This window comes from Hippopotamus amphibius, chromosome 4, assembly GCF_030028045.1.
Source record: "Hippopotamus amphibius kiboko isolate mHipAmp2 chromosome 4, mHipAmp2.hap2, whole genome shotgun sequence".
Classification (NCBI taxonomy): domain Eukaryota; kingdom Metazoa; phylum Chordata; class Mammalia; order Artiodactyla; family Hippopotamidae; genus Hippopotamus; species Hippopotamus amphibius.
The window spans coordinates 115104908-116258340 of record NC_080189.1 but is presented as its reverse complement, the minus strand read 5'-3'; the positions used below and the strand labels follow the sequence as shown (position 1 = coordinate 116258340).

The 1153433-nt window shown below is 42.4% G+C and overlaps 4 protein-coding genes, 2 long non-coding RNA genes and 2 pseudogenes across 19 annotated transcripts in view; 2 read left to right on the top strand and 6 right to left on the bottom strand.

The window, feature by feature from the left end:
- Positions 1–16091, bottom strand: part of ECHDC3 (enoyl-CoA hydratase domain containing 3) — an 18889-nt gene extending 2798 nt beyond the window's left edge. The window contains exons 1-5 of the mRNA XM_057732718.1: positions 15733–16091; positions 11640–11761; positions 10123–10220; positions 5853–6053; positions 1–1275 (exon numbers count right to left, since the gene is read on the bottom strand). The exon at positions 1–1275 is cut by the window's left edge and continues 2798 nt beyond it. Of these exons, the coding sequence (XP_057588701.1) occupies positions 964–1275; positions 5853–6053; positions 10123–10220; positions 11640–11761; positions 15733–15899 (900 nt within the window). The 5' untranslated portion in view covers positions 15900–16091 and the 3' untranslated portion in view covers positions 1–963. The remainder of the gene's footprint in view (positions 1276–5852; positions 6054–10122; positions 10221–11639; positions 11762–15732) is intronic.
- Positions 16092–50809: 34718 nt separating this feature from the next.
- Positions 50810–55903, bottom strand: LOC130852338 (uncharacterized). Its single transcript, XR_009053330.1, has 3 exons — positions 55612–55903; positions 54059–54220; positions 50810–51883 (listed from the first exon to the last, which is right to left on the bottom strand). It is a non-coding gene; the product is annotated as an uncharacterized LOC130852338 (long non-coding RNA).
- Positions 55904–113739: 57836 nt separating this feature from the next.
- USP6NL (USP6 N-terminal like) lies at positions 113740–267894 on the top strand. Of its 7 annotated transcripts, XM_057731097.1 has the most exons (18): positions 113740–113873; positions 130478–130647; positions 132776–132862; positions 192723–192877; positions 200083–200233; positions 204237–204304; positions 206362–206444; positions 215254–215293; positions 225890–225970; positions 235594–235701; positions 240829–240938; positions 243070–243118; positions 244727–244847; positions 247779–247873; positions 248500–248565; positions 248659–248758; positions 251575–251727; positions 261923–267894. In XM_057731097.1, exons 5-18 carry the CDS (start codon positions 200179–200181, stop codon positions 263305–263307), a joined length of 2514 nt encoding a protein of 837 aa, XP_057587080.1. In that variant the 5' UTR covers positions 113740–113873; positions 130478–130647; positions 132776–132862; positions 192723–192877; positions 200083–200178; the 3' UTR covers positions 263308–267894. The 7 variants fall into 7 exon arrangements, with proteins under 7 accessions (XP_057587080.1, XP_057587081.1, XP_057587085.1 ...); XM_057731098.1 differs by lacking the exon at positions 192723–192877; XM_057731102.1 differs by lacking the exon at positions 200083–200233.
- Positions 231672–232760, bottom strand: LOC130851110 (ferritin heavy chain-like; annotated as a pseudogene).
- An 18-nt stretch (positions 267895–267912) lies between the features above and the next one.
- On the top strand, positions 267913–307861 carry LOC130851181 (uncharacterized). Its single transcript, XR_009053136.1, has 4 exons — positions 267913–273519; positions 289227–289305; positions 305046–305133; positions 307586–307861. It is a non-coding gene; the product is annotated as an uncharacterized LOC130851181 (long non-coding RNA).
- Positions 307862–360922: 53061 nt separating this feature from the next.
- On the bottom strand, positions 360923–869022 carry CELF2 (CUGBP Elav-like family member 2). Of its 8 annotated transcripts, XM_057731023.1 has the most exons (16): positions 868496–869021; positions 752397–752432; positions 523356–523552; positions 471725–471807; positions 437217–437265; positions 430638–430772; positions 422167–422246; positions 417904–418062; positions 414040–414103; positions 402941–403075; positions 381588–381719; positions 380337–380441; positions 375755–375934; positions 370913–371056; positions 367649–367820; positions 360923–366313 (listed from the first exon to the last, which is right to left on the bottom strand). In XM_057731023.1, exons 1-15 carry the CDS (start codon positions 868546–868548, stop codon positions 367693–367695), a joined length of 1680 nt encoding a protein of 559 aa, XP_057587006.1. In that variant the 5' UTR covers positions 868549–869021; the 3' UTR covers positions 360923–366313; positions 367649–367692. The 8 variants fall into 8 exon arrangements, with proteins under 8 accessions (XP_057587006.1, XP_057587005.1, XP_057587009.1 ...); XM_057731022.1 differs by lacking the exon at positions 360923–366313 and having other exon boundaries at positions 367464–367820; positions 868496–869022; XM_057731026.1 differs by lacking the exons at positions 360923–366313; positions 380337–380441 and having other exon boundaries at positions 367464–367820; positions 868496–869020.
- LOC130851142 (60S ribosomal protein L35a-like) lies at positions 805522–805936 on the bottom strand. Its single transcript, XM_057731031.1, has one exon. The coding sequence runs from the start codon at positions 805890–805892 to the stop codon at positions 805560–805562; it is 333 nt and encodes a 110-aa protein (XP_057587014.1). The 5' UTR covers positions 805893–805936; the 3' UTR covers positions 805522–805559.
- A 32746-nt stretch (positions 869023–901768) lies between the features above and the next one.
- Positions 901769–902243, bottom strand: LOC130851140 (60S ribosomal protein L21-like; annotated as a pseudogene).
- Between the last annotated feature and the right edge of the window lie 251190 nt (positions 902244–1153433).

The following is a 1153433-nucleotide window of genomic DNA, read 5'->3' as shown; positions in this document are numbered from 1 at the left end:
CAGACACGAGGTCTGGGACTTTTCTGGGGCCTCATTGGACCAGAAGCCAGAAAGTAAGATGTTTTGATCCTAAACCATCTCTGGGGAACTCAAATGCCTGATGCGAGTCTGGATTCTTTACCAGAAGCTGAGCACAGTTTGGAAATGTTTCCGCAGCAGGTGGTTCTTGGTGGGGAGAATGTGTGTTCTGCGTCCCTCCCTTCTCTCCCCGATGCTTTTATCCTCAGGTTCAGCCCAGCGTCCGGGCTCCCAGTATCTTGGTGGCAGGGACCTTCATTACAGAAGCACCAGGCACCCACCAGACATCTATCCCCACAGGCATCAAAGAAAGGGTTAAAATCGATTTTCTTCTCTTAGCTTACAGTCTGGTTGGGAAGATAAAATTATCAGTCTCTCTAAATAGGTAATCTTTTTTAAAAAATCCCATAAGATTATCCCAAAGCCATAGGCATGATCATTTCTCAATAGAATCAAGAAGGTTTTCAGAGTGGAGAGCATCTCGTGGGGATTTGAAATGCTTCACCTCTGGTGGGCAGCCAGCACCACCTCTGCCTTAGGGGCCCTTTCTGGTAACAGTCAGGCTGAAATCCTTCCTTCCTGCCTTAGTTTATCATCACCTTCTTCCCTGGGGGTGGGGGCGGGGGTCCCCTCACCTAAGGTCCCCAGAAGGAGCATCACACACTGGCTTCCTCACACAGCTAGCTCGGCAGAGGTGCTCACGCCCTTCTGCTCACATTAGCACCCGACTCCCCAGGCCGCCCCTGCCCCAGGGAATCGTGGCTCTTAACACAGACCACGTGCACCATTACTATTGCCAGAAAAGCAGGCTGACTGCTACAGTCACAAGGCAGCAGTGGTGGTTGGGGGTCGGAAGGTCAGGCTGGGAGTTGGGGGGGGCGGGGGGGGGGGGTCCTGAGCGCTGCCCACTGGGCTCACGGCCCCCGGTGCCTCTGATGAGGCTGCTCAGTGTGACCAGACGGGCTTCCTCTTCTGGAGGAAGGCCTTGACCCCCTCCTGGCCATCTGGCAGGCCCAGGTTGTCCACCATGGTCTGGGAGGTGAGGTGGTAGGCGGTCTTGAGGTCCTGGGCCACCTGCCTGTAGAAGGCAGCTTTGCCCAGCGACAGCACCGGCCGGCTCAGTGAGGCCACCTTCCTCGCGATCCTCATGGTCTCCTCCTCCAGCTGCTCCTCCGGCACCACCCTGCTCAGCAGCCCGTGGAGCAGGGCCTCCTGCGCAGAAATGGGCTCCCCAGTGAAGAGCATCTCTAAGGCCACCTGCGGGAGGAGACGGGGCCGTTATTAAGGCGTTGGCCATCCTGCAATCCAGTGCCGCCTGCCCCCCCCATACCGGTTCACTCTGCAGAGACCATCCGTACCTGACTCTCGGCCCAGTTACCTACTCCTCAAACACCACGTCCCCCAGCACCCGTAAGGTCTTCCGTCCCCAGACTCCAGCCGGAACAGCATCCATGAGTGCCCCGAACGGGGGTACCCTCCTCGTCTCCTTCAGGTCACGTGTCATCACTCTATTGAAACTGCAGCTCGCACCCCAGCACCATCCCCCTTTCTGGCTGCATTTTCCTCCTTTTCCCTGTCACCATGTACTATATATTTTACATATTCATTTTGTTTATTGTGTTATCTTCTCGGTTGGCATGTGAACTTCACTAGGTCAGAGACTTTCTTTTTCCTGTTCTGTTTATTTCTGTATTGCTGGCACCAGAAGAGTTCCTTGCATGTAGCAGGCAGCCTACGGGATGTTTATCGGTGGGTGATTTAAGGAACGGATGGATGGAGGCAAACAGAGGACAGGGGCGGTGATGCCCCAGTCCTGCCGAGGCCAGGTCAGAAGGTGACACGGCTTCCGCTGGCATCTTCCCTCCGGAGGCTCGGCCTTGGAGCCCAGCTGCCACGCCGTGAGGAAGCCCAAGCCACACTGAGGCTGCACGGCGTGTGCCGCTGACCAGCCCGGCCGAGGTCCTCGCCGAGAGGCGGCCTCAACAGCCAGACGCTGGGCGAGCGGGCCCTCAGATCCCTGCCCCCAGTTTGTCACGCTCCCCTTTCAACTCTTCCCAGCTGAGGCCACAGACAGAGGTAAGGCTTCCTCACTGAGCCCTGTCCAAGCAGCAGATTCACGAGTTAAACTCATTACTGTTGTTTGGAGCGGCTGAGGCGGGGGTGGTTTGTTACAGATCACTGGACCCGCCTGCGGTATCATCAGCGCTGAGGTCACGGTGTCTCAACCTCAGGGCCACTGTATGTCTTGGACCAGATAATTTTTTGTTGTGTGGGGCTGTCCTGGGCATTGTAGGATGTTTGCGGCATCCCAGGCCTCTATCGACTGGGCAGGAGGACCCCCGTCCCAACATGTGACAATCAAGGCAGTGCTAGATGTCCCCTGGGGTCCATACTGCTCCCAGTTTAGAACCACCGATTAAGGTGGTTTTTTCCATCATGAGACTAGATCGTATCAGCTGGGGACTGAGCTCTGGGGGAGGAGGAGAGGCCAGAAGGCGGGCACAGATGCCCCACAGGTACAGAGGAGCACATAGTGGACTGGCCTGGCAGCCAGGGACAAGGCGATGGCGGCCCGTTTTCCCCTCTGCACAGTTAGGGGAGAGGACTAAGTCCCAACGTTGTCCAGTTTTGGAAGTTTCAGGATGCCACATTGGAGGCAGCAGGAGCTACAGACTATTTCATAGCTGACCAGGAACAGCACTGTCACCACAAAGCATGTTTGAAGTGCCTGTTTAAATGTGGAGCTAAAAACCCGTGCTGCTGATTCAGGGCTGTTAAGTAAGACACCCCTGAAGACTCCCAGAGAGTCCCAGTGAAGGGCAGAGGCCATGGGTCCCATCTGGGGAAGGGACAAGAGAACAGGAGTCACTCCCTGTCCCCGGCACTCGTGTTCCTGGCCCGCCCGCCTTCAGCTTCCTCCCTGGTCCTGCCTAGCTCATGGTCCTCTCTGGCCTCAGCGTCCTTATCTGCCTGGTGGGGTAACGCTATCTAGCACCATATTGATTGAAAGGGGTTGTACGCACGTGGATTAGCTACTAGAGCGGCTTTCCCTGAGAAAAGAAAGCCCATTTTATGGGAAATCAGCACAACCTTTACTTGGTGTTTAAAGTTTCCCCTGGAACTTCAGATGAGAGAAGAAAATACCTCCTCTCACCCTTTTCTATAATCAACTCCTGAGTCCACCTAAGAAGGTGGTGATTTTATACTTCCTCTTCCCAGAGCATTTGCATTAAAAACAACAAAAAGCACTCGAGGCCAAGGCTGACCTTCAAGGCTGACCCCTGCTGTCTGATGTCCCCAAGTTCCAATCCCAGTTACTAACCACAAGACCTTAAGGGGGCAATTTAACCCCTCCGAGTCTGTTTCCTCATCTGAAAAAATGGGAGTAGAGACCCCCCCAACCTGCAGAATTGTGAGGACTGGAGAAAGCTGTGCGAAGCTTATACTGCGGTGCAGGGTACTCAGGAGGCCCCTAGGGAATGCAGTGCCTGTTATTAACAGGCTTCTTCCTGCTGTAAATTTGTATGAAGCTCCAATGTTGGCTTTAGGTATCAAGGCCCCTGATTATTTAAGGCAGAGGGGTCTCTGGGGCCCCTCAAGTCACAAGTAGAAGAACTAGCTGCTGGTCTCAGCATGAGGGCTGCGATGCGGGAGGATGGGGAGGGAAGGACCCCGGGGGATCACAGGTTAACTTTATCAGCTGAGAGACCTCCCCGTGGGTCCCTGAGACGCCAGCCTCCCCGTGAGCTGGGCTGTTGAACACATGCCTCTGGCGGCCACACGTGTCACGGTTAACATGCTAACATGCAGATTCTGATGCGGTGGGTCTGGGGGGTGGGCTGAGACCCCCGTTTCCCAGGCTCTCTGGTGATCTGCACACAGGCTGGGTAGCAAGGCTTTCGCTTAACATCCTCTCCATCTTGCAAGTTCTACTCTGATCTCATTAGACGATTAGGAACTCAGATTCCGCAGATGCACGGAGTTACTGTGGGAAGTGATTCACACCCAGGCTCAGTCTGGCTGGCACCCAAGGGCTCCTTGCCATGGTTTCTGGTGGACAGAAGGCAGCGTCCTCCTCATGGCTGGGCAGTGCCCCATGATGACCAGCAGAGGGCACTGGCGACCCATGCCACCTCGGACCCGGCCAGGCTGCAAAGGCATCTGCTAGCTGTGCTTCCTGGCTGGGGATGTGCACGGGGACGCAGGCCTGTCACCCACGCAGCTGGCGGCCTGTGTATGGATGCTTCCCCGTGGGCGCAGCCAAGCGCTGACGGCGGGCAGATGTGTTACGGTCAGGTTTGGATTTTTGTGAATCCCTAGTTTTCCTCCTAGAGGGTGAGATTTATGCAACATGGTTTTGAGAACTGGGCGTGCTGGGAAGTTAGGCCTGTTTTTGTCACATTTTTTGCTTCTTTCTTCTCAAAAGCGAATTTAAAGTTTGACACGTATGATCAACCTGTAAGTTTCTATGACTCAATTATAAGCCTTGATTTTAAAAGTCTGTTTTGAGAAAGAATAGATTCTTATCCAGACACCAGGGCTGATTTAAAGGTTTCAAAGGCCTCGACATGGAACCTTCTAGAATGTCAGGTGTTGACGCTTTACAGCTGCAGGTAGGCCAAGCAGACAACCACCCTTAATGTGCAGAAGGCCTGGAGATTTGATTTGCACAATTATAAGAGTTTGTTCACAAGCTCTGATAACTTTGTGATACATTTTAACCTAATGTCCTGGCACCAAGTAGGGAGTTAAGTATTTATTGAATTAATAGATAACATTTAAGGTAAATGGGTATCCTGGCAGGCTCTGGACACCCCCTGAGACTGAGGACACTGGAGCGTGCTGTTGTTCTGAGGGTCACCTTTTCCAACGTGGAGTCCAGCTGGTTTTCATAGTGTGTGTTTGTAGGTATCTGTCGTGAGAATTTTCTCATAAACATGTGTTTCTGTAAAGACTAACGAGGCACATGAAAGGCAGGCGTGTGCCCCTGAACTTGGTCCTGCGGCTTGATTTCCCTTGGGGCTCATTTTCTTTTGTGCCCCGGGCTATGAGCAACTACTGATTTTCCTAGTTGGTGCTAAAATGGATAACATATTCTAGAAAGCAGTTTAAGTTCCCCACCTGCTGTGAATCTGCCCTCTTCTTTAAAAACAGATTTCCAGCTGAGAGTGAGGATGTGTTTTTCTAAAAGGAGGAAACCAACAGTTTCCAATTGAAATGCTCAGTAAACATTCTTTGACAGCGTTATAGGAAGGAGGAAAGCTCTGCAAAGAAAGGAGACTTCCCTCGGGTTAGCAAGGACAGAACACCTCCGGCAATGCAGCTCCATCTGCGGCAGATTCTACACACCAAGTACAGCACGTTCCCGCGACCACCGCAAACCTGCCACACTCAGCATATCAGCTACTTTCCACCCGTTCTGGAACGAGATATTGTTGGCAAACAGGCAGCCAGTGACACAGTGTCCTAGCCTCTTATACTGGCATATGTCACCGTGCTATTATAGCTCATGGGCAACCTTTCTGTGCAACAAAACTGCATCTCAATTGCATTTCAAATAAAAGTGCAAAAACTGTTCACCTTTATGAAAACAAAGCAAATTCAAAAACATAACCAGCTGTGTTGAGGGGCAGGCAAGAGTGAAAAGCAGTGATTTACACGCTGACAGCCACTGGGATAACCTCCCAACAAAAGACGTTAGTACATCCGGCCTGTCCTGCTTTGGGCAGAATGTCCTGAATCACACTGTACTTTCCACCAGAAAGTTCTGGGACTGACCCTCACAGGCACTGGAGGCTCACAGCTTAGCGAGGGGGTGCAGGGAGTTCAGTTACCTTTCTCGGCACAGCTCTCCCCAGGGCCACCCCGGGGGTGGAGCAGAAGAGCCCGATGTTCACACCTGGCGTGGCAAAGGAGGACTTGTCGCTTGCCACGGCAATGTCACAGCTGGCAACCAGCTGACACCCGGCGGCAGTGGCCAAGCCGTTCACCATGGCGATGACGGGGACCGGGAGGCTCTGGATCAGCATCATGACCTGCGGAGCGAGCACACCTGCTTCACCTGCATTCGAGAGTGAGGGGGACACTAATATGTGACGTTACTGTTCTCAGAGCCCTTCTCATATGCATCAGTGTAGCAGATCCTACGACAAGAGGGTAGAGGAAGTCACACAGAGAAGATCTTGCCTTACACATCGACTGTGAACCAGACTGTATGAATTGATCTTCCTGAGATCCAGGAGGAAGGAACCAGGACACCAAGGCTCACGGGGGAGGTGACTCCCTAAGGCCACCAGATCCACGAGGGGGGCTGTGGGTTCTGAGCCCCCCTGGTCTGTCCCCCAGCACGACTTCTGTCCCCTTTACTGCTCCCCTAGCAACCTCACTGGAGAAGAGGGCTGACTTTGACCTCTGGGGAGCAAGCAGTTCTGTTCCAACGGTGTCTGCGTGGAGCTCTTATGTTAAAAGTCTGAAACCAGTGGGAAAGGGTCTGGGAGGCAATTTCCTTAGTAATCACTTCTCCAGTTGCCACCATGATACTGTCTCAATTTTATTAAGATGGTGGGGAACACTCCGCTGTCATCAAAATAAAATTCCAAAGTGCCGCTGGCATGGAGAGGGGAGCCAGAAACTGGCTCATGTGAGACCCCTCACCCAAATCCCCAGAACTTTAACTTATTTTTGCAGCTTATGAAAAAGCTTGGCTCATTTCTCTGTTTTCCCCCTGACACGCTAAACAGATTGTGTTGCTATGGTAACTTCAGTGTATAAATGTTTGCCCTTCGACCTTGGCAGGAGGGAGAGGAGGAGGGGACCTGGGCTCTTCCCACGCGGCCACTCCAAGGAAAACAGCCTTTACAGATTCCAAGATTTTGCCTAAGGGACTCACCTTTTGTGTTTATGACCATTTGGTGCTTGTCAGCTTTATTATAAAATGACCGATTCTATATTTAAGAATATATCACATTCTTGACCTTTTTGGGGGGAGTTACCTTTTGAGAATCTGATAAATGCTAATGACCCTCCCCCAGAGGAACGCACATGTATGTACCCAGACCCCAAACTGCTGGCGGGTTCAGGGGATTCATGCACGTTAGGTGAAGATGGGGACGGTGAGGGGAGGCGCTGCTGCTCAGTGGACCATAGTAGCAAGAAGGCCTGACTGCAGAGACAGAAAAGAACTGTTTTAGCTCTGAGTGTCATCCACCACCTGATCAGCTGAAGCTATGAAGAGTCAGCTGGACACAGTCTGTCTCCTGCCTGTCGCCTAGGAAGGGCTGAGACTCCACACAAGCTGGTGGGAGATACTTGGGCAATCCAGTAGATCACCAACATTAAAAACATCCTACCCTCAATCTAGGAGTTCTGTTTCTGAGAAATAATCTGAAACAGGGCAAAAATCTGTCTGGACAAAGATGTTCACTGAATTATTATTTTATAATAGTAAAGACTATAAATAATAGAAATGTACAAAAATAAGTCAATGGCTCTACCAACGAAACTGTGTCCACGCAATGGAGTGCTGCAATCTCATGACACTTATTCTCATTGTTGCTGAGAGAAATATCAGCCTGGTGGTCTGGAGCGAGCCTTCTGGGGGCTGACACCTCATCTATCACTTAACTTGCTGCCTATCCCTCAGCCTTCACATCTGTAAAATGGGTATAATTATAGTACCAACCTTACAGAACATGAGATTATATAAATTAACATGTCTAAAGTTCTCAAAATAACACCCAGTACGCATTCAATGCTGTGACATTATACAGTTTATACTGTATAATCGCACCCACATATGGTCATTCAGACAAACAAATAGGTACACGTGGGAAAGGATGAAAAAGAAATACAGCAAAATATTCATTACAGTTCTCTCTGGGTGGTATGATCATGAGTGTAGTATCAGTCATTTATTTTTCTTCCTTTTGTTCTTCTAGGTTTTATAATTAAAAAAATATTTCAAATAAGGTTAGAGAGCAACTCAGGAAGGACAGAGGGCACCTGGCTACTATACCAGCTGGGTAACCCACCCCTTGATCGTCAAGAATGATTATTCCTCCTATTTTGCCTCCTGAATTCAGTACTTGTTTTGGCCCTGCCTACTCCAAAATGGGACATAAACTTCACTCTGCCCCAGCTTCACTGAATAACACCACGGAGGGTTCCACGCTCGTTCCCAAAGCAAGCGGCCCTGTTCCTTTGTCACGTCAGTGGTGGGTGTGAGGAGGAGGGAAGACTCTTCCCGGCCCAGGGTTTCCACCGTTAAACTTGAACAGGACGAAAGAAGAGAGAGAGGGCGGGCCTCCCGTGAGAGCCCCTGCATCAGCCTGCGGAAGGTGACGTTCACGCTTCCCTGACCAGGTGTTTCTTCTCAGTCTCAACCTGCCCCATTCCTGACTTGTAAATAACTAACTATCATGCGGCACGTGTGGTCTGTGACAAATCTGCTACAGAATTAGGTGCGGAGCCAATCAGAACATCTTCCTCTCTACCAGCACCTGTTCTCAGGCATGAACCAAACCAGGGGCACCTTGCTCACTCTGCCCCAACCTGCCTGCTGGTTACACTTGCAAACAGAGATCCTGCACAAGTTCATGGCACTCAGATTTATCCAGGGCAATTTGATTTTCTTAGAAAAAGTATTAAAGAACTCAATGTACTTTCACTCCTATTTGACTACATTAGGGTGAGGCCCTGTCTGTATCTTTTTTCAGTGAGTCGGACGCATCTGCAGGTTAGAAGCTTCCAGAAAACCTGGCCTTTGTCCTCTGAAGAAGCTCAGCTCCCCTGTAGCCCTTTGCTAACGCTTTAGATCTCAGTTCATGAAGGTACCAAAGCAGAGTGACAAAAGCAGGCCTTTTAGGGAGGATGGAAGGGCTCCACTGGTTCTTTTTGATGATTTTCTCTTTTGACAAAAATATTCCCTATTAGTAGAAAAATAACTTTTTAAAGCACCAAATCCTGGCAAACACACAGCAGAATGTCCCATAAACATCATTAATGTGAAACAAAAGACCAGAGTCTTGGCTCTGACTTGCTTCCACCTCCATGATGTCAAGTTAATCACTTTTCTGGTTTGTCCTTCCACGAAATGAGAAACTATAATCTGATCTCCTATGGGGTTTCTGGAAGGGCAAGGAAAACAAGAACGAATCCCAGTCACCTTCCCATTCCCCTCTCTGATGCTCACTTCTGTCTTATCTACACTGAAGGTATCCTTAAATATTTGTTGAATTGTTAATAACATTAATAACCAAAGAGATGAATAAGTCAATGTATGAAGGAGAAATTAGGTGAAGTAATCTTACGGTCAGGTTATAGAAACTGCTTTATACATCTTCCTTCTCAACTAGGTTTCCAGTTTCAGGTTGGCTGGGAACTCTTTTTTTCTTTCTAGTTCCCTCAGTATCTTGCAAGTATGCATGTAGCAGGTGCTCAACAGATGCTCATTAAATGAACAATGTGTTACATAAAGTCCGATTCTATATTTTTGATTATCCAGGCTGATTTGATACATTTATAAGTCATCCCCAACTTTTGTTCTTCCTCCTCTATACCTGTTGTAAATTTCCCTCCTTAATGAGGTTAGAGAGACAGGAAAGGGAGAAGAGGTAAAAATGAGGAGGTTAATTTTCCTACTTGGAGAGAGTGATTATAAGGTTAGTGAAAGAAGGGTTTGGAAATAATTTTAAAAACCATTATTGTTATGAATGCTCTCTCTTTCCCATGAACAGGGTTGTTTTAGTTTAAATTTTAAAAAATTTTAATAATCTTAGATTCTTTCTCTCTAAGGATGTACATTTCTGCCCTTTACCTCTTACTTAAGACATGGATACCAAGACATACCCCCAGAAGGCAGAGATGGCAGCTCTGAGTACCAGCATGTTTTCCTTTCTTTGGCCTACGGCGAGATCAAAAGCCAACCACAGTCACTTCTGAAAAGTCTAAACCAAATCGTTGCTTGGATGAGGGTTCGCCAGTGACCGTAGAGGCAGTGGTGATGTCTCATTGCTTAAGACCTCATCTGTAAACTAGGAGCCTGATTCAATATTTAATACAGTTATCACTGTCAGGCTTGCAGTGTCGACCGTCACCCTGGCTTACCTCAGAACAGGTTTGGAATACTTCAGCGTGATAATCTGGGCTGTGCTCATCCGTCAGTTCCTTTAAATCATGCCCAGAAGAAAATACAGGCCCCTCAGCTGCAGTGATTCCAGTGGAGGAAAGAAAAGGAAAAGATGTAGATAATCAGAGCTGAGACATTCACTTACTTGTCTACTGAATAACTTCAGTATCAATGCTGTGGACACTTAGAGAAAGTTAATGGCCTGATTTTGATAAGAATAGTTCCAGTCAGCCTGAAAAGCTACAGCCAGTATTTTGTGATGACAGTGCAGGGTGAGGTGTCTGTCCTCTAAAAGGTCCCAAGTGGAAACCAGTGAAAACTCGCAGTTACAAAAAGGAGAAGGCTCAGTGACCAAGGCGAGGCTACTCTTTTCAGAGTTGTCCCTTTGGTCTCACACTTTTTGTTTTTGGACTTGGTCTGGCCTGAGGGTACCAACTCACCCAGGGCTATGTAAACCCACCAGGTCTTCAGCAGTGTCCCTGTTATTTAGTCTACAGACAGCAGCCACCCCTGGGGCTGGAATCAGGAAGGTCAGAGTGTAAAGAGAATCCCTGTATATTATAAACAAGGGACCTGAGGAGGTGGTTTTATTGTCATTGTCATTAACCACAACAACAAAATGTAATTCCACTGGTAAGCTGGTAACACTTCGTATTTCCTCTTGTTGTGGCGGTTCTGATGGGCAGTACCATTCCCTTTAAGCAAGTGAGGAACTGGTGTCGTCTGGAAGTGAACTGCCTTCGCTGCATCCAGGTTACACCCCCTGACCTCAAGCAGTTCTATGTCTTTTCTGTTTGCCACATAAAACAGTTGAAAATGTATATTCAATCATTGATAAGAAGGTCACATTCTCCAGAAACACTGATCCTTAATTAAAAAAAAAAAAAAAGCATCACAGAGCATCATCTGTATTACTTGTCTGTGGATGCTTTAAAATAGTGACATTGCTATTATTTATACCACCACCACCACCATCACTAGATAATTTGGTAAAAATTCTTACTGGAAAAAGAGCAAGGAAAGAATTGGGCAAAATATGGCACTCTTTCTGGCACCGTTGAAGAAGACTGAACATCTCAGTTGGGAGCCTGGTAAGAACGGAGAGACAAACCGATCGAGTGTCCAAGCAGCCTGGTCCTAGCGGACTAGGCAGTCTACCAAGAGGATTGGTGATTAAACCCATCGTATAAGGTCCATGAGAAAATCGATTCTCTGATTTTGATGGGAAAACCAGCATAGCCACGTGTGGCAATGTTTAGTATCCAACAGAAAGGAAAGGACATATTTTCACTGCACAGTGACCTTTGCCATAATTTCCACAGTTAATAATGTCAGGACCAAGGTGCCCACTACACGTTTTCCATAATTCATTTCTTGTAAAGGAGCTTCAAAACAATTCCCCCATTAAAGGAGGGAATGCCCCAGTTAACCAAAGACCTTTGAGACACCTCTTCTGGGTTCTGCAGAACACTGAGGATGGACATCTGACCAATACCTGAAATAATAATGACCTTCAGATCTTGATTTTCGGCTTCATGAAGAATGTCGCTTTGCAGAGATCTCAGCATTGCCAGTGACAGGGCGTTTCTTCTCTTTGGATCGCTCAAGACAATGCTCCTGCGAAGAACATTTTATAATTACTGGGTCGTGCACCAGTCAAAACAAATGAGGACCCCTGCGATTCCTTTCTACTTTGGGAGCTATTTTTAAAACCCCAGAAAATAGAACTGTGGGCGCTCAAAGGCCATTGAGAGAGTTTGTCAGCTCTCTGGGGTGACAGCTATGTCAAAACAAGGGGACCACCTGAAATGTGGGTGGGGTTTTCTCCCCCTTCCCTTGATTTGTTTCTCTTTTTGTCCAAGTTTGCTGTCAGAACCATTACTGCCACCTCCACAGAAAGGGCAGGACACAGCAGTTCCAAAATGATCGCCACACAGACCAAGTGGCTGTGAGGTTTGTAAGACAGCAGCGGGGGCCAGAGGAGTCAGACACACAGTGCGACCTTCAACTTCTTTCCATTGTTCTCCAGAAAGAATAGGTTAGAAAAGGAGCCAAGAACGAAAATACACCCCCAGTTCTCCTCCCACCCACCCCACGGAAGGAGCAGCCCAGGTGCAGGTGCTAATATGCGTATCTGACAGCACTGCCCCACCTCTTCTACAGTGACATCCTGTAATTCAGCAAAATCATTCCCGCTGTCTGAGAATGGGGTGATACGTGAAGAACTGTACAGTAAGAGGGCCTTCTGGCCATATCATCCCCTAAAAGCTGGCGTCCAAAGGCGAACTCGCTGTTTTAAGTTACCCTACGTGCTGGTGAGAATAACCTGGAATGTCATCTTATTGCCTGTACACAGACGTGTCTCCTTTTTGCTCTTATACGGAACGGGCAACCAGCCAGACACCAGATGAGTGTTGTGTATTTTCTGTCTGTTTCCCATCCGTCTCCGCCCGCGTTTTCTGCCTTCCTTATTTTTTTTTGCATCTGATATTTACACTGCTGTGTGTCAACTTGGACCCTCCATAATTAGCCTCTGTGCCACAGTTTTCTGGGAAACCACTTTGATGACTGAATTTATTTCGGTGCCTTAAGAATGACCCTTTTCTTCGGAATGCCACGTCAGTTTTGCTGCCGTCTTCAGGTGGCTGTGATAGCCGTCGTTTGGTTTCTCATCAACATGCCTCTCCTGAGTACAAAAGTGACGCGTAGCTGGTATGCTGATAGCCCGGAAGTCTCTATTTTGGGGCTGGTGGAGAGAGACTGCTGATAAACCTTCCAATAAAATAATGAGTGTGCTCGCTGTAAAAACCTTAAAAGCTGCCACCCATCAGTGACATATGCTTCAATTAAATTCTAAGGCCACAGGCAAAACTGTGTAAAAAGATGCCAGCCCTCAAATGCCCTAGATTTGTCGTGTGTCCCATTAAAGCTGTGGCCCGAGTGTCACACATCCAGAGTGCTCTGAATTGCGAGTTCACTCTTCTGCCCAGTGTCACCAGGCTTCTGTGCCTGCCACTCCACTAAAGCTGTTGCCACCGAGAAACTCCTAATTGCCGGAACCAAACCCGGTGGCTGCTGTGATCACGCTCGCCTTCTGGAAGCACGTTACTCCTCTCCCGAACTTTGGGTGCTTCCCTGGCTGCTCCTTCTTGACTTCTGTGATGGGCTCCTAGCCGTCTGCTCACCCCCAAATGCCACAATCCTCAGAGTTCCCTCTTTTGCCCTCTTCTTGTTCCAGTACACTCCTCCCAGGCAACTTCACCGTGGCCTTGGCATCAGCTACCACCTCTGTGCTGACCGTGCCCAATCTCTGCCCCACTTCAAACCTCTCTCTGAGCTCCAGACCCTCAAGTTCACCCGTGTGCCTTCTGGACTCCTCCACCAAGGTGCCCCTTGGGCATCTTCCCCCAGTGCCCAAACCAGCCCCTCCCTCTTTGCTTATCTGAGAAAGCCACCCTGGATTGCGGTTCAACTGGTTTTTGAGACCTGATGGCTCCGTTCCTCATTCCACGGGATATCAAACCTGGTGGGTAATACCTCTGCAGAATCTCGCCGGTCTGGATTCCCCCAGTGGCTACCTTGGTCCAGAACATGGAATGTCTTACACCTAGAGTTTAACACTACCCCTCCTGAGAGGGGATCTCTCTAAGAGTGAGATCACCACCAGGGCAGGTGATAAAAGAGTAAACTTCCAATTCATGAGTCAAGAGATAGTCCCTGTGGATGCCGCAGTGAGCTGTCTGAAGGCCATCCTATCGTCATAAAGCACCTGAAGGTCCGTGAGGGGAGACACTGCCAGGTTCCCATACAGAAGAGACACTCAACACGTATCTATTGACTGAATTCATGACCAAAAAGAGCATTTCTGTTTCATGGCCAGTTCCACCAACTGCTGTGGAGTTTCACCTCGTCTGGTTTCTTGGCATCTCTTTTAAACCTAAGTGTCAAGTACCCTGAGGTGGCACAGCAGGAGTGGGGACAACTCTGGAGGCGGATGGGCCTTTCTCTGACTCCTGGGAATCCTACCTCCTGGCCACGTGGCCTCGAACAGGCTGTCACCTCTATGAACTCGTTTCCTTGCTCTCAAGGGGGATAACATTATCTACATGGCAGTAAGGGTTAGGGGTAAGGAGTGTGCAGCGCAGAGCACAGTTTACCCGGCTCTGAGCTGGCCCTCACTACACGGCAGTACTGTCACAAGAGGAGCAGCTTGGAAAAGGGACACTTGAGTGAGCTGCTCCAGCTCACCCACAGTGCCTGACATGGGGCTGCTTTAGTGCCGGCCTCCGGCCTCCTTCCTACTCAGCCACTCCCAGCATGTATGATAGGTTGTTCCCACCATCCCCCTTTCTGATTCATGTGTAACTCTGGAGAATCAATGAGATCTTCTGTTGCCTGGCTGCCGTGCCAAATGAGCCAGATTTGCAGAAACAGAAGTGCCCTTGAAAGCAGGCAAGAAGGGCCCCTGCCTGGGCCCTGCACTGTGGAGAGCCTGCTGGGGACTTCTTCCAGCAGCTCCCCTCCAGGCGAGCAAGGAGTCCACTGGGAAGCTGGGGTGTGCCCACCTGGAAGTCACCATCCTCCTCCACACCCCGCTGCAGTCACCTGAAGCCGTGGAATTCCCTGGCTCTGCAGTGGGCACCCTTAGGCCCACGGGGTGGCTGCGAGCAGCTGTCTGTGGGGGTGAAGGATTAGACAGACTGTGTGCACGTGCTGCACGGGCTGCCTGCAGGGCTGTGTGCCAAGCCTGTGGCAGAGCGGCGGAGGGAGGGGTGCAGAGGTGGGGGTGGGGGCCCCGCGCAGAGTGGGAAGGAAGGAGCAAAGCTGCAGGCCAGCAGCTGGCTCTCTCCTGCTTTGGGGGAGCTCCTAAGAGCCTGGGAATTGTAAATTCACACACAGCCTTCCAGGTCTTAGGAAGGCCTACTTATCAGGGGAGGAGAAGAAAACACATTTCGCAGGTAGCTTGATTCCTGACATCTAAATACTCAGACATGCTACCTAGGCCTCCCTCTGCACGGCTGCCCGGCCAGGCAAACGTCAGGGTGAGGCCTGGAGGGGGCTGGGGCCTTCTACCTTTACCACTCCACCGTCCACTTTCAAGTTTGTGCCCAGGTATGCTTTGTAAAACGGTTTTAGGCTTGTTGAGCCGAAGGGCAGAGCTCAGTACCGTGTGTCCTTCGTCCTATTTATTTACCCGCGCCCACGTGGGCACTTCTGGATGAGGGCCAAGGAGCAGATCAGCTATGCCTGACCTCGCCTCGGAGCCACGTCAAGTTTGTGATGCACGGAACCCTCTACTGAAGAGCTTCCTGTGGCGCCTGCAGCAAGGCTGCCCACCCGAAGCCCAAGCGCAACGTCGACGCGGCCTACGGTTTAGGGACAGTGCTGGCGCCCTCCCAGGACCGATCGGCTGCGATGGATAAACTGGGCTCCGGGGCGGGCTGAGCTGACCTCCGACCGAGCCTCGCGGGACTCCGCGGGGAGGGGGAGGGGGAGGGAGCGCGGCCGGCAGCCCGGCCTCCCCCGCCCCCCTCTCCTCCCGGGTCCCGCCGGCCACCCCCCTGGGCACAGCCCCGCGGGCCGCTGACCTGATGCCGTCCCGCTGCCGCGCGCTGGTGGGTCGCGGCCCCGGCTCCGGCCGCCCGACCCCGGCCGGCCCCCCGCTGCAGAAGCCGGCGGTGAGCGGAGCCCACGGGCCGCGCCGGAGCCAGCCCGACCCCTTGGCCCCCAAGGCCCGCAGGCCGGCGGCGGCCATGGCGGCCAGAGACGCGCCGGGCTCGGACGCTGCTGAGCTCGACGCCGAGGACCGCGGGCTCTGGGCGCTCCGAGGGGCGCAGGTGCGGGCCGGGAAGCTGCGCTTCGACGGCTCCTGGCCGTGGGCAACACGGGGTCACGGATCCCACGCCCAAGCCTCGACCGGACTCTTCCCCCAGGCCGGGCGCCGAGTCCTCCCGCCCCGCCCTGCCGCTCCGCCCCTCGTAACCCCGTCCCTGGGTCCCCGCCCACCCTTGCTCCGCCCCTGCCCCGCCCCCTGGTTCCCGACACCGCCTCTGACTCCTCGCCCCGCCCCGCCCCGCCCCCTGGATCCCGACACCGCCTCTGGCTCCGCCCTACGCACCGCCCCGCCCCCGGGTCCCTGGCGCCCGGCCCCCGGCCCGCCGCCCCGCCCCGGAGGACTTGAGGGGTGGGGCCTGGGGTGAGCAACTCTAAACCTGCGCGCGCGCTCTGAGGATTTTTCCCCCTTGCAAGGCCAGATGAAAGGGTATACGGGAGGCGAAGAGTGGGTTGGCGTGTTCCTTTTTTGCTACAACACCAAGAACGTAGTGGTTTGCCTAGATTAGAAGAAAAATGAGTGTTATCAGGTAGCGAATGATGTGAGCTATGGACGCCACTTTTTTTACAAATTGCCTCATCCTACCCCTCCTACCCCAGGCCTCGCAGATGATCCCAGATCACTACTTGAGCTGTATCCCACTCAGGTATTGGCTTTTGAATGCTTTGTGTCTTCTCTTATCGAGAATCCGTGGGATCTGCATTTGTATCAGTGCACCAAGGAGGGAGGGGGAGGTCCTTTTCAGGACCTAAGTGGCTTGCACCAGACAGGACACATCCTGTGGCTGAAAGCTCAAGTGTGATGAGAATCTCTTCATTGTCATTTGCCAGTTAACGGCTTCCTGTATTTGTTGAATTCCCACGGTCTGGAGATTTGCAGGACGCCTGGAAGGAAGGGTCTTGGCCCTCAAGGATCTTCCAGTCTGTAGGGGAGACGCCAGGTCCAGGACCCTCCATGGGGTTTGACACCGAGAAATTTTGCAAGGATAACAATGATGCAAAGGCACCCTCAAGCGGGGCCACTGGGGCGGCACAGTGGCTTAAAATAGTCACACACTGGGTTCCGTTGAGTGAGGGCCCTTTTAATTCTCAGCTTCATAATTGGACGGAACACTTACGTACAGCATAGTATTTTGAAATGTCAGCTGGGATCTCTACCAAAAGAACCACTCACTCCATTTCCTTGGTCCTTGTTCTGTTCAGGCAGTTGGGGCAGAACTCAGAGACACACAGGGGCAAGTCTTGGCTTTCGATTTGTAAATGCCCAGGCCTTGGGGGTTGGAAGGAACACCGCACAGGCAGAATAGATTTGGGGAGCAGCTGATGAATCGAAACAAGCCCTCCAAGGTTTGAGGGCAAGGATAGGGCAAATAGGACTTGTAAGAAAAGCCAGAAGAGAATAAAACAGGTGCACCAAAGCCTCCTGGAGGAAAAGTGAGACTAGTGGGGAGGCTTGCTCCTTTCCTTGGTAGAACTCCAGGTCGGTCATAGGGAATGTCTGGGCAGATGGGCCTGAACACCTCATAGAATTTCCCATGGCGCAGTGCGGTGCTGTGACAACAGAGTGGTCCCTGCCGCCTGAGGGGATTGGAAGCAGCTGAGAGAGGAGGTCTGGACCTGAGGAGGCTCTGAGCTGGGGAACAGAGGTGACTCAGCACGTGTGGATTGACAAGTTGAAGACAAGGCGGGGATGTGGACATCTCGGGTGGATGCTGTCACCTGTGCCCTTTGGTAGCCTGCAATATGCAGAGGTGACAAAAGCAGCTACCACAAAAGCAAGTCTACGTGCCCCGAACAACCAAGCCTCATTTCTCACACTGCTGTTCTGCAGATCAGCTGAGAGCTCTGTGCCAAGGCAGCACTGTCCTTGCCTGGGGACCTGCCGGAGCAGCCTCTGTCTGGAAGGTTGCCAGTCTCTGGGGCAGAGGAAAAAGAAAGGATGGGAGAAGCATGAACTGGCACTTGCTCTCATGATTCATTTGCCAAAGCAAGTCACCCCACCACACTTACCTTCAGATGTGCAGGGAAGTACAGCCCTCCATGTGTTTGGAAGAAGCGCGTGTTTTTGAGCAGTGACTGCTTAGCGATGACCACAGCTGCCCGAGCACAGAGCCTTGGTGTTGTAAACGAACCAATGCTTATTACTCAGGAATCGGCACTAGAATTCCAAATCGGCTTAGTGTCTGCCACCAGGCAGGATGGGAGTTTGAAATAGAAATAAGCCGAGAAATAAAAGGAAATTAAATTTCTAGAACACTCGAGTTTGCACACGGGGGTTGGTGTCTCTCCTCCCAGTCATGCCAAGTGCTGCAGAAGAGAACGAACATGCTCCCTGAGGCTGTGGGTCACGCGAGGTCAGAAATTCTGATCAGACTGGTCACCATGATGGGCCAAAGTCCATCACTGGAGGACCTTTCCCACCTTCTCGCCAAGATGAAGTGTCATTGGCAGGATGGGAGGTTTGACTGGGAAGAGATGAAGAGACTGCTCTCTCCCAGCATAGGAGCTGGAGTAGAGACCTGGAGTAGAGGGTTTTGAGAGAAGGAACTAGGAGGGCACTCGGAGCCTGAACATCACAGAGTAAAATGCAAGGTTTCAGAGACAACTTCCACCTACTTCTAACTTTTATTTAATAGGGAGCTGTACTCAATATTTTGTAATAACCTACAAGGGAAAAGAATCTGAAGAAGAATAGATACGTATGCATATAAGGGAATCACTTTGCCATACACCTGAAACTGACATGACATTGTAAATCAACTATACTTCAATTTTTAAAAAAGCACTCTGAAAATGGAAAGATTTTTAACTTTGATCACAGTCTCTTTTTACGAAGCCCCCCACCCTGTGGCAGTGCCGGCACTTGGTGATGTACATATGCCAGCTCAGGATAACCTGTGAGGCAGGTACCATGAACCCAGTTCAGAGAGGCTCTGCCAGCCCCACTCGCGCTCAGCACAGCAGTTACAGTGTTGGGACTGGGCGCTGGAGGTCACCTGAAGGATGGGTGGTTTTGGAGGTTTCCATGCTCATCTAAATTCCTACGCCTGCTCTCCCATCCCTTTCGTGTCTCCTTCCTCCCCTCTTGTCTTTCTGAGCCTGTAGCACTGGTCTGAGAGTGGAGAAACTCACAAAGAGGGAAGTGGTGACGGCTGGTCGTCACATTATCCAGGCAGGAGTCGATATCACTTGCTGAAATGCCTGTCCGTCCTTAAGCAGTGCAAGAGTCTCTTCATTCGGGCTGTTTCTTCAGGCCTCCTCTGCCTCTCATTAATTTTTGTTAGGGGCCGCTTGTCTTTCTTCCCTCTTGTTCAGTGTGCTTCTAATCTATTTTTCCACACGGGCCTTCTCCCTGACACAATTTGATTTCCAGGTTGCTAGCAGGCTTCTCTCTGGTTTTGATTTATGTGCGCCTTCCCTGTGCCGTACGGATGTGTCTTCGCTACCTTTTCACAGTCCCTTTAAAGACCTACCGACGCTTGGCAGAATGTTGCAGAAATAATGTAGAATAAAAGACAGTTCTAGGGAGCCTGGCGTCTCAGGCTTGATGTCAAAATGAAGGAAGATTTAGAACTCCTCAGGGTGCAGAGAAAGAAAAGTGAAGGGCAGATTTTCAGCTACGTATGGAGCAGTTTTTGAATTTCTTTTTATTGATTTTGGGCCCTTCGAAGACATGCATGTAATGACACGGTTTAGAATACAATGTGAAAGATCTGGGGGCTTAGTTTCAGTGGAGGTTCTTCTGGCATCTGGCTGATTCTCCTGTTGTAGCTTTCCTCTCTCTTTCTCTCCATTTCTGTCTCTGCCCCCCTGCCTCCCGAAAAGTCATAGGAGGATCAAGCACCCATACACCAGACATGTTTCAGGCATTCATTGTTTCACACAGCTGCAGATGGTTTGCAATGCCCCAGTTTTTATATTTTATTTATAATCCACCAGTCATTATCCAAATGCCTTTTGCAAACCTAAAACTTCTTTGCCAAGACCCATGCCTCAAGTTGGGTGAAAATTAATTTAGAAACGAAATGGGGGTGGGGAGCAGGGTGCATGGATGAAATAAACTTCCTGTATCCCCACTTAACTTAGCACGGATTCTTGAGTTTGCCCATATGCCTTAAGTCCAATGAAGTCAGTGACTTCAGGTACAGGATATAGAAAACTGCTCCAAACAGATGACAAGGGGTGTGTACGGATGACGTTTTGAATGAGCTTTGCAAACTTAAAGGGTCCTGTTAGTGGCGTTGATGGAGACTTTTTGGATGGCAAGAAGTCATTCAGAAGAGGCGTGTTGAATGTTTGGTCCATTAAATGGTGCAAGAGAAAGACAGCCACGCAGCTCAACACTGTTCACAGTCCCTGAACAGAGCACCGCAGGGGCGGGAACCCACTGGTTCCTGTCTTCCACAGCTCCTTGCAGCTCCATCACACCTCACCATGATTATAATCCCACAACAGCAGAGGAGGTTAAGAGCAGGTCACTACTTTAAAAAGAAAGGAAGAGCAGTGGACATGGTGGCATGGAACAGGTTAACCTTCACCCAGTTGGAACATTCTACTGTGCAGAGTGGTCTACTGCTGGAATATTCCGGATAGCCTCAGCAGCAGGAAGTGAAGGAGGTGTAAGAGGGGAGGGAGGAAGGAGGGGGGTTTGATAGACCAGAAGAGGAGGAATGATTTCCTGCTTGGTTGCTGGGAGGGAGGCAGGGGGAAGGTTTAGTTAATTCTTGGTAGTTACTAGATTCCAAATTAATGACCTCAGCCAGTGACCTCTGAGCCTAGTCCCTCATCTGTAAAATGGGGGATGCTTTGAATAATAATTTGTATCATTTGCATAATCAATTCATTGAGCACGTCACATGCCAGGTATTGATCTAGGCAGTGGGGAGAGGACAGTGCACACAGCTAAGTCTTTCCTCCCAGAGGGCTTGGGTTCTAGGGAGGGAAGTGACAAACAGAGCGGTGGGAAGTATGCTGGATGGTGATGGACACTTTGGAGGGTAAAGCAGAGGGTGAGGGGCAGAGGGAGGGGTGTTATCCTGTTGTAGGGTGGGCAGGTCTGGGCATGTTTGACAAGATGGTGTGGAGCGGAGAACCGGAAGTGCGGGGACGGCCCAGCGGGTGCGGGGCAGGAGGGCTTCCAGGTGGTGGTGGTGGCGGGAGCAGAGTGAGGGAAGGAGAGGCGGCGGGGTAGGCTCGTACTGGCCTTTCAGTTAGCTGGCAGCGAGCCCTTGGCTTTTTCACGCTGAGCGAGGTGGGGACCCACAGGAGGTTTTAAGCGGGGGAGTGGCAGGACTTGACTTCTGTGTTCAGATGCTTCGCCTGGGGCCTGTGTTGAGAAAAAACTGCGGGGGGCAAAGAGCACAAACCAGAAGGCGAGCTGGGAGGAAATGGCGCAAGTCCACACGAGGGATGATGCTCTTGGATGGGGCGCCCCTGCAGGTGGAGCGGGGAGAGCGCGCTGGAGTCTGCGCGCAGTTTGAAGGGAAAGCGCATGCGATGTGCTGGGGCCTCGCGGGTGGGCATGTGAGGGAGAGGGGATCAAGGAGCACTCTAAGCGTTTTGGCCCCAGCAACGTATCTTTTTTTTTTTTTTTTTTTAATTTTTTTTTAATTTTTATTTTTTTGGGGGTACACCAGGTTCAATCATCTGTTTTTATACACATATCCCCGTGTTCCCTCCCTTCCTTGACTCCCCCCCCTCGAGTCCCCCCCACCCTCCCCGCCCCAGTCCTCTAAGGCATCTTCCATCCTCGAGTTGGACTCCCTTTGTTATACAACTTCCCACTGACTATTTTACAGTTGGTAGTATATATATGTCTGTGCTACTCTCTCGCTTCGTCTCAGTTTCCCTTTCACCCCCCGCCCCCTCCCATACCTCGAGTTCTCCAGTCCATTCTCTGTATCTGCATCCTTGTTCTTGTCACTGAGTTCATCAGTACCATTTTTAGATTCCGTATATGTGAGTTAGCGTACAATATTTGTCCTTCTCTTTCTGACTTACTTCCCTCTGTATGACAGATTGTAGTTCTATCCAACCCAGCAACGTATCTTTATGCCCGAAGTTGTTATGGCTGTTCCACAACGTGAAAAGTGTACCGAAACTGTGGATGAGCCTGGACGCGGGCTCGGAGCAGCCTGGGTTCGGATCCTGACGTCTCCTCTCACTTGCTGTGTGAACGGGAACATCCCTCTCAGCCTCTGCCTCCCTTTCTGCACCTGCGCAGTGGTGACAGCCGTGCCGCCTATCTCATGAGGGAGTGAATACATGGGAAAACGCTAGACCCGTGGCCTGGCATCTGGCAAGCACCACATACACGTTTGCTCTTGTTACGTGCGATGATGTACATGTAATGTATGTTCGTACATGGAAGTGTAACCTGAGCTTGGGAAACTCAATGCTTAGCTGCTATTATTCGTTTTATTTTTTTTTTCAACAAAAATGTATTGAGGTAAAGGCCCAGGTTATAAGGATGTAAACCAAAAAGATTCTAGCTCAGTTCTCCAGATGCGCACAACTTAGGGAGACATGAACCTACAGACAATAATTTGTGTGTGGTAATAGGAAGGACGGAAGTGGATATTTGTGCAAATATAATAGGAGCCTACAGAAAGGTCTGCACTTGAGAGGTTGTTAACAGAGGACTTCCTGGAGGAGGGAGCGTATGACCTGAGCCTTACAAGATGACTTAAAAAAAGTGAAGTGACTATAAAGCCAATGACTGAATAGGGGCAGATGAAGAAGAAAAATGCTAGAGATGCAGAGCTGACAAAAGCTGCAGGAGGGCCAGCAGCTAGAGCTGACTCCTCTTGGGTTCTTGAGGGGCGCTTTGGGCCGTTACAGAGCGAAAAACATCAAGAGGGTGGATGTGAGCCCGTCACCCACGGGGCAGCCTTCCGTGTCTGGGTCCCTCTGCGAAGCCCTGTGCAGAGCTGAGCAGCTCTAAAGCTCTTGGTCTTTTTCTTTTTTTTAAATTGAAATGTAATAACATATAACATTATGTTCATTTTAGGTGTACAGCATGATTCAATATTTGCATGTGTTGCAACATGATCACCATGATAAGTCTAGTTAACATCCTTCACCACAAATAGTTACAATTTCTTTCTCATGATGAGACCTTTTAAGATTTACTCTCTTAGCAACTTTCAAATATACAACATAGTATTGTTTACTATAGGCACCATGCTGTACGTTACATCCCATGACTTATTTATTTTATAACCGGAAGTTTGTACCTTTTGACCACCTCACCCATTTCTCCCACCCTCCAATCCCTGCCTCTGCAACCGCCAATCTGTGAGGTCATTTTTTGTTTTTTTTAGATTTTACCTGTAAGTGATATCATACAGTATTTGTCTTCCTCTGTCTGAGTTATTTCCCTTAGCATAATGCCCTCGAGGTCCCTCCGTGTTGTTGCAAATGGCCGGATTTCCTTCCTTTTTTATGGCCGAATAATATTCCATTGTACCTATGTTCCACATTCTCTTTATCCTTCCACTCACTGATCGACCCTTAGGTTGTCTCCCTGTCTTGGCTGTTGTGAGTGATGCCTGCAGTGCACATGGAGGTGGGAGGTGTGCAGATATCTTTTTGAGTTAGTGTCTTTATTTTCTTTGGGTAAATACCCAGAAATGGAATTGCCAGATCATAAGGTAGTTCTATTTTTAATTTTTTGAGAAACCTCCATACTGTTTTCCATAGTAGCTGCACCAACTTACCTTCTCACCAACAGTGCACAAGTGTTCCCTTTTCTCCACATTCTTGCCAATATTTGCTATTTCTTGTCTTTTTGATAGTAGCCTTTCTAACAGGTGTGAGATTGTGGTTTTGATTTGCATTTCCCCAATGATCAGTGATGCTGAGCGTCTTCTTGTGTATCTGTTGGCCATCTGTGTGTCTTCTTTAGGAAAATATCTGTTCATATCTTCTGCTTATTTTTCAGTTGGGTTGTTTGGGTTTTTTTTTTTTTTTTTTTTTTTTTTTTTGGCTTTTTGTAGGAGTTCGTTATGAGTTTTATGTTTTGGATATTAACCCCTTATCAGATACATAGTTTGCACATATTTTCTCCCATTCGGTAGGTTGCCTTTCCATTTTGTTGATGGTTTCATTTGCGGTGCAGAAGCTTTTTAGTTGATGTAGTCCCACTTGTTAATTTTTGCTTTCATTGCCTTTGCTTTTGGTGTTAAATCCCCCAAATTATTGCCAAGACTGATGTCAGGAAGTTTACTGACTGTTTTCTTCTAGGAGTTTTATGGTTTCAGGTCTTATGTTCAAATCTTTAATCCATTTTGAGCTGTTGTTATTTTTATACAACATAATGTAATACCATGTCAAAGCAGGTGGGAGTTATTTTTGGTAACTTCACGTGCCTTTGTGTTTCTCTCTTAGGCAGAACTGCCTTGGGCTCTGGGTGCCTTTGTGTTGTCTTTCTTTTCTCAACTCCGCCCTGCCTACAGTGATACCCTCACAGGCCTTCCTGCACCCCACACCCCTGCTTTCCCAAACAGGGGCATCATCTCACGTTCTACTGGCCTCTCTTGGTTCTCTCCTGTACATGTATGTAGTTTCCCAGCCAGCAAGGATGTATGGCATCATCCCTCCCATTCCCCAAGTGAGACAGCTTGGTCAGAGGTTAGAGAATCAGTCTGTCCTGAACCCACAGCTTCCGGCCTCATTTCCCACTTCTTCCTGGATATCTCCCGTTGGGTATCATCCTTGCTCCCCAAAGTTGAGAGACCCCAGTCCAAACATCCTCTGCCCGCACTTGATCACACTTCTTCCTTTCATTCCTACGCAGGCTCAGGCTTCCACGTCTGCTTGAAGGCCTCGAGAGCCTCCTCGCTTCTTCCCTAGACTGTGGGCTCCCCCCCCGGACTATATACTGACCACCCTTCCCTCTCGTGCTTCCCTCCTGTGCTCCATTAAGATAATTGCAGTGGCCTCCAAATGTGGCCTCCCTGCCTCTAGTCTTTCCCCTCAATATCCATCCTGGGGCCACATTAGCAACTGCAGAAACCTCATAACTGGTGTCCCCTAGCCGCCCATACCCCCTTCTAGGGCATTCTTCACCCTGGACCCGATGTTTGTCAGCTGTAGGTGCAGCCACGTTCCCCTCAACTCCCCTTGACACCTGAAGTCCAGGCTCACTGATGTGACCTGTAAGGGCAGCGTGGACAAGCGTCCATTTCCCTCTCTGCCATCTCCAGCCGCCTGCCTCCCTTGCTCCTGCCCTTCAAGCACGTCGGCCTTTTTTCCAGCCTCTTGAGCTCAGCAAAGTTATTTTTTCTTTAAGACCTTCACACAAGCATGGAAGGTTCATTACCCAAAGCTTCACCTGTCTGTCAGCTCGTATCCCTCAGTTCTGATGTCATTGTCTCAAAGGGTCGTCTCTGACCCCAAATGCAATGAAGTCCCCAGCCCCTCATTCTTTATAGGACCCTGTTCTTCACCTGCCTCATGACCATCTTTAATCAGGTGTTTATGTGTGTGCGTTCTGCTTTATCACCTCTCCCTGCTGTAAGCTCTGTGAGAGCTGGGGCTGTGTGTGTTTTTCCCAAGGCCATGTGCCAGGCACAGATAGGCACACTGATAGCTGTTGAATGAGACTGTTGAGTAAATCAAGGAATAATGAGCATCCTTTCTCTGGCTCCACTCCATCACCCAGAGAAGTCCAAGTTCATCGGATCTTAATTCCGCTCCTTCCCCGTCACACATCTGTGCTCCAGGAATGCAAAACTCCTTGCTCTTCTTCCCACGGGTCCTGTACTTTTCTGCCTTGATGGTTTTATTTTACCACTAGTTAAAATCTTTCATAAACAAAGGAATGAATGGCTGGTCCTAAGTCATACCTAGTCTTCAAGCCCTGTATCAAGTGGGTCACAACTGCCTGGAAGCCTAAATGATACTTCCAGCTGGGATTAATTTTGCCTCTTCTCTCACTTTCATAGCACTTTCCCTGTAACCACAAAAGGCATTAGTCACTTTTTACCTCTTTTTTCAAGTTTCTTTCTGCGTGTCCGATTTTCTCTACGAAACCACAAGTTTCTTGAGGGCATGATCCATGCTTTAATCACCTCTGTATTTGTCACCACGGTGCTTCAGCATAAGTGAAGGCAAAAAAATTATTATGGGTTATTTTTTTTCTTTTTCTTTTTATTATTTTTTTTCAGGTACACCGAGTTCAATCATCTGTATTTATACACATATTCCCATATTCCCTCCCTTCCTTGACTCCCCCCCACCCTCCCCGTCCCAGTCCTCTAAGGCATCATCCATCCTCGAGTTGAACTCCCTTTGTTATACAGCAACTTCCCACTGGCTATCTGTTTTACCGTTGGTAGTATATATATGTTTATGCTACTCTCTCACTTCGTCTCAGCTTCCCCTTCACCCCCCGCCCCCCCAAACCTCGAGTTCTCCAGTCCATTCTCTGTATCTGCGTCCTTGTTCTTGTCTTGTCACTGAGTTCATTAGTACCATTTTTAGATTCCGTGTATATGAGTTAGCATACAATATTTGTCTTTCTCTTTCTGACTTACTTCACTCTGTATGACAGACTCTAGGTCTATCCACCTCATGAAACTGAAAAGCTTTTGCACAGTGAAAGAAACCATAAACAAGACTAGAAGGCAACCCTCAGAATGGGAAAAAATAGTTGCCAATGAAACAACGGACAAAGGATTAACCTCCAAAATATACAAGCAGCTCATGCAGCTTCATACCAAAAAAGCAAATAACCCAATCCACAAATGGGCAGAAAACCTAAATAGACATTTCTCCAAAGACATACAGATGGCCAACAAACACATGAAAAGCTGCTCAACATCACTAATCATTAGAGAAATGCAAGTCAAAGCCACAATGAGGTATCACCTCACACCAATCAGAATGGCCATCATCACAAAATCTGGAAACAACAAATGTTGGAGAGGGTGTGGAGAAAAGAGAATTCTCCTGCACTGTTGGTGGGAATGTAAGTTGGTACAGCCACTATGGAAAACAGTTTGGAGGTGCCTTAAAAAACTAAAAATAGAACTACCATATGATCCAGTAATCCCACTCCTGGGCATATATCCAAAGAAAACCATAATCCGAAAAGAAACATGTACCATAATGTTTATTGCAGCACTATTTACAATAGCCAGGACTTGGAAGCAACCTAAATGCCCATCAATAAATGAATGGATAGAGAAGATGTGGCATATATATATATACAATGGAATATTACTCAGCTATAAAAAGGGATGAGATGGAGCTATATGTATTATGGGTTGTTGATCCAAAGTGATTACGATTTTTCAAAGCACGTTAATGGTAGTTCCCTCTAGAGACACATGGGGGCGCCCTAACCAAGCAAAGCGACATGGACCGCTCTAGGTGGATTTGTTTCTAAACTATTTTATTTTTTTATTGAAATATAATTGATATACAATGTTGCGTTAATTTCTGCTGTAGAGCAAAGTGATTCATTTATACACACATATACATTCTTTTTAAAAAATATTCTTTTTCATTATGGTTTATTATAGGATATTGACTATGATATCCCTGTGATCTGTAGAAGGACCTTGTTGTTTATCCATTCTATATACAATAGTTTGCATCTGCTAATCCCAAACTCCCAGTCCATCCCTCCTCCACCAGCCCCACCCCCAACCCCCCACCCCCCGCCTTGGCAACCACGAGTCTGTTCTCTATGTCCTTGAGTCTGTGTTTTTAAACTCTTTTAGAGATGATGGGGCCACTTCCGATTTCTGTCTCATTGATTATCATATTGACGAGCTGTGGAGGACAGGAAAGAAAAGTAAGAAATGTTTTCGTGGGTAAAGCAAGAGAGGTAATAAATCAACTGCCGAGACTGCATCTGGTCAGAGAGACCAGGCAGAGCAGAGCACCTGCTTTCTCTGAACGAGGGGCCCTGTGATCACAGACTATGGATGTGACATTGATATCGTGGGCCTCCAGATAAAGAGGGGCTGGGGGCTGTGTTAGGGGATGAATCGTGCCCTCTGAAAATTCAAATGTTGAAGCCCTAACCCCCAGTGGGGTGGTATTTGGAAATGGGGACTTTGCAGGTGCTTAGGTTTAGATGAGGTCATGAGGGAGGGCCCCCCGTGGTAGGATTAGTGCCCTTAAAAGAAGAGAGACCAGAGCACTCTCTCTCTACCGTGTGTGGACATAGTAAGAAGGTGGCCATCTGCAAGCCAGGGTGAAGGCCCTCCACCAAAACCTGGCCAGGCCGGCACCCTTCTCTCCAACTTCCAGGCTCCAGAACTCTAAGAAAATGAGTGTCTGTTGTTTAAACCACCCTGTCTACAGCCTTTTTGTTTTTTTTTTTTTTGTTTTTTTTTTTTAAATTTTTTTTTTTTTTTTTTTTGGCACACAGGCTTAGTTGCTCCGTGGCATGTGGGATCTTCCTGGAGCTGGGATTGAACCCGTGACCTCTGCATTGGCAGGCAGATTCTTAACCACTGCGCCACCTAGGAAGCCCTACAGCCTTTTTGTAGGGCATCCCGAGCTGATTCAGACGGGCTGTGTGAGTGGGTGGGGCTGCGTTTCAAACTCTTTTTCCCGTTGAGGAAAAATCGACATTAAGATAAGAAAATGCTGAAATGTATGTCAGGAATAAACAATGGGATTTCAATCCCCTATCAGATGCTCTCATTTTGTTTTCTTAAAGTATATGTTGTGTTTTGAAGACCTATCATTTATGTAGTAAAGAAGCATGGTTAGTCTCTTCTTTCATAATAGGTATGTTGGTGGCAAATCTCTTTCATTAGTTTGTTTGGACCAGGATTTTATGGGACATTACGTGGGAAATGGGCTCCGAGAGCTCTGTCACCTGAGCTAGATTTTTTTTTTTTCATCATGGTTCTAAATGTACAAGGCATTAATGATAATTAATCCAGGGGTGTCTGTACAACAATATCATGGAAACTGCTACCTGGGGCACGCTGGCATGCCTGGACTTACATGTGTCAAACCATCACTTTCCTGATCCCTCCTCACCATTCCTGCTACTGTAAGGCCTTTACATTTTTTAATTTACATGTTTATTCATTTGGATAAACTAAATTTGAATAAGCTGAATACGCTGGCAGAATTCAAAGGTGCCATTTAAAATTAAGGTGGTTTGTGGACTTCCCTGGTGGTCCAGTGGTTAAGACTCCAGGTTTCTAATGCAGGGGGCATGGGTTCGATCCCTGGTTGGGGAAGTTCTGCATGCTGTGAGGTGCAGCCAACAAACAAACAAACAAAAACAAACAAGGTGGTTTACAAGCTGAAAGAGAAACTCCTCCTTTCCATCCTCCAGCCTTCCTCCCCGCTCCATCCACCCTCCCAAATGGGCTGTGCTATTGTGCGCCTGCCTCTCTGTGTGTGGGAGTCTGTGGATAATCATACTCTGTGTACAGACGAGGCTGAGTTTCACATCTGGGTCAACATAGTGTAGCTGTGATAACACAGGCATCTTCTCCTCATCCTTCTCCTTGGAAATGTCAGGAATCTCAGGGAAGGCTTTGAACTTCCACATGCATGGAATTGGTGAGGGGGTACGGAACTGATTATCGTTAGATCTTGAGAAGTAGGGAGGTCCCAGTTTATAGCTAAGTCACAGATCTTTTCTTCCTTTTTTTTTTTTTTTACCTCTACCAAATAATCAGGATTTATTCTGATCTCATGGTAATTAAGACAGTGTCTTCTTGACAAATAGGCCAATGGAAGAGGAGCTATAAACACAAATCATATCTATGCATATAGAAAATTTGCAAGCTATTATATATAGAATGGATAAACAATAAGGTCCTAATGTATAGCACATCAATGTATATTAATATATATTATTTTTATATATATTAATGTATGTGTATTAATGTATATCAATATCCTGTGTCAGATCTTCTCTAAATGTACGCAGTATGTATTTTATAACATGTAATATAAACAGAATAATACAGTGTAATATTTTAAAACCTGCTTTCCATTAATAAATGATAAATACTTCCATGACACTGAATAGTCTACAATTGACTTGAATAGCAGCATGCTATGTTATAATACTGCTTTACCATAATTTATTTAACCAATCGCTCTTGACAGACATTTAAATCGTTCCTAATTTTTAGTATGATGAGTGGTACACAATGAGCAACATTTTGCATAAATCTCTCTGCACATCTCTGGTGTTTCTCTAGGATGAATTCCTAGAAGCAGAGTTGCTGGACCAAAGGATAAGAATGTATTTGATGGAGTCTGGTACTTGTTACAAAATTGTCCTCCAAGTATTTTAAACAGAAAAGGTATATGACCTAGTATCAGACTTAGTGATCACCTATCGATGTAGTTAATTTGCTCCACAGAGATAAAAACACCCACTGGATGCCTTACCCTGTAGGTGTACACTCAGCCTTGTCTGTTGAACCGTTTTTCGGGTATTTTAAAGACTTCCTCTGCACTCATAACAACAAAGGGAGATGTGGCTGAGATGGGGATGGGGAGATGGTGCACACGGAGATCTTAGAATCACTGCAACTCTACTATATTGTTTGATGATTCCAGACAGTTCACAGGTTGATAAGCAAAAACTCCAGAGAAAAACCCAAGTGTTAAAACTGTGAGGTTAGATGATCATTGATTAAAGAAATACGTTTACAAAATGCCTGTTTCAGTAAGTAGGTGATCTCAGTAAGTTACACCCCTTTGGAACACAAGTGATGTGGTCCTCTCGGCCCACAGAGCATCTCTCCCCTGTCCTCAGCTCGTGGGACAGAGATCTCTCCCTTTTTTTAAGAAAATAAATTAATTAATTAGTTTATTTATTGGCTACATTGGGTCTTTGTTGCTACACATGGGTTTTCTCTAGTTGCGGTGAGCGGGGGGCTACTGTTCGTTGTGTTGCATGGGCTCCTCACTGCGGTGGCCTCTCTTGTTGTGGAGCACAGGCTCTAGGCGCATGGGCTTCAGTAGTTGTGGCATATGGGCTCAGTAGTTGTGGCTCACAGGCTCTAGAGTGCAGGCTCAGTAGTTGTGATGCACAGGCTTAGTTGCTCCGCGGCATGTGGGATCTTCCTGGAGCAGGGCTTGAACCCACGTCCCCTGCATTGGCAGGCTGACTCTTAACCACTGTGCTACCAGGGAAGTCCCGGGACCTCTCCCTTTATCTGCACTGTCGTTTATATGAAAGAAATGCCTCTGACCTCCTGCAGTCAGATATGCCCCTTGATTTTTTTCTTTTTTGTAAAAATGTTGCCCACATCCATCTGTTGCATTCTGTCCGTCTTCTCCCTGTGATGACTCCCCACCGTCACCACTTCCATCACCCATTATCAGTGCCCCCCCCCATTCTCAGCCTGTAAAAGGAAATGAACTGAGTCTGGAATCAAGACATCCAGGTTCTAGAGATACTTGTCTACTCAGCTATCAAATGGGAGTGTGAAACTAATTATTATTGTTAAAGAAAACCCAGAGCTGGACTGAATGTGGTTAAAGCAGCAAAACCACATTTTATTGAGGGTTATTGCAGCAGGGGAAAAGACCTGAGTATCCAACCAGGCTCAGTTCCGAGCCCAGGGTGAGCAAGTGGGAATTTACAACCAAGGAGTAGGTGGGGGTTGGTGAATGGAAGATTCCTAGGAAAAAACATCAGGGTGGGGGTGGGTGGATTCTGGCTAACCCACCCTAAGAAGATTCTTGCCGAGGGCAGGCCGCGGTGATCAGGTATCACCTGGGGGCTGGTGAAGGAGGAGGAACCTGATCAGACATGGAAGGTGATCAGATGTGGAAGGTGGGGGATTCTAGCTAAACCAAATGAGCAGGATTCTTGCTAAAACTGGACAATGAGGAGATGAAGAGGAAGTTCTAAAGTTGAAGCCTGGAAAAGTTCAGGGGAGCCTGGGGAGAGTTTGATGAAGGACAGATCTTTGTCTGGATGTTTTCAAACTGTCCTGCGAAGCCCCAGGGTTTCCCCGAGGAGGGGCCTTTGGACCCTGTGTGGCAAGAGGAGGAGTGGACGGCCCAAAGAGACAGCCCCAGCCTCTCTGCCTGCCCCTCAGTTCCGCTCGTACCTGTCTGATATACTGGGCTCTAGCCACGAGTCCTTGGTTTGTTTTAAGTCAGTAGAACCCTTTCTCCAAACTTGGAAGAACATTAAACCAGAAGATGTGTGAAGACCCTTCCAGACACATCATTGTAGGATTTGGAGTCAGCTTCCAGCAGACTCCAACAGACATTTCAGGGAACTTTGCATGAAAGGGAGAGAGGCTTTTCATGAATTACAGAAACTCACGACGCTCAGTCTGCCCCTTCCTTCCGTCAGAAGCTTCAAGGACAGACCCTTCTGAAGCGCATTGACACAGTCGGCACCAAAACTCGGCATCTGAGCGTCTCTCCCGCTTCACAGGGATAAGCATTCATCGCGGCTCCTGACTTGCATTTTAGGGCATCCTCCTCTGTGGGAGGCTCTGATTATTCATCCATTTCCACAACACATGCTGTAGTATGATTAGTGCCTGTTCTGCAGAAGAGGAAACTGGGACACAGAAGGGATGAACAACTGACCTCAAATAGCACGACCGTCTCTCAGGGGAGTGAATCAGGGCTGGCACTTCCCCAAACCAGTTCCCTTCCTGCTAAATGCTACCCTGCCCTGGAGAGACTCATTTCTCTTTTCTGATCTCTTGAGGGCACCCGGAGTGCTTTGCTCTTTTTATTTTTGTTCTACTGGGAAGGCAGCCATCACAGTTTGGCCGCAGTGGCCAAGGAGGCAGCCTCTGGGCTTGGAAGGCGGGGCTCCGAGCGGAAAGACGCACCTTCCCAGCGCTCTGGGAGAGTGATGACATCACTCCTGTGTGGCTGAGTGAAAGGAGGAGACGGTCAGTGGGGTTTGGCCACGTTGCCCCACACTGACCTCTTCTTTCATTGCCATGGGGACAGTCATGGGCTGCAGCAAAAGGACATCATGGAATAACCTGGAGACAACCTAGCTGTTGACTGAGTCTCAAATAGCATTTAAACGTATCATCATCGTTCATGACCTGGAAGCCCAGGCCCATTTCATTTGCAAGAGCTGAGTTGTTTTGTTTTTGTTTTTGTTGTTTGTTTTTCCATTTGTTTTAAAGGGGAAGGATTTTAGAATTCCAAAAGTTTAACTTTGAATGAAGAGGCAAAGCCCAAAGAACTCAACCAACAATAGCTCTTATACCATCAGAGCTTCCCAAATGTTTCCATTTTGTGGCACACGTAGAAAATGGTAATACTGTCCTTGCAGAGTATACTGGGCAATGCTGCTGGCCACCAACTCAGGGTGACAGTCCACCTCAAGCTCCACCTGGCCACCTACAGGCCGGAGGGATCAACATCTTATCCCACCTGTAAAGAAAAGACTGTTGCCTACCATTCCAGTTCTGCGGGAATCAAGCCATTAGCCACTGCAGTGCCCCCACCCCGGAGGCATTCGAGATGGAGAAAACCAGGACGCTTTCTGTGCTTTGGAGACAGGGTCCCTAGATAGTTAAGATGCATATCTAAGGAAAATGTTCAATGCTCTCGGATTCTTGCATCTTCCCGTATATATCAAAAAGCGCTAAAATCATTAACTTGTGATATCTGTTTTTTTGTGTGTGATTAGCAGTAATCTTTTACCGAGATATGTGCTTCACTACATGCATTTCCCAGCTCCTCCCCTACCTCTTCGGAGCAGTTCCTGAGAGCTGTCTGCGAGGCTGTCTCCTGGGCTATAGTCCTCAGTTTAAGGTCCCTAAACAAAACTGAACTCACCACTTTTACATTGTGCATTTTTCTCTCGGTCGCCACACCCATCCTGGTCACGGCCCACCATCACGAAGCTCTGCCAGATAAACAAGAGTTGGGGACGGTCACAATGATGTGACAGTGACATTTCCCATAAAAAATAACATCCAGACAGCAAAGAACAGAGTGAGATTCCGACGTGGGTACCCTGAGCAGGGCTTTCCCTGGGGGGAGTTTTGAGGGCACAGGAAGTAAATTTTTAAAAATTCAAGATAGTGGGACTTCCCTGGTGGCACAGTGGTTAAGAATCCGCCTGCCAATGCAGGGGACACGGGTTTGAGCCCTGGTCTGGGAAGATCCCACATGCCGCAGAGCAACTAAGCCCGTGAGCTACAACTACTGAGCCTGAGCTCTAGAGTCTGCGAGCTGCAACTATTGAGCCCACATGCCACAACTAATGAAGCTCGCGCACTGAGAGCCTGTGCTCCGCAGCAAGAGAAGCCACCACAGCGAGAAGCCCGAGCACCGAAATGAAGAGTAGCCCCCGCTCGCTGCAACTACAAAAAGCCTGTAGCAACGAAGACCCAGAGCAGGCAATAAATAAATAAAATCTGTCAAAGGCAATTCCAGTTTATCCCCCCCCCACACACAAAAACCTCAAGATAGCACCACGGGGTGGGGGGGGGGGCACCACCTCATACCCATTAAGACGGCTACTTAAAAAAAAAACCATAAAATAGCAAGTGTTGATGAGGACGTGAAGAGATTGGAACCCTTGTGCACTGTGGGTGGGAATGTAAAATGGTGCAGCCAGTGGGGAAAACAGTATGGGGGTTCCTCAAAAAGTTAAAAATAGAACCACCCCCTGACTTAGCAGTTGTACTTCTGGGAATATACCCCAAAGAGTTGTCAGCAGAGACTGGAAGAGAGATTTGTACACCACGTTCATACCAGCATTATTCACTGTAGCCTAAAGGTGGAAGCCACCCACATGTCCACTGACAGATGAATGGATAAGCAAAATACAGTGTATACATACAGCACAGTATTATTCAGCCTTAAAAAGGGAAAAAATTCTGACCTGTGCTACAATATGTCTGAACTCTGAAGGCATTAGGCAAAGTGAAATAAGCCTGTCCCTAAAAGACAAATACTGCACAGTTGCACTTATACGAGGTACCAAGAGTAGTCAAATTCATAGAGACGGAAAGTAGAATGAGGCTTGCCGAGGGCCTGGGGGAAGGGGGCGTGAGTGGAAAGTTGTTTAAAGGGAGCTTCAATTTTGCAAGATGAAGACAGTTCTAGACATAGATGGTGGTGATGGTTTCACAACAATATGATGCTACTTGATGGCACTGGACTGTACACTTAGAAATAGTTAAGATAGTCAATTTTATGTTACATGTATTTCAGCACAACTTAAGAAAAAAAATTCAACATATGGGATTAAAAAAAAAACTAAGATAGGTTTGGGAGGATCTCAGACAGAAAGGGCTGGGTCTTGATTTTCTAGAAAAGCTCAAGGAGGCTACAAGCCTTGGAGAGAGAAGTCACCTTTACTAAAGTGAGTGACATTTCTGCAGAGGCTTATAGGACAGAAGGTGGCCCCTTCTCTATCCCCCTACATCTTCTGGCCAAAGGACCTCCTGTGTGGAGAGAAGCAGGGGAAGGAAAACCCTGACTGGACTGACTTAGAGTGACTGGGAAGTCATTGAGTGGACCCAGGTTGCCTGGAATTGACTACATCAATTTCCGCTATTAAGATAGAAATGATGTGATAGAAACTTAGAGAAAGCACATCCTTCCACATTTGAGGTCATGATTCTAAAACTCACAATCCAGAACAAGACAGAAGAACATATGCCGGGAAAAAATAGGACGGCGGCTGGATCTGCCCCAGAGCCCTCAGCCACCTGGCCTTGGCGGTAATGGTATCTGCCACATCGTTTCCTTCGTGTGGTCCTACCCAGATGAACTTCCTCAGTAGAGGTGACCGGTAAAAAGGGGCCCAATGCGAGTTATCATTTGGGGTACCCACGGATACAGAACCCTTTCCCATTTTTCAGGGTCCAAGAATCGTAGCTGTGTGTGATCGATCCTGATAGAAGGTTTTAGATTTTGTGAACTTTTGTCAGAGCGTAGCAAATTTTTTAAAGATCATGTTTGAATGTTTCGTTGCAACCGATATGCCTCAAACATCACCAACGGGTCAGGCCTCATAGACATTTATGCCTACAGGGCAAAACAGCTGTGCTTTCATCTTGCTGTTCTAGAAGAACTTCTTTTCTAGGGTTTCCCTCTGAGCATCTCCGGGGCTTCCCAACAAGGACACTGACATGTCCTGTGTATCTGACATGTCCTGTGTATCTGGGCTGGCTGGGCGCCCCAGGCCCCGTGCAGAACTCTGAGGTGGGTCCCAGCGGCTGCCTCCTCTTCCTGTGCAAGTTTCTGGAACAAGGCATTCCCTCTGGCTTCCATCCGAGGTGGGCACGAACTCTTCCCTTGCCCCCCTTCCCAGAGTGACAGCTCAAGTCAGTTGTCCTTTGGCAAGACTTCATTTTTTTTAATTAATTAATTTTTTAAAGGAAGAATTGTGTTTATTTAGGTATGTATTTATGTATGTATTTAAAAGTCTTTATTGAATTTGTTACAATATTGCTTCTGTTTTATGTTTTCGTTTTTTGGGCCTGAGGCAGGTGGGATCTTAGCTCCCTGACCAGGGGTGGAACCCGCACCCCCTGCATTGGTAGGCGAAGTCTTCACCACTGGACCACCAGGGAAGTCCCAAGACTTTATTTTTGAGAGCATAACACAGAATAATATCAGGTGACCGGCATAGGGCGCTGAAGAGATGTTGGCTGAATGAATGAATTATGCCCACAGCCTGTGAGGGCTCTAGGAGGCAGAAACCAACGTACCCTTGAACCAATCCTGACCTTGCAGTCTGGGCCCACCTTTCTCCTCCAAGGAACCCAATGGAGAAAGCTGTTTCTCCAGGGCTCCCTCCCTCTTTCTAGGCTGCTTCCAGGGTGATGGGCAGTGGGCGTGCCCACCCCTTACTCATGGGGGCGGGGTCTTGCCCAGTGGCCACCACGGGGACACAATGGCCCAAACCCAGCCAGCCCCTTCCTTCAATCTTGGACAACCTGGTGGTTTTCACAGCCTCTCCTTTCCCCACAGGCTCCCCCAACGAAGAGTAAACAACTCACAAACACAACAGCAGCAAACACGCCCCACGTTGCAATCAAAGAATAAGCAACATTTCCTGCAAAACAACCTCTCAACCTATTAGCACAGCTTTCCAGTTGCCATTTGTTGGTTCCAACCACCCCTTTCCAAACAAGTTGGAGGAAAAAAAAAGTTATTCTTGGTACACGTTCCCTTTTCCGGCCATCCTTTCCCTTCCCCTTACGCTCTCTCTGAGGTTGGATGTGCTGTGTCAGGGAGGCCTTGATGCCTCTTTTGTGCTGAAAAGGAGAGAAGGCATTTCTGCTGCGGGGGTGGTTGGGTCAAGGCCTCGGGAAGCGTTTTCATTTGACTCCCATTGGTCTTTGGCGCTGGGTCAGCCCTGCTCTGAGGGGGTGGGGGTGGGGAGGCCTGACGCAGAGGCGGCCCCTCAGATGGCTGGGGGTGGGGTCCCTGGAGCACAGACATTCCCCCCCCATTCCCAACGCCAGCTGGACCTCTGTCCCCTCACGTCCAGCTGTGCCAGCTCCGTTTATGAAAGGATAGTTCTTTATTTGGGGCCAAGGTAGCCTCCCCTCCACCCATCCTGGCTTCCCAGTCCAGGCCATGACTGGGGAGCAAGTAATCACCCTGTGGTTTGGGGTGAGTTTTTAGGCAAGTTTGCTGGGGGCTGGTGGATGGAGCCTGGGTTTCTGGCTACGTTTGTTCCTACTGCTGCGTGTCGGGCTAAGGCCAGCCGTTTGGCCCCTCTGTTTGGGATACCAGAGAAGGTGTCCCAGATTCTCCAGGCCATACGTCGTAAGGTCTCAGGCTGTTCAGGTACCAGGACACAGGCCACTGTGGTACCAACGGTGTTGCCTCTTTACTTGCTAAAACTCCTCTTTTTGAAGCTCACAACCCAGCAGGAATTTTTTCCAACCAAGATCTTAAAGTTTATCAAAAAACATCCACAAGTTCGTTCTCCACTGCATCCAACAGTAGAGGTGTGATGGATTCTGTGACCTCACGCAAGGGCTGAATGAGGGTGTGGAAGATCCAGAAGGTTAAGGAACAGGGTGGGGTGTCGAAGCCTCAGTCCACGGCAAAGCCCTGGATAGCATCCTCTTGGCTGAACTTTGCTAGGCTTCCTTTCCCTCGGGTGTGATTGTCGTCTGGCAGACTCTTCTCGGTGTGTGGTGTGTGGACGGTGGTGTGTGTGTGTGTGTGGACGGTGGTGTGTGCGTGTGGACGGTGGGGCTTGTGTGTGGACGGCGGGGTGTGTGTATGTGTGTGTGGATGGTGGGGTGGGTGTGTGTGTGTGTGAACAGTGGTGTGTGTGAATGCGTGGGCAGCCTTTGGTCTGGACTGCCAGGCCCACCCAGGCCTTCCTCCCACCAGCGAGTGTACACTCAAGGGGGTAGGAGGCCAAACAAACACACTCCTGGCAGGGGCTTCATGCAAATGTCTCATCAGCTCCTCGAGGTGTCACGCCTGCACACACGCAGTGCCTCATCTGGCTCTTTGTATAATCCCTCGAGTTCTGGAAACACAGACACCTACACCGCAGAGGGGGCTGCCGAGGGGAAAGCCAGCGCAGCTGGGTGCTTGGGGACACCCCAAATAGCAGCGACTTCTCAAACAAATATAGCAAGGATTGTGTGATTTTTTTTTAAAGGGGCCTTTTCATCCAGAAAGAAAACATAAGTTGATGTGTCTACTTATTCCATGGTGGAGATGCTTCCATGCACATTGAAAAAAACACAGGGACGGCGGGTTCCACACATCCTTGGAAGGATGCTAAGGTGGGTGAGATGGTGATAGGCTACGGGGGTGGGGGGGAGGCCAGGAGCTAATGAAGAGAGGAAGTGCTTTCCTTCAGGGAGGGAGGACCCTCGCGTGCTGCTTATTCTGCTGGAGCAGCGCTGGGCCTCTGGGAAGGGACCTGGGGCCGGAGGCAGAGAAGACAGTGGAGTCTGGATTCTAGTTGTTTCTGTTCAGAGATCTCCCTAAGATGTTCCCGAGGGTCTCTCTCCAGCCGTGGTTCAAAATGCAGCCGGGCAATCCAGAATGGGCGTGAGGTTATACAGCAGCCCCTCTGCCTGCACCTGCCTTTCCTTTTTGGGGGTCAGAATGCCCCCTCCTTACTGCAGAAAAGTGGGTGGGAGAGAGCGTGTGACTGCAGAATTCCAAAGGGTCTCTGTTAGGAATCAGCTGTACTCCCAACACTTTCTTACGCAATGAACAACCTTCCTTCCAGCTGGCAAGGCTTTGGGTGGTCAGGGAGTCCTATTTCTACAAGCTCCGTGTCTGTTCATCAGGGCGAGGTTTTGCTCCTTCTTTTCTTCTCTCTATGGCCTTTTGCTCCCCCTTTTAGTAATAACAAAGATTACTAAGAGGATTCACTCAATCAGTGAATTTTATTGAGCACCTACTTATACTGGGCATTGTTCTCTGGGGAGATGCCTGTCATAAAACCTGACATGTGCATAGCGCTTTACAGTTTACAGAGTGTGTTCAGTTCAATCCCCTAATCGTTTCTTTTTTTTTTGTCATTGTAACAATATTTATTCCATTACATAGTTATAGGACAATATTATTGTCTATATTCATTATACTGTAAATTAGATCTCCATGGCTTATTTACTACCTGTTACAAGTTTTTACCTTTAAACACCATCAGTCATATTCCACCACCTCCCATCCACTGGTAACCATCATTTTACACTCTGTGTTTTGTTTTTTGTTTTTTTTTTTAATACAGATTTGACTTTTCTTTATGCATTTTAAACATTGTGGTAAAAGACATAAAATTGGCTATTTTTAAGGGTACAATTCCGTAGATGTGAAGTATATTCACATTGTTGTGAAACTGATCTCCAGAACTTTTAAGCTTGGCAAAACTGAAACTCTTACCCATTAAATGAGAACTCTCCTTTGCCCCTCCCCCCAACCCCTGTCAACTGTCTGCTTTCTGTCTCTATGGATTTGATGACTCTCGGTACCTGATTTAAGCGGAATCACTCAGTATTTGTCCTTTTGTGTCTGGCTTGTTTCACTTTGCGTAATGTCTTCAGGATTGTTCATGTAGCCGGTGCCCCTAATCTTTTCTGAACCTCTACAGCCACTCTTCCAGTTGGGGTTCCATGCTTCACAGGTGAGAAAATGTAGCCTCAAAGCAATTAAGCAGTTGCCAGGGGCCGCATGGCTAGTGTGGTGGGTTGAATAATGTCTCCCCTAAAGCTATGCCCGAGTCCTAACCTGCAAATGTGACCTCACTTGGAAATAGAGACCCTGGTAGGGTCTCCGCAGATGTCACCAAGTCACGTACCTGGGTTGAGGTCATCCTGTATTTAGGGCTGGGCCCTGAATCTAATGACTGAGGTCCCTATAAGAGCAGGGAGAGGAGGACTGAGATACACAGATAGGGAAACACAGAGAAGAAGGACGGGTAAACGAGGGGCCAGTCACGGCGCCCCTGCAGCCCCGCTTTCCCCACCCTCTACTCTCTGCGCAGGGGGCTGGCCTGTATGAACCCATCCACAGGCTCTCCTGCCCCCTGGCTTCCAGGTGGGGACAAGGCGGGTGAGTCAGCGGGCTTACTCCTGCCTGGCTCCCCTCCTGCACGGTCACTTAGCCAGAGGTCACGGCCCCTCCCAGACTTTCCTCCTTGGTTCTGGCATGAAGTCCCTTCCTCCTCCCTTCTGGTCGCCACTGTAACTCTTCTCCTGGGCCCCCCACCCACACCCTTGGGCTAATCCTTTAGCAATCAAACCTCCTCTAATCACCCTTCTGGGCCATGTGACAGCCGTTTCCTCTTGGGACCCTAAGTAATAGAAACCACCAGAATGTGAGCTTCGAGGAGGCACCTGTTTTTACCTATTTCTGTGCTGTATCCCAGGTGCCTCGACTAGTTCCCGGTTAATCTTTCAACAGGAAGTATTTGCTGAATGAACGGGATGTGGCACACTCAGGTAGGCGCTAGGCCTCTCTGCATTTAGGTTTTGAACATGACTTAAGTAGTAGTATTAATAAAGCTTACGGTCGTTTTTGGGCCCCTCCCCCGCTGTCCTGCATTTGGCTGGAAGAGCAGGGCCATTGGAGACCTGATGGGTCCATGATCATTTGGCTGGAGAACACTGAAGTTCTTTCTGCCACACGTGTCTTATTTCCCTGCAGACTTGTAAAGGGAGGGGCTGACGTCAGCCAAGCTGGTCTCCTCTCCATCCTCCCCTCCTAGGGCCTCCAGCGTCCCTCCCTTGCCGGCAGGAAGGCTTCTCTTCCTGATGGTCACCATCGCCACCTTTATTGGTGTTACCCTTGACCTGCTCCTGCTTGTCTGCTCTCCTTTCAGGAACTTTCTCCTCTCTCCGTTGTGGTCCTTTCAGTTTCCTTCAGCATCTGCTCTTCCTGCATGTGAAGTCATTGCCTCCTGGACCACGATGTAAGATGCCGGAGGGCCAGGGTGCAGACGCTGTTGCCCTGCACGCCCAGGGCCTTCCAGCCAGTAGACGTTCATGTGTTTTCATTCTTCTCCCTCCACCTGGTCTCCGCCCTTCTTGCTCCTGGTTTCACATGGATGCGGGCTGGCCCCACCACTGAGCCCTGTTTCCTCTGCTGTGTTCTAGATCTTATGCAAAACTGAGTCTTCCCAGGCAAGAGGGTCTGTTAGCCTTGACGTCGTCCCTTAGTGGGTACTTGGATTCCTCAAGCAATAGTTACCACTTTGTGTATTAGTCAGGGTTCTCCAGAGAAACAGAACCAATAGGATCTATCTAGCTAACTAGCTAGCTATTGAAAGATTTATTATGTGGGATTGGCTCATGCCGTTACAGAGGCTGAGAAGTCCCACAATCTGCTGTCTGCAAGCTGGAGACCAGACAAGCTGGTGGTTGCGCCTGTCCAGGTCTGACGGCTCAGAGACAGAACCAAGAGAGCTGATGTCCAAAGGCAGGAGAGGACCGTTCTCCCAGTTCAGTCGGGCAGGGTGTGAATTCACCCTTGCCTTTTTGGTTTTTTGGGGCCCTCAATGGATTGGATGAAGCCCATGGCATTGGTGACGGGATATTCTTTACTCAGGCCACCCCTTCAAATGCTAATCTCTTCCAGAAACACCCTCACAGACACACCCGGAAATACCTGAGCATCCCTTGGCCCAGTCAAGTTGATGCATAAAAGTAAGCTTCTGTCTTTCTCCTCCACCTTGACTGAGACTCAGGCCCTGCCCTGGACTGGAATTCACAGTGAATGCTGATTTCACGTGCTGAAAAATTTCGGCTTCTTTGGAAGAGCTGTAGATCAAGAGGCACCTTCACTACTGTAGAAACCAAGTAATGGTGTTTCTGATTTTCAGAAGTCCTAGATTCTGAAGATCTGTCTGACCTAAGAATGAAAACTTGGGGAGGATGGCAATATATTCATTTCTCTGATGGCAAAAGGGGTGGTGAGTCAAACTTGTTTTTATCTCTCATAAAGAAACCACGTTGTGTTCTCCCTGGGACAGGGAAACAGGAGGCATCAGAACCGTTTAACCTTGGGGCCGTGTGTGTGCAGCAGCAGGGCACAGTTTTCTCCCCGAGTGTGCCCTTGTTATCTGGATGGTCTAGCTCCTCAGAGGACCGTTTCTCAAGAACAGGGTTCCAGGCTCCATTAGGTCTGGAAATGCTAAGTGAAAGCAAAGTTGTATGGGCTGCTTTATTGCAGAGCTTCTCAGAGTCCTTAATTTGCTAAATCAGCCAGCGCGTCAGCACATTACCTCTCCACCGCCCACTGTGTGTATGATGTTGTAGGAGGTGCTAGAAACCCGGCGATGAGAGGGTTGATATGAAGCTTGTATGCCAGCAGCAGCCAGACAGGAAATAACTACCTCTCCACGGAGAATGCAATTGTAACGATCGATCGGTCAGCACTACTACGGAGAAAGACCCAGTGTCCTGAGAGCGCTCAGCACTAGGTCCTAACCAGCTGGGGGAATCCTGGAGCGCCTTTTCTGGGGAAATGACGTTCACGGTGAGATCTGAAGAAGAAAAGGCTGTGGACCAGGAGGAAGAGGTTGGGTGCAAAGACGTTTAGGCAGGAGGGCAGTTTATGCAAATATCTTGAGTAGGAAAGGGCTGGGCAGCTCCTCCTTGTTTTGAAAACAAATCTGATCTCTGATCAGGGAACTCCTCCCTCTACACCCCTTCCCACCCTCCTGTGTGTTGTAGGATCAGCACTTCCCTTTGGTTTTAAAGAAAGATCCTCTGGCAGGGGTTTGGGAGACGCGGACTGCCACCTGTCAGTAGTTGTCGGGCAGACAGTGCCCTAGCTGCTTTGAGCCTTGTCTTTCTTGCCAATAAATTCAGTGGCGGACAACACGATTCTGAAGATGCCTTCCATCTGCAGCGTGCTGTGATTTCTTGGGAATGCACCTCCGTTTCGTAGGGTAGAGAGAGAAGAGCAGTCAAGCTGATATTAAACAGGGGAACTTTGAGGCTGAGGGGGAAATCGTTCAGTACTGCGGAGGATGAGATAGAAAAATGCAGTGTGGTGGCCATCCTAAGGCCCGCGGTGACCCCGTCAGGACGTTCTGTACTCACTGGGGCCTCACCATGTGTTTATCATTTATCGAAGAGCTGCTGTTCACCAAGTGCTCTGGGGGACGTGGGGCCTTGCTGTCCGCCTGGAGGGGGTGTCCTCACCCTGCGTGCTTTCTTCTTTCAAAGGCAGGATTTCCAGGCACATGAAGCCTAAAGGGCTCTACTGGGGACAAAGGGCTCTGATGGACACTGAACAGGCCAGAGGTCTGCCCAGGAGGGACTGGCCTCTCTTCCTGCCAGCCCAGCCCCCATTCTGGGAGACCCGAGAGTGGGAACAGTGACCCGGTATCTGGGGGAATCCAGCGGGAGACTTTCAGAGGAGCATTTATTTTACAAAGTAACAGGCGCACTCAGAATGCCAACCCAGTCCTATTTTCGAACTGCAGGTCGGAAAAGAAGCCTCCCCCTCTCCTCCTGGGGGCACCAGCCTAGAAGTTAAGAACAAATAAGGAATAAAGACTATTTTCTCCCAGGATCCCCATTTCTCTCTTTTTCCACTTTTAATCTCTCCCTCTCCCACTTTTTTTGGCTTCTCGGGGTCAGATGCTTTGTTCCATCTCTTCCTCCCTGTCCCAGAAAACAGACATTGGCTCTTCTGCTGCTCTCAGATTACTTCAGTGCAAGCACTTGGTGTGAAGAGCTTTCTCCCTGCTTGGAGGGAACTGGAACACTAGTCCTATCTGTGAGCTGAGGCTCAGAAGATTCTGGGTCCCCCTCTCCGCCCCCCTCACCCCCAGGTCCACGGCAGATACTCTTCCTGCAAAGGTCCCTCTCTCTGTGGGGCGCGTGTATTCCTTTTGCTAGGGCCTCCATCACAAAGTACCAAACACTTTATGGCTTAAACAACACACATTTATGGTCTCATGGTTCTGGAGGCTGCAAATCTGGGGTCAAGGGGCCGGCAGGGTTGGCTCCTTCTGGGGGCGGGGAGGGAAGGGTCTGCTCCAGGCTCGCTCCCTGCCTTGTCCACGGCTGTCTTCTCTTCACATCATCTTCCATCTGTGCATGTCTCTCTGTCCACATTTCCTCTTCTTATAAGGCCACCTGTCACATAGGACCCACCCTAGTGACCTCATTTAGACGCGATTACCTCTCTGAAGACGTTACCTCCAAGAAAGGTCCCACTCTGAGGTACTGGGAGTTGGGACTCCTACATATGATTTTGGGGGAGATGCCATTGAACCCATAACAGCCAGTAAGTCTTGAATTTCAGTGTACCTGTGGCTTCCCGGGGGCTTATTAAAAATGGAAGTGCCAGTGACACCCCCACAGATTCTAGTTTGATAGAAGTGGGGTGGAGTTCAGGACTCTGTTTTCACACCCCCCCTGGGATGTGTGATGTGCTCCTTCTCCCCATAAACCCCTCCCAGGTTTCATACCGTGAACCCATCACTTCGCTTACTGACGGCTTATAATGGTGGCAAAGGAATGACTTTCTTTTCTTTTTTTTAAAATAAATTATTTATTTTTATTTATTTATTTACTTATGGCTGCATCGGGTCTTCGTTGCTGCGCGTGGGCTTTCTCTAGTTGCAGCGAGCGGGGGGTACACTTCGTTGCGGTGTGTGGGCTTCCCATTGCCGTGGCTTCTCTTGAGGCGCAGCACAGGCTCCAGGAGCGCAGGCTTCAGTAGTTGCGGCACATGGGGTCCGTAGTCGTGCCTCACAGGCTCTAGAGAGCAGCCTCAGTAGTTGTGGCACACGGGCTTAGTTGCTCTATGGCATGTGGGATCTTCCTGGCCCAGGGATGGAACTCGTGTCCCCTGCATTGGCAGGCGGATTCTTAACCACTGCACCAGGGAAGTCCCAAGAATGACTTTCTTTTGCATCTAGCTTTTCCTAAGTCCCCACTGCAGGGCCAGGCCCCGCTCACACATCAGCACACACCCTCTTTAATTTTTCACCCAGTACTCTTGTCACAGCTGGAGGCTGGAGGCTGCCGGGCCCACTTTGATGGGCATCGTCCTCTGTTACTGGCGGGTAGGCAGTGTGACCTGGGTTTGGGACTTTGGGGCCCAGCTCTGCTGCTGATTGACTGATTGATTCCTGGGCCTCACTGAGGCTGGGTTTACACACATCTGTGTTGAGAAGCTTCCTTGTCCATCTCAGAGGGCCGCTGCCTGGACCAAAGGACACAATGTTTGCAAAAGGCAGGGGCCTGGTACGTAGAGAGGGCACAGTGGATATTGGTTACTATTTCACTCCTCTACCTGCCTCAGGTGGCAAAGTCAGATTTAACTCATGTCTGCAAGCCCCACGTGCTGTAAGGCAGCAAGCAGAAAGTCTATTCCAGGGGCCTCAGACGCTGTCGTTCAGGAAGTGAAGAGGAAGACTTTCCTTTGAGTGTAGCATCAAGTGTTGGCGAGTGAGATCTGCAAGGTGTGCTCTGAAAACTCGGTTAGAAATCACTGCCTGGGCTTCCCTGGTGGCACAGTGGTTAAGAATCTGCCTGCCAATGCAGGGGACACGGGTTCAATCCCTGGTCTGGGAAGATCCCACATGCCACAGAGCAACTAAGCCCGTGCACGACAACTACTGAGCCTGCGCTCTAGAGCCTGTGAGGCACAACTACAGAGCCCATGTGCCACAACTACTGAAGCCCGCGCACCTGGAGCCTGTGCTGCGCCTCAAGAGAAGCTACGGCAATGAGAAGCCCATGCAACACAACGAAGAGTAGCCCCCACTCTCCACAACTAGAGAAAGCCCATGCACAGCAATGAAGACCCAATGCAGCCAAAAATAAAATAAACAAATAAGTAATAAAATAAATCTTAAAAAAAAAAAAGAAAAGAAATCTACTGTCTGATGACTTCTCGCCTCAAAGAAACCTGCCCCTCATCTCCAAAGCCGGAGGTATCACAGTGACATGAGGATGGGAAAATGGTTGTGAGCACAGGGTCTGGAGCCTGCCTGGTTCCATGGGGCCAGCAGCATCATGTCCGTGCTGTGCCACCTTTTGCAAGTCACTTAACTTCTCTGTACCTTGGTTTCTTCATTTGTAAAACGGAGCAATAATAACTTTGTGATGGGTAATTTTATGTAGCAATTTTGACTGGGCCAAGGGCTGACCAGAAAGCTGGTAAAACTTTATTTCTAGTGTGTTTGTGAGGGTGTTTGGGGAAGAGATTAGCATTAGAATTGGTAGATTGAGTAGAGAAGATGGCTTTCACCCATGCAGGTGGGCCTCAGTCAAGCCGCTGAGCCCTGAACAGAACGAGCAGGCAGAGGACGGGCGAGTTCACTCTCCCTGCTTGAGCTGAGCCATCCATCTGCTCCCGTCCTGGGACATCGGTGCTCCTGGTTCTTGGGCCTTTGGACTTGGACCAGGACTTACACCATCAGACCCCTGGTTCTTGGGCCTTTGGGTTTGAACTGGAACATACCACGGGTGTTCCTGGGCCTCCAGCTTGCAGAGGGAAGATTGTGGGACTTCTCAGCCTCCAACAGCACGTGAGCCAATCCCTCATAATACAAGTCTGTCTGTCTGTCTGTCTGTCTGTCTGTCTGTCTGTCTGTCTATCTATCTATCTATCTATCTATCTATCTATCTATCTATCTATCTCCTCCTGGTTGCATTTCTCTGGAGAACCCTGACTAATATGACTACCCACCTCACTGTGGTCATTGTTTTTTCTTGCTGTGTGACAAATGACCACAAAGGGAGCAGCTTCAGACGACACCGGGTCATAATTCTGCAAGTCAGGAGTCAAGCAGGCTCAGTGGGACCCTCTGCTTAGGGGCTTACAGGCTGGAATCAGGACTCTGATCTGGAGGCTCTGTGGGAGAATCCACTTCCAGGCTTACTCGGATTGTTGGCAGAATGTCGTCCCTTGCAACTGTAGGACGGAAGTCCCCCTTCTGGACTTACTGTCACCCCAGGGCCACTCTGGAGCACCTAGAGACCACCCACATTCCTTCTCACATGTCCTCCTCCATCTGCAAGCAACGGGTGCATTGATTTGTTCCTTGTGCTCTGCATTTTTGTGACTTCCTCTTCTGCCCCTGATCTTAAGGGCTTATGTTGCGCCCACCCAGATCACCCAGGATAATCTCTCTATTTAAGGTCAACTGATCACATCTGCAAAGTCCCTTTGTCACAAAAGGTAACACATTCGTGGACATAACAGCATATTCACAGTCTTAGGAATTAGCACGTGGAATCTCTTTGAGGTCCATACTTCTGCCTACAGCAAGGGTATTCCTTAAAGACTTTCCCCCGCAACAGAGGTCAAGGTGTATTTTATATACATAGCATTTTCCCTACAACACATGCTGTAATCTGTTTTGTTTCCTCTGCTCTTCAGCACAATCCAGTAACTTGTGGATGCAGTGGGTGGTAAAGCTGACCCCAAATCATCTATGTCAGCCTGCCTCTGTGGCTCAGTTCTTGCAAAGCAGTGTGTGGTTTGGGTGGGGTGGCTATTCAACCCCCCCCCCTCCAGCTCCAGAAATGGGTCCTTGTTTTCTAAGTGTGCACCCTGCCCCCAGGCACACTGATTGGTTCAGAGATGGACATGTGATCAAAAGTGGTGCCTATCACGAGGACGCTCAGGACTTCTGACCCAGCTGGGGGAGGTATTCTCTTCTTGCTCTGTGGGATGGAGGCAGCTTACCCCAGGAGCGGCTAGTGACCATCTGGTAACCGAAGAGGAGAGCGCCCTTGGTTGAAACCAATACCAGGAAGACAAAAAGGGACAAGAAATGGAAATAAAGATGGGTTTTGGTGGCATTGTTGAGTGGCTGGATCAACCCCTGCCTAAAGCCCACCCCACCTTTGGCTTTTCATTTATGTGAACCAAGAAGTTCTTATTGTTAAAACCACTTTGAGTTCAATTAGCTCTTACGTATCATCAAAAACACCCCAACAGACAGAACTTGTTTAGCAACATGGTGATTTTACAGATTGGAGCAGTGGACGGGGCCACAGAGAGCAATGGACAGGGCCACAGAGAGGTGGGATCTGCCGGGTTTTCACTCCCCACCCACCGCAGGGCCTGCAGCCCCGGGTCGACAGTGGGGTGAGGAGCAGCCCTGGCAGAGCAGGAGGGACGTGCCGTTGGAGAGGCAGTGGTCAGACGGGCTCTGGACCCCGCCTGGGACAACCTCCGCCTTCTGCTGTCACACCTGCCCAGGTACACCAGAGAGGGTGACACTGCGGAGGGAAGGCAAGGCGGGTACCTGATTAACGTGAGGGATGTACCGGGCAGGGCCTGGCACGTGGAGCCCTGGGACAGAGCCACACGCCCTGCATCCTCGGAGGTGGACGGGGCACCAGAGCAGGGGCGAGTCACCAGACAACAAACGTCTGCTTTTTCTCTTCTTCAGCAAGGTCTGTGCCTAAAAACCACCTCCTTGTTACGGGCCGAACTGTGTCCCCTCAGAAGTCCTGTGTTGAAGGCCTCAGCCCCGAGCCTCAGAAGCTGACTGCACGTGGAGATGAGGCCTTTACAGAGGTGGCTACGGTTGAATGGGGTCAGCAGAGTGCGCCTCCCACCCGACAGGACAGGGGACCGCGTGAGGAGAGGCAACGTGGACACAGACACACACAGAGGGAGCCCACGTGAAGACACAGCGAGAAGGTGGCGCCTAAAGCCAAGGAGGGAGGCCTCAGGAGAAACCAACCCTGCTGACACCTTGATCTTGGACTTGCAGCTGCAGAACTGTGAGAACATAAATGTCTGTTGTTTCAGCCACCCAGTCCGCGGTATTTGTTACGGCAGCCTGAGCTGACTAACACACCTGGATTGAATGGGGATCCCCTAAAAGATAGGTCCAGTAGAACCTGTGAATGTCACCTTATTCAGAAAAAGTGTCTTTGCCGATGTAATTAGGTTTATTTCGAGCTGAGAACATTCCAGATTAACCAAGTGGGCCGTAAATCCAGTGATAGAAGACAGAAGAGCAGAGGAGAAGCACAGAGCCGGCCGTGTGAAGGAGGCGGCCATGGGAATCTTGCAGCTACAAGCCAAGGATGACTGGCAGCCCACAGAAGCTAGGAGAGAGGCGTGGAGAGGGCGCACCCTCAGAACCCCTGGAAAGGCCCACCTGCCCACGCCTCGATCTCACATGTCCATCCTCCAAAACTGAGAGCGTAAGTGTCCGTTTTTTTAAGCCACCCAGCGTGTGGTCATTTGTTATGACAGCACCAGGAAACCCACATACAGGAGAACTCACGTTTGGGGCCCTCGAGGCTAGATTTAGTTCCGAGGGAGTGGCTGACCCCACCTCTAAGAGCCCGAGCCTCTTGCGCACAGCTCTGGCCAGGCGGTGGACAAAGATGGCTGGTGGAATCGAGCAGGAATGGTTTCTGGCAGCACGGCAGGGTGGCCTCCAGGAGCAAAGACTTTTTAGACTTGATGCTTTTTTCTGCTCAGATGGTGTGGACCTCTTGGGGTGAGGAGGGGGAGGGAGAGACCCCGGAAGGAGATAAATGGATTTCCTGATGGTTAGACAGGGTCTGAGTATCAATGGTAAAAATAAAAGGGATGTGACCATCTGTGCACACGGATTGGAGCACTTTTTACTGGTCACTTGGGGCTGCACCGCCCCGGGAGATCTGCTCTGGGCTCTGTCTTTGAACATGGAGGTTCCTCACGTCTCTATTGGCGACCACTTCTCAAACAAATGCTATTACAGTTCAGGAGTTCTGATGTTTGAAAGAAAACAATCATTATTAGTTAAGCCAGAGACGGGGGCCCTGGAAAATAGTGGGCGCCCTGCCCCTCCCCCAGCCCCTGCTCCCTCTGTGCCAAACCCTGGACCCCACAAACCACATGGGCAGAGCCAGATGGCCCCCTGGCGCTGCCAGGCGGGGGAGTCACTGCCTGTCACAGGAGCATCTGTGGCCGAGGATCAGGTGAGGAATTCCTAACATCGCTGGCAGACACGGGGGTGGGTTTGCCAAGAGTGGCTCTGCTTCTGGCCAGGTTCCTCCTCCTGCTCCAGGGTGACAGCAGCACTTGGCTCTGCGTGCCCTGAGCTTCTCTCTCTCTGTTCGGCAAGTTCTTCCTTGGTTTTCTCTGTGCCCAGGCCCACTTCACACACTGTGGGAGTGTAAGTTAAGGAACTACGTGACCACGCCCCACAGGGGTCGCGAACCTGGTGCCGGGAGAGGCTGGAACCGACCCAAGGGCTTGGAGTCAACCCAGAGCCTTCCTGGGACGAGGTGAAGCCCAAATCAGGGCAGGGAGGCTGGCCACTGGACACCAAATTGTAGAGGGGGCAGGTTTAGGAAATAATGGTTTTAAAAGACTGTAAAATTGTAAGCTGGTAACTTTTTATTTTTATTTATTTATTTATTTATTTATTTATTTATTTATTTATTTATTTATTTATTTTATTGGCTGTGTTGGGTCTTTGTTGCTGCACACAGGCTTTCTCTAGTTGCGGTGAGTTGCGGCTACTCTTTACTGTGGTGCGCAAGCTTCTCATTGCGGTGGCTTCTCTTGTTGCAGAGCATGGGCTCTAGGCACGTGGGCTTCAGTAGTTGTGGCACATGGGCTCAACAGTTGTGGTTCACGGACTTAGTTGATCCTCGGCATGTGGTATCTTCCTGGGGCAGGGGTTGAACCTGTGTCCCCTGCATTGGCAGGAGGAGTCTTACCCACTGCGCCACCTAGGAGGTCCCTAAGCTGGTAACTTTTTAAAATTTTTAAAATTTTTAATTTTTTTGGCCGCGCGGTATGTAGGATCTAGTTCCCCAACCAGGGATGGAACCTGTGCCCCCTGCAAAGGAAGCGCAGAGTCTTAACCACCGGACCGCCAGGGACATCCCTTAAGCTGATGACTCTGGAGGAAATGCCTTCCCATGCTCCTTGCCTCTCCCATCCCCACCTGAGGGCAGCTGTCTGGCTGCGGTGGCCAGGTGACCCGCATCCCTGTGTCAGCCTCGGTGGACACGGGGCGCAGAGAGGAGGCTTTGTCTATGTAGTGACCACTCTCCCCTCGCCGTCCTGTACATGGTTGTTCCATTGCACATGCCGAGCCTCAAGTGCCAAAACTGCTCATTACTGCCTTGGGCAAAGATTCTCTTTGGGGGAAGACCGACTCGTGCGCACTTGGAGAAGGACCGGGCAGAGGGATCAGAGGATGTGGATTCTTGACTGGGTCCTGCCGAGCTGCCGGCCACAGGAGTCATCTCTGCGGGTGGAGTTAGATTAGCTTTGAGGGTGGAGGCTCCCAAAAGAAACGAAAGGCTTTCTTTTTCTCAGATGTCAGCTCAGTTGAAAGCCGGTCCCTGTTTTCTTGGCTCTGGTTGAGGCCAAGAGGACGTCCGTCTCCAGGTGGGACACTAAGGGCTGGCAGAGGTATGGTGGCGATGATGCTGGGGCCACTGCTGCAGAGCCTCAGGGCTTGCTCTGTTCTCTGCTGACCACACCCTGCTCGGGGGAACGCTGGTCTCTAATTTCATGGGCCTGCGTATTCTGAGAATACATAAAAGCAGAAATAAACAGAACACGGTCGTGTCCAACCCCAAACCCCACTGGCGCTGATCAAACATGGAAAAGAATACAGTCCCACACTGTAAACGTTGAAAAGTGGTCATCGAGGAAAGAAACCTGTAGCTCCTCACTCCACTTTCACCCCCCTGCAAAGTCCCCCAAAAGCAAAATATAAAAAGGAAGGTTAATCAATGAGTTCATCAGTACCATTTTTAGATTCTGTATATCTGAGTTAGCATACAATATTTGTCTTTCTCTTTCTGACTTACTTCACTCTGTATGACAGACTGTAGTTCTATCCACCTCATTACATATAGCTCCATCTCATCCCTTTTTATAGCTGCGTAATATTCCATCGTATATATATGCCACATCTTCTTTATCCATTCATTTGTTGATGGGCATTTAGGTTGCTTCCATGAAGGGGAAGCTGAGACGAGGTGAGAGAGTAGCACAGACATATGTATACTACCAACTGTAGGATAGATAGTCAGTGGGAAGTTGTTGTATAACAAAGGGAGTCCAACTCGAGGATGGAAGATGCCTTGGAGGACTGGGGCGGGGAGGGTGGGGGGGACTCGAGGCGGGGGGAGTCAAGGAAGGGAGGGAATACGGGGATATGTGTATAAAAACAGCTGATTGAACTTGGTGTACCCCCCAAAAAATAATAAAGAAATAAATAAAATTTAAAAAAAAAAAAAAAGAAGGTTAATCAATAAAGTCCTGAGAACTCCCAGCAACATTCTCTAGTGAATGAAGCAGCTTGACAATATTGATAGGGAAATTGCATGAGAATAAATGCTCTAACCCCACCCCCTTCCCCAGGCTCTCAGGACCTCAGCCCCTTTCCAGAACTCCACAGAATTTGGAGGAATGACCCAAAGACCCTAGGGATCCGTATGGTTGTTAGAAATATTCTTAATGAGGTAGTGTGAAATCTAGGACGTTTCACCAACTCTCAGAAGAGAAGGCCAGATGCAGCTTTGCCAGCAAAGGCAGCTCAGAACCCCACAGAAACTCTACCCTGTCCCGTCCCTGCCAAGTGACCAGTTACCGAAAGTGGCTATGACTGCAAAACCCGGGTCAAAACTGTACCTCAGAAGGGGAGACGTAAAGGTGATCTGATAAAGAGTGAAGTATGTCACAGGGAATTCAACCACACTCTAAGAAACAGAAGCCTGGAGGAGCAGATGTGCAGAAATAATCGAGGAAGGCAGAGGCAGGAAGAAATAAACAGGTAATGAATGAAGAAACCAGTCTGGAAAAAAACCTCATCAAAGGAACAGAAGTAGATCAGAATCTGTGCTGCGTTTCCAGCTGGAATAGACACAGGTGGTTCCCCAGGTCTCCTCTAGCAGGCCGCGTTGGCTGCGAACAGCCCTTAGCTGCCCTTCTGCCCAGGACGCTAGTCAGCCTCCCTAGCCCCAGGGCAGCTGGAAGCCAAGGCCGCCTGAGGATGAAAGGCCGGCCCCCTCACCATGGGGTGGACCAACCCCGTGTTCAGACTCCAGAGCGTTGACTTGCAGGGCTCACAGCTTCACCCACGACGTGCTGGGCGGAGCCGGAGAGGCATAAGGAGGAGACAGTTCACACCAATAGGGACTCATGGGTCACCCGTTTCTCCATGAGCACAGAAAGCCTTGTTCTTTCCCCGCCCGAGAAGAAATGGTTCTAAACCCTTGAAGTGGCTGTAAAAGGAGGCTGTTCTGCCCAGGAACTGGGTTTCACTGAGTTTTTTTCCTGGGCCTGACATCTGAGCCCAGGGTCAGCAGGCTGTGGGCGGCAAGCAGGTGTAACTGGTTCTTTGGGCGATGACGGTAATGAGGTCGCCAAAGAGCCATCCCTCCCGTGTGTTTAAACGGCACAAGCCCAGGATACCTGTGTTTCTCCTGGGGTGACAAGGAGGGGACAGACCTGGGGCCAGTCTGACTCTGCCAATGCCATTTTCTGTTTCCAGATACTTCCCTCAACCCTGCGTATGAAATCCCTTTGGAGGGAAGATCTTCTTTTCTGAGAATCAGAGCTCCCACACCCCAACAGGGATCGATACTGAGGCCACACCAGACAGAGCTGGCAGCAGCTGGGTCGCCCTTGTCCCCTGGTTAAGTAGTCGATCCAAGGCGGTTTCTCCTGAACAACCTGTCTGCCCCGTAGTACCCGGCCTGGTCCTGCGTGTGGCTCACGCTGGTGACAGCTCCTCCGTGTGACTTCAGAGCGTCTCTGTGGCGTTCCTCCCGACCCTCGCCTTCCCCCGTAGCTCCTGGTCCTTCTGACATCTGAAGTTCCAGTTAGACCATGTTCCTCTTTACATTAGTCAGGCTTCTCCAGAAAGAGGACAAATGGGATATATATAGAAAGACAGATAAACAAAGGAGATTTATTGTGAGGGACTGGCTCAGGCAATTTTGGAGGCTGAGAAGCCCCACAATCTGCCCTCTGTAAGCCGGAGGCCTAGGAAAGCCAGTAGTGGGGTTCCAGTCCACACCCCAAGGCCTGAGAACCCGGGCGCTGCTGCGGGAATGTCCAAGGGCAGGAGAGGATGGACGTCCCAGCTCAAGCAGAGACAGCACGTTTCCTCTGCCTTTTTGCTCTGTTCAGGGTCTCCATGGATTGGATGATGCCCATGAACGTGAGAGGGAAATCTTTACCCACTCTACCGATTCAAATGCTAATGTCTTCCCAAAACATCCTCATAGACACACCCAGAAATACTATTTTACCAGCTATTTGGGCATCCCTTGGCTGGTCATGTTGACAATTAAATCGCCCATCAAGAACACAGATGCTCCTCAGAGAGGCAACAGCTCAGCTGCCACAGATTAGCTATTGACATTTTGATGACAGGCCATCACATTTTCCCTTAAAGCCTAAGCTTTAGGAGAACACAGGGCTGGGCTGGGGCCTGCGGGAAGAGGGAAAGGAGTGAGATGGACACTTGGGTGGGCAGGTGGAGGAAGCTGAAGATTCCTTTATCGACCTTACAGTTTGTCCCTGGGCTGGTCCAGCTTTGGGAGAGAGGGCCACGGGGTACAGAAGTCCACCAGGACCCTACATACTTCTTCCCAGACCCCTGCCAAAGCTAACCTTGCTTGAAAAATAAAATCAGTGCCCTGGTGAGCCGTGGTGAGCTCTGGGGGCCGTGGAAGACGCCAGCCTCGCCTCCCCAACCTGTCCGGTTACAAACAAGGAGGAACCCGGAAGCACAGCCGCCATGGGCTTCATGCTCTACGGAGCTGCTTAATGACCAAGGACTTCTCCTCTGAGCTGGGTTTGTTATCACGTTTGGCTCCTGGAATGCATTGTTTTCTTTCCTTTTTAAGACATTTGAAGTCCTTTGATGAGCTGATGTTTACATTTCGTCTTCTCTCATGCCAAATGAGCACTTATTATTATCTAGAATTACAAAAAGCATTTGGTGTTTTCCAAGCTTAGCTAGCTTCAGATTCCAAGAATATCTTGCTTTTTATAATACAGGGGGTCTGAAACAGTTGTATATAAATTAGATTTCTGACAATTTAGTAATGTTGAAAAGTCACTAGTGACTAAAAGGAAAGGTCTGATAGACTTTTTTTTAGGGGAGGGGTAGAATAAAATAATTATCATTTTGTAATGATTATAATTGCCTTTCTGCTAGACAGTCGAAGTATCGCAAGTTGAGAACCTGTGCTGGCATTGTTTAGAGGAAGGCACCCTGTAACATAAATGCTTACCTGTATCCTCTATGTAGTTCTCCCGTCTTTCCCTTCCATTTTCTTTCCTCGGCCACTTTTATTTTAATTGGACTTTAATTCACATAACAAGTCAAGCGCATTAGAAGCCAGACCAAGACATTCAGAGAGAGTCCCAAGAACCCTGGGGCTGGCAGGCACCCCGGTCCAGGGGAAGCCATCCGTTTCCTCAACTGGTCCAACTGGCAAAAGGTAATTACAGTTTGCAGTGCTTGTTAAAGCAGCTGGTGGAGGGAGAGCAAGTTGAACTGCCTTTTTGTTTGCGCCCGAAACAAATGAAACACCTACTGTTCACAGCCCCATCCTAGGCGCTGGTGCGAACGCCTTTCCTGGCCATCTTTAGACGTCGACCTTGAACATGAGTCCCCTCTGCCTTGAAGGCTCATAGGCGGGTCCCACCTGGAGGCAGGGGGGCACAAAGCAGGGTCTCCTCCAGACCTGGCCCTGGGCTCCCCCCCAGCCTGGAGCCCTCTGATTCTAGATTCTATCAGGACCTCAGGGCAGCGGGAGCCCCAGAGTGCTGGTGACTTGGCAGGGAGGAAACGGTGACTCATCAGGTTAGTTGTGATTGTAAGGTGTGAGGCAGCTGGCTCACAAATTAAATGCAGGCTTCTGCCTTCCGAGAGGGAGCAGCCAGAGCCGTGGTTTAACGTGGGTTAAACAGGTGCCAGAAAGAACAAAGAACTCCCGGCCTGCTGATCTGGTTTGAAAGCTGCTTGTGCAAGGGGCCAAGGCAGGGCCACCCCGGTGTCTCTCAGCCCAGCCTTCCTACAGCCTGGCCAGCCGGAGGTGGCCGTGTGTTCTGGGGTGAGGCCAGCGGCCAGCAAGGGTACCCTTATCTCCATGATCGAGCAGGCCCGGAATCTAAAAGAGAGACTCTTTTCCTTCTTGTTCCAAATGTGTGTGTGTGTGTGTGTGTGTGTGTGTGTGTAAGAAATTGCAAGGGGGTGGGGTGGGGGTGCAGCCTTCAGGGCACAGAGCAGCATCTCCCATCCCAGGTGCCCTGTCTGTTTCACTCGCAGTGGAGCAGCGCAGGGCTAGAGGCTGAAGTCAATGCAACTCCACTCACAAAGAAAGAAGCTTTGAAACAGGCTAGCTCAGGCCCCCATGATGGGAGGCAGAGGTTCTCAGAAGAGGGTGACAGGAAAGTTGCTGTTTCACTGTGGGGCCGAGAGGAGGGGAGGTGCACACGCAGGAGCCGGCTCTGGAAAGTGGAGGTAGGACGAGGGCAGGTGGGACTTTGCAGCTTTGTGCCTTTTTAGGAGGTAGAGCTCTATCTGCTCAGCGTCTTCTCCAAGAAGCAGGCTGGGGAGAGCATCTCAACTGCCAGGGTTGGGTGCGAGACAGGGCATGTTGCACCAGCAGACTTTGGGGGGACGTCAAAACATACGCCAGGGCCGGACCAGGCCAGGAGGCCAGGGTGGTTTCACCTTGTGACTCAGCGCAAGGCTTTGCTCCTCCAGAAAGCCTTCCTTGTGTGGTCTGGCAGAGTAGGAACTCAGACATGCCTGATGAATTGATAAGGGAATGGCACCCCCAGCGATCTCCCTCCCGGGGAAATGTGTGCGCCCTTTTAATTTTGCTTTCAAGGCAGGGTCACGCCTACAAAGGGTGTGGGCTCTGGTAACTCCCACTGGGCGTCCATCCCTCCCCTGGTTGGGCGATTCTGTAAAGTTGAAGGTTAACAGAAACACCAACGACTCTTTGAAAGGAAGAAGCCACTAAAGGGCATGGTATAATTGAAGTTGAATATGGAGCATAGTGGGGTGATGGCGGCTCTTTAAGGATTTACTGTACAAATTTACACGCATAGATCTGTGTGTGAGTCTAGATGCGTAGACCTAGCTCTACAGGAGTCTTGGCACTTTCTCAGTAGCCATGAACATCACTGCCTCCCGGATTTGTCCCCTGGCCCCTAGGGTCCCCTAGAGCAGGGAGGAGCCAGAGCAGGGCTAAGTTTTGCTCTGTCCTGGAAACATTGCTTGTTCCATCTAGGTTGTGACGTACATTAATAACTCGGTTTCTTGCTGTCCTCAATCTGGTAGGTTAGCCCTTCCCCATGCGGTACTTGCCCTACATGTAAGCACATTCTTCCTCATTCTCTGCAATAGTTCAGGCTTAAATATCACCCTTTGCAGAGAATGTAAATGCTACGGTGGAAAAGCAGAGTTTGGTTGTAGGTTATAAGTAGTGATTATACCACTTTCTCAGTGATGCCTGCACAGCGATTAGCACCATGTACATATTATACCCCATATATGGGGGCTGCTGAAATCTCCTTGGGAGAGACAAATTTCAAATGCAGCTGCACTGGTTTGGAAACAAGACCAATTTAATGTGTGAGAGCCTGTTCTGTCACCAGGAAGCCAAAGCCACTGCAACATGGTTTGAATCACTTATCCTTGGAGTCATTGCAACAGGGGTTGAACCATTGAACCTTGGGGTCGTGGCAGCCTGTGTCCGATGGATATTTTTTCTGTCTTTGGGATGTTAAAAAAAAAAGACACACAAAGCCCTGTGTGAGGAAGACAGAACTTTCCTTTGATTTATACCCTCTCTCGGAGGCTGGGAAGAGACCAGACAGAGCTCTCCAGAAATAGCTTCCATGCATGGGCCAGCCCTGCTGTGGTCCTTGGGCTGCTCTCATTTTGTTGAAAGCCCTATCCTAGCTGGGATTCTGTCCCCAACATGGGTCACCCCATAACCTGTGGGATGTGCCAAGAGAACCCCCTCCAAGTTATACACAACAAACTTTCCCACGATATTACTTGCCTCCACTCTTTTTCCTACCTGGTCACTGCCCTCAGGAAGTTTGCAGACACATAATAGATCATAATGGCAATGGGGGAGGTGAATGCAGGGATGCTGGGGTGCCAGGAGAGCTGCTCTTAGCCCAGCCCTAGGTAGGGGAGCAGAGTGGGCATTTAAAGGAGGTGACCTTGGGGGTGGGGGGCACGGTCGGGAACCCTTCTTCTCAACTCCTGGTGTTTCCTTCCAGGTGGAGGGAGCTTTGCTAGTGTAACACTTCTGGTCTCTTTCTGCCATGTTGCTTCCTAGAGGAAGAGGAATTCCTTACATTTGGAAAGAGAAACTGGGTTTGCAGAGTCCAGACATGTCCTCTCCTTTTCTTGGAGATCCAGCCTGCCTGCAGAGAGAGCAGGCCTGCTCTACCCCGCCCACCCCCCACCTCCCCTGTAAATGTTCCAGGAGCAAGACCCCCAGGCATGGAGGTGTGCTCTAACACAGCACAGCCTGTTGCTGGGTGGGCAGGTCTACTTGAACCTGGGGTCAGTGTTCAGAAGCCACTTGTTTGCAGATAAGATAAGCCACTTTCTCCAAGATCTATTTTGTCAGTCGTAAAGGTGATATTTTGGTTTCTATCTGCCTGGCTCCTTTGACTTATTTCTCAAGGACTCGGAACTTGGATAGAGAAGAAGGATGCCATTTGTGGGGGCCATGCTGAATTCCAATAGTGACAGTCAGCTCAACCCCAAACCCTGATCATTTAAAGAAAAAGGAGTTTGGGAGCCTGCTCTATCTCCAAAGTGGCTCCCTGTGAAATATGTGGGGGGTGAACTGTACAGACGCAGGGAAGAGAAAACACAGAGCTCAGGCGGGAAGAACTAGCATCCAAAGCCTGGAACACACCAATGAGGCTGGAACATTGTGACTGAGGAAGGAGTGATTGAGAAAAGGCTCGAGAAATCACCAGACCAGACCATGCAGGCATTGCAGGCTGAGGAAGAAGAGTTTGGATTTTATTCTAAGAGTGATGGTAAGTCAGTGAAGGTCTCAACAGGGCCATGATAGGGTCTTACTTACTCTTCAAGAAGTCATTCTTTTGACCCCGGTAGAGAATGGTCTGTGGGCTGGTAGAATTGGGGATGAATCCTAAATCTGGCTTGATGTATGGAGGGAGGTACCACTTACAGAGATGGTGAAGACCAGGAGGAGAATGGAGAAGGTAATGACATTTCAGATGTTGCGAGACTTCTCAGTGTCAGTGTCAGGTCAGCAGTTAGATATGGTCTCTGGGACTCAGAGGGTCTGGAGAAACCCCAACATTTAGAGGGGCGTGTGTGTGTGTGTGGACACCATGCAAAGGAGACAAATGAACACATCCCTGGCCAGTCCATACCATCCTGCCTGGGCCGTCATTGACTAGAGAACACTAGCAAAACATCTTTTTTTTTTTAATTAAAATTTTAATTTTTATTTAGCAAAGTTTGGTGCTGAATGATACAGACAATTTCTTTTGGAAAATTCCATATAGAAAATGTGGTGTTATAAAGAACTCTCACGTGATTTTATTTGGGGGAAATTTTCTTAACTTCCAGGATATTTTTCTTCTCTACACAATAACTAGTTGTCAATCATTTTCCTGTTGAGGGCAAAGAATACAGAAGACTTTTTATTCATTACAATTGATGTCTTTTGGAAAAGGACCGCTTAATTAATGTTTATATGGGGCACACAGCTTTTTGAAAGACATCCGGCCCTTCCTAACACACACAGTTGTGTTTAAGACCCTGATTTTTCACCCAGCCAAAGGACCCCACAGGGATCCACTATTCATCTCAGCCTCTGCCTCTCCACATTTTTCATAATGGAGCCACTTTCCTGCAATGCTCCTGCTGGCTGAATCCCATTCATCTCCATGAAAGGGGCTGCCGCTATTTAAACTTCATTTCAGGAAGGTTTCATAATAAGAACTGGGGAAAATAACATAATCTCATTTTAAAACATTTCCTTCCTCTGTTCTGCTGATAGAATCAAACAATTCAGAGTTCCATCTGTCCTGTAACAGGTCCAGATTGCATGATGTGGTTTTTGAAGTTGTTTGCTTTGTTTCAGGGGCACCTCTGGTGGGATTCCCTCCCCTCCTCGCTGTATTCAGACTGTGCCATTTGATTCTTGGATTTGCAATTCCAGGAGCAAAAATAATGAGCCAGCAATGTAGGAAAATGTCACTCAGCCCCAACACAATCAGAACCTAGGACTGGGGCTGGGAGGCGGGGGTGGATGTCAAGCTCTAAAAGGCAGAGTGGATTTTTGCTTAAATGAACATTTTAAGAGTTAGTATAAAAACACACAAGCATAAAATAAGACCACAGCAACCATAATTCAAATGTGAGCCTATATGTAACGTGCTGACAGGCTCCAGGGTGTGTTCATCTATTTCCCTTCCCTGGGCCTCTGAACAACTGAAGTGGTGTATGCTGCTACATGCTACACCGAGAGACCCTTTCCTTTTTTCTTTTTTTTAAACCATTTTTATTTATTTATTTATTTATTTATTTATTTATTTATTTATTTAGGCTGCATTGGGTCTTTGTTGCTGTGCATGGGTTTTTTTTCTAGTTGTGGTGAGCGGGGCTACTCTTCATTGTGGTGCGCGGGCTTTTCATTGCAGTGTCTTCTCTTGTTCTCTAGGGTGCAGGCTTCAGTAGTTGTGGCATACAGGCTTAGTTGCTCTGTGGCATGTGGGATCTTCCCAGACCAGGGATCGAACCCGTGTCCCCTGCATTGGCAGGCGGATTCTTAACTACTGTGCCACCAGGGACGTCCCCCAAGAGACCCTTTCCTGATGTGATCTCAGTTCCAGATGAGGGTGGGAGGAGACCACCTTCAACAGCTTTGCCTGACTGTTCCTTTCCTGGGTTTCCAACCTGCCCGTCCCATCCCCTCTAGCTTCTAGTTTAAGGGCTGGCAAACCTTTTCTGTAAAGGGCCCTGTCTTACTGGTTTAGGCAACTATCACAAAATACCACAGACTGGTGGCTTATACACAGAAATTTGCTTCTTCCAATTCTTGTTACTGGGACAGTCAAGATCAGGGTACCAGCAGATTCAGTGTCTGGTGAAGGCCCACTTCCTAGACTGTGCCTTCTAGCTATAACTTCACATGGTTTAACAGAAGGGTGAGGGAGCTCTCTGGGGTCTCTCTCATAAAGGCACTAATCCCATTCACGAGGGTTCCACCCTCATGTCCTATTCACCCCTAAAGGCTCCACATCCTAACACCATCCTATTGGCTGTTAGGTTTCAACATATGAATTTTGGAAAGATACAGATATTCAGACCAATGTAGGCAGATGGTAAATATTTTAGGCCTTGCAGATCACACATCTCTTTCACAACAACTCAATTCTGTCACAAAGAGTGGGAACAGCCACAGACAACATGTAAACAACGAGGGTGACTGTGATCTGGCAAAACTATTTATGGACGTTGAAATTCTAATTTCAAATAACTTTCACACGTCATGAAATAGAATTCTTTTGGTGCTTTTAAAAACCATTTAAAAATGTAAAAAAGCATTTTTGGCCCATGTGTTTGTACAGAAACAGGCCGTGGGCAGGACAGATTTGGCCCACGGGCTATCGTTTGCAGGTCTTGTTCTAGTTTGTTGCTTTTGTGCTAATGTTCCTCCTGGCCACTAGGGGCACATGACTTCCTCTTGACCACACATCAAAATTCCTTCTCTACAAAAGCAAGGATGAGAGTAAGAGTTTCTATCAGATTGCAGTTGAAAAGTGGAAGGATCCTTATTATTTTCATTTTTTTTATTCTCATTTTCTACTCACTTTCCCCTCACTGCCCTGTCTCACTGTCCACCTCCTCACTTAAGGGTTGATCTCCTAAGCTTTCATTCTCTTCCATTTCCCCTTCTCCATCATGTGCTCTAAATACTCTTCCAGGGCTTTCTCATCAAATTTCACTGTTTGGGCTACTCTCTTGTCTTAAGCCCACGCTGGGCAAAAGCAAACCAGATGATCTGTACGAAAAATTTCATAGGTTTGCAGCCAAATGAGACAAATGGGGATGATTGAGGGAGGTTTTCATATAAATCTATTTGATTTAAAGGAGTCTCCTTTATTCCAATGGCTTTCATGCTTTTTTTTGGAATTACAATGTCTGGTCTTTTGTGAAGTGGTGGTAACAGATGATAATATATAACAAACAAAAAAATTAGCTGTGTGAACTACTCCCCCTCCCCCTACCCCTTTTTTTGAGAAATTTTACTAAAATTTGAAATTCAAAGATTGACAACAAGTATAAATATGATTCCTACCCCCAGCCTCTCTCCTGGGTTCCAGACTTATAAATCTTAGCTGCTCACTGGACATCTTACCTAGAAATACTATATATAGGCACCTCCAATTCAACATGTCTTGAAATGTACCTTCCCTCTCCTCCTTCTTCCCATCCCTCTTTCCTGCCCTTCCCTGAAATGAACTCAGATTTTTCTTCTTCCTCCTGAATCCTGTATCATAGTCAAGGGCATCACTCTCCCCTTAATAACTCAGGTTAGAAATGTGCAGTTACATCTCACTCCCTCTCCTTCCTCCACCTCCATGGATGATCAGTTGCTAAATTCTGTTGATGTCGCCTGAGCTAAGTCTCTGAATTGGTTCCCTCCAGCATCTCCAATGCCTCTTCCCCTTCCAGCCCTTAATAGTTTCTTGGGGGATGTCCCTGGTGGCACAGTGGTTAAGAATCTGCCTGCCAATGCAGGGGTCACGGGTTCAATCCCTGGGCCAGGAAGATCCCACATGCCGTGGAGCAACTAAGCCCATGTGCCACAACTATTGAGTTTGTGCTCTAGAGCCTGCAAGCCACAACTACTGAGCCTGTGTGTCGCAACTACTGAAGCCTGTGTGCCTTAGAGCCCGTGCTCCGCAACAAGAGAAGCCACCGCAATGAGACGGCTGTGCATGGCAATGAAGTGTAGCCCCTGCTCTCCACAACTAGAGAAAGCCTGTGTGCAGCAACAAAGAAGCAACACAGCCAATAAATAAATAAATAAATAGACTTCTGTTCTTAAAAAAAAAGAAAAAGTTTCTTGGTTCCCTATCAATCGCCCCCTGCTCTTTCAGTCTTCTCTCCAGCTGCCAGTCTGCTATCATTAATGCTCATCTTTCTAAAATGGATTTGATTGTGCAACTCACCTGCTCAAAAAACCACCAAGTTCTTCTTGTTGGGTACAAAATAAAGTCTTGAATTTCTTATGCTGTTACTCGAGACTCTGTGATTTGCCCACAGCCAACTTGCTAGCTTCATTATATATTTACTATATAAATTTATTTGTTTATTTACATTTTCTATTTTCTATTCAAGATGACTTAGTCACTTGACTTCCCAACTTTATTCCTTTGCTGATAGCATTCCTTCCATTTGGAATTCCCTTTACCTCTCTTCAAATAACTAAATCCCACTCAGTCTTCAAGACCTAATGAAAATGTCACTATTTCTGTGGAGCTTTTCCTTGTCTTTATTCCTGCCTGTCTCTTCCCCACGCAGCAATCAAAGCAACCTCTTCCCAGCACTAATCAGAGTATTTCTTTCCCTTCCTTGAAGGCCTTCAATGGCTACCCTTTGCTCTTAGAATAAAGATCAAGCTCTGACCATTGCTTACGAGGTCCTTGAACATCTGCCCCCCATCTGACCTTCCAGGTTCATTCCTCATCATCCCTGTGATGGTTAATTTTACGTGTCAACCTGACTGGACCATGGGTGCCCAGATATTTGGTCAAACATTATCCTGGGTGTTTCTGTGAGGGTGTTGTGGGAGAGATTAACATTTAAATAGGTAGGTTGAGTAAAGCAGATTGTCCTCCATAATGTGGTGAGCCTTGCCTAATCAGTTCAAGGCCTGAGTAGAACGAAAGGCTGATCTCCCCTGAGCACAGAGACTGCCTCCTGCCTGACAGCCTTTGGACTGGAACATTGCCTTTTTTCCTCCCTTTGGATTCAAACTAAATCTTTGACTCTTCCTGGGTATTGAGTCTACTGGACTTGAGACTGGACTACACCATCAGCGCCCCTGAGCCTGACCTTTAGGCTTGGACTGGGACTACAGTCTTGGCTCTCTTGAGTCTCCAGCTTGCTGACTCACCCTGCAGATATTAGGACTTGCCCGCCTCTGTAAACACATGAATCTATTCCTTATAACAAATCTCTCTCTATGTATACATCCTATTGGTTCTGTTTCTCTGGAGAACCATGACTAATACAATCCCTTCACACTCTAATGATCTGCAGCAGCCTGATCTCTCAGTTCCTTGAAAGCACTAAGTCCCTTCCCTCTGTCCATGTCCCTTCCATCCTTCCTTCATGTCCTGGCGAAAGCCTAATCCACCTCAAGCCTCAGCTTAAGCATCATCACTTCCTTAAAAAAGCCTGACCCTTCTGCACCCCTACCTCCACTACTAGGCCAAGTCCCTCTTAACTTCTTTCCTAATACCAAAACTGTAATGTAAATGTTTACTTGTGAATTTACTTGTTCAATGTCCATGTCCCTCCCAGGACAGGGCACTTCCTGAGGGCAGGGACCGCACCTGTCTTGTTCAACACTGTGGTCCCAGCACGTGTCACAGGGCCATACATGAATGGATGAATGATCACGTGGACCCCTGTTCCGTGGCTGGTATGATACCAGAAGTGATTATGTTCTGCAGAAGACAACAAAATTGTCAGAGCAAGAAATAAACAACCTGCCTGCCTTCATCTGTGTTAAGAAGTGTAAATCCCAAGGAGACAGATTTTTTTTCTTCTAGTTAGAAATATCACTATTGTTCTGTCATAGCTGAGATAAAAATCAACCTAATTAAGGCGACAGGGTGTTTTCCGGTTGGGTAATTTTGCTTGTTGTGGTTTTTAAAGTGTGTGTAGAGCTGGATGATAATAAATGACTAGGAGTCAGGACAGATGAAATTTTAATTTTTGTTTTTTATCCTTCTCCCACTTTCTGTAATGACTTCCGTATGGGGATAAACATGATTCATAACTTGTGTTTTTAAGTTAAAAATGTATAAATTGTAGCTCCCTAGTCTGCCTCATTATTTTCACTTTGCAGAGACTTCCTATTAAGCCGGGTTGTCCTTGATCACTGAGGCCTCTGTGGATGGGGGGCAAAATGAGGCTGAACGCCCTGCCGCTGGGTTTCCAAAAGGCGGACCTACAGGTGCTTCTGAAAGACATTGCAACTCCCTCCTTCCATCTCTTCTGCCTCTTGTCTCCCTTCTTCCTCCCACACACTGACTTGGCCGGTTTCCATCAGAGCTTTGGAGTGGGATATTTCTTTTATTCCCCTGTCGTGTGCTAAATTCTATTTACAATTTTTCGAAGGACACAACACACAATCAACGGAAGAAAAAGTTCCAAAATAGTAGTGAAGATTTTGGTAGCAGGGAAGGCCATCAATTAACAAATCAGTTAACAGACTTTTTTAAAACAAATTTATTGAAGTGTAGTTGATTTACAGTGTTGTGTTAATTTCTGCTGTACAGCAAAGTGATTCAGTTATATGAATATATTCTTTTTCATATTCTTTTCCATTATGGTTTATCCCAGGATATTGAATATAGTTCCCTGTGCTCTACAGTAGGACCTTGTTGTTATCCATCCTGTATAAAATAGTTTGCATCTGCTAATCCCAAACTCCCAATCCTTCCCTCCCCTACTCCTTCTCCTCCTTGGCAACCACAAATCTGTTCTCTGTGAACAGACGTGTTTTGAGAGTCTTCTTTGAGATCTGTGCTGTGATAAATGATCAAGAGCTATGAAAGTATCCTGTTACCTATTTGTTCCCTACCTAATTAGTATTTATTGGATATTTGCCTTATGCAACCTGAAAGATAGTGTTGGAGCTGGAAAGCCCCACATGCTAAAGTGGGGTGTGCCCAGAGGAAAGGAAAGGAGGAAGTCGGTTAGGAAACTGTCCTCTGGTGTGAGGTGCTGAGTGCCACACCTGAGAGGTGATAAAGCCTCACAAGGCCCATTCCTGCTTGGTTCCCTCTGCATGGCTGCCCCGAATGCTCTTTCCCTGAGTATCTTCATGGCCAACTCCCTCACCTTCCTCAGCTCTTTCTGCAAATGTCACTGTCTCAATGAAACCTCCCTATCTGTTATGCTCTGATTTTTGTATTTGGTGTCTCCCCCCAAATTTATATGTTGAATCCCTAACCTGCAATGTGATGGCATTAGGAGGTGGAGTCTTTGGGAAGTGATGAGGTCATGAGGGTGGGGACCTTGTGCGTGGGATTAGTGCCCTTATAAAAGAGACCCAGCAGCACTCCCTCACCCTTTCCTCCAGGTGAGGACACAGCAAAGAGATGGCCATCTGTCTATAAACTTGGAAATATGTGCTCACCAGACACTGTATCTGCTGGTGCCTTGAACCTGGCCTTCCAGCCTCCAGAACCATGAGAAATATATACATTTCTGTTTCTAAGCCCCCCAGTCTGCTGTATTCTGTCCTAGCAGGTGAGGAGACTCAGACATTTACCAAACTATTTAACTGCACACCCCATTCCCCCTGCAACATTCCCTGCCTTGTACTTTCAAATTCTTTTTAACCTTTCCAAACTTTTCTTCTTTTCATAGCATTTGCCATCTTCCAATACACTATATAACACCCTTATTTATTTTGTATACTAGTTATGTGTGCAACCCCCCCCCCCCCCCCAGAATATTTGTTCTGTGAGGGCTCATCTATTTTATTCATTGGTGTATCTTAAGCTGCCTAGAAACGCACCTACATATGGTAGATGCTCAATCAGTATGTGTTGAACAAATGACAGTCAGGTATTTTTAGCAGATCTGCTTCTGTGTTTCTCTAGAACATCACTGCATTTGCTTTTTCATTCCTCTAGAAATTGATAAATAATTTTCCTTCCAACACCTGTTCATGGATGCTTACTGCTTTTGTTTCCTGTTTTTTAAGCAGCTGAGAGGGAATCACGGAGGTGGTAACTTTATTGAGAATGAAGATGCTACATTAGCATCCAAGGGGCAGGTGGGCGCTCTTTTTGGTTCTGATGTTTGCAGTTCTGACTCCAGGTGCTAAGGACAAGGAATGAGTGGGGGCAGCAAGACTTAGGCTAGGACTGGAATAGCTGGAGCTTAGGACAGTGAAGGTCATAGGAAGCACCTTCCTGGTACGATGCCCCAGGGGCAGAGATACAGGAGAAAACAGAGTGTTGGTGAGAAGACCAGCCCGTGGATGATGGGGACGAAGGTGAAACAGGAGGGAGGGGCCGGATGCTGAGAACCGGGAAAGCGGGGCAGAGGAGTTTTGACATTTTTGTGAGGAGCAACGAGGCGATGGGGTGGTCTGATGAGAGCTTGTTTTAGCAGAGTCTTGTAGCTGCTCCACACAGGCTGGCCTGCAAAGTGGAGCCGGAGAAGGTCAGAATAACCTGCCTCGAAATCGTTACCCACGAGCCAGCCAAGGTCTGAGCAAGGTGTAGTAAGGGGTCATCTGAGAGAGATTCTGAAAGAAGCAACTGAAGTTCTTCTAGTTTTTATTATGAAAAATTTCAAACATACAGAAACACTTGAAATAGAGTATATTACTATACATATATATGCACACCCCCCTCCTCACACACACTGCCTGGATTCAGCAACTGAAACAACAGAATTTTAAGTGGGTTTTATTTCATTTACCAAGAACCTACAATGGGTTATAGCAGAGACATTATATACTCAGAAGAATATTTTTCCTATTGCAATAAGACCTCCGATTCAACATATGATCATATTTTCTCATTATAATTTCAATAGACTCAAGACTATAATACCATTTTTAGAATACTTAGTTCTCGAATGCAGACCTCCCTGTGAAGTCACAATTCATTAAATTAATGAGGACGGCAGCGTGTGCTTTTTGGCTCAGCGCATCTGTGAGTGTAATCTCTGCCAGCAAAATATTTTTTAAACGTTCCTGTTAGCTGTGTTGAGTTGGAAAATATTGTTTTGTTCCCCTCTAAAGAAAATAAAAGCTTGTGCAGTTACTTTTTTTTATGTCAAACATTCTCTGAGGATAAAGGGCTCATTCATGCTTCACCATCTTCACCTCTCATGTGGGGGAAAAAAAGTAAAACAGTGAAGTTTGAAGGTGAAAATACCGACAAAAATGAGATTTAGCAGCTTGACATGTAGGTTTTTTTTTTTTTTCTTTTTCCAGATTTCTTCCTTTCCCCAGTCTCGTGTTTTAGGTTGTTTTGTTGCTGTTTGTTTTTTACTCTTTTCAGTCTGACTCAGTGTTACTTTCTGTGTCCATCAATTCGTAGGTCACCCTTGTCACTCACGGGTGACTTATTAAAGTGCCTGCTCAGTACATTCAAACTGGTCCGATGTATCTGTCTTAAAACCACAGGTACTGAGGAGTCACTGAGGTTGAGTAGTGCAATGGTGAAGGCCTTGGAATTCTCTGTGTAATAAATAAAACTGCCCCGGACGGGGATCAAGGGAAATGGTCTGACGGTGAGTTCTGAAACTGTAGGTTATTGCATCCCAGCGAGGCTCCTAGCTGTTAAGTTCCCACAGTGATGGTTCTTAGGCCTGTGTCTTCCTCATTCTGTACGGGGCGGGGTACTGCTTCAGGATAGGCTGCTGGGGCCAACCAGCCAGTAGAAATGCATGGGACCACGTGTCAAACGTCCTGTCAACTCTGGAGGGCGAGGGGGGAGGGAGAGAAGAAGGTGGATACTTTTGCTTCCTTCCCTGGGAAGAAGGTCCATCCTTCTCAGTGGTCTGGCTCATGAAGACAGATGCTCTTGTTCTTTCCCCTCGTTCTTTTTTGGCTTTCATGTAAAAAAATTTTTTTATTGAAGTATAGTTGATTTACAATGTTGTGTTAGTTTCAGGGGTACAACGGTGATTCAGATATATATATACACACACACACGTGTATATATATATATATACATACATGTATACGTGTGTGTATGTATATATATTCTTTTTTAGAGTCTTTTCCATTATAGGTTATTACAGAATATTGAGTATAGTTCCCTGTGCTGTACAGTAGGTCCTTGTTGGTTGTCTCTGTTATATATAGTAGTGTGAATATTTTAACCCCAACCCCCTAATTTGTCCCTCCCACCCCTTTCCCCTTTGGTAACCATAAGTTTGTTTTCTGTATCTGTGAGTCTATTTCTATTTTGTAAATAAATTCGTCTGTGTCCCTCATTCTTTTAAAATCCACTTTTACTTGCACAAGTAACACACGAGTACATTCTCATTGTAAAAGAAAATTCTGTACAGATAAAGACAAAAATCCCTTTGAATTCCCCCAACCCCCAAACTACTTCTTCCCCCAGACATAATTGCTGGTATCAGTTTGGTATAAATCTATCCAGATTTTCTTATTTGCATTTGCATGACCGTATTTACATAGAAAAATATATAGTTTTGTGTACATGTTTACATAAAAAATGTCATGCTTTCTGTAACCTCCTGCAACTTCAGCTTTCAGCGAACAACATGCCTTTGAAATCTTCCCATGAGATAATTTATGTGGTCTTTTCCATATGAATTTACTTCATCCTTTGTTTTCACTGCTACATTGTATTCCATGGACGTGCCAAAATTTATCGTCTCCCTATTGATGGCTTTTTAAGTTTTCCTTTTTTTTTTTTTTTTTTTTTGGTTTTAAGCACTGCTGTAATAAACATTCTTTGCTTGTTTGTGCATATACTTGAGTAATTCTCTAGGACAAATGGAAACTGGGACAGACATCCGGAAGTGAATTGCTGGCTGAAAGGCATGGACATTTTGTAAAGACAGATCCTGCCAAAATCCCATCCCCAAAAGTGTTATCCGTGGAGTGCCAGCGTGTAGAAGACAATCTATTTCTCCACCTTGGCTGTGGATGATCTTGAATTTTTACCACTCTGCTTTGCAAAAACATCTCACTGTCATAATCGGTATTTCATGACAATTAGTAGCCATTGAGCACATTTATTAGCTACATGCCCTCCATCTTCTTTTTTCCTCATTAAGATGCCTTAGGTGTTCCTTCTAACAAATGTGTGTAATTACAGAAAGATGTGTGTTATTTGAGGGGGTGGAAATGGAGGTGCTTTGCTCTAGGATCTGGCCCCCCTCACTGGGTGCAGTATCTGTGTTTGGAGTCTGGATTGTGATGGGACCAGGGGTCCTGCCTCTGGTCTAAAATGGTTTGGAAAACTTACAGTTATTGATTAGCAAATCTGATGGCTTTTAAAGACAGACTTGTCTTTTACTTTGGATGCTTAGTGATGCCGAGTCAGGTTTTACTGCTCACCCACATCCTTTGACAAGGCCCGGTTCTAAACTCCAGTCAGCTCGTCAACCAAAACATTCTGGCCCCTGTCCAGCCCCTTCGGAGTGGTTTTCATTTGTCTGCAAAAATACCTAGGGCTTTGCTGGGGTCTTCTCATCCCCAAGAGCAGAGGTAAAGATTCTCCTGGCATGTTTGATCCTGTCACTTATCAAGACAGGGTCTCTCTGAGCAGGACATTTTCACGTCCTTCACTCCTGCACTCCAGTCTACCTTTTTTAATCTCTCCTGGATCCTCCTCTTCACCACCCCCACCAATCACAATCCATCTGAGGTTGCCGAGTCCCGCGGAAGGCTTGAGAAGTGCCTTGGACCCGAAGGCACGGGTGGGGCTGCCAGTGACAGCTGTCCTGTTGTGTTCCCCTCGTCTGTCCCCTCGGAAGAGCCGCCTCTGCTTCACTGTCCTCTGCTGGCCACACCCTCGCTGCTTGCCCTCTGCCCCCTCCTCCTCCAGCCCAGCTGTCTACCCCCAACTTCTTCCCTCCTGGCTGCAGCCTCATCTCACAGCCTTCTCTGCCTGCCAGGAGACTGACTTGGCATCTTCCAAGAGGCCTGGGCAGTGTCTGCAATCGAACCTAAGGTCCCTGGGAGACTCAGTAGCTACTCACCCCCGTGTGCTTTCTCCTGGCCCCCCCTCCCCCCAAAATGCACTGACCCAGGCCGGATGAGTGCTTTCGTGGCCAGCCACCGGTACGCTTTCAGGTTCCCACCTGCTGTCATTTTGTCCTGAACCTGTTTGTCCAGGTGAATGCTGTTGACCTTAGAAGGTAAGGTCTTGAAAACAAGAGAGAGCGAGAGACGCGTTCTATGCAGTTCCCTCTGAACAGTGCTTAGCCCAGAACCACAAGCAATTAGGTACTTAATAAGTGCTTCCTGGTGGTACAAATCATTTCTTTACAGGAAATCATTTCTTGAATTATGTATTTCTTGATCTGTCTTGGACTTATCTCGAATTCGATGGAAAGTGGGTGGAGTCAGGTTGGAATGGTGGTGATTAGTTTTTAAAACTTTTTGCAGGGGTCAAACCTCTGATTTGCATACGCACGATTCCCAGAGGGTCTGATTCAGTGCATGGTTCTGGAAATGTAAAGCATGTTTACAAAGCCAGGTCATGTTTAGTCCCCAAATGAGCGGCCGTACATAGATCTGAACAAATATAAGCGAGGCCATCCCATTCTTGGCCTCGAGTTATTGCAGTTCTGCTTCGGAAACTTGTCTTCCCAGACCAAATAAAACATGAAGGGCAAAGGGTCTTTCCCCAATCACCGTGCCCACCCACTCTGCTCCGTACTCTCTCGAGTCTTTAGGCAGCCGGGACACTTTGCTTTACGTCTGATCTTTCGTTTTTAAATTGTAAATTTCTACAATTTAAAGAACTGTTTGAACTTACATAGAGTTTTTTTTGTGTGGCATTTGTTGAAGAGGGATGTGGGTATATGTACTGTTTTATTTGAAGACTACATAAATTAAAGGAGGTATATAGGATTTGGAATCAGAAAAAGCTACAGGTTTTTACTTTTTGTTGTCTGTTTTGGTTTAAGCAACTTAACCTTTCTAAGCTTCAGATCTCTTACAATAAAACAGGTGTAATAACATTTTTTTTAAAATGTGAGTAGACATAAAATACCTCTTATAGCTTTAAGTTCTTCCTTACAAGGTGTTATCAGAATGCTACCCCAACAATTGTCCTGGGCCTATTTGATAAGACCTGGGTCTGGGGACTGAGGCTTTCTAATCCTGACCAGTCCCAGTGACTCACTTTGTGACAGGGAGATGGTCGGTTTCCTTGTACAAGTTTCAGAGTAGTGAGATGGGCACTCCAACAGCACCAGGATACCGTCTGCCACCATGAACTACTCAGAAGCAAAAGTTGCTGCATAAAGGCAGAATAGAAAGTGAGCCCAGTGTTGAAAGGACTTGCCCCCCAGACCACATGTCACAGCTAAAAACAAGAGCTCAGGACTTCCTGCCTCATGGTCTAGTGCCCGGGCCAGATGTTTGGTGAGAGAGGAAGTAGAAGGGGCCAGCTCCAAAACTCTGTCTGGTCTCGCCAGCTGCCCTTTGGCCTGGCATCAAGGGACTTTCCTGGCTGCTTTGTGAAGATGGTTTCTGCCTGGCTCCATCCATGAAGAACCTTCTGGTGAGCACCAGGGACACTGCTGCCCAGAAGCTGGATGTTGGTGGAAGATCGTGCCGTCCCCATACCCGGGCTCGCGCTGACATGTGTGTTTCCGAAGCCTGCGACTTCCTGGGCTTGTCCATCAGAGCGAGGCTCAGGGCTCTCTGGGAAGGACCCCTTTGAGGGATGGGAAGGGGCATGGCCCTGCTTGAGCCTGTTGTGAACAGAGCTGGGATAGGAAATCCAACTGGGAGAGAAGGAGAGCAAGAGGGAGAGGTGTGTGTGTAGTGGAGGGCGTGAAAAAAAAAAAAAAAGTCCAGAAGAAAGAAAGTGGGCTCTCTGGTCTCATTCAACTTAATTTTTATTTCAAAATTATTTTCCTCTTTCTCTGTTCTGGGCTTTTTCTGCTGCGCTTTTTGATGTTCTGACTCTCAGCCTTGGTGTGTCTCATCTGCTGTCAGCCTGGCCCTCTGTCTGTTTCCCACTTTTGCCACATTGATCCAGGCATTTTTCTTTCTCTCTCTTTCTTTCTCACTTTTTCTTTCTTGCCTTCCTGCAGTTTCCAGAATACACTTTAGAGACAGCGCTCTTCTCAGGAATTGGGGGAAAAGCTCTATTTTTTATAAGAACATACTTTTTTCTTCCTCCTAAAAACCCTCTCTTGATCCCCCCCGATTTCTCTCAGCCTCATGGTTCATTTCCTCCTCCACCGACGTCTTCCTTTTCCTCCTTTCTCCTCACTGTTAGTTGTGTTTTGGTAACAGCTTTATGGAGATACAATTCACATATTGTACAATTTGTCCATTTAAAACGTACAACTCAGTGGTTTTCAGTATAGTCACAGAAGTGTGTATCTATCACCACAAGCAATTGGAGGTCATTTCCATCACTCCCCCAAAGAAACCCTGCACCCACCAGCAGTCACTTCCTATTCCCCCCACCCCCCAGCCCTTATCAACCAGTATTCTATTTTCTGTCTCTACGAATTTGTTTGTTCTGGACATTTTGTATAAATCACTGTAGAGTATTTGGTCCTTTGTGACTGGCTTCTTTCACTTAGCCCAGTGTTTCCAAGTTACATCCATCTTATAGCATGTGTCAGTTCCTCGTTCTTCTTCACTGCTGATACCCAGAGATTTTGTGTGTCCAAGTGGCAGGATATGGCTGGGGCAAGAGGCAGATGCGATGAACAGGAACATGTATCATGAGGAAAAGAATGCAAAGTGATAGATTCTTGAAATATAGTGTGGAGTTCTTGCCAAAAATAGTGCTGAAATAATATTAAGGACCATCAAATAACCTTGGCAGAAGATATGACAAAACCTCCAGAATTCAGGAGAGGCCCAATCTAGAAAATTCCTTCCAGGCACACCTCAATGCTCCCAAACACCCTTCTCTTGCCCCTTTCTCCCTTTTTCCCCTCTAGTCTTTCTGTGCAAAGGAGCAGAATCACCCTGCTTGGAACGGTGCACCCATGAGGGTGTACCCATGCCTAGGAATTTCAGTTCCAGTCTTGGTCAAGAAGGAGGGAAATGATTTCTTTGTTGGGAATTTGGAAGGGCTGAGATGAGAAAGCATTAGTCGATAGACAGGTTGAGTTGGCTTTTTAAAGTAAAAAAGATATTCTCAATCAGGAGGAGAAAATGGCCCAAGACATTGATAGGCGAGAGCTTGGAGACTAATTGGCATTGAAGTCTGACGTCATAACAAGACCACGTGAGAGCCAACAGGCACAAAAGCAGGGAGTACATTTTGGTAGGTGTGGGTGGAGGGAATCAAGGAAAGGGTATCTTGAATTTCCTTTATTTTCCTGGTAGAGGTCAGAAACCCTTTCCCGCAGCTGCCAGCATGGTTCTCATAAACAGAAACAGCTGGCCACGTTTAAAGTCAAGGAGTATAATCCACTGGTGATAATGTGAACCGTAAGCTAAGAGAAGGAATAGAGGAGCAGGATGGGAAAGTGCTCCTCTTGCAAAAATATCTCAAAAATTATATCACTAGTTACAGAATCCATTGGGAGATGGGGATTGCCATGTATACATTAATATGTATAAAATAGATGACTAATGAGAAAAAAATATCAAAGTGCACACTTTAAATATATGCAGTTTATTGTATGTCAGAAAAAGAAAAAGAAAAAAATGGTGTTTCCAGTAAAAAAAAAAAGTTACAAAATCCATTAAATGTAAATATCGCAAACGTGATTCATGTGGCTCCAAAACATTAACACAGAAAAAGAGAGAAAGGCCATTTTAAAACTCTGGATGGCTGACATTAGGATATTTTGAGGTTGGGTTGGAAAGAAAGCAGAAAAGGCGAGGTACGATTTACCATGTCCCACTGTCAGGTGATTCGCTGCTGTGAACCCTGAAATTCCCAGACTCAGGCCCACCCAAGACAACCCTCATCCACCTGCCATGTTCTCTAAAGGGCCCAAGTACTGTTGCTTATGCCCTTGGAGTTTTACAGAGTTCACAGCCACAGTTATTTTATTTGAAATCTTCTGTAACCCCGGGACCCAGACATGCATCCCCAGGGATGGGCAGGAACAGATGTGCTAACGACCACCATGCACCACGCAGTATTCCTAATTCATTCATTCACTCAAATAGGAAGCAGCAGGTGTTAGTACTACTGCCAGCGTGATTAAGCTATGTGCTGGGGACAGAGCCAGGAATAAAATAATCTCGGTCCTGGCTATGAACTGAATGTTCCCCACCTCCCCCAATTCGTATGTTGAAATCCTAACCCTCGTTGTAGAGGTGGGGCCTCTGGGAGGTGATGAGGTCATGAGGGTGGAGCCCTCATGATGGGATTTGTGCCCTTATCATAGAGACCCCAGAGAGCTCCCTTACCCCTTCTACCATGTGAGGACACAGCAAGAAGGCAACTGTCTGTGAGCCAGACATTGGATCCTTACTTGCCACTGAATCTGCAGGTGCCTTTAAATTTTTTTAAAAATTTATACAATTTTTAAAGGTTACTTTCCATTTATAGTTACTACAAAATATTGGCTATGTTCCCCATGTTGCACAATACATCCTTGAGCCTGCCTTACACCCAATAGTCTGTACCTCCCAATCCCTCAGCCCTTCCCCACTGGTAACCACTAGTTTGTTCTCTGAGAGTCTGCTTCTTTTTTGTTATATTCACTAGTTTGTTGTATTTAGATCCACATATAAGTGATATCATACAGAATTTATCTTTCTCTGTCTGACTTATTTCACTTAGCATAATACCTAAGTCCATTCATATTGCTGCAGATGTCAAAATTTCATTCTTTTTTTATAGCCGAGTAGTGTTCCATTGTATGTACACCACATCTCATTCATTCATCTGCTGATGGACACACAGGTTGCTTGGCAATTGTAAATAATGCTGCTATGAACATTGGGGTGCATTTATCTTTTCAAATTGGAGTTTTTGTGTTTTTTGGATATATACCCAGGATTGGCATTTCTGGGTCATATGGTTGTTCTAGTTTTAGTTTTTTGAGAAACCTTCATACTGTTTTCCACAGTGGCTGTTCCAATTTACATTCCCACCAACAGAGTATGGAGTTCCCTTTTCTCCACATTCTCACCAACATTTGTTATTTGTGTTCTTTTTGATATAGCCATCCTGATAGTTGTGAGGTAATTATCTCATGATTTTGATTTTCATTTCCCTGATGATTAGAGATATTGAGCATCTTTTCATATGCCTGTTGGCCATCTGCATTTCTTCTTTGGAAAAATGTCTATTCAGTTCTTCTGCCCATTTTTTAATCGTTTTTTTTTTTTTTTTTTTTTTGATGTTGAGTTGTATGAGCTGTTTATATTTGCTGGATATTAAGCCCTTATCAATCATATCATTTGCAGATATTTCTCCCACTCAGTAGGTTGTCTTTTCATTTTGTCAATGGTTTCCTCTGCTGTGCAAAAGCTTTTAATTCTAATCAAGTCCCATTTGTTTCTTTTTGCTTTTATTTCCTTTAGGAGAGAGATCCAAAAAACATTGCTGTGATTTATGTCAAAGAGTGTTCTGCCTATGTTTTCCTCTGGGAGTTTGGTAGTATCTGGTCCTACATTTGTGTCTTTAATCCACTCCGAGTTTATTTTTGTATGTAGTGTTATAGAATGTTCTAATTTCATTCTTTTAGATGTAGCTGTCCAGTTTTCCCAATACCACTTATTGAAGAGACTGTCTTTTCTCCATTGTGTATTCTTGTTTCCATTGTTGTAGATTAATTGACTATAAGTACACAGGTTTATTTCTGGGTTCTCTGCTCTGTTGCACTGATCTATGTGTCTGCTTTGGTGCCAGTACCATATTGTTTTTATTACCGTAGCTTTATAGTATAGTATGAAGTCAGGGATTGTGTGAATCTGAAAATGCTTTGATCTTGGATTTCCCAGGCTCCAGAACCATGAAAATAAATGTCTGTTGTTTATAAGCCCCCTACTTTATGGTGTTCTGTTACAGCAGCAACTAAGGCAGGTGTGCTCATGCAGCTTTGAGTGTGTGGAGGCAACAGGCATTAAACACGTCTTTAGCTATAACTGCAGGAAGGGCTATGAAAATGCTAAAAGTGATGGTGTATTGCAGAGGACCCTCGCTGAATTGGAAAATTGCCCTTACCCTCTGCTGAGCCAGACTTTGTTTCTGGGTCGTCTTCCTGGTGCCTGGGTCTTTCTTCCTTTACAATGAGTTCCCAGCCCTCTTGCAAATGAACTTCTCTCAGGCCACCCCCAACATTTTCCCAGATCTGCCCAGGTATATCCCACCGTAGGACATGGTTACGGTCGGAACTCAAGTTGAGGTTTCTATTGTGTGTGTGACAGAAACTTTAAAAGTTTTCTGTTTCTTTTTTTTAAATTGTGGTTAAAAAAAAATAACATGAAAGTTACCATCTTAACCATTTTTACAAGTACAGTTCAGTAGCATTAAGTACATTCATATCATTGTTCAATTATCACCACCATCCAGCTCCAGAACTTTTCCATCTTTCCAAGTGGAAACTGTGCCCATTAAACAAAACTCCACAACTGCCTTCCCCCCCCACCCCCTGCTAACACCATTCTACTGTCTGTCTCTGTGCCTTTGACTATTCTAAGAACCTCATGGAGTGCAATCATACAATATTTGTTTTTTTGTGTCTGGCTTATTTCACTTAGCATACTGTTTTCAAGTTTCATCCATGTTGTAGCGTGTGTCAGAAGTGTGTTTAATTCTTAGGATTGACGAGCCCCCTTCCCTGCTATATTGTCAGGGTCTCCTGTAGGAAACACACAGTTTTTGGATATTGACATGGATACTGAACAAAATTGAATAAAGGAGCTAGTTATAAGGGTGTGGGTTTAAGAAAACCAACAAGGGGTGGTGAAGCCCCCCCGAGCTGACAATAGTTGGGGGCTTTTACCACTCCAAGGCCTGAAGGGCAAGGGAGGGTGATGGTTACCAGAACCTGGAGGGAGGACTGTAGCTGGAGATAGGGTCATCGGTCAGGAGCTGAAGACTTGGGGAGAGGGGAGAACAGATCCCCACTTCCCTCATCCCCCACCCCCCAATCTTCCACCTGTGCTTTGCACCACCCAACCTAACCAGAAGCCAGAGGGCAAGACTGGCCTTCCCAGGCACAGAGCATGGGGGGCAAGAATGGAGATTGGATCTGGAGGAGCCAACAATATATCCAGCCTACCCACCTCCTACAAGGAGTTAAGTGTGAGATGAAATGGGATGCAAGATGGGAAGCTGAGAATAGGAGTAGGCTGAGTTCCTCTAAGAGAGCAAGGGCTTGGGAGATACTCAGAGGGAGAAATAGGTCTGAAAGGAGAGAGAATGAGCTGGAGAGAAAAAAATGAAGACAAAGTAGAGAGATTTGACAGTTCCAATGAGGGACACTAGGAAGAAACCTTAGGAAGAAGAGATGTCCAAAGAGGATTTACTGTGGGAAGACCTAAAACTGCCCTCTCAGTGTCTTGAGGGACCTTTAGTAAAGATCACTTTATTTTCAAAGCTTTTGCAGAATTTTGAATTTGACACTAAGTTGGACCATAGTTAAGAACAAGAAAGACCAGTGTTACTTGGCACGGAAGGTAGAATAACGGCCCCCAAATATGTCTGCATCCCAATCCCCAGAGCCCATGAATGTTAGTTCACAAGGAAATGGGGATTGTTTGCAGATAAAATTAAGGTTGCTAATCAGCTGACTTTGAGGTAAGAAGATTATCCTGGGTTATCTGGGTGGGGCCAGTATAATAATGAGATCTTAACTGGGGAAGAAGGAAGCAGAGGAGTCAGTGTCAGAGTGATGTGGTGTGAGAAAGATTTGATTGGCCATCACAGGCTTTGCAGATAGAAGGAAGCCACAAGCCAACGAATGAAGCAGCCTCTGGAAGCTGGAAAAGCCCTTCCAACACCAGATTGTAACCCAATAAGATCTGACCTCCAGAACTGTAAGATAGTATATTTGTGCTGTTTAAGCCACTGTGTTTGTGGTCATTTGTTACAGCAGTAATAGGAAACTAATACACTTGGGTTTTGAGTGTGGAGCATAGGTAGCTAAATTTTGTATTAAGAATCTGAAGCTGCTTATAATTACCATATATACTGTATGTAAATTTATAGCTATGAATTTTACTGATAAGAGCTTTGATTAAACTGCTTACCTTCCTCACACTAGATGAAAACACACTAGCTAAAGCAGGACTTGGCTTTTATACTTGCTTTCGGTGCTGTAGTAGTTGTGTGGTTCTTTTAATCTTGGTTCTTGTGTAGCTGCTCTCATCCTGATTCCTTGGTCAGTGGAGTGTCAGGATTCTGATTTTGTGGCTTCCTTGGTCTCCTTTGAGAGACCAGTGCTGTGCCCACATCTAAGCCCCCAGAGTCTGTTTGTAGGCTTCTCCCCACAGGTGGTTTAATGTCCAATCCATCATGCAAAGCTTTTGCTATTCTTTGCAGTCTCTTTATTGCCAGCATGAACTCTCATTTCAATCTTGTTGGACACACAAACACAGCAGACTCATGGTGGGAAGGACTGAAAGACTGGCTTTCTGGTCATGACAATACCCTCCATGCTCAGGCACCTGCAACAAGTGTGCTTCTCTACATCAGGGTTTCCACAGCTGAAAGAGGTACTTTCAGGTGTTGCTGGCAAGAATTCAAAGCAGCTTAATAACTAAGGAGGAGGACTTAGCAACATTTAATAAAGCAACATCAGTGGGTCTCACCCAGCTGAAATCAAGGTGTCAGCAGGGCTGCATTCCCTTTGATCCAGCCATTCAGCTTAGATTAATTTATTCTGAAGAAACAACCCTCTCAAATGCAAAACAACATATGAAAAAGGTTTTGATTGTGGAATTTCTAATAAGAGCAAAACACTGAAAGCACAAAGTTCTTGTTCGTAAGAGATTGGTTGAATCCATCATGGAACAGCTGAGCTATGGAGTATTATGTAGCCATAAAAAAGAGTGATGGAATCTCTAGGAACTGATGTGTGAGGATTTCCAAGCTATATTATGAAGCGAAAAAACCAATATGGAAAAGAATATATAAAGCACATTACCATTTGTGTAAAAAAAGGTTGCAGGGGGATGAGAATGTGTGTGTGTGTGCGTGTGCACGCGTGCATATGTGCTTGTTTTCACAAGAATCACAGGAAACGTAAACCAGAAATAAATAAAAATGATTAGCATTGGGGCATAGGTGTGAATGGAGTGGGAGGAATACGGATGAGAGTGATTGGTTTCACTTCTCTGAGTGTATCTTTTTAGGTAGTTTTGAATTCTGAACCATGTAAAAATTTTGAATTTTTAAATTGTAAATATTAAAAAATTAAATCTAAGAGGAGTTAAAACAAACAAAACAAAACCCTTGAAGTTGAATGCAAACCGACATAAAGGAATGTATGTGGTCAGCAAATTGATGGCGTAACAACACAGAGGTAAGAACTACATGTAACTTTTGAACCCTGTGCTCTTGACTAGTGGAATATATTCTAAAGGGGAAAAAATCTGCAGGAGGCTTATGAATTAGGCTAGCAATTGAGAGTAATATTAGGGTCAACATGCAAGCCTCTCCTGTGTGTTGTTGTAGGATACAGCAAATGAGTCAATATTTTGATTGTGTGGGGGTGATCTAATGCTCTCACTACAGGAGAGGGGAGGTAATTTAGAATGGAGGTAAATAGGGAAAGGTGATGTGGTCCTGCAGTGAGAAATGGGGGTATCAGAATGAATTCATGGTGTTTCAGTTCTATCCACTGTTAAAGACAAAGTGGGACATTCGTTAAAGCTATGAAAACATATTTTATTCAGTAACTAGTGACAGGAGGGAAAAGAACTGAGCTCTGTTCTGGTTTGCACAGAGTAACTGGATGTTTTAATAGCAGAAGGAAGGAGTCAGGAGGGGAGAAAGCGGGGCTCAAGTAAATGATTACGCTGGGTCGGTCAGTGAAGATGTGATTAGGTCAGCTGTGTCTGTGAGCTGGCAATCGTGGAGGTGAGAATTATTCACCCCACAGAGACTGGGAAACAGAGACCCCCGATACTTTCTGATGATGACATTTCAAAGAAATGGCTTTTAGGGCCTTGAAAATGACACTCTGGGGTTGTAGGAGATACATTCACATCTCAAAGGGACAGAGGAAGGATTCACAACTGCAGGCACTTTTTAGTGAATGTGCTAAGAAAGGCTGGTCAGGGGCCTGTCTCAGGTGTTGGCTGGAACAAACAGTAAATTCTCCTGGCACTGTTGAGTCTTCCAGGCAGCTATTGAAGGGAGGGGCTGGGGTCATCCTATGGACACGGCCTTACACTGCTTGAAGCCACGCTAGAGTTTAGTCGTCTCCTGGCACAGAGGTTTGGATGGAGTTGTTACATGCAGTTCTCACCACTGAACGTGGCTTGGAGCCGTGTCACCCCAGGACTCATAGCTACATTAGCACTCAGATCTTGGTTTCTAAATACCATTTCCCTCTAAAAGGAAGAAGCCTCCTTGGATAAATTGTCTGACTGTGAACCAGGAACAGGGAACCTATAACGTGTTGAGAATGTCTTCTTGTGCCAGAAAGCAATGGGTGGGACCAGCTACATAATTTGCATGGCCCAGTGTGAAATGAAAATGCAGGGCCTCTTGTTGAAAAACTGCTAAGGATGTCAAGACAGCAACATCACAGCAGTGAACCACAGAGAAGGCTTTGTAAGGGCAGGGTCACGTACCACGAAGCCGGCCCTGTTAATGGAAGATGTGTTAAAAGTTCAGGAGAGCCAGCTTGAAGGGGCTTTTGCTGGTGAATTTTGGGACAATTTGAACACTAAAAAAGAATAATAATAGCAACGGATTATAAAACACAGAATTAAAAAAGCACCCATGAGTTTTTAATGATACTGAAAAGGAGTGTATGCGCAGAAGGGAAAATTTCATGAGGAATGCCAGCCAATAAATGTAGACAGAATAATAGAATTAGAAAATTTACCATTTTTACCACCACCAGCGAAATAATGATACTAAAACATTGGGTTAAAGGTTGTTGGGAAACAGGGTATTCACACAACTTATAAAGTCTCTCCTTATCACCCCATAGACTATTTATTAATTGCAAATGGGAAAACATGCCTTCGTGATAGAGAGATCTGACAGAAACCATCTTACCCAAGTGATCAGCTTAGCATAAGCGGTAATGAGACTGTTACCATGCACCTCTCCATGCGATGCAATGAAAAGTACATTGTGTAGTATTTGGCTCAAAATGTTTAACCCGAATCTGAGCATGAAGAAGCAGTAAAAAAAAAATATTCATTGTGGGACATTCTACAAGGCAACTGGCTTAAACCCTTAAAAAATGTCATGAAAGAAAAGAAGTCGGGGGGAGCTGTTGTAGATAAAAGGAGGGTAAAGAAACAGGAGAACCAAATGAACTGTATGACCATTGATTATCCTAGATTGAAAAAGAGCTATGGGAGACATTTAGGGGACAACTCTGGAAATTGGGATTTTGGACTGCAGAGAATACTATTGTATCAACATTAAATTTCTTGGGTGTGGTGATGGTGTTGGTTATGGTTTTGGTTATGAAGGAGAATCTCTTTGTTTTTAGAAGATACATGCAGAAAACTTAAGGGTGAAATTCCTTAATGTCTGCAACTTATTTTCACATGAAAGGGAGAGAGAAAGGGAAAGGGGGAGGGGGAGAGAGAAAAGGAGGGGGGAGAGGGAGGGAGAAGGCAAATGTGACAAAATGTTAACAACTGTTTGAATCTGGGTGACGAGTATACAGCTATTCTTGTACTGTCCTTTCACTTTGCTGTAGGAGAGAGATTTTTAAAACAAAAACTTGGGGGAAAAGAGTTTTGCCAGCTAAAGTCACCTGTTAAGGAGGAACACAGTGGCACATCAAGGGCAGGAAGCCTCTCCAGGTTGATTGGCAGGACCCCTGAAGCAGCAGATTCACCACCTGCCACTTCAGCATCATTCACGTCTCCCCCAATCCGTGCGCCCAGCACCACCAGGCATGGTGAGCCTAGCAGAGCTGGCAGCAGCCGGTGGTGTGAGATGCGCACCTGTCCCCAGCGTGGGCTGATAAGAAGAGCCGAGAGAGTATGGGTAGACCAGCTGGCCAAGGGCTGAGGTTCCTTCTGGTCCATGAGAAAGCAGGCAGTTGGGTGCCGGTTCAGGCTTGGACAACTTCTTTGGGTCTTATTTGAAAATTGGGGAAAATATACCCTCTTTATTTATGCAACAGAGATCAACTAAGATCTCGTACGAGACAAAATAGTCTTCATAGATTTTCTTATTCTCTTATTTTGTAGATTATCTCACTTTATTTTCTAGATTTTAATTCTGGAAATATGGATAGCTTTTTTTTCCCATATATGAGCTGTTACAGATGCACCTGCTGTTTGCAGTTCTATTATAGTTTGCATCCTATACATACAGAATTTATGATCATTCTATTTCACACGATTCCCACCAAAAAAGAAAAAAAAAAGCAATGCATTTAAAAGGGTCTCTGCTGCGTTGTTGAGTCCTCCTAACTCATTAGGAGTCAGAAGCAGAGGACTTCTTTTCTGACTGGGCTTCACTGAGAACTGATTGCACATTTCAAACTGTTTTTCTTTGACTATCAGTATCCTTTCAGGGCTGGGTACAAAAGGACACATTCATATCATGACATGCTTTCTGGGTGAATCAGCCTAAAGGACAGTAAGAAGTATTCCTGGAAGCCATTCCTACACCAGGGTGGCTAGCAACGGCCATACACCCATGTGACTGTGAACCACATGGATATATCCTGCCAAACCCAGTAAGATGCCTCCCTAACCCAACTTCCTCTTAGGTGGAATTCAAAATGCCACAGCCATGCCAATGGTATCTGTGCAAGGGGACAGGGATGGAGAGAAAATCCAGGAGGAAAGAGACAGTGGTTTTAATCGATTATAGTTAAAAGATCTTACTTTTTTATTTTTTTATTTTTTTTTAATAAATTTATTTATTTATTTATTTATTTAACTTATTTATTGGCTGCATTGGGTCTTCGCTGCTGCACACGAGCTTTCTCTAGTTGCTGCGAGCGGGGGCTACTCTTCATTGTGGTGCGTGGGCTTCTCATTGTAGTGGCTTCTCTTGTTGTGGAGCGTGGGCCCTAGGCACATGAGCTTCAATAGTTGTGGCACATGGGCTCAGCAGTTGTGGCTCATGGGCTCTAGAGCACAGGCTCAATAGTTGTGGTGCACGGGCTTAGTTGCTCCGTGGCATGTGGAATCTTCCCAGGGCAGGGCTCGAACCCGTGTCCCCTGCATTGGGAGGCAGATTCTTTACCACTGCGCCACCTAGGAAGTCCAAAATATCTTACTTTAAAAAAGAAAAAAAAAAAAAGGAGAGAAAAGAAGAGTCAGACAGGGAGAGAGAGAGAATCTCTTAGTGTTACATTAAACAGGAGGTAGAGAAGTCCATTGGGCAGTCAGAAACATGGGTTTGAAGAGATGATGGAGGGTAAGGGATTAGGGATGCCGTTTCACAATTGTAGCTGCATGTGTGGATGAATTCCCTCCAAATGAAAGAGAAAAGGACAGAGGACAGAATCTTGGGTAATGCCTATATTTCATTGTGAGGTATAGGGGAGATGGCTATAAAATGAAATGGCTATAAAGTCTTAGACCAAGACCCTGATTATAGCTGGGATGTGAAGAATGAACACAGTCAGGTTGATCTGGGTTTTTGTCATTCATAACAGAAAGATTTTTTGATAATACATAATTTAAATAATTAGAACCAGCTATAAACCTATGTTTATAGCTCTTATACAATTATAAAATCAAAACATATTAAGTACTAGCAAAACTACAAAACTCATACAATAGAAATTGACATTCAGTATGACAGATGGTATTGTTTTGCTGAAATAAAATCACTGCTATTGGCATTAATAGCAGGAAATGTATTTATATGGTTGAGATTTCACTTGTTGGTTTGGTTGTTTTGATTTTGAGCATGTGTCCCATCATTTAAGTAATTGTCATGATCTCTGACGATATTTTTCCTTGTTGACAGAGTTTATTTTATATCCCCTATCCGTTATTTAGAAGAGACAGTCTAATGGTGCATCGCAAATTGGCAAAAATATCAGTTAACAGTTTATTCATTGGTTGTTCACTATAGCCACTAATGATGTGTTGTAAGCTGCTGTGTGTTTTCATCATGGAATTCTTACTCTAAATCACTTACAATGTAAGCATGGAGCTGAATTCTGGCACACGCTTTTTTGAGTTTTGTATGCTTACACCACCATGTGTTTTTGATGACTTAATTCTTCCACCATTTTTTTCCCAAACTACTACGATACCTTCATCTCAATCGTGTGGCTTCCAATGGCCTACAAATACTTCACCATGTAAAGAAAATAACTAAAAATATATAATCAACTAACGTTGGGTGGTGGAGGGAAGCAGGGGAAGGGGAAGAAGGGAGAGATATACTAATTCATCATTCCTCAAAATAAGGTGTCAATACTGTCAAAAGCATGTCCGTACCAATCTTTCCACATCAAATCCTTTATGGGAGTAAGTGTACAACTCTGAATTTGGTGATGCTCTTACTGGCTTTGACATTGGGAAGTTATTCAATCGCTTGGTTTTCTCGTCTGTAGAGGTGTTATGGTGATTAAATGAGGTTATGTAGCTAAAATGCCTAAAACTGCCTGATCCACAGTTGATGTTCAGTAATAGTGGTTATTATCTGTTTTAGACACTTAGCAAGGCTAGGAGAACTGTGGAACTCAAAATGCTGGTAGATTAGGTAAGTAAGGCTCAGAGGTCTGATAGGTCTGGACCAACCAAGCTAAGAGCAGGCGCTGGCACTTAGGACTATTCAAAGTCTGTATCCAGGTTACTGCTGGTTCTAAACGCTTACAACGTGATGTCCTGCTGTATTTGTGCCAAGTTAGTGCACCTGTCCCACAACTGTCCAAAAACCCAGTGTGACTTACTCAACACATCTTTTTGTGAATTTCACCATTAATTTGGGGGAAGGGTTTGGTACAAAGTCCAATCCTGGGGGTTAAAATGATTATTTCTTTCGTCTTTGAGGATGATAATTCTTTTGGGTTTCTTGGGACCTTCTTCTTTTAGTCTTTAATAAAGAACTGATTTCTGTTCTTTTTCACTGCTGTTGTTCATCTGAAGAATTCAATTGTAATCGTGCAGGAGCAGAAGTTAAGCTCAGGCAGACCTGGTTCCATCCCGGCTGTCACTTCGTTATTGCCTGATCTTTCTGAGTTTCCTCTGCTGGCAAATAAGGAACAACAATGCTCACTTCCTGGATTGCTTGTTGGATTAAAGGAGAAAAGGCTGTGAAACCCTGGACCCATCATGACTGTTCACATCTTCCCAACTTCTCCCACCCCAGTTAAAGAGCTCTTTGCAAGATGAACAGTTCTTTGGCATACAAAAAAAAAAAAAAAAAAAAATTTAGTTCTTGTTTGGAAAATATTAAACACTATAGCACCAACATAACTGACTCTTAACCACACTTGAGAAATTGGAGAGGATTTTTATATTAGAAGCTTACTTTATTCAGGATGAAGAAATATTGAAATCAAAGGGGAAAATCTACCCTTAATTTAAATACATGATTGTTGTCATCTTTTCTTTTCTTTTGTTTTTTTTTTGTTTGTTTGTTTTTGTTGTTGTTGTTTAACTGAGGAGGACAGCTAAAACACAAATGATTTCCAAAGATTATCTGCAAATGTATTTGGTGTGAGGCAGTGCAGTGCAGGGGCGCTGCTGCTAACACGCTCTACAACCTCAGCAAGTCACCCCCTGTCTCTCGCTTCAGTTTCCTCCCCATAAAATGAGGTGATTGTGCTTAATTAGGGGAGGGACGCGGGGTTCGGGGGATGTGTGGGATATTTCTGCTCTCACAGTGTTAGTTTTATATGGTAGCCAGCTTCCCAGATGGCCCCCAATGACCCCTAATTCTGAGGTTCCCACCACTGTAGACCCCTCCTCCCCGGTATTGCTGCAGAGGTGGTCTGATTGACCCACAGAAGGCTTCAAAAGTGAGGGCCAGCCATTCTGAGATAAGGTTAGAAAAGGCACTGCTGCTTCTATCTTGGGCTCCTTCCCTCCCTCCCTCCCCCCCTCCCTCTCCCTCCTTCTCTGTCTCTCCCTCCTTCCCTCTTTCCCTCTCTCTCGCCACTTGCTCTGTGGGAAGTCCCTGTGAGCATCCCTGTGGAGAGGCCCACATGAGGAGGAACTGAAGCCTTCTGCAAACCAGCCATATGTGTGAACTTGGAAGCCAGCCCTCCAGACCCAGTCAGGTCTCAGAGGACTGCAGCCCCAACTCACACCTTGACTGCAGGCTCATGAGAGACCTGAGCCTGGACCATCCAGCTAAGCTGCTCCCAGATTCCTGAACTACAGCAACTGTGAGATAATAAGTGGTTATTCTCTTAGGATGCTAAGTTTGGAATAATCTGTTTGGCACTAATTGATAACGAATACAGGATGCCACTGGCTTTTAATTAGCAGAGTCAGGGAAGCTAAGTGTCTCACAGTCTATGGGATAAAAGTCCTGCTCCCAAAATTCATATCTTGGAACCTAATCCCCAACGTGGTGGTATTTGAAGGTGGGGCCTTTGGGAGGGGATTAGGTCATGAGGGTGGAGCTCTCCATGAATGGAGTTAGTGCCCTTAAAAAGGGACTCCAGGAGCTCCCTCACTCCTCCTGCCATGTGAGGACACAGGGAGAAAACAGCTGTCTATGAACCAGGAAGTGGGCCTTCACCAGACACCAAATCTGCCAGTGCCTTGATCTTGGACTTCCCAGCCTCCACTGCTGTGAGAAATCATTGTCTAGTGGTTAAGTCACACGGTCTATGATATTTTTGTTAAAGCAACATGAATGGACTTAGACACACCCACAGTGTGGAGATCAGGCCTCTCCCAACACTGGCATCATCTCTCCCAGCTTGAAGTGTGCAAGTGAAAACTGTAAGGTCAAAAAGAAAAGGTGTCCATAAATTGCTATCTAATTCTATGCACAGTTAAATGCAGGGATCCAATAGCTCAATGAGCCTTCTTTGAATCTATCCTGCAGAAATCCTGGCAGATGTGCACAAAATCATGTACAAGGATGTTTCTTGCCCCTTTGTTTGCAATACTCAGACACTGCAAATAACCTAAATGTCCACCAGTAGAGGATTAGTCAAATAAGTTGTAGTACATCTGAAATATTATACAACTCCTATCAAAAATGAAGTCAATCTATATGTAATGGCATAAAATGAGCTCTGAAGTGTATTGTTAAAAGAAATCACACAGTAATATAAATGTGTACCATTTAGATTTTTAAAGACAATATGCTGTGTGTGTGTGCATATGTGTGTAAATGCATGTGAATAGATAAGATATGGAGTGATTCACCTCAAATCCTTAACAGTAAATTCCTATGCAGGAAGGAGCTGTATGAAGTACAGCTCTGACTTTTGTTCTCCAAACCATTGTATTGTTTGAATTTTTTACAGGAAGCGTTACTTTGCGATTACAGAATGTTCTAAGTTATTATATTCAGTGATATTGGTAATGTCCTGTGTACTTTGGGTGCCACTGACGTTGGCAGTGTAACAGAAATGGGGACATTGGCGTGGAATGTATTTCACATCTGGGCCTCAGCCCCCTCAGCCCCGTGAACTCCACAGTCCCCAAAGGACCCATCACTAGCTGGTCTGGAAACCTTAGAAGCAGCTCCAAGTCCAGAGATGGAATTGGGGACACTTAAACTCAGAACATCCTGGAGACCCCTCAGTTCCCCCTTGGCTCCTTTAACATGGAAGCTGTGATTCCACCATCATTTCCAATTTTCAAAGTGGAGTCAAAGATTTCAAGGAAGAAGTAGGGCTTTAAATGGGTTGGACGGGAATGCTTCTACTGCTTTGCTCACAGTGCACCTCCCCTTGTTCACTGACTGACTGCATTCTTACCTCTGCAGGCCTTTGCCAGATAAACACATGGTGATAGGGTAGATCTCGCTCATTATCAACCAACAAATGCTTGGTGTTATGTATCCAAATTACAAAAAGGTACAAACAAGGAGATGAAAATGAAAGTAATAAATATGATTAAGGAAACTGAAAGTTTAATTCATGTATGAAGATAAAGCAATAAAGATAAACAGTACAGGAACTTCCCTGGAGTGGTTAAGACTCCACGCTCCCAATTCTGGGGCGTGGGTTCGATCCCTGGTCTGGGAACTAAGAGCCTGCATGCTGCATGGTGCGGCCAAAAAGTAAAAAAAAAAAAAAAATAAGATAAACAGTACAGACATCTCAGCCAATGATAAATAAGAGCCAAAGACATAGGGAAACAACTAAAGAGAAAACAAAAGAGAAAAGAAGTACATTTTTAAAGAGTTGGTTGATCATTGCTTGACCACCATCTTAGGGAAATATAGAACCACATATTCCGGGTTGAACAAAAACTCAAAGGACTCCCCAGATGCTCTTTTCCCTGAGGTTTATTACGAACAACACTTGTTCGAGAAGTGTAGAGCCAAAGATGTTTTCCCCTACAATCCGCAGACCCCTTACTCAAGACAGGAAATGTGCATTCAGTGAATGACTGTCCAAAACACAGTAAAAGAATAGGGAAAACTTACTTTTGTCCTTTGTATGGAATTAAATGGTTGGAAGGATGCCAAGGAAGTGACACATCTCACCTCTGTTTCTGGCTAAACAACCATTTAATCATTGATGGTTGTTACTCAAATTGCTTGGGGTCTTAGATACTGTGGGTTAATTAATTTATTTCCCAGCCAACCAATTTTAATTTTTTCATATTTCCATGAGGAAATGAGATGTGGTGACTTTATGTAGATTATAAACCTATTGGAAAATTAATTATCCTTTGTATCACCTACCTGAATAGTAGTTTGGTTACTTGTATTGATCTTTAACAACTATATTTAAGTAACTTCTCTCCAACCAAGTCAAGGCAGAGAATAAATCTTTTATTTCCTTTGTGTTTTTTCTGAATATACTTGACTTTTCACTTCACCTCTTAATTTCCTCATCTGTACGATACAGGTAAGAAAGTCAATAAAAGGCTGTAAAGTATAAATTGTAGTAAGGAAAAATTCTGTGGGAAACGAAATGTGATATTAAAGGGGAAAAGAAACCACATAAAATGCCATCTGTTAAAAAAGAGGTGGTTCAAATATTTCAAATATGATGATACTGGATTATAACAACTCACCATATTTTGTAGATTCCATAAGATTTATTTAGAAGAATGATATAACAGTTTCATTTGAAAATATTCATATTTACACTATATTAGAAAACTCATTCTTGCAACTATTTAGACTTAGGATAACAATTTTTAAAATGCCAACTTAAAAAGGTACAGGGAGAGTGTATAATCTTTCAAAGTACTTTTAGGAAATAAAGAAAAGGAAAAAACCCCATTGATTTAGTGATTGGCAGAACAAAGAGGACTAAGAAAGAATAGTCAGAGTGAAAGAAGGAAAACTGAGCGAGCATGTTCACAGAATGCAAAGGAGGAGAGACTCTGAAGGAGGGAGATTGTTCCAGGCCTTAGGCAGCTGAAGCAAGGCAAGTGCCACAAAATAACCTACCGAGGCTTCAGTTCATGAGAGCACAGGGCAATGGGCGACCTTTCGCCCTGCCCCTGCCCCAGGGGGATTTTGAGTTTGGAGATCAAGGATCCCCTTGTCTCCTTAGGGGCTCAAAAGGAGTTGAATTGAGGGCAGAGGAAGCACTCCAAGGACATGGCAAAATTGGAACGGAACTAGTTAGTGAGAAGACGGTGTCCTAAGGGATTGGAAAGTGAATAGAGGCCTGTGGACTCTCAGACAGTGGGTCCTTCCTGTTTAGAACCCTGGGGCAGGTGTAGTGTCCACCTAGGGGGAAACCAGGTTTTCCAGTCAAGACAGCACCCCCTGTGCCCAGCTTAGAACAGAAGCAGGGGGCCGTTCATCCCTGATGGAAGCACAGGAGCTGGGTGAGAAGCAGGTCCCTCCAGACTCTTGTGAAGTCCCTGCCCCCAGTGTTCTGTGTTGTCTAAAACCCTCTGCAATCTTGTGTGACCTAGGTCCCAGGAAGGGAACCCCAATAATGACAGAGATTGATTTCCTCTCTACCTAGTGGGAAACGGAGCTTAGTAACCGATACGCTTTTAGAGGGGGAACATATAAATAGAACATTTCTTTAGATCTGCGTGTTGTTGCATATTCAGAGCCACTCCATAAGGTTTGAAAAGCATTTGGTTGCATCTGACGGCTAGGAGGTCATAGATGCAGTTTCAGCAGAGTGTGGGGCAAGAGCTAGATTTACGGAGTGAGGGATGAGTGGGAGGTGAGGAAGTGGAGGAAACACGTGCAGACTGCTATTCCTAGAAACTTGGCTGTGACGAGAAGGCGAGATGAAGGGTGCAAGCTTGAGAGGATGCAGAGGAGAGGATTCTGCTCTGAGGCCCCAATAGCAGGATTGGAACCTCATTCTAGCTGACTGTAGTCCTCCCATCCAGGTTCCCCGGGCATCTTTTTGATATTCCCTTGGTACTTGTAAAGGAATGCATTATAACAATAAAGGTATTTAACAACAAGGTCCTACTGTAGAGCACAAGGAACTATATTCACTACCCTGTGTTAAACATGATGGAAAAGATTCTGAAAAAGAATGTGTGTATGTGTATAACTGAATCACCTTGTTGTACAGCAGAAATGAACACAACATTGTAAATCAACTCTACTTCAACAAGATAGGTTTTAAAAAAATTCTAAAGAAAATAGTGGCAGGACTTCCCCGATAGTCCAGTGGTAAAGAATCCACCTTGCGATGCAGGGGATGCCGGTTCAATCCCTGATCAGGGAACTAAGATCCCACATGCCATGGGGCAACCAAGCCTGTGCGCCACAACTAGAGAGCCCGAGTGCTGCAATGAAAGATCCTGCGTGCTGCAAGTAAGACCCAACACAGCCAAAAATAATAAATAAATAAAATACTAATAAAAAGGAAAACAGTGGCAAACCAAATTCAGTAATAATAATAATAATAATAATAAAGGTATTTATCGTAAGGTCAAGTGAGCTGCTTCAATAAATGAACTCCCATATCTCAGTGGCTTAACACAAAGTTTTCTTTCCCATGAAGGCAAAACCCAATTGGGTATTCCTCCTGGGACCCGAGCTCATTTGATCCGTGTCATCTTCCACACTTGGCTTCCAGAGTTGCTCTGGAAAGGGAAAATAGCATAGAGAATTGCCTGTGGGAGGTTTCTGTGGGCCATGACTGGAAAGGATGAATATCACTTCTCCATACTTTGATCAGAGCTCAGTCACATGACCACACGCAGCTGCAAAGCGGCTGGAAATGTAATGTGAGTCCTTGAGGAGGCAAGACTGATGAATGTGCACTAGTCTCCACCACGTTATTTACCCACTCACTACTATGACCCACGAAGCCTGTATCTTAGCCTCTCAGGTCCCCACCCCCAGTTGAGCCTGGTATCTTGACTAGGGTACTGCTCAGATTCCTGTCCTAACCTATTTCCAGCCTGACGCATTCAAGTCTCAGAGTTTCTTGTAGAGACAGTAAGGGAATCATCTCTGCTTTAGAAGTCAAGTCACAAAACCCCTACATTCTTGGCTCGGGAAGTACAAGAGGGGAAGGCTTAGGGTCTGGGGGTGTGACGGGCAGCAGGACCAAACACCCTCCCATGAGACGTGGGCATTTCACTCTCCCTTGGGGTTCTCTACTGTGATGAGTAGTCTCCACCATGGCCACAGATACTTTCTCCATGAACAGCCTACCCCCAATGTAAAAAAAAAAAAAACCCATCTTCACAGAGCTGAGACAAGATGGCATTTTCAAAGAGAAATTTTACTTTGCTACACTCTCAGGGAAGACAGATGGAAATGAACAAAGCTTCACCAGCTTTTCCCCGTGGGCATTCTGGTTAGCCTATTGTTTGCCTCCAGCTGTTTTCCTCAACCTCAGGGAGCTGCAACATCAAACAATTGTCTCTAAGTGTTTTTGACACATGGCCCAGGGAAAGGCTTTTCCACTGGATGTGGTTTAATGGAGAAAGCTAGTCTGAAAGAATACATTCAACATATGAGGAAAAGCAAACAGGAAGAAGAAGCAGAAGAAGAAGATGGAGGAGGAGGAAGAGGAGGGGGAAGGGAAGGAGAGGGAGGGGAGGAGGAGGAGGGAGAAGAGGAGGAAGGGGAAGAAAGAGAAAGAAGAAGAGGAAGCAGGAAAGAGTCCTGGCACGTTTGGATCCCTGGATCATTCTTGATACCTAAGATGAAACCCCGAGGATCACAGCATTTAAAATGGGGACAGAGGACAAAGGCAATGGAGGGGAGACAAAGAGGTGGGAGGGAGATCAGGAGAGGGAGGCATATTGGTTTTTAAATTTAAAAAACTTAATTGTGGTCAAAAAGCTAAGATTTGTCATCTTAACCATTTCTGAGTGTACATACAGTTCAGTGGCATCAAGTATGTTTATATCGTTGTGCAATCTGTGTACAGAACATTTTCATCTAGCAAAACCGAAACTCCATACCCATTGAACAGCAGCTCTCCCAGCCCCCAGCCCCTGGCAGCCACCATTCTAGTTTCTGTTTCTGTGGATTTGACTTCTCTAGGTACTTCACATAGGTGGAATCCTGCAGTATCTGTAAACAGCTTATTTTACTTAGCATTGTGTCCTCAAGTTTCATCCACGTTGTAGCATGTTTGGTACATTGTTTTATAACCAAGAAAAGCTACAGGTATTTTCAGGGGAAAACAGTTTTTGAAAAAGTGAATATCTGTAGAAAAATTAGAATCACTGAGAAAAACTTTTGCACAAAGGCGTTCTGGTAGTTATACGATAAAATTTACAACCAAACCATGTGAAGAGTTAGCATTACTCTTAAAATGTATTTTTGATCACCTTAATTTCTCCCATGCATTTGTTTAGTTCCAAAAATATGTTCTTCCGTATGGACAAATATGACATAAACATTCAAATTCATGAGAAATGTGCATTAAAGATCGGTACTCAGCTATTCTATCAATTAAGTGTAGGTTTAACAATTCAAGCAACAGTTGCTTAGACAAGATAAAATGTTACTTTCTCTCAAGTGTTATAAACAACAAAGTAGGCAGTCCAGGTGAACTATGGTGCCAATGTCATAAATGTCCTCTTTGGAGACAGAATATAGCTAATGTAGATCTTATCAGTGTATCTAGATTTCTGGTAGGAAGGAAGGAGATGGGAAAAGGACAGAGTAAGCTGAAGCCTGAATCAATGGTTTCTGCATGTTTTTCATAGGCTACTCCAGTTGTAAGGAGGCTTGGAAAATGTGTTGTTTCAACTGGGCATAGTGTTACCCCAACAGTGTGTGGAAGGAAGAAGCGGGGGATGAATAGCGGGGGATGACCAGCTGTCTTTGACTCAGACCATTATCAATGAGCTCTCAGCTAGCATCCAACTAAAACTTAGAACACTTTCCCTGTTAATGAACAGCTGATTGATGTTTCTCAATGGTGTGAAACAACATGGACCTCATTTAATCAATGGCCATTTGGGAAATAAGCAGTATTCATGGCATGTGGGTACACACATGCTTTTTTCATACGCTTTTTTTTTTATTAAAAATATTTATTTATATATTTGGTCTTAGTTGGGGCACACAGGAGTTTCAGCCGTAGTTGTGGCATACCGGATCTAGTTCCCTGACCAGGGATCACACCTGGACCCCCTGCATTGGGAGCGTGGAGTCTTAACCACTGGACCACCAGGGAAGTCCCGCACATGCTTTTTAACTTCCTATGTTGGAACATCCTAGCCTCTGAGGCAAAAAAAAGGTTATGTTTTCCTTTGAGCAACAGAAAAGTCTCATTGGATACTTCACTGAGGGTTTCTTTTCTCTTGAAAATAGTTGTCTTGGGGACTTTCCTCTCCCTGTTTCTGCGTGGGTTATATGACAACATGCATTTGACCCATATGGTTATACTGAAGGGCTTCTCAGGGCAATGGCTCTTCTCTGTGTGACAATTTCCTGGACTGTTTCCCAGGCCTCCTGTCAGTATTATGCGTTAACCCCTAGAGGGCTGCAAAGGGGGAATTTCTCAATTTTGCTGTAAAAGTGTGATGTTTTATAGGCAGGAGCTGCTGGGGAATGGGATGGGGAGCTCTGGCCTTGCATGTGGAGCTAGATCAGGAGCTGGGAAGTGAGGAATCCATGCGGGCCACCAGGGACTGTGTCAGCTCCTGGGGTTAGAGTTTAGATATTGCAGGAGGGGGGGTGGAATAGGGCCCGTGAGTCCCAGGAGGAGCTACTTATGACATGGGCCAAGCCCTGGTCTGGGAAAACAACCATGTTTGATAATAATAACTTATATATGTATTTTTACCATCTGAATTTAATCGTGACGAAACATCAAGCTCATCTAAACTGATGGATCTGTCTGCAAAATAACAAGCCTGTAGTCTTTAAAAATGTTCATGCTACAAAGGGTAAAGAAAGGCTAAGGAACTACCTCAGGTTAAAAAGACTAAAGAGGGGGACTTCCCTGGTGGCTCAGGGGTTAAGAATCCACCTGCCAATGCAGAGGACATGGGTTCCAGCCCTGGTCCGGGAAGATCCCACATGCCATGGAGCAGCTAAGCCCGTGTGCCACAACTACTGAAGCCCGAGCGCCTAGAGCCCGTGCTCCGCAACATGAGAAGACACCACAGTGAGAAGCCCACACACCACACTGAAGAGTAACCCTCTCTTGCCACAATTAGAGAAAGCCCTCACGCAGCAACTAAAGCCCAACACAGCCAAAAATAAATAAATAAATAGTTTATTAAAAAAAAAAAGGGTAAAGAGGGACTTCCCTGGTGGTCCAGTGGTTAGGACTCAGTGCTTTCACTGCAGGGGCCTGGGTTCGATCCCTGATTAGGGAACTAGGATCTTGCAAGCTGTGAGGCTCAGCCAAAAAAAAGTAAAAGAACTAATATCTAAAGAGACTGATCCACCAAGTGCAAGGTGTGATTGTGGATTGAATCCTGAGTTAGGGAAAATTTTGCTCTAAGAGACGTTATTGAGATCACTGACAAAATTTTAATATGAACTGTATATTTAGTAGCATAAGTTTCTTGATTTTGATAGTCGTCCTGTGATTGTGTTAGAGCCTGTCCTTCTTCTTGGAAAATGCATGTTTAAGTATTTGAAAGTAAAGGAGCATGATGTTTACATATTATTCTCAGATGGTTCAAAATAGGGAATTCCCTGGTGGTCCAGTGGTTAGGACTCCACGCTTTCACTGCCACAGCCGCGTGGTGCAGCCAAAAAACAAAAAGTTCAAAATATGCTTATGTGTGTGTGTTGTGCATGAGAATGAGAGAGGGAGACAATGAATGTAAAGTGTTCATAATGGTGAATCTCAGTGAAGCATATACAAGAGTTCTTTGTACTTTTTTTTGCAAATTTTCTGTACATTTGAAATTTTATCAAAACAAAAAGTTAAAAAACAACCTTTACAGAGGACCTACAATATGCCAGACATTGTTCTAAGCATTGAGATTATAGCTGTTAACAACAGAAAAATTCTTGCCTTCATGGAGTTTCCATCCGAGAAGGGGGAAACAGAATAAATAAGTAAATTATATTGCATACTGGATGAATGGTGATAAGTGAAAATAAGCAGAGTAGAAGGATAAGAAATTCCAGAGGGAGGTATTTGCAATTTTAAGTAGGTGGTGGGTTAGATGTCTCCTTTTGTGCCACTTCAGATCTCTTGTGTGTGATCTCTGACCAGCCTGATGCAGGTGCAGCCTGGTAGCACCACCTGCATCTTGTCTCCCATCATAGGGCTGCTCTATTGATGACAAGGTGTGGGACACACCTCTCAGTGCCTATGGCTGTGCATGCACGACCCAGAAGTACAGGGCACTACATGTCCCCAGTGGAGACTTCCTTTATGGTCTAGTGGTTGCGACTTGGTGCTTCCATTTCAGGGGGCACAGGTTTGATCCCTGGTGGGGAAACTAAGATCCCTTATGATGCATGGTATGGAAAGAAAAAGTAGGATCTGTATAAACAATAATTCTAAACAAACAAACAACCAAAAAAAAAAAAAAAAAAAACAATGTGAGAGAGAGAGAGAGAGAGAGAATTTGCTCCTAGAGTGAGTCTTGGACCAGTGTGGGACAGGAGCTGATAGATATGTGCTTCCTCCTTTTTCCTCCACCCCCGATGGGTGCAGAAGTCCTGAGGAACATTTAGGAAGGCATCTCAGTTGGTTCTATAGGACCAAGTGACAAGTCACAAACTTCATAATACGATCTTGCATCCTTGTGTTGGCTCTCCTGTCTGCCCTACTTTGCCTCCCTCCTCCCTTCCTCTTCTGATCTCTGGGGTCACAATTCCCAACAAAGTATGCATGCAAAAGCATCTTCCTCAGATTCTGTTTACTGGGGGAACCTAAGCTATGATAATGGGCAAGGAAGGGCCCCCTGCTGAGAAAATATCTTTTTTAATGGAAATTTATTGAGCATTTAAAAAAGTTCAATGAGATAGGTTTTATTATTATCATCTCTCATTTCATTGCTGAGGAAACTGAGGCTTGGGGAGATGATGTAACTTGTCCAGAATCCTACAGCATAAGCAGCAGCAGAACCCAGTTAGTCTGTCTCCTGGCTCACGCTCTGAGCCCTTGCATTCTGCCCCCGCTTTTTGTTATTGTTGTATACTTTTTTATTTTATTTATTTTATTTTTTTTAAGCTCTTTATTGGAATGTAATTGCTTTACACTGTTGTGCCAGTTTTTGAGGTACACCAAAGTGAGTCTGCTTTACTTATACATATATCCCCATATCCCCTCCCTCCTGTGACTCCCTCCTACCATCCCTATCCCAGAACTCTAAGTCATCATCCATCATCGAGTTGATCTCCCTGTGTTGTGCAGCAACTTCCCACTAGCTATTTTACATTTGGTAGAGTATATGTCAATTCTGCCCCTTCTTTTAAGAATAATGTCATTTTGAAAGTTCCAGTGTCTATCAGCTAAGTCAACAGAAACCTAAGAAAGAGTGTTTGTCAGTGCAGGGTTCCTAGGGTTAAGGGGAAATTAAGCATGAGGGCCGGGGTGCTAGTGATAGTAATAATCTCACTGTGATTAGTCAGGATAGGCTAGACTTGGCTGCACTAACAAAGAACTCCAAGATTTCAGTGGTTAAAACCAAGACTTAGTTCTTGCTCATGCTACACTCCTACTGCTGGACAACTGGGGATTCTACTCTGCATTCTTTTGTAATCCAGGCTGATGGGGCAGCCAGCATCTGGAGCACTGCTTTGCTGGTTGTTGTGGCAGAGGGAACACGTGTTCTGGAGGGTCTCTCACAGAAGTTACATATGGAACGTTCTGTTCACAACTCATCAGCCAGAATGACCCCACTCAACCTGGGGGGGCCAGGAAGCAGTCCTCCCGTATGTCCGGAAGGCGGAAAGCCAGAAATATTTCTTGAGCATCACTAATGACTGCCACCCCACTCTCAAACCCCATGGGGAAATGAAACTCAGGTGCAGAGGCAAGTTCTCCACTGTCAGCCTCTTGTCTTCACTAGGGGCATCTTCTCTCAGAGATGAGGGAGACAGAAATCCCTTACATTTGTGTTTTTAAAAAATGTATATTTAAAAATTTGTATTCCAAGTATCTTGCTGAAAATGCCTTTTCAGATTATTTTTACTATTATTAATTTTTTTGAGGAAGGTTAGTAAAGACTCTAGGTTAAATACACAAGCTTCACTACTGCTGAAACAAGTGATTCTTTTTAACCTCAACTTAGTTACGTCTTATTAATAGCTTTATTTGTATATGCCCTATTTACCAAAGACACCCACGGTTTGTACCCAAATAAGTATACGGTGTAGAAGGGTTATCACTGGCCATTATCTATAACATCAACTGCCATTTTAAGTCTGTCTAGCAGAGCAAATTTTGTTAGATTTTGGTCCATTGATGTAATGAAAATGAAAGGAGGGTTCCTGTATTGACGTGCTTCTTGGTCCCAGATTTAGCAGCATTGGAAAAGGTGTATCTTAACGTTTTCTTTTGTCAAGAAGAGTGTATTTGTTATTCTTTGAGAAATGGCTTGATGCTGGTATCACACATATGTCTGTCATTAACCATTCTTTGAGCTGCATCTTCTCAGCTTCTTGAGAATAATGCCATGTCAGAATCTTTTTAAAAATAATTAATTTATTTATTGGCTGCATTAGGTCTTCGTTGCTGCATGTGGGCTTTCTCTAGTTGCTACGAGCGGGGGCTACTCTTCATTGCTATACTCGGGCTTCTCATTGCGGTGGCTTCTCTTGTTGTGGAGCACAGGCTCTAGGTGAGCGGGCTTCAGTAGTTGTGGCTCGTGGGCTCTAGAGCACAAGCTCAGTAGTTGTGGTGCACAGGCTTAGTTGCTCTGTGGCATGTGGGATCCTCCTGGACCAGGGCTCAAACCCGTGTCCCCTGCATCAGCAGGGGGATTTTTAACCACTGTGCCCCCAGGGAAATCCATGCCAAGATTCTTTATGGAAGAAAGATGCTGTAGATTATAGCCATGGCTCCTCCTTATTGACATAGCCTCCACTTCATCCTAGAAGGAAATGAAATTGCACTTACACAGTTTGTTCTGTTCAAAGCACTCTTCTTCTGTACTTTGCTCCTTGATACTTTATTTTTGTTGCCATTCCTCCTTTTATTTGGAAATGTTTCATAGTTTATCTTAGTATCTCCCAGGTAGCAAAGATATAAATGCATGATATGTAATTCCAAAGCTGTCTTTTATATTTCCACTTTAAAAAGGTCTTCTTTTTCAGTTGTAGGTACTATGAGCCTTCCATTATAGCCACACGATAATTGTCATGACCACATAATGTACTCCAGGGTTCCTCTTTTACTTCTCGCTGAAGAGTAAGTATAACTAATGTGTAACAAAACTTGGGAAGAGCATTAATGTACAAGGGACACCTGTTTTCAGTCTTTGCCTAGAGACCAGCAGGGATTAGGTTATTATAATAAAGGATTATTAGCCTAAAGTTATCCCAGATGGGGAAAAGATTGACAATCTTGCTCTAAACACAGTCATTTCTTTCTTCAGTCAGCCTGTCAATGATTTACTAAGTGTTCACCATGCACTTTGTCTTAGAGCTCCGAACGGGCAGGTAACTGACATGGTCAGATTTAAATTATAGGCAAATCATGCTGTTAACAGTGTGAGGCATAGCTGTATGGGATGGAGTGAGGAAGAGATGGGAGATAAAGAAGAGATTTGTACTAATCCAAACACACACTGATGAGAAATTGAATCAAAACAGTAATGGTGGGAAGGATGGGAAGGGAATACATTCTGGAATTCTCTGAAGATGGAATCTACACTTGTTGACTTGTTGGAAATGGGGACAGATGAGAAGGAGTGGTGTCATTTCTTGAATGTGAATAGAAAGGAAGAATGCTGTGTGTGTGTGTGTGTGTGTGTGTGTGTGTGTGTGTGTGTGTGTGCATCTATGTGTGAGATTAAGTTAGTAGTAGAGGAGCTGCTGGGACAGATATGATGGGTTAATTATGTGCGTCTGGCGGTCAGCAGAAAGTTTCATTTATTTAATAAGTGATTGTGTGCCTGGGCTCCAGCTACAAGTGTGGCGGTTGGATCATTCCCATCCAGGGAGTAGCTAAAACCACGACTGTGATTGGAATAACAAGAGCCCCTCTCCCCTGTATCATCAACCCCTCTCCGCTCCTGGATGCTTTTATCAGCAGTGAAACATGCTCTCAGGTTTCCCACCTTGAAAAATCCTCTCTGGACCCCTCCTCTCTTCGGACCTGGCTTCACCCCTCCCCTGAGCTGGCTCTTGCTAAGGCATCTGGGCTTTCCACATTGCCACATCCTAGGAATGCTCCGTTTTCTGGTCTCACAATGTCAGGGTGATCCCACAGGTCCTCCCTGCTCCTCTGGCTGCTCTGAATGGAGGAGAATGACTCTTTGTCTTACTCTGGGTCATCTGCCCTATCTGGGCACTGAGGTAACACTGTTTATGCCTCTCGTGTCACAGGGTCCCCTGGGAAAACATCCCTTTCGATCCTTGCTTGCACCCTCTCTTGCCATTAGGCACAGCCCTAGTCTGGGGGCCTGTGCTGTCCTTAGATCCTGACTGTCGTCTTCCTCCAGCTCCTCCACGCCCCCCATCTTCTCCCCATAGAGCTGTCCCCAAACTGCCTTAGACACTGTCCCTTCAATGCAGACTGTTCACATGCAAATAGGTGTAACACGTCCGGATGTTTATTTCATAAAATGCAGAGTTTTAGAGGGGAAGGGATTTTTAAAGTAATACAAGGTCTCTGCAGAAATTATTCAGGAAATGTAAAAATGTATAAATACAAGAAAATTTCCAGTAATTATCACCCAGAAATTACCACTCTTAACTTTTTCAATAATTTCCTTCCCACTTTGGTCTATGTGTCTCACACATATTTTATTCAAGAATAATATTAGTCCACTGGTTAAGACTATGCACTTCCAATGCAGGGGGCACAGGTTTGATCCCTGGTCAGGGAACTAAGGTCCCACATGCTGTGCAGTGTGGCCAAAAAAAAATTATACTATATATTCAGTTTAAAAAAGTCAGTGAAAGGTATATTTCCATTGTTAATAAATATAGATGGACGTAATTAAAAAAATATTTTATTGAAGTATGGTTGATTTACAATGTTGTATTAATTTCTGGTATACAGCAAATTATACAAAAATTCTGGTATAACTCAGTTATACATATATATATTCCTTTTCATATTCTTTTCCATTATGGTTTACTATAGAATATTGAATATAGTTAATATAGGACCTTGTTGTTTATCCATTCTATACATCATAGTTTGCATCTGCTAATCCCAAACTCCCAATCCATCCCTCCCCCACTCTCCCTCGCCCTTGGCAACCACAAGTCTCTAGATGGACATAATTTTTAATGGAATTGCATTCTGTTAGATGGGTTGCTTTATTTTAATCAATTCTTTATTGGCATGGAAGTGGCTTCCAATATTTTTTATATTGTAAACAAGGCTGTGACAAATGTCCTCCTTAAACATAGATCTTTGTTGGCCCTTTTTGTATGTGAGTTATTTCCTTAAAAATATGCCTAGAAGGTAAATTACTGAATCAATGTATTTACATTATAAAATCTAGTACATACTGCCACAGTGCCCCTCAGTTAAAGCCTACCAGTTTACACTCCTGCCAGCAATATATGGGAGTGCACATATCACTAGATTATCAACATATTCGGGTGTTTGACAATCTTTGCCAATATGATAGATGAATAATTACATTCTATTGGCCTCAATTTAGGTTTGATTACTCGTGAAGCAGAGCAGGTGGTTATTCGTCATCTGTGTTTCTATTTCTCATGAACGTCTTTGCCACGGACCTTGGTGGTTGCCCAGGTTTCTATTGGCACATTCACCCTGACTCTTACTACAACAAGACAGCGTAACAGCAGCGATTGCTGTTATTATTTAGAGTAAAATTGCCACCAAATCTGATGAACACATTAATATAAGTTCTGTGAGGGCAGGAACCAAATGTGTCTTGTTCATTTTTGGTACTATAATGTGTTGTACAGTACTTGGCATGTCTAGGACCTTAATAAGTATTGGTTGAGTTAATACACTCCCCTTTTTTCATTGCTTTTTAAAAAATAGACTTTATTTTTTGAGCAGTTTTACATTCCCAGCAAAGCTGAATGGAAGATACAGAGATTTCCCATATACCTCCTGCTCCTACTCACACACACAGCCTCCTCCATTATCAACATCCCTCACCAGATGGTACATTTGTTACAGTTGATGCACCTGCATTGACACAGCATCCTCACCAAGAGCCCATAGTTTACCTTAGGGTTCACTTCTCGTGTTGCATATTCTATGGGTTTGGACAAATGTATGACATGTATCTAGTAGTATCGTATAGCATCCATTATTATAGTATGATGAATGACTAGGCAACTACTGGTCGTTTTACTGTCACCATAGTTTTGCCTCTTCCAGAATGTCAGATAGTTGGAATCATACAATATGTGATCTTTCATTGCTTTTTAGAAGTTTTTCTTTAAATGTAAACCTGACTTCTAATAGTGACCTTAAGTTGGGCAGTTTCACTTCCAGACCAAGGCAAAGCTACATTTTCTGGGTGGGGAAGAGAATTGTTTTAATTTCAAATGCATCCTTCCCAGCTCAGGCAACATAGGGAAGAAAGGAGTGACACATGTTAAAGATTGGGGAGTGGGCAGGTAAGGGACTTGGGTAGCTAGTCTCAAGTCCTGCCTCTTTGTAAGTGCTCAATAAGCATTGTTGAAAAAAAGGGAGGAAGGATGGGAGAGAGAAAAGAAGGAAACTTTCAAGTATATTATGGGTAATTTAACCTAATTATCTAGTCTCTGCTTTGATTTTAATATGGCGATATTTAGGTCTACAATGTGATAAAGCAAAATCATCTATTTTTTGAGTGAGTCTGTTAGGCTTGAGGTAAAGAAGACATTTAGGTGTAGCTCCTGTGCTTTCATCCAGTTAGGGCTATAGAGTGACCTCTGTGTAGTGAAGTATTAACCAGACTCAGAAAACTCACAATAGGCATGGATTAACTTGGCAAGGGACACGGCGGTTTTGAGAACGTTCTTGGTCTCTGAGTTACCCCCGGTCAGGTTTGTTAACTATGACTTGAATGCTTTCTTACATTGTTTTCTACTGGTTGTGAGTGATTCAGTGGCTGTAACTCTCTTCTAGTCCCAGAATTTAACCAATGCTTTCCAAAGGCAGATGAGACATTAGAACCTGATGACATGATGATATCGTGTATAAATTTTCCATTGGCCTATAACCTCCACAAGGGTGATGCTCTGGGTTTTTTTGTTTGTTTGTTTGTTTTTACCATTGAATCACCAGCTCTTTGCATTACAGTGTCCAGCACACATTAGGGACTCAACAAATATTTGTTGATTGAATGAATGAATGAATGCTTTTCCATAAATGAATAGCTTATCAAATACAAAGTCTTAGCACTAAAATGAATTTTTCTAAACTCTTTTTTTTAACTTTGGGCTGTGCTGTGTGGCATGCAGGATCTTAGTTCCCTGACCAGGGATGGAACCCCTGCCCCTGCAGTGGAAGTGTGGAGTCTTAACCACTGGGCCGCTGAGGAGTTCCCCTTTAAAAATTTTTTTTTATTTTTAAATTTTTTAAATAAATTCTTTCATTTCTATACAGTTTTAATTAGAGAAACCCTTTCCTCCCTTTTCTTTCTTTGTATTTTTTTTTTTTTTTTTTTTTGCAGAGAGTAGATCTTCTTCCCCACCCCCCACCCACCAATTTTGCTGCTTAATGAATTAAGTCTAAACTCCTTAGGCAGGCATTTGAATTCCTCCATAATGATATGCTGTCAAGTTATGCTCCTAGGATTACTAATTTTCACCTGACACCAGTGGTCCAGCTAAAATGGATGCTTATGCTTTATTTTTAAAAATGGACCTTCAAACTCTTCTGCTATTTGATTCCCTCTGACCAGGTCAAATCCCATCTCCTCTGTTATGATGCCTATAAGATTACCTGTGGTGAATGTTGTGATGACCTCTCCATAGCCATTCCTCTTTTCTTTGTCATTGGCCCAATTTTCCATGTGAGAACCATGCCTTCCCCATGTGGGAAGAAGCCTAACTCTCTCTCTTTCTCTACACACACACATATATATGTGTATATATGTATATATATAGTCTCCTACAGATATCTGTACAATCCAGTACAATGACTTGTCCATACTCATCGCTAAACAAACCCATTTATTAAAGAAACAAATGAGTCTTTTAAGGTTGAGTAAATTTTAGTGGTTATAGAGTTAAAGTCAATGGATTTACCTTATTCCTAAGAAAAATTTATAGCATGGTTTAAAATTCATATATAAATATAAAAACTCAAACATAAAACTCTTAGAAGAAAATAGAAGGGTAAATATCCATGACCTTGGATTCAGCAATAGGACACTAAAAGCAGGACAATAAGAGAAAAAAATAGGTAAATTGGACTTCATCAACATTGAATACTTTTGTCCATCAAAGGAGTTTATCAATTAAGTAAAAAGGCAACCTACAGAATGGGAGAAAGTATTTGCAAATCATATATCTGAGAAGGGTCAGAATACATGAAGAACTCTTACAATTCCAAGATAAAAAGACAACTCATTTTTTTAAATGGGCAAAGGGCTTGAGTAGTCTTTTCTCCAAAGAAGACTTACAAATGCCCACAAGCACATGAAGGGATGCTCAGCATCATTAGTCATTAGGGAAATGCAAATCGAAACCGTGAGACATCACTTCATACTCACCAGGATGGCAATTATCACAAAAGCAGAAAACGATACGTGTTGGCAGGGATGTGGAGAAATTGGAACCCCCATATTGCTGTGGGAGTGTAAAATGATTCAGCTGCTGTGGAAAACAGTTTGCAGTTCCTCAAAAAGTTAAACCCAGAATAACCATACAACCCAGCAATTCCATTCCTAAGTATATATCCAAAATAATGGAAAAGTAGGTACTGAAACAAATACATGTACACACCTGTCTAGCACTATTCTCAAGTGAAAAAGTGGAGACAACCCAGATGTCTATAAATGGTTGAATGGGTGACCAAATTGTGGTATATCCATACAATGGAATATTATTCAGCCATAAAAAGGAATGAAGTACTGACACATGCTACAACATGTATGAACCTCATACTACGTGAAAGAAGACAGAGACAAAAGGTCATGTATTGTGTGATTCTATTCCATTTATATGAAATATCTGGTATACATCTATACAGACAGAGAGCAGATTAGTGGTTCCTGGGGGTCGGGAAAACAGCAAGCAGAGAGTAACTGCTTAGTGGATATTGAGTTTCTTTTTGGGGTGATGGAAACTTTTTGCAACTACAGAGAAGTGGTGATTGTATAACATTGTGAATGTACAAAATGTTACTGAATTGTTCACTTTAAAATGGTTCATTTTATGTTATGTGAATTTCATCTCAACCACATCAAAAAAATCTTACCTGAATGAGTCACTAGGAGCAAAACCTATTGACATGCATTTAATACTCAGCTATGAAATAGTTATCAAAATTGAATTAATAAAAGCTGGAGTCTCAGCTAAACTTTCAACATTGATATAGCAGAAATCAGTGTTACCCAAAGTGTGGGTTGTGTTCTATTGATGGCAGGTAAGATGGACAAGGCTTTAGATAACATTGCCTTGCATAGTGAGAAATTTAATTTCTTTTCAGAGATTTCAGTCACCTTTTAGTCCTTGTGACTGTATCAGTGATGGTCTCAACTTGGTGCTAGGATGTTTGCTGTTAGTACATTTAACATCTCTAACATGTGCTAATCTCCCTTTTCAACAAAAAGAGTGGGCTTCAGGCTTCAGAGCCCTCTGGGCAATGCTATCCATGTGGTTTTCATATCATTGTTTTCAGTGTGTTCCCTTTTACCTTTCTCTTCTGTTTATGTCATGTGACATCTGTTTTTTACTTAGTGGTTTGCATTCTACTTTAGATAGTGATACCAAACTTCCTCTTTAGATTGATCTAAGTAGAAATGTGAGTCTACTCACATTAATAATATAAATGGTATGAAGATTTAAGGGATAAAGTAGAACCCCGTTGATTAAATAGGACATACCAGCATAAAGACACTCTACAGATTTGGAATACAAGGACCCGAGTCTCTCTCTACCCATGCAACTCCGGATACATCACTTAGCCCCTTGTGCTACAGTTCCCGCCTGCCTCACAGAGCTTGTAGGGCAAGCGCTTTACAAACATAAATTATTGTTATTATCTTACTGTTTATGTTGGGTCTTGCCTGATCTCAGGGCTGCATTTCCTAGAGTCCTTTGCCAGCAAGTTCTGATAAGGTTTAGGTTCTGCCAGCAAGATGCACTCAGGATTTGAACAGCATAAGGATCATGCCGTTCTTCCTCCAGGAGTGGCTGACAGGAGGGCTTGACAGACATAAATTTTTGCAGTGAAGCTAGATGCCAAAAAGTGTCCCTGACAGGCATCAGCTTCTTGGCCATCATTTCCTGTCATTTCCTGCAGTTTCTGATTTCTGGGTGCAGCAGCTTCCTGACATCGGGTCCACAGCTGATGTGGAATAACCTGAAAGTTAGCGGGGGGTCCCTCCCGAACTTCACCCATCCACTCCTTCCAAAGCCTTTGTACATATTTGACTTCATGGGTTAAATATTCAATATCTTTCTGCTGGTGATTCCCTGAGTAGTTTCTTTTTCCCTCACTGAATCCCAACTGAGATATATTTATTTCATTGAATTTGTGAAAAACTTACATTTAATAATAATACAATGAGAACATTTTTGAGTGTTTAGTCACTGGGCTAAGCATTTTGCATGCATAATCTCGCTTAGTCCTCTTAAGAATCCTAGGGGGTAGTTTCCATTACTATCCTCATTCTGCAGAGGAGGAAACTGAGGCAGAGGGTTGCACACTAACCCAGGTCTCAGAGAGGTGGCCAGCGGTGGAGTTGGGGTTTGAACTCAGCCTGTCTGAATCCACAGAGTCCTCAATGGCTCTGCAGTAGACTGGCCTTCCCCCGCAAAAAAGGTCTACTTTAGGTTGCCAATAAAGTCAACTTCAGGTCTGAAACCAGGAGTGCTCCAGAATTCAGAAGTTTCCATCTCAAGTGTGACACAGCACATGTACCGCATGTTACTGGCGGGGGCAGTGTGAGCGGGATCTGGGACAGGACCTTGTAACCAAACACAGTCATTGCTCTGCGATGAAATGGGTGTTCATGTTAAATAAGGTAAAGACCCTCAAGAGCAGCCAAAGGAGAGTTCAGCTGCTACCCAATGAGTTTAGGTGGCAAATTATTTAGGAAAAAAACTTCTGGTGTTCAGAGCTTTGTGGATTTCAAAATTACAGATTAGGAATTATGGACCTGATTTTTTTTTTTTCCCACCCCATGAGGCTTGTGGGATCTTAGTTTCCTGACCAGGGATTGAACCTGGGCACCCCGGGCCCTTGGCAGTGAGAGTACAGAGCCCTCACTACTGGACCACCAGGGAATTCCCCTGGACCTGCATTTTTAATAAAGTATTAAATATAAAACATAAGCTGAGCAGATAGAAAAATATTTTTTTCCATCCATTGTCTTATTTTAAATGAGTCTTTGGTCTGGCTCCTTGTGACCACTCCTTCTTTCCTTTTTTACCCAAACATGTGGGCAAAGACTTATTGCATATCTATTTAAGTCAAATGTAATTGTAGGTATATTTGCTTTGCAGACACCAAAAGATTAAGGCCATCGTGTTCTTTCACAACACCCAGCACATCACCCCACTTCAAAGGAAAGAACCAGACAAAATCAGCAACTTAGTAGTGAAAAGCATGCTTCGAATACGTTAGAATCTATTACAGTTCACCTTGTTCTTCTACAACTTGACCTTCTAATACAGCATTTCTGTTAATCTTGATAAAGTTATTTATTTATTAAGGTTTTATTTTAGCTTAAGTATATCTAAATTCAGTTTTAACACTGTATTTTTAATCAATTTATTCCAGTTACCTGTAAGTGGGTAACAAACCTTCCTAACCTCAATGGCTTAAAATAATTTATTATTGCTTTCATGGTTCTGTGGGTTCAGTGGGTTGACTGAGCTGTACTCATTTGGGGTTTCTCATGGGGTTGCACGGTTGGGGCTCAAGACATCTTGAAGACTTGCCTGTGCTGGATGTCTAAGATGGTGCATCCACGTGGCTAGCAATTGATGCTGGGACTCAGCCAGGGTTGCCACTCAGACCACCTATGTGTGGCTTCTCTGTGTGGCTTGGGCTTCTTTCAGCACAATGGCTGAGTTCTGGGAGGGAGCCCATTGAAGATAAATATTCCAGAGACCCAGGTGGAGGCAGCAAGACTTCTTATGATCTAGCCTTAGAAACCACTTAACATCACTTCCACCTGATTCTTTTTCATCAACTGTGAGTCACAGGGCAAGCCCAGATACAAGAGGAGGATGATATAAAAGGATGTGGACACTGGCGACACGGTTCATTGGGGGGGGGTGTCATCTTTGAAAACCGGCTCTCAGATAACGTATATAGATTTATGTGCACAGAGTTCAAAAGTAAATTTAAAAGTCATATACATAGAGGCAAAAGTTTTATTGCCCTGCAATGGAGACAAAAATGCCTTGAAATTGCACTTCGATTTTTTTTCAAGATCTTAGAATATGTTTTAATGCAACTCTGTCCGATGAGACAAACAAAAAACAAATAAATGGCATGAATGACATCCAAGAGGTGGTCAAATGGAGAGCTGAAGTAAACTCTAAGCTGAGCAGAGAGAAGAAATTCTCTAAAGCTATAAAAACATAAGGAGATACTGTTCAAATGCTATGGCCTCATTACAGGTCTCTGGCAAACCGTGACAGTCATTCTGGTGTGTAATCAGGAGTAGGTTGGCTTGTGAACCAAAGAGCAGAGGAGATAATGAGAGGGACCTTTGTAGTTGAAAACCAATCATTTTTTTTCCCTTTGAGTCACAGACCCTTTAGAGCATATGAGAAAAGTTGGGGAATTTTTTGCCCAGAAAATAAATGCATTTTTTAAAAGTTGAAGTATAGATGATGTACAATATTATATAGAAAAAAAGTATATTTATATACCTTTGTTCCTTTCTTCATTCTTTCCTCCCTCTCTTCCTCACCTCCCTTCCTTCCTTCCCTTCCTCCATTCCTTCTACAGTTATTTAGAGAGAGCTGATTCTGTATCAGACACTGATCTGGACCAAGGTATAGAGTAGGAAAGAAGACAGATCTCTTCCCCAGTCTTATGGCATGTCCATTCTTATGACAGAGAGACAGAAAAAACCCCAGCACACCAATAAACAAACAAAAAAAAAAAACAACCGCAGATAGTTAAAAGGAACAAATTGTGTACACAGCATCTTGCATACAATTTTATGGAGTTCACAGTTGTGCCACGGACTCTCCTTCCTTGCTGTGCAATCAGTAACTTCTCTTTTAAACCAAAGGACAGCTTTTCAATATGAGCAGTGTGGATGTGGTTGTGGATTACCCATTGCTTTTTCACTTATGCTGGGTACACAGGTGTTGACTGGCTCGAGTTGTTTTCAACAAGGAAGGACAATTATACACAGTGTCATTGGAGCTGACTTTCCTAACCAACGGAAGAGCACTGACTCCTTCTGAGATTTCAGGAAGTGCTGCTGGTGAGCATGAAAATGTGCACTGCATGCCTTTCCACAGCTTTACTAAAAAAAAAACAAAAACAACTCCCCCCACTAGGGACGTATCTGCTTACCCTTATTTACAAAAGTTAGATGGATCCAATAGCCGCGGATTCACACTTCAAATTCTCAATTTACAGGAGACTCTAGGAACCTACCCTTTCATCCATGTTCTGAAGATGATCGTGAAGGATGTATGATTTGCTTTGGAGATTTTTTTCCTCTGTGTCCTATGTTCTGTTCTCACCACAAACTGTACTTCTGCCCTTAGTTATTATGGCATCCTGTGAGGATTTAAACATGTACTTTTACCTTTAGCAACATTCTAAGTTTTCTTTATTAGCATAATGCATAACTTTTGCAAAAAATGAAATGCAAAAATCCATCTTATTCCATCATAATATGTGAGACATGATTCTAAACCTTTGTTATTTGAAAAATATTTTCATTGGTAACATAAACGGTTTGTTACTCCATATTATTTTTACTTTTTGGTGCTTTATGGATATCAAGCTTTTCTGCCTTCTTCAGTTAAAGAGTATTTTAATATCTGGCATTTCATTGGAATGAATATAAAAATGGAGTGAGCATAATCTAATTATTTAGAGGATTGGTAAAATATGGCCCTGTTTGCATAATAAATTTCTAGTGGAATATAGGCACACATTCTTTTATATATTGTCTATGGGTGCTTTCATGTTCACTATCTTTTTCCTTTAAGACAAAGTTTGCCCATCCCTGATTTAGAGGAAAAATGATTCTATCTTTATTTCCTTGCTGATCATTGACATAGATTCTATATGTTCTTCATGTGTCAGGCACTATGCTGGGGACGTAAGGACGAAACTTTGTGTTTACGGTTTAACAATAGCTCCAAGATGGTTCATAAGAAAAAAAAAATTATGGTAAGCCCCTAAAGTTTTACCTAAGAACAGATATAGGTTTTATACTGAGGTGACATAACTCATTGGTGACACTTCACCTTGGGGGGAAATGGGGGTGTTTCTGAACGTTAATCATGCTATCACTGTAGTATAAAATTGAGCCCATGGTGCTCATAATTAGGTCCAAAGTAAAGTTTTCAAAAAATTACCCATAGAATTTATGGAAAAACATATCTGAAATTTCCACTTCGTTTTGCCAAATAAGCCTGGGGCTGGGATTGTTCATGCAAAATCCCATTAACGCATTAGCTAGTGACTTGGGGTTCTTGTTTATGATATTTGTGAGGACATCCCTTGAGGAACATCTCTCGCATGCCTCTGTGGTCCCCAAGGCCTCCTGAAATGATGAGAGCTCAACCACAAATATGGCAATTTAATTCAATAAACCTTTATTGAGGGTCTACCATGTGCAAAGCAATCTACTGGTCCAGCAAGGGCTACAAGGCTGTATGAGCGGGGGCTCCTGCCTTTCAGAAATTAAAAATATCCCAAGCTGGGGCATCGCTAATCAGAGCATTCCATAACTTGTGGAGAAGTGTTTGGGTGTTGAAAAAGTTACCCATGTCCTGCCAACTCCTAATCTGTTTTTTCCCCAATTCATTTCATATATCAAGCTATTTATAGTTTTGCTTTCTTTTGTTTGTTTTTTGGCTGCACCATGCGGGATGCAGGATCTTATCCATAGTTCCCTGACCAGGGATGGAACCCGTGCTCCCTTGCAGTGGAAGTGCAGAGTCTTAAGCACTGGACTGCCACAAAAGTCCCACTATTTTTGGATCAGGATTATTAAACACTAGTCTTCACAAATCTGGTTTAAATGTATGAAGGAAGACCCAAAGAGAAGTATACATTTGTATTTTCTTAGTGTACAAACAAGATCACAACACTTGTGAGCTAGAAGGAGAATCCTTTGAGACCATTTGAGACCCAAGCTTATGCCGGGTTCTCAAAGTTGCATCCTTTGGAAGAGCCCTTGACCCCACCTCCTCCTTCCACCCCTCCTCTCCCATAGTGCACACATCACCCAGTTTCTTGGTGTCAGTTTTCAGCAGCTGGAAAAGAGATAATAGCCACTGTGCAGAGTTGCCAGCTTTAGTAATTCTAGTTCCTGGAATCAAGGACAGGAAGCCTTTTAGTTATTTGCACACCCTAAGTTTGCTAGCTTCAAACTGAATAAATCATTTAACTGTCAGCTAATTACAGTATCGGAAAGTTTACATCATTCATCTTTTTATGGAATCTCTTGATGGATGATTCTGGAGATTAAAACTCTTGACAATTTCCATGCTCTAAAAAAGGAAACATGACCCAGAGAAAGATGGGACAAAAGATGAACATTTGAGAAGTTTCAAGCAGCAACGGGATCTTACACAGTAGCCTATTTAAAGTGGTGCTGAACTTAGATTAAGCTCCTGGAAAAAGACAGAAGTGTGACTTTTGTCAGAAGCAGTGTCATTTTATTGAATGAATGATTACTCTGCACTTCCTAAGGACCACGCACTTGTTTCCAGGCAACAGCCCCATGAGGCAGGTATTATTACTATGCCACTTTACAAATGAGGAAACTGAGGCACAGAGAAAATTAAACAGTGTCCAAGGTCTGCCAGCTGGGGGGTAGTTGAGCAAGAAACAACGAAGCGATCTGGCTGCAGAGACCATGCTCTTGGTCACCGCTCTGCGGACCTCACCCCTGGTCTCGGCCATCCCTCCACCTGTCCGCGGACACCAGCTGAAGCCTCGAGGCCCCACTCCAGGTCCTCGCTCCCCAGTCCCGCCCGGGCCCTCCCTCTCTCGCTCGCTCTCTCGGGCTCCCGGGCGCCGCTTCGAGCCGCGCATCCGGGGGCTCGGCGCCCGCACCCGGCGGCCCTGGCAGCGCGCCCCCGAGGCCGGCGGGAACGCGGGAGCGGCGCGCACGTGCCGCCGGGAAGGGGCCGCCAGGGCCGCGCCAAGATGGCGGCCGTCGCGGCGACGGCTGGCGGCGGCCCGTGAGGCGGGCGGGGCCGGCGGCGCGGAGGCGGGGTCCCGGGCGAGCCGCCCTGGGAGGCGGGGGCCGTTTCCATAGCGGCGGCAGGAGGTGTAGCGCCGGGGAACTTCCTGGTTCCCGGGCTCGGCTTCGCCGGGATCCTCTTGGAAGGGAAACAATGGGGCGGAGGGCACTGCGGTAGCCGCCGCCGCGCCGGGACCCGCTCGGCCCCCGGGACTCGCCGCGCTGCCTCCGCCCGCAGCCTCCGCCGACGGGACCGTCCGGAGGTAAGTACATGCTCTCTTTGCCCCCCCCCCCCCCCCCCCCGCCAGGGGCCGGCGGCGGCGGCGGGGCTCGGCGCGCTCCCTCCGGGCAGGGACTCGGAGTTGGCCCCGGGGAGCCGGACGCCGCCATTCCCGGCCCCGGGGGAGGTGGACGCAGCGGCGCTCCCCGCCCCCGCGCTCGAGGGGGGCCGGCTCCGGAAGCGCGCGCGGCCGCCGGGCCCCCAGCCCCTGGAACCTGGGCGGCGGGGTGCTGCGGGGGGGATTGGCAGGTTGGTGGGGGGCGCCGCGGGGCGGGCGGCCGGGCGGGGGGGGGGACCTGCCGACCGGGAAGGGGGGCTCGTGGAAGGCACAGGGGTCGGCCAGATCCGGGGGGAGGGGGGACTCGCCGCCTCCCCCAACCCCCCTCCCCACCCCCGGAGCAAGTTTCGGTCCCCGGGAGACGTGTCTCCCTTGCAAGTTCCACTTGCGTCCTCCCCAGAGTCCAAGTGGGCAGGACCGGGGCGAACTTCGTTCTTTTAAATTATTGCCTTCCTGCCGCGGAACTTCGTTTGGACCCGGCAAGGGGAGGGTGGGGTGAAGGAGGGCTGTGGGGAGCCTGGACATCTGTGCGCCTTTGCAAAGTTTGCAGGATAGTTTGGCGCTCGCAGCCGGGTGTTGGTGCGGCGGTTGTGATGCGGCAGAATGGTTCCTCGCAGGTATTTTAACGCCAAGAAATGTGAGGAGTCTGTGAATCCATGGGTGGACATTTCTAGAAATTGAAGATTAAAGTCGGCCTGCCTGTCTCCCCTCCCCTTCATTAAAATCCACGGATGCTTTTTATTCAGTAGATTTCAACATGAGTTCAGTGAGTCCTTATGGGACTGGGAAGGAGTTTGGAATTGGAGCGATACCCCAATACCCCAGTCATTGGAAATAATGTGACACCTAGAAAAAAAGTGGGGACATGGTCTTATTTTGTTTGCTGGTAGAAAGTGATTTCCGTCCTATATTAATCCATTTATAAATAGAAGTAAGTCTTTGGGGGTAGATATTTAATATTTTGTAGCACAGAGAAGTTGGAGAAAACTTTAGATATCGTGGCCAACTCCATCACATGTTGAATCTATGGGAAGTTCTGTTACAGGGAAGTCAGGGTACTTTTTTCTTTTGTGGCATTATCTTAAGAATCAAATTAGCCATTAACAAAAACTGAGCTTGCTGTTTTTTCTGAGCTTGCTGTTTTTTTCATAGTAAAGTTTGTAAGCATAGTCTACTTTATTACTTAAAATGGAAGTTGATCATATGTTATCTTCTACATAGGCAATTGAAATATGTCAAAATATAAGAGAAAAAAGCTACACTAATAAAAGTTTAATTTTTAAAGGAAAACCAGAGCCTTAATTGCAAGTACAGGTATTCTGAGTTAACAGAAATTCTTTTGCTGATTACGTATTTAAAGAATCACTGAGAGGTCACAAGGGCATTCAAAGAAGCATCATTTCCCAAACATTAAGAACCTGGGCCCTGAGTCTTGCTGTTGTTGCCTACTTAGTGTTTTTAGGTAGCCTGTCTGACTTTGGCATGCTTGTTTCTGGTGAGAATAGCTCATTACCAGTTATAACATTGTTTTGACATGAAATATCTCCTCAGGAGGACAGCTGCCATTGGTTAAACAAGCCAGTAAATAGAAGTGTCGGCTTTGGCACCATCTGTTAATTGGCTGGTCATCCTTGGGAACCAAGACAGCTTCCTGGCATGGCAGATCCAAGCTGGGCCTCCAGGACCAGGCAGAGATTGCCTGGTCCCTCTTTGCCCCCAGGTTCGCATCTATCTCAGGTTACTGTTATATTTTTGTAGCTGGTGAAGATGGGTGAAAAAGAGGCCAGTAGATTTAAGACAGTGGCAAATTGAAAAGAAACAAAATTACTTTGATTGTGAATGCTAGGAATGTTAAGGCAGTTTGAAGCTGCCCAGAAACTTAGCCACAATACCTAAACTTTAGGAATTTCTGCTTCGGTTAGAAAGTGGCAAGTGATGACATTTATTATGTTTGCAATTTCATTTCAGCCATCCTTGTTTTGTTTTACTGCAATGGTATTGTTGCCAACAATACTGAGACCATTTATTACCAGAAAGGTATAGTTTGTCCCTTCAGTGTGATTTTTGAAAGGCATATTGCATTGCTCGATAGGATTTACTTATATTTAGTGTCTCATTTTTTTTTTTCCTTTAGAAAGTGTCAGTTGTTACAGTGGAAGTCAATACAAAAATAATACTCATTTGAAAGAAACCTGACTTCTAGAACACTTCCTTATAGTGCATGGGCATTGGAGTCACAAACACTTGGAGTCTCAACTGGTCTCCCGTTTCCAGGTCATGGCGTTTCATGCAGATAACTTAATTTTTTTTAAATTAATTTATTTACTTATTTATTTATTTTATTGGCTGTGTTGGATCTTTTTTGCTGTGCGCGGGCTTTCTTTAGTTGTGGTGAGTGGGGGCTACTCTTCGTTGCGGTGCGTGGGCTCCCCATTGCTGTGGCTTCTCCTGTTGAAGAGCACGGGCTCTAGGCGCATGGGCCTCAGCAGTTGCAGCACATGGGCTCAATAGTTGTGGCTCACGGGCTCCAAAGCGCAGGCCCAGTAGTTGTGGCGCATGGGCTTAGTTACTCTGCAGCACGTGGGATCTTCCTGGTGCGGGGATCGAACCCGTGCCCGCTGCGGATTGGCAGGCGGATTCCTAACCACTGCGCCACCTAGGAAGCCCGATAACTTAATTTTTTAAAGTTTGTTTCTTTGTGAAATTGGGGGGGGGATCATAAATTCACGTTTGTTTATTCAACAAGTATTTCTTGAGTCCCTTCTTGTGCCCATGACCCTGTGTTAGATACTTTGTTTTCAGTAACAGGAGGTATCAGTCCTTTGAAGTCAAGTACAAGCAGCTATAAAACCTGTCACCAGGGAACCTAACTTGATTGGGAGTGGCAGGGCAAGCTGTCCTGAGGAAGTGGCTGGTAAGACCTGAAGGGTGAGGAGGAGATGGTGGGTAGAAAGGGCAGGTGGGAGGGTGGGACACGGCGCCTGAAGAGAGAGCTTGTGTGTTCGTCAGTTCCCTCGGTGGTACGTATGCCACCACTGTTAGTTGTGGGGAGAAGGCAGGCTCTGGGCCCCGTGCTCTCATCATCTGAACCAGGTGAGAACAAAGGTGGCTCAGCCTTTGTAGACAGGGAGTCTGGTCTAGATGACTCTTACCTCGCTAGACTGGAAATGAGTCTCTGCACACTTTGGTGTCTACTTTTATAACTCTGGCACCGATTACGTGTTCGTTTCTATATCTGTAAAACTGGGGTTAATTGTTAAGTAAAAGTTTCTTTGATTTCTTTAGAGAGACACTGTTTAATATCAGTATAGTGTTTTGATTTAATTTTGATAGCATTTTGCCTTGGAAGAGCTTAGACCATCTTATTTAAAATTTCTCCTCACAAAGTGGAAGTAGTAATCCACTGTAAAATTAAAAAAAAAAAATTAGTAAGCGGCAGGTAGTTTCATTTGCTTATAGGAAGCTCAAGAGTGACTCTGGAGTTTCATGTCTTGTTTGGTTAAGTATTTTTGGCTCTAAAGAGATTAGTTACTCTCTGATAGAGGTATATGTTGTTGCACCTGTGTCTTGCTGACATTGATACGAGTGTAGAAAAAGTTTTAATTTTATCCTGGAATTTCCCTTCACTGAATAAATAAGTGAATTAAAAAATATTAGAGTACTGTTTTTCATGAAATAAGTGAAAGAATATCATTTTAAGCTTCTTAATATATTAATTTTGGTGAATACTATCATGGCAAATTAATATTTTGTTGTGGAATTAATGCAGCATTTATAAGCCAGTTGGTTCTCTGGGTTTTTTGTTCCAGTTTCTTTCTGTTTGGTTTTTGAATGTTTTAATGCTTGTTAGCATATCTGCAGTTAGATAAGAAAAGGTAACGTGAAATAAGACTTTAGAAAGTCAGTGACAATGGAAAAAAATGGAATAGATGTGGAGGTTAAAATTTATAAAGTTTAGGTATGTGAGTGGGGGCTAGATATTTCTGTGTATTTTGCTGATGCCTATTATAAAAATGAATTGGTAGATAACTCTTTATTGATATTAATGTTTAAAATTTTTTAAAAATATTTTTCTCACCTGTTCCATTTTCCTTTTTTCTCTTTCTAGGTTTGTTTTGGATTTATTTTTAAAAATTATTTGATTTCCTCCTTTTTTATAAGCTTGGGATTTTATATTCTTTTACTCTTCCTTTAGTATTTGCCTGAGAAACTCTAATCTTTTCTCTTTGTATTAAAGTGTAACATTGAGACTTTCACCCTTTTTCCAGATAATGTAAGGCCTTTAAAAACATTTGTCAGTTTCTTTCCTTTTTCTTTTTTTTAAAATAAATTTATTTATTTATTTATTAGATTTATTTTTTTATTGGCTGTGTTGGGTCTTTGTTGCTACACATGGGCTTTCTCTAGTTGCTGCGAGTGGGGGCTACTCTTCATTGTGGTGCGTGGACTCCTCATTGGTGGCTTCTCTTGTTGCAGAGCACGGGCTCTAGGTGCGTGGGCTTCAGTAGTGGTGGCACATGGGCTCAATAGTTGTGGCTCACAGGCTCTAAAGCACAGGTTCAATAGTTGTGGTGCACGGGCTTAGTTGCTCCGCGGCATGTGGGATCTTCCTAAGGCAGGGCTCGAACCTGTGTCCCCTGCCTTGGCAGGCAGATTCTTAACCACTGTGCCACCTAGGAAGTGCCTCTTTCCTTTCTCTTAAAACCTATTTCATTGTTATCATGTTTTTAAATGCATATATGTTTTATACCCCAAAGACCTATTTCTATTGTTTTGTACCATTATTATTCAGTTAGACTTACTGCCTTGCTTTTCCTTTATTCCTTCTTGTGTTATTGACCTTCCATCGGGAACAATTTTCAATCTGCCTGCAGAATACCCTTTTGTGTTTTCTTTAGAGAGGATTTAGTATTGACAGAATTCCAAACTTTTAGTTTGAGAATGTTTTTATTTCACCTACATTCTTGATAGATACATTTTGCTAGGTGTTGAATTCTAGATTGGTGATACGTACACATATATATTTGTATATTAGTTCTTTGAAGAATAGATTATATTTGTTTCTGTTGAGAAGGCAGCTGCAGTTTATCACTTCTTTGTTGGTAATTTGTTTATTTTCTCAGGCTATTTTTAAGATTTTCTTTTTGTCTTTCAGATTTGATTTCTGATGATGTTTGTTCTCTCTCTCTCTCTCTCTCTTTCCTTTTCTTGCCTGGGCGTATAGCTGTTAATGCTGCGACCTGATGTCTTTCATCAGTCTTGGGCAGTTTTCAGCTGTCATCTCTTCAAATGTTGCTGCTTCCCATTTCTCATGCTTAATCTTTCTGGGAACTTCCAGTTCCAGTGTTAAGTCTCACTAACTCCTCTGTGTATTTCACCCATCTTCTAGGTTTTCCCTCCTTCCCTGCCTCCCTCCCTCCCTTTTTCCTGGACATTTTCTTCTGGCCTGTCTTCTGGTTTACTAAGTTAGTCTTCATCTCTGTCTGATTTGCTCTTAAGTGTATTCGTTCTCTGGGTTCTTAATTTTGGTTATTGTATTTTTCATTCTAGAATTTCAGTTTGGTTCTTTTTAAAATCTGCTATGCCACGTTCTCTGGGTTCTTAATTTTGGTTATTGTATTTTTCATTCTAGAATTTCAGTTTGGTTCTTTTTAAAATCTGCTATGCCCTATCAGAATATTCAAGCTTGCACATATCTCTGTGGACAGAGTAAGCAGGTAACTAACTCTATCCCAGAGTCCTGCAGATTTTTCCTGTGGTCTGTTATTTCTCGAAGAGTCTCATCTCCTTGTATGCCTGCCCATCTGTGATTGTGTACTATTCATTGTATTTGAAAAATGATTTCTAGAAGTAATTATAGATTTAGATAAGGATTTTTCTGTTGTTTTGCCAGACAGTGTCACCTTGATCCAAATTGAGATTGTGTGTGTGTGTGTGTCTGTGCAAAGGCTGGTTTAGTTTACTTTTCTGTTATTCTTTCTTATGGGAGTCAGCATTCTGAGGTCTTATTCCAAAGCAGGGGATGGCTCCCTTGGTGGCTCTTGTACTCTGATGTGTTGTCTCCCTAGCCTTCACGGCTGCCTAAGTGCAGTTCAGCCTCTCAGGCATCTCCTTTGATTGGGCAAACATTTCTAGGAGGAGTGAAGCGCCAGGGAACCATGGTCCCCATTTTGGATTCCTTTCCTTAGATTGTGGCTGGTAGTTCCTCATTATCTTGTTAGCTCTTTGGTTGCCCCACCCCTCCCCACCTCTTAAAAATTAAAGTATAATATACATATAGTAATGTGCGCTCATCTTAAATGTATACCTTGAAGAATTTTTATAAATGTAATTAAGTGTATAATTGCACCCCCAGTTTAACATATAGAATATTTTTGCCACCTCAGAGGCTCCTTCCCAATCCATACCACCTTCCTCCCCTCTCAAGTAACAAGTTACTCAGTTTTCTCTCTTCATAGAAATTTTCTAGTTTTTCATCAAAATGGTATCATACAATATGTACTCTCTTGTCTGGCTTGTTTCATTCAGCGTTGTATCATATCAGATTCAGCTATGTTGTTGCAGGTAGCAGTAGTGTTTCTCTTTTATTGCTCTGTACTTTCTCTAGTTACTGTGGCACCTAAAAAATTGCCTCAAAACTCAGTGACTTAAACAATGGCAACATTTTCTTCACAAAACTGCAATTTGGGCAGTGCTTGTCTCTGCTTCATTTGGTTTCAAGTAGGGCGGCTTGAAGATTGGGCCTGATGTTGTTTGAAGGCTTGCTGCCACGGCTGGTGGTCGATGACAGAGCATCTTAGGTGGCCTGAGTGCGTCACTGCATGGTGGCCGGTTCCCAGGGTGGGCGTCCTGCACACGCGGCCAGGGGTGGGAGGTGGTGGGCCAGACAGACGCTAGGTCACCTGTTAGGAGCCGACCCAGGTTTAGAGAGAGCAGAAACCTGTTGATGGGAGAGGCAAGATTCTGGAAGAACATGTGACTCTAGAAATATTGCAGTGACTGTTATTGGAAGATACCGTCTGCCATAGTAGTAACCTAACATATGAATGTATCACAATTTATTTCTCCATTCTACTTTTAACAAGCATTTGCGTTATTTCCAATTTTTGACTGTTATAATAAAGCTGCTATGAACATTCTTATCTGTGTATTTTGTTGGACATATGGACTCCTTTCTTTTGGAAATATCCCTAGAAATGGAATTGTCAAATAATAGATAAATATTTAGCTCTTGGAGTTATTACCAGTTTTTCAAAGTGTTTGTACCAATTTTTACCCTCTGATATTTTTAATAATTAAAAAATATACTTTATAAATACATTTATATATATGGGTTTTTTTTTTGTCTAGGTTTTTGTCTTTTTTAAAATATATATCTTTATTTGAGTGTAATTACTTTACAATGTTGTGTTAGTTTCTGCTGTACAACAAAGTGAATCAGCTATATGTATGCATATATCCCTGTATACCCTCCCTCGTGAGCCTCCCTTCCACCCTCCATATCCCACCCCTCTAGGTCATCACAGAGCACCTAGGTGATTTCCCTGTGCTATGCAGCAGCTTCCCACTAGCCATCTGTTTTACAATTTGTAGTGTAGATACATGTCATTGCTACTCTCTCACCATGTCCCAGCCTCCCCTCCCTCCTCTCTGTCCTCAAGTCTGTTCTCTACATCTGCATCCTTATTTCTGCCCTGCCACCAGGTTTGTCAGTACTATTTTCTAGATTCCACATATATGCATTAACATACTGTATTTGTTTTTCTCTTTCTGTAGGTTTTTGTCTTTAAGAAGGTTAGCGTGTAATATGTGGTCTAGCTTTGTTGGAAATGCAGGTCCCTTATCTCGTCTTTTATGTAACTTTCATGTGTTTGTTTTACTTTCCCAGCTGATGCTTAGTTATTGGAAAATAGGGGCTAAGGAGAATAATCTGGTTGTGAAATAACAGACTCATTTTGAAAGCAGCATTTTAGAACATGTATTCAAATTACCATTAGTAGACTGCATTAGTTGCTGAAGAGAAATTTCTGAAATTTCTCTTTAGAAATTGCTTTTTGGAAATATTGAACCTCATTCATCATCAGTTTATATCACATTTTGTTATCAGTTTGAATTCTAAGCTCTTTCTCCAGACTTGCTTGGAAAATATTTTTCTTTTACAAAGAGTTTTTCCTCCAAAGTTGATGATTTGCCATCACTGAAGATTGCCCAGAGAATGTCAATTGGATTTTCCCTTTGAATTTAGGATTACCTTTGATTACTTAACTGTTAGTAGTCATTTTGACTTTCTTCCACGTGTCTTTGAATCTGCCCAGCTCCCCTTTTTAAAATATAAGCAACATTTTAGACCAGATTTTTTCAGCTCATACTTGGTTTATTGCAATAATTTACTAATTGAGTCTACTTATAATGCTAAGGAAATTAGAATCTTTCTTAGTTACCCATTGAATTAAAATTAGTTTTTAGGTCACAAACCTTATAGTGCTAGAAAGAGAACTTAAAAATTCTGTTTCAGCTCCTTTATTTTATAATAAGACCAAAAATGGGTCCATGCTAACACATGTGTCAGATATATAAGGTATTTAGTTTATGAGAGTGGTTTTTTTTTTTTTAATGCATAATCCCTTGACAATATTGAGTGGTAGCCAGGTTGAAAATTTTTGTAATAAATAAATATTTATTTATTTATTTATTTATTGGCTGTGTTGGGTCTTTGTTGCTGCACACAGACTTTGTCTAGTGGTGAGCAGGGGCTACTCTTCCTTGTGGTGCGCGGGCTCCTCATTGTGTGGCTTCTCTTGTGGAGCATGGGCTCTAGGCACGTGGGCTTCAATAGTTGCGGCACATGGGCTCAATAGTTGTGGTTCATGGGCTCTAAAGCACAGGTTCAGTAGTTGTGGCACATGGGCTTGGTTGCTCTGCGGCATGTGGAATCTTCCTGGAGCAGGGATTGAACCCGTGCCCCTGCATTGCCAGGAGGATTCTTAACCACTGCGCCACCTAGGGAGTCCCCCAGCTTGAAAATTTTAACTCTCATTTTACAGATAAAGAAACCAAGGCTCAGAGAAGTGAAGTGACTTCATCTAAATTCCTAGAGCTGGTTAATGGCAGAGCCAGACCACTTGTACCTGCTGTATGTTGAGTGATTTGCTTACATTCTGCCATCAGCTTGCTGAATTCCAATTTTATGGACATCCTACAGGAATTTTCCTCTTTTCACCTGTATTCATTTACATTTTTTTTGGCCCATAATTTACTCATTTTAATTCAGTTTAGGGCCTTTGCTTGAGCTGAAGTCCTTGACTCCCATCTTCCTTAGGACTTTTGTCCTGACTATGTTCTGTTAGAAGCAGGATGGCTGGGGCCACGTTTGTCTCGATTGCTGTGGTATGTCAAGCCCTTTGCGAAGTTTTTGCATATTGTAGAGCTGAATTAGTATTTATTGAGTGGATGGATGGATACATTCTTGTGTTTAGAATCCAACCAGATATAAATGCCTTAAAGTAGGGCCTGGAATCCTGTCTGCTTTTCTTTGTAGTCCTCATTATGTCTGCTACAGTGCTTATGATTATATTATACTTTAGCTGTCTGGAATTTTTAACTGACTTTTTAAATGAAGCCAGGCCCCTGAAAATACTGTATCCTTCACTTTAGCGTTTCTCTGTAGATCTCAGGCATTATGTATAATTCTTATAGGATGTATCAAGTGCATTAGGCAAATGTGACATGTAAGCAAATTACAAGCGACTTTTGAAAGGCCCTGCCTCTCTATCACTGAGATAGGAAAGGAAGTCTTGGGAAGGACATTTGTTTTCCTAAATACCTGAAAGTTGACACGATGACTAGTGTAAAGCGCCTAGAATTTGATAAGTCCTTCTGAAAACCTAACTTAAATTCTACCTGTAGAAGGGGAAATCAGACCTCATTCTTATCTGATACTTCATTAACATACATGTGTAAACAAACCTAGGAAACCCAACGATTTCTCTTTGTGCCCATCTTCTTCTCTGATCTTATTAGCAGGAAGTATATTGTTGATTTAGTGAATGGAATAAATAAACCTCCTTTTACTCCAGTTGTGATAGATTTGCTTTACTTCTCTTGAGCAGGGAAAATCCTGAAAGCTATGGGAATTTGCCATTGTGTTTCAGGGGGTGTAAATTGTAGAAAGAGCCTTCTTTATAGAAAGCTCAAGAATTTGTGACAGTACAGTGGTGAGACCATCCATGTCAATGAATAATGACTTTAGTATTAACTAATTTCCGTATCTGGCATGAGAAGACATTACCCTGGAATCTGCCCTGACATATTTATTTGAACTAATGAACTGTGCATCTGAATTAAGAAGAGAAGGTACTAAAATTGCTAGGATGTGAGTTCCACGAGGATGGGGTATTTGTTTTCTTTGTGGCTGTGTCTGCAGAGCCTAGAACACTGCTTAGCTTGTAATAGCTGCTCAGTAAATGTTTATTGAATGAACAGTAAATTTGTATATTATCTGTCTATTTTAAACTTAAAAATTGAACATTAATCACTTGAAGTATTGGTTTATAAGCCTTTGGGAAAATACATGTAAATTGGTTGAGGCCTCCTTTCTGATACTTCTTGTTGATTGTGAGAAAGTTGCACAAAGCACATTGGAGATGGTTCATTCACTCATTGTCATTAAATTTCTTTGAGATGTTTTTTAAATGGATGCATGAGACTCCGTTACATGTAAATGAACAATTTATTTAGTCAGTCCCTTATTATTGCACATTTAAGTTGTTTATACTTTTTTTTTTTTCTGTTACAAATAATGCTTCAATTAAGCCAATTTTCTTACGCTTTTTCTTGGAATGGCAGTTCAGTGCACAGCAATTTAGCAAAACAGGATCTAGGAATTTCTACTAGAAAATGAACCTGTGTTATACATCTGTGAAGGTGAGGTAGGACTCTTCAGTGATCAGATAGCTGAGAGCAGATGCACAAGTGACACAGCTCTTTGGGAAGGCCAGCCGCTTCTACATTTGGATAATGTATAATCACCAGTCTTTTCGCCTGAATGCTCTCTTGCGTTTTATAGTGGACCTGGCTATCACTTGTATTTGTCTCTTTCTCCTACAGAGTAAGTGAGTCACTGCAACTCTTTATGCCTCTTAATTATGGCTTAAAGATTATAAATGCATTTAACTTTTTCATACATGTGGTTAGGTATATTATGTTATTTTTATTTGTAGTCATTTTATTTCTGAATTTTATTGGAAGATTTTCACTTTTTCATATTAAAATATAAAATATATTCATGCAAAAGACAATATGTAATAAGTGTTACATAAGGTCTAATAGGAAGATGTTTATACTGTCCCCTCCCTCAGCTTAAGTGGTAGAATGTTATCACTACCTTCTTGGATCACATCTCCCTACAATTTCTCCTCTGTCTTACTCCTGTCCCCAGAAACTCTGGGGTCCAGCATTCTCTTGCTTTTCTTTATAGTTACATTACATATGTACACGTATCTAAAAAACATTTTGTTAATTTCACATATTTTTGAACTTTATATAAATAATATCACTTTGTGTATTTATACATGTATGTATTTATGTGTGTGTATATATGTGTATGTTCACAAATATAGTCAGTAAAATTTTTTAGTAAAACTAAAACCCACAAATTTATTTTGCATTTAAAGTTAATGTCTTTGCCTTTTGTATTAGTCATCTCCTGCTGTAATAATGCTGTGTAACAAACCACTGCAAAATTTCAGTGATATACAGTGACAGACATTTATTTCTAGCTCACAGGTTTGGCAGTCTCGGCTGGGCGTGGCTGGGGTTGGCTGGCTCTGGCTAGAACCTGCGGGTTGGGTTCAGTTGTATACTAGGTATCTCCTTATGTTGGGACCAGCAGCGAGTGGGGTGCAGTGTCTGAGTGCAGGGGAACACAGACCACTCAGTGCTCTTAAAGCCTCCAGTTAGAACTGATGCAGTGTCAGTTCTGCTCACATTCCAGTGCATCATGTGGCCAGGCCCTCAAGTCCATGAGGTGGGGAGCGTCCTCCACTCCCAGGGAAACCATGGCAAGGGCAGCAAGTGGTGGAAGGCATATGAACAAGATAGTGTCTTCCACAGCTTCCTCCTGAAAAACTGTAAGAAATTGGGAATATTTCCATTCCTATCACCTTCCTTCTAGATTACCTGCTGTTTTTGTTCAGTATTTTAGGTTTGTTTTTATAACTTGTAGTTTAGAAATTATATTTGTTGCATTTACTCATTTTTGCAATTCTCTTTTCTCACCATTCTTTCCTGTATTTCAGACCTTTTTGGCATCATTTTCCATCTTTGTGAACTACAGTTTTGGAAGCATCCTTAATGAGGATCTGTTTACAGTGTATTTCCTCAGTTTGTGTCTGAAATTTTCTTTATTTTGCCCTTTTTCTTGAAAACATAGTTTAACAGAGTTGGGTATGTAATTATAACTTAACAGGTATTTTTCTCTTAGAACTTTGGAGATACTATTGTAGTGTCTTCTGGCTTCCATGGTGGCAGTTGATCAATCAGTTATCAAGTGTGATTGTTCCCTTGTAAGCAGTCTGCCTTTTGTTTCTGATTGGTTTTAAGAACTCTTTGTCATCGATGATTTGCAGTTTTATTGTGATGTCTCTAGGTGTTGATTTCCTTTTTTTTGAAAAAAATTATACCTCTTGGAATTTGCTGAACTTGAATCTGTACATTGCCATCTTTCATCAATTCAGGAAAATTCTCAGCTATTCTCATTTTACATATTGTCTCTCCCTCATTCTGTGTTCTCTTTCTAAAATTCCAGTTAGATATACATATTAGATCTTTTGTTCTATTTTTCATGTCTCAATCTTCCTTTATTTTTTTAATCTTTCTTGTTACATTCTAGCTATTTTCAGATCTATCATCTGTTGTTAATTCTCTCTCTAGCAGTATCTAGTTTGCTGAACTTGTCCATTGAGGTTTAATTTTAGTTATTTTTCATTTGATTCTTTAAAAAATCTGTTGCCTTTTTTTTTTGCTCATATTTTCCACTTCAGTTTGTATTTTGAAACATTATTAATGTACTTTCTTTTTTAAAAAGATTGTGATTAATCTGCTTATTTCTGTTGAATCTTGCTTATTATGCTTAGTTTTAAAATTTGAGCATGTTTTTGTTATATAACTGTGGAAATTCTTATGAGACCTGGTTTAAGAGTGCTTTCTTCCATAGAGGAATTGCAGTTGAGGACACTGTCAACCCAGGGCCACTTACTTTATAGGCATGAGATTTTCACAATGTACAGGTAGTATGGGTTTGAACTTGATAACCTGTGTGAAGGTTGGTTTTGGTAACAAATTTCCAGGGAATATTCCCCTTCCCCTCCCAAAACATCAGTAAACCTCGACACAGAGGGTAATTTTCCTCTAGTCTCCCTTTGGGGGTAGATTGTTTTTTTCACAGTTTATTCTTTTTTAATTGAAGATCTAGTTCTTCAGAGGCCAGGCTTTATGTGCTTATCTTTAGCCTAACTTCCCATACTATGTCATGTGAAGCTTTTGCTTTGCCCCGTGCGTGCGTGGCTGTTAACACTGAGAGCTCTTCAGCAGTATCCAATAGAATTTTCCGTGATCATGGAAATTATATATGTGCTAACACCATAGCCAGTAGTCACCTTTGAAATGTGGCTAGTGTGACTAAGGAACTGAATTTTAAATTTTAGCTGTTTTAAATTAATTTAAAATTGAAAAGCTCTGTGTGGCTAATGGCTCAGTACTGGACAGAATAGCTTGGTGATGGGGGTTGTCAGTGCCTCCAGGGCAGTTGCTGGCGTCACCACCTACCTACCACTCTCTAATTTGCTCCTGTTGACTTTTTCGGTCTCTGAGGACATCTCTTGGTTGCTTATGAGCTTTGCTATGCATTTGAAAGGAAAATTCTTATATTTTTATCAAGCATTTTTAGGTGTCATGTAGCAAGAGGGTTCACAAGCCATTTGGACACAAGAATTGGGGAAAGAAAACCCTTTCAGCTTTATTTTATTAGTTGGTGAAGTGCTTATCTGGAATGAAAAAAATTGTAAAGTTCATAGTAGAGTGGTGGGAATTCTTTAAGTAGAAACTGACCATGAAATTAAAAATTATGAGAAAGAATTAAATAATTACTTTGTCCTCCTTCTTGTTCTACAAAAATTTTAAGGCTGCTAAAAGATAAAAATAGAACTGTGGGTTAAGTTTTTAGTCTTGCACATTATCTTCAACTTCTTGGTGCCAGTGAGTATTTTATCTATAGAAGAGCACATAAATGAAAAAGTATATATGTACAATAAAACCTTGGTTTGTAAGCATAATTTGTTCTGGAAACATGCTTGTAATCCAAAGCACTTGTACGTATATCAAAGCGAATTTCCCCATAAGAAATAATGGAAACTCAGATGATTCGTTCCACAACCCAAAAATATTCGTATAAAAATGATTACAGTACTGTAATATAATAGAAAATAATAAAGAAAATACAAAATATAAAGAAAAATAAATTAACCTGTACTTACCTTTTAAAACCATCGTGGCTGGTGTGAGGGAGACGAGAGAGGAGGTTTATTGTGTAGGACCACTTTCACTATCACTAAGAATCACTGCTATCTATTGGCTCAATGAAATCTTTTTCTTTTCGCGCAACTTTAACAAGGAACCTATCCAATGACACTTGCTTTTGCCTCCTTTTGAGGATTTTGCGGAAATGTGACACCGCATTGTCGTTAAACAGATTCATTGCTCTCACTGCTACAGCCTCATTCGGGTGGTGCTTTTCTACAAAATTGTGCACTGTTTCCCACATTTTCCATATCTCCCTAATCGCATTTGAAGTGAGGGATTCCTCAGCCTTTTTCTCCTCCTCCTCTGCAGATGAGATCTCCTCCATAACCTCTTGCTGTTGCTCGCGTTGCAGGTCCATCAGTTCGTCCGTGGTCAGCTCCATTGGCTCAGTTGTGATCATGTGACGTTCGGCGTCGCGTACTACTCGTTGCAAGACATTGCTCCTTTATCAAGTTAAAATTTATTAGAAGTGTTTGCTCACCTTGCAGAATACTCGCAGAACAAGTTACTCGCAGTCCAAGGTTTTACTGTATTTAGAAGGAAAAATATTTTGAAAATGGATGGAAATAAACCAAAAGAGCTTGAGAAGGCATAGTGAGTGGTGATATTGGGGGGAATAGAAAAGGTTTTGGACATTCAATGCTAAAAGTATTTGCTTTGCTTTTGGATTTAACAGGAGCCTGTGTTAGTAATGTAGTTGTAGGGATTTTTAAAAAATCTAATTAATGAGTCCTAGCTATTTCTCAGGTAGACTCTTCTTTTTCCTTTATGGCCAAATATTTTAGAAACATCCAGTTGGTTTTTAATGTTTATTAATTAAAAAGCCTAAATTCTTTGTAATAGATTTGTTACTTTAGGATTTGCTTATTCTTTTGAAACCATAGGTACCTTTGATTCTTTTTTTAAATTCATATTTCTTATTGTAGTAAAATATACATAAGATTTACCATTTTAACCATTTAAAAGTATACAGTTCTGTGACATTGTGCAGTCACATTCATGTACAACCATCACCATTCATCTCCAGAACTTTTTTCATCTTCCCAAAATGAAACTCTTCACCCATTAAACACTGACTTCCCATTTTCCATTCCCCCAGCCTCTGGCAGCCACCATCCTACTTTCTGTCTGTGTGAATTTGACTTCTCTAGGTCCCTCATATAAGTGGAATCACAGAGCACTTGTTCTGACTTGCTTATTTCACTTAGCACAGTATCTTCAAGATTAAATTAGATTTTTAAAAATTATAATTTGTGATGAGATTAAAAATGGAGATCACATCAGCTTTTAGTGGAGATTGGGTTCTTTGTATATTTTCTTTGTAGGAGAAGTTATTGTACAATGAAATAAATTAATGTTAATTTGATCTCTAGAAGGAATATTATTGGAAACAATAGAATGTGACACTATGTTGTGGTTTATAATTCTATTAAATTTAAGTTTAAAAATAATTAAAATTGGGACTGTTGAGCTAGTTTTAGAATAGATGATCTTGTGTTATAAAAACCAGAAATCCTTTTAAATACTTTCATAGGTTTTAACTGACTAAAAGTGACGAGAATTATTATTAGCTCATGTTTAGTGCCTGCAGTAAAGTAAAGGATATGGTGGAGTTTCTTTCCTTTAACTGGACCCCGAGTTCCCTGTCAGAGTGGGTGATCCTTAGGTCTGCTGTAGCCTTACCATTTGTGCATATCAAGTGTTGTCACAGAAGTTGGAGGAGTCACTTGAAAGAACCCATAGTAGGTTAGCATGAGGCTAACTTCTCATGCTGAGAGTAAATAGCAGTGGCTCAAGCTCCTGCAAAGTGTGTTGAAAGGCCAGATTTTGCATAAATATCCCAGTAATGCCTTTTATGTGAAACTGGATTTGAGACAAAATACTCTTTCCTTCTTAAGTGGTGTGAAAAAAAAACAAGTAAGATTTTTCTTCTTTCATCCTTGTATCTCCAGGTGGTAGCATTTAGAGGAGGAGGAAGGGAATCTGAAAGTTTTATCATTTGTGCTGCTGAACTGCCTCATTGCTGAAAAGAATGGGTAGACCACCTACTTGTGGATGGACAGGCTGCATTTCAGAGCTGTGATTACCATAAAGGATCTTGAACCCAGGACTTCAGTTATAAGTAATTTAAAAATATGTTTTCTAAGAACTACTCTATGACATTAATTCCAGCTTATGCATTGTTGCATATTTGTCAAGTGCATCTATCGTTCAGATGGTAAGGTTATAAATCCAGCGTTTATAAGTTTTATTGTCATGGTTTTCTTCAGGTTACTATTTTTAGTGCTGAGAAAACTCCTAATGTCTGAGGAACTACAGCCCTTGAATAAGTGTTTATTTGGCAGTTTATAACTATGGGTAGGAGGGGTGCATGGCTTAGTACAAAGTACATTGATGTTGCCAGTTAGGAATTCTGTTTTTTATTTTATTTTTTAAATATTTATTTACTTATTTGGTTGCGCCTGGGTCTTAGTTGCAGCAGGCAGGCTCCTTAGTTGTGGCATGCGAACTCTTAGTTGTGGCACGCATGTGGGATCTAGTTCCCTGACCAGGGATCGAACCCAGGCCCCCCGCATTGGGAGCACGGAGTCTTATCCACTGCCACCAGGGAAGTCCCAGGAATTTCAAATTAAGATAAAAAACTTGATATAAACATAAGCAAAGAGAGAAGGCTCTGGACAGAGAGACTGGACCCCACAGGTGTGAGTGAGCTGTGCGTGAGCTCCTGGGTCCCCAGTAGCATAAATGTGAGCGTGTAGTCTCCTCTGTGTCACAGGGCAGCCTCCTCTGGCCACCTGTCAGCCTGCTCCACGGGTTAGCGTGTGTCACCTCCTAGTCTCCTGTGGTGGGAAACAAGTCTAATAGACTCAGTGAAGCGCCAGGAAGAACGTGTATTCATGGTGAGAACCTTTGATCACGTGGATTATATGTTGTTTTAGATTTTCCACACAGCTTCTCATTTTCTTTGGGATAATTGAGTTATCTGGAAATGGAAATCATTTAATAGTATCCACTGCAAGATGAAGAGGAGGGTGTGTGGGGTGGAAGCCAGGTGATTACTGCCAGCGCTGCAGTGATAGGCCCCTGCTAATTACAGCACGTGGACCCAGCTGGACATCCAGAATTTCCGTTCTGTAAATTTATACTTCTTTTGTATGTTACACAGTGTGAGTAAAGATGTTTTATAGTTAGGGCAAGCATTATCTCTTCAAAAAACGTTTCCCAAACTGTAACCTGTTTCAGAAGCAGAGGTCCTTAGTATTATGCTATTTTCTTAATTGATTTAGAAAGTATCACTGCTGCTTGTGATTGTGAGAAGCTGCTTATCAGTGTATGAAGGCAGCTACGCATGACTTAGCACAAGGGTAAATTTTGTATAGAAGCTGATATCTTATTTGTGGAATTTCATACATTAGGTTTGGGGAGGCATTTGTGCACCCCTGGTGTATTTAAATGCAGCATTGGTATTTATTTATGCCTCATTTTCTTTGATATATTATCAGGAGAGGAAGATTTATAATTAAATCTTGGCAAAGGGTTAAGTTTGTATTTATAATAATGCAGGGTAATACTTTATGATACACTCAACTGAAAAGAACCAAGTACAAAATTTTGTATGTAGTATTTATAAAGTACTGTATATTTTAAAAATATGTACAGAAAGCTCCTGGAAAGGAAATATGCCCCAAATGATTGGGTAGATGTAGTGGCATTGTGCTGGGAGAGAATTTTTTCTTTCTACTTTGCTGTTGTTTCCAATTTTTTAAAGGAATGAAACCATATTACTTTTATAAGGAGGAAAATGCCCATTATTAGGGAAAGTCTATAGCAATAACTTTGGTAGTCTTTATTTGATGGTGTATATAAATCATTTATGTGCAGTCAAAATACATTTAGCAGGTGTGATGTGCTTAATTTACCCAAAATGGAGTGCTTTCTTTCCATGACTTATTTATTTATGTGAGGGTGGGGGAGGGAACTGAAGACAAAGGGCACCTGTTAATAAGTTTCTGTGTGGTAACTATGTTATACATATTATTTGCTTTTGAGGTAACTTCTTAAAAAGGAAAATATGAACAGAATCGCAATATTCCAGAGATTGATTGGCAATTTTTTATAGTTAGATGGCATCAAGGGGTTCTTTTGGGAATAGAACATTTTTATAAGTAAATCATTTTTACTTCCTTTTAGAAAAGTGTAAATACTGACCTTTAGAAAATATGATTTCTTTCTCTTTGCTTTCTGACCAGGACATGTATTCCTCTGAGAAACGCTGGACAGCAGATTTGGGTGCAGTGCCTGATCGGGGCCACGTACAGAGTTGTCTTCAGTCATGGGTACGTGTCCTTGCTTCCGGGCTTCATTTTTCACATATTATTTGTATTGATTATATTTACCTTAATAGGAATAGTCGCCTTTCTCATCGATTTGAGTAATTAGGCAGTTGATAAGTGAGAATGAAGCAGCTGTTATTGTGAAATGTTTGAGTACTTGCTACTAAAAGTGATATTGCAAGCAGTGGTCTTTGGTTTTGGAGACTTTTCCATGGGTTACTTTTTTCGGTGGGGTACTTTGAATAAACAAGGATAGTTGTCAGATGAGTTCAAAAACGGATTAAGAAAGAAGCAGCTTTTGTTATTTCAGCTCCGTTCCTATGAAATTTTGTAAACCGTCCATCATAGAGTGCAGCGCTAGTGAAGATGGTAGTATGAGTTCAGGAACACTAAGAGAATTTTAATTTAAAAAATGCTTACTTTGTTGGAATTTTTACTAAATTTTGTTCTACTTTGTAATCTTAGTGGTCTGGTAGCGTCACTGTTACAGATGGCAAGTTCTTTGAGGACAAATACAGGGTGTCTTTCACTTTTGAATCTTGGTGTCTAACACAGCTGCCCCCCAAACTCAAGAGCCCTGTGAGCGTGAAGGCAGAAGGAGGGATGGCTTCTAGGCAACCAGTCATAAGTATCGGAACCATGGGTGATTTTTTATTTATAAATTATGATAGTTATGCTGCATTTGCAAGATTTTTAATTGGTTCTTTTATATACCCACTAGTTCATTGCTCATTTCTGCTTGTTTGTATTTAAAAAATTTGTTTCTTGTTATTTCTTTATCTCTTTGAGGATCTTTTACATGCTTATTTTAAAGTCTTTTTCAGATCATTTGATGACTTGTTTTGTTTTGTCTGCAGTGAATTTATGTTGTGGTTGTTGATATTGTTGGTGTTTTCATCATGTTCTGTGATTCTGCAGGCATGTTCTGATGGGAGTTTTCTTTTTCTTTTTCCTCTCTCTCTCTATCTCTCTCTGTGTGATTTCTGCTGCTAGCCTAGCAGATTTGCCACTGTCTCTGCCTGGCTTTGGAGTTCCCAGATCAGAATCAGGTCTTGTGTTAGGGGACCAGAGCCCCTGCCCCATGGTGACGTTGGGGATATCACAGATTATTCGGTCACCGAGTCAGCTGGCATTAGGTCAGCTGCTTCCTAAGCTGTAGCCTCAGTGCAGTTAGCAGAAGTCTTTTTCAGTCTAGTTTCTTATCAAGAAGAGTGCTAGCCCAGTCCCAGGTTTTGAACAAAGAGCCTGGCTGCTGGCCCTGGTTCACATGGAGCCTGTGTTACCCCATACGATCACCCCATAGCTAATCCTCGAGGATCACTGCCGCTGTCTTTCCCTGCTTTGGGGCCCAGAGCCCCGCAGACCTCCCGGCTTCAGCTCAGCTCACACTTTGTGTTCCTGTGAGATTTCCGATCCTTGGAGATGTTTAACATGTTTGGGGGCATAGATATGTCCTTTTGGTCATTTGTCTTTATATTTTATCTGTAATTTCTCTGTGTTTGTTGTGAAGAAAGGGCACTGCAAAGCATGAACAATGCCACTGGGAGTTTAACCACTGAGATTACAGTGAAGTCCTAAATCCTGACTTCACGTTTAAGATAAAAAACAAAAAAAAATCAGCTTCTGCTTAGTTCCCTGGTTCCTAGAGTTCCTCCCCATTGTCTGTGACCACTTCATTCGCTAGGTGACCCGTGGTGCTGCTTCTCCCGAGCTTACTGCATCCGTCACTCTGGTAGCTCTCGTCTTCCAGCGCAATCAGCCGCCTGTTCACTCTGATCTTTCATGTAATCTGTAAACTCCTTGAGGGCAAAGGCTGATTCCTGGTGCAAAGCGCTGTTCCTGGCACTCAGTAGATGCTCGGTAAATAGTGCATGGATTTGAGTGTTATTATTCTTAGGTGAAGTTTGAGCTGCTCTCGTGAAAAGAGTGTGTGTGTGTGTTGATAGGGTAAAGTGTTCCAAGTAGGGGCGCACCGTGAGAAAGGCATGAAGGTCTGACCATACAAGGATGTTACTGAGTGGTTGAACTTTCTGGAACATAGAGCTGGGGAAGAGATTGGGCGAGATAAAGCTGGAAGAGATGAAATCGGGTCTGGTTGTGTACATTTCCGGTTGTGTACATTGGACTTTAATACTGCAGGGCTTAGGAGCTATTGAGGGACTTCAGTCAGGGGAAAAACTTAAGGTTTTATTCTGGAAAAGTTACTCTGACAAAGAGGCATTTTTGTTAAATGGAAATCTAAAGAATGGGTGATAGGTAGCACTTGCCTTTTCCAGTTCTGTTCATAGTTTTCACCTCTTCCCTTGCTCCTTTGGAAGTAAACTTTGAGTTTATTTTTCTTTGAGTTTCTCTTTCTTGCCAACTTGAGTTTTTCTAGTGATAGAAATCATTCTCGAGTGGACAACTGGAACCACGGGTAGGGAGTGTTGTGGTCTGTGCTGTGCTGCAGCTTCCAGGGGCTCATAAGTGTTCATAAAGGTGGGAGAGAATGGAGTGTGTCAGAGTCTGTTTTCGAAAAAAATATCAGAGAGGCGTGGTATAGGTTAAAAAATAGGAAGACACCATAGAATTTCCAAACCTAGATTTGGGTGAGATTGATGGGTAACTAAAATTTTTTTGAGTTATTTCTCTAGAGGTGACAAGAAAGGTTGGATATTTGTATGTCTGGGTGGGTTTAGCTCTGCAGGATTCCCTAAGCCTTCCCATGTCGTGAACCACATAGGACATGGTGGTAGTTGTACAGCACGTGAGATAAACCGATGGAGATGTTTGGGGCTTGGAGACAACTGGCTCTGACACGTAAGGCCAGGCTGAGGGATCAATTTCTCTGCATATCCTGACACACGAATTGGGATGCCCCAACTGTAAGACCTAGAGAATTTGTTAAATGCTTTGAGATGTTTTTCAGCTTTTAGTCTAGATTTTTATACATTCTGTCAAGTTCTGAATATATGTCTTGTGGAATATATGTTATATTGATGCTGCTATGATGTGCATTTCATTGTGAATTGTTAACTTTATTACAATCTACAAAAAGCCTTTTGATTTTTCAGTACTTAAATTGGTCTTAATTTTCTATATTTGCATATTTAGCAGTATTTAGCATTTATCAGATTTTTTAAAGATTTTGTATTATCATGGTGCCAAAGATGAAATAAAGTTGTTAAATTTGAAGTCTGGCTTTAATTTAAAATGGATTTTTTTAGATCTTTGATAGAGATTATAACAGCAAGAGTACTTTCTGTAAAAAGCAGTGCTTAATTTCTAGATGATTATTTTGACGGAATATGTTAAAAAAAAAAAAGCCAAAAAAAGCACCAAAACCCAAAAGTGATAGTTTAGATTACAACTTATTTTTCTTTTCCCCAGTTTTAAGTTAAAAAAATAAAGCTTATCTAATGTATTCAAAAATTTAAATCTTTACTTCTGTATTTATTCCACTTTCTTTGGAAAAGTTTTGCTAATGTTTCCTAAGAGAGTCTTTTTGGATGTTGACTGGGCAGTGCAGGAGTGAATCTATTGTGTTGGAGTGTTTGATCCTGCCCTTTGCCCTAAATGGTGGAGTGATTTTTTTGAGGTCATTTCTGGATATGAAATATTTCTCTTTTAACCGAGGAAAAAGTAATGGCAGCAAATAATTTGGAATGTAGCGTATTTGTGGCTTTCTAATAAGAGTAGGAGTAGATACCATCATTCATTGGAGCGGCAGACTAAGAGATGATGCTGAAGGGAAGAACACATTAACGTTTGTTAGAGCAGATAATGTTGCAGATAATTGAGGAGATGACCAGATCCCTGAGTGGTGGCATAAGTATTCTTCTGAATCTTATTAAATAGGAAGATCATGCAACAAGTAAGGTAAGACTTTCCCTAAGTTTTGGCTACACCTTCTCTCTATAACAACAGCCTATCTATATCCTCTTTTATGGAATAGCTGGGTACCTTAGAAGTTGGGCAGAAGTTAAAGAAAAGAAAATTTAAGTTGAATTGCATTTTAAATACTGACGTGTCTACATTTAATGAAATCTTGAGAGAAATCTCCTTGAAAAGGATGTTAATTTCAGAAAACAGGGCTTGAGTTGTACAATTTTTTTCTCGAATCCATTTTAATAGAACTGATGTACTGGTTTGAAAAATTTCATGAAAATCTCTGAAAATGAATTTCTATATGAAAATATTATAGGTATGACTTATAGTATTTCTCATTTATCAAAAGACATAATGGAAAATACAACTTAGTAAGTGATGTTTGTTATGTGGTCTGTAACTAATAAATCTGCATATAATTAGTATCCAGTTTGTTTTTTTAAATAGTGTCTGGACAGCTGTATATGACTTTCTGCATTAAGTTCAATAGGCATTTTCTATTAAGGGGGTTTGAGCCTGTCAGTGTATATGATGAATGTCATTGTATAGTTGTCTTCTCATTTCCCAGATGTGTGAAACTGATATTAAAAATTTTCTAGCCTCGTTCTTTCTCCCTCAAAACTGATCTAAAATGGTGTTTTGGTGTTACATTTTTTTTCTTTCTTAGAGATAGACAAGTGATTATGAAATAATTTTTTCTAGCCTCTCTTTAAAGGCTTGGGCTGAAAGGATCAAAAATAGAGCGAGAACATCTCCCCAGTTTCACTTACCCCAGTCTCCCATTCCCACTTCAAGCACTGAGCCATAGTTGGTTGTTTTTTTTGTTTTTTGTTTTTTGTTTATTAATTAATTTATTTTTGACTGTGTTGGGTCTTCATTGCTGCACATGGGCTTTCTCTAGTGGGGCGAGCGGGGGCTACTTACTCTTCATTGCGGTGCGTGGGCTTCTTATTGGAGTGGCTTCTCTTGTTGCGGAGCACAGGCTCTAGGTGTGCAGGCTTCAGTAGTTGTGGCACTTGGGCTCAGTAGTTGTGACTCACGGGAATAGTGGCTCCACAGCATGTGGGAACTTCTTGGACCAGGGATTGAACCCGTGATTGGCAGGAGGATTCTTTTTTTTGTTTGTTTTTTTTTTTGGGGGGTTACACCAGGTTCAATCATCTGTTTTTATACACATATCCCCGTATTCGCTCCCTTCCTTGACTCCCCCCCCCCCGAGTCCCCCCACCCTCCCTGCCCCAGTCCTCTAAGGCATCTTCAATCCTCGAGTTGGTCTCCCTTTGTTATACAACAACTTCCCACTGACTATTTTACAGATGGTAGTATATATATGTCTGTGCTACTCTCTCGCTTCTTCTCAGTTTCCCCTTCACCCCCCGCCCCCTCTCATACCTCGAGTTCTCCAGTCCATTCTCTGTATCTGCATCCTTATTCTTGTCACTGAGTTCATCAGTACCATTTTTAGATTCCGTATATGTGAGTTAGCATACAATATTTGGCCTTCTCTTTCTGACTTACTTCACTCTGTATGACAGATTGTAGTTCTATCCACCTCATTACATATAGCTCCACCTCATCCCTTTTTATAGCTGAGTAATATTCCATTGTGTATATATGCCACATCTTCTGTATCCATTCATTTGTTGATGGGCATTTAGGTTGCTTCCATGTCCTGGCTATTGTAAATAATGCTGCAATAAACATTATGGTACAAGTTTCTTTTGGGATTATAGTTTTCTTTGGGTATATGCCCAGGAGTGGGATGACTGGATCATATGGTAGTTCTATTTGTAGTTTTTGAAGGAACCTCCAAATTGTTTTCCATAGTGGCTGTACCAACTTACAGTCCCACCAACAGTGCAGGAGAGTTCCCTTTTCTCCACACCCTCTCCAACATTTGTTGTTTCCAGACTTTGTGATGATGGCCATTCTGATTGGTGTGAGGTGATACCTCATTGTGGCTTTGACTTGCATTTCTCTGATGATGAGTGATGTTGAGCATCTTTTCATGTGTTTGTTGGCCATCTGTATTGGCAGGAGGATTCTTAACCACTGCGCCACCAGGGAAGTCCTAGCTAGTTTTTTAAAAAAGGAAATGTTGTGTATGTTTGTATCACGATTTTGGTCCAGAAGTTAGGAGGCCAAATGGAAGTGAAAACTTCTTTTATGAGCTATCTCTTACTCAGGCTCAAAGATGGTGGCCGTTGCATAGGCAGGTGATTGTAGGGTGCTATTTTCCCTTTAAATTCAGAAGCTGACTTCTGCTGGTATTACCCAGGTACCCCTGGAGTTGCAGCAGTTTTCTTTCTGCTTACAGATTTGGAGCCTTCAGGTGTTAAGCTTTAAACAATGGAATGTAAAAAGATGATGGACAGACACTAATGTACACTCATATACATCTTATATTAAATTGTGGGCCATTTGGCATTGCATTGTCTTTTTAAAAGTACAGTTGCCTGTTTCAGATTTTAGAAGAACGAAATAGAAATGAAATTTATTGTATGCATTGATAACAGCTTGACACTATAAAGTACTGTGTTTGATCTCCTCACTGGTTAACCTTGTTATGTTCTAATAAATGCAAAAGTAAGGCGAAATATGTTTGCTTGACTATAACTCAAAAGAAATTTGAAAAGCAAAAATGTATTAAGTTTTTATGTAAACTTAGGATAGTTGGTCTTTTGTATTTTCCTTAGGTAATAACTTTCTGCTGTTTCCTTCAGTGATCTGTAGATAGAGACAGTGGGAAGTGTTATGTATCAGGAAAGGAGGAACTAGGTATTACCAGTGTCGGAAAAACACTGCACACTCGTTGACCCATGACAGTTATGGCACACCGAAATTTGAATTGGATTTTCCAACCTGCTTGAATTTACTGTTTTAACTGCAATAATACAAGATTATATGCCAAATGATTGATTCAGACTATTAGAATATGATCGCCAAGATGTATTTCATTGGCATGCTTTATTATCAGAAATGGTAGAAGTAGCCTAGAAGCTGTGTGAAAGGGGCTTTCCTTACTGCTAACTAAAGAGAAAGCTTCTCTGTACTAGCAGAGTCTCTTCTTTTGGGTTAGGAAATGTGCTTCTCTGTTGCCCTTGAGGATGCACATGACCTTGGTCCAGATTACCACACATGGAGGCAACAGGGCCATTGTGATTAAAAAAAAATTGTGATTTAAAAAATAATCAGCTTTAGACCTTTCATGGAACTTGGTACCTATAGGTACCTATAGGTAAATGTACCTATATGTATGGGAAACTTTGCCCAGGACAGGAGAAAAACCCCGCCCCAACTTTTTAGGTACCCAAACTGACTTTATTAAAAGGAACTTGGATCTCAGATGATTCCTCAGTACATGTAACTCTGCATTTAGGAAAGCTACTTAAAAATGTTGCCTTGTGTAATAAAAGTGGAGTCGTTACTCTCTTTTTCCCCTAAAATGTGATGTAAAAATTGTTAGCCATCAGAGGTTTTAGTCTAACCTAAAAGATACGCTTTTCTAGCTCAGCGCTGAGCTACATTCTGACGGACAATAACACTTCTAGGTCTGCAGAGTTTTTCTTCTTAGGTTATTTTTTTCTGTTTAGTGTGTATCTGTTCTCAGCAGGTGAAATTCTACCTCTGATATCGTGAAATTCTATCCCTCCTTCCCACCCAGTCCAACTTTATTTTTTCCATGGGATCAATTCTTTATTATATTTTTAAATATCTGAATGTGTATTTGAAAAATACATGTTATTTATTTTGGAACCATTTGAGAATAGGTTGCATATATCATACTCCATTTTGTACTTCTGTGTGTAGCCCTAAGAGTAAGGAGATTCTCTTAGGTGACCACAGTAAAACTACTAAATAGATAATTTATGTTTATCTGGTCTGCAGTCCTTATTTCATTGTTGACAGTTTCCCCAATAATGTCCTTTATGGCCATTCTGTCCCTCCAGTGTAGGGTCCGGCTGAGTGCCATTTCACTCTTTAGTCTCCTCCAATCTGGAAGGCTCCTCAGATGGTCTTTATGTCACATGAGGTGGTGATTTAGAAGAATGCAGAGCGTCCCTTAGGTTAGGACCGTCTGAGGCTCCTCTCCTGCGATCTGTGACTAGTTTGGGGGCATTCCTTCAGGAAGCCTGTCTGGAAGGACAGGAGGACCACGTGGTGATCTCTCCATTTCCTTCCCATTTGGTTCTTTCACAGAAAAATTTCCCAAGAAATGGGGTTCAAATCTCTTACATAAGAACAGGATTTATTGTTCTGCTTTACTAGTTTCTGTTTTGCTTTTATTACAAAGACTTGAGAAAAATGGTAATGAAATATTTTATGAAACGTGAGATGACCTTGAAAGGAGACAACGTTTGGCTTTTATCAAGAGAAATTCCTTTCTGTATGATTCCTGCTTTAAATTATGAAAATCTCAAGATGCTCTTGAGCAAGTACTATGAAGGTATAAAGTATAGCACTGTTGAATTTAGTTTTTTTAAAACAACAAACCAGCTGCACCTCTTCATATATAAATTGAATTTGCTTCACTAAAGATTAGACCTTCCCATAACCTGGTGCTTCTTTGTCTGTCCTAATAAATTTTCTTTTGCTAAAAATAGAATAAATGAATGTATTAAGACTCTGATTCTCATTAGGTTTTAGAGATTTGTGGGTTACATTAAATTTAATGTGAAATGTCAGGATACTTACCATCTATAGTTATAATGCTTAAAAGTTTAATAATTGAAAGGTATATTGAAAGCTAGAAAATTGATGGAATATTGCAAAGTATGAGATTCAAAACTTATTTTTAGGCAACATTGGGACAGGTGATGCTATAAATTAACTTCTTAAAATGCTTTAGGAGTCATGGTGTTTGAGTATGATTTTAAAGCAAATTTTAAGGAAGAAAATATATGATTTAGAATAAATAATAACAGTGTTTTTATTTTAGTACTAGCAGATATATAGTGAGCCCCTCCTTGTGCACTGCTGCTGTGTTGGTCTTTGGAGATATAGACAGGGACGAGACCAGCATGGCCCTTGGACTCATGGAGCACAGAACTAGTTGGGAAGATGGATACTGCAGCCCCGTTAATGCAAAAAGGGAAATGTCATTGTCTACAGGGCCAGGGAACCTCCCCCTGGGAGGACAGGGCGACCACCCTTTGGAAATCATATACCAGCTGAGGCTGGGTAAGTGAAGAGGAAGGAGGAGAGGGTTCTAAACAGGAGGAACAACACTCGTGAAGATCTGGAATTGAGAGGTTGGGATTAAGATTAAGAAATTAAGGAAAATTTAGCACTGGTAGAAGTAGGTGGTTGGAGGGGATTAAGTTGGTAACTTTAGATAAACACCCTACTGTTGCCTGCATCTTATACTTTATTTTTACCTAATCTCAACTAATCCATTTTCTTCATCTTCTCTGATCTCCTTTTGTTGTTGTTGTTGTTGTTTTAAAGGATAGCCATAACATTAAAATAAATGCATTTGAGAATGGGAGGAAAAGTCATTGGTAACCCCAGTCATTTGCTTTTTTGCATATGGCCCTCTGGTATTGTCCAGATAGTATATATTTTGATATAATTGGTTTCATAGTGTATATGCAATTTTATACTTGGATTTCTCACATTGAATTGTGTTTAGACAGTTATCATATTTACATAATTGTTTTTTAATAATTAGAATTCATAATTATATTCTTTAAAGGTAATAATGCATGGTAACTTAACTATTTCTCTATTTTTTTTGTTACTTAGGATGGTTCATTTTTTAAAAAATGTTTGCAAAATGAGTATCATTGGTAAACCTTTTTCTTGAAAAAAAAACTAATTAATTGCTTAGACTAGATTAGTAGTATTGAAATGTTTTTGCCTGTATCTTCCTTTCTTCAAAGACTACATCAGTTTATAGTGACTCTGGTAATTGGTGTACAAGGGTTTCAACCCTGACTAGCTTAGTAGGCTCAAAATGACGTTGTAAAGTTGCTTTCATTTCCATATTTGATTTTTAGGCAGGATAACTTTAAAGAAAAAACTGTGGTAAAATATCCATAATTTGCCAAAGCGGTTACACTTTTAAGTATACAGTTCAGTAGCATTAAGTATATTCACATTGTTGTACAACCAATCTTCAGAATTCTTTTTATCTTGAAAAGCTGAAACTCAGTCCTCATTAAACAGCTTCATATTCCCCTCCCCCATCCTTTGGCAGCCAGAATTCTACTTTCTATCTCTATGAGTATGACTACACTGGGTACCTCATGTAAGGGGGAGCATATAGTATTTGTTTTTCTGTGACTGGCTTATTTCATTTAGCATAATGTCCTCTAAGTTCATCTGTGTTGTAGGAAATTATCAGAATTTCCTTACTTTTTAAGGCCGAATGATATTCCACTGTATGGATTACATTCTGTTGATCCCTTCATCTGTCGATGGACACTTGGTTTGCTTCCACCTTTTGGCGGTTGTGAATAACGCTGCTGTGAACCTAGGCGTACACATACCCCTTTGAGATCCTGCTTTCTGTTCTTTTGAGCCTACACCCAGAAATGGACTTGCTGGATCATGTGGAATTCTGTGTTTAATGTTTTGAGGAACTGCTGTACTGTTTTTCATAGTGGCCACACCATTTTGCATTGTACCAGAGTTCCAGTTTCTCCACATCCATGCCAGCGCTTGTTCTTTTTTCTTTTTTTAATAAATTATTTTTATTTATTTATTTTTGTTATTTATTTGGCTGCGTTGGGTCTTCATTGATACACATGGGCTTTCTCTAGTTCCGGTGAGCAGGGGATACTGTTTGTTGTTGGTGTGCGGGCTTCGCATTGTGGTGGCTTCTCTTATTGAGGAGCATAGGCTCTAGGCGCACTGGCTTCAGTAGTTGTAGCACATGGGCTTAGTTGCTCTGCGGCATGTGGGATCTTCCTGGACCAGGGATCGAACCCGTGACCCCTGCATTGGCAGGAGGATTCTTCACCACTGCACCACCAGGGAAGTCCCAACACTTGTTATTTTCTATTTTTGGATAGCAGCTGTCCTAATGGCTGTTGAGGTGGTATATCATTGTCAGGATTCCTTTTTTCATGTGCTCACTATTTACATTTTCTGTTGCATAATATCCTTCTAAAATATTCTTTTCTTTCAAAACGCTTATTGAAAAACCACAGACTTTTAACCTTGTATGATGCTTTTGTCTCTCCAAAAATATATTATGAAACAATATAGTTTTTATATGTTTATTAGAATATGGGTCATCTTGTGATGGTCAGAGGAGAGAATGCAGAGGAGAGAGTATACAGAAAAGGCAGAGGCAGAAAAAGGTTTCAGAAAGGGAGGAAGAGCAGAGAATGATAGGTGCCACGGATCAGTTTGCTTAATGTATTGTTCTGTCAAGGACTCTGCTGCTGGTCTTCCTTTCCTGTTGTGGTTAATGTTTTATGGTGATTACGGATTTTACTTTGAGGAAACTCTGGAAAGATCTTTTTGAATGTTGAAGGGACTGCTTTGTTTATGTACACAAGCACTTTTGTGAACTCTATAGAAATACCTATGTCTTTATATTTGTGTATGTATGTATCCACACAGGAATATTTGATTTTAAATGTGATGTTATAATAAGTTATGATTTATTCCAAATTGAGTAATGATTTATTTTAAGGGATAAACATATATTTAAATGATTTTTAATGTTTTTTAATGGTAATGAATTTTTTAAAACTAATAATGTTATTTCATAGCTTTGTTAGAATCTGGAGTAGGTCAGATTGGCTGGATACTGTGTTTTCTTTGAATTCTTGATTTTGAAAATAGTCATATTTAAATTTCCTTATTATGACTAGGAAGTCTCTTTTCCTTCCATATCTGTGCATTCATCTGTATGTAGCTTGGAAAAATCAAAAGAGAGGTCGTTTCTGCACAAAGAAAAGCTTACTTTAAAAATTTGAAATGTGGTAATTCAGAAATTGGAGTATGTACTGTGTATGGCCTTTAATTCACACTGTTTTTCCACTTAAGGGCATGTGCTCCAGTTATCCAGGGCTTACTCCCGGTAGTCCTCTCAGTTGCAATTCCGTAATGAATTGTGTAATGATGTGTTTAATGTCAGTTTCTGTTGGAAGAGTGGAAGGGGGTTGATCACCCCTGTCATGACCAGCAACTGGCATTGTACCTACTAGGTGCCTGCTAGGCGTTGTGCATACATACTAGGTGTTTAATACGTTTTGTGTGGATGAACAAGATGTTATTGCCTTTAACATGCACTTATGGTATACAGTCAGTATATTAAGAATTTGTGAAGATGTATTGGGATAATATGTTTGTATTTCCCTTGTTTGTAAAGCATATTTTGTACATATTTATGACAGTTTCTACTGAGCTACAGGGTTGAGAAGTTTCTTGGTTGCTTTTTATAAATAAAATGAATTGCCCTTTGGTAAAATATTTTTAAAAACTGGTTTTGAAAGAATCAGTTGCTAACTTAATTGAACCAATTGCTAGCTTAAAAGAACCAATTGCTAACTTAATTACATTAATACAGACACTTTGTTCATAAACAGTTACTAATATACTTGGAGGTTATGTAAAAGAAGGATCATGGTGTCATCCCTTAACACATATTCTGTGGCTCTTTCCACATCCTGCAATTGCAAGACATTTACCTTCATCCCTCCTTTGTTTTGTTTTACTTTTCTCCTATGGAAAAATCTGTGAAGATAGTCGATGAGCTTTTGACAGTGTTAGTTTTTAAATACCCAGTATGAATTATTAGGAACACTATTTGAACAGAAAATAAGTGTAGATTTTAATATAGAAAAATGTACAATTTTTATTTTTTATAAACAATATACTGTATGTTGTATTTTATATTGATGAGTTTGTAGAGATTGATTTTCAGAATTTGAGAACAAAGTGATTATATCTCACCCTTAAAGTAGAATGACAAAGAACTGAAGTATATTAACTGGTTTATTAACCCAAGAGGAGACCAGTCGGAAGTGGGTTTATAGCTTAATATTCAATGGTGTTTTTCTATCTACAGGGCGACTGACATCTTGAATATTTACAGATTATTTTTGTCACAAGAAGTGTGGCCTCTCACATTTTTTCTTTTCATTTATCTACATGTTCTGAAAAAAGAATGACAAATAGTTTAATTCTGAAATATATTTCCAGGAAAACCAAAGAAGTTTTCTGAAAATTGGGTAGAAAAAAATCTGATTCATTGCCAAGAATGAAAAGATGCTGCGTTGTTATTCATTTGATCAAAAAATTTTGTGGACAGAGCACAGTGCAAATATCCTGGCCTGTGTTTATTTTATGAAAAAGATGATGAAATATTCAGAAGTGTGAAAACACATATCAATTCCAAAAGAGTATGCATATGATTATCTCACTTTTGGAAAATCAGCAAGCAAAAAGTACGTGAAAGTTGTTAGTAGTGCTTATCTCTGTATAGTGGGCCTGAAGGAGATTTTTATTTTCTTTTGGCTTAGTTTTGGATAATTTCTTTCTGCAGTGAACATGCATTCTTTTTGTAATGAGAAAAGCTATTAAAGATGTAAATTGAAAAAAAGAAGCAAGCAGAGACCTTGTTAAATTAGTTTCTAGTTCTTTCGGATTCTAAGGAGTTGGTTTGAAGTATCTATAACACATTGTTATGAATAGTCGTATAATTCTGCTTTAGAATATATGGATTCTCTTGTACGTCTTTTCACTTAGGACCAAAAAAGATGCTTCAGTGAACTTGTTCATGGTTTTATTAAATGAGTGAGAGAAAGAATACAAATGATCAAATTCAATCTTGTTCGTCCGTCCTTCCGTCCGTCCTTCCGTCCGTCCTTCCGTCCTTCCTTCCTTCCTTCCTTCCTTCCTTCCTTCCTTCCTTCCTTCCTTCCTTCCTTTGTGGTTAGGAGGAATGGTGGGAAAAGATTTCTTTCCTCTGCCAAGCTGTTTTTTCTTTATATCGTTTGTCATACAGTTCCTCTTTTTGGTCACTTTCATCTGAAAGAAGTTGATTTTTGCCTTGTATTTTCCTTTGGAGAAAGGAAAATGGCACAAGTTGAAATGTCTGAATAGGCGTAGAGAGTGCTGTATTTCCAGCCTGCTGCATGTCTCTATTTGTCCTTGTGTCTTTCTTGTTCTCTCACGGGTTTGCTCCCTTGTGTCTGCTCTGGGACTTCTGGATTTGGAAGTGATGGGAAGGAAAAGTAAATCAGCGGTTTTGGGGCTTAGCCAAAAGTTAGTGGTTTTGGGGGTGGCCATGTATAACAAAAATACAAATGTAGGGAATAAGATTGAGGTAAGAATTTTTCTGTTAAAAAAAGAAGTAGCTCACAACTGTTTGCAGGCAGCCCGTTGCAAGGGCAACTGTAATACACCTCGTCCTCCAGGCCACGTGGATCTCTCATGTATGTAAGCAATTAGGATTTTTCTTTTGAGTATGCTCTTTCTTGTTAAACTCTATACTCTTTGGATTTATTTTTGTACTAAAGTCTGAAGAGTGGGGTGTAGATTATATATTAAATATAATTTCCTTCATAATTTTTTATAAAGACTGTTATTTTCAGAACAGTTTTAGGTTTACAGAAAAATTGAGTGGTAAGTACCAAGAGTTCCCTTATACCCCTGTTGTTAACATCGTACACCAGTGTGCTACAGTTATGGCAATTGGTGGGTCATTATTGAAGCATTATTGTTAACTGAAGTCCATAGTTTACATTAGGGTTCACTCTTTGAGTCATATGTTCTATGAGTTTTGACAAATGTATAATGACATATAGCTGTCATTACATACAGTACAGAGTAGTTTCAATGCCCTAAAAATCCACACATTCATTCTTCTCTCTTTCTTCCCAAATTCCTGGCAACTGCTGATCATTTTATTGTCTCCATAGTTTTGCCTTTTCCAAAATGTCATATGGTTGGAATCATATACTGTGTAGTTTTTTTCATATTGACTTCTTTCACTTTGCGATATACATGTAAGATTCCTCCATGTCTTTTTGTGCTTGATAGCTCATTTCCTTTTATTGCTGAATAATATTCCATTGCCTGGATGTAGCACAGTTTGTTTATCCAGAATTCACCTACTGAAGAACTTCTTGGTTGCTTACAAGTTTGGGCAATTATAAATACAAAGGTTTTTGTGTGGACATAAATTTTCAACTCATTTGGGTAAATACCAAGGAGCACAATTGGTAGGTTATATTAGTATATTATATTAGTATATTTAGTTTTGTAGGAAACCACCAAACTGTGTTCCAAAGTGGCTGTACCATTTTGCATTCCCATCAGCAATGAACGAGAGTTCCTGTTGCTGCACATCCTTGCAGCATTTGATGTTGTCAGTGTATTGGATTTTCGCCATTCTGACAGATGTGTAGTGTATCTCATTGTTGTCTTAATTTGAAATTCCCTAATGACATAGGACGGTGAGCGTCTGTTCCTATATTTCTTTGTTTTCTACATGTATCTTTTTTGGTGAGATGGTATAGATTTTTAAAAAACCAAAATGTATTTCCTTAAAAAAAAGTAGCAAAATGTGTTCTCTGTAGAAAAGTATAGCAAAAGAAGACAGTAAAAATTTACTTATAATGCCGCCATTCAGAGGAAGAATCATTGGTAACATTTTGGTATTTTTTTCTTCATACACCCATGTCTCCCCTCATATATGTATAAATAAATGGCAATAGGGCATTCATAACATTTTGTACTTTTCGTGTTTACTTATCCACATATAGTTAGCTTTTCCTGTGTCATTCTTCTAGAATAGTGGTTCTTAACCTTGGCTGAATGTTAGGATCATTTGGGGGAGCTTTTAAAATTATGGTGCTCAGGCTACACCCTAGGACAGTGAAGTCAAAATTCCTGTGGATGGACCCAGCATCATACTTTAAAAAATTTCCCAGGTAATTTCAGTGTGTGTTGAAGTTTGATAACCACTGGTCTAGAATGTAATAGAATTACTTTTAAGAAAAAATATAATTCCCAAAACATCACATAAAATATGATGCCCTTTTTATAAAGTTCAGAACAACCAAACAGCAACACAAGGATTGTGCGTGTGCGTACGCGCGTATGTCTGTGTGTGTGTGTGTGTGTGTGTTTAATACTGTACAGATAGATATAAATGAAATCAATGGAATGATAACTGCTAGATTCAGGATGATTCTGACTTTGGGTTGAAAGCAGGGGAATGCATTGGTGGTTGGGGAGACCATAGGTTAAATGCAGTTTATTGTTAAGGTCATAGTTTTTATTTTGGTGGTTGCTTTGTGGCGTTTATTAAATTACTGGAAATAAATGAGTGAATAAGTAAAACTGGGCCATGCATGAACCAATGATAAGAGCTAAGGACTATGATTAAATCAGTTCTTTGTGCCAGAGGCCCAATAAGGAAAAATATTAAGCAGATGAAAACTGTTACATCCCTCTTGTGAGTGTATCCATAGGGTTTAAATATCACAGTGGTTTGATACCCGATATTATCCATCTAAAAAGTGAACAGGCTATTCCTTCATAGCTAGAGATTTTACATACTCCTTTTTTCTGAAATTATACATTCATTCCACTTTCCTCCCAGAGGTTTATCCTAATGCAGTTGGTCAAAAGAAAACATATGATGAATTTTGATAATTATTCACTATAAACTAATATTTTAGTAGAAACTCGTATCTTAATGAGTTGAATGGGCTGGTGTTACTTGTTGCGCCTTGATCAGAGGAACTGTTGAGTTTTCTTTGTCCCCCACCTCCCACATTTTTACCCTTTGGAGCCGTGCACCAGTGTGAGATGGGTGAGGGTTGGCCTTTTTCTTGTAAAATGGGAGAAAGGAGATTGTGTAAGAGGGATAGGAGTGGAGGACCACTGCTGCAGGCATCTCCTCCAGCAGCTCAGCTTTAGTGGCAAAATTAATTCTTTTAAGACTGCCCATGCCTGAGTAAGCCCAGAGGTATGTGTACCATCAAAATTTGCCTTCCAGGAGGGTTCAGAAAGCTCCTGGGGTGAAGGAAGCAAGGATAAGAATGCACTTGTGTGTAGGTAAATGTACATATACGCATACAGTGTTAACTGAAGCACAGCATGTATACAGATGTGTTATTCTTTTTACATTGTTTATCTCCTCATCATTTACATTACTGTTTTGTATGATTTAAACACATATAAATATGAATATATCCATATCTTTTTTAAACAAATAAATAAAGCATATATTGGAATATATAGCCGGAATTTAACTTTTTATTTTGAAATAATTTCAGACTTAGGAAAATGTTGCAAGAGTAACAAACAATTCTCACATATTCTCTTACCTGGATTTCCCAAATGGTAACATTTTACCACATTTGTTTTCTGGTTCTAATAAATATTATTGTTTTTTGACACATTAGAGAGTAAATTATTTACCGTTAAGTACTTCAGGGTGTATTTCTTAACATCCAGGATGTTCTGTTTTATAAACTGCCATGGAATGGCCGTAGTCAGGAAACTAACATTGATGATCTTGATAGACTGTATTCACATTTTACCAGTTGTCTCAAAATGTCATGTATTTTCCCTCATCCCTTTCTGGTCCAATATCTAATCTGGAATTGTGTGTTCTGTTTAGTCATCCCGACTCTTCACTCTCCTCTAATCTGTAATTGTTCCTCAGTCTGTCTTTGTCTTTTGTGATCTTGACATCATTTAGAGTACAGCTCAGTTCCGTATATTAGAATATATGTTCAGATATTTTTACTGATGCAGTGTGTGATAAAAACATAAGAAGCGAATGAGAGAAACAAGAAAAAATTATTGGTAGCGTAGCAAAGTTAAGGGCTGACCATGGTGAACCAGTGTGTTCCAACTGATCGTTAATATGCTTTTCATTTTCAAAACCAATACTGATATCAGTGAGAACAGGGAGTGATGGTAATTGAAATTTATGGAAACATGACTACAGATGTTCCTCTCATCACTGATCAGATGTGGAAGGTAGAGTTGACTGAGAGGGTGACATCCTGTAGGCCCCCTTTCTTGCATGGAAAGAGAAACAATGGGAGAAAGCAAAGCTACCAGAAAGTACTTTTCACAAACATCATTTCTTTCCCAGAAAAGTGGAAGTGATTTCTCAGAAGCTGGACATGCAAAGAGCTGGAAAATAAAGCCAGTAAGTATTTAACACCTGTTTCGTGTTCAGAACTGCCCTAGGAAATGGGGCAAGGGATAGAAAGAATTAGGGGAACTCGCTTTGAAGGATTTGACTTAAATGTTGGTTTGTCTCTTTCAGGTCTTCAAAGGGATTCATTGAAAAGCACAGTTTTGAGGTTTAAAACTTGGTATTTGACCCATCTGAACTCTTACCTTGGTTTGGTTTGCAAGTAGAAACAAGCTCTTTAAAGATAATAGGTAGTGAGGATAATTGCCATGTTTTGTCCTCCATTTGCAAATATTTTCTCACTACCATGGATTTGTAGCACTTATGTCTTAAATTAACACCCATATGGAGAATACATTATGGTGAATATACTTGCACATGTTATAGCACCTCTTCTTTGAAGAGCCGACAACTTTACCCTGAATTTCAAAACTGTACGTTTTTTCAGAAGAGGTTTGTTGTCATAGAAGACGGAAGCCTTTGCGTTTTGGATCCTGTGTTTCACTTCCAAATATGGTGGGTTCACTGTGTACCTCAGTTGTCCAGTTGAAAAATGGGAAAATAACAGGCAAGCCTTTAACTATGTGGAGGTAAAGGAACTGCCTTTGATTTGCTCTGGGATCTATTATTTTATGATACATTAAGAATATCAGTAAATGGGAAGGAAAGAAAACTAGGAAAGTCATCAGTACAGTAAGAGGAACAGATTGCTGGTGAGGAATCACTTTAGTGAATGTAACATTTGAGAATAAGAACCTGAAGCTCATTTTTCTCTTTTAATTAACTCTGTAGGTTTACTTTGAAAAGGGCTGCTATGTGATAAATAGAACATGTGACAAAAGGATTAAATATTAATTGAGCATGGTTGCAGCTTGGCTGTTAAAAATCAGACGGCAGACAGTAGTTATATTTGATTTGAAATTCTCTGGCCCACATCTCTGATGGTGAGACCAGTGCATTTACAACCCTTCTGGGGATTTCTAGTGTGCAGTGGGACTGAGACCTCTCTTCAGGGCTGGAACATCAGAGGGGTGTGTGTGAGGAGGAGGGCAGGGAATTCTTAGGGTATTTTTTGAGGTACCATTTCTTCTGTGCAGATCTGGGAGCTTGGAGTTAGAAAAATAGAGTTGTATTTTTATCCACGTTTTATTTTCTGTATTTCAAATATGAGATTTTTGAGAAATTGGGAAAAAGTATCAGGGCTTTGACAGTGCAGGGTATTTTGGTTGACTGCTTCTCAGTATGTTTTTAAAAACTTGCACACAGCATCTATGATCCACTATATGAGAATTTATAGCGTAGCACTTTATTTTTCCTGTCGTGATTTTTGTCAGAAAATGTTTTCACTGCGCTTAGTGCTTTACAGAAGATTACTCATGTTTTGTTTTGCTTTGTTGATAACTTGTTAATGCTCGACCAAGTCACGCATTTTGGACTTTGAGGACAGTGGTTTTCACGTGTGCAAAAATCACTTTGAATCCATCATTTCAAGAACATGCAGCCCATCCTTTTGCTGTTTCTTATTAACTGCTTCAGAGCCTTCAGGGAGAGCTAAGCAGAACATGTATTTCTCTGGAGTTGGTTTGTGCCTGAGCTTCCTGAAAGCAGAGATGCTGTGAGCTCGCGGTGATGAAACCTGTTGGATTCCTGGAGGAGGCAGCTGGAGCCTTTAGCTTGTTAACTAGCAATGATTCACGTCTTGCAGATTGTAAAGGAGCTGGTGACACCATCCAGGCAAAAAGCAGCCAGAGGGAAAGAAGGTAGGAACAGCATCAGGATGAACAATCGGAGCACTTTAAGGCACTTAGAGATTTTTACAAATATCGACCTAAAGAGCAGCTATAAAAAAGGAGTTTGAGTTATCCTGTGTACTTTTGCTCTTCTGATATATTACGGTATCTGAGGAGGATCAGGTAATGGCATAATTGTTAACATGCCTCATTATTACTGTTTTTAAACCACAAATTAGAGGCGTATCATTTTATAACAAGGTATGAAGAGTGAGGAGAGGTTATAACATATCTGCTACAGCAGTACTTTTCATGCTGTAAGGATCCTCTCGCATTATTTATTTTGGAGGTAGAAGAATAATTTATATAATCCTCTCTTTTAACTTTATAAGTGTTCATGGCAGAAATAGGAAGAGAACAAGCTAGGATTCTGCCTGTAGCAGAGCAGAAGAATTAGATGGTTCTTATTTGTGTGACTAGGTGATAAATAATAGTAATAAATGTGAACTTAGCCAGTAAAGGGTAGATTTTATTGCTTTTTTTCAGTGAATTATTGCTTTTTTCTGTCTATGGTATATGCTTAATCAGTGCTGTTTATATTTAAAATAGTCCTATATTTATAGCCTGTGGCAGTTTGGGATATGCTGGAATACATTTTCAAAATCTTTTTTAATTACGTGCCTGACTTACAGATCTTAAAACGAACTGATGCAGATACATCTTTGAAGAAATACTTGTATATTTTGCTTTTTAAGCATTTGAAATAGTAAATCTCCAAAATAACAGTTAAGAATTAATTTAAAAAATGTAGGCCATCAACTAAGTTTATAATACTGGCAATTTCACTAATTTAATCTAGGGTTTTAAATCAGTCAGTTGATACATTTATATACCAGTCTTTTCACATGAAAGATATAGTATTCTGTCTTTATGTGATAAGTATAAGCATACCTCAGATGATATAAAATATAGAGTATTTTGTATTTTTTAAAAAACTTGATATGACCTGTGTTTAAAGTGAAGCTTATGAGATTCCTCAAGTCCTCTGTAAAATGATTTAGGGTTATGGTATTAAATAATATTGTAACATATAGATTAATCAACCATATACAGAATATTTACAGCTGAAAGAAACCTTAGAAACCTTCTTGTTTGTTCTCATTTTGTGGAAGAACATGGTATTTAAATGGACAAAAATGCATCTCAGAAAGCAAAGAAACTATTGTCATTTACCTTTGAAAATGTGTTAATATTTAGGATATTTTACAGTTATTTACCTCCTGTTTTCTCCTTCACTTTCTTCTGAAACAGAATGTTGTTTCTATCTCTGAATAGCAGGATTCTGACAGCTGGGCATTTTTAGAAAGCTTATTGCTTTTTACTATTTCAAGAGAATATAAATTAGTTAATTTAATCCCAATCTGTTTGAAAAACGTCAGATTCATACAGTTTGACCTTTACATAGTCAGATTTTTTTGTTGTTGTTGGAGTGTTTCTTCTGGTTGATATGTTTTCAGTCATAATCGTAGTTACTTGGAGTATACCTGGGGAAAGAATAATCATATTCTTCTTGCTTTTCATAATTCTTACACACACACATGCACACTTAATAATGGGATCATATTGACAGGAAATGCCATATGAATATAGGAAAAATGGTACTAAAAGATACTAAATACTAACCTAGTAGAATGGTTTTTGCTCTTAGATTTTTTCCCCCTATATTTCAGACAGAATTTTCCATGACCAGGGAAAGCGGAGGCAGGTTATACATGGACATTTTTCTTAGAAGCTTATTTTTTTCAAACCTATTCTAATGGTGTTTTTAATCATTTAGCAAATGTATTTACTATTAATTTTGTCTTTCTGCAAAGTAATGTAATATTTTACCAGTTTTTAATATTGATAAACTGCTTGAGAAAGGTAAAGTCCTACGAACAAATATAAAACAATGGCCCAAAAGGAAGAGAGTCTTTAACTCAGTTATTTAAAATAAAGCATGAGTTTGGATGGCTGCAGAGAGAGCAACATTTCTAAGTATTCTATTCACATTAATAATAGTATATAATTTGGAAAAATTGATTTGTGAGGGGAAGTATCAAAATTGAGGATGAAATAATTATGATAAATGATTTGAGAAGTTTTCATCAGTTGCTTTTCCTTGGTATGAGATAGTAAGCAAACAGTGTATTTTAGGTGAGATCCAAGGGTATGGCTAAGAATTATTTTGGGGAAAGAGAGAAATTATGAAATATTCATGAATATTTTCTCTAGAATTTTCAAAATATTTGCCAAATCACTGCTTTGTCATTTAGTAGAAATGTTAATCAAGAATCCCAACCTACCAGACTTAGTGGAATACAGTGCTAAGAGTTCATGCTAATGCTCTTCAAGGAACTTAGAATTTTGCAATAGTTAGCACTGTAAGAAAGGGAGAGAATTCGTAACACTATTTGAAGGATACTTTTCGTGGATCCACGCTCTGTTCTACTAAAGCTGTGGGAACTCCTAGAAGTGATTGACATTTGTAAGATAGTTGAAGTGGATAGGAATAGATATTTTATAGTATGGCCTTGGAAGACGAGGCAAAGGATAACTGGTCTTTGGAAAAGTATATTTGCCTGATGGAAAGGAGGGTCAAATATGTATGTATATGTGTTCATTCATTTGTTCATTCATCCTCCTCTCATTTATCCACCTTTATTGGGTGTCCGCTATTTGGAAGACAGTTTGCTAATCACTGGGGATACAAAATAAAATGATCCCTGCTCATGCCTGATACAATGGATCCCAGCTACTTATCCAGTGAAGGAATGAATGAAAGAATATACATTTGTTAACACAGTCTAGTCTAAGAGGTGTTTGTATAGTTAGGGCAGTATAGTGAGTTGTTTTGCGATGAGGTCATCATGGGCAGAGGTAAAGCAGTTTAGTCTGTGGACCAGGGAAAGGCGTGGGGTAAGTAATTCTGTGCTAAATGGAAAGATAAACCGTAGCAGTCTTCCTCTCCAATGACTTGGTTAGCCCGCATCTCCCGGGACAAGCTCAATTAGATTGGGAAGGAACCACCTCATCGAGTGGACCGGAGGTAAAACCCCGCAGTCTATTCAGGGGTACATAGGGCACAGGTGTAGTTGCCGTAGCTGTGTGTTAGTGAGGAGCCTGGTTTTCTCCTTTAAAGGCCTCATGTTTATTTGGACAAAAATATTTTGAAAATATTACCTGTTTCTGTATCTGGCTAAACAGAAGTATGCTAAATATAAATTAATCATTTCTTAATGATTCAGGTTCTTTATTAAAAAATTTTTATGCAGGTTACAAAACCTGATGACCATGTTGATCAAAATTATTCTTAAAATAAGAGTAGATTTAGAGTAAAGCCCTGAAATTCTCTCCTGTTAGTAAAACATGAGCTTTGGCATCTGTCCTAACCTTTTCATTCCCACTTTCATGCCTTAGCACCTCTCCTCTAGATTATTAAAGTAGCCTCCTCGTTTATTTAATTTGATAAGCATGCTTTGAACACTTATCGCATCCTAGATGCAAGGGTACAGAGATGTATCCTCAAGGAACTCATATGTGGGTGGTAAGAGACAAAAGTCAATGATTACAGTAGTATGAGAGGTGTTCTAGTAGACGAGGTGTTGTGGGAACCCCAAGGGGGAACTGGCACTGGTTTGGTGGTTAGGAGAGTGAAGGGATTAAACTCTTTGGTGAAGTGACAGATGCCTTCATTTGAGCTATGTATCAAAGGATGCATAAAAGCTAGGGGGGGAAAAGAGAGTATAAGCATCTCAAGCAGGAGAGCTCAGGTGCCAAACACGAGCTTATATCTCATGTGAAGAAGTTTGGAAATATTCTTAGGGTGATAGTGGGAGAAGGTGAGAAGACCAGTCAGTTGTATGTGGTCATTTAACTCTGTATTCTATCCTTCCATTGCTGTCTGAGGCCATTTTGTGAAACAGTTTGCCATAAAACCTGGAATTGGGACTCGCCTATATTTCTAGCTGTGGTGTTCACTAGATTTCCCCATGCCCCCTCTGTGCCAGCGACACCAGAATGCTTGCTGTTTCCCAGATGTGGTGCTCCATCTGGGTGCAGGTCCTTCCTTTCCTTCCCCAGCGACTACAGTTCTTGACAGATCAGCCTCCGAGGCTCAAATGCCACCCCCACCAAAAAGTGTTCCCTGATCTAATTAATCATTTCTTTCTTTGTATTCTGTTAGCATTTTACTTTTGCCTCTATTACTCCACCTTTAAAATTCTACCATACCTTATGATTATATTTATTAAATTGACCAGCAAATGTTGACTGAAATAATGTTTTGGTTTACTGAACATTTTTGTTTCCATTCTGTCTTTTTAGCTGTGTTTTAGATAGTTGAGAGTGTCATAAACTGATCATTAGATAAGTGAAATATTATAGCTAATAACATAACAATGGACAGAGAAATGTGTGATTCCCCTTTAAGATATTTTGTAATGGTTTGATAGATGATGGCTTTCAGCTTATGTTTAAAGTATTCCCATATTTTGCTACATGTTGACCATTTAAGCTTGAGAAACTGAAGTCATAGCATCCAGTACTTTTAGTTGTTTGTTTGAAGTTCTCTATGACTTAGAGAGTTTCATGCTCTTGACCAAAAAAGATGTCATGATAATCATTTCATGAGAAGTTGAGTAATGGCTGCTTGCAGCAAACACAGTTCATTGTCCACCCAGTCTCACTTAAATCTTTGCTAACAACAGGATCTAGGTTTTGTTTGTAGTGAGATTGTGCTCAGTTGAAAAAACAAACCAACAAATAAACTCTGTTTCCTGAGTTGTAAAACCTGCTGGAGACTTTTGGGAAAGTTTTGCTTTTTGAGACAATTGACACCTCCACTTCCTTGTTACATCGTTCTTTCTACCTGGAATGTGAATGTAATTCCTGGAGTTATAGCAGCCATAATGTGACCCTGAGGACAGAAGCAATCTGGTGCAAGAAAAACATAGAAGTCTGGTCTCCATTGACACCAATGAGACCAGTGAGCTTTTGCACCAATCTTGACTTACCTCTAGACTTCTTGATTTATTACTTGCAGTCAAAGCAATCCTCTCTAGTATGGTATCCAGTGTGGTTTAAAAAACGTGTGTCTTTTAAATGCAACTCAAACACTATTACAGTGTGTTTTGTTCAGTACTGGGGTTGGGTCTCAGTGAGGAGTAGCATATATCCTAAGTTAAAACGTAGATGTGGCCATTATAATATGGTGGGCGGGACATTGTTGATTTGGATGTCAGAAGACCTATGATCTAATCATACCACTGTGAGACTGGGCAAGTCAGTGAATGTCTTTGTGTCACAGGGTTTTCATCTATTATACGATGAGTTGTTTCCTCAGATCTCATAGAGCACTGACATTCATATTCTACTACTTTTCTTAAAGCCATTCTTGTTTTTCTGTGGTGGCCTCTTAGATTAAAATATCAAATTCATAATGCCTGCCTGCCTATGTTTACTCTTTTAAACACAAACACGTACACACAGTAAATAGGGTTGTGTAATTGGCTTAATTATGGAGAGCTTTTAGAGATTTTTCACAATTTACTGCTCTGTGAGTGACTGCAGCACAGGGGAGGCCAGGTGAGAACGTGGACTATAATCAGGCAGATTGGGTCTCAACCATGGATTTGCTACTCACTTATTAGCTGTGTGACCTTTGGCAAGTTACTTAACCTCCCTGTGCATCAGATTCTTTGGAAAGTAGGAATAATAATAGTAAGGACTTCACAGGAGTGTTGTGAGGATTGAGATAAGGTACATACAGGACCCTGCACAGTGGTTGGCAGGGCTATGTAGTAAGGGCTAAATGTAAGCTGCCGTTAATATTTTTGTTGGTTTTGTTATTTCTATTATTGTTGTTACTGTTGCTTAAGATATTATCCTGATTGCTCAGATGGCTGATCGCTTGTTTATAGGTGTTTATGTCTGAGACAGAGTACAGGGTTCTGTGGACAGTGGTCTGATTCAATATAGTGATGAATTAATGTTTATTAATATTTATTATAGTGTTGGTTCGTTTGTACTTGGAAAACATTAAGCAGTGAATTTATTCTTTGAATTTAGATATGTAATATTGGAAGTTAAAGTTGTGTGTGTGTCTTGTGGGCAAAGTTAATTGATAAAATTTTATCAAAACTTTGTTTTAGGGAAATATACTCCTATGTACAGATCTTAATTAATGACCTTGTTTTAAATATTATTTTAAAGAAAAATGGGTCCATTTTATGTAGCTCATTGACCCAGTGTATCTTTGTCTTAACTTTGGTGAAGAATTTCAAAAGAGTGAATTTTGCGGTCACTTGTTGCTTGAAATTAAAGTATTCGAAAGGGTTTTCTTTGAATTGTTTAAACATTGAAAATTGAATGCCGTGGACTCCCTGAGCTTCATTCCACTCTTGCTTGTGAGTAAGGCAGTGCTCTGCTGTGATGAAAAGCAGAGCCTGAGCTCTGTCCAGCGTGCTACACTAGCCACTAATATGTGGTTATTTAACCTTAGATTATTACAGTGAAGTAAAATAAAACATTCAGTTCCTCGTTCACACTAGCCGCTTCCTAAGTGCTCAACAGCTGCATCACAGAAAGTTCTATTAGGCAGCACTGGATAGATTGTGTAGCCAGACTCCCCGGGTTCGTTTCCTGAATTCACTGCTTAATAGTCATGTGACCCTGCGCAAGTTAGTTCATTTTCCCCTGCCTCAGTCTCCTCATGTGTAAACTTGGACAAAAGTTCTCCTGAGGTTGTTAATGTGGATTAAGTGAGTCAACATTTGTAAAGTGCTTAGAACAGCACCAGGCATGTAGTACGTGTTTGTTCAGTAAACAAATGTGCATCGTGTTCAGATTTATTACGTGTCATAATTTATTAATGTGTAGTGATTATCTTTTTTGTCCTTTATGTATCTTTTATTGCCCTTTTGAGAAGAAAATTATATATACCAACCTGCTTGGATAATTTTTTGTATTTGAATTTTTACATTTGGCCACAATTTAATGTTTCTGTCACACAGTCTGGCTTGAAAATTCATTGGGAGTGCCCACTGCTTTCAGGGTGAAGGACGATTTCCCTTTGTCGGGCATTTTGGGAGTTCCAGCCTGCCCTTCCCAACTCATTTTCACTGCCATCCAATCCTAGCTCTTTGTTCCATTTTTCAGTTAATCACTGCCTTTGTTGTTAAAAATATTTAGTGGTGGTGGTTTCATCTCTTCAAATGGTATGTAAGCTCTCCTAGAATGTGTGGTGCTGTGCATTTAGTAAATGCTCAGGGTATGCTCAGGTTGAGTAAAAGAATCTTCTGTTTTAGAAATGCAATCAGTATTTCTACTGATATCAAAACAGAGTCATTCAAGTCATCTCTGAAGTGAAGAGAGTTCAAAACCCATTCTACCATCTATGATATCAGAATCAGGAATGTGCTCCATCTCTTAAGACTCTGCTACTTGGCTGTACTTGTCTCAGTGGGGAGAGGTATGGACAGCGGTTCTCACCCTGCAGCATGGTGGTCCGTGTAAAGACCAGTTGGTGACGAATTTGGTGATTTTCTGGATGATGCATTCTGAAAGGATGTTTTTTTATCTTGGTTTACTCATTTCTTTAAGTTATCTCCCATATTTTTGGTGTGCTGTTTGTTGCTTCTGTGTTTTTCCTGATTATACACAAATGCTTATCACATGAATGTAACAAAGGGGAAAAAAGTCATTCAAAAGGAAAAACGTACCTTTTTTTTAAAATAAATTTATTTACTTATTTATTTTATTGGCTGTGTTGGGTCTTTTTTGCTGTGCGCGGGCTTTCTTTTAGTTGTGGTGAGTGGGGGCTACTCTTCGTTGTGGTGCGCGGGCTCCTCATTGCTGTGGCTTCTCTTGTTGCGGAGCACGGGCTCTAGGCGCATGGGCTTCAGTAGTTGCAGCACATGGGCTCAATAGTTGTGGCTCACGGGATCTAAAGCACAGGCTCAGTAGTTGTGGCACACAGGCTTAGTTGCTCCATGGCATGTGGTATCTTCCTGGGGCAGTGATCAAACCCGTGTCCCCTGCATTGGCAGGCGGATTCTTAACCACTGCGCCACCTAGGAAGCCCGCGTACCATCTATTATAATAAGCAAAAATTAGTTTTTATGTTTCTATAATAATGACATTTAAGCATAATTAGGTATTTTTCACTTTAAACAAGTTATTTTCTCCATGTGAGAAGAAAAGTATAAAAACTCCAAACCTCTACTATAGAATGGGGTATGCCTGTGGTCTAAGAGCATATAGAATTCCCGTTTGTTACTACAAGTTGCTTAATATATACCAACATCAGTGGCAAATCCATAATTATCTGTGGATAGCTGCATTTTGGATTGTATGTACTGTATTGCATATACATTGTGCAAGTTGCCTTGTATTATGTTGATGGAGAAAAGAGTGGATATTATAAAACTAGTAATGTGAATAAAATTCATACATAAATGGTCTTGCATTGTAACCAGAGATAGACATCTTCTCTGAGACAGTGGTTCAGTATCCTGTGTTATTGGTCTTGGGTTTTTTGGAGGTGGCCTGGGGGATAGTTGGGAATGGTGAGACAGAGGCACCAGGTTCTACTTGGGAGTGAGTTGGAGTCGCCCTCTGCATGTATCACTACTTGTTACCCTATAACATGATGTCATTACTTACGGTTACCTTTCAAAGTGCTATGCCTTCATTACCCTGTGAACTTCTTGAGGGCAAGGACCACAGTTCATTCATCATTTTGGAGTAAAGTGAATTCTGAAGAATGCAGTGGTTTGTGAGCTTGTCTGGTATTTATTTCTCTGTAGCTTATCATCAAACTGATGAATGCACATATGGGTAATAGGTAATTGGTATATTTAATCAGTTACCTAATTACGGAGAGGACTCAGTTCTCACTTTATATTATTTTATTACTGAAACAGACTGCCCAGTAGATATAAACATTCTCTAGAGAACAATTAGGTTTACAGTGACTTATTATGCTTAGAATGCTACTTGGAATTAAGTATTTGTTTGTACCACTGTCTTGATATAATTTAAATGTAACTTAGAAGTGCTGCAATGTCTTCATTCAGATAACTTGTTACCCTTTAAAAATTGGCTGTGTGAGTATTGTTTCTCTCCCATTTGGCAGACAGCAGATGCAGTGATTAATAAAGGTCATTATGCTACTTAGTCATGGAGAGCTTTTAATGACTATTACCTGAACATCTGTTACTTTCGTCACTGCAGTTACCCAGAACATCCGACACAATGTAGAAGCTGTGCTTTGAAAATTTGACTTAGGCTAATCTAAATTACTACTTTAGGACATTTTAATATTCCTTTACATTTTAAATAATTGTGAGAAAGCCCTTATCTTTCTATAAAGTGGACAGTGAAAAAGTATAAAGGACAGACTTTTGGAATGGTTGTACTGGATAGTCCTAGAGTGCCATGGGCTGCATTCTCAGCATCTAAGAGTTGTCTGTGTACAGAATTGGGGGGGAGAAGGGGTGACTTTCTCATGCATTCTGTCATGTGAAACCTTGACTGAAAATGTGGGGCTTGGAGTGGAATTGAAAGGAAGGACAAAGGTTACCCAGACTCTGCTGGGAGAACATTGAAAAGTGAGAAAGGGTTTATTGATTATGGGGTTTAGTATTCTTAAAGTATTTGGTAATAGGTCCTATTACCAAATACTTTAAAAATTTTGAAACAATTACAGTGCTTGCTTCAACAGCACATAGACTAAAATTGAAATAACTGCAGATTCACAGAAAGTTGCAAAACAGTACTGAGAGGTCCAGTGTACCCTTCGCCCAGTTTCCCCCAATGGTAACATGTTACAGAACTATAGTTGAATATCAAAGCCAGGATATTGACATTGATGCAGCCCACAGACTTTATTCAGATTTCACCAGTTTTACATGCACTTTTGTGTGTGTGGTGTATAGTTTATGTAGTTTTATCACACATACAGGATCCTTGTAATCACTTAACCACCATTAAGATACAGAACTATTCTGTCACCTTCAAAGCTACCCCTTTATAGTCACACCTACTCCCCTCACCCTCCCTGCCTTTCCCTAACCCCTTGCAACCACTAATTTGTTTCTCATCTCTATAATTTGGTCATTTTGAGAATATTATATAAATGGAACAATATGTTACTTTCAGGGATTGACCTCCTCCCAGCAGTGTCCATGCAAAGTGTGGCATATATCCATCACTTGTTTCTTCTTATTGCTGAGTAGTATCCCATAGTATGGATGTACCAGAGTTTGTTCAATTGTTTACCCATTGAAGGATATTTGGATTTTTCAAGATTTTGACCAATACAAGTAAAGCTGCTATGGGCATTCATATATAGTTTTTTATGTGGACCTAAGATTTCATTCCTCTGAGATAAATATCCAGAATATGATTGGTGGATTGAATGGTAGGTAGATGTCTAGTTTTTCAGGAAACTACCTAAAGACCAATACTTTTATTTCTCCAAAACTTATACTAGTAATTCCTAATAAAACGGAGACACTGAGAAATTAGTTCCCATATGATTGTGTTCTATAAAATGTCTACAGATCAAGAGACAATCAAGTGGACATTTAGCAGTTGTAACAGACAAGTTACAGAAGAAGTACAAATGGCTAGTAACATGTGAAAGGATTTTGAATGTCGTTGATAGTCAGATAACTGTTTATTGTTAGAATTATATTTAGATGCAGGTAACTTAAAGGCAGGCAGAATGATGAGTAGTATGGCAGGTACAGTGGACGAGAAATGTCTCGAGCAACCCAAATCTTTTCATTTTTCTCGTCAGTCACACTCAATCTTCGTCCTCATGTTGGCAAGATAGCTGCTGCGTCTCCATGCTTAGGTGCAAGAGCTAGGCCAGAAGAAAAAGGAAAGGGGGAAATCCAGAATAAGTGTCAGCTGTAGAAAGAAAGCAAAAACTTTTCCTTAAACCATCAGCTAGAGTTGTGTCACATGCTACCAGCAGCTTCAAGGGGGCCTGGGAAGCAAGTATTTTTTCACTTGAAACATTCTTGCTGAAAAGTTACGGGGCTCTCTTAGTAAGGAAGGTGTGGGAATATGGATAGGCAGCTAGCAAAGCTTGTTGGAGAGTGCAGATACGAAATGTCATACCTGCCTAAGACTGGCTGGAATTAAAAATTGCAAATAACGTCTGGTGTCATGTAAGAGGTACTAACACATTGTTTGTAAGAGAACAAATTGGTATACTTTTTTGATGGGCATTGCGGTATTCCTTATCAAAATTAAAGGTTGTGTTTCATCTGGCCCAGGAGTACAAATCTGTGACTGTATTTCTGTGGAAGTGCTGTCCCTGCACATGTGCAGAAAGATCTTCGCTGTAGCATTGTTTACATAATATCAAACCACTAGAAATGATCTGTCGGTGGGAGAAAGGCTTGCACATCATGGTATATCCAGACACTGGTGTACAGTGCAGCCGGCCAGTGAAAATAATAAGTGTGACTTATGTAAACAGACCTGGAAAACAGCCGTGAAATGTACGATTGCAGAGTATCTTGCGTAGTCTGGTTCTCCTGCCTGCTCTCCAGTACATGTGCATGTGTTTGTGTGTATATTCTCACGCATGTGTGCATGTGTGTTTGTGTGTGGTATGATTTCATCAGTTTTGGCCTATGCAGTAGAGAAAGACTTTATGGAAAAACACCAAAAACAATTAACACTGAAAGTGGGTTTGGGAAGGGGGAATGTAGGAAGAGATTTCACTTTCCTTTATATACATCTGTATTGCTTGAGTAGTTTACAAGCCTGTGATAACTGTTCAGTTAGGAAATGAAGTATTGTATGATGTGATTTTTTGGATGTTTGAAGCACATATTTTTGTATTGTGACTATTGTGGATGCAACTGCATAATATCTTGTTTTGGCATTTTATGCCATAGAGTATTCTAAATATTTTTCCTTAGTAACTCAAGGCCTGATGAGATATTCAGGGCTGCCTGAATATACTCAAAATCGGTTTAGATTAAATGCTTTTTAACGCTTCCTTATAAATTTTAAAACTTTGACTTCTTCAGCAGGCTGTACTTTTTATACATTATCAGTGTATCTCCCTCTAACAGTTCTTCCTATTTCTAATTTTCTGCTTTAATCTTCTTTGACTTGGGAATGAAGCAACCAGCAACCTGGTTTTAATTGTGTCTAAAAATAGTTCTGAATAAAAACAGGAGAAATTAGCTCTGAATGAAGGTCTTGAGAGACTTTGTGGGTAAAGTACCTGAGCTTTAACTTATTGCTATTTGAACACCTTTTTTTTTTCTGTTTAGAGCTCTTTTTTCCTTCTTTGTTTACCTTTGTTCTCAGCTGTGTTTTAGTTATTTGAGATGGCTTGATACATGAAATTTGCTAAACCTAGGGATGTTTAAAAAACAGCCGATCAGTGTTGCTCTTTTAGAGAAGCTTATTACAGCAGTAAGGAAAGGAGATAGGGTGTTTTAGGGCAGGGTTATATAGGAAAAAAGCCCCGAGCCTTTAAATATTTGCATTTTCTTTCTGTTCCTTAATGGTAAGATGGTGCTTGCTTTTGTTGACAAGTCAATAATTAACCCCATGTAACGTGGTGTGTAGTGCATACAAATCAGTCTGGGGTTTGAATCCTGGCTCTGTCATGTACTTAGCTAAGTGACCTTCCTGATCCCCAGTTTTCTTACATTTAAAAGCTTATTTTGCGTAATATTAGTACATAGTTGATGTAAATGCCTGGTTGACACACTCGGAGATGACTGTGAGCACTGAGTGGAGAAAATTCCTGTGATGTGTCTTGCCGAGACCAGCTCGGCGACTCGAGGTGAGTGACGGGTGCCGCAAGCTTGAAGAAGACACAGACACAGACTGAAGAGAAAGATGGGACCGGGGGACTCAAGACCTCTAGGATCAAGAGCCCTGCTGACTCATCCCAGGTTGCTTTTATTGAGTTCGTGGGCTTACATTCTCAGGTTACACTCATAAATAATCAAAGGCCTCACATGACTGAGGCAATTATCTTTGTTTACTTCCTGGGTCCGAGTTGAGCAGGTGTGGATTTGAGCTGGTGGTGGAGAGCAAAACAGCCCTGGGGGCAGGAGACCTCTCTCAGATATTGGGGGTCTGTGCCCCACCCGTGTTGGCCCCTCTGCGACTGTGCCTGTCTTAGGTTGTTCCTCCCTTGAGGAATCTTACCCGTCTCTGGCTAACCAGTCATCCTCCAGGGCCAAACACGGTGATATAAGGAAGGTTCTATGCACCACCCTTGTTGGCCCCTCTGCGGCTGTGCCTGTCTTAGGTTGTTCCTCCTCTGAGGAATCTTACCCGTCTTTGGCTAACCAGCCATCCCTCAGGACCAAACAGGGTGATATTAGTCTCCACGCCCCGCACCCTCAGTTCCTCCACTGCTCAAGCAGGACATTCTGAATCCCATTGCTCGGCCCACATACTTCAACATTTTCAAGGTTTCAGAAAGGTTCCCGGATGTCTTCCCACCTCTCCCCCTTTTTGTTTTCGTAGGAGAAGATAAGCCTGTAGGAGAAGATAAGCCTATTCGAGTTATTTCTTTTTCAGTCAATCCTTGGAGCGTTCCTCCTGCGCACCTGAGAACTTAAACATAGGATAATTAAAAGACAACAAAAAGTATCAAAATGCTTAGGAGACTGCTATTCATGCCTTTTATCCAATCCAATGGATGCAATGCTTTTAATCCATCAGCTATACTTTGTAAAGTAGCAAATTTGGTGTAGAGACTGCAAAAATCATATTGCATGCCAGTTATTTTAGTTTGTAATTGTTGTATGTCCAGTGTGAGACCATCCGCTCCATATCCCAGCAGATGTGTCACTGGCATCATGGCCATTCCAGATTTGTAATGTTCTTAAACTTAAGAGAAGTTTCCATATTTCTGTTTGAGCTCTGCCATTCTCTAATTGAGGCCAAGGAAGTATTAATCCAATCCTAAGCCATAAGATGGGATAGGGCGAGTGCATGGCAATATTGGTATATGCCATCACAACCTTTTATAGGGATTGCAGGAGGAGTTTTTTTGGTGTAAACCATCAGAGACTGCATACCCCTTAGGGGACCAGTTTCATACTGTTCCATAGGAACCATTAAGTAGTATCACACCCTCCGTCCCACGGCAAACATCCCAAAGAATCTGATCTTGTCTGTCAGCCCATATCCGTTTTATTTTACACAAAGGTCTATCAGGGATGGCATAATTAGTAAACCTAGTCTCTTGATATCCAAAGCTCAAACCTGAAAACAAATGTACAAAGTTCATCTCTGGAGATTTTACATCCCATTCAAAATGGTGTTTCTTTGGAACGCTCATGATATGGCTTAATTCTCCGAGATGGAATCCACACAGGTTCCAGGCCTTGTCCTGGTGACACACAAGCAAACCCTCTTCCCCATGTGATTAACCTTCCTGATGACCAGATATTAGTCAATGGGTCCTGCCACCATATCAGTGGCTGTGAATCATTAAAATGAGTCACATTCCTAGATGAGGCTCGAAAATGCCTCTCAGCTGCTGTATCTGTAGCCTGTGCAGATACATTCAAAAAATTAATAGTAAATAAGGCTTTATTTAAAATTGTTTGTTGCCCTTGGGTGATTCCCCCTTTTTGTTTTTGGAGCATGTTTTTAAGTAGTTGGTTTGCTCTTTCAACTATTGCTTGTCCCTGGGGGTTGTAAGGAAGTCCTGTAGAATGTGATATAGACCACATATCAAGAAATTGTTGAAATGCTTTACTAATATAAGCAGGGCCATTATCTGTTTTAATGGCTTGTGGCAACCCCATGACTGCGAAGCATGCATATAAATGCTTTTGCACATGCTTTGCAGTTTCACCAGACTGGGCAGTAGCCCATATAAATTGAGAAAATGTATCAATGGTTACATGCACATAGGAGAGCTTACCAAAGGATGAGATGTGAGTAACATCCATTTGCCATAAAGAATTAGGGCGCAAGCCCCGTGGGTTTACACCAGGTTCAGATTGCTGAGGATTATTAATAATTTGGCATGATGGACACGTTCTTAATATATCTTTGGCTTGATTCCATGTAATATCAAACTTCATTTTTAAGCCTTTAGCATTTACATGAGTTAATTGGTGGAAATGTTGAGCTTCATCCAATACGGGTGCAACAAGTCTATCAGCAGCTCTGTTACCTGTTGCCAGAGGCCCAGGCAAAGTAGTATGGGCCCGAATATGGGTAATATAAAAAGGAGCGTTTCTAGAATGGACAACTCGTTGAAGTAATAGAAAAAGATCATAAAGAGGCTGTGGAATAGACTGCTTGATAGTAGCAGTTTCTATCATATTAGTGGCTTGAACCACATAGGCAGAATCAGATAAAATATTAATGGCCTGAGGTATGTCTTGCAAAGCACAGATAACTGCATATAATTCTGCTTGCTGAGCTGAAAAGTGAGGGACAGGGATTTGTCGTGTTTTAAATCCCGTATATCCCGCTCGGCCCTTACTAGAGCCATCAGTAAAAATTATAGAAGCATCTGGTATAGGATCAGATTTTGTTATTTGAGGTAGAATCCATTGAGTTCTCTTAAGAAATTGCAAAATGGGATTTTTCAGATAGTGATTATCAATTTTCCCAATATAATCAGCAAAGGCAATTTGCCAACTTACACAATTTTGGAAACAAGCCTGAATTTCTTTAGTAGTTAAATTAATAATTATATGTGAAGGGTCAGTTCCAATTAAATGCTTACTTCGAGTTCTTCCCTTCAGAACCAACTGAGTTAATAATTCTAAATAAGGTGACAAGGATTTTACCATAGTATTTGCTAAAAACAACCATTCCATAATTCCTTCATTTTGCATTAATATCCCTGTAGGTGAATGAGGAGAAGGTAATATAATTAATTGCAATGGCTGATTAACAGTTACTCTCTGTAATTGAGAAGAATGAATTTTATTTTCTACAAGTTTTAGTTCCTCTAAAGCAGCTGATGTTAAAGTTCTTGGACTATTTAATTTTGAATCTCCTTTTAACAAAGCAAATAGGTTAGACAATGCATAGGTGGGGATCCCTATGCATGGGCGAAGCCAATTAATATCTCCTAGGAGTTTTTGCAAATCATTAAGAGTTTGGATTTGATCTGACCTCAGTTCCACCTTTTGTGGTCTAATAGTTGTTCTATCAACTATTGTGCCCAAATATTGATATGGGCTATGCATTTGTACCTTTTCCGGAGCTATTTTAAGTCCTGCTCTATCAAGGCAAAGCTGCATGCTAATATACGCAGAAGTAAGTAAATCTTGATTAGGAGCAGCACACAAGATATCATCCATGTAATGGATAAGATAACAATTAGGAAATTCTAGTCGTACTGGTTCAAGGGCTTTAGCAACAAAGTTCTGGCAAATAGTAGGACTATTCAACATGCCTTGAGGTAACACCTTCCATTGAAACCTTTTTCGAGGTTCTTTATTATTTAGTGCAGGCACAGAAAAAGCAAATTTTTCTTTATCTTTGGGATGTAATGGAATGGTGAAAAAGCAGTCTTTCAGATCAATAACTATTAAAGACCAATTAGCAGGGATTATATTAGGTGATGGGAGGCCTGGTTGTAAGGCCCCCATTGGTTGTATAACTGCATTGACTGCTCTGAGATCTGTTAATAAACGCCATTTACCAGTTTTTTTCTTTATTGGAAATACTGGAGAGTTCCATGGGCTAAAACATTCTTCAATATGTCCTTTTTCTAACTGTTCAGTCACTAATTCTGTTAGAGCTTCTAACTTTTCTATGGTTAAAGGCCACTGCTCAACCCATACAGGTGTATCAGTTTTCCAGGTCAATGGGATTGGTGCTGGGGGAAGCAGTAAGCTTTTACGAACAGTGGCCACTAGTGAAAAGATTGATATCCAAGACCTTCTCTATTTGCATTACCTTCAGCTGGAATGGGAAATAGTTTCCCTTGATGATATTTACCAAAACCTAACCCTGGCTGATATCCTTGATTTATTTGCATTTCTTGACTTTGCATACTATAAGTATCTATCGTTGGAATGTGGATTTCAGCCTTCCATTGTTGCAATAAATCCCTTCCCCATAAATTAATTGGAAGGTCTGCTATATAGGGTTGTAAGTGGGCTGGCTGCCCATCTGGGCCAATACAAGGCAATATTTTAGCACTTTGCTGCAAGCCATGAGCTCTACCTAAACCTACCACTGTAATGTCTGCAGGACAAGTAGGCCAGCGAGAAGGCCAATGATTACTGCTTATAATTGAAACATCAGCACCTGTGTCTATTAATCCTCTAAAAGCTTTCCCACTTATAGTTACTGAGCACGTCGGGCGTGTTTCTAAAATTTTTTCAGAGAGGAAAATTTTGGCCTCTCCTGTGCTTCCAAAGCCTTTCGTTCTCCTTACTTTTGTACTATTGCCAACCTTACAATATGGCAGAATAAGCAACTGTGCTATTCTATCACCTGGATGGGCTTTCCATGGAACCGAAGTTGATATCATCACTTTAATTTCTCCAGTATAATCATTATCAATCACTCCAGTATGAATTCTAATTCCTTTGGATGTTAAACCAGACCTTCCTAGTATTAAGCCTACGGTTTCTTTTGGCAAAGGTCCAGTAATTCCTGTCCTGACCAATGTTGGAGCTTCTCCAGGCAGTATAATAATAGATTCTGCACAAGGAAGGTCTAAGGCTGCGCTGCCTGCTGTGGCTGGTGATAATTCCATGGCACTGCGGAGTATTGGGCCATTTCTGCCTGTTTCTAGATCTGATAGGCTCCCTTTGGTTGCGGGGCTAGGAGTGAGCCCCGTTGATAGTTTCCCGACAAAGGGGTTCCATCCTTATGGAAGTTAGATTTACACTGGCTTGACCAGTGAAATCCTTTTCCACATCTTGGACAAAGTCCAGGCTGTTTTTGCCCTTTGATTAAGGGTATCGGCTCATGTACTGCCTCATAAATTCCATTAGGATTATTAGGATCCACTCCAGGTGCCACCCTTTCATGAACAGTCACTGGAAATGCCATTTGCATAGCTTCCAGATCTCCCTCTTGTCTAGCCTGCAAAATGCCCTTCTGTAAGGGTGATAAAACTGAGTGTCCTATAGACACAGGAAAGGCATAAGTTCCCCCAGGCGGCATTAAAGAGGGTGGAGGAGGGGGCAGTATAGGAAGTTTGCCCTCCTCCACAACTGAGGGAGCCGAGGGTCTTAATCCCTCAGCCATTTGTATTCCCTTTTGTTTTTCAGTTTCGTTTGGCACCGCATATGCCCATCGGTCCTCTGATGGGCCAGCTTCTTCATCAAAGCTATCATTTGAGCCCTCAGGAGCCCATAGAGGCACTAATAGAGGCTCTAATACTGACTTAATTAGAGACCACATTTGACCAAACAGAACCTGGTACGGGAGTCCCTTTAGAATGCAATTTTTTAAGTTTGCTCCCAACCTTATCCCTAAGTACATAAACCCAGTGTTAACCTAAAGAAGGAAACCACATACAATATTCTCAACTATTTACAGAATTTCTAACAATCAACCTTCACTTGCTTTTTACAAGACCTTCACTTGCTTTTTACTCCACCTGCCCTTAGGAGCTGCCATAACAGGCATACATCTGGTCGATATTAATCTGAACTTTCTTTATTTCCCATATTTTACTCCAAACACAAACTACCCAAGAGATTTACTTACTGGCAGGATTTTCTCAGAGGCCTCTTACTCTCCTCTTGGGGGCTTCACGGCACTTCCCAATTCTTTACTTTTATCAATTTCACTTTCCGTGAACCTTCGTCACTCAAGCCTTTCGAGCCCCACGACCCTGAGATTAAGAGTCTCATGCTCTACCGACTGAGCTAGCCGGGCATTCTGAATCCCATTGCTCGGCCCACATACTTCAACATTTTCAAGGTTTCAGAAAGGTTCCCAGATGTCTTCCCACAGTGTCTGGCACTCAGGATTCAACTAGTGACTATTGTTATGGAGGAGAATGTGACATATGAGGTTTGCATAATGTATTGTACTTTTTTATAATAAAACATTTTATTTTTCTTTTATTTGTATAGAATTATTATCCTTAGTGTGGAAAACTTGGACAACAGAACACACAAGGGAACATTTAAAAAAAAAAAGAAAAAAGCTCTGTAATTTCCTTATTCAGGGAAGATCTCTATTAATATTTTATAGGCTGTCATTCAGTCTTTTTGCCATGTGTGAATACTACTTGCTCTATATCAATAGACTCAGTGTTAAATCCTTAAAACAACCTTACATGGTGGGTGGTGTCTCAGTCTTCCCTTATTGGAAAGGAGGTTGAGAGAGGTTAAGATCAAATCGCTGGTCAGTGGTGGGGCTGACATTTGTGATCAGGAATGAGAAGGGGCTCCTCTCCCCACCCAGTTGGAAGTATTCATCTCTCTCCATAATCAGTTTGCAATAACCTGTGTTTATAAGAATTTTGGTTAAGATTTAAGTTGTACTTTGTATTGTTTAAGAAAGCAAAGTAGATTTGGGCTTAATGCACTGTATTTCCATATATTATTGTAGCATACATGTTGCTTAGGTGATATGCATGTTTGGAGCTCCATAAATATTAAACGCTAATAATTGAGGTCAAAATGAGACTTTGTATTACTCCATTGTGATCCTAACTCTCTAAGCTGTAGAAAATCTGACTGTGGTGCTTGGAATACACTGTGTTCACTTTGGATGTTGAATTACTGAGTAGTTTGGGAAATGATCTTAAAGTTCCTGTTTTATTGTACTCAAAAAATGACTAAATCAGTCATATCCTTATTTTTATGATGTTTTTGAAATTGTAATTTCCATGATCATGTGTTCTTAAGATAAGAAGTTATTGTTTGGGTCAGTAAATGTTGCCTTTAATTTAAACATCCTAAAGCATTTACAGATTTGTTTATAATCTTCAGAAACTCCCTGAAAAACTAGTTTGTATATTGTACTGTGTATACTGCCTATACAGTATCTTTAGGTACATGCACACACATAAACCTGTTTTCTTAAGGGGACTTACTTTTTAAAAAAAAATTTGTTTTTTTATTTATTCTGGCTATGCTGGGTCTTAGTCGAGGCACTCAGGATCTTTGCTGCAGCATGTGGCGTCTAGTTCCTGGACCAGGGATCAAACCCAGGCCGCCTGCGTTGGGAGCACGGAGTCTTACCCACTGGACCACGAGGGAAGTCCCTTAAGGGGACTTAGCTTCATTACACTATTATACTTGGACCTTTAGCTTGGGGAATTTGGCAGCCTCTTAATTCAGATATTTTGAAAATTGTACTCTCATGATTATAAGTATATAATGAAGCCTGACTTAATGGTTTGTATTGCTTTTTTATGATTTTTTTCAGAAGTAGGTTAAAAAAAGTTAGGTTAGTAGTTGACCTGAATATATCATCTAGACAGTTACAAAACATGTACCAATATTAAGCAAAATAAGCTATGGTTAATTGTAGACATTACACTTTGAATTTAGACATTGTTAAAAAAAATCCAGAAGAAATTTATTGTATTTGCTCTGTATTTATAACACAGGAGGGTGGATCTGTTTGAGTTCTTTAGATATTTATATGTAACTTTAGTATGCTGTAACTTTCAACTTGATTAGGGTTAAGTGGCTATAGTTTATATAAAGTTAATGAGGTGAATTAGATGTGATAATCTGTAGAGATGTGGAGTTGTTACAGAGCTGGGTATGTTTGGGGAAGAAGTACAGTGTGCCTTGATTATGGAGTCCGTGGATAGGCAGTGGTTTGAGATGTGTTTGGGATTCCACAACCACAGACCAGGACCAGACTGTCAAGGATTGTTTTAGATACATTGGGATTTATCCTGTAGATATCCAGTGTAGGCATCCAGAAAGCTTCAGGATAGGAGTTTAACGTCTAGGTAGTACAGAGTGGAGGGACGTAGGTAGAGGATTCATCATTTTGGGAATGGGTGTGATCACTCATGGGAGAACTTGATGACAGAGGGAGTGAAGACAAGGAGAGAGGCCCAAGGGAACCGTGTTGGTAAAGGAGACCCTGAGGTGGTGGTGATCCTCTGTACGTGGGCACTAGTGCTTATCCCTGTGGAAGAGGAATTTAGTCAGGGGCAGTGGAAGAGGCTAGGGTTTCAGAGTGTTTTTGGTGGCTCATCTGACCTCTTACTCCCCAGTAGTCTCTAGCCAACTTTACACCTGCTTTGCTTATACCCATGCAGCTAGATGTGGCTGGAGAATACACCACCTCTGACTAGTTGTACTTTAAATGCTTGATCATGAACTTTAGGTGGGCTTTTAACGCTGCTTGGCAGTCATAACTATATTATCCTACATCATTCGTATCGGTGACTATCTCATTTCCCCTGCCTTTCTCAAACTTTCAACATCTCTTTCCTATATCCATTCTCAGCTGATTATCTCCTTTTTTAACTGAGAAACTTGAAGCAAACTGCTTCAGTGGGCTTAACAGACTAACACTGTCAGTTACCTCCATCACATCAGCTGAACGCATGGACTCTGCCTGTTCCTGCTACACGTGAGCTGTCTGCTCCCATGTAAGCCTAGCCCCTCTCCTTGTGCACTGGATTCTCTCTCCTCATAAACACTGCTCACTTGACTCTCTGTTCTTTCTCGTCCTCAGTTTTTTTCCTCTAACGCATCTTTTCCATCCTTATACCATGTGCTGTTATTTCTCTCATCACATGAAAAAATACTTCATTTGACTCTACTCCTCTTGCCAGCAACTGTTCCATTTTTCTCTTCCCTTTTAGAATAAATCTCCTCCAAGAAGTTGTCTGTACTCACTGTTCTTCAGTTTCTCCTCTTCCATTTTTCTTTTAAATTCACTTTAGTCAGACTTTCAGCCCCATGACTTCAATTTAACATTGGCAGAAAGTCAATTCAAAATTTGCCTTTAAAATCATGTCTTATTTGAAGTAGAATATTATTCACACCACTCTAATTTCCTTTGCTAAGTGTAATATATTTAGAGAAATGTGTAGACTTTACCATCCATCCATAGTTGCTATGGTTATATCATAAAGAGGTATTAAAAATGGTAACAGATTTTAATTGCTGTTGTATTATGTTGAGTATCATACTTGCTGGCTTTGTAGTATTGGGCTCCATATGTCTTTTTTGGTGACTATTCTTTATTCTTTCCTACTTCTAAGAAGTTGTCTAGTTTTGACCAAGCAGATGGTTTCAAGTTTCTCTCTAATATGTTGAATGAAATTGTGAATGAAAAACTGAGCCTAGTGAGCTTGAAGACAATTAGAATGCAGAAAGTTTAGTGTAGAAGGACAACAAGATATTCGGCAGAGTTAATCTGGTATATAATTAGTGATATCCATAACTGACAAAGAGTTGTATGCTTTAGCTTTAGTAATCTGTTAAAAGTTCTTTTGAGGATATGGAGTTGCTCTCAATTCTTTTAAAATTCTCTAATTATGACCTCCAAGGCCGTCTTCTTTCCTCCAAGAATTATAAAAAATTGAGGTCCTCAGTTGCTGGTACCTCTGAAATTGAGAGCCAGATTAATTGGCTCAAGAATATTGAATATGAATACTTTGTTGTTAGAGAGAGGCCTGGAGAAATCTAAGACCGCCTGGCCTTCTCTGCATTAAAATTTCCTCCTATTAGTTTGAATTGTTCTGTTTTTCCTTTTATCAACTTTTGCTTTATATATTTTGAAGCATACTTATGTTTTCCACATGAATTGATTCTTTTGTTGCTATGAAATGTAACTTTTTATCTCTAGTAATTATTGTTGTCTAAATCTACTTTATCTAATCTAAGTACAGTGATATAAACTTTTCCCGTTTTTTTAACTTTCAACATTTGTGTCCTTATATTTAAGATGTAGTTCTTCTAAGTAGTATATATCTATATGTTTACATTTATTCTGATTTTTATCTTTTAATTGGAGTGTTCAGTCTGCTTGCATATATTACTGTTGTGTTTGGGTATAAATCTGATTTTCTGTCTTCCGACCTATTTTAAAAATCTTTTCTGTCATTTTTGGCCATCTTTTAGATTATTCAAGTGATTCTAATTATCCATTCTCACATTTATTTAGTTTGTTAGTTATAGATTCTTTTGCTGTTTTTGAGTGTTACCCTGGATTGCATTATTCATCCTTGACTTATTAGAATATATGATAAATTAGTGCCGTTACCCATTTCCCAGAAAAATCTAAGAACCTTAAAATACTTTAACTCCATTTATGTCTGTCTGCCTGCCTGCCTGCCTTTAGGTGTTATTCATGTTTGTTTTGATTCTACATGTATTTCAAGCCCCATCTATTTAATATCCATATATTTACCGCTTACGTTGCTCTTTATTCCTTCCTTCATGTTTGTTCTTCCATCAGGGCTCATATTCTTCTGCTTGAAGAACTTTTATTATTTTAGTGTGTGTATGTGACAATTAAGTATCTCAGTTGTTGGTCTTAGAAGTGTCTTTATTTTTGGATTCAGTATTAAAGGATGTTTAAAAGATTCCTTGAAGTTCTGAGTTGCTTGCTATTTTTTTTCAGCATTTTAAAGGTATCATTTCATTGTTTTCTGACTTTCATAGTTTCTGTTTAGAAATTTGCCATTAGTTTTTTTTTTTTTTTTTTTTTTTTTGGGCACACGGGCTTAGTTGCTCCGCGGCATGTGGGATCTTCCTGGAGCTGGGATCGAACCCGTGACCTCTGCATTGGCAGGCGGATTCTTAACCACTGCGCCACCTAGGAAGCCCCTCATTAGTTTTATTTACTGCTGATTCTTTGAAGTTTATCTGTCTTTTTCTCTGGCTGCTTTTAAGGTTTCTTTGTCTTTAGATTTCAGAAGTTTTACTCTGATGTGTCGAGGTGGTTTTTTCTTTGTATTTTTCCTGTTTGGAGGTCATGTTGCCTTTTGAATCTGTGAGTTACCATTCTTGCTTATTAGCTCTTTAAAACTGCTTCTACACCATTATCTCCATCTTTCCTTTCTGGGACTCCAATTACATATATCTTATACCATTTCCTGTGTCTCATACGCTCTTTTGTGTATTTTCCATGCTTATTTCTCTTCTTATTTCAGTCTATATATTTTCTACTGATTTGTCTTCTAGATCACAAATCCTCTCTTTTGGTGTGTCTTATATTAAGGCTATCGAGTTTTATTTCAGTGATTGTATTTTTCAGCCCTAGAGTTTTCATATGACTCTTTAAAAAAAAGGAGGCATTCCAAGTCTTTTGTGAATTATCTATCTTGTTATTGGTCTTCCTGAACATTTTAATTACAAAATAAAAAAAAAAATCTGTATCTGATACTGTAATATCTGACTTACTTTGTGGGTCTGTCTATGTTTTCTTTTTTCCTTTTCTTTTTCCTTGGTACTATTTCTTCATATGCCTGGACTTTTTTTTTTTTTTAATAGAACAGCAGCTGTTATGTGAAAAACTTGTAGAGATTTTGGGTAAACTTTTTTGCTGTTGGCAGACAGAGAAGAACAGGGTAACTTAGCTTATCATGTTTGAACTTGAGTTACAAGTCTGAACTTGTATTTATTAGGCTTTGTTTATTTCTAGTTCTCTATTAATCCTAGGGTATAGTCATTCAAGGACCTCACCAGAAAGTCTGGGGTGCCTGCCAGGTTCCTACCTTGGTGATGGGTTCTGAACTCCAGTTTTTATCTTCCCAGGATTGTGAGATTTCCAAAAACTGTTTAGCTTTTTAACTGCTGTTGCTGCTGTCTGCTTGGCTTCTCTCAGTCTGTGCTGCTTAAGAATGGGCAAATGCATTGCAGAGTTAAGCAGCCGAGATTTAGGCTGACTTCCTTTTGCTTTCTTTCTTTCTTTCTGTGGGGTTTTGGCTCTCAGGCCTTGGCTGTCTTAAATGCTGTGAGCACCAGGGTTTGTCTTCCCAGCTCTGTGAGACTATTGCCTCTCAGGAGTTTTTATGTGGGGTTGGTGGTGGTTTTACTCTTTTCTCACTGTACACTCCTCCTTCCTCTTGCTGCGTATCTTCCTTCATTCCTGCTGTCTGTAATACAGATGTGATGGCTGGAGTTCCAGCAACCATCTTTGGTCCATGAGGTGACTGTGAATAGAAGCCTTAAAGGAGATAGTGCAGAAGATTGCTTGAAGATCCTGGAATCCTGTTAACTCTAGAGTCCTCATAGCAGACCTGGATGACTTAGATCTACATTTCCCAGGCATCCAGAGGGAAATCTATGTTTTCTTTTGTTTTAGCCTTGCTATTTCAAGTTTTGTGCTGTACCCAGGCATATCTAATACTAATTAATAGAGTGAGGGTTCAGTGAACTAGTGTAAGTATACATTCACATAGCCTGGTAAGGGTCATTGACTTTCAGCCTTTTATATAGTTGTAACATATATAAAAAGACATTCACTGAGTGAGTAGTCTCATGGACAGGTTATCTGTTATATCTGGCATAGTTGCCCAAATGCCATCACTATTTCCTGCACAAAGAAACATGGAAATCCAAGTTAGAGGAGCGTTACTATAGGGAAAGACTTGAATCCAGGTGCTGTTAGTTATTATGCTTGGCAAGTTACTTATGACATACCTACCAAATGTTCCCAATAGACTATATGTGGGAATTACTGGACATTGTCTTGGAACAACATTTTCTTTCCATTTAACAAATATAATTCCATGAACAAAATATGGTTGCAGACTAATGTGGTAGTGGGGGAAATGCAAAAAGCAAGGGATGATTGAAAAAAATATTCAGAAATTAGTGAGAAATTACATGTGAGGGGTGAAAAAAGAAATGTTAAAAATGACACTAAGCTTTTGTACTTAAGGTCTGTCATGGTGATGCTATTGGTGGAAATAGGTAAATTAGGAAGTGTTCCTTGCAAGAAAAAAAATATTTCATTACTTAAAGTTAAGAATATGTTTAATCAGCATGCTTCCTCTTGGTGTGTCTGAATTCTCTGCATAATGTGAAGTGTATTACACCAATATAAAAGAATTTCTTTATCTTATTCCTACCCTAAAGGATATTACCATACATTAGCAAACCTTTGGTTGCTGTTGTACCCTTATATATTCCATTGTATGCTCCCTGGCTGCCCCTATCCATAGATGGTATTTCAGGAACTAGTCTTAAAACTATTTACAATTCTAATGTAGGTGGTAAAACTATTACCCCATTGAAAACAGGAATTCAGCATAAAGCAGCATTATTTCCTTATTTTGACAAAGATTATAATTAGCATTTTAGGATTTACGGTAGTATCTGTTCACATTTTTGAGGTATACACTTAAGGATGACTCACTATTCCTGACTCACTTGTTCAAGCTCACTGTCATTCAAAAGCTCTTTTATTCTGCTGTTCTTTTCTGGCTTTTATTTTTTCCCCAATGAATAGAATTATTGTAGGAAGTCTCACATTGCTGAATATAACCTTTGTTTTTTTCTTAATTGGTGTGTATATGCCACGCCTCTAGGCATATTCAAGCCTTTTGCTTATGATGGCTGGCATTTTGTTGTTCAGTCTTGGCAGGAAGCACAGTAGAGTGAGAGTTGGTAGTGTGTGAGAGCCGTGAGACAGCAAGCTCTGTGGTTAATAGGGTGAGTGTATAAACACTGTATCATCTGCTTCAGTGAAAATATGCACCTATTGTTTGGGAATGTACTTTAAATTTAGTTGTACCCAACTAAAGCCTATTCCAGGAAGTACCATCATGCCTTGTAAATATTTCTGCTTAACAATTGAGCTGGCCCAGTTATTTGAAAGAATATTTGATCAAATAAATTTCCAGGGAAATAATCTGAATAGTCCTTGAGTTTGTGATAGGATCTGAACAATAGCTTAAGACTAGGTGAATAGACCTAAGCACTCCTTTATAGAACTACTTATAGATGTTAACACAGATGCACAAGATTTGGAGACAGAGGCCTAGGTGTGATTTGTGGCACCACCATCTCATGGCTGTGTAATGGCCAGCATCACCCGCTCTAAGGCTACAGTGGTTCCTCTGCCACTAGGGTTGTGATTAGGGTTAAATTAGGAGTTCTCGTTCATTCATTCAGCCATTCAGTAAGTTCGGTGAGCATCAGTTTTGTGTCAGGCACTGTACTGGTTCTGGTTTTCAGTGGAAAATAAAAGGACATGGACTGACCTTTGGTCCAGTGGAGAAGACAGAAACCAAACAAATGAAGAAACAATTTGTGGTTGTGGTACTTTCTATCAAGGAAGGTATCAAGGCGCCATAAGAGAACCACTGAAGGACGCTCCCCCTAAAGAGGTAGCTCTCAGGTTGACAAGGGAAGAGTGGCAGGAGTCAGCCAGTCAGCGTGGAGAGGAGAGCTCCAGCTGGGGGGAATGGAATATTCAATGGTCCTGAAGCAAAAAAAACAGAGGTGGGGTCAGGTGTTACTAGGAACTGAAAGAAGGCCTGTGCGTGTTGGAGCATTGCTCGCGAGTGAAGGGTGGGATAAACAGCCTTGCGTGATCTGCGAGGTGCCAGGCCCAGGGGGCGTGATTAGTGTTAGCTGCTCTCATTGTTCTTATTATGATGATCCTTTACTTTATTTTTTTTTTTTTTTTTTGGCACATGGGCTTAGTTGCTCCGTGGCATGTGGGATCTTCCTGGAGCAGGGATCGAACCCGTGTCCCCTGCATTGGCAGGCGGATTCTCAACCACTGCGCCACCTAGGAAGCCCGATCCTTTACTTTATTTAGAGATTACTTTATAGGCTGTCAGTTAAAGCCTTAAAGGAACGTAATAGCTTCCAGAGTAGATGCCATGAAGTCAGTTCATTAAACGTGTGTGTGCTGTTTAGAGAGGGCTCAGACCCTCACTCAGAGCTTGTTGGTGATTATTTTTCATACTGTTCTCATAAAGTTAGGTATTTGAGTTTTGTAACAGCCTAGAAGTAGCAAATTGGGGCATGAATTTAGAGCTTCTCCGAAAGACAGCAAGAAGTGTAATAAAAGTAAAATTTAAAGTGATTAATGATAGTTAAAAATGTGAGATGATGAAATTTTTTTTCAGATTTATTGAGGTATAGTTTACCTACAGTGATATGAATCCCTTTGAAGCATAGCTTGATGAGCTTTCATAATTACATATAGTCACATAGCCACTACCATACCCTGATATGGAAAAGTTCCATCAAGAATCCAAAAAATTCATGTTTTCTTGTGTCTCTCTGCCATGGCCACCAGCTTCAAGCAGCCACTAATCTGCTTTCTATCACTATAGTTTTGTGTTTTCTAGAATTTCATGTAAATGGAGTTGTACATTATGGGGTCTTTTGGTTTGACTTCTTTTATTCATGTTATTGAATGTATTCATAACGAATACATTCAGTAACACGTAATGTGTTCCTTTGTATCATTTTGTCGACTGAAAAAAAAAAAAGCACAACCTAAAAGTGGAGAATTATATTTTATTCAGTGGACACGCTGAGGACTTCAGCCTGGGAGACAGGCTCTTGGGTAGCTCTGAAGGGATCATTCCAAAGAGGTGAGGGAGGAGCCAGGATATGTAGGAGCTTTGCAAAAACAAACCAGGAGGTTGAACATCAAAAGATTTCTGCTAATTAAAGAAAAAACAAGCATCTCAAGTTAATGAATTTAGTGAGTCTGGGCTGATTGAAATCATTTTTTGATATGCACCCTAACTAGGTAGGGCCAGTGTCCTGGTTTTCTCCATCCTGAATCCCCTCAGGGTGCACAGTTGGGGGCAGCTGCCCTGGCTTGATGGCCACAACTTCCTGTGTTTACTGATAAGTCAGGACATTCTTTGTCCACAGTTTAGTAGTATTCCAAAGTAGACATTAACCACAATTTGTCTTTTCACCAATTTATGGACGTTTGGGTTGTTTCTCATCTGTGGCTATTATGAATAACACTTGTATGAACATTCACATAAAATTTTTTATGAATATATGCTTTCATTTTGGGTAAATACTTCTCAGGTAAATACCTAGGAGTTCGATTACTGGGTCATGTGGTAAAGTTCATGTTTAACTTTATAAGCTACTTCTTCTCTTTTCTCATGGGGCTGTACCATTCTGTATTCTCACTAGCCCTGTATGAGGGTTCTAGGTGCTCCACATCTTCCACAAACTTGGTGCTGTTCTTCTTTTTAACTTTGGCTGTGGTGGATTTCAGTGATTTTAATTTACATTTCTCTGATAACTAGTGATATTGAGCATCTTTTTATATATTTATTGGCCATTTGAATATCTTCTTTGTGAAGGTATTTGCTTGGTATTTTAAGTGCCCATTAAATGTTTTGCCTTTTTAAAAAAAACGTGCTGTTTATCTTCTTATTTAGTTGTAAGAATTCTTTTTATATTCTGGGTACAAGCCTTTTGGCAGATATTTTAAAATATTTTCTCAGTGGCTTGCATTTCGTTTTCTTAGCTATTTCTTGAAATTGAGTTTTTGATTTTGATGCTCTGTTTTAATTTTAATGAGATCCATTTTATAAGTATTTATTTTATAGTTTGTGCTTATTTTAGTTAAAAGAAATCTTTGTCTAACCCAGTGTCACAAAGTTTTTCTCATGTGTTTTCTTCTAGAAATTCCATAGTTTTTGCTCATATAGATCTGTGATTTATTTCAAGTTAATTTTTGTGTACTGTTTGAGGTAAGGGCCAAAGTTTATTAATTTCTCCCCATGTAGATCTCTAGTTATTCCAGCACCATTTCATTGGAAAGACTCTTTTCTCCGTTAAATTATTTTGACACCTTTGAGACTATGAGATTTTGCTATCATTTGTAACCATCTTCTTTCACCAAGAATTTAAGCCTGACAACAGTTCTTATTCAGATATAAACGAATCCATCTTGTATTCTTACTGGTGAGTATATATTTTGGGATGTTGAAGGAACAGTGAAGGGAACTGCTTTTCAGGGCTAATTCAAACTAATGAGGTGGTGTTTGTTGGGAATGTAGAAGTGGTGGTAACTTCTTAGAATTTGTTAAATTCTAAGGAAGAAAATTCAGTACCCAGTTAGTGGTATAGGATTATCTTTAGGAAAATGAATTAGGAAAAATATGAGTGTGAAGGCGGGCTTGCTTACATTCACAGACTCTAAACGGAGACCTGGGTAAATAAAAGAAAAATCTATGGTGGCTGCTGGTTGTAAAGAGAAAGAACAGGTAAAGGAGTTTACACAAAATGAAGTAGCTGCTTAAGGTGCTCTTTGAGTTCAAGAGCTTGAATGAAAGGTAGAAGAAAAGATTTGTAACCAGTAATCAGTGAAAAAAGAGTAGTAGGTACTTAAAAAACTAGTGTCAGGAAGGATCAAGCACAAGTGAATTGACATCTGTGAACAGTGTGGAGCATGTTAAAAACATCTCAAGAAGCATAATTTGGATCCTGAACATCAGTAATGACCACATAGGCCTGCAGTTCATGCCAGGTCATGTCATGTAAACGTGAGAGAGAGAGCATCTAAGTCCCAGACTCTTTTGCTTCCATCTGCTTTTTTGTCTTGTCTTTTTAAAAGCAAAATTATCTTCAAACAGATAAGGGAATGAACAGAAATGAGAAATAATTGAAGCCTGAGGTAGGTTAGAGGACGGTAACACCCTTTAAGTCAGGTCTTTAGGATAAGTTGAGTAATACAATCTTGAACTGCTTTGGAGTAATTGTGAATAGTCTTTTAAGGGTAATAAAACACAGAGAAGGTACCAGAAGACTGGACTCAGAGAGGAGCAAGGGTAGACTCTGGTGATTAGAAACAATTGAGTTTCATGATAATTTGAATCAGAATTCTAGCTTGGTTTTATTAAATAATGGCTTATGAGTGGGTTTAAAAGGAAATGATCTTTAGGAGCTTTTCTGGGTATAATAAGAATAAACTAATGCAACCTTTTTTGTTGTTGTCACTGAATAGACAACCTAAGGAAATGTTGGAGATAGGTTTTATTTGGGTGTTAGAAAGGTGTGTGATAAAGTCTGCTGTGATGCCACCATAGGCTAGAAGTGATAGGTCATGTAAGGCTTTTATAATTGACTGATGGATCATGTTTAAAGTAATCTGTGTCAGAGTGAAGGTCTTTGCCAGTGTGTCCTCGGGTCTTAGCTTATTCAGTAACTTTTCAGTGGCTAGGATAAAAATTCAGTTATAATCATTGGATTTATGACGGAAGGGGAAGGGTACAGAGTTGACAGAGCTCATAGGATTATGAAATGGAGATTTGCAAAGATCTTACAGGCTAGAATAGTGGACCAAAATGGGAAAAAGTGATTAAAAATGACAAAATGTCAGCTTCTACAGAGTTTGAGACAGCACCTAAGAGAAGGTTGAGAGATGTTAAGTATATGCTAAATTGGAGCCTGTGAGGTTGACCTGCTGGCCTGGTTTGGTTGCACATCAAGGACGGTTATAGAATGTCATGTGTGGCGCATTGTGAATATATCAGTGATTTATTTTGTTTAGAACTAAAAGACATTTCTAATAATAATTAGAACATTTTAAGATGGAAAGGGTTGACTTGTGAGCTTGTGAGACTTCATCTCTGGAAGCATTAAAGGTCACTGAATTTAGTGACTGCTTACTAAGAATGTTACAGAGGGAAGGTCATCATTTGGGGGAGGTTGAGCTGGATACACATTGAGGTTCCCTTTAATTCCTTTAACTTTTCTTTTCAATTTTAATTTTTACTTCAGTATCTACACAGTCAGTTTTTTTTTTAATAAATTTATTTCATTTATTTATTTAATTGGCTGTGTTGGGTCTTCGTTGCTGCACACGGGCTTTCTCTAGTTGCTGCAAGCAGGGGCTACTCTTCATTGCGGTGCACAGGCTCCTCATTGTAGTGGCTTCTCTTGTGGAGCACGGGCTCTAGGCGCGTGGGCTTCAATAGTTGTGGCACATGGGCTCAATAGTTGTGGCACATGGGCTCAATAGTTGTGGCACACGGCTTAGTTGCTCCGTGGCATGTGGAATCTTCCCAGAGTAGGGCTCAAACCTGTGTCCCCTGCATTGTCAGGCAGATTTTTAACCACTGCGTAACCTAGGAAGTCCTACACAATCAGTTTTATCAATCTTGTCTTACAGACTTTATTCATAATGCATGTCTTATGTTTATATGGCACTTAAAAGTGCTAGAATGCTTTTATGAGCCTGATTAAATGGGATGTTTGCAAGAATTCTACAGGTTGGACAGGAAATGTTTTACAATTTTTAGGCAGACCTATCTTAATGATTTAGAGTATGGCTTCTGGATTCCTGATAGTCTGGGCTCTGGCACTTGCTGTGAGACCTTTGGAAGTTCCTGAATACCTTTGTTTTCCTCATCTGTAATTTGCTGATAATAATAGTGGCTACACCGTAGGGTTGTTTGAGTTTACATATGGTCATTGCTTGAGAATATGTGCCTAGAACACTATGCTCGGCTTAGGGCAGTACCTGACGCGCTGTAGACGCTTAGTAAATGTTAGCTAACGCGCTTGTCATTAGCACCATGTACCTCTTGTACAGGTAAGGAGACTGAGGCTCACATAGGTTGTGGTCCAAGTTTACATTAATAATAAGCGGTAGAGCAGTTATTAAGAATTCTGTTGAATTGGATTAAAAAATGGAGTAAAATTAGTGGTATATGGACTAATTTGTGAAACAATATTGATTTCACTTTAATTTATAAAGACTGTTATGAAATTATTGACTGTAGATTTTAGATTTTAGGAAAGCTTGGGTTTTTGCAGGTGTTTACATATATACACATTCCAGACATAATTCAGTAGGAAGGCTTTTTCTAAAGCATATTATAAATGAAGATAACCACATTTTCCACAAGATTTATGGTGCTTGATAGTGTTTGAAAGGAAGTAAACAATTAACTTCAGTTTCTGTTGGCTTTCTAGTGTACTTGCCAGGCAGTTTGAGATTCTGATTTCTAGACGTGCTGAGATTTCTTGAGGAACATAAGTCAAACTGAAGGCATCTCCTAGAGGAAAAATCCAAATCGGCTCTCATTTATAATATTGAAGTAAACAAAAAATGATCTCACTAAAACTCTGTTCTGTCTTCAGATGATCACCTCTTAGAATTATTTCATTAAATGCTCTGTAGTTTTCTGGTCAGGTTAGAAAGTTAGTTGTATAGTAACCTCCTTGTCCGCTATAGAGTATGTGATGTGCTTTAAGAAGGATTGTTGCTTTTGCCTTGCTTCCTTGCTGGCATACACATCTCTTACGGTAAGGATTTTTGTGTTCATTTACAAGGTTGTAAACATCTTTAGGGCAGATACTGTGTTTCAATATTCTGTGTTTCTCAGTACTTGCAAATAGCTTTGCCCATAGTGAGTTTGTGAAGTTGTCAAAGCATTGATGGCTTTATTGGAAACTAAAGAACCCATTAAGTTGGCTGTATTAAAAATGGTCAAAGTAACTTGCCATTAACAGTGATCTATTGCCATTCACAGCAGATTACAGCTGTGATCTATTTGTCAGCAGGTTTATTAAAGTTATGTTCTTGAAAAAGACTGCTGTTGGCAAAACTGCAGTTGGCAAGATCAGTGTCATAAGGAAAATACAAGTTTAATGGAAAAAAATACCCTCTGAAGGGCTTTAAAGGCATTTAAAAAACATTATAAACGCAAGTCCTGTAAGAGATCCATTTCAAAAGAACCCAGATTTGTCAGCAATAAAAATCTCCTCTGCTAAGTGAATTGATCAGGAAAGTTGTAGTGTGATCTGCTGAGGCAGATTCTCCTGTCACTTTTGTTATTTGGCTTTTTGTGCTCATTTTTTAAGTATTCGAACTAGCCCTTAGTAGCATGAAATGTAATGTATTGTCCTTTGTTGAATTTTTGCAGTTCTCAGTAAAGGACTGATCCTTTTGCAGATTATTGCGGTGGATAAAGATATGTTTCTCTGGGCTTAGCTTTCTATTCATATATGGAGAAAGGAGAATATAGACACAATCTCCTCTTCCTTTGCTGACACAGGCCCCCTGCCTGCAAGGGCTGCTGGAGGTGAAGGTAATAATTGGTTTTCTTCTGGTCACGGGAAAGAAGTAGTTTTGCATTTGACCATAGTTTTTTATCTCTTTGAATTTCTGTTCTTCATTTCCTTCCTTTAGAGCAGTAACGATGCCTGGAAGGTGAAGCCATTCCATCAGGAAAAGCTGAGGTGGCTTTGCACTTGAGAGGTCTCTGGAGGCTAAGATAAGGGACTGTCTGCTTGTGCATAAGTAGCTGTGTTGGAGTAGTAGTAAATCTTCAACCTTTTCCAGAGGAAGGATTCTTCTCCTGTTAATTATCTTTACAATCGTTAAAACTTTTATGTGTATGTTTTGATAAGGTGGCACATGTGCATGGTAAACGATTCAAGGTGGCCTGAAGGTTATCCAGTGAAAGATAAGCGTCCTTTCCACTCATCTCCACCGGGACAAGCACTCTTAACTCCGTGTGTTTATGTACATCTCTGACCCCCATAGTGTGTTACACAGACTGTTCTGAATCTAGCCTTTTCCCCCTCTCTACTTACAGAATATCTTGGAGGTGAATCCAAATCAAATCAGTACAGAATATTGCTTCATGGTTTTTTAATAGCTGAATTGATGGACATTTGCATCATTTCCAGTCTTCTTTGCTGCATCGAGAAGTTGGTCATGCTTATTTACTCATAAAAGAGGAATTTGGTTTACTGTTCTAAATGCATTCTTAAATTTCAGATAATTTACTTGATGAGTTGGTAACAGTGCTTTCTAAGAAATACTTTGCCCAATGAGAAGGATGGCAGGTTGTTTTTGTAAAACGTGTTTTTATAGTCAGTCTCCTGGAGTATGGTAATCTTTCATGTGGAAATTGGCATAACTCATCAACTACTGCATTCTGGAAGAGGCTTTCTCCCACTTAATGACTTTTTAAAAGAGTTTCATTCTTTGGCTGCTCTGTAAAAAAGATGATTTAGAATCTGATTGAACCTGTGTATATATGCTTTTGGGGTAAATCGAGGGTGAGGCCTTGCAGTGGGAATGGGGTTTATAGGTTACTGACAAGAAACCTAAATGTAAATTTTCAGGATCTCCAGGTAAGTTGTTACCTGGAGCCCAGTGGCAGCTCTTTGCCCTTTTCTTTCATCAGTCAGTTGCATTTAAGGTTATTGTTTGTTTTTGTTTTTAAATTGTGAATATAATGGTGCAGGTTTCTTTGGGAAATCTACACACTGCTACTCCTGTTTTCCTCAAATATGTTATACTGATTGTCAGGAAGTTGATGTATACGTTATACAGGCACTTCATAATAATAAAGGGATATATGTTTGGATGAGATTAGACTTGTTTTTAAGATTTGTGTTTGGAGCAGAATTTACATCATTAAAAAAAGACTTATAATTACCATTGTCTTAGTCATTCAATTCTGAATGACCCAGGCAGTAATGAACGAATACCTCAGCAATAATGATATGTTAATGTATCAAAAGATGAGTTGTTGGTAAGTTTATTTCATTTTCTTTATGGCCTCAAACTAATTTTTAATCCCCAAATCTTTTCCTTTGCTTATTTTCCTGTGTACATTTAACTTTTGAACCAAGAAATTACCTTCTGTTCCAGTGGGTGAGCGCGATATTATGAAAAGAGAAGGGGAAGGAGAAATGATAAAAGTTTGAAGACCTGTCTTTGCTCCCCTACATGACTGTTGTGATAGGTGCAGTTGAAATAGCTGTACTGTCACCGTGAACTCCAACTTTTTATTAGAACGTCATGGCTTTCTCCACTTGTCCAAATGGTGAGTTTCCACCATTCTTTTAAGACCTGGGTCAGATGTTGCCTTGTAGTAAAGTCTTTTTCGGACTTTGCTTTTTTCCTGTTGGCTTCTCTGTAGCATTTTAAAAAGATACCTATTGAGGGACATTTATCACATTATTTACAGTTGATTATTTTTCTGACTTACTCAGAAAACTGATCTTTTTGAAGAATTACGTATTATCCATTTGTATTCACAGTACCGTGGCAATAAATTGTGCTCAGTAATTTTTGAATTCATACATATTGGAAGGCTTAATCCACCTCATTTTTCCAAGGGAAGGCTGGCATTTATATTCTTAATCTGACCTTCATTCACTTACATGATTGATTATTAGATATTTCAAATGGAATTTTTAGGTATCCATGGAGATAGAGCAGAGTCATTTTGATGACTGTAGATGACTTTCTTAAAAAATTGTTTCATAGCTTTTCATTTAAAACTTCATAAGAAAACTGGGGAGCAAGTCTGTTTTCCATTCAGCACACTCTTTTATTAAAAAGCTTAAAATGTATTTGGAAAATTAAAAACAGTTTTTTTCTAATATATGTCAATGTTATATCTATTTTTTAAAAAGCATATTTTATAATAAAAGTAATGTATGCCTATTGATCATTCAAAAAAATACAAGAGTGCAAAGAAGAAAAAAAAATTATTCATATTTCCTTCTTACAGAAGTTGAAAGGTTTGTTACCATCTTGGTGCATTTCGTTTCAGTCCTTTTCTGTTCATGCTGTTTTGTTTGTTTCTTGGTTGGTTGGTGGTTTAATGCTTGTTGTTGGGGTAGCTATAGGCTTCCAATGGCACAGTTCTGGTAAGATCCATCGTTTAAGACAGCTGTGGGTCACATCTAGTGGGGTGAAAAGTCCCTCATTTCAGAAGTACTTCCAAAATATTGCTAGGCTGTTTTCTTTTTGAGGCCATTAAGTTTTTTGTTTTGATTTAGTGTGTTGGTGACAGTGCGTAGGGACAGGCGCCAGCCAGGCAGCGGGGCTCCCTCTGCGGCAGGTGACCGGCTCTCACACATGGGCCGGTTCACACTCACGGCTCAGGGACCTAGCAGGCGGTTACATGCCATGGCCTTTAGGATAACTTGCTCCAGTGTTGAAACTGAAACGTTAAAAACTGACGAATGCCAAGGATGAGCAGGGGGCAAATCCTGGACAGCAAATCCTGGGGAACCTCATCTTCGAAGAGTAGACAGAAGGGAAGGAATTAATGCAGAATATTGAGAAAAAGTAGCAAGGGAGGAAGGAGAACCGAGGGAAAGGTGTACCATGTAGGCCATGAGTTTTGAGACCAAGGAGGTGTTTGGCGTTGTCCAGCACAGCTGCGCTGTCACAGGAAGGGTCCCCTCCTCTTCCAGGCCTCCCCGACTCGCCCAGCCAGCCTCAGTTGCTCTGTCTCCCTCTCGCAGCACATGGCGTGTCCTTTTCCTGCAGCCTTTGTGGGCATGTGGCGTGAGTCCCCCCTTCTCCTCTGGGCTCTGGGCTCCCAGCAGCCTTGGCCAGGCTCCCCGACCGGCTCCTTCCGTGCCGTGGTCCTGGGCACTGGGCTGGCCCTCCGTCAGTGCTGCTGAATAAACACACGGCTACATACACTGCGCCCACTTGCCCAGTTATTTGTCAGGTTTCTTCTAAGGGTAAAGCTAAGGAAACTTTATTACCTACCCTGCTGGGAACTAACAAAATGCCAAAAATGAAGAGGATTTGTTTCTTGGTTATTTGTTGAAGATAGAGTAATATTAGTGTCCTAGTCTAACTCAGCTTGAAAATGCTTTTACTTATATTTTGGTATTTGTATAAGCTAAGAATTTGTGAAGGTGTCTAATCTTTTTGTAAATTATGCACATTTATGTTCCAAGGTGATACTCAGATTGGACCGGTAGAGTGGTGTTAGCAAGTGAGTGCTGCGTGAGGCAGCTGGGCCGCCAGTGAAGCAGTGATGTGATAGATTCACTGCCCATCCCTTCAGCTTTGATGAACAGTGGCTAATTCATTTTATTAAGGTGTCTTTATCAGGGAAATACTGAAATCTTTGTACAATACTTATATACTATAAATTGCCAGTAGTAGATGTGTTGGGAATATTATTTTTTAAAGTTTTATATACTTTAGAGCTACTGAATCTTTACTCTGAAGAACATTATGTGTTGTAGTTAGAAAAAAATAGATGTGGTTGGCAGTGTTTGAAAAAAAAAAAAAGTGTAGGTTTGGTTATAGTGGATAGACAGTGTAAATGGAAGACCATGTGAGATGCCATTGGTGTGGAGCCCATGCTTTCCTGTTTCCTGCCCAGGGTCTGGCAGTTGGTAACTAGCAAAGCATTTAATAAAAAAAAAAAACAAAAAAACACTTAATTGTATCTAGTTGTGTATGAAAACAATATTTAGCTGCCTCAATTTAAGCTTTAGAAAAATTTGCTTCCTGGTTTATAATAATCAGATACTGTGAAAATGCATTTTATAGCCTTAAAACTCTATGGCAGCTTTATGGAATCAGTGGAGTGAAACCTTGAAAGCTGGATATCTGAAAGTATACAGGAATAAGTAACTTTGGAAAGTAATCATTTTCAGATCTAGGAAGACTTTTCTTTTTATTGGAGTAGGATATTCACTGTGGAAACACAACCAGAACAGAAGGTTCCAGCACTCTGGAGTCAACTAACCCACTTCCTGGTGACTATGCACCAATTTCTTGGGAACATAGACCGTATTAATTTAGACACACACATACATTTTCTCTCTCTAGCATAGTAGGCAGGTGGACACAGACTTTGGAACCTTTCAGATGTGTGTTTGAGTTGAGCTCTGATGGTAATTTAGCCTTGGACAAGTTGCTTGATCTCTATGTTTCATTTTTGTCATCTGTAAAATGTAAATGATAATGGGTCTATTTGAATATTAAATGAGATTTTCTGTGCACGTAGCACAGCACCTCATGGGTCATAAAAACTCAGCAAACAAGTGTGAGCTGTTAACAGGCAGGCTGAGCTGCTCTTCCTGAGTGGTCTTCATTTTCTCCACAGCTTTTCTGGCCCCTTTTCTCTCCAGAAACATTGGCTTCCTATTGACTGGAGGGCATTTCCTTGGCCTCTTGCCCTTGTTTAATGCTACTTGGAGGATCTCTGTTGACAGAGCCTCTTGATAAACCTTTGTTCATTTGCTTGCTGTTATATTTATTCAGAGACCATGTGGGGTGATTAAGAGCACTTTGGAGCCTCATCGCCTCGGTCTGAATGCCAGCTCTGCAACTTCAAAGCTCTGTGATCCTTGCACGTTCATTAACCTAACAATTTTCTTGTCTCTTAAATGAACGATAATGATACCTACCTCATAGTTTTGATGTGAAGACAGTAAATGAAATAATATACTTAAGACTTTTAGATTGTGCAGAGTAAGTGCTAGTTATTACTTTTGAGCCTGGCTCTTCGTTGGTACTTAATTCATCTAGACTGCTGATCAGTGACTACCCTATATGGTATAGCACTTTTGATGTTTGTTATGTAAGATAAATCTTACATGTACAAGTCACCCTAACACAACATTAATAGCACAATAACAGTAACCATGTAAAGAATGCATATCATATTAAAACACATACACATGAGATACGTATAGATCATGTTCTTAGGATTTGTTAGGTGAGGTGTGTTGTATGTTGTGAGAATTATGTGTTGTTACGTTGGAGTTCAGGGCTCTCTGTCTCTCTCTTTAATGATTGAATGAATGACAGCTTCAGTGTGATGTGAGCACTTCCATTTATTGTGTCCCAGATTGCTGGCTTTTGATGGCCTTACATTCCAGTTTGAACCTGAGGGCCATTTGGGGACCAAATACTTGCATAGCTCATACTTTTGTTTATGTATTAATGCAGTTCTTCCTGTTTACTGCTCAGTTGTTCTAGGTAATACTTAGTTCTTGTTTTTGTGTGCCATTTTGGGCACAATTTGGTTTTTGCATATTTGCATTTTTGATTTAAAGAGTGGAAAAGTTACTTTTGGGTTGAGAATAAAGCTTGCCAAACTATCTGTGGAATTCGTTATTTGCTATTAGGGTGAGCAGCCTGTGAATTCTCTTCGTATTATATCTGGTCTACAAGAATGTGCTGTAATTGCATCATTCCTTATTAACACCCATTGGGCTGAATTCAGCACAAAGTTTTATTGAAATTAATAAAACTGTACATGCTTACAATTCTGAATGAGCTGAAAGAGTTGTGAAAGTTAAGTAAATGAAGTGAATGGAACAGAATTCTTTCTGTAATCGTAGAAATTAATTGTGAAGCCATTTGATTTAGTGTCTACTAAGGGCATAAAGCATTTTAATAAACTTCATTATCTATTTGGTGATTATCCTGTCTATTTTTTTGCCAGTTTCTTGATCATTTCCTGTTACTACCCTAAAGTGCACCACTTCAAATGTGACAGAAGAGGTCATGATCACAGAGAATATTTTATGTAAATGGGTCTTGGATTCTACACAGCACCATCGGTCTCCATTTTGCACAAATAATTGACAACGTAGTGTGGTAAGATTGGAAGGCTACTGGAACCCAAAAAACACAACTGTTAAAATTCATAGGAATCACAGATTTGTTTCTACGAAAAGAAGTGTGAGGACCAGCAGAGGTGAGAAGAAGTAGAAAAAGATCACCCACTTAGACTTTAACAAATAGCGAGGTGGTTAGAAACAGGGCTTCAAAGTCACACAGCTGGACTCTGCTCTGCAGCTTCCTTCCCGCAGGACCTGAGGCACTTTGCCTCTCGGGACATCACACTCCCTGCGGGTAAGCAGGGAGGGTCACAAAGCCAACAGAGCAGGGCACGGTGAGGACGGGGTGAGATTATGCATAGCAAATGCATAGCAAATGTCTGGTACGTATCATCCCCCCACTAAACAGATTATAAAGTATCCACAAACAAGGAGTTGTTACAAACCAGTCTGTGTCATCTATGAATACTCAAGCTGCTGGAAAAACTGCTAAGGTGTAATCTTGAGTTTGCCAGCAACCGTAGGCAGATTGAAGTGCGTAAAATGACTCATATGCTTGTCTTGGTTCTAAGTATCTGTTGTTGGCAATTTTGTCATTCAACCCTGCCGCCAAATGTGGGGATTAAACTCAACATTCAACAAGTAATAATTATGTTTCTCATCAGTAGTAATGGTGTATAAACGTTGTTATATCACTTCATATCCTTCTTCTCTGTGAATCATCTGACTCATAAATGTAGGAGCTACGAGTCTGATTTTGGGAGTTCTGGGGAACCAGTAGTGATGCTCTTTCATTTTGAGAAGTGAGACAGGAGAGATTGACAGATGGAGAGCAAAATGGCTCCTCTGTTGGCTGATTGGAGGACACGGCATTAGATCTGAAGTGGAAAGGGCTTACTTACCCTTTCTTGACTTAGATTTACCCAACGGGTGACGAGCATAGCCAAGCAACCCCAGGCCTCCCATCAGGGCAGGTGCTTTCCTGCATGGAGAAGAGGTTAGAGGGCATGTGTCCAGGGGCAGGGTGGCTGGATGAGAAAGCAAGGAGCTCGGCCAGGCCCACCCCCAACTCCTTCTGCTCCCAAGAGAGGAGTGAAGAAAGAGTGAGGGAAGAGTTGAGAGAGTTGCTCTAGCTGAAAGCCCTCTGCGTAGGCTTGAAGCACGATGGGGGCACACACAGACCAGTGAGCTGGAGCTGCTGGTGAGGGAAGCAAGACCATGATGGTCTGTGAGTAGGTTGGGGAGCTAGAAAAAGGGGAAGTGTGAGGAGCATAGTTTGGAACACAGACATAACAAACAAGTCTCCGGTTTCCTTCATCTGTCAGGAGCTACATGCGTACATACATACACTTATTCATGAATGTGTTTGTTCATTCCTTAATGGGTGTGACAGTCTTGTAAATAATCAGAAGTGCTAATCAGAAATAGATTGGGACTTCTCACATCTGAGTCTTAAAATTTCAAATGCTACCTTGAAATAGGCTTAATAAAATATATGAGAAAGCTAAGAATCTTTAGCAAAAGCATATTTTTTTCCCAGTGAAGCTATATCTGGAAAATAGCTTATAAATCTAATTTTTAAAATAAGTTGATATATTGTGTTTACCTGGTTGAATAATTTACATTAGTAACTAATTTTGAGTAATTTTTTAAAAGAAATATTTAGTGAGCAGCTCCTGTGTGCCAGTCACTGTGATAGATACAAGAGATACCAAGGTGAATGAGATACTGTCTTTCATTCATGGAGGTTACAGTTTAATTGAAGTGACATGGAAATAAGTATATTCAGTAAATCGTTGTGGGTAACAGATTGTAAATACAGTAGATCTAAAGACCAGTTCTCCCAATGACCAGTTCTACCTTTATGGCAATGGGCATTCGTAAGGCAGATCTTCTAGAAAGTCTATAGTCATGATTAAATTTGAGGGGAAAAAATTATCCTCTCTGTTGTAATGAATCCTTGTCAGTAATTGTAGAACTTTAAAATTATTTTGTCTCTCATCTTTCTAGAAATCAGGAAGCAAGTAATAGAAGCCTGCCCTGAAATTGTTGTTAAAATTATGATTTAAATTATTGTATGAATTTTAGAAATATTAAATATCTACCTGATGCTGGGTGCTCTGTGTTTAAAACAGGGGATGTTTCCTGTTCTTACAGGTCTTAAAAATATATGCTTACAAACAAAACAGAACATATGGACAACTGACCAGTTATAAAATGTTAATCTTTTTATTTGTAAAAGCAAGAGAAGGACCTGGAGGATTGAGGGGGACTCAGCGAAAGGGAGGTTGAGATGGCAGTTGGGAAAGTACTACAAGGGAGCTCGTTTGAGCAGTAGATGAGAAACATGCTAACGAGGAGGACTGTGCTTCATCTCTCTTCAACCCCATTGACTCTTCCTGCTTGAAAATTGGGCTTCTGTATAAGAATTTGTTTGAAGAAATGCTCTGCACGTTTAATGAAAAATTTAAAAACGAAACATGATATGATAGAAAATGTTGATATCATGCTGCTAGTGAGATAATAGAAATATTTTGAACGGCAAGGCATAAATCGTATTTACACTGACAATTAAAACTAAAATTGAGGAGCGCTTAGGCTTATTATTCTGAACACTTTTATTGTATCAGACAGTGCATATTACCAGAGGAGTATGAAGATGTATGTGGAAGCTTGTGTGGCTCTTTTGAAGTGGAAATCAGGACATTTATGAGGACTTTGGGGTTTATGGCATTGGTTCTTTCCTGTATTTAACTTTCAGCCTTTGGCTTTCCCTTCCTTGATCATAATTAGCTACACTACTTTTATAATTGCAGCTATGGTCAGAATCTTGTGGTTGTGTTGTTTCCAAGTTAACATGGAAAGAAGGAAGGAAGCCAAATGATTTTTCTAAGATTATTATTCTAGTGAGGAAAGGAAGAAGGAGAGAAATGGGGTTTTGAGGTTATACACTTTTGGATAAGACACTTTAACGTGGGATTAACCGAGTTGTGAGAGGTGGAGGTGGGGCTGTGCTGGAGGGCACAGCAGCAGGGAGTCAAGCCCCTTCAGCCTAGCGAGCCGGCAAGAGGACAGGAGATTCTGGATCAATGCCCACAGGACCACCAGGTGGAGCTGTTGGCTAAGGACGTCAAGGTTTCCTGGGACGCTGCCCCAGAACAGGCTTTCTCGCGGGGAGAGCAGATATACGTTCCCTTTAGGTGCCTGTATTTAACTTCATCTCTCACACAGTGACCAATTAAACTAAGTGGTGTTTCAGGTTCTCTTGTGACTGGTGTGCCCTTTCTTTATGTTATTTGTTTTTAGTTGTGTTTTGATGTTGATCTGTTTAACTCTGCTTATTTCTCCTCTGAGCAGTCCTTCCAGCCTTGGATCTAATGCATGGCAAAATAAATGCTGATGTTTTTAGCAATGATGCCTATTAAGGTTTTATGATTAAAAGAATCTTTATTATTGATGTGTCTTAGTCCATAGTATACTAAGAAAGTGATCACAAATAACTGAAACATTGTTTAGGCACCATTGATACTTAGGGCCTCTTCTGGGTGGAAGATGAAATGGAATTAAAGAACTCAAATTATAGACATGGATAACTTACTCAGATAATTTCAGGAAAAAAGCATTTGCTGTATGCAAGCATTGAACAGGAAAGGAAAGCCAGCAGCAGCAGCTCAGGGACAGCCTAGTCTGTCTGTCTGTCTCTCTTTTTTAAAGGCTAAAAGTTCTCTCTGATGGTGACTCTGCTTTTTTCTGCATATTGGGTACCATTTTCCTCTATGCAGCGTCTTTTTCTCAGCTTGTGGGTAGTTTCTGCTTCCTGGTTTTTTCAGCTTGCCTTTGGTCACCATAGCCTGTTAAGCTCTTTACCTCATAATATTTCATCTTTAAGTCTCATTACAAATTGACTCTCTAGTTTATTATCCTAGGTCAGATTTCTAAGAGAGGACTGGTTGAATAAATTATGTTTGTGCATTAGGAAACTTTACAGCTGTGAGAAAGGTTGAAGTAGATCCACTGATTTATTGGAGCCAACCTGAACTCTGCCTTTAGTGACATCACGTTGGTACCTTGGTAATTGGCCACGTAGTGGGAGTCTTCACAGGATAGAAATTGGCAGATGCCACAAACCAGGGCTTACAGCCTCTACTTCTCCCCTCCAAGAACTGGTTGCTAAGCCTTTATTGGCACACCACTGGGTAGCTGTTGATATGCATAAGCTTGAAGATGTACTGTTAAGCAAAAAAGACTAAGATCTAGAATTATTTATAGAATGGTTCTAGTTTTTAAATAGAAGAGGGACATTTACATGTATGTGTATGCGCATACATACAAGCAGATTTTTGTATCGTGTGGAGAATAATTTTGGGAGATAATGGTGGTTGCTTCTAGGAGGGAGGACTGAGGATTGGAGCGGGATATATGGAGGTATGCAGATCAGAGTTCTATTTAGACACTTTGTATATAGTTGATTATGAACATTAAAAGCCAATAAAATTCTTACGTAATCGTAATGTCAACAGTCAGTATAATTTACTTCAGTCTCAAACATTATGTTGAGTTATGTAGGAAGGAAATATAATCCTAATGTTTAAAGTGTCAAGGTCGGATGAATTCACTTTTCCCATATGTACCAAATTCATAGCCATGCTGCTTTGTACATTGCTTCATAATTTGACCATGACTTTTAGCACTCTCCCTGCTTTGTTCTGAAATTTCTATTAGTCCTCTTACCCTCTTTTTGGTGTCTTTTATATGTAAGCTTTTACTGTATCGCTAATAATATCTGTGATCTATATGTTGCCTAGAATCCACTTTCTTCTTTTTATTTATTTATTTATTTTTATTGGCTGTGTTGGGTCTTTTTCGCTGTGCGTGGGCTTTCTTATTGTTTAGTTGTGGCTAGTAGGGGCTGCTCTTCGTGGTGCGCGGGCTCCTCGTTACCATGGTTTCTCTCGTTGCGGAGCACGGGCTCTAGGCGCATGGGCTTCAGTAGTTGCAGCACATGGGCTCAGTAGTTGTGGCTCACGGGCTCTAAAGAGCAGGCTCAATAGTTGTGGCACCCGGGCTTAGTTGCTCCGCGGCATGTGGGATCTTCCTGGAGCAGGGATCGAACCTGTGTCCCCTGCATTGGCAGGCGGATTCTCAACCACTGCGCCACCTAGGAAGCCCTCCACTTTCTTGTTGAAGACACCTTGTGTTCCCTATTCTAACGTAGGCTGGTCACTCTCCAGGCAGCTGCACAGTTGGCATCTGGAAATGTCCAATTTTAGCCTCCTGAGATTTCATGGGTCCTGTGTCTGCCCCCCTTTTTGATTCTGTTAAAGAAAAAATTATTTGGACACTTATTAAAACCATAAAGAAGTCTTTATTCAGGACTATTTCAATAAGTGTCAAGAATATCACAATAGGGGAGAGAGATTGGGCTCAACTCCAAATAAGTCAGTGAGGGCTTTGGTGGATGGAAAATTACTACAAGGAGACTTCAAGGATGGGATTCTTGCTAAACCAACTTAACAGGATTTTTGGGAGAGGCAGGCCAGGGTTACCAGATATCAAGGGTGGGGGATGAGGAATCTGAGCAGATATCAAGGGTTATGAGATGTCAAAGGTGGGGGGACTTGCACTGAACTGACTTAGCAGGAATCTTGGTACAGCTGGGCTAGGCAGGCTGATGGCAGGACCGGAGGCCAAGGTTGAGGCCTAGTAAAGAAAAGGGCTAAAGTTTGGACAAGATGAGAGTCTTTGTCAAAGAAACATTGTTTAGGCAGTAAACTTTGAATCATTGTGTTAGTTTCCTGTTGCTGCTGTAACAAACTGTGACAAACTTGGTGGCTTAAAACAACAAAACGGATTCTCTTACTGTTCTGGAGGCCAGAAGTCTGAAGTCAGTTCCACTGGGCTGAAGTCGAGGTGTTGGCAGGGCTGATTCCTTTTGGAGCCCCTAGGGAAGATGGAGTCCCTCAACTTTTTGAGCCTCTGGAGGCCGCCTGCTTTCCTTGGCTCTTGGCCCCTTCCTTCTTCACATCCCTCCAGCCTCCATCCTCGCATCTGCTTCCTCCTTTGGCCGTCTTGTCTCCCTTTCATCAGGGTCCTGTGACTATGTTGTGCCCACCTTCATGACCCAGCATTCCCTTCCCCTCTCAAGATCTGCACTTAATCACATCCGCAAATCCCTTGCCATATTAGGTACATGCACAAACAAGTTCCAGAGATTAGGATGTGGACATATTTTGGGGAGTCATTCTTCAGCTCACCACACCTTGTAATATCTATAAATGTTTTAATTTTTTCCTCATACTTCATCAGTTATATAGCTCTATGTAGAATTCCAAGCTCATAATAATTTTTTTTTCTCAGAACTTTGAAAATAAGTGCTTCATTACCTTCTAGTTGGTAAGAAATTTGATGCCAATCTGATTCTCATTCCTTGGTTTATGATTTGAACTTTTTCCCTCTCTCTAAGGGTCTGAGATCTTTTACCTGAATTGAATGTTACAACTGGCTTAGGCTGAGTGTAAACGTAGTTCATTAGTGTCCAGTTAAGTGTGATTCGTGTTCATAAGCGTGCCTCTAGTGTGGCTGTCCCTTTGCAAAGTAGTTTCCATATCGTAGGTCCCAACCCATTAAAAAGAAAAAAAGGAAGCAATGAAGAGAAGAAGGAAAGAATAAATAGAAAAGAATAGGACATTTCACAGTGCCACCCTGCAGTAGTCATGCATTTTGTTTCATTAAACATTTATTTCACTTGTATATGTGTGGTGTGTTAAATATTTCCACAACCCTCCAGAATTTGATATGTATTTGCTTAGTGTCTGAAACAGGGCCTGAAGCTTTCACATTAAAAAGTATCATTAAAATTAAGTTATAAAATGTACCTGAGAAGAGTAGTCCTACTTAGCTTTAATGTTTTAAATAAAAATTTCCTTCGTTGCTCCAAGACAAGTTTTATTAAAAGTAATAAGAATGTGGCTGATTTTGAAGTACAAGATTAAGGCATATTCAGAGCCTCTGTTTGTTACTAGATGGAATGCTGGGTGTAGGCTGGTGTGGTTCATACTTGGGATCTAGTCTGAAAGGCATGTTTTTACCCTCAACAGACATCATCTTTGTTTGAGTATCTGTAGTCTGTGTAACCACAGCAAGGTCTTTTTTCTCCCTGAGAATATATCTCAGACCTTTTCTTTCTTGTGCTTGTTTCACAGATAGTTTAAAGCAGAGCTGCCTTCTGCTTTTCTCTTTCAGTTTGTTGCAGAATGTGTGAGGGACCACCTAACACTCCTTGGTGTGCTTGCAGACTATAAAGCAGTAATGGAATCTTGGAATAGATAAGTTTACTCTATGAGGACTGAAGCTGTTGTTAATTCCCAAAACCAGACTGGTTATCTAACAAAGGGTAAAGTACTTTTTAAATTGAAATATGTATTTATTTAACATTCATCTGTCAAAATGTATACTAGGAAAAATGGTCTGTCCGTTTTGTTTTATTGAATTTAAAATTTAATAACTTTGAATTATTCATTACAGTTGGGGGCTAACTTAATGATACTAAGTTACAATTCAGGTAGATGGTTGATTCTTAAAAGTTCTTATGTTTAAATGGAATTAGAGGTTTTCTTAAATGCTGTAGTTGTCATTTTCTTCCGTACATTTGTGCCGAGATGTTTTCTGTATACGTATTTAATCCAAATGTCTTTTGATCCTTACTGCTTAAAATGTGCCTCTTATACTTTGAAACATTGTCCTATTAGATGTAAAGTCAGTTAAAATAGTTTGATTTAATTTGGCTTGAATACTGTGATGGGTTTCTTGTTTGATGATGACGCGTGGTGTAAGTGCCCAGGAACATAGCTGTTGTCTAGTAGGTGCCTGGAAGTTGGTGTGTACTGGCACAGACACAAGACAGCCTCCGATACCCTCTGTGGTCAGTGTTTTTAGGGCATCTCTTTGTTCTGCAGTGGAATTTCTAAATAAGCAATCAGAACAAAACCAAAGGGAGTATTCTACTGTAATTCTTAATAAACTTCTCAGCTGTAGCTCAGACAGTATGAAACATAATTTAACTATAGTGATTTCTGCATAAGGACACTACTTCTTACTGGAAAGATGCTTGCCTCAAAATGAGCATTATTAAATAATGTCTCTAAACTTGGTGTTGGGAAAGATTGGCATTTCTAGTTAGTCTCTTCAAAGAAGCAGGTTTGGCTATATTTTATAAAATAAGTTTGACTTCAGATCTGTTCTCTTTTGCATTCATTAATATTACAAAATTTTCTCCCCATGGGGAAATACAAGGATAAGAACTTTCTAAAGGAATTTAAAGATTTGTACTTACTTGATTTAGAGTCAAGTCAACTATTCTAATCATGTTAATCATTTCCCCCATAAAATTAAGATACAATTTCATCCAATTCCAGTACAACCTCTGTTATTTGGCTAGGTTGTGCTCTCTGGAAACTTCTAGACTGGAGAGGACCCATGTAAAGTATTGTATCTTACAATTTGCCACAGTGATGTTTTCTTGGGGTATTTTGCATCTTCACTTCCCAACTCTATACTGTTTCCAGTATATGCTTTCAAACTTTTCATTGTTGTGTTGAAAATATAGTTGAGACTCCTAGGACTGGTAGTGGGAATAAAGGACAGGCATAAAATACTTCAAAGAAAGCACTCATTTATTGAATTTGGCCTAATCACCATAGAAATTAATGCTTAGCTGTTTTGATAATGGAAATGGAATTTACTAAGTAGTCATGTTTCCTAGTTTGAGTTTAATTTCTATTAATGTGCTTCCCCTACTGTTTTGTAGAAGTGTGAGTGTAAGGTATTAAAGCTGGGTAACAGAAGAGGGAAAAAGGAATTGACGAAGGTTCCTAAGTCTAAAATAGGATAATACATATGTGTGTAATTGAGTTGCGTATCCCAGACTTCTGAATGCAGTTAACTTCGTTAACTGTGAAAATCTGAATAACTAATTGTATTTTTGTTATTTTATTGAACCATTGTGTTAGTTATTCACATTTCCCTCAAAGGGTAGCATATTGACACTTTGTAGTCTGAGGAAGGCAGTGGCATAAACGTTTATTTTTTCCCAAATAAGCTTTAAAAAATTTAGATTTCCATTCTGCTATTTTTTCTATTAAAAACAACCTTGTGCTTGTTTGATTATCTCATTGTCATAAATTCCTAGAGGTGGAATTGGGTAGAGGAGATGCCCATTTTTAAGATTTTTGATACATATTATCAAATTGCTTTCCAGAAAGATTTTATACATTTGTAAGTCTACCTACAGCTAAGTAATGGCAGATTTCCCCACACTAAAGCAAGATTGAGTAATATCAATGCATTTTTTTAGTCAATCTGAGATAGGTGCAAAGTGGTATTTTAAAACTTGTATTTCCTTAGTTTCTGATGGCTTGATCCCCTCCGCCCCTGCCCCCTGTCTTGGCTTTTAAAATTAGCTTTTATTTTTATCAGAGCTGTGCTTGGTGTAAAGATTCAGCCGTCTGTAAAACTTATTTTGAAAAATAAGCTAACTTCCACACCCCTCCCTCCTGGCTGCCCACCCCCTAGAAGTAACTGCCCTCCACTCCCAGCTGATTAATTTTCTGTTTACTTCCACAGCACTAGATAACATGCCTATGTTGCCACTTCCTGTTCTGCAGATGTAATCATTATCTCATGGTTTCCTGCTTCGGAGGGTGAGGATTTGGTTTTCTTCCATGCATTCAGCTGCTACATACACACGTGCATCCCTTCAACTCTCTGGGACTTGACTTCTTTAATCAACTCCCTGTTTTTAACCCCACCCTTACCTCTTCTCCAGACCTCCATTTGCTGGGCCACTGAGGGCAAGAATTTAAAGAATCCCCATACTGTCATTTTAGTGGGGTTTTAGGAGGAATGGATATAGAAGTGTGTGTTCTATCTGCTGTCTTTAACTGGATGTCCTTTTTCGTGTCTTTAGTGATCTTTTTTATAAAGTAGTGGTTAAAGTTATGGGCTGCGGAGTCAGTACTGTCTGGATTTAAATCCTAGCTTTGCTGTTTACTAGCTTTGTGAGCTTAGGCAAGTTGGTTAAAATCTCTAAACCTCATTTTGGTGGTTTTTGTTTTGGTGAGAATTAAGTGTGATAAGGCATGTAACGTGCCTTCGGCTGCTGGAAGAATCTTACTGTCTGCGGGGCCCTTCCTGTGGACGCAGGAGGGACTGCCGCTGCTGCGGCCGCTCCTGTGGGTGTCTTGCCCGTGGCCTTTGCCCAGTTTCCACTGGAGTACTTTGTCTTTCTTCTTGACCAGAGGTGCCTTTTATACAGTCTGTCACTGGTCTTTTATTTTTATTTGTGGTACTTGGGGTGTGTAGTCACATCCACAGTATTTCATGTTTTGATCTCTGCTTGTTGTCTTTTTTTAAAATTAATTAATTAATTAATTAATTGGCTGTGTTGGGTCTTCATTGCTGCACATGGGCTTCCTCTAGTTGCGGAGAGCGGAGCTACTCTTCGTTGCAATGCATGGGCTTCCCACTGTGGTGGCTTCTCTTGTTGCGGAGCACGGGCTCTAGGCGCGTGGGCTTCAGTAGTTGCGGCATGTGGGCTCAATAGCTGTGGCTCGCAGGCTCTAGAGCACAGGCTCAGTAGTTGTGGCGCACGGGCTTAGTTGCTCTGTGGCACGTGGGATCCTTCCGGACCAGGGCTCAAACCCGTGTCCCCTGCATTGGCAGGCAGATTCTTAACCACTGTGCCACCAGGGAAGCCCCTGCTTGTTGTCTGACTTATGTTTTTGAAAGGTAACCTGGTGGTAATAAGAAAGAGAACTTTGTGGCTGTGTTGTGTTGAAACTGGAGATTATTGTAGTAGGTGGGGCAGTTGATAAGGGGACCTGAGAGGCTAAATAAAGACATGGTTACATTCATCATGTCAGAGAAATATTTTTTTTAACTCCTGACGTCTGTCTTGCCCTAGTTTATTTTGTGAGCAAATTGCCTGCATGTTTAAAAGCCTTTTTGAGTGCTCTTCTCCTCTACCCAAGTGGGTTTCATCTAAAACTTAGAGCTCTCAGTTCCAGTTTCTACTTTAATATTTATTTCTATGAAATTAGATCCAAAATTAACTCTTGAGGGATAAAGTTTACCATATCCCCGAAGTTAATGCTGTGTTAACAAATTTAATTTCTTTTGAGTGTATTACTGTAGTACGGAAATGGTAGATGTGTTGCTATTCCACCGTTGTAGTTACGGATACTTAACCCATCCTTGTAAGTTTATTTGATTTTGCTAGTTTTTCATTTTAAGCAGCATTGATTTATTGGTTTATTTTCATTTGTTTTGTCTTAGTTTTATAATTAATTAACCTTATATATCTTTATATAACAGTTCATTGGAATTTGATCTCTCCACAGATTCGAACCAGGATGTAGCAGTCAAACTTGCCCAGGAGCGAGCTGAAATAGTTGCTAAATATGACAGAGTAAGTACTCATGTTTACTCCTTGAGTAATTTTTATTTACAAACATAAAAATAGAAATGGATTTGCTTTTTGGAGAGTTTAAATTACAAAAGCAGTTTGTTTACTTCCCATGAGTGCTGAAGTCATCTTATTTCTCTAACTTCATCTCCACATTTTCTCCTCCTCCTTCCCTCTTCTCCAGCCACTCTGCTTAGTCTTCCAACACTTCTTCCAGGCTTGCTTCTGCCTCAGGGCCTTTGCACTGGCTGTTTCTTCTTCCTGGAACACTTGTATCCTAGATGCCCTCATGCCCTATTGCTTCCTCTTTTTCTTTGCCCGGATGCTACCTCTTGGTGAAATCTCCTCTGACCACACTGTTTATCACCCCCTTCCACCCTCTGGCTCTCTCTATCCCCTTTCTCATCTGTATTTTTCAACATAGTAATTAAAGTATCAGCATACTTTACATTATACTTTGTTTGTTGTCTGCTCTGCCTCCTAGAGTATAAACTCTCTGAGGGTAAGAATTTTGTTCGTTTGATTTGCTTTTGTATCCTAAATACCTGCAACAGTTCTGGCTCATACTAGGCGTTCAATAACTATTTTAAAACACCAGTATATAGAATTAAATACCCATTTTGTTTATAACGAATACATATTAAAAATTGAACATGGGTCCGAAAATTTGAATTTATGCATGATGTATTGTCTCCATTAGCATTTTATTCTTAAGTTAGTTATGGAATCTCATTTTTGATGCCCTGGAAAGTCACAGTTGTTGACTATTTACACATATCCTTATTATTACCTTACCTCTTGAGGTCTGTAATGAGTTGTGGCTGTGATTTATAAATGTTATGTTTTATATTTATGTCACTTGGATGTAATTTCATATCTGTTATTTTTTATTATTTGTGAGACTAGCAGAAACATGCAATTATAGACAGCTGTCAGGGTTGTGCCCTGCTTCCAGGGAGGCACACAGGCCACACTCAGCTTAACCATTGTTCCCAGAGTTTGTTTTTAAGTTGGTTGTTTGGAACATCTGACACAGTTTCCCGTTATCATGATTAGGTTTTAGCGTAGTCCATGAAAATTCTAATTAATTTATTTAACTGCTTAATTAATTTGAAACCAATAGAACCATCATTCATTCATACTTGCGTGAGTATTTTTTTTTTTTTTTTTTTCCATGCAGTTAACATTTAGTGACCAGGCCAGGTGTCGTGCTCGGCCTTGGGGATTCAGTGTAGAGATGTGAGTTACGGGGTCTTTGCCTGCAAGATGCTCACGGCCTATTTGGAGGAGGATGCGTGAGCCGACTGTTATAAAATATCCACGAGACAGTCGGGTACTGAGTGTGAAATGTGAGAGGTTGGTGTAACCTCTTGCCCTGGGCCTCCTGCTCTAATCAGTGCTGGTTCACAACTCAAGAGGGGAGTGTGACGGGCAGTGGGCTGAGGAGGAGCTCTGGGCACATGGACACTCGAGAGGGACCCGTGAGGAAGCCGTCATAGGAGAGGAGGAGAGGGACAGGAGAACCAAGGGATGATGGTGTCATGAGGTTGAGCAACACTGACAGGCACACTGGAAAAAGCCACTTGGTGAGGACGCCACAGTGTCCATGGGATCTCACAGTGGGAGGCCGTTTCTGACCTTGGCAAGAACAGTATCAGGGCCAGTAGAGCTGGGAAGTGAAGAGGCAGAGTAGGTAACCTGCTCTTCTGAGAAGTTAGCATGAAAAGGCAAGACATCCCTTTTACTAAGATGTTTTCACTCTACAACCTTCAAGTTTGGCGGTTGATTCTTGAGTGGCTTCTTGTCCTCTGTTTCTCCCTCTTTCTTGGTCTGTTTCTCACAGGAACCCAGGTCTTATCACGGCTTAATAGCTTTCAAAGTTTGTATCAAAGAAATAGTGATTATTGCCAGAAATTGTTTTTTAAAGTTAATTAGGATCGATAATGCCTCATTCCAGCTCTTATTTTTAGTAAAAAATATGTCTTGTTTTTTGGCCTTTTAAAGAAATTATTCAGTTTTATATATTCCCAAATAACACCCTCCTTTGTCTCCTATTATAGGGACGAGAAGGTGCAGAGATTGAACCTTGGGAAGATGCTGATTACCTTGTTTACAAAGTCACGGATAGATTTGGCTTCTTACAGTAAGTTGCATAGTTTGAAAGCCAACTTTTAAAATTATGTTTCTGTGGTTACCTATTTCGTTGATTTTATTTTTAACAGCGTTGCTCTGAATAAGATTCCAGGATTGGTCCTGCAACATGCTTTTTTTTTAATTAAATTCTTGGCATTTTTAACCTCTATGGTTGAAATTGAACTATAGTTAAGAATACAGTCTTTAACATTCATTGTTTTAGTAAGAACATTAAGTGCAATAGAGGAGTTATATTAATAATTTAGCAGAATTAAGTGGAAATCAATAATAACTTGTATTTCAAAAATAATTATAAAACATTTTATTTTATATAAATGCATTTTTAAAATAATTAGCAGTTAGAACTTTAGTATTGTGTGGCCTAAAAATGAGCAAGGAAAAGAAACACCATTGATCTTCCTTATGGTGGGAAATGTATTCGTGTTATTGCTTCCCAAAGTTAATTCCATTTATCCTGAGTATGTTATATAAGGAGTTGAGAGAGGTCTAGAGCACTATAAAGTAAAGTAGTTAAAGTGATTTTCACTCTTAGAAACATCCTGAAATAATGCAAATTTGCCTGTTCCGGTGCTGGCTTTGTTTAGTCAGATTCCCATGGGCTGGAGACTTTCCTTCATCTCTATAGTTTGTTTGGTTCCATACAATTTAGTGATTAACCTACTACTTATTTGCATTTATCCTTTCCCAGTCACATTTATTATAAAGAGGAAGAAGCCAGGGATTTTTATTTTATGATACATGATTAAATTTTGAAGGAAAAATACAATTTCTTAGGGAGTTCACAGCACTAACTTCATAGTACTCAGACCTTCTTTGTCCTTTCTGTTTAGTTTTCTTGCATTCAGAAAGTATTTTGTTGTATCATATTTTTCTCAGGGTACCACAAGCGAACAAACAGAAACAGTTCTGGGAGTTAAAGAATATATGCTCTTCTTGTGGCTTTGCTGGTCTCAGTTAACTATTTCACGCCTTATCTGTGAAACAGGAATCATTAACTGCTATACATGCTTAGGGGTACTTGATGCTTTGAAGAAATAAGACGATAGAATACTACATACAGGTCTAGACAAACATAAGGTGTTATTATGCTACCTAATGATATCAGCATATCTGAAATGTTCTCCTGAGTAGTTATAATTAGAAGACTTTGAATTTCAACAGGCCAACAGAGCAGTGTTTAACTATGATGAAAATACTGCTCTTAAAGGAAACCGCCACTTCCACTTTTTTTTTTTTTAAGTAAATCAAACTTGGCCACAGATGTGGCAAGAAATGATTTTTCGTCTTCGTGGATTAATGTGCAGATCAAGGAATGTGAACGCTGTTTGGAAGGGCACTGTGAGCATTTAGCACTGTCAGGATCAGTGGGTCCCAAAATTACCTGTACGTTAGAATTAGCTGGAAAACGTTTGTTTGTTTGCTTGTTTAAATAGATTTCTGGGTTCTATCCCAGATTTTGATTCAGAAGGTAGAATACAACTCAGCTGATTTTGGCCTCAAGTGTTTGTGATGGGAGTGAACCACTGTAAAAGATGGTTTTTATCGTAAAGTGGTTTAATATAGTACAAAATACATATGAAAAACCTGTGCATTCCAAAGGCTCTAGGAATTAGCTAAATTCTCTTTCCTCATTGCTTGAAACAACTAGGTTCTGGCCTAAGAGCCTAGCCTGTATCTACAACCTAAAAATCACCCTCAGTTACCCCATGTTTGTTTTTATATCTGTGCTGAGGTCCATTTGGCCAGTTAGCAGTTTACCTTAATGATATTAGCTCATATATGTTGAGCACTTACTGTGCACCAGGCACTGTTCTAAGTTCTTGACATGAATTATTCCTCTCAGAACCTCTTTGGGATAGGTACTCTTTTTACCATTTTAAAAATCAAACTGAAGCACAAAGAGGTCAAGCAACTTGTCCAAGGTGTGCTCACAGTAAAGGTCAGGTCTGGGGGACTGGCCACGGCAGCCTCACGGCAGAGCCTGAGTTCTGACCGTCTGCGTTCTATTGCCGCTGCAGTTTTAATAAGAGAAACATTGAAGAAGCTCTTTGAAATGCCTAGAGAGAAAATTGAAGGGGGAGAGAAGAGCGCCGAAGCAGAGGGACCTGTTTGAAATGCTCCCAACTCCTGAGATGGACGCTCAGATAGCTGGTGAGCTCACCGTGTCTTTGAAAACGAAGCCAAACCAGTTCTCATACTGTCCCACTAAATTTTTTATTTACTCCATGATGCAATCCTAAAGCAGGCAGCACGAATGCAAGTAGTGAAGCCTAGAAATGGATTTCAGTGTAACGCTAGGCTTTATTGAATTTTACCAGTCAGCGATTCATGTTGCAGTGCCTCATTTCAGTGAGAGAGTTTCTCCCAAGGCTGCTGCTGGCGCCTCAGGTTGCTGGTCACCCGTAGGCTGGGGGTTTTGCACTATTGAGTAAAGTCGCCTGGCCTGGGCGTTTAGACCTTCCTCCCTTCACACCTTGATCAAAAGAGCGTCTCTTTCTGCTGTCTTATTTCTTTGTAATTTTTGATTGGTTCTGTGTTAAACATGGGTTTTAAGTGTCAATGTCAATAAAATGATACAAAGTAACTTTTCAGCCTTCTCTGAAGGCTGCTGACTTCACATCTAATTACAGTTTTTGTGACTTAAATTACTTGTTAGGATATGTGGAGAAGGATGACAGTAATTAACAAATACAGTACAGGACTAACGGTTTTAGAACAGATTTCACAATAAATATAAAAACTGTTGCCAAACCAGCGTGGCTTGACACTGGAACAGACCGTCTTTGTTTAGCCTGCAGAAGCGGCAAGTTGGCCCTAGCCGCGTGCTGGGATGGACTTATATCTGGAGAATGGAGAAATTGAGCTAATTTAAGAACTTAGAGAACTTTCAGCATTTGAACTTTCAACATTTTTTCAAAAATAGTCACTGTTAGTCTGCTTGACAAAGAATGCTTGGTATTTGGATAGTATCTTTTAGGCCACAAGTTATTAATAGAATTAGAAGGAAGTTGTTTCAAAAATAAAGATAAAATTAATACCAAGCTTCAGATTTTCAGCTACTTATCAAAATGTGTATATTTATAAAATTTAGCATATTGTCTGTAGTTTAATATGAAAGCTGGAATAATGGCATTTTTGTTTTTAAAAGAATATCTTTTAATGACAAGGCCTTGAGAACTCTTTCTACCTATCTGATAATTTTTACTGGAGTAAATCTAAACTTAGACAAAGTTTGCTACAAAATCAGAGATAAAATTTAGTTACTCAACATATTGAGTACCTTATTTTAGCAAGTTAACTTTTATGTTTCCAAATGAAAGTTTATCTCACAGTTACAGAAATAGTCCACCTGAGCTATTGAAAAATTAGTTCTTTTAAGCTTAATAGCAGATTTAAAAAAAAAAAAAATCCAGGTAAGGTCCCTGTGTTTCCAGTGATGATATGCTGTTGTTTTTACTGAGTGTATTTCTATGAGGCATCGCTTCTTGCTGTCAGCGTGGTGTTTTCTTCAAGCAGTCTCTAGGTGCCTCTTTCCATTAGAGGACAAACCTTTGTTTCCTAAAGCAGGGGTAGGCAAATATTTTCTGTAAAGAGGGAGATATTGAATACTTCTTGGCTTTGTGGACCACATGGTCTTTGTTACAGCTATTCAGCTCTACCGTGGTAGCATGAAAACCACCATAGACAGTACATTGGTGGTGTTCCAGTAAAGCTTATTTACGGAAGCAAGCCAATGGCCAGATCGGATCTAGGGGTTATAATTTGCTGACCTAAGGGAATACTGCAGCCACCCAGATTTTGGTCTTCCCTTTCTTCTACTTGGAGGATCTTTAGGTAGCCAGGTAAAGATGTGTACATGAATGTAGGCATGCGTTCATCCTTCCCTTCATACGTTCACTCAGCCACATTGTGTATCCCTGTAGCATGCCCGCAGTTGTGCCTGAGGCTGCCACAGTGTTTTACGTGTGTATCTAGATATCGTATGTAGCTCTTGATAAGGCACAGTTCCCTGTTTTCTCCTTGGAAGGCTGTGAAAAGAGTGTATACCAACACAGAGATTTGAAGAGGAAAAGTTCTGTGGAGATCAGTGTTGAGTACATGGCAGAGTTTGTAAGAAAGATTTTAGAAATGGAGCAATAATGCAAGAAAATTCATATAAGAAAACATGACCACATTCTTGCTCTGTCGTCCATCTGTGAAGCCTTAAGACTTTATAAAATTCAACATCTGTTCAGGATAAAAACTCATAAAAAAATGGGCATAGAATGAATGTACCTCAACATAATAAAGGCTCCATGACAAGCTTGCAGCTAGCATTGTACTCGATGATGAAAAACTGAAAGCTTTTCCTCTAAAATGAGGAGCAAGACAAGGATGTCCACTCTCACCACTTTTATTTTTATTTATTTTTTTCAATATGTATATACTCATTTATTAATTTGGCTGCACCAGGTCTTATTGTGGCACATGGGATTTTTAGTTGCGGCATCTAGTTCCCTGACCAGGGATCGAACCCCGGCCTTCTGCGTTGGGAGCACGGAATCTTAACCACTGGACCACCAGGGAAGTCCCTCACCACTTTTATTGAACATAATATTGGAAGTCTAGCCAGTGCAGTTAGGCAAGAAAAAGAAATAAAACACATCTAAACTGGAAGGAAGGATGTAAAACTGGCTCTATTTGCATATAATATGTCTGTCTATATTGTCTCTAAAGACTCCACTAAATGTTGGAACTAATAAATGGATTCAGTAAAGTTGTAGGATGTACAATCAATATGCAAAAAACAGTTGTGTGTCTATGCAATAGTAACAAACTATCAGAAAGAAATTAAGAAAACTTTCATTTACAATTGCATCAAAAAGAGGAAAATACTTAGGAGTCAATTTAACCAAGGAGATGAAAGACCTGTACACTGAAAACTGTAAGACCTTGATGAAAGAAATAGAAGTAGACACAAATAAGTGGAAGAATATTCCATGCTTATGGATTGGAGGAATTAGTAGAGTTAAAATGTCCATACTAACCAAAGCAGTCTACAGATTTAATGCAGTTCTCATCAAAATTCCAATGGCATGTTTCACACTAATAGAACAATCAGTTATAAAATTTATATGGAACCACAAAAGCCTTGGAGTAGCCGCAGCGACCTGGAGAAAGAAGAACAAAGCTGGAGGGATCATGCTTCCTGATTTCAAACTCTATTACAAGCTATAGTAATCAAAACAGTATGGTATTGACATGAAAACAGATACATAGGACAGAACAGAGAGCCCAGCTGTAAACCCGTGCATATATGGTCAATTAATTTATGATGAGGGAGCCAAGAATATACAATGGGGAAAGGGCAGTCTCTTCAATAAATGGTGTTGGGAAAACTGGACGGCTACTTGCAAAAGAATGAAATTGGACCACTATGTTATACCATACACAAAAATCAGCTCAAAATGGACTAAATACTCAAACATAAGACCTGAAACTATGAAACTCCTAGAAGAAAAATTAGGTGATGAGCTCCTTGTCATTGCAATGCCTTGGTGTTGATTTTTTGAATTTGGCACCAAAAGCAAAGGCAACAAAAGTAAAAACAAAAACAAACAAAAAAACAAGTGGCACAACATTGTAAAGGAATTATACTCCAGTAAAGATCTAAAGGAAAAAAAAAAGTGGGACTGCATCAAGCTAAAAAGTTTCTGCATAGAAAAGGAAACCAAGAAGAAAATGAAAAGCTGGGCTACTGAATGGGAGAAAAGATTTGCAAATCACATATCTGATAAGGGATTAATATCCAAAATATGTGAGGAACTTATGCAACTCCAGCCAGAAAACCCCCTCCAAACAATCCAATAAAAAAATGGGCAAAGGATCTGAATAGATATTTTTCTGAAGAAGACTTACAGATAGCCAACAGGTACATGAAAATGTGTTCAACATCACTAACCTTCAGGCAAATGCAAATCAAAACCACAGTGAGATATCACCTTGCTCCTGTTAGAATGGATATCATCAAAAAGATAAGAAATAAGAAGTTTTGGCAAGGATGTGGAGAAAAGGGAACCTTTGTACACTGTTGGTGGGAATGTAAATTGGTGCAGCCGCTATGGAGAACAGTGTGGAGGTTCCTCAAAAAATTAAAAATGGAACTTACCATCTGATCCAGCAATTTCACTTCTGGGTATGTATCTGAAGGAAATGAAAACACTAAAAGATGTCCGCACCCACCATGTTTCTTGCAGCGTTATTGTCAATAGCCAAGGCATGGGAACAACCTCACTGTCCATCAGCGGATGAGTGGAGATGTGAATATATACAATGGAATATTATTCGGCCATAAAAAGAAGGAAATTCTGCCATTAGCAACAACATGGGTGGACTTTGAAGGCATTATACTAAGTGAAATAAGTCAGAGAAAGACACATACTGCATGATCTCTCTCATGTGTGAAATCTGAAAAAAGAAAAACCCAAACTCATACATGCAGAGAACATGGTGGTGGTTGCCAGAGGCGGGGGTGCAGTTCATGCTGTAGGACCTGCCCGGCACAGACCATACAGCCTGAGCAGATGATCCACATCATTCCACAGGCATGGGCAAAACTTGGTTCTGAGTCAGTGCTGGGAACAGGCACCGTGAGGTCTGTTAGTTTTGTTTAGTGAATAGGAGAAACTGAAGAACTTGTCCTGTGGTGGCAGCCAGAGTTGGCACTTCATTTGCAGTTAGGAATGTTCAGTGTTCAGTGTTAGGTCAGGATCTGCTCTAATCAGCTGCACAGAAGGTTGCTCTTGCCTGGGCAGCCCAGCCCATTCATCCCAGAAATACCATTGTTGGTGCACACAGAGGTTGCCAGATGTTCTCATTCTTTCAAGATGTCCCTGCTGACCTGATCACGTAGCAAGTATGTTCCAGTGGTGTTGACAGGCCTTCTTCTGCCAACAAATGAAGATGGGTGGGTGCCACGCATGCATCATTGGCCCTAGTGATCAGGGTTACAAATTGTAGGGAAGGTGAGACTAAGAAGAGCATGACAAAAGCTATTAAAAAAAAAGTGAGTAGACTCATTACTTTAAAAAAAAAAAACTTATCTTTAATTCTCAGAGTTTCTTTTCTTCTTGAGAATTGGTTTCTTAGCCTGTTTTTTGTATGCTCTTGCACAATCTGAAACTTACCTAAGTTTGAACCCACTGGGTTAGATAATGCTGAACATCTCTGTTTCAGGGTAAGTGATGGTGTCTGAGTGAAAATGTTAGTTTTCTTATCTGTGAAATGAGGGGTTGGGACTTCCCTGGTGGCGCAGTGGTTAAGAATCCGCCTGCCAGTGCAGGAGATCAGGGTTCGAGCCCTGGTCTGGGACGATCCCACTGCCACGGAGCAACTAAGCCCGTCTGCCACAGTTACAGAGCCTGCACTCTGGAGTCCGCAACTGTTGAGCCCATGTGCTGCAACAGCTGAAGCCCACACACCTAGAGCCCGTGCTCTGCAACAAGAGAAGCTACCGCAGTGAGAAGCCTGTGCACCACAACGAAGAGTAGCCCCTGCTCATTGCAACTACAGAAAGCCCTCACGCAGCAACGAAGACCCAACACAACCAATAAATAAGTAAATAATTTTTTAAAAGAAAAAGAAATGAGGGGTTGGACTATCTCTCCGAGGTCTCTTCTGACTCTTACACTTTTTGGTCGGTTTCATGGCTGTAGCTTCATGCTTCACCTAAGGACTCTTCAGAGCAGCAAAAAGTGGTTTTGAAAACATTGGACTCTTGAATACTAATGTACTAATTACTCTTAAAAGTGTTATTATCTGGTGTCAAGAGTAACAGAAGAATATGTATAGATTTTGTCAAAACATCAGTACTACTGATAGAGCAACTCAAAGCACAGAACACTGTTTACAGATAATACATTGTTTTTATGTTACCGACAGTTAATACAAGAGTCTCAGTGTTTTATATTGGAGGTGATATCACAAAATTACTGTAGCAGAGAAATGGATTTGATTTTTTATTATATTTACATTAAAAAATTATTCCCATTGAAGTTTTGACAAATGAAGTTTTCCTTATTTACAGAATAAAAGTTGAAGTTTTCTTTTTAATTCATATATCTATGGGAGGCAGTTTTATTTCTTTGTACTGATTTTTTTGGACAATCATTTGTTACAGGCTATAGTTGAAGACAGAAAGTGGAGGTGATGGTCTAGGGTAGAGGCTGGCCAACTGTGGCCTGTAGGCCAAATCCAGCTCACCACCTATTTTTGTAAACATTTTCAGGGAACAAAACCACACTCAGTTTACGTGCTGTCAGTATCTGCTTTCACACTACGACATTAGAGTTGAGTAATTATGAAAAAGACCGTGGCCCACAAAGCCTAAAATATTTACTGTTTCAGTATTTGCCTTTGCAGGAAAAGGTTGTCGACTCCTGGACTAGCGCAGTGTTGTCCAGGAGAACTTTCTGCAGGGGTGGAAGTGTTCTCACCATGACTGACCTGTGCAGTATGGCACCTGGACTGTGGCTAGTGAGGCTGATGACTGAACTTTTATTTTATTTCATTTTAATTTGCATTTAAGTTAAACAGCCACTTGTGGCTAGAGATGACTAGATTGGACAGAGCGGGTCTAGACAGGGGACGTGATTACAGAATAGTTCATTGTTTTATGTTGAATTTGGTGGAATGGAAGCTTACGTAGCTCTTGTGACGATAAATAAATGGTCGTACATCATGTGTACTACACACAGGTTTATGTTTTAAAAGTTTGCTCTGGTTTCAACTATTTCACAGCCACTGTTTTTCCTCTGCAGCGAGGAGGAGCTCCCATATCATAACGCAGCTGTGGAACGGGTAAGTCCAGCTCTGCGTTTGTGTACAGCTACCGGGGAATTACGTTTATCAGAGGACTAAAACCTGTCACCTTTGTGATTGTGAATGCCGTGTTCCATGTCAGAGCTGCAGTCATCGTTAGAATCTGACCCTCATGTTTCTTACTGTAAGAAAATAAACTAATGGTGAAATAATTTTAGATTTTATGGAACTTCTAACAGGTACTTGGACAAGAGGAGAGGTAGGCATTAGCGAGTGCATTGTGGACGGGTAGTTCTCCAAACAGGATGCCTCAGGACGTGGGCCTGGTGAGAGCACAGCACCCAGGAGCCATGGGAACCTGGGCTACTAAGGTGTAGACGTTTCATGGGTGCCTCTCAAGCACCTTGTGCCTCCTGAAGCCCTGGTCCAGACCAGTGGCTCTTTGGAACATAACTGCGCCGTGAGGTTTTAATCACATTTCCCACAGACAACAATGAAAATTTGCTGCAGTCAAATGAGTATATTTGCATTTTAAAGGCTTAGAAGTCTTAAATATAGTAAACCTGTCAGGTCTTTGTAACTGAGTGGTTCCCCTTTCCTCGTTGCGCTCAGCTGGGGAGCAGAGCTGGCCCCTCACTGGGTGTGCGTGAGAACCAGCTGCCAGACGTTTAAGGCTGCTCAGAGCCCCTCCCTGCTCCATGTTTTTATCTACCAAAAAATGAAGTGTGGAATTCATGAAGTGAGAGGGCGGCTCTTGACTGGGGGGATTATTCTCAGTTTGTTTATGTTTGATGGGGGCAGGAGGCTGGGTTTCAGATAATGAAGGTAAAATTTGAATTTGAATTTGAAAAATATTTTAGGAAATCTTTCTAAAGTCAAAATTTCCTAAAAATTATAACTGTAGCATAACTTTGGATAAAACTGCCATTTTACATATACCATGTACAGAGCCCTATAGGTACTTCCTGCGGTTGAATTCTCTCGTGACTGCCTTATTCTCTGTCATAACCTTGATATTTAGGCAAAGGAATTTCTTTACTTTAATAAAGCTATATTACTGCTTTGCAACTACATATCAAGCAACTAGAATTGAGGCCGTAACCTGGAATATCAGGATCAAATATGACATAGTTTCTGCCCTGAGACGCTGGCGGTTCGTCCGGTGACTAGAAGCAGGTGCGGTGAGACAGTGGTGGGAGACGACAGGCTTGCAGGGGCGTGGGATTCTTGACCGGCAGTGCTGCTGGCGGGCAGGCAGGTCCCTGCGGCCCAGGGATGCAGGGGGACAAGGTGGCAGACGGCAGAGCTTTCTCCCAGGTCTGCTGCTGGGGAACCTCCCCCAGCCCACGTGGAGATGGGGACACGGGGTTTGCTTGCGTCCACTCTCTGGCCGCTTTCTCTCTGTTATTGCCCTGACTTGGCTAATCCTTGGACCCTCTGGATCCCACTGTTGTGTCTTCACTCCCCTCTCTTCCCAGCTCAGCTCCGCCGCAGGTCAGGGACACCCCCCTCCCCGCCCCCCGCGTCCCTGGGCTGAACTTTCTGCCTCTGCAGCACCTGCGTCTTCGCGACTCAGCACAACTGGAAAAGGACTCGCAGTGGGGTGACTGGTTTTACTTTACATCCATGGTCACAAACCTCAGCTGGACGTTTATGCTGGCTGGACATCATCTTGTGTCTTCCTGGTGAATTTCTCCTCCCATTTTAACTAGTGCAGCTTCCTCTTCCCTCTCCAACCTCCAGTACCTCCTCCTCTGGCCTCGCTCAGCCAATGTCCTTGCTTTGTGTTTATGTCTTATCTCTGTGCTGTCGCACCAAGGAGTCAGTTCCCGTGACCCACCCGTGCATGTGATGTGGTTGGTTAGCCTGTCACTCATACACGTTTCTGTTCTTGGCCTTCAGAACCCCACACTCTCCGCATAGTCTTCTTTCCTCACCGGCTGCTCTTTCTCTGTTTCCCCCACTTGTTCCTTCTCATCTCCTTGATCTTTATACTGAGCCTGTGGCTCAGGCCTGGAGCTTCTCTTTCCTGTCTGGATTTCCTCCTTGGGCATCTCATCTAGCCTTTTGGCTTTATGTGCAGACTCCCAGGCTTGTGTGTGCATTTCAGTGTTTAGACTTAGCTGTGTGGCTTACTCTATACGCTCAGATGTCTAATAAATGTCCTAACTGGGATTTCTGTTGTTCTCTTCACGTCCATCTGTGAACAAGCTTCCTGTCTCAGCAGGTGGGAGCTCCACCGTTCCAGGTCTCAGTCTCAAACCTTCTGAGTTGTGTTTGACTTCTTTTCTGTCATCCCCACACCCCCTCTGTCAGCTAGGCCTTCGACACACGTTCAGAGTCTGATGACTTCTCAGCATCCCCACCCCTGCCGCCTGGTCCGCTGGGACCTCTCTTCTGGAGCTTACAGCTCCCTGCTTCTGCCATTGTCCCCTGTCTGTTTGCCACAAGAGCCGGAACGATCCTGTTAAAATGAGAGAGACCCGGTCACTCTTGATGGGAATATTATGCCGGCTCTCCAGCTTATCCACCGTAAAAGGGAAGGTCCTTAGAATGACCTCAGAGTCCCATGTGATGGTTTCCGAGAGTCTGTCCTCTCCTGCTCCCATCTCTTGCTTGCCCACTGGCCTCCTCCGTGTTCCCTGACTGGCCTGCCTCGTTCCATTCCCTCTCTGAGGCCGTTTCCCGGCTGCCTCCTCTCCTGGGGAGCACCCCCCCGCCCAAGCGACAAGGCGCAGTCCCTCATCTCCTCATGGTTTTACCCTGATCTCACCTTTGGGATAAGACCTTCCCTGGCATCAGATCTCACTCTGGGAGCTCCCTCCCCCACACGTACTAACTACCCCCCTCTTTCCTTTACTTCTCTCTTTAGCACTAACCCTGTTTCACTTACTCAGTATTTTACTTATATCTTTGTTTTGTCCGTTTCCTCACTAGGATGTAATCTCTATAAGGGGGGTTCATCTGCTTTGTTCACTGTTGTATCCATGGAGCCTGGAGCAGGGCCCGTAGTGCAAGCTCAGTGAATGGTGGCCAAGAGAAAGGCCAGGTGAACGTAAGGACTGTGTCATGTCATGAAACGCATGTTTGAAGGTTGGTGGAGCTTGTCCTTTCGAATGTGACAATGTGCTTTACGTAAGAAATTAAGGAGGAAGAGTTGGAAGATGTCTTTTAACAAAAGATATCCATATTTGGCAGAATAAAAGTCTGGCAGCGCAACACGGACTTTTCTCTCCAATGCCAGCGCTCTTCCCCCTTTCAGAATGACGACCAGAAAATTCAGATGCATGGGAACCAGTAGCATAGATGATTCAAGAAATGTGACAGTGAAGGAAAGAAGAAATATGAGACAAAGCTAGTGAAGGATGGCATGCTTGAGGGAGGTTGCTTTTTAATTTTTTTGTTTTAGGAGACTTGCCTATATAGTAAAAAAACCTCTTACCCAGTGCCATTAAAGTTATAATTAATAGGTTGTTTACTCTAAAGAGTTTAATATAGTAGAAAATCACTAAGAAATGACAGTGCATACCTCAATAATTTAACATAAGACATAGGTTTATATTCCTTGTCAATCTTTTACTGGGAGGGTGGGGTTCTCAGGCTGCTGATTGAGATTCTGTTCTACCCTCGTCCATAAACTGCACTCACACTGTGTGGCCTGCCTTTTACAGCTTTGGTTTCTTCAAAGTGGAATGAGAACTTTAGGCACATGCAGAGCAGCGTGGGGCTAGAAACTTTAGTTTATCAGGATTTCCCCCAGTTTTTCTAGTTTCAGTTTAGTTCATCTGTTCTTCAGTGACTGCCTAGTCCTAATGGCCGAGGCCTGCCATTCTAGGAAACGAATAAAAAGTTCTAGATATTCATATGCTGCATTGAATAAAGTCAGTGGAGACGATAGCCTTGCGGCTGTAAGTGTACAGTGTTCATCAGTCTTCACAAAGCATCCACTTGCAGTGTGCACCTCCTGGGAAGATGTGTACGCTGGTGCACAGTCAGGTCGTTGGGGCTTTAGTTCCAGCTTTGCCAATGTATTCTTTTTACATAAGGCAATTCCCTGTTTAAAATAGGGTGTAGGAGGCAGTCCCTCGTAAGAGGATTGGTGTTGATATTTGCAGAGTGCTTTGGATTCCCCCGAACAGGCACTTAAACAAATAAACAAACACACTTATTATATTTACTCTGCAGAGAACACTGTTAATAATGGATTGTATTGTTTCTTTGAGCTTATTGATGTTTTTAATAAGGAGGAAAGGATATGTGAAACTGTGAATCTTCATGGACTCAGCTGTTCCTTTTTGCAATGCAGTATTTTGCATGGCTTAACGGAATATTGGAGCCTGTTCATATCTTTAAAAATTATATTTTAATTTTATGTGGTGTGAAATCTTACTCAAAATGCGTGACTTTTCAGTGTCAGTCTATCAGACCATGATGCTTTGCTTCTTGCATGCCTTATCCTCTCCTGACCTCTGCTGGTGAGGTCGAGGTGTGCATGGCTTGGGTCAGCTTTGTCCTCAGTCACACACCCCCATATTCAAAAAACACATCTGGAAACTTGAACCTCTGTAAGGTTTTAAGACTTCTTATTCTAGAAGAGACGGCTATTTAATATCCATCCATGTGTTGTGTATGTGGGTAGCCTTTAGCATCTAGATTATTAATCATGTTACTAGTGGGAGGAGCGTTAGACCCTATACGAGGCAACTTCACACTATGTGGGCGAGGCAGAGCTTGTTAAGCACTTCCTGCTCAACTGGCCCTGCATAGGGTTCAAGTGTAGTCTCAGATCACCACAGGTTGACAGGCAGCAAAGAAGATATTGGACCCATTTTTAATCCTTGTTACCCTTCTTGCCCCCCAAAAGAGAGGCCAGTCCTGATTCAGAGGGGATGTGAATTTAAGACGATCAGGTATCAGATTGCAAACCTCAAATGGAAGTTTAGTCCTTTCCTGAAAACAGCTCCTGGGGACAAATACACAGCAACATACCATTTCCTAGTCAATGGAGGTAATGGAGAGATAACAAAGGGAACATGGGATGGAGATTAAGACCTCTGCATCATTTTCCTTCTGACATATGTTGTTCTGACATTCTCAGGGGAGCAGAATTTTCTTGTACTGGGGTCTCCTATATGATTTTTAAAATTGCAGTGATAAGCAGATCTAGTACCCAAATCTTAGTTTTGGAATAGCATTCCCCATTAAAAAGAACTATAGTTTCTTTAAAGAAATGGATGATCTAGTTCTAGGATAGAAAAAGTATGATGTGAGCCTGAATTATTTTGTGCCATATCAGGCATATCTAAAGAATCCACTTGAAGGGAAGAAATCTCCAACCAGATAAGAGGCAGTCCAGCCAAATTTGGGGCAATTTGAGTTTCGAAAAGAATAATGGTAATAATAATGGATTATAACACATTGAATAAAATAGTCCTTTGGACCATAGTGATATTAAAAATGGGGAGAAGTTTGAAAGGAAAAACTTTTTAATAGAAAAAAGATCAGTAATATAGAAAGAAAAAAAGGAGGAAAAGCCCAGTGCCATAGCATTTTACCACCATCAGAATGAGAATTGACTCAGATAGAGATTATAGTGCATGCGAAGACCACTGAGTAGAGTTGTTAAGGAACAGGATGCCCGCACTATCTCAAAGTGCACCACCCAGGTTACTTCATAGTTACAAAAAGGGAATTTCTCTATTAGGTAGTGGAGAAATTGGGCAAATACCACTTAACCAAGGGATCAGAAGTTACATCATTGATAATGGTGCAAATCAGCATGATCTGTCACTGGGTGTGATGCCATAAGAAGGACACCTGTGTAATATTCCTACCAGCATCTAAGGGAAACAGTTAGACAAAGCCAGATAGTGTGGACTAGACTCTTCAAAAATCAACATTGTGAAAGACAGACACATCCCAGGCGATTGTTCTAGAGCAAAGGAAACTAAAGAGATGTGCCAGTAAAGGCAACGCATGACCCGGGGTTGGGTCCTGAACTCCCCTTTCCACCCTGCCTGAAGAAAAACACTTTGGGGACAAATGGGGAGTTTGGTATATGGACCATTTATTACCAAATAATGAACCAACTTTAAATCTCTTGAAAGGGTGTAATAGTGGTACTGTGATTGTGTAGAGTAACGTGTCTTGTTCTTAGGTGTTATATACTTGAAATATTTGGAGTGTTCACGATGTCTGTGTTTTTCTAATAGTTCAGTGCTCCCCCTCCGCCCGAAAAAAAGCCCCAATATAAATAGTTTAAATCTGGCAGAGGTGAACAATTGATGGATTTTGGTGAAGCATATATAAGTGTATGATGCATTGGTCTTCCAACTTTTCTGTAGGTTTGAAATATTTCAATGAAAATTGGGAAAAGTAAGATGGTGTGTAAAGTCAACAGGGTTATTTAATATCAGTTTTGTATAGATTCCTAACATCAGTAGTTTCGCATTTTAGCAGCATTTTGAAAAGCATTGTGGACATGATGGAATGATCTGTATCTTCGTTATGCTACATTCGAGATACTATTATACTTCACTTATGTTTACTTCTGTATTATGGTGATTGAACTGCTATCAGAAGCAGTACTCTAGTCATATTCATTCTCCTTCCCATCCCTCTGCCTCCAAGACTGCAAAATGCTATTACATAATTGCTTCATAGTATTGCTTGCTTCATAGTACTGTCTTTGCTTATGTAAATTATGTTCAATTTTTAAATGTTTATTTAACTTTTCTTACACAACAATCACAGTTTTAGGTGATGAAATTAAAAGGAATATATGATAAAGTTCCTGTACTCAAGGAGTCCATCCTTTAGTAGTCGTAGTAATAATAGTAATAATAATAATAATAACGTTTGGGTATTTAGACCAACTAGAACACAAGTGTTAGGTGCTATAATAATAATCATAATAGTTCTCATTTTATGGTTAAGGAAACTAAGATACAGAAAGATTACATAGCCTTCCCCAAATGAAACAAATAAGAAGGCGCAGAACTCAGATTTGAAGTTAGGCCAACTGAGTCTTTAGTTCATTCCATGAAATGCTGAAGAAACAGTTTATCTTGCTTGGAGGATGGAGGAATTTGGAAAAGGTTCCAGACCTTTGACATTTGACTGGGTCCTGAGAGGATGAATAGGGTTTTGCCAAATGATGGTGAGGAAGAGCATCACGGGAAGACGAAAAACAAACACTAGTCAAAGAGGCATGAAAATACATTATGTGTTGGGAATGACAGATAGTTCAAGGTGGCCAGATCATAAAAGAAGCAGGAAGTGAAACCAGAAGTTGAGTTTGGGCAGTATTATGAAGGGCCATCCATGTAGAGATTTGGACTTATTTGTAACCATTGAAAGATTTTAAGTTGGGACTCATTTAAAAGGTCACAGCAGCGTGGAGGCTGGCTTGAAGCCATCCAGGGCTACCTGTGAGGAGTTACTGCCCTCATCTAGGGGTGAGGGTTACCGGAACGAGGGCAGAGGATGTGAGGGAAGCAGGAGGTGTGGCTGTGACCAGCAGAGTGTAGGCTGGGTGTGGAAGCAAGATACAAGGCTGAAAACAACCTCAGCTTCTAGGTTGATTGATTTGTTGGGTGGTGATGCTGTTAATTCACAGTAGGGAAGGGAAGGGTAATAGCAGCATGTTGAGGGAAATCGTTTTGGACGTGTTGACTTTGAAGGATCTGCTGAACTTCTAGGTGAGATTCTAACTTGCCATTATATTCTAGTCTGCCTCGGTGTTACTGAGTCCACAGCAAGATGACAGTCCTTAGCCTGTTTTTCTAGAGCATTTAAGTTCACATTTGTCACATGTATTTTCAGTTACTTCTTGCTTCAGAATAAATTCTGGAGTTGTTAAGCTATAGCATGTTTGCTGATAAAGTATATTTTAGCCATTTATTATACATTCATGAGTACATTCACATCTGGTGTAGTTGCTCTGGCAGCTACAGTTATGGAGTTAACACTTAAACCTGATTGAACTACTGATGTATAATTTTAAAATCCTGCAGCCTGGGAGCTTTACCCAAAGTATATTTTTCTCCTTTTTTTTGCTGTAAGGGAAAGAAAAGCATATTTAATGGTTCTGAGAATTTTGTGTGTGTGTGTTTTATCCTTGCATGTGAGAATGTGTAGCATTTAAAATAATCTATATATATGATGAGCTTTAGAATACAAAAATGTAACTAAAAAAAACAATAGCTATTTCTTAAAGTGATTTATTGACAGTTTAATAGTCATAAAAATGAAAGATAGCAAGAGACCTGCTAGATCTCAGCAGCGCTTTTCCTGCCGAAGTATATGTGATTATACTCTTGGGTTGGCTCGAATTATTTGGTGTTTTCCTGTTGGTGGAGAAAGGGATTATGCTTTGAAGAGGTCAGGGGAGGAAGAGGAAGTACAGAAGAACAGGAAAGTACCAAATGGCATCTTAGATCAATCTTAATTTTTCACAGCTTGGCCTTCTCTAAAGTCACATTTAGCAGAAACATTAATTAGATTTCAGTGCCCCACTGAGTTTTAAAATTAAACGTATTTCTGGAACCGTCTGTAACATTTTATCACTAATAATATAATGAAGAATATGCTTAATCTTTTGCAAAATGAGAATCATTAACAGAGTATCTTTTGCTCACAAGTGATCATCTTTGGTTATGAAAAACCCATCAAAATTTTTAGGAAGAGTAAAGAAGTAACTAAAGAGTTTTAAGGATATGCCTAAAAATAAAATTCTTTAAAAGTATTCTGATTGGTGAGAATCTTTTCCTAAATTCAGGATTTTCTTTGGGATTTTGTGCTTCTTTTGAATCTAAAAATATTGATGGTGGGCCTGTGCCATCTGCCTGTTTGAGGCTGGGTTGAAGACCATCAATAAGGAGCTATTGCTTTCATCCAGGGACTGATCCCTGGCAAAAGCAGGGACAGGGTGGAGGTGAGAGCATAGGATGTGGCAGCCGAGAGCCCAGGTCCTGCGGCCATGCTGCCTGGCCTTGAACTCACCAGATGCGGGAACTTGGGGAAGTCGATTAGACCCTTTGTGCCTCTGTTTCCTTATTTGTAAAATGGGGGTGATTGTATCTACCTCATAGGGGTGTAGTTAGCGTACATTTTTGAGCATAAAATGTATCCTCAGAACTATTTTCTTTCCTGTGTAGTCTTCCATTTCCTTCACTTTTTAGATGTACTTGGTACACTTACAGAGGCCTTCAGAAAAGAGAATGCTGGGACTGAGGAGAATTAACAAAATAGCAGAATCTCAGCTCGCTCTTAAGAAAGAATTCTGTTGAGTTTTGTTCTCATGAACATGTAATCGTGAGGTGTGGACCCTGCCTGCCCAGCCCTGTTCCAGGCCGTGGGCAGACAGTGGGCATGTCGGCCTTGGTGGCGGGTGGAGTCGCTGGGTTGCGGGGGAGGTTAGGCGTGCGCAGCGAGGACTGCCTGGGCTGAGCCCTGAACAGAGGACTTGCTCACTCGGCCACGGGCACGGGGCTCACCCAGGCTTCTTGGCTGAAGAGGGTGTTTTTTTCCTGCCTGAAAGGACAGAGTACAAGTGTGCTTTCTGACGGTAGCTGGGCTCCCAAAGTAAAGGGACAGAGGGCTGTACACGCCCAGTTCATTTTCCAAATTTACGAATCAGGCAAGTCACACTACCACCATAGGGGTGAGTAAGAGATTGGAGAGCGGGCCCCAGTACTTGGGAAAAAAATATCCCTTCTTCTGGAAACCAAAGGAGTGCAGAAGAAGCCTTTTCTCCACCACCTTCCTCATTGCCAGCTTTGCCCCAAATCTTAATTTAGTGTGACAGCCGAGACCCCCGCCTGTGTGTTCAGCCTCAGCTCCGGGTGCTTCCATATTTAGCCCCTACAGTGCAGCATTGTCTGAGAAGTGCATCTGTCCAGGCTTCTAGGAATGTCCTCTCCCATGTTGCACTTACCCTAATCCTCTTCCAGTTCTTCACTTAGGCTTGCCTTCTCTGACGCCCCTGGGTGGGTCTGCTGCTCCCTCCACAGGACTGGAGTCACCCTCTCCGCCTCTGGGTCACGGCACTGCATGTTCCACGCCAGGTGCCCTTAGCAGATGGTGAACTTGCCTTAGGGCAGCAAATATTACTTATTTTTGTGTAATTTTTCAGTAGCATAGTGTTAGTTATGTAATAATCTCACCCTGATAATACCCAATTCTCCTTTATAAAAACCACTTTCGTCACTGAAAACATGGATGCCAGAATTCAGTAAAATGTGCAGGAAAAGAATGGAATTTTGAAGCTGTGTTTTTGTTGCTTCATAAAAATATTTCAGAATATTTTAAAATTTCCTTTTGACTTAAATTTGTAGAATACCCAGGGTTTTCAGTGATTACTTAAAATGTTAGAAAATGTGAGTGATCCGTTTTTCTTTACCTGCCCCAGTGGAGCATCTCCTGTGTGGCTTAGCTTCAGCCAGGGGATACTGTTGACGCAAATGTCATCAGTTATCCAACTTTTAAAAAAAAGTTAGGATGTTTGCTGTCCAATATAGTGTAACTTTTTAAGTAGGCCTATTTTCAGCAGCAGTTTCTTTGACATTTTTATGTAGTTTGTAAGTAAAGAAACCTGAAACAAACAGTAACAATGAATTTCAATTTTATTTTTAGCAAAAGCACCTGGAAATTGAAAGAACTACTAAATGGTTGAAAATGCTGAAAGGATGGGAAAAATACAAGAACACTGAAAAGGTAATTAAAAATGTTACTTCCTTATGAATTCAATGTGGATTTTCCCAGTAAAAGTTCCTCTTTAATTATAAGAGTATTACACTCATATTCTTTAAAAACTTTTAGGTTTAATTGAGTCTTTGTGCTGTCACACAATACCCAGTTCAAATGGGTTGTAGGAATTGGATTCAAATGTGGCAGACAGTCCAGAGGTCGCTGGCTTTCGGAGGTGATTGAATTCAGCCACTCGGTTACGTTGCCTGTGATTCTCTGCCTGCTGTGGGTCAGCTTCCTGCTGAGCTTGGCTTTCCTTTGGGATCAGGATTATTGCCATGGTTCCAGGCTTCATATCCGCACGTCTCCCTGCTCAGAAGGAGAGAGGCCTGGCCTCTGAAAGCTTTCTGTGAAGCAGGAGTGACTTCTTGTCCTAAAGCTTCTAGCAGATCCCTCTACCCCCCACCCCCCAATCTTTTTGCCGTGCGTTGAGCTTGTGCTGTTTTAAATCAGTTTTTTAAAACCCATACATCTATTAATAGTCCTACTAATCTCATCAGAAAAGTCTTTATTGGGAAGCTGTGAAGTTCCTAGTGGTAGAAGTTTTCCAAAATTCTAACTTTTGCTTGAAAGGGCAAATGTTATCAGTGGCAAAAATACTGTCAGGTATTTTCATTAAAATAACAGGCTTGCTTCATTTATTTTTGAGAAAAATGTCTGCTAAATATTGAAGTCTCAACAACCGTGGTTGGTTGGTCAGTCGTTCTTTCCAATAATGACGGTGTCGGTGACAAAAGCAGTTGGTTCAGATGGCAATTCATGCAGTTTCATAAGTGCTCTTTCTGGAGGCTGACACTATGCTCTGTGTGTACCACCTCATTGCTCGAAATGTTGATAAGATGTGTGTTCAGGATTGAGATGGAGTGCAATTTGTAGTTTCTACTGCTTCGTCAAGGGCATTCCTAAATGAACTGACCTCTTTTTCAAGTTGTGAGGGAAGAACTCAGTGACAGTTGGCATAGGACTTCTCCTGCCTCAGCTTGTGCCGAGGTACCAGGGGCTTTGCCACCATGGCTTTCCTGCTCCCAGTGCCAAAGTCAACACAGGGAAAGAGGCAAATAACGTTTCAGTATCATTATGAAGATAGTCTTGACCTCATGGCCCAGGCCTTGAGAACTGCTGACATCTAAGCCTCGGTTCCCTCATCTATAAAATGGAGGTAAATAGAACCCATTTCAAAGAGATGAAGACTTAATGATTTCATGCATATAAAGCACTTGGCATTGCACCTCGCGTGTAATAAGCATTCAATAAGGTTAACTACTGCTATTAGTGTTTTGAAAGAAGGTTGGACAATAAAAAGTATTTAAAGGGAAAAAAGAAATCTTCCACATTCCTACAGCAAAACACTGAGTTAACTGTTAGGATTAACTGTCTATTTCCTCACACTTTTTTTCTATGCAGTGTATATTTTTTCCTCTTTACATAGATGTAAATTGTTGTGTGTCAGCCCTTACCAACAAGAATTCCAGGGAGCATCAGTTCCTTGGGGTCTAACAGGTATTATGTAGAAGCAGTGTTGCCTAATGGTTAAGCAGTAGACTACCCCAGGTTCAAACCCCAGCTCTGCCACATTACTAGCAGTGTGACCTGGAGGAAGTTATTAAACTTTTTCTGCCTTAGTTTGCTTGTCTGTAAAATGGGGGTAATCACAATACCTCTTCCACAGAGTTGTTTTGAGGGTTCAATAATTTAATTCCTGTAAAACGCAAAGAAGAGTGCCTTACACTCAGTAAGTGTTTCTTATTATTACATGAGAAAGGGGCTCTCTGGTTAAATAAAGTTGGGAAATTAAAGCTGAACAGAGTTAGGCAGGTTTCTTTACTATAGGACTCCTCAGCATCTTTAATATTATAACGTGGTAGAAATTTTCAAGAGGGACCTTAAATTGCATGAAGTTTATTCAGCCATGAAAATGTCTCTGTCATGGGATATCTCACAGGAATAACATCGCCTTTCTTTTTGAGCATCCCAAGTACCCTATTTAAATTCCGTTAGGCTCTTACTCTTTTGTTTCCATCAGGAGTAAGTTCATTTCTGGGTTGCTGATTTCATTAAGGTGCTTCAAGGAGTCCATTCAGGGTAGAATGTTGGTCATGACCTCTGTGCTCTCGTTTAATGTGCTGCTTCTCAGGCTGGCCTAAAGCCGACAGCTGCTTCACCTGACATCTTTGTGGAAAATCTGTTGAGTGCTAATTATAGGATCAGTTTTGATGTGTTGCACCCACACTTTCATCTCAGCTTCAGTCCAATAAAATATTTGTAGAATTATATGGCTTTATGTCCTTCTATAGGGTACATGTGTCTGGGAAAGTACGTAAGTCTCTATAAAAATGAGCATTGTACTAGGCTGTTATTCTGACAGCAACTCTGGCCAATGTACTTTAATAGAGTAAGAAAGACTTTAATATAGAGCTCCTTCTTTCATGTATAGTTTTAAAGCACTTCCCTACAACTATAATGCTAGAATTGTTTGATGATATATGTGGTCCAATTTGGTATGAGGCAGAATGCACCATCTAAAAGAATTGTTGCTTTCAGTTCATACCCAGGTTTAAATTGCATTGAAGTTAAAAGGTAGTGTATATTTTTCTTCTCTTCCAAAGGGAGGTATAAGTTTTCTCTCAACAGACTCCTTACTTATGTAGTAGTAGTACAAAGAAATATCTAAAAGTGTCTTGAAATAAAAATATATAGCTCTGATAGAGAATATTTGGATTTTTAGAACATAAGCTTTAATGGAAAAAAGTTGCCATTAAGGTTGCCTGTGTTTTCACAGTGACTGCCCCCTAGGTACAGTCATACTGTATTTTTATAATAGAATCTATTAAATGAAGGGGTGAAGTTATCTCTTGCTAAATGGACCCTATTCTGATTTAACTAGCCATGATATAATTGTGTCTAAGCTCTGTCACAGCAGAGTTCCTACTATAGATACACTTTTTTTTTTTTTTTCTTTTGGTCAAATAACTGAATGGACCTTTGTTGGTCAGATAACTAATGGACTCGTATTAGCCAACATTTGATTGTACTGATTTGAAAATGGAGGCAGGATGTTTAGAAATAAGTTTCTCAAGGCCGTTCGATTAATGGCAGGCAAGAGATGCTACGTCCAGATGGTAGGGCTTGCCTCTTGTACCGTCTGTTTGCTAGCTCTCCCTTTTGGTGTTTGTCAGTAAAAGGCTGGAAGGAAATAGAATGTGATTGTAAGAGGCATTAGGGTCTTGTGGATGCTTTAAAGCTTTCAGATCCATGTGATTGTAAGAGGCATTAGGGTCTTGTGGATGCTTTAAAGCTTTCAGATCCAGACCCAGGAAAGCCGTGCCTGTTTGGAGGCCGAGACGAAGGGACCAAGAGAGGAGGGACGACTGAAGGAAGTGAAGGCAGCAAAGAGCATAAGCAGGCCTGGTTCGCTTGCAGTTTTCACAGTCCCACCAAGTTGAGCCAAACTTGGGCTGGAAAGTTTACTCACTGGCAGCCATGCTGACGTGCCCTGCACGTTTATCAGTGTTTTGAAATCACTAAGGTTAGAAAGAGTGTTGCAAACATTAGGTCAGTTGATGGAATTTGTTTTTTTTTTCAGTTGGTGGATTTTTAAATGTCTGTGTGATTGAAATAGCTTGATTTTATTGGCAAGTGAACAGAGCTACTAGAAACAAAAGTAGATTCCAGTCAACCTTATTTATTTTTTCTTAAAGACTTTATATATCATATCCATAAAATTGTAACAGAATTTTAAAGGTAGTACTTTTCCAATGGGAATATCAAAATGTTAAAATCCAACATATAGAAGTTCTGCGAGGGTGAGGCAAAAATTATCCACACTCCGGTTATATTAAAACTTCTGTTGGCCGCACCATCTTATCAGTACTTTCCATTCAAGGCTTCCCAGTCACTGCTGTGCAGGTGTGAACGTATTACATTAGTTCATTTGTAACTGTGGTGCGAGCAAAAATGGATGTCCCACTTGTGATTTGCACGAAAGAAGAGCAGCGTGCAGTGATTTGTTTTTTGTGGTCTGAGGGTGTGCACGTCTGCACACTTCTGCCCACACTGTCGACACTCTGCAAAAACTTGGTTTTGAGGTGTTAAGGTGTTAAAGCACCCTCCCTATAGTCCTGATCTTGCTCCATTGGACTTTCACCTGTTTGGTCCCCTGAAAGCAGCCCTATGAGGACGAAGATTCACTTCTGATGAAGTAGTGAAGACAGCAGTGCATTCGTAGCTTAGGGCTCAGCTTAAAACATTTTTTTAATGAGGGAATACGAAAGCTTGTTGACAGATGGACAAAGTGTATTGAAAAGCAAGGAGATTATGTCAAAAAATGATGTATTTGTCTTTTCTAAAAGTTAATTAAAGTAAATTCTACAGCCAGAGTGCGGATAATTTTTGACTTGTCCGCGCGCATGTGTGTGTGAGTGAGATGATTGTCAGACTGTGATCTCTGAGGTCTGAGTACCTGAATTTCAGTTCTTCTTCCACAGTGTATTAGTTATGTGACTTAGCTAGATACTTAACCTTTCTGCACCTAATTTTCTCATCTGTAAAGTGGACCTGATAATCATAGTGCCCACTTTTTAGGAATGGAGAAGTACCACGAGGAGTAAAGGGATCTAGAAACATGTATCTCGGCTCCTAATAAGTCATGAGAAATGTTCGTGTAAGTGTTGTTGCCAACAGTGTTGTTATGTGTCGTTCAGCATTGTCCTCACTTCATCGCACCCTCTTCTCTTTCCTGCCAGTTCCTGCATATCCTTCATGTTGAGTCTGTTGCCATCCTCTCTAAAGGAAGTCTTTCCTAAGTCTCCCCTGAGAAGTCACCCCCTTCCTCCTTTATAGTGTCTCTGATGCAGTCTCGGGATGAGAGCTGCTGTGTTGGACCAATAAAGACGTGACCACCACAGCCCCCACCCCCAGCACCTTTATCCCTAAACTAGTTCTGGTTCGCCCTTAGAATCTCACGTGTCCTAGTCCGCAAGGGCCAGCTGCCCCTGAAATCACTTCTGCAGGTTAGAGTGTGGTACCTGCCATTCTCCCCTTACCACGCTGGCCCGCCTCTGGGCGGGGGTGTCTCTATCACATCTTCTCCTATCAGGGTGTGATGCTCAGCCCTGTTAGGAATTAGTGTATGTGACCTTATTACAAAGGATTGTGTTTATGTTATAATTATGATATTATATGATTATCTCCCCCGCTACACTGTGGACGCCACAGCACTTACTCAAGTTTGTATGCATAGTATCCAGTCAGTGTTGGCCACAAGGCAGAGTCATTATAGTCTCTGTTTACAGTGAGTGAACAGGTGTTGTTCACTTGTGAGTTGGGATAACCGGCTCTCACCTTCTACTGATAAATTCTCCTGCTTTAGTAAAGTTGTGATCTCTAAGCAGCAGTGATTGGGCAGAAACACCCTGAAGCAGGAGCAGGGAGATGGAATTCTTGCCCTGGACAGGCCACTTCTCTGTCTCTTGATTTCCTCACTTTTATTTTTTTTTTATTTTTTGGGGGGGGGTACCAAATTACTTTATTTGAAGGAATGGTACTAAGGAAAGAACGTGTAGATGTTTTGGTACAACTTATAGAAAAGGTAAAGGTAACCCAAACATGCATGCAGTGCCTTGGTGACCAGGGAAGTCACCCCTGTGGCTACGGGAAGCCAGCCTAAGGCTTAGCTCTCACTATCCCTGCTTCCCAGGGTGTGCTTGTCAAAGAGATACTCTGCCAGGCCAGATCCGGGGGCCCCCATCTTGCGCACGTTGGTTACGTGGTCACCCAATTCTTGGATGGATTTCACCTGCTCATGCAGGTCATGCGTCTCGATGAAGTCACACACATGGGGGTCATTTTTGTCAGTGGCCAGTTTGTGCAGTTCCAGTAGTGCCTGATTCACATTTTTTCCCAAGTGTAGCGCACATTCCATTGCGTTCAGGCCGTTCTCCCAGTCGTCACGGTCTGGTTTCTTGATATCCTGAGGGAAGATTCGGCCACCCCGCTGGTGCTGCAGCTTCATCAGTTTCTCAGCATGTTCCCTTTCTTCACGAGACTGGTGAAGAAAGTATTTGGCAGAGTTCTTCAAAGCCACATCATCGCGGTCAAAATAGTGTGACACGGACAGGTAGCCGGAGGAGGCGTAGAGCTCCGGGTCGATCTGGCGGTTGACGGCGGCCTCCGAGTCCGGGTGGTGGTTCCGGCGCACCTGCGAGGGGGACGCGGCCGCGGAAAGGCGGCGGCGGGGACCTCGGGTGTGGGAGGGCGCTGTGAGGCGAGGTGGTGGCTGGGGCTGGCTCCGAGCGGCCGGCCGCAGGAGGCAGCGGGGAGCGCGAGCGCCGGCTTCCGTCCGAGCACCGCTGGAGCCGGAAACCGCGGCGACTCTCCGCCAAGACGGTCGCTTTCCTCGCTTTTAAACTGGAGTAGTACCTGCCCTGTCGACATCACAGAGCTGTCCTAGAAAGTATGAGATACTGCTTTGTTAGTTGAAGGATTCTCAACAAATGTAAACCGGACTACTGTTCTGGAGAATAAGCAGATTTTATTATAATTGTTGTGCTTTGATATAATTCCTACTTTGTTTTACACAGTTTCCAGAGTTTCTATGATAGCTGAAAATTTGTGAGGAAAGATCCGTAACCATAATGTCAGTCTATCATCTAACAGTAGAAGTATTTAAAAAATAGTAACTATAATTTAAAATTGTTATTTTAAGATCTCATAATTTGATTCTTTTTCTGCTGTATCTTACTTTGTATACATATTTCATTACCTCGCACAGCTTGAATTCCAGATATATGCCTTTTTATATTCCTTTTAGGTTTTGAGTATAATTTTATTATCATTGTTTTAATGCTGTCTGCTCTTTGATTTCATTAATATTTTCCACTTCATGTATTCAAGTAAGTCCAGTTGAGCAGAACAGTGTGTATACTACATAACACCATGGTTTTAGAAAGACGGTTTTTGTTTTTTAATTAATTAATTAAATTGGCTGTGTTGGGTCTTCGTTACTGTACACAGGCTTTCTCTAGTTGCGGCGAGTGGGGGCTACTCTTCCTTGTGGTACACGGGCTTCTCATTGCGGTGGCCTCTCTTGTTGCAGAGCATGGGCTCTAGGTGCCTGGGTTTCAGTAGTTGCGGCACATGGGCTCAATAGCTGTGGCTCACGGACTCTAGAGCGCAGGCTCATTAGTTGTGGCGCACGGGCTTAGTTGCTCCCCTGCACGTGGGATCTTCCTGGGGCAGGGATCGAACCCGTGTCCCCATTGGCAGGCGGATTCTTACCCACTGCGCCACCTAGGAAGTACCCGGTCTTTGTTTTTTTTATAAAATATAAAATCAGTTTCTTCTGCTAACTAGTAACATCTTGTGTGTGCCTTTGGGCAAGTTATTTTGAATCTTTTTGTGTTTCACTTTTAATACCTGTAAAATTGGGATAATAATATCTCAGAATTATTAATATGATTGAGCGAGACAACGTACGTAAATAGCTTTAAACAGTTTCCTGCACATAGTAAATGCTCAGTAAAGGTTGGTTTTAATTGTCACTGTTGTTGATGAGAATGCAACTGCATCAGAGTTTCTTTCTGCACCTTTTCCAGACGTGCCTCATTTTTTCATTGTAGCCCTGGAGTAACACTAGGACCATTACTTTTTTATTTCTACTTAAAATCTTTCTATTATTTCCTCTTAATTGAATCATGGCAAGTTAATGTTTTGTTTTTCTAAATCTAGGTTTAACTTTAGGATAAACAGTGAACAGTAATTTATGTACAGTTGTTGAATACAAAATTGAATGAAAGCAATAAATAATGTCTAAATTCTTTGTAAGTGGTACAGTATAAAAAATACATGTGGTTCTTATTTTACTCATTGTAAAACATTTGTCTGATGGACATTGAAGTCCATCAAAGTTTTATCTGTTTACGTGCCATCATATTTTACTTGACTTTCAAAATTTCACTTTTCACATTGGCAATCATTCCCACATTCTGGTATTCATATTAATTGCTTTCAGTTTAACATCCTTACTTTAGAAATTCAGGAGATGATGTGAAGTTACTTTTAGTGGATGATATTCCTTTAAAAAGTTAAGTTTATCATAATTTTGAAATGCATATAGATGATAAACTTTCTTTGGAAAATAAATCTTAAAGTCACCTTTTTTAAAACCACATTCAGTTTGCAATGAATGGTGGTAAATGTTTAGTACATGGGAAATGTTGAAGAAGCAGAGGCTAGTTTACACAAAGCCTTTCTGTTTATATTTTTCCAGTTATATCTATCGCATGAGTTAAAACTTCAGTGTTTCTAGTCATTGTCTGCTGAAATTTAAAATTGGAGACTTACTATATTTATACCAAAAGAACGAAACTGAAATTATGTATGTAATTATCTAACTGAATCAACTTCACAGTATTCAGTGTTTCACAGGAAAAGTTATTCTATAGTCAGTCATTTAAAATCACAGAGTTTCTTAAAGCTGCACCATAATTTAGTTACTAAAGGTTTTGTTTTTAAAAATCTAAGTAGTATAATTGTAGAAGTTGAAGCTCTGCTTATTAGTTCATAGCTCGTGAACGTCTCAATTATTAGAACTTGCATCTTATTTTCTTAGCCATACTATTTAAATATTATTTTGATCATAAAGGTGTCTATTTACCTAGTTCTTACCTCGCTCCTGAAGTTTCTGCCATAATTTGTTTAATCATTTCCTTTTAAGTTTCATCTACTTTTAAGTTTCAGAGTTTCCTTATGCACAACTTTGTAACGAGCATAATAGGTTTATATGTTATTTTGAGTATATAATTAGCCTTGAGGAAAAATGATGTAATTACAAGAAGATGGAGAGGTATGTTGAGTCTTAAGATTCTTAGAGGTGATAACAGTGTACCTTCAAGGACCCAAAGAGTTAATGATACTGATAATTTGTACCTGATTTCATTCAAAAGTGATGCTGTTCCTTCTTGATGGAGATTTATCCCTATTTTTGTCTGGTCAGATAGGATCAGTGTCATTAAGAGAAGGACAGAGGTTTTCTTGAAGACACTCTGCAGAATTGAGAAGCGGGAGAGTGTGTTTTTTTTTGGGGGGGGGGGGGGAACCAGACCTGAATGAAGGCTGTGGGTCACATTGAGTTATGAGATAGAAGGTTCTAGAGAGACTCTACCCTCCATGAAGACACTTTGACACAGGAGAACAGTTTTGCTATTTGAAACCGTTTAGATGTATGAGCGCAAAGGCAGAAAATGTGTAACTAGTTAGTTATATCAATGGATAATGTGTAAGTGAGATGTTCACAGCTTAAAAAAGAGCACACTGATTGTACTGTCGTGCCACTGAAGGAACACCTCGGCAGTGTATGAAAATACTAATGTACTGGGCATACTTAGCATCTTCTTACTTGTTTATTCTGTGCTTTCCGTGTGTGTCTCCCTGTGGGGATCTGAAACGTAGAGACAGAGGCTCTAAATGTGGCATGTTACATTGTGTCAGTCACCAGGAATCAACCCTAACCCTAAATATTAATTAGTTTGATTTAAGGGACTAGTCTCAGCTTTGTCAGTTTGTAACTTTCAATTTATCTTTCTTTTAATAAGTTTCATAGGAGAATTTACAAAGGAATCCCACTGCAGCTCAGAGGGGAGGTCTGGGCCCTCCTCCTGGAGATCCCGAAGATGAAGGAAGAAACCAGAGACCTGTACAGTGTGAGTACCGAGAGCCAGCCTGTCATTTGGAAATGGTCAGTCCCTGTTGGGGCATATTCATAAGGAAAATTGACCAACACCTGGTTGTAGCTGCTCATTTGCCATGTAGTATTAATGATAAAGAGATTTACAGTGTCATTTTTAGAGTTTTTGGGAAAATAAGAGCAGAATTCAATATACCCAGCAGCTCTCTGTGTATGATTTACTGTTTTCTTCTTTTCTCCCCAAGATTGTTACAGTGTTTCTAGGTTCTACTATTTGTTGATAAAAAGTTAAACACTTCACTCAGTGGCCAGTAATGCTTGCTGTAAGTTAGTCAGTGCATTAAGTTACCTCCTTGTCATCTCAGCTATACCCTTTCTAAACCTAAATTTTATATTAACCTTTGAAAGGAATAAGAGACATATATCTAACAATAACTTTGAACCATGTTCTTCAGAAAATGTATATAAACAGAATAAATTAAGATAGAATAACTGAAATAAAGAAAAAATATTTATAACTTAAGCCCAACACCAATTATAAAAGGGGCTTTGGAATGCTGTTTTGATATTTTCATGTTTATGTATAAATAAGTAAAATTTCATCAAAATGTGAGGTAATACATATTGGTTAATTTAAACACTTATTTGTTTTATGATGAAAAGACTTTTTAAATTAGTTGTTTGGACCCTCCACAGATTATGAGTCTGTATTGGGATTTTAGAGTTTCAGATTATTTTAGATGGTTGGTTAGATATTTGTTTTTAATGTTGTAGTTTTAGAACCAGTGTTGAAGAATGACACCTGAGAGAACGTGTTTAAAGTCTAACCCAGCTGCTAGTACAGTGTGCCTGTCATATGGTGGGTGCTCAGTAAATATTTGTGTAATTAATGAAAGAAGGAAATTTTAGTTAGCATGCTGTTTTGGTTTCCTGGGGCTGCCATAAACTGAGTCGCTTAAAACAACAGGCACTTATTTCTTGCAGTTCCAGAGGGTAAAGTCTGAGATCAGGGTGTGTTCACAGGCTCCAGGGAGGAACCCCTCCTTGGCTTTCCCAGATTCCAGCAGAGGGCGCCAGCGCCCGGCCCACTTTGGCCTGAGGATGCATCCCTCCAGGCTCTCCCTCCGCCTGTGAGTGGCCCTTCCCTGTGTGTGTCTCTGTGTCTCACTTTATAAGGACACTAGTCGTTGGATTGGGGTCCACCCTAATCCGGTATGACCTCCTCTTAACTCAGCTGCATCTGTGAAGACCCTGTTTCCAAATCAGGTCACAGTCACAGGTTCTGGGCAGACACGAATTTGGGGGGACGCTATTCAACCCAGTACACATGCTGGTTTAGAACTGTGGTTCTCAGTTATATTTTAGGCTTTTCCTGCGTAAAGTTATCCAGTGATGGTTACCATGAGAAAACCATTTAGTAAGACTAATATACACTAACAACAAGGAAGGAGGTGACAGGCCCACCAATCCTTTCAACACTGTCATAAACATTATTTTTACTGCTGAGATTCCTCCAGCATTTAGCCAAGTCTTCCTTTCCCGGTCACTCTCTCCTACTCTCTCTTTGCAAAAGTGGTACAAATTGTTCTCCTTAAGTTGGAAATTCAGTGGGAATAAAACTATTTTTTCTTAACCTAGGAAGATTTTTCTCAAATGGTGAAATTGTCCTGGCCTCTGAGCCAGTGTTCTTTTCTCTGTATCACATTGTCCTCTGTCTCTCTGGGGTCTCGTGGTCTGTCTCACAGATGGCAGAGGTCTGGCCACAGGGCGGGAGCAACCGCACCTGCAGCCTTAGCAAGGCTTAGGGACCTTGTCGGCCAAGCCCACAATGAGGTTGCTGGCTTTTCATCCAGATACTTTCCTGCAAGTTTACAGGTTCATTAGATCCTCGTTCTTTTAAGTAAAACATTTATTCTTTATTGCTGTGACACTCGTGGATCTTAACCCACCCAGACTCAGAGATAACCTTAGAAGATGCTTGCTTCCTTTTATTAACGTAAGAAACATACTTGATTTCCTGTGTTCTGCACGTTAGCTTGTAACCATTCTCGTCCATAAGTAATCTTTCCGCTCTGTTATTTTCGGCTATAAGAGATCTATTATGAGGTCTTTTTTATGTTGAATTTTCTTGTCTTCTAGAGTAATTGATATTATAGATGTGTTTGGGTGTTTTTCTCCCTTTTAACTAAATTTTATTTTAAAGCAGATTTTATCATGTCTTGTCAAACATTTCCTTTCTGGGTTTTGATATCTCGTCTTCTACCAGGAGGCCTGCAGAACAATAATTGAAACCCCTTTGCTTGTCCACTACCTTATTTTTTTAAAAAAGACATTTAAAGAACAAATATGTACAGATGATTATTTTTAAAGATAAATTTTTGTAATGTCTCTTGAACCAACATTTATCAGAAATACCATACAATAATATTTTAATGGTTGTATGGTTCTAGTACAACAGTATAAATATCTTCCTTGGTCTTCAGAACTCTGAAGTGTTTTTTTTTAAACACTACAGAAGTGGTCATGTTTTTAAAAGCTGCAGAAGCTGCTCTTCTCTGAGCTCCTACCTCAAAACACAAAACCCACATACTCACAGAACATGTAACATCCTTACATATATTCCAGGTAGCCTTCTTTTTTCCACTTTTAGCTTAAGTCGGGAATTAACAGTTATATATGCTTGTTAGAATTGTTTTAACAGAAATATGTATTTCTAGTATCTGGTAAATAGGTCAGTATCACGTATATATATGTTTAATTAATCTTAAGTGTGGTTCAGTATTTATACTGAATTAATATAAATTTTAATAAAAATTTTAATCTCCTATCTGGTTAAAAATACTCGTTTTGTTCCTTTCCCCCTGAAATGCTGCATAATTGACAGCAAAGAGGGTTTTTTAAAAAGACAGAAACCACAAGGAGTAAGAAATGGGAGAAGAGATAACCCCTTGCCAATTTTTGGAGACCAGAATTCAGACAAACATTTAGTACTTGTAGCAAACCTGAGAAAACCAGAGGGGCACCTGATTTATATTTCAGAATCTCCAAAAGGCTTTGTAATTCCCAACTCCAGGTACCTCTGGAAGTGGAAGTGAAACTAAAAACAGTAGGAGTGGTTGAAAGCCTGTTGCAGAAGCAGTTATTAGAGTCCCTGAGTTCCACCCCTCCCCCCCAACCCTGCAGGAGATGGCTTGGGGAGGGGTGGGGCAGGGAGAGGATGAAACTGAGGGCCTGCAGGCTGGAGAGGACACAGACCTGGCGGGGGAGGGAAGGGGGGAGAACAGAGGGAGCGAGGGTCTTGAATTAGGGGCAGTCCAGCCTTTCCCTCCTCTCGGCTCCCAGAGCACCAGCAGCTGGGTGCTTGTCCTCCTGACGGGATCAGAAGAGTCTTCTTTAAGAACCTGACCAGCGCAAGAAAATACCCCCAAACTCCTGACTTCAAGGGAAGCCCAGTGAAACCCGCCAGATCACTCTACAGCAAAGATGGAGTTTGAAGCCCCACATCTGCACACAGAGCTTTCCATCAGCTTTCTCGTGTCTTCTTTCAAATAAGAGCAGACAGTGAGGAGGGGAGCTAGGAGCTAACATGGAAAATAAGAACAAGTGGAAAAAGCAGTTTGTGAGAAGCAGACTATACAGCAAGAAGAAAGCAGGAGAGCGATTGCTGATGTCTTCAGAGGGATAAAAAGAGATATTGAGTCCATAAAACAAGTATAGGATGCTATAAAAGGAACATGCAAGAACAACAGAGCTTATGAATATAAAAACTGATAATAGAAATGAAAAATTCTAGAGGAGGGTTTGAAAATAACAAGTGAAGAAATTTCACAGAAAATAGGTTGCAAAGTCAAAACTCAACTCAATGAGTTTTCGGGATTGGAAAGATTCATCAGGTGCCCAGACCTGCGGCTAAAAATAGATCCAAGCCAAGCACAGGGACTGCAGGTTCAGAACTTGCAGATAGAAGCTCCTATGAGCTTCTAGAGAGAAAAAACAGAGCTCATATAAAGAAGAATTAGAATGGCAACACTGGAAGCTACAAGACAGTGAAGGCGGTGCCTTTTGAGCAAAAATATGTTCTGACGTAAGATTCTAAAATAGCCAAATAGCTAAGAAAGAAGATAGGCTTATCAGACATTCAAAGTATCAAAAAATTTATCTCCCACACGCCCTCTCACAGGAGCTACTGGAGGACAAGCTCCTTCAGAGCAAGGGAATAAACCAAGAAAGATGTGAGATGCAGGAGCCAGGGGACCCAAGCAAAGGAAGGCCTCACAGATGGTGAAGGGAGCCCCCGAGAACCCCACTGAGCAGCAGGTCCAAAAGCTCTGGGAGCTGGGTCTGCAGGAAGGGTGCCTGTTCTGTTAGAACAGCGCCAGGAGAGGTTGACGCAACTTGAAGTGAGTTTGGATTGAATTAGTATCAAGAAACAAGGCAATGATAAGCCCCGAGGAAAACAAGAACATTCTGCTGGAAAGAAGAAAGGGATGTAGTGAACTGCATGGCTCAGGTGTGAAGAATCTTAGCAACGCAAACTCTGAAACGTTCCCCATCCAAAATGAAAACCTACGACTTCCGTGGTGGAGCAGTGGTTAAGAATCCGCCTGCCAGTGCAGGGTACACAGGTTCAATCCCTGCTCCAGGAAGATCCCACATGCCGCAGAGCAACGAAGCCCGTGCACTACAACTACTGAGCCTGTGCTCTAGAGCCCGTGAGCCACAACCATTGAGCCCATGTGCCACAACTACTGAAGCCCACGTGCCTAGAGCCCATGCTCCGCAACAAGAGAAGCCACACCCCAATGAGGAGCCCGTGAGCCACAATGAAGAGTAGCCCCTGCTCACCTGTGTGCAGCAACAAAGACTCAATGCAGCACATAAAATAAATAAATTTATTAAATTAAAACCTAACGGTACCGACAGGATGGGAGGGAGACGAGGTGGTGGGAGGAGGGAGAGGTGGGGGTGTGGACGGAGAGAAAACTTTCACTGTGCATCTTTTTATGTTGTTTTCATTTTTGAACCATGGAAGTGGCTTTCCTAAATCAAAAGTTTTTTAACGAGAATTATTTTACTGTGTGTCATAGGCTTTTTGACAACTGATTTCCATAAAAATGTGCTTTCTTCTCTTTTTCCTCTTAAGAAATTAAAACACAGAGCACGGGGTTGTTCACCTGATATCAGACAAATAGACCTTGATGTCAACCGCACATTTCGGGACCATATCATGTTTAGAGACAGATACGGTGTGAAGTAAGTAAAGTTGAATTATTATGAACTATGAATAGCATTTACAAATATTCTCTATCAGCTTGAAATGTGAGTGTTTGGAATGTCTTGTAGATGATCATTTTGATTCATATTCTCAGGGTTAAAGTTTTGGTAGATCATTTGGTCCATGTTGTGTACAATTTAGGGTCTAATTTAACTTAAATTTGTAACCTTTGACACAGTCAGTGCTGTAAAATTGCTATAAAATCGTTCTGTGGTCTGGAAATTCTTAAATATATGGTAGATACTTTTATTGAAAATCTTAGAAATGAGATTATGTTGCTTTCTGAGAGCCATGTCAGTAATGAATATATTCTTAGACCCTTGACTGCATGCAAAGGTGACACTAAAAAAATGGGAATGTGCAAATGAAATGACTGTGACAATTTAGAGTGAAAGGTCCAGTTCTGCCGACCTCCGTATCAGTTAGGGTTAAACCAGAGAAAGAGAAACCAGTAAGAGATGCAAACTAAGAGATCCATTGTGAGGAACTGGCTTTTGCAGTTGCAGGGACTGACTAGGCAAGTTCAAGATCTGTAGGGTGGGCCGTCAGGAAGGGCACTGGAGCTCTGCACATGAGCTGAGGCCACTGGCTACAGGAGGATTTTCTCCTTCAGGGAAGCCTGGGATCTGCTCTTCCAGCCTTTTGACAGATTGAATCAGGGCCTCCCAGGTTATCTAGGGTAATCTCCCCTACTTCAAGTCAACTGACTATGTACTTTAATTACATTTACAAAATACCTTCCCTACAGCAGCACCTACGTTAGGGTTTGAATAACTGGGGTTGTAGCCCGGCCCTGTGGAGACATAAAGCTAACCATCAGAGTCCACCCTTGTCAACTTAATTTCTGAATAAAGACGATAAAGTCATACTCTGCCTAACATGGTACGACTATTCTGCTTACAACTAAAAGGATGCTATCCCTCTCCCCGTAGAAAGATGCAGAGCCCTTGGATGATGTTTACTCTTTTTGCTTTGATATGTGTAACCTAAATGCTGTGATATAAAGTCAGCCATTATTAAACATCTTATGTGAGATGATAAGGGAAAAGAGAAGGAAGAAAACACATTAAAAATATATGTATGTACACAAGCAGATTGACACCAAATAAGGAAGAAATGCTCATGACAGATATAGTCATCGTTCCTGTCGCTGGGCATGTGGTCCCTGCCACTGCCCATCCTATATGCCCTTTGCCCTCAGCACATACCTTGACTGGCCATGGTTCTTTGCCTGGTGAGGGAACCTAGACCTTTATTCCTGAAGAGTCTGGACCATTAGAGGTCCTGCCTGAATTTAGTTTTCCTTTGACTTTATCACAGGGTTTGGTTATACTCAGAGGCACCTTAAGTGTCTCTGTGTTCCAGACGTGCTCTTCGTACGTCCTCTGTGTCCTAGCACTCACATTCCCCGCAGCGATCAGGATGTCACTCCAGCCAGCACACTCGCCTCCTTCTTTGCTTGTTGATTCAAAGGCACGAGGAGCCCAGAGTGGCAGGGTGGGCGTCTCAGCTTCCAGTTCCATGGAATCGTTGTGTCTCCTGGTGGGGACGTTCCTCTCTTTGGAGCCGGGACCTCTAGAGCAGCGGAGCCTAAGCTTGATGGAGGGGGAGGCAGACATGTTTGTTGTTAGTGGACCCGAGAGGTGACGGTGGGTGGAGCCACTCCTGTTCCCACCGCTGGATCCTGGGCCCCTGAATCCTGGCTGCGGGAGAGGCAGCGCCGGTGGTGGAGGCTGGTTTCGGGCGTGTACCACCTCCTGGGGGACCTGCAAGGTGCTGCATGGAGCTGGCACTTCAGAAGGCCTGTCCACAGCTCCATCCAACTGGCTCCTTCTGTGGGAATGGTTTTATGGTGAGAATAGTTTAGTGAAAGAGGGCAACAAATTGAAAAAATTGTGAAGCTCTTTTTGCTTTTTGGTATAAGTCCTTTCTGTCAAATTTAGCCTCAAGTTCAGACTGTATTGTTTAAATTTGAGCTTGGGGATCATTTCTTTATTATGAGGAGAGTTTTATCTGGGTTATCTGTTTATCTTCAAACTGTTGTATATTTTTTTAAGTTTATAATTTTAAGAAAACTAAATTGCGTTCAATGTAAATTTCTTTCTCTAGGCAACAGTCCCTGTTCCACGTGCTTGCTGCATATTCTATTTATAACACGGTAAGTTGGCGTGCCTGCCCGCAGCTCTGTGAGTGGTGTTCTGAGCCCCTGGAGGACGTCTCTGGGCCTCGCTGCTGACAGCACCCTGGGCTTGCATTGCTTCATCTCAGGACTGGCCAGGCTGCAGGATCTTCCTGAGGCCCCCCCGGGCACCCCCCCCGCACCCCCTCCCCCACCGAGGTCCTAGAGTGGAACTGGCTGGGAAGTGGGGAAAACCACAGTGTGGCAGCGAAGCTCACTTTCCCCTCTTTCTCCAGATTGTTTTGTTATGCTTTGTGTTGTTGTTTGTCTTGTTTTTATTTTAAGCGAGTAGGACTGGAATGAACAGGGCTGGCAGGACAGGAAGTGGTGGCTAGCTTAGTTTCTGCCTGACTCTTGATGACTCTTCATTGCTCCAGGAGGTTGCCTTTAGGATCACATCTTATTTATTTGGTGACGTCCAGACTGGAGACCGTATGTACCTACTTGCTATCTCCTGGAGTAGGCCAAAACGAAACGTTTTGGTATTAGAACATGTTGTTCTGAAGGCATTGATTACTCTGGGGGGAGAGAGAATTTGGGGGAAAGATCAGCTAGTGTTGAAACCAATACGGATGCCAAATAAATGCTTGTTGACTGGATTCCAGGAAGGACACCTTGAACCTTAGGGTGTATCATTTCTGTTCTGATCAAAACCTTTAAGTTACAAGGGACAGAAATTCACTCAAACTAGGGCAGGTTAAAAAGGAATTGATTAAAGGCACTTCTCATAGAAACGAAGCTCAGGGGGGTTGGAGCTGGAGAGTGAGAAGCCGCCAGTCTCTTCCACTCCAGGCCACGTGGTGACTCTGATTATCTCTGGGAACTGTTTGTTCCACTGTGTCTCTCTCCACATGCTCTCTCTGCCTGCTTCTCTGTTTTTCCACGGCTAATATTGCACCCATAGACTCAGCGTGGCCATTGTGTTCAAGTACATACCACCATCGGATGGCGGTCTCTGTGGCTTTATTCAGAGAAACTGTCTGATGAGTCAGTGGGTAAAACAGCTGTGCAGCCAGTTAATGGTTCCCTGGGATCAGGTGTCCTCTGCTCCATCAGCTTTAGTTCACGTGGCACAGACCTGAGCCCCTAAGGCCATGTGATAAGCAGGGATTATGGGGAGTGTGGGGAGGGCTCAGGGAAGGGGAGTAGGCTGGATGGGTACCCCCAAATGTGTCTCCATAAGGATCTGGAAATCTAGAAGAGAAAAGACAGCAAATTGGGACGTGTACGAGGAGAGAAATTTGCCAGCATCTGAGCAAAGAAGAGAAACACTGAGCTGAGAATCACTCATAAAACAGGAAAATAGACTGCACTTCACAGAAGGTGTGAGGGTGTTGAGCAGAGGTCACCAGCGGCTGGGTCCGTTAGACTCGTCCACATGTCTGCGTCTACTCCCCAACACACATGTTTTCTATGATAGTATGTGGCTCAGTGCTGTTAAGATTGTAATATTTCTCTGTATGATTGCCCATTAAATATCGCATTTAGGCATTTTCTGATCATTTTCTACATCAGTTTTTGATATGTGCGCATACATGTAATTCGATCTGAAAACCCCCAGTGTCTCTGCTCTCGTTTTCTCTTTAGGAGGTTGGATACTGTCAGGGGATGAGTCAAATCACAGCTTTACTCCTCATGTATATGAATGAAGAAGACGCCTTCTGGGCCCTGGTCAAACTGTTCTCGGGCCCCAAACATGCCATGCATGGTAAGAACACCCCAAAGCTGGTCATCAGCAACAAACAAGGGAGGGAGAGAAAGGCAAATTCAAAGTCAGACTTTGGAAGATGCCTGGTAGAGTTAAGTACAAAAAAAAAAACAATGTCCAGGGGCTTGTTCAGTTCATTAGTGTTTGTTACTAATTTCTTATTTAATTCTTCATTGAACTTTTCTAAGCTTTTCTGTTTACATTTATACTCCTTCCTGTTTACTACAAAGTGTACTGCTGACATTTTAAAATTCTTTCCTTACTTGCCCCAGTCAGGAGAAACTAATTTAGGGTTGGAAGAATTTAGGAAAAGCTGAATTTTGGGGAGCTTTTGATCAGAACTTTTAGACAGTTGTGCATTCAGTGAGATGTCTACTGTTGACTGGATATTGTGATGTATACCTCTTTGTCAAAGAATATTAATTGAGAAATGACACTTAGGTGTTTAAAGGAAAGGTACACAGTAATTAAGTAGTTTTGTATTTCATGTGTGTGTGTTTCATTTCTTTCAGCCTAAAGTTGATTCCATTTTATAGTTAAAAGGCCAATAACATATTCTAGGCACTTTATTATTTAATATTTCAAAACTTGCATAATTTTTTGGTTTTCAAGTTAGAAGGCTGTTTTTAATAACGTTTTCCTTATATTTGCCAAGCATATGCAGTAAATTTTACTTGAGAGAGTTTGGATTGCAGCTTCTCTTGGGAATAATAGTGGCTTTGTCCATATAATGCAAAATTATTTTCCCAGTGCCATTGCGTGTGATAATACCAAATTAAAAACAATTTTCACACTAATCTCTCTGAGAATGGACCATCTTAGCTCAGTTTGTGAATGTTAAAGCTTTAGTGGTAGGGAACCTGCCACATGTTAAAGTAATATTTTAAATTTTCTAAAATATGACCATCCATAGTCCATAGTCTGTTAAATCTCACATTCTTACCATGTAGTTATTGTGGGGGCATTTGTGTGTGTGTGTGTCTCCTTCAGTGTTTCCCGTGAATTTTTTTAAAAATAAATACTGTCTGCACAGTACTATTTCTGGTCACTTTGCATCCCGTAAAGTGACTCCAGTAGTAAAGACACATTATATTGAGCTGCCATCCAATGGACAGTATCATTTCAAAAGGCATCTTGAAGAAAAATGACTCTTCCTTATCAGTCTTCATTTTGCTTTACCACGAGATGTTGTGGCTGGTATATCTTTAAGTACAATGGAATGTTACAGTTTAAGTAGTATATAATTATGTGGAATACTGCCCAATTTTAGGAAATTCATTCTTTTAAACAAACCTGATAGCTTGCTCTCAGTAATTGTTGTCATCAGTCTAATCTATAAAGCTTTTTCAATTTACTATCGTAACATTTACATTAACAAAGCCGTTTAGGTCATTATTATGGGTAAGTTTGTACTCAGAGATATTTGTTTCTAGGTCTGCCTATGAAATTACATAACTGGAGGTTACCTCAGTTCTTTGCACTTTCTGTGTGAAAGTGGTATCACTTACAAATGTGTAGAATAAAGTGAGGACTGAGGAAAACGCGATGTGCAGTATCAAGTCTGGGGCAGCGCTGAGAAGGGAATCGGTGTTAGGTGTCTTCGCACCCTTGAGCCCGTGTTCATTATTGAAGGGATTGCCTTTTTCAAAATCAGACTTTTTTCTTGAAATTCTTCTAACTCTCGTTCCTATCAAATTGACTATGAAAATGGCACAGAAAGAGAGATTGGATTTTTTTTTTTTTTTTCATGAAATCAGTTCACTGAAAAGTGTTACTTGGGCAGGAATTTTCTGTCTCTGGAAATTTTTACACACACCTTAGAAAGCTGAGAATTAGTTAAGAAATAGCCCTTCCCTGAAGATTATAAAGCTGTGTTTCCCAACTGTGTGTTCCCTGGGTTCTTGGAGGGACATAGTTTCACTTTTTGGAAACAGACGTGCTGTCAGGAAAAAATGGGCTCCAAGATCAAATAAGGCTGGGAGATGAGGTAAACGAAGGAAAACAGGTTTCTTCAGTCTGTAAAACAACTTAGAAACATTCAGAAGCTCATATGCCTTGTGAACATACGCAAGAAGGGTATTTAGGTATCATATAGTATTTCTCCTGGATTCTTTTAAAAACAGAGAACATTTATTAACGTCTTTTGGAGTTAAATAGAGCCCAGGTTGGAAAACACTAATGTGGAGAGATCATAAATTCATTCTGTTTGCATCCTTTTTAATGGATTACATAGAATATCTAAAAGGAAATTTTTGAATGAGAATAGGTGTAAAGTTCCATGAATTAAGCACATAAAATTAATACTAGCTTCGCATTTACAGTTAATCACTTCCTGGGAATCTTGTAGATTATATTGTATAATCAGTTGGGATAGAATACATTAACATTGATCATATAGTGCCTATATGTTTTAGCTGATGTTAAGTATTACTTATAGAAGGGATTAAAAAAGGATAATAACTTTGGGAGCATGGTACCAAAGATATTGTTAGAATGAGCCTGAAAAAATAATAAAATGTTTGTTATGTAATGTATTAATGATAAAAGAAGTCGTCAAGATCAGAATAACTTTTAAAAATGTGTGCATTTAAGACATGACGCATTAACAGGTAATCTTGATAAATGGCTTCAATATCCCTTTTTTCTTAGTTTCTTAATTTCCCTTTTAATTCAGAAATGTTCTGTCCTCTTTTATACTTTTACAAGGATATAGGAGATCCTTAGCAAACACATACTAGACTCTAAGTTTCATTAACCAAAGCTTATACACAGCTGTTTCCTTGGAGAGGAGGAAAAAGATTTGGGTAAATACTGGATTTGTTGTTCTTCTTGTTGTTGACAGTTAAAAGATGAAAGAAATATGTCGCACTTCAAGATAGGGGTTTCTGTTGGTATTGTTTATGAAGTATTGTTTTTATGTTTGTATTCTAGGATTTTTTGTCCATGGTTTTCCCAAACTCTTGAGGTTTCAAGAACATCATGAAAAAATACTGAATAAATTTTTGTCCAAGCTTAAGCAGCACTTGGTAGGTAGATGTAACATTGACTTACGCCCACCTACAGCAGGAATAAAGCTGGAAGACTTGGGTGCAGCTATTGGTCCCAGTTACCCTTTCAGTTTACAGTCTTGTCCATTTCATTTACTGGGCAGTTGTAATTCCCAGTTGCTGGAAGGACATTAGATTTTGAAATTTAGTACTGATGAACTATCACAGCCCTAACTCATAGAATCAAACTTTGAAGCTGATATATACAAACAGTATAGTTTTTAAGGATGTGTGATTTCTCAGTGATTTGGGAGGTTTTTTAATTGCACTAAAATATTTTAAGAGTCATGCAAACTCTCCTCAGTGAACCATATATATGCTCTCCTGTAAAACACAGTAATTTAGTAAAGCAAGAATACTTCCCTTTAGAATATATTAAAGAGAATCAAAGTGTTGTATTATAATCCTGTCTTATGAAGGGTTTATTCTCAGGGTGATTTTCAAAAGTAAAATTGAGGGAGAAAAAGAGGGAGTCAGAAGATTTGTAGTGAATGGTTTTGTTTAGCTGTGACAGCTACCTCCAACAACCTGCCTAACTTTTAGTATTATATTGTCATATTTTGTGTGCTGCAATCCAGAAATTGTGAAGTCTTTGTTTTTTCCAGGATTCTCAAGAAATCTACACAAGTTTTTACACAATGAAATGGTTTTTTCAATGTTTCCTTGATAGGGTAAGTATTTATTTACAAAAGCCAATCATAAAATTACAAATACCAGACAAGGGCAAACTGTTAATCTTATTTCTGTTTTGTTTTTAATTGTAGACTCCCTTTACACTAAACCTCAGAATATGGGACATCTATATCTTCGAAGGAGAAAGAGTTCTTACTGCTATGTCTTACACAATCTTAAAATTACACAGAAGTAAGAAAACGTTTAATTATAAAGATTTCACAAAAATCGGGCTTTGTTTTAACTCTGATTTCTCATTACCCACACAAATTCATATTCATTTTCTTTTAGTAATGAGTTTTTAAAAAATTCTTGGAAATCAGTGAAGAAATTATCTTCAATCGGTAATTTACTTTCATTGGTTCTTCCTCGTGACTAGAAGCTTGCATTGCAAAGGTCTTTGATTCTTTATGTCATTTTCATCTTCACACTTAAGTAGAATGCAGTGTGTTGGTTTCACTAATAATATTCCTATTAATTATTTGTTTCCACGGGGGATCCCTTATTTCTTTTCATTGGTCTGAATCTCAGGTTTGTATTAGGAAAAGGGAGAGACCAAAGAAGCCAGGCCCCTTAGTTAAAAGGGCTAGCGAGGACATTTTCCATTACTGTGTCCTTCACCCAGGAAAATAAGCATCCAGCCCCAAGCCGCAGACCAGAGATGGGGCCGCTCCAGCTCGTCTGCCTGCTTGGTTGCTTCGTGGCCTCTGTGGCAAGTACAGTCCATGCCCACAGTTCCCTGAATGTAACACAAGGTTTTTAAAAGCCTTCAGTTGCAGTATCTCAGGGGCTTTGCAAATTTGATGTGCCTACGCCTTACTTTAAAAGTCAAGAAATGGGAGTTCCTCTTTATGAATATGAAGAACCTTATTCGTCTTAAAGTCTCAATCCAACCTTAAAACTTAGGTGACTCCTCTTGTAACCACGAGGAGAAGAGAGTCCCTGGAAGCTTTGGAACCTCACACAGCACTTCCAGCCTAAGGCACAGCCTGGGGTCACAGTCATTGTCTGCTCTGCTCTCTTATCTGGTTCTTGAATGACCCTCTCTTCAGTTGCCCAGCTAACTTCTAAGCTAATTGAGTACTTGGAGTTATGGTTTGCAGTTTTTCTCCCTGCCGTGCTTGGCTTTGTTCTAAGAATGTGTTAGGTACTTTGATATGAGGCCTGCTTGAAAAGCGTGGCCTTCAGGAGCACCAGGTTATCCAAATTCTAGGTAGGAATGAAACTTTAAAATCAGACTGTGTTGTTTACTCTGGAAGAAGAGGATTCAGTAGTGTTGTGGTCCATTTCCTTCCCTCCCTCCCTCCCCAACACTGGAACCACAGCACCAAGATGAAACAGTGTGGCAGTGAATTACCTCCCAAGACTCTCTTTCTGAATTATGAACTGACCAAGATGTAGGACAGAAGTATACTTTGTGTTAAGATACATACTTATTAGTTTAATGTTCCCTAAGCAGTGAGAAAGTAAAAACGTGGGATTACATTTCCCCATAGCTCTCTTCTTCTGCCTCCTCAGTTATGTTTTACTTAAGACTCTTGATTAATTTTGACAAGTAACAAGTTTCTCTGCCCTTTGTAAATAAACTTTAAGTGTAACAGTTACTTTATATTCTACCATATTGTTAGATTACATAAGCTGTGGAAAACCTTTGCCGGCTGCTGTGTTTTTTCTTTGTTAGGAAGACAGAGCTCAAGGACTTATGTGAAGTTCCTTCACCATATAAACCTTCAGAAACTGTCTGGACCAATAGTTAAGGGAAGCGCCTAAGATTTTTTCTTGTTTTTTTTCCTGATTACCTTACCAATATTTAGAGACATTGTTACAAAAAAAAAAAAAAATCACAGTGATTTTAAACAGTAAAAAAATTAGAAGCAACCTAAATGTCCAATATTAGAAGACCAATTAAGGGGGCTTCCCTGCTGGCACAGTGGTTAAGAATCTGCCTGCCAATGCAGGGGACATGGGTTCGATCCCTGCTCCAGGAAGATCCCACATGCTGCGGAACAACTAAGCCCGTGCGCCACAGCTATTGAGCCTGCGCATTAGAGCCCGTGAGCCACAATTGTTGAGCCCATGTGCTGCAGCTACTGAAGCCCACGGGCCTAGAGCCTGTGCTCTGCAACAAGAGAAGCCACGGCAATGAGGAGCCTGCGCACCACAATGCGGAGGAGCCCCCACTCACCGCAACCAAAGAAAGCACGCACACAGCAAAAAAAAAAAAAAAAAAAAAAAAAAAAAAAAGACCCAACACAGCCAATTAAATAAATAAATAAAAAATAAAAATAAAATAAAAAAACAAGTAAAGTACAGCATGTACAATACAGTGAACTCTTATGTAGTTAATAATGATGGTGTAAAATCATGTCTATTGACGTGAGAGGTATCAGTGGTGCACACCATTGAGTTGGGAAAACAAAGAGGTGAATAACATGGAATGTATCATTTTTATAAATTGATACACATGTACACACATCTGCTTATAGGGCATTGGCAGGTGGATCTTAGCTGAATTTTACTTTCTGCTTTGTATCTGTAATTTGAATTTTTTTTTAGTAAAACTAATTTCATAAGTAGAAGTACAAATGAAATTAATAATCCAGATTTTTGAGAAATTCTGAGACAGTTAAAATATAGACCTAGATGAGAACGTGCCTGTGGCAGTCGGAGCTCTGTATCAGTGACACAGAAAGCATGCATGTCGTCCTGGGCAGTCTTTCTCTGAAGCTCTTGCTCTGGGTGAATATTAATACCCAGGTATGGTTATTCTCAACACCAACAAGGAGGTATTTAGCAACATTCATCTCTCACCAGTCCCGCAGGGGTACCTGCTTTTCTCTGTGACTGCTTTAATATCAGAAAACAGTTTTGTCTTACTGGGTTTCGGTGCTATTCCCAAGGCCGTGTATAAGCAGTATGCTGTGCCCTTTTAAAAATATACATCAGAATAGATACATTATCTTCTCAACCTAAAGTAGCTGCTGTTTATTTTTCTCTTCCTTTCTTAGAGCATCTTATGAAATTGTCTATGGAAGAACTTGTAGAATTTCTTCAGGAGACCTTGGCAAAGGATTTTTTCTTTGAAGACGACTTTGTAATAGAGCAGCTGCAGATTTCTATGACGGAACTAAAGCGGGCAAAGTTAGACCTTCCAGAACCTGGTAAGCAAACAGCCAGACACTTTTTGCGTAACTTACACATTGAGATTGAGAGACACATGCAGTTAACATGGGCCATTCCTGTTAGAAAGCATCAGGATACTCGTGATGACGTGATGCAGATCAGTGTGGTAGCTGCTTAAGACTTCATTATTTTAAGAAAAATCGAATAAGCATATTAATTAAATCTGCCTCTCCTAATAGAGTCCCTACTTAAATTTAGGAAGCTAGGTACACAGATAATGTTGTTTCCACAGAAGTAACCATGGTGCTTTAAGCAGCCGTAACTTTAAGCGCGTTGTGCTCTCGTCATCTCATTTTGCAGAACCATACACAGTAACAGAGCAAGTAAAAGTCCCATTTTCTAGAAGAGGAAGCCAATACTAAAATGCTACCTCTGACGCTACAGAACCTGCAGGTAGCATTGCCGCTAGAGTCCAAGTTTCCTGACTGCTGATCCAGGGCTCTTTGCAGTATGTTGTAGATAATATATTTTATTCACTTATTTCAAAACACCTCCCAGTACTTCCTGTTAGGTTTTCTGCTAGGTGCTCTCTTGGGGATTTAACAACCAAAAAGAAAGACGTGCTTCTTGCTCTTGGGGTGCACGGAGGAGAGACAGAATTTACACGATAACAGTAGAGTGTGAATAGGGTCATAACAGAGCTAGAAACAGAATCAGTGGGGAAGGATGGGTGAAGAGTGGTACCGGCTGAGAGGAAAAGGAAAAAGAAAATGTGGAGAGAGCACAGTAGAAAGAAGTTTGAAGAACACACCTTTGCTAAAAACCAAGGTGCTCTGCTTTGAGTTATTTAATTGCAAGGCGTGTAATCAGTGTTTCTCTGAGGTTTGTTCTGGGTCATCAGGATTCACTGGAAAACAAGCCATGACAGCAATAAAGGAGTGTGGACCTGCAGCCTGAGAAACCATCAGCTCTGCGCAGGGAGGCCACCCCTCTCTCGTGACGTGTAATGATGTCCCTTTTCTACCAATTCTCTCCTGTAGCAGAGAATGCATTTGGAACAGCAGTTACTAACTATATTCTTGCTATTAAATGTCTTGCCTACTTTTCAAAGAGTTTAAGGCAAGTTTTAGTAAAAGACACATAAAATATATAATATCTATATATACACACACACAATAGAACTATTTAAACACAAGAGTAAAATGTCAAAACCTGTGTAGTGGAATGGGACGATTTAGCATCTAACTAGCAGCTAGTATTGAACACTTGCTCTGTGCCACATACCACATGCACTGTCTCATTTAATCCCTAAAATAACCCTAAGAAAAAGTGCTCATCTGCATTCTACACATGAGGAAACTTGGTAGCAGTCATTTGTAAGATCTTTTCACTCGGAAACGGTAGAAAGGGGATGGCGAGCAGGGCAGGGGATAGAGGGAGAGGGGGAGGTAAATGACACCGGGAACACTGGTCCATGTTGCTGTGTTCTCGCTGGTGGTTAGTGTGGGACGTGGTGAGGGGCCCCGTGCCACCAGGGCCTCTGTCCTCGTCCACCCTGCTGAGTGCATGAGGCTTGGCCGAAGACCCGGCCAGTCCCCACCACTCCAAACTCTCAGAGTTTGGTCACTGGTATTTTGTGCTGAACCATGCCCTGTGCCTGCATCCTTCCCCACACTGGCCGGGCATCACCCCCATGCCAGTTAGTTTGGTGTCTGCACTGGACGGTAAGTTCCTGGAGGCCCGTGACCAGGGCAGTGCCTGCCATAGCTTAGGCATTCAGTCGATATTTTTTAATGAACAAGTGAAGTGGTAATATATTTTTGAGGTAATAAAAACCTACTGTCTACAAAAGGTTAGGAGGAGGCAGTTGTTGGAGAAGACGAATCTCTTTGTGTCTTGATTGCGCACACAAGTCAGTTTTATTAGGTGTTAGTTTTAAAAAAAACACCTCACTTTTTGAGGGTTTGAGTGGGTTTTCACTTTAATTGTTTATATAATGGAAACTGATGTTACTCACACATGCACAACAATTTTTACATGTGTGTGTGTGGATTGAAACTAGGAAACACCAAGTACAGGTTTTAAAAATTATTTGACAGATCTTTTGAATATTTGTGGCATTACATAGATTTATAACAATAAATGTGCTTAAATAAGTGTGTCCTCTCAGCTTCCCTTATCTTTCAAGTTTAATCTGCTAGAAAGAAAGTCCAGCCTATGACCTAATGACAGTAATTTTTTTGGATTTTTAAAACTCATAGCTGTAATTTAGAAAGTATACTGTATTTCTCTAGATCACCTTGTTGAAGGCTGTAATAGTGCTTGAGTTGTATATTCTTCTGGCTGATAGTACATTAAACAGAAATGAAACCACTTGATTTTTCAGATATAAATTTGAAATCAGTAGCTTTGTGACAATATTTTAAAACGCAGTTGGACTTAACATTTAATCTGGAAAGAAGAGGATTCTGTCCCAGAAAAGTTTTCCTGACAGTGGTCCTGACCATTTCTCACTGAAAACTGTTAGAACAGTCAGAGTACATATGCTCTGTTGTTGAAAAGTGAAAGTAGGATGTTGCTCACAGGGAAGAGTATTTAGAGCACTGCCTGTAATTACGGGTGTCTCCTTGGGTGCAGGTGTCTTCTGAGGCAGTCAGCCTGCGCATGGTGTCCACTGGGTGGCGACAGAGACCTGAGTAAGATCAAAGATGGACCAGCCGGAAGGGACTTAAGAGACTCCCTTCTGAGCGTTGCTTAGGAGTATTCTTTTTGTTGGCTTTCTTTCTTTCTCTCTTCCACGAAAAAATATTATTTAAGAAAAAGTAACTAACATTTTTGCCTTTATTCTGAAAAATATCAAATTACAGTTCATTTTCTTTCTTTTTTTTTTTTTTTTTGAGCAGAGTAGTCTAATTGTTGGCACTGGCATAAAAATAGCACTTATATAATGGAACACTAGTGAAAAATGTCATTACTGTGGTATTTTCACAGACACGTCCCTTGTTACATCTGATGGGAATCATGCTTTCTTCATTTAAACTGGGTTTCAGGGGAAGAAGGGAAGGATACAGTTTTAGGCAGGGAGCTGTAGTGGGGTGAACATAAGCAATGCTATGTCTATTGAACAGAAGCCCAGAATGAAAGTATGGATGATAAATATTAATACTTATTGCCTATTTATAGCCATCTGTTTTGACATCAGTTATGCTTGAATCTTTTAGCTACACTCAGTTGCTTAGGGGTGAAAGGAGGTATTGAAACCAAACAAAGGCCAAGTACTGCAGTGTGTGTGATGGGGGAGGGGAGTTGGAATAGGTTAGGATGAATCTGTGAAGAGATTGTACGAGATTGTGTACTGCTCATTTGGATCTACTTTTGTGGGAAAGGGCAGAGAGTCTTTATTAGTGTATGGAAATAGGACTGGCCGTGGCACATGTGCTTCTTGGATGGTTTGCCCAGTATAGCTTCAGCTCAGGGAAAGTTGAATAATTAATCTGCAAAAAGAAAATTGCCTTATAACGAAGTCAGGTAGATTTTCCTTCTTAATCTCGTACTGAGGCACAGAAGTCAGCTCTCCCGGGTGCAGGGCCCTTAGGTTTTGGTGCCTCAGTTGCTGAGAGAGGCCTTGGCCTTGCTCAGTTTTTGAGAAACAGGAGCAGGTCCCCATGCATGCGCGGGCCCTAGCTGCCTGTCCCCCGCCCCACCCCGGCCCCGCTGCTGCCCCTCACACTCCTTCCTTATCTCTCCCCTCCTCTCCCACCCTGCCCTCCTCCTCCCTCTCCTTCCCTCTCTTCCCCTCTTTCCTCCTCGGGCCCCTCTTTCCTCCTCGGGCCCCTCCTTTCCACTCCTTCTCACTCCTCCTCTTGAGAGACAGCCCTTCCCACGGTCATGATGGCCCTAAGGACCCTTAGAAATGCCAACAGCAACTGCACATTTGCTCACTCTGGAATCACTGAGAAGCTGCGCTGTTCAGAGGGGTTGGGTCAGTTACAGGAATAAACTGGACGTGGCAGAATCCATGTGTCATCAGGCAGCAGCTGCTGGTGGAAGATGGAAGTGGATGCCGGCCCTACCCTGCTCCCTGGTCCCAGGTCACGGTGGACAGTAGGTGTGGCCTGGCCCTGATGCCAGCACTGCGGCCCGGCCCTGGCGCCGGGGAACATGCTTACCCCTCATGCAAGGCCTTCTGGCCTAACTTGCATCACTGTCCTTAAAATTGGGAGGAATTAGGTTTTTTAAGCACTTACATTTTAGAAGCCTCTTTCTTGTATCCTTGTCTAGTGCTTCTTCAAATTACTTTCCTTTCTTTCATGCTTATTGATTATATGGGCACAGTCCATATCCTCTAAGTGTCTTTGTACAGTTGAGGTGTTCTCCATGCACCTCTTAGAGTCCCAGTTCCAGGTGAGAGATTGACATTAAGCAGTTAATTAGACACAATGTCCTTTTGTCTGCACTGGATTTTTTTCTTTTTTCTCCAAACCCTGCTATGTTCTTAGCTATGTAGATCTTGGGTATTTATAACTGTTAGGTTTCTGTACTGTTTCCTTGAATGGTATGTCATCACTCTGATTCAGATTAATTACATATGAATGAGTGGACATTTTGTCAAAACCTTACTTGTAATTCTGTTACTATTTTAGATGCTATAGGAAGGTCTGCAAGATAAGTAGGACTGCACTTTAAGTAGGTTATCTTCAGCTAAGGTGAAAGGGAAATGTATTATGGGCTACCATGAAAGAACTTAAAGAAACGACTTTTTGGATATTTTAGAACAGTTGCAGGTTTGTTTTTTTTTTTTTCCCTAGTGTGGATTTTGGCCTCTTGACCATTCAGTAAATGGAACATGCTACAATTTTCTTTTAATTCTAATATGATGTGTAGATGCATAGAATAGTATTGTTTCTTCCTTAGAGAAATTTGTGTATTGACTTGAATATAAAGTAGGGTTACGTGTAAGGTGAATACTTTTCTTACCGTTTATATTAAAGAATTAAAACTCCTTCATATTATACGATGCATACCTTTCCATTTTGTTTCAGGCAGAAATTATCACCTCAGTCTGTTACTTCCTTCTCATTTTTTTATTCCTTCTCCTGAGAAGTACATGCCTTACTTTCGTAATCCTACAGTTTACTGTGATCCTATTAGTCTTTACTGATATGTGCCTCTTACGTATCCAGAGGATTTCAGGATGGAAATCTGTGGTTGTTAGAACATAGGAACAGGATATGATATTCAGTTTTCTCTCTCAGTGCTTTTTCCTCCTCACTTTCTTCCTCCCACCACCACTGTAAAGTGTTTTTAGAAAGTCTCTTCCATCGTATCAATCCCTTATTAATCCCCACTGTGCTGTGTTTCAGTTAGCCCACACCTAGAGGATTGCTTAAATTCTGGGCACCTTGCTTACAGAGATGCCCTTTCATCTTTCTCACCATCAGTAAGTAGCTACAGCTGAATGTCTCCGTTTCCGTAGGAAATCATGGGAGTCTGTGAAGTGACAGAGCTTGAGTTACCCCCGTGGGTCTGTTACTGCCTGTGCCCATCCACCCTCCACATTTACTGTGTTCAGGTGTCTTTTTGACCTGGTTATGTGAGATAACTTTGAATTACTATAGTTGGTTTCATCACATTGTTGACATTGACGGTGTCCTAGGACCGTAAAAGCAGATGGTCGTAAGTAATGAAAGACGTGGCTTGTTACTAACAGGAAAGCCACCCATAAAATGTGTGTGTAGTACAGCAGATCAGCTTTGCGGCTCAGAATGTGGACCTAAGGGTAGTGTCTCAGTCCCTTCGGGCTGCTGTAACAACAGCGCCACAGACTGAGTGGCTTAAGCAACAGAATTGATTTCCTCCTGATTCTGGAGGCTGGAAGGCCAAGGTCAAGGTGTGGGCAGGGCTGGTTTCTTCTCCCCTTGGCTTTAGGCGCCACCTTCTCGCTGTGTCTTCACGTGGGGCTCCCTCTGTGTGTGTCTGTGTCCACGTTGCCTCTCCTCACGCGGTCCCCTGTCCTGTCGGGTGGGAGGCGCACTCTGCTGACCCCATTCAACCGTAGCCACCTCTATAAAGGCCTCATCTCCACGTGCAGTCAGCTTCTGAGGCTCGGGGCTGAGGCCTTCAACACAGGACTTCTGAGGGGACACAGTTCGGCCCGTAACAAGGAGGTGGTTTTTAGGCACAGACCTTGCTGAAGAAGAGAAAAAGCAGACGTTTATTGTCTGGTGACTCGCCCCTGCTCTGGTGCCCCATCCACCTCCGAGGATGCAGGCCGTGTGGCTCTGTCCCAGGGCTCCACATGCCAGGCCCTGCCCGGTACATCCCTCACGTTAATCAGGTACCCGCCTTGCCTTCCCTCTGCAGTGTCACCCTCTCTGTTGTACCTGGGCAGGTGTGACAGCAGAAGGCGGAGGTTGTCCCAGGCGGGGTCCAGAGCCCGTCTGACTACTGCCTCTCCAACTGCACGTCCCTCCTGCTCTACCAGGGCTGCTCCTCACCCCACTGTCGACCCGGGGCTGCAGGTCCTGCGGTGGGTGGGGAGTGAAAACCCGGCAGATCCCACCTCTCTGTGTCCCCTTCCGCCACTCCTCTCTGGGGAGGGCTGCACCCTTGTGACCTAATTACCTCCCAGACCCTGTCTCCAAATACCATTACATGGGAGTGACACTGGGGGGTTTCAGCATGAATTTTAGGGGGACACACATTCAGTCGATAGCAGGTAGCTAACCTTCAAAAAACCTCATCTCCAGTGCCTTTGGTTTTCGTGAGTTGTGACTTGATATAGACTGAAACCCGAGCGCAGGGTCTGGACCAAGAGAAGCCGGTGGGGCTTCTGCTGATGGACGGTGTTCTAGGGAGAAGGCGTGCCTGCAGCAGCCCAGCAGCATGAAAGCTGTTCCTTGTTTTCTTTCCTTTTCTTTTTTTTTTTTAAATACCACTGTGGAGAGTTTTAGAAACATTCAGGATGATGCTGCAGAAGTGGGGTGTCGGTGGTGGGAAGTGGGGAGGCTTAGAGGCCCAGCACGAGGGTCTCTGCAGTCCAGCCCGTCTGCTGCTGTAACTGCGCGTCCTGCAGGCAGGAACTGGCCACTCTCCCGGCACCACTGTTTTCCTTCTCTTTTTAATGGTTCTGTTTTCCATCAGGTTCCTACTCACCAGCCTGAAAAGGGAGTTTTGATGATTGGCTGATGTTATCATCTGACGGAGTATCAGCCAGCTGCGCCACCGGCCAGCGTGTCCCATCACTGCGCCGCGCGCTCGGAGCTGTCCGCGTGGGGGCGAGATGAAAATCCCTGCATTCGGCCTTTCTGTTAGGCTTTTCTATGACATTGGTCTTTATAGCTTCCTGATAATTTGTGTTTGTTGGCGTTGTTTGCCTGCAGGAAAGAAGGAATTCATGTTCATCTGGGACTAAATGGATAACTATTTGTGGAGCTGATAAAGCCTTTAGGGGGACACTAGATAGATTTTACTTTTATTTTTATTGTTCATTTTTAACCCGAGAGGCTGAATGGCTACTTGTGACTATTCTGGACGAGGGCTGCATTTACGTCAACTTTGTAACCTCAATGCCAGGTATTTCATACGAGGTTCGTCCGAGGCTGAACTGGAATGCTTCAGGCTGTTTAACACGCAACATTCATAAGCAAAGAAAACTTTTCTCAATGGCAGGCACTTTCAAGTTTGGGTTATCACTTAAAATAATTTTTCCACATATCATAAAATGTCTATTATAGGAAGATGCAAGAACCATGCTGGTTGTGGCAACTGTTAGTGAGAGTGTGTGTCTGTTGCTGCCTTTAAACCAGGGAATCATCCTTTCCTCTGCTCGCCCCTCACGCTGCACATCTAACCCACAGCACGTGTGTACATTCTTCCTTAAAATATATCCAAGAAGCACCCCCTTCTCACAACTCCCGCTTCAGTGTAGCCTAGGGGAGAAGAGCGAAGGCTCTGGGGTCAGCCCTGGGGTGAGTTCTGAGCCTGCTGCTCCGGCTGTGAGCCCTGGGGCCCATTCACCTCCGCCTCGGTTTGCTCCTCTGCAGGGTGAGAGGGGAGCAGTGAGCTGTGTCGTGGGCCTGCTGCTGTGTAAGCCGCGTGTACGCTTTTCGAGCAGCGGCTGGTGCGTGGCAGGCGCTTACTGCGTGTTAGCTGTTTCTCCCGTCATCGTCGTTAATTACCACACAGCCTGAGTCCAACCCGCCATCCAGAGTGAACTTTATAAGACAGACATCCGGTCATGTTGCTCTTCTGCTGAATAACCTCCAGCGGTCTGCAGCAAACTCAGAAACAAAATCCAGAGTCGTTACTGTGGCCTTCAGGACCCTGTGTGATGTGACTCTTCCAGTGCTCAGACCTTGTCCCCTCCTTCTCTGCCTGTCTCCCACTCTGGACACAGCGTGCCTTTGTTCTTCTGGAGCGTTCCACTGCTCTGTCCGCCTGACCCCAGGTCACTTTAGTTGTCTTCATAGCTCACAGCACAACTAGCAAAGCTCCACGCGGACAGGGCCCCCACCTTGTCTCAGCCTTGCGTTGCCAGCACCTAGAGCAGTGCCTGGTACGTGGTAGCTGCCTGATAGGTGTGTATCTGCTGACTGGAGGGATGAATGAGACAAACCGTAACTGTCGGTTCGGATGCTTTGTGTGCTTTCAAATGTATAAAATAAAGATCTTGGGTAAATATTGTCAAAGTAAAGTTGAATTCAGTTCCATCAAGTGTCTCTGGAGTTTAATGAACATGGAATAGTGGAAGAAAACAGTAAAGTGGGAGTGAAAACACTGGGTCCTGATTCTCATTCAGTTTCTGTCCCTGAGGAGCACTTGGCTTCTCTGAGACTTTACTTTCCCACTTGTAAAACACAGGCAGGACTGGATCTCTCTGGAACCCTTGGGCTCTGAGACCCTTTTTAAGTGAAGAGGAAAAGAGGTGACTGGAGGTATCCCTGAGCCCTTCCACTTTAACTGGAGCAGCTTTGTTTATATCTTTATATATTGGGGTTTCATATGAAAGTTCATTTTTAAACTTTTTAAAAGCACTGAATTAGAAAAGCATAAAGTATATTTTCAGCTCAATAATTCTGATTCTGGCTGCTTAACTATTTAAAGGATATCGCACTGCCATCATTCTCTTCTCTCTCCCTTCCCAAAGAAAAGCTCATTGAATTTGTTTAATATCTTAAAATTATGATACATGGGTAAATAATACAGTTATCATCACCTAGACCGTGAGCTACATGAAAAGGCCACGTCTGCCTGCTCACGACTTGTGGACCCACTGCTTCCTCAGTAAACGTTTGTCAGGTGGGTGGATGGGGGGACATTTGAAGAGAGCAACGACTTATTTTTAAGTGACAGTATATGGTTTTGTACTAAGAGGTAAAAACCATATATCTTATACCTTGGAATTTTTGCAGGTAAAGTCTGTTGTTTTTCAGAAGGGTATTTAGTGGAGTCCATGTTGAGCTGGATCAATTTAAACAGCTTACTAAATGCCCAAGGTATTGCACATTCCTTTAATTCCTCATGAATTTTCACGTTAGTTATTTAAAATGTGAAACTAAAAGTTTGTAATATGATTTTCTCTTTTTTTTTATTCTTTCCCCCCATTCTTTGCATTTAAAGTAGGACCCTTTTAGAATATTAATTTGGAAATAGAGGCTACTGTTTCTTTTTACACTGTGGAAGGTACTTGAGAGAACAATAATAAAGTGTTTGGGGGCAACTTGGAGACCACAGCTGGTCATCAGTTGACTTTTAAACTTGGCAGACCTGCTTGAAGCTGATAGGAACCGTTCATTTTACTGAGATCCCAAAACAGTTTTAGTTGAGGTATGCTTAAGTGGAAGGAATGTAACTGTAAGACCCTGAACTACTGACCTGCAGGATTGTTTTAGGAATAGAAATGAGAATATCAGCTCCTCATTCTTGCAAAAGCAGGTAACGATACATCTTAACATAAAAGACTCATACGTTACACACATTGTATGACCCTTACTTATAAGGTTATACAATTGCCCTATCTGCCCGTTGTGTAGTAAGACTTTGAGTTGGTATGTTTTAGTATCAGTCTCTCAAAAAACTGCTTCTCCTAAGCCACTAAAATTCTGCGAGTCTGTGCGTGCGTCAGCACGTGCTTGAGTGGAAAGTAAGCAGTTATTCAGGATGTAGCTCTTACATGTGACCCTGTTTACTCATATGCACTTATGTCACGTATGGATTTATCTTTCCCTGTAGGTAAAGAGGATGAATTTCCAAAGAAACCTTTGGGACAGCTTCCCCCGGAGTCTCAGACGGCTGGCGTCAGTCACCTGAGCAACGGGCAGAGAAGTGTGGGCAGGTCCAGCCCGCACCCGGGCGGCAGGAGAGAGAGCGCGTCGCCGCACAAAGCCCACGAGCGGTCCCCGCCCCGGCGGAGCAGGACAGGCACCCCCGAGAGGGTGCGGCCTCTGCGGCGCCCGTCGGTGGACGAGGAGAGTAAGAAGCTTAAGGACGAGGCGGATCTGCAGAGGAGGCTCCCCTCCGGCCCGCAGGACAGTTCCCGGCAGTATAACCACGCAGCCGCCAACCAGAACAGCAACGCCACCTCGCAGGGCAGGAAGGAGTTCGTGCCCAAGTGGAACAAGCCGTCCGACGTCTCCGCTGCGGAGAAAGCCGCCAGGTGCGCGGTCGAAGCCCGAGGCTTGGCCGCGCTGCCCCCGCCGAGAGCCACGGGCCTGGGTTCCACCGATGCTCGGGGCCCCAACGTGAGGCCGAAGATGAAGGTGCTGGATGCGGACGAGGGGAAGCGAGGCTCCACCGCCTCGCAGTACGACAACGTGCCCGAGGACGGCGCGGGCGCGGCCGTGGAGGAGGCGCTGGAGCGGGCGCGCGCCCAGAGCCCGCGGAGGCGTGCCGAGCCCAGCCCCAGTCCGTCCAGAGCCCCGAACAAGTTTGCTTTTAAAGTACAGCCTCCGGGTTATGCAAAGTATCCAGCCCAGGTCGTCGGGGAGGATCGCGGGGCAGCGCAGCCCCCATCCTACAGTAACCCCCCCACTTACCAGGGCAGCTCTCCAAAGCGCATCCCCGCTGCGAACCGCAGCTTTGGGTCGCCACCGTTTCCCCACGGGCCGCAAATGAATCCCTCCCGGAGACCTTACGGTTCTGCTCTCTCAGCCGACGTTTCTCCAGAGAAATCTTACAGCCGCCCGACTCCTCTGGTCCAGCCGTCCAGTCGAATAGAAGTTCTCCCTGTTGACATTGGTGCCGGGGGATATTCGGGCAATTCAGCGTCACCAAAGAGTGGGAAATTCCTCCTTCCAACAGTAGATTGTTTGCCAGATAGCAGAAAATGGTCGGAAGTTGGTTACACATTGAGACCGGAGATGCACGGGCAGTCGTGGACTTGCGATGCCAACCGTAGCCACTTAAGCAGTTTACCACAATACCCCGCCTTTCAGCACGGCCTCTATCAGGACCACACCCTCCCCGCAGTGTCAGTAGACAGTCCGGTGCGGTATCGAACTTCCCCAGCTGTGGAGGATGCCGGTTCACCTGGGTATCAGTATTCAGGGCCCTCGCCTCCAGCGTATCACTACAGGAATCGGGACGGGCTCTCTATCCAGGAGTCAGTATTGCTGTGAGAAGTGATCCGCACTTGCTGCAGATGGGAGAATAGAAACCGTATGAAACCCACATTGCTATGTTTATAATTGCCAAAGCAGTATTTTGTACGATTGTAAACAACTCGCATACATCTCCTGTATGTCGGTAATGAGAGTATGTGGAAATGATTTCATCCCCGCCTAGAGTGCTGCTTGAGATGAGCTTTTAACTTGCATCATCACTGAACCCGCTAAAAAGGATTTCACCTGCAAACATAGCAGTAACGTTTAGGGATGCACGCACAGTTGCATTTATCTTTCTCCAAAATCTGAGTATTTGTACTCTGTTAGCCCATTCTATTTTGAGTACTGTTACAAAGCACTGAAAAACTGTAGAGCAGATATTTTTAAGGCTATATGTAGTGTATGTGTCTTTTAAAAGATACTGTAGGCATCTACACATACACATTTGAACACAGAACTAAAGAAATATTTTTAAAAAGAAAAAAAAACTACTTTTCACCTAGATCCATGGAATAATTTCTTCTTCTTCTCCCTTACTTGTCTTTTAGTCAATTCCACCCCCCACCCCCCCACCCCCGCCTTTAATTTTTAACCCAGGTCCTAAACTGACTTAAGGGTTTGCCCTGACTTAATTCAGCATCTCATGGAATGCTCAGCTTTCTCATTCAACTTCTCATTCAGTTTTCACTCTGAAGATTAAAAACATTGGAGAGAAAGGCTAACCACTTACTGGTGCTTAAAAATCAGGGCAGGTTAAGTTTATGGCCAGAGGTGTAGTGCACAATGCATCCGTGTGAGATCAGCTTTCCTGCGTCGGTGCCCTTTGTTCTGGTCTGACTGTGGCAAAGCTCAGAGCAGAGTGTTCCTTGCCAGATGCCCAGGAAGTGCATGCACAGCTCTCCAGCAGGTGCCAGCAGGAGAAGTTGCAAGTGACTGACCATCAAGCACTTGCGCAGGGCAGCAGAACAAACCCCTTTGAAATTCATTTGAAAGCAGGATTAACAATGCAGTTACTTCTTAGCTCTACCCCTTAAGTTCCTGCACAGCCTCCCTGCAAAGGGCGCAGGGTGGCATGTACATGATCTTTTTCGGGCTGTCTTTCTTTAAAGAATGTAGTCAATGGATATTGCTGCTCTTAGGCCATTAAATTATCACTGTGTAAAATTGTAAAAAATGATCCCAATTATTACCAGGAATCTCAGATTTGGGTCTTTTTTTCTTTCTTTCTTTCTTTCTTTCTTTTTTTAATAGCATGACTTTCATACTTTCAAAAATCTGTTTTTGGTTGTTTGCTTCAGTGAAAAAAATTCAGGTTCATGGTAACAAATCAGCAATGCCTTTCAAAACATTCTGTTACACTACAGTGACCGAAATACTGACCAAGTTTTGGGCACTCCAAAAAAGTATGCCTTTGGGTTTCCCTGGAGAACTTGTTTTCAACATTACTTTGCTCCTATTGGAACAATAGAGAATAGAACACCTAACATCGATGGTTCTTCTTGTTGCACATTGGGGCTTTACGCTTTCAAGGTACAGAAGTATGTCCTTTAAAATGAGAGTAACATTTGTTCAGCTAGTGAATGTGACAATTTTTTTGTATATAATGAGTCTAATGTAATTTTAATCAGTCTGGTAATGATGTTGTTAAATGGCAAAACAAAGGCAGTGTGTTAGCAGCCAAGCTCTGCACGGAAGCGCCAGTACCACCAGGCTCCTGACTCAGAGCATGTGGAAGCTTAGAAATAAGTGTATATAAAAATGTAGCTGGGGATGTGAATTCTGATTTTAAACCATGATTCTGTGACTTGTAATAAACCAAGCTGTACAATTTAGTTTATGATAGCAGCATCAGAGCTGTTCCAAAATATATATATATCAACAGGGGTAAATACTGTAGATTTATATATATATATATATATGCAAAAAGTATATACACACACACTATTTTCTTATGTCATCTATGACATTTTTTATCTGTATACTTTTTTTGATGTGATTGTTTTTAACATGCTAAATAAGTATATTTTGTTTTGTGTCTTTTATGTGGTTTTTCACATGGCATCTCCGATGTTTCTAAAGCTAGTTCCCTTCTAACTGAGTAGATATTGCCCAGTGTTTGCCTGCGTGACTTCATATATATCACAGTTCTGTGTTACATGCTTTACTAATTTCCAGTAGTTCTGTATTTAGAAACCACATCACCTGTCCTTTATTTTATTTAATCAGCCATTGTTAATAGTAATAAGATATTATTTTCAGTCTTCCCCCTTTATAAAATGTAGCTGTTAGTTTTTCAAGTAGGAAAATTTAATTGTTATTTTGCCACTGTACAGTTTTACTGTTTCAAATTTATCTTTTAATGAAAGATAAAGAAATAATGATAAAAGATGAAATAATATTCATAAAGTGGGTTAAGTATATTTATAAAAAAAAATTTGGTAAGGATCTTCATGGTGTGGAGACTGGTTTTACTCTGCATGTACATTTAGAGGTAACTGTTTTGCCACTATTAAATCTTCGTAGCACTTTTGCCTGACCCAGTAAGCACGTTGGTATAGTTATTATTTTTTTTAATATTTAGTTTGAAAAGTTAAAGAAACTGGACCCAGTGTCTCAAAGGGTTTTAAAACTTCAATTCTTTCAGGTGCTTATTTGTTTATAGGATTTTAAAAATAGCTTTGAGAGCTGGGAGACAGCTATCTTTGTCAAATCAGGTACCCAGGTATTACAGGGGAGGAAAAAAATTCTTTTTCCTTCTGCCCCCTAGGTTCTCCATCCAGGCCCTGTAAATTGGACTGACAAAGGACAGACTAATGGGAGAAAAACAACTGGAAGGTCATTAACACTTGCGTCCTGCCTTCAGGTGGTATCAGTGGTGACGAGTGACTCAAAGGGAGGGTTAGACTTGGGGTCTCTGCCCCTTAGTCGAGGCAGAGGGTGGGGGTGATAAGGGGGAGAAAGGGCACTTTAGAAAAGCAGGTGCCTTTCTGGACAATAAATGGGCCCTTAGAAGAGCAGATGGGAGATATGATCGTTTGTGACGGGGTCTGGGTGGGGCGCCAGAAGAGGAGATTATAGAGCTGCCCCAGGAGGGGATTTGTGACCATTGTGTGCCTTGGGGAAGCTCTGCTTTTAGGCAGATAAGGGATTTCAGGAGCTCAAATGCCTTCAGCTCAAAAAATCATTCTTATGCCAAAGTGGCCTATTTTGGGGTGGCAGGTCTTGATCCCCTTCACCATCAATGACAGAATGTTTCTAGAAAGAAGCAAAAGAGATTCAGTTAATGGAACATTTCCAGAGAAGAAAAATAGATGTTTACAGGATGTGATGTGATTGTTTTAACTCTTTCTCATTTTAAGAAGATTCTGATACTAAATTTTACATCATACTCAATGTCACTTGAACATGGAGTTTTATTTTTTTTTTTTTATTTTTTTTCAGATCTCTCGGCTCGTTATACTATAAGCACAAAAATGATGCCTAGTCAGTACTCTGCTAAGGTCTCTTTTCATTTTCATGATTAGAGTAAAACATTTCATATCCACAGATAGAGATTTATTCACAGAGGATCTACAGCTTAATCTTATGGAAATATTATTAATCCTCAGTTATCTTTTAGATTCACGCCTTTGTTTTAGGTGTGAATACACTAAACTGTGGGTTAACTAAGACTGTGGTTTTGGCAGTGTGTTTCTTTGTTTTAACTGTCCTCTAATGGATTTTAAATTTCATTTCTAATATTGATATTAATACTTATGGACCAGATGGTTTTAATAAGTCAAATTTTACTTTTATAATGACCTTAGGTATTGAGAATAGGAAGAAAGGATTCCATTTAACATTTATTTATGAATTGTACTTTCAGAAGGATTTTCAGTTACCTATAAATCTAAGCATAACTGCCACCTTTTTATCACTTAGAACCCTGAAAAATAGAGGAACAAATATTAGATTTCGTAGGGGTGGATCTTGACCCCTGCTGCTCAGTAGAACTAACTGGGAAAATTAAAATTAAAAAAAAAAAAAATGATGGTATATTCCCACTGTGAGCTGTCTCAAAAATTCTTAGAGCGGTTTCAGAGTTTAGGAACTCTGAGTTCAGGTTAGTTAAGAAAATTTCCACTGGAAGGATAAACATAACCAACCATCTCTGTAAATTCTGATGAACCATTGGCAGTTGTGGAAATTAGCAGTGGCTTCAGCTAAAAGGTGGCCTGACCCTGTACTTTCTCTCATTACCGCTTACAGTAGTTCTTCCAAATAGGTAGAGCCTTCGGAGGATTTTCATTTTCCTGGGCACCCCCTGTCACTGTCCTTAAGTGACAGGCTAAAAAGAGGCCTAAGCTGTCGGGAAGCGCAAATGCATCTTCCCCACGTGAGAAGCCGAGAAGATGCTGCACAGTCTGGTCATCCACTTGGGCGGTCAGCACTTTATTGAGGACCTACAGTGTGCTAGTTGCCTTGGGACTGTGCTAGGTTCACGCTTCAGGATAGGAGGTGCGTTTTATGATCTGTCTCAGTTCAGTGTTGGGGACGTGTACAGGTGACTGTTACAGGCACACAAAGGCCCAGCTCAAGGGGGTCGGGGAGGGCGTGTGGGGAGGATTCAGAGTAGCCAGAGTAAAGGGAGGGGAAGGGGGCGTTAGTACAGAGGGGATGGGATGAGCAGCCGCGCGGTGTGTGTGGAGAAGTTTCTCGCTGTGATGTGTGGGATGGGGTGGGAGGGTCTGTAGAGACCAGGTCCTGGAGGGCCTTGTGTGCCCCGAGGAAGTGGATGTGGGGTGCAGGCCTGGGGGCAGTTAGGACGATTGCAGCAGGTGTTCTGTCTAAAAGGTGGTCCAGAGCTCAGTGCCAGGGAGGAAGTTATAAAGAAAAGGTGATGAACTTGAGAATTGTTTACGAAGTAAAATTGGCAAAACTTGATACTTGGTTGAATGTAATCATAATAATTAAGGAAAATAGCTAACATTACTGACTCTCGCTGTGCACCTGGCTCTGTGCTAAGCTTTTTGCCTGTATTAACTCTCTTAATTCTCACAATAACTGAAGTGTGTACGACCTTAATTCCCTGTTTACAGATGGGAAAACCTTAGCACGAAGAGTTGAAGGAACTTGCCCCGAGTGACACAGCTGGTAGGTAAGAGAGCCAGGACTTGAATCTGAATCTAGAGCCTGTGCTTCCCTCCCCCCAACCAACAATTTTAAGGAGGTATAACTTACCTACCGTAAAATTCACCCATCTAAGTGTACACGTCAGTGACTTTCTAGTAAATTTACAGAGTTGTGCAACTGTCGCAACAAACCGATTTTAGAACATTTCCGTCACATCAGAAAGATCTCTCGTCCCCATTTGCAATATCCATTCCCACGCCCAGCCTCAGACAACCACTAATCCACCTTCCATCTTTCTGATTTGCCTTTTCTGGGCATCTCATATAAATGGAATCAGACAACATGTGGGGTTTTGCCTCTGGCTTCTTTTGCACTTAGCATGGTGTTTTTGAGGTTCATCCATGTGTAGATGGGTCAGTAACCGCTTTCTTTATCGTTGCTGAATCGTGTTCTGTAGTGTAGTGACCGCACATTCTGTTTACGCAGTCACCAGCAGGCTGCTGTGACCATTGTGTACAAGTGTTTATATGGCCTTGTTCTCACTTCCCTTGGGTATGTATTTAGGAGTGCTGTGTGTGGCTTTTATGGTAAGCTAGTGTTTAACTTTTTGAGGAACTCCCTCTTTTCCAAAGTGTCTGTGCCTTTTACCTTCTCACCAGCAACGTACGAGGGTTCTGATCTCTCCACATCCTCACCAATACTTGTTGTTTTATATTTTTTGGTTATAGCCATTCTAGTGGGTGTGAAGTGATATGTCATTGTGGCTTCGATTTGCATTTCTCAAAGGGCTAATGATGTTGAGCATCTTTGCATATTTTTATGAATCTTTTGTGTATATTTGGTGAAATGTCTATTCACATCTTTTGCTCACTTGTTTAATTGGGTTGTTGCCTTATTTTTGAAAAGCAAGCATTCTTAAAATACTCTGGGTACAAGTCCTTTGTAAGACATGTGATTTGCAAAATATTTTCTCCCTGCCTGTGACGTGTCTTTTCAGTTTCTTAATGGTGCCTTTTGAAGTGTTAATGTTTCTAATTTTAATGAAGTCCAGCTTATTGGGTTTTTCTCATTGGGTTGTGCTTTTAAGCACTGTACCTCTCTGCCTAACCCAGGGTCACAAATAATTTTCTCCTATGTTTTATTTCAGACACTTTACAGTTTTAATTTAGCGCTTGCATTTAGGTCTGTGAGCCATGTGGAGTTATCGTTGTATAAGGTGTGAGGTGAGGATCTAAGCTTATGTGGGTATTCAGTGGTCTCAGAAACGTGTATTTACAAGACCATGCTTTCCCCGACTGAACTGCCTTGGTACCTCTATCAAAAATCAATTTACCGTATATATGTAAGTATTTTAAGTTTTGAAATCAGGAAGTGTACATCCTCCACCTTTATTCTTTTTCAAGTTGTTTTGACTATTTGGCGTCCTTTGCGTTTCTGTATAAATTTTAGGATCCGCTTGTTAGTTTCTGCAAAAAAACAATAACAACAACCTTGTTGAAACTGTAGATCAACTTTGGAATCTTAACATTGTTGGGTCTTTCAATCCATAAACATAGAATGTTAATTTTGATTTTTAATTTATTTTCCATTTGATTTTTCATTTTTCACTTATTTGGGGGTAGTTTTAGCCTTACACTTCCTTTGTTAAAGTTATTCCTGTTTTATTTTTTCTGTTCTCATGAGTAGAATTGTGTCCTTCAGAGCCTGTGTGCTTACACATCATTCTGTACTGTTGAGGGGAGAGGAAGGCTCAAAGTTGACTTCTCCAGTCCCCAGGATGGGTGGTGGGGTGGACCGTGGGGCCACCATCTGATGAAGAGAATTCAGGAGTTGAGGGCTGGTGAGGAAGTGGCTTCTGTTTTGACGTGCAGGATCTGAGGAATAGGGGACGGACAGGTCGTGATGTCTGGCGGGCAGCTGGCAATTCCAGAGAGATTTGGACTTGCCGGCATGTAGGGGTCAAGCCATAGGGGAGCACCTGCCTGGGGAGAGGAAGAGCTGAGGGTGGGAGAGCCAGGCGGGGTGGTCCCTGACAGTTAAGAGGTGCCCCAGGGAAGGTGTGTGGTCCTAGGCCGGCTCCGCAGAGCCCAGGTGCCTGGTGATTGAGATGGCGCTGCGGAGGCAGACGGACTTGAGTTCGGAGTCGGCATCCACAGCAGCCACTGCTCTCGATCCTGGGGTCTCGTGAAGTCACAAGGCAACAGCATCCATGTGCTCGGGGACCTGGTGTGACCCATTTCCTCTGTAGTACGGAGATGGTAGCGTTTATTTCGTGGAGGTGTGAGGATTAAATGAGTTGACGGGTGCAACGTGTCCAGCATGGCGTCACAGGCGGTAGCGACATGGAATGTTACCTGTCATCACACGCCCCCACAGAGCTGGGCGTTAGGAGCCTGAGGGACAGCACAGGGCGATGGGAGAGGAGGGGCCCTGCCTGGGGGAACGGGAGTCCCAGGAAGGAGGAAGCAGCAGACTAAGTGCAGCAGAAAGGCCCAGTGACTTGACTGAAGAGACAGTTGGGGTTTGCCAGTTCGGGGGTCGGTGCTGTCACCTGCTGTCTCTCCCAGAGCCACGGCTGGGTGGGCACGTGGGAGGCGGTGCCGCCCTCTCCAGAGCAGGGTGGGCGGAGGAAGGGGCTGGGGGGGCTGCATTCACACGGGTGAAATAATGCCAGTTAGAGGGCAGTTCTGACCATTCACACACTCAGGTACCTCTACCAGTCAGCCTTTGGTTTTATTCCAGTGTCTTAATTTCTGTATTCATGGGGATTAAAACACCAGTGGTTAACCTTCAGACTTTCACTTTAATTTGGAGGAAAATCGGCACAATCTGAAGGGAAAGCAGGCACATCACGAAAATGCTCGCGTCCTGCGCGGGAACATCCTTGACTTTGGAGAGCACTTCTTCAAGTTCTGCTACCACTAAGTGTAGTACGCTGAGGAGAGGTGATCTAGAAGTCACCCTGTGCAGACGTGGAGAGGCTCACTGCTCTGAAAGTTAAGTACAAATCAGCGATGAGCCGTGGCTCCTGGAAAGCTCCGTCCGTCTTGAATGCGTCCGTCAGCTCTGCCAAGATCCTGGGGTGACTCCGGGCAGGTCACCGGGCCTCCCCGGGCCCAGGTTCTCTGACCTGCAAAGTCAGGGGGCAGGAAGGAGCATTTGAAAAGGGATCTGCTCCAAACTCTAAGGGGAGGGCGCCCACACTCCAGGTCGGTTTGTCTGCTTCGCGTGGGTACCGTGTCGGGTGCTAGGAAAACACTGGTAAGCAAAGACCAGATGGTCCCTGGCATCACAGAGTGGATGGTCGTGTGGGGAAGGCTGGCATTAGTTCCTTGTTACCAGCACAAATGAAGACCCACGTCTGTGGCAGGGAACGGGGGAAGGGGGACCCAGTGTGCTCGGGCCTCTGTGGCACGACGGTGACGCTCGAGAGAAAAGATGCAGCTTGAATTGGCCGGGCAGGGAAGTCGCCGCAGTCACGGGCTGAGGACGCCGGCTCACAGCCGTGGTGGACGAGGGGCCCTCGCAGGACAGCCTGGGAGCAGAGGACACAGAGTAGCAAATATGACACAGACAGCTCCAGTTGCTAATGTGAATACAGTTGTGCATTATCAGCCACGTCTGTCCCACAAATAATACCACTAGCGGCACCGCCTTTGGAAAGGCAGGGCCCGGCGGCCCAGCCAGCGGCAGCGTGCGGGAGCGGAGGGGAGTGGAGCGGGCATGGCGGCCCGGCCAGCGGCAGCGTGCGGCAGCGGAGGGGAGCGGCCACGGCGGCGCCGCAGCCTGGGCTGGGGCAAGTCACGTCCACTTTCTGGGCCTCACTCTCTCAGCTCTAAGACGTGGGCATTGGAGCTAGACAGGGTGGTGGACATGACCTGGGCCAGCGGGTCTCCACCTGGGCTGCGACTGAGAGTCACTTGAGAAGCTGCCCAAAATACTGATGCCCGGGCCCCCCAGACCAGTAAGTCAGAATCTCCTGGGGTGGGGTCCAGGAGTTAGGATTGTTTAAAAAAATTAAACACACAGTCCAGTCGATCTGTCCCTCAGAACCAAACCACGTGATGCAATTGTATAGGAATAAACTACGAGAAGCCAGAGCCTTGCCTTGAAACCTTTGATGAGCGGCCACGAATGCCCCACCTCTGTTAACAAGCGAAGAGTGTGGACCATGAGGAAAGGAGACGTCCCTCCCTCTCCACCTCTACGTCTTTATTGTTCTAGCTCCTGTGTCATACTTTCACTATCTGGAAACCACCTTAAAATCATGTGAGGGCATTTCTATCTGGAGGGTTTGAATGGTGTATGGAAAGAACTCAGGCTTGCAGCAAACTTGGAGATGAGTCTCAGCTTTTCCACTAACCTTGCTGGACCTCAGCCTCTTGAGTAAAATAGAGAGGATGAGGCCTTCCCTGCAGGGTCACTCTGAAGAGGTACTGAGATGATGTACGTGTAAAACAGCGCCTGGGACACACATACACAATAAGTGTTAAATGATGGATAGAAATGGTTGTGTAGGGGAGGGGCTCATATCTTTATATTTAAAGAGCTTGTTTTTCCCCTTGAGCCTTGGGAAGGACCCCCAAGTGGAATATGGACAAAGAATAGTAAAAGAAAATGTGCAGATAAAGAAGTACAAAGCAATTAAACATATTCTCCGTCCCCATTCATTAGAGAAATCGAAACTGAAGCAATGATTGGCAAACAGTTGGCAAAAAGGATGCCCGTGCCCTGCTTGTGGGAGAAAAATGCATCCTAAACGTGCCGCTTCCCATGCTGTGTTCTCCGTCTGGCAACACCACTTCCATGAGCAGAAGTGGATGTAAAAGGATGTCTGTTTCACCATAGTTTGTAATAAAGAAAAACTGGAAATAGCCTGAATGTCCATGAGCAGAGGATAGGTTAAATTATGGTGTAACCATATAAAAGAACACTAACACTGTTCGCCCTTTCAAAATACAGAGACGGCCTGATGTGTCCTGACATGGAAAGATGTCTGATTTATTGCTGAGTGAACAAAGCTACAGACAGCATTCACAGAGCCCTTGGTTGACTTTCCAACTTCTGCCTTCACGTCAGGCCAGCCTTGAAGCAGACGACGTTGTGGTGTTGAAGGTTGTGTGTCGGGGGTCACTCACCGTGGGTTTGGGAGGGCCAGGGAAGTTCTATGTACATGAGGCTTTGAAACCTTGAGGACAGACTCTGAAGAAGGTTTTAGAACTGATGGGCAGGTGCCTGGGAGGTAAGAATAAGCCATGTTGAGGTGAAACAGGGCAGTGAGGAGGGGTGAAGACCCCTAAAGATGGGGGGGATGTCCCAGGTCGGTAGGGATAAGGGGTGAGAGTGAGGCCAGACAGACACCTCCCACCTGAGTCACCGCTTAAAGGCTTTAACGAAGAATGAGCCTGACAGGGCTTGGGATGGAACTCAGCAAATACCCATCCCCCACGGAGAGGTCCTCAAACCCATTCCCTAGCCTTAACCAGTCCCGCTCCTTCCCTTCCTGTTCTTTCAGTTCGGGGATGAAGGCAGGGCAGGAAAACAGAAAGGTCCCTGGGGCGGCCCTGAAAGGCAGCAAATGGCCACAGGCCGGGAGCCCCGAGGCCAGGGCATTAGTGGAAGCCACACCCCGATTGGCTGAGGCTGGTGCGGCCTGGGGTGAAAGGGAACTTGCTTGTTTTCACATTGAAGCTAAAGGTCAAGTGATGCCCCGTGAGTGAAAGTTCGAAAGGCAGTAATCATTTTTTTGAAAGGCAGATATCTCAGAAATATGAAGACCTTGAAACAAGGGGGAGTCCAATCCCTGCTAGTCTATTCCTGCTGAGTAAGTTGGTGTTGGACTTGCTTCTGTTTCAAAGCCTGTGGGAGAAGCCGGCTTCTCTTCCCCGCCAGCCCCATCAGAAACAATGGCGGGTGTTTATTGGTTGCAGAAAGGGCTGGGGACGTTTGTATGTGGACTTGGCCCATCTTTTTAAAATCATTGGATGCTCCATTCGCCTGGGAGAGCCTATCTTTTGGAGTTCATGGATCAGTAAAATATTCTACAAAATTTGAGGCGCATAGAATTGTCTGTTTTTATTTTATCAAATATCTTTATTAAAGGAAAATATTTTAAAGAGTATTGTTACACAGGTAAAAAAAAGAAAGAGCATAAACTCAGAAAAATGGACAGTCCATTAAACTGAACGTAGTTAGGCTTTTTAAAAATCCACTATATTGACCTTTTTTTTCTTTCTCTCTTTTTTTTAAATACCCTCATTGTCATGGTAGACTGGTGGAAACTGAGTGTCTCAGCGCTGGTGCACACATCAGCATTTAAAGGCCACTGAATCTGTTTGAGTACCAGATGATATGATCAGATTGTGTGGTTTGTAGAAAATTAAATTCTTTAGCTAAACCAGATGCTAAGCTTCTGCCCAGAATCAGTGTACTATTAGAAGTCCTGGAAACTAATAAACATACCATAACTATTAATTTATAGATGGGTAGATAACCTCAGAGAAGGAATCCAGGCTTGAAACAGCTTTCGTAATGCCAGATGGAGTGTGTGAGTTTCATCAACGTCCTGAGAAGGGATAGCTGTACAGTGTCTGAAACAAAACAAAACACTGTAATCTGAGTTAGGCCTGAGATAAGCCGGGAGAAGCAGGGAAAGCTAGAACCTAGTTGAAACTGATACAAGAAATTAAGACCCAAGCAAAGAAAACCAGATGTTCTTTTATGATGAAGTGTGTTGGCGGGAAGCAGGGACAAGTTACCCACCCAGAATCCGGTCACCTGGCAGCTTCACCCGAAGACAAGAGGCCAGAAGGAACTGGGCTAACCAACCAAGTGAATTTCCTGCACGTAGGGTGGCAGAGCCGGAATGCTGTGCCCTTGGGACACCTCTCAGGAGGACGGACCACACCCTGTGAACTCGGGCCAGGCAATCCCTGAGGCTCCCTGTGTTGTGTGATGGACAGTTTATAGATGAGCGAACGAGCCCAGAGTTGTCTGGGGATGACTCGCACAAGGTCTCATGACTGGGTAGGAAGCAGACCTCACCTTTCCCCGCTGCTGCTCCATCCCAAAGCAGATTGAAGACGCAGATCCAAAGGTGAAGGCCAGCACTGTGGTGGCTCCTGCCGACAGCCGGACAGCCCTCAGCCTGAGAGCGCGAGGAGGATAAAACAGTTTCATAAACAACCAACCAGCCAACCCTGGCGCAAGTATTCAAGAGATGGCAATGTGGGTAAAAAGAGTCCAGCAAATCTGAAGTCTTCGCTGCATCACTGTGTAGACTGGCCTGTGTAATGAGGTCCCTGAGTCACTCACACAGTGTTACTGAATGTCTGCTCTGTGCCCACAAATGTCCATCCGAACAAAGTCACATTTCGTTCACTGCACATCCAATTAAAAAACCAACAATTGCTAGTCGAAGCCTTCAGTAACACTTGCTGGCGTCTGCACTCGCATTCTACTCAACCACACAGTCTCGAATCATACCTTTAAAGCCCAGCTTGGATTGTGTCCTCGTCCTGCTTTAATAAACCTTCGGTGGCTCCCCGTGGCTGTCACGTTAAATGTCCATCACTCAGCCCGGCTTTCAAGGCTGTCTGTGACATACGCTGCAAACGTCCTTTCAGCAGGGCTTTCCTGTCCATGCTTTCTGGGGCCCCAGGGCCTCTGGAAATGACTCAGACAGTGGTGAGTCTGGAAGTCGTGAAGTTTGGTGTTGGTGTGACAGTCAGGAAGGGGCTCTGCTGGCTGAGAGCTCACCAAAGAGGAGCCACTGGACTCAGCTTCACGGGTGGCAGGTTTCCATAGCTTCGTTAGTGTTCCAGGCTTCACGGTGCCAGCCCTAAAGTGGGGACACCGTCTTCCACGGAGCCCACCCCTTCCTGTTGCTTTGTGCCCCCTCCCATATCCAAGACTCTTCCCACCTGGCAGCACTTCTCTTGAGGACCCCAGCCTCACATTTATATTGAAATAAGGGTGTCAGATCCCAGTTGTGAGTCTCTATCCAGTGCCTAGATTTTTCAGAGGCCTCACTCTTCTTACAGTTTTAAGTTACAAAGAACTTTTGAAGAAAGGGTTGGTTTCAACTGGAGGTGGGGCTGTACCATCCGTTACCTGGGTCACTGGTTCTTCAAATTCCGTGTGTGTGTGTAAATCACCCAGGGAGCTTGTGAAAAGGCACATTTGGTTCTGTAGGTTTCAGGATCTCTATTCCCTTTAAGCTGCCAGGTGATGCCAGGCTGTGGCAGGCATCAGGGGACCACGCCATGAGCAAGGAGGATCAAGGCCAAGGGCCCTGGAGAGAAGCTCAGGTTCCCAGGCTCCGCCTCCCCCACACCAGGGGGCCACGCATTTGCTGAGCCCAGAGGCTGCTGCCCGGCACGAGCACACAGCCGTCTGCCTCGGGCAGCTCGTGGGCATAAATGAGCTGGCGGGGTGTCTTCTCCTCCACGTCTTTGCAGACCTTAGTTACCTCACAGGTGTAGACCCTCAGGAGGCTCTCATCTGGCTGTTGGAGATGGCGCTTCTCCTCTCCAGAAGGCAGTTCAGCAAGTTCTCGTGGGAAAGAGGTAAATACTGCCTTCGGGTGTCTCCTGGAGCAGCTTCCAGCAAGTGGAGAGGCGCCTATGGCCTTGTTCTCCTTAGCACATCGTTCTTCTCCCCACCTGGTGCACAGACAGGGCACTTCCAGCAGTGCTCAGGTGGGCGACGCCCACTCCTGCTTACTTCTGTTTGTGTCACTCTGGGAGGGAAGGTAATGCGATTTAGCTAAGCCACACTGTAGGTGGGAAGTTATAACCCACCTAACTCCTTAACGAAGCTACCAGTTAAGGCTGTGTCCCTGCCACGTGGTCGATGGCAACTCTGACAGCCCTGTTCCTGCAGAGCCCAGAGCTCCAGCAAGTCTTTAGAGTCTGCTCTCCTGCCTCCCCCTGCCCGCCCCCTGCTTCCTCCTTAAAGTGTGTTTTGAAGTCCACATGAGACAGGTCACCCAACCCATTGGTCATGCAATGGGCTTACAGAGTGTGATGTCCGCAGCAGACTTCATCTGGGCCTTTGGAGGCTGTCATATCCCCAGAGAGAACATTTGCGTTGACCATTTGGCATGGGAACCAACATCCTTCTCACCCGAGAGGTCCTAGGCTTCACTCTAGGGAGTGGCATGGGGGTTAGAGCTCAGAGAGGAAGAAAAAAATGGAGTCAGGGACCCAGGAAACAACGTCCCCGCTGAAGGGAAAAGCCTTTGGAGATGTGCCTTTGTTACCGGGATGGGTGTTCAGTAAGCGTTTGTTGAGTGAATGCGTGAAAAGAAATCAAGAAGGAAAAAGCTGTTGTATGTGAAGCACAGGTGTCACCACCAAATGTCTTGTTCTCCTGCTTCCCTCCCACCAGTTACTTGTAAGGCTCTTGTCTCAAACGTGCTGGGGGCCTTGTGAAGACATCTATGACAGGGTCCTCCTGAGAAGGTGAGCAGTGACTCACTTCATGGGGTTGTGGCAGCTGTGAGTGGTCTCCTTCAGGTCCTGGAGCTTCTGGACCTGGTTGATAGCAGAGCCTGGACTAAAACTCGTATCCTGTGACCCCCAGCTCAACATGCTTTCTAATCTGTCAGGCTGTGGGCCCAGCAGGAAATGTGTACCATCCACGTGTATCCCTCTGTGAGCGGGCATGGGAGTGGATTAACTTGGGGACTTGACCTCAAGCCCTGCTCTCCTGTTCACCTTGGACAAACACTTTGACCCAAAGAGGTTACCCCTGGCCCCATGTACAGTGGGGAGGATGCCTCAGATCAGCAGAAGCAGGAGCCACAGACTAACGGCGACTCATCTGTACCTGCATTAAATGAAAGATGAAGGGACAGGTACCCAAAGGGCCGCCATACTTCACTTCCCTCAGAGGAATTGCAGAGGGCTCTCCTTTCTAGTTTAGAACCCAAGCAAGGCTCCACACTCGGTCAGCCTGGAGTTTTTTTCTAGGTCATTTGAGGCAAAGAAGAGTAGTGCCTTCCCTTTTTCCTTCCTTCTCTCTCTTCAGCGAACAGTTATTGAGTGTTTGCGGTGTATTGGGCGCTGTTTCTGGGCACTGGGAATAGAGCAGTGAACAAAAACCCACACCCTCATGGGGCCACATTCCAGTGGGGGAAACAGCAAGGCAAAGCCAGCACACCGCAAGGTAGCTGGTGAGGGTGAGGAAACAAAGCATGGAGAGGGACAGAGGGTGCGGGGACCGGTTGTGGTTTTTACTAGGATGGTCGGCAAAGACTCCCCTGGAGAAGTTGACCTTTGAGAATAGACTGAAAGGAGCCAAGGGAGCAAGACATTTTGGTATTTGGAAGAGTCTTTCAGAAGGAAGAGCAAGTGCAGGTGTCCTGGGCAGGCATGGCTGGTGTGCTTGAGGAAGAACAGGAGGCCCGGTGAAGCTGAAGCTGAGGATGTGTGAGGGGCCGAGAAACTGATGAGAGAGAGAGAGAGAGAGAGAGAGAGATCTGGGGCCAGATCATGAGGTCGATAGAGAGGCGGGAAATCACTGGAGGGTTTCTCCTGGCTCCTGGGTAAGGAGAGGGTCAGGGCGTGCGGAGGGCGGGTGGCAGCAGGTGGAGGAGTCGGCGCATCTCAGCTGTAAACAAAGGGGAGGTGGTGAGACCTTGGACAGGGGTCCTTGGGCGATGAGACCTTGGAGCAGTGAGGGGTGAGACGTGGTCGACTCTGAATGTAAGACAGAACCAAAAAACCTTGCCATTGGGTTGGATGTGGGATGTGAGTGAAGGAAAGGAGACAGGATGACTGCAGGTGTTCAGGGTTTCTTTTTGGCTGAGTAATTCAAAGGATAATGTGCTGTGAACTGGGATGGGGAAGATGTGGGAAGGGCAGAGGGAATGTGAGGGCCTCCGCCTTGGGTGTATTAAACCTGAAATAATGTGTAATAAGAATAAGCATAGCCTACGCTCGCTGAGCTCTTCTATGCGTCAGGCGCTGGGCAAAGCAAGCTGTGGGTATTGTCCCATTTGATCCCTACATCATCTCCACTGCAGAGATAAGACGATGGGTAGTTGTGCCCATTCACAGCCTGACAAGACCTCCTGCAGCAACAGAAAAATAGGTCTTTCCTGTTTAATTGTTCTGTCGTAACTGCACAGTCATGGTTGGTATCGGCTTGCCACGCTGTGAATGAAGATGTGAGATTCCTCCTTGCTCCCACCGCACGATGAGAGATTATCAGCTTTGTTCTGCTCCTGGAGCCCCGTGGATGCTGCGTAAACACTTGAGTGAGAGAGCTGGTGGAACCTGCAGGTGCGGCCACAGGCTGGGCTCACCGTGCTCCTCGCCTGTGAGGGGAGAAGCCAAGGCCCAGGGCCCGTGGCTGGGGTACATCCCTCCACCGGGTGCATGGTGGGTGCGCGGCAGAGTGAGCCTGAAAACCAGGGGCGTGGAGCTTTCAGGGTGGGCAACTAGGCTTCATAACGAGAAGCATCAAAAATAGAAAACATGAAAATATGAGTCTGCATCTGAGGTGAGCAGCAGGGAGCAAGCTGTGAGGGATGGAGGGAGGGGAGTGGGGAAGGGGACTGCGCAAGGCTGGTCTGTGAGACCAGGTGTGCTTTCTTGTTCTTCACTAGCTCCAGGAGAGTCTTACCAGCTGGGAGAGCCCTAAAGTGGCCAGCAGTGTGTGCTGAAAAAAAGAGAAGTGGGAAAAGCTCCAGATGTAACCCATTTAAGAAGTATATTAGTTAACCATTTGCTGAGTAACAAATCACCCCACACTGAGCGGCTTATAGCAACCACGGTGATTTATGATCTCTCACAAGTTGGAAGCAGCCGACAGCATCGCAGAGGCTCTTCCCTCCGTGCGTGGCACCTGAGCTGGAGGAGCTGGCGCTCCCCGTCCTCAGGTGTTTCTCACTATGGGGTCACTCAGGGTCTTTCTAGCGGGGTGTCTTCACGATAGTGACACTTCTCATGTGACAGCCCAGGGAATCCAGAACTGTGTGTCCCCAGAGAGAGAGAGACAAACAGGAGGAAGCCCAGGGGACAGGCAGCCCCCTATTTGCTGATTGTCAGAAGTGATGCCCACAGGTGGCCCTTGTTCATGGGGCACGAAGCAGATGCCACCTTTTTCGGGGAGGTAAATCCGAGGATTGCTGGCATGTTTTATAACCACACAGAAGTCTGTGATGTGATCTGGGGACCTCATAACTGTACCCTCCTAATTATACAAGAGACATTCAATGGAAAGTTTCTTGGTGCCTGCAGTGGTTGGCAATTTGTGTGGGACATGTGGAGGGGTGATGTGACGTGCAGACAAGTGGCTGCACTTTCTGAGACTAAATGCTGTGTCGCTGTTGTTACCAGGACAACCCTGAGGCCTGGGAACACTTCTTTTCTATGACTCAGGATGATATATATCAGACTAGACTGTAAAGTAGTTAATCCCATAGGGATACGAAGTAGAGCTAGGAAGACAGGAAACAGTAAGGAGATTGGGTAGTAGATAAGAAAGTGGCCTTGACTTGGCTGTGCTTTTGATTTGATAGAAAAGCAGAAAATTCCAAGTCTTTGAGAGGCTGCAATATTCTGGACCAGCTAGGCTAGCCAGCTGCCTCCATGACAATTAAAACCAATAGTGACACGAGTCCTGGCGAAACCAGACCTCTCCTGCTCCTGCCCCCAGTGTGAAGGCACTCAGGGCTCTGTGTGCAGAAGTTGGACTGTAGATAATTATTTTGTTAGAGGGGCATTGGGAGTCTTAGTGAATTCAAATGTACTTCCAAGTGGTGTTAGAAAACCTCCTGTAAGGACGTTGATTGCACCATGGGATGGTTGCCTGATGCCGACTCATTAGGAAAGCGCATTCTGGGCCTAGCCTGAGTGAAGCCAGGGAAGGATAAACACTGTCACTGTGGCTGGAATCCTGGAGTTCCCAGGATAACTGTCATGTCCTTACACTTGATTGAGTTTATTCTACTACAGACTCTCGCTAAAGGCCACCGTGTCCCAACATGTGAGGCAGTTGCCAACATGGACTAGTGCCAACAGCTGGAGTTCTTATCTGTGGCAGTTAAACAATTAAAGAGGAACCTGAGTTTCACCGGAAGCAATTCCTTGGACCATTTTGCACCGTCTTCAGCTGGGTCCAGGTACCACCACTGCAGGGCCGACTGGCTGACAAAGACTCACTGAGGCTAGGGGACTTCCCACTTGAGGGACCAGTGTTATGACCAACTTCTTAGTGTCTCGCACCTGGTGGATTCCCACGAGGCCGGACCCCAGACCCACGTCCCTTAGCGTGTGATGGTGGAATGTAATTTGGCAACTGTTGTATGTATTATGCAAAAATAAATTAATAAGTAAATTTAAAAGGGAGACAGAGAAAGTGAGCAAATAAATTTGGAAAACTGGGCTCAATAAAAGTAGTTTTTTACTTTTTTTGGAACAAGATTTCTCAGAGGCTTTCACATGCCACCATGCCTTGTGAATGTCCAGAAGGACAGGTAGCATTTTTACGTCTTACGTGACCGTCAGAACCATGTTCCTGTGATCACCTTGGGTGACTTAATTTTCCAGCGATGACTTTGGGATATACCGTCCTAGACCAGAGCTACTTAGAGTGCAGCCCTTGGCCTGATCGTCTCCAATGGGGTAAGTACAGAAATTGAGAGTAAGCTTTTAGAAACTTTTCTGGCAATTGGACAGAGTAATTTTCATGTTCGTTGAACCTAATACCAAAGTAGTGGGGCTTGTATTTTGTATTTCTCTGTTCTGATTGATTGCGTTAATTTCATGTTCTAAGTCATTAATTTTTAGGGTACTTTACAAAAAATATCCATCTGCAGCACACTTGAAAATTTAAAGCAAACAACAACAAAAAAACACCAGCACCTCTTCTCATCACTTGAGAGCATCCCCACCAACATCAAACCCCCGATCAGATTTTTCTAGCATCTGGCTGTGAGCACAAAAGTTACCAGATGGACCCCAGCCTACCTTCCAGCATCCCCTACCCCCGCAGGGCAGCTAGCCCTGCCTGTATCATTTCTTCATGCACCTGTAATTTTGTAGTCTGAGTGCAGAATCTCAGACCCCCACAGTGGTCCATCCATTCCTTGCTCCAGAACGAGAAACCCCAGGATGCTGCCTTCTCAGGAGAGCATTTCAGGAGGAGAAGGAAGGTGACCGCCATCACTCCACCTGACCCACCCGCCACACTTAGCAACACTCACTTCCCACCCTTGGGATATAGCTGACGACTCTTGGAAAACTTAAGAAAGTATAACAGGCTTTCGGGAATGGTGACTTCCCACCAAGGAACGGAGGCAGGGGGGGATTTAAGTAACTGGGGTTAAACAACGCTTGCCTTTTGTTCTCCCTAATCGCGCTGGTCACGTGCGGTTTTTCCCTCCGGCTTTCTGCAGTGTTCTCCAGTAGAGGACTTCAGTCTTTTAAAAATAGTAATTTTGGTAACAGTGGTAATTGCTTTAATTGGAGTCCTTTAAAGGTAGATCCTTCTCGCCCGCCTCCTCTTAAGACATGAATCATGCTCTGCTCTGTTGAGTTACCCTGAGTCCACGTGGCGTTATTTCCTCTTTATATCTATTAACGGGCATTGTAGGAGGGGAGGCAGAAAACTTCCAGAAGTCGCTATTTTTTCAGTCTAGAGTAATTACCAGGAATTTTTCTTTGTTTCCAGGAAGTGGTAGATAAGCAACTTTATGCAGAGAAAAATATGCAAATTGCATATGACTGCACTTTCCGTTGGAGCTTTTCACAGAGGATTAGAACTCTTAAGCCCCACCAGGCTCCATTTGTCACAAAAGCCTTCTCCCACTCCCAGCAGAACCAATTTGCCTCTCATGTTTCTGGGGACCCAGTCCTGTTATCAAGTGACAGTAGTTGGCCCTGCATAGAGTTTTTTATCCCCAAATAGCCGCATTCTTTCACATAGTTGTTTGAGCTGCTTGACACACTCTAGGGAAGCAGACAAAATATCATGCCCTTCCCTTTGTTTATGAGAAACCTGGGGACAAGGAAGCCACACAGAAGGCCCCACGTGGCTGGGCAGGGGAGACTCAGGAGAAGCTTGAGGGAACCAGCCTCCCCCTCGGCCCATCTGGACAACCTCCTCCGCTCCTTACGTTCCTTCGTATGTCAGAGGGGACAGAAACGGGCCAGCTCTGGTTCTTAGAGTTCTATTTTATGTTGAGTTTTGATCTCCTGGTTGGTGTTGGGTGAAATTGCTGAGAAAAGTGTCCATCACAGATAATCTAGAAAAGGAGAAATTGGGAACCGTTGAATTTTGCTTCTAAAACTCCTCTTGGAGTGTGACCAGCAAAAGTGTGTAATTTGTATTCTGGATTTCTTGTTCACTTATGCTTTCATGTCCTTTCTTTGCCCTTGTCCACATTTTAGGAAGATAATAAAAATAAGTGTTTACTCTATGACATACATCAAAGCAAGATCCTTTTGACCCACCTCCTAGAATAATGGGAATAAAATCAAGAATAAACAAATGGGACCTCATGAAACTTAAAAGCTTTTGCACAGCGAAAGAAACCATAAGCAAGACAAGAAGACAACCCTCAGAATGGGAGAAAATACTTGCCAATGAAGCAATGGACAAGGGATTAATCTCCAAAATATACAAGCAGCTCATGCAACTTAATACCAAACAAGCAAATAACCCAATCCACAAATGGGCGGAAGACCTAAATAGACATTTCTCCAAAGAAGACATACAGATGGCCAACAAACACATGAAAAGATGCTCAACATCACTAATCATTAGAGAAATGCAAGTCAAAGCCACAATGAGGTATCACCTCACACCACTCAGAATGGCCATCATCAAAAAATCTAGGGACAATAAATGTTGGAGAGGGTGTGGAGAAAAGGGAACTCTCCTGCACTGTTGGTGGGAATGTAAGTTGGTACAGCCAGTATGGAAAACAGTTTGGAGGTTCGTTAAAAAACTAAAAGTGGAACTACCATATGATCCAGTAATCCCACTCCTGGGCATATACCCAGAGAAAACCATAATCCAAAAAGAAACATGTACCATAATGTTCACTGCAGCACTATTTACAATAGCCAGGACTTGGAAGCAACCTAAATGCCCATCAGCAGATGAGTGGATAAAGAAGATGTGGCATATATATACAATGGAATATTACTCAGCCATAAAAAGGAATGAGATGGAGCTATATATAATGAGGTGGATAGACCTAGAATCTGTCATACAGAATGAAGTAAGCCAGAAAGAGAAAAACAAATACTAACTCCTATATATGGAGTCTTGAAAAAATAAAAAAGTGCTGATGAACCCAGTGATAGGGCAAGAATAAGGATGCAGATGCAGAGAATGGACTGCAGGACACGGGTTTGAGGGGGTGGGGGGCGAAGGGGAAGCTGGGACGAAGTGAGAGAGTAGCATAGACATAGATACACTACCAACTGTAAAATAGATTGCTAGTGGGAAGTTGTTGTATAACAAAGGGAGATCAACTCGATGATGGGTGATGCCTTAGAGGACCAGGACAGGGAGGGTGGGAGGGAGTCGTGAGAGGGAGGGGATATGGGGATATATGTCTAAATACAGCTCATTCACTTTGGTGTACCTCAAAAGCTGGTGGACAAGAGTATAAAGCAATTATATTCCAACAAAGAGCTTAAAAAAAAGTGTTTCCTCTGCAGTTTTCTTTCTGTCTGTCATCTATCCAACCATCCATCCATCCATCCTATACTTCTATCTATCTATCTATCTATCTATCTATCTATCTATCTATCTATCTATCTATCTATCTACCTACCTACCTACCTACCTACCTGTCCGTCCGTCCGTCCATCCATCCATCCATCCATCCATCCATCTATCCATCCATCCATCATTAGATATCTGTCTATCCACTGTAGGGAGGACAAATTCACCTCTGTTCTCTTTAGGTCTCCAGTTGGGCCTAAGAATTAAATGGACAAAGACAGATGAGCAGGAGAAAGGCATATGCGTTTTAATAAATTGTTACATGTACATAGGAGACTCCATAAGAGAATGAAGACCTGAAAAAGCAACCAGAGCAGAAAGCTTTTATACCTTTTAGACAAAGAAACAAACAGTGCATTTGTGAAGAGTGGACAGGACACAGGGGTTTGGGCCAGAGAGGGTAAGTAGTGAAGGAGTAACCAGGAAAATAAGGGTTGGCTGAACAAGGTTTGCTTGTACAGATGTCTCAGCCTCAGATTCCCCATCTCTGGTGATAAGACCATCTTCCTTTCTCCCGGTACAGGGAGGGCACTTTTACAGGGAAGTTTATCTCCTGCTTTCAGAAAGAAAAAGGAGGGTTAGAGAGCCCTTGTTATACCTGCTGTTTCTCAAGTGCCTTTAACTCAAAATAATCAGTCTGCCTGGGTGGCATATTTTGGGATGACATTCTCTGAACTCCTTCACTATCCATTCTATACCTGTATCTCCATTTATCTATACATCATCTGTCTGTCTTCTATCTGCCTGCCTATCCGTCCGTTCATCCATCCATCCATCCATCCTATACCTGTGTCTCTACCCGCCTGCCTCTCTATCCATCATCAATCCTCTGTCTCATTCATCAGTAGCCTGCATGGCCAGGTGTCACCAGTCTGTGACCACCAGTTGAGCCACACTTCATCTTGCTGTGAATTCCTCAGCCACTTGTCAGTTTGTGGACTGTTAATCTGGGCCCCTTCCCTGCCCAGCCCTTCAAGCCTCCCAAGATCTCTCCAGGGTCCGATTCTGGCATTGTGGTGTCTCATTCATGCTGTCACTGAACTGGGCCACTGTCCCTCCCTGTCAGGCTGCTGCCCTCACCAGCACACGAGCTTTGGCACTCAGCATGCCTTTCAGGTGCAGAGGAGGCTTTTCCCTTAAATTCTGACACCACAACAGGAACTAGACTCTGTTGACGAGCTTGAGAGAGAGAAGGCGATGGAGGTAACGCACAGGTAACTGTAAGCCTCCTGGATGTGGCTTCCTTTAGAGCCTCTAGGTGGGTCTGTCCTGGGGGTCCTTTACAGGGCTCCCCCCACCTGCTCTCAGGTGACCCTCGTGGGGTGGAGGGGCCACCTCCCCTCTGGGAGCGCTCTGTGTATGTCTTCTTTCTTCATTCAGAGGCCAGCCTCCCTCATCCTCACTTCCTGTCTCCAGACCAGCCTCGCCCCAGGATGACTGACAACAGAAATGGCCCTTGTGTTTGAGAGATACCCTCTCTCCACCTCAGGAATGCTCCCTTGCCTTCTGGTCCCTGACAGGAAGGTCCACTAGAACATGATTTTCCAACATGAGCCTTAAAAAACAGGCATGGCCAACAGCCTTCCCAAAGGCTGACAGACAGCAAGTTACCCAGGTCCCTGCTCTGGACTCTCTTCCTTCCTTTAGGTGGAATTCTCCAACCCAGCCTCTGCTCCTGCAGACGCGCCACCCACAGGCTGCGGGTCCAGCCTCTGCAAACCCATTCCTTAGCCCCTAGCCCACCAGTCACTCCCCCCACCCCACCTCCTCAAGGAACAATTCTGTTTCTGCTGTTTATTCCGCACAGAATATGGAGCTTCTCAGCCTCAAATACGTGCATTCAGGCCCACAGACTCAACAGGAAGCATGATATTTGCTTTTATTTCATAATCAAAGGTTCACTTAATAGTTCTTTGCAAAGCAAAGAATCAGTCTGTCCAAAGGTGAATTTGAATTTCTTCTTTTTATTGGGTAAATACTGCTTACGTGTTTACGATGATTTTTAAAAGGTAACAAAACAAAACCACCTATACCTTCGTTAGGGCCTGGGATTCTGTTTGGGCATCCTGTCTCTCTCCTTTCCTGTCTACCTGTCCTTCCTGTCTACCTTTCTACCACCTCACATCTCATCTTCCTGCCAGAGCTGCTCTGAGACAAGTCTGTGTGTAGTCCCTGCTGTTCGCCCCCAGGAGCTCCCTGAGCCCATGCTCTGCTCTGGCCAAATCTGCCCTCTGTACCCGTTCATTTCTGTCCCCTCTGAGCATAGGTGAGGGAGGCCACGTTGCACATCCAGCCTTAGCTGGGGTGACAGCAGCTGCTGGGACCCCCTTTCCTTAGAAGCAGTCAGTCAAGTGGGAGTTCCCTTTTTCAGTTCCTGGATCACATCTGCTTGTTAAGGAAAAGTATTTAAAACTTGAAAATGAGGCAGAAGGTGATGGCATGTCATTTCAGTGTCAACTCGAAAAAGATAACCCCAAAGGTTTCAGTGTATTACTCCCTGGGGCATTAACCAGTTTTGTATTATTTTGTATTAACCTAGCACTCAAATTCTAAGTCTTTTATGAAGTTGCTATAAATGTCAAGTTCCCCAAATGTTCCTGGAACTATTTTACTATTTCCATCATTCATTAATGAATGAAGTGTGTGACACGTGTTCATTTCAATCCTGTAGTAGTTATCTATTGCTGGGTAACAAATTATCCCAGATCTTAGTGGCTTAAACCCATAATAAACATTCGTTATGTTACACAATTTCTGTGGGTTGGGAATGCAAGACTGTTTTAGTAGAATCATCTAGCTTGGGGTCTCTCATGAGATTGCAATCAGCTATGTGGATCTGCCCCACAAGGTGCCTCACTTAGAAGGGTGACAGGCCAGTGCTCGCTGTTGGCAGCAGGCCTTGGTCCTCACCATGTGGACCGCTTCACACACCTGGGTGAATGTCCTCATGACATGGCAACTGGCTTCTCCCAGAGCAAGTGACCCAGGAGAGAAAAGGGGAAAGCCACAACGTCTGCTAAGACCCAGAAGTCACATACATCCTATTGGTCACATGAGTCAGTCCTGTTCATTGTGGGAAGAGGTGACACAAGGACATGAGCACCAGAGGGTGGGGATCCCTGGGGGCAATCTCGGAGGCTGGCTGCCACCATCCTCCCTCTGTCCCCCAGAGAGTCACATCCTGCCCACACACACCATGTGCTTAGCCTCTCCCAAGCCCCCCGGTACAGTAGAGTATCAGTTTGAAGTGCAGAATTTCATTCTCCAAATTAGGTCCAGATATGGTGGAGGCTTCTTAGGTGTAGTTCCTTAAATCCTCAAAGCCAGGTGTGAAATTTGTGAACTAGAGAGACAAGTTATCTGTAACAATAAGACAAGCATAGGATAATTACTGCAGACTCTACTGTTCGACGAAGTTGGAGATCAGGAATGCACAGAAGTCCCTGGTTCATAGCAATTCTGAAATCCAGTAGGGTGCAAATTGGCGTTTCCTGGGAATAATTTCCCACAGCTCTTGGCTTCACTGTGGGCTTTTGGTTTCACCCTCTGAGTCATCCTTCCTTTTCCTGTGTTTGTGTAGTTTTCTCAGCCTGCTTCTGGCTTGTATAAGTTTCAGGGTCCAAAGGCATCTTTTCAGTTTGTGCTGTCTGTCCCTTTCAGCCCAAGCTGTCAAAGCTTCCTTCAATATAATTCTCTTAAAAACATGTGGATGACCTGTGAATCTTATTGGGGGACTCAATCCATTAGAGAGAGAGAGAGAAAAAAAAAAGCCTACCTGCGAATAGCTCCAATATATGCCCTGCGAGATCAGAGTTGTTGAAGCACCCAGTCTGTGACATTTCTTATTTGTATGACACCCAAAGCCGACGAAGACACAGTCACATTCTTGGGTTTGTCCTTAGACCAGATTTTCCTGACAGTGCCTTGAACTTGATTTTTGCCTAAGAGCCCTTTAATTTTAACAGCATCTGCCATCTGGAAAGGGCGAGAATTTTCAAAACCAGAAAGTTCTGCCTGTCTTTTGTTTAACAGCCCCTGCTTTAGCTCATTTCTCTTGTCTCGCTTTTTACCAGAAGCAGCAAGAAGAAATGCAATGGCCTGTTCTACACTCTGCTCGGACCATCTCCTTTGCCAGGTCACCCCGTGCATAAGGTATATTTTCTACCTTCCTTAATACTTCAGGCTACAGTGCTGGTAAAATTTCTGTCTCTACTACATAACAATTTCCAGTAAGATTTTTCTTTCCTTTAATCCCTTACCTGAGGCCACCTCAAAGACAGTCATGCTTCTACAAACAGTTTTTCAAGGCTTTTCAAGTTTTCACGGACACTTTCCTCAAGGTCCTTCCAGCTTTCACTCACTACCAGCTTCCAAAGCCACAAGGAAACTTTCCTCTAATATCCCTGAACTTATCCGGCAATTCCCACACCAAGAGACAGGGGCCCATCCTCAGAAAACCCCCTCTCACTCTCTACCAGGAGTTCCCCCACCGCTCCAACTCTATTCTTTTCATCCTCCCCCCTCCCTCCCTCTCTCTCTTAGTAAGGAGGGTGTGTGATTAGCTTGTCAGATGCACTTTAGATATGTCTTATGCAAAGATCACGGCTCTTAAACTTCTGGCCAAGAGTTGAAGCTCCTGGAGGTCCGTGTCTGCTGGGGAAGAGGTGGGGACCCTGGCGAGTGGGAGTGCAGGCGTATTCACACCAATGAACACGTCACACTGTCGTTCAGAGCCTTGTATCATTCTAGGTGCTGCTCCATTTCATTCCTTTAGAACCTTATGAAGTAAACTCACTGATGAGAACACAAAAAAGTCATGTGATTCTCTCAAGGCCACGCAGCTTCTGGCAGACCAAGGTTTGAAAGCAAGTGTCTCTCAGGAGCCCATGACATTTCTAGCTCATCAAAGAGCGGGTTGTCTAAGGCGATCCCTCAGTGTTGAATGAATGAATGAGTTCTTCGGAGTTGGCTCTGCCACATCCCCAGGTTTTGCGGTGGAAACAGCAGGGGGTTCTGTTAGACGGGTGTAATTGCACATTCCTGTCCTGGGTAGGTGCTTATGACCAAGAAGTTCAGCTCAACACCAGTGACTGACTAAGGCCCACTGGGTCGACCAGATGGACCCTGGCGAAGGTACACAGGGATCAACTTAGGTCTCTCATTTCTGGTCCCATCTGAACTTGAATCCAGGCATTCACAAGGAGCCTGTGGCATCCAGGGGCAGCAGCAGCTGCAACCACAGCCATCATCCCCCATCCCAGGGCCCCTAGAGCCCTGCAGCCTGAGCCACCTTTGTGCGCGGCAGCCAGGGAGGCTGGTGCCGCCCCATCACGGCCCCTGCTGGGAACAGCTGCCCGCCCTCCTGTCCACAGGAGGGCGCAGCACTTGCTGCCTGGCCCTGCCTCTGAGAGCAGCCTTGGCCAGGGAACGGCTGGCGGAGCAAGTGTGTTCATCTGCTCCATCTGCTGCCACCACTGGGGAAGGAGTCCTGACAGCCCACTTGTGTGCAGCAAGTAAATCTACGAGAGTTTTGCTCATATTGGGAGGGGAATTCGTGGGCTTTGGAGTTGACTGGATCGTGGCCAGCTGGGTGGCTTTTGGCAGGTGATTTAATCTCTCTGAGCCTCCGTGTCCTCAGCCACAGATGGGGTCCAACCTCTTAGGCGTGTTGTGAGGGTTAAATATAAAGCATTTGGTACAGTGTTGGAAAGACTGGAGATGTTAAAAAATGTAAGTTTCATTATTTAGTAATAAGCAAAGAGGTTTTCAGTGGGGGGAAAGTGAGGTGTATATGTGTGAAAAAAAAAATAGATACCAGGTCTCTATTAGCTTGATGTAGAAAAAAGATCTTGCAGGACCCCAAACTTCTATGCTATGCCCACAAAAAACAAGGAGAGCCCCTTCTGTCTACCATCGGGGGTCCTCGGGCCATGTTGCTGGGTCCATGTTATGGACTGAATGTGTCCTCCCAAAATCCATCTGTTGAGAGCCTAACCCCCAGTGTGGGGGTATTAGGGGGTGGGGACTTTGCGAAGTGATGAGATCATGAGGATGGAGCCCTCATGATGAGATGAGTGTCCTTATAGAGACCCCAGAGGGCTTTCTAGCCCCTTCTGTAATGTGAGGACATAGCAGGAGGCACCATCTGCAAACCAGGAAGCTGCTCTCACCAGACATAGAGTCTGTAGCCTCCACAATGGTGAGGATATGTCTGTCATTTAGGACACCAGACTGTGGTTTCTTTGTTACAGCAGCCTGAGCTGACTAAGACAGTCCCGTGGCTAATTCGAACCCAGATAAAATCGGGGGCTTCCAGACACAATGTTCCTGTGAAGTAGAAGCAGCCGCAGACTTTATTATTTTTTGGAAAGGCTGCATTTCACTCATTGTCTCTGTGCCTCGGTTTCTTTATTTGGAAGGTGAAGGATTTGACCAGTCCTCAGACAGCCTTGGAGGATGACGTTCCGTCATTCCAAAGGCCCGACTGCCTTCAAATGTCCTCTCAGTCTTTTCTTTGCCCCGAAGTGTTTACATCTCCATCGCCCAACATCGCGCCGGCACATAATAAATGCTCAGGAAACCTCGGGTGGCTCTCCGATGAGACCAGTTCTCGGGCTGCCTGATCTTCATCACATGCCTGCACCCTCGAGGCTGCTGGAACTGCAGCAGAGATTCGTGTTTGCCGAGCTCTGTCTCCTCCAGGGGCTTTAACGGCACCTCTGGTGTCCAGCCTCCCCCGAGCTCTAGTTTGTATGTACTTTTTCAGCCCTGGAAAAATGCATGTTTGGGCACTTGACTGGACTGGGCTTACAGGTGAAAAGAAGGTAGAAAAAGAACTCCCCCCCCCCCCGCCCCAAAAAAAGCCCTCAACTCTAATTCTATTGCAAATCCTCCTCGAAGCTTGACCAAGCTCGCAGCCCTGACACGCAGCCTGGGAAAGGAGTCGAGTGATGTGGTCTGGGTGCCGAGACCCTGCAGGAAGGATGACTCGTACTAACTCTGTCTGACTCCAAGACCCTCATTGCGATTCTTTGCAGTCCCCGCTCAGAGGTCTGCAGGGAAAAGAATGTTTTTATTTTTTATTGTTTATATTTTAAAACTTTGATTCCATAAAATCTAAACACTATGAACCTGGATTCTTTGTTAAAAGTAGGCCATCACATGCAAAGATACACTGAACTTGAATGTAAAAGAAAAACCAGGGGTGAGCCAGTATAACATTTTAGAGAATGTTTGCACAAATAACATTTTAGAAAATATTTCAAAATTAGCACACAGTGAAAAACATTTAAGAGAAAACAGTGCAGACATGGGAATCTTTTATATATATATATGAAATACTGTACATCAACACTGTCTCTCTTGTTGTCTCTGCCTCTCTCTCTCTCTGTCGCTCTCTCTCTCTGTCTTTGCCGCTCTCTCTGTCTCTTTCACCCTCTCCCTCTCTTCCTGGTTCAATTCTATGCTTGTAATCTTTGCCCATTCCATATTACTCACCTTTGCTTACACTTATTGATCTGCCTGGACTCACAAAGTTGTTTAGTCTTAATTTTTTTTCTTCTCAGTCTACATATATACCAGTTAACTTGCCTCCTCTTAAATCTGTAGCCCCAACTCAGACCTAGTTCCTGAGTCTAAACCTATGTACAACCTCCATCTGTATTGTCCTTCAAAAAGACATAAACTAAAATTTTCCTAAATTGAGCACACAACCATCTCCTCAAAACTTCTGTCTCCCCTGTAGTTCCAATATCAATAAATATCATAGCTATTAACTCAGTTGCTCAAGTCAGAAACCAAGGAGTCTTCCTGATTCCCTACGACATTGAGGTGATTATCAGGTCCTTCCAATTCTAACCCCTAAACAACATCAAAAGAATGTTTTTAAATCGAGGACAAAACCTAGGTGCAGGCAGCCTGTCTGGTCTTGGTGGCCGGCTCTCAATAGAGAAATCCAGGTCCAGGGTCATGCTTTCCACGTGAAGGGCCCTCCCCACACCTGTCACTGAATGCAGAACCTGCTCTAAGTGGTTCTCTCCGCCCTGGGGCACTCTGTTTGGTGACTAACTGTGAACTTGGTAACTCAGAGGTCCCCAGACTGATCACCATTCTCTCCCGTCTCAGAGGAGCATGTCTGTGGCTTGAGAGTCATTTGGTGAGGTCACTCTTTGGTTGACCAACCAGTGGCATCGATTTTGTGTGGCTGTGTAAGCCCCCTGTTCAGCTGGACGGGAGCTGCTGACTTGGCCCAGGGCTGCGGCCCTGGGGTGGCTGCCGGGCAGCTGCCCCAGGCTCACGCGCGATGCTGTGGTCCATGCTTCTTTCCTCTAAGAGCCTGTTGATCAGTGTCCTGGACGTGGCTGTGTCTCCCCAGCAGCTTCGGGTTTTAATTTATTCACGTGTGTGTTCTCAGAGCCCTGCGCCACTGCCAGAGGCTTTATGGCCTCTTAAAGTTTCAGAGCCTTCACTTTTATGGCCACTGTTTGTTGAAGGGAAGTGCTATTCGGGGAAATGATCAGCTTGCCTTCCGACCGGATGATGGATGAAGGATGAGATTTTCCTCTTTTATTCAGAGCTTAAGCACCACCTGGGCACGTGCTGTCCAGCACCACCAGTTTTCCCAAATGTCCATTAATCCGTGCGTTCGTGCCGACATCCGTGGGCTCTACTCTGTGCCAAGTTCAGAGCTAGGCGTGTGCTAAGTTCGTGTGATTTATCATACCGAACCCAGTGGATCACAGGTTCCTCTGAGACCTGCAGCAGCACTTTGGGATTTGCATGCAAATCGTGCGTCCTCTAAGTGCCGTGCGAGCACTCTCCAGCCTGGCCTTCCTGAGGTGTGTTAGACTCGAGACTGGGTGTGTTGACAGGGGGTCTGTAGAATAGCTGTGGTGACCATCCTCAGTGTTATCAGATGAAGAGAGCTCAGGACTGCACAGGCCTGCCTCGACCCATCCTGCCTGCCAGGCCGTACGGAGCAGGAGAAAACAGGGAAACAGGTACCACTTTAATAGTCGCTGGGCGAGTGTGGTTCTCACTGTGCAGGTCTGTCCCACAAAGCTGGGTTGGACTCCCTTCTTCCCTCCCTCCCTCCCTCCTTCCCTCCCTCCCTTCCTTCTGTCCTTCTGTGTGTGTGTGTTTTTTTTTAATCTTTGTGTTTTCTTCTTATTTTTTAATTTTTTTCTTTCTTTTTTAACATTTTATTTTTTTATTTTTTACAATAAACTCCGTATATTTAGAGTGTACAATTTGGTATCCCAGTATCCCAGTTCATTCCCCCCCAACCCTCCCCTCTTTCCCCACTTGGTGTCCATATGTTTGTTCTCTACATCTGTGTCTCTATTTCTGCCTTGCAAACCGGTTGATCTGTACCATTTTTCTATAGTCCACATATATGTGTTAATATACAATATTTGTTTTTCTCTTTCTGACTCACTTCACTCTATATGACAGTCTCTAGGTCCATCCATCTCTCTACAAATGTCCCAGTTTCCTTGCTTTTTACAGCTGAGTAATATTCCATCGTATGTATGTACCACATCTTCTTTATCCATTCATCTGTTGATGGATATTTAGGTTGCTCCCATGTTCTGACTATTGTAAATAGTGCTGCAATGAACATTGGAGTGCATATGTCTTTTTGAATTATGGTGTTCTCTGGGTATATGCCCAGTAGTGGAATTGCTGGGTCATATGGTAGTTCTATTTTTAGTTTTGCAAGGAAACTCCATACTGTTTTCCATAGTGGCTGTATCAATTTACATTCCCACCAGCAATGCAAGAGCATTCCTTTTTCTCTACACCCTCTCCAGCATTTACTGTTTGTAGATTTTCTGATGATGCCCATTCTCACCGGTGTGAGGTGATACCTCATTGTCGTTTTGATTTGCATTTCTCTACTAATTAGTGATGTTGAGCAGCTTTTCATGTGCCTCTTGGCCATCCGTATGTCTTCTTTGGAGAAATGCCTATTTAGGTCTTCTGCCCATTTTTGGATTTGGTTGTTTGTTTTTTTGATATTGAGCTAGATAAACTGTTTATATATTTTGGAGATTAGTCCTTTGTCTGTTGATTCGTTTGCAAATATTTTCTCCCATTCTGAGGGTTGTCTTTTCATCTTGCTTATAGTTTCCTTTGCTGTGCAGAAGCTTTGACGTTTCATTAGGTCCCATTTATTTATTTTTGTTTTTATTTCCATTATTCTAAGGAGTGGATCAAAAAAGATCTTGCTGTTATTTATGTCGAAAAGTGTTCTTCCTCTGTTTTCCTCTAGGAGTTTTATCGTGTCTGGCCTTACATTTAGGTCTTTTATCCATTTTGAGTTTATTTTTGTGTATAGTGTTAGGGAGTGTTCTAATCTCATTCTTTTACATGTAGCTGTCCAGTCTTCCCAGCACCACTTATTGAAGAGGCTGCCTTTTCTCCACTGTATATCCTTGGCTCCTTTGTCATAGATTAGTTGACCGTAGTTTATCTCTGGGCTTTCTATCCTGTTCCATTGATCTATATTTCTGTTTTTGCCTTCTGTGGTTTTTAAAATTGAGGTGATATTTACATAACGTAAAATTAACCATTTTAAAGTGAACCATCCAGGGGCATTTAGTACATTCATCATGTTTTACAACCACCACCTCTGTCTAGTCCCAGAACATTTTCATCCCCAGAAGGAAGCCTCCTAACCATCAAGCAGTTCTTCCCTATTCTCCCCTGCCCTCCCTGCTTCTGACCATTAATCAACTTTCTGTCTCTGTGGATTTGTCTGTTCTGGATATTTCATGTGAATGGAATTAGATAAAATGTGACCTTTTGTGTCTATTTGTATCACTTGAAAACTCCGTGTTTTCCAGGTTCATCCACACTGTAGCAAGTGTCAGTACTTCACTCCTTTCTGTGGCTGCACAGCATCCGCTGTACGCGTGTGTCACATTTTGCTTATCTGCCCATCCTCTGAGGGACGCATGGGTTGTGTCCACCTTCTGGCTGTTGTGAGTAATGCTGCTGTGAACACATGTGTACATGTGTTTGCTTGAACATGTTTTTAATTCTCTTGGGCATGTGCCTGGGAGTGGAATTCTTGGGTCATATGGAAACTCTGTGTTCAACTTTTTGAGACATTACCACACTGTCTTCTGCAGTGAGTTGGGTTTTCATAGCTTCACGTTGAGAGTCCCTGCAAAAAACAACATATTGTGGGGTTCAGTCTTTATTTCGTCTTAGTCTACCCAAGCTATCACAGCAAACAGGTCTGTTCCACAGACTAAACAGCAGAAATTCGTTTCTCATCGTCTGGAGGCTGGAAGTCCAAGGCCAAGTGACAGCACGGTTGGGTGAGGGCCCTCTTCTGGGTCACAGACTGTGTCTTCTCCCTGCGTCCTCACATGGTGTAAAGGGTGAGGGAGCTCTGTGGGGTCCTTTTTATAAGGGCACTAATCCCATCCATGCAGGCTCCACCCTCATGACCTCATGACCCCTGCGGCCCCACCTCCTCATACCATCAGCTTAGATTTGGGGGGTGCACACACAAGCTATAGCAACCTGAGAGCACTGGGGGCTCTTGCAGGTTTTTAAGCAGAGAAGTGGCGAGATCACATCTGTGATGTAAACCGTGGCTCCGGCTACGCTGTGGTGGGCAGATGCGAGGGGAGAAGCCCAGACTCAGGGAGACCAGTGTTGAGGGGAGGGGTTCAGACCGCGCAGCCTCGGGGAGGCCTGTGGGTGAGCGAGGAGGGGCATGTCCATTCCCCCCACTTCCAGGCCAGGGGGAGAGTATCCCTCAGATTCCAAAAATGCAGCCGCCCCTGTGGGTGAAGACTTCTGATTGGGTGGCAGTGAGAATGGGCCGGCCTTGTCGTCAGGCTGTGGCTGAAGCACGTTCTCCACCATTTGTCAACTGTGTGACGTGGGGTCCTTCCTCACCGCTCTGGATGTCTGTTTCTGCAGCTAAACACAGGGGATGGTGGGAAAACCTGGCCACATACAAGTGAGGTAATGTAGGTAAAGTGCTTGGCACAGTGCTGAAGGCAGAAGGGCCTCCCCCCACAGCTGTGCACGTCCCAGGCCCCAGAACCTCTGACTGGGCTGTGCTCTGTGGCAGGAGAGACTTTGCAGGTATAGTGGAGGTTATAGACCTGCGGGTAGGAATATTGTCCTAGGTCACCTGGGTGGGGCCTGTGCAGTCACATGAGTCCTGCTATGGGCTGAATTGTGTCCCCTCCCCCCCAGATTCATATGTGAGGTCCCCATACCCCCAAATGTGACTGTATTTGAAAACAGTGTCTTTACAGAGGCAGCTGAGGTTAAATTAGGTCAGGAGGGTGGCCTCTATTCCAGTATGACTGGGGTCCTTACGAGAAGAGATTATGACACAGACACGGGGATGACCACGTGAGGACACCGGAGAAGACGGCCATCCACAAGCCAAGGAGAGCAGCCTCAGGAGAAACAGCCCTGCCCGCGCCTCTGTCTGGGACCTCCAGCCTCCCGGGCTGGCAGGCAGTCAGTGTCTGTGTCCAAGCCCCCCAGGCTGTGGGACTTTGTGTAGCAGCCCTAGCAGACGAGTACACCTCTGGTTCCCGCTTTCATCTGGTTTCAGTTTGGAAGGTGAAAAGAAACAAAGGACTAGAATCGACATTGCTAAGGTCTGCAGACCAACGTCACTAGTCAGACCTTCTCCCCACATACGTCACCCACCAAAATCAAAAACACCTTTGCTGATCACTGACGAGATCTCTCTTCCCACCAAGGACAGACCTCCAGCTCAGTTCGACCTCAGTAAGGTGGGTCAGCTCTTCTGCTACGACCCTTGGTCGTGCTGGCAAGTGGAGGTCTGGACACAGGGTCCGGCTGCAGCCCATTCCATGTCCAACCCGAACGCTCGTGTCTGGGCAGACCCTCCTCTGCCTGCTGGAGCATTTCCGACAGACCAGCCGCTGCCCCACGTGGCAACGCGGCCCCCAGAGGAAGAGGCAGTGATGGGGGCACTCAAGGCTGCAGGCGAGAGGAAGAGAGGGAACCAGCAGGCCGGGGCGTCCCGGCCCAGCTCGCCCACCAGGCAGCATGAGGGAGAGGATGCTGGCTGACCTGCCCTGTCGGCGCCCTGGAGTCTGGCTGCCTGGTGCACCTCGCTCCCGTGGCGAGGAAGGCAGTGCAGGTGGATGTCCTGGGACACAGAGGAGCGGTGTGGAAGCGGGGACTCCAGGGCAAGAGGCCCCGTCAGCATCAGTGTCGAAAGTCAGTTAAATGGGATTAATGACAATGCGGCCCAACCCCATCAGAGGTTATTATTATCAAAGCCATCATTCGTGTCTGTGATGATGCCACATACTTACCAGGTCCTTTCCCCACCTTTTTTCTTAAAATTCAGAGATCGGTGCTGAATAGGCTGCTGGAACCGGGTGAGGATTTCTTCAAAATAACCCACTCTGGCTCCATTCAAATGTGTCCTGCATACACAGAGCCCCTCCGGCCCGTGGCACCGCCAAGTGGATGCAGCAGGGGTGCCTGGACAGACCCTCCCGTCCCTGTGACGAGGACACCTGGTCAGGGTTGTGTTTCTGGCTCCAGGGAGGGTCCCTCCCACCCAGGATGCAGATGTCCTGGCTTTGGAATGGGTGGGTCCTTTAACATCTTTGACATGAAGTCCGATGACTTTCTTTGGATACCAGTTGTCACCCGTTTAAACTGTCAGTGACAAAAATCCCTGGACCAGATTAGAAATTTTCACAGTCTCATCTACCCACTTGGGTTTTTATGAGTTTGCCCTACAAAGCAGAGATTGTGGAGAGAGGAGGTGGGCAGAAATGCTACTCCTTTGGCTCTAGATTCTTTCAGAGACACCAGAGTCAGTGGGAAGTGTGCCAGGCATGCTGTGTCTCACTCAGAATTGTGTGAAGCTGTGAGGACCAGAAAGCCAGCTTAAATGGCTTGAACACACATGGGTTTATTTTTCTCAAATAAGCAGATGTTCAGAGGAAGGGCTTGCTGCCCCTGGTTCCCCTAATCCGTGATGCTCACCCAAGCTTCTCCTTTGCCTCATGATTGCAAGATACATGCTGCATCTCCAGACATCATGTCTGAATTCAAAGCAAAAAGAAGGGAGGTGAATTGTCAAACCAGCCATGTCTATACCTTTAATAGGAAAAGTAAAGTTTTCCAGGAAGTGTTCTCAACCTACTTGCATTTGGGTCCATTGGCCAGAGTGGATCATAAGGCCGCCCTGAGTTGCAAGAGAAGTTGGAAAGTTGGGGAACAGGATGGTCATGATTATCTGGTGCTGGGCGTGTGGCCACCACAGATAAGAAGAAGGGAGGATGGAGGGTGGGGAGGCTACAAGAGGTGCTGTGTCTGAACTTATTTTTCAGTCACATCTCCACGCAGGGGACCTCCATTTGAGATTTATTTACAACACCATCTTGAGCAAACAGGGTCTTTTCGCCAGCTGTCCTGTGTAGAAAAGTTGTTTCTACAAGGGACATTATTAACATCCCGGCCGAAGGGCCCTGCGGGTTGACCTTCACTTGCTGCTTGAGAGGAAACTGCTGAGTACTGCATATTTACCAGCTGTTCCGTTCAAAAACGATTGCATCTTTGGAAAGGAAATGAAGCAGATTGGCCTGAGGTTTCGGGATGAAGTTGAAGGTTTGAAGGAGGGACGTCCTTCTTGAACAAAGAAAATCTCTTTAATCCCAGTGAGGCGTTGGTTTGTGAGAAGGCCTTAGAGAGTCAAGGCCAAGTGGCGGTTGCCCGTGGAAACCAAGAGAACTTTCTTCCTGATTGGGTAGCTGGTCAAGAAGAGGGTTATGGCAGCCTGACCACCATGCTTTTTTTTTTTTTTTTTAATTACTTTTTATTGAAATATAGTTGATTTACAATGTTGTGTTAGTTTCTGGTATACCGCCAAGTGATTCAGTTATACATGTATATTTTTTCATATCTTTTTCCATTTTGGTTTATTAGAAGACATTGAATATAGTTCCCTGTGCTGTGCAGTAGGGCCTTATTGTTCTGGCTGCCATGCTTTCATGGAGATTTTTTTTTTAATTACGTAAACGGAGAGAAAACAAAGGGTAGGGGATAAGAGCCCATGACAGAGGGACTGTTGCTTTTCTCTCAGGAAAGAGACTTCAAGAACCTCCAGCAAAGCTCTGCTAATTATTATGTCTGGAGCCAAAGAGAGGCCTCTTTCCCGTAAGGCTAATGAGAGATCTGATCCAAAGTGAGTGTTGCTTCTGTTGTTTCTAATTCTACAAAAAACTGAGGGATTTTTCAACCCAAGACAAGGTTAGGTGGTAGTTTATGAGAGGTCGAGTTCTTAGTGAGTTGACATCACATTGTTCATATAAATGAAACTTATGCTGTTTTAAATAACATATGTTTATTTATTTATATTTACAAAAAGAACTCTGGACTGGCTCATAGGTTTTCTAATTCTCTCAGCTTTCCCTCCGACCCCACAGGCCACCTGGCAGCCACAACAGGCATCACAGTGTCCAGAGGGGACCCATGTTGTCCCCAGGGGTGTCCTTGCTGAATCCAGCTCCTGTTTATTGATAGAAAAGTTGGTGATGACTTAGAGGGGTGGGATAGGGAGGGTGGGAGGGAAACTAGCAGACCAGTGTAAAGCAATTATACTCCAGTGAAGATCTGGGAAAAAATAAAAAGTTATTACAAAAAAAAAAAAAAAAGACACATGGGCTGATTCACGCCTTGGATGCTGATTTTTGTTTTTTCAGATTTCATCCTCCTGTCGTGTGTGTGTGTGTGTGTGTGTGTGTGTGTGTGTGTGTCTTATGCTATTATAATTTTTATTATGGTAAGAAACATAGCATAAAACCTACCCTCTTTACCATTTCAGCAGTACAGTTTACAGTAATATTGTGGATATTCCCATTATTGTGAAACAGACCTCCAGAACCTTTCCTCTCTTAGAACTGAAACTCTGTACTCATTTAGCTACAACTCTCTGATTTCCTCCCTCCTCATGGCTCAGCCGGGAAAGTTTAAGCCCTTCTTGCCAACCCGGGGTTCCGGTGGAGAGCTGACAGCCTGGCACCCGGGAGGCCCCGTGTTCACCTCGGATGAGAGCTGGGAGAGATGGGGCTGGAGAAGGTAGAGCAGTTTCCCAACGTGTGGCTTAGGGATCAACAGGGAAAAGGCGACACTAAGCTGGCAGCTTGTGAGATGGCCATGGGGCAAATGAGCCAGGTTGCCTCTCCCCAGAGGGGCCAGGGGCCTAATCACGTGAGGTGTTTGCAAAGGAAAGAGAAACCGGTCAGGCCAGCGATTTGGTTCAAGGCAGTGGAGCTGATATTTCAGGAACCAGAATTGCATCTGTGTCTCTTACGTTGAATTTGCCTTATTTGGGTTCACGGAGAAGACTGTGTTTTCCTACTGGTTACTGTGAGTTAAAGTCGCATTTGCTTCCTTCGACAGAATCATCCCAAAGTGACGGGAAGCAGTGTCCCCGGACTCCCTGCCCGCTGGTGGCCTCATGGCTGCTGCGGCTCAGCCGGGCCCCTTATCTGCCGGAAAGAGGCTGGTTCTGTGAGCCCGCGTTCCTGTCCCCTCCCCGCCACCCCCAACCACAGGGTAGGATGCCTGCGTGTAAATGTGTGTGTGTGAAGATAGAGTCTGTTCATATATAAAATGCGCCTCTGTTTATAAAATGGAATGAGAAACCAAGCACTGCAGGGGGGCAGGACAGGGAGAGGTGCTCGGCTTGTCTGTCGGGGCTGCCTGCGGGCCTGGGAGAGAGGAGTCCCTGCCCAGCCTGGGGGTGAGGACCCCACGGGCCGAGTGACGGGGCACGGACACCCTCCTTTCTAGATCACGGGACTCTGGCTACCCACGTGGCCCCAAGCCCACGCCGAGGGCCTCGTCTCAGGGCCCATCCTCCTGAGCGCTGAGCAGGGCTGGCACGTCTGTGTGTGTGTGTGCGCGCGCGCACGTGCAAGGCCCCCTGAGCTGTGGGAAGGCCTGAGGAACGGGACCAGGAGGGGGCGTGAGGGGCAGGTGGTCCTGTGCTGCCACTTCCAGTGTGGAGCTCTGAGTCGCCAGGAATCCTACCTTAGAAATTGGCCTCCACGTCTGTGAGGAATTGCTTCTCTCAGAAGAGTTTGCATATTCTATTTAAGAATTTGTTGACTGAATTTATTACTTTAAAATACACGTCCACATGGGATGTGGGCCTCTGTGACCTTTTCCCAGGACCCACCCATGTTCGGGACAGTCTACTCAGTTCATCTTGTTTTATGTATTTCCCTCTGGAATCATGAACATATTTTACATAATGATGACATAAAATTAAATTTTAAGGTGTGCTTCCTAAATGTTGAGAGCAAAATGAAACAACTGAGCAGAACCGGGTTTCGAACCACTGGCGTGACTATTGCAGAAAGTAACTATTTCAGGTGACTGTAAAATGTAATCATTTGACTCTGAGTCCCTGGTTGGGCTGTATTCTGAGGACAAAAAGAACGGTAAACCATTTCTTCTGCAGACGTTTAAAATTAATTAATTAATATATTTATTTATTGGCTGCATTGGGTCTTCGTTGCTGCACACGGGCTTTCTCTAGTTGCGGCAAGCAGGGGCTACTCTTCACTGTAGTGCGTGGGCTTCTCATTGCGGTGGCTTCTCTTGTGGCTCACGGGCTCTAGAGCGCAGGCCCAGTAGTTGTGGCGCATGGGCTTAGTCGCTCCGTGGCATGTGGGATCTTCCTGGCCCAGGGATCGAACCCATGTCCCCTGGATTGGCGGGTGGGTTCTTAACCACTGCACCACCAGGGAAGCCCCATGTAAACCATTTTTAAAACCTGTATCCAGTGACTCTGTTGTTGGGGTGCTGTTAGGCATTTTCGTTCTGGAATGGCCGTGTGCACGTTGTGGAACAGAGCACATGAGTTCTTTGGTGGGTGTTACTGAGGACAAGAATATGTGGCATAAAGGAAGGAAGTACAGGTGTACCATTAATGAACTAAACAACAATCCCATATCCAGAATCTGAATTGAAAATTTTAGCATGAACTCATGTATTCGTGAACATGAAATTCCAAGTATTTCATGGCTTGTCCAATAAAGAGATTTGAAAGCTGTGAACACCCCCAGAAACCAAATCAGAGTGTCTAAATATCTAAAACCATTTCCTGCCAAAAGGAAGCAGAGCTGATTCCAAGTTTTGGGAGGGAATATGCCCAAGATGGGCTTAGGTTGTCTCTTCTACCAGAAAACAAGGAGGTTACCCAAGATGCTGGCATCATGCCAAGGGAGCTAAAGGCCCCACTGCTGCAGGCTGGGGGTTTGAGGGCTATTTTAGGGAATGAACAATAATACAGGTGCCCCCAGACTTAGTAAGCTTTCAGTCTATTTGCTTCTGGTTCATTCCATGGGCAAAAAACTACTCAAAAATTTCTTTGGGATGCAGTCCTTACGCCTGCCCCCAGGTCTTCTTTTATTTAAGGGTTTACACTGCCAACCTCCTCTCTCTCACTTTAACAGTGGCTTTCTTGAAGCCACCTGAAATGTTTGCGTGGAAAGCAACACCCTTAGTCTGACTGTTACGTCCAGCCTGGATCCTGTTGTCTGGCTGCAGCACTTCCACAGGAGGCCTTTGAGAAAGGCTCTGAGCTTGCAGCAGAAGATGCTGCTGGTGGTGACAGAAGCCGCTGGCTTTTCCAGCCACTTGGTCAGTTTCATTTGCAAACCACAGGCAGGGTGGCCTTCCCGTCACAGAGCTGCATCCCTCCACCTTTGCTTGCAAACGCACCTGGCTTTATGTCTCTCTTGTGGTCCCTTGTTAAAGGCACCAAGGAACAGCCGGATGCATCCATGTTGTGAATGTTCTAAAATGATGTTTGCTAGAGATACGGGCTCTTTAGGTACCTGATCTGCTTCAAAGTTCCTGAAGGCAACTGATTCTTGCCACGTGACAGGGGTCACCTGCTTTCCAGCCTGCAGTGTGACTCCTCACCACCTGCCACCCACTGCTAAGACAACGCCGCGTCATTTTGTTTTCATTATGGTAGCACCTCCCTTCCAGCACCGATTTCAGGACTAGTGAGGGTACAGGACAAACGCTGTAACGGAAGACCCCAGAAGACAGGTGCTCACGTAGAAGCCGCAGAGTGGCCCAGGGTACGGCAGCCCTGCTCCTCAGAGTCACCAGGCACTGCAGGACCTCCCCCGTTCTTGCTCATCTTACCCCTGCGGCTGTTTCCTGTGACTCGGCGTTGAATTCCCATCATTCCATCGTAGCCGCATTTTAGTCCACTGAAGGCAAGATAAGAGGAAATGGAGCGCAAAGAATTTCTGTACAAAAACCATCTGTAACTTGCACAGATCACTCCTGCTCAAAGTTCATTGGCCAGAATTTAGCCACAGAGTCACACGTGACTGCAACGGAGTCCGAGAACTGTGGTTTCTAATCCGGATGCCACGTACCTGGCTGAAACTCAAGGAGTTCTGTGACTAAAAGGAAGACGGGGAAATAGATACTGGGGTACAGTTAACCACCTCTGCCACGTCCAACCTGCCCTTGGGAGTAGAGCTCACCCTGGAGTACGTTTCCTTAAATCTCTGCTATCCAGGAAATAGCCATTTCCTGCCGCTCAGAATCCCATCACGTAGCTTGTGATTCAGGTCAGGCCAGGCGTGAAGCATTGGTTGGAGTGACGACCCTTCTTCTGAGTGGCCGATCTAATGCAGATCCCCAACTGCCCCGACATGTGTGAGGATTCAGAGAATAACAGACAACTACTGCTTACAGATCAGGTTATTCTTTTAAGTGATTCACATGCATTATCTCATTTAATCTTCACTAAACCCTATGAGACAGGAATTAAACTGCACCCAGGACTGTAATTGGGATAACTTTCTCACCAACCTTCTCACCCCCAGAGACCGCATCCTAGGGGTCCAGCCTGGTCTCCTAAAAGGAAAGGAAGATCTGGCCAGTCATGACATGACAAGGACATCCAAGAGCAGAGTAAGTAACTCTTTGTTGTTGTTGTTGTTCATACAAGGATGTTTATTACGGCGTTGTTCATAGTGACAAAAAATGAGAAGCAGAGTGAATGTTCGTGAATGATTGAATACATCACCCCCATACACACACTATCAAACGTGATACAGCCATTAAATATATGGAACTCATAGAACTGTATGAATTTGGAGGACTCTTCAAGTGTAGTAAAAGCAACATGTAAGAAATATGTAAAAGAGGATGTAATTTCATTTTTAAATATGGGAAAATTGGGCTGTTAAGGTGGACTGTTGGGATGGGAGGGCCCCAGGAGGGAGGAGAGGAGAGAAAGCAGAAAGCAGAGACTGCACGGCCTAAGTAACCTTAATTAACTTGGACTTCGCTGTGGGGTCAGCATGTCTTGGAAATTAGAGATCTCCAAAGTGGAGGCCATGCACCTCGGGTGGGGGTGTGGGGTCAGGATGACTCATCGGAATGCAGGAGGACAATTTTAGAACTTTGTACTTATTTTTATCTTGCCCTCGAAGTGTTTCTACTGGGTATGTGCCTTAAGACGTGCACACCGTAATCGGAACAGTAGTAAATATATTAATTTATAAATTAATACACAACACAAAGACATTGGAATATGATGAGGTGCAAGATCAAGAAGCTTGGGAACCACCGCTGTGCCCTCCAGCACCCACGGCCCCCCATGCCCACAGTGGAGGGAGGCGTCCGGGGATGAGGACGTTCTAAGTGGAAACAACACTTTGTACCCAGGCCGGTAAGTCTGCCTGACACTCTACAGTAGCAGAAAGGGCGTGCTGCCTGACTGTCCAGGAGGCTGGGCTTCCCAAGGGCCCATGACAAATCCACGCAGAGCTCACAGAAGGTGGAAACCATTTCTCCGGGCTCTCTTGGGGCCCTCTCTCCTCTGTGCAAGGTGTGCCTCCCCAGAATCCTTCTTGATCCTTCCATCCATCTCCTGGAAGTTCCAGCCTTATGCTACCTTTGCAGACAAGCCGACGAGTCCTATGTGCCTAGACTCCGGGTTCTCCAGATGAGAGCAGCAGCATGGCAGGCAGACCCCTTTGCTGGCATCGTCGCAGTGGTGCCCGTGGGGCTGTTGTGATGGTGAATGGCTTGGTTCTCCTGACAGGTGTTTAGTAACGTTACCATCACTATTCTCCGGCTGCCTGTCCTGGGACCTGGTAGCCCTCTTAGGGCTCCTGGGTAAATGTTTGCCATTTGATTAAATATGTCCTTCACTCCATCCTTTCCTGCTGCCCAACTTCAAATGAAAATACTTCAAAAATAATGTCTAGAGCACTGTCCGCGCTGGTCCAATCAGGAGGCAGAAACCACACAGTAGTTTGAACAAGGGAAGTTAAGTACAAGGAATTATTCAGCAGTGATAGGAGAGTGACTATAAAGATGGAAAGAGAACTCTAAGGAGTGCCCTAGGGCAGGGAGACACCCAAGAAAGGGCAGACTTGGAAGGGGTTTCACCATGGTTGAAGCAGGTGTGGTTGGGGGTCACTGGCTGGGACAGAAGTTCACCACTGGCCTCGGCCAGAGCTGGCCCGTGTTCCCGGGCAGCAGGAACGTGTGTCTCAGAGCACAGACGAGCAGGGCTTCTTATAGGTCCACAGGGCTCTGCTGCCCACATGGAGGCTGGGAGCACAGCACTGTCCCCACGGGGGGTCTGCAGCTGGGTGGTCGCCAGCCTGAGCCAAGGCTGCCTGTGTGCTAGGCTCAGGAACGCCACCGGACGTTCGCACACACAGAGCTGACAGTGCAATAGAAATGAAAAAGAGCAAACCTCTCACCCTGAAATGAGGGAAGAGAACCTGGCCTTTTCCTTCAGTGTCCCTCTCACATCCTCTACTGACTGAGTTTAGCATTGCAGCCACAGTAAGGGAGAAATGCTAGGTACACACAGCCCCTTATCACAGAGCAGGCACTGAAGGGTGGATTTGGATACCGTAGGCAATAAATTGATAAGTGCACACTGGGTAAAAATTGTGGTATGTATCTGCAAGATAGAATTATATTAGGTAATTAAAAGTTATGTTTTAGAAGACTATTTAATACCCTGAGAAAGTCCTCATGATACACTAAGTGAAAAAGCAGATTACACTAGCAATCAATACAGTGTAATCCTAATTAAAAAAAAAAAAAAGAGTAAGAAAAAGACTGAAGATCTGTGTTTGATAAAAGATTCCTGAATGTCTTTCCCTCCTCCCACTGCCTGTCAACCCCTGCTTCCATCCATCCCCATAATTTGCTGAGAATGAGAAAGTGAGTCGAAGGTTGGGCAGTGACAGTCGCCTTGTGTGTTAGAGAAGGGGTGATTTGAACTCCCTGCCTGTCATCTGCCCCATCTCTTGCCCAGGAGGAGCGGGGGAACGTGCAGGGAAAGTAGTATGTTAAACAGGTTCTCAGCTGCTCTCGCTCTCCTTTTCGCTTTCAGAACTCCCCCCGTGATTTTGGACTGGCTCCTCCTAAGGCCTGAGAACTGGAAAGGACTGGACCCAGCTTCGGGAGAGACTGTGAGAAGAGATGGTTCCCTTTACCCCGCAGACCAGCAAGGACCAGTGGTCTCGGGAAGAAAGGTGGTCTGTGGCTGGCGGTGCTCGGCCAACCATGCTCAGCAGGTTTCTTTGCTCCAGGATTTCTCAGGGTCTCTGTGTGCCCTGGAGGTGTGTTTTGCGGAACACAGCTTGGAGAATGCTGCTATAGAAATATATGAAGGATGTCTACAAACATTTGTAAAGCTTTAAATACCAAACTGCCCTTGATCTCATAGCATCTTTTCTTATATGGCGATTGACTTGTTGCAAATAAAAATGTGTCGTCATAAAAATATCACTGCCTACACATACATACACATGATATGCAAACACACATGTAACGTGTATACATGCACACACTACACATGCCCACATGTGTGTACATACATGTAACAGCATACACAACTCACATAACACGTGTGTGCACATAATATACACACGTACCTACACATGTGTGTGCATATAGACACATGCATATAGACACGTGTGTATACACACATATTCACCCATATATACATGCACACAGGACACATGTACACACATAATACACACACACATGCACACAATATACACAGAAGCATTTAACATACATACCCATGCACATGATACACATTTACAGACACACACGCACACACATGTACATGCATATACCTACACATGCACACTACACAGAATACACACACACACATAATATACACACATGTGCACACACAGTGCACGTGCATATGCGAGTACACACACGTGATGCACCTACATGCACACAGGCGCGCACACGCACACACGCACGTTGACAGAGACCCGAGGCTTCTGTGCCGTGGCGGCAGCAGCTCTCAGCTGTTAAGGATGCGATTGCGGGCGGCTTATTCCGCCTGCGTGCTCCTCTGTGAGCTCCAGCATCTCTACGGTTCGTTGCTCCCTTTGTATTAAGGCAGAAACACCCGTGATGGGCCCTCTATTGTGTTTCACTCCGGCGTTAGTTACAGCCCCAGGGAAGGAGGGCCCGGCACCGCCCATCAAGGTGACTGCACAGAGGGTGTCTCGCTGCTGTCGCATTTCCTGGTGGGGCAGCGGGGCGCAGGTGGCGGCGGGGCAAGGTCCTCTGCCCTGCTAATGGGCTGCGTCCGAGGCGGCAGGGCCTGCTTGCCTTTCCAGGGTCACGCTGGTGTGTCCTCAGCTGGCGGAGCCTGAGCCTCTCTGACAATTATTACTTCACGGCTCGAGGCTGCCGGGCGAGCTCTCTGGACCCGCCAGGAGCGACGGGGGAGCCCCCACCAAACTCGGGGCCGCGAGGCTCGGCGGAGGGTTAAAGGTGCCGGCGCTTTCTGTGGAAAGACATCTCGGCCCGTTCCTGTGCCGCCCCCAACCCCCGGCCTCCCCCCAGTGACCCCTCCCCAGCCCGCAGCGTCCCTCCAGGCTGGAGCAGAGGCCTCGGACGGTGGCACCATCGTGGGGACGGGGCTGTGCCGTGAGAAGGTGACAAGAGAGACAGCCCTGGGCTGCCGGCTGACCATCTTCAGCACAGATGAGCTGAATCTCCTGGGATCTGGTCCCAGAGGAAGTGGAGAGGGCTTCTCTCTCCCTGTAATAAGGACCCCCATGGACCCGGGCTGCGTGCTGCTCTGGGCCTTCCTGGAAGGGGTGATTCATCTGGGAGGAAAGTGGGGGATCCCTGAGAAAGAGGAGGGGTGACGGAGGGCAGCCACCAAGGCCTCCCACCTCTGTGTTTCCTGGAAGAAGGTCACAAGACGGCAGGGACCAGCCTGGGTCCAGGGAGCAGCTCCTCAGGCAGAAGCTGGTGGACCTTCAGCTTCTGACTCCCAAGCTCAAAAGTACCATCGACATGTAGCTCTAACTTGTGCCTCCTCCTGCCTCGCTCGTGTGTTGCCCTGCTTCCTGGCAGTACTGAGAGCTGCCCTCTGTTTACATGGATGAATCTAGAATGAAGGTGACCAATCAAAACAATGGCTAATACTTTTGGAAGGCTCACCGCGTGCAGGAAAGAAGCACTTGCAACAGATTACTTCATCTAAAGCCATCTTTCAACACGTATTAGAATACCTCCTGTGTGCCGGCAATGTTCTAGGTACTGCAGTGCAGGTGTGAACCAAAGAGACAAAATCCAGTGGGTGAACAAGGTGTGGTCTGTACACAGGCTGGAACAGTGTTCCACCTTCGAGGAAGGGAATTCCTCCACATGCTACAACATAGACGAACCTTGAGGACGTTGTGAAGGAAGGAAGCCAGACACAAAAGGACAAACACTGCAGGATTCCACTTACAGAGGTACCTGCAATGGTCGAGGGCGTGGGGGTAGGAAGCAGAATGCTGGCTGCCAGGGGCTGGTGGGAGGGGGAGGATGGGGAGCTGTTGTTTAACAGTCTTGACCTGAAACAAATAGATGACTGGGTATTTCTCCAGCAAAGAGGGTTTATTCAGGATCCGCAGAGAATTGCTCTTCAGAGTCTGTGGCAATGGTGAGCACACACACGTCCCCACCCGGTGAGGGAAGGAGAACCCTTTTACAGGGGGGGTCACCTGGGGGTTTAGGAATGTGGATGCACAACCCCTCTTCCCTGAGTTTAAAAAAAAAGCAAAAAACTCAGGTAATTCTCTTGGGCAGCTAGCACTGAGAATCATTGATTCACAACCTTGACTGCACTTTTAATCAACCGGGGAGCTTAAAAAAGTACTGATGTCTGGGTCCCATCCCAAGGTTCGGATGTTGTTGTGTGAGTGCCCTTGGGCTACGGGGCTTCTGAAAGCTTCCAGGGTGGTCCGCTTCGCAGCCTTGACTGTGAGCTAGACTGGCAGCTCTGAGTCTGGCACCATCAACAAGGCCCAGAGCCCCCATGAAGCACAGTGCCTGGGACCCAAGATACTTTCAGGGGCCCACGGCATTGAGTTTTCATTTCTTTAAAAATCAGAAGCAAAAAAATGAACTGTTAGGTTGAAAAAAATGTCATGTATACTGTTAATATACTCATCTTTGTGCCAACATAGCCATAAAATGGAATTTTTAAGATTTTTTCTTTTGTGTGTGGAGGAAGAGCCCATGAAGGTCATGGTGCTGCCCCGTTGTCTGCTTTGCTCTTGGCGGCCCCAGGGCCCCACCCGGAGCTTTGAACCTCGTGGACGCTGAATGAATGAGGAAAGAGACTCAAAGGATTAAACAGCTATAAGGAAAATGAGATGCATTACGAGGGGGATGGATGCTCGCAGGACATTCCATGGAACTCATCCCACCAGCAGAGCTTGAAAGATGTGGAGAGATCAGGCCGGAAAAAAAAAAAATAAGGGAATTGAGATTGAGGAGAAAGCTGCCTGAGGATAATGCAAAGGGCAGCTGTCAGGACCAGGGGCGTCTCTCTGTCTCCCTGTCTCTGTAAGTCTCTCTCTGTCTGCCTCTGCTTCTCAGTCTCTGTCTCTCTCTCTCAACAAGAGCTACAAGCCTTACTCAATTTGAAGCAGAAGAATTTAAGGTGGGTGTTTGGGGAAACTTCTAGAATCTACAAATTATCCGACATGCGAAAGGATTATTTGCAAGCAAAGCAGCGACCAGGGTGAGGCAGGCGAGGCTCACCCAAGCTGCCGTCCTGGGGCTTCTGCCCCGTGAGCTTGGCACCCGGATGTCTCACTGCCTCATCCCAGTCACTGCCCTGCCCTTCTCCCGGGAGTCAGTGTGGCCTGTCCTGGGCCGACGATGTTTGAGGTGGCAGGTGGCTCTTTCTGGGACTCTCCGAGCCTGCTCCAGGCTGGAAGCAGGGAACGGGTGTGATCATTTGTGAGGCCCGTTCCCCAGGATGAGGGCAGCGTTCTCAAGAAAATAGAAAAGGGACCCGGCCTTTGGCTCATCTAAAAACAGTTGAAATAAAGAAGCAGGCTGGCAATAAAGAGTTTCCTGGGACCCCAGCGGGAGTGCCCCACGCTGGCTATTCTGAGCTCTGATTTCCAGCTCCCAGCGGGGGTGGGGGAGCTCTAAGAGTCTGCGGTCAGAGCCTCCAGGAGGCCTGGCCCAGGGGCACCTGCCTCTTTAAGGGGGCTCGGGTGCCGGATCAAGAAGCCCATCCGTGCAGGGCGAGCCGTGGGAGGAGGGCCTGCGCACTGCCCTGTTCCAGAAAGATGCACAAGAGCACGGTCTATTTATATGTTAGGAGTGGAGAGCGACTCACGGGGGTTTTTTGGTAAAGGTTTGTGCACCAGCGTCCATCTCAATCAGGCCGACCCCGCGGGGGGTGGGCAGAGGGTGAGCCAGGGCAGAGCTCCCTGGAAGGAATGTCCTGCGGGCCTGAGGTGGGGTGGGTGTCATCTCGCCCCTAATGCTGCTGCTGTGACAGGCTGCGCTCAAGCCTCTGCTGGAGCTCAGCCTGGAGCTTTCTGCCGAGCTGTGAAACATGGTGGCTACTGGGTTGCATCCCTTGCTGGGAGCGCCCTTGCTGCTCTCAACCCCCACGAGCCCTGGAGGCCAGTTGAGAGCAGGGCAGGGCCGAGCATCCCCTGGTCCTGAAGAGCCTCTCCCCCAGCGCGGCTGCCTTTCACCCGTGAGCACCTGCAGGCCTGGACCCACCACCACCGGGATGTCCCCAAGCGCACCTCCCCTTTTCAGGGGCAGTGACCCCACACCCTTAACACCCCGTTAAACAACCCGAGGTTCCATTTTCACTCCCCTGTGGAAAGAGTGCAGCCCCTCCCTGCTCAGTCCAAAGGCCGCTTGCGTCTGGAATAATTGGGGGTTGTCTCACTTCCGCTCCAGCGACGGCCACTTGCCAGCCTGTTCTCTGATGCCCCTGGACACAGAGCTGCCAGCCTGGGGACACGCCAAGCCTCCCGGGAACCTCTTCACTGGCCATCTTCTTGGAGTGCTGGCGCCAGCCACTCCCTTTATCCCAGGGCTCCCCCTGCCCCTCTAGCCATCCGGGGATGTTCCAGTTATATTGCTTAAATCACTGGTGCTTTTTTATGCTGAGCTTTGAACCCTGCTTTGGCTAAACCCCTTTAATCTGGGCAACACCTTTTGAGGGAAGGGGCATTTCCTTTAAACCCCAAAGACCCAAGACCGCCCACTCAGGGCTTCTGCACCTACCCCGGAGCTCCATTTCGTCTTGCACCTGGGACCCAGTTTCTTCTTTCTTTCTTCACAGTAGTGACTCCATCCTGGGACGGACGCTGGGGTCCTGGAAGGGCCGGTAGGTGGACACCATGTGTCACTGCTGCCTCTCCCGGCTTTGCGATGCCTCGGCTCAGTTGGCTAGGTCGCTGGGTGGGGTCATCCTGTCTTGGGGACCAGAGGCCGTCTTGCTAAGTGTTCTTGCTCATTGCTTCTCCGGGGGATGATTCTTCCTTGGGAAAGTTCTGCGCTGAGTTCATCTTTGGTTTCCGATCCAGCTGCAAGATCTGGACAGGGAAGCTTTCTCTAGTCATTTACAGCTCTACTCCTTGCTCCAGATGGGGTCATATCCGGTTTGGAAAAGTGAGACCCCCAAGGAGACCATCACTGGGCCTCTGTTAAAATCAGGGTCCTTGCATATTCCAGGGGACATCTGAGGGCGGGGCAGAGCCTCAGGGACTCCCAGGTGATTCTGAATCAGAGAGGGCAGCAGGGAGCCTGGCTTCCTGCAGGGTGTTGGTCACATGCACACGTACACACATGCGTGTATGCATGTACACACGTGCACATACATGCATGTGCACATACAAGCGTGTGCTCACACACACGCATGCACAGCCATGTTTGCATGCACAAGCACACGCGCAGTCCCGCACTAGAGGGGGCGCCCAGGGGTCTGTGTGCACACCAGTCCAGCTTCAGAGAGAGCTGTTCTGGAGGTGTATTCCGTCCTAGCACGTAAGTGGCAGGTGAAAATGGCTACGGAAGCATATAGCACCCCCACGCCCACCCCGCCACCTGCTTTTGTGGGCAGGCAGGCAGGCTTTCGTGGGATGAGAAGAGTATGAGGTGTGAAGGGTTTGGGGAAACAGACAGACCTGAGCTGGGTCTTCACAGATAGTTAGGATTTGAATAAGCAGAAGTGCGTGGGGCATTCATGACAGAGGCGGGTGGTGTAAGTAAAGGATGGTGTGGGAGTTAGTAGCTCGGGTGAGAGCAGGCTGGTGGGACCAGAGTGGAGGTGGGTGGAGAGAACAGGCATTGTGGGTCAGAGGAAAGGGGGCTTGAAAGTTTGCACAATGGGAGGGGCACTAGGAACCACTGATGTTTTGGAAAAGAACAAGAAGAAAAGGAATGGATGTTGACATGCATTTACTATTCACCAGATTCTAAACCAGGCACTTTACATTTATTTAGTCTTTACCATAATCCTGTATGGTAAGATATTATTATTCTTATTTCTACAAACGAGGCAGTTGAGGCTCAGAAGATGATGTAACCAACTAGAACCGTGCATCTTATAATTGATGTGGCCAACTTTCAAAGCCAGTTCCCCCGAGTTCCAAAGATCCTGTTTGTTTCTTGTATCACACTGTCTCCCAAGAAGAGAAACAGAGCTAAAATTAATTTTTGGAAAGATTAATCTAGCTGCAGTGAAGACACAGACAGATTGGAGGCGGGGGTCAGGGGACCTGCTATTGAAATAAACAAGAGTGAGATGAATGTACAAGATGAGCCTGGGCCATCTTGTCACCCAGAATGCAAGGAAACTGTCAGAGTGGATGCAGGACCCAAAGTCCTACTGGCCAAAGACGAGACAATTCAGACATCAGTTGTGGTGATGACTGCAAGGGCTTGGCTGCAATGGATTAAAATACATCAGATATGTTGAAATCCAATCCTTTATAACGATGCTAAAAATCAAACCCCCCTTGGTTACTTTTGGAGAAGGTTAGGGAAGCAATTCAATCTTTGGGAAACTGGTGTAAGAAGGGAAGAATCAAGCATCTGTTCTGTTTTCCCCCCATGAAGTTTCTCTTTTTTCTAGCCAGTGAACGGAGTTGTGGAATCAGAGCATCACCACGTGGCCACCTCTAAGGAATGAGTGGACGTGGCATCAGTGTCTGTTACCATCACAGAGAGAACTGACCAGACTCTGTGTACCTGCTGATGGAAGGGGCGCCACTGCCTTTGAAGTTTTTGCTGAACACAATCACAAAGTCTCTAGATCTAAATATCTATTTACAGAAAAGTCAAGGGACAGAGGAACATAGCAAAAGACATCTTGGGGATGCAGCCTGAAAAATCCTGACTGTGGGGTCGCTGACTGGTTATTGGATAATATTCAGAAACCAGTATCATTTTTTAAAGGAACGAGAGTGGTCTTGCAGATGTGGGTGAAGAAAACTTGGATCTGTTTGAGATACTTTCTGTAATAATTACGGATGAGATGATATGCTGTCTGGGGCAGAGGGTGGGGACATGGAGTGGGATTATGCATGAAATGCGACAGGCTGTGAGGTGAAAATTGTTGCATTTAGGTGACAGAGGTGCATTACTTTATCTTCTCCACTTTTGTATGTGTTTAAAAATGTGCTTCAAGTAGGGTGGTAATGGTGCAGTGAAGGTGTAAAAGCAGTGCAGGAACGAGGCATTTTTAGAAGGGAAAGATGAGAGGATCTGAGCTGGATCGGGGCAGGAAGGAGCAGGAGATGCACGGGGGAGGCTCAGCCCCTGACACCCTATCTGCGTGCAGCCAGGAAAGTGGCCTGGCGTGACCTGGGCTCCTGGAGCCAGGCCCTGACGGCAGACAAGCTCCTCTGCCTTGGGGAGCTGAGGAGTGTTTCCAGCCCAGTTGGGAGGACCGTCTGCCAATTCTGTCTTTCTTTTTTTTTTTAACTTTTTATTTTATGTTGAAGTACAGTTGGTTAGCAATGTTGTGTTAGTTTCAGGTATACAGTAAGTGATTCAGTTATACATATACATGTATCTATTCTTTTTCAGATTCTTTTCCCATTTAGGTTGTTACATAATCATGAGCAGAGTTCCCTGTGCTATACAGTAGGTCCTTGTTGGTTTTCCATTTTAAATATAAGAGGGTGAGTCAAAAATTATCCTCACTCTGGCTTAGAATTTATTTTAACTTTTGGAAAAGACAAGTACATCATTTTTTGATGTAATCTCCTTGCTTTTCAATACGCTTTGTCCATCTGTACACAAGCTTTCATATTCCCTCATTAAAAAATGTTTTAGGCTGAGATGCAAGCCACGAATGCACTGCTGTCTTCACTTCTCCATCAGACGTGACTCTTCATCCTTGTTGGGCTGCTTTCACCAAACAGGTGAAAGTCCGATGGAGCGAGATCAGAACTATAGGGAGGATGCTTTAACACCTTAAAACAAAGTTTTTGCAGAGCGTCGACAGTGTGGGCAGAAGTGTGTGGACGTGCACACCCTCAGACCACAAAAACCGAATCACTGCACGCTGCTCTTCTTTTGTGCAAATCACAAGTGGAGCATCCATTTTTGCTCGCGCTGCAGTTACAAATGAACGGATGTAACACGTTCACACCTGCACAGCAGTGACTGAGGAGACAGTAGCCTTGAATGGAAAGTTCTGATAAGACGGTGTGGGCAACAGAAGTCTTAATATAACAGGAGTGTAGATAATTTGATAATTTTTGACTCACCCTCATAGCAGTGTGTACATGTCAATCCCAAACTCCCAATCTATCCCCCCCACCCCCAGTTCTTAATGAGCTGCTCAGTGTTCCCAGCTCTGAGGTCACGTCCTCTGTGAAGTCTCCCCGATCCCCCGGGGTAGAATCAGTCATGCCCTCCTCGGGCTCCCCTGCTCCTCAACACTGATGGGCATCTGACTTGCATCTCATGGGCTGTGTTCAGTCTGTTGTCCTCACTCCCCCTGTCCCCCTGGGGCAGAGCCCTCCACAGGGGAGGCATTCAAAACCTGCGTATTGCTTATGAAATGGACTGCCTGCTCGCTCCCTGGCAGGTGAGGACACAGAACGTGTGGGAGTGGGTAGGGGGCACGGATCAGGAAGAGGAGGGCCTTAGTTGAGTTTCCCCTGGGTGACTACCCCCTTTCCCCCTGCCTGGCAGGTTGTAAGAATCTGCTAGATGTGGCCCAGGAGGAGAGATCGCTGAGTCACAGGGGCCTCCTGAACCCCGGTTGTAGTCCTTCTGGTTGCCATGGTGATAACTCACTCTTGCTCCCCCATCGTATGACGTACCTGAGCTGGCCAAGCCTTTGGGTTGTGAAACTTTGGTGAGCCCCATCCCTTTCCTCTTCTGCAGTTGTCTGGGACACTCAAATGGCAGGCTCTCGGGGTTCTTGGCAATCTCTTTGCAGGCAATCCCTATCCATCATGATGGGAAGCTGAGAGGGGACTCAGGTGGGTGCATTGCCTGGGGTCTGCAACTGGCCACAAAGCTTCCTCCCAGCCAAGATTGACAGCAAGAAGCACAGATCAGGGACTGAAGTGGAATTTGGTTGAGGAATCCCAGTTCTCTTTCCTGACGTCACTCGCCTGTGGGAGATGATTCCCAGCCTGGCGGGCTAGGAAGGCCTTGGAGCGGTGGATCTCTTTGTTTCCATTCAATTTAATGGGAGTGATTTTAACAGAACCAGGGAGAAACCATTCACCTTCTGTGCGCCAGACACTTGACAACACATTTTCTTTGCGGTAATAAACCAATCTACTGTCGTCCTTTGAGGAGCTCTATTTGGTGCCCACACAATTAGGGGGCTGCTCTTGGCTTTCTTGTGCCTGGAACCCCCAACTCCAAGTCCTTTTCCTTATTAGTTATCACTTTCTTAAGGTCAGCTGATTTCTAAGCAAGTGAATGCAATTGGAGGCCAGCTAGGGCTCAGGGTCAGACTGCAGGGTGGTAAAGAGTGCTCCCTTTTCTCCTGGCCCCTGGCATGGCCCTTGGTACCAGTGGAGTCCTGGTCCAGGAAATGCTCCGAGCCCAGAATGCTTCCTGTTTTCCAACATCTGCAGACATGTGGGGACAGCGCTACACACACATGGCTGAATGCTAGGAGCATCTCGGTCAACTTCCATATTTCCAGTTGTCCAAGTCGCTGTCAAGTTCTTCCCTGGAGAGCGCGTCCTTATCCAGACCCCAAGATTCAAACAGCACAAAACACAAACCAGGCAGCTCCTAGCAGACTTCACCCTTCCTGGCATGCAGCCCCCACAGCTTCTGAAGACCTCTTCTGGCTCCAGGGATCTCCCATGCCTCCTGCCTACCGGTGAGATTAGCCATGGAACCTTCTGGAATGATAAATTCAGGAATGCTGGACGTCGTCATCAGGATGCATGGATGAACGTCTGTCCTGCTTACAACCACCCTGCCTGGTGAATCCATTCTTCGTGCTCCAGATCGCCCATGGTAAGAAGTTCTTCCAAAACACTAAAAACTTTGTGGCTATACGCAGAGACCGTTTCCTCCCCGTTTCTCCTTCATTAAGTCGTAGAGGGGCTGGTTTCTGTCCACTTGCTCACGGGCCATTGGCGGGAGGAGCTATTCCATTATCTGAGCTCTAATGAGCCCAGTAACTGGAGAAGATGGGCCTGTGGGAGAGATTTGATTTGAAACTCGATGGCCCAGTTACTCCAGGGGGCTTTACTCCCAAGCCCGGGGCCCCTCAGAGTGGGGTGTCCTGTCGCAGGTAGACCCGGTATCTGCAGGGGTGTGGAGGGGGGCCCAGGCAGGGACAGAGGAGGAGAGACCCAGCTCAGTGGAGGTCTGCCTGTTGTTTTCACTCATAACAAGGGCCCTTGCAATTATCTGGGCCCAGACAACAGTTCTTGCACGCTTTGTGGTTTGCAGCGTTAGGGGCTTAATCACACTCCTCCAGCTTTTATAGTTAATTCAAAATGTTCTGGAGAAAAAATTTGGCTTGTCTGTGGGCAGCTCGATGGCCTACTTCCAGGGGGTAATGGGATGGTTCCTGTCTGCTAGTCTAGATACCAAACCACCAAGGGGCACAGGTGGCAATTTGAGGACAAATCTTATTTAAAAAAAAAGAACAGGCCTGTTGTACGTCTGTCACCAAGTGCGTTGGGTATTCACTCCTCAGCTCATTCTTTATTAATTTATCTGTTCTGTCTACATCCATGATCTGCAAAGAGTGTCCCTCTACTGCGTGTTTCCCCAGCACACAGCCCGTCGCTGCAGTGCTTAGATTATAGGCTCTGATTCCTCCCATTGCTCTTTGGTTCCTGCTTCATTTGCGTTGAGATGAAAGAATTGTCCCTTCTCTTTCCCAAGGCCATTTCCACCTGCCTCCTCAGGAGCTGATGTTTCTCCTCTGCTGGCTCTTTTCCGACATCGTTCAAGTGCCTTCAAACCTTTTCCCTCCGAAAAAGTTCCTTTAGGACCCCTGACCTCCCAGCTGTGACTCCTTCCCTCTCTTCAGCTCCCCAGTGCATATATTCCAGGGCTGTCCCCCCACCTCCCCCTCCCATGAACCTTTGTCTTTCAGCCCTCCACGGCCCTGAAACTGCCCTCACCCAGGGCACCGCTGGCCTCCAGATAAATACATCCAACAGCCACTCCCCATCCTCCGTGCGGCCCTCCAACCCCTCCTGCTGGGGGCGCTCCGGTACCCTGGCTCCGGTGACCACGTGTTCTCGTGGTTTCCTGGCTCCTTTCTGGTTGCTCCTTACTGCCTTCTCTTCATGCTCAAGTGTCCACATCTGCCTCCATCCGGTTTATATTCACACCCCAACCACTCCCCAGGCCTGGGGTCTCCTCCAGTCTGAGCCACCCCTCTGTCTTTATAGTACGTCCCGCTTTTCCTCCAATCTGGCTTGAGATGGTTTCCCTTACGGTAACCAAAGGCACCTGGAAATCATTCCTTCTCTCTTCACCTTTCTTTTCTCTCTCCTGCCCGCCTCTCTCTTCCTCTTCTCTTGCGTCTCTCTTTTTCTTCTCTTCCTTTCTGGTCATTGAGCCTAAACGGAGGGGCAGTGTTGGGAACAGAAATCTCCAGGCTGCAGCAATCTCGGTCCTTCTCTCGATGGAGGCCCTGGGGTTCAGTTCCTCCCGGGTTTAGCCATCAGGTGAGAGGCCTCCAGGCTCCCATAAAGCACGTTCTCAAGTGTACATCTGTTTCTTCTACCTAATAAACATAGTTTTCTCTTGTGTTCTCCAGGTCAAAACCACTATCCTAGCGATGGAAATAAGCACTTTTTTTGTATATTTATATATATCAATATATACGGGGCCATTTTCACTTTTATTTTTATATGTGTGGCTTTCCCCCAACAGATCCTAAAAGAGATATTAGCTCCTATGGAGGGGCCTATTGTCCTCATTGGGTGGAAGCAACACAGCAGGCGTGTGTGTATCTAGTTTATACACAGAATAGAATCACAGTAGTGCAATTTTAATGAACCGGGAGGAAATAAAACCCTTTAAAACACTTTGCTTGATCAAAAATTCAAAGCCCTATACTTCCTATTTTCTAACCCTCCTGGAAGAAAAGTGCTACAGTAATGACTGCAGCATGCTGAGCTTGGCCTCTCTTTATTGGAAATGTTGTTGTTGTTGTTGTTGTTTAAAGGAGTTTAATTTGAGCGTCAGCACAGCCAATCTCCCTTTAATCACAGCCTTCCGGCGCCGTGGCTAGCTGCACCGCGCTCCGGGGAGTCACGGGGCGACGTGATGGCAGGTACAAGCAGGGAAAGCCTTCTTTCTGGGAGGCTTTCGATGGCTTTTATCCGGTTTATTTTTGCTTTCTTGGTAAATGTACACTTCGAGTACAGGGCGAACAGTTGGATTCCCAGAGCAGCGCTTGGTGCGAAAGCCTATTATTATTATTTTTTTTCCCCTGACAAAGCTTCCTTTGAGTCTTTGTCATCGTGGTTTCCTGCCCTCCCCACGCTCCTGTTCGCCTGCTGAGTTGTGAGAATCAAAGATCGTTACACAAACGGAGAAAGCAGGGATGCGGGCAGGTGGGGGTGTGGGTGGTTGACCAGTCACGGAGCCTTTGGAGTCTATGCCCCTGTCCCCCACCGACTCATCCTGTGCTCACATCTGCCGCCTGCCTCTCCCCAGCCGTCTCCTCCAAGACTGTCTTCAGGGCACGCCCAGCGTGGAGGACTCGTGGTCCCTCCACCAGTACCAGTTGTCGGCTGTCTCTCGTTCTCCGGCCCCAGCATTTGTGGGAATGGCCTCTATTTCTATCCTGCGCCAACTTGGAGCAGATCTCGAAAAGAATCCCCTCACACAAGAGCAGAAGTCAGCCGAGTAGGATTTCTAGAAGCTTTCGCTAGGGAGACAGATGTGGGGGTTTACATCACAGCGAACTGCTTAAGGATCCATTTCAGATGTTTTGCTTCTCAAAAATCTTTTCTCTGAGTGTTTTCCTGTCTCCCTGTCCCTAGGAAGTGCCTAACCTGGGTGGCTGTCTTCTCCTCTTTCAGGAAAAGCAGAGCAGCCCCGCCCAGCCTCTACTCTCAGACTTGCAGAAAACCCCGATGGACCACAGTGAAACAGACAGTGACGGGGTTAGCGAGACCCACTTTCCTTAAAAGGCCATTTTATGATCATTTCTGATATGTCATGCACCATAAATGACATCAAAATATTTATTTCAAAGAGATGTCTCTGCCTAAGAAAAATAATCGAACAATTTCTTTTTCACTCTTGAGTTTTTAATTGGCAATTGTACGTGTCGTGTTGTATTTAGCGCTCCATAGACTCTCTCCCCTTGGATTCCCGTAAGTATCACGCTGTCCATTAACATGCTCAGGAAATCCTGTTTAATACCCTCTCGGTGCCAAGCACTGAGCTGGAAAGCTGGCTGGGGCAGGAACTGGTACATGGAGGAAGCATGGAAGAGGGGCCCTGGGGAGGGAGGAAGAGGTGCTACCGGCACACATCTGCCTCCTGCCTCCCTCAGGGCCTTCCTGTGGCTTCCAAGGAAAAGCCCACACCTCTTAGCTGGGTGTGCAAGGCCCCCTACATCAATTGGACAGTCTTTCTTTTTTTAAATTAATTAATTAGTTAATTTTTTTGGCTGTGTTGGGTCTTCGTTGCTGCACATGGGCTTTCTCTAGTTGCGGCGAGCGGGGGCTACTCTTCCTTGTGGTGCACGGGCTTCTCATTGCAATGGCCTCTGTTGTTGCAGAGCACAGGCTCTAGGTGCATGGGCTTCAGTAGTTGCATGCCTGGGCTCAGTAGTTGTGGCTCACAGGCTCTAGAGCGCAGGCTCAATAGTTGTGGCACATGGGCTTAGTTGCGCCACAGCCTGTGGTATCTTCCTGGGGCAGGGATTGAACCCGTGTCCCCTGCTTTGGCAGGCAGATTCTTACCCACTGCGCCACCCAGGAAGTCCTCTATTGGACTTTCAAACCTCACCTCCTACTACTTCTCTGCACTTTAGCCAAGCTGGGTACTCCTGTATAATGCCATTCACTGGGTGCTCTAATGTAGTCCCTTGCACTGCTGGTCTCTCAAGTGCTCTAGGGTCTTGTAACATCTGAGGCCACACCCTGCTCCTGCAGCCTCATCCCATCCATGGAGGGCAAACCCTTTAAGCTGCGGGAGGCTAGTCTGCTGGGCCTTGCTCCCTGAGGCTTCTCCACCAGCACGGTTGCCTTGGAAACCATGCAGCCCTGCTCCCCAGGCCCTCAGAGGTGGGTGTGAGTAGCCAGGGTCAGACGCCACAGTGTCATCGCATATTGATCCAACCATGTTGCGGGAAATAATGGGTTAAGGCCTGGAGTGGATGGGAATTTGTCTCAATAACCTGGAGCACATTGCCAGGCCTTCGGGGTGCGGCATGAGTTCTCCTACCCTCAGGCCTACCCCTGAATTTCCTGGCCCATCACCTCGCACCTCGCAGGGGTGTGTGTCCTGAACCTGTGTCAGAGGCTGAACTCTGTGGGTCCCGCAGTGGAGCCTGTGTGAGATGCTGCAGGGGAAGGACCAGGGGAGTGTCACATTGGGACCTAACACTGGCACGGCCAGGTATGTCTCCCCTGCTCTGGTACGCACCTTCTCACCTCCGGCCCCGCCAGTCAGGGGGCTGGGCACGGGAGCTGTGGGGAGCTCTGAGCCTCCCCGAGGCCTGGTCCAGCTTGTTCTGACCTGTGACCCACATCTTCTCCAACACTGAGGATGTTTCAGAGGCTCTAAGCAGTTCACCTCTAATACCACCCTGTCCTTATGGGAACCGGACGTGGGGAGGGCGGAGCCGCGGGCTGGGCCTGGCCATGCCCCCCTCTCTGGGGGTAGGTCTGGAGCATCCCGTTCCCACCGGGCTTGGGGCAGCTGCTGACCTCTCTGCCTGTGACATTTCTCTTTTCGTCTCTAAGACCTGAGCTTGCAGCGTCATTCTCTTTCTTTAAAATTCCTAAGGCCTCTACTTCCTCTTCCCCCACCCAGACGAATCCTGAAGGTTCTGGGAGGCCCTCGGGCACTTCATGAAGCCTGAGGTTTCCGCTGACACCGTGAGTGTCTCCAGCAAACGCTTGGCTGAGTCTTGCTGAGACTTTGGATGAACCTTCCCAGACTCTCTGCCCCTTCCACTGCCTTGTCCACCGAGCTCTTCAAACTCACCTCCCGCTTAGGGGGCTTTTCATCCCCTTTCTGCCGGGAGGTAAGAAATGTAGCTTGGATTTTCCCAGGACTCTTTCGTCCGACAGACCTGCCTCCCCTCTCTGGAAGACATCTTGTGCTTGAAAATTTGGGTCCAGGAGAAGAGTGCTCACACCTGCCTCCCAAGCTGATTCCAGAGCCAAGGTCCCAGCTGCCCGTTCCAAGCTCTTCTCACTCCGAGAGGCTATGCCCATCGCCGTGACCCCATTACCACACCCGTGGGCACCAGAACAGCTCTGCAGCTTCTCAGGTTCCACCTCTGGCTCTGTGGGACCCTACATGGGATTGAGGCCCAGGGGGACCTTACAGCAAAGTTTGAAGACCGAAGATGGCAGCCTCTCCCACTTTTCTCCTTATCTTTTCAGCCAGATGTGAAGTAGAGCAGGTAGGAGAGCGCCCAAAGGACCCACCTTGTCATTTTTTCAGCCATCGAAAGTGATTCACAGCCCATAGTAAAGATGACTCGCTTGCCTGGGTTGAGTGGAGCTGGGGGTTGGGACTTACTCTACATCCCTAGCTGTGGCCAACCTGGCCACCATCCCTTTAAAGAGAACACACATGAGCCCAGGAGATACCAAGGGTGTTCAGATTCATCCTAAGGTTAAGGTGTCCGTGAGACATCTAAACTTCAGAGGTGGGACTAGAAGGAAACTCAGGCATTAGGTGCTCCCCCCACCCCCCAGCGCTGGGCTAGCAATCGTGCATCCTTGTGCCATCCGGGAGTTGGCCATCCTGACTCAGACCTTTGGGGTGACCCCCCGCAGGTGTCCCCTAGGCCAGCATGTGGCATCGCTGCTTTAGCAGCTGTTTCTTTCCTTCCCACACACTTTTTCTGCCCTTTTAATGCCTTCTTCTTTCCTCAGGACCCCTCCCCTTCTTCTCCACCCTCAGCCTCCACCAGAATTGGAGACGTGTCTTTCGCTGTCTGGTGAGCTTCCGCAGCCTCTGGATGTAGCCGTGAGCCGGCCACACCATCCGCTGTGCTGCTTGGCAGAATGAAAGGGGGGCAGTGGTGATGCTCTGCTCTCAGGTACAGTTGTCTTTTCCTCTTATTTTGTTTTAAGTTTCTAAAACCAATCAGATCCATTTCAAATTGCAAGGGGGGTGATTTCTCCCCACAGTCCTCATCCGTTTCACATTTGCAACTCAGAGCCTCTCTGCTAGCATATCCCTGACCTTATTATGATATAAACGTGTTCTCCATGACCTGCCCCGCAGCACTCACACACTTCCTGACTTTGGGTTACCCTGCAAAGCCTCGTGCTTTGAAGGGCCCTATGGGTGCGCAGCCCCTCTCTGGCCACAGGAGCGGGTGGGGGCGGGGCAGCACTGCTACACTGAAGGTTGGAAATGACTCAGAGGGGGTCTTCTCTGAGACCTGCCGTTTTACAGATGAGAAGCCGGAGGCTCAGAAAGGTTCAGTGATTTGCCACACCCCTCTGTTGACAAATTCACTGCAAAACTGGCAGTGGAATCCATCCCTTCTGACCGCTTCCCTCCCCTCCACGCAGCAGACAGGCACACCCCTTGGGCTGGGGCAGCTCCCAAGACCTCTGGGGAGTGGAGTCCAGCTTTCCGACACCCGTCGGCGTGACTGGCCTCCTCCCCTCCCCTTCGTGGGGGAGCCTGCCCTCTCCAGAGGCAGCCCGCACACCCTTGCCCCGGGAGGTTTGTCTTTCTGTTGCTGCCACCCGGAGGGCCTGGTCCCGCCTCTGGGGGTCAGTACTGTCGTTCTAATCCTCCTGCAGGGACGACGGCCCTCACGGGAAGCCGGACGTCTGTCCTTCTGTTGTCTCTTCTCCAGGTGAAGCAACCCTGCTTACCGCCTGCGATTCTGACACCAATTCCCACGGGTGTTTGTTTTTTTTCCTACACCACCAAGCAATTAACTCAATTCTGACACTACTTGGAGACAGTCAGATCCCACAGATCAAGGGCTCAGCCCCACAAGACTGCCCCCTGTCCCCCCGCAACCTTCAAATGCCAGTCGCAAGTCCAGGTTGTCACTGGTGACCCGAGTTTCCACGACCCCCTCCTTGGGTTCCATTAATTTGCTAGAGCAGCTCAGAACTCAGAGAAGCATTTTCTCACTAGATCACGGGTTTATTATAAAAGGATGAGCTCAGAAGTCAGATGGAAGGGAGGCACGGGGAAAGGGGCACAGAGCTTCCGTGCTCTCCAGGAGCCACTCTCCCCAAATCTGCACGTGTTCACCAACCCAGAAGCTCCCCAAACCCTGGCTTTTGGGGTTTTTCTGGAGGCTTCACTACCATTGATTAAATCTGATTTAATCGTTGGCCGTTGGTGAATGACTCAATCTCCAGCTCCGCCCCGCTCCCCAGATGTCGGGAGGGGGACTAGGAGTTCCAGCCCTGCAGGTACCTCATTCACACAACAGAGACACCTTGTGGCTCTCCTCCCCTACAGAACCCCAGAGGTTTGGGGAGCTCTGGGCCGGGAACAGGGAAGACCAAATCTGTATTTCCTGTTATAAATTACGGCATCACCGTCCTTCACTGTGGGAAGGCTAGTGTCAAGGGGTCCCCTTCCCCGTGGGCGCGGGGCTGAGACCAGACGTAACCTGGCAGCCACCCCCGACCCCCGGGCCCAGGACCACGTGAGTCCCTTGGTGCCTCCCCACCCCCTCCTGGCTGCCCTGCACTTGCCGACCACCCCAGCGCAGAGCAGGAGAGGGGGCCCCGTGCTCTCGGGTCCAGAGCCAGGAGCCACCACCGCCTGCCAGCGCCGCTTCCCCGGCTGTTCCTGTGCTCAGCAGCTCGGCCAGAGCGGAGCCAGCCGGGGAGCGAGCCCGGAGCCAGATGGGGATCCAGAGCCTGGAAGCAGAAGAGGTGTGGTGGCCAGCACCTGGCACAGGGGCTTCAGGAGAGCGCAAGGACGGCCCTGCTGCTGGAGGTGACAGATAAAGAGGGCGAGGGAGGGACCCTTCCTGCACGGCAATGAACAGGCCGGCATGGCGAGCGTGGACGTTTCAATTGTGTGGCCAGGGCGCCGGGCCAGCCAGGGCTCGGGCTCCAGAGGCGGCCAGCGGCACGGTTCCCACAAAAAGCTGAGCAGTTGGCATTTCTGGTTGAAAAGCCAGCTTTTGAAGGGTGATTTCTTGGCTCCTCTAATTAACGAGAAACAGAGGTTTCAGGTTGGCAAATGGGCTCCCTCTGGCCCGATGCACATTTTTGCGCTCTCTCGCTCCCTTGCTTTTCATACCTTTAAGTCTTTGAAAAGACTGAAAAGAATAATAATAATAAGCCTTTGGGTAGACTCCAGTTTTCCAAATTTGTTAGGAATGCATGGGGCTGAACAAAGAGCTCCAAGAAGCTCCCAGCCCCATCCCTTGCCTTTGGAAAGCGCTGAGCCCAGGCCCTCTCTCCCCTAGTCTCCCTGATAGAATCATCCTTCAAGACAGGCTGCGTGACCTCACGGCTCTCAGAAATCCCAAAGAGCCCTGAGTTCACCTTAGGGTAGAATCCAAATGCCCCAACCCTGGCATCTGAAGTCCACCGTGGTGGTTTTTCACTCTTCCAGGACAAAATAAGTCCAGCTTCCAAAGGGACAGACATTTCCCAAGGGGATGTGATGTTCTTGTCCTCAGATCCTTTATGGGCTGGTGGGGGCCCTGGGTGGCTGTCAGTTTCCTCATCTATAAAATCAGGAGCCCAAGCCCACCCCAGGCCAATCCACTCACCCTGTTTTCACAGCTCTGCTGTTGCAGGAAGGGGGACCCCTTCCGGGCCCCGAGAGGGGGCTCTTTAACACTCAGAAATGAATTGTCCAAGGAGACACGTGCTGACAAAGCAAAAGACTTTACTGGGAAGGGGCGCCCAGGCGGAGAGCGGAGGTAAGGGAACCCAGGAGACCTGCTCTGCCAGGAGGCTCACAGTCTCAGGTTTTATGGTGATGGCGTTAGTTTCCAGGTTCTCTCTGGCCAATCACTCTGACTCAGGGTCCTTTCTGGTGGCGCACGCATTGCTCAGCCAAGATGGATTCCAGCGAGGAGGATACCGGGAGGTTGGTAGGACATGTGGACTGGTGTCTCCTCTCTCTTTTCTACCTTTCCAGGTTTCCTCCGGTTAGTGGTGGCTTGTTAGTTCCGTGTTCCTTCCCAGGATCTCCTGTCTTAAAATAACTCATGCAGATTGTTACTGTCTTTGCCTGGCCAGGGCGGGCGGTTTCCGTCGGTGTTTCCCCTAACACAGCCGGTGATTGAAATGTGCGTGAAGCTGTGAGACACCAGCCCCACACCCCACCAGGGTCCCATCCAGCTACAAATGTCTATGTTTTTATAATTTATTGAGTGTCTCCCATCATTCCAGAGTCAAATTAATTTGATATATGATCTACCCTTGAATTGGATTAAAACCAGCATCAAGAGGGGGGATGATGGGCGTGGAGGAACTGGCTCTTGGAGCTGGAGTGTGCGGTTCCCTGCTTGCATCCCGGGCTGATCTCTCTCTGTGAAAGCAGAGACACCAGTTTCCCTTTCTCACTGCATTTTCTCATCTGTCAAATAATGTGTCGCTGCCTCAGCAAAATTTTCACGAATGTAAAACCCAGGTAGAACATCCAGCTGTGCACCTGCCTCTCGTTTATTCAGCCAGCGAGCTGGGAGCTGTCTCCCTCCACGGAAGCTTCCTGCACCCTCAGTTTCTTTAGCCCCTCATGGTACTGTTATTTGGGGTTGAAATCAATTTAAATGTTGCATGAGGTTTTTTTAAATCAATTCATGACACCCCACGAAGAAACTGAAGTCCCTCTGGACTGTCACTAAGTTGGTCCCTTTGTTTCCCTCCAAGAAGCCTGGGCCCTTGGTCACATGCTGCCCAGGGAGGCCAGTATTTCACACGTTGGCAGAAGTGGGACCAGGGCTTTGGGGTCTCACACACTCTGCCACTTCTCAGCTATGTGACTTTGAGGACATTACTTAAACTTTCAAAACCTCCGTTTACTCTCTGTAAAATGGGAATAAAATGAAATGGCGGAACTGGCACAGATTCTGTGAGACGATAAAACAGACCCCTCTCCCTCCCTCAGGAAACGCACGGTGTAGTGTCCGGCTTCCTCAAGAGGTGCTCGGCCCTTTAGAACCAGGACCCAAAGCAAGATGCCGCTTGGGGGCCCAGCCTGGCTTCCGGAGGGGGATTCCTGCTGGCTGTTCTCTGTGCTGCTCAGGCCGCCCTCACATCCTCGCAGGCATCCCAGCCAGACCCACCCTCGCCTACCCTGGAGCTCGGCCGTTCACAGAGGCGTTCTCCAGGCTGCAGCCACTTTTCATTCTTCCTCCCGAGAACATCAGACTCAGCCTTGACGTGAACCCTGGGAATGCAGATGAGGAGCGGAAACAGTTAGCAGGTGGTTTGACACCTACTACCAGATACCAGGTTTTTTAGTTCATCAGCTCTGCCCATCCTTTTTGTCCTTCAGAGCTCATTCATGGGGAGGGTTTGGGCCCAGTTTTGTATTTCTTCTGCACGGTTGCTGTGGGCTGTTCTCCATCCATTTCCTTGTCAGCATCCCTACTCACGCGCCCCCACCCCCACCCCCCCAGGGCCTCTGCCTCGGTGCTTGGAGGGCGGGACCATGGCATCTACTGCTCTGTAATTCTGTGCTCTCTGCATGGGAACCAGGTGACTGACCCCTCTTTAGACTCAAAGGGCCGTTGCTTAAAGCTTTTCCTGAAAAACAGCACCATGCACATAGTCGAGCTCAGTGGTCGTTCGAACCAAGGAGAACCTTTGAAGATGCCCTCTCCTTGCCACTGCCCTCTACAAAGAAACAGACCTTTCTGACTACGGCCTTTTCACGGAGTTTGCCCTACTTAGCTAGCTGAGGACTGCTGACTCTGAGCCAGCTTCTCTGCGGTCTCTGCCTCTTAGCCGTCCAGGTTTCTATAATATTCAGAGATTGGGCTGTTAGCTAGTCACTCCCCTTCAATCAGAGACCTGGGATTGTGGCTGAGAGAGGTGGTCAGGGCCCGGCCATTTCCGCAGCTGTGGACACTGTCCCGGGGAAGGCCCCCGATTTAGCTACGGCACAGCAGAGGGGGACATAGAAGGACACTGCTGGCCATCACTCAATCCATTTCTTCAAGCCTCAGTTTCCTCACTGGGTGTGAGGCTGAGAAGCATGGCCCATCATGTCGACCAGGGAGTGAGGTAAACGTCCAGCCTGCTGTCCACACACGGTAGGTGGAGTGGGTTAAATAGTGAGCCCCCCAAATTCATGTCCATCTGGAACCTCAGAATGTGACCTCATTTGGAAATAGGGTCTCTGCAGATGCAGTTAAGGTAACAATGGAGATGAGATCAGCCTGGATTAGGGTGCGTCCGGAGTCCAATGAGAGTGTGTGTAAAAGAGACAGGAAAGGACACAGGAACACGGAGGAGGCAGCCGTGTGAAGACAGAGGCAAAGATGGGCGTGACGCGGCCACAAGCCAAGGAGTGCCAGGAGCTGCCGGAGGCTGGAAGAGGCCAGAAAGGATTCTTCCCTAGAGCGCAGGGCCCTGCTGACACCTTGACTTTGAGCCTCTGGCCTCCAGACTGTGGGAGAGAAATTTCTGTTGTTTTAAGCCACCAAGTTCATAGTGACTTGTTACAGCGGCAATAGGAAACTAATACGACGTGTTCCTAAGGGACGGTTATTACCTTCTTTCTCTTAAGGAGAAGACTGGACTGTTTAGAGACTTGCTGGGGAAAGAGGTGGGCAGGGCAGTGGGATGGAGAACCCAGCTGGGGACAGAGGAGCCTGAGGGGTGAGACTGTGCAGAGCAGGTCAGGGCGTGCATGGGTGGAAGAGCTGGGAGTTAACACTTTGAGGAGTTGACGTGTCCCTTCCTGTCTTTTCTGCTCCCACCCACGCCAACACATTCCCCGGGGGTGGGGGGACACAGAGTGGATTCCAGAAAGTCAGTGGGCATCCTAGAGCCCCTGGCCTCCTGAGCCAGGACCGGATGGTGTTCAGAGGTGGCTCAACTAAGCCTGGACCCGCAGTCTCCCCGGGTGAGGGCTGAACAGCTGGGTGGGGATGGAGGACCCCTGGTCGTGACCCTCTTGGCTGCCCTGGGCCACAGGTGCCAACACAGCAGAGTCGACAAAGGTCCAGGTGCAGTTTGCTTGGTTACAAGGAGCCAAAATGTGGGGACCCCAGTATCTGGGGTGTGTTTAATCTTTGCAAGCTTCTGGTAACAGACGTGCAGCAGCGCCTCCCCGACGTGTCCCTGTGGTGCCCGGGGAACAAAGCTTGCTGCCCCCGTGTGCCTTCACACAGTGTCGCTTGAGATGCCCAGCCTCCTGAGCCTGACTCGGTTGCAGTGGGAAGTGAGGTGTGGCCCCCTTCCCGTACCGCAGCGTCAGTTACATGCAGCTCACTGGTGTCGCTTTTACGGGTCTCAGAAGCCAAGGGCAGCCCACCCTCTCCCTTGTCCTTGTTACTCTCTCCATCTTCAAGAGTTTGGTTCTCAAACACTGGACCAGCTTTGAAGAGAGGAGGCTGGAAGGGCTAAGTCTCCAGTCCCACCGGAGTGCTACCTGCCGCAGCTCCTGTGCCCCCTGGGGAGAGAGATCAGGGCGCGGCTGTGAGAGGTTGAAGCTGGGGGCCTTCCCTGTCTGGGGCTGCCTGCTCTGACCTCAGCCATCCTCCCTGGGGAACCCCACCCCCAGCACAGCCTCACACGGGGCTGATGAGATGAGGCTGGAGCCCGGGGGTAGCCCGACCTCCCGGCGGTCCGTGCCAGAGCTGTGCATGTTCTCCCAAAGGCAGCGGTAAGCTAGGGAATGCCAGGCAGGAAGGAATGGTATCAGATTCACCTTTTTAGAAAGACCGTCTGAGGGCTTGGGAGAACAGATGAACACGGGGGACAGCGGAGGCAGGAGTGCAGGTGAGCATGGAGCAGAGAGCAGCCTCGATAGAGATGAAGGTGAGCTCGGACCAGAGTCCGTGTGGATTGCAGGTGTGGTGAGGGCGTAAGTTTTCACACCCAGACCCTGAGCACTCTGGGGTAACTCAGGCCAAGCACACAGCGTGCATGCGACAAATACCTGCTCGGTCCCTCCCGCTAGCACCACCCAAAGCCTCACCTGCACCCCGTCCTACATTTCCCGCCCCTCCCCCTCCACGCCTGGGTCTGCAGCGCCATCAGCCAGGCTCCCTCTCTGACTTTTTTTTTCCAGTTGAAAATACTGCGGATGTCACCGATGGGCCACCCCAACTGTGACTCTCTAACTCCATGGAATGTGTAATTATAGCAACACAAGCATCAAATTACCAAGGACAAGTAGCTGCAGAGTAATTACATGACTCTTTGTTGCTGGGAGGATTTTGGTGTTCCCCCCACCCCAAGCTGATTCCTTTAAAAGCATCTGTTTGGTGGGTGGGCGGGGAAAGCAGGTGGCAGATGGGCCAGGGGATGAGAAAACAGTGAGGGAGTTCCATTCCCTGCTCCCCCAAGGCCCCCTCGGCAATGGCATCACCCCACCCTCCTGGAGAAGGAGAGGAAAGAGCCAGGGGAAGACGGGTCAGGGAGATGGGGTAGGAGTCGGGGAGGAGGAGGGAGTGGGTGGTTATTCCTAGGGGGCTCTGGCACCATCACGAAGAGGTGCAGTGCAATGGTTCCCTACGCTGTGTCCTCAATGTGTGCCCCCAGCCCCTCTGTCCCACCCCATCACACGCTTCCCGTGGGCCCTTCAGCCTCTGCAGAAGCCAAAGGCTATCAGAAGGGGACCTTGGTCTTGGTATCCAGGCTCAGCAACAGGTGGGAGGATGTGCAGTCCTGGCTCCGACCACCAGCCCAGTGGTGGTGGGGAGGGATGGTCCTGTGTGCAGCCTTCCTGGTCCAGATCTCCCATCCACAGGTGCCCGATTGTTGTTTGTGGTACAGTCGTCCCTCCCCTGTTCCCCGGCCACGACAGCTGCTCAGCCAGTGACAGCCCCACCGTGGCCCCTGCTGGGCTTAGCACTGAACTGCCTTCTGCATCTGCTCAGCTTGGGGCCGGGCACGCAGTGGGTGACCGATGAATGTGGAGCGGACGGAGTATTGGTCTGAAGTGGGACTTGGCTCTAGAGGCAGGAAACCTGGTAGCAGAGGACTGTGTGGTCCCCCCGTTCTCCAGTGGGTGCCAGGCTGCCGGCGGTTACCTGGAGGCAGGCCGGCCTCCGAGATGCTGTGCAGGGAGCATCTACGAGTCCTGTGCTTCTCCAGCAGCCCCTCGTGCCATTTTTGAGGTGAAACCCTCTGCCCCACGCCTCTCATCCCTGTGTGCATTGTTATTCATTTGCACTTGCTTGACGTTATGCCTTAGAAGGGTTTGGTCAGCTCCCTGCACAAGTGTGTGGGGGGTCCTTTCTCCCCCACTGGACACTGTGGTGCTCTTGCCACTGTGGGACCCTACGCATCCAGCCGGGGCTCCGTTCACAGGGCACTGAGTCTTGTGAATGTCCTCAGACGTGCCGCGCAGCCACTGTTGAAAACTCTCCCTCACACCCATTCTGGTTTAGATTACAGAGCAATTATCCCTCCGAGCAGCTGTGCAGTTCACAGGTCACATCCATTCACCCTGCTAATGGCGTGCGGCAGACCCACACTCAGCAGAGCCCAGAAAGCTGGAAGCAGGCCGATGCCCTTGAACCGGGACCCCTGGGTGCTGTGGGGAAGTGATGGGGTGCTCTTGATTCAGACCCCAGGTCTGTGGAGGATCCCCGGGGAGCGGGCAGCCAGCTGTGTGGGCCAAATTTGCTGGGGCTGTGGAGCGTCTCCCCACCCGAAGCGGGCATCTCGGCTGGATTCGGATCGTCGTACAGCCAGCTCTTTGAGTGGCCCGGTAGCTTATTTGATTGGGGTGCAAGAATTCCGTTCCTCGGTCTCCAGGGGGCAGAAGCCAAGCAGTAATACCATCAATGTGGCCGCCCCACAGGGCCCCCGTCCACACAGCCACCTGCCTCTGTGATGGGAGGTCGACTGGGATACTTGGAATTCTAGAGTCAAATATATCTAGAGGATGGTCTTCCAAGATGTTTCACTCATCTGTTCAGGTTTAGCAAGTCTAGAACTTAATTACCCAAAGGGAAGGGAGCAGACGAACACTGTACGTTTCAACTACTTTCCCCACAGAAGCATAGAGTGAAGAGAAAATCCCCTTTTCACCCCAGCCCAACGCTGCTCTCCCACAAGCCCAGGCATCGTCATTGTTAACAGGTGGTGTATGTACTTATTTTATCTATACATTTAGAGACAGATAGGTACCTATCCCTTTTAAAATCACATACATGGGTCAATGCTACATCTTGTTTTGTTGGCTTGTTTTACCTGACAGTATATGGTAGAGAGATTTCCACATCCCCGTATCCGTGTGTGTTCACGTCATCCTTGTGAGCCACGACGTGGTGTCCGTAGGGAGATGGCTCACAATTTACATTACCTCTCCCACAGCAGCTGTTCCCATTTTATGCAGTTGCATATGATCCTCCAGTGCCTGGAAATGCATTTTCCTGTAAGTTATAGATGACCACTATGAATTAAATATACATATAAACCTAATTATAATAGCTTAAACAAGCTTCTTCCCTCCCACGTGGCTTCTTCCTTCCTTCCTCTTCTTAAATGTAACAGGAAGTCTGGAGGTAGTCGGTCCAGGGCTGCTCAAGGATGTTCTTCTCTCTTCCTATTCTGCCATCCTAGTGTATGACTTTGGTCCTCCTGGTGGAACGATGGCTGCTGCGGCTCCAGGATCTGCTCCTGTATTTCATCAAGGAAGGAGGAAGAGTGAGGGTGAAGGACGAAAGCCAAGGGCTTTCTGCTCTTGAGAAAGTGTGTGTGTGTGTGTGTGTGTGTGTGTGTTGGGGACGGTCATGGAAGTCAGTCCCTGTATAGGGACCCACCTCCATGTAAATGGCCAGACTGTGTCACGTGGCCAGTCCAAGCCTTAAAGGAGACTGGAAAAGATTTATTTTATAGGCTCAGGTGTAGAGGAAAGCGAGGGAGAAGGTGGTTGGAACGGCATGTGAGCCAACCTTGGAGTTCCTCTGCCACAGGATACGTGTGAGCAGAGCTGTAGGAGCGGTTCCTAGGACTGGGTTTTGTTTCACTTCAAGCTGTTTGACCTGCTATTTAAGGTCTAAGGTCTGGTGCCTTGTCTTACTTTGCTACAGGTCCCTCTGTCTCAGTTTCCCCACTTCTGAACACGGGGGTACCATGTGCTCTGTCGCACCCCCGCCTTGGACCCCACTTTCCTGAAAGGCCCTGGGCTGCATGTTTCCAGATCCCATCCTCCTCCAAGGTTGTTCTGTCTGACGTCTTCCCTGAAGTGTTCTCTGGCCAACTGGGCTGGCCAAAAGGCTTCTTTTTCCCCAAGTGGAGAGTCTTTTTTTGCTCTCACTTTCCCTCACCTCCCCATCCTTCTTAGGATTATTACCAAGGGTCTGTTTGCCCCAGGAACCCAGGAGGGAAAAAAAATCAGCAAAGAGAGGGCCATGACCCCAGGCTAATTCAGAGCTGAGGCTTGCCACGCGGGCACAGGTGGGATCTATATTCAACTGAGGCCTCATGCATTTGTGCCAAAATTCTGAACAACAGGGGGCTGCAAGTAGAACGTGAGGAAGCGATTCTGCCGAGTCTGGAGGGCCGCTGGCGACAAGGCGGGTGCTGGGGCTGGTGAGGGATGGGTTCTGGGTGGAATCAGCACTGGAGGGCCTGGGAGCTGCAGGTGGAGAAGCGGGACAGGAAATCACCCGCCAGAGCCCCTCGGTTCCCACCGCTCGTGGAGTGACACGGGGCAAGTGGAGGTGGGGGACGTCTGTCAGCAGCAGTGACCTGAGCACAAACGTTGGAACCTTTGGCGGCCGCTGGTGCTGCGGCCGGAGAATGGAAAGTGGCCGTGGCGGCTGGAGGATGGCGCTCTGGGCACCGGAGAGGGGTCCTGGGGTGAGGGGGGCGGGGTGGGGGAGGGATTGGGGTTGTGACGGCCTTAGGACAGCAAGTGGGGGCGGAGCAGAGACATGGTGTTTTATCCCTGGTACACTGATGCCTCCCTTTAAGCGGGAAGCCTCGGATTACACATGCGGAGTTGTCTTCAGGTCTGGATGGCAACTCCCGTGAGGTCAGGCTCTCTGTCCTACTCCTGCTCCTGCCAGCCAGCCGCCGGATGGTGCAGTGAGTTGCCTTCTTTCCTGCAGCTACACTTTGCTGCGAGGTGATTTTGGAGGGGACAGCATGAAGCAGCATTGCACAAAGTTTACAGGTGCTGGGTTTTCACAGTCTGGAAGCATCTTTTGAGTAGATGTGCCTCCAAGGTTTTCCAGGCTAACGCTGCTGTATTCCTGCTGTCTGCAGTGGAATTTTAATGTTTGCATGTTGTATCAGATTCCAAATTATTTTCTTAGGAGAGTTGACCTTTCTTCTTAATTTTCCTTCCTGTTAATTTTTCTTTTCTCCTGCCTTTGGCCGAGCTGTCTTCCCTCCACAGATATTTGATCATTGAGAGGGAAGGTCTCAGACTGGAATGAAATCCTGGCTTCACCCTTTCCTATGTGGCAGCGTCGGATGAATTGCGTGCCTTTGCCGTCCTTGGTTGGCTCACCTATGATGTCAGGGATAACAGTCGAATCTATCTTGTTCTGCGTTGGCAGGATTAAGTGGCTTCCTACAGGCAAAGTGCTTAGAATCGGTGATTGGCACATAGTAAGAGATAAACAACAACAGTAGCTATTATTATTGAGCGTGGCGGGTATGGTGATCAGTGCTAAGGGGACATAATTGGCATGGTTCCTATCCTCATGGAGCCCACAGCCTAGTGCTGTAAGGCGCGTGCTCAGCCCACGACCACCGCTGATTGTGATCACACAAGACTCCTGTTTCATCCAGTGCATCGAATAGGTGAATCCTCGGAAATGTAGGGTGATCTGAGCATCTCTTAACACATTTCACCTGTGGCTGAGAACGGTTTAGATTTTAAAATCAACTTTTATTTTCTCTGATGCACATAGTCCAATAAGTTAAAGGTGCTAAAGAGTTAAATCAGTAAAAACCAGAATCCTCTGGCCCGTTTCCATCTTGTCCTCTTCCTGCAAGAATAGTTTTCATTCTTCTTTCTGCTTTTTTCTTAGCATTTACTGCCACATTCCTAAATCACATAAGCGTCCTACATGGTGATTCATCAGCTTTGTGGAAGATGAGGGTTTTTACTTTCTGACACCGGTCTTCTTCTTTCTTCTCTGTGGTTAAATCACATTTTTTGTTGTCCTTGTTCTTCCATAGTTTCTATTGTGACCCTGTGAGTGTTGTTCCGGGCTGAGTCAACTAACGTACCAGGAGAATGTTTCATTTCTTGTTCAGCTTTTATGTTTCTTGGAGTTAAAAACTGCATTATTTTGTCATCCGTTTAAATTTTTCCTTATCCAGCTTAGGATATTTATAGGATATCATTTATAGGGTTGGTTTTTTTTTTTTCCTTTCTATTCCTTGAAATTGGTTTTCTCCAACTTTTGTTTTTCTGTTTGTTTTGATGTCTCCCCTTTACGTGGAAGACATTCCTCCCATGCCTGGTGGTCCTTGAAGGTTCACTCATGTTAAGAGTCAGAGACAAGAAATCGATTGGAGCCCTGTGTGCACGGCGGTGCTTGTTCGTTGTCTTGGGAGCTGTGCTGGAAGAGGAAGGGGTGATCAGCAGGCTTTTCCTTGTGGGTCCCCCGTGTGTCATTATCTTTGGGTCTTTCTGTTCTTGGGGGTGTTTCCATTTCCTCTAAGTCCAGTTGCCTGACTGGGAGTGTAACCCTGTTTGCTGGCATTCTGGGACTGGGAAGGAGCGGGGAGCTAAGTGTCTCACCGGTCTGTGTGCAAACCTTCACTGAACTCCCCTAAGTCCAGTCCCGGGACCACCCATCGCCACCCTCCTCAATGCCTGACACCTGTGAGGTGGTTCAAGCTCTTAGCACTCCTGGGGGGTGGGATGAATTGGTTGTGGGACTGGGTGAGGTTAGGAGCTGGGAATCGAAGCTCTCTTCCTCCTGACTTTCAAATGATCTTCCTGTGTCTATTTCTTCCCTTTCCCTGCACTCCCGTACCTGTGCCTCCTGCTTTCTGGGCTTCGAGGTAAATCTACTTTCTTCTCGACCCAACTCCCCACTGTAGGCTTTTAGGTGTAACCTTTGTGCTCCCAGCTTGGTCGTGTCCATCTGCTGTTTGCCTTCATGTGGTTCCGTTCTAAGTTACAGAGATCCTTTAGTTTCAATGAAAATGAAGCTCGTATTTCTGACTTTTTTCCTTTTACTATTTGGGATGAATTTAAAAATGGACAGAAATGTCTCTATCTGATATCTAGAAACCAGTTGGAAACAGCTTTAAGTGGAGATCACTGAAAGGTATGTAGTCCTTCCACACGTCTAGATTGTGGTAAAATAATTCTTTGAATTTAGCTTGAGCCACAGAGAGCATATACCTGAAGCCTGTTATATTGGATTCCTGAGTTACTGAGTTTCATATTCATGTGATGCCACCAGCCCTGTAAGTCCCAAGAAACTCATTGCTGTGTGGCTAGTAAGGAAGGCTTTGAGGACATCGATCACTGCATTAAACATTGTTCTCTTGCAAGGATCCTCAAGAGAATTTACTTGTCTTATCTTTGTATACTGTCCAGTTTTGTGTGTGTGTGTGTGTGTGTGTGTGTGTGTTTTGTTTTTTGTTTTTTCTGATTGAGTGGTTAGTTTGTTTTTACTCTTCGGTTTGTGTAAGTTTCCTTTTTCCCATTGGCTTCTGGGAGCTCAGGGCACAATTTTGGGCTTACTTTGTGTAAGCATATAGAACTTAAAATTTTGTGTTCTAGTCTCATTTTTGTTCACATTTTATCTCCTACTCTTGTTTATCCTTGCCTTTGTTTCTTCCCTCTCACACACTCATTATTCTTATTGTGTTGCTCTATTTTATGTTGGTGGCCAATAGCTTTACATCTTTTCTGTACCAAAGAATTAGTGAATTCAATAAGTAGAAAATTGATAATAGAAATTAATGAATGCATAAATATTCACGATTTGTATTGTTTGGTATATGCCCTCTTTAGTCACAGATTTGGTCATTTTGTACCATAGGTCTAATTTAATCTTTTCCTTTTATAGATGAGGAAAGTATGGTCTAGATAAATTGAGTTAGTCAATGTCAGCTACCGTCATATCATTGTTATACCATCACCACCATCCATCCATGGACTTCTTTGCATTTTGTAAAACTGAAACTCTGTACCTATTAAACAGTAATTCCTCATCCTCACTCCCATGGTAACTGCCATTCTACTTTCCATCTCTATGAAATTTGACTGCTCTGGATACCCCCATAGAAGTGGAATCTACAGTATTTGTCTCTTTGTGTGTCTGGCTTATTTTCCTTAGTGTAATGTCTTCATGCTACTTGTTGTAGACTGTGGCAGAATTTCCTCCCTTTTTAAAGCTAAATAATATTCCACTGTATGTATATACCACATTTTACTTATCCATACATCAATCGATGGACTTGGTTTGCTTCCACCTTTTACCCCTATTGTGAGGAATGCTGCTGTGAACATGTGTATACAGATATCTCCTCCTGTGTTGCCCTTTTATAGCTACACCCACCTCCTTCCCCGACCCCCTCCTTAACCACTGGCATCCCCTAATCTGTTATCATTTCAACAGTGTTGTAGAAATGCAATCATACAGTGTGTAAACTTTTGGGATTGGCTTTTTTCACTTTGGAGAAATCCCTAGAGATTCATCCAGTGATAGTATTGACAATTTGTTCTTTTTTTATTGCTGAGTCATATTTTTCAGGTACACACATTGGATCACATTGTTCCGTGGTTTACATCTCTGCAGTAGCACACGGAACAGTATCCAAGCTTCCTGCCATGTCCTCTAAGGCCTGTTGGGATCTGATCTCCAACCTTAATGCCATCCACCATCCACCTTGCCTTGCTCTCTTTGCTCTGTGCACGTGAGTTTCTTGCTCTTATATGAACACTCAGTGCTTTTCTGCCCACCCTTTCTCCCCCTCCCCCTGCCTTTGAACTTACTGTTTCTTCTACCTGGAAAAGAAATAGTAGCAAACATTCATACAGCTGTTACCACGTGCCAGGCGTTGTTCTGACTTACATCGCACATCGACATATTTAATTCTCACCTCAGCCCTTGTGGGGTAAGTACTATCATTATACAGTTTTATCTATGAGGAAACTGAAGCACAGAGAGGTTATATAACTTGCCCAGGGTCACACAGTGATTAAAAGGCAGGCAAAGCAGGATTTGGATACGTATGTATCATTCTGCAACTTGGTTTTTTGCTCAACAATGTTTCTGAAATTTGTACACATTGAAGATATGATTCTAGGTCATTTATTCAAAATACCTGAGGAGTAATCCATTTTATGACTACATACCCATAATGCACCTGCTGTCTTGTTGATGGACATTTAGGTTGTTTCCAATTGTTTTCTGCTATAGACAATATTGGAATGAACAGTCTTGGGCATGTGTCCTTGGAGACATGGGCAAAAGCACCTATATTGAAAGTTCTATGGTCAAGAAGGGTCATAGGTCATGAAAATATTCAACTTTACTAGATAGTGCAAAGTTTCTTTTTTTTCATTGCAGCACTATTTATTTATTTCCCTTGAGAGAGTTTTATTGAGATATAATTGACATGCAATAAACTGCATAGATTTAGAGTGTACAATTTGATTTTTTTCCCTTATTAGTCACCTGTTAGATCATGCCAAGTTTTTATGCAAGGAAGATGCTATCAGTTTATACTCCCACCAGCAATTTCTGAGACTTCCTTTTTCTCCACATCAAAGAATCAGATTTTTGTTCTGAGAAGATCACTCTGGTTGCAGAGTAAAAAGTGAGCCGGGTGGGGGTAGGGAGGTATGCAAGAGGGGTCCAGGCACATGCAGAGCTCAGAGCCAGGCCAGCCAAGCTTCCTCAGCTCCAGACTGGTAGTGGAGAACTTCCCGCACGATCCTCTGCTGTCTGTTCTCATATTCCCTTTTAGCACCAGCCTGGCAAGAACAGGATTATCTGCTGTTCAAGTGTTATCAATCAAATAGCAAATTGTGTGGGCAACTGAACTGCTATTCTTTGTAGAAAATTATTATTTATTTTTTATTTAACAAAACTCAAGGCTGAGAGGGTGCTCCATGGTGCCCTTCTGTGGTTTTAGTGTTTTCTCTGCTTTGGCTCAGCCCTGGGTTGCTTATCATGCATGCGTTGTACTGCAAATGTGGAACAAATGAAGCCGAGATATCAAATTAATACTGTGATCTGTTTTTCTGTTTTGTTGCCATAACAATCTGTGGCTCTTGAAGCAGAGAGAAAATTAGAATTGTATTAAAGGTGTTTCCACCATGTACACTCCATCCTGCATTATTATTTATTGCTATAATAAGTGTATTTAACATTTGCTTAAGGAGGGTTCACCGCTGCTGCTTTTTGCCTTGTGGTTCTTCTGCTCATCCTTCCAACCTGGCTTTGCTTTTGACCTTGACGTTTCCTATAGTTCTGAGCAGGAAGGATGCTTCACGACCTCGTGACTCCTTATATGTATTCCTCCCCTTCGCCCTGCCCCCCCCCCCATCCTTGGTGCTCTTTCAAGGCAGGAGTCTTGGTTAGAAACAAAAGAGGACTTGGAATAAGTTTTCCTCCTTTGTTCGCCCCATTCCTGCCTTCTAAACCTGTATTGGAGAGATGAAGAGAAGCTGAGGGGTGGAAGAAAGGGGAATTAGAGCAATTTATGCCTCGGGAGAGGTGCACGGTGGCACATGGAGGCTCTGGGTGTGGATCCCCTGAGATCCTCCTCCATTCCACTCCATTCCCAAGGTCAGGTGCTCAACTGCCCAGAGCCCTATTTGACTGATGACCTTACTACCCCAACCACCACAAGCTGCAATCTGCTGGGACACAAGGTGGTTGAAATGGTGGCGATGTGGTGATGGAAACCCCTCCCCCACTAACTACATCAATTTACCCAAGTGGGTGCCTGCATGGGACTGTCTGGTGCTGTAAACTCTTTGAAGGCAGGCACTATTCCTGCTCCATGTATCAGCCTCCAATTCCTAGAATAATGCCAGGCACACATCAGGAACTTGAGAAGAGCTTCATTCACGGGTCGTTTGGGTCATTGTGGTAACACCACCAAGGAATATTCTGGTAAGAGGGAAGATATGTGTAAAAATGTTTATTATTAAAAATGCCCATTTTAGAGCATCTGTGACTTCAGAGACAATAGAATGAAAAGGGATAATTCTGACCCTTCTTGGAAGAGTTCTCCAGGTGACCTGTGTCTCTTTTCTTCTTCTGTGGGGAAGAATAGGCAGGGGACTGTGGAGCAAAAAGGTGACTCTCTGCAAAAAGGTCAGAGCCAAAAAGGCCCTAGATGATGACAGATTCTTAAAATGTCCTGCTTTGTCCTTTATTGCCCATGGGACCTCGAGTCAGGTCTAAAACCCAGGGCGGGAAGAAGGCCCCTTCTTGTGCAAGTCTCTTTTGGAGCATGATAGACTCAAACCTGGGATGGTCCCTGGTTCCGTCAGCAATGGGCAAAGAAAGCCCATTGGTGCCGAGAAAAATCAACCTTTCTCTCAAGGCCAAAGTTTTTTTCTTCCTCAAATTCTTTCTCATGGGTACACATTCAAGTACATATGTGCACACTTAAAAAGAAAGGAGAAAGAGGGCGAAGATGGGTTTGGAGTCCAGGTTAGTGCGTGAGTGGTCACAGTGTTATCACACAGGAAGCAGCTGCCTGTGACTATGGCAACTTGGATCCCTAGGGAGGAGTGTGAAATGGAAGGAATATTAATCAGGCTGGTGGAGGGAAGATGCAGGCATGGCAGGAGGGTCTGGTTGGGTAAGGCTGGCTCTGGGTATATCCTTGGAAAAAGCACATCATGTCTTTTAGGTTTCCTGTCTCTTTTCTGCTTGGATGCCCATCCCAAGTCCTAGGGCAGAGCCTCCTCTAGAACAAGGGGTGTTGTGGGCAAAAAGACAGGAGCCGGGGCCCAGTCATCCCTAAGCACCAGCTCTTTGTGTTTATGAATAACCTACGAGAAATGTCCCATCTTAGTCACCTTCTCTCATTCAGACATTTCTGAGAAGTGTGAGTAAGCACACAGTAAATTCTTTTGTCTCAGTGGATTTAAATTGCTTGTAAAGTGTCACATCCACTACTTCAGTTCAGTCAGCAATTCTGACCATAAGGGTTTATATTGTAGTGGGTTTATTTTTGTGCCACACCCTTGACTGAGGTGTAGGGATATGAAGCAACTTGTCCAGGTTCACACAAAGAGGAGATGCAGGACTTCAGAGCACTCTGCGATTCTGCTTGCTTCAGCAAGCACAGTGTGTATGTGTGTGATCAGGGACCATCAGAGCTTTGCTGACTTTTATTTGGTTGAGTTCCCCTGTGTCCACGTGGTCTGAATGTCAGTGACTGAAACAAGAGAGCAGGTTGCAGTAACTGTACTTGCAGAAATGTGCACTTCCTGACTTACATAGGACATGACAGTTTTGTTTGTTCCAAATAAACTCTTCACAGTATCCTGCAGGTAAAATGTTCCTATTATACTTTCTTTAAAAACATTCACGAAATGTGTGTATTTCTATTTGTGTGGGAAGATAATATTGTGAAATATTAACATAGTTTTCCTCTTCACAAAGACACACACGCAACTGGTACCCTGTGGCACTACCCTGATTGAGGGTAACAGAAAACAGGGCTTTCCCAAAATAGGGTTGCTAGACTTAGCAAATAAATATACAGGATACCCAGTTCAGTCTGAATCAGATAAATGACAAATGCTTTTTCATATATTTTATCCAATATTAGGGATATACTTGTACTAAGATTTTGACATTTATCTGAAATTCAAATGTAAGGGGTGTCTTGTATTTTCTCTGGCAACCTTAAACCAAAGGAGGGTGAAATCAAAGAACGAAAGCAACCTGCTTGGCTTTTAAGTTTAAAAACTGTGGTTTATCGAGTTGATCTCCCTTTGTTATACAGCAACTTCCCACTAGCTAGCTATTTTACAGTTGGTAGTATATATATGTCCATGCTACTCTCTCACTTCGTCCTAGCGATGGGCGATGCCTTAGAGGGCCGAGACGGGGAGGGTGGGAGGGAGTTTGTGGGAGGGAGGGGATGTGGAGATATGTGTATAAATACATCTGATTCACTTTGGTGTACCTCATAAACTGGTACAAGAGTGTAAAGCAATTATATTCCAATAAAGAGCTTAAAAAAATAAAAAAATAAAAACGGAAATACCAGGAAGACGAACACTCTGTCTCGGGGAAAGGACAGAGGGCCGGAGCCAGGGAGGAAAGAGACAGTGGTAATTGCAGCTGTTTCCCCTCGCCTCTCTGCGTCTCGCAGGTAGCTATAGCTCCTTCAGGTACCCTGGGGTACCCAAGAGTCGCAAGAGCTTGGAAACCGGGATGCGGGCGTGGCCTGCAGCAGCCCTGCCCACTCTCTGACCCCGCCCCAATCCCAGAGTGCCGTGCGCCAGAGACCGGATGTCCCAGGGTTTCTCGCGGCCCCGCGGGGTCAGCCGGGAGGAAGGAGGTGCGTGCTGTCTCCCGGGGGTAGGCCCCCCGGCGTGGTGGGATGTTCGCCACCCGAGCCGGGGTCAAGGTTGAAGGGCGAGGTCAGGGATCGACTGCCGAGAAGCAGCCCTGGGACACTGCGGCCGCCTGCGCGGAGTTCACCCCTGGCCTACCACCAGGTAAGCCCACCCGGCCTGTAGAACCGGGGCGAAGCGGGGCGGACGCAACCTGCTCTGCGCGTTTACCCGGGAAACCCGAGACTGATGAGACGGTAGGTGAGAACGGGGGCCAGGTGGGAGGCTGCGAGCGGGAGGGACAGGAACGGGTCTCGGGCATCCGTCTTTCGTGTGCCTTCGTGGGGTCCCGCGGGTTCTCACGGTGAGGACGGTGGCCCTGCCCGCTCGGGGCTGCTCTGGGACCCAGGCTGTCCTGCGGCGGCCAGCACGCGGGGAGGGCGTCTCGGCTCCACGCTGTCACGTGCGGCGGTCGAGGCTGCGCTCTGGTGACCCTCAGGTCTGGGTCAGCAGATACTCGACCGGGCGGGAGCGTATCCTCCCGCCCCCTGAATACAGCAGAGCGCTGTTCCCATTTGCACTTGACCGTCGACTGTGCCCCTGTAGCCGCCAGGGGATGAACCGTGCTCGGCCTCCTGATCCGGACTTCTACCACCCGTGCGCCAGGATGCTCATCAGCGAAACCACGGAACCCAGCTGTTGCGCAGTTTGCTGGCTGTTTGGCTTCACACAAACACGTCACACCTGAAACTGCTTCTCTCTGGAATAGAAACAATAACGCTCCCCTCGTTGGGTCCCTCTGAGGATTAAATGAGAGAATGTATATAGGACCAGTACACTGCGATGCCGGACACGCAGCAGAGCCGCCCAAGGTCAGCTTTTTGGGCAGAAGCGATTTGTCTTTGGGCGGCCCCCTGACCGCATGCTCGCTCCTCCTCCTCTCGGGCTCTCCACCCTATTCGATTAAAATTATCTCACAGAGAAGGGCTGTTCAGGCTTCCAGGTGGAACCGTTGTTATGTAATCTCTTCTAGGACCGGCGCTTTTTCGCCTTTTATTAAATTGTGGAATGCAGGCGTTCGGTTTCTAAGTGGAGCTTGTTAGGGAGGAAGTTTTTGGAGCAGGGAGCTCTTCCCCTCTGGTGGGGAGTGGGGGGTGGGTGGGTGCGGGGGTGGGTGGGGGGCGGGGGAGGTTGGTCAGAGCAGATGGCAGGTGCAGCCTGAGAGGAGCGAGGTGGTGCCCTGCTGAGCGCTCGTCTGGGCGCTGGTCCTGGCACAGGGTGATGCTCAAGTGTCTCCAGCAGTTGGCAGGGAGATGCCTGGGTGCTAGGAGCCAGTGAGCAAAACGACAAGCCGTGACCCTGTGGACTTTCAGGGTCACACTGCCGCAGATGTCTGTTCTTGGCTGGGGTGATTAGCCTCAAGGTGGAAAGTCAGCAGGAAGAGAATGGGGCCTTCACACAGCGAGGGACATGACTGATGTGCATTTGGTACAGTTTTCAGCTGTCAGGGGAGGCAGCTAGTTAGGTGAGCTCATCCTACCTGGAGATTTTGGCTGGTCCAGATGGGGGTAGAATCATAGCTTGAGGTAGGACATTTTGTTGTGCTGGTTTTGAGGCAGCCATTTTGACGTAGGCATGGCAAAAAGGAAAAAAAGAAGTGGTGTTTTTGTTTGTTTTTTGTTGTTTTTCGCCACGTAATGTGCGTATCAGACACTGCTGACCCTTAACCCACCCTGAACTCCTTCTTTACCCTGAGTGAAGCTTGGGGGTGCAGTTAAGCCAAGGATGGGATGAGGCTGTAAAAGGGTGTCAGGGGTAGGGTGGGGGTTTTGAGCGTGATAGTGGGTAATGAAATAAATGTTGAAAATGTATAGGCTTCTGCATTTAGCTGTGTCACTCTTTTCCTGTGTCAAGTGGCCACTTCAAACATAGAGTTTCATGGTTGAGTGTGGAGCTTGGCAGTCCCCTGACCCACATGGAAGAGGGAGCAGGGAACTGACTCCAGCTGTTAGAATTCCCTGGCTTCTGGCCTCAAGTGGGGAGAGGGGAAAGGGGGCCCAGGCAAATGGGCTTTGAATGGAATATAGCCTCAAGATGTTACATCCCAGCTTTCCCCACGCTGATTTCCTTTCAGGGACAGGAGAAATAAAACCCCTGTCTCTTACTCAGGTATCAGTGAAAAAAATGTTACCTGCTATATCGGTAAACAAAGGATGCTGCAGCCATCAAGCCATCACACTGCAGCCACCCCCAACAACGCACCCTGAGGAGGCTCAGGGTGAGAAAGCACAGTATATTGGCCCCAGGTAGCTGAGATGCATATCAAAGGAATGATTTTAGTGAGCTCAGACTCTTACGTTTTCCTATACATAAAAAAGTGCTAACTGCCTTGACTTGAGATCTCTGCTTTTCTTTAATTAACAGTAATCTTTTGATGTTGCAACTACCTGGTCTTTATTGTGAAAATTCTATATATCCTGCCTCCTCCTTTACTTCTTCAGAGCAGTCCCTCAGAGCTATTTGAGAGGTTGTGTCCCGGGCTTAAGTCCTCAGTTTTGTCTGCCAACTAGAACATAACTCTCAACTTTCAGGCTGTGCATTTTTTTTTTCAGTTGACACAGGACACGCCCTTTTTCCTCCTTTTGATGCTCTTGTAGGGTGAGCCCAACCATCCCCTTAACTAATGACTACCTAGATTCATGTCTCCCACATCTGTTTCTGGCCCTGCATCCTGAGATCAAAACCAGGAGAGATTTGAACATAGCATGAACTTAGTTGGTAACCCACATCCCCCTCCCAGAATATGCTTCTACTCCTCCTGTAACCATCTCGGGGATATTTGCCACCACCTTTGGCCTCTTCATCCCCCACACCCAATTATTTTCTGTCCTTCTCCTCCTCCTCCCCATTCCCCCTCCTTTTTTTTTGTGCCATGTTTGAACTTTCTCTAAATGTCATACCCAGTGTTTTGCCATGTTTGTGGAAGTACCTTTAAACCTGTTTTCCTCTTCTCTAGTCTGACTGCTCCTTTCTTCTCTGCTTACCTGAACTAATATCTTTGCGCCTAGCCTTTTCCTCTTCAGCTCATTTCCCACACTGATGCTTCCCTGGCTGATGGGTTGTTATTAGCATTTGTGCTCCTTAAGTCCTGCGGAAGAAATCTCCAGGTCTTTAGTTTGGAACACAGGACCGCTAACAATCTAACGTCAACCTCATTTCCAGTGCATCCCCCCTTTTCCAACTTAGACTGCACTCTGGTCAAATCACGCTACTCACTTTCCCAACCGGGCCCCGTCTTTGCTGCTATCATTCTCCACTTCTCTGCTTGGTGAAATCCTACATGCATTTTTGGATTTCTTTCAATTTGAATGTGGATTCTCTCTGGAAACCTCCCTCACTGTTAGAAATATTATTCTTCCCCTACTCTCGGTTCCAGAGTGCTCTCTTGCTTCTTGTTCACTGCTTAACATACTGTGTCATAACTGTATACCACTGTCTCCAAACGAGTTGGTAATCTTCCCATGGAGAGACACGAGCCCCAGAATTCTAAAGGGCTTGATTCTCTACCAGTGTGTCTCAAAGTGTGTCTTAGAACACTGATTCTGATCTCTGGCTTTGGCCCGCAGTGGCTTGAAGCAGGGTGTCGGTTCCCAGCCAGTATTGAGGTCGGGTTGCAGTAGTGAGACCAGTGGTCAGTGACAAGGCCCGGGCCCTACGGGCTTTGCAGAAAAGAATTCCTGCAAAGATGGAAAGTAGTGAAACAAAGTATTTATTAGGAAATATTTATTAGGAAAAAAATAATATACGTGTGGGTAGACACACGGGAGGACTCAGAGAGTCGCACCCTCATGGCAGTTTGAATCACTTTTATGAGGCATTTCTTCTGTGTTTCCTTTGACCAGTCATTTTGATTTGCCTGATTCAGACTCCATATTTGGTGTATCTCAGGATTTTCCCATGTGTGCGTGTGCATCTCTTAACCAAGATGGATTCCACCGAAGAGGCCTATGGGTAGGAGGTTTGGCCACTTGGCATCACTCCCCTTTTGATCTCCAAGGAGGCTTTCTGCACGTGTAGTCAGGGGCGGTCTCCTGACTTTCAGAATGAGGAATATGTGGTTTCTTATCTTCTGTCTGGGCAGGGCCCAGCCTCCTCTCCCAATTGTCTTGTTATTCCTCTCTCCACAGGGAATGAACTCTGACTGTTTGCCCCGGGAGTCCATCTGTGTCCTGTCTCAGTTCTGCTGGATATTAATCAACATTATATAGTGCTTATAGTATTGTCAATGCTGCTATAAATACTTTGAATGTAGGTAGATATTATTATTATCCATTTTATAGGTGAAGAAGCTAATAGCTAATAAGTGGGAGAGCTAGCTAGGATTCAAATGCAGGCAGTATTGTTCCAAAGTCCATGCACTTAACTGACGTGATTTGAACCTGTGACATCACACTGTGTTGTCCCTCAGTTTAATAGGTATTATATGATACAGAGTTTTAAGAATGAAAGCCCTATTTAATAAACACTGGGTTAAGCAAGGTTAAATAGGTGGATCTTTGCTTCTTGGAGCTTTTCATGTGTTAATACACATTGTGAATTTCCAAGAGGAAGCTATAGTTGACAGCATTTCTCACACCTTCTTGCCTACCAAACCCTATTGTTTCCTTTAGATTACTTATCTTAATATCTGTGGAATGTAATTTGGAAAACATTACTTTAGATCAGTGTTTCTAAATTCATACCACACTGTAACTTAATAAATTATCCAAATTTTAAACTGGACTATTGTAATTACATATGTGAATATTATATATTTATCACATTTTTTCCCTTCAGTTTTACTGAGATATAATTGACATACATTACTGTATAAGTTTGAGGTGTACAGCATAATGGTTCAACTTCCATATATTGTGAAATGATTAGTTAGCATCCATCATGTTATATAGGTACAAGAAAAAGAGGCAGCAAAAAATTTTTTTTTCTTGTTATGATGGGAACTCTTAGGATTTATTGTCTTAACAATTTTCATTTATTGTGTACAGGTGTGTTAACTATAGTCATCACATTGTATATTACATCCCTCATACTTATTTTTCTTATAACTGGAAGTTTATACCTTTTGACTATCATCCCCCACTCCCTGCTCCCACCCCTGGTAACCACAAATCTGTTTTTTATGAGTGGTGGGTTTTTGTTTTTTTATTCCAAAAGTAAGATCATACAGTATTTGTATTTCTCTGTCTGACTTATTTCACTTAGCGTAATGTCCTCAAGGTCCATCCATGTTGTTGCAAACGGCAGGATTTCTTCCTTTTTTTTTTTTTTTGTTATAGCTGAATAATATTCCATGGTGTGTGTATATATATATGTATATACACACACCACAACTTCTTTATCCATTCAGCTGTTGATGTTTCCATGTCTTGTTACTATAAATAATGCTGCTGTGAACATAGGGGTGTAGATATTTTGAGTTAGTGTTTTCATTTCCTTTGGATATATTCCTTGAAGTGAAATTTCTGAATCATATGGTAGTTTTAGTTTTAAGTCTTTGAGGATCCTCCATATTGTTTTTCACTAAGGCTATACCAGTTTACAGTGCACAAGTGTTCCCTTTTCTCCACATCCTCATCAAACATTTATTATTTCTTTTTTTTTTTATAATGGCCATTCTAACAGGCAGGAGGTGATACTGTGGTTTCAATTTTTGTTCCCTAACGACTAGTGATGTGCAGCATTTTTTCATGGACTTACTGGCCATACATATATCGTATTTGGGAAAATCTCTCTTCAGGTCTTTTGCCAATTTTAAAATTGGATTATTGGGTTTTGTGCTGTTAAGTTGTATACGTTGCTTTTGTATTTTGGATGTTAACCCCTTATCAGATATATGGTTTGTAGATTTTTTTTTTTTCCATTCTGTGGATTGTCTTTTCATTTTGTGGATGGTTTCTTCCACTGTGCAGAAGCTTTTTAGTTTGATGTAATCCCACTTATTTATTTTTGATTTTGTGCTTTGGGTGTCATTATCTAAAAAATCATGATCCATGATCTATGACAAGGAGCTTTTCCCCTATTTTTTTCTCTATGTTTTCTTTTAGGCGTTTCATGGTTTCAGGTCTTACATTTCAGTCTTTCATCCATTTTGAGTTAATTTTTGTGTATGGTATAAGATAGGGGTCTTGTTTCATTCTTTTACATGTGAATATCCAATTTTCCCAGCACCATTTATTGAAGAGACTGTCTTTTCTCCCTTGAATATTCTTGGCTCCCATCTCAAATATTAGTTGACTATATAGGCTTGGGTTTATTTCTGGGCTGTTGATTCTGTTCCATTAATATATTTTTCTATTTATATGCCAGTACCATACTGCTTTGATTACTATAGCTTTATAGTATAGCTTGGAATCAGAAAGTGTGTGCCTCCTGTTTTGTTTTTCTTTCTTAGGATGGGTTTGGTTATTCAGGGTCTTTTTATTTCCATATAACTTTTAGGATTGCTTTTTCTACTTCTCTAAAAAATGCCATTGGAATCTTGATAGGGATTGCGTTGACTATTGGTGGTATTGACACTTTAACAAACACTTGTTTCTTTCTTAGAGGTAAGACTTTCAACCTTTCACCATTGAATATGATGTTAGCTGTGGAATTATCATCTATGGCCTTTATTATGTTGAGGTATATTCCTTCTGTTCTTAATTTATTAAGAATTTTTATCATTGATGGATGCTGAATTTTGCCAAATGCTTTTTCTGCATTTATTGAGATGATCATATGATTTTTTCTTTCATTCTGGTAATGTTGTATCACATTAATTTGTGTATGTTGAACCATCCTCTCATCTCAGGTATAAATCCCTCTTGATTATGGTGAATGATCCTTTTTATGTGCCTCTGAATTTAATTTGCTGGTATTTTATTGAGAATTTTTACATCCACAGTCATATTTTATTGAGAATTTTTGCATCTGTTGGTGTATTATTTTCTGGTAATGTCCTTTCTGAATTGGTATTAGGATAATGCTGTCCTTGTAAAATGAATTTAGGAATGTTCCCTCCTCTTTGGTTTTTTGGAAGAGTTTGAGAAGGATTGGCTGAAGCCATCTTTAAATGTCTGGTAAAATTCACTGGTGAAGCCATCTGGTTCTGGACTTTTCTTCATTGGGATATTTTTGATTACTGATTCAATCTCCTGATTAGTAATTGGTCTATTCAGACTTTCTCTTTCTTCCTGAATCAAACTGGTAGTTTGTGTTTCTAAGAATTTTTCTGTTTCTTCTAGGTTGGCCAGTTTGCTGGCATACAGTAACCTCTTATGATTTTTTGTATTTTTATGGTATCAGTTGTAATGTCTCCTTTTTTCATTTCATTTCTTTAGTTGAGGCCTCTCTTTTTTCCTTGATTAGTCAAAAGTTTGTCAATTCTATCTTTTTGGAGAACCAACTCTTAGTTTGGTTAATCTTTTCTATTGTTTTCCTGTTATTTCATTTATTTCTGCTCTAGTCTTGATTATTTCCTTCCTTTTGCTAACTTTTGGCTCAGTTTGTTCTTTTTCAAGTTCCTTAAGTCATAGTTAGTTTATTTGGGATCATCGTTGCTTCTTAATGTAGGTGTTTATTGCTGTGAACTTCCATTTTAGAACTGCTTTTGCTGTATTCCATAAGTTTTGATATGTTGTGTGGCCATTTTTGTTTATCTGAAAATACTTGTTAATTTCCCCTTTAATTTCTTCTTTGATCTGTTGGTTGTTTAGAAGAGTGTTACTTAATTTCTATGTTTTTGTGAAATTTTCAGTTTTTCTCTTTTTAGTGATTTCCACTTTCGTAACATTGTGATCAGAGAAGTTGCTTGGTATGATTTCAGTCTTCTTGAATTTGCTCAGACTTATTTTACGGCCTTATATGTAGTTTATCCTAGAAAATGTTCCATGTGCACTTGAGAAGAATGTGTATTCTGCTTTGTAGGCTAGAATGTTCTATATATGTCTGTTAGGTTCAGTTGAACTATAGTGTTGTTCAGATTCACTGTTTTCTTATTGATTCTCCGTCTGGATAATCTGTTCATTGTTAAACGTCCTCAACTATTATTGTATTGCCATATATTTTTCTTTTAGCTCTTTTATGGTTTTCTCTTCATATATTTAAGTGCTCTGATGTTGGGTGCATAAATATTTACAGTTGTTATATCTTCTTTATGTATTGACCCCTTTATCATTATATAATGACCTTCTTTGTCTCTTTTTACCATTTTCAACTTAAAGTCTATTTTGTCTGATATAACTATAGTTACCCTTGGTTTGGTTTGGTTTGGTTATGCTTTGCTTGAAATATCTTTTTCTAGCCAGTCAATCTCAGTCTCTGTATGTCTTTAAGGCTAAAGTGAGTCTCTTCCTTGGCAGCATATTGTTGTTTGTTTTGTTTTAAATCCATTCAAGCATTCTGTCTTTTGAGTGGAGAATTTAACCCATTTACATTTAAAGTAATTATTGATAAGTAAGAACTCACTATTGCCATTTTATTAATTGTTTTCTGGTTGTAAGTTCATTGTTCCTTGTTTCTCATCCTGCTGTCTTTTTTTGTGTTTTGATATCTTGTGGTATCATTACGCTTTGACTTCTTTGTCGCGTTCTTCTGTGTAATTACTACAGGTTTTTTTCATTTATGGTTACCCTGATACTTACATAAAATATCTTAAAATTATAAAACCCAAATTTAAACTAATGACTTAGCGTCAATAGAATTCATATACTTTACACTTTTACTTCTCTCCCTCACATTTTAGGTTATTGATGTTACAACTGACATTTTTTTATATTGTGTAACTAACAACAGATCATTGTAGTTTTGGTTATTTCTACTATTTTTTTTTTAAACTTTTAAACTGGAGTTGTAAGTGAATTATGTACTGCTATTTCCTTATTATAAAATCTAACTTTGACTATATATTTACTGTTACCAGTGAGATTCACACTGCCTTATGTTTTTATGATGTTAACTAGTATTCTTTTATTTCCACTCAAATAACTCCCTTAGTATTGCTTGTAAGCCAGGTCTAGTGATGAATTCCCTCAACTTTTGTTTGTTTGGGAAAGTCTTTATCCATCCTTCATTTCTGAAGGACGGTATTCTTGGTCGACAGTTTTTTTCTTTCAAAATTTTGAATATGTCATCCCATTCTCTTTTGGCCTGAAAAGTTTCTGCTGAGAAAATCCACTGGTAGTCTTATGGGGTTCTCTTGTATGTGACTTCTTTTCTTTTTTCCCTTGCTGCTTTAAAAAAATCTTTTTTTTGTCTTTGACTTTTGATAATTTAATCATAATGTGTATTGGTGTGGCTCTCTTTGGGTTCACCTGTTTGGGATCGTTTGGGCCTCTTCTATCTAGATGTCTAGTTTTCTCCCCAGTTTTGGGAAGTTTTTAGCCATTATTGCTTTAAATATACATTCTGTCTCTTTCTCTTCTTCTGGAATTCCCATGATGTGAATATTGTTTCTTTTCATTATGTCCCTTAAGTCCATAGGCTTTCTTCACTCTTTTTCATTCTTTTTTCTTTTTGCTCTGACAGGATAATTTCAAATATCCTGTCTTCCAGGTCATTGATTCTTTCTTCTGCATGGTTGCACCTGCTTTTGAAGCTCTCTACTGAATTCCTCAGACATTTTTTTGCATTTTTCAGCTCTAGGATTTATGTTTGTTTTTTCTTTTTTGATGGTTTCTATTTCTTTGTTGAACTTCTCATTTTGTTAACTTCTTGTTTTGTTCATACATTGTTCTCCTAATTTCATTTAGTTGTTTTTATTTTCTTGTTTTTCACTAAACTTCTTTAGGGGGATTATTCTGAATTCTTTGTCTGGCAGTTCATAGGTCTTTATTTCTCTAGGGTTAGTTATTTGAGCTTTGTGAATTTCTTTTGGTAGTGTCATTTTCTGGATTTTTTAATAATCCTTGATTCCTTACACTGGTGTCTGTGCATTTGAGTAAGTGGTCTCCTCTTCCAAACTTTGCAGGTTTGCTTTGGTAGAGATAGTTTTTACTATTAGCTGAGTTTGGGTTTCTGGGCATGTCTGCTGGTAATGTCCTTGGACAGGTGGGGCCTGCTCTAAGGTCTAAAGTTGGTGAGGCAGCTGTTTGAGCTGTGAGGTCAGGGTGAGGGGTGTGTGCCACTGGCTGAGAACAGCTGGATAGAACCACTAGCTTCTTCCCTGTCCAAATGAGGCTGTAGGATGGGCTTTGTGGTTGCCTGGATTCTCTGGTCAGGATTGGCTACTATACTTAGCAGTAGGTGGGGCTAAGAATTAGTTTCCCTGCAATTTGAAGACCTGAATCAGGCAAGAGTGTACACTGAACAGGTGTACACTGGTCAGGTGATGCCAAAGCTTTGCTCTGTATAGGGGGAAAGCCATGGGCTGTGCTCTCTGTTCAGGTGCCACTGTAAGAAGGGCTGTTGGGTGGGCTATGAAGCTTCCTGTGTACTCTGGGAAGATGCTGGTCTGGCAGGCTGAAGGCTGTATTCAGTAATGAGTGGGGCTGTGAATTAGTTTCTCTGCCTGGGCACAGGAGAAGCAGCAGTAAGGCCACTAAGGCTCTTTGTGGTCTTGGCTTAAGCTAACTCCTGCCCCAGGTAGCCCCCTGGATGAACAGGGCCACTGGCTTTGCTCTGAGGGGGGATCAGCTCTGCCTACCTGCCTCTTTGGCTCAAGCATTGCCGGGTTATGCAGCAAGTTCCAGGTGTTCTTGCAGCTTTTTCTGTCAAATAGGACTGGGGGCCTTGCTCTGCAGAATGTGGGCTGTGACTCAGCTCTTTTGCCTGGGTGTGAGCAGACCAGGCTCCAGGGCCAGCAAAGCTCATTTGAGGACCTGAATCAGGCAGAGCTGCACCTCGCTGAGTTCTCTGGTCACACTGCATCACGACCTTGGTTCTGCAGGTGAGCAAAGCCACAGGCAGGGACTACTACTTAGGCTCTGCAGGTAGGAACTTGTTCTGCAAGGTCCAAGGGCTGGTCACTGGAAGCCCCTCCCCACTTCTTTATCATGATCAGATTCCCAGTGATGGAGCCTCGCAGAGCCCCGTGATTCCTGTGGGGTGAAACTAGAGTTGGGGCCCCCACAAAGTGACCCAGTGTGCTGGGGGGGCTGGATGTCACCCCTGGGCTCTCTTTTCCCACTGGAGGAACTGGAGGCTCAGAGGAGACCTCTTGGCGGTGCTGTGCTGCTCTGGCTTGGGGGAGGGGCGGTGTGGTTAGCATGTGGCTGCTCCTTCTCCCCTTCTGTTGCAGTCTGTCTTGTCTCTGGTGGTGGGGAGTGGGGTGTTTCAGCCTCACTCCTCTGTTGCAGGATCTTCTCAGTGGTGTCTTACCCGTGATAGTTGTTAGCTGTTCTTCTTGTAAAGGGGAGTGAAGTCAGGAATGAACTATGTCACCTTCTTGATGATGTCATTCCTATCATATTCTTTAGTGACAGAGTCCTCAGTGTTTCCTTTTTGGTTTGTTCTAGCCAATATGTGACTGGGCTGAAACTGATACTAGGAATAGGTGTGTGTCTAGCCCTGCAGGGCTAGTAAATGAATGGGGCACCTGGATGGTGGAATACACACTCACAGTGGGATGGACAGGTGGGAGCTGAGTGGAGAGCAAGCTTGTGGGCTTGGGGCCTTGGAGCTCCAGGTGGATGGTGACTGCACCATCAGCTCTGCAAGACGTTTTCTCATGCCATAGCCCCACCCTTCAGTCCTGTCGAGGCTCTGTCTGCCCTTACCAGTCCCCTCCCCACCTCACTGTACTCCTTGATGGGAAGGCTCCCATTTGTTTCAGGTCATAGTTTTAAAAAGGTGAAATTGGATAGAGCACATTCTGTAGACTGCTAAGAACATGCCGTAGATGGTCATTTGGGAAACAGGACTCTTGAGCACATAGGGCCACCTTGCTCAGCTCTACCCTGAATCGTGACGGTGTTGAGAAGACTCTCCCAGCTCTTCCACCCCATCTCCTACTGTATTTCATTCTCCTCCAGGACAGACATTTAAGCTCTAGCCAGGGAGACATTGTGTCTGAGTAGCACTGAGCTCAGTGAAGGACTGGAAAGTCTGAGAGGGCTGCCATCTGCTTGTGGATCTTCAGTACATAATCCTGTGTGGATGCTATGGTGAGAGAGTGTTGGTTGTGGGGAGAGAGTGTTTTTTTCTTTTAAATAAATTTATTTGTTTATTGGCTGCCTTGGGTCTTCGTTGCTGCACATGGGCTTTCTCTAGTTGCAGAGAGCAGGGCTACTCTTCATTGTGGTGCACGGGCTCTTCATTGCAGTGCCTTCTTTTGTTGCAGAGCACGGGCTCTAGGCATGTGGGCTTTAGTAGTTGTGGCACACGGGTTCAGCAGTTGTGGCTCACAGGCTCTAGAGTGCAGCCTCAACAGTTGTGGCACACGGGCTTCGTTGCTCTGTGGCATGTGGGAATCTTCCCAGAGCAGGGATTGAACCCGTGTCCCCTGCATTGGCAGGTGAATTCTCAACCACTGCCCCACCTAGGAAGTTCCAAGAGAGTGTTTTCTTTGGAGCATCTACTCTTGCTGGTTTGAAAGGTTTCTCCTTACTTGGCAGATATGCTAATCAGGGCAGACTCCTGGAGACGGGCCATGTATTACTTTTCTCTGCACTGCCAGCCCCTACCCAAGTGCCTCGCATGGCGTAGCTGCTTAATACATGTCTTTTGAACACATGAGTGATGAGTGGATTATGCACTATCCTTGTGGTAGCTGCTGACAAGCTGGGACACATGACTTGGATTCAGGTGCATTTCCTGGATGCTGGGAGCTGCATGGCATCCCGGCAGCGGTGACGTAGTTGTACTGTATTGCTTGTGGGCTGGCCTGGGCCCCATCCTGCTCCAGGCACTAACTTGGCAAGCTGAACAGTAGCTGCAGCTGAGAGAAGGTGAAAGTGCGTTGACCTGCTCCTCAGGAGTGCCTCAGCATCCAGCACCTCTAGTCCTAGTTTTCTTTTGATTTGTACTGGGTTCAGTGGTCTGGTCTCTTAGATATTAAAAATCTACCTAGGGACACTCCCTAGATATAAAATATTCCTGAGAGGGTAGAAAATTTAATGTAAGAAAAGATGACAGTACTACTTGAGGTAGTTTGACCTAATTGCAGGAATGTCCTTCCATTTAGGACTGAGCAGCTGATTAGCTCTGTGGCAACAAGGCAGAACCTGCATGTTTGGGACACACAAGCAGATGAGTGTTCTTTCTCATCCCCATCTGTGCCCCAGGCCTCCCATAGCGGCTCCTGACTTCTGCTACCAGTTTCCACCATCCTCATCCCATCCCGTAATCAGACTTCTTTCCACAAGTATTTCCTGAGTTGTCCATTTAATAAAGAATGCTCTTCCCAGCCGTGGAAAGATCACCTGCTACATCCATCCACCCACCCCTCTCTCCATCCAACAGTTCTGAACACTGATTATATGCAGGCACTGTGTTGAGGCATTGGGGATACAGTGATGAACGGGACACAGTCACTTCCTTCAAAGAGCTCACAGTCTAACTTGGGAGACAGACATAAGCAACATGTAAACAGCACACAGTAAATAGTGAATGTTATGATGCATCGCAGACAGTGAACTATGGGAACATAGAAGTGGTAGAGAGATGAGGAAAGGAGAAGGGAGGAGAGGATGGTTCCAAAGACAATAAATGCATGTCACAGGGCTTAGGTAATGGTGGCCCTCTCTCAGAGTTACCCTCTTCTAAAGCAGTGGTTTTTAATCTTTGTGCTTTTAGTAGCAAAATTGTGTCTCTAAATAAAATTCTGCACGGACCACCAATAAATACAAACAAGCAAAAGCAGAGCACCTTTGGTTAAACTATGGGTGGGGTGCAGTCTAGAGAGCGCTCTGCTTGAGAGAGCTCCAGGCTTCTGAGCCCTGACCTCTGCTCTTCCCAAGGTGGTCAAAGATTCTGGTTGCTACTGAGGACACAGCTTTGCCTTGGGAGGGCATAGAACCTACAGGCTTGTTACAGGCAGATCTCCAGGTGATTTTGTCATTCCCACCTAGGACCTAAACTGGACAGCTAGGCTTTTCTTTTGGGTAAGAGGTACCTAAATATAATACTTAAAGGTAGGAAAGGGTGGATTCAAGTGAGGAATCAAGTTTCCTTTTCTGAGAATGGAGTTAGTTGTGGTTCCCCAAGGGTTAGGGCAGCCTAAGGGTGGGCATGCCTCGAGTGTACAGTTTCTCACGAGGGGAAAAGCCTGTCCTGGACCTTGTTAAAAGTACAGAGATCTCTGTTGGAGGAGCTGCGGTTTCTGGTCGAACCTTGTCCATAGTTGTCCAGGGAACCCAGGGAGAGCTGTGGGGCTCTCTGGGGATGGCTGAGTGTGTGCCTAACAGGAGACAGTAATAGACCAAGCCAGTGGAGGGGAGCTTAGCCCACCATGTTGGTAGATTCGACTGCTGCTTCTCACTGGTTGACCTTACTGAGTGCTTACAGTGTGCTGGGTCCTCATGGCAACGTCTTGTAAGTATTGGCTTAGTTCATCCTCATAATGACCCCTTGCAGTAGGTATTGTTCTTATGCCCGTTTTGCCAATGAGGAAGTGAGGCACCGAGAGGTCACACAGGTAATAGAGCTAGAGCTGGCGTCCCAGCAGAGGTGGTGTCTCCAGTGTCGCCTGAAGGTTGAACACTCTCCCTGTGGCACCAGCTTCGTGACTGAGGGTCATCCAGTGTCTCAAAGCGGGGATTTTTATTTGGGGCTATAATTTTATTAACTATTATTGACCAGTTGCAGAACACAGGCTATGTCTTTTGTATGTAAATATACATATTTATATATTTTTTATTTTAAAAAACATCTTTCAGATGTGGGCAGACAGAAGTTGGTGCCGGGTGGCTTTGCTGCCAGTGGGGAAAGGTTCAAAGAAATAGCGCATTTTCCCTAAAGCAGCTTACGCCCGAGAGACCCTCAGACCCTCCAGCCATGGCTCTGAGCTGGCCTCCCAGCACACAGCTCCTGGCTGGTGAGTTCCAGGGGGCAGGCGACGGAATGGGGGCTGCGGACCCGAGAGGGGAATATGCTGGTGTTCACCTTTTTTCCCTGACTGAGGCTCAGAGCTTTTCTTCCCACTGCCTTGAATGTGTCCTTTTTCACAAAGAGGATGCTTTCTAGCAATGTGACTGATGCTTAAGGCAAGGCCACCAACTCTTAAATACCGAAGTCCAATTCATGTAGACCAGTGGTTTTCAAAATGTTAACCTTTTTTAAAACAGAACCTCTACCCCAACCTCAAACTGCATGGGCTTCAGCAAGCGCATCTAGCTCGACCCTTTGATTTTGCTACCCTTGGCTATTTCTCTGATCTCTTTACTTTCACTAGAGGTTTTTGGTTTTGGTGACAAATATATGGGTAGGAGGTTTGGGGTGGGAGGAGGCAGAGACTGGAAGAAGAATTTTGGATTATCTGGGGATTTTCATTAACCATGTTCTCTCTGTCCCTCATTATCAGGGATGACTAAGATTTGATTTATAAAGGATTAGGATGCCTGTGCCATTTTGTTAGTAGAAGTTTAGGACTTTTTCTTCGAATCAAACATCAAGCAAGAAAAACAAATCTAACATAAAACCTCAAAGCAAAAAAAAAAATCCAACAGAAAATGCCATTCTGTTTAGACTATGGCCTGTAAGAAAAATTTCAAAAATATTCCTTCAAAGGGCCAAGCAGCAGGCCTCCCATGTAAGCTTTGCAACTGTTATAGGATGTCTCTCTCACACATAGCTTTGAAATTTTACCCTTCTTATCCTGAGTGATCAAACCCCCTCTTGCTTTCTCTCATTTTGCAGTTCTGAGTAGACTCGCCATTGCTTTCCAGCAGGGTATGGTTTTAGTGTCATCTCATTTTGGAAAAGCATTGGTGCAAACCAGCATTATTCTTTTATCTGCCTTTTTTTTTTGTCTTCTGAGCCTAAAGAGGTCACATTTAGAAAGACAGTTGTCTTCTAGATTAGGGCAGATTCTGGACACTTTGCAGAGGTCTTCTGGTGGTGAAGGGATTGCTCTCTTCTGCAGCCCTCAGCACCCTGGGTAGAGATTTGCCACAGCCACCAGTAAGGACGTGGTTTTCCAGATGTCTCTCGTTAAAATGCACTTGGAAGAACTTCCCCCTACTCCATTTTGTTTCCAAAGTCAATTTATTGAATATTAAGTCATAAAGCCAGTGATTATAATTTTAATGAAAAATATCCTGTATTACTGAAGACAAAAGAACAAAAATACCCCTTAGAAACACTGCTTTGAAAAATAATCACATTAACTTTACACACAACAGTCCTTTCTTAAGCTTTATTTAAGAAATCGAGTACTATATAGTTCAATATATATAAGACACATCCAGTATTGTGTTCCTGATAGCAAGTGCATAGATTTTAAGATATCATTTTCACTTGATAGAAACGTTTCATGGTCACATGAAGATAATATTCCCAGTGATTTTGCCCAAGCATGAGAGGAGAAAACAGAACACAGCAGAAATAGTGAACTACAACAGAGATGAAAAACAAAAACAGCGAATTAGCAGAACAGTCGATTCCTGATAAGTGAATAAGCTGATTGTTTGGTCACAATGTTTTTATTCACTTATCAGGAACGATTCACAGTACATTACCGTTCACTGTGTTTCCTAGCCTGCCAGCTAAGAGTGCCAGCCCGAGACTGCTCGTAACTGCTGTGGGCTGTGCAGACGTGTGGCTTCCATCAGCAAGGTAAACGCTGACAGGTCTGTCACTTCCCAGGGCGGTCCATGCATGGCAAGCAGATAACACACCTTGCTGACACTGCAACGGTGTTTTACAGAATCAAAGAGTGTGAATTTAGGCAGGGACCCACTTTACAGTTATAAGTGCTTAAGGGAACTAGCATTTTTGTCCCCTTCTTTGGAGAAGTATTGTTTTTGTTGTTCTTCCAAAACAACAGAAAAATCTGGCTTTGTCTTTCCCTTCTTTTACTTAACATGAGTATTTTGCGTTGTGTCAAATGGTGGAGCTATATACTTATATGACTTAAATATTTAAAAAGTAAACACTTGCATCTTGGAAAGAATCGATCGCCCTCTTTACCCACTTCTCCCCTCCCTCCCACCCTCCACACCTCCCCAAAAATAACATACAAGAAAGAAAAATAACACCCTTAGTTGTCTTTTCCCACTAATGTAAGCAGTGGGTGTTCAGAGGCAAACTGATGAAGGCTCTGATGAAATTGAAAGCAGAAGTACTGGCAGGAAGTCAGCTCCCATCTGTGCGGGTTTGGAGCTGGTGGAAGTTACTTCAGTGAGGTGTTCGGCCTATGGGGGAAAGAGCCTCCTTCCCTCCACCTCACCCTGCCCCTCTGTTGTTGAGCCGACTAGAAAAGACAGTCTAGGAGTCAGAGGGGCTGCCGAAACCGGAGGGTGAGGGGCCTGAGCACCTGCAGGAAAAATCTCATTGGCAGCCAGAGGAAGGCTGCCGGTGCTGGGTGGCCTGAGTCGGACAGAGCTTGGGCATCTGAAGAGTTGGAGGGAGAGATCAGACAGGGAGAGACGTCAATGGGATCTTGTAAGAGCACTTGGAGAGCAGTCAGATTCCTGAGCAGAAGAGATGGGCAGAAGAGGGAGGAGGGCCTGTGGCTTCAGCTTGCCAGGGCATGAAAGGAATGGTTTCTTCTCTAGTTCCTCTTTTTACTAACTGGGGTTGGGGCGATCGTGGGGGATAAGGCCTTTTACAAAATATACACTCATTCAGGAGGGAGTGTGTGGACGCATGTGGCATTCTTGGCTTTCATTTGGAAATGGATGGTATGTTATGAAGACTTGGGCATGAGAAACTTTACCTCTCCCCCCTCCCATCCCACCAGACTGAGTAGAGCTTCCATTTGAGCCCTTGCAAGTACTTCTTTTCTCTTCCTTAGTTTTAATAATTAAAGCTGCTCCTGGATTCAGTTAGCTCTTAAAAATAAATAATTTAAATTACTTTTCTATACATATCTGTTGATTGATGGCAATGCATAGATTTAAGTTTAACGTCTTTCACATCTACTGACCAGGTAAGTAAGTTCATTTTTTCTTCCCTTGAGAGCTCACCTCGTTCAAAAAATGTGTGACTGGTTTTTGAGAAGAGTCTGACAGTAATGATAGGCCTTTGGACTCATGGCTAGATAGAAGAAACGCCAGCTCTGCTGCTTCTCTTCTGAAGTTTCTTAAGGTGATGCAGCAAAGCAGAGCCATTTGTACTGAGTGTTAAGAACTGCATACACATACCCCAGAGAAGGGGAGAGAGGGGAAGAGAAGAGAGAAAGTGAAAAGGTACCAGTGTGGTCAAACTACCGGACAAAGTCTTGGCAAATCCAACTCTGTAGACAGTTGTGTGGGTGGACCATAGAAGTAAGTATAAATCTTGGAAGCAGTGGTTAAAGTAGGCTAAAAGAGCAGTGGCTGTACATAAATCACAGGTGGCTGGTATGTCGTTTCCCCCCTTCCCCGAATCAGATATTCACTTAGGTGGAATCGACTGTATCTTTTTACACAACATATAGAAAAAAACAGATACGTGAAACAGTGAGGTGTGTAGATGCATCACCAACATATAATGACCACCAACAACACAACACTCAGAGAGAGAAACAAGTATTAGGAAAATGGTTTAATATTGGAGACAGAAGCAAAAAACTGCATCACACAATAACATACGTTACAAAAATAAGTTTGACTGTTTCAACTACACGGTTATGTTCACAATGAGGACAGAAGAATCAGAAAAAACTTTGATCTAAACAGCAAAAAAGCAAACCCCTAAAGTTTTAACTAATACATTTATCCACTTAAAGTGACTGAGTACTTCTAAGTCTAATTACCTTATTGTGTAACTGCACAATACAGAATAAAAAGTGAAACTTACCGCTGTATTTTAAGACAAAAGTCTAAGGCTAGATATAAGCAAAGGGAAAAAGAAATCAAGCCAAAGTTTTTAATTCTCAAAAGAAAAGCAACTTTCTTTCTATCAACCAGAAATCAAACTTGAAATCAGTCATTGTCAGGGGGCCCACTAGAGTAAGCCACAAAAATTTCCATTTTTTTTTTAATCTCCAGTATAAAAAGTTCCACTGGTACAAAATGCATAAGTACAATCAGTTGTAGAAATAGGAAAGCCTGCGTATTTTTTTTTTTTTTTGGCTCAAATTCCATCAAACAACAAAATCCAAATGCATCAATAAAACAGAAACAATACTCAAATGGTCTTACAGTTTTCCACTAGGTTGCATTAACTTTGGCTTTTCTCAGACAGTATTTAAAAACTATTTTGTAATTCTAAACAAAATGATATTATTAATCTACAAACAACAATTCTCACAGCACAAAAAAACACAAATACATTTTTTTGTATGACATTATTCAAAAAGGTAATGAAACTACAGGTTTTTTTTTTTTAATTTTATTTCTTGTTAATTAGCACTTAAGATAATAAAAACAGAAACAGTAAAATGAGTCCAGAGTAGCACAAGCCAAAGAACTATAACCCCTATGGTGAAAGAAAGATGAACTTGTTACACCTTTGAGGACTGCCATTTGATCGCAATTCTCTAATTTAGTTTAAAAATGACTATGCTCTACACTTGATTTTTAAAAAAAGCAGTTTCCCTGTGTGTTTTTTCTTCTGGCACAGGCCCTTCACACCCTTGCAGCTTTTTCCTTTTGGTATTAAAAGAGAAAGTGAAGAAAAAGACAACTTGTCTTTGAGGAGGGTTATCTTTTTAGTAATGAAACATACCCCCCAAAAAAAAAGACTTTTCTCCCCAACAGTGCTGTCTTGGTTGCCTGTAGCATAAACACTCAGCTCTAGGTGCCCAGCCTGAGCCCCTTGTCAAGTGCACTCCGCTCCTCGGGGGGAGACGCAGGCCGCGAGAGGAGGGCACCGGGGCTCTTCTGGCTTCAGTGAAGAAACGGGGAAAAAGTGGTTTTAGATTTATGTATAATTGATAAGAGGTTCTGAATGAGACAGTCTAGGAAATTCAAATGGTGTTGTTGCCTTGTGTTCCTACGGATGTATCGGTGTACCACCGTATTGTCTGTACGAGAGAGACATGTGCGATAACTTTTGTTACTCAGCTGCTTGCTGCAGGAAGTACAAAATAGCCCTCGAAGGATGAAGGAAGGCCCCAGCAGTAGTAAACACGTGTGAGGATAATACAGATCATTTCATTGTAAGTGCGTGTGCTATAAGAAGGAAACTTTTTTTTTTTTTTTTTTGCATCTTTAGAGGCTAGTCCTTTCCATCCCAGGGCTATCACATCCACACACACATTAAACCAAACAGGATAGCAAGAGTTCGAAGAGGAGGAAGGAAGTGGAGCCAGCAGTTTCTGAGCTCTGTTAGAGAGACAAGCTTACCAGAAAGGCGGGAGCTGGTGTTGGGGCTGTGGGGATGACTTTGGGGGTTTGTCAGGACAGCAGGAGACCTGTTCACATGAAGTGGAGTCAAAGAAACATGGCACTTTAGAAGGTGGCAGCAGGAACTGGTGCTAGGTATTTGGTCAGTAACTGATCAAGAACTGAGTTTGCCTTGTATGGTCAGTCCCCTTTTGAATTGAATGCATCTAAAGAAACAAAGGCAGGGAAAGGGCTGTCAACTTCTAACTCCAGACACCTTGCTTATTCAGAGGTATCCACTGGGGTCAGAGAATCCCCAGCACAATGGCTGATAAGAAACATTAATTTGGGAAGATGTAAGAAACAAAAGCAAAAATCCCTCAAGAGACTACCCCATCTTCACAAAGTCGTTTAACTGGAAGGTATACGAAATTATTCTAAACTGAAACATACCGCTAACCTGATCTCAAAAGCATATTGAATTTAAGGTTTATTTAGGTGCTTGACTCTATCTGCTGTTCCCCTCAGACGGTTTATCCAGTAAACACTTTTTAAAGTATGTTTTTTTCCCTTCAGATTTTTCCTTTCTTTTGGATCTCAGGATGAAAAAGTAACAAAGACAGAAACAACTCAAAGATATATGCAGAAAAAAAAAAAAAATCCAAATTAGAAACACCCCAAAACAAATGAAAATAACAGTATAAAAAGTTATCAACATTCCCGATAGCTCTGGGTAGAAAGGGTTAAAAGTTCAAAACTTTCTCACCTTAGAGGTTTCCATATATCATGAAGAAAATACATTGTGAGGTTGCCGTCACAGCATTGATGTGCAGAGTGGTTAAAAAAGTGAGACATGGGCACTTATACAATGTCTTACAAAAAACGTCATAGAGAAATAACAAACAATAACAATTTCAGGCAACAAGACCACAGGATAGCAAGTTAACAAACTTTTTAACCTCTTTTTTTTGTTGTTTTTTGTTTTTTAAATATTAGGGATTTATACAAAACACATAATAAAATACCCATGTTATCAAATTACTTCTCACAAGAAACACACTGAAGCTCTAGGAAGGAAGTACCTTTGGAATTTGGCACTATATATTTTCACTTTTTTTCTTTAAAAGAAAAAAAAAAATCACATTTTGCTGAACACAAACACATCTAAATAGTCCACAATAAAAAAAAAAAATGACATCAATGCTTTACAAGCCAACACAAAACTTATTCTGGAATAGGTTTTTTTCCCTCACATGAAATTTTTTTTTAAGCAAACTTTTTTTTTGAAATTGTTTTTTGTTTTAAGTAAACCAATTCTAAACTTGTCTTATCAACAAAGAACATTAAGACCGTAAGACTCATGATGAAACCACAACTTAATTCACAGAAGCACCAACGTAACACAGTTTACAGTAACCTTTCTCCTGTACATTGAAACAGTATAAAATATAGGTAATTTCATGTGCATTAAACCATGGATTGTCTAACTGTGAGTCAGTTCAGCAAAAGGTGACACAAATAGGTAGCATTTGCCCCAAAACAGGGTAAATATTTTTCTTATACTAATCTACAAAAAGTGGTTCTATATATATATCTTAATGAGAAAGTGAGCCACCTAAAATGGCCTTATCAAAAAACTTTACACTGCCTGAAAAATGTAAAAACTATTACAGACCTCTAGAGACTTAAAATCAGACAGTTTTTTTCTCAAACTGTTTTTGGAAGTAGTCTGTTAGAAACCAACATTCTGTGTCCCTGGACACATATTGCTATTGTTACCAGTGACCGGGAAGAATGCCAATCCCTGTATAATACTTTCAAGTCTGTTTTATGAAAAGAAAAAAACAAAAAACAAAAAAACATTTTTGCCACAGGTTTTTTTTTCTATAATTGATTTGTCTAATAATAAATTTCAGTCTTGCATGAATGCAGCAATGTTTTTCACATTGACTTCCCAGAATTCATAGCTAGATGAGGTCACATGCAAATTTCAAAGGTCAAACTAGATCAAAGGTCAGTAGGAGAACCAAATATGATGTGAGGTCAGAAAGACATCAGAAACAATGACGGGACGATGAAACTTTTTTTTTGAGACGCCACAGGGACATGCTAGGCAAACGGTGAACTAACGGGCATGAAGATGTCTAGGGAGAAAACAGGGAGAGTAAAAAGTTACACAGAATCTACGCAGCAGCAACAAAATCACTCTTCAGGGTGCAGGAGGAAAACTAATGCAAATCTTAGGTCTTTAGGGAAGTCTACGAGCCATCCAGGTAATTTGCATTTCTTACACTCTTTATCCACAGCACAATGGAACCCAAGAGAATCCATCCTGAGAGGGTGAGGGGATGGATTCTGGGTATTTTGGAGTGAGGGGCTGGCAACGGATGGGGGAGAGGGTCCAGTTTCAACGAATGTAACAGATGGGGAAAGTCAGACGACTGAACTGTAAACTAGATAATGGCAGTTACAAACAAAATCATCAGACAGATACAGACACCGAGAGGATAAAGCATGAACTTCAGGCCTAGGGTTCAACGGTGAAAAAAAGCCCATTCCTAGAACGATTCCTCTAGAGACTACTTCAAAAGGATCTAGCTAGCACAGAGAACTGCTCTTCAGGTACCCAATAAGTTAACAATAGGCAATAAATAACTTCCATTATTTCTGAGGCAGTAAAAATTTTGTACAAAAATAGAAATGCTTTTTTTACAAATAAAATTTACAGGCCTGTGGCTTTCTTTTTTATTTATGTATTATTTATGTATTATTTATTTATTATTAAATTTATCTTTCAAGAAACATCAAGTATTTTCACTCATTTTTAATTTTTAAACCCTGTAGCTTTAAGAAACAGATCTCTAAATCTTTTTTTACATTAATCCTTTCTAAAAACTAAAATAAAACAATAACAAAATAGACAACCAGTGTAATAATCTGACCAATAAATGTCACGTTTCTTTGAACCCTAAAATAAAATCCTACTTGTTAAAACAAACCGAATGTAGTGGAAAGACATTTTATGTTGTTTGTAAGTGCTTCTCCTGGCTTTTCTCTAGGCCACCGCCTTACCCTCTATAAACAGCTGGCCGCCCCCTGCGGGGTGGGCGCAGGCAGTGCTCTGGGGCACGGGGGGTCTCAGAATTGCACGTTAGCCTTTGTTTGCCTTTTAAATTCTCAAGATGTCATTTATTGTGTATGTGTTTTGCTTTAAAAAAGCCAAAAAAAAAAAAAAACCCAAAACAAAAAAGGTAAAAGGAGATTCAAATTGCAAAACAAAGGAGAATACAGTGGCACAAGTGGAGGAGGAGTTGACTCGATAGAAACAAGGTAGCCGAGTTTAATATGGCGAGCTGGGTGGGGGGCGGGAGGGGGAATGGAGGCCTTATTGTAAAAATAACCGTCTCTCTTGGTAAAAGTTGGCAATGTGGTCCTCCTCTGCCTTTCCTGTTGAGCCCAGGCTGGCTCGTGGGACTTACCCTAAGAAAGCTAAAATAAGAGCAGGGAGCCTCTGGGGTTAGGATCAGTAAGGTTTGCTGTCGTTTTTGGAGCGCTTCAGCTGGACCTTCAAGCGTTTCATGCCAATCTGAAAGCCATTCATAGCCTGGATAGCAGCTTGCGCAGACACGGGATTGTCGTAGCTAACAAAACCTGGAAGACACGAGGGGAAAGAGGGCGGGAATCAAGATGGAGTGGCAGGGCGGAGGCGGTAAGTGACTTGGGCCCAGCCTGAGGTCTCAGTCAGCTCTGCTCAGTTCAGAGTACAGCTCATGTCTTAAAGGCAACATTAGAAACATCCGCTGAGAAGCTGGCTGGCCTGGTAACTTGCTATCATGAGAACAAAACCCCTCCACAGAAAGCTAAAATCTCAAACAACATTGTCTGAGTCAGTTTAGCCTGTTTACAGATTAAGTCAAATCTGTTTGTGTTTAAAGTCCCTCAGAATCTCTCTGAAAAAGCCTCCAGTACATCAGGAAGTGCTGCTCTTACAAGCAGTGGTATAAATATTCTAGGTTTCCAAGGGCCCCCAGAGGCTCACATGCCCCAACCAGGTGAGGTTTAGAGGCAGGATAATTAAGGAAAGGGCTGCATAACCAGTGTGCTGCCAAAGCCCCTGACTGTCTTCATCCCGATTCTTCATGTATACAGGACAGGGGCAGTTCGTGAAAACTCTAAGAGTCATTTGTACCTGATTTTTACCACTTGGAGCTATTACTGAGAGGACCCTACGGGCCCAGGGGAAATGCTGGGCCATTCTCCTTATCTTCAACTTCCATTTTCAAAGCTCCACTGAATTCAGCAGAATGGAAATTGCTACCTTGTATCCCCAAGTGTCTCCGAGAATAAACAGTCTAAACAGCTCAGGGATTCACAGCCATCCGCGCTCTTCCTCTGTACCAACACTCAGAGGCTTCTGTAGACCACCCAGGCTCTGCCAGGACCCAGAAACAGAATTCTGACCACATAGTTTGTTTCAGCACTGGGGCAGAGGCTACACGGAAAGGTTTCTTTAGTCAATACCAGCGCAAAAGTGTTGTCCCTGCTTACTTCTGCCATTGAAAGGAAGTTATACTGATTGGATTTCAGCTCTGACCACTGGCTGTTCAGAAGGTTTTATACCAAGCTTCTCCATCTATCTTCTCCATCTACCTACTATTTAAGTATAAAGCTAAGGAGAACATTCCTTTACAAATTAGAGGAAGAAAGGGCCGTAAATATACCTTTAGCAGAGTTCTCAGCTGATAAAGAGAGGCATACAAGGCAGAATAGCTTCACGTAGGGTGGCTGGATGCAAAACGGCGGTTAAATTTAAATTCCCAATAAATGTGACCTTGAATCTAAGATTTTTGCTGATTTTCTCCTTTTCTTCTAAGTCTTTATGTAGAAGTAGCAAGATGATTAAAGAATACAAATGGGTCAAGGGCGAAATGGATAACGAAACCTGGCCAAGAGCTTAGGATGAAGAATGGGATACCACCTTATGACGAGCAAACACGGGACCCAAAGAAGTCAGGCTGTCTCACCGAGACACCTAAGTATGGGATGCTGCAGCTTCTGATCAGAAACCGGAAACACAGTGCATGTTGCTGAGTGCAGCTGTCTGCGTTATTATGCACACAGTGGTTAAGTAGTCTGTGCGCTGATGTCGTCTCTTTTCAAGACAGTAAATATTTTCTCAAAACCAAACTATGAAGTACAATCCGTTTCCAATCGCCAAATAAGCCCAGGACATTGTTTAGCAATGAGGACTATAAATGTCTGTCTCGAAGCCTTGTACAGGGACGCTCCCAATGGTGAGCTCCTACTGAAACATGCACACACCCTATATAACAACGTACTTTCCATTTCACTCTCGCATGAACCATTACAAGGACGTTTATATACTTGTAGTGGGTTCAGCCTAACAGCCTTTCCACTTGGATAAAAACAGTGACTTTAAATGGTTGACACACTAATTCCCCTAACAACAGAGGCTTCAGACCTTCCTGGGTGACAGCACAGAAATTACAAGGATGTAATGATAACGGTGTTTTAGAAGCCGAAGCATTCTCTTTAGATTGGCTGCCCCATTACCCGTCAGCCAAATACCAAATCTGAGTTTCTGCCTACTTGAGAACCACCCCCACCTTTGATGTTTTCCTTTATACCATACACTTCTATTCGTTTTCCTCCGGCCCATGTCTGTTCTACTTTATTGTGTTGTGCTCCTGTTAGGACCTATGACCAATGTGAATCATTAAATCAGAGGGGTGATTACAGCAAATATCGCATCTCAATCTGGGCCAGAACCTGCCAGATGAGTAATGTATACTCGGAACATTCTCGCCTCTAAACCACTTTGGGGAACACAAGGGTTCAAAAAATAAAACAAGAACTAGACCAGACTTAATGAATGCTCTCCTCCTCTGGAAAACATTAGGGCATGCAGTGAGTCTGCCTCACTCTCTCAGGGAGCAGAAATCACCCCAGGGAGGCAGAGTCCAGGCTGCTTGAGGAAGGAGGCTATGGCAGCTCGGGCCACCGAGGAGCTGGGATGTCCCATGTTCTGAGAACACCTGCATCTCCTGTGCACTCCACCCACTCAGCCACTGCAGAACCCAGCACCGCAGCGCTGCATGTCATCGGGAGCTAAACCAGCCACCGTCGCTGTGCTTGTGGAGCTCCAATGTGGGGGGGGGGCGGGGGTGGCCTGGGCACACCCCTGCTGTGAAGGTGTGTGCATTGATTGTTTCATGCACACCCAGATGCTGAACAATAAGCCCCCAACACAATGTGCTTCCCACACCCGCAGGGTCTGAGTCCTACTGGACCTGGAAGGGTATGGAGTTTGCGGCAAAGCGTCTGCAGTGCCATTCTGTATCAGGACAGCCTCAACTATGCTACATCCTGTAAACTATTTCTATCTGGTGAAGCTGGTGGTTCAAACTGTGGGACCTGAAATAACCACTGTTGCTCTACAGTGAAAGATGATTGGTTATAGGTAGTAAGATCCTTGCCTAGCACAGTATAGAGCATTACCTACCGTTTGGGCATTTAATCTCCCAGGGCTTTCCTTTTTACACAGCCCCACTCTCTCTTTGATGACTGTGCCCAGTCTGCTCACATGGATGCAGACAACCTGGAACCACCACACACACTGAAGGCCCTCTCCTGGCATCTAAAATACTGGCCACTGCATTTTCTTTCCCGCGACTCCTTACTGGGAATGCACTGTAACATTCTAGCTGGGTTCTTTTGCATACCAAAGCACTTGCTCAGGTTGGTCTGTTTGTCAATGAAGACTTTAGCAGAGATAACATTTCCAAAAGGCATGAACATCTGCAGGATGTCCTGGTCTCCAAACTCCTGTGGAAGGTGGTAAATAAAGAGGTTTGCCCCCTCTGGACCTAAAGAGGAAAAAAGAAAAAATCTGAGTAAGGTATTCTTCACTTCTTGGTTCCTAAAGCCTCTTCTTAGGAACGTTTTCACAACAGATCCGCTAAGCATGTGGCTTTCTCTCATACTGAGAGAGAATGAGAGAGGTGGGTACGTGTCCAGTGCTGGTATGCCTCCCAGGACAGGAGTCATCCTTCACATTTTCCTGACTCCCAAAGAGACACTGCTTACGAGTCGCTTCCTTCTCATCTAGTCAGTGGGTCACATTTGCTTACTGCGCGTGGGCACACATTTTCAGTCTTGCTAGGCGTGAAGGTGACAGTCGTGGGGTGGTGGTGGAGGAGAATGCAGGCATGGGTTTTTCCCGGGTGGCCGTGTTTTGCAGTGTGTAGTATATCCTGTCTCTCGGAGAGAGTGTCCTGTGTATTCTAAGCAAATTGCAGCAATTTAGAAATAATGGCTATGGCAGTAATGCTGCTTGGATTTCTCAATCATTTACCTAATTATCCATCCAGTTTTGATTTGGCAAATCTCTTAACACAGTCTAATAACCATCTTTATTAGAAATGACTGGCAACGAGTCAAGGCAGGGAAAAATAGGTGCTAGAGTTTCACAACTGTGATGGGGATTATACCACTGGGAGTTAGCCTTGCACATTGAATGCAGGAGGTGCACAAGCTGGTCAAAGACTAAGCTAAGCCCGGCTCTTCACTCTTAACCATCACTTCCAGAAACACAAGGACCAAGGGTAGAACAGGGGCGATCTTAGCTATACCAGAGAAGTAAGCTCTCTTAAGTTCCTTCCATTTCATTCTCCCATCTCTCTAGCCACCTGCACAAGAACTACCCGCAGCTTAAAGGGAGCAAAAAGGAGGGAATCTCAGTGACCTGAGGGCAGGCAATCACCTTCTAATATGTCACGGACGAGAATGCTTTCTGGGTCAGAGGGTGCTTGGGGAAGTTGCAGATTCTTCCCCAGATGGTCCTGGGGAGGCCCCAGGGCTGGATGCTTCTAGGATGTTCTGGGCTTGGTGTCTGATAGGGAAGAGAGCTCATAAAACTCATTAAGTAGCCAAGCAGCTGCTTCCTGGGACCTTAGCTGACTTTCACAGGAGGGGAACCAGGACTGCCTGCACCACTGGGAAGCCCAGGAGACAAGGGCTGCAACTACTGAAGCCCACAGGCCTAGAGCCTGTGCTCTGCAACAAGAGAAGCCACGGCAATGAGGAGCCCGCGCACCACAACGAAGAGTAGCCCCCACTCACTGCAACTAAAGAAAGCCCGTGGATAGCAAAAAAGACCCAACACAGCCAATAAAATAAAAGTAAAAAAAAAAAAAAAATTAAAGGGAAAAAATCTTTGCAAAGAGAAGTCAAACTGTTTCTTTCCACACACACACACATACACAATCAAAAGAGAAAAAAGTATTGTAATGAATGGGACTTTTCATAAGGCAATATTTTTGAGGCAAATTTCTGAAGCCACAGAGATGAACCGTTTCTTTCTTATTTAAGTGCTAATATGGCCACTTAAGTTTTGTGTATCACTTCCAATTTCCAGTGAGATAGCCACATTCCAGTGCAAGAGACGCAGTCTGTATTTAAAGGGACACAGTTACAGGGTTTAGGTACCCAAATGTTTCCTGGTTTAAAAAAAACCCAATTCTTGGGACTTCCTGGTGGCAAATGGACGAGATGCTGAGCTCCCAACGCAGGGGGTCCAGGTTCGATCCCTGGTCAGGGAACTGGATCCCACATGCATGCTGCAACTGAGAGTTCGCATGCCACAACTAAGGAGCCTGCCTACTGCAACTAAGACCTGGTGCAACAAAATAAATAAATATTAAAAAAGATAATAAAAGAAATGCTAAATCAAGAAAACTCTTAAGTCAAAACTTAATATGAATAGATGCAAAACCAAAACATGAGCTGGGTGTGTGTGCACTGCAGTATGCATATCAGCGGAGCTGGCACCGTCCAGACTGCATGTGCCTTCTAAACAGAAGATACAAGTGCACGATGAGAACTAATGCAACCCGATTTAAACTGTGAAGTCATCGCACCTCCTGAAGCCTGGGGAGAAAATGCAATTTTAATGCACTATGACAGATTACTGGCTATTCCTGGATTCCTGGCCTTCTCCAATGCAGTGCATTCTGAAAGTATCCAGGCCAGAGAGGGGACCAAGAAAATAGGGAGACGGTAAACCCAAGGAGGCTCTGTCTTTTTCTTCATCACCAAGAAATACTTGGATTTTGCAAACTTCCGAAGTCGTTAGCACTGCAGTCAGCAAAGGTGACTTGCTGTGGGAAACCTCTTAGTATTCAGTGAAGGCAGCTACTGCCATAGATACCAAGGTAAGGAAACAGTTCTTAGAGGGTTCAACCCATGTATCTTCCTTCCGTTTCCCTTCAGTGAAAACCTGCCGAGCAACCATGCATTCCTTGGACCTCTTGTACACGTGACTAACTTGCTAGAGCTTGCTGTGTTGTATCACTGGTCCCAGCTGGCTGGGTGTTCATGTTCCTGTTTCTCATAGGGCCTGAGACGTAGCAGAAAGCACTGGCGGTGTCTGTATCAGACTGTCAGTGTCTTTGTTGGGATCCGGAGGCTCGACCTACCTGTGTGTGTGTGACGTGCCTCCTGCCAACAGAGGGAGATGAGAGGGTGTGAAAGAGGTCAGAGGATATTTAGGGACAGCAGGAAAGGTGGTCAGCTTGCCTGAGTTTAGAGCTGTAGGGATGCCATAATCCTTCAGGAGATTTAGCTGGGGAAAATACTACAACCATTTCTTTACAAGGCCAGGTTCACTTTCCTGTGGGACGATATATACCAGGGTACATGACTAAATACACCAAACTGACAACTCCCATGATTAAAGAACAGAACTATGGAGGAGAAAATCTAAAACTCTGCTTAGTTGTGGAATTCATCATGGGGTTTTTCTTTCCTTCTCAGTATGAGTTCCCTTTTAAATTATGTTTCAGTTAAGCTACTGTTAATATGGTTTAAATTTCTTGAGCACAGTTTAACAAGGTGAGGAGAAGGTGATCAGAAGAGACATATGAGAAGATGGGAGATGATTAAAAAAGACCTGAACAAACCTGAAACACCCCCAACAAAGAATCAAGCACTAACCCATGCTGCTGGAAGCCCACATACCTAAATATAAATAATCTGGAGTGGGCAGTATTTATTTTGAACTATTTTACATTAATCCCAGAGGATTAATTATTGAATAAGCAGTACCTAAAACTCAAGGCATGAAATTTAGGGCAGTGAGCTGGGGTGAAGCAACTTCAGGGCCCAGACTTTCTCCTTAAGCTACAGACTTTGAGTCTGCTGGTGACAGATGTTTTCTCAACAACCCAGGTTATACAGTTTACTGTGAGGCCCTGCTGAGGGATGGAGAAGTGACCAACACTCTCTAAGATGCATGTGGGGAAACTAGCTTTTATGGTCTCTTCTGAGGACACAATTATCTGAGAGGATCCCTCATTTGTCACCATGGTTGTCAGACCTCAGAAAGAGGGACCTCTACACAAGCTCTCCTTTGGGAAGCCAAGGTATTTATGACAGGGGGTCTCCACACGCCCAGGAAAAACACAGTTGTTTGAACAGTTGTGCAAGTTTTAAAAAATCTACAGTAACAGTCACAGCTGAGAGGAAAGAGAAAGTTCAAAGAATGAAACTCAGATTTTTCAGGCATCTTCCATTTTTAACGCTGTTACATATAAACAGAAAAAACCTTAAAAAACCACCCACAAGACCACATGAAGATCTTTAAAGCCGTGTCCCTTTTACAATTCCCAACTTCAAAAGTAAAGCCATTCTACTTCTTACAGGACACCATGTTTAAAGTCTAAGTATTCATACAAAAACTGGGCTGGAACTATGGAGTGAGGATAAAGGAGAAGGGGAAGAAACTTTAAAAACATCTTCAGCTGTACTTCCCTATTCTAACTTCTTTTCTTGTATTCAAAACAAGCCAGAAGGAGAATAAATATCACGGTGCAGATTCTGCTTTAAAAGCAACTTCAATCAAGGAAGAAGGAGACAAAAGGAGGAAAGAAAGAGAGGAGCCCTCTCTGTTAGGGCAGCTCATTAACTGCTTTGTAATTAGCTTTCCTTTATCCTTAGCATTCACTTCCTTATGTTTATTCTGCCTTATTGGCAGAGAAGCAAGGCAATCAATCACTTATTTGCTTCCCCAGAAGACCCCTGATTAAAGCAAGACTGGGTCAGTCCTAAGAGTGGATTTTGTCATTAACCTGGAAACCATCGCCGACTAAGAGGTGAGCTCCACCATCACTGGGGACGTGGACTCCAGGAAAGCTGGGCCGAGCCCACAGGAGGCTGCGTCGACCCACCCCTCCCTCTAACGAGGCGCGTGTGTGGAAGGGGAAGGGGAGGGACGCGCGGCGGCCCTGCTGAGGTGGGAGGGGGCTCCTGGCCGCGTTCTGATGGCGCCAACTCGTCGGCAGCTGCGTGCGGCACGCGGGGGGCGGGGGCCCCGGAGCAGGGAGGCGCACAGTCAGCCAGCAGATAACACGACAGGAAGGAAGACTGACACACAGGGCTGAGGCCTGTCAGATTTCTTTACGAAAAGACAGACAAACCGCTTTCTCTTAGGACACTGGCTCAACGGAAGCTTCTGTGAGCTGGGCTCTGGGGGGCGATGGGCGCCCCGGGGCCGGCCCGGCACGTACCTTCCTTCTGGCTGCCGGCTGCGCTCTGCTGCTGCAGCAGGCTCTGGCTGTACAGCGTGGGCAGCGCCGCGGCCGCGTACTGCTGGATCCCTGAGTAGGCCTGGGTGAGGGCGTCCATGGTGCCCGCCGTGCCATTCGTCAAGCCCGTGGCGCCAAGTCCTCCGTTCAGAGCCGCCATACCTGAGAGCATTTGAGCAACTTTACAAAAAACCCAACAATAGAGAAGAGAAACAGCACTTTTCATTAGTGCTTTCCAAAGGAAGTCAGAGAATCATTTGACACAAGCACGACAGCAAGTGCATGCAGTGAGCACACCAGTGACACCCGCGCGAACTCAGACAAAACCATGAAGCAACACGTGGTCACGGCAGACACAGACAGCCACCCAGAACCCCTGAGCCATGGGGAACCTCACTCCCTAGGCCCGTGGTTGAATTCCCTGAGGCACGACAGGGAGACAGCACGTCTGAGTTCCATGCAGGGTGCTGCTGGCAAGGACTGGGGTTCTTTTTGCACTAAAAGCCTTCTAAGAGCTTGAAAGCATGTCAAAAAACATCAGTGACAGAGGCCTGTGACCTCTGTACACTTAATTCTATTTACTGGGCTCTTTGAGGAGCCATGGGATGGCCCCAGAGGTCAGGGCAGGGGAAGGACAGGATGATACTCCTCTCCCTGAAGCTATCTCATGAGGAAATGGCCGAGAGAACAAGCTGTACTCAATAAACCAGTGAATCACCAGTTCCACTGACTGGCTTCCTCAACAGCTGAAGGATGCTGTCAGGGAGGAGGACCTGAGGGAGAGCCCCGCTGATGAAGAGTTAGGGTGCAGGAAAAAATGCGGCCTCCCCTCGGGGCAGCTAACTGAAGCTGCTCGTTCAGTATAAAAGGCCAGACACGGGATGGGACTGTTCTCAGCAGCAAATACACACACAGACAGACACACACGCGCACCTGGATGCTAATCCGTGCCCATGGAACTGGGGTTTCTGCCAATCAGAGCACACCATGCCATGCTTTTCAGTCAACTGCAGTGACCCTGTGTCTGCGAGCTGGGTCTTGGCTGTTAACCCATGTGAACTGGATAACGCCCAGCACACTTTTTTGGTTTTTTTCCTTGTCTCCTGGCTGCTCTTTGGCTCTATTATGGTTGCTGTGTCACTTTTTCCCTGAAGCCTAAGTCAAAACAAGCAGTACTTTATAGAGTGTGAACTTTTCTACGAACTCAGGAAATGGGAGAGGGGACATCATAAGTGCCTTGAGTTCCCTTTATGATGAAGACAATGTTTTTCCCTGAGATCTGTTTATGGGAAGAACTTGGTGAGGACATGAATGAAAATCTTGAAGGAATTAGGGCTATTAAGGATGTTAAAATAGCAAAGATGATCAACTGAGAAAAAGCCGTAAGAAGTCTAATGAGAATAGAGGACAACTAAGATAAGGATGCTTATAAATTATACAGAGGAATCAAATATCAGAGTCACCTCAACACTCCCATCCATGCTTCTGCTTGCCGTCCACAGGACATGGGGAGAGGGTGAGGTGTGCCACTTACTCCATCATGCTTCTGTTCTTTGACACCTTCATCTCTTATTAGATTAAAAGGACTACACACAAGACAGGGATCAGAGCATGGCTTAACAGTAGAAGAATCTCACGGGCGCCTCAGGTCCGTTTTCTCCCTGGGGGGCTTGCGGGGACAGAGCTGGCCCTTGGGTGATGTTTGGGGGTGGGGGTGGAGAGTCAAGGAAGGCCTGGGGGCCATGAGCATTGAAAGCCAGCTTCCTGAAAAAGGAAGTGATTTCAAGCAGATCTAGCTGATACCAACTAAGCTCAAAAGGTGGTGGCCAGCAGAGGTCCTGCTGATGCTGCTTGAAGTTTCTCATTATGAAGTCTATTCTGATTTCTTCTGAGGTGTGTGTTTGCCATTGCTAAGGCAGAACAGGTAATTGATTACCCGGTAGAATTTGAAGAACCATCAAAGGAAGATTTCAGCTTTTGTTATTCCTGCCAATGATCTAATGTTATTCTATATTAAATAATCATTATACTGAAGATACCATTTGTCAATTCAGCTGCTGTTATTTGATTCCATCTAAACACTTTAGACAATTGAAACAGGTTTGAAGAAGGTTAGCTGAATAAAATGCTTCCCCTTAAAACAGCAGGGCTTTCTTCGAAAAGGCCAAATGATCATCTCATCCCAGTGTAATCTAGGTTCCCACACATATTATTTGGGTGAGGAAGGCTGGAATAAAAGGACAGGTGTGGCACACCTCAATGAGGGAGGGAAGATCTTTGCAAACAGTCTAGCAATAAACTTAGTGTGCATCCTGACTACCACGGGTTCTAACTTAACCGCTCTCCCAAGTCCCCCCTGATGGAGACCTGAGGAGCTGTGAGTTAACTGAGCAAATATGTGAAAATGACATAGAAGGACCCACCGCTAAGGATGAGTGGCCATCAGGAAGATGGTGCTGAAAAGCAGAGGCAGCGTGCCACAAGCAAACTCCAGTTATCCGCACACCCCTCTGCGAGGTTTACACCAAATAAAGGGCAAAAGTGAGGAATGTAATATATTCTCATACATTTGTGTCAGTTTGCTGGGTAAGTTTTCTTTGGTATAGATGGGATATATCATTGCAAGCTGATCCTGAGGACTTCGGAATGAAACATCTAGAATCAGGTACATGATTATGAATATGTACAATTAGTGGCACTTGTACACATGCCTGTGTTACTATGTGTGTGTGATGTGTGTGCTCGTATATGTATCTAACTACATATATCTATAACTTCACAATGCATATCAAGGGTGACAAGCCACCACAATAATATGCCGAAAGCGTTGCATCTTTTTCTCTTCTTTACATAAAATATTTCCATAAACACTATTCCATAAACAGGCGTTTGTGGCTGGTGATGTTCAGATAATCACACCTTTAAACACTATGTGGTGAGCCACCTGGAAGGATTCTCTCACCTAAACAAGGAAAAATCTATGTCAAGGTTGTCACCTGACATACATTTCAGTACAAAAATCAGATACAGACTCCTCGGTGGATTTACCTGCAAAAAATATTTTCTTCACCTTAGTCCATCTGTGAGTTTATGAAACATGCCTGGAGAACCCTCAACTAATCCAGAAGGGAGGGCTCTGTTCGTGAAACGCCCACACTCCTTCCTTCTGAGCTTGCCGATTTCTGCTTTTAGCTGTAGGGGACTATGCTTTTCTCAGTCCCTCCTTCCATCCATGTGTAAAGGAAGAACAAGGATATCAAGCTCAAACAGTTTAGCTACTTGTCTACTAACCAAAACTTTATTTTGTGGGGAGCTGAGGGGCCCTCTGGCAGGGAAGAGGGTAAAATTTGCACTAAGGTGAGTTTGGGGATTAACTGGATTCCACCTACCTACTTGCTATCTGGCTCCTTAGTCCACAGAAAAGAGTTGGCTCTACTCAGGAAACTGGAAAACTCTCCCTATGGTAGCTAGTAATGGCTCCTGCAGGGGTGGGGTGGGGGTGGGGTGGGAGATGGCAATGATAAGGAAGCTGTGACCAACTCCTTGTCAAGCTGCCTCTGTCCAGGTAACTTTCCTGACTACCTTCTCATCCAGGAGGGCAGGTAGCATCATCATGTCTGTTAGGGAAGAATGGTCTGAAAGAGCACGCTCTGTATTAGGTTTTTTCTTTGTATTTGAGAAAGCAAATCCTACCAAGCCAGTGGTAGGATTGTTAGGTAGCTCTGATAGTAATTCACCCAGTCAGAAGAAATACATTTTTCTTTGTGCATGACCTTTGGTTTAACATTTTCCTAGTTCGTACTGTCTACTGGGGGTTATTTGAAATTAGAAACTGTCTTTATTTCCTATAACTATACGTACTTATAGTAACTCAATGGCAAAGAATTTAGAAAACAAAGCAATTTAAGGCTGTTGATCTTGCCAGAAGCAAAACTGGAATAACACAGACCCCAAACAAAAACCAATCATGGTCTCTCTGCCATTCAACACAGTCCCTCTCCAGTCGCTCATGATAACGATGGGAAAACCCCAGCAAAGGACAACAGGACAGGATGGAGAGAGGCGGGACCACAGCGACAGGACGACACACAGCAGTCATGAGCACGTGCTGAGGAGGACAGCCATTCCCACTGGCCTGTTCCTGTGCAGACCAAGGACAGGCAGGCGATCAAATCAAATTCCTTGTTTTAGGGGAACTAGGTCCTGGGGCAAGAGAATCAGCATGAAGGGATGCGTGCAAACACACGTCTGCAACCGAGGGGAAGGACAAGTGAGTTGGAGCGTCTGCAGAACAAGGTCAGAAACAGGAGTCAAGGCCATGAGGGCTTCTGGCAGCAGGGGAGCTGGAGGCACCTCGCTGGAACAAAACATGCTGCTGTCGTGTGGGCACCACTTCACTCCCTATGTGCTCGCTACTCAACAGCCATTCGGTCTGGAAGGAAAAACTCTTTTCTTCTCTGCTTTTTTTGGCCCTCGGTCAGATAAAACTCAGCCCAAGTTTATGCCTGTTTTCCCCAGAGCATCGGAATAAAAGGATTTAATAAAGCCTGAAAAAATTTCCTACCTCTAAATGTATGATTTATCTTCTTATCTGGATTATAAAAGTCTGTCTTCTTTTGGATAAGTTCTAGATTCTTCTTCTTCTTTACCAAATAAACTGCCAGGTATTCTTTTGGGATTTTAAGATACAGAATTATTGGTGGTTTTTTTTTTTTTTTTTGCTTTTAAAAAAACTACTGCTTGATCACCCTTTAGAAACTGTTCACTTAGTGAATCATGGCTAAGAATAAGGCAGCTTGCCAAGAACCCTTTTCTTAATGCTTAAAATGGGCAGAGGTTGGATTGCCTCATAGGTAATTTAGTCTCCAAGTCAGAATCTCCTTAGGCTGTCACAGACCGGCTGGGTGTGGCTATTCTCAGGCACAGGGTGGGGATGGGGCACAGAGCTGAGGGAAAGGCAAAGGAGGTGTCTCCTCTGTGGACTGAGGACCAGCCCCCCAGGGGAGGAGCTAAGGCTAAGCTTGAGCCTCAAATGTGACTCATCCTCCGGCAGATTACTCCTCCCCCCATAGATCTAAAATGCCAGAAATGGGTAGGCTGTGTAAACAGAACTTAGAGTTCTTTGGTGAGTCTGTATGTCCCAGCGAAGCAATTCTGTCAGCGATTCGCATCACTCTGCTTCAGTCTGCGCTAGTGGAATGGGGCCCTTAGGAGAAGCACTGCTACAGGGTGACCCCTGCGCCTCTGGGGCTTGGTAAAGACTCCAGACAGTACCTCCAGGGGTGGCTCCTCTCCACTCAGCCTTGTTGCCTGCTTTCCAAGGCCTCATTTCTCCTCCTCTACAACTGCCATGAACCTGTGGGTTTTAGAGCTGGAAGGGACCTTTACGATCATCTGATCCAGAACTTTCAATTCCCAGATGGGACCCTGGCAGCCAGAAGGGGGGCAGTGATTGCCCTTAGATTCCTGCAGGTGACGGGGAGCTGGCCCGAGCATCCCTCCTCTCAGAAGAGTGGAAGCAAACCAGAACCGAACCAAACCGAAGCCCTCGAAACCTACAGATAGCTGTCAACCACAGACACCTAAGGCTAAATACGCAGTCCACATGTTAGAAGAGACTTGGGGTGGTGAGGCTGTGGCATCTGGGGGCACAGAGTGAGCGCACATGGCATGTGCCTATTGAAGCATGTGCTCCTGCTCCTCCACCCCAAGTTTTAGTTCTCCCCATGACGTATCCTTTTCAGGTCGTTTCTGGCTGACCGCTGTCTACGGAGAATTTGAGGGAAGGCTGTCCACCAGAGCAGCAAATACTCACTGTTGATGGTACCTGCTAGTGCATTAATGTTATTCAGCCCAACAGTGGCTCCCGCCAGTCCTTGCAGAGTCCCGAGAGAGGTCAGAGAATTCATGGCTGCACCAGCAGTGGAGTTGGGGGTTGAAGCAGCCACTGCAAAACAAAAGGAAGACAGGGAAGCAGAGAAAACACAAGCTGAGTGAACGCCATCTGGCCCGGGAAGTAGTCTGTCCTCATCACAGCACATGGAGCCGGGGAGCGTTCAAGCCTGGGAAGTCTGGGAGCCATGCTTAGGTTTTGGTGTGAATGAAAGGCATGGGTTGTACTCGTGGGCAACTGTGACAGTGAGATCTGGTGAATAAACATCATCACAGCTCTGTTGTGCCAGCCGGTGAACGTGTACCCTGCTGGTTAGTAGGGAGGCCCGTCTTCCCGGGTGCCAGATCCTCCACCAGCCCCACCTTAGGAGCCTCTGAACAAACGACCCGCACAAAAAGGTGGAGGGGTAGGGGAGTAAGACCGCATTTCTTGGCTTTTATATTGTTTGTGCTTCAGACTTGGCATTTTCTCAATGAAGTTTAAAAAAGAAAAAGTCATACATAGTTTGGGTTTGACAGAGACTTCAGGACCCAGGTAGGGGTGCCAATGGAGGGGGAGAGAGATGAGATAACGCTCCTCCCCACCCCCCACCCCTTCAATCACAGCTTTACTGGGATATAATTCGTGTTATAAAGTTTACTCCTTGAAAGTATAAAATTCACTGATTTCGGTATATTCACAGAGTTGTACAACCAGCACCACTAATTTCAGAGCATTCCTATTACCCTGCAAAGGAACCCATCCTCATTAGCACTCATTGTACATCCTCCCCCCTCTCGCTTGACGCTGGCAACCACGGATCTACTTTCTGCCTGTGTGGATGTGCTTCGTCTGGATATTTCATATAAATGGAATCATAAAATATGTCATCTTGTGTGATGGGCATCTTTCACTCAGCAAAATGTTCTCAAGCTTCATCCATGTTGTAGCACGTGTCTGCACTGTATCCCTTTTTATTGCTGAATAATACTCCACTGTATGGAGACACTCCACTCTGCTTATCCATTCACCAGCTGTGGACATTCTGACTGTCTCCAGTTTGGGGCTATTATGAAGAAATGCTGCTGTGAACATCTGTACACGCGTTTCTGGGCAGACATATGTCTTCCGTTCTCTTGAGTATGTACTTAGGAGAGGGACTGCTGTGTCACATGATAAATCTGTGTTTACCATTTTGAGGAAATTCTAAAATGTTCTCCAAAGTGGCTGTCCTCCGTATTCCTCTTACACGTACAACCGCTTCTGTAAATAACATTTCAGTATCTTACATTTGTGTAGCGTGACAGTCTGCTGACTTTTTTCACATATACTATTTCACTTTATCCTGGTGATGGAGGTATAAAAGCCAAGTGAAACTCTGGCCACTGCTAAAAGAAGCACTTGATCCACTTCTAGCTGTAGAATCCCTGTGAGCGTGTGAACTTCCTTTCCATCCAGGATGGCCAGGAACTTCAGTCCACCCTCCTTCAGTGTTCCCGCCCAGCTGAAGCTCGTCCCTGCTCTGCCTTCGGAAACCACACAGTATTGCTTGCAGTGCACCTTGCCTGGGGTTCTTTCTGCATGAGGCCAGATCAAATGCCTGACAAATGAACTCCCTACCTTGTCACATTTCTGCCCCTGTATGGCATTAGCTTCTGACTCCTCAAAATGTGTACATATTTTCTCTTTTTAAAATAAAATTATACATAATCAAGTCAATGTTTCTAGTCTTTTTGTATTATCAGGCTTTTCAAGTAAATACAAATGAGACAATGAAGACAAATTCCCATAAACTCACATCCAGATTCCAGAATATCTGAGAACCACTCTACTTCCAGCTTACCCCTAACATATTTCAGTATGCAACTCTAAAAATTGAGGATGTTTTCTTTTAAAACCCTAAACCACCTTTCTTTTTCCTCTTGAATCAGTTTTATTAGGTTATAGCTTTCTAGGAATCTGTGTATTTAAGTTTTCAAATTTATATTGGTATAAAATTACTCATAATTCCCTCTCAATATTTATTAAAATTTCCCTCTTAAATTTATTAAAATTTAAAAAATCAGGAGCATTTACATTTAAGTCCCATTTCTTTCTCTGCTTGGTCTGTTACTGAGAGAAGCAAGTGAAAAGCCTCCACTATGGTAATACCAGTTACTTCAAGTAAATATGTGAATTTGGGGGAATACATCTTGAAGCCACTTTACATCCACAGATATTTGTAGATCACTGTATCTTGTGTTGAAAAACAACTTTTTGTGGTGATTTCTAGCTATACCTTGACATTTGTTTTGTATGATGTTAAAAAAAAAAGCAGCACCAGCCCCTTTTTTTGTTAATTTGCATGGTATATCTTCTGCCATCTTTTTATTTTTGTCTGTTTGTATTTTGGCTCTATCTCTTATAATCAATACACGAACAGGTTTTCAAAAATAAAATACAGCCTAATAATTTGATAATCTTTTAGCAGAACTATTTAAATTTTGTGCTATACGTCCTGCCTATATTACATTTATTCTCTTCTTTCTTACCTTCCTTTAGGATTAATTGTTGGTTTTTCTCACATTCCATCCCACCCCACCCCACCCCCCACTACTGGAGGCAAAATTTAATATTTCTGTTCTTTTATACATTGCCGTAAAAATTTTAAGTGACAACATAACTTAACAAGGATCAAAGTTAATCATTATCTTCATTCTTTGCCAGAACGTCTGCTAGAATGTTTCTCCATTCGAGTATATGCTTAAGACAATTTCTGGAGATTTTAAGTGGTTGATTTTTTTTATAAATTTCACCAGTTATGGGTGTTTCACTGAGTCCACAGATATCCTCATACTGCCATTCTAGAAGTTCTTCCTGGTGTCACTGAAAATTGTGTGAAAACTCTTCGGGCCTTTATTGCTGGCTCAGGATGGGAACATGCCTTGGGGATAGTTTCTACCCCTTACTCCCTGGCACGACAGTCTGGTAACAGCTATCACATGTCAGCTGAAGTGTATCTTTCCAGGGGGAACAGCGGGGAACTTCTGTTTCTGGCAGTTAGATGGTCTAGGTTACCAGGGAAACTCTCCCACTGAAAAAAACTGAAATGCTTAATAAAGATATTTAAGAAAATATTTTAAGTTGCATCAATAACTGACCACTTAGAAATATTCAGAAATTAATGATGTAAGTGAAAGGTGGAACCCAGAGAAGTAAGTAGAGCATTGAAGGTAGCTTTTGCCTTAATGGCACTTGGTGAACAGGATAAATTTCAGTTTCAGTTCTCAAAGCCTCCTAGGGCATTAGAAATACAAGAAGTCTAGGGCCCACCTGAGGTAAAGCATCTAAGAAGAGACTCCCCCACCAATAAGTCTGGATGCATAAAAGGCTAAACAATCAGTGAACAAGATATACTCCCACTTCAGAAACTATAAGGAAAACTGCCTGTCTGCAAAACTTAGTGCTGAGTATGGTGAGGGGAACTTCCTTCTGATAATATATAATAAACTAGCCCTCATGTAAGTTTGCAAACCAACTTTATCTGACTTGTCAAAACCCCTCAAACCATCAATTTAAAGTGGTCCCTAGAGTGTACTGTCATCCAGCACCTTGCAGAATCAACTGTAAGACAACCTCGAAAGGGCCCATTTTCAACAAAGAATTCTCAGAAATAAGGTTCCAAGATAGTTAAGCTCACAATAAAAAAAAAAAAATCACAAAATACACAAGTAAACCAAGTACCAAGAGTAAGAAGCAGCAGAGACAGAGTTAGAGAGATACCATATTTAGATCCACCAAAACTTCAGATACTGGAATTATTAGCACACAATGGAAAGGAAGTACATTTAACATGTTTTAACAATTTAAAAAGGTAGAAAATTTTAAAAAAAGAAATGGCCAAGCATACTGATAAAATTATTAAATACAAGTCCTAGAAGTGACAAAACATAGTAACCAAAATATAAAATTCAATGAATACACAGGTTTAACAGGATATTCGATACAGTCACAGAATTTGATGAGCTGGAGGACAGATCTGAGGAGATTATACATAACTGAGAAAGAAAAGATAACAGATGAAGGGACACGGAATAGTCTAACATATGTCTAGTTGAAGTTTCTGAAGGAAAAGGCAGGACAGGGAAAACGCAATATGGGAGGAGTTAATGACTGAGAATTTTCCAGAACTGCTAAAAGATCCTTCCCCACCCCCAAATCCACATATTCAGAGATCCCAGTGAATTTCAGTCATGCACAAAAATACATAATTAGATGCACCACAGCAAAAAATGCATAACGCCAAAGAAAAGATTTAAAAAACAACCAGAGAAAAAAAATACCCTCAAAAGACCACAATTAGATCTCAGTACCTGACACCTAAATAGTAAGAATGTAAGCAAGTTAGTAAAAGGTGTTGAGATAAATTAACTGTCAAGTTAGAACATCCAGCAAAAATATATTTCACAAACTAGGACAAAATAAAGAAGTGATGGTCACACAAAAGCTAAGAGACTTTTTCACCATTTAGACCCTCACTAAATGAAGTTCTACTGGATGTACTTCAAACTAAAGGAGAAGGGATCCCAGATGAAAGCAGAAGGAATAATAAGCAAAGGACGTGGTAAATGTGTGGGCAGATGTAAATAAGTGCTATGTAAAACAACAATAAACTGGAACAGAACAGAGAAACCAAGTTAGAGCTAAAGTACACGACAGCGTGAATACACCACCCATGGGTTAGGAGGGAGCCTTTTCTGAGTTAAACTATCGTAAGATCCTTGAAAGAAAAAGAAATTTCTTTTTCAAGAAAACTGACAACCTCAGTAGGAAAAGCAAGAGTTTGTGGCATCTGAGCCACAACCAGCAGGTTGTGCTACCCCTTCTCCTCCCCCAAGCTCAGCGTCGTGGAAGTTACCCCTGGAGGTTGCGGCCAAGAAGATGGGGGCTCTTTTAAGCTCCCAAACTATAGCTATGGTTTCACTTGAGTGTGGTGGACCACCGGCCTTTTGAACCATCCTTCCTCTCTGGCTCTGTCTCACAGAAACTCGACCGCAGGCCAAGAAGTGTGAGTCCTTTCCTCAAACCAGCCGGTCCTCAGAGGGCGGAAGCTCAACCTGAGGCCCAGCACTCTGAGAACACCGGGCCCAATCACCTTCATCCCATCTGGCTCCTGGGGGGAGGTTCTACGCCTGGGGAAGCAGGCGGAGAGGACCAGCTGCTACTGCCCTGAGGCATCGGCTCTCTCGGAGGCCAGGTGTTGCTTGAGGCAAGCGGGTCGCTGTCCCTGCCTTCAGCGCCACAGCAGTGGCACGGAGGGGCCACCCGCCCGCAGAGAGAGGTCACAAGAACAGAGAGCTCCATAACGTCCCCTGAGAAGAATGAATGTATGTGGAACAGAGTGCAGGGAAGTTCAAACCTAAGGCACCATGGAAAACAAGAGATATTCTGGTGGTGGGTCATTAAAACGAGCAAAATGGTAGACAGACCACCTAGAACTTTAACAGAGAAAACCTAAGAAGGCGAGAGATAAGAGGAGTCTTGCTGGGGTCAGAGCAAGCTTCAAGGAATGGCCTTAAAGATGTTCCCTGTGGAGGGGCCCAACTTCAACAGAATCAGACTGTGGGGGCAGTTTATGTCCCAGGGTCAAAAACAATAGATTAAACAGCTAGAGATTAATGGAGGCTTGGTGTGACAGCCACAGAAAGAGAGCAGCCAGAAACTGAACAGGGGGCCAGGCAGAGGCATTCAGAGAGAGCCACCTGGGAGAATTAGGCCCTTTAAAGAAGGAAACATGAGCACGTCACTCACAGCCTGAGGCTGCGTCCTCTAAGGAGGGGCATCTGAAGCGTACTGTAGGGGGAGAAACGTCACCTGCTCAGTCGCCAAGCAAATGCACGAACAGACCAGCAGCCACTGGGCTGGTGGGGGTGGGGGAGGGTGGGGAGGATGGGTGTCCAGAACTGCAGTTACCTAAAACGTCTACTTGTTAACCAAGCGTGAGATGTGCCCGGAAACGAGAAAGTGAGATGCACACACAGGATAAAAAGCAGGCAACAGAAGCCATGTCTGAGAGGGCCCAGATACTGTTCCCAGCGGACAAAGTCATCAGAGCAGCTATTATAGATATGTTCAAAGAACTGAAGGACAATGATCTGCCTACAGTGTCTATAGGAGACACGGTTTAGGTTCAAAGCCACAAACGGGTTGAAAGTAAAAGGGTGGAAATGTATATACCAGGCACAAAGTAATGGTAGAGCTGGACTGGCTATGCTGAGACAATATAGACTTGACAATAATTTTAGAGAGAAAGAAAACCGGGTCAACTGCGTGCATTGCAAAGGACTTTAATATTCTTTCATGAAAACCTGTCTTTGGTAGCTCATGAAAGAACTCCAGGGCCAGTGTGCAGTGACCATCAGAAAACCCTTATTTTATTCAGGGCTCTGTTTTTCTTTACCTCCCTCATTCTCTTCATTCAGATCTAAGAGAAGGGGAAGGAATGGAAGGGACGAGGGTGAGGAGAGGGCACATTCCTCCAGCAGCCCAGGAAATGAACGAGAAGCAAACGGGGATGAGGCATGGAAGGGAGTAACGTGAGTACCTGGCACTCATCTAACGTACAAGCTACTGTTATTATCAGAAACGCCCCCAGACCCAAGGGCCACTCACAGCAACGATGGAAAAGTCTGGGTACCAATGCACTCAAGTCAGTAACCTGGAGAAAGTCTCTTATCCGTAGGGATGCCCACACGTTCCTAGAAGCCTCCTGTGACCTGTCAGCATGCTGATGTGGGGTGTTCCTTGTAGCTGCTGGAAACAGCATGTGTGACATGGCCTTATCACCTTGGTCTCTGCAACGTGAGCTTTCCAGGCTCATTTACCACAGAGACCTCAGCAGTCTCTAATCCTCTGCACCACCCCTTGGGGGGTTGCCCTGCATCTAACCTGTGGGTGCAGGAGAGGGATCACCAAGATTAGTATGGGCATCCTGAGAAGGAACAGAGAAAGTGTCCTTGCTTTGCCCGGCAGGTGCTGAAAAATGAGGCTACAGCTGTAAATAACACGTTGTCATCATTTCATTATTCTCTTTTAAAAACAGAAAACTGGAGGCAAAGTGGGACTGTAGTTAAGACTGAGTGCTTTGCAGCACTATTCACAGTAGCCAAGACATGGAAGCAGCCTAAATGTCCATCGACAGATGAACAGATAAAGAAGATGTGGTACATATACACAATGGAATATTACTCAGCCATAGAAAGTATGAAATATTGCCATCTGCAGCAACATGGATGGACCCAGAGATGATCATACTAAGTGAAGTAAGTCAGACAGTGGAAAACAAATATTATATGATATCACTTATATGTGGAACCTAAAGAAATGATACAAATGAACTTATTTGCAGAACAGAAACAGACTCACAGACATAGAAAACAAATTATGGTTACCAAAGGGGATAGCGGCGCAGGGTAAAAAGAAGTTTGGGATTAACATATACACACTACTATGCATAAAAAAGGTGGTGAGGACCTGCTGCAGAGTGCAGGCAACTCTACTCCATACGCTCGAATCACCTACACAAGAAAAGAATCTGATAAAGAGTGGACAGATGTATATGTATAACTGAATCACTCTGCTGTACATCTGAAACTATCACAACATTGTAAATCAACTATACTCCAATACAGAATAGAAATTAAACAAAAGGAACAATATGCAAATTAGAGGTCTCTTTATGTCTTGCTTTTCTATTTATTTAAAAACCCAGGAAGACTGGCTGCAGTGCACTGTAGGTTTCTGACCTCTTGTTGTGCTGTTCTTGGGTGGTCCCAGGAGACTGATGGGGAGAGGGTGAAAAATAGGAGGGAGAGGAATCAAACATGAGGTTAACTGAACTAAGTAACTTGCCTTAAATTGAGAAGCCTTAGTGTCCCAGTGCTTTGGACAATACAATGAAAATTCGTCCTGGTTTGAGTCTAAATTGGAAAGAAATCTCAACTGTGTATCTAGCTGCCTTTAAGAACTTTCTGAGTTCTAAGCAAACAATCTGTTTAAAGCAAAAGGAAGACTCAAATCTGTCACACAGCCAATCTCAATCAAGCACTTCAAAACCCAATATTTAAGAGACACACACAAGAGAAAAAGCCCCCAGACACCAAAGACAGAGACACATGAAATGCCACCAACATAGACTCTTCCCTGCTTCTGCGCTGGCAGGACGCTGCTGTCAACCTCTGACACTGACCGTGTCTCCGTCCGTCCGTGAAAGTGATCCTCCCCTCCATTCTTTTACCTGCGCACTGGCAGGTCCTGTCTGTCCTTGAAACGACCATGCTTTCTAGGAACCCAGTGCCTCTGTCTGCTTGTATTAACCCTGCCCCACTTTTCCTGGACTGTGAGATTTTTAAAAAGCTACAACGAAGCAACCTTAACAGAGGGCACCAAGAATCTGCCTTTAGTGCATCCACGAAACACCTTCCACAGACCGAGGAGATGGTGAAAGCACAGTGGCTTTGTGGTTTAGGAAAGAAAATAATTGCAAACAGAGAAAACTGCCTGCATCGACCAGACACTCTCAGGAGGGTGGAGCCTGCGGTCACCGCTCTGCGCCGCACAAGCGTGGGTGCTCACACCGGGGCAGAGGCATGAGGTGGTGAGACAGGCGCCACTGTCATTAGCTTATCACAACCCGAGGGGTTCGCCAAACACACAGGGTCTTCTCTCCCACGGGGTCTAATCATCCCACAATAACCACACCTCTGACTTGAATTTAGTCCCTAAAAGGCTTTTTTGGGGGGGGGGGGGCGGTGAGGAGAGGAGGGATAACAGGGTGAGAGAAGGCTGTTTGGGTTAGAAAACGGCATTGAAAGTTTCCGAGGCATTCGGATTTCACCACCCGACGGGTGATCTGTAACGGGCACGTCCATAACCCCATCAGCACCTGCAAAGCTTTCTTCTTTCACTAACCCACTTACAACCCACATGCAGACCAGCCAACGAGCTGGCGTGTGCCACGTGGGGCCAGACAAGTCACTCCTGGTTCTCCAGATGGGTGAGAGGAACACTCAGCGTCTGAAGGACCAGAGGAAGAAAGTCCCTTGTTGGGGCGCTGAATTTCTTTTGAGCATTATTCCACGACAGTAAACATTTTCGAAGGTGAGCGAGAGGTACAGAAATGGACGTGGCCAGCGTAACATCCTCTTCATGTCCCCCATGATCCCACTGTTTTCTTCACTTTACTTTTCATTTCCAAGTGCTCCCTGGAGCCCTCACTGGGTGATGTTTCTAAGAGAGAATCCACTGCATCCGTTGTCACCCACCTGGGTATCTCCTCGCCTGCCTTATCTGTAGTGTCCTCCAGTCCCGCGAAGAGGGACACTGCGGAATAAAGCTGTAACCTGGGGCCACGAGCCTGAAACAGTCCATTTACATCAACTCAGTCTATGTGGAGCAAACAAGAATGGAGCAACAGAAAGGGAAAACTGGACCTGTTTTCCCTTCTAATGACCATTTGCTTATGAATTACCAAAATAAAGGTACACGCCTCCCGGTAGCTGGGCCCAGATATTTGCTTTTTTACAGATGGTCATGGACGGAGATGGAAAAAAAATCATGGTGATTTCCATATAAGGGTGAGAACGTGTAAGTGGAGTAGCCCAGCAATACAACTGCAGTCCCCCAGGAGCTCCTGCTTTTGACTATTTCCTGGGGGGTGGGGTGGGTGGGCAGACGTGGTGGCCCCCTCGGCGGCAGCTAGCGGCCCGTGTCCCTTGGGGGATCATTTAACCTCGGCAGGCTTCTGCTTCCTCATCTGGATCATGAGTGAGGCACCGAGACAGATGATCTTAAAAACTCCCTGTGATCACGAAATGCGATGATTTGACCAGGCTCTGGACTCTGGAGAGAAAAAGGGAGGAACACGTATTTCTGGGGAAAGCAAGTCACTGGGAGGGTACTGAAGTCCTGCTGGATCCTGGTCTCAGGATGTCCTGGAGAGGGGGCAGTTCTTCCTTTGGATAACAGGACCCCAAGGCTGGCAGGAGGTCACCCGGCAGAGTTTAAGGTCTGAGATGCTGTGAGCTGCACTTTAGCTGCCTGGGTGGTTCCCTTCGCAAATGACCGACCACAGAGCACACACTCAGTATACTGCCTGAAATAACAGCAAACCACTCTCCAAGGGCTTCACTCTCAGTGGTGACCGCTACAGGGAAACGAGTCTGGCCACGGTTATCCTGCTCTTTAGTCCAACAGTGCCATTTTGTCTTTGATAAGCAGGGTTTATTGGTTCCAGTAACCTCAAGTCAAGTTTGAAGTTCAATGCCAACTTCTTCAGCTCAGCACCAAAGAAGAAAGAAGTAAGGGTCTACTCCCTGCATTTCTATTCTAGTATTTTTAGGAAGGATGGGGAGATATTTGCTTTCCGAAGGCAAAGGTTCAGAGGAAAAAAAAATCACTGGGTCTTATTCCAGTTTTAACCAATTTCTTATTGTCCAGAGGAGCAGAATTTAGTGTCACTCCCAAATAATCATCTTTCCCATATAATACTTGATACTTTAATGCCGTCTTTTAAAAAAAAGCAGCATGCATTATATATACATACATATTCCCTTGACAGTTCAATAAAGGTAAAAGTGGACAATTCCATTTCACAAACAAAGAAAACTAAACAAAGAAAGGTGAAATGACTTGCTCTAAATCACAGTCTTTCAGCACTTGGTCAAGATGTCCACACACTGTAGAAAGAAAATAAAATTGTAATTCCTCTATCACATTCTTTAGATTAACTATTTTTTAAACCTCTGCCCTGGGCATGAACTTCTTTCGGTTTCTAGCCCTAGACATTGAAGTTCCTGTCTTCCGCGTGATGTGAATACCTTTCTGTCTCAAATCATTTACGGCCTCCCCAATCCTGACCTCCTTCCGTCCATGTCTCAGCAGCAAAGGTGTTTCCTCTTTTAAGGCTACACCATCCAATTAGAGCATTTGGATGGCTTTGTGCCCCGTCCTGTATGTTAGTGTGTAACCTAACGCTGGGACAGCTGGGAAGGCAGGCATGGGGGCTGCTGTGTCCCCAGGGGGGTGGGGGGGTGGGGAACGGGACACGCAGGACAGATCCTCACACGCGCTGCCCCAGGCGCCAGACAAGGGGCTTAGAGGAGGGTTCGATTCCATCCCTCCACCCTCCTTCCGTCCATTGGTTTTCACCTCTCGCCAGCCTCTTCCTTTCTTCTCTGTTCTGCCTCCTCTCTTGGGTCTAGAAATACGTTTGTTTTCTCTGTCTTAAAATCTTTCCTCCTATTGACACTGTAGACTTCTTTAAAAAAATCACTACATTTCATGAAAGTGTCATATATCAACACATAATTCCCACCTCCAGGCTCACAGCCCCCCTCTCGCGGCCTCTTGGAACCGTGACCTCCACTCGAGGGTGGACTGTCGGCCGGGTGGCCAAACTCAAATGCCTCTTCTCCGGCCCACCTTCACCTCCTTCCTGCTGGAAACCCTTGTGCTTGGTTCCCCTGATACCACTCCTCCTAGGAGCTCCCTTCCCGCCACCCGGCTCCTCCCACCTGACCCACACACACAGTCATCCGCCAAGGCTTCATCTCTCAGGCCCCTGCTCTGCTGTGTTTGGTGATTCTAGCTCAGTGACCCCACCCAGGCCCACGCTGACATCCGCCCACCGCCTCCCCTCTGCAGCTGATCCGGGGCAAGCTCGAGGGTCAGGTGTCCATCTGCTTGTGGGATGTATTTAAATGAAAGGCCAGTTCACGTGTGTGTCAGCTCAATGTGTACAAAACCAAACCATCTTCCACTGTAAACTTTTCCTGTTCCCGCCTGGCCTCTCTCTACTAATGAAAATGCTGTCCGATTGGCCCCTAAACTCAATATACCTCCGTCTTCAACTCCTTTGTCTCCCTCACATCCAATCAGTACCCAAGTCTGATCACTGACATTCTTGTGCTCAGAGTCCTTGTGTGGCTCTTCACTGACTGCAAGAGAAAGTTCTAGCTTCTCAGCCACGGCTTTCAAGGCCCTCCATTCCTGGTTCCTATTTCCCGTCCGTCTCATGCTGGTGAAAAGTGAGATGAATTTCCACTTGTTGACTGAATGCTTTTTCTGTATTTTCTCACGCTCGACACATCTGATAAATCCTCCATTTCTACCTCTCAAAATCCTACTCGTTTGGCTCCAATGCCAACTCTCCTATTTAAAAGTTACCCTTATTTCCTCAAGACAGAATCTCTCCTGTCCCTGACACCTTGCACCTTAACTGATTCCCGCTCTTCAACTACAAGAGTCCAGGTTGGGGCATTTTGCTTAGTTTTTTGCATGTGGCCACTGCATCTAGTTTATGGGGTTAAGCCACATAGGAATGAAGCATGTGTATTTTGCTGCTTTTAAGTCTTAAAGCATGGACCTTAGATCAAAAACCTCTGGGAAGTTGTGACTAGAGTCAAGTTTTGTTGCTTTTTCCATCAAATACGAAACACAATTAAACGACCTATACATGCTTTTACTAGCCAGTGGTGGTAACGTGGTCATATCAGGCAGCAACAGAGATAATTTGGGGGAGGGACAGAGTCCCACTGAGTGGCTGTGTTGTAGAGAAGACGCGCCTCTGAGCTCACACATACCTCACGAGGGGCCCCGACGTGGACCCGCACCCAGCGCAGGAGACGGTGCCGGGCCCCATTCACACGGGACCCCCGGCACAGCACAGCCTCCAGCGCCACTAAAACCAACACGCGGAGAACAAGAGCCCCTGTCTGAAAACACTGACAGCGTGCACCCCAAGCAAAGCAAGAACAAAGTCCGAAGGGAGGGAACGCCCTAGGAATGCAGGACGGGATATGTCCCCCACTCCCCGGGCCAAGCTTGCAGAAATCCAGGCTCTGCAACGAAGGGGAGGCCCCATACCTATCGCCACCCCCTCGGCTGGGCAGCTTTATTAAACTTTAAATTAGCTCAGGACTGTTAAGACACCATGCCAGGGCAGGGGCGTCTCGTCCACTGCGCTGTGCAGAGCTGTTCTGATGGCAGGCGCCGAGATGCCTCTGGCCGCTCAGGACATGAATGAATGAGACAATTAGTTGCGGTTCTGACTATGTGGACCAACAGACTTCTCATTTCCTTGATGGTGAGTGAAATTTAAAGGTAATTCCACATCAAAACGCCCAGCACATGCAAAGGCCATCAAAACTCTAGTTGGGAGGTATCTGCATGTTTTTTTTAAGTCCTAGAAGCAGAACGATCAATGCCAAATAAAGAACCATTTTCTAGAAAGACGGACCACTCCTAGTGATTATGTTTTAAATGCCTAAGGACTTTTGAAATATTTGCTTTCCGTGAAATGCCTCTGTTGAGAAGCCACAGAGCAGAAGTGCGAAGGACACTTTTCTCTTTTTTCTGTTTTGCCACTTACCAAATCTACTCTAATGGTACATACAATTCTCAGAGCTCTTTGCTGCATTAAGTGTACAGAAAAATGGTACAGCTTACAGAAGAGGAAGAAAGTAGAGAAAGACCTCTCCTCTCCCCACCTTGGTGTAATTCACAAAATTTTAACATAATGTATACAAACAAATTGGTCATGAAAAGTTTTTTTTGTTTTTTTTTTTTAAAGGGTGTAGAAGGTATAGTTTACATTTAAAGGCTGATAACTGGGCTGCCCTGGTGGCGCAGTGGTTAAGAATCCGCCTGCCAATGCAGGGGACACGGGTTCGAGCCCTAATCTGGGAAGATCCCACATGCCGTGGAGCAACTAAGCCCATGCACCACAACTACTGAGCCTGCGCTCTAGAGCCCATGAGCCACAACTACTGAGTCCGCATACTGCAACTACTGAAGCCCGTGCGCATAGAGCCCGTGCTCCGCAAGAGAAGCCACTGCACTGAGAAGCCGGAGCACCGCAACAAAGAGCAGCTCCCGCTGTCCGCAACTAGAGAAAGCCCGTGCACAGCAACGAAGACCCAACGCAGCCAATAAATTAAAAAATAAATAAATAAAATAAAAAAGAAGGCTAAAAACCGAATCATTTTACCACAGTGGGAATTTAGTCAGTATGCTTTTTAAAAAGCTAATGCTAAAATATAAACTACATGAGGGCAGGGGTTTGGTCAGCTTTGTCCTCTGATGTCTTTCAAATGCCTAGCATAGTTTCAGGTACATAGTAGATGCTCAATACATATCTGTGGAATGAATGAAAAAAATATATCAGGAAATTAGTCACTCCAGTGATATGTTATTTATGGAACATTTTACATAATGTTCAACCCTGTTAACACTGATGAAAATAAAGCGAGCCCCACCGTGTCAGGAACAACTTAATATGTGGAAACCTTCTAGAAAAAGAAAAGTACAAAAGGGTGAAACTGCAGGAAATGAGCAAAAAATGGGATGTCCGTTCTCTTTCTGTAGCAGTAAGGGTATAAAGCTGTTTGACGGATTCAATCCCAGAAATAAATAACTACTTTTGAAGACGAACTTGACTCCGCTTGACTAAAGTACTTAAAAGTGTAGCTAACGAAGGGGAAAACTTGACTCTCTTGAGATTTACTTCTTTTCCTAGATAATAAACAATGAGGAAAGACAGGCCTAATGGGGAACATGGGCTGATAAGAGACCCAGGTAATTTTCAAATGAGTAACAGACCCCTGAATTAATAGAATGTTGAAGAAGAGCATAGATTAAAAAAACACTCCCCAATGTTAAGTGAGACCCCACTCACGGACCCGCGGAGGCCCCCCTGAGGCCCCCCATGTGCGGTCCGCGAAGTACATGGAATTGAGAGTGCCCTTGAGGATGGTCTTTCAAAAGCCCACATCAGAGCAGATGGTTCTTTCCGAATGAAATCCCTTCATCTGACCTGTGACTCTTACTTATTCTATATCACGACATCAGAATGTTTTAAAAGCCAAACTTTGTAAAATTTTTGGAATAAAAACCCTGCTTTTTTGTGACTTTGTTCTAATGTACATTCGTATTGATTCATTCTTCAGAAACCTGTCAGACCTGAACAGCTGCCGGGCAGGTGTTCGTATGCTGGGATTTTACTCAAGAGCCAGGTCCTCATGGTAAGGTGGGGGAGAGACCCCGCCACACGTCACCACGACAGACTCGGGGTCCTTCACAGAGATGCACACGCTGGGCTGGACAGAGCTCGAGGCTTTTAAACGCTTCTCTTAGAGCACTTCCACTTGCTATTCAACTGAATTAAAAAACATGTACTGTTCCAAATGCAAGAGGAGTTACAAGTAAAGAAACTGTTCCTGCTTTGCAGGATTTACTGTCTAGAAGGTGAGAGAAGTGTCCAAACAACCAGCCCATAAAGAAAAGGCGTCAAGTGTTTAAGAAGAAGTAGGAAGAAGGTACTCTGGCAGCCAGGGGGGTAGACTGTGACACTGATGTGCTACGGCTTCCCTGCTCGACAGTTAGCTTTCCCATGTCTCCGCCCTCAAGGAGCTTCTAATACAGCTCCTTATCAAGCTTGCGTTTGACCCAGGTTTCGAATGAGCTGAGGATCTGTGTTAGCACTACATGTGGAAGCGGTTAATTCTTCTCAGAAGGCTTCATGGCAGAGGTGGCATTTGCATTGACTTTTTTTTTTTTTTTTAATTTACTTACTGGCTGCCTTGGGTCTTCGTTGCTGCCACGTGGGCTTTCTCTAGTTGCTGCAAGTGGGGGCTACTCTTTGTTGTGGTGCGCGGGCTTCTCTTTGCAGTGGCTTCTCTTGTTGCAGAGCACGGGCTCTAGGCACGTGGGCTTCAGGAGTTGCAGCATGTGGGCTCGGTAGTTGTGGCTTCAGACTTCCTGAGGTCACCGACAGCATCCCTCGGCGGCCTCGGGAGATGGCCTCTCCCAGTGCCCGCTGTCTGTCTCTCCTGGCTCCATCAGCCTCCACCCTGTTACCACTGTCCCTTGCATGTGATGGCTTAGAGAGGCAGCACAGGCCGAACCCATTTTCATGGACTGCCACTACCACGCAGAAGGCTCCAGAATGCGGGTTAAGTCTGCCTGTGAATCTATCTCTTCCCACGATGCAAGTTCTCATGTGACACACGTGCAGAGACACTTTGTGGGGGAACAAAAGCCTCTTGTAACACTAAAGGGCTCTGGTATGACTTGGAGGATAACTTCTGGGTCCCCACTGCTCAGCCAGCCTAGTGACACCTGTGGATGACCGTGGAGGGGACCACTTGATGCCCCTTCTTATATGAGGAGCCCGAGAAAGATCTGAATCCCATGGAAACACCCCCCACCCCCACCATCTCTGTTCCCCTCAGAGTCCACAAGGAAGCTTCCCCCTTTCCTTGGGAAGCGGTGTTTGTCGCAGCCTTCAAGAAGGCAGGCCACGTCTTGAAGATGGGAAAAAATACTGCCTAGACTTTTCCGAAGATGTTTCTGATGAGGACCATTTTTAGTCTTTATTGAATTTGTTACCATATTGCTTCTCTTTTACAGTTTGGTGTTTTGGCCACGAGGCAGGTGGGATCTTAGCTCCCCGACCAGGGATGGAACCTGCACCCCCTGCACTGGAAGGGGGGGGGGTCTTAACCACTGGCCCGCCAGGGAAGTCCCTTGCCTAGACTTTAAAGCAAAAACAGCGTGAAAAGCCAACCATGGGAATGGAAACGTTTCCTAGCATTTTACAATGCCTTCCACTGTGGACAGAAATCATCTATTATCCTGAAGTGTGCACTTGACTGAGTGCACTTACAGAAGCATTTGGAGAGTTTTAAAACATTTTTTTATTAAAAAAAAAAAAATAGAAGAAGGTCAGTGGAATAATGTGGTACATGAACACAACGTTAAGTTTCAGACAGAAAATGCCAGAGCAGTGTTCGCGTGTGGTAACGATAACGCCCAAGGTCTCAGAGTTACCTGGCAAAGGCAACACACCTGCACGCTGGGCAGAAGACAGACGTCATCTTCCTCCTTTAAGACCTAGCCTCACGCCTCACAGATGATTCGCCTCTTTATACCAATACCGAGACTCACGCCTCGAAAACAGGTTCACGATTGGGTAAGAAGAAATGACCCAAGAATTAATTAACTACATAGAAGAGTGAAGTAAACAAAGGAAAAGTTATCATACCAAAATAAAAGACAAGAAACAATTAAATTAGGCTTCAAAAGACCCAAGAGGAACTCATAAAAAGCATAATATGCATTTACCTGATTTTTATTCTTTCATGACTTAATTTCTAATTTTATTCCCTACCATCTGATAATTGCAAGAAACACCTATCCTAACCACAGGCAACTGAGGCGATTTTACTGTTTATTTCAAGGCCAGGAGACAAAGAAACCTATTTATCGCCTAACGGGATTTTTTTTTTTTAAATAAAAACTCATGCTTAATCTTTCATGTTTTAAAACAGAGACTGTTTAAAATCATTTACAATAATGCCATAGGGAGCCTGTTCCTGGGTGTGGACAACTGAAATGATAAATCTACAATTATTAACAAAATTAGCAGCTTGGGAGATTGAGCTGTCCCTTTACTTTCTAGATGGATTTGTCTGAAGCGTAAGAGACATCTTTAAACACAGGGTAAAACCAAGGCCTGTGCAGGAGGGTGGGGTGAAGCTTTGATTCACTTTGCACTTTGAATGGACTGGTTAATGGTTCAACCGGAAGGCCTGTTTTTTATTATTTAAAAATTCAAAAAAAATGGCATTGGCCTTGGGACCAGCTTCCTAACCCTTTTATTTCCCAGGAAGTTGCTCTGCTGGAGTGGAGAGTCATGAATTCTTACTAACCACCTTTTCTGTGACTTTGAAAGAGTCCCTGATGGTAATTAGACAAATAATTTATTTCACTTAAAGGCCTGATTTTTTTTAGTTACACTTCAGAAAAATAATTGAAATGTATTTAAATTGTTTCTGCTGCTATACTTCAGGATTCTAATGAAATACTTTCAGCTCTTATGCAAAGCATTCCTCAACAGAGAAGAGAAAAACCATCCTCCCCGACACCTCAGTTGGCAGAATTTCTGGATGGGCCTGATGCCATGTTAACATTAGCAAAGGGAAGGACGCTTGGCTGGGGTGGGAAGAAAGAAAATGCATCTCAGGACACATTTTCCCTTCCATTCAGGTCTCAGGAAAAAGCTGAAAATGGTCAAAACCATTTCCAGTCCCTTAAATACTCTGGCCAGCTTCCCGGGCTGTTGGAGCGCCCTGCATTCTGAGAAGGTCCCTACATATTTGTGCTGCTGACTGTCCTGGATGGGACGGACACGAGTCCGTGGCAGGGACCTCCCCTCGTACCCTCAGCCCCGCCCCGCCCCTGCTCACACCGCGCCTTCTGCGCCAGGCTGCATCACACCAGGCTTCCTCCTGCCGCGCAGGCTGCACCTGCTGTGTCCTCTGCCTGGACGCCCTCTCCCTGGATTACCTACGCGCTTCCTTCACTCTCCTGAGGCTTCTGCTCCAACGCCCGCTTTCCAGAGGGGGAAAGCCTCCTCAAGCCCCTCCACTCTCTCCATCTTATTCTGCCCACTCTCTCTCCACAGCACAGCCTGGCACACGCGCCTGCTCACGGTCCGAGCTGCCCTGACAGATGGGGAGAGTCCAGGGGTGGGGAGCATGTCTGTCCTTCCCCAGCACCCGGCCAGCGCCTGAGGCTGTGCAGCCGCTGGAAAGCACCAGCTGTCAGTTACAATATTGACCCTGATCAGCTGAGAGGCGCTTTTGCACTTGGTTTCTTAAACCAAGGAGCCTTCTTTTAAACGAGAAGAAAGTGTTCGAATATCAATTCAGATTCCCTGGAACCAAGGCACATTCGCGCCTGGATATCACAACGGGAGAGTATCTGTTCATAAAGTTGAATGAACCTTCCCAAGTAAACACAACAGGCCACGCATCCTTAACCCAAAGGTCCATTTATGAGAATGGTCACTTCTGGAAGAGCAGAGTAATTTCAACATAACTACAACAGTAAACTCTTTAAGGGCTGATGGTCCACATGGGGGACTCTGGCTCCTTGCCATATAAGGAAAAGAGTCTTCATAGGAAAAAGACTTTTCTTTTTTCTTCGCCTTGTTACCAACCACGTGGTCAGATCGTTGGCTACTCTCAATAAAAGGGGGTAAGGATGAAGGCCAAGCTTGAAAAAATTACAATCATTTACTTTTGCCAAAATAAAGTTAATACTATTTTCTCTTAAAAAAAAAAAAGAGCTAATCCTGTTCCTTTGCATATAAACAAATAAAAAAGTATTCAGATTTTGAGGGATGTTTAGTTTTGTTTTTTTTTTTTTTGGCACACGGGCTTAGTTGCTCCGTGGCATGTGGGATCTTCCTGGAGCTGGGATCGAACCCGTGACCTCTGCATTGGCAGGCGGATTCTTAACCACTGCGCCACCCAGGAAGCCCGGATGTTTAGTTTTTTTTTCACTCCAAACAAAATACAGTTAAAAATATCAGCTGCTGACTAAAGATCCATGTACAGATGTATAAAATGCATGTACAGGGCTTTTTTTTTTTTTTAATTGGAGTATAGTTGCTTTATAGTGTTGTGTTAGTTTCAGGTATACAGACTCTGTGCTGTTTTAATGTAATCTTTTCATAGTCCTCACGGGGAGATGATAACTCTCATTTAACAAAACACTTTTCAATCTGATTTAAAAAACATACATTAGCAAGGCCGAATATTTAATTTGTTTTTAAGAAAAAAATTATTATTTTCATAAGTGGGAATATACCATGTCAAAAATGTGTTTCTTAAAAAAGGATTTAAATCACCTGTTTATGTTTTGCATTAGAGTTATAACTTAATCTCTTGGGGAAAAAAACGACACACTTGATTTTTCAGGAATATTATCTGTTGGATGAAATGAGGCCCATGTGTTGTCATGATATGTTCTTGAAGACATTTCAAGAATGAAGGCAACATCCCATGTGCTGTTGCTTTGAGGTGACATGGAGGATACATCTTCCAGTCTCTCCTAAACATCTCTTAGGTTTCTCCCTCAAAACTGTACTCAGAGGGAAATGTGTTAGAAACACAATGTTTTGTAAACAAATCAAGGGCTGTGGCGGCTTCACCGCTCCCTGAGTTCGGAAGTCTTACGAAAGCTGGTCTGCTGGGTGCTGTGGCTTTTCCTTCTCTATTTTCCTAAAGGAAAACCCTGCACTGTTACACACAACTGTGCTGAACAGCTAGCTCATCTTTTGGGAGCAGCCAATGGAGTGCTACGGGGTTTTCAGTTAGAAGGGGGCTTGGAGGTTGTCCAGGACAACTCCTCTGCAGACCAGAGGGGAAGGTGAGGTCACCCATTAGGGCCCAGAAAACCCGGGGAGGAAGACAAGCCAGCAGAACACTCTTTAAAAAAACAAACCCTGGTGTCTAAGCAACCACATTAGGTCTGGCTTATATGAAAAGGACAATGGCATCTGCCTTTGAATAAGGCAACAGAATTTCTAAGGGGAAAAAAAACCACTTTAAATGACACAGCCCAGAATGGAACCACAACAATGGTCCCCTCTAGACCACGTGCTGAAAATCAAACGTAAAGGATGGAGCCAGTGTGAAATGTCACAGGAAGATGATTTGGGATTTTGAGATTTAACAGACAATTCTTAAATTGCTAAAAAACCAAACCAAACCAACCCAACAACAGACACACACACACACAGGAGAAAAGAACATTCCTGGGAAACCAGGCTCCTCATTGTGGGGGAACTTGATGAAGGCTGAAGGGACAGCACATTTTTCAAACAAAATGAACTCTGTCAGAATCAACAGCAGGGTGGATTCCCTCACAGAAAGCATTTCTGGCATTTTCCCTTGGAAGATAAAACACACGTGTGCCCAAACATTGCTTCTTTAAAAGACACACGCACCCCTATGCTCACAGCAGCACTATTCATAATAGCCAAGACACAGAAGCAGCCTAAATGCCCCCTGACACATGAATGGATAGAGGTGTGGTACGTATATATAATGGAATACTACTCAGCCATAAAAAGGACAAAATAATGCCATTTGCATATATACAGAATGGATAAACAACAAGGTCCTACTGTACAGCACAGAGAACTATATTCAATGTCCTGTGATAAACCATAACGGAAAAGAGTATAAAAAAGAATGCATATATGTGTACAACTGAGTCACTTTGCTGTACAGCAGAAATTAACACAACATTGTAAATCAACTATACTTCAATAAAAAAATAAATTTAAAAACACAAACAAAAAAGAAATAAGTAATTAAGCCCGCTGCCCGGATTGGTCTGGGCATGTCCACCCTGCACTTGGCATTGACCCCTGGGTCCCGTCTCCCGGATGCAGGACGACCCCTTACCGGGACTGGTGAGGGCTCCCAGGGCGCTGCTCGTGGTGGAGAGAGGATTTGCATTGGTGGTGGTGGCTGAGGTCTGGGCTGCGGCTGCAGCCGCCGCCAGCGTTGCCAGGTTCTGTAACTGTAAAGCATTCATGCCTGCAGGGGAAGAGAGAGGCAACATCAGCAACAGGCTCACTTTGCCCATTTCCCAAAAGAGAGGACAGGGGACAAGGGCAGAGGGACCCGGGATGGCACAGGTGCCCCAGCTGCCCTGGGGACTCGTGCGTCACCACGACACCTGTCCCAACCCAGGACCCTCTTCCCAACTGCCTCCTCCCAGGCTGCACAGGTCATCAGAAAAGACAAGTTAAGAGGCTTCCGTGTGGCCCGCCCACAGCAGGGCCTTCCACCTTGTGGCTGCCAAGAAACAGTGAGATCCAGGCTTGGACAGCTGGAGCTGGGGGGGGATTCAGGGTAAACTCTCCATCCCTAAACTCGACAGGTGCACGTACGAGGTGTTACAGAAGAAATGCTGCTTTACTGCTGTGAAGCTGCACTGATTCGGCTTCCTGGCTCTATCAGCTGTGTGACCGTGGGCAAATTTCTCAACCTCTCTGTTTCTTGCTTCCCGAGTCAGTGGTAACAGTTACTGTACCTCCCCTCACAGGGTGGTTGTGCAGATTAAATAACTGGATGAATGAAAATTCCCCAGTACAGTAACTGGCACAATGTAAGCCCCCAAGAAATGTTAGCAACTCTTGTTGCTGTTACTATTATTACAGACCCTGAACTTCTCCCTCCAGGTTTATTTTGAATGTGAACTTAAAACCATGTCCACAGCAGGAACTCAAAGAATATTTGCAGAATAAAAGAATGAAAAGTGGCAGTGCTGTAATATTTTTATTTGTAAAATATTTGTGTTTGCATTTTAAATGTATTTGTAGTATCTTAAAGAGGAACTATTTTTTTTTTTTTTTTTAGCTAGAATGAATTGTGGGCTAATGAAAATTAAGAAAAGAATGACAGAGAGAAAGAAAACTCTGCTGAGAGGTTTGGGGCTGATGCGTCACCGGGGTTGTGGGGGCTGGCCGGGTCCCGGGGGCTCGGGTCTGGAGTCTGTGCTGTGTACACTTTTAGTACCTTTTCTCCCCCTCTTTCTGGTTCTCAATCCAAAGGTCCTCTGCACAAAGTCTTTTTCCATGATTCACTTCACCCCCCACATACATTCAAGAAGCAGGAAACAATGGTACTCTCCTCATATAGAGGAATTTTATACAGAAATGATACTGGAGTTACGTCATCAGCTTAATTTTACCTTCTTCTCACGTCTCAAATCCAGGTACTCAATACATGTCTACTGAGCACATCTCACCTGCTTTAGAGACAGTGGCCTGACAACAGTGCTGGAGGGTGGTAGACAGAGGGGCCAGAGGATGTTCTAGCAACACACCTGGGAAGCCCCCAGCCACCGTGTGGAGCCCTCGGCCTCAGCCTGGCTCACAGCCTGGCTGCCAGGCTCACTTACCCTGCTCCCCCGTCCTGGCCGCCTTGCTCAGGACTGACTTCTACTCAGAAAAGAGTTAAAGTCCATGCTGCAAAGTGGCTTCTCCTTTCACTCAAAATGATACTCTATCTCCTCCAGGAGGCGCCCAGCCCCGGTGGCTAGGGGAGAAAGCCAGCACCTGTTTCTCAAACCCACGTAGTTCCTGGGGACACTGAGAAGCAGGACAAAGCATCGGGGGCGCCCGTGAACGTGACCCTGCTCCATGAAGCAGGTGACACTGGAACAAAGCTCTCTCCTCCCGGTGGATCAGACAGGGTGGTACTGATGAGACCCTGGGAGGGGAGAAAGCCCGGGGCCCGTTTTTCAGGTTTGCTTGAGGAAAACAGAGCTGGGGGAACAGGGACTGAGCACAGACTCCCCCTGGACCCCCTCGGGGGCGGCTCCTGAAAGCAGCTGAACACACGCCTGTGGGACCAGGGTCAGGCCTGGGGTGATGCTGCAGGGGGTGGGGGGTACGGCAAACCAGCAGGGACCCACCTGGCCTCCTCGGCCCCTCTAACCTGCCGAGGATGCAACGCAGACGCCCAGATGACATCACCAACAGATGGCTGCTGGGCTGAGAGGAGGGCTCAGCAGCCGTGTTAAAGTCTGCACATCTGGCAACAGTTCACGAGCACCCTCCTCGGCCTGGGCCGGAGGGCCCCCCAGGACACCGGCTCTGATCCCCCTGGTGGAGCCACGGCCCGATGCTGGGGTCGGACGGAGCGGAGCCCGTTCACCTGGGTCAGGGCATCACAGACCTTCCTGAGGCGGAGGCACCGTCCCTCGGAGGGTGACGGACTGTCTGTGTCTAACGCACACTTTCCACGTGTTATCTGCAAACTCCCCCATCGCTGTTCCCACCTCCTGCCACGTTCATCACATCCTGCTTCCTCAGCGTTTGTACAGACTGCTGACCTTCATGACTAGATGCTGAGTTCCTTGAGGACAAAGATGTCTTCTTTGCTTTCAAGTCCGCCTACACACACACACACACACACACACACACACACACACACACACACACACACACACGTGTGCGGCTATGTTCACTCACAGCCGGTGATGGATGGACCCACCGAAGATGACTGAACAAGGCAACAGACAGCAGGAAACATCCCCATGCTGCCACTGAGCATCGTCTACAGGCCCGAACGGGGTCTTTCGCTGTTCTCAGTTCTTCAGTGTCTACAACAGCTTCAAACATGGACCGTTTCCCCCCGTCGTTCATTAATCCATTCTACAAATACTTATTGGGACTGTGCGTTTTCCGTATCTCACCCGGCGACACGCGGCGTTGTCCCGGAGCCCCGCCGACCACACTCGGGTTCTCCGTCCCACCGTGCTCTCCCTGAGTGTCCCCTCACACTGCTCAGCCCTTCCCACCTCCACTGCCGAGGCCGGGCTCCGGGGCGCCTCGCTGGCTGGGGCCGGGTCTGTTCGACCACCACCCTGCACGCAGGGGGAGGAAATGGACCAAGTGAAGCAGAGGTGAAGGTGGGAAGGAGAGGCCATCGTGACCCTAGCCTCTGAGGGACGCGGGGTGGGGGCGGGAAGGCAGGAGGGGGAGGGGCAGATGGAGAGACGCAGCCGCAGGAGGACCTGCAAGGGCCGCCTGGTTACCACGTGGCCACAACGGGCCAGACCCTCAGCCTGTGCTGAGACGTAAGCGGAGGAAAAAAGACATTCCCCGCACCCGAGGAGGCTGCTGGAGATCGGGGCAGAGGGGAGCCAGGGACTCGGGGAATCCGGTCCGTTTCTGGAAACAGACCTGGACCCAGAAGCTCATTCTCACGTGTCTTTGGTCTGACAGGGGTGAGAAGAGGATGGGAAAGTGCCGGCTGGGCGGCTGCGGAGCTGAGGAGGCAGGGCCGTCCTCCTCGTCTGTCCCTTCGTGGGCCTCTGTGCTGGCCCTGGGAGTGAAGCCTGTTCCCAGCCCTGACCCCCCCCCCCCATTTCATCTCCATCCTGCCCTGCGTTCCTGGCGCCTGGCATGCACAGCTCTCCCTGCTGGTGACAGCAGCGACAAGGACCCCGTGCACTGGAGGCAGCGCGGGCCCCGCTCCCGGACACCTGGGCTCCCAGCGGGCTCGGCCTCCCCTCCGCCAGCCTCCCTGGCCTCGAGCACATTAACCGTCTGCCTCGCGGATTTCTCGGCTGTGAAGCAGGTCTCAAGCCGAACGGACAGGAGAGTAAATGCTTCATACGCTTGCAGCTAAAGAACAACTCGCAGGGCAGAGCAGACTCTATCCGCTGGATGATAATCGCAACAGCAGTACCCCCAATAATGAGGACCATGGTGCCAAGGACAAGGCATGAGCCGCGCCTACTGACTAACCGTGCTTAGTTACTATTTGTAACAAACCCACACGACACCGGCACTCCTGCTGTCCTACAAGTCACAGAGGACACGGGAGGCCGGAGCCCTGGGGGCAGGAGGCCAGTTCTCGGTCCCTCCCTGCCCCCTGACCTCCCCATGCCCGTGCCTCTGTCCTCTCGGTTCCCCCCTGGGACGTGGGGAGGATGGGGAGGCAGTGAGAGGAGGGAAGGGGTGACGAACACAGGGCTTCACAGGAACGGGGCCGGGACATCCGATGCAAACGTCCGCCACCTCCTCACGCTGCCCGGTCGGGGCCTCGCTCCTCCTGATGGAGTCTCAGCAGAGGACGCCTGCGGGGCAGGGACGCTGCCCGGCACGAGCACGCGTGGGTCCTGTCTGGGGTCCGAGGATGCGTGTACAGTGGCGCCCCGGAGGGCCCGGGACTGAACCCGTGGTCTGCATCAGCAGCTAACAGCCCAGCCCACCAGGCACTGCATCTCGTCTCTCACTCACTCAATCCACCCATCAGTCTCCGACCCCGGTTTCCGCTCCCCTCCGTGCCCAGAAGCCAGACGTCACAGACCCCAGCTCCCGCTGCCTAGGTGAACAGTGGGCTGCGGCCTCCTCCCTCTCCACGCCGAGTGGGTCACGTGGCTGCTTTCCTCCTGCTTGTCTGTTAACTCGGGGGCTCTGCACCGGAGCTCCCCCGATGAGGTCTGTGGGGTCTCGGAGCTCCCTGAAGTTTTACGAAAAAGCATGTGTGGGAGGCACGCGCTTTTCTGGCGGCAGATCCTGAGAAGTCCGAGGACCTCTGATGCCTCTAGATGACATAAGAGGGATGCGAGTCCTGGCCGAAGACCATCGAACGAGAGGCCTGGGGTTCGTGGTGGCCACAGGAGGAAACGAAGAAATCAGAGCTCGGGAGTGACGAAGCAGGGAACACAGAAGAAGGATGAAAGAAAACAGCTTTCTCCCGCTCAGAACCAAGATGTATATATACAGTCAAGCCAATGAAAGGAAACAAAACCAACCGGAGATTCTCCAAGAACATCTGAGCGGATAGCTGACACCAGGGCAGGTCCCACGCCACGGCAGAACCTGGGAAACTGGGGGCAGCAGGCAGGTGGGGACGTGACAGGCGCTCCCACCACCTCCCGGTGGGTCTCGCTGCGCCTGGACGTGGGCTGTGGGGCAACAGAGGCACCTGTTCCCTGCACGGTGTCCTTCTGTCCAGGCAGGTGGAGGCCTGAGGCCCATTCTCTAGTCCACCCTTTCAGAAAGAATCCCTCCCAGGGAGGACACCCCTGCACCACCCCCAGGCCTTCTAAGCACCGCTGACGCCTGGCACATCGCAGGGATCTGTCTGGGGTGCGGCGAGAGCTCGGGAAGCCAGAGGGTCTCACCTGCAGTGTGGGCATCTCCCCTCCCCTCCTACTTGGGAAGGGGACTTGGGGGTCGTGCTGTTTGTGGAAAAGGTATTTGCCTGAAGCAGGCAAAACAGCTCAGGAAGATTTGCGGGGACACACTCCGAGCTTCGCCCTCTACCTCCTCAACTGTACCAGACTTTCTGGGTACTCGGCAACACTGTCTTCTCCAGACCTCAAGCTGCTGCAGACTCAGCCCCTGGATGGGACAGAGTTACCTGCCAGGGCCAGTCCTGGGCCCCAGGGCTGTCGAATAGGGGGGTGTCTGCCTCTGCTGACTCTGAATTCACATTTCTGGTTCTTTCTCTCTTCCTGCTTTATTTGGGGGTGGGGGTGTGAGCGTACCCTGTCCTGTCCTTCTCAGCTCCTTTCATGGTGCTTCTGGTTTTCTACCCACCAGCCCCCTGTCTCATCGAGGCTCCTCCCACACAACCATCCTGAAAGGGCACCAGACGGGAGGCGTTGGTGGGGGGAGGTGTGTGATGCTGGTTCCGGCTTGGCAAACAGCACTTCTCGGAGAAGCAAAGCCACCCCCGTCTAACCTCACAAAGCACTCTGCTCCGATGGGCACCCTCGAACCAGGGGCAACGATCCGGGTGATGAGAAACGCAAAACACTGAAGTAAGTTTTAGGAAATCCGACAGTGTGCCAAGATCAAGAGGACACAAACAAACAAACAAACAGAAAGTTGGCCACACAGGGCTTCAGCTTTCCACTCATTACTTGGGAAATGAAAAACTCTTCTCCAAACGAAGAAATTATGTACCCAACAGATGTGCACTATGCCTTCTTGAAACTTAAGATTTAAAAAAAAAATTATTTATAAGGAGAAGGGCATGAAAATTTAATTTAATGTTCACCTTAGGTAATTCTGTGTCTTATTGTTCAGAGCAATTACCATAAATCTGCATTTCAATAAGCGAGAACAGATGTCAGTTGTTACAAGTGCTTGCCAATCAGGTCTGTTAAAAAGTGACAGATGGGTGGTTATGGAACGTTCTGGCAAGGCCTGTTAGCACTCTCGCAGGAAGTGTGGGTTGTGGAGGGTGGGAGGCTCGGCTGCGGGAACAACTTGGGGTCTTTGTGGGCCCAGTTTGCACACCTCCCAAGTGTGTCCCCGATGTGAGGGTCTCAGCCTCCAATGCACAATTTTTGCCCAAATCTTCCCTCTCAGCTTATCACAGACACTCCGCGGCGCCTTCGCTGGGAGGGGATGGCGGATGGGTAACGTGGTAGCAGGTAACGCTGTGTGGCTGTTTCGGGAAAAGTATTTGCCCTCTACGATTTCACTGTGACTCTGGAAACTCAGGTCAGATATTCTGGAAGTGAATCACTACCAGCTTTACTGACTATATCAGAAGTCAAGGGAAGCAGTTTTCCCTCGTTTATCACAAGATCCTCTTCCTCGGCCGTCGCTTCAGAATCTCTGTCATTTCTCATAACCACCCCTCACCCTTGGAAAATATTTCCCCTAACAAAACACCTCCCTCTTCATACATGTGCAGTGTGGTCCAGGATGAAAGGAGAAAGGAGGCGGTTTTCCCGGGACTGGCTCTCAACTGCTTCTCTGTGAGGAGTTCTGGGGTTCTCGTGCATTGTTTATCAACGGCTCGGATTTGTTTGTTATTTCGTCTCTTAAACCGTTTGTGCAGAGCAGTCGCTGTAGCTCGTGTTTACAGAACGTACCTGGATTTGTGGAGACAGAACACTGTGTGACAAGCTCGGGGGCAGAAGGGAGCTCAGGGTTTGCATCAGGCCAGTTTGAAACGTGGGTCTGCCGTTTATCAGCTGAGTGGCTCTGGGCAAGTTTGTTAATTACCTCCTCTCAGCCTCAGTTGCCCACCTGTGAAATGGGACGCTCCAGTGGTCCCTACCTCATACAGCGTTGTGATATTTGGGAATTCTGTTTCCTAATCCGTATAATACCCCTTCCTGCTCCTTGGGCTCACAGAACTTATGTGAACTTTTTGTACTTCAGTGTTTCCAACTGTTAGGTAGTAAGAGGTGGTGGTTTTGTCCTTGGTGTGCAATGAGGGTAAATCCCATGATTATTTCCAGGAGCTCTGTGAAAAACAAGCTGGTGTACTACTACCCTTACTTTTCTAACACGGTGCTTTTCTGAGATGATAGTTGTTATAAAGAAATTAAAGACTGAAAAGCCACTTTCCCCTTATCCCTTCTTCTTCAGGAGAAATCCAGACTCTTTGCCTAAACTGAGACCACACATTTCAAATATTTCAAAGTTCATGGAACAAATACTGTATGTTTTTCCATGTGAGAAATGGAAATGTTTTTATCAGAAGCTGTAAGAGGGAAAGTAAAATCAATCACCTTGAATGATGCACATAAAAACAGCTTATAAAGATTTTATCCTTATTAATCTATTTTCAGCTCTGTTATACAGAGTGAAGTGAGTCAGAAAGAGAAAAACAAATACCGTATATTAACACATATATGTGGACTATAGAAAAATGGTACAAATCAACCAGTTTGCAAGGCGGAAACAGAGACACAGATGTAGAGAACAAACATATGGACACCGAGTGGGGAAAGCGGGAAGGGCTGGGGGGGAATGGATTGGGAGATTGGGATACCAAATTGTATGCTCTAAATATATGCTGTTTATTATGTTAACTGTATCTCAATAAAAGTTCTAAAAAAAAAATTTCAGATTTAGTAAAGGTTCCCTTTTATAAAATCATAAAACACTTGTGAAGATCTTTTTAATTTGAAAGGAAAATGGTAAGTTTTTTTTTTTCTTTTGAAAAAAGTATAGTTGATGCCTCATTCAATTTTATTGATGTAAGTACTTAGGAACTTGTCTTTTTTTTTTTTTTTTTTTTTGGTTTTTGTTTTTCTGTTCTTTCCCCGCTTTATCTTCTCCTCAAACAGAAACTGTTTACTCATACAAATGAGACATTTTATACTCTAGTGAGACACCTCAATTTCCTGAAGGACAGACCACTGTTTTGAGAGCTGTTCACAACACAGTATTATTGTTTTCCGAAATGATATTTCACTCTCTTTGGTGACGGTGCTCTCAGCTGCAGTGCTTGAATTTTCCACGTGGAGTCGACCCTCTGGCCCTGGAGGACATGGACACGGCCACATCTGAATGGTGGAGGTGCCCGCTCTCACTCGGCCACAGTCTCACTCAAAAGCATCATAACCCCAGGCGGGCTTTGGGATGCACCACCTCTCGGGTTCCTGCATGTTGCTTCCACCATACATGTCAGTACCACGTGCTGTGTAACATGGATGACGCTGGACTGACCTGCTGATCCCAAATCTTTGACAACTAATTCGTGAAGATACTGTCGTTAGTTTAGGGAATGGTTTTATAGCTTAGACATTGGGCTAAAGTTGAATTTAATTAAAAAACCAGGCATTTGACGTACGCTCTGTTGGGACTGTACCTAACACGTAAATTTGCACCTGCAAATTTATACATTTACTTACTCGTCCGCCCAAAAACAGTCACAAGTGCTGCCTGGAGGAGTGAGGGCTGAGGCCATGCCCTCTGGGAGCACTGGTGATTAGGGAGAATTCAGAAGTGAGGCAGCAGGGGTAAGAAGTGAGGGTTTTTAGGAGGATGTGGAAGAGGGCCCCCCTCCTGCAATTCAGTATGTTGGGGAAGCTTCCTCCAGGAAGGAATCTCTATGACTCATCCACTTTCTAAAACTGGTTTAGGTGACTGGCAGTGACAAAAGTTAAGCCCTACTTTTGGAAGAAGACGAAAGAGCAGGGGGCCATAGAACTTGGTTGAAAAAAATACCCTAAACCACAATGCTTCCAACACTCGGGACAATGAGACCTGATTTTCCACAGGCACGAAGGGCAGTGGTTACAGAAACGGCAGGCAGACAGAACCCTGACATCCATGTCCTCGGTCCTCACTACTCAAGGTGACAGTAAAAAATGGGCCACACAGCCTTCGACCGCACAGCCTGGGCAGCCTCCGTGCTGAATTTAATGCCGAAGGTTCGAGAAAGGGTTATTTTGGAAAGCTGAGCGCATTTAAAGACCACCTTTAAATCAGCTACCTGCTCCATGCAGCCTCTAAGGTGATTCCCAGATACCCTCCACTGTTAAACGCGCACGGCGCGCAGATGCTACCGCCCTGCCCTGAGCTGGTGAGCCACGGGCGCCCGCAGCCTAATGAAGAGTGACAGGGCGCTCTGTCCACCTGGGAAGACATGCCTGGCAGTAGCCTCAGGACCCAGTGACCTTCTCCGCATAATTCAACTCTGGGAACGAGAGAGCCTGAGGCTTCCTCTAAGGAAACACCCTAATTCTGGATCTAGGTGGGTCCCTTCAATTAGAAGAAAAACAAATCTTGCATCGGTGGAAAATGGCACCAATCTCAGCATTTCTTTCAGAGCTTGAAATCTGGAGGTTTTCTCTTTTCAAAACGTAAAAAACTCCCTGAATATCTTACTTCTGTCTCTCCAGTCCTCTTCACAGAACTAAAAAATAAATCAACCATTCAAGGCAATGCTTGGCATCACGGCCAGCTTCCCCAAACGTATTCCTCAACATTCTACTGAATGACTTCATTACTTATTATTTTAACATGTTTTTCCCCCCTAATAATCCAAAAGCTTTATTACAACAGAACAAGCTGGCGTTGCCAGCAAGTTTAAAGCCCCATGAGTTACTGAGCACTGTTTTTACTGCAGATCAGTATGTCCTGTCGGACAAGTTACCATTAGCCCTGGAGGCTACCACGAGAGGCTGGGCTGACAACCATAGGACACGCAGGAGGAGAAACCTATGTTTACTCATTCTAAGTCTCTCCAGGTCCATTCAAAGTGAAACAAGTAAAAAACAACCCACAAGGATGTGTACTGGGGCGAAAAAAAGAGAGAGAAAAAAGGAGTTTTCAAAGTGACAGATAAAGAAATCAGGCTTCTATTCTGCACATCCTGGGTTCATTTCGTTGACTCAGGGTGTCCTTGATGAAAACAAACTGTGCTTGATTCTAATATCCCCAGAGTCTGTTCTCCTTGCCCGCTCCCCCCTGCCTTTTTGGAATCAAGCAAGGAAGCAGCTTCCTCACGGCTCCTGGCGGCAGGTTACTGGCATCTGTGTTCTGATTCACCCTGCGGGCTGCCTTTCCTGGTCCCGTGGTGTGGGTTAGGACATCAGCCTGGAAGGTGACACAGCAGGACTGACCTTTCACTAATCACTGCCCCTCAGTTACCACTGGCGTAGCTCATTATAAAAAGAAATCCTTCATGAGCTGGCTTTCAAAGCCAGTCCCACTTTGATTTTTCTCGAGAACAAAGATTCTACTTTTCCATAAAAGCTTCTGATGCACAATTCTGTCAACTGGGGTTCTAAAGTTAAAAAATAAAACAAATAAAAGGCACCCTGTTAATTGTCTGTGGTTATCAAGGGACTGCAAACGGTATCAAAGATAGGCCTGCAAGCCTTGCTTTCATGATGGAGGTCAGAACATTTTTATTGACTGCCTATTATTAAAATTTTAGAGGGACGTCAATCATGGCAGCCACCCTGGATATAGGAATCTTGTTGGAAATTCCCCCAGCAAGCAAACCCATTTAAAAAATAAAAAAAACACACTACTCTGGAGGGTACTGTGCAGGAATTCTCAGCCCCTCAAATTTTCTCACAACTGCTGGAGATGCCAGAGATAGAAAATCCACTTCTGAGCAGCTGACTCTCATTTTAACACCTAAGCCAGAAAGCCAGTAGGACGGGTAGTTACTCTCTGTTCTTCTTTCCCCCTGCTTCCTTTCTGTGCCCTCTGAACCCCTCCTGAGTTCAGACAACAGCACGGTCAAGAGGCAAGACTCACTGTGCGACTTACCAGCCATTTGCTGAATGCCACTGAATGCACCCAGGTTGCTGGAGGAGGTGGCCTGCTGCAGAAGCTGCAAATGAACAGAGAAACACATTGTCAGAACGAAGCAGAGCTGGGGACAAAGGAGCTCCCCAAGTCCATGGGGGCACGTCCAGCTCCCTTTCCATTTACATAGCTGGTTACTGGGCTGAAGGTTCCCAGAGTTGGAGCTGTAAATCCATATTACTGCCTGATCTCTATTAAGAAATGCGGACACTGGGGAAACTCAGTAACGGAGCTGCCTTAAAACAATTCATCAATTTACTCTTTTTAGCAACCAGGTGTTAAATCTATGGGAACCAACGTGGCATGACTAATGCTGTCTCTCTGGGGCCTCGTAGTTATCGTAACTCATCTCTGCCAATCACGGTCCATCCCTGGGTCTCCTCTGCTTTCTCTTACAGCTCCGTGTCCTATAACCTTCATTAGAAACGTATAGATTCACTGACTCTTGGGATAACAGAGAAATCATTGCTATAGTTACACATAGAAGTATATCTATTTGCAGCCGCAGAGTCACAGTCATGACTATATGACCAGGGTGACAGTCGCCCATTTTAAGATGGTCTTCGCTGGCAGAGGGGAACATACTCTTTGTCACAACTTAGAAGTTCCTGGTGCTACGTATGTTGATGCCACACATTATACATATGCCAGCATCTTCTAAAAAAGAACTGAAGACAGCTGTGAAAAGGTCTCTGCAGTTCGTCGTTAGAGCTTCCAAAAATACATTTACTCCCCTGTGTAGAAATAGTGGGTATTCAAAAGCTCTCCTTTGTCCACATCAGTTGAATTATAGGTTCACTTAGGTGCTATACTAAGTGTTTCACTAGGTTTATTGATATTCTCCTTTCAGGAGATCAATACAGCCACACTTTGTACCTGGAAGCAAGCATGGAGTTATCTCCTATACGCAAAAGGAAATGGATGCCAAAAGCATAGATTCACCAAATTTATTATTAAAAAATTGCTATAGTACTACAAGGAGCAGATGGACTCACTATTTAAAAAAAAATAAGCTCTCAGAATTTATTTGGAGCTCTGCAAAGCCTAACGGAGAGCACTGCCGCTCCTCCAGGTAAGGGTAGGTCTCCTCAGCCTAAAAAGGAAACTCCACAATCGGATGTGACTCAGAAATGGGCATCTAGCAGTTGACTTAAAAGCACCAAGTAGAGTGGAATATTGGTAGCTGATTCCACTTAAGTCTTAGTTACAATGATTAATGGAATCCCTCTGCGGATTAACAGCAAAAGCTGCCAGAAACATGTCAGTGACTTTCACTCATCCTTCTCCACTCAGGGTAGTGTACTACCTAGATATGACAGACAGAAAGACAGACAGACAGACACACACACACACAGCAAGGAAGAGGAAGCAGCTAGGAATTATCCATTTTGATAGAGAGCAATCTCTTATCTTGGTTTGATTTCTTGGGCTTCCCATTCTCTCAGGGTTGCAAGCCCTTAATATCTCCTATATTAGATATTTAAAAAAAATTAAAGTTTAGTCACATTAAATTACCTTTGAAGATACTCTGAGGAATGAATACTCCCTACCGAGAGAAGCGGCGATGCCTGGAGTGTCCCTAAGCTAATTCTGAGGATTCTTCCCCGCTGGCGACCACTCTCTGGTGAGCCAGAGTCACAGAAGCTACTGTCGACACAGAGGCAGGGGGTGCCTTAAAGGCCAAGGGTCCTTCCAGAGAAATGGGCTTCCAACTGAAAGTGGGGGAACACACTTGGCTGAGAAAGACGGGAAGCCCACGGTAGGAGAAAACGTAGTTCAGAGCGTGAAGGAAACATGTTTTTATAAATGAGGTGGAGATGAGTTCTCTTTCAGGATTCAGAAGTACTTCGCAGATGTGATCAAAGAAACATGTGCCAGAGATTTCTGTGAGCCGTGGGGCATGGGAGGGGGGCCAGAAGATGGGGTCTAGGCACACGTGTCTTGGTTTTCAGACATGGGGGAGCAGAAAGCTGGATTCTCAGAAACTATGAAAAAGTGAGCTTGACATCAATCTCTGATAGAAATTCTTGTCATTAAACCAACAATCTGTGAACACCTGAAAAGCACATATTTGTGAAAAACCAATGATTGTTCAGCTAGGCTCATTTTTTTTCTCATAAAATTTCTAGACTGACAGACCAAGAAAAAGACATGGCAGTGCACATGTAGGTTTCGGCAAGATGTGACGAAATCTCTCATGGGGTCTTTGTGGATAAGATGGAGAAATGGCTGGACGGTGACAGCAAACTTGGTCACTGCCTTTATTAAAGACTCAGGGGGAGAACAGGAGAGGCACGCTTCTCCTGCAAGACATCCAGACATGTCTTGAGTAGCTACTACATGTCAGACACGAATAGGCACTGGGGTGGGGTGGGGTGGGTAAAAGAGGAATATGAGTCACATCTGTCCTTGGAGAAGCAGCCCTGCTGGATGGAAAGAACACACGGAGGGTTGAAATCCGGCTTGACCACCAGCGCCATGACCTTGGGTAAAGTTACTTAACCTCTTTTTTAAAAAACTTTTTAGTGGAGTATAGTTGATGTACAGTGCTATGTCAGTTTCAGGTGTACAGCAAAGTGAATCAGTTATACATATACACATATCCACTCTTTTTTAGATTCTTTTCCCATATAGCCCATCACAGGGTACTGAGTAGAGTTCCCTGTGCTACACAGTAGGTTCTTATTAGCTACCTGTTTTGTATATAGTAGTGTATATGTGTCAATCCCAATCTCCCAATTTATCCCTCCTCGCCCTTCCCCCTTAAGCCTCTCTCCTTCCTCACTTGCAGGGTGATCTTCCCTTTTAAGGTCATAGGGAGGACTGTTTTACAGAACAGCATTGGTTCTGCTACAGAGTACGCCTAATGGGGTGTACAGTCCTGAGAGGGACAGTTCAAATGTCAGGACAGAATTAGGAGATGGAGACATACACACACACACACTGACAGAGACTAGAATAAAAGGCCCAAATGCACATTATGAAATTATATTAGTAAATGTGTAGCCCAGCATTTAGGTTCCAAAGCAGAAAAGCAGGGTAGAGTGGGACGGTTTAGCCGGTCACGTAAAAACAAATAAAACCTTAGAGGCGTACGAGCGGCCTGCCACTGGTCTCAAGCTACAGACACACAGATACCATAAAGTCCACACCAGGGGTCACTGCTTGTGTGTTCAGTACTTAGCGGAGGAGCTGTCTTACATTCTGATTATGGCTTTTTAATAAAGACACCGGCAAAGTAAAATGGGCAGCAAAAAGGAAAAAACCCAAGAAGGTGACAGTTTAGAAACAATGAAATGTAAGGGATGGTTGAAAGAATTGGGTCTATCTGGCCTGAAGCAGGATCTGAGTCTCGGGTTTCAAATACATAAAGGAAACACTTGAACTCAGCCCACACGGCTCCGCCGGGAAGACCCGGGGAAGGAAGGCCCCACGGGGTTGCACCTGCGGTCCTGACGTGGAAAGCACTGAGCTGTGGGTAGCCAGCGTGCCACCCAAGGCTGCCTCCGTGCCGCTAAAACGCCACCTACCAAGCGCGCCGCAGCCCTCCCCGCGCCGGCATGTGTGCTGAAACCCTGCTGAGACGCTCAGCCTCGCGGGACCCCGCTCAGCCTCCCAGCGCTGGAAGGAAGAGTCCTGTCCCAGGGCTGATCAACGCCACCTGGAAAAACACTCTTCATTGACGCCGGTTTCAAGGATTTCCTGGCATGCACAATGTCCCAAAGATGAGCTTCTGGTGCTTAGAGGGGACGAGGCGGCTGTCAGAGTTGCAGTGGGTGTGCTCCTCTCTCCTTGGGGACCGCGTGCCCCCGCCCCAGCACTTACCGCCAGGTACTGCGGGGTGAGGCCACCCAGGCCCGTCAGGTTCCCCCAGGTGGCAGTGTTGAGCTGCTGCATCTGCTGGGCCAGCTGCTGCTGGAGGCGCCTTTGCTCCTTGTCCTTCTGAGTGTCCGCGAACTTCACCACGATCGGTGAAGAGCAGCCCTGTGGTCAGACACAGCGGAAAGTGAAGAGGGGGTTACAGGCTGGTCCACTCCGCTCAGGACACTCGGTCAGCACGGGCTCTAGCTTCCTGAACTACCCTGGAGCACAAGGGGATGGTGTGGCCTGGGTTTTAAATGGTTTGATGGTCCTTCCTCTTCTCTGAATAGTACCATCAACAGAAAAGTCCAGATCCTGTCCCTGGTGCCTGTGGGGCTCTGGTGGTCGATGAGGCCATTTGTGCTTGTGCTCTGATTATTACACTGCCTCGCCTTCTCTCTTCACGCGTCTTCTTCGACCATCCCAGGAGCTCCTCAGAGACAAGAGACCTTATCATTGTTCTTTAATTAAGCTTCACGGTTCGCTTGTCTGAAAGACGGACTTGTCTCAGTGTGTCTGCCTGTCTCCACGTGTGAGCAGGGGACAAAGAGGGGGAGATGTATGAAAATGCCTGCCATTCGTTTCTTTGGTCCACTCTTTCCAATGTTCAGTTATGCATTTTTGAACTTTGGAACTGGGGAATCGTTCCGACCCAGTAATGTGATCGGGAGAAGTGGGTTTTGTTTTAGGAACACGGATGAAGGAAAGAGATACTCAGGGAACACAGGCATGGACCAATGTCACTGTCCCCATGTTTTCAGAAGGGTCTCTTCTCCTTCTGTATCGTATCTACTCTAGCTGCAATCCCAGGAGCTACTGCAAATCAAAAATAAAATATCAGGAGTATATGCTAGTCCAAGGAGATATAGCTCAAATAGCAGGAAGAGATTTCTACTTGGCTTCTTTTCCTAATCAATATCGCTGTTCTAGGAGCTTCTTTCTGCATTCATTTCCTTTAAAAGGCAGGGGCAGGGGTAGCAAGTGAGAAATGGCCAAGGGTTATATAATGGGACCAGTTCACACTCGAGATGGAGAAAATCATTAGGGAAAATAAAGGCCTGACACCTCAGGCAGGAGGACTTCCTTTCAAAAGTACCTTTTTAATATTTGCCACTTGGTAAATACTCAGCAGAAACCAACTCTCTTCCCTCTACATATAGCTTGCTACACATTCCATCACAATTAAAGCTGTGAAATTTTGCTGAGAGAAAAAGAAGTTAATTCTACCCAAGTGATTAAAAACAAAAAATTTTATTGAAACTCAGCGTGATAACAGACCTCTCTCTTCTCCTCCCAGAAATTTAATATTCCTATTTAAATGAGTTTCCCTCTTCCCTCTGGGTTATTTTTCTTTCTCCTAGAAAAACAAAGTTGAATTTTTTTTCATATCACCTTGGGTAGTTACTGAGGATGGAGTTATGTATACGTGAGGCTATCGAGCCTGTTATTACTCCCCAAAATGTGAGAAAAGTGAGGTTTCTGGGTGTTGAACCTCCAGCGGACTGGTCTTCAGCTCTGGGAGTCACAGTCACGGCACACACGTTAAGAGTCAATAAACGGCATAAAAGTAATACTTCCACCATTTAAAAAAAATCTATACTTCATTTTTCTTTGCTCTGTATTTCAGCACTTCATCACTTTAAAGAGAGCAAAACCACTCTGAAGATGGAAATTACAGACAGCAGGGTTTTGCATGGAAAGGGTTGTTATTGTATCAAATCTGTTCCGTAACAAATTATAGCATCTCTTCCTAACAGTTCACTTATGGTCGGCTTTTTTCTTCCTTAAATACCAAAAAATGATATAAAAGCAGAAAATCAGGCCAGTGATTATAGCTCAAAAATGACTTGTATAAACCGTGGAAGGGAAAAACAGGGTGGGGAGAGATTGGAGGAAAGTGGGAAGAACAAGCTACCATACAAAAATTAATAAATTTTTAAATAACATGTTCTTTTAAACTGTAACAATGACATCATTTTGAATTCACATCTCTTAGATCATACATCTTGGTTAAGATGTCAGCCAGAGTCCTGAAAATAATGTAATTAATTAAAAAAAAAACAAACTTCACTGGTACAACTATAATGAGACTGTATGATATATAATCTTCCACTTAAGTGTCAATATTTTTGAATTAAACAAGAAATTTAAGTGTCTGAGGGCTCCTCTGATTAAGCATGGATGTCCAGATTTAAAAACAAGTGCGTCAAGTCTGATTTCTGATAATACTGGTATTAACAAAGCATCAAGGATTTCTGAAGAATAAATAAGCCCCATTCTCTCCAGCAAATTCTTTTCACTCTGAGAGCCTGTTATTTTCCTGGTTCGGGTTCATACCCAGTTCTGCTGTATTTTCTCCTGCTCTCCTTCTGTACGGACCCAGGAGAACAGAGACCTCCCACTTGGGTGGGGGGCCCTGGGTGAAGGAACTGGGGTGGCAATGTTTCCAACAGAGCTGAAAAAGTTGAGGTTAAAAATTCATCTAAGGTGAGACCAATTTAGGTAAAAATCACTCTATTACAGGAAATAAAAGTATTTAAGAATGAAACACATATATATGGAAGATAATAAATACAGGTCAAGACTTTCTTTTCCTTAACAGCACTTTCACTTGCATCTCTACACTGACCTGTAGCCGGAAACCAGGCTGCCCTGACATAATGGACCTGCCCAGGGTGAGAGAAAGGGTGGAGGGAGGGGACAAAGACATGATCCCACGTGTAACTGCATGTTGTTCAAGACTGGACTCCTAGTCATTTCAAATCCTGCTAATTCTCTCTTATTGTGGCCGATTTTCACCTGAGCTTGCCTTCACGTAGGGGGGTGTGAGTGTCTTAAAAATGCATTGCACTGAAAGGAAAACACAGTGATTATATAAGATATGTTAGGAATATTAACGTCAAAAAGAAGTTCGAAAAACACAATAGGCTTTGCAATGCTGATATCAAAACTCAGAAAAGTACAGTAAACACTTAATGACAATGCCATGCACACTCTTTACCCGCCCCCCCCCCCCCGCCCCTGCTCCCACCCACCCTTTGGCTCCTTAGAAAAAGGCAGCCCACAAAACAAGACCCATAATGATTCACTAAGCTCCCGGCATGCTTCGGGAGATGCAGCATTGCAAAAAAACAAACAAAAACAAATGAACAAAAAAAAGAAAAAAAAAAATTACCCCCCCCCCCCCCCCAAACGTGGAGGCAAAAAAGAAGCTCAAACAATCAATAAAGAACTTCTGGCACATTAAATAAAACTGAAAAAAAATTTTTGTTTTTCAAAAGATGAAAAACGTAACTTCAGGTAACACTACAAAGCCACCTCCAGTCAAGATCACCCGTACACAAAGATACAGTTTACATAATACAGCAGAACATGCACTCCCAAAGGATTCCATCAGACGATACAGAATAACAGCATTTCACTCTTGGAATGCTTTTGTGCAAAATTCTGAGAGGCCATGACCTGAATCACAGACTCCAAGTACAGAGCCATTGTCTACATTTATGGACCCATGCCAGCGTATGTCTCTTCCCCCGAAAGCCACTATCTCTCGTTAGGAGACCACATTTGAGCCTTTGACTTTCTTGGTTATTGTTCGTTTTTTAGTAAGGGGGCAAATCTAATTTTTCGGGGGACTCTCATACGTGAACATTTGCGCTGGTTCAATGATGTGGGAGAAGTCTTAACTTTCTCCAACATTCTTGATGCAAAAACAATCCTGTTTGTCTCCATTAAAGATAACTTGACCCCACATTAAAAAGAAAATAAAAAAGAAATGAAGGAACCCTGTGAGTTACCACAGGGCCAGCTACAATTTGGAATGGGGGCTGTTAATGTTCACCCCATCCCACCCCTGGGGCTGGGGAACGTACTTGATCCTTGAGGTACAGAAGGATGCTCGGTTTAAATTGCATCGTGAACTTTACACGGCAGGACCTGGACCGCTGCAATAAAAGGCTCAAAAAAGAATGTAGAGCAACTGGAAGGTTTTACTAAGTGCATTTCCAGTCATTAGGGGAAAAATTCAAAGAGAGAGGGAGAGGGAGAAAGAGAGAAACAGAAAGAGAGGGGAGAGATTGAGGGAGAAGGAATATGGATGAATGAAAAGAGAGATGGTGAAAGTTTACATCCGTGATTGTCATGTGAACAATCCACACAGGAGAGAACTGCTTTCCATTCCCCACCATTTGCACAAAGAAAACAAAGAAAGGGCAGATGATACAGTACCTCCATGGTCTGAGACTGATGCATGGCTTTGATTGCATTCTGTGCCATTGCCCTTGTAGAAAATGTGACAAACGCACAGCCTGTGGGAAACAAGGGGACAGGGAGCAGGAAAGACAAAAAACAACAAGACAAAAGGTTTGGACGCTTGTTAAACCAACACAGTCTACGAGAACTGCCACAGGACGACACTGTTCTCAGTAGTACATGAAATCAACAACTTCTCTCTTTGGTTTTTATCTCGTGTTGCTTTTTATTTACAGTGCTGACTTGCTAATCTGACCAAAGCAGGACGATTTACTAATGGATTAGTTTATTTATCTTTCAAATGGAGTCCAGGGGAAGGAGGCTGGGTATTCTTTTTTTTTTTTTTTTTAAAGCCACGGGTTTGAAATGCTCAAGACCTAGTTTGCATTTTCTAAAATAAAAAGTTGCAATTTTACATTTTCTCCTTGGCTGACTATCTTGACTTAGAGCATCTACCCATTCTGGCTCTGTATTTCAAATGTGAGCCTCGATTTTTAAGCAGCAAATATTAAAATCCTCACACCCCAGGGCAAATTAGCAAACAGATTCCAACAGCTCAAAATGTCAGCAAATAAATATACCTCATCTCTTCTGGGTAGTTAAAAAATAGATATATGTATAAATATACATTCATGCTATTCAAATGCAAACAAATATACCCAAATCCTGTACAATCTACTTAGTAACTGTTAATGATGAACAAAAACAAATACTTTGTTACTGTGGGAATATTCAACCATGCACATAAAGTCAAATTTAAACATTTGCATTGGATTTCTTATTTGTATCAAATCTTCATGACTTTCGAAAGTTGCGACTTATGGATTCTATCAGAGATTGGACCTCAAGTGTAACATACACAAGACAATGTACATTTCTCTGAATGTCTCCCTTGAGACCCATCCAACTCTCCATGGCTGTTTTTTTCCAGCTGTAAAATAACTAGGACCTATAGTGCCTGTTCCTGCTCCTTGTAGCAGTGTCGGCTACTATGCAGGTCACCGCTCCAACTACATGGCTCACTGCCCTTTCCACTAATAAAAACACTGCCTTCTGAAATTTACATTTCATTCATCGTGCACTCTTGGGCTTCTCAGAGAAAAGGACTGTGAAATTAATGCAGATGCAGGCTCATTTTATAATAATACCACAGCACACTAAAAGCTCAGCTAAAGCAATGCAGACTATTTCACTTATGATCTCTAATGACTTTAAAAGTGCATTGATTTTCAGCTTCTTTAGCCTTGCACAGTTTGAACTTAGGTATCAGAGAATAATTTAGTGTTCCACTCAATTGCCTCAAAACATTATTATTATTACTACTTAAAAGATTTCCAAATGAAGCAGATCTAAACACTGAGGGGCTGCAGCTTGTCATCTCGGAGCGAGTGCACAAAAGTGGAATTCTGGCACCAGTCACGTGAGATGGCTGCCTCTGTGGCCGGGAAGCCAAACAGAACATTCTACATCCAAACAAGCAGCGGATGGCTTGGGGGATGGGAGTCACTGTGGGAGCCATTAAATACGTTCTCTTCGTGTGCTCTGCATGGGTACCTGGCGAGATTATCAAGTCAATACTGTATTAGCACCTTTTAATCAAACAGTAATAAGAGAAAGCAATGTCTGCCCGTCACCCCCAAAGCGCAACAACATCCAGTCATGAAAATAAGTCAATGCATTTTTTTTTCTTTGCATCATGCTGTAATTTTTAATACACAAAAACTCTCTGTACATGGGCGATTCATCTCATTCACCTCTCTGTTAAGTTGTCCTCACTGAAGCCAAAAGTCTAACTCACTAAGAATGCCAAGCTATTTCATATAGTTGTTTCCGACGTTACAGCAGCTGGTGAAGCTGTTTTAACATGCTGCCTGTACCTACACTGGCTGTGGATTTGTCATCAATAGAAGCACTTGGGTGGCCTTCTCTAAGGCAGCTAGGTGATGTGTGTAATACGGTGTGAGACCAACAGCAGGACCTCTGCTGGTCCATACTGAAATACACTCGACTCTAAGATGACAGAGTCCCAAACTGCTCATCCGTTTCAAAGTAATGTCTCTTGAAGATGGTGACTATCACTGATAGTATTAACAGAGGAAATAACACTAAGAGATTTTTCTTTTCCATTTCTTTCTTTTTTTTTTTAATTAAAAAAATTTTTTTGGCCGCGCTGTGTGCCTTGTGGGATCTTAGTTCCCAGGCCAGGGATCGAACCCGTGCTCTCAGCAGTGAAAGCTGGACCGTCAAGGAATTCCCTTCATTTCTTATCTGGAGACTGCGTTAGAGGCACAAGCAAATCATCTAACGGAGGCATATTTGAAACCATGTAAAGCCCGGACTAACTCTGCCTTTAACAGTCCAGAAGATTGTTCCATTCACTTTGTTTGCTCTTATTATCCGAGAGCATGTGCCAAACTGACAGTTTCCAAACGGAGGTTAAGAATGCATAAAACACATGTAAAATGTCGACAAAAATCAATAAGTCACAGTTTATGCATTTACCACAATTTCACAGCAAGCAGAACTTTTGTAAGTAACTTTGGGAGAAAGACCTAGCAATTAACAGGTCTCAAAAGAAAAGTCTTAGCAAGAGAACAATGAAATGATCTCTCTATAAACTCGAACCATTGCCCTTTCCTCCATGAAACCTGCAATTAAAAGCCTGACTGATGCTTCTAATTATACAATCCTCATCCCATCCAAAAAAATGATCTGACAAATCTGATGACTTCTTTAACCTTTTTATTCTATCGGCAGTGGTGCAGTAAGAGAGAACTTGCCTCCTAGGGGGCTCCGTCAAGTTCTGTACTGTGTGCTGTGTTCAGTTACTTAAGGGAGAAAATTACTGTGTCATTTATAAAGTGGGAGCATGTGTTGAAAGATTCACTCTCTCTGCCGCTCTGGATGAAGTTAAGCAACCTCAGAACCAAATGTTTCACGGGCTGGTCGCTTGTTAACCTTTGTAAGCCTTCTCTAAAACAGGAGGTTGTGGTAGTCCTGTGGCTAGATTTTCATTTTCTTTTCAGCACCACTAAAAACACTAGCTTTAGGGTGAGCTTTCAAATCTGTGGCTTTTCACTAAAGTAGGGTCACACGAGGTCCTACGGTCAAAGTGGGCTGCTGGCTTCTTCTACAAGCCAACCAGATGACTTCCCCCGGACAGAAGTGACTTAGGTCCATGTCCCCTGCTCTTTCTAAAAACGAGCCCTACGTACAACAGAGTCCACTGGGTTTTGACAGGACCACTGCTCTGGGCTTGTAGGGTCAGCCCTCAACTGCTCTAGACCGTCCCACGTGCTGGCTTCTGACCAAAATGCAGGGAACTTAGACTGGGGGAAAAATACAGGCACCAAAATAACGAAGCTACTTTTCTTTTGGGGGAGGGGGGGCAGGTAAGACAGCCCATATATCTTAAAGCTTCAAATACATAATAGCCAAAAAAAACCCCAAAATTTCATCTGTAAACGTGTCCAACCTGTAATTTAGCTTGCCACTATTTATTGTCTCCACTTTCAGAGTGTCAGAGATTGCTAACAGAAATGAAAGGGGTTGAATTCCTCTTATTTCAGTGAGGTTGTCTTCTTGCTGTTAAAATAGATAAATGATTGACTGGGAAAAGGTTTCTCAAAGTAATTTCCTCCTACAGACAGGATCTAAGGAAAGCACAGAGTGGATTTTGGAACCCAGCTATTACACCTGTCATTTCTATTGAAAGGGTATCTTAACTCAGGTGTTCTACCTTTTCTCTAGGCTTCAAGAGAATTTTGAGAGAACTAGATGAATTCTTGCTCTGCACCAAAAAAAAAAAAAAAAAAAAAAAGGCGAGAGAAAAAGAAAGACATGAAAAAAGTAGAGGCACTTTTAAAAGCACATACAGTGACGCCAGGGCCTTGTGCTTTTCCGCTGCTTCTTTGAAAGAGGAGCAGCAGCCGCTCTATTTCAACTGAAGGAAGCATAATTCAAAATAACTTGTGTGGTATGTGAAGATTCCAGCCTATGGAAAACTTGTTTATAAATTCCTCTTCAGCTGTAGGAAGATCTCAGTGCAGCCATTTTCCCCTCTCTGTATCTTTTGAGCAATGGCAGGGCTTAAACATATGCTATGAGTATAACATTGGAAACATCAAAACTAATACTCCCATGTGCAACCCCCACGCTGGGTTAGTTTATCTACAATCGGCTTGGAGAGATCAGTCATTCATGGCACCTGAGCTGGAAAGCAGACTGGGACTTCATAGTTGGCAAAAACCTCATCCCTGAGATGAGGCTTTCTGGAAGATTGTATCCAGAGCAGGATGACGAGATGCAGTTAATTAGCCAGGGGGCGTCTGAGGAAGGTTTCCACATATCTGAATGTCTGGGTACCATGTGGGCAGGACTAAAATGTCACGATCATAACTGAGTCCTCTCTGTGTACATGTTTTAAAAGTCAAAAGCCCTATCCCCATGTCCCGATCAGATGTAACAAAAACAAATGAGGATTTAATGGCGAAATCCAGCCTGCTCGCCAACATCCTGAAAATATCGTCAATTCATCTGTCAAGGGTTTTGGCAGGAGAATGCTGGAACCTCATAAACACAGCTGGAATATTCTTCAACAGGCAGAAAGTTACCTTAAATGGCAGTGAAGATTTGACTGCAGTTTATGGGAAAGAAAAATGAAATCAACCCCTTCATTGTCTCTGAGCTACAGATATTCAGTTGCCATGGTGCAGCAAACTCGGCAGCCTGGACCCAAACAGTCCAATCTGACTACAGGATTGTGAGTAAGTGAGAACCTGTGTATTTTAGGAAATCAACATGCTAAGGTGACACTGTCCAGTAAACGCATTGGCTCAGAAGCCTCGAGCTTTGATTCTGAGAGCAAACATCTCATTTCCCTTTCCAGGTGTGGGCTCCTGGTACCCTGCTTGCTTTCTCAATGAAGGCTCACACGGCAGGCCTGAGAGGCGGATCTGCCTTTGCAGAAGGATCTGAATATCATGAGGGGCTTGAAAGCATCTTGAACCAGGTTTTCCAAATTAGAAAAAAAAAAAAAAGGGCAGAATGGGTTACTGCCCCCGAAGGGGAAAAGGCATGTTTAGATGTGGACAGGCAGCATAAAGCGAAGCAGAGTCCTGATGCTTGCTCAGTGGTTTCAACAGGTTTGTCAGGTGCTGTCCATGTACAGGCAGGACAATTTCCCTGGGGGGGAGGGGTCCTGTCTCAAAACATGGCACACAATCTGGGTGTTCCTGAAACTTTTAACACAGTCCTTCTTGCCAATGTATAGATGGTTTTTTTTTTTCCTTTAAGACAAGGATTCTAACTGAAAGTAGAGCAGGGCTTAGTAGGTACAAAGATGTGGGTCCTGGAAGCCCACTACTCTAATTTGGGGCGGAGGTACTGAATCAACAAGCCTGGAGAAACCTCAGCTTAACACCTGCCAGGTAGGAATGTCAACTACTGACGTGGCAGAGAAGAAATGACAGGAAACACCTGCTGGGGACTCAGGGCTATTAACTGCCTCCTCTGTCCTCCCTCCTGTAGCTGAACTGGGAAAAAGCAAAAACAAGACAAGTGAACCACCCAAGGGCACCTCTGCCTCGTCATCATTAAATGGTTTGATTTAAATCCTTTCCTACTGACTAGTTTATACCTTGGTTTAGTATTAGAAGGTACTTTTCAGAGCAGCCAAGCTTTCATTTCACTTCATTTTAATTTACTTTATAAACAGCTGAGCCAGCAACAGGCATGGAGACCAGAAATGCTGAGTACCCCTGATCTGCAGTGCTGCTAATGGGAGACACTTATTAATATTTGTATGAAAACTGCAATTCTTTAATGAAAGCAAAAGAGTAGCATGAAAGAGAATTGTTCTTTCAACAAATACACTGATTCAGGAGCAGTCCCCAGTACCCAAGAGTCCCTGGGTCCTGCTAATTGAAAAATGCACCACTGTCTGTCTTTATATTTCAGAACAAATGAGTATAAATGAGTATTTTCTTTTTTGCCACAGGGAATTCTCATCAGTTTGCCAGAAATTACTTTTCTGTTAAAAAAAAAAAAGGAGGGGGGGGGACAGCGAGGAGGATTCAAGTCTTTACACTGAACCGGCATTTGCATAAAATATTGATGAAAGCACTCCCATGACTTGTTTCAGAAACAGGCTGCTTCTGGTGTCAAGTGCTGGTTCATCAACCAAATGGCAGAAGGAACTGGCCAAGTTCTTCCATCAAGTACAGTGTCTTGACGCTCTTTACTATGAAAGTCTTGACTTTTAAAAATCTTATCTGCAAAAATAGCCAACATGCACTCAAGGATCTCTAGACACCAAAGCTCTTCATCACTGTCCCCACTGGACAGACAGAGAAATTGAAACAGAGAATCCGTTCGTATATCAGCAGAGGGAGAAGTACAGCATTCCTACTTCATAGTCAAGGCCTCTATGAAACCCTATGGATGGTCTGCTTCTACAAAAAGTCTACCACGACAGTAGCTAATCACACCCCATCAGAGACACAGGGCAGATATTTGGTCTGCTGCCATTTTCGAGTGGGCAAACTGAGGACAGAGATGGGAAAACGAATGGACCACGCCCATGATTCATGTCAGGAGAAGTTCTGGGACTGGGCCTCAGGATCGTCGACCTCCAAGACACTATACATTTCACTACGCTTGCCTGTCTGTTCTTTCTCCACGCTACACACCTTGGCAAACACAAAAGGGCAACGATAACACGGAAGTGTGACTGAGAACAGCAATGGGGAGAGAACAGTGGTTCTTATTACTAAATTGGCAGCAGAGAAGGGATTGCAAAAATGTTCTTTTGTCTTTCTTGCCTATTTAATTCCTCCTCTAGCCACACTGCTTTTCCCCCTGGTATTCGCTCTCCTGGTCTGCCTGCCTATTGACCTCTCCTGGATCAGATGATCAGACGGGATAAGCTCTCCTGGTGTGGCTCACGGGGGAACCAGGATGGAAGTCCTGGTATCCTCCTGCTTGCGAGGCTGTACGGGAGTCAGAGGTGGTGTGGGTGCCCAGGACAAGGAACTATTTTGGGTGATACTGGCGAAGGCACAGGTGGTAAGTGACAGATCAGCTCGAGGCCCTGGGTCTGCTGTTTAGGGACCCCACTCCAAAACACTGTGTCCTGCTCAGCTTTTACACTCTCATCTTTCAGTGAGTGTTCAGTGTCATTTCCAGGCCTCCTCTTTTTTTTTTTAAGGAAATACAGGGATCACAAGCTTGAAGTTATTCCTCCTCCTTCTACCTCCGTTTTGGGGCTCTGGAGGTGGAGGTAGGTGGAAAACTTTTGTTCCCTGTGCCTTCAATTCTAGCAGCTGACATCATGAAGCTTTATGCTTAAAACTCAAAAGAACAAATGTTCTTCCTCCCAGGGTGCTGAGTTTAGGTAAGACTAGGGAGATGAGTGAAAACTAGTGCCTTGATACTTAAGGCTGAACCTTTTCTTTCAACATGGGACTCAGGGGGAGGGGAGGCAGTGCAGTCCCAGAACCAGAGATGGGGAACAGAGACACGTTTCTAATTAGCCTTGTGGAACTTCCCTGGAAACTCCATTCATTGAATGAAATCCTCTCTGTGTTGCAAAAACACAGACTTCTTATGAGAATGGACAAATGGGTTTTACATGTACACCTTCCCCTGGGCCTCCCTGGGCTGACTCAGGAAACTAGTCAGACAACTGGGAACACGGTGACAAGCCTTATGAGTGGTTTAAGGAAGGAGGTGTGTGGTGTTGTCAAAGGGAGAAGTAAATGTGGAAAGAGAATGGTCATCTCTAACTACCTGCTCGCAAAAGGACTGGTTTTCATAAATAGCACTCGAAGCCCCAGACTTTGCTTCTATCATGGTGACAAAGGAGAACCTACAATCTTCTCCTGGATTAAGTCATTTCTCTGTCACTTAATGGACTCCCTGTGTTTAGGACTCCAGGAGCTTTGCTCTCTGCCATAAATCCCTAACACCCTGAGAGAGGCCCAGTTACTCTGCGTCTGTATCTGCTCTGCATTACGTAGGGACATGGGCATTTTTTTCTTGGTTGACTTCTCTGTCAAGAGGCCCACACCCTCAACATTTCTCCCAGGCACGGGCAGAAAGCCAGAAGACTAAGACGCAAGCAGCAAATATTCTCTCTTGCCCTCTGTGTCTCTCCCTCATTCCCCCCAAATCTCCTTCAATCTGAGATTGAAAAGGGATGTGTAACGACAGGGCAGCCTGTGGACCTCCCATCAGACAGTGATCACCTGAGCTAATATGCTGGCACTAAGACCTTCGCGACTTGAGAAAAAAAAGGTGATCATCCCAGCTCGGGTTGGATAACTTCATCCTGCAGGACGTATCTCGGGGTGACCTCTGGCTGCATGCAGGGGCTACGTCTACCTTGACTGGGACACAGAGCTCCAATTAGCACGTGAGGGCAGAGACTCTGCAGACGACACACTCACCTCGACTCAGCCCGTCGGGTCCCCGGAGAATCCGGCATTCTTCTATCTGGCCAAATGGAGAAAACATCACCCGGATATCATTCTCATTACATTTCTTCGAAACCATTCCTATGAACAATTTTCTGTCTTCCACGGCTAGGAGACAGAAATAATGAATGAGCCAAGGCCCTTTCACCTTTTTCCTTGTCATCAGTGCTTCATCACCACCTCTGACTGGGTCCCAAGGCTGACTCTTCAGACGCCCAGGCCGCTTTCCTCCTCCACACACGACGTCTCTGCTCTCCCACCCTGCCCTACCTTGGCATCTCAGCTTCTATTCCAACACTGGGAGCTTGTTTACTAATAAAACATCTTCATAGGCCACGAAACACTGTTTTTAAGTCCTTTCCCCTCATTTGGAAACAAACAGTAGTATGTTTACTAAAATAGTAAAGTTCCAAATAACTGCTAAATGCTACTCTTCCATAGAGATATTCTGGGATACAGATTTTAATTTTTTTTCTTTCTTTTTTGGGGTAGATGTTCTTTTAACTTGAGTGACAGAGAAAGGTCGGGAGAGGAAAAACAACGGAAACAGATATAGTGGAAAAGTGTAAGCAAAACTTTTAACAAAGGATTCAATGGAAGAACACATTCTCCTTCCCTGATTTCAAACAGCTTTATCCCCACTGGTCCAGAGGAGAATAGGAGAGGAGAGAGATGCGAATTTCTCCAGAGGGCCGGTAAATGGCCTTCTGGCTGTAGCACTGGCTATGCAGCCCTACCCACACCAGCACACATGGTCTGCACCTTACAATGAAAGATGAAGGCGACTGCGGCCAAGTGAGTGCGTTATTTAAGAATCATGTCAGGGTGGTCCCAATCTCAGGGTGAAACCTGTCACCAAAAAAAGAACAAGGCAGGAACAATACCATTCTGCCCACTTGGAGGTAGGACTCTTGATGAACAGAAATGCATTTTGGGTGTCAGAGCAGCAACGTGCAAATTCTAACCTTGGAAGCTGACAGCGGGTAAAGACTAGGGAAGGAAGGTTTACCTTTGATGACCTGGGAGGTTTTCTCCCTAAACTGACGCGCTTGTGCTCACGATAACTGGGCTACACGCAGCCTCAAAGGCACGATTATTATGGATTTCAAGACAGTGTTTGGAGCCTTTTGTAGGAGAGAGAGAAAAGATCATCCTAGAAGCCCTCAGGGAGAAGTCTTGCTTATTTCCCATGTTTCACTTCAATCCATTTCTTAGAATTAAAAAAAGAAAGAAAGAAAAAAAGAAAGATAGCTGGCTATACCAGCACTTCGGAAAGTCCCAGCTTAAGGGATCACTTTATATCTGTATTATAATCTTGTCATTGCTATTTAACTGGCTTTTATTTCAGTTTCTCTTTCTCCTTCCGTGCACAGTGTCTCATTGTCAGTTAACCGGCAAGAGTGTATTCCAGGCTTGTCAGGGCCAGTTGCGTTGGGTACCTAAGTCCTGGTCTGTGTCTTCCAGGAACCAGGATGGAAGATCTATAACGGAACAGGGACTGCTTTACTGTGAAGCAGCTCCGTCCAGCAGAACTCGGTGGGAAGGGAAAAGTTCGGTCTGTGATGTTCACCTCAGTAGCTAAAGCCGCGTGTGGCCACTGAGCACCTGAAAGGTGGCTAGTGTGATGGAGAAAGTAAATTTTTCACATGGTGTAATTTTAACCAATTTAAAAGCCACATGTGACCCCTATATTGGACAGGGTGGCTCTGAGGGGCTAAGAGCTCCTGGTCGTAGAATCCCAGGCCAGAAGTAACAGACTTGAAAGATGTTTTGTCTGACTCTAAAGAGATGCCTGAGGCCCATCAGGGGAAGGGTCTGGCCAGCGGTCACTCGACAAGGAGGCGGCCTAACCTGGACCAGGATCTGGTACCTCCTCCAGCCCAGGGTTCTGCTCGCTGTACTGTTTCTGGCGAGTCCGGAGGAGGCAGATGAGGCTGGAGGGGAGGGCAGCACTGTGACTGGGAGGCCCTGGTCCTCATTCCAGTGCTGCCATGAATGTGATGGGTGACCCTGGAGGGTGAGCTGACCTCTGTGGACCTCAGTCTTGTCATCCACAGAACAAAGGTTTTTCAACTTGATTCTGTTTCCTCTTCTCTTTCCTCTCTCTCTCTCTCTCTCTCTTAAGTGATGGGGAGAAGGCAGCCCAGTTACACACTCTGGGTGAACGAAGCACTTGGGGGTGGAGCGATGTGGACTTCAGAATCTCTTTCTACCCGGCCTCTCTCTCCACACTGGTGGCGGCTCCAAAGACGACGCAGAGAAACAAGGGCTCCAAAGAGTACAGGCTGAAAACCACAATCTGACAATCCTTGGGAACTGTGAATTGTGCACCAGCGTTGGAGAAAGGCTTCATGTTAGGTGTGGAGTTGAAGCTCTGTGATTTTAACAGTTGGGGCTTGTTTGCTTTAATGGCAAAATGGGAATAACGACAAATATCCAGCTTTCCTGTCCCTTGAGTTTTCCGGATCTTCCAGTGAAAACTTATTCCTAGGATTCCCATTCTAAGGACCACTAAACACTCTGTCACCATAAACATAATTATCTTGAATTCACATAACTTTTTCATCAATGTCTGACGAATTTCCTGGTGGGCTCTTCCTAAGTATTCACAGGCAGCTGAGTATCTCAGCCGTTTTTTTCAATCCCCAAGAATGCCAATCGCTTACATAAACCTACCATATTCACAGTATTCTGCTAAGTGCTTTAGGGGAACTTAAAAAAAAAAAAAAAGGAGAAGAAATGAAAAAACGTCTTTGTCCTCTAAAGAAAAAGTCCGTTTTCCTTCAGGATAACCAATGAATGAATGAGGGGAAATACTTCACATACCAGGTGCTGCCCAGGTGGGGTGGCCGCCATCAATGACAGGAGCAGAACTGAGAGGGGATTCACACCAGCCACCACTGCCAGCTCCCCTTCCGCGGTATACGTGAGAAGGGGTTCATACTAAACATAAGTGGGGACTTTAAGTTCAGGGACTGGAAACTTCATTTTTCAACCCCCCCAATTGTAAGTCTGTGCTAACACCCCGGTATACAATCTGTCAAAGTCACACCTGGATTCGGGGCGGCCTGAATTAATTAACAACTTTTCGACGTGTTAGTGCTAACATATGGCATTTAATTACGGCCTCTGAATCCATGAGTCTCTCTCTACTTTGAATTTCAAAATGATTTCTTCCTGTTCCAGTACATCAGCAAGTGACTGCACGGGAACACCCTGAATCCCTATGTCTACAGGCCTCGCCCTCCCCGGGATGACAACGTCTGCTCATCCTGACTCCTGTGAGTTCGGAACCTGATGCATGGCCACCAGGGGTTTCAGAGGCCTGGAGTAAAGAGATGGGGGGCTTACATGGCATTTCTAGATTCAAGGCTCTAAGGGCCTCTGACAAGCAGTGAGGTTGGAGGTTAAAGCAGGATAGACCTGACATTCTGCCTTCAGAGTCAAAAATAATCTTTAAAGCCAGGAGTGTGACCTCACAGTGAACACTGGCTCCAGCCCCCTGAGATCCCAAGCACAGAACCAAAGGCAACCGCCATGACTTCCTTATCACCTGCTGCTGGACCCACTTCAGATCTAGCAGCTGCCTTTAACTTTCAATCCTGCACCACTGGTTGCTTTTTCTGCATCGCAATGTGGATTAAAAGCTGGAAAACAGGTCCTCTGATGAGGGAGAGAATGAAAAAGAGTGACTACGTGTGCATGAGTGTGGCTGGCCCCTGAAATAATCTGCACCTCCTCAAATGCCCTTCCTGTACTATTCACTCAACCAGGTACAAGGGAAAAATCACCAAAAAAGGTGGCTGCTGTTGAAATCTGGGTATATATCCAGTGTGTTCTTAAAGTCCCTGACATTTTATTTCCTATCCAGAGTAGGATCTTTTTTTTTTTTTTTTTTTGATACCTGGCACAGTAGAAGCACAAGAACCAGAAGTAAGATGCTAGGCATTTGCATAAATGTGCTAGAGGCTGCAGCTGAAATCAGAGCCAACTGGAAGGGCAGGTGCTAGGAAGCCGTGGCAATTTTGGAAGCCTGTGCAACAAAACACTAAAGTGCAGGGCAGATATAAAAGCAAACTAACATTTCTGGGCTCGCCACAGAGGTTCCTTTTCTCAGAATCCCTGGACGAACAAAAGACCTAAAAGAGTGATTACTTTTCTGGAATTCATTTGTTCATCACTAATGAATCTGTGATGAATCTTGCTCAGCAAATAGGAAGTTTGAGAAATCTGAACACACTGATTATGAAGAGAGTAACTGTCTCACTGTGATGAGTCCTTTGTGCCATCCATAAACGTCAGCAAACTCAAAAAAAAAAAAAAAAAAAGTGCAATTAGAGCTCGTTATACTTCTTTCACAACCAGAGGAGCTATTTCGAGCATCTGAGCCAAAGAAATCTTGGTGCTCTCTGAGCTGCAGAAACTATGCTTACCTGTCAAAAATGCCATGTGAAATCAGAAAAGGCTTGCAGCTTTCATCCCTGGCTTTGGGAAATGACACCTTTCTCCTGATTCTTCCAATCAGGTCCAAGGAGAACCCTGAAGTCTGCTGAGGGCTATGCAAGGTGGGGGTCCATGTGAACCTCCGTAAAGAAGAGCTCTTTAAAAGCAGCTTTTGGTCCATTTACACTATTTGGCTTTTTTTTTTTTTTTTTTTTTTTACTGGAAATTCAGAAAATGAAGGTCAATCTGCGAGCAAAGGGACAACTGGCCCAGAAAGAAGGTTTGGGGGTTTTCCTTCATGTGCACAGACCTAAGCTGTGGTATAAAGAGCCCGAGGCTGGAAGGGCTGGCCTCAGCTCTCAGGATGCACCAAATGGCTGCCTCCACTGGCCGCGGCTACGCCGCTAACGTAGCAGAGTGAATGCATCTCCTGGTGGTCAGATGCGCCGGGATAACCTTCACTGATGGAAGTCATCCCACAAATACTAGCTCAATCCCTCCTCTCTCCCAGGAGGAAGAGGACAGATTGTAACATGCACTTCTGGAGCAAACTGGCACGGGGAGACAGCCTTCTGCCTGGACAGACACACTCAGTGCAGGCCCCTAAAGGCCAGGGAAAAATGGGGGTAGTAACATTGACCAAGTGTTTTATAGAAGTGCTTGATCATTTGCAAAGCACTGTCACAAATATCTCCTCTAAGTCTATAAAAAAAAAAAAGCTTGCCTATGAGAGGCAGTTACCATTATTCCTATTTTACGAATGAGGAGATTAAAGTGCAGTCTTAAGGTGACTATTAGATACTGAAACCAGTGACAAGGAATGTGAGTTCCAGGAGGTAAGGGACAGTGTCTTTGTGTCCTTTTCTTCTTCTTGTAAAAGTTCACCACTGCAGCGCCAGCCTCTAGCAACCTGCCTGGCACGTAGTAAGTAATTGATGAATAATTGTCAAATAAAGGAATAAGGTGCCTGGACTAAGATTCCACAACAAAGGAGTGGAGGATTTTAGACCCTCTGACACTCAATGCCACATCTGTGGTAAAGTACTGTAGGAAAAGGGAATCAGACGTGCAGAGAAGCATGTGGTTGGTGAGGAGAAGGCAGGGAAAGCACCAATGTTTACTCTCCAATAGATCCCACCATATGACATGGAATTTCTTTCAAAACTTTCTAGTCTCCAGGGTCAGAAAATAGGATGCACTACAGTTAGCAAAAAAATACATCGTGGAGAGATGCAGAGCCCCAGCACAGTTTACATTTGCAGACGCGCAGATCTCTAAGTGCGTGGCTTCTGCCCTGATGACTAATTAATGAGGAGCAGAACTGCCTGCAGGAAGGAGGCCACGCTGATCATGTCAGTCTTGTGGGACAGGAGGGTGCTGAGGTCCACGGAGGTGGACGATTCCTTTAACATATACTGCAGTCAATCCAAAGAACAAAACAGGGACAGAAGGTTTGTGTAAGTGGAAGCAAAAACTTCAGAGAGAAATGTAGTTACCAACCCTCCGGTGTCTTGGAGAGGCAGGTGTCATTTATCTCACGGACCTCGTCAAATATATATATGTATATATACACACACACACACACATATATATTTTTTGCACTGACTGTTTATTTAATCAGCGGGCTGAATTCTGAATGAATGTGGATGCAAATTTATTGCTACAACCTAGAGAAAAGTGCAATGAGACAGCCTCAAAGCCAGAGGACTAAAGGAAAGGGGGAAAAAAGCCTAACTCCTGATAGGCAATGCCCTTCTCACTCAACTTCTCCGCACGACAGAAGGTCATCCCTCCCCATCAGGTGCCTGTGCTGTTCTTGTAAACAAAAGTCAATGGCCGCATGGTCACCACACAGAGCAAGCCCCAAACAGAGGGACATGGAAAACCGTTTCTTATAGCATCTTCACAGGTTTTTACCCCAGAGATACAGGAGGCAGGAGAGTGAGGTTTGCGTTTCTCCAGAGGTACCCACAGCAGTGGAAGATTGCTAGAGCACATCTCTCTGCCTTTCTGAGAGAAAGAGCAGCAGGCGGCCAGCTCCTCCTGCCCCCACCTTACTCTGTTGCTTAAAGAAACAGACGTGAAAGGAGACAGTTGGTCACCACCTACCGTTAGATTTTTCACTATCTGCAGGTTTCATCTGAATGGGATGATGCATCTAAAAATAGAAAAGTGAGAAAGTAAGGCAGATTCAACAAGTGTTCAACAGTCTCAGAAATCCCATGCTACTCAACACAACTACTGATACAGTTATAAGGGTGTGTAAATAATGAGACCTCTCCCAGCTCATTAAAACGAGCTACATTAAAATGCAAGCACATATGTGACGTTCAGCAACAGGATGCTTTTGAGTCCCAGTACACTGTGGCATGGTATCTTAACATGAGGGCTCTGCAGTCAGGCTCAAGGCCAAAACCTGGTTCTACCATTCAATTCAGTTCCTGCCTGGATCCTACAGGTAATTCTGGTTTGCCGTTCATTACAACTGTGTGATCTCAGGCAAGTGTCTTAACTTCTCTGAGCTTCAGGCTCCTCATGTGTGAGACGGAGGTGATACCTGCATAGTAGGGCCGTGAGAACTACCTGAGAAAAGGCATGTGACATGCTTAATGAATGGGGCATAGAAAAAAATAGCTTTTTTTTTTTTTTGTATTATTACAAATTTAAACGCAGATAATCTGTTTTTCTTTGGGCTGTTCTATGTCTGCTGCCTGGCTGTTTCTTAGAGTTCTGAATAATTTGAAGGTTGACCAGTTGATTGATTTAGGTGCCATTATCCCATTTTTATTAAACACTTAGTATGAAATAATAATTCAGAGGCACCAAAAGTATGGAAGGAAGGAGAGAGGCAGGGAGGAGGGACAGAGGGAGGGAGGGGCTTACGATCACATTCCGTACATACGTAAGAGGAGAAAGCACCCGAGACAAAGTGGTACCAAGACCCTGCATCACGGCAGAACAAGATGCTCTACGGCTCTTTAAACGATGCCAATCACATCACTGTGTGTGATCTGCAGAGTGGACTCCAAGCACAGAAAGCTGCCACCATTTCCAATTAAAATAAATTCCTCTAATGACTTTTATGGGTTCTCTTGCTTCATATTTCATCCTACCCCAAGGAACGTCAGAGCCACAGGGTAGATAAAATCAGTGGCTGTGCAAATGCTTTTATTATAATGGGTCCCATTCTCTCTGAACCTTTAATTTCCCCAGTGGACTTCCCTCACTTGCCGGCCACAGCTCTGGATTTTATCTAATTTAAATGAAAGGGGAATGGTACTTGGCTCTGGCACTGAAATAATGGGAAATGATTATCGGGCGGTCGAGACCACGTGCACCTAATGCCTGCCAGGGTCTTCAAAACACAAGAGGAAGAGGTAAGGGGGAACAGGTATTGGGGGACGAGAGGCTACATAATTCAGAGCTGCTTCATTTATTCTCAGAGGCAAGATGCTCTTGTGCACAGAACATGGGCCAGGAAGTGTGGGGTCTACTTGTATTGCCACTCCACTCACTAATATACTCAATTTGCAGGGAAGAGACTAGCATGAGGATGGAATGCTTAGGGGTCAGTAAGTAGACCTGTCTTTTCAGAAAAGATGCTGTGGGAGCCCAGAGAAGCAGGTACTTCATTCTTCCTGGTGAGGGGAGGGGAGGGGGGCATTGTGGCAAAGGGCCATCTGCTTTGGGTCCTAAAAGGCTAGATGGACTTGCTGGCAGTGAAAGGGGATAGTCCTTGAAACAAATGGACAATCCCACGCAAAGACATGGTGGTGAGAAAGCGCCCAGTCCTCCTGGAGGGAGTCCACAGTGCACAGCCGAAGGCACGAGAAGCAGCTGCCAGCATCCAGGCCTTAGAAGACCCCGCGTGCTAAGGAACTGAAACGTCCTCTAAAAGTCAATGATCAGGACTTCCTAGGTGGCGCAGTGGTTAAGAATTCACCTGCGAACGCAGGGGACACGGGTTCGAGCCCTGCTCTGGGAAGATTCCACATGCCACAGAGCAACTAAGTCCGTGCACCACAACTATTAAGCCTGTGCTCTAGAGCCCGTGCTCCACAACAAGAGAAGCCACTGCAATGAGGAGCCCATGCACCACAATGAAGAGTAGCCCCTGCTTGCAGCAACTACTGAAAGCCCGTGTGCAGTAACGAAGACCCAACGCAGCCAATAAATACATAAAATAAATAAACTAAAAAAAAAGTCAATGATCAGGCATAGAATGTTTCAGTAGCAAAGCAACGAGATCCCATTTGCATCCTCGAAAAGTCATTTTTAGCTGCAGTGTGGAGGATGGATTGTAGAAGAGAGACACAGGAGGCAGGGAGAACAGTTAAGAGGCTCCTGCAAACAGCCCACGTAAACCGGGGAAGGTCTCAACCTCAGAGGTAACTGGCTGGTCGAGGGGATGAGGGGGCGGCAGAACCCCAGGCCTGGACAACTACATGTATAGTGGGATGACTGCCTATTCATTTAACTTCTGTGTCCTATATATAATGTTGTATGCTATATACAACCTCCTAAATAGGGGAAATATGAGAAAGCAGTTTGAGGTGGGGGGAGGTAGAGACTGATGGGCACAGGTCAGGACGTGCTGCATTTGGTATGAAGTTGGAAATGTGGGTCTCGAGCTGTCAGGACGGCTCTGGGAGGTGGAGGAAGCCACAGACATGGCTGAAACTGTACAGAGAAGAAATGCAGAGTGAAGAGAGACAAGGGCCAAGGGCAGAATCGTGGAGAACAGCCAGGAAGAGGAGTGTAAGAGGGACAGAGCGAAGGGCCACTCAGAGAAGCTGGAGCAGAACAGCTGGCTGCACAGGAGCCACACAAGGAGAGTTTCAAGAACAAGGTGGTGGTCAGAGCAAGTGCTGTTAGAGGCTAAGATGAAAATGCCCCAGTATGCTTCTGGGTTTGGCATTGCAATTTTTTTTTTAAAGGGAATTTATCAAAACAGTTTCTGTAGGGTGGCGGAGGCCAGAATGCCAGCTGGTACGCAGCGGGAGAGTAACAGGAAAGGTGAACAACTGTTTCAAGAAGATGAGCTGTCAGAGCTGGGGGGAGACAGGAGATTCGACAGAGGATGAGGGTGGAGAATGGGTGTAGAGTCCCTTCTTTCCAGATAGGAAAGACCTGCAACAGGTCAATGAGCTGAAAAGACTGAGACAAGATGCCCAGGTTAACGGGACAGGAGATAAGAGGTAAGTGTGCTAATGCTACGTGCAGGACACAAAAATGAAAGGAACAGGACTCTTGCCCTCGGGAAGCTGCTGAGCCCACACGGTGGCTGACAGGCACATATATAAAGGAGAAACGGTGGCCACCAGCAGCAGAAAAGCAGCGCAGAGGGAGTGCTGTGCGCGTCCAGATCCATCAGTGACGTGCACGGAGGTCTGGAGGAGGAGATCTGGGAGCTTTAAGGACAGAATCATTCGACTCTAAAGCTGCAAAGGGCCCTGGGAGTCATTTCCTGCAGTACTCTCAATGTACAGGTCTGAAGGGAATAAGTGACTTCACTAAGGACACGCAGCTGGTTCATGACAGAGCTGGGATCAGAGACCTAAGCTCCCTACGCTTAATCCAGTGCTGATTCCCCCAAACCACACCGCTTCCCCCCAAAATGCCCAACACGGGATTTGGACTTAGGAGCCTACGGTGATGAACTGCAGGCTTCACTCACGGCAGGCACCAGACAGACGCTCTCTTGAAGGCACCAGCAATACCCCCTTGGGTGAAAGTCATCTTCCTCTGCCCTCCCATCACGCTTTATGTATGGAGCTTTATGACGGGTATTAAGCGAAAACTTGATTCTGGGTTTTCCTGCTGCTGCTGCTGCGAGAATTAGCTCTGATTCTGACCTAAGACTATCCAGAAGGCTCAGGAATGTAACAGCAGTAGTAATAAAACAGCTTTGGCCACTGTGGGACTTGAACTTGGTTTCTGTCTTTCCTGGGCCCCAAGGGGGAGAAAACTCAACCCCATGGAGATGTGGATTGTAAGACCAAGGTGAATTCCGAATAAGTGGTCACCCTACTCCAGGCATGTTCTGAAAACAATTTAGATAATGTACATAAAGCGCCACGACCTTCTTGGAAAGAGGTGCTCAATCAGGACTGTATTAAGAATGGCTCGTTATCACGAGCAGTTCATTTGAGTTACAAATCCCTGATCAGATACAGGATGTAAATGTCAAGGAAGACAAAAAAAAAAAAAAAAAAGGTTTGGAGGAGACATTCTCATAATGTTGTGTCACTTCCTCGAAGTGTCATGATTCCAAGAACTTTGGGAGATTTGTTGAGTGGAGTAGGGAAGTTACTGTAAAAGAGGGGGTATTCTAGTTTAAAGTCTCAAGTTATAACACAGGGATTCCTTCCCCAAACAGGAAATGATGTTGAAGATTCAAACCAGCAGGATGCTAAAGACAACTCACGTATTCGCTTATTTCTGCTCTGACCAGATGCTCTGCTACAAGACGGGAATAACGAGTGAAAAAGAGCTCTGGTCACAACAGAGCACATAACTTAAGGATGAGACAGACGCACCAGTTGTTTCTCACACACAGCGTGGGAACTCAGAAGAGGCACACCCAACAGAGTCAAAGGAAGGGCAAATTCAGAAGGCATCTCAGCTGAAGCCATGTTCAAGTTCAATCTTGAAGGGACCCTAACGCTAACCAGGACCTGAGCGAAGGGCATTTCAGGGAAGGAACAACACATCTGAAGGAACAGAGTAAGAAAAACTAAGTCACGTTGTTCCAAATGAATGATGATGGGACATTCTAACCAAGAGAGGAAGTACTCGATGTTGCCAGAGATTATTCACCAAACACAAAATAACTGAAGCACGACTAGAACTACAGTGAGGGATACATTCCTTGATCGCAGAAGTTCAAGTACGGAAAAAACAACGCACATCTCAATCCTGAATCAAAACTGCCCTGGACTGGCAGCCAGAGGCCACACCCTTACCGTCTTCCTCAAGCACTTAAGGGGACATCCATGATGTCAAGAACTGAGGCTTGTCAGTACGACAGCAGCAATGGGAGGAAGAGCCCGAGAACTTGGCCATCACTGTTCCAACCGCCTAATGTCCCACCAGATGTGTGGGAACCTCAGGGTCAGGGTGGGGCTGGTTCCCTCCTGTCTATGGCGAGTGAGCACACCCTCTTCAAGAATTCTCCCAAGGAGTCTCCTAAGAGGCATGTTAGTTACACTGAGGCTGCATCTCCATCATCACACAGGATGGGCTGGGTCTGAAAAAACCTTCACTGGTCTGGGGAAACCTCCTACACGGTTGGTGGGAATGCAAACTGGTAACGGCCACTATGGGGAACAGTACGGAGGTTCCTTAAAAAACTGAAAATAGAGCTACCATATGATCCAGCAATCCCACTCCTGGACAGACACCCAGAGAAAACCGTAATTCAAAGAGACACATGCACCCCAATGTTCAATGCAGCACTATGCACAATAGCCAGGACATGGAAGCAACCTAGATGTCCATCAACAGAAGAATGGATAAAGAAGATACAGTACATGCATACAATGGAATATTTCTCAGCCGCAAAAATGCTCAAATTAATGCCATTTGCAGCAACATGGATGGACCTAGAGATTGTCATCCTGAGTGAAGTATGAAGTCAGACAAAGACAAATACCGTATGACAACGCTTACACGCGGAATCTAAAAAAAGGCTACAAATGAACTTATCTACAAAATCGAAACAGAAACACAGTTACTGAGGGAGAAAATAAACTTATGGTTACTGGGGGGTAAGGGAGGGAGGGATAAATTGGGAGATTGGGACTGACACATACACACTATCATATATACAATAGATAACGCATAAGGACCTACTGTAGAGCACAGGGAACTCTACTCAATACTCTGTAATGGCCTATATGGGAAAAGAATCTAAAAAAGAGTGGATAGATGTACAACAGATTCACTTTGCTGTACATCTAAAACTAACACAACATTGTACATCAATTATCTCCTCCCTCGCCAAAAAAAAACAAAACAAAAACATTCACTGGTCTGTATTGTCATGATCTGTCTAGGCGGTCAGAGGAGTTTAGGAATTGTATAACCTATGAACTGAGAGGGTAGCTTCCCTGAGGCCTGGAGAAGCAGCAGCAGTGAGTTTAAGACTTGAGTTCAACTCGGCTGCCCTTGGAGCGAACTCAGACCACAGCAGGGCTCTGGCTGTCTTACGCCAGCTCCCTGCCGCCCTCCCTACCACCACCCCCCCCCCCCCCGCCCCCGCCTCATGGCAGAAGGGCCTGTACCAGGGAGACACCAAAATCAAGTGTTTCGGAAACAGATCGTGGTTCATGGCAATACATTTGACTTAACATAGTTCTTCAAGTTCACGTTCCTATGAAGAAAGCCTTCCAAACCCATTTCCTTGAAGATTTCCTTCTGTATGCATTTCTTTTGCATTTTATTACAGAACAATGACATCCTGCCTCACGTTCCACAGTAAGGTGCTGGGTAACTTTCTGGTTTCTATTTGGCCCTACTTATTTAAAGGCAAATGAAATCTATAAGACAGATAAACAACAAGCATTTACTGTACAGCACGGGGAACTATATTCAATATCTTGCAATAAATTATAATGGAAAGAAATAAAAAAGGAATACAGATACATACATATTATATGTATAACAATCACTGTGCTATACACCTGAAACTAACGTAATATTGTAAATCAACTATACTTCAATTAAACAAACAAAAAGCAAATGAAATCTAATAAAAGGGGGACTTGTAAGAGCTCCCTCCCTCCCTCCTGGGGCCGGGGACTGGAGTCAGGCGGGTTCCTGAGAAATCGGTTATTTACTCTCAGGTACATCCATGTATTCAGCATCGACCACACGCAGGGAAGGGCACTGTGACCGCAGCCCACGGAGCTGCCATTTCTCGGGGGTCTGATGAGGGTCTCAGGACGTGCAGGCCGCTCTGCTCTGATTCGGGCTGGCTTTCACCCCATGCCTCCACTTGTGCGGGAAGCTGACTGTGAGGGTGAGAGGGCGCCAGACTCCAGTACCAAGTCTCTCCCTTTATCCTGACTCCTGATGGTGAGCTGAGTGGCCTCTGGCCCTCCCTCCGCTTCTCCCCCACGTACGCACGGGGCCCCGGAACTGAGTTCCCCTCCTGCTGACAGGACCTGCCAGTCCTCACTCCTGAACACGCTGCCTTTGGATGCGTCGCCCAGGAGCCCAGCTGTGGCTTGTGGAAATGCAGGTGAGCACACGACTGTGGGGCAGAGGCGTCCTCCAAAGCCGTGGGGGTGACGGCACGTGGAAGGGGCTGCAGAGGCCCCGGGAGCAGCTGTCCCTGCCCCCCGTTATGAGTCCTATCACACCCCATGACGGAGACGCGGCCGGGCCACAAGCACCAGTACCCACGAACCCCCTTCTCTCGAGTTCCGTGATCTACCAAGTCAGCGTGATTTCCCCAGATCTCTCCGCCTTAATCCTGGGATGGCTAAGGGGGCGATTCTGAGTTGAAATAGCCAGTGCGGACCCAGGCGGAGGCCAGAGGATAGAAGACCCGGGGGGAAGGCGAGGCGGCCATTTTCTCACCCCCAGGAGAACTCATGTTGAAGCTTGTTTAAGCCCAGCCATCGCCAATGGATGAGTTAACCACCTATACCACGAAACTCAATAAAACAAGCCAGTTTCAACCTGAAATGGGTTTTACAGAGTCACTGTCATGCATCTCATTATTAAACCCATCCTGACCCCTGGAAAGAGCAGCCATGACGGCACACATTATAAGCGTACTGCCCATAAAATATTTAAAGGGAGAAAGAGAGGGGAGGGAAGAAGTGAATGCCTGAAGGTGCCACGCGCCGAATGAGAAAATGAACAGACTCCAGCCAGGACAGACAAACTGGAATTTCTGTTCTGCTCCCCGACAATGCAAATGTGACTCATGCGGAACACACTTCGTATCTTGCTGGAGAGCAGACTGTGAGATGCCAAAGGCACGCATGCTTTCTGAATTTCTCTCAAAAAGTTTTTGTAAATGGGCAAAAATAAATGCCAAAAGAACTGCCACCAACTGGACACGTGCCATCCCCCAAAAGGAAAGTGTGTGTATTGTCAAGGGACCATCTATGACCGTAAGGCGCCCTCGTAACTACAGAGGCTCCGCTCTCTCTCTAGGTAGGAAATTCTGCCCTTTCCATCACTGTTGCATGATGTGCTGTGTAAGGGAGACTCGGAAGAAACAAAGGGAGGTTTAGGAATGTTGACTTATCAGTACTGAATAAGGACTTTTGAATTCCTCTGACTTCTGAAAATGGTGACATATTGCTAACCTTGCAAAAACATCTTTAATAGAGTGACACCTCTGCAAGAATAGACATGACAAAAGTCATGCGTTGGATGGGTCTAAACCAGCTTTTGTCATCAGGACGAAGTTGGAAGCTGAAGCTCACTGCTATACTTGTTAAGTGAAGTGGAGAATTTTGGTGAAAACTGAGGAAATCTTCTCTGTGCTGTCAATTTTCCTGTGCTAAATAAGCATCGCTGTAGGCTCTTTATGCATGCTAACTAATTTAATTCTCACAACAGCCCTGAGATAGATGTGAATGAGGAACTTAAGGGGTGGGAGAGGTGGAGGGAGAGGGAAGGAAGGAGGGAGACAGAGAGAGATTAAAGAGCTTGGCCAAGGCACACAGCAAGTGAGCAGTGGTGCAGGGATTCGAACGTGGGAACGTCTCAGGCTGCAGCATAAAGCCCCAACCACATCTCCATACTGCCCCTGCCCCCGGCACATCCAGACAGCTGTGCTGTGAAATGGTGGCTTCTAAGAACCAGAGCATTACCCAATTTCCTCTACCACACTAGACATAAAGACTATCTCAATCTACAGGGTACTTCCCAGTTAGAAACTGATAAATGAATGTGTGTAGCATACATGTGTACATGTATATGTTTGTATATATTTCACACACACATATGAAATACATATTTTAAAAGCTTATTTAAACTAAAAAACAATTAAAAAAAAAACCAGTTCACCTATTTTTCCCACCCCTCATCCCCTGCCTCTGGAAACCACTTATTATTCTCCGTATCTGTGTGTTTAATTTTATTTTTTAGATTCTACATATAAGGGAGATTACACAGTATCTGTCTGGCTTATTTCACTTAGCATAATATCTTCAGGGTCCATCATGTTGTCCAAAGACAAGATTTCATTTTTTAAATGGCTGAATAATATTTCATTATATGTATGTCATTATATGCACATATATACACACACATGCATATACATATATACACATACATATTTATATATGAAATAATTTCTTTATCTATTCATCCATCCAACACTTAGGTTGCTTCCATGTCTTGGCTATTGTAAATAACGCTGCAATGAACACGCGGGTGTAGGTATCTTTTTCGAGTTAATGTTTTTGTTTCTTTCAGATAAAAACCTACAAGTAGAACTGATGTATCATATGGTAGTTCTATTTTTAATTTTTGAGGAACCTCCATACTGTTTTTCATAGTGGCTGCATCAATTCATATTCCCACCAACAGTGGACAGAGGTTCCCTTCTTGCCACATCCTCACCAACACTTGTTATTTCTTGTCTTTTTGGTAAGAGCCATTCTAACAGGTGTGAGGTGAGAGCTCACTGTGGTTTTGATTTGCAACCCCCTGAAGAATGGTGATGCTGAGCATCTTTTCATGTACCTGTTGGCCATCTGTATGTCTTCTTAGGAAAAATGTCTATTCAGATCTTCTGCCCATTTTTTAATCAGGTTGGGTTTTTTTTTTTTGCTACAGAGTTTATGAGTTCTCTATATATTTTGGATATGAATCCCTTGAATATATGATTTGCAAATATTTTCTTCCATTCAGTAGGTGGCCTTTTTGTTTTGTTGATAGTGTCCTTTGCTGTGCAGAAGTTTTTTAGTGTAATGCAGTCTCACTCATTTACTTTTGCTTTTCTTGCCTTTGCTTTTGGTGTCAGTATCAAAAAAATCATCGTCAAGAGCTATGTCAAGGAGCTTGTCACCTATGTTTTCTTCTAGGAGTTTTATATTTTCAGGCCTTACATTGAAATCTTTAGTCCATTTCATTAATTTCTGTGTATGGTGTAAGACAATGGTCCAGTTTCATTTCTGGCATGTGTCTGTCCAGTTTTCCCAACATCATTTATTTAAGAGACTGTCCTTTCCCATTGAATATTCTTGGCTCCTCTGTCGTAAATTAATTGCCCATGCATGTGTGGGTTTATTTCTGGGCTCTCTATTCTGTTCCATTGATCTATGTGTCTGTTTTCATGCCAATCTCATACTCTTTTGATTACTATAGCTTTGAAATATACTTTGAAATAAGAGGCATGTTGTCTCCAGCTTTGTTCTTTCTGAAGATTGCTTTCCCTATTCAGGGTCTTTTGTGGTTCCATACCAATTTTACAGCTGTTTGTTCTGTTTCTGTGAAATGTATCATTGGAATTTTGATAGGGATTGCACTGAATCTGCAGATTGCCTTGGGTAGTAGGGACACTTTAACAACATGAATTCTTCCAACCCATGAGCACAGAATATCTTTCCATTTATTTGTGTCTTCTTCCATTTCTTTCATTAATGTCCTATAGTTTCCTACATACAGGTCTTTCACTTCCTTGGTTCAATTTATTAATAAGTATTTTATTATTTTTGATGCAACTGTAGGACTGTTTTCTTAATTTCTCTTTCTCATATTTCATTATTAGTGAATAGAAACATAACAGATTTTTGTGTATTGATTTTGAATCATACAACCTTACTGAATTTGCTTATTAGTCCTAATGATTTTTTGATGGAGTCTAGAGTTTTCTCTATATAATATCACATCATCTGCAAATAGAGTTTTTATGAAAAAAATGAAGATTGCTTAAGGGCCTTACAGGACAACATCAAAAGGACTAACATTTACATTCTAGGGATCCCACAAGGAGAACAGAGAGACAAAGGGGAGAATTATTATTTAAAGAAATAATGGTTGAAATCTTCCCTGACCTGGGGAAGGAATCAGACATGCAGATCCAGGAAGCCCAGAGAGTCCCAAACAAGATGAACTCAAAGAGATCCACACAAAGGCATATTACAATTAAAATGTCAAAAGTTAAAGACAAGGAGAGGCTATGAAAAGCAGTAAAAGACAAAAAACTTGTTACATACAAATCAGTCAACATGATATACCATATTAACAAAATGAAGGGTAAAAATCATATGATCATCTCAATAGATGCAGAAAAAGTATTTGATAAAATTCAACATACATTTATGATAAAAACTCTCAATAAAGTGGGTACAGAGGGAATGCACCTCAGTATAATAAAGGTCATATATGACAAGCCCACAGATAGCATCGTGCTAAACAGTGAGAAATGGAGACCTTTTCCTCTAAGGCAGGGGTCCCCAACCTCCGGGCCATGGACCAGTACTGGGCCATGGCCTGTTAGGAACTGGGCTGCACAGCAGGAGGTGAGCGAGCGAAGCTTCATCTGTATTTACAGCCGCTCCCCATTGCTCGCCTTACTGCCCGAGCTCCGCCTCCTGTCAGCATTACTGTGAGTTGTGTAATTATTTCATTATATATTACAAGGTAATAATAATAGAAATAAAGTGCACAATAAATGTAATGCACTTAAATCATCCCAAAACCATTCCCCCCACCGCCCCGGCGGTCCGTGGAAAAGCTGTCTTCCATGCAACTGATCCCTGGTGCCAAAAAGGCTGGGAACTGCTGCTCTGAGGTCAGGAACCAGACAAGGAGGCTCACTCTTGCCACTTTCATTCAACACAGTGCTGGGAGTCCTAGCCAGAGCAGTGAGGCCAGAAAAAGAAATAAGAGACATCCACATTGGAAAGGAGGAAGTAAAATATTTTAAATTAGCCTCAATACAAAAATGATTATCTAGATTTTCTCTATGAAAAATGAAGGAAAGAAAACTTAAAAGGCTGCCATGATTCAAAGAAAAAAGAGCCTGACAACCATATGGGGAAAGTACAGCTCCAATCTATGTACCATTTAACCATAAGGGAACTATATGTTCAAATCCAGAGAGATTAAATGCTAGTTCTTCTACAACCCCTTCAGGCCATTTAAAATAGACACACAAAATGGAATTAGACTCTGAGGTTTGTTTTATGGGCCAAGTTATCCAAAATGTTCCATACCTATGTTGATGAGAAACAAATTGAAAACAAGCAAAATTAGCTGTCAGTTATTCCACAAGGGAGATTAACAGTTTTGAATCACTGACATTAATTGATCCTACATTTTGTGGCTTCTTCACAAACAGTGCAAAAAAGTACACTGGAATCTACAATATGAATCAAGGTGTAGACTACGTATTGGATAAATCAGTATTTACACCATTAGGTATTGGTATTTGGCTTCATGCTAACTGACTGGATTGTACAATGCCTGTTTATTTCAATACTGCTTTGGAAATTCTGGAGGACACTGAGTAAATAGTTGCCTTCTGAAGATGCAGATGCCTTGATGGAAGCAGAGTGTATGGGAGTCATCTGTGCCCTGAATCACCGTGCTATCTCCAATTGTTCTTCTGTGGATCTCTATTCACTAAGTTAGCACAGTAGGTGCACAGAAAACTTTCAACCAATATTTGCCAACATATATTTTTATGAACGTGACCAAAGCCAAGAAAAGGGGATCTGAACATAACAATAACAAAGAAACCTAAGTGATCCTTTCTCTTTCCATGGCAAATCACAACCAGGGGGGAAAACCTATAGTGGAAATAAATTATTATTTCTTCCTAATGGCCACTGATACATGTGAAGTGCTCCAAGCACTGCCTGTATAATATGTGCCCAACAAAGGGATCATTATCACTGTCATTATTATTTTACAAAGCAAAAGGATTTCCCCGAGGGAAAAACAAAATGGTCCCTTCAAAAGCTGAGAGAACATCCTAGAGGAACAGCCTTTCTTGGTCACGTGGGAAGTATATAGCTAATACTGCTCCCAGCTTTTTCCATATATACTAACTAATAACCCAGCAAAGGAAAACAACCTATAGAACCCAGAATTATAAGTCTGCTTTTGGCTTCTCAGGCTCAAAGGCAGCTTTTTTTTTTTTTTTTTTTTTTTTTGCTGTAATGACACTAGCTATTTACATTTCTGTTACAATCGTGTGGTACACTGGAGGGGAAAAGTCAAGCAGCGTAACCATTTAGTCCTGGCAAAAAATAAAATAAATAAAATAAAATATTGCAGGAAAATTAGATTACTCTGGGTGGAATTCTATGAGGGGAGTTGCAGTCTGTTATGGTGATTAAGTCATCATTTCTGACAGATTACTCTAATCAGCTGTCAAATAGCATTCCCCAACCCCATCTGTAACTTGGCGTCCTTGCTACTCAGCCTATGTTACCTTCTGTATATAAAACACATACAAACAAGAGGAGGTACAGCCCGGCATTTATTATACTCATTAGCTGTAATTAGGTTCTGTGTTTTCATACTAACTAATAACATGAGCTTCCATTTTGTTTTATTTATTCTTGAAATTAGAAGAAAAATGAATAGGCTCAAAATAAGAGGCAGGGAAAGTGAATGAAAAATAATTGTTATAACAAAGTGTGAGTGTAATGCTTTTCGAAGCATTGCTATTTAAGAAGAATGTTAATCCTTTCTTAGTTTAATTTTTCTTGGAACTATTATAAGTATATTACTTAGGTAAATCTATGACACTTTTGAACCCTCTAGTCAGATTTGGTGCCTAATTAGCTGTGATTTCAGTAGAAGGTATTATTACTATGTTTAGCAGTATTATTGTAAACAGAAAGCAATTTCTTTGATAAGATTTTGGTTCTTCCCTCTGTCACTGCGTCTTTGGGATAGAATAAACAAATGATGCAATTTGTTGAGTTTCCAAATAAATATGGTGAAAAGCAAAGCAAAACTAGTTAAAATTGAATGCCTGTACTTAGCTTTTCTGGAATTCTCTGTTTAGATCTACGTGTTTTAATGAGAAAAGACTGGAGGGTCTAAAACAATTTTGGAAATGGAGATAAGTGGAAAGACAATGTAAAAAGAGGCGTGTAGGATTACAGTGCCGCTCAGGCACTGCAATGATCATCTCAAGCACAGCAGAAGACCACACAAGGATTTTGGGTGATGCTTAAACAACCACTCCTGATTAATAAGCCGAAATTTACAATATACAGAGATCCTTTCTAATCGTGACTGCATTCTGATTGTGGAATTGCCTTCCAAAAACAATGATGGATGCTGCAAGAGTCATTCTTCCAGATGTTACTCAGATGCTACATTAGGCATGTTCCCTAATTGAGCCAGGAAACACACACTGAAATAATAGTGCCTGACCTGGCCACAGAAGAGTGATTTAATGTTTTGGTAGTTCCCTTATATTTCCAATACGATGGTCCTAGAAGGCTGCAAACTTAGTATCATCTCGTATTTTAAGACAAAAGAGTCTGGTTTAAAAATAACTTCTCCTTTGACATTAGCCTCGACCCATCATGAGCACCTCTGGCTCAGCTCTCACACGGTGATGGCCTAAACCAGCACCCAGCCCGCTGGGCCCGTGGTGGCTCCCCCCCAACACCGGCTGTTTCCAGGTGGTCACCATTACCCAGTTCTCAACACCTGTGACCGGCGGGGAAGCAAGGCCTGCAGGCTAGTGAGCGGATGGTACCACATCTCCCTGGCTGATCTTCACTGTGGGGGCAGACGCCCGTTTTGTTTACCCAGTCCTCCTGCCTGAGTCCACAGGGGCTGTGGACTCCTCGTGCCCAGTATGGAATCTTAGCCAAACTGGGAGCCTGCTTCCTCCCCTGAGTTCTCCGCCTCCTTCCCAGGACTCGACTCAGTTCCTGACAATCCCTGGTACGCTTCTGAGAATGGTCTCAATTTCAGCCACACCCCTGCCTCACTCCATAGAAAATATCCTTTGGAGAGTGAAACCTGCCCACACTGCACCTAGATTTCAGGCATTCACTGGCAGTATCAGCGCTGGGCTGAGCCTGATGCCGAAGGGGCATCATCTCAGGGATGGGAGCAGCTGCCGGGTCTGTGTCCCCAACACCCTCTGCGAACCAACACCCTGGTTGACTTTTCTGCCTCCTGGAATCCTCACTTTAGTTCTGTCTCTGCTAAATGTCTTTTTCACTCCTGTTCACTCAGATTCCTGCAATGGTCTCCTCGCGCTTTGGTCCATGCCTCCCACACCATCATACATACCACTGCCTTTTTAATCCACCAAAAACACAGATGTAATCACGTCTCTTCCCAGCTCAAAAACTTTCAATTATATGCGAAATTAAAATTCCAGCTCTAATATCAAAAAAAGCACATAACCCAATCCACAAATGGGCGGAAGACCTAAACAGACATTTCTCCAAAGAAGACATACAGATGGCCAACACACACATGAAAAGATGCTCAACATCACTCATCATCAGAGAAATGCAAATCAAAGCCACAATGAGGTATCACCTCACACCGATCAGAATGGCCATCATCACAAAATCTGGAAACAACACACGTTGGAGAGGGTGTGGAGAAAAGGGAACTCTCCTGCACTGTTGGTGGGACTGTAAGTTGGTACAGCCACTATGGAAAACAATTTGGAGGGTCCTTAAAAAACTACAAATAAAACTACCATATGATCCAGTAATCCCACTCCTGGGCATATACCCAAAGAAAACCATAATCCCAAAAGAAACATGTACCATCATGTTTACTGCAGCACTATTTACAATAGCCAGGACATGGAAGCAACCTAAATGCCCATCAACAGACGAATGGATAAAGAAGATGTGGCATATATATACAATGGAATATTACTCAGCTATAAAAAGGGATGAGATGGAGCTATATGTAATGAGGCGGAGAGACCTAGAGTCTGTCATACAGAGTGAAGTAAGTCAGAAAGAGAAAGACAAATATTGTATGCTAACTCACATATACGGAATCTAAAAATGGTACTGAGGAACTCAGTGACAAGAACAAGGACGCAGATGCAGAGAATGGACTGGAGAACTCAAGGTTTGGGAGGGGGCGGGGGGTGAAGGGGAAGCTGAGATGAAGCGAGAGAGTAGCACAGACATATATATACTACCAACTGTAAAATAGATAGCCAGTGGGAAGTTGCTGTATAACAAAGGGAGTTCAACTCGAGGATGGAAGATGCCTTAGAGGAGTGGGGTGGGGAGGGTGGGGGGGGAGTCGAGGGAGGGAGGGAATACGGGGATATGTGTATAAAAACAGATGATTGAACTTGGCGTACCCCCCAAAAAATAATAAATAAATAAATAAAATTAATAAAATTGCAGCTCCTTGGCCTGCCTTTCAAGGAACTCCAGACTTCGCCCCCAAATTACCTTTTCAGGCTTACGTCTCATGATTGCTGTGTATTTCCCTTTCTTGTAGTCAAACTGGAGAATTCCCTCTTCCTGGTACTTCTGCCATAGGCTCACCCACAAAATGGCATCATGACCCTTCCTGTGCATCTACACAGAGTATTTTCCTTGACAATATAACCACTGTGTATGTTACACAGAAACACCTATATGTCAAGTTATTCAGCTGACCATGGGAAACTGCCGTTTTTGTAGATTGACAATGGTTGAATGGCGACAATTTCATACAGTGCAACCTCCTATACTGCAGAGCAAGGAACTGTATTACCTTCTTTTCAGATGACTCATAAGAAGCCCTAAAGTTTGGAGAGCTTTCCAGTAATTCATCTGCAATATTTACAAGCTGTATCAGTTCAATTAAACACTGACTGGATGACGTAAAACAACACTAACCTCTAAACCAACCGTGGAGTTGTTGGGTATTTCGTGTGCAACCCAAGACCCTTTTTATCTACTCTTAGTAGCTTCCATGCTTTCAGTGATGCTTTATCCAGTAATCTCCGGTTTCCTTTCAACTCTAAGGCAAACCAAAGCCACCACCACAATGCCCCTCTAACAAGCAAATCTTTAAAACCTCTGGTTCAAAACTAACTTGGAAGATTTAAGCCAACTGTATTTTATCTTGAACTTTCTGACAGGGTAGAAGTGTTTCATCCAATCAACAGAAAAACATCACTGAAGTTTGTATTCTAATGATGCTGCTATAGCTTAGCTTCTGAGTCCTGAGTTGAGTTGCTTTCCCAGCCACATTTATTAATTAGTGTCTAACATTTCCATCTCTCTGCAAGTTGCAATCTCTCATAAAAAATGCATGATTTGATTGGCTTAGGAATGACAACTTCATTTACAACAGACAAATAAATACCATACCTCACTCAGCAGTCTCTTCCCATTTATTTAACTACCTCCATGGCCTTTGGGATTTGTACTGACTAAGTGAATGAAAGGAGATAACTAGTGTAATTTTCATTTCTTAATCATGTTTAAGCAAAAATGATTAAATCTCTCTCTTTTTTAACAAACGAGGACTGGCAAAAAAAAAAAAAACCCTACTAAATATAGATGGCAAGTTTGAAAAAATGCCTTCAGGGCTATTTCATATTACCCATGTTTAAAATGCAAATCCATTAAACATCTGAGCAAGACATCTAATATTGTTTTTAGCAGCTATATTTATTCATCTCATCTTCTGCCCTGGTACTAAACTTTGGTTGGTATTCTGCCAAATGAAGATCTATCCTCCAGTGCTGCTAACTCTTTATGAGTTTGAGCTTAATTTCACTGTCTCATTTTGATTTCCACCTTCTATTCTAATGTGCAAGATCGTTTACCAGCTTTGGAAATTACTTGTTGGCAGAGCTTAGGAAAATTATGACAGTTCGATTGTTCTATAAATACTTTATCCTGAAGCTCAGTCTTCTAGATATCAAACTCAAGGCTTAGGCCTTTCAATACATGGCATGTGACCACAGTTAAAATGGCAAAGGTTAACTCAGAAAGGGGATCCAAGACAAGAAAATGGGAGAAATGTATCCTAAGGAAATAAGGTAAGAACCCCTCGCTGACATTCAATCTGCCACAGCAAATCGACTTTGATGGTTTCTTACTTCTCAGGACATGCCGTGAAGAATGAGGGTCTGGGAAACCACTGGCGGCTTTATGTTTGTTCTGCAGTGGAAAGAATACCTCAGTCAGAATCATAAGGTCTGGGTTTGAACCTTGGCTTTGCCAGTGCTAAGTACCTACAGTCAAGCCACATGGCCTCTTTAAGCCCCAGGAAACTCAAAGTCGAAGCAAGGATCATATCAGAAAACTCACAGCCTGGCTGAGTCTCACCTTGTGCTTCTAGTCTGCAGGGCAGGGGTCTATGTGACCCAAAGGATTGCGACAGACAACAAAACAGCAGAGACTATGTACCCCTCCTACTTGCACCCCCCGCCAGTCCTGTAAAGAATTCTTGTGGTTGTGTGATATTGTGAGACGTCTACGAATAAAAGCTATCTCCCTGGGAGTTCATTTGCTCAACAGAACACTTGCGGAGCCAGCGCCCATGGCACAAGGCATCACACTAGCCTCCGAGTTCGTCCCTCCCCCTCCAGGAATCTGGAGCTCCGCGTGGGAGAGACCGACAGGTACGCCGTCGGGGGGACGGAATACAGCGGGTGGGAGGGTGAATTTCAGCACAGGCCACAGTGGATCACAAGGCAGGAACAGTCACGTCTACCTTCTGGGAAGCATGACACTGTGCTCCTACAGCTGGAACACAGTGTGAGCAAGGGTGTCGCAGAAGCTGAAGACAGAGGAAGGGACACTTTACGGAGTTCCCACCTCACCCTCAAGACTCAGCAGTCGTGTCCATTTTTTTCAGCCATAAGATGCAACACAACGATGTTCACATGCTCCCAGAGCAGCTGAGAGAAACACGTAGCCCCCAGCGCCTGATGGTAATTCCACCCATCCGCTCCCCTTCAGGAGAGTACGTGGAAGACTAATGAGTGCGGCTTTTAGAGGGATAACTTCAAAAACCCCCCTAAGCCCTTCTGTGCTTTTATTAGCTGTGATGACAGTGGATAAGGCCCAATTGATGAAGAGGGCAAAGTTCCAGAGCTGCTTTTCAGGTAGAACACAGATTTCCTCACTAATGAGAAATGGGGTCCAGGAAGCAGGGAGGGACAGCAAGAAAAGAACCTGAGGGTGGTTTCAGCTTTCTGTCTTGGGTGGGCCTCCCATCCATGTAGGTGACACACGAGGAGGGCCTGGCTTGCGGAGGGGGGAGATGACTACTTCAGTTTTGGAATTTCCTGTGGGCCATTTGGAAGGAACTTTCCAATAACAGATACTGAATATCCAGGTTTGGGGCTCGACAGAAAAGTCGAATGTCAAGGTCAAGATTTGGGATCCAGCGGCCCACAGGAGGTAGAGGAAAGCCAGGAGAATGTATGACAGTGTGAGAAAATGACCTTAGGGTGCAGTGACGTTTAAGGCGTAGTCCTTTGCTTGCCATTGTTAGAAGAAACATACGTTTTCATAAGAATGTTCTTAATTTCTCTTCATTGCGTGATGAGGAACTGGGAAGGCACACAGCTTGAGATGTCTTCCCATTCTCGTTTACACTCAGCTCAGCTCTGAGCCAGCTTCTTCAATGTTCCAAGCATTAGGCCAGATCCAGCCTCCCCTTTCATAAATCAGTATCGGGCCTAGCCAGCTGGTGTACTTTTTTCTTTCGTTACTTAGAATTTTGTTCCGGTCTCAGCTAAATTTTCTCACTCCTGATAAAGCTTTTAAAAGTTACCACTGGAAATACTGAACATCTGCATTTCCATAAAACTTGAAGAGCCTATCACGTTTAGAGGAGAAAGTCAAGCTAAAATGCTTATGAACACGCCCCAGGCATCCAAACTACATCTGTCCAACCAAATGCTGCCAAAGGGATGGAAGGTCACAGTTCACACGAGACTTAGCGAAGTTCCTATTCTGGGAGCCGGCACTGGGCACAGTTGTCTTTGAAAGACCTGCCTCCTCCTGGAGCCCCAACTTGTATGCAAAGTGTTCTTTGTTTTCCTTTTCCCATCTGTGATTGTAAGTGGCTTTTGCCTGTGAAGCAAATGATATAGAAATAACACGGGTGTGTCCTTAAAATCAACACAGAGCACTTCTCCTTGACCTGCCTCATTGGGTCACCTCTCAGGACGTGTGATAAGATTGTCGCAGGGACTGAAACCTCCTTAGCATCGTTTTCCCCTCCTTTCTGAGGGTTAATTGGAGTTCATGGTTAGTCAACTGGGTACTTGCTTCTGATTCTTCCTAAGACCAAGTGGTGGGGGTTCAAGTCACAGGACTCAGGGCACAGTGAGTGCCAGTGAGAAAACAATAAGAGTTATGAAGCTCCAAACTGCATAATCAAGAAGCAGTAGCTTGTTTTTTTTTTTTCCTTAGCTCAAATCTATTAATTCAGCTCTCATTAGAGGCTGAAATATAAAAATGGGTAGAGGGAGGTAAGTGTCAAAGAGCATGTATCAACTGTATGCAAACCAAGCTGATGGGAGTTCTTCCTCAAGAGCTAAACACAAACAGCGCAAAGTGCTTGGCGCAGGTCCAGAGGGAGCCTGGCGGTGTTTCTCTTGCATCACATGTTCTCCTTATGGGTCCCCTTTTCTATTTGGGTCTAATACACCCCTCAGTGGGTGTTACACCAAGCTCTTCTTCCTCTAGGCACCTCCTGTCCTGTCCCACTTGCTTCGCTTCCTGCCTGGCTCCTCTCCCCACTTTCTGCGGCTTCTCTGGTCAACCAGCTGCAGCTCACGCTCTGATGCTGGTCTGACGAGCAACGCTGTGACTTCGAGAAAGGCTAGCTGTGGTTTTCGTTTTATGTGGCAACAAGTGACCCTGTGCATACAGATTGCTACCTAGGATGTTTGAGAATGAGGAATAAGCCAAAATGTGAAAAATGTTCCCAGATTTGTAAGTATGAATGGAAAACAAGAACTCACTCAAAGGGAAATCTCACAATGACTCTTTAAGGCAGATGACCTTCCTTTTAAAAGCCTCCCAAACCACAGAAAGGTACGTACATAAAGCACTTCTTATTAGGAGATAGTCTACTCTACCCTCACGTTTGTGTGGTGGTTACGTTTTCTTTGTCTCTCAAGCGGTGGATGTCAAGAGAAACAGGAGAGCAAGCGCTCTTCTTTCCTGCGAAGGCATGTCAAGTCCACGAGCGATGAAGCAGCAGGGATTCTACGAGACTAAGAGACTAAGGTTCCTGCAAGGTGGGGCACGGCTGCTGAGTATTACAGATTAATTCCTTGGGGACAGAAACTCACTCTTCTTGCTTCAGAATAAAACTGGGCTTAAAATAGCACCCACTCATCCCCTTCCAGTCTGGGATGCCTGAATTCTGTGTAAGTCCCATTCATGGGAGATTTTCTGGAAGGTCTTCAACTGTTGATGGGATGGAAAAATACAGGTGCCTGGAAACAAAGATGGAGAACGAAGGACCCCCTCCTACAGTCAGTGACCTCTCTACCTTCTTCTTCACCTGTCCCGGATGGTCAGGTCACCCCAGTGCACCTTCAGAGTGTCCACAAGGACATCAGGAAAGGTGACTGTGTTTCTGCCTTCTCCAGGTGAGTGAACAGATCTATTCAGAGGAGGCAAGAGGTGTGCGTGCACACACATCTAGTGCATCTTAGAGGGAACTGGAACGGGTTCCCAGCACAGCCGAACCCGGGAGGCCCGTTTCTACCAGTGCATAAGCATCAAACTTCACATACTGCACATATGCCTCACCTGCGGATTTAGTTTAGACGCAGGTCTGGGGCAGGGCCGGAGAGCATTTCTAACATGTTCCCAGATGATGGCCATGCCGCCGGTCCACGGACCACACTTTGAGTAGCAAGGCTGTGCTGTACTCGTGGGAGGACAGCCAACAGGTAAGGGTGCTCCCAGGCATCCGGAGGGACAGCGGAAGGAGGAAACAGCTAATTACCACGGCCCACCTCGGGGGCTGTGAGGATTCATTCCCCCAGCCTTGGTTCTCAAATCTGCCTGAACCCTGGACTTGCTGGGAGAGCTTTAAAAACACGGACGTCAGGCTCCCACCCTGAGAGATTTTTACTTAATTTACCCGAGGAGTGGCCTGGGCACGTGGAGTTTCAAAAGCTCTGGGTGAGACTGTCGTGCAGCCAGGGTTACAGATCCCTGCCCCAGCTGTTGATGCAAACAGACTCAAAGATTAAGGACTTTGCTTCTTCTTCTTGCATTCTTTATACATTCATCTCGTTCAGCTATCATTTTAGGTTAATGGCCAGGAAGAGTGTTTCCATTCTCTGGGTCCTTCTCAGAGAACGGAAATGAGAAAACGAATCACCATGTTCAGCTGCCTCACATCACAATCCATGGACAGACAGGTAATCTTTGGCTCTGAATTTCTGATCTTTAAAATCATGTTTTGGCATCATCTTGGAGAGAAGTTCTGAGGACATGCAGTGATGAAAAGAACAACAGGGGCAGAGCTGGGAGACATGAGTTGTCCCACCTCCACTGCCAAGTGGCTGTGTGACCTTCTGCACGTCGCCTAACCTCTCTGGGCTTCAGTTTCCTCGACCACAAAATGAGGGGGGTGGACGGTGTTGTTTCTAAGAACACTTATGATTCGATCTGCTCTATTTTCCTCCACATGCCCCGTGTTCCTCTGCTGACCCAGGGAACAACAGTCAAATAAACAGAAACCTACTGAAATTAGCCATGGATTTCGCAGGTTTGTGACTCTTATTTTCCTTACTGATGACGGTTTTTGTCAATGATTTCCAGGGGTTTCATCTGGGCAACTCTGATTCAGGAGTGGTTTAAGTAACTTGGTGATGGAGACTCTCTGATAAATGACTCAACAGTACTTGTGAGTTTTTTACGGGTTGTGATCGCAGTTAATACCTCCACGAGCAGCAGAACTATAAGTCAGAACTCACTGAAATCTGGACTAATGCTCCTCCTCCTCTTTAAATGATAGCTTATAAATATGAGTAAATGATAAATCAGGTATTAGCAATGGATGAAGATGACAAGAAGTTAGCCCGAAATTAGCTGACAGCTGTTTTTCCCATCAAACTTGTATCTACTTCAGCTGGAGGAGGGAAATTATTAGCCATAAGAGGTATTCCCTGATATGTCAGAGAAATTTTCTCGAATAGCCAAAGCTACTTAAACTTTCTTGGGTTGAGAGTGACAGACTTTGAGTTGAAAAGGCAACCAGAGTGAGAAAACAAATTATTACTCATTGTCTAATTATTTACCTAGTATTTTATCACTTACGTGAGCTCAGGAGTATATAAAGCCCTTGGCACAGTGCCCAAGACAACCTATGTGGTCAATAAATGTTCACTATTACTATGATTTTTATTAACTGAACATTGATTATTTGGTTAAAATAATCTAAATTCTGAAAGCCAGTGGAAAAAAACATCAGGCACATAGACAAAAGGTTTACTCAACCAAAATTTGCTAGAAACCTACTCCTCCCAGGGTTTCACAACCACCGGTCTGACTTGTAACACCCAAGATGTAGGATACGTGCAAGGACACCAACAAATTTTCTCTTTCCTAATGCACACGACCTGTTGACAGCTCATCAACTGTACCCTGAACCCCATACACTACTTAATGTGAAACACCTGGCATGGTTTCCCGGTACGTATTTAAATACTGCATGCTCTTCTGAAGCAACGATGACACAGCCTGTGTGCGGGCAAGTGCATTACACACGGAGTCGAACAGCCGGAAAAACACACCGCACGGACCTTCCAGGGACAGAGGCGAGTTTCTAGGGAACCTGTTCTTTGCTCTTACATGGTCCTTCCTGTCCCTGATGGAAGACAGTAACATAGCACGCAGTGGCCCAGAGAGCACAGAATTCCTGGTCTCAGGACCTCACACACCCAGGATCACACGCTCCCACGACCAAGAGAGTGGTAGAGGTGATGAAGTCTAGGCCTGTACAATCATCCACTCAGCCACATTCTTCACTACACAGAAATCACAGTGTGATGACTGGACAGAATTAACCACATAACCTGCCCTAATGTCTTCACTGATCCTTCAGCCTTTGACCCTAACCTGCCTCTTGACAAAGGGGGAGCACAGGAGATGGCTGGATGGAGACAGAGAGAAGGACATCTGAGCTCCCAAGACCCAGGGCAAAGCATCCACTGACCTAGTCTCCCTGCCCTCGATCTGCCGCGGCCGAGAGCACAGCAGTGACTGCTCAGTGGGGCTGCTTAGGGAGGATGTACAACCCCATCCGTAGTGTTTGGTGCATATTTAAGCACCCTTGTTTGGGGGGAGGGTCTCATCCCTCACTTTCAGAAGCAGAGGATTTAGATGTATAGATGGTTTTGCAGACTTCATCCCACAAAACCTGCTTCCTCATCCATAAAGTAAGAGGGTGAGTCTCACTGTTCTACAAAGGCCCCCGGGTCTCTTCGGGGCCCCAGGGTGGCGTGAGGGAGGCTGGGCTGCAACTCCTCCAAGTTACTTCCTATGGGCACAGCCTGCTGCCTCATGCTTTGGGTGGCGCGTAATAAGGCTTATGCTTGATCTTCAGAGACGAACCCAGCCCCCATCTGCTGTCTCCCCTTGGACGTGGCGCCCGGAGACAGGGAGACGGGGGATGGCGGGGAGGCCAGCTGGCTGGAGACAGGACACTAGAATGCAGATATGGATTGGGACCGAGGGCCTGGGGAGCAGATAAAGAAAAGAACTCTAATAATCCGAATGTTACTGAGCTGATGTTGGTACAGCTACACTCGCCTGGAGAAAAGTGTGCATTTTATAATCATCTTGCAAAGCGGTTCCTCTTCCAGTAACACCTGCCTTTGATCTGTGGTCCCCTCTTAGAGGGTCTGGCGTCTGTCTCCTTGTACCCAGGCTACCAGCAAACCCCGCCTCGCCTGCCCACTGTTTTAGGGGACCTCGGAGCCCCAACTCACGGGGCGACAGGGCTGACTCACGGGCTGCTGGGGAGGGAAGGCCAGGGAGGACCAGGCGCTCCGGCCCTCGGGTGAGAGCACCATGCGGCTCGGCTAGCAGGACTGCTGGGAGCACTGCGGCCTCAGATCTGTTTCAGGACAGCTGCGTGGGGAGCCAAGGCGGTCGTCCGGAGCTTATCAGAAAGCCATGGACGGGAACACACTTCCTGCTGGAGGTCCCTTGAAACAGGGGGCTCAACGGGCTTAGGACCTGTAAGGCTCTGCCCCGAACAGTGGGGTGTGCAAAGTCTACAGGTGCCAGAGACATCGGTCTGAACCTTACTGTCAACTCCCGGTTACCAGCTGTACAATAATGGACAAGTCCCCACCTTTCTCTGAGTTTCAGCTTCCTCAACAGCAAAGGGGCTGGATGACGCCTGCCTCATGGAGCGGCCGTGACAATGCAAAGTACTAGGTCCCGAGAGCCTCCATCAGGGCCTGATACCTGGGCCACCAACAAAGAGTCTCCACTTTGCAGTGATTTTCACTGTTATGCAGTGTTGGCCACTTGAGTTGCACTCCTTGCTCCCTCCGAGGGGGTGAGCATCAGGTCAAAGTCCCTCGTCAGGAGGCCAAGCTATCAGGGAGGCCGACCAACCGTGACCTCTAACTCTAGTTCTGTCACTGCTGTGCCAGGGGAGGACAGAGAAGGTAATTTAATCTCCTGGAGCCTCCGTGTCCTCTGTATAACAAGGTGAACGCTATCGATACATCACCCGAAATGTTTTTAGGAGGCATAATAAACAAACAATATGAGAAAGCCGTCTACAAACACAGGTGACTCACTTAACCACGTGGACTGGAGACAGTGACCAAACAGATAAAGGAAATCCACCCGTCATCCCGGAGCCTTGCTGGGCTAAACACCCTCATCAAAGCCAGGCCGGAGGCAAGGAATCAGACCGACTCAGCATTCGTCACCTTCCCTTTCCTTTCTCTGTTCCCTGGCGGAAGCATTGTGAGTGCTGCGCCCCTGCTGGTTCTCAACCAGAGGGCAGAGGGAAGCAGGTGTGCCAAGAATCTCACAGTGGAGTATCACAGCTTGGATGGTCCAGATGTGTCTGTACCAAGTCCTCTACAATCACTGAGCCACATCTGAAGCAAGTCAAGCCAGAGACATCCATCTGCCTCGTGCCCGTCTATTTACCTGCCTATCTAGAAAGGTTTTCAAAATTCAATAGGACACTAATGTATTGACAGTCAATGCATAGAAGGCCAAGAACAGTTTCTCAAGTTTGGAAAGGACTCTAAGAATCACTCCAGTCCAACCACTTCCTTTCTTAGGATGAAGCAGGACGGACTCTCGAGTGTTCTGAAGGGCTGGTGGGTGAGGGGATGGTAGCACGAACCTGCGTGCTGGGTACTGATGGGTGGTAAGAACAGTCAGGAACAATAAAGAGGACAGACGAGAACACGGGTCACGGTGCCCCTTTCCGCAGCCTCCCGCAGGTGTTGCGGACTGTTTGTCCTTTCATCTCGGTGAGTTGTGGGTAGTGAGAGCAGGAATGATACGGTCCGGAAATACTGCTTTATTACCAAAACAACTTGCATAGCTTATGTCACAGTACTAACGATGCTTCCTGAGCACCTGTGCACTGTGACGGTCCACGACTGCCACAGGCAGAGGGCATGGGAAGCTTCTGTCCCCACCCCCCTGCATCCCAGTGGCCCGTCTGCTTCCCTTGTGCCCAACCAGACCAGATCAGGCCCGGCAGTGGAGCTCCAAGGCTCCCTCTCCTCCTGGCCTCCCCGGCCCCAGCTCAGCCACTCTCTATTTCTTGGTGGCTGGGGAAAGACCTGGGAGCTCCGGGAAATCTCTCCCCACGCCTCCCCATGTCACACACTTTTTGGTGACCCAGAGTTGGAGGCTCTGAACTGGCCAGCCTACTTCCACTGGACAGTCTCTGAGCTGGGCTCAGCTCACACATGAAAGAGCCAAGCTCTGTCCACACAACAGTCATGTTTTGGGTGATGCATTCTCATGGAGACTGCATATCCTAAAGACAGGATTTGGACTCTTTACCAACATTATTTTTTAAAACTTCCCCCTTTATTTGACTGTCATAATCCCTTCCTCTGCAATTCCATCCAGACCTTTAGTCAAATTCATGGATTTTCCCCACAATCTTCTCTCGGATAAAATCTTATCAACCTGGTGGAAACTGAGATCTATGTAAGTGAACCAAATATTTCCAACTGAACCTCAACATATCACAGAGAGAGGATAAACTGTGAAATCTAACTGTGACTTCATTCTGCCTTTGTGCCATCCATCCCCCTGTGCCTTCACGTGTTACCATCAGATACCAACATTCCTTCAGCCATGACAGGGGACGATGCACAGCTGGCCAGGCACCTGTGCTAGGTCACAGGCACGCACACTCTGATAAGCCCTCGGAACTGTCCTATTAATTAGGTCGGTATTTGAGACTATGTTGTTTGCAAAATAAAACTGGAAGGCCTTCCACTGAATTCTGTTACTAAAGCGTGGTGTAGCTGCTCCCTGTCTTAACCCTAGGCTGGCTAGGCGGCCCACCTCAGCCATTTTTAATTTGTCCCCACTAAGGACCCCTCATGAATCTTCTCCCATAGGCTTCTTTGTCTTGAAGGGGCCATATTTTGAAAGTAAGTGGTTTTTCATTTTAGGTGATCAAAGCCATACATCAGTAAATGGCAATCAAAGTTACTGAACTGACTGTCTGACAGCCCAAAGCAGAAGCACCCACTATTCGGGTGGCATGTAAAACTTTATGGTGGGTGAAGTGGGCAGCTTCCAAATGCATTTAAAAAAAAAATTTTATTGGCGTATAGTTGATTTAAAATGTTGTGTTAGTTGCAGCTGTATAGCAAAATGAATCAGTTATACACACACATATATCCTCTCTTTGTAAAATTCTTCTCCCATATAGGTCATTACAGAGTACTGAGAAGAGTTCCCTGTGCTACAGAGTAGGTCCTTGTTAGTTATCTGTCTCATATATACCAACGGCCTTTTATGAAGTATTAAAATACTCTTTCCCAGATTCCCTGGGATTGGCTTGCAGACTGGGAAGCACCAGGCCAAGGATTTCTTCCTCTCTCCAGCTTTCTCGGGTCTAAATCAATGTGACCAGTGATCCTGCTACACCTGGTTGAGACCCACTGGGGGCTGGTTCTACTCCCTGAGCCCTTCTTCACACTGGCCTGCCTCTGGAGGTGTGCAGGGGCTTCTGCACCCACCCCTCCCAGGAGCTCCTCTGCAGCCACATGGTGGCACTCTCCACCACAGGCCTTTAAAAATCATCTTAAAAACAAAGGTCTTAAGTTTGTTTAGCTTGTATTTCTGCAGGACTGAGTATTATAGTAAAAGAACACAGGCCCAGCAGGGAAACAGCTGCTTTGGGGCAGTCCTATACGGCCAAAACCTTGGCCAAATTTTGCAAAGGTAAATCTGAAGAATGTACACCCAAATCAAGGTGTCCTGATTTCTTCCCCAGCAAATACATTTGATCTGTTGGGCTGCTACCCAAGAAGACTTCATGCCTACAGAAACTGTCAAGTAGAAACAATGTCTTATAAGCCCATTTCTTCAGGGGCTCAGAAAGCTTTACATACATTATCTCACTGAGCGCCCACTCTTCTCTTAAGAAGGTGGAAGGCAGGGATTAGCATCATTAGGTGGCAGTTGTCACGTGCCCTCGCACACACGCTCTGAATCAGCCACGATCCTGAATCGAAGCAAAAAACAGCCAACTAACCAGCCAACCAAGCAACATGAAGAATTATGCAGTTCAGGAAGTCTAAGGTCAAAAAGATGACTACGTAGTAATGAAGAGTATGTGGGCAGGCCACACAGAAAATGAGATTTTCTGCTACATCTTCCTGCATTTATTTGAATGAATTGATATCCACATGTGGATGTGTGTGAATGTTTACCTATCCCGTAGGTATACAGAGAGAGACGTAAATATATAGATCTCTATACACACATGGAATCACAAATCTACATGCATCTTACATTTTGGGACATTTGGGCAAAATGATCATTTTTGGAATAAAACTTGACTCCTCTAGAGGTATTTTATTCAACTAACTCATTTGGGCATTAAATATCCAAGAGCTATTTATGAAACATTAAGTGTATATAAGCACACTGGCTGGCTTTGTTTTTTGAAGATTTAGTTATAAATGTCATGGTAGCTACTGCAGTCCCCAGAACCTAGAATGGTGCCTGGCAAACTGTAAAAATTCAATAAATATTTGTTGAATGAAGGTATGAATATTCTGCATGTTCTACATGGCACGTAAGTTTGAGGACTGCAATCTGTTTGTAGTGATGTTTTGACTGTGATTTTTTTTCCTAACCATTAAAAATTTTTTAAATGATTTTAAAAAAATTTTAATTTAATTTTTTTTTAACTTGAAGTATGGTTGATTTACAATGTTGAGGGAGGGAAGGACTGGGAGTTTGGGATTAGCAGATGCAAACTATTATATATGGGAAGGATAAACAACAAGGTCCCACTGCAGAGCACAGGGCAACTATATTCAATATCCTGTGATAAACCACAGTGGAAAAGAATATTAAAAAAACAATGTCTATATGGGTATAACTGAGTCACTCTGCTGTACAGCAAAGACTGACACAACATCGTAAATCAACTAACAACTGTAAATAAAAGGCGCCTGAGGGGAAAAAAAAAACTTCCTCGAGCACAGCCTCCTCAGGCCTCGATTCAAATGGGAGAGTTTGGGGGGAAATTTCTATGATATGAGGAGATGGGATTTGGGAGATTTTTACGACAGAAATAATAGTGATAATGATAAAATAGTTATCATGGCTCTGAGAACAAAGGCATTAAATACATACTAATAATCAAAGAGGTGGTCCAGGGTACACGAGAAGCTCAAAAGGCATTACAGCAGGCAAACTGAATCTGGTCCCAGTGAGAGGCCTAGCATTCCTCTCTTAGAGGACACCGGGGGACAATGCTATGGAGAGTTGTGTTAAAGGCCCCCAGGGAGGACTGCCCACCCACACAGGGCCAGCCAGGAAGGGGGCCATTCACGTCACGTGGGTGAACACACATGGTGCAAGAGGCCCTTTTATTTACAGCTTCTTCCTGCCTTGTTGGGCCCATTTGTTTCCATCTCTCAGATCTACTGTGTCGTTCCCGTTTGCTGCTGCTAAGGTGGAGTGCTCTCAACAAAGGCGCTCTTAGGGCAGCAACTCCTTAATAGAAAGCGCATTTAATAAAACTGGTGGTGATGCTAAAAAGAAAGGAGGGAGGCAGACTCAGAGAAAATGGCTGGAAGAAATTTGCAATTAATATTTTACAAGACATTTGGATTCCGATTCCTCCTTGCTGTTAACATTTAAGAGCTTTTTCAAAACTGTATTCCTCTCTACTATTATATCCTTAATTAAATTAATTTATATGGTGAATGCTCTAAAGATACTGCTGGAGATTTTCAATCAAAAAGCCTTATTGCTAGACACAATGTGTGTGAAGACCTTGAAAAAAGAATGGCATAAGGCCTAGAGCCGTCACGGGCACAGGGATATTTGGCCCTGACATCTGATTATCGAAGAGATCGTGCTAGTTCTCCTGTGCCTCCGTTGAGGTCATTATTTCATTTTTTACTTAAATTAATTAGGGCAGTGAAAACAAAATGAATCTTGCAAGCTGCCTTCACGAGGGTTTTCTCTCTGGGAAACACAATGGCAGACGAGGACGCTTCTACTGAATAATTCTACCAGTCAGGTTGTGCCTGCTTGAAACCCTAAACAAAGAAAGCGATCTCTTAGGCTGATTTGCTACATCATCAAAGGAGAGGCAATCAGGATCTGTCCAAGAACGCAAATGGCTCAGCTGTTGAAAAAGTCAGCCTAACGAGTTGGTACCAAGGCCAGTGGCTCATCAAGCTCTGCTTTCTGCGCGGACGTGGTCACGGACTCACTAGGGATCTCCAGGGCGTGTGTGTGATTGTAGAGCTTCGCTGCCTGGCGCATAGTAGGTACCCGATAATCATGAGGGATTTGTTAACCTAATGAGATGTCAGTAATAATTTAGGCACCGTGCCTAAGATTTGATCTGTCGAGTGTCAAACCACCGTTTCTAGAGCAGCGCATGATCAAACCAGGGGAAGGACCTCCCCACCCTCTGAAGCTCATTTCTCACTCCCTGTGTTGAGCTGCTGAATCTGCTCCCTGATTTTTTTTTTTTTTTTTTTTTTTTTTTTTTTTTTTGGCTGTGATGGGTCTGCGTTACTGCGTGTGGGCTTTCTCTAGGTGTGGCGAGCAGGGGGTATTCTTTTGTTGCAGTGCTTGGGCTTCTCAGTGCGGTAGCCTCTCTTGTTGCGGCACGTGGGCCCTAGAGTGCAAGGGCTTCCGTAGTGGCGGCTTATGGGCTCAGTAGTTGTGGCTCACGGGCCTAGCTGCTCTGGGGCATGTGGTCATCCTTCGGGACGAGGGATCGAACCCATGCCCCCTGCACTGGCAGGAGGACTCCCAACCACTGTGCTACCAGGGGAGTCCCCTGATTTTCTAATAGTGTATTTCTAGGATTTACATCGAGCGTTTACAGAGGATGTAAGACCCAGCATCTTTCTCAGTCATGTGGTAAGAGACAGGCCCGAGAATTGTGTCCGTCATGACTGCACTGCTGAGCAAGGCTCTGATGCTCTGCCTTGGACCTCACCACAGAAAGGGTCTCTGTAGCCCGTCTATGACATGGGAGGAAGGGTGAGTTTAAATAAAAATCTGAGAGCAGACACATCCAACTGCTTCAAAGAAGGTCCCATTAGCTTTTCTTCCTCTCCCAGACTAACCAGGTTCTTTGTTTCTCTCAGGAATGAAATATAGTCCCTCAACATTCACCAAGTTTGGCTGCGTGATGAAAAGTTCCTTATGACAAAACACATCAACTGCAAAAGAAAATTAAATGGGGGGGGGGCGGGAGAAAAACCCAACCCAAACACCCAGCACTATGTGATCTTGTTTTAAATGGAAAGTTTTGGACACTTTAGAAAAAAAGGCAGCAAGTGCCTTTTTAATGGATTTTATCCGCAGGAGAAATGATTACAACCAGAAAAGCTTTAAAGTGTCAGCTGGTGATGCATTTTTCTTTATCCCTTTTATTTTTATTCAGAAAGAAATTGAAGGCATATGGCAAAGTGCATCATTAATTTCTTATTAATTTCATAATATGAAGGCAACCAGTTAAAATAGTAGTGCTACAACTTTAAATTACTGAACTCACTTGGTATTTAATGAGAGATTTAGCACAGCGGGGATTCTGTTAAATTAAGTTGTGCCCTCACATCACAGTGGGAAAACAGGTGTATATTGGTTTAGAATTATGGAAATGTTGACTAATTCCAAGGCTTGTAATCAAACAGCAAGGCACCCTGTAATATTTTTTCCCCAAGAATATGCATGAATCTTTTATGTCTGGTCCCATTTCTTCCTGTCCACCAAAGCTCCCAGCTGATAGGAAACCACTTTCATCTTCTTCCTAGAGCTGTAAAGCATGATGCTGCTCAGATAAAGCATCACATAAATGCAAGATGTGGAACTCTGCTCCCATTCCCCTAATTTGAAATGGCAGATGTAGCAACAGTGTGTGCACCGTGAAGGCTAGGAGCTTACAAATCAGACCCGACTTCTCAAAATTTTCATTTAACTTGCCTCAAGTAATTGGGCATAGGAAATTGAACCGGATAAAAAGAAAGCCGAAAACAATCCACAAACTGTCTTTTCCAACCCCAGAATTCTTGTCGTTAATAATGGGTTTCCAAGATCACCATCCCTGACTTCCGGGTGCAGAATTTTTAAGGAGAAAAAAGAGATATGGGCACCATTTTTTTTTTTTTTAAATACAGAAGATGCTATTTGCTGAGAAAAGGGTCAGAGTAAGATGTCCCAAACAGAAGCAAACTCATCAGCCATTTGTATGGTTTTCAACACAGCCCATTTATCAGCTTAACTGTGGGTTGCTGGGGAGCATCTTCACACATGAAAATGGCATGTCAGGAGCTGTGTTTCTCCTGGTGGAGGGGATGAACTCAAAGTAACCAAGCTTCGCACTAATTTAAAAGGCTGTGATTTGGCATCCATATACCCTAAATGCTAAACAATAATTCATCATCTCAAGTAATTTTTTTAAACTCACCTAGAAGGGATTTGCACACTACTGTAAAGTATTTCTTTCTAAAAGAAGGACTACCAAGTGGTCACTGAGTTGGATTAGGAGCCTGGCAAGTAAAAATTATTTTTTTTCTACTATTGCCAGTAAATATTTACCTTGGTTTCTTCATTCAATAATGTAACCCAACACTGCAACCTCCTAGAATTTACATCCGAAAAATTGCATTTATATAGACAATGAAGCTGAAATAATGTTTTTAAAAAATCATTTGGCAAAGCATTTAGATCCAGTAAAATCTCCCTTACTAAAAACCACCTTAGAGGTTTCAGGGAGAAGTAGTTAACTGAATTGGGAGGGAGAATTCTGGTATCACACTTGCTTTTTCTGAACTACTGTCTCTCTGATTTGCTCCCATTAAAAGGGGAAAACCAAAGCGGTGTGATTTGAGACCGTGGTTCATAATTTATTATTTTTCGTTATTATGAAGCTAATGTTTTGAAAACCTTTTATCTTGAGTATCTTGCCACTAAACTATTATACAATTTCAATAGAGCTAAGGTGAATTAAACAAATGCTATCTTTTCTGGGGATGACAGGATATCAAATGACTTGTATACATAGGTTAGCATGACAGATAAATGATAAAAAGTTAGAATTATACCCTGAAAACATTAGGGACATCATGTTATCTTACTGTTATCAAACCAGGTTTCAGTAAAATCATTAACATAGCACCGCTTACCACAGGTCCTTCATTATCACCAACACACATCATTATGCTATTAAATTAACCCATCCCTGATATTTGAGTCAACAGGGAAAGTTGCACAGAGAAATTTATACTAGCATGCAGTAAATAAAACTGTCACAACCCTCCAGAAGTCATGTATTCTGATTAAGCAGCTACAGCCAACATCAGTTCATTTCTAGTGAATGGGACCAAGTATCCAATATTACTGGGAAGGAAATGGAAAAAAAATTGTAAGCTTTGTATTTTCTGTTCTCTATCGACATGAAGCTGCAAATTGGGCATTAAAACATTGACTTTGTTAACCACCATTGACTGTTTAGAAATCATTGGGAGGTTGAATATTATGGCTGTGCAGGGTACATTTTGTCCTTTCAAAAGAAAAATCTAAGGACTAAATTTGAAAAGAGGCTCCTGGTGAGTAAAAGCTTTTCCTTTTCCATTTGCTCCTCTCACGCGTGCGTGTGTGTCGCGTTCTTTCTCCCCCCTTTTAAAATTGCAGCCCACCCAATCCTCTTCGGCAGCTACTGAGACCCAGTGGGGCCACTCTGATTTTCTAACCAGGGGACACACTCTCTGAGAGGTCTTTCCGTCAGCATGAATGCCAGCACTTCTCGAGGGGCTGGCCAGCTGCTCTGGCTGCGGCAGGGGGATGGGGTGGGGTGGGGCCAGCACTCCCTCCTCAACAGCCCCCAGTCATTTTTGGCCCTAAGAGCCCATCACTAGAACCTTCAGTTGAAAGGACCATTTTCAAGCAATAAAATGATTTTGGTACAAAAGTAAACCGACTCACCCCAGGTAAAGTTTTAATATTGTGCAGTGCATTCTGGGCCTCAAGTGCAGCTTTTCTTGTATAAAATGTTACGAAACAACAACCTACAGAGAGAAATGAAAAGGTTTTAGAAATTTCTGTGAATGCTTTGCTTCGATATAATGGAGACTGGGGCGAATGAGTCATCTACTTAAAAGGATGCACAATTTAAAAATAAAAGTGCGCGGGAACAGTCGTAACAACAGCTCAAGCATTTACATAGCGCCTTTCATGCTAAATCATATTTATTAGCTTTTCCCCCACGTTGGGGAATCAATTCATAACTGTGCACCCACTACCGGGAATCCAGCTCTTCAGGAACGGAGGCGGGAGGTGGTGCGAGACTTGTTAATGGGACTCGTGGTGCAGCCACGGCATCAAGCGAAGTGCTTAATCGCAATCACAATAGCAAACACTTACATTAACTATAGTTTTCTTAAAGGATATCTCTAGAACGTCACCCTTCTGAAACACGTTCTCAACTCTAAGGTTTCGACAGCCAATGATAAGCTTCCCTAGGAGCTGGGATCGTGCTTTACTCGTTTTTATTTCCACCACAGTACATAACACGAAGTTCCACACGTGAAACACACAATGTTTTATCACTGAAACGAAAGACTCTATTTTAACCTGTTGAGAAAGTAAGCTACTGTGCGGTGGGCATATGCTGAAACAGATGTTTGCAGACACTGTCCCATGTATTAAATATGGCTGTGGTGTGTCATCCAGTAACCTCTTGATTTCTCATTTCTCAGAGCGGATGGGAGTCTAGGCTGAAGTCCACCCTCTTCCCAACCAACTCCCTCCATCAAAGAAAATGGTCTCAAAACCTTTTCCCATTCCTTCTGCATTCCGAAGGAAGGCTTACCTGTTCCTTCAACCTGTATCTAAAGATACTGGTTAACATATGTGGTTAAACCAGATAAAGATACTGGTTAATAATCTGTCAATTAACATACAGTTTCTTAGCACAATAAGGCTTAGAAAAAAAGGGACAGAAACTTCCAAAAATTAAAGGAAATTCTGGGCTGTTTTGGATGAGTAGGGTTGAGGAAAAAAAGCAGAGAGATGCAGTCACCCAGATTGTACATATTTCACCCTGGTCCTTATCCTAAAGCTTGGAGAGATGGGGAGAGCCTTGGGAGGTCCTCAAGTGCCAAGTACAGCAAGTGGCATGAGAGAAATTCACAGCACTAAGGCCTCAACATTGGCTCTATTTAGGGGAATGATGTAAGTAAGGCCAAGAACAGAAAAAAGTGGCACAGCTGGAGAGCAGGAAGTTGGCACCACAAACCATCAAAGGTTGAAAATCACACGCTGGCATCTACTTTCAAAACAAAAACTCATTCAAAGGAGTAAGAGAAAATAAAGTATAATACCATCCATACAACATCCTGAAACACATATAAGATGCTTCCTCCTTATTTGGAAAAAAAAAAGTTGACCCTTGTTTTCATATACTTGGTTTCACTGGAGTCCACTGAGATTAAACATGCAAGACCTTCATTTCCTGGACAAAGGAGAGTATAATCATATCTTCTTGGCATTTAAAAAACCCCGTGCCTCCAAAGATCAGAAACTTGTAAAGTATATCATATATGATGGAGGGATATGAAAATCATGAAGTGTCTTAAAGAATCACAGATGGACAGAGTGATCCTCTTTATATGAGTTTCCACTTCATCTATCTGACTTCTTTGACCAGAGGTCATTTGGCCATGCTGCCTGGTGGTAGATTTCCCTGAACTGATCAAATTAGTGTGTGATTTTCAGCTTCAATGACATAATCTAAGTCCAGAAAAGCTATAGGAATTTCTTCAAATCAAGGAATGATTTTAAAGAGCAAAGTCAAGTCCCACTTCTGGTACTCACTGTAATCACTTTAAGAGGAAGGAAAACACCATCTATGTTTCACTAGGCTTGATACAGAAAGAAAAACAGGGAAAGACATCATCTTTGATTTTGAAAAGCTCCTAACAACCAGACTCTCAGTAAGTTCTCCTTTCTCTCTCCTGGGCTTATGGGGTTTGGCTTCCGGATAAGGAAGCAATGGGGACGCTCTGAACTTCAACTTCCAAATCGAAGCTACAAAAGGGGCAGAATCTGATGCTTTCAAGCAGGTAGATTTTGGGGGTGTGATAGTTAAAAAACACAAGATTTCAGATGCAACAGATGTCATAAGGCAGTTTGCTTGCCTGGAAAGAAGGCAACTAAAGAAGAATGATCTCAGCAGAAGGAAAACAGATGCCAGTCTGGCCAGGCTCAGAGGTAAGAAGGAAAAGTTGAAGTCGGCCTAAAAGAACAGTGGAATGACAAGGGAGCTGAAAATGGCGAATGACACAGATGATGAGATAAAAGCATCGAGGAACAAAGATGATGTAAACTGAAGGAATCTTATCATTAGGCCACCGTGGACTCAACACACCATGGTCTCAGGAATAAAGAATCCCGTCCTGACTTAAACAGCCAAATAAAATTCTTACCACTTCCCCTGGCCTGAAATTCCACTAGGAAGGTGAAGTTCATCTGCTATTTAAGTATTAAAATGCTACCCTTGAGGGAGGTAACATTTAATTGTCCCTAGCTATTTACACCTTAGTACGAATTTGACAACTTCAAGTGTTCTCAGGGTATAAAAGGTGGTTTCTGTGTTTGTTTTGTTTTGCTTTGAGCAAAGGCAAGTTTGCAGCTGACGTCTGAGCAGCGTGGGATGGGGGTGAAGAGGGGTAAGAATGCAGAGAGAAGTCTTAATGGACAGAAGGGGACATGAAAAGACATTCCAAATCTCGAACTCCTTCCAATTTCATCTAGGGTGCACTCTGCCTGTTCCGCTGACAGGGTGAAATCAGGGATTTGTCACTATGGATCCTCTTTGAATTGTGCATAGGTCTTAACTCTTCTACTCTAGTCCCATTTAAACAAAGACTTTGGAAGAATATGCCGCTGAAAGCTCTAGTTCTAGGTGTAACACATAGAAGAGTATCCTGGACACCACTGGGGATACGCCTCCCCTCTCACTGCTCACCGACTCCCAAGCCAACGGCTCAGCTACACAGGCGCCATGCTTGGCAAGCAACCTGGTGCCTTTAAAAGAGGTATCCCATCTCCAGGTGGGCACAGCCCCCTGGCGTGGTGAGTAGAGCCCCGGCTGAATTTTTGTCCCGACTTGTAGCCTCATCTGGGCACCCCTCATGCAATGAACAACTCACACCAACGTAGGGGCTCCGGGGGAATCTCGCCCCAAGACTCTTCTTTTAGTTTCACATATTCGCTTCCTGAATGACTCAGTGGAAAATACCTTACTTCCTCTATACCTGAGTTACTTTAGCTGCATCATCCCTAAATCAGTGGGAAAAAAAACCAGGTCTGCCTACCACTCCCTATCCCCCCGAAAAAACCCTACATGGGTGTATAACCAAGGGGTTTCATTCAGAATAAATTTTAACAGTCAGAAGTATTCCTTCCCTTTTTTGGGTTAAAAATGTCTCGCACTTCATTCAGCATGCATACTAATTGACTTAAAGTAGCGTTTGATTAAGTTATCAGAAAATCTGCAGGAGAAATGTAGAACTCCGAATTTCAATATCCACCCTAGAGGCAGCCATTTGTGTTTTTCCCCCGATGGGACTTGAGTCTGGACTCTTTTAGAATAAGAATGTGTTTCAGAGACTCTTGCTTCTGTGAGTACTCTCTCAGCTCAACAACCACAGACTTTTTAAGTCATCAATCCCTGGATATGCTCACTTAAAATCTTAGATTCATTGACCTGCAGAGGTTATTTTAACACAGGAAGGGAGAAATATCATTACTATTTGCCCTGAGACAGTGATCATCACGGCAAAAGGTCAGGAGTTGACTCTAGATCCCTGAAAACCCATGGAGGTGCAACAGGGTTGGAGTTTTCTTTCCTGCCTATCCTAACCGGATGGACAGCTGTTAAGGGAACCACCTGGCTTTCAGATTTCCCCACGCCAGCTGTAACTCAGGTCTGAAATTTACTGGATTCCTTTGCAGGTCAGCTGCAACACCAGATGGCCCAGCAGTCTGATTCGGGGGACAGACCTCCCTCCTTTACCAGGTTTGCTTCCAACATCATTGTAAGGTGGGTGGTTAAACACCGACAACAGCCCCAGGCGCTCTTCAATGGTCAGCGGCTGCGACGCACACCCGAGGTGACCACCCCTGCGGCTTCAGCATCACTCCTGGAATCGCTTTCCTGCTGCCCGTGGAGTGCAGAGCAAGGCCTGCTCCACGTCACAGACGGGAAGCGACCTGCCAGGGGACTCCGGGGACGGGCAGAGCTGAAGGCTTCAGCCAGGCTCAACCCTCCTGCTTCTGCTCCGTGATGCTCACGTGTGCGATTTCACATTTTTCTACTCCGCCCGTCTGACACAGTCTCATAAGCACTCACACTTTATAATTCTTGGCACCTTTATCCACTGGCTCCGGAGTTTCCGCCAGGGGCAGCAGCGGGCTTAGGAAAGATAAACAGGATGCCCCACGCCCAGGTGATTTCGTGGCAACCCACTTTCCAAGACTTTCAACAATTCACTGTGTTAAAAAGAGCTCTGGATTCTGGGGCAAAAATTTTAAAAAATTCCATCTGATCTATTTATCGGCCCCACCCCCTTACTCCTCCCCAGGGCTCTTCAAGTTCACAGGTGAAACAGGTTAGGGAGTAAAACTCAAGAGGTGATTCCAGAACCAAGTATCAGTGTCTTGGGCCTATGCGGAGTCTAACATGCCCACCAGTGATGACTCTTATACCGACACCCAAGAGGTGCTGCTGAGTCTATACACACCGCAGGGGGCACAGGAAAGCTTGCTGGCCGTTACCATCTCCCTGTGAATTGATTTCGTGGCATAACTGTGACCACCTGGCCGACCTCTAGGGCGGCCACTTAAGACAGATCCGTTTGGATGGGAAAGAACGTCTGGAGAGAAAGGTCCTGGGGTGCAGGGCCTGAGGGAACAAGTCGGGGGACTGGGAGCCTTTGATGGCCCCGTTTCCCACACGTTGGCAAGTTCAGCGACTGGGCTGCACATGTTCATCTTGTGAAGCGATGTGTCATCAGGATCATAATTGTGCGATATGATTAGACCACCTTGTACCAGAAGCTGAGAACGGTAATTCCCAGAGATGCCAAGAGCTACCTACGCCAAATAGGGCAGTTGGCATCTGACTGTATGTCCTCACAATTAGTTTCTGCTACCATAAAAAGTTCCCTCAGGTATTCTGCCACCTTCACTGCTGAATCACCTGAGACACTGTGATGAGGTCTTTGCTGTTTCCAAAGATAAAGCCTCAAATAAGACAGGCCAATGATCTCTCTCTCCACACGCACACACACACCCATCCAGTAGTGTATTTAAAGCCATCAAGAAGACAACTTTACTGAAAGACTTTAATTTTAAATGATCAAGTAGACTAATCCTCAAAGAAACCATCTGGATTGTCACCAATCTTTTCAAACCACAGCTGTTTCTCTTGGAAAGCTTGACTTGGAAGCTCTTGGTAATAAAATTCACAGGGGAAAAAAAATGTGCTGCTTATATAGAGATAACCAGCTAATGACATGGCCTCTCCTGAGTCAAACAGCACTTATTTTACATTCTTCCATGTGGAGAGGGCAGTGTAGACACAGCCTGAGAGAATGACACCGGGATCAGATTTTAAAATTCGTTCTGCCCTGAAGAAAACTGACACCATAGTTGTTAAAGACACTTTCTCCGAGGTTATCAAATTGGGGAGGAAGGAAACTAAGGTTTGATGCTCTGAAGACATCATTTTATAAAAAGGCAGTTTTCTTTAAGTCTTTGGCTTTAAAATATGGACAAAGTAGTAGGTTTTTGTTTTTTGTTTTTTTACTGTTTGTTTTAAAAAGTCCAGGTATAAAGATGGGAGGTCAGTAACTTGAATGGTTCGCAACTATGGGAATAGTCACTTGGCAGCAGTAGGGTAGAAATTTCAGATCACATGCCAACAATTTATACTCTCAGTGGCACATGAAGCCAGCCCTGTGTATGGCTGGGTCTAATGGAAACTTCCTCATGATTCTCCTGGAGCCACCAGCTCCGACAGAGGGAGGATAAATTCTCCTTTTTTAAAAATAAAATAAATTTTATTTTAATTTACTTAATTTATTTTTTAATTTTTGCCTGCATTGGGTCTTCATTCCTGCACACAAGCTTTTCTCTATTTGTGGCAAGCGGGGGCTACTCTTCGTTTCAGGGTGTGGCTTCTCTTGTAACAGAGCATGGGTTCTAGGCACCTGGGCTTCAGTAGTTGCAGCACGTGGGCTCAGTAGTTGTGGTACACGGGCTTAGTTGCTCCATGGCGTGTGGGATCCTTCCGGACCAGGGACTGAACCTGTGTCCCCTGCATTGGCAGGTGGATTCTTAACCACTGTGCCACCAGGGAAGTCCCAGGATAAATTCTCCTTGAAAGGTTGCTCCCATAAATGGGAGAAAGGGCATTTTTGGAACATTCTAGTCCTGATTGCTAATTCTTTTTCTAATGCTATTCTTCAGTAATATCTTAATATGGAAAACCGTGGAACATTTTCTGAAATACAAACAACTGAACAACTTGAGGGTGGAGTAGACAAGGTGAAAAAATGATTTCCCACAATGCTGTGGCCAAGCTGGTGAAATAAAAATATTTCAGATTTGGAGTTTCTGGTGTTGTGTATGTGGACATCTGTCTCCCCAAGTCAACTTTGTCTCTGGGGTATAAAGAGGGGTCATCCACGTCCTCAAGGTCATTCAACATTGTGTACAAGAAATCTACATCACCGTCAAAACCTACGCAAATAAACACTTGAAAACAACCACAGAAAGATCATGTGCTGATTGAACCCTGTACTTATTTATTTCTTTAAAAAAAAAGGAATAGCCCTGGCAGAGAGATTCTATTCAAGCTATATTTGAATTCAAGACGTCAACAGAGTCGTCATGTTGTGAATTGAAAATTCCTTTAAAGGCTGCCTTTGAATTCCAAGGGGCTGACAGATCAAGAGACCAAGGCCCTGCAAGGCTAAATTACTGAACCCGCTATGGTTTTTTTCTTTCTGTGAATGAAGCTCTCTTTTGTCTACACATTTGCAAGCAAAGCAGGTGCCTCCTTTACACAAGTCGAACTGCAATTGGGATCTTGGCTTCTTGCAGAGTCAGTTGCACAGTTTAAGTCAAACGAGGACGGGCTCCTCATCCTTGCTTCCCCTTGTCATCTATTTTCTCCCTCAATCTCAGCCACTACATAGAGAATTTCATGCTTCTTTCAGGGTCCAAGGGTTGTTAATCTCAGTGGTGCATTTTGTGCTCAAGTGAATCTCCCACACGCTAAGGTTTTGACTATCAACCACGGGCTTACCCGCTGTCAAGACCCTTGACTTTCAGTTTCTGCAAGGCAGTTAAAGGTTCAAAAACCCCATCAAAAATCCCCTGAATTAAGCTTTTAAAGTAAACTTAGCATTGACCTTAAAAAAAAAGAAGTAGCCTTCCAGTGGTCTAGAAGGTGACCCTCAGCATCTTGAGGAAAAGGACAATGGCAAAATGCCATCATTCCAAAGAACACAGATGCTTTAGGAGGCAAACGGGTCCCCTGGAGAAGCACAGATGGATCCCCTTCCTGAGCCTAAAGTCCATTCTCAAGAAGAACTGGCACTGCCGGTTAAAAACCACCTCAGACGCACTGTTATTAACGTGGGGCCTCCAGAGTCCTAGGCCTTTATTCTTTCTACTTTGTCCTCAAAACACGGCTTGCTTTAGAAGAATGCAAGATAGAACTTAGCACGTAATGCTACTGATGCCACAAGCTGCATTTAAAATTCAGTCCCCTGGAACCCTCCTACACTGTTGATGGGAAAGTACATTGGTACAGCCACTATGGAAAACAGTATGGAAGTTTCTTAAAAAACTAATAGAGCTACCATATGATTTAGCAATCCTACTCCTGCGTACACATCTGGAAAAGATATAAACTCTAATTCAAAAAGATACATGCCCCCCAATGTTTGCAGCAGCAATGGTTACAACAGCCAAGACATGAAAGCAATCTAAGTATCCATCAAAGATGAATGGATAAAGAAGATGTGGTACCTATATACACAATGGAATACTACTCAGCCATAAAAAAGAATGAAAATTTTGCCATTTGCAGCAACGTGGATGGACCTAGAGATTCTCACACTGTGAAGTCAGACAGAGAAAGACAAATATTACATGATACCACTTATATGTGAAATCTAAAAAAAATAGAAATGAATTTATTTACCAAACAGAAACAGACTCACAGACATAGAAAACTAACTGATGGATACCAAAGGGGAAAGTTGTGGGGAGATGTAAATTAGGAGTTTGGGACTAACAGATACACACTACTATATATAAAACAGATAGACAACAAAGATCTACTGTATAGTACAGGGAACTATGTTCAGTATCTTGTAATAACTTATAATGGAAAAGAATCTGAAAAATAAATCTGTCTGTCTATGAACTCTGTCTATACATCTATCTACCTACCTACCTACCCACCCACCCATCCATCTGAATCACTTTGCTGTACACGTGAAACTAACATAACACTGTAAATCAACTATACCTCAATTTAAAAAATAATAAAATTCAGTCCCCTGTTAGCACATTTAAGTATTCCCGAGAATGATTTCCTTATCGTGGCTCATCCGAACTTGGATGCTGCACAAACGTGGTTGTAATGACATCAGCTGAGATACGAAGGAAAGAATTTTAAAGAGCAGCAAAGCAGAAATTCCTTAAATGGTAAGAACCTGTAAGAAGATGAAAGGGTTTTGTTTTGCATCCTCTTTCTTTTTCTGCTTTAAGCTCAAAAGTGAGAAAAATAAAATTACAGGAAGTCAACACATCACCTTTCTCTTGGCTATTATGCCCGTTTCATAGAATCACAGAATTTTACAATTAGTTAACTCGAGTCACCCAACTCTTCACCCCCTCTCAGAGCAGGTTAGCCGCCTGCCCATAATCACACAAGTAGCTCAGAGCAAAGGCAAAACCATCCCAATCATTAATGGCTGACAGCAGCCTTCAAAGTTAATGCCTATCACAGAGTTTGCCATGAACTGGCCCTTAGAGGTTTCGCTTTCCTCTGAAAGATTCCCAGAACTGCTTCAGCCTCCTCTCATGTCACAGAAAATGTCTTTTTATACCCCAAACTTCTCACTTTAAACTTCTAACATTCTCCTAAGACAAAGCATTTTTTTCCCTCTCTACGTAAAAGTGGGACTTCCAGAGCGAGAGTAACAGCTACCCAATACAAATGCCACATCCTGTAGAAATCAACTTTTAATGAAACCGTATACAATTAGCTTAGTTTTATAGAGTTTGATATAATTGGCACCCCGATGTAAAAAGTAATACCACCTGGCCACTACCTAGGAAGCAGAGAAACGGAGCCGTCGTTCTGCTTTCAGTACTTGAATTATGTGGACACCACTGTTTGGCTCACCTACTGCAATCCCAAGGGAATCCCCTGGGAATTTCACTGACGAAGCAGGAGCTGTGCTTGTGACTTCTGGCTGCGTGGGAGGAGCCTATGTTCCTCCAAGAACCCTGACTCATGTCCCCAGCAGGAGGACTCCTAGACTGTAAATTGGTGTCAACTTTTCAACTAGGCAGAGAGCACTGATCTCACCAGGCTCCGTGCAACCCTGCACCCCTTTCAGAGACTCGGCACCTGACACGCTGGGACCACATTTGGTTAACTGGCCACAAGATCACAAGGTCAAGGCTACTGCCAGCCTCCTTCTGCCCTGGGGACCCTTCTTGGAGGAACCATCTCCTGATAATGCCCATGGCCCTGTGAAGTTAGGCATGCCCCTCTAAACCCTCTGCCAGGCAAATGGAGTTTCTTTCCTTTTTTCTGGACCTCGATGAAACCTACCGCCCTTTTAAGCCTCTTGGGAAAGCAGCAAGGAGGGCCGTGCATGGCTCTGTGTGTACTGCAACATCTCCTCACCATTATTACATAACTCCCAACAATGGCCGGACGCAGGTCGAAAAGATATCAAGGGCAAGATTGCTGGGATCTGCTTTTTCCCCCTTCCCTGGGCCTCTGAAATAAGCCACTTAGGTTAAACCATTTCACTGTAACAGCTGTGAAGTATCTGAAGCATTTTAAAGTCACCACTTTCCCCTGATGGGACAATCACTGCAATTAGCTGTTTCTTAAAGCATCCCACTCTGCTCTCAGCATCGGAACGTGAGTTTACGGTGCCGTGTGTGTTTATCAAGGAGCTGTGGGGTCAGAACGCAGAAAGCAAGCAGGCTCCTTTGTTAAGAAACGCAAGGGAATAAGCAAACTGCGGACCTGATTAATGTGTATTTTTAAAATATTAATTCTAGCGTAGAAAGCAGGGCTCTATTTTTTCTTTCAAGGTAAGAAAAACATAACTTTATGTTGAGCATGACAAGCCAACAGGAAGGCCATATTGGTTGGTCTCCTTTAAGTCACTGTGTCTGGCCCCCAATTCCCGGGCCAGTCAGTCCCCCACGAGTCTTGGTGGCAGAGAGGGTTCTAGGGGGCATGGCAGCAAAGGCTTTTCCTCCAAGGGGCCAGAGGACTGAGTCAGGCCCCAAGCTGAGTTAACCAGGATACCTTGACACAGATTAAGGAAGGTGTCCCAGGGTTAAATGTGGTAGAAGGTAGTTCCATCTCAAATCCAATTAAAAAGGATTTAGTTTTGAAAGCACTGAGGGACCTCATTAAAAACAAGTTTCTAATATAAGGTTACTGCGTAGTATGCATTCTCTTGGGGACAGGATGGCATTATAATTAGGAGTCTGGTGGCATTGAGAGCAGGTTACAATCGTAACTATTTTCCTGTGATTCTCATGTCAACACACTGGGCCATGAGATGCTTCCTGGCCAGACCACTCTCTTGAGTCTCAGCTTCACTGTCCTGCTTTCATGGTGGGGCAACTTGTGTTTGTCAAGTCCACACAGGCAGATCCCTTACGTCAGCTGGAATAAAATACAGCTCAGCTCAGCATTTACCAGCAGTATCACTGGTATTCCAATGTCTTATGGGCCAGTTCTAGGTGGGGCTGGATTCTTTTATAAGAGGCTTTCAATCCAAAATAGAACCAAGGTATTTTTTCTGTTATCGGGGTGAGGAAAGTAACATTTACTTCCTCATTCTGGTCTTTACAGGTCAAAGGGAAATCAAGAGGCAAACTCTTTGGCTACAGCAACTGTATGCTGGCTCAAGTACAGATCTGTCCTTATTTTAGACTTTCCTCCTCTGGCAGATGGCTCCAGAGAACTGACATCTGTGGCCATTACGCCGCCTCACCCACTCCCATGATAACTACGGCATCTTTCATGTGCACGTAGATCGGGGAGGGAGATATTTTTACAAATTGTCTGGAACAGCGCAAATCATATAGAAAATGCACTTTTGTAGCCAAGTATGAATTGATGTTCTGTGATACAAACATGCACTCCTGGTCCCAGAGTTCTCAGGGCAGAGACTATATGACAGGTTTCAAAGTGGCTCTGGATATCTCCTTGCTCTGTGCATGAAGCTTCGCTGAGTAAGGCAGTCATCCTTTACTAGCACTTCAGATGCACTGGGTGTTGGACACATTTCTGAACCTCTCTAAGCCTCTTCTCCTTACTTGTGAAATGGAGTGAGTAACAGCAGCGCTACGCCAGGGTTATTACATGAAACAAGGTAATCTGTGAAAATGTATATGTAACACAGGTCCTTGTATATATTAGGTTGGCCAAAAAGTTTGTTCCGGTTTTCCATAATCCCTTACGGAAAACCCAAATGAACTTCTTGGCTAGCCCAACACACTGGCATGCTTAATAAATGTGAGACATCCCTGCCCACTGTTGCTCTGTTACGTTCCTCCACAAAGCCCCCAGACCACACAGACGCCACGCAGGATCCCTATGAGGCAGCTGAGGGACGGTCAGCATTACCCTGATGATTTAACAATAAAAAAAAAGTCCCCGAGGTACAGAAAGGCAGCATTCACACACCAGCCACGCCAGCACGCTGCTCCCCACTGACCTCTGCGTGGAAGGGAGGCAAGTGAGCCTCTTTTGTAAGTGATGACCACACACCCCGTAACAGGGTTTGGCATTGATTTTGTTGTCTTGCTTTCTGCAGTAATTACTCAGAGCTGACCAAGTTCGCCCATTTGCATGGCCCTTGAGGACCCTGAACATCCATTTACATGGGCTCTGAACAGTCAATCCGTTTTCATGGAATCATTTTGAGGACTTTCCTATTCCGCGTAAAACAGAACCTCCCACCGACTGTACACTTGATGGCACTCCCCCAAGAGGCAAAAATTTCCTAAAACAGTGAATAAACCCTGTGGCTATCTAATGAGCACGCCTGGGTTTCATTACTATAAAAGGAGTTTAACCGCAGACCTGTCATTTCCCTGAATTTTACACCAACAGGGGAGAGAGAAAAAAATAAAAAAACAGCGCCCCTGGGCCCCGCATGAAGAGGTGAGGTTCTAAATGTAAGGATCAGGAGAGACAAGGAAGGGACGTGTCAGGAGGAGGACTGTGGACGGATTTAGGCATCCCCTGAAAGCAGCAGCTGGATTTCATGTTGAGAGTCACCATCACACAATGATAAAGAGAGACACACACATCACGGCCTGCCTGATGAACTGGTGTCTTCTACGGAGGCGCAGTGGTTACCTCATTAACATACCTAAGGACCACCTTTGAAGGCAGGGAGACACTCCTGAAGGTTCCTCGGTCCCCTTCACAAGGCACAACATGAAGTTGGGGCTGTAGGTGCTTCTGAAATACTTATGGATTGACTGTCCCCATCTGCTCGCCCCACAGCGACACAGTTTTCTTTTAGACTTCACGTGCCGCGAGTCTTTCTGATTTGGGCTACTGGTGATGAAGACGGTCTACGCAATCCTCCTGAATTCATTTTCTGAGAAATGACCCAGGTATAGCTGGCCAACTTCCGACCTAAGGCAGCTGTGGCTGATGGTCAGGTGAAGTCTATTCTGATGGATTTGTTTAGTAAGTTAATGGAGACACAGTACCATGCTCAGAATGGGGCCCACAGAAAACACGAAGGAACGGTCAGCTTGTTTCCTTCCTTCTACTGTCTGATATCGTCTTGGGGGGTACCGTGAAGGCTTCTTCTGTACCTAGAGTGATCCAGAATTCTCCATCCAAGTGGGGACACTTTGGAAAGTGGAAGGGGGAATATAAGTCATTATTCTGGGACAACAGATGAAAACCGGGCTGTTGCAGGCAAATCCTTTGCGCCCCTTCTCCACTGAGACTTCCCAGTCCTGACTCTCCTCCTAATGGCTTGAAGCTCAGATTATATATATATACATATACACACACACATATATATATATTAAAGTGTACAATTTGATATTTTTTCTTATTAGTAATGTAAATATGGCAATCCCAATCTCCCAATTCATCCCACCCCAACCCCCTGCCCCCCTGCCATATTTTCCCCACTTGGTGTCCATATGTTTGTTCTCTACATCTGTGTCTGTTTCTGCCTTGCAAACAGGTTGATCTGTACCATTTTTCTATATTCCTCATATATGCGTTAATATACGATATTTATTTTTCTCTGACTTACTTCACTCTGTATAACAGTCTCTAGGTCCATGTGTCTACAAATGTCCCAATTTCGCTTTTTATGGCTGAGTAATATTCCACTGTATATAGGTACCACATCTTCTTTATCCATACATCTGTTGATGGATGTTTAGGTTGCTTCCATGTCCTGGCTATTGTAAATAGTGTTGCAATGAACACTGGAGTGCATGTATCTTTTTGAATTATGGTATTCTCTGGGTATATGCCCAGTAGTGGGATTGCTGTATCATATGGTAACTCTATTTTTAGTTTTTCTAGGAACCAACATACTGTTCTCCATAGTGGCTGTATCAATTTACCTTCCCACCAGCAGTGCAAGAGCGTTCCCTTTTCTCCACACCGTCTCCAGCATTTACTGTTTGTAGATTTTCTGATGATGCCCACTCTCACCGGTGTGAGGTGATACCTCATGGTGGTTTTGATTTGCGTTTCTCTAATAATTAGTGATGTTGAGCAGCTTTTCATGTGCCTCTTGGTCATGGAGAGCAGAAAGGGGCCTTAGTAATCATCTAGTTGTTTTTTAAAGTGTACAACTTGATTTTTTTTCTTATTGGGAATATATATATGACAATCCCAATCTCCCAATTAATGTATGTCTTCTTTGGAGACATGCCTATTTAAGTCTTCTGCACATTTTTTGATTGGGTGGTTTGTTCTTTTTGATACTGAGCTACAGGAACTGTTTATATATTTTGGAGATTAATCCTTTATTGATTTGTTTGCAAATATTTTCTCCCATTCTAAGGGCTGTCTTTTCATCTTGCTTGTAGTTTGCTGTGCCAAAGCTTTTAAGTTTCATTAGGTCCCACTTATTTTTGTTTTTATTTCCATTACTCTAGGAGGTGGGTCAAAAAAGATTTCACTGTGATTTATGTCAAATAGTGTTCTTCCTATGTTTCCCTCCAGGAGTTTTATAGTGTTTGGCCTTAACATGTAGGTCTTTAATCCATTTGGAGTTTATTTTTGTGTATGGTCTTAGGGAGTGTTCTAATCTCATTCTTTTACATGTAGCTGTCCAGTTTTCCCAGCACCACTTACTGAAGAGGCTGCCTTTTCTCCATTGTATATCCTTGCCTCCTTTATCATAGATTAGTTGACCGTAGTTTATCTCTGGGGAAGCTCAGATATATATTAAAACAAAAATTCCTTGGAAGAAACAAAACTATGATGTATTTTTCCAGTGATTCACACTGGAGTATACATCAGTCTCTGGCTACAGGCTTTGATAAGACTGTACACAGTGAGGATGTCGGGGCTGGGGCATGAGATCGTGTCATGGAAAAACTGGTGGCTGGGGAAAAAGAAACTTCACTTGCATTGTAATTTTGACAAGGGCTGATCCAGATTTGACTGTGATCCAATTTAAATCCTGGACTGGAGAGCAGAAAGGGGCCTTAGTAATCATCTAGTTGTTTTTTAAAGTGTACAACTTGATTTTTTTTCTTATTGGGAATATATATATGGCAATCCCAATCTCCCAATTAATTCCCCCCTAACCTCCCCTCCTCTTCCCCACTTGGTGTCCATATGTTTGTTCTCTACATCTGTGTCTCTATTTCTTCCTTAGTAATCATCTAGTTTAAGTCCCTATTTCCAGCAAAAGAAACGGAGGCACAGAGAGGGAGTATTTGGATTAGCAAAGCCTGAACCCCAATCTCACTCTTGACAAAGACCTAGAGATGATCATACCAAGTGAAGTAAATCAGACAAAGGCAAATGTCACGTATCACTTACATGTGGAATTAGAACACTCCCTAACACCATACACAAAAATAAGATATGATACAAATGAACTTATTTACAAAAGTGAAACAGACTCACAGACATAGAAAACAAACTTATGGTTACCAAAGGGGAAAGGCGGGGAGGAGGAATAAATTAGGAGTTTGGGATTAACAGATACACACTACTATGTATAAAATAGACAAACAAGGACCTACTGTAGAGCACAGGGAACTATATTCAATGTTGTAGTAACCTATAATGGAAAAGAATCTGAAAAAGAATATGTGTATGTGTGAATGTATGTGTGTGTATAACTGAATCACTTTGCTGTACACCTGAAACTAACACAACACTGTAAATCAACTATACTTCAATAAAAAGGTGGTGGTGTTTTTTTATTTTTTTAAAAAAAGACCATCACGTGCTTCCTCATCACTCTAAACCTCAACTCAGATAAATACTGAGCACGGCTTTCCATTTCTCAGGAAATTAAATAAGTATAACTGATGATGGATACAAGAAAAACATAATACATGGTCCCAGCTAGATGTGTTTAATATTTAGCTGCAGAGTTAACTGCTCATTCTTTAGCAGGTGGAGAGGAGATTCATTTTCTTTGCCAGAGAATCTCTCCCTCGAAAACCTCAGAGGGAAGGGTGAAATATCTCCTTGATTTCAAGATTACGGAAAACTCTACATACCGGCTGATCAGCAGCCACCGGGCTTCACTCAAGAATAACGTGCCATCAATCAGCCGCCCCCACGCTGCACGGACGCCAAAGCAGTATTTGATCTAAGAACTTTCATTTTTCTCAATCACTGCCAATGACACTTATTCTTCTGTTAAACCTTCAGAGAAAGAAGAAAGGAAATAATACCCCGCAGCTTCCTATTCCATCCTCTGATGACTGGATGAAGATGGATTTCCAAGTCTTTAGCTCCCTTTTGAACTGAAGGGCTACTGCTCGTCTGGATTTCAAACAAACAGACGATGATTAAGAAGGGGGTGGGAAGAAAGGCATGTTGTAAAACATTCTTCAACAAAGAGCTAAAAGGCTCTAGGCAACAAAGATCATTGGTGCTGCGAAGGCTCTGCTCCTCAACCGCTCCTCTATTGCTTCCTCATTGTGCAGAGAACAAACGATAATACTGCGTTGTAGTTACAAGAGATGTTCTCCCACCACGAAGGGTCTCGTAGTTAGTTTTCAATTTTATTCTACTATGAGCAGATCAATAAGTCAAGCAATCTAAAACAGTGGCCATTGCACTTGTCTTTCCATTAACTGTATTGTCCTGGAATACTCTTTAAGATAGTGAGAGGAAGAGCTACCTCCCTTGATAGGAACTGTCTTAGGCTAATCCTAAAGTTGGTTTCAATTTCCCAAGTGCATCCGATTTGTCGAAAGGAATGTGGTTCACACTACTGCTGGATAGCGTGGAGAAGGCAGTGTAGGATTTAAATGTGCCATGGAAAGTACCCAATGGAATTCCCCACATCTCGTGTCATCTTTCTGGAATATTTGGAAGGCTGGGTGGAGCAGCTTTCCAGCCTTCATTTTTGGACCGAGGTCACTGATAAATAATTCAATCACTACTCGTCAAATGTATTTATACTTTTAATTTCCATGATGGTAGGTTTCTAAAGGATTCAACATTATGACAGGAGGGGGGAAATCTCTGATGAGGTCTTTCCTTGTCAATCTTAAGACACTGAACTATGTCTTAAAAAGCTGTCATAAATGGATATATTCCAAGTAGCTGATATAAACCATAAAATAACTGTGTGTCAAAATGACCGGTGAACTTGATCAACTAAGTGAAGCAATCGGCTAATTTGAAGAAAAATTCAGGTTTAGACAGGTGTATAAGCATTGCACGCAAGAGCCACTATATCATCTTGTCTATACAGTGAGGCCTGTAGGTAAATCCGAAGATTAAAGACAGTTACACCAGGGTGCCAGGGGTTGGGTCTGCCACCCCGCTCCTTGCAACACAGCTTTCTCACCTAAGACTGCAACAAACATACAAAATACCTCTCCACAATCCAATTACATCTTAATACAGCGTTTCTCAGACTTGCCTGAAGATAATAATTGCTTGTTTATAAATTCCTTGGAACCAACCCAAGGTCCTCACATGGTGGTCAAGATTTTCAGGGCTAAGACCTGGTCATCTGTACAAGTGTCCCCTACAATTCTCAGCCTCCAGGGAGCCTGGGACACACCACCTGGGGCAGAGACCACCAGCTGCCCACCAAATCCATTCTCTCCTCCCACGGGGCCAGGACTTCAGCAGAGGGCACATGAGGCCACGTGGGCTGGCTTCTTGCCATGTGACCACATAGTCTAAGGGGATGTGAGTTGGAGTGATACTTGGTGCTTCAGGGCCAGGACTTTTCACAGAGCAGATGTAAGTCTTCTGCATTTTCCTTCCTTTACTTCTAGACAGAGGCACATGGCAAACAACAACAAAAACAACAGCAAACCCAGGGGAAGGCCAAGCCACAAGGTGAAGAAGGCCAGTTTCCCTGTATCGCCACGTGGAAGAAAGCTGCCACCAGCCCAGACCCCCAGAAAGAAACCTTGACATGAGCAGGAAAGAAACGTATGCTGGGTTTGGAGTCCTAATACATTTTAGGCCTATTGGTTACAGGAGTTTAGCCTCTCCTGATTACTACAACATCTAATGATAAAAAATATATAAAAATATCATTGAAACAAGGACAAGCATGTTAGTGCTTTTCGCCCCACCCTTCAGCACATTTTCGGGGTCCTGCCCAAGGTGGCTGTGTCAAAAATACACCAGAAGGGTCGAAGTGCATATGTTGCAGAATTTGGTTTCACCAAGTTAGAAGTTGGTGGACGGCTATAGAAAAATCAGGTGGATAAAGTGAGTGATGCATTGAAACCCGTATTTAATGGCTTTGTGTTGAGAATACCTTTTCTTTTTTTTCTAAGCAAACCGCTTACTAAAACTGACTAGATTCACAGGGGTATGTAATCTTGATAGGCAAGTCTAACATTTCAATCCACATAGATAAATGAGTCCTGATTTCACCTGCCTGTTGGTGAGATTTAGTCCACGAATACAAGTTAATTTTTTTTTGTCTTCTCTTTCAATCTTTTCTCTCTTCTTTTTGTCACCACTTTTCAAAGCGCTGATCCACCAATTCAGGTTTACCCCCCACCCCCTCGTTCTACTGCTTCTCTACCTATTAGCATCTCAAGTGTGTCTGGGGCCCAGGTGGGTACACAAATCTGACTTGGAGAGGCCTCAAGGGATCTGGACCAAGCTGGCGGAGGAAGGAGGCCATTTCCTGTACCATTTTCCTGGGTTAAGTTATGCGCTAGCAAGTGGAGTCTCCAAGTTCTTTTGGTGCCTAGGCAGATCTGCGCTTGTTTTAAATCCCTCCAGAAAAATCCATGAAAATAAGCACATGCCCCAATAAAACTGAGTATATGAGATATCAAGGTGTGGGCTATGAAAATCTAGGGGACAGGTATTTTAAAAATTTAATAAATTCACCTCTTTATCCCCGTTGGTTGGGAGTTCATGTACATCTAAAGAAGTATACAGAATACTAAGTATCTTTGTGCTAAGAAGATGCTTTGAGTCTTTAACATTGTGATAGAGGAACAAAGAAAACTGAATACTTGGAATGGAGGTGAAGGTGAGGTTAAACATGAGAGAGATACCGACATGTAAACATGATTCCTGAACAGTTTGTGGGCAGCACGGAAATCATAGAGGCTGACCGGTTCTTGCAAACTATTTGCAAAACTCCTAGAGCGGCCCCAGAGGGTTCATTTACTCCCCCAACCTCTTACAGGACCACCAGCTGGAAAGTCTGGATGCATCTGAATGCCATTCACTGTCTCCAACCACAACTAGGAATCTGGAAGATCCCTCAAAATCTATCCCCAGAGGATGTGCCCTAAAACACATTCTTTGGAACGCACCTCCCATGACCCAGTTTTGCGACATCGATGCCAGAGTATCTCTGGGTGCTGGCTGCGCTGGAAAGCTGCCGGGTGGGAAACGCAGGCCCTCCAATCAGGACACATCTAGGTTAGCCGGAGCCTGAAGACTCCAACTGGTTTTATCTCAGACTTCATCACACCCTTTGTTCTATGTTAAGCCTTCCTCGGTACTGCTTCAGGGAAGTCATGCATAGATTGTAGAGGGAGCTAAAAAAAAAATTCTAAATTTCCAGCCGTCAAGGCTAACTTCTTGCCTGTCAGCAGCTTCTGAAATATTGATGGCATTTCCCTCCTCCTAACAGACAAGCCGAGTGGAGTCTGGAGGGCCTGCACTTAACTGTGACTAGAAGTGGACTCTGTGTAATTAAATATATTTTTCATGAGAAGGCGTACTCAGACAGGAGGGGAGAAACACCCATCCACCCCCCTCTCCAGGCCTGAGCAAACTCTGGACAGTGCTGTAATTATACGGGCCTGTTCTGCTCACAAGCCTGACATCCACCTTCTGATGCATCCAGCCGGGGACCAATAAACATGGGGCTTGTGTGCCAGTAATGGCAGAAGTGTTTGGCTGGAGGGATAGGAGTCTGGTTGGGAGTGATTTACTATATATTCAAGAGGGAAAGAAGAAGCCAAAAAGTGACAAGCAACTGAATCAGGAAGAGTAAATCATCACAGAAACAAAGAGGAAGCATCTCGTACTGTCTTAACCAAACGGCTTCTCACTGTCCCCAATTCAAGAGGTCGGTGCCAGAGATAATATTCTTGGGTTTGAAGAGAACTAACATTTCTTCCTTGATAATCTCTCACCTGGAAAAAAACAACCCTACAACCGTATATCATATCTTGCCCACCTCTACAAACCCGTCTACAAAGCAGCCTCCCTACCCGACAGAGAAACTGTTCCTGGGCCACGAGATGAGAAGTGCCCCAGATACAATTAATTCACTGTATTTTTCTGGCCCCATGAACGAAAAAAACTTACATTCTGCTTTCGGGTCAAAGATGGGTTGTGTAATCTCATCAGCAGATGGTTATATAAAAGATTTTATTCTGCATCTTGGGTCTTCCTTGAAACATCAATAAGTTGTCTATGGATTTTTGCAAACATCTTTGTAAACAGGAGTAATTATCCCTACAGACTACATAGGTCATGAAAAAAAATTCTGTGATGCTTTTCCTTCAGAGGAGCTTTGTAGAAAATGCCAGGTCTGAAGCTGACCAAATAACCTCTCCCTTCTTCAATAGCTGGTGATGAAAGCAGAATGTTAAAAAGTGGATGCTGGTGTGGAATTTTTTTTTTCAAATCCCCCTAACTTTAGATATCTTTTGATTGCTTTCAGGACAAAAGAAGACGCTAAGAATCAGTATCTGTATTTCCAAGGGTCCTACCTACATCCAGATGAGTGAATGAAAGTCTAGTTTAATCAAGTTCATCTAAAAACAAAAGGTTAAAGGTAGAAAAAGTCACTGACAATAGATTAAGTGTTCTGTCTCCCAGGCCTTGCCCTAAGCTTTCAGGCTCCCAGGAGGTCTGACCATCACAACCCATGTTTTCCCCGCAAGAAGATAACAAAATAGAACTATCCAACTTGGGAAAGAACTTGCTGAATGCAGTTTTTATCAGTGGCTACATTCGGTGCCCATGTTTTAACTACAGCAGAATAATTATTTTGGAGATTGTACACTGCTGAGCAGAATAAGCTATAACACTGAGAGATAACTGACTGATTACACAGCCATCTTCTAAACATTTCATCAGTCTTAGAACAGCAGATAAAACAACTATTTCATGTGTACCAGCAGGCCCCAGATTAACCCTGCAGAGTTCAAAACTGTGGAACCAAATATCAGCTGATTCCAATTTAAAGCAAGAAATCACTGGCGAATGTTGACAGTTATATGGGGCCTGGTTACCAGGTGACAGTTACTGTACATTTTAATCCAGCTTGTGTGTTAAAAAAAAAAAGAGTATTTTGCAACTGCCTCAAAGCTGCCACAACAATACATTTTTAAAGGAGTAATAACAACAAAACCTAAAGAAATAGCCTTAGTAAAACGGTCAGCATCAAAAAAGGATATAGAAGATTCCTCGTAAAGACATGAATTAAAATCCGTAGTAAATAGCTACCCACAGAGCAGGAGGAACAGATTTTGTGCACGTGCTCCTAGATATCAGACACCCACCTGGGAATAAAGCTTTGAGAGTGGCACCCCAGCCTCCCCCGCCCCCACTGACCATGTCAGTCAAACAGAAGCGAGCTGCTATTGAGGGTACTGAGCACGGCAGTCCAAAGGCCAGTCTGCGTTCCTTCCAGCGTGCATTGTTTAAAAGAGAAGCGGCTCTTTGAGAGACAGCCGATAGATGCTACTACCGTCTTCCTTGGAGGTAGCATGCAGCCTAGACCCTGAGCTGGACTCTGGAGCGTACAGAGGGTGATTTTTGTTTTCTCTTTTCCCCGTGACATTTGATAAGGGATGCTTTGCTACCCGAGTATCTGTTCATTTCATGGGAACTAGAACTCGAGATGACAACGGATGCCTCCAAAACCACAAAGTCTTTCCCACGCAGGAGAAGGGAGGCATCCCACGTGGAGACGGGAGGCCCCCGGAGGAAGCCGTCCGCCCGGCGGAACAGCAGGACACTGGCCGGAGTCCAAGGTGGTGGCCTTTGTTCCCAGTCTCCCAGCTGGGCAAGCCCCTGACCGCCTCCCACCACAGATTCCCGTTCGATGTAACGTCAAGGTGCCAGCCCCACCATGTGTACCCTCAGGGCCTTGATGGGGGATCAACAAGACGATGATGTGGAAGTGAGGCCTCTGCAGATGGAACTTATTGTCAAAGAGGGTGTCAAAACGCGCTCGTTTATAAGCCTGGAATGGCAGCTGCAGGAGCTGAGCAGCTCTTGGGAAACGGCGTGCCATCCCTTCTCATCCTCTACGAGGAGGCCAAGCGCACCGCACTCACGGGCTTCCCAGGGTCGCCACGGGATGATGGGTCCAAATGACTCCAAATGACATCTTGATGGGCGTATATGATCACGTGCTGCTGACCAAGAGAAACAGCCCGCGTACGGATTTGAACCACATGAAAACGCCATTTTTGAGTGGCTAATTTTTCCCCCCCCCGAGGTTGGGGTGGCCCACAGACATGGACAGAGCGGGTTTACAGGAAGACTCTGACCTGCCACGTTGAAGGAAGAGCATTAATAGCTGTGGACCACATCTATGAATGAAGATATTGGAGAAGCCATTATGTTTTCAATGCAGGTTAATAACAAGGCTGTTTTTCCACCCGCTTTTTGGCAGGGCTGTACTGTTCTTGGCCTCAGGTCGGAGGAGATGTGAAACAAGGACTCAGAAGATAAATGACATACAGTTACCAGTGCCAGTTCACATAAAATATTACCAGGTTGGAAACAGGCTGTTTATCATCTTGGCGACCGCGGCTCCTTTCTCCCCCTCTTTTTGAGCAAATGTAGACTTGTGATGCCAAGGCCTGCCAACTAAGCCTGGTTTATAGTACCTAGGTAATGGTGAATTGATTTGTGTCCTAATTCCAACCCGAGGCCAGCCAAAACTTTAAACACGATTTAGCTCCTGCCCTGTTTTCTTTGGTGACACTGCTTTCCATATGCTTTGCTGTTGGCCTGGATGGGCGTGCCAGGGGAAGAACCAAGTCTGATGATTAGGAAAGAGGAAGAGATAAAAGGAAATGATACTTAAGCATGGCTATCAGGCCTTATGACCCGATGCAGAAAAAGCAAAGAAGCAGGGGTCAGGGAACTTGGAACTGTACTTGCCGCTGTTCAGAACCACCTATCTACTGCACACGAAATCGCTTGGTGCCTGGTGTGTTTCTGCTCTCTCTGCTGCAGAAAAAGGTAGGCAAACAGCAGTTAACACTCCCAGAGAGCACTTTGGGGATATTCTAGGAAAAGGACAGTAAAAGTGCCAAGTGTGACATTACTCGGTTGTAATAGAAAGAGAAATATTATCACACCTAGAGGTGTGATAGGAGGTGACTTTCAGTTCAGAGTGGAACCCTGACAATAAACACCATAGATTTCTATGGCTTCCAAAAGGGTACTTCAAAAGCTCGTTCCGAACTGTGCAGGGAAAGGCACTATTGTCCCCATTGTACCCCGACGACACAAATGCCACAGCATGCCTGAAAGTGACCCACTGAAAATTGTAACTCAGGGCAGAGGCCGTTGAGGTCAAAGCTCACCTCCATTCCTTCCTGAGATCATTGCTCATCCAGCAAAGAGCCATTGGTATTTCTGTAACCCATATGGAACCCTAAAAAATGATGGGTATTGTTTGCTGTGAAACAGACAGCAAATAAAAACTGAGTTGGACTCCTCCATGGTAAATAATACCTATGGGTGTCTGCAACCAATGTCACTTTCGGGTTCGGAAACTGCTATCTGACTCAGTGAGTATCTATTAAAATTCAACAATATATTCCTAGTAAAACAGCATAATGTATTGTGGTATCATTGATCTTTTCTAATAATTATAAAGGGCGGGGGGGGGGGGTTAGGAAGAATTTCTTTCTAGGACCCAGGTGGTTTCTCTTAATGCAGCTTGCTTTACTTGTCTTCCGACCTGTTCACAGTTATTTAGACCTTGAATGTTTCAGGATGCCCTCTGCAGAAAAAGGACTTGATGACTCTCAAGAGTTAGATGAATGCAAAGGTGGAGATGCATTTGGGTTACTGGGCAAAGGAAGGCTGATTTTCTTATGTTAAAATATCCAATTTGTGCATTCTTTCACTTCAAAATGAAAACTCCATTTAAAAATCCTTACTCTTTTAAAGCTCAAAGTAAAACCACGTGAAAATCTGTAAGACGGAAAAAAACACCAAAATGAGAGTCTTAAGATGAGTCCAGTCCCCGAAGGACCAAATTTCTAGCTACGTGACCATTATTTCAACAGTAAATCTCAGTTTTCTCATCCACAAAATGAGGATGGCTAGACACCTCACAGCCTCCTTCCCAGCATTATACTGGAAATTAATACTTCATAAATTTGTAAATGTGAAGCCCCAGAGAAGCACGTGTTAAGGATTTTTTGGAAAAGCGATTCTACCAACAAAGTAATACAAACAAACATGAAATCAAACAGTGCCTTAAAAGATCATATTCTTTCTGTTCAGCATGCATTTTTTTTCCCCTCACAGCACAAACCCTATTAGACCCTCAGAACGTGTTATCTCTTCTGCTAAGAATTCACTATTAGGTGGGTTTGAGCCACACGCCCACCCCCACCCCAGTCCTCCAGCGGAACAGGCGGCACCAGCCCGGGGCAGAACCAGTAAGGCACTAGCCTGAACACAGACCTTAATGTTAATTCAGTTATACCCCATTGTGGAAAACCTCCTTTCGTTAATGCAGCTTGCAGTGAAATTTTCTTCTGCACTCATTTAAATATAATTAAGGCACTTATCTTGTCACTGTGAAACTTTTCAGTTGTTCTTTTCACATTCACACAAACCTGTCATTTCTTGCAGACCCTTCCTTGTAAGATTTCGAGGCTGAAGTTAACTACGTATCCATCAAAACCATTCTTTCCCTTGCCCTTATGTTTGACACCTGTCTCCCTGTAGGAGCTTGAGGGGTTTCCACCTGGGAAGCACTAGTGCATCCCGGAATCTCAAGCCTGGAGAGGCCTCTTCCAGTCCACAGTAAAGCCATGTTCTCCCAGGGAAGGGCTATTACAGTAGTCCATGGAAAAGTCACTGCATGCTGGGTGAGAGACTCAGAATTTGGGGGTGTTTGTGTTCAGGGCAAAAAACTACCTAATTCTCACTAAAAACGGGCTGCACTGAGTGTTGGAAGCAATGTTAAGAAAAACAAAACCAAAGCAGGCCATGAATAATTATAATGACTTTACATCGGTGGGGTCAAAATTCTTAATGGAATGCCTTCCACTTTCTCAAAGCGTCCTTGCCCTGTCTGACCTGGTCCTTTGAACTCTAGCTGCACATGAGAATTCCCTGAGCATCTTTAGTCACTGCCTGGGCCCTTCTACAGAGGAATGAAGTCTGCATTCCTGAGGGTGGAGGGCAGACATTGGTGCTTTTGTTTTGGGTGTTTTTTTTTTTTTAATTGGAATATAATTGCTTTACACTGTTGTGCCAGTTTTTGCTGTACAACAAAGTGAATCAGCTGTATTTATACATATATCTCCATATCCCCTCCTTCCCGTGACTCCTTCCCACATTGCCTATCCCAGCCCTCTAAGTCATCACCCATCATCCAGTCGTTCGCCCTGTGCTGCTTTTTTTAATTGCTCCAGGTGATTCTAATGTACACACAGGGTTGTAAACCGCTGCATCTCACTTGAATCTCATGTCGACTTCGTGAAAAGGGCTCACACAGGAGATTTGTTCTACGTCTGCATCAGAACTCAAAGTCCCTGACACCTTTCCAAAATCACGGGGCTGTCACAGAAGTGTTGTGATGGGGCGTGGTGGGGTTTAAGAGCAGAGTGTCTGGTTTCCCTGGAACCCTGGCTCCCCCAAAATCTAGTCTGTGGGTGTTAGCGGGAGACACAGCCTCCTCGCCAATGGTCAGCCACCTGGCGGCAGGGCCAGCCAGGACTATGGGGACGACCACATTCTGCCCCCAGTCTCCTCAGCGTGTGGGCAGCAACACCAGCCAGGGCCCTGGACCACTACCAGGATAACCGGCTGCAGGGCTGGTGCTTCCTGATTAAGTGCATTGCTTGCTCTCACCTCCAATCCTGCCGGGACTAAGGGGTCCTCCCTCAGGGGGTGGCTCTTCCTCAGTGTCTGCAGCCGGGCATTTGGGGACTGTGCTGGAGGCCCCACATAAACCAGGACCAGCACCCTAGTTAGTGTGAATGAGTCTGACAGGATCACAGCCTGAGGGGCGCACCGCTGTACACGCGGGACAGCTGGTTCTTACAAGTGATGGACGTGCTTACACGAAGGCACCTGTGGCTGGAGAGGTGCAGATGACAATCGCTCGCTACTAACTGGCTCTTCTGGGCACACAGCACAACCCATCAGGTGATGCTGACTCTGTCCCTCCCCAGGAAAATTCCCTGGGTTGTTCATTTAGTGAGAGATCAAAGAGATCCCGAGCAGGGGCACCTGCGTGTGAGGAGAGGGCAGCAGAATAACATACACCAGAGAAATAGAGAGACAGCCCCCTCCCCTTCTACTGGAGATTTATTTCTCTATATTCAGACTTTGGATAATTGTTTTCATCAGCTGTCTAAACACAAACACGATATCCATTAACTATTTTTTATTTACAAAAGAAGTCAAGTTTGATATTTGGGAATGATCTAAGCTTTGAAAATGAGGATGCTTGGGGGTATATATCCTGGGGAGTCCACACTGAAATGAAAAATGAGGGGAGCAGAGGGTTACCCCAAGCTCTTATTTCCTCCAGACGTTCTATGACTTGAGACTGTGAGGTGCTGTCCCTATTTTGTGTCCCCTGACAGGTTAGTTTCCTGAGACCGCCAGTCAGGAGCTATTCCCATGGCAAGTCCTGGTCCAGAGTCCATGGTGACACCAGGAGTCCAGAAGCACCTCCTATGGCCGCAGTCTCAGGACTCTTATGGTGTGGTCCAGCTTCTCATAAACATGAAGACAGGCTGAGCTAAACTAAATACTACCTTTTCCAAAGCCACTACCCTCGCCCCCTTCATTCTCCAAGCCCCGTACCAGGTCAGGAATTTCAAAGTAAGAAGACGTTCATTAGAACGCGGAAAAGTAAAGACAAACATTTGTGGGTGCCCACTATGTTACAGGCTGGGCTGGGCACTTCTAAATACTTTAGGCGCCATTTATAGATGAGAAAACAGGTTCAGAGAGGGCAAGCTGCGTACCTAACCTCACACAGTTAGTAAGTATTGGAACTGGAATTTAAATCCAGATTTACGTATGATCTTTCCATAAACATGACCAGGACTTCAATGGATTTTTTCCTTTTAGATTGTGGCAAAATACACGTAACTTAAGCTTTACCATTTCAACCATTTTTAAGTATATAGCTGTGGCATTAAGGACATTCATGATGTTGTGCAACCATCACCATCATCCACCTCCAGGACTTTTCCATCCTCCCAAACAAACTCTGCACCCACAAAACAGCTCCCCATTTTCCCTTCCCCCAGCTCTTCGCAACCTCCATCCCACTTTCTGTCTCTATGACTCTGACTACTCTAAATGCCTCGTCTAAGTGGAATCATTTCAGTGGAGTTTTACAAAGAGACAGAAAACCCAGGGCATCAGAATTTAATTTTGTGCCTTCTGCTTCCTTGAATGCTTTCAGTATTTCAGACAGATTTTGGAAGACAAAAGCACTCTGTACCACATCCAGATCCAGTCTACTTTGTGCATTTTTTTTCTTTTTTTCTTTTTTAAAGAATAATTGTCTGGAGAGGAACTCCCATCGGGAGTTACTGCTGTGATTAAACAGCTATTTCTTGAACCAGGTACAGTACTGGGTTGTCGGAAGACAAAGATGATGATATAAAAATCCCTGCCTTCAGAGTCCTTCTTTCAAAGGGACAAGGGCAACTCTTGTTTGTAGGGCAACACACAGAGAAGAAAGAGGTTATGTCAGCTAAGTGAGGAGTGGATTGAAGCATCCTGTAGATATTCAATCTCCCTAGTTATTTTTACCTTGGCTATTCTTTATCATTGGGTTAAAATTTCATCAACCCCTATTCAGTGTTCATTCCCTAGACTCCCCACAAATGTGTGTTGAATGGACATTTACAGATTGCTTTAATATGCACACATTGCATTATTTCTAAGAGCATCTGTAGGAAACAGGAATCTTGTCCTTAAGGGATTTACAGATAGAGGAGATAAGACGTGTATAAATAAGCTGCTACATATTAGAAGGTGATAGGTTGAATAAAAGAGGAACATGTAAATCTTTATAGGAGTTTGCAGAAAGAAGAGATTATTTTCAATCTGGAAATCTGATAACACTTTGTAAGAAATGGTAGGTCGGAAAGAAAGGCAGGCTGTTGTGAGAAAGAGATTGAGTTCAGGGATTCCGTCTTATAAAGAACGTATCTGTAGGAATGGAAATTATGAAGGGAAATAGAAAAAACCCAGAATGGTTTATGTAAGACATGAAAAATATGGCTAAGGAATCTGGGCTATTATCTACTAGGCTATATGGTGCTATTAACTGTTCATGTACCATAATCGGTATTGTGACTCCTCTGGATATACAGGAAGACATTTTGAGAAAAGAATCAGGGGAAAAAATATAATCCAGAAGAGTAGACCTCTGCTTCTGATCTAGGTGGTAACTTTCCAGTCTGAAAACAGCTGACTGCCCTAAAGAGTTTCCAGGCTATGTTACAGGGAGAGGAAAGCCAGGTAGAGCCTGGTAGACATCCTGAACTGATTTAAGCTGAGAATCCAGGGGAGGCAAGCCAGTTAGAATTCACAGAAAAGAGGACTGGAAAGGAAGGAGCTACACAGAGAGAACCCCAAGTACCCGCAGAGGGTCCCTGCAGTATTCAGTGGAGTACTGATCAGTCCACATAGGAAAAGAAACTACCAAAGACCAGGAGTGGAAAAAGCATCCAAAAGGATTAAAAGCTAAGAATAGTGCCGTCCCCAACAGCCAGACTAGAAAAACTCCTAATTTGTGGCACACTGGGTAGAGAAATCAGGAAAGCCATACCTTTGAAGTAGGAAATAATTAGCTCTAGGCAGGTATTGTTCCAGACCTGCCTAATACATCAAAAAGGCAAAACTCAAAAGGATCACATTGCTTTCAAGTAACTTAACGGTACTGCAGAACAAAGCTCAAAAATGTTAAAGGAATGTAAAAATACCTAGCATGCAACAAGATGAATTTCATAATTTATGGGTATCTTGGTAATTAAAGATTTCCAGCCATGCAAACAATAAGGAAAACACAGTCTGTAGTGAGAAAAATCAACTACTTTAAACCAACCTAGAACTAGTACAGGTGTTAGGATTAGCAGCCAAGGACATCAAAATAGTTATTATCCCTGTATTTGGTGTGTTCCAAAAGGGAAGCAGAGATTTGAAAGATATAAAAAAACCCAAAATGTACTTACAGAGATTAAAAACTATAATGTCTGAGATGAGAGAGACTAGATAGGATTAATGGCTGATTAAACACTGTAGAAGAACAGATTAGAGGGTGAATTGTGTTTCAAAGTGAAACACAACAGAAGCAAGAATTTTAAAAGGAGAAGAAAGGCACATTAGTGAGCCGCTGGACAACTTCATATGGCCAAATATGTGACTAATTGGAATCCCCAAAGGAGAGGAGAGAGAAAAGGGACAGAAAAAATCTGAACAAAGGAAGAGCTGACAGAGTTCCAAATTTGATGAAAACTACATAATTCACAGATCCAAGAAGCTCAATGAAGCCCAAGTGCAAGAAATATGAAGAAAACAAAATTGACACTTCATAATCAAGTTGCTCAAAACCAGTAATAAAGAGATAACCTTAAAAGCATACTGAGAAAAAAGACTCGCATATGGAGACCAAGTTTCTTACCAGGAAAAATACAAGTTGAGAAGACAGTGGGTCTTTATTATAATGAAAGAAATGAACTCACAGCTACAGAGAACAGACTGGTGGTTGACAGAGACGGGGGTTGGAAGGTGGGTGAAATTGGTGAAGGGGGTCAAAGGTAAAATTCCAGTTATAAGTTCTGGGGATGTAATGTACACCATGGTGGCTATAGTTAGTAATACTGTGTTGCATACCTGAAAGTTTCTAAAAGTAAATCTTAAAAGTTCTCATTTCAAGAAAAAAAACTAACTATACAAAGTGATGGGTGTTAATTAAACTTACTGTGGTAATCATTTTGTAATGTATACATACATCAAATCACCATGTGGTACACCTAAAACTAATACAATGTTAGTACTAGTTCTGGATTAGTTATGTATTAGTGTTAGTTATATATGTCAATTAAATTTCAATAGAGCTGGAAAACATAAAAAAAATTTTTAAAAATACTGAAAAAAATCTGTCTACATGGAATTCTATATCCAGTGAAAATATATTTTAAGAACAAGGGCAAAATAAATGCTTTTAGACATACAACAGATGACCTACCTGTAAGAAATGTTAATGAAGTCCTTCATCAGAAGGAAAATGTTACCAGAAGAAAACAGGGGTCTACACAAATGAATGGAGAACACCAGAAATAGTAACTGCATGGGTAAATATGTAAGATTTCTTTTATTACTATTTAAATATCTTTAAAAGAAATTGGACCACCTAAACAAAAATTATAACTATGTATTGTCTGCTTTACGACATATGTAAAAACAAAATTATGACAATAATAGCATAAAGTGTGGGAGGGAAAAAAATGGAAGTATACCACTATAAGATTCTCTTATATGTGAAGTTTTACACTATCATTTGAAGGTAAATTGTAATAAGATATATACTATAAACCTTAAGATAACCCCTAAAATACCAAGAAAGAGTTTGACAGTTAATGAGTCAATAAAAGAGGTAAAATGGAATAAAAAATAATCTTAAGAGGCAGAAAAAGAGAATAGATGAGAGATAAAAAGTAAACAGTGAAATGACAGATTTACACTCAACTTTATTGACAATCATATTAAATATTAATTTATGTAAATACTTCTACTGAAAGGTAGAACTTGTCACAGTGATTTAAAAAAGACATAACTGCTATCTATAAGAAATGCACTTTAAATTATTCAAATACAAATAGGTTAAAAGTGAAAGAATGGAAAAAGATATACAACACTAGTTAAAAGATAACTTGAGTGGCTTTATTAACGTCAGTCAGAGCAAAGGATAATACCAGAAATAAAGATCATTTCAAAATAATAAATCAGTTCATCCAGAGGATATAGAAATTCTAAACATTTATGCACCAAATAACAGAACTTCAAAATACATAAAGCAAACACTGATAGAACTGCAAGGATAAATAGAAAAATCCCACCATAATATTCAGAGATTTCAATAGCCTGACTGATAGAATATATAGAAAATCAGTAAGGGTACAGAAGATGTGCACAAAACCATCAACCAAAGTGACATTTGTAGAACACTCAGTCCAAGAACAACAGGATACATATTCTTTTCAAGTGCACATGGAATATTCACCAAGATAGGCCATATAAATTAGAAATCAGTAATAGAACAATTTCTGTAAAATCCTTGAATACTGGAAACCATATAACACACTTTGAATAACCATGGGTCACAGAAGAAATCAAAAGAAATTAGAAAGTATTTTGAATGGAATGAAAATGAGACCATAACATATCAAAACCTGTGGGATGTAGGTAAGGCAGTACTTAGATCAAGTGTATACCAGTAAATGTGCTCATTAGAAAGGAAGAGAGGTTTCAAATCAATGACCTCAGCTTCCACCTTTAAAAACTAGCAAATTAAACCCAAAGTAGGTAACAGAAGAAAAGTAATAAAAATCAAAGTGAAAATCAATAAAATAGAGAAAACAAAAGCAACGAAAAAAAATCAATAAAACCAAAGGCTAGTTCTTGGAGCAGACAAATAAAATTGAGACACTCTCAGACATATGAAGAAAAAAGAGAGATAAAGCACAAATTACCAATACCAGGAAAGAGAGAGATGACATCTCTGTAGATTCTACAGATAGTGAAAGGATAAAATAAAAGAATACTATACACACCTTTGTGCAAATAAACCTGACCACTTAACAAATGAAACAGACATTCTCTAAAGGAGAGAAACTCGAGAATATGCTATATACACACACACGTGTATATATATGATGTATAGGTTTATATATACTGAGGAAATTGAATTTGTGCTTAAAAACCTCCTCTTTCTCACAAAGAAAATTTGAGCTCTAGGTGACTTAGGTGATGAAATCTACTAAACACTTAAGACAGTAATACTACAACTTAAACTTTTCCAGGAAATAGAGGATGAGGGAATGCTTTCTAACTCAGTCGTGAGGTCAGGATTGCATTAAAGCAAAATCAGCTAAAGAAATCAGAAGAAAACTGCAAAACAACATTCCTCCTGAAAACAGCTGCACACATTCTGAATAAACTTTGAGCAAAAAGAATCCAGTAACACAAGGGTTGTACCTTATGATAAAGTCAAGTTTATCTCCCAGCAATGCAAGGATGATTTAACATTGAAAATCAACCAATGCAATTCACCATATTTATAAACCAGAAAAGAAAACCATATGACCATCTTAATAGATGCAGAAAAAGCAATTGACAAAGCCCAGGATCCGTCCTCAATAATTTTCAGCAAAATAGGGAGAGAAAGGAATGTTCTCAATTTGATCGAGGGCATCTATGAAAAACCTACAGCTTATATCATACTTAGCAGTAAAAGACAGAATGAGGGACTTCCCCAGTGGTGCAGTGGTTAAGAATCCACCTGACAATGCAGGGGACATGGGTTTGATCCCTAGTCTGGGAAGATCCCACCTGTCACGGAGCAACTAAGCCCATGCACCACAACTACTGAGCCTGCGAGCCACAACTATTGAGCCTGTGTGCCTACAGCCCATGCTCCACAACAGGAGAAGCCATTGCAATGAGAAGCCCACGCGCTGCAATAAAGAGCAGCCTCTGCTCGCCGAAACTAGAGAAAGCCCAAGCACAGCAACAAAGACCCAATGCAGCCAATTAAAAAAAAAAAAAAAAAAAAAAAAAAGACAATGATTTTCTTCAAGAACATGATGGTGATGTTCACTCTCACCACTCCTATTCAACTCTGACCTGGAGCTTTTAGCCAGAGCAAGCAGGCAAGAAAAAAAAAGGCTCCTATATTGGAAAGGAAGTAGAACTCTCTCTTTTTTTGTGACTGTGTGCTAGGTTGTGCTTGATACAAAACCAAGAGCACAATCAGTAAAAGAACAAATTAATAACACTTCATCAAAATTAAAAACTTTGGCTTTTAAAAGGATACTCTTAAGAGAATGAAAAGGCATTGTCATGCCAGACGTGACATGGACTGGCAGCAAATATGCACACAACACTGATCTAATAAAAAGACTTGTATTCTCAAAACTCTACAATAAGGAAACAACCCAATTAAAGATTGGCAAAATATTTAAACAGATAGTTCAAAGACATACAGGTGTCAAATAAGCTCATAAAAACATGCTTAGCATCTTTAGTTATATGAAAATTAAAACCACAATGACATACACCACTACACCTATTAGAATGGTTAAAATTAGAAACAGCGATTATACTAAGTGTTGTCAAGGATATGGAGGAACTGAAACTCCTACACTGCTGGTGGGATTGTAACATGGTACAATCACTGTAGCAAACACTTTGGCAGTTTCTTAAAAAGTTAAATATACACCTACCATTCGATTCAGTCATTCTACTCCTAGATGTTTAGCCAAGAGAAACAAAAGCATACAAACACTTGTACATGAATGTTCATGACAGCTTCATTTGTTAATCATCAAAAACCGGAAACCATCAAATGTCCATGGACAGAACTGAAAAACAGCAGTATATTGGTTCAATGCAACACCACTTAGCAATTAAGGAGTGTATTACTGATATAAATGAACTACTGATATTAAATCTAGAAATAATTATGCAGAGTGAAAAAAGCCAGGACAAAAAAAAAAAAAAAAAAAAAAAGGCACACGCTGTATGACTGCAATTACATAAAATTCTAGGAAATGGAAAGTTACAGTTACAGAAAGCAGATCAATGGTGGAGGGTGGGGCAGGGAGGAAGGGATTTCTAAGGAAGATGCATACATTTTTAGGGCTGATGGATATCTTTGTTATGTTGATTGTGGTGATGGTTTCAAAGATGTACACCTATGTTAAAACTTATCAAATTTTACACTTTCAGTATGTGAAGTTTCTTGTATATTAATTGTGCCTCAACAAAGCTGTTAAGAAGAAAAGACCATCTGAAAAGTTACTTGCAATATCCTACGAAAGCAGGACAAATAGCAGTGATAGTAGGAATAGAGAGTACGGCTGTAAGAACACAAAAGACTCAAATTCACAAGATTCGGATGTGAAGGTGAAGATCTGGAGACTTGTTGAGAGGAAGGAAGACGATACCATTAACAGTATATGGATGACCAAAGAAGAGTGAGTCACATCTTGGACATGCTGTATGCTGCCAGATCACCTCATTCCAAGGGGCAGTTTAAAACCGAGGAGTAGAAATGAGGCAAAAAGCACAGCCTTTGGACTCTCCACCCTTTCTTCTACTTCATACTCCTCCCTCACTTCCCTTGGGTGGATACGTTTTCTTCTGTGTCATAATCTTGAAGGAAGAAAACTCAAGCCTGGAAGAGTTTCATTCACCTAGGCGTGACCTTTGGGGAATTTCTAGGATCACAACCAGAGGTAAAACTTATCAGAGAGTTCCAAAACTGTGCTCAGCTAAGTGGAGCTTTCATAGCCTCATAAAAAGGTTGTGTATGTGTTGGCCCTAAGTGAGTAAAGTGATGTACGAACACTTGAAGGGAAAAGGCAATGCACACCACAGGATCTAAGAGACTCGGAACGGAGGAGACCTATGAAGTCATTCCTCTGCCTGCTGCCCCACTCCCTGTTACATCCATCCCTGCCAGAATGGAACTGTTCCTGAGAACTGCACTGTGGGCTCGTCACAGCAGAGCCAAAGGAAACATCTGTAAGTCTGGCGGGGTTTCAGGTGAGCATGCTGCCGAGAGGGCTCCGAGCCTTTGCTGGCAAGAGACTCCAACTACACAGTGAACTGTTTTTCTCCTTCCTTATTTTATTTCAAATGTCAAAGCTTTTCACACTACAGTGACACCCTAAAATGATTCTCTTCCTTCTGCTGCTCCAGTTGAAACAATATTTTTTCATGCTCCACAGACTGCCCACCAGCTGATTCAAAACTGGGAACGCGATGGGGCACTCAATTTCAACATGCCATGAAAAGAGAAAGGAGGAAAAAAGGTAGAATCAGCTGGTGGGGAAAATATCTCTTTCTCTTGAACGTTTTGCAGTCACTCGCTCAACTGGTGTTCACTACAGTTTTAAGGCACCATATTAAGTTTCATGAGGTTCTATGAGGTATACCAGTTGACTAGAATAACCCCCGACTTCCAGAAGCTTCAAGTTCAGTTAAGACTGGTGCAAACCCAACTGCAGCATGAGACAGAAAGCAATGCACGTGGGGAGCGGGGGCCACGATGCCGTATGAGTTTTAGTGGAGTGGATGTGTCCAGATGGAGCCTTTATGGATGGAATGGCACTTGCACTAGACTTTGAAAGGCCAGGATATAAACAATCGGAATTGAGAGGAAGAATAAATAATACTTCTATGTAGAGGAAAAGGAAAGGACTCAAGGCATGGGACTGAAATCCAAGCAGTGCTGCAGGCAAGAATTCAATACCATTCAACAAACATCGTTAAGCACGCACTGGATACGACATACTTTGCCGAGGGGCAGGCATACAGACGGGGAGGCATACACAGCTGTCGAGAGACAACTCACACCCTGGAGGGGTATGCATTTTGGGGAAAAAAAAAAAAAACCCAGATAATTTCAATTAGTAACTGCAATTATAATTTATAATTAGTAATCATAAGTACAAAGAATAGAGGCACACCCAGCGTGCTGGAGGGACCTGCGAGGCAGAGCCGTGTAACGGTCAGGAGCATGGACTCTAAAGACAAACTGTTTCGGTTCGAATTCCCTGCCTCCTACTTATTTCCATGTGCTTTTGTAAGTTTCAGTTTTCTTTGCTATAAAATGGGCTCAATAAATAGTCCTTGCCTTGAAAGACTACTGGGAGGATATATGTTAAAACAAGATACTGTATATTAAGCCCTTGGTGCAGGACTTGGCATGTGTCAAGCACTCTGCATAAATATCAGGTGTCGTTACTATTATTGTCAATACTACTGAGAACTGATCCTGCTTTTCCTGAAAGGTCAGTTTGTTCTGGATGCAGGCTGCATGCAGAGGTGCTTCTGGGAGACCATGCTGAATTGTGATGCTCACCCAACCTCCTTGTACTTCAGTTTTCTCATCTAGAGGAGACTGGGAAGAACAACAGTTTACTACATGCTGGATGCTGTTCTTAGTGTTCTCTCTGTACGATCTCACTGCATCTACATAACAGCCCTATTCACCTTGCAGACAAGGAAACTGAGGCATGGAGGCATCAGCTGACGCAAAGAAAAAACATATACGGGGAGGGGGAGAGTGTCCAGAACGTAGGTACTTAATAGCCAAGGCCTGTTCTTCACTCCTGCACCTCGCTGTCTTTCGGTTCTACCACCGTCCAATTCCATACCGTCTGACTGCAAGTTGGCATTTTATTTTGTAGGCAAGGAGTACACGACATCTAAACACACCATAGCGACCAGCCTAAACCAGGGAAAGGACAACTAATACACATACCTAAGCATCCCACCTCACATTTGTGCGGAGTTTGACAATTTATAAAATGCTTTCACTTATTTGATATACTTTTCTTTCCTTCTGGCTGCAAATGACTGAGGACTGTAAATGGACTAATAAACACAGCCTCATGTAAGAAACACCTGAGCCCTGTGTATCTGGGGCTGCGGACAGAGATGACTTGAAGATGAGTGAGTAGGGACAGAGGGGAAGTTTCTTGTTTTGGTACAGTGCTGAAGGCTCATGGTGGGCACAGCTCTTCCTAACACCCTGATAAGCTTTCCTAGCTGATGGCTTGGTTTTGGGCACATACCAGTCAGGATGTCATACAAGGTGGACAACTCAGAAGTCCCTCCCCCTATTTGTACTTTGTTGTCATTCTTAAACTTTATTGGGTCAGAGAGCTTTCAGAGGAAAAAAGAAAGAATATTATAGACTCTCTCCCCAACTCCCCACCCCCAGTCCCTGAGCTCCCACCCCACCTCCTTGCAGACTACCCTGAGCAGCCTGTGGACACAGGCAATTGCATCCCTGTCTCTCTGTATCACTGGTACACTGCACACTGCCTAGCACATAAAGCTCTCAAAACATGCTCTAGGAATGGATAAAAACCTTTTTCTGCCTCTTAGCAGTTATTCTGTAAAGAATGGGTCAGTGTTGGGCCCAAGAGAGGTAGCACTGACTTCACTCATTCAATCCACAGCTAATCCACGCCAGGCACTGAGCTAGGCATGGCAATTGCAGAGATACAAAAGATACAGTCTGCTAACAAGCAGTTTCAGCGAGTTGCATGAAAGACACTTATGAAAATAAGTGTTAGAAACTCTGAAAGATTTTCAAACTGTGCCTGGAGCTTTGATTTTTACAAGACAGTATTATGTGTCTATTATTATTTGAATGAATGCCACGAAAGAAAATGGGAGACTGAGTTGTCTTTTGAACTCCACATGCAATATTAAGGCTTAGATTCAAGGTCATATGGAACCCACATGGCGTAGGTAAAAGGAGTGGAAGCCTTAGAAAAATGACCCCGAAGCTTGTGTTAGATTTTTAAGACAAGATCAGCAATTTTCCCTGGCATTATCAGCTTTGCTCAAAATATCACTTAATCTTTGTCTTGGCTCCTCTTCAAGAAAATGGGGGCAATTTTCCTGGGGGGCGTGGAGGAAGTGGCCGGAGGGCAAGGGAGGATGTGATAGGGCTTTAACGGTTTCCTCACTTGAAGTGTTCTAAAAATACAGCATCTTCATCGCGAACATGTGATGGGCTATGTGTCAACACAGCATTTTGTGTTGCTAGGGCCGTCCGACCAATAGTTGTACACATCCTCGTGCAGCTCTTCAGCTAATGCACGGGAAGAGAAAGCCACGGAGAGGCAGGCCCCCCTCATCTGCTGAGCAGTCCCGGCAGGGCATCCTGAAGCTCCGTGCAGGCCCTCTGACTACTGATGAGTCCAGGTTCTATAACCAAACTCTGCCAGCGGCCGGAGACTCTTCCCTGCCTCTTAAGCTGTCACAATTTTATTTGCCTGGAGTTTAATTGGTGGTGTAAAAGCCTGATATGTCCCACTTCAACATCACGCTCCTAAGTACAGATCAGAGAACAATTGGGAAGAGAGGAAAACCCAGGGACCCGATTAAAAAAATGTGTCTAATGTATTCATTACCTTTCCTTAAGTCTTCTACCTTCGAAGAGATGGGAGCAAAAGCCTTGGCTCTCAGAAGCCTGGCCTTTTGCACGGATGCGGGCGGGTGCAGGGACCCATTCGTTGTCTACCTCCAAAGAGGAACGCGACCCACATCAGACTTGCAAAACATTTAAGGACCGTCACCATCTGGCAGCTGTGTGGCGGCCTCTGTCAAATAAGCTGGTGGTCACAATCCAGTTCCCATTACACAGGTGGCCCCTCCACAAAGAGAGCTTCACATTCAGCAGCCTGCCTGGCCAAGAGGAGAGTGGACGGGGCACGGGAATTGCATCTACTTGTTTTGCTGAGCCAGGCTGCTTCCTGGGTGGCGTGGAAGGAGCCGGAGGGAGGGGGCAGGGAGGACGGCAGCGGCTCTGAGAGGCGTGTTCGTGTTTATGGCTCCGTCGAGCCCCATACCAAACGCCTCGACCTACTCCTCTGATGCCACCTCATTTACCCCACTGGGAAGCAACATTTCTCCAAACTGGGTCTTGCCTTACGCAGCCACACAGTGGCTTTCTTCTGAGACCAGCCCCAGGACACGCTGACTTCAGCAGGGGGCTGGTGGAGATGACAATGCCCACCACACTCTCTCATCAGCTTCCCTTATGGCTGAAACAGGAGCCAGGCGTGGGGCACAGGATGCCGAGAAAGGTCCTCTTAACCTTTCCGGGGATGACTAGCATCTCACCCCCAGTTCTGGCTGCTGCGAAAGAGCAAGGGCAAGATCAGTGGTCCTTTACCTTGAAAAGTCCCATCTACCTGGACAACTCGTGGACATCTCAGAGAATTAAAGCAACGAAAGCCCTACTTGCTGTTCTGCCGCTGAGGGGACTTGATTCCGTCTAGAGAGCACAACGAAGTTGGTCTGTTTCCTCCCTGCCTAACGGAAGTGCCTCCCCAGCACAGCAGCGGAGTGAATAAATGAAGCAATGCTTTTTCATAACTTATGCAAACAGCTCCTCGCTCACTCTCTCTTTAATAACCTATAATTCTTTCTAAAAAAATTCATACACACAAACATCACCGGCAAAAACCAAACACCCAACTAAACAAACACCAACCAACCTGACGTGGAGAAACTTTAAGCAGCAACACAAAAAGTGAAAAGTAAGAACCTGACATCTTGGATTAGGTTGCATGAACTATGTAACATGCTAGGGAAACCTGTTCAGAATTGGTACCCGTTACTACAGTATTTCTCTACTCGCCAGAATGTAGGTCCCACGTGAGGGATGCCTCAGGAATATAATTTTTTCAGAGACAGGTGTTTATGTGTGGGAAAGCTCATGTTAGCTAATACACATTTCCTTTTCAAAGCGGTGACTCTTCTAACAATCACGTTAATGGTAATTAAGGGTCATGTCCAAAATGAGCTACCTTGTCCAGGCTGCTGAGATAAGTGGTGATTCTTGGTAAGTGGCAGGGGTGGTTAAGAACTAGCCTCTGTGTGAAAATGATCTTCTTGAGGATAAGTCCAGGGTGACTAGAGATTGCTGCCACGAAAATCAGAAAACTTTATTCCACCTGTGGTCACAAAACGCCCCTCTAATGCCAGTCAGCCACCTTCAAAACTGAGTGCAGCTGCACAGAAAGGAATGAAGACACTGGGATACATGTTTGAAAATAACTCAAAAGTCACATCTTATCGACGGTAGTTTAGATGCAACGTCACCTTTGAACCAATCATACAGAAAGGTCTGAGTGCCAAGGGCAAAACCAAACCAAACTTGAAAACCCCAAACAGAAAGCCTAGTACAATATTAAACACGGTCCAATGTGCTGAGCGATTATGAAGTGAGGCCTGCGGTTATTATAGAATGTCCATGGAAACCGGGGCCAAACAACATAATCAGACAGAATTATTCTGAAAGAGTCTGCTCTCCCCCAGACCGGGCACGTTAGGATCCAGAATTCTGAATAACTACATAGATTTGGGATCTACAGAAGACCCCCTAAAATCTCTGATTGAGTTGCAAATATTTGTTTTTACCAAATTTCACTCTTTTTCACCAGAGTACATTGGTTTTTATTGACTACCCCTCCCGTCTCATGCTACCACATCCTTTTCCCCCACATAATGCAGGTCTAAATAGTGTAGTGTTTTCTAGCAAACTCGTTGAGAAAGAAGCATTAGAAGGTTTAAAAAAGCCCTTCCTGATAGACATAGGCTTTACAAAATCAAGAGCCCATTCCTGCACTCTTTTCTCAGCCTCGTCTTCTGCCACAGCTACTCTACACAATTACATCTTTCACTCAGTCCCCACCCTGCACCAGACACGGCATGAAATTTACAGCCAATACTTTACAAATAACTTATTCCTCTGAAGTCTACCTCGCATGCAATAACACACACACAGTTGAAGAAATGGTGTTCAAGGAAACAGAGTTAGCACAAAATTCAAAACATACGTGTGTGTGTTGTACACAGGACACACATACACACACACCTCCCATGAGGGTTCAGGCTACCAGTCGCTCCTTCGTGTCAACTGGATGTACTGAATAGTTCCATCAGGCAGGGGCCAGCCATCTTCAGGGCCTGGCACCAAACTGTGGCACTGAGGGGGCAGGAAGGACCAGCTGACACATGACCATCAACTCAGTTACGCCAACGGGAAGCTGCAGACTGTGTGCCCTTGGGTTCAACAGAGAACCCTCAGAGGAACTGACTGAGTAAAACTTAGGCTAATCGCATCCTCAACTCTCCACAGGGAGCAGAAAGAAGAAGGAAAACTAAAACTGAAGAGAAAGGGGAAAGGACATATTGGGGGGTGCTGCTGAAAGGAAACACCTCAGACTCGCACCATCGCACAACCGTGGGGTCCCCTGAAACTCTCACTTCACCTTTATTACACGAACAGCCCAGGAACCTCTGCTCACAATGCTTCCTGAGTGCCTGCTCCGAAAGAGACAACACACAGACACACACACACACACCAAGCAGGCACCTACGACCCCAAGCTGGCGGGACGTTTCTAAAGGACGTACGCCGTCCTCCCTCTAATGCCATTCCATGCTTTCTCTCCTTGTGGGGCCAAGAACGTGGCCTGCTCGTCTCTGTGTTCTCAGCACTAAACACGATGCCCTGCACACAGTAGGTGCTGATGAGCATTTACTGCCACGTGACAGGTCCTTTGGTAAACATGTGGCTAGTTTTCCGGGCCACCTCCTTCATCTTTTCCATTGGACGTTACATTGCACATGAAGTGGGACCTGGGGCTTTCACGGTTCCCTACGATCCAAGTCCCTGGTACAAAAGAGGGAGGCAGAAAGCCCCAGGGGAGTGCCGGCCCGAAGGTCCCCCTGGCAGGGGGGCGGAGGGGGGGCGCTGTGAGCAGCGGCCGCCACCCTCGCCGCAACGCTCATCCTGTTCTCTACGCCCACCCCCTCTTCTGCCTAAAAGTTTGGCTCCAACTCTACACGTGGCCTGCCGTGCCAACATTTTAAGTCTAAGTCCCAGAATCCTGGGGTTTAGCGTTCACTGAAAGAGCTTATCTATATATAGCCTCACTCTGCACTTTGGCATCTTCCAAACTTCAATCATATTCTCTTCTAACTTTCTCTTTTCTCTCTCCTTTTTTTTTTTTTTTTTTTTTTTTGGAAAGCACAATCCCTCTTCTTATGTTTGGCTCCAGCCTTTCTCTCTTTTCATTCTTGTGACTCCACGCGCTTGGGCCTTTGAAGTTAACCTCCGGGACCTTTCCAGACGGGTGCACCTTCCTGGACCTTTGTGATGCGTGCTGCTTTGCCACTGGAAGGCATCAATCTCCTTGATGGAACTTCAATGACATTTCCTAATAGGAGGCACCGTGGCCTATATAGGAGTGAAAAGTTTTGAGAAGTGGTGCGTTACCTGTTCCTTCACACGTGGTGTCTGGCATCTTTGTTTGGAACGTTTAGCATTTGGGGGACATTTTTGACCATTAACTAGTCGGAAGCCCTGTTTCTTACGCCCCTCTCCCTCCCCTATTATCAGGTCTCTCTATATGTCTGTGATGTGGTTCCCATTAAACTATAGGGAGTTTGGGAAGCTTTTTTTTTTTCATCTAAAACTGAAAAGAAGGCAACAAGCCTTGGCTGGCAAGAGACCAAGAACAGCGCAGAGGACACTGAAGACGATTTTGAAGAGACAGATCTTCACCCACATGTAGGTTGCGAACTTGACCTATAAACGTCTAACATACCCCAAAACATTTTACAACGATCAGATTCTGAGTCACTGGGTGGATATTCTCTTTCAATCTCTTGATTCACTTCTCTAATTCCATTTTATGATCCTATAATTGAAATGGGGAAATTATATTCCTTTATCCTTCCAAGTGATTACTGCCCAAAGTATATTTCTCCAACTGGGTTTCTCCAATTGGAATTCATGGCAGGACGTGGATACTGTATCAGGGACATCTTTCTTAGTCATTTACATAGAGAGTGAAAAATATTGATCCTAACATCAATTCCTGTGGCATTTAAATTGCAATCCCCACTCTCCTGGACCTATTAGTTTTTACCATTACAACCTGCCCCTGTTCAGCCAAACAACTCCCTTTTCCATTTATAGCAAACCTGCTTCTTTGATTGCTACCTACAACTACATGTCCATCTACGTGACTCAGTGAAAAGGGGGCTTGTGAAATCCACACCCATCATAACCCATCATCCACACATGCCTTTTTTTCTGTGACCTTTCTCCACCACATGTACTCGTCAAAGCAGATTTGAAAATATCCTCAGACGTCTGAAGACCTGGATTCTTTAAGGTATTTAATTGGTCTAGTTCACTGCCAGTTTCTTTAGTATGAAAGAAATGTCGAACCGATTTCCCCCTGAATTTCACAAGATGGGTCAGAACATATTCAATTCTCTTGATCAACATACTATCATCCATCATTTCTGTTACCAGAGCCTATAAACCCATATCAATCTGTTCTAACTCATATTATTTTAGCATTCTACTTTTTCCCACTTGGCCTGTTCCCTTTTCATCCCTGTTTAGTTTCCTTTGGTTTTGAAGGTCATAATGATTGTTTTGCATTTATTCATGGTGGGTAATTCTGGACATAATCACTTATGTCCAATGGGAGGGAGAACTGTTCTAGTAAGAGGTCTGGGATAGCCAATATCAGACAGCAAAACGTGAGAACGGACTGTCTCAGAATCAATGAAATTGGACAAGGAATAAAAATCTCATGACTAAATCTCGGTAGCATTTGGGGCCATAGGTCCAAGGGTGAAAATCCAGTCTTTTAAGAATCTGCAAACACAAGATTTAAAAAAAAAAGGGTAGCTAACTGTGCGAACAGCATAGTACATCTTACCATGGTTGGAATTATTAAAGATAAAGTATTATCTACGAAGCTAATGCTTCATAAGGTATGTAGTAATGATTTTATTTATATTTTTAATGCTAACATTTCTGACTACTTCTGATGTTAACTATGGCTGACTGTAAATTTTAATCAGAAGCCAAGACTGAAGAAAGTCAACCTTTCAAGTTGATGGCCTGCCTACCTGCGGTCCTTGGAGCCAAAGTAAGAGAGTAAGGGTCATGCTGAGGCCTCTCCCAGGCCATGCATGCGAACTGCAGAGTAACTAGCAGCATTACCCCAGAGAGAGCACTTCTCGTTCGCCGCTAGGAAACTGGACTTTTCATTGCCAAAGACTGATTTCATAATGATCCACAGTATAGTGACCCAGAGTGGTCCAACTGCGTAACACATGGTGGAGCATCTCTAACGTGGAGAAATCTCCTTGGGTGCAAATAAGAAGGCAAGTAAGACCTTCAGGCAGGCAATCCATGGGAAATGTGAGTTGTGATATCACCTAGACGTGGCTTTTTCGGTCCACCTCTAATATGTGCTGGAGGGATTCAAATAGACAAAAGCCATGAAACCCTGGGTTTACTGTTCATGGCCAAGTTTCTACCCCAAAAGCCCATTCTCCTTTTGTCCTGAGCCTGTTTTCTTTATTCTTTTGCCACCTGAATTCCAGAAATGCAAATCTACTGGGGACAAGTTGACTGGGGACCAGCTGATGTCCCAGACAGAGGAGAAGAAAACGAAATGGTTAGAAGCAACCTTAGGTTAATGTCATTTCTTCGTTGATACCGGCTTGCCCTGTGTGTCCTCTGGACCTCTCTCCTATCCTTTCTTTCTTTCTTTTTTTTGCCTCCAGAGATGTAAGGATCAAAATGTACCCAGGACAGATATTATCTGCCAGGGTAGATGCTGCCCTGTGATATAAGTAACAGAAATTCAGGCTGAGCTAGACAAGCACAGCCTCATCTCTCAGCACAGAGTATGGGGTATTTAAAGGGATTCCTTTTCACTATAACCTAAGCAAGGCTCACTTGACATTTCTCTCTTATTTATCTCAAACAGTTCCATGGGTGTGGTCTACGTAAGCCAAAATAATTTAAACCTCCATTTCAAAACACTGAATTGTTAATTTTTTTTTAATATAACCCTATGCTGTAACTGATGAATCCACCTCTCCCAAGGACGTGACGAGGATCCCTGCTTACATGAGTACAAAGCTTCTGACTGCACTTTAGGTTTATCTTGCAGGACCTCGGTCAGCCAACAATCAAAGCACAAAAGGATGTCACAATACGTTACACAGAGATTTCTGTTAACGTAAAATTAATTCAGAGTGAAAGCATCCTTCCTGTGGGCCACTGAGGCAGGATGAATATAACTGGGGCTGTCCCAGACAATCTAGGGCAGCTACCCTAGTTTGCAAGAAATTTAGGGCAGAAATCCCATCCCTGACTTGTGTGCATTAAAAATGTAAAATTGGTTCATCTTCCTGTGTTCTGAATTCTTTCTCAATTACTGATTTCGACAGGACAGCGCTTAAATAAACTGGCTGCAAGTACATTTCTACTACTCTAGGAAGTTTCTGAGAGTCTTTCAGGCAGAAAGCAAAGGCAAGAAACATGAAAACGAGCCTCTCCACTCCCACCCTAGCTCCCCCCGGTCTCTATTCTTCCTTGAATAAAAAGGTCAAAGGTGCTCTTTACAAGCCTTTCAAATTCTGAAGAAGAATCAAGGCTGTAAGCTTATCAACTCTCCCTGGATTCTACAAGCAGCACCCACCTTTGTCCTTCACTGAACATGTACAACAACATGTATCAATACCGCAAAGACACAGAGATGGAGGCTGGTTTTCTCGACTAGTCTGTGATAATAAGTGGCAGTTATCAATCCCCCGACTCCAGGGCCTGCTCTCATCCTACCAGAGCCCAGAGGGACATTCTGGACTCAGGGCTGTTCTGTCACATTCTGAAATAAGGACAATTAGCTTTGGTGCTTTTTCACCCTTCTTTTCCTCCTCTTCGCCTCCCCTGTTCATCCTTGGCCATCTCATCACATCCTCCAGGACAACTTTTCCATCGTACTGAACAGGGAAGAGAGGAGGATGAACTTAGATTTTATGAATGAATTCTTGAAGACTGAAGTAAGGGCATGAAGAAGGAAAGAAGCGACTCATTCTGTCATCACCTAAGGTCAGTGGAGGGAGGAGGAGGAAATCCCCCAGGGCGAGCCACTGTCCAGGGCTGTCCCTGGCATCACCTCGACTGCAGCCTGACCAGCTTGGAGATGAAAGGGTAAAAGCTACTCTTTTGAAACTTAAAGGTAATCACCCTTCCCCGAGAAGCTGTGAATGTGATTTTTGTTCCACCCACTCTGCACTGGAGGCACTGCAAGGGCTGCAGCTGCATGGCGGTTATGCCATGACCCCCAAGCACATTTCAAGAAAAAAGGAAGTTCTGTTCTTCAGGCCTGAGGCATGGAGCGCTAGTCCACACAAGCCACTTCCCCTTCCTAGTTCTCTTCTGGCTAAGTCACCAAAGAGAGACAGTAAAAGTGTGATGGGTGAGGCACTGCTTAGGGATGAGGGTCTACTTCTACCTCCCCATCTCAAATGTCAAGTGACTATTCTGGTCACTCAGCACAGGCTCCACAGAGTTCCTTCCAGTAAAGTCAGAATAATAATACCTAAGCGTTCGAGCTTAGAAAAATATAACTAACATTCATTAGAGAGTAGGTTTTTACAGGGTGCTGTGATCCTGCGGTGTAATTTTGATTTAAATGGAAACCTCACGAGTGATGATCCAAGGCACACAATTTACCTATCGCTTAGAGGTTCCGCGTTTGGTGTCACTGGACACCATCCCAATACCTGCCACCCTTTCCACTGTACCTCATTCACCACCTCCAGCCCCCAACTCTTCCTTCTCCAGAAGACCAGAGCTACCCTTTGTCTAACCAGCTTCCCCACCTTAGATCTCAGCAAACATTCTGACGCACTGAACACCCTTCTTGACCTTCAGGCACATCTCTCTTGCTCATCTCCAGCCTACTCACTCGCTGATGGACCACAGCCTAGGGGTAACTGTTCAATAATCCCCTTGTTCTCTCCCCTACTGGATTTTTCAAAGGAAACTGCTTAAGCCTTTGATTCCACCCAGACTTCTCAGAATCATACTGCCTCCTGAGAAGTCCAAGTGCATCTGTGACCAAGTGTCCACCTCCCTCCACTAGACTGAGACTCGCTTTGGTGTTTCTTCCTCCTAAAGGTCCCATTGTCTCAAATGAAGCATCCTTCCACCTGTCGACATGTGCTCTTCAGCCCCTCCTTTTGTCCCTCCAAAGACCCTGATCCCCATCTTCCCTTCACTGGCACTATCTTTTTTGGCTCCATCTTCTTACCTTTGGCGCAAGAAAAAAAAAAAAAAAAAAAGCAATGCATCTAAGCTCTCTTTCCTTTCACACTCTGACTCCCAGAAAGGGTAATCTCCACTCACAGCCCCACACAGACACCTACACGATCCCTCTCCCAACCTCCCCCATCCTTCTGAAATGCTCCCAGGTCCTCCAATCACCAAATTTGATGGCCTTCTTGGCCTGCATCCTTCTTGACTCTTCTGAAGCACCTCAGACTCAGTGCGATCAAAACTGGACTGACCACCCCTCTCCCCGTCTGCCCCCACCTGCTAACTGCTTCCCCAGTCCTCCCAGGTAGGCCAAAACTCCCACTTGTCAATGCCCCAATTGAGTTATCAAGTCCCCTTCCTCCCATCACAGTCACGTCTGTGTCACTCGGTTCCTCCCTCTCTGTTGCCATGACAGCGTCCTATCCAGGCTACGTGGCCTCCCTGACACACGGCACCAGGCTCCCGGCTGCCTTCCGTGTTGCTGAAATACCATCACAGACCCTCTGCTGACTAAGAAATAAACTCAAATATTTTATCCTGAGAAATAAGCCCTGTAGGAACTGACCCAGCCTTTATTTCTAAGCCTCCTCATCTTCCCCCTCTTCCTTCATTTCCTATATTTCACATTTCCTTTGCTCTCTGGGAGAATTCATAGCTCGCAGAACCCGCCCTGCATGTTCTCACCTCCAGGCCAGAAACAGGCCAGTCCGTCTACTTATATGTTCGATACCGTCTTTATTTACTGAAACCCTATTTTTTTCCCAAGACTTAGTAAAGATGCCATTTTTTCCTGTCTCCATAGTTGCAAGTTATTCATTCCTCCCCTGAACTTCCAGAGTTCAAATGTGCTCATCTCTTTCTTGTTTACTCTTATCTCATGTTCTTTTATCTTACATTTACCCGTGTATTCATTTACCTCATTAGATTTCAAGTTCTCGGGGACAGACATGATGATAATAACTGTATTCACCACCACCACAGTGAGCTCCTACCACAGTCCAGTTCTGTGCACAGCACATGATTTCACCATCTCAGAGGCAGCCCTACGAGGCCTGTCTCCATATTCAGGTGAGATTAAGTAATGTGCCCAAGGCCAACATGTAGCAAGTAGTGTGCTGACTTCAAAAGCCATGTTCTTTACTACTATATGGTGTTCCTCATTATCTAGACTCGACCAATAACCACTAAATAAAACAAGCTCTCCCCAGGTCCTCAGAGGCGGGCTGGTTTACGGCCAGGTTCCCAGAGCTGCTGAGGATGCTTGATCAGCACATATATTTATGTGAGAGAAGAAACAGATAGCTTAGATGTTAAGTCTTAAAGGATACTTTCAAAACCAGAACAAATGTTTATGCTTCAAGATTAAACAGAACATCAAATGCAGAGTGAGAGGAAAAAGCTAAATCACCTGGATTAGGTAATAGCCTGATTTTGACTCTTTCCTTGGAACCACTGATGTCAGTAAGGCAATGAATCAAGGCCACCCTAAAAGCCTGAGATAACTTAAACCATGTTTAGAGAGAGTTTCCAAATTTCTAATTTCCGAGGCTCTGACATCAACCCTGGGAAAGCAGGATAATCTTCCTCTGGCGATAAGAGTCAGAACCAACGTCAACGTGGGCTTGTGTTTTACCTGCGAACAGGCAAGTAACGTATGGTGCACACGAGTCTCAGTGCAAAGAAAAGGGCTAGAGGTTGATTGCTATATGTAGGCAGCTAACGGCTATCATTCTCCAAGAGAAATGTCATTATACAGCTCAAATCCCATCACAACAAACACCGTTACAACAGAGATGTCTGGACGACAAAAACCCTTTCAAGCTCTGGCTGACAGCCCACGTACTTCGAGCAATATTTGATGTGAGACTTGGAGTTCACAGTAATGGGAATTGACCTATATTTCCAAAGGTACGATTTGAATGATTTCATCTGTAACTTCTATCCCATGACACCATGAGCTGGAGTGATGCACAATTTCAACCAGGAGTATAAGAACGAAGGACAAAGACAGAAGCAAAATCAACCCTGTTCTTGAAGGGCGAAATTACTTCCTTTCACTTGGGGAACCCTTAGGGAAAGGAGAAAGCCTCCGACCAAACCCTGAAATGAAGCAGACCAAGGCTGGTTTGGGTTTCATCTCACCGAGAGGTGGGATGGAGTAGCGCATGAAGACAAATGAACTGGGCTCAAAACTATGCTACATCTCTTAACTTTTTGTGATCCTCAGTTTTCTCATCTGTAAAATGTGACTAATACCATCGACTTTCAGGATTCCAGTAAGAATTAAATAACTACGCAATGCTCCTAACATAGAGCCTGGTACATAACATGGCCTCAAAAAAAGTAAACTCCCTCACCAGTCCTCCCTGTCCCTCCAAGACTCCGGGATGATGCAAACTATTTTAATGAAGTTAGTTGTACGACCTCATGAAAGAAGTTAAAATACAGAGTCACGAATACAGCCCGGTAAAGATATCGCTGAGGAACATGGGGGAAAAGAGAGCAAATGGTAGAAGAAGTAGGCCAGGCATAAGCCCTTGCTTGACTGAGAGAAAGGTCTTTTTGGTTAAAGTGGGACACGTGTAATCAAAAGCTAAAATGCAGGGAGCCAGGCGTTGTAACAATAAACGAGCTTTGATCATTAGGTCAGAAGTCATACTGAAAAATGCTGAATAAACTGAAATTTGGAGGCACGTTTTGCTAGTCAAGAATGAGCCATGGTAAAAAAAAAAAAAAAGAATGAGCCATGGTTACTGCCCTCAAGCACTGGTTTACTGTCTCTGGCCTAGTTTTCTGTGGGTGCCATTCTAGATGGTAGAAAGGTCCTTATTTACTAAGTCCTTGGTTTCAGTGCATTCATTACACTGCCTTCAGATACTGTGAAAGTATTAACACAGATTCTCATCTTCTCTGTTTGGGAAACATGCAGGTAAACAGGAATATGATCAACAAGGAGTCTCAGCACTGCCCTGATCTGTGATGTTTTTAACCCTCTTGATTGTTAGATATCTAATTTTCTATTTCTCAAATTATGGGACAATGAAGTATGTGGTGACAGAATTCTTACATGTATTCTTTAGAAAACACTCTTGGTGTTATATGATAGGTTTTGAGATAGAAAAGGAGAGTCCTATAAACATAACTTGAAACATAATCTGTTCACCTTCATAAAACAGATATGATCTAGGGGTTTTAAAATTCCTTAAAAGGTTCCAAAAAGTCCTATTGGACCTCGGCAACTATAGGGAACAAGAGATGGACCAACGTTTTTCTCAGAGTCAGAGTACATCAGAGTTTTATCAATGACTTAGCCCTAGCCCTTCACCTTGACAGTAAAGCAAGAGGCTCAGAGAATAGTATGGGCCGATGTTTACATGCTCAACTAAGTGTATGTACAAGTCAAACAACGAGCTTGAGGGGGCTCTTATGAGAGGCAACAGAGAAATAAAATAACAGGCGAGACAGAAATACCCAGGTTCAGAGAAACAGCAACTGGGAGACCCACAAAGAGATGGAGGAGCCCTGGGTAGGAAGATCAAAAGCTCAAGACTAGAGAAAGAACAAAATGACTAAAGCCAGGTTAAAACATGGACAGAGACCAAATGGTAGCAGCAAAGCAGATATTTTAAATTCAGTCTGCAGAGCTTACAAAGGGCGACTCCAATACCCAGAAGCTTCAACCTGGACAGAGGTTTCCAGCCTCTATTTTAATAATTGTACCCCCCACCATCACCCTCATCTTAAAATGGAGGCAGTCACAGCCACCAGATTGTACACATGAATCTTACCACAGCTAAGGGCGTAAACCACAAGCATTTTTGAAGGTGCGCTAACTATTTCAGGCCACTAGGGTGCTACTTCCTGCCCCCAAAGGCACACTTCACTTAATGATCTCCATCTAGACTCCAAGAATTAATGTCCCTCCTAAAAGTGTACCCTTTATTCCTTACACCAGCGGTTACCACTGTTTATAAGGTACTTCAAGATCCCCACAGGCTATGGAAAAGTGAAATGCAATTGTAATTACATGGGCAGTAACAGAAAGGTAGGAGCACAAAGAGCTCCTGAAATGCAAGGCTAAGAAACACTATTCCTCAGGGAGGCGAGACACTCCGCCCAGAAGAGCCTGTGCTGCCTAGAAAGTGACCTCAGGGAGGCATCACGCGCTTGGACAGAGGCGCGGCCGCGTCTGCTCCCCCCCTCCGCTCCTCCCTCCCCGCATCCCCGGCCAGCTGGTCCACCTGTCTAGGGGGCAGGCGGGGCGGAGGCGCGGGGAGGAGCCCGGCTGGCCGCGGGGCACAGGGGCAGCGGGCGGCTCTCCCTATCCCTCCTCCCTCCCGCGATTCCCGGGACGCCCAAGGATGCCCAGGACCCCCTGGCGCCCCGACCGCGTGCCCCTGACCGCGCGCGCGCCTGCGCGCACCCCGCTGTCTATACCTTTACTCTGGGGAGGATTCTGACTCCGGTCCCGGAGGACGTTGATCTGGTAGACGGCTCCGTAAGGCTCAAAAAGTTCTTTCAGCTCCTTTTCCGACCAGGACCGGGGTATCTGTCCGACAAACATCTTAATGGCATCTGGGTCTGGTTGGTCTGAGTGATCCAAAGCGCCGTTCATCTTGTTGGCTGTGCCGTTACTGTCAAAAAGGGAAGCGGGAGCCAGAGTTAGGGCTGCAGGGTGAGGGACAGGAAGACAAAAAATCGGGGGTGGGTGTGGGGGCGGGGAGGCGGAAGGAGGAGGAAGAGGAGCATGGGGCAAAGTGCCTAATGAGTCGTGGAAATGTGATGAACTAAAACAAAGCACAGGCACCATTAGGTTGCTCCTCGGCGGCGCGGGCTCTCACTGCAGGCTGCCGTTCAGCATCGCCGCCTGAGCCCGGGGCAGCGCCCCGCCGGCTGTCACCCGGGGCGTGGACATCTTGAAACCCGGCTCGGGAGGCAGCTGCAAGTTAAGTGCAGGTCTCGCTCGGCGAGGCTGCCATCAACGCATGCATCCGCAGCGCTCCCAACCCCACGCTGGCTCTCGTGTGGAAAGAAAGGCAGGGCTGGATTTCTGCTGGCTTTCCCCCAACCCCCACCCCTTTCGGGAGGTTTTTGGAAACGAGGAGAGAGGTGGTAATAATAAAGTCACATGAAAAGAAAATGAAACACTTGGCAGTCCGTCAGATGACTAACGCAAGATGCTGGTGATGAATTTGCAGAGTGCGCGAGGCATCCATGTGTGCATCAAATTAGTACGTTGTTGCTGTTCGGAAGGGAAAGTGCTCCAGCAATGCGGCTGGGTGCCTCCGATTGGCTGCCCACTCTGGAGAAAAGGGCTCAGGCCGGGAGGGGGCTCCCGCTTAAAAAGCACATTGTTTATGGGACCCGGGCACAAAGGCTTTAATTCAGAGAGGCAAAGACGATCTCAGAATTGCCTGCTTTGTGCCGGGAGGGGAAAAAAAAAAAACAGTCCCAGAAAGTTGAGTTCCTGCTAAAGGACACTGAATATTTCAAATCTTTCACACTCCATAAATTGCTCTCTGTATATCTGACATCCAGATGTTGCACTTGAGTTCTAAACAATCACACGTTTGGGAGAGAAAAGAGGAAAGTCTGCCTTTTCTTCTCCTAGCTTCAGTAAATATTTGGGGATGATAGAAAGAGCAAGACCATAAGCCTTTACACATCAATCTTCCTTAACGCTGTTTTCCAAAACCCTCATTTGAAAGAGAATGCTTGTTTAGAACCTGCAATTCTAGTCACCATCATGTAAAAGGATGATGAAGGCCTTCATGTTCTACTTGGACCCCCTCTCCCATCGCATCTGAGCTGCAGTAAATAGTAAACCAAAACCACATACCTCTGTCCCCCTCTCCCAGCCTAATGCACCCTGAACCCACCCACTCTGCCAAGTCAAAGGCTGAATGTCCTGAGCAACATTCATTTGCAGTACTGTGTTCTTGATTCCCAGCCTGTGAAAATACAGTAAAATGCACTTAAACTCGGCAGACAGAACCTACAGAGCCATGTCCATGACTATCCCTCAACCCCCAGCCTCCAGCCCAGGAGGCAGAAGGAAAGGTCAAGAAAGGGCCACATGGACTAAAACTTGACTGCAAATGGTCATTTCACTGTAGCCTCTGGGTAACAGTAAGAAGGTTCCCAAAGATCTTAAGTAGGCTTCCTTATTTCAATCAGAAGCTATCAGAGCACCTTAAATTTGCTGCAAAACTAGGCTAGTCCTGAGCCCCAGGTGGCGGCGGGGGGGGGGGGGGGGGGGACACAGGACACGACACTGATGGCTAAAAACCAAACAATAACAGTAAAACCTATGGAAAGGAGAAATCCTGAATTCAATTTAATCCTGAGAGGAAAATGATGGCAAATACTCTTCACTAGGTCCTGGCTTCAATTTCTACTTCTTATCCCCCAATTTACCACTCTATTTTTTTTATCCTTGAGATAAACAATCAGGCTGTCTAACTTGAAGCACTTTCAGAGCTTTCTCTAATCAACCTTATTGTTATAAAAAATGTTCTGCTGAATACAATATTGAGCACAAAATCTTCCTTCAACAATTTAGGTGTAATGTAATGCTTGTTTATATTAGAGCTTGAGCGTTTATCTTGTTTCTGTGCACCTCTACTGCTTCTCAAATCACCCTCTGGGAACTCAATAAACACTTTAACCCCGTGGAGCCGGCTCGGGCAGCGTGGAGATGGCAAAGCCCCACGCAGAACAGAATGTAGCGTTCACAGCTCGTTGAGAGCTGAGAGTGTGGCAAGACTTATTTCTGGGACAGGAAGGGCTTGTGGTTACTGCTGTTGACAATCAGCTAGAGTGAAAAGAGGAAGGCGCTGCCACAGGTCCCAGCTAACAGAGAACGGAAGTTCAAAAAATGGGGCTCCTGCACTTGTCTGTACAGAGCACAATTACTACCAGGAGGGATCAGGCAGCAGCACACAGGTCCTAATATCTAAACTTAGAATCCTAGAGCAATTACTCCTCACGTGGCTACAAGTGAGGGGCCATTTTTTTACTTTCTCAAAAAATACACAGTCACCGAGGTACATAAAGGAAGGGAAACTGAGAAGAGAGCTTACACCTTAACCCTCTGGTCTTTCTGTTGGTGGGTACGTATTTATAATCCCTGTCCCTCCAGTCATCCTTCACAGATGCTCTTGTATCCTGAGGCAGGGGGATGTTGGGGCTCAGGGTCTGACGCCTGGCACTACCACTTCCTAACTGTGCCGCTCTGGGCCTCAGACTCTTCATCTGTAAAATGGGGACAATGGACTCCACCTCATGCAGTCATGTGCTTAGTACCGGACGTGGCCCTGAGTAAGTGTCTCATAAGTTGTTAGCTGTTTCCACTGTTAATCTTTTCTGTGCACTTGTGATGTACTAGAAATGAGTGAGCATCACAAGTCTACTTTTCAACCTAAGTTTTTTCATAGTATGAACTCAAACACAATTCACATCCTAAGTAATAATAACAGGCATCTTTCAGCGAGCACTTGTATGTCAGATACCACGCTAGGTGCTTCACATACATTATTTCTAAGCCTTATAATATCTCTATGAGAAAGTATTTTTTCTAGATGCAAACATCTAAGAAATAAATTCCTTTTCTAAGACTAGCAGCTTATACCTTGTAGAAGTAGAATTCTAACCTGGGCCCAATGGGTTCCAAAGCACAGAACAGTTCCACACTGCCATGTGGCCAAGCGTTGTTTCAGGTCTGCTTTGGGCTGAGAGTGAACACCTTATGGTAAATCTACGAGAAGACCAGATCAAGAGCAAGACCTACTGGTTCCCTGGAATCACACTGCCAAATAATAGGCAGCACTAACAGAAACACATATACACATCTTTCCTCTTTCTGTGTGTGGGAATTAGGGTGCAAAGTATTGAACGTAAGAGTCCACAAAGACTACCTTACAGCCCGCTTTTCCCCATAATCATATAAGGTGTCTCCATCTTCAGAGACTGCCTCCCTCTATTCTCACCGGATCGTATCGATGAGCACATCTCCTCCATATCTGCATCCTTTCCCAACTACCTGCCCATCTTGCAAACAAATGTTCCAAATATTTGTATCAAAGGCTAAGAGCATGACAATCCCCTCAGTAAGTCTGACAACATCTAGTTGTTAAACAAATTCACAACAGAAGCACATCTTCCTGATCGAAGCATCAGTGGTTCTACCCCACTGATGACCCCTGTGTTGCTGAACCCCAGGCCCTGGAGCCTGGTGGCATCGCAGCAGCCTGGGTAACTTTGTTCTAATGCGCGCGGGCTCCTCCTCCTCTGGACGCCCAATCTTCTTCCCAGCTGATACTCATTTCTATCGGATACTTACTGACTTCTTTTGCCCTCATGGGACTGTAAGTGCTGAAACTTCTAAGGAAGCCAGAAATCATGTGTCCAACAGTTAAACCTTTCGGAGTACTTGCCAGAGGCTACAGCAAACCAATGCAATCTACACAGGGGGGTAATTATGGGAACAGATACCCCAACTCTCAGTAAGATCTTCTATTTACTGGAATCTGATCTCGGGCTTAGAAAATTAGACTAGCTCCCTCCCCTGTACTCCCTAGTCATCCTTGGCCTCCAGGACAGAGCCGGAATTATTTAAATTCAAGTATTTATTGAGAGCCTACTTTTTGCCAGAAAACTTTGCCAGGTACAAGACATACAGCATCACGACAGCTCCACGAAGATGAAATTATTATCCCCATTTTGGAAATGAAGCAATCGAGAGTCACAGAGGTAAAGTGACTTTTCCAATGCCACACCCCTAAGAAGAGGTGTCTGCAAAATTCAGACAGTATAAAATAAAGGCCAGTGGTTACTGCTTAATATCCCACAAACTGGGTTTCTCTAGGATGATGTTTTCTGTGGACACAGTGGCCACTCAGAGGGAGACACACCGAGGCACAAGCCATACACCTCTGCTGGCACCTCACCTACCAACTACACTACTATCCTGGATGCCAACTCTGCTTTTGCTCTTGGCAAAGGGCCAACTATAAGGCACCTCCGGACAGATGCCATGTGGAATTGGACCATGAGTTACAGAGCACTAAGCCAGCGGGCACTGGTGGTATTAGTCTCAAAGCCAAGACGAATATATAATGATGCTGGGGGGAAAATGATAGTGCTTACTCTTTGCTTTAAGCTCTGGCACTGACCTACTTCCCTACTCTATTTTCAAGTAAAGAGAACTAGATCAACAGAGGATGTGCAGAATCTTCCGAGGTTCCTCTAAGCAGCAACATATTACAGGAATTATAATAATTGATTCAATGCATTCTTCTTCTTCTTAATTCCAGGATGCAAGCTTTTATGAGGCCCTGAGAATGCAGGTTTCTTTTTGGAGAATGCAAACCAAACAACTGATATTTCTATCCTTTTACCTTGCTTACTGGACAGCAACTTTCTGCACTGTATCTCCCTTATCTATACGAAAGGAAGAATAACAAACTTATGAAACGGGTGTGAGAAATGCCAACTGGCTATAAATAATTTTACAAAAGCTGGAAAAAAAGGACATAAAATGCCACCTTCAGGAGATATACAAACCTGAAAATAACACAATAAGTTGCCTTGTCTTGGAAAAATGTGGAATAAAGATCACTAATCTCCTTGGTGGTTACTAATCATCTTATTACTCCCACACTTTTTTATCCACCTTACTTTGTTCCTTGGAATATCCTGTATCGGTGCTGCCAACTCTGTGCAATGATGGGAATGTTCTATAACCTGCACAATCCAATATGGGAGCCACGAGTTACATGTGGCTATTACACACTCAAAACGAAGTTAGGGCAACCGAGAAACTGAATTTTAAATTCTATTTTACTTTAATTTTTTTAAGACAAATAGGTTTGGTGTGAGACTCACCAAACATTTCATCAGGAAGTTGTCTTGGGAAAATAGAAATGAGGGGCCAGGAAAATGACATCAATGTTTGAGTCACCCCAGAGCTAGTCAGTGGGCAGTGGACTGCCCAGCCTGGGGTCTCATCTTGGCTCAGCATTAAATTAACTGTGGGATCCCAGGCTAATCATATAAGCACTCTGAACCTCAGTTTCCTCGCTTGTAAAACAAAGAGGCACAACAGTTCCCCTCTGGCTGTTAATTTCTCTAATTCTGTGAGTGGCTGAGTGGCTGGTGGCTCAGGGTTGCTACCAGAGCATCCTCTCTCTCAGTTTGTGCCAATTCTTCCTAGTATCCCAACTGCAGTCCCATCATTGCAGTCAGTGGACAGGCCTCTCTTTCAAAGCGCCCGGGGACCATTTTTTAATATCCCTCGTACTTAAGTAACAGCCCATGAAGAAACAGGCTTTGTGGCAATTACAGGAAACTGTCCAAGGCTGAGCTGCATGAAGCACAAGCAGGAAGAACCTGGCAATGGGCCTGGTGCCTTCTGGCAGGCAATGGGATGGCATGAAATCCAGTAACGTTAACAGCCCTCTACACTGACCGTGCTGCTGTTGCTTATTATTTAAGAGCAGAATTCTCTCTTCGATGGAAGGGCAACATGGTGCGCGGGGTACAGCATCAGCTCTTTCTCACTCCGCTACTCTCTAGGGCAGCGGCCCCCAATCTTTTTGGCACCAGGGACCAGTTTCATGGAAGACAATTTTTCCATGGGGGATGGAGGGGGAGGGGATGGTCCAGGCAGTAATTCGAGAGATGGGGAGTGGCAGATGAAGCTTCTGTTGCTTGCCTGCCGCTCACCTCCTGCTGTGTGGCCCAGTTCCTAATAGGCTGTGGACGGCGGGGCGGGTGGGAACCCCTGCTCTAGGGAACATATCAGAGACAGGCCTCGCTCCAGAGTTGCAAGCTTCTACTCTAAACTTAACCCCTCTCCATTTAGGAAGAGGCATCTGCTGTCATCCAACCTCGAGCTCTGGGAACTGCAGCTCTTTGAAAACACACCACTTCGGGTCACCATGAAGAACACCTCCATCTCCTGTGCCCGCCTTTCAACATGGCACCTTTGCCACTGGGCCAACACAGGTGCATCTCAATCAGCAGAATCCTGGGTGTCTAGAAGATTCTGGTAGACCTAACAAAACTCTCTGGATATCAGTTTTCTCAGCAATCGGATGATGAAACCAAGGCCGTCCCTGTATTTACCTGGAAGACATCAACATTGTTTCTCACGTGCAGCCGAAGCGTAGTGAGTCATGTTTCCACCAGTTACAGAACGGGGCCCCAAACTGGCCCCATCAGTATCAGGTCGGGGCCCTCAATCTTGGAGGGGAGGCTTCTGCAGGTCAGCTGGTGAATTCACAGACCTGAATCGAATAATACTCTAAGTTGCTGAAGAAGGCAAAGCCTTTCCCCAAATGGTCACGTTGTAAATAAATTAGCTTGTGCTCCTCTGAAGAAAAGTTCAAATGTTCTGTAAGTACACACACATGTAATATGTTCATCCTGGGGCTCTGATAAAATTTGAAAAGAAAAAGAATTTATTAAGAATGGAAAGGACGTCGCTCTCATTCACAGATGACCAGGGAAGCACACATGTGTGACGGGTGCTCCGCTGGACGGCTGGATCAATGTAGGATTGCATTTGGATACAGGTGTAAAAACTATACATTCCATCACCAACGTGAAACGTAACCCTGACTCGCAGGAAATCATTCCTGCAGAAAAGGCCGCCCAACACGGGTGTTTGGACATACCAAAGTAAGAGGGAAACCTTATTAGCTTATCTCAAACTTGACTGCTGGTAAAAAGCAGAAAGCTGGAACCCCCCACAAAGAAGTAAATGTGGAGGCATCCGGGGGGGTATCTGGAGTCTGAACACACAACAGCCCTCGCTGGGAAGGCATCAGCTCTGGACAGCCCCCGCCCAGGGAACTCATTTCCTCCCATGATTTATCAGAAATAGTTTGGTGGACTGCAGAGCAGAAGGTGTTTGTACAGGGAGAGTTCTTTAGATGAACTTTTAGAAATGGCAACAGGGAAATAATCATCACGCAGAAGATTTATATCAGGCTTCACCTTTCCCAAGTGCTGCCGGAGCTCACATTAATTCATCCTCCCCCTCCAAGGACTGAGGTCAGTGTTCCTGCCCCCACTGCACAGATAAGCCAGTGGTGGGGAGGGAGGGGGTGCGATGGCTCAGGGCACCCTCCTTCTAGGTGCCCCCCCCACCAGGATGATTCACCTGCCCACTGCTAAACGCTGCAGAATTCACCTGTTTTCTTGGGCAAGTACTTGCAAGTGGCCCTCCTGAAAGATGGAGAAAACACTGGCTTTGTCCTCCACCCACCCGCCATCCATTAACTAAACCATGAATCACTATGCAATGAAGACAGATGTGGAGGAAAACTCAATACTGGCCTGAGCTTCCCAAACCGAGCACTAGTTTTTACCTAAAATCTCTCCCCTATTCACCTTCTGGCAGCGAGTGATGAGAACGAGGGATGCACGTTGAAAGTGACAACACAGCGCCTGGTATCCTTCACCTGGGTTTTAGCAGCTGTGCTTGTCAAGGCAAAGAACTCCTGCTTCCACCACTGGCTACAATATTTTGCCTCGACTTACTTATGCAAGAGAAAGAACGCAATCAGGGTGGATTCACAACACTCTTCACCCCTTGAAGAAATACTGGTGGTGAAAGTAGACAGTTCACCTTTGTGGGATTTCAAACATCACCACTCCCCTCCCCCCCTCAAGGGTTATTTGCACACAAAGCCCTGTTTTTCCCTTCGTTATTACACAGGTATCGGAGACCTGCCTTATGTCAGGCACAGTGCTGGGTCTTAGGAGAGAGAGGTGACACGTACATAACTTATGCCCTTAAGCCACTGAGAAAAACCGGCCATATGCACAATATGTTGGGTTGGCCAAAAAGTTCATTCAGGTTTTTTTATAACATCTTACGGAAAAACCTGAACGAGCTTGTTGGCCAACCCAACAGAGCCAAATCACAGAGCACCAAGGCCCAGAAGAGACCGCCAAAGCGGCGGTTAGCCAGCCGCAAGGAACTCATCTGGCCACGGGGGCTGGTGTTCAGCATCGGAACCACGCTTCATCCTCGTGGTCCAATTTGTTGATGGAATCTGCAGTAATCAGAGTCACAGGATGATAAGCTACACCACTTCCCTGAGTTGGCAATGAGATTGAAAGAAAACCACCAGAGCTGGGGCTGGAGAGAAAGTGGCCTCAGGTACCTCCCCCCACCCTGCCCAGAGCACACACGTGAGATGGGAGACCTGAGCCAGCTGGAGAGTGTCACGTGGATCCTCGGCTGGATGGCGGTCACCTGCACTGCTGACCCTCGACCCATTCATGAAGCCCTTCCAGCTCCACTCTTCACCCTGGCCTCTGGACCAACTCCTCTGGGGTCACTCCCCCACCCACCCCCGCCTCCAGCGTTCCTGTCACTCACTATCGCTCCCCCGGTCTCGTCCAATCAACCCTCCCATCTGACCCTCTCTAGTGACAGCCGGCAGAAGGCTCAGGCATCACTTCGATCTCAGCACCTCTACAAATAATCTCTTCCTGTCTTCTTTTCCTCCAGCTGGGCTTCACGTTCAATTTCCCTGTTTTTCTTACTGCCTGAAACCACCCCCTGCCCCACCCTGGACTGAGACCAGGAGTGATGTCTTACCCAGGACACGCCCATGACACAGAGTGACTGCCGGCCCGCACCCCGCCCCTTCTCTGACTGTTGAACCTACAGAAACCATCGTTAACTGAGCCCCCAATCCGGCACACGGTGCGAATGTGAAAGTCCTGATGACAGGATGTCTTCATCATTCCCTCAGTACGCATTTCTGAAGTGACCCAACCATTTAGGTATTATTCAAGGTGCTGGGGATAGAACACGGAATCAAATCAGGTAAAACTGCCTTTATGGAGCTTCTATCCTAGAGTAAGGCACGAAATGAGCAAACAGTAAATCTTCTAAGAGATCATTTCAATGGAGAAAAAATAAAGCAGGAAAGGGAGATGGGGAGGGTTGGGTGCCGGGATGCAATTCTAAATAGAGTGTTCAGAGAAGGCCAGCTTGGTGCCCTGAATTCAGTCTCAGTATAATCTTAACGTGTATTTTCTGGATGAACAGATTTAATACAGCGAGAAGCCTTAAAAGTTGTCAGCATCAAATCACACACACCCAATTCACCACTGCCATCATAAAGAACCACGTTATTCCACCTGGAACTGCTGTATTGAATCTGGGGGTCAATACACCTATTATCAACGAGGTACTGAGTCAAGCCTGTTTTCCCCGAAATGCCCGCTGGGTCCACTTGTCCTGGTGCAGGCACTGTCCTAATTCTGACTATCCTCATGATAAAATCATTGCAAAACCGTTCAGGGGGCTCTCCTACTTTGGACTGAAGGACAAAGACTTCACTGACCTTTGTGCTTGCCCGGCACTCAGAACTCTATCTACCCTTCCGTTAAATATTGATCATCTGTCCATTCATTATTCATTTCATCATTTATCAATGGCAAAATTTAATCTCAGCCTGCTCTTTCCTCAACCTGCTTCTGGCCTACCTTCCTCTGTCATAAATGATGTGTAATCAAGGAATACAACTTAAACTGAATGCCAGCCTCAGGGATGCAGCCAGCAGTAGAAACTTGGAGGATAAATGCAGAGGACATCAGTAATGCTGCTGTTTCCTTCCACTGATCTGGAAAATCAAAAGCTGACAGTTAATGAGAACTAATTACATCATATTCATGACTGTAGTGAGATCAGAAAGCAGAGTCCATTTGTGAAGAAAGATGTGTATTTCTGTGTACTTGCCATTTATGAGGTTCAGATGTATTTTTTTTTTCAACTCATATGACTGTGAAGTGCCAAAAACAGAAAAAAAAAAAAAAAATACATCAGGGCTTCCCTGGTGGCACAGTGGTTAAGATTACGCTTGTCAATGCAGGGGAGACTGGTTTGAGCCCTGGTCTGGGAAGATCCCACGTGCCACAAAGCAACTAAGCCCATGTGCCACCACTACGGAGCCTGTGCTCTAGTGCCCATGAGACACAACTACTGAGCTCACGCGCCACAACTACTAAAGCCTGAGCACCTAGAGCCCATGCTCTGCAACAAGAGAAGTCACCACATGGAGAAGCCTGCTGCAATGAGGAGTAGCCCCTGCTCTCTGCAACTACAGAAAGCCTGTGTGTGGAAATGAAGACCCAACACAGCCAATAAATAAAATAAATAAAAATTAAAAAAAAAAATTAAAAAAAAAACAAGGAAATATATAACTTATTGTTAAGAGAATTCCTTCCAAATAAGAAAGAGAATCACTGCCCTCAAGGATAAGCTTTCTACTTCTACTACAAACTTAGCTAATTAGACTGACTCCCTCCCAGGTAGCTCCAGGGAGCTCAGATTTTACTTCCTCAATCTAACACGGCTGCAAGCAACAAAGTTCAAGATCTGCAGACCACCTAATTTGCTGTTGTCACAGGCAGTGACGGGGTGGGGAGTGTTCATTTTTATTAAGTATTCTGCTCGATTTCTACCTGCCTGTTTTTGGCTTGGAGAAGTGAGAGAGGTGGGTGGGGACTGGGGCAGAGATGAGTCGTTTCCCTTGTGGGAGTTGGTTTTTCCAAGGTGAATAATGTCTGCTCTCTGATCAAGCAGCCAACTTCAATTCTTTCTTTTCAAGACATCACAAAACATGTTTGAGGTTTGAAAACTGGAAATAAAGTGCCCATATAACAGATGACTGTGATACCATTCATGGGACTAACCATGAATTTTCTAGAATCTTTCTGTCCCAACGTAAGAAAAGGTGATGGGAGGTTTTAGAGGGATTGCACTAAATTCCTAGATAGTAATCCAAAATATTTGCCTCTCTGATAGTCTGCTTAAAGCAATGGAAAAAGAGCATTGCCAAGTTTGTGTAATTAGTCGAAGACGACCTCCAGAATTGTACGCATGTCAGCTCTTTGTGTATGTTTCCCTATGAGACAAACATGCTCGCCTGTCATGCTACAAAACTCCATTTCAAAAGACAAAGTCCAAATGACATTCTACTCTGCTAGTTTTTAAATCCCTAAATCACATCTTAGGATGAAATCAATACCAAACACCATATTCTGATTCGGAAACCTACAGGCCTTCTCTCTCTCTCTCTCTCTCTCAGCATGTCATAAGTTCCATTTAGCATCTTAAATCACCAATTAAAATAGGCTCTGACATTTAATTTGCTCATTTAAAAAAAAAGAAAAAAAGCACACCATCAGCTCTAATCCCCTAAACAAATAAGAACAGAAATAGGATTACGTACAAAATTATAAAGGCTGTTATTCCATGAGCCTGAATATCATCATATCAAAATTCCCCATAGCTGATTTTTTAAAAAGTCATTTCTTCATTTTTTGACACTACATCTGGCACAATGCATACAGATGATCATTTGTTTATATATCTGTCTAACTGCCTTTCCCAAACACAGCCAGATGGAGTCTTTCAGAATCAAATTAATTCCAGATTAATTCACTCTGGACCCACTCCAGTTCCGTGACTCCTTGTTTTGAGGCACCAAGCAAACTGAAGGGAAGTCATGAACTGAAAAGAGCACAGGTTCCTCGATATCAAGGGGGGAACACGACACAAGGTTGCAGTTGTCACCCCCTGCCCAGAAAGCTATCCATTCGGGCACCACAAGCTGCTGGGGTGAGGCCTGGCCAACTCTGCACAGTGTCAAAAGCATCCAACAAGAATTTCCTCTTGGATCCAAAGAGGATCACAGTTAATTTTACATCCAATATTCATAACGCCTTGAGAGGATGCCAGTCAAAATGACTGACCTAATTACTAACACGAGAACCAGGGAGGTCACAATAAACTTGCCCACCCACGCAGAGCCAGGTGGGACATGGGACGCAGGAGAGTGAATCCTCAATGCCCCAAGTGCAGAATCTCTATCTCGAGCTGTAGCTACTGAAGGAACCATCACCAAACGTCACCACGCTCTGCTTGCTGTCAATCTCAGCGGATGCCTTTATGATCGTACTTGTTTCGATTGCAATTTGGGTTTCCATGGAGACACAACAGTCAGCTCTAGAAAATTATAAGATAAATGTCAGGCAGTGATAACGGTGTTAATGAAGCTTCGGTGACAAGCAGCTTTGCGCTTCAAATAATAAGCTTATTTCTATTAGCATATGTATAACCTGTCAAAAAACCTGGGCGAGAATATTAAAAATTAAATATCGATCTGTCTACATTTAGGAGAGAGTGGGGAGAGACCCCTCTGGAGTGGCTTAAGTTTGGTGGGTCAACTTGAACAAGAGAAAAAGAAGCAGGCACTGCTTTCTTGGGAAAATGAGGCACCAGCCACAGCTCTCAATGATGCTTTAGCTGACAACCAGAAATGCCTTACTTCGTCCAGCAGTGGAGAGAATGTTTTCTTCTAATGTGGTTAAAGTAATCCCTTTTGTTTCTGGAAGCTAAGAGCTCAACTCACTAAGTCTGACTGTGACAGACTGTGAGCTTCAGAGACATAAACGCTACAAGCAACCTCATGGTACCTGGATGGGTGCAACCCCCCTCCTGCCCCCCTCCCTCGGTTGCTGGATAACTATAATTGGATTGCTAGAACTCAGAATCCAGAACCATCCTCGATTAGTCTACGCCACACCCGCGCCTCTGAAATTTTTACCAGGAAGTATCTGTCAGATAAAAAAAAAAAAAAAAAAAAAAAAAAAAGGGACAACTATGGATTTATGTAAGCTGGATGCATTCCGAATACACAAGTTGATACAGTGAGATGGTGAACAACAGCACAGTTCAAGGTAAGATTCTATAAAAAGAAACAGAAGGAAAGACAAGTTTCCTTTTATTTGGAAAAGATGATTTAAGAATGGAACAAAAGTATGTTTTCTTCACGAACATGACCCTGAAAAGTTAAGGGCGACCATTCTGTGAATCAAAGTCTTCCCAGGAAGACATAAGAAAGACCTGTACATATAAACTTCTCCTTCACAGTTCATGCTTATGAAATAAAAATGGGCCATAGTGCCCATTTTTATTTCATTCTTTCCACCATAGTTTTCTTCATTTATTTAACCGCCTGTGTATCAAATACCAGGCACTGTGTTCAGAACACAGTGATGACTAAGACACTGTCCCTGCCCTCGCATTTCTCATTGTTTAGTAGCTCATACAACCAAATATCCAAGGTTTTAAAGGAGTCATCATGTTTTCTCATGTCTGAAGTTTGGACCTTTTTGAAGGGACTACATGCTTTTCTTGGGTGAGGCAACTCTTTTTGCTACACCTCTGCGCTGGGAACAGCTGGCCGCTCACACCTTCTTCTGCCCACCCTGTCTTTGTCTGGATCACCGTAACAAAAATACCATAAACTGGGTGGTTGATAAACATTTACACTTTTCACAGTTCTGAAGGCTGGAAGTCCAAGATTAAAGTACTGGCAGATTCGGAATGTCATGAGAGCCTGCTTCCTAGTTCCTAGACAGCCATCTTCTCCCTGTATCCTCACCTGGAGGAAGGGGTGAGGAAGCTCTCTGGGGTCTCTTCTATAAGGGCACTAATCCCATCATGGGGGATCCACCCTCATGACTTCATCACCCCACCAAGGGCCTCACCTACTTCTTAACAACACCATCTTGATCCATAGGTTTCAACTATGTGAATTTTCGGAAGACACAAACATTCAGTCCACAGCACACTTGCTGCCACTCATAACTCCTTTCCCCCAACTCCACACTTCAGGAGGAAAATTAATGGGGTCAAACCCAAGGTCTAGGATATAACTGGACCATGGTGCTAGAGCAGGAAGTTTTGGTGTAGGTTTTGAAGAAGCTACACATTCCTGTTTCCCCATAAAGCATTTCTTTTTCTCTTTGGAATGCTCCCTTGTAACTCCATATGACTGGTGTTGAAGGCACTAGGACTGCCTCCCACTCTGAGGGGTGGATGTCTCCCCCATCTTTGCAAGGTCAGCAAGGCAGATCCAGGAACGGCTTAAGCCAGATGCTCTGGTTTTAAGCAGAAAGGCTAAACTGACTTTCCTGAGAGCCTTCCCTACTTTCTTTCCTCCTTGACTGAATTCATCATGAGGATGTGAAGACCCAGGGATTCAAATTAGGGTCTGGTCCAGAAGAAACAGCTCCAGGCCTCCTTTTAGGTTAAGGCTTAGCTCACAAGGCACTAAGATCTTTCAACTCTCTTGCAGCCAAGCTGGTTCTCCGAGCCAAGGGTCCCACACCATGGCTCATGGCCATACACAGTGTCCCCCAGGCATCCGTCACAGTACATCTGCAGGAGTGTTAAAGCTGACAGAGGATTCCAGAGCTCAAAAGCCTCTCTACCTCACTCCACTGCAAAGAATTAATGTATCCTTACCTCAAGGCAAAATAATGCAAAACAAGCCCAAAACTGTCAACCACAACGAAAGTCTGTAATATCATGACATATTCTCATTCTCCCTGGTTTCTTTTCCTGTTATCCCACCCATAGAAAAGATATGAAAGGAAAAAACAACCCAAGAGCACACAAAACCCAAGGCACTAGCAATATGATTGCTTACTAGGGCCAAAGTGGTCCTCTGAATCCAGGGCATACACGGGAAAAGCCATGAGGTTTAAATTTAATAACTCAGCTTGGACTGTGGGACTTGGGATTGAAAACTTTTCAATTGTATATCAAGCCCAATACTATGTTACTAAAAACTGGGTGAGGAAACATCTGTGGTCATGGAAACAGAGATGATAAACAGCCTTTGTCTCATCAGTTAAATATCCTTATCCTGTTAGGGTTCATGATTAGGGCTCCTCACTTACTTTTCCCCCCGTTAAAACTTTTTCTGACGTCACATCACTCCTATAAGGTCATGGGGAGTCACAGAGAGAAGCTGAAAAGTCACCTGCAATGATTATTGTGGGTATTTTTAAATTGTTGAAATAATTACTCTTATCTTTAATAACAACACAAGGCATATTACGATAGTTCTTCAATTTTAAAATGACAGCTCTAAACGGGGGCAACCAAAATTACAATCATAATTTTCCAGAATTGACAATATTTGCTAAATAGACTCCTTGAGGAGAAGCAGGTTATACACACGGGAAATAAATAGGAAATAGTAATTTGAGCGTGGTGCAACTTTAAAAGTGAGTTCAGAACTGGATGCTGAATACAAATCTCTGCCTAGGTTTTTTTGTTTATTTTCTTCTTGTTGAATGTTGAAAGGTTTGACTACATTCAGGCGGTTATCTTTTAGATTCTAAAGTTGTATTTTTTTTTTTTTTTATAGACAATGGCATAAGGACGGTCAAATCCAATGAACTGAAGAGGAATTCCCGTTATCAATGGAATCATTAAAATATGACCAAGAAAGAAGCCTTTCCAACAACTCAGAATGGACAGTAAGTTCCTCCTAGGACTTGGGATGACAAGGTTCATGTTCATATGAAAATGGACACACTTACTAGGCTGGAAACACACACAGAGTTAGTAACGGTGCCACAACAATAAAGAGGACAACAACGGAAGGTGTGATTTCTGGGATCTGGCTTTTAGCTCCATGTTTACTTTGAAAAATCACGATCTCTTGGTTTGTTTGTTTCTGTAAGACGGATTGAGGGAAAGCAAGACTACTTGGAGAGATTTATGTCTTATGTTACCAAAACCGACAACGAAATAGAAACAGTACCGATACTGAAACCCAAAAATGCATCAAGGGCAAGAAGATTCAGAAATATTAAAAACAACCAGCCAAATGGCTCTGAAAACAATTTTAACTTCCCTCCCTGGGTCATATGGTACCAATTCTGGAAATCACATTTTCCCTGGGAAACAGAACTGTGTGAGGTTTCGTGTGTCCACAGTATTATCAATATACTGAACAGGAGAAAGGCAATCGTTTGCTTGGAAATCAGCTGACTAGAGAGTATACACCTGAGTGAATGGACACCTTAGGCTGGAGGGTATTCACATGGTTGGGGAGGGGGCGGAGAACCAAGATGATAAGGAAAGTTTCTAATTATGTACCTACAACTCCACACATGCCTTGACAGCACCTTGTTTTGAGACTTCCACACAGAGGTTTCATTAGCAACCCGACGCGTCGTGAAGTCAGTGGACAGTCCAGCAATGTTCCACCCCATTACACAAGGGACCGTGTAAGGGGGTGGAACATTCACGGTTCAAGGGTGGAACAGAGCATAGAAAGATCCAGAGATAATGGGAATGCCAGAGGTGTCCTGAAGCCACAGTGAGAAAGGACAAAGCCTTGGTGTTCATTTCAGACACTGCATTCAGAAATGCCACGTCCTCTGGCCATGGGGCTCATCTTCATGTGTACTGTATTTATAGAAAGGATTTGTCCCTGGGGAATTTCCACCTAGATGCCCCAAAACCACAACATCTGTGGGTTCAGCTGTGTGGGAAAGTTAAACTGCACCCGCTGATGAAGGCGCATGTTAATAATTTAGGTGTGGCTGGGAGGGACTGGAAATCAGTAGAGGGGTCCCTCTGGTCAATGGCTCACTTGTGATAAATGGATTCCAGCTAGGAGTCAGTTCACCTTTGAACCTGGAACGATGGGATTTACCAAGCTAGTTTTTAATTTGCTAACTGGTCATTACTGACAGGTTCCTAGGGCTGTCTGGGTTTTTTTTTTTTTTTTTTTAAAGGTAACAATCGCTAACAGCAAGGGCAACTGGCTTCACTGGCTGCAGGGAAATACTGCCTTTTCCCCTCTTCTTAATTAACAATAACATTCAAAACCCTGACAGAGAATAATGGTGAAATAAATTATGGAATCACTTACGTATGAAACCATACATTATTAAAACTACTCTAAATGGGTCCTTAATCTAAATAAAGATGGCCATTTTAGGAAGCCAAGCATCTCAGGAATTAGAAAGGACACACTGTTATTCTGACCCAAGATACCAAAGGTGTATCATTTTGCCACTCCGCCAAAGTATCAACTGTCCTTCTCTTATTAAAATTCACGCATGTCTCTTCTGCTAGATGAGTCTCAGCTTCAATTATTTACAGCCCTATATTTCTGTTGGTTAAAGACAGGAGAAAGAAGCAGATTGGGCAAAATCCACTTCTAATACTTACACCTCACCTACTCTGACCAGTCAGCTAAAGCAACTCCATCTGTTCTATGCTGTGTAAATGAGTTCGACGATCACCTTTGGCAAAATCTGAATAAAGCACAATGCATCACAGTACAGGGTTCTCTTCGATGCTAAAAATATCAGTTTGGGGATGGTGGGAATGCCTTTCACTCTATTAGTTTTAATACAGGGGATCTCAATGAACACTAAGAAAAAGAACCAGAACCTCTCAATAAACCAAGGGCTTGCCATACCAGTTCTAGCCTCACTGCTGCTTAACTTATGCAAATAAACAAGAACAGGTGTGTTTTGGCAGCTCCCATGGTGCTAAGCCCTAATCCTCCTTTAACGTAAAATTTATTTGAACCTAACATCTGTATACTATTTCTGACACTGTCAGGCCAATTGTCCTTCTGATGTGTGGCTCTTGACAGGAAAAGAAGCCACTTGGTTGCCACTGTGACCACCTCCCTGGCTGGGAGGAAGGACATCTCGCCACGTGTGACACCCCGGGCATGGCTCTACGTGGCAGTTTTACACATTGTGGTCAGGTGTTCATAAAAATAAATTTTCAAGTGATGCAGTAACTTGAACTCTCCATCTCTGCCACGGAGATGAAGACACTCAGAGCAATTTCTTTCTAATAAAATCAGCAAACAGTGATTATATATGTTTCTGTAACTTAAAAGTCTACACTCCATGCAAGAGAAATGCACTTCCTCGCATCTCTTGCCATGTGATTATGAAACACCGAGCTCAATGGTTCTAACAGGCTTACCCTACTTAATTAACAAAGACATCCTGGTTTGTATGCACGGGGGCCAGCCACGTTCAAAAGAGGCTTATGGGGACAAGCTTTGCACAAGCATTTTACTTTTTAATGACTACAGAAGCTCTTGGGGTCCATTGTATTAAAAGAAACAGAAAAGGAGGGAAGTAGCGTTGGTTTTTAATTACTTCTACCTCTGAAGCTAACAACCTCAAAACGAGAGCTCTTTAAACATGCAGCAACCAACTAAACGGCGACCTTTCTGACTTGGCTGGCCACCAGTTTTCTGCCGGTACCACTACTGCCAGCATCATGATGATTCCTCACTAAAACCTATAAGACCGGAGCAAATGAAAAGTGGGGAGAGGAATCACAAAGGTATCAACCTTCACAAAAACAAAAACCTGAAAGTCCCAAGTACGCGTTTCACTTGAATCCATCACCTCCTCTTCATTCCTACGGCTGTCACCCTAGCGTATCTCTGTGCTTAAGCAACGAGCCTTGTGCATACAAGGAATCTGCAAGCGGATGCATGGAGGGATGGAGGGATGAAGGGATGGATGGAGGGGTGGTGGGACGAGCAACTAGCATACAGTAATCTGTTCAGGTACTCACCTCAACTTCTAATGACTTCTAGTAACATATATTAAGGCACCATTCAAATCTGAATACCAATTTGTAAAGCTACATCTACCATGTGGGGTCCACTTTTTTCTTTTAAATAAACACATCCAATCTAGTTCTGACTTCACGTGCCATGGCCTTGGGCTGGCTGCGAAACTGCCTTATTTTTTTCACCTAAGCGATGTCAGGGAGATCAGGAAAAGAGAACACTACAAGGACCAACTTGCTTCGGGTTGCAGCTGTGGATTGTAAAAGGGAGATGAGCTACCTATTGACATGGAGAACCAGGTGCCTCTGGCCTAAGAAGGAAAGAATCCTGAAAAGACCTCATCAATGACAGGGAAGATTCTATCATGCAGGAACATCAAGAGCAACAATCCAGCGGCAGGGCACGTGAGCACGTGGCCAGTGGGGAACAATGGAAAGTGGTTCACAGAGCCGGACATTCTTCTCCAACCCACTCTGTGCATCATTTCCCTCGCCGGCTAAGGATGCATTTGTGGCCCAGTGGATACCCAGACTGCACAAGGGATAATAATAAAGCGGAAAGGGAAAACAAACCAAGTTCCTTGTCTAGATTGTAACAAAAATGTTTCCTCCCTATGAACCCATGTAAAACACTATTTAATAAGATACGGTAGACACCGTTATCTGAATCATTCATTCATTCATAATTGATTGTTTTACTTAGTGCCTATAAAATACTACAAAACATTTCTAAGAAGCATAATCAGTGGAAAAGAGGTAGGGTTTGATGCTAGCCAGACTCAAGTTCAAATTCCAGTTCTGTAGCCTTCTAGCTACATAGTCCTGGGGAAGTTACCCCAAGTCCAAGCCCTTCAGCTAGAGAATGAACACAACAGGGCCTGTGTGCTGTTGTGAGGATTAAGTGAGCTGTTTTAAACATTAAACCACACTTGGAAAGAGTGTAGATGCTTTCTCATAGTTCTTTGATTTTTAAGTAATATCTGAAAAATGGAAAACTGCTTAAATAAGGAATAGCTGTTTCTCATACAAAGTGAAGAGCAGTATAGGAAAGCCAGGACACCCCAAGCACCCAGAATGCTAAATATAACTTAACTAATACTGACAATGATGCTAAAGGAAGAAAAGTAAACAACTTCTTTTACTGTATAGAGGCCTGCCTGGATTTTCTACTTGGTTTAGCTGTGGTTGTTCCACTTTTAGGTTAAGGGGAGTTTGCTGTTTACCACCCTGTCTCTGCAGTCACCATGCATCTCCCCACAGCTCACTTCCTCTCTCTATTTCCTGCCTCAGCGTCCCCACCCTTCTTCAGTAACTGATTTGAGAATACAGATTTCCCCGAGCAATTCTAGCCTTTAATATCTCCTCCCCACCAATTGGTTCTGGGCGAACAATTCTACCTGATCCTCATATTAAATGTAATCACTCACCAGGCAATGGCGCTTGCAAACGTGGGAGGCCTACGTACAACCTGCCACTGTTTGCTTGGTCAGCACAAAATGCAGTGCAGCGCTGCTTCTGCATCCTGATGCCCTTGCAAACCTATGTGAAGCGCAGCCAGCTCTTTCAATGGTACATAAAAGTATCTCTGCCACACAGATGCCGGAGACTCATTTATGGACCAATTATAGGACTGGGGCAGCAGCAATGTTTTACATTTGTTCTGTTTTGTATTTTTAGCCCGGGCTTTTTTCCTTTCGTGGACTATGGTAAATACAACATTTGCCTCCAGAATGTGGGACTTGCTAGGATCATAAAGGAAAGTGCCTGACAAGCAGATTACCTTGGGCTACTGCATTGTGGGGATGCAGACAGTTACGCTAAGTGGCTGGATTTAGTCATGTTTAAGTTCTATGAAGCTGCCTTGGTTTCAACACAGAAATCAAGGTAGTGTATTTCCAACTCTGCCCCCAATCAGCACATCCCTATGAAGGCCTCACAGTGAGGCAGGATTGAGAAGAACCTCCGAGGGAAAAAAAAAAAATACAATCAACGTTTCTGTACATTTGTTCCTGAAGTTTTTTTCCTTTGCAAATTGCTTGCTCAAGATCAAACTAATAAAGGAGTGTGGAGAACAACGTGAAATAAGCAGGATGATTCCGTTGGAAACTACATACTGCCCTTTTGTGGAGCCAACGCGTAAACATTCTGTATGTAGCACTCTGTTCTGCCCTGAGCAGGCGACATCCCACAGCTAAATCTATTAATGTGACATCAAACTACAAGTTGCATATTCTGCCTCCTTGCCCAAGTACACAAATCACTATGAGCCTGGGGGACAGATGTTTTTTCTTCTTCTCTTACTCACACGCCTGCTGCTTTTCCGACCTTGCCATAAACGAGCAAGATAGTGAGCTGTAAACCCAGAGCTGAGAACGTCTTTCAAAAGCAATGACACTGAAACTTTGTTCCAGCATCAGGAAATGTGGCATTTTCTCAAGATAACCTCCATATGAAACACACCAACCAGAGGCCCAGAGAGTGAACTTGAGAATGAAAATGTAACACATGGCCGGACATTAACCCCGGAAATGCTGTAAGCAGCTCCCCCCATCCACACAGGGATGCCGCTGGCATGTGGCGGTGCCGTGACTACGCAGCATCATTCGAAGAGCTGACCCCTGCATGTCTGTGCATTTTATTTAATCGTTTCCCTTTTTTTGAGGAGTAAGGTAAAGACATTCCACCCCAACTCTGGTTTTGTTTTTAAGTCAGGGGTAGCCTTTGAAGAGAAATACAGTTGAAAAATAGATGACCATACCTGCAAAGCTATTTTTAGAGACATCCAAACATAAAGAGATGTTCGACAGAGCACTGAAAATGTTAAGGAAAGACCTAGATTGGTGCCTTCGGTGGGGATTTTGAACTTGGGAATAAACAGCATGAAATACTGCTGGGTATGTGCGGGGCTAAAGTAACCATTGTGAGGGATGCAAGAGATTAGAAATAAGGGAAGAAGAGAAAAAAGTGGCACACGCATTAGAAAACTTTCACCTGATTCATCTGGGGTGAAAATCATTCCAAATGCTGATATCCTAAGTGCTGATGAAGGTAGCCCCATAGTAAAGTCAAGAATTATCTGGCTGGAGGGTGTCAGCCAGGCCAACAGGTAATGTGAAGAGAAAGGAAAAAGTATTGAGATCTCAAGCTGCAGTGGCAGGGTCCCCAGGACCTGGAAAGAAACAAATGTGTTTTTCTCCAAGTCTCTAGCATTTCAAGGATCTGAAAAATATCACAAGGTCCACATCGGAGATATTGCAATAAAGTGAGTCACACGAAATTTTTGGCTTCCTAGTGTGTATAAAAATTCTGTTTACACTATATCTATTAGTCTATTGACTGTGCAATAGCATTACGTCTTAAAAAAACAAGGTACATACCTTAATAAAAAAATAATATATTGCTAAAAAAATGCTAACTGTCATTTGACAACACGGGGTTGCCACAAATCTTCAATTTCTAAAGAAATGCATTATCTGCAAAGTGCAATAAAATGAGGTAAGCCTATGCTGGAATCATAATAATTAAAAAGCAGCAAGATAGTTTATTGAACTAGATGTCAGGATTATGAAAAAGTGACAGAAAGAACCACCCAGGAATCGGCGGGCTAAGGCGAAATCTCTTTATCACCTCAAACACAGAAGAAACAAATACAGAGGAAAGCACAAGCGACAATTAGCGGCACACGAGACAGAGAAGAAATGAAGATGCAGGTGGGAGGACGTTCTCCCCGGGGAGGGAGGACACGCCTTGGCTTTACTGTAACCTCTTCCTAAACTACCTGACCTTCTATGTCACCTGCCCATTCATTCCATGCACCACTGCCAAGGTCTTTTTTCCTCTAAGCCCCTGAGGTCACCACTCCCTCAGGAGAGCCCATATACTTTTTTTTTTTTTTCAAAATTTTTCAACTTTATTTTATTTTTTTTTATTATTTTTTTGGGGGGTACACCAGGTTCAATCATCTGTTTTTATACACATATCCCCGTATTCCCTCCCTTTCTTGACTCCCCCCGCCTCGAGTCCCCCCCTCCCTCCCCGCCCCAGTCCTCTAAGGCATCTTCCATCCTCGAGTTGGACTCCCTTTGTTATACAACAAATTCCCACTGACTATTTTACAGTTGGTAGTATATATATGTCTGTGCTACTCTCTCACTTCATCTCAGTTTCCCCTTCACCCCCCGCCCCCTCCCATACCTCGAGTTCTCCAGTCCATTCTCTGTATCTGCATCCTTGTTCTTGTCACTGAGTTCATCAGTACCATTTTTAGATTCTGTATATGTGAGTTAGCATACAATATTTGTCTTTCTCTTTCTGACTTACTTCACTCTGTATGACAGATTGTAGTTCTATCCACCTCATTACATATAGCTCCATCTCATCCCTTTTTATAGCTGAGTAATATTCCATTGTATATATACGCCACATCTTCTGTATCCATTCATTTGTTGATGGGCATTTAGGTTGCTTCCATGTCCTGGCTATTGTAAATAGTGCTACAATAAACATTATGGTACAAGTTTCTTTTGGGATTAAGGTTTTCTTTGGGTATATGCCCAGTAGTGGGATTACTGGATCATATGGTAGTTCTATTTGTAGTTTTTTAAGGAACCTCCAAATTGTTTTCCATAGTGAGCCCATATACTTTTAACCCTGACATTCAAATTCTTCACCATTGGCTCCAACTGAAGATTCCAGTTCTTTCCCTATTTCCCCTACAAGAACCCTCAGGCGCCTTTTCTAACCTGTCGTCTGCCTCTGCTCCTTTCTTCATTCACTTCTGCACCCCAGAATTAGCGTCCTACTCCAGAAAAAACCAAATTACCATTCAAGACATAGAGTAATTAATTCCTCTCCAAACTCACCACACAGTCCTTTTCTACATAAGCTGTCTGATGAATAATCACATTTTATATATTTCATATATTTTCATCTTATTAGGTGATGAATAAGGTAACTAGTTAATTCATTAGTTAATGAATTCATACCTTAATGAACAGGTAACATTAGTTACCTAATTATTGGATTATTATTGATTATTTAAATACTGCGGTGGGTGTAGTGGCAAGATCTAACGCTAGGTGGCCAAAGACCTGGACTGGAGTTGGAGCTTCACTGCTTCCAAATAGGGCCACGGAACATGGGTAAATCTGGGGTACAGTCTTTCACTAATAAAATGTATAATGTCATAGATCACAGTTGTTTCAAGGCTCAAAAGACAAAGCAGATATGAGAGTCCTCTGCAAATGATCAAAACACTCTATACCATACATTATGTGAGCATCTTTCTTTCTCATTTGACTCTAAATGTCTTGAAGGCAGGAACCAGGTCCAACAGATCTTTGGATTCTCAACTTCATCTATCAAGGCATATTGGGATCTAAATAAATGCATCAGGAACTAAATACATATGCAACAATTATTTTGCACTTCAAAGTCAACAGCAAAGGGCCCATTGTTCCTGTATCCCCCACACTGCAGGGCTGTCCAGTCTGGACCACAGTCATTCAATCTCCACTTGGCTCCCAGAGGGATCTTTCAAGGATGTGAATTTGCCTCTGTTGCTCCAGCTCCTTTAGATAATCTTCAAACTCTTTGGGATGATCAAAGCTTTTTAGGAGTTGGTCTGCGGCTAATTCCAGAGCCTTGCTGTCACCACTCTGCCTCTCAAAGTTTGCTTCAGACCCGCTGGTCCCATATAGACCAAACTCACTCTTCCACTGTCCTCCAGCTTCATTCATTTAGCCAAATCCTAATCTGCCTTTGACACACTCCTCAGGGAACTCTTCTCTCCTACTCAGGTCCCTAAATCCTGAACAGATTAGGAAGGACTGTGCTCTGTGCCACACACCACACGCATGACCCTGAGGGCAGGCGGCTTCCCTGCAAAGGGGTCAGGCCCTTGGACTTGCATTCCCAGAGTGCAGCACAGTGCCTGGAACAAGGTGAGGGCAGACAGTTTGTACTGAATGAATGACTATGGATGAATTTAAAAAACAAAGTTAGCAACTCTGTTTTTAATGGAAATAAGCGATGGGCATTACTCTAGAAAATTATTGTAATTGAACACACGCAAAGACATTAGATGTCAAAGAGCTACATCTTTGTGACAAAAGAACTTAGTATTCTGTACATTTTGGCAACATATCAAAATATTTCTTAAGATTAAAAATACGTTCTCATACAATGAAATGCATCTTGTCAAAGTGAATATAACCACTGACGAAGAGACTTGCCTGATGCTAAATGGTAGACCAGGGCAGAAGGGAAGGCTATTCCACGTCCACAGTATTTCATGGACACGCGTACTTGGCAGCAGAAAGGGGCCCCTCAGCAGAACTCTGAAACATAAAAATGTGATTCCTGTCCTTTTGGGTTCCTATAACTGGGGAAGAGTGAAAACCTACCAACTAGATTTCTTTTAAGTCAAGTTTAGTTACTGTTCAGCAATTTTGATTCAGCAGTGAGGCTGTTTTCCAAAATACCTTAGGCTCACCATCCTATAAAAACTGGAAATGTCTGTTTTTCTTTCTACTTTAAGTAAAATCCCAAGACACCACGTCTGACTTTAACCTCCTAAAAAAGAATGCTGATGAGAAATTGAAGGTGGTGAGGAGGAGATGTAATTAGAGAGGTGGGTGGAAGGATTTACTGAGTGACTGCTGTGTATGACTTGAAAGGGGGCTTGTTGAATAAAACATAATTGAATCATGAGGTCTAATTTGGGGGGCTGAGAATGGAAAGGGGGGGAGGAAAGAATAGGCACTTGAATGGAATTTCCAGAATAAGGAACCAGATGTGGGGGATGGGAGGAGAGAGAAGAGGAAAGAGAAACAAGGTAAAGATTTGACATGTTTCATAACCTAGAAGACTCAGGATTCCTCTGAGCTCTCCCATGGAGTCCTTGCACCCTAAAGAAGCTACTAGAATAACAATGGGAAAACACATATACGAATTGCACTGAAATAACTTACAAACTCTGGTGATTGGAAGTTCTTCCCCGTAGATTCCCCCTTTACATAAAAATCACATAATCTGCATGAAAGTTTCATCCTTAAAAAGCAACTGAAATATTTATAAGGAAACATTAATGTGGCCCCTTTTAGCACATAATGCCATTAATATTAATGTAAGGTTTTAGTCATTTAAAAATATTCCTCAAAAAACAGATTAATGGTTCAAAAATAATCCTGAATTTTAACAGTTTCTTGTCTCACTCTTTTTAAACTATTTTAAACTATGGTTTGCCAAGATAAGCTTTTCAGAAATGTAATTTCTATAATTTAAAAATTTACCATTAAAATGAAAGGGTAGGTTCATAAAATATACAAAAGGATTTAAAGGTAACGGTGAGCTACACAATTCTGGTAATTTTCTTTCATTGTTTAAAACTGTACTGATTTCAGTGTAAACTCTGCATTTATTCATTTCAGTTTCTTTACATGTAATATTCCCAGAAGCATTACTGTTTCTGTAGATACTTTATATGGGGTGGTTGAAAAATTCTCAGTGTGATGATGGTAATTCATTTTCATGACAAGTAATTGAGCCTATCTTTAGAGTTATTAATTATAATTACATTACACTGTATTTCCAAAGGAAAACAGAATAAACAGGTCACAATGACTATAACCATACTGTAAAAAACAGTAATTACGTATTAATTCCCATCAGTTCAGTCACATACCACCGCACTTAATGCCTTCAATACGTTCCAGGCTCAAGTTACATGATAAGCACTGCCTTTCACTTAGACTTGATAATTTACGGCCTTTTCTCAACCACAGCACCCAAAGTTCCACCTTAAATCACTATAGATTGTTTAGGAGGGAGAACATGGCTCTGTTTAACACTCTCAAGAGATGGTCTGAACACATTTTAGTATTTTGGTGCCCTAAAGAAAAACAACAAGGTTTGGATATACATTCACCAAAGGCAGTTCAGGACACCTGCCCACATCTTTTTAAAATAGAAAGCTGGAAGCATGTATTCAGGCGACTGTCTTCCATTAGATTATAAATTCTTTGAGGGTCAGGTTCGTTTTGGCAACCACCATGCACCCAGCACAATCCTGAACATGCTATGCTCTTGGAACATGTGTCTGTAGAGTGAATAAAGTCTCTCCAGGAAGAAACACGGGACAAGCATGTGAGCGTTATGTGGCTTTTACCTGCCCTAACTTCTCAGAAGTTCCCTGTGCTTCAGCTCAAAGTTGGGCCTGGCTGGTTGAGAGCTGCAGCTGGTCGACCTAGGAAATGTCATCCAGAATGGCCAGGTCCCCTCTGGGTCCCAGGCCTGAGCCTCAGAACAAAGGTGATTCCATCCTGTGTGTCAGTTTATTTTTTAGCAATGTTCTAACACTGAATATGTAAACAGCTCTAAGAAACCCCAGCTGCTGGGAAGCGAAAATGCCATCAACGTTACTGTCAGTATTGCCAGGCCTCTTTTATGGGAATCGTTACATTCTGTTTTAGGACAGCTTCACGTGCTAATTTTGTTCCGGTCATTTTTATCATCCTAAATTGAGCACCTACTGATGGGTATATGCACTACATGTTACTAAATAATGCATCTGTAAAGTCACTCCCTACTTTGGGTACAGATGACAGGCAACACATTTGCAGCTTGCCTCCACAATTTCAAGATTCTGGATAACTTAAAAAATATGGCTAATTTCATTTTAAAAAGTTTTCCTACCTGCTGAAAGACACGTAGAACTGGTTGTTGAAAAAGGCCAATGTATTATTTTGTAGAACCTAATGTGTCTTACTTTTTAAAGAAAGGCAAATAAATAAATACACAGTGGATTCTTCCAACAAACAATAAATTATGACAACAATAATCCGAGCTCATAGTTCTTGAGAGCTTATTTTATGCCAGGCCTTAGGGTAAAGGTTTAACACCTATTAACATATTTAGTATCTTCTAAATCCCTATTAGATAGGTACTGTAATTCAGGCCCTTTTATAGATGAGAAAACTGAGTGTAAAAATTTAAGTCCCACGGCCACAACAGAAAAGGGAGGGAGCTTGACATGAACCGTCTGACTCTAAAAACAAAGTATTAAACTTCTACACTGATACAGCTTCCGCCCTCCAGGATTTATAAGCATCCAACTCCCCAAAATGTGCCTTAAATTCGGGGTACTTAAATCACAGCAAGGCCATCCCAGGAGAGCTAACTGGAGGGTATTACATAGAACATTTCTAACTCACTCTAAACTACAGGCCTCTTCAAAATTCTCAAGAGAGGATAGTCCAGTTTCCTCTGCAAAGCCAACCTGTAGCAATCTCTAATACCTCAAATGATCAAAAAAGTTCTTACATCATAACTTTCAGTTGAGTTAATGTATTCTGGAAATATGTATTTTCCAAGCCTGTCTTTTCTCCTCTAATTTTTCCTATGTGTGTATGTGTATATATACATAGGTATGTGTATATATACACACACACTCTCATACAAATATGCCACGTGTATGTATATATACACATATTCAAACTAGGTAGCATTTTGAAAACCAAAAATGCCTATTTTATCTGAGTATCTCTACATAATTAGATAATTAACCTTTGCTTTATAGCTGGATAATGTTAAGTCAGCAGGATGATTTGAAGAAGCAGCCCGTTTCAAAAATACCAAATATTTTAAGAGTGACGTTAAATATTATACATTCACATTTTTTAAAGAATTCTAGAAGTAGGATGGAGGAAAATCCAAATGGAAGGAAACGCAGAGGAAAAAGTGTGACACTTAAGACAGCAATGGTTATTGTTAGCACAGCTCACTTAGCGATTAATCACGCACTAAATGATAGTTTCTTTGTAGAAGTGAATTAATCGACTCCTCTTCTATTATTTAACTTTTCATACATCGTTCTCCCAACCAGTCTAGAAGCTCCTCAAAGCTCTCCCCATCACCTTAAGCGCTTAGTACAGTGCCTTTCCCCTAGAAACCGGATAAACATTGGTTAATTGGCTGACTGACTGAACATGTCAGCTCCAGGTTTTGAGGCATCTCTCTGAACCTCACCATCCAAGGCCATGTCACATTTCTAACAAGTATAAAGCGGCACGTTCGGGCTCCAGTCCGTTTTTGTGCATCTTCCTAGTCCCAGGATTTAGGGAAGTGCCTGCTACATTACAGACCTTAATGAATATCTGCTGAATGGATCTGTTCTCAAAGGGCCAAGTATCACTTGAGAGCTTGGTAGAAGTGCAAAATACCAGGCTCCACTCCCAAAGAGTCTGACTCTATAGATCTGGGGAGAGATCCTGGAACCTGCATACCCCTGCCCCAAGGGATGCTGGTACTTGGAAACCTGAGACCAAATGTCGACAAGCACCAACATTATTATCCAGCTGCTGCCAGGTTTCTGCAAAAGGTCTTCGGTCAGGGGAACCCATGCTGTTTGACCAAAATGCAGGGGAGCAGGCTAATGATGGATTTGATAAAGGAAAGGCAAATGAGAACGTTTAGAAGTACACAGCAGCTTAGAGAGCCCTTCACTCTGTGGCATAAAGTTTTATTTTCCCTTGAGAAGGAGTTAAAAATGACTATGGATGTTTGTAACATTTCTTGGAAAGGCAAGGGTCCTTCTTGTAGCACATTTCTTGGGCACTGATAAAATTATTTTCATTTCAGAAAATCTGTTTGCTAAGTTGTGAGCTATAGTGGAGTCAAGTTGGAAGAAATGACCTTTTAATACATAAGAGTCCAATTTTTTTTTTTTTTTTTGACAAACCAAAAGAAACATAATGTACAAGCCATGCGCTTGGTCCAGGCTCCTAACCTCCACTATTTCATGTCATGTACCCAAAAAAGATATGTCAGGGAAGGGAGAAATTGCTAAAAGAGTAAGTATGCAGGTTAATATACAAGCTATATATAAATTATTTTGAAACAAGCACGGAGACAGCAAGGGCATTGTGAGAGAAGAACATAGGCAGTATTTCATGTTAAGAGACGGTGTAAAATAATGTCACAGCACATTATACCAGAACTGGTTGGTGTAGAAAAGTGCCCAGGAGTCAGGACCAGGGAATCCAGCCCTCAAAGCATCAGTCTATATAAATGCCTAACCTATTAGAATTCTGCAAAGCTGCAAAAATTAGCATTTGAGAATCACATGAGAATGCAGGAGTCCCAACAGCACTGATGCTAGGCATTGTGATTTCGGTTATATCCTCTGGCCAATAACTGGCCAAAGTTATTTCAATTACTTAAAAGGAAATTGTTTCACTTCAATTACAGACACACATCCCTCTTAGGTTTACCAGGTCGCCCCACCTTCTCCCAGCAGGACAACTCTTTCTGCACGGCTGGGGACTCTGAGGAAGGACACATTACCCATGTGTTCCCAATTCTCTCCTCCTGCTCTACTTTTCAGATCCCACTGCCAACAGAAGCACAAAAACTCAGAAACAAGTGTTCACTGGGTGGGTCCTCAGCAGGCATCTACTGGAGGTCTGCAAGAGCAGGCACACAGCCCCTCGCGTGGAGGACTGGCTTGCCTGTGGGTGACTCTGGGAATGAGAGATGCTGGAAGGGAAAAGCCCATGATGCCACAGTGATGCCCAATCAAACCACTGCCCCACACCTTTGGTCAGGTAAGAACCAGTTCTATTGAAAGCCTTCCTGTGGTACTCTCCAATTCCCAAGGTGACGCAAGTTTAGAGGCAACACTTGACTACCTGCTCTTCTGGCACTGGTGCTTCCAGAGCACCCACAGCTCTCTGAATAGTACCTGTAGACTTCTCAGGGAAAGGGCAGAGGCAAAAGCTGTCCTGCAGGGGAGCACCTTTGCATTTGGTTTCAGTGTTGGGCTTGACTGCAACATGCCCTTCATTTAGGCAGGAGAGAGGGAAGGAGAATGGTATTCATCTCTCTTTAGACGGGTAACTGACATTCTTAGCCAAACACGTGCAAGTATCGCTATGCTAGTAATTCTACGCTCTCCAGAAAATATCCAATAACATACAATTGTAACCAGAAAATACACAGAGAACCTAAATGAGACAGGCAACTGTGAAAATACATGATTTGTTGTGCAAATATTGAATTTTTCAGCCTCTGCTCAACACTTGCTAACCTGGGGAGGGGGCATTCTTTAAAGATTTCAATGTCCTTTGCAGGTTCAGCCCAAAGGAATTACTCCTCTTCTCCTGTGAGGAGGCTGTGTCTTTTACTGAACCCCCAGGGAAAAGACACTGGGTGTATGAAGACAAAATTGAAGGCTGGGACAGATATTACAGGTGGGGCAGGTGCTACAGGGTGGGAAATTATCAGCACAGAAGTTACCTGGCCCTTCTGAGATTCAGATTTCCTCTACAAAGCAGCGTTAATGATACTCACTGGATCACAGTGATATAAATACCTCTTGGGGTAGCCTAATACACTTACTTCCTTTTTGCTTTTTAAGGAATGTGATGTTTGCTCTTCTGTTCAGACACTTATAACATATCCTACATCTTGTGCATATATATACAAAAACGTTCCTTCACAGTGACCATTATCCTCACCTTCAATTACAGCATCACTGCACAGGCCTCTAAACTGTGACATGGGACAAACCTTGTATTTTTATTGTTCTTCTTGGTCCCAAAGTGGAAGCTGTTGGATCAAAGAATCAGTATTTCAATGATGAGAAAGGTCAACGTTTGAATCGTGGGTCAGTATTTGAATGAGGGGATCAATACTTGAAGGAAGGGCACTGCACGGCTCTAGCTTTCAAGATTCTGATAGTTTAAAGAAATCTAGGTTCTTGACCTCTGCCAATTCAAGGCTCCAAAAACCTGTTATTTTATCTGACTGTCCTCTTCTTCCCCGGATCCTTGTGTACTCAAGGATCTCCTTAGGGGAAATGAGATGTGCTCGCCTTCTTCTCTAGACTTTTAGTTCCTTCTTTCCTACTTGATGATGGAAAGCTCTCTGAAACTCTAGAAGAGAGCACACACGGGAGCCCAGCTGTCTTCTTTAAGCTCCTTCCAGTTTTATACTTTCAAATGTAATGGCATTACTTAACTAATGGCACTTTCATCACTCATGTGGCCCAACATTTCTGCCACTGCCTTCAACATATCGAGCGTTTGATTCAAGGAACCACCGGTACCACCTCTGAGATTATTCAGAACCCTCATCTGTCTTCTTGTGAGGCTGAGAAACTCTGCTGGTGCCTGAACAAAGCACATGTCACTGTACAGATGACCAATATTTTGGATGCACTGATTCACAAAGACCTAAAGGTTCCCTTGATGGCCCTGTTCATCTGTGTTCTATGACACCCCCTGGACATGGGACTAGCTGAGACCATGTCACGTTTTCTCCTAGGCAGGCAGTTAGGACTGCTTTCCATTGCACTCTTTTGCTGGTGGAGTGACTTTGCTGCTGTCAGACCGCATTATGGATATTAGCTCTTGAATGAGCTATAACTTCTGCAATTGAAAATTTATAACACAAAAGACGATTTCATTGGGCCCTGTCGCTGTTTAATACACACTCCTGTGAGTCTTCAGGATGGTGTGGCTAAGATACTACCTGGACTGCCCACGTTTGCTGAATGATGAAGGCGGTTTATTTTCCTTCCTTGGCCGTGCTCTTGAGCCAATTCAGCCTCACTGTGATGAAAGTATGTCCGTATTTCCTTCTCTTGATATTCTACCCTCTTATATACCAGGCCTTTGCCCTCCTAAAAGCATAATGTGCTTATAAAAACTGGTACAAGTAGAGAAATAAGATATTAAAATCTACCTAGCAGCTTATATTAAATATTAGATCTTCAGCAACAAGTTCATCTTTTGTAAGAAGTAACGTGCATCATCTTTCCTTTTTCTTTCTTGTTCTTGACTATACAATGATGGATGTGTTTAACTGGCAGCGAAATTCCTAAAAACAAAGCAGGAAGAAGGGAAGTAACCTGGATAAAACAGGATAACCTGAGCAGAACTAAACTGGACAGAGATCTGCACATGGATATAAACTGTACCTTCTATTAAAAAAAAAAAGTTTGAATAGTCACAAGTCTTCCACTTGTTTAAAAAATTAGAGTTTTGTCAACAAACACAAGGCTTAAAACTCAATATCCATCCAAAATACTACTCCAAATCTGTTCTAAGTTTTATCTATGACTTAAGAGAAAGCCAATGCTTTCTTCGAGAGTCCCGGCTTCTATCACTAACTAGCTACAAAACTAGATTGTTGGACCAACCCTTTAAATCACTGTCTTGCTTTCACCACGGAGCCTTCTCTTTCCCTGAAAAAATCACCAAGGTCAACTGACTATTGAGCTACAACTAGCTGCAAAGGTAGCCCATGTGTAACATTTTATGCTACGTCGACATAGCTGAGAGCATCTCATCCTGTTTCATGGGTCCGTGTTAACCCAGGACAAAGATGATGTGGGGAAGGAGGCCTGAGCTGCAAGAATGGTGAAAGATTCTTGGTCCACAAAATTTGTGCTGGTGGTTTCTGGATATTTTTGGACTTTACAAACCAGTTATGAAGACTGGGAATCCAAGTCAGCTTTCAGAACAGGTCTGTTAGGTGCAGATAACCCCCGGCAGCTGGGATGATGAATCTGAGAACTTAAAATTGGGCAGAAGTCCTGAAAAAATGTCATGATACTCTTTCTTCTGTGACCAAGTATACAATGTCCATGATGAGCCCCAGGGGTCCTCACGCTTCTTGGTACAGCACATCCTCCGTGAAGCTCAGCAAATGAGAGCTGGCTTTCTTCAGGACATGCTTAAAGGGCATTGTGATCTTCAAAACTGTCTTCTTGTCCTTGGGCTTTTAAGGTATCGTGTCAACATTATACGCAACTCAATCACTCAATTACTGTCCTGCCAAGTTTTCAAAGAAGTCAAATATCCAAACTTTCAAGTTGTTATATTGTTTTCAGTGGAACTACAATCTGACTGAAAGTTCTTTTCATTTATTCTACATTATTTTTTGGTTTAATACCATAATGCGCAGGTAATGATGGCTGAGTTCTTCCTGGGTTTCGATGCCTATTTCTCTGCTAATAAGCAAATGCACTAAAATGCAGTTTTAGGGATTTGTCCCATTTCTAATATTGGATGGGTCACCTTATTCTGAGTTTCAACATCTAGCTTGTACAGAATAGCAGTGAGAGGGCAGAGCAGAAAGAAGGAACTCTGACATTTAGTGGACTAACAAAGTAGGTTTCGGTAATACTCATTCAGCCAACAACTATTTGTTAAGCATTTACAAATACAAACACCCACACGCAAACACATACACACAAACACACATATAAAAATGCATACATGTATACAGATACACACAGACAACGCACACACATATACATAAACATATAAGATGATTCTAGTAATGCCGTAAAAAAAAAAAAAAGACTGCACTCTCAAAATACGTAATCTGGTTAGAAATCTGAAAATTATTTACACTTCAGAATTCAAGGCCATTCATACAAATACATATGTTACCTATACATATATGAAGAGATATATACATATATATTAAATATACTTCAGATCTCTCTACTTTTAATACAAAGTAGACAGTGATCAATGCCTTAGAAGAATAAAGTGCTGAGGGGCATCAGATTAAGGAAACACGACTTCCAGGTGAGTGAGGAGTGATGGGTACCCTACTTCCTCTGTCACCTCGTGAGACAGTTTTGCTTCCCTAATGGTTTAAGCATCAGGAAAACTCTGAGCTGTAGCAACACTGGCATAAAGTAAGTGTTTGTGGAAAGATGGCTGCAAGTATGAATGAGCACTGATACTGAGGAGAATGTTCCCTGGGGTATGAAATAAACTGAAGGCAAATGCTCAGATGATTAGAAGGCTGCAGGAAATGCAAAAATGCTAACTGCCAACAACGTGCACATCACGGAATTCACCAAACCTCAAAGACTCCTCAGATAGGAAGAGAATGGAAGAAAATGGTCCTAACACATTCCATTTTACGTATCAACATCATCGATCTTCACACAACTCTGTGTAAAGACTATTAATTAGCTGGAACCAAAATTAACCACGGGAAAGAATTTTTTTTTAATACACATCACCAATGTTTCCTTTTTTTTTTTCCAGAAAATAGTTGAAAAGATGATCCCTGTATATAACTACAAATACATATACACATGTTCGCATATCTAGCTGTATGTATCAAGCCATCTTGCAAATTTCTGGAGACATGCCAAACTCCTCTTGGTCTCTCAGCTTGCTTAATACTATAAACCCAGTCTGCAAGGGCTGAATTGATATTTTTCTAAATAAACTATTGGTCCACTGCTCACCTCCTGAAACATACGTGTGGTCATGTGAGAGAGCAAAAGCAAGTGCTTCACAGATGCAGGGGGGGGACACAGAGCTCTGGAAAGATTCGAGATTCCTTGGTTATTAGAAAAAGCTGTGAAGGATGATGGATACAAATACAGGAGGGGGAACTGGAAATTTAGGTACAGGTATTCCTTTCTTTCGAGACATGGGTCACCATCGGTGGATGGTCCTTCCACCTAGTGTTTTCTCAACAGTACAGTACGTTCTGGTTACTCTGAGGCTCCTGTAAAGTGGCTCAAGAGCCAGAGCTCTAGAGTTCCCATTTTCTGTCCAATGGCCAGAAAGATCTTATTCTGAGTGATGGAAGGAAAATTTGAGGAAATATACTGAGAACTGTAAACGGGCATTGACAAAGGAATGAGATGAACGGTCTGCGTTGGTAGAAGTTGCATGAACCCAGCAAAGGCTGCGATTTAAAAAACAGGAAATTATAGTCAGCGCCAAGTGTGACTCCATTTGAAAAAGAGCAGACGTATAAATTAAGTTGCCAAGGAAGACATCAGAAACAAACAGTATAGATGAGTTTTAGGAGACAAGTCGACACTTTAATGGGGGCAGCAGGGATTTAAGGCTATAGTGACAAAGTAAGGAGGTGGGACAGCAAAACTGAGAGGCGACAGGCAGGATGAGAAAACGCTGCCATTGCTATGTGAACAGCATCCACTCCGGACCATTTTACAGCAACCCGAAATGGAGAAGGCACGTTATTACATAATAGATCATCGGTTTATTAAAAAAGGGAGTGAGTGGAGAACTCATCCCTCACCAGAGGAGTCTTCAAAACTGAGTTGTGAAGGCTGAGTTATCCTCTCTCAGCCGCTGGGTTCCTTGTGTGAAACTCTCATGTCCTTCACCAAATTATCCATCCTAAAGCTGCCTCTTTTGTATCCATGTCGCCTACTCAGGGGCTTTCCCCTATGGCCACATTATACATAACAAAGGTCATTAAATCATCCCAATTCCTGGCTCACAGAAGTTTAGATGTATGGCCAAGCAAATTAATTTTACAGCTAACAAGAGATAGGACCCTCCTTCCCCGCCCTGAGCCTCTCTGCTCAGAGGTCGGTTTGCACAGAACCTGCTGTTTCATGGTCTGTGCTCAGCTGGGGCCTGGAGGTCCTCACCCCACGTTTGTGTATGTTCTTGGTCATTTCCACCACCCATCAGGTCAATTTTGAGAGAGAGCCTGTTGAACCTGAAACCATCCTCCTTAAGGGTCCAGCTAAGTGGTTCCTATTAGAAAAGAAGCCATTTATAGACTCAAGTAACTTGTAAAACGATCTCAGGCAACACGTGGGCGAAATTCCACCCTATGCTTCTCTGGGATCTACTTATTTTTCCAAGAAAAAGAAGTTCCATCAGCATTTTCCTCCTCCACCCTGGTCTACAAGAAACCACCTCACACTTTTCTTTTAAAATGCACATGAGGGAATCCAAGGGAAATATGACGTTGTCCAAAGCTACAGAAAGTAACTAGGAGAGAAATTTATGAAGATGTATCAAAGGGATTTTCAAGCCGTTGAACATCTTTTGAAACTTCATATACAGTGACAGGTGTACGGTCCATAAGAGCAGGGACCAAGTGTGTCACAGCAACCATGATATACCCAGAACCTACCACACTGTCTGACCCAGAGCAGGCATCCACAAAGCCTTGAATAAATGAATGAATAAAGGAGTGACAATGGTTTATCACATTTCCTATACGCCTGACATAAATGATCACTAAATTTTGGAAAATTTTTAAACACTGTCTTTTCAACGTCACATTTTAAAATGCTGAATCAGTTTCTGTTCTAGATCTGTAAGCATCTGAAGAGAATTACATGCATATTTGTACTGCAACTTATTTTCAGCGGAGCAACCTTTATCCCAACACATTTCCATCTTTATTAGGAATAAAGAAGCTAAGTGATACCACCTTTTTCTCAAACAGGCACAAAAACAGTTGGAACCAATCGCATTTCACAGGAAAGTCATCAAGGATAACAGGCATGACCACATGAGGTGTGTGTAGGTGTGTGTATACATAGAAATCTCTAATCTTTCAGCACTGGGAGTGAGAGGGGGAAGGTAGGAGGGCGGGAAGGGGAAGGGAGAGAAGACACATCTTCAGGTTGGTGTATATATTAGCTTCCTAATTTTTTCCATGTCTTTTAGCCTTGTCAGAAGTACTTTATGAGAGATTAAGGTCTGGCAGAGGTACATCCAGACTGAGATCTATCACTGTCCTCATCACTTGAGAAGGCTGGCCACTGTCTCGCATGACAGAAGTGGCTGGTTCTTCTCCACGAAGAGCAAGCATCCCCTACACTATTGAGGAATTGCCCCAATACGGTTCTCAGCACCAGAGACATCACTGAGTGTGCCTGCCAACCTCTTATCCTTCACCACCAGTCAAAACCCAGCCTCCCAGGCTGGGCTCCCCAACCTGCCAGGTCTGTCTTGGAGTCACAGTTCTGTTTTCTCAGGACTAGAACTCTCAACTCCATGTTTACATCTGATGGTGGATGGATTTTATAGTTGCTGCACGAGGAAAACAGGAACAGTGTTTGGAATCAGAAAGGTGAAAGGCTGATCAAAAATGCTTGAAGATGGAAAGCATGGTCCACAAAGCCTTGGCGACTTGTATGGAGGTGTGTGGCCTTGAAACGGCCCATTTCATGCACCTGAAGGTGGCCTTGTAGAATGTCCTTATGGACAAGGACACTGTGGGGACCATGGATCTTCCTGGTTGTGGAAGATGCCTCCTCCCTTCATATCTGTTACTTTCACTCTACCATCCAGAGCTGGAACTCGGGGAACAGGGTAAAATGGGAAACTCCAGAGGTCAAATGTATCTGCCCTTGTTTTTCTTCTTTTTCTCAGCCACTCGAGGGACTGACATTCAAAGTTGTACATTTCAGCCCCAGAACTTCCAACCATGCTCCTAGGTCTTAGGACAGATGCACCAATGCCCCCTACCCCCACCCCCCTCTACTGGCTCAGAAGCCCTGCTGTCAGCACCCACAGATCAGTTATTTACTTCTATGCCAGCAATTTCCAACTCTAAACTACCTTCTTGTGTTTGTGTCCAAGACTAAGTTTCCTGGGGACAAAAATTACATTTTGTGAGCTACTGAGCTTGGCTATCGTCCGTACTTGATATACACAAATAAAGCTTTAACACATCTGCACAAGATAATTTTTCCCCACAACTGCTTGATTTTAAGGAACCATTCCTCATGGTTTCAGACGAGCAAATCTAAGAGGAGGGAAAGAGGGGGCCCTGATCGCACCCACAAGTTATCAAGTTAGGAAGGTTCTGGAACAGTACTACTTTCTGAAGACATCTGGCACCACAACTCGGTGGCTTTCGGCAGTCACTGTTTGGAGGGGACAGCTGGTTGCAAACCGGCACAAAGAGTCAATTGATTCTACCACTCAGTTTTCTGACTTTGTCTAACAGGCAATTTCTGAACATCATAAAAGCCTTCTTAATTTGGCTCCATATTGTGTAAAGCAGCTGTCCTTGGTTACTAAACTGATTAGTAAGTGGTTTATATTATTCTAATGGTTGCCATCGTTATTGAAAAAAAAAAAGTTGAGTGAGTAAGGCTGCAAAACAAGGCTGTCATGCCTAGTACTGGGATGACAGGATGTCGCATTCAGAAAGGAACCAGGTCTACAGCCCAGGCCTTGCTGCAGAGATCCACCTTCCAAAGACCCTGTTCCAAATGCTGAACAATGCTATGCTTTAAAAAATGCACGTTCCACTCAGTTGCTTTCTTAAAAAAGATGACAGAAGGCAGGGTGAAACCAAGGGCAGTTCCTGGAGATGCCATAATCGCCTGGACTATCTCACCTGGATGTGAAACACACCAGACCTTTTAAACTGGGCCCACTTTCTGCCACCATGCTCAGCCATTCGGTTATCGGGCAAATACGGACAAAACACTCCCTCCCCCATCAGTCTGTGCGAGCCCTTCCTTGAGAAGTCAATTTTCTCATTCAAAGGCATAATAATTTCCATGAAAGGCATCCCTGTCATCAGAGCATTTCTCTTAGCCTGCTGTGTTCTACGCACTCAGAATAAGACCTCCTGAAAGATGGTGTTGGAAAAGCCCTTCATTCAGAAACAAACAGCGCAATCATTTTTCCCCACGTGAAAAATGAAAGGCAGCAAGGAAAGACGAACCTCTCAGCACTGGGCACGTTTTCTTCATGGCGCTCATTGGAATTTGTAATTTATGCAGATTTCTGTGGTTATTTGGCTAATGTCTGCCTCTCGATTTGACCATCAGCTCCTAGTGAGCACAAACCAGCTTTGTTTTCATCTATTTTTACATCCTCAGCAAAGCATGGAGTCTGGCACTTAGTAGGGCCTCAAACATTTGTTGAGGGAGAACGAGAAGGAATAGGAGGGGGAGCTAGAGGAAGGAATGATGGGGACCCCAAGTGAGAAAATGCTGCTTCACAGCTGGCATTCTAGAATGTACCTAATTCCTTTCACACGAATAGCCCAGACCTACAAATATGCAAACATCTGACATGTGTATATATTCACAAGCCCACAGAGAGGGGCCAGCCTCAGAAAACGCTAAGATAGGTCTTAAAATTTTATTTCAACCATGTAATTGGACCCATCAAGGGAGAAATTGGTTTTCTATGCTTGGAAATTGGTGGGAATTTTATTATTTCTGAATTTGCAAAAATAGCATTGAGTTGAAAAATCCAATTGTGTCGACCTCACAACTTCTCGAGCCAGATCTGGATGTACGTCGGCAATTTCTGTCCCCGATAGCAACACGCCTTGGCAGCGAAGTCACAGAAGCCATACAGACTCTGAACTCATATACAAGCGGCACGGCTACCTGCAAGCTCTCGGTGTCTCTGCAGATGGACACGCTTAAAAGCTGTTGATTCGAGAGGCTCTGGTTGGCCAATCTGTGCGCTGTTTGAACTGTACCTTGCAGTAATTTTGCACTTCAAGGACTGCAGGCTTCAGACAGGAGCGCCAGTGAAGGATCTGTAAGGGCCTTGGAGCTCTCTCTAGTGCTGCTGCAGGGCTGGCTACGGCCCTTTTCCTTTTCCAGATAGTCATCTAGGAAATCAAGAGCCCACCCACCAGAGCGGATGGAAGTGTTGGACAGGGTGGAGAGGGGTTGGGGTGCTGGATGATGAATCAAGAGGCCCCAGAGGCAGGAAGGGTGAGAGCACAGCCTCTTCCAATCTCCTGGGTGAATGGAGATTTCCCATTTGCCTTTCCGCTTTTTGAAGAGTGGTAGTTGGTACTTGGAGGTGGGTCTTTGGAGATGCTTGTTATTTACAGGAATGCCAATTTCAAAGACCGTGGTGGTAAGAGTGTCTTTAAACACCATGAAGGACGTCTGAAGTCTGATTTTCTCTGGGTAAATTTCCTCTTACTCAAAATGATGAAACTGTGGAAATGAAATCCTGTTAGAACGTGGAGAATCTACAGCAAAACCCAGTAGAGTTTTTCTTCTTCTCGAAGGGAGTAGCACAGGGAGTGTGGACAGTCTGGCCCCTTGAGGAATCTTGCTCCCTGGCACTAATAAGCAGATATCCTTTCCTTCAAAAGGTGTAAATTAACAGCTGAATACGCACACGTTCTCCCTGCAATGGCTTACAGTTTTAGGTACAGAAACTCCATGAACTCAGTGTCCCCACCAACTGGCAAAAGTCCCTGACACACAAGGGCTCAAAGGATGCTTGCTGACTTGAACAAACCTCTCCCTTGGTCTATAGAATCAGCACCATACCCGGCTTCAACCAAATTCTGCGCGGTCGGGAAAATTAGCTGGTGAACGGCAGCATAAAAAAGGAATGAAATGGATTGGGGCAGTGTTACAAGACTGTGTACAATGATCCAAATTCATTAAACTGAACTGCATGTAAACAATGCCTTAATAAACAAAAAAGGGGAGAGAAAAAATCCCACAGCCAAGGAAGTACTGCAGTCAGAATTTGTACCCAGATATATCCATCCTGTTTGATTTTTACAGAGGGTGAAAGCAGTTTCATTCCATCTATGAGCCATTGGCATTTCTTCTTCTGTGAAAGGCCTATTTGTATCCCTTCCCCATTTCTTTCCTGGGGCTTTGGATTTTTAAAATGTAATTTATGGAAGATTTTAAAATATTAAAATATATTAACTTTGTCAATAAAAAGAAACTAAAGATTTATAGTACAAACATGACATTTCTGAACATGACATTTCTCCTGAAATTGATAGAATAAGTTATTAATGGTTTGACTATGAGAGAGGGAACCATAAATTTGATTGGTGTTATAATAGAATTTTTTTTCTCTTAAACAATTTTTTAAAAGCGCTATGAAAGGGTCCATGAAGAAAGTGCCTGTCACATGCTTTCACAAGAAATTATGGATGCTGTCCTGAACCAAAGGAAATCTCCTAGCTTGCTCTGAGGTGGCTGGTTGATAGCCACTGCTCCTCAAGGAAGATGGATGGAGGTTAAGTAAAACCTGACTTTTAGGAAGCACATCCACTGAATTGGCCCAAGTCAATTTATTGCCCTATTTTATCAGACCCTCCTAAATTTACCTGTTCAAGTTTACTTGAGATATCTAAAGTTTCAGGGGTAAAAAAAAACACACCTCTGGACCATCATACCTCCATTAACCCAGGGAGATGGAAGGTGTCACGGTTATGACTCTGCCGTTCTGGCACATCTTTTTTGAAAAAATTATGAGTCCCCATCTAGCTTCAGCCTCGCTTCTGTATCTGGTCAACCGGAAGGCTACCCAGGAAAGTGCCTTGAGCAGCCCGTTCTGTCTGAGCATCTCCACTCACCTTTCCTGATAAAGTCACCCTCGGAGAAAGGCAAGTGACCAGAGCTCCTCCATCCTCATTTCACAGAGAGTGACAGAGCAGTTAAGTGACTTGCGAAAGGTCAACCAACCAGTCGCCGGTCAGGACCAAAATAGAATTGGGGTTTGCTGACCTCCCTGTCTCCTGCTCAAGTGATTCAAGGACAAGAGAAGTGACTCCTGAACTGTAAAATAACATGACAGGCTTTTGATCTTCTTATCCTCACACAGGATGAGCTAAGGCATGGAGCTAGTTTAACGATGCTCTTGGACATACAGATGAAAGCCTCTGAACCGGCCAAGAATCCAAAGGTGGGTAACTTCAGCTTTCCCACCGGCTAGCTCTAATGTTATGCAAAAATCTGGGGCTGCTGTACCTCAATTTTTCTCTCTATGAAATAGGGACACTGCAAACTACTCCTCGAATATACTGATCTTTTAACACAGTACCTTATCTTTTTTTAAAAATTTATTTATTTATTTAATTTATTTATTGGCTGCGTTGTGTCTTCATTGCTGCACACAGGCTTTCTCTAGTTGATGCAAACAGGGACTACTCTTCACTGTGATGTGCGGGCTCCTCATTGTAGTGGCTCTTCTTGTTACAGAGCACAGGCTCCAGGCATGTAGGCTTCAATAGTTGCAGCACATGGGCTGGACAGCTGTGGCTCATGGGCTCCAGAGCACAGGCTCAACAATTGTGGTGCATGGGCTTAGTTGCTCTGTGGCATGTGGAATCTTCCCAGAGCAGGGCTCAAACCCATGTCCCCTGCACTGGCAGGTGGATTCTTAACCACTGCGCCACTTAGGAAGTCCAACACAGTACCGTATCTTAGGAGTGCTGAGATTCAAAGCTTTGGGAATGAAAGAGATGAATATGGTTTTGGGGGCATGACACTTATGGTGAAAACAAGAAGAGAAGGCAACATCCTGAAAACACTACACTGCATCTTGGATTGAGACTGAGAAGAGGAACAAGGAGGAAGCACACATTTATTTAAATGGGGCCCACTTATCATGCATTTGGGCCACAAGCCCTTGGTTTGGGTGCTGCTAAAACACATCCCCCTTTGCTGCGCACACTGGGCTTGACACAGGACCTTATTTCATTCACAGACATGCTTATACTTCTGCAAAACCACAAAAAAAGCGCTTTTAATTACTATTTGTAGAGCACTGAAGACAATTAAGTGCCTGTGATTACCCTTTTGTTTTTTAAAAACATAGAGCCAGAGAGTAAACATTTCTACACAGCCATTAGAGCAAAATGCCTTTTGAGGCAGAATGCTCTGAATACGTTCTGCCTTATAAAATATGTATAAAAGGATAGCACAGAAAAAGGCTGTGAGGCGCGACACGGCCCCATCATGTTGTGCATGCCTGAGTCAGCTGGTACAAAGATCAGAACCAGAAGCAGAGGTGAATCCTAGTCAACCAGAGCCCGAGGCTGGGGGGGGTCCAGCATCACATCACTTGGGGTCCATGGTGGGGCCGTTCCAAGGTACCCTCTCTGGAGAGCCACCCAATTTAAAAACATGTGAGCCAACGTGTTCTTTATCCCCTGGAGTGGAGACTCTGTTCCCCATTTTAATGTGAACAGGGATCATGTTCATGTCATGATACCATCACATCCACAGTCTTTGTTCTGATAATATGAAAAAGTTAACTATACACCCCCAAAGGTTGTACAGCATCACCTCAAATGACACCTAGGTCTCGAGGCGGCCTCCAGAGAACTGCCAGGGAGTAACAGGAAAGCTGGGAATCCAGGAAAAGAGCAAGACCCCCCTGGGCACTGCCGTCATGGGACCACCACTGGCCTTTGGGAATGATGCCTATAGCCCATTGCTATAGCGCTTTGCATTCACAGAACATTCTGACTTTCATGACACCATTGTACCCATCTGGCAAATGAAAGTGACTCAGGTGACTCTCCCCAAGCCATATGGTTAGTGGATGTCAGCATTCAAAGACAGGTGTTCTAAACCAGCACGCTTGGCGTTCAGCAAAATTTCATAATGGTCTTAAGATGTGAGTAGAGAAATGATATAAAGGAATAAAATACATTAGGTTAGAAGGACTCTATCACTGGTTGTCAATGAGATTCACAAATCACGCCTTGTGTGACTTGGAGGAAGCATGGCTTAGTGGGTTGAGCTGGGAGTCTTAAGCCAGACCACCCAGATTCAAGTCCAAGTTCTGCCATTACAAGCTGTGTGATCCCGGACAAGTACTCAATTCTCTGGGCCTGAGTTTCCTTACATTTAAAATGAAGGTGATGAGACTACCTACCTCATGTGACTATTACACATATTAAGTTAATTTTTGTAAAGTGTTTGAATAACATCTGCCATATAATTAATGCTGTATACGTATTGGTTAAATCAGTCATTCTACCATGATGTTGCATGTTCTCCAACTGGCATGAACAACTTACTGATGATTTTTTAATAAAGAGACATTGCCTCCCTCATATCTTGTTAAAAGTTTCCTTGGACTCATCTCGATACCCTTCTTTTTTTTTCTTTAGAACTTTTATTGAGATACAGTTAACATACAACAAACTGCATATATTTAGAGTGTACAATTTGGTATCCCAATCTCCCAATTCATTCCCCCCCAACTCTCCCCGCTTTCCCCACTTGGAGTTCAAATGTTTGTTCTCTACATCTGCGTCTCTATTTCTGCCTTGCAAACAGGTTGATTTGTACCATTTTTCTATAGTCCACATATATGTGTTAATATACGGTATTTGTTTTTCTCTTTCTGACTCACTTCACTCTGTATGACAGTCTCCAAGTCCATCCATGTCTCTAGAAATGTCCCAGTTTCCTTGCTTTTTACAGCTGAGTAATATTCCATTGTATATATGTACCACATCTTTCTTATCCATTCATCTGTTGATGGACATTTAGGTGGCTTCTATGTCCTGGCTATTGTAAATGGTGCTGCAACAAACATGGGAGTGCATGTGTTTTTCTGAATTATGGTGTTCTCTGGGTATATGGCCAGCAGTGGGATTGCTGGGTAATATGGTAACTCTATTTTTAGTTTTGCAAGGAACCTCCATACTTTTCTCCACAGTGGCTGTATCAATTTACATTCCCACCAACAGTGCAAGAGTGTTCCCTTTTCTTCACACCCTCTCCAGCATTTACTGTTTGCAGATTTTCTGATGATGCCCATTCTGACCAGTGTGAGGTGATACCTCATTGTCGTTTTGATTTGCATCTCTCTAATCATTAGTGATGTTGAGCAGCTTTTCATGTGCCTCTTGGCCATCCGTATGTCTTCTTTGGAGAAATGTCTATTTAGGTCTTCTGCCCATTTTTTGATTGGGTTGCTTGTTTTTTTGATATTGAGCTGGATGAACTGTTTATATATTTTGGAGATTAGTCCTTTGTCTATTGATTCGTTTGCAAATATTTTCTCCCATTCTGAGGGTTGTCTTTTCATCTTGCTTATAGTTTCCTTTGCTGTGCAGAAGCTTTGAAGTTTCATTAGGTCCCACTTATTTATTTTTGGTTTTATTTCCATTACTCTAGGGGGTGGATCAAAAAAGATCTTGCTGTTATTTACATCGAAGAGTGTTCCTCCTATGTTTTCCTCTAGCAGTTTTATAGTGTCTGGCCTTACATTTAGGTCTTTAATCCATTTGGAGTTTATTTTTGTGTATGGTGTTAGGCAGTGTTCTAATCTCATTCTTTTTCATGTAGCTGTCCAGTTTTCCCAGCACCATTCATTGAAGTGGCTGCCTTTTTTCCATTGTATATCCTTGGCTCCTTTGTCATAGATTAGTTGACCGTAGTTTATCTCTGGGCTTTCTATTTTGTTCCATTGATCTATATTTCTATTTTTGTGCCAGTACCATACTGTCTTGATCACTGTAGCCTTGTAGTATAGCCTGAAGTCAGGAAGCCTGATTCCACCAACTCCGTCTTTCCTTCTCAAGATTGTTTTGGCTATTCGGGGTCTTTTGCGTTTCCATACAAATCGTAAAATTTCTTGTTCTAGTTCTGTGAAAAATGACATTGGTAATTTGATTGGATTGCATTGAATCTGTAAATTGCTTTGGGTAGCATAGCCATTTTCGCAATGTTGATTCTTCCAATCCAAGAACATGGTATGTCCCTCCATCTGTTTGTATCGTCTTTGATTTCTTTCATAAGTGTCTTATAGTCTTCTGAGTACAGGTCTTTTACCTCCTTGGTTAGGTTTATTCCTAGGTATTTTACTCTTTTTGTTGCAATGGTGAATGCGACTGTTTCCTTAATTTCTCTTTCTGATCTTTCATTGTTAGTGTATAGAAATGCAAGAGATTTCTGTGTGTTAATTTTGTATCCTGCAACTTTACCAAATTCATTGATTAGCTCAAGTAGTTTTCTGGTGGCATCTTTAGGGTTTTTTATGTATAATATCATGTCATCTGCGAACAGTGACAGTTTTACTTCTACTTTTCCAATCTGGATTCCTTCTATTTCTTTTTCTTCTCTGATTGCTGTGGCAAGGACTTCCAAAACTGTTGAATAGTAGTGGTGAGAGTGGACATCCTTGTCTTGTTCCTGATCTTAGAGGGAATGCTTCCAGTTTTTCACCATTGAGAATGATGTTTGCTGTGGGTTTATCATATATGGCCTTTATTATGTTGAGGTAGGTTCCCTCTATGCCCACCTTCTGGAGAGTTTTTATCATAAATAGGTGTTGAATTTTGTCAAAAGCTTTTTCTGCATCTATTGAGATGATCATGTGGTTTTTATCCTTCAGTTTGTTAATGTGGTGTATCACAATGATTGATTTGCATATATTGAAGAATCCTTGCATTCCAAGGATAAACTCCACTTGCTCATGGTGTATGATCCTTTTAATGTGTTGTTGGATTCTGTTGGCTAGTATTTTGTTGAGGATTTTTGCATCTAAATTCGTCAGTGACATTGGTCTGTAGTTTTCTTTTTTTGTAGTATCTTTGTCTGGTTTTGGTATCAGGGTGATGGTGGCCTCATAAAATGAGTTTGGGAATGTTCCTTCCTCTGCAATGTTTTGGAAGAGTTTGAGAAGGATGGGTGTTAGCTCTTCTCTAAATGTTTGATAAAATTCACCTGTGAATCCATCTGGTCCTGGACTTTTGTTTGTTGGGAGATTTTTATTCACAGTTTCAATTTCATTACTTTTGATTGGTCTGTTCATATTTTCTGTGTCTTCCTTAGGAAGGTTATACCTTTCTAAGAATCTGTCCATGTCATCCAGGTTGTCCATTTTATTGGCATATAGTTGCTTGTAGTAGTCTCTCATGGTGCTTTTTATTTCTGTGGTGTCCGTTGTAACTTCTCCTGTGTCATTTCTAATTTTATTGATTTGAGTCCTCTCCCTCTTTTTCTTGATGAGTCGTGCTAAAGGTTTATCAATTTTATTTTTCTTCTCAAAGAACCAGCTTTTAGTTTTATTGATTTTTGCTATTGTTTTCATTGTTTCTATTTCATTTATTTCTGCTCTGATCTTTATGATTTCTCTGTGTCTACTAACTTTGGGTTTTGTTTGCTCTTCTTCTCTAGTTTCTTTAGGTGTAAGGTTAGATTGTTTATTTGGGATGTTTCTTGTTTCTTGAGGTAGGATTGTATTGCTATAAACTTCCCTCTTAGAACTGCCTTTGATGCATCCCATAGGTTTTGGATCGCTGTGTTTTCATTGTCATTTGTTTCTAGGTACTTTTTAATTTCCTCTTTGATTTCTTCAGTGAACTGTTGGTTATTTAGTAGTGTATTATTTAGCCTCCATGTGTTTATGTTTTTTACAGTTTTTTTCCTATAACTGATTTCTAATCTCATAGCCTTGTGGTCAGAAAAGATGCTTGATATGATTTCAATTTTCTTGAATTTACCAAGGCTTTATTTATGACCCAAAATGTGATCCTGGAGAATGTTCCATGTGCACTGGAGAAGAATGTGTAATCTACTGTTTTTGGAGGTAATGTCCTATAGATATCTATTAAATCCAGCTGATTTATTGTGTCATTTAAAGCTTGTGTTTCCTTATTAATTTTCTGTGTGGATGATCTGTCCATTGGTGTCTGTGGGGTATTAAAGTCCCCCACTATGATTGTGTTACTGTCAATTTCCTCTTTCATAGTTGTTACCATTTGCCTTATGTATTGAGGTGCTCCTATATTGGGTGCATATATATTTATAATTGTTATCTCTTCTTCTTGGATTGATCCTTCAATCTTTATGTAGTGTCCTTTCTTGTCTCTTGTAACATTTTTTTATTTTAAAGTCTATTTTATCTGATATGAGTATTGCTACTCCAGCTTTCTTTTGATTTCCATTTGCATGGAATATCTTTTTCCATCCCCTCACTTTCAGTCTGTATGTGTCCCTAGGTCTGAAGTGAGTCTCTTGGAGACAGCATATATATGGGTCTTGTTGTTGTATCCGTTCAGCCAGTCTGTGTCTTCTGGTTGGTGCATTTAGTCCATTTACATTCAAGGTAATTATCGATATGTATGTTCCTAGTACCATTTTCTTAATTGTTTTGTTTATGTTTCTGTAGGTCCTTTTCTTCTCTTATGTTTCCCACTTAGAGAAGTTCCTTTAGCATTTATTGTAGGGCTGGTTTGGTGGTGCTGAATTCTCTTAGCTGTCGCTTGTCTGTAAAGCTTTTGATTTCTCCCTTGAATCTGAATGAGATCCTTGCTGGGTAGAGGATTCTTGGTTGTAGGTTCTTCCCTTTCATCACTTGAAGTATATCACGCCAGTCCCTTCTGGCTTGCACAGTTTCTGCTGAGAAATCAGCTGTTAACCTGATGGGAGTTCCCTTGTATGTTATCTGTCATTTTTTCCTTATTGCTTTTAATAACTTTTCTCTGTCTTTAATTTTTGTCAGGTTGACTACTATATGTCTTGGTGTGTTTCTCCTTGGGTTTATCCTGCCTGGGACTCTCTGCACTTCCTGCACTTGGGTAGCTATTTCCTTTCCCATGTTAGGGAAGTTTTCAACTATAATTTCTTCCAATATTTTCTCGGGTCCTTTCTCTCTCTCTTCTCCTCCTGGGACCCCTATAATGAGAATGTTGGTGTGTTTAACATTGTCCCAGAGGTCTCTTAGGCTGTCTTCAGTTCTTTTCATTCTTTTTTCCTTATTCTTTTCCACATCAGTGATTATCACCATTCTGTCTTCCAGGTCACCTACTCGCCCTTCTGCCTCAGTTAACCTGCTACTGGTTCCTTCTAGTGTATTTTTCTTTTCAGTTATTGTGTTGCATATCTCTGTGTGCTCTTTAATTCTTCGAGGTCTTTGTTAAACTTTTCAATCTTTGCATCCAGTCTTTTTTCAAAGTCCTGGATCATCTTCACTATCACTAATGTGAATTCTTTTTCTGGAAGGGTGCCTACCTCCTCTTCATTTAGTTGTTTTTCTGGGGTTTTAGCTTGTCCCTTCATCTGGTACAAAGTCCTCTGCTTTTTCATTTTCTCTATCTTTCTGTGGCTGTGGTTTTCAGTTCCACAGAAGGAAATACTGCTGATACTGCTTGATACTGCTGTCTGTCCTCTTGTGGAGGAAGCTATTTAGGAGGCTGGAATGTGCTTCCTGATGGGAGGGACTGATGGTGGGTAGGGCTGGGTGGGCGGAGCTCAGTAAGACTTTAATCCGATTTGGTGGGCAGAGATCAGTAAAACTTTAATCTGCTTGTCTGCCAGTGGGTGGGGCTGTGTTTCCACCTTGTTTGATGTTTAGCTTGAGGCTACCTAGCAGTGGAGCTTACAGGCTCTTTAGTGGGGCTAATGGCGGACTCTGGGAGGGCTCACGCTAGTGAGCACTTCCCAGAACCCCTGCCCCCTGTGCCCCTGTCTCCTCAGTGAGCCACAGCTGCCCCCCACCTCTGTCAGTAACCCTCCAACACCAGCAGGTAGGTCTGATTCAGTCTCCTATGGAGTCACTGCTCCTTCCCCCTGGGTCCTGGTGAGCACACTTTTTTGTGTGCCCTGCAAGAGTGGAGTCTCCGTTTCCCCCAGTCCTGTGGAGGTCCTGCAATCAAATACTGCTGGCTTTCAAAGTCTGATTCTCTGGGGATTCTTCCCCTGGTTGCTGGACTCCCAGGTTGGGAAGCCTGACGTGGGGCTCAGAACCCTCACTTTAGTGGGTGGACTTTCGCAGTATAACTGTTCTCCAGTTTGTGAGTCACCCATCCAGCATTTATGGGATTTGACTGTAACGCGATTGCGCCCCTCCTACCATCTCATTGCAGCTTCTCCTTTGTCTGTGGATGTGGGGTTTCTTTTTTGGTGAGTTCCAGTGTCTTTCTGTCGATGATTGTTCAGCAGTTAGTTGTAATTCCAGTGCTCTTGCAAGAGGGAGTGAGCGCATGTCCTCCTACTCCACCATCTTTATTTAATCCCCCCCCCCATACCTTTCTTGACGAGATGATTGACAGGGACACAGAGCCTCTTTCCCAAGTGATTTTCAAAACCATCACGACTCAGCATCCAACCTGTTCCCCAGACTCACCAGGGTCACTCTTCTCCCCACACAGCTCAGAAAACCACTGATGAATTTTCATCAAATAATTACATGTACTGATCCAAGAAAGACACTTGTTCCGCCAAAGCGGGCACCCCGCCACCTGCTGTGCTAGTGCATCGTGGTCTGAAACCTACAACCCTGCCAGTCAGTCTTTGGTTATAGACCCTGAAACCTCGGAGGCCTCATATGTATAGTATGTAAGTGAATAAACACAGATTCCTTGCTAACAAGCCTGACTCATCAGAGGAAATCGCTGCATCTTAAAAATCATCAAGCCTCAAAAAGTAATTCAAAGAACAGTGCTGAAAAGGATCTGCTTTGGAGATCCGGCCGTTTACTACCAGTTAAAATTGCATACAGCCTGGTCCTTTGATCTTGTGAAGGATGATCTATAAATTTCTGTAGTCTCCAGTTCTTGCAGAGAAGCAATTCAAATACATTAATGTACAGCCTTCAATTAAAAGGATTTTATCTGAGAAATGACTGATACCATTCCATAGGATTATGGCCATTTTAAAAATTACTTGCTTTTTCCCTGTGTTTATCTTTTGGAGGTTAGGATGTACTAGCGCCCTGCCAGCTGCTATAGGGAAAAAGGTCCTTCCTGCTTTGTCTTCATACACTGTCAGAGCACAAATGTCAGGTATACTTCAAAGGAGGGTGGTATAAGATGTGGAAAATCAACCAATTTTTCACTCCATGATATGATGAAGAGACTTACATAAAATCGCTTCCTATGAAAATTCTAGTTTTAATCCCACTGACAGCACTGAACTGGATTAACAGTGGTGAGGAGTTAACTTGAATCTACCTGTATTTTCATCACGCGTTTCGGGGTTTTGTTTCTTAGGTCGATTGTTTTTCCTCTGGAGCTCAGCTGACTGTCAGCTCTGACTTTTTGAGCAGCTTTGAGTAATGGGATCAGCTAATGTTCTGTACATGAAGAAATTTCATATCATTCACTTCTCTAAAAATACTGCTGCCTGCCACCGGAGCCAATCAACGGTGATGAATAGCTAAAGGGACAAGTAGGTCTCTGAATGTACTTCCTATCTGACAGCCCTTCAGCAGATACGGAGAATGGATCCCTGTGACTCACAAACCCAGCTCCCTCCTCAGGCAACCAAGCCCTTTCTTTTCCATGTGAGAAAGGGCAAAGATTCTTAATGACCCAATACGGCCCTCCCCCTTCCCCTTTCCAACAACCCAACAAAAATCTGTTCAACGCCTGCAGTCTCTGGTTCTCGGCAGCTGCTGGGATGGATATAAAAAGCGGAATAAGACACACGTCCTTTTAACCTGTTAAAAACCCACTGGTATGTGGCTTCTGACTCTGTCTGAATTAATGTTACTCATCAAAACGAAGCTGAAAAAACCCTGAGTTTGTGTGCACTAGATATATCTCCCTGCTCTAGTTCACACTTCCAGAAAGTCAGGTGGTTTGTTTGCATACTGGGCAATTTGCAACACGTAGATCTCCACACACTGACGTAGCGTTACTTTTACTCTCTAGGTGTGTAACTGGATTCATCCATTCCAAAATGTTTCTTAAGCCTCTATTGTGTGTCAGAAGCTACAGGCTACCTGTTGACAACCCACTGATGATACAAAATGGGCAGCAATACATAAAGTCATTTACCTACTAAACTGATGACCTTAAAGAAAAAACCAAATATACTTTTGATGCAGTTGGTTATATGTTTTGGCTAATCAGAGCTTAAAATTATATGCCTTCTATCAAGATTACTGCATTTTCTGCTGCGGATGTTCAGACTGGGGAACGATCCTTTCAGAGTATAAGCATTTTTGTGAGGTCTAAGACCTTAGGACGCATTTAAATTTGTCAAGACAAAAGAAGGAAAGGGCCATTCCCTACCCATGACAGCCAGACAGTCCCTTAATAAGAACCTTTTTGCTTTTTCAAAACCCACCACCATCATCCACTTGCTCAACTTCACACACGGAGCAGTGCTTGGCTGCAGTGACATTTCATCCATGTGTCTTAACTGCAAGTCCTCTTCTGAGTATGCGTCAATGAGGGTGTAGCTAAGTAAGAGTGTCAACCCGTTTCCAATAGCCATGAAGCGGCTTCTGGCAAATCCAAATCTGGCGTTATCCAAAGATTTGATACAACATCAGACACTGTCAAATTGTCTTCAACATGCCACAGATTTACTGATACTATTAGTTTTCTCAATAACTTCCCTTCTTGTCTGTTTTATCCTGGTATTTTACATAAATATCATTGGCCTACGATGCTTCTGGACACTAAGAAACTAGGATTTTTCATGTTCAACACATTTTTAAAGGTCTTTTTGATCATTGTTCACTCTCCTTTGATTTACTGTGTTTACTCTCAGTATTTTCTGTGCACCAGGCCCCCTCACTAGGCACTAGGACAAGAATGACAAATGAGAAATGGGGAATCCTTAATTGAGTTTTATATCACATTTAAAAAAATTAAGCGAGAGAAACGGAGGAATGTGAAAAGCAGAGCATAGATGCACTTCCCAGAACTGGATTTGTTATGAGCTGTTTTTGCCCAATTACTATTATAATTGAGCCATCTATAATTCCTTCCACTTATATTTTCAGTCTAGAGGAAACCAGACACAAGATGTCACACACAGAGCCAGAAGACTGCGTGTTTTCTGACAGCAGAGATCCCCTAACGTCCATCCAAAGTGCTAGAAGAAAGAAGAAAACAGGAAGCGTTGCTCCTGGAAAACGACACCTGTCAAATCCAGAGCCTTGATTTCAGTTCCAATGTTCCTGGATGGCTGCATGGAGGGGACAAACCAGGACCCCGACTCGGGCACCTCTGCACAAGGGAACCTGGCTGGGAACCCAGTTTGAGACAGACCATCACATTTAAAAAGGGATTCTTGGGACTTTCCTGGTGGCACAGTGGTTGGGAATCCACCTGCCAATGCAGGGGACACAGGTTCGAGCCCTGCTCCAGGGGGATCCCACATGCTGCAGAGCAACTAAGCTCCAACTAAGCCCGTGCACCACAGCTTTTGAGCTTGTGCTCTGGAGCCCATGGGCCACAACTATTGAGCCCATGTGCCACAGCTGCTGAAGCCCAAGCACCTAGAGCCCATGCTCTGCAAAGAGAGAAGCCACCACAATGAAGAGCCCGTGCACCACGAGTAGCCCTCACTCACAACTAGAGAAAGCTCGTGTGCAGCAATGAAGACCCAATGCAGCCAATAAATAAATAAATTAAAAAAAAAGGGATTCTCAAGAATCCATCTCCACCCTTTCTATTTCTGGTTTACAGAACCCCTGCTTCTAACTATTATATATAAGATGACTAAACAAAGTCCTGCCGTCTAGCACAGGGAACTATATTCAATATCCTGTGACAAACCATAATGGAAAAGAATATGAAAAAGAATATACATACTAGGACTTCCCTGATGGTGCAGTGGTTCAGAATCTGCCTGCCAATGCAGGGGATGCGGGTTCGATCCCTGGTCCGGGAAGATCCTACATGCCTTGGAGCTACTAAGCAACTACTGAGCCCACGTGCCACAACTACTGAAGCCCGTGCGCCTAGAGCCCACGCTCTACAACAAGAGAAGCCACCACAATAGGAAAGCTCGCGCACCACAACGAAGAGAAGCCTCCGTTTGCCACAGCCAGAGAAAAAGCCCGCACAGCAACGAAGACCCAATGCAGCCAATAATAAATAAATGTATAAATAAAAAAATATATATACTATGTCTACATATATCTATATATCTCTATCTATCTATATAAAACTGAGTCACTCTGCTGTATGGAAAAAATTAACATAACATTGTAAATCAACTATAGTTCAATAAAATTAAAAAAAAAAAAGAATCCCTGCCTCTGATAGAGGACATTTTTACCATGTAAACATCACTTCCCTGCTTCAGTTTCCATGTCTATTTACAGGCTCGCATAAGGAAGACCATCTCTCCTGCCATGGTTACCTCTACCCCGCTATCCCCAGCATAAATTTAATTAATGAGAAAACTCCATTGGATGGTAGCAACCCTTTTCCTCCACCGTCTGATGTTTCTATATTCCCTTAACAGCCAATTAGTGACAGCATCCAGGAGCACGGAGCCCATCGTGGTCTGTGCCCTCAATTCCCCACGCACCATCTAGTGGTGATAATTATATTAATAGTCGTGATGAGGCTGATTACGCTGTTCTCACTGAATTTAAAACATCTAAAAAGGCCACTGTAACAGTGAGTGGAACAGAACCTTAGTTTTCCTTTTGGAAACACTTCCCAAGACACATCAACTGCTCCTATTACCTTGACAAGACTCACCAGGGCCTAAATTTAGGTTAGTATGCAAGTTAAAACCACCTATGTTTTGAAATAGGAAGGTATTGAATTTGCTGAGCTATTGAAAACTGCATTTCTCTGTTCACTGGCTTTCCAAATACAGGTAGCAAGAAAATAAAGTGTGTTTGCGGTCGGAGCAGAGGCTTCAGACATGGGCCACATGTGGAAATGCGATGCTTTTACTTATTGTGACTCAGTTTCAACACTACCTTCCTTCGCGATTTCGTTTTCACTTGCCTTCTTTTCGTCTGCACATCACTTCTGCTGCCCGGACTTTGCCTGCCTCCCCGACGCCGACAGGAGAGTTGACTACTACTATCGCTTTCCCCCCAACAAACACTGCTGCCATGTGAATTCCTTCTCCTTCAATAAACATAAAGGCATCTCTCTGGCTCTCCACCACATCTACTGCTTCCTCTGCTTTGAAAAAATAATAAACTAACAAAAAAGCGGTAAATACAGCCCATTTCAAAACCTTCACTTCCTTTACCAGTTGGAAAACTGATGAACCAAAAGTCGCATCAACGAACAGCTCTAGTCCTTCTAATTCAAATGTGTGTCGATAAAGTCAGAGTTAGGGACACACACACAGATGTATGTGTACACACACACACCCCTTCACAAGGGAGATCAATTTGGACTCATCTTCCTCCAACTCCTGTAGTCAATTCTCTTCCTCGTATCAAATAATCCATCGTTCTCAAAATCTGTGTGCATCCCTGGTTCATGATTGGATGCTTTCTACTTCCTGCGATACAGCTTAAAGAAACAAACAAACAAAAATTAACTATCCCCATGGCTGAGAGATGATGAAGAACGTGGAAGAGCCTACAAAGCGAGATTTTCTTGAAAGGACATTAACAGCTAATAAAAATGTGGCTTGGAGAGGAGTGTCAGTTCAGAATCTGAGTGGATAGGAGACATTTCTAAAGTTTTGCTATGGTGTTCCATGTATTTTTCAAGGTGCAAATATGGAGGAGGCCCCTTTGAAAGCCAAAAATGGATACAAGAAATAAACAGGTAAGCAGACTTTTAACAAAGCTACTCTGGGGTATCCCCCTAATTCTTAGTGTGTTTGCTTTACAAAAACCAAGCTTACCACACAGGCTGCACTGTGAACAGGTCTCTCCTGCACCATATATTTCATTATTATAAGTCCACCAAGTTCTTAAGATGCAAATTCTACTGCTTTATATGAGAAGTGGCTTTCTAAAATGTATTACCTTCTGAGGTAGTGACTTGTTCTCAAAGTGCCTGTGGAAATACGCTGAGTTCCAGTTTCTCTGCCACAAGCTCAGGACGTTGTGCCTGCCTTTCAGACACAGCCCAGGAAGAGTCATTCCTATGATTCTGATCATTTTTCATCTAATAATCTCTATGACATAAGGTTAGCGACAGAGAGGATGCTTTCACATCAGACAGACAAGCATTTAGAATCCTCTCCAAGCCATAAACCAAGAACAGTTTCCCATTTAAAGAAAAATAAATCCTCTTTATAATTGAAAATAGCTTTCCTTTACAACTCTGTTTGGCTTTGCTGGGAAGAAAAAAATTTTCCTTATTTTTTTTTAATTTTTTAAATTTTTTGGCACACGGGCTTAGCTGCTCCGCGGCATGTGGGATCTTCCTGGAGCTGGGATCAAACCCGTGACCTCCGCATTGGCAGGCAGATTCTTAACCACTGCGCCACCTAGGAAGCCCATTTCCTTATTTTATGAGGCACTGAATGTGGAGCCAAGGAAAACTAAGTTGCTGCTTCTTAGGAATCAGCCTTAACTACACGGACAGACATTCATCATGTACAAAAGAATCATCTGTGGCTACTACCTTTTTAGCTATCATGAGACGACCCTGCTAGCAGATAGGTAAACTGTGTAATAGTTATGTTGGGTCATTTTGCCCACCTTTAACATGGACATTTAGTAAGCAAATAAAACACCCAGCAGAAAGATGAAGACTACTATTAGGAGGCCCAGAAGATTTCTGAGCCCCTAAGGGGAAAAAAATCATTCCATTAATAAATGCTACATATTATTATTTCATCAAAGGACTGCAAATCACTTCCAGATGACAGTTCCCGTTTCAGAGGCAGACTATATCATGGAAATGTTCAGGAGCCTGGGGAGAAGCTGAGCGCTTTCTCTTCGGATCCGCCAGCCCCACTCCCAACACACCTGGCTGTGCATGTGCGGGGCTGTGCTGCATTTCCAAGGGCCACTCTGCCTTATTCGTAGAGGTCAAGGTGCGCAAGCGCTCGGGGGTTACATGATCCGTAAGCCCAGACGTAAAAAAGGCACTTAATGGCAGTCTCCCTTGGGCACGGCTGACTCTGGTATTCTGCAGGATGTGGCCCTCTGTTGGTGCACTGCCGAGAATGGCCGTGACCTCAGAGATCACTGTCAAGATCATACTGGCTGCTTCCTCCCTCACCCAACAGCGAAGTCACCAAGCCTTCCTCTCCCCTCTGATTCTTTGCCTCAGGATGGGATGCTACCTCCCATTCAAGTGCTTCTGTTTCTATTTCATGAAGTAACATTTTTATACACCTAACCCTGCTGAGAGGAGAAACAAAGCGATAATGCAGGAGCCTGAGCTGGGTCTGCCCCAGACTTAGGGAGAAGATGGGGAAACACACAGAGGCTGAATGGCTTCTGACAATCCTTTCTGTTCCAGAACACATTTTTCTGTTCCACTCAATGAAAGAGAGAAAAAAAGAGATTTTCACACAGAGAAAGATATCTTTGTAATCCATCTAAAGACATAGTGCATTTAGGAAGGAATGACAGATTAATTTTTCTGAGGCATTAAAATCGCAAAGCATCAAAACGCCATTCCCATCATCTTTGTTCTCCTGCCTACCTTGCTTCCTAGACCAGCACCAATAAATTTCCTCTTACTACAAAAGGAAGGAAGGAAGGGAGGGAGGGAGGGAACGAGGGAAGGAGGGAGGGAGGAATTTAGAAAAGGAGAGGAAAATACAAAGTATCTGCACCCAGTATTTAAGGGTAATAACCAGCCTACACAGCAAAACTGTTGGTCACTGAATGAGGTCATTAGAAACGTACAAAACTGACAGGCAGGAGTAGAAAGTGAGGCTGAAAACCAACCTGCTTTGCCCCCAGAAAAGGAGGAGGCAGCCTGGGCTAATTCAGAGAACACAGGGCAGTTGGAGGAAACCTGGTCACAGCCCCGCACCTGCCATCGGCACAGGATTCCGAGCACTCTGACCTTGAAATTTCAGACTCTTCATGTAAAAATGAGAACTTGCAGTAGATTACATGTAAAGCCCCTTTCAGCTGTAATATTCTAGATGGAAAATCCAAGTCCATCCCCCAGGTGCATGAGGCACTGGGGTTCCTGGTACCTAAGATGCCCAAGTCTGTCTGCTCTTCTAGAAACAGAATCAGGGTCCTCAAACAGTTCTGGTGTATATGTGGTAACTTGTTACATGATACAGGTAGCAACACAAATTAGAGGGAATTAAATGGATTATTTAGGGGATGGTGTTACAGAAACTAGCTTACCACAGAGAAAATCCAATGGGTCAATATCTCCTCACCCATAAAAACAAAACAAATCCCCCAAATCTCCCCTCCAAATGCTGTCAAGGTCTAGATATGAAGTGCAGCCATGAAGAGAACAGAAACAGCTACTGGAGATTATTCCTGATCACTTGAGATGAGGAAAGACTACTTAAACGTGATTTTTTTTTTTTTTTTCACTCATAAAGCAAAAGGATGGATCTGCCTACAACAAGGGATACCACAGACAAAATTGACAAGCAGTATCTTTCATCTCTAAAGATGAACATAAGATTAATATCCAGACTACACAAGAGATCGAGAAGAAAAAAAAGAAACGCAACAGAAAAATGTGTGTAATGTATGAACAGGCAATTCACAGAAGGATAAATCCAAATGGCTAAGAGGTATATAAAGAGAAGCTCAATCTCACTAGTAATCAGAGAAATGCAAGTTAAAAGGACAGTGATACAGCTACCAGATGACAGCCAGGAAGTCACACAGGGCCATGTGGAGATACGGGGTGACAGCCAGGCTCGTTCACAGCTTTGGGAGGAGGAACCGGATCCGTTCTTCCGGCAAACAATCTCCTGTACTTGGAGAAACAAAGCAGGCATCTGCCCCGCGATCCTGAGAAGAATAACCCACCAGCCACACACACCCCCAGAGCACCATATGAGGACACCTACGTTCACCGGAGCAGGATCTGGAACATCTGGGGACTGGAGACAGCTATGGGTGCCTGGTACTAGGGGAATGAATAAATAAAGCCGTGGAAAGTTTATGGGATGGTACACACCACGTGGCAGCCAGCAGTGAGGAATACGACACACGCACAACCTAAGCAGCTCTAAAAGCTGCACTGACGGCAAGAAACAAAGGAACCTCAATCTATACTCCCGTGGATGTATATTACAAAATTCACTCATGTGAGTAAATATTTTTCAAGGACACATATACATCTAAAGAAATGCTGAGTGCATTACAGTGGGGACCTCTGAAGGGGATGGGGATGGGGGTGAAGGGGGCAAACGGAATGGAAAGAGAGGGTCCTTGAAGGGCCTGATGATGACCGTGACGCACCTCGGACGGTGGGGAATGAGGCTATGAACCACCGCCAGGCACCTGAACGGGGGGGGGGCGGGGGAAGCCAGCTGAGGGGTCTCTTGCCTCTTGTGAAAAGTGGAACGTGGACACGATCAGGGGTGAAGAAGCCAAAACACCAGGCTAAAAGACTCTCCAAAGAGGACATGTGAAAGAAGTGAGATATCTGAACTTCTAGAAACACATGTCTGCTTACAATAGAGTGTGGCATGCAATCAATAAGTATTTAGGAGACGCCTGAGATTGTAGGAAGTTGCAGATTCAATCTAAAACCAGCCCTGCTCTAGATATGCTGAGGTTCCTACAGCCTCTGACAGGCTGGCTGCCTAGACTCACAAACTCACACTCAGAATAGTGAGGTGGCTATCGGCGGCGGCGGGGGGGGGGGGGGGGGTGGGGGGGGTGGGTAGAGATGCTTGAAGGCTCAGAAGTGTGTGTGTGTATTCATCTGTTTTCCTTGTCCTAGGAGTAGCTTGATGACTTGGAACACTTTCCCTGGGAGTAAACCATGGATAAAATGAAAAGTCTGTTTTCGAGAACAAAGCTCACAAGCTGGTGGACCACAGGTTCAATCCAGCTTAGACAATGTTACTGAATTAGCTGCCAGTGTTTAGGTTTTGCATGAAGTCTGGATTCCTGGTTCTCCTGGGAAGCTGGAAAAACCTAAGACAATGGCCCCACACGCCAGTTTTGCCTGAACTGCCCGGGGCTGCCTTCTCACAGCAGCAGGTGTGAGCCCTTGGCTTTGCTGCAGGCCCCACCCAGCCCTGCTGTGCGCCCGCACTGCCGCTGCCAGTCACTCACTTCCAAGCAGGATGGTCTGCTGTGCAGCCACACGGGAAACGGGTCATCATAGGACTTGTGAAAACAATGTCAGTCTGAACTTAAAACAAACAGGAGCCCAATGAAAGGGGCACTTCTGGAGGAGCTGTGTGTCCCACGGAATGGACCAGAACCAGCAGAGGCAATGGGGCAGGGACAGGAAATGTACCCAGTCCTCCTGTGTTTAGAAGATACTCAAGCTGACAAGGTTCCACTCAGCCTGAACTGAGGAGTAGCCTGCACGCTGGGTGGTCACGGTCCCCAAGGGCCAGTCCCCCCTTCAGAGAACATACAACTGTCCGTGCCACTCCTGGTCCCCTCCCAGGTATCACCTGCTTCCACTGAGGAGGAATCATTTTGTTCCACCAAGCATCCCTTCATCCTGTTGTTTCTATTAATTTTCTCATCCTTGCTTAAAACCTTAACTTCACGTGCTCTGAGGATGCTGGGGCCTTGTCCCCCTCCCACAGTTCCACGGAAATGAAGGTAGTGCTTATGTTTAGGACTAATATTAAAAGTGCCAGGATGATTAAGCTCTGAGTTTAAACCTTCTTTCTCACTTAACATCTGCCTTCAAAGTGGCCTTCTCAAAATTATCAGGGCACATCCGCTAAGGTATACATGTGGGACGACAAGGACCTATGTCCATTCTTTGAAATAGAAAGTTTTGGGACCCAGTAACAATGTTCTAACCAAAGAGTTCAGATGCTCCTTGGATATGCTTTGCTTTGAATTTTTTTCCCCATCAAAAAGGATCTGTACACGAACAACATGCTACAGTCAGGCAAAGGTAAGGAATAAGTCTATAAAAGGGTAGGGCTAGAGTGTGACTCAGATGTAATAGTGTAAAGAGGAGTCAAGAAAGACCTAACCTTGGAGAGGAAATCCAAATCAAGGGATGGAGCCCCCAAGCAAAGTGATATCTGGGGAAGAATGCTGCAGGCCAAGGGAAGAGCATGTGCAAAGGCCCTGGGGCAGAGACGTGCTTCAGGTGTTTTCAGAACAGCAAGGTGACCAGTGTGCCAGAGCAGGAAGAGTCAAGAGTGACTTACTGGTAAAGTCATATGGGAAGAAGAGAACATTTAGAGTGGGAAGTGAGAAAATGAATCAGGTTATGGACACAGAGTGGTAAGAGCCCAGAAGCAAATGAAGATTCAACCTTTAGCGGGCAGTTGAAAAATACAACTGGATGTCCAAAAAGGCAGAGGCTGAAGATGTCATCAGAGGTTACTGGCATTTTGGAAGTAAATGATATCCGGGATGACTCATCCTGAAAGGTAACAGCAACAGCATTTCCCACTTCTTCCTCCGTGCCAGGAAACGTGCTACAGTTTTACAAACACATTATCTCACTTAATCTCCACAATGGGCACTTAATGATTCCATTTTACCGATGAAGAAACAGAACCCCAGGAGGTGAACTAATTCAAGCTCACAACTAGGATCTGCAAAGCCAAATTCAAACCCAGATGGCCTGGCTCCAGATTCTGTCTTAATCACCACTGTCCATGGTAAAAAGGACTGTTTTTATTTTCTACCCTCTGGAAATTAGGAGATACCTTGATTCACCTGGACTTAAAGTTTTTACTCCCCATCGCATAACCCAAGTGGATGTGGACTTGCACCCGTGTTTTAATTTTGGTCATCATGAAATCCTAGGGGTTGGAAAGAAAAGGCTTGGTCCCAACTACATTTCAGTTGAACCCGGGTTTTCATTCTTTGTGAACCTGGGTTTTCATTCTTTGATGTGGACCTTCAGAGAAAGCAATCACAAAACTGTTACCAGGAATCAACTGCAGTGTCTCAGAGTCCACAGTCCTAAATCATCTGTGTCTGCCACATGCCACAGAGCCAGTCTAGACACACAGACATACGCCAATGCTAAGGTTCTGAACATCCCATCATTTTCCCAGGAGACTCCCATACTTATCAACCCCAAAGAGCATTATTAGAAAATGCAATGTCACTTGTGTTTAATGGTTTTTTTCCCCTAGTACATTCAGTGAGTTTTTTTCTTAGTTCAAGGTTATTTCTCATCGCTCATATTCCTGGTAAATATGTTATGTTCGTGAGGTCAACCTCATCAAAATATGTTGTGTGTTGCTTTCTGGAAGCTGAAATACAGATTTAAAAAAATTTATCCAAAGATTCTAAAATGTGATCATCCAACAAAGGATTATAGCATGTGGCAAAAGATAAGCAAATAAGTTAGAAATACTAGAATAAACTCTTTAAAAATTTACTTTCCTCCAAGTGTATGGAACTGTATAACTTGACAAATTTACAGCACTTTAAACACGGTACAATATGAACAGCAGTCAAAATCAGTGATAATTGGACTAATGCTGCAGACTAAATGCTAAGAGGGAAAAGGTGACATGGCCCGTATTTATCTAAATATTCCTCATGCTTTGCTGAATAAAAGCAGATGGACCAACTATAAATAGCACAACACAAGTTTCTCACATTTCAGGAGAGGATAAACTTATGGGTTATTAAATTTCACTCATCCAAATTTTAAAATACTTGATAATTTTTCAGCCTTCTAATCACATCTTAGAATAGTTATTTTAAAACTACATTCAAATGTGAATTTACTGCTTCTTACCGATTCGTTGACTATTGACCAGACTTCTACTAAGGACCAGTTATTGGAACCCACAGTCTGGAAGCACCACCACCGCAACAAATAAACATGTATCAGGGACAGTCTTTAACGTGCCAAGTGCTTTATATCATGTATCTTGGGCAATTATGAGCACCCTTTGAGAAAAGTACTGCTATAATTCCCATTTTACAGATAAGCAAAGTGAGGTTCACAGAGGTCACATAACTCGAGCTTCATACTCAGTTCAAGGTGAAATCAGGTTTCAAGCTCAGGTTTATCTGATCCAAAGGCCCGTGCTTTTAAAAAGCACTAGGCTCTAAAGCCTCTTAAAGTTTTGTAAAGTTTTAACAAAAATAGATCAAAAGTGTATTCACTAGAAGCTTATACAATGTCATAGGAAGAGAACAAAGGAAACATTTAGTTCTGAAAGTACGGGAAGCCATCGGGGAACATTATACCTGAACTGAATCTTGAGCAATGAGCATAAGCTTAAAGACGGAAGCATGACGTGGGGTTGGCTGTGACATGATGTGGTTTTTTTCTCAAATCCTGATCAATGGTTTTGTGTAGCCTGGTGAAGCGTGTATGCAAGTTGCCAACCAACAGGTTGAAAAAAGGCAGGTTGAAGCTTCACTGCGAGGTGCCCTTCGGACATGCTAAGAAGCTGAAACTTCATCCAGTCGGCAAAGGGGAGGCACTGGAGAATTTTAAGTAGGGAGTGACATGCTGGGACTAGGTTTTAGTGCAGAAGCAGGGATGGTGGCTGAAGAGATTTCTGCAGTTGTGCAAGGGAGAGAGGGGACTGCCACACATGATGAAGAGAAGGGGACTGACTTTTCAACATGTATTTAGGAAGAAAAACCTGACAGGACTGAGGGTTTCATGAGCTGCAGGGAGTGCGGGAGAAAAAGTTGTTAAGCATGATTCTGATGTATTGCTTGGGTGATTTTTTTTTTTTTTTTTTTTAAGACTTCTAGGGAGAAAGAAATTCAGAGAGGAGTTCCATTTTACCTGGGATTTGACTGCCTGCAGAACAAACAGGTAGAGATTTCCCATAGAAAATTCATGGAAAAACTGGGGCTTGAGATAAAGATTGCGAAATACCCACAGTACGGATGACATCTAAAGCCACAAGCGTGGCTGAAGCTGGGACTGGAGGGGTAAGTGGGCCCAGAGCTTCAGGGACATGTAGCAAACATCGCCCTCCCCCCGCCCCGCCCCCAACTGAGGGGCAACTGCTTCTGAGGCTGGAAGGGAAATCTGTGTATTTCAAAATCTTAAGACTTCTAGTTATAAAATAAGGCTCACAGAAGGAGTAAGAAAGTTCATCTTGGCAAAAAAATCAGTAGCATGCGCCTCTGTTTTATCTTCGGAGACAGCAAAACGTGTTTATACAGAGAAAGCAAAGCTACTCCAGGAACCAAGGTTTGCTGAGATATTTAAAAATTCTTTCCTACCTCATAGCCCCAGAAAAGAGCCAGTGAATGCCTTTTTCTTCCAATCGATGATTTTAAAACTGGCATATTGGGGGAAATGTCCTGCCACCTATTGAGGGTCTATTTTTGTCATGGGCTGGAAAAGCTTTAGTAAACAACCACGGCTATTTTTATGAATTTATTTCTGCTGCTGCAGTGGAGTCACTGGATTATAGTCTGATCTAACAGCGAGCGTCAAACCTTCGAACTCCGAGGCTTCAGTGCGGTAAATAAAACTGAGGGAGGCTCAGCTCTGTTCCTCCACTCAAAACCAGAGCAGCGCCCTCAGCAGTCCTACCATTATAATTAGTTCAATAAAGGGCTCCGCTGCTTCCATGCGGAAGCAAAAACACTTTCAAAAATACATTTATTAAATCTGGACTACTATCACTTCATTAGGGGCATCTGAAGCTTTCTCCCAGGTAACTGCTATAAAATCAGGACACCTCAGCAATAATGATTATTTTCCTGTCATTACGCAAATTGTCAACAAAAGGGAAGATCATTATGATCCCATATGAGATAGAAAGAACGGAGCAATAAACTAGAGCCATTTCCCACAGGATGATATTAAAGCAAAATTATTCCAGGCCGGGGAGACATGATGCTTGGTATGCAGAGGCTGGAAGTTTTTCTCGTGTGTCACTGTGGTAAACATACACCAGTCAGCCAACCAGAAAGGGTGAATCCTTGCTGTGTAGACGGCACAGCTGATTCTTCTGCAAAGCAGTATAGATTAGGATGTTGCCAACAACTGACTAGGCCTGAATTTACAGAGAAAGCCATATGTTTCATTACCGAGGTTGTCAGTTTCTCTGACCTGGAAATGCTCTCCTGTCTTGGGTTCTGTGACAGACACTGTCCTGGAACCACCCCCTCCCCACCTCCCCCCACCTCTTGGGCTCCTCCTTCTCTACCTCCTGTGCAGGCTCATCTTCCTCTTACCAGCTGACGAGTCCTTAGGTGACCTCATCCACATTCACATCTGAAATGATTCCTATGCGCACACAGTCACTATCTGCATCTTCACCCAGGCCTTTCCTGTGCCTTCCAGGTCTGGACATCCAGTCTTCCATCTGACATCTCTACTTGGATGTCTCTAAGTGTTGCAACTTCCTCCATGTACCTAAAAGCTAACCCTACTGATCTTTCCTCCAAAGCGACCAGCTTGCCAACTGGCTACCACAATCTTTTACTCAAGTACACAAGATGCCCTGGGGCCATCATTCATGCCTCCCTCTCTCATCCTCCATCCACAAGCCCCACCCTCCATATGCAACCTATCACAGTGCCTTATCGATTTCCCCTTCTAATTATCTCTCAAACGTCCAGCTGAAAGAATTGCAGGATTCAGAAATAAAATACTGCAGAAACAATAACAAAGCCTCACAATCAAACTAGGCAGCACCAAAGGTGTTTAGTGGTGCAAGTGCCTTCCGTGCCTGGTTTTCCAACACTTTGCAATCTACATCCTAATGTAGATTTTGTTCCATTGAACGAAACCTTTCGTTTCATAGAAGGAAGAGAAGAAAACCAGACAGCTGGTATCTGAGACCTCCTGTTACAACCAACACAGAAGAGTTGGCACTTCCTGCCTCCCTCAAGAGTTCTGGTGGTCAGGTCTGAATGCTTCTGCATGCTAGCAACTTCCCCTGCTCCAAAAAGGCCTCGTGTCATAAAATGCTACGCGACCTCTTTCTGGGCAGAAAAACCCTGTATCTTATTCCATTTGTGGATTTAGATTTGATGTTTAACTGGTCTCGGGGTGTGAAGAATGGAGCACGGGGCTGAATGGAACTTTTCTTGCCAGTATAAGAATGAATTCCACAGACTTCTGGACAGTTCCCATCTCCTGGACAGCATAACCCACCTGGGTTCATTAGGAACTTGATCTGGCCCTGCACAAAGACAGCCCCTTATCACTTAGGAATAACATGCCGACTTCTTAGGAATGGAAAAGAAGAGAGTTTCTACAGTTAGCATCACCCTCGTCTGAGAGTCTACAGCACCAACTTTTTGACCCTGGGCCATTCTGCATTGTAAATACACATTATGTACTGAAAAACGTAGCAACACAGAGTTCCCTTAACAAAGATAACTAGGTAATATAATAAATTCAGAATTCTACCACTGAAAATGGTAGCAACCTACCATTTATAAGAAAGACTTGCAATTTACCACAGCAGTGAAGAGAAATAAGATATTTCACAAAGAAAAGCCAAATATATAGGGATATCAACAGAGGACTGTGTTGGGTTGAGAAATAATTTCCCTTGATCATGAGTAACACTGACTACAAAATTGCAGTAAAATTTAATTGAGTGCAGTGGTGTTAACTCTCTCACTACTTCCCAAAAGCAGAAAGGGAAGGAAATCTGGAATCCTATGCCCATAAGCTAGTCCTTTTTTTTTAATAATTCATCTCTGAAACGTATTTGTCTTAGGCAGAAACCTAGTAAAAAGCCAATGAAAAGAAAAAAAAAAATCGACCCTAAGATAATTTTAAATGAGTAATAAAATCTGGAGGGAAGCCATGCCAGAACTTACTGAAAAACAGATTTTTCTCCTTCAAAAATATTATTAAAAAATACGAATGTTTTTGTGACTTATTGCCAAGTGTATTGTGTAAGCTCTCTGCTCCTCAGATGTACCACACTGTCCAAGGTGAGGGATGGGGTTCTTCATCATTTTTCTTAACGAGCAGAGCCGCCCAGGCTCCATCCTGCTGCTTCAGGGGAGGGTATCCTGAGAGTACATTCGCTTCCTCATCAAGACACACCTCACATAGCCCTTGGTTTTTCAAACAGTTCCTTCTGATTCATACACATGCAGGTCCTATGAGATGGGATGGCTGGTGGCAAAGAGCTGTCACATTGTCCCCAGGAGGACAGTCCCAATTCTCTGGCCAAACTTTCACCTGAAATCGTCCCGGTGTTTCACATAGTACAACCCTATTTACAATTCTGTCCATTATCTGCATTTTAAACTGAAATCAACGTCACATATTCCCTTCCTGGTCTGTTTCTGAACTAAGGGGATGAAAACAGGTGTGGGGAACCTGTCTGCTCTCACGCTTGGCCAGCAGCCCAGGGAATATCACCGTCCCAGGCACCGTCCAGGCTCAGACAAATCAGCTGCCCATCAGTTCAAAAGAATTAACCACTGATGAGTAGATGGAGGCCCCCAACCACTGAAGAGAAAGATCCAACAGTCGACTCTATGAGGAGCCTGTCCTGTTTTCACAGAGAAGACAATATACTCATTATACATATATGTGCCTATCATGAATTATCTGTCTTAAACAGAAAAAAAATAGATGAGAGAGAGCCATTATAACATCTCCTTTCTAAAGGGATAGATGAGGCCTTCAGTGTGTGTCATCCCCTTTTTCATTCTCTTCCTCATCTATTTTTTCCTCTCTTCTCTCCCGTTTCCCTTCCTCTGTAATTCCTGTTTCAAAACTCGATTCTTCATTTCTCTCCAGGACACTGGGGCCTGAGCTGAAGTCCAACTGATCCCGGGGTGAAGGGGGCAGAGCAGAAGGAAGAACCAGACGCACCCCTCTACTTGCTAAGTGGAGCCAAGGTCAAGAGCACGCTGGAACCGGACCCTTCACACTAAGAAAAGGCAATGCTTCCAAGGGTCTGTCTCTGTCCATGGCAAAGGGCATTCTACTCACCACCTTCTTCATCCCGGTCCTACTTGGTGGTCCACTCAATCTAAAATGTAGGCATGTGAAACACACTTCACCCTTCAAAAAGACAAACCTCAAAAGCTCCTCAGTCACTGTCAAAACCTCATCACCTCTGGCAAGTGTTCACCTGAACAACTGAAGCCCCATCACTAAAGGACAACACCCAGCTTTACGCAACTTGGTGTGCTCAAATCTCGTGGTTGGTGGCACGAGGGGTGATGCCCCAGAAGGCCCGGGCCTGGAGGAGACCCATCTGTGGTCAGTCTGCGAAGGCCCATCACAGGCGATGACAGCAGCAGAGTTTATCAGCTGATCAGAGAGCAACCCACTGGGAAGGGGTGTCCCTAGCAGAACACAGTATCAAAACCCCCCCGAGAATCCCAGGTACCCAGCAGGATCCTAAAAGCAGGAATGGAGGAACAAGACATGCTGCACGTGGGTGCCTGGTCACAAAGAAGAGAGGTAGGGACAGATTTCAGAACTGAGGCCAAAGGTCCAAGACAGTGAGTCAAGATGACTTGAGACCTAGCCACTGAATCAGAACACGGGGCCTCCTTCCCATCTCCAGGTCCCGGGATTAAAAGTCCAGCAGAACTTATTACAGTGGGAGTCAACAGCTTCCAGGAAAAGGAACAGAATGAAGTAGGTCATTCTGTTGGGTATTTTCATTTTCCCAGATTTCCATCTCCCATCTCCTCTCTTCTCCTAAAACTTCCCAACTAGAGATCAAAACCTTCTGAATTTTCCTCATCTCTATCAAGATTAGGCAAAGCACTTGAAAAGCAAAAGGAACTTCTTAACGGATATCCAGTCAAAACGATGACACAAACATTTTTAAAGACAAGTTTCCTATATTAATGGTTCGATGAAATAATTCTCTTTTTTTTTTTAATTTTTATTTTTTGGGGGGTACACCAGGTTCAATCATCTGTTTTTATACACATATCCCCATATTCCCTCCCTTCCTTGACTCCCCCCCCTTGAGTCCCCCCCACCCTCCCTGCCCCAGTCCTCTAAGGCATCTTCCATCCTCGAGTTGGACTCCCTTTGTTATACAACTTCCCACTGACTATTTTACAGTTGGTAGTATATATATGTCTGTGCTACTCTCTCGCTTCCTCTCAGTTTCCCCTTCACCCCCCGGAAATAATTCTCTTTATGCTCCTGATTTTTATGACAACACCCACAGGCACATCATGAAAATGAATGGAAAGACCAGCACTGCTTTTGTTGGCATATTTATAGGAGGTATTCTAAATCACTAAATTGCACTGGATAGAAAAATATGGAAATTGCCAAGTTCAAATAGGATCAGGAGAATTGTGTGCAGAACGACAAATAGTCCTCAGACCATGTTTTTTGGAACCAGTGATTAAAAACTCCATTTCACTGTTGGCTTTAAACTCTAGTAGACGGGCATGCATTTGAAGACATAAGCTACTAGGAGTAAAGAAATTCAAGCAGGAAAGGAAGGATTTGGTTGGTAATAAGCTTATTTCAGACCTCTTCAGATTAAGGTCAAGTATAAAATTCTCATTAGTTTCCAGTTTATTTAGAGTAGGGCTGCTGTGATTTGAAAGTCACCTCGAACATCCTGGGCTAAGAAGAAGACTGTGAGTAGATCCTACAGGACCCGATGGAAAGGACTACCTGTGGCTTCCTCATTTCCAAGAGATCCTTAGAACTGCTCAGATCCTGAAGTTGTTTCTGCATCATTTTGGCCTAATTCTTTGCAAAGGGGTTCCACGGAGCAAAGCTTTGCCAAGGCGTTGCCTCCAAATCCAGCTGCCTTCCATTAGCCCAGGAACCAGACTTGCGAGATGGCAGCATTTCCCCCTCTTTGATTGTTAACTGTTTTTATTTTCCATTTTATTTAAGATGCTTAATTTGTTTTTAGTGATTTACTCTTCTTTGTAATTAGATGTAGCGATTAGCGAGCATCTTTTCCTTGGCAAGGCAGCTTTCCTTGAGCAGAAATGAGCTTAAGTCAACAGTACAGGGGCTGCTCCTAAGTACAGGGATTTGCAACAGGGAAAACCACCCACCGGATTCCCTCTCGGGCACTTCAGGGATGCAAATGAGAGGTAAGACAAAGAAAGATGCAATTAGTCGGAGGGAGGCAACAAAATGGATATTTTAAATGCAGCATCCATTCATAACACAGAACTTCTCAAGAGAGCCGTTCTAATAGATTACCTTGCTGAAATGCATTATTTAAGCCTCGGTTGTTTAGAGCCAGAAATAAATGCATCTCCTCTGCATTTGGTGCATTAATGCCTTTCGCATAAATGCAGGTCAATATGAGGCTACTTATTTGTCTGTAAAATCAGATCTGATATCAGCACAAAGGCAAGAGATAAAAGGGGCTGTTAATATCCAAGAGTGTGAGGGTAATGCTTTCATGACATACTTTCATGACAGTATAGACTAAATATGGCAAAATGTGAAAGCACATTGTGATGACCAAGGCAATTTTTTTTTTTTTTAAAGTTTTACTCTGTAAATCAGTTAAAAGATACGCATCCTTTTTCACCAGGGAATTTCACAAGGGGTTTCGTCGTTTTCTTCCCGATTCTAAGTGTTGGTCTCCTGTTCTATTCGAATTTCATTTCCAAGTGTCTCCTGTCCATGATGATGAACTCTGACAGCCCTGTTTCTCCTGTTTGGGAGGATCTTGTGTCTGCCTCTGTCCCTGTCCTTTTCTGGTCTCCAAACAAAAATTCCAGCACCACCTCTTTCAAGCTGAAAGACAATGAGGCCTTTCCCCCAGCTGGGAGGCTGTTTCCAAGTGACAACGCCTTGTCACAGTTAAAATGTGAGCCAAAGACAAGGAGGTTTACATGCCTCTGGTAAACCTCAGCAGCCCCGACCCTCTGCAAGCCATGGATTAAAATGTCCCTGGGCTGCATCCTGGTTACAGGTAAAAACCATCACAAGTGAATGGAGAAAATAAGTGGACACCAGGGAGCGGAAACGTGGGCAAGAGCATCACAGACGGCAGGTCTGACAGTGCAGGGAGATTTCAATCCCAGTGACATAGTCTGGAATCATGCTGCAGACAACCAGACAGTTTGCTGCTTCGCCCCAAAAGCAAGGATTCTCATGTAAATTAAGTCAGAAACCCTGGGCAATAAGTCTGCGTGGGTGAGTGTCCCTGTGTGCACGTGCGTGCTTCTCTTAGGGTCAAGACTCTCAAAGTATTTGGCCCACAAGCGCAGGAAAAATCTCCAATTTGCAAATCCCCTGCGCCAAGTACGACAGGGCACTGTCCCAGGGCCAGTGCCAATCTCATGCAGAATTAGGAAGAGAAACAGAAAATGAATGTAAGTACAATTAAAGACGATAAATGATTGATAGGAATAATAAATCACTGCCAAGATCAACAGCAAGTTGAATCCAGTTATGACTCTACCCCAAATTATCAAAATGTAATTATACTGTTTTCACACATCATTATTTGCCATTTGGGGAAATGAGAACGGACACATTCATTAATGTCCAAAATGATATTCAATTAAAACAAGTGCAGTATATCCTTCAAGGTCTGGCACTAGGATGCGTGCCAGCGTCCCCTGTTCTAGGAGTTTAGACCGGCAAGTCTCACATATGTTTATCTGACGGTTAAGGTTTATCTGCCACGGACAGAGGCTGCTTCGTGAAGATTCAGAAACTATATGACAGACACCCTGGCATGAACGCACTGCAGGCAGGCCTTTCTCACAGTGCTTGAGATGCTCCCTTTTTACCTTCAAAAATCAATCTGCAGATGTATTTAGTACAGAGACTCAGCTCTTGCCTTCCTGGTGCTTTTTTCCCCCTTTCCAGAGAACATGTTTTCAGGCAAAGCCTGGTTGCTATGGAAGCTTTATTGTCGCCCACTTTGGTATCAGAAGGTTGGAAGACATTTAAACAGTCACCTGATCTGCTAAACATCCCCAAGTTCATTATAATAAGAATCAGGATGAGACACACAAGGTGGTTTCAAAAAAACAATGTGGCTCTTTGCTCATAAATGGACGACACAGCTTAGTAACCAGACTCTCCACAACCACGGCTGACAGTGACACACTTTTCTTCCAAAGCTGCTCTTCGAAACGACGGCCTTTTAGAAGAGTAAAACAGAACCGCAGATTTCTAGAATAACACGCGGTTTTTATCCTCGTTATGTACTAAGCATAAAGTGAAAGCTCTGGAATTCTACTGGGTCCGGCTGCTAGGTCTCCAGCAAGTTAATTTGCCAGAAAGACATGTTTTCATAAACAGGAGTACAAATAAAGCACTGGAATCCGCAGAAAGTAGTTCTCCAAACTGGCCTGAAAAAACGAAATGGCCTCCAGTCTACCATTTGGACGTCCAGTCTGAGAACCGCTGGACTATCCTGTGGTCGATAGGCTCTCATCCTAATACCATTAGCAGAAATGAACTGTAACCGATTGTAAGTGGTTACTAATTGCCCATGACAATGATGGAAACTACTGACTCAACCTCGGAAGAGGTCATTTAGTCTGAGGGGTAGAGATGGAGTCCAAGGCCACCACAATTCTATCACAGGTTGACCTTATTAATTCACCATTCTGGTGTTCTAGCTGTAAAACAGGGATCAAGAAATGAGTGGTAAGCTGTGACCACACTGATAGTTTGGGTCAAGTGAACTGAACTGACTGGCCGATTCCGGTGGGGAGAAGAAGAGCCCAGATAATATAAGTAAAAAAGAAACGGTTCCCTAGTAAATTCAAAATTGCTCAGTCGTTTTGTATACGGAGATTATCATTAGCATCAGGTTTGTTTAAAAGTCTGCTTGACACGTCAGAATAGTTTCACTGTGATACCCCAATTTGATGACATGAAGGTAGTGATACGCAAAATCATAAAGTTGAGATATGCACTGTGGCTGTTGGTTTGATTTTGTAACATCTCTGTTACCCTTCTTCCTCCTCTTCCCCCCACTCGCTTTCCCCCACATGCCTGGTTTGTGCAGCACGTGTTTACTGTAACACTGAACTATATTAGAGTTGAATCTAGCATGAGTTTCACGGCACCGTTCTTGAGGACAGAGGAACCTGGAGGTTCAAACAAGTGTTGGTTATCAAGACTTTTAGGACTAAGCTCCGATCCAGGGAAAAGTCCCTTGGAATCTGCACATTGACTAATTCCCAAACACTATAAACTCTTGCCATCTGAGAAGCACAGGCCAAGTGTCCCACAAAATGACTGACAGCAGCATTAACTCCTCCTTCTGTCAAGGAAATGAACACACTGACAGATGCAAAAAAAAAAAAAAAAAAATCTCGAGAGATAGCTACAAGTGGCCGCATCACTTTGCATCTGCTGGCACGCTAATTCCATGACAGAAGAGAAAATCAAGACTGACGCCAATCAGGAGGCATGGCCTTCTGTCACACACACTGAAAGACACGCAACCACACCGGGCAGCATCCAAAAGGCCAGGAAACGCACCTCCTGTTTAATGGAGAAGTGCAAAGTGAGGTTGCAAGTTCAGAGATGGCTGCAACGTAAGATACACAGGTCCCACACACATGCGCGTGTGTGCAGACGCACATGTGTTCAGCTGTGAGGCAGAAGTATTTGTTTATCAGTCCAAGATGGCGTGGCCTGAAATTAGGGTGCAAAAGCCTGAGGAGTGTCCACAGACCCCCTGGCAAGAGCCGGACTCTGTGTTGGTCATCATGACGGCTCTGATGAAGGGAGCTGAACGTTGTATTAATTTCTTAAAACTTTTTAAAAGTTGAGGGGAAAAACTTGAAAACTGTGTGATTAAGAAAAATGACCTAGGATTTCCCCGGTGGCGCAGTGGTTACAAAGCCGCCTGCCAGTGCAGGGACATGGGTTTGATCCCTGGTCCAGGAGGATCCCAAATGCCTCAACTAAGCCCATGCACCACAACTACTGAGCCTGCGCTCTAGAGCCCATGAACCACAACTGTTGAGCCTGAGAGCCACAACTACTGAAACTCGTGCACCTAGAGCCTGTGCTCCCCAACAAGAGAAGCCACTGCAATGAGAAGCCCACGCACCGCAACGAAGAGTAGCCCTCGCTCTCCACGACTAGACAAGGCCTGAGCGCAGCAACGAAGACCCAATGCAGCCAATAAATACATAAATAAATAATCTATCATTCCTGGGTATGTAGGTGGCTCCTGATTTTTCACAGTCATATATAATGTGGTCACTTCATTACTTACCTTTCCAAATCACAAATCCATCTTTCGGTGTTCTGATGACTCTGCCAAAATATCCAAATACGTAACCATATATTTCTTCTTTAACTATTAAATACTAGAAATTCATTTGACATTTTTAACTGGGAGAAGAAAGATAAATTTTAAAAAGAGGAATATCCAGGATAGGACATGATTTACTCTGTATTATTCTGTATTCTGAAGGTCACGAATGATAATTCTCTTAATCTGGAAAGAAAATGCTATTCTTTCAAATTTGTGTGTATATATATGTGTGTTTACATACATGTGTGTGTGTATATGTATATAAATCTTCTCTTCAACGTGTCTCTGAACTAAGCGCTCTGCCCCTTTTCTCCCTCCTTCATCAGAGTTTAATGCTCCACAGGCTACTTCTAGTGCTTCTACCTTCTCACCATCCACTTACAACTCAAGCTTTGGCCACCTGGCTTCTGCATCCACCAGCCACCAAAACTACTCTTGGCAAGATCACAAATTACCACCTCTTCTTACAACTCTTCTCAGCTTCCAGGACAACACTCTCCTGAGTGTACGGCGCCCCCCTGTGGGCTCCTTCTCAACGCGGGGCACCTGACCTCCACACCAGACCCTCTTCCTTGACATTCTTCACCTTCTCCAGTCTGCGGTATCATTCCTATATTTTCAATCACTCTGACCTTTTCACCTCCCAAATCCAATGGGCGCTTCCAACGCAGCGAGTGCAAAACTGACTTAGTCACCTTTGCTGCTGTCAACTGTTACCCTCCGAAGAGGCCGACTGCGTTTCCCAAAGGTGGCTGCAGTCAGCACCCCCGCCCCAGCTGCTCTTCTGCAGTGACCTCGTCACTTTCTCCCACCAGGACTGGGAGATCAGTTCTCTCCCCTTGACTTCTGAGGTGAGGCTGGAGAAGACTGTGCAGCTCTGGCCTGGCTGTACCGGAACATTCCCCTCGACAGAGGCGCTCCCTCCCTCTCTGAACACCCGCAGCCACGCCAACACGCAGGGAGAGGCCAGCTATGTGCTTCCTCTCCAGCTCAGCCTAGTGTCTGAGTAACCCCATCCTACATGTCAGATGGCAAAGAATCTCTCCTGGCCCACACTCCAGCTGGACTCCTCTGAGCCCTTCCTTGACCAGGCTATACCCTGGCCGATAAAGGCTTGAACAAACTCTATGGAGTGTTTCTAACAGCTGAAGACTATGTCCCTAGAAAGGTCAGGGCAGCCAAAAGAATTTGCTATTTGTTTCAGCCAACACCTGAAGATGGGGTCTCTGTGGACACCCCAGCCTCTTTGGGAGGGTAGGAGCCTAACTTCCTAAGGGCCACTTAAGAAGCCCACATGCGTTTCACATGGACCAAAACCCTCCTTCCTGCTCTTTGTAACTTTCACATCCTTGACTCTACCAACCCCCCAACCCACCCTCTCTCCATTCCCACACTCTCACAATACCCAATGAGCTCTGTACAAATCCAAGTAAAGTTCCGTTCATGCTGAACTCTCTTTCCTACTGCAATAGAGTATCACTGATTAAACGCTACCCTGACCACCGTAACCAGTGTCCAGAGTTGTTTATCTTGACGTAGACACATGACTGAAGAAACTGGGGATGATTCTCATCCTCAGCCCACAGGGTCACTCTGTCAGCCATCTGAATCTTTCCAGCTGAGGTCCCAGATGCCATGGAGCAGAAACAAGCCATCATCACTATAACCTGTCCAAACCCACAGATTCCAGAGTGATGTGGTTGTTTTACACCACGAAATTTGGGACAACTTGTTATGCGGCAATAGATAACCGATACACCCACAAGGACCACCAATTCTGTCTTGGCTTCCCCTGCTGCCCAGGGCATTTGTCTTCTCATCTTATCCATTCATACAGCTGAGTCACATATTTGTTTTAAGAGTCTAGCTGAGCAGCAGTACACACATGGGTGCTGCTCCTATGCTCTTCCTTCTCTAATCAATTCTGTCTATTGCTGAATTAATATTAATCTTTTCAAACCAAAGGTCTAACCATGTCATCACCCTGCTACAAACCCTTTAATAGAGCTCCAGTGTGCACGGAGAAAAATCCAAACTCTTTAGCCCAGTGTGCGGAGTCCTCTCTAATTTGGCCTTAACTCACACTCTCTGTCTCATCTCCCAACTTTCATTGCCTTCTCCACCCCAGCTAGACTGGTCACTCTCCTCTCGAGATGCCCACAATTTTTCCATGGCTTTGCCCTGCTCATGCCACTCACCCTGCCTCCGTGTCTTTTCCTCTCACAGGCATGGGTATGAGTTGATGCCTCCTTTAGCGCACAGCTCTGCCTCCCCTGAATATCCTTGGCACCTAGTTGCCACCTATACCCTGGCACAACTTTCGTCCTGCACAAATGTTTGTTTTCACATCCTGTCTTCTCTACTGGACCACCTCATTCATCAAGAGCACAGATCACATCTGGGACATCTCTCTGTCCCAGAGCCTAACACTTCGTCTTGCACATAAAGGGCATTCAGTCTCTCTGTCATTTCTATGACCGTATCAGAAAGACAGACTTTGTTGGCAGGAAGACGTTGAACCATTGGGTCTAGAGATTCTTCTGCCTTAACATTTAATAAATACAAGTAAAGCATAGGCCATGGGAAGGACCACCTCCAGATCCTCCTTGGGACGTTCTGGGACAGCAGAATGACTTCGCTTCAGGTGAGAAGAGAAGCTGAGAGTGAAATTTTAACTTTAGGTGCCTGAAGAAGAAAAGACTTTGGCCAGCATCTGGTTGGTTTAAAAGGCGTCACTATGAGCCCCTGTTTCTGTGGGCACATACTGTTGTGATAGGTCAATTATTCCTACTGACTGAATAATGTGGAGTCAAATCCCATCATAAATGTGATGCATCTCATTCTGGGTCCTGCTGAAATGCACTGGCATTTTGATAATAAAATGATGGACAGGTGGAGCTTGTTGTTACAGGATGATAAAACCATTTCCCAGGTCAACTGTGATGCCTCCAGAAATGTATCATTTAGGAGGGGAAGCTGGGTGCTTATGTCCTTCACCTGGGTGACTTTAGCGAGCCCTCTTTCCAGCACTCAGATACATGTTTTTGCCCCTTGCCAAAGACCTGGAAGTTTTTAGGTTTAAGATAACCTAGTGTCACCTGTTCAAAAAAAGTTACCATTCGTACATTCTCCCAACATGTAGGCAACCCATCTCTTGTCACCCACACACCCTTCTATTACTATTCATCCTGCCTGGTAGCTGGTATCTGAAGAGTGTTCCTGTGGTGACACACAGTCTGGGAACGTAAAGCAGTTAGCCCAACTCAGCAAAAATCCTGAAATCCCAACGTCAACTTCGCAGATACAAGATATCATCCCCATGCTTTCTATTTCTTTCTGCGTATTCTCCCCCAACTCCTTCTAGAGACTAGAACTGCACAATTCTCGCATTTCCTTTGGCCCACGTCTCTCAAACCCACCTCCCAGTGACACACAAGCTCGCCAAGAAAATCACACACACCTGATTCGTTTTAAAAACTCAATCCTTGACGATCAGTTTCTCTTTCAGTGGCTGCTCCCCCATCTCTCCCTGCCCCTTTAAGAAGGGAGAAAACACTTTTCCCTGGAATGTGCAGAAACACATTTTTAGATGAAATTTTATTTTGGGCTCACCATGCAGGAAGCTATTACCCGTCCGCTGTTATCTTTATGTGCGTGATTAGTTATAATAGCTGATTTGTGAAGTTATCTATGACGGGAAATAATCAAGATTAATGAGCCCTGTGGCACTTGCTGAACGCCTCAGGAGATTTATTGCTCAGGCTGGGCGTTTCTCTTGTTGTGTTGGTGCTGTCAGGAGTTTTTTTTTTTTTTTTACACGTGCAAAACAGAGACATGGATTAATTGTGGAAGAGGAGAAAAGCTCTTTCAATGTTACAGAATACCGGGGACTGCTCAGCCCCACCTCCCCCAATGATACCCTTTGTTTTATATAACAATGCTGCCGTCTAGTCCCCATCCCGCTTTAGACCCAGGGAGGCAGTGTTTAGCTCATACCCTCCAGGGTGCGTGGACTGTCCACTAAGAGCCCTGTCCCAAAGTGAAGATTTAACCTAGATGGAGAGGAAGATTTAGGTACTATGGCTGCAAATGCTCAGGGAGTTTCAATCACCTGCTCTAGCAGGGAGTTCCTACTTTCTCCTCCGTGGACCTGCCCTACAGCTACAAGGCTGCTGCAGACGGCAAAACCATGGCTGCGGTGCTGCTGTGCCTCTGTTCTGAATGTCTGGACTGATGCAGGACAGTTCTGTGCCCTATACTTCTCTAAAATAAGTGACCCAGGATCCAAATGAAACTCCAGTGATATAGCCTCAGTATGGTACCAACTTCATAGTTAATAAGAAACTACAGACTGCTTCCTGACACAAGGCAGATGGGAGGCAGGGATAAAAAAGCATCCGGTGACCAGATCCCACTTAGGGGAAGCTGACTGGGGTGCTGAGGGCAAAGGAGTCATTCCCTGCCAGCCTCAGAATCGCAGCTCTGCAACGTGCATCCTCCCGTATGTACACTCTTTGCGCCTCAATAGCCCATCTGTAAACTGGGGAAAACAACAGTACCAACAGCACAGGGTGGTTGTGATGGATTAAATCAATGAATACACATACCGATGTTGAGGAGAACTTTGTAAATGTTAGCTGCTGTTATTATTTTTAAATAACAATTTGTCAGTTGAAATGTACTTGAAATCTCCTGGGCTATTGATCCATCGTGTTCTGATACACTGCTTCAAACATGTTAAGTTTCCAGTCTTGTTTTGGTTTTTTTCCCCCCAATGGACAGAATGTGAGTGTAATGGGTGAACCCCAATTCAGGAGTTAAAAAGCTTGACTTCCAGACACAGATCAGTCAATAACCAATAGGATGATGCTGCCCAGGACACTTTATATCTTCGGGTCTAGTTTTCCTATCATTTAAATATAGAATTGGAAAATGACCTCAAATGTCTTCTGTGATGGTAGCACATAATACTTGGAGGGAGAAACACCCCCAGGTGTAAATGCAAAAATCAATGCAATATACCTGAAATTTTTTCGGATACAAGGAAACCCTAACAAAGATACCTTTGAATATTTAGAAGATTGCTGTGTTGCCAACTATTAAAACCACAGGGTATTTATTTGTAGAAATTTTAAGAACTCAAAGCCTCTAAAAACACACTCTGCAAAATACAGGAATAGCAAAGCATCCCAACAGGATACTTTTAATGTGCTGGAGCTTGCATTTCCATAATGATATTAAGAGGATCATTGGGTTTATTTAAAAGCATATATACGGATGACCTTAGCAGTCAGACGATAATGGCCTTTCGTTGAAGTGGGTTTATACTCTGTAGACCATAATTTATATATTCTCTTGGCGGAACTTCAAAACTATTTTTTTCCTTTTATCTTTTCCCCAGAGACTTGTTAATTAATTATCAGGTAGGGTCTGAGATTTCTACACAAATAGCGAACTGGCTAGTTTTTTAAGCCATATATTGACTTTCAATTTAAAAGCATAAATTACTGCTTGTGAACCGTATTACTCGTAAATTCAAAAGGGTGATTTCTTCCTTTCTCTCTCCCAACCTTACCCTTGACTCCGCCTGTTAACATATTGTCTTTTTTAGGCCTGAGTCAGATTCAGAGACCTCATCCTTAACTTTTCCAAACGACATTCATTTCTCCCTTCTCAGTGCCTCAAAGCTTTCACACTTCTAACGGACCATTCTGCACATCACCCTGAATTGAGGGAGCTACATTCCTTCATTCAGCTCAGTAAGACCCTAAACATGGGCACCACCTCCCGTCCACATGTACTCAAAGACGTAATCAATCATGTGTCTGTGAATTCCTCTATCTGTCCAACAAGATCAAAAACACAACAACTATGTCTTAATTGGTGTTTGTTTCCACCACATACCGTTTGCAAAGCTGCAGCTCAGTTTAAGTCGTAGAATTAAAAACCTTCACTTCCTGGGGTTACATCCAACTAGAAAACGGGCAAGTGGATTCTTCTGGATTCTTCCCTCTCCTGGAGGGAAATGAATCATCCAAGGGGTAATTTCTCCTTGCCAAAAATGATTTGCTCAAACCACAGACAATCAACCCAGACTGGGTCTTCACAGTGGGCTGGTACCTGCTCTGAAGCCCTGATCCTGGGGTTGAGCCCGCTGGACTGAGAGAATCTAAATACAGTCTAAAACAGCTCATATTTTGGTTGTTGAGATTGGCGACGGGAGGCGTGGAGTGAAGATGCGGTTACGGTATGGCAGGCCCTGTTTCAAAGTCCTCTCCATCTAGTCTGATTTAATCCTCCCGATGGCTAAATGAGAAAAGTATTTTTCACCCCCCCTTTTAAGGACTGAGAAACTGAGGTACAGAGACGTTGAGAGGCTTGTCCAAATAAGTGACGGAACCAAGATTCCAATTCCAGCTGTCTGAATCCGAGTCCTGGCTCTTAACCTGGAAACGCTGCCGGGGGGTTGGGGGGCTGCCAGGTGACAAACACACGTCTCACCCACTGCAGGAGAAGCAGAGGCAGGCATGTGGGAAGCAGAAGATGCGCGATGCTACCTTCGTATAAGCTTTCCTGTAAAACCTGAGTTATTTTCTCTCTTCCACAGGCTGGTTATTCTCACTCATGGCAAGAACAGCAATACCCGTCACCAAACCACCCTCCGCGGCCAGGCTCCACTGGCTTCTCCACCTCATTCTTATTGAAACTCAATAACATTTTAAGTTCCGGAGTTCCTGTAAGCCATTCGTGGGCGCGTCGAGACGCGGAAATACACATTTGTTTCCTATTATTAGGAACGTGCCAGCTGGCATAGCCCCCACGTATGGGCATCTGTCAGGATAAGAGTCCTTTCACCAGCTCATTTTTATTTTCCCAACAGAGGTGTCCACTGTCAACAGATCCTGCGGTATGAACAGACGAGTCACTATGACCTCTGACCTCACTGCCAGTCAAGACAGAATAAAAACCACAACCAAAGGAAATGACGCACACAGGGATGGGGCCTGGGGTTGGGATCTGTTCGCTGAGGTGACTCTTCTGTGAAGGGAGAAAGGCGACATTTTTTCTTGTATACGTGGAATTCTTTACCTGGCATCTACGTGGAGACATCAGTAGAAAGTGGAAAACCTCACCCCATTCTAAGTAGCAATAAGACGCTACTGATTTCATAACTGCCAGTTATTACGCACTAAGCTGTACAACACACCATTCAAAGGACGGCAAAGCTCTCATGTATTAGCTTGAAGGTCTGGCTTCTCCTGCCATCCTCACTAAGCATCTTAGAGTCAGCAGGTTTACTGTATCACGGGTGAGACAACCCAGTCTCAAACCATGGAACTATTCGTAGGCTTCATGTGCTTCAGGCCGAGAGTGGAAACAATTCACAGTTTTCAGCTTAAACTTGGAAATGCGAATAAATGCCTTGAGAGATTTGTAATCAGAAAATCACAGCAGTTCTAGAACTGAAAGGGATCTCAGAGCTCATCAAAGTAACCCCTTCATTTTACAGATGAGAGGAGAGAGCCAGGCAGGAGGAGTGATTTACACATAGTTACTCAGACACGCACAGCAAAGTGAAACCTGGAACCCATGTTTCATGACTCCTGGGCCGCCACGTTTTCCATTCTGCGGGGAAACCTAGCACATCGCCCTGCCCACAGCAGCCACCAATACCTTGTAGTTGAATAAATAGCTGAATGATCTGGAAATCTAGAAAAACTGGAGGGAAGAGCGTTTGGAGAGGAATGTCACCATCTGGGCCAGCTCATGAGTTCACCTCTTCCATTATTTCAACAAAAGATAGGCGTTCACTCACTGGTTGCAAGTGCACAGGTTTTCTCCTCTGTTGGGAGGAGCTAAAGGCTATGATTTGGGGATGTGCCTTTGGGAGAGCAGAGTTCTGAATTCTGAGACAGCAATGGGGGTTAAGTGGGGGGGCGGGGGGGGGGTAAGGGGCTGGACAGGACTGGAGTCCAAAATCTGTGTTCCCCTCCTTACACCTCTCCTCCACAGAACCCTGGCTCCAACCAGAAACAACCAGTCCAGAGTTCCAGGCCCCAGTCCACGGGATCCTGACCACTCTGTGATAAACTGGCCAAAGTTAGAGGCAAATCTGAAAGTCCCTCCAGGGAGAGAAAAATAGCCCAGGGTGGTATGCTACTGGCCCCAAAATAAAGCTTGTTTTGTTTTTCTTCTTCTCGATGAGTTAAAAATGTATGGAAGAACTCCAATAAAGAGCTTAAAAAAAAAAAAAAGTATGGAAGAAAGCCCAATATAATGGGGAAGTTAGAATCTAGGGAAAATATGTCAATAAATGACCAACGTGCCCTGAACGTCTTTCATTTTCCAAGAGAAGCACGCTAGAAACCCTTTAGCAATACATTTGCCTGGGGTGCGCAAGAGAACATATCAAGTACTTCAGAGAAAAAGAAAAAAATCAATCAAAATAGCCTTGTTCAAATTTTCATCTATTTTTAAATGAATCCTCCATGAGAACCTTTTTAGAGGTTCCAACATATCAGTTTAATGAATTCTTTTATTTATTCATTCATTCATTCATTTTATCTCAACTCTTCTAGGTTCTGGCTAGTGTTTGAACCAGTGGTGCCAAAATAGTGAAGTGGGGTCCCGATGTAGAATTTGCATCTTTCCTGGGAACAAATTCTATTGGGAATGGGAATGCTCTTGTCCTAACATTCTTTAGCCAGGTCTTTAAACTCGAATTGTCCCAGGTGTGACTTAGACTGATAAATCCAGATAGTGAACTCGGACGCTAGTTCAACTTGAATTTTCAAGAGGCACTTTTTCAATTATGATACTGAGATTGAGATATCTTGACCAGCAAGCTTTCTTCTCCCTTTCCCCCTTGGTCTTTCTGCCAACCTAGTAGACAGGAAATCATTCAGTAAAAGTTATCTTCTTCAAAGCATCTGTCTATCTGATGCTATAACATTACACCAGGCCCCTCCATGTGAAAAAATCACATCTGTAAGAACAAAATTAGTAATTCTTCACTGTACTAAAGAATTTATTACAAGATTGGGCTTGCCCCCTCCTCTAAAATAAGCCCCCTTCTCTAAAATAAGCCCCCTTCAATTTAAAGACATTTTAATTTTTGATAGTTTGATTCCTATGAAATGGATGCTCAAGCAACATGTGAGAAGTTCAACACCCCCCCCCCTTTTCCCCAATTAATACCAGACTAATTCATCTAACAAAGCCAACTTAGAAAATGAAAACAGGAGGATGCTGAAACAGACAGCTATAGCCGCCTGCCTCTAGGAACTGGCAGCTGGCTAGACTTAACTCTAATGACAGCAGACACGGATCAAACCACAGTTCAAACAGTCTTCTTTTCATAAGTGAACATCAGGACATTGATTCCAATGAAAGGCTATCCCAGCAAAGGCTGGTCACCATTCTCCTCCACCTCTGGAGCACTGCCTTCTCCTTATCACATGCTTTAAACTAAGGACATAGATGAGGTTCCCTCTGTAAGACACAACGAAAAAGTCCTCCGATATCAGAGCCAGTGCCATGCACAAATTATCTTTTCACAAAATGAGTGTTTGATGGAGAAGAAGGTAATGGTTAATACATACAGGAACTTCCAAGCCTAATACTGGCTTTGCTTGAAATTTACAAGGGCTGTACATTTCTAGATGCCCGTGTAGGCAGTGAATCCATTTTCTGGGTAATCTTGGGGAAACTGCCAATTCTATATTCCTTGTCTAATAGAGAAAATAATAATGGCCACATCCCACTAAATACATGTAATAATCCACTCACTGTTTCCATGAATATGTCCTGAACCATCATGATGGGTCAGAAACAGGGCCCTTATTAAGAAATTAATCCATTAATGATGTTAGTAGAAAGACCTGTAAACATACAGTTTTATTTAACAAAGGCAGAAAAGGCAAAGGGAACTAACATGAATAGGGTTCCTACTAAGACCGTTTATACATTACGCCACTTAATTCTCATGATGAGCCTACGTTATGTCCGTTTTTGTTTTTGTTTTTGTTTTTTTATCAATAGATGGTTAAATAACTTACGTGGTTAAAGATCTTGTTCCGGTGACACTTAGTAGTGAAGCTAGCATTTGAACTAGTGTCTGACAAGTGCAAACCCTCTTCATTCCACCTTGCCAAATCTCACAAACACAGCCAAGACATCTGTAAACCCAGGAACAATTAACAGTGGTTTATACACTCGACTATTCAGCCAGATTCATTTTTGCTTCATGTTATGAGTCGTACACATGAGCAATTAACTGATCCCACAGTGATCTGGTTTTTATTACTAAATGCTGTTGCTATTTGTACTGTATCATGATAATTCTGACCACATACAATGCAGCCAGGTGACAGCAAAAGCTGACCCAAGAGAGAGGGCTGAGTGACCACTTCTCTTTCTATTTTGAATAGCTAAACCCTACGCATCTGCCATTTCCCCACATTTTTGTTGAGGGGATAGCTGTACATCAAGCCTCAAAGCTGGACATATGGTAAACCCAAAGTCTACAGATGGAATATAAAGAAATTATGGAATAAGAGATCAGTTAGGTGACAGGATTTAATTTTAAGAGTCTAAAAAATATTAAAGAAATCTACATGTTTTTTCCAGATGCCTTCCTCTCCACCCAGTCATTCTGAACAAGTTTAAGAATGCTTTTGTTTTTACTTCTAGTCCAATAAATACAAGGAGTATCCTGAAAATCACAGAGAGGGCAGGGAGGTAAAATAGAGGAGGAAGAGTTGTTTTATACATTCAGTTCATGAAGGACTGCAAAGTTCTCACTCCTCAGCTGTACACACGGAATACAAATAACAGCTGAAAGGGGGTGGCGATCTGCTCAAGTGAATTAACTGTAAAACAACTCTCTTTTGGTCCAAAAATGTTTGGTTATTTAATTCTTTAATCACATCACATTTACACTAAATGTGAGAGGAGTAAGATTCTGAAAGACATGGACATACCCAAGGGCATCATCACTCCCAGATCCTATCTACTGAGCATCCAAGGGTCTACAGTCTTTTCTGCAGAGGTCAAGAATCATAATATGGAAGAGAATACAGAATGGTTTGCGTTACTTTTGTATTTTTGTAGGCAGTGCATGAAGAGACAGAATCACCCACACTTTGGGGATCTGGTACCAGTATGCATGCAGCCAGCTTCTGATGGGTGCCTCACACTGTCCTGTTACATTTCTAAACAACCTTTCCAAGTAGCAAATGTGGGGGGGGGGGGTACGGATTAATTTTGGAAGTTGGAGATTTTAGGGAGGAAGAAGGTTTGCGATAAATGAAGCTGGTGACTCTAGAAATGGGCCAAGCACTCAAGTGAGGCCATCAAAAAAATACATTCAGGCAACCTCTCTCATCCAGGACTCAGGCTCAAGCTAGCCTCTGTGGGCACCTTTATTATACGCAGAACTTGTTCAACTCTGGAAAAGCAGTGAATTCATGCCCTCTGTAGTCATTTTCTCTGAGCAAAGCATAAGTTTATGAAAGGTGAAATTTGCAGCACCCAAGAGGAAAACGCTGAACTCTGTTTCCCACTGCACGCCTTCCCCGCAAACTCCTTCTAGGATAATACAAGAAACAGCAATTACAGAGACACTGGAAGAAGAAATTAAAAGAAAATTTAGGCTGAATGTCTTAAAGAAGCTTTCAAATACCTTGAGCTATTAGACTGTGGAAGTGCCCTCCAAGGGAAAGCATTCAAAACTCACAAGGATGAGACATCAAGGCCTGTAACAGGGGAATGACCTTGAACTAGCAGAAAACGGCCTGCTGAAGTCAACCTAAGCAGGTCATTTCCCAAACTAATTTGTATTTTCCATTCCCTTTGGTATATTTTTCTCAAGGAGTATTTTGGGCTTTGGTTGCAAAACTCCTCAAATGCTTTTGTAAGTGTAATTTATGTCTCAATCCTGATGTAGCGGTTTACAAATCAGACTATTGTCTTCCTCCTACAAATTCTTCTTCTGCTCACACAGTAACCTCTAGAGCTATGGGACTGGAGTCCATAAAAGTGAAATCAGTTTACTGCACGGTAAAGATTATGGGGGAATCGTCCACAATTCACTTGTCAAGAGGCTCACCTGGTCTTTCAATTCTGAAACTGTCAGAATGTTTAACACACTCAGCAATAAATAGCTAACTGTGAAACTAATGACTTTCCAGTTTCAACTTTAAATTCTGCTAACAGAACTAATAACATATTTTTAGAGGGCTCAGAGGACTTGCATCGTTTTCCAGGAGGCAGAAGAATACACACTCACGACTGCATATTTGCAAGACAGAAGCTTCTGATGCCAACAGGTTGACCTAATTACTTTTGATATTTTCCTCTCACTTATGGTGTCAAGTCTCTAGTTATAAAATCCTTAAAGAACATCTTAAAAAATGGACTAATCAGAACTGACCCACTTGGGATGATATACAATTTTTTTTTTTTAGTATTTGTTCAGTTAACCTGAATTTGGCTTTAAAAAGAAAGAGGAAAATAGTGGCAATCATCATCATGGTTAAAAACAAAACTAACAAAGGAGAAGCCTTTTGCTGCTGTACGTTCACACATCACTCCCATCTTCTCATGCACTGTTTCTACAACCATCCTGTACGTTGACAATCTGGTATTTCTAATGCTAGGCATTTTCTGAACTGCCATCACCCAGGAGACATTAACTTGTCTTAGTGGTTTTTTAAAACTGCAAAGGACTTGGGAAATTACCATTTTATAGGCGAGGAAATTGAGGCCCAGAAAAAAATACAGCAACATGCCTAAGGTGACCGAGCCGTGGATGACAGAAAAAGCACATCAAGGCAGATCTGATCTCCAAGCCCAAGACCTCCTGCCCAGACTCTCTTGTTTACTACAGCCTGATTTCTGGAAAGCCCCACACTACCACCAACCAAGTCAGATTTGCAAGGCAAGCTCTCCACTGGTCAATTCCCTTTAAGCCTGAAATTCTACTACTGACGACCAATGCCTTGATGTGTGGGGCTCAAACCAGGCAATTCAAAATCTCCTCAGGCTTAAGGACGCTGAAAACAGATTATGCCTACCATCCAAGCGATGCTTCCTGTCTCATCTACTCTTACTTAATGAATCCATGTCATTTTAGCAAACGCTGAGGGAGAGGCTAAAACACCATTTCAGCTAGAGCAGGGTTCCCTTGAAAGAGAATGCAGGTGCTACATGTTACATCACTAACTCAAACTCTTCTGGTTATCAATCACTACTTTAATTCTGGGTTGCAAAACATTGTTATAAGGCCCTCACCTAAGAAAACACCCAAGTGCTGAGAAGTAGCCGTGGATCCAGACGTGTCTGCAGATATGAAACCAGCACAGCACATTTATAACCCTCAGGCCGCATGTATCCAGCTCCTGCTGTATAATATACCAAGGCCACCTCCTTGCAGGGCAAATGGTCCCTCAGAGCATCTGCCTTTTCTCTTTACTGTCCAAACACAAAATTGGCCCTTGGCCCTTTCTGCTTCTTGCTAAACCTGGACTCTTTTGACTATCTCTGCAGATTCTACGATAAAGGCCCCACACAGCATTCTCAGTACGCGCAAATATTCTTCCTCAGTCAGGAGTCAGCCTGCTTTAGTGAAGCTCAGCCCACATTGTTAACAAGCTCACTCCATTTACAGCAATAAATATTCCGTCTACTTAAGAAAATAAACTTCTGTTTTTTTATGTCTATCAGCAATCTAATGAGACTTTTTTTTTTTTAAACAACAGATCATGACTTTTCTTTCTGAGTAATTCAAAGGTTTATTTTTAAAAACCAATGTTCTGAAATAATCAGGGTTTCCTCACACTAAAAAAGTATGCTGGTGCATCATTTTAAAGAAAGCTTTTAACAAAAATAGGGTGAAAAAGAAAGAATTTTTGCTTTGCTCCTTCTGAGATGTTAATATTAGCAGTAAATTAAAGATTTCAGTCAATGGAGATTTTGCTCTCATGCCAGTTACTTTTTTCTTGCCTAGGAAGTTTCTAGTCACCATTGCACAGAGTATCTGCTTGCCTTTAGCAATATCACTCTTCATTCCTAAGAATTCTTACAGCTTCTCACTCCATTTCATCCTTGCTGTTGGGTGTCATCTGCTTTGCTGCAAATATTTTATCCCCAAATGACAGGTCTCTTAAATGTACATCAAACGGAAACAAAGTAGAGAGAACACACATTCACGTTTTAGAGTCTGGACATCTGAATCATACTCAGGCTCACAGCATTAACCCACTTTTTTTTTGACCCACACAGCAGCCTTCTTCTGAGCTTCTTAAAGCTCTTGGTAGGTCCTGAGGATCAAATTACCATCTCTCTCCAACTTTCCTGATCATGTCTTTCTTATACTCAGCGACTCCACACCTAGTCAACCTTTACTCCTTAATGAGGTATTGTATCATAGAACATAATCCTTCTGTTGAGCAACTCTCACACCAACCTGCATTTACTTTTCTCTTTTTAAGTGTGTGTGTGCGCGTGCACGTGTGCAGGAGAGAGACAGAAGCTGAATGCTGAAGGAATAAGGTGTCGTGGCTTTATGTGCAGGAAGCAGAAATCTCTCTTCAGATGACTTAATGAGCACCCCTTACAAATGCACACGCACCCTGCGGGCTCCCCCCACGCCTCTGCCACTCAGACGTCGTCACCAAGGAAGGAGGGGATGACCACGTGGCACGTGCAAGGGGAAATGTGGTTCAATTCTCAGGCCAGGGGATCACCATAGAGGAACACCTTCCCACAATAATAGCAGCAAACTAAATATTCTCAAAAACAGCTTTCGGTTGGTTCCCTTCTGAGTCCAAAAGGATTTTTTTTTTTTTGTAGCCCAAGGGGGACGCTACCTGGAAACCATTTTCTAGGAGAAACAAAGCTCCAAAATTCAAACGTGCAACTTAAAATGAATGACTGGTTAATGCCACTTCGAGACCATCAGATTGTTTTGCTTTAGATACTTGAACGTAAGAATGACCCACAGTCCTATGGCTGGGCAAGCTCACCAGTGAGTCTTTACTAAAGAAATGGGTGTCTTCCTACGTGGAGGTTCAAACAAAGGGGTGCCCATGTGATCACTCTGGTTTGTGATGAATGATTCACGCCTTTTGGGGGCACAGAACGGCCACTTCTCTCTCAGTTGCATTGGATGTATTTTTGTACTGCATGCTTTGTCTCTGCTTACACTCGTGTTGCTATAACATCGGGTCATAGAGGGAGTGCAGGAAATAGAGGGCATCTTTTCGCCTGTTTCAAAGAATAGCGGGTCCTATTTCCATGCCGAATGTTAGTTAGGGAAACCAAAGAATGCCAACCAGACCTCGGCTGGAAATCTTTCCCTTTAATTCCATGTTGCTCCTAAGGCAGTGCCAGGATATTTTGAGAATGGAGGTATTCATTTCAATGATGACATCTGACTTCAGAACGGAGCTGACATACTTTCCAAGAATGGAGAACTAGCTAGATGCCAAAGTCACTAAGTAATTTCCAGTCTTTGGCTGTTTTGTTTTGTTTTTTTTTTTTTTTTCAAACTCCCTTGCACAGTAATTTCCACCCTTTTCAAACAAATTAAAAAAAATTTTTTTCCTCCCTTATGAGATAACAGTTGAATTTTTGGTACCTGATGACTGAGAATATACAGAAGGATGTAAAGTATTTTGAATTTAGTCATATGTTTCAAAATTTTTTATTTTACTGCTGAAAACAGCAATAACATGGATCGCACAAAGGTTACAGCACACACATATCACATGTACCTTTACAGATAATGCTTGATGTGCTGAAGGATTTTAGAACTTCTGCAAATAACTCTGCAGTCCCCTCAGGGACTTGGGGCACAGAGGCTGGAAATTATTCCTCTAAAATAGTCTTTCAAATCCCAAGCTTCCAAGTTCTATGACTCAAATATACAGAAATATTCTCACTTTGTCTACATTTGTTTTGTACAAGTCCCCCTGCTGGGACATACGCTGATTCCCATCATCAAACTGTGAAGGGCATGACGTTTTGTTGGACCAGGAGCCCAACCCGCTTTATCTCAATGTTACTCCCCAACATGGCCCTATGAGGCTGGGCCACTCCCTCCATGTTACAGATGACAAAACCAAGGTTCAGAGAGGGCCACAGTCAAACACCCGGAAGACGAAGGGCGGGATTCAAATCTTCCAGCCCCGCCGCCTCACGCTTCACACTCCCTGATCTGCCTTCTATGCTACATATCATCTCAGTTAAAACACACTGTCTTTTGGGCTTCCCTGGTGGTGCAGTGGCTAAGAATCTGCCAGCCAATGCAGGGGACACAGATTCGATCCCTGGTCTGGGAAGACTGTACATGGCACGGAGCAACTAAGCCCATGTGCCACAACTACTGGGCCCACATGCCACAATTACTGAAGCCCGTGCGCCTAGTCTGTGCTCTGCAACAAGAGAAGCCACCGCACTGAGAGGCCCACATACCACAACAATGAGTAGCCCCCGCTTGCCGCAATTAGAGAAAGGCTGTGCGCAGCAACAAAGACCCAGTGCAGCCAATAAAAAAATAAATAAGTAAATAAATAAATTTGTAAAAAAAAAAAAAAAAATTAAAAAAAAATTGCCTTTCCATCTGGCTCAGTTTCATCATGCCACTGACTGGTCCAATTAGTCTAAGTGTTTAATCAACGTCTGCTTGCCCGCAAAGCTGTGAAGATCATGTGGGCAGAGCCCCTGTATGAGTTTGACCTCCAGTGCATCCCCCCCAGCACCTGGAATTAAGCAGGGCGCATAGTAGGTTCTCAAGAGGGATCTTAGGGAAATAGATCCCAGCTCACTTCTGTTTTTCTCACCACACTCTGTGAAATAACTGTAATTGTCCACTATTGCTTCATAATTTTATCATTAAGATTATATGTTTTCATTCTCCCCTTCACCCTTCCACCCCTGACTGCATGACCCTTAACAACAGTGAAGGGAATATTTACTAAGTACCTACTGAGGGCAGGTGGTTTACATGTACTGCTCTGTTTGGCTTTGAAATTTTCAACATCTTGCAAAGTGAGTATGAGTGTTTTCATTTTACAGATGGGAAACTGGAATTCAGAAGGTGAACTAGCTTGCCCAAGATCACAGAACCAATAAACAGGAAAAAAAGTGATTCAGATTCATGCCTGATCTGACTCTAAATAACCTGTGATCTACTCCATCCCCTGAAACATACACCAGGGAACCATGTTCTCTTTTCTTTACAAACACCAAGAACATAAAGTTTCTTGCCTTAGCAACAACAGTTACTAGGTGGTATTGTCCAAAGAGCTATGAGTCAATTTAAATCAACAGATTAAAAAACAAAAAGCTTATTTCTGTACAGCTGGTACTCTCCTTACCTTGTGTGTGGAATCTTATGTAAAAGTGGAATATATGCCACACAGGACTGAGAAGCATTTGCATTTTCCTTAGAAAACAGAAAGTCAGCTCTAATATATTAATAAATGTATTAATACCAGCAACAAGCTATAGACCTCACACATCTCACATCCTCAGAAAATTCAGAAAGTCAGCCCCCCAAAGAGGGATTTGCCTTTTACTAGCACCTGAAAAATATATTCCCACTGGCTATCATAATGCTTGTTCCCATAAAATCTAATGGCTTCAAGTAAGCCCCGTGTTTTTAAATCTGTCAAACGTGCACATGTGTACATGCTCTTGAAAAAAGGTTACAACGGCTTCCTCCTTAGAACTTTTTTGGCCTCATACATTTCTATTAGATGCTCGGGCTCTGCCTTACAAAACGCAAAAGAGAATTCATGAGACGACCTTGTTAACAGCCATAAAAAGGTTAGCATGACATTAAGTGACTAACAACAGGATGTGGGAGGGAACTGGGAGTGAACGTCCCTGCGTTGTAATTTCCACCTATGGGCTAGAGTATCTATCACACCACACTATGGTTGCTACAGACCTAAGAAGAGTGTCGCTCTGTTGTGCGTACAGCCCAGCAACATCTACACCAGTGGTCTTGGGGTGCGTGTATGTGTGTGTGGTGGGGTAGGGGGTCCCAGCTTCACCAGGGATTCCATGTTCACTATACACAGATGGGTCTCTGTCCCCTCCCACTCCCACCACCTGGCACGTGGGAAACGATATTATAATGTGGGAGGGGATTGGGGGGGGGGGAGTCAAGGAAGGGAGGGAAGATGGGGATATGTGTATAAAAACGGATGATTGAACCTGGTGTACCCCCCCCCAAAATAAATAAAAAAAAAATAATAATGTGGTAGGGGACTGTAATTTGATTAAATCCCACAGATGACTCTGACAAAAGCAACAATGGCTCCTCCCACAACCTGCAGCAGACACACACACGGCGCTACCCAGGTGTGTACAGACGTTGCCTTGGATGGTCCCTCCGCCAACCTGGTCTGGGGAGCGGAAGGGTGAGGGGGCCTGAGGCTGACGCCTAGGTGGGCTGTGGAACAGCTGGGCTGGGCATGAGGTAGGGCGGGGAGGGCACAGTTGTTCACTGCAGTTAAGAGCCAAGAGTCTGGAGAAACTGCCCGGCCTTGAGCACTGACTCTGTCCCTTGTGAGGCCGAGGGTCCTTGGGCAAGTCCCTTATGCCCTGAGTCTCAGTTCCCTAATCTAGAAAAGGGAGACGAGACCGCCCACTGCTTCAGCTTGTGAGGGTCACAGGGGTTAATCCACACAGAGTGACTGGCAGCTTAGCCACCACAGTAAATGGTAGCTGTCAGTTATAATTTTCAGAAATGAAGGAAGGAGCGCATGGTTCCAGAAAAGATGAAATTTGAGGGAAAAAAAAAAAGTCACTGCCAAACACAGTGAAGCCGGATCAATCACTCCTCAGCGCAAACACCTCCAAAGGCCTTCCACAGAACTCAAGTAAACCACCGTTCGTACAGGCCCGCCAGGCCCTACGTGGTCTGGACCCCTTCACCTCTGTGACCACCCTTAACCCCTAGGCTCTTCCAGCCACAGCAGCTTCTGGATCTTCCTCTACCCCAGCAGGCACACTCCTGCCTTTGCTGGGGATGTACCTTCTGGTCCAGATGGCTCACCCCATGTGACCACCTGGCTGAACTCCTCATACCTCCTTCCTGTGTTTGTTCCAGTATCTCCTCCTTGATGAAACCCACCCTGATATCTGGCTTAAAACTACAAGCCTCCCCCCCAGATTCGGCACCTCCTGAGTCTCCCTGCTCTGCTTTATCTTCCCTCCATGGCACTTACCACCTTCTCATGTAATAAATTACTTGTTACATTTAGCATCTATTTTCTCTTTCCCCCACTGGACTGTAAGCTCCGACAGGGCAGGGAGATTTGTCTGTCCTGTTCGCTGCTGCTCCATAAACATTTATTGAATGAACAAGTCCTGACCTTAATATTTTATATTTCCTCTACTGGTCTGAAGAAGAAAACCTCATCCTTGTTCGTCTTCCTCTGTGACATGAATTTATCAAAAGCAACTACCAAAGCCCCTTATAAATCAAATGATCCCAGAAACCATCACATGAGTTGTTTACCGGGTAGTAAACTAACTGATATACTGAATTTATTTCTCCCCATCTCTTTCCAAAAAGCATCTGACATAGCTTCAGTGGTAAGGAATGACCCTTCAGCAATATAGGAATTTACTGTCAGCTCTACTAGAAGAAAGCTGAAGGGAACAAAAAGATAATCTCACATTTTTGCAGCAGGAATCATCATGATTAGGAAATGCACTCTTGGATACACCATGCAGAGTATTAGTTTCTAGGACAGGTGTAGATGCTCTGGTGACAGCGATGGCTTCTCCAACGTGTGAATACCCCCAAATCCCAGCATACACCGACTGTCTCCAAAGGGGAAACCTTCTTTAACAGAAGGTGTGATTTCCAAATTATGAATAGAAAACCAACCTTAAAGTATGTAAAGCACTTAACTGCTCAAGTCCTTTGATACCAAGGCACTTCACGCTAATAAAAGATGAGCTTGAAAGGATTACCAGGAATAGTCCAGGTGACAAATGATACACATGTCTCAAGAAAGAAATATTTCTGGGATTGCGACCAGGTCCGCATAGCTTCTGCCGTGTTTTTCTGCCTGGGCTAATTTCCGTTGATTCTCTGATCACTGGAGAGTCTGTACTATGCCAGGCTTACCCCGGCTCAAGCAACAGATTTGCATCTCCGTGACTACAGGTCACATTACCTCATGAATGACCTGCTATCTGGGTCACTTAGGAGTCTCTGCCTAGTTGAATGTGCACTTTAACTCTGGCACTCATGCTGTATATCTCAAGATTGTAGATAGTTATTAGGGAGTGGGGAAGAGAGAAAATATTGGTATCAGGATACACAAGGGGCTGTGTTCATTATAATGTTTGAAGCAGAATAGTTCAAAATCCTGAATAATTTCAAGTCTTTCATTTTTTAATGATGGGTTTACTTTTTTAAAAAATTAATTAATTTATTTATTGGCTGTGCTGGGTCTTTGTTGCTGCACACGGGCTTTCTCTAGTTGCAGCAAGGGGGGCTACTCTTCACTGTGGTGCGTGGGCTTCTCATTGTGGTGGCTTCTCTTGTTGCATAGCACAGGCTCCAGGCACATGGGCTTCAGTAGTTGCAGCACATGGGCTCAATAGTTGTAGCTCATGGGCTCTAAAGCACAGGGCTCCAGGTGCATGGGCTTCAGCAGTTGTAGCACATGGACTCAACGGTTGTGGCGCACGGGCTTAGTTGCTCCGCGGCATGTGGGATCTTCCTGGAGCAGGGCTTGAACCCGTATCCTCTGCATTGGTAGGCGGATTCTTAACCGCTGCACCACCAGGGAAGCCCCAATGGATTTACTTTTAAACTGAATCATTATCATTGACTTGACGTCACCTGCTTACCTACTACTTTCTTCCATAGTATTAAACTCTTTTTTTTTAAACTAAGAAATGTTTGATTTTTTTAACTTTAAAGCTTAGGGTTCTAGAAAAATAAAAGCAATGTACTAATTTGGATTTTATAACAGGCAAACAAAAACAATTCCTTGGTTACATGGCCAGTCCTGAGGGGATTGCAGTAGAGAGTAACTTGATGAAAATAGGGAATTAATCCAAAATACTGCACGCGGTGGAGGAGAAACAAAATCTACACGTTAAGAAAAGGCGTCAAGCCCTATGAACGGATTCTGACCACCCAGCCCAGACTCAAGAATTAGGTTAAATAATCAGTGAAATAAAAGGACCCTGTTAGTGGTATGCTCAGACAGTGACAAGACTCAATACACAATCTTTTGCCAGAACCAAGAAACATAAACTCCGGGGCGGGGGACCAAGTCTCTCTCTAGCAGGTGTTGGAATAGAACTTGATACAGAGGAGACCCTCAAAGGATTTGCTGAACAGACTCATGAATGAATGGTTTCCTATACTTCAACTCAGTGATTACAACTCCATGGGATAAACACTTCCTCAGGAGCTGTATTAGATTATCTGCACAGAATGGGAAAGGCACAAATTCTGCTCCCCCACCCCCACACTTAAAAAAAAACCTAATATTCAGGCTCTTACTTTCAGAAAGGCTGACTTAACTGGCCAGAGTGGGACCCTAGTACCAGTGTTTTTAAAGCACGGCCCAGGTGATTGTAACATAGCCAAAAATGCAAACCACTTACCTACACAACACTGAATTCTTAAATCTAAACCTTTTTGTATAATTACCTTTAATTCATATTGACAAGCAAAAAAGAAAAAAATTGTGTCCCTTTTTGAAGACATCTGTCAAATGTCATTTGGTGTGTTTGTAACACACCAAAAGAATCAGAATATTCAAATTTACAATCACTAAGTATATTCTAGAACATTTTATTTACTATCAAGTCAAAAAATAAACCTTAGGTCTATGAGGCTTTAACAAAGTGTGAACCCAAATGACTTTCAAATAGAAATGCCTGGTCCACAGTGACGCTTTCAAATAAAAACTCGTAAGTAAAAACTGATAAATAAAATCCTACAGTTTAAATATTGAGGTTTACACGTCTCTGTGCCTAAATTTTATAGATAAACCGCAAGTGTTACGATGGCTGCCTGGACATCTCAAATCAGCATTTCTCACTGAATGATTTCCAATCACTTCACACATACCAACTGGGAGTAAATATGGAAAAGGCAGCGCCCTTCCCCCCTACATGGAGCACATCCCTAATTATTCTATATCCAGGTACATCCAAGAAGGATGATGTACACTCCAACTCCAGGCAAAGGAGAGCGTTCAAAACAGCAGACCTGAGGCTGTGAAACAGGACATGAAGAAATTTCATTGTATAAAATACATCCAAATTATGCTTTTCCTGAAATTATGTGATTGTAATAACCAAATCTGGCATCGGAGGGCTCTTCACATCTCAGGAGGTGCAAAATGCCCTTTGGGTCATGAAGGTACCGCTTGTCGCGGTAGGAAAATGGCTCCACGGGCCGGTCTATCCTGGAAGCCTTGTGAGGGAGGTTCCCTCTGGACCCAGGGCCTGAATTCAGTTACAAGGTGGATTCCCCAAACTATTACATTTAGAACAAACAACAAGGTCCTAATGTATAGCACAGCCAACTATACTCAATATCCTGTGGTAAACCATGATGGAGAAGAATATAAAAAAAGAATGCATGTGTTATATATATGTCTAACTGAGTCACTATGCTGTACAGAAGAGTTTGGTACAACATTATAAATCAACTATACTTCAACAAAGCAAAACAAAAAAACACCAAGGTGGATGACATCTTATCTAAAGTACTGGAAGAAAGGAAAACCACTGAAGGACTTCCAAGATTCCAGGGCTGTTCAGAGACTTGCTTAGACAAAGCGAAATGTGAGTCATCCAATTCCTGTGCTAGCCCCTTCACAGGCCATCAACAGCCCCTTCCTGAAATGGTCTACATCTCTCTTCTCCTCCTCTTCCATTTTGAGCGCAAGCGTCTCATTTCAAAGGTGAGCATTTCATATAAGCTGTTAAAAAGAAGAGAATCTGAGAAAAAGATCCACGGCCAAGTCCACCGGTTTTGAGTACCTGCGCCGAGCCTCTGAAGGCTGAAACTGGTACTTAATCAGATAAACATAAATAATTTAAATGCAAAGGCTCTCTGCCCTACTTTAGGCAGGCTGTCAGGAGGCAGAAACGTTGCATGTTGGAGGGACATCAGATATTCAATAAAATGGGCTGGGGAGTTCTTGAGGAGTTCAGTTTCCTTAAGTGCAAGTACCACTTGGAGGCTCTTGCTGTGCCCGGGCCAGGCTTCCCTGGGCTGATGGAATTCACTGCCTTTCACTCCTCTGTCCTGACAGCTGTTACCTATAAGGCCACATGCTTATTGCGGTGGCTCAACTCTTTTCTCTGGGCTTCTTGCCTTCTTTTCAAGGTTGAAAATCCTTGATGCAGAGAAATGAAAGCGGTCACGTAGGATGTTTTCACCCTCTCACCCCAGCTCCCCCTCCAACAGGCTCAGCCACAGAAGCAAAACACTTCCCCTCGTGGTGGGAAAGGGCCCACCTTCCCAAGCACCCGCTTAGTATGGGCTCTTAACAATTTACTTTCACTTTAGTAAAATGGCTCCAACCTCCCCCAATTCTTAGGAGGCAGCGCACCTTACTAAGCCCACTATGAAGACCAATAAACTCAAGCACAGGATGGCCATCCTGAAATAGACATTAGATTCACATCAAATCAAATCGTCGGGGGATTAAGGGTCAGAAATCATACTATTTCAGCTGATTCATTAAAACAACATTATCTGTGGTGAAGCCTTGCGATAGAATGGAAAAAGCAGTGGGAGAGGGTCAGAACACCTGGACGGGCAGACCTGACCTTACTGTGCTTCACAGATACTGCATTTTTGCTTTTAACACTTTGAAGGTTTGTGGCAACCTGTATTGAGCAAGTCTTTTGGTGCCATTTTTCCGAAACCATTTGCTCACATCATGGCTCTGTGTCACCTTTTGGCAATTCTTGCAATATTTCAAACTTTGTCATTATTATTCTATCTGTTCTGATGATCCGTGATCAGTGATCTTTGATGTCCCAACTGCGAAAAGATAGACTTGCTAATGCCTCAGAAGATGGTTAGCATTTTTTTAGCAAGAAAGTATTTTTATTTTTTATTTTTATTTTTTGTAAGTAATTAATTTTTTTAATTTATTGGCTGTGTTATGTCTTCGTTGCTGTGCGCAGGCTTTCTCTAGTTGCAGAGAGTGGGGGCTACACTTTACTGTGGTGCATGGGCTGCTTGGTGCAGTGGCTGCTCTTGTTGTGGAGCACCATCTCTAGGGACACGGGCTTCAGTAGTTGTGGCACACGGGCTCAGTAGTTGTGGCTTGTGGGCTTGGTTGCTCCACAGCATGCGGCATCTTCCCAGACCAGTGCTGGAATCCATGTCCCCTGCACTGGCAGGCGGATTCTTAATCACTGCGCACCAGGGAAGCCCCAAGAAAGTGTTTTTAAATGAAGGTACATACATTGCTTTTTTAGACATAATGCTAGCTGCACACTTAACAGACTTTTACTTGCACTGGGAAACCAAGAAATTCATATGACTCGCTTTATTGCCGGGGTCCGGAATTGAACCCGCAACATCTCTGTGCCTGTATCCTAGAGGCGGTTCCATTCCCTGGTGTCGGGCCCTGAAGGCATCATTTCACCTGCCTATAGCTTTCTTTTCTCACACGTGAAATACAGGAAGCAATGCCTCATCCACTGGCTTACATGGATGGCTGAAAAATACTGCTTGATTTATTCTTTAATACAACACATTAACACAGAGCTCTTAAAACCAACTGGAGTAAAGTGGGAAGCAAACATGATGTAACTCACTGCAATGAGGCCTTTAAAACTTTCCGTCAAAGAAACACACAGGAGATCTGGATAGAGTCCATCTGTAGGACAATTTGCCGACAGTACTTAAAATGCTACTACACGGCTGAGCTCAGGCTAACCTGGTCTTGTATTTTATTTACGCACTTTTGCACTGCATCGAAATACTAAAACCTAACTGGGACATGCTGAATTCTCCAGGGGTTCCAGGTGAGAGGGTTTTAACATTAGATCTAGGTATTTTTTTCCTTCAGATAATATAGTCCCATTCGGCTGGGGATAAAGGATTTTCCTTTTGTGTAGTCTCCTTTTGATTCCCAGGCAATCTAAGACCAATACCCAAGAAAGAAGGAAAGAAAAATTCCATTTAAGTTAACCTGTGTCTTGTTAACAGTCAAAAGCTGAATCAGTCTTGCTAAGTACGATTGTTCCTTGTGGGGGACTGCTAGCGAATGACAGGATCTCACTGGATGTCATATCTTAAAATGCATCTTTGTGATAACAGGGGTCAGAGGAATGAGGCTGGGCTCAGGGAAAACAGACAAGAATATAGGCTCCTGGAACAGTATGGAGGTTCTTTAAAAAAGAGAGCTTTAATGTGACCCAGCAATCCTACTCCTGGGCATCTACCCAGGGAAAAACATGGTTCGAAAGGATACATGCACCCCAATGTTCACTGCAGCACTGTTTACAATAGCCAAGACATGGAAGCAGCCTAAATGTCCATCGACAGAGAAATGGATGAAGATGATGTGGTACATGTGTACAATGGAATATTACTCAGCCATAAAAAAGAATAATGCCATTTGCAGCAACATGGATGGACCTGGAGACTATCATACTAAGTAAGTCAGACAGAGACAAATACATCACTTATATGCGGAATCTAAGAAAAAAAGATACGAATGAACTTGTTTACAAAACAAAAACAGACTTAGAGAATGAACTTATGGCTACCAGGGGAAAGGGTGGGGGGAGGAACAGATTGGGAGTTTGGGATTGACATGCACACACGGCTATATTTAAAATAGATAACCAAAAAGGACCTACTGTAGAGCAAAGGGAGCTCTGCTCAATATTGTGTAATAAGCTAAATGGGAAAAGAAATTGAAAAATAATAGATGCATATATAACTGAATCACTTTGCTGTACATCTGAAACTAACACAACATTGTTAATTAACTATGCCCAAGGATAAAATAAAAACGAAAGAAAAACTAAAATACAGGCTCCCGTGTCCCCAAGTAACACCTTGACAATCATTATCCCTAGTGAAGTCCTCATACTTGGAAGCCAACTTCAAGAACGTCATTAGGAAAAAGGAAAAAAAAAAAAAAGAAAAAGGAATACTATTTCAATGGCTTTGAGCACAAAACTAGCATCTGTATCCATAAAGGCCAAGCACTGGTGGATTAACATTTATTCAAATGAAATCCTCCCCCACAAGGCCCTGCCTGGGGCTTCTTTCTAAGAGTTCCGTGGTGAGTAGTCGTTTATCATGCCATTAACTTGTTTTTCCTTTTTCTCTTGTTCTCTCTCTAGATTAACATGTAGCAAAATGAAAATCTCCTCCAGGTAGCTACCTGACTGCATTTCAAGGCATTCACAGAAACTGCTGCTTCCTGCAGAGCAGAATTCTGCTCCCAGAGCATCCCAACTGGGGCAGCAGGGAGGGCTCACCCTGCATCCCCTTCCTGGGTGGGCGGCCCCTCAGGCCGCCTCTCACAGCCCAGCCTTACCAGTCCCAGCCGCATCTCCCAGAAAGTCAGTTCTGGGACCTCTTGTTCTTTCCAGGGCTGGAGCTGCTGCCTCTGGAGATGTGTTTTTCATCGGGGCAGCCCACGGCCCTGTTACCCAGCTGGCACCAGAGCCTCCTGGCGGCGGCTTGCTAACTGTCCGAGCAGGGCCTCCCCGGGGGCCCCCCTGTTGGGATTCAGCTGAGAGCAGAAGACTGATACCTCGCCCAGCGGGTGAGGACACCCCGTCCTCCCCAGGGAGGCCCCCTCCAGAAGGGGTGGTTAGGAGCCTGGCCTTGGGACCTTATTCTACTCCTACAGGCCCCACCCTTCCGTGTATGTAAAATTCCCCTATAAGGACTTGTGGGTTTTTTCCTTTCTCTGTTTCCAAGTTGACAATCATTTCTGATGTCTGTGGCCTTTTAGACGCCTTATCTTTCTTCTTTGATTAGAACACTCTGCTTGACCAGAATGATTTTCTTTTAGTGCTGCCTCTTAGGGTCTTCATCACCTTCTCAGAGATTCGTGGTGTACACGATTTTAATGAAACTGAATCCTCTAACCCTGGTTTCTCTTAGACATTTTGTGATGCTTCTGTCAAGAAATCAATCAGCAGGGACCTCCCTGGTGGTGCAGCGGTTAAGAATGCATCTGCCAATGCAGGGGACATGGGCTCAAGCCCTGGTCTGGGAAGATCCCACGTGCCATGGAGCAACTAAGCCTGTGTGCCACAACTACTGAGCCTGCGCTCTAGAGCCCGTGAGCCACAACAATTGAGCCCATGTGCCACAACTATTGAAGCCCACATGCCTAGGGCCGGTGCTCCACAACAAGAGAACCCACCACAATGAGAAGCCCGCACACCACAACGAGTAGCCCCTGCTTGCCACAACTACAGAACGCCCACGCAGCAAAGAAGACCTGACGCAGCCAAAAAAATAAATAAAATAAAATAAAGAAATCAATCAGCACACTTGGCAAACATTTCATTCTTACTCATGCCATGGATAACCCTTGATTCCCTTCCTGTACAATTCAAATACCTTCCCTCCCTGCATGAGGGGTCCTCAAAGAACCAGCTGCATGCCCTCTCTTCCCCCTACCCTCTCTCTCATTCTGCATCATGAGTCCATTTTATGGAATTTATCTTTATAATCTCACCTTACATTTCTCTTTATCTTGTACAGAGACTGTTATGCATTGAGAAGTTTGAACAGGTGTAATAAACCATTATTACCTGATGGGTTACAAACTACAGCGCATGCTACTAGCCACCCATCTCCAGCTCTGCATTTTAGAAAAGGCAGAAGATCTAACCATTAATTCTAACCATCCATGTCCTATAGGAACAACCAAGCCCCATTTATAGAATAAACATAAAATAATACGGAGTGTGAAAGAGCATATTCTATATGCAAAATAATTTGTTCCTGTGACTATTAAGTGTATTTTAAATAGTGTTATAGAGTTGTGCAATATAAAGTACCATGGTGCACACACATTTCTACCTATAACAAAAATCATCAGTTTCCTACAGTTTTTTTTTTTAAATCTATACAGGAGTTCAGTATGCTCCATTTTCATGGGACAAACATGCTGTAACCAACTCTGCCTAAAACAAACAAAAACTCCTCCTAAATGCATTTCTTGGATTTAGGCCATTGTCACAAAATCACTACTCTTCCAGTGTGGTTGCCCTGGCTGCTTTTAAATCTTTGTTTTCAAATACAAAAGCAGATTTGAGCCTTGCTTCTGGCAAATGCTGTAGATGGGATTTAAATAATACAGCAGTTGGGAATGAAGAGGAACCTTTAGAAGTGGTTGGACAGGGGACACACCAGATGGGGAAAAGGAATGAAAGCGAAAATTCACAGGCCAGAGCTTTCAAGAGGGCGCCTGGCATCTGCCCAGGTTTGTGGAGTCTGCCATGCTTTCTTCTAATGCCATAAAGAGTTTGGGGGAGCAACTGGGATCAAAACTAGGTCAGGTTTAGCAAAAACGCTTTGTTTTTCCTCTCCAGAACCCATTCCAGAGTGTCAGGGTTAGAACAGATCTTAAAAACCTAAGAGCAGCACATCTAACCCACTCGCCCTAACTCAGGGCTCATGGAGGACAAGGAACATTCTGAAAGGAGAAAATGCACTGCGATGAACCGGCCGTATCTGTAACTCCATTAAAACTATGCCATAAAAAAATGATCATGTTTTGTTAGCCAAGTCACTCCCTTTATTGTTCTTTCTTTCGGTTACTCCAATTTGGGAAGTTGTCCTATTTATAAAATGCTCTGATGATGATGAAATGATAGTACTAAACACAGGATAATAAGGGACCAGCATGGACTTTTAAAGACACGTGCAGAGTCTACCTACTTCTTTTCTGTGAATGTGTGTGTATCTTTCAGCTATATTCACTCTGTGCTAATAAAGTATCCAGGGAGGAAAGACAGAAGGAATGAGACTTAACCTCTCCCATCAATACTTTTTTTCAGTTATTCTAGGACACTGGAAATTTGCACAAATGATATATAAACACATGGAATACAGGTTATGTCCATTATGGTAATAGCAACAATTCAATAAATTTCACTATCTACTATACCTAGACCCATGGATTTAGATCTCTCAGACTATGCTAGAAAAGGGAGTTTACAACCTTCTCTTAACAGCCTCTTAACTCTCTCGTTCTGACCTTCATAGTTCACCCAAGCAGTGTTAGCTCACAGAGTTCCCTCCAGTGCATGGTGAAATAAGATCAACAGGACAATATACAGATTTTTCATAAATTGAAATTACGTTAAAAGCCAGTCCTATTACTACACACTGACATTGTCTACTTCTTTTAAAAAATTATGATGAAAGCTGATGAAAGATTTTTTTAATGTCCTTCCTCGTCAAAATAAAATCTTGGCAACCTTATGTGTGTCCCTTCTGGTCTAAGAATCACAGCCCTAAATAGCAACCTCTTCCTAATGATACCTCAGTAACTATGGGACGGTAAAATAAGGAAAGATGAAAGATCAAAGCTTTGGTGAAGAACAGCATCAGTGAAGGAAAGGCATGGCTGTGGACCCCAAGACCATGGCTGTATAAATATGCACCAGCTTCGCAGGAACCACCAAAACTAGCATCTCCTGGACAAGGTCTGTGCTTCAGGCTCTACACTAACTGTTGTACCTACATTATCTCATCATATCGCACAATAGGAGGAGTCAAGTCCAAGAATGTGTTGCTTTCTAAAGATATCAGCATCAAAATTAGCATTACGCATCAAAACTCAGAGTGGCTATGTTTAGGCTATATCAAAATGGGATATTTACTTGTTTTTACTTTCCAAATAATCCAAATGTAGAAGTTCCATTATTTGTAATACTAGTGCTATCAAAAACTATAAACAAAATCGCCAAAAGTAAATTCAGGATGAGCTGATAGAGTGATCAGAGTCCGGATGCACAAATAAACTGGTTCGGTCTTTTATAAACATGTGTTTCTTGGAACAAAAATGATGGAAATTTGTTGATGCCAAAGAAAAACAATTGCGTTAGCCTACAAGTGGAGAGAGACAAGAAAAAGATAACACTGAGATACCTCCTCCTAACCCAGCCACCACACAGTTGAAACTGATTTCGAATGTGATTACATGCATTTTATTTCCTTGGATGTGTCTCAGGTGAAAGAAAGGACCAGCGGTGACTGTAAAGAAAGGACGTGTGAAAATCCTGAACAAGACCGGAGTATTTGTCTACTTAACCGAAAAGATGGCCTAGTGATGAAAAACTAACAGTTGATCCAAGGAACAAAAGAATACTCTTGTGTGACATTTTGTTGAGAGTGACTAACAATAATAATAAATGTCCAGAGAATGTGTCACATAATTATAGTTTGTGGCTGATAATTTAAAGGCACAGATGAAGTGGACTCTTCTGAAGGACTCCTCCAACCACTGAGAACACAACTTACTGTGCTATGGGACCTTGGTTTTCCATAAAATAAAAATCTCTGAAGCAATAAACCCAATACTACAAGATTATATTGAAGAAGGAAAAAAAAAAGTTTTTGGCCACGCCATACAGCGTGAGGGATCTTATTTCCCTGACCAGGGACCGAACCCACATCCCCTGCAGTGGTAGCACAGAGTCTTTTTGTTTCTTGTTTTTTTAATAAGATTTTTTGATGTGGACCATTTTTAAAGTCTTTATTGAGTTTGTTACAATGTTGCTTCTGTTTTTGTTTTGGTTTTTTGGCCCCAAGGCATGTGGGATTTTAGCTCCTTAACCAGGGATCAAACCCGCACCCCCTGCATTGGAAGGCAAAGTCTTAACCACTGGACCGCCAGGGAAGTCCCAAGATGAAAATATTTTTTTTTATTTTTTATTTTTTATTTATTATTTTTTGGGGGGTACACCAAGTTCAATCATCCGTTTTTATACACATACCCCCATATTCCCTCCCTCCCTCAACTCCCCCCCCAACCCTCCCTCGAGTCCCCCCCATCCTCCCTGTCCCAGTCCTCTAAGGCATCTCCAAGAAGAAAATATTAAAAACACAAAAACAAAACTCAGGCTCCATTCAGGAGGGAAGCGGATTAAGATCAGGTGGAATTTCACTCTAAGGACAGTAACCAGCTGTGAAGAGTTAGTATGGAGCGGTCACGTGTCACCATGCGGAAAACACTAGATTCTGATGGCAGATGACTTCAGCTCTGTGACTTTACTAGTCGGACCACCTGGATCCACTTGCTGCATCCTCCTGGGCTGCACTGTCGTCCTGTGAATCTCACTATAACGACAGGACTATCTAATTCATGGAGTTGTTGGTTGGATCAAACAAGATACTGGTTGTGAAAGAGCTTTCTTTGTAAAGGATCCTACAATGTAACTGCCAGAGAAATTTATAAGGGTCCGGAGAAAGAACCACCACCACCAAGATCCGTAAATTATGGTAAGTGAATTATAGTCTACCTGCAGTCAGTTTTTCATTTTTAAATATGGCACCTTTTGGTCCTGGACAGGGTGAAAGTCCCATTCGGTAAAGCCACAGGGCAGCACCCAAGATCCTTGCAATAATGATCATCTTCTGAGAAGGTGCCTCAGTACCTGGCAATCTGGTGATTTCTCAGGTCAAACAACCTGGAGTTTGCTAACAGTATAAAGAAAAGTCTCTCTTAGGTGTCTGGATCAAGTAAGGTGGGATCACAGTAACTAAAAACTAGATTATCTGAACCAAAATTTGCAATGTCTTTGAAAAAAAGGTAATGATCTCTCCTGCTATGTATTCTCCAACTTCCCCTAAATGGTCTACAGACCCAATTTAGCAAAGCAAAAAGCATTAACAGCAGCAGCAGATACACAGACGCAACACACGTGAGAAGAGAAATCTTCAAAGTCCAGGAAGCAGTTAAGGTCATGAAAACTGCACGGTAATCCTGTATAGTAGACAACATGAAGATTTACCTGAGGCTTACACATTGCATCGAGTGAAGCCTGGACCAGCTCCACCCCCAATTAAATTGGATCCCTTGTTTGTCCATCTTAAACTAGCTTGGAATTATATATTTGTGTGATTATTTGACTAATATTTGCCTTCCTCTTAAGTATAAGCTCTAGGGAAGCAATCACCATATCTATCCTGAAACCAAGGCCTGCAGTGTGGTGCTGTCACTTAGTAGGTATTTAATATACACTAAATCAATCAATCAAATGCAGTCACTGATTGGGAAGGCATCGACTGACTTTCAAAACACGTACTGCTAAGGTTATTATCCTGTTTTATCTAAGCCAGCCGAGTTGAAGAGGCAACGCCAAAAGAATATAAGCGAGGACCCTGCAGGATTTAAATATTTTCCATAAATAATACATAAATGGGTAATTGAAAGAGAACCGAATACGTTTCAGTTGTTTTCAATATTCAAAATGTAAGTAGGCATTCTGTGTGAAATGAAGCAGAAAGGATGTTTTCGAGACAGTGTCACTTCACTGTGTGGTCCCTATGCAACCCATCACGGGTTTTCTTTTCAAAAGGCTCCAAAAGGCGAACCTTTTCAAGAGGAGTTCTCTTCTTAAGAAAAACTAGAAACCAAAGCCTATGGAGATTTTAGCTCCTTACCACTCCCAGACACCACAGCTCTCGCATTTCAGAAGGTCCCTGTGCTTTAAAGAGGGGGACACTGGATCACAGCGTATGCATTCAGCTTCCATGTGTCCAGGTCTGGCTGCTGAAAGCAGACACGGTCCTGGGAAGCAGGCGAGGTTCTGTGAGGGGGGTGGGGGTAGGGGGGTGGGTGTTGTTCTGAGTGCTAACGGAGGGGTGAGGGCAAGCGCGACAGGGCTGGGAGGAAGCAGGTGGCCTTAAGATGACGGATCCGGCCACCCTGGGGGGAAGGGATTGGGCACAAAGGTCCAGGGACAGAGAGGTGAGGACCGATGGGACACAGGCTCTAAAGAACGACACCCTCAACCCACACAAGAGAAGAAACCAATGGCGCCCTAGGTGTAGATGAAGTGTATGCCAACAGCTGTGAAGCAGCGGAAACAGCCCCCAGCAGCCGATCCAGTCCAGCAGAACCAAATTAGACCCAGCATCCCGGTCTCGAGAAAGGCCAGGTTCTGATAACACAAACGTCTCCTACTCGCCAGTTTCTGCCTCTTTGTCCTGTCAAGTGTCTCATTTATGTCCCAGAAGTGTCTGAACCTCAAGACCCACGTGACAGCCAAACAATGGGCCATGGTGGGTTTTAAACATTGCATTTTCGGGAACCTACATGCACTGCTGATGGGAATGTAAACTGGTACAGCTACTATGGAGAACAGTACAGAGGTTTCTCAAAAAAAATAAAAACAGAGTTACCATATGACCCAGCAATCCCACTCCTGGGCATACATCCAGACAAAACTCTAATTCAAGAAGATACATGCACCCCAGTGTTCATGGCAGCACTATCCACAATAGCCAAGACATGGACGCAACCTAAGTGCCCATCGACAGATGAATGGATAAAGAAGATGTGGTACATATATACAATGGAATACGACTCAGTCATAAAAAAGAATGAAACAATGCCATTTGCAGCAACATGGATGGACCTAGAGATGATCATACTAAGTGAAATAAGTCAAAGACAAATAAAATATGATTATCACTTATATGTGGAACCTGTAATAGGGTACAAATGAATGTATCAGCAAAACACAAACAGACTCACATAGAGAACAGACTTGTGGTTGCCAAGGGCAGGGGAGTAGGGGAGGGAAGGATTGGGAGCCTGGGGTTAGCAGATGCAAATTATCATATACAGAATGGATAACAACAAGGTCCTACTGTGTAGCACTGGGAACTACAGTCAATATCCTGTAATAAACCATAGTGGGAAAGAAAAAAATTAAATGTTGCATTTTCTTTCACCATCCCAATGAGATCCAGGCAGGCAGAATGTTGTTAAGCCCATTCCACTGGATTTCTCTCTGAAAACTGCAGGGACAAAGAGTTCAGGACACAGTCAACGTTCTGTTCTCAGAGAAACACATCTTCTGTGGCTCATGAACGCCTTTCATTCGGGTCTCTGCCCTTATTAGCAGGAGGCCTGTTTGCAGGGAATCTCGGGGGAGCCGCAGCTGCAGCAGCCCCACTGAGCCCCAGGTCCTGAAGCCACCCCTGGAGTGCCGGCTGCCTCTGCAGGCCTCCGAGCTTGGGGCCACCAGTGGCAGGGGGACGGGCCATGGTCATCACAACTCTGTGGGGACGCAGGGCTGCAGACATCCAAAAGGCATCACCCCCCCCCCCATGATATCCTATTCGCCTCCAAACTGCGGGGAGACAGTCTGCGAAGGTTGTCACACTGACCATCTCCCTCCCCCTCATACTCAAGTGCACACAAAAGACAAAGCAAAACAAACAAAAAGCCACCACCTGAAGGAGGCAGAAGAGACCTCATAATGAACCGTTTCTCTAAGGACCTTTGGTACTCTAAATTCTGAGTCCAAGGATGTACTGGAAGCGTGGGATGGTGCGGGGAAAGGAGAGATGCAGAAACAAGATGATCGAGCAAGTTTTATTGTTTTGGAAACAAAAAAGGAGGAGAGCAGGATGAAAGCAAAGGACAAGAGAGACCTGAAAGTATCCAACTGGAAAAAAAAAAGGAAAGGGAATGAGAAGCACCAAATAAAGGCAGTCTGAGCGACCTAGGCTGGGGAAATCCAGAGGTCCAGGCTCACAGCGTTTCCACAGCCTGTGTCCTTAACGTCTCCCCATCTCGTCCTGCCATAAAATGGCTGGATGCAAGCAAAACACACAGATGCGCGTAACCCTACTGACATGAGAATGGGGCAGTGACCAGATGGTGGGACCCAGCACACTGGAGCACACTGTCATCTTCTAGAGAATTAAAATCCCGGTGCAAGTCAAGCTGCTGGGACTCGCCATCCAGGCTCACATCTGCAACCCAACATTTGGGAAGTGGGGGTGGGGGGGGAGGGGAAAGCACACAGAGGGATGCAGTTTCAAAAACAATCAAAAAGGCACACAAACAAGTACAGCTCTCAAAAATAAGGCTGAAGTTTGATTTCTCTTTTTTTTTCCAGCAAGGGAAAAGTAAAGACTTTTTAACAGAACAGTGTGTTCAAGGTTACGTAAGAACATGCAGAAAACAAGAAGTGATTTCCTCCCTGCCAATTTTTCATGGTAATAGGTTACACCCAAGATCCCACTCAATTCTCTACATATTTTGCAGCTCCTCTGGCTTCTAATATAGGAAGACAGCATGCAGAGACAAAGGGCTGTAAAATACCTGATTTCTGTTTTCCTGACAATTCACACGATGTTGTGCTCCCTGTCATTCATTTAAATTAGGTATCCTGTACTTAGAACATTTACAGGCAACACATTTATGGGTGTGTGCGTTCGGGGGTTTTTAACCAGCAAATACATAACACCTACACTCATAATTATACTCTGTGAATAAGAACCAGACTGGCTGCAACAAAAGATGCCAGTGCTCTGTAACAGATCATGTTACAAAGTTTGGACAGCCCCTGGAGAAGAGAGGAAGAAGACCACGTTCTTCACTTCTACCTTCTGTGTTTTACAGGTGTGTTTTCACAGCTCGGTGGATCTTAACAAGTATAATATTGCTGTCAAGTGGGGGTGAGCTAACTATTCCTAGACGCCATCCCTCACATGTGTTGGAGGTGGCGATAAGATAGCAAATTAGGATGGGTGGCACTACAACATTCACTGTCACAGTCACCCTGAAATGAAAAGCTGAATGGCACAAAATAACCGAGACGGCCCTACACTGAGAAAGCCAGGCATCTCTTTATAAAGTCCATGTTTGGTTTCCTCTCTCACCACTTGTCCATACAGGCTCTCACAACAGCTAAGAATGCACATTCTTTTTCATTGCCAATTTTTAAACAGCGGCAATAGCCCAAATGCAAAGGCAAAAAAAGGCGACTTTTCTATTGTCAGTAGTGCTAATAACCTACAGCTATAAACCTCCACTCTTTCCTTTGACAGTGTCTCGGAGATTGATAGCCTCTGAAGCCCAAACTATACTTCCTTGGCATTTTCTAGTGACTGAGAAAATGGGGTGACATTCGGCATACTGCTAACTGGAATCCAGCCTTGGGGGTGTTGGGGGGAGGGTACAGGGAGAACAATGAACTTGGAAGTGTACAAACCGGCAAGAAACAACCCTTACATGTGGACTCCTGGCTTCATCGGTTTGTTTAAACTATGAATGACTGCGTTTCAAATGACTGTTAACTTGATTTTTCCATGATTCGGAACGTTGACATCTGGGAGCAGAGGAAAAAAACATGACCTTTCTGCATGATCTCACCCTACAAGTACATTTAGGGATAGAATTCTGGATGAATTGGGCAGTAGGATTTTGTCTAAATATCAACAATGTAAAATGAAAATTTCTATATTATAGAAAAATTTAACCAGAAATCAGCATTCAGTGTAGGCACTGGGGCCTTAAGTGGTGACAGAATTACTGACAAACAGGATCTCTTTAGTACTGTGCATTTTCTACAGAGAATTAAATTTTTTCCTGCTTCCAAAAGAAACTAAAATTATGTTTCTGGTATCTGCACAGAAAAAGAGCAGCTTTCTATATCCTATATCTCTGATGCTTCTTTAGGAATCAAAGATGATGATACTACACAAGAATTTTTACATAGTACTTCCCAAAGTCTGTTCTAAGTAACACTAATTCCATAAGAAGCTCTACCAAAAGCTCCCATGTTGAAGAGTCTAGAAGCACCCCTCTCCCATATGCATAAGGCCTAAAGCCCATATTAAAGATTAGTCTTGAAAGAACTAAAGATACTTGTTTAACTTTGTTTAAACCTCTGATTGCTAAGCTTTATTTTTGTCACTGAATCCTTTCCATCCATATAATATCCTCCTAGTGTTCCACAGAATCTACTTTGCAAAACATTAATCTAAAACCTGAACTCATGTGTTGACTTAAAGCAAAGAATGAAAATTACACTCAAAAATTCAGTAGAAAAGATATTTAAAGGTCTTTAATATCTTTGCATAGGAGACTCCCCTGTAAGTGGTAACGGGTTCATGGAAACAAACAGATTTTTTTCTATTTTATTGAAGGAAAAGATCATTTTTCTCTAAAATTTGTTGATGTTCAAATAGGACTTTAAAGAATCTGTAAAACCACCCCCTAAAATTCTTTTCTGGTGAAAGAATACCCAAGTGCTTACACTCAGAAAAATGTGAGAAAAATAAACAATGAATTTGGCAATATAATAATTTCAAACAATCCTTCCTCTACAAGTCCAGTTGGTTTTACATCACTTCCCTATAAATCGTTTTCCCCTCCCCAGGGATTCCAGCAAATGTTAGCTTAGTGAAGGCACTTTTGATCAAATTTAAAATTTTAGGAAATGAAGTCACAAGCTAAGGGCTCCAGCTTCGTTAAGGGGGTGGAGGGACCAGTGAAATGAGATGGATGACAAGGGACTTAGAGAAGCTCTTTGGGAGGTAAAAGAATTCTCATGCATGTACTGGTCCTGAGGGTTCCTTCCAATGGCTATGATTAGTGTTCTGTCTAGAGAGACTCAAGAGAGGAAAGGGTAAATGAGGAGAACCTTGGACTAGATGAAAACGACAGCACCTCAGGGACTCAGAAGCCATGAAAATTAGCACTGAGCCCACATGCCCAGGACATAAAAGAAATCAGGACAGTCTTAATGAGAATCAGGCAGGGCGCCTAATGAGAACCTTAATATACTTTATCTTCCTTTTATATTTCATCTTGGTGGCCTCCGATGAAACAAACCAACAAGTAGATTTACTGAGTGCACAGCCTGTGCCCAGCTCCGGGCTGGAGGCCTGGGGAGATCTCCAACCGCCTGTAGTCAGGCTTCACGTCTGATCCTGAGCTGCAGCAGCAGCAGCACCTGGAGCTCGCTATAAATGCAAATTCTCAGCCCCACTTTGGACCCACAGAATCAGAAAGTCTGGGGATGGGCCCAGCTTTCTGGGTTTTCAACAAGCCCTGCAGTGCTTCTGGTGCACGGTTCTGTCTGAGAACCTCAGCGGACAGTCTAGCTGAGGAGGCATGAAATCATTCAACAGCAGCAGTCAATATCAGAACCGAGCCGAAAGTTTGGAGACCTCGGGCAGCCTCCCTGCACAGGCACAGACTCTTCGAGATCAAGTTGTTGCCTTTAAAAACAAACCCGGGCATTTTCAGTTCAGGGTTTACTCTCTCACCGCCACCCCCAGAGGCTTACATTAAGAAGAGGAAGAGAAACTTGTACCATAATGTTTATTGCAGCACTCTTTACAATAGCCAGGACATGGAAGCAACTTAAATGGCCATCAACAAATGAATGGATACAGAAGATGTGGCATATATATACAATGGAATATTACTCAGCTATAAAAAGGGATGAGATGGAGCTATATGTAATGAGGTGGATAGAACTACAATCTGTCATACATAGTGAAGTAAGTCAGAAAGAGAAGGACAAATATTGTATGCTAACTCACATATACGGAATCTAAAAATGGTACTGATGAACTCAGTGACAAGAATAAGGATGCAGATACAGAGAATGGACTGGAGAACTCGAGGTATGGGAGGGGGCGGGGGGTGAAGGGGAAACTGAGACGAAGCGAGAGAGTAGCACAGACATATATATACTACCAACTGTAAAATAGTCAGTGGGAAGTTGTTGTATAACAAAGGGAGTCCAACTCGAGGATGGAAGATGCCTTAGAGGACTGGGGCAGGGAGGGTGGGGGGGACTCGAGGGGGGGGAGTCAAGGAAGGGAGGGAATATGGGGATATGTGTATAAAAACAGATGATTGAACCTGGTGTACCCCCAAAAAAATAAAAAATAAAAATAAATGAATAAATAAAAAAAAAGAAGAGGAAGAGAATGTGAGCTCCCATTATAACAGCTAAATGAGCACGGAAGCTAATAGGTATTCTACGTGTCTTGGCCAGAGTCAGTGCTATAGAAAGATCCATTTTTGTCCCCTAAATAGGCTATAAACATATATGGTACCTTAAGGGGGTCTCTTTCTGTATTATTTTGTTACACTGTGTTTAGCGGCAGCCTGGCTCTCTTTTTCCAGGAGCGGAATGAGATACGGGGCGGGGGGAGCAAAGGGATTGCATCTGCATTTTATTGCCCTATTTAAAGCCCTTTACTACTGTACCTGATATCCTTCAGCAAAGCGATGCTAGAATTACTATTTCTTCAGCCAGTGTGTGCAAATGTTTTAAGATAGTAATAGTACTAATAAGTGCAGTTAACATTTATTGCACATTTTATTACAAGCCGGGTACTTGAAATGAATCATCTCTCTTAATTCTCACACAAGCTCAGGAAGCGGCTACTGTTGCTCATTCCATTCCTACAGGTGAGGAAATCACAGATTAGAAAGAGACAGTCTCATCGGTACATGGCGTGTTCAAGACTCAAACTTAGGTTAACTTGACTGTAAGAGCAAGTTCTTTTCTGCTGCATCACATTCTCTTGAATTATTTAGTCTACTGGAAGGCACTGGAACATTACCTTCACCAAAGTTAATATTAGCCTCACTCATTTCTGGCAATTACATGATATGGGATAAACAGACGAGAGGAAGGCTGGAAGGCACTTGAACAACGTGGAATTTTAGGGAACAATGTGCTACACAGCAAGATGAATGAATTAAACTCTGCATGTTCAGCTTACACACATGGACATACCTTGTCAATATCCTGTTTGGTATCTTATGGTTTAGACAAGATTCTCAATAGAAGATTCTTACCCCTGGATGTTTATTAAAAAACTGCTAGAGCTCTATGCATATATAAGTGAGATCCTTATTAGCAGGAGCACTGTAATAAGATATTATTACATTACAATATTATATCCTAGGGTATTATAATACAAGGCAATTATCACGTACTTGGCTAACAGGGTCCATACTGTTGTAATGTATTAAAACCAGGCTGAGTAATAAAAAATGACAACAATATAATCATAATCTTTGGTACTTGGGGGGAAAACATTTTTCAGAAGAGGTCTCAAAGCACCTGCCTAGCATGCTCGCAAATTTATTTATGAAGGAACTGTGCTACGGAAAGGCCTGCACAAATTTATACACAACTATAGGGAAGTCTTTTTGCAAAACGCAGGAAAGATTAAAAGCTCACCCAACACAGGCTGACAGCAAAATGATTCTGAGAGATGCCAAGAAGAATAAAATAACCTGCTCATTCAACAGTAATTTACTGAGTGCCCAGCACGTGCTAAGTCCGACCTCAGGCTACGAGGATAGAGCAGTAAACCCAAGAATGGAAGTGTCCGCTGTCTCAGACCTTACATTCCAATAGGTAGACAGAAAATAAACAAATAAGCAAATAAACATATACTGGGGTCTCTGGAGGAGAGCTAAGAGCTAGGAGCTGGATGGCTAGAGTAGACCAAGTAGAAAACAGCAGGAACTGAGAGGCGCGGGGCAGTCACAGGCTATAGGACAGTAGAATGATGTTAGATTTCTTTCTAGGTTGGAAAAGATGCCGTTGGAGGGCGCGGTTGACCAGGGGATCTGCAAGATCTTTAGTCCAGTCAGAGAGGATGTCCTTGCAAGATGACGGTGGTTTGGTCAGGGGACCGACAATGAAGCGGCCCTAACAGAAGTGACCATGGGATGAACTGGCAGGATCTGGTGATGAGCTGGATGTGGAGGATGAGAAGTTCAGAAGCATCGGAGGGTTTCTGCCCCGAGCAGCTGGGTACCATTCAGTGACATGGGGAACAGGAAGGGGAGGGGAGCGAGAGTTTGGTTTGGGACAAGTTTGAGATGTTAAGTACACACCCAAGTGGAGACAGGCAAGGAAGCAGCTGGCTATTCAAGGCTAGTGTTCAGAGAAAAGGTTGAGGTTGGAGACACACAACTGGATAATGAGGAAACGAAACGCTCTATTTTTCTGCTGGGGATATAAAAACAGATCAAGTCCAGATTATGTTTTCACATCTGGTTTTCCTAAAACACAGTGTGGCAGAAAAATAGTGACTATGACCAGGAAACACAAGTTCTATCCCTGGCCCTACCGATGACCTTCTGAGAGTGTGACTCTTACCTTCTATATCCCACACTTCTTATCTACAAAATAAACATAACTATGAACGATTCTGCGACAGACAATAACAAAAGTTGGTGAGGCTGTAGAGAAATCAGAACTTCATATGCTAACGGTGGCAAGGCAAAATGGTGCATTCACTTTGGAAAACAGTCTGGCAATTCCTCAAAAAGTTAAGCAAAGGTTGACCCTATGACCCAGCAATTTCACTCCTATTCATATCTCCAAGAGAACTAAAAATACATGTTCACACAAACACTTGTACGTGAATGTTCATAGCAGCCTTATTCATACCAGCCAAAACAACCTAAATGTCCATCAACTGATGAATAAACTGTGGTCTATCCATACAATGGAATACTCCTCAGCCTTAAGAGGAATGAAATACCAATAAAGGCTATGACATGGTGAACCTTGAAAGCATTATGCTGAGTGAAAGAAGCCAGACAGAAAAAGTCCACATATTGCATGATTGCATTCATGTGAAATGTACAGAACGGGCAAATCCACAGACACAGAAAGCAGATGAGTGGTTGCCTAGGGCTCGCAGACTGGGCGGGGGTGCTGGGAGGTGATAACGACGGGTGAGGTAGGGGGTTTCTTTTTGGGGTGATGAAAATTCTGAAAATAGACAGTGATGATGGTTACACAACTTTGTGAATATACTAAAAACCACTGAAGTGCACACTTTAGAAGCGTGACTATCTCAGTAAAACGAAAGCAACCAAAGAAACGAGAATGATACTGGGGGATGCCAGGTGGGGGCGTTGACTGCCAATCACAGTTTCTCAGATAAAAAGAAAACCAGGTTGAAATCTATTGTTAGAAAAACATCAATGTGACACTGTCAGATCATCTACATGCTGGGATGGCCATGGTGCCTGCCAACTGTGTCCTCATTTCCACCCTGACTATGACCCTTGCTTCCCAAGAACCTGGACCTTTGATTTCCCAGTTAAAAGTCGTTCAACCTACAGCAATGTTTTCAGGCTCTCAAAAGCTCTGAATTAAATATAGTGTCTACTGTGGAATAATAACAGAAATATGAAAGGAAAGGTCATAAATATAAAATTTCCCTTTTATCCTCCCAACAGAAATCCAACCTCCTGGTAATTTACCGAAATATCAACTCTGTGCTAAGCCCTCAGCTTTCCTTTTCATTTCATTTTACTAAGGACATTCTGATCATATTTCTGATTAAAATAGTTCACAAATATTCCAGTCTATCCTGCTAACCATGTACCCATAACTGTGTCCCCAAGGAGAAGATGATAATATAATTTTAGTGAAGACCAGAAAGAGGATAACGGAACTGACCTCAGAAAGGTAGAGCTAGGTGTGCACCAAAATGTATGAAAATCCAAATAACCCTGACAGAATTCTTTTTATGTAGAGTAACAGGGCTGTGAAATCCAAATATATCAGCTTACATACTGTAAAATCTCCAGGATGCATTCAATTCCAAAGGGATTTCTGTTATGTCCTGACGGAAGGTTACAGAGATCCCGCTGGGTAAACACCATGGAAAAGGGCCCAGAGAGATCTCTTTACATGAGGTAATTTTGTCAAGAAAATGATCTGGAAAACCGGATGAGAAAAGTTCCTATAACTTGACTGAACAGAAATTAAACATGTGTTAAGAAAACTAAGAAATACGAGTCATACTTTTAATATGAAGCCTTACAATCTCACTACTATCGACACCTGCAATGTTCATGTTCTTTTCTCAGCCTCGTGAAACAAGACAGTCTGGAAACTTTCTCTGGTATGGCTTTCCAAGTGCTCCGGCTACCAAGTTTGAAAGCGAAATCCCCAAAAATGTGTGTTAATAATGAACCACAAAAAATACATATTTATATATAAATATATTTATATATAAATAAAAAATAAAATATAATAAAATATACGGGCCTTGGTGTTACACTATCACCTTCCAAACTCTGCCCCACTTAGCAGTACAGACTGTGGTTGTTCCACCTCTTTTGAATCTGCTTCTATATCTTGGTAGTATCACTATCTCTTATGGATGGAATGTTTGTATCCACCCCTCCAAATTCGTATGTTGAAGCCCTAACTAACATCCAAAGTATCTGGAGGTGGAGCTTCAGGGAGCTAATTAAGTTTAGCTGATATTAGAGGATGGGCGCCCATGACGGGATTAGCACCCTTACAAGAAGAGAAAGAGACATCAGAACTTCTTCTGTCACGTAAGGATGCAGCAAAAAGGCAGTTGTGTGCAAACCAGGAAGAGAGCCCTCCTCAAGACCAAATCTTGCCAGTGCCTTGATCCTGGACTTTCCAATTTCCACAACTGTGGGAAATAATGTCTGTTGCTTACACCACAGTATGTGGTATTTTGCTATAGCAGCCAGGACTAAGACACTGTTGAGGGACAGGTGGCTAGAAGAATAGCAACTAAAACAATCTATCACAGAAATGGAAGTAAACAGCAGGTGCAACACAGCTGGATCATGGAGAACTCTAGGGTAGGAGGTGAAATGGCTGGAAGAAGAGAAGTCACAAAATAGAAGGCAAGTAAAAAAGTATCTTTTCTATGAATGGGGCTACGACGTTGCGGATGCAGGGTTCTCCCAGCACCTAAAGCAGTCCCTGGCACACAGGGAGGCATTTAATAAATAGTTGCGGAGCCAAGAATCAACAATTAAAATCATGGTATAGGGAAAAGGGAGCAACCAACCAGACCAGAATGACAAAAAGCTGCAGCACAATAAGCTACTACACAGGAAATAGAGCATAAAATAGGTTTTTCCTGGTGGCTCAGAGTTCCATTGCTCCATAATTAAAATTCTATACAAATTATACCTTTAAAGTTTCTATAAACTATTGTTACTTTGATTATATGATGCAATTTATCAGATGTGAAAATGTTATAGCAGATTAACCATCAGTTGGTGCACTAACCATCAGCTGGTGTGTTTATATAACAGAACACCTATTTTATTTCTTCTCCAAAACACTGTATCTGAGTCTCCGGAATGCCTGCTTTGAATTATCTCCATCCTGCTGGAGGCAACTCGCGCAGAGAAGGTTGTGAAGACGCAGTTAAGTACAGGAATGCTACTCTTTCCTTCTGCTTTGTACTAGCAACGGATTGCTTTCACTTCCTCCTGTCCCTGTTTCCCTTAGAATCGCCTGGTCCCCTTGCCGATGACATGGCAATGATACATTTTTTCAAAACTTACATTTTCCTAAGAGACACTGAACTCCCAGAAAATGGGAACTCCTCAACTAAAAATCGGTTTCTATTAGCCCGGATATACACTATCAACACATTCTGTTCTTCTCAATCTCTAGAATGTCTTTGACATCCTTTCTGTAGAGATGACATAATAATATTAGCTTCACAAAATTATAATACAGAAGATAACACCACTGTCTTCCTCACCCCAGCCCCCAACATATACTATGTTCTGAAGTCACAAGGGATTTTAAAAAAATCTCTATCTGTATATTTGAATTGGTTGGGCCTGTGGTCTCCTCCAGCGGCACTGGCATAAAAGTGTAAAATGTAGGAAATATATAATTATCCCTTATTCTGTAATGAAACTAGCCTGAAAAACTGGTGTGCAAGTTCCTACTTCGATGACCAGAGTTATGAAACACACTTAAAACCTATTCTCCACTGAGTGGCTTTCAATAAAGCTTTAAAAACAAACTTGTGACTCTTAAAATTTTTTCTTCAATAACATGCATTTAGAAGTTCATAACGCTTACACAAGGAATCGAATGTGCACCTGGACAAACATGGCAAAGTGGAGTCTCTAGAGGTCGATAACTAAGTCCACAGCCACAGCCCTGATGTCCAGTTTCAGGCCCTCAGCTTGGTGCCCTGGGTTGGAAATCAAGGATTTCGGGAAGCGCTGATGCCACTCTGATGACATGCTTTTGTCTGTGTGTCCCACGCCGTGGCCTATGGCAGGAGTTCCAGGAGAATTTGCTTCGTTCTTTTCAACCCTAGCAATGTTAGTTCTCGACCTTTCTTCCTTCTCATGTGATGTGACGCGCCCTCACCTACTCTGAGCTGTATGGAGTTCTAAGTGCTGGGTTTCTGATTTCAGGCGGTGCTACAGTCTACTGGGAGAGACGGAACAGGACTCAGGATGCTGCTGTGAGCACACAGGTACAGGATGCTGAGGGAGCACAGGGGTGCTCGCTGGGGGAAGGTGGGGGGTAGATGGAATGAGAGGGCAAGGCAGTTGGCTTCCCACAGAAGGTGGTACCCCTCCTCCACTTCCAAGATTTTGTAAAGCTTTCCATTTTTAATTCCAAAAATCACATTTAATAATCGAGTTTCATCCCTGCCAGAAATGGTTTAATAAAAATGAACTCAACCTGTATAATTTAGCCTAATTATCTGACTTCAAGCCCATACCTGTGGTTCCAAAAATTAGAAGAGTTTTACATGGGATATTTATACAAAAGGTTATATAGCACACTGAAAAATCATAATCCTTGGGAGTTTGGGATTAGCAGATGCAAACTATTACATATAGGATGGATAAACAGCAAGGTCCTACTGTATAGCACAGGGAACTATATTCAATATCCTCTAATAAACCATAATGGAAAAGAATATGAAAAGGAGTATATATACATATAACTGAATTACTCTGCTGTACAGCAGAAATTAATACATTGTAAATCAACTCTACTTCAATAAAATTTTTTAAAAAACCCATAATTCTTAAGCAAGAGCATTGAACCCCATCTCTGTTTGTAATTTACATATGATCTCTACACTGATGGGTGTAATATGTACAAAATCAGTGCTGCAATGGCTATTCTAAGTTTCACTCCAGAATTCATTTTGATGGCTGCGTACTGCGTAATATTGAACTGATCCCAGAAATTCTGTCAGAATTCCTTCTGTCCCAGCACCATAACTCTTTTAATGCATTTCCGGTAGAAGAGTAATCACTTTCTAATAGGATTATCTTCACACCTTGCCTAAGTTGACAACCCTCCTGTATCAATAACTTAATAAGCCCCACAGTTTGAAAGACCATTCAATTTCACACACCACATACCTCCACCAGCACAACCGGGCAATGTAACGCAGTGCAAATCACCTTCGACACATTCTTTCTAGGAATAGAAGCATTTTTTCCCCCTTAAGAATATAGGCCAGATGCAAGAGGACTTCACAGAGAGAGGCCGGGATGCAGGTGGGGCAGAGGGAAGTCATTTCTCAAATGAGGCTGAAATGGGTTTCCTACCCACCCCCAATCTGACCTAGGCTCCTCCTTGTCCGGTGTGGCTTGGTCCCTCCAGAGGCAGCTACCTCTGGCAGCTGATGGGGACACAGCAATGCGCCTGCCTGCCTTTGGCATCTCTTGCTATCAGAGATGGTACATTTCTAATTTAGCACGGCTATCTACTGGAGGTCTAGGCACTGCCAAGCATATTGACAAAATCCACTAAAAACCACAAACCAACATCACTTTGGTTTTGCTATAAACCTAAATAAGCTCCCCAGTAACGAAGGATTTAATGCTTTTCACGTTGCCCTGCTCATTAACTCAACCTATAGCTTGATTCTTTCTTGCTCTCTACCTTTATCATTTTGTTTTAAATTAAAAGTTTTGGGGCTATGGAAAAGAAGCACATCATGACACGAAAGCCAAGTATCACAGCGGATCTACTTCAAAGAGGTGATGCAAATATCAGTAAGAAATGAAATAGCTTAGGCTGGGCTGGGAGGTAGCTTCATCTTGTGAAATATCAAGTCTAATAAATAAATGAACAAACAACTCATTTTTTTTTTTTCAGTAAACTACCAAACCCTTCCTGAGACTCATAATGCTCTTAATAAACTGTTGAAATGGAACTGCAGTCAACTCGAAGGTTCTCAGGAAGTAGTCATCACTGAGCAGACAGGCTCCAACCACCAGCTTCTGCAACTGACTCAAGCCCAGTCACTGAGGCAGAAAACACCGCTCACCAAAAGACAACCGGAGAGAAACCCAGATCAAACGTTGAGATATAGCTCCCCCACCAGGCTGGACAGGCTAGTTGAGGACATAAACCTTCCAGAAAAGGAAGGTTGAGAATTGACTCGCTGAGAATCAAAGACTGAGTAATGCAAGATGCCTAATATCTAGAAGACACACAATGCATACTTAATGACATAAAAAACCCTAACCATACTGATGCTCCCCTCGGCCACCAGTGGGGAATGAGGCTCATTTTAAATCCCCAGAGAGGCTGTGGGGTAAAAGTAAGAAAGGCACAGGCACTGGGGTAACCATCTTCTCATCAGAAACTGGCCTAAGGAGGCTAAAAAAGATCAAGACACCACCAGATGGCAACACAGAGCCAAACATGCTTCCCACGTATATCTCTGGGATATACAACAACATTGGATCATAGGAATGGCCAATATATCACTGGAATGTCTACTTTTATGTTTAATAAAAGATAAGATTAGAGAAATAAAAATCAGTCCTCACAGAAAGGTAAATATTGAGACTGAAGAAGTTGCTTGTCATTGTACAGAACAGACCCTCAATTACTGCACCTTTGCTGTGCAAATGGCAGGGGAATGTAATTAACAATTAATAGAAGCTGCCCTCAATTTAAAGCCTCCGAGGGAAGTAATTAAATTTGGTAGAAGCTGTAGCCTCTAAACAAAGATACATCATACAAATACAAAAGGAAACACAGATCTGAATAATAAATGCAAATTAGAAACAAGGTTTGACTATAGACAGCAGAGAAATGATCCTAAAATTATTTTTCCTAAGAAATGTTCTCTTGAAGAGACTAGTTTATGAACCTATTTTCATCTGGGCCAAGGTCTGATATGAATCCTGGCTGATGTTTCTTGAGTGTAACCTTGCTTCCAGAGTATTTATGCACGCAGATCAGACAGCTTCCTGCCATCTGAATTAGCGGTACAAGTACATTTCATATCAGTGTGGATGTACTTGATATATACAGTGTCAACATTACTACCAGGGATGGAGCTCGCCAACACTGCTCTGCTTGTTGGTTGTGAAATAAAATTGCCAGGCAGAATGTGTGTCGCTACAGAGGGTAAATTAATGCCGGCAACCTGGTTATCAGCAGTCTTTAGCCTGCCTCTCTAAGCTTCTAACGGAAACATTTAGGGAGCAGAAGCGTTACATCTGGCTACAGCTGCACATTACATGGTCCATTGAGACTCCGATGCTGATGGCTGCACTGAATAACAAACAGCTGGGTATAAAGGTAAAAATCAGGAAATCGATTTTAAGCACACACATTGCACAAATCCTCTGAAGTTCCAGCACCGAAGGAGAAAGGACCAATTAGCATGGAAGAGGGCAAAACAGCATCCCAGAGATTAAAATTCAAAAATATAGGTGGGCACCCTGGGGTCATTATTAATACCTTGGCTGGGCTCTCCTATTTCTGTCTCATCACAGACAGTGTGAGGACAAAGGCTGCACTGTCAGATCATTTTCTGGCTCTGGTCACGCTCTGGTTGAACCTTAACAGAACTGAGCCACCTAGTTGAGCTTTCCAGAATGGGGCAAAGTTATTTCATGAATTTAATGGAGTTGAATGGAAAGGCGGCCTTGTAAATCTGGTCTCAGGGTCCTCAAACACTGAACCCATGGGCTGGGGGAAGGGTGATCAGACAAAGCTGCAGACAGGAATTTCCCAGGACGAGATGTCGCTTAGAAAGAAACATAAATTAATGAGCTAGCCCTTCCCAAGGTGCCCAGCAGGATACTAACATATTAGAAACATCGAGGAAACCTCTGTTCAATTCTGAATAACTTTTCTGTTTATAAGGATTTTGGTAAGGAAATAGGTCAGACAGAGAGGCTGGAAATTGCTTTTTCTGAATGTTTCAAAGCATGCATAACCGTTTTTGTGTAAAGGTTTGGGTTAGTCCTACGTGTAGACTTTTAAAAGTTGGCAAACATGTTTATGTTTAAGCACGCTGGTGATACAGGATCAGACACGAGAAGGGGGGGGGGCCACATAATTTATCATCCAAACTGGGACACTTTTTAGAGTGAGAAGCGGATGCTATTAACGATGACACCAGGACGATAGGTACAAACTGGGAATATCCCAGCAAACCAGGACACACGCAGTCTTGAGTTCCAAACGGAGGTCATATCTGGAGTGCCAGTTAAGTGGCGGCTATGCCACCTGCTTATTTTTACTCTCTATGCCTACTCGTTCTCAAGAGTCTACTGACCGATCTACTGTAAAATCAAGAGTCTGTCTAAGGGAAATTGGGGGAGCAAAAGGTTGGATGAGATTAAAAAAAAAAATCCAGATAAAAACCCAGATTTCTTTGCTTGCACAATTAATTCTGTGGATCACACCTGATCCAATCAGACCTAATGGAGTAGGGAGGGCACTACTACTCTTGCAGCTTTTTTAGATGGGAAAGAACTGTAATATTACAGGTTTTGGTCAATGTTGCTTGCCCCCGTCTCTCAGGCTGCCTGGATTCTACCATCCAAATGGCCAAGATCATAAATGTACGTGCACATCACCACCAAGAGACCACGTTTCCTTCACTTCGTGTTCTTAGTAACAATAATATCTGTAAGGAATCTAGGAAGGATCTAGGTATAGCAAAAATAAATAAATAAATAGATAGATAGATAGATAGATATAGATAAATAATTGATGAGGCAATATCATATTTCCCTCATCTGATCTACAGGATGATGAATGAAGGTCTCCAGAAAGATGTAACAGTTAAATATTTATTTCCCAATAGGAAAATCCTTTACTAATCCAACAGAACCCAAACAGTACAAAGCCTTTCTTCATCTTAAAACAGTGTTTTCCAGAGAAAGAAACATCTGGTTACTCTGAGCTTTTGTCTATCACTTTAACTTAAAACATGAACTACTGTTAACACTAGAAAATTTTCTAACACCTAGGACAGGCAGCAACCATTTCAGTACATTAAGAGACTTCAAATGTTTGTGTTGAGGTTGACACAACACAAGCTGCAACTCTTGTTCACTGGCAGGAATTTTTGAGTTAAAAAAAAAAAAAAACAGATTTCAGTACGGAAAATGTTTAGGTGGTTTCCACAGAAGATCTGATCGATTCAGCCAAATAATAGGTCAGTTGTGACTCATAAATCCTCAACTCCTCAGCTGTCCAACTTAATTTTAACTATTCAATCTGCGGTACAAACTGTACTACGGCCACGTACTTCCTGACTCGCATTCTATTTACTACACCACAGTGGAATCAATTTGCTACTGTAGCAGCAAACAAGAAACCCCGAGAATTAGATAACTTTAAAAGCTAATTTACTTTGGTTCTAGGCTAATTACATTTCTTAAAGTAAGTTGTGCTGATTGGTTAAGAACCCAAGCTATCAAAAGCCCACGCACTTATAGACATAAACACATAATCTGTCAAAAAAAAGTGTGATCATGAAGGAGTGTTTGTATTCACAGAGGGAATTTATGAAATACACAAACTGAGTTGCCCTCATTTATACCTCACCACTGGGCAATGGGCAATTATATTATGAAGACTGGCTCGGTCTAAGAATTTCCACTGCAACAAAAGCAGCAACAGCTGCAACAATCCCTTTACATTTTTAAAAATGAAAAACAAAAAAACAAAACAAAAACACATAAACACTACCCTTGCTGATGTGTTATATTACACAGAAAGCACTTTACTTGGACCCCCAAATGCTCATTTCAGCTCTATGAATTTTAAAAATACTGAACATAACTTTCATATTACAGTATAAAGTGTCCTGTCCAAAATCCAACTGTAAACATGTATGAGTTTATAATTTGTTAGAAAAGGTAACAATATATATATTTGTGTACACACACACACACACACACACACACACACGGGAGCATCCAATTCACCAGGCATACACCAGAACTACATGGATTTCAACTGTCCACATTTTAATTAGGATGTGTTAAACACTTCTTTATGACATGGGGGTCCTACCTATCAGAGCAGAACTCGACAGAATCAAGAAAGTCTGTGGGTTTTCTGAGCAGCCTGACTCAAGTATTTGCTCTGCTCCTTTTTTGGATGAAAGCATCCCAATGATTTTTTTCTTTAGTTTTGCTAAGAGAGTGAACTCTATTAGGGCCTAGAGAGTGAGCTGTGATTTTGTGCACCATCACATAACACGTTTAATACCTTATAAAACAAATGAACAATAACCATGTCACCGTGATTTCTTCCTCCCATTTGCTTTCCACCCAAAACCAAGGAGCATTTTCTGTTTCATGGGTTTCCTGGGTTTTCAGATGCTAATCAACGATGAGAAAAATACTAATGTCAGATTCTCTTTTTTTAAAAAATTCCACATGGTTTAAGCTCTCGCTGAAATTAGACATGCAGTCTTATGTCTAGAAGAGTGAGGTTGGCCAGGATGTTTTCTTGTCCCATGGCCAGGCTCTAGGACCAAGGCAAGAGTCTACTTTGCAGTAGGTCCCTAAGGGGGCCCTTTTTTTTTTTTTTTTTTTAATTGCATCCTAAGCAGGAGGTGATGCTGCTTGAAGACAACATACAGATATGTACAGATATAACAGTATCTGCCCCAGGAAGGTAACAATGTCTAACTCGATCAACTCCCTCAACTGGACCCAACATGCTTGGACCTAAATCAAATTGTGAGTTTCTTGTTTTACATCCTGGAAACAGAGGACTTGCGAGAGGTGCTGTCACCATGACGGATTTGACAATGGAGCCAGCAAAGCGCTAAAAGAGTAATAACATTTCCCTCCCAATTTTATGATTGTCATTGGGAACCCAGCATTTTGACAAAGTGTTCAAACATCAGAGAATGGAGTTGGTATCATGTCATTGAGAACCACGGTATTGGGCCTTATAGTCTGATTTCTGAAAGCCTTATAATGAGGGTGGAGTGGATATACATTCCATTCTTTGGCTGTATTTCTGTTCAACAAAGCCTGCAATTTTCAGTCACTTGAAAATGTAATTATAGATAATGTTTGCATCAGTAGCAAGAATACAATAAGCACACAGGGCACGAAAACTCCACTCCAATCACATCCTCTTAGGTTACGATGCGCGGCTCCTGCCAAGACTAAATGCATTTCGACAAGCTAATATCTGGTATGAAATGGTGTGTGGGTTAGACCAACCCAGGCATGAATTCTACTCAAACTTTTCTATTACCCGTTTCTCTACGCTGGGTATCTACATAGGAAACGCACATCTCTGATTTGCTGAAAACCCAGAGTCCCATCAAATGTTCATGCACTTGAGCAAAATGCTATGGAGAGGTCAAAAGTGTAAATGACATTTGAAAGGGACCAGGCGCCACACCTGAGTTGGTCACAAATGTCAATCACCCAAAATCCACGTGTTATCTTGTTCAGAGACACTTATTCTATCTCTGACTTCTCTGGCCCATTTATGAAGAAGGAGGTAAAGCTGCAAGTAACTATAGAAAGGACACTGCAGAAAGTCACCACGTGAGGGGGACAATGGGGACCAAAAGCCACCTGAGAGCCTTTCTCTAATTCACAAGAAGGCATATGATGGGCTGGAGGTATCCTCTAAATCAGATGCAAAAATCAGGAAGTTGGAAGTAAATGAGGGGGTGGGATGCCTGGTGTCTAATGAAATCCCCCAAAGAAACCTCCTCCTGGAAGACAGGGTTATCCGCAGTGAAGAATAAGGAGCCACCTTAACATTCAATGTTAACTGTTTCCTTATATCAGCTGTAAGTAAGGTCCTGTCTCCGGCATTAAGAGATCTCAACTTTGCTATGGTGCCCTTTCTTCTGACAACTCTTACAACACCCTTGCCTTCTAGACTCAGAAAGCGGTCTGGCTATGAAACAAAATCAAGAAGAAACAATTGATGTGAGAGAGCACATAAAAAGCAGGTTACTATTACCAGGTCACAGCTAAGAAACTATTTCATACTCCAGATCCACGTATTCAGCAGCCAATTCGCCAACATATCTAGAAATTCAACCTGTTTATGGTCATAGAAGGTTCCAGGAATCCCTCAAAAGACAAAGCAACCTTCTGGGCCAGAATGGAAGGTAGCACAGTAGAAAGACCTCAGGCTTTGGAAATGGATACTGACACGCACCTTTACCTTCTGGAACCTCCCTTTCCCCATTTGCAAAATAGGAATACAACTTACCTTGCAAAAGTTTTCTGAAGATTACATAATTTATATAAATCCCTTAGTTTAATGGCTGACCCACAGTATATCCTAAATCAAGAATAGCATGTCATAAAATATTTCAGAAAGCATACCCACAGGAAGCCAACATCCTTTAAAGCGTTAGGAATCAGAATGAGGAGAAACATACTAAAAAGAAGTATTTGGTTGTCAAAGAATTACAGTTTTGTTGACACCAGAAAACATATTTTGGTTTCTGGGTAGACATCATTATTTTATTGAACAGACAACTCAAAATCAATTTGGATCAGAAGGATCACGTTCTGAGTAGACCTGAAAAAAACAAGACACAGTTAGAGGCAAGATCAAGGCCATCCTGTGGCTTCTGAGGCTGACGAGAGTCCAATTTGGGTCACTTTTTACGAGAGCCGGACACAAAATCTTGGCCCAACTGAAAGGCTGCCTACAAAGTTAATCAGATGTCTTTGATGCTAAGATAAAACATGCCAATTACAAAGAACTCATCAATTTGTAGAAAAACATTTGTGGTATCTGTGAGGCAGCCCCTTCTAGAAAGATTCTGCCAGCTTTTATCCACAGATGATCTCAGAACAGCTGTCATCCCTGCCAGTGCCCAAGTCCACCCTAATGCAAAGCGATCTGCTACGGGAGGCAAGGGGTTCTTGGTTTGGGAGGATGTGTTCATGGGTGTCTCACAGGCGACATCACTCTCTTGGCCCAAGTGGGTGCTGCGTGGCCCCTGGCCACCATGGAGGACATCCCTCAGCCAATGGCCTCAGAGGAGGCTCCTGACTTCCCTACTGAACCTGATCACATCTGATCTTAATCAGGTGACATAGCTTTAGGGGCAAACCTTCACACTAGCTGTAGCGGCTCTGGCTTCTTAGGACTTTAAGGGCCCTACTGGCTATGTCAGGAGAAGTAAGGGCCTGGGTATTAGAACAGAAAAACAGAGTAACCATGATGAATCCTCAGGCTGGATACATACCTCCACCCACTGTGCCAACTCCTAAAAACCACTGACTCCTTTTCCAAGTCCTTTCCTCCTTCAGAGACTCTCCTGGCATTCTGAGCCGGCAGGCAGCAGGGTCTACAATACTCGCCTCCACATTCACATCATCCAAACTGTCTTCTTAAGGGTTGGGTTTCTGCAGGGGTTAGGAATCCCATCACGTGAGAACCAGCCTCCCTATCATGCAGCTGAGTCTCCTCCCATAAGAAAATCAAGATCTATTTCAGCTGGTGTAGAGATGGGCCTTTCCAAATGCACCTATGGGGATACTGGATGGAGATACTGCTTTTTGCTTCACCCCATCCCAGAATGCAAGGTCTAATCACGAGTTCACAGTTGGAACACAAACTGTATTTTATTTCTCAATCATCAAACAGAAAGAGGAGAGAGAGAGGAAAAAAAGTCAGTCTTCTTAACGTGGTCTTGGGGACTGAGCATTTTCTGAACGTTTATGTGGAAGCAATACTGCTCTATGGGTCTTTGGCTAAGACTTTAAAGCGTGAATGTTCCGAGGGAGAAAACATTAACTGGTCAGTTGTAATGAAGTTTCCCTGTGTTTCAGTCTCCCAGGAAAAGGCAGGTGACCTTGTGGTCAGTCTTAAGTACCACGAAGCTGTAACATATTTAGGTTATCACTCCTTTCCCGACATTAGCTTCACAGTAATACTGGGACACAGGTAAGAAGCATATATTATCCTTATTTTCTAGATGAGGAATCTTGACAAGTCGCCTGAGACTTCAAGGGGGCATGGGACAAATAAGAAGACAAGCCAGGAGAAGGCAGGAAACTCGTGTTTAGTTAAAGGACCCCTTAGCCTTCAAGGTCAAGGATGACCTTCCAACCCATTGCTGGAGAGCCCCTAAGGCCATGGTGATGCCATTCTACTACACACAGCAGATCCTGACACAGGGCAAGCACGCCCGACAAGCAGACACTATCCAAGGGGAAGTTCTAACTCAAGATTAAAACCCACACACAGCCAACGGAATTAAAATGGTTTCTATATGAAGAACAATCTTTCCTAAAATCTTCCTGAGAGAAAAGAAAATTCTGTGGCAGGGCTCAACTAACGGGAAAAGAAAAAATGCTCTGCCTCTAAGTCTCCTCTTCAACACAGTGCTTTGTGAGGGACCTGGGAACACCAGAAGTAAGTAAAAACCTGCTCTGAAATGCTCTAGTAATACAGAAACAGAAGAAATACTGCCCATCAGTAGATGCTGTCAGCAACTTTCTGCCGTTGAAGAGGAAAAGAGAAGTAGGAAAAAGAGAGGACTATATGGGCTTTTTTATAACAACAAAGCAGCACCCTGACAGGTCGCATTAGAATGTTAAATGAAGGTGACTTAATATTATTGTCTTGAGGCGGAGCTGCCAGTCATGTTAACCAGCCACCAAGCTTTCCAAAAGGCTTGTGTGTTGCCTTTGAATCCTGACACCCAGGCAAGATGGCGGGGTGGACCACGGGAGTCACAAGGAAGGATACTGCTACCAGCACGAACTGAAGGGAATAATTACAGTTGGAGGCCTCCTGGTGACAATATTGAGAAGGCAAACACAGCTGCAGCAGAGCCAAATATAGCAGGCCAAGACACTGACAACCATACAGTTAACCTTTCCGAAATATGCCACCCTCCTGCCCAACCAGAAAACTCAACACCTCTTCTATAGTCCAGGAAGTCAAAATATAGTTTTATGCACAGAAACACGCAGCTGTTCCAGTGGAACCTACTGCAAGTGATGACCAAGGTGTTTGGACACTGTCCTCCCTCCTCAAGGCTGTGCTTCTGAGAACTGTGTTATGGACAGATGTGGCTCCTTCTCTTGAAATTTAGAAAACTGCTCAGAAAAGGGATAAAAGATGGGGCTTAGAGAAGCCCACTGAATCTTAGAGCAGATTCAAATAAAAGAACAGAAAAGATATACATCAGGAAAACCCAGAAAAGGCAGAAAGAAAACTTCAGGAAGAGCTGTTCTGTTAATGACCTAAAGAAGTCTGGGCTGGGGTACAAAGAATCAGGAGCGCTGAGTAAAACAAAAAGCATAACAAAATGAATACCCATTAGTCTGCTACCAAAAGCCTTCCTTCTTTATGCTTTTTCCTAGCATCTTTCATTATTCCCCAAAGATTTTTCTTCCAAGGAGAAAATGAAATGTCAGATTTCAGCCTGCATTTGCTTCACTTGTGTGACACCCAAGGTTTACTCTGGAGATGCACTGAGAAAACAACTGGGCATGAGGTGTGCGTGCACGCTGAAGAAGGTTTACACCAATTTACCCCCTTATAGGTCCATAACTCTTCCGTAACTTTAGCCTTTTTAAGATGTTCAGTCGATGTGCTGGAATTCCACTAGACACAATCAAAATTTCAAGTTCTCCTTTCAACAGTGACAGGAAGCAATGGGATAATTATGGACCACACAAGATGGCGGCAGCAGTCAAGAAGCCCGAGGTGAGGAATCTGGTCTGGGTGGGACCAGCCATGTCTACAGGAGAAAATACAGGTGGAGGGTCTACTGTCAGGCTTCTGTGAAGAGTTTTTCTTCCTGCTCTAAACCTATAAGGTCTTGACAGTAGCAACATCTCAATTACAACTGAGAAACAGAAGGGGGTCCCCAAGTCTGGGGACTCTGGAGCAGGGAGAGAAAGGTCACTCAACTGGATGGGAAGCATCTCAGCTTTTCACCCAGAAGGTATGACAGGACCATCAGAGTGAACCTCTTTTCTGACCTTTAACAGAAGCTACTCTGAGGTTCTGGGCCAGAGAGTCAAAACAGCCCTAAGAACTATTTCTAGCAGTGGTACTAATACGAGATACATCTTTGATCAAGATATTAAACCTTCCTGAATCTCAAACATTTCAGTTATGAAGATAAGAATCCATGAAGCACATGTTACAAGAATTTCATAACTTTTAGAGCCAAAACCTTTAAATGGGAGATATTTTAAGAAAGTGAGGAAGTATGCCCAAGATAATTTTCCATATCTACATACATATACAAATATATATATATGTGTGTGCACATATTTTACATATACATTTACAGCCAGGTGAGTAACAAAATATTTTGCTCTTTTAGCCTAAAGGACGAACTGATTTTGTGTCACAAAGATGTGTTACAACTTTCCTGCTACAGGGGGAGACCAGGAGATAGGAAGACATCATTTAAGGAAAAGGATCTAAAATACCACCTTAAGGACTTCCCTGGTGGTGCAGTGGTTAAGAATCCACCTGCCAATGCAGGGGACACAGGTTCCATCCCTGGTCAGGGAAGATCCCACATGCCTCGGAGCAACTAAGCCTGTGTGCCGTAACTATTGAGCCCGAGAGCCACAACTACTGAGCCCACATGCCTCACCACAACTACTGAAGCCCACGTGCCTACAGCCCAAGCTCGGCAACAAGAGAAGCCACCACAATGAGAAGCCCACGCACCACAACAAAGACCCAATGCAGCCAAATAAACTTATTAAAAAAATAATAAAATACCACCTTAAAATATAATAAGCCCAAGTCCAGCTATGAACTTCTTTCTGAAAAGGCATGAAAATTAAGCCTTTCAGCATAAAAACACAGAATTTTCAATCCTAGTATGGAAACTGAAGAACTATTCATTCCCATGACACACACACAAAAAATTTTTTTTAAAGCTGTGCAAAAATGATGTCAAAATGTAAAAGAAATCAGCTGAAATTAATTGCATTCTCTGAGGAGTGAGTCAGCACCATCATCTGTGAACCTCGGAAATCGTCAGTCCTGTTTGAGCCTATAAATGTCAGACAAAGCAGCTGCTGGGCTGGGGGAACTTGATTTCCATGGTCATGACAGAGCCATAAACAATCTCACAGAGAAAACAAACCTCTGACGTCTTTAATTATTAAGGCTTAAAATCCAAACACTGCATGTGCCCCATTTTTAAAGCACTATCACTATCAAAGGAATCCTGTATCTATCTTACCCTTGTGCTGACGGAAAGGGAGCACAGATCATTCAAACTGAGGTCTCTTTCAAACAGATTTCTTTGTTTAAAATCTGACCTTAAGTAAAAGGCCATAAGAATCTGGCAGAAAAGCTGAGAATAATATACCGAAATGATATTTTAGTCTAATTGTAGCCTAAACTTAATTTACATATATCTTTAGGAGGGAAAATTTTTAAAAATGGGTCTAATAATGTGCCAGCAAGTTGGCTCTGAGGCATTCATTCAAATGGAGTAATTAAAATTTAACCAAAAACCGAATTTGTACTCATCTGTCATTTTGAGAGCCATATGATTACATATTTATTAGCATTCCATTTTAAATCATCAGTCGATTTTAAAGCATCACTCTAAGTATCTGAACATAATATACAATCTGCAGTTCATAAAACAGACTGTTCATAAAACTCCAGGGGTAGCACTGTGAAAGCGTAAATCTCAAATACGCTCACAAGGCATTTCAACCACATAAGCGGAATTGTATTTCTATAAAACTAGTTGGAGTAATCACTTTCTGTCGTGATTTAGAACAAGCAGAAAGAGTGAAGCTGTTGAAAATCCTCTGTATGTTTCCCCCTTTCTAAAGTCCTTTCGGAAGAGTCTAAAGCTCACAGTAAATGAAAAAGATATTCCCAGGAGGAGATGGGGGTTTCCATCCCTTCACATCTAGATTCAGAGCATGAGAATATTGGATGGCACAATTAGACAGTGATGATGCTAAAGGGGAATAATTATTTTACAATTACCTGCGAGCATCACATTTACCGCGCTAATTAGTTTTTGTTTCCCACCAAGGTTTTTCCAGGAATGTGCAGCTCCGTTTCCCTTAAAGTTCAGCAAGAGCTTTTTCTTAAGGAAAAATAACAATGCATTTTCTGCACTGCTACACAAGTAGCACAGCACCGAGGCTGGCTTCCTTCTATCACTCGCACCTCTCTGACAGTGGAAACACACACAAGGGCACGAGAACGGGAACGGGGAGGTGCTCATGAACTGGAAATCATTTGTACTTTTCAAACCCTCCCTCTACAGTTTTGTAGAACACATATGACACTGAGAAATAACGAACTCTTTGTGATGGCCTAATTCACACAAAGCAAAAATCTGAGCCTCCCCTGAAAAAACAAAACCCTCCGGTATTAATACTCTACATTGGAAATAAAGACTTCTTAAGTGTGGGTGAGGTTCAGCATAGGAAGTGAAAGACATCCATGACTTCCTGATTTATCCCTGGGCTCCTTGCAATGTGAAAATATCCAAGTTTCCCAATGAAATGCAAATGAGAGATGCTGGGAGCATAAACAGCTGTGAGGTCTGCTGGTTGCTACCGTGACATTGGACCCCCATCTATAATCCATGTCTAGATATAAGCCTCAACCATGATCAAGTTTATCAGATTATTACCCGTCTTTTCATGAGAAGGGAATGAGTGTTGAATTCATAAGAAAACCCCAAGGAAGGAGTAAGAAGAAAGGAAAAGTCCAGGGATTTATGTAAAAAGGGGAAGGAGACTGCAGTCTTTTATCAGAGGCCAAATATACTATTATTATAGTGGTGGGGGCGGGTGGAGGGGGCGTGGGGGGGACGACACACCACTCTGAGATGGAAAACATTCTTACTGATCCCATGAAATCTTAATCACTAGGTTCATATCTGAAAACCTTATCTTCTTTTCATCTTGTTTTGCAAGGTTCTTATTCCTCCTAGCTCACCAGCATCTTATCAACAGATGCCAGAGTAATCTCAATTCAGCAAATTACAATTAAACAGCAATACTCAACAGTTAAAATAATACCTCTAACCCAGATCAAAGATAGCATTAGTGTTCTAAAATGCCAATGTGGGAGGAGTTTTCGGTTTCAGGAAACAGCTGATACTGAAATAGGCACTGAGAAATCCCACCTGGAAATACTTCGTTAAAAATTTCCTTAAAGAACCATATACACAGCTCTTCTTTTAGAATCTTCGCGTTTTAATTTCCTCACATGTCTATTAAGGAATCAGGTGACAAATCTCAGTGCTGTATTTTATTATTGGTAATGGCATTTTCCAAATACACTTTAAATGCCGTCTAGACAAAAAAAAAAGAGAACTCAATGCCTTTGACCTTCATCTTGCTGGTACTCAGTAAACAAAAATAGTTTTTAATTAAAATATATTCTCTTTAGTTCATTAGCACATGGAATAACAGTGTGAATTTGAATCAAGGGTGATCAATCCACTAATATGAATCAAATTAGAGAGTCAATCCTGAATAGGTGATATGTATTTCCTATAATCCTCCATCATTCTCAAGTGACAATTTTGGTTTCCCAACAAAAACACATAAACGTGCATTTATATAATACACATACACAAGCAAACCACAGCTGTGCCATTTACTGCCTACACAGCATGCACAAGAATATCATCTTCTTAAGCATCATCTGCAAAATGGGCGCAATACCCAGGGTAGGGGGAAGCAGTAATTACACTGTCTTCTTGGACTGGTCCCATTGCCCCTCTAATAGTTTCTTCATCTATAAAAGAAGGAGATCTGGTAAGATGGTTTCCAAAGCCTCTCTCAACTTTAACAATGACGTCCCTAGAACTGCCATCCAGTTTAATTAGACCCTGATAGCCATCTTTCAGGTTATCAAAACTTGGGAGGACTCAACAAAAAGGTTAATGCACCAAGCTGACTCAGGATAACTTTTTCTCCTTACTAGGTTACTCACTGCATGTGGAAAAAAAAAAAAGATTTCATTTTAATTTACCGGTAGCTTCTCCTCAGCATCTTATTCTAACATCACAAATCTGAACCAATACCTTTAAAGTGTATTCATAGATTTTTCCATCCGTAATTTCTCAATTCCAAGATAGCATTTCTTAGATTTTCTGTTTGAAATTTGTTTAAAAATTCAAAAACATTAAAAAAAAAAACCCAGTGCATACATACGATCATTCAAAAGGTGAAACAAAGACACTTATCCGCAACTCCAATCCAAAACCAGCTGCCCCAGTTTAAAACAAAATTTTTAAAATATCAGTTGTTTTTATTTTCATTATGCTTTGTTGCAAATGACATTCTATAGCAACAAAGACAACAAAACTGATAGTTAAGATTATTTAAAGCGTCCATTTCCATGTACAGTTTTGATGTTGAACATTTAAAAGCCCAAGACTTTGAAGCCTATGTCATAACAATTCTATACCCACTACAGAGCCTTCAACGATCTGGGCTCTTTAAACACTTGACGGCTCGTGGGGCTATCAAGCGTAATCATTTACCTCAAAAGCTATTTGCTGATCTGCCTTGAGGACTCAAACATATTACATCTTGCAAACTTATCTAATATATTCTTGTGGGAAAAAGCCATTGAGAATATGTTCTACTGCTTTCGAAAATCAACACCAGAAAAGCCCCGTGCATTAAGTTCCTTTTAGGAACAGGCCAATATCTAGCTGATGGCAATTCAGTCCAAATGGCAATATACCATAAATGACTACCAGTCCAGAAAACAAACCCGCATAACTGTCACCTCCTCAACTGTTTGAACATCGTGACAAGGTATACTTCGAGGGGGGTTTCAAGCATTTTCAACCCCTCATATTCCTTCCCACGCACCCCTATTTCCCAAAGACAGTCTCTAATGTGAGTTAATTACAAACTCTCTTGGAAAACATGCTACAGTATTCTCAGGGCTAAGGAGACATAAAATCATTATCTTGGAAACAAATAATAAAATTATCATTTACCAATCCTCTACTTTTCTTTTTTCTAGGTTCAATTAAGCAAGACTTGACAAACACTGAAAACAATCTGAGTTGCATTCCAAAATAACTAACACATGGAAAAGAAGTGGACAGACGTTATATTAGGACTCATCATCGCTAAGACAAAAAAAAAAAAAAAAGGCTCTATTCAGAGCAAATAGTTTGAATGAGCCATATTCATCTACCAAATGAAAAGGACAAATTAAACTTCCATAATTAATAATTTAACTGACAAGAGATAGCATCTTTCCGAGGCCATTAACACTTTACATTCAGAAAGTATTCTTAGCAGGTGACCATCAATTCAAAATCATGATCAAGCCAATTCTTTGGTCCGGCCCGACACTCTTACAGAGGAGAAAACAAACAGAACTTTCAAACTAGCTAATGTGCAAACACGTATTAAACGCCTATACAGATAGCTATTTGGGGGGGTGGGAGGGAGGGGAAGAGAACAGAGATCTCTCAAAACAAATATCATGGGAACGGTACTAATCAAGATTACTTTCACAGAGAAAACTGCCAAAAAGAAATTCAATATTTTAATTTACATTATCTGATTATCTTAGTTGGGACAATGAACCCGATCATGTGTAAAAGCAAGTTAATATCGACTAGAAGGACAATTCACATTTAACAGATTTTCACCCTTCATCCCAGCTTTTTTTTCTCTCCCTCTCTCCTAAATCCTATGGGCTCAAATAATTGGCCACTGCGGAGTTTCTCAAGAATCTCTCAGCTCATAACATTTAACATCCTAGAAAAAGAATCTAGCACCGTAGGGGAAAGTTAGTTGCCAGGGAAATGGATCATAAAGCTCAGAATGGCCTGAAAATTGCAAAAGGATATACAGCAAAGTGCCAGGAAGAATGTGAATGTTATCTCAGGGTGTGTACAATAGGAAACATTTTATACGTACTCTTACCAAGGATGGCAGTCCCTTTTTCACTCGATTAATTGTAGCCTAGATTCACTATCGCATTTCTTGCCTGATAAGAGACAGCTGTATGCAGTCCAAGTCTGAAATTGACACAGACCTTTCAGATCCACTCCTGGCAACCTCCTAGGCTGCCCTTTCAAACACGCCTGAAATACAAGCAGATCCTATTGCCTTCAGAGTGCCCCAGATGATAAGAGAAACTTTCCTATAAAGACTAACGAGCCCGAGAAAAATTCGGCATACTTTCCTTTCCTCAGGAATCCCTGCTCTTGACTTCTCCCAATAAACTCTCCAGTTTGACGACGTGTAAAACAACCAGAATCACATTAATTATTAAATTATAGACTGCATATCAGACAAACCATCGTGATCACGTAAACATTACCTCTAGTTTCTGCAACAGAGTACACCTGGCTATTTTTACGCTTTATCATTATCTCCCCCTCCCCCTCTTTTCTTTCTCTCCCCTGTTTCCACTCTCCCACCCTAAGAAAGGAATCTTTGCAAAGGGTAAGTCAGAGGAGCGAGCAATTTGGTAAGAAGGGATCTTTAGATGGGCCACGAGAGCTCCAGCAGCCCCGAATTTCAAATGACACGCGCGTGCACGCGCGCACCCCACCCTGGGACGCCGCGCCCCGCTCGCCGATCCCCGCGCCCAGACCCCGCGCCCCGGTCCCCGCTCGCCGGTCCCCACGCCCAGACCCCGCGCCCCGCCGCTCCCACAGACACGCTCCCACCTCCCCGCGTCCAGCGCCGGCTCCGAACCCCAGGGCGCGGCCGAAATGGAGCCGCCCCCCGCGTCCCCGGGGCGCAGGAGTGCCGCCGCCCGCCGTCTCCCTCGGCCGGGCTCCGGGCCCGCGACCCGGGCGGCCGCACTCACATTCTGTCGGGAACGAGCAGGCGGCCCTCGACCATCATGTCCGGGAGGAAATCCAGCTTGAAGGCAGAAGTCATGTTCGCGGCGCGCGCTCTGCGCTCGGGCGCGGGGGGCGGCGGTGCGCGCGGCCGAGCGGCGCGGACGGGCAGGGACAGGTGCGCGCGGCCTCCCCGCGGCGGCCGCCCGAGCCGGCACTTGTCACATTCTCTGCCCGCCGCTCTCCGCCAATCCCCGCCGACACCCAGCGCCGGGGCCGCGGGCCGCCGAGCGCCAGGTGCGGCGAGCGGGGGCGGAGCTCCGCGCCCGCCGCGCCGCCGCTTAACCCCTGCGGGCCCGCGCGCCCGGCCCCCGGGGGGAGGAGGCGGCGGAGGGACCGCCCCCTGGACACCTCGCCGCCCGGCCTAAGGTCCCCGGCGTCCAGGCAGGCACCCTCGTCCCCCGCGCTGGCGGCCGGGTCCCCTGTTGCCAGGCGCCTGGCACGAGGCCCGAGTCACCGCTTGTCGTGGGTTGAGTGCCACCGTACTGCCCAAGCCCGGTACGCTCCACGAGCGCACCCAAACTCCCCGACAGAAGGAGGCCACGGGAGACGAATCATGAGGGGTTTGTTTAAATGCTCCTCAGTGGGCTGTGCTTGCCAGTGTATCAATTCACAATATTAACTGAAATAGCATTCGTGGCTGAGCCAAAGTAAATATCAGGTAAACGGCCCAACGTGACATTTGGGGACTTTTCAGTGCTTTCGGGAGAAAGATGCATCCATCTCGGCACGATTATATTTCCTTTTGTATCTTCTGGAAAACATGAAGTATACGGGACTGAAAATAAGAAAGTGATAGATCACGTTTTCTTTTAAAACAATACATCCCGAATTGGTCACTTCCAGGTATTTAATACAATGATTAAAAACCAACAGGGTGGCTTATGAAAGAGTGTTAGGTGCATAATGGCCATGAAGCTTAAATACTCATTTAAGATCTATGACTCATTTACTAATAGGAATTGAGAAATAGGGCAGAACTCTCACGAAGACAAGAAAGGAGTTTAATTTTCCCAAGTGATCTGTGAAAATTCTTAAGAGATAAGTATTTATATGGTGATATTCTAATTCGGCGTTCTCATCGTTTTGTTGCTTGGTTGTTTAGATGAAACTTAAATTTTCACAATGTTGCAAGTCTGTAAAACTTCCTTGTGGCCTATTTCACATTCTAAAGCAACCTCATAAATTGCATATCAGAAGTCTTACAGTTTGCCTCTTTTCGTAATCATCACTTTAAATTTTATTTTGAAATGACATATCACACCTGGGGGTGCAGTCACGGTAGCCAGAGGGTTAAACTAAGTCAGGTGGAGTTAATTGTATCACGTGGGGTTAAATGTATCAGACACCATAATATGGAGAAAAAAATTTTTTTTATCTTTTCTCACCAACTTCTTGTGTTATAATGAGAATTGATCATCTTTAGAGGTTATGAAGGAAAATGGATATTTACATACCAATATTAAACCCACCTATCAATTGTAAATCCAGGCTTGCTGCATTGAGCAATTTGGAATAACAGGCCTGGTGTTTTCAATTAAATCCATACCTACTTCCTTGCCTCGATCTCCTTCTTCAGCTGAACAATATATCTGGCTTTTGACCAAGATCATTCTAATTCCAAGACAGATGTAAGCTAGGACTAACCTTCAGTTTAAAATATTGCCTTTCTGAGGAACCAGGCCTAGGTTCATAAAGAACTGAAAAACAGATGCAGTAAAATGATTCTTATACCCCAAATGCCCCAACTTTTCCTAATAATACTAAGCTACATTTTTTCCCTACGGTAGCTACTGCAGGCTGCTTTTGAAATTATAACAATTTTGTTGGTCTTTCAGTAACCTTAATAAAGTAATTAGCCAGATAAATGAGACAAACCTTGACAGTTCCTGATTTTCTAGATATTATTTACATAACTCAAACGAACAGAACTGGCCTCCAGGACAGAAGCAAAACACAACTGCATTAATCAAAAAGGAAAATATTTTTTTCCAAATCTGCTATGGAATGAAGCTCCATGTACATCTACATTCTATAAGGTAGAAAAAGCTTCATTAACACGTACACTTCTGAAATATTTATTTTCTCTTTAATTGCATGTGAATTAGTTGGGAGATCCTGTAGGGAAGGCCTCTTACTGACTTAAGCCTTCTCAGCAGTTTGTTAAATTCTAGGCTCAAATCCCTTGAGGCAATAGTGGATTCAAAGCAGCTTTTAATCATACTATAAGGAGGGTGAGGAAGTATGTAAGTAGGTCATAGAGAAAGAATTACGAGTGCATAGGTTACTGCCTTATTTAACAACTACAGTGTGTCCCAGAGTTTTCAAAGCACATTTGCTTTTGCCGGTTAAAGTTAGAAGCAAAACCGGGGTCAGATAAAGAAGAAAACTCGCTCTTACATGAAATACAGTGACGACGGGAACCAAGGAAAGCTTCTGCATGTAGCTGAGCTAAAATAGTTTGGCTGCCAAATACATAAATAATAGCGATTGCATAGGCACTTAATATAGGTGCCAAAGAGAAACAAAATCCACACACACACACCCTATGTAAGGTTTTGTTTCCATGATCACAGCACCTACACAATCGCCGTTTTAAAAAAATACAAATTTCAAAAGCCCTTGAGCTTAAAAACAAAACCAAAACAAAAACACCCAACCAAATACCACCTGATGAAAAACTTCAATTTCTCATTTTACTGCTCTGGCAGAAGGAAAAAAAAAAAGTCTAAAACAACTCCACGGGGCCCCCTTTTTAATTTTCACGCCTTAACGAACCGTCAGGTATCATGTTTTGGCAGCTGGAATTATTTCGCAGAGAGCTCGGCTGGGCTGCTGCTAAACACGCAGGTTCAGTGAAGCTATTTTATAGCCAAGGATCTTACCAACAGCAGTGAAAGGGGGTGAGGCCATGAGGGAGCCCCCCTCCTGGACCTGACCTGGTGGGTGACACCTCTGTGTACTGATATCCCTGGGGACCGGGCTGCTGGGAACAATGCTGTTTCCTCACCCTTTTAGCTTCACTGTAGAAAAACCTTAAGCTCTTCCCTAAGCCCATCCCCCTACGTTCCCTAATTATCTATTTTTTTTAATCAACTTGCTATTCATTTCCCAAACAAAAGGCAATTCAAGAATTGGAAGCCCTTCAAGGGAAAGTTTCTGAATGACCTCATTTTATATGAGGCCTTCCAAGGCAATCGGGTGCACTGTGCTGTTTCAGCAACCCCCCCACCCCCCATGCCTCATCTCAAACTGCGTTTTCTCCAATAGTCATTGTTTGAGCACTGAATTATCACTGGCACTAAAAAAAAAAAAAAAAAAAAAAAAAAACCAAGAAACCAAAAAAGTCCAACCAAATCTCTCAATAGAGACAGAGTGCTAATAAATGCGTTTGTAAATGGAGTACACACTGCTGGAACGGAAAGTATCCTTTTCCTGTCCCACAGCCTCCATCAGTGAACCAGGATAGAGCTCCCTGCCTATAGATCTTTCCACATTTTTGCACAAAGTTTATACCGTAACTTAGAGGCTGGGGCCTGATAGTGATGGATGTTTATAACCCAACAGTTAATTTCCTTCTCCTGCGGACAACCCTGTATAGCTTATGACAAATTTCCATTTTTTAATTATTCCTATGCATAACATCACGGGTTGCAATCTCTTTAAAAGCAGTAGACGGTCAGCCATGCAACTACAGATGTACCAATACTGCTCCATCTCCTCAAACAGTCACCTTCCCAAAAGGGTTTTTCTCCTCTCACTTCTGGCTCTTTATTACAAACAAGAATTCAAAACATCTTTCCCCGTCGCATTTTCAAATTCAAATTTTATTAACATAGCTTTTTCTTTTGTTTTTTTTTAAAGCCCAATGTACTGAGAGCCACTTGCAGCAAGAAAGATGGCCCGGGGGGGGGGGGGGCAGTTCACATCATTGGGGGTCTTCCAGCCAATAAATTTGAAACCCACATGAATTTTAAGTAGCTGGGAAAGTATCTGATTTGGGGGCCATGTGTTTGTTCTTGGCTTATTCCAGTTTCATCAGCAACTTGCAAAAATAAACAAATAAAAAATCCCCATATAGATCCTTTCGTGATGCATTATAAATATATATTCTCTTAGCTCCATAAATGTATCCCTTAAAAAAAAATACATGTATCACCAATCCTAAGTTTAAAATGACCTTACCATCCCCCCCCCCCCCCCATTTTGAAAGCTTCTGGAATGGTGATTTTATCACATTCCTAAGACGACTTCAGTAAAATCATATGCCAAGAAAGATGGAATCGTTATTAAACTCTTATTTTACATTTTTACAAGAATTTTAAGCCGTCGCTCTCCCTCGAGAACAGCTGCTACTGGCTTTTTGCAATCTTGTGTTTTTCTAAATCTGTTTTCAATAGAGCCAAAAGACATAATGGTGAATCTCTCTCCCTTCCGAAGAGACCCTCCAACGGAAGAGGAGTTCTTTGTATACGTACCTTCGCGCTCGGAAATGAGATGCCCCTCTAGGGTTTCCAGAAGCTTCCATTCCAAGGGGATGAAATGCTAACACTGTGGACCTGTCAGACCCAGAGCCCAACCAGCTCATCACTTCCCTCTCGGACTTGCCTTTGCCTTTTCCTCCTTTCTCCATTACCCCTGCTGTTGTCTTATTTCCCTCCCCCCTCAGCTTTCTCTTTCTTTCTCCCTCTTCCTCAAACGGAAGCCAGACAATGCCAGACACTTTCCTCCACAGCTGCGGGTCTGAGGAGGCAGGTGACCACAAAAGTGAAGAGTCTTCGTGGCTCATCTGTCAGGGAAATCAAGTTTGCCTCTACCAAGGCTTTCTCGACTAGGAACAGCTGTCTCTGGGGTGATTCCTTTCCAGACATCATCACAGGGTGGAGGGGGAGGATGGAAGACCACATCCCATGAAGTGAGAAAACAGGATATGAAAACTGGGAAGGAGAAGACTGGAGAAAGTGCGCGGAGGAGAAAAAGGCCAGCCTGGTGATGTGTACACGAAGGCACTCAGAGAAAACAACCTCTGAAGGAACGTCCCAGCGGCCTCTTGAAGATGCTGAGATTTTTCAAACTGTATCAGGTACTTTATCTGGTGCCAGCCTGGCGGCGGGAATAAAATGAATACCTATCAGAATGGGGTTTTGAGTTCCCTGGCAATCTGCCCTCAAACACCCCCCACCCCCACAAAATGTTCTCCCCAATTGGCCAGAAGGTCTCATCTTACTGTCACGTGCTGTAAATTTCAAAAAGAGAAACTACTCTTTGATAAAACACAACAGCTGAGCAGCGACAGCTGGGTGGCTATAGCAGCAGGCATAACATTAGGTCCAGAGAGAAAGCAGCAACAGGTGGGGGCGGAAGAAAAAGAAAGGGAAAGGAAGTTTTAAGCCTCAGTGAGAGGGGGTAGTTGTCTGAGGCTGATCTTGGCGAGAATCAAAAGCTGGACTTGAGAGGGACTCTCAGGAGGCATGAGAGCCCCACTGGCTTCAGTGTCTCTCCTTTTTCTGAACAAATACACCTTGAAGGAGAGGAAGCATTAAAGAGACCAAATGCTGGGATTGCATGTAAAACAAAACACATGAATCTGCTTTACCGACAGTGATGATGAATTCCCATCAAAGAGCTTTTCCTTCCAAGCATCAGAAGTCACCTGATACAGTGCATGCAGATCGGACTCTTTAAGACAAATACTATTGGCAAGAGGAGTGAAAAAGATGATAAAATTTAAGAACCAAACCTGCTGGATTCTACACGTGATGCTGTCAAAGAATGGATTGACACTGGGAACACGTCATTTAACTTTCTGACTCATCATCCAGACCTTTGCACATGCGTGGCCATCATTTCCTCGTAGGGATGGATGGCTGAAAAATCAAAGTCTACCATGATCCTCAGATGAGAGGTGCAATGTGTTAACCTAATTATTACTACAGCAATTATATAACCAAGCTATTAAAGTAACATGTAGGTTGAAAACACATTCAGGTTTTGAGCACAGGAAAATTTTTTTTCCTTTATAATATGGTCCAAATCTCTAACTAATTTTAGCTTATGGTAGAGGTTTTTGAAAATCCCAAATGACTTTAAATTTGCTTTTGATGCTCATTCCCATGAAGTCCATTAGGGGAAAAAAATATTTTTTTTTCTTTCTCTTAAAAGAACTACCCAAAATCTTCATGGAAAAGTGGTGTGGCGATCTACCCGAGCTAAGTGTAAATGTGTTATCTTGTCTTATCTCTATGGCTGGGTGTAAACCTTTATGTTACCCAATCACTTAGTCTCTCAATACTCTCTGGTGGAGGCTAATAGCTACATTTGCACTATTTCATTGGAATACGGCAAAGTGAGAGAGGAGGAGAGATGTGAATGACTTTGGGGTCTGAGGAAGAAAAGTGATGAAGTTCAGGATTTTGTTTGGCTTTGTTTTAATAACAAAGACGACTCCAGGGTGTTCTAAGGACAAGTTCCCTTTCCTGTTCCCTCCTCCATCCTTCAGGGCCCCCTCCCCTGCATTATGCACCACTTGATACCTTCTTACCCACTGTTCCCTCTCTGTCTCATGACTGTCATGAGCTTCTTCATGGCTGAGACTATGTCACATAGTCTAGCTGTTGCCTCGTTGGTTCTGATTATAGTATGATACATTTTGGCCCCTTATGCAAATTAAAAGTCACATTTCAATTTCATTATGCTTCACACTTCTGTTATCCCTTCCAACATGTGTTCCCATTATACAGATTAAAGCCTGAGAAAGAAATTCAAAGACCTTAGGAGCTATGAGCGGAACCAGTGAGGAAACGCAGGGGAGCAGTAAGAACTCGGAAGAAAAAACGACTGTGGTTTTTTCCCTTTCTTACTGTACAGCTGGCTCGGTAAAAAACTAGAAGCCACATACAAATCAAAGTGCACCGTGGAAATGTGGCACCAGAGGAAAATATGACTTTCAGGTGTCAAATATCCAACAGCTATACTTTCAAGTTGGCCAGGGAAGGAGTTTGCCTGAGTCCTGACTTAGAATCCCTTCTGCCGTGAGCTGCGTGTCTAGGGGCCTATTACTTTCCCTCTCTTGGTCTCAGTTTTTTCATCTTTGAAATGGGAACAACATAATTACCACTAACACTTGGATATCTGTGAGGATTAAATTATACAAGATGAAGAGATCACCTATTGCCAGGTAGAGAGTAGACTGTCAATAAATTTTGGATTTATTCCTTACTTCAATCCTGACACTCCCACCCCCTGAACTTTGTTTAAATCTGGAACTGGCAGATGGAAAGGAAAAGAGAAAGCCGGTCCTAATCCTATTGTTCTTGCAGCATTAAATTTTCACTGATACTTCTAAGGCCATCAGCCTAACTGAGAGGGGAGAGGAAGGATACAGTTTATACAGGGCAGGCACTGAGCATCCCGGGGCTTCAGATGAGGGCTCCATCCCTTTTGATCAAGTCAGTTTCCAAAGCAAAAGTTAAAATGAACCCTAACTGCCTCCACCAGGAACTCATGCCACCCATCACCAACTCAGTGCGTTTTCATTCACAGAGATGCCTCCTGAATCATCTCTGAATGAATGGAGAAGCCATCTCACAGAACCCAAAAGACAGCTGGGGTCCCTGACCAAGATATTAAAAAAGCAAGGCATGATGAAGACGACAACACCACAGGAGGACCTGCAGCCCCTGTATCCCTGAGATGGGCAGCTTTACAGGAACAATGACAAGCATCTGATTCATTCCTGCATCAGGTGCCATGGTGCCCCTTCGCTCCAGTTCACACATCAGTTGGAAGCCAGCGATGCCATCCGTAACTTTCAACACAGAGTTTTTACCAATTGCAGCTGCAACCTTTCTCAACCCAGGAATTCAAAAAAGCCACGGATATTGAAGGTGTATCAGCCTTACAACTTTAAACCTCATGCTCTTCTTGTCCATGACAACAAGTTTGTTACACTGAATGATTATGCAGGAAAATTCTGAGTTGTGTTTTCCTCTGAGGGCATGCTGGCACGTCCTGCTAGTTCCTGAACTGCAGTGATTCATCACAACCCTAGGCAGCCAATCAGGGGTGGGTCAACGTGGAAGGGGGCGAGGGAGCCGCTGAGCTGCCCTGCTAAAACATGTCACTTTGGGCGGCTGTCAGCCTCCCCCCACAGACGCCATCCCCCGTTAACTGTGACAGTCTTGACATACAAGAAAATGTGCTGGGATCTGTCACAGTCAGAAGAAAGCTATGGATCAGATAAACACACCTGCACAGAACAGCCCCTAATGACACCGCACGAAGCAGAAGGCCGCGTCTGGGAACAAAGGGTAGCTCGTCCCAAATCAGGGGTAACCAGCACATTTCTGAGTTGAGTGCAGGTTCAAACACACACACACACACACACTTACATGCACACCTAGCTTCCATCTCAGTCCAACCTCTGGAGATGGGTAACCACGGGATCAGCAATGTGCTTCAGCTCTAGGACACTTCATTTCAATTCTTAATGGGCTACAACACTGAAACCTCACATACGCTTTCCTTCCTCTGACACCCTCTTCCCCATGTCAGTTAAGTGAAATGTCATGGATCTTAATCCTCTCCAAAAACCATTGCCTCTTTTTTCCTACAGAATAAAAGTCACTGTGAGTTCAGAAAAATTCCCAAAGCCAATAATAACCAAGAGAAAGCAATCAATAGTTTGATGAAAGGAGAACACTCCCCCCTCCCCCCAACAAATCCCCCAGGAATTACCAAAATGTAGAAAGAAATTCAAGGAAGGCTAATGAAGGTGATCTAAGATGCTACTGCACCTGAGTGGGATACACCTGTCACCACTGGAAGAAGGGCACAGAATTGCTGCGGAGCCACAGGAGATGCTTCTTAAATGCATTCTGTTAATGACTTTTACTGAAATCTCTACACCAGAAACTAAGTTGGATATTTCTAGTTTCCTCACTGCCACGATTATACCAAATGAAGGTATGTTTTTCATCGACAGATTCTGACCCCTTAAATACAGAGTGATCATTCCCACATAACACTCTTGCTTTTGTATTTTATCTTCTTTTCATCAACCTAGGTGTTTCCAGGGCTGCAAGCAATGAACTTTCCATCAGCCACATTTTCACCTAATTAACTGCCCTGATTACAATAATTAGTATTGATTCACTCTTCGAATGACTTCCTAGGTGTCCCAGCACAATCTGCACTTGCTCTAAAGTTCTAGATATGAATATTAATCAAATGCCTTTCTTTGTTTTTCAGCCCCAAAGGGATATTTCGCAACTGTACACACTCATATTTTGAAAAAGAAAAACTGAGGATTCATTTTCACAAATAAAGGACTATTAATATGTCGAGGTTACAGATCTCTGCCTGTGGTCTGCTGAACACAGCGATGTATTTCCGAGGCTCCAGTGTGAAGGGACGCGGGGTGCAACCGCGACTCTATTGAAAGAAGCCATTTTCCCAGTTTGACTCTTTTGCTATTCCTTTTCTGCAAGTCTGGGTTTAGAATTAAACTTCACTTTGACATTTGTTTAGGTCACCTTGGAAGGGAATCATCCCACATAGAAGCTGATGATAGCAGGATACAGATTACATATGTTGTTACTGTTGTGGAAATAGATGTAGACAAGTTTGCCAACTTCCGGCCATCTCCTACTTCCCCATCAGGCTAAAGCAAAAGAGAGCTGCGCGTCAGACACTGGAATGGGGGTCTCGGAATTCTGAAAGCTGCTGATGGGTCAAAGCACAAGTGGGAAGGGACTTCCCTTGTTCTTGGACCTAATATGATCACCCAGGAATTAAAGTGACTAGATCGCAGTAAATGATTATAATTTAGTCAAAAATTTAACATGGAGGTTTCCAAGATATTTCTTTATTTCAGTGTGCTTCTGACAGGCAGCTGGGGAACACAGGACACTGCTTTTTCCCCCAAACCACAAAAAAATTGCTTTGTGACCTTTGTTTTGGAATAAAAATTTCCCCTGAAAGCAGAATCTAGGTGTGCTGGTAACAGTGGGACAGTTTCAGATATAAAGCGTCACCAATTACCTTTTATGAGCTCATCCTAAAAGCAATTACTGGCATACCCAATGGAATGAGCAGTTCAGATCCCTTTGGAAGTAAGAGAACATAATCATAAAATCCACTTTACTCACAATGGATAACTTTAAAAATATTATTATCCTACAGATATGTTTTGGGTCCAGCCAGGTTCTGAAAATATTGTCAACAGAAAATCTTTGTTCCAGAAGGCAATTTTTTGAGCTTGCAACATTAATTTTCATAATTCTGAATTAAATATAACATTTCAACTTAAGTTTAAAAAATTGAAATGCATGTCCAAACTCTAAAAAATAGTTAATGTTTCATAACTGTTTTTATAAGGAATACATCTTGTTCCTTGTTTACTGTGAACATCACTGATTTCAACACAAAATAATCCAACAAGAAATATTTGTAACTGAATTTATCTATTTTGTAAAATTTGCTCTTTAAAATGATTTCTGTTCTGTTTTTAAAAATTAGGTCCTTAATCTCTATAAATTTACTAATATTTTTCAATATACGGCTCTGGCATAAACAGCTAATTAAAGCAATACCCAAAAATGTTAGAAAAGATATATTCTTTATGGAAACGAACCTCAGTGACATGATTTTCATGTAGATTGATTACCATTTAAAATTCTAGGATCAGTTCTTTTATATCTAATGTGAGCATAAAAATGTTTTTACTATTGGAGAAGTCTGAAACAGATTTTTCCATTTTCTCTTTGTGAAGTCTCACTGTTTTCACCTGAAAAACCAATGCTTATAAAAGGAAAGATTTTTGAAGATGTGAGAAATGTTTGCCTTGCATAGAAATGCATTTTATGAGCACATTATCATAGATCAAAAATCAATATATTCCGTAGAGACCTTTAACTTCACAGTTTAACAGGCTAGATGATAAGGATAGTTTGTGACCAAAATTAGAAGGGCAAAAGTTCTTACTTGTCCTTGAATTTCTAAACTGTTTATCTACCTGGATGCCAAAAGAGGAGGCAGGCACTAAAAATTATAATTCACTTAAACATTAGAAATATACCTCTTAACTTCTCTTTCATGCTATGTTCCGTAAGTCCACCAAATAGGCAAATTTTAAATCCACAAGCATTAAATACTGTAGAGGCATGTCTGATAACAAGGTATTTGCCAGAATGATAACAGTACTACAAGCAGTCTCAATCAATGAGTTTCTTTCTGTAGTTAACAGAGAGGTAAGCAATAAATCTCTAACTTAATCAAACCAACATAGCTGCAAAATACAAAAAGCCCTATGAATGGCAGATATTAAATTTTTTAAAAGCACAAAACCACAAACAAGCAGTCCTAAAAGCTCTTCAATCTGTATAGTCTATACAAACAAGATTAAAGCTGATAAAAAGGGTGTTGAGAAAGAGAGGAAAAAAAAAAAAGCCCCAGACATGCATTAAGCTAGTTTGACAGCTCCATTGTTCAATGGGTCCCATTGTCAGACCCATAGATGTATTCAGTGCTACAATGTCTGCTAGCAAATAAACAAAAGACTACATTTTTCAAAGCAGGATGCCAATTCTATCATAATTCTTTCTCTGCTTCCCAAAAGGTGGCTCATTCTTGGTAAGCGGTAGGACCCTAACACAGATGCAGGAAACAAATATTTGCTTTCAATACAGAGGGACCCAGGACGCCATGCATGAATAGAGGTCTTTAAACAGGTACACATTTTGGCAAACAGGATAAAGTGATCCAAACCTGGTAACACAGAAGGACTATTTAGGTAGGCTAAGTCCAGATTAGAGCGGTATCTGGAACGCAAGTCTAATATGGAGTCTCCTTAGCTCCTTGCTCGCTGAGTATTCCATGCAGAGTGCATAATAATGAAAGAGGCTTAGACATTGCAAAGGAAAAGACAAACCCAGAGCCAGATTCAGAGCCTTTAAAATTATCCACTGGCCACGCACAAATAGCAGCGAGCAAATACATGATAAGCTTGCAAAAGGCAACTCCTGCAAATATAACTCGTCCACAGGAGTCCTTTTCCTTTCTCTCGCCTGCTCTTTCTCCCCATCTCTGGGTCTCGATTTCGTTTCCCTCTCTCCTCTCTCTCTCTCTAGATTCCTTTTTTTTTTTTTTTTTTTCTTCCTTCTAAGATAAGGAAGCTACTTGATTCAGAGCATGATGACTGTCTCAGCCAGCTCTGGAAACTAGCAAGGCATACATTAAAACAAAGAACCCAGCAACATACCTTAAAAGCAGCTCTTCATTTCTCATAGTAACAGCGGATTTGGGACAGCGCATGCTTTCTGCACAGATACACTGATAGTCTCAACAAAAGCCAGTTCAGAAGTGCGCTCCAACATCAATGCCACAGTAGCTGTTCACTAATGTGCGCTCCCCCTCTCTCTCCCTCCCTCTCCCTCTCTCCCTCTTCCTCTTTCCCCACTCTCTTCTCTAGTCAAATTCTGAATGGTAGAGCAAAGGGGCTCCTGCAGATCCACTAAGTAGAAATAATCCTCTCTGACAAGTTATGTTGTCTAAGCATATTTTTACATTAATACACTGTGCTGCCTATAGGGGTCTTGCTTGCATTCGCTCGAGCCTGGCTGGTGTGAGTTCTCCGAATTACCATCTTAAGAAACTGGAAAGAAAAATAAGTAACTCATTTACCTCTTTGTCCTATACATTTCATAGCAAAACCAAGTTCACGTTTTCTCTTTGCCATCCACTGTCAGCAAGCATCGCAGATGACTCACAGAAGATGTGGGTGGGTCAGGGTGCTAAAAAGGATTTTTGCTTCTCTTTTCTGGGACACTGAATTCACAGTTGAATTCATCTCTTCTTCTCCCCTTGTCCTCAGGAAGAGTGACAAGGTCAAGACCCTTAGCCCCACCCTGGGTTGAGGATGCAGAGGATAGAGATTGAGGGACTTGGAAAGATTTTAACTCTGAGCACCAGAGTTCTTGGAGGTCAGGGCATAGTTCACCTGAAGCACGTCTAAAGGAGGTAGGCAACGTGAAGATTGTTTGGTCATGCTGCAATCCTAACAGACACTGGAGCAGCAGCCTCAAAAGACCAATTAGATGCCCTTTTAAAAATTAAGAAAAAAATCCGCTTCCCTACTTCATTATCCACACTGGACTTGGCATATATAGTTAGCCAAAGAAATCTACACTGTACTTCTGGTTATTGGAATTAGAAGAATTCCATGCAGATAAGCCAAGTAAAACATCAAGTTAAACCCACACAGAAAAGACGAGATGCTATGGATGGAATAGTCAGTTGTCCAAAACTGCAAATTAAGGCATCGCTCCAGGGGGTGTGTGCTGACGGGAAGCCAAGAATGCTCTCAGCTTGGATGGGAACAAGGCAGAACACAGCCCGAAACAGATCCGGATCACTGGATACTGGTCTCCTCACTCCCAGGTTCAAAATGCTTCACCTGTCCTCACTGGCACAACCGTGCATCTCAGCAATAATCTGGAGTTAAGATATTTGTGGGAGTAATAGTGGGGTGGGGAAAATAATGGCGTGCCCCATGACCCTCCCATTTGGAGATGTGGAATATACCCCAATATCTTGCTAGATCTCTGACCTCTGAGCTTCGTCTTGGCCCACAGCTAAGAAAATGGAGATGTTCTGGATGGTGAGGAAGGTGCTTTCAGGGTTACTGCACAGGAACCGCCCTTAGTTTATGACCACAAGCAACGGTGACTGAAAGCAGTCCTTATTCCCATTTCTAGATGGCAAGAAGACCCCAGAATAACTTGACTGGGTCAAATAATGAAGCTAGAGCTCTGTCCTTAAAACAAGCACGTTTTTACATTGCCTTGCTTCACGACAGCATCTGGAAGTTAGAGAGTGAATATATAAAAATGAATGACCTTGCCAGGGAAAGATACTGTATACAAGCGAAGGTGTCCTTTTATGTTTTTTTTTTTTTAATGTATCCGTTTACGGCTTTTTTTTTTTTTTTTTTTTTGGCTGCATGGCATGTGGGATCCCAAGACCCCACAGAGAGAAAAAGAATTTGAGCCACTTCCCTAGTGACTTGTGCTGAGGCAGGAGTCACCTCACCTCTCTGGAGCTCTCTCTGCCCAGCAGTTAAATGGAGGTGACAAATGCTCATTTATTTTCAAGCCCTGGAAGCACATGTAATGAAACTGGGTGTTTCCGTCGGTGCAAATATTAACGAAAAGTGGAATGAGTGGCCTCACACAGGCCATGGTGTTGTCCACCAGAGAAAAGTAAAAATATGCTGTTCTGACATGAAGCCCTTTTTTGAAACTTCCATCCAATTTCCAACGGGGCTAAACTACGAGGCGAGTACTAACACGTAGCACTAACGCATTTGCTAATCTACAAATAGATCCTTGGTGCTGGGACCCAGGGCTGCAGTACTTGGGGCCCTGCAGCCCCAAACGAAAGGAATAATGGGTCCCCAGCAGTAAGGACTGGGACAGAATCAGACCATTAAATATTCTATATTCCTTCCACTTTCGTTTGAGTCTAGGGACGTAAATAATGGGAAAGATATTGAGGTAAGAGTTTAGTACTTGTCCAAACACCAGCAGGATGACAGATCAGGGGTCTTACGTCCACCAGTTGCCTGTGCTCAACGTGGGGATGGAAAGATGAGTGAATATAACGCAGGTGTGTCATACTGTATAGGAATTCTCTGACTCCAAATCCACACTGGATCAGTCTTTGTATTCTTAATCCACCCAACAGAATAACCTTCCTTTAGCTGATCCTGAATACATATTTGTTAAATAAAGGAATACATTTGTTTTTAACTTTTGGGACTTAGGGGAGGAGACTCTGATTTTCAGTATTCCTTTATGTAGTTTCCTTAACAAACATGGGCAGGGGAGACACTTCTAACTCTAATTCAGGCATTCTACTGGCACAGCTCACGGCACTGAGAAGTCCCTCCCTGCCGTTGTGTTTCAAGACCTTTTCACATTTTGCTGATGAATCCCCACAATGCTGTGGGGTGGGCACAGCTGGTACTGTTACCTGATCAGCTTTAAAAGTTCAAGTGCAGAAACAATGAGCAACTTGCCCACAGAAGGTGGATAATGACAGAGCTTGAGAACTCAGTCTGCCAACCCTGGGCCTGTGTTCTTTCCACTGCACTGCAGGGAGACCCAGCAGCCCCACTCTGCTCAGGGGTGACAGACACACCCGGGAAGGCATGGCTTTTAAGCAGTGTTTATTGTACACTTTTCTAGCATGATACTAATAACCTTAGGGGATAGATAGTAAATGAATAAAAAACTGATTCACAGGTAATGTCTGGGCTGCTAGTATTTATCAATTCCTTTCAAGACTTCATTTCAAATACAGTTTGAGTTGACACTGGGCAGATTAAACACTTTTGGAGACCCATTTTTTTGAGGTCATCTACAATAGGAATTAATTTTTAATAACCTTGATTATTATTAAGTTTGTCTTGTCGGGGAAAGTTTTTAAGAGGATAAGGATTACAGCGGTAATTAGCAAAGAACAGCAAGGAAAACTTAGTTTATTTCAATGCCCTCTATCTCCAAAAAGATTGTTTTTAACTGTAGAAATTCAACGTTGAGCTAATAATGCAAATTTGGTGAGGTGAAAACTGGAGGTATGGAAGTATGGGGGTGAGCTGAGAATCAGCCAGATTGCAGGACCTTCCTAGATTTGAGCTTCCTGAAAAGAATTTTAAAGGTATATTATATGTGCGTTTCTTTATGTTGTAGATCATTTCTGGGATAAAAAGCTAAATTTCCAAATGCAACCATAACTGCTCCAAATTTTTTCTGCCTTCTATGCCTTGTCTTTGCCTTTGAATGTGTACACTGCAAAAGCAGTGGAAAATGCCATTTCAGTGGACGTGTACAATATGAAGTATGTTAGAGATTAGGGCCTGGTGGTACAGAATCCTTTGATAAAATGGATGGGACGCTTAAAATATCTAGTCTGCCTCTCTGATTCCCATAGTAAAAGAACCATCTTGAAACCTGGAGGCACTGAGGATGTTAAATCTAGTAAGTTGCTAGTTTCAGATACTGCCTTAATTAGTCCATTCAGGCTGCTAAAGCAAAATACCACAGACTTGGGGGCCTTATAGGCAACAACTATTTGTTTCTCACGGTTCTGCAGGCTGGGAAGTCCTGGATCAGGGCATCGGCCCTGTCAAGTTCTGGTGAGGGCCCTCATCCTGGTTCAGAGCTGGCACCTCCTTGCTGTGTCCTCACGTGGCGGAAGGGACGAGGGATCTCTGGGGGTCTCTTTTATAAGAACAGAATCCCATGCATGAAGGCCCCACCCTCACGACCTAATCCAGAGACCCCGCCACCTAATACCACTTCATTGGTCACTAGGCTTCAAGATACGAACTTGGTTGTGGGGGTCACAAACATTCAGCTCACAGCAGGTACCAAGAGTCGCCAGGTTTAACTAAGAAACAGAGCACATTGCTGTGAAAGATGGAAAGCACACACTGAGTCTGTGAAGTGAATGTGAAGCGATGACCAAGGTCTACAAGAAATGGGTTTGCAGCAAACTCCACCCACGACATGCAGGAGGTGCTCAGTAAAGTGGAAAGTCCGAGTGTGAGGAGGTGGATTTCCCTCCAGGGCTGATGTCAAGCGGAAGATACAAAGTTCCCCCGATCAGCTCTGTCAGCCTTGGAGGAGGGTCTCCACAGGCAGAATGAGGCAAAGCAGTGAAATCTGCACACAGGAGCCAGAACAAATGGAACATGGAACAACCATGTGCTTCTAGTCCCATGCTCCTGCCTGACGTGAGGGGAAAGACCTCCAAAGTCCCAAGGATATAAGTATCACAAATCACTACCCGAAACATAAAACTGATGGTTGGTTTCAAGTAAAACCTCAGCAGCCTTAGCAAAGAAAGGATTTGATGGTAATCTGAGGATCTATGTAACCGGAGTTCCTCTCACTTTAGGGCTCAAAAAGTACCTCCAAGTCATGCTTTAGAAGTGGGAGGCAGCTATCCCTGTAACCAACCCAAGGGCCCTACACTCCACGCGGACATTCCTTCTCCAAGCTGTGGGATGACTAACTCGTTTGCAAAATGGAGATGTTTTGCTAGAAGTGGGGCGTGGGGTTGAGTCATTGGCAAAAATAATTGTAAAGATAATTGTAAAGCCCCTTAAAATGATCAAGTGTCATATTTATCAATGGTAGGTGTAAATAATAAGCCAGAAAGTACAGCTCCAAGAAGCCACTTGAAAACAGGTCCTCCATAAATTTAAGAGACATTATTATTACAAAGAGTAATAATAACTTGCCTTCTATAGACAAGAGGGGCTATGAAAACAGATACCATGAAGCGGGTTTGGAGATCTATTTCTGCAGAGGTAGGTTTGAAAGTTCTGTTGCAGACAAAGAGAAGAAAGTCAGGGATCGCCCATGAAAACAGGACTAACGTGAGTAGCTTCGTTGATAAAATAACTAACTTTGGCCTGTGAACTCATATGGCTTCATAAATGACATGTACACAACTGAGTGGTCATTTCTGGCCTAATGTTTTGGCAAGAGCCACCCTCGGGTAAATGGGAAATCTTGAGAAGGTTACAGGTGAATACATGTATGTTAGGCATTAACACTTGCATGGAAAATGGGCCACATTTATTATTGCTATTTTTAAAGACAGACACACTCGCATACAACCACCTTTCTGTCTGCTCGGGCTGCCATGTCCCAGAGATTCTGTAACTTGGCTGTTATCCGTGAGTCTTTGATGGCCATGCAGAGTTTGCACTTGAGGATTTGTCTTTCTTAGCGGTTCTGATCCGAGGAGTGAACAGCACAAGCGTAATGAAGACTGAGGTGAAGCAGGTAGCCTTCCTGACAGGAAGGTGAGTCCAAGATGGGGATTCACGTGATTCTATGACAGAGACGAAACAGAAACCCAGATGGTCTGGGAAAGACGGTTTTGAAACGACCACAACAGCTCCCAAAGAATATGCAGGTGCTTTAAATGTTACGTTTCTTTATCACTCTCTGAAATGAAATTAATCTGCTTATTTACTTGTTTATTATCTGTTTCCTCCAACTGAACCCAAGATGCATTAAAGCAAGAACTCACTCCATTTTTATCACCACTTTAAGCCAATGTGTGGCATATGGTAGATACTTAGTAAACGTTTGTTCTACGGCTGAATTTTTTTGTTAAGCATTCTTATTGAGTGACCCAATCTCAGTGGCTTACAGCTACATGACATGACTTGTGAAATGCGCACCACATTCAACTGTGAGCAGTCACTGGGCTAGATCCTGAGAGGGACAGAAAGATGCAGAAGTCTGTGTTTCTGACTTTAAGAAAGTGATACATTTGTTGAGATGGAATGATCAGCTTGGTGTTTTAATTTTTTTTAAACTTTCAGGCAGCATTTATATGTGTGCATAGAAAATAAAGTGATAAGTGACACATTTCCTTTATTACTTTCCGTCATGTGCTGAAGTTTGAGAGCTGACAAAGTGCAGGCAGCTAGGACCAGGCATTGAGGATGAAATGAGTAGACAAGACTTTCAAAATTAAGAGCAGTGGGAGCTGGAGGGTGGTCTGCAGGATGTCTTGGTAAAACCAAGTGTCTTCATGGGCAGGGAGTAAGCATCAGGAGTCAGTCTAATTTCTGCTTCATTCATTTTCAGTCAAATTTCCCATATTTAACTCTTTCTATATGTTGGTAAGTCATCCCCTTTGCCCAGTGTAGTCCTGCCTTACTTGCCTCTCAGCTCACTGAAATCCCCAGGGATTTACAGCACGTGATCCCCTTATTAAGTTTCCTCCTCCGCTTGCTATTAAAAACAAAACAGTAAATGCTATTAAAGGCCACACACACATTCTCAAGACAGTTCCTAATGAGACATCTCCCTACTTTCAAAAGTGTATTAATTCGATTTTGTTTTATGTTGCATAGATTGACACAAAATGCGACACTGACCTCTCTATTCCTGTTACGGCGATTAAATGTTGTTATAGTGGGTACTGGAAACACACTAAGAGCATGACTAGGTTGTGATTGTTAAAGGAAAGTTCACAGAGGCCAAAGGGGTAATGAGGATGCGGCAGAGAGTGGCCCCAAGCCAAGGGAGGAAGGACACAGCATCCCGACTCAAACCTGGCCATCGGAAGCCACGAAAGATTTTAAATGGCTCTGGCTCTTGAAAGATGGCTCTGGTTTCAATGTGAAGCGTGACCCCAAAAAACAGAGAAAAGTGTGGAGTCAGGCAGTCAGCGGGGGAGCCGCTGTACAGCTAAGAGGCCATGTGCCCTGTGAGATGGGTCTTCTATTCATGGACCACTGCCTATTGGTTGGGCTTGAGATCCTCCATATAAGATGAAATCTCTCAATTACCAGAGCAATTCAGTAAATTGCCACTATTAACCACATCACGCAAATGAGGACACTGGAGCCTGAGAGGTCGAGAGAGGCCCAAGCCAACAAGTGCAGGGACACTAGCAGAGATGGGGGGAGGCCCAGCTCTTTTCACTGTCCTACATGGTCCAGGCAGTAAGTATCTAGAGAGAAGAAGGAGTAAAAAGATATTTTAGCGGTAGAATCCCTATAGGGACACGCGAATGGGTGGAATGCAGAAAACAGCTGAGTTAAAGATAATTCTAACCCAGACAATTTGGCAAATGATGACACTGCTAAGTGAATGGAAACCCCCCCAAAAAAACAAAACAAGGTAAATGGGGAAGATAACTGATTCCACTGGGTATAATTTGAGCTGGAAATGCCTACAGGCAGGTCTTCCCAGCAGAGGAGGCAGTTAGAACCACTGCAGTGGATGAAACTGGCCAGGAGGAGTATTGAAGGCTTCTGACTAAGCCCAGAACCCCAGGCAAACCAAAATTTGAGGAGGAGGCAAATAAAGATGCTCCAGTGAAAGGAAGAGGACTAAACCCATCACCAAGGAGCTCAAACCCAGCTGGAGAGAGAAAACATATGCATATGGGGTTTTCAGTTTCCTTGTATCATGAATTATTTGTTTAGATGTTAAATGAAAAAGCAGGGCAGTGCAAATCAGAGGCAGGAACATTCATAAAGTTTTAGGAATCAGTTGGGAACTGGGGCAGTAACTCTAAAAGGCACCCTGGTTTGAAATTAAGGAAGCAGGTTGCTTCCACACCTGCATACTTGCTGGAAATGGAGGCAGGGGTGCGATGGGGAGGGAAAGATCCAAGAGGTTCTGGATCAAGTCCTGCTTGCTCCAGCCTGACTCTAGCCGAACATTCAGCTACTTGCCCTGACTTTGAGATGGCAGTGAAAAGTGCCCTGATGTTTGTCACCGCCTCCTTGAAGGCACAACTAAAAAACCAGGAAGGGAGCAGAGGGGGCATGGGGCTGCATCCAGCTTTCAGAGCAGGAAAGCAACCATGCAGAACAAACTTCCACAGGCTGGCTGGATCCAATAGTTCAAAAAGGCAACAGCAAAAGTCATTTTTGAACATGGCTGTGCACTTGGCCGGATTAGGATTCCAAAAGTTATAAGGAACTGTGAACTCTAGACTTGGAGAGCATATTCTGGGGTCAATGGTTTCAAACTTTGGAGTGAAGTTTAAACTTTTGGGTCCACACTTAGAGGAGAGGACCTAGAGTGCTCCCTGAATATTCACAGAGTGAATAGATCCAATGCAGTTAAACCCAGTTTCAACTAAACCTTGTGTCCGTTTTTAATTCCATAACCAAAGCATGACTAGATGAATATAAATATACAGGAATGAAAAGTCTTGTGAGTAAAAGCTGCCAGGGAGATAGTGAGTCAACTGAACAAGGCTTTCTCTAAAACCCACCTACTTAGCACCATCTACGCGTTCCTAATTTTGGCTCTCCCAGTTCTTAAGGAATCTCTGATCCACGCTCTACAATTTAGCAGAGTTGAGTCTCTAATACCAACATATGCTCCTTAGTTGCCCCCAGCTTAGAACCCATCAGAGCTTTCCCCCTGCCCCTGTGATGAAGTCCAAGCCACACAGTACAGTTCACAAGGCCCACCCACATCTCCAGCCTCATCTCACGGGTTTTTGTCAGCGGACACACAATACTCTTTGCACCGTGAACTTCTTTCTAGTCCTCATATATATGATTTCTCTTGCCTCTGCTCCATTGTTCATGCTGTTTCCTACACGTGCAAAACTCTCCTAGTTATCCCCACCCCCTCACCAGGTTTGTTTCTGCATATCCTTCCGGACTTAGCTTTATCAAATGCTGAGCACAAAAATAGAGACTCAAAAAAAAAAAAAAAAATACCTGTTGGCTGGCTGGCTAAATCCATGAATAAGGCGAGGACATCATCTCAATAGCAAAGGAAACACACAGATGTCATAATATGGTCCCAATTTTTTAAAAAACCCAACATTGTGATGAAATAAACCAATCACACTTTTTGTTTTTGAGGGACTAACATGTATGTTAGCTATCTAACACTGAATTCAAAAGAGGTACCAGTCATGGCCCTTGTCCTCAGGGAATGTATAATCATGTTAGAAAGACAGTACTTACTTATACAAAACAAAGAACAGTATCACGTCTACTGCTGTGATGTTTCACGAGCCATAAGAGTTCCAAGGAAGGAGAGGTAGGAGTTGGCTGGAGTGACCTGAGAGTCTTTCACAGAGGAATAAGACTTGAGGGCATCTTGAAGAATCCGCTTGCTTTTGGGGAGGATGTGGAGACAAAGGGTGAGGATGCCCCTAGCAGAGTGAACCAGTGTGAGAAGAATTTGTGTAGGAGACAGTGATGAGAGTCTGACTAGATGAGCACACTGACAAATGTGGGGAAATAAAAGAAACAAGGAAGGAGCAGGCCAGCCTGTGAATCTTGTCAGTGAAGCAAAGGAATCTGTATTCCGCATCATAAGAAATGAAGATTCAATGTAATTTCTGGAACAAGAAATGAGCATGCTTTTTCAAATATGCCAATGAGAAAGTGAAAAACAACTCCAGCAGCTGGTAGCTGACAGGTATGCCATGATGTTTCCAACTAAACATAAACAACTCTTAAGACAGAATATAAAAATAATCAGACTTTGAGATCATGGTGGAACAAGAGAAAAACAAAGACACTGTAAGTACAAAAATAACAAAAGATCCCCATTTGGAAGTCGGGGCATCTTCCAACTGCTTATGTACCAGTGACGACTGAGCTCTGCTTTAATCTCCCTACTCTCTGGATGAGATGCCAAGATGCCTGTATCAGTCGGCTTGGGCTGCCATAAGAAAATACTACAGACCAGTGGGCGTAAACAACAGAAATCAATTTTCTCACAGTTCTGGGGGCTGGGTGTCCAAGATCAAAGTGTGAGCAGGTTTGGTTTCTCCTGAGGTCTCTTCTCTTGGCTTGTGGACGGCCACCTTCTCACTGTCCTCACGTGGCCTTTCCTTTGTGCATCCCTGGTGTCTCTTCTTCTTCTAAAGACACCAGTGCTATTGGATGCAACGCTTATGACCTCATTAACCTTCATTACCTGCTTAAAGGCCTCCTCTCCAAATGCAGTCACATTTTGAGAGACTGGGGGTTAGGACTTCAATCCATGAATGTGTGTGTGTGTGTGGGGGGGGGGGTGGTGAGGGGAATTCAGTCCATAACAATACCCAATAATTCCGGAAAACACCCAGTCCAGAACTGGCTTCCATTACCTTAACACCTCCTCAGTATGTGCATAAGCCCTATTTTTATAAAAAAAACCCTTCCGACCTCCTTTTCCTGAGATGCTCCATCACACCCTTGGTGTGCATTCTCCTTTGCTGTTGCAAGTTCAATAAACCCAGTGTGGACTGTGGGTATGTTCCTGGTGGTTTTGGCTTCCACACCAGAATCTTCCATATACCAGAGTCTTAGCTCTCTCGTGCTTTGTGTCTGCCTCAATTGCCGTTCCTCTTTCCTGGGTAACTCCTGCTCATCCTTAAAGATTCAGTTCAAACGTCGCCTACCATGAAAGCATTTGCTAATTCACTCTGTCCAGCAGTGGAATTAGATTTCCCTTGTGATGGCTCTGTAATGTGTCGACTCGGCTAGGCTGACCTACATTTCCCGGAATTCACTTCTTTTTTTCCCTTTAAATCTATCTATCTATCTATCTATCTATCTATCTATCTATCTATCTATTGGTTGTGTTGGGTCTTCATTGCTGTGCACGGGCTTTCTCTAGTTGCAGGCAAGTGGGGGCTTCTCTTTGTTGCAGCACGTGGGCTCAGTAGTTGTGGCTCTTCGACTCCACAGTGAAGGCTCAGTAGTTGTGGCGCAAGGGCTTAGTTGCTCCATGGCATGTGGGATCTTCCCCGACCAGGGCTCGAACCCATGTCCCCTGCATTGGCAGGCGGATTCTTAACCACTGTGCCACCGGGGAAGTCCCTACTTCTTTCTTTTTTAAATAAAATGTTTCTGGCTGGAGTGAGCTACGAGGAAGAGTCTTGGGAGACATGAAGGCTGGAAGGGAAGCAGCAGTCGTGCAGCTTGCACACATGGGTGCTGATGTCCTGACTCGCCTCCTTGGTGAGAAGCAGCTGCTCTGCCTTCCCAATGCTCCTGAGCATCCCTGACCTCTGGGCCAGGTGTATGTGTTTACCTCTGTCACCAAGGTCCCCAAGGCAGCGGCAACAAGAACTGACGTGTTTCAGTCCATCCTTGAATACAAAAATGTAGTGTGTAGTGTTTGTGGGTTCTAGCCTGCCCTTGGTTGCTCCAACTTTACACGCATTTTCCCTTCTTACTGCTTGTCCTGTGGACGTCAAGTTCCAGCATCAGATGCAGAAAAGCCTTACAGAAAATGCTTAACCTACTGCCACAACTACACAAAGTCAAATCCCTGTAACAGCTATGTACCTATGTATCTAGCTACCATCTAGGTATCATCTATGTACTTATCAGTCTACTCATCTTTCTTTTTCTTTACTTTCCTTTTCCTGCTTTCCTTCCTTCCACCCATCCACCCACCCATCATCCACCTATCTGTCTATCTATCTATCTACCTATCTTCTATCTATCCATCCTACTGGCTCTGCTTCTCTGGTTGAACCCAGACTGATGTGCCCCTCCTCTGACACATTTCTCTCTATATATACTTCCTCTACACCTTGAATATACTTCTCTTATACTATTACTTTAATGTCATGCCATGCCCTCCCTCTATCATGTGACCTTGTAGTGCACTAGAGAGGGTAAAATATATTTCCCCACTCCACTGACATTAGGCTTGACCATGTGACTTGCCTCAGCTATTGAAACGTTAGCCAGCATTATATTAAACATACTCGTGTGGTGTAGTTTGCGTGCTGACGCTCTGCGGCCTGCCATGAGAAAAGCATGTCCCTGGGAATCTGCTGCCCCTTCCATCTCAGCCTGAGAACAAACATACATGGAGAAGATCTGAACCCAACTCACAGTCTGGAGCCAAGCATAGCTGAAGAACATCCTGAAAAAGAGCCACCCAACCAACAACTGCCAAGCTACAGCTGACCTGCAGGCTCATAGTGCAAGAAGAAACGTGTATTGTTGCAAACCACTGTAATGAGGAATCATCTGCATGCAACCTTATTGCAGCAACTGACTAGTAAATTACTTTTCATTGGGTCCTTGAGACTAGGGACCATGATGATAATTTCCATTTCTCTAGTGCCTACTAAGATGCCTGATAGATAGTAGGTGCTCGACAAATGTTCTCTGAACCCTAGAATAAATAAACAAATGATTAGATGATCAAAGAACCAGAATGGAGAGAGGCATGGCACAAGGGGTGTGCCGTGGAAGGAGAAACTAATAGAGGTGGACAGGATGGAAAGGAGGGAGTGAGTGTGGAAGCAAGTATCAGCCTCACGTGGTCCACGCACAATCATGCCATACAAAGTTAGCTGCCTTTTATTTTCAGCTGATCAAATGTTCAACCAGCCACAGAGGTTCCATGTGACTCCAGTATCTCTGAAGAACATTTTTTCTACTCTGAACTCTCATGAGTCTCTAGGGGCAGCTGGCAATAAAAGCCACAGTGCCTGTCTGCAGCCACATATAGTAGGGAAATTGACAAAAGATGAAAAGCCTGAACCAGCTCCAAAAAAAAAAAAAAAAATCAAGAAAAAATTACTGGGAAGTAAAACTTTCCTATTCTTCCTTCAGGTACCTTGTCTCTATATAATCATCTAATCTGATGCAGTCAGTTTATAGACCCCTGGCCCATCGATCATTTTTGATTTTTGTTACTGCTGCAAGGCTGGTGTGACATCATATCGGAAGCTCTCAGCCTGGTTGGCAGAGGTCTTTGCAGCCTGGGCCAGCACACCTGGGCGATGAAAGCACGTCTCCACAGCCGCAGTCCTCCCACGGAGACCGCTGTCACATTCCCACAGGGTGTGTGGCATAGGCCTGCCAGCAGAATTGCTCCTTGCGAGACAGATTTTGAAGGATGCCAAATGCATTAGTCTGCAGTTGGACTTTTCAAATCTTTTTCTTCCTTTGAGCAAACCACACCCACAGACGCACACACATACACACACGTGCACGCGTGCACATCCAACACAGACACACACGGACACATTCCGCTGTGTTTTGGAGAACAAAGAGCTAGTCTGCTTTTTGTTTGGTGTCAATCAGAAGGTGAGATTAAAGCTGCTATTTTATGCATTCGAAAGTCATACTCGCCAAACTCACGCCTCTCTGCCTAAGCTCGGAACTTCAAAAGGAATATTTCATAGGAAAACACACGCACACACCTGAACAGCACACACGCACGACAAAACACCACATACATACCTCAAAAAAATGCCATAAGCACCTGAATGCATCTCATCCCCATTTCTCTAGAGGAAAGCTCAATACCAGAGCACCCGCAAGCCCATCAGGGTTGTACAAAGCCACTGGCAACACAAGCTGCCCCAAATAAAACCCAAACCGGGATGACATACAGAAGGAAGCCTGTCAGTCGCGCAGTGTGTGAGCATCTTATTGAATCCCACTTCCAGGCTGTTTCAGGCTGAAACCAAACTTGTTTTGTAACAATTATTTATCTATCTCAGGGAAATAATTGCCTTTTTTAAAGCCTATATTTAGCATATTGCTACAAATGATACTTATCAATATACTGAATTCCCACTGAGTGTGTAACATTATACTATTAGAACTTTAGTATTAAAATGTTCTTCATTCAGATGGCATTAACTCAGATTTAGGGATAACTTGGACATCGAATGTGATTCTTTTAAAAATAACATTTATTGTTTTTAATGATTATAAAAGCAATTCATGTTCACAATATTGCCCGGGAATATAGAAAAATATAAAGAAGAAAAATTATCACCTAAATCTGCTAGAAAAAAATAATTAACTCTTGGTATGTTTCCTTTCAGTTATTTTCAATACATATAGTACTTCATCCTTTTATATACAAATGGGGGTGTATGGATCATATAATTTTTAATCCTTTTTTAAAACATGAGCTATTTTTCTCCCATAAGTAATAATTTTTTTTTTTTGGCCGTGCCACGTGGTCTGTGGGGTCCTAGTTCCCCGACCAGGGATCAAACCTAGGTCCCTGGCAGCGAGTCCTAACCACTGGACTGCCTGCCAGGGAATTCCCCAATAATTTTTTTTTCCCAATAATTTTTGAAAAAATGTTTTCCAAGGATTTTATGTCATTTTGTTTTACTGATGCCTCACAATTTAACCACTTCCGTAGATTAGATATCAGCATTGTTTCTGAGTTTTCACTTTTATACATAACATTTAAATGAAAATTCTGAAACACGAATGTTTGTGGGCATTTCTGATTTTCTTCTGAGAGGTGAAAACTAAATTAAGCCTTAACACAAATTTCCAAATTGTTTCACAGAAGATTTCCAACAGTTGATACTTGACCACAAGACAAGAGTTCTTGGTTTGCCAATCTCTCAAACACACTGACTCTTATTTAAAGTCTGCAAATGTGATGAGTGAAGCAGATTACGTCACTAATTTGTGTTTCTTTCTAATGAAGATAAATATTTTCCCCAAAGTTTACTGTCATTTGTCTTCTGAAAGATCAATTTCTGTGCCTCAGTCATAAACTGGTGATTTTTGAATAGAGCTGTAGCACTTCTCTATACATTTCTGTATTTTAATTCTTTTAAAAAAGGATTTATAAATTTTTCCCAGATTATCATTTACTTTGCTTTCAGTCAAAAAAATCTGGGGTACTGAATTAAATTTTTTATATAATTATTTCAATAATTTCCCTTACACTTTTATTTTTTACATAAAAAGTCTTTCTTGCCCTGAAAGTAGGTTAAACTTTTTACCTTCGTATTTTGTTGGTTTTTATTTTTACTCTTTTATTCATCCAGAATTATTTTGGAGAGTAAACTCCAACCTGAGTTTTCCCTCTTTTACAAATACGTAGTTTTACCTCTATCATTTATTATGTGATTCATTCTTTTCCCAGTGGTTTTTGGGGTATGATGCATGTGTTGATATACTAGATTACTGCTATTGAATCTCTCATTTCTTACATTGGTACCTCATTGTTTTAAGCTGGAACACTTGGTAGGTGTGTTTTATAACAGGTGAAACACCAACTACTCTAATTATTACTCTTTTGCAAAGGGAAATTCAAGTTGAACTTTAGAATAATCTTGTCTACTCAAAAAAAAAACTTCTACTGATATTTTGATGGGTATTTGAACTGAACCCTTAGATTTCTTTGGGAAAACTTAACATCTTTACAGAACTTGCTCTGTCCACTTGGAAACAAGGGTAAACTCTAAATTTACTAAAATCTTAATTTCTTTCCCTCTCAGGAAGAACTTAATGTTTTCTTCGAATAGTTTCCACATGTGTTTCTACTGATTTTTGGGAAAGTTATTGATTTAAAACATTTCTTACCACATTCTCCTTAAATTCTTACAGATTTTTAGTTGATTATCTTGTCTTTTCATGATCATAGTCATAAACGTGCATATCATGCGCAAATGACATATTTTTTTATCTTTCTGTTTCCAACTGGCATATCAGTATTTCAGTTCCATGTCTTATTGCTATAATCCAACCTTCCAAAACATTACTTAATGAATGATAATAATTTGCACCTTTGCTCATCTCTCATTCAAGGACTGATTTAAGATAGCTGTCTTTTATTAAGCTTTAAAAGTTCCTTTGCAGGGACTTCCCTGGTGGCGGTTAAGAATCTACCTGCCAATGCAGGCGACATGGGTTCAATCCCTGGTCTGGGAAGATCCCACAGGCCACTGAGCAACTAAGCCTGTGCGCCATAACTACTGAGCGGAGAGCCACAACTACTGAGCCCACATGCTGCAACTACTAAAGCCTGCGCAACTTGACTAGAGCCCATGCTCCACAACGAGAAGCCACTGCACTGAGAAACCTATGCATCACAACAAAGAGTAGCCCCTGCTTGCCACAACTTGAGAAAGCCCACACGCAGTAATGAAGACCCAATGTAGCCAACAAATAAGTAAAAAGTTCCACAACACAGGGAGATCAACTCTATGATTGGTGATGACCTAGGTGATGGGATAGGGAGAGTGGGAGGGATGCTCAAGAGGGAGGGGATATGGGGATATATGTATAAATACGGCTGATTCACTTTGTTGTACAGCACAAACTGGCACAACAGTGTAAAGCAATTATACTCCAATAAAGAGCTGAAAAAAACAAATAGGAAAAAAAAGCTCCTTTGCATCCCTGGTTTTCTCACAGTCCCCACCCCCTACCCCTACTGCCTACCCCCTACCCCCAACCCACCCACTTCAGGAATAAAGGTTTAATTTTACTGACTATCTTTTGAGATCACTTTTTTCTGACTGACCTACTGAGATGATGTGTTATAGTAACAGATTTTCCTAAAACAAAAACATCTTTTTATTCTTGGCACAAACAATAACTGCTTGTGGAGGATGATTTTTTTTTTTCATGTACTCTATCTTTGAATGATGTCAAGGGCTGTAAGTCAAAACACCATCTTAACTAGAAATCCCAAAGAATACGTAATTCTTTAATATACAATTTTAAAAAGTAAACAATGTAACTTGATATTTTAAAGTTTAGAAAATACATGTAGTCTAGCCTTGTAACATATTTGTTTTCATTTAACATAACTAAGTAGTATATGTATGCTTTTGTTTCATATAATATTTGCAAAAATAGTTTATTTGAAAAATTCTTCAATTTTAGGAAGGACTGTTTTGAATTAGTGAGGTTTTAGCACACTATCAGAAATGGAAAAAAATATCTCTGAAGACCGGTTATGTTTTCACTACTGACTGACCAGACGTTTTAAAGTTGTCAGCCATTTTGCTGCCTGCTTTCTGCAATCAGGAGTCTCTATGGCCTTGCCAATCTTAATTTCCTTCATTAATACCTTGAAACATGTTTCAAACAGCAGAATCAAATTGAGGTGGCGGGATCTGAAAATTAAAGATCACCACTGCCAAGAAGGCTGTCCATGGCTGACCTTCAGAAAACCTCTCTGTGACTTTTAGCTTCTTCCCATAAAATAAACAATTTATACACTTCCACAGCATTCTCTTAACGTTTTCATCAATTACGGCTTGGGTTTGTGCCTTCCTACTACTGTGGAGAGTCCACAGGGCGGGGGGCCTGCTCTGAGTGCAGTGCTCCCTCTTCAATACACTCATATAGACCCGTTATACCTGGCAATGGGCGAGCACGACCACTGTGATTCTAAAGCTAACACTTCCCACGTGCCTCCCAGCTATGCTGCAGGGAGGCTGGAGAGACTGGTTGAACCATCCACTACAGTTGTGCCATGGTCACTTCAGGTGTGGTCTGAAATCCTTGAACTCATTAATTCAATTTAATTTTAAAAAATCACTGAATATCTGCTGTGTGCATGGAACTATTCTACAGTTTAAAGATAGTCTGATTATACAAGACTCTTCTCCTTCCTAGTTAAAGTAAATTTTAATTTCTACCATTTGGGTACCAATATCTAACTCATTTCAATAATTTTAAAATTACTTAAAAATCACCCATCGTTCTTTTTCATGTCTAATGCCATGCATTTATCTCACATGCAATCCTATAAAATCTATGAATTAAATAATAGTAGGAAGCAGATAAATCTTTATGAGCTTAGTCAGACTCACATAAAACTTGCTTACGTCCATATTATAAAATATCTTTCTTAGATATTACAGGGGAGAAACCTTATTGGTATTTTTACCTATCTCAGAATCTAGCAAATTATATAGAGAGGAATCTTTTGATTGTTTGCTTTTTCCATAGTTTAAATATAGAGAACACACTCTTTTTTAAGGTTTACACTAAATGGATAAATTTCATTGTTATTGTACGGTGTAAGGAAATAAAGAAAAGTGGAACTTAATCAATTACCTATGAAATTTTTGTTTCATCTGAGAAAAAATTATATATCAATAATTAGAATTGCCTCTCAAATTTAGTTATGTTTCTGTATTTTAATCTAAACACAGAAACTCTTTTAACTGGAATTTCTGGATGGTCCACAAATTTCCTGGGGTTGGAAGTGTGGAAGGAAGAGTCCACATTTTACACACAAACATAGACCACATACTTCTTCTATGGTTTGACAGGATAAGGTCAATGCCCATTGGCTGCCCAGGAATGGGGGTCCATCCCCTGAGCCCCCACCCTCCACATCTGTGCAGCCATCGTCATGGTAACATTGAGTCCTAGCCTCATGAGCACACATTCATCAGTCTTTAGAGAGATGAAGGAAAAGGAAAAGTAGAGAGAAAATGAGGAATCTGGACTTTCAAAGTGGAAAGCTCTAACTCTTTATTTATTATAACAATGGCAAAGAGAAAGGTTTAAAGGCCGCTGCTAATTCCAAATTTCACCAAGGACACTGCTTCTAGCATGAACCAACTCCCACACACAGCTTCGAAATCCTCACAAAAGGCTACTTGTAAAAGATGATTACCAAGCACATATATGGAGACAATGTGTTCTCTGTGATCAATTAAAATGCAAGAATAGTCTGTAGTGGGATGTCTTACAAAGGAGCCCTTTCTTTTCAGTACTTTAAAAAAGGCAGATCTATCAAACTTATGATAATGCATTGCCATGCTGATTTAATTGTCAATTACAAATTACTTAAGTGTACTTTAATGATCTATATAAAGCCTTATTTTTTTTTTTTTACCTCTAATAGCTATTAATGGTTGTTAAAGAAAATGAAACCACTTTACTGAAATGTAATGTGAGGGTCTATTAAGAATAAGTTTTTAAAATGATCAAATATTATCACAAAAGTGTGAACCTCTGTACATTTTAATATTCCTGAGTAGGTCAACCCTCATGACACTGAAAGAATATTTCCTTCAAATTGCACACAATTACAGTTTAAACATCTTCACTTATATTACAGGTAGAATAAATTTTACCTAATTCCCAGTCAAAATGCTCCTTCAGAAGTTGGGAAACGAGTCGGGGCAACATATTTTCATATCTCCTCCCGAAGTGGTAGAAGATTTGAAATATTGGCCATTAGGATAAACCTCGGTGAACTTACACCCGTATTTCTGTTCATCTCTGTACTGGTCCCTATTTGCTCTTAAAATTGTTAAAAGGATGCACAAGATCACATAGGAGAAGTGTTTTGTGCTTTATGTAAGGACAAACATTCGAGCAATTCAAGATACAGATGTGCCTCACTTAGGATAAAAGATACATTTCTAAAAAGAAGTGCAATTCACATTCATATATTAAAATAATTCTTTTTAGATTTTGAAAACCTGAAGTATAGGTGATGTACAATGTTGTGTTAGTTTCTGCTGTACAGCAAAGTGATTCAGTTGTGTGTGTGTGTGTGTGTGTATACACACACATTCTTTTTGGTATTCTTTTCCACTATGGTTTATCACAGGACACTGAATACAGTTCCCTGTGCTCTACAGCAGGATCTTATTGTTTATAAAATAACACTTTAAATATACTTACTAATTAAATGACATTTGTGGTGAATTTCTTTAAGAGAGAAGAATTGTTTTATAAGCAAACAATTACTTCCTAGTGTATTTGTTTGTAAGCCTGACTTTTCTGAACAGAATTTCTTTAAAGGGGGACATTACTTGTCTGCGCTAAGGACTACTAAACACACACAGCCGAAGACATCCTCAAAAATGTACCTTTCCCTCTCCTCCAGTATACCCACTAGACAAAGAGCTATCAGGGATATGAAATTAAATATAATTAGAGTCAGAATAAAACTATGTCAGCCTTATGTCCACATAACCCAAAGTAATTTAGAGACTTTACAATTATCCATTTAACTCGTAACTGTAGACAGTTAAATAAGCCAAATAGTCAAACCAAAATAGCTATTTTAGACTCATAATTATTCTATTTGGCTGCCTGTATTGATCATATTACAAAGCTATCAAAACTTTATTTAATTTTATATTTTATGATTGGACACGAAATGTACCAGTAAGAAGACAGGTTTTAGAGTAAGAAAGAGTTTGCAGTCAAATTCTGACTCAGTGACCGTCTGTCGGTTTTCTTGAGCAAGTCTCTTATCTGAACCTATTTCCTCATCTGTAAAATGGGGATAAAGAACATTGCAAAGACAAAGTAATTGAACAGATGTCAAGAACCTATCACACAGTATACTCCATAAGTGTTAATGTTCCTTGCCATAATGTCTTCTACCCTGAGGTCCCAAAAAAGAATCAAACTCCCAGAAGTGAGTCTTCCATTCTCCACTTGAGTTCAGTAATTGATCTCAGTGGTTACATGCAAAATGAAATGCTGATTTTTAAATCATTGAGGGCAAGATTCAAAAGCTACACGAAAACATATGTATCTTCAATAATACTTACCACAGCACAGGGCCTCTATAGACACTCCGCAAAAACTGGAGATTGAATTGTTGAGTCCAGTAGAAGAACCATGTGTTTGTTCTTTGGTTCTCAAGGCTAATTTCATTTTTTCACAGTCCCTAATCAAGTCAGCCACGTAAACCATTAGGTTAGGGAGGATGTGTCAACTTAGGTACAGGTTACCTACTGAATACCACCCCCCAAACACCCTTTGTTTATTTTGCTAGGATGTGTGTACTTAATGCTACGTGGGAATGCATGATATTTAAGTAAAAAATACCTCATTCCAATGTATCACTAATTTTATTTCATAATTTCACCTTGTACAGGCCCATGTGCCTGAATATGCCTTCTGAAAAACCAGAAAAAAATAACTTTGAAAAGGCCTTAAATCAGTTAAAAAATTAATCCTTGAGCTAACCTGCTGGGTTACGATGCAGCCCTCAAGTCAGCAAAGGGTTAATAACCCCATCAATACAGCAAAACTGCTTAGGTAAGGGACTTCTTCAGCACAGGATGACATACCTTCTGACAGTTTAAATGAATAAATCTAGAAGCACAGTATTCCCATAAAATTTCAAACTTGAAAAAAATTGAGGAAAGCTCTAGTGAACCAAGAGAAATGAAAGTCACTTCAAAACCAAAGGCATTTTAGAAATTGAAGCTTTGGGGTAGTTCTGAACAAGAATGGGAAAAGTGGCAAGTGCTTGATAAATTAATCAGCTTTCAAATAGCTGTGGGAAAATGTAATCCTCAAGTTGCCTGGATGAATATGCCTGAGGTCATAAAATGAATCTGGTCTGGACACAGAACTGACTTCTTCCCTCCAGATCAAAGCTGAAAGCACAGGGCAGTAAGAAGGTGTTTGATAAGCTTTCTTATCCTCTGACTGGATGAGAAGCTCTCGCTGGTCCTTCTTGCTCTGGCCTCACCCCCTCCCTCTTAGGCCTCTAGCCTGGCAGGGCTGGGTTCTGTCCTCCCACCCCTTCTTCAGGGGACCCACATGCTGCTTGATTAACCTCAGCTGTGCCCCCAAGATGGCCAGGTTCAGACACTTCTGTAGCAGCTAATGACTGGTTTCCCAAGTGAGTTTGGATACTGGGTTTCTTTTTTCAGTTTAGAAATATAACATCAGGCACACGCATGAGAAGGGAGGGTGATTCTGGGTCATTGTAAGACCTCCTACACCTCTACCTATGATTTCTATGTGACCCCAGGTGTGGGGGAGTTTTGGTGGCCAGGGTGCCAGGAAGTAGAGGAGGTCACCTACAAAGCAGTCAGAAGCAGAGGCTCAGAGGTGTGACAGACCACAGTTTAAATCCTGAGAGGTCCCTCTAAATCTCAGTTTTCTCATTTCTTTTTTTTTTTTATTTAATTTTTTAACGTATTTACTTATTTATTTGGCTGTACTGGGTCCTTGTTGCTACACGGGCTTTCTCTAGTTGCAGTGAGCAGGGGCTACTCTTCATTGCGGTGTGCAGGCTTCTCATTGCTGTGGCTTCTCTTGTGCAGCATGGGCTCTAGGCTCGTGGGCTTCAGTAGTTGTGGCACATGGGCTCAGTAGTTGTGGCTCATGGGCTCTAGAGCTCAGTAGTTGCGGCACATGGGCTTACTTGCTCCGGGCACGTAGGATCTTCCAGTACCAGAGATCGAACCTGTTTCCCCTGCATTGGCAGGCAGATTCTTAACCACTGTACCACCAGGGAAGTCTCTGTTTTCTCATTTCTAAGATGAGAGGAATATAATTTTATCTGCCTAATAGAGAGGATTAAATGAGTAAATTCATGAGAAAGGCCTTGTCACAATGCCTGGCACACAGACTGTGCACAAAAATGTTAGCTAGTCTTATTATTTCTATATCTCAGTGGGAAAGGGTTAGTGTAAAATATAATAAAATCAGTGATGTCTTAGAAAGGGGAGTAGCTACAGCCAGCACTGTTCAAAATACCTACTTTTTCTAAAGTATAATATTTATATTATAAAATATAAATAACAAATATCTTTGTTATTTATAAAATAGGTAGAGAAACTTGGTATTTAAAAAACACAGATGCCAACCTCTGAAGTACTCATGAACTTGTGGAAATTACTGTAGGTGCCGATTCTCCAACCTTGAACATATTAGACGATATGCATCCTACTTCTTCTGGCTATTACTCTTCAGTGCTCTCAAAATGCATCAGTAGAGGATTGCTAAGTGCAAGGTAAAAGCCAGTAAATATTTTGACGGGTGAAGTTTAAGGAGCTCATACTCTGTTCCAGCAGCTATACTGACTACATCGTTCCATTGTTCCAACAGCTACACTGACTACAGAGAAAAAAATCTTTGATGAGAGGTATTTTACAGAAGTCTATATCATAAAGTAGAATCCCAATGAGAAGAAGGAAATAAAACACGTGGGAAGCATTCGTTCATTCAGCAATACTTATTGGACACCTGATATATATCAGCTCTGGGAATTCAGCTGACGTGTCATGAAGGCCCTGGTGTGCCACTAACCCACAGCCCCTGTGTGCTACTAGTTCAGGGTTTTGTGACCATCTTTGTTGTAAAAACGGGGTGGGGGTTGGGGGGAGGGAGAGAGAGAAAGAGAGATGAAGGAGCGAGTAAATACAGATTCCGAGTCTAGTTGGTGGTTTTTGAGAACCGTCCAGATGGTCAGCACAGCTGAGCAGAGGAAGCTAAGTAATAAGTAAGAGAACAAGGCCACAGAGAATGTGGACTTGGTAGGACACAGTCCAAATAAAGAGACACCAGAGTCGAAGATCCAAGAAGGCCTTTGAAGATAACATTCCTTGTAAAACAAGATGGATGCTGTCTTGGGAGCAAAAGGGAAAAAGACACAGTTTCTTTTAAATAAACAGGCACATCTATAAAGATAAAACTCAACGATTTGGGAAGAGAAACCGGAAAGTACAACAAAATAGAGCCACCAGCAGAGACATTGGCAAAAGTAGAAAATAAAATGGAAACCAGGCTTGATGTCATCCTATGTGTCTATTTTTGCTTTTGTTGCCTGTGCCTTTGGTATCATGTTCATGAAATCATTGCCAAGACCAACGTCATGAAACTTTTCCCCCTATGTTTTCTTCCAGGAGTTTCACCATTTCAGGTGCCATGTTTAAGTCTGAAAGCCATTTTGAGTTGGCTTTCATGTGTGGTGTAAGATAAAAGCCCACAAATTTCTGCACAGCCAAGGACACAATCAACAGAATGAAAAAGCAACCTACACAATGGGAGAAAATATTTGCAAACCATGTATCTGATAAGGGGTTAGTTTCCAAAATATAGAAGGAACTCCTACAACTCAATAGCAAAACAAAAACTAACAGCTGGATTAAAACATGGACTAAAGAGTTAGACATTTCTCCAAAGAAAACATAGAACAAATATTCAACAGGTACATGAAAGGATGCTCAGCATCACTAATCACCAGGAAAATGCAAATCAAAAAATGAGGTATCACCTCTCACCTTTTAGGAGGCTAGTATCAAGAAAACAAAAGACAATGGTAAGGATGAGTCCCTTAAGTGATGGTAAGGATGTGGAGAAAGTGGAATCCTTGTACAGTATAGCTGGGAATGGAAAAAGGCACAGCGGCTATGAAAAACAGGGGTTCCTAAAGAAATTAAAAATAGAACTACCATATGATCCAACAAGCCCACTTCTGGGTATGTATCCAAAAGAACTGAAATTAGGATTTTAATGAAATATCTGTACTCCCATGTTCACTGCAGTATTACTCACAATAGCCAAGATGTGGAAACACACTAAATGTCCGTTGATGCATGAATGGGTAAAGAAAACACACAATACACACACACACAATGGAATATTACTCAGCCTAAAAAGAATCCTGCAATATGTGACAACATGCATGAACCTAGAGGACATTATGTGACGTGAAATAAGCCAGTGATGGAAGGACAGATACTGTGTGATTACACTTATAGATGGAGGTGTCTAAAATAGTCAAACTCAAGGAAGGAGAGAGGAGAATTGTGGTTGTCAGGGACTCAGGGGAGGAGGAAATGGCAAGTTGCTATTCATAGGGTATAATTTCAGTCATGCAAGATGAATAACTTCTAAAAACCTGCTGTACAACACTGTGCCTATAGTTATCAATATTGTATGTACACTTAAAAATCTGTTAAGTGGGGACTTCCCTGGTGGCGCAGTGGTTAATACTCTGAGCTCCCAATGCAGGGGGCCCAGCGGGGTCAGGGAACTAGCAACTAAGAGTTCACATGCCAAAACTAAGGAGCAGGTGAGCCGCAACTAAGGAGCCTGTGAGCCGCAACTGAGAAGCCCTCCTGCTGCAACTAAGACCTGGTGCAACCAAATAAATAAATAAATATTTAAAAAAAATCTGTTCAGTGTAATCTGGACTGCTCCACTACTTTACTGTTCTTTCACATTTGAAGCTATTACAATTTCTCTTTCTCTCCCTCTCTCTCTCTCTCTCCTTGTATTCTTCTCTCTTTCCCCTGTTTTTAGCAACTTATCAGAAAAAAAAAGTCAGACGTCTTTTTGTTGAGTTATGGAACCAGGGTCCTGGTTTGCCAAGTGCTTACTTATTTATTACCTTTCACTTTACCTCTACAAGTGCTTTCAATGTTCTCCTTAAAAACAATGCCCTTTCACTTTCTTAAAAAAATCCCCTTTTATCAAAAAGGGACCCAAACATAGTTACTAAAATCTTTGCAATTGTATGATTTTCCTCTTTTCATTTATTATTATCAATCTTCCATTTTGCCCACATTCCAGTAGTTTTACCAAAAACATTATGATGTAGTCGTGCTTTTCCAGGCATCACAAAGTTTGATTTGCTCTTTAGCGGACAACTTGGCAAATTGTAAAGTTACACTCCCACATGCTTTCTGTGATAACTGTTATTATCCTCAGCGATTATTTAAGCAATTCCTGCAGCTCTCCCCTAAAGCACCTTCTTGGATTTACAACTTGCAGTTTGCTCATCAGTGACTCTCTGGGCCTCACCTTATCTGAACAGTTGGAAGGGGCCTGCCTGGAGCCAAGAGAAGAGAAATGGTCAATGTAGCAAAACGTGGGTGTGGAGGCAGGACCCCAAATACGCTCCATCCTGGTCTCTCCTTGCTCTCAGGCTGCTGTGTTTCAGCCACTTTTTCTTCTGGAAAATGGTGGCCAAACCTGGGGCCGGAAAGTGAGCAGAAAAACTTCAAAGGCAAAGAACTGGCTACAACCTGCAAGCTGAAGGACAGTTTCCAGGTTTGGAAAATAAGAAGCCTGAAGTCCTGGATATGGGCTACATGGTAATCAGGAACTGCGTCCTGCCAAGGAGCCAAAACTGTTGGGTTCCTGACTTCCCAAAAGGCATGAAACATGCTTACATAAGGCTCTCTTTGCTCATGAATATTTTTGTTAATTTTCCTCATATGCATCAGCAATGCTGACACTGCATGGACACTGGGCTTTTGAAATGATCCCTTTCTCTTTTCATAACTCTTTTTTCTCCTCTTTTCATATTCAGCTTCCAGGCTGAGGATAACAGTCTCCCACATCACCAGTAGCTATTGAGTCCTGTCGATTTCTTCCTGCCCGCCTCTTCCTAGGCAATTGCTAGATATGCCTCTCGTCTTCCCATTCGCAAGCTACTGTAATATTCGCAATTGTTTTTATTGCATTCATGGCATGTAGGGTACAACTTCTGAGTTTGAATTCAGTCAATCATTCTGGTCACTGATTAACTTGCAATTGCCAATCACCTTCATGTCTTGAAAATACACAAGCCCCCTCAGAGACCTATAAGAAAAGCTATTAGGAATGCTTCAGTGCTTGCCTTCCTAATTTGCTACTCATCGAGGTCATCAATAAAAGCATAAATATAAACAAAAAATCCTGAGCTAGGCTACTTTTTAACACAGCTTTTTAAAAAGAAGCAAATCATGTCTGATTAGCATTTGATAATTTCCCCCCCTAGACTTACACTATCAGAACTGCAAGCAGGAGGTGAAATGGTTAAAGTATGATATATGGATTTTGCAAAGCATTAGGCTCCAACTGGATATTTGTTTTCTGAATAACTGAACAATGGTGTAAAACCGGTACCTCAGGAAGCCTGGAAATGTTTCGAGAGCTGTTCTTCTGTTTTGATTTTTGAGTCATATAATTTCAATAGGAGTCAAGTATGGTGATTTCATAGAAACATTTTTGTAAATCTATTATCAACTTCAAAAAAGACTCATTTAATGTTAACCACCTTTCTCTGGGGAAAAAAAAAACCCCACAAAAAACACTTACACCTTCCTTGGTACATCTACTTCCATGTAATAACAATAGCAGCTAACATTTATTGAGCGTTTACTGCACAGAAACTGGTTTTAACTCTTTGTAGGCAAGATACTCATTCCTACAAAAATCCTAGGAGATGAGGAACAATTGATACCTCCATTTTATAGAGGAAGACTCTGAGCCCTGAGGAATCAGATACCATGTTCAAGGTCATATAGCTATGAAGCAGTGGGGGCAGAATTTGAACCCAATCTAATTCCAGTGAACTGTCAAGTAGTCAATGAGGTATCCAAATAAGCTCAGCAAAGACAGTGGACAAAATTCTTAAATCTCCCTTTAAAAAAACTGCAAAGTTTTCCCCCAATAATTTCGGAAGAGGATGACATTCAGTATAAGGCTTTCTTTCCATTTTTGTGCTTCAGAAATATCCAAATCAACTCACTCCTAATCTTAAAAATTTGTACATTTTCACACCAGGAAAGATAGTCAGAGGAGGGAACATTTTATTCCCAAGTGACATTCTGGGTCTAAATATCCTTTGCAACAGTTTTGTTTTGAAAGATTTCAGTGGTTACATATGAACCAGCCAGATGTCAACGATGAGTCTACCATGTACAATATTCCCTGGAGACTAAAAATAGTCCTTGCTGATAGAGCATTTGTAAATACCACACAAACACCGTTGGACCTGTCGCATCCCTAAGTGTCTGTGTCAATGTATCAGAAACAACAGATGTTTTAGGCTCTTGCTGTTCCCTTTGAATAACAAAATGACTCGTGGGGAGCTGAGGTTCCCCTCACTTTTCCACAACAGTTTCTGGAAGAATCCATGAGTTTTCCTCCTCACTTAAACTTTCAAAAGAAGCAAAAGAACCTGTGCAGGTTCTGGAATCCACTTGTGGCTCCCTGCAGGTTTCTGCAGGTGTTTGCCCTAGGAAGCTGTCAAGAGGTGGTGCAAATCAGGGCAATGCTCCTGAGAGAAGGAAATTAACTGGCAGGGACTTTTTAGGTGCCAGGATACCTTTATGGGACACAGATAGGTAGGTGGAATCTGCACTCAAAAATAACTCGGTATACTGTAAAGCAATTATACGCCAATAAAGAGGGGGAAGAAAAACCTCCAAAACCTCAGTGAAGGGTCCACTTAAGATTTCTACACTATATTGTATGCAAACTTTAGCTCAAAACTCAAAAATAAGAGAGAAACATAAATAAAAATTAAATTAAGGGGGAAAAAAAACCAACTCAGTGACGGGGACTGCAGAAAGACTATGGCTGAGCAGAGCAGGCAGAAGAACAATTTCCTAGAAAATGCACAGCAAAGGATAAGAATGGACACATACATGATGGGGGTCCAGAGAGAGACCCAGGGTTGCATTTTGAATTCCCTCAAGGGAAGAGAGGGGGCATTTCCAGAAGCCAGATCCTACAAGGCAAGGGAAAAGGCCATTCAATATCAATGAATATGGAACTGGGGCTTGAACTGCAAGGCTAGCCATTATGCTGGTGATTGTCAATACCTACGTCTACAAGTGCTTTGCAATTTCCAAAGCTTCACTAAGGGCACTGTGTCATCTGGCCAATTAGGAACTTAGGACTAGAAAGCAGAACCAGGTTGAACCCAGAAAAGAGAATAGAAGAAAAAGGAAACAAAAATGAAAGGTGCTTTCAAGTCCTCCTCCCTGAAACCAAAGACGTGGGAAAGGAGAAGGGTAAAACAGCTTAAAGTAAAAAAGAATCCCCAAGCCTGACATGAGATAGGACACCATGAAGATAAATTCAGACACAAACTCTGTCTGCCACATCGCCTTGCAATGTTCAGAAGAAGCATTAGATGGTAGGCGGAAGGCCCACATTCTAGACATGGCTCAATCAGTCAGCAACTGGGTACCTTTGGGCATGTCATTTACCACCAGGAGCCCACGTTCCCTTATATGCAAAACAGAGTTTGGGATCTGCCTTCTGTGATAGACTCAAATGCATGTATGGTATTGGCTTGGCATTTAGGAAGTTTGCAAAAATGTTAGCTTAAAATGACATCAGATTCCTCTTCGTCAATCACCTATGAATGTTTCTTGGCACAATAAATTCATGTCCAGGATCTCCATGAGTTACATATTGTTCCCACTCTAAAGGTAAGGAAAATTGAAATTGAGTGCTCAGTTTGTGGACCTGCTGTTAGAGAACAGGTCTTTGAACTTCTGGTCCCTGAACCTTTTCCTTGGGGAAAATAAAAAACAATGTGTCCCGGACTTCCTAGGTGGTGCAGTGGGTAAGAATCCACCTGCCAATGCAGGGGACACGGGTTTGATCCCTGCCCCAGGAAGGTACCACATGCTGTGGAGCAACTAAGCCCGTGCGCCACAACTATTGAGCCCATGTGCCACAACTACTGAAGCCCACACGCCTAGAGCCCATGCTCTGCAACAAGAGAGGCCACCGCAATGAGAAGCCTGCGTACCACAATGAAGAGTAGTCCCCGCTCGCTGCAACTGGAGAAAGCCCATATGCAGCAATGAAGACCCAACACAGCCAATTAAATAAATAAATAAATAAATTTATAAAACAAAACAAAAAAAACAACGTGTCCCATGTCACACAGCTAGAAAGGAGGTAATAAAAGCACCATCGTGCTTTTATTACCCGCGAAAACTAAAAAGGGCTGGCTTTCTTCTTCACCCTCTATCCACTGTTGATCACAAGTGACTAGCACTCATTTTCAGATAAATATCAACAGAGTTCTGCCAATATAGGAAGATAAATTTTTGAATCAGAGCACTGTTAAGATCATTACCTGCTTTTCCTTTATGGTAAAAACAGAAGTTCGACTCTACACTGTGATCTGGAAATTAATTTCAGTCTTGGTTCCTGAGCATCTGACTAGGCAGGGCCCACTGTTCCTTTAAGATGGTATAACTTAGGTGGTATAACTAACTCAACTTAGATACCATAGTTGAGAGATGGGACCAGGGAAAACAACAATTCAGCAAGCATTTCTTCTCCTTTCACTGACAGAAAATTGCTATATATAATCATATAGCCGGAGGGCAGAGCTTAGTACACTAAGCTGCAGGTTTGCTATGCCTAGGCTGCTTAAAGCCTCAAGTTCAAATCCCAGCGGAGTCTGTATGACTCTTCATCTCCTTGAGTTTGATCAATTACCTTTCATAGATTTTTATTATGTGAGACTCAAATAAGGCTTTATAACCCAAATCCGTTTATCTTAGGGAGACTGTAAATACCTTGTAGCTTTTATTTATCTAAGTATTGAATTTCAGGCTTACTCTAACACCTTGCCAGCACTTAGGAAATTATGTGAAAACTTTTAATGAAGATAAGAATATTTTAGTGAAGTCACGAGCTATATTATTTATATAATTGATCTGCCAGTACTGGTGAAGGAATGGGTGCAGAAGAAATCCAGTTGGAAAAACAAAGACGAATTCAATGTACGAAGCGAGCGTGACCACCACTCAGTGAATGACCGCCACTGCCTGGCACTTAATGTGAATTATCTCATTCAACCCTCACAGCTCCCCTAGAAGGTAGGTATTTTTATACCCAGTTGACAGAGAATTCTCAATGTCCTACCCAAAGTCACAAGAGCTGGAACAGGAGAGCTGGAACTTAAATACAGGTGTGTCTGATCCCAAGTTCACAAAGTTCCCTTTATCTAGCCTGCCCTATAATCACTGTATGCCTTGTTATAAAATAAGAATGGCATGCGTGGAAGGCACTAAAAATGGAGTTGAAAAGTGAAAGGCCAAATTAGGAAGGCAGCAGGACCCAAGGACTCAAGAAGAAAACTTGGGTCAAACTGTCCTAATTTTATATCAAGATTGTCCTTAAAGAGCTGGTGACGGATCTTCCCACTCATGCTGGGCCTCTTCCACATGGTGAGTAGGCAGGCTTACAGGCACAGTCTCCAGACGAGCTCAGCGGGGGTGGCTGCCAGGATTTAATACCCTTTAAAAATGTCACAGGCAAAGTTCTTCCCCTTAGTGGAATGACGCCATGCGAAGACGTATGGCCTGAGGCGCTGGGGGCCCAGAAGTCATATTGCCATCTGGGAGTATGTTCTGTGGTCTTCTCCTTTGTCCAGCCATCTCCCTAGGTTCCTGTATTCTTTGCCATTAAAGAAACTCTCCAACTTCTGTTCACAGCTTTCCATCACGTGATCTTCCTGCTGGGACAGTCTTGTACTGCACACTGAATTGGGAGAAAGCCACAGGCAAAACTGGCTCTGCTCCTATGTTTTCCAGTGAGGGGGACCCTATTGGTGTCATTCACTGATACCATATAGTCAGGGACCAAAACAGGTCAAAAATGAGGGGTGCGTGTGGACATAATCATATTGATTGGAGATATGTTGAGTTTGAATTGCCTGAATAGCATCAAGGTGAAGAAAGGATCTAGAAACATCCAGGTGGAGATGTAGGATAGAAACTTGGATATATGGGTCTGAAGTACATGGGACGTTCAGAACTGGAGACCTAGATTGGGACTCATCAGTATATAGGAGATACTTAAAACCACAGAGAGGACAAGCTCACCAAGGAGAGAACAGATGGAAAGAAGAGTAATGGGTCCAAGGAGAATGCTAGGAAATGAGAGAGAGACAGAGAGAAAAGAGAGAGAGAGAGAGAGAGAAAGAGGAGGACAGTCTTAAGAGATTCAGAGAATCAGGAAAGAACAGTAATGGGGAATCAAGTTTGAGGGGTAGCATTTCCCAAAGGGTATCCCTGGTATTATACTAAGATGAGTTTTACAGATTAGCACTGGCTTGCTAATTTTCAGTATGAGTCTTTAAAGAAGATAATACTGTGTAGAGCTTTCTAAAATGATTTGACCATGGAACTCTTCATTTTACATAAAACCTATTCATATTCCCCAAAACTAATGTTCCTTGGAGCATACTTTGAGGAAATCTAGAGTGAGTTTCCCCAAACAAGAAATTGCCCGTGATATCAGTACCACAGAGAGATTCGATATATGGGGACTCAAGGCTACATTTCGACACGTAGCAAGTCATTGATTACCTTTATCAGAGCAATTTTAGTGGAACGGTAAGGACGGGGCAAGGCAAGAAAGAACTAATACATAAGATGTGAGGATGTAAAAACAGTGTATGTTGATGACTCTTTCAAGAGACTTGGATTTGAAAGGAAAGACACACAGGACAGGAATACAGCATCAACAGGACATTTCAGGATGAGAGAACTTTGTACAAATTTATAGGCTGAAAGGAAAAAAAAACAGAGAGAGAAGCCAAAAATATATGGGGTATGAGAATGGGGTAGAAGGGATGAGCTGGAGCAAGGGACTGAAGATCTGGAAAGGAACTAGACGTAATCTAGAATATGGAAAGGGTTCACATAAAAGTAGCTGTCTCAGAGAAGACAGAGGAGGAAGAGCTCAGTACTGACTGGGAGGACCAGGACTGGGCAAGACACCTTATAAGAGGTAGCATTTGACTTGGGGCTGGAAGGAGCAGGAGAGAGCAGAGAAGAGAGGCATGCAGGAAATGAAAGCCATTCCAAGGAGCCAGAAGAAAAGGCGTGGAAGCACTAAAGGACAGAGTGCACCCAAGGAAGAACATTTGGGATTGAAATCCTAGCACTCTTCGTTTTCAGCTAATTCTCTTCTCATTGGATGTCACTGGTTCCATGGAATGGGATGTCAAATAGACTACAGGATCCTTAATAGACTACCTGCTCCATCCATCTATTCATTTGTAATTTGGGGCCCCATTTTATTATTTGATTCCTAAGCTTTAAAGTGACATACCTCAAATTTTCTATTAAAAAGAAATGAAGAGTGAAGAAACTCAGAGTTGCCTTTTGGTGAACTGAAGAGTGTAAGCAGACAAAACCAACCTAAATCTCGTGAGTGAAAAAACTGCATGTGGTTCATTTTGCTAATCTGGAACTAAGAGTTGAGTCAAATGATTGATGCAAGGACAGAATCTGGGGACTTCCCTAGCGGCGCAGTGTTTAAGAATCCATGTGGCAATGCAGGGGACATGGGTTCGATCCCTGGGCCAGGAAGATCCCACATGTCGCAAAGCAACTAAGCCCATGTGCCACAACTACTGAGCCTGCGCTCTAGAGCGCAAAAGCCACAACTATTGAGCCTATGTGCCTCAACTACTGAAGCCCGCAAGCCTAGAGCCCGTGCTCCACAACGAGAGAAGCCACTGCAATAAGAAGCCTGTGCACCGCAATGAAGAGTAGCCCCCACTCTCCGCAACTACAGAAAGCCTGCATACAGCAATGAAGACTCAATGAAGCCAAAAAAAAAAAAAAAAAAAAGGAAACAAAACAAAAAAACCAGAATCTGGAAAGAGAAGTGTGTCATAGACCTGAACAAGAGGAGAGTTTCCACCTTGTTGGAAGGACATCTTTTTCTAGATAAGAAGATGGGTATGTTCTTGGTGATTACTGTCTACCAACTAAAAGTATGAAATAATTGGTATTTTGGGTCATAGTTTGAAAAACAATTATTTTTAAGAGGTTTTCTTGTCTGTGCAGTTCGAACCAAGAACTCACTAGCTATCTCCTGTTTTTAGAGAAGGCATGGATACTGGGGTTTGGATGTATTCAGAAGACATTTTGGCAAAGCATTTTTGTTCTAAGCAGACGGAGTAAACAGAAACTTCTCAGCTGTTTTCCTCTAAACATTACATTTCAATTCTTTAGCTAAAGTCATATTAAAAATAAAAACAGAAATGGAAATGATTGTGTTCTAGAGATGTTGCTTTAATCAGAAGGCTGCCCCACTCCGTTGCTTGATGAAATCTCATTGACAGTCTGTGTTAGCAGCTGGGGAAAGTTGTTCCTGGCCCCAAACTAGTATTTAAAAGACAATTATTAGGTGGCAATTTGGTAACCTATGACACGAGCTTCAGCCAACACCCTACTGAAAACAGGACCATTAAGCAGATATATCTTTCATTGCCACAGTTAAGCTAATCCAAGGATAAATGTCTCCATTTATGTGGGAGAAGCTTATATACATAGACCTCAAATAACTACACATTACTTCAGATGTATAACTGTAGGGAATGAATCTCTATTTGACATATATTCTGTGTGAGAGACCACTGCTTCCTTTTTGTACAAAGTGAAGCAAAGAATGTGCCTGTAAGTGTGTGTGTGTGTGTGTATGTGAGAGAGAGAGACAGACAGACACAGCATGAAATACTGCGTGTGTTTTGTATGTGCAGCAAAATAAGACTGTTTGTAGTTTGTTCCTGACTATCATGTAAACCAAGAGTATAGACTGGCTGATCTACAGGCCATGACTTGCTCGCCTTAATGGCCAAACCTCCGTTTCACATAAGATAACGCACCTTCCTGAAATCCTGGAAGCCCCTCGGAGTCACAGATCTTAGAAACACCTCACTGTTTCTGTGCTCTTGAATGCCCACCCCTAGGCTGCAACTTACTAGAATTCACTTCGTGCCTTTTGGGGTCCGCCCAAGTCACTCATTTAAACTGTCCCTGAATCCGTCATCATAATGGATCATGTCAACATCCTCACAATCTTAGCTGTTCCTCCTCTCAGAAAAACCAAGTTCTTTGTTAATCTCCTTTGTGTATTATTAGAGCTAGCTAATGTACTTTCAGTCTGAACGAGGGAAAAAAAAGGTTCTTTTATTCTTAGAGTCATTATCTTGCTATTAACTTGAACTCCAGTCATTAGAAGTGTATCTCCTTAACCTTACAACTGGCAACTTTATCAGTTACCATAGGGGTCTGACCTGTAGTCTATGTATTCTTTACCAAGAAAAGTAATACTGGACAGTAAGCAACTGCCCCATTCTGATGCCGGAATGGCTTTTAATCACTTTTTAAGCAAAATCCGTGGACAGGTTGTCATTTAGTGACACAGTCTTTTCAGCCTAAAAGAACAGGGAGTGAAGTGTCCTACAATTAGGAGACAATGTGTGTGCACCATCACGGGAACCTTCGCATCAGTTAAGCTCTTCAAAAGTTATCTCAAAAGAAATCCTGCTCTCCGTGCACCCACACCTCTCACAAACAGCATCAGAAATACCATACCCGTCGGGTTTTGAAAACTGTAACTCCTCATTTCTGCAACTCAACATCTGAGGACACAGAAAGTGAATTATTTACATAATTATAAATACAGCACGCTACGTGTATATTTAACTTTGGGAACATCGCTAGGTGGCAGCTGGTATTCTAAACATCATCGTGCATTCCACCCAGTGGAATGGAACACAGATTATTTATAAAATGAAAAATTAGGTGCTCCACATGTAAAGGCCAAGATCCTTTTTTCTAGGTCAAAAGAATGAAAATTTTAGCAATCAAAAAAAAAAAAAACCACACACACAACAAAAAAACAACATGCGTGGCCAATTCTTGACTATGAAGCAGCAATTATTCAGTTGGTGCTTTTTCCAGCCCTCCCCTCCCCCCTCCCTTCCCCCCTCCCCCGGCTGCCAGCTCTATGGCATTTTGTTGCCCTTTCATTAAGCACTGAGAGAAAAATGAGGCCAAGACAGATCATTTTGCTCCTCTTACCAGCTCTTAAGACCAGTCCGGAGGGACAGACAGGCTGAAGCTGTAGGCTTAAAGTAAAATTTTCAAATCGTGGCAGCTTTTAATGGTCTCTGCTCTCTACTTTCGAAGTATTGAAGATAATGACTTTTTTTCTTTTCTTTCTTTTTTTTTGGGGGGGGGCTTTAATAACTGATATCACATCATTTCCATCGCAAAGCACAACTTCTCACTGACCCAGGACGCTCTGTCTATTGGCTTCTGTGGAGGAAATGCACTTGGCAGACGGCCCACAAAGACAGAGGCCACAAGTGACCAAGGGTCCCCAGCTGCCGGGCTCTGAAATCCATCAGCAAGGGTGCTCCAGATCACGGGTCCTACTGCCTGCTCCCAGCCGTGGACTGAGCACAGAAGGGATGTTAAAGCAGGTCTGTTCTGGGAGACACAGGATGGCTCTGGGGGTCAAGTTCATTCAAGCCCCCACCCACCCACCCACCCAGAGCTTCCACTTGGATCTGGGACGCTTCCACCAACCTAGCCCTCCCTCAGGGTCAGACATGCATCGCAGTCTGGCTGCTCTCTCAGCCTTTTCTGGCTCCATCCCATTTTCTCCTAATGAAACCCTGGCATGTTTATTTCCCTTTTGGTGCCTCCTTCTCAAAGTATCCAGGCTCTCCTATGGTCTAAACTTCTTTGCAAAGTTAGGTGTAAGAAAGTATGAATCGGTCATCAACGAAATCCATTCACACATTACACTCTGTGTGTATGTGTGTGTGTTTACTCAGGAATTCCCTGGTTCAAAAATGGCCAAATGGAATATCTATTCTGGTTCACCCCAAACAATGCCAGGCAGGAGGCTAGAGGAAATACTCTTTCTTTCTGATTTGCCACTAATGATGACTTTCTTCCACTCCTTACCCCCTAAATGACAGGAGACCCGCTGTCCTCTGGGGCCCCGTGCAGGTTCTGAGGTGGTTCTTGCAGTGATACAGGGTGACAGGACTGATGCTAACTCAGGGAAGCACTACCTGGGCCTGCCTCTGGTTACCTGGTCCTGTCCTCTGTCCATTTCCTCAATTCCCTAATCCCAGACTTCCTTCTTTCTCCACGTAGAACACCTGCCTAGCTCCAGGTGATGTGGGTTTTCCCCTGAAATGTCGGTGAATGGGTGGCTCCCAAAACATCTTTATCAGCTGTATGTCCTTTGTAAATCCGAGTAAGAAAAAGAGAAAGGACGCATTGAGGATAGAGCAGGAAACCTACAGGAGAAGGAGAGAGAGGGAGCAGAGCTATAGTGGAAGGTGCTGAAATATCTAAGCAGATCTGTCCACTGCTGGACCTCTGGAAGCAAAGACAGGGATTATGAAAAAAAGGTCCAGAAGTATCCTCAGTGGTTTATACCACACAATGGACTTGGAATGCTCCCTGGACTCTTCAGCCCCACTGTGCTGTGCTCACTGACCCAGCTGTGGAAGAAAGGCACCATCAGCTCCCCCATCCCCGGCCCGTGTCACTGCCTGGCTGACAAAATGAGGACGGCAAATGGAATCCCTGAGTCAGCTGCAGTTGGAGATGGGGCTATACCCATAATGCTGTGCATAGTGGCCATCACCTGGATGGACCAAAGAAACTCAACATGTCCAAAACAGTATGTCCACCTCCTTCCTCTCTGCTCTTCTTCGGGTACCCTATTCAGTCGGTGGTGATATAAACCTGTACATCCTAAACTTGTCCCCTTAGAAACCCAGGATTAGGACCCGTGGTACTCTTAGAACTATCTTTGGGTGAATTACGAGTTAGACATTTGTTACCCTTGTTTCTCACCATTCTTCTATGGCAAAACACATTCTGAGTTCCAAACAACAGACGCCAGATGAACTGTGGACTGTGATCCATTCATAAGTTGGGTAATAGCTGTGCTAATGATGTGGGATCCATCCTTATTTAGAAAATTATCATTATCATTAATCAGTTGGAGTTATTCATTCATAGCCTGATATATTTGGAGCTCAGCTTGATTTCTTTCAGGTTTTTTAACTTGTGGGTTTAGCAATGGGTTCCTTGACTACTTTTGTTTCTATGAATAACTTTGCTTTGTGCTCTTAACTTCCACTTAGACATTGGTAGAGATCTTAAATGTCATCAAATACACTTTGGAGGAGACTTTAAATCTGAATCTAATGCAATGATCCTCAAAGTGTGGTCTCCGGACCTGTAGCCTCAGCATCACCTGGGAATTATTAGAAATGCAAATTAGCAGCCTGACTCCATACCTCCTAAATCAGAATCTCTGGGGGTGGGGCCCAGAATTGTGTTTTAACAAGCCCTCCAGGTGATTCTGATCTGTGTTCAAGTTTGGAAACCACTGATCTCCTCTATCTACCATCTTTAGGCTGGGATTATATCAATCACGGGTCAATTAAGCTGTTTTAAGTGTCCTATACATAATAATCCCTGTGGAGAGTATAAAAATAGCTCCAAAAATGAGTTTTGTCTTTCAAGAGTTTTCAATTAAATCAGGGAAACTCACAAACATGAAATTAACAGAAAACTAATAGGACAATAAATCATTAAATGTGTGCAAATCAAATGGCACAAAAAGCTATCAAGAGAAGGGGACCAGAAATCAATACAACACTGTAAAGAAACTATACTTCAATTAAAAAAAAGAAAAAAAAAAACAACCCAGGGGAAGGTGGGGTGAGGAAGGGACGGATTGGGAGTTTGGGGTTAGCAGATGCAAACTGGTATGTACAGATGGGCAAACAACAAGGTCCTACTGTAGAGCACAGGGAACTACATTCAATATCCTGTGATAAACCATAGTGGAAAAGAATATGAAAAAGAATGTGTATATATAAATATTATATACATGTATAACTGAATCAGTTTGCTGTACAGCAAAAATTAACACAACATTGTAAATCAACTATACGTCAATAAAATAAATTTTAAAAAAGGGGGAGCATATTTATTGTACTTTCTATTGGATATGATTCAAAATATTCCCCTTATGCATATATAATTAATATTGATAGAAAGGTGGGATGTTCTTCGAGTAACGAGAAAAAAGTAGCAAAGGCTTTTTTCCTGGACCCCAAGAATCGGCATAGAGGCAAGCTTAATCGTGTCTTTAAGTGTGCTTTGCTTTCATCATCAGAGATAATGATGGCTCCACAGGCTTTCGCAGTAAACCATGCTAGCATCTCACCACTGTGAAAGCTGAGCGTTTTTTCATGCCCAGCTAAAAATTTTTCCTTATTGACCAGAAAAATAAAAAAGCTCTTCATAGCTAATTCATAACTGACATCGTGAGATAGTGGGATGGGAAAGTATTTTGTAAAGTCTGAAACGTTATATGAAAGGTAGACATCGGTTATTATTGTAATTATTACTATTGTTTGATGTAAAGAGTTGCACTGCTTCTCCAGGAGAGGCTTAATGATTTTGTTAATTCTCAAATGACAATATGAGAAGGGAAGGTTCACATTCAGCCTAAAATTTTAAAAATTCTATTTTCTTATTCCTTCTGTAGATGTGTCTGAAAATGTAAAACAGACAAATCAAAAGCCCCAGGCTTTCTTTTGCTCTTCAGATGATATTTTTTTAAGTCGCTGAAATGACATAAAATCAAATCCCTTTGAAAGGTGCATGGCTTCACATATAATTCTATAGACCTGATCCTAAAACTGAAAAAGGAGTAATTTGCTCACTTTTGATGGTCATTAATTCTTTTAAGTTATAAAAGTACCATTTAGTAAATCATCTTTTCCAGGGCACCAAATGACATCATAAAGGTTTGAAATGTTAAGTTACTTTCAAAAAGTGGTCAGTTTACCCCCTAATCACTTGATGACATCAGTCCAAATAGCTTCAATTTCTTTAGTGCTAGAGTCTGATTAAACATAAATCACTTTTATAGGCATTGTTAACTTTATTCCTAACACCATAGTTAGGGTGGCAGAAGGGGTGCCCCAAAGAAAGACTTCAGAATTTCCCTAGTAAGGTAAATGAATGATAGAGTATTCAAATTTTTAAATTATAAATCTCTCCAATAGCTGCAAGTCATATTATCCAAATGTTGCTATTTCTTTTTTATTGGCCGTGCTTTAGGATGTTAAGGAAGATATCTCATCTAATATCTCCTTGACTCTAATTTATGCTTTCAGGCTGAGTGGGAGCATATGGTGTTAGAATTTAGATTTTGATCTAGGGGAGAACCTTGTTGAATTTTTTTCCACAACTGTGAGCATGCTGAAGTCAACAGCCTTGTTCACGAGGGGTCTGCAGGGGTAGGTGTGTGTACTAGAATGGGAAAGGTTGAGAACTCGCGGCTGCACTGCGATTGGGCTCACCATGGTCAGAGTGACAACGTGAGGAGGATAAACCCCTTTCTTCACCTTCAATGGGCACCTTTACCTCTTCATGGGACCTTCACTCTGACTTCACTTAAGCACTCTTACCCAAAAGTCATAAATTACGTCCAGGTCACAAGCTACCTTATCATTTTCCAACAAACGAAAGACTAAAACGCTTTCCCAAGAGTAATAGTTCATCATTAAAAACACACATAAGAATATAATGGACCTGTAATTACAGATCCACAGCTAGAGGAACCATGCAGAGACCTCCCACTGTCAGGCAAAAGCTAGCCAGAGTGGGCTCTCCTCTGATCCTTCACATAAGTTTCTCCAGTTTTCAGCCTCGTGGATTGCTGGTATGTACACCTTTGACAATTTCAAGGAAAAGCTCTAACCCTCATTGGCGAGAAATGTTAAAGACCCCATAAAAGGGACAAAGTAAAAGATGACAACTTCAAGGGTGAAAGGGAAGGGACACGGTTTTTCAATGTAGACTAAAACAGAATTTACTTACTGAGGAGGTTAATCCACTTGACTGACCGAGATGATGTTTCAGATGTGATTTAGACGTGACACCTGGAACGCAGGGATCGAAGGCCAGGGAACAGCGAGGAGCAGCCTTTGGCAGGAGCTGAGGGTTTGCATGACCTTTGGAGGGCTTGGAACAAACACTAAATTTTGTCTGCTCTTCCTCTATCATCTCCCTCCTCCTTCCACCCCCTCATTTTAGCTGTTGAAAGAGATTTCTTGTCAAGGTATACTTTCTCTGCTACTTCAAGTACAGAATGATGGGCCTATCCTACAGCAATCAGTGGTTCCGAAAGCTCTTCAGAGCCTTGTGTGTGACGATAGAAAGAGGCGGCAGAGCAGGGTGGTGGGAGTGGTACCCGGACCCCACCTGGTTTCTCCTGGAACCTCCATCATGTGGTTCCATGCGGCTTGTGGGTTAAGAATGGGGGAGAAGAAAGAGCCTGTTCTAATTTTAGATTAAATTTTTGTTTTTCATCCATATTTGATTGAAAAAAAGATCTGAGGGGAGAAAAAGAGAAAAAAAGTATATCCGAGAAAGCAGTGAAACATTAACTTAAAAGGCCCAAGTTGGATAACGTGGAAAATTTTTCAAATGCCTTAAAAAAAAAAAAAAAACCCAACAAAACCCAAAACAAAATACTAAATCTTTGGTGTTACTGGCACCATTGCTTAGTCACATGAAGAAATTTACCTGGATGGGAATGTCACTGTTCCTTCTTTAACATGGCAACATTCTCCCAATATATTTTTAGTTTTTCTCTTCAAGAAGTCAATATCACAAACTATAAATACACAGTGTAATCTTCTGCCAATAAAATGAGGTCAGGTTTCCTTTGGGTCTCCTTTAAATCTGGAGATCATTATCTCTCCTACTCCAAATCCCCTCACCTACTTAAAGAACTTACCTCTTCTCTCTCTCTTTTTTTTTAAAAGGGAAAAGAACAGAGGCTTTTCAATTCCAAATTAACTCTTTGGCTTTCCTCGGGTCTTAAAAAATTGCTTGTAAGAAGGATCGTTTTGGAATTCAGACCCCATTGAGCAGCTGTGGGCTGTGCTCAAGAAATAGGTAGAGATATTACAGCAATGAAAGAGATTCCTTTAATCCCATTAGCCAAAGTGAAGGCTGAACTTTGAGAAATTTAGGAGCAGCTAGTTGTCTGTCTGAGGGCACAACGAGATACAATGCATCCCTCTAAAATGTGCCTATTGTATTTAAATCTATTAAGCTAGTGAAAAAGAAAAAGAAAGCAGAGTCTAACTCACGCCTATTAGGTTCCCTATAAAAAATAGAATCACCTAACTCTGCCTTGAGCAAAACAACCAGCCACATGTAACAAGAAGTCTCTGCTAGGAAATGCGTTTGTGTCAAATCAAACACTCAGCTTAATAGAGTATTACCCAAAATACTAGGTATGTGTTACCAATTTGCAAGATACAGAACACAATAAAACACACAACACTAAAACAACACTGAATGTATTTTAATCTTTCTCTGATGATTCAAGGCAATTCAGAATATTTCATTGCCTCCCAGTCACCATTCTGAACCTCAACTTTCACTATGCCCAGTGAAGCATGGTTATATCAATTAATCCATTTGACAGGATGTTCTAATGACTAGCTTGAACAATGGGCGTATCTCGGAGATACTGTGGGTTCGGTTCCAGACCACTGCAATAAAAGGAGTATTGCAGTAAAGTGAGTCCCACGAATGTTCTGGTTTCCTAGTGCATATAAAAGTTATGTTTATACGACCCTCATCTATTAAGTGTATAATAGCATTATGTCTTAAAAACAAACAATGCACACACCTTAATTTAAAAATACTTTACTGCTAGAAAACACTAACCATCATCTGACAAGTTGCCATAAACCTTCATTCTGTAAAAGACTGCAGAATAAAGCAACATGTAAAAAAAGGAGGTCTGCCTGTATACTGTTTCTACTGAGTGGGTACTAGACCAAACACGAATTCCAATCAGCTGGATTTTCTGCATTGCATGGCAGTCCGTTGGTTCATTGCCTCAAAGGGTATCAGTTTCAAGTGGTTTAAATGATAAAGGTTTGGGGAAAGAAGACTCAGAAGCTACACATGGGGAAGAATGGGGAGAGAAGGACAAGTTCCTTCAGTTCGTTCTTCCACCATTGCTCTTGCAGCCCTCTTACTAGAGAGCTTTCCAGCTGTAAACATCCCATGTCTCTAGAGCCTCAGGATCCCCGGGGAGGGATATGCCACCAGCTGAAAAGTCTGCTAAGAATTCAGCATCTGGCTATGAAATCCAACTACAGTTTAAAGCCATCCTGAGTGGCTGGAGAGTTTTGGAGCCTGTAGCCGGAATCCTGACAGCTTCATGCACATGCTGACAATCACTGTGTTGGAAGAGAAGCACATAGATGCTAATCTTTTTTCAGTTTGGGTCACACAAGGGGACAGCTCCTGGTGCTAACTGAAAAGGAAAACGATAATTCAATGCTACAACAGTTTGTACCTACCTCGTGCTTTTTCATCCAGGAAACATTTTTTTTTCACAGAGGAAAACAATCTAAGGTAACTTCCGCTCGGGTCTGGGGTTATTCTGTCTCTGAAAAGGCCAGGCAATACCTATGTGATGACAGCACCTTCTGCACACGGACCAGAAAAACCCAAGAAGGAAAAATGTAATATTCAATCTTAGGAAGATGGTAGGACTGCCCTGAAATAACACAGGCTGAAAATTCAAGAATATTCCTATAATCCCAGCCTGGTTCTCCATGTTGGACAGATCACCTGATTGAAGCCTTATCTGTCTCCCTGGTAAAATGCATGTAATAATTTTTTTTAAAAAACATTTGTTTTCTTCTGAGCAGAACTCAAAGTATTTTAAATGTTCGGTAAATATTTATGTAAGATGATCACAGTCTCCCAACTCCAATGAAAAGTACAACGTCGTACAGGAAATAGTGGGCCAGGGACTTCCCTGGTGGCGCAGTGGTTAAGAATCCGCCTGCCAACGCAGGGGACACAGGTTCAATCCCTGGGCCACGAAGATCCCACGTGCCGCGGAGCAACAAAGCCTGTGCACCACAACTACTAAGCCTGTGCTCTAGAGCCTGTGAGCCACAACTCTTGAGCCCACATGCCACAACTACTGAAGCCTGCACACCTAGAGCCCATGTTCCACGACAAGACAAGCTGCCACGAGAAGCCTGTGCACCACAACGAAGAGTAGCCCCCACTCAGTGCAACTAGAGAAAGCCCTCGCGCAGCAATAAAGACCCAATGCAGCCAATAAATAAATAAATATTAAAAAAAAAAAGAAACTAGTGGGCCATGATGAAATAGGTGACTTGGATGACTGACAGGCAGAAGGCCACAGCTGTGAAGTACATCTGTCTTAGTCAGCTTGCGCTGCTATAACAAAAACACCAGAGACTGCGTAGCTTAAACAACAAGCACTTATTTCTCGCAGTTCTAGAGGCTGGAAGTCTGAGATTAGGGTGCCCACAGGGCCTGGTTCATGGTGAGGGTCCTCTTCCTGGTTTGTAGAGGGCTGTCTTCTTACTGTGTCCCCACATGGCTGAGCAAGATCCTCTCTCTCCTGTCTCTTCTTTTTTTTTTAAATAACAAATGTTATTTTTTTAAATTAATTAATTAATTAATTTATTTATTGGCAGTGTCGGGTCTTCGTTGCTGCACACAGGCTTTCTCTAGGTGCGGCGAGTGAGGGCTACTCTTCTTTGCGGTGCACAGGCTTCTCATTGCCATGGCTACTCTTGTTGTGAAGCACAGGCTTTAGGCACATGGGCTTCAGTAGTTGTGGCTCATGGGCTCTAAAGCACAGGCTCAACAGTTGTGGTGCATGGGCTTAGTTGCTCTGTGGCATGTAGGATCTTCCTGGAACAGGGCTCAAACCCGTGTCCCCCGCACTGGCAGGCGGATTCTTAACCACTGCGCCACCAGGGAAACCCTCTCCTGTCTCTTCTTATAAGGACATTAATCTTGTTCATGAGGGCTCCACCCTCATGACCTAATCACTTCCCAAAGGCTTCGACCTCCATGTACCTTCACCTTGGGGGTTAGGAGTTCAACACACAAATTTTAGAGCGGGACATAAACATTCAGTCCATGGCAGCATTAAACTGAATTTGGGACTTCTTGGTGTGGAAAGATGTGTTGGCTTTGTCTTTGGTAGGCCAACCAAGCACAGTACATACACACACAGTGGTGATACTGTGGCCTCTTTGTTTGTTTGTTTCCTAACAGATTTGAAAGGCAGAGCAGTGAAATGACACTTCAAAATGAAAGCCAGGGCAGTTCCGAATCAGAGGCGCTCTGCCACAGCTGTGCCAAGTTGCTCCACGTTCCACGTGCTTGCTCCAGAGAGCCTCAGGCTGGGGCGCAAAGCATCTCGGGCGGATGGCTGGGTTTCTCACGTCTAGCACCCTGGCTCCACTGTTTGTTCTATGTTCCCCCTTTAAAATGTGGTTCCTTCTAGAAGCAGATGAGTCGGTACACATGGTACTTCTGAGGATAAATCCCTGAGACGTCAGCTGCAAAGCCCAGGAGAAGCACTATCGCTGGGAAGACGCCAAGCACAGATTTCAGTGAAACATTTTCCTCATGCTTGAACAAGTTTTCCTTTCTTGTTGAACTTGCTCAAGTCCCTCTGTACGCCCTCCTCTCTATAGACAGATGGACAAGAGAGGAAGACACATGCTTCTTTTGGTCTAAACACGTCTCTGATGAAGAAATGTTTTAGCCAGGCTCAATTACTGACTCCTAAAGAATCATTCACATTTAATCTGTTTACTTCATCCCAGCCCACTGAACACTTCATAAACATTCCTGAAGTCCTAACGCTCCTCTGAGACAAAAAACCAAGACAGCAACACAAACAATTCAGTGGGGCCCTCCAACTGTATCCTCCATAGTCTCAGGTTCCTCATCTGCAGATTCAACCAACCACAGATGGAAAAGACTAGGAAAAAAAATTTCCAGAACATTCCATAAAGCAAAACTTGAATTTGTCACATGCCAGCAACTATTTACACAGCACTGACACTGTAGTAGATATCATAAGCAACCTAGAGATGATTTAAAGTATACAGGAGGGTTGCATAGGTTATATGCAAATACTTTTTCTATAAGGGACTTGAGCATCTGTGGATTCTGGTACCTGCAGGGGAGGGGGGAGGTACTGGAACCAAGCCTCCAAGGATATTGAGGGAGGACTGTGATAGCATGATTTTCTTCTGAACAACTTGAAGTGATTCTAGTGTTTAGCCTCATACAATATCAATCCAGCATGGTGTGAAGAAGACCTCACTGAGGAAAATGGGAAAGGCTAAAGGAACACACAGTCCATTTGTGAGTAAAGAGCTACTTTTGTCTGCTCCAAACTCCAAACCAGTTTCTATCTTCTAGCTACCAACTCTTTTGCTGAATCATAGTACTGAGAATAGTGAAAAGCTAGACAATTCAGGCAATTATCAGTCACTTTACTGAGGCAGGGAGAGCAGAAGTCATCACATAAAGTATTCCCCAGGTAAGAGGTCACTCACTGACCTTGACCTGTCTCGTTCCTTTCTGGGAAGGGACACACACACAAGGACTATTCTACGATCCACTAGGCCTGAGCGGTTGTTGAAAGCACAACCTGGTTAATTCCAATGGGTTTCTTCTGGCCTTAACTCATACTGCCTCACAGGTGAATCAATCCATCCTTTTACATTCAAACAAAAAGCATTCTGGGATAATCTTTCAGTGAGTGAGTGAGTCCCTGATACATACACGCAAAAAGAATGCTAATTCTATCCCGGCACTAATGTACCATTACTAGTAGTACCCTTCTTTCAATAAATTACCCAGGACCTTAGATCACAGCAAATACATAAACAAGTTTGAGTGAATCAGTAGAAAAATTGGTTAAATGATAAAGAGACCAAGAATTATCAAAGTCAAAACTCCAGAGTGCTGAAGCAAGGGGAGGATTCGGGGGAAAGGTGGCTGCTTTTAAATGCTTTGGGAGCTGCCCTGCAGAGGATTCTATCCTTGATCCTGAATGCTCAGAGAAGAGAGCTGGGTCATTGAGATATAAGGAGGCAGTGTGTCTCATTATAAGAGGATCTGAGATGTAAGCTACATCTAGTACGTGTGGGCCACTCTGGTGAGCACCTTCACAAATGGTGGTTCACTGAACCACCTCCTTCAAAGTCCTGTCCAATAGATATTATTTAACACTGTGGTGCAGAAGTTTAACAACCGAGGTTCAGAGGGGTTAAGACTTGCTTCCAGTCACACTGGGTAGAAGAGGCGGGAATAGGATTTGATCAAAGTGTGGGCTCCTCCCAAGGTCTTGCCCATTTGACAGCCGCCATCCGGGGTGGGGTGGGGGTGGGGGAACCTCTAAAATGGGAGAGAAATATGCAAGTAAAAAGATCCCTGGAACCATTTTCTGCTCGTGACAGGAAAGCATTTTCTCTTAAAAGAATTTTAAGCCCTAAAACTTTGATGATGGGCTTCTCTTGAAGAAATAGAGTGGAGAGACCATAAGCTTTCATTCTTCTTTCTTTCACTTTTTATTAAGGGCAGTTTTGTGGCAGCAATAAAGTAAAATAACTCGGTATTGATGTTTGGTAAGCTCCCCATCAAACATAGAGGGGGAAAAAAAAGGAAGAAGGATGTTGCTATAAAAATATCTATAAACTGATCCATCCACAGAAGACAACTTTAAAAGCCAGGGCAAATGGATTCTCAGTTGCCCTTTCTTTCCCATTTCTTTCTAACAAGTGTAATCTTTCCTAACTTAAGTCTGGGCAATTCCAAATGATGACTTGATTTGCAGTGATGGACACAGAAGGAAGCAGAGACTTCTGTTGAGTGTTTAAACTATCATGATCCTTTGCCTCCCTGAGTTTCGGTTTCCTGATGAGTAACAGGAAGGAAGCCCTGTGGTCCCTTTCACCGCAGTCCACACATACACCATCATGGCCCCACAACAACATCCCAATGTCTTATGATGGCAATTACTGGATATGAGCACAGTATGTGGCTGAGAATGCAGCATAACAGATCAGAGCCCAGGAGCCAGACTACTTGGCCTTAAATCTCAGCCCCCACCCCATCACTAGCCCTGTGACCGCGGCAGATTATTTAACCTCTTGCTCTAAGCCCAAGCTTCTGCATCTGTGAAATGGGACAGTACCTATTTTACATGGTTGTCTGGGGATGAAACAATTGAATGCGGGCAGTGGTTCTGAAGCTCCGTGTTATCAGGCTCATCCAAAGAACTTTGAAAAGCCCACATGTAAAGGTTCTATTCCAGAGGGTCAGCCAAGGAAGCTGCAAAGTCCGTGGGGGACCCTGATGCACAGAATTTCATCATTTCATGTGAAATGCGAATGGCGATGCTTGCTCAGCCTGGCTGAATGAGAAGCACACACAAGCTTTAGGCTCAGACAGACTTGGGTTCAAACCCTGGCTTTGCAATTTCTCAGCCACATGACCTTGAGGCAGTTACTTACCTTCTCTGAGTCTCAGTTTTCTCATCTATTAAAAAGAGAAAATATCTTTCTGAAAGTGTTGCTCTGAGGTTTAAAGAGAGATCTATGGAAGCTCTAGCAGGCAATCAATAAATGATGCCTAAAGTCTAAAAAATGTAGACTTACCCTTACAGGGATTGCTCAAACCAGAAGGAAAAATAGAAATGGAAGAAATGCTGAATATTTGGTGCCTTTGGAACAACAGCTAATCTTCTAAGAAATGAGAAAGATGATTTATCTTTTTAAAACAAATACATGTCTGTTTTTTCCCTTTTGAACAAACAGATTTATGTACTCTTTGCTACATATTGCTGCTTTTTTTTTAAACTTAACAATATAACTTGAGGATTTTTCCAAATCAGTACATAAAGAACATCCTCATTTTTATTCTACAGAAACACTGCTGCACTGGATTGATGTCTCATAATTTAACCTGCTCCCCACTGAGGGGCGTTTAGGTTGTTTTTGTGCATTTTCTTTTACAAACAATGCAGGAATGGGTAACTTTTAAATAAATCTCTTCACACAAATGTATCTATAGGATAAATTCCTAGCAGTGGAATAGCTGGATCAGACGGTTTGCACATTTGTCATTTTGTTAGAAATTGCTGAACTGTCCTCCACAGATTTTGTACCAATTTATACTCCAATCAACAACGGGAGAGAGCCTGTTTCTCATGCCCTCATTGACAAATCCTCTCCTCCAACTTTATGATCTTGCCAATCTGATAATCAAAAAGTGCTATCTCACTGCAGTTTAATTGGCATTTACCTTAGAGTTGAGTTGGACATATTTTCATATGTTTTAGGAAAATGTGAATCCCCTTTTCTTGGAAATGATTGTTCACATCCTTGCTATTTCTCCATTGGTTTGTTGGACTTTGTCATTTTGATTTATAGCAGCTCTTTACATATTTGAGATAGCAGGCCTTGGTCTGTGATATGAATTGCAAATTTTTTTTTCTAGCTTGTCATTTATTTTTTGACTTTGCATATTGCTGTTTTGGTCTGTTTTTGTCAGTTTGCCATGCAGATTTTTTTTTTTTGAGTTGAATTTATCTAATATTTCTTTTATAGCTTTTGGGTTTGGTATCATGGTTTTAAAAACGCTTTCCCACTCTGATGTTATCGAGAAATGCTCCCATGATTTTTTCTGATACATTTATTGCTTTATATTTTGCATTTAAATCTTGGATCCCTTTGAAATGTATCCCAGTGTAAGGTATGGAACTAACTCTTTTTTAATTGGCTGAATTCTATTTATTACATTGAACGAACAATTTATAAGACATGATGTGTAGGGTAAGAAAAAAATAGCCTTGAAGATTTCAAGCAAAGAGAAAATGAACAATTATTCTTGTTCGATAACTTTAACAGCTGACTTTCTTCCAGTTTTCCTGGTGTGAAAGCATATTCAATATTCTTCTCCCTCTTTTCAACAGTTGTCACTCACTTACTAAAAATATTAACCTTCACAGTGAATTGAGTTCAAAATTACAGATGGTAACAGTAAGTGAAAATCTCTGAAGATGGCATGAGCCACGGGGCCATATCTTCCCCCCTTTCAGAGGATTCTTCTTTTGTGGGCATCGAATCTCCTTTATCACCAATGCTTTAAATGCCTCCGTGCAATAACAGTATGATCATAAAAGCTAATTAGTAAAGATTTTGTGTCTTGTTAATGATGTACAATTGATTATGGCTGGAGGACAGAACCAGACGAACCACTCATCCGTGATGAGCATTGCATTTATCTTCCCACAGTATGAAGGTGATGGCATTTTTATTACTGTTTTTCTATTATGTAGACAATCTGAACCCACTCATCCATCTGTTTTTCTCCAGCATCCTCTTTTACGACCACCAAACCTGAACACTTTAAGAATGTAGGGATCATTCTGGATGCCTGATTACAGGAAGAATGAGCAAACGTAATTACACGTGGACCAAATGGGGAACAAGCATCAGAGCGTCCTTCCTCCACTCTGTCTTGGCTTAATTTTTTAAACTATAGTTTTCTCCCATAAAGCCACAGGCCATAATTACATTGTACAAATGTCTGATTAAATCTAACTTTAAAGTAGCCACTTAAATAACTAATCCTTTTTTTTTCTGGACCATCTCATAATCATTAATTATTTATAAATAGAGGTAGCTAGATACAGATATACAGATAAGTGTTCAGACATTTATGTAGAAAACAGAAAAGTATGCAGAGACTCTGGGACTACTCTGCAAAGGTCACTTCTCAGGGGTTCGTGTCCTGCCACCTTTCTCCTGAGTGCAACTCCTATCTTTGTCTCCCCTGTCTTCCTTCTGTTAATGATTTCCTTCTCCACAAAGCCGTGTGCAATAGTAGCTTCTTTCTTTGGGGTGTACAGAAGCAAAACTTGCCACCCCTACATGTTTCTTTGGCATGTTGGTTCTTTTAAGCTGAAAACAACCAAGGCTCAAAAGACTCAGGAAGAACCTTTGACCTTCCCCCTAACTGCCTAAAACAACGCAGATAGAGGACCTGGTCCAGAAAGGGAGCATCACCATAGATCACTAGGTGTGCAGACAGGGAGGCGCCTAGCTTAGTCTGTTTGTTAAAACTCCCCTCTGTGTAGCATTGTCTCTGCAGGCCCAGCAAACATTTGTTTACCAAACATTTGCTTTTCCACCTCCATGTGATCTACCTTCCTCCTCTTTGAAGTCCCAAGCCCCTACCCCCAACATCCTCTTATGTCTTTAGTGGAAGATGGTATTTAAGGTGAGGGTTTCAGCCATTTTGGTGAGGGACTCTGTTTTCCTGGGTCTCTCCCATGTATACATGTTATTAAACACTTCTTTGACTTTCTCCTGTTAATCTGTCTCATGTCAGTTTACTTTTCAGACCAGCCAGAAGAACCTAGAGGGGGAGAGGAAAATTTCTTCTCAACAGGGGTATGGTCCAACACCTAAGTTTTCAAAGGGATGGGAGTCTGGCTTTTTTCTGAGCCAAACAACTCGGTCTCGAGCACACAACTGTGATGGGAAAAGTACACAGCAGCTGAACTTCGACAGGTGAGGATTAAGAGCTTGTTACGACATGCTCTTCGCTCAGAACGTACAACCAAGACAGTAATTCTGGCAGGGTGATTCCCCGTTGCTATTTCCTGACATTTGAAAATGTCCAAAGACAGTCTTCTTGGGGGCCCCCACACTCCCCGCATGATTCACGATACGGCCCTGGCTCTGAGCAACCCGGTTCTACGCGCCCTCCACTCTCCCTCCTTTCCTCGCACAGTGGGGCTGCAGGTGCCCTGTGGCTGATGGGACAACCCCAGAAGCCCGAAGTGCAGAAGGACAAGGGGGACTCTGTCAGCAGAAGACGCTCTTGCCACTTTGAAGACTGGCCCTCGACACCTCTTCGTGCAGAATGCCCTTCCTCTCTGGTGCTAGTCCATTGCCTTGACCATGGCTTTACTACATCTGGGCTGCTGCACCGAAGGGAAAAGGTGCAGGATTTGAGGGTTGGCGGGGGGGATGATAGAACAGGAGACAATCTCTTCATTTCCCCTCCCGCCCTTTTTAGGGGACTAGAGTATGATTTACAGGGAAAAGCGTGAGCTCTCTTCTTTCCTCTTTGTCCAGGGAGGAAAATGAAAAGGGCTGGCATTAAGCAGGGGACACTAGCTGAACTGGAAACACTGAACAGAAGGCATGGGACCAGGGAGAGCCGTGGTCTTCACCATTCAAAGTTAGTGTCCTCGGAGGAATGAAACAACACAGAGCCATGCTCACCCACCCACTCACCCTTCTCTTAGCTGGCTGCTGTTCACTGAATAGAAACTTCTTAACATCAAGGCTTGAATATTTGGAGCTACAAGAAAGGAGGATGATACTGAAGAGGAGTTCCCAGTCGGCTTGTTCTGACGGCTCTGGTAACTGGCTTTTACGGACACCAAGCGTGTCGCGAAATAGCAGATCAGGAAACAGAGAGGCTCGTCCATGGCACACGAGCTATGTTCACGAGTGACCATGATGCGACTGCAAAAGTACCCACTGCAACGTACACACCTCACCAAGCGAAAACCTAACTAGCCTCAAATTTGACTTACAGAGTGTTTTTCATGGAAATTCTGCTTTCGTTTGGCACAGGCCCAGATGGTAGGACACCACGTGTGACCCACCTCGTAAGATGCATTGAACAGTAGATATTTTCATACATTCTGATAGCTGCTGCTGTTCTGTCTTAAAGACTTTAACGGAACTTTTATGTTTCGTACTTGTGCCCTGAGGCAATGTAATCACAAGATTTACAATTTTATACGCAAAAATGATAAATAAGTAAATGGTCTCCAACTTCCTAAAGAGGGTGGCAGCAGTGGAAAATCAGAAACAGTCACTCGTCATATCCCGCTTCTGAGAACCCGGTAATTCTTCCATTCTTCCCCGAGCAGGGCAGCCTCTGGTGGCATCCCATTATTGAAGGAATCATACATCTACCCCTTCCCCCCATAAAATGAAGAGAATATTAAGGACCATCCCCATCTCCTCTCGCAGTGGCTACTGTTGAAGGGAACAGCATGTGGTTCCTTTGGCCCTTTGTCCAGGCCACTATCTGAAATCCTGACTAGTTTAAGGCACGTGCCCCGTTGGCTCAGATCCAGTGTTTGCTGGGACCCCAGACAGAACAGCCGGTCCTAAAGGGCCGTGAGTCACCATGCTCCCACTCGTGACCTCTTTCCTGTCTTCCCTCCTAGTAATGTGCAGATCACGGCCCTTCCCAGCTCAAGCTTCTGGCCTGGCTCAAGAACACAAAAGGCTGGCAGAGGCACACACAGCCTGCAAACCAATTCAGTGGCACAAGTGTGGCCAAAGACCCACCCCCAGGCCTCCCCCACCCCCTCCCATAGCCACGGGATGGACTCAGGGATGAGGGAATGGAGGCAATCACAGAAGACCCTCAAGCAGGCCAGGGTCAGAAACGGGACAAATGCTCTGTGGGCATTAAAAAAAGTCAACGATCTGTCAACCTGAAGAATGTGACTCTTCCGTAGACTAGGCAAGAAACGGGTCCTCATAGCATGAACTGAGTCTGAGTTTCTAGATGGGATTTATAAAACCACACAATCAACAGCAATCCTGCAGGAGGACCCTCCTGCCATCCCCCCATCCACACTGTCCTGTCCTCCACTTTGTCCCCCAGGGTCCCCACTCTGTCCGCACAGTGAAACGAGGCTTGGGAGAGACCCCATGGAGTCACAGCCCACTTGGGACACCGTGTAGTCAACACGACACACGCAAGGTTTGGGGACTGGTGGGTTGTTTCAGAAAATGCAGGGGCTTTGGGAGTGAGGCAGAGCTTAAAGGAGAGAGGCGGGGGGGATACGGGAGGAGATGAAGTTGGAGAAGGCTGGACGGGACAGGCTTCCAGAAGGAGGGAACACGCCAGGAGCACCCTCAGACTCTAGGAAGGGGGCTTCTCATGCTGTCTTAGTCTTCTTGGGCTGCTGTAATGAAAAATCACGGACGGGGTGGCTTACAAACAACAGGAATTTATATTTCACAGCTCTGGAGGCTGGAAGTCCAAGATCAAGGTGCCAGCGTCACATTCTCACGAAGTGCCTCTTCCTGGCTCACGGCTGGCACCTTGTTCCTCTATCCTCACAGGACAGCAGGGGCCAGGGGGCTCTCCGGAGCCTCTTTTATAAAAGCACTCATCTCATTCATAGGCCTGCACCTTCGCGACTCAAGTAGCTCACAAAGGCCCCACCTCCTAACACCACCACCTCTGGGGGTTAGGATTTCAACATGTGGAATTTGGGGGACACAGGCATTCAGACTATATAGCACATGCCAAATACTTCTCAGCCCAGATTTCCTTCTCCTTCCCCAAGATTGTGCCCCCCTCCCGCTCCCCCTGGTGGGGTAAATATCAGCCCTACCTACTCTGTGTGTGTGTGCGTGTGTGTGTGTGTGTGAGTGTGTGCGTGAAGGCAGTATCTGAGACACACAAAGGACGTGCTGCCCCTTCGCTATGCCCAGCACCAGGCCCTGCATCTTTCATATGAGCACAGTGGTGACTAAGCATATCTGCTGGAAGCCAGAGCCCGCCAGTATCTGGGGCGGAGTGAGTCTGAACAGGGGTTTGACCGCAGTAAGAAGGACCGTGGAGAGTGTGCAGGAGTCCATGATTTAGAAAGTAAAAAAGTGATGGCCTTGGGCTTCCCTGGTGGCACAGTGGTTAGGAATCCACCTGCCACTGTGGGGGACAGGGGTTCAAGCCCTGGGCCGGGAAGATCCCACATGCCACAGAGCAACTAAGCCTGCGAGCCACAACTACTGAGCCCAAGGACCACAATTACAGAAGCCCCTGCGCCTAGAGCCCGGGCTCCCCGACAAGAGAAGCCTCTACAATGAGAAGCCCGCGCACCACAACAACGAGCAGCCCCTGCTCACGGCAACTAGAGAAAGCCCATGCATAGCAATGAAGACCCAATGCAGCCAATGAATAAATAAATAATAAATAAATAAATTTATTTTAAAAAAGTGGTGGCTTCTGTGTGAGGGAGCTTGCTCGTCTTAGGGATGTGGGCAGGCAGAGTGCAGAGGATGAAGTTCTCCCACTGAAGACCCAGTAGCCACATTCAGCCTTGGCTTCTTGGACAGCCTTGAACACCTCATCTCACTCACCTTCCCTCAGGGTTCTGGTCATTGCTGTCTCCTCCATCGTCACCTCCATGGAGGTGACCCTGGGCTCAGTCACTCCCACCCACACCTCTCCAACTCCCAAGCGTGCAGTTTACACTCCCCTACGTCCTATCCCAGCACACGCAACCGGGCAGCTTCCCCTCCCACAGCCGCTCTTCCTCCTGACCCCCAGTTCTCCCAGTTCAGATTTTTAGTTGTAACTCAATCTTCCTTTTTTTGTCCTCCTTCAAATAACTCTGATTCCTCTAAATTATGCCCCTATGACATCTCTTCTTTCCAGTCCCACTGCTGCCATCTTCGTTCAGCTTCCCTTCCTCTGGACAATTCTGATGGCCTCTCAAGAGCTCACCTTGCTCCCAGGCTCACCCCTCATGATGGACTCTTGGAGCTCAACCCTGACAAAGGCTGTGAGCTCTGCTTCAAAACCTTCAACCGTCCCTCACTGTCTGGTGTACCGGACACAAATGCCCCAGCTTGGCAGTCACGTGCCCACCGTATGTCAAAATCTGTCCCAGCTTCATCATCCCCTTTATCACCCGTACATGCCTCACACTCCAAGGCAGGTGACGTGTGAACTTCCTACCAGATCCCACTCATCCTTGCCTCCTGTTCCTAAAGTCCCACCGAGCCTCTCCCGGCTTTCTCCAATACCCTCTCCATGAAGATTTCCTTACTCCGCCAAGCCTTTTCCCTCTCCTCTAAATGCCGTATGTCTCTTATGCATTTTTGCTACAGATGTGTATATCTGTCCCATTATATTATTTATGATCTTGAAAGCAGAAAGTTGAAGATATTGTGGAATGACTTCAGATATCTAAAGGGAGTATTCTAAGTGCCAGGTGCTCACTTACTAATTTCCTTATTCCGTACACACTGAAAGCCGGGCACTGCTCTAGGCACCGAGGACACAAAGGCAGTAAGATACCACTCCCCTCTCCAATATGCTTGTTAGGTATGCCACACAACATGAAATAACGTACAAATTACAGGCGTGGTAACCTGACCATCCTCACTTAACAGTCATGTTTCCCGCTTCCTTCCATCCCTGCCCGCATAAATCAAGGTAATTGCTTGGCAATCTGGCTAAGCCTTGTAAGGCAAAAGAGCTGTTCATGTCTTGTGTCAAACGGTGAACAGGGAGGGGGAGGAAAAGCGTGAATTACCCTGCCTCCCATCTGTGCCCGATCAGCTCTAAATCTCCAGGAAAGATGTGCTCTGGATTGCCAAAGAAAGACCTTTCCAACAGTGCATCCCAAAGTAGGGTTTTAAGCTGTACGTAAGGGGCTGGCTATAGTAAGTATGTACGCGTAACTGAAACTTTGTGTTGATCTTCTGTGTCTGAAATAGAGTGTGTGCATGTCTAGTGGATTTCAGTGGGTACCTCATCTCCCCTGACTGTACACAGAGCAAGCAGAGCAGAGCTCTGAAGGTCTCCCTGGGACACGTACTGCACATGTTAAAGATGCCTCATGAAATGGAAACACCACTGTCTGCTCAAGTTCAAGTGCCATCCTGTTAATCTTACCCACCATCAATGCAGTGACATCTAGCACGCTAAGACTGTAAAATGTATTCTCACCTAGAAAGACGAGACAAATGAATAGTATAAATGCCCCTTGAAACTGAAAATGAACAACATGTGTGAAGGGTGGTCAGTATACAGTCAGGAGCCTCTGGAGCAAGTCTGCTGGGGCAGGATTCCCAACTCCGTCACTTCCTAATTGTGTGACCTTCGATGAGTCACTTACCCTCCTCGTGCTTCAGCCCTAAACAGAGATAATAACGATCCTTAAAAGTGTTACTGTAGTAACAGAGTGAATATTTATAAGATGCTTAGGACAGTGCCAGGCAATAATTAGCACCATATAAGTGTTTATTAAATTAAAAAAAATTTTTTAGACTTCATCTTGTTTAAAAAACTTCATCATTTTAAGAAAAAAAAATGGGACTTGTGGGCCCATCAGTGACCTCACACAGCATCCCTATATGGCCTCATCATTATTTGGAGTTGACTCCAGATTTCCCACTGTCTACTGGGAAGTCAACATTATTTGTCGGAAAAGGAAGGGGGTACATTTCATCATATACAGTATATTTTTATACTCACTACTCTCTTAAATGGAAGAAAATCATCCAAAGAGGAAAAAAAAAACTTTCCCAAATGAAACTTGAAAAAACCCAAAGAAATGAAAGCACCGTAGGTAACATAACCCTTTGGATAGAGCGGCAGAGATGCTACACCGTTAATGAGAATCTCGTGCAATCCTGTGGAGGGCGAGAAATTCCCCCAGTCGGCCCTCTTTTTCCTTGTTTCCTCCTTTATGTGCAATTTCATCTTTCTAGGGCTGGTATAAATCTTTCTCCTCCTGTATTATCTTCCCATTAGGAGCACGCGGCCATAATGACAGCCACCTGTTTTAATGACAGAGCCAGGATGCCATCACTTTCAGCCGAGTGTTGTTAATCTGAGTAACCTTCCCCCCCAGGAACGCCATCCCCACCCTCACGCAGTTACGAGTCATTTCCAGAGCACCTGTTCCCCCTCTAGTTTTAAAAGGTAAATTCCTCCCAAGGGGGGCCCCCTGCTCACACCCCAACCCCCTGCTACGCTCTCTGGATAAATCTTGCACTTTCAGTCGCTATGATTTTCTCAATCAAACCAGCAGGGGGAAAAAGTGCTGCTGGAAACATATTGTTGGAGAAATACATTAACATACTGTAACGGCCCCAACAGAAATTGGTCAGCAGAGCTAACTGCCACCTTCCTGGGCTCGCATCCTGGAGTAGCTGCTGTTGCTGCTGACACGTCCTCGCGTCACCTCCTCGTGGACGTCAGGTGTGTGGCACCCACAGCCCCATGGGGTTGAGTGCCAGCAACCGCCACCAACACCGTTCACCACTCAGATACACACAGCAGCACCCGGAGCTATGCCACCTCCGGCCAGCAGCTTCCCGGGCTCACCAGCGCTGCTCTGTCACCTTGGCCGGGATTTCTCCAGCGTCAGAGCTGCTCTGGCCAGCCCAGCCATGCTCTCGACTTGCCCACACAGCCCTTTGGATGCATTGCGGTATAAACAGGAGACACACAGCCTCAGGTCAGGGCCTGGCTCCTCCTCTACTAGCCCAGAGACCTCAGGCAAGTCTTGCTACTTCTCTGACAAAAGGCTACGGTGAGACAGGTGACAGGTGCCAGTGTCGGGCAGGGTGGTTTTCAGCACGTGTGGTCACCTGCTTTCCTCCCTCCCCTGAACACCTGAGTCCTGACCATCCTCCAAGGGACAGGCTCCGAGTCCTACCCCCTCCAGGAAGCCTTCCCTGACTTGACAGCTTGCACTGCTCCCTTCCTGGCCACCCGAGGAACTCCTTTCCCTTGTCCTCTCCCTCTTCTCTTGTCTGTGCGGCCACACACAACTTCCCCTCCCTCTGCCGAAGTACAGGTAGCGGGGCAGGAGGGAGGGAAATGCCGTCAGCTGTCTCTGTCCACCACCCTCCAACCTTGTTCTTCCTGCCCCCCGCCATCAGGCTCATTAACATAATCCCCTGTTCCTGGGCTATCAGCCATGTCCCTACTGCTCTCGTCTACTCTTGGGTTGAATGTCTAGGAGACCCATCAATGCCACCAGTCCCACAGGCTGATTTGAATCCTCACACACCTTTTTCACACTTCCATCCTGTTTAAATGGAAGCACTGGCTGTCTTCTCTTAGGCTAACCTTCCACCTGTGCTCTGGTCCTGTGCCCTCCTACCTCCCCAGGGACTGCATCTATGCGTTTAAATATGTGCAAGTCTCTTCTGTCTTTAAGAAGCATCCTACCTCAAGTTCATTATTTCCCACCAGCTATCAACCCCCTCTATCTGGTTCCCTTTGAAGCTGAGTTTCCTGAATGAATCTTCGGACTTGCTCACTTCCAACTCACTGCTAAATCTACTTCAATCTGGCCACCTTCTTACCTCTTAGGTCAATACTTCTTCTGGATACACCTCCTTCACCTGTTCCCTGGTGCATGTAATTACTGAGGTGCTAATCCAGCCCTCCACTCTGCTTGCAAAACCCCTCCCCCGGGTCAAATATGCCCCCATGCTTCAAAGATAAACTGTCTGGTAATGACTTCTGAAATTAAATCTACACTGTGGCAAGAAGTGTTTCAAGGAGAAGGAAGGGTCAACGGTAGCAAATACTGTGGAGAGACTGAACGCTACATGCACGGAAATGTCTTTCACATGGAATTGGACTGAGCTACTCATGGATCTCTGGCAACCCCTTTAAGCTTTTGTAGGTGGGGAGGGGGGGCAAATCTCTACCTGATTCTGCAGATCAGCTTCCTAAACCCAGAGAGGCAGGGTGACTAAAGAGGCTCAAAGTCACACAACTAGACAGATCCATTAACACCTACACAGATCTGGTAACACTACATAGATCCACTAACACCTAGATAGATGCATTAACACCCAGGCAGATCCACTAACACCCAGACAGATCTAGGAACACCTAGAAAGATCCAGTACTAGAACAGGGACATCCAGTTCAATGTGTGCCCAGGACACGCTTATATGTCGTTCTATGGTGCATACAAACCAAGCTCCCCTTCTCCTGTGTGGACAGAACTCTACCCTTTAGGCCATGGCCAGTCCATGGTGGTCGGGCTACAGAGTAACCCATTCAGGAGCCATCCTGGGCAGGTGACGCAACTAGTGTTTCGAGAACAGTGTTTTTCCCAGGTCTCTAAAGTCCTTCTAGAGCATCCCAATCTTTCCACATCCAGTCCTAGATGAGTGAGTCTTGTTCCCTACCACAATCTGCTTATTCCAGCAGGACGTGTGCACTTAGGGTTCCACTCCCGCCATCTCTCTAGGTCTCAGATCCAAGGGCCCTGCTGCTATCAGAGCTCAAACAACTTTCCTTTAGCCCATGTGGGAGTCCTGCCCTCACAGGCAGTCATTCGACAGCGATGCCTGTCTCATCATGTGCTAGTGCAGACACAGGGTCCTGCCCGGAGCCTACCCTCGGCTTGAACTCTGGTTCCTTCTTAGCCATGGGGGGACAATTTTCAATTACCAAAGAAAGAACTATCACATTTCTCTTAGTCCTACGATTTCTTTCTTCTTCACCCTGAAGGCATCAATTTACATCACCACAAATAACTGAGTTTGCTTCAGAACACAGCACGTGACTGCAGCAAACACAGTTCTCCATCAGGTAGGAATTTGGAATCATATCTGTGTGAGCAGCTCTATAAGGGCCCCCGATGATCCCCACCTCTTGCTGTCGGTGCCCGTGTATAATCCCTCTCTTGAGCATGGGCTGGGTCTCGTGGCTCATTTACAATGTAGAGAACACAGGAACACTGATAGGATGTCATTTATGATATTAGGTTATAAGAAGACGACAACTTCCATCTTGCTAGCTGTATCTTATTCTTGCTCTTGTTCACTGCTATGGAAGTCAGCTCCCCTGTGGACAGACCCACAGGGCAAGGAAGTGGGGGGAGGCCCCAGTCAATAGAAAACCAGGAACTGAAGTCCTCGGTCTAAAGGGCTAGAAGAACTGAATCCTTTCAACAACCAATGAAAAAGCTAGAAAGTGGGTCCTTTCCCAGTTGCATTTTTGTATGAGATCACAGCCCCAGCCCAAACCTTGACTGCAGATTTGTGAGATAATCTTGAAATGTGAGCCCTCAGCTAAGCCAGGCACACATTCCTGACCCAGAGAAACTGAATAACAAACGTCTGTTGCTTTGCTTTACGCTGCTAAGTTGTAGGGTAGTTTGTTACATCAAAACAGGTTTAAGAGTAGGGAAGAAATATCGAAGACAATTTCTTTTTCTGATTTCTAAATCAAAATGAAGATAAATACATTGCTGAAATTCAAACACGATGACACATGTGGTGTTACTGGGTCAGTTGGCTTTTGATTTCTGAGGTTAACTATTAAGAGGAAAACAACCTTCATATCCTTCAATTCCCACCATCCCAGCAGAATAAACAGAGGGGATAATTAGTTGTCATTTGCTTGATGTCACTTCCTTGTTTTATTTGGCTGTTCTGGGCAGATGGAAAGTGAATCTAGCATCCAAGTGCAGTGTTAGCATTAATGAATTCCCAAAATACCTTTTTTTTTCTGGGGTGAATTTACTTTGTAACTACCACCATTGCCAACCAAAAATTAAAGCAATAAATCAGCATGAGGAGATTGTTAGGAGGAGCTAGGCATCGGGCTAGAAGAAAACGAGTGTTTATGGGTTCAATTCCCACACCACTCGTGGGTATCTGGCCGGCCACCCAGTTCCAGGGCCATGGGGGGCCCAGAGAGAGAGAGAGAGACAGCGTCAAGCTCCTGGGGGGCAGGCAGAAAAACATCAGTACTCTGGGTCCACGCCGGCCCCAGTATCTCTGTAGCCCACTTTGCCATGACTCCAGGAGAAAAGAAAGGAATCATTGCCAAGCGCTTTCTGCTCCTGTTTCTGGCAAGGAATTAAATGTTTCTAACTTATTAACCCTTTGCTGGTTCTGTCAAGCTCTGCATGCTTGATGCCACTTTCCCATGGCTCCCTTTTTCCTTTAATGTGATTTATCTAGCACAACATCAATCAGGGCCCAGAAAAAGGGACAAAAGAGCACTCTGACTGTAAGTTATCAAGTTCACACACTTGTCACAGGGAATATGGCCTTGGTAGAGAATATGGCCTTTTGAGGTTCTTACATTCACTAAATCAAGGAAAAATCATGAGTGCTGCAAGAGTTACAGATGATCAAAACCAGCAAATAAGCCAAAAAAAGAACACCCCACTTATTTTGGGGGAGGAAACCCTCCCCCAAACATTCCTGCCAACATATACACACCACACACACACACACACACGTTCACGTCCATGTTTGGCTAAAGAGAAACACTATCAGGTGGTAACTCTCTATCTGCATAATGAAAATGACCAGAATAACAAATGCAAGTAATCACATGCTATTTCTAGGTATTCCTAAGCTTAGCGCCATGTATCGGAAATATCTGTGTGATTTACTGAATGTTGTACTCTTCATTCAAATATGTGAGCAGAATGTAAACAAAGCCACTGGCTACCTGCAAACATCCAGGTGACCAAGGTAATTTTCCCATTTTTGTCTGGATATTGGGCATATGCTGTCCTTACCTCAAACCTGGGCTCCTCAGGTCACCCCACGACCAAGAAGTAAGTTGTTTACCCTATTTTCTCATCTAGGACTTAGCATGGATAATTCACGCAGCTCTTCAATGATTCATCGATAACTAAGAAGGCATATATTCTGAATAATCAAAGATTAACACACTGTTGATCTTTTAAAAAGTTAAGTGGATATAATGTAACTATTGATGTCAAAAGTCGAAGCCCCCAAGAGCTAGCCTTTGGAATCCAGGTAGCCGATACACAGAGCTGTCTGCTCTCTCATGCCTGCCTTTTCTTATCCCATCTCCTTGTGCATAATAAATCAGGCAAGAATAAAGCTTCAATATTAGCTTGGGGACATAAGTCAGACGTGAGATACCATTTTTAAAAACTACCTCTAATCTTTGATCTCTCACTGTTGTTGGCTGGTGAGTAGCAAATACCAGCTTTTCCCATTCTATTTGAGTCACACATTTTCCTCCCTCCCTCCCTCCCTTCTCTTCCTTCATTGAGTAAATACTTAGTAAGCATGTGCTAGGTACCAGGCATGCGAACAGGTGCTGGGCATACAACAGTGACCACACTGATAAGACAGATATTGTCAACGCCCTGCTTTTAATTTGCCCGGAGGGTCACCTGCAAATCCTATGCAGAAGCCCACGGATTCCTCCTGTTTCTGCCTTTCAGAGTGTCTTCTCTGGCCTTAGGAGTGCTTGGCCTGAGCACAGGGAAGACAGAAGTGCCCATGAATAACTTCTCCCTGAGGGACATCAACCACTGAAGGACAAGGCATTAAGGAACATACTGCCGCTTGCCCCTCAGTGGGACAGGACTCCGTAGGGGCCCAGTGGGCCTGAGTCCCCGCTGCCCAGGCAGTAACCCACTCCTGAACGTATGTCCACTATCTGTCCTCCCCTCCTGCTTCCCCTCCACACTCCCTCACGTCCTTGGATTCCAATCCATGTCTCAAGGGTCTGCTTTGTACAAACTTATTGGGGAGACACAGAAAGGTAACTCCAAATTGTCACAACTCCTATTTTTTTTTCCAAGTAGGAAAATAGCAGCATGCTATAATAATTCACATCGAGAATTATCTAAACGTAAGTTGCCTGGTACGTTTGCAGTGGTATTTTTACATGTCCCAAGAGTCACAGAAATCCGGAAAGCATCACTCAAATGAAATTTGAAGGACACAGAAAACACCGCACATTCTCTGAAAGAATTATCATGCGCGGCCACACATACAACGCACTAGCGTTTTCCATTCTCGAAAGACAGTCCTTTGGTATTTGGGTCTTTTGGACTGGCTGGATTGTTCAGCTTTTTGCTCAACCTAAACAACATTTCCTATTCTGCAAAATAACATAATACCCTGAATCAAACCAATGCTACTTGGTAAACTTTACGCAAATGCTATTTTTCATCAACATCACATGCCTATCAGGAAAGAAAGAACAGCTGGCTTTTCACTAAAGTGATTATTTTTCATTATTGCATTCTGAATATTCAATGTTACCTATCTCTCTCTCTCTGTATCTCTCTTGAGTCATCCCAAATTAGATTGCTATACCCAGGCACCTCCGTTTACTTTAGTAAAGGGGATAGGACGAATGGGGATAGAGGGGAAGAAGTAATACTGCTTCTAGAATACTTTGCAGTTTCGTAGGGAATAAATAAAACAAAGACAATTTTAACATCTGCACAGTCAATAAATGTCAGTTTCCAGGAATGAGCTAGATAACCTGTGAATTGACTGTGGTTTTGAGGCTGAGTCCTGAATATGAATCTGAATACATATATATTCATTCTGTCACATCACCTAGGCTGACACTGTTTACAGTCACTGATACAGAATGAGAACATCTGGTAACTCAATTACTTGACATAAATAAGACTTCGCATTTGTAAAATAAAAACTTTGTAATAGTCAAACTTCTGGTTTCTCCTTCAATGAGACCTGCTCATCATAAACCCAGAATTGAAAAGTCAATTCTTGATTGATATTGTATCCTAAACTCACATGGGCTCGATAGCATAAGATTACCTTTATATAGTTCAATCCACAGGCTTCTACAGTGGTTTTATAGTATCTTGGAGTTTGAAAAGAAATTACTCCTGCAGTGGCAGTTTGCAGAACGCTATGCAGCATCTTCTCAAAAAGGAAACAAACCAACCAGAGGTAAAGGAGAGTAATATAAATAAAAGCATCATATTCCTAAAGATATGGAGGTAGAACCTGAAAAGTGACTGCTATGTCTTTCAAACAAGATGGGGCTGGTGGGTCTGTAGTCCCTTAGTACTCACAAGGTGGTCTCAAGACCAGAATCAGCAGATCTCCTAAGAGAGCTTGTTTGAAATGCAGAATTTCAGGTCTCATCTCAGACTAACTAGATCAGAATATGCATTTAAATAGCCCCCCCCTCGGTAATTTACACGCATATTAAAATCTGAGAAGCACTGTTGTTCACCATGATATAACCAGCATTAACTAAGTCTCAGCACTTGGCTTTCATTTAGTTAGAACAAGGCTCTGATGAAGATACTGGAAATGAAGATTGTTGTCCCCAAGGTCAGAAAGGGGAGGCAGATAGAACTTACTAGAGATGTGAGAGGAAAAAGGCCTCAGAAAGTAGTTAAAGGGGTTCCATGTCTACGGCCTCAAGAACAGACCCTGAAATGAACATGGACTCCATCCACACCAAGCGAATATCGACTTGTCCAGCAAGCCCAAATGGTGTGGTCACGAGAGCTGGCTTCCTGATGCTCAGTCTATTCATCTATAAAACTAGGAGGTGACACAAGGTAAGTTCCATCTAACTCCAAAGTCCTCCCATTGGAAGTACAAAAAATAACAGGCCTGGTGGTGGGTGGGGGAGAACCCTAGCTTAAGAATATCTGCACAATTCTCATGCAGATATGACTTTGTGACCTTGGACAATTTTTATGTTAAAATGGAATTATTGCTCCACTGAGAGTGACCACTTCTTCTTCTTCTTCTTCTTCTTCTTTTTTTAAGGAAAGAGATTTATTTGTTTTAAAAATGTTTTTGGAAAATTAATTTTTTTTGCTTGAGCAAGAGCAACCATTTCTTTACCTTTGCTCCTTCTAAAGATCTCATCGCTGCTTTCTACTTCACCAAAGTCAACTACAACGCACACACACATCAGAGAAGGGAAAGATTCTCTGAGAGCTTGGAAGAGGAAGACAGAAGAATAAGAAATATAAGAAATCTTTGCAGTCACTGGGTTGATAGTTCACAACAACTGCTCTGACTTGATCTTGCTGTCCTGTCCTTAGTTCCTTTCAGAGTTTCATTTTCCAGTTTTCTAAAGTACTATTGTCCTTTACTCTAGTTCAAAACAGAAACATAACTTTTTCACCCTCACAAGCATCTCTGTAGGATGCTTGAATGGCCACACACATTCACCAACAAAATTTAAAATCTGCATGATTCAACAACCCCTGGGCTGATCTGCTGTACCAGTTCCCAGGTTACCTTTATGACCTGTTTTCCCTTAACAGTTATCCCTAAAGTTGTCCCCAAAGCATCCCTAAACAAATCCCTGCTCTTTTACAGAAAATTTTAATTTGTAACATTTCGGCAATGCTGCAACAAGGTTACAGAACAAACCGCTGAAATGTCACATTCAACTTGGGTTTCAATTCCCCCTGGTATTAAAGAGAAACTCTTACATCATGGAAACTGAACTTGGATAGGACTTTCTCAACGGAACACGGTCAACTGCCAGAACTTCAGGCAAGAACCCAGAAAAGATGAAACTCCAGACATGATGGAATTAGCCCAGAAGCACCAGGCCAAGATGAGAAAGGCCACATGGGAGCAGGCAGCATACAGGATTCTGCTGCCAACACAACCCCTCCAGCAGGGCCAGGGACCAAATTTTCCTAGTGAAGTGTCAGGACCAAGATGGCAATTGAGGTGGGCATTTAAAGGGAGAGCATAGTCTATATTTAAGTCACCCCCAGAGAACTTCCTTTTTTCATTCTCTTGAGAAGTTTCCAGAATGAATTAGAAACCATGCTTCAACATCAGTTGTCCTCAAGGACTCCGAATCAAATGTGCATCTTGCCTAATTTGGCAAAGGATGTCATTGTGACAGACAACCACAAAACCCACATGCGCACAAAATGACTTCAACTAAACTTCCATGCAAGCAACTCCCTAGAAGCTTTATTACTCAAAGCTCACACCTACGGTTCCACATCCACTAGTGACCCTCACCCTCCACCAGAAACGCTCATCTAAATATTTGGCATTTATCTCAAACTCAGTGTAAGGCAACTGTTTTTCTAGCCCCACATTTCTCAACAAGCCCCCTCCAGACCTCCCTCGCTGGGTTTGGTGGGCAACACCAATGACACGCCCAAACCAGAAACTAGACAAATCAGAAACCTTTCCTTCACTGCCCAAGCAAGTAATACTGATTTGTTTTTCCCAATATTTCCTGTAATCACTCATTGCCTTTTTTCTTTCTACAAAGACTAGTCTAGTTCATGTGCTTAGTACGCTCATTCGAACTACTCGGAAAAATCCTCATCTCCCACGTACCATTAATTCATTTGGCTGCTATTTGAGCACCAAGCGTGCGCTGTGGGCTCTGTTCTAGGTGCTGAGGATAAAAGAGATGAACAAGATGGACTTGGTCTGCATCCTCATGGAGTTTATGGGCTGGTGTTGCTCTTTCCAGAATAATACGTTTTGCTGGACACAATAAGTCACCTCGCTCACACACTCTTTGAATCATATACTCATCCTGCTCAAATACTTCCAATGGCCCATTGAAAACAAAACAAAGCAAAAAGAAAACTCTTCTCTCCCTTTAAAGTGCGCAAGCTGGCTTCTGCCTACTTCTCTAATCTCATAATTCATTATTCTCTCAACAAACCATCTGGGTGAAACCAGCTGGCTGAAGCCCTGTTTCAAAACTCCATATTCTTAGCTCTTTGCTTTGTTACTGCTGTGTCTTTTCCCAGCATATCTACATCCTCCATGGTGAGATCTCTTTCTAATTGCCTTACCGAAAAATGTTCTCTCTCTCTCCTCCGAACTTAAATATTTGGTCAATTTATATGACACAATGTATTCAATGGACATGTTTTCATCTTAGCATGTGACAGGCTTTGTCCTTGGCATGGAGAGCTAGGGAGGAACATACTTTCTCCTACCGTAAATCAGATTTCCATTTTTAGAATTTTTTGGTTCTTAAAAGCTGGGGTCATCATACCTTGCACCCTCCATAGAACCTCATAAATTTCCTTGTTCACACGGGTACTTGGTGATACAATACAATAACCATACTGTTAAATATCAACAGATTCATTTTAAAGTTTCATTATTTATTATATCCATAAACATCTTCATTATTCATTACATATATTTTTTAAATTGTGGACTATCCACAGAAACCTGTTTTAGTGAAAGCCTCATCTGGGAATGATTCCCCTTTGCTTTGGGGAAATCAGGGGAACTGAGTGCATTATAATGAGTTATGGGCCACCAGGTGTCACTCTTGGAGATGCTCACCTGAGTTCCATAGGTCTGAACCTGGCTGAGAGAGGGTCTCAAATGTTGTATTGTGTTGGTAAAGCAGAATTTCCACTTACTGACATGAATTTCTCATTAGCCTGCTTTATATAGCTCAGCATTACTCCTTGAAGTTCCATCCTTCCTGCCCCACCCAAAGCGTGACAAGCAGAGAGTTAAGGATGAACAGTCAGGCTAAACGGTGAATTGATTTTCTCTGTTGGCTTGCGTCACTGCCTCAGTTTGGTTTTATATAGTGGTATGTGAGTTTAACGGTGCTTATTTGAAAAATGAAAACAACGTCAGATGCTTGAGTGCTTTGGGCCCAAAAGGATATCTGTATATTTGCCAGAAAGAAGGCAAAGGGAAATACATAATAGAAACATTTACAAAACCTAATCTGAAAAGAAAGCTTTGTAAGATTTAAAAATATGTATGTATAAATGAGAATGAATTTTATTAATTTACATGATCTTAGTAGCTTAAACATTCCAAACATGGATGGAGGCAAATGTTTAAGAAGGTATAATACAAACCAAACCGACCCTGCATGGGAAGAGAAAAGCTCCCACCTGTGTTTTGTCAAAGCTCAGTGGACAGCAAAATCTGAAATCCTTTAGGGAAGCCTTTCTCCTAGTATGCTTCACATGACAAAGCAGAATTAAGTAAATATGAGAAAAATTTATTTAACGTATAATTTTACCTTGGCAGCATCCCTTCAAATACAAAAGAAAATGAATGATAGAAGGTTATGAAACAGAATTCTTTACCCAACAGCTCTTGGGATGCTCAACCCAGGAATTCTCCTTTACGTCAGCCCTTCTTCCAGCAGGCTGTGTGTGCGTGTGCGCATGTGTCTGTGTGTGCGTGTGTGTGTGCGCACACGCGTGTGTATGTGCTTTTCCTTCAACTGTCTCAAGAAGTGCAGCTTCTACACAGGAAATAAGGAATTCTAATTGCAAAATTATCTCTGCCATGGAATCCATTTTCTACCCCTTTGCTCTAGAAGCTCTGAAGATACAAATGCTTCCACAAACAGAATGAATAAAGCCCCAATTCTCTACGGTGACAAATTCAGGAAATGGCAGGTTTTATCTTCAAGGAGTTCAACGGCTACACAAAAGCTCTCATGTGCAAATAATGGAATTCTCAAATTGGGATAAATGTGCTTTTAAGAATTTTTATTTTGATCATTTATTTCAGGTAACACTTGTGGATAATATAACAGCTTTGGATTCCTGAGCAGATAAAGAAAATCTAAAAGGGAAAAAAATTAGGGCAGGCCTTTATTAAATTTTAAAGTATGCCTTTGCTATACTCTTATAAAGAGCCAAATAGGGTATCAAAATCTCCAGAGATCACCAGTATAATTTCTTTATCATGTTCCATTTAAAATTTAATTATGCAGTCTACAACAAGAAGAATCTGAGCCGTTTAAATAGGTCATGCAGTGAGTAACTTAACAACATTCTAAAGTTTTCCTCGTAAAGATCGTTCCTTTGATAGTCTGTTACACATCAGAACACTATATTATAAAACAAGTGTAATTTAATTCAGTCACTATGGACTCTTATATACATCCATAAAGAATGAAATGTTTCGATTTAGGTTATCTGGAGAATGAATGAAAACCATGTTCCTGGTAGAGCTGCCCAAGACACATGGGCAAAGTCTGCACATGCACTTTCTTTGGGTAATTGTTATTTTCATACATTATAGCAAGGTCAAGGGAATTTTATATTTAATACTGGGGGCATTTTGTTTTAAATCAATAATCATGCATAACAAGGCAAAAACGTAGCCACTGAATCATTAATATCTGCATTAGAGGTTTCCATCGCCTGTGGCTTAATACTCCTTCATCCCCCATCATAAATTTCAACTAGCACGCCACTCGAAATTCTGTACAGTAAAATAAAAATAGCATTGTTTTGAGCACTTTACACCTATTACTTCCGTTCTTTCTCTGAACAATGAGTCCTATTATGACCCCTGACTTAGATAAAGAAAAAGAGGCACAGAGAGGTGAAGAGGTTTACCCAAGATCACAGAGCTAGTAAGGAGCTGAACGGGGATTTGAATACTCTCTAGAGTTTGTCTCCAGAGAGAATGTGCTAAATCACTTCGCTGGGCTGCTTCTTATCATGCAACAAGGCATCTTGTCTTGACAGGGGCATCACCCAAATAATGAGCATAAAGCTCCCTCTGGATGCACCACTCTAAGAGGTACCATGTATTGATTACTCCCTGGGTGCCAGGCTAAACCCTTTATATACACTATCTTCTCACAGCAACACTATAAGATGGGCATCATAATTTTTCCAAATTTTCAAATGGAAACCCGAGACAGAGATATTAACTAACTTGCTGCAGGTCACACGATTAAGAAATGGCAGACACAACATTCAAGCATGTCTGAGCCCAAAGTCCAACCTCTTAACCTCTGTGCTAACACAGACACAAGACAACAGCTCTGAACAGCTCAGTCACAGTCAAATTTCGGTTAATAACTTTCCAGCCAATAAGATGAATGTTTCTGGATGCCAAGAGTATAATGCGGTGAGCAGAGTGGGAAGGGTGATGGAAGGCAGAAATCATGTATCTGGTCTAAAACTGGCACTTTGGGGGTTTTCGTCAATGCTTCCTCCCTTGTTTTCCTCGTCTGTTGAAGCCCTAAGGCCCAGTGTGATGCAATTAGGAGGTGAGGTCTCTGGGAGGTAATTAGGTTTAGCTGAGGTCATTAGGGTGGGGTCCTCATGATGGGATTAGAGTCCTCATAAAAAGAGACCAGAGCTAGCTCCTTCTCCCTTCTCCTCTCCCCCCACCCCCAAACCTGGTGAGGATACAGAAAGAAGGCAGCAGACAGTAAACCAGGAAGCTGGTCCTCACCCAGGCGCTGAATCTGCCAGCACTTTGATCTTGGACCTCCCAGTTTCCAGAACTGTGAGAAATAAATGTTTAAGTCACCCAGTCTATGGTATTTCGTGATAGCAGCGCCAGGAGACTAGGTCACTTCCCAATTCAAACTTTTATTCATTCATCTAAACATCTATTCAAAGACTTATGTAAATATTTATTATTACTATGTTTCAGGCACTGCTAGACATTGAGGGAAAATTATGAATAATGGTGAGCTCTCAATGCATTTCCTACTTAGTGGAGAAGGTCTAAAAGTCTGCCATTGAACTCTGTTGTCAATGATGCAGATACTAGGATAGGAGTTAGCACTGGGGACTTTGGAAACTAACAGAAGAGTCATGATGCCCTTCAGGACAGAGAAGTCTTCAGGGAAGAAATCGCATCTAAGATGCGTCTGGAGCAGGGGTTGGCAAACCTTTTCCATGAAACTAAACAATGAATATTTTTGGTTTGCCAGGTCATTACAGTCTTTACCACAACTACTCAACTCTGATTATGTAGCATAAGTCCAGACATTGGCAATGTGTAAATAGATGGGTTTGGCTGTGTTCCGTTAAAAACTTATTTATAAGAACAGGCCACAGGTGGGAATTGGTCTGTGGGCTATAATTTGTCAACCTTGGTCTAAAAGAATGAGTGAGAGAGAGTTTGGGGGAGGAGAAAAAGAACAGGGAGATGACAAGAGACCTCCAAGTAGACAGAGGAAGAAACGCAAAGACCCAGAGACCAGTCCTCAGTTTTCTTCTCTCTAAAATGGGGGCCCACACAGTTATTCAACAAATCTATTGGCTGCCAGCTCTGTTGGGGAGTCCTGTGAACGGAGGAATAAACAAGAAAGCCAAAGGAGACTCTGTTCTGGGAATGAAGGGAAGGGAACAGATAAGAGATAAATGGACAAATAAACAAAATGACAACTGCTCTGTGGGCCATACAATATGGTGGTGTGACAGTAACTGCACTACAGAGGGGACTACTTAGAATAGGATGGTCAGAGGCGTGATCTCTGAGGAAGGAAGAGGGAGGAAAGGCCAATGGGTCAGGAACAAAGTAGAGGAGAGGGCAAGCAGGAGGCAATGAGGTTGCAGAGGTAGACAGAGGCCGCCCACGGAGGCCCCCAGAAGTCAAAGTACGCGGTGCTGACTTAATTCCCAGCAAGAGCAAACTGTTGCCCAGTTTGAAGGCAAAAACAATGTGGTTTGATTGATGACTTTTCAAAGATCTCTCGGGCTGCCATGTGGAGAACGATTTGCAAAAGATAAAGTGGGAGACCAGTTAGGGGCCATTTTCATAGTGCAGGTGGGAGTCTACGGTGGCTTAGAAAGAGATGGAGAAAGTGACCAAACTGAAGATGAATTTTGGAGTTTTAACCAATAGGCTTTGCTGATGGATGGCCCGCTAAGTGTGAGAAAAAGAAAGGCAATATAAATAACTTTAGGGTTCTTATTTGAACAGTTGGGTGCATGATGGTAAGGTGTGTGGGGGGGTAGGATTCGAGAGTTCTTTTTGGTCACATCAAGTTGAAGCTTATACATCCAAGAAGGGATATTAAATTGATAGCGGGGTATACAGATTTGAAGCTCGAGGGATAAGTTGAGGCTGGAGATATAAAAACGGGAAACTATCCTCATAAAGATGAACTTTAGGACATCTCTCTCCACGTTCTCTCTACAAGTGAAGAGAGAAATGGCCAAAGGAAGCCCTGGGCAGCTCAGCACGTAGAGTCCAGTAGAGAAAGAAGAACAGGCAGGCCGACTAGGAAAGGATGGCCAGTGAGAGCAGGAGAAAACTGGGAGAGATTGGTGTCCCAAAAACTAAGGCAGCATTTCATGGAGAAGAAGGAAGTCCCCACTTTATGTGCAGCCAAAAGACCAGATAAGAAAACAGATAAATGGCCACTGGCCACTCCAACAGTTGATGGAGGCTACTGTTGACCTTGACCAGGCCAGTTTAGTGGAATGAAAGGGTCAGAAGGCCAGCTGGCATAGGCTGAAGATTAAGTGAGAGAAGAGTTCTTGTCGCAGATACCACTCCTTAAGTGCATAAAGCCATTTTCCCCCACCCTGACCCTTCCTTCCTCCTTGATGGCAGAATAGGTCTCCCATTATAAAGACTGCAAATACCAGAAACCCAATTTCCCCTCCCTAAGAGTTTAGGTATGGGCAAGAAATTCTTCCCTAAAATAGAAATACACGAGAAAAAAATGCCCTTCTTCACTGGATGTGGTCATGTCTCCATGTGATGGCTGGAGCTGTGGCAGTCATATTGTGAGCATGAGGCACATCATATACAAGATGCTGAGGATGGCAGAGGAGAAAGAAAGAACAGATAAGGGCACCACACTAACCTTGCGTCTTCTCAGACCTCTTGGACTATAGCTACAAACTCAATCTGCATTTTCTACCCTGATACAGCTACAACAACTTTTACTAAATGGATTCAACTTAGGAAACATAATAAAGAAAGATATTGTAAGAGAAAGATTCATGCAGGAAAGAATTTAGTCATAGGCTACACGTGGGGGATGCACTGCAAAAGATGAGGAGGTGAGGGGTTGGGGCAAGGAAAAAGAAAGAATACTTCTTACCAACTGCAACTGTGGCTTCAAAGTTGGTATGCAGTATGATGGTGGGTGCTGGAAACAGGAAACTGGGCAGTGTAAGGCTTGGAAAACAATCACTTAAACCAGAGGGCTTGTTTTCTATTGTTAGCCAAAGAGTGAATCTGAGAGAAGGGAGCTCTAGGGATAGTAAGGTCTGGAAGTAGCATCGGGTCCCATGTGGAGAATGTCAACCCTTTTTTTCTTTCCCCAAATCCATTCTATCAGTTTGCCCAGCTGACTCTTCATAAGCAACAGCTTAGAATGTTCCCCAGATGAACAGTATCAAAGAGAATAACAGCTCTTCAGACCAGTGTCTAAACCCTTCACATCAACCAGTGATCTTCCAAGCACCTCTTCTTGCCTTGCCTCTGAACACCATCCAAGATGGCACCACTTCCTGTTCCTTGCACACCTCCTCTGGGTGATGATCCCTCTGTGTGGAGCGCACAGCCCTCTCCATGCCACATGCTCCAACCTGACCCATCTGTCCAAGTCCTGCACAGAAGGTTGAGTTAGGATGCTGTCCCTGATACTTCCAATCAGAGGAATCCCATCTCACTGCTGAAATCCCTTGGTGCCTTTTGTTTATTTACATGTCTTTCTACCTTTCTGATGGCATTGAACACTTTCCACCCAGCACTTTGATCATCTGTATCTGCTACACTAGACTATACTACTTAGGAGAAGAGCTGATGATCAGTTTGTTTTCTACCACCCAGCCTATAACCATTTTTGGCATGCAGCTAGCGTTTGATGCACCTTTGTTGAATTAATGAACAAATGATGGATGTTGTAAATATTGAACTGCATCACATCTGGGTCCCAGGAAATTGGGAAAATTGTTCTTTCTTAGGGATTAGAAAGAAGATAGGAAATGTTCATCAGTTCTAGATTACGTAGTAAGAGGTTGGCCTGGATGTATCAACATTTTTTTTCCTATTTCCTCCACCCCCCAGGCCCTGGCAACCATTTTTCTTCTCTCTGCTTCTATGTGTTTGACTTTATTTTAGATTCCACATATAAGTGATACCATGTGGTCTTTGTCTTTCTCTCTGTCTGGCCTACTTCAGTTAGCATAATGCCCTCAAGGTCTATCCATGTTGTCACAAATGGCAAAATTCCTTCTGTCTCATGGTTGAATAATATTCCAGTGTGTGTATACACCACAACTTCTTTATCCATTCATCCACTGAAAGACTCTTAGGTTGTTTCCATTTCTTTACTATGGTGAATCCTGCTTCAATGAACATGGGAATGCAGATATCTTTTTGAGATCCTGTTTTCATTTCCTTTGGATAAATACTCAGAAGTGGAACTGCTCGATTATAGGGTAGTTCTAGTTTTAATTTTTTGAGGAACCACCATACTATTCTCCATAGTAGCTGCACCATTTACATTCCCAATGCATGAGATTCCCTTTCTCCGTATCCTCACCAACACTTGTTATCTCTTGTCTTTTTGATGAGAGTCCTCCTAACAGGTGTGAGATGATAGCTCATTGTGATCTTGGTTTGCATTTCCCCGATGATCTGTCACGTTGAGCATCTTTTCATGTACCTGTTGGCCATCTGTATGTCTTCTTTGGAAAAAATGTCTATTCAGGTCCTCTGCCCATTTTAAAAATTAGATTGCTGAATTTTTTTTTTTGCTTTTGAGTTGTGTGAGTTCTTTACATATTTTGGATATTCAGACCTTATTAGACATATAGTTTGCAAATATTTTCTCCCATTCCATAGGTTGCCTTTTCATTTTGTTGATGGTTTCCTCTGCTGTGCAGAAAGCTCTTTAGTTTGATGTAGTCCCACTTGTTTACTTTTGCTTTTGTTGCCTTTGCTTTTGGTGTCACCAACAGTCTTATCTTCTAATTTCTAAAGGTTTTTCAGAACACAGCATCTTAATTGAGGACAAAGCCCCCCACAGGGGACTGAACATCTCACTGAAAGCCCGCAGAGCACAAGTGGCAAGCTGAGCTGCAGAGGTTGCTTTGATTCTCTGTCTCCACATTTTCCCCTTGCTGCTACCTGACCAGTGACACCCATGACTGAGAAATCTGGTCAATCAGAGAGTTCAGTCTTGCCCTCCCACTACATGGAACCCACTGAATTCAACTTTCAGATAACAAAGACCAATAACTGAAGATCAAAATCCCATAAGTAAAACTGCCACGTCATGACTTTTCTCTCTGATAGTCACACCAACCAAGTAGTTCTAACTTCTTGATAGAGAAGCTCAAACAATAATCCTATGGTTCACAGTGTGATGTTCTAGGTCTTGGGGACTCCATTGCTTCCACTGAGTATTTGTTTCCTAACCCCTCTGAGGAGGCACAGAAAAAAGATCAGGTTATTGGATTAAAACAGGCAGTGTTTCTTTTATAACTTTCACCTTTGGCCCCTGCCTCTATTGGTTTCTGCTAAAATCCAGTAAAAAAAAAAAATGGCATTTTTTTTACATATTTAATTATCGTAAGCTTCATTTACCAATACTTCATGTTTTTCAAAGAGCTTCCTAACTTCTGGGTGTTGAGCTTTAAAACCTGCTCATGAATCTCTACTGTAGTTTTTAAAATGCACCTATTAAGAGGTCTATTAAACAGCTTTATTTTCTATGTTGTTTAGGTTTTGCTGAGAAACAGCTGACTGTTTAAGGAATTAAAATGCTCTCTTTTTTTCAAAAACAGCCACGAATATTGTAAGATGACAGTAAAACCTCTGTTAATATATACCTTGTTTACACCTTTACTCTGCTATCCAAAATAAAGTGTTCCCTCTGTACAATCATTCTTTATATTAAAACCCCAGCTTATCATAAGTAATTTAATGCCTCCATTCCATTTGAACAATTGGGGTTTTACCATGATTTAATTAAAACATATCTACCTAAACTAAAAACTTTGCACCATTGAAAAAGAGCTTGAAAGGCATGCTTGCAATGGAGAAGAACAATTGTCCAGACTGCTAAACTGTCCTTTGCTACAGCAAAATAAAAGCGAGGCGTCATATGTCAGATTAAAAACGACCCTTTTAACAGGTCAAGAAATGGACCCAGACATCCCTCTTCCAGAACACTTCTAGATTAAGACGACAGCATGCATAGAACATGTAGCCAGTGTAAACATTTGTTTTAATCCTGACAAGATCATTGGTTTTAATATTTATAATATAATTACAATGTTTAGTGCATGTTGCTCATAGAATCTAATTTTTTTTCTGGTGACATATTATTACTAGGCTTTAACTTCAGCAATGCCAAGAATTCAAAGACACATTTGGGTTATCATTAGTAATGACGGACAAACCAGGTGTCTGTTCAAGTGCCTTGCCCATGTATCTCATATCAACCTCAACACATTTTTAACAACCAAGACACAATCCACTGCTATGTGATTTGTACATTTTCACTGAATACTGTCCATCAGTGGCCACCTATGTAAAGCAATTAAAGTTGAAATACCCCATCTTTGTGTAATATTTGTAAGTGGCCTTTCAGAAAATTTCAAGACAGTCAAAGCCGAGGAAAACCAAAGCATAAACCTGCTATAAAACACTTCCTTTCCAGCCACCTATCACAAGTTAGCAGTTGCCTGAATTGCAATTTTCCATTTTCCTAGATGTCACCACATAAGCGCACTTTTATGACTAAAAGGATAAAAACCCCAACATGTCATGTTCCACTAATCATTAGCCAACAAACAAACAGAGTTAACGACAGGTGCCTTGTTCTAAATGCACCAAGGTTTTCCAGGGCTCATTTGCACTTTCACAGTGACAGGCTGAAGAAATTTGAAAAAAAGGCTGAAAGTTGAATACCTGATTGAATTCCACAAGACCGTAGAACAAATAATCGCTAGCAGAAGAGACAGTCTGGATGCCAAGAGAAGTCTTCAATATCAAATAATCACATTACTTCACGTTAACATGAAGAAGGGAAATAATTATCAATGGATAATGTCCCAAACTGCCCCTGGAGAAAGTCAAAAGAATACCTCAGGCTACATTAGAAGAATAATTGAGAAATAACGGACATATTATTTCTCACGCCCTTACCGCCACACATTACAACCGCCCATTGCAGTTAGAATGGGACTGGTGTCGTGTTTATTCTCAACACAGTGCAATAACAGAGTAACAAAAAATCATGGAAAAAAACAGTAAGTAGGCTCATTGCTAAAATACCTTCCACAAAACTCAAGAAGGGAGCAGATTCCCTCCAGTAATAAACCAGCTACAACCGAAGATCATTTGTGGTGAATGTGGGAATTACCACTTGGTATTCACAACAGAATAGTACTTAATAGAATTCAGGGTGTGCACCAGATTTTGCAGACATCTGAGTAATTTTTATCTGCATGATTACAGCTCCGTGTGGGTCTCATCTGACAACACGGGGGTGGCCCGCTCCTTAGCCATTCTAGAAAAGTTTAAAAGTCATCCTTCATTCCATTATTTGGGGATTAACTTCTGCACCACAAACATGGGCAGATGCACAACTCTCTCTCTTCCAGAAAATGATGAGATGCCTGGGTCTTCACACTAGACTCTCTCCGTAATGAAAGCACCGCGACAAACAAACTCAGTGGGGACACGTACACCACAACACACGCACACTTTTAACCCTGAAACCAGCACGTGGTTGAAATGCTCCTTTGGGATGTTATCTAAAGAATTAAGACATATAGTAATTTAAATATCTGAATCACAGTAAACAGTTTTTTGGTCATATGCAAATCATGATCCTAAAAGCAAAGATTTTCTTTACGTTAAAAAAAAAAAAAAGCAACCACATGTGCTTATCTCCTGGAACAGATGGTGCGGATATGTACTCTCCACCACCCTCTAGTCCTGTTCAACATTACATTCTGTAAGCTCTTCTTTTTCTGGTTCTTGAGATTCTCTTGATTTCTGTTTCCAACACTTCCCAGGCAAAACCCTGTACTCTACTCATTCATTCACAGACAGTTAACAAGCACCTTCAAGGACACAGGCGTGATGCTAGGTGCTGTATGCGGTGCCCAGGAAAATATTTCGTAAAACATTTCTGTTCCCTTTCTTTTCCTTTCTTCTAATAAATAGTGGTAATCATTTCTGATGGCTAGTTGTCTATAACTGGCATCCTGTCAATCATCTCATTTCATACAGTGACATAACATATCCAAAATACATTAAAGACATCAACCAATTTATATGTTGATTTCTCTCCCTGGTGAGACAGTAACTAGGCATTTAAATGATGATGTGAATCACAAATGCATTTATATTATCATCAAAAGTATGATGTAAGTTCTTTAGGGGAAGCTCAAAATTTTCACAAGTCCATAAATTCTTCAACACAATACTACTAATGGATATAGCAAAGAAAAAAAACAATTCATTCTGTCTTTAGATTGCCAATACCCGTGAATATAATAAAGGAAGAGGCACGTTTACGATTTCTGTGGAGAAAATAGCTCCGATATACCTATGTGTATATGTGATATAACTTCCAAGGGATGAGGACAATTCCTCTAAGTCATATATGGACATCACCCTCATTACTTCTTGGTTATATCACTTATATGCGACTAATACACAGTTTATGGCATTTACATGGTGAGGCACTGGGTCTTAAAATCTAATGTGAGAAAGAGAAAATGAAGACCTCTCCAGGAGGACACAGCTCTTCTGTCAGAGGGTGTATCAGAACTCACGTACAGAATAAGCAAAGTGCACTGCTCACCTTGGTAGACTTCCAGCTAATTCTGTGGTTGTCTCTCTGGAAGGAAAAGAAAATAAGCATGATTAGCTTATTTTGGTAAACCATAAAAATGTGTTTAATAAAACCACAATCTAATGCACCAAGGCATTCCAGTATCATATGGGTGCAGAAGATACCATATATGCAGCTGTTTAGAAATTTAAAATCAACTCATCATGTTTCTGATTAATTCCCATAAACGTTTCAATGGTTACTTTCCAAGGAAATTTTATAACACATGCAAAATCTCTGCCTCTGCTTTCTGGTGGTAGAGCTCAACTGAGTTTAAAACATTCAAATTTAAATATGTATTACAACACCCTGAAGGAAAATAGGAGGGAAAAGACTCCCAAACCACTTTTGGATATTTTCCACTTAAACAAAGCACTCTATACTCTCTTTCTGAGAATTCTTTAGGAACAAATTCCTTGGAGGGTGTGTCTCCGTGTTGATCTCTGTCACCTGAGGTTTATGAAGGAACATGTACAGCACAAAACCCAACCCTTTTAGTAGCAAATTACTGCTTTTTGTTTCTTTGTTATAATGTCCTACCAGCTGAGATGGTTTAAGACAAATGTCATGTCAATTCAAATGGCACAAACAGTAATTCATTGATGGAAGCTCTGTAGCACATGAGTAACAGTGACCAGAGACACATTTCAGAACTGACTTTTTCCTAACTGCAGTATCATATCTTTCAATTACATGTGTGTTCTTGGAAGACATGGGAAGCAAGGAGGAGGAGGACAAGGAGCCTTACTGCTGAGATATTCTAAAATCAGAGGTGAGCCTAACTTGAGACTGAAGGATGCAAGTATAATTCTTAGAAACAGTGGTGCATAATCTTCTTCGTGTCCTGTAATTTCCTTTAAGAATCTCATAAGAAGAGATGGTACACACATATACGATGGAATACTACCCAGCCATAAAAAAAGAATGAAATAATGCCACTTGCAGCAACACGGATGGACCTAGAGATCATCATACTAAGTGAAGTAAGTCAGACAGAGAAAGACAAATACCATATGATACCACTCATATGTGGAATCTAAAATATGACACAAATGAACTTACTTACAAAACAGAAACAGACTCACAGACATAGAAAACAAACTGATGATTACCAAAGGGGAAAGGGGTGGGGAGGGATAAATTAGGAGTTTGGGATTAGCAGATACACACTAGTATATATAAAATAGATACACAACAAGGTCCTATGTATAGCATAGGGAGCTATATTCAAAATCTAACTATGAGAGAAAAAAAAGAATCTCACTGAAGATACAAACATATTACACAGAAAAAAATGATATACACATACACACATACACAGAATGTGGTATACAATTATAATTGTTCATGGACCTTCAAAAGCTAATATGTCAGCCCTGGGTTAAGAATCTCACCTTGAAACTCGCATTGTCTTTACATACTCATCTTGTCAATACAAACAGAGGACTTCCAGTTTCTAGAACTCCCTCCCACCTACTGCCTGTGACAGCACCTGAGCACAGCAGGGTCATGCTGGTTCCCATGCAGCCGTGCTGCCTTAAAAATATAAGTGATTATAATTTCAGCTCCCATAGAAATGTTCTTTCCCAAATAACCACATAATATTAAGCCTTCAGCCTTCAATGCTATAGAAACTGGCTTTTGAGAGAGTGTTTCCATTCCTTCAACAAAGCCACAGTTGCAAGCATTGTCCCCGACACTCTCCTAAGAATTTAACGCCTGCCTAAGAAATTTCTCTTTCAACACAGAATCAGGAATTGTGGGTACACTCCAGCTAAGAAGCAGCCTCCCTCTAGGCTTCCTTTATAACACGGGTCACAACAGAATTATCTTTTAAATTCTGTTTTACTCTTTATCATTTCATCACTTGAGACCAACATACATGAGGACTCGATATTTGTTCAATTCGTAAGGAATGAATTAATGAACTTTTCTGACCTTCTTGTTGACCTTGAGGGTTAGATCTACAATAACAGCAGCATCCCAGGGTTAAAGTACAATGACCTTTCCTTCTTTCTAATCTTTTAGCTCTTCATTTTTGCCCCCAGACTGCACATATTTAAATATTGTGTGTCACCCTGGTATCTTTCAAAACTACGTTGGACCTAGATTATAATAAATCCATTTAGACCACAGCAGAGCAGTACTTCTCAATCTGGACACTATCACAACATTTTGGGCCAAATACTCCTTTCTGGTGAGGAGCTGTTCTGTGCTTTGCAGATGTTTCAGCAGCATCCCTGGCCTCTACTCACGAGATGCCAGGGGTATTCCCCCTCCCAGACTGTGACAATCAAAATGTCTCCAGATACTGCCAAACGTCCCCTGGGGGCAAAACTGCCCTCAGTGGAGAACCACTGCAACAGAGCAACAGAGTCCAAGGGTCTGCAACTGACCTCCATTTCAAAACCTTCCTGGATTAACGAACAATCTCCACTCTCTTGGAAAAACCTAGGCTGAGTCCTCTCAAGAGCTCCTGTTTCACATTGCTCCCATCACCTAAGTTTGCATGCTTACCAAGACTGTGCTGTGTTTGTTCCCCCACCCATTTATGTTAGGACTCATTCTCATCTTTAATTAAACATGATGTAAAACCAGTGAAGTCGGAGGATGGAAAAAGTTCTTGTTTCTATGAAAACTAAGTTGGGTTTTTTGGAAAAACTAAAAATGACAAGTAGCTTATCAATGAAAAAATGTTGCCTGGTATATCAGTAAACAAAGGATGTTGCAGCCATCAAGCCATCACATTACAGCCACCCTGAAGGAACTCAAGATAGAAGGAGGATGCCCACCATCTAGCAGTCAGCCAGCTGCAGCCACCCCCACTGGAGCACCCAGAGGAGACTCAGGATGAGAAAGCACAGGATACTGGCCCCAGAGAGCTGAGGTGCATATCAAAGGAATTTAGTGAGTCCAGGCTCTTGCATCTTCCCACACATGGAAAAGAGCTAAATTCCTTGAGTTGAGATCTCTGGTTTTCTTTAATTAACAGAAATCTTTCGATGTTCCGACTACCTGGTCTTTGTTGCCAAAACTCCTCTGTATGCTGGCTCCTCCCTTACCTCTTTGGAGCCATCCCTTAGCGCTACCTGAGAGCTTGCATCCCAGGCTTAAGTCCTCAGTTCTGTCCACCAAATAAAACACAATTCTCAACTTTTAGGTTGTTCATTTTTCTTTTTCTTTTCAGTCAACAAGCTTAAGAAAAACTGATGGTAAATTAGGTCTAGGGGCAAGACAACTATAAACATTGGGGAGAAAAAAGCATGGTTGTCACAAGTTTCTCCCAGTTCTTGTTCCTCATACAAAGTAAACTAGAGATTCCTAGATGGTGAATTACAGGTGTGATTTATGCATAAAAGACATTCAGTACATTCACAGACTCAAGGTATTGGCTTGCCTTTGCAGTAAAAGACCAATGCTAGGAAAAAAGTTATGCTTTCCACATATTTAGTACTAGCGGGGAAAAATTTATGTTTTATACAAACATGTACTCAGAAATTTACATTATAATTTTAGACATTACTTCCTAGGAAAAGTAATTTTTGGTAAACATGAACGAATGGGTGGACACAGTTTACATTACAAGACGTCCCCTGATGATTCCTTTGGAGCACGTAGCTCCACGATTTAAAAAAAAAACACAGAGAAAGAACTGCGGCAGCAATGTAGCAAGGACTTACCAACCAATGACCATTTCTGAGATCATCAGAACATGATAGCTTTTAAAATAATAACTTGTTCATTTTTACCCCTTTATTACTGCTAACAAATCATCTGAAATATTCACCTTTTCATGAATTTATACCTTTTGTAAAGGAACCCTTGAGGAAGATAAACGTGGTGTAATAATGCTATGCTTCATCTAGATAATGTGCCTTCATAACCCAATTGAGAGAACTTAAAGAAGATGCCATACGAAAAAATTTTAGGGCAGTAAAACTACTCTCACGCTACCATACTGGTAGACGCATGGTATAAACCTGTATCCAAGCCCACAGAATGTACAACACCAAGAGTGAACCCTAATGTAAACTACGGACTCTGGGTGATGAGGACGTGTCAATGTAGGGCCACCAGCTGTAACAAACGTACCACCTGGTGGGGGTGTTGATACTGGAGGGGCCTATGTGTGGCGGGGGCGGGGGCACATGGGAAATCGCTCTACCTTCCCCTCAATTTTGCTATAAGCCTACAGCTACTTAAAAAAATAAAGTTCACTGGAAAAAAGATGCCATAAGGACCATGCTTTCTTCAATGAACTTGTACAGATCGCCATGTCCATTAACATTACTTTCTAAGCATAAATCATCTTCATCGCTAATATTTATTTATCCAACATATTCACTGAGCACTTACAATACGTTCAGCACGAACTGTGCTGGGTACTTTCAGAAGCACCAAGAGAAATGAAACCCTGATCCTTCTTTCCACATGTTTACCCTCCAATAAAGGATATTATGTAAAGTATAAAGTGGTGAATACTTCTGAATTTTCCACTAGTGAAAGCTCCTCTAAGTCAAAGATCACATCGTACTCAAGATTTTGAATACTCAGTGCCTGGAGCATACCAGACACAATAAAATAAGTGCAAGAGAACCATGAAACATTGTCTACTGGCAGGTAATTCCAGTCTCAATTTTCTAAAACGCCTGTTTTAGTTACAGCAATATTTGGAGTTTAATTGCACTAATTTTCTTTCCTTAGTTGTCATTACCAAGATAATCTGATTTCAAGAAGAGGGGGAATGCTAAAAACTGAATGAAAACAGTGATGAAAAAGGATGACCAAGCGAAGTCACATGTTCCAAGAAACTGAATTGTCCTGGGGCTAAGAGATGGACCAAAACGATGGAGGGCCCGCATTTCTGATAGATGGCGTATCCTTGGGCAATTCCTTCTGCCTCGTGGGGGTCTGTAAGTCCCAGAACAGAATAATAATGCTGCCCTTTGATCTAGAGTTGCTGGATCAATCATCCATGTGAACAAACAGGAAAGCTTTCTGCAAATTTGAAGCTGGGCTATAAATTCCTCTTTAAGGGAAGAAAAAAAAAAAAAAACAGAAGAGAGAAGTACCTTTCAAAAGCAGACAAGTGTATTCTACAGTTTTTGTAGATTATTTAGCATTCCTTAAAAACAACTTTACTTTTAAATGCATAGGACATTTGCCAGGGCACACAGAGTGATGCCCACTTTTCTTAGCTGTCTGAAATAGCTCTCTTCCTCATCCTCTCCTATCCCATCCCATTCCTGAACTATGCAAACAGTTCTTTTCTTAGGATGTGTTGAAGTAAGAGCTATCTATTTCTGTGCAGCTTGCCAGTTTCCAAAATTAGCTGACGACTATAAAACAGAGGAGATGAGAGCCTCCCGTTAATTGTGTGTCAGCATGATAAATATTTTTAAGACCTGGCATGTTTCTCTCCAATGGTAGCTCTGATTCTTCCAAAAGTACAAAGACTTTTAAAAAAATGTTAAAATACCTTTTACTTTTATTGCCTGTCCTGTCAGTAAATGATTGCATGTTCTGGCCGTAGGAGGAGTGTGGTTTTCTTTGTTTCAATTAAGGGTGAAAGTACTATAAAGTAGTATAATCAGACTTTGTTCTTTTTCTTTCTTTCTTTTTTTTTTTTTTGTTTTTGTTTTTGTCACCTGGTGCTTGGGGCAAATGGTGGGTCTTTAAAGTTGGGTCTATTTCCAAATAATACATAGCTAAAAAGATTAGCTTCAAGGCATCGTTACAAATTCATATATCAATTTAGAAGTTAACTTTCTTCCTATATGGCGACCCTTAGGTCTGGGAAATTTAAAACACCTTAGAGATTAAAGTTTCTTCTCTGATAAAGCAAGCCCAAAGACGCTGCTTCTTCCCCTCGCCCAACTTCTTTCTTTCCGATCATTGCTCTGAATTTATCTTCTCTTTATTTTGGTCCTTCGTTTCTTCTCTTCCCCTTTCATCCTTCATTTTTTAGTCTCATGATTAAAATGTGTGTGTGTGCGTGTGCGTGTGTGTGTGTGTAAACCCAAGTTACTCTCACATGGTGAAATCTACACACACACACCCCATAGCACACATTAACTGGGCTCTTATTTAATACCAGCCACTATTCTAGGCCATTTACAGGCACTCACTCAACCCTTCTAAAAGCCTCATGAGGTCATTACTATGATTCAGCTACAACACAAATGAGGAAAATGAGACAGAAAAATGTAAAACAGCTTCCCAAGGCCACAAAGCTAGCGACGGACAGAGCCAGGATTTGAACCCAGGCTTCTGGCCCCACGGCCCGTGCTTGTGGTCACTATGGTATACTGCTGCTCAGTATCTACCAGATCTGATGCATCTATTTTTCACATCCATTCATTTGTTCTGGGTTCTGTGTTAGAACAGAGAACAACCACAAAAAATGGCTTCAACTATTGGAAACTTTACAGTCTAGAAGGGGGAGACAGACAAAAGCCAAACGAACAAATGGATATTTCTCACTACCTTACGCAGCACACGTCATGAAGAAAGAAGCAAGGCAGGAGATAGTACGTAATAGTGGGAGTCAGGGGGGGCTGTTATTTCTATGGGGGGAGCTATTTCTACAAAGAGGGCTCTCTGATAAGGAGACTGAATATGTGAAGGCATGAAACACAACCACTTCTACCCCCACCTTCCCTTCTTACGTCCCTTTCTTCCCCTTGCACTACCGCATTTCGTTTTTCTTTTCGGCAAAGAATCACTGGTACCCAGTGCCTGGAACAGGCAATACGAGATGATGATGCAGTTTAAAAAAGTGATAGACAGTGGGGACCTGTACATTGCAAATACTGACAAACTAAAAGGGGAGACGAGACCCTCAGAGAAGCTCACCCAGTCACTTAGAAAAGTGCAGTTTTCGACAAGAGACACTTCACATCACTACAGAGGCCGGCCAGCCTCTTAAATCCACTCCGGCGTGGAAGTGAATGAAAGGTCAGCGGCAGCATCCACAGAAGTGGTCCTGCCTGCAGACCAACTTCACGAGAGGTACCACTCCAAGCTCCTTCTGCCGAGTCTGTGCTCCCAGGGGTTAAACCTCCCACACCTGAGTTTTAAAAAAATTAAGTCCACCAGGTGGAGTTTCTCTTTGTATCACTTTGGTATTTAGCTCAGGCTGAGGGCAGCCACCATGGGGAGATGGGACTTTAGCCAACCAAATCCTCAGGAATCAGGGTCGCACTGGGAGGTTATGGGGAACAAGCCTCTGGCAGCGGGCATGCATGCCAGGTGGGTTGTCAGAAGACTTGCTGCACGAAGATTAATTTCATCTAATCACTGATGTACCCAGCCTCCTGAACAGGCCAGTCCTGTGTAGATTCCTTGCTAAGATCGGCTTTGGCTCCAGATTTCCTCAGATTATTTTAGTGTTCTTCATATAAAACAGCCACAAATGTGTGCCTCTGTGTTCTTGTGCTCACAGGCTCTGAGAACAAAATCACCCAAGGTTTCTCGTAATCAAATCTGCCAGAGATACCGTGGCACCCTGACTGTCATCCGTGAGTCAGGCCACTGTTCAAATAGCACCGCCATCCCTTCCGTCATTGGGAGATGGTGTTAAGGGCTTTTGTTTTCTCTTCTTTCAAAAATGTCATCTTGACACTTAGCTCAGGAATGCACCTGAGAAAAAGAGGCCTGTCCTGGACTTTGCTGGTGGAATTAGGAGGAGGAGAATTATGTCTCCACACTCACGTATTTACCTCAGTCTACTCTTTCTGCTCTGTGAATCCACCATGGGTAACTGACATGACCCAGTAGGAACTAAATCAGCCATCCTTCACACCCTAGGCTTCTGACAGGGGAGGGGGTGTCAGGTTACTACAAGACCTCTGCATTCAACATCGCTTTATCACTGGGCCTGCAGCTGTACCACAGTTCATAAGTGAACTTCTTAAGGGAAAATATGCCCCTCACATTAATTGAAAGTAAGTTTTTCCTTTGATAAATCAGTTTAAAAGGAGGCCCATTGTGCAAAAAAGCCTAATTTTTCTCTCTCAGCTCCCAGAAACATAATATCACCAATAAGTCCTCTTAATGAGAGAAAATCATCCCCACTCCTGATAATTTCTGGATCAAAGAGGGATTTGCAAATACCAGCCTGCATTGTAATGTCTGACTAATGGCCTAATCCATCAACTGACATGTATGGGTATTGAGTTCATTAGCATTTATCATTAGCATTTATTTATTAATCTGTTCAACAAATATTTCTACAGCTCCTACTATGTGCCAGTTTCTATGTGCTGGGGATGAAGGGGGAAAGGAATAAACACGGACCCCTCGCTCACCAGGCTGACCACACAGTGGGGCAGCCACCGCAACAAACGCCCACAAACAGGCATGCCCACGCGTCAACAGCAGGGTGAGATTTTCTCCACCCCATCCCATGACGCTCCCCTTCTGCAGAGGTTTCCGGGAAAACCAATCCAGAGCGGCTTCATCAGTATCACTACGCCAAAGTCCTGCCTGATGAAACAGACTTTAGCAAGAGGAAAGATATTTTGTCTTACAGATGCTGTCCTTTCCAAGAATCTAAAATACAAAAGCCACTGCCCAGCACAAGGCAGATGTGAAAGCTTGCAGGACATTGTGGGCTTGCCCAGAATGGGTTCTGGCCTGGGGGAGGGTGGCAGAGGACCAAAGACACAGGGAGGATGGGGGGAGGTGGGGAGAGGAAGGAGAAGGTGGTGGCTTCCAACAGCCACAGTCAAACTCCACGGGGGATGGAGCAACTTACTGAAAAAGATGGAGATGGGTTATACCACCTCTTGGACCCCTGGCTGGAGATTGGCTAGGAGTCCAATTACTTTCTCCCCACTTTACCGACAAGAGCTGCAAGTCACTGGGGGCTGCCGGGCTTTGAGGAACACAAGCTGAAGCTCAGACCTCTTGGTCTTGTTTGTTTCCACCCAATATCCCAAGTAAGGAACAGATACGCTTCTGCTCAGGATGCAGAGTAGCCAAAAGGCCAGCACTTCAGAGGGCTTCCTTCTACGAGGACCCGGCCTCCAAACTGTCGTCAGGAATGGGCCTAAGGCCAGGGCATTAAAATTTGTTTTAATTAGTAAATTTTAAAATTTTAATTAAATTAGAATAAATAATTTTTTAATTAAAAAAATACACCAGAAATTCTGTCAAAGCTTACTCTGGCTATAGGGTAGAAAGCTCATAGCACCCATCCATGGACACTGAAAAGTAATAAGGGTTGTTCTGATGTGATCTGGGGGAATCTTGGTTGTTTGTTGGTTTTCTACTTTTCATAACAGTGGCCATAATAAAAATATAATAAAATCCCCCTTTCTCCTGAAGCTAAAGAATTTACTTCTTCTCTCCAGTCGTGTTCAAGAGTATATTCATTTTGTTTTTCAATCTTCCTTGATACAGTCTTGGATGAGGAACAGGATGCACTACTACCCCTTATTTTGCAGACAAATAAAGTGAGGCTCTAAGAGGTTCAAGAGTTTGTGATCAAACAGTCAACTCAGGGACTCCTGCCCAGCCCTTCCGACTCGGAAAGGCAGGCAAGGATGGCTGGCAGAAACACAAAACTCCATATGAGTTCTGAGCACAGAGGGAGGAGTGAGAGGAAAATTCTCCCGTTCACGGGATGCGTTCACCCTTCTTAAATTTACCTGCTTAAAATAACATGACTCTGCGAGCTATCTGCAGAGGGGTAGTTAAGGCTGTTTCAGATCTCTCGCATCTTCCAGGTCACTTCTTGGATCCGGCTGGGTAAATTCAATGCAGCATTCATCACTACCTCTGTAAATTCAAATCTGTGTATTCAATCACGGTGGGTCATGTCCAAATGTCTCCTTTAACAACTGCCAATATGTCTTTTTTTGTGGCAATGGGGATTTTGAACCAACCCCAGATGAATTCTCCAACCTTGCACATGTTCACAGATGACAATTATATCTCTACAATCACTAAAAATAAAATAAAATAAAACCAACAGAAAAGGAATGAACAGTAAAAGAGCTAAATTACAGATAAAAGAATATTCATAAATCTATACCTCATCTCATGAACGTGGGTGCACTGTCTGAATGCCAGAATTGCTTTAGCCATTGGTGATATTCAGCGTATTGCAATCGAGTGCAATTACAGTTAGCTATAATTAAGAACAATTACAGCTTTTATTTCTCTACTTGTTCTTTAAAAGCACATTTGTAATAAAACTTTTTTTTTAAAGGTGAAGAATATAATTATACATCCTTATAACGTCTCAAATAATTAGTGTGACTAAAGTTTCTTCTGGAACAATTTTCATTTTAACTGTCAGATCTGCCATTTATAGTCAATGGAACATACTTAAAAAAAAAATTCCATCATTAACCTTTTTCACCCTATATAGCTGTATATGAATTATTGGTACAAATGGAAGGTTTCAGGATTTAAATCTCTAGGGCCTGCTGCAAGCTGGAAAACAATTTTCCCTTTTAGTTGTGTATGTGTGTGTGTCCTTTAATTAAAAAAAAAAAAAGAGATGCTAGATTTGTAAAGTATGTTTTCTTGCTCAAGATTTTTGGGGAAAAAATTGCTTGCGTTAGAAAGATGTGTTCGCTAGTTCTATATGACAGAACACTGCCTCTTGGTTTATTTATGGCATATTTATACAGTGCCTCAACTATGCAGTGCAAAACTAAGAAGTCCCTGGATTGTGACAAATCTGTCTCTTGGTTTAGTAAGTCATGGAGCACAAGGTCAATATCAGCCGAACAGAATCAGTGCCTAATTAATATCAATGAAATGCTACCTTCTCATAAATATAGACTCCAACTCAAGTGCACTTTATCACTGCCTCCCCGGCTAGACTGTAAAGTCCAACAGGGTCCTGTCCATCTCTATCACCAGCACCCAGAATGGACAGTGGCTCTTGCAAAGTGCTCAATAAATTGAATACGTCGAATCAATGAAGCTTCAGTTCCTTCCCATTTATGTAGGGAATAATTGAAAGTTAATCACCTGAATGACTTTGACGATAGAAGAAAATTAGGTAATACCACTCTGGAAATTAAGGATATTTTCACCACTTATCTGGTTGAATTAGCTGTCCTGGGAAATAAATTGTTATACCAAGTCTGTGCACCTGGGAATGGGGGGGACAAGGGGCTGGAACAGACCATCTTTTAAGGTCCTTTACAACCTTGAGATTATCTAATAGCCCACTAAACTTAGACCAAATCTTAAAGGCAATTAATGTAAGCCTAAACAGGGCCTGTGCAGTTGTATGGGGGGTAAGTAAACAGCAATTACACCCATGGGACAGACTATACATTGGAGATGCTAATACACTGAAACATGGCTCTTGTTAAAAATCCCCCCAATATTCAAAATATTGAGATAGATTTAGATGCAATTTACACTGCAGAGTTTATCATGTATTCTATAACAGCCGGCAATGACCATGTGCTTAACTGTGGTTTGATCACTTAACACTTTACATAAATTCCCTCTTCTATTCCCCACAACCGTTAGTCATTATCATGCCCATTTTTCAGATAAGGAAACTGAAGTTCAGAGAAGTCAAGTAAATGTGAACCCAGGCCTGTGCAACTCTACAGTAAATGACTGAAACAAGAAAAAAACAACACATGGCTAGTCATGATCAAAAGACACCAAAAACAGGATGATAATCTGGGTGGATCACTACAGCAATCTAATGGCCAAAGTGAGAGAAACTGGGATCTAAGAAAAAAAGTTTCACTTCCCAACTTTGCTAATAGATCTATAAGCTTTCACCTTATTGGTTCTGAGACACAGATACTTTCTGCGGAAAAGATGTGAATGTACTGGAGGTTGTGAGAGCAGATAAGAAGATCAAACAGTACTCTTCTCAGGGTCAGGACTAGGGCTGAAGCTTAAACTACCCCTGGGTATCCACACCCCTCCCCCCCCAGCCCCCCACCAACACACAATAAGGCCTTTGACATTCATCATAGCTCTACATGCAACCCAAACAATCCAAATGCCCACGAATAAGGCAATGGAATAAACTGTGCTATGTTCACACCGTGGACTGAATATGGAGCCTTTAGAAAGAAGCAGGAAGCCTTGTGAAGTTCTTTTTAGAACTTGCATATACTTTGGAAAGGACAGAATTCCAAGGTATATTGAAGAATAAAAACAAGCAGCTGCGGAAGAATACGCTGGGTTTGAATGCTGCTGATTTTAAAAACAAACAGAGGGGCTTCCCAGGTGGCACAGTGGTTAAGAATCCGCCTGCCAATAGAGGGGAACCAGGTTAGATCCCTGCTCGGGGAAGATCCCACGTGCCACGGAGCAACTAAGTCTGACCACCGCAACTACTGAGCCTGCGCTCTAGAGCCCGCGGCAACTGAAGCCCAGGCGCCTGGATCCCGTGCTCCACAACAAGAGAAGGCACCGCAAGGAGGAGCCCGCGCACCACAACGAATAGTCCCACTGACCACAACTAAAGAAAGCCCGTGTGCAGCATCGAAGACCCAACGAAGCCAATAAAATTAAATAAATTAACCCCCCCCCCAAAAAAAACCCCAAAACAAACAGAACAAGATGTTCCATGGGTCCCTTCAAGGATGGAAAAGCACAGAAGTAGGCCTGGGAGGACGCCCCGGAGGTGGGCACAGAAAACTTAAGTTCTACACACAAAACTTTTTGTTTTTTCTTCAGGGGCCGCGCAGCCAACCCGAGGGCCCCGAGGGGGCGCGGGTGGGGGGTCTTTCCCGGGCAGCAGCTCTGCTGGGAGGCGTGAGGGTGCCGGGTCCTCTGAGGTGCAGGGGCTCACTGCGGCATCTCTGGATGGGCGGCCGGAGCTGGGCATCCCCCTCCGCCCCGGGTCCCGGGGAGGGCCACGTAGGCTCGGTCTCAGAGGGGTCGGCGGGCGCGCACCAGGCTCTGCACGGGACCCGCCTCCCACTTGCGACGGCCGCCCACTTAACGCGCCTGCCACTGGGCCAGGTCCAGCCACACCGCCAGCGGGTCGCTCATGGCGTCGGGCGTGCAGCGGCCTGGGGATCTGCCCGCCGGAAGAAGGGCGACGGGCCCAGGTTGCCTCCTGACGGCAGTTCGGCAGGCCTCCCGTCCGCTAGGGGCGCCGAGAAGGTCCCCGAGGCCTGCTCTGTGGGCGCCTGGGCAGCGCACAGGCGCAGTTTGGCGTGGGGGGAGGGGCATCAAGGTCGCCCTCATCACTGGCCGCCAGGGGGTGCTTGTGGGGGGGCGGGGATGTGGGGGGACACCTGGGACCAGAGAGGCCCATCCACAGAAAGGGCTGCTTCTGCAAAAACTCATTTCACTCCGTGAGGCTGGCTTAAGAGCATGTAGATAGATTCCTGAAATGCATGTAAAGCCAATTCTGTACGTATTAAATCAATTTTATATGTCCTCCGAAAGCTTTCCTATTTAAAGGAGCCCTTTGGGGACTCGTTTGGGTAAAGAATATGGTCCAGATGTCGTTCGTTTTATAACTTGGTATCTTCCTAAATGGGGCTTGTTTACTGGAAATTTTTGTAATGAACAAAATTCTCTGCAGTAAGGGTTAAGCAGAAAGTGAGGAGGTATTTCTACCAATAGAAAATTAAGTCCCAGATGACAACTGTGGCCTGGGTTGTTTTTTTGTTGTTATTGTTTTTGGCCTCGGTTCTACGTGGAGTCCTTCACTTTTTCATCTAACATCCTGGGAGAAGAAAGTTTTCAGCTTTTTCTAAGACTGCGGACTGGTGCGACCCTGATGCTCCACAGATACCACAGACAAGCTGCAAAAAGTAAATGTGACTGGAACCATTGGAACAAACATCCCAGTGGAACATGTCTGGTAGCTCATATGCAGAGTCAGGGCCAGTCTTACTCAGCTTAGCAAATATTGGGGAGCTTCAAGGAAATTCTTTCCTCTCACTAACCTGGCCTCCCCGATGGCTTCCCCAAGAGCTGAAATTTCCCTCTCTTCCTCCCTCCCCTCCCTCTCTCCCCTCCCTCCTCTCCCTCCTTTCCTTTCTTCTCCTTCTCCTCCTTTAGGAAGTCTTCATCTCTGCTTTACTAAGGTATAATTATAGACAATAAATTGAGTATACTTAAAGTGTAGGATTTGGTAATTTTTGAGATATGTATACACCCATGAAACTACTGCCACAATCAAGATAATGAACATACCCATCCACCCCAAGAGTTTCCTTCTGCCCCACTGTAGTCCCTTCCTCCCATCCCTCTCCCCATCCCCAAGTAACCGCTCATCTGCTCTCTGTCACTCCACATCAGTTTGCATTTCCTAGAATTTTCTATAAATAGAATCATACAGTATTACTTTTTTTAGTCCGGCTTCTTTTACTCAGGGTAATCATTTTGAGGTTCTGACATGTTGTAGCCTATATCAATAGTTCCTTCTTCTTTACTGCTGAGCACAGTTTCCTGAATGCGCCACAGTTTGTTTATCCATTCTTTTTTCTAAGATGGTGGACTGGTGCGACCCTGATGTTCCACAGATATCACAGACAAGCTGCAAAAAGTAAATGTATCTGGAACCACATGGGTTGTTTCCACCTTTTGACTATTACAGATAAAGCGACTATAAACATTCATGTACGCATCTTTGTATGGACATTGTATGATTTCCTTTCACTTGGGTAAACATCCAGGAGTGGAATGGTTGTATCATGTGGTAGGTGTATTATTTAATTTTTTGTTTAGGAAACTGCCAAGCAGCTTTCTGGGGTGATTGTTTCATTTTACATATCCACCAGGAGTGTAGGAGAGTATATGAGAGTTCTAGAAATTCTGTCTACAGTGATTGGGTATGATCAGTCTTTTCAATTTTAGCCTAAAAATTCTAATAGGCGTATAGCTGTAGCTTACTGTAGATTTAATCTGGATTTCTGTTGATCATCTTTTCATGTACTTATTTGACATCTTTATACCTTCTTTGGAGAAGTGCCTGTTCAAATCTTTTGCCCAAATTTTAAAAAATTTAGTTGTTTTCTTGTTGCATTTTCAGGGTTCTTTATCAGATCCACAATTTACAAATGTTTTCTCCTAGTCTGTGACTTCTCTTTTCATTCACTTCATGAGTTCTCTCAAAGAGAAGGATTTTTTTTTAAATGAAGTCCAATCGCTAACTTTTACATCATTCTTTTTAGAGTTGTATCTAAGAAATCTTTGTGTATCCAAAGTCACAAAGATTTTTCTATAATGTTTTCTTCTAGAAGAGTTATAGTTTTAGGTTTTGTCCTATGATATCTGAGTTATTTTTATATGATGCAAGGACCAAATTTTAGTAATTTTTTGCATGTGGATATCTAATTGGTCCAGCACCATGTGGTTGAAAAACCTATCATTTTCTTACTGAATTGTCTTTTCATCTTTGTTGAAAACCAGTTGTCCATTACATATGGATCTCTTTCTGGACTGTCTATTTTATTGCCTTTATCTATCTTTTTATCAATATCACACTGTTTTGATTACTGCAGCTTGATAATAAGTCTTGAAATCATGCAGTATTATATTAGCCTTCCAACTTTTTTTTTTTTTTTCACAGTTACCTTGGTTATTTTAAGCCTTTCACATTTCCACATGAATTTTAGTCAATTTCTATTTTTAAAAGCGTGCTGGGATTTTGCATTAAAATTATAGATCCATTCGGAGAGAATTGACATCTTAACAAATATTAAGTCTTCTGACACACGAATTGGTATTACTGCCCTTCATTTACTTAGGTCTTCTCTAATTTCTCTCTGCATGTATGGTGGCTTTCACTGTATAGATTTTCACCTCTTCTGTTGGATTTACTCCAAAGCACTTAATATTTTCGATGGTATCATAAATGGTAGTATATACAGACAGCTCATGCAACTCAATATCAAAGAAACAAACAACCCAATCAAAAAATGGGCGCAAGACCTAAGTAGACACTTCTCCAAAGAAGACATACAGATGGCCAACAGGCACATGAAAAGATGCTCAATATCACTAATTAGAAAATGCAAATCAAAATTACAATGAGGTACCACCTCACACTGGTCAGAATGGCCATAGTTTAAACATCTACCAATAAATGCTGGAGAGGGTGTGGAGAAAAGGAAACCCTACTACACTGTTGGTGGGAATATAAATTGGTACAGCCACTATGGAAAACAGTATGGAGTTTCCTCAAAAAACTAAAAATAGAGTTGACATATGATCCAGAAATCCTACTCCTGGACATGTATCTAGAGAAAATTATAATTTGAAAAGATACATACACACCAATGTTGATAGCAGCACTATTTACAGTAGCTAAGACATGAAGGCAACATAAGTGTCCATCAAAAATGAATGAATGGGCTTCCTAGGTGGCACAGGGTTTGAGAATCTGCCTGCCAATGCAGGGGACACGGGTTCGATCTCTGCTCCAGGAAGATCCCAATTAAAAAAAAAAAAAAGTTTAAAAATGAATGAATTAAGAAGACATGGTATATATACACAATGGACTATTACTCAGCCATAAAAAAGAATGAAATATTACCATTTGCAGTAACATGCCTGGACCTAGAGAATATCACACTAAGTGAAGTAAGTCCAACAGAGAAAGACAAATATTATGTGATAACACTTATCTGTGGAATCTAAAAAATAATATAAATGAATCTATTTACAAAACAGAAACAGATTCAGACATAGAAAACAAATTGATGGTTCCCAAGGGAGATGGAGGGCATAAATTAGAAGTAGGGGATTAACAGATACACACTACTATATATAAAATAGGTAAGCAAAAAAAAAAAATAGGTAAGCAACAAAGATTTACTGTACAACACAGGAAATAATATTCAACATCTTGTAATAACCTATAATGGAAAATAATATGGAAAAAATATATATAACTGAAATCACTTTGCTGTATACCTGAAACTAACACAATATTGTAAATCAACTATACCCCAATCAAAAAATAAACAGCAGTATATAGAAACACAACTTACTTTTATATACAGATCCTACATCCTGTCAATTTGCTAAGCTTATTCATTAGTTCTAGTATCTTTATGTAAATTCCACAGAATTTTCTAGACAATCATATCATTTCTAAATAGACAGCTTACTTCTTCCTTTTCAATACAGATGTTTTTAATACTACACTTTTATATCAGTGTTCCTGACGGCACTGGCTAGAATCTCCAGTATAATGCTGAATAAAAGTGGAAAGGCAGACATCATTGTCTTGATCCAGAGCTTAGATGAAAATCATTGTCTTTCCCTATGAAGTATGATAATAGCAGCTAATTTTTCATATCAGATTGAGGCAGTTCCTGTCTATTCCTAGTTTGCTGAGATGCTATTTCCAGGAATGAATGTTGAATTTTGTCAAATCCTTTTCTGCATCTATTAGATGGTTTTAGTTTGTTACTACAGATAATTACATTAATTGATTTTCAAATGATCCAACAAGGTTGCATTCTTGACATAAAAGCCACATGGTTATCGTGAATTTTCCTTTTTATACATTGTTGGATTCAATACGCTAAAATTTTGTTCAGAATTTGTACATCTGTGTTCACAATGGGTATTGATCTGTAGTTTTCTTGTAGTGTCTTTGGTTTTGGTAATAGGGTGATGCTAGTCTATAGAGTGAGTTGGGAAGTGTTCCCTCCTTTTTAATTTTCTAGGAGAGTTTGGGTAGGATTGTATTATTTCTTCCTTAAATATTTGGTAGAATTTACCAGTAAGCCCCTCTGGATCTGGAGTTTTCTTTGTGAGAAAGTTTTTAACTACAAATTCAATTTCTTATTAGATAGAGGGCTGTTCAGGTTATAGTGGTCCCTTGGTATCCAGGACCCCCCATTCCAGGTACCAAAATCTGTGGATGCTCAAGTTCCTTATATAAAATGGCACAGTACAGCTGGCCCTCCATATCCACAACCGCAGGTTCCACATCCCTGGATGGGGTTGGCGGGGGTGGGGGTGGGGGTGTCCACTGTATTTATTTTTCCTCAAGTGAGCTTTAATAATTTGTGTGTCTCAAGGAATATGTCTATTTCATCTAAATCAGCAGTTGGCCCATAGCCTGCAAGCTAATTTTTTTTTTTACATTTTTAAAGATTGAAAAAAAAATGTGACATAGATCATATGTGGTCCTCAAAGCCTAAAGTTTTTACTCATTTGTGCTTTAAGAGAAAGTTTGTAGATTCTAAACAGAAAGTTTGTAGATCCCTAATCTATGTTTCTAATTTATTGGCATAATGTCGTTCATAGTATTCATTATTATTTCTTTAAATACTTGTAGAATCACTAATCATGCCACATCTTTCATTGTTGGTACTAGTAAATTAAGTTTTCTTCTTTTCCCCTAATCCATCTATCTAGAGGTTGAGTAATTTTATTAATCTTCTGAAAGAATCAGCATTTGGTTTCATTAATTTTCTCTTTTGTTTTTCTGTTTTCTATTCCATTCTCTTTATTTTTCTTTTATCCCACATATTTTGCACTTAATTGGCTCTTCTGTCTATAGTTTCTTAATGTGGAAATTGAAGTCACCAATTTGAGACTTTCCTTTGTTTCTAACATAGGAGTTTAGTGCTGAAAAGTCTTCATAATACTGCTTTAGTGGCATCCCACAAATATTTATATGCTATGTTTCTATTGTTTTTTCAGTTCAAAATACTTTCTGATTTTCCATTTGATTTTCTTGACACATGGATTATTTAGAAGATGTTGTTTTCATTTCAAATATTTAGAGATTTTCTGTTATTGATTTCTAATTCAATTCTATTTTGTGAAAGTGTATACTTTGTAACACTTGAATACTTTTAAATTCACTGAGACTTGTTTTCTGGCCTAGAGTGTGGTCCATTTTATAAATGTTCCGTAGGCACTTGAAAAAGAACATGAATGTTGTTGTGGGTGTGACGTACTATAAGTGTCAATTAGGTCAAGTTGGTTCAAGTGTTCAAATCTTTTATACTCTTGCTGATTTCTTGTTTATCTGTTCTATTATTTCTTAAGAGAAGAGTGTTGAGACCTCTGACTATTGTGGATTTGTCTACTTCTACGTTTTTGCTTCATGTATTTTGAATCTCTGTTATTAGATGCATGAAAGTTTAGGATTTCTATATCTTATTGATACATTGGTAATTGACCCCTTTATCATTACCAAATGACCCTATTTATCTCTGGTAACATCCTTACTATTAACAGAGCCACTCCAACTTTCTTTTGATGAGCATTACCATGCTGTATCAGTTTCTTAGGGGTGCTGTAACAAAATACCAGAAAATGAGGGGCTTAAAGAAACAGAAATTTACTTACTCACAATTCTGGAGGCTGGAAGTCCAAAATCAAGATGTTGGCAGGGCCATGCATTCTCTGAACTCTCTAGCAAAGAACCCTCCTTGCCTCTTTCTGGCTTCTAGTAGTTGCTGACAATCCTTGGTGACTTTGGCTTACAGCTGCATCCCTCCAGTCTCTGCCTCTACTGTCCATGTCCATCTTTCCCATTTATGTCTCTGTATCTTCTCTTCTTACAAGGACACCAGTCATATTGGATTTAGGGTCCACCCTAATCCAGTATGCTCTCATCTTAATTACTTACACCTGCAAAGATCCTATTTCCAAATAAGTCACATTTTGAGGTTCTGTGTAGACATGCTTTGGGGGGGGGGGGGTGACACTATTCAACCCATTACAGTTTGCTCTCTGGACCCCTCCCAACTCACATCCATACACATCCATGAATGCAAAATACATTCATCTCATTTCAATATGACCCAAATTCTTAACCCATGCTAACGTTAACTTTAAATTCAAAATCTCATCTGAATTTCATCATTTCAAAAAAGTTCCAAATATCATCATATAAATCATCCAAATTAGGTAATGGGTGTGATCCATCCTGGGAAAATCCCTGTCTATATGTAGGCCTGTGGTACTAGAAAATAAGTTATCTCCTTTCAAAGTACAATTGTAGGTCAGGTGGGACTTCCCTGGTGGTGCAGTAGTTTAAAACTCTGCCTGCCAATGCAGGGGACACAGGTTTAAGCCCTGGTCTGGGAAGATCCCACCTGCCACAGAGCAACTAAGCCCATGCACCACAACTGCTGAGCCTGCACTCTAGAGCCTGCGAGCCACAACTACTGAGCCCATGTGCTACAAATACTAAAGCCTGCATGCCTAGAGCCTGTGCTCTGCAACAAGAGTAGCCCCCTCTTGCCACAACTAGAGAAAACCCCACGCACAGCAATGAAGACCCAACACAACCTAAAAATAAATAAGTTAATTAATTAATGAATTGTGGGTCAGGCATAAGATATACATTTCCATTAAAAAAAAAAAAAGCAATAAAGGGTCATTATTGGTCTAAACAAGTTTGGATTCCAGCAGGGCAAGTTCCATTAGGTTTCAGGGCCTGAAAATAATCCACCTTCTGGGCCCATGAAGACTGAGCCGGCTCCTGCCTCTGGGCTGGCAGAGATCTCATCAACCTGTGCCTCTGAGCTCATGGAGGCCCCACTGGCCCCTCCTCTGTGTCTACAGCTCTGTCCTCAGAGTCTGAGAAATTTTTCCATATTCTTGAGGAGCAGAGCATGTTTGTAGTCTAGTAGTTCTATCGGCCTGTTTTCTACTATAGAATCTAAGACATCTGACAGCCTTCTTCCATGTCATTCTGTCTTTGTTCCCTTCAGGCCAAGCTGTCTGTGTTTCTCCTAATACAACATTCTTTAAAACCTTGTTGGTCTCCTATGTATGTCATGGGGATCTAAAGCATTACATAAGAGGATTCTGTACGGATCCTTCCGAGATAACCCCATCTCCATTCCTGGCTTCTTCTGGGATGGTTGGTTGGATCCATGAGTCATACCCTTTAATGTTTTCAGTGAAGGTTTGTTCAACCACAGCATTGGCCTTGTTTCCAGAGCACACTCTGGACAAACTGAGAACTTTCTAATCATCAAGTGCTGGTTCTTTTTCGCTTAACATTTCCTTCTTCAATGTATCTTTTTCCTCTCTCATTTTATCATACGCAACAGGAGAAACCAGGCCACACTTTCCACACTTTGGCTGGAAGTCTCCTCAGCTAAATATCCAAGTTCATTGCCTACAAATTCTAGTTTCTACCAAACATTAGAGTACAATTCAGCCAAGTTTTCTGCCACTTCATGACAAGGACTGTCTCTTGTCCAGTGTCCAATAACATGTTTGTTCTGAGACCTCACCAGAAGCACCTGAATTTCTGCGTTTCTACCTATATTCTGTTCATGATGATATATGGATTATGTAAGATGATGAAAGCTTTCTGTACGTGCCTTCACTTCCTTCTGAGCCTTTACCAAATCAGCTTTAAAATGTCCATATTCCTACTAACAAACTCTTTAAGACAACCTAGGCCTTCTCTGTCATGCACCTCAAAATTCTCCCATGCTCTACTCATTACCCAATTCCAAAGCCACTTCCAGATTAACTGTATTTGTCACAACAATACCCCATTTCCCAGTACCAAAATCTGTATTCATTTCCTAGGGCTTCCATAACTAATTACCAGAAACTAGGTGACTGGAAACAAAAGAATTTCAGCCTCTTACAGTTCTGGAGGCCAGAAGTCTGAAATCAAGGGGTTGGCAGGACTTTGTTCCCTCTGCAGTTTCTAGGGAAGAACCTCTTGCTTCTTCCCAGCTTCTGGTGACTGTGGACAATCTTTGGTATCTTTGGCCTGCAGGCAGCAGCATCCCAGTCTCTGTCTCTGCTGTCATATGTCCTTCTTCCCTGTGTGTGTCTGTGTTTCTGTGTCTCCTTCCCTCTTCTTATTAGGCCCACCCTAATCCAGGATGCTTTCATCTTACTAATTATATCTGCAAAGATCCTATTTCCAAATAAGATCTCACTGTGAGATTTTGGGTGGATGTGAATTTGGGGAGGGAGGGACACTATTCAACCCAGTACACACAGTGTAGCTTTTTTCACCCCTTTAACTGATTTATATTTTTTATAGAGGCAGTGCATGTCTTGCAGGTAGCATATAATTGGGTCATGCTCAATTTACAGCTTATTTTATTTTTTATTGAAATATAGTTTATTTAAAATATTAATTTCAGGTGTACGACATAGTGATTCCATATTTTTATAGATTATATCCCATTTAATGTTACTGTAAAATAGTGGCCATATTCCCTGTGCTTACAGCTTATTTTTCCCTGTTATTAAGACCTTTTTATGTACTGTACCCATTGCCCTGTGAATCCTGAGGGTTTCTGCCTGGCTTATGGAAACAGGCACTATTTTCAGCCATGGGTAAATGCCAGGCACTGTCATCTCTAAACCTCTCAGGTGGTTCTTTCCCCAGCCTCCAGGAGTTTCTCCATACACATAAGCTGATCAGTACTCAGCTGAGTACTCAAGGGGGACCTTCTGGTGATGTCTGGACTTTTTTCTCTACATGGCTCTCTGCTCTCCAGTACTCATATGAATTCTAGCCACCTTGGTTTTCCTGGGCTCTCAGCTTTGTCTCCTCAACACAGAGAGCCCACCAGGCTCCTCCTAGCTCCATACCCTGAGCCACGGCTTGAAAAATCTCTTCAGATAGTAAGCCAGGACATTTGAGAGTTTACCTTATTTGTTTCCCATTTCTTAAGGATCACTGTCATTCATTGTCAGGTGTCCAGTGCTTTGCAAGCAGATCCCCCCCAAATACATTCAATTTTTAACTCTATAAAAATATTTTGCCTTTTAAAAACTAGTTTCAACCAAGAGGAAGGTAAGCCCACTCTATTACTCCATCTTGGTCAGAAGCTGAAATCTTCCTGCTGACTTTTCTTGAACTGGAAAATAAACTTTCAATTTCACAATTATAGTTAAGATTAAAATGTGTAAGGTGGGTAATACTGTCAAAGTCACAGTGAGATGACCGATACCTCTTTCTTAAGAAAATAGCTTTACAGGGGAAGTCCATGAACGATGCTAGGAGGCAACACGAGAATGTGGGTCAACATAGAACTCAATAACAAAAGGCAAACAACCCAACTGAAAAGTGAGCAGAAGACATAAGTAGACACTTCTCCAAAGAAGGCATACTGGTGGCCAACAGGCACATAAAGAAATGCTCAACATCACTAATTGTTAGAGAAATGCAATCAAAACTACAGCAAGGTACCACCTCACAACAGTCAGAATGGCCATCATTAAAAAGTCTACAAATAACAAATGCTGGAGAGGGTATGGAGAAAAGGGAACCCTCTACACTGTTGGTGGGACCGTAAATTGGTGCGGTCACTATGGAGAACAGTGTGAAGGTTCCTTAAAAAACTAAGAGTAGAGTTGTCTGTAACCCTACTTCTGGGAACATATCCAGACAAAACTATAATTTTAAAAGATACATGCACCCCACTGTTCACTGCAGCACTATTTACAACAGCCAAGACATGGAAACAACCTAAATGTCAACAGATGAATAGATAAAGAAGATGTGGTACATATATACAATGGAATTCTACTCAGCCATAAAAAAAAGGCTGAAATAATGCCATTTGCAGCAACATGGATGGACCTAGAGATTATCATACCAAGTAAGTCAGAAAGAGAAAGACAAATATTATATGATACCGCCTATATGTGGAATCTAAAATATGACACAAATGAACTTATCTACAAAACAGAAACAGACTCACAGACATAGAAAAGAGACTTCTGGTTGCCCAGGGTGAAGGGGAGTGGCAGAGGGATGGAGTGGGAGTTCGGGGTTAGCAGATGCAAACTATTACATATAGAATGGATAAACAACAAGGTCCTACTGTACAGCACAGGGAACTCTATTCAATATCCTGTGATAAACCATAGTGGAAAAGACTATGAAGAAGACTGTATATAGGAAGGTGAGTCAAAAATTATCCGCACTCTGGTTATATTAAAATTTCTATAAATTCTACAGCCATAGTGCGGATAATTTTTGACTCACCCTCGTATATTTATAAGTAAATCACTTTGCTGTACAGTAGAAATTAACACAACATTGTAAATCAACTATACATCAATAATTTTTTTTTTTAAAGAGTGTGGGCCAAAAGTTAGACCACCTGGGTTCAAATCTTGGTTCTATCCCCTATCCGCATGTGACCTTGGCAAGTTACCTCACCTTGGCACCTCAGGGTCCTCATCTGAAACATGTAGATAAATCTGGGCCCTTGTGAGGATTAAATCTGATATCAGATGTCAATATACTCAGCCAGTGTCAGGCACATAGCAACTAGCATTCATTTCTCAATAACCATTAGCTATTGTTTTTACTTCCATTTAACGATATTGCCTGGCGACTACAAGGGTGAGTAATGTAGGAGACACTCTTTAAAAACAGAGCCTTGGGTTTCTCCATCGACAGACATTTTTCAGCTTCTAAATTGAGAGAGTGTGAAATCATATCAGATTTCCAGTAGATCCATCCTCCAAGTGGATTCACCACAGGATAGGATGAGGGGACTCACTGTGGGGTAGCATGTAGAATAAGTTTGGGAATTGACTTAGTGTCATTTGGAAACATGATGCCTGATAGACTGCCTGCTTTTAATACAGATTTTTTTTTTCAGGTAGTACATTTTATAGGTGATCACAGTAGATTATGCTTTCTAGTTAATCATCCCTTTCTTAAGTTCAGACGAGCTCTTATAACCAACTGCTTATAACCACACCTATTGGAATGATTGAAATTTGATGATGTAAACCAGTAACTGCGAAGAAGAATATTCACATTCTCTTTGAAACTTCCCCATGTATCTGTGACTTTGATACAGAGGATCCACTTTAGAACAATACAAGCAAAATCAAGTTACTCTTAGCATCTTCACTATGTGGTCAGGCTACTTACAATATCAAATCTTAGCAATTTTAGACCTTGCATTAAAACCATCAGGTCGGTGCTACTGAACTGGCCAGATGATTCATCTCAGCAAATCCAGTAACACGTTACCAACTCTTCTACTCAAACCCCAGTTTTATTCTATTTGGCTCTTTACAATCCATTTTAAAGCTCACATTATACCTCTTCTCTGAGCTGCAAGTTTTGGCCTCCGGGCCCAAAGAGGTACACTTCTGAGATTACCTCCAATTCTTTTTGGCCCCAAATGAAAAATCTATCACTTGGAATTTCTCTGCCCTATGTGAATTAGGTTAAAAACATTTTTTGTTCGAATTATCTTGAAGGTTCTGACCCACATTCATTACTGTTACAGTTAAGACAGTCATTCTGGTCCAAGAACTTTGATTCTAGAAATCATAAAGCACGCCCAGTGTTTCCCTTCCGAGACTCGGTTTGCTCTGGGAACCCTGTGTAGGAGGCCCAGGCCACGGTTTTAGGTCCTGCGGCCGTGTACAAGACTGTAGAGGCGGCTCTGTACTCTTATAAGTCGCGTGTTCGGCTCCCGCCTGACTCCAGGGTTTAAGCTGGTTGCTCCCCACCTCACAGCAGTTGATATGGCAACCACTTGGACTGCAGAGGAACAGCTGGGTGCCTCACATATCATGACACTTCTATCATCTCAGGCCTCTAATAATTAAGATCTTTCTCTATGCGTAATTGCTTCGAAGCCGCTCAGTAACTTGCTGTGTGGCCTTGAGCAAGTAATTTACCCTCTCTTGTGTCTCTGTGTGAAATGCCCTGCATCTGTGAAGTAAGAAGAATGTGACTGACCCCTCTCATTGAGATTTGGGCTGGATCAATTTGTTGCTGTATTTAAAGGGCAGTTAATTCTAATCCTCGCTTCAAAGCAAGACGTTAAAATGTTCTGTTCTCGTGTTATCCACGATGCCCCAAAGGAGCCACTGCTAGAAAGGAAACCATCAAGAGGAAACAATCCTACGAAAATCCTACATGAAAAATGATATCCACATTTTACTTTTGGGCACGTTTTCTGTCCCGCTTTCAAGTATGATTACCTCCATCTGAGAGTAAGGAACGACCAGTCCTAACCAGACATATTTTCCTGTGTCTACCTTCAACAGTAACAACAAAAGTCATCTTTCTGTGCTTTTAATCTTCCATGATGCCTTCCTCCCTGCCGGCCAGACAAAACTTAGGAGTGAGATTGGCAGTTTTCGGGTGAATTGGGGCAAGCTGCAGAGCCCAACAGTGGTCCAAGGGAATGGCTAGTTCAAGCTCACTATGTGTCCTAGATGGTTCAAGTCTCCCGGTGAACTTATTTTCCCATTGCAAGAGAAGACAAATAACAACAGTTAAAAAAAAAAAAACAAACCCATGAATGAGACTGTTTGGCGAACAAAACATTTTGAAACAATCTGAAATTTCTATTTCCAGCCTTTGTGGTTGGAAGTCTTTTTAAAAAATGAATCCATTCACTGTGAGTAAACACCATCCACAGGAACAGAAAAGTGTCCTTTCCGTGTGGATGAAGAAGAGGTGAAGAGCTCTTACTCTGAGAGTTGGTGTGTGCTCAACATGACACCAAGGAGAGAATGAGGTGCAACCAGAAATACAGGCAGATGCAGCAGAAAGGGCTGAGCTCCAGGAACCTGGGTTCAAGGCTTCTAGTTGGGAACGTGACCTTGGACAAGCAACTTGACGTCTATGGTCCCCAGGGAGATGTCCTGCTCTAACAGCCTCTGATTGCGATCCTAGAAATACCTTGGAAGCTGTTTGGATTTTTAGCAACTCTAGGCTATTCACTTATTTTCTTCCCTTATGTGTCTTGCTCTCAAATGTGGAGTTCAAGAAAACAACAAAAAGCAATGTAGATCACAGAGTTTATAAGTACTTGGGCTCTAATTAAATAAAGGTTTTATTGCCTATCATGGCTTGGACTACTTGATAAATGTCCATGTCTTAGAATAATATAAAACCTTTAAGATAAACACATCTTTAAGAACAAGCCTTGCAAACGATACCACTCAAGAGGCAAGAGTCGTAAGAAGCCCTGATCTCTGTGTGGCACTCAGAAAACATTATGTCATTTGGTTTCCCCAACGATCCTATGAGGATTGAAGGCCCAGTATTAACAACACTTTACAGATGAAACAACTGGCTCAGTGTGATTAACAGACCCTTCCAAGATCTCCTGGGTAATAAGTGACAGGGTTGAGACACGAAGCCAGAGGTTATTTGACCTTAAGGCCTGGAGTTCTGTAAATCCATCCATCCAGCTCATCTAGCTAATAAATAGCAAAGCAGCAGCACACAGAGGAGTGGAGGGAACTAAGGCCTGAAGTCGAATCTGGGTTGGAGTCCCAGCTCTGCCTCTTAAAAGCAGTCCAAGTTATGTCAACAATCCGAGCTGATGTTGACTCATTTGAAAAATGGGAAGTATGACACATACCTTTCAGGGTTGCTGTAAGGATGAAATCACATGAGCTGATGTATATAAGTACCTGGTACAGCATCTGGCACGTAAAAGAAATTCAATAAAAGTTGCCTATTATTATTATCATTGATGATGAAAGACAAAGCTTTTGGACTGCGTCATTTCCAGTTTTCAATTTCCAACACTATCAGCTACCTTTTTTTTTTTTTTTTGCAATCAAAACAGATTTACTAAGAACAAAAGAGTGTAACTATTTTAACTCTACTTCACACTTATCACTCTCAGCTATTCCTGCTGATAGGAAGGAACAGAAATTCTTGCATGGAGGTTGACATTCAGGGTTAGTTAAGGACTGCTTGCTCCTCACCCCAATGACCTGCTTTGGCCAAGGATTTATATCAGAACAAAATCGACTCCCCGTTGTTTACACTAACGTGTGGGAGAAACGGTAGGAATAATCCCAAACAGATCATCCCCAAATTGTGTACATTTGTTCAGACTTAATACACGTAGGTGTAATCTTCTCAAAATAATTTTAAACAGATGAGAAAATCACTCTGAGCCTTGAGTTTCCCTACGATGCTCTCCTCTCTCATCGCTTTCCTCTCTTGTTTGCATTGTGGATACAGAAGATACCGCCTTGCACACTGACAGGCAGAGCAACCAAAACAAAGTCCACTGCTTTCCGTAAACATCTTACCTTCCCAGGCAGAGAGGTACTTAGGGCTTCAGAAGGCATTTTCTTTCCACCAATGGACAGAGAGTAAACAAAATTGTGTTTGTGTGAATCAGGTCGGGTGGAAACGTCCGTAAATTATAAAGCAACATTTTCAAGGATAAGTTGTGATAACAAATAACTGCACGTCATACTATTACGCTTTTCAGTTTTCAAAGCACTGTCTCCGTGCCATCCCACCGAGCTCTGCCAATCTGGTGAGCTGACCTAGTAGAAAGCAGCTGATGAGCAGCAGAGGGGATGGGCAGTTCCACAGCCTCAGATTCCGAATCTGTGGTCCTTCCTCCCTACCTCACACTCTGTCATGAGGACAATGGACCCTTCAGCACCCCAGACTCAGCAATAAAGCCTCCGGAAATACCACTGATTTCCAGAAATTTGGGCAATAGTGGGTTGGATCCTTTTCCATCTTGGTATATCATTATCTCAATCTCTTTGGCTATTGATTGTATTCTCATTTTGAAATAGGAGGAGAAAAGTCATAAGAATTAACACATCTGTAAGTCACTAAAATTCTCTAAGTTGAGATTTAGGGGGAAAAAACCCTCCTTTTCATTACTTTGTCCCTATTCTTTACATCTCATTAATCTGCATACTTTTGAGTTCAGGCTAGAAGATGAAGTTCCAGGTTGACTAACATTCGTGTAGGACTCTCCGAGCTATCACTGTCCCAAATTTAGACAGTGTCCCCTTTCTTGTGTCCCACACACAAGAAAGACTCTAGTCTCTCCAAGCCATTATTGAGGATGAGCTGCTTATTTCTCTCAGAATCAGAACCAGTCCCTTTGGAACTCTCTCTGTTATTCTATTGCGCTGCAAATCCAGAAGGAGCTTTATGCTTTCTTGCCCAGCAGTTACATGGTTGGAGATGGCAGAACTGAGTTTTTAACATCAGGGCTTAAGTGCAGACTAGATCTGGACATTTGCCCATTACTTTTATTAGAAAGCCAAGGTCAGATGGACATGGCCCAGAAACCACGGGAGGTCTTTTGAAATAAAACTTATCACCTCGATCATGCATGTTTCTGGTTTCCAGAGATTTTCCAGTTATGCCGGAGTATGTGTAAAATCTGATTTTAATGAAGAAACCACTCACAATAACTCATACTTGCTTCGGGGATGGCCGAAAGGAAAAAGAAAAAAAGAAAAGAAAGAAAAAAGGAAAAAAAAAAGTATTACCTACAGTAATAAGCACCAGCTTATTTATCACTGTTTTGTAACATGCTGCCTAGAAAAGAAACACCCCAGGGCCCCATAAGTAGAGTACACTATATGATTTCTTTGAAACTTCATTACATGTAGATTAACCCCTGCAAAATGCCTCCATCACATGGAATTACTGGGAAGAGGTGAAAACAACAAGAAAGCAAATCCATGGATTCCAGAGTGAAAATCCCCTAGGCTTAGTTTCTTCTCTGTTGGATCTGCCCACATGAACATTTTATATTAGAGGATTTTAAGTTCCACAACCTTCTTCTGCTTTCTTCATCAGAGAAGATTTTACATTAAGAGTTTTACATTCTTGGACTGGATAAGAAATAGAAGAGGGTGATGGGCTGTCCCTTTGACAGGCTGGTGTTTCTTCTCTGGGCACAAATTCATTGTCACGGAATCAGCACTCACTGAGAGGCTCTGATCTGCTTGGACAGGGCAGGAATACATAGGTCAACGTCACATGGTCATGGCTCACAATCTATGGGGGTGCTGGGAGACCATGTTGCAGGCAAATAACAATGAATTGGTTATAAGAGAAGTATGTACAATGCCCTTGTGGACCCGGGACTTCCCTGGTGGTCCAGTGGTAAAGAATCCGCCTTCTAATGCAGGGGACGCGGGTTAGATCCCTGGTCGGGGAACTAAGATCCCACATGCTGCAGGGCAACTAAGCCTGTGTGCCGACAACTACAGAGCCTACGCGCTCTGGAGCCTGTGTGCCACAACAAGAGAGAGAAAACCTGCACGCCACAATGAAGAGCCAGCGCCTCAACCAAAAGATCCCTCATGTTTCAACAAAGATCCTGCATGCCGAAATGAAGACCTGATGCAGCCAAAATAAATAAATAAATTAAATTAAATAAAAATTAAAACAACAACAACAAATGTGCTTGTGGACTTCAGAAAAGAAATATCAATTTTGATGAGAGGTGGTGATGACTCTTGTGTTCTAGGTCTTAACATTTAGGTAAAAGAGTATTTCAGGTCAAGGGAACAGCTCAAGCAAAGGCATGGAAGCGTGAAAAAAGGTCAAGTTCGGGGGTTGCAGACTTTGCAGTGTGGCTTAAGTCACACGTTCATGGAACACAGATGAAAGCTGCTGAAGGAGGGTGGTCAGGGTGTGTTTCGTTTCTCTCTTTACCCGAAGAAAAACTTTCTTTACAATAAAAGGCCTTGCTCTTCATTTGTTATCCTCATAAAGATCAGAATTCTTTCATCTAACTGGTCCTTGAGATTGCACGTTGCTCTATAAGCAAATGATAGCTTTTAGCTTTGCTGGAAATTATGCTTTGAATTGAAACTGCTCCCCCCAGTTTTCCCCTAACAGACTTCAATTCAAAGGAAAGCCTTCTCTGTGCCCCTTAACACCCTGTGTGCACAATTAAATTTCCTTCTCAAGGTTTCCAGTAAGCAACTCATGCCTTGAAGGAATGTTCTTTAGGCTCCCAGCAAACCTAAAATATATATTTTTTTATTTAACTCTCTTGCCATTTAGAAATTGAGTAACCCAAATAATTTACCATTTCATCCATGCGTCTCATGCACATACACAATTTGACAACATGTATATATATGTGTGTGTGTGTGCAAGTGTGTATGTATATATGGCATCACAAGTTGCAACCAAACTACTGTACTTCTGTCTTTGCTCCACAACTGCTCCTAGACAATTTTTAATTTTTCAACTTCGTGTTCCACCAGAAACTTTGATGTATTCATTTCTAAGAAAAAAAAAAAAAAAGTCACCTAGAAAAACCTTTTCAAAGTGTGTGTAATACTCTGGAAGTGGCTCCAAATATATATGAGCAGCCAAACCATTGAATCTCCATCGTGTGCACATGGCTTTCAGTCCTATAAGTATTTGTTTCACTCACTCTACGGAAGCCTAGCAAAATCAATGGGACAAGAGGCCTTGTCAATTCAATTGAACTTTGTACACTACCACGCCGTCATAATAACATGCAGTGAGATGCCTGCCTTACATAACACAGCTCTTATCACAAGAGATTTATCAGCAGCCACATTTTTCTTGGAAGGCTGGAGCCCAGTGAAGTCAATGGTGAGAGAGCCCTATTAATCACAGTTGAACCTAGCATGCTATCTGTGATACCTTGTAAAAAGGAGGGTGATAAAAAAGATGCACAGTGACACTGGCTGTCAGAAATGCTTACGGGATGATGTGCTCATATCAGATGGCTTTGCAAGTTGGATTGGCATTAAACATTCCACAAGTGGAGTTGAGAAAAAAATAACAATGCTACAAATCTGGAAAGGAATAGCTCTAGGCTTCTGCCAGTCCCTGGTTATTTTAGACCTGGCGAGAGGGAGCTTTAAAGCTTAAGAGAGGCTGCCGAGGCATCCGTTCTCAACTGCAAATTCAGGAAGCTGTGACACCCAGACAAAAATCTGTGCCCTCCCAACCCCACCCCCCAAATCCCACCCTGTCTAGAAATGCAACTACTGTGACAGCTCTGTGCTTGGCATGCCACAAACAACTTATAAATAATGTCAACACATTACTCATTTCTTGTTTTTAATGCACAGAAATGTTCCACGCTCGTTGGGTTGTCAGACTCTAATGTGAGCATTTCTTTGCAACAGTCTCATCTGTCAGGAAGTGTAAGCATCAGGAGGGCAGCCCCTCTGTCAGCACTTTGCCAGCATTTGGGATTTTGAAATGTTCAATAAGTGTTCTGTCATAATGATGCTCCAACTTGTTGATGGAAGGCTCGACCACGGAATACCAAGTGGGGTGACAACCACATTCTAACAGCTCTGTCTTGAAGGACCAGTCAAAGGGGAGATGGATGGTTGCATGATTTCTCTTGGTATCACTAACCGGGGCCAAAATGGGTACCTGACACGTAACAGGGACTCAGTAAATACCTAAAGAAAGAAGGGAAGGCAGGAAAATGATCCTGGATAGAACGATGATTTAAAAATATAAAAGGGGCTTCCCTGGTGGTGCAGTGGTTAAGAATCCGCCTGCCAGTACAGGGACATGGGTTTGATCCCTGGTCCAGGAAGATCCCACATGCCGTGGAACAACTAAGCCTGTGCGCCACAACTACTGAGCTCACGTGCCGCAACTACTGAAGCCCGAGTGCCTAGAGCCCATGCTCTGCAACTAGAGAAGCCACTGCAATGAGAAGCCCACGCACCGCAATGAAGAGTAGCCCCCGCTCGCCACAACTAGAGAAAGCCTGTGTGTAGCAATGAAGACCCAATGCGGCCAAAAATAAATAAGTAAATAAAATTAAATTAAAAAAATAATAAAAATATAAAAAACCACCTTTCCAGATCATTAGAAAACCTGGGAAGATTGAGTTCCTTCTGGTCTCACAAGATATGGGAGGTAGAATGATAACCCTCCAAAGATCTCCATGTCCTGATCCCTGTGAGCATCTTACTTTACATGGCAAAAGGGACCTTGTCAACGTGATTAATTTAAGGATTTTTAGGTGGGAGAAAATCCTGGAATATCCAGGTGGGTCCAGTGTCATCACAAGGATCCTTATAAGAGAAAGAGGGAGACAGGAGATTCAGAGAAGGCGGCGTTAGCAATGGACAGCGGTTAAGTACAGAACTGGGATGGAAAACATCACTCATCACCTTCTGGGTGGCCACAACCCCTTCTGCCCGTGGAAGGCACACACAGGTCCCACCCATAGCCAGCCACTGGGAAATACACAGCTCCAGCTCTCAGTAAAATCCAACTTAGTTACAGTTATTCTTTGCGGAGTCACTGTCACAGAGTTTTAAAGCTGAGAAAGGACCTTTGAGATGACTGTTTATTCAGCTTTGGCTGTTTTTTCCATGTTTGTTTGTTTGTTTTTAAAAATATAATGGAAAGAAAAAGGAGAGAAAGACTGGGATTCCTTGCCAATTCCTGAATCACAATCCCAAATGACTCCAGACAGGAAGAAGAGGAGGAAAAGGAAGAAGGCGCAGAGGGGAGGGGAAGCAGGAGGCGGAGGGGGAGGGAAATCTCGAGAGCGCCTAGCCCGCATCATCTCTTTTAACACCAGCAGAAGGAGGGGAATGTATTAGGTTAAACCATATGAGATAGTCATTTTCAAAGGTAAAAAATGGTCAAATATAAACAACTTGATATGGTTTAACCTACCCATCTCCTCCACTCCCTCCATCCCCCCACCTTGCATCTTCCCTAGATGCCTCTGGGCTTCTGTCACCCTCACCACAGCAGCCGGGGCCAGAGATGATACCCGAGCACCGTGGAGACAGTTGTTCCACAGCCTCCAGTCACAGTGTTCTAGCCTACCAGGGACTCCTGTGAATGATGCAAGACAAGGAGTATGCACTTCATCTCAGCAGCATCTAAAGATGCTATTCTCAGCAGCAGCAGCAGCCATGGCGACTAATGGTAACAGAGAGGCAAGAACAAAGAAGGCCAGTTTGTATACAGAACACACATTTAAAACAGAAAGCCCCTCAGAGATGCCAGCGAATCTCAACATTACTGCCCGAAGAAAACATTTTTCTTTTCCTTATAACGCAGGGTATGAAATTGTGGATCATGAAAAATGTTGCACTTCTCAAATTTTGTTTCTTAAATGCCCAACTTCTAGGGGAAATTTTAAAGCCAGATATAAACAGAATGAAGCTCAGTTAACACACAGTCTCATTTGTTGTTCAGTAGGGTTTTTGTTGTTGTTGTTGTTTGTTTGTGTTTTAAACTCTTTAAACACAAACTCTTGCTCCTTTAGTCAGTATTTAGGTTTGCATAGCTTTCTGAGGCATTCCTCCTGAAAGTGACAGACATGCATGCTACCCCTGGAAAGGGGAATGTGTCTGTTACTAGGTTAGCAAAATGACAGCGTATTGGTGGCTATCTTATGATGGCCTATTAAAATATCATAAAATGAAAGGAAACTATTTTTTACTCCCAGTGCTACCTTATCTTAATTAAAAAGTGTAAAACTAACAATTCAAGAGTCAGGGAGAATGGCAGTAAGCACTTTTGCCACCCTCCAATACCCAGAGCTTATAAACTAGGGGGAAAATGAGCTTTACTCTAAAGTTATGACAAGATCATATATCAGAGTATCCTTAGCCTACGTTTGCATTGAAGGGGCAGGCAAACGGTCCAAAGCTTAATCTTGTATCCAGAACGTGAAGGGTAAACATGATGGGTGTTATTCAATGTTTCAAATTTTGAATAATAAATAGTAACAGCAGCATAATAAAATGCATTTTATTTATTTATCAAGAGCCCAAATCACAAGAAAATCTTTGGGGCGAGAATTCACACGGGGCATACTTGTCATTAAGTATTATTTTTTTCCCTTTTAATAATACAGTTTCTCTCATCAATGAACGAATTGCTTTTTAGAGCAATAAAACCCAATGGAATAATTCAATTTGTTCATGTTAGCAGTGGGATTTTCCAATAATGAATTGAATTTCATGAGAAAGAGCAGGCACATTTTCCTAGCGATGAATGAGGATTAAGCCAATATTAACTTCCTTCCTTCTTCTGGCAAGTAATTTAGTGGCAAGGGAACACGTCTCCTTTGTGGTCAAGTAATGAGAGTGGGGATGGATTTAAGAAAACAAACTCTGAGGGAAACCACATTTCCGCTCTGCTCTTCCACAGCAGTTTAAGCAGCAGTGGGGTCACTCCACAGATTCCATGCTTTCTTTCTTCTCTCTCTTCTCCTCTTCTTTGAGTTTTTCAACTTCCCTTCTCTTGCAAATGGTTTCATTTTATGAGACAAGACTGAAAGTGCGAGTAAGAAGATGCAAGCTGACAGTCCTCTGTATTGATGAGCATTCTTGGGGAAGTGGGAAATTCAACCAAATACATGGATACGGTAACCATGACTGTATTCTTCAGGAGCATGGTGGTGACCTGCCAGCTGTGCATGACTCACTTTACACGTTTCTTCTGCCGTGTCCTTCAAAACACATTGAAAGAGGCAAAGGTGCAGCAGGACTAGCAAAGAAAGCTATCAAATGAAAACATCACGAAGCTTTGGGAGAAACTGTCCCCAACTGCAAAACAGGCGGATCGTATTGAAGATTGAATAATACCCAGTTGTGCCTAGACTTCTGAAACTCAATAACGTACAATCATACTGGACAGATGACTGCTAGGCGGCAGAAATGTTACGCGACACGTACCCAACAACTTGCTTTCAAGCTTCAGATCTGAGAAAGGAATTGTAGCAGCACCAGGTAGACTCTGAGAGATGGATCTGTCAGCAGGCAAGCACTGGGTATAGAAAAATTTTCCTTTGTTCGAGAAGCAGTACGAAAAACCAAAACAAATATGTAATGGAGGTGGGGGGTCTATGGAAAGAAGCACCAGCGTAAAAGAAAGGATCCATTGTCCTGCAGATGCAATGGAAGTATACCTTACACAGCATGGCGTCCAAAGAACCATTTCATGGGTAAGAGTAGGAATTTGGAAGCCAAATTTCTGGCCTAAATTCCTAGCTTTCCCATCTATTAGTTATTTTAGTGTACTGGCACTCAGATTCCTCAACTATGAAATGAAGGTAACAGCACCCAGTGGTATGAAGACTAGATGAACTTATACACATAACACCGTTGAAGTAGATGTCCACTGTCTGCTGTCACTGTCACCATCATCACCATCAGCATCATCACTGTGAAACTAGAGACTATGGACCGCTCTGTTTTCTTAAAATATCAAGAAAACACGGATTTTGTGAAATAAGAGATTAAAATATTAGAGGGGAGGGCATCTGGCCAAGGTGTGAAAAGGCAAATGACAGAGAAGAAATTCACGTAAGAAAATAAATACAAATGCCAGAATAAATGAAATGTGTACTCAAGGCAACAAAGAGAAATGACTGTGTAGGAAAGCACACAGATGTTGAGAAAAAAATACCAGATCTTATATAGGAAAACAACAACTAAGTAAAAAAGATCAAATTAAAAAAAACCCTGATAATCCTACATATAGCAAATTCACATTCCCAAGAAAGAAACCAGAAAGGAAGAAAAAAAAAAAAGATACATACTGTCACATCTCTGTGATGCCAAGACAGTGTCCCCTCTTCCACACAGACTTTTTAATAGTTGTGAAAGCAGGAGATTATCATCTTATTGATGTGTAATCTTTACACAAACATATGTATGTATAAACATATGTATGTATATACACATATACATATATGTATGTAAACATAAACGTATATATGGGTATACACATACATGTATATGCATACACATATAATTGAATAAACAATGTATATTACAATCGGTAGCATCTTCAAATAGACCAAAAATTCAGAAGACACTTTCTTGAACTAAGAAAAATTAGTCAATAGGAAAAGACTCATCTGTGTTACAGAAAAGAATATTAAATGTAAAGAGATACATACCTATACATATACCAAGACTTTTAAAATGTCAAGACTAAAGAAAAATATTCTAATCAAAAATTAGATTGGGAACTTAGCTATTAACATTTTTTTCTTTAACAAAATAAAATACGTCTGAAGTAAATATGAAAAAATATTTCATTATATTAAATATGGATGGCGGATTTACCTTTGTCTAATTTACTAATCCTTGGACAGTGGTTTAAAATATTTGATACTTTAATAAAAGAAGGCCTCCCTTGCCTCAGACTTCTCTTTCTCAACTGCAAATTCCAGCAAAAAAATTAAGTCGAACTTTTTTTCTGAAGGATATGGTTTTCAGATTTTAAGGCAACAGTAAGTCTTGCTTGGATATGCAAGGTCTCTGAAAATATATAATCCATGTACCAGTTCTAAAACTTTATGCAAATCTATTCCAGTTATAAGTGAGATGAATCAAAGGCAAGAACTCAAGCACGGGAAAGTCAAGGTGTAAAAGGACTGTGGTGAGCAGATAAGTGAAACCCAAAGAATTACACTCAAATAATAGTTATAAAAAAAAAAGCTGCAGAATTAAACGTGAACACTGAAAATAATTTTTGAGAGAAAAGTCTATTTACTGTAACAATTAATTTAGTAATAAAAATTATAAAGTAGTAATAATCGGGGTCTAGGATCCTATATCATATAAAAGTAGCCAGAAAGTGATGGGGAAGAGTAAAATCACTCTAAATTATACATAAGGAGGAATTAAAATACTGGTTCTTCAATTAGTAAATAAAACTTTTCTACCTTTCAGAAATGGGCCTTTCTCACCACTAGAAAAAAATAAAAGCAAAAAAGACAGATAATTATGGAAAGAGTAAGGTATATAAACATGGAATGTTTAAAATAATATGACAGAAGTTTGTTTCAACATTTTGGTTAAGACAGAAAATCAATGTTTGAACAAAGTTTAAACTCCCCTCTATGAATTTGTTAAAACCAAAATCCAACTATAAGCTGTTTTAAAGGGAAACAAAAGGACAGATAAAAGCTAACAAGAGAAGAAAAATGAGCTGATACATATGAGGCAACCACAAATGAAAAGAAAGCAGTGATGGCCATAATAATTCAAGGTAAATCTGAAGTCAGTACAAAACACTTTAAATGAGAGAATCATTTTCATTACTAAAAGTTAAACTCCTTACAGAAATTATCAAACACGTAGGTGACAATTCAGAGAGCATTTCAATAAACCAAAAACTTAGAAATAAGAGAAATGGACAAAAACAAAATTCTGTGAGAACTATGTCTCTCTCAGACTTTGAAAGGTGGAAAATTAAAAAAGCAAGAAGATAAAAGATTTGAATATCATAAAAGAGATAAAATTGAAAAAATATATCTTTCCAGCTTTATATTGCACAAAGCAGCCATCAGGAATTATTGCAAAAATCATGATCCAATGAAAGGCTACTGAAACATTTTTTAAATTCCTTAAAAAAAAAGAGAATTGTAAATGCCATAGGTTCTGACCATAATGCAATAAAACTAGAAACATGAAAATTTAAGCAAGCATACCAGATTGCTTGGAAATTTAAAACAAAATAAAATAAGACAAAACAAAAAAGTCTAACTCAAAGAGAAAACATTTTTTAAACTTTACAAACTATTAGAAAATAAAAATATTAAAATACAAGATACAAAGTTTTACAAATGGGATAGATTTATTAAACACTGAATGAAAATAAATTATACTTATGAGAGTAAGAAAAAGATAAGACAGAAGGATAGAAAAGATATTAGAAATTATAAAAAGGGAAAACAAAAAATTCAGAAATCAATAAATGAACCGATTGTTTGGGGGAAGAAAAGTAAATCAAGAAAATGAAAACCACAAAGGCAACAAAAGCAAAAATAAACAAGTCGGGCTACATCAAACTAAAAAGCACCTGCAGAGCAAAAGAAACCATCAGCAACCTCATGTGGAGGAATGCAACTGAACCCTGGTCTTACACCATACACAAAAATTAATCCAGAAATGGACTAATTCTTAAATTGAAGACCTGATACTATAAAACTCCTAGAAGCAAACACAGGGGTAAGATCCTTGACATTGGTCTTGGCAATGATTTTTTGGATTTGACACCAAAAGCAAATGCAACAGAAGCAAAAATAAAGAAGTGGGACTACATCAAGCTAAAAGCTGCCTGCACAGTAACGGAAAGCACCAACAAAATAAAAAGGGAACCTACTACGTGAGAGAAAGTATATTTGCAAACCACACATCTGATAAGGGTTAATATCCAAAATATACAAGGAATACATACAATTCAATTACCAACAAACAAATAACCCAATTTAAAAAATGGGCAAAGTACCTAAATAGACATTTTACCAAAGAAGACACACAAATGGCCAAAAGGTATATGAAAAGTTGCTCAACATCACTGTTCATCAGAGAAGTGCAAATCAAAACCACAATGAGATATCACCTCACACCTGTCAGGTTGTCTATTATCAATAAGAGAAAAGATGACAAATGCTGGTGAGGATGTGGAAAAAAAGGAACTGCAGTACACTGTTGGTGGGATGTAAATTCGTGTGGCCTCTATGGGAAATGGCATGAAGTTTCCTCAAGAAACTAAAAAGAGAACTACCCTATGATCCAGCAATTCTACTTCTGGGTATTTATCTGAAGAAAATGAAAACACTAATTTGAAAAGGTACATGTACCACTATGTTCACTGCAGCATGTTTACAATAGCCAAGATGTAGAAGCAACCTAAGTAATGCCCCTTGCTGGATGAATGGATAACGATGATATTACACACACACACATACACACACACATGCACACAGGAATATTATTCAGCCTTTAAAAGGAGGGAAATTTGATCATTTGCAACAATACAGATGAATCTTGAGGGCATTACGCGAAGTGAAATAAGGCAGACAGAGAAAGACAAATACTGCATGGTATCACTTATTTGAGGAATCTAAAAAAAGAAGTTGAACTCTTAGAAAGGAGAAAAGTGGTTGCCAGGGGCTGGGATGGGTGGGGAAAACAGGGAGAGATTGGTAAAAGGGTATAAATTTTCAGTTATAAGAGGAATAAGGTCAAAGGTTCCGATATATAACATGGTGACTATAGTTGATAACACTGTACTGTATAACAGACATTTGCTAAGAGAGTAGAACTTAAATGTCCTCACCAAAACAAAAACAAACAAAAGGGTAAATATGTAAGGTGATGAATGTGCTAAGTAACTCGTTGTGGGGAATTCTTTCACAATGTATACATGTATCAAATCAGCACATTGTACACTTTAAATATCTTACAATTTTATTTATTAATTATACTTCAATAAAGCTGAAAAAAAGAGAATGAAAATGAAAAAGAAGTAGGAAAAAAACAACCTTGGGCTCTCATATCAGTTTTACTGGTGAGGTTTTTTTGTTTGTTTTTTTCCTTATACCCTCCACCTTAAAAACAAACAAACAAAACTTTTAGGAACTGATCAGGTTCTATTGTATGATTTATGATTTGTTTCAGAACACAGAAAAATGCAAAATATAACCAGTATATTTGGTGAAAGTAACACAATTGTATTATCAGAATCTGAAAGAGAAGGCCAAAAATTTAAATAAAGACATTTTTTTAATGAGATGTGAAAATATTCTAAGCAAAATCACAGGAAATCACACCGACTATACATGAAAAGAACCCTAACTCAAGAATTCATAGGGTTTGCCACCAAGGGGTAAGGATATTTATATAGATTATAATCTATTAATGCATAGATTACATCAACAGGTGTAAAAAATGCTTGAGGTAAAATGGGATCAAAAGTAAATCTTTCTTAACATGATGAAAAACATTTATCTGTATATCTTAAACCAACCGTCATCATCCAGTTAATCTAATACTGGATTAACTAGGTTAAAAACATCAGAAGTACTGGGATTGAGATCAATATTGTGTGAGAATTCTCTCTCAGTCCTGCAGAGCCACACAACGCTCTCAGGCCCCAAAGACATGTTGTTTTGCCCTCAATTCTTCCCTGACCGTCACCCTTTGGACGGGAGGTGTTACTCAGATCTGTGTGAGGCAGGTAGGGGGCAAATGTCATCTCCTCCTTTTCCTAGGCATTTGTTTCCTTACCACCCTCATGAAACAGAGAAACTTATTTCTACTTCTGTCGGCTTCAGCCTGTTCGCAGCTCCTCTGAATGATAACATCGTTGTATAGCATGATAGGTCTTCCTTTATTTCTCCCTCAGTCTGCTCTTTATGCTTCACAAATCGCACCCTTCTATATCCAGATGCCCCACATATTTCAGCAGCAGACAGTACAACCAGTGCCTTTCTAACCCAAATCCCACTTGAAGGACCTTTCAGGTTAGTGCCGTAGTTTCCTAAAAGGACGTGGATGGGAGATGTGCTCCCCAGTATTCTTCTTTATTTGACCATCCTAAGCAATGAGGCCAGAGAATTTCCTGAGTGCATTTCTTAACCCCATTGTCTCTGTGCTTTGAATATTCAGGCCTAACATATAAGTGCATTTATCTTTCCAGCCGCTTGCAAAGACGGCACAAACCACAACATACGCCCCATTGACAGGAGCTACAGAATGAAATCTGACTCTTTCCAAATCCAGATTCCATGTTGCTCCTCCCCGATCTGCCCAGCCCCTGACAGTTTCCACAGCACACGCAGGAACCCACCCAAGGACCTGCCTTGCCCCGTGCCACCCCTTCACTCATCGCTGCGTTCTTTTACGTGGCTGTTCACAGGCTTCAGATACATGGTCCTTGAAGATAGGAACCTTATCTTACTCTTCCTGACTCCCATTAGATTGACCGTATTTTTTTTTTTTCTACTTAGCAGGCTGAATACATATTTGCTAAATGGATTTAAAAAGGAACATGGAACTGCTCGCATTCACCCTGTGTCAGATTTCTCAGGAGGTTAGATGTCAGGTTTTCTAATTAGGGAGGTGGTCATCTCTGTGGTACCATTACTATCAGACAAGACAAGAAAGTCCACAAAATGTGTGTGTGGCGAGGAGGCAGGCAGGGGTGGGGGAACACAGCTATTTGAAAACATCAGAACTATTCCCCTGGTGAAGAGGAGGCTTAGGAATAGGATTACCAGTTACCAAGGAGAGTTGGAGAGAGACAGCATTTACTCCCATGTAGGAGGCAGAACGGACACAAGATGACAGAATTACATTTGTTTGGGAAGAATTCGGATCAGGCAGAGGGAGAGATTCCTGAGCTCAGTACCAAAAGATTTAGACGGTCGTCCTGCAGACACTTCCTGGAGAACTTTTCAAATAGAATGGCCACCTACCCATTCAGAACACTTTAAGTGCAGGGCTTCCTGGCAGGGTACTGGTCAATTAAGCACCATATGTTATTTATCCTGAGAATCTACGATACAAACAATATCAAGAATGAGTGTTGCGACAACCTAGTTCTAAACAATCAAACTTCCTTTTTCAGTGCATGGGCCAAAGTGAAGTTCTAAATTCAGTTCTTAGCCTGTGGTTAAGCAGGTTGCATTTAAAAATATTAGCCAGAGTGTGGCACTGCTTCTTCTATACAATGGAGAAGTGTTGAGGGGTGGGTGCTTGGAGAGAAAAAGGAGCTGCCAGCATCATTTTTCTGCCTTTGCTAGATGCATGGACTTGGATTCCCCAGGCCTCTTCTTTAGATGTTCAGCTGTTTAGAAAAGTGACACACTGTTTACTTTCCATTATGAGGAAGTCCATTGCTGTGCAGGCTTGGAATTAACTGTTTTCATTTGATTACCTAAAGGATAACTACCTGTGGGTACGATCTTCCCAGTTATTCCCCTAGCTATAAAGAGACAAGTAATTAATGGCCCCGTGTGCATCCTTGCCAAAACAAAAAGGAATGTGGAAAAGCCCTGAGAGTTAGGCATGTGAAAAGTAAGGATAATATCTTCATTGGTTTTTCTAGACCATGAATTCAAGGGTGGTCAGAGCTCTTCACATCTCCCAAACTTGATATTCACCCCAGAGCATGACAGAGACCAGAAGATGCTGGGATAAAACTGTCATCAGTATAGTGCCTTTAATCTGTGTATTTATGGAAAAGAAAATTGTGTTTCTGTCATTAACAACTGTGTGATCTCAATCCTAATTGGAAATGAACACTCTTGCCTCCAGAAGTAACCTACTGTTACTCAGAGAGCCCTCCCATCTCCCAAGTTGGGGAGGGTCTGGTCCGCATGCACCACTGTCTTGAGAGAACTCAGGCGGAGCTGAGGGCATCCCTACAGCCGTGGGAGGTGCTTTCAAGGGAAGAGCTGCTTGTCTAGGTATGTCCATTGGACATCTGACTATAAGATCTTTAAGTACCATTTTACTCAAAGAGGGGACAAAAGTCCCAAATCTCAAGCTTGCAGAGGTGAGCAGACAATCATGTAGCACCAAAGTGGAGGTTAGATGCGAGGTTTCATTAAAGGGAATTGGTTCATACTGGGAGTATTGGCTCCGTGTCTTCCTCTCCCTTCAGGACAGTAACTCTCAGGGCTCAGAGACCCACAGAAAGCTCCGTGCTTTACACGTCATCTGAGGCTGGCCACTGAATTAGCCCAGAAGAATAAACCCTCAAGATCAGAGGAAAGGGTGGCACCTGGGTCCATGATGGTTGGGGTTAACATTGGAATTAACATTCCTCCCTCTAGCTTAGGATAAAGGATCCCAATACAGTCACCCTGGGTGGGGGAGGCTTCTGGGTTCCTCCCACTGGAAGGTGTGGGGCGTGGTAGTCCTTTCTGTGAAGAGTGGGGCTGGCATGGCAGCCATCTCAAGCTTTTGGATCGCCTTAGCTTCCTGTGAAGGCAGGACAGCCCAGCGACCCATTGCTGGGTACCCATTTCTATGTAGCCATGCCCTCTGGCCTATGAATTTTCTATCTTGGAAGAGTGCATCTCCGTTGGCATGTTCTGGTCCTGCCTTCAAGAAAATTAGGTGCTTCCTAGTTGAAGGAATAAAAGAGATGCGTGCTGTCAACCACGAGAAGTCAGAGGTTGTGCCAGGCCTACGGAATATAACAGGCATGAAGCAGAACTGGTGAACGAGTGAATGAACGAGTGAATGAGTGAACGAACGAGTGAACGAGTGAACGAACGAGTGAACGAACGAGTGTACAAGTGAACGAGTGAATGAATGAGTGAACGAGTGAACGAACAAGTGAACGAGTGAACGAGTGAATGAACGAGTGAACGAACGAGTGAAAGAGTGAACGAGTGAATGAACGAGTGAGAGAATGAACAAGTGAGTGACTGAACAAGTGAGTGACTGAACGAGTGAGTGACTGAACGAGTGAATGAGTAAATAAATGAATGAACGAGTGAATGAACGAATGAGTGAATTCATGAATGAATGAGTGAGTGAATGAATGAATGAAGGACCTAGCCAACTGCCACTAAAGATGGAAGTAAACTGGCTCCCTCCTAACTAACCCTTCCATTTCCCTCTCACTATCTCTCAGCCTTACCAATGCGCCTTCCCCGAATTCCAGACAGCAGAGAGTTTTTCCCAGCCACTCAACAAACTTTGTCACACTGTCTTGAAGGTTGGGATGAGGAAGGCTGAATTACTGCTTGCCCAGATCACCCAAGTGGCCTCTCCTTGACCGATACATAGTCTACATTTAGTTGCTCACCTTTACGGAGCCACATCTGAGATTTTTAGACACATACTAGATTAGAACTCTTCTAAAAGGAATGTAAAACTGCTCTAAATAAGAGTAGTGGGAAAAAAGGTTCCAGATGCCATTCAGCTGAGGAAATGCGAGTTCAGGAATTTCAGGTAAGGACTTCAGTCTCTGTCCAACACATAAGAAACCACATATGCACGCACACACACAGTGACCAGACATTGCTATGCTCTACAAAGTGTCTCTTAATTTACATCTGAAATTTCACCTTCACACGAAGGACTGTAGGATGGCAATTCTTTCCTGGCGGCAAGTTTCGGCAGGAGGAAAGAAACAGAGGAGCGTGTAAGAGAATGAATCCTTTAAGTGGAGGAGCATTCCATAGAGCAGGAAACCCAACATACACAGAGGGAGCTGGGGCCCGTGAAGAGTCGTGTGTGCATTTCACAAGTTCGTCTTGCCACCATCAGAAAATCCGAGCAGTCAAACTGCATTAAAACTGACCAGCCTCATCAGATGCTGCACCTTTTGCCACATCTCATGAGTGGTGGACATGTGTGTCCACGCATGTGAGAGTCTTCTCTATATGAGAGGCGAGAGTCAAAGGGGCTCTTACAATGCACCTATGTTCTAATCAGTAGCAGGACTCTTTGGGGCAAGTTGGGGACCCTGTCTCTGAGCATTTAACTGTAAGGTGGGATAAAATCTCACCAGATCAGCCCACTGTCAGAGTTCTCTTCCAAAGCATCACCCTGCTTCTTATCACCTGGCATTTCCCCTGCCCCATTATAGGAGAAGGCATTTCTCCAGTTGGTAATCAAATGGAAACTGACATTTGGTTCCTTTCTAAGTGATTGATGTAGGTGAGGCTTTTTTATATGGCCCTTTGCTCCAATCTAGAGATTAAAATGCGCCTCGACATAAACCATAGGGAAGAGGCATAAAAATGATTCTAAACTTCACCGATGCCCAGCTGACACCTGTGAAGCACAATTGTGTTTTAATGATAACACTTTGAAACGGCTCAGGTAAATATAATGCTGTATGCAGAGCTTTCAGATCCCCACAAATGCCACCAGTACTTATGATTCCTGTGGGTAGGTGTGCTCTGGCTGTGTTCAAGTTTGAATGGAATATAAATGCACCATTAAATCTGCCCCAGAAGTACAGAGAGCGGCTACTGCATGGTTAAGTGAAAAAGGCAGCATTTTATGTCTGATAGAGCAGTCACCTTGTAAAGAGCAAATTGGTAGAGAGAGGCAGGGGGAAGAGATACATGGAGAGTGGCCTCCACAGGAAAGGCAGATGGAAGTCTGAATTCTTTCATAAATTCCTTTTAAGTAACATATTTTATTGAGCTTTTAGAAGGAAAATGCTGATTCTTTCCAAGGCTTAGAAATAAGGTGCCTATCTCCAAACTACCATTCAACATACACATCAAAGCCACTCTGATCACCACCACCATTGTTAGTAAGAAGGGGAGAAAAATAGAAACAAGGATAAAAGTCATCTTTCACTACAGTAAACAAAGTGAGTTTAGCTTGTCACAGTGAATGATGAATATCTACCCATCACTTTCCCAAGGAGAGAGAAACCAAAGATTGTGTATCAATTTTTATAATTTTAAGGCTGAAAGATAATAACTCCGCAGAAATGGAGCAGACTATATAAAAATACCCTCTGAAAATGTGATTACACATGAAAATCCATAAAAATGTACAAAGTGATAGATGAACCAAAACTAAGCAAATGCAGTTTTTTATCCTTTTGGAACTGAGCAGAAACAGCATATGTAGAAAGAATGATTTTATTTATGTTTTTAAAAGAAATATTTGGAGCTTAATTAAATTATACTTGTGGTGGGAATTGAAATTTTCAGATGGAATATCGGGTTTTATTTTAAATTGAATTCTCTATTGAAGAAATAAAGAATGAACCATCAGTGAAATATTAGCAAGAAAGTTGACAAATTTCAAAAAACAAAAAAGTTGAGCATAATATAAGCTAGCACACTTTCTTTCCATGCTTTCCTTACTCCCAAAGGGTCTGCATCAACTGTTCTTGATAATTCCAATCAGGAAATCATCTTTGATCTATTCTAATTAAATCCAGTTTACATCTGATATTTACTTCTCAAGATTCTTAAATGGAAAGTATATCCTTTTCCTGTGGCTGCCTTGCTATATCTGCTGTGTCCCTCTCACCTTTGATTTATTATTGTTAATGAACATGAACATACATCAAGATGCATGCCTCATTCGGCTTATTCCTTAGAAGTTATTAAATTAATCCCAAATTCTATACACTATGGCTTACCAACAACATATATTACTTTTTATTTATTTGCCGTTATTTTATTTTTTTCAGGGATTTTATGATGTCCCTATCAGGTAAATTTAACCAATAATAATGTATAATGATAGCACTTAATTTTTTTTTGCATTCAGAAATTACACCAATGATTTGTATTTATTTAATGATTATGGTCAGTGGGAAAAAATGCCTTTTTCTGCTATGAACTGCAAAAGCTGGTGTCACAAGTCCTTAGAGGTCTGTTTGTCATTTTCATGGTTAACAAGTAAGTTGTATGACATAGGCAAGGTATTTTCTCTGTAGTCTGGGTAAAGGGTATTGTAAACACAGTGGATAGTTTTAAATATGCAATTTCAATGTATTATTGATGCCAACTAGGTTTAGGGGATGTACAGAGGCTAGGTTAACATTATGTCAATCAAGCTGTATTTTATAATAAATGGCCACAAGGAAAAACAGCGTAGCATGTGCACAGAACTTGGCTTCTAGCAAACTGTTTTCTCTACACCCTCAGAGGAAGGCTGGACAAAGCAGCGAGGTTCTGACAATCAACAATGAGGGCGCAGGGAAAGGAGACCAGGACACAGACGACAGATCAGAAAGATGAATTCCAGAGCAAGGGGGAGGAGGCGGGATTCCCAAGCCTTTGGTTTACTGCTAATTTCTTTCACATCTGATGACTCTTAAAACCTTGGTTAAGAACCCACTCAGGTTGTATAAACTTCCACCCCTCAGCTGCCCCAATTCCTAATAAAAGAGACCTGGTGAGAACAGACAATAGGCTAGGAGCAGGCAAATACCTGCTATAAACACCCTGAACCGCAATTCATCTTACGAAACACCTTGGACAGCATCCAGCTTGAGACTCATAAAACACCGTGGAATACAAGATGCTGTCCCCGAAGAAACCCTGTTTGCTTATCAAAGAAAAGGCAACCAATTAATAGTTTTATTACTAATACCATTGCCCCCAAGGGCTCAAATGAAGTTTATTTATTTATTTTAAGTTCAACCTGCTAAATTCCATGCTAACACCCAACAAGGTACAGCTCGTATTACAAATGAATAACTTAATTAAAAAACATTGATTTTGCTCATTGACTGCTGCAAATTTTATTAAATATTCATGATAACATTTTGTATTTTTTATACGAGTCATGAAAGTTTTATGTGCTCTCTCCCCTACAGCAGCCTTAGGTTTTATGACAAAATCTTAGGCAGCTCAAAGTACAAACATAAATATTGCATTGGCCAGCTTGGTACAATCTATGTGTGTACATAAGCCAACGAGTTGATGTGTGTACATTTACTCCAATACCCACTGAGTTAGGAGAGCTGACTCAACGCGTGCGAGGGAGAAACTTGAAAGGTTTGTGTTTTATGTTAACCACCATGAAGGGTCACCCAGAAACTCTTGGAACAGGCACTCTGTGAGATGCGACTTCAGAATCCTTATAACTGAGGGTGTTGTCTCCCCAAATTCTCTGTACATAATACCAAGCACAAGACATCGCTCCAGAAATGACAAATTTTACATGTTACAAATCCTCCACGGCAACAGGTTTCACCCAAAGGGCAAAATTCTCCTCTTTTCTCATCCCATGTGCCCCCAAAGCCAAAAAGTCCACCAGGCTATGGAAGAGCCTTTAAAATGTTGTTACAATTTTTGTTGTTGTTCCTGTGGGTTTATTTCCCATGTTTATAGTAGAATCAGTATAGCCTTAGGCGTTTATCAGTCTAGATGGACCACAAGTCACCCTTATCTTTCTCCTCTAAGCTCTTAATGGGAACCATAAATGTTTGGAGTCCGCTGACAGCTGTGTGAAGTGAATCAGATGACACATTATTTGGAATGTTTTTTCAGTATTTGGAAATTTTTACTTAAAATTTTGCCAAGCATTCAGCAGAACATCACTACGACTTTGAACTTCTGCAGTGACTTTCTTCTCTCAGTGTTTCAGACATTTAGAAACAATTGAGAAGTTGTCACTTCCTCAAATCACCTCAGAGGTCAGAGGGACAGGTCAGGACTCTGAATATATAGTCTTCCCAAAACTTAACAAACTTCCTTAGGAATACAATCATAGCAACCTAGGTTTTAAAAACAAAGCTTGAGTATTACTAAGTACTTGTCAAAAAGGTTCCAGTCATACTCTGCATAGTTTGCAAATGCCCTCATCGTGAAAGGTGAGGGAGGGAGAAAGGGCAGAAAAATGCTTTCCAAAAGGAAATACTTTACACGAAAAACATGAAGCATTTGCTAAAATGTGGAATTAAAAGGCAGGCCAGAAGATCTTTAAAATATACACTATCATACAGTACCACTCACATGTGGAATCTAATTTTAGAAAATGATACAAATGAACTTACTTACAAAACAGAAACCCACTTACAGATAAGGAAAACAAACTTATGGTTACCAAAGGGGAAACGTGAAGAGGGGATAAATCAGGAGCTTGAGATTACAGTACACACGCTACTATACATAAGACAGATCACTAATATATTAAATACAAAATTTAATATATTTAATATATAATAATATACATATATTAAATATAAATTTTAAATATATATATTGAAAAGCATGCCTTGCAAAAATAGTTTACTTTTCAAGCAAAAATAGTTTGCTTTTCAAAGCAAACTATTTTTGCAAGATATCCACAGAAGGTAATGTGTGGAAATCATTTAATTCAATTTTGTAGTTACTAGTGACCCCAGGATGCTTCAGCTGTGTATGGCCCTCTTCTCTGTTCCCCCATCCCAAGGGTCCCTCTGGACTTTGGGAGGTTGAATCCTAAGACGGTACCCCACCCAGGGGCCCTTGGCAGCTGCTCCCTGTTGGGTTGGGCCAATGAGACGGCAGATCTAAGGATGGAAAGAGAGAGAGATGGAGGGATTGCTTGCCTGCTGCTCCCAGCTTTGGGCTGAGTTATCAAGTTTCTGGCACATTTGCCTCTCCGGAAAGACTCCTTCCTCTCCTTGCTCCTGGTGCCTCCTGCTTCTGGCCTTTGGGTTCCTCCACATCCTTTACTTGCTGCACACCCAACAGTCCTTTCACGAGAAATCCTTTGAGCCATCTGAGTTAGGATTTCTTTCTGATGAAAACTAACAAAAGCCAAAAAGCTGTAGTTCCTACTAGGTGTCCTTTACAGGTTGTGTAGTGTAAAACAACTCCGGAAGTCAGGTCACAGGTAGGCTTCAAAAAAGAAACCTTCTAAAGAAAGTCAAAAGATGAAACAATCACCAGTCAGCATTAGAATTTGTGCCTACATTTCCCTGTGAATTTAAGAGATCTGCAAAATGCCACGCATTTACATCGGTATCATTTCCCTTTCTGTTGTGGAATGAAGTTTCTCTCTTTAGAGGTGAGTATCCAGGAAAAACAAAACAAAGCCAAAAAAAATAAAAATAAAAATCTACCAAACAACCCAACCATTCCTTGCAAGGAGTCCAGTGCAAGACCCGAGGGCATGTGCTCTGTAAGTGTGACACATTTTGAAAGGAACTAGTGTCCCCAACTCAGCTTGACTGTGAACCAAGGTCTACAGAGCCACCTTTAGTCCTCCCAGGGAATAAATTAAATCTGCATCTTGACTGTGTTGCCTGGAAGAGATTTTTAAATTATTTATGGCACGATAGCAGGGAGCTGCTCTTCCCTGAAAGGTGGGGGGGGGGAGGGGGGGGGCAGGCACGCTGCCTTTTGTCGACGGCAGGCCACTGCACTCCTAAGCTCAGTCGTGTCTAGAGAACAATAACTGGGCTGGAGGCAACCAAGATATATTAACAAAAAAGAGGCAGTAAATCACTCTTCCATTTGGAGACTGCTTTCGGGCTGGCATGGCTGCCACTTCGCTCTGGTTCTTACCTGGGATACGGCAGATGTCTGCTGATGCCTGGCTAGGGTAGGCTGGGCAGGGGAAGGGCTAACGACCCCATGGATTCAGGGATGAAGTTTTCAAAATGGAAATAAGAAGAAACTCGAGAATTTGTAGAAGGTATTTTGCCAATTTGACTTCAGCTTCCAAGTTTTTGTCTTACTTTATATATCCATACATACTGAGTGCTGAAACGGCTTTACCTTGAGAATAAGTATACCTGACCGGTTCCTACAGGGGTGTTTCGGATGAGCTCCGTGAAGCTTCTCAGTGATTTACTGGTAGTTTGAGAATCATGGAAGCAGTCACATGGAGAGCTTCAGTGGTGTTTCCATTAGGTGAGCCTTTCCTGTGGACCCTTATTCCTTGCGCCCTGACGCCCTAATTACTTTCACATGAATTTTAAAAACCTACTGTATAATTATAGAGAAATTTTAAATTCACATAACTAATACATTTAGGCACCAAGGTAAAATTATCTCGACGACTAATAGCTGATTTTTTTTTAAGAGATCCGTTATGCAATAAGGCATGGTGAAAGAATGCGGTGTGGAGAAGTCAGAGAGACTGAACACCACACAGAAGGAAAGACGGAGGGTGCCGAGGACTGCCTGGTCTCTCATTTTCCTAAAACCAGGGCTTAGCACATGATTTGTCCTACTTGTCTGGACAGAGAGAAATTCTCTCCTAAAATGTATATTCAGGACCATCTTTATTTCAACTTGTAAGGCATATTATTTTCGCTAACTTCACTGGAACTAAAATAGAAATCGAATATCTTACATTTACATGAACTTTCTCTCCTCCTAGACCATAAAACCTCTTCTACACCTTATCTGATCTCTCCACATACAAATTAAGAGACCACTTTATTATCTCATTTTACTATTAAAGAAAGTAAGGCATGGAAAAATGGGAAATTGTTGCTTTCCTAGACAGATAGATGGGTTATAGATATAGAGCTACAGATAGAGATATATGTAGTAGTTTTATTTATTCTGATATTAGTATGTTACTACAACATTCTGACTTTTATATGTGTGGTAAACATCAATTAGTTCTCTAGTCTAGAAAGAAAGGAGCTAAGCTTGGGGCAATATCTATCATTGGAGGTAGTACCCAAAACACACAGGATGAATTTAACACCAAAAATGCATATGATGCATTTGCCAGCAGTGAGCCACAAATTCTTACCATTTTCTAAATGTTTTATTTATTTATTTATTTATTTATTTATTTATTTATTTATTTATTGGCTGCGTTGGGTCTTCATTGTTGCGCGTGGGCTCTCTAGTTGTGGTGAGCAGGGGCTACTCTTCATTGCAGTGTGCAGGCTTCTTATTGCAGTGGCTTTTCTTATTGCAAAGCACGGGCTCTAAGACGCGTGGCTTCAGTAGTTGTGGCTCATCAGCTCAGTAATTGTGGCACATGGGCTAAGCTGCTCTGGGGCATGTGGGATCTTCCCAGACCAGGGCTTGAACCCATGTCCTTTGCATTGGCAGGCAGATTCTTAACCACTGCGCCACAAGGGAAGCCCCCTAAATGTTTTATAGAAGTATAATGTACACAGAGAAAAGTACACATAGCATAAGTGATGAATTCATTGATCTGTATATTTAGTTGTTGTTGTTTTTTTTTTTTTAACAACATAGAGATATGAGATTGCTTATGGGTCAAGGCAGTAGAGGAGGCAGTGGGAAGGAAGCAGATGAAAACTAGAAGCTTTAGCACTATGACAGATTGTAGGTTCCAAAGACAGTAGCAGTGATGCCTCCCATCCCCTAAGCTCTTCTGGAATGTGACCTTTCTACTCCTCTGTCAAGAGGTAGAGTATTTCTCTTCTCACTTGCATCTGGGTGGGCTCTGTGACGGCTTTGACTCACAGAACACAGCAGACAGGACACTGTGTCATTTCTGGGCACAACCTGTTAACTGGTTTGGTAGCTTTAACTTCAAGTCTCCCAGGGACTTTCCCTCATGGTGCAGTGGTTAAGAATCTGGCTGCCAATGCAGGGGACATAAGTTTGATCTCTGCTCCAGGGAGATCCCACGTGCTGCGGAGCAACTAAGCCGGTGCGCCACAACTACTGAGCCTGTGCTCTAGAACCCACGAGCCACAACTAATGAACCCATGTGCCACAACTACTGAAGCCTGTGCCTAGAGCCCGTGCTCCACAGCAAGAGAAGCCATCGCAGTGAGAAGCCCACGCACCTCAACGAAGGGTAGCCTCGACTCACTGCACCTAGAGAAAACCCGTGTGCAGCAATGAAGACGCAACACAGCCATAAATAAATAAATAAACAAAAATTAAAAAAACAAAACTTCATGCCTCCTGGACTATCTGCTCTTGGTACGTTCTCTCTCAGAACCCAAGGTTGAGCTGTAAGAAGCCCAAGCCACGTGGAGGGGCCACGTATGGGTGCTTTAGTCACACTCCAGCTGAGCTCTCAGCCCACAGCCCGCATCAGCTCCCAGCCACACAAGTGTGCCACCTTGGATACCTCATTCCATCAGGACCTCAAATGACAGTCACTCCAGCCAACACCTGACTTCAATTACATGTGACGGCCCAGTGAGAAATGCCCAGCTGAGCCGGGTCGACCCACAGAACCACGAGAGAGAACAATACACAGTTTTATTTTATTTATTTATTTTTTTTACAAGAGAACAAATCCACACTTTTATTTATTTACTTTTCAATAAGTTTAAATCCTTGAAGGGTACAGCATTACACGGATTCTGTGTCCAATGGCCTTAGCAGGAAGGTTGCTTCGGAATTTGGCACGAACCATGCCACTGTTTCCATGAGCGCGAGTTATTTTCCCCCAGATTACTCTAGTTTTGTTAGGTTTTCCACCAGGAGTCACTGTGTTGTTCTTTGCTTTGTAGACATAAGCACATCTCTTGCCTAGATAAAATTCAGTTTCATCTCGAGCATATACACCTTCAATTTTCAGGAGAGCTGTGTGCTCCCTCTGGTTCCGTAGACCCCACTTATAGCCAGCAAAAATGGCCTTGGACCACAACCTTCCATACATATTTGTCGTTTTAGAAGTCCTGTTCCCAGCAGGCCTCTGCGGGGCCAAGATGGCTGAATACACAGTTTTAAAGCCACTACTTTTGGGGATGGTATGCTAACTAGGAATAGATAACTGGAACAGGTACCAAACCACCGATACAGGAATTTGGTTTTGATAGGAAGAAGACAGAAAAGAGATAAAAAGATAAGCGAGATTATAGATATGTTTCCAGATTGAATGGGTAAGAAATGAGAGGTGAGAGTTTGGAAGCAATATCATTTGGTAAGAAAGAAAAAGATGGGGTAACAGCTTTAAGAAACGGATACCTATTTGGAATATCAGATATGTGTAACTGACAGCAGAATCCAGCAAAAGTTCACAGACATGTCTCAACGTCATGCTGATGATGTAAGCTATAAATCTGAAGAATATCATTTGCCAGGGACTGGGATCGTCCCCATCTCTGCTCAACTGTCCAGTTAGGAGAAGCAAAATCCTATGACCGGATTGATCTTGGATTGCAGTTTTAAAGAGCATGTGAGGAAGGAAGACGGAGTAAGACAGCTGTGGGTTCTGGTAGGTATTATTTGAAGCAGTGGACCATGGTTTTAGCCTGTGTAGGGAAAAGAAATGGGGACAGACCTGATAATAGGAGTGAAAGAAAAGAAGATGCAGACATTTGAGGTCTGAAACATTACTATGCGAGATGCCAGTAAAGTAATGTGAGATCTTTGTTTAACTGATTTACATTTATTAGTTAACCTGTAGCACATTAAAAACTAAAATAAAGATTATCTACCATTGGAAAAAAAAAAAAGGTTACTATGTGAGAGAAGGGAATAAGGAAGTTGGAGAGGTAAGTTCTGATCCAAAAATAGAATATTATTGAATTCTTTGCTGTGTTTGTATTTTCTTTTATAACCTCACTAGTAATGAAGGGTTTTATCTATGAAATATTTAACGACTAATACATTTAAAAATCCAAACCAATTAATATTTCCACTTGCCAGTCATTTGCAAGCATCCTGGATGGGAAGATGATTCACAGGGGAGGGTTAGACTGAGGTTGTACTTGCTCGTAACCAGATGTGGGGAGCCTACTCACATCCACTCATGACAGCTCACTGTGTACATCTCTTTCTCTATTTCTGCTCAGTGACATCACATTGTAGCTTGTCATTGGCCATGGTGGAATATTTACACTATAGAAACTTGCAGACACCACATATTAGGGCTTTTGTTTCCCAGAAAGTGGATGTTACCAATGCTGGGGGCCCGGGTTCAATCCTTGGTCAGGGAACTAGATCCTGCATGGCACAACTAAGACCCGGTGCAGCCAAATAAATAAATAAATTTTTTTTTAATAAAAATAAAAAAAATAAATATTTACCAGCACACCACTGCCCACCCATTCTGTCCCTGTACACTGTTTCCACGAGAAAGAATTTAATTTTGTGCATTTCTTGTAGATGTCTCCTAACTTATACCTTATTCTGCAAAGGACCTAAGTAGAAGATTGTTTCACCCTGCTTTTATTATCTGCATGAAGCACAACTGTTGGATTCAAGATAAGTGATATATTACATGTGAAGACACACGTCTCCCTCTTTCCAATGCCAGAACATTCCAGGACTGAAGGGAAAAGGCAACAAAACAAGCTGAAGTAAGCAAAGTTCAGCCATGTGAAGATGTAGGTCCTATAACAGCTATGGAATTGGAAAAAGGATTAACTGTGAAAAGATTATTTTAAGAGGGGGAAAACTGGCGTACTTTAATCTCCCTTCTCAGTGAGCTTGTGGTGAAGAGGAATTGAAGTCAGGATAAGCATTCCCCATGGTTCCTGAGAATATGCCCACCCACCCATGCTACTCGCCAGAAATGTAACCCCAAATGTACATATTCCTTCCGCCTTTAGTGTGCAAACTCCATAATATTGGCACTGAAAGGAATGCTAAATAAACTAATCACTCAAAAAACAAAGTTATTAACCACCCCAATTTGCCCAATGGTGTAGCTGACATATTACAATCTAGGGCCAAAACAGGGAGCATCGCCAACTTTATCATTTTGGAATTTTTTTCAGTTTAGTTTTCAAGTGCAGTCTGCATTTTTCCTTCTCCCTCATCGTGCTTTATAGTCACAAAAGTTAATAAACTAGCACAATAAGAAAAGTTTGCTGGGACTATGAGTAAAAGCATAATCCTCACAGGATTTCACCCTAGTAAGTTTGAAATAAGACACAAAAATTTTATCTGCTAGGCAAAGCAAACCTGGGAATTTTGAGCTGTTACTTAGTATACTAGATAAATATTTTTTTCCATTCATGCAATAAAAACTTACTGAGAGGGCTTCCTAGGTGGTGCCGTGGTTGAGAATCCGCCTGCCGATGCAGGGGACACAGGTTCGATCCCTGCCCCAGGAAGATCCCACGTGCTGCAGAGCAACTAAGCCCGTGCGCCACAACTATTGAGCCTGCGCTTTAGAGCCCATGAGCCACAACTATTGAGCCCATGTGCTGCAACTACTGAAGCCCATGAGCCTAGAGCCTGTGATCCACAACAAGAAAAGCCACGGCAATGAGGAGCACCACAATGAAGAGTAGCCCCCACTCACCGCAACTAAAAAAAAGAAAGCCTGAGCACAGCAAAAAAGACCCAACACAGCCAATAAAATAAATAAATAAATAAATTTATAAAAAAAAACCACTGAGAATGATTTAGATGTGAATATAAGGACTCTTTGTGACTCACTCTCGGAATTGCAATATGGACTTGAAAGGTTTCATTAAAATTAGAAGCATGTTAGCTTATTCTGTTTCTATTAAATGTATTTTATTTGGGGGAGAATTAGAAGACATGAATATGCAATAACCAGTGTTAAAATGCAGAGTGATATTTTTGAGACAGAAGAAAAGCACTAGTGAAAACTCCATTCTACTTGAACTCTGGTTGATGACATTCTTTATCTGGGTGGCTTCAGTGATAATCCTATTAGGCACGTGCAGGTGTTATGTTAGTCACTAGACAGCTTCCTTCCATATTTTCCCTTGAATACGGTAGGAAACAGACCAGATTTCCTACTGAGACCAGATGAAAAGTGAGGCACATGGTGAATTCTGTTTAATGGTTACTCTACTGAGAGAATGAGAACTATCTAACAGGGAAAAAATAATTTTCCTCATTTTTCCCTTCAAGGGAACTTATTAAAATGGATTTTCAAAATGAACACATGATGACACAACAAATTAAGCTTGCTATATTAAAACAACAACACACTATGAGATTTCGAAAATACGCAAGTTTTAAAAATTTTACCTAAGGGGAAACGACTATATTGTGGTTTATGTATTTTTTTCATTACTTCTAGATGATAGAATTTGGGGACAAGAAGGGGCTTTAAAATTTCAACAAGCAGTCCCCAAGGGAAAAATGACACGGGAAGTACTGTGGATGTGGAGATGAAAGCTAGTCTGTGATGAACTGAATGTTTCTTTCTTCCCCAAATACATATGTTGAAGTTCTAACCCGCAAAGGGATGGTATTTTGCAATGGGGCCTCTGAGGGGGTGATTAGGTTTAGATGAGGTCACGAGGATGGGGTCTCAAGATGGGATTAGTGCCCTTATAAGAAGGGACAGCACAGAGTCTGCTCAGCTGCTTTCCTCCAAGCAAGAAGACAGCTATCTGCAAACGAGGAGGAAAGCTTTCATCAGGAACTGAACTGGCTGCAACCTTGATCCTGGACTTCCCAGCCTCCAAGACTACGAGAAAATAAATTTCTGTTGTTTAAGCCCCCCAGTCTATGGTATTTTGTTACAGCAGCCTGAGCTAACTAATACAAAGTCTGTGCTCTCAAAGAACTCAGTCTAGAGGCGACAAGAAGTATACAAACAGGGCTTCCCTGGTGGCGCAGTGGTTAAGAATCCACCTGCCAATGTAGGGGACACAGTGAGCCCTGGTCCAGGAAGATTCCACATGCCATGGAGCAACTAAGCCCATGCACCACAACTACTGACCCCATGTGCCACAACTACTGAAGCCCATGAGCCTAGAGCCTGTGCTCCGCAATAACAGAGGCCACCACAATGAGAAGCCACCGCAATGAGAAGCCTGCGCACTGCAATGAAGAGTAGCCCCCACTCCCTGCAACTAGAGAAAGCCCACGTGCAGCAACGAAGACCCAACACAGCCAGTAAATAAATTAATTTAATTTAAAAAAAGTACACAAATGACTGTAGTAAGTACTGTGGCAGCAGTATGCATGAAGTGCTGATGATACACTGAGAAATGACTTCGTTCTCCTCTGAGAGCTAACAGATGATGGGGTGAAGAAACTGCCCAGATTTAAGGTGACTTGCCCAGGGTCAAAAAATGGTTGATGGTAGAGCCAGAATACTGAGATTGTGTGTGTGTGTGCACACACGTGCACACAAGTGCATGTGTATATTTAGATTAATAAATACATTTTTTTACCCATTCGCTCAGTGAATTTTTTATTTTATGCTAACCACTACAATATATGTTTACACGAATATCTAATTCTTTACTCACAACCACCCTGGCCCCATTTGAAAGATGAGAAAACTGAGGTTAAGAAAGATTTACTAACTCGCCTAAGGTCACATAGCTAGTAAAATCAGACCAGGACACTTGAAACATCAAGTTTTTGGAAGGTAAGAAATGTAAAATGACTTGGAAGAAATTAAATTGTAAACTAATGTTGATTAGTAGATACCTAGCACTTTCTCACATGCTATTAACATACATGAAAATAACACGAATTATATCATTTTCTCATCAGTAATACTGGGATAATACCTTCCTCTGAATGTTAATATGAGTGTTAATGCGACTCTAATGAAAATGTTTCTCTCTCCCCAGCTGGGAGAGGGGATGGAGTCCTCCTTGCTCACCCACGCTCTTTCCAGACCATTGCAAAACCAATGCCACTTTGAGGCCCAGGGCATCTGGATACACCAGCCTCTCACCATAGCTGGTGCCAACATTCTTCATTGCTCTGTTGCCATCATCATAAGGAACTCTATGCACATAACACATCCAGTACTCTGGCTCTCAGGTCTGTTCTGACCATCTCCTTTAGTGACCCACACTCACCCCACCATCACATCCTTGACTTTGCCCTCACACCTGCAATCACAAGTTCATGCACCTCACTCGCCAATCACAGCCTCCTCTCCTTCCAGCTCGCTTGCTTAAGGAGCCCCATTGAAAGTGCCCTTCAAGTGGATGAAGAACTACTTTCCAACACATGGGATGCATTCTCCTTCAGCTTCTTGTCTTCACTTACCTGTTTACCCTGCTTAGATTCCATGGTCCCCCACCGGGGTCACTCTGTCTTTCCCTCCTTCCTTCTCACCTTCATGGCACAAGGGGAAAATTTCCTACTTATAGAAGCTCTTGCCTAAGAAGTATCAAAATGGAATGTTGTGTTTATCACAACTGGTTCTAACATCGGAAGCTGATAACAAACTTTGAGTAGCCTGGAACACCAGACTTTTACTGGAAGTACTTGAAATCTCTTTCCTAACTAACAAAGCAATGAAATGTTTAAAAATTAACCCTGTAGAGACCTATGGACTCATTCCATTCTATCTAGAGTGCTAGTTTTTCATCCTTTAATTAGCATAATAACCAGGAATCATCCCACTACCAATACTTAATGACTTTTTTTTCTAGCTAACTACTCAGTCTTTCTCCGCTGGTCTGTGTTTTCTTGCCTGGAAGGTAATAAAATTGGCTTTGTATCTTTTTAAAGCCCTGGTGTTATATGTTTTGCTCTTTGACAAGAAAATCCCAACTCTAGATTGGTTTAGTCTCTCTCCTTCTTTAGGTCTTGATATGAACAGAGAAATAATACTGAAGAAAAAGAACACTAATTCACATATTATCACTAGAATGTGTGTAAACAACACCCCCATTTGGTGGGCTCAGTAACTGGCTCTACTGAAATGATCTCAAACCCCATGGATAACTTTCCAGCTGCTCATCTGCCAAGTCAACGTCCTATTCTTCGTATTCCCCAGTTTATGCACAGAAAAACTTGACACTGTTGCCCGGACGACTATTTCTTAGAATTTTGTATTTCTTTGACTGCCATGACTTGCTCCTCATTTCTTCAGATCTCTCCTATATTATTTCTCTTTTTCCTACTCACCCCTTAAACCAGAGCTCCTCCTCAAGGTTCTGTCCTTACAAGTTTTTCTCTTCTAATGATGTTCTCTCTCCATGGATCTCTACTTTTACGAAAGCAATTCTCACAACTTCCAAGTTTAGATCTCCATACACGAACGCTCTTTTGATGTCTAGACCTAAGTGTTCAACTGTCTGTCAGACAAACTTGTTATGGAATTCTTGGAAGGAAGGAAGGAAGGAAGGAAGGAAGGAAGGAAGGAAGGAAGGAAGGAAGGAAGGAAAGAAGGAAGGAAGGAAAAGAGTGCTCCAGGAGAACCTGTGCAGGGGAGGGGATGAGCAGGTGGGCGAACAGGTCAAGGAGGCAGGTGGTGGGAGGGGTGGCAGGATGTGTGGATCCTGTGCAGCCTCAGAGGTCGTCGTAAGGCCTTTGCTTTTACCTGGAAATTACTGAGACTGACTTAGGCTTTAAAAGAATAGTTTTGCTGCCAAGGATAAAAGCATGGAGAGTAGACAGAAGGTGACAGCCACAACCCAGGCAAAAGGTAAAGGGGAACTTTTAATCTAAAATTCATATGGGTTTTGTTTTCAAGCTTTTTCTTATGGCATAAAATTTTTGCATCTAAGATAAAAAAGTATCATATTGTCTCTATAAATTACTATGAATTTCAACTTAATTTAACTTGGTTCTAATTCTCAGTCTTAAATTAGAACGTTCCATTTTAACTCACCCTAAATTCTGTCTCAGCAGTTAAACTGCCCTGAATCTGGTTCAACTCTTGCCGTTAGGCCAACCCAGTGTCCAAAGTCCTCACAGGCGACGGACATTTTTAGTTTGGGCAATCCGGTTTTTGCTTCCCTCATTTATTGCCCACTATCGAAATGCTTGTGATCCTATGTAGATTTCTTTTTCGTTTTCTTCTCTGACCCTTCTCCTTCCATACAGAAAGTGTGGTTCTATTGGTCAATGTTTCATTGAAAATATACAAAGCTTTCTTTTATGTTCACATTTTCACCAATCAGAAGAGTGAAACCATCCCTCTCTGTACAGTTTCCTGACTCAGAGCTTATCTGAACAATTTTTAATAAAACAGTATTTAATTTACCAGTAACTATCAACAGCTTGGCAATCTGCAGCTTTTAACAAATTAACTTTAGAATAAAAGAATTACTTAGACTTTATTTTCTGAAAAAGGTTGCTTCCTTTACATAGACGACAGCAATTTTAACAGTTAAAATAAGAATTCTGAACATAAGCTGTTTTCATGTGACCATGCATATTTTTAATTCCAATAAAGATATAATGTGTTTTATAATATTACACAGTCTCCACAGGGAATATTTTTCCTCATTTGAACATATTAAAGCAGGCACTCTCAACCTTACATGGTGTGCTGATTTTAAAGCATGTCTAAACTACTGAACACACCACCCATTGAAAAGTAAGGTTCATATGCCCTCCTCTTGAATCTGGGCTGACCCTAATGACTCCCTTGTAACCATCAGATGGAACGGCAGTGACTTCTGAGGCTGCATCAGAAAAGGTGAGAAGCTTCTTCCCAGTCCTCTTAAGATGCTTGTTCTGGGGTAAACCAGCCAGGTGCCAACTGAGAAGTTTGCAACTGTCATGATAGAAAGTCCATGGACAGGCATTCTGAGTGACAGCCAGCTGAGTTCCCACTAACCACCTGCATCAACTCCCATGCAGATGAGGGAACTGAACTGGAAATACAACCCAGTCAAGCCTTCAGATCATGTTACATCCCAGTCAACAGGAGAGACCCTAGGTGAAAACTGCACTGGCAAGTCCTTCTTGAATTCCTGACCTAGGAAACTGTGAGAAAAATAAAATGATTGTTTTAAGCTGCTAAGCTTGGTGATAATTTGTTCACAGCTAGTAACCAGAACGCACAGATATTAGAGCCATTACATGCTTAAATGTCCCCTATTCATTGCCATCTGGCCTAACTTACAGCCTTGCAAGCTATATATTAATGCTTCCAAAGAAGTATACTTTCACAGATAGAAGTCATATGTTAATACAAAGAGCTAGTTTTATTTTCATTAAAATGTCTCAAGAACTCTGACTGGTAATCATTTTGGAGAGCCGGACAAGATGAGAATAAAAAAGAAAATAGGTTCACGCTGCCAGTTCCTTTTATTACACCTATTGTGTTTTAAAGATTATCTCTAATCATTTAATGGTTATGGAGTCAAGGGCCTTTGTCTACCTTTGAGCATGTAATCTTCCGTCTTAGTTTCACAAGCTCAAGGATGTAAGTAATTTTTTCTGCCTTGATCACGTCTTCTCGGAGAATCGGAATTTTTAAGAGACAAACCTTGAACACTTTTCACTTTAAAATATTTTAGAAAATAATTCTGAAAGCAGGAAGTTCTAATTCTTGCAAGATATTAGGATTATAGGTGAGGAGAGGGGTTGGGAGAGCAGAATTGCTGGTTGTTGGTTAAAGTGGCTGGAGGCTAACTCTTCGGATGGGTTTACCTACAGCACCTTTCAAAGCTAAGAAATATCCTAGGCATCACTTATTTGTACAAGACCATGCAAACACATCTTTCTTTTACAAAATGCATCATCTCATCATATACAATGTATCAACTGAATTAAAAACAAGTTTTGCCAAAGGAATGGTTGCCAAAGAAACCAAAGGAATCAAATTTACTTCTTTCTCTTATACTTTTGATAACTTTTCATTTCTTTTTTATGAGTCATACAATTGCCATCAGGGGACTCTGGTCAGAGAGAGAAGTTCTTTGAACTGGTTAGGACAGACATTCTCAAAGTATGGCCTGGGGATGCCTGTGGGTCCCAGAGAACCTATCAGGAGGTCTGTGAAGTCAAACTATTTTCATAATGATGTTGAGACTTTATTTGCTATTTTTCATCTAATTCTCTCAGGAGCACACTGTGGCATTTTCTGGAGGCGGCATGGTTTGTGATATTGCAATACACTAAATGCAGAACTATACATGAGAACTCAGTTGTCTTTTTATATAAGATATTAAAAAGATTTGCAGAAATGTAAAATAATGCCACTTTCATTACTTTTTGGAAGTAAAGTTATTTTACAAAATTATTAACAAAGAATACATTTTTCTTCAAAAGCATTAACACATAATGGATTTACTGTTATATTAATAATTTAAAATTTCTCAGTTTTAATCTCTAACGTAAATATTGATAGATGCAACACATATAAACAAATACTCTGAGAGCCTCAAAATTTTTTAAAAAGGTAAGGAAAGATGGGGACCAAAATGTTTGAGAACTTTAGGAATTTATCTGAGGAAACAAATATTGTTTTACTGACAACAGAAAATAACATTTATACTTCTAGGTAAATCAAAACCTTAAACCTCTAAGTCTATGTTATGCTGCAAATCTCAAAAATTCTTATAAGAATCAGAAACATCAGAGTGTAATAGATGGTCTAACTAACAGACCTAGGTAGGCCAGGCAGCTATTTGGAGCTCTCTGAATCAAAGATTCTGGCTAGTGCAAAAAGGTGTGTGCGCATGTGTGTGTGATTATATGACAGAACGGCAGGTTAACCAGAAAAAAAAATGTTGTGTGTGAAATACTATTAATTGAAGAATTGGGTTATCGTCTCTCTAGATCTCTCTCCTCTTCTCTTTTCAGACCAGATAACAGGTCACACCGGGAAGCTACTCATCACTCCCTTGTTTGCTTAGCAAAGTAGGTAATATGAAAGATGGTCAGATCCTCCATTCCAAAGGATTCTTAACACTCCCTCCATTTAGCCTCTCGACCAGCAAAAGGAGAATACTGAATCACTGTTGTTTAAGAAATCCTGAAATTAGACTCTAATTAGGGTAATAAAAATTAACCACCCTGACCAACCTGAGCCTTCAACCTAGCCTTGGTTTGAAGATTACATTCTAAGGGAAGGTATAATTTGTTTTTTATTGTTTACCGACTTGCTTTCAGGTCTTTAAAATCACATTTGTAGTCAAAACCAAGTGAATAAATGAATAACTGTGCCCCTCCCCTAAAAAAAGAAAAAAAAAAGCCACATAATTTTCACAATTCCTTGGAGTGTCCAGTTCTTACAGTGTCTGCTCATGATTTTGAATTTGTTGTGTGAAAGTCAGTCCTTTAAAGAAAAATACATATTTACTTATTATCTGTTAGTTATTGAGCACCTTGTGGGTATATAAAAATTGCACAAAAGATAAAGAAACCCATTGTCCAAACTTAATATTAAATTATAGCTATACACATAGTGCTTTATCAAGAGATGTGAAACAAAGATACCTTCCTTCTTAGTTTATAAAGTCTCTGGCTTTCTGAATCTTTTAACTGAACTAAAAAGATAATGTTATTTAAATGTCCTACTGAAAAGCAGAGATGGTACTTCCTATGTACTTTTCAGAAAATATATGTATCTATTCCTGCATTTTCCCATTAATTCAACAACTATTTATTGACCAAGTACTATGCACTGAAAAAGAGAAAATGTCAGAGTACTCCATTATAATGGAGTAGATAAATAAGTATTTAATATAATTTGGATTACTTGTAAGTGCTAGGCAGAAAAATAAAATGAGAATATAGAGTGTGATGGGATGTGGAAGGAAACAAACACAGATAGGATGGTCAGGGAGGCTTCTCTGATTGAGTGATGGCTAGACTGCAAATAGCCACACATTCTTTCTATCTCATTATGCCTGTCTCTCTTTTTTTTTGTTGTTGTTTTTGGTTATTTATTTTATTTTATTTTTTTTAATTTATTTTTTTGGGGGGTACACCAGGTTCAATCATCTGTTTTTATACACATATCCCCGTATTTCCTCCCTTCCTTGACTCCCCCCCCTCGAGTCCCCCCCACCCTCCCTGCCCCAGTCCTCTAAGGCATCTTCCATCCTCGAGTTGGACTCCCTTTGTTATACAACAACTTCCCACTGACTATACTTTCAGGGATCATTTCTATAGTTTGTGTATGCCTGTCTCTTTGAAATGCATTTCTCTAGCCTGTGAATCTGGCCCAGGTCACGTGACTTGATGTGCCACTGGGCCATTAGGAAACGGCACATAAGCTGACCTCTCTCATTACTCCTTCTACCATTTAAATAATCCAGGTCTACCCTACTGGATGCTGAGAGACTTCACGCATCCCTCCCAACCCTGCTTGGTATTTGTGACATTTTTGCATCTGTGGTTTTGTAGTTTTCATCATGTTTTGAACTTTAGTCATTATTTCACCAACTATTTATTCTGCCCTCATTCCCTTCTGGAACTCCAAATTACATTTAAGCCCACATAAAATCAGTCCATGGCTCAATGGGGCTCTGTTCATTTTTTTTCAGCATTTCTTCTGAGTTTTCTAATTGGATAATTTCTGTTGCTGTGTCATTAAGTTCATTAATACTTCTTTTATAGTTTCTAATCTGCTGATAAGCCCATTCAGTGATTTTTTTTAAAAAAAGTAGAAAGTGTAGTTTTCAATTCTATAAATTCCCTTTCATTGTTTTATTTATTCTATGTCTCTACTCACTGTTCATGTTTCCCTTTAAATCCTTGAGAATATTTATAATAGCTGTTTTAAAGTCCTTCCCTAATAATTTCATCATCATTGTTATTTCTAAGTCTTTTTTTATGGACTGATCTTTCTCTTGGCTACATTTTCCTGCCTCTTTGTATATCTAGTAATTTTTGATGGGATGTTGGACATTTCTAACATTACACTGTTGTCTTCCATTAAGTGTTTTGGCAGGCAGCTAAGTTACTTGTGGGGCAGCTTAATCCTTCTGAGATTTGCTTTTTAGCTTTATTAGGGTGAATCTACAGTAGCTTTTACTCCAGGGCTGGTTCAGACCTACCACTAAGAAGTAACCCTTTTGGGGTCTCTTTTGAATGGTTTGAGTGTCCAACAAAGTCTCTCCACTCTCTCTGGTTGGAATTCAAACATCTCCTACCCTCTGAGAGCTCTATTAATTTTTTAGTTTGTAGAATCCCTGGTTGTTCTTATTCCAGCCTTATGGAGATTCACCCAGCACATGAGAAGCTTAGAATTCAGCCAAAAACTCAAGGCAATTTCATGGATTTCTGGAGCTCTTCCTCTGCAAACCTCCTTCTTCTCTGGTTCTCTTCCCTGAAAATTCCAGCTTCCTAAGCCTCTCCAAACTCAAATCTTTTTGTGCTCCATTCATTGACACTGCTCTTCTTGCTTGGGTATCCCTTCCTGTGTTGCAGTTCAGAAAGTGCCTCCAGGTAGAAATCTGAGGTAATCATGGGACTTACCTCACTTGTTTCCCTTTTCTAAGGGATTAGAATCCTGTGATGCCTGTTTTCTAACATCCAAACAAATTTGATTTACAGATTTTTTCCAATATTCTAATTGTTTATGATGGGAGGGCAAGTCCAATACTAATTTCCCAATCAAGTGTGAAAATAGACGTCCAGAGACTGTTATTTATTTGTTCGAAGATGGAAAATAGTATAACAATGTTATATGACAACAGGAATGCTCCAGTTAAGAAAGGAAATCTGGTGATGCTTCAGAGAAATGATATTTCAGAGGCAAATTTTTTGAGAAAGTGAGAATAGATGTAAACTCATACTCAGTGCATGAGCAGAGGGGTTAGCTTTAATAAGGTGAATGGGAATTTTATCTATTAATTCAGAGTTAAAGATGTTAAGTCAGAATAATAAAGTAAAAATTAGTATGTAATGGAAAGACTATTTTCATTATTTATTGTCTGATCAATGCTTTGAATGAGCAGAACAGCAATATGATAAAACATTTGTTCTTTATCTTTGGTCAAAAGGGAGTCATTTTTTTCCTCCCAAATTACAAGCCTTTAAATATTTAATCTCTCTGTTCCACTATGCAGATACTTTTTTTTTTTTTTTTTTTGAGGATGTCTATATCCAGAGGAACCAAAGAAAAGATTTTTTAAAAATACATATGCATGACTTGTGGATGAATTCTGGGTTTTGGTGCTGGTCAGATGGTTGCTTTTAAAAAGAAAACATTACCATTATGGGGCTTTGTTTTTTGTTTCTCCTAGTTAAAAAAACCAGTGTAATTTTGTATATAAAATAGGATTAATATCCACATAATAGAGCTAATAGGGTTAGTTTAGGATTAAAATAAAATTAAAATGCTAACCTTTGTTGTCACTGAAATACTAACTTCCTTCTTTTTTCCATCCTAGGTAGTGGGAATCCTGGCTCATACAGTTCTGTCTTGAACTTAGAAATTTTAAGTTCTCTGGAAAGATTAACTAACTAGGAAGACAACATTAGATACCACCCACCAGAGAAGTCTAATAATTTAGTTCCCTTTTCCTCCAAATTCTCTTACTAGAATTACTCTTAGATCTCGGTTTCCCAAACTGAGATCTCCTTACCACTTTTCCTGATTTTTGTCTCTTTTGTTCATTGATGAATTTCCTGGGCTAGAATCATGCCTAGCCCATAGCAGGAACTTAGTAAATATACAATTGGAATGAATGCTGAATATTAATACCTGTGAATACTTCCAGTGATCCCAGTATTCTGTGGAACAAATTTTGGGAACTGCTGTCATGGAGAATAACTGAGTTTAAGTTAATCACCCTGATTCTTTTCTGTTGAGACCTTCTGTAGCACAATGAATGAATGGGAAGCTGGCTTTCTTCGTATATGTTAGAAATAGGCTGTATCCTAAGTCGGGTAGCTAAACCTTTTAAAGTCACAATCTGTGTAGGATGTATGTGCCAGGGATATTGAAAGGATTAAATCTCTCTATGCTCTGCTAGCCTTTGGTGACAGGGCAATGTATTTGCTGCTATCAGAGCCCCTGTCCTCTGCTCTCCCCCCAGTGCCAATGGACTTAGACGAGCAGGCTGTGCACTGTACTCATGTCAGCTGCAGGAAGTCCATCCTAGGTGACAGCAGTGTCACTTTGGTATCACATCCTCTTTTACACCTGATCACACTTGCAGATGGGAATGCCAAAAGCACCTCGGAGTTACAAGGCTTGAGGAAGTGACTGGGGGACTAGATGCCAAATGGACATCTTGACATGCAGATGGGGGCCTGAAGACCCTCCATGTGAGTGCTGGGAAAAGAGATAAAGCTTGTGCACCATGCACAGACTCTCACTGGGACTGGAATCCAGGTGCACAAAGTGGTAACAATTAAGGAACCAGAAAGAGGCAGATGGACCTACACTTAGAACCCAAAGATGAAGTTTTTAGGCAGGTGAAGACGGACTTTTGTCTGCTTGGCAGAGTTACACACTCGTTGTGTTGGGTACATGAACTTATTCATCCATGCTTAACGGTTGGACTTTGTCTATAATTCCTCACCTGGAATTTACTTTCTGCCCACTCACATGTGACTAAATCCTTGTGTAACAGGGCCAAACATTATTATGGGTGAAAAAGGCACTTTATTCTTCTTGTCCTCCAAGCACCTTCAGCAAATCAAGGCCATCAGCTAGGAGATTAGGGTGGGGGTGAGGAGATGGGTGGTGACACCTGATTTGCATTTAGATGTTGTTATATTTATGTATGAAAGGGTGAGCATGCGTTTTGGATTGAGAGTTGAAAGAGGAAGAGAGAGGCAGTCCTCAGGTTTGGTGTGCAGTCAAGAAGGAGAGGACAGAGCAATGTGGAAAGAGGTTTTGGGAAATGTGGGTTAAGAACCAAACACAATTCATTTAATATTTTTGCGGGAAATTCAAATAAAACTGGAATCATTTTTGCTAGGAAGTGTTTCTGGTTCCTGGACTATGTTTTTCAAATTGAACTATTGTGCTAGAAACAGGCCACATGGACCCTGGGGTTTATTTGGGTTATGTTTGAATTGAATCCATTAACCTGTGGCCTTTTAGCTGACTGGTCCCTGGACACTCATTTCTAGAGCAAGTGGCCATTCAGGTGGAGCCCTTTGCAGGTGTGGCTCAACATTTTGTTAGCAGTCACAGCATATACATAACTTGACTTCTGATTCTGCCTTGCTTTGCAGTTTTTCACAGTCTGGACCTGACAACACCTAAAACAGGTACACTGCCCCTAAGTTGTTCCTTAGGCAGGGACAGCTCTGGACAAAATCAGAGCAGACCTAAACCTCTTTTTTAACTTCCCCATTCCAGGTTCTCCCCTTTTGTTGACACAGAGAACTAAGTGTCCCCAGACAAATTTGATACTAATATTTCAGTGACTTGGCATTTGGCTCTACCAGGAGAAAACATTTAAAAAGAGCTCTCAGGGACGTCTCTGGTGGCACAGTGATTAAGAATGTGCCTGCCAATGTGGGGGACACAGGTTCGATCCCTGGGCTGGGAAGATCCCACATGCTGCAGAGCAACTAGGCCCGTGTGCCACAACTACTGAGCCTGTGTTCTAGAGCCCCTGAGCCACAACTATTGAGCTCACGTGCCACAGCTATGGAAGCCCATGCGCCTAGAATCTATGCTCTGCAACAAGACAAGTCATTGCAATGAGAAGCCCACACATCACAACGAAGAGTAGCTCCCCCTCGCCGCAACTAGAGAAAGCCCACACACAGCAATGAAGACCCAACGCAGCCAATAAATAAATAAATTTTTTTAAAAATAAAAGAGCTATCAAATGAGGGTTAATGCTTAACTGAAAATGTTCCCAAATGATGGGACTTTAGAAACTACACAAAGAAGGAATTGTGAGGATAGAAAAGCTACCTTCCCAGCCCTCTGAAATACCACCCCCCTTGACTTTCGCACATGTGTAAGTGTCGTTCTCCCTTGTAACATCTTTGTTGGGACAGACGTTCATCACCATCTGGTCACCCAGCATTCACTTCTCCGACCCCATGGCTTCCCAACATCTTCTGGCGGAGCTGCCCCTCCTGCACTGTGGGAAATTGGGTGCAACGCTAAATTCTGCGGTCTGCCCCTCCCTGAGGAGATCAAGAAGGCCGGGTCCTTGCTCTCGTTATCTCTATATGGCCAGGAGGAAGCGATATAAGTCCTTCAGAGAGAGACCGTGTAGGCTGGACTCTGGCCCATAAGCAAGTGATGTTATGACTGAAAAATGCTTGGTGCGCATTCTTCCCAGCCACCATGCCTCCAGCCACCTGTTCCTACCATGAGAACACTCTATTTATGTGATTCCCTTTCCTAGACCTCCAGAGCTGCTTCTGTTTCTGCTCATTTCCAAAACTGATTCTGTAGCCGTCTAGTACATTCTCGGAGCTCCCCAGATCCTTTCACTAAATATCATTTTTTTTCCCCTTACAGTAGCCTGATAATTAAGCCTGTTCTGATTACTGCAACTAAGACTGAGGACTGATAAACAGGGAAAAGACAAAGTTAAAATAATGATGAACAGTTGCATCATATGTGCACAAACTCTCCCGTGCCCAAGTAAAATTGAAATGTTAATCCTGTGTTCTAAAAAAGGATCCACGGAAATAAATTATACATCTCCTGTCCTGTCTCCAATGTCAGCTTTTGGGTAAGACCTGAATAAGGGTATGTCACCTCATGTTGCTGTCTTGAGATGCATGTGTATGTTTAATTTCATTAAACTTTTCCTTTTGAAATAACTGTAGATATATCCAGTTATACGAACAAAGTGATTTTTTGCCCTTTAACTATTTTTCCACAGTGGTAACATCTTGAAAAACTTATAGTATGATATCACAACCATGATATAGAACCTGATACAATCCATGGATCTTATTCAGATTTCCCCAATTTTTTATGCACTCATTTATGTGTATATATTTAGTTTTCTGCAATTTTATAACATGTCCAGGGTTGGCTGTGTACCCACCACCACAATCGAGATACAAAGAGTTCCATCACCACAGGGGTTCACTGTGTTGTTTTTTTATAATCATAAACCTCTCTTATTCCCCCTTCTCTGTTCCCTAGCTCTGGCAACCACTAATCTGTTCTCCATTTCTGTAATTTTGTCATCTCAACGATGTTATATTTATGGAATCACATAGCTTGTAACCTCTTGGAACTGACTTTTTTCACTCAGCATAATTTCCTTGAGATCCATCCAAGCCATATACATCAAAAGTTCATTTCCTTTTGTTACTAAGGAATATTCCATGCTATGGATTTACGTCAGTTGATTTAAACATTCACCTGTTGAAGGCTATCCAGCTTGTTTCCAGTTTTGGGTATTACAGGTAAAGCTGCCATGAACATTCACATACACATTTTTTGTACAGCAACGTGAATTCCTTTCCTTTGAGTAAACACCTAGGAGTGGAACGGTTACACCGAGTGATAGCTGTGTATTTCCCTTTTTAGGAGACTAACAAACAGTTTTCTAAAGTGACTTTTATTTTGCATTCCTACCAGTGGTCTATGAGCTTTCCAGTTCCTCTGCATCCTCACTGGCACTTGATATCGTCAGTTGCTTAACTATAACCATATCTAATCGATATACAGGGGTAGCTCACTCCAGTTTTAATTTCTCCAATGACCAATGATGTTGGGAATCTCTTCTGTGCTTGTTGGTCATCTACATATCTTCTTTGAGGATGTGCCTGTTCAAACCTCTTGCTTGTTTTTAAAAATTGGGTTGTTTTCTTATTGTTGAATTTTGAGAGTTCTTTATATATTTTGGACATAATTCATTTACTAGAGATATGATTTGTAAATATTTTCTCCTAGGCTGTGGCTTATCTTTTCATTCCCTTAATGACATGTTTCAAAGAGCAGACTTTTGTTATGTTCTGTTTTTAATGAAGTCCAATTTACCAACTTTTGGAACAGGGGTTGCGGGTCATGTCTAAGACATCTTTGCCTACACAGGCCCACGAAGACTTTCTCTGATGCCTTTTCTGAAAGTTTTATAGTTTTAAGTTTTATATTTGGACCTGTGATAATTCTGAGTTAATTTTTTAAAATACAGCATGAGGATCAAAGTTCGTTTTTTGCACACAGACGTCTAATTGTTCCATCATCATTTGTTGTTAATGGTGGGAGGGAAAGTCTGGTACCCAAAAGCTGCTATGAACATTTGTTGTGTGAACTTAAGTTTTCATTTCTCTGGGATAGATGCCCAAGAATGCAATTGCTGAATTTTATGAAAATCTGCCAAACTATTTTCTAGTATGTATTTGAAAAAGGAAGATGTAAAGGTTAAGAATGGAATGCATTTGGTTTCTGCCTCTTCCCTGTTAGTAATCCTGCACAACTTAATAAATACCTCCGTGCCTTAGTTTCCCTATTTATAAGCTAGGGACAATAATAACTGCCACTTCACTGGGTCGCTGTGAGGACTCGGTCCATCAAGAAAGCGAAGTATTTAAAAGAATGCCTCATACGACTTTGCCACATGTTTTACATTTGTATGTTTTCTCACAAGGATGAATTCTATGATGTTGAGTAAACCTTTTGTGCCACTGAAAGGCTTTGCCACGTTCTGCACATTTGCATGGTTTCTCCCCAGTGCGAAGTCTCTGATGCTGAGTAAGGTATGCATGCCTGTTCAAGGCTTTGCCACGATCTTTACAAACACATTTAAAACTTAAAAAAAAAAAAAAAAAAGAATGCCTAGCATGTAAAACATGATCAGTAATGTTAGCTGTTATTATTTGTAGGTGGTGTCATTATAATCATCTTTTGTGGCTGTCCAAACCCTCAAACACCCTTCCTACTTTTGGATAATTTTCCACATTATGAAATCCCTGGAATGAGCCAGGAAACGTGCATTCCCTTCCTTCCTTGTAGGTGGGGTAGAGGCATGTAACTTAGGTTCTACTAATCAGCCATGGCTCTGAAGGCCTTGCTGTCAGAAGGTGAACAATAAAAGCAGATGGTCGTGTACCAGCAATTCACTTTTCAAAGAACTTCTAGGGCAGCCATAGAAGCATTCTAGAATTCAGCCCCAAGAAGTGTAGGTACTGAGCAGTGCCACACTGTGGGGTTTTCTTTTTTTCCTGGAGAGAGCCCTGTCTTTTGTTTGGGCTTTTTTCCCTAGTTGTGTAGCTTCAGAGTGTGGCTGTCTGGCCTTTCTGGAGATTATCATACTACCTAATATTATTTAATAATTTCCTTTGCCACTTAAGTTGTCCAATTTAAAAAAGCCATATATCTGGAGAAAGCCATAATTTGAAAAGATACATGCACCCCAATGTTCACTGCAGCACTATTTGCAATAGCCAGGACATGGAAGCAACCTCAATGTCCATTTACAGAGGAATAGATAAAGAAGATGTGGTACATATATGCAATGGAATATTACTCAGCCATAAAAAAGAATGGAGTAATACCACTTGCAGCAACATGGATGTACCTAGAGATTGTCATACTGAGTGAAGTCAGACAGAGAAAGACAAATATTATATGATATCACTTATATGTGGAATCTAAAAAAAGGCTACAAATGAACTTATCTACAAAATAGAAATAGAGTTACAGATGTAGAAAATAAACTTACAGTTACCAGGGTGTAATGGCGGGGGGGGGGGGGGGGGAGGGATAAGTTGAAAGATTGGGATTGACATATACACACTACTATACATAAAACAGATAACTAATAAGGACCTATTGTATAGCACAGGGAACTCTATTCAATACTCTGTAATGGCCTATATGGGAAAAGAATCTAAAAAGGAGTGGATAGATGTATTACAGATTCATTTTGCTGTACACCTGAAACACAACATTGTGAACCAACTATACCCCAATAAAAACTTTTTCAAAAAAGACAAAAAATAAATTGATAAATAAAAATTAAAAAGCCGTGTGTATGTGTATGGCTTAAATAGATCAATTTTTTTAGACATGTATACAAACATTTTAGACATGTATACAAACAGAATATTTTTAGCCATGTATATAATATATATTTAAATATATACATATTTATATAATATAGAATACATTTATATATAAATATATATTTTTATATATGGTGGATAATTTGGGGAATTAGAGAACTTCGGATGAGGTGGATGGTATCAGTACTGTTTCACATTAATTTCCTGATTTTGATAATTGTACTATGATTTTGTAACAATATTCTTGGTGTTCTTAGTAACAGAATACTCTTGTTTTTAGGAAATATATAGCAAAGAACTCAGGAGTAAAGGGCATCAGATTTGTAATTTACTCTCAAATGATTCAGGAAAAAATATGCATGGAAAAAACGATAAAACAAATATGGCAAAATGTTAAGAGAGGAAATCTGGGAAAAGGATATACGCTATTCTTTGAACTATTCTTAGGATTTTTTTTGCAAGTTTGAAATTATTAAAAAAAATTACAGGGTAAAAAAATTAGCCAAAGTTTGATTTTGTTGTTTGTAATTAAGATCTGTACTAATACAGAAGAATAACGGGAATCAAAGATAGAGACTCTCTCAGGCAGCTGCAAAGAGATGGGGTGGCTTACAAACAGAAATTTACTTCTCATGGTTCTGGAGGCTGGAAGTCCAAGATCAAGGAACCAGCAGCCTGTCTGGCGAGAGCCTCTCACGGCTGCTTTCTCACTGTGTCCTCACTTAGTGGAGAGAGAGCAAGCTTTGGTCTCTTCCCTTATAAGGGCACTAACCCCATCAGGGGATCCACTCTCATGACCACACCAAAGGCTACTTATCTCCCAAAGGCCCTGCCTCCAGATATCATCACATTGGAGATTAGGGCTTCAACATATGAACTGGGTGGGGACACAAAAATTCAGCCTATAGCAGACAGAGAGGTTATTTTCAAGATTTCCCCCCTTCGCCCCCATCCCTGGGCAATTGCTCCTTGAGACTGTGTGAGAGCAGTCCACAGGCATGGACTGCAGAAGGGAGGTACACCTTAAACATGGGACTCAGACACTACCTAAAACGTGGTGGCGTCCCCTCTCCAGCTCCCCCTCAAACCCTCGGCTATCATCACTGTTTTCTAGATGGTTGAAGAAACTTTGAGACAAATGAAATGGCTTTTTCAGTTTACTTGATTGATAGAGGCAGGAATAGGAACCTGTTCTTTTGATGTCCCTTCTCTGTCTCCTCAGCTGGCTTGGGAGGATGACCCAGAGCACAGGAAAGCCAAAACAAACACTTCCCTTTCTGCTCTACAGGGGAGAGATCAACAAAATCCTACAACACCATGGGAGCCTTCCTGGGAGAAGAGAAAACAGAACTCTTGCAGCAGCTCGCCTTCTGCTATGCGTGGGTCTGAACTGTTTTAATTAAAGACTTCTGTCTTAATCCCATTCATAAACTTAAGCCAAACTTTAATTTCCCATGAAGCGTCTTCTGGTGAAAAGCAACATTTCTAATCTTTAGCAGTTTTCGGGTTTCACATGTCATGCTTTTAAAGGGAGTGCTACATAAAACGATCCTACCTCGTATTCAAGGCAATGTTGCTAATTTTAAAGCTTGAAGTACAGAAAGGGAAAGGCATATCAGCACGAACATGAGATGCACAAAATGGTTTCACTCCCTACAACTCTAGAGCATTCAAATGTATTCAGGACCATGCTAGTTTTATTGCAATAAAGAGGTACTGGACAGATCAAATAGAAAAGCTTTTACCTAAAATGCACTTGTTTAAAAGGGCAATTTCATATAGGAAAGGGAAATGAAATTTCCTCCAAAGGATTTAATCTGAACTGATATGCTCAATATAGCAGGAAATTGTAATCTCCAGTTATCTGATGGACTTGTATATCTTCAGGATAAGAGAAAGGAGAGAGAGAGACAGACAGGGAGGGAGAGAGGGGGAGGGAGAGAGAGAGGGATAAAAGGACTGGGAGGGAAAGAGATTGTCCTATATAAATTCTATGATAGTCTCCTTCTGGTTAAAATTCAATGCTTATAACCTTTACTTGACTGTATTCGTTTTAACGAAGTCACTTTTTCCTGGATGTATGTTAAATATTGTATCTTCAGATTCAGAAATCACACTATAAAATCTGGCTGCCCATTAGAATCCCAAAGATGCATAAAACTATACCATACCTGGGTCTCCGCTGAGACCCGGTAAGTCCGGGGGTGGGACCAAGGTGATTCAACTGCACAATGAGGGGAGAACCACTGCTTTAAACTACACACTCAGCTTTCTACAATCAACACGCTCCTGAAAATGGAAACCTTTTCACATTCACTTGATACTGAAAGTCATTCTATAATGATGCTTTTTCAACATGAAAGCCATCCTCCCTTTTAGAAATGTGAATCGGAATTTTTTTAAAATTGTATTTGCGTCAAATCATGTGAATGTTTACAGAGAGAGGTGCCTGTAGTAGAATAAAGGTGCGTTTCTTCACACATGCACATCACAGGGATACACCTGGACTTCACATTTGCATTTTTTTTCCTATAACAGTTTCTCATTTGAGCTTAAAAAGTAAGTAGGTCAGACGGTATCATTGTTATTTTACAGATTGAGGAGAAATCAGGGAGAATTGAAATGACATTTTAAAATTATCTTTGTGACATGACTAGAATACAGTTTTCTTGGCACCTCATGCAATGCTTTTCTTCTTCCATTTTTATATCTTTATCTATATATAGATACAGATGTAGATAGTGGAAGATACAGTATATATATAGATGAATATACTTGTATCTGTCTATATAGAATATATAATAATATATAATAATATGCCATATATAAATATAATTATATGCTATTATATAGGAGTTACATATAAATTTAAATTTATACTGCTATATAAATTTACTTATAAATTTATTTAAACATATTTATGTATAGCTATATGTATTACATATTTTATTTATATATCTATAGATATATTTATAGATATAAATTTATATGTAAGTAAATTGATATAATACATACTTCTATATATTTCTATATGTAACATATTATTACATGTTATATCTTCCACTTTTGCTTATATATATATACATATATATATATATATATACCTCTCATGCAAATAAAAATATTAAGGTACTGCTTAGTTTTTTTAGACTACCTTGTTCAAGGTTAATAATGGAATTAGCTATCAAAATTGTCCATCAAATACATAGTTAATAAAAGAAATCACATCAGATGTATCTTTCTTAACCTTAGGCAAGCAGGTATGGTGAAACTGCAAGAGGGAATTATAAAGAGAAAATCAAAACCTGCAATCACTTGGAAGAGCTCAAATCTCATTTAAACAGCATGTACAATAGTTTGGTGCCCAAACTCAATTTTTATTTTAGGAAAACATAACTTTTCCTTAGATTGTTTTCAAAACTCATTTCAGCAAAATAGAGCTTGATCTCGAGAGTCATAATATCCCGCACTCTGCGTGCAGGCATACCTACATGGGGGTCTTTCTGCTTTGCGTTAAGTGTAAATTCGAGGTCTGAAGCATCCGTTACAGACCTGGACCATTCAGGGTTTCACATATTACACTCAACTCAGGAGGCAATTTCTGTTTTCTCTTGCAATTTATTGATCCCTTCTAAATCTGTATTCTTGGTGATAGAAACATCAAAATGAAGACAAGTTCTTGAAAAGAAAGTGACAGGGAAAGTATCACATACATAGATTCTTCTGGGATTTTTGGAAAGTTATTTGCTTATCTGAACAATATTTGCCAAGATGAAAAGACACCAGCAAATTCCTTAGACTCTCACTGACCAGGCACCAGCTGCTGCTCTGTTGATACAGGGAACATCTGTGAAAGAGTCTGGGCAGCAAGTGGAAAGATCTCACTGTCAGCAAAATGCTCCAGGAACAATCAGGTCCTGGAAAACGCAAAGAAGCTGGGAAACAGCACTGAAACATTGGGAAAAGAAAGGGCCATGCTATGTATAATTAATCATGAAAATGCCAGGTCTGCACAGAAGAGGAGGAGGGGTGGAATCCTTGTTTTTTTGTGAATAGTCCCAAAGATTGTCAGAGGAAATGTCTGCTCTTGTTTGAACTCAGGGATCATGGATGGATCGTTCAAATCACAGATGCCTACAATAAAAGGGATTTCACAGGTCAACGAACCACTTCACAGATAGGGAAACGGAGACACATGGAGGCACTGACATCTTGACTTACTCTACTGGATTAGTGATTTGCTCATCTATGAACCAAAAGGGTAGATGGTATCCAGTTTTATCTTCTGATTTTAGAATCCCTCCTTGACACCTCTTTCCAAAGCACTGACTTTCTTTTGGAAGAAATAGCTCAGAGATGCACGGCAGGCTTTTAGTTACAACTCGTGTGTGTGTGTGTGTGTGTGTGTGTGTTGCTCTGTTATTTTATTTTGTTTTAAAATTTTAGGGGGTTTCCACAGATATTATCGTGATAACATAGGGTTATTTACAAAAACAGCTCCCATTTTCTTTGGAGCAATGAGCTAAAGGTTAATGGACAGGAAGCTGGGGCTGTGTTTTCCTTTTTCTCCCCTTACAAAAGCTCATTTGCACTTGGAAACATGTTTAAAACAGATTTCTTTCATTTGAGGCCCTCTAAGGATAAGCCTACCCTCTCAGAGACTCCAGTTATTCAAGCAAGAAAATGGCCAAAGCTATTTCCCATCTATGATGGCAAAAGCCACTCATCATTAAATAAAACATTTAAGCAGTAATTTAAATATTACAGGCTATGAAACTGCTTAGGCAGTGAACAGGAACTGGAATTAGAAGACCCAATCCTGTCCTTGAGCAAATAATTAAAACCTTGCTGTTTCTCACTCTTGTCTACAAAAATGGAATGAAAATTCTGGTCATTCATCCATCTACCACAAAGCTCTGAGAACTAATGAATAGTTACAAGGCTCTTTCTCAAAGGCAAGTCCTTGTGGGAAAGGTGAGCGATAAATAGCAACTGTGCTTTCCTGAGTTTCCAAGACAATTCTAATTGCAAATTTTCTGTCCCTTTGTCAGGTCATAGATCAGGGTTTGTGCCAGATTTTTCCACTAAACTTAATCAAATGCCCCGTCCTCATGGACCTAAAACATAGTTAAAATTTCCTGAGGTCAGAGAATCCCAAGAAAACTCAACAGAGAGTACCTAGAGAGAAGAGGCTTGGGAAATTTAATATTAAGTATAAGACATATGCTAATTTGCACAACTGATTTGCAGACATGATAAAAGAGTCATTTGTCAAAGTTTCCTCAGGCTCATCATTTTTCTGAGGATAAAAGTGCAAACAGCAGTAGAGCAAGTCCTCCCTGCACTATTTCTCCCCACTTAGCAGAATCTTCTCTACTATCCAAGTTCAGGTGTTTTAGAGAGTTTTTAATTTTTTTTTTTTTTTTATTTCAGGAGAAGATAGCAAGAGAATCACTGTTTTGGCTAGAAGTATTGATAAAGACTCCTTATTTTTCTTCAGTGTTTTTCAGGCTCATCAACAGGTAGGTATACAATGCTTTATCCTTGGTTTGAATGTTTTAAGACAAACACTTCTAATTAAAGTATGATCTCGAGTGAAAAAACTAAAAAGATATTTGACCCACTAGGTCCCTCAATAAATATACCCTTATATATTGGTCAGAAGTTACAGATGAGGTTTTATTTATCAGAGAATTTCTACTACTGAGGACAAAAATAGCAGAACTGTGAGGCAGGAGTAAGAATGGGAGCAAAGAAGTAAAAAAGTCAAGTAAAAAAAATCACTAAGAGAATCCAGAATCCCAGAGTGGGAAGGATCTTAGACATCTTCTAATTCAATATTGTCCTGATTCATGATTTCCTTCCACAATATCCTCCACAAGTGGTTGTTAGCCTGGGTTTTTTTTTTTTTTTTTTCTTCTTCATAAATCTAACACCAAGGATACTCATTTTCATAATTCATGGAAAGACAACTGGGGTAGACCAGAGAGAACTTGGATGTGGAGTGCTGGGGAGTGATTTTGTTTCAAAGATCAAGACATGGTCAATGCCTCACTCCCTCTGTCAGTAACTGATTGATGAAGCAGGCAGAAAACCAGAAGGATAGAGATGCTTTGAACTGCACTATCAATCAACTTGATCTAATTGACATTTATGGACTACTTCATCCAACAACAGCAGAAGACGCTTTCTTTCCAAGTTTGAATGGAGCATTCACCAAAATAGACCGCGTTCTGGGCCATAAAATACACCTTCACAGGGACTTCCCTGGTGGCTCAGTGGTTAAGAATCCATCTGCCAATCCAGGAGACATGGGTTCAGTTCCTGGTCCAGGAAGATTCCACATGGCGCAGAGCAACTAAGCCCGTGTGCTGCAACTACTGAAGCCTGCATGCCTAGAGCCTGTGCTTTGCAACAAGAGAAGCCACCCTAATGAGAAGCCCGCACACTGCAATGAAGAGTAGCCTCCACTCACCACAACTAGAGAAAGCCTATGTGCAGCAACAAAGAACTAATGAAGACAAAAATAAATAATAAATAAATACACCTTCTCAAATGTAGCTGAACAGAATTCATACAAAGTATGTTCTCAGAACACAATAGAATTAAACTAAATCAGTAATCGAAAGATAGCCATAAAATCCTCAAGTATTTGGAAATTAAACAACACACTTCTAAATAAGCCATGGGTTGAATAGAAGTCTCAGGGTACTTTAAAATAATCTGATCTAAATGCAAATAAAAATACAATTCAACAAAATTTGTAGTATGCAGCAAAAGCAATGCCGAGAGGGAGATTTATAGCAGTAAATGCATATAATAGACGAAAGATCTAAAAATCAATAACTGGTTTATACCTTATGACACTAAATAAAGAACAATTTAAGCTGAAAGCAAGGAGAAGAAAAGAAATAATTTAAAAAATTAGGGTAGAAATCAACGATTGAAAATAGGAAAACAATAAAGAAAATCAATGAAACCAAAACTGGTTCTTCAAAAAGATCAATAAAATTCATAAACCTCTAGCCAGGTAAGAATTAAAAGAGAGAGGACACAAATTGCCAATATCAGAAGTTAAAGATGGGACATTAAAAGAATAATAAAGGAATATTACAAACAACTCTATGGCTACAAATCAGATTACTTAGATGAAATGCACCAATTCCTTGAAAGACACAAACTGCTAAAACTCACAGGAGAAAGAGGCCTATGTCTACTAAAGAAACCTAGTCAATAATTTAAAATCTTAAAAAAAATAAGGTCCAGGCAACTCCATAGGTGAATTCTACCTAGTATTTACAAAAGAACTAATGCCAATTGTCCAATTATCTTTCAGAAAATAGAAGCAGAGGAAACACTTCCTAACTCATTCCAGAAGGTCAGCAGTATCCTAACATCAAAGCCAGATAAATACATTATAAGAAAGGGATACTGCAGATTAATATTTCTCACGAATAGAAAGGCAAAACTCCTTAACAAAATATTAGTAAATTGAACCCAACAACGTATAAAAATATTATACACCATGACTAAGTGGACTCATTCCAGTTATGCAAGGCTGGTTCAACATTTTGAAAATAAATAAATGATCACTGTATCCCACCATATTAGCAAGCTAAAGCACAAAAATCATATAATCATATCAATTGATGCAGAAAAAGCATTTCAAAATTCTAACACCCATTCATGACTGAAAAAACAAAAACTCTCAAAATATGATACAGGAGAACTTCCTTAACTTGATAAAGAACATCTACAAAACAAACAAACAAACAAATAAATAAAAACCCTACAGTTAGCATTACTCTTAATTGTGAAATACTGAACACCTTTCCCTTAAGATCGGAAACAAGGCAAGGATACCCTCTCTCTCCATTCCAATTCCACATAATACTATAAGTCCCAGTAAATGGAAGAAGACAATAAAAAGAAATAAAAGGTATACAGATTAGAAGGAAAGGAATAAAACCATCCTTATTCACAGATGACAAGATTTTCCATGTAGAAAAAGCAAAAAGAATCTACAAAAATTTCCTGGAGCTAATCAAATATAGAAGATTTCAGGACACAAGATCCATACACAAAAGTCATTTTTCCCTCTATACCAGCAATGAATGATTAACATTTGAAATTAAAGAAATATTATTTGCAATAACACCAAACAAAATGAAATACTTCAGTACAGACCTAACAAAACAACTATCAGAACTGTATACAAAACACTGCAAAACACTGATGAAAGAAATCAAAGTTTTAAATAGTCTGTATCCATGGTTTGAAAGTCTCAATATTGTTACAACATAAATTGTTATCAAATTCATCTATAGATTTAATGCAATTTCAGTCAGAATCCTAGCAAGTTATTTTGTGAGTATGAACAAACTGATTCTAAAATATATATTGAAAGGCAAAAGTTCTATAATAGCCAAAATAATACTGAAGAAGAAAAAGTTGGAGGATTCATACTACCCAATGAAAGCCTTATAATGAAGCTACAATAATCAAGATAGTACGGCATTGGGGAAAAAATAGACAAATAGATCAACGAAACAGAATAGAAAGCCCAAACATAGATCTATGCAAATGTAGTAAACAGTTTTTTTTTTTTTTTAAGATGCAAAGGCAATTCAATGGAGAAAGAATAGTGTTTTCGACAAATGGTGTTGGAAAAATTGGGGTATTAAATACACACAAAAATGAATCTAGACACAACCCTATACCTTCCATAAAAATTAACTCAAATACAAAACTATGAAACTTCTAGAAGAAAACAGAAGAAAAATCTATATGACTTTAGGTTTGGTGATGAGGTTTTTCTTTTGATACAACATGAAAATCACAATCTGAGAGAAAAAGTGGATAATTTTCATTCTATTAGAATTAACAACTTCTGCTTTGAGAAAGAAAATGATGCTATTAAGAGAATGAAAAGGCAAGCCGCTGAGAGGGGGGGATATTTGCAGAACATTTATCTGATAAAGAACCTGTATTCAAAATACACAAAGAACCCTTACAATTCAGTAACAAAACAAGCCACACTATTAAAAAACAGGCAAAAGATCTGAATAGACACCTTATCAAAGGAAATACACATATGGCAAACAAGTATATGAAAAGATGCCCAATATCATTTGTCATGTGGGAAGTACCAATTGAAAAACTATGAGATACCACTACACATATTTTAGAATGACCAAAATCTAAAGAACTGACGATTCCAATGCCTGGTGGGATGTGACGCAACAGAAACTCTCCTTCACTGCTGATGGGAATACAAAATGGTACAGTAACTTTGTAAGATAGTTTGGCAGTTTCTTACAAAGCTAATTAGCTTATGACCTAACAATCATGCTCCTAGGTATTTATACAACCGACGTGAAAATTTACACCCACACAAAAACCTGCACATGAATGTTTATAGCAGCTTTATTTGTAATTGCCTCAAATTGGAAGCAACCAAGATGTCCTTCAACAGGTAAAAGGATAAACAAACCTGTGGCAAATCAATATAATGGAATACTATTCAGTGATAGGGAGGAATGAGCTATCAAGTTGGCATGGAAATACATGAATGAATCTTAAATACATATTTGGAAGTGAAAGAAGGCAGTCTAGAAAGGCTACATACTGTACGCTTCTATGTATATGACATTCTGGAAAAGCCAAAACTATAGAGATATTAAACATATCAGTAGTTGCCCACGGGTTGGAGAGGGGAGGTTGAATAGATGAAGCACAGGGAAATGTTAGGATGGTGAAACTATTCTGTACGATACTGTAATGGTGGATACATGACGCTGCATTTGTCAAAACCCTTAGAACTTTACAGCAGAAAGAGTGAACCTAAATTTATGCAAAGTTCAAAAAAGCTCATTTAGGATCCCAGGATGGAGTTCAGAATGTGACAAAAATAATCTAACTATATTCAAACACAGGAAGCATCTTCACCAAAGGGGATGAGGGAAAAGATTTTGATCCAAGTCACTTTGGAAATGAGTGGAGTCTGTAAGACTAGAGGCAAAAGGAACTATCCATAAGCACTGTACTCTAGTTGATATTTTCCCAACAGGGTATGAGTTAACATTCTGAAATCACTATACATGTGAAATTGAACACCTTAGTAAATGGATGGCATGAGCTGAGAGCCAGGTATTTCACTGTTAGGGTGAGAGTTTACAGACAAACAAAGGGAGAAGGTAATGGATTAGAGTCAGAGACATCAGTATGAACTTATGTTTAGCTTACTAATTATATCAATAATTTATATATAAATATTAGAGACTTATATACATGCACGTATTTCCTTGCTGTGTCACCTGAGAGGGCCCAGATGCAATGACAACCCAGTAGTAATGAGCACACCTAGTAGCCTGATCCTGGTTTCTAATACCATTCTCCAATAAATGGAACTGGGCCTCCTTAGAGAAAAGGGTGATTTTAGGACTCAGGCAGAAAATATACAAGATGCATGTGGAGCATCTTGTTTTTGAGCAAGAAAGTACTCAAAATATAACAAATACACCAAAAAGCCTGCAAGGATGGGATATGTCAAAGAGATACAGGAGACAACTGAAAGAGTTCCCAATGGTGAATGTGGAAACAATTTGAGCAACAAAGTAAAGAAGTTGGTATTGGATTATAATCCAAAGTATAGAATAAATATCCACGAGTCCAACCTGACATAAATAAATGGTTTAAGAGTCAACTAAATGGGGAACAAGAGATAAACCTGCTATTTCAAATAACTTTTGTAGCTACTTCACCCTCAAGTAGGTAAAGCAGAGATCTCCTCCACTTCTTAAGTGTGGGCTGCACATTGTGACTTCTTTCCAAAGACCACAAGTATGGGGCGGTGGGGGGGGTGGGGGGGTGGGGATAAACAACTTTGCTTTGGAGAAACATGACAGACACTAAGAGATCAAGGTCAACATCAACAGTGACAGGCCATGTGGATAGTATGCACCTTTGATGTGATATGACAAGAATGGTGGCACTTTACCTCTCTGGTCGTCCTTCCAAAACCCACAAGCCCAGTCATGAGAAAAACATCAGACAAATCCAGATCGAGGGACATTCTACAAAATATCTGACCACTACTTCTCAATACTATCAAGGTCATCAAAAACAAGAACATCTGAGAAACTTTCATAGCCAAGAAGAGATTCCTTAGTCTCCTTAGACATTTGACTGAATGTAATATGACATCCTCGATGGGGCCCTGGATCAGAAAAAGAACATTAGGTAAAAACTAAGGACATCTGAATAAAGTATAAACATTAGGCAATAATAATAATAATATGTATCAATATTGGTTCATTAATAGTAACAAATGTGCCTTACTAGTATAAGATGTTAATAACAGTAGAAACTAGATGTGGGGTACATGGAAAGTCTGTACTATCTTTGCAATCTTTCCGTAAATCTAAAACTAAAGTTAAAAAAAAAAAGTTATTAACATCAAGACAAAACATAGTCACTGGATCAGGGTCTTGTCACTCAACAGCGGTTTTCCTCCAGAAGGCATCTGGGAGGTGTGTGGGTAAGTCTGTGCTCCTTTACGCCAACTCCAAAGTTAGGAAGAAATGAATGGAAAATGTCACCACCAGTCAGACAATTAATACCGTGTACTAATATGTGTAGGATTTTGTGTTGGGAAAATACGAAATGCAATGTCCATTGTAGTCCTGACCCTTTTGGTAGGAGAAGACATGAAAGATAAAATGAATAAAAGCAGTATTTGAAAAATGTCACACCAGGGGTTACAGACAGAATGTGCTATGAGAATTCAGAGGATCATGAAAGCCTCCGTGTAGGAGCTGGGACACAAAGAAGTGAGCAGGGAATTCTGGCATAGGAATGTATGTGGGCAGGGCTGGAGAGGAAAGAAAGTAATAGGACTAGTTCAATTTGACCAGAATGGAGTATTCAGATGGAAGACAAGTTGGCAATAAGGCTAGAAAATTTGAGTTTTATGTTACAGGCAGTATGTAGGGAGCCATGCACAGTTTCCCATTAAAGAAGTTAACAAGAACTAAATAAGGATTTTAAGCAGTGCTTTGCCTGCACACATTGTGTCCTATCCTCTTCCCTCATTGAGTCCACCCCCGAATGGCTTCTCCCAGCCAACAGTCCCCTGGGCATTATCTGCCTCAGTGCTCTCACGTCTAATGGTCACATTGCTAGATACAGCTCTAGTGTCTCAGCAGCATTTGACTCTGCTAGTGATTATCCCCCCTTGAAACAATGTTTTCTTTTAGTTTCTGGAACATCACCCTTTCCTGATTTTCTCCTGGTCTCTCTGGCTACTTTTCTCTGCCGGTTCCTCTTTCTCTATCCAACCTCTAGGTGACGGGGCTATTCCAGTTCCTTCTCTCTCCCTTTTCTTCTTTCTCTGTGGTCTCACATTCCTTCCCATGGCTTAGTTTACGTCCTTCTGCTTGATTTTTCTTCCACAATCCGTATCTCTAGCCCAGAATTCTTCTCTGAGTTCCACTCTTATGGATACAGCTGTCTATATGACAGCCCTGTGTGGATGCCTCAGGGTGATTCTAGGACTCAGGCAGAAGAGCTATGTTAAGAGCTACCTCAAATTTAACATGTCTAAAGCTGTTCTCTTGGTCTGTGGATTTTCCTCAAATCACACCCCAACTTCCCACATCTTCATAAATGGCTCTACTCTCTTCCTACTTCTGCACAGAAACCTGCGGTCATCCCTGACTCTACCCTTTGTCTCACTTTCCCCATTCCCTGCCCCATCCGATCCATTAGCTGGTTCTGTCAGTTTTACTTATTAAAATCACCTTAAAGAAAATGTGGCATATGCATACAATGGAATATTACTCAGCCTTAAAAAAGAAGGACGTCCTAATAGACATTTCCTCAAAGAAGACATACAGATGGCCAACAGGCACATGAAAAGATGCTCAACATCACTAATTGAGAAATGCAAGTCAAAATGACAATGAGGTATCACCTCACACTGGTCAGAATGGCCATCATCAAAGAGTCTACAAACAATAAATGCTGGAGAAGGTGTGGAGAAAAGGGAACCCTCCTTCCTACACTGTTGGTGGGAATGTAAATCGGTGCAGCCACTATGAAGAACAATACAGAGCTTCCTTAAAAAAGTAAAAATAGAGTTGCCATATGACCCAGCAATCCCACTCCTGGGCATATATCTGGAAAAGACAAAACCTCTAATTTTAAAAGATACATTCACCACAATGTTCATAGCAGCACTATTTACAACAGCCAAGACATGGAAGCAACCTAAATGTCCATCAACAGATGACCAGATAAAGACGATGTGGTGTATATATATGCACACACACACAAACATATATATATGGAATGTTAATCAGCCATAAAAAGGAATGAAATAATGCTATTTGCGGCAACATGGATGAACCTAGAGATTATCATTCTAAGTGAAGCAAGACAGAAAAAGACAAATATCATATGACATCACTTATATGTGGAATCTAAAAGAATGATACAAATGAACTTATTTACAAAACAGAAATAGACTCACAGACATAGAAAAGAAACTTATGGTTACCAAAGGGGCAAGGGGTGGGTGGGCAGGGATAAATTAGGAGTTTGGGATTAACGGATACACACTACTATACATACAATAGATAAACAACGAGAGCCTGCTGTACAGCACAGGGAGTTATACTCAATATCCAGTAATGATCTGTAGTGGAAAAAAATTTGAAAAAAAAATCACTTTGCTGTACACCTGAAACTAACAAAACATTGTAAATCAACTATACTTCAATTAAAAAAGAAGAAAAAACAGGAAGGAAATCCTGCCATTTGCTGCACAGTTGGAAAGAACCCAGAAGGTATCACCGTAAGTGAAATAAACCAGACACAGAAAGACAAATACTGCATGGTTCCACTTACATGCAGAATCTAAAATAGTTAAAATAATAGAACCAGAGAGTAGAATGATGGTAACCATGGGCTGAGGATGGTGGGGTGGAGAGCTATCAGTCAAAAGGTACAAAGTTTCAGTTATGCAAGATGAGTAAGTTATATAGAGATTTACTGTACAATATAGGGCCTATAGTTAACAATACTATCTGGTTATAAGATGAGTAAGTTCCGGGGATCTAATGTACAGCATGGTGGTTATGGCTAATATTGTATTATATACTTGAAAGTTGCTCTTAGATCTTAAATGTTCTCGCCACAAAAAAATGGTAAATATGTGATGTGATGCAGGTGTTAGCTAGCTACAATGGTAATCATTTTGCAGTATATAACTGTATCAGATCAACACGTGGTGTACTTTAAACTTACACAATATTATATCACAAATATACCTCAATAAAGCTGGAAAAATTTTGCTAAGAGTGTAGATATTACTTTAAGTTCTCTGACAGCAAAAGAAAAAAATATTTAAAAAGTAAACTTTAAAAAATTTAATTACCCTAAATTTGTCCCTTTTTCTCCTTTGCCTTAGTCTAAGCCATTGTTCTCTCTTTCATGAATCCCTGAAGCAGCCTCCTAACTGGTCTTTCTAGTTCCTCTCTTGTCTACCTCTGTCCTTTTTCTCCATCATAGCAAATCTTTTCAAGTCATCTTCTATTTAAAATACTTTTGTGGCTTCCTGTGGCTCTGGGAATAAAAGTCCAAAACTTTAATGCACCCTGCATGGTCTTGCCCCATCTCCACCTCTAGCCTCACCTTGCTTCACATTTTTCCTTGCTCCTTACACTTCAATCACACCTGCTTCCTTTCAGAACCTAAAATATAAATCTCATCATATAACCACCTTTATTGTCAATGGCCTCCGTTTCACGTGGAAGAAAATACAAACCCTTTGACGTGAACTAGAAGGCCTTGTAGGACTGCACGCATGCTCACTTTTTCTACCTCATGTCACACTGCAGCCAGACAAGTTCATTTACATCTTGAAACTTTTCACCTGTGGTTGCCTTTCCTGGCAATCTCACCCTTGACCTTTTACAAGATCAGCTCCATCTCAGCTTAAATATCACCTCTTAAGAGAGATCTTCCCAGGCCACCTTATTTTACTCGGTTCCTCACTGTTCTCTATCCTAGCACCCTATTTATTTCCTTTAAAGCTCTATGGTCTTATAATCGTGAATTTGTTTGTGGTCTTTGTTTATCTCCCCCACTAGATCATAAGTTCCAGAAGGACAGGGCTACACCTGTTTTGCCTACCCTAACATACAAGCTCAGGGTCTGATGCCATGCTAAGGACTCAAACATTTAAAAATGAACCTTGTCACAAGGTGTGGGTAGTTTCAAGATGCAAAGCAAAGTTAGGAGGATAATGCAATAGTCCAGGTATCACATCCTTGACTTACACTCCAGCCTCCGACATAAAGGGAAAAAAGGGTGGGGAAGCACAAACGTGAGAGATATTACAAAGGTAAGAGAGACAGAATTTTGTTACTGACTTGATAGAGGAGAAGGAACAAAGATGATTCTAAGGCAACAAGTCTGGGCACCCATATTGGCTAATCGTGGAGCAAGGCTTCTTGAGAGGTAGCAGAATATAAGAGCATCCTGAACAGTTTGTCTGTTAGAAACCTGCACCATAAATATGTTGGGTTTCCCTTTGTGCTGCTAGTGATTTCTATAATTTTATTATATTCCACATAAAACTAAATTTTTGTCTTCCGTGTGATGTTTAAGATGTCTAATGGTTCTTGGTTCCTGTGGAAAGAGGAAAGGCTTTGGGGGTCAAGTGAAAAAACTGGGTATAACTCCCAGCCCTGCCGCTCCCTAGGTGTGTGTGCTTGGCATGTTAATCAACCTCCCTGGTTCTTGGAATCCTCTGTAAAGTGAGGATAATCACTTCATGCTGTTGTGAGAATTAAAATCAGGTAACACACTCAGCCTGGCATGGGCATGGTACCTGCCAGATGGTCCTGTACCTCCCAACCTACCCCTCATCCTTACTAATATAGCTCTGTTCCGATGCACCTCTTGATCTTCAGGATTCAAAATCCTTGATTATATTCCTACCTAGTTTCAAGGGACAGAGTGCGAATAAATGAGATAAGACTTCCTGCTTCTAATTACCTACTTTGTAGCTTACTTACAGCGAGTTCTTTCTCTTGGTTTGGCCTTATCCTGGCCCTAAGAGATAGCTTGGCAGTTTCTTTATACTGTCAGTTCCTGTGTATTCTGGAAAGGGAGTTCAAATTGAACATGTCTAATGAGCACAATTGGTAAGGAAAAATACCATGTACGTTCGAAAATCAAGCACAAATGCCCTTTGAAATTATTGGTGGTTTTGAATCATGTCTGCTATTGCTTTACTTACCTTAACCAGGTTGAGTAGAATGGGCTACATGCCATAATTCTGAGAAGACGTAATGCTCTCTGGAGAGAAGACAAGCCACAAATGTAAAGCATTGTCCCAAAAGTTTCACGCATGAGGACACACACTCAAAATCATGAAGGGGAAGAAGTAGCTTCATTTTTTTCTCTTTGCTAAAGTTTTTGCCTCATAGAACTCCCATTTAAAAATATCTATTTATGCCCTTCTATGTGTGTATTAGGCTCAAAAGCTTCAAAAATTGCCAGTTGATACACCTGGCATGGAAAACTTCAAAATGGTGTCCTGGGGTGATTCCTAGATAGTTGAGAAAGCTAGTTTTTATAACCGAAGAATCTCATTCTGTACTGTTTCTAATGACAGCCTAAATTTGAATTATACCTTCTCTTCCAATTCTAGTGCACTGAATGCACCAGCACGCATGTTTTCAGAGGTTGTTTATTTATGGTATTTCCACTTTAGAAATAAGGCATAGGGGAGGAGAGAGGTAACTTTAAGACTATAATCAAGGAAACAAGGGAGAAGATCCTGAAATCAGGTTGGGTCCTTGACCCTGAATTATACTCTGTTTACTCAACTCATTGGTCATGAATGTTTTATTGGACTGATACACCTCTCCATGCCCATCACAAAGCTCTAAGCACTCCTAGAAAGGGTTACCCTGTCCTTTGTTCTGCTGTTAGAACAGCATTCATCAAGAAGTTGAGGTCCAAGGTGAAACTGCAAAAGAAGAACCTTGACTATTTTCTTGCTTTGGCAATGCTTCTTGTGCTAGGGGTGATCCCAATTCTCTTCATCTGGGTTCTTACAAGGGGCCCCAAGCACATTCGAATCTATGTGCCAGGAGCTCTGGAATTCCCGTGCTGAACCCATTTGTCCAAGTCCGTCCCCTCAAGTGTTATTCGCTCAGCAAACATTCATTATTTTAAATACCCACCATGTGCCAGGCACTATGCTAATTTTTCTTAGAGTGACTGATACAGGACAGGTTGCCCAGGTAGATGTCAGGCTTCAAGTGCAACATCGGGGTCCCCTGTACATGGTGGAATGAAGAGTTGCCCCATATACCTACCCTGTGGACAGGACATGTCCAAGAGAACTGAGCTTATCACATTCTCATTCTCTTTCAACACCTCCCTTTAGGATGTATTGCATCACCTCTGCGGGCTGAGGATCTTTGCAAGGAGCTGGTGCACACTGGGCTGTGCCAACCACATGGCACAGGAAGACAGAAGTGGCTCTGTGAACCCTGTTCCAGAAGTGCCTCTGCTACCCTTTGTGTTAGCCACGACCCTGAGCCAACCCTGAGGTGGTAAACACCAGGGAATCTGGGATCATATTCAAGTATCTCAGAATACTCATTACACCACCAGAAGTCAACACTGGAGCAATTTGTTCTAGAATAATGCTAACACACTTGAAATTTGCAATTGGGAATTTAATTCATCTCTGCATAGGACAACATTTCTTTCTTTGTTCTATTGGCTTCAAGAAAAAAAAAGAAAAACGCTCTTCCAGTATATCACTACTGTCCATTTCTAGCACTTTTAGTTTATTTTAGGCCATTCTCTCTCATGCAGCCTCAGACAAGCCCAACACTAAAGCTAGATCGGGGGTCAAGTGTAGAGTTAAACGAGGTTGGAGTCATCCGAAATTTGGAATTTGATATGGTGACGTCTATTGCTTTTAACACATTGAAAAACAAATCAAGGGAGTAGATTCGTTGACAGATGTGGACGTTTGTGATGAAAAAAGTTTTGCAATATATTTGTGTTTTGCAACTAGGCAACCCCAAATGACTAACACACAGGAAGTATGTACTTGTGTGCTTTCCTAGCCAAATTATGGGAATTATAAATCTCTTATTTTCTTTATGTGAATATTCTCTATGTAAAAGAAAAAATGAAAAAGAATAAAAGCCTCTTGAGTTTAGAGGGCTTGTTTTTCCACTGACTTTCTCCCACAGTCCTTTTGTTCTCTTTCCTTAGTGTTTCTCACAGGGCGTCAAGAGTGGGAAGTTCTGTAAAAAGGAAAGAAGGGAGTGGATTGTAAGCTATTAAATGAAAGAAAAAAAAAAAAAATCCTTCAAGGACCCAAGGAAGAATACCATAAAATGAGGAATCAATCCCGGCTTCATTATGGAGTGACATATTACATGAACTCTCTTATATATCTTTTAAGCTTTCGGGAAACAGACTGGCACTGAAGTAAAGAATATTGCTATAAAATACCTATGATTACATTGTAACTCAGACTCCAACAATCTGCTATAAATGCTGTTTGTATTATTACTGTAATTCTACAATAACTTCTTGCTGATCTTTTTTTAATCCATGGCATTTAATAGACCACAATTTGTACTGCCCTTTGGAAAACTTTTCACAGCCTAGGCTAAACAACTGCTTTTACATATCCAAGCACAGAGACTTTTATTACTGTACATTACCCATGCATTGTTAGGAAAGGGGTCTTATAAAACTTCTCAACAGAAATTTCTGTATTTTGACTACTTTGACCCTCAATTGGATTTAGTTCAATAATCTTTCTATACTGAAGCAAGGCAGACAAAGAAGTAAATATGATAGAATACCATTTAAATGATGCTGGGGAGAAACAAATGGAACTTGGCCAATGGATACAGGTTGTTCCTGTCAGATTTTAGAAAATGCAGTTGTATGTTAAAAATGATATTACAGCAGTTCCAAAAATTAACCAACTACTGAAAATGCTGGGGGACACCATGAGAACAGATATATCACATACATAGAAATCAACCTCTGCGGGGCCAATAGCCAACCCTCTCAGCTCTGCCGGCGTCACTCTGTGCCTTTCACCTGTGTCCCAGTCCCCTCAGGGTCTCCCTTTTGCTTATCTCTGGGGATGCTGGCTGTCTGAAGGCTGAGATGCAGAAGTACACTTTGAAAGCTTTTCCTTAGGAAGGTACCAGAAGAAATCCTCGTACTTCACACCCCAAAGCCTCCTGTACTTACAAGTCTGACAGAGCAATGCCCTTGGATTAACTTCTGGTAAATTAATCTGGAAGATATTTAAATCCAGATTCCATAAAATGATTAAGGATTAAAAAATTATATATCTCTATCCCTATCTACTTACCTACTTCTCTGTCTAGTACACAAGTTGATTACAATCACTCAAAATTTCAAAATCATTAACTCATAGAAAGTCATCTCTGGAAAGAACCTTCTCTAGAAGTCTAAGGATGTTATAGATCTTAAAATGAGTCTCAAGGGACTTCTGTGGCGGTCCAGTGGTTAAGACCGTGTTTATACAGCAGGGGGCCTGGATTCCATCCCTGGTCGAGGAACTAAGATCCCGCATGCCGAGAGACATGGCCAAAAAATTAAAAAAAAAAAAAAATTAGCTCAGAAAGAATGTGATATATCCAATCAAGGTCTAACGGCTTGTTAATGATTAGGTAGGAACAAAGATGCAGGTTTCCTGGAATAGAGCCTGACTTCCAATTAAAAGTACTTTTAAACATTTCCGTTTTAATAAGTAAATAATTACTGTAATTACATGAATAACATCCATGTCTAAAGGAAGGCCTAACATATCCACAGTCAATTCTAGATCATCCTTGGTACTAGGGTCAAGGACATGATAAATTAGTAAAATCATGGCTAAACCCTGTTTAGCTATTTATTCTTTTTTTTTTTTTTTTTATTCTTTATTGCTTTTGCAGAGTGGTCTATTGTCAGGCTGCAAAGATAAATGACTTAGATTCTATTTATTTTTTCTCTTTCCCCTATCTTCAGAAAAAGGCATTAATGAGAGGTTAGAGTGTTAGTTATGAAATAATTTTTAGCAAGTTAGTAAAATGAAGAAGAAGGGCAAAAAAATCCCTGGATAAGCCATGACTTAGATATTTAGCTTCTGAACACTCATGGGTGGACAGAAGCATGTTCCCGAGAATATAAAAATGTTTGTAAAATGGAGAAGAAAATGCCGCACGGTGGTCCAGGGATCCGGGTCAGGAGAGTAGGATTCCCTACTTAATTATCTACAAAAATAGTTTGATCACACTAAAGTTTCCTGGAAGCCAGAGGATTATTCAGTCCTGTCTGATCAGTCCTATGTCACCTGGAAGGTTCCTTCCCTCGCCATTCCCTGCAAGGTCCTCGGGAAAGGTGTTAGGTCATTTTATTTTAGTCCCCACTAGCTGTGACTGTGCAGAGTGTGTGTCCTCATCTATAAAACAAGAGATCTGGATCTATGGATTCAAAAGCCACCCACTTCCCAAGACTAAAATTCTGTAATTCTGCTTCTCTTGATTACTTTGCACAAATTGCCCTTGTGCCAATGGCAGGGCAAATTCTAGATTTCAAAGACAAAAATCCAAAAGAAGAAAGCAAAACAAGCGTCCTTTATTTTGTAAGGCTACTCAGGTGCCCTTGTGGATACTTTAATTTTCACTCTATTTCTTGTATCAGTGTCATCATTTGGATTTCAAAATTCTCAGCAAAGGGTCTCCTGTTTGTCCCCAATACATTGACCAAAGCACAGAGACCCAGATTCTGTCACCGAATTCTGTCCTTAGGTAGGGTTGCCCACCAATCAAAATACAGGATGCCCAGTTAAAATGGAAATTCAGATGAATGACTAATAATTTTTTTCTGTATAAATGTACCTCAGGCAATGTTTGAGACATACTTACACTAAAAAATTATTTGCTGCTGTCTGGAATTCAAATTTAACTGCATATTGTATATTTTTATTTGCTAAATCTCACAATGCTAAGAACATGAGTCCTTTGGGTGTGAAGTCCATCTCAACCACATATGGATGAATAACTGAGCAGGTTATGCCACCTCCATGCTCTTTGGTTTCCTTACCTGTTGAGTTGAGTATCAATAATAATCATCTTCCGCAAAGGAGGACCAGCTCAAGGTAAATGGGTACCCTGGAAAGGCTACCAATTTTTTCCCCACCCAATTAATATTAGTGAAATATTTGCATGAAGTTTATTCAGTGAAAGTAGGAGTAAGCTGTTTTATTTTAATAATAAAGGAATGGTCAAATGAGAGGTTTTAACTTATTAGAAACCAAACCTCTTATGGTTTGATGACCCTGGCATTTGTTTGCCTATACGGCCCTTTAATCTGAATCCGTAAAGATTAATATTAGAGACTGCACCTCCAGTTCTGAGTACAGCTCCTGGTGCTGAGTATGGCTAACTGGGGTAGATAATATTATCGTTATTAAAATATCTCTGTATGAATAACCTACTCCATAACCTGAAGATGGATTTACAAGCATCATATAATAAAAACTTCAGATCTGAGAGATGATCTGGTCTAAGTTTATCATTTTGCAGACAAGGAAACTGAAGCTTAGGGAGACTGAGTGATTTATATGAAATTTCCTAGCTAGGTAAATGTACTCTGCGCTCTTTGCTGTTATGTCAAATGACTTAGTGGAGAGGTACACAAACACTCTCAATATCTAAATAGGTGACATAATTCATAAAGGATTTACCCCTACAAAGCAAAAATACCAGGGATGTTTAAACACATGTGCAAATATTAACTGTAACACTATGAGACTTTATAGGAACGCAGAAATCTTCCTATCACAGTAGGAAGCTTCAAACGTTGGCATCTTTCCTGAAAGAGACCCACCGAAATCACACAGGGGGAACCCCAGGGAGGTTGGAGCAAATGATCCTATTAGAGCCATCTCCAAATAAACGCCAATTTCTAATTGTAAAACAGCTCAAATGAGTATCCACGTCTCTTTGGAAACTATTAAGATGCTTGTGCAGATGAAAATTACAAACGCTTATTAGAACAGCATGCCCAAGAAAGCGGAGAGGACAAACAATGACACACGGAAAGGTCACCGCCTGATGAAATGTTTCCATTAGGTGGCCCAGCCCAGGCTCTTCCCCTGATTCTTCCCTCTTAATCAGAGTCTAAAAGGGGTGTGGGTGAGTGCTGGAGAGTTAACTTTCCGTGAGTGTTAAAACTTTCAACTTACAGTTCATTGTTCTCAACGTTTTCTTATGGTTTTTGGCAGCCTGACCGTGCAGGCACAGATCTGAGCTGACCTCCTCTGGCTGAGGTTCCCCCCCAAGTCTGTTCGGCAACAGAGACTAAACATTTCTGACGTGGCTTAAGAAAGGAGTTATTTTAAGTGGGTTTATGCTTGGCATTGTTATTAAAAGCACAGCTTAACATCAGGAGGGTTAACACTCCAGTTAGAGACTGTACACAGTTATGATCCCAAAGGCACGTGGGGTTAGGGAAACGGGAATATCTGGGGTGTGTGCTCAAGGCTGGTTTGACGGGGATTTCAAATATCCTCCAGTTCAGTTCACTTTTATCCTTTTTCAGAGTTTCGGGGGACTATCTCATGTTCCAGAGAGGCGTTTGAACTTTGGGGGAGGAAGCTGTGGATGACTGAGAGGTCACAAATACTGTGAGATGGGGCAAATGGAAAATTCTAGGAAACTGTCTTGGCTGGCCAAATACACACATAAATAAATAATAACCATCGCATGCTATTAATAGCATTCCGAGTGTGCTTGACCCGTATAACACAGCTCATTATTCCGATGATAAAACAGAGGGTTTTCATAAAGTTCTTACATGGGTTTTAATATGCTAGACTTTCTACTTTTAAACTTTAATAACTACAATTATTTGTATAATAGGAACAAATTCAAAAGAGTATCTGAAGGGAAAATGAACTTTTATCTCTTAGTTGTGGTGAAGTTCAATGCTATCAGTCTCTCCATATATATACACCTATGTCTAGATCTACATATCTCTATTAACACTCTATATCCATATCTAGCTATTATATATAATTACATATAATTTAATATATAAAGTATATTTAAATATATATAACCTATAATTTAATTTATATTAAAATATGGGTGTTCTTTTTTCTTAATGTAATTACTGTCATTTGTCAAAAGATCTGAAATAAGGGCGCACACTAATGGTACAAGTGTGCGTAAGTATTGTGCCTTGTTTTTCTCATCAATAAAATGGGGATGGTAATGGTATCTGCTTCATAGGGTTGTTGCAAGGATGAAAAGAGATAATAGACATGAAATGTTTAGGACAGGGGTTGGTTTATGATTATTATTTGAATGGCAGCTGACACTACACATAGAAAAGATTTAATATTAATTCTATGATCTCCACCATATTTCATTCAGTATTTTCAAATGAATAAAATTGTTTGATGACTTTTATCTAGAGTTAACATAACTCAGCCACTCCACTCTTTTTCTGTAGGAAAACATACACACACACACACACATATGCATGCATGTACACACATGGCTCAGTTAACTAAGTCCCTCACTTTACTTCTTTTGCCTATAGACTAAAAAGCATTAGGTGCAGAGAAGAGAGATCTAAATCTGAACAGTCAAAGCATGAGATGGATCACGACTCCCCATTCCTATTACCCAGATGGGATTATAGTTCTATAACCAATTCCCATCCCTGCAATAGCTCTGATCCTTACTCTTTCCCACTCATCCCATAAGACTGTGCTGGGAAAGTCTGTACATGTGGATTAGTGCAACTAAAATGCTTGGAGACAGGGCTCAGATATTGGATTTTGACTTAATAATATGTAATTTCAACTACAGGCTCATTATACATTTATTCTTAACTAGAACTCTAGAGGGTACAGGTCATATCCATATGCTTTTTCCTCTACGTCTCTATGCACAAACACACAAAAAAGCTTTAAAAAGTGCTTTCTGGGTTGTGGTATTTTTTTTTTCCTCCAAGGAAACAACAGAAGACTAGAATTACATGTTATTTTTAAGGGCCTTTTTGCTCCATCTCAAGAAAACATACTATTTTTAAGAGCCCAGTGCACCTATGCTCTTATCAAAATGAGTAAATGATTGCTAAAAATTTCATTTTGGATTTACCTGTGTCCATCATTGCCTTACAAGTGAAAATCTTAGAAATGTTCAGAAATTTTCATTATAAGTAGATTCTTTGGAATGCATCAATCCTAGGCAAGCTATTGGGACCAGCCAGTTGCTTTCCAATCAAGATGAAAAATAAAAATCTGTAATAAGTAAATATCTAATTTTCTTAATTCAAAATGACTAGGTTTCCAAGCTTATTCAAAAACATGTTCTCTCTCTTTTTCTCATTCTCTTTCCCTCTCTCCCTATGAAAAGAGAGTAGGAAAAGAACCTGCACTGCAGAAAAACAGTAAAATAGTAAATCACGTCTACATACAAGAAGTACAGGTTGTTAATTTCTTAAAAAGACATCTTTCCCCTGAGGTTCTCCAAATAGAAGTCTGAACTTCTTCTCACTGAACACATATAATTAATCTATGGAATTTAGTCCAGTGGGGTTTTGAGAGCATTTTAGTTTGAGTAAAAATAATGTCCTGCCTAAACCAGTAAAGCCACTTTGCCTATTGACTTCAAAACACATGACTGCATATGTGTTCCTAGCACTTCTTTTAAGCATTGTTTATATAACTCCTCTCCTTAGAGTAATGAGATTCCTTCCCTTCTAGCAAAACACACCTGAGAGGTAGGTAAGCGGCAAAGAGCTGTATCTACATTTGTACAGAAGGAAATGAAGGTCAGATGGCAGCAGGGTTCACATCGCTGCACGCTTCCTAGATGCCAACTGCTTTCCCAGGCTTCGGAGATGCAAATGTGGGTGAAGTCCTGTCCCCTCTACCAGAAAGCCTATTGCATCCCAGCAGAGAGGAAACAGATTTGGGACTAAGTAGCGACAATACAATGTGATTCTTGCTCAGCAGACATAAAAAGCAGGGTGCTGGGAGAGAACAGGAAGCCCCTGAGGCTGCTGAGTAGGGGAGAAACAAGATCACACTTGTCTAAGAAGATAACTACAGCAGCTCCGTGAGAAGCTCTGGAGTCAGAAGGAAAGTGGCAGTGAGCCCTGTTAGAATCTAACAGCATTAGGAAGAAAAACTGAAGACCTCGCTATGGCCGAAGCACTAAGGAAGATGAGAGGGACCTTAACTTAGGAGGTGCTTCTGAGGAGAAAGTGAAATAACTGAATGACAATTAAAGATGTGTGGCGAGAGTCGGGAGCTAAGCCATGGAAGACTGGCATTTTTCAAGCCTCAGTCCTGGGTCCTCTTTCCTTTCCATGCCAGTGTCACATATAGGCATTCAACCATCACAGATGCATTCAGTTATGCCCTCTACACAAATGGACTATATGTAGATCTCTCCACTCGTGTCTTCTTGGAATTCCAGATCCATAGGGTCAACTCACTGCTTGAGATGTCTTCTTAGGTATCTTAGAGGCAACGCTGGACTCAAGATATCCAAAACCAATGCCAAATCTGGCTCTCTTGCAAGATTCAACCTCAGTAAATGACACCTCCACCTGACACAAATCTACAAGTCATCCTTGATATTTTTCTTCCCTCATCCTCATATCCAAGATCACTCCAAATCCTTAGATTTTTACTTCCTAAATCTCATTTAAATCTGTCCACTCATCTCCATTCCCACTGCTATCCTCTTAGCCCAACCTACTTCCACCTCTGCCCTGGACATCTCCAGTCGCCTCTGAAATGCTCTTCCCACATCCATACTCATTTTCCTTTTGGACTTTTGGAAATGTAAATCTCTTCTTGGCGCTGTTTCTGTTGAAAAAATCTCGTGGTTTCCATCGCTCTGAGCTTGAAAGAACAAAATCCTCAACGTGGCCTAGAATGTATCTTAGCACCTTTCCCTGATAGTTACATCCTACATCATGTTCTGATCTCACCTTAATTAACTGCTCCACAGGAGCACTTTTCCTGACATCCCTAACTAGGTCACAGACCCATATGTAATTCTCATAGCTCTACATACCTCTGTATCCACACAAGGACCATTTTGTGTTTATTTTCATTATTTTTGTGTTTACCTCATTCATGTTTTCCTCTCCATGAGTCAACTCCATGAGGCAGGGGCCAGGTCTGTTTCTGCTTACCACTGAATTCTTCCTCCAGCAGAAAGTCTGGCATGTGTTAGGTAATAAATATCTGAATAACAAGAGACTAAGTGAATAAAAACTAAGCCCAGCGTTCCTAATACGAAAGAACAGTGAGATGGATAAAATCATTGATTAAAGTTGAGAACAGAGTTGGACAAATGAATCCAGTTGGGGACAAGGTATAGACTTTCCTTTCTCACATCTCCATAGCATACCCAGGTGGGATGTGGAATATACAAAATGCTTTGAAGAGATAAGGTGACACTGGGGGTCACCATGCATAGGTACTTGGAACATTGCAGTGCTAAGAGGGTATGTACAAAGAAGAAGTACAAGTTCAAATATGTCCAGAAACAACCCAGAAAAGGCATGTAGTCTGAACTGGTCAAGTAGGAGACCAGGGATGGTGGGTGTGAACTGGAGAACACATGCTCTGTTGTAAGGTGTGCCAAATCAAATCAAAACAAAACATTGTCTAGGTAAAACAAAACACTTCTGCCAAGTCCACTCAGCCCTCTGGGAGGAAAAGAAGGTCAAAGATGAAGGAGGAGAAGCCAGCCAAGGAGATGAAGACCTAATGATAGTGAAGGAGAGAACCAGGGGAGTATGGTCTCTTGGAAGCTGACAGGAAACTGCTCAAAGACAAAGGTGTGAGTCAACAGTCTTAATGCTTTTGAGAGTTCAAGTGCAATGAGGATTACAATGAGGCCACCGGATTTGGCATCAGTAACTTTAGCAAAAGCAGTTTCATGCGAAACTCATGCTAAAATTAAGTTTTCAGCTCTGAAGCCAGGTTGATTTCTGAACTTTTTCTACACACAGTCTTTCCTCAAAGCACTGTTTCTGACCTTAGTTGGCTCTGATACTTTTGCTAAACTTCACTGTCTCACATTCTCCTTTTAATGTAATTTTAAAAATCCAAATAAAGTTTAAAATGGAACCAAAAGTAAGTCAAAGCAGGAGTAATTTTGAATATGCTTCATATTATCATCAAGTGAATACCCAACAGCCTGGAGAAGTATATAGGAGGGGTCTTATCCCCATTTTATAGATGAGAAGACAGAAGCTCAGGGAGGTCAAGGACTTAGTAGGGATCACGCAACCACTTAAAAGCCCCAATCACGAGCAGCCTGAATCTGGGCTCCTCCATGTGACTGTGCTGGATGCTTCCTGGTTTGTCTGGTGATACACTATTAACAGTACCAGCCAAGCACACCTCTACCACAGGAAACACGCACCCAGCAGGCCAACCTGACCCCGGCTCAGAAGAATTTCAACTACCCACAAGGAAGAAGCCTTCCATGAGGGCTGGGACCTTCTGCAGACCCCAGGAAATAGGCTGCCTCTGTAAGTAAGTAGCCTCTATGATCATGTCTTCAATGGAAGCTGAACCTCATCTCTATGAAACACAGCAGGACCCCATGGGGCCCTCTGAGTACAAATCCTTTCTGGGTACAAATTTCTTGTTTGTAGGAAATAGGCTTCATTCAGCCTCCTGGACCTTCCCTGAGTTTCAAAAGGCAGATTCAAACAGTTGCTCCTCACCCGGGGAAGGGAGGGAATGCAGAAACAAGGGAGGGGGAGTCAAGGAACAATAGTGCAGCCACGGGGCAGGGTCCTGGTGCCTCCTCAAAGAATATATTTAACAATATCTGCAGAACTAAAACCCCAAGCCAGGTGGAGGATGGCACCTTCAGGCTGAGCACAAGATTCCTGGAGCACCGCCCTGCTACCTCACCACCAACCAATCAGAAGAAAGTCACCGTCTGTAGCCTTCACCTCAAATTTTGCTTATAAAAACTATTCCCAGGACTTCCCTGGTGGCGAAGTGGTTAAGAATCCTCCTGCCAATGCAGGGGACACAGGTTCGATTCCTGCCCCAGGAAGATCCCACATGCCACGGAGCAACTAAACCCGTGCACCACAACTACTGAGCCTGTGCTCCTAGAGCCCCTGTGCCACAACTACTGAAGCCCGTGCGCCTAGAGCCCGTGCTCTGAAACAAGAGAAGCCACCTCAATGAGAAGCCTGTGCACCACAATGAAGAGGAGCCCCCACTCGCCACAACTAGAGAAAGCCCATGTGCAGCAACAAAGACCCAGGGCAGCCAATAAATAAATTAAATAAATAAAAAATAAATAAATCTTAAAAAACAAAACTATCCCCACAAAACCATCAGGGAGTTCAGGGTTGTTGAACACGAGCCACCTGTCCTTGGCTGGCCCTGCAATACACCTTTCTCTGCTCCAGACTCCGATGTTTCGGTTTATTTGGCATCACTGTGCGTCAGGCACACAAACTTTGCTCAGCAACACGACCTCGGAGAGTCAGTACCTTGCTAGGTTCACACAGCTATTAAGTGGCGGACTGGATTTGAATTCGGGTCTATTTTGCTCTGAAGCCCTCTCTCCCCTTACATGTTAGGCCCCAGAACCAAATGAGAACAAGAAATGCTGAAGAAGGGAGCAAGCTCACCAACCTTACTCTATAATAGTGTTCACGCCCAAAATTCAGGGCAAGGAAAGCCTGATATAGACAGATGTGTCTGTTCCTTCTCTCCAGCTCTCACTCACACCAAACATCCATTCACTTCAGGCAGCCTCTCCCCCTCGCCGCCTGCCGTGGTTGCTGTGCACCATCCGGAAATTTCTGCAACCAGTTTCCCAGTCGCCTGTCTGATTTCCTGATGCCTTGTAACTCTGACCTACAGACTTCCAGTTTCCTTTTCCAACTCCTGATTTTCTTTCTTAAGCAAGGGACAGGAGAGTGCCTATTAACGTAGTTTATCTTTTCTCTACTAGAGGTTTTCACATTGAAAACTCTAGTACAGACTTTGGTTACATGCTGTCTTTTTAAAAGAATATCTGCTTAACTTTAATCCATTACCTGAATCTGGAATCTACTAAACCCAACTGTCATATGGAGTCACCTGGGGAGAGTTTAATGGAAAAGCAAGGCAGCAAATTAGTACCATACGATTAGCGTGAGTAATGCTAAGTTTGTTTACCCAAGGCCCTTCAGAAGAATGGACGGTATTTTTAAGATATGACTTGTTTTCCATATCTGCATGGAGGCCCGTTGCTACTTAACTGGACATTTAATTTCCCACTTATTCATTTTCCCCCTTACAGACAGCTCGATGGCTATTCAGTATGTGCATAACGCAGAGAAAAATAATTATAGGAAAGGGACCCAGAGAATGTCACAATTAAACTGTGCATTTGCAAAATACATTCAATATACCCGAAACATCTTGATTGCTATAATCAGGTAGATTAGGTTTTCAGCAAATACTTTTTAAAAACAGAGGTTTATCTCGAGTCAGAAGCAGAGAGGCAGCTCTCAGAATCACCTTGTAACACAAAATAAACTACATTTGCCTCCAATTACTTTTTTAAAAATCAGATATAAAGAGAAATCAAAATGTAAATCAATGGATTGGTGAAACATGAGGGCATTTTCTACAACCTTCTAGAACAGGTTTATTTTTTCCTCATCTGAACTCTCGTTAACAAAAGCCACTGTGCCTACCAATGGCAAATGCAGAAATTTATTGCCTCAAGATGTGGTTTAAACTTTTATTTTACAGTGTGCAGCTTAAAGTTCAGAGCAAATTCAGTTGCATGGGTCAATGAAAGTAAAAGATCCATGTGGGAAAATGTTGTTAGGACAAGTTAAAAAAACATTCACAGTCTTTATAAAGAAAAAACATAGCCAAAAAATTAGAAATGATGATCAAAAGGGATTTAAACCAATTACTGGGGCCAAATACTCATGCTATGAAATAGAGAGTCAAGGACTCCAAATCCTCTTACTCTCTCTCTACTTTATGGTGTTTGAAGTTTATATGCAAAATATTTCTCTCTGATCCCCATCTAACTAATGGGCTCGTTGAGAGGAATGGTGATTCTGCTGATTTATTGAATGGTGACCTGCAGAGAATAAGCAAAAGACAAGGAAACCAGTTTTATGGAAACAAACAAAAAAATTAACTAGAGATTTAAAGCTTAATATAGCTTTATCCTCCAGAGAGCTTTGCCTGATTGCAGTCAGAGCTTAAAAGCAGGATTCAAAAGCACAACATACTAGTTCCGTTATGAGAGTTCTGCTCAAGATATGTTCAATAAATGGGAAACCACCTTTGCTGCCTGCCTTTTGTAATGAGAGAAGACAGGAAGGCAAATACTAGTTTGGGAAGCAGGGAAATGGGCTTTACTCTCCAACCCAGTTACTGGTTTTTTAATTTTAAATAAAAATCCGAGCTCTCAGGCGCTGTCTTCCTCAAACACACTCACCCCTCTTTCAGAGATGAAAATAATGACACTTCCCTTCCTTTCCTTCAGAAAGACTAATTGAGCAAATGATGCCTTACGTAGTGCTATTCCTTCCTGCCACTTTCTGTCTGTCATCACCAATGCCAGGTGCCCAGAGGTAAAGTCTGCCTTCTGCTCCAGGAGGCGACAGTTGGGGGGTGGGGAGGAGGAGGACAAAGCCATTGAGCTGGGGTGGGGGGGAAGCCTGATTAGATCTGGGGCAGGGCAGGCAACTCAAGAGGGTTTCCTGCCTATTGGGAAGAAGTTATAAATGAAATTAAAGTCTTTAAGAAAGAAATTCTGCCTCAAACCACGTCCCTCTCCAGTGGTCTTCTCTTGTATAATTCTAGCTCATTGAGAAGAGGAACTGACACCTTCAATCTAGTCATTTAAGGGCAATTTATTGTGAAGTGGTAATTTATTAAGTAAGATTCAAGAGTGGAGAGAGCTCTCAGAACCAGGAAGGGACTAAACTCATCCTCAAGCGCTCCTGACTCAGGTCTTCCAGACAGAACCTCTGGGGCACAGAAATCCTCACCAAACTTCTAATTCCTGAATACTTCCACCCCCCCCTCCCCGCATTCCTGCTGCATATTTGCAAATAAGTCTTAAGATGTAAATTCCCAGATGCCATATCATGTTAATTTAAATTCAGAGTAAGCTATAACTGATCTCTCTGAAGAGCCTTACAATGCTGGAGGAAGCTAGGAAAGCCATGGTACTTCATTTGGCCCGGGGCCAGTTCTTAATCCTAAATCTCTTCAAAAATGCTATTTGTGTGCTGTAGTGATTGTGATGAATGGCCATCATGGTGGGGGCAAAGAGGTCCCCATCATAAGCAGGAAATGTGGGCTTCCATGAGATGCTAAATCTCTCTGCTTGCTATGATCACACATGTATTCAATCTAGCCTTCAATTCGTGAGTGAGCTCTACTTTTGTGTAATAATAAAATGCATGGTCACATCCTAAAGAAGAGGGCAACTCTGCGGTGATGAAGATAGCAACAGTGGATACAGACTAAAGGCACCAGAGTCACGCTAGATTCCTCCAGAAGTCACTTTCTGACTCTCTTGGGCTTTGGGCAATCAGTTTTCCCAGTTGCCTTCTTTCCACAGATTCCTATAATCCTTGTAGAGCAGGTTTTCCAAGATCCTCTCTTCTTTTCTTTCCTCCCTTGGTCTCATTTCATCATCTGGTTCCCTGCCCCAAAGGGATGAGTTCCTGCTGTGGACTGATGTGATTCCGGGTCATCGTAAAGGACAGGTGGGTAAGAGTGCTGGATCATCCTTGAAAGGTAAAGAATGCTCTGCTTCTTGCCTCAATGTAGCCAAAGTAAAAGGTGATTCTGGGTCTGAGACAGTCCAGTCATCCTTCCCTCACTCCTTGTACACTTTCTCTTCTTCCCAGAGATGAAAGCCAAGCACAGCTTAGGCCAGCTCCGTGCATAGCATCTGGGGAAACATACTCTCTCTTGCTGCTTTCTCTGGTTCAATTTCCCTACTGCTGTCCAGGCTGCCTTGGCTCTGAAGGGTCCAAAACTCAGTAGAGAATACATGGACCACCGGCAAACTATGGCCCGTGGGCCAAATCCAGCCCACTGCCTGTTTTTGTAAAAAGAGTTTTATCGGAATACTGCCATGCCCATTCATTTCTACATTGTCTCTGGCTGCTTTTGTGCTACCATGGCAGAGCTGAATAGTTGAGACAGAGACCATATGGTTTGTCAGCAAAGCCAAAAATATTTACTAACTGGCCCTTCGCAAAAGAAGTTTGCCAACCCTTGGTTTAGACCACTGTAAAATGGAGATGACATATTGTGTTTGATTACCTGCAGCAGAAACATTCCTAACTAAAGCTGTGGTTTCAGTGAGAAACAGAACAAAAGTTACTTGGAACAACCTAGATTACTTTAGGGCAAAAATGGGTGTTCTACATAATCCAACCCAACTCATTTTATATATATAAATATAAATATATTGGTTTTGAGCCTATGCTACATTTAATTATAAACTATTGCTTTTGCTTCAATTTGTCATTGTTTCTCTCAGGCTATGAGGGTCTGGGTTTGGCAGAACTGGCAGTATGGGAGTCTGGCTAAATATTATAGAATGTTCCAGCTCCCCTCTCTCACCCCAAGGATTCCCAAACAAATGGCTTTTAAAATCTCTGTCTGAGAAACTGATGGGTCCCCATCTTGGTCCCTCCATCCTCAGTCCCTCTGGAAACTTGTACATGCGAGGTGGCTGTCATCTACATCAGGACCACAATATTCTTGAGTTCCCTAAGCATAATGCCATTTAATAGCACACAATCTTACTTTCCATCTTTGTCATTTGTCATGTCATTCAAATGTGCAGATTTCATAAATACCCACCAGAGTGGGACTCAATGTTGAGAAGGTTCACCTAATTGAAAAACGGGCAGAGAATCTGAAAAGACATTGTTCCAAAGAAGACATACAGATGGCCAACAAGTGCATTAAAAGGTGCTCAACATCACTATTCATCAAGGAAATGCAAATCAAAACCACAATGCAATATCACCACACCCTTGTTAGAATGACAATTATCAAATAGCCAAAAAATAACAAGTGTTGGCAAGGATGTGGAGGAAAGGAAATCCTTGTGCACTCTTGGTGGGAATGTAAATTGGAGCAGCCACTATGGAGAACATTATGGAGGTTCTTTAAAAAATAAAAAATAGCACTACCACATGATTCAGCAATTCCACTCCTGGGTATTTATCTGAAGAAAATGAAAACACTAACTTGAAAAGATATATGCACCCCCATGTCAGGGTAGCCTTATTTACAATAGCCAAGATATGGTAACTACCTGAGCATCCACTAGTAGATAAATGGATAAGAAGATGTGGTATACACACACAAGGGAATACTTTCAGCCATAAAGAAGAATGAAATCTTGCCATTTGCGACAACATGAATGGATCCTGAGGGCATTAAACTAAGTGAAATACATCACACAGAGAAAGACAAATACTGTATTATCTTACTTATGTGTAGAATCTTAAAAAACAACACCCCCTACCCCACCCCACAACTCAAAGTGAGCTCATAGGCTCATAAATGCAGAGAACAAGAGTGGTGGTTGTCAGAGGTGGCGGGTTGGGGGTAGGGCCAAACAGATGAAGAGGGTCAAAAGATATACACTTCCAGTTATAAAATAAAGAAGTCATGAGGATGAAATGCACAGCATGGTGACTAGAGCTAATAATACCGTACTGCATATTTGAAAGTTGCTAAGAGGATAGATTTTAAAAATTCTTATAGGAAAAAAATTTTGTAACTATGTATGGTGCTGGATGTTGACACTGTGGCGATCATTTTGCAGTCTATTAAACAGGGAATCATTACGATGTACACCAGAAACTAATATAATGTCATATGTCAATTATACCTGACAAACCCCCCCATATTCCAAACAGTTATTTAAACTACATCTCTGTACGGTGATAACTAAACGTTAGGGAAGTTCTAAGGAGACAAGCAGCCGATGTGAACAGGGTTCTCAGGCAAAGTTACCTTGAGGAGCTCAGGTTAGAACAAAGCTTTGAAGCACGTGTGTTTTCATGGAGAAGGAAAGAACAGTCCGGCTTTGGGGTACTCAAGAATGGCTGTTACAGTCAATAACAATGATGACGGGGAAAAAATATCACGTGCAAAGGCTCAGAAGAAGCATTAAGCTCCATTTGTAAATATCAAACTTAAAGGAGGGCAACACTTTTCCAGTTTACAAAATTTTTCACTTACTCACCAGGACACATGATAAAATATAGAAAACTGCCGTTTCCAGGGGCTTCTTACAATTCTTTCTGGCTTAGACTTTTGTGTCTCTATAAGAATGAAAAACGAGTGCGATGAAAAACAAAATGGCGTTCCAAAGCCATGGGTAACTGAAACACCTGCAACCCGGATTGAGTGCAACACTCAGCCCCGCAGGACTGGTCCTATGATTGCTAATGTCGGTACGTGTCAGCAAAACTCATCCCTGGAACAGCTGATTTACATTATAGCCCTAGTTCGAGACGGAAAATCTGAAAACAGGTTTGTAGTTCAGTCCATCAACTCTACAGAAGGACTGGGAATAAAAGAGCCTTGAAAGAAACTAAGGATCAATAGAAAGAGAACTGCTTTACTGCGAGAAAAACTTGACAGTGTAGGGAAAGGAGGCACGGTATGGCTCAGAGGTGGGACTCATGGTCCTGGGGGAGGGTGTTTCTTTGTTCTATCTCACATTGATCACATAATTTTATAGATGGGGATCCTTAGATATAATCTGGTTCAATCTCTCGTCTTACAAATGAGTAATGTGTGGATGTCTGTTCAAATCCTGGCTGGACAAAATGCGGTGTCAGGTGATGCGAAGGATGCAAGTGGATGCAAAGATGAATGGGGCCTGGCCTTTATCTTTCAATAGTTTATAGTCTAGATATACATAAGTGCTACCAAGCTGGGAATATGCACTTGCATTGGAGCATCTAAGGTTTAGATTCAGTGCTATGAGCATTTAGGGGAGGAAAACCTTCCTTCCTGGTGGAGATGGGTGGGGTGGGAGGGCAGGGAGAGAGACATCCTTGGAGGAAATGAGGAAGTATCAAACCTGGGTCAGGGCTGGGTACTGCTGGACACAGTGGTAAACAAGACAGACAAACCTCATGAATAAGATGGTGTTTGGGGATTGGAGGTTTTTTAACACAGAGATGCAGAAAGCAGAGTGATTAGTTGATCTCTCGAGGTGTCTTCTGCTGCACTAAAACAGAGAGGGGGGGTAAACACAGGGACTCGATGTGGGAACAAACATGAAACCTACACACCGAGTCTGCTCCTTAAACCAAGTCTGCTCCTTACAGTATTAACTGTAGCATACAATGCTGGTATTCGGGAACTCCGAGTCTGAACTCATATTTGGGGAGTGTAGAGAGGTAAGTGGCAGATTCTCTCCCCAAAGAGTGGAATAAAAGTGCCAGGTGGTTCTCCTCTATTTTGAGAAAGTAACTTCCCTGTGGTCTCTGACGTTTGGGAGATGTTCCCCAATTACAGGGGGAGTTTCCTCTTGTGTTTCTCCTAACAGAGATTTCACATGATCTGCATGCGCTGGGTTGATCCTTGCTGGTCCGGCCCACTAGGGAAACGGACCTGCTCAGGAGGGGAAACCAAATAACTGTCAAGTGAATATTTTTCTGCTGATTACTGGAGTCAATGGAGTGGAAACAACTCCTGAGGCTGTTTTAGTGTTTCGAGTTTTTTTTTTTTGAGTGCTGGAATGAGATATATACACCTTGGCAGTAGCATTTCGACCTATAGATAACAGGATTTCTCTACTTTACATTTTTATGTGATCTTATAATACCTTTGTCATTATTAGTTATGTCATATGCTCCATTAGTCATGCTTTGTGAAAAGTAGATCATTCTCTGATATAATAAATTATTTAAAAGGCCCGTCTTATATTCACTTTTATAAACATATAATTCATCCTACCTAGAGAATTATTATTGGATATAACTGTTTTCATAGCCTACATCCCCCCCCTGCTCTGCAAAGGTTTTTTAAAGAACCTAGTAGTAACTGGGTCATGATTCTTCAAACTTTCCAGTGGGCGGGGGGGGGATGTGGTGCAAATTTTTCCCATCTGAGGCATAGTTAAGGCTAGATACTTCATCAAGTTGCCAAGGTACCAAGAAGAGGTGCCACGACCAGGCAGTACCTACTTCATGGCATTGTTGCAAAGATTAAATGAGATATTAAATATAAAGCTCTTAGCATAATCCTTGGCACACAGAAAGCATTAATAATTCTATCATCCTCTAAGAAGACTAAGAGGATGGCCAGCCTGCTCTCTCACTGGACACAAGCAGAGTTCCACGTAACCTCTCCCCACTCCAAGCATCTCCAAGATGTCATGTAATGTGAGCCGAAGAGTATCTACACATGGCATTCGTTCAAAATCACATGCATGCTTTCCTCCCTGAGTTTGGAATTCATCTTGGGAGATTTATCAGGCATGTGAAAGGGAAATGTCTCCTAAATGAGCTGGAGAAAGCAAGGAAACAAAGAAATGAGGCCAAGCAGTGTCTTAAAACGTGTCAGGATTTGGTCTATTTTTTTCCATCAACATGTGCTGTTCTCATTAATGGGAGTTTCTCACACACTCAGTAAGGGAACAGGCAAAAGTGTATTTTGTTATAACCTGAAGGTTCATCCAAACATTTAAGGGATTTGGGGAGCCATAAATTTCCTCCAGACTATAATTATCTTTGCGAGATCAAGTGCTCATGACCGAAAACTCCTCTGACCTGTGAAATATCACCAAAGCTCTTTAAAATATTTTTTTTCCCTAATAATGAGGTAAGTTTATGATATGTACTTTGTCATGCGATTTGAAAACATTCTTTCAACTATCTGTCAAGACCACTTCTATTTTCTTGGTCAAATCATTAGCCTAGATGACAGATGAAAGGTAGGCTATGGCCCTTGGGCCAAATCCCACCCACTTCCTGTTTTTGTAAATAAAGTTTTATTGGTTCACACTCAAGCTTAGTCATTTACATATTACCCGTGGCTACTTTCATGCTAGCATGGAAGAACTAAGTAGCTGCAACAGAGGCTGTGTGGGCAGCAAAAGCTGACCTATGTACTATCTGGCCCTCTATAGAAATTTGCCAACCCCTGATCTAGATCACTGTCTTGTGTAGGAAGAATTCTGCTTGAATAATAGGCATCTATCAGATTCTCAGAGGATTTAAAAGTTTCCCATGTTATCAAATCCAGACACTTTGCTGACTGGAACAGAAAGGAGGAAGTGAAGACAGAATTACTAAACTGGGAGTTAGAAGTCACTCATTCATTCATCCATTTATTCATTCCACACAAGGCACCACCACCACCCCTGTGGTGAATACTGGCATTAGCATATGAACAAAATACATAATGCCTGTAGCCTCATAGAGTATAAAGTCAATGAGGGGGACAGTGACCATGTCATTCTTTCATTCTTCATTCATTCTCTGTAATGTGCCAGGAAATATTTTAGGCACTGGGTGTATAACAGTTAACCACACCAATTACACATTCTAATGGTGGAGAGAAATAATAAGCACATATGAAAATAGCAGGTGCTGATAAGTGCTATGAGAATATTAGTTCAACCATATGAAACTGAAATTTGTATAAGTCTACAGTGGTTGAATGTTGACAATGTTATGTGGTTTAACCTATCAGCGAGAAATGCTGAAGAGTGATTTTTGGATGGCTTTCAGTTAAGGGATCTGGGAGGGAGAGAGAAATTAGGAATTTGGTATTAACAAATACACACTACCGTATATAAAATAAACAAGGTTCTACTGTATAACATAGGAAACTATACTCAATATCTTGTAAAAACCTACAATGGAAAAGAATCTGAAAAAAGAATATATATAACTGAATCACTTGGCCGTACACATGAAACTAATACTAATTGTAAACTAACTACACTTCAATAAAAAAATAAATTGAGGGATCAAGGAAGGCTTCACTGAGGAGGTGACATCTGAGCTAAACTTGAATGACAGCAGCATCCTGCCGTGCAAACAGTGAAGGAGAAGGTTTCCAGACAGGGAGAGAGAGATACTTGCAAATGCTCTACGGCCACAGTAAGCTTGGCTCATTCGAGGAAGAGAAAGATGGCCAGAGGGGCTGGAGCCACGTGGGCTCTGGGGAAAGAGGGAGGAGATACGGTTGAAGAGGTAGTCAAGGGCAAGGTCAGATGGAATCTTGTGGGTTAGTATAAGGATCTTGGCTTTTATTTGAAGAGTAACGGGGAGGCTTTTAAAAAGGAAAGTCATGTGATCCGATTTACGGTTTTTAAGTATTTTCATTCCTCTTCTGTGAAAAGTAGACTATGATAGCATGAACTGAAGCAGGGAGATTTAGGAGGTAGTACAGAGTTCTGAGCAAAACAAGACGACAGCAAGGAAAGGTGGAGAAAAGTGGGGAGGCAGGAGATGTTCAGGAGTTGAAATCAACAGGAGCTAGTGACAGTTTGGATGTAATTAGGAGGGAAAATGAGGGATGAAGGAGGATGCCAACTTTCCAATTTGAGTACCTGGCTGGATACCTACTTGGTGTGATTCATAAGCCTGCAAACACCAGAAAAGAAGCAGGTCTTAGGGGAGATTGCAGGCACCGTTTTCAACCTGTTGAACTTGAGTCATCTTTATGACTTGTTTTCCCTCAAGTGGTATCAATGAACATGAAATCTTGTATGAATCAGATTGGCAAGTTCGTTTTATTCTTTTTTTTCCTTTTAATCATACATCTACTACCTTGTCATTTCCTTTTTCTTCCTCTATGTACTGAGACTATTTTTTCTTGATTTAGCTGATTTTGATTCTCTTGAGTGAAGCTTTTGTTTGTGCTTTCCCAGTGGTCAAGAGGGGAGTCTTACAGTTGCAAATTGTTGGTGTGTCTTTTGGTGGAAGTTGTTTCTTTTATGCCCCTTGAGGTAGACAGGAATTAAAACAGCCAACAGCAGGATTCCCAACCTGGATTTTTTTCCATTTGACAAAACAGACCTAGGAGGGAGTGATGCCAAATATACAGCACCTCAGAAAGGTTTATGACCTGAACTTGTATCCCACCTGCAGATTATATCTTAAAACACTAAATTGGGGTGTAAGCAGATTCAAAAAATGTGCCTTGCAATCACTTTTCAAGAGCAGTAGGTTTGGCAGAACTCCAGGACACATACCTGGAGCAAACATCTGAAAATATTCCAGGGTAGGCAGGTTTCAAAGCCTTTCTGTGTTATATACCAAGCATTCTGCTGGCCTGTTAATCAGACAAAGGCAGCAGCAGTACTGTAATAGGATCCCTCACCTCTGGATTTGTAAAGCATGTTATTGACGTAACATATCACGTACAACCGTGTACGCTGTTAGCATACGCACCTTCAGTCTCCTGCTAGACTATCCCACTTATAAGGTCATGTTATATCTTTCCTTCTCCCACATACACAGGCTCACCCCAGATATTATGGGTTTGATTCTAGACCCCTGTAATAAAGTGAAAATCACAATAGAGTCACACACATTTTTTGGTTTCCCAGAGCACATAAAAGTTATATTTAAACTATACAGTAGTCTATTAAGTGTGCAATAGCATTATGTCTAATAAAACAATGTACATACCTTAATTTTAAAATATTTTATTGCTAAAAAATGCTAAGCATCAGCTGAGCCTTCAGTGAGCCATGCGCGATCTTTTTACACGAGTGACATTGAAGATCACTGACCACAGATCACCAGTGTAATGAGGATGAAAAAAATCTGAAATATTCCGAGAATTACCAAAATGGGACAGAGACATGAAGTGAGCAAATGCTGTTGGAAAAATGTCACCAAAACACTTGCTCGACGCAGGCTGGCCCCAAACCTCCAATATCTGTGAAGTGTAATAAAGCAAAGCATTAAAGCAAGGTGTGTCTATAAAGGACAAGAGCCTTAGTGCTGGTGACTGAATGGTTCCGTGAGTCAGAATTAGACAAAGTGATGCCTGATTATAAATAATTAAGGAATTCAAAATGCGACTCCTAAACACTACCCACTCTATAATTCCTTACCGCAGGAAAGAATTACACACAGTTAAACCGATGACAGAATAACACTTGCCAAGAAGAGGTGTGGACAGAACAAACTTAGTGTACCCAGAGGTCAATGTGAAGACGCTTCTCTTTCCCAGGTCTTCCCAGTCCAAGTTTGTGAAGCTTTGCTTACTCCAGCCACAAAATAAACTTCACTTATGTTAGAGACACATTTAGGGGAAAGGCAACATTACCACTGGTTTTTAAGTGCATTAAGACTAGGGGTCATTATCTAAAAAGGCCTTTGAAGGGCAACATTTTCAAGATTTGTAATCTTATACATATTCTTAGAGCTGGGGCCCACCTTATCCTCTTGTGCAATAATATTAAGTTAATCACCCAAAACAATTTTTTAAAAAGCACCCTTAAGAAATATTTCAATTTTAGAAATAGGTTAATAATCCAGTTAAAGAAAAGGAGAATGAAATTTATTATAATAGCTGCATCATAAGGACATTTACAGAAGTCCTTTAGTATCTCTCAATTAAAAATAAAATTTAAACCTATAAACAGAAGAAAATATCACTGACAGACCCATAAAACATATGTGGCTTTTCATCTAGAAATCCTGGGAATTATTTAATGAAAGCAGAAAGGTATATGCACTAAGATGCTCAGAGTCACTGATCATATAAATCAAGGACTAGAAACAATCTAAATTTTCAACCTACAGGGTAATTTAGTAAAACAATGCACATCAACATCAAGATGCTTTTTTAGCTACTAAAATTATGGTTATGAAGGGGAGGTAGAAACATGGAAATGAATTTGATATTTAACAGGAAAAAGCAGATTATAAAATGACACATACTATATGACATGTATACACGTTAAGTTCTAGAAAGCAAGATACAAGAATTTAAAAAAATAATAATTAAGAAGGATAGTGGCCAATTTTTCTTTTATTTGCTCTTTTGTATCATGTGGTTGCTTTTTAAAATAATAAAATTAGTTCATTGCAGCACTATTTTCAATAGTCAAGACATGGAAACAACCTAAATACCTATCAACAGATAAATGGATAAAGAAGATGTGGTATACATATACAATGGAATACTACTCAGCCATAAAAAAGAATGAAACAATGCCATTTTCAGCAACATAAATGGACCCAGAGATTATCACACTAAGTGAAGTCAGAAAGAAAAAGACAAATACCATGCAATATCACTTAAGTGTAGAATCTAAAATGACACAAGTGAACTGATCTATGAAACAGAAGCAGACTCACAGACACAGAGAATAGACTTGTTGTTGCCAAGGGGGAGAGGGGTTGGGAGAGGGAGGGGTTGGGAGTTTGGGGTTAGCAGATGCAAACTATTATATATAGGATGGACAAATAACAAGGTCCTATGTGCAGCACAGGGAACTATATTCTATATCTGTGACACATCATAATGGAAAATATGAAAAAATGCATATATAACAGAATCACACTGCTGTATAATAGAAATTAACACATTGTAAATCAACTATATGTCAATAAAATAAACTTAAAAAATAATGAAATTAGACAACACTATGGCAGAACTCAGGGAAAGTCACAGCCAATACAAGATGTCAAGAAAAAAAAAGGTGCCTTACTTGCGTCTTAGTTTAGTGCCAGAGGAATGTTTGGGAGTAGGTATTTGGGACAACATGCCGTTGTATTAAACCACTTTTCATAAAAACCCATCCATTTAACATTTTTATATTTTAAAAATTGCCCAAAGTGCTTTGACTGGGAAATACCCTTTAGTGTTAAGTTAAACCTAGGAAAGCGCTGTGAACTTTATGGAACGAGTCAGCTTAGACGCAAGTGGAAGAAATGCATGAACTTTTGCCACTTTGAGGTCCTTGGGTTCTCATTTTTCTGGGTCTCTGAATCATGAAGAGGTGAGAGTTCATCTTTTCAGAAGCATTCAGAGAAAGACCTCATTTCAGAAACACTACTCATTCTGTTCTAAGGTCAGCCCGAGTGTTTATAGGACTGGCTTTTCCAAATTAGGCCTGGGGGTAGGGAGGGGAGGAGAGGTCACAGGAGGAAACCGCGTTTCCATCGACTCTCTTAAAAGAGGAGCAGGAATAGTTTTCTGGAAAGTTCGCTTTTCTATCTGAAGTCCCAGAAAGTTTGCTACATCCCCTTTGGCGGATTCAGTGCCCCATGAAACACAATAATAAGTATAACTGGTTCTCTGAGTCAGCCAATGTCAGGAATCCTTCCACTAAGACAAACTCTCATTAAAATGCACCGCCTTCCCCTCGGGGAGTGAAACTGAGGACTTCTCACGCCCCTCTTTCCACATCTTCTGGCAGTAGTTGCCGAATCACCACGGAGCATCCCCGTAAGCAGATCCGGCCGCCCCTGCCACCCACCCCAGGCACTGCACGCAGCATCCCGGGCCGCCTTAATTGAGGTGGGGGCGGGGGAGGAACTTGGCAGTGAACGGAAACAGCGACGAGAGAGAAAGCAAAGCAGGCCTACCTTAAAACTTTCCAGTCTTTGAGTGGATCCATGTCAGAGATTAAGGAGACCATTGTCTACGGGGCGGCTGAAAGCAGAATCCAGTCCGGAGAGGAGAGGGCGCGGGGAGGGGATGCGGGGGAAGGAAGCGGCCGCCGGCTGCTCGGCTCAGGCCCGGAGCGACTGGGCGCCCGCACGGCTCTTCCTCCTTCTAGGATTGATAAGCGCTTGTCCTGGCTTTTCTCCACCCTCCCCCCTCCAATCAATCTTGCGCTCTATTACTTCCCGGCCCTGGCTCATTTCTCCACACCACCTTTTAAAGCCCTTGTCATCTGCCCCAACTGATCACATCTGACCTTTTTGTAGCCCACTTTATTCCAAGCACAGCGCTCAGTTAAATCTCTCTTTATGAACACCGTCCTCCTTGGCTTGCTTTTGGAACAAACACAGATCAAGCCTGAAGCCTCCAGACTTTACCAGCAATCATTTACAGATTACTGCAAGCTGCAGCTTTCTCCTCCTCTGGGGCATCCTCCTGCCTCTGAGATGTTGCTTTCATATTCCTGTTAGAAGACCGGTTAGGTTTCTTTTTTCCTTTTTTTTGGTGGCTTGGGTTCTGGGACACCAGCGTTGGGCTTACAGCTTCCCTCAGAGGCTGTAACTACATGACTGTTAGGATTTGTTTTTTAGGAATACTTTGGAACGGGGCTGCTAACAAGCTAGAATTTACTGTGTTTTCTGGCAGAGAACTTGCTACGCTGCTTTTTTCCCTCCCCGCTCCTTTCTTTCTTTCTCATGTTTTAAAGTAATGTGAAGATGGGGAAATGTAGAATCTCTCTAAGCATTTAAGAGAAAAGGGCGTGGGCTTTTCTCCCTCAGCTTGTATATCTTTTGTCCTTTACTTAAAACTGAACATCCTTCCAGTCACCTGAAACCGTACATAACAGATGTTAAAGAAAAAGATCCAGAGCAGAATTGTCTTCCTCTAGTCTGGTCTGTATGCCGATGTAGGTTCTTTGTGAGTGTATGGGCTTCTTATTTTTGTAAGCACTGCCTCATAACGCGGTTTTCTGCTCTCTGAGGTTCTGGTTAAGACTACCTACTGAAGCCCCTCCCCCACCACGTTCTCCCAGGATCCTGGCATTAGAAGCCCTTGAAATCACCTGGCATAGTGGTCGCCATGACCTCTCAGGTGATTCAGTTTTTCCTGATAACCTGCATGCCATGTGAGCTTTACTTGATATTCTCTCTCTTTCTATCCAATTCCTCATTTTCCTACACTTTTTATTTTAAAGGGTAATGTTAAGACCATCACCATAAGTGGAAAATCAGCCTGCCTGGCCTAACAAAACAGTGATGATTGTGCCTGGACCCACGGTCGGATCTAGGTCTTTTTGTCTTGGTTGAAAAGACTGTAGAGAGTGTTGGGAGGTGTTAAGGACACACTGGCACCAGCCAAGACATTCCCCACAAGAAGAGTTCAGATTTAAAGAGATTACAGTGCCATTCAATGTTTTGCAGTGGCCTTACTACCTAAAATGGTCAGCCAGGAGGATGGGTTCCAACTTCTTGCCTTTAGGCTGAACTTAGCAAGAAAAAGAGTCTCTGTTCTTTCCTGAGAGTCTTCAGAGGGAAAGATATGGTGACAGCTGTTGGAAGCATGCTGCTTGTGCTGTCAGGAAGTCCTTCCAGTCAACTCGAAACGCCCCTCACGGCATTTTCAATCCTTTCCCTGTTACCCTTTTCTCGAAGGACCTCCTTCTATCTGAAAATACGCAGCAAAGCCTCAGCTGTCTCTTTTACAGTCATACATACTTTCCCTAATGGCTGTAAATGACTCTCCTTGGACGTACAACTCTCTTTACGCCAAACTGAAAGAGAATTTCATATCTTTTACAAAAACCACTGCCTCCCTGGGACTTCATGCTCCTTCCTGGGCTGTCTTTGCTATCCCATGTGGGTCTTGGGTCACAGCATAATAATGTGTAAACATTTACATGACACTTGTAACCCCCAAGTACTTCACCAAATGTGGGTGATAAGAATAGCAGTTGTGGGGCGTATCCCTCCAAAGTGTTCCGAATGCTTAGATAATTAATAAGATGTTTCCCCCTTTGGAAAGTTAGCAGGAAAAAACAAAAGATTATAATGAAATAGCTTCTGTGACTACAATGACATCATCCTTATATATTAACTCCACTGCTCTGCAGTTGACTTTCTGATCTGGGGAAGAAGGGGGAATGGGTCCTTAACCCTTGGAGGGTTAATGGGTGAAAAAGGGGGAGGTACTTGGTTTTGGACAAAGGACAAAAGGACAAAAGCATGCTCCTCAATTATGAAATCATGTTTTAAAGCAATAGTCCTTCCAAAAACATTTTAAAGGCAGTAGAAACTTTCTTTTGAATGAAACCTTGCCCCAAGTCCAAGTGCAAAAACAGATACCAGTGAAAGTTTATTGCTTGGAACGGCTCTCATTTCTTTAGGTGTGTTAGCTTGTTCCATCCTGGTGATTAACCTGTTTATGAGGTAGGGTACCACAAGCACCCCCCTTTCGTTAATGCTGGCGAGGACATGTGGGCATGCAAATTTGGGCTCAGAGGGCTAGTCCTCAGCAGGGGGAGGTGTGGTACCCAGAAGAGAGGAATACATAAGCAGGGTGCACCTGTATTGGGGCGGGACTAGGGTTGGGATCAGGTTAGGGTGGGTAAGACAGTTTGCGTGGGGCTCCTGCTTCCTCTCCTAAGGTGCCCTAGGGAACCCTAGCGTTCTGGAGGACACACTTTGAAGTCCACTTCCCGAAAGTATTTGGTGATGGCCACCTTTGAAAGGCTGTACTGAATCCAAAATGGGCTGAAGAGTTTGCTCTTCTCTTTCTTAGTTTTGAGGGACAAGTGTTTTCTTACATACACTGGAGATTAAATCCATGCTTTCTATACTGCAGATTTCCTTCTCCTCTCTCCCCTAAGCATTCCACTGCTGATTCCGAACAGCTTGATGTCAAATGGATCCATTTCCTACTTAGAAAAAGGTGAAAAAGATTCATTCACCTTCCTTTGTGAGGGAGCCCAGTAAAAATGAACAAACAAAATACTGCTCTGTTTCAAACTTGGCCGACTATTCATCGTTAGCTCAGGAAAAGCAACAATAAACTTTCTCTATGGAAAATTCAACAGTTAAATTGAGTGTTAAGAAACTCGGCATGTCTCTGTATGGATTTAATTTTGTGTTCCTTTTCTCATATTTTGATAAACCAATGCCTTTAAAAACTGAAATTATTTTATTGTAGCTTACAATGACTTTTCAATGGTTGGCTCTTCTGAATGGTCCCTATGTGTTTAAAAAGAATGTCATCCGTATAAAGCAACATTCATGAATTGTCCCACTGTCACCAGTGACAACACACGTAATTCTCCTTCTCATATAACTAAGATTTCTGTGATAACCTTCTCTCTTCCCAGGTACAGAAACCAAACCCAAATCCAAATCCAAACAAAAAGCAACATCCCTCTTTGGACCTCTTCCATCCAAACAAAACAAAGCCTCAAGCCCCAAACCTTCTGAGCCTGTGGTTTCCACGAGTATGGTGATTAGAGTCACCTGGGAAGCAAGTTAAAACACACTCTCAGTGAAGAGACAAGAGCAGAGCCAAGGAATCTGCATTTCACACCAGACCTAGGCTAGAAATGCTGATTGAGAGTCAGCAGGTGGAAAATTTACCCTGGTCGTTCAGCATCCCGGGTGGCTTTTCATGGGTTGAGGACCATGTCATTGAAGCCAAAGTTGAAGATCTATGGAAGCTCATCTTATATGTTATAGAGAAACAAGAAGCACCTGGGTGTGAAGTAGCCGAAGAAAGAAAACAAGTGTTATCCATCAGCCAGAAGTTAGACCAACCACTGAACAGAGCTTCAGAAAGAGAGGTATAATGTCTCAGGAAATTCATCTTCCAACAAAATGTCTAATATCCTGATAGTCAGGAATTAAGAGGGTGGGAAGCTGCCTTAGGAAAAATAATATTTTATGGGGAAAAAAACATTTTATGTCCTTTTTTCATTCTATGTTTGTCTCTAATTTCTGATTCCTAGGAATCTGATTATCCTAATTTTTTTTTTTTATTTTAGAAATTCTTGCTTCAAGCTTACTCAGTCCTAATTCTGCTACTTCCTGATAAAGATTCTTTCCCCTTCTGCATGTCCCAGATTTTTCCTTTTCTTATTTGCCATCTCTTTCCTTCTCCTCAAGTGGGTAAAGTCTCTCTCTCCCTTTAAGAAACTGAAATGACTGATTGGAAATACATTCTACTTCTGTTGAAGAAGCTTCACTGGTCTTGGTGATTTGCCAGAGTTTTCAAGCTGGCAGATGGAATGAACTCAGAAACTCCAGCCCTTGTTCTTGACCCTGGAAATCAGACCCAGCTTTGCATTGTTTTCATAGCAATGATGATAGACGAGGGTCACCAGATAAATGCCGTATTCTCTGTTAAAGTTGGACTTCAGAGACACAAGGAGGAAATGTTTAGTATAAAGTATGCCCCCTCCAAATATTGCATGGGACATACATATACTAAAAAATTATTTGCTTTTTATCTGAACTGACACTTTAAGTCCTGTGTTTTTATTTGCTAAATCTGGCAACCCTATGCTAGATTGACTTTTAAATAAAAGGAGCAACACCACTGTGATTATTTTTCATTTATGGAGGCCTGTAACGGCACCCTGATGTCATTGGCTATGTTGGGGTTCACAACAGGCCTCCCCAGGATGTGGATTGTTTTGAGGTAAAGGCGATCGAGACCCAATGCGCTAAGGAGACGCTACTGCCTGTCCTTCAACACCCTGAAGAATTTAAATTGGGGATTTTTCCTAGAAAAATAATTATTACCAGAGATACATTTTATCTAAGTGGCCTCATCTATATGGCAGGACAAACATCTATTTACCAGACATCTGGTCTTCCTATCATCCTGTGAACGGTCTTCCTGTCCTTGGAAGCCCCAGGCCCCATCCCACCCCTCAGTTCAGGGTGGCATTTATGCCTCATTTTACCTTTCTGTCTCTGACCCTCTCCTGTACCTGTGATTCCGTATGTGCGAAATTAAATTCTATTTTATTGTTATCTGTTCCATGTTAATTTAATTCTTGGACCAGCCAGAAGAACCTAGAAGGGTAGATGAAAGTTTTCTTCCTCCCTGACAACGAGGCATCAAAATGCGTTTACTGAAATGTTCTTAAAGCATCTTTACTGTCTTAGGTATTATAAGTCAAACATAAAAAGCCCCATTTGAGGTTGCTTTTTCAACAAAGCAGTGAAATGATGAAAGAATGCCTGTATCTCCCAATATTGGAAATTAGAAGGTACCAAGCACCCCTCTTGTCTTAAGACTGGCAGGTTGAATGCATTTTTAAGTGTTGGTAACATTGATATGTTCAGAAGCACCAAAGCTGAGGTTTTGTAAAATTTGGGAGCATCTCTATATTTATTTTATACAGTGACTTGGCAGATAACACAGCTGCTGTGTCCTCTTGTTTTTGCACCAAGCAAGCATCAGCTCCTACTGTAGAAAATCTGCACCTGAAACACTTAACCATTAATCTTCAGTTACGTAAAATGTGCCTTGTACATATCCTCACATTAACAAGGTCTACAGAGACCAACTTCCAAAGATGGCGGGGTTTTCTTTTTTCTTTTTTTTAAAGAAATAAATGTAACTTTAATGGAATTTCAAGTGCTTTCGTGTTTGGCTCCCAACACCTGATACAATGAAAAGCCTACGAACAAAGATATGTGTTTTGGTGCTTTGTCAGTGATTGGAGAATTGCTATTATGGGACACTAAAAAAAAAATTGCTATTATAGAAACTAAAAAAATTCTAAAGGGTCTCTGAAGAGACAGCTACAAAACCTGCTAAGTAGAGGGAAAGGCCGAATATGTTATTCAGGGTCTACATATGCACCGAATATTTTCTCCCGGTGCAAAAGCCCTCTTAGCGATCTGGAAGGAATGCTTTCTCTCATTTGGAGTCGTACTCAGCTGAACAGGAGGGCAAAATGGATTAATGCAGGGGGAGGGGAGGGCTGAGTCTTTGCCAGGCATATTTTAAAAGTGAGAAAGGAAGAGAGGAGGAGAGACTCACACCCAGCCAGCAGCTTTGCATGCCATTCAAAGGAATCACAGGCCAAATTTGGTACATACAGTGGAAAAAAAAAATCGAGCTTTAACTCCTGTACTGCCACAGAAGGTGCAATTTTTAAAGCTATGTGATGTCCTTCTTTTAATTTTCAGTCTGCTTTGTTAGCACTCACGGCTCCTAGCAAGCGGGGAGCAAAAAGGATGCCCAGAAAAAAAAAAATGTATTGTTCAGACCATCCCTGTAGCCCAGGCCAGGAAATAAAACCTGTAACATTGATCCTATTATCCTTTTTTTTGGTTTTGTTTTTTCTTTCAGTGGCAATTTCAGATTGTTCTGGTGTATTGTGCTTCAAGACAGGACTCCTCGCTGCTTAAGAGGGAAAACTGAGTTTTAGCGGAAAGTCAAACACAATTGTCAAGTTTCCAGTCGATGAAACAACGTCAACATCTGCTTATGAAGGACTGCCTAACCAGGAATTCCGCCCAGGAATCACTCAGAGAAAAAGATAAGCTGCCTGTTATTATCCCCAAAGAAAAGCCAGCAGACCTAAGTGGAATTAAGTGTGCAACAAATTTACTTGAAGACATAGATTTAAATACTTAATAATATGTGAATTTAATTCAAAGTAGTAACTACAAACAAAAATATTGATTGATGATTGACTGATTGTAAAAAGTGTTTATTTGGCAATCAAATTCTGCATTAGCATTGCCAAAGCATTTTCCCATTTGTCTACTAGGTAAGGCAATGCTTTCACCACGCTGAAGGACTGTGTTTCTTTTTCTTTCTTTTTTTTTTTTTTTTTAATTTCCAATGTGTTATAGACCAGTATTTTTGTAAAATACAATAAATCAAATTACTGGAAAAATAAAGCAAATTCATACAAAGTATAAACCCCAGTTTTAAAAAATTATTGGATTAATAGATATAAAATTACTCTCTAAAATTGCTCTGCATGTCCAAACTCTTATTCCTAATTGTTAAAAAACAAGCAATCCACAGACCTGCCTTGGTCTGCTTTTCACAGTCTGAGGAATACTGGTGAAAAGTATTCAACAACAATAAAAAATAAATCCTGGAGACTTTTTAAAAAATCATTTTAGGATCTGTATTGAACCAAGCCATATATGATCTAAGGCAAATAGAAATTATGTTCATTTATACTGTTGATGAAAAGATAAGCTATTCTAGTAAAACATGAAAAATTAAAATCAACAAACAATAGCCACCTAATGCCAAACATTCTTAAAGTCACCATTTAATGAGAAATTTAAAAATCATTTATAATTACACTCATGTTTTAAAAGGTGGGACTGTAGTTCGTTGAAAATAATTCTTTGTTGACTGGCAAGGTTGGAAATTAGTCCTTGCCTGTGACACACCTCCAATTGCTTCCTCTAGTTCTTATTTTATTTTACGTTAGTAAAAGGAAAAAAAATACAGCTACCAATTTGCCACAATTTAAGATATTTCAATATATGAAAATCCAAATGTATTCCCCAAAAGATCATTTTGATTATAAAATATTTTGAAGGGTTTCTAATATAATTAATTTCCCCTAGTGTAGTCGAGCAGTGTTTTAAATCACTAAACAGTTGACAAAGTTATTAAGTAGAAGGGCCTAGAAGTGAAAATGGAAAAGAATATTGAGTTAACAAACCCATAGCACTTACTATGTCCCAGCCACTGTTCTACAGGATTTACAAAAACTAAGTCACTCAATCCTCATAACAACCTATGAGGCAAACTCTACTTTTATCTTCATTTTACAGATGAGAAAATTAGAGCTCAGAGAAGACAAGTGATTACCGTTGTGAGTAGGCGGCAGAGGTAAGATTGGAAACCAAGTGGTCTGGTTTTACAGTCACCCTCTCATTCCAACCCTAAGGGGCATCTTCTAATGGGACAATCAGAAATAAGGGCAAAGCATGTTTCAAATCATAAATGTAATTCAACCAGACAATTAAATTAATGAGCATTGTGATTTAAATAAAGCTTTCCCATGAACATATTTAATTTATAGACCAAGGCAGAAGGCAGAAACCACAGGTTGATTATTAGATCACTGAAGATTCACCGAATATCTGTTCACCTCCCTTTAGAAACCACTTCTTTCAGTGTTCTTTCTGAACAAGGTAGCTATAGTAACATGATGACCACTTGGTTGCCTTTATACTTTCCTTTGTAAACATCTACCTGGAATTGGTCCTTTATAGGAAAAAACAACCCCAACTCTAACCCTCTTCTATGGATCACTTATACATACTCTACTAGAGCTTACAAAAGCATCAAAGTTCTCTGAGTATGTAAGCAACAAAAACCATACAAGCATTTCCAGATCCAGAGGGGAATTACCATATATAGATCAAGATCTATGTGCATGTAAATACAATTAGGAAGGAGATTTTCCTGAAGGGGAAAAAGTAGGAAGGAAAGAAAACTTATCTAGACAACAGTAATGACAGTAGAATCCTATTGGCACAAAATTTAACAAAGGCATCACTGGAACAGAATTTGGGCCTCAGTATTTAACTATTCCTTGAGTAGAAAAACTAATAGATGACGGTGAAAATGTAACAGAAACTGAAATAATTACTGAACTAAATGTCTTTTGAAAAAAATGTGGGACCTCTATGCAGGTAAAAATATTAGACCCTCAATTGATATCAGAAACTGAAATAAATACCAGATGGACTGAAGAACTAGACATAAAAAGAAAATTAGAGGAAAATATAGAGGAGGCAAATCTCTATCTTGATAATTTCTCTGTTTTCGAGTGAAACCAATTATAAAGGAAATTTTTAAGTAAAAGCAGTTATAAAAAATATGAAGAAAAGTTTTATGTTTGAGTCCATAAAAATCCGTTTATCACAAAATCATACATAACATTAGAATATGAAAGATAAATTAAGAAACATACATGCATCTATAACAGAGCAAAACTCTCTAGATACAATAGCAGAAAAAATGTGGGCAAATGCCCCAAACAGAAAATGTACCGAAGAAGAAATTCAAATGGAAATATGTATATAAAATTTCTGAAAGAATCAAAGGAATGTAAGTTAAAATTAAAAAAAAAAACAACACAGTGGTTTACCCATTAAATTGGTAAATACCTTTAAATGACTATAAGTAATGGCTAAATGAGGTACAGTTAAATGGGCCCTCTCATATATGGCTGGTGAATGCTTAAATTGTTGTCCAGAAGGCAATTTGGAATTATGTGTCAAAAATTTTAAAAATATTCCTACTATTTGACAGGAATTTCACTTCTAAAAGTTTTTGTTCTTAAGATTTACATTGACAGATATTCATTGCAGTACTAATTATATTAATAAGTTATTAAAGGCAACCTAAATGTCCAGAAATTTAAAGTACATTAAAAAAGATATGAATACAATGTTATAACTATAAGATGGTATATTATGAAGCCATTAAAACTATGTTTCGGTGAATAACTTTGGAAGACTTTCAAAATAAAATAAGAGAAAAAAGCAGGGCATAATATGTTCTCTATCATGTATTATCAATATTTTGTTTTGCTACCAGGGATTGTAAACTTAATTGCCAACAGTCCACAGAGGTATCACAGTGAGTAAAGCTAGCAAGGAAGACCCCTATGAAAATGCAGCAATCTTTCTTTCTCCAGATTTTCCAGAAACATTCAGCCTTCCTGGTCTAGCTTTTTCTTTGGCAATTATATTTTCCTTGCCCCATTGCCCATCTTTCTTTTTTTCCCACTCTTACTGAAGACCAGGCACAGAAAAATCTCTCTCTACTGTGAGAATATGTAATTACTGGAGATTGAAATTCAGCATCATATTAAGGAGGAGCACTCCGAGTGGGGAGTACGGCTAGCAGGAAAGAGGAGCCCTCTCAGGGCAGGTGTCCCACCCAATCTATTCTTGCCATGGTACAGTAGCGCTCAAATGCCAGTTCTTGCACTTTATTTGACAAGATTAAACACACACGCAGTATGTAAGATTTCATGCATGTTTCATACACACACCATTAGGACCAGACAAAACACACTGAGAAGCTTCAGGTTTGTGACTACCAACAATCACACTTATGTGCAAGAATGCAAAAGCTGGAAAGAAATACACAAAAATGCAGTTTTTAGCATAATTTCAATCATTTTAATTTTATTTTCTTCATACCTTTTCTATTCTTTCCATGTCTTTCTTTTTATAATCAGTAAACTATGACCTCCTTGTATTATTTTATCCATTTAGTAATCCTTTTAGGAGATACAGTTTTAAAAAAAATGAAGTGTACTCTTTTGAAGTTTGTCTCTGATCTTTTTTTTTTTTTTTTTTGGCTGCATTGGGTCTTTGTTGCTACGTTCTAGTTGTGGTAAGTGGGGGGCTACTCTTCATGGTGGTGCATGGGCTTATTGCAGTGGCTTCTCTTGTTTTAGAGCACGGGCTCTAGGCACGCGGGCATCAGTAGTTGCAACATGCAGGCTCAGTAGTTGCAGCATTCGGGCCCTAGAGCTTCAGGCTTCAGTAGTTGTGGTGTGAGGGCTCAGTAATTGTGGCACGTGGTCTCTAGGGCGAGCGGGCTTTGGTAGTTGTGGCACACAGGCTTAGTTGCTCCGTGGCACATGGGATCTTCCCGGACCAGAGATAGAACCCTTGTTCCCTGCACTGGCAGGTGGATTCTTAACCACTGCACCACCAGGGAAGTCCTGTCTCTGATCTTTTATGTCTAAATATGTCCACCTGTCTACATGGTTATAGATCATGTTCTTATTTATGAAATCATTATTTCTTTCTTTTCTTTTTTCTTTTTTTGAAATCGTTATTTCTAAGCCGCTGGAAGTTCTTTCAAAAACAGGGGTTCTAAACATTTGTCTCATTTTTCATTCCCTTGTGGCTTACCCTAATCATTTTTGGCATAATTTGAACTGCATTTTTCTTTTCTCCTTTAAATCATATCCATCCTTTTCAATTACAGTTAGGTAATATTAAGCAATTTTCTAATCTAGTGGTAGAGACCATTGATGGTCCAATTTTGGCAGTTCACTGGCCAAAGTGTCTTTTATTATTTCAAATATTAGGACATTCCATAACTGTTTGGAAAGGTATGGCTTTTGAAGCAGAAAAGAAAGCTCTAAGGTTTGTTAGCACTGCCACGCCATCTCTCAACACGTGCTTCTCTGGATAGTCACATTACAAAAGGGGATTTAAAAAAGCAAAAAGATTGTAGCCACTAAGTACAGTACTCAGTCTAGGAGAAAAGAATGTAACAGGCTCAGCCGATGGAGGGTTATGATAAAATAACTGGCGACAACTACAAAGCCCTCTCTTTATGTAAGGACAAAGAATGCTTTTCACAAAGCTCAAAACAAATTAATTACAGAATCACTGCTGCACACACACAGTCATCTTTATACACCTCCTGTCTGGGTAGCTTATGTTTCAAGGGTGAGGCTTCTTGGAAACAAGCTTGTTTGACCATTTGTCTTGTTTATAAAGCTTGAACTGTATGAAAACTGGGAAAACAGAAAAATCTGGATTTCATTTTTAACCAGCCATTGTTATTTTTCTAATTCTATTTTATTGGAAGCATGTTGTGTTTTGTAAAGCATTAAATAAAAAGAGAAAATGAAAATTGTTCAAATTAGTATAGCATAAAAACAAGTGTATCCTAGCTATTAGGCTGATGTTATTGGACTAGGAAATAGTGTAATTCATTTTCAAAGAATGGCTTGCTATAACCTTTAAAATGAGAATTTTTTTTTTTTTTAGCATGTGATATCAAACCTTAAGGGCTTTCTTCCCACTGAAGCATTAAAAAGTGAGAATTCTGATCTCTTGTTGACAGTGTTTAAATGAATATGTCAGTTTATAATTACAAATGCAAGGAGGAACTTTTTATAGCTGAATATTTAACACATATTAAAGTTATAACACAAACCACATAATGTATTTCTTGCCCTGTTTTGTCCGTGCTTTCTCTCTACAAAATAGGTGTCACAAATCACTCACTTGAAAACTCGAAAATAGTTTTCTGAGATGATGAATTTCCTATGAAAATGGGGTAGATTACTTTATAGCTTTTCTTTTAATGTTTGTGTGTGTGTGTTTTAATAAACGTTATCCTTATAGGCAAATAAAGACCAATGGGAGTAGAAAATAAGTATTTCCTGTAGGGGCAGAGGGTGTAGAGGGGTTAAATTCACCTATGTTTATGATTCACTTTGCTTAATTATAGAATGCCTCTTATTCCTGTAGCATCTTTTTATTTTAAACATTTTTAGTGGGGTATAATTGCTTTACAATGTTGTGTTAGTTTTTGCTGTACAACAAAGTGAATCAGATATATATATATATATATATATATATATATATATATATACAGTATATCCCCATATCCCCTCCCTCTTGAACTTCCCTCCCACCCTCCCTATCCCACCCCTCTGGGTGGTTACAAAGCACCAAGCAGTCTCCCTGTGCTGTAGCACCTTTCAAGTGAGCTGGCAGACCCCCAATCAGTATGGAAATGTATTCCCCCAATCCTCCCCTTACTTCCCTGTGACCTCCTGAAAATAAGGTTAGGCCATTTATTTTCTGCTAACTTGATTCCCATTCTTTGAGTTGAATCACAGAGTATAGAAAACGTGTCATAGCAGATTGAGAAATGCTGAAATAGTTCAAGGGTTTCTGCTCTATAACTTCTTTTTAGAAGAAGCAACCCTTTATAGGGATTTTTTTTGCTCCCAGATGAAACACAAGGTGTAATTGAAGACCTCTCATCGTAAAGACCTAAGTTTTATATTGGCCAACTGTGTGCTTTTGTCACGTGGTAGCTTAGGGTCATTTTTATTGCCTCTTCTAAACACCCAACATGACCAGAAATCCCTAAGTGGACAGTCCAAAGGAAATTTTTTTTTAATTGAAGTATAGTTTATTTATAATGTTCTCTTAGTTTCAGGTATACAGAAAAGTTATTCAATTTTATATATATACACACACACACAGTATATATACACACACACGTGTATTTATGTATATTTCAGATTCTTTTCCATTATAGGTTATTATAAGATACTGAGTATAGTTCTCTGTGCTATACAGTAGGTCCCTGCTCAAAGGACATTTTAATTCTGGATAACAATATGGTACAAACATTTTACATGCATTTATTTCTTTTAATATTCACAGAAAACACTATGAAGTGTGTATCATTATTGCTCTTGTCTTACAAATGAGGAAATAAATTCAAGTCCAAAGTAACACAACCATTAAATGGTGCAGCAGTGGTTTCAGCTCCCTTATGGCTGACTCCAGAACCTACATTTTCCCAGTGGTTCTCAACCTTAGCTGGGAGCTTTAAAATTTCAACATGGAGGCCACCCTCCAGACGAACTGAAATAGCATCTCTGAGGGTAGTACCACTCAAGCATCAATATTTTTAAAAGCTTCCAGGGGACTTCCCTGGTGGCACAATGGTTAAGAATCCACCTGCCAATGCAGGGGACACAGGTTCAGTTCCTGGTCTGGGAAGATCCCACATGCTGTGGAGCAACTAAGCCTGTGTGCCAGAACTACTGAGCCTGCGCTCTAAAGCCTGTGAGCCACAACCACTGAGCCCGCATGCTGCAACTACTGAAGCCCTCACGCCTAGAACTCATGCTCCGCAACAGGAGAAGCCACCGCAATGAGAAGCCCAAGCACCACAACAAAGAGTAGCCCCTGCTTGCAACTAAAGCAAGCCTGCGTACAGCAACAAAGACCCAATGCAGCCAAAAATAAATAATTAAATAAATGTATTACAAAAAAAAAAAAAAGCTTCCAGGCGATGCTAATGTGCATGGTGGGTTGATAGTCCTGCACTACACAGACGTCTTGATCACCATGAAGAATCAAGACAAGGACTGGCTGTAATTCAGACTTCAAGTGCATAGGGACATTTCATGCAACTTTGTTTCACATTTGACAGGGATCCTTCACAATAATTTCAGCATGCAGATGCAGTGGAAATAACTTGAAAAACCTAAAACTATATAATTAAGCACTTTCAATTTCAGTTGTAAGCACTGACGGATCCAAGCCTGCCTATAGCAAATCTGGCAGGATAGATGAGGGTCTGTGGAGGGCAGGTACCCACGCATCAGCCTCTCATACAAGTGAAGTGGGTCCAAACTGCATTTCGCTAAATATCTCAAGCCATCGAAACCCCAGAAACATTGACCCAAAGGCAGCAAGTTTGGGATCATGACCTCTGGTTCTAATTTTGCTTGAGATTCAACCCCTGCCGGAGACAGAAAAGATTCTTGCTTAGAACTTCAGCTGCAGGGCACTTCAAGTCTTCTGGAAATAATAATGTATTAGTTTCCTGGGGCTGCCGTAACAAAATACCACAAACAGAGCCGCTTAAACAACAGAAATTTATTGTCTCACAGTTTTGGAGGCTGGAAGTCTGAGATCAAAGTGTTGGCGAGGTTGGCTCTTCCTGAGGGCTGAGAGGGAGCATCTGGTGTCCCCCCCGCTTCTGATGGCCTCAGGCATTTCTTGGCTTGTAGGTGGCTGTCATCTCCCTGTGTCTTCATGTTGTCTCCTCTCTTTATGTCTTGTCTCTGTGTTTAAGTTTCCCTCTTTTATAAGAATACAGTCCTTTTGGATGAGGGTTCACCCTAATGTCCTCCTCTTAACCGACAAAGACCCTGTTTCTACAGATATGGGGGGTTACCACTGCAATAGCTTTTAGAGGGACACAGCTCAGCCCATAACAAGTACTTTCTGCCAACTGAAAGAAATTCTTACTAACCAGAAATTGTGAAAACTCCTCGTGAGTGGAGATGTCTTAATTTTTCTGAGAAAAGATAAAAACGTGTATATGGTTTTAAAATTGATAAAACATATCCAAAGACACGCGAAGTCATGATCCTCACAGTGGCCTTTATTTTTATTTATCATTTTTTTAAGTATTTAATTTATTTGGTTGCAGGGGATCTTAGTTGCAGCAGGGGGGCTCTTTAGTTGCGGCATGCATGTGGGATCTAGTTCCCTGAGCAGGGGTCTAACTCTGGCCCCCTGCATTGGCAGCATGGAGTCTTAACCACTGTGCCACCAAGGAAGTCCCACCATGGCCCTTTAGATTTAGTAAATACATTTAAAATCAGAGAGTTTAGCGAAACAGTTTGGGGCCACACAACTAATATGGGGGAGTTACGGTTGGAGTTCTGTCATCCATCTCCACTTATGACTGCTACTCTCTCCTCAAATAAATTAGGGGTCCGGCCTGACTCGTCACAGAGGATGAGGTGTGATGGCTGGGAAACCTCAGGCTTACTGAGCTGACGTCATGAAGAACCTGAATGATGTGGCCACCAGAAGGCAAAGGAAGGTGAACACATTCTCCCCCAGAAAGTAGAGCATTCAAGATGAGACGCTGAGAAAAGAGGAAAACATAACACTGTACTCTGTGGGCTTCCCATTGGTACCGTTTATTGGCAAAGGGAGAGAGACACGGAAGACTGGCTTTTTTGGTAAGGGGGTCAATTTTCCCAAACTGTTTTCTTTAATGGATTCACTTGTGTTCTTAGTGTACCTGCTTTGACTCAAGAAGAGCAGAATGTTGGGTTAAGAAGGCATGTTGCTTCTTGAAACCTGCAAAGCCTCACGTGGAGCAGTTACTCAGAGTCTGTAATAACCCCAACTTCATGCCCATGGACAGGTGAAACTAATTAGAGCTGTGGGTTTTTTTGTTTTTGTTTTAAATAAATTTATGTATTTATTTATTTATTGGCTGCGTGGGGTCTTTGTTGCTGCACATGGGCTTTCTCCAGTTGTGGTGAGCGGGGGCTCCTCTTCGTTGTGGTGCGCGGGCTTATCAATGCTGTGATTTCTCTTGTGGCAGAGCACGGGCTCTAGGTGTGCTTGGGCTTCAGTAGTTGTGGCACACAGGCTTAGCTGCTCCTCAGCATGTGGGATCTTCCTGGGCCAGGGATCGAACCTGTGTCCCCCACATTGGCAGGTGGATTCTTAACCACTGCGCCCCCAGGGACGTCCATAGAGTTGTGTTGATGTGTAGGTTCTAGATAAGGGCATCAGGCATAGAAACCCTTGCAAATACTGGAGGCCACAGATGTTTGAGCTTCTTGGCTTTTGAAGTGTTTCCCTCTGTTTCAAAACATGTTCTTAGGTCAGGAAGGGAAGAGATCTGTAGAGTCACCGAGTGGTACTGCTGATCTGACAACACAGAAAAGTACTGGGGGTCTATCCTCTTATTAAAAATGCTCAGAGTAAGTGCCTCCAAGAATCTTTTATTCTTTTTCTTGCCAGATATTCCCATGCACAGAATTGGGGTGAGATCGGCAAGCACCACAAAATGGCTGTTTGGCTCCAGACTCTTTATTAAGACAAAACAGGGACTTCCCCATTGGCGCAGTGGTTAAGAATCTGCCTGCCAATGCAGGGGACACGGGTTCAATCCCTGGTCCAGGAAGATCCCACATGCTGGGGAGCAGCTAAGCCTGTGTGCCACAACTACTGAGCCCATTCACCACAACTACTGAAGTGTGAGAGCCTAGAGCCTGTGCTCTGCAATAAGAGAAGCCACCACACTGAGAAGCCCCAGCACCACAACAAGGAGTAGCCCCCACTCGCCGCAACTGGAGAAAGCCTGCACACAGCAACGAAGACCCAACACAGCCAAAAAAAAAAAGACAAAACAAACACTAAGCAAAAGGTCCAGAGTATTTAAGTTATATCAGATGTCCAAATATATGACTTAAAAGGCACTTTCCTCAAAGGAAGTGTGGGTTATCCTTCTTGAGAAAAACAAAATAAAACAAAAGCACAGGGAACTCTACTCAATAGTCTGTAATAGCCTATATGGGAAAAGAATCTGAAAAAGAATAGATATATGTATATGTATAACTAAATCACTTTGCTGTACATCTGAAACTAACACAACATTGTAAATCAACTATACTCCAATATAAAATAAAAAATTAAAAAAGCAAAACAAAATGCATATGTTGGAACCTTAAAACAAACAAAAACCCCAAACAAAGCAATACAAAACACAAAAGTCTCTATTATCAGAAATATCAGGCCTAAAGGTGGAAAGAAAAGTTGTCAGAACCCACCCCTTCCTCCCTTCCCATCTTACATGCAACCAACTTCACCCTCTTGTCCTCTATAACTCCCAATCCTAACCAAACCTGCCCTCAGGGATCCACTGATATGGGCCTTTGGAAGGGACATCATACTTTGGGAAGTTGACAGTTTTCTTAAACATCATTCAGGCCAATGACTGCATTTTACAGAAAAAGAAATTAAGGTATTAAGGGAAAGTTTAGACCAGTGATTCCTTGATTGTATTTTAGAATCTCTTGGGGAAGCATTTAAAAACACAAATGCCTGGGTCTTACCCTGGAATATTTGAATTCAAAGCCCTTGAGATGAAGCCATGTGTATCTACTTAAAAAAAAAAAAAAGATCTCAAATGAATGTGATGAACACCGAGTGTGAGAGCCACTAAACTGGTGGTCCTGATCTTTCGCTTTGGATCAGCAGAGCTGGGAGTCATGCTTACTGGTAGAAAGCTTCACGATGCCACACGAATTAAGGGGGCAGAGGCGAGAGGAAAGACAGGAGGGAGAGAAAGGAAAGAGCGAAACCAAAGGACAGGGCTTCCCTGGTGGCGGAGTGATTAAGAATCCGCCTGCCAGTGATGGGGACACAGGTTCGAGCCCTGGTCCAGGAAGATCCCACATGCCGCAGAGCAACTAAGCTCGTGTACCACAACTACTGAGCCTGTGCTCTAGAGCCCTCGAGCCACAACTACTGAGCCCACGTGCCACAACTACTAAAGCCTGCATGCCTAGAGCCCATGCTTCACAGCAAGAGAAGCCACTGCAATAGCACAACGCAACAAAGAGTAGCCCCCGCTCACTGCAACTAGAGAAAGCCCACATGCAGCAACGAAGACCCAAAGCAGCCAAAAGATAAATAAATAAATAAATAAATCTTAAAAAAAAATAAAAAGAAAGAAACCATAGGACAGACAGACAGGCCCTGAGTAGAGTAAGAATTGTACATTTGCAAAGCACAGCCCCATTTTTACTCTTCACTGCACACTAACCATACACTGTAGTCGCTTAATTGCGTAGGAAAAGACAATGGCAGAGAAAATAGGGCAAAACTAGCCTAAATACTCCTGGCAACTGAATATATAACCTATTCCTTCAAGTTTACAATATTTTATGACATGGGAGGTCACAGGCACACAGTTTGTGAACTGTCACCCAGCTACAAATGTTTTTTAAAGTGATGACCCAGTGGAGGTAGGAGGAAAAAAAGGTGAATGAAGAAAGAATGACCATGCTCGGTCAAATGCACACTGTCTTCTTAGACAGTTTCCAAATGCCTCTTCCTGGGATCCACACTCCCTGCCCTCCTTGAGCCATCTTTGTTTTTTTGTTTGTTTGTTTCTGTTTTTTGCACTGACCTTCAGCGGAGATGGTGTCTATCCAAATTACAATTGGGCGATTTCATTAACGAAGCCAGATATGAGGTCCCATTGGTTATCAAGACCTGTTTTCTACCTTCACATCTAAGCTCAAATATCATCTCCTCCATGAAGCCTTCCTGGATTCCCAGCACGAATTTTACCGGTTCCTTCTGGTGTTCCCATTGCCCCGTACATATGTCTCCACTAGAACCCACTGCTCCACAGTGACTTGTATCCTTGTCTCCCTCCCCAGCTGACTGCAATTCTCAGAGTTCTTAATGATGGCTCATTTTTGGTTTGGAAACATGTATTCATTTATTTATTCTTTTTCCATAAATTTATTAGTCACTCATTATCAGCCAGATCCTATGCTCTCGTCAAGGCATTTATAATCTAGTCAGACAGACAAACAAGGAAACAGGTGATTACTACTCAGAGGAATAAGTGGGACAATATAAATTTCAGTTCATAACTCAGGTGTGCAAGAAACATGTCTTTATTTTTCTTTAACATGCTTTTTTTTAAGCTCCCATTTTGCCAGGGCAAGTCTCATTTAAATCTCACTTAACTTACAATTTCTTCCCACTTTATAAGGCTTGGTCTAAGTTCTGGGAGCTTACAGTTGACTAAGGTTTTGTTTTTGTTTTTATAAATTTATTTATTTACCTATTTTATTTATTGGCTGTATTGGGTGTTTGTTACTGTGCAAAGGCTTTCTCTAGCTGTGGTGAGTGGGGACTACTCCTCAGTGCAGTGCGTGAGCTTCTCACTGCAGTGGCTTCTCTTGTAGAGCACGGGCTCTAGGCGTGCTCGCAGGTTCAATAATTGTGGCTCGCGGGCTCCAGAGCATAGGCGCTGTGGTTGTCACGCATGGGCTTAGTTATTCTGTGGCATGTGGGGTGGTCCCGGACCAAGGATGGAACCCGTGTCCCCTGCATTGGCAGGCGGATTCTTAACTACTGCAGGGAAGTCCATTTTTTTTTTTTTTAACTTTTTATTTTATACTTGGGAATAGCCGATTAAAAATGTTGTGATAGGTTCAGGTGCACAGCAAAGTGACTCATCCATACATATATATGTATCCATTCTCCCCCAGACTCCCCTCCCATCCAGGCTGCCACATAACATTGACCAGACTTCCCTGTGCTGTACAGTAGGTCCTTGCTGGTTACCCATTTTAAATATAGCAGAGTATACATATCAGTCCCAAACTCCCTAACTCTCCCTTCCCCCGGTTACCATAAGTTCCTTCTCTAAGTCTATGAATCTGTTTCTGTTTTGTAAATGAGTTCATTGGTATCATTTCTTTTTTTGACTAAGGTTTTAAAGGCAGGAAGCTCCCCTGATGCTTAAGCTGTCTGTCCATGCATGTGTGTTCTTGGACACCTGTGCAGAGAGGCACTGAGACACCTCACATTCTCACTTCCTTGGCCCTTCCAGGTAGGATGGTTTCCTCTCTTAGGTCACTGTAGTACTTAAGATTCCTGTCGAATCTTCCCTGTGAATTTGACCCCAGCTATCACTGTGCCCAAGCAAGTGGGGTACTTCCTCCATGCCCTAAACCCCTTGACCCTTCTCTAGTTTTTCTGCTACTATGCTAGGCTCTTTCCCAAAAATGGGGTACAAGGGAAAAGAATCTGAAAAAGAATATATATATATATATATATATATATATCACTGTGCTGTATACCTGAAACTAACACAATATTGTAAATCAACTATACTTCATCAAAAAAAATTTTAAGTATAGAGTAACAAAAAAAAAAAGAATAGTTAACAGGAGAATTTCTCACTTTCAGGTTTTATACCTTTATTTGTGTATGTATTAATGCCTCAAGTGACTGGCTTAGAGACATTTGCTTAGGCATATGCCACAAAATAAGCCTTGACTGAGAATAGTCTTAAAAGGTGGGTGTCTATAAAAAATGGGGGGTTGTTTTTCTCTCCTCTTCATATTCCTTTGAAATCTACATCATATTTGTCTTTAAAGAGATGTTCTATATATTTTTACAGCCAGTAGTCGATCCTGTTTACTGAATAAATGCTAAGTCAGCATGTCTCAGACAGTTTAAACTACCTTCTGCTGTCTCGGCCATTCAAATTTGATAATATAAATCTTTAAAGGTATACCTGTTAATGAAATGTGATTCATGCACTAAAATTTCATCTACTGTATAGAAATTAAAAGCAACATTTCTCTGGCCTAGAGCTAACTTTTTATGACTCCCTTGGCACTGTCTTTTTTATCTTGATTTTTTAAGATGTTCAAATATGCGAGTTTTCTTTTTCTACTTGACACATTTTCACATATGTTGCCTTGATCTTTCACATCTTTTACCCATATGGGAGACTTCCTAGGAAATAAAGGATCTGTGTTTAATTATCTCATGGGGACAATTTGAAGGGACACCCAGAGTGTCTCCTCTGTAGCTCTGCCCTAAGGAAGACTGAGAAGCAATGGTGAGTTTACAGCTTTTGGCTGTTGATAGAGATTTCTCCCCATTCCCCCGTGACAGTGCTACTCCCACCTGTTCACTTGGGTCCATCCCAAGCTCATTGATTCAGACCCTCATTTGTGAACATTCAGACTGGAACCAGGCTGAAGTGTATGGCATGTGTATGACAAAGGTTTGCTTATAAATTTAAAAAATATATAAAAAGATAAAAAGAGATAGCATCTGCACAGAGACCATATTAGATGCAACTCTAAACATTTAAAAATTAGTTAATGTTTCTATAATTTATATTTAATAATTTAAAGCTGATTAAAAAATCTAAAATCACGTGATTTATATTTTACAGCTGAAACCGAATACAGAAATCTCAAAAGGTTTACCCAAGATCATGTACCTGGATAGTGGCAAAACCAAGATTAGAAGGCAAGTTTCTAGACTCACTATAATGCCATACTGCCTTCCTTTTTATTCCTTCTTTAAAAACAGGTCCACAGGGCACTCTTATGCTAGTTCCAGTTGGTTTTGTTCTTGCACATAACAATACTTCTCATAAAATACATTCTACAAATCTAGACCTTCTCCCTAATTTCCCTCTTGTTGGTCAATCACATTAATGAGGGGCTACTCTATTCTGCTCTACTATAAGTCATATAATTGTAAAAGTCTTTCCTACCAATGCAAAGAAATGAACCCAGAGAAATGAATGACAGGTTCATGTATTAGGAAGAATTTCCCTTGCATATATGTGTCAATAAGGGCTTTTTCAGTTGCAAGTGACTGAAATTGATATTTTTGGATCCCATAGCTGGGAAGGATACTGGGTAGCACACAGGATTGAAGGAAGAATTTCGGGAGACAAAATCAGGGACAGGATTAAGGACTCAAATGTCATTTTTGCTTACCTCTGCTTGGTTTCATTCTGTAGGCAGAGTCCTACCAACACCTGGGAAGATGGCCATCAATGACCCGAGATTTACACCAAATTAGCAACACCACTGTAAACAACGGCTTCCAAATATATTTCTGAACCTCAAAAAAAAGTATTTGATTGGCTCTGCTTAGTTCCCATGTTTCATTGTGTCCAGAGGAAAAGGACACCCAGGTTGCCTAGGTTACTGCAAATTGGATGAGGAGTGGATACAAAACTGGAAGATGGGGCATAGCAAAGCTTCACGGAGAGACAGAAAGAGTAACTGTCAAAGTTAACTGCAGATAGAAGAAGTTATCAATTTGGAGAGCTAGAAGAAGGCTTGTCTATTCCTCAGTTGCTCTTCCATTGGCCTACCTCTTTAACAGAGGTGTTTGCAAAATCAGATGCCCCCATTTGTTCTCGTGGCAGAGCAGCTGACTCAGAATCTCTTAGGATGGAGCCCAGAGGGCGCTTATTACTGAAACAGCATGACAGGGGGACTCTGCTACATCCCTCCTTGAGACCCACTGTTTTACATCACTGTCATCAGGAGTGTATCTTCTGGGATGGATAATGTATCAAGCATTCATTAGCCATCAATACCTTGCCATAAATTAGTTCAACAGATAAACCCAGTTCATTTAGCTGGGTTTCAGAGGCAAGAGATACAGGATGAATACAGTTTCATGAAGAAGAAAAGAGGAACGTGGCTGGCACTAATGGGGCTGTGGGTGGCGTAAGGGAAGGGAAGAGGGGTACGGCATTACAGTGGGGCCATGTTCAGTTAAGAATGATCTTAAACTCTTACTCCATTTTCTGACCACAATCTATGATTCCAACTCTCTCACATCCTCACTCCTATCACAACTTCTCTTTGGTCTCATACTTTTAGTTCATGTTTTCTTAGTTTTTTCCTAAATTCATACTGGCTTCAGACTCTCTTTCCTTAGTAGCCCGTACCAACTGCTTCAACTACTTTGTAACCTCATTCTCTAGTGGCCCTCACCTTCCAGATCTCAGCCCTGGCTCAATCTCATGTTTTGATTTCATCCCTCCTGTTTGCCAGCTGATGTTCACTGTTGAGGAAATTGTATGACACCCCGAATTATGATGTCAAACTATCAGCTTGACCTCAAGACTGTCCATCCACCTTGGATTTATCCTGTTACCCCTTTGTCCTATTAACGTAGAGACTAAATCATACCTACCTGGCTCTCATCAAACCACCCACTCAACCCTCATGTCCATCATAACCACCACTACTTCTTACTACATGGAGAAAACTGGGGCCATCCAGCTCACTAACCCCAATATCAAATTTATCCACATCTGGACTTGGGCCCCTATGTATTTTTCTCTTTATTCTCAGAGAAAAAAAGCGTTTCTCTGAGAAACCAGGTTGATGACAAGCATTTCTACTCTCTCTTGACCTTTGATATTCTTCCTTGGGTCCTGTTTTTATTTCTCTCCATATTCCATCTCTTTCTCTTTGTGGGTTACTTTTGGTCTGCCCAGCCCTTATACATTTGACCTAGTTAAGCATATATTTGTGGTCCACTCACCCGCCTCAGTTCATATAATTACCTTAGGTGACCTTGTACATCCTTATATTTTTAACCACCAAATCCATACGGATGATTCCCAGGCATTTCTAGCCCTCGCTGCCTTCTAGACATTCACTTGGATGTTCCATGGGCATGTCAACCTTACTCTATCCAGAACTAATTGCATCATCTTTTCTGCCAAACCTATATCTCTTCTTATATTCTCAATCCCAGCTAAATGTACCACGTCCTCTTAGAAACTCAAGTCTGAAACTAAGTTATCCAACATAACTGTGCTTACCTCCATCTCTATAATTGATTAGGAAATCTTGCTGATGTTACCACTTAAATCTATTCTAACCTAATCTTTCTCTCTAACCCTCTGTAACCACATTACTGATTCAGACCTGCATCATCCTTTGTTTGGTCAGCTGTAGTAACACTACAATTAATCTCCCTGCTGCTATAAATTGATCCTCTACTCTTCAGCCAGAATAATGTATCTCAGAGGTAACCCTGATTGTTACCCTTTCTGTATAAACTTTTGCTATGGATTGACACCACCCACTGAATAAGCACCTGTTCCCTTGTTACGATGTGAAAGCTCTCCCACGATCTGCTACCCACCAGCCAGTCCCTGCAACACATTTCATGGGAAAGTAAGATAGAACAGATTGCAGATTGTTCCATACTCTGTGTCTTGATCAGATGATTCTCTCTTTCCTATTGTTCTTTGCTGAATTAACCTCCTACTCATCCTTTACGACTCAGCTCGGGAGTCATCTTTTCAGGAAACCTTAGTCGGTTAGGAGAAGTGTCCCGTTTTGTGTATTGTCTCTCCTGATAGACTGTAAGCTTATCAGGACAAGAGCCACATCTTTAATCCCTGTATTCTTATTCCATAGAATAACGCCGAACTCTTAATAAGCTTATCTGTTTTACTGAACTGAAGGATACCTTGGGGAGACAATCTCAAACGGAAAAGAGAAAATACAGAAAAATTGGGACATGAGAGGAAGGCAAAAATTCCCTTTGCTGATTTTATAATTTTGTCTATGGTACAGCATATATTTAGTGGGTGAAAGGAAGGATGGAGGAGAACGAGCATTGAACGTGCATATCATTACAGATGACGGCTATTGGTAAGAATACAGACTCTAATACAAAACAAAAATCAGGAAAGAAAAAGCAAGGTCTGGAGAAGGGAAATGCAGGTGGAAAGAGGCCCTTTCTTGGGATCCTCTTGACCCTGATAGTTTCCAGGGTCTTTGGCCAGCTGTTCCTCCCCAGCAGTTGCTTCAACAAACTCTTCAGGAGCTCCAAACAAATTCATGGCACTTCAGCTACCAGCACTTTGCCCTGTGTCCCTACCACATCACCTCTTATCCCCCATCCTGGGGCTTCGCTTTCGATGCTGAGGTGTGAGATGCCCCCAACACCCATTCAAGGATCAGCACGTGCAACCTGAGAAGATTGGGAGAAACTGCCTCACGGGGCAGATCTTTGACCACCTGTATATGGGAGCTGGCAGGTAAATTCTTACCCCCGACTCTGCACAGATGGATTGTCCGAAGATGAAACTATTCCTGCAGCCCTTTGGAAGACACTCCCAGGAGACTGAGTAATCACTCACGCTGAATATCCAGCAGTGGTGTGCTTGCTAACTTACTCTGCAGAGTGCTTGTTTTTCCTCTGATTCACCCACTTTTCCCCCTCATCTTGCTTCCCTTGCACTGTGAGTCCACACATGCACCATTCCCCAAGGAGCCCAATCGGACACTTGTGCAGGTCACTTACACCAGACCCTCTGCAACCTGACTGAGACCACAGGTTGTCCTCTTCAGAACCCAGACATTCTCCATCTATGAACCATCTATGGTTCACCTGCCTTCTCAAGGCCTCAACCTGTCAATCTAACCCATTCAATCATCTCAGACACATTTTATGACTAAGGAAGTGCAATAATGGGCCCAAGGCAAGAGAGTCCTCTTATAATTCCACGTGACTCATCACCCAGAAACAGCTGGTCCTATGGAGCAATGGACTGGCCTGGTAGAGGCTCAGCTAAAGCACCAGCTCAGGGAAGACATCCTACGAGTCACTGTGTGATCCTATATGTTAGTATACGTTCCATTCATACTAAGAGTCTGATACATTCTCAACAGCTAGCGGACATGAGCCTGGGAACCAGAGGGAAGAAATGGGATGGCCTCTCACACCATCACCCAATGACCAGAGTACAGAATTTGTGTTTCCTGTTCCTGCACTCTTAGTTTCCACCAGGTTAGAAGTTCTGGTTTCTGCGACTGGTGGGTGGGACATCTCTGCAGGGGCACTTGGTTTCTCAGGTCTGTGGACCAGAGGCCAATAAAGCAGTTATTGTCAACTGGCAGCTCTATCCTATCAGGAGGAGGCAGGGGTTGCTGCATGTAGAGGCAGGGAGAGGTGTCTGGGATCCAGGGGATTTTCTGGAATCTCTTGATGCTTGGGTGTTGAGTGATGATGGGAGATGGACAACAAGGAGAAGACAGCCAGCCCCCTGGGCATGCAGGTCTGGTCAGCCCTCTAGCTAAGCAACACAGGTGAGTCCCAGGGCTGGCTGAGCAGAAGGACAATCTAGAAGGGATGGTGGAGGATGAGTAGCAACCATGGCTTCAAGACAAACCACAGGAGGGGGACCGTACTTTGTTTTATTCATGTTTTTAACTTTGAGTCCTCAGAGACTGAGTCTGGCTGCTACCTTGAAGGGGACTCTGAGACTGATTGGTTTCATATCTCCACTCAGGGCATCTTGTTTTTAGAGCAATGGAGCCCCAGTTGTAATGGAGGATTCAACACAATACAAAGGCACTGATGATTCTGACAGTTAGTGTTTCTGGGACCTGGGCCCCTGGCTCTGACTTACCCGCTGCTGTGTAACCAGCCCTGCCTGGGTTCTGGCCAATTTCATGCAGGCACAGCCCAGTTTCACCTTCTGCCACTTGCACCAAGCACTCTTGCCTGGTGCTTTTGGCTTTCTATTTTTTTAAGAATGGAAGCAACAGAGGCCTTGAAAGCTACCCAGTGCCACATTTGTGCAACTCAGAAGTGTGGGGCGGTTATCTCGTAAAGTGGACTTTCACCAATGGGAAGTGGGAGCTGGTAGATAAATTCTTTCTCCCTCTGCCCCCAGACACATGCTCTGAGGTTCTCATGGGCTCCCTGGATGTCAGTCCCTTGAAATCAAGCCATCAGTGACACTGGATCCCTAGGGGTGGCCAGCTTGGTAATGACAAGCTTCCCTTGGATGGGGTCTCACTTCTCCCCCTTATCACTCCTTTTTTCCCCTTAATCCTGCTTTCCTGGAATTATACTCCCTGATAAAATAGTACATATAAGTTTTTGCCTCAGGCCATGCTTTCTTGGAATCCTAGCCAAGGCAGAATTTAAATAAGAACACAGAGATTTGAGGTAGGGTTAGTTTGTACAAAGATCTGGAAACGGATGTTTAGGACACAGTAGGGGTGGGGTACATGTGCCCAGAAAGTGGGGGGAGGGGGGCACCCTTTTTCTTCTTGACTGTGTTATCCAACTCAAGAAATTTTCAAATAAAGTATTGGCATGATGATTTATAATATTATTAAAAAGAGATTTGAAGGATTGGAAAAGCAAGAATTTGAGACATGTAAAAAGGGGTCCCTTTGACGTGTGTTTTCTTCTGACATTACCTCCTGGCCTGGTGCCTTCCCCTCCAGACACTGATCTATCTCCAGGCTCATTCCTCTTGTTGGAGAGCTTGGCTTTGCCTCTTCTAGAAGGATACATCATGCAGCGTGTGGTGCCCCTCTGTTGTTTGATTAGGTTTTCATGAACAATTGTGTTGGAGCTTTGAAATGTTTTGCCATGAGTATGTTTGTTCATACCTCTTGTGTATGCGGGACCCCGGGTCAGGCGGGCACACATGACCACGTGTGAAGGCACTGGATGAGATGGCTTGTCTATTTGCCGAATAGAGTTTCTGTGGAAACTACACCTTTAAAAAAAATCCCACGCAAAGCAGCTTTGATTCGCAAGTTTTAGAGGACACATGATTTCCCTTTCAGATGTGAACTAGTGGGGCTGTACTGTCAATGTGCACAAAAAAAGTATATCACAAACAGCCTCACAGCAAAGCGCCATCATCTTCCAGAAGTGTCCCGCTGACACCCACTTTCCTTTTCTTCCTTTCTGAATTTGTACATGACCCCAGAGCTGCTGTGTTACTGATAGGAAAGAATGGCTGAATGAACTCTAAAAGCATGGGGCACTGCTCGTCTGTGGGTTACCATTTGGAACTCTTTCAGGCGGCTGCGCAGCGTGAAATACTAATTCATTACACCCACAACACCAGATCCATTAGTGCCTTCTTATGCTGGAATTTAAATAGTCCAAAGCTCAGAGAGTCACTAAAGAGAGTGATTAATACAATAGCACAATTCTCCACGGTTCAGGTGATATGATGGACTGACTTACCTGTCACAAATAAATATTATACGAGACACTCTCCTTCTGTTTGGCAATTTTAATCACCCTCCTCCTTCTCCCTTCCAGCTGGATCTTATATTTTTGCCTAGTGAAGACATGCTGACCCTCTGTTCGCAAATAGCTCATGCCTATTTCTTTTTAAAATAGCTGCGCAGTTTGACTAACCACAGGATTGCAGAAACCACGCACAGAAGGGAAACAGTTTCTATGTTTCGCTTTCTCCTACCACAAGCTACCTTTCCGCCTCCTCTTCCTTGAAGGGGAGCAGCATTCGTCATCCCAGAATATGCCTTTTTGGCATGAGGATTATTTTAAGCTGATTATTTTAAAGAGACAGCAGAGACAAGGTAGGCTCTGAAAAGTGAGTAGAAGTTATCCTTTTGTGAGTGACACCTACACTGATAACGGAAATCTCAGTTGGTAAAGATTCCTCCCTCTCTGCAGGGGGAAGAGAAAGATCACCAAATCTCTAGAAACTCTCGTCAATGGAGAAGGCAATGACCTAGATCTGCCCTTCTTACTTGTTGCTGTGCTTTTCCTAGGCACCTCCCACTAACAGGCCTCCCCCAACCCCAACATCTTTCCTTTGCTGTTACCTAAAGATGGGTATTTAAGATGATGGCTTGGGCCATTTTGGGGAGTTACTCAGTTTTCCTGGGTCTCTCCCATGCATACAGGAGGCATACGTGTCATTAAATTTGTTTTCCTCCTGTTACTCTATCTTTTTTGTACAAAGGTCCCAGCCAAGAACCTAGAAGAGTGGAGGGAAAATTATTTTTCCTCCTCTACCATCCTCTTCCTCTTTTTTCAAATTCTTTTCTCTCCTACACCAAATTCTCAGATGAATTTCCTGCTCAACATCTCTCCTTGGTCACCTCCAGGCCATGCCTTGAACTTCCATCTGGCCACTGCTAGCACGAATCATGAACAGATACTGCTGCGAGCACTGACTTTTGGAGCACTCGACCCAGTGATTACTGCCCAGTCACCTCCTTAAATTCACCGCATACACATGTTCATCCCTTTCTTGCAGTATCCTCCTACTTTCCACGATGCCCTAGTCTCCTAGTTTGCCTCCTACCTCTCCAGTCATTCCTTCTCTGTCTCCTTTGTTGAACCATTTTTCACTACCCAACCTCTAAGGCTGGAATGTCTCAGAGCTCAGTTTCACAATCTCTTTTCTCTCTCCCAATTTTAGGTCATTTCATCAGTTTCAGTGGCCTCCTTTTTTACTGATATGCCCAGACTTTTCAAATTTATATCACCAACCAGATATTTTTTTTTTATTATGGTTCTTCTGAGAAATAGAGCCATCTTGAACTCTGTATCTATATCTATATCTATATCTACATATCTGTATCTGTATCTGTATCTGTAGCTGTAGCTATAGCTATATCTAGAGAGAAGACAGATTTAGAAAAACAAAAAATAAGGGATTGTCTCATGCAATTATGGAGTCTGAGAAGTCCCACAACCTGCAGTTAATACTGGAGACCCAGGAGAACTGATGGGATGGTTCTCCTGTTCTTTCCATTCCAGCCCAAGTCTGAAGGCCTAAAAACCAGAAGAGCCAATGGTCTAGTTTGAAAGCCAACAGTTTCCAGACCCAAGAAGATCTGATGTTTTTGGTTTGAGTCCAAAGGCAGAAAAAGACCCATGTCCCAGCTCAACAGTCAGGCAGGAGGAGTTCCCTCTTGTGGGAGAATCAGCCTTTTTGCTCCTTTCAGACTTTCAATTAATTGGATGAACCCATTCACATTCAAGAGGGGAATCTGCTTTGCTCAATTTACCAATTCAAATGTTAATCTCATCCAAAAACATCCTCACTGACACACCCAGAATCATGTTTGACCAAATATCTGGGCACCCTGTGGCCTGGTGAAAATGACATGTAAAATTAACCATCACAACATTTCAGAAGCATATTCCTCTGACTTGTCAGGTCTACTTTGGTATCACACAGGTCCTTCAAATTTAACCTGTCAAAAAATTAACGTATTATCTTTGTCTTCAAATTCATTCCTCCTCATGTATTCCTGAAAACTATAAACAACACCACCACCCCTTTGACTGCTTATGTCAGTCAGAACATGAGAGCCATCTTTTACACGCCCTCATACCTCCAAATCATCAATTTCAGCCAACTCCAATTCTTAAAGGTATTTGTCGAAGCTCTCTACTTCTTTCCATCTCTATTGTTGTTCAATTCAGGTCATCACAATACTAACACTACTGACTGAACTGGTCTTCAGGCTTCTAATTCCCACCACCCCAACCCATACTCCATAAGGCACTGAGCGATCTTTTAAAATGCTCATTATATCGTGTTACACCCAGCTTCCCATGGCTGTTACGATAAATCCAAACTCCTTAACAAGCCCTACAAAGCCTTGCATGATGTGACCTTTGCCAACATCATTAGCCTTATCTTGTCCATCTTTCTCATTCACGAGGCCTTGCTGGGAATTGTTTTTTCTGTTCCTCCCACACATAGAGCTCTTTCCCTCCTCAGCACTGTTACAGACACTGTTCTCTCTGCTAGAAACACTCTTGGCCTTTTAGTGCTTTTGCCTGGACGCGTTCTATAGAGCCTCAGGACTTAGGATGTCATGTCCCTTGGAAAATCTTCCTGAGTCCCGTGATGAGGTGACCGTGTGCTCACAGCACCCTGTGCTTCTCCATTACAGCTCAAATCATAGGCATCATTAATTCGCTGCTTTTGTAATTATATTTAATGACCATCTCCCATATCAGACTATACATTTTATCAATCCGAATTACCTGCATCTTGTAAGTTAAGCATGGCTCGTACGAGGTACGGGCTGTTTGGTGAATAAGTAAATAATGATCTAGTGAACAAATGAATGGATGCAATGACGGAACCAGAGAAATGGCAGGCTCTTCCTACACAATCAGATACCAGACCAAGTAACAGTAGCAGAATCTCCTCCCCGCGTGTCAGTCTGGATCCTGTGGAGAATCCAAAGGACAGTAGCAGGTGACTCCTAGAATCCCATGTTCGCAGGGATAAAGAGGGTGTCTAGATGTACCAGGGCAGAAAGGCTAAGAATCAGGAGAACAATGGTAGAGATGATACAAACCTGGCTATTCCTAGTAGAAATAGTACTTTCTTTTCAAAAATATAATTTGTCCTCTCTGTGTGGTTTTCCAAAGGGCATCTATAGCTAGGAAAAACCTTGGCATCTGATACAGTATTGATATTCTTATTTTTGGTGAGGAGGGGAAGATACACATTGAGACTTATGCAGGCACTGGAAGAACCACTGGAAGAATAACAGCGATTCTCCTGTGTGTTGCTGGGCCCTGCGGCTGAGCTGGGGGTGAGGCCCAGGGTGAGCTATGGTTGGCTGCCCAGAGAGGTCCCTGAGACCAACCAACACTCGCTGATAGCTGCCTTACTGCAGGCTGGGTGTGCTGGGCTTGGCATCCTCATCTATACGTTCTTATTTCATCTTGTTTCATGGAGTATTATGCCTTTGGGATTTGGCTTCAATGATGAATTTGTATGTTATGCTCAGATTCAGACAAAGAATGGCAGGAACCTTTAGGAAGCAATCCAAGATTAGCTAGCTCATATCCCTGTGAAGCAAAGATCATGCCAACCAAAGAGAGCTTCCACTTTTAGCAAGTTTAGAAACATTCAGAGGGCTGCTGATCAGGAAACAGAGAAAACTACCTGAGGAGCTTTGTTCAGTGATGGCAGTTTTAATCAAAAGACAGATGAAGTTAGAAGACACATTGTACTGATCTTAGGGAAACCGAGTGAGGTGTACTTCAGGGGAACAACAAATATATGAAATAAAGGAAGAAAAAGGGGAGGCACTTGTTTTGAATGGGGCGGCTTATTTCATTCCACACTATTTAGATGCAGCGAGGTTTGTCAAGTATGCACCGGATGATACGTTATAATTGTTTACAGCCATGCAGTGTCTCAGTTCTCTTTTCCCACTAAGGCACCAAGGTCAATGATACAGATAATTAACCAATTGATTTATGGCATTAATTTTCCTGGAAGTTGTAGCAAGAGTCTGACGATCCAGCCTTGAGATTCCTACTCCATGTAGAAACGGGGACAAAGGCTGGCTCCCCATGGGACGCTGATGTAATCCATGGCTGAGGTTTTGTCTAGCAGCATCGTGTGTCTACTTAAATGATGATGAATGCTATCTTTGGTCCAGGCAGGAAGATGTCACTATAATCCCTGGCTCAGATTGCCGACCTCCCAGGGTTTCCCACTAAGTGTTGCCAAAGGGTTGTGCTGTTGATAATTCCTCCTAGAGCTCTGAAGAGAATAAAGCAGAGAGGCAAACCTGATGAAAAGCAGATAAAGAGCCTAAGGTGAATTGAAGCTTAATACACCAAAACAGCATAGAGCACGGCTGGTTTCTCTTCCCTCCTCTTGTTTTTCCTTTCCACAATTGCAGGCAGCAGTCCACTGGTTATTTCTGCCCTTTCAAAACATCCTTCAGTCACTCAGCTCTAGTCTTGTACTTCACCTATCAATAAAAGGAATTTGAAATCTTTCAACACAGAGATATTATTTCTGCTTCAACTTATTTCAGGATGCCACAGTTCAAAATGAAAATCTGCAGATTGCTGATGGCTCTGTCAATATCATTCAGCAGCTAACAACACTTTATTGGAGGTGCTTACAGGTAGAGTGTAGGCATCTGAACCCATCAACAAATGGAGAGAAAGTCCTGGGGCTCATACAATTCCGTTCTACAAGGGACCAAGTTTACAAACTTCACTTCTTCATTACGGAAGAATTCTTTACAAGTTTTCAACTATATAAAATGTAACCGTCTTGTAATGGATTCGATGGCGGGAAAATAAGGACAAAAACTGTACCTTATATTTCGTTCTATATTGCTTTCACCTTATGCTAAGAAAAAGGAGGAGTATTTGCCACAGTGTGTTATTGTTTCATATCACAGGTTTATAGTCGATCTCTTCAAACTATATATTTAAAGACAGCATATCCTTGTATTTTTAGAAAATAGTTCATAGTTGCTTTCATTGCCATTACTTTTTTTTTTGGTAAATAACATCTGGCAGTTATTAACTAATGGAGTACACTGCACAACAAACTACCTCACATCTTTCAGAGAGAAAAATCACTAAATTTGAAAAGACATCACCCACTGAATTTGGACACAATTAAAATGTGTTTTAAATACTTCTTTGGGGAGGGGACACACACTTCTACTCAATGAAGAGAAACATATGCAGAGTCCAGGCCTTTTATTTTCTTTACACCCATCATGCCATGAACTTGTAGGGAATGGGCTCCAGCAGCTCAGGCTCCTTTCCATTGGTTCTCACGAAGTGTGCTTCTCTGGGCGGAGCAGGCTGGTGCTTCAGCTGAACCCAAGCACCCTTCTCTTTGGCTTCCTTCTTTCTCTGATCATTTTCCTTCACCCGTTTCAGGAAGCTATCTCGGCTCTTAGAGTGCTTAATATGCTCGATACGCACATTAATTCTCTTGGCAAGGATATTGCCCTTAACTTGTTTGTTTACAATGATGCCAACAGCATGCTGGGTAACATTATAGACTCCTCCAGTTTTGCCATGGGGCAGTCCTTTTTTGTACAGTGCCCGTTCCCTTGATATCTACAATACCACCTTTCTTGTGGATTCGCATGTATGTGGCCAAAGGAACAAATCCATGTTTTCTAAAAGGCCTAGAGAACATGTAGCAGGTGCCCCGCCTCTTCCCTTTTGTGTTGGTCATTTTGGCGAATTACTGGAACATGGTGGTTCTGGCTGAAAGGCTCATTGCTGTTACTTTATATTGTTAGGCTGTTGAGTATCTTTTCACATGTTTCTTAATCATTCCTTTCTCTTTTTCAGTCATTTGTCTGTTTGACTTTATGGTTTTTCATATCCACACACGCATACACACATGTGTGCATGTTTGCATGTACATGTGTGTGTCTGTTGTAGCTATTGTTGAATTCAGAGAATTCATAGAAGCTTTTTTTCTATTATGAATATTGACCTTGTGTCTAGTGATTAACAAAAACTATTGATTCGTTAAGTCAATCTGATTTATAGGGTCTTGATGTTCACACTATTCTAGAACCATGATTCCTAGCAAATTACTGATCATAAATGAACTTTAGTACAGCGGTAATTCAAGAAAAGAAAAATGAAGGAATCAGTAGAAATATCATTGTCGTCCCCAGTTAATTTAACTGAATCAATATAACGAAGCCATTAAAAATCAGCATATCAGAGAGAATATTCAATAGGAATCTACTTCCTTTGAGGTACTTCTGATGTGCAGGGGGAAATTACTAAACAAATGTGGGATAAATCTATGTGACATAGGATAGATTTTATAAATCAAGATTTAATATAGTGTTATTTTAGGAGAAAGGAAAGTAAAATCTCTAGCTGAAAACTATGAGTGCTTTTATTTTCAGGGGGAAAAATAAACTCTACCCCAAACATAATAATTCTAACTCAAATATCTAATAATGGGAATATTAGATATTTTAAGCCAGGGCTTACAAGCAGAGGTATTTTCTTATTTTATTCCTTATGAATAAAATGGTAAAAATAAAATTTCCTTACTACCAAAAGCCACCATGGCAACAGTGAGAGATAACACCACCACTAGTAACATCACCATTAGTAAATTTTCTTAAACACTTTACAATATAGATTGAGCACCTTTGAAAAGTCTTCTGCATCAGAATATTAAATGACATGCAAAGTATAGCCTTTTCCTAAAAGAAAATATATAGAAATGGAAAGTATCAGCATGAGCATTCTTGGTGAAACACTATGTTCCTGGGTCTATTTCAGATATGCAGAATACAGAGGAAAAATTATTCTTGATGTCATGCAAAATGGAGTCTTCCAAAATAATTAGATAGTTATAGTTAGTTTCCCCCATTAATATATCTAAGAACTTATTGTGGGAAACACAGACTTTGCCCAGGGAGAAATTTATATTTAAAAAAACAATACATATTCATTCTGAATAAGAGCGTTGGTCATTGGAAAGATATGCTTTGGATCTACTTGCAAAGAAGAGATTTTTTAAAAGTTGGAGTAAGGGTGTTGGCTGTCTCTTTAGCATCCTTTCTCTCATTTCTTCTTCCCAAGAGAACTCTAGTTTTGTTGAGGTCCCTTCTTATTTCCTACTCATCCCAGGTGTCTCAGATGAAGTTTTGTTTTGTTTTGTTTTTCGCTTCTCAGTATATTTTTTTTTCCAAATCTTTATTGGAGAATAATTGCTTTACAAGGTTGTATTAGTTTCTGTTGTACAACACAGTGAATCAGCTATATGTATACATATATATCTGCTCCCTCTTGAGCCTCCCCCCACCCCCATCCCACCTCTCTAGGTCATCACAAAGGACCAAGCTGATCTCCCTGTGCTCCCAGCAGCTTCCCACTAGCCATCCATTTTACATTTGATAGTGTACATATGTCAATGCTACTTTCTCACTACGTCCCAGCTTCCCCTCTCCCCCCACCATGTCCTCAAGTCCATTCTCTAAGTCTGCGTCTTTATTCCTGCCCTGCCACTAGGTTCATCAGTACCGTTTTTTTAGATTCCATATATATGCATTAACATACGGTATTTCTTTTTCTCTTTCTGACTTATTTCAGTCTGTATGACAGACTCTAGGTCCACCCACCTCACTACAAATAACTCAATTTGGTTCCTTTTTTATGGCTAAGTAATATTCCATTGAATATATGTGCCACATCTTCTTTATCCATTCATCTGTTGATAGACATTTAGGTTGCTTCCACGTCCTCTCAGGTGAATTTGAGCACACCCACAGCTCCAAGAGTGATTGGTCCGGTTGGGTGCAGGAAGTGTCACCTGGCATAACTTGCAAAGTGACACGTGGACATCACTGCAGAATCATCTTAGGAGAGGTCCTCCCTGCAGTTTTGGGAAAGGTTATGAAAATGCCCATTTCTCTTTTCCCTTTGGACAATTGGTCCTGTGCAGATATTGGGCGTGAAGTTATTGCTGCTCTATCAAGACCAATCTGAGGAGGAAGCTGGCAGACACAGGAGGACACAGCCAAATGAATTACAGGCAAGGAGCAGAGCCAGTAGATTAAGAGAAATATAAAACCTGGCCAACCTCTAGATTCCCAGTGTTTTAAGCCAATAAATGCCCTTATTGTTGATGCCAATTTCTGTTACTTGCAACCAGAGTCATCCTAAATAATACCTAGGTAATTGGAATATGGGTATACTATGAAGAAGAGGCAATAGAAGATAAATATGAGAATGGGAAAAATGCATGTTCTAACTCCAAATATCTGGTGTAAAATGATAAAAGATTATATTAATTAATTATATTATTCATATATCTTAATATGAGGATTTTTAAGATATTTTGAGTTTATAAGCATATATTTTATCACTCTTTATTTTTTTCTTGTTTCTCTTTTAAGTGTTGACCTCATTCTTTGTCTTTTGTAGACATGACCTTGGAATATATTTAAAGTTACTGATTAGTATCATCTTTGAACCCAATGAAGATGGTCTCTGCTCACAGGAAGCAAACAATCTATTTTAAAAAGCCTCTAAATTTTAAAAAGCAACAACTAACAGAATACACAAAATGTATTTTTATTATCAGTTGATTGAAGCAGATAGCTTGTGGCTTAGGAATTCAAGAGGGTGTTATTTCAGGCTTTGGTAACCAGGAAAGGCTTTGGAGTCACAGAGAGACTGGTTTGGGGCTTCAAAGAACCAGTAGAACTCAGATCTGCAAAGAGAGCTGGGGCTGCAAAGTAGTAGGAGATAAGTCTGGCAAAAATGGTGGAAGCCTAAGAGAAGAGATATGAAGAATCTGGATGTAAACCCATGAACAACGAAAACAGACCTGAGGCTAAGCACTCGTAAATCATCAAATTCTGAGACAGCAGAGTTCATTCTGAAGCCATTTTTTATGATCATGCTTACTTGTATTTATCACTTGAAACTGATCTAGTGTCTTCATTTCTCCTGTAGTATATTAAAGAACAGAAAAAGAGTGCTTCTGCTTCATCATTGAAATGGTAAACTTCCTATGCTTTTCTAGTTAAATGTTAAAAAGGCATAAATCACCAAACAAGCTTTATTTATATTTATTTTTAATAACAATAAAACAAGTCTCAACAAGCAGAAATTTAATTACATCCATGCATTTGATCTGATGATCATCCTGTTCAGAATAAAGCTTTATCTATAAATATACGTTGAAAATACAAATTACACATCCTTGTTAAGCAATGTGGCCTGTTTTCTAGATATCAACAATTTTGCTCTGGATTTATTTGTATAGCCTCCGGAAGGACCTATGTTCTTTGTGTAAACTTTAGTTTTAATTTGGAAAGTCAGAGACATGTGACTATACCCTCCAGGTAAGGATAACACAAGTAATTTTATAGTTTCAAAAGTCAAGTGTTCATCCTAGGAGTTTTATCAAAAGACTTGTAAATTTCTTTATATAAGAAACAGAAACACTACTCTTGTTTAGTTGCCCAGGAATAAAAACTATAATCAATTAATAAACATGGTTCTTTATTTCTCAATCCTTGACTACATTTCTTTTTTGGGAGTGAGTTCACTTTTCATGAGACACTGTTCATTAACAAATTCCCATAATGTTACCAGGGAGCAAGAGAAGAGAATGTTCTACTACTTCTTAGTGGATAAGATTGGAAGTCATGGTGAGGACTATTGGAACTCTGCAGTAAAATATTAATTTTTTAATCAATTATTGTTTCTGTTGGAGAATCACACACAGACACACATACACTCAAGTGTGTAAGTAGAAGCCCACACATTTGTTTTGCCCATGTGTGTACATGCACACACACACAGAGCTTTGGAAGTGAGAACGCATTTTTAGAGAGGAATTTTAAAAAGTGTGGCGGGACTTCCCTGGTGGTCCAGTGGTTAAGACTCTGCGCTCCCAATATAGGGCGCCCAGGTTTCATTCCCTGTCCAGGAACTAGATCCCACATGCATGCTGCAAATAAGAAGTCCGCATGCTGCAACTAAGATCCCACATGCGCAACGAAGATCTGGCACAGCCGAAATAAATAATAAATAAATAATTAAAAAAAAAAAAAAGCATGGCCCTTCATTATCAAAAGGACATAAACTTCCTATGATATTGGCTTTAAATTTTATTTCACATTGTAACATAACATATAACCCACCAAATACATGCAAACTGAAACAAATGTTTCACTAAGCCATACTCGCCTTTTACTATAAGACAGATCCAGAGAAATTTTATTCTATTGTATCTTTCATTTAAAAATAAAAGAGAAAGTTGCAACCCACAGCACTGATTTCACAACTCAAGAATGGGTTACATCAGTTGAAAAACAGTCTTTAAGTATGTTAGGTAATGTTTGCAGACAACTATAATATATGTAGTAGACATACTTATACATGAAAATATTCACATATTTACAGATTTGTTTGTGAGTATGTGAACTAGGATTCTCCTGAACCAGGGATTGCCAATAGAATAATCCTGAGACTCAGTATTTCATTTTTAATATCTGTTAGTGGAAATATTTTTATTATCAGCTCTTTCCCTCAGGTAATATCAATAAGTTAATTTAGTTCTTTCAGATCTCCAGAAATATCTTGAAACATAAACATCAAAGAAGCTCACTCCTTCCATGTCATATTTCTAGAACCAACTTTATATAAAAGGCTCAGCTGTCCACATGCCTTTAGTCACATCTTTGAGCACGAAGAGGATTCCGCAATGTGATGGATAGATTCGCAAGGGTTGATAGTGACAGAAAACATCCCGGGAGTATTCCTGGGCTGGATTGTAGGCCAGAGCCTCCTCTAGGAGGAACACAGGTCAAGGGGAACCAGGATTTGGATTCGGCACATGCGCCGTTGCTGTAAGTGCTGAAAAACAACACTTCTCAGCATCCCCTTGGATGTTTTCAACTACAACATCAGGGGATAAGGTAAAACCCCACCTTTGTCAATTTAGTGACCTAGGCATCTTTTCTCAGCGATGATATTGGTCTATTTCATTTGGGAACATATGCATTTTAAACTTTAATCAAAGAAGATGAGGTCAGGAGAGCTGGGCAACAAAAGAATATTTTAGTACCAGAAACCACACGTGAGTATTTAACTTCTCACCTAATTTTTAAAACTTTCCACTTACAGATTGGAAATACGATATATTTCACAAATATACCTAAACTCGTTAAAACATAATGTTAAGTTTATTTGTCCAAAACCAGCACAAGATTTATGTTGATCTATCTCCATTTTCACCTTACTCCTTTGTGAGCAGGGGGGTAACAACTGATAAAGCTTAGTAGTTACAAAATTTACAGCCCTAAAAGGGAGGTCATTTGAGAGATCACCATTGAGACTGAATGCTTTGTTAGCATGAAGAGCTACTTAGGGGAAATATAGAAGAAAAAGGCAAAAGGCAAAAGGCACCATCAGGACAGAGTTACAAAGTGGCTGACACAGATAATGGCTCTTCCATGGTGTCTACTTTGCCCCAACTCACCCCTAAGGAGTTGTATTATAATTCTGTTCCTCTTAGATGCAGACTGGATTCTGTCTCATGGATTTACATCTGAAGTGAAATTATGTTTTTTTACTTTCTAGAATGCTCACTTCACCTCCAGACTAGAGTCAGCTGACCTCGCTTTAAAGCAAATGTCCTCATACAACACAGCAGACAGTCTCTCCTTTTGGTATAATTGCTTGTAAGGCAGTGATACTAATTTTTAAGTAAAAGGAAAGGGCGGGGTGTGGGGGGGAGACTACCAGAAAATGTGATTTATCGATGTAGCCCCCCAACCAAGTTTCTAGAAAGATTTGTCACAAGCTCAACACTCCAATACTTCTCAAAGAGATATGGTTAGCACAATGGGATCTTAAGGCTGCTGAATTCTATAAAGGGCAAAAGAATATTCAGGGATTTCTAGATAGCTCTGAAATGTCTTTGAAATCCTGAAACACTTATTTTGAGAAGTGATGTTTGTTACTTTTGTAGGTCTTTCTGCTTTAACAAAGGAATTTGGAGTGTATAGATGCTAGTATCTAAGTTGGAATAAGAATGGAATGGATTTAGTGACTCTAGGGACCTTTCTCTCTGCACCCATGGCAACTGCAGCAGTGCAGTCTCACCACTTCAGTTTCAAGGATGCCTTGCCAGCTGTGCTTTAATTAACGATAAATCAACAGACAGACAGGTGACAACCATTATATTCTTCCCCCTTATCACTGGGGCTAGAATTAGTGACAAAAGTTTTAATTAAATTTTAACTTTATCTCAATTAACTTTATATGAAGATGGAACACATACACAAACACACTTATATTTGCACGTATGTATTTGTTTAGTAATTAGATTTTTCTATTTCTTGTCTTACACGAGAGCATTTAAAGAGAAAAGGATAGTGTTTAATCCAAACTAGTCCAGCGTACATTTAACCCTCTCCAATTGTCTTTCTTTAAGAATGTAAAATCCTTAAAAGAGTGCCGAACTTGTACAGTCAGTACACCATAGATGTTAATTAACAGTGACAATTTCACACGTTATCTTATTTGTCTTCCCTTATTGAGAATATATCCCAGATCTCTGGCGCGTTTTCCCCATGAATTCTCTCCATATGATATGCTGGTTATAAATAATGGATGTACTGATCCTTTCAGTAACTTAAGAGGAAGTAATGGGTCTGTTTTTCATTTATTTATTCCATATATGTCACTTAAGGGTAGGGGTCATATCTACTTGTTCCTCCTGTTTCCCCAAAGTGCCTCCTATCAAGGTCCTCTTTCTCACAAATAATTGAGGGTAGGTTCATTATGAAAACATTTGAAAAATACATAAAAGCATAGAGAAAACATGAAAACCACTTTATATCTTACCACCTATTAATAACTGTAATTGACATTTTGACTCATTTCCTTTATATTTCTTCTATGCATATGTTGCTTTCAATATTTAAAGAAAACTGAGATATACTCTAAGTGCATTCCAGTAGTCAACTTTTCACTTATGCATTTTAAATATTATCTCATGTCATTAAATATTTTTTCAAAATTATTATTTACAATGGCTGCTTAACATTCTTTTTTTAATAAATGTATGCTATTTAATCTTTCCTTCTTTATTAGACATTTAGATTGTATCAATATTTTGCTATTATAAATAAATGGTAGTATTCTTTGCATATTGATTATTAAAAAAAAAAGTTGACTGATTCCAGTCACTCGGGTGCCATTTAATTCACAAATTGTTGGATGGGCAGTATATAAAGTTCCTTCTTTATGAGCACTTGGTAACTCTCAGCTTTTCATGATGTGTCTCAGGAGATGGCCTGTTAGGGAGGCAGAGAAGGCAACATGCCTTCTGTAATGAAGCCAGTGCTCATAGCAGCTCTAAGTTGATTTTATACCGAGCCCAAACTTCCTCTAGATTCAGAATCACTTACCCTCTATCATAATATAACAATGATGACACATAGTAGGTGTTAAATAAAAATTTGCTAGCTGAATATCCAAGTATCCACTTGACATTTCACTCAGCTGTCTTACAGGCATTTCAAACTTAACATGCCCACATGCTGAACTCTTAATAACTGTCATGAATCTCTCATAACACAGATTAAAAAAATCACCCATCTCTCTCCCTCCTCCCCATCTCAGCAAACTGGGCCACAATTCACATATTTTGTCAAACCAGAAAGCTAGGAATTGCCTTTGAGACTCATCTCCCTCACCCCACTAAGCAGGTCCTGATGCTTCCTTGACAGAACCACTTTCAATCCATACACCTCCCTCCCATCGCCCCAGCCACTGTGGTTCAACCCACCATCAGCTCACCTTGAGTTCTTCTTTCTGGTCTTCTTACTTCCACTATTGACTGCTTTCAGACAGACTTTTAAAACACATTTAAGGATCCTGCTACTTCTCTTTTGAAAATAATACTGCCTTTTGCACATAGCACTTTTAATATTGTAAATACAAACTCAGACTTCATACCTTGGCTTACAAGGCACTATGTGATTTGTATCCTGCCACAGGTCCTTCTGTAACTTCTGTGACTATACCAATGTTTCTTGTTCTCCAAGCATCCACCTAGGCTGTCTCTTTTTGTTCTGTATCCCTCCTCCTTTCTCTACTGCTCTTCACAAAGCTGGATCCCTCTTGGACTTCAGGTCTAATCATCTGCCACCTTTTACAACACGCATCACTCTCTCCCAAGGTGCCTTTTTCATTTTCTTCACTGCACTTACCATAATTTGCAAATACATTTATTAATTGACTTACGTGTTTATTCTTTGTCTCCATTACTAGGCTGAAAACTACAAGAAAGCAAGGACCACCCTATCTGTTTTACTTACAATGTTTTACTCAATGCCCAGCACAGTACATGGCTCATAGTGCACCCTTCAGGAATATTTGTTGAAAGAGACATGACCTTAGGCTCCATCACCCCAGAGTGGTGTAGGGATAACTTGAAAAATCTCCATCTATAGGTCCACCAGTTTATACGCTCCCAAAGGATGGATCTTTTCCTAGTTGCGTAACATCAGGAACTGTTTCAGTATTTTTTTTCAAAGCTTCCTGAAAGAATTCTACTTCTGAAAAAATCTCCATTACTGTTTGATAAATTCAAATGGTTTCTAAGCAGGTCTACTTAAAGGTAGCCATAGCTTCTGGAGGTGCTACACTCTGACACTACCCAGCTCTCACTTGGAAATTAACACAATCATTTACTTCTCTCGCACTTCTGTTTCACACATGGTGATGCTTTTTTTTTTTTTTTTTATGGTGATGCTTTGTAAGACTGCTAAGAATTATGATTCAGTGGTGATATAACAGTTATCTATTTTGAGTACATCTGAGATATTTATAATTTGAATAATTTAATAATATAATTTTATCTTATTAATTCTTATGAAGAACAGCAACTCTAAAACCAATATCATCCACATTTTCAATTTGGAGGTCTAAAAGATTTAGTAACAGGTTTAAAAACATCAAGAAACTGCTTCACTGTGATTGTTGGCTTCTGTTCAGTTTCAGGGAGAGAGAGAGCAGAAGGATAATGAGAATTCCCTCTTTAGCAGCATGCACTGGAACTTATTTTTTGGGTTTGGCCTCATTCAGAAGTTAAAGTTAAGATGATTCACTTAAACTTCGAATGTTTTTAAATTAGATCTCTGTATCCAGTGGCTAATCAATCCCCAATCTAGGTCTTGTTTTTGGCTTATTTGACACAGCATCTTTCCAAGAGGCTGCCAGCATTAGTCAAATTCTTACATTCTCCATCCGCCAAAAGAATAATAGCACATTTTGCTAAATAAATGGATAATTTAATAATAAACATCTGGGGCTTCCCTGGTGGCGCAGTGGTTAAGAATCCGCCTGCCAATGCAGGGAACACGGGTTTGAGCCCTGGTCCAGGAAGATCCCACATGCTGCGAAGCAACTAAGCCCGTGCACCACAACTACTGAGCCTGCGCTCTAGAGCCTGCAAGTCACAACTATTGAGCCCTTGTGCTGCAACTACTGAAGCCCGTAGGCCTAGAGCCCATGCTCTGCAACAAGAGAAGCCACCGCAGTGAGAAGCCCACACACTGCAATGAAGAGTAGCCCCCACTGTCCACAACTAGAGAAAGCCCGTGTGCAGCAATGAAAACCCAATGCAGCCAAAAATAAAAATAAATAAACAATAAAATAAATCTTAAAAAAATACAAACATGGAAGAAAATTGTATTTATAAAAAAAAAAATAATAAACATCTGATTTTCAAAGTCTGGATCAACAGTGTCCAATACTGCTATCTGTTATCTAAGTTTTCTGCAGATTTGCCTGTTACCCTCAAAGAACACAGACTATTAAGTTTTCCTAATAGCAAATCCTGCTGCAAGATTTAAAAGTAAGAGAGTGAAAGAAAGCATGAAAGATAAGGCAGCTGATTTCCCTTAGATGAATGGGTAAGATTTAGGTGGAGCAGGATTCATGCCCTGGACAGGCCATCAAATTAAAATGAGAAATGGCACAGGCAGAAGTTAAGCAGTTGGAGGAATTAATAACCAGGCACAGATGCAAAATAAGGACACTATTTTTTTTAGAGTGTTCATTTCCATCTCTATGTCATCCAGCCCAAACAATAGGCAGGAAATAATATCAAGACGTGGACAACATTAAAAAATGTTCTGCCCTCCAATAGCACAAAATAGATGGGCAGACCAGGTGATCATCCCTGTTTGAGTACAGAAGCAGTGAGAAATTACCAAGGGTTACACGACTTACCCAAAGATCCCTACATCAAGGTCAAAGATAGGGAGTACTGATGGCTGGCTAGTTCCATGGTCCTTGTAGAGGGGTCATTCTACATCAGACAGAGGCTGGCAGAAAATAATCCATAACTAGTGAAGCAGAACAAAGATGGGTGGTCTTTGTGGAGATAGATATACCCACTGGAGGGAAATGGCCTATCTTCCTGGTTTAAAATTATACTAACTATTGGCAGGCAGGCCACTTAGGAGGAGGTTAAACATAACACACATCTCCAACCCCCAGGAGGAAGCATGCTGCTTTGCTAGGAAGGATTTGCCAAGTTCTACACTTCAAAGAGAGCTCTGTAGGGGTGCTGGTGAAGGGAAGAATTTGGATGAACATGTGAAAATGTTTACATGGATCTAGGAGAAAAGATTGAACAAATTCACATGGACTAGAAAATTGCCTTGAATGCTATAAAAAGGGATGTGAGTCAAAAAAGGAAAATAATTTAGTAAGAAATCAAGGTGATGAAGGAGCAGCTTTGGCCACTAGAGTGTTATCTGGCAAAAGTTCTAACCCTCCATTCTGTAAATTTTCTGTGCTTGCTGAGTGATGATGGAAAAAAAAAAAAATCACAAGTAGGCCATGCCTGTAAAACAGGTCTCTTTGCAAATGTCTCTTCAGTTTTTATGAGAGTTGTTTTTTTTTCTTTTCCTTTTTCTATAGCTTTACACGGCATAGTTTTGACGGATTTGACAGCAAGCACATTCTGTCTATCTTTTATGGAAGAAGCTTTTCCCACAGGAATAAACTCATATTCATGTCTCCAAGTCAGCTTTTCTGAGCCTTGCTGCTCTGGCTATCTTCCTGGAAGTCTGGCTATGAGTGGGCTGTTTTGGGAACCCTATGCATGAACCCTGTACCCCAGGAAAGGTTGGTAAAATGGAACTGGGAAAGGTTGCTAAATTGGCTTCCAATTTAGGTAGAGAATTCACCCAGGCAGGAAAAGATCCCTCCTCTTGGTAGAGAGCCTCTTTTTGACATACAGATCTTGATCTTATAGTCAGAACACAAAGGAAAAAGAAAATCAATGGCAGTGTTGGCCAATTAAATGTCAAACTAGAGAAGTCCCACCTCCTAGTAAGTACTCAACAAATGTTTGCTAAAAATGATAGTGGAATCATTTTTACTAGCATAATAGATATAAATGCATATTTTGAAATAAAAAGATGCAATGTCTTCTCATCTCACAGGCTTCTGGTAATTAACATGGAGTGTGGGACCTATGTGGTTGGATGGGATGGGGTATGTGTGCCACCCATAGAGGTGGTCCATGGCTAGAGATGGCTGGTGTACCACAGGGTCAATATAATCACTTATGCCAACTTTTCCTTAATTGGGAACAAGTAAATATCCTAGGGAATCGCTTTGAAAAGTACTCTTGAAACACTTTGGAAATGCACTAATATAAATAACTACTAAATTGCATGTACTCTTGCTGCTAATCTATGACAAAAATATGTCTTCTTGTTTCTTGCAAATGTGAATAATTACACCTAACATCTCCAGGCACTGAAATGATATGCGTTTGAATGATTTAGGATGCAAAATAACACTGTTTTTTTAAACCAAAGAGAAGCAAAATATGTGTGTATAAGAGAGTGTGACTTCTAATGCCATTCCCAGTAGATAGCTGGTGGAGTGAGCTGATGCTTTGTACTTAATTATCCACGCTTGAAATTTTAGAGTTTCTTTGAGCAGCTTTGGCTCATTTTTGTTGTTTCAGTTATTTGTAATATAGTCTTAACCGAATTATTTGGAGAAAAGATCCACTTACAAACAGATACATTAAAAAACTGTGAAGAAGGAAAACAAGTTACAAAGAGAAATTCTCCCCTGTATTTCACATTCTGGAATTACTAGAGATGACCAGGTTTTGCTGAACTGGAATCATTTCACTTATACCACTATGTTTATGCTTCCAGAAATTTGTTTTCTCCATAATTTCTCATTGGAAGGTTTGCCTTAAATAATATCTTTAAGAGTTTATATGGTCTTTATGGTACCCAACCAAAGGTAATAATCCTTTTGTGTGTGACATGCTAATCATTTCCATAGAAACCATTTATAGGTTAAGATGTCACAAAGAAGATTAGGACTTCAGGAGTGGAATGAACAATAAGACTGAAACATCACTAAGACAAAGATGCTGCTTGGGCATTAAATAAATGAGTTGGAAATAGACAAAATAGAACAGCAGTATTTTCCAGTTAAAAAATTCATTGCACTTGTAAGTTGCCTGTCAGAGGGAATCCTCAAATGTGAGTTTGGGCAGATGGTGTCTTCTCATCAGGGGTGATAATGGCCCAACTCTATGTAGCTATTTAGAGATTAGAGCTATTCTCAGTTTCTCAAAGGGCAGTCCTTGAGCTGGCTGCATAGCATGAAACACTTTGCAGAAAAACTATATTATTGTGTGTACCTGTAACTTATCTTTTTTGGTTTTTATCAAAAACGCTCCCATTTCTTCCAGTCTAAAGAAGCTTGCTTTGCCTCTAAAGACCATCTCTCATTCCAATAGAGACTTCTAGCACAGTAAATCTCAGGGGTGTCTTTAGAAACTTTCCCAGTTTGGAGGGACTTTTTTGGGTAAATACAATCAACACTACTTTGGGATCAGAAGAATCTGTGAACTGTGGAAATATCTTCTAAACTAGGAGGTAAACTTCCTGGGAGGCAAGATCATTTTCTTCACCATTTACCCGGAAATGGGAACAGTCTTGGGCACAAAAAAGTATTTACTAAGTCAAACATAGGAATGGATACCGTGAGAGCAAAGGCAGAAATGCCTATTATGTAACTTAGAATGCTTCACCGCATTGTTAAGGTTCCAACCTCAAAGAATACAAACTTGAATCCCTCCTTTGCCAGAAGAAGCTGTCACTCTCAGTTTTTGCTGAAAGGGATCATAGATCTTGCCTTTATGTGTATTTCCAGGGAGGTACGAGAGCTTGGCTGCAGTGGAGAACATTGTCCTGGTCGTGGAGAGATGAAGCTAGAGAGGCAGGTAGAGACCAAGGAATCCCATAAGTGGTAATAAGCACTGGCTTTGCCTCTGACCATTTCAAGTTAAAGCTTTGCTCTTTCTCCACAGCTAACTTAATGCTACACCTTTCTGTTAACCTGATTTCTTACAAGGTGATTTCACTCGAGTGAAAATGTTCTTGTAAAGAGATGACGGAGAAAGGGGTGTGTGGTCATACACAGGAATAAACCTTAACTTGATTAGAGTTATAAATCTAAGAAAAAACCATGCAAGCATTGGAAGGAAATATGGGTGAATTCCTCCTTAACCTTGGGGGTAGGAAAAGCCTTTTTAACTATGTCTTAAAATCCAGAGGTAATGAAAGATTGATAAATTCGATGACATAATTAAAATATTTCACATGGCAAAACATCCCATAAACAATATCAAAAGACAACTGATGAACTGGGAGACAATATTTCAACACATATCATAGACAAAGGGCAAATATCCTTACTATATAAGGAACTCTTAAAAACTTAGAGACAAAGGTTCAAAAACACAATAGAAAAAAATGGAAAAAGATTCAAAAAGAAAATTCGTAAAATATATATAAAGGGCTCTTAAACATATGAAAAACATGAATATGTTTAGAGTTTAATTCAGTTATTAAATTTATTACAGGGGTATGGGTTAGTCATTCTGAAACTGCTTTATGTGTATATTAGGATTGAATAAATAAGTACATACAATATAGATAAAGAGGACTAACCAAGGAAGGTGAAAATGAATCTGTGGTGTTGGATTAGAATCTGTCATCTGTCTGTGTATCTATCTGTGTATCTATTTATGTATCTCTGTATCTATCTATGCAGATAGATGGGTATAGAAAGGTAGACGCTTGTGTTTATGTGTGGGTTGATACACAAACATATATTTCCTAGTTCTGTCACTTAGAGGTCCTAGAAGCAATGGTTTTCCAGTATTAATAGCATACCTCGGGTCTAGATTTTGTTTCTAAACGTCATTTTCCAAAAAAGGGACCAGGGCTCCTTAGAGACATGGTTGATTCCAGAGTTGGTGCAGAGAGATACAAGAGGAACCTGGAACATCTTGTGGTGCTATAAAGCAGCAATGGCTCCAAAAGAGAGAAGGGCATATTTAAAGGAGAAGTCAACCCAAAGAAGTTCCTAATGGCAAAGTCTCAAACAATTTGAGATGTTTATATTTTTATATATTTTACTTTAGAATAAACGGTGATAGTATTGGATAATAACCCATAGAATGGCATGAGTTCAAACTGATATAAACACATGTATAAAGAATAAGGACTGTCCTTTCTGTAAGAATTCCAATTAATAAATATAGAAAGAATGAAAGAAAAACCACCATTAGACAACACAGTAATAAGTGTTGCAGACAAGAGACACAAAAGGGATGCTAAAATTAGGGGGCAAAACCTTAAGGAGGAATCAGGATATTTGAATAGTATCAAAATGTCTTCTCTAAGATAAGGAATTTCAGGAGAAAAAGAGTAACTTTGGGACTTCCTTGGAGGTCCAGTGGTAAAGAATCCGCCTCCAATGCAGGGGACTCTGTGGGTTCAATCCCTGGTCAGGGAACTAAGATCCCACATGTCGAGGGGCAACTAAACCCACAACTACTGAGCTCGCACACCTCAGCTAAAGAGCCTGTGTGCCACAAACTACAGAGCCTACGGTCCCTGGAGCCCGTATGACACACCTAGAGAGAAGTCCGCTCTACACAAGAAGAGCCAGGGCACCGCAATGAAAGATCCCACATGCCTCAACGAAGATCCCCTGTGCTGCAACTAAGACCTGATGCAGCCCCAAAAATAAAGAAAAATAAATAAATATTTAAAAGAAAAATAGTAACTTTATAAGTGGAAATATCTAGAGGACACACCTTAACCAAGTGGTCAAAGCTAAACTCCCCAGCAATAAGGCATATCAGCCTCGTGGACACTCTGATATGAAGCACTGAAAAGGGCAAGGTCATTTTTGTGACGTTCTTGCCAAAATGCTTAACCTCCTTCTAATCAGGAGAAAAGTGTCAGACAAACCCCAAGTGAGGGACATAATACAAAATTACTAGAGTTCTCTTCAAAAACGCCAAGTTCATAGACGACAAGGAAAGATTAAGAAACGTTTACACATTGGAGTGAACTAAGGAGACATAACAGCCAAATGCAGCCTGGGATCCCGGATTGATTACCAGAAGAGAAAAAGGACAATAGTGGGAAAATTGGTGAAATTTGAATATGGTCTAGAGTTTTGTTAATAGTACTGTATCAGTGTTAATTCCCCAGTTTTGATCATTTACTATGATTATGAAACATGTCAACACTAGGGAAAGCTGGATGTTGGGTATACAGAAATTCTTCTATTTTTTGCAACTTTTCTCTGTAAGTCTATAATTATTTAAAATTTAAAAGATTTTTAGGGACTTCCCTGGTGGTCCAGTGGTTAAGAATCTGACTTCCAATGCAGGGGACGTGGGTTTGACTCCTGGTCGGGGAACTAAGATCCCATACGCCTCAGAGAAACTAAGCCTGGGAGCCGCAACTACTGAGCCTGCGTGCTCTGGGGCCCATGCGCCACACTGGAGAGAAGCCTGTGCAACGCTCCGCAAAGAAGAGCCCATGTGCTGCAACGAAAGATCCCGCACGCTGCAACAAAGATCCCATGTGCTGCAACTAAGACCTGACACAGCCAAATACATATATACATACATACATAAATATGTAAAAATTAAATTAAAAAGATTTTTAAAAAACAAGACAAGGTACAACAAAATTTATTCCCATTTCCATGTCCCCAGTATGGTGCAATTTTCAGGAAGTTGCATTGATCACTGGCTAACATTGGCATATCTAAACATTCAGAAGATCAGAATAAAGCAATAAACAAAAACCAACTTAACAAACTTTTAATACTTAAGTATTAATTGTCAAATATTGGAAAGTAAGCAAAAAGAAATCACCTGTCACCCCACTGTTAATGTTCATTTGTTCAGATTTTTCTATAGACATATAAAATATAGATATATGTGCATGTATATTTTTTTTGTTATAATCACTGGATTCTGTGTGATGACCTACTTTTTCCACTTAAAATTAAATTAGTAACATACTTTGTATGACTACATATACACCTACAGCCTCCATTTTTTCCCCTTTTAAATAGACTTTAGGTTTTGGAAGGGCTTTATTTTTTATTTATTTATATATTTTAATTAATTAATTAATTAATTTAATTTATTGACTTTATTGGGTCTTCGTTGCTGCTTTCTGTAGTTGTGGAGAATAGGGGTTACTCTTTGTTGCAGTGCTCGGGCTTCTCGTTGCGGTGGCTTCTCGTTGCAGAGCACGGGCTCCAAGCGCACAGGCTTCAGTAGTTGTGGCTCATGGGCTTAGCAGCTCCACGGCATGTGGGATCTTCCCAGACCAGGGCTCTAACCTGTGTCCCCTGCATTGGCTGGCGGATTCTTAACCACTGCGCCACCAGGGAAGCCCAGAAGGGTTATAGATTTATGGAAAAGTTGAGAAAAGAATACAGAGAACTTCTCATATACTCTACACCCAGTTTCTCTCTCTGTTAACATCTCCCACTATTAACATTAGTATGATACCTGTGTCTCAATTAATGAACCAATATTGATACGTAATTTTTAAAGTCCATACTTTATTCAAAATTTTTAAGATTTTACCTAATTTCCTTTTTCTGTTCCAAGATTCCATTCAGGACATGTTACGTTTACTTGTCATGTCTCCTTAGGCTCCCCCAGACTGTGACAGTTTCTCATCTCAGACTTTTCTTATTTTGGATGACCTTGACAGTTTGGAGAAGTACAGGTATTTGCAGGATGCCCCTCTATTGGAATTTGATGTCTTTCTCAAGATAAGATTGGGGTGGGATTTCCCTGCTCCCGCCCCAACAACATGATTAAATCAACATGTCGATACTGACATTGATCACCTGGCTAAGTTGTTGTTCATTACTGTAAAATTTATTCTTTTCCCCATTTTCCCATACTGTACTCTTTAGAAGGAAGTCACAAAGCACATCCCACATTTAAGGAGACAGTCAAATTTTAATGGGTTTAGAAATATGAATGAATTTCTGTATATTTAACCAACTTCTTTCTTGGTAGACGTAGAGAGGATTTTCAACTTTTTTAATCAATGTAAAGAAACTTGCAATGCATTCTAACCTAGAACATTGATCTCTTTATATGTAATGACTATTTCTTTAGGATAAAAAGCTAGAAGTGAAATTACTGGGCCAAAGAATATGTACAGCAAGCCTTTTGACACTGCAGAATAGATCTCCAGGATATCTGTGGTAACTCCTAGTGCCACCAGGCTGTATGAGCAAGAGCGTGCTGTTTCTTTACACAGCTTGTGCGTAGTCGGGTGAGGGAGTGTGGTCTGAGACGATGTTGGAGCGGTGGGCAGCGGACCACCTGTGCAGGGTGTGCAGAGCTTACCTTTCATTCCCAGTGTCATGGGAGGCCCTGGGAGCTGGTTTGCAGGGGAGAGCCCTGATAGGCTTCATGTGATAGGTGCCACGTTTCATTTCTCAAAATGGTCCACTAGATTATGGCTGACTGTTTCTCTACTGACCTTGGCTCGAGGTCATCCACGTAAAAACGTGATGTGACAGATGACCTGCCATTCTTTCTCGTGCCAATCTAACTTGCCATCAGGTGGGGAAATGCAGAATGTGGGGCTGGAAAGAGAAGAGGGGGTGCAGGATGATTTATTTGGAGGGGGTGGTTGCGTGCTGAGTGGCGGGACGGAGGGGACAGGGGATGGGAAGAAACTTCCTGCTGCTGAAGGCTTTCTGAATGACTCTACTGATGAACCCAGCCTTGTCTGCTGTACACAATGTACTGCATTGAAATGAAGGGCAGTGGGGAGAAGAAAGTAACAACTCCCAGACAGCTGACAGTTTCTGCTGGTTTTGAATCCTGGCAGCGAATACATTAGCCAGGATAAGGAGAAAATAAGGGCACATCGGAGAGAGCTGTCCAGAGATCACTCTTAGGGAGAGACTAGATCTATCTTTTGGTGTGTGACTTACTAATTCTTCATACAAAGATGTTTATCACACTAGGGATGACAAAGGGCAGATATAAAGTAGTAGAATCTCCTAAATCTTCACAGCTTTTCAAAAAGAGGATTAAAGAGAATTATGGGAACAGTCTATGAGTCATTAAACAGACCCATCAGAAAACTTTTTAAACGTTTAGGGAATAGTTAGATGGGACCATTAAATAAATACATTAAAGGACAAAACACTGAGACTTCTTGCATTTTTTCCTGTCTAAAAGGTCTTACCATTGATTGGGATATGTGGGCACCGATGCTCTTCAAGCTTCTCAGGAATAACCAGATGGCCCATCCATCTTAGGGCCTACTGAGATTTAGAATTAATCTTTAATTACTTATTTATAATTTATAATTACACAGATAGGGGCCACTCATCCCACTTGAGTCATTTTCTCTGTGGGATTAAGTTGTGCCATTTGGAAGGCACAGTGATTCTTTCAATTCATAGAGTATTAGAAACTGGTATGTCTGGGTACCGTATCATCATGATTGAAATTAGTAGTCAGCACTCACATGAAACTACTGAACAGATTGGTCTTGGTGGTCCTCTATTTTAAAAACAATTAAATCATCTTACTAACTGAATCCTGCAAAAATTGAAGGTCAGCATATTTTTGGCTACTAAGAGGGCTGACACGATTGGGCCCGAAGTTTTTCTTTTTCTTTTTTTCTACCTACCCCCCAACTCCATCATCTCACCATATAGGTAAGCCTTTGTGAACAAAAACAAGCAAGCAAACAAACCCCCCAATATATTTTTCTTAAGTTGTATTATTTGGAACTGTTATCAAGGACTGATCTACAGATATTCAAATTTTGCCAATTTGACCTTCTTGATACATCTCTGTAACCAGGTATGCAAAAAACAGAAGTTGGGTAAAACATGAGTAGAAATGATCTCAGCAGCAAAACATTCTGAGCTAGAGAGTGGACTACATTCCCAGCACTTTTATTTCAAAAGAAAGCAGATATAATGAACATTTGCAGGAAAATAACAAAAGAGGCAAAGATAAAACCTTGCCAGTATGTTGGGCCAGATCCTCTTATAGGGTTTTGTACCTTGTTTTTTGGCTGCTCAGAAAGAATCCGGGATAAAGAATTTAAAAAAAAGATTCTAAGATGGCAGAATTTCAGGGCTGGACTGAGTGCTGAAGAAAATCTAATTTCCATATTTTAAAGAGGAGAATGATGAAGTCCATTGAAGTTGGTGACTTCTCTCAATTCATACATTGAGCTATTGGCTTATTCATTTAGCAGGTGTTAATTGGCTATCAGTTGAGCATATATTGAGTATTACTGAATGTTAGGCACAGAAAAGAGAATGTCAAGTAAGCTATTCTGCAGCTGACATACCGCTTCTCTCATAAATGCTGTAAAGACGCAATGTTGTTTAACTTTGACTAGGAAAGGCTAAGGGACAATAATTGTCCACAACGAAGTGAAATATTCTGAGGAAAAAGGTTGACCATTTTTTTAATCACCCCAGGGATGCAGATAAGACAAATAGGTCCACATTAGGGCAGAATAGAGTTCTGTTAAAAATAAGAAACAACTTCTTGGATGCCACGGTGAATAAACACTGAAATTATCAAGGGAATACGTTGATAGTGTAAAATGAAATAGATATTCCTCTGTCTTTAACTCTAGTTTTCTTCCAAGTAATTCTTTTTGTTTCTGATGAGGTCCCATTTCAAAGTACTAATTCCAAGGGTTTTAGTTGCAAAGTTGTTTTTTTGGTATAAAGCATATCACTGTTGCTGTCTCTGAGATGCTAAATTCATAAAAAATTAATTGTGACTTTTTTTTCACAACATACAGCTGCATAGAAATAGTTCATAAAATATGACATGGATGAGATTCTGAAGAGTTGGCTTAAAGTTAAATTCAGAATTTAACTTTTAATTTTTTATCACTGATTTTACATTAAAATATTGAAGACAAGTAACCATGCACATCATCTGGGTCCTGATGTTAATGATAGTCTGTAACAATAATTCCCAAGGGTTGATTTCCCACACTGTACAGGATGCTTATAATTTCATACAATCCTCTCAAGCAACCATATTTTACAACTGTTAAAAGAGAAAGAAACATATGGCCCAGTGTCACACCCTAATAACTCTCAGGATAGGGTCTGGAACCAGAGTTAGAATGACCACGAGAGGCTGGTGGACCACGAGGATGAGCTCCACGGCACTACCGCACACGGCCTCTCCAAAGCCCTGGGAGGTGCCCCAGAAAAGTGTTTATAAGATAGGGTGACTAACTGTTCTGCTTGCCCTGAGACTAATGAGCTTATTGGGATGCAGGACTCTCAGTGCTAAAACTGGGACTATCCTGGGTAAGCTGGGATGGTTGGCCTTTCTATTATAAAGTGTCCTAGGTTTATAAAAAATTTAAAAAGTAAGATATTATGATCCCAATGGACTAAGATAGCTGCCTTCTCCCACTCATATTCCCTTCTCATTTGTTATAGCTCTCCTCCATTATAATGGGATATAATGGTATTCCATTATATTTCCCAACACATACATTTATGTGAATGGTTACTTCTGGGATGGGTTAAAAGTTTGCCAGCGATTCTGGATTAGGAATGGCTTCCAGGGCTGCTCCTATGCCCACCTGGCTAACCCCCCCAGCACTGTGACTTGATAATGCTGGGGCGGAGGTCCAATTGTGACATAAATATGTCCTAATAGTACCCTTCACCAGAATTGTGTGGGAGGCAGGGAGAAAGACAAAATGTGAAGTGTACAATTGGGAAGCTCCACTATAGAACATTCTTCTAAATCTCGCAGCTCATATAGGAAAGAAACTTGAAGAGTTTCTCCCACATTTAACAGCGATCCTAGGACGTCCCTGGTGGCGCAGTGGTTAAGAATCCTCCTACCAATGCAGGGGACACAGGTTCGATCCCTGGTCCGGGAAAATCCCACATGCCTCGGAGCAACTAAGCCCATCCACCACAACTATTGAGCCTGTGTGCTGCAACTACTGCAGCCTGTGCTCCACAAACAAGAGAAGCCACCACAATGAGGAGTCTGTGCACCACAATGAAAAGTAGCCCCCGCTCACTGCAAATAGAGAAAGACTGTGTGCAGCATTGAAGACCCAACACAGCCAATAAATGAAATCAATCAATTAATTAATTAAAACAACAACAATGATCCTAAACATGTATATGTTATCACCAGCAACAAATTGTGAAGTTGGAAGATCTCACAGTAATAATAACATCCACTACCATTTTCTGGTCAGTCATTCTGGAAGATGGAATCACGTTTCCATTTTCTTCATTAAAAAAGAACACAATACTATTTATTGTATCAAAAGATGATCAAAGACTATGTAGCCAAAAAACATATGGGAGAAAGGGTATTACTGAGATATGTTAAACAGCTATTAATAAATACATGTATGTCATTTTTCTGGGTTTTAAAGTTTTATAAAATGTCTAATTTCCTATGATTTCTCATTCTCAAGAGAGACTTAATTTGAAATGGATTCTGTTTTTGTCATTTTGTATCATTCTAAAAAGTGTCTATCAAATGTAAGTTTTAGGTCCCAGAAAATCTGGGCCCATCCCTGGATGGATTTAAGGTCTCAGGTGTGATGGATTCCACAGGCTGTCCCCTTTCTGCTGCCTCTCCTGGGCACACGCTCCTTACGTGCTTAAAGTTTGTTTCTTTGATGACTGTAGTTGGAAGACTTATCTCTATTGACAGGTAGAAGGAGGGAAAGCCTGAAGAAAAAAATACAACTTATGGTTGTGATTATGGATGTGCTACGTGCAGATCTAAACAGGAATAGTAAATCTCTTAGAGAAGTTGACAGGTGGAATAAGCCTAGTCTTGGACTGTACTTGTGAGCAAGTAGAATGCAGGTGCCAAAGCATCCTTTAGACCCTCTCCTTCTCCCTGAGAAGTGTGATCTTCATTGCCTGATGAACTGTTAGTAGATTATATTCCGATGCTACTTAAAAAAAAAAAATTGGGGCTTGCCACGCGGCTTGCGGGATCTCAGTTCCCCCACCAGGGATTGAACCTGGGCCATAGCAGTGAAAGCACCAAGTCCTAACCACCAGACCACCAGGGAACTCCTGCTACTCTTTATTTATTTATTTTTAATTAATTAATTAATTTATTTATTGGCTGCATTGGGTCTTTGTTGCTGCACATGGGCTTTCTCTGCTTGCGGGGAGTGAGGGCTACTCTTTGTTGTGGTGTGCAGGCTCCCCATTGCAGTGGCTTTTCCTGTTGCAGAGCACAGGCTCTAGGTGCATGAGCTTCAGTAGTTGTGACACACAGGCTCAGTAGTTGTGGCACACAGTCTTAGTTGATCTGCATCACGTGGGGTCTTCCCAGACCAGGGATCGAACCCGTGTCCCCTGCACTGGCAGGCAGATTCTTAACCACTGTGCCACCTAGGAAGTACCCCCCCCCGCCCCCGCTGCTCTTTAAAATAAAGAAAATGGTCCTAGAGTTAACTTCCAGTAGAGGACGACTCTGTGCAACATCACATTCCTTATTGCCTGATGTTTACTTCTTAAATTCCATTGGCAACGAATTGATTCCCATCATAACTTCTTTCTCTCTGTGGCAAGTTTAGGGGTGGGCTCCCCAGTCCTAACCTGCCTGTGGAAATACGACTCCTTTTACACAGTCTGGAGGTTACCTATTTGTACTGGTACGTTTCTTCTTCTTTTCCTCTTGGCGTTGTAGGTTGGTAGGGTTGAATGTTGTGTGGATATACTAAATACACCAAGTACTGAAAGCAGCACTGTTGGTGGCAGTATTCTGAGGGGTAACCTTTCTAAATGATTTTCTTTTTGGAAGTGTTATTTTGACAAGCATGGATCCTCAAATATGGACTCACCACATTTTATCTCTTATTTTACATTTCACACTGCATTTAAAAATATCAGTTTCCATATTTCCACAACAGATGCTGGGGAAGTTTTCTATCTACAACTTTCAGAAGGGAATGTTATTTATGTTAGATCCTCATTTCTTCCTACTTTATATAACTGTCATTTTTCTTATTAATTATATTGTGTGCAATATAATGGAACCATCCGTTCAATAACATTAGACAAGGAAATTCCAGAAAATAATATCTACCTGATTGACCATGGTAATCCAGTTATTTATATCAAGTCTTGTTTTTCTGTGTTGGCTAAGGAGACAGTGAATGAAGTTGCTTAGGTGTGTGTGTGTGTGTGTGTGTGTGTGTGTGTGTGTGTAATTTTCTGCAGAGTCATCCTTGTCTCCTTAGTAGTAGCCCACTCTGAAAAGAGTTTTTCCACTGGAGGAAAATCTTCAGGTATGGACTACTGCAATATTTAAAGTTTAATCAAACTTGCCCCTTCGGGAATGGGATGGAGATTGGGAGTGAGGCTGAGATGACTGCAAAGGTGTACACCATGTGGCATTTTAACAGGAGCAGCAATGTTTCCTGGGAAATATTAGTAGCCACTCTATCTTTGCCTGTGTACCAATCAGGATCATCTCAGGGGCTTAGAACAACAAAAGGCTGTTTCTCATTCATGCATTATGTCCACAGGTTAGCTGAGGACACTGCTCATTACAATTAACCTGGGATTCAGGCTGATAGAGCAGCTGGCATGAACACTGAGGGAGCAAAAGACCCCTCTGCTGGGTCTCACTATAGCAACCACGTGGGTCAGCCTGGACGTGACTGAGGTCACTTCCCCTTACACCTGATTAGTGGAATTACCATTCATGTGGCCCCTCTCAACTGTATGGGGGCCAGGATTACAACCTTCCCACATGCAGGGGCAGGATTCTTTTATGGATAGGATGAATGGTTTTTGCTTGGGAAATATTTTAACCTTTCCTTTTTCATTTCTGCATCTATCCATCTTTACATTATTTCAACATGTGTTTATTTAGTTACTATTATGTGCAGGTTACTTTACTAAATGCTAGGAGACTCAATAATGAACCCATTCTTGATTCCTAAGATTGGGGCCTAGTGGAGGGGAAAAGGAGAGGATTTACAAGAGATTAGCGAAGTCCCTTAGTAAGTTTCATTGATGTTGAAATGGTTTAATATTTCTATAATCTTGGTATATATCATGTTTCCTTTCTTAATCTATAGAGGATGCTGAAGATTTGTAAAGTCCATCATCAAGTGTTTTCTACTGCTTATATGTCATTACTCTGTCCCAGGTTTCAATGTTGCGAAAAATTTGGGTCTATCTACTTTTCCAGCTAAAGACATTGAAAGTCTAAGACCCACTAGGAATAACCAATGTATAAAAGATGATTAATTGGAGTATAAGAGATGATTAATTTTCACTTATTTTACTATTATTACTACTGTGATACAAAGCTGTCATAGTAATAAAATAAGCTTATCATCAATAGTTGTGTTGACTATTTTTCATACTTATCTTTAAGAGTCGTATATAATTAAACGATGCTGTTATTGTTAGGAATAATTAACCACAACTAGAAATACATTGGAACCTGTGGGGGTTTTTGTCATGTTGCTTTCTAAGCAGAGAAACATAACACAAATTCCACTTGAAGGAGCCCTGGTTTGGAGAACATGGCTTCACCCATCTATTTGATTAGCTTTATTTCTTTTATCATCACTAACCCACTTTATTTGGGTTCGGAAAACTTAGGAACCTGTCCGTAGTCTCATCTGTTAAATAAAGGGCACAGCTAAGGTCTTAGAACATCTGGTCAAAAGACTGAATCTCCCTCTCCCGTGAAGACTGGTATTTTTATCTGGTACCCTCAGTTTGTCTGCATAATTTTTTCCCCACAAATTGGTATTTAAACCTCAAAATCTTTAGCGAACTACATCTGTCATTGATATTTTATTGTTTAATTTTCTTTTTATGGAGCCAAATTACACCTCTCCCACATACAGCCGGGACTTTACATGTCTAATTTGTCGACATGTTCTATAATGATAATTTCATTGATTTAGAAAGTGACATTATGAGCAACATATGTTCAGTTTAGCAGTAGACCTTGTTATGGCAATCAATTTTTTTCCCCTCCAGAACTCAACGAGATTCCACATTTAGAGGCGGCAAAGTAATTTAACCAGTTCACGTTCTTATGATTTTTTCTCTTTTAAAGAGAAAGAAGCCTACTGATGGGATGCTTTCCTGGAAGAGTCAGTTCTCACATTGTGGAGTTTGCAATGTGCATATATTATCTCTGTATACCAGAGGCAGGGGAAAAGAAATAAAACAGCAAAAGCACTTAATAAAATAGAAAATGACATAGAAGAACTGTTTCGCAAAAGTCCTTCAACTTTCTCCCATCTCTCCTACTCATCATGCAAACTTAAATCAACAGCTCTACAAGTATCTGCTGAGAATCCCCAGAGGAGCAGGCAGTGTGCCAAGCACTGAGTGTCTCTGGGTGTCTGCAAGCCCCTGTGCTCCTGCTTTTGTATCTTCTTCTCTCTCCCTTTACTTAAACAAAAACATTCTTTTCATACTTCAAAATCCAACTCAAAGGTCACCTGTACTCAGAGGCTCTCCCCATTCCCCTTCTCCCAGCCCGTCAGCATTACTCACATCATCTCAACCTGTCCTTAGTGTGTGAGACTTCCTCCTCCTCCCTCTCCTGTAAGCAACGTGGGGAAGGATGATCTTATTCATCTTGTGTCCCTACCAGCTCAGTGCCTGGCTTATTATAGTGCCCAATAAAAAGGAATTGGATTAAACAGGATATATTTTCTATTTGACCAGGTTATTGTATAACCATAAAGGAATCGTTAAGATGGAACCCTGTTTTTCTTTATCAAACCATCAAGGGCAGGCATTCTGTGTTGTTGCTGATGAGGATTTATAAAGCCAGCTAGGACTTTAGTTCAATACCAATACAAAGTGGAGTGGTTTGGAAATGATGTGGGGAATATTGGGAGGGAGGTACAAAAGTCTCTAATGACGTTAGGATACGTGGCTGCATAAAAAAGTAGAATAGGATGATGCAAACAACTGATTTAACTACTATAGAGACCTTATTTTTGCCTGAAATTAATTTTTAGGATTTATCTTCTAGTGGGGGGTGGAAATCCCTACAGCATCTACATCTATGATACTATGCTGTTATGATAGTCAATATAGTCGTATCCTAAATGACAAAAGATTAAATTACGTTTTCTATAGGATGCTTATAAAGGTAGGAAGCTAGGGAAATACTTTAGAGATGTATTTTCAAAAATAAATATTGGGGACTTCCCTGACGGTCCAGTGGTTGAGACTTTGCCTTCCATTGCAGGGGGTGCAGGTTCAATCCCTGGTCAGGGAGCTAAGATCCCACATGCCTTGTGGCCAAAAAACCCAAAAATATAAAACAGAAGCAATATTGCAACAAATTCAACAAAGACTTTAAAAATGGCCCACATCAAAAAAATCTTTTAAAAACTCCATTCATACAGAAAATCTGTGTTTCATGTTCATGACCAAGATGGAGTAGACACATTTCTCCTGCTAAGTGCAGCCAAACACTCGGCCATTAATGTCTATGAAACAGACATAAGAAGACTGACATGTGGAGAAAGCAGCCCAGCTAGGCACCTTGGAACCTGATCAACATTATGGGGGCAAGTCCCCTGAGTTTTCTTCGTGCCTCAAATATCCTCAACTGGGGACTCTAGAAAGTGACAACTGCAAAACTACAATGGGAGTAGACACAAAATGTCAGAAGAAAAGTCTCTTCTCTAAGAGACCAAGAAAGGGACCAACTAGTAAGACAGAAAGTGTGTAGACAATGACCAGCCAATCAAAGTGGAAAAAAACCCCACAGTCCCACTCTCAGCCTTGGATGTCAATTCCGTACTTTCCTTCTTGAGGAATTATCATGTGTGGAGTACTGAAGTATACACTAGGCAACTGGAATACTGTACATCATTAATGGTCATAATATCCTGCCAAAAGAGTCATCATCACATCCTGCATTTACCACATGGGGATGGTAAATGCTGCTCACAGAAGTTGTATGATCGGCCCAAGTTGGAAGCTCATTAAGTGGAAGAAATGGAATCAGAGAACAGGTCCATCTGGCTGTAATCCCATGCTTGTCCCATTTCAATGCTCTGTCTTCATACTGTATCCAAGGTGGGAACACAAATGACAGGAGGTGAGATTTATTACTAGCAAGTTGGGATTTTCTCTGGCAGTCTAAGACGGACCACCAACAGTGGAGATACATTCCATAAGATGATAAAGAAAGAAATCGTTTTTGTGCTTCACCCTTCAATCCCATACTGCTGTGGACTATTTAATAGCTACTACATTTCACCCGAGGTGATGGAATCGATCACTTTGATTCAGTTTGTTTATCACCCTGTCAAACAGGACAAGTACTCTATCCTCCTTTGGTAGAAAGAATATCCTATATAAATGTAGGCACTTACCAATGTAGTTATTATTATTATTCTTGGTAGTGGCAGTTAATTAGAGTCACTTTTCAATTCATATCCAGAAACAAAAAAATTGATTTTTCAGTAATACAGAAAGCAAGCCACCCTTAGGGAAATTACAGTGGATAATTGAGCTAAGAATTGAAATTCTGGTAAAAGCGAAAAGAAACCCAAGAATAATCCACAAAAGTTAGTGCTGAAATTGAACATGTTTCCAAAGGAGCAGAAAACAGGGGTTGAAAACTAGTTACACTAATCAGGATTAAATGCTTTAAGTAGAACTGACATCTTGTATATTTTAAGATTAAACAAGGATTTCCCTGGTGGAGCTGTGGTTGAGAATCCACCTGGCAAGGCAGGGGACACGGGTTCGATTCCTGGTCCGGGAGGATCTCACATGCTGTGGAGCAACTGAGCCTGTGCGCCACAACTACTGAGCCTGCGCTCTAGAGCCTGTGCGCCACAACTATTGAGTCCATGTGCCACAACTACTAAGCTCATATGCTGAGAGCCTGTGCTCTGCAACAAGCGACGCCACCACAATGAGAAGCCCGAGCACTGCAACCAAGACCCAATAAATAAATAAATAAATAAACAGATGAATAAATAAAATTAAAAAAAATAAAGACTATATCAATTTAAAATAGATTAAATAAAAAAATCATACTTCCTTCAGAGTTTTCTGAATTTATATCAAAATCATTGTCACTTATAAGCATCCCAACAGACTCAATCATTAAATCAACTCCATAGGGCCATTTGGAGCCATTTATAGAGAAGCTTATGGGCTAGTAACATCTACAGGAGGCAAGGATTTGACAGAAAGATATGAACAATTAGTACCTCTTCAGTATGAACACCATGCCGAACTGTGTAACTGACAAAATCTGCATGATTAAGGTTATAATGTAAGCTTGCAATTTGAAGAGTTACACAATCCACGATTAAACCATAAATCCAACTTTTAGTTCAGGCAATTGAGGCTAAGAAAGGTGAAACGACTCCCCCAAATTTGTACATCCTAGAAGAGATGGCCCTAGGATTAAAAACATGTCATGATTAGTATCCAGACATTTTTATTTTTGTTTTTGATTTGTTTTCACTCAAAATAAAAGGGACAGAACTTTTAGTTGAAATACACAGAGACGAGGTGATTTACCGTGGTTGTAAAGTTCAAGGATGGGACTTTGATTTTTCTGCAGTTCTACGTCACCCATGCTGAGGCTGAGCTTGGTACAAAAATGAGAGGAATGCAGATTTTCATTTACTGAATATATCAATGCACTGATTCTATACTGCTTTAACAGACCGGTAGATAATGTTACTGTTTCTTTAAAAATAAAATATCGTATTTGCTTTAAAAAGAAAAAAAAAACCCTTATTCTTCTCACTACCCTCCCAGTGGTATTTAGAGCAACTATTCGACCCAGATGTGAAGAATACTGCCAATGAGATGTGATTTTAAATAAATATAACAAGTCGTTTTCAAATGCATTGGCTGTTGGTGAACTATGTACTACTGCTTTTAATTTTCACCTCCTCTAGAATTCTCTTCCTCTTCCTCCCAGAAAGGCACACTGGTGGTGCTTCCTTGAGTTCTCTAAGCTTGATTCTCTTCTCCTCCCTGATGTCATTAATTCTCTTTTCCAGGTTTTTCAGGTTTTGCGCTTTTAAAAATCTAGGGACTACATAAGATGCAGAGTACTTTAGATGGTTTAAGTAAGTCTCAAAGAAATGGCTCACATTTCAAGGTAAGTGCTAACTGGTGAATTGTTTGGAATTTCAGGAAGAATTTCCAGCAACTCAAACGTTGTTCAAATGATAATGACCTAGGGGAGCTGAAAACACACTTGCACAAACACTGTCTTTACTAGTATCTGACTGAGCCTCTCTCTTTTACTGGATCTGTTTGAGTAGCCACTGAGAATTTCCTTTCTAGAATGCTGGGAACATTGCTTAGCAAATCTTTTAGACCAAAATCTCTCTTATTTCAGTTTACCGAAAGTCAAGAAATATTTGACCTTTTCTAGAGACTGCGATACTCATTTCTATATACTCATCATGGAATGTTTCCTGTTGTAACAACTCTAAGAACAGCCAACCTGAGGAGAGCACAGACAGGTTAAAAAAAAAAATTAGGGACTATTTAGTGCTTTCAGTTGATGACAACTTGATCTAAAGTCTTGTTCCTCCCAGATTCCACTGGATTAAAATTCAGAGAAAGCTCATGAATATCATAGTGCATAAAGATTTATGAGGAAAGCATCGATTTTGCAATTAAGACTACAGCATTTCCTTTCAGAAGAATCAAGATCAGATTAATATCAAGATCCAACACGGAGGAAGAGAAGTATCATTTCCTTGTCAGAACAGGAAGTGCCTGGCTTCCTTATCTCTTAGTTTGTCCAGTCCCGAAATCTCACTGCTGCTGTCACCTTGCCCAAGTCAAGATAATCAAGATGATGATTACAGAGTGAGGACTTTCAATTCACTCATACAAGTTATTCTTAATTTTTCTGGTCATCATTGGACGGCTGGTTGTAGTAAATCAGGTGTCATTCGCGGCTCATAGGCAGCCGAATTTTTCCCTGTTGAAACTCATTGCGTTGATGCCTTTTAAGCATTAGGCTACAAAATTCTATCCTTGAAAAAAATAATTTTGAATTAGAAAAACACTTCCATTAAGAGAGCTGCGCTCTGAGTCAGAGTTGAGAGGGGAGAAAATAAAGGGTATTGCTTTATTTTCAATTTTTCAATTCAGGCTTTGAGGAAACCAGGCCAACGTTTAATTTATTTTACGGAACAAGGTTATTTAAGTTATGCAAATTTTTATGAGCTTACAGGTATTTCCTACCCTTCAACTTCTTTCAAATATTTCTTACCATGTACTGTTCAAGGGCTGGCAATAGTAATAAGCATATATGTTTATATGCCATTTTGCTATTTTTGAAGCGTTTTCCTAGACTATGACTTGTTTAATCATCGAAACAACCTGTTCAGTGGGTGGGATGGATTCCATTATCCTCACAGTACATATGAGGATGCTGATTAATTCATTCATCAGACTCTGAACCTATAGTGTTAACAATAGGAGGAACGCTGCTCTCGGCTGTAACTGACTACCGTCAGTGACTCTGCAGAGAAGGCAAATAGGTAGTGAGAAGTGGATATACTATTAGTTTATCCAGAGTGAATTTTGAGAAGGATACATCTGCCATCCAGGTGAAATGCAAATTCTTTACAGGAATTAAGGTTTAATTCAAGACAATATTCATTGTGCTCCACTTTCAGAGGATGATGCAAAGAAGGATCAGGAGATATGATATTGATAAACGGAGGAAGGTATGGAACACGGATGTATTATTTTGTTCCAAAACTTCCACTTGGTAAACATTAATCAAGCAGAACAAATAGTAGCTTTGAGTTCTACCGATTACTTTTGCTAAACAGACACTAAATATTTGATGGTTGGGTATAGATTGCTGTTAAATTCCAAGTGAGATTTCCGTGTAAATGAACAGGGTATGCACTGAGTACGGGTAAACAAACGATTAATATTTCAAGCTCGATCTACTTGGCTACTTTTAAAGATTGACCTCGCTCTACTTCAAAACCTCTGCCGGAACCCAGTGTTAGGCTTCCCTTCGCAAGCGGTGCAGGAATAACTTTTCATCAAATGCAGTTGCATGTCACACAAAGGTTTTGAATTTAAAATAAGACCTGCTTTTAAAAACTCATAAAAGGCAAATGTTTATAGTCTCTGAGCAGAAGTTGCAATCTGTGCAGGAGTGCTTTACCCACCCTAAATTGACTAAAACATTACCTGCCTAACACAGCTTAATTATTTTTATTAATCTGTGTTACTAGGCAGAGGGTTTTTGTTTTACATCCGGTAGGATTTTAAATGAGAGTTCTAGAATTTGCATTCTTTTTTTTTCTCCAACTGGCTTCTCTATGATGTGATTTCTGCTTACTTTACCATGCATTTGATGCTGAATTCAATTGGGGGCAGGGGTTACAAACTGATCTCTGGCAAGAACCCAACCAGGTTATCTGCAGTGGATGCGCATCAAGGTTATTTGGGTCCAACACCAGCTGTCCGTCAGTGGAGGCTCTGTGGCACAGGGGAACTGCTTGGGTTTCTGTGCCCAAGGTTCGAACCCAGCCTCTGCTACTCACCACCTGTGTGAGCTTGGGCAGCAGTTGCACCTCTCCAAGGCTCTTCCCTCATCTTTATGCCAAGGACCATAGGTAACCCCAAGTGCAAGTGTGAAGATGAGAAATAACATATACAGAGTCTTGTATAGTTCCTCACTCATGGGAGGCTCTCAATGAATTATAACCAGTTAAAACAAAAATTACTTGAGTCCCAGTCAAATGACTGGACTCATGATTAAAAAAGGTTGCTTTGGATAAAGAGGTTTAAATAAACAGACTTCAATGGTACTCTTAATCTTCTCATGTTATCTTGAATTTCTCTATTTTTTGAACCAAGAGCATTCAGTCAACATTGACTACTGGTAGGATGATCTAATCCTTGGCATTGCCCCATTCTTCTCAAAATCCTTGCGTCCCAGATTCTGTGCCATTCCTTCTTCCTACACGGGGACGGGTGTAGGTGGAGACAAGAATTAAGGAATCTAAGGAAGCTGTCCTATTGTTTGTTAGCTGCTTTACATAAGGGCTCTCATGTAATCATGTCTAATATAATTTTTGTGGGGTTTCCAAGTGGTGGTGCTGGCAATGGAGACTCTCTCAAGACATTGGGTGTTGATGGCAGCTTCAAAAAAGCAAGGAAGAAGCAGACAAATTACTCTTGGGCAAGGAACCATGCTACTGAAGATGGTAACAGTCCCGTATATTTTCCTGCTATTCTATAGTTAATATCTTCACGTTTTAAAAATTTGTTTATTAAATTAAACCTATGAGATTTGTAGAATTATGATGATTACTATTTATTAATGAGTTACTTGCCACGTGTCCTACCCAGTGTTAAATCAGAGTCCCAATGGCCTCTGACTATAACCCGGTACTTCCCATCTGACATCTCCTTCCCCTCTTCGTGAAAAGCAGCCCGACTGGATCTACTTGACGGCGTTAAATTGTATCCTTTTAGGACTGAACAAGATACCAAGAAGTGATGAAATTCAGGCAGGTGAGAGGTCTAATAATAAGTTTGTAACCTGCGATTAATTGGATGTCTGTCATTGGACTGAAAACAACTGCTTTTGATCTTTCCAAATTAGGTTACAGATTGCTGTAATCCCCACCGCCCGAATCAGGATCCACAGCTAACGTTTACTGAGCACTTACTACACACTGTGAGCTATGCTAAGTATTTTACCTATTTCAATCCTTCTAATCGCCGTATGGGATAGGTGCTACTTTAATTCCTCCTTTACAGATCAGATGAGGTACAGACAGGGTAAGTCACACAGCTAGATAATCAGGTCAGGAAAGAAGCCTAGATAATTTGGATCTAGTGCTGTCATGTAGTTCACAGGGTTGAAGGAAGCCCTTGACCACTGTCTTACAACATGCAAAAGAAATATCAAGCTGCCAGTAACTAAATATTTTGGAACAAAGTCAGTCGGGCTTCCTCAGAATCAGTGGGAATATTTAAATAATTGTCTTTGCTTTTTAAAGTGTTCGGGCTGAAGAAGTCAGAGGGCACTCAGGTTCACCATCAGAGGGTGACAAGTTCACTGCCATGTGTGGAAAGCCTGCTGGCCTGGCTCCTTGCCCAGGTGTGGGGAGGACACAGCAATAGGTGCACGGGGCCTGGTGTCTGGTGGCCTAACCTTGGTCAGTTTCCTGGAAGAGACCTCCTTGTGACAGCTAGGTTTTCAGAAGGAGTGTGGCGAACCCGACCCGGAGCTGTTTTTCCACTCAATGAATTGGGGACGGGGTGGGGGTGGGGTGGAAACCAACCAGGGGTTTCCCCTGAGCAAGACCAAGTGAGCTCTAGCCTGACAATGTTAGCGGCCAAGCATGGGGGCCTGCACCGCGGTGCTGTTTGCACGTTTAACACCATGTGGCTCGTGCAGACGCAGGAAGGCAGGGCTGCTCCTGCTCCACCTCTGAGGGCCCTGCAAACACCACCCGCTGCCGTGCAGGAGTTTTGATGTCGTTTCCTACGCCCTTGGCCTGGCTGGATCTGAGCGGTTAACCTCACTCTGAGACAGCCCAGCAAAAGAAGAGGGGCAACTGCTAACAGGACGGAGACGAGCTAAGCAAACTGCTTAAGGGGAGTGTGATATAGATCAGGCCCACACACGCAGCGGGGTGTGCAGTTTGACAGGAGCATCCCCGTGATGTGTGCTCCTGGGTATGCCAAGCTTTGCCATCTCATAAAAACGATGGGTCAGCCATCCTAGACTCGTGGGAAGTTACCAAAAGGGCAAGGGAAAAGACAGAATAGATGTGTCTTGGGTTCCTGTTAAGAACAGCATAGAACCTACTTTCTCAAATATGGCTCTCAGGAGTGTTTATTTAAAATCTGAGAAATTTAAAGAAAATTGGATTGGTTTTGTTAGGCAAGAAAGCATTTGTAAGTGGCTTCTCCTCCCTGTGAGGGTTCATTTCCGATATGCTCAAGATAATAAAGACCTTCTCTCCGTCTTTAATACCAAATATGAAGTCATATAATTTAAATGAATACATCTTGTCACTGGGGGGAGAGTATCATAGTTCATGAATTGGACAGTGTAGCTTCACTAGAAAATAGGATTCCGCCATTACTTTAATTATTGATAATAATTTAGGAAACCTGGGGGGAGGTGGAGGCAAGGAAAGTTTTTCAAGCCAATTAATATCCACAAAGACACTAACAGAAACCTATAAAATAGCGTAGAATTCCCTTTGGAGAGGATTGGGGATAAATCTTGTGGCTAGAACATACTTTGGTGGCTCAAATAGAATATCGTATCATTTCTGCCCCTTCTCTCAAATGACCCTGGCTCCTTTTTCTCTGCCTTTTTTTCCCTCACTTAAATCATCACATAAAATGGTGATTCATTCTTTTTGCATTTTACTTCCTGTAGGTCAACACATGACTTAAAAAGCAGTGAAAGCTCTTAATTTGGGAGGCATGAGGTTAACTATTTTATACATAAAATGGTTCATTCCCATGTGAATGAAAGGAGAGAACTAAATATAAATTTATTTTTCACATAATGGGCTGAAATTTTCTTTCATGAATAAAAGTAATGGCCTATAAAGTAGTTTAAAAAGCCATTCAAGAGGCTGTTTTGATTAGGCGCCTGTATTTGACTAAGATACATTATTTTCTTAATAAGTTTCATTGCCTTTGGTGACTCCTCTCTCAAAGAGAAGAAAAAACCCAGTAAATTAAAGGTACACGCTGGCACGTTAAAAAAAGTTCCAATGGCAAGACACAAATTATTTTATTACCACACCAACTGAGCCACTGATACTTCACAATTCATGAACAAATTTTCCATTACTATAGAGTCATGCTTTTATTGACTGTTATAAAATCACCATTTGTATCTTTTTTATCCTGCTGTGTTTCTATTTTATTGGAAGAGTCCTGTAACAGGTATAACATCAGCTCAGATTACCAAGAAATCTATAAAATAGCTTCCTGCTACTACCTTTGGTGTAGATTGAAAGAATACATTATGATCCCACTGAGTCTCTGATAAAAACTGTGATTCACACGCCCACATGATTTATCCTTACCTGTTAGACATTTAGGCTTTATCTGCTCTATTAAATGATGGGAGCATTTCGCTGGTATTGATTAGTTATGCTCTGTATAATTAAAGCATCTGGGTATGAGATTTAGGTACAAACTTTAGGCATGGTAATAAAAAGAGAAAAAGTAAAAAATGTTGCTATGGATAGGACAATTCCAACAACGGGTCATCTTTGCCTGTGCTTTGGTTGGAACTGACCACTTTGATCTCTGAGACTCAAAGACATGGTGCTCACCTGGGGTTCAAATGAAGACGGGGACGAGAGCAGGCCAATAAACTGAAAGAAACACTAACTGACTCAATTTAAAACAACAACAACAATAACAATAACAGAAAGGAACTGGTTTTTAAATCAGTCTCAAAACTTTTACAAAGCGTAAGTGTGGATACTATGATAGATCTCTCACGAACTATTTGACCTTTTGAATAGCAATAGAACATCATCGATCAAAATTGCTCTCGAGTACCGTTGGTGACAGAATTTCTATCCGTGATGATATCTGCAGGTCAGCTAGGAAAATCAGCTGGGTATACTCCTGTTTCCTTCCCCGTGTTTTTTGCTGATGTTCAAGTAGAATTTTTCTAACTAATGGGGAATGAAGTTTGGTTTGTAAAGCACAGAGAGGTCTGTATCTGAACTATATCAACTCTTGCTGATTTCAAAAGAACAGGTCACACGACAGATACAGTGACCCTTTACTACATAAGGGGACCTGCCAGAAGGTTCAATCTTTCAGGGACACCACGGGGTAACTTCTGTGGCTGATAAATGCAAATGACATACCAGTGTTAACTATCACTATTTCTACTGGCTGTGTGCACAGCACTTTATGCTTCTAAGAGAGTTTTCAGATAACTCAGCTTTCTTATTTTCACAGCAACCCCTTAAGACAGAGAGATGAGTTATTTCACTGCTAAGGAAGATGATGGTTTTGTAATGGAACCAAAACATAATCCCAGGTCCCAACGTTTCTACGAGAGTTTTTGGCTACTGTGTCAGTTTCGTTTGGTTGTAGAGAATAATATGACGGAGATTTATACCTCCTATCTGAACCCACAATGTTATGTAACATAGATTAATAAAGGGAATGATGATTTAAGCCTTTTTGTTACACATATAGTAAGCAGTAAATATTGAAAAAGCTGCTTTCATAAAAGAATAGAAAATCACCTTTGTCTAAGAATATAATTTAGCAATTTGAAAGTAAAAGGAGGTCACTGAACACTGACCAAAGAGTTTTGGTATATGAAAACTTATTTCTTATATTCAATTTGATCATCTAGCTTACAGGTTGGAGGCTGGAGGGTTGAAAATTCTGTGGAGATGGTGTCGAACAAGGATTATTTTGTTCCAGTTACTGAAAAAGCAAAGGGTTTAGTTTCTCTCCTTCATGGCTTTTGGTTAATTACTAATGTCCTGTTTTATCTCATGTTTTTGTTCTTTAAAATGATGCATGAAATTCTTAAAATGATAACTTACTTTCCTATTGACATCTTTAATGATTTTAGAGATACTTTATTTTTATTTCTGATAGCTCTTCAGTAGGTTATGGCTTCTGGAATGTGAACTTTAAATTTCCTTATTTTTATCATCTAGGTCCAATAATAATCTCTAAGCAAACACTTAAAAACACAGGAGAGCTCTTTATAAAGTTATCCAGTGATGAATCTTTTATAGGATGGAAATAAAACCCCTTTGTAATATAAACTATATTTTCAGTGAGCTAGAGTTTCTTATGTTTTATCTGACTTTTTATATGTTTATGTTTGTATGGTGTGGGAATGAGAAGAGGATGAGCACATTGTAGATCTAAGCCAACATAATTATTTATCAATTAAAGTATAAGCACGAGGAGGCAAAAAAAAAAGCATTTTAACATGCCCACTTTTATATTTTGGAGAAGTCATTTTCCCTATGATTAAAAGATATTGCTTATAAGGAACTCATCAAAAATTCCCTGTCCTTCTAGCAGTGAAATGACTGTAATTCTGTCAACATGTCATAGGGGGACATGTAACCTTCTTTTATTGTGTCAGCCTACAGGCATCCTTGATCTCAATTGGTGTGAATTTCATTTAATTGCCGAACTGCGGAAAGATGCAAGGTAGATTCTGAGATTTATTTCCTTCCTAGTTCACACCTTTTTTTTCCTCTTGAAGCTGAATATGTCTAACTAGCAGGGCTCCCTACTTCTGATGGCTTGTCTCTAATTAGTTATCATTCAGCTACCATCTTGTTTTATATTTCAGGTCAATATTGGTCATTGTACTGCATGCTTGTTTTATTTTTCCAGATGGAAATTTCTTTTACCAATGATAATTCTGGTGATGTGGGCCACAACAAAGTAATTATAGACAAAATAATAGTGGTGTAAATGCAAAAAAAAAAAAAAGAGCTTCAGAGAGTTGCTTCAATTTAAAGGCTACTCTTGAAGGAAATTTCATATTTTCTAGTGGCCAAAAGATGTTTAATATTTTGGGAGGGGTTACATTTTTAATCACCATCTAAATATTGCCTGAAAGAGGAGTTGTGTACTGATCCCATTGCTCTGAAAGCATCTATACCCTTATTTCCTTTTGGTGCTAGTTTGATTCACTCACAATGACTCATTCTGTTCTTGATTAAGTCACATAAGAATTCTGGCATCCCAAACTCCCAATCCATGTACACTCTGCTATACTGAAAATAGATAACCAACACGGACCTACTGTAAAAAAAAAATAAAACAAACAAAAAAAGAATTCTGGCATCACTGGGTCTAAGGGGTAGCCAAAAATGTGAAAGCAGAATTGCATGACATACCAGCAATTGAATCAAGGTACCCAGAAACAGGAGTTCATCTGATTAGTTCATATATGGGCTTTAAAATCACTGTAGGGCAATTTGGGATTCTCTGGAGATCTCAAGATGGATAAAGATACTCTGTTGGTTGACAGACACATGACAGAGCTAAGTAGTTGGCTTATTAGAAAGCATTGAACTTTTCATGGGTTTTCCCTTCTGTTTGCATTAGCCAGCCCACAAGTGCTTATTTAGCTTTTCTATGTGTCGGGTACTGTCCTAGGCTCCAGGGATACAGCAATGAACAAAACAGAGTCATTGCCTGCAAGGGGCATATATTCTAGCCCTATGAGCAGATAACAGACATATAACAAACAGAGAAGTTAATTTCAGGAATAGACGCTATGAATAAGATAGAGGTAAATGTATTATTTGGTTGACAGGAGGTGGACTGTTTGAGCAGGTTATGAAGGCCTTTTGAGGAGGGATCACTGGAGTCAGGACCTTCATGATGACAAGAGGGCACCTTACAAACATTTGGGGAATGAATGCCATGAACACAAAGGAAAACGGGCAGAAAGACCTTTCCATCAAAACTAACCAGATGTGTTGTGTGACAGAAGTGAGGTCAGTGTGACAATTGTGTTGTGAGTGAGGGGAGGGGTCGTGGGAAGTGACGGCCAGGATTTGGAGGGCTTGTGGATTTTAATAAGGGTTTGACTTCACCCCAAGTATAATAGGAGGCAGAGGATTGAAAGTTTTGGAAATACTTCCTTGATAGAGTGACAATTCAAAACTATTGCATTGATCCAGGTGAGAGATGCTGGTGGTTTGCACTAGGGTATAAGAGTGGAGTGGTTGGATTTGGAGTATATTTTGAAAAACTAGATATGAATATGAAGCAAAGAAGGGATGATTCGTAGATTTGGGAGAGTCTTGGGGGTTTGAGGGAGAGAAGATAGAAGATAGTCAATGGTTGTCCCTTGGCCATGTTAAGTTTGAGATGCTCATTTGTATAGAGATGAGGACGCTAAGTACAGGCTGGATGAAAGAAGACAGAACTCAGTGGAGTGATCTAGGCTGTGGAAACACATCATTGATACATGAATTGCATTTGAAACTGTGGGACTGGATGAGGTCACACAGGAGGAGGGTGGGGGAAGGAGAGGAGGGCTGAGGACAGATTCCTGTAAACCCTGATCTATTTATAGATTTTGTAGACAGCAGGATCCAGTAAAGGAGGTTCGAAACAAAGGGCCTATGATGTAGTAGGAAAATAAAGCAAATATAGATTATGGAAATCAAGACAATAAGCAGAGAAAAAGAATGTAGTCCATCATGGCAAGTGCTACTGAGACGTTAGGCGAGAACCATTCACTCTGAAAATTCCTGTACCTTGTAAGGATGCAAATCTTTCCTGATGGATTCACTTGGGTGATGACCTACAATGTAAGCCTGAGCTGACCTAACATTAAAAGGTGACCTGTTCTGATAAATCCCCTGTTCTGATAAATTCCAGTTTTTCGTGTTTATATCCTACCAATCTCCAAGGAATACCATCAAATGACAGAGACATGTTCAAATCTTTTGAGAAAAGAAAAGTCCAAGGGAAAAAGATTCCCAAACTCTTTATAAATAGGGAAATAAAGGTCTTGAAAAGCTGAGGATTTGGGCTCAGTATCCCCATTGTGGCCTCTTCCTTGCAAATCCAGATGTAAACAGCTCGCCATCCTCCCAGGAGGTAAACCAGTGGTGGAATAAACACATTCATCTTTCCCTCTGTTCTCATGGTGCACACAGTTTGTCATTATAACTAACCCCCAGGCATACAAGCTGGAGCAAAAGCTCCAGGTGGTCTCTGCTCAGCGAAGTTTAGGTGTGAATTCAGGATACAGGCGGCAGAGGCTACACTGTGACTCAGAAAGGCAACCCTGGGACCCGGACATCACAACACCCTGCATCTTTTTCTTAAGAAAAGAAACTCACGAGTCACACAATAAAAATATAAAATATAGTGGGGAGGGGCAGGATAGGGGTAGGGGATTAAGAGATACAGGCTACCCTGTGTACAATAAGTAAGCTACAAGGATATATTGTACAGCACAGGGAAAATGGCCAATCTTTTATAATCGTTATAAATGGAAGATAACCTTTAAAAATTGTGAATCACTCTGTTGTACACCTGAAACTTACATAATATTGGACATCAACTAGACCGCAATAAAAAAATATATAAATTCTATAATGCTATAGTTCCTGGACTATGTCATTTCTTGGTTTAACTTAGAGGAACTGTGATGCATTGAATCCAAAATCTGCTCTCATGGCCAGTAGCAACTCACATAATTTGCTGTTTCTTATGCATCAATACAAAACGGAGGTTCCCAATGAGGAGGTTTCAGTGTAAAGCAGGGGACCTTGGGCAACATCTGGAGACAGGCAGTTTGGGTTGTCACACTGAGGGCTGTTGCTGCATTTAGTGGGTAGAGGCCCGAGATGCTGCTAAACATCCCACAACCCACAGGAAGGACATTCCCCCACAACAAAGAATTATCTGACCCCAAATGTCAACACTGTCAAGGTTGAGAAACTCTCATATAAAGAAAACTCTAAAAAACCATAGTTAATTCTCAGCCTTAGGCTTAATTTTCAAATGAATTGAGTGTACCATCTCGTGAGTTCATTTTCCTGACTCTTCTACCATTATATAACAACAGCAATGTCTTGGTTTTATGCCATTTGTCTCACTTTTGTGAAAAGAAAATGAGAAAGGTATTCCATTAGAAGAAGTACACAAAATGCCCATAGCTTTCTACTGATTCCATTAATGCATTTTAGCATTTCTTGTGAAGTTTTTGTGGCGCTGATATTACAAATGAAAACCCTACTGCTCCTAAGACAAAATTTGACATTTTAAAGTCATTCAGAGAGAGGAATGAAAATGAAAAAAAGAATTCAGATTTTAAGCTCACTGGGTAGTGTGTAGCCAGTGTAATTGATTTTCAACCAAACAATTCTTTCCTTAATCATATTATCAGATCAAAACCATACTTCTGTTGGACTCCGTGATGCTTATAAGATAGCGCTACCCATGCAATATATGCTCAGTATATGCATCTTGAATCAGAGATGCTCACTGATTAGACTGTGCTTCCTTCTTCCCTGTAATTATTCCTGCCTAGCGATAGGAAATCCTGGTCTTAGCAAATGTTTGCCTGGGACACTCATTATCCCCAGATGATGAAATCTCTTGTTTCAAATTCATTTCTTTACCCCACTTTATGATCGTAACAATGTCAACCTGCCTGAAGATTTTACTTTGAGAAATGCATATTTCTTCCCACTATTCTGTTTCAAAAATACTGTTCCTATGCCCCCCATATCCTAGAGAGGAAAACTGTTTTTGGTTTGCTATTTAAGGCATTCTTTTTTAGTGCCACAGGAGCTTGAGTCCTTGCATAGTGGCAGGTGGGGCTCTGTGAGTTTCCCTAAACATATTATGGAATCCTCAGTTAAAACATCGTTATGGGGTTGAGGAATCCAACACAGACTGAGGAGCCACAGGGGAGGGAAGGACAAAGCAAATATTCTAAGCTGTGTTACCCAAGCACCAAGCTATCAGCTTCCCGTGGAAAGACTGATCTGCCTTTTAGAACCCTGTGATTTGTAGGGAAAATGGAGGACATCCTAATACAGATCAAGCAATCACATTCCAAGGAGTATGGGATCAGTAATTGATCTCAACGGATAGGAATTAAAAAAAAAAAACACCAAAAAACCCCTTGAGTGCTTGATTTTTTAAATTTATTACAATAACTATTGTTTGGTTCTTGATGGATGTAACCGAGACAATTGGTTTTCTTTGATCACGAGACGTTTGGCCATATTCTTGCCCTTTCCCTATAAAACGATGATCAGCTGGACAAAAGGAAACAGCTCACCTTGGGTACAAAGGAGCTTGGATAATAAGCATTATTTTAAAAACCGAGTCTCTCAGAGGCCTTTCCGTGTTCTCCTCATCAAGATCCCCCATTGTTGTTGGTGGGGCAGTTACTGCTTATTTCCTAACTTTTCATGGAAAAGACGTAGCAGCCTTGAAACAAAGAAATTTTGCTAGCTTCAAAACTGGAGACAATTGTTAAAAGCAAGGAGAGAGATCAAAAATAACAAAAACAGAACTGAGGGAAAAGAATGCTAAGAAATTAGGAAGAGATTTGGAAGGGGGACAGAGGAAACTGGAGATTTCTTTTCAAAAGAGTCCCCACACTCCGGGCCTATACGCCTTCTGAATGTTAATTACAGTCTTTACCTTGGCATTTTGCTCTCATATCAGGGAAGCAATTACTGGCCTAATTCAAATTCATAGCAGCCATTAACAATGAACAAACAGATACATTATTTTAATTCCATTTGCTGCTTCCTTTCTGCTGATGTATTGACCCATGAAGCTTTGACTGGCTGTCCTGTAATTGGCATTTGGCAAAGGCTGTTACCATCATCACCCTTTTCATATACGAGTATTTATTCAGCATATATTGCACATATAATACCTTGCAAGGGCAGGCAGCTTAAAGACCACGCGCCAGAAATAGCCTTTGCCTTTATAGAGTTTATGTAATGCTGACTTCATTTTTTAGATAAAAATTTAGCCTGTTTGTGTGTGTGTGTGTGTGTGTGTGTGTGTGTGTGTAAGGGTCAAGGTGAATACCAATAAGCTAACAGGATTATTATTTCTCAGCTTAAATATAATGTTCAACCATTCTCAGTATATCACTTCAACCATATATGTTTGACATTATTCTTGGCTCAATAATACCATTTATATCAGGCAAGATCTCACGATGAGATAGACAGTAAAAAGAGAGGAAAACAAGAGAAATAGTTCTCAAATGGATTAATCTTTAACCCTTTTCCTATGATTTCCTCTTCTTTCTTGAGTCAATGACTTTTCTTATCACAGGGCTCTACAATACTCTTGTCTCTCCAATCAGTTTCACACACTGGCATAATTTTTGCTATGTTTTCATTTGGAGGTATTTTATATGTGCCTAGTCATTTGTTTGCATTTCCTTCTTTGGGTTCATTTAATGTCACTGTCTTGTGTCCCAAGCATCAGCTCTTACATAAATGAATTAGTTTGGCTAGAAACAGTGCCCAGATCCCTCACACCCTGATCACCCTGTGAGTTGCGGGCAGTCCTTTACCTTCTTGCACCTCAATTTCCTCATCTGTAAAACAAGGTGATGGGATTCTAGTGTGACTTCTAGCACTGAGATTTTATGTAAAACATATGTGCATTATGCCAACCAAAAATTGGCACTTGCCATGTGCTTCTACAAGGATGAAGTCACAAGCTCCTGCAGTCACTGCCCTTCACCACACTCTAAAAGGAGTTCAGGGTGGAAATCAGGAATGAGGATCTCTGTGCTCTGGGAAAACTGGCAGAACAGAGCTTCAGATATTTTCAGGAGAAGATTTTAGACACTCAAATCCTTGCATTTTCTCATATCTAGAAAAGCACTGAGACCACTAATGGAGACATCTGCTCTTTGGAACTAGCAGCAACCTTCTTGTGACGAGCAGTAACCTCTGCCACAGTGTGTGCTTGACTGCACGTACCCCTCTTCACTAAAAGCACATATATACTGACCTGCCCCCACTTTTTCAGAGCAATTCCTCAGAGCTATCTGAGGGGCTGTCTCCCTGGCTATAGTCCTTATTTTGCCCCAGTACAACTTTACTCACAACTCTCACATTGTGCATTATTTTCCAGTCTACAATTATAGTCCCTAAACATGATCCTGTGTTTCTCAGCTCGTGGACTGAAACAGTGTTATGAAATATTGTGCAACACGAAAATTTTATTTAACAATTGATGTTTCCTCTTTTATGCCTTTTGATTTTTGCTTTCTGCTTCAAATACTCAGTGTTGTCATGACTTCTCTGCTTCAAATCAGCTCCAAAAGAATAAAATGTGAAATCCTACCTATTCCTTTGTTTGTGTGCATGTATTTAAGTTCGTAAGATCCTTGTTCCTGAAGTTCTCTCTATAAATGTTCTGGCAAAGTGCATATTTAGATGCTTAGTAATAATTGATTTAAACTAATAATCTTTTTTTAAACTAATAATCTAAAACTTACTAACATCAGTTTATAAAGTCTAAATTGTACCATGCCTGTTGTTGGAAGAAAATTATTGTAAAGGAGGTCACCTTGTTCAACTCCCCACCCAATGCAGGAATCCCAGGTAGGTCACCCTTGACGGATGGTTATCTGGTCTGTTTCTGCTTCAACAGTGACCAGATTCTTATAGTGGGTCATTTATACTGTTGACCAGTTCTGATGGGATTGTTTTCTTTACATAAACCGAAACTCTATCCCTCTGTGCATTACCCAATTTTTCTAATTTTGCCTCTAGATTAACAAGAAATGCATCTACAATAACATTGTCACCATTCAAGTATTCAATGATTAATAACTATCATTTCCCCATTATCTGACATTAACTTCATTTGATTGACCAATATTTCCTACCTTAAATAAAGGAAAGAAATCTATTTTCACCCTGCCTGATGGAATCAAAAACCCTGAATACTATCAGATGGCTAGGCATTTGCTGACATTTAGTAAAGTGTCTGGAGATTGAGGTTACACATTTCATCGGAGAATTTCTAGATCAAATTGTTCACTGATTATAGATTCTGGGTTCTGTAATTAGCATCTTTAATACTGAGTTATTATTTATATTTCCACTATAGCATTGTACTCAAAGAGCCAGCATTTCAAGTGAATTTGAATTTTTAACCCAGATTAACAAACTGGAGGAAAGCCAGCCACCCCAAAAGTCAGAGCTCATGATTTTTGTATTTCTGATCTTGAGTTCTACTGAAAAACTGACTTGTTTTTATTTTTTTCTTTTTTTAAAAAATTAATTAATCAATTAATTATTTTATTGGCTGTGTTGGGTCTTCGTTGCTGCACATAGGCTTTCTCTAGTTGCAGCGAGTGGGGGCTACTCTGCATTGTGGTGCATGGGCTCCTAATTGTGGTGGCTTCTCTTGCTGCAGAGCATGGACTCTAGGTGTGTGGGCTTCTGTAGTTGTGGCACACAGGATCAATAGTTGTGGCTCATGGGCTCTAGAGTGCAGGCTCAATAGTTGCGGCACAGGGGCTTAGTTGCTCTGTGGCATGTGGAATCTTCCAAGAGCAGGGATCAAACCCATGTCCCCTGCATTGGCAGGCGGATTCTTAACCACTGCACCACCTAGGAAGTCCCTGGCTTGTTTTTAGAAGATAAAAGTCTGAGTTATAGGCCAGTCTTGGTGGAATAGTTGTTCTCCTACTTGTAATATTAAAGACTTTCTGAGCTTTGGTGTTTTCCTCTGCTTTATCCTCTCTCCTTCACATCAGTATGTGACATATAGAGAAGGAATCTTTGGGTGGCTGGCAAATTTAGCAGCCTAAAGTTTTGGTAAAACAATAAAGTTTAAAGTTATAAAATCTAGGTAAAGAAAGATCACAAGACTATGTCTCTGGAAACTTGAGCATTACTCTTGACTCTGCCACTAAATACTATGACCATTTGCTGGAGTTCTTCAGATCTTAGTTTCCTAATGCCTAATCTGACAGGACCTAACTGAGTATCTTCAAGATCTTTTCATGCTCGACGGTAATATTCCTAAGAAAAGATTTTGAACTGCTTGAGAATTTTAACACACGTGCCCTCTTGCTTCCTATTGTCAGAAGTCATCAAAAGGTGGTTGCATTTGGTTGAGAACCTGCTAATATGACTTAGGCACCTTCTTTCTACTTTTGGGTCCAAACTGAGGCCCAAGACTTTGATTACTGTCAAAGTAGAAGCTGAGAAAGAGGGCAGTGTCCCAAAGGCAGTAAGTCCAATATGAGATTGAGGAGTTGAATGTGATGATAGGTTGACGATTTCTTTGCCGTCTTGGTTATGTGATTGGCCCTAGCTAAGTTTGGACTCAGTCTGTCTAAAAGATCTAGTGGGTAAAGAAGACTTGAGCAAAGAGTTTTCTCTCTGCTCTTTCCACTGTTGGTTGCATGGAAGGTACTCATTCAACTTTGGTTGAATTGAATTCAGATGAATTAAAGGTAAATCCTGACGGTTGGGTGCTACTGTTACTTTATTCCTCAAGGGGTAGTCCATTTAGATGAGGCCAATTTCAGTTGCTTAAAACATTTGATGACATACAGATTTCGACATATGCATAGATAGTCACAGAACTCTCTGCAGATTTTTAAAGCTGTGAGTTGACCAAGGTAAAAAACACAGATAATTAAAGAAGGAAAAACTATAGGAACAAAGGTGAGCAGGCAAACAGGGTTCTTGCCCTCGTCGAGTGTGTGGTCTACATGGAGGAGTCCATCAAAGCAGCACGATTTGTTAAGTACTATTGGGAAAAATGCACACAGAAGGGACTCCAGCTCAGGCCTGGCTTCCTGGAGGGACAGTCACCTACCCTGGAACCTGAACGATGAGGCTGAAACAGCTGACGGTGGGGCAAGGGGGGACATTGGAGAGAAGACAGCTCCAGACCAAGAGAACACCTTGAATAATTAGCAAATGAAGGAAATTTCAAACAGTTAAAAGTAGTTCCTCCTTTGTGTCAGGTGAAATAAGTCAGACAGAGAAAGATAAATACTGTGTGATATCGCTTACATGGTGGAATCTAAAAAATACAACAAACTAGTGAATATAACATAAAAGAAGCAGACTCACAGATATAGGGAAGAAACTAGGGCAAGATAGGGGTGGGAAGTGGGAGATACAAACTATTAGGTATAAGACAGGCTACAGGGACGTACTGTACAGTATGGGGAATGTAGCCAATATTTTGTTATAGCTGTAAATGGAAAGTAACTTTTAAAACTGTATAAAAATTTTAAAAATTAAAAAAAAAAAGCTCTTTGGGTGGGCTAACTTTTTCTATAAAGGACTAAAAAGTAAATATTTTTGGCTTCGTGAACCATACAGTCTCTGACCCACTACTCAACTCTACTATATTAGTCCAAAAACAACCATAGGTAATATATAAATGAGTGGATATGATCCTTTTCCAATAACGTGTTACTAAAAAAGTAGTTCATCCTGATTCCATGGCGGGGGGAGAGTAGAAAACCAAGAAGCTTTTGGGGGAAAGAAATGAGCCCAAACTCATATTCTTTTCTGATCGCCTAAGTGCTAAGTGAGTGAGACGTTTGAGGCTCCACTTTACTTTTTTCTGTATAGTTTCAGGTGATGTTTCTTTATCCTGCAGGACCCTTACTCCCCTGGTCCCACCTTTAAAGTTCAAACACAAACCTTTCCTTCCAAAACAGAAATCAAATATTTTAAATGCAAATGCTGCTGAGAGTCACCCCGTTGGTAAAGAAAAGTCTCACCCTGATGTTTTCCAGTTTCCTATGGGGAGGAGGCAGACTTCTTCACTGTAGTGAGTTCAGGGATGCTGAGCAAGAGCAGAAGGGAGAGGAAAATGGGTCTCACACACTCACACGGTTTGAGAGCTTCACAAATGAAGCTTGTGACTTTATGCTCACTCGTGGAAGAGTCTGAAGGGAAGATGGATGGATAGGAGGGGAAAGAGAAGAGAAAAAAAATTCTTATACAGTTGCTTCTTGTCTGCTGGGATGGTCTGGAGGATATTTAAATGGGGAAGCTGGCACTCCCTCACCATTAGATACTATTAAATACTAAGAACATCGTTGAAACTTCTACTTTGGTTAAGAGCGTATACTGGGACCCAATAGACATACATCAGGACATCTATGCAAACAGCAGGATGAAGGAGAAAGCAGTGTGCCTGCCTGGGAGTAAACTAAGCCCAAATTTTCCAGCAGAAGAGGTTTCGTGGAGAAACCAGAGACTCTCCCTCACTGCCAGCAATGTTGATGATCAGACTTTTAATTTTCTAGCTTGAAATAAAGTACCCCTCGATGTATGTTTGGTTATTAATTATTACATTATTGTTCATTATTTCTCAAAAGTAATATGTTTAATAAAAATCAGAGCTACAATAATGAAAATCATTTAGATAATTTCGAGCATTTCACCTCCTGAGGACTTCAATTTGATTTCTAAAACACAGTAGAAACTTCCTAATTCAGACTAATGACAGAGAGCCCCATTGTGAATTACCAAATTTTTCAAATGAGTGGGTATGCAAACAGACAGACAAGACTCAAGGAAAGTAAATCACACAATATGCGTCATCCCTTTGTTTTGACAATGGTGGTTCAGACTTAACAGTCTATGATGAAACTTTCCGGTACCTCGGTATAATAAATGTATCATTGCTTGTTTCACAAAGATAATGAAGTCTTGGTAATCAGAAATCTCACTATAGAACTCAGACATTAAATCTTTGCTCAGAGATAGCTTTGGGACTGCAGGGCTTGCAAATAATTATCTGGCTTACAGAGTACTGAAGTGAGAACGATGGAAGTTTACTGTACATGCAAAGAGAGGAACAGAGGTAAAAAGACATTTTAATCCATTTCACGGTTGCCATTTAGTGTTACTCTAATATTTTTTCTCTGCAATCACAGATCTTTTGAGGTGGAAGAGAGCTCATATACGTTCTCTTATGCAACCTCCTTGTCTACTCTACTGCTGTATTGATTAGGATTTTACGATTTTCCCTTCAAGAACGAAGGAGGTCCTAGAGTGTCATACAGAGTGAAGTAAATCAGAAAGAGAAACACAAATACCATATGGTAACACATATATATGGAATCTAAAAAAGTGGTGCTGATGAACCTAGTGGCAGGGCAAGAATAAAGGTTGCAGACGTAGAGAACGGACTTGAGGAAACGGCGGGGGGGGGGGGGGGGCGGTAAGGGGATGGTGGGATGAAGTGAGAAAGTAGCATTGACATACACACACTACCGAATGTGAAATAGTTGGCTAATGGGAAGCTGCTGCATAGCACAGGGAGATCAGCTCAGTGCTTTGTGACGACCTAGAGGGGTGGGATAGGGAGGGTGGGAGGGAGGCTCAAGAGGGAGGGGATATGGGGATATATGTATACACAGAGCTGATTTGCTTTGTTGTACAGCGGAAACTGGCACAACATTGTAAAGCAATTATACTCCAATAAAAATAAATAAACAAATAAGTAAGAAGGAGGTCCCACTTAATTACATGCAAATCTCCCTTGTCTGAGAAAAGGCTACACATTTTTATGTGTGGAATGGGACCCAGGCCCAGGGGTAGTGTTGGAATTCAGAATCTAATGTACCTAGATTTTTATTACCCATCATTTTTCCATTTTCTCATCCTCCTCATCCTTCTATTAATCCTGATGAATGGTCCTCAACCCTGGCTGTGCACTGAGCCACCTGGGGAGTTCTTTGAACACACCATTCCCCATGTGCAGACATTCTGCCCTTAACTGACGAGGGAGAGCCATTGGGACACCACTGAGAGTTGAAAGGACCCACGTACAGCTGTGTTTTTGTGCTGAATCATCAGCAGTATATACTCTGTGTCCTTGGTAGAGCCACAGCAGTGAGGGTAAGTGTGGATTCCAGGGTAGGGGGCTGTCTCACTATTAGGTGGAGGTCTGGAGTAGAAGCACAGTCTTAGAATCAGCCTGCTGGGTTTGAATTCTCATTCTACCACTTACTAGGGAAAATGTGGTTAATAAAAGTATCCACCCATAGAGGAGTGATTAAAGGAGTTAACATACATGAAAGGTTAAGAACAGTTTTCAAAACATGGCAAGAACTGTAAACTTTGAGTTGTTATTCCAAGGGATCTGGAGGGCAAAGCCTGAGGAAGCAAAACACATTGCTTTACAGCGCCTGTAGGTTCTGAAAAGATTAGGCTGGGGCCCACCAGAGACAGAAGAATTGCTGAGAGCTGTGAGGAAGAACAGGATGGCCCTTTTGGGGAGACACCATAAATGGTTTGAAGCAGAGTCAGTTTTATAGGAGCTTTTATTTTGTACCTATTTCGGGGAAGAAAACTTATGCTAGAAAAGGGCCAGGGGAATAAAATTGCTTATATTTAAAGAAAGGTCTACCTGAGCTCTAATAAATTCTGTTTGTCACCAAAAATAGATCTGGACCCGTTTTCAGAGGGTGGAATAGTCCTTGAAATGCTTGCTTATCTGTGGCAGGAACTACTGCAGAGACGTATTGAAGATTATGCTTGGTTAAGATGTCCCAAACGGGGACACAATCACAGGGGTGCATTTGGGTTGGTGGGGGTGGGGTGGGGGCTCTCCTTGGCAAGGTTAAATTTTAAAGACTCAGAGGTGAGGGACACATACAGGGGTGAGTCAAGTGCAAATGAAATTTCTGGCAAGCATAAAAAGTGAAGCACACCACCACCACCACTCCTCTCTCTAGAGTTAAACCCAGACTTAACTAAGAACTTGCAAATTGTTTATTTTGTGGCTTTGTCCCCTTTCAAGGGCAAAATTTACATTTGGTCTTTTCCTTTTTGTTCTGTATCTTTTTGTTTCAAGCCAGGCAGGGCTCACGGAAGAGAATCCAAGCTGGAGACTGGCTTAAGCGAAAACTAATTAGGAAAGCAAATCCGCTGCTCCCTTCAAAAATCAAACATCGCCTACCAGAATCAAGTCAAAATGACTTTAAATTGTCTGTTATTTGGGAATATCTGTACCGCGGCTCCTTCAATTACCAAGTCCAATTTGGAGTTGACTGCAAACTTAAGCACTTTTAGCAGGAGAAGTTCATGAGTCATTCAGGCTAAATCTAATTCGTCTGTACAGTATTTCTTGGGCAAAGGTGGGTAGCGAGGGATTTGCCTAAGTATGGAGACGAGGAAAATTGCAGCATGAGGGACTTTCCCTAAGTAAGGTGGGGGCAGAAAAGGAAGATTGGATGTGGCTGTCCTTGCCTCCATCCTGTCCTGACTGCTGTTTTGCCTGCTGGCAACTTGTGACTGCTCCCTGCCCCTTCTCTCTCCTCTCTCTCTCTCTCTTTGCACGCACAGAGACTATTTGGGGAAAATAAAAAGCCTGGGTATAGCAATGTTTACACTTATTATGTCTATGTGCATCCCCATATCATGCACATCCCGTGAAAACCTGGAAGCCATCCTATCTGAATATAATTGAAAGGGCGCATGCTAATTTAGACCCTGTGACAGCACTGTAACCAAGATTTACAGTCGCAAATGGTTGACAACTCAGCTATTGGATGAAAAGAGGGTGATGGGAATCTGATTTGATGGGATGACCCTTTCTGACACGTGAACAAAGAAACCTGCATACCTATTCTTAACCAGGCTCTGGAGACTTCCAGTAATTGACATTTGGAGCTGAGGCTCCCACTGGTCCCAGTTCCTGGGGATATTTGCATCTCTTTCTGTGTTTGGGTTTTGTCTGTCTGATCCCTCTGAGCAGGCTGGGAAGCAGCACCCTTCTCTGTGTTGGCAGGAGGCTCACAGACGCCCTCCGCCCACACGTGCTCATTGCAGCTGGCCTTCTTCCTCTCTGGCTGGGGTTTCCAAATAGAAGCCTGGGGCTTTCTATTCCAGGAAAAATGCAAATACTACTTTGAGCTTTTATGAGTTGCTATACCTGAGTGCCACTGATAAATCCAAGTTTAGGCATCACAATTGCTATTTATCATAGTAGTAAAAAGGGAGACGACAGGACTGGATCCTGAAGTTGTGGTACAACAGAAACCATGATGAAGTCGGGACTCGGGATTTAGGGGTTTCATGCAAAATTTCTCCCACAAGGGAATGATTAGGTTAAATTGTAAAATCTGTGAATGTGGTTGTTGGACCTTCTCTTTGTCTCCTTGGTATTACTCATTTCACCCCGCCCGCCTTCCTATATTTGGGTTTTATTCTGTATCTTCCTAAAAAAAACCTCTTCTCTTGAAAAGATTCCATGATTGATTCATACAATCATACAGATGGGAGTTTATATGTTACTTCTTAGGGTGTTTCTTTTTCTTTTCTTTTTTTTTCTTTTTGGCATTTTAATTGGGATAAAGCCTTTGAGCCAAAGGAGTAAACCTTTTGTCTGGGAATTTCAGGTCTCTTGTGGGGACCATATTTCCACCTTAAGGTAAAGACTGGAGTTTTTTTCCTGGAATTATTAAAACATCAATATTTGACTCACAGACATAGAAAACAAACTTATGGTTACCAAAGGGGAAAGGCTGGAAGGAAGGATAAATTAGGAGTTTGGAATTAAAATATACACAATACTATATACAAAATAGATAACCAACAAGGACCTACTGCATAGCACAGGGAAATAAACTCAATACCTTGTAATAACCTGTAATGGAAGAGAATGTAATAAAAGAATATATATATATTTATATATGTGTATAACTGAATCACTTTGCTATACAACTGAAACTAACACAACATTGTAAATCAACTCTATTTCAACGAAAAGTTTTAAAAAAGGAAAAAAGTCAACATTTAAACACTTAGACGCCATTTCTCTCTCTATAAGACCAGTCTCCCCTAAGACGAAGGTAAGGGTGTGAAATCTGGAAGATATTTTGAAGACGCCATTCTCTTCTTCACCATTTGTCACCAGGGCAATCACTTAGAAAACACAAATCTCTTCACTCCAATTGAAAGCCAGAAGCAGTGTATCAGGGCTCTTAGAATAAAGACCAACATCCCTGACACAGTCAGCAAGGCCCCAGGAGATCTCAGCCTTCTCTGGAAGCCTGGTCCCTCTTGCTTCCTGAGTTATCTTCACACAGACCTTCTCCCAGTTCCTCAACCAGGCAAGCCCTCCTGCCCCGGCTAGAATGCTCCCTCCTCGAGCCAGGACATCTGAGACCCCCTCTCCTGGAAAAGACATCCCTACCTCTCCTTCTTCTCCATCCCCCACCTCATGCTGTCTGTTAAAATAACTGCAAATCGCCCTTCAGATACTGGAGCACGTCAGTTCCTCAGGGGATACTTTGATGATTAGGGCCCATGCCTGTGTTATTTGCTCTATTCTTATCCATTAGTGCACTGAGCCAATTTGCAATTATACATCTATCTGTGCCATTATTTACTAAGTGTCTAAGTGTCCATCTCCACAATGACAAGGGCTGCACGTGAATCACTCATCCTTGCTATTCCATCCCATCCCTAGTACACTTCCCGGCTCACAGTTTGCAGTCAGAACGAAGTATGCTATCAATGAGCTTATCTATGGGGCTGAAACCCTGAAGTTTGTAGAAATTCTCTTTTATTCTGATTGAATAATTAGGATCATGTTAGTTCATTTTGTGATGAGAAACTTAAAGGGAGTTGCCATCAAAACATGTATTATTTTTCTTTGATAAGTTTGATGTATATGTGTACATATTTATACATAAGTAAATGTGTAGCATAATTGGGATATTTAATTTTTCAAAGGACCTTTTGTATCTTCTATCATATTTGCTCATCAAAAACCTCTGTGAGGAAAGTGAGGCATTTTATTGTGAAGAAATTAAGATATATACATATATTATGTAATAGTGAATATCAACTCTAGTATATAGTAGACACATAATACAGTAGATATCTATTATAATATGTAGTAGATATATAATATACTAGTGTATATAATACCCTAATATATAATCTATATACTATATCTTCTATACTACATAGTAGATATATAGTATATATAAGATATATACTAATTTATTAGTATGTAATTATATATTATATATACATAATAGATATTACATATGTTATATAAACCAATTAACCAGCATATTATATATATTTACCTAAAGCCACCCTGCAGGCTAGTTGCAAAGACAGAATTCATTACTGAATTTTATAATCCAGAGTGATGATTAAGATGCTCATAACTCTATGTGGGTGTTGTTGAAAAGAATGACTCCAGACAACCCTTCCTTCCGTGTTGGTGGGTGTGAAAATGGCTCTTTAATTTTTGCACTGTCTTTTGCTTCTTGCTCATGATAATAAATAGACAGATGCTATGAGAAGTCTGTCATTGAAGACTTTTCTGTAAAGCGAGAGAGAATAAATCAGAAGTCGGAAGCAGTCGAGCCCAAAATGGTTTTGTTGACTAGGATGTTCTCGGACCAGAGCCCTAGACCTGCAGTTTACTGATTAAATTGCTCCACAGTTTGCATGGGTTATCCTGAAAATGAAAGGATATGTAATTTGGAGAAAATGTAGGATTTAAAGTATAGAAGGAATCAGGAAGAACAAAGAAAGGAAAGTTACACGTGTTTATCATTTCCTTTGTATCAAAGACTTTGCTTGGTAATTTCAAATGTTTTGCCTCTCTTACTTAATCCTCCCCACACCCTGAGAGATGGAGGTATTGTTATTGACCTGTTACAGCAGAGGAGTCAGTTAACATGCATCATGTCACAGGCGTATCCTGATTTGTGGATCTGTTCTACCACTCTGAGCTCCACGAACCAATTCCATTGGCTTAAGATCTTCTCCTGGAGCCATTTTTCCAGTTAAAGTGAATATTCCACCATAAGTTGACTGTCCCATTAGTTGAGGTTCTAGGATCTATGGAATGAAATGACTGGTGTGCTGCCAGGCTTGGGGTTGCCATGCCAACCTTCTGCAGATACCTATAGAGCTGGTCTGTATATAACTCCTTATTCTCACACCTTGCCCTATGCAGTGCTTGGGAGAACTCTTGATGAGATGGGCTTTCCATTTGCAGAGGACAGCTGTCATCCAAGAGCTGCTTTGGTAATTTATCACCAATTCTCCACACCTCGGTCCCACTGGAAATATCCTTCAAAAAGTCACTACCATGTTGGTAATTCCCAGGCCTTGCCTTGGTGTTCCTGTCTTGCTATTTAGGATATCCTACAATCATGTGTTATACTCGACTTCCCCCAAAACTCAGCTAGGATGCTTGCTCCAGGTGGACCACTACTTCTTTCACCTTGTTCTAAGTCAGGATGTCACAATAACGTGTCCCAGTCATGATATCAAGCATCTTAAACATATTTTATTATCTAATCCATAAATTCACACTGAAAGATAGGAAATATAGTGATTCTCCATTTTTCTGAAAAGGAAACTGAAGCAAAAGAAAAGTTCTCCAAGGATACAGAGCTTGAAGGAAGTTGAGCTGGGATTTTGCACCCAAGTATTGCCAACCAGGATGTACGGATGGGATGCTGGATGGGAATAGATGCGCGTTCTTGACTTAGTTTTCTACCTTTATTTCGACAAATAAGTGCAACATCCGTAGTGTACTGCTTTAGCATAGATATGGATAACTCTTACTGAGTAAGATATATGGATAATTTTAATCATACAGAATTGATAGGCAGGAAACATACTGGTTTTGTATCCACTCTAGCCTCAATCCTGTAAGAGGATTTACAGATGTAAGGGTACATCATACCCTAGGAGGTGACACCTGCAACTCAGACACTGTAATGGACCAGTCAAAAGAGGGAAAGTTGCAAAGTTCTGGAAACTTTATGTGAGCTTAGAGAATCTTTTGGCATGGAGGAAACCCCTATGGTCTTAGAGGGTAATGAAGAAGAGAGAGTTTAGAATTTGGGGAAATTATACTACTGTGGTTTCTGCATGTGCACATCACACCTCCCGCTGCACAGAACTGGTCACTCTTTAACCCTCATTTTCAATCTCGTCTTCTCGGACTCCTGCCACTAGAATCTGTTCTCAACCTATACTTGTTGAGTGAATTGACCTGGGAAATATTTTCTGTGGGATTTCATATTTGATTTCAATCATATTTGATTTGATTTGAAATTCAGCAGGAAAGCATTATGTACATATATAGAATTTTGTTAGAATACATGTATTTTAATGACTTTATAGCATAATGTGGAAGCAATTTTCACTTCTGTTTAAAATTTTTGGTTGAACGTAAGATTTTCTTTGTGGAGGCTGGGGTACAGGCTCAATTATTTGCTAATCTGGGGTCTTTGGCAAGGCAATCTTGTGTCTCGGTGATTTGCAAGTGTCACTTACAAATTGGCACTGGCCATCTACCCCTACAAGGATTAAATCATGAGCTGCTACAGCTGCTGACCTTCAATGCCTCCTGAAAGGAGTTCAGGGTAAAAGATCAGGAATGAGGCATTCTGTGCTCTGGGGAAAACTGGCAGAATATGTCTTCAGGTAGTTATTTATTCTCAGGTGACAAATTTCTGAGCCCAATTCTTGCATCTCCTCGTATCTAAAATCCTTCATGGTGACATCTGCTCCTCGTGACTAGCAGTAACATTCATGAGACGAGCAGAAAGCTTCTGCAAAAAATATGTTTGATTGCATGTACTGCTCCTTCATCAAACACACATATGTACTGGCCTTCCCCCTACCTCTTTGGAGCAGTTTCTCAGAGGAATCTGAAATGCTGTCTCCCGGCCTATAGTCCTCATTTTGCCCCAAATAAAACTTAACTCGCAACTCTCATGTTGTGCATTTTAGCAAATTCATTGGCATGAAAGCATCCTTGAGTAACTTTTGTTAACATCTTTAGCCTGCATGTTAAAAAATATTTCATGGTAACATGAAGTTTATCCAAGTACTCTTTTTAACTTTCCATGTTATGATTTTGTTAAAAACACTTTTTTAAGTGGATATTTTGCAAAGGTGATAGAAAATTACGGCATTCAGGAAGGATACCATTCATTTTCTTACAACCAATTGTATCATCATGAATTAGTCTTACGGTGTCGATTCAATTTCGGGGGAAGCTAAATGCTATAAATCTTGCAGGGGTGCCATGATCACTTAGTGACTGGGGAGCAATGCACTGAATTCCTCGGATTGCACTCAGGACATTCTCTGTATTTCCATGCAGCAAATATCCTATAATAGGCTTAGTGGTAGGAAATCACCTATAAATTTGGGAATATAGTTAGCCACAAACAGGAGGAGCCTGGGCAGGATCTGAACAGCACAGGAAAACAATGATTATGATCTATTTGTATCTTTCTTTCTGAGTATGGTCATGGGAGGGGCATCTTTGAAACCTCTTGGCATTGCCGTGCTGCTCCACATGTGGAAAAACAGTTCAGGTTTGTTTGTAAACAAGCATTTCATCTTCTATGTTAAAGGGTTCTGCATAATGGAGTATGTCAACAATTCCATGCTGAAGTTACAGGACCTACAGTTCTTGTCTTAATAAGAGGACACCTCATGCAACAGCTATAAAGTTGAAATGAAGGGAATGCAGGTAAAATCCTAAATCCAAAAATAAAACCTCCAGAGTGACAAATAACAAAGCAAAGTCTTACCACTCAGGGAACTGTTTAACATTTCAATTACCCTTATTCATGAGTATTACCAATGTGGTAGCCACAGTAGGACTTGCTGGGAACTCGTGGCTTAGAAATAACAACCATAAAGATTTTAGATGCTTGGATCACAAGTTAGAATGGGAGAAATGATTTTGCTACCTGGTCATTTGAGAAGGAAGGTCCATTGCTTCTCTTAGCAGAAATCCCCAAACATTCTGGCTGTTCTGATCATTTTTCCCCACCTGCTTCAGGTAGCAAATTGACAGTGGGAATGTAAATGTTGGGGCAATAGAAATTATGCAAATGTTGCATTCCGGCAAGACAAATTTCAAGCCCTTGAGGTCTTTTAAAGAACATTAATTCTAGAAATTCGATACAAAATTTAACTTTTTCATGCTAATAATGATTTCATAAAGAAAAACTCATTAGTAAAGGTGACAAATATGAAGTTCTATTGAACATTTAAATTCAAGAATCTCAGTGAATGCCCCAGGGAGATATTTACCCAGCCAATGACTCTCTGATGTTATTAACAAGGAATTTATTCAAGAAAGTCTCCATTTATGGGTTTACATAAGAACAATATCTACTTTACAAAAGCTTGTGTTCTCAGTATAGCACATACCTAATTTACAATGACTTTTGGTTACCATTTTCATTAGGTTGGTTCAATAGTATTTGATAATTTTAATTCAGTTTTATGAGATCCCAGGTTCCCATTTATAGGAAAAGAAAATGAATGCAGAGGAAATAAATTTTTAAGAAGCAAATTTATCTCTCAAATGAGCTCTGCTAATTTCAGTAGCAAATCTGAGGTGGAGGAAAGTTAACCTTCAATATTTCTACGGCGGTCCTTTTGGGGATAGACTATGGACATCCATTAAAAACCACTCAGATCCACAGCATCAGTGCTTTGCAACTGTGATGATCTGTGCGGTGATATTACAATAGACTCCCTTATGGAATACTGACATGGAAGAGGTGCCCCAGGGTCTAAGCAAAGGGTGTTTTCATGGGTTGAGGACAGGAAGGGAACAGTGGTCCTCAGGCATGGATCAGGTCTAGGAAAATAGAACCAAAATAGATGAAAGTTGAGTGCTGCAAGTTTCTGAAATAAGGATTATGGAGTAAACAATTATGAGAGGTCAAGAATTTAGGTAGGAAAACCATTACTTAAGCTTAATCAAGAATGTGAAATCAGGGCAGACTCAGAGCCCCAGACATAGGAAGATGAGAAAGTCACATCATAGGCCCAGTCATCAGATGATAGACCAGCCCTGATGATGCAATGAGGAGCTTGCCCTCCTTGACTGGAGAAGGGATGAATTAACAAGAGGTTATGAGACACACACACACACACACACACACACACACACAAACACACACACACACACACACACAGAGAAAGTTAAGATTTTTTTCACCAGTTAAGTTTTCCGTTAAAGCTATCTGACTTAAACTTCCATGATGATAACTTCAAATTCTTTGCCAGCTAATCTGCAAATAGCATAGGGCCATGCAAAGCAAAACACTTCCCCAATCTTATCAACAAATTGAAAGAATCAAATACTATTTGTCAACAATGAAGTCCAACTTTTCACAATATGGTCAGCATGTTGACCGAGGAAATGTAAATAAAATTCCCTGTCATACCACACACAGGGTCCTGATGACTCAGCCATGGTTTACAGTGACTCCTGGGACAATTATGGGTGACAAAGGCCACAGAAGGCAATTCTCTCCTTACCCTGACATTGCCATTCTGAAGTGGCCTCTTTCTTCTGACTCTTCTGGTAAGGGAATAGGTCTACTAAGCAATTGTTCAGTGAATTTGGTCAATGTAGAAAACCAAACTAGATTATTCACCTTCTAAATGTCAGCTTTTATTTCCTAAAGTCTTATTTGTGTTTATTCTCTTTATATAGCTCTTTCAAGTGCCCTTGGTCTATTAGGAAACAGACTGTTTCTAAAAGTCTGCTTTATCAATAGGGGTCCTGAGTTACAAGGTCAGCCTTGTGTTAAGTCGGGATTTAAACAAACGTCTGATTTTGGGGGGTCTTGGTCCCTGAGACATTAATATAAAACCTTTGGAACCAAAGTCAAAAGCTCTATTTTTTAGTTGTATGTGGACGATACAGTCTGTCTGAAATGCGTTTGCTATTGCTGGAAGTGAATCTACAGAATATACGGTGCATGATAGACATCGTCACTGTATTTTATAGCACATGATGAAATGAGATGATAAAAATGACATCAAGCTTTGGATTTCAGTGTCTAAATCACCCATTTTACTCATCACTTGGCAGCTAAATGTCTCTTAAATACTGTGCAAGTTTTTATGATTTAATGTTTGCCCAAAGAACTGAAGGAAATATGTTAAGCTGCATTACCAAGTAGAGTCAGAAACCATCAGATGTTTGATATAGTTTCCTTTGGCTTCTGAGAAGAGGAGGGCAGGGCCAAAGTTTGAGCTGATCTGTCTACCTCTGGACTCCCCATTCCCAGAGGCTCATCAAACCCACATGACAGACAAAGCAAATTAAGAGTTTACCTTTTTTCCACCACTACATTTAACCTGCTCTGATAGCCCTTTCAAGCTCTTCTTTTTTTCAAAAAAAATTGATATTTTGGTCTCTGGTGGTCATTTGTGTTTCGCCTCCTGCCTTTATGAGCTTTGGTGTTACCAAAAAGAATTTATTATTTTGGAGGAATCTTAACTCACAGTGGTTAAAGGCTCAGTGAAGTAGCTTCCAGTGCTATGACGGCTACATGCCTACCAGTTTTCTTGAAGACTCTGTAGCCTATAAACCTTGTTTCTCCAGTTTAGGAGCTTCAAAATAGGATGTTCTATTCTTGTGATGGAAGGTGGCCTAATATGACAAAGTACTCACTAGTTGTGATTTTTAAACTTTATTATACTGAACCCTCTGCCAATGCAAAGAGCTTGCTATCCCCGTCCCTCACACCATCACTCAGATGCCTGGTAAGAACAGGGCCAGAAAACAGTGACGTCTAGTTTCCAAACTCACTTTGTCTCTCCTCTGCTTTGAATAGGTAATAATCACGGTCAGCCTTCACACGGACGGAGGATCAAGCCACGTTGCAGTGTGACTCCCACTTTTTAGGGGCTTTGTGATGGTCCTATGACTCCCTATGTTCACCCGACTCTTGCCTCATATTAAAACACACACAACTCTCCATCATCAGTGGTGCTTCTTTTGATCCCCAGACATGACAGCCGGGTAGTATGTGAAGGTTGTAACGTGGATAACTTCTAAGATGTTATTGATCATACTTCAACGCAAGGAAATATGTGAGATTATTTTGTGGAAGTAGAAGGCCATGAAGGTAGAAATTCTAAAAAAGGGTGGAGAAAGGGAACCAAGAAAGAAGAAGGATAAGAAATCAAAAATCCAGAAATCCTGGAGATGGTCTTGCCTAAGGGCCTTCGCGTTTGGCCCCGTTGACAAAACTCCAGGGCTTTACAGAATCTAAATTGCCTTTTGTCACCCTCTCAATTAGAGAAGCTAATCCTAATGTTACTGAACAGTCCTGAGCGATAAAGTGTGTGAAATAACTTCCCTCCCATAACCACGCAGGTCGTATGTGACCCAGATCACAGCTACTATCCACACAATGCATATGTATTTTAGGATTAAGTTTTCCCTTTTCCATCTGTGTTCTAACTCTGTGCCATATGTCACCTAACAAGGTATTATCCATTATTCTTTAATTCAGTTCACTGCATTTTGTTCCTCTTGTCCCTTGAAAATTAGCCTGTCTGTAATCAGAAATCACTTCCACTCACAGTTCAGTGCACCTACTGGAGATGCGGCAAATGCTTGTTTACAGGGCTGGTAATTGGATTAAAACTTTGAAAAGAAACAGAAAAATGGAATGTATTGAAAAAAATGAAAGACACAAGCATGAAAATCAACAAAGCCAAAACAAATTACAAAGCTCTAATGAATAAAATTGCTATTAATAGAAATCGTTTATCAGTAACAATATTCCTGAGTTTGTTTATCAATATTCAATTGCAATGATATTTAAAAACCTAAGAGAAGAAGGAAAAGGATTCTGAATAGCCTTTCTGTGAGGATGACTTGAGAACAGTTGATTAGTTTCTGTGCATCTTCCGGGCTGTCTTGAAAAATGGGCAGTGCATAAATCTTCATGAGGTCTAGATATAGAAACACTACAGTAGGGACACCGCCCCGTGTTAAATTATTTCAGAAGGAGAATTAATTATCTTTTAAAATTTGAGTATTGTTGTTTTGATCCTTAAAATCACAGCTAAGAAAATGATGCATATGATCTCTTTCCACAAATTCTTGCTGAGTGGTAAGAACAGGTGTAATGTGACATTGATAGTCACTGAGTGTGGTGTGTATTTTGTCAATTCAGGAGGGATGGCATTGGCATATAGTTTGTTGCTTCCAACCTCAAAACTATCCTCATAGGCCTAATTTTCTATAACCTTATTCTAATAACCTTATTCAAAATATTTTTTTCAAAAGACCCCGATGTTCTGGATAAACAAAATAAAACACCTTGCAAAAAACCAAAAGTGATAGCAAGTTAAGAATCTGAAATCAAATAGTCACACAGGGATGTCAATATCCAACAACAGGTAAGCTTTGATATAAATGTGCTCCAAACAGGTGATGGAGCAGACTCAACAGTAAACACAATCCAGAAGAGAAAAATCCAAAGAGAAACAACAGAAATGTTCCTACACCAAAAAGCACAAAAAAGCAGAAAACCAGAAAATCAAATTCATGTGACTTCACCACCATCACTACTTTTCTGGTAGGTGTCTTGAAGCTGTGCATCTTAAGTCTGTGAAAGAGGCAAGCTCTTACCTGTGTGGCTGGATCACTCCTTCTCAAGCTCTGCAGGTCTAAAGATGAAAAAAAATACACATAATTAGTTTCAGTCCTTTAATTTGAGAGAGATATTCTATGCGAACATAATTTTAAAAACTTGTTTTTTTGTTAAAAAAGAAGATGGAATGAAAGCAATGCGTAACAATTAAACAAGTGAGATGAATTTTCTTTTATTTGCTTTTGCAACTTGCTCATTGACCTAAAGTGAAGACAGGAGTAAAATTTAGTTGTGGGGGACTTGTTCAGTCCTCATCAGAATAAAAATGATGGTGCTGAATAATTGATTTCTGCCACGTCTGTGCTAATAAGATTTTTATTAGGGTTTGTCTATATTATCTTGGGGTTTTGGGTACCTGATGGCTACCTTCTAGTTTATCCATATCGATTGAATTGTGGGGAAGGAAGAGAATTAATGCCCTTCCTTTGCCACAGAAATTCTATCCAGGGACTTAATGTCACAGAATTATTATGGGAATCTGTTTGGTCTGTTTTGTTTAGGTTGTAAACTCTAGAACATTAGCCAGTTGTTCTGGTCCAATGCTCACTGAAATCCATTTACTATGTGTAACATTTTCATTTTTTGACCAAGCAATAAAAACTGGGTTCTAAAATGTTTTAAATGAGTTACAATTCATTTTCATGGTTGTCAGTGGTACAAGATTGATGAATTAGGAGCAGTGAGGAATATTCTATCATAAATGGAAAACCTAAATCCAATTCTAGAACCTCTGAATCCATTAGCCCACCCAGCGGTTGGCAAACCATGGCTCAAGGGCTGAATCCAGCCTGCTACCCATTTATATATGAGCTAAGAATGATGTTTCCCTTTGTAAGGGATTAAAAAAAAAATCAAAAGGAGAATATTTCATAGCATGTAAAAATAATACAAAATTCAAATGTTGGTGTCCATAAATAGAGTTTAATTGGAACATAGCCACGCACATTTGTTTACATGTTGTCTGTGGCTGCTTTCATGCCATTATGGCACTGTAGAGATAGGTAGGTAAGTAGTTACAAGAGGTAAGTATTTAGAACAGAGAGGATACAGCCTGCAGATCTTAAAATATTTACTACCTGGCCCTTTAAGAAAAAATGTATTGACCTCTTAGCCTGTGGTTGATTTCGTCTTTGTTGGGGACATGGTGGGGGGGGCGGTGTTGATATGATAAGATCCTAATAACTGAGGCTGATCATTACAGGTAGGCAAGTGATAGCTTTTCAGACCAGCAAAATCAAAGTGACTGTATTTTGTCCTGGGGTCCTCTAGGATGCAGACCATAGGGGGCAAATTTATGGACAAATGGAGTCCTTAGCTGTTTGTGCAGTAACGTCATTGCTGGACTCTGGTTGCCTATCAAATCCATGTTTTATTTTATAGTAAGACTTCAAGACTCTCCTTAGTATTTGATAAGAATATCTAGAATATTAACTCAATATAGAATAAGTCCAAAAACAACACTTGAAAGAAATGAAACACAACATATTCGTATATACTTATATATGTCTATAACGATTTATAGGAAGCATTTCTATGAGGTTCAAACACAGATATAACCAAACTTTATTTTTAATGAAAAGATACATACATATAACATATACATTCACATATGTACAGTTAAGGATTAACCTTGCCCAAGAGAGGTTTGACCTTTGCCCTCAGTCTCGGGATATCCTGCCTGATGAGAGTGTCCTTGTTTACCTGGGGGCCTTGGTTTGCTACAGATCATCTATGTTGCCAGGGTGACTTCTAGCCCATGGGGAGCTTGGACTATGCAGAAGAAACTCAACCTCTGGAGGGGCTGGAAACAAAGGTCAGCCCAGCAGATGACCAACTTAGCTTATGTGACCGAGCCCCAGTTAAACTTCTGGGCTCCAAGGCGTGGGTGGGCTTTCCCAGTTGGCAATACTGTGTATGTATTGCCACACATCATTTCTGGGAGACATAAGCCCTGTCCACATAACTCCACTGGACAGCACCACTAAAAGCTCTGCACTTGGAACCCTCTTGGACCCTGCCCCACGTGCCTCTTCCCTAAGCTGAGTTTAATCTCTGTACTTTCGCTATAATAAACCATAACTGTGAGTATAATAGCTTTCACATGTTCTGTGACTCCTTCCAGCAAATTATAGAACCTGAAGATGATTTGGGGATGATTTGTACCTAGTGTCAGAAATAAGGGTAGTCTTGGGGTCCCCTGAAAATTGTAGTATACACATAGTTTTTTAAAAACTTATATACGCATATATACATATGTATCACAAAAAAACTCATGCTAGTGGTAATCTGGCTTGTGTGGTGGGGCATGACATGTGGTTTCTAGGATACTAGCAACGTTGTATTTCTTGATCTGATGGTGGTTAAATGGATAGTAACATCTAATTATTCTTTAAGCTGTGCTTATACATTTTATATTCTCTTCGGTATTTATAATATCTCAATATTTTAAAAAAGAGCAAAAAACTCTCCACAGAGTACATTACTATAAACACACTTACACATACACACAAACAGGGTCCAGTGTATCAACTAAAGTGTCCAGCTAAAGAAAAGACTGCCATTCTGTCCTTAGTCTTATTATCCAAGGACTATTACCTATTTTTCATGAAGAAACAAGTCACTTAGTTGTTCCAGGATCACAATTGTCGTGGTCGTGTGATAGAATATGGATTTTAATTTGTTTTAGTTTCTGCTTTCTGAAGTCTTGAAAATTCTGTCCCACTGGGGCTTCCCTGGTGGTGCAGTGGTTGGGAGTCCACCTGCTGGTGCAGGGGACACAAGGTTTGAGCCCTGGTCCAGGGGGATCCCACATGCCTCGGAGCAACTGGGCCCGTGTGCCACAACTACTGAAGACTGTGTGCCCAGAGCCTGTGCTCCACAACAAGAGAAGCCACTGCAATCAGAAGCCTGTGCACAACGAAGAGTAGCCCCTGCTCTCTGCAACGAAGACCCAACATAGCCAAAAATAAAATAAATAAAATAAATTTATGAAAAAAAATTCTGACCCACCGCTCACATGTGTATCTTGGAATGGACTATGTGATTTATCTTGTTTTGACTTAGTTGTAGTGGAATGAACCCCATCTGCATAGGTGAGATCAAATGAGTTTAAAATCTCAGCTACTCATTAGAGCCACACGTGATCATAACAGTGAAATGTAACTTCCTTTAAGGATGGGAACTGGGATTTCTCTCCCCTTTTCAGCACCTCTCCCAGGTCTGGGACTAATGTGTGCCTAGGTAAATAATTCTGAACTGTTTGATAGCAAGATGAGTTCAAAGCCATCGACAGTCAGTCCCCTGCACCCATAGACATCTATTCAGCCCCTGTTTCTGGCCTTTTTGCAGCCATCGCCTGCCTACGCAATAGATGCAACATTGTCACATGGAAAGATCACCGTTACACAGAAAGACCAAAAAAAAAAGCTTGTGACTTCTTAGAGCCAGATATTGAACTTCTTTAGCAGTGGTCGCTGCCTGGTGTCTGACAAGGTTGATTATAGCCCCAAAGTAGAGATTTAACGTGACCACAGCCAGGTAAAACATTTTAAAATATTCATTTAACTTCTTAAGGTAGCACATATAATTTATTGACCTTTGACAATAACCTAAAAATCAACACAGTTTGGAAAGATTTTTGCTAGCTGTTGGGAACGTGGGTATCTCCCCCCCAAATAATATCGATCGCAAAGGGAAAAAGATTATAAAGCTGGCTGGCCACTAGCTCAGTAGAATAGTCAAAGTACACTAAAGACACAGAATCTTGCTGTTGATACATTTCTCCCTCAGTAGTCTGCTCAGACAGAGGGATACGTAGAGACCGAAGACAGAAACTTACTGGGTCGTCTTCTAAAGTGACTGCCTTTTAAAAGGCACCCGGATCGACTCTCACAGGTCAATTCCCAGTAATTGCATTACCTGGCTTCATCTGATTCCATTGTTCATATGGGCCTAAATAATCAGGCCCGTCTCATTGATTAGCGGCTTGTTCTGGCCAACGGAACAACTCAATCAAATTGACCCCATGGCAACCAGTTTCATTGTTTAGCAGATAGCAGTTAGGATTCCCCCAAAGCTTGAGGAGTCAGCCTTATTTGGGCCATTTTAAATAAAGCACTAAATGCCAGGTAGCTTCCAAGCAAAGATTGTGAGCGAAGGGAAGAAACCACCGGGGGGCAGGGCTGGCGTCACCTTCTGTTGGGACATCCCTTGGACACAATCTTGGCAGGTCTCAGATTTCCTTGTGTGTAACAACCATTCAATGGGACTTGCCTAAAAACTCTGATTCTCAGGCAGGTCCCACTCCAGAAATACTGATTCAGTATTTTGTGCTGGGGCCCCAGGGATATGCGTTCTCAAGAACTACCCAAGTCATTCTGATATTGATGGCCTCGGAGAATCTTCCAGAAACACTAAGTTTCTCTTCGTCCTGTAGCCCAGTCCTAATCAGTCAGACCTGCTTCTAAGCTTCCAGAAGGGGCAGTTGGTTTCCACTGCGACCATACAATTCCTGTGCTTAATGCCAAGACCCATGAGCAGCAAACATTCTATGACCCAGTAGAAAAGGTTGCACCCAGTGACCTTGTCCACAAGCCATAGGACCCATTTGGCCATCATATAAGTGGTACTTACTTGGCATCCTATTTAATTTTGAGGATGTAAAGGATGTGACCCGTCAAAGCACTTTATTAACATCATGTAAATGTATATTCTAATATCCCCAGAGAATAAACTTGGCAGATTTCTTTCCACAGACCACACATTGTTATAATCATCATTACCTTACAGCCGTCAAATAAAACCATGAACAGCTAAGCTTGTCTGTTTTTTTTTTTGGACTATATTAAAATACTTTATATTGTTAATAAATGAAGGCAATTAAAGGTTAAGTATTTTGCTCATCTAGTCCTTAGAATAATGATGGATTATAAAGGCAGTTTCGATTTTATTCCCCAAGTTTAAATTTGGCATTCACAGTTACTAAAAGTCTAAGGGCCAAACTATATATAATCTATTTTAATGTTTGTCAATTTTTAATCAGAATTTTGGTCTAGGGTAAGTAACCTGTTTTGTCTAATAGCTACAGCTGGGCCGACCAATCAGTGTGTTATTACTCTTACTAGAAACTCTTGAAGGTTTAATTTCGTTCAACAAACATATGCTGAGCATATGCTACGTTTAAGGCATGTAGATACTCAGTCCCTGCCTGCAAGAGGCATGCCATCTACAGTAAGTAGTAATAATACTGTGAAAAATGTGTAAAATCTCTAAGAGGAGTTTAAGTGAAACTGTCTAGGGTGGAGAGGGAAAGAAAATTATATCTTGTGAGGATAAATGAAGATGTCTTGGAAGAATTGGAATTAGCTATGATGGGTAGGCAAGGGGTATTGAGAAAATACATCATCCAGCAGATTGCATTTTGAGAGTGATAGCACACGATAGGCTGTAGGCTATTATCCTTCTATGTCTTGGAGTCCTGGCTCTTTTGAGGCATCACTAATTTCAAATCCAGGATCCAACTAGTGGTACGAGCCAGGAAGATGATGTCCCATTCCCTAGCTTTGTAAAGTCATTTGCTCTCTTTGTCTCAATTTCTTTAGCTGTGCAATATATTACTTAGGATTTCTTCTTATCTCAAAGAAACATCAGAATAATAATAGCTTTTATTTGATTCGAACTCTATTCTTCACAGAACATCAACCCATATATTATCTCTTTTGGTTAATATAACTTACTTTTCATGTATTTGGGGCTGACATTTTCATCTCTATTTTGCAAGTGGGGAAACTGAAGCTCAGAGTTAAAAAAAAGCAAATTGCCTAAGGCCACCCTGCTTTCAATGAGAGACCCACGATTCAAATCCATGCCTTTTGCTGCCAAACCACTACTAAGCTGCCTCTCTTCACAGTGAGGAGTGAATAGGGGTCGATATAAACATATTTTGTAATAGAGACAACATTAAGACTCCCTTAACTATAACACAACTAAGATTCATCTTAAACCTAACCTACATTTTCTTACATGTAAATTTTAAGGAAGAAAATATATCATTAAAAGCAAAGCAAAAAATAACAAAACAGCAATAAATAAAAGCTGGTATCAGGAAAATAAAATAGAAATATTTGGGTCAGTCAGATACTAAGCGTTTTTGATGTGATGCCTCATAAAATACATATGCTATTTTTAGCCAAAAATGCTTAACAAGAATCCATCAAGTCTTTAACTATACCTTCCACGTTACAGGAAACATGAGAGATAGAGGAATAAGCTAAATGACACCAAGAAGAAGAAACCAATCAAAACCATCCTGGTTTGGCTTCCTTAACAGACCAAGGTCATAAGTTGTAGGGTAAGGCTGAGGATTGCAGGGATGGGTGGGAGGGAAGGATTAAGAGGAGACTCAAGGAGAATTTGGGGTGCTGCCTTGATTAAGGGGAATGCTCTCACAGATGATTACACATGATGAAACAACAAATTGTACAGTTTTTTGGTATGTCAACTATACTACAATAAAGCTGATAAAAATGTTATGGTGAAAATGATTCACAGAGCTATAGAAATGCTCCTTCTAATCTCTGGGTATCTCGGCATCCCTCTCTAAGCTGGTGCTGTGCCTGAATTATCCATTTCATCCTTTCAAATGGTAGAGAAAAGAAAAGAATTGGCATGGCTGCTGTTTTGATCTGTGCCTCTTCGGGGCACATCATTTGAGCAGGTAATGTCGTCAAATATGCTGTTCAGGGGTGAGACTGTGCAGCGAATCACGGGGTTAGTTTAAGGGTAAAAAGCTAAAATGAACAGCCATTCTGAAATGCCCAGAACAGTCCTGACTGGAAAATGGTGAGCGCTATGCCCCTGGGGAGCAGGAAGGCTCAATGCTGTTTCAGTCTGACCTTCTTCTGATCCCACCTTGCGACCGGATCCCAGGTGTTCCAGTGGGTGGGGGCCTAGCGTGTATGCACCCAACAGAGGCACCTTTGAGAAGTCGAATTTGCATAAGCCCACACACGGCAGAGTGTTTAAAAGATCCATCCGTGAGGGTAATATGGCTCCTGTAGATAAAAACTAAAAGGCTCCTGGAAATTTGGGGAACGTATTCAGTAACTCAGCTTACATGCCCTTTAAGCTATAGGAAATATTTCAACACCCATTTGGAGCTGTGATCAGGTTGGCAACTATCCCTGTGGCCTTTGGTGCTGAAAAACATCTCCACTTCAATATGTCAACACCTGAGCACACTAGCCTACAGCCCACTCGCACATATGCTTTTATTTATTTGGAAGGAACTAAACGCAGGAACGCATTTTGAATATATTATTTTTTTCTAAAACAAATGCTTGGTCTATTTTCACAACATACCCTGATACAGGCTGTCACTAAAATAGGAAGCTGACCCCCAGACATTTTTCTTGATTCTATTGCATGACTTTAAAAAAAAGTCAGCTGTTTGAGGAATAATAACCATAACTGCCATAGCCACAACGCCCGTGGACCAGTTCATTTATTCAAATAGCCTGGTGCCTTTCAACCTGACATCGTAAAACATTTTCAAATGAACAGGGACCTTTTTGATTGCCCAGAATGGGTATTCATTTTCCCTCCTGTTATTCACCCCTCCGTCTGATTTACTTTGGAGGGAGGCTGGCATGTAAATGTACGCTCTGGTGTAATGTGCACACGTGTATACACAACAAACAAAAAACCCTGAGAATAGGCTGCAGATTGAATCAGACTCTTTCTAGCTGGCGCTCAACTTTCCCCTTCAAGTGGGAATCCTGGCTGTTTCTGAAGTAAGTCCTTTCGAGGCTTTCCTTTCCTCCTCATCTGCTGTTCCCATTACCACCTGAGACCCATCTTGGTTTCTTCTACGATGCTCCAGGGGCAGACGTGGCGAAGGTTTCTGGAAGTCACGTACAGGTTACAGGCAGAGCTGCCACCAGTGTTCGGTTGCTTGGAACTGTGGGGGGCACTGACCACTGAATATTCCTCCCCTGACTCATCCCCCTTGGGGAGACACTGAGCCAATGCAGGCGCTTCAACCCAGAACTGACTTGACTAGTGGAATCTACAGACGGCCAGTGCCCAGTCCTTGGTGCTTGGCTGGGACTTTTCACCTGGAGCGGGGAAAGGTAAATGCTCCGAGGGCCCCACTGGAAAGAAAGGGTTTGTACTGTCAGGTTGATGAGCAGATTTGGAAATCCAGGTAATGACTAAGGAAGAAAGGAAAGCGAAGACGCCTGAAAGCCCAGCCAGCGAGGCAACAGAGCCAATGGAAGGATTTTCTCTGCTGTGCAAGCAGGGAGAAGGAGGCAGCCTGCTGAGAAAAGCCCTGACCATTAATACCATGCAGGCTGGGTGAAACCCTATCCTAGGTTTCACAGACCACGGCTGCATTAGTGGTCCATTGATTTCTGGTGATTGCATGGGATAAATCTACACGAGCAGTTTTTGTAGAACCTTTTTTCCCCTCTTTTCTTAGAATTTTATGACTTTTTTCTACCAAATGAGCTATGTGTGGACCTTAATATTTAGGAATAGTTTGCAAGATGTTGATGTATCCTACCCTAATCTCTTGAACCATCCTAAATCCTAGTGTTTAATGATAAATGACTTGTGAAATTATAGCATCACCCCTCCTTTAAAACTAATTTGTGATGCATTGAAGTTGGCATTAAAGAAATAGAACCATAGATTTTGTTATATCAGTATTGTTTATTTTCCATTACAAAATAGGTGCTCATTAGATACCAAAATTTTAATGCCTGCTGGTATATACACATACATGTAAACTATATATATATTATATATATAATATATACACACACACATGCAAACATATACATAGATATAAATCATTCATCCATAAGGATAATATGGCTCCTGCAGATAAAAATAAAAAGGTTCCTGGAAATTTGGGGAATGCATTCAATAACTCCAGCTTACACACTCTTTATACATATATATATATATACACATACACATATGTATACATGTATCAGGAGGCATTTATATATATCCAGGATTGACACTGGCCTTCTGAGAGGGACTGCTTTATATCTCCTTCAGCTCAGATAACTAAATAGATAACTCAAGTATTTGGACTACAAGAACAAAATAGAAATTTATCTCTTGCTCATACATATGTCTGCATATAGCCATACTATATTCTTATGCACATTATGTGTTTGTAATGCAGAGCCATTGGAAAGCCGATTTGCAGCAGTTTTGTTACTTCCACAAATTTATGGGCATAAGCTCTCTATTTAATTTTGATTTCCATGGTCTTTTCCACAGACAGGCATATTCCTTGGCCCTAGGAACAAGTTTTGACCTTTTCAGTTCCTTTATTCACTTGACGTTAATTTTTATTCTTTACCCTTAACAGGTTTTCATTGTACTTAGTGAACAATACAGGGGCCCTGGGGCCCAAAATAAACCCAGAAAGTGCCCATGAATTTTCACCAAAGACTGCAGACCTACATGATGAAAAGCTGTACATTCTCAAAGAGCAACGTGATTAATCCACCACCACAGCGCTGAGTGGCTTCCCACTGGCTTCATTTGTTGGTATTGTTATTTTCCTTGTTATATCAGATTTGTCGGAAGGGTGATGATTTTAGTTCATGCAGTTAATGTGGACCCTTCTCTGCAATTGCAAAAGTGTCTTAACTATTGCAACCATTTTTTTTAAAACTACTCACATATAACTCTGGGAGGAAAAGAATGAAAGTGTAAGAGATGCATATGGAGACAGAGTCCCCTAAACCACACACATGGGGCAGCTACCATGAAGGCGAGACTGGAATTGTGTCCCTTAAAAAACTAAAAATAGAGCTATCATATGATCCTGCAACCCCACTCCTGGACATATATCCAGAGAAAAACATGGTCCAAAAGGATACGTGCATCCCAATGTCCCTTGCAGCACTGTTTACAACAGCCAAGATGTGGAAACAACCTAGATGTCCATTGACAGATGAATGGATAAAGAAGATGTGGTGCATATGTACAATGGAATATTACTCAGCCATTTAAAAGAATGAAATAATGCCATTTGCAGCAATGTGGACGGACCTAGAGATTGTCATACCGAGTGAAGTAAGTCAGACAGAGAAAGAGAAATATAATATGATATTGCTTATGTGGAATATAAAAAAAATTATACAAATGAACTTATTTACAAAATGGAGACATATTCACAGACTTAGAAAATGAACTTTTGGTTACCGGGGGGAAGGGTAGGGGGAGGGATAGTTAGGGAGTTTGGGATTGATATGTACACACAGCTATATTTAAAATGGATAACCAGGGACTTCCCTGGTGGCACAGTGGTTAAGAATCTTCCTGCCAACGCAGGGACACAGGTTCAATCCCTGTTCTGGGAAGATCTCACACGCTGCAGAACAACTAAGCCTGTGAGCCACAACTACTGAACCTGCACTCTGGAGCCCTCGAGCTACAACTACTGAGCCCGTGTGCCACAACTACTGAAGCCCACGTGCCCTAGAGCCCGTGTTCCGCAGCAAGAGAAGCCACAGCAATAAGTCTGAGCAACGCAACCAAGAGTAGCCTCCGCTTACCCCAACTAGAGAAAGCCCCCGTGCAGCAACAAAGACCCAATGCAGCCAAAAATAAATAAAAAATAAATAAATAAAAATAAAGCATTTGCATTAAAAACAATAAAAAAATAAAATAGATAACCAATAAGGACCTACTGCATAGCACAGGGAACTCAGCTCAATACTATGTAACAACCTAAATGGGAAAAGAATTTGAGAAAGAATAGGTACATGTATAAGTATAACTCTGCTGTATACCTGAAACTAACACAACATTGTTAATCAGCTATACTCCAATGTAAAGTAAAAAGTTAAAAAAAAAAAATGTCATCAGTTTCCTATGTTTAGCAGAATTGAAAGAGGATGGTTCCTTTGGTTTTTCTGTCCTGGTTTATTATCTCTCTAGCTCTTCTCAAAGATCTCTAGGATCTCAAACTTTTCCTTGATAGCCCACCCCACTGCTAAAGTAAAAAAGGACCAGCAGCAAATTTCTAGCCAAACTCTACTTCTGCACGTTCTCTTCTGCTGGATCTTTTGCAATCGTAGAGAAAATCCCCTTTACACTTCAGACACCCAAGGGTTGCTCTGAGCGTAGTACTTTAGCTTCACTTTCCCAGGTTAAATCACCTCTATTATCATTCATCTTTCATCACAGAGCTTGTTTTATATCATATTGTGTTTATATTTCTAGACTCAATTTTTAAAAACTTGAGCCCCCAAACTGGTTGCAATGAAACGTGTTACAATGAATATTGAAACTGAGCCATCATTTCACTTCTTGCCTCACCTCATTCTCAAGAGGTAACTGTTGTTACCATCATTAGAGCACCTGTCTACCCTTTTGAGTTGCTGAAAATTTATCTTCAGCTTGCAACCGGCTAGGACCACCAAAACAGTTTTTGTGTTTTGGCCTACCTCTCTTTTACCCAGATTTTGAGTGAATTCATACACTTCAAGGATGTTAATAGGAGTCTATCTTCAATGGCTTTTTATCCTTAACCTAATTTGTTTTAAGAGTTCAGCGTTCTTTGAGATAAGCTCCAAGAGGCTCAAAAAGTGTAAGTTTTTAAAGTTTTGAAATGTCACTTCTAACAAAATGGATTTCTTCTGTTCCAATAGGTTAACTAGTGGTAGTAAACTGAAGATGACACGCTGAAGAATCTTTTTGTGCTCTAATTCCATAACAGGTCGCTACTGTGGAGTTGGAAATGTAATCATCTTTCTGCAGCAGGCTGGGGATTCATCTCTGAGGGAAAGGAAAGATATCTAGGACCATGCACACGAGTCCCCGTTATCAGTAATAAGTCATTTCAAACACAAAGTCAGCTTTTCAATGGGCTAGCCAACACACACTGTTCTTATCATCTTACCATATAATTTCCTGTGTCCACAAACTGTAGTACTCTCTTTCCTGACAACTGGGCATCACGTGAGAAATAATGAACCTTAGGTATGTTTTTCCTGCCTGTTTTCCCCTTGGGTCAGCTGCGGGCATAGGTATTCTTTGGGCCACAGTTATCAAATGAAGTGGATGGCTTTAGTTGCCAAAATCAATGTCATAGGACTCTGAGAAGCACCAACATTTAAAGAGCTATGAGTGGGTTCTTGAAGATGGCTTTTTCTTTATCAGCATATGAATACCCTAGATTTTCCTTGTGTTTTTATTCTTTTGGGGAAGCTGGGGAGGAACGGAAACCTATGAAACTCTTCCCCTAAATATGAACTTATGGCCGCTTGCTACCAAACAACCAGAGAGAAATAACCAAAGATTAATAAACGTTGCTCAGTTTCATGGCGGTTGTTTTTGGGCAAGTTCTTCCTCGCTGGATTTTCAGTGCACACAGCAGCTGCAAGCTTAAAATGAAAGGTGTTTCAAGTTCACCTCTTAGCTCCTGTAATATTTCAGCTAAGCCTGCCTGAGGACTTCCTTGCTTTCTTTCTTTAACGGAAATAATAAACTACAATGAGTTTGCAATAACAGCTCTTGTTCCCACCACCATCTTATTTCCAAGAAGTGGAACAATAGCTCCTTATATTGCTGAGAATGAGCCTCTCCAGAACAGCAGTATTTCAGACTGAGAAGCTGGAATGGGGCTTTCTGCACACAAAGTGCCACGAGGGTCACGGAAAGACATCTTGACATCCAGTTGCCATGGATGCATTATGATGTTGTAGTGACGCTTCTCTCTCTCTCTCGGCAAGTGGTTAATATGCTCTCCAATTAACACATCAGAAAGCAAAGCTACCGTGTCAAAGGATCACCTGTGGCTCCTGAGTCCCCTTTACCCATTGATCCCCCTACCATGGCTGGTTTGGCCGGAAAGAAGAGAAATTAATTTTTTACAATTTTGTGACCTGTTCTGTTTCATTTTTTTAAAACTTTTTATTTTATATTGGAGTATAGTTGATTAACAATGTTGTGTTAGTTTCCAGTGTACAGCAAAGTGATTCAGTTATACCTATATATGATCTATTCTTTTTCAAATTCTTTTCCCATTTCGGTTGTTACATAATATAGAGCAGAGTTCCCTGTGCTATACAGTAGGTCCCTCTGTACCCACTTTATATCCATTTCTGTAAATTTAGGATTAAAATATCCCTCAAAGAGAGATACCACTTGTTCAAAAGACCAGGTCTACGGAGGAGGGGTCAGTTTTCAGTGTGAAATGAGACTTCTTAGCCACAGAAATTTCCTTCAGGTCACAAAGGAACCTGTCTTTCCTCCTACTCCTGCCACGCCTGCTGAGTCTACAAATCTATGATATCAAATGGTTACCGAAGCACCAGGAGGCAGGGGTGGGCAGCCACCACTAGGAGCGAGGTCAGGGCCAGAAGATCTTAGACAGCAGCCACACCATCCCTGGAATGCAAGGTTGCCAGGTAGATGTTCAGAGGTGGCAGCCTCTGTTGACATTTTACTCCTTGAGGAGTCATGCAAGTTTTCTAAGCTTGGGCAGATAGCCGTTATCTAGAATCATCTGATCTGGGCCATGGAGGTGAGCCTTTTGGAGTAATGTCTGAATGCATTTCTTTGTATGGACTGTCCCATCCTAAACAAATTGCAGGTAAATTGTGGGCTAGAGAGAATTCATGTATTCTAATGGCTGATCTGGGAGAGAGGATACTTGGAGCTCCGCCCAGGTCGCTTCACCAGGCCAGTGCTCCCGTCCGCCCTGCTGTGAGTGTTGGCTGTTCTTGGCTCACAGCTGTTCTTTCCTTCACTGAGTTGCTTTTGCACCTCCCCCCGCCCCCACCGCAGCCCCTATACTTAAGAGATGCCTGGGAGGTAAACGCCACCCCCTGGAGGAGGGCTGTCTTCAGCTAATGACTGTCTGAAGTGTGGACGCAAAGGCCCAGCTCTTAAGATGCGATGCTCCAGAGCTTTCTTTGGCGTAAAGATGAGACTAAGCTTCCCTGAAACCACCTCTTTGCTTAGCTTCTCTCCTGTGACACCCTGCTTCCCTCACTCCCTAACATGCTTCTTCCACAAGCATTATCTCAACAGATCACATCTGTAAGAATTCCCGTCTCAGCTTTGACTGCCAGAGAACGTGACACAAGACATGTGGTAACTAAGTCTGCTACTGCAACACACTGACATTCACAGGACAATTATGATAATTTATATATTTCTTGAACACTCTAATATTTAGATGTATGAGTATATAATCCATCTGGTACAATGCAGATATAATTTACAGTATGACCTGTGATTCCACTCCTAGGTATTTATCCAAAAGAAATGAAAACATATGTCCATAAAAAGCCTTGGACAAGAACATTCATAGCCAATATATTCATAAAAGCCCAAACCTGGAAACAACCCAGATGTCCAGCAACAGAAGAGGAGAAACATAAACTGGGGTATGTTCCTAAAATGAAATCCAACCCAGCAGTAAAGAGTATGAACTACTGCTACATGCAACAACACAGGTGAATCTCAAAAATACTACTATGCTAGGGCTTCCCTGGTGACACAGTGTTTAAGAATCTGCCTGCCAAGCAAGATCCTTTTTGACCCACCTCCTATAATAATGGAAATAAAATCAAGAATAAACAAATGGGACCTAATGAAACTTAAAAGCTTTTGCCCAGCATAAGAAACCATAAACAAGACAAGGAGACAACTGTCAGAATGGGAGAAAATACTCACCAAAGAAGCAACGGACAAAGGATTAATCTCCAAAATATACAAGCAGCTCATGCAGCTTAATACCAAAAAAGCAAATAACCCAATCCACAAATGGGCAGAAGACCTAAAAAAACATTTCTCCAAAGAAAACATACAGATGGCCAACAACACATGAAAAGATGCTCAACATCACTAATCATCAGAGAAATGCAAGTCAAAGCCACAATGATGTATCACCTCACACCCGTCAGAATGGCCATCATCAAAACATCTAGAAACAATAAATGTTGGAGAGGGTGCGGGGAAAAGGGAACTCTCCTGCACTGTTGGTGGGAATGGAAGTTGGTACAGCCACTATGGAAAACAGTTTGGAGGTTCCTTAAAAAACTAAAAGTAGAACTACCATATGACCCAGCAATCCCAATACTGGACATATAACCAGAGAAAACCATAATTCAAAAAGACACACGCACTCCAATGTTCATTGCAGCACTGTTTACAATAGCCAGGACATGGAAGCAACCTAAATGTCCATCAACAGATGAATGGGTAAAGAAGATGTGGTACATACATACAATGGAATATTACTCAGCTGTACAAAGCAATGAAACTGGGACATTTTTAGAGATGTGGATGGACCTAGAGACTGTCATACAGAGTGAAGTGAGTCAGAAAGAGAAAAACAAATATTGTATATTAACACATATATGTGAACTATAGAAAAATGGTACAAATCAACCAGTTTGCAAGGCAGAAATAGAGACACAGATGTAGAGAACAAACATATGGACACCAAGTGGGGAAAGCGGGGAGGGTTGGGGGGGGAATGAATTGGGAAACTGGGATACCAAATTGTACACACTAAATATATGCAGTGTACTGTAAAAAATAAAAAAATAAAAAAATTAAAAAAAAAAAAAAGATGTGGCACATATATACAATGGAATGTTACTCAGCCATAAAAAGGAATGAAATGGAGCTATATGTAATGAAGTGGATAGACCTAGAGTCTGTCATATAGAGGGAAGTAAGCCAGAAAGAGAAAAACAAATACTTTATGGTAACTCATATATACAGAATCTAAAAAAAATGTACTGATGAACCCAGTGATAGGGCAAGAATAAGGATGCAGATGCAGAGAATGGACTGGAGGACACAGGATTGTGGAGGGGAGTGAAGGGGAAGCTGTGATGAAGTGAGAGAGTAGCATAGACATATTTTACACTACCAACTACAAAATAGATAGCTAGTGGGAAGTTGCTGTATAACAAAGGGAGATCAGCTCGATGATGGGTGGTGCCTTAGAGGGCCAGGACAGGGAGGGTGGGAGGGAGTCGTGGGAGGGAGGGGATATGGGGATATATGTATAAATACAGCTGATTCACTTTGGTGTACCCCAAAAGCTGGTAGAAGAGTGTAAAGCAATTATATTCCAATAAAAAGCTTAAAAAAATGTAAAAAAAAAAAAAAGAATCCAACTGCCAATGCAGGGAACATGGGTTCGATCCCTGGTCTGGGAAGATCCCACATGCAGTGGAGCAACTAAGCCTGTGAGCCACAACTACTGAGTCCATGTGCTGCAACTACTTAGCGCATATGCTGCAACTACTGAAGCCCATGTGCCTAGAGCCCTTTGCTCCACAACGAGAAGCCACTACAATGAGAAGTCTGAGCACCGCAACGAAGAGTAGCTCCTGCTCACTGCAACTAGAGAAAGCCCATGCAGCAGTGAAGACCCAACACAGCCAATAAAAAAAAAAAAATACTACTATGCTGAGTGAAAAGCCAAGCTCAGGAAGTACACACTATACGATTCAATTCAAGTGAAAGTCTTGAGTAGACAAAACTAATCTGGAAGGATAGAAATCAGAGCAGCGATGACTTTGGTGGAGAACATGGGAGTGACTGACAAGGGGCTGGAAGGAATGGCTGCGGTGATAGAAACGTTCTGCCTTGATTTGCAGTCATCAAAACTGAATGAAGAACACACTGAAGAGCTGAGCATTTCACAGTATGTAAATTATACCTCAATCAAAAAAAAAAAAAAAAAAAAACAAAAAGCAGATGTGAAAAACACATCTTTTTCTGAGTTTTGTTTATTTTGATCATAAACTTGTGTTGAACAGGGACTAAGACAAAGTTAGCCCAGAGATGGACCAAAGTGGTTGGTTGCAATATTTTCGCATCTCTTTGTGTCTTTTCTACAGTGTTGCATTTGGGTTCAATGTGCTTTTGGTGTATTTGGGATTGATTCACTAGATTGCTTTTTAAAAATGAATGTAAATGGGTCATACTCTTTGATGACATGTTATTTGCAAATCTATAAAAAGTTCCATCATTTATTCATTTCATTCTATCAAACATCTGTAGTTTATAGCATCTCAGGCACTGAATTCGTTGCCAGGAATATAAAGAAAAGTAAGGCATTTTCTCAATCTCAAGGAATAATTTAAATTGTGGTGATAGATGGATGGACAATGGAAGAACTAAGTACTGTACCAGGCACAGGAGATGCTGAAAGGAGGGGATGGGGAAATCCATCTGGGGTACTCAGAACAGCTTCCTAAAGGAGATAATGTGAAATAAGACACAAAGTCTTTAGAAAACCACAAGAGACAGTGTGGTCCTACAGGATGAGGACAAGAGACAGTATGAGGACTCTGGGTTTATGCAAACCTCAGACACACTCTAACACTTTGGGCAAATTGCTCATCTTTCTGGAGCCTCCACCTCACTATTTATAATTTGGAATAATAATATGTATTTTGCAGTGTTGCTATAACATCATACTTTGATATTATTTTCATTATCTGGGAAAGGTGATATATTTATGTCAGGATCATCCATTACCACTTTGCTTTATCAGATTAGCAACCCTGTATAACAGCAAAGATTACTTGTGAAATTTGATTTTGTGACTCAAAGATCAAATTCATTTCCAGCTTCTAGAGGCTGCCTACATTCCTTGGTCCATAGCTCCTTACTCCATCTTCAAAACCAGCAGGGTAGCATCTCCAAATATCTTGATCTCTGACCTTGGCATCCATTGTCACATCTAGTTTCTATCTGTTTTTTGTCATCACATTGCCTTCTCTTCCTCTGACCCCCTCTGCCTCCCTCTTAGAAGGATTCTAGTGATAACAGTGAGGGCCCTCAGATAATCCAGTAAAATCTCCCCATCTTGAGATCCTTAACTTCATCATTCCTGCAAAGTTCCCTTTAACATGTCAAGTAATATATTCCAGGTTCTTAAGAGTTGCCTGTGAGTTTCTTTGGGGAGGGGGCATTATACAGCCTACCTCAGATGATATGTGAGCTATCTTGACAATTCTGGTGAATCTGAGTGTAGCTGAAAGGCAAGGTTGGTGGGATTGAGAGGATGAGAAGCTGGTTGGGAGCAGGGAAAAGTTCTGCATAGCATAAAGAGGGATCTGGAGCTGAAGGCACTGAAGAAGCCTCAGACTGACAAGCTTAGGTCTGTGCTTCACGGAACCAGTTCTTGTTAGCAGGGAGGATGGCTGGAAGGATTGGGAACTGGAGATGAGGCCGTAACCTTGAAGTCATCGACAGGGTCCCAGTGAGGTCTGAACTAGGAAGCTCACCAGTTTCTTAATCTTGCCCAAGATGGATTCCATCCTTACTCACCATAATGAGGGAGGGGATCTGGAGAGAAGATGAAGAAGGGAAGGAGAGGGCGAGGGAGAAGCATGGATTTCTTATTTTCAGAGTTTTGACAGAACAGGTCATCGCTAAAGGAAAATTACGTTCATGGAACTTGTAATTACTCACTTTGAAATTCCTTTAAATATTGCCACACTGAGGGCATTTTAGACTTGGAAACATAAATATTTTATTAAAGAGCAAACAATTCACTGACTAACCTGGTTGGGAGAAGCTTCCCTCATTATGAAAACAGTGACAGATTATTTGTATACAGACCACGATCTCCTTAATATGCTCCTGTTTTCTTCATGAATTGAGGGATTAGACGGGTCAAGAAGATCTTAAAAAACAAAAAACCTTATTATCAAGCATTTGAGGTCATTTTATATTCCATAAATATAATTTGAACAGCATTTTGCAATAAGAGACCGGGTAGCTCATGTTTGCTTTTCCTAATAATCAGAAGACAAAAGTCATTTTCAAGCATTATTCTGGTGAACTTTCATTACTTTGAACACCTCAAACAGTAATGTAGATTGATGTATGGGTTCAACATCACCCCTAGAAAAGATGCTACAGATGCCGCTCAAACCTCAGAAAATGCTCCCTCATCTCCCTTGAAGATCCTACCATTTTCAAAAAGACCTTGACATTTTCTCTGTATTATCTAGGCAAAATGTACAAAATCCTAGAACATGACACAATCTGGATAGTAACTGTCTAGACTTTGTGAAGAACAAATTCTATCAGGCCAGGTAAAAGGTTAAATACTTAACTTGAAGAAGAAGCACAAAGAATCTATACGGAATGTACTCATATATTCAGAAGGTATGATAATAGAGAATATATTTTAGAAGGTCAAACTCTCTGAATTTGTCTTTCTCTATGCAGAAAATTTGAAAAAATGTAGAAAATAGGTCAGAAATACTTTGACGATAAGAAGATTTATAAAAAAGTTGGCTAGTTGGCCAAGATTTTGGTTTCCTGTGGGATGGATGTGGACAGTTGCTTAGATAGTCTGTAGGAGATCTGGTCCTAGATCCAAAATGTCCAGATTTATACTGATTTTCTTAATAAAAAGAAAGCATATTCATTAAATAGCTTAATGATGACAGTACTTCTTATAAAAATGTCAATATTATCTTTGATTTCAGATTTGAAATGTAAGATAATCTCAAAGAGTGGAGATATGGTCAAAACATAAAAGATTAAGTGACTTTTTGACAAACTAGAAGGGAACATATATTTCAACACTCTTTAGGCTCTAAGCAGCCGAAGATCAGGATAAGTAAATGAGCAAAAAGAGGCCACTGTGACCCTAGTGGCCCACAAGCTAACCGTGTATTAGGCTTTTTTTTCAAGACCCAATATTTGGATTTTATAAAAGACATCATCATATAGGAATTTTTAAGTAACTATTCTCAAAGGGGGAATATTGCTAATAATTTAAAGTCTTGACATCGTATGGGGCAACTGTGGGAATATATTTCTAATCTCCTCCCAAGTGTGGGATATCAAGGTTGCAACCAAAACATCATAGGAGATTTAACTTTTCTATGATTTTACAACTTACTGTAAATCTGATGGGAGCAGAAAGTTATAATAAGGCAAAGTGCACTGTAGAACAATCTAGCTGACCCTTCCGGGTGAATGTGCTCATTGGTAATTATCAATATCTGTGTTACAAAATTGCTCAAAAAATTAAAAAGATATTATAAGGAATATCTTGTATCATGTTCTACTTTCCTTCTCCTCCTGCCCTTCCTTTATTATTTCTGTATATATGTCCTTAATAGTAGGACTGCTTGGCATATATTTAAACCTTATGTAATTAGAATCATACTACATGCATCTTTTTGTTGTTCGTACTCAGCTTTACGCTGTGGGAATTAATTATGTTGATAACTTCACCTCTATTTCATATTTTCCTTTGTAATTAAAAATAGCTTTATTGAGATATAATTAACATACCATACAATTCACCCATTTAAAGTATACAATGCCATTTTTTGGGTGCTATATTCACAGGGTTGTACAACCATCACCACAGTCTAATTTTAGAACATTTTCATTCCTCCCTAAAAGAAACCCTGTACCCATTAGCAATCATTCTTCCTCCCCACCAAACCATAGGCAACCACAAACCTAATTTTTGTCTGTACAGATTTGCCTATTCTGGACATTTCAAATAAATGGACTTACATATTATTTGGCCTTTTGTGTCTGGCTTCTTTCATTTAACATTTTCAAGTTTCATCCATGATGCAGCTTGTATCGATACTTTAGTCCTTGGTATGTCTGAATAATAATTCTATTGTATGGATGTACCGCATTTTACTCACCCATTCATCAGCTGATGGACACTTCGATGGTTTCTACTTTTTGGCTATGAACATTCATGTACAGCTATTTGTGTGGACATACATTTTTATTTCTCTTGGTTATATACCTAGGAGTGGAATTCTTGGGTCAGATGATAACTTGATGTTAGACATTTTGAGGAACTCCCAGACTTTTCCAAAGTGGCTGCACCATTTTACATTCGCATTTCTGTATGTCTTTGCCAACATTTATTATTTTCTGTCTTTTTGATTATAGTAATCCTAGAGAGTGTGAAGTGGTATCTTGAGGGGCTATTGCATTTTTAAACGCTGTACAGTATTCTATTTTGTTAAAAAATTCATTCTCCTGTTAATGGATACTTATGTTCTTTTTTTTTTTTCTCTTATCAGTAATGCTGCATGTATATTTTTACGTGGGCTGCTGTGTGTACCTTTAGGATTATATCCAGGATTGGAATTTCTGGGGCATAGAATATGCACATTTTCAACTTTATGAAAAACGACAGTAATTATTTTTTAACTATGAGTTTGAGCAAAAAGAGTAGATTTACTAATGTGGAGGTCAGGTGGATAGCAGAAGTTTGAAAGTACTCAGTGAAAGTAATTTTGATTCTGTTACTGAGATGCCTTACTCTTTGCATGCTATTTCTACATGAGTGAATGCTTTGAATTCTCACAATGCTTTCAATGGGGGGCTTTTTGTTTTGCTCTGTTTGTTTGTTATATTTTTGTTTCCAATTTCCTTTTATTGCCTCAAATTGAGGCTTTAATAAAATGCTGTGACGGGAGAAGGCTGTACTTTGCATTGTTCTTTATTATTCCTTGGATTTGGGAACAGCATTTGCCGAGCATTAAACAGCCTGAAAGTTTTCGGCAGCTTGCAATGCAATTGGAGTTCTTGGAGCTAAGCCCACGTCTCTCTGTATAGAATGAGCAGATTATGGCTGGGCGGATGTCTTTGTTGGGCTGTCTCAGGCATTGATCTAGATGGCCCCTTAAATCATTGCCCCACAGAGACTGATGTGGAGGTAGCAGAAGTGAGCAGGTGGACTACCAAAGTTCAGGGGAACTTGAAAGCAGAGTCTCAGGTGTCAGAGGATCTCTGAAAGCAAGGGGGCATGATCCCAGATTTTGGGTTTATTATACAGTATGCTAGGGCTTTTACAGTGCTGAGAAATGTTCAGTCAGGACCCAGTGTTTGGGGAACACCAGAGATACCTGAGGTTATGGGAACTTGCTCGTTTCTTTTGGAAGCGTGAATCATTACACCTGTAGATTAAATTTAGAATCTGCTTTGCAAGTCTATTATTACACAGAGGTGATGCTTGAGAATGTAAACTGTTGTCTAAGACAAGCTGTGTGGCATCTGGTGATATATCCCTCTCTATAGGATGTATCTGTATATGAAACATACCAACATATAACAACAATCTCGGGGATGGTCCATCTCATGTTTTGTTTTTTTTTCAGAGAAAATAGTTGATAATATTGACCTGAGTCACTGTAAAAGAGAAGACACACCATGCCATCTGCTTAGAACAGTTTCCAACCTTCCCAATAGAAAAATGGACCTGCCTTTTTACTCTAAGATTGTGAAGGCGAATGTATTCAGAATATGTAGTTACCTTTTATTTATTAGGTCATTTAGAAAATGAAACAGTCACCATTCTTGGCTGTGCCGTGTGTAAGTACTGTGTAGGACTATCTACAGTGATCCACGGTTTCACCAGAGTGAACATATCAGAGGATAATGGTTTCTTTAGACATAGTACCTCTTTCAAAGAGAAATAGATGGGAAATCAGTCTTAGCTTACCAGTCGAAAATCCAGGGTTGACGTCTCAAGCCTTGAGACGTCCCCATACGTCATAAGACAAGGCGAGGAGCACATAACATTTCAATTCCTGGGCTCTTGGGGGAGAGAAGAGGAGTAACAGGAAAGAGCGTAGCCTGTAAGCAGGGTGTCTCCCTCCCCTTATTTCAGTCACTGGGTCAAAAATGGAAAGCAGCTATAATAAGATGTTTGAGAACATCAAATTTCAAATACGATTGCTAGAGTATTTCGGGATAAATAATCATGACAGTTAAGAACGTCTTCCTTCGGGCTGCTGAATAGCGTGGTCAATCATCTTGGATATTAAGAAACAGATTACAAAACCGTAAAATAATTTTCAATAGGCAGTAAGAGGAAGTCAAAATACACACCTGACCCATTGAAGCTACAGAACGCTACTTCTAGAACGCGATCTACCATTGCATACGGAGAGAGGAAAGGCTGTAGATCGGCACGGGCCCACACTGTGTTATGTATTTCTTGTCACAGTTATTCTTGTGCTTTGGTTTTTGGAGAAATGGTACTTTTTTTTTTTTTAACCTGTTCCAACTCTCCCATCCAGCTTCAGGAAACTAGGAAGCTAGTCCATTCATTCGATAAATATGGACAGAAGAGAGCTTACGAGAGGCCAGACACAGAGCAGAGTGAGGAAACGCACCAAGATGCACGAGAGGGGTCCTCTATGTCCAAAGACTTTATAGTTTAGCAAAAAAGGACAGATGTATGATAATAAGGAGGACAATAAAGTGCTCCAAGGAGCTATGAAACAGGAGTATACAGGGAGGAGGCTGAGTTTCTAGTTTGGATGCTGGATGCGGCTGTAGAAGGGTGAGAGCTGGGTGCTAGCTTTCCAGTAGAGAATGTCAACGTGGGCCTGGGGGAGCAATGCCTGGGCAGTGACTGGTTTCCTTCATCGCTTCTAGGTAGCTGGGGTGGATAAAAGATACTTTCATATGTCATTAAGCCACCGAAGCTGGAAGCTTCCTGAGGGGTAAAGACATTTTTTACATGAGGTTTGGAGTTAATACATCTGGGTTTAAATCCCGGTCTGTCACTAATCTCTGACCTGGGGAAGTGAATCAAGCTGAGGATCAATTTTCTCTCCTCTAACAATGAATTAATAACAAATGCTTTACCTCTTAACCGAATAATGCCGGGGATCAAGTTCAATGGCATTCCAGCGTTTTTCAAAATTCCATGGGTATTGTAGACCCATGGAATCTTTGGGGACTACCACTTTTACTAAATGGTGAGTGACTTAAAATGTTTTAAAATAGAAAACAAACTCCTAATTTAGGAGTTTTGGATTAACATATACACACTACTAATATATAAAACAGATAAACAAGGACCTTCTGTATAGCAGAGGAAACTATATTCAATAACTGAATCACTTTGCTGTACACCTGAAACTAACACAATATTGTAAATTAACTATTGTTCAATTTAAAAAAAAAACGGTTAATAAATAAAATAGGAAACAAGAAGATTTATCATGGAAAATGAAAAGTTCACATGAAGTCCTTTTTTTTTTCTTTAAGAACTTTTATTGAGATAGAATTGACATACAATAAACTGCATATATTTAAAGTGTAGAATTTGATATTTTTTTCTTATTAGTAATGTATATACGGCAATCTCAACCTCCCAAGTCTTAAAGTAAAGCAAGAAACTTAAGAATATTTTACGCTTGCCTCTCTTTGGGGGCTGTATTCCTATGCCCTTGAGACATCCATCCGTCATGTTGCGGGGAGAAGTCTGAGAAGTGCTGTTGATGGAGGCGCTGAGTAAATGCAGGGCACTGTCCAAACGGCGGTCTTACCGATTTGTAATCATCGTTTATTGATAGGTCATCTAACTCCTCATAAGCAAGAGCTACATGTCGGCTATCGAAAAACGGCTTTGGAATTTGGTAGCTAAATCCTACTGACATTTATGTTTGCGTTTACGAATAGTTCTCAATTTGTTAAAAACACATAGAAGAGATTCAATCAAAAAGCAGCCTTTAGGGGCTTCTCTGGTGGCGTGGTTAAGAATCCACCTGCCAATGCAGGGCACACGGGTTCAAGCCTCGGGCTGGGAAGATCCCACATGCCGTGGAGCAACTAAGCCCATGCACCACAGCTATTGAGCCTGTGCTCTACAGCCCGCGAGCCACAACTTTTGAGCCCAGGTGCCACAATTACTGAAGCCCACGTGTCTAGAGCCCGTGCTCCGCAACAAGAGAAGCCACCGCGATGAGAAGCCTGTGCACTGCAACAAAGAGCAGCCCCTGTTCGCCACAACTAGAGAAAGCCCATGTGCAGCAACGAAGACCCATCACAGCCAATAAGTAAATAAATAAATTTTTAAAAAAAGCAGCCTTTAGGTAAAGGCAGTGATAACGTGCCTACTCACACATGGGGTGGGGTTGAGAGTGGGTTCAAGGACAGGGACCCTCAGAGACCAGGGTTAGTTAGCAAGAAAGGTGTCACAGCAGCTTACACTTCAGCCAAGCCCTGAAGGAAGTTCAGGGTTTAGACTGAAGGAGAAATGATGGGGCAAGAGGAGTTGGGCGTAACAGGAGGGAAGGGGTAGGGGCTGAGCTATAACACAAGGAAGGAGGGGGCAGGTTGTCAAACTCAGAGATAAAGGTTGAATCCAGGAAGGAGAGGAGAGTCAGTCACCTCCCCCTGACCCTATTTGCAAAGTCACAGAGATATTAGATGGCAGGAAATGTGATAGATTCTTCAGCATATCATCGCTCCCACCGGGACACCGAGGAGGAGGCTTGGAGGTGGGCTGGCCAGGATGGAGGCGTGTGGCTCCCTGGAGGGCAGGGAGAAATCATCAACGCGGAGCACACAGCTCACCCTTATGGGCTCTGCTTCTTTGCTCTTAACACTGAAAACGCAGAGCTGCCGAAACGAACGCAAAGCCAATCTCAAGTGTTAGAGACAGGCTCTTGGCAAACAAGTGCCAGGCGAGTCCCACATCATGACGCGGCCCCTCCGTGGCACCTGCTTCTAGTCAGAACACCCTGGTTCAATATTTTATCACAGCTTGTCATAAATATTCCATGAAACAAAACTCAGGAAGTGTGCTGGATTTGGATAATTTTTTTCTAGCCTCGGAAGTCGTAGCAGTGATTTTCATTTTCAAAGCATCTAATCCGTGTCTTAATTATGCATGAAGATGGATGTGACTGCTATAATATTTAACACTATCACGTGTTGTAGCGACGGGAAGAGGCTTGGTTAAATAGCGTGGGAACAAGGTAAGGGGCCCAGACTTGATGTGCAGGAGACCCATCAGTGACAGATCCGTGTTTCATGGGAAAAGTGTGGAATCTGCCTCACTTTGCAGTGGCTTTCCTTCGGATTTGGTGGTTTTCATTGTTCCAGTGAATGTACTCTGCCTTTACTTGTGGGTGTTTACTGATTTGCCATTGGACAAATGATGCAAATGATGAAGTAGGTGAATTTTGGTTTCAGTGGTTGTTTTACTTCCCTTTGTGTCCTCACTCAAGATCCCCACTTTTTGTGGTCCTTTATCTGTGGGTGCTCAGAACACTTAGGTGGCCTCAGATGCCCTGTCTTGTAGGGACAAGTGGACCAACACAAGCCTAAGAAATTCTTAGCAAAGGTAGGTATTAATTCTTATCTGGGGACTTGCACATTCAAAGAGGAGTAAGAGGTCAAGCTCTTAGGATCCTAAACCAGGGGACGGATTGAAGCATTTCATAGGGATATTTGGGCTCACACCCTTCCTCACAAGAGAGTGAACTGAGGCCCCAGGAAGCCAGGGTCCCAGCATCACTCCTAGCCAGCAATGCACAAAGCCAGGACCAGCACTCTGTCACTGTACATGGCCCACTCCTGGAATCTCAGATTGGAGTTGCTTCAATCAGGGGAAGAAAGCTTACATTCAGTAGTCACTCATCCGTTCAAATAGAAATGTATGGAATGCCAGCTCTTTGTCAGGAGACCCACGGTGAACAGGATACTCCAGAAATGTGTCCACCATCAAGCAAATCATTTCTTTTCTTAAAAAATTTCCAGAGGACTTTAATTTCATTAATTTTATTAATATTATTAATTTCGCAGGGACTTCCTTGGTGGTCCAGTGGTAAAGAATCTGGCCTGCAATGCAGGGGATGCGGGTTGGATCGCTGATTGGGGAACTGAGATCCCACATGCCATGGGGCAACTAAGCCTGTGTGCCACAACTAGAGAGCCTGCGTGCCACAAACTACAGAGCCCACGTGCTCTGGAGTGCACACGCCACAACTATAGAGACCATGTACCCTGGAGCCCAGTGCTACAACTAGAGAAGAGAATACCCACACGCCACAACTAGGAGCCCATGTGCTGCAGTGAAGAGCCTGCATGCCACAACTAAGACCCGACCTGAAGCAGCCAAAAATAAAAACAGAAATAAATATAAAATAAATTTTAAAAATCTATTATTAATTTCTCTTCCAGATTATCACTCAATATTGAGTGAAACTCTTACAAAGTCCTCCCCCAACTTACACAAATCTGAAAATTAAATACATATTAATATGCATCAGAGTAATTGATAGTAATTTCTTCATATGGTTCTTTTTTAATTGAAGTATAGTTGACTTACAATATTGTGTTAGTTTCAGGTGCACAGCAAAGTGATTCAGGTATATCTATATATCTGTATATACATATCCAAATTCTGTTTTTATTCTTATGGTTTATTACAAAATATTGAATATAGTTTCTGGTGCTATGCAATACATTCTTGTTATTTACCTGTTTTATGTATAGTAATGTGCATCTGTTAATCCTATACTCCCAGTTTTTCCCTTTCCCCCTTTCCCCTTTGGTAACCATAAGTATGCTTTCTATATCTGTGAGTCTGTTTCTGTTTTGTAAATAAGTTCATTTGTACTATTTTTTAGACTCCACATGTGAGTGACACCATATAGGCAAATCATTTCTCCTTCACAATTGTGAGGATCCTGAATCATGAGTGGTGTCCGTCTAGTCCAAGAAAGGTGAATGGACCTCCTCCCGGAAACATCTATTCAACAGGAGGGGATTCAACAGCACTCGACAAGGCGGGCGGGATTCAATCTTGCCAGCCAATAGCATCCTGTATTCACGTAACAAGTGAGCTACATGGCGTCCTACTGTCCCAAAAGAATCACTGTGCTTTCAAAAGAGGCCAATATCCCCAGGAGACCGGTTCACAACCTCGGCGGGATTTTTCATTTTCGATTTGTTTTCACAGCTGCTGGTGGAGAGGAGTGCTCTCTTAGTCTGTTGGCTAAATTTTACCCAACAGTGCCCTGATGTCCAGTTGTCCCACTTCATCCACCTATCACTAGGATTTCTGAAATGATGTGAAAAAGTTGAATTCCATCTGACATATTGGAAATCATGGCTGAGTTGCTGACATTCTCCCAGTTGTCCGGGTGGTAACTGTGAGACTTTCCAAAATGCACTTGTCAGAAGAGCCTGCTGTGTGAGAGGGGCCAGGGCAACCAAGGGGAACCCTTTGGAAGCTTATGGAGCTGAGAAAGGGCTTTTGTTTGAGTTTTCAAACAAATTCCCTCAGGAAAGAAACCCACGAGCATCCCTCCATACCCAGATGGCTTCCTGCTCCCCCTACCTTGCTCAGACGGATTCTGCCTCATGCAAAACCATGGGACCAGATGAAGAGGAGTTGATCAGCCTGCTTTTGTGGAAGTGGACCAGAGTTTCAGTGTGTGGCTCACTGCGTCAGGCTGCTGGCTTCAAGTGTGGTGAACATGAGTCCGTAAGAATAAATCCGACACTGCTGTGTCTCAAAGCAGAAGCTCTGAAGTACGCACACACACACAATGCAGTTTCCTAATTGAATCTAAAATGTAAGTGCTTTGCAGTTTAGAAGGACCTTGCTATCTTGATAAGCAAAACTAATGAGATGCCCTTTCCAGAGCTGGTCACACAACAGCCCTAGTGACAAGGACCCCTATCAAGAAATGAAGCAGAAGATAAATGAGATTTTTCTAATATCCATTTCACCCATTGTTCACAGGTGTCAGGCAGTACAGATTCTATTTATCATGGGGTGGTAGAGAGGAGACGTGATTTTGTAAAGCAAGCCTAAATTGCAGCATCGTGTTTTCAGCCATAGGTAAAACTCTTATGTCACCTGGTAGAAAACAAAGTAAGGCCTGGGCTTGGTGGGGCAGGGAGGGGAATATGTCCATAATCTTGCATTTTTACCTCCGGGCTAAGACAATGTCCATGCAACCATCTTTTGGCAGAGACGAGAGAGAGATTATTTCTGACTACATGAGTTTACCCATTAAATTGTAACTGCGTCAAATGTTCAAAATGCAAATGGAGAAATTGCCACTTAAGACGGATGCAATTTAGAGTTTTCAGAGGCAACATAAAGTAAAAATAGTGATATTCAATTTCAGGTCCAGGAGAAGGTTGGTAGGTTTATAGGAAACCCCCGGGGTTCACTTTTCTAAAAGAAGAGGCTCCACAGGGATCAGTACTTAGATGTTGTTCCCTAAGATTCAGAATTAATAAAAGAGAGCCTCAGACAAAGGGGTCAGGTCTAAACCACGAAAATATTTTAAGAACCCTGTAGTCCGATTTTCCAAAAATTTACATTTGCAAGGATTATGTAAGTGTCAGAAATCTGACTGCGCAAAGTGCCCAACTCAAGTGAGATGTTGAAACACGGGTATGTCCTCTGCTCGCCCCCTTCAGCACCGCAGTGGATGTAGCCTTGTGACGCTTAAGACACTTTCTGATATTTTACATTTCAAGAGGACTTTCTTATCTGCAGAACTCAAAGGGCTGTGCCAGCTCCAATTCTCACAACAACTGCTGTTTACCAGTGATGCAGATGAGGAATGTGCTTGTTCTTTGAGGAAGCCAGCAGCCGCCAGGCTGGCTGAGAGGTGATCCATGTGGAGTGACAGCACCAGGGTCACATGGCCCGCCAGGCCTGGGGACCACATCATGCACCCCTGTCACTGGCTTCCTATGGAACCCAGGACGGGGCAGGGCTCCACCTGTACCCCTGCTGTCCATGGACCCATTAGGAAAAAGAATGATTTTTGAGCCAACCTTAATTTACTCTTCTGGAATCTTTTACTATTCCATTTGCTGTTTCTAAAGAAAGTATGCATTTTTAAGATAAGTATTTCCTTTCCAAAATTCTTATATATTTTCATAGTGTTCGTGCTCTATAACATTGTAGAGATAAGCAATTGGGGGAGGGGGAGGCAATACTGCTATCTTCTAACAGATTTTCTTTTTCAAAAGAGCTAAAGTACAGGCACAAAGGATTCATTTGCATTTCAACAAACAGTTTCTCTCCCTCGTTGTTTTATTTTTCCTCTTGCTCCTTGCTAGAAAGACATCCTCAGTCTGGCTGTGACATCATGATTTAATACAGGCGACCATGCAAGACTCTGTTGGGTAATGTGAATTGCAAGGTCATCTGAGTTTGGCTTAGGGGCTTTGTGGGAGAAATGAGTCTGAGCAGAATGGTTGGTGTGACCTGTCCGAAGTCCCGTTCACTCTACCGCTATAGTGACAAGATGGGGCAATAATTGTGTGAAAGGGAGAAACACTTGGCTCAGAGAATAAATAGAAAGACCAACAATCCTGGGACTCTTACCAACATCCCTGCCAAGGCAAAGATTGTTGCCCCTTTCTGCTCCTCAGTCTGTGTGCAGCTGACTTCCTGTTTTCTTTTTCATTCCAGGATGGTCTTGATTGACTATTGAATAAAGGAAGGACCCAATCATTTACTGACCATGTCCTGTCAGGTCTTTACAAGGCACTCAAAATGAGAAATAAAAGCAGGGTCCTTCCTCTCAAGGGGTTTATGATCTAGTTTGAAAGTTTATTAAAATAAACAGCGTGAAAAATGACATGACAGCAAAAAACACAGGATGCTTTGGGAGAATAAAGAGGGAGACCCACCTAATACAGCCTGAGGGTTACCAAGATGAACTTTGATATTATTTTTTGCTTTTATCTAAAAAAGACAATAGGGAGTTGAGGTGAGGGATGTGAGAGAAAAAACTTAGATAATGAGAAACATGTTTTAAAAACTCTTTAGCACTCTACCAACAAGGAGAAGGAATAGAATACTTAGTATAATCTAGACACTGTGCCAGGTATAGACATATATATATTTTGAAGTTTACTTCGTAGGGACAATGTGATCAAGTAGTACATTAGTTCCATTTTACAGATGAAGAAACTGAGGCTAAGTAACTTGCCTAAGGCCATACTAGGAAATGGATTTATACAATCTAAACCTTGGTCTGTCTGTTTATAAAATCCATACTTGTTCCCACTACTCCATGCTTCCTTCCCAATAAAAATATTATTAGCGTTGTTGATCAGCTCAGACTATGGGAAGCATGTCCAGTAAGATATGACTATGATTGATGTACCACAAGTTCTCCACAACATAGTTTATATACTATTTAGAGATTTTTAAACTTTTCTTTTTCCTTAAAGAAGGTATATCATATTCACGCAATTGACTTCTAGCCAGTTGGAATCTCTTTGCTTCTCAAAGCCAAGTAGATAGACTGGGTGGTAGGCAAAGTGTGGAAGAAAACAAAGATGACTCCCAGGTGGGCTGTCCATCGCCATAACTGGGTCAATATACTTATGTAATAAAGAGCGGAAGTAGAAGGAAAATGAAGTCAAGGATTTTGTAATATGCTAAGTCAAATAAACATATTTTCTTTCTTTCTTTCCTTCTTTTTCTCTCTTCCTTCCTACCTTCCTTCCTTCCTCCCTCTCTTTCCCTTTCTTTCTTTCTTTTCTTCCTTCCTTCCTTCCTTTCTTTCTTTCTTTCTTTCTTTCTTTCTTTCTTTCTTTCTTTCTTTCTTTCTTTTTCTTTCTTTCTTTCTTCCTCCCTGCCTCCCTCCCTCCTTTCCTTTCATTTTTAGAAAATAACACAAGAATAATAGTAAGATGTTTTGATTTATCTGCCAAATTCATTCTGCAAGTATTTATTGAGTGCCTACTAAGCTAGCCTTAGAAATTCAGAGATATGAGAAATGATTTCTGTCCCCAAGAAACTCACAAGACTACTGAGTAAGACCATCCTGTAAACAAGTCATTTCAGAATCACACAATTGCTGCCATGACTGAGGAGACAGAGATTTCTATAAAAGTGCAGAGGAGAGACCTAGGTCTCTCTTGATTGTTGGTACCGGGGAGGGTGATAATCAGAGAAAGCTTACTACAGAGACCTGACAATCAGAGAAGACTTGACGCATGAGTAAGAGATTCGGGTGGAGAAGGAGATAGGGCTTGGGAGAAGGCATCCCAGGCAGAGGGAACAGCAGTATGGACAAAGGCAGATAGATGAGAAAGGGAACGATATCTTCACAGAATTGCAAAAACGGTTGAAGCCAAGCATTGACTGAACACCTGCTATGGTCAAAACATTGTTAGGGGTGCAAAGATACAGAGATAAGAAAAGAATGCTTAATATCTCATTGGAGAGAAAGATATACAAATAACAGCATAAGTAAAATAAATGAAGGCATAATGAAGATAGTGTGAAATCGGGGTGGAAAGAGCATGCTTAGAGTACAGAAGTAGGGGCAATTAATTAAGGGAACGAGAAAGGCATTTTGGAGGAGGTGACATTTAAAATGGGGATTCAACAATGAGTGAGTTTGGTCAACAGACAAAAAGGAGGTAGAAGGCATCACAGGTAGCAAGAAGACGGAGTGCAAAGACACAAGGTGTGACCTATTCCAGGGATGGAAGCTGTTCCCATGGCAGCGTGGCCTCCACACGAGGAGTAACAAGAGATGAGTCTGACATGCTGATTTCCCCCTCTCCCCACAGTCTCACTTTCATTAACTGTCTCCAGTGAATCTTATTTGCTTGGTCTCGACAGCAGGGATGTCCTCAGATTTGGAAGTTAATTCTTGGAAAATTAGTTGCCCCAACAAAATAGATTTATTTTAAAATTTGGTAATTACTTGCCCCAACAAGAAACCATACTAACAAAAAAACATTGTGACATGTCGGCTGGAGACTGCTCAGAGCTCTTTCACCATTTCAATAATGTTTTTGAAGGATTTTAAAGGTGATATATCAGGGCAATTAAAATTCATCTATTCTAAAGACTTTTGTAACATATAGTTTGAACAAGGTCCAAGTGGAAATGGTAAAATTGAAAAAAATGGAACTTATTATTTGCTTCAATGCTTTGTTAAAATAGATATCTCCTCCAACATTTGTAAACATTATATGTTTTTCATTTTATATTTATTCTTTAAAAATAGGAATGTTTGCAAAAAGGCACAAGCCCTGTAAATTGCAACCACTATTTCAGTATCCAAAGAGGGAACTCTCAAGAGGTATAGCGCAATTTGTAGTATAGTCCAGATTGGAAAATATTTCTTTTGTCATAATTAACAGGACCATATGCCACAAGCTGATGGTAATATTAGCTATTAAAAATACTCAAGAACTTAGGGTATTCAATTACTTAGAAAGAATTTCACAATGTCCATGTTATCACACAATCCAGAACAACTGCTCTGTTTTCTAGGATATGTCTTAGTTTGTATTATTATAATCATAATGTGGTAGCCAGAGTTGGATATTAAAAGCTTTCTTTTGGATTTCTTTTTTCAAAAGAAAGAACAAAACCAAGAAACAAATAGAATCCTGGAGGAAGAAATGGTAGTTAAATGTATGTGATAATTCAAACTCGGGAGGCAAAGAAATAGGGTCTGGACAGTTCAGGGCCTCCCTGATTGTGGGAATGGCAAAGCTCTGTTTTATTGAGTTTCATAAAGGGGATTTCTACTTTGCTAGTCAGGGTGAGGTTGAAAACTTTGAGAAGAAAGTGACATTTGACTTCAATCAACATAGGAACCAAATCTTCACAGTCCTGGGGAAAGTTCTGCATTTGGAGAAATCATTTGGTCCAGAAAAAGGGAAGAATTTGCTCCTTTGCCAGGAGGTCTTGACTTGCTCTGGGGCAGAGGCTGTAATTAGGCACCTGTGCTCTTCATTACACACTTCTAATAGCGACTTCATTAGTGAGTACCTACTTCCAGAACTTTATGTGTCATAATAGCAATGGATGCCCTCCCAAATGAGGTGGATGCAATGAACTTTCACGCCTAACTAGGCATTTCCATAAAATGTTTCTTTTCCTTTAATGATTCAGAGAATCAAGAAATAATCTTACTCATTATACACATGACCTTCAAGTAGATATTGCACAGATTATTTCACAGTTCCAAGCTCTTATTACATCGCAATATTACCATTTCCCCTCATTTATAAATGGACAGGTGGATAAGTCAATCAGTGGGTTCATGTAGGAATTTGCTAATGACTGAAACCTCTGGTGGTCAGATTAACTATAGGTTTGGAGCAGACGATACTTAGAGCAGAACTTCAGATACAGAAACCAAGAGGATCCATGGATTTATAGAATGCTGAGCCCTTTAGTAATCGGGTGTCAATGATAGTCATCTGCTCGCATTAATTTATATAAACAAAAGAAAGCAGCACAATGGTGGTGTTTTATTCTGTGTACCAGAAAGTCACTGGCAACCTTGCTTACAATATTTAAAGATACTCCAGTCTACCCATATCAGTGCCCTTAATTAAACTGAATATTTCTCAAGATTCTGTGTATGATGAACTATTCATCGATTGGACTAAAGGGGAAACCATACATAATCACCTTATGATTTTTCTTTTCTTTTTGAAGAAGTACAATTTTTGAGTATTATTAAACCTTATAAATATGATGCTTATTTTCAGGACCTCAGAAATTCTACTTAACCCCTATTCAGGCTGTGGAATTTAATGTGGCTGCAACAAAGAAGCTTCTGATGCAAAAGACCAAGAAGGACCAGGCATGTTCTATTCAGGTTAATTTGAGCAGAGCAAAGATCCCATAACAAGTTCAAAGCATCTGAGACTCAATTCAGTTCTTCAATTGAAAGGTGAATTCAGAATGTTTCAGATAAGCATTGTGATCACATGCCCACTGAGGAACAGGATAGTTTTACCAGTTACATTTGCCGGGCATTTGGCGCTTTGATGTGATGATGTTTCAGGGTTCTGAAAGCTACATGTTCTTTGATTTTGGGGTGATGGCTACCAGGTTCTTCTCTGACCACCTATTACCACAGCCAGTACTGATGTGGAATGTTTCCTCCTGTACTGAGAAACACATAAGCCCAGTTGTGATGGTTGCAGGATGTATCCTTTCAGTGGCCCTAAGGGGGATAGTCAAGTTCTGGGGAAATTGCACTGTTCTGGGATGTAGGAGGCCCAGATGGGGTTCTAGTCCCAGTCCTCACTGGACACATACATGATTTTCACTTGAATGTCTCTGTGCCTGGGATTCTGGGAAACTATGTTTCGAGGGAACATATAAAATCCCTAAAGGATGCAGACTTTACTTCAACAGTCATAGCTTTCCTTTAATAATTTACCAGGCATTGGGATCTAGGTGGGTCAGGACACTGGGGTCTCATGCAAGTGCAATTGTCTATGAGCTGTGTGACTATTGGACCTCTCTGAGCCCCACAGGGGCTCATCTATGCAATTATCATGATATCTGACATACTTCCCACCTTGAAACATGTTTTGATTTGTATATTTTATTTATGCATTCCACCTACATAATCCCTAGGAAAAGATATATTTTCAAACTTATGTACTAATATGAAAATAGCCCTTATTTCTCTTTATCCTAATGATTTCATTGCTACACATGCAAATGTCTCATTAGTCTAGGTTTTCAGAATTTGGTGAACCACTCACCTTCATAATCTCTCTTACAGATTATCTTCACCTGGAAGGTCTTTTTAATAATAGACTTACTTAAATTATTCACCCCATGAGGTTAGGGTTAAGGCTCTCAAGCAATGGCGATTTCCATCTTCTCAAAAACCAGAAAGAAAACTGACTATTGGGCATGCATCTCATGGATTACTGCTGTGGGCTTGGATATGACTTTGATGTTGGTGCTTCATGATGGTAGGGGAGACTGAGGATGCCATGTTTCCACAGCATTTTTTTTCTATTTAAATTGCTCAATGCAGTAAACACAATTATTGTAACGCAGCTCACTGACTTCCTCTGAACTGATCTATTCTGTGCTAGCATGGGGCTATTAACATAACAGAAATGTAATCTGATTTTATTGCTGAACTCAAGGCTACTTTAAAAGGTAGAAAGAAAAATGTTAATATATGCAGCAGAAGGTATTTTAAATAAATATCTGTCATATATGGTTAAATGTGTGCTTTCTGGTGTTAATTATGGCACAATCAGATGAGAAGAGAGAGGAGGGTATTTATTGCAGATTGAAAAGCCAAATATTAGTCTCTGTTACAACGTAAGTCAAGTGAAGTAGCAATTACATGCTGTTTTGATCATGCAGGGAATTTTTAAAAACAGATATTTTCTTGTGTATATATTATTGATCAGAAGGGAATAATTCAAATAAAAAACTCTGACTAATTGGCCATTAAGATGATACTTTGGAAGTGTTAGAAAAATTCATTCCTTTAGGCTCTTTGATATATTTCTTATGTGAAAAAGATTTCTGCCCAATAATCTTTTCTTCAGGATATTTGTCACAATATATTTCTGTTTAGATGGACCCAAATGGGTATGGGGAAGAAGGAAAGATTTTTCCAAAAAGATAATAGGCTTTTTAAGAAAACATGAGTTATTAGAAATTATATTATTATAGTTACCACTCCAAGCAGTAGGAAGGATTTGCAGGTCACAGGGATAGTATCTGTTTATCAATCAACTAATTACTTTGTTTTGGGATAGACTTTGAAGAAAATAATACCTAAAAATCTTTTCATAGGCATAGTATCGCTCTTCTCCTATGCCAACATTTTTTATTTTACTGATTAGAGACAACTTGAATATGTTTACTTTTGATGTCGTGGCTTTTGAGGCCAGCAGATGGAGAAGGTAAAGATACATATATTGATACACATACATTCATCCCCCTCTATACACATCTTTTTAAAACACAGATTTTATATAACACACCGTGCTTAAAGGCAGAAAGTTTCCCTCCTCCTCCCAGAGGTGCGGAGTTAATCTAGAATTAACGTGATAAACCATGGAAGGAGAGCTCAAAGAGATAAACCCTACAGTGGATAAGATTAGATTGTGGCATAGCCTCCTGGAAGGAACACTGATAAACTGATATCGGGGACCTTCTACAGAGAAAGGGAAATGGGCTTGCGATCCTTCCTCAAATATGTTTGAGAACTGGATACCTTTTAGCAAGATTTAAAATGAGTTTTTGAATCATTCACTGGTAAATTTTTTAACTTTCAGGGTGATAAATAAATCAAAGAGCTAATTCTGCTAGGGGCAACTGGAAAAACAATTTACTAACTCGGTCTAGGGAATTAAGGGAGAAGGCACATTGCATTGTATTCAAATTGCCTCTACTTCCTGCGATGCGGTAGGATTGACCTTCCCTGACCCTTGAATTTGAGTACAGTGTTTCACTTGCTTTGAAGGATGAAATGTAAGCAGAAGTGATACCTGTGCCTCTGGGTTTAATTGCTAATACCCCACTCTTTGTCTCTCTCTTCTGCTGCATGGTCTCCATGGAAACATGTGCTAATGTCAAGGTGCTAAAAGGGTCATGTCACCCGGAGTGCTGAGCCACACATGGAGGACTGCTGTCCTGGAGAATCACCTGAACCCACAGCAGACTTTGGCTGTGCTGGAAATATACTATACTTGTGTAAACCTCTTAGAATTTGGGGATGTTCAGTATTGCAGCATAACCTACCTTATCCTGACTAACAGAAGCTAACATTAAGAAGGAATATTTGCAGTTGGTATGTTATTTACTTGTAAAACACATGGAATCAGCTGACAAACTACTACAAACAGTATGATAATTCAGTAAAATATCCACTGGAAAATTAATATACAAAATGAATAACCATATATACAACAAACAATAAATATAAAAGTATGGTAGAAACAGATTTTCTATTTACAGTCACATCCCCAAATTCAGAACAAACCTAGGAATGAAATTAATGAGACATGCATCATATACATAAAGAAAATTTAAAGACATTACTAAAGAACTCAAAAGAAAACTTGAATGAATATAAAAGCATGTCATGCTCTTTGATAAGAAGATATGGTATCACAGAGATTTAAAAATCTGATGTTAAATTGTAAATTCCATGTGATCTAATTAGAATACCAAGATCAAGCTTATTCCAGAGTACATATGGTAAAATAAAAATAAGAATGCCAAGAAAATCCTAGAAAAGCAGGGAAATGGGAAGTATGCTAGACTTAGCACTTACTAATGTATTATAAAGCAATAATAATTACAAACTGTTGTTTCTGGCAGGCAGTTAAATAGGCAGATAGATAATTGGAACAGAGTAGAAATAAGCCCAAATGCATATAAGGATTAGGATATGATAAAATGGTGTTTTAAATCAGCGGGAAAAGATGTAATGTTTATAAAATAATAAGTGGTTAGGTATCATGAAAATATCACATCTCTATCTCACTCCTTGCACAAATATACACAGTAGAACAGTTAAATTTTTGAAGATTAAAAAAACTAAAATTATTAAAATACTAGAAAAAACAATAATCTCAGAGTATAGAAGGTTTTTATAATGTAACACAAAGCTCAGAAGATATAAAAGATGAAAAAGAAAAATTTAGTTACATAAAAATAAAATATTTTCTATGTGACTAAAAAAATCATATACAAAAAGTTAATGACAAAGCTTAAAAAAATTGCAAACTATATGACAAAGAATTATTATTCTTAATATAAAAAGAGATAAATCAGCATAAACACCAATAATCTAACAGAAATGTGAGCAATAGATATGAACTAAAGCACATGTGAGGGATTAAAAATATACAAAAAGATACCAAGCCAGAGAAATGCAAGGAAACACTATACTGAGAGATTATTTTCACAGATTAGCAAATATCAAAACAGGCTACAGACAGTGTTGATAAGGATGTAGGGAAATAGGAACTCACTCACATTTCTGTTGATGTAACTGATAAACCCTCTGTGGGATTAACTTGGCAATGTCTCTCTACCCTTCAAGAAGAATTTCCCATAGTCTTTGAACCATTAGTTTAACTTTTGTAAATTTATCTTACAGACATACTCACACAAGTGTGAAATGAGTTAGACCCAAGTATAGTCCCCCAAACAGTCTCTTTAATAATGAATAATAATAATAATAATAATGAAGATTGAAGAATGACTTCAATGCTCATAGAGATAGAAATAGTTTAAGGGAAAGCATGGTACATCCATACAATGGAATATTATGTGACCTTTATAAAGAACGAGGCATCTCTGTATGGCTAATACAGAGTGAGCCCCAAGGTACCTTGCTAAGTGAGAAATGCAAGGTTCAGGAGCAGAATGGTGTGCATCTGGACGCCCCGGTGGTCCAGGGATAAAGAATCCACCTTCCAATATAGGTGATGCGGCTTCAAGGTTCGATCTCTGGTCAGGGAACTGAGATCCCCATTGCCGTTGGGCAACTAAGTCTGCGCACCTCAGCTAGAGAGCCCGCGTGATGCAAACTACAGAGCCCATGGGCTCTGGAGCCCACACGCCACAACTAGAGAAGAGAAAACCCGCAACTAGAGAGAAGCCTGTGTGCCTCAATGAAGATCCCACGTGCCCCGAATAAGACCCAACACAGCCCCAAAAATAAAAAATATAAAAAGGAACGGTGTGTATCTTATGCCTCTATTGGTATATATATATTTGTACCTTTGTGTGCAGAGAGCATAATTCTGGAAAAATATCCTAGAGTCTTGGCAGTAATGGTTGCCTGTGAGGGCTGGACTTGGAACACTAGGTTCAGGGGCAAGAAGACCTCGTTTCCACCTTGTGAATTTCAAACTACATGCCTTTTTCATCTCAACTGAAATAATTTTTAAAAGAAAGATCAGCAAACAAAGAAATCTAAACAAAAAGAAGGTTTAGAGATTTTATGGTGAGTGCAGGTTCACTCAGTGTTAGCAGTTCTAACGGAACTAGAAGAGACAAATTGCACTTGAGGGTTGATTGTTCACAATGATCTAATTACCAGACAGCAGAGCACCTCCACTTTACTCTCTCCTTTTCTAGTGCATCTAGATTATCTACTCTTCCATGTAGTACAAGCTTATACTTAAAAAAATAATTATTAGAAAATTTGGAAAAGGAGTTGTATTTGCATAATATACAACAGGAGGCTCCTAAGAATATCAAAGAAATCACGGGATGCCCCGGGTGATGACTTACAAGGTCAGACAATGAAAGTAAAGCCCATTCCATCCCTCGCTGCAACCCCACCCTGTGTATCTACATCTCCCAGAAAGAGGACTGTGCCACCTGCCCTGCTCCAGTGTGTGGAGGGTATGGATCATATTTCTGTCTTGAAATACATTCAGAAATAATAACTTCTCTACTTTGTTTATAGTTAGGAGAAGACAGCCTAAAACATTTGGCTTTGGAAAATACAGCAGAAGGGGAGAACAGAACGAGTATGGGTTGGTATGTGGGAGCAAAGAGAACTACTAGTCAGGAACACCTGCTGGGTGGTGGGCATCGTGCTAAATTTCTTGTAGGTATTTTATTTATGCCTCACGATAGTATGAAGAGAGATGTATCCTTAATATCATTGTGTGCATTTTGCAGTTGGTAAGAGGAAAAGCAAGTTCCCTCCCCTCTTCCCACAACTTGCGCTGCACCAGAGCGTTGGCCCTTATTTAGCATCTTTGTTCAATACTTTCTCACTTTCTTATCTCACATTTTGTAGAATGCCATTCTTCCTTCACAAATAGAATTTCACCTATGAGAGGGAAAATTTTGATTCTAAAAACTCAGAAGGGGAGCTGAATGTCAAAAGTGGTTGCTCTTCCAAGAAAGAAGAAGTCTGGTGATTCACTAAAATCTCAACTCATTCACGTTCTGGGAATTTACAGCTTCCCCCATCTTTTCCTCAAAGAAAGTGCGATTTTATGTTTTTAATTTTGAAGCAACTTAAGTAAGTTTATTGTTAAGTTGTAAGTCATTTCTCAACGGAACGGCTGGTGCTGGGATGACTGTGTGGTATCCTTGCTTTTTGAGAGCTTCTGGAACTTTCTAAAGCTAACATTCTTCAGACTGACATGACCCCTAGAGACAGATATGAAGTATATTTCTGGATTGGAGATGGTAGGTGCATCCTGAGCCCTCCTGGTCACTTCTGTGCACACACAGAAGAGTATAAGGTCCAAATTACAATTTTCAAATATATGTACAGGAGTCTGAAACTATTTTTTTTCTTTGGCATAGTTTAGTTTGTTCAGACTCACCATGAGTTTGGCTTTGCTTTTAATGAGAAAAGGTAACTTTGTTAATCCTACATCTTCCATTTAGAAACAGAGTTGCAAATGTCAGGCTGAATCTGGAAGTCATTACTTGTAGGAATAAAACATGATAAGTATATATTTGAATGAATACTCACAGCTGTGTTTTTTATTAAAGAAATTCAGTGAGAAGAGTTTTAACGCTGCATTACAGTTGAGAATCTTAAGGTGTATAACATTGGCAATTCCAAATTAGAACTCCCCTGGGAACTGTCACTCTGTGACATCACATTATATCTAATGAGGCATAAAAATGCACACTTTGTGTACTCCAGAGCAAATTCATGTGCAGGGGAATAAGACTTAAGAGGACAGTGGGAGCCATCTCTTTGAAATCTTAGTTATAACGCTTCATCTCTGCAGTTTCTTTATTTGCAGCTACATTTTCTGCGGTTGTTACAATTCAGTAATTCTAATGCATTGCATATGCTTTAAGTGTTATAGAGATATTCAGTCAATGCCTTTTCCAATTCCATTTATCCCATTCTCATTAATTTCCCTTCCAATCCATACCATCTTCCGGAGCAATTAACAGATTCTCTGTTTACACTTGTCCAAATCTCACTCATTTTATGAGCTGTTAGTTTAATGGCTACAGAATGTTTTATAGCATCTAGTGACAGTCTCTACCGAGTGGATATAGTTTCAACTAGTCACCAGAGTCCTGTCACATTCACTCATGATCTTGGCTTCTCTCTTTCTACAGCTAGGGGACCAGTCAGTGTAGAATAGAGATCCAAGTGACCTCTGATCCAGACACTGGGTGCATGGATTCACTTTCTTCCCAGATGATACAAAATTCCTTGCCTAATAGTTAGCATAGCCTCTATTGAGAAAAAAAAAAAGTTGCTGATAATTGCGGACTGTTGGTCTTTACAGTTGCTGAGTTTCAGAAGGTAGCTGTGTGCTTGTGAACGCCCTTACATTCAAAATGCGAATTGAATGTGAACATTAAATCCTCAATCCCTCCCCCCAGATGGAACCACACAGATGGGTTGATTAAAACCATAGGTTTGTGTTAAACGAAAATTATTGCATTAGAGGAAGCATTTGGGAAAGTGGGCGATGGTCTGGGAAAAAAAAATAACAAACAAAAGCAGATGGAGTGTCTTGCTTGGCAAGACATTATTCCATTATTCTTTTATTATCTAACTTCTGAAATGGGATAGCATAGAATAATAGCCAGTACAGATTTGTCAGTAATAAAACATCAGGTAAAACTCCTTCAGGGCCAAGACAACTAATCAGCTATTGTTTAATAGCTTTATGAAAGCTTGATTTTTTTGTCTTCATTTGTGCTTTGTAATGATTCGCTTATGCAAAGAGCTACTGCATACGTGACATCACGTGCAGTGCGTCTAGATCCCTACAACAAATGCCTCCAATTAGTATTTCAAATGGAGTACGATGGGCATCCCAAGATTCCCCCTAGAAAACATTTCACTGGAAGAGTTCTGCTATTTTTAAACACACTAGTTCCTTTGTTGGAGAGACTGTTATTCCCAAAGTTTCTTGGTCTATGTCATCCAAAAAGAATGCAGCTCAAGTAATAATGATTTTGAAGTTTATGTTGCAGGAAGCATGCCAGTGAGACATTTATCTAAGATGTATAAAGGGAGCCTTAATTAAACTTAAGGAAATCAAACTTTAAAAAGGAGGGTAAAAAACCATTTGCAGATTTTCTAAGGGATTACAAGGACCTCAACATTGAAAAGCAAACACGCCCATTAGTCCAATAAATTATAAACTGAATTCCGGGAATAAGAGTGCCTTTCGTGAGCATAGTTTCCTTCTAAAACCATGTGGGTGTGGGGGAGGAAATTATTGACTGGAGGCTACTTTCAGAGGATGGGAAAATGAAAGTAGGGTAAGAGGACAAGAAACGTCAGTACCAGGGAATGTTTGGGGCAGAGGTCTAAGATCAGGGTACTGAAGTAGTCTGGGACAATTACCCACCAGAATCTAGGAACCGGGAGATTTAGCACAAACCAAGTCTCCTGGGAGAACAGGATACCCTATCTTCATATGGCAGTCTACTCATGCCATTGGATTAAGAACATGGATTCTCTCTACTCTCTTGAAGCTTAAAATTAGAAGGTGATTCTCTTACTAGTCATAATCCTTTTCTGGGGATCTTCTTCTCTACAGCTTCAAATGTATGGGAAGCCTGCGTGGTAAAGAGGAACATTTCATAGTCAGACACATAAGTATGAATGTCTGCCATTTTTAGGCCAGTGACTTGGACGAGCTGTCTAACATCTCCAAGACTTGATTTATTCATCCGCAAAATGGAGAGCACGCTCCCCACTCCATAGATTGTTTTAGAAGGATGGTGAAACACGCACACAGAAAGGACCCAGCAGAGAGGCTGGCATATGGTAGGTGCTCTATAAATGAGATTCTCTCTCTGCCTTCCTTTTGTTTTCTTTTCTTGAATGGGAACAGCTCACTCTACATGGTAATACAATATTTGGTTCTGTAGACACAAGGTAAAAGTTCTTGACGCTGCCAAGTGGCACTTACTAATTTTAAGAGGGTTAGATAAAGAATTAGGCACCCGCAATGTCCCAAATAATATGTGAAACACTGAAAGAGAGTGATAAAGAAATTCCATACCCATGGTTCTACCATTCTGGAGCTTATGTTCTTGTAGAAAGTGGAAACAAATCCCACTTTGAAGAGGTTATGTAGCAAAGTTCCTTCAAAGGGTAGAAGCTAAAGTGTTCCAAGACCTCAGAAGACCCAAGGGGGCAGGGAGAGGACTGAGACTGCTGGGTTTGGGGCAGATCTGAGTTGCGTTATACACGTTCTTCCTCATGCTACACGGTCCTCTTGCACGTGTGACTGCTACCCCCGTGTTATTGTCCAATGAGATCATTGATTGCCTGGAGGCTGGTGGAGAAGCTCAAATGAGCAGGTATCTGTGAAAGGAAGTGAGGCTCTGGGAGGTGACAGACAGAAACAGGCCCTTTAGTTGTTTAAGGCTCTGTGTCCACTCTCTGCAGGTCCACACCCGAGGGAGCTCTGGCCTCCTGCAGAGCCCTGCTCTGCTCTTGGATGTGAACTCCCTGGGCACAAGGAAGGCTCCAGGAGGCCATTCTGAGACCACCCACTTAATGGACTATTAGCTGGACAGCAGCAGCTAAAAATATCAGTGAGGTTGAAACATCATTACCTTCTCTAATCATCCTCAAAGAGCCCTCCAAAATCTACAATTTACCCTTTCCTTCCTAAGGTAAATGCATTTATTCCTAGGTATTATTGGAAAGTATAAGACCTAGAGATGTGAAGCCCAACAACCTAACCCTAGCAATTCTTGCTATGAAAGCAAGTTTGTTCACCTCCTTTTAGGCATAAAATGAGGCTCTTTTGGGGTGGGGGCTGTACAGGAAAGCTATACATTTTTATTGGGTGTCCCTGGCACTTGTATTCTTCTAATCAATCCTTTGTCCAGTTATAACAGCCACTTAGCAGTAGCTTCTTAAATGCCAGAGACCTACAGTTTGGAATTAGAGGGATTCTAATAAACCTAGGTTTATTTCAGAGTCCCATGCTAGGGCTGGGGAAAAAAAAAATCAAACTGAAAACCAAAAAAAAAAACCCACATCCTCTGAGCCCTGTAACACTTGATATGGCATCAGTATATCAGTGATGTTGATGGAGAAAAATATTCAACAATTCTATTGTAAACATGTGATTAAGGATTGATTTTTCAGCATTTGAGGACTCCAAATTAATATACAAGAGACAGCACATTTTAATAAGCTGTCAATGAAGTACACCAAATAGAAAATATACTGCTGTCTGCTATCAGAGCTAGCCAGCTGAAGAATTATTCTGCTTCATCTCAATAATACAGGAACCCTTAGCAGCATTAAATATTAAGTTCTAAAATAAGAAAAAAAGTATAAAGAATAAAAATCTGTAGCAAAAAGACAAAACCCTAGAGGGAGAATTCAAGAAAATCTGTGATCTTCTTTTTTCATTCCCTTATGAAAGCTTTGTCAGTAGCTGATGGGTCTCACATACATGAAGCTGTTAATCATATTCAGGAAATTTACATGCTGTTAACTGCATATGAAACTCACTTAAGTCAGGCAGATTTACTACCCCAGATCAGTCTTATTTCATTTACTCTATACCTATCACTAACACAAATTCATCCTAACATGAATTTGTGAGGCTTGACTTGACAATAACGCTTTCCTTTCATGTGAATGACAGCCCACATGCAATTCCTGAGCTGTTTGGAGAAGGTGTGATTCTGCAGCTCCAACCCAGGAATATACAGTAAATCGATAAAGCAACTAACATACTTCACAACTGGGTACAGGCACACAAGAATATAAGCTTAAGGAAAATAAGTTCAAGGTGAGAAAAAGTCTACTTCCGCTTTTTATTTTGGTTCAAGTTGGGAGCAAGGACCAAAATGTTCTTCTCTTTCTAGGTGAAAGCAGATCTCCAGTGGCAGGTGAAACCACATGTAACTGCGCTATCCCAGGCTTGAATCTTGTTAGCAGACAATTTGATATTTTTAGAGAGAAAAAATCACATGAAATTGATGCCACGGCTAGAACTTTCAAAGAAATGAATGAAGAGAATGAAGAAAATTGTGCTGGGTTAGTGACATCCAAACACTTGGATCCACCTCCTGTCCCTTTGGGGCTTAGGATGGTACTGTGTGTGCCTTGTACCTTTTGCACTTCTTCACTACAGAATGGATAAGAAGTTCAAACAGAGAGCTTGGGCTAAGAACTGAAGGGAAGGATGCAGTGAAAAAAGGGAAGTTAAGGGGTGCTGGCCCGACAAGGATGCTCTGTAAACCTAGCCTGAGTTGTACATGATCAAGTAAGGGGTTTTCACTTTGGCCCTGGGGCTATTTCATTACGGGGGAAAATCTTGCTGTTCAGAGCTTCAAGATTTGAAGTTTTGAAATTTCAGTACCTTCCCAGCTGATCCAGCAAAGCATGATACTCTTTCTTCTATGAAGATATAGGACATTATTGCCGTGCTTCTAACATATGCAGTGTTGCTTCATGGTGGTAAAATGGGATTAAAATTAGTACCCACTAAAGGACCTTATAAAAGGTTGCCATGAGCATTAAATGAGTTAATTCATAATGGCAGCCTCACGTAGAACAAGGGCAATGAACTTTAGCTGCCGTACTGCTGTTCTTGTGGATGTTATGGTCATATTCCCATAGTAAGAACTGCCCTCAGTCACGATATGTAGAAGGCGTGACTGTGTTTCATAGCACAGCTGAAAGGCCAAATGGGGAGAATATTAATTTTGTCACTTCTACTAATACTACACCCACAGGGTTAGGGAAAATCTCCCACCTTCCCTCCGTTTTTATTCAGTGGCTATCTAATTAAACTGAAAACCAGTCATGGGAAACTTTTAAGAGGGGAAAAAGTCACAAAAGGGTGGTTCAACGACTTTTTTTCCCCTTGTCGTTGTTATTTTGTTTATTTTATTTTATGCTTTATTTTTTTGGTAATCTTGAGGAAATGTCGTGACCCACTTAGACTTCGCAATGGGGCTACTTGTGACATCTCATTTTGTTATTAACGGCAAATGTAGCAGAACCAGGACCTTTTCTCCTGCCATCTGCCTCCTCGTGTCCCTGGATTTGCTGTTCCTCCCCTCATTCCCTGGAGGGAAAAGATCACCCGCTAGTGATTTCAGTGGTGCGGAATTTCTCTCAAAAATCTCCGAGCCCAGAATGATTGTCTTAATTTGTCAAATTCCAGGGAAACATCTGAGTATAGCACGTTATTCACAGATTTCTAGACCTATTGGGATTTGAGACTATCCCCCAGGGTTTTCTGCAATCAACATATATAGTAGCATCAGGAGTAGGTTTATATGCTGAAAACATGGTGCAGCATTAATTTGGGTCATTTTTACAAGCCATTATGCATCGATTGACCAAATTAGCTGAATGTGATGTGAATTGATTAAGGTAGCTAGATTTACTAATTGATTGTATTGAAACAAAAATTGTTTTGACTGTGTAGATGCAGAACCAAGCTTTTAAGTGACTGGAAAAATGCAATGCATTACAGAGCTATTAAGTACGTGCAGTGACTTTCTGTGGCTCACGTGTACTGGAACAAAGGTGAAAGATTAAAGGTGCTGAAAGGCCTTTCTGATTTAGAAAATGATAGGGAGCAGATTTCTGGTGTGGATTGCAGAAATCTGCACATAAGCTCTGCTGTGATCCATGTCAATTGTCACTAAAGCAGAAGAGATAGTAAAAATGAAGCAAAGGCCATGAAGAAGGGACCTGTGTGTTGCCCATGGGATATTCTTCCTAGTGCTGCTGCCTAGTACATACTGTTCATTCTCATTCCAAGCCACAGAGTTAAATTAAAACACACACACACACACACACACATACAGAGCACTGCATACATAGTCAATAGAAATGCAGAGATAAGGGTACAACCCAGAAAGGCTTGCTGAGTCCAGTTTTATCAGTCTTATCAGATGGGCACTCTACCTTCTCGGCTGTGGGGGTAAGTACATCACCTTGTGGTCAACCTCCCTGGATTCTGGGCCAAGCTCATCAGTTTCGCTACTTGGCTGACACTGGGCAGTTAGTCCCCTTAACTTCTCTGCATGTCAATTTCCTGATCAGTAAATCGGGTAGAAGAGACCCTATCCCACAGAGTTGCATTAAGCGTTCGATGAGATAAAATTACATAAAGCACTTAGTACAGTGTCTGACATATTATAAACCCTTACATTTAAGTTCTGTTTTATCCCCATCATCATTCTTACTTCAGTATGTCTTCCCCCTTCAGCATCTCTGGTTGGTCTTGACTCCCCCAGCTTCTTAATACCTAGGCTCAGGTAAGCTTCCTCCCAGATCCAGAAGCTCACTGGGGCTGGCATGCTGTTTCCAAGGGGAACTTCCTGTTGCAGTGGCTTTAGGTTAAGTCGTGGCCAGGGAGAGTGGAATGAGAGCCAACTCTGCCTAAGGGAAAGAGGCTCAATGCCATTGAAATACTGCCAGCATGACATAATTCCCCACTGCTAAGATTAGCATCTTTGCAGAATCAGAATACAGTATGAGTAGAAATAACTCAGAGTAAATTAAATGATTACTCTGTAATCAACTTGCCCTTTTACTTTTAGCAAAATATGGAGCTCTTTTCTGATGTGTGTTTATGGCAGAGATTACATTTGCTGCCCTCTGGAGAATAAGAAGGCCCTTCTCTAGATACTCTCTGCAGATGGGTTTCAAATTTCAGCAAATAGAGACAACCGTGCTTTCACTCATAGGGATTCCACAGGCTACCTCGCCCATGTGAGTGAAAGAAGGCATTTCATCAAACTGCGTATTGTTTAGACCAAGGTTGCTTATGGCCATAAAGAGGGCTCTAACCACTGACTTTGAAAGCAGGTACACCAACACACATCCTACCAGGAGTCCACTCCTTTGCCCTGTTACCAGTCTTTATCTCTACTTGAAAATGCTCAATTCTTTTCCCAATCCACGGCAATAACCTTGACGTCTTTCAAAAATCAATCCACCTTTCAGCTGCTTAGTCCTTCACTGAGTTACATTAAAAGGTTTGTGCCGGTAAGTCTCAAAACCAAAAACACATTTATTTGAAATCTGCTGCAAGAATCATCTAGATCAGAGAATGCACTAGCTTGTGGTGGTTAATCCTGGCTGAATCTCAGAACCACCTGGGGTGATTTTACAGGGACACCTGGGCCTCAGCCCAAAAGATTGTCAATAGTGGAGACAAGGCCTGCAAGTGGGCACTTTCAGAAACCTCCACAGGGCTTACAACATGCAGTCAGCTTGGGAATCACTCTGCTTTTCACTTTGCCACTCCAAGTGCCCTCCAGGTTCAACATGAGAAATACCTTTTAGAATTTAGGACTGAGAAAAATCTTTTTTTTTTTTCCTAATAAAGACTCAATTTTCTTTCTTCTACATAGAGAGACTTGTATAATACACTTTATTTCTTATTACCTGATATCAGGAAGCTTAGAGTAAATTTAAGATTCAGTGACAAAAGTCATTTTAGCTCTCATGGCAAGGATATTTGATCCCTTCTTTTTTGATTTGATTTTGATATCTCTCATAAATATATATGTTATCTATCTCATCGTGAGTTTCTTCAAATGCTTGGAGGATTTGCTTCTTGTTTCTGCTCTTCAATTTTTTCAACTACAAACCTAAGGGTGAAATGGGCTAAATCATAACAACAATAATAGTAATTATTATATTGATGGGGATGAGTTGGGGTGCTTTGCATTTGCATGGTAGGGTCACTGAACTGAATCATATGTGGGGGCAGCTCCTTGGATGATGCAATAGCTCACTTCATATGCAAAAGATAAGTGGGATCTCATGAGGTAAATTTCACATTGAGCCTGGAGGTCAAGGGTCCAGCAAATGCAAAGGTCCTGAGGTGCAAAGGCACCTCTTTCCAGGAAAAACATGGATGCTGAACCAAGGTGGGAAAGCTGTAGGTGGAGAGGGTGGGTGGAAAGACAGGCCCAGATCGTCCTGCATCTTGAAATGGGTTTATGCCTAGGGACACTGAGTCATCAAATGGTTGTAAGTACCAAATTTACATTTTGAAAAGATTCCTCAAGCTGGATTATTGATAACGGGTTAGAAAGACACAAGCCTGGAAGCCATTGTGAGCTGTGGCAAAAATCTAAACATGATGGTGGGGGGTTAAATGAAGGTGTGAGTGTTGAGAAGGCTGGTCAGAATTGAGAAGTATTAAGACAGTGAGTTGGTCAGAGTTGAAGATTGCTTTGATTTACAGGAGTCAGGGAACAGAAGTCAAGAATAATGACCAGGGTCCTCTCTGTGCCTCATGCTTTCTGGTTCCAACACAAAAATTGAGTACCAATTAGGAAAGAACAGCTGCTATGGAATTGGAATATTGATATAAATTAGACATGTGATTTTTGGTGATGCCACTGCATTTTGGTTTGTGGTTACTTAGTCCCAGCAAAGCTTTAAGCTTCCTCAAGAATCTGCAATCAAAAGATTGAGGTTGAAAACCTGGTTTAGCCACTTAATGGCTGTATAACCTTCAGCAAGTTACTTAACCTCTTTCTGCTTCACCTGCTTCACTTTAAAACAGTGTTAACAGAAACCGTAAACAAAGTGAAAAGACAACCCACAGAATGGGAGAAAATATTTGCAAATGAAGAGAACAACAAGGTATTAATCTCCAAAATACACACATAGCTCATGCAGCTCAATATGAAAAAAACAAACAACCCAATCAGAAAATGGGTGGAAGATCTAAATAGACATTTCTCCAAAGAAGACATACAGATGGCCCAAAATCACATGAAAAGATGCCCAAAAGCACATGAAAAGATGCTTACATGAGCTATCACCTCACAGAATGGCCATCTTCAAAAAAAATCTACAAACAATAAATGCTGGAGAGGGTGTGAAGAAAAGGAAACCCTCCTGCACTGTTGGTGGGAATGTAAATTGGTACAGCCACTATGGAGAACAGTATGGAGGTTCCTTAAAAAACTAAACATAAAACTACCATGTGATCCAGCAGTCCCACTCCTTGACATATATTGGAGAAAACTATAATTTGAAAAGATACATGCTCCCCAATGCTCATTGCAGCACTATTTACAGTAGCCAAGACATGGGAGCAACCTAAATGTTCATCGACAGAGGAGTGGATAAAGAAGATGTGGTACATATAGACAATGGAATGTTACTCAGCCATAAAAAAGAATGAAATAACACCATTTGCAGTAACATGGATGGACCTAGAGATTATCATACTAAGTAAAGTAAGTCAGACAGAGAAAGACAAATATCATATGATATCACTTACATGTAGACTCTAATAAAAATAACACAAATGAACTTATTTACAAAACAGAAATAGACTCACAGACCTTGAAATCAAACCTAAGGTTACCAAAGGGGAAACGTGGTGGGGAAGTAATAAATTAGGATATTGGGATTCACATATACACACTACTATATATAACATAGATACCTAACAAGGACCTACTGTATAGTACAGGAAACTCTACTCAAGATTCTGTAATAACCTATATGGGAAAAGAATCTGAAGAAGAGTATATATATATATATATATATACATATATATATATATATATATAAAAACTGATTCACTTTGTTGTACACCTGAAACTAACACAACATTGTAAATCAGCTATACTCCAAAAACAGTCAAAAAACAAAACAAAACAAAACAAAAACAAAAAACAGTGTGGGGTGGGAATAAGAGAAGGTCCAGAACTACACCCAAAGCACACCAATATAGTAATTGGTGATATGATAATAATTTTCTAAATACTTAAAAAAGTATCCTTTATTAACAGATAATTAAAGTCAAGGGCTTAAGAAAAATAAATAAAATAGCATTAACAACAGTTTTGTAATGGAGCAGAAGCCTACAGGGCTTTCCTGGGACAGACCCCTCCCCCATACCCTCTGCTGTAACTCCTCTCTGAAGTACCTAGATAACAGTATCTAATGCACATTTCCTGAGTTGTTTTACAGATGCTAAAACGCCCACCACGTGGAAGAAATTAACTACTTGGTGACCATGAGCCCCCAGACCTACTGGAGCCTAGGGATTGGTGATGTTAACCCCTGTGACACAGCCCTGGTGCCTCACCACCAACCAATAAGAGAATTAGGCATGAGCTGATCATATACCCTGGGACTCTTCTCCCTCACCTTGCCTTTAAAAATGCTTTCCTGAAACCCATCTGGGAGCTCGGGTTTTTTGAGCACAAGCTGTCCTGGACTCCTTGTCTGGTGCATTGCAATAGATGCTGCACTTTGCTTCACCACAACCCGGTGTCAGTAGATTGGCTTGACTGTACAGGGTGAGCAGACCCAAGACCCAAGTTTTGGCTGGGTGATAGTTTCTCCCATATAGTATTGTGGAGAGTATTCAGTGAGTTAAAACCTACAAGAGTGCCTAGCACAGAGTGAGCGATCAATAAATGTTAGCAATTATTTGGGCATTCTGTGTAAGCATGACTTTCCCTCCTCCCCATTTTGTAAACCCATACTCCCAAAGTTATGATTTCATCCTATCATCACCAAAACTCTCATTCTTTTAGAAGATAGAGCTGCCAGAGACCTGAGAAACTATTTGATGAATGTGAATTGATAGTGGCCAACCCAGGATTTTTTCAATTTAAAAGAGAAGTTTGAAGAGGAAGAAGCAGTATTTTTGCTCTCATTCTCTTGGAGGGCATTGGGAAGATAACAGCCTCTTTCTGCTGAAAGGGAGTGTGACTTGGCTGCATTCTGACACTACCCACATAGCATGATTTCTCATGTTAGGATTACTATAGAATCCCATTCATTCATTCAACAAACATTTATTTAAGCCTTTCTGAAGAACCTGATACCTAGAAGCAAGCTTTATGTGACCCCTTTATTTTATATACCAAGTTAAGCCCAGAAAGATTGAGAGATTTGCTAAAGATCAACACTATTTAACGGCAGAGTCATTTCTGGGTGGCCATAGAATCCTCCCATTTCCTCTGAGCAATAGGTTCTGAATTTGCTTTCTAGAACTTATAGACAAAAAAAAATACTTTGATTCTACATAGTACTTTTTACTTTTCAAAATACAATTGATGCTTATTCATAGCAGTTCTGTTCTGAAAAAGTCACTGCAAACACTGAATTAGTAAATACTGAGCCACAGTTCCTAGGGGAAATACAAGGTTAGGTTCCTTAGAGACTCTGGTCAGAACATTTCCACCAACCAATCAATACATAACCTTGTGTCATGTGTTTAAAGTTAAAGACACCTGGATTTCTGCTTAAAGACACCTAGTATAATGTATATTGTTGATTTTTTAACACTGTACTCACCACCAAGAGGGCTATAACATTCTTTTTTTAAATTAATTAGTTAATTAAGTTTTATTTTATGTATGTATGTATTTATGTATTTATTTTTCTTTCTAGTTACTGTTGAAAAATTTGGGGAAAATTCTTTTATTTATTTTTTATTTTTTTAAAAATTTTATTTATTTATTTACTTATTTAATTTAGTGGCTGCACTGGGTCTTCATTGCTGCATATGGGCTTTCTCTAGTTGCAGAGAGTGGGATCTACTCTTTATTGTGGTGTGCAGGCTTCTCATTGGGGTGGCTTCTCTTGTTGTGGAACATGGGCTTTAGGTGTGCAGACTTCAGTATTTGCGGAGCATGGGCTCAGTAGTTGTGGCTCGCAGCCTTGCAGGCTCTAGAGCACAGGTTCAGTAGTTGTGGCGCATGGGCTTAGTTGCTCCACAGCATGTGGGATCTTCCCAGACCAGGGCTCAAACCCGTGTCCCCTGCATTGGCAGGTAGATTCTTAACCACTGAGCCATGAGGGAAGCCCTATAACTCATTTCTGAACGATGTTGATCTAACACATGTATAGACATGTTACAAGCCTTCTTGCCCTTAGGAACCCTGGATAGCAGTTCAGCACTAGGCTTGAAGGCCATTTTAAACACATTTTAAATCAAACGCATAAAAATGTGGACAACGTGGCACAAAACAGACTGGGAGGAGGACATTTATGGTATGAGACTTGTTCGACTTCAGCTGGGAACACATACATTTGGTGATTCAAGTTTTTTTGTTGCTCTATACATGTCCACAAATGATTGCAAGAGTGCTGCATTGATTTTGGGGTTACAAATACATTTCAGTGATCAGGCCAGTTGGTAAACACAGAATCAATGATTAATGAGGATCAACGGTACTTTAATACACATCTTATCTCTCCAATAATTGCATTAAATGCTCATTGGTTTTAGAAATTACAACAGAGAATAGTGAATAGGCCACACAGTCATACAACAGGGACTAGAACTTAGTAGACCTCATTTATCGATGGGAAGATGGCTCCTAGGGGCTGGGAGACATGAGCCAGGCTGATCAAGTTGAACCCTTATCTAATTGAGCCTACAGATATCACCAAGCTCTTCAGAGCTTCCCTCTTTATCTGTTCCCATCACTTGATCACTACCCGGTACTTTATAGTAAAAGGTCTGTCTGGCTATGTAAGTGCTGTGATTTGTGCCTTATGTCTGTTTCCTAGAGACTGGGTTTTTCATTTACCAGCTCACCTTTGTCTGGGCTCTGCCCAATACAAGCAGAGAGAAAAAATCCTGAATTCACTCCCCAACTTCCAATCAGTGGCTTCTAAACCTGGGTCACCTGCTTTATCTTCACAGTGTGAGAGCCACTGGCAAGGACCATAACATGAAGATAAGGCTGGACGCACATCTCCCCCTGTCAACAGGCCTGGCACCCTGTTCATTTTTATTCCTGAATAAGTGACTCAATCACTTCTCCCTTGCTGAGTTTCTCGTGGCAGCCTCTGTGAAGTGGTGGGGAATGTTAATCACTCACTATCAGTTCTGGAGACAGTGGGAGTTTATAACTCTTGTTTCCTTTTGTTTAGATGGAGCAATGTGCCTAAAGATAAATCTGCCTTTAAAATCAGAAAAAACAACTTCTGGGGAGATGGCCTTATGCAAGTTACTGCTGGGGGACAGACATATTTCACATGGACTTCATCGTGGTGTCCTGTGTCCCAGGAATGGGGAAATAACTTTTCTTGGGGAAAATGGTATGTGTGCAAGTGGCGTGGTGGTGGTGGTTGTTCTACAGCAGAGCAGGAATGCTAACAGACATCGAACTGGTGCTAAATCCAAAAGCATAATAAAAATTGTTAAGATTGCCAAAGGGACAATGGAGGAGAAAGGAGACATCTGGTCAACCTAATCAACCCTAGAGATCAGTTAACTCAGATCCTCAAATCCAAATTGCTCTAGAAACACAAGCTCAGTCTCCTTTCTACAAACATTACTTCGGATTACAGCCCATGCTCATGAATTCTACATTACTTGGGGAGAGGGCCAAGGCATTTTTTTTATCCCCTCATACTGACTTACCCTCTATTACACATTTGCTGGTGCAAATAATGACATTTAAAATTTATCCACATCGAGTGTCATAAAAAAAAATCCAGCCCTCATTTCCAAAAGAGCTGATCACCTTACAGGAAGGAACAATAAATCTAAGGGACAGCAGCAAGATGAATAATCATTTCGGGCAGGTTATGGTACTCCAAAGCATCGTTTCTTTTTGCACTGTCATTATCTCTCCATAATCATACCCCTGTGTTACATTATTGCTCATAATAAAAGTCCACATACTGGAGAGGAAAAGGTTTTTGTTTTTTTTTTTAAAGCATTTTCAAGGAGGATTAGAAATTATATGAAACCCAGGCAAGAGAAAACCTAGTAGGAGATCAACTTATATACCACATTCAATAGTTTGAAAGCAGACTAACAGTAATTAAGGGGGAAAAGTCAGGAATCTGCTACATTCTGCCATCTCCATAATTAAACAATAAAACTACTATATCATTTCACACAGACACTGTAAATACTAAATTAAGAAGCTCCGATGAAATGTCAGAAGCATTTTCTTATGAGTTTATATCAGCCATGTGATTATCACATTGATTCTGCATGCCAAAGAGATAGCATTCCACTGTGTTTATTTTCCTCCCAATTGCCTTCCAGAAAGTAATAAAATTAAATCCAATATGATATTAAATGTAAATATGCATGGATATTATGTGTAAATACCCATTTTAAACTCTCTTTGCTTTTTGATATTTTCTGAGCATAACGTTGTCAAGGAACAGTAATATTCTTTACCCCCAAGCAACCCACCCTCACTTCTAGTACCGAAAGAGGGAACACCCTTTGTAATTCCATTTGGCATTTGTTTCATGATTTGTGGAAAAGAAAATACAAAAAAAAAATCTGCTTTTAAAAGTTAACGGCTAAGTTTAACAGCTAAGAAAGTTTGCTTTCTGATACTGATGCTTTGAAGGGGTACCTGTGGTGGGTTTCATTACACTGCTTTACTTCTCCTCATGTTAATTTTATTTTCCCCTAAATGTGTCACTCCATGTTAATGGGATAATTAACATAATTGCACTCATCTGCTTGTTGACTGAAATGTCCAGCTAGGACTTTGTCCTTGCAACTCAAACATCAGCAAGACCCTTCTATTTGCAGAAAACAAGGCTTTTCATCAGGATGAAGGGACTGGTCACCTTTGCTAAGTTAAGAGGACCCAATACAAGAATCTAGCTCTGAAGTACATGGAAACTGGTCAGATGTGGTGGCTCCAGATAAAAGCAACCAAGGGTATTATAGGTTCATAGAAGAAGGGCATCTAATACAAATCAATTAAAGATGTTTAATTGAGACCTGAAAAATTAAGAGGTTGGCTCATCATAATTTAACCCCTTTCTATTACCTTGCTAGTACTTTCTGTTGCAGAACTTCTTTTCTAAATTTTTTTTTTTAGTCTTTTTAAAAAATATAAATTTATTTTATTTTTGGCTGCACTAGCTCTTCATTGCTGTGCATGGGCTTTCTGTAGCTGCGGTGAGTTGGGGCTACTCTTTATGGAGGCGAGCAGGCTTCTCATTGCGGTGTCTCCTCTTGTTTTGGAGCATGGGCTTTAGGCACGCGGGCTTCAGTAGTTGTGGCTCGTGGGCTCTAGAGTGCAGGCTCAGTAGTTGTGGCGCATGGGCTTAGTTGCTCCGTGGCATGTGGTATCTTCGTGGACCAGGGATCGAACCTGTGCCCCTGCATTGGCAGGTGGATTCTTAACCACTCCACCACCAGAGAAGCCCTGTTGCAGAACTTCTATATCTTTCCACACATTGTCCCCTCTGCCCAGGAAGTCACTTGCTTCTATCAGAGATTTGTCTCTGTAAATCAGAATGATATATTTACCCCTTTCTCTCTCTGGCTTGTATGTCCTTGTCTCTAGCAGAATTCTTGGTACATAAAATTCTTAATAATTGTTTGGTGACACGATGCTTAAGGTCAGCTAATTAGTGACAGATCTGAGATTAGAATTCATATTTATTTATGTGTGTGTGTTTTCCCTATTACTCTGTGTCTTCTTTTCTGCACATAATCTGTAGAAAAGCTTACCCGTTCATCATTTTCTGGGGAATGTACATGAGGCCATCCCAGTGCCTTCCTGCCACACACCATAGCTCAGTGGGTGCAGAGTAACACGCCTTGACTTGGTCCCACTACAGGGTACTTCCAAACTGTCCTATCTAACTCCCATCACAGCTGGATCACAGTGAACATGGCGGAGTGTTCAGAAGTGCCTCTTCCAAACTCATCACCCTTACCTCCAGTCCCCCGTTCCTGAGAGAGAGAATGTAATTCAGTCCTGACGTGCTGGGTGGTCATTTCGCTTCCAGCTTCCCTTATTTGGACCAAGACTGACTTGCGAAAATGTCTGTTGGCTTTGTTGTCTATTTCATCTCTCTTTCTTTTCTCAACCCAGAATTCTACAGTTTACTCCTCTCAAGCACTGTAACTGGTCTAAAAATGAGCCAGTTAACTTGTTCCCTTTGTACCTACCAAATTATGACTTTGACTATTTTTTTTATTGACCTTTCCAAATCCATTGTTGGCTCTTTTGACATCACATAGACAAAAGTCTTTATTGCCAGGAAAGAACAGTTTCCTAAAAGTTAAGTGGAGCTGAATCAAAGAAAAATTCCTTTTTTCAAACTTTTTAACTTCCATCTCAAAGAATGTGTAAGTCTGTCTAAAGATAAATTTAAGATTTTAAAGTTATTTTAGATTAGTGAAAACAACTTGGAGCAATAATCATTTGAAATGAACTGTCAAAAAATGTCAACTCTGAAAAAAAATTACCAACCACTCATAGAATAAAATCATACTCACACATGTTCTGAAATTTAGAATGAAAAATTTTGTATGGCACCATTTTAAGGAACCATTGAGGGAGAGGAACTGTGAGGATGTATCTTTGCTTGTTTGGGAAGAATATTTTCATTTTTTTAAACCATGACTTAAAGATACAGCTCTGTTGATAATGCTGTGTGTTGTGGCATTTTCAATCAAGCACATAGGGTATTCATTTTGATAGATCTTATCTAGCTGCCTGAAGAAAATCAAGGTTCATATTGTTGCTGCCTTTTAGTTTTTTTTTTTTTAAGCTCTTTATTGGAATATAATTGCTTTACATTGCATTTTAGTTTTGATCAAAATATCAAAGGGTTTTTCAGCCTGAACTAGTTATCTTAATTGATACAATGCACAGCAAAATGTATTGATCCACAGGAATCAATCCCAGATCAATTGTCCTTTTGAAAACAATATTTACATTTAGAAAGGACCTCAGAAACTCAATGAGTACAAAGGTTAAAATTAATTTCCCCTTAACGATAGCGATTAGCTGGGTTCCTTATATCTTGAGTCGTTTTGAATTAATCCGAAATCTCTGAGAGACTTTGTAATGCTGTTCCTCAAAGCATTTCTGTGAGGCAAGTAGGTACAGAAGATGGCCTGGCCCGTTATTTTAGCACATTAGCAGATGGAGAGAACTGAGTCACAAGCCAGTTGGGTGATTTGGCTAAAACCACAGTATCTACAGTGATTACTGCCATCCTAGAATAGAGTTCTCAACTCCTACTTCCCATCTGTTCTTTAAAGAGATTTTGGGAGCCAACTATCTGTCCTTTTGCAAGAAGAATCTATTGATTCTATTAGTAGGGATAGAGCTGGCCCGGCAAAGTTTGTCTAGACTCCCCCACTCCTGCATGTCTTCTTCTTCTGCGTCCCCATGCCTCTTGCCTGCCCTTCTGGCTTCCAACCACTGCCTTCTTATCAGCTCTTCAGAGCCTTCTGCTGTGATGCTCCCAGAGAGGGCATGTGTACATGGGTGGCAAGAGGGGATCTTTGACAAAGGAACATTTATGAACCAATTTCTATGTCCCAAACACAGCTGTGGGGACTTGGTACCATTTTCTCATTCCAGCTTTACCAGGACTTATTGGAGAGGGACTATATTTCACAATGTACATGACAGATGCTACAGAAACATGATGATGATGGTGCTGGTGCTGGTGGCAAAGTAGAGTGTTTACTAAATCAGAACTAAGATAACTGGATTCTGGCTTTGGTCAGAACCTGTAACCTGTGTGACCTTGGTTAATACATATTTCCCCCTTTCTGGACTTAATTCTTTCACCAGGAATATAGGTAGGACACAGCAGACTAGAAGAACACTCAGACTGTGCCAATTCCAAAATTATAGGGGGAATGTGATTGAAATGGTTCAATTAAGGTGGGGAAGATCAATGGGGGAAGATCACATTTGCAAGAAGGATGCTCAGGGGAGATCATATTTGCAAGAAGGATGCCTTTCAATCCTGGTTCATTTCAGATAGTGTTCTCAGCACTGGTCATAAACCATAGCCCTCCCTCATCCGCAGAGCATTTGAAATTTCTGATACTGAGCTTGCTGATTCAGGGGGCCCCCTGGCTACCTGCACCCTGAGGTGTTTCTGATAGGCACTTCTACATGTACAGTTCTAGTTAGGAGTCACTGCTAGATTCTGAGGAATTCCAGAAAATAGCGGAAGATATTTGGTAGAGAGTCAAGGCTTTCTCAAGACTCCTTAACTCACACCATCTCTTTGTTTTCAGTGTGGGTCTAGACCTACCCATTACGCAAGTGGTTGGGCTGGGGAGAGGATGGAAGAGCTGGAAAAGCATTGACTGTAGGACACAAGTTAGTTTTGTCTGTGAGGCTGTTCTTTCATCCAGATCTTTTTCCCTTGCCTCCAATTCAACCTGGATAGAGATTGAACTCTTTCTTTAAAGAACACCCATTAAAGATGATGAAGTAGTCTGGCTTCCAGATGCATTCATCCCCTCCAGCTCGAAGATGAAATAACAGAGGCATCCGCAGTGTCTAATTTTGTCTTTGGGGCTAATGAAGTATCCTGTGGGAGGCACTGAGTCCAGGATGTTATTTTGCCTAAAGTAATGGACAGTCACTAAGGATGAATGATTTTAAGTCCCCAGGCCAGTATGAATCTGGTTGTCTTAGGGTAAACACATCTGGTGTTCAAAAAATGCTCTCTCTCATCTAAATCAAACAGCTACTTTAACTTGGAAATCCCCCAACCAAATATTTTGTGTGTAGTTCCATGGATTTCCAGGATGTATCCAGAGTTATAAGAAATCCTTTTCTTTATTCAACTGATATTTAGAACTTTCCCTTGTTGGTATCCAAGAAAACAGAATCTTGTGTCACTTTCAAATGCCTGCACTCTCATTTTGAATGATCTTGGGCAAAGAGTTGAACCTGATTGAAAATGAGTCACTCACTAGATTTAAAGCATCCTACCTTTTATACTTCTGCCCTGATGTCTTGCATCTGAGGAAGAAAGTTTACCTAATGGTCTTGTTCTAAAATTAACAGAGAAACAGTCACTAAGGCACCCTCCTGCCTTTCTTTACGATGATTTTCTTTCCATACCTTTGTGTTTTCGGGGCTCCAAACTGGGGTGAGTGGAAAACACCTGCTGCCTTTCAGAATGGGCTTCTACCCATGCTTGGCTTTGAGATCTATCAAAGAATAAACCTGTAATTTCAATACTTGTAGTTTGAACCTACAAGTTACAAATGGAAGTCACAATTCTTATGGCAGGCATTTTGTTAGGCTGTCAGGTAGCTCATTTTGCTGCCGTTTCCTATTTTTAACATTATCTTTACATAAATAAAATGTAACACTGTGAAAAATGAAACACCTGAACAAAAACGCATGATAAGGTGCACCCAAGAGCACGTACATCACTCATCTTCAGTGGTGGGTTGACGCGTGATCTTCGCTGCATATTTCAGTGTTAGGAGGATTACTAGGGTTATAAACTGAGTAAGGAAATGAAATTGCTCTTGGTCAGGGATCATCTTCCAGCATTAAATCGCTTTTGAATATTTATGGGGAGCATGCAATACCACAGTGGTATTTAAAGACGATCTCAGTAATCTTTTTCCTTGGTTTCCCCTTTGAAGAAAATAACCATCGAATTTCAGGTCTAGAAAGAACTTCAAAATCAAATTGAGATAACCTTTTCCCTGGTTTACACGGTTGATTCTTAACAGACCTAGTCTAAACCCCTGATCTATTATCTTCCAGTCTGAACATCCTTCCACAAAGGCACATGTCTGCAGGTAAATGAAGAACCAGAATTTTCCAGTCTTTGTTTTTGTCAACCCAACCCCATTTGATCAAATAAATTATTTCAGTATTCTAATTTTACTCTAGCGACTGTAGAGAGCTGTAAGGGATGGCTCAAAAAGGGACCCACAGAATTTATTATACAAGATTTACAAGAATTTATTTCACAAGATGGTTAGAACATGTTACAAGGAAACCAGTTTGTTAATTGGAACCCCATATGTCACTGGTTACTGTTTCATGGCCATACAGACCCTGCACCTCATGAAAGTACATGCCGATGGCTGAAGAGCGGTTGTGGTGTCTGCTTCTACTCAATTTATCATTAGTAAATCAGTCAGATTCAAAGTTCATTCTCAACTAACCATGGGTCAGTACCACTGTGTTGATTTACAATGGGTATTCCTGTTCAAAAACTTATGTGACTGCCTTTACTTTCAGGACTGGGACTAAAACTCAGGTCTTTTATTCTCTATCCAGTGGATTTTCCATCACAGGCTGAATCCTCCCAAGGTCTCCCAGAGGAGTAAAACGGGCCAAGTCTCCCCAGTTACATTTTTCTGACTAAAAGCAGATATCTCAGTGCAGCAGAGAGTCCATTAAACGTGTCTTAACGTGCAGGGCCAAATGCAGGCAGTGAATCCTAGTAGCCCCTTTGCTTGCCTCTGAGAACCAAGGCCATGTCTACTTCCTTTAAAGGGAACCGAAGGGTTGGGACAGAAAGAGCTGGGAGGGAAACGGCGAAGGAGCCATGAGCACAACAAAACACTCGCACTTTCCAGCTCTGAGTCACAGTCAGGGTTGTAAAATGACTTATAGCACTGAAAATGTTGGCGGAACACTTAGCATAGATCATGCATTTCAAGCATATGACGTAAATGCCTTTTGGCTCGATTACAGGCAATTTCTGAGGCTCTAGTGCATGTCCAAATAATTCATTGTGTTTGCTTTCTGCACCAAACCCCTCGGACTGTTTAAAGAAAACCTTCCCAAAGCGTATCTTCCACTTGCTGTATGACTTTGCTGTTTCTCCCGTGGCTGATGTGACCCTATGTTCTTGCACAGAGTTTTACAGAACATTTGTGCGAACACACGTGACCTCCAATTCCTGGATGCTTCTCCGAGTAAACATGCTTGTACGATGTGCTCAAATTGGCCCGGGGTGTGGTCAAGTCAATGCTTTAAGCTAATTTCATGTTTGATGATGTGGTAAACCACAGGGTCAGCCATGCACTCTGATTTGACCAGTAAGCCAAGTAAAAGAATAATCATATTAGGGGTGATTCAGCTGTAAAGACAGAGGTTTTCTTGATCATATGGAAAATCCAAAGCTTCATTCTGTAGTTGGAATTATGTGCTTTTACTGGTAATAATATTTTTAGGAAGCTAGTAATGGAATGGTGATATAAAATACACCTATTCAAAGGATAGACACCAAGGGTGTTTTCATTTTTTTTTTATACAAGGGTAAAGGTATCCTCTTCAGTAGCTCTTAATTTGAACAAAACATTTGTATTGATGATGAAGTTAGACGTGCTTAATTGACTATTTTTCTCCTATTATCTGATCAAGACTTCGGTGCTGCTGTTTGCAAGCTAGCTAGAACAGGTAATTCTAACCAAATTTTTAGAGTAGCTCTTTGTAGAAAGAATAGTGGAATAAATTCAATAAATCTTATGTTTGCTCCTCAGTTTAATTACCATAACTTACATGATGATTATGTGAATTATCATTATTTATTACTACTACTACTATGAAGAATCTTAAAGGTCATTTTACTCTGTCTATAGGAGCTAAATCCACTGAAGCTAATAATTTCAACAGTTTTTATCCTTTTGGTCAAGGCTTTATAATCATCAAAATTCTTTTTTGACCAGAACATTTGATTCATTATTTCCTAGCAAAATTACTAAATTTATAGAACCTTAAGCTAATTTGTTTTACCATATGAGAGTTAGTATTTGTGAATCTTCTAAACAACATTTTAATTTTATCCCTCTCTGAAGCATTCCAACACTCATTATTTATAGTGTGAAAAAAATTAATAAGTTAAAGTTTTTTTCAGGATGATTTTTGGGGGTGTGTGTGTGTGAAAATACCCCAGACATGGCTGTCTTACTTTGTGTATATTTGGGCAATAAGAGATCTGACCACTCTCTGTAATAACACTAAAGACTTACAGGGTTATTAGCAGACTATTAGAAAAAAGCCACTTATGCTTATTTTACTCAGAGAATGGATTTTTTTTTTTTTTTACAGTAACATATTCCAAGTTTTTGTTGAAGTTAGTGGTTCAGTCCTGGTAAAACATTAGTGATGAAGTCTGCTTTTGTGATAATTAGCCTCCTTTCCTCCCCATTCTCCCAAAATACGAACAGTTTACATGGAAACACATCCCAAGAGAGAGAAGACAGTGGCCCCAAGGTAAAAGTAATTTGAGCCTTCATCTGAGTCTTACTCCCTTAGCTGTTCATTCATTTTGTGGCAGGAATGAAGAAGGCGTTACCTAGATTTGCAAAATATATGGAAAATAATTCTACCTCCAGTTCATTGTCCTCTTGGCTACTTTTCTCATTTAGAACCTGCATGGAATTATTTTGGGTCTTCTCAGTACACTTAACATTGCTTTAAAGCAGATGTAAGTCTCCCTACAAGACTCAGTCTCCAACTCTCCATCCAATGAGCAGTGCACGATTAAAGATCTACCAGGTGTTTTCAATAGGCACACATTTATCTCATGCTCCTTTTAGAATTAACAGAAAATGAAATTGAAGATTCATGGTACGGTGTGATTTGATGAAAATACTGGTCTAAGAGCAGCTTGATGACTACTTGGCAAAGATACAAATGAGATACAAAATATTTTCAAATATAAATGTACATTCTTTCTTTGTGAACCTCCTCGATATGCACAGTCTGGTGTTTTACAGACAACTCTAAATCCCCCCAAAGAATATCAGACGTGAAAAGACAGGAAAACTTACCTGTGAATTATCTGTCTATGGGTTATCTGTTCTGTGGCTCATTTGGGACAAGGTGTTGAAAACAGAAGACCAGCTTCCTGTTGCCATCATGGATACTTTTGTGACGTCTGCCGATTTTTTCTTAAATGGATACGTGTTCACCAAGTGTCAATCAATTAAAAAAACAGCTGAAAATCATGTTAGGAAATAAAATTCTCTTATCTCCGTCAATCTTTGGTAGGGGACTTATTGCCCAAATTATAATATTTTTATTAATTTTTGAAATATCATCACCAAATCTAAAATTTGGTACAGCGTAGACACTCAGTAAATATTTTGGGAAGCGGAAATAAATTGACCTAAATATAAAGGATTTTCAAGTCACAGTACCTGCTGCTTTTGGTTAATTGGGGTCATAATACTACTCCAAGCAATTTAGTTCTATTTGATTTTAAAAATGATTGAGCACCAACTGGGTCCTAAATGTGTTACCTTTTTTGGAGGGGGATGGGGTGAACAGACCTGAGGAAGAGTGAGTGCTTATATTTAAGGTGCCCAGAATTGAAGCCCAGGGGCCAAGAACTTTGTGAAGCTGTACAAGGTGAGCGATGCCTTGAGAACTTCAGAGAAAACCCATGTCCGCCGCCCCTCACAGTGGGTGGAACTGCCCTTCTCAAGAATCAAAAAACCCAAGGCTTAGGCCAAATTGCTATTAAGAGAAAGCAAATATAGGAACTCAGTTTTTTTGTTTGTAGAGGGAAGAGAGCACAGATGGGCCATTCCTTAGATTTACAATGCAGTAAATTAGACATTTAAAAGGTTACAGACAGAATGCTTTGAAGAGGAATCAACTACAGTTTAAATGTGCCTCATTTCAGTACAGCCTTTCCTGGCCCAAAGTTTGAGTGGTGTCTGTTTTCCACTTAAATATATATATATATATATATATATATATATAGAGAGAGAGAGAGAGAGAGAGAGAGAGAGAGAGAGAGCGAGAGAGAGAGAGAGAGAGAGAGAGTGCAGTGGAGGCTTGGCTATCAAAAGTTCATTATGCTTCCTGATTAAATCCTATCACCCCGACTGGAGATGCACCACAATTTTTACAGCATCCTTAAAATCTTCCACTCATCTCCTTTGCTGTCACCCCCCATCCCTACGCCCTCTGCCAAGGAAGCAATAACTTGAAGGACTTCCTCTTCAATTCTCTTTGTTTCCCCCTCGGAACTTTTATAAATTTTTTTTTTTTTTTTGAGATTTGGGTTGAAGCACTATGAAAAGGATGGGACTATTTTTCACAGGATTTCAGCAGGGAAATTAAAACCTCATTTAGTTGTGAAGAATGAAGAGGAAAGGGAGTTCTGAAAGCTGGGTTGTTGGCTGAACTTTTTGGAGCCAGGAGATCACTGTTCCGTGCTGTTCCCTCCTCATTTCTCTCAGTCTGGCTGCTACTCTGGCCCCTTTAAGGCACATTCCTCCTTCTTCACAATATCTTTCCAGACCTTTCTAACCCTGGAGTCATTCTTTCTGGATCCAAATACTGGATCTACCCCTTACTGGCTGTGTGACCTTGGACAGGTTGCTTCACCTCTCTGTGCTTCAGTTTGCTTACATGTAAAATAAGCAAACATAAGGGAGTAATCATAGTATCTATTTTCCAGGCTTGTATAAGATTTAAATGAATGACTTTATATAGAGTGCTTACAAATGCCACATAGGAAGTCCTACGAGTTTGCTCTTGTTAGTTTATTTACTGAACTTGAAGCAAAATCCTTTGAGAGTAAGGACCTGTGTCTAAAAAAGTTCAAACACCCCCCACTCAACTTTTGCCTCCTCCCTTGTGTTATGTGTCAAATCAATATATTGGTTCTTCTCCCTCGCAGACTTTTGGGTTTGTATCCTCTTCCTCTCTCCATCATCTGAATGAAGGCTTTCCCCAAAGGTCTGCACCCAGATTTCATGCTTCCTCTTCCACTTTGGGATTTTGTTTGTTTCCATGGCTACAAATATCATCACCATGCAGGCAACTTGCACGTTTCTGTTTCTGTCCAAATATTTCTTTTAAAAAGTACTATAAGCAAAAATCCTTTTAATGCTCCCAATTAAAAGAATACAAAACAGAATGCCAACTGTATACATTATGAACAACACTGTGCTCTTCAAAATGACTTTGGAGATAGACTAGGCTCCTATGAAGAAGTTTTAAAAACAGATTTTGGTAACTGACTCTCTGTGAATGCCGACTGAGAAAACAACTTTTAAACGAACGCTTACTATGAAAAATCCTATATCTTCAAATCATGAACCAGCTTCCTCTTTCCTCATAGTCCCCTCCTGGGAGGCATGGATTACTCTGCATTTTCCTGATGACAAAGTTGCCGGTGTCCACTAGCCCCCATCACATGAGCCGGTCATAACTGTTAAGGATTTAATAGTACATTTATGCAGGAGGTCAGCATTAAGGCATACAGAGAAAAGGGGCAGAGACTAGACAATAAAGACAACAGAAAAAATAATAAAACATATCACAGGTGGTTTGGCAGCCAAGAGGACAGTGACAATCTTTTCACCCTTTTAAGGCATGGCCTTTGTTTCCTCCTTTGCATGTCCACTAGTTCAAATCTCCTGTTTCTCCTATTGTCTACTTCCCACAGTTTTACATTCTTGATAGGCACACTTAAGGATGTCAACTGGAATTTAGAAACAGAGTAAATTCTTTGTGATATGACTTTGTCTACTGCTAGTAAACATAAAGACTGCAAATATGTATTGAGTTCATATTCCGAGCTAAGTGCTTTGTCTTTGTTTTATTTAGTCTTCTCAGTAACTCTAGAGGGATATACTACGCTTATCTCTATTTCACAGGAAAGGAACTTGAATCTCAGAGATGTTAAGAGCCTATGACATGCTTTCATTACAGTGAAGAAGGGGTGAAGCCAAGATTTCAATTCAAATCTCATCAAAAGCCATTGTTCTTAATGACTTCTCTGTGCTGTTGTCTTAGTCCACTGGGAACACTATGCCAAAATACCACAGACTGGGCATCTTATAAACAGAAGGAATATGTTGCTCACATTTAGGGAGGCTGGAAGTCAGGCTAGGGTGTCAACATGATTAGACCCCAGTGACAGCTCTCTTCTGGACTGCAGACTGTCAACTTCTCATTGCAACCTCAGATGTGGAAGGGGTGAGGGAGCTCTCTGGGGTCTCATAAGGGCACTAATCTCATTCATGAAGCCTCCACCTTCATGACCTAATGACTTCCCAAAGGCCCCGCCTCTAAGAACCATCACCTTGGTGGTTAGGATTTCAACATATGAACTCTGGGGGTGGGGGGGGGGTGGACGACACAAATATTCAGATCATAGCAACTGTTCTTCCAAATTATATTAATGGTTTTCATCAACACGCCCATTAGCTTAAAAATCAGTGCCAAAAGTGGGCACAGGGAAGGAAGAGAAGCAAAATGCTAAATGATGTACAATTTAGACAATCAGCCCTTGATTTTCAAACGTTGTCAGAAATTGACAAAATCCCACAAATTACTCAGCGTGCCTAAATTCCTTAGTTTCAGTTGAGTTCATCTAACCAGTGTGCTCTGAATACCCACAGACATTCATGATCATTTACACTGATATGGATACCCTCATAACCACGGGCATTACAACTCTGTAACTGGAACCAGGTGGCCCCTGACCAATGTGCTGCTGGGTCAGGGGTCTGGGCCGCTCACCACACCCCAACTGCACGTGGCGAGGCGTCAGCTGCAGTGTCACAGTTTCGTGTTTCAATATTGATTGTTACAGCTGTCCAACAGGAGTCACGGCCGTTGTACAGAACCCACTGACACGTCCCTGAAGAACTGTGGCAAAGAAACAAAAACCTCCTCTGAAAGAATGATGACTGACATAAATCTATAAAGGACCTTTCCTAAGAAGGAACTAAGACCCCACGTAGTAAATATGTTCCTATTTCACTCATGCCCACCGGAGGTTCCAGAACATGATCTTTGGCCATATCAGTATCTCATACTAAACGTAAGATTTGAAGTGAGATTCTCTAGAAGAGCTCCATCTGTTAGGATCTCTACTCTTTCTAGACACAAGTTTCCACCAGTTTAGGAGAAAGTATCATTTGAAATGCTTTTCCACCCATGCACAAAGGGGCTCCTTTTTAACTAGAAAGCGCTGTATTAATAAATGATATCCACCTTGCACAAAAAGGTAAGTCTCCTTAGACTAGATTCGTTAAAATAAAAAGCTCATCCCTGGGTTTTACTGAAAAGGAATATTTATGTGTTAATCCTGACACCATTTTCTTTTGAGTGCACTGGGGAATATTAAAGAGAAAATATTTAATTGGACAAACGTGTTGCTTTATCTATAGTCAAGTGTCAGGGTCATTAGAACAGGCACTTGAGAAAGATTGGAAAACACTGAGCATCGTGGTAGAGGAGGCCCAGGGATCAGGGCACTTGAAATGTGATTTCTGTTAATGTTGCTGCACCTCATTGCATCCATTTGTCCAATCTTACCATTAGCCTGGAATCAACTACAAGGATTTTTTAGAGGACTGTGTATCACACACTAGTCCTTTAAAGTTAATTATAATTACCATGTAATATCGAAAGGTTATTAAACAAAATGTTCTCTTGGCTACTGGTGTTGATTTTGTCTATGTCACATTTATGCCTGCCTGGAAAGGATTTGGAAGTGTACTTTATCATTGTTACTCAATAAACCCAAAGTTTTGAGTACTCTTTCCATATTATGCTGAAGTATGATGCTTGAGCTTACTTTCTAGGAGCTTTTGGTATTTAACACAAAAAGAAATTCTATTCTCAAGGCTTATTTAAACATATTCCCATTGTTCAGAATGGAATTGCCAAATATGCCATTATTCAGAGTTCAGTGTGAATGATTACAATTTGCTGAATTTCTGCACGCAAAGTCTCAAAGTCATTGTGCCCCTCATTCCCTTAGATGAAATCATCTATCTCCAACATTTAAGATACTGGAGACACGTATCTTTCTATCCTTGATTAACACACTAAAGACACTCAGATATGACTGGAGGGAGATTAAGCTTTATATTCTCCTAATCTGAGTAGAAGATGTTCTGCGGTAACCAAACAGGTGACTGCAATATGGGAAGGGCTGGGGTACAGCTTTGGTGTTTGATAGTAGTTGATGTTTGAAGAGAGTTAGTCTCTTGCATGAATGTCAAGGAACCACTGTATTTCAGTGGGCTGAGGAGGAAGAAATACTAGTGCAAGGGATTGGAGAGAAGTTAGGAAATCTACACTCACAAGAGAGGCTGAAACCCTCATCCCCGAATCCCTTGCTGTCACCACACCTTTCAATGCTCTGCTTCAATCAGAAAAGAGAAAAGATGGGATGTTCAAGAGGAAGAAGAAAGACAATTGAGACTATGGCTGTCCTCTCCTCTGAGAACTGGGTAAACGATAAGCTGACAAGCGTGCATAGGGATGAGCAGGGGCCCACACCAGAGAACTTCAAGCTCTTTCAATCAGGAAGTGGTGATGTGGCTGGCGAGGATGTAAGTGCCATCCTCGCTGCTCCTCTTTGTTTTGTAACACAGAACTGTCTGATATCCTGGGACACCTACGCTTTTTACAGAAGCAACTGGGGCTCCTCCTGCACAGATTGTTGCCCACCCACCACAGCAAAGCACACAAAAGCCCCAGGCACGCAGTGTGCCTTGAAAGGACACCAAGCCATGTGTGCAAATCTGAGACAAAGGCAGAGTGGGTAGACAGCCCTGGAATAACAATCTACCACCCCACTCCCCCCAAAAAAGTGAAAATTAAGTTTTTTAAATGCCTCTTTCAAAGAAAACATTATAATGAAGATGTGAATTTGGCATTGTTAGTTTTTTTTAATTTTTTCTTTTCTTTTTCTTTTTTTACTAGGGAGAAGTTATGATCCTTTCTCAAGTTCCAAAACTCCTTGTTTTCTCACCAAGGTCAGTCCTCTTAGCCTCAGCACCCAGGACACAGGAATGGAACAGAAACAATGGTTTTCATGAACTACTTTCAACATGTCATTATCAAAGCTCTCAGCTATTCCCAGTAACATCTTTTTTTAAAATTTAAAAAAAATTTTAAAGCTCTTTATTGGAATATAATTGCTTTATACTCTTGTTCACCAGCTTTTGAGGTACACCAAAGTCAATCAGCTGTATTTACACACATATCCCCATATTCCCTCCCTCCCGTGACTCCTTCCCACCCTCCCTGTCCTGGCCCTCTAAGGCATCACCCATCATGGAGTTGATCTCCCTTTGTAATACAGCAACTTCCCACTAGCTATTTTACAGTTGGTAGTGTATATATGTCTATGCTACTCTCTCATTTTATCCCAGCTTCCCCTTCGCACAGCCCCCCCAACCCCGTATCCTTTAGTCCATTCTCTGCAACTGCATCTTTATTCTTAACTTGTCACTGGGTTCATCAGCACCACTTTTTTAGGTTCCATTTATATGAGTTAGTATACAGTATTTGTTTTTCTCTTTCTGGCTTACTTCACTCTGTATGACAGTCTTTAGGTCTATCCACATCATTACACATAGCTCAATTTCCCCACTAACATCTTGGTGAAACTGTGCATTCCTTGCCTGTCCTTGCCCTGACCTGGTCCCTGCACAACTCTTCCAAAACAGGATTCAACTACCTGGTGTCTCTTGTGTTCCCTCCTACCCCCTTTCTATGTTAGGTTGTTAGCTTTGGGTCCTCAGATCTTTGCTTTTCCATGGATAACCTTTGAGAGGCTTAAGCAAGTCCTCAAATCCCATGAATAATTGTGTGTGAATGTGAATTTTTATGGCAAGGTGTCGATGGTTTTCATCAATTTAATAGCTAATAACCTAGTACATCAATATTTCCAGACCCTTTGCCCTGTACACTAGCATGTTTGGAAACTGGTTTCTGTCTGTTCTAAGTGCAACGGAAGAGGTACACGCTGTCTTCTAGATATCAAAGTAGGATAACCAGCTCACCCTCTGAAATCTCTTCTACCTGGAAGATTTTGTAGCCTCCTTCAGGGGAAGAGATGGAGTTTTTCTAATCACAGAGTTCTAAGAATTAAGTTCTAAGAATTCCTAAGAGAACTGACTTGGTACCCAATACCTTCCAGTAAAAGTTCTATGGTTCTTAAACAAAGCTGCATCTCTTTTTTCTCCCTGCCTAGTGACCCTTGATGTTCATCATTTGATTGGGAATTTGCAGTGCCCTTGTTTGGATCAGTCTTGAATTGCTCTTTCCTCCTAGAGGGGGGAAAATTCTCTCCCTCTCTTCCCAGATTCCTGCTTCCCTCCTCTTCTTTTGGTCTTCTCCACTCCTGTGCATTTTCCCTAGTCCCCTCCCAATGGAGACTCCTGATAGAATAAGCACTGAATTGCCTTTCAGGGAAGCTGCATTCAATTAAATAGCACTGAACAAGACAAGAAGTTCCAGCCACTTACATTTACTTGCTTGGGTTTGGATTTTATGGAGGGATAAGGTTCTATTCACTTCTAAAAATAAGACCCTTTGCTTGCAAACATAATTAGATTATATAGGTAGCTTCTTTTCATATCATGTAATCTCAAGGCTGGCCATAAACAGGCTTGAACCTAAGCTCACACTGTCTGTCCAATGGATGCCCATCATCCTAGACTCCCACAGGTGTCTCAAATTCACCTCACATACAACTCATTATTTTTCCTTCTAAGTGAGATTTTCCTTCTATATTAGCTGTACCAGTTAGAAGCAGTCTACTCAGTAACCTAAGCTAGAAAAAAATCTGGAGATTTCTCTTGAGTCTTTCTTCTTCTTAGATTTCCACATACAATCAATTTCCTTCTTCTTCCAATGTTAAGTCCCAAATATTTCTCAAAGCGGTCCTCTCATCTCTGTCTTAACACATAACTACTATTGCCCATTTCAGGCTTTTAGGAGATCATCTCTCAATTGAGCCTCCTTACCATCTATACTAATGATAAAAATAAAATAGCGATGGATAATTCTTAATGGGGGTTTATCACAAGTTTAGACTATGTTGATGTGCTTTGTATGCCTTATCTCATGTAATCCTCACTGTGACCCTATGGGCTAGGCATTTGGTATTTTTATCTGCACTTTGAAAGATGGGAAAAATGAGGCTTGCAAAGGTCAAGGAACTTTCCTCAGAGTCATATATTTAGAATATGGTGGAGACAATGCAAATTCAGGTCTTTCTCTCTTCAGAGAATGAGCTTTATAACAGAGTCTATGATTTCCCTGAAATCATAATTTCCTAGTTGGCCCATTTAAAATGAAAACAAAATATAAATATGACAAGCCTACAGCTAATATCATACTCAATGGTGAAAAGCTGAAAGCTTTTCCTCTATGATCAGGAACAAGAGGAGGATGCCCATTCTTGACACTCTTGTTCAACATAGTATTGGAAGTCCTAGCCAGAGCAATTAGGCAAGAAAAAGAAATAAAAGGTATCCAAATCAGAAAGGAGTAAGTAAAACTGTCACTATATTCAGATGACATGATATTATTTATAGAAAACCCTAAAGACAGTTAGAACTAGTAATGAATTAAGTAAAGTTGCAGGATACAAAATCAGTATGCAAAAATCTGTTCCATTTCTATACTAATAGTGAACTATCAGACTCCCACTTGTAATTGCATTAAAAATAATAAAATATCTAGGAAAAAATTTAACCAAGGAGGTGAAATACCTATACACTGAAAACTATAAGACATTGATGAAAGAAACTGAAGAAGACACAAATAAATGGAAACATATTCTGTGCTCATGGTTTGAAAGAATCAATATTGTTAAATTGTCCTTACTACCCAAAGCAATATACAGATTCAATGCAATCCTATCAAGATACCAATAGCAGGACCTCCTAAGTGGCACAGTGGTTAAGAATCCACTTGCCAATGCAAGGAACATGGGTTTGATCCCTGCCCCAGGAAGATACCACATGCTGCGGAGCAACCAAGCTGGTGCGCCACAACTATTGAGCCTGAGCTCTAGAGCCCATGAGCCACAACTATTGAGCCCATGCACCGCAACTGCTGAAGCCCACATGCCTAGAGCCCGTGAACCACAACAAAGAGTAGCCCCTGCTTGCTGCAACTAGAAAAAGCCCATGTGCAGCAACGAAGACTCAACACAGCCAATAAATAAATAAATTAATTAATTAATTAAAAAAAAAGATGCCAATGGCATTTTTCACAGAAATTGAACAAAGAATCCTAAGAACCATGAAAGATCCTGAATTGCCAAAGCAATCTTGCAAAAGAACAAAGCTAGAGGCATTCCTCTCCCTGATTTCAAGCTATTTTATAAAGCTATAGAAATCAAAACAGTATGGTATTACCATAAAAACAGACATCTAGATCAATGGAACAGAAGAGGGAATCCAGAAATAAACCCAAGTATATATGGCCAATTAATTTATAATAAAGAGCCATGGCTAAACAGTGTGAGAAAAAACAGTATTTTCAACAAATGGTGTTGGGAAAACTAGACAACCACATGCAAATGAGTGAAGCTGGACTACTATCTTAAACCATACATAAAAATTAACTCAGAATGGATTAAATATTTCAACGTAAGGCCTGAAACTGTAAAACTCCTAGAAGAAATCATAGGTAGTAAGCTCCTTGACATTGGTCTTGGTGATGATTTTTGGATTTGACACCAAAAGCAAAGGCAACAAAAGCAAAAATCAACAAGCAGGACTGTATCAAATGAAAAAGCTCTGCACAGCAAAGGAAAACATCAACGAAATAATGGGATGAAATGGGAGAAATGGGAGAAAATATTTGCAATTCATATATCTGATGAGTCAATATCCAAAATATATAAAGAACTCATTTAACTTATCAGAAAACAAAAACAATTCAATTACAAAATCGGCAGAGAATCTGAATAGACATTTTATTAAAGAAGACATACAGATGACCAACATGTACATAAAAAGATACTCAACATCTCTAATCATCAGGAAAATGCAAATTAAAACCGCAATGAAATTCCACCTCACACCTGTCAGAATGGCTATCATCAAAAAGACAAGAAAAACAATATTGGTGAAGATGTGGAGAAAAAGCAACACTTTGTGCACTGTTGGTGGAAATATAAATTGATGGAGCCACTATGGAAAGCAGTATGGAGGTTCCTCAAAAAATTAAAAACAGAACTGCCAAGTACCAGGTGGATCCAGCAATCCCACTTTTGCATATTTATCTAAAAAAGGATGAAAACACTAAGAAATATTTATGCACTCTTATGTTCATTGCAGCATATTTACAAAAGTCAAGATATGGAAACAACCTCATTGTCCATTGATGGATGAATAAATAAAGAAAATGTGTTATATCTATACAGTGGAATATTATTTAGCCATAAAAAGGAAAGAAATTTTGCCATTTGTGACAACATGGTTGGAACCTGAGGGCATTATGCTAAGGCATTAACACTAGGTTATTTATACACACACAAACACACACTCACACACACACACACATTTTAAAGCCTTAAATGCTCTCCCATTTCTTTAGCATGTCATACCACTCAAGACCCTCTATTTGTCCTTCTTTTTGTGGGGAATTGTTAATGTATCAGCCTGCAATATATCATACCTCCCATGTCCTTGATGTTCCTCTCCCACATTGACGGTGGGCTTGGCCAGTTAGATATTCGCAAGTGCAATCCAACCGAAGGCTTGAAAAATGCTTGCACACTGGGGCCTGTGCTCCTGTGGCTCTCTGGGAACACCTTGGCACTCACATGAAGAATCCAAAGTGAACTCCCTCCAGGAGAGACCACATCCCAGGCATCCTAGCTGACATCTCAGATGTGTGAGCAGGTCTTCCTAGAGTATCCACCCTTTGCCAAGCTGGCCCAGACTCAAAGAACTGCCCAGATGATCCACAGAGTAGTAAGTAAATATAATGGTGGTTATTTTAAGCCATCAAGTTTTGGGGTGGCTTGTTATACAGCAAAAGCCAACTGATACACCTGTCTCCCCTCCCAGCTTCATTTCTCACCACTCCTTGCCTGCCATGCTTTGGCTAACAATGGCATTCTGCTTGTTGGCCTGGGATTCTTGCCTCTCTGTCTTCACTTGTGCTGAGCCTTCTGCTGGGAATGTGCTTCCTCTCAGCCTGGTTAACTCTGACTCATCCTTTCCCACTTAATTTGGATTTTATCTTCTTATTCCTTCCTCAACACTTCTAATTTCCTATGGCCCTTCAGGCTGGGTTAGGTAGGCACCTCTTGTAAACTTTCTCAAAAATCCCTATTACCACACTTCCAAATACTTTTACAATGACCTGTTCATGAGTCTACTACCCTGCTAGCTGTTGGGATTTATGAAGACACAGTCTGTGCTTTATTCTTCCTTTTTTTCCTGCCAACATTGAGCAGAGTGGCTGACACTTAGTAGAAGCCAGTAAAATTTGTGGAGCCAATGAAGGAATGAAGGAAGGTGGGAAGTCCACAAGGCAGTCTTAAGTTAGGTCAGGAAAGGCCCCCAAATCAGTAGATGTGTGTGTGTGTTGACACTCTTTAATTCAGCTTTTATATATCTTTGTCTTACCTCAATAAGACAGGAACTTAGTAGTAAAACAAAAACAAAATAAAACAAACAGATAAACTTTAGACAAAGAACACGTGAGTAGCCAGCCAGTAGAGCAGAGACCTCAGAGACTTCCATCTGGTTTGGGTGATGGTACAGAAGGGTGGAAAGTAGCTAAATTAAACCCACTGAAAGTAGGTCAGAGGTAGATTATTTAAACTACTGTTTAAGTATTCAAAATAGAAATCTGAATCCATTTTCTAACAGGTTTCCTATTACTGGGTAGAAAGAAGAGCTTTTTTCTTTTCTTTCTCCATCCCGAACCAGCTAGTGCCATCGTAAAACTCATCCCAGACAGAGTTGATAAACTGACAGATAGTATCAAATGTCAGGCAGGGCTTGTTTCCATCCCCAGGCTCTTGGGAACAGCTCGCGAACAGATTGTTCCTGCCAGAGTAGCTCATTATTTTAAGCAAATTGAATTTCTCATTGACTATGTTGAAAGGTTGTATGCTAGTTATAATTACCAGTTTTACTTAATTTCCTTTTATAAATAGGTCGGTACTCTGTACTTGAAAGTAGTCTGTTTATTACTGACTTTGTTTTTTTCCTTTTGGCTTCAGGGACTGTTTAGAGCAGAAACTGCTGACGGAGTGAATTTAATGAAACAAATACATGTTCAATTACAAGAGAGTGTGTGTGTGTGAGGGCACACACAGGACCACAGGTAGCAAACACGCAATAAGCCAGAATCCCAAGTCTGACAGTGAGTGCAGAAGAGACTTTTGTCATGATGCTGGGTTAGGCGTGTTGCAGCTGCTGGCGAAAGCAGCCGCTCCTGGCCGTGGCAGTTGAGAGGCTGGGACATGTTCCCTCTGCAGAATGATCTTCTCTATCTGAACTGCCAGAGATTTCTACTCATGGAAACCCTCTGTCCTAATGAAAGTCAGCTTCCTGAAAAAGTGCGAATATGTTATCTGGGAAAGGGAAGAGATCAAACTGCCAAATCCACAGCAATATTTAATATATATGCATTTTTTTTTCTGGTTATCATAGTAATGCTTTGTTTTTGGTTTTTTTTTTTGGTCAGAACATTTAGAAAATGAAGAATGCAAGGGAGAAAATCATAAAAATTATCTATAATTCCACCACCCAGAAATAACCACTGAAAATTTCATATATTTAAAAGATCTCCATATATATGTATTTATGTATATGTATGCATGCTCATAGGCACAACTCTGTATCTTGTTTCTTTATTCCTATTAATATATCGAAAGCATATCTCCATGTTATATACCTTTCAAAGTAATGAATATAACTTTTAATGATTAGCTATTATTCCATTGTGTGGGTAGATTGTGGTATCCTTAGAACCATTAGTATTATTAGAACCGTTATTATTATTTCATGTCTCACTTCATTTATTTATCATTTCTGATATTATAAATAAGAAAATATTGCACATTCCCATAATTAGTCATTCTGCATCGTTTTCACTAGTCCCTTTGGGTAAATTCAAAGAAATAAAATTTATGGGTCAAGAGGTCTGGGGTCTTTTATGCCTTAATACAGGTAATGAAATTGATCTTTTAGAAATGTCGCACCAGTTTATACCCACTTAAAGGTATATGAGACTGCATGTTTTACTGTATACTTATGAACAGTAGGAATTAAATATTCTAAGATATCGTTCCTGTGATAAATGAAAAGGTCTACCTCACTGTTTTAATTTGCACTTCCTTTGCCCCTACTCGGGCTAAACAATTTTATTTGTCTAAGATAACAATTTAACTTATGCATCTTGCCCTAGAAGGGAGTGGGGTATGAACGAGTGTGTTACAGACGAAAGTTTCGATGGAAAAAGGCAAGAAAAGAAAGAAATATGCAGAGCTTAGATATAGCTACACCAAAGAATCACCTGAGGAACCCATGAAGATTTTGAATGAACTGATTATGGAGAGGCCATGCCTTCATGTTTTCTAAAAGCCGTGCGCACACAGTTGGAAGTAGGGGTGGGATGGATCTTTGTAGGAAGAGTTTAGGCTGCTATGCTGAGATTCCAGGAGAGGACGAAGGTGGAGCAGCATGAAGGCACCGGGCTCCTGCGGGGCTGCTGGTGGTAATGGTGCAAGGAAGTTATCACGACAGAATCAGAGCTGAAAATAGCTCAGCACAACCTGCCTTCCGTCACACCGCTTACTCTCGATTAGGGGCTGGCAATTCTGCTGTTCATTACATAACTTACGCTCCAGCTGGGGTTGATAATCCAGCTTGTGAATTGTCCTGGTTCCTGATTTTTCTTGCCCCGGGGTGAGTTTTAGACACTGCCTTGCTCGGAAGCCCCTCTGTGAAATGTTAATGAACGATGGCTAAACGGGAGAGCGGGGGATTATCTGTGGGTTCCAAATCGCCGATCCTTTCTTGACCCCTGTTGCCACACACACAAAAAGCAAACGAACCTTCAGAAGCTTTTTCTCCCCATTCCTTCACCCCCAAACAGAGTTTCCAGAAGGGCATGTGTGTATGTGGGGGGGGGGGGTGTCTGCACGTCTCCCTTGTGTGTCACACTTTGGGTCCAAGAGCATTTTTACAGCCCTGGTGGTGACCAAACACCCGGTACAGTGGCCTCCTGTGCACTCACCTCCATGGGAGTGTGGCAGGGCTCCCACACTGCTGATGAAGGAACTTGCACTCAGCTCCCTCTAACTTCCTGCCACGATTGCAAAGCCGCCTAGCCAGAGGCAGGGCATCTCAAACCCACCACTCCTGGGGTCCTGAGACATTGTCCCTAGTGTCTGAGGGAGGTCTAGGACAGTAGCCAGTGTCATAGAAGCAGTACACACTATAAAACTCTGAGTGGAGAGTGGAGAAAACAATATGAAACTCTGAGCCAGGAAACCTTGATTGTAGTCCCGCCCGGTGCTCTCTGCCATAGACAGGCTAAATGACTTTTGAGAACTCGCCTAATGTCTCTGGGTCTTAACTTCTCTTGTGTAAACAGTGAGGACAGTGACTCATGTCCTCTGGTGTGGTAGACAGGACACGTCCCCTTCCCCACCTGGGCCAGACCCTCGAGTCCTCCCTGAGCATTCACGAGCCTTGGTTTCATGTCCCATCAAATGCGGGTGAGAGGCACCAGCCACAGCTACCTAACATGAGTGGTGGAATGGTGTATGGATCCAGTAAGTGCTGTGGATGAAAGCACTAGGGGCAGTGTAAATTAATGAACTTGAAAGCACCGGGGAGAGTTTAAACTGGCATTTCAAGGTCAGGAGGTGGTGCTCTGCTAATATCAGCATCCAGGCCAGAATGGCATGGGTGGTCTGTTTCGGAATCAGATGATAAAGCCAGGAGAACCTGAGAACAGCCAGAGGGTTCCTGGTTCCATTAATGCTTTACAGGTGATATTGCTCTACCTTTATAATCCATGACTTCTTTTGATAAAAATTTAAGTCTGATGTACTTCTTCAATACTGTTTGAAATGTCGAAATATAGGAATTATCAAGACCAAACTTAAATCATCTACAACCCCTCAAAGAGCTGCCCCTTGATTGTCCCTCTCACCCCACCACTGCACTGAGCATCACTGCTCTGGGGGAAATCCTAAGATGCAGCCACGGTTCCCCCAGATGCTTCTGGGTACCCCAGGACAGTGCAGTGGTGCCTCTGGACCAACCTCACAATCACAGAGCTGCAGAGCTGCGAGGTTCCTCCAATGTTTGGCTGGCATGGGGTTTATATGCCTGCCACTGCGGCCAGGTACAAGATCAGACCAAGGTCATTTATCTCATTGACTGGCTTTTTCCTTTTAGTGAAAAGCTTTCAAGTTTGAAGCAAATTTCCTCCTGTGGCTCCAGGTTCCAACAGCAATACTCAGAAGACCCGGGTTGGGGGCGGGGGCGGGGAGGGTGGTCTCAAGCCTCCCTGAGATTTGAAGGGATGGATGGGGTCATAGGGCCACCAGCCCATGAAGAGACTGCCAGTTGCAAAACGTACAATTGCAGACCTGATGGTTCACTTGGTGGAAATCTTTTGTGCTTCTTTAATATGTAACCCGTTAGAAGGGGGTCACATCTTTACCTTCAACAGTTAGAATTTTATGTTCGGTAAAAACAAAAAATGACATCTGTACCTTTCCTGCCACTTCCCCATCCTCAGAGTGAGTGGGGGCCAGTTAACGTGAGGTTGGGCTGTGATGTCTTGTAAACTTTCTTGGGGCTGAGAATGTCTCTTCCTAACACGCCCTGGGATCTTCCCTAGGAAGCACAGAAAGCCAGAAGCTACTTTTCCTTATCAGCCGAGCCCTCATTTCTCCTCCTGAATTTAGCTAAGTCAGGCTCTTCAGTAGGAAAATAATGAACGGGAAAACCACTACCACCAACAAAGAGAACAAGAAAAGAATTGAGCTGGAAATCTCAGTATGCAACCCTGCGACTCAAATGATAAATTGGTATTTTCGACCTCCTAGAAACTTAACTTGAAATAAGACTAGGAAATAAATCTCTAGAATTTGCTTTTGTTGTTGTTTGTTTTTATTTTATCTTGAAATTTTAAAAAGAGAGTCGATTTTGCACATGAGTCACAGGAGTCAGAATAATTTGGAAGGTTTTTGAACCCTTGGGTTGAGTAACAGGGACTCACCCCCAAAGTCTACAGGCGCTTGTTAGGCCAGGGTTCCGTGGGCCTGCCTACTTGCATTAAGAATGATCTCAAGCTCAGACACTTTTGGGATCAGGGAGGGACACGTGTGAATGAAATGAGTAAAGCTGGTTGGTTATAAAACAATAGAGTGAGGAGATTAAGGCAACTGGTACGTGCATGTTCTACCTACAGCTGTCACTGTGAATTTTTAACAAAACCCATGCAAGCCAGATAATATGTGCATTTTGCCCACGGTGGGGTCTGTGGCCTTCTCATTCTACTCGCTGATGCTGATATGAACTCCCTTTCCTTCCTCTTTCCCTCCCCAACTCCGTCCCAAAAGTAGCTTGGCAAAGTGTTTAACTGTGTCACTCTAAGTCAGGTATTTCACCTCTTTGTGCCTTAGGTTGATTCATCTATCAAAGGGCAGATGTGAATAAATGAGTTTTTCAAGGGCTTAGATCAGTGCCAGGGACACACAAAGCATTATATGTGTGTTTTCTTTTATTATTCACTCATTACCCATTTGTAATTATTCAGCACCTCTCATCTTCCAGGGACGGCGCTGGCTTAATTGGAAGCTCTGCCGATAGATCAGATATGAATCCTTTGCTCCAGGGAAGCAGGGGAATAAAGAACTAATATTTTTTACCTTTTAAGTTATGAGCTTTTCAAACATCATTGATTTAGTCTTCGGACTCCTTTATAAGTCTTATTATCCCTATTTTTTAATGAATGTGGAGACAGAGGAGGAGGCCACCTCAAGGTGACAGGGCTGTGAATGGTAGGGCTCGGGTTTGAATCCAGGTCTCTGAAGCTGGCAGGTGTCAGACTTCTTACAGGTCTAGGAGGAGAGCAGGGGATAATTATGCATCAACCAGTCATCCTGGCAACTGTTTCTCGGCTGGCCCTGGACTTGACCTTGCTCTCCTTCACAACAGGGATCCAGGCTCCACCACTGATCAGTCATGACTGGCGTGAGAGAGGTAAATTATTTCCTATCCTGGGAATGTTCCAGGCTGCCTCAAGAGAAAATTTTGACCAGTCTTACAACCATTTTCATTGCACAGTGAAGAATTAGCCTTGAGTGAATAGGGAAGGTCACAGCCAAGCTCTGGTTCTGCTCCCATTTTGTATTTTATTTGCATGATCCAGACCAGTAATCCCTTTCTTCCAGATGTCTCCTTCCCATCCCCTCCATGAGTCCATTGGAACATTTCAATCACAGATACTGAGAAATCAAAGGAATAGTAAAGACTACTGAACTCACCAGCTACTGCAGAAAATCCACTTGGTTCCGTTTGGTATATGAGAAACACTAGAGGAGCTTGTTTAAAAAAAACAGATGCATGGGCCCTACTCCTTGGAAATTCTGACCTACTAGTGCTGGAGAGGCCCGGGAATCTGCATTTTAACGGACTCTAATGTACAGACAGATGAGGAATCCACTGATCAAGCTGACCTCTTGATTTCGAAGAAAAAGAAATTATGTGATTTGCCCAAGTTTACACAGCTAGTTAATATCAGTTAGACTAGGACTTAGGACTGCTGACTTCCAGTGGAATAGTTTCCCCATGACACTGCATAGTTTCTAGAAGTGGGCATTGACAAAATCTTTGGGACCAATGTCTCCCTAATTTGTGACCGATGTTAAATGGTAGTGATTTAACTCTTAGATTTAAGGACTAGAGTGTTGCTTCAGATCAATATATGTAGAAGAGCAGGCAAACATAAACATGTTGATTTCACCTGGGCAATGTGCTTAGGTACCTTTCTCTTGGCCTGAATTGGAACTATCTCCAAGGGGGTGAACCATGGCCTTTTTGTCATCCCAGGGTATTTCAGAGAAAAAAAAGAAAAAAATTGTTTTAAAGTAGGTGGTAACTAGATTTTAAGAATAGAAAACTATTTTCCCTGTTGCAAGGCTATGGTCCCAAGGCGGAGATGGAAAAAGTGTAAAGCATGCCTATTTCAGGAAAAGATTAAACAAAGACTGACCTGACTCAGAACTGTTAGAGTGAAAACACTTGCAGTGGAGATGCTTAAAAGCACGCCTTACTTATATTAGCACCCACTTCTTTTATGAAAGGCTAATTGTAAAATTTATGGAGCTAATTATCTCTCTAGATTAATATTTATGAACATACAATAGCAAATGTGAGTTCTAAGTGCTGTATCAAGCATTGGCTTTTCTCCCTTTGCACATACCAGCAAACAACAGATAGCTCAAGGTGATGTTAATATTCTCTCTGCAATGTATGTAAACAGTCATGCGAATTTTTTCTTTCCAATTGCAGCAAATTGGTATTTACCCAGCAACCGAAAACTATTTTTAACAGTTAATACTCCTGAAATGTATGGAGACCTTTCTGCTATATGACTAAGAGCTTGGAAAATCAATTGCATAAATGCTGTCCTAATCAAATGCCAAGAAGACATCTCTTTACTGATGCATTTTTAACTGCATTTTATTCTTATAAGAGAAAGGAAAGATAATCAAATGCACGTTGTTCTTCCTGCATTTTGAATATCGAACTAAAGTTTCCTTCATTTACAAAAGCAGGAGAACAAGGTTAAGTGCTACAAAAAAAATACTGTACTTTCAAATATATCCAAGGGGCTTACTCCAACTCCCAGCCTCTGTATATAAATCTTAGCTAGTTCTACTGTCTATGTAAAACACAAGTTTACGTGACTCCGGGTAAAGAAAGACGTACAGAGGACCAGACAGGGAGACCATAGAAGCCAAGTTTGATGATAGATGAATGGCTTTGAGCCAGTTCTGAAACTCTGTGTTTCAGTTTTCTTGTCTATAGACGGAGGGGTGTTTTACTGTATCAGGAATTCCCAAACAGGGATTTGTGGTTTGGAAAGGGGACAAGGATGAGCTTTAGGGATTACGAACTCTCTTGCCCTGAAACCTCATATAAATTTATCATGTGAATTAGATGAGCACATTACTGACTCTGAACATCCATGGCTTTCAACAATTCTCAGTGGGTTCCTGAACCCCAGAAAGGTGATGAGCTATTGCACTAGAGGATCTTTTAGGTCACTTCCTGTTATAATTCTCTTCAACTTTTGTTGCATCCCGGCTCTGACCTCATGTTTTTGCTTCAGTTGCCCACAACTACTTCTATGCAACTCAAACTTATTTTTCTCCAAGCATCCTTCTTCTACGACTTCAAAACTGTGCTCTTCCAGAGGACTCCTCCAGCCACACATGGCTATTTAAAACTAAGCTTGACATTTCAGTTTCTTAGTCACACCAGCCACATTTTATTTTTTATTTTATTTTTATTTTTAAGCTCTTTATTGGAATATAATTGCTTTACATGGTTGTGCCAGTTTCTGCTGTACAACAAAGCGAATCAGCTGCATTTATACACATATCCCCATATCCCCTCCCTCCTGCGACTCCTTCCCACCTTCTCTATCCCAGCCCTCTAAGTCATCAGCCATCATCGAGTTGATCTCCCTGTGTTATGCAGCAGCTTCCCACTAGCCATCTATTTTACATTTGGTAGTGTATATATGTCAATGCTATTCTCTCACTTCGTCCCAGCTTCCCCTTTGCCCCCTCCCAATCCCGTGTCCTCAAGTCCATTCTCTACATCTGCATCTTTATTCTTGCCCTGTCAATGGGTTCATCAGCACCATTTTTTTAGATTCTGTATATGTGAGTTAGCATACAGTATTTGTTTTCTTCTTTCTCAGCCACATTTTAACTATTCCATAGCCTCACATGGCTTGTGGTTACTGTGCCGGACAGCATAGATCATGAAAAATTGCCATCACTGCAGAAAGTTCTATTGGAGAGTATTGCTTTCCAAAAGAAAGACAGTGGTTTCTAAGCTCTCATCCCTCAAATCTAAAATTTTAATACAGTCCCCAGGTGATTCTAATGCAGAGTGTCTATATACATCGCACTTGGAGAAACAGAACTAAGAAGAGGACCTACAGACATCTTGACCCCTTGTTTTCCACTTTTTATTTTTAAGGATAATGCCTGTGTTACTTTTTTAAAATTTACTTTATTGAAGTAGAGTTGATTTACAATGTTGTGTTAATTTCTGCTGTACAGCAAAGGGACTCAATTATGTAAACATATATTCTTTTTCATATTCTTTTCCATTATGGTTTATTACAGGATATTGAATATAGTTTCCTGTGCTCTACAGTAGGACATTGTTGCTTACCCATTCTATATATAATAGTTTGCATCCACTAACCCCAAACTCCGAATCCAACCCCTTCCCCCTGCCCCTGGCAACCACGAGTCTATTCTCTATGTCTGTGCATCTGTTTCTGTTTCACAGAGAAGTTCATTTGTGCCATATTTTAGATTCCATGTGTAAGTGATATCATATGGTATTCATCATAATGCCTGTGTTATTACTACCCTGCTGATTAGTCTCCATTATCAACATGACAGCTCACTGTCCAAGGTGAGTAGATAGGGTTAGACTCCTACAGCTTGGACTTGGAAGGAATCTTTAAGGTTATCTAGTCCAAACACTCATTTGCTGCTTGCATCTTCTCCAGACCACTTTCCAACAAATGCTCACAAAGTATACACTTGAATAGGAACAGCGACAGGGGAACAATTCTCCAGGCATCACATTTGAACTGATATTAAACAACCAAGAAATCATTAAAGAAATCAAAGAGGAAATCAAAAAATACCTAGAAACAAACGACAATGAAAACACAACAACCCAAAACCTATGGGACACAGCAAAAGCAGTTCTAAGAGGGAAGTTTATAGCAATACAGTCCTATCTTAAGAAACAAGAAAAATATCAAATAAACCACCTAACTTTACACCTAAAACAATTAGAAAAAGAAGAACAAAGAAACCCCAAAGTGAGCAGAAGGAAAGAAATCATAAAGATCAGAGCAGAAATAAATGAAAAAGGAAGGAAGGAAACCATAGCAAAAATAAATAAAACTAAAAGCTGGTTCTTTGAGAAGATTAACAAAATTGATAAACCATTAGCCAGACTCATTAAGAAAAAAAGGGAGAAGATGCAAATCAACAGAATTAGAAATGAAAAAGGAGAAGTAACAATGGACACCACAGAAATACAAAAGATCATGAGAGACTACTACAAGCAACTATATGCCAATCAATTGGATAACCTGCAAGAAATGGATACATTCTTAGAAAAATACAATCTTCCAAGACTGAACCAGGAAGAAATAGAAACCATGAACAGACCAATCACAAGTACGGAAATTGAAACTGTGATTAAAAATCTCCCCACAAACAAAAGCCCAGGGCCAGATGGACTCACTGGCGAATTCTATCAAACATTTAGAGAAGAGCTAACACCTATCCTTCTCAAACTCTTCCAAAATATTGCAGAAGGAGGAACACTTCCAAACTCATTCTACGATGCCACCATCACCCTAATACCAAAACCAGGCAAAGATGTCACAAAAAAAGAAAATTACAGGCCAATATCCCTGATGAATATAGATGCAAAAATCCTCAACAAAATACTAGCTAACAGACTCCAACAGCACATCAAAAAAATCATACACCACGATCAAGTGGGGTTTATCCCTGGGATGCAAGGATTCTTCAATATATGCAAATCAATCAACATGATACATCATATCAACAAATTGAAGGATAAAAACCATATGATCATCTCAATAGATGCAGAAAAAGCTTTTGACAAAATTTAACGTCCATTTATGATAAAAGCTCTCCAGTAAATGGGCCTAGAAGGAAATTACCTCAACATAATAAAAGCCATATATGAGAAACCAAAAGCTAACATTGTTCTAAATGGGGAAAAACTGAAAGAATTCCCTCTTAGAACAGGAACAAGACAGGGATGTCCACTCTCACCACTATTATTCAACATAGTTTTGGAAGTTTTAGCCACAGCAATCAGAGAAGAAAAAGAAATCAAAGGAATCCAAATTGGAAAAGAAGAAGTAAAATTGTCACTCTGCAGATGACATGATATTATACATAGAAAACCCTAAAGACTCTACCAGAAAACTGCTAGCACTAATCGATGAGTTTAGTAAAGTAGCAGGATACAAAATTAATGCACAGAAATCTCTTGCATTCCTATACACTAACAACGGAAGACCAGAAAGAGAAATTAAGGAAACTCTCCCATTTACCATTGCAACAAAAAGAATACCTAGGAGTAAACCTGCCTAAGGAGGCAAAAGATCTGTATGCAGAAAACTTTAAGACATTGCTGAAAGAAATCAAAGATGACACAAACAGATGGAGGGACATACCATGTTCCTGGATTGGAAGAATCAACATCGTGAAAATGACTGTACTTCGCAAAGCAATTTACAGATTCAATGCAATCCCGATCAAATTACCAATGGCATTTTTCACAGAACTAGAGCAAGAAATCTTACGATTTGTATGGAAACGCAAAAGACACCGAATAGCCAAAGCAATCTTGAGAAGGAAAAATGGAGTTGGTGGAATCAGGCTTCCTGAGTTCAAACTATACTTTAAAGCCATAGTGATCAAGACAGTATGGTACTGGCACAAAAACAGAAAGGAAGATCAATGGAACAGAATAGAGAACTCAGAGGTAAGCCCAAACACATATGGGCACCTTATCTTTGACAAAGGAGGCATGAATATGCAATGGAAAAAAGACAGCCTCTTCAATAAGTGGTGCTGGGAAAATTGGACAGCTACATGTAAAAGAATGAAATTAGAACACTTCCTAACACCAGACACAAAAATAAACTCCAAATGGATTAAAGACCTACATGTAAAGCCAGACACTATAAAACTCCTAGAGGAAAACATAGGCAGGACACTCTATGACATACATCGAAGCAAGATCCTTTTTGACCCACCTCCAAGAATCATGGAAATAAAATCAAGAATAAACAAATGGGACCTAATGAAACTTAAAAGCTTTTGCACAGCAAAAGAAACCATAAACAAGACAAGAAGGCAACCCTCAGAATGGGAAAAAATAGTTGCCTATGAAACAACGGACAAAGGATTAACCTCCAAAACATACAAGCAGCTCATGCAGCTTAATACCAAAAAAGCAAATAACCTCATCCACAAATGGACGGAAGACCTAGACATTTCTCCAAAGAAGACATACAGATGGCCAACAAACACATGAAGAGATGCTCAACATCACTAATCATTAGAGAAACGCAAGTCAAAGCCACAATGAGGTATCACCTCACACTGATCAGAATGGCCATCATCACAAAATCTGGAAACAACACATGTTGGAGAGGGTGTGGAGAAAAGGGAACTCTCCTGCACTGTTGGTGGGAATGTAAATTGGTACAGCCACTATGGAAAACAGTTTGGAGGTTCCTTAAAAAACTAAAAATAGAACTACCATATGACCCAGTAATCCCACTACTGGGCATATACCCAGAAAAAACCATAATCCCAAAAGAAATATGTACCATAATGTTTATTGCAGCACTATTTACAATAGCCAGGACATGGAAGCAACCTAGGTGCCCATCGGCAAATGAATGGATAAAGAAGATGTGGCATATATATACAATGAAATATTACTCAGCTATAAAAAGGGATGAGATGGAGCTATATGTAATAAGGTGGATAGACCTAGCGTCTGTCATACAGAGTGAAGTAAGTCAGAAAGAGAAAGACAAATATTGTATGCTAACTCACATACACGGAATCTAAAAATGGTACTGATGAACTCAGTGACAAGAACAAGGACGCAGAAGCAGAGAATGGACTGGAGAACTCGAGGTTTGGGGGGGTGGGGGGTGAAGGGGAAGCTGAGACGAAGTGAGAGAGTAGCACAGACATATATATATTACAACTGTAAAATAGATAGCCAGTGGGAAGCTGCTGTATAACAAAGGGAGTTCAACTTGAGGATGGATGATGCCTTAGAGGACTTGGACGGGGAGGGTGGGGGGGAGTTGAGGGAGGGAGGGCATATGGGGATATGTGTATAAATACAGAAGATTGAACTTGGTGTACCTCAAAAAAAAAAAAAAAGCCCTAATTATTAACTAGTCTTCCCTTATATGGAAGCATCTTCCCTTATATGGAAGCATCTCCAGAAGTTTCCTTCATCAGTCCCAGCTTGCTCTGGTCAGAGCTCAATCCTGATTTTGAGTGTGAGAAACTGATGTTGGCCTCAGCCCCTCTGATCTAGGTGTCAGGCTCTAGGAATATATATTTTATGGATAGAAAGAGCTTTTGGAAAAGAGAAATTTTTGGTGCGCTGCCTTGGGTGTGATGGAAAGGAATCAGGTCTACAGTTTTACCCCAGTAACCAGGTCTTGGGGGCTTTATTGGGAGAGGAGATGGTCTCCTCACTGAGAACAATACAAAAGCAACATCAGTTAAGACTAAAGGACCCAGGGACTTCCCTGATGGCACAGTGGTTAAGAATCCTCCTGCCAATGCAGGGCACACGGGTTCCATCCCTGGCCTGGGAAGATCCCACATGCTGTGGAGCAACTAAGCCTGTGTGCCGCAACTACTGAACCTGCCCTCCAGAGCCTGTGAGCCACAACTGCTGAGCCCATGGGCTGCACTACTGAAGCCCATGTGCCTAGAGCCTGTGCTCCATAATAAGAGAAGCCACTGCAATGAGAAGCCCGCACACCACAATGAAGAGTAGCCCCCGCTCATTGCAACTAGAGAAAAGCCTGCGCACAGCAACAAAGACCCAATGCAGCCAATAAATAAATAAATAAATTCATTAAAAAAAAAAGGCTAAAGGACCCATAGATGTTTGCATTTCAATGGTTTTGGAGCTTTGGGGCATGGAGAGACCACAAGCTTTGCAGAGAAATAGGGTTTCCACCAGAAGAATTGGTAGACATGAAATCCTTCGCTCACGGGGCTCATAGGCAACGGAGGTGACGGCAGAAACAAACAAGAGGGGACAAGTGGGGAGTACTAAGGTAGTACTCTGAGGACACGCAGACATAAACAAGGTGGAACGGAACTCTGAAGTTATCCAAGTAGGGAGGGGCAGTTAAATAAAATCCAGGCATTGACAGGATCTCCTTTATACCCTCAGGTTGCTGCTTTTAGGGACACTTGAGGTTCTGTATTTCTATAGGAGCACGATCTTCTTTCACCCAATTGCACTGCAAGACCTTCCAATATTTGAAGACAGCTTTCACTAACCCTGAATATACCTTCTTCTTTAAAGTCTACATTATTTTTCAATCTGTCTTTATGTTACAAGGTCTTGGATTTTTTCATTATCCTCTGAGCACATATCAGCTTGTCTAACTCCTCTTAAATTGAAGAGTCCAGGAGGGAACCTTTTATTCCAGATGTGGTTTGATCACTCTTAAATAGAAAGAAACCATCACGTTTCTTCTTTCCAAATCCTATACTTCTACACTGAAGGCAAGGACTGGCTGAATACAGCAGAAGCTCAGGATCTGCTGCTCCCTTTTCTTTCATTTATTTCACCTTGTTTTCTGATTTTAATGATTTTTTTGGAAATACCGTGATATAAATAGTTCTACTCCATCTCCTAGCCAGCAGAGCTCAGAGAGGATGAAGAGTACTCAACAAAATGCTTATCGATTGCTTGAAAGTCTAAAAGAAAATATGCATACTGATGAAACTACAAAATAAATACAATAACATGGTTGTTACTTGAAACTGGAAAGGATTAGGAGAGCTGATTGGGGAAAAAAATTCTAGGTAATGAAGTTTAATCATCTATAAACTGAGAAGCCTGAACTCTGTAATCATTAAGTTTCTGACTATTGTCAGTTTATACATTTCTTAAAAAGAAAAAACTGAAGCCCAAGAAGATCTCAAAGGCATGAGCAAAAACACCTCCAGCTTTTCTAATATCTGGGTTATCTAGGAATGACTAAGAGCCTCACTAAAGACATAACCAAAATGTACCTAACGTGTTTCATTCATATCTTTACATTTTGATAAAACATTTAAAGTCTTATTAGGAATTTGCTGTAGAAACAGCTAGACCAACTAGTTAAAATATCTTTAATACCTGAGCTGGGATTCACAAGCACAAGATAGTGTGAAAAAACAAACAAACAAAAAACTGGGTCAAGTAGAAATGAAATTTGATTGGTAAAGGACCTTCATGGGGTTCTCTAGAGAATCAGGGAAATCTCGCTCCACTGATTGGAATACATGACTCTTTCCTCCTTCATGGAAGGATGTGAGGGGATCTTAATAATTACCAAATCTTCAGGCTAGAGATTTTCTTGATTTTCAAAAGAAATTGGAGATGGCTTTGCAGCATTCACCTCTGAGATGCTCATGGCTGCTACTGCTAACTTTGTCTCCATCTCAGTGATTCTTGTTGAGGCCTTGCGTGACTAAAAGACCATTTGCCTGAATGTGGGAGGGAGACAGAGTGGTCTTTTTCTCTTCCTTGTGTCAGTGTGTCAGCTTTTCTGAGTACTACTGACGCAATTTTCACCCCTGCCAAAGTCTTCTCATCATCTCTCATCTTGACTGTCATCTCCTATTTGCAATGGTCAGTCCAAGTTCCAGTGCTTTGAGCTTTTCCTTCAAGGTACCCTCTTGACAGTAAGTGGATCAAAAGTGGCATTCTCTCCAACTTAGCTTTTTTAGATTGCTCCTTGACTCAAATAATTGGCTACTTCTAAAACTATTTTAAATACACAAATTATAGCTAAAGATTATAGTTAAACTAATACCTGCGGAGCAAGGATTAGCAACCTCAATGAATACATCCACATCCTCAGTTCTGTCTGTGAATAGTACCCATGTGTTAGCTTGTAAATGCCACATCTCTTCCACCGCAATCATTATGTGCAAATACAGACATCTTATCCTTGTCAGGAAATTCAAAATACGTGTGTAATTCACCAACATTTAAACAAATAAACAAAAACCACATTGTCTCTGACATAGAGGCAGGAATGACCACCCCGAGCTGAGAGGCCCAACACGGAGCTGTAACTTGGGAAGTGTCATTGTGACCTGAAAAAAATCCATTTCTCTAAAATTAGAACCTTCCCATGGATGTTAGCACAAGGAGGAGAAATTGATAAATGGAAATCCTTTCCCACTACTTGCACTATATTTTCAGATAATTCTATTGACTTCTATGGAGTTTATGTAGTCACTACGAGATCAGTTCACCACTGACTCAACCATACGGTAAATATTTACAGGAATGCAATACAGTTTGTTAAGCCATTTCCATTGCCTTGTCTCTGACTCTCAGGAGACAAAATTGTGAAGAGGAGAAAGCTTGAAACTGGGAAACACAAGGATCTAGATTCTATTTTCTTATATGTATTACTGCCTGGGCCAGGTATTAATCCATTAACATCAGAGTTGCAGAATGGCCAGGGACTTTGAAAATTGTTAGGTTCAGTCACTTTATTTTAAAATTAATTAATTAATTGGCTGTGTTCGGTCTTCATTGCTGCATGCAGGCTTTCCCTACTTGCGGCGAGTGGGGGCTACACTTTGTTGCGGTGCGCAGGCTTCTCATTGCAGTGGCTTCTCTTGTTGTGGAGCACGGGTTCTAGGCACACAGGCTTCAGTAGTTGTGGCACGTGGGCTCAATAGTTGTGGCTCGTGGGCTCTAGAGTGCAGGCTCAGTAGTTGTGGCGCACGGACATAGTTGCTCGGAGGCACGTGGGATCTTCCCAGACCAGGGCTCAAACCCATGTGCCCTGCACTGGCAGGCAGATTCTTTTATTTTTTTTAATTAATTAATTTATTTATTTTATTTATTTATTGGCTGTGTTGGGTCTTTGTTGCTGCACACGGGCTTTCTCTAGTTGTTGCGAGCGGGGGCTACTCTTCATTGTGGTGCGCAGGCTCCTCATTGCAGTGGCTTCTCTTGTTGTGGAGCACAGGCCCTAGGCGCGTGGGCTTCAATAGTTGTGGCACATGGGCTCAGTAGTTGTGGTTCACGGGCTCTAGAGCACAGGCTCAATAGTTGTGGCGCATGGGCTTAGTTGCTCCGTGGCATGTGGAATCTTCCCAGGGCAGGGCTCAAACCCGTGTCTCCTGCATTGGCAGGAGGGTTCTTCACCACTGTGCCACCTAGGAAGTCCCTGGCAGGCAGATTCTTAACCACTGTGCCACCTAGGTAGTCTCACAAGCACTTTATTTTAAATATGAAGAAACTAAAGCCCAGAGAAGTTAAGAAGATTGCCCAAGGTAACACAGTTGGTTAGTGATGGGGCCAGAATGCTCAGCCTAGGGGTCTTCTTGGTAAAGTGGAAAAATTGCAAATTGTTTTCACCAGAGAACAGGTTATGAGCTCTGAAGATTAGAGAAAGGATTCCTGAGTGGATGGAATAGGACCTGGAGTCTTCTTTTCAATGAGTGACTCCAGATAACAGCATGATTAAGAGATTAACAGAAAACTAAATAAAGAGCAATGATGTGAAGAGCATTGAAAGACAGTAAATAAAACAGCTCTTACATGTACGTTTCTTCAGGAGTTTAGATTACATACTTTCAGGCTTCTTGAACCCCAAACCCCAAATCCATGACACTCTCTTGAAGCATTTTGTTGGGATTTGAATTTTCCTAGCTGCCCAGTTCAAAATTCCAAGAACCTAGAGGAAGCCGGTTATCCAGGGAAGAATCTTGGAAAGGAATAGACCCCTCCTCTCTCTTTTCGTCTGCATGAAGTTGTCCGCATATTGAGGAATTCAAGAGTGATTATAAGCTTCTCAAATTCAAGAGTAATTATAACTCATTCTCTCATTTTAAAGTTCATATGAAAACACATTTTGTGATGCAATGTTTTAAGGGAAAATTTTAATTTAAATACACTTTTTGTGTGTGGCAACTATTATTGCTGTGTAGCAGGAGAACATAATTTATGGTAACCTTTTCCGACACCTTTTTCCATATTTCACATTCTTTTTTATCTGTTCCTGTAATTCACATCCCTTTTTTTTTTTTTCTTCCACCAGCATTCTATTTATAAGCCATTCCATCAATACCTCATTGTGTTTTGGGCATATCTTTTTTACTCTGCAGCTCCCACTCAAAAACAATTTTGTTTCTTCCCCAGCTATTTGGAACTTTTAAGTCTTCTATAGTATCAGAGAGTTAATGTTTCCCAGAGGAGATTAAAAAATGGTACTGCAGGGAACAATATGGGACCAAAAGATGACTATTCTTGTTATTCTGGGGCAGTACTGCCTGTGTTAAGAGACTCCCTATGTTTACCCCTCTCTTAAAGATGCTGCCTCTTCCAGGTGGGGGAAGGGACGAGATTATTCTAGGTTATAGGTTTTCTTTTTATCCTAATCCCAAAACTATGCAACTGCCAGAGGTTCTAAGGCCAATAACAAATGCAACACAATGAAACATTTATTTTAAGTAACCACTTAACTACCTATATTGATACTTGAGGATCTACACAGACCAAGCCAAAATGAGGTTTCCCTTCCCTCTTTACCACTGAGCCTCCGTCCCATGGAGAAGAGCAATGACGTGGAGAGCATTGAAAGACAATAAATAAAACAGCTCATGTGTGTTTCTTCACGCGTTTAGATTACATACTTTCAGCCTTCTTGAACCCCAAACTCCAAATCCATGACGCTCTCCTGAAGCATTTTGTTGGGATTTGAATTTTCCTAGTTGCCCAGTTGGAAATTCCAAGAACCTAAAGGAAACTTGTTATCCTCTTACGGCACTTGTTTTCTCTTTCATGTATTTGTTTTTCCAGTCATTTAGTAAACTAAAATGTATATCCTACTATGTGCAGAGAACTAGCAGGCATTTTGAAGTTTTCTAAAGAAGGAAAAATAATTCCTATGTCCTTGACCTGGAGATTATAAAGTAGCTGAAGAAGCAAGACAAGTACAAGATAAATAGCTAATGAATATAAACGTTATCAGCCTTAACAACATATAAAATACTGAGTATCGGAATGTTCAGTGTAGAATGAAATTATTCTCAGTTTTTTTTTTTTTTTTTTTTTTATTATTATTTTATTTTATTTTTTTTGGGGGGTACACCAGGTTCAATCAACTGTTTTTATACACATATCCCCATATTCCCTCCCTTCCTTGACGCCCCCCCCTCGATTCCCCCCCACCCTCCCTGCCCCAGTCCTCTAAGGCATCTTCCATCCTCGAGTTGGACTCCCTTTGTTATACAACAACTTCCCACTGACTATTTTACAGTTGGTAGTATATATATGTCTGTACTACTCTCCCGCTTCTTCTCAGTTTCCCCTTCACCCCCCGCCCCCTCCCATACCTCGAGTTCTCCAGTCCATTCCCTGTATCTGCTTCCCTGTTCTTGTCACTGAGTTCATCAGTACCATTTTTAGATTCCGTATATGTGAGTTAGCATACAATATTTGTCTTTCTCTTTCTGACTTACTTCACTATGTATGACAGATTGTAGTTCTATCCACCTCATTACATATAGCTCCATCTCATCCCTTTTTATAGCTGAGTAATATTCCATTGTATATATATGCCACATCTTCTGTATCCATTCATTTGTTGATGGGCATTTAGGTTGCTTCCATGTCCTGGCTATTGTAAATAGTGCTGCAATAAACATTATGGTACAAGTTTCTTTTGGGATTATGGTTTTCTTTGGGTATATGCCCTATTCTCAGTTTTGATAGGAAGAATTCATGTAAAGGTTCGAATGCCTAAAGAGTGTCTGGACGCATGGAGGCACTGGATATAGGGACAAATGGTGAGCAACCTAAGCTATTCTAGTGAAAAGTGCAAAGGCAGTGAAAGAATATCCAGAGAGAAATACTTGGTTAAGACAGTTGTGTTTTGGCTAGAGTATGCTCAATGGTACTTTGCCCACTTTGTAAATCAATAGCTCACTGGAAATAGTCTCGTAGGGCAAACACCAGATACGTGCTCACGTTGGATTATTTCTCTCATGTGTGAAAATTGAAGACCTCATGAAAGTTGATAAATTGATTTGTTGAGAACAGTTGAACCCGAATTTCACAATAAGAACAACACACCGGTATTTTTCTTTTTTTAGATCTTTATTGGAAAATAATTGCTTTACACTCTTCTACCAGCTTTTGAGGTACACCAAAGTCAATCAGCTGTATTTATACATATAGCCCCATATCCCCTCCCTCCCGCGACTCCCTCCCACCCTCCCTGTCCTGGCCCTCTAAAGCATCACCCATCATCGAGCTGACCTCCCTTTGTTATACAGCAACTTCCCACTAGCTATCTATTTTACAGTTGGTAGTGTAAATATGTCTATGCTACTCTCTCACTTCGTCCCAGCTACCCCTTCGCCCCCCACACCCCCCCAATCTCGTGTCCTCCCGTCCATTCTCTGCATCTGCATCCTCATTCTTGCCCTGTCACTGGGTTCATCAGTACCATTTTTTTCCTTTTTTTTAGATTCCATATACACGAGTTAGCATACAGTATTTGTTTTTCTCTTTCTGGCTTATTTCACTCTGTACAACATACCGATTTTTATTCCAACTGGAAACACCTGAAGAGCTGACCAAGTGATTTTTCCACCTCCAGTTCCTCTCCATTAAGAGAAAAGAAATAACTCACAGCCATGGAGGCTCAGTGAATAGGTTTATTCCAGTCCAGATATTCTTTTGTGTGTCCTGTGACACTGTCATCATTCACTTTTGGCCCAAGGCAGTTTTCTTCTTGCTTCAAGTCCCCTGTTTCTGTCTTTGCTTATGCACTTGCTCCAAGTACAGTTCTGCCTCTGAGTTTCTCTCTGCTGTGATTGGAGAGCTTTGCTTTGTCTTCTCCTGGTGTGATTAGTGCTTTCTTTGTTGCTACAGTAATGGAAGTGGGTTTGTAAGTCTCTTCGGGAATAGAATAGCCTCTTCCTATTTGGTTTCTAAAGTGAAAACAGATCTTTCACCCAGATATGCATAAGCAATACTACATTTTCTGTACAACACAGACATTCCACCAGCAAGAGTAACTCCAGTGTTGGTATATTTACTTTATGTAGGTTACTCAAGATAATGTAGTACATGATGCAAAAAGAAACTGTTAGGTGGGTGAGGAATGAAAGAAACGATCAAAGTGGATAGAACTGGGTGAGACAGAGAAAGCATCCCAAATTTTGTGTCAAGTTTTATAGTTCAGTGGAGGGAGCGTCAATGGTTAATTCCAGCAAGGGAAATACCACGGTAAGGGCACAGTGGTGGAATATACAAGGCATCCCAAGAAAATTAGGCAATTTCACCAAAGGAGCATCATATTATTGTGGTGCTATCAAGTTTTCATTGTGGGTTGAAATAGGCTCACCAAGCAACCACATCCCAACAGCTGACCTCTCTGGAGCACCAAGTAGGAGAGAACCACTGGGCTAAAAGCATTATGTGTATTAGCTCACTTCACTTTCGGAACCCTGAGGGGTAGGTGTTATTCTTATTTACATTGTACAGATGAGGAACCCACACCTACGGTGTTGAAACAGTTTGCTCAAGGTCACATGTTTATAAGTAGCAGACCAAGGACACAAACTCAGATAGTTTGACTCAGGGGAGACCACGTGCTTGTTCTGAAGATGCACAGCCTCCCTTACCTATCCAGATGAGTTCATAGTTAATTAAAAGCATCAAAGCCTTTCCTGGGGTTGATTTCGTCTTTCACGAGTGCATACCATGTCAAAACACAGCCTGAAAAAGCAAATACTTGTGTTCATCACACATCTTGCTAAAGAAAAGAACCTAAAAATCAATCTGGATAGTTTCTCCTGCCATGTTAATCACAAACTTTAAAGAAAGGTGGGATGGGTAGGAAATTTTCAGTTAGCTATACCCAATCATCTGACCTTTCCAAGTACTTGAACTTCACTTACAGTTTGAAGCCCCTGACTTGGTCTCTATCTCCCTATAGGGATGAGACAGGGCTTCTGGAGTTCTGGCCATGTGAGAAATAGAAAATCTCTCGGGCTAAAGGCCTAGCCAGATAAAGAAGCAGGCAGATGCCTGGAAATGTTGTCCTTTGCAGCTTTTGCAAAGGATTCAAGATGCAGAACTTTTTTATTAGTTCACAGGACATAAAATGTCTGCTTTAATTTAATTTAAAGTCTACTTTGACATGATTTCCTCCTCCAAATCTGGGAGATGTCTGTTCATGATTCTTGACCTACCAGGGGTCATAGGCTTCCTTTGATGCTCTCTTGAAAGATGTTTTTTGAGTTGTTGAATTTTACGGTGCCCAATACTCCCAGTAACCAGTAACAAAGTTTTGTTCTCCCCATATCTGTATAACTTATGACAAGTAAATATCTTGTCTTTGAGAGCCTTTTATTGTTTATACTGCCCTGAACCTGTTTTAATTGGATGTATTGACCTAAAAAATTAAACACATGATCTTAGTTGACAGAGGAAAGCCAGATTTTCAATTCTTGAAACAGATTGTAGCTACTTGATGTTAAGTCAGACAGAGAATTCACGTAGTGAGGAAGGATTCCTTTTGCCTGGTGGTAGAATGGATCCCGCAATGGAAAAAAACAAACAAACAACCAAAAAACAATAACAAACTCCTGATATGTTCATAAGACACACTCAATAAAAGAAAAACCTGTCTGGGTCAGATATTGTGCAGAGTAAAATTTCTTTACATTTCCAGAGGAATGAATCTCCAACATGAATCAAGTTTTGTCAGTACCTTAATCTATTTGAAGAACCAATTAACCAAGGCCAACAACTTTTGTAAACAGAGTAAAATAAGAAGTATAATCTGAACGCAGAGCTTAGATTTTGTAAGATTTCCTCCATGATGTGGACCTTATTCTACTTTGGGCTTTTTTATAAATTCTCTTTACTCAGTGTCTAAGGCCCATTGAGAAGGATTTAATGAGTAATACGCATGCTTGTGTGTGTTTATTTATGCTTTCTTGCCATTATCAGAAGCAACTGGCTCAATAAATGCTGTATATGCCTAGCCTGGAGATCAATTATGCTTCTATTTATTCTTCCACTGTTAAAGCTGCTTTTTCAAGAAAAAAAAAAAGTTATTAGATGTACTTAGCATTTCTAATAAAAACAACCAAATAAAAAGCTATTGCTTGAGATAAACATTAACATACACACTGCCAGCTACTAATTTTTGGGTTGCTTGTACATATTATCCCTCACAAATACAAGAATATGTGGTTTAAGCTAAAACAACTTTCTTTCCTTTCTCCTGCTAGTTTCATGAGAAATACCACCATTTTCTACTTAAGTTAAATCTTGTTGGACACGTTGGAGTCTCTGATGTCTTCCTTATTGTCATCTCACTGCTAATATTTAGTAACAAAGTCTGTCAGTTGATCATAATATCTTTCTTCTGCAGACGTTCATTCCTCACCTCTCTCCTTTGCTTGGAGTAGGCCTGTATCTCTTCATGCCTGGCACGGACACCATACCACTGATTTTCATGCCCTTAACGTCTTTCTTATATAATCCTTCTTGTATCTTGTCGTCAGTTAGTCCTACTTTCTTGCTACCATAATATCATTTATCTGCCCCAAAGTCTTCCATTGGCTCCAAATGCTGCCTGGGAGGTAATGTCTTCGACATTCAAAGTCTTTTACCATGTGATCTTATTTCCTTATGATTCCCATACAAATACCCTTTATCTAAGAAAGTTGATTCTATGAAATATGTCTTCTGCATTTTTGTTTCCAAATTTATATGCGAGCCATTTTAGACTTTCCAATTTCTTTTTAAAATGTAGACTCTCTCTGAGGTTCTTTTCACATCAGACCACCTCACTTCTTTTCTATTCTGAACATCCATAGCGATTTTTAAAAATAGTCTGAGTTATACTCCAATTTGATATTAATATGGAATGGCTTTTATAAAATATTCTATATATTTAAAAATATGAACTGAAATTCTGGGAAGTAGGGACCCTTCCTTATACGTCTTTGTATCACCTGTGACACTGAAAACATCACCCTAAATGTGCAAGGGGTTCAGTAAATATTTTTACTTAGCTGTTTTTAATCACATGAAATCTAGAAGGTTCTATTCCTTGATTAATCAGAATGTTCTATTCCTTGTTTAATCTGAGCCTTATTTACAGATTGAAATTTATATTACAGATAGATTTTATCTGTATACTGCAAGATGTTTGCATGTTTTATTTATAATCAATATATAAGCAATATAAGCAATGAAAAATGCAGTGTATGTACTCTTAATGACCTATTTCCTGTTATTATTTTAGTGGACTGTAGATTTGGTACAGATTACTTCCCTACAGAATAATGCATAGCTACATAAAACTCTTGGATACTCATGGAATTGAATTGCAAGGCAGATAAGGCTTAAAATCCCTTCCAAGAATCCTGAAATTTAGTCATAAGTTTTAATCTAGTGACATCCAGAAAAAAATACAAGAAACCTCAATAGACACTAAACTGCTCTGAATAATAAAAAAAATAAGTTTATGGATTCCCTTTACATCTAATTTAAGCCATATAAGTGAGAACTCTTAAAAGACTCATTCTGCAGTGTGGTTCATTGGCCCAGACACTTTCTCAGGAACACACTGTACATGTTGTCACTATTTAGGTGTAAAACAGAACATCATACTCTTTAGGGGCTGTTCCTCATGGCCACACCCAAGTTCTTTCGAGACGCCCCACTCCATCACGCTCTTCCACCTCCTTCTCTGCCTTATTCCTGCCATTTACAGATCACATTGTCACTCTCTTCATTCACTGAAGATAGATTCCTGACTCTCTGCCTTTTCCTCCATTCCCGCTCCCATCTCATTCTGAGAAATTGTAGAAGTATTCTCTCACTTCCTGTATCTCGCTTCTAATTTTATTTTTCCTCTTCACCTCATGCCTCATATCACGATCACCCGTCAGAACAACGCCTCTGAAATCCATTGCAAGGACCCGCTTTTTGACACATCCTTACCTCCTACCCTACTAGCACCCTGACTGCAACAATTCCTTGGCCTTGTTGAGACCTCCTAATGATCCCACCATTTTTACACTATTTACCATTGCTCAGATGTCTTCACTTTCTCTATAACTAACTCCATTTAAGACTCATGGTCCGGCATTATTATTACTCCTTGGAACATGCTCTCACCAACCTTGCCTCTCTCACCTGCTCTTGAATTCATGTAGTACAAGCCCAACTATCTGCATTTTTTATGCCAACACTTGAGCTGCTTAATATGCCTAGGTTTTAGAGAAAAAAGATATTATTTGGGCGATTGGATTTAATTTATTATTTTCTTACTGTCAAAACTAAATGATATTTACCAAGATTTTCCATCAGTGTCTTACTTGATTCTTTTTTTTTTTTTTTTTTGGCCCATGCCAACTGAATATCTTCACTTTTTGTTCTTGCTGAAGTACATCCTTTAATAATAGTTTTGGTATAAGTCTGTGGGTGGTAAACACTCTATGTGTATGAGTGTCTGAATATTTTGTTTTGCTATTACTTTTAAAAACACTCTAGTCAATCTAGGCGTACAGTTCTTGATGCCATTTTTTTTCCCCAATCCTCTGAAACTAGCATGACATTCACTTCTGAAAACACTGTATTATTGCTATTAAGAATTCTGATCATAGTGTACTTGTCTGTTTCTTTTAAGTTGTCTTTCTTTTCTCTCTAGAACCTCTTAAGATTTTAACATTATCCTTGAAGTGCTTTATTTGATTAATAATCATCTCAGTGTGAGTTTATTTTTTATTTGAGCTACTTAATACTCACAGTGTACTTTCAATCTATGATAAACTGTTTAACCTTTTTCCTTTTGCAAAAATCTCAGAGGTCTCCAAATATCACTTTTCCATTATTTCTTGCCTTCTCTTTTTCTGGAACTCTCTTAAGGTACATGTATAGTCAAGCATCTCAAGCTATCTTCCACATTTCCTAATTTCTCATTCACATTTTAAAAATCTCTGTCAGTGTTCCAGGTGAATTTCTCAGTACTCTCTTCCAATTTACTAATTCTCTCCTTAACTAGTGCTAATTATGTATTTATGGCACCTACTAATTAAAAAATTAGTTACCATATTTGTATATCCTAGATTTTAAGTGGATCTATTTCACACCTACCTACCTTTCACCAGTTTTTCTTTCACAAGTTATTATTTTAAAATTGATATCATTCTTTCATTTATTTCTTTGAACATTTTAAACACTTGTAAAAAATTAATTTACCTGGAGTGAATTTGCATTCTAATTTCTGATTTTGTCACTAACCTTCTTAGAAGAAATTTAGGTTGTTAAATTCATTTTGAGCTGCGGTTCTCTGTTTTCTCTGTCTCTCAACTTCTTTTCACTAGTTCCAAGCTAGCTAGCCTCCACCCCGCTGCCTGGATGCAAAATTTAGAGCCAGGTCTTACAATGGTGTTCCAGGGCTCGCCAGATCATTCAGGGACCTAGGTCTGACTCAGTTTCTGGCCCTGAGGATGTCGTCCTCCCCCTGGTTACCTCAACACTTTCATACTTCTCTATGAAGCAAGACCCCAGGCCTCAGGTCAGCAACACTTCATGTTATGATACCTCACTGTGGTAAGTACTAGATTGGTTTCTCACATGCCATTCCTTTTTGCTTTTGTCTGGAGAGGCTGGAAAGCTACAAGCTCTTTCTCAGATGTAATTTAGATTCTGCCAATTAAGTACATCCATGCTGGATTTGGAAAGTGCAAGTGAGGTAGAAGCAATCCTCCTGATGCTTCTGTGTGTCTCTGCTAGGTAGCAAGGGCAGTGTTTTCCTGAGGCAGTTTCTCATTAACATTTCCTGATGTGCAGGATTTGGTGCAGCTGCTGACCTAGGACAGCTCCCAAAGCTGCTGAAGTTATGGTCCCCTAGTGGCTGGTTCCATGGTGTTCTGGAAATCATTCCAAGATATCCAGCCTAAGAATCTGCATCTTCAACTTTCCCAATGATTTTGTATTTTCTTTGTATTAAATTCCTCTATGCTTCAAATTTCTAGAGTGCTTCTTGTTTCTTCTGCTAAACCTGACTGACACACACACCTGGACCCCAGCTTTAAGAGAGCCTGAAATGAATGTGTTTAATCTGAGAAAAACATTCATAACCATCAATGCTTGATTCTAAACCAGTTACCATCAGCCTCATAGTTTCAACTGCACTTACTGTCTTACATTTCTCCTCTGTTTTGAGTACATGGAGAGGATTATCTTCTTTCTAGGCTCAACCAAGTCTTTTTTTCTTTTTATATTTTATTTCTCATTGCTATAAGTTGGAAGAGAGGAAGTGATGTCAAAGCATAAGCTTATAACATCTTAACTGGGGGTCCCTTCTTTAAATAGAGTTTACTTAAAATTTATGGCCAGAAGATTCAGGGGGCAACCAACACTACCTCTTTTAGCTCTACTACACTTCCATAGTAAATTAGCTTTTTCATTCACCAAATTAAGAACTTCAGAACCTCTCTTTTCTTTAGAAATACTCCCAACTTCTCACATTCTTATTTAATTTGTCACTGAGAAAACAGAAGCCATCAAAATGGAACTCCTTTCTCTTCTTCATCACTGAATCCACAACCTACCTTCCTGTGTGCGGATGTTCTTTGCCTTTCCTGCTGATACATCTCAAGAAGGGCACCTGCTCTAACCAAAGGCGAGCCTCTTCAGATCTGCACTGGATCCCCTTCTGTCTCGCTTCCTCTAAACCAGAAGTCAGTTTACCAGAAGTGGTAAACATCCAGATCCTAGCAAAAGTTCTCGGCTATGTGGGCCATAAGTCCCTTGTCACAACTTCTTAAGGCTGATGTTGTAGCATGAAAGCAGTGGTAGACAGTGAGTGGCCAAGTGGGTGTGGCTGTGTAAAACGCTATTTACAAAAACAGATGCTGGTTTGGATTTCAGGATGTAGTTCACGGATTCCTGCCCTGGGACCTTGCTTCTTCAGTTATATTTTCTCTTCTGACTCATTTTTTCCTTCCTTTCTACTCAGTTGCCTTGCGAACATCTCAAGAAAATATCAATGGCTTTTTGGACACCATGTCCTCCTGCAGCTGTGGTTGCATTTCTCTCCTTTGCCTCATGGTCAGTGTTTTCAAATGAATAGCTTGCTCTCATTCTCTCCACTCCCTCATCTATTTATTCTTCGATCCTTTGTTTCTGTTTGTTTTTGAAGGAGCTCTATTTAAAGTGGCCTCATCTTTCATTATCCCGAACTTATCACTCCATTTTCCTTATACTACTAACACCCTATAACTAATTCATTTGTTTTCTTTATGTAAAACCCTTTCCTCATCCTCCAGAGTGAAAGTTCCATGAGGGTAAGGACCTGGTCTGGTTTGTTGGTCACTTAATCACTGGGTACCCCAACTACAGATTGTAGGAGGTCCAAAACTACCTCTTGGATTAATGGATGAGTGGATGCAGTATATTGTTTCAGACACTGCAATGTGCTGTCCAGATCCCCTTTCCAGAATTTATTTCTCCAGATATTGAGAGTGCTTCTGGCAGATGGGTCACTGTTGTTGGTGCCTCTGCTGAAAGGGATCCCATCACCCAAAGTCATGGCCCCTTCCTGGGGAGGCCCCACCCATGAATAATCAGTGATAATCAGTGTGGGAATGACAAGGGCCTGGTCCTCTCACCTAAACTCAGGACTGTTCTGAAGGGTCATCCCAGCTTCAGGGCTCCTCGTGGAGCCAGCTGAAGCCTCTGTTGCGACTGCAGAAAATCTCAGCTTCTCTCTCTGTCCAATCCTGCTTCTAGCTCTTCCCTTCCCCTCCTTTCCCTGGGTGTACATCCCAAGTGCACACCCAGATACATCTCCTGTATGCCGATCTCTATTTTAGAGTCAGCATCTCCAGGGAACCCAAACCAGTGACATTTGCCAAAGTTTAATTGATCTTTAAATGGCAACTTGGGATTCGAACCAACTTTATTGAATTTTAAAGTCTATGCCCTTCTCTTCATCTGTTTGTTGGAAGTATTACATGATTCTCTAGTTTTAAAGTAAACTCCCTTTCCTTTTTTTTCTTCTTCAGTTGTCTTTTCCATTAAAAGTGGTTTATAGCACTAGAGGGAATACTTATTTTACTCATGAAATCTATTTGCATCTATTATTTGGTTTGGAATAAATCTATCTAGAGATTGTATATACGTATTATTCAGATTATCTTTTCCTGAATGACCACTGTCCTTCTCTTTGTAATGATCCTCCTCAATTTAGTAGTAAATGTGACCAATATTTTAAAATGTATGTTTAAATGCATACGTCTCTGAAAGCCAAGATACCATATATGTTCTTTGGCTGTAGCTTGCATAATCTGAGAGAACCTAAAGGGTTAAGTAGGGATATGTGGACGATACATTCTAGAAGTTATTTACTTCCAAAAAGCTAAATCAATTTCCAGGAGCATTTTAAAAATATCCCCAAATAATAGCCTTGGAAAATCTAAAGTCTTTTGGAGTCAGCATAGAGTTCAGCTAAAATCCCTTTATGTAAGTTATGGACAAAAATGATCGACCAAAAAGTTTACAAATGTGATGGCTTAATCTTTTTTCTGAAGGCTAAAATTCCCTAGTGCCTTTGTTTTAGACTGTCACAGAAGGTCCTTAGAAGAGTTTGGCACAATCATTGGAAATTGAGAAACATATTTCCTACTTATTTTCTATATAAATGGATGAGAAGCCTTGAAAAATCCCCTGGTCCTTGGGTCTCAGCTTGATCATGTCTCTATAGATTACAGTTCACATTTTCCTGGGGGCCTTTTTTTTAAAAAAAATGACGTCTGTTGAAGTCTTACAGGGTTATGCCTAGATTCTGAGTTCCTTGAGGGTAGCGACCATGCTGGGTTTTGCTTTATATCCTTAGGTACTAAATAAATGCTTTTCACCTAAATACATGGGGGAGTATATGTTGGGACACAGCTCTGTATTATTTCCAACGTTCGCTTTTAGATAGCTTCTAAAGTGTAGGAAACGGAGAAGACGATGCAAAGGTACAGCCATGTTTAATTTCTGCTAACTAAACATAAAGTCAAGCCTAGTCACCTCAACTGCCTCATTAATTGCTGACCCTTGATTAAAGGTATCATCCGTCATTAAGGACTTAGCCTAAGTAAAGTAAATGCAAAATTAGATAAGCATAGCTATTACCTTAATATGAAGCTAATGTAGCTCCTTATTTAATGATTATACAAATGGGCTCCCAAGCTGGAGATAACTGATATTTGCATCCCTACCATGAAACCTCGACATCTACAATTCTTCCTTGCGGAGAAATGAACACACATGCATAAAATCTTCCAGGGTCTTACATACTCCCGGACCAGAAACAGCCAGGAGTGACTCAGATAGTCTCCTCTAGAGCTAGGTCTTGCAGAAGCTAGACTCAGGAGCTGCACTTCTGCTCCTGGGAAATGCAGGGCTTCGGGCTTGACAGAATGAGGGTAATTGGATTATACCATTCTTTTCTGGGCAAGCCCCTCTCCCCATTCATTTTAAAGCACTCTGCTTACATATGTTTCCCCTCTGTCTTCCCTTTGCATGTGTCTCTCACTGTGGCTTCATCATCACCATCACTACCGCTTAGCATTTCAAAACTCTCACCTATTGTTTATTTCACAGCCTCTTGTTACATAACGCAGGGAGGCAGGTCAACAGCACTATTAACATTTCCCAGGAAAATGAGGGAAGAAGGCTGCAGAGACCTGCTTAGAACTGTCCCAGCCAGCATACAGGGACCTGTCCAAGAACTCAGATAATAGCCTGGACCTCTTGACTGTCCTCCTCTCCCCACTCTATCTTCTCTCAAACCTGAGTGAGAAAATAAGTCTCTTTATCAATTAATTCAAGAGCACGGGCTCTGGAGCTGGGCCAGCTTGGGTTAAAAATCCCAGTTCTGACTCCTCTGGCTGCATGATCTCAAGCAAATTTCTTTCTCTCTCTGAGCATGCATTTCTTAATTTGTACAGAGGTGAAAATACTGATCTCATAGGATCATGATGAAATAATTAATGCAAAGCTCTTGCCACAGTACCTGCACATAGCCTGTGCTCTACAAAAGGGACCCTCACTGATTTGTGTATTCGTTTGACTAGTTATTTCTTGTGGGTGTATTTTAAGGGCACCTTCTGTTTGCTTCTTTGGTGGAAGGTAGGAAGGGCAGACAGATTGTGTAGAGGGTGATTCTCTGCTCTGTCTGGGTTTCTACTTTGGCAATCTACTTATTCTTTCAGAATTTATGTCTCCCTTAGAAGGGGAAAGGGCTAGAGGAAAGATAAAAGAGTCAGAAACAGATGAAAGGGGTAATGGGGTGATGGAAATTATGGTCAGTACTTTGCCTTCACCCCTGGCCACTTTCATATAAATGCAATTCAAATGATTTGCTATAAGAAATTATGTCTTCACAGGTGTGATGGGTTGAAATAAAAGGAGGAGAATAATCAATGTTGCACAAAGAAATCAAAATGATTGATTGTCTTATTATTATTATTATTATTATTAATTTCTTAAGGCCAGCATCAGTGAGAAGAAAATCTGCCTAGTGTAGCTTTTCCTGAGGACTGTGTTGATGTGTAGCCATTTCTGCGGGTGCATTTTTAAGCAGAGCTGCAGGGAATGTCATGTGTTGCAGTAATTGCCATGGAAACCATTGTTGTCGAATGAATAGAGAGGTTTTAAATCCTTGGTAATGATCCTGAGAAACTAAGTAGGGCTTCAAGTTTAACTTGTTTGGAAGTGGTTCATATCTCACACAGAGATATTGGAGGCAAAAGGTAGGGGGCAAAGGATGGCAGAGAGAAAGTTTCTTTTTTAAAACAAAAATCCAAATAAACTCGCCTAATATCATGTTACACTTCTATCAGCACTTTTTAATATAAATCACCAAAGATGCATAGCATTGAGCCCCGAGCCTTGAGCAACTCTTGTCTGCAGAATAACGTGTAATTGTGATATGTTTCCACTGAAATCAACCATTTCAATTCACCTTCCACAAACCCCAATAAGTGAGAAGGTTAAATAATTTCAAGGCAGTTAATGATTAGGTTTATCTGGATTGTGAGATCCTTAAAGGGGAGGGCTGGGGATGTACCTTCAGAGAAGGTACCTACAGATCGAGGGATGACCTGTGACTGAGGAATCCACCTGGCCATCAGCAATTTCTTAGCATCTCTTTTCTCTTTCCTTTTCACAAATCCTGACACCTCATCTCTCGCCCAAGACCATTTCAGGCTGGGGATCCTCCAGGCAAGACTGGTGGATAGTAGCCTGGGAGAAGACAAAGAATGAGAGATAAAAGGCAAGAAGGTAAGACTTCCTCTCTCCTAGTGGCCAAGGGACGCCCCACCAGCACGTCTCCCTCACCCAGAGACACTGTGGCACACACGCCTGGGTTACTGGATAGAAGCTTCTTCCTGAACATTTACATGGTGAAGGGGATCAGGATCTGCTATCCCAAAATATGCCATTTGGCATAAAAATGAATTTTTGAGCTGAAGGCATTTGAGCTCCTGAAATCCCTTATCTGCCTAAAAGCAGCGCTTCCCCGAAGAACACAATGGTCACAAATCCCCTCCCGGGGCAGCTCTGTAATCTCCTCTTCTGGCGCCCCACCCAGACCCCGTCACAAACGATCATATCTCCCATCTGCTCTTCTTTTTTTTTTTTTTTTTTTATTTTTTTTATTTTTTTTTTATTTTTTATTATTATTTTATTTTATTTTTTTGGGGGGTACACCAGGTTCAATCAACTGTTTTTATACACATATCCCCATATTCCCTCCCTTCCTTGACGCCTCCCCCTCGATTCCCCCCCACCCTCCCTGCCCCAGTCCTCTAAGGCATCTTCCATCCTCGAGTTGGACTCCCTTTGTTATACAACAACTTCCCACTGACTATTTTACAGTTGGTAGTATATATATGTCTGTACTACTCTCCCGCTTCTTCTCAGTTTCCCCTTCACCCCCCGCCCCCTCCCATACCTCGAGTTCTCCAGTCCATTCCCTGTATCTGCTTCCCTGTTCTTGTCACTGAGTTCATCAGTACCATTTTTAGATTCCGTATATGTGAGTTAGCATACAATATTTGTCCTTCTCTTTCCCATCTGCTCTTCTAAGGGCCCATTTATTTTCCAGAAAGTCATTTGCTTTTCTATAAGTGCCTTTCCTCCCCCTTACCACCCCCAACCCTGCCTCGACTAAGTTGGGTGGAGAGACCCCAAGTGTAATCCTCCCTTTGAGTCGCTCATCACTGGATGCCACGTGAATGCGGGATGCACATGTTAAAAAATTTCTGGTTGTTTTTCTCTTGTTAACCTGTCAGTTGTCAGTTCAATTTACAGGGCCTCAGCTGGAGAACCTAGGAAGGTAGAAGGAAAAATAATTTTCCCTCCGTCGCCTGTACCTATACCTATACCTATACCTGTACCTATACCTATACCATCTATAGTGGTAATTTTTTCTCAACAGGATTTAAGAGGGAGAAGAGAAGCTGAGGAGGAGCAAGGGCCCTAGGAAGCAGCCTCTATGTTCTGTCTCTTTATCTTTGTTACTAGTGTTTAGAAAAAGCTTGAGAAAGACTTCCCGAAGGGATTCTGCTGCTTAGAGAAGTAGCTATTTTTCTCTGGAGGGTCTGAGAAGGAGAGGGTTCTGGGCTGGAAAGAACATGGCTGTGGAGGGCAGGTTGTGAAGTTAACATCTGACCCAGAAATGAAGGGAAAAGAGATAAATGGGAAGGAAAGGAAGGAGAAAGAATGGAAAGGAATAAAGTCAAGGGAACCCTTGAGGGATCAAAGCTTGTGTGGGTAACTTAACCAATGAGAACCTTGCATTTTAAGTCACTATATTCTGGTATTCCAGGCAAAATACTGCCTAGTGTACCCTTAGATCTGCCCTGACCAGCTGCAAGTGACCTCACTTCTTCAGGCTTCCTTCCTCAATGTAAGAAGTGGATAATTATGCACAGACCCAACAAAATTATTGTGAAGATTAAATAAGATGGTTTACGTAGATTTTTAGAAAAGCGCTTAAAGCATAGGACTTTCAGGAAAAAAAAATTAGTGATTGATAAATGTAAGTGATTATTATTATTATTATTATTTATCTCTAATTGCACAGAACTGCTCCTTTTTATGCTTTACTGAATTAGAAACCCAAGCCTGGCTGCAGAAGTCACAATTCACAGTTTTATATTAGGAATCGGCTCTCCCTCCCTACCTCACAAGGGGCTTAGGGAAGGTGGAGAGAAAAGTGATGCCTGAGGGTGAGAGTGTTGTTTCTGTGCTATTTTAGAACTATTAGAGCTGGAAATCCAGCAATTCTCAAATCCTGCCCTGTTAATAACCTCTACATTGGGGAAATTCCCAAGGGAATTCTAGGCAATGAGTTGCAGAACTGAATTGGTAGGTTTGGAGCCCTCTGGTAAATGCTGGAACTGGAGCACGCAGCTTAGATGTTCTCTGCAGGATTTAATCTTGAGACTGCATCACTCTCTAGCCAGTCTCATGAAGGAACAAAGTCAGGGAGAAGGAGGGAGCAAGATAGCTGCCTCTGCATCCAGGTCCAGGTCATCGCGCCGCCTCTCAGCGACACTGACCTTATCTGTCCCGTCTTAAAATGCGACACCTAGCCCTCATTTCCTGCTCTATTTTTCTCCTTAGTGCTTATCATCTGAGAGTCTCAATGTTTTCATTATTTATCTTGTTGAGGAGGATCACTCCCAGAGAAAATGTAAATCCCATAAAGAAAGGGATTTGGGTCTGCTTCATCTCAGCAACTGAAACAGTGCTTGGGTTAAACAAGGCATTCAACATTTATTTGTTGAATGAATGAAAGGGAAGAAGGAACAGGAGCATGTCTGTGTAACTTGTAACACATGGTAGCCCAAGCAACCAGTAAACCCCCACCAGGTAAACGTCCTGGGATGCTCACCAGTCAGATCAGTGAGTCTGCCGCAGGATTGGGTGGCAGTGTAGCTGGGAAGGGGAGAGAGCGAGGAGACGTGGGGCTGTGAGAGTGAAAGGAGGCTGCACATTTCTTTACAAGTGGAAGGAACAAGTGAGAGAATCAAAGAAGGGTCTGATGACTGAGAGAACATTATCCCAATTCCATGAGGGCAGAAGAAGTACATGTTGGAGTAAAGCTAGGTTCATTTTCCCATGGGAACGTTTGGTGGTTAGTCTCTCTGCTGGTAATAGTTTAGTGTGTTTCAGAGGCGCACACAATACTGTCACAATGTGGGAAAAAATTCTGTTTTAGACAATAATATGTATGTATATTTTTTACGCCTATATTTGATTCATGCCTACCTATCATTCTTTTAACTGGGGAGGAAGGTAGGGAGGAAGAGGAGGGTCACACACCTTAGAAAGAATGGATTCAGAATAAAGTTCCCTTTCGGATAGGCTGTAGGCTACTATGAAAGGGCAGCTATTCTTGGCAACTTGACCTGAATTTTGCAAAGCCTGTCCAGGATCATTAGAGACATAAGTCACATAGAGGATTTCATGACATTGAGCCTTCATTCAAGATTTCCTCTTTTACTCAATTAATTGGTTGCTAAGTCAACCTCAAGCAGTGTGAAGTTTGCTTTGTAGCATATCTTTTAGAAGTACAGAGTGCTATCAGAGGCTTCTAACGCTTCATCAGATGGCAAATTTGCATTCAAAAACTATTTCAGTGCACATTTTTATACTCCTAGAACTGCTTACCAAAGATCACGGCTAAGGTTGTGGAAGCCTTAGTCACACGGGGAGAATGTGGCAGGCAGTAGAGAGCAAAGGGACTCATGCCTTGCTCATCTCTCTAATGCCACTGGCATACTTGCTACCTTGGAATTCCCAGGTAGACCATTTAAAAGGGTGGGGGATTTTTATGGTTTGTAATCAAGGAAGGGCAAAGAGAGCCCTTAACAAAGAAAGCTTTGCTGGTGGGAGCCTTCCCTCAATCTGCATCAGCGTCCTATTTCCACTGCTCACGAGCACCACTGATGCCACTTGAGTTGACAGTAGTGATGCTGATACCAAGTCAGTCCTGTGCTACCCACCTGTGCTCATGCACGCTTGATGAAACACACACACACAGAACAATCGGGATTATTTCTGAGCAGCTAGTTTATGTCAAATTCTGAACTAGGTACTCATTCATTCATTCATTATCTTGAATCCTTCTAACATCCTGGGGGGTGTGTAACTGATGAGAAAATCAAGACTCAGAGAGTTTAAAAGTTTCTCCAGGGCCACACGGCTAGTGAGGACTAGAGTCAAAGCCAGGTTTCTCTGGCTACCAATCTCATTTTATTTTGCTACACTTCATATCTCCTGGAGGAAACACTGACTCCCCCAAATCACCAATGACGTGGGTCGGACGTGCTTAATGAGGGTGGTGGAAGGGGATTTGAATTTCACGGTACTTATTACAATTTGTCATTAGATGGGTGATTATTTATCTAAACCTCCGCACCACATGTATTTTTAAATTTTCCAATTGCCATGTTAAAAGAGTAAAAAGAAACAGTTAAGATTAATTCTAGAAGTCTATGTAATGTAATTTATCTAAAATATTATTGCTTCATCATCAATTCAACACAAAATTATTAATGAGATATTTTATGTTATTTTTGTACCAAGTCTTGGAAATCCAGGGTGTATTTTACACGTACAGCACATCTCAGTTCTGATGATTCACATTTAAAGTGCTCAGTAGCCACCTGGGCTCATGAAACACCTGACAGCACAGATACGGATTGTAAAAGCCACAAACGTGAGGATCAGCACCAAGTACAGCCATCCAGTAGGTAACCAATCCATATTTGGCATGTCATTACTTTATGAATGAATGAATCAGAAATGAAAATAAAAACCAACACAAATATGAACATATGGAAACTTACATCATTAATGATGGGACCCATGAAAAGTGCATAGTTTGAAGATTATTTATTAAGGTCTTTTGTTTAGCACATTTAAGTACAGACCACTATTGAAGTGTAGTCAACTGCTATATATACATGTAGTAAAATACTTATATGTCTATTTCCATGGCTCTGTCTCCCATTTGCTAACTTCTATTGCTCTATCTCTAGTGAGAGATGAGAGACTGTATGCAATCACGTAAACCTTGAAAGGTCTAGAAATGGTAAAACTAGGGTCTGAACGACCATGGAGAACCAGGTGAGGTTCTAATTTCAGTGTGTAAGGTATTTGTTGTAGTTTACCAAACTTTACTTGCAAATCTTCATTTAAGTGCATTTGCAAGACAGATGTAAGAATGTGTGTGTGTGTGTGTGTGTGTGTGTGTGTGTGTGTATACCCACATGGGGATGTGGAGTGGTTGCAGAATTCAACGTGTTCAATGTACGAAATAGTGCAGGGTATACTCTATACCAAACTATACCATTTATAAAAGCCAAAATCTGGGTCATTCACAGCACAAATTGCTAATACATAGGCTATATTTACAACCGAGCAAATCCAATTTTGTATTACACTAGAATTACCCTCATGAGTATAAAAAGGTCTGAATAAACATAACTTGGATTCACGCTTTTGCTTCCTGCCTCAGTACACTAGGCATGTCCTTAGCAATGATATATAGACTATACAAATGTATTTTTTTTTTTTTTTTGGTAAATGGCATTCAATACAGAATGGAGACTGGATGACTATTGTAGCTTGCTGTAGACTTCAGGAGGAAATTATTTTAATTTTCCCATAGATAAGGGTAGACTATTTGGTCTCCCATGCTTCTCTTTGCTAATGCATATTTATAATTGTTTCTCTTGAGATTGTACTTTCAGTTTCCTAATTGTTATAACCATTTGATGTAGCTTACCCAACCTTTGGGTGGCATCGCTTTGTACATCTGTACAGCAACAGTGTCACCCTACGGCTTGCCACTGGTGCAGTTTGAAACAATTCAATCTTTAGTATGTCTCACTTTCTTTTCTAACCCCTTCATTCCTTGATCTTCTCTTTGCGATTCTTTTAGTGTTCATCTACCCCTACAACACTGCATCTTGTTTTTTTCTTGTACAAATTACATACATTCTGTTCTTTGGGGGAGCTGGGGGCATGTCACATGTACAATTCAATTTGTAAAGTCTCCTTGGATGCTTTGCATTTAAGCCTTCTATTTCACGTAGGAGGGTAACAAACGAGTTTCAGGCATTGATACATGGTTGGCAGGGATGCATTTCTGGACTTAGTGACTTTGAGGATGGCATGAGTCAAGGTCAAACTAGACAATCAGAGGGAACTTAATTCAGGGCAATATTTATGCACACAATGGATAGGGCTGAGAAGCCACATAAGGGATGGTAAGATAACCCAGAGATTGGTAGCTGCTAGACAACTGCCACCACCCTTAGTCTGGAAGGACAGTAGAGAGGAGTAATGTTCTTGGAGCCAAGGGCCGGGGCCATCAGAGGGCAGCTGGAAGCAAGGCAGATGTGTCCTGCAGACACTGGAACCCCAGAGGACACTGCTTGAGACGAAGGTAAGCATCCTGGCTTCTCCCTTCTTCCTGCCCTCACTCCTTAGCAGTGCCTCCCAATGACCAAACAGCTGGAAGCAGGCCTGGAAAACACTGCAGGGATCAACCTCTACGTAATTAGAGCAGGGCAGGAGAAGGGCAAGGAGGAGGTCTGAGAGCAAACAGGCCGAGGACCAGCCAAGGTCATGGGAAGTGTGTGCTCTCTGTGAAGATGGGAGGCAGATGACGTGGGTGCTCCAAGTGAAGACTGAGGGGCACAAGATCAAAGATGAGCTGTGCACACACATCTGGGCCACAGTTTCTGTCAGGTGTCAAGGATAATGAGATTCATGAATTTCCTCTCCTTTGTCCCCAGTAGCTAATCTATTGCCAAATCCTGTTGCCTTTACCTCCTCAATATTTCCTGAATCAGTTCACACATCTCTTTTCCCATCATTCTAGTCCAAGCTTTCGCCATCTCCTGCTTCAATTACTGCAATTATTCCCACCCATCTACCGGCATCCATTCAGATTCAGGCCACTTTCTAGTCTATTCTTTACAAAGGAGGCAGGACAATCTTCTCAAACTGTAAATACGATCATGCTGCCACCTTGTGTAAATTCCTTCAGAGGTTTCACTTTGTGTTGGGTGTAAGGATAGCTTCTTAACAGGATTGGCAAAGCTGGGACTGGCCTGGCCCCCAGGAGCTTCTCCAACCTCACCCTGCTCATTACGCTTCCCTGAGCTCTTTCTGGTCCAGCTACTATGACCTTCATTCAGGCTTTGAACTTGTCATGTTTGCCTCCTGCTATAGGGCATCTGCTGACACTGCCCAAGTGCCTCAAATGCTCTTTTTAGTTGACCTCTGTTCAACTCTCAGATCCTGGCTCACTCATCATTTCTTTGGGGAAGTCCTCTTTGACTTCCCTCAATAGGTTCTCTCTCAGTCATTCTGATCTTTAAAAGCGGAAATCATATCTCTCCCACTGCTTCTTTCTATGGCATAGGAGGCATTATGGATAAAGTGTGCCCCCCACCAAATTCATACAGTGAAGCCCTAACCACCCACCATCCCACGTGATGGTATTTGGAGGCAGGGAAATGATTAGGTTTAGATGAGGTCATGAGGAATGTGCCCCCATGATGTGATTTGTGCCCTTATAAGAAAAGACAGCAGAGACCTTGCTTCCTCTACTTCTCTCCACCATGAAAGGAAACAGTGAGGATGGTGGCCAACTGAGAGCCAGGAATAATGGCTGAAATGTGGAAATGAATCTCCTGATGCCTTGATTTTGGACTTCTCAGCCCGCCAAACTGTGAGAAACAAATATCTGCTTAAGCCCCCCAGTCTATGGTATTTTGTTATAGCAGCCTGAGCTGACTAAGAGAGATTTTGGTACCAAGAAGTGGGGTGGTGTTATAATAAATGCCTTAGCATGTGGAAGGCTCTTTGGAACTGGGTAGAGGGACTGGAAGAGTTTTGAGGTGCTTGCTAGAAATATGACTGTTAAGGGTGATTATGGAGAAATCTCAGACAGGAATGAGAAACATGTTATCAGAAAATGGGGGAAAGAGATCCTTGTTATAACATGACAAAGAACTTGGCTGTGTTCTAGGTGTTTTGTGGAAGGTAGCACTTATGAGTGATGAAATTGGATATTTAGCTGAAAAGAATTCTTAAGGAAAATGTCGATAGAGTGGCTTGGTTCCCCCTGTGCTTACAGTAAAAGGTGAAAGGAAAGGGATAAATTGAAGAAGGAATTGTTATGCAAAGAGGAACCAGAACTTGAAGATTTGGAATATTTTCATCCTGTCCCTACTGCAAAAGATGAGAAAGCATGTTCAGAAGAGAAGAGAAGATGGGATTATACCAGCAAGGGCACTGCCATTGTGAACTAAAAGGACAGAGAAAGCAGGATGTCATGAAGGAGAGCTGTGGAACTTCTTAGATTCTATAAGATGGGACTGCAAATTGTAGCACATGTTGTATTCTTCAGGAAAAGGTAAGAATGATTCAGAGATCATCAGAATTACCACTCCCACCACAGACCCAGGGAGCAGGGCTAGTTCCTCCTCAATTTCAAAGGGTAAGGCTGCCTTTCTGGTTTGGGTGGGTCAAGATGCCCCTGCCCAGGACCTCAGGATAGGGCTGCCCTTATAGAGAGCTTCAAGGTGTGTGGAAGGGGCACTGTGTCCCCTTGGAGCCATGGTGATGATGCTGCTGTCCCAGTGGACCTGGAAGGTGGGACATTGAGTCGAAGAGGACTATCCTGGAGTCTTAAGGTCCGATGGAATTTGTCTTGCTGGGTTTTGACTTATTTGTGACCCATCACCCCTTCCTTCTTTCCTATTTCCTTTCCATTTGGAACGGGTATATCTAAGCTATGCCTGTCCCACCGATACACTTGGGAAACACATAACTTGTCAAGTTTCACAAGGTCTCACTCAGCCCAAGAGGAATTTTGCCTCAGGATGAGTCGTACCTCAAGTCTCACCCACATCTGATTTTAGATGATATCTAGAAGATACTTCAGACTTTAGAGTTGATGCTAGAATGACTTAAGACTTTTGGGGTTGTCTGAGTGGAACAAATGCATTTTGCATGTAAGAAGAACTTGAATTTTAGAGAGCAAGGGGGGATTTTATGAACTGGATTATGTTCCCTCAAAATTCATATGTTGAAGCCCTCACCCCCAATGTGATGGCATTAGAAGGTGAGCCTTTGGGAAGCAATTAGGTTTAGATGAGGTCGTGAAGATGGAGCCCTCAGAATGGGATCAGTGCCCTTAGAAGAAGAGACACCAGGGATCTTGCTTTCTCTCTCTCTCTCTCCCATGTGAGAACACAGTGAGGAGGTGGCTCTCTGTCAGCCGGGAAAAGCACCCTCACCAGGGACTCACATCGGCTAGCACCTTGATCTTGAACCCCTCAGCCTCTGGAACTGTTTTTTAAGCCATCCAGCCTGTGGCATTTTGTTATGGCAGTCTGAGCTGACTAAAAGAGAAGGTACAGAGTAAATGAAGAATGAATGAATGAAGAATGTCAGAAAGGAAATGGCAGCTCAATAAGCCAAATGCTCCCCTAGGAATCTGTCTCTGGTCCCTGATTCGCTTAACATGAAATAGCCTTTTATCCTCTCTGGCCATTATGCAGGGTGTGAGTCTGTTTTACACCTGCCACACTCTGAAGGCTCATTTGAGGTCAGAAGAAACTGTTTCATTTCATGACCTAAAGCATTTCATGACTTTATCCTTCCTTCCATGATGGGTGTGAGTTTACACCTGGAAATAGCATCCACCTCCAGATGTTATGGAAGGACAAGCCACATGAGGTTTTGTTCTTGGGAGAACAACTATATTTGGGCAAACTCCCACTTAGTGTTTCCTGGTCTTGGTTAGGAAAAGCTGCAGACAAGAAGGATACTGTGTATTTCTTTTGCTTCCACATATGGCCTTTCTTTACTTAAAATTCTTTATTTCTTCCCATCCATTCATTGCTAGGTTACATTTTCTGTAACAATGGGCTGTCGTTTCATTTCTCTCTCCAAGCCTAACTGGTCCTCAACCCAAGGATTTATCGCCATGAAGCATTATTTTACAGTGTGGAGAGGCACATGGCTCTCCCAGCGGCTTTCATTTGCGCTGATCAACAACAACAAGAAAAGCCTGGTGTCAGAGTTACAAGGCAACCTCTTTGTCTGAAACCACCCACTCCTCTTTTGTTTTCCTCCAGTGCTCACTGTGCATTATGTTCTCCACGCTCTTCTCCTTGGCTCTGCAGATGTGAAACTTTAAATGCAGGGTATTTAAAAATAATAAGGAAAAAAAAAACCACCCTGCAAATTACAGAGTTTTGTAGTCGAGCAGCATGTGGCTGCCTAAAGAGCTCCATTGATCAAGAGTTCAGGTGGTTTATGTATTGTTGGTTCCAGCTATCGAGAGGACAGAAGGAAGGGGGTCAGAGGGGAGGGAAGTTAAAAATCAACACTGGAAAGTACCTGAAAACCAGCTCTCCCAGACCCTGTTCTTATTCTCTGGGAATGCATTAAATAGAGTTGTGCGGGAGGCCAGGACCCCCGACTGCTTCAGGATGGAGATGTTAAGGAAGGGCCCGCAGACACACGGACATGTGTAGATTGGGGCCCTGGGAGAGAAAGAAAACCAACAGAGCCCCTCCTACATTCCAGGGACTAAGAATTAGTCCATATCTCATCCCAGTCAGTCCTTATCAAAACCCTATGAAATGGTGCAATTGGCATTTACTTCTCCAAGGGAAGCTGGGGGCAGCACCCTATCTGCCGACCTGCCTACCTGCCTACCTGCCTTTCAGGACCAAGGCATTCAACTCCCAGCTGCTAAGCTGAAGGCTCTCGTGAATGACCTTCAACTCTAGGGAGTCTCCCGGTTCAAGAACACACTTCCTTCCCTTCCCTGGGGTACCTGGTCAGTATCAGAGTACAAGGAACCAGCCCCCCTGCCTCAATTTGGGGCAAGTCCGAAGGGCCATCTTAGCTCCAGGGCTCTCTGAGGGTCAGTGGTGGTCTCTGTTAGGACTCTGTCATGGCTTAGCTTCTCCCACCCCCAATCATGCTTCCTCACTTCTTTATGGGTTTGTCCCTGAGATCTTCCCTTCCCCCCTGTAAATGTGCTGCATGGAGAGGGCCATCTCAGAATCCATTTCCCAGAATCTGTTTCCTACCTGTTATGAGCTGTGTTCCAGCCAAATTCTTAAGTTGAAGTCCTCAACCCCAGAATGTGACTGTACTTGGAGATAAGAGGTGATGAAGTTAGAGGTCTTTGGGGTGGATCCTGATCCAATACGAATTGTGTCTTTAGAGACACCAGACTCATGTGCACACAGAGGGAGAACCATGAAGACACAAACAGAAGGCATCAGAGAAAACCAACCCTGCCCACACCTTGATCTTGGGCTTCCAGCCTCCACAACTGTGAGAACATAAACCTCTGCTGTTTAAGCCACCCAGTCTGTGGTATTTTGTTATGGCAGCCCTAGCCAATCAATATACAAACTAAGACATCTTCTCTACATATACACACTGCTATATATAAAATAGACAACTAATAAGAACCTACTGTAGAGCATAGGGAAATCTGCTCGATTCTCTATAATGGCCTATATGGGAAAAGAATCCAAAAGAGAGTGGAGATATGTATAACTGATTCACTTTGCTGTACACCTGAAACTAACCCAACATTGTAAATCAACTAAACTCCAATAAAAATTAAACAAACAAAAAAAACAATAGAGGATCCACAGGCATGTGAAAAACAAACAAACAAAAACAACAAAATAAGACATCTTATCTGTCTCTAGCTCTCTGTTTTACAAATGAGAACCTGAGGGTCAGAGAGGTTACAGAATTAGCCTAAAGTCACAGAGCCAGAGAGCAGGAGTCCTCATGCAGTCCATGTCTTTCTACTATATGAGATGAAATCTAAGCTTCCTACTGTCACCTGCTCATGCCTTTGGAACCACTATTAACCCTCACTACAGATACTAAAAATTAATATTCAATGGCATTTCACTCCTGTCCAGAATGATTGTGCCTTCTAATGGGGTTGATCAAGAGGTACAGGCTACAAGTTGCTATTTATTTACTTTACTAATCATTACAAATAGCATGTTCCCTCCTACCCCAAACATACTTACAAAATTCAAGGCAATATACGGCATGAACAATAATTATGGAATGTAAAATAGATAGTTTACTTATGAAAACTATACTAACTTCAAATCTATCTCAAAAGAGAGATTAAGAAAACTTTGATGACTTTTCTAAGAAATGAGAAACCATGACCTAACTGTGGCTAAGGCAAAATTACTGATCTACCCTGGAAGGTAAAAACTATTTATATTTAATTTTGCAAAATACTGTGATTCCCATAACCATAAAATAATAATAACTCCAGTTCGAGTCTTCAAAGTTTAATATGTCAAACATACCAAATTATTTCTAATATTAGGATATGTATTAGACTATATGTGGCATAATTAAAAATAAAACCTTATTAGATTGGCTGAAAGGTTCATCCTCCAACTAGCATTACTCTCTGTACTGGGAAAAACTGAATGGTTATCTTGGGGTTTAGGAAGAGGAAGGCTGACATATAAAGATGAAATTATGACAAATCCTCTTTAGGAAGAAACAACCAGCAAATGCATGTTTGCAGTTGGAATTATAAATAAGGAGGTAGACGGTGAATGATTTGGGGTTGTATGTTAGGTTGGGAGGGATCTTAGAGATGCTCTAGTCCATTTAACAGAAAGATTAAGGATGTGTCCACAGTCATAGGCTCACTAGTGCTGGAGCCAGGCCTGGAAACAATGGTCCCCAGCTACTGGTCGGGGATTCTTGGCCCTACGACTTGCTGCCTTCTCTTTCTACAGAAGCTGAACTTCAAATAAAAATGTAATCAAGTTAAGTGGCATCCAAAAGTAATCTTTAAAATAGAGCCACACCTTTTGTGAATGGTTTCCATCACCACATGTTGTAGAGGGAATTAATCTAAGCTCTATGCTTGTATTCTGTGTCACCTAATATAATACTAGCTCTCGGAGGGCGGGACGACAGATGCCTGACAGAGGACAGAACAAAACTTATTCAACAATAAAGGTTAGAGAACCACAGGCCTGATAATTTCACCTCTTTGATGAATCAGGTGTTCAGAAAAATGGACATGACGAGAAATTTTTGCGGGGGTTAAAAAAAAAATCACTGCACTAGAAGCTTATTTGCACTCTCTGGTGTTCTAAGAACAAAGACAGAGATATTTCCTGGGAGAAATCTCAACAGTGGTGAGATTTCCGGAGAGAAATATGACTCACCCGTGGGTAGGTGACTCCTGGTGACAAGAGAGGCAACCGCTCTATACAGTTAAAGAATAAAATGCATATTGAAAAGACACTGAGATATAAGGCATAGGAGCTCCTTTTTCTGTACTTTTCTTCTGTGTATCCTGTGGAATCTATCTGTAAAGCAAGCCACCATTTATTCTTAACTCTTTTGCTGGAAAAGTCAGTAGAAGTAAAATCCCCTGCTGTCCCAAACATATTTCTGACAGTTGTCAAACCAATTAAGGTAATTACTGTGTGCTGTGGTTGCCCAGAGTACAGCTCGCCTGGCCACATAGCCTCAGGGGAGGCTGCACTTTTGGTAAAACAGTGACAAGCTTGTAATGGATACTTCTTGATGGGCAAGGATTTGAGTAGAGTCAGGATTCAAAAACCCTGTCTCTCCAAGCTTCCTCACTCCCCACTCCGCCATACACACAAAATCATTTTTATTCATAAGCGCTTCCTTGACAATCAAGTCTCAAGAAACCAGTAAGGGAAAAAAAATGTCTATCAGGTTCTTGTTTCTCATTTCTCCTCTCTTTTTTCGGGAGCATGGTGTCAAGTGTTCTTTTATGACAAGAGTCAGGAAAATAATCTACCTACAACATATAAATCCATGCTAATGTACAGGGGTTTTGACTAGAGGGTAATCATGGTGTGCAAGTGCCTGCGTGAGCTGGTTCATTGCCCTGTAGGATGGGGCCAGCTGGGGTAGAAGGGCAGGCACTCTGTCTCATGCAAACGCACAACCCGTTTAGCTATAATGTGGTCAGTCTGCCATTAAAAAGACAGGGTTCAATAGGGATAAATTGGGAGTTTGGGATTAACAGATACATAGTACTATGTACTATATGTAAAACAGATAACAAGGACCCAAACTGTATAGCGCAGGGAACTCTATATTAAATATCTTGTAATAACTTGTAATGGAAATGAATCGGAAAAGGAACTTAATATATATATATTATATATATGACTAAAGCACTTTGTTATACACCTGAAACTAATACAACATTGTAAATCTACCACACTGCAATTAAAATTAAAAAAAAAAAATACAGGGTTCATCTACTAGGTGTCCTAAACTTAAACTCACCAATGACCATGAAAACTCCCTCCCTGATACCTGTACCAACCAGTCCAAAGGTAGCAAAATCAGAATGTGCTCTTGAAAAAGATATTGACCTGAACTCTGCCAACAAAAGCATCCCTTACGCTAGTTATAGGTATTTTGTCAAATTTCAGTGGGTGTAATTAGCAGTACAGAGATTATTTGGGGACGACTGCCATATTATCCTGCAAGGTGCAGAGCTACATAACACCCATGCGTGGGGCTGGTTTTGGTGTTCAGAGGCACTTTCGTGGATAACCGCCATTGGACACGTAGCCCCACTGCTTCCAAAGCTCCTTTGCGTGGATTACTGGTGCCCGGTATTCTAGACAGGAATAATTTTTTTAAAAGCGCTTGTCAGATTTCTTTCCCTGATTGTTATCAGTGTCGTCCTATATCCTGAGGGGTTTTCAGCACAAGGTCTGTTCTCTGAACCTCTCCCTGGATTGTTACTTTCCTCCAGGAACATAGCCAAAATTACACACCTCCTCCGCGGATGTATTCCCACTTGGCTCCGTGCTTTTAACCATAGACATGGCCTTATTTTGATATGCACTTCATTGAAAGGCTGCTTCTGCCAGAACTCAGGCATCTGCTGCTAATATTTCTCGGCACACTGCAAAACGTCTCTTCGGGTGGCTCTGCTGCTTTGCTCACCCTAAAAGCACTGAATTTCATTTTTTTTTCTTTTTTAAAACATTGCCTTCTCTTTCAAGGTTTACTTTTCCTTAACATAAGTATATACACATCTATATATTATACACACACACAGATATACACATACACACACATATTTTTTTCTATTCTGAGGATAATAGCAACCCAATAAAAAATTATGATAGAAAATTAGAAGTCAAGAAATGTAACAAAAGCATCATTTTACTTGTGGCCTTGTGTGTGTGTGTGTGTGTGTGTGTGTGTGTGTGTGCGCGCGCGCGCGCGTGTGTGTTTTCCTGGCTCACTGTTGAGAAGAATGTAGTGGGTGATCGCCTAATTTTTAATATGAAAGGACATCTTTTTCATTAATGAAAACATCCTTTTTCTTGTTGAGAGACGAGTACTTGGTGTCATTTCTCTTGAAGTGGGCCTTGTTTGGGTTTCTTTGGATTGTGGGCAGAAATCCACTTAATCCAGTTATAGGATTACTAGCCATACTAGATTAAGTGGAATGTTTATATCTAAGAATAATCGCTGTAACCTGAGTGGGGATGTGTAATTGCATTTCTTTATACATGCACACACACGCGTGCACATGACTGCCTACATGCATCTCCAGAGATCATGTCTGGCTTTCAAAATAAATCACAAAGGAATAGTTTAAGGTAGAAATGGGCAGCCTTATGTTAAAAATAGAAAGCATAATCTTACAGGTTCTATTGCGGTCTCTCTTTCTCTTCATCAAGTATTCGAGAAGAGCTGAGGAGTTGCGTGGGCTGATTGCTTAGTTCCGTGTGTGTATCAAAGAGAAACAGAAAACCCATTGAGATGCGTGTATTACAGTGATTAGGAATCCAGGCACTTCAGGCTTAAGAATCTTAAAGATGACTTTGAACAAAATATTTTGCTTTAGATGTAGAAACCTAGATACTCATTCAAGGGTCCTGAAAAGACTACTGAGTTCATTGTGCCACTTTTTTGCCAACAGAGTTTCAAATTAGAGAATTATTTTACATATGCTATTAGAAGGGATATTCAGATTAGGTCAGTCCTGGTTGGTGGGCAATCTCTTACACTTCCTTTTCTGTTCCACGTGCATCTTCCTAAAGGAAAATGCTCTTTTGTCTCTATCTCCATAGTTAATAGTGAAAGGGTCTGCAAAATTTTAGGCTTGTTTTTTCATATTCTTTTAATCATCTGCTCATATTACTTCTATGTAGCTATCATTTTACTGTAAAATACTAGTCATGTCATGCTAATAGTTTTTTACATGAAATATTTTTATTTTACTTTAAAACACTTTCTATGTCTATACACAAATCTGTACAAAAATATCACAGCTGTATTACTAATGTAGCTCCATAAGGTTTAAGGTCCATTGAAGCCCAGAGAGGGAAGCAATTGCCCAGTCACTCCTCTAAGTAGTAACTGAATCAGGTTAGAACCAGGTTGATCAAACTGCATGCTATCCTTGCTCTGCCTTATGTAACAGAAGAGTCCTCACACCCGCCCTCCTGTGACCTTTCCCCTGGTCCCAAATTGCTCCCTGCCAGGAGGAGCCAGTAAGATCACGGTCTTGACCAAATACTCCATGCCTTCATCAGCATTTCACCGAGGCTGCTAGTAGCAAGTGTGCTTCTGGGTTTATGTTCATTTGGCGGCTAGGAGGAGGCTTTGTTTTATTCTGTATTAGATTCCAATTTTAACACTGCTCCATGGCATTCGTGACATCAGAACGTTCCCAGGTAGAATGCTGGCATCCCTTTCATCCAGTGTGGGTACGTAATTGACTGAGGTCCCCCAATGCAAGCACTTCCATATTTGCTTCGTGTTAGAAAGAGGCAATAAAGTCGTAGCTAGAGCCATACCTCCTTAGGGGCTCATGCATTTCTCAAGGCAAAACTCACTGACTGCTGGGTGTTGGATTTGTTTGTCATCTGCTCTAGTCAATGGAACATGGCATCTCACACAAAAGACTGGAGGACCTTCTGAAGGCAGGGGCATTCTATCCTACTTCATCACCATGAACACAGAATTGGCTCTCAAGAAATATTTATTGACTGACTGTGTTGTTTACACTTGAGTTTCTCTGGGACATGCCTGGTCCTCTTGAAAACAGAACCATCTATCAACATCGTGAAAGGAGATCAGCAAGGGCCTCAGTCCTCCAAAGCAAGCAAGTTGACCAGGTTGGTTAACCTCCCGTTTCCTTGCGTGGTAATTTCAAGATCTGTGTCTTAACTTAGAGGAAATGGAAAGAGAATATTCTCCCCTCCTTGTTTACCAGCTAAGACCTTGGACTTCTATAGTTTATTAGGGATGAGACCAACAGCTTCTCTGTCCCTTGGCCTCTCACCACCAGGCAAATACTAAGTAGTAGAGGGAAGTGCTGCACCAGGGAACTCAACAGACATCTTTTTGCCAGAAATAAAGACTCCAACCTAATTCACCAACTTGCCTTGGTGAAAGAATCTGTCAGCTGGAGGGTTCCCTTCCAGAGGGAGGTCTCCTTCCATGCTGGGGACAAAGGAATGATTCCAGAAGATTCTTCTGTGTGAAAGACTGAATACATAAACTGACAATGGCCAGACCATATGAAAAATAGAACTCTGACCCCCTATCTGCAGCAACTGGTCCAGGAATCCAGCTCACTCTCTTGAAAAACCAGCTCAGGAAGCCAGCTATCTATGTCAGCCTTGTAAAAAGTCAGACCACTGTTTCTAATAAATGGTCCAGAAAACAAACAAACAAAAAGCCCAATAACAATCAGCCTAAAATGACCAGGACTTGATCAATAGTTGACAGCTTTTCTAATTTTTGTCTCTGCTTCCAACTTAGGACCAACCAGGGAAAGCCAAATATGAACCTCTAACCAATCACATAGGATCATCACATAGGATGACTTCTAGTTAGCCCTCCTATATAGCTTCTCTGGGCCAGCAGCCCCCAAGCAGACTCCATCCCTGCAGGCCTTCCTTTTTTTTTTCCTCTATAAAGCTTATCCACTCCTCTCCCTGCTCTTGAGTCTCAATAAAACCATGAGAAATGATGGTCGACTATTTTGCTATAGAAAACTCTGAATATATAGCCTTCATCGGTTCTCCTTTGCTTCGTCTTCATCTGTTGCCACATGACCCCCAATTTCTTTTCCCATCGTGTCACATAGCAGTTAAGCATGGGACTCTGGAATCATGCTTACCTGTGTTTGGTTATTTTACTTTTTATTTACATTGCTCTAGGAGCAGGGTCCAAAAAAAATATTGCTGTGATTTGTGTCAAAGGGTGTTCTGCCTACGTTTTCCCCTAGGAATTGCATAATATCCGGTCTTATATTTAGGTCTTTAATGCATTTTGAGTTTATTTTTGTGTATGGTGTTAGAGAATGTTCTAAGCTCATTCTTCTACATGTAGCTGTCCAGTTTTCCCAGCAACACTTATTGAAGAGACTGTCTTTTCTCCATTCTGTATTCTTGCCTCCTTTGTCATAGGTTAATTGACTATAAGTGCCAGGGTTTATTTCTGGGCTTTCTATCCTGTTCCATTGATCTACATGGCTATTTTTGTGTCAGTCCCATACTGTTTTGATGATTGTAGCTTTGTAGTGAATTCAGGCATCAACACTTGCTGGCTGTGTGGCTTTTAGTAAGTCACTTAACCCTCTACTTTGGTTTCCTCATCTGTAAGATGGGCATGACAACTGGATTTGCCTCATAAGGTAGAGGTGAGTTTGATGATTTGATACCTATTAAAGCACCCAGAGTATTATCTATTCTAAGAGCTAGTGGTGGCTATTTTTAGAAGCCCTGTTCCAATGAAGTTCATTGCCCCATTACTCCTTCCTTTAACTTACATCAGCAGGTAAACATCCTAGTAAGATGTAAATCTGATCAGCAGAGGCAGCACTTGAAACCACTAACATTTATTCACAAATTAACCCAAATTAGCATGTAAAATTTATGAACCTAGGAAGAGTCTTGGAAATAAATCTGACATCAGCAAGGCTTGAGAAAGGCCTCACATGTGTGGGTCTTTTGGGGTAGTGAGGTAGGTAGGTACTTAAAGAGGGCAATAGGGAAATTCAGTAGGCATCAAATGAACACAAAAGGGCTAGAGCAGTGAGACACTGAATTCCTTAGGATGTGTATGTGGTTGTAGGGGAGAATTCATGAAAATGGACATCAGTACCACAAATTTCTATCCACTTAACGAGGCCAGGATTCTCACAGTGGCTGCAGTCCTGGCAGTCTCATCTGTTTTAGTTATGGGTGGAAGTAGAAGGACCCTTTCCATCTTCCCTGGAAGGAATCCAGTGCTCCCCGTGCAGACTTTCTATTTCTGTTCATCAGGAAGTTATCTGAAGAATTTATCACTTGTAACATTCACCAATTTGGACAGAGGATCAACCTTTCCTTCCCTGCTGTTCTGCAACCTCCTCTTTAGTTGTGAATCACTCTGTGGGGAGGCAGATCTTCTAGATTTTAGGAAATTTAAAAAGCCCTTTTTCTCTGTCAAAAGGCAAACCCAGCTTAGATGTTTTGCTGGAAAATAGGCAAGCCATGAGATTTCTCCTGATGGCTATTGTGAACATCCCCCGAAGCAAATAGTTCCTGAGAGGATCCCAGTTTCCGATCCTTGAGCCTGGAACTGCGTGCAGGAGATAAGGATAATGTGGGTGTTAAAAGCCAGTACCCCCCCCCCCAAAAAAAAAATTAAAATTAAAATTAAAAAAAAAAAAAAAAAAGCCAGAAGCCTGCTGTCCTTTGTCTCACGTTAAACTGAACCCATTCCTTGGGCTTTCAGTTTGGGGGCGATGTACTATGCTGTGTGTGCTGACATGCACGTTCCCAGACTTTGCTATGAAACTACTTGGGCTGTGACACAAAATTAAAACTTGACCTTGAAGTCTTTCTTCACTTAACTGAGGAACACTGCCTACAGCAAGAGAAGTTTCAGGTTTCTTAAACCAACTGTGTACAAAATTGAGACACTAGAGCTGGAGGAATGATGGCTGTTTCAATGTTTTTTTGGAAAGAGTCGGAGTATAAATATTACTTAAAAAGAAAACCCCCAAAAACAACAAGGGAGTCAGACAAGTCAAGTTCTCCCTTTACCTCTATTGAAATAATCTGTTTCCTAAAATTTGCTAGAACTACACCTGGCAGTCTTCCCTGAGTACCCGAGGGAAAAGAAATAAAAATCGAGAAAAGATTCCCTTATTTAGCCAGGCTTATTTTCTTACTTTCTGCTTCAAGTAGTCAAGTCATTTACTTTGAAAGCTTCTGTAACTGAACATGTGTATTTGCTGAGCTATTTCAAATGTGTTCTATTATGTCTCAGCCTTTTTCAATGATGGACTTTGCACAGAGTTCTAATGCCTGGTGGTGCAATTTCTAACTGGGAGGTGTTCTCAGTGCAAGCTGAGTAAAAGCAGTGGCACAATGCAATAATAAAAATAATCTCTTAAGACCTGCAGTTCCAGAGTTTTCTGTTTAGCTACAGCAGCCAAGCATCACACAGCCCTGGATTAGGAAGTGTGCCCTTTTGTGCCTTGCCTTTGCCATCTGCAGAGTGGGGCTGAAATGCCATCCCAACTTTTTTTGTTGTGTTTATGATGAGTGAAATCCTAATGGATGAGTCAGTTTCCAAATTAGCACAGAATGGGGGGATCCTATTTTTTTAAATTAATTTTTATTGGAATATAGTTGCTTTACAATGTTGTGTTAGTTTCTACTGTACGGCAAAGTGAATCAACTATATGTATATATATATCCCCTCTTTTTTTGGATTTCCTTCCCATTTAGGTCACCACACAGCATCGAGTAGAGTTTCCTGTGCTATACCATAGGGTCTCATTAGTTATCTATTTTAGACATAGTATCAATAGTGTATATATGTCAATCCCAATCTCCCAATTCCTCCCATCTCCCCACCTTCCTCCTTGCTATTCATACATTTGTTCTCTATGTCTGTGTCTCTACTTCTGCTTTGCAAATAAGATCACCTATACTATTTTTCTAGATTCCACATATACGCATTAATATATGATATTTGTTTTTCTCTTTCTGACTTACTTCACTCTGCATGACAGTCTCTAGGTCCATCCACGTCTCTACAAATAGGATCCTATTTTTTTGAAAACTCTCAATGAAAAAAATGTTGCCTTCATATCAGTAAACAAAGGATGCTGTAGCCATCAAGCCATCACACTGCAGCCACCCCCGACGGTGCACCCTGATGAGACTCAGGATGAGAAAGCACAGGATACTGGCCCCAGAGAGCTGAGGTGCATATCAAAGGAGTGATTTCAGTGAGCCCAGACTCTTGCATCTTTCTACACATAGAAAAGCGCTAACTTCTTAACTTGAGCTATCGGGTTTTCTTCAATTAACAGTAGTCTTTTGAAGTTCCACTCCCTGGTCTTTGTGGCAAAAACTCCCATATATCTTGGATCCTCCCTTGCCTCTTTGGAGCAGTCTCTCAGAGCTATCTGAGATGCCGTGTCCTGGGCTTAAGTCCTCAGTTTTGTCCACCAAGTAAAATATAATTCTCAACTTTTAGGTTGTGCATATTTTTCAGTTGACAAAGCCATTGAGATGCCCTATAAAATTAGTCAAGCAGAGGGCTACCTTCCAGAGTGGCCAACCGCATAGAAACCCAGGGCAAAGACTAAACCCTGGTCCCTAATGGTGACAGATGAAGATGGTGCTAAGGGCCTTTACAGGTACTACCTCTTTGATGTTTACGGAAACAGAAGAGGTGCTGTTATTTTTGCTTTTTGTAAATAAGAAAATAAGGCTCACAGAGGCAGAGAAACTTTTCTTAGATCTCGTAGGTACTCTATAACACTGGGATCTCTACTCTTAACCATGTCATCAGTGATTCTCAAGAATCACCTTTGGGCTAACTCCCAGAAACCTGGAATTTGCATCAGAAGTCCACATCTTTTTATAAGGATGATTCTGCTATGAATCAGTGGCCACGAGACCACTGAGAAGCATTGCACTATATTACTATTCACTGTCTCGCTACTACTTATTATATATAAATATATATACATGCATATGCTGCATTTATATGTTACTTCCTTCTTAAAAAGGATTTGGGAAAGCTTGAAAAAAGGATGTCACCAAAACAAAAAGGTTAAGACAAAATACAAATGAAAATCAGAACTAATAAGGAGACTAAGAGACCAAGAGAAAAACATGCTTCCTTCCATTTAGTCAGAAAAAGGGCAGTGGTATATGGTCATCACGATCAATCTCCTTCCCTGGACATTTTTTATTTCCTGATTAATTCCCCTGTGCTCAGCGCACTTCCCTGTTTCAAGGTTATCTGGTCTCAATACCAGATGGTTACTCATCTCTCTTCTCTTCAGAATGTTCAGGGCTGGAAATTTGACCCTTGACTTCCTCATGACTTAACTGGGCTCTTTAGGAGGACATAAGATTTGACATCAGGAGACTCTGGTGACAGATGATGGTTGAAAGCCAGGAGGGCAGAGAGAGAGGGAGATGTAGGGGATTCAACCCTACACAGCTGGGACCGGGCACGGCCAGAAACTAATATTGGAGAACTTGGTGCACTAGATGTACTATTGTATCACCTTCACTCACCCCTCCAGATCCACTCTCTGCCTTTCTCCATCTCCCTTTGTGCCCAGAAGGTTGAGCTCTGTGGGCTGCACTGTCTGGACTCTCTTGCCCTTCGGCTTCCAGTTGGGTTCAGTCAATGGGAGATAATGGCGGGAGAGTAGAGAGAAGGAGAAAGTGGAGGTGGGGGTATTTATATTCTGCTTACCTCCCTATTAGGCAAAGGTTGGCTGGTCATGGCAGCGGTCCTCTCTGAAGGCCACAGCCTCTCTCAGATGACCCCCCTCCTACAATGACTCTCTTATTTTCTGGTGACCACTGTCTTTCCTTGCCCCTTCTTGCCTACTGGTGATAAGAGTTCCTGTTCTGTCCTTAGGGCTTATGGTTCAGAGGGCTTGGCTTTGCCCCTCCTGGTCATAACGCTCCTCATCCCCTCTCCTTGTCCCTTAGGGACAAGGTGCCATGCCACCTGGAGTGCATGCACTGGCCCCCTTCTCAATCAAGATCCAAGTACTAGGGACTCCAGTTACTTCTGCACAAGTGGCTCCAAGCTTAGTTGCAGGTTCTGATGGCCTTCTTTCTGGGTCCATCATGCACTCAATGTTTTCAGCCATAGGTTCAAGCGGTGATTAAGGCTCAGTTGCCTATGGGGGAGTGAAGTGAGCTAGGATATGTGGGTGGGGCTGTCCAGACTCACGTACGTGGGACCCCCTCATGAGACAGTAGAGAGCTGGGGCTGGGAAGAAAAGGGAGGGGACAGGCTGATGGCTGAGGGGCCAGAATTGCTGGCTCTCCCTCTGCCACAAATTTCCAATAGAAAAACTCCAAGATTGTAAATTCAAAGCCAGTTTCCAGGTTATCATGAAATGATATTTTAAAGGTAAGAGGATAGAATATACTTTAATTCACAGTTTGTTTGCTTAATGTATAACTGAAATATGTAGAGACACATAGTGGGTGGGTCTCTACAAGCCTCCAATGTTGGGATTGGCCTGGTGACCCCCGCCCCCACTGTTGCCATCCCTGAGATCCTTCGAACGCCTCGTTAGTTTCCCTTAATGCTGCCCCCACCTTTCTGAATACTCCCATGCTGCTTGTAAGTCTCCTGACTCTCAATGTCAAAACTCACCCCTCCCCCAGCCCCGAACCTGCATGCTGCTTTGTGACACAGGGCCTGGTTTGCATCCCTGCCAGAGCCACAGCTATTTGTTAGGTCATTCTGTTCTGATGGAGATGAGAGCCTGGAGGAAGAAGATGAAACTTCCTCTCTTGTTTTTGCCTCTTGTTCCTATCAGCATCATGGCACCTTCACTTTTTCACTCCGGCAGTGGCATTTTGTTCCAGCAGCAGCAAAAATAGAATCCAGTTTATTTCTCAAAACTTGCAGATCCAGCCCCGTCACACCCCCCTCAAGAGCCATCAGCACCAGCCAGGGGAGCCCCCTCCTTGGAGGTCTGGTTCCTGCCCCATGAGGCCCCTTCTCTCATCTTCTACGTTTTAATAATTTCAATTGCTTCCCATAGTCCCTCTGCCCAAGCTGCTTCATGCAACTGATTTATCCTCTGTGATTATTTAGTGTTCCCTTTTTAGTCTTTCAGCTACCCAGTAGATGCGTCCTTATATTAAATTCTCTCTGTAAAATTACTGGTGTGGTTTCTGCCTCTGACGACAAACCCTTTTCAATGGCCCTGCTTGATGGTGGCATGTGATACCTGCCGGGACCCTGAATGATGCTCTTAGCCAAGAGTTACAGGGATCCTGTTTCTGGAGTCACAATTAGAATAAATGATGAGTGTGTTACCTGCTACAAAACTGACTGATATCTAACCAGTGGCTTGGGATTCGTTAAATTCTCCTCAGCAAGGAAGACTTCATTCAGAGAAAGAAGATAGGCTTACAGAACAGATGCCATTTCAAAATAGACCAAAAGTATTAGGAGGTATTTATATGACCAATTCTCTTATTTATTTGTTTATTTATTTATATTTTTAAAATTTTATTTCATTAAAAAAATTTTTTTGGCTGCTTTGCGTCTTCATTCTGCTCACAGGCTTTCTCTAGTTGTGGAGAGCGGGGGCTACTCTTCCTTGTGGTGCTCCAGTTTCTCATTGTGGTGGCTTCTCTTGTTTCAGAGCACGGGTTCTAGGCATGCGGGCTTCAGTAGTTGTGGCTCATGGGCTCTAGAGCACAGGCTCAGTTGTTGAGGAGCACAGGCTTAGTTGCTCTGCGGCATGTGGGATTTTCCTGGACCAGGGATTGAACCTGTGTCCCCTGCATCGGCAGGCAGATTCTTAACCACTGCTCCACCAGAGAAGCCTTATATGACCGATTTTTCTGGTGGTTTTCTCAAACCATATATGCAGAAAGTACATACAGTATCATTCATAGGAATCACTCTGGTAAGACTCCAAAAGCACTCCTGATGTCCCCCACCTCCCTCCTCCAGCATAATGATTAAGCTACCACAAACTCCAACAAAATCCCATTATAACATGACCACTTACTCCACGGATTTGCTTATGTTGTAGGTGTGGTGTAAGGCATAAAAGTTAGGCTCAAAATTATGTGCTGCCTTGACATTTGGTAGAATCAGGGGGGCCTCAAGGGGTCTAGCCGCAATTTCCCCTCCCCACTTTGCTTCTGTGGATAAGGCCCCCTAGCCGAACAATACTCCTTGTCGAAGGGCCCAGGGGCAGTTCCTGCTCACCTCTGAGTACTAGTGCATTTCAGTTCCCCATCAGACCATGGAATTATTCAAACAAGCCAATCACGTCTTCCCATGGGTACCAGGGGCACCTTGCCCTTTTAATACTACCAAAGCCTGGCTCCCACAGCCCCTAATTGTTCTGTTCCCAAATGCAACGGCCATGTGGCCCTGTGTGGCACGCAGTGTCTTCTTCCTCCAGGCTGTGAGTATATGTGACTAACAAACTGCGGTTGATTTCACCTGTCCAGTATCAGGCATCCTGTGTTCATAGGCACCACCGTAACCCTAGGGCAGAAGTCCTTACTTCACCAATGAAGTGAACAGGAAGTGTGTAAAATGGGGGAGTTCCCTGGCGGCCCAGTGGTTAGGACTTGGTGTTTTCACTGTGGTGGCCTGGGGTTCAATCCCTGGTTGGGGAACCGAGATTCTGCAAGCTGCATGGTGTGGCCCCCCAAAATTAAAAAGTGGGTAAAATGAATCTCTCCAAACATACACGAGGACTGATATCATGGATTTGCTTTACAGAAAACAGATTATTTTCATTTTCCTAAAACTTTTCTTACTAAGAAATTCTGTGGTATTAAACTAATTAGTTTATAATATATGCATATATAGTCACAGATGTGTTTCACACAGTACTGTTTATAAAGAAGACCTTTAAAGGCCCTTTCAAGTATTATGTACTCTTTATGATGCCCAATCCTACTACTAGAAGAATAAAGTTGCCTCCTTTTCCAAGTGCATCCACTCTTTCAGACCATCATGATGTATCTGGATAACCGCTTCATTCTTTCTAAGAGACACCTCAGTGGCCTGAAGTTAACCATTTCTTTAAAAATGAACACATTATTTTTTTCTCAAAGATAGGATTTTACTTGATATCTGCCAAGTGTGTGTGTATGGGGGGAGACAGGCACAGAACAGCAGATACATGAGGGAAAAGAAATTGAGTTGACGTTTAAGGTCCATGTTTTCATTTTAGTGAATGTTATAAAATTGATCTGTATCTCCCTTCATCCTCTCTCCTCCTGGCTCAGACGAAGATCCTCTCCTCTTCAAGGTTAACCTAACTCCATGTGCCTCACCTTATTTCCTCCTGAGTTTGTTAGACATTCTCTGGATCAATTTCTTTTTCTCTCTGAGCGCTTTGCCTCATCAACAAATGTACTCTGGTCTCCCAACTTTAAAAGAAGTTCTCTGGATCGCCTCAAAACACGGTGCTATTTTTCACCTCTCTTTCCCCCCTAAACTTCTTAAAAGTGTGTCTATACTTAGCGCCTACTTTTTCTTATTACATTTACTCCTAACCTGTTACCTTTTATTTTTCCAGTCCTGATCTTTTTTGATCACTCTAAAGCATTTGATCTTCTGGTCTACTTTCTCCTATTCAAACACTCTGTGAAATGGTAGTATCCTGATTTTTTTTTTTTCTTCTATTTTCAGATTGTCTTTTCTTGGTTTCTTTCACTGCCACTGATCTTTCAACTCTCCAATGATATCCTCAGAGTTATTCTTTTTTCTTTGTACTTGAAAGAAGGGAAAGGAAATTTGATGATTTCATGGACTTTCAAAAATCCAAGTATTATATGTCAGTGACATCCAAGTATATATCTGTACACTCTAGTTCTTTCCTTGATCCCAATTTTCCACCACCTGCCATACATCTTTTACTGGATGGCCCACCAGCATCTAAGCTTCAAAACCCTAACCAATTATTTATTTCCTCCAAGAGATAGCCCACTCTGGGCATAGTCTCTTTTTCTTTTTTTTTTTTTAAGATTTATTATTAATTAATTAATTAATTTGGGGCTGCATTGGGTCCTCTTTGCTCTGCGCGTACTTTCTCTAATTGTGGCAAATGGGGGCTACTCTTTGTTGCAGTGCGTGGGCTTCTCATTGTGATGGCTTCTCTTGTTGTGGAGCATGGGCTTTAGGCATGTGGGCTTCAGTAGTTGAAGTATGTGGGCTCAGTAGTTGTGGCACATGGGCTTAGTGGCTCCGCGGCACGTGGGGTCTTCCTGGCCCAGGGATGGAAACTGTGTCCCCTGCATTAGCAGGTGGATTCTTAACCAGTGTGCCACCAGGGAAGTCCCTGGGCATAGTCTTTGTCCCATTATCTCTGATTCTTTCTCCCTCATTTGTGAACCCTCCCTCTGTATTGGAGTGGTTAAGCCATTTTCCCCAGGTCACACAGTTAGGCAGCTGTGAATTTGAGTTCAAGCTGACTCCACTACACTGTGCTTTTCTCTTTATAAGTTACTCTGAGGTGAAAAGTTAACAAGACCTAGTGTCAGCTCTTGAAGGACCTATAAAAAAGTTCAGGGAGTATTATTGTAAAAAAAAATTAATAATCCTTAGAAGGCACCTGAGAATTATTAGTGTGCCTTCCTATCTCCCCAAAATAATCAGTAAAGCTTTATGTCATGATTATAAGAAAAATTTCTCTGGTTCTTCAAAACTTCATGTGCTCTAAATACTGGATAGTATGCCCTTTCCACTTTCTCTTAAAATATTCTTCATTAAAAGATAAAAGAAAGTTTGATCAACATTTATAGCTAAAATAATAAATGACAACCTAAAATCAAAACACGTCTCTGTATTTAAGCCCATACTGTAAATCATACTCTCCACATTCAAATGTACCCTCTCTAATTAATTTCAGGTGTTTAAAGCTATATTATGGTACGTTGTCATGGTTTCAAACAAGTAAGGATAATTTAGCCATCTGCACTATTTCTTCTCAGTTACAAATCCAGCATTCTGAAATGAGATGGATTTAAATCTGCAGAGACAGCATTCAGGGAAAGAACAAAGCCAGAAATGCTAAGTTCATGAAAATTCCCATCAGCCCAAATCTCCCGCCAATATTTGGAGGGTGTTTACATGAGGGTGGCTGCTCTAAATTTATGTTTTATTTTGCCTGATTTCTTTTTTCAAGAAAATGAAAGCTCCATTTTATCTTTTTTCCTCTTGTATTATTGCAGCATCTAATCTCCAAGTGACATACCAAGATAGCTAGAAAGCTCCCAGGTCTCTAGCAAGTAAAAGATTTCTTTTTGAAATACAAATAAGTGATACCTAAAGGAGATATGAAATTTACTAACAGACAAGGGTCAATATTTAACAAATGATAGCTACAGCTGACCTTATTTAGTTATTAAGTATTCTATTTAGATATTTAAGACCCGCAGCAATTGGAACAACAGAGTTACATTGTTTAAATCCTGTTGTGTTGCTTATAATATCAGGTTATATAATCACAGAAAACTTTATCACAGGAGAGTATGCCTCTCTCTCTTAACTTGTGATTTCCACTTAAACTGTTAGGATTCCAACAGTGCAAATAAAAGTGCTGTTTTGGTAACAGCTTGTTGAGAGAGCTCCATGTCTCCCCAGAATGTACTTGAAGAAGATTAATGAGTTCTACATATATGCCAAGTCAATCTGTTCCTCCCTGTCAATCACTGTCCCAAGAAAAAGACTCCCTATCTTTGCTGATATGTTTACTTTTCTTTTCATTTAATTGAGTTATAATTAACGTACAATATTACATTAGTTTCAGGTGTATAACATAATGATTTGATATTTTTATACATTATGAAATGATCTCTGAAAGAAGACCACCTACCATTCATCACCATATAAAGTTATTATAATAGTATTGACTATATCCCCCATGTCTGCTTTACATCCTCGTGACTTATTATCTTATAGCTGGAAGTTTGTACCTCTTAATCCTGTTCACTTATTTCATCCTTCCCTCCACTATCTTCCCTTTGGCAACCACCAGTTTGTTCTCTGTATCTGAGTCTGTTTCTGTTTTGTTTTGTTTTTTAGATTCCACACATAAGTGAAATCATGCAGTATTTTTTTTTCTCTGTTTGACTTATTTCTCTTAGTATAATACTCATCCATGTGGCCAGAAATGGCAAGATTTCATTCTTTTTTATGGCTAAGTAATATTCCACCATATATATAAGTATAGACCACATCTTCTTTATCCTTTCATCTATTGATGTACACTTAAGTTGCTTCCCTATCTTGGCTACTGTAAATAATGCTGCAATGAACACAGGGGTACATATATCTTTTCAGAATAGTGTTTTCATTTTCTTCAGATAAACACCCAGAAGTGGAATTACTGGGTAGTATGGTGGTCCTATTTTTAGTTTTCTTGAGCAACTTCTATACTGTTTTCCATAGTGGCAGCACCAATCTATATTCCTGTTAAGAGTGCACAGTGGTTCCCCTTTCTTCACGTCCTTGCCAGCTCTTGCTGTTTCTTGTCATTTTGATAATAGCCACTCATACAGGTATGAAGTGGTATCTCATTGTGGTATTGACTTGCATTTCTCTAGTGGTTAGTGATGTTGAGGACCCTTTCATGTGCCTTTTGGCCACCCGTGTGTCTTCTTTGGAAAAATGTCTATTCAGGGCCTCTGCTATTTTTTTTTTAAGTCATCAGTTTTTAGGTTGTTTTTTAAGTAAATTCATTCTTGATGAATTGTCAACAAGCACATGAACATGGTAGGAGAATCATAAAAGTAACACTTTTAAAGCAAAACTCTCCCAAACTTCTTAAGTTGTGCCTTTACATACATCTGCTCATCATCACCAAGTCAGCTCATTTTTTAATTGCATTGTTTGTTTTTTGGATATTGAATTGTATGAGTTTTTTTTTTTTTTTTTGGATATCAACTCCTTATTGAATATATCAATTCAAATATCTTCTCCCATTCAGTAGGTTGCATTTTAGTTTTGTTGCTGCTTTCCTGCACTGTGCAAAACCTTCTTAGTTTGATGTAGTCCCATTTGTTTATTTTTGCTTTTGTTGTCTTTGCTTCAGGTATGGAGGGACATACCTCAATATAATAAAGGCCATATATGATAAACACATAGCTGATATCATTCTCAATGGTGAAAAGCTGAAGGCTTTTCCTCTAAGATCAGAAACAAGACAAGGATGCCCACTCTCACTACTTTTATTCAACATTGTATCACAAGTCCTAGCCATAGCAGTTAGGCAGGAAAAAGAAACAAAAGGTATCCAAGTTGGAAAAGAAGAAGTAAAATTGTCACTATTTGTAGATGATAGCCTATTATATATAGACCCCCCCTCCCCACCAAACTCCACACAAATACTATTAGAACTAATGAATTCAGGAAAGTTGAAGGATACAAAATTAATACACAGAAATCTGTTGCATTTCTATACACTAATAATGAACTATCAGAAAGAGAAAAGAAAAAAATAATCCCATTTACAGTTGCATCAAAAAGGATACAATACCTAGGAAAAAATTTAACTAAGGAGGTGAAAGACCTGTATTCTGAAAACTATAAGGCATTGAGGAAAGAAATTGAAGATGACACAAATAAATGGAAAGATATACCATGCTCATGAATTGGAAGAATTAATATTGTTAAAATGTCCACATTACTCAGAGCAATCTACAGGTTCAGTGCAATCCCTATCAAAATACTAATGACAATTTTCATAGAAATAGAACAACTAATCCTAAAAATTGTATGGAAATGCAAAAGACTCCAAATAGCCAAAGCAATCTTGAGAAATAAGAACAAAGCTGGATGTATGTTCCCAGACTTAAAATTATACTATAGTAATCAAAACAGTATGGTACTGGAACAAAAACAGACGTGTATCAATGGAACAGAATAGAAAATTCAGAAATAAACCCCTGCTCATATGGTCAATTAATCTATGATAAAGGAGATAAGATTATGCAATGGCGAAAATACAGTCTCTTCAATAAATAATTTTGGGAAAACTGGATAGTACACGCAAAAGAATGAAACTGGACTCATTTCTTATACCATATCCCAAAATAAACCTGAAATGGATTAAAGACTTCATTGTAAGACCTGAAACCACAGAACTCCTAGAAGATAGACAGTAACTGTTTTGACATCTGCCTATATTTTTTTCAAACAGATATGTGGCTTAATTTTAATTAAGTGATTGGAACAAATTATTTCTAAAAACTTTCCAAATGTACGGCCAGGGAGTTACAGAGTAGCATCGACTGGATTTTATTGAGAAGACCTTGCCCATTCCAGCCCTTCTCCATCACGGTGGTGACAGTGAGGGTTCAAAAGATGTTGCCTGTCTTTTGAGGAACTTGAGTACCCTTCACTGCATTAGCTATTAGGCAAATTCAGAACACTTAAAATGTTGTGCACTTTCTACACTCTTAGCCATCTTTACGCAGGGATCTCCAAACACTCAGCCAACTCTCTGCTTGCTGCTTTCCTCCAGAGGAAGGGCAGGTACAGACATTCATGCAGCTGCAATACCCTGAGAGGGGTTGGGGCATCGTGACATGCTGGGGGCCTCCTGTGACCACAGTTCTTCTTGGCTGGCTATGGGAACCAAAGGGTGTTCACCAGTATCACAGGTGTTACCTTACTTTCTTTCTAAAAATGATTAATTTCCAATTGAACAGTGCCTAATAGGAAACATCAGTATAGGTGATTAAAGTTTTCTGAATCAAAATTTATGACAAAAAGTGAGACAGAAATTGAACTCAAGGGACTTAATCACTAGCCTCCTACTCCTGCAGAATTCACAGATAAGGGTATCTCAACCCTACGTGACGAGCCAGCTTTGCCTAGTGCCCTATGGACTGGGCAGAGCTGGCTGAGTGTGGGAGATCCAGGAGTTGCTGATGTCAGAGTCCAGAGCTGCCTAAAGAGGTACCAGAAAGTGGCTCAGAGCAGACTCCAAGGTCAGATATCAGAGCCTGGTAAACAGCATCTTTCTTTCATAGGACTGTTTGTGTTGGTTATTTTATCATCATAAAAACATTACTAGACGTTGGTCAATTATTCCATTTTGTTTTAGAGAGTGATTCTTAATCACAGTGTCAATCAAAATCACCTGGGGATCATTGGTAAAATGCAAATTTCTGGAACTAAGCTCAGGAGGTCCAGAGTAAGGTCAAGGGATCTGTATCTTAAAAAGTGTCCCCAGTTGGGACTTCCCTGGTGGTCCAGTGGTTAAGACCTTGTCTTCCAGTGCAGGGGGTATGGGTTCAGTCCCTGGTCAGGAACCTAAGATCCCACATGCCTTGCTGCCAAAAAAACCAAAACATGAAACAGAAGCAATATTGTAACAAATTCAATAAAGGCTTTAAAAATGGTCCACATAAAAAAAAAAATCTTGAAAAAAACTATCCGCCCTTGATTCTGATGTATACGATTCTGATGTCCTACTTTGAGAGACATGGTTTAAAGGAATATCAGTTTACACTGGGATGATTTATGATTGTAGGTGATGTCAAATCAAATGCATTTTTGTTTGCATTTGATAGAACACTTTTAATAGCTTTATTGATATAGAATTCATATATCATACAATTCACTCATTTAAAGTGTACAATTAAATGATTTGTAGTATATTTGCAGAGTTGTAGAACCATCACCACAATTTAATTTTTGAACCTTTTCATCCCTCTTAAGAGAAACCCCATATTCATTAGCTGTCACTTACTGTTCCCTCCTCTCCTCTACCCCCAACCCCACTCCTATCCCAAAGCAACTACTAATCTATTTTCTGTCTCTGTAGATTTATAGATTTGTTCCTTAGAAGATAAGGCTAGCTTATTTTTGAAAGACCTGGCGCTGAAATTAACCATTCGTTTTTAGTTTAATGATACTGTACAGGGTAAAAGCACGTAAAGACACAACCATGATTTTCTGTGCTAATATCAGGAGAAAACTACCACTTGACCATCATCTTAATTAGCTATTTTGCATTATAAGTACTATGAGCAGTTATCAGCTGCAGGTGTAGGTCCACCCTCTGGTGTACTCCTATGTAATTTGAAGACACGACATTAAAGAGACCATTCTAGTCTGCATCTGGGATAAAAGAACAGTACCAATTCAACAATGAAAATAGTTTTTAATAAGGATTAGTGAATAGTATGCTGTATTTGTTGTTTCAGAAACCTTTCCTCATCCAATACACTCAGCCCATCTCAGTATTCACTGTTTCCAAACAACTTTGTAAGTAACTGGGTATCAAAATGTGATGGTTGTACAGTAATTGAGAATGGTCCCCTCCCCAATCTGTCTTAACCTTCCCTGCATTCTCAACCTGCCTGGCAGAGAGGGCCCCTCAACACTCAAAAAAAGAGTTTCCCTGGATTATGTGTGTGTGTGTGTGTGTGTATTGTGGGGGGGAGGGGGAAGGTAGTGAGTAGGGGAAGAAAAGAAACATCCCTCTCTTCTCCCATCAAGGCAGATAAGCAGTTCTACAAACTGTTCTGCTTCAGCAAGCCCTGGACATTGTGTTGAGAATGGAGACTAGTCCTGGGATACAAGCTGAGTCACAGCTTGGGGAAGTTGGCACTGCCTTGGTATCTGGTTCAGAGCCAGTGAGGAAGACTCTGGGATAAAGAGCCTTTATTATCCTTGCATTGGAATTCTTCGGTGTTCCAGTGGAGGCAGGGGTAGATTTCATTCACATTAGCTGTCCACCAATGAACCAGATGAGAGGGATGGTTAGAAGACAAGTTCTTAGAAATAAGGAGTCTCCAAAATCTGGCTAGCAAATAGTTTACTAATCTTCAAGACTGCTCTTCCAAATAAGCATGACGGCTGCTTAAAATTTTATGAACCAAGCCCTGATGTGAAAGACTGACAGCATCTCCACTCACTAGAAAGAACACAACACCAGGCACACTCTATATGCACCTCTGAATTTTACAGGGTACAAATATATGACATGTCTACTAAATATCACTCATTACCGGGGTCAGGCTCTGTCCAGGAGGGTGAAATGAACGAAATTTGCTATAACGCTAATTTACATGCCATTAATGAGCATACAAGTTTAACTCATAGAAGAGGATGTGCTATTATGGTACATCTTAGCTTCTTTCTATCCCACTCAGGCTGATAAGACAGTCTCCAGACAATTATAATTATGGGCAATTTGTAATAATAATGACTTGCTTTTTATTAGCTGCAGTAAAAATCAATTCTTCATTCAATTACCATTCTTGGCTGTACTATGACAGATACTCCTAGGTAAATACTAGGATCAAAATAAAACTAATAATAATGATAAAGTTTTTGAGGATAAAATCTTCCTTTTAAGATCAAAATATACTCCTCTCATTAAGTCCCTCCCATGCCAATGAGTCATGAGTGAACTGTTGCGTTCTTGTTTCCCTGGTTTGGTGATAAAGGATCTTAAAGAAATACTGCCGAGTGCAATAGCACAAAAGTGTTTTCAGGAGCATGATGCCATAGTAATGATCATCACTCAGTGCACAAAGGGAATGGGTCACAACCAGTGTGGCCTGAACATCGGTGCAGCACTGACACAGGCCAGCATTGCCACCATAAGTGGTAGACACAACCCCTCTCCTCAAGAAATACAAACTCCTGCATGGGCTGCGTGTTATGGAATTCCTCATCCCCAAGGTCTCCTGCTATTTAAGGGAGCTATATTAGCATATTAATTTCTTTTTTCATTATTTTATTTTAAATTTATTTATTTATTGGCTACATTGGGTCTTTGTTACTGCACACAGGCTTTCTCTAGTTGTGGCGAGCTGGGGCTACTCTTTGTTGTGGTGCAGGGGCTCCTCATTGCTGTGGCTTCTCTTATTGTGGAACTTGAGCTCTAGGTGTGTGGGCTTCAGTAGTTGCGGCACATGGGCTCAATAGTTGTGGCGCACAGGCTTAGTTGCTCCATGGCATGTGGGATCTTTCTGGAGCAGGGATAGAACCCGTGACCCCTATACTGGTAGGCGGATTCTCAACCACAGTGCCATCTAGGAAGTCCCAGCATATTAATTTCTTAAGCTCAAGAGTGAGTTCTCTAAGCTTGAGACTTCCCTTTTGCTATGTAGTTATTGTTTGCTTTACTGGAAACTTTCCACATTAATATTTAAATGTCAATGTCAACTTAGCTGCCCGCATGATAGTGAGGAAGGCTAATGTCTGCTGTCCCAGGAGCACTTTACTAAGCCTTCACATCTGCCTTCTTTTTGCCCTCCAGACAATGTGTGCCTTTTATTCTTTATGCCTTCCATCTTATCATTATCTCCTCCCAGAGAGTTTGAATTCACTCACCCCTTCCTGGTGTATTTGCTTTGTGACCAGTAAAAAAAAGGGGGATATATCTCAAATTGTGAAAATTCAAGCACCTGTGAGTTGAAATCAAACCCAGTGAGGCGGTTTGGTTACGGAGATTGCACAATGAGACAGCTGTGTGAAGGCCTGGGCTCTAATTGGATAGTGTCCACTATCTAACTGTGTGATCTTGGGTAAGTAGTTTAACTTCTCTGGGGACGGAATGAGACAATGCAGGAAAAATCCTCTCAAAACGTAGTGCAGGGGCGAAGTCAAGATTGCGGCAAGACGCGGAGATCGCGTCTCTCCACAAATAGAACAGTTACCGGAGGCCAGAGGGGGACTTGAGGCCCAAGCAGACCGCAGGAACCCCGCAGCAACCGGGTAGGACCTGGGAGAAGTCAGGGGGGCGGGGAAGGGGAAGCCTGACCCGACCGGCGCCCCGGAGGGTGGCTGGGGGAGGGGAAAGGTTCCTGCCTTGGAGGGACTGCTGGGGGCTGGGGAGATCGAGGAAACCGCGATTGGGTTTCTCCCGCCCAGGAGGCCAGGAGGCCTGCTGAGCTCCCCGGCTTGGGGGCCTGCTGGGCTCCCTAGCCCGGTCCTCCACCCTCCAAGGCCCCCTCCGGGCTGCCTGGGTCCTGGGGGTGTGGGAAGGAGGGAGGAGGGGCGAGGAGGTGGAGAGGCAGGCAGGAGGGGGTGGGAGCTTTGAGATTAGGGGCTGGGGGAGGCTGGAGGGCGTTTCGCCTGCTCTCTTGGCCAGGGAGGCTGACTGGGCTCCTGGACCTGGTCCTTCACTCTCTGGGTCCCCTCCAGCTGCTTAGAACCTAGGAGAGCGGGGGGCAGGGGAGAGGAAGAGAGGCAGACAGGGACCCTACCAGACTGGGAGATCTGGGGAAGTGTGGCAGGTGTTACCCTAGCCCAGTTGGCCCTGGGAAGCCTGTTGGGCGTCAGAGTCTGGTCTCCTGCCTTTCAGTGCCCCCTGCAGCTGTAAGGGTTCTAGGGGAATAGGAGAGAGGGGGTGGGAAAAAAGAGAACCCTAGGGGGAGGGACGCTCCAAGACTGGAGGACTAGGGGAGGTGCTTGCATCTCTCCCACCAGCTTGGGCCCAGGGAGCCCGCTGGGTACCTTGACCTGGTCCTTTGCTCCCAGGACCAGAGGCATTTCTGGGCCCTTCTACCTCATTGGACCTAAGCCCCATTCCCCACCACCCCCAGGGCCTTCTCTAAGGGTAAGCTCGGCCCATTGCCTAACATCCCCACCCCCACCCCCACCCTTGTCTAAGCCCTGTCTCCACAGCCAAGGCCTTTTCTGGCTTTTTTCTTTTCTTTTTTTTTTTTTCTCTTTATTTTTCCTTTTTCCTTTTTCTTTTTTTTTTTCTTCCCGCCCCCTCACTTAGGATATTCCAGTTGTTTTACGATCCAGTTGTTGCTCCATTGTTTTTTTTTAAATTTTTTCTAACACATCTGTTAGTTTCCTACTATCATATTTTTTAGCTTGCTATAGTTCTCCTGTTCTCCTACCATTTTTTTTTTTCATTTTCCCTGCTCCATACAGCTTGTGGGATCTTGATACACAAGCCCACTGTCAGGCCTGCGTTCCTGAGGTGGGAGCTCTGAGGCCAAAACATTGGACTAACAGGGAAACCCAGTTCCCAGGAAATATCCTTTACCATGAGTTTTCCCAGAGGTTCTCAGCTTAACACCAAGACCCAGCAGGAACACAATCCTGCCCATCCAAAGTGGGGGGAAAATGAGATGACAAAAAAATATGCCACAGATGAAGGAACAAGGTAAAAATACACAAGACCAAATAAATGAAGAGGAAATAGGAAAATTGCCTGAAAAAGAATTCAGAGTTATGATAGTAAAGATGATCCAAAATCTACAAGAAACAGTTTAAAAGGAATCAGAAGAACTAAAGAGCAAACAAACAGTACTAGATAACAAAATAACCAAAATAAAAAATACTCTAGATGGTATAAACAGCAGAATAACTGAGGGAGAAGAATGAATAAGTGAGTTAGAAGATAGAATGGGGGAAATAACTGCCACAGAGCAGAAAAAAGAAAAAAGAATAAAAAGAATGGAAGACAGTCTCAGAGACCTTGGTGATAACATTAAGCGCACCAACACTTGAATCATAGGCATCCCAGAAGAAGAAGAACAAAAGAAAGGGTCTGAGAAAATATTTGAAGAGATTATAGTGGAAAACTTCCCCAGCATGGGAAAGGAAATAATTAATCAAGTCCAAGAAGCACAGAGAGTCCCATACAGAATAAACCCAAGGAGAAATACACTGAGACACATATTAATCAAACTAAAAAAAATTATACACAAAGAAAAAATATTAAAAGCAGCAAGAGAAAAGCAACAAATAACATATAAAGGAAAACCCATAAGGATAACAGCTGATCTTTCTACAGAAACTCTGCAGGCCAGAAGGGAGTGGCAGGATATACTGAAAGTCCTGAGAGAGAAAAACCTACAGCCAAGAATACTCTACCCAGCAAGAATCTCATTCAGATATGACGGAGAAATCAAAAGCTTTACGGACAAGCAAAGTTAAGAGAATTCAGCACCACCAAACCAGCCTTACAACAATTGCTAAAAGAACTTTTCTAAGCAGGAGACACAAGAGAAGGAAAAGACGTATAAAAACAAACCCAAAACAATTAAGAAAATGGTAATAGGAACATACGTGTTAATAATCACCTTAAAAGTAAATGGATTAAATGCTCCAACCAAAAGACACAGACTGGCTGAATGGATCCAAAAACAAGACCCTTCTATATGCTGCCTACAAGAAACCCACTTCAGACCAAGGGACACATATAGACTGAAAGTAAAGGGATGGAAAAAGATATTCCATGCAAATGGAAGCCAAAAGAAAGCTGGAGTAGCAATACTCATATCAGACAAATTAGACTTTAAAATAAAGACTATTACAAGAGACAAGGAAAGACACTACATAATGATCAGGGGATCAATCCAAGAAGAAGATGTAACAATTGTAAATATCTATGCACCCAACATAGGAGCACCTCAATACATAAGGCAAATGCTAACAGCCATAAAAGGAGACATCAACAGTAACACAATAATAGCAGGAGACTTTAGCACCCCACTTACAACAATGGACAGATCATCCAAACAGAAAATAAATAAGGACACACAAGCTTTAAATGACACATTAGACCATCTCGACTTAATTGATATTTATAGGACATTCCATCCAAAAATGACAGAATACACTTTCTTCTCAAGTGCACACAGAACATTCTCCAGGATAGATCACATCTTGGGTCACAAATCAAGCCTCGGTAAATTCAAAAAAATTGAAATCATATCAAGTATTTTCTCTGACCACAATGCCATGAGACTAGATATCAGTTACAGGAAAAAATCAGTAAAAAATACAACCACGTGGAGACTAAACAATACGCTATTAAACAACCAAGAAATCACTAAAGAAATCAAAGAGGAAATCAAAAAATACCTAGAAACAAATGACAATGAAAACACAATGACCCAAAACTTATGGGATGCAGCAAAAGCAGTCCTAAGAGGGAAGTTTATAGCAATACAGTCCTACCTCAAGAAACAAGAAAAATATCAAATAAACAACCTAACCTTACACCTAAAACAACTAGAGAAAGAAGAACAAAAAAACCCCAAAGTTAGCAGAAGGAAAGAAATCATAAAGATCAGAGCAAAAATAAATGAAAAAGAAATGAAAGAAACAATAACAAAGATCAATGAAACTAAAAGCTGGTTCTTTGAGAAGATTAACAAAATTGATAAACCATTACCCAAACTCATCAGGAAAAAAAGGGAGAAGATGCAAATCAACAGAATTAGAAATGAAAAAGGAGAAGTAACAACAGACACTGCAGAAATACAAAAGATCATGAGAGACTACTACAAGCAACTGTATGCCAATAAATTGGATAAGCAGGAAGAAATGGATACATTCTTAGAAAAATACAATCTTCCAAGACTGAACCAGGAAGAAATAGAAACCATGAACAGACCAATCACAAGTATGGAAATTGAGGCAGTGATTAAAAATCTCCCCACAAACAAAAGCCCAGGGCCAGATGGCTTCACAGGCAAATTCTATCAAACATTTAGAGAAGAGCTAACACCTATCCTTCTCAAACTCTTCCAAATTATAGCAGAAGGAGGAACACTCCCAAACTCATTCTACAAGGCCACCATCAGCCTGATACCAAAACCAAGCAAAGAGGTCACAAAACAAGAAAATTACAGACCAGTATCACTGATGAATATAGATGCAAAAATCCTCAACAAAATACTAGCTAACAGAATCCAACAGCACATTAAAAAGATCATACACCATGATCAAGTGGGGTTTATCCCTGGAATGCAAGGATTCTTCAATATATGCAAATCAATCAATGTGATACACCATATTAACAAATTGAAAGATAAAAACCATACGATAATCTCAATAGACGCAGAAAAAGCTTTTGACAAAATTCAACATCCATTTATGATAAAAGCTCTCCAGAAAATGGGCATAGAAGGAAATTACCTCAACATAATAAAAATCATATATGACAAACCAAGGGCCAACATCGTCCTAAATGGTGAAAAACTGAAAGCATTCCCTCTAAGGTCAGGAACAAGACAGGGGTGTCCACTCTCACCATTATTATTCAACATAGTTTTGGAAGTGTTAGCCACAGCAATCAGGGAAGAAAAAGAAATAAAAGGAATCCAAATTGGAAAAGAAGAAGTAAAATTGTCACTCTTCGCAGATGACATGATATTATACATAGAAAACCCTAAAGACTCTACCAGAAAACTGCTAGCACTAATCGATGAATTTAGTAAAGTAGCAGGATACAAAATTAATGTGCAGAAATCTCTTGCATTCCTATACACTAACAATGAAAAACAGAAAGAGAAATTAAGGAAACTCTCCCATTTACCATTGCAACAAAAAGAATAAAATACCTAGGAATAAATCTGCCTAAGGAGGCAAAAGACCTGTATGCGGAAAACTATAAGACACTGATGAAAGAAATCAAAGACAACACAAACGGATGGAGGGGCATACCATGTTCCTGGATTGGAAGAATCAATATTGTGAAAATGACTATCTTACCCAAAGCAATTTACAGATTCAATGCAATCCCGATCAAATTACCAACGGCATCTTTCACAGAACTAGAACAAGAAATCTTATGAGTTGTATGGAAACGCAAAAGACCCCGAATAGCCAAAGCAATCTTGAGAAGGGAAGACGGAGTTGGTGGAATTAGGCTTCCTGACTTCAAACTATACTACAAGGCCATGGTGATCAAGACAGTATGGTACTGGCACAAAAATAGAAAGGAAGATCAATGGAATAGAATAGAGAACTCAGAGATAAACCCAAGCACATATGGGCACCTTATTTTTGACAAAGGAGGCATGAATATACAATGGAAAAAAGACAGCCTCTTCAATAAGTGGTGCTGGGAAAATTGGACAGCTACATGTAAAAGAATGAAATTAGAACACTTCCTAACACCATACACAAAAATAAACTCCAAATGGATTAAAGACCTACATGTAAGGCCAGACACTATAAAACTCCTAGAGGAAAACATAGGCAGAACACTCTATGACATCCATCAAAGCAAGATCCTTTTTGACCCACCTCCTAGAATCATGGAAATAAAATCAAGAATAAACAAATGGGACCTCATGAAACTTAAAAGCTTTTGCACATTGAAAGAATCCACAAACAATACAAGAAGATAACCCTCAGAATGGGAGAAAATACTTGCCAACGAAGCAACAGACAAAGGATTAATCTCCAAAATATACAAGCAGCTCATACAGCTTAATACCAAAAAAGCAAATAACCCAATCCACAAATGGGCAGAAGACCTAAATAGACATTTCTCCAAAGAAGACATACAGAAGGCCAACAAACACATGAAAAGATACTCAACATCACTAATTATTAGAGAAATGCAGGTCAAAGCCACAATGAGGTATCACCTCACACCGGTCAGAATGGCCATCATCAAAAAATCTAGAGACAATAAATGTTGGAGAGGGTGTGGAAAAAAGGGAACTCTCCTGCACTATTGTTGGGATTGTAAGATGGTACAGCCACTATGGAAAACAATTTGGAGGTTCCTTAAAAAACTAAAAATAGAACTACCATAGGATCCAGTAATCCCACTACTAGGCATATACCCAGAGAAAACCATGATCCAAAAAGAAACAAGTAGCATAATGTTTATTGCAGCACTGTTTACAATAGCCAGGACATGGAAACAACCTAGATGCCCATCAACAGATGAATGGATAAAGAAGATGTGGCACATATAGACAATGGAATATTACTCAGCCATAAAAAGGAATGAAATTGAACTATATATCATGAGGTGGATAGACCTAGAGTCTGTCATACAGAGTGAAGTAAGCCAGAAAGAGAAAAACAAATACTGTATGCTAACACATATATATGGAATCTGAAGAAATGGTACTGATGAAACCAGTGACAGGCAAGAGTGGAGATACAGAAGTAGAGAATGGACTTGAGGACATGGGGCTGGGGTGAGGGCAAAGGGGAAGTTGGGACGAGGTGAGAGAGTAGCATAGACATATTTACACTACCAACTGTAAAATAGATAGCTAGTGGGAAGTTGCTGTATAACAAAAGGAGATCAACTTCATGGGAGATGCCTTGGAGGGCCAGGACGGGGTGGGTGGGGGGGAGTTGCGGGAGGGAGGGGATATGGGGATATGTGTGTAGATGCAGCTGATTCACTTTGGTGTACCTCAGCGACGGGTACAAGAGTGTAAAGCAAATATATTCCAATAAAGAGCTTAAAAAAAAAAACGTAGTGCAAAATCTCTGTATACATGTCTTAGAGTCAATTTACTATGTTCCCTGAAATGAAAGCTTTTCTTTGTGACGATTACAGAGACAAGTCAAAGAAAGGTCAGCCACTTAGGACTCTTCCTAATGACTCCTTCATGACAGTTTCACCCTATCCATGCATTTACTCCTGAGGGTATCCAAACCCCAGAGAAAAGCAGCTACATAAGCAACAGTACTTTTCTGTCTGGAAAGAACAATTGTCACGTACTGGAAGCAATAATTGGGAACTCAGTCACTTGTTAGAGATTCCTTGGATGTTCACTAGAATACCCTCTGGGGCCCCAGCCATTTAAGAAGTTCAAGGCTCATGAAGGAAATACAAGCACCATTTAGAAGAACTCGAGTATTGGACTCACTTGGAAAAATCAAATACATTCCACATACTCTATGGTGTATATTCTCTGTAAAAGGAGCATCTGCATTAACACGTTATTCTACCATGTAGCTTGGTGAATTAAGAGCAGGGCAGAGTCACAGCCTCAAACATCATTGGACTGTGACATCATTGAGTATCACGGTGGTAGAAGACGGTCAGCCAAATATTAACCAATTTGTTTTCCTCTAATGTAAGTGTGTGTACAAAGAAACACATCTGGATCTCTTTTAGTTTGAGAGGAAACCATAACATTTTGCTTGGAGTGTTCAAAAGAAAATGCCACAGATGATTTATAAACCGTAGTGCAAGTTTAATACAGCCTTCTCTAGTCCTAGCCTAGGACTTGCTTCTTTGCCCAGGGGACCAGAAGTCTGGCTCCCAAGTGCTTCTAGCCTGTGATTTCCAGAAAGAGTAGCAGAACCGATTCTATTTAGAGAGAATCCAACTGCTTCGTCTCATTATATATAGAAATCAGTACTTGTCTTCCATATGACATTCACTTAGCAATTAATGAAAATCATCTATTCAATTATTCAGCAAACATTTATTGAGTAAAAAAAAAATAGCACATACATGTTTGGATCTAAGGGTTGATTTAGAAGCCATTGGTATCTGCTATGGACAAAGTTACCTGGAAAGATTATGGGAGAAGTGACAAACAATGATGACAGATGGAGCCATTCAAACAGCCATACTTAAAGGTATACAGAAGGAGCTTGCCAAGAAGTCACCAGAAAGGTAAGAAGACCAGTCCCATTTGCTCTTTTGTAACATTACTTGTGATGTTTCTCCATATAACTCTACCTGAATCTTTAATTCCAGAAAAGAGATCTTCGGTGAAATTTTTGTACATTGAATCAGAATGATGTTTGATTAGAATATTGTTTTGCATGTGACAGCATATTATTTTTGAGTCTATAATGTCTTCGCAGTGATAGTTGGAGGAGAAAGGGGTGTATACTTGATTAACACCAGATTCAAAGCCTAACAAGTCCATTAAGCAAATCTTTAAAAGCTTTTTTTAAAAAACTTTTTTTTTTTTTAAGAGCTGAGCTACAAAGAAATACAACACCGTTTCAGAATACCTCCTTATTACGGCCAGGACAATAACATTACAGAAACATTACACATGTGTTCACACACACACACACACACACACACACAGAGGGACTGAACATTTGCTGTCCATATGAGATTTTTCTGGGCCTCCAGGCTCTAAATAAGTGGTGGACCTTGCCCCTCTCCTCAAGAAATACACAGCCCATGTTTCTAAACAAAAACGCTGAAGTTTCATCCAAAGTTTTGAAACTATCCTGGTAATGTATTAGCTCAAAGGAATGTGCTCACAACCTCAGACAGAGTGTGAGGAATCATTTGAATACCGCTGTGACAGAAAATAGAAGAGAGTGTTTGAAATCTCTTAAAGAAGCCACTTACCCATTCCTGAAGCTTTCAGGGAAAGAAATTCTATCGCTCCTAAAGACTGTCTCCTAAATTGTTATTTCTGAAAACAAAAATCTCCTTTGAAGCAACTTAAAACTAAGGTCATGGATTGCCTTCACTGCACTTGGCAGTTTTGTGTGGTCAAAGTGTAGCGATGGCCACTGTCCCCGTATCTCAGTCCTGGGCATCCATTCAAGAGTCTGTCCATCCTGCGCTCATACTAATCAGGGACTGACTGCAGCCTCAAGATCTCTGAATCTCCTAGGAGAAGATTATTTTTCTCTTAGATTTATGTACACCCCCCCCCACACACACAGAGGCACACATACACACACACACAACCAGAAGGAACACACTCTTTCAAATATCCATGATGAACTTTGCCCTCTGAGAAACCTGTTGAGCTCAAAAGCAAAATGTCTCTCAAGAATCCCCATATTTCTTGCCACTCTAGTTCTTTCTTATTCCTTCCATTTTATTTTACTTTGATCTTTCCACATTTCTTATTATTTTAAGTACTAGCTGTCTGTAGACGACTTCATTCATTGAAAACCTTTTGGGACTAAATAGGAACACACAGATTACCTGCCTTTGTGTACAACTTCTATTCATCTGTGCAAAATTGAAACGAAATCTGCCTTAATCATTATCACATACAGTTTATCTACAGGCATCTGGGGCTGTAGCAACTTTTCTGGCTGAAGGATGTGCGCTGGATGCTGGATGGTGCCGTGCACAGGTGTAAGATGCTCTTATTGTTTTGAGTATCCAACCAGATTGAAACATTAAGCCTTTCACTTATTAAATGGAAATTGTGGGTAATTCCTGGGCTGCTGTGTTGGAGTCTCTCACCTCACATCTGCATCACTCCACCATCCAGACTGCACCCAGATCATCAGCAGTGTGAAGGCAGAGGTGTGCTATGTCTGCTTTGACTGTTGCATCCCCAGTGTCAATGAAGAATTGTGTTCAAAAAATAGTTGTGAAGTGAGTAAGTGCTGGGTGGAGATTGAGGTGTTTGCAGCCCCACCACAAGGAACAACTTCTATTTTACCTCTGGGAAATGGCAGCTTTGCTGATAGAGGCTGAGGGGGTCTCCTATGCAGGTTTTACACTAAGTGAACAGTTTCACCAGCTCCCCAGTGACATATAGTTAAGTGTATACAGCACTATAGTAAGATGTCTCCAAATTCTGGGGACAAGTCAGCTTCTGACCATTAAATCAACAGAAGCTGAAGTACCATGGATGTACGTAGTCATCTGCAGAGTAACCCACTCTTGGATATAGTTCAAATGCATGCAAAGTATCAAAAATGTTCCCAGATATCCATAGAAAGATGTATGTATAGCCAAACCTTGAGTGTTACTAAAGAATGTTGTAACCTAATAAATTGCATTGCAACTCAGTGGGCTAAAGTAACTGGATGGCACATATAAAAACTGGAATTGGACGGTAGGAATCTATCAGGGTTTATCTGTCAGGTCATTGTTGACTGCCAGCTCCTCCCTGTCTTATCTCCCAAGGTGGACTTGTTTGACCTTCCATGAGCCTAGAATCCATCCTTATACTCATCAGGGGAGACTGAAAGAGTTTCAACCCTTTAGTCTGGACCTCAATATTGAGCATCTTTTCTGTTTGCCCGACTCTGTCCAAAACTTAATCTAGGTCTGTCCATTGAGCTAATATCATCCAAGGAAGAAACATACTACCTCTGGTTCCCCAATAGGAATATGGTATTGACCTTCCCAAAAGTGTAGACTGTGCAGTGTCCTATAGGATGTTCCATGTTTTGTGGGAAGATGGTTCCAATCCTGGTCCCAATGATTCCCAAGTTTGGGAAGTACTGTGTACCATATCATTATAGGCTTATAATTCAAATCAGCATGTCGAATATTAAGAAGTGACAGAGTAAAGAAATCTATTTTGCCTGTTTGAGTGCAACAATTCCAATATTTCTTGAATGAATGAATGAATGAATAAAAAAACACGCCAGCCAGGAAGTGCTACTTCCTAGGTCCATGTTCTCTAAGCATCCTCCTGACAGTTAAAGTGATGCCCCAGACACCTTGATACCAAGAAGAATTACTCCATAGAGTACTTGGAAGTATTTTGGCAAACAGAATCTTGCATTGTGTGTGGAGAAGAACTCTTAGGGAGCAAGATGGGCCTGAAAAGACAGATGGCTGGGATGAGTTAGCAATATTTGCCAAGGGTGCAGCAATTGAGAGGGACTTCCTCATTTCTGTCATCCTTGTTTGGAATAAAAGTGACCTCACTAAGATATTGCCACCTTGTGAGACCCTGGCTGGGCTGTGGCCATTCCCTTCCATTAAGCAGGGCGAACCATCACTGCCCAGTTATTCTGTCCATTTCTTCTTAGTTAGAGAAGGGTGAGATAAGTATGCAGAGCCTCCAATTTTTTATTTATTAAAGTAACACATCTGTTTATGGCTTAAAAAAAAGTAGCACAGACATGTTGGCAGAACCAGGCGAGTCACATGTAGATAACAAAAGCATTTAATAAACTAAATTTCACATACTTTGTTTTAGTTAACGAATCAAAGAGGTTGTATAGATTATGCAGTTTAGGGTGAGCAAATAAACAGATGAATGTGGCCACTTCCCTTTCTCACACCATCCTAGCTCCACCTCTTTAGGTCATTTACATGAAAGATCTGAGTTCCCAGGGAAGTTAAGAGTTATAAAACACGGATCATTAGAGTACCTACCTCTCAGGTTATTGAGAATATTAAATTTTTAAAAATGCATACACACTATTTAGTACAGTGCATGGTACAGGGTAGGGATGTCGACTCTTTTACCTACTGTGAATCCAAAAACTAAAGGCACTGAACCTTCACTCAGCTTTCCAAGCCTTTGCCTTCCATGTTATGCTCTGTCTGTAGCTTCCCAGGTCCATCCTAGGCTTCAACTTTTGCTTTCTTTGGTCATGTGCCTGACACTTTCTGCAGACATGGAAGGTCTCTTTTGGAATGCAGCACCCCCAGAGCCTCATCCCAAGCTCCCTCGCTGGTTGAGTTTCCCCCTCCTCTGCATTTGGTCTGGGAGGATGACTCTGTCTCTTTAACTCACCTTGACCTTGACCATCACCCAGCGGGGATACCTGTGTTCCTCTCCTCCTTTCCAGCTACTTCTTTTTCCCTTGTGCTGGATGCTGACCCTGCATGTGCCTCAGACTCAACCACTTGAAACCTCCCCGCTCCTTCGATAGAATTTTTTTAATAGGAAATTGCATTTCAGGAGGTAGTTTCGTTACCCTAACACCGTGGCTCTCATCAGGGTCTGATTTGAAACCATCTAGCTTGACTAAGTAGTTACTAATCTGTTTGGTTTCCATTTAAAACTTCCCTTTCCCCTCCACATGCTCATTACTGTGGTTTATATTCAGCTTCTGATGAGAACTAACCATTTTTGTGAAGCCTAGAGCATAATAGGTATTAAAAGCTCGGGCCTTCTGATGCATCTGCTATTTGTTTTCCCTCCCCACTAATTAGAGGGCCTACATTCTCCTTTGTCTTGCTCCTAATGTATTTGTGAAATACTGTCTGGCTGCCCTTTGTTTCTCTTGCTGGTTGCATCTCGTCTTGTGCTCTGGCTTTCCGGCTGCTGTTCCCTTATTACACATGCCCTGTTCTCTTCCCCTTGCCTTTAGCAGTGTGCCCTCATTTTCCCCTGCATGTCACTTTATCCTGGCAGCTTAAAACCCAGTGTGGGTTTTGCCTTCCATAGAATCACTGGCTGGGTGAAAGCTTTAGGACAAGCTCTTAAGCACTGGAGAACAGGAATATTTGGCTCTATTGGTAGTTACACGTTAACACAAAATCTAAAATATTGCAGTATGTTCTGGAAAGTCATCCTACCCTGACCCAGCAGGCTGGACAGCTTGCCATGAGGTTACGTCATGATCTAGGGATTCTACCATAGTCAATGGTAGCCTTGGTTGACTTCAGTGAAAGCTGGACCAGCTGTCAGGCATGAAAGGCACTTTGATACTACCTCTTCTTTCCCTTTCCTGCTCCTGTGAAGATTGGTAGAAATTTCAGGTTTCTCTCTCAGTTTTTAAACAAATGCTTACCAAGTTGGGGACAGTGCAATGTTATCGTGCCATTTTTAAAATGTGAAGTGGGCTCAAATCTTTAGTGGCCCACTGCCTGGTCTGGTGCACTGAGCCATTTGAATGATCCAATTATGAAATAGAAAACAGAACAATGAAGTCTGTAACTGGGGTGCAGACTTCCTCAGCTGGTTATAAGGGGGGCCCTCTCCTGCTTTATTTACCTTCTTACCTGCATTAACCAGCCAGAGGTTCTGGGCTCATCTACACTGAAGGACTCCTTACTTCCCTTGCTCTTCAGAGACCACCTCTGACACTCTGCAGTCACAGGGCAGCAAGCCTGACCCCCTCACCCACCTCATGTGTGTCTCTTGAACTGAGCACTTGCTGGTTTAATTGTAAACACAAGTGAAAGCAACCCAACTGGGTCCAACTCACATTCTCACTCGTCTTTGAAGCTGGGACTCGCCTTGTGGTCTGGCCTAGCTCAGCACCTGGGAGGTCGTTTTCATCAATGGAAAAACCTGAAATTGTTCACCTATGAAAAGGCTTTCTTGAGGAGAATGGGACCTGACAGGAACATTGCAGGCATTCTTTAATTTTCAGCACGTGGCTTTCATGGGACACATCTGTCGGGATTATTTTTCTTTTCTTTTTCTAGCACTAAAAAGTCAAATTAGGTGTTGACTTGTGAAGTTCCAAAGCTTCTATAATGTTATCCTAAATGGTAATAATGCAGACATATCTTACATACCAGAACAAAGACTGTCAGAAGTAACGGCGTGGGTCATTGCATTTATTAAAATTCCAACTTATTCACTCATGGTCTGAATCCTTTCTTAAAAAAAACTTAGCCTAATATTAGGCTCTCTTAATTTTATACAATATTTATTCAAAGTATTCATTCATATGTCCTTATTTGAACAGGGCTTCCTGAGCCTGTCCCTTTAAAAGGCAATTGTTTCCAGAGATCAGCAGAGGGCCTGCTTCATGAACATATAAAACCTACCCCAAGATAGCTAAATAACTTTCCCAACTCCTTTCCTGACACTTTAGCAAATCCCATGTCTGTTCCTAGTTTGGCCTGCGTCCCCCAAATCCCTGCCTGGCTGCCCTCAGATGGAGCCTCAGATCTCCCTATTTCATGTTATCTTACTTCTTGATGGACTTCCTGGAATTCTGCTTATTTTTCCTAAAACTTGGCTCTTAGTCATTCCTTTCCTGACTCTTTTTGGATTGAACTCCTGACAAATTCTTGTTTACTTGGAAAGCTCTGCTGGGCTCACCTCTGGTGCTTGGCTACAGCAAGGTGCTTCCCCACCCACATGGAGAAATTGATTTTCTTTGATGGCAACCACTCAGCCAAGCTGTCCTCTTCTGCACCTTTGGAGTTTGGGTCACTAATAGGATGTTTCTTAAAAGTGGCTTCTTTTCTTTTGAGTACAGCACTGTTTGTCTCTTACCATTCTGTAGTGTGCTCTATCTACCCTGAGGTCCACCAGATAAACATTCATGACAATGCTGGGTGCAAACATTCAGCTTCTTTTAGCTTCAGCACATCACACTTAGTATTTAATTAATAATTTATTGAGTCTCGGTTAATACTTCGTAGCTCAAGATAATAAGAGAGAATTCCTACTCTTGTAATGTTCGTAGTTATAGAATTGTTATAAAGGAGCCCATAAATATTCTCCAGTGTAATCCTCTTTCAATATTCAGGAGGAGACCAGAGAGGTCACACAGTGGCACACCCAAAAAGTGGAAATATATCATACTGCTTTCTACTGTATTTTCCTTTTATCATAGTTTCAGACACACACAAATAATGCACACACGTGTCTGTGAAGTCTGGGCTGCAGAAAGCCCCATATTTGTCTTAGGCCCATTTCTAGCTATAAAGCTGGGCCTAGGGGAAAGAATTACACTCTCACAACTGTTCACAACAGTCTCAATTTGATTAGAGAGAAAGATAAAGAAGCTACAAGGTGAAGCATCAAGGTAGAAGGTAGCAGTTGGGCTGGGTGCTGTCGCTGAGAGCTTACCTAGTCTATCAGCGACATGAGAGAGATGCCAGGTGTGATCTGGTGTCCAGATTGTGATTGCCGAGGGTGGGTTTCAAGGAGATAGTGGGTGGTTATGACACGGTTTGTTACCTTTTCAATGGAAATGAAATAGGATAGTGCCAGGGAGGGCGCTGCATTTACACAAGAAATGGGCACACCCCAGGTGTGGGCGGCTAGGAGGCTGGTAAAGGAAATGCTGTTTCATAAAGGATTTTCTAGCACGTTAACCGCATAATTCCTCAGCAGGATCGCGCGCTTTGGGCACAGAGTAGACCTCTCCCCCCTAATTGCCATAGTGGGGTCGCTTTTGGAAAAGCCTCAGAGCTCTTGTTGGGAGTTACAGCAGCATTTCAGCACCTGGTGAGGCCACGCCCTCACATCTCTCTCCACCTTTTTTCTTTTTAATGCTGCCAATCCGAAACGCTTCCTAAAAGCTGGGCTAATTTCACAAGACAATCTGACATGAGCACTTGCTGATGCCATGGTGAAGGGATCCAGGCTTCAGATGTAAAATACAGGCTCAGAGTGTCAGCCTGAGCTCCAGGAGAGAGTCACATGGCAAAATCTCATATTTCTCAGTATACAAGCTGAGCTGACCGAAGTCAGGATGGAGAAGGCTTCACAGCCTTCTCATTTTTCTACCAGACTCTCCTGCCCTCCTTCATGCCCAGAATTCTCATATCAGGAAAGCAAAAATGAGTCAATTGGCTAAAAGCGTGGGCTCAAGGGTCAGGCAGCCTGTGTTTGGATGGAAACTAGCTCCACCTCTTATTCCTCCAGACCAGTTACTTACCACTCAGCCTGGGATGCCCAAATCTAAGTGTGATTCTCCTCAAGCTGTACCAAAATTCAGTCACTGAATTAAGAATACTCCCCAAAATGCCTACCTGTGACCTAATGATTATGAGGCTTGGAGGAGACCAAGGGCAGAATGGCAACTCTCAATAAGTATTAGATATTATGTTACTGGCCCTTGTTTCATGGGAAGACATGAATTAATTCACACTTCAATTAATTCATGAGTGTGTCCATGCATTTCTCTCGGTAGTTTTAGCATTAGGCAATGAGCAAGAGTGGTGTATACGATCAGGGTTCTAACGAAGGGTGGAAACATTGGCAGCATGGTAGATAGATGGGGAGGTAAACACAGCCTTCCAAGCCCAGGCCTATTTGGTCTGGGTGAATGAAGACTCTAGGCTAAGAGAGATGTTTCTGAGATGAGTAGGGTGTGGCAGAACTAATGATTCACCTAGGACGGGGAAAAGATTGTCCCCTTTCAAACTTCAGAGGAGTCGGGGAGAGGACGCATACTCAGCAGAGGTGAATTTCTCTCCTTTTTTTAATGCAGCTGAATATTTATTTTCTGCCATCTCCTCTCTCCAGATCTATGGACATAATTTACACAGGACCCCCGAGGGTAATTAAGCCAGCAATTCCTTTGCCAGTAAAATGAGAAAAGCCAGCTCTCAGTAAATTCTGAATTCCACTACGGATATTGCAGAAACAGAACCAAAAACAGCTGCAGTTTATCTGTGCTGCCGAATTGACAATAATTTGCTGCTACCCTCACCCTTACCACATAGCAATCAGTGTACAGAAGTACAGAATTTTAAGATGATGAATGTTTTATTTCTTAAAATAAACAGTAGCAATTTAGAAACACAGTTGTGTATTTTACATTTTTTTTCGTATCACAAAAGTATATTGGAAACTTCCTTAGTGTCAAAATCCTTACGTGCACTTGTCAAAAATATCAAGATGACAAGCTAATATGGAATTCATATTTAAATAATAGACTCCTCAGAAATATTCCATGAAATTTCTGATGATTTTCTTTGCACTGCTGGAGCAATGCCTATTCCTTACTCGTGGCCAGGTATCTCAAGGGTGTCAGATTTAATAGTCCTGTGTTCCAAAAGTTAGTATTAGATAAGATGTGAGGATTTTTTTTTTTTTTAAGTTACATTCACCTAGCAAATTCCAGGCCCTGAACGTGTTTCCTTGGTTGCCATGACTTTTCTAGCCTACTAATGCACGTGCATGTACCAGCTCTCTCACAGAGTCTCATCAGAGTTGGTTATTATGCCTTTATCAAATCTAAGCTCCAGGGATGTTAAAACACAGTGATATGTCATTTATCACTAAGTAAGAAAAAGCACTGCCCCCTAAACTGTAAGACGATATATAGACTGTTAAGATGTTTCCCCATGTCAGAGAGGTTCAGTGAGAAAAAACTGCAATCTTAGAATCGATGAAATATGACATCTCCACTTTTTGGAGGAGAAACTGGCCTAAGTTTCTCAAAGCTCTACGTGGCAAAACCAGGAAACTCTAGTCTCCGGTTTCTGACTCTAGAAATCTTTCCAACCTTGCTAGTTCAGCACTGTGACCTTCAGTAGTCACGGATTCTCTCCGTGCTACCCTTTTTTCCTTCTCTGTTTCAAGTGAACAGTGATAATGATAGTGTGTAAGTGAGGCCCAGTGGGATGCTGGGCTAAAAAGGATTCTTTGAGTTCAAACAATCCTCTTTGCTCCCTTCAAGGTCACTGATTTCCGTGTTTTTCCAGATTGAATGATGTTCCTTTTTTCCTAATTATTAAATATAAATGTTCAACTACTATTGATTAGTGTTTGAAAACAAGAGTAGTAGGAGAGATTACAGCTCAAGTGAGTGACCTTTAGTCAAAGTAATTAAGACAATAAATTATGTGACTCCAGTTGAAGCATTTTCAAGATGTCATTGTACATAGATGACTGGTTTTAGTACATATTATAACGTGCGATTTCTTGAGTTTGCACAGATAGCATACTTTAGCTTCCTTATGTATATGGAATCAAATTGTGAGAACATGGCTCAAGATTTAGAAAATGCAACCAGATGCTGTTGTAGAGTTCAGAATGACTGAACAGAGCTCAGAGGGGGTTTCACATGTTCAATATACACTGTCCTCAGTAGCTCTTACTGTTCCTGGTCGTTTTTATTATTATTATTTTTTTTGTATTTTCAGATCTCCTTTCAAGTCAAAGTGCCAGGGGCAAAGCATTTTGGTCCTTGGTGCTATTACATATTCACATAACCTCTTCTGTGAGTATTTGTAAATAAATGTTAATGAGCTGTGCTTGGCCATACATCCAGAGGCTATCCTGTTTTGGCTGATGAGGAAACGGAGGGTAAAATTTACTGGGGAGCAATAATTTGAATCATACCAAATGGTGACCCAATGTCAGTTTTGGAATTAGCACTGACGTTTTTGTTTTGTTTTGTTTTAAATAAATTTATTTAATTTTTGTTTTTGGCTGCATTTGGTCTTCATTGCTGCGTGCGGGCTTTCTCTTCACTGCAGTGAGCGGGGGCTACTCTTTGTGGCAGTGCTCAGGCTTCTCATTGAGGTGGCTTCTCTTGTTGTGGAGCATGGGCCCTAGGCACGTGGGCTTCAGTAGTTGTGGCACATGGGCTTAGTAGTTGTGACTTGCGGGTTCTAGAGCTCAGGCTCAGTAGTTGTGGCACATAGGCTTAGTTGCTCCATGGCATGTGGGATCTTGCCGGACAAGGGCTCAAACCCATATCCCCTGCATTGGCAGGCGGATTCTTAACCACTGCACCATCAGGGAAGCCCCAGCACTTATGTTTTTGATTTGTTAGTTCTCTGTTTAAGCCATACAGCCATCTCTAGCTATTTGTTTTCTTTGGAAGGGAACCCAAAAAGCATTTCTTTTGCTAGTGCTGCTCCACTACCTGCCTCCAGTGACTCCCAATCACACTAGCTACTTTTCTCACCATGCGATGAATCCACAAGTTCATCCCATTCTCTTCCAGGTGTCATTTTAGGCTTGTTCTCCTAGCTGAGGCTCTAGGCACTGCCCTCAGGAAGCTTTCTGGGCCCTGAAGTTTCTAGCACTTGACCATCCTTTCTTCCTGTGCTTGTTGCTTCTTGGGTTGATGTTCTTTACATAAGTTCTGGAGGAGCAGGAACCCTATCTTTCATTTTCCTGTGTCCTCTGCCTCACCTAAGTGATGCTGCACATACAGATGCTCCTCAATAACTATTCATTCATAACAAAAAGCATGTTTGTTCCAGTTGCTCATCACCCGTCAATAGGTCAGTTGTGTCTTTGACCAACCAACTGAAAACCAATTCCATGGATGGATCAGACTACGGCTACCGTCCAGAGCCATTTCTCTCTGGAAAAGTCTCCCTTCCCACTCTTCCAAACTGAGTTTTACCATCTCTCATTCCAGAATACTTGCAATCAAGAACTTTATATTTGTGTGCATCCCCAGAGGATCTAGGGAAAACATCTTCTAAAACCCTCAGGGGTTCCGTGTACTTGGCAAAGAATATGAATGAGGCTGTCAGGATGGCAGCCATCAGGAGTGGATGGCTTTAGGGTGTTTGAGCAGGTGATGGAAAGTAGCAGGCCTGCTGGCAAGAGAAAGGATCTAGGCTTTGTTTAGGGAAGGAATCTAGGTTCTGCTTACATTTGTTACTTTTGCTGCTTGTTTGGAGCTAATTTAGAAGGTGGCAGGGTCTGTCCCAAAGTACAATTGGAGTGTTTGTATTTTTAAACATGAAAAATCTTCAAAGAAAATCAATACTTTATGATCTAGATTCATGAAACATCTTTTGATACTATCATCTTGACTATTTTACTGTAATTTGAACTTTCTAAATATTATGTGGGAGTAGCTCTGCTAAAACAACCTTGAAACCATAAGATAAACTGAGGCTTCGTATTACTTTTATGTTTGGTGTTTCATTTTTCTTCTCTCTCTTACTTTATATTAAATGAAAAAGGATGATTTCACTTAATTGGACAAAAGTATTTGCTCTTATGGACTGACTTCATCTTCCTCTTAAAAAAGCTTTAAAACAGAAAGTGGAAGAGGGAAATCTCTGGGCCTAATACATTGATCATATCGGGATAAAGGAAAGGTTGCTCTTTCAACAGATGAAGGCTAGTAGGACTAGCTGTGGGGATGATCTGGCTGTGATATCCATCACCTTTGGATTACTAGGGTCAGTAGGGTGGTATCATTTCTTAGGTATGTCAGTGCAATTCATGAGTTAAAAAAAGTGACAAAATCTCCAGGTACGGAGAATTCAGTCCATTATGAATGCTTAACTTGAATCGTTTAATAGCCCCTGATTATTATCTTTGTGTCCCATACCTAGAAAGAAGAGTAAATGAAAGAGCGGGTGTCCCGGGTGACCTGATGTATCTCCAAAAATTGACCACCTTCACGCCTTTCTTATTGTGTCAGATCAATCACCGAACTCTTGGATTTCAGCTTTAGACAACAGGCAGCTTCATATAAAGAAGTAAAACCATCAGAAGATTATTTCTTTTAAGCCTGGGATGGAGGCCAAAGTGTTGATTTGACCACCCACGAAGACTAATAGCTGATCTTTCCATCTTCTGATGCCAAAGGAAATTCAAAAAAGCAACTAGAGAGACAACTGTGTTTTAACAGGAGCGTAGGAAACTGCCAAACAGCAGAAATCAAAATGTCTTTTAATTGATCATGTTAAGAGTTCCCAGAGGTGTCTACACTGGGCTTTTCGAAAGAAGCAAGGTCTTGTGTTAGATGTGCATTGGCAGCAGAGAAATCGTTTTCTATTTGCTGGTATGGGACTGTGACACTTGGAGCCATGCATTCCAAATTCTGTCACTATAGATGTTGTCATCAGAAACACAAAGATTTACCAAGTTCCTATCACTGGAATAGAGAGTGAAGAGGAGGCATGCTCTTCGATCACAGAAACTTCCTAAATTGCTTGTTTTATTTACACCCTGGAGCAAGGAGCTTGTTAGCTTATAAAAAAAAGAATTGAATAGCCAGAAAGAAAAATGAGGGTAACTTTGCCAGATTCCCATGGTCCTCAGGAATATACCCATTTTGATAGCCCTCTGTTTTGAGGTTGTGGTAATTCAGCTCAACAGATACCTATGTATTGAAGCCCTAACCCTTGCAATCTCTTGTTGCCTCTATAAAAAAATAGTCAGAAGAAAAGCCATGGTTCTTGCTTTTCAAAATCTTTCAATCAATCTGAAAAGAGAAACTATGCCTGCAAAGCATTAGCCTCAACAAAGTGAGGAATAACAGCAAGCTTTCTATAGTTCTTCCCATGTGCTGTAGTCTGTTCTCAGTGGTTTACTTACATTTACTTACAGGTTCTTACAACAACCCTTGAACTAGGTGATTTTATTATTCATTTTTCACAGATACGGGAACTGAGGCGCAGATAGGTTGGAATACCTTATCCAAAGTCTCCTGGGAGAACCAGCATCCCAGCTTGGGAGACAAGCTCCAGGTCTGTACTGATTGCCACTCCATGTAACATCCCCTAGACAAAAAGCCCCATGCTACAGGCGGCTTTTTAAACAATTTTTTAAAATTAATTAACTAACTTATTGGCTGCATTGGGTCTTTGCTGCTGCATGTGGGCTTCCTCTAGTTGCAGCAAGCAGGGCTACTCGTCATTGCGGTGCACAGACTTCTCATTGCCGTGGCTTTTCTTGTTGCAGAGCACGGGCTCTAGGCTTCAGTAATTGTGGCACACAGGCTCAGTAGTTGTGGCACATGGGATTAGTTGCTCTGTGGCATGTGGGATCTTCCTGGACCAGGGCTTGAACCCAGGTCCCCTGCATTGGCAGGTGGATTCTTAACCACTGTGCCACCAGGGAAGCTCAAGGGGGCTTTAAATGCTGAGTTTATTTACATTATTCTCAGACTCTGTTCTTGTTTTTACTTTTCTCCTTTACAATCTATTCTCCAAACAGCAGAGTGATATTTTCTTTAAAACATAAAACAGATCATACAACGCGCTGATTCAAACCCTTGCTTGGCTTCTCATCTCATGCAGAATCCAATCCAACTCCCCTGCAGGTTTAGGTTTGTCCCCATGTTCTGCTGCTGCCCCTCTTGGAGCTCCTCTCTCCTCTCCTGCCCCTTTCCATCAAGTGGTGCTGGCCTTTCTATACGGGGAAGCTCTCATGCTCCTTCTCTCTTCAGGTCTTGGGCATGTGCCACTCCCCCTTTCTAGAAGGTCTGTACGCCAGCTCTGCGCATGGTTCCCTCCTATTTTATTCAGATCTCTGCTCAGATACCACCTCCATGGACAGAATTTACAGTGGTCATCCTCCCGCCTAGCCCTCTGCACTCCCTCATTGCTGTGTTTTCTTAGGACAACACAACCTAAAAGAGCTCCTTTTCCTAGATGGGTCGTTGCATAAAGGACTAGGAGCCACTGTCTTCCTGAATAAAGTATTAAAGGGTGACTTGTCATCCATGAATATGTCTAAGTTTCACTCATGATAATAGCACTTAGTGGTGTGTGAATAGGAAGTAAATATCATGATGAAATATACATCCGAACGGACGATCACTAAAATCAAGCCTCAACCAAGAAAGAGCCAATAAATTAATATTAAAGGCAATTATGGTTCAGAGAAGTATAATTACTTTTCCAGAAAAGGGGAAAAACATCCAGGAGTATAACGCATGGGCAAGGCCAGACTGGTTCAGAAGCCACTTTCTCCCTTGGTCAGTAGAAATGCCTCTGCAGATGCTAGACCTCATCTGTAGAAATAGTAGAAATCAGGTCCATTGTCAAGATCCATGCAGGGTCACTGGTGTCCCTTCCACCTTTTAACTCACCAGTGTGCATGCTGATGAGGAAACGGAGAAAGATACCTAATTCTTTGAGTCCTCTAGGAATATATTTTTAAGATGTCATGGAGATTTTCTGCAGTGGGACTGCAGTGGTCACTGCCCCACTTTCCCAAGATTGCACCAAAGCTGAAAGAGTGGCTTGGCAGGACATGTGGTTAATCTTAAAGGAACTCTGCCTAACAGAGCAGGGGAGTCTCACAGATTATTCTCTAGAGTGAGGGTTTTCCCTGGAGCAGACTGGCGATTATTCTGTAGTAGAATATCACAAGCAGGCATGATAGAAATCGAACAGTTTACTCAAAAAAGACTGAGTGATATTCAGTCCTTTCCACCTCAATACAACCACCTCCTGATTCTTCCAGTACCTGAAGTTATTTATGAAAGAGAAAACAAACACACAGGCAAAACAGTAGAAAATAAAGTCAAACAGTCTCTAATTCTTGAGTGTCTAATGCTGATAAACTACATATTTCTTAGTTGAAAGACTGTTTTAGTCTTACCCAACCATACAGCCACTTTAGAATTCAAGACATTTGATCATTATTATTTCAGTAACTGAAAATCTTCTTCCCTTCCTTTTAAGAAATCCAAGTGAAGGAAGTGTTGAAAATATAAGCAATTAAACCCCAACACAACCAATATCCCTAACTGACATTCCTCCCTGAAAAATATTGGGAAATCTTCCCAAATAATTCCTAATTGGAGCCCTGGTTCAGATAAATCCGACAGTACTTTAAAGCTGGCTTGGGCAGTGCAAGGGCACGCTGAGGCTTTCTGCTCTAGGTTGTTTGGCTTAAGGATTTGAGGAAGGAAATGGAAGCAGCTGCACTAAGGATTTTCTGCAATTAGGTTCATGCAGATTCTGGAAGTTGCTTATTAGGACTGTCACTTTCAATCCATCTGGTATTTTCATGTTCAAGTAGTATTGCGCGTTGCTCAGTGGGGTCAGTGGTTTTCCTTTTACCCGCTAGACAGCATTGCACAACCATCAAGGCTTATCTGCTGGAGGCAGGATGCACAATTTGGCTGCCTCTTGCAAAGTACATGAATTTTTGATTCGTCTGTGTGAGACAGCACAGACACCTTCTAGGAGTTCCAGTTTGGACCAGTTCAAGACTTAAGGAAGTATTTCCAAGTTGTTCAGGGCTTATTTATTTTATTTTTATTTTTTACTTTTTTGCAAGTGTTCTTTCCCCTGGAGCCTTAACGTAACACAGAAAACCAAAAGTAAATGCTATGGAAAGCTAGTTATTTCCATTTTATTTCCTTGCCTGTTTAATATTGATTCAGAAAGCTACAGCCAATATTAAGTAATATTCTTGGAAGAGGGCTTGACCCCTTCAAACTTGTGCTAAATTTTGAGGGCTCTCAATATTAAAGATCATATCTGATCTCTCAGAATGTGCTAATTTTTAGAGATATTCTCTATCTTTCTCCCCAAGGTGCTATTTCATACTGTCAGCCTTCATTTGGACAGAGGAAAATTCAAAGACATTCAGAAGAATTCCACATTAATATTGTACATCCTTCCCTTCCCACAACTTCCTCTCTTTTTCACCCTAGTCCTTCAATTTGCCATAAATTTTCAATGCAGGTTTGGGGATGCACTTATTTGGAAAGTTTCTATCTCCCCTTCCTCTGTATCTGCTCCCTCTCTGCTACGTGGGTTTATACTAAGGCATACCATATCTTCTGGATTAGGCAGTTATGAGAACGTTCAACTCCCAGGCCTAATCCCTAGCATTCTGTGGACTTTTCTGTATTTGCATCTGATCTCTTAAAACTTTGAGAGCAATCTTTTCCCATTCAGCAAAGAGGGGTCCTGGGCCAGAACTTATTGGTTTTTCCCAGCTTGTTTTATTTATGTTATCTCATTTAGACTCAGAGTCTAAATTTGCCAAAAGATGATAACCAGGAATGCCCTGTGTTTCTTATAACATATACTGAAATGGGTTATTGTAGAGACAGGGATTGATTTAAGAAGATGAAGTGGGTGCTTATTCTCTTTCATCTTGGCAATTGTGAAGCAGGTCCTGCAAAACAGACAATGCCTGGCCTGTGCATTTGGCCAAATGGTTTCCCTGCTCTCCTTCCCAGTAGCGGTGGGGATGCTGGAAGGATGGGAGGGCAGGGAAAGTGACTCCTCTACTGAGCACAGTGCTGCTTGGAAGGAAAAACACAAAACAAAACAAAACAAAACAAAAGTCTGTGAAATTGGTGGTGGTGTCAGAGAAAAGTTGGTGGATACTTTGCTTTTCAAAACTATGGTTTCCCTGACACATTTCTGGATGTTAATATGAGATATGCTTAGATGTTGTCTTTAGTGTTTTTGACTTAGAGAGCTATAGAACTGGGAAATAACGACAGCTAGGTTATTGAAACAAGAAAAAGAAAGAAAAGAAAAGGGCTCATTTTAATGTAATGTTGAAGTCCTTGAAACTTCAGGCAGAAGCAGCTGAAGTTAGAAAGTGAATTCCCTCTGTTTAAAGTGAGTTCCTTTAGTTCAATTCTAAGAACTAAAAACCAAACACCCAAAAACTTCCATCGTCCAGTTTACAAAGCACATCCCTTGTCTGTGCACCACGGGACGTGCCTTTGATCCATACTGGATGTGGAGTACAGTGGGAAATGACAGTGTGCTAAGCATGCATTTTTCCAGAACCCAGGATTAGAACTTGTCCTTCCCAAGGCTAAATTCCTTCAAGTTCTAGAGCCTCCTCTCTTCCTCAGTGGAGATTGGAATCGAGAAGTGGGTGAATGTGATGACTGTCTCTGGAATTGAAGGTCCATCAAGTAATTTCTGGTAGCATTTTTGGTATTATTTGACGATCATCAAATATTAGGCTTTTAAGAACCCTCACTCATTGCAAAATCAGTTGGTGGTAGATATTCAGGATGAGTTTGAATTATTTATTATCTCACACACACGCACACACACACACTCCCCTACCCAACATGCACATCCTGAGGATTTGGTAAAAGCTGGGTGAGAAGCAAAAAGCTCCATAGAACTCCAGGGTAAAGAACTGATGATTTCCCACCAGAATGGACAACCTGAGGAAGTTTTTCTTCTGGACTTTACTCTGGCAAGAGGTATAACAACTGACTCATAAATTAAACATTTAAAATATATATAAGCCAATATTGACTTCTGCCTTTAGGTAGATAGAGTAGGTGTACCTTTTTTATTCTTCTTGCTGGAATCCCTGGACATTATATATAAGGCAAACATAAGAAGACTCTGATAGAATAACTAGACAGGAAAACATCAAGGGTATAGAAGAACTCAACAATACCATCCATCAATAGACCCTAAGAGACATTTATAGAACATTCCACTCAACACAGCAAAATACAAATTCCTTTAAACTACCCATGGAACACATACCAAGATGTCCATATGTTGTTGGATAATACAAATCTCAAGAAATTAAAAAAAAACTAAAATTATACAGAGTGTGTTCTCCAATCACAATGCAATCAAACTATAATCAGCTTCAAAAAGATAAGAAAACACCTAAATAACCCATAGATCATAAGGAAGTCTCAAAAGAAATAAGAAAAAATATTGACTTGAGTGATAATTAATAGACAACACATTAAAATTTGTGGGACACGGCTAAAGGAAAGCTGAAGGGAAATTTATAGCATTAAATGCACATATGAGAAAAGAAGAAAAGTCTGAAATCAGCAATCTAACTTTTCACCTCAAGAACCCAAAAACAGAGCTTCCCTGGTGGTGCAGTGGTTAAGAATCCATGTGCCAATGCAGGGGACTCAGGTTCGATCCCTGGGCTGGGAAGATCCCCCATGCCACAGAGCAACATTAAGCCTGTGCACCACAACTACTGAGCCTGTGACTTAGAGCTCATGTGCCACAACTGTTGAGCCCACGTGCCTAGAGCCCATGCTCTGCAACAAGAGAAGCCACTGCAATCAGAAGCCCACGCACAAAGAAGAGTAGCCCTTGCTCTCTGTAACTAGAGAAAGCCTGTGTACAGCAACGAAGACCCAACACAGCCAATAAATAAATAAATAAATAAATTTATTAAAAAATAAAGAACCTAAAAATAGCAGAGCAAAATAAACCAAAATCAAGCAAAAGGAAGGAAATAATAAGGATAAGAGCAGAAAACATTGAAATTAGAAATAAAAATGATACATTTCTATAAAAAATCTAAATAAATGGAGAGACATACTATGATCAAGGATCGGATGACTCAGCATAGTAAAAATGTCAGTTCTCCCCATTGGTATACAGGCTTAAAGCAATTCCTATCAAAGCTACATTTTTTCCAAAACTTTATAGATAATATTATTCTAAAATTTATGTGGAAAGGTAAAGGAACTTTAATACCTAAAACAATTCTGAAAAAGAATTCAGTGAGAAGAATAAGTCTGATTACACAACTTATTACACAGCTATGGTAATCAGGACTATGTGATATTGGTGGAATAACAGACACATGGATTAATGGAACAGAAGAGTAAACCCCAAAATAGGCCCACACAAATCTGCACAATTGATTTTTGACAGAGATGCAACATTATTGGATGGAGGAAAAGATACAGCTTTTCAACAAATTGTGTCAGAGTAATTGACATCCAAAGGAAAAAAAAAAGGGATCTTGACCCAAGTGTCCCACCCTGTACAGATATTAACTCAAAATAGATCACAGGCTTAAATGTAACACCTAAGACTTTAAAACTTTCAGAGCAAAGTATAGCAGAAAATCCTCAGGATCTAGGGCTAGGCAAAGAACTCATAGACTTGACACCAAAAGCATGGTCCATAAAAGGGAAAACTCATACAGTGGACTTTATCAAAATTAACAACTTTTGTTTTGTAGGAGATCCTATTAAGAGGATGAGAAGAGAACTATACAGTATGGGAGAAAATCTTTGCAAACCACATATCTGACAAAGAACTAATATCTAGACTATATAAAGAACTCTCACAACCCAATGTTAAAAAAATAGTCAACTCAAAAATTTTAAAGTGGGCGAGAAAACATGAAGAGACATTTCATGGAAGAGGATATACAGGCGTCAAGTAAGCTCAGCCAGTAGGAAAATGCAAGTTACAACCACAAGGGGATATCACTTCACATCTACCAGAATGATTGAAAGAAAAAAGATAACTGCAAAACCAAATATTGGCAAGGAGGCAGAGAAAATGGATCACTATTACTGCTGGTGGGAATGTAACATGATGCAGCCCACCTGGAAAGGTTAGGGTATTTCTTAAAAAAAACTAAATGTGGAAATACCATACGACTTTGTAGTTGCATTTCTGGGCATTTATCACAAAGAAAAATGATCACTCAAAAACCTGTACAGAAATGTTTACAGCAACTTCATTCATAATAGCCCCAAACTGGAAGCTGCTCAGATGTTCTTCTGTGGGTTGATGATTCAACAAACTGGGATACAGTTAGGTATGAGGCATGGAATACCACGCAGCAATAAAAAAAGAGATGAACTATTGATAGATGCAACAACCTGGAAGAATCTCCAGAGAATTAGGCTAGTGAAAAAAAATCAATCCCCAAAGGTTATGTACTATGTGATGTCATTTATCTAAGTTTATTTGAAACGACAAAATTATTGAAATGGAGAAGAGATTAACGATTGTCTGGGGTTCAGGATAGGACAGAGGAAAGTGTGTGTGGCTATAAAGGGCATCGTGAGAGATTCTGGTGGTGATGAAGTGTCAGTATCCTGGCTGGGATATTATACTGTAGTTTTGCAAGATGTTACCATTGGGGGAAACTAAGTAAAAGATACATGGGATCTCTCTATTATTTCTTACAACTGTATGTGAATCTACAACAATCTCAATGAGAAGTTCAATTAAACTATAAAAAAAAAAAAAACTAAGTGAATACAGTATGTAATGATACTCCAGGCAACAAAGTAAAATGGATCCTACCCCAAATGACACATCATTATTATGCTGTGCCCAAAGGAGACTTGAGACGGTCAGAAGCTTCAGCTTACCGGATTTAGTTCCCATGACTCAAGTAAATGTTATTGAAACACTGTTCCCTTTGCTAGTTTACATGGTGAGGTTGTCTTTCTTCCTCTTGTTGCATGGAGCTGACAACGCAAACGTGAAAAGATAAACGACTTATCTTCACGTATATCTCTAGATATTGAGGAAAAACAAGCAAGATTTGTTTATTGACCAGATGTGAGGAGGGAGGAGAGAGAGGGGACAAGGGGCAAGTTTGTGGTATTATCAGCAGCCCACTGATGGACGTGTGAAATGTGAAATGCCAATGACCTATCCAAAGGCACATTATGACTAGACTGTTTGCAGCCCCATATTTAAAAGAACCAGGCGAGGGCAGCATTGGTGAGATCGGAGACGGAGAGTGTCATAAGTAAGGAAGGTGGGTGGTTGGGGTCAAAAGCTGCAGATTGGTTAACAAGGGTGAAAGTGGACCACGTCTCTTGGGTTTGATTAAAAGCGAACAGTTTGAACTGTTACTGGCGGCAGAAATCTGGTTGCCACCCGTGGAGAAAAGGAAGACGTGGGGAAGAAAGCAAGCCTAAGAAGACTGTAGTTAGATGAAATGGACTAGATAGACATTGTGCATGACGCCTTCCAAGGTCAGGAGACGAGGCCTTTTTGGCCAGTGTTATTTTGCAGCATGTAGTCAAGCTTCCCTTTCCTCTCCCCTCTGGCTCATCACGGAGCTAATGGCTAATGCAGAGGCACGCTCCTGGAAAACACCGTGTAGCAACAAGCCATGCAAGTGAGAGTGTTCCATCCATGAAAAATTAGGAGGTAGGGATTTGCAGCTAAAATTCGACTAACTGATTTTATTAAAAGGGACATTTACACACACAATTATGTAACTTAATTAACGGTCTCATTAAAATATTTACTCACAAATTAGAGAAGGACCGCAGGGAGGTGGGGGAGAGCTGGAGACAGAAGAAGGGGCAGGACGAGCGTACACTCTGGTATTTTTCTCGTCCTGCCTTGTGTTCCTTCACTAAAATCCACATGAGAGAATTCAAACAGAGGCTGTGCGTCCCTTCTCAGCTCCTTTACAGCCTCCCTCCCCACCGCCGCAGGCTCCATGAACAACTGGCTCTTCCCCAAGCATTTTACCAATAGGAGAGTAATTTAAATTAGTTTTGCTTCTTTTGAAATACAGGACACCCAGAAGGAGGGTTCAAACTCACTGATAATTCACACCTGATTATATACGGCTAAGATGAGTTTGCTTAGTAGCTGGGACTGGCAGGTTAGGTTGGGGCAGAAGTGGGAACGGAGGGAAAGCACGGTAATGTGGGTCTTCCAAGACAAAAGGGCTGGGATGATGCTGTGCAGAAGTGGAGATTCTTGATATGGTGATACCAGGCACCAGAAACCAGGACCTAGGGCAAGAGATATACAGAACTGGAGCACTTCTTACCACCTCCATCATCACCACCCTCATGCATGCCACCTTCACCTCTCACCTGGATTATTGCAACAGTCATCATAGTCACCGGAATTACAATAGTAATTGTAAGGCAGGGCAAACCCCTCTGCTCAAACCCCTCCATCAGCTTCCCGTCTTGCTTGGAGTAAAAGCCAGTCCTTCCAATGGCTTGTACCATTGGCTCCTCCCGTCTTTATTCCAGCATCCTTTACTCTGATCCATCCACACCACACGGGCCTCCTTGCTCCTCTTAGAACATGCCAAACAGACACCTGCTTCAGGGCCTCCTACTTGCCGACGGCTCCCTCGGTTTGAAATACTTTCACAGAGAGCGTCATGGCTGACTTCATCCGGCCAGGCTTTAGCGGTTACCTGAAGCCACCCCCATCACCTATGTAGAAGCTAAAACCTCATCCTTGTCATTTCACCTCTCCCATTCCTGTTTTACCTTTTGTCTGTAGCACTATTTCACATAAGACATATTTGACTTAACAAACTTGTTTAGTGCCTTTCAACCTATTATTCTGTTAAGCTGTAAGTTTGATGGGCAGGTGTTTTTGTTCTTCCATTGTTCTATTTTCAGCACCTAGACTAGTGCCTGGCATATAGGAGATGCAGTAAATATTTTTGCATGAACTGAATAAATGGTTATTTTCTCCTTCCTTGCATCTTTCTATTTCTGTCTCTATGTCCCTGTGTTGCATCTTCTCTGTTCATGACTGCTTCACAAACATAGGTATGTCCCAAGAGTTTCTCCTTGGTGCTCTCATCTTTTCTTTATTACTCTCCTTCCCCTGTTCCTTTCTTCTTCCAGCTCCCTTCCATTTGCCATTGACCCCTGCCTCCAATGCACAATCACCCTTTCTCCCCTCTTGCACTTATCACAGGCCTCTGACTGTGGCTGGGGGTGTTACCTACTCCAGATCCTGCAGGGCAAGCAGGGCAAGGGAACAGATGGCACGCATGAGACAATTTCAGTGTTTATCATAAACCTTGGGCTATAGGAATAAGGGTATGTGCTCTCTTTCCTTTTGTCTGGTAACCTTCTTAGGGGCAAGAACCATACATTTTTTTTGCTTGCATTTATGCACCCTTCCTTGCAGCTATCATCCAATCATGCATGCATTCACCGACAGATATTTGTGGAGTACCCACCACGTGCCCGGGCCTGTGCTAGGGCCCTGGGAATGTGAAGCTTCGGTGAAAACACAGATGACATTAATCGCCACCAGAAGAGCTTGCAGGTTTTAAGTTATGAAAATCAGGGAGGCAACTAAGAAGAGACCAGTGAGGACACTGCTACTGTAGTACAGGCAGGAAATTAGGTCGCGTCTAAAGGAAGGTGCCACGGATGGAAATAAGCAGGCAGATGTGGGAGATAGCCAATGAGAGGCTTATACAGAATTGCCTTTCAACAGAATTTACTAAATAGATGAAGCGACTTCATCTGTCACAGAAGAAAGGAGTGGCTCCTAAGTTTGCAGGATTTGGAATTGTACAGATTTGAGTCTGAATCCCTCCAGCTCTTCTGTTTACTAGCTGCATAGCTTTAGGCAAATTATTTAAACTCTCCTAGCCTCACTTTCCTTAGCTGTAAATTGGAGATTTGGGCAAAAGGTACCTCATAGGGCTTTTTCCGAGGAATGAATGAGATGATGTGTGTAAAGAGATTGTGTAAAGAGATTTAGTACGAGGTGGGCACAGACTAAGTGATCAATGTTACTATTAACTGTTGTTACTAAGTGATCAATACGTTACTATCTACATTATAATAAATCTTAAACGTTATGATTTAAGGAGTGGCAAATGAATATTTCCAACAGGTTGAAATAACACACTATTAAAATACAGAAATGAAAAAAAATCCCTTTTATTTCAATTAAATTTTTTACGTCCACTGTTTCTTGGTACATGTGGATATAAGGAGAAAATGGATCCAGTATAATACCTGGTGAGCTTCTCTGCTGGGACAGAGGGACTCACTGCAGAATACAGCAAATAGAAATACGGAACTAACTCTCCCCTGTCCCCCAACCCCCATCCCTACCCCCTGGGACCCTGTTGCTTTAAACATTGAGCAATTAAATGTCACTTAGAGTGTCCTTTAACTGCTGGCAGATAGCCACAGATAACTATTTTCTCTGTCAGAAATTTTTGATCTTCTTTTGTTTGTTTTTTTAAAGGAAGGGAACAAAACAGAAGGCGTCCAGTGGAGAAATTCTGTTTGTCCGTGGACTATGCTGCCTGCTCAAGTACAGGGAATGTGCATTACATATGCATGGCTTTCAAGGCACCTTTGAGGTCCTCAGCAGATAATATCTCCTTTAGTAACCTTAAGTTCTATAACAGTTCTTAGTTAAGGGGCTATTTTGAGATACAGAATGGAAAGGGTATTTTTCCTTTCAATATGCAATATAGTAAGGCCAAACAGCTGTTTACTAACGTGGTCCATAGTTATCGAACGTTCCAGACACGATGTGAACTTTACTCTTTATTTTCTTATTTACAAAGGGATACATCATTTAATGGGGAAGGTAGACTTTAAACACAACCCTTCATTGCTTGTAGACTAATGTTAACTTAAAATAATTCAAGCAGATGGTATCCTATTCCACCCTATTGTTGTTCAGTTTATCTATATTTTGTGTTGTATGTATAGATTCATGTTAATGTTTGACTGGAACATCAAAAGCCCAGAGTTTATTCATAGATGCTTTTCATAGATGCCTTTGATAGTGGTTGTGACATTTAGATGATAAATCTTTGCGAACATGGACTCATATGGAGAATTTTTACATATTTTATGTACCCCTCCCTTCTCTCCCCAGGGTAAAAGTACAGGGCTCACCACGTAACAGGTACTCAACAAACGCTCTTTGATTGGCTGAGTGTCTATAAGAACAACTTTACTATAGGATATCATGGTGAGAAGTTTGACATGGGTACAAAATAATGGGCTGTAGAAAGAAATGTCAAATCTCCCAATCATATACCTATTGCCTTCTTTTTATGTTAATTGGAACAAATCTATCAGATTTTCTATGTATCAATCTTCCCATTTGTAAGATGAGTTATTGGAAAGTAGCTCCAACATTAAGAGAACTTGGAATATTCTGTGGTATCTCAGAAAGCTCATTTCTTTAACTTAAAATGGTGAAAGACATTGGGTCGCTCACTTTCAGTATTTTACTGATCAGTAACAAAATCTACCAAAAGAAATTGTCCTATATATTGTTAGGAATGGAAGTGCTTCATCAACCCAATTCAATTTTAAAGGAAAACATTTTGAATCCCAATATTTCAAAATCCTGCTCCATTTCTCTTGTGACAGCTACTTTTTTAAAACCCTCTCCTCTGAAGGAAAAATGGTAAGCTGGACGTATAGTGATTCTTACAGAACAGTCTACATGGTACGGGGTCAAAAGTCACTCATTAGTTCAATGTTTAGGAGGCATCCAATCCACGCCAGGTAGGCTGCTCTGCTTCTGAGATGTGCATTCTCTCTTGGGGGAGATTCCAGCACGAGCCTCTCTGAGGTTTTACTGCAGCAAAGTTGCAGCGCCTGAGAGAACAGAGAACATTGGGTTCCCAAGGCGACAGCAATCTCTTCTGCTTTGGCTTATCAGGGAAAGGTCAGAAGTAGGGTGGCAAAGTGGCACTTTCTAGACAAAAGGAAGGAATGTCACGACCAAGGATTGGAGGAATGGGGGCACAGAGTAGCTGATGGACGTTAAGGAATTCGGGCTTTATGCTAAAGGCAGTGAGGTTTGATTTATTATATTTTGGTCAAATGTACATAACATAAAATTTACCATTTTAAGTATTAGTTTGATGATATTAAACACATTACTTTTTTCTGCAACCATCCATCTCCAAAGCTTTTTTCATCATGCAAAACTGAGACTCTGTATCCATTAAACAATAACTCTCTCAGAAAGAGAAAAACAAATACTATATGCTAACGCATATATATGGAATCTAGAAAAATGGTACTGATGAACCTAGTGGCAGGGCAGGAATAAAGATGCAGACATAGAGAACGGACTCGAGGACACAGAGGGGGAAGGGGAGGCTGGAACATAGTGAGAGAGTAGCATTAACATATATACACTACCAAATGTGAAATAGATGGCTAGTGGGAAGCTGCTACAGAGCACAGGGAGATCAGCTTGGTGCTCTGTGACGACCTAGAGGGGTGGGGCAGGAAGGATGGGAGGGAGGTGCAAGAGGGAGGGGATATGGGGATATATGTACATATAGCTGATTCACTTTGTTGTACAGCAGAAACTAACACAATGTTGTAAAGCAATTATACTCCAATAAAGATGTATAAAACAAAACAAAACAAACCAAAAAACCCCCAATAACTCTCCATTCCCCCTTTCCCCAGCCCCTGACAACCACCATTGTATTTTCTTGTCTCCATGATTTTGTTTTTTTTTTTTTTTTTTTTTTGGCACACGAGCTTAGTTGCTCTGCGGCATGTGGGATCTTCCTGCAGCTGGGATCGAACCCGTGACCTCTGCATTGGCAGGTGGATTCTTAACCACTGCGCCACCTAGGAAGCCCGTCTCCATGATTTTGACTACTCTAGTTTCCTCATATACATGGAGTCATACAATATTTGTTCTTTTGTGACTGGCTTATTTTACTTAGCTCAATGTCTTCAAGATCCATCCATGTTGTAGCATGTGTCATAATTTCCTCTCTTTTTAAGGATAACTAATATCCCATTGCATGCATATACCCCATTTTGTTTATCCACTCTTCTGTTGATGGACATTTGTGTTGCTTCTACATTTTGGCCATTGTGAATTACATTGCAGTGAACATGGGAGTACAGACATCTCTTCAACACAGTGATTTCGTTTCCTTTGGGTAGATAATCAGGAGTGGAGTTGCTGGATGATATGGCAATCCTATGTTTAATTTTTTGAGGACCTGCCATCCTGTTTTCCACAGCAGCTGCACCCTTTTACATGCCCAAATGAGGTTTGATTTTTAAAGGATTTTAAGCTAGCGAGGGCCTGATCAGTTTCGGCAACAGAGCTCCCTGCCTGCCTGCTATGAGCAGAATGGATGAGAGGCAGCAAGGCTGGAGTTAGGCTGTCATGTCAACAGCTTAGAGGATGAGGAAGAGATGAACTGAGGCTGACCCTGTGTGGATGACGACGGATGATAAGTTGTAGAGCTTTTTAGAGAAAAGCAATCAAGTGCTTCACGAGGTTCTGGCATAATGGCATCACTGATAACCAGTCCCTGCCATGGGGGGGAAATTAAGGAAAGAATAAATCCTCAGTTATTAAATGCATTACCTGGGAAGGGGTGGAGAATGGAATAGCACAAGAAGTGAGAGGAAAGAAGCGAGGAGATAAGAAAAGGATGAAAGAGTGTGTGTGTGTGTGTGGGGGGGGATCCAAGGAGGAAGGAAAAGAGACTTGAAGAAAATGACTCTCTGAATGTGTTTATGAAGAGATGCTCATGTGGGCTTGTATGCAATTGAGAAAAAATTTAAAATTATTAAGATGTACTTGAGAAGTGATGGGCAAAGCAACAGACAAAAAAGGTACCAATATTTTTTCAAATATGAATGAGACAATTCTAGTTCAATTGCTTTTATCGCTGTGGCTTCACCAGATTGCCTCTGTAACCAACAAAAAGATCACACCGGTTTTGTGTATGAATATGAAACACACTCTGCTTTTAGAGATTAGAGATAGGAATTCACATTCCAAAAGAATACCCCACCAGGAAAGCAAGAAAATCACCATAAGCAGTTTGGGGCAATGGACTTCTTATAGTTCAGCTGAGAAAATCTTAAGAGTAGAAATAAGGTCCAATAGCCTCCCATATTCAGGGAAACACAGGGCTGTGAGCTTATGTTTTTAAGAGTGGTTAAAATGAAGAGTATATTCCAGAAGATATTGAAGAGGAAAAGCTAAAGAGCACCAAATGAATTCAAAACTATTTCCAGTCCAGATGCCGCTATTTTAATCATATTTTAGAATGGATAAGCTATACAAACAAGTATAATTTCTGTGCAAGACAATTCTGCATTTATTGAATGTGTCTGGATGAAATTTTTGAAACACACTGAAAAAAATATATTGAGTAGATTTTAATGTTAGTGAAAGGGGCTGGATTGAAGGACCTAGATGGCTTTGTTTGCTCCACTGGGGAAGCCTCTTTGCCAAGCAAGTTTCTCTAACCTTGACCTTGGGAGATAAACTGCCTCAGAGAAGGAGGAATCCAGTGGTTTTCTAGCTGTGATGAGATTTAAGTTTTCTTTAGCCTGTCCCCCTACAGACATTTAAATAGTATTGATTTTCTTACAATAGTCACTGGGGAACAAATAATGACTAATTTTGTGAAAAACTTTATAGTATCTGCCCAACTAATGCTGTATTACATAAAAATAAATGTAATAAAATAAAGGTTGTATCACATAAAGACCTTCTCATTTTCAGTTTGGGAGGTCATCTTTTGGTGGTGAGATATCTTGGGTTCTAAGACTGTTCCATTTAAATTGAAGTTTATCTTCACTCCTAAGTAGCCTTTCTTTATTAATTCCCTGGGGAACACTGTGTCAATTTTTTTGCTTCTCAGTTTTCACGTGATGACAAACCTATTTACCTGACAGGATTCGGATGGGAAAGGGATGGCCATTCTCAGCCCAGAGGCTTGCACTGATTCATAACCTGCCTACCTGTTCCTACATCTTTCCCTTCCTCATCTTCTTGTTTATTCCACGTAATATGCCTTTTCTTACATTAATGTGTGTATGTGCGTGCAAGTGTGTGTATGAATAATTTCCAACTTATTGTGTACATGCTCCCTCCCCAGGTAGACAGTACACAGAAAATAATCTCTGGATCAACAGGAAAAGTGCTTTCATTGCTTTAAAAATACTTCTTCTCCAAAATCATTAAAGATAGGTTTGACTCCATGGTGAATATCTACTAGTGTGTTTGGCTGAATAAAGTCCAAAAAAGTAACCATAATTAAATTTTCCAGTGTAGACAAGGTCATTTTCCAGAGAACAGTCGTATTAGAATAACTGGCAGATGTCATGTGATAAAGGATTAAAATGATTACTGCTTATGACAATTTTGCAAGTCTTAAAATCCAAATTTTCATCTATAGCTCCCCCCCATTTCTTTGAATGATAGGATTGCTTCCAATTTAAGCAAAATTGACCTACTCTAATATATCTGGTAATTAGGTAAGCCAAAAAAGGCTCATTTTACCCATATCTTCATATCAAATGGACTTCAGCCTAAGAAATGGGGAACAGTTTATTCAAAGTCAAATGTTTTAATAGTTTTTGTTTTTTGATAATATGTCAGGAGTGATTTTCACCTTCATGTGCCAGAGAATTTTTTGGAAGGATCATCAAATGTGATTTTTCAGATAACTAATAAAGGTTTATAAGATATTAATCATGTCATAAAACACTCTGTACTCCTCCCATGCATGTGCATCTTGGTACCAAATATTTACAGAAATGAGTGTTTCTTCTAAATAATGGCGTGTCCTATATAAATATATATATAGCCACACTTTCCCTCCACGTCTGTGATATACTTATGTAGATTAATTTTTTTAAGGAAGAAAAATGGATAGAAGAGAGTTATTTTGCTAAAATTATAGAGCTCACGAGGTTATTTCCCTGAAATTGTTAGCTTTGCTCCTAAAATCTTGCCATTTTGCTGACTTTCCCCACATTTTGTTTTTAAGGACAGGCCATAGAAAAACATTAATGCAAATCATTCTCAAATAGTTCATGGACTATTTTATGACAAAATTTCTATTGAATATTGAAAATCCTAAGCATTGCCAAAAAATTGGCGGAAAGTTTTGATCTCTCATGCTTAGGTGATAATCTTTAACTACAGTCGTTACTTTTACTTGACTGGCTTATATAAAAATCAAAATTTAATGAAATTGAAGGAATTTCTAATATATACAATATACTAACTGAATTATGACTGTCACTGAAATGATTAAATAATGTGAATTAACAAAAGAGTAAAAAAACAAAAAATACAATATGATTGGATGCTATCAACACAATAAATCCTAGACTGAGACGACACTGTAAAATATGTCTAATTTTTAAATGATTAATGGTGAGGATTCTAATTACACTATAAAGTATATCTAGACTGTTCTAATTAAAATTCTGAAATTCTAGTGCTGTTCATCACTCTGGATAAAGATTATGATCTACACTCTTTGTAAGAAAGGAGCTTTGTAGAGCTGAGGTGTCATTCTTACTAGGTTGAATTATTATTATCTTTTAATGTTCACATCCTGCAGAGTATGGGTTTGGTGAAAGGGTTTTTTGGTGCAAAAGCTGGTTTGAAAATAAGTTACACATCACTGAGATGTTATGGAGTTCCTAGAAAGTGTTTTACAGGACTGGGTGTTTGGGGTGCATCTCAACTGTGTTCCCTGATGATTAAATAGAGGTTTGGCAGATTTTCCCACAGCTTTGCTTGGAAGTTAAATCAGTTACCATCCCCATTCTTTACTCTTGATTTCGCCACTTGCAGGAGGGGAGGGGTTCAGATGTGTCAGCTCTGTGTCTTTATTGGCGATTTTGACCCCAAACCTCTTTTCTCTCTACTTTGTAGTTTTTCCAAGACTTGTAGGAGAAAAACTGAAAGATTTGGAACTAAATTCAGTCCTTTCTTTAACATCTACTTTAATTTGCTAGTTCAAATTAATATTACCTATTTCTAAAATATATCTGTTTAGTTGCTTTATGCTGTATCCCCATAAAAATAAATCTCTATGTCGAGGCAGTGGAAAAAAATTGGAAACGTAGAAATATAATAATAATAATAACAATACTTGCCACTTAAGGAGCAATTAATCTCTTTGTGCTTCAATTTCTTATCTATAGGACAAGGATATTAGTAACTATGTGATGATTAAACAAGAAAATATATGTAAATGCATATTATATGGTCAAGTACCCAATAAAGTTTCAATAAATCTAGATACCAGGCACCAGGCTAAACATTCTTCACAAATCATCATATTTGTTTCTGAACCCAAGTCTACGAGGCAAGTATTTTTCTTTCAGATGAGAACACTGAGGCACTGGGAAGTTACATAACCCAGCTAGGTCACACAGAGAATGAATTACTTTCTTAGAATCTGAAGCAAGGTTTGTCTGAGTCTGGATCCACGTTTTTCAACTATTAACTACTTTAGTCATCTGTTTTGTTTGCTGTATGATTCCTTCAGAATGAGGAATTAATTGTATTGATAGGCAATATAAAAAGAAAATACTCCTATCAAATGCTTTTAAAAACAAATGATAAGTCAAGTTGACTTACCAAAATGAATGTTTCATTACAGTAGAATGTAACAGGTTTATTTCCACTTTGGGGATTTCTGTCTCCCCACAAACTATTTACTGGAATTTGCTTATTTAATTAATAATACTCTGGTTTTGATTGTTATATAAAAGTACTCATGCATTGAAAAATTGTTAAACAGAAATAGAATCCTAGAAAGATCATAAGTAAAAGCTTGTGGTATCCAAATTGGAAGGAAAGAGGTAAGATTGTCATTATATGCAGATGACATGATACTATACGTAGAAAACCCTAAGGACTCCACACAAAAGCTATTAGAACTGATAAACGAATTCAGCAAGGTAGCAGGATACAAGGTTAACATATAGAAATCTTTTTGCCTTTCTTTATACTAATAATGAAATAAGAGAAAGGGAAAGTAAAAAAAAAAAATCCCTTTAAAAATTGCATCCCCAAAAATAAAACACCTAGGAATAAACCTGACCAAGGAGGTGAAGGATTTATATGCTTAGAACTATATAACACTGATAAAGGAAACTGAATATTATTTAAAGAAGTAGAAAGATATCCCATACTCTTGGATTGGAAGAATTAATGTTGTAAAAATGGCCATACTACCCAAAGCTATCTACAGAGTTAATGTAATCTTTATCAAATTACCCATGACTTTTTCACAGAACTAGAACAAATAATCCTAAAATTTATACGGAACCATAAAAGACCCAGAATTTCCAAAGCAATCCTAAGGAAAAAGAACAAAGCTGGAGGCATAACCCTCCTCGATTTCAGAAAATACTACAAAGCTACAGCAACCAAAACACCATGGTATTGGCACAAAAACAGACATATGGATCAATGCAACAGAATAGAGAGCTCAGAAATAAACCCACACACCTGCAGTCAATTACTCTTCAATAAAGGAGGAAATAATATACCATGGAGAAAAGACAGTCTTTTTGGCAAGTGGTGCTGGGAAAGTTGGACAGTCACGTGTAAATCAATACAGTTAGAACACTGCCTCACACAAAAATAAACTCAAAATGGCTTAAAGACTTAAATATTAGACATGACCCCATACAATTCCTAGAAGTGTACATAGGCAAAACATTCTCTGACATAAACTGTAGCAATGTTTTCTTAGTCTCTCATGGCAATAGAAATAAAAGCAAAAATAAACAAATGGTACCTAATCAAACTTACGAACTTTTGCAAAGCAAAGGAAACCATAAACAAAACGAAAAGGCAATTTACAGAATGGGAGAAAATATTTCCAAATGATGAGACTTACAAGGGATTAATTTCCAAAATACACAAACAGCTCATACAACTCAATAACAACCACAAAAACAAAACCCCCAAACAATCCAATCAAAAAATGGGCAGAAGATCTAAATAGACATTTCTCCAAAGAAGACATACAGATGGTCAACATCCACATGAAAAAATACTCAGTGTTGCTAATTATTAGAGAAATGCAAATCAAAACTAAAATGAGGTATCACCTCACACTGGTCAGAATAGCCATCATTAAAAAGTCTACAAAAAAAAAAAATGCTGTAGAGGGTGTGGAGAAAAGGGAATCCTCCTACACTGTTAGTTGGAATGTAAATTGGCGCAGCTGCTATGGAGAATAGTATGGAGGTTCCTCAAAAAAATAAAAACAGAGTTGCCATATGATCCAGCAGCCCCACACCCAGGCATATATGAGAGAAAACTCTAATTCGAAAAGATACATGCACTCCAGTGTTCACAGCAGCACTATTTACAACAGCCAAGACATGGAAGAAACCTAAGTGTCCATTGCCAGATGAATGATAAAGAAGATGTGCTATACATACATATATACAATGAAATACTACTCAGCCATTAAAATGAATGAAATAATGCCATTTTCAGCAACATAGATGAACCTAGAGAATATCATACTAAGTGAAGTAAGTCAGAAAGAGAAAGACATATCATATGATTTCACTTATATGTGGAATATAAAATATGATACAAATGAACTTATTTATGAAACAGAAATAACCTAGAAAACAAACTTATGGTTACAGAGGGGAAAGGGGGAGGAGGGATAAATTAGGAGTTTGGGATTAGCAGATGCAAACTACTATATATAAAATAAACAATAAGGTCCTACTGTGTAGCACAGTTAACTATATTCAATATCCTGTAATAAGCCATACAGGAAAAGAATATGAGAAAGAATATTTATATCTGAATCACTTTTCAGATATATAGATATATCTGAATCACTCTGCTCTACACCAGAAACTAACACAACATTGTAAATCAACTATACGTCAATGAAAAAAAATTAAAAACTTTTGCAATCTTTGTATTACAAATACAACTTAATTTCAATTTCTCATTCTTATGTTGGACTATTTGCTAAAAATATACCTTTGTATAATTTAAAGGGTTATGCAGAAAAACCATCATTACTAATTCATTTGGTATTCATTATAAGACCTTTAATCATGATGTATTAATTTGGTATAAATGTGGATATAATATATAATTTCTAAATGATTCCTCATAATTTACCAGTTAAAGAGTCTATTGTTATTTCAATATCTTCTCAAATATGTACCGAAGTATAATGTTTTGTTTCCCCATGCAACAGCCAACGTTAAGGTAAGAACCAAAGCATTTTCATTTCTTCAGAGGATAGTAGCATGATATTCAACAGAAGGATGCAATCATAGAAATCATGAAAAAAACAGTCAAAACTACCCACAGGTAGTAACACAAACAAAGGTACTCTGGTTTTTGTTTGATCTGAAATTTCTGGGTGATAATGTACAAATCTTCAGAGCCAATCCAATCCACGGGAGAGCAAACCATCAGCCTGAAGTCTGGCTTTTTAAAAGCTGAGACATCAGAGAGAGAAGTTTTGACTATAAATAACCACTGAGCTTTTATGAGGCTCCGATTTCTCACGTGGTCACTTGGCCCTTCTAAGATTTAGGTTTTACATCTGTGTTATGAGTGAGACACTGACAACACATGCATAATAATGATAAAGAAACTAAACATTCAAACCAGGAAGAGGTGTGTTGAATGGACAAAATAACACATTGCAGCACCCCACATGTGGTTCTCTGAGAGCCATTCCAGAAATCACGGGAGAAATCATCTCTCCTTCTGAAACAGTCTCACCATGATGGCTCTAAATGTAAAATGCTTACACATTCTCTAGTCAAATGAAGAACATCCCTAGACATAGATCATGGAAAGGGAAATTTGGGGTGAGGATGGGGCAGAAAAGCATCGTCATTCTAGTTATCGACTTGTTGCCTTGAGTTCTTTGTAATAATTCCTCTCTGCTCCCTTTTTTCCATTTAACTGACCTTCAGCTGACTAATTCTTCCCCATCATTGTTGGGTCCTTCTGTTTTTAACCTCCTGGCAACTGTTTCCTAAATTAACATACACACTCCAACACAACAAACCTAGGGGTGTTTACCTAGGTTGTTACCAAAAAAATACCATAGTATAAAAGAGTAAACAATAAGTAAAATAGTACTGTGATGGTGTGAAATGTGTAAGTTACTTCTGTACAGAAGATGGAGAATACAATTTATTATGAAAGACGAGTTCTGATGTTTAGCGGTTGGGGTCTCTAAATCACAAATAACTAAATTATGGTATTAAAAGATCATTATAGGGGCCAGTACTAAGCTTTTTTGTATATGTGTGTCCATGTTTATGTGTGTCTGTGTGTGTTTAATCAGTGGGAAAATGACAAGGTCTGAGTTCTTTGCTTCTGTGTTCATAGTTACTGTTCTTTGTTTTTCTTACTGCTTTGTCTAGTCCAAATTCAGCTGCAAGAGTATTAGGACCCTCAATTCTTCACTACTAGCTCTTGGAGTCTCTCTGAACTTTCCAGGAGAATAAAGAGGAGAATCCCATAGAAATTATAAGGTTTCTTCAATTTCCAGATGCTCTTATCCTACATTTCTATAATTCTAATTCTACTCCATGCTCTAATGGATGCAATTAACTCATTTTAAAATGGTGACTTTCTTCACATGACTGCCACGTATAAAATCTAAAAGTTTCTGATCATAAACACTGATGATTATGTGGGTGATACCACTTACTCTCCTGTATTTCTCTACATCGGAATCTTCTAATTTTTTTTTTTTGCACAAATAAGCTTCCTATTTATCTTGATTATACTGATGTTCTGATATTCGGCTTTGTACTTTTATGCCTCTTTTGGAGATGGACAGGACTGAGACAGTTAAGTTCAGTGGCAATTACTGCACCACTCATGGGAGTATTGTGGGAAGAGGTGCTAGAGAAACACAAAGCACTCTGCAAAGATAGCTGCATTCATCCTCATAACATCTCGAGGTGGGTGCACTGTGAACATTGTTAATACAAACCTTCCAGTGCCACAAATAGAACAGAGATGATTTTCTCTCACTGCATGAGGGATGACAATTTTTCTTCTCATTTCTTAAGGGGAATTATCCATTGGATTGCTTTGTGAATGCCAGCCTACGTGTGCGTATCTGATCGCTTACAAATGTGACCTAAAGACTCGTTTGGTAGAAAAGCAATATCCCAAGCTTAAAAGTCTATACCTATGCAGGTGCTTCCCACTGCAAACCAAATTGGAAGCAGTTAACATGGTATACTGAAATAAAAATGTGTAGAACTGTTTATAGGGAAGAGCATCTGCTGAATGAGGAAATGAATACATGTTACCTGGGTACATTCATGCCTTATAAATGCAGGTCCTTGGTGTTACCCATCATTGCTTTTAACATTTTAATAAAGATTATGCTGTAACAGCATGAATTTTATCTTGGCAATAAGGCTCAGAAATGGCAGTCAATGTAATTAAACCTATTATCAACGACTGAATAAGAACTTGACTCTTAGTGAGGCCAATCCCCTTAGCAGAGACGTAAAAATTATTACTCAAATGCCCCAGTGAAATGTCATAGTGTCCCTGGAGGGCAATTCCTGGTAGCATCAGAAAGTACATAAAGAGATATAAAGTACAGGCTGCCCATGAAGCATCATCAAGAAGCTATCTAAAAAGAAAAATTCAACAAAAGGGATCATATTTCCATTGGAAAATACTCTCTTCCTCAAAACTGATTTGGAACGCATGATTTAAAAATAAAACCCATATCCAGAAGATGAGATATACTGCCTGCCTAATTATTAGGTGTACTACTTAAGAATGGCATTATATGATTTCTGACAATACTTTATTTGATATGTTTAAATTTTAGATTCTTCACCTGTTGGAAGTTGACTTAATTTTTGATCATTAAGATGTATAAATGATGTTAGTTGCATGTAGACAGAATGGTTTGTATTCCTAACCCACTCAGAGGTCACAAGTATATTAGTTGAAAGCTATCTTGATAGGAATACAATTTTACAACTTGTAGAGTTCAAGAGAAATATTTTTTTTTAAATAGAATACTTTGAATCACTTAATTTGCTGTATTTTTGGAGTCTTCCTTCCTTTCTTTCGTTGGACAAACACGAGCCCAGGGACTAGCCTAGTAGGTGGAATGTATAAAAAATGAAATTGATAGTAGGAAGATTTGACTTCTGCTTTCATTTCACTACCAAAGTAAGGTCAAGCAAGACCAAAGACACAGATAGCAATCTTAAAACTGTCTTAACTGGTTGATTTTATTTACAGGCAAATAAATATGACTTCATATCTGGAGGATAATAACTGGCAGATGTAAAACTTGACTCACTCTTAGGTATGGGCATTCCTCTATTGATAGACTGAGTGTATATACATACATAGACACTGAACTCTCTATCTGCTACCGGGGACTGGGTTTTATATATTCTATCTTATTAAACCTTCAGAGAACTTTCTGAGGGATTATTACTATTGTCTCCACTTTATGGATGAGGAACTAGATGCTTGGAGAGGTTACCCCCTGTTATTTCAGGTAGTAAGAAACAGAGCTGGCTTTGATCCCAAGTTTGACTCCAAAGTTTCTGTTCCTTTTTACTCTACGAGTGTTGACCAAACTGTTTACTGAACAGTTTATGTGGATTGTATCTGTGGGATTTTGAGATCGTTACCTTAATCTGTGGATACAAAACCCATGGATAGGAGGGTCTGCTATAGGACTTGAGCACCTGAGGATTTTGGTATTCATGGCGGGTTGTGTAACCCATCCTCCACGGATACCGAGGGATGACTGTATGTTGAAATCATAACCCCCAGTATTACAGAATTAGGAGGAAAGGCCTTTGGGAGATGTTTAGGCATCTGCCCATAAATGGTGGAGCCTTCATGAATGGAATTAGTGCTCTAACAAAAGAGACCCCAGAGAGCTTCCTCATCCCTTCCTCCACGTACGGACACAGGCAGAATTTGCCAGCTCTGAACCAGGAAGAGGGCCCTTACCAGAATGGGACCAGGCTGGTGCCTTGAATTTGGACTTCCCAGCCTCCAGAGCTGTGAGAGGTAAATTTCTATTGTTTATAAGCCACCTG

What these genes read in the sequence shown, in the direction of transcription:
- USP6NL (XM_057731098.1), top strand. Translation starts at nt 200,179, where the DNA reads ATGAGGACTGAAGCTGTTGTTAATTCCCAAAACCAGACTGGTTATCTA. An exon ending in TAGTTGCTAAATATGACAGA is followed by an intron (nt 204,305 to 206,361) that starts GTAAGTACTCAT and finishes CTCCTATTATAG; the next exon opens with GGACGAGAAGGTGCAGAGAT. An exon ending in ATAACGCAGCTGTGGAACGG is followed by an intron (nt 215,294 to 225,889) that starts GTAAGTCCAGCT and finishes TTTTATTTTTAG; the next exon opens with CAAAAGCACCTGGAAATTGA.
- LOC130851142 (XM_057731031.1), bottom strand. Translation starts at nt 805,892, where the DNA reads ATGTATGGAAGGTTGTGGTCCAAGGCCATTTTTGCTGGCTATAAGTGG.
- CELF2 (XM_057731022.1), bottom strand. Translation starts at nt 868,548, where the DNA reads ATGGTCTCCTTAATCTCTGACATGGATCCACTCAAAGACTGGAAAGTT. An exon ending in GAATCCTCCCCAGAGTAAAG is followed by an intron (nt 471,808 to 523,355) that starts GTATAGACAGCG and finishes TTCTCTCTGTAG; the next exon opens with GTTGTTGTTTCGTAACATTT. An exon ending in GATAAATCATACATTTAGAG is followed by an intron (nt 375,935 to 380,336) that starts GTAGGAAATTTT and finishes AAATGCTCTCAG; the next exon opens with GTATGGCGGCTCTGAACGGA.